This window comes from Bombus affinis, chromosome 12, assembly GCF_024516045.1.
Source record: "Bombus affinis isolate iyBomAffi1 chromosome 12, iyBomAffi1.2, whole genome shotgun sequence".
NCBI lineage: Eukaryota > Metazoa > Arthropoda > Insecta > Hymenoptera > Apidae > Bombus > Bombus affinis.
In genome coordinates this window covers 7,715,999-8,569,283 of record NC_066355.1, presented here as the reverse complement: position 1 = coordinate 8,569,283, position 853,285 = coordinate 7,715,999, and the positions used below count along the sequence as shown (strand labels likewise).

Genomic DNA, 853,285 nt, shown 5'->3' with positions numbered 1-853,285 from the left:
GCGGTTGCTGTTCTTGGACTATTTTATTCGCAAACGTACGCGGGTACTTCTGGAAGACCGTTTGGTCAGAAAAATGCTGGCCGGTCGCGATAATAGCAGGTTCGAGTTTCTGTTATCCGCGCGTGCGATCGTCGTAACAGGCGAGGGCAGTAATTGGTTGGGTGCTAGCGTGCTGCATTGTGGGCGGGGTGCCGCGATATGCTTTCTAATATTTGCACACTTTGATTGGAGTTTGCCCAGACGCCCCTCGAATTAATTACACGCTTTTTCACGTGTCCCGCATTCGACATGATCCTATCCCAATGACAATTCGCAAAAACGATGGACCTTCCATCATTCGAATTCCATTTCAACTGTCCGATACTGTCATTTATTGCTGCAAATAAATAATCGATCGCTAAAAACTTAAATTTATATTCTCCGATTCTTCGCTGGACGACGGACAGTTTAGGAGAAAAGTAATGGTCTTTCTTTTTGTCCATCTCGCGAAACTATTACTCGATACACTATTTTTAAGGAGAAATAGAGTGAAACGGATTCGATGTGTCCGGCCGCGGCGTTGCGTCTAATTTCCCGGTAACGAACGAATTTCCCGTAGCCAATTACACCTATCGTTGCCAGAAGCAGAGACAAAGAGGAAAAGAGAGATAGAGAAGAAGGAGAGGATGGAGGAGGAGGAAGAAAAAGAGCACCACTTTTATCCGTTATTCAATAAACACAATGCTCCTTCAAAGGTATCTTTTCAATTATCAATGCCAATCGAGGCAAGATAGCGGAAAGAGGCAAGGATTTCAGTGCCGTCATCGAGAATCGCTTTTGATCAGCAGGGAAGTATCGCTGATCCGATTCAAATAATTAAGTCTGCAACGTGGATCGTTAGTAGCTCATCGAACGAGTAACCGGGACTGGATGCTCCGCGATCCTACGCCATTGCGCTCATTAACAACCGATGAAGTTCCATTAAAGACGACGATGATGTCGATAGTCCGCGTTGTATAACTTACGCTGTTTTTGCCTATTCTCGCGAAAAACGCGTTACAATCGCCTTGAAAACCACCTTGAAAACGCTAACTTCTATGTACATATCGCTGCTTTGCTCTGATAGTGGCGCGACTGGAGAGATGTCAACGTTAGAGAAGAGACGTTTTAAAATTTGGAAGGAAACGATGTCGAGTTATTTCAACGACGTATTACAAGGCTGACTAAATGAAAAATATTCCATTGTTCGCGAAAGTAGTGCAACCATCCGCTTGCAGCGTCACAAAACAACCGAAGATGAACCGACGTTGTAAAACTAAGGCAGGTTGATAGCGATATGAGTAATAATTTTGCTCTCTGACGCAAAACTCATGGAATTGTAAATATACCCTTTCGCACGATAAAAATAGAAACATAACGTAGACATCCTAATTACTTGGTTTTTGGTTTCTCTTTCGAGTTATTCGCCAGAGATGACGTTTTTCAAAGAAGATTCCTTTCATTTTGCTCTGTGTAGACCTATTCGATAAGGGCAAATTAGAAATTTTTCAAGTTGTTCGATTATCGAATCAAAATACGCTGCAAAATACACGCTGCAAAAATTCGACAGGATTTTCTTCCGAATATATTCATCGGCAATATCGAAAGGGTTAGTCCTGGTGGTGTAACCATCGTGCGCTGGCTTCATGGAAACTCGCGGCGAATTGAATTAATTAAAATTTGTCGGTATGTGTAACCAGGCCGCCGCCTTCTCGCCGCGAGAGACATTCTCTTTCCGCGAGATTTCGACGGTAATAATCGCTAATTACGCGGTATCGACGTCTCGCTAATTAACCCAGGGACCCAGGCTTTAATTAACCGCGCGTGCCTTGTCAGACTCGGTCGCGGAAACGGAAACCTTCTCTCGGCGAAATGTCGGCTCGTTCGCGAAAGAGCTTCGCGCGGAACAAGCTGAAAATGTACAAGATTTTGCCGAATGTAATTCTGCACACAACCCTGACCATCGAATTAACACCAGATGCAGAAACCTACTTCTAAGTAGGACATGTCACGTGTACTCGTACTATGTCAGACAAGGGGCAAATTATTTTCGATTATACAAATTATCGCGTTAAATACAGTGGCTGTGCAAACACTCTGTTCCTATTTTCCTTCTGTCTCTTCTTTTATGCCTCGTAATCGTCAGTCTCGGTAATAAATAGACTAGACCCTAATATAATTAATTTATAAATTGTACTTCGAAAGTTCAATGCTACAATTGTCCATTAAAAAGTTGTATTCGAACGATTCTCGTGGCAACAACAATCTGAAAATGAAATTAAATTTACATCTTCGTCAAAATGATTTAAAAAAATGATAGCTAAATACAGATTCCTTTCGCTTATTAGACATCGCATCGAGTTGTTTGCTTTGGATTTTTGATATATTTCTTAACATTACGCGTATACGGTAAATTTCTCATCGTTGAATTTTCCATAGACCTACGAGGATCTGTTGGTTCGACGGTGCAAGAAGTTTCAGATAATACGTACGCTGCTGGAATGACGTATGGAGTGGAAACTATCGCTCTCAACCGCGGGCCAAATTAAGACTGTCCTTAATGCGGACTGAGATTGTCCTTAATCAAGCGAAACCAGGCCAGTGCAATTGGAAATACGTGTTAACGAGACGTTTCCATTAGCGCGATTCGCGAACATTAAAATGAACTTCGGATAGATATAAGTCAATATTAATTAATGAGCATGATAACGTCTGGTCGTCTCGAGGGACGTGAAACGCTGGGATATTAATCGTGTCATCTATCTTTGTTTCGCTATACCGATCGCAAAAACGTCGACAATGACGCAAAGAAGGAATATTTGCTACATTGTGCGAATAATGTATCACACGTCGTGTCACTTCGCGTTTTACGCGCTGTCATTTCCAGTAGATGAAGAAGAGCTTGCGTATCGCGCACCCAGAAAACAATCGCAGAAGGTTATTCGTGTTTCAATAATACAGCCAGACCCTGTGTCTTGTCTTGATGATAACAGTAGCTACAGACAGGAAGAATACGAGTAAACAGCAGCAAAGCTCGCCACGTTCGTTGGGTCCTATATTTTTCTCTCGAAAAATTTCTTTCTATCCACGTCAAAGAAAACTTTATTTCAGTGCGTTCGACGCGTACACTGGTCGTCGTGTGGATTTATTTGCGCGCTCCGTGACCTAATCTCATGAGAGATCTCTAAAACTAAATTTCGCAGTTAACTGGTTAAATGAGAAAATACACGGCTGTGGAAATCAGCTTTCTTGGTGACTGACGACTCAAACGATCATCGACAAGTCCATCCGCTTGTCTCCGCTTCTCTCTACCATTTCTACGTTTGCTATTAGACTTCCGGATTCTCGGCAGATGTGTCGGAAAGAAATTGCGAGTGGTTACTATTCGTTGCGATTCTATCGATACATTAAAAATATACACTTACGACAAATCGGGTTTGAATCGACCTGGCATCGCAAATACCTCGGCTTTCTTTCCTCGAGGATCTATCGCGAAAGGAAAAGCTGCTTATCACGCGTCAAAGACTCTTTCGTAGATGGGTCGAGCGTAGGCTTCAACAGATGCACGCACAATGGACCACATTCTGTGGAAGAATCACGAGTCAACGGGAGCATCTCTGGTTCAGGAGTGATCGAAAATCTGTAGAGCAGCTGAGGTTCCTCGATTATCGGCTTTCTGAATCGTCATTTTTTATTGCGGCGTTTGTGTGCACGCGTTCGAAGGGACATCCTGTCGCGTGAAATGAGAAAGAAACGCTGCGAACAGGGGAGAACGCGCGCTCGCGGCAAGAATGGAAAAGAAATTAAAGAGTCTTTGGTATCGAGAAAGTTGCCCGTTTAAAGAATTTAAGGTGGTGGCGACAGCGAAGGAGGAAGAAGCAAGGGGAACGGACCAAGAGAGGCGAGAACAAAGTAAGGGAGAACGAAACGAGAAGCCGAAGCAAATATAGAGATATCGAGATTGTAAGGCAGCAAGAGGCGGAAAGCATGGAAAGAGAAGGCTCGATTTTCCTAGGACTGGAAAAATATTTGCACGCTTCTCCACCCATGCGATCTTTCTCTTTCTTTTTTTCCACTTGCCGACTGGCAGCGCCGCGACGTTCCCTCGTCTCTTCGGTATCGGCTATTCCGTCTCCATATTCCGAAGTTTCCACGGTCTGCAGCGACTTTCGCGCCCTGCTTTTTTCCCCTCTCTCACCCTCTTTTTTTCCACTCTCGCTTTATCTCTGCTTCTCTCTCTCTTTCTGTTCGTTCGCTGGCGTTCTGGCCAGCGTGCATCGGGAAATATGAATCCTTCGTCCCGTCTGCATTGTCTGGGACCTGTGTTTGCCACGGGCACACACAGGCGAAAACCTGTTCGGACGTTGGAAAGCGCGCACGCGTGTGCGTGCGTGCGGCTGTTTGCTCGCAGGTGGTGACAAAGATCGATCGTGGCGAGCTTGGTGCACGTTGGGATGAAAAAACCGAGAGACCCAGGGACACAGGCAAGCACACGTCAGGGGTGGAGGATGGTCAAACGGACGCGTTGTCCGACCAAACGATGATATACCACGGCTACGTTCGAAATTTTCACAATTAACGTCGCGTATCTGCCGGTGTGAAACACGGATATTCAAACCGCCATCGCCTCGTTGCCAACGACTGTACTACGACAGTGAAAGATGATGAATGAAGCCCCGACGTTTGCCAGAGAATAAAGTCGGCACGCAGGTGCGACTAGGTTGAAGTTTAGTCGACCGACACCGTTAACTCGTTACCACCCATTCGTCCGACTAACTCCAAGAATTGAGTTCCGCGGTGTTAGCTGCCTAACTGTTCGCAGACTTGTCGCTTGCCTGAGATCTCGTCGGCATTCACGATTGAACCTAACCAACTGCGAGTGAATTATTAAACCGTTTCACGCTACGAACTGTCAGGGACGTTACGGGGTAAAGTTGCACGCCTCGACCAACAAGATCTGTACCGTGTCGAAAAATCGTTGTAAATAGTTTCTGCTATATATGTAACTGCGCAAAGTTCGATGTCTGGCCTCGTTAGAGACGAGACCGGCATTTGTTGGCGACAGCATCCAGCGAATTTACGCGTCTACCTCGGCCGAGAGAGCGAAAAAGGAACACGAAACAGAATCTCTGCACGGAATGATCGTATACAGGTGGTACTCGATAATAACTCGAAATAACAGACTTGGATAGGAGAGTCGCTCGTTGGCATCGAGTGTATCGTGGTTGATCCGTGGTTGAACGTGTTTAGAACGCGTCGTCGAAATCCCCGAGGCGAGCAGAAGCGCGGTGAAACGCCTTCACAAGCCGAACATACTTCCACTTCTTCAACTTGTTCCTCTCAAGTCGTCACATTGTGCCCGCGTGAGGCGAGTCTTGCACTCTGTTGTGTTCGTAAAACAGCCACTTTTCCCGCTGCTACTCCCGAAGGACCCTCGAGTTTTCATTGTTCGATTTCGAAGTACTACTCTCTCCCTCTTCTCTTTGCCTCACCTTTCTCGCTGATCCTTCCCATTTTTCTACTTTCTTACGCGACCACGGTGTACAGGCGTAGCAAGTGGACGACTATCGATTCGTCCGAGACACTTAATCCCTTCCCGTACTTTGGCGAGTCAGACTCGCGACGAAGATTTGGCCCAAACGTGAATATCGCGAGTCTGACTCGCGACCAGATACTTGGGCCAAACATGAATACGAAACTCGCGATATTCATGGGCCAGTTTGGGCCAAAATCTTCATCGCGAGTCTGACTCGCTAGAGTACGGCAAGGGGTTAACGAGAACCACGCGTTTTCTTCTTATTCGCGGAACTCGATCGTTTGTTTGTTACGTGCGAGTTATCTTTCAAAGTTTCGATGTACAGGCTACCGGGATATCACCGGATCAAGCGTGGTGCTCGCGCAGAGATTCGACTTCGGTTTCCCTCTATTCAATCTTTTTTCCCCTATTGGAACATTTGTATGACGAGAGCAACCACTTTATCGCGTTGCACCTGGTTTTGTTCGCTGTCACGGGTTGCTCGAAATCTCGGGATAAAGGGAAAATCGCGCTTGATTCGCGCAGGCTGCTCTATGGCGGAGAAACTGGATCATACGTGGTTTATTTTCAATTTAGTTCGACGCAAAATTCACCGATTTATCTACTAGTGTTTGCACTGATTTCGTAGTACAATGAAACCGCGTTTACCAAAACACCGATTAATGGGAAGCTTGGAAATAGTCTGTCGTAAGAAAGATTAAAAGACAGAAATGCAAATATTCCTGTTCAAAGCTTTTCGTCCCTGTTTAATCCTTCAAAACTATCATGAGCATCCTGCATTCACCCTAACGCGCGCAAGGGTGATTTTTCTTACGAGCCCTTCGATCGTCGGTAAAAACGTAACGATAAATCGAACAAAGCAAATTGAAAGATAAAATCAAGAAGACGTACTCGAACGTACTGTTCGATGTCCACTTCGTTTTCTCGGTCACCCAATCTGGAAAATCGAGCCCATAAGATACTCGTTTTATCACCGAGGCAGTTAGCCGAACCGGTGAAGGTGGCAGGAAATCGTTTGATCCCACGAAACTCTTTGAAACGTTACACCATGTTCGTCACGAGTAAGAGAACACACTGTCCCTCCTTCTTTTCCCTTTTCCGGCCCAGGCTTTTCGCTGTTATCCAGCGAGTTTGCACTCGCGCGCCACGACTTCTGATATTCCGTTGTGTTCGTAAAACAGCCACTTTTCCAGCCGATACACCCGGAGGACTCTCGAGGTTTCTTTGTTCCATCTCGAAATACCGTTTACTACCTTGGCCCTTCTTTTTTGCCTCCTCTTTCTTCTTCCCTCCTTTTCCACCGCTCACTCGTCGTCTTCCGAAACGAAGACGTCTGAGAGGTGACGTTCGATCGAGTATCGATTACGCTCAATTTGAAACGCGGCTAATGAGTGCGAGAGCCACCGGGTACTTTCGGCAAACCACGAGCAGACAGCCCGGAAGAGGGATGAAAGAGGATGGTTAATAGTCGCGGAGAGAAAAAAAAAAAAAAAAAAAAATGGGGTAACGTCGCGACCGAACTAACCGCAAAGAGCTTTCCGATACGCTGTAGAAAACAGTGGTGGTACTAGGGGATGGTTGGCTGCCTGGTCGAGTGCGGAAAACAATTTGTTGGCCGCGAATCGTTCGTAAAATCTCTGCTCTCTGGTGAATCGTTCCGCCGAGAGGAACATTATTGCCCACATACCGTCGTTTTATCGAAATAGTTAAGATTTCGATGCTCCACATTTTCCACCTGAATTCAACATCCATGCTCCATGCAAGATTTTTCTGTTCCAACTTCGAATTCGTCCCTTCATTCTTCGGTCAGAAATATGCATACTACAACTATATACATCGTACAGCAACGTTCTTTTATTTCAATGAAATTTTCGATTAACATGCACGATTAAATGATCTTCTGCCGGTTCACTTCGCTTGTACGACGATGAACTCCATCTATTGTACGAACGAAAACTTATAGATAGCGGGACAAACTAGTAGAGACTTCTATTATGCGAACTTCAATTGTACAATTATCAAGTTCGCGTAAACGGAGCTCTAATCTAATTATACAGATATATCGATGAAATGTTGTGATACGAATTCCACTCTTTATCAATTTCTCAATTTCGTTACGTAAGTACGCGATTACTGTTCGATTTAAAAAAAAAAAAAAAAAAAAATTACTCCTATGAATTCGTTTGTTACGCAAAGGTGGTACAAACATAAGCGGATTACGCAATTAATTGGGAAAATAGTTGCAACTTTTTCCTGTTCTTCGGTTTATGGATCGATTTTACGCAATACGTACGACTACATCGAAACAAAGATAGACAACGAACGAATCTAAACCTCGAAATCTATCATGAAACGTTCGGTCGTTAAGGGTTAGCGGGTTAATTCAAAAGGTCGGCGAAAAAGTGCGATGAAACGAGTAGACCGTTGCTCAACTTTACCTCCGTGAAAAGGGATTCTGCTACGCTCCAATAGCATTTTCAGGCTCTTTGGAATTGAACAGAGACACGGAAACAATTACCAAGACCGTGTTACCCTAATCTGAAAATCCTGTTAGCGATCCTCTTCTCGTACCTCGATTCTTTCCTTACAAAGACAAACTTCGGCCCCAACCAAGGATGTCGAAGGACAGACACCCTCTGTTATCCTTGGCGATAATTTGCCAGGGTTCGCACACTTGCCACACGATCGATCCATCTATCTTCCCTTTCGTTTCCTCTTTCTCGCTTTCATGAAATTTTTCTCGCGGCTACGCGTTCGTGTTATATTCGTCTGTGATCCTAGGCGTCGCGATCTCTTTACCCCAGAATTTGATCGAAGGAGAGAAAAAGAGAGAGGGGAAAAAAATGCAGGCTGGTGCATCAATTTCAGGCGTATGCGAAAGAATGTCAGAGACGACGGAGGGAGAGGGCTCGCGCGTTGAATTTTCATGAGAAACGCAACGAGCCGTCGAAATGAAATCCTGCGAATAATATACGGACGAATAATATCAAACGCGGTTACTTGCGGGAGTAAAGGGCCGTGAAATTCATCTAGACCGAGAATTTAGAACGAAATCGCCGCGGAGAAAAAACGGGGATGTAAGTCAAACGGAAAAGCTGCACAGCGCGACGGTATCATTTCGCGGGTTTTCCATTGGTCAGTCTTTTTGCCAACCGCGATTTTCTCTTTTTCCAACCTCTCGGGTTACCTCCGCGGTTAATTAACCTTCTAAGTAGGATGGAGCTGCACTCGCTGTTCATTATCCTGGTCTTGGCCGAATTACACACAGAATTTAATGGCATAGAGTAAAATGATCGAACAAAATGAAGAATCTTCTCGACGATCTACCGCGTCATATCTTCAGGTTCGCGAAGAAAAAAAGACCAAAAGAGCGATACATCAAAGCGTCGTACGATTAGAATTTCTCTTGAGGAAACGATCACTGTTCTCTCAAAGCAACGGAAACTAAACCGTGTCGATTGGTCCATCATGGTCGTCATGCGGTGTTCGAGGAGTTGGCGTGCGAGAAGTCGGAAAAGCGAGACGTTAAAGCAGACGAATGAAAGAAAAAAAAAAAAAGAAGGAAGAGAGAAGAGAGGGGTAGGAAAACTAAAGGGAGGCTGGCGAAAGTTCCGGCGAGTAATGGCTTTTAAGTGTGAAACCGTTCTCTGCCGCAGTGTCGTTCTCCAGATTTCCCCTGTCATCTGCGTTAAAAGGTACGCCCGATCCATCCACCGCGCGAAGAAGGAATTTCATCCTTTCTTTTTCATTTTTCCTTCTTTCTTTCGTTCCTTCCCCTTCTATTTCTTTTCGCTTTTTTTTTCTTTCGTTTTACTGGTTCTCGAGCGCGTGAATCGCGCCAACATCATTACACGATATCACTGGCTGAGGTACTTCCAGTCGATAGAGTAGTTGGAGGTTGCAGAGATTCGGATGGCGCCGGCGCTAAGCTACCCAGCTAGCCAGGATTTGCGTCCAGACCGTTTGTCTTTTCTTCGCCGAATTAGTATGGATTTAGCGAAGCCGCAGAGAATGGAAGCGCAACCACGGGAGGACTTTAATCAGCTGCTACCGCTGACTGCTTGCGCGAACACGCACCTTCATAAGGGGAAATTAAAAATGACTTATTATATCATTTTGCAGCTCGAATTGGAATTTCCGCAGACTGTAAATTCACTTGGTATCTTTGCGATCTTTTAATTAAATTACGCCACGATATCAAAGAAGTTTCCGGATCCCAGTCGCGATAAACAACGGAATTAAATTAATTACTCTGATTCCAAGAATAAAGTCTTTCGCGTTTCTAGTCGATAGAATCACGGAACACGTACACGTTGGCTATAAATATTAAGATTACCGATAATAGTTACCGAATGCTTCTCGTTCTTATCAACTTTTAATTGTTTCCATATAAATCTGTTACTTTATTCGTATCGTATTAGGTCATGCAGAGATACGTCACCGTCGAAGCGGAGCAAACGTGGAAATGCGACATCGGTGCAATTCTCCGGAGTTCACTTACACAACCCGTAAGAAGTTACTCAAACATCAAAGCAAATTCTGATATTTGTCAGCGTTGCAGCGAATGAGTGATACGTTCTATTTGCGTTCGTCTGCGAGATTGTAACGAGTTTCCAAGAGTAAACGAAAATTCTCAGCAACCTTGGGAAACACCACCGAGCCACGGGTAAAATATTAAATAAAGTAGAATTTGTCAGGGCTCTCCGACGAATATAACAAGTAAGTAGCCTAATACTTATGGCTGTCGGTGTAGTTCGAATAAAACGTGCAGCGAAATAAGGAAGGAGCGTAATGCTACTTTTGAAATGCTACTTTTCAATCTGGCTCCGTGTACTAACAGCTTTTTTAAAGCCCTTGAAAATCTCGTTTCCTCGGGACGTCGCTGAAAGAAAGTAAAGAAAGAAAAACGAAGGAAGCAGAGGAGAAATAGGTGACGGAACGGTGGTTGTTCGAGCGGTTCACGGCGCGATACACGGCTGGCAGAAAGATCATTACAGATATCGCTGGCAGAGGTGCTCCCGGTCGGTAGCGTAGACGGAGGTAGGTGGTAGGTGTTCGGTTAGCGCCGGCGCTAAGCTCCTCTTCGTCGGCTTTGAACCTGAACGTTTGCATTTCACGCTGCCACGCGGGCCAGACAAAGACGCAGCTAATAGGGGAAAAGCCGGAGAAAGGGACGGAGAATTGGAGATACGTAAGTAGAGAAAAGGGGCGGCAAGGGACGGGGGAAGGGAGGAGGGAGTTTAAGAAAATGAAGGTTGATGGAGAGAAGGAGGGAAAGGAGAAAGATCGAGAGGGTGGAAGCAAGACGCTGTGCGATGTGTATATACAGAGAAAGAAACAGAGAGAAAGGGGAATTATAAGGGGTGGGAGGATGAGAAAGAGAGGTATACAGAGGGTGATATAGCGCGAGAAGGTGAGGAACGGAGGGTAGGTAGAGGGATAGAGAGCAGCCCGAGGCCATCGCTAACGACGCCATTGTCAGCGGCCTGGCCATTGTGCGAAGCGTCCTGTACGAAACGCCGATTTCTAGCTGCGATCGCGGAGCCTCGGTATACGTTACAGGCAGGCCGAATAAAACAAGTCATTCGGTGATGACGATGCGACCGAATCAATACGCGATAAAATCCGCGAGAAAAGGCGATTCTGTTGGGATGGAAAAGCCAGCTATCGCATACAGACCATGGCGAGGATGAACGTCGCGCGTCACCGAGGAACGATAAATCTAGCTTCTATGATTCGACGAAGAACACTCGCACGATCGCTCGTTTTATTACTATTCCGTCAGAGCGGAAACGAAGCTGTTGTTTTTTTTTTTCTTTCTTTCTTTTTTTTCGCGGGAAAAGTGGGGCAAAGGGGAGAGCATCGGCGAGGAACGAGAACCACGGACTCGTGTGGCTCGACACACGTGAAACGTTTCAAACGAATCGAGAAATGCGCGCAGCGTGCGGCGAAATTAATTCGTTGAATGGACACGACAAGAGAAATTATAGTTTTAACGGAATCGCGTGAGAGCTGACAAGAATACGAATTGTACAATGGAACAAAGCTAATGCGTAAATTCGAATGAAAAAGCTAACAGCATCGCGGCTTTATATTTATTATTCCCCCGTGTTCTCTATACGAACAATATTAATTCAGAGTTCAGTTCGGTGGATAAACTCTGTGTCCACTTTACGCTAACAGGATATTATTTAATGTCCGCGCAGGAACTAGGTGTTGCAAAGTGGCCCTGTTAAATAAACTTTCGACTTTGTACCGTATGGAATCGATCGCAGCTGCCTCTCTACCGAGTTCCATACCGAGGATTCATCTCCATCGACGAGAACAATTTCGGAATGGAGTTTGCGGAATTTCGCTAAGAATTCGCTTAGCCTTTCGAACACGGACTCGAGGACCGATCTGACTCGGTCAAACTTTGCAAACGGTCGATATATTTACCTGGCAAAAAAAGAGATTAATGAATCGCCGGATGAACTCTCGGAAAGTGTAGCTCTGTTCGCGTCAGGCAAACACATAAATTTCCTATAGCGGCTACAACTTTTCTATTGTTACTTCGAATCTTGTCGAGTAATCTTGAAACCACACAAATGAAAATACGAAACTTTTGATTTCGAACCTTTGATTCAAATTCCTTAGTATAATAAATGTTCAAATATTTCTCCAATTTTTTAAATAAATTTCCAAGCTTTCTGCGTTTTCAAATATTCCTAATCTCGAAATTGTTTACTCTGCGAATATTCAAACTCTCCAATTTTTTAATTTCCAATTATTCGAATTGCCAAATTTTGTAATTCCCGTATATTCAAATTTCTAAGATTTGTATGCCGAATATAAATAACTTTTTAAAGTAAAATATTCGAAGCAAGTTGAAAAGTGAACTATTCTGTCCTCCTAATCAATCTTCGCAGGCTTTGTTATTCCGCAAACGGGCTCCAGGAAGGAAAGCGAAACGCGGCTCATTCCTTGAGATCACGTCAGTTTTATTGTGAATGCGGCTGAATCCGAGTCGCGAGGCAAAGGGAAACACGGCTGAAAGGTACGAGATGACAAGTTCTCATTCTGCCTCTCTTTCACAATACGATTGAATCGATGCGGCTCGGATACAAGCTGTCTGCGTGGTGTGAATATTTAATGAATGTAACCGTTAATGAGGCACGGTCATATTAGTATTAATTAACGGTAGGACGCTCTTCACGTTGCCATCGTACGAAAAAGAATTTCGATGAAAAGAGCCTCCAAGATGAACAGAGAGGGAGGAACTTTCTGATCGTTGAATATACACAATGTTTCGTTTCCTTATTAAATTCTGCACACAGACAGGCAAATATTTTTTTATTGTTATTACAAAAGAACATTGCTATTGAAAAAGTGCAGCTACGTTATGAAATGTTTCGGAAAAGCAAAATCGATTTTTCATTAGCGTCACCTAAGGCAGTTAATTATTGCGCGGCTGAAATACCAAACTGAAGTTTCATGGATCGCTCTTATCTACAATCCAATTCCCAAATCTATCGAAATATCGGAGTTTAAACGATCCAAAATATTCGTTAAAATAAAAGAACACATCGTGTCGATTCACGTCGTACAATCGCGCCAACGAACAAATAACACACGCCATAAAAGATTATTCTCTTTGACATTAAAGGCATCGTGTCTCAAACTCCCGGATGGAGGGATTTAATGGGATTGAGAATGAAGATATCTTTGTATGGCGTAAAAGGCTTTGAATGTGTTGATAGGTTAACAGGATTAAGGCGGGTTCAGCGTGACCCGACAAAGCGCATATTTCAGTTAAGCTACACACTCGAGGAGACGCGGCTAGAAATTTGCAAGTGACACCCGAAAGTGGCACGCGAAGAAAAATGAAAAGCGAAGTTTGATATTTTCGCTACGAGCTGAACAGCAGATTAAAATACATTTTTTTAAGCGGATACCATGCGGCTTTGACCGCGAATTAAATTAAAAAATAAAAAAAGAAAAAGGGGAAAAAAGAAAAAAAGAGGGAAAAGAAGAAAAGACCCTGCGCTTAATTTCCTGGCGGTTTGCGAAAGTGTGCTGCAGACGGTGTACTTTTTCCTCGAAGCGAAACGCGAATGCGAGATTACTTTGTTCAACGACCGGTTTAATTTAAAACGTTTAAAAACCGTGACATAATTGGAAAAGTGCGTGCTTTTTTGAAATCTAAAAGCGGACTCGCTCGATAAATCAGCCGCGAGTAAACGATAAAACGGAAAAGGCTAACCGAAATTGAGACCATATTTTTATCAGAAATGATATCGGGAAATAATGTTCGACTGTCGGGTTAGAATCGCGCAAAATATCTATTTTGAAGGTTCGACGTTTGACCCAGTTTGAATGTATTAATATCGCAACCGCATAGGCACGAAAAGCATAGGCGAAACGAATCGGAAGTCTCTCGGTAAACGGATGTCGCACTCGTACGCCAGACAATTTCATTCAGTGAAAATACTCATTTACTCGACTTCCTGTCGCAGCTGGCAAATATTATATCGCGGGTGGAACTCGCGCGCGTTAATCCTCCTCTTCCTCTGCGACGAATACCGTGTAACATCGGTTGGTTATTTAACATCCAGTTGTTATCTCGATAAGACAAGAAATCCCCTTTTGTCCGATTAAATTGTGCTCGATGCCGAGTATAAAAAGAAGGACAGGTATCTTTGCAGGTCGCTGTCGTTTATTACAACGTGACTTATAATCGTTTCCTTGGAAAACTACGAAACGATCGTTCTAATGGCCCGTGTAATCGTTTTCCTTACGACAGAAACGATACAACGCGATAAACTACAATCTAAAACGAGTCCGCGCAGTATTTCGATGGCTCTCGACGACAATGTTCATTTCAATACGAGTTTTCCAATTTTATTCGCGAATCGAATATATCGAATCCCATTAGCAACTTTTAATGTTGTCGAATCTAACAGTAAATATCGATGCCCGCTCGAATGTTACTGATACGATTAAAATTAATCCCACATCTACTGTTTCTAACCAGATGGATCGACGTACGAACAAATGATTTCATTAAAATTAGTTCGGCCCGGTGAAACTATCGCCCGCTGTTCAAATTACGTATTATTAACGTTCATAAGTCGATACGCCTGTTGTTAATTGCAATAATATTCATGGACTTGTGCTCTGGAAGGCCAACGGTTTTCACATCTTTCTCGAGACAATTTTTTCCATACGAAAATAGCATGCAAACAAGTTTTCTGACATAGTTCTGCTATCGTTAACACGTTCTTCTTTTAATTCCCGGTAAAGTTCTAACAACGTTAACTTCGCGGACAAACATCACGATGCGGTTCGCCGCGATATCAACGATTACTTTGCCTTGGAATAAACGAATTCTATCGCGAAGACCAAACGCAACGAGACGTAGCACGAGTACAAAGAAGATATACGAGTGTAGCTTCGATGATACATAAACATTTTACAAACATGAGAGTGCCGGGTAGCGTAATTTACGCACGATTTCTACGGCGGTAGGTCCGGTCCGGTCCAGCACGATCGATCGATCGATAACTCTCGTGAAACTTGCATAAATCATCGTGAGGGAAAAGCAGCGCTTTACTCGATTTACGCCAACTTTACGCGAATATCAGATTACTCACGGAGTTCACTATATATTCGACCCGAAACTCTGATACTTCCTGCGATACTCGGCGTTTTCACCGTGTCATCGTGTGGCTTCCGTTCTCAGAGAGCACGTTTCAAGGTTACGCTAGGGGTAGCTCGACGCAGTACTTACCGTTTACTGTAGCTTCACTGCGTTTCCTTCGAAAATGCGATGGAAAACACCTTGAATCCTAGAGCCTGGTCCGGTCTCGTTGTTCTCGTGGTGACAAGAGCACGGCGTCGTGTGTGTATGTATGTGTGGAGAGACAAGTCCCGTGTTCCATGAGATTCTCGTGAACGATCGTGGCAACGACGTGACCGATACGCTTCTCTTGGACGAACTGAGCTCTCCCCCCCTTGCGCCGGTCTTATATAGCACCCCCACCCCTCTAATCTTCCCCTGAGTATCCCTTCCACCGGAGCAACCCCTGCACGGAAGACGGCAGCTACGTGGGGATGGATCCTAGTGGTCCACCAAGGACTCCGTTACCCTTTCTCCGTCTTTGCCATTCTCTCCCTCGGTCGTCCTTTCTCTCTCCGTTTAACCCTCTCTAAAATTCTCCCTCTTTTCCTTCTTCTCCCTTTCCTCTCTTTCTCGCTCATTCTCTCTCGCGCTTTGTGCTTCCACCTTGTCCCTCTTACCGATCCGAACCTTTCCTTTCGTTTCATCCTTAGTCCAACAGCGAAGCTTCTCGCTTCCTTCGTACCGTGTCGCCGTTCTTCGTTGTCTTCCGTCTTTGTCGCGCCGTGTCCCAAATGACAATGTGTAAACTTCGTGCTCAAAACCCCGTGGCTCACCAGCCTAAGCTTTTCTCTACCCGTTGTCTCTAGTCTCTGGCCGTCGTCGTTTGGCACTCCTCGTTCCTCGTCGGGACAGATCTTACGCGTCATGCCAAGAATGTCCCTCAGGGTCAGAGGAGTCGGCGAGAGAGCGGAAAGAGATAGAGAGAGAGAGAGAGAGAGAGAGAGAGAGAGAGAGAGGCAAAGTTTGGCCCGCGCGCAAGATACAGCCTCCTCCCACGCGGTTGCATTATTCGCGATAAATATTTACGCGGTCGCGGTGGAGCATGAGTCACGTTCGTTCATTGAAAAGCGCAGCGATGCTCGCCGGTCGCGCGAATCGAGCCGCTCGTACCTCCCACGATATTTAATCTGCGTGCGTGCGATCGTGTCTTCCGCGGCGAGCACCTGAAATTGCAAAGCAGATAGGCGTTACAACGCGAAGATAATCGATTCATTTTGGATCCTTTGCGTCGTTCGTTTGTGGCGCTAAACGAATCGCTCGGAAATCCATAGAAACGTCGCAGAAAAATGACGATTAGAAATCGCGATTGCTTTTTTAAATTCGCCTTGGAATTCGCGATTATTCTTGTCGATAAAGAAATTTGAATATTAATTATGTGCTAGGATAGTGTCAAATTGATAGCCGCATAAAAAGGTGAAATTGATCTGTTTGACTTCTGACAGACTCAAATCGTGTTTTATCCTCCGTACCACTGTTTATTCTCTGTCTGTTTGTTTTGGCTACCTACCCAAGATTTAATAAAGTAACAGAAGCTTTTTTAAAACCAGCTTTTAATACGATAGAACGATAAAAAAAGACACAATGGTGGCGAGAGTTGTTTCGAGACAGAAGCAACAGAGGGAACGGGTGCGATTAAACGCAAGGATAATAATATCGCTATTTCAGTTAAGATTATGCAGAGTCGTCTAGTAGGTTAGCGGCGGTACAAAAGTACGCGTGTACATGACTCGTATCAAAAAGCGGAGATACACAAAGCGTCTCGTAATAAAGGAGAAAGAACAATAGCAGAAAAATAACCCGACTTGCATTCGTGTCCCGTTAGCGTCTCCTCTATTTTACTGCTGCATCCCTTTGCACGCTACTGTGCTACCTATGCGACTACATAAATTTCAATGTTCCTTCGCTTCTCCCAGACGCAAATCCATTCGATTCCTTTCTATATACCGAGACGAACCATCACGAATGCCAATTTGCAAACTGAATATAAGAATGAAACAGATGGATTCACGAAGGTAAATCAATTTAATACGTCCCAAGGTGGATGCTGCTTTTAAATCACCTTAGAATTTTGACCGGTACGGGTAAGAAAGTTTTAAAATCATCGTTGTTTCACACCACCCTGTGTACGTTCTCACGGGGCAAACCCGCGACATATTTTCGCAGTTACCTATGTTTTTCCCATTCGAACAGCCGTCTTTCTTTTTCCCCTGAAAACATATGCGCGATCCACGCGTGGCGGACCACACATCATACACTTGACGCGCATAAATATCATTATCTCCAACAGGCCGGGTAACTCGATTTAGAGGCGGATCGAATTCCCTCACCCTCGGTGCTTTCCCTTTTCCACCATCAGCTTCTTTCTTCTTCCAGTAGCTGGCCGCGTCCACCTTAGCGATCTTCCTTTTGTGGGGCGCGACAGGCCGCACACGCCCACCTTCCTTTTTGATTTATGCCACGCACGCGAAAGGGAGTCTCGTAGGTGGCCGCAATGATCAGCTCGGGTTTTTAACGAAGATTCTCGGATCAGGCGAGTTCGCTGAGAGAACTGGGAAAATCTGGTCCGAGGATCTGCGAGATTCCGTTGCTCGAAACGTAAGCGTCCACGGAGCAGATAATCGACATTAACTTTCGGCATTTCGTCGAGTTAACAGGAAGATTAAACGAGATATCATTCGCCTAAAGGCGATCTCGAAAGCGTAGGTCAAAGCGCAATGCGAGGGATGTGGCCCGGCGAAAAACGCGACGACCTTCCGGCGTCGAATTCTCGTCAGGTTGATCGTGATAATCTAATCAACGATCCAGAAATCGTGTCGACGATATCGTGTCAGGGCCGAGCCACCTGGAGTGACCCACCTGACCCTCGGTGCATACGGAGATGCGAAAACGACGAGAGACGATGGTGGTGAAAAGGGATAGAGGGAGGCAGACGGCGAGAGGACTAGGAGAAGCGACAAGGTTTGGTGAAAAGGGGGTAAGGAGAGGGTGTGTGTGTGTGTGTGTGTGTGAGAAAGAGAGAGACAATGGTAGTTAGAGAGACGAAAAGAGAAGTGGAGATTCGACGGGAGAGGGTCAAAATCCCCTGGTCGTCTCCCGCGCACCCTAGGAATTCCTTGCTGCGGCGGCGATAGGGGTGCTTTGTCACCCCTTTCGTGGCTTTCCAACCCCACCAACCAGCCTATAGCCGATCTGGAGGGGATCGTAGGGATGCTGTCGTCATGGAGACCTATGCATCGGTGGGGATGAAGCATAGAGGGCCGACGGTGGCATTGATCGCTGCGCCCGTGGACCATCACTGTGTTGCCACGGATGTAGAAGGGGTGAATACAAACCCCCCACTCCCCTTTCACTCGCGCGGTCCTACCGCACACGCATTATAGACTTCGTATTCGTACGAAAGCATGCGTCCAAGTATGGACTTACGTGCTTATGCGCGCCTGGCGTGAATGATTCGCGACGCGAGAGCCTACGTACCGTTATATCAGCCGGTATGCAGACGCCGCGACACTGTTTCCTTCGTTGATCTTTCGCCGGTAGAACGTTTCGACCATCGCCGGCAAAGATCATCGAGCGTAGATTCGAAATTTAAAAGCAGACAACGCGTTCTCACTTCGTTGAATATCATTTGTGTACTGCGCTGTGGCCACTGGTAAGAGAGTTTCAGAGGGAGAAAGAGAGAGAGAGAGTTTCGCTGGTAAGAGATCTTCGCCTAACTAACTGCGAGAGACTGTCGCGTTATTTCATTCGGTGGCTCACCGAGGTACTTGTCAAGCGGCTACAAAAAGTACTGGAACGTTATTGTATTTATTGTAGCATTTCCGAATTAATTAACTGGGTCCGAGTATATTAAACTTCGAATCATTTGGCGGTATTTTTTATACGACTACAACAGTTTAGTACTATAGAAAGTTTAGAAAAGGAATTTTTACCGATAGTGTGACTTTCGGTAGAAAATTATGAACATACGAACGAGTTGAAGCGCCGTATATTTTACAGCCTTAAATACGCGTGTCTAATCGCTTTCTCTAATCGGTTTACGCAAGATCGTACGATGTTACATTTTACGTAGAAGCACTTGGAAAATCGAACGGCGCGGTAATGGTCGGAGAGCTTTCAATAAAAAAGAAGGAGAGTGGATACAGAAACGGTACAAATTCTGGATAAGTCGTAGTCATTTAAGCGAGCAACCGAGGCTTTATCGCGATAGCGGATGACGTTAAACCCGGATAAAGGAGGTTTTTAACACTGTCGTAACCCCATTACGCGTGTCGTCACCTTCTTTCTCCCCATGGGAGGAGTATGGGCAGCGCTATGGGGTGGTTTTAAAGAAGCAAAGATACCGGCTGAAACATTCCATGATTTAATATTTTCAAGTTTATCACGATTCTCGTATATGATATATTACGTGAATCTTGGTGAATTTGATGCTCAATTTGAAAAAAAAGAAGAAAAAAAAAACACACAAGCACCAACGGATCGTAGTAAAAAATCGTCAAGGTTCTATCTCGTCAATGTACTATACATACAGGTGATAGATAATTATGTGCTCTTTGAAAGAAAGAAAAATGTAACGATCGATCGATGGATGTACGCTTCGATCTTCCAATCCTACGATACTGTCCATCATTTCGTAATTACTTTTTTGAGGTTACCGGCATCGATACACGATTCGCTGAACGTTCACACATTGACATAAGCGTTTCTCGTTAATTTAATCCAGCGCACCTATATGCGATGTAATCCTATCGCAATTTCGGAGTTCCGCGGTGGCCACGCTATTCCGAAAATTCACCTAGTTATTTCATAAAGAGATTTACATCTACCTTCGCAACATGTGCTTATGGGTAACAATTATTTTAATGGTTTTCACATAATCGTCTCTTTCATCGATCCATATATTTTACAAACTTAATGAGTCCTGCACGATTCGTAATCCTTTGTTTTATCAATAAAATCATCAATGCGTTTATAGATCAATCACTGCTATATGATCTTCTTACCTCCAGCTGATCTCAATAGTATTTTAACGATCTTAATTTTAAGGATACGAGTTCGTTAAAGAACTTGGAAGGATCTTGACCATCTTCAACGATGATCGTCCACGATGCTTTCGTTATTCAGAGACACCTGCGATATCAAGCGACTTTGACGACTGGATTTAGAAAATGTTTTCCAGTTCTTTCTGTATTCTGTTTAAACATTTGATCTACACTGGCGAGTATATGTATATTCTGCTGCCAATAAGTCTTGAGATACCTTCGATCGTTCGATATATTTGATCTTTAATAAAATATTCTCTATAGAATCAATGCTTTTCGTAATACAAAGGTAAGTGCAGTCCGAAATATTGGTCATTCTAAATAAAGAAACATGCACAGTTTCGTAACAGATGTATGTTATAAAGCGCGCGGCCCTAGATCGATACAGCTATAAAGTCGATATATATTTTATATCTAATATATTTTAGTCCAGACATTCTCTTAATCGAACGACGATAATAACCATCTATTTTAGAAACTTTCAAAGCAAGAGTACTCGCATTTTGCCGCTATCGTTTCTTCCGCGGTCGTACGTGCGTTCTTTCTTTACATTTCCATTCGCAATTGGCCACTGCCTTTGGACGAGATACAACTATTGTCGGTGAAATCGTAACGTAACACGCGAACACCACTTTGAAACACAGTCCCTGGGCACGCATCAGGCGACTAAGTGTATCAATAATGAATGTTACGCATCGTTAAATCGATGGCGGGACGATTACCGGACGATATCGACGCCGGTTTCCGACTAGATCGTGTTAACGCCACGGTACGCCTATACACGTCGATGACTTTATCCGACGAGAGCGTAACAAGCCGTCGTGGCATCGGATTTTGCTTTTGCTAATTAAAAAATTCCACGCGAAGTCAGATTTCCTCTCGTCGCCGCAGAGAACGCCCCTGCGAATAAATCCAATACCACCGAGCCGACTCTCTCGTCAGCCATCTAGCCCCCGTAACGCATATTTAATTTCTTGTATATCGTGTATCCTCCACGTATTAGAAGAACATTGTCACCGATATATCGTTTGGCGAATTAAAATCTTCGCTATCGGTACCGAAGACGACGAGACTCACCGATGACGACGAAAATCCGATTTTAAAGCTTGAAAGTTACGTGGATGAAAACTAGATTCACACGCGTAGTTGAACTCATTTGGCAATTCAGGAACTCGATATGTTACGGTTCTAGGGTTCAATGTTTTTTAAACTGTTGAACAAATTTTTACAGGAAGTAAATAGTAATTTTTCTAAATTTGACGAAAAATAGTATTTATTTAAATTAATCCCTTGTGTATCTTATATTGCGAACATGTCAGACGTCATTGGCTCTATATGATAGTTTAGAAATTAGAATTCACAATTCATCGTTTTCAAAGATAACCAGCACCAATGACGAGTCGAAAAATCCGACTCGAAAAATCGAGAATTACACAGGTAAAGATTAAATTCGCTCGATATGGCGTGAGAAGGATCGCTGGCTGGAAATATTTTTATTCCATCACGTTGAGGCAAACGTATCGAAAGATGGATAAGCAAAACCCATCGACTAAGTAAACGATCAGAAAGCGCGTCCTTTCCTACGAGAACGAGTAGTTGCGTAAGGAGGAAACGAAAAAAGGGAAGAAACGCGCGTTCAGAATGTCGGGCGCAATAACGCGCTCGCTTAGGAGGCGCAGGCACGCGCGGAACGCTTTTCGGCCCGCTGCTAAGGGGATGCGTTAGGGTGCAGCGTTGCACGCGAGCTACGCGCAACGCATTCTTCCTCGAGCGAGTTAAATGCACGCTCGCGAGTACAACGCGAGGCTGGACATACGCTCCAAGGTTTATTTGACGCGACACGCTGGACATCCGGAGCTTGCTGTCGACCCAACAGCTTCATTACACCAGCGGAACGATGATAGTGCAATTTTTAATTTAGCCGGTGCAATTATCCGGTGGCTCGCGCCTCTTTTGCCCTTTCTGTGCTCTACCGTGAGCTTTTATCTTTATTTTGGCGATAATAACAGGCCACGAGGCTCGCGGTACGTCAAGGAAATTAACCACGGAATGCCGGCTAATATTTACGCGGTTTCCAAGGAGAAACATCGCGCAGGCGGTTGGGGTTTGCTAAGCATTTTTTAATTAAATCCGTATCGATAATAACGGCACGGGGCTAGAACGCGCCGTATCTCGTACGCCCGATAGTTCGACGTAACGAAATTCATGAGCCGAGGGCCAAAGAGAGACGCGCATTAGAGGAGAAAGTAAAAAAAGAAAAGAAGAAAAAAATGTATTCGAGGCGCAGCTGGATAGCGTCGACTGCATCACTTTTCCTACTTACTCTTTCACCCCGTGAAAGGATGAAAGGGAGTAATTTCCAATCGAGACCCGGCTATACGAGGTGATGCGAATATTTTCTCTTTCCCTCCCTCTAGGTTTTTTAGCCGACGCGTTCACCGTCTCGTTCTATCGAGTCGCGTCGGGTCTACGCCAACCGACACTGGCGAGAAGAGAGTTTTCGCCGATGCGCGTTCGATGAATACCGGTAAGTGTGCTGGATCGTATGAAAATTGATCGGCTAATATCGAACAACGAAGACAAGGTGACGATGTGCAAGCAGTTTTCTGATTGGCGTCAATTTTCGCCCGCGAACGTCGTCCATGTATAAACGGGTTTACCCCGACAGAGAGGAATAATTGAAATTCCGGCAGTCCGATTGTTGCGTTCGGCGCAACGAGAATCTCGCGAAACGGATCGGCCCGAAAACGATTAAAAGCTAGGGATCTAGGACGACCTCGAATAATACCATCGAGAAGTTTATTCCACGATGTAATCTTCGCCGGTAACTCCGACTTTTCCCCGAGTTCGTGTTAATTTTCTCAGAGAACGAGAAACTTGGTCGAATAGAGCGCACGAGAATGAACGATAGCGTTTCGGTTGGAAATGGCGACGCTATTCTCCGCAGCTATTACTCCGCTCGATTAACGCGACGTTGATTTTTCTTCGCTGCACGCCGCGACAACTCGTATTCAATTAGGGTACGCGATGAAACTTGTTCGAAGGTGGCGCGCACGTATGAATTATAACAGATTGCAAGCTATCTGAGGGAGCGACGTATAAGCGAATTAGATGTCTCGCTAGGTAGGCCAAAGGTAGTCGCGATGTCACATCGTCACTCATGCTACCGGGAGTAAAGCGTTTCCTCGTGTGCTCTATCGAGTAACTAAGTTTCGTTCCCCCTGCCTAGGTTTGTCTGCCACCGACAACGGTGACAATACCGCAACAGGATCCTCTGCCATTGTGCGCGATTAAATCTCAAAGACCAAAGTGATATCTCTCTGTCTCTTCGTTTGAGACGCGCACCACTACGAACATCGGCAGACGCTAGAGAAGGATAAGGATTGGAAAGGGTGGCCTGTGGAAATATCGTACGAACGAAAATATCGTAACGCGCACCAAGGAAAGAGTAACTAACGGAAACCTGTTACACGGCTTATCGATAGTTTACGGACAACTAGGTTCGAGGTACGCTGCGTAAAATAGTTCTCTAACTAGTTTAATGCATATAACGATGCATTAACGTACGACTCGTCAACTATGCTCACTATCACCCGAGTCATTTATTAACTATGTTATTCATCGAGTTACGAGTTGCCTCTCTCGTTAATATCGCGTAACGCTTACTGTCGCTTCCCAACTACGCCAGCAGCCTGATAAGATCGCACCAACCATTCTGCGCGATTAAATATCGAAGAACGAAACCGCCACCCTTTCATCTTACGTTCGAGCTTCGTCGGACATTGAAAGCGCTTCGCGCGTGGACTGCAAGTTGGCCGCTCGGAAGGTCATTAAAGATATATGTCGCGTTTGGAAGAGAGAATACGCGAAATCGAAGCTTGAAAGTTTCAGCGAAAGCCTTGTATCTTTGACGATTCTTCTTCGACGAACATTCGACCGTCCTCCATATTCGTCGCTGATATTTACGTCGAAGCGACGCTCTAGAGAAGATGTGGACTGTTTTCAGCCTGTGGATCTAATGGAATGTTGCGACAGAAAAAGCGGAGGTCAGTTACCGCGTGTATATCCACGTTACAATCATTTTAGTTATATCATATTCACTTGCGCGTGAAGTCGATATTTTTGTGTTCAAAATTGAAGCCCTACTACTTATTTATCCTACCGCAACGACGTAATTTTTGCGCGTCTGTCTGCTGTGTGTTCTTTTATACGTGTTAGGTTTCTATCAGAGAAAAGCAAAAAATAAAAGAACAAAGACGCTCCGATTTCAGTCTTGCTGCATCTTTTGGATTATTATTAACTTTCTGTCATTAAAAAATCCCTACAATTCATGGAAAGTATGAAAGGAACATGTCTTTCAATCGTGCGTGGTTAGTTTAGCGAACAGCCGAGATTAAATCCTATATAGAAGATATTCCAAATGAAATGCTAAGAAATTTCTTTCTGGCCAACCGATCGATCCGGTTTGGTAGGGCCAATCTCAGGCCAAAAAACCGAGGTGTCGCGAAGCCAAGTACCGGAAATCAACGTGCGCCGAGTCTCAGGCAGCTTGAGTCATGCAACTAGTGGGGAACAACGAGGCTTGCAACCGTGTGGAACACGCGGTTCAAAATGTCGTTACTTAAACGAAGGATGAGGAAGTTATCTCGATACACGCGTCCGCCACGCGCGCTATTTAATACCGCAGCGACGAGCAGACCGCGGTTTATCGGTGTTAGTGAGAAACTAGCCTGGCAATGGTGCATAGAACGATGATGATAGGTGTACTGGTGGTGGTGCACTGTCAGTGGTGCAGGCCCATTGTTCGCCAGACACAAAACAGTCGGCGTACAAAGTGGCTGCTGCGTTCGCTGCGGCGAAGGCGAAGCCGAGGAGAACCAGTGGGTGATGAGGGGGTGGGTCGAGGGTTGAGGATGGCACGGTGGGTGGAGATGGGTAGGCGAGCGAGCAAGCGAGAGAAAGAGAGAGAGAGAGAGAATCACAGTGGTATCAGAGAGTGGGTATTGTCTACAGAGCTAATCAAAACCAGCCCTTTCAACAGACCACTCTCTCCCCCTACCCTTTCTCTCGTAACTTCACACACATGTACAACACGCATCGTACGTAGGAGAAGAGGGATTGGAATCGTGTTGGTGACCGTTTCTAGGTAAATAAGAGTCGGGCTCGAAGCTAAGTTTCCGCGTGGCCGTGGGGATGGTGCATACGCGAAAGGGTTGCAATAGGTTCGCGAAGAAGGGGAATCCGCCGGACTATTTTCGCCGCTGAAGCTTACCTTTTTCGTGCGCGTAATTTCATGGTCGACAAGTTCCGCAACGATGAAAGGGTGAAACGACCAAGATCTCCAACCACGGAGCTGTCTTAGCAGATAAGGGATACGAATGAGTTTTCAGTCTTTTCTCTTTCCGTATTCCTCTCTATTACTTTTGGGCGGAACCAGATGCATGGAGATCTGGTCGAGCGAGATATTGTTAGCGACTTATCCAGGCGCCAAATCGACTATCGTTTTCGTCGACCGACTTGATTAAAAGCGGTAAACACGAAACGCAGCCGAGATTCATATTTGATCGCAGCTCGACGCTGTTACGCGGCTCGCGCGGCCACCACACTCGTAAAGCCTCGCGCGAGTACCTAGTTACGAGAAGAACGATACGGGAGATGAGAAAGAAAGATAATGTTTCTAATTTCCGAAACGAGCCGTGTTACAGAGCGGGACGTTTAGTTGAGGACGTCAAACGCGCCATCGTATGCTTTACCTCTTCTCCTTTCATTCCCCTCCCCTTTCTCTCTCTTTCTCACTCCCTCTCCTGTTACTTTCTAAACTGTTCGTAAATTGAATTACGCTGCATTCGCGAGGACCTGTGCTATTATATACGTAGAAAATGATTCTATTTGAAGAAGTTCTCGAAAGGAGGCAAGGTGAAGCGTACGAAGACGAACACAGAGGAAAAAGGAAGGCAGCACAAAAGAGCGAGAGCAGACAGTGGGTATACATTTCATAAAGTTAGATGTGCCGGTCGTATTTGCCAGGGATGGTGGTGGCAGTGTGGCTTGGCTAGGCAGTGGGGGTTGTATCTCTAACTCGAGCGCCTATAACATCCATATCTATATCCCATGTACCGGGTGTCCAATAAATCTATTACCCGGTCCCGTGGGGCTGGAACCGGCGGGTGCCATACAAACAAATACAGCCAGCCGCGATACACGTACGTGACTACCAGCGTATAGACTGCATGAGGGATTGCTCCGATGTGCGTCTATCTCCGTTATGACTTCCAGCCGAGCGCCACGAAAGGCGATCACACTACTTTTTTTTTTTTCACGCAACCGTGTGCTAGCTTTCCTTTATTTCTCCATCTTTCTTCTATCCTTTCGCGACCAACACATCCCGTACGTGTTACCCCGTGCAGTTTGCGTCCTCGGGAGCGGTATCTATATTCGTTTTTGCGTCGAACCTTCGGGGACCCGTGCACGACGTTTCTTCTCCGAAAACCGAGCGTCGTCTTCTTTTTCGCGATCGTTCGCCGAGCATACTTGATGTTACACGGATATCCAGAATTCTGTCGGAGCAGTGGAAATTCGGTTTTCGAAGACGAGGTAAGAGATATCGGTTCGTCCGGGTGAACGAGAAAAACGACGAGCGGTTTCTGATTCCGCGAGTGGTTTCGCCCGGTTCAGCGGAGCGATCGGGTAGCTCTGAGGTAGCTCTAGCAGCGAGGCGGAGGAAAAAATAGAGGGGAGACCACTTTCCGAGCAATTGTCATAGACAAAAAAGCCGGTGGAACGTCGAAACGACGAGAACTGGAAGCGATAACCGTCGACGGATGGACACGCGGTTGGTCGACGGACGGAGGCGCGGCGTAGACAAACGGAACGAAGCTGGCTGAGACCGGCTAGAAAACGAGCAGGGAGTTCGCGATGGTTGAAACGAGGGAAAAAAGAGGAGGGGGGGACCTGGCGGAAAACGGTGAGGAGCAACGGAGGCAGGGGGCAGAGCAGGGAGTGAGAGAGTAGGAGGGCACGGTAATACGCGAGACGGAAACGGGCGGGAAAAAGGCAGTGCCTAGCGGAGAATAAAACCAGAGAAATTGTCATTGTGCTGAAGAGGTCCGGGCGTATAACAATGACAGCGGCTGACGCAGCATCCCGCAGCTACAGATCATCCCTGGATATTAAAAAGTCGGCCTACCGCGCGCGACTCCCTTTTCCTCTTTCTCTCTTCTACGCGCTCACCCCCACCCTATTCTTCTCCTGTCTTTTTCTCCTCTCTGTTTCTTCTTCTTTCTTTTCTTCCTTTTTTTTTTATTCTACGTTTCTCACCCCTTCTCGCGATGGTATCCAGGAACGCGCGCGTAACCGATACCCAAGAAGACTCGATGAAGACACACCACCAACGGGGATGCGGTGGTACCCATCGTTGCTTCTCTCCTTGTCCTTTCCTCTTATGAAAACAATAGCGAGTACTCGCGATTTCGCGTCATCGACTCTCCCTCTATCGGTAGGAATTGTCCTTGCATCGCGAGGAGGTACTTGGGGTTATCGAGGAGGCCGGTATCCTGCCGGCGTTCCCGTTCTCTGGCGTTCTGGCCGGGTGGTTCGGGAAGAAAGGGGTCAGGTTGAGCGGTTCCGGATGACTTCGACGAGAACGGATACGTCAATGCGACTAGATGGGGCGAGGGAGGAGGGGGAGGGTTTGACGATTGCACGGGAGGGTAGTATTGACATTCCTGTGGCATGGAATGGTTAGAATGGAGCGGCAGCTTCATGAACGATCTTGCCCGGCCGGAATAACGCCTGCCTTTGTACCAAGGACGCGCAGGAGGGGAATCGAAGGAAGCAGGCACGAATTAACGAAGATTTACCGTCGAGCTAAGTATTATCGGGTGGGAACTGTAAAGAGAGCTATTCGTGGCGCGGAACATCGTATTTCCTCCCTGACGATTCTGTCGGTTATTAGTGCTCACACGCCAAGTAGATTATCGGACGAGTTTCATGATGTGTCCCACTCCATCGGGGGATACGACGCGGACACGGATACGAGAGACAAGGATTAAAAAGTTCCTTTCGAATTGGCGTAGGTACGTATGGATGGCGGAGAAAGGCAAGAACTGTCAGACGAAATTTCGAATTCTGTTAGTGTCATGCTGTCAATAGCGTATCGCTTACTTTCTCATCGCGTCGACGGATGGGAAACCGAGACTGCGTGATCGAGAGAAATGAAATATTTCCATTAGATCCGTAGCGATAATCCATCGTTCGGAGCGGGCGTGGATCGCGCGCGCGGTCGCCTCTGATGCAGATATTCATCAGGACACTCTTCTCGTGAAGTATTCAGGAACACATTGAATTAATACCGATGAGCCTGGCATCGCTGTGATGGCTATTAATGGGCGCGCAGCAGAGACCGTACGGAAAGATACGTCGGTTATCGACCGTCCCATCAGAAATCGGGAAACCTTTTCCAATGGGTTCGCCTTCTTGCCGTCTTCTGCTTTACGTGGAAAAATTGTCTCGCTGCATGCTGGAAACTAACCAACGAACCAAACGAAATTTTAACAGTTCCATCAGCTTTACCGAAGCAGCGAAACGCGCAATACTCCATTATCTATATCTTTGAACAGCGTGAATCGTTACCCGGTGAAATCACGAATCGCAAGATGAATAATGGCCTGCCTTATCGTGGTGTTTCGCGGCGATCCAACGAAAATTCAAACGCGACCAACAAGCTATCGCAATGGAACACCGAGTGCTGACCAAAATTTGCTGCAAGAGTCCTAGTGCGGCCACTCGACGGGGAGGGTAACACATTGCATTGCAATGTGCATCCGTTGTTCCTAGCCGGCAATAGTGTGCGTATACAGGATCATGCAAATGTGACGCGTATGTGATACTCGTGTGGCCCATGACGTCTAGTGTCCTGCCGATGACGTTTACTGCAACCACGCCCTGTCCGTGCTCGTCCGACGTCCATCCTGGACAGGCATCGGCCTCCTTAATTATCAAGGATTCGACTAACGATCTGGTTAATTATATCTTTCGAGATCCAAGTTGTACGACGTCTACTTCTATACCGCAGATTTCGTGAACATTCATTCCGTTGATAAATATTACGCCACTTTCGCACGATCAATATGTTTCACGATCATCGTTTTAATCGATCCTGATATTCGTGTTATTCAATTTTCTATCGTGATTCGTGCGAAGCTTCCTCGACGAGGTTAAAGGACCGTAACGTAAGTACAACGCGTGTGATTTTTAATTCGTATTCGTCGTACCACTCGTGTGACTCTTGCAAATAGGTTTTGCCAATTTTTATCGTCGTCACCTCGACGATTTAAACGAATTATCACGTCTGATACGAAACCAAGAAGTGACCTAGTACTCATAGATGAAAGTACGAGCGTGCACGTTTGATTAACATTTCCAATCTGACGTTTTCTGCTGTGTTTCGAACCACGCATGTACTGTGTTTAACAAGATTTATCATAGTCGAATGATTTAACGAATATTGTGCGACGCCATTGGCAGGGAATAGGGGGATAGGGATAGGGCGAAATTTTGGCGAGCAATAAATTTCTTTCGACCGATAAATAGGTCATTGTTGGCTGAGTGAATTCCATAATGACGTAGAACGGGAATTTCGAGCACGATTTAGCAATAGCTGGTAAGCCGCTGTAACCACCGTATACCGGCCCGGAAATGTGTTATAGTTGTATGCGCCGAGCCAACAAATTTTTCGTCGTAACAACAGCGCATACATAATGAACTTTGCGCAAACATCTTCTCCTTCAAATTATATCTTTCCAATAATTATATCGATCCTACGTTTCCTCCAATTTAATAAATTATACCGTCGGAATTAAATCTTCCAATACAATATTATCCGTCTTATTTGGTCTATCGACAGTCGTGGTCCATCGATAATGTTCTCTCAGCAAAAAGAAAAAAAAAAAAAGGAAAAAAAAAGAAATCAAGACGAAGAAAAGATGGAACAAAAGGAATGATCGTTCGCCACGCGAATCCACGCGAGTGGCATAAAAACAGGCAAATTATTTAACTCGCTGGGTACTCACGGTTCAGCGGTAAATCCGGACCCACCGACCGACATCGAGAAGTCGAGCACGACAATGATATTCGATGGGAGTTTCGAGCACGACATCGAAATATCTGGTAGGCCACAGTGGCCAGAGTATGTACCTACTCGGGTACGGAAATGTCCAGCGAGATAGCCACTCGTAACGAACAATGGCCGATTCTGGTTTCGCCAAAGTCGACCGTCCCTCCCATGTATACAGGAATCTCGTTCTCTTTCCCTGTATCTGCTGTCTCTTTTCCCCATCCTTGTACCGAACCGTCATAATACATGGTATCGCTACTTCTGCCAAGTGAGCGACTTCCGTCTTCCTTTTCGTTGTGCACGACAATGGGACACAAATTTAAGAGTGTCTGCGAGAAAGCAACGTACGCTTGTCTTCGAAAAGCTCTTCTTCAGAGAGGGGCGAAAGGGAGACAAAAATGGGACGGGGTGCGTTTTCATGAATAGACACATTTCTATTGACTGACGATCGTACTTCGACGTTTCTTTTTATTTCTTTTTTTTTTTTTTTTTTTTTTTCACCACGAGAAACATATTCCAACGGGCGTCTCTCCACGATTTTACCTGATGAATTCCTCGTTCGACGTCTCGCGGGCTACGTTGATTGAGAACGTGCATTCAAGATTCCGAAGAAAATTCATTTCTTAAGTGTAAAACGAAGACACGATCGATATCAAACGTAGACACGAAGATCCTTCTGAGATGCTGAAGGAACGCTATGCTTCTTTTGATCAAACGAAACAGTTGGAAACGTTCGTCGGTTTTTCTCTAGGAAAACCCTAGCTTACGTGGTCTTGGTTTTATAAGAACTTATGTGAGAGACCGGGCAAATGCGTCCGGATAATCTTCGCCATTTTTCCTAACGTTAACCAACAGATGATCGCGATGGATCTCGGGATTTTCTTAAAATGTTAGACTTTGAAGTGTCTTGAGAGCAGCTACGAGCCAATAAAACCAATTAGGATTGAAGAGAGAAGGGGACGTTAGGAGCGGAGAAGGAAACAATGGGAGGGAAAACGACGTGTCAGAATCAAACGCTGGTGGAAACGCGATTGATTATGATTTATGGTGAAGAATGTTCGCATCATCGGGTCGGTCGTGTCTTGCGATTCGGAAAATTTAATTTGCCGGAGAAAATCTGAGCGTGACCGAGGCCGATAGCTTGTGGACATTGCGGACAGAAATTCTTCGAGCCCCCGTTTCTGATCTTTCCGATAGAATTCCTCTTGGAACGATTACTTCGACGAGCGAACCACCCACCCGCTCGATCTAATGAATCGTGGATTACGATTAGGTTTCTAAATTCATACAAAACACGATAATTATGTACATCTACTCAAGTATTTATCGTTCCCGAGGGATGTCCCCTATCTCCGAGAAAGCAAGGGATAACTCTCATACATTAAATTAGAAGCGAGCTAATTACTTGTCCCTTGGAAGATGATGAATCGGCGACATTATTCGTGTCACAACAAATTATAAGAAAATGCACCGCTATTTCTCTTTACGTCTACACTGTGCATTTTCATTTAACACGTCAAGTACCCATAATCGATTTGACGATTTATCCAGCGAATTGATTTTTATAATTTTCTCAACCGAACAATTTAACTGTCTACATATATATCAACTACAAACGATCTGTTGCAAACTCGAAGTAGACATATCAATTAGTGAATTTCTGATGTAACGGTTAACTTAATTTGATACATATCGTTTCCACGAAATAAAAATTGCAAGATGGATATAAAACAGATTAGTAAAAGAACATGTAACGAAAAATTTATAATCGGATATTACTAACCATCACGGTACTCGACGCGTTAATCCATGTCTTTTTTACACACGAAACAAGTAGCACGATTGTGAATTATGGATTTTTTCCATTCCAGCGATTCAGGTCGCTGTATGGCTAAGGTAGGAATTGCGCAACGAAGCCGTCAATATTTCGCCGGCATTTGTGCGGTAGCTGGGTCGATCTTATTCAATATTAAGGAACTGACCGCGCCAAGCGCTGGACAATGCGTCTCACTATCGCAGCTGTCGACCTGGACGAGCACGCCAATTGATACCCTGAAGGACTCGCGAATAGTTCCCTTGGGGCGCGAGGTGCCTTTCCCTTCCCATGGTCATCCTGTTAAATTAATTGCACCAGCGCTGAAGACGACCTACATTCTATACGCCTCTTCGTTTTTTCTCCGAATTCGAAGTATCTTCATACGCGTATTCCCTTTTGTAACTAAAATGGAACGCAACAAAATGAACGCTGCGATTAATTAAACGTGGCTCAAAGAGGAGATCGAGATAGACCTACGATAATTTGCAGATTGAATGCGATATTAGCAGCCGAATTATAGGTAAGCCTTCATTAATGGCAGACAGGAATCGGCGAATTGGTCATTAAACGTCCAGGCTGTTAAATTAACCATCATCTATTCGCTCGCTAATAAAGTGGCCAATCTCCTGGTCTTTGGTGACCAGTTATACATCTACGTTGTACGTAAATCCTTTTTCTTTCTCGATAGAAATTTTCTTAAATTCGAAGAAAATATAAACGATTGGCTATTGATGTTTTACACTAACGAAATTTTATATTAGTTTCCTCGAAGCGTTAAAACTTCTTTTCGCTATTGAAACGAAAACATATATAGATATACAGTTTGTGCAAAATTCATACTTTTATATATAGCGATAGAGAAGCGAAATTTTTCGAAGACAAATATCTTCTTCTTGGAAACATTGCAACGAGTACTCCACTTTCGAATATTTCCTACATCTTTGCATTTCTGTTCATTTTTCTGCATTTTCGCGTTCTCGAACTTGTCGCAAACGTGTAAAATTCGGGCAGCGTAGCAGCAGATTGGAAACAAAGTAAAAGCCAATATCTTCGTGATAATCCTTTTAAACACGCAGCAAGAACAACGACTCATAATTCGAATAATCCGTAGCCGAACTAATTTCGCGAGTATTTAACCGTCAAAGTGGCTGTTGGTTATGATAAACGTTACGATCGGAGCAGTTAGGGTAAACGAGCCCAACAAGTGCATTTTAAAACGCGTTCGGTGTACGCGCAAGTACCTTCGAGATCCCTAAATTAATGCCCGAAGATCCTAAGGGCGGCCTAAGAGTAAAGTCGGTAAAGATACGACACGAACGAACGAAGAGTTGCGAAAGTTTTCCGGCTTGATAGAAGCGATTAAACAGAACCATAAGGTAACAGCGCGGCTCGTTAGGAAGGGCTTGCCTCTAAGTGATCTCGTATAACACGGGATTTTATGGAGAGTGCATCGGGGTCTCTTTGCATGCATTTCGTGGAAGGCTGAGTGCCTCCACTATCGAAATGACGATTATCGTCCATCTTGTCGAGATGTGGCTCTGCGCTGTTTCTGCCGGTAGCTCGATACACATTTCTCTTCAGGCACTCTCGAATTTCCTTCCAAGATTTACACCACTCCGAAACCGTTCTTCGTACACCGAGATCCATCAAAGATTCATCGACACGAGCGGCTCTCCGTTAGATTCATTAGAAAATCGCGATTTTCATAGCAACGTTGCCATACACGGCCTTCACCTATCAATATCTTATGATACGAGGGACGCTTTGTAATTTTGATCGGAATCAGTGGAACCATAAACAGGTATACGTGATTAACACAGGCTAGTCTTGAGATGGTGCCAGGCCAGCCTGATTGAGTCTGTAATATTAAACGCAATTCAACTTGCCAGACTAGCTGGCTAACGATGAGCATATCGAAGTAAATAGGCCACCGAAGGCGCCATCCGGTCGAAACTCGAACAGTTTTGGGAATCTCGGTGGCACGGGGTCGACCGGTAATTAATTAAGGATGAATATAAGATCGATCTTATCATACACGTAACTTGCTCAACTTTGAAGATGTCGTTAATCTGCAGTGGCAGGCCTTGGTTACCTGTCATGACTTCATCGAAGGGATCAATGTCTGCCGCCTCGACCTAAGTCTCGCTTTCCTTGGACTAATTTACTCGATCGAACTTTATTGCCGTCGATTTATGCCGAACGGAGATGTATCCTGTTCGGAGATATCGGCCTCGAAATTTGTTTGCCTTGTTTTATGGCGGGGCCAGGTTGCATCAACTGTCTTATTGGATTCTGACACGACGCCAGTGACACACGCGTAGACCAGACGAAACGCGTTGCGTCTTCCGTAGACCCGTCATCCCGCGCACACGTAGCACGAAAATTTATACGCTGGATTTGCAGAAAGAGGAAGGATAAAGTCGGAACAGCAAGAGAAAGACTAAAGTCGGAGCGGAAAGAGAAAAAATAAAGCCGAAACGAGCACGTGGAATAGAGTGTATGATTTCGGAATGATCCCAATTTCACGGAAACCTTGAATTGCCGAATCTGAGGACGTAGTACAGTTGGAGAGAGAACCGTAAGTTGTTACGTCGGCCTCTTAGGAGTACGTCCCGTGTCTTTTCCAGGGAAAAGACAATCGTGGGGGCGGTGTAAGAGCTGTACGATGTAAAAGAAAGGCAAGGTAAGACGAGGAGGTGGAGGTGGAGATGTGCAGGACGAATAGCAAGCAGTGTCTCGTGGGAGTGTGCACCAGGTGCCGGGTTAACCCCTGCGGCTTAGATGTCTTTAGGCGGCGCGTTACCCTGTCGTTTCGTAACCAGAAGGTGGTAACCAATCGGTTTCGTAAGGGAAGAAGTAGACAAAGAGCGGGCGACGAGAAAACAAGCTGGATGTTGTCTAGACGCGTGAGAGTACGTTTTCTACGTGACCGGGAAAGCCATTCTTCTTTCAAGTATCTATACGGAAGATGATCGTGCGGTTTGCGGACTAATGGAACCTTGTAAATTTCTAATCTTCTCGGCGATAAAAGCAAGGCATGTCACGTATGTATTTCAAAGTTAAATCGCGATCTAAAATGATTTATTTAGTTTAGACCAACGTGTTTAACGAGAAATTTCGAGACACAAGAACGATAATACAATTTTGTTGGTTTCTTCATCTTAACGTTAGTTTATAATTCGAAAAGAATATCTACGTAAAATAACTAACAATCTACAATTACAATCAAAGATATAGTAGATGAAGTTTTGTAGAAGCTAAAGTTACAACTGTAAAGATAATTAACATCTCAACGTCTCTGATCTTTTAACGTTGTGACAAGCAATACTTTTCAGTTGACGAAAAGTATAGAAAATTCAAACGACAAGACAATTTTGACGATATAGGGTTAATTGAGAAGGAACTGGGTTTGGAAATTGTTCTTCTAAAACTTAATAAATGCGACTTATCTTCTTCTCCATCTGTATGTCTTCGAATAAATTTTTCTTTTCCTAAAAGACCCTACTTCGGTTGAATCAATTTTGAGATAGGAACACGTGCCACGTGTTTATAGATTTTGCATAATATACAGGTCGCACGATTTAACACGCGAGCAGGTTTATCAGGACACCCAATATTCTCGATATACTCGAGATGGTTATCGTTACGCGTTTCGATCTTTCGTGCAATAAAATCAGCCACTTGCAATGAATTCTTCAGCGGAAACGCCATTACCGCGGCCGTTAAACTCTCGCGACATGATCCCGCGTGACCCTTAAAAATGCCGAGTAAAATGACGTCTCTGGACATTAAACGAAACGAATGCAACAAGGGTGAATAGCAAACGGTAACTGGTTGCGCCGACGTGGATGGAATTTTAACCGATTCCCCTAATCGTTTATTATTATTATTAAGGTTTACTAAATTTTCTCCATTTACCTTCTCTCTTCGTACATTTTTTCCTCATCTCCTAATTAACGCGTAGCTAGCATTTTACTGCGAGTGCCATTTCATCTTGTTCTAATTATACATATTATTATTTGATATCATTCACGCTACTTTTCGCTTCTAATATAATTAATAAATATTCTCCGATGTCTGCTTCGATCATTCTTCCACATTTTTTCTAAAATTTGGTAGCATCTCTATATCCTCGTCGAAGGGGGTGGAATTGTCCCGAAGCATTCGAGATGCGTTTAAATCCTCCCTCTTCCCAAGACACTTAATAACATGCATATTTCGTAAGATGCAGCGGAGCGGCTTAAGGCAGCGAAGACGAATGAAAAAGAGGAGCACTCGAAAGAGGATGCGGTATTCCGTAGTACAGAAGGGAAGAAACATGCTGGAGGAAAATGTATTTTCGTTTGGGGAAGTTAGGAGGGAAAACTATCCCCCTTCGAAAAGGCGTACTGCAGCGGCGTACTGCGACCGTGCAGCGACGTTCCGCTACAAAAAGGAGAAGGAAAGGCGCATGCATCGAGGCCGTGCGATAGGTAAGTAAAATAATAAAATACAAGCAACGTCGGTTGTACCGCGTCGATACGACGGGACCAATGAGAATCTGGGGAAGCCCGTGACGTCGTTGGACGCACGCCCGTTGCTAGGAGGGTCGTAGGTGGAGCTTGCAAGAGCGACGCCCCAGGAGGACAGGTGGAAAACGCAGGTGAAACGCGAGATTTCTACGGGGCGACGCCGAATTCGTGACGTGTACCGGTGCACCCATTTCGTCTTGCTCGCGCGTGCCTCCGTCTCCCTGTTTTTCCAACCAACCCCCTTTTCTCGTCCCTTTTGTCGTTGTGGTTACCATCCGCCCCTTTCGCCAAGGAGACACCACGGACCCGCACACACACGTGTCTCCGCTAAAATCGACGATATTAATCCTTAAATGCACCAGTGTTCCACGCAAATGATCGAACCCTGGCTTTCCGGAGTGCGAATAAGCTGGCGTGAATGACGAACCACCCAGTCTACCGGCAGGGATTCTGCATTGCGGTATCATTTCCAAGAACCTCGTTCAATTCCCTATCTTTTGTAAGAAGCAAGTAGAACGTGAGTCTTTCGAAAAATTTGTATTTCGTTCCCGTCTTTATCGTATTCGTAACAATCGTGATTATTCGCGGAAAAGAGAGAGAGAAAAAAAGGAATGGGAAAAAGTACCGTTTTGAAATTTCAAAGGGATTGAAATTGACGAAGATCAGGGCGCAGGATTCGTGGTTTAAAAATTCGTGGATATAAAATTCGTTGCTTTCTTTGCGCGTCGAAGACCAAGCAACGTCTTCGAGGTCCGTCCTCTGTCCAACGACATAGCGTCTCGAGTATTCCACGTACAAGTCGAGTATATGGAAGCACGTACATACGTATTTCGCCAAAGAAATACCTTTTGGTCCTCCTACCATATCCTTCTCGAGGCGGCAGAAGGGGCAAGGTTACAGGAAGACAGAGAGGGAGAAGGGCGATAGAAGAAGTTGGCCGTGGGTTGGAACCAGACAGGTTACCTGCGTGGAAGTAGCCTTCTGCACGTGTATTACGCGCTTGTAAGCACACACGGACGCGTGTCTGGCACGTATGGGCGTACCTCGAAAGACGCCTGCAAGTTTCATGCCGCGAAACGCCTGGAAGATGGCTGCCGGGTAACAGCCAGCCGCGAATAAACTGGTAAATGCTTTCGTTCGACGCTGCAAGCTACAACGAGAAGCCCGAAGAAATCCATTTTCGATTTGTTTCCCAGCGTTCTTTCCAAGTTGCACGAAATTTCTTCTTCAGCCAGCAATGGCGCCCGGACTGATCTGATCTACCACCCCGTAATGCCTCTTTCGAGGAGAACGGTGTACCCTCTTCCGTATAGAAGGCTTCCACGTCTCGAGAATTCTTAGCGACTTTCTCCGCAGCCTTACTACACCTTCGAGTGTCGAATGTATTTTCTGCTTCTTTCTGGCTCATTTTTTAGTAAAATTCTTCCTTCGAAGAGGAAGGAAATTTGTTCGGTGGTGGAATTTATCCGATGTGAAATTTATCGTCTTTGCAACGATATAACGCAAGATGAATATTTAATACAACGATTAATTGTTTACAGAGGAGATGTCCGCGTGGATGCGACCCCACACCAAAACGTCGTATTAAGAAGCCCGCGCGATAAGCGGAAGATGAATAAAGCACGTACACGCATTCTTTCGGAATTAAAAGTCATAATCTCGTCTATCGAAAATTGAATCTTTCGTGGGGGAAGGCGGAACGACAAGGTTCGATAAAAAATTAAGAGGATTCTACGGGGAGCTACGCCACCAAGATAAACAGATATATGAAACGAAATATAGAAAAATGATAGAAACGTGGGATCGATAGTTTCGAGAAGGAAAACTTATTCGCGCGAATACGTTTATTATTTATTTTGTCCAATAAATTCGAGAAGTTGGACACTTTAATCCGCGGGAACTTCGAAGTGCCTGTCAGTTAGGCTCGCGTACTTATTACTACTTAAGCGTTTTAATGGACAAGTTATTATTCTGATATATTGGCTTTTAAGCCTCGCGGCATCTCCACGGCCGAGAACCGTGATCCCCCACACACCACGAGCAAATTATTTGTCAACCTTCTTTAGCTCACGCTAATTGATTAGCACGAAAACGCACGATCCTCCAGCCATCTAGATATCTGTGGAAACGCTATTACACAGCTTACACGTACCTCTTCCTCGACAATTCCTCTTCGTAATATTAAGACGTTATTTACCAACGAAACTTCTTTCTTTCGCCATTGTCGTCTTTGGTCCACCCACCTCCCTCTGTCTTTAATTATGATCACAGAAATTCCGCGTTCTCACGGACGAATACATCGAATTAATCAAACAGTGTCGCAAAATATACGGATGATGTCTATACGATAGGCTCTAGACATCGAAACGATGAAGAAGGTTCGCGTAAAAAGGTATCGGATCGAGCTTATTTTTCAGATTGCAGATAATTCAAATTTCCTGCCGGGAATATACTGAATATATTCTGTATCTCACGCACGCTTTACGTTTTCTTATACGAGTTGAATCTCAATCAACGTCTCGGTCGACACGTGTTATAAAATACTCCTGATACGTACGAATTTTTCGTCTGTTAAAGGTTACAGACATCGTTCGATAATAGTGGAATCTGAAGAAAAGCGAGCAGATTCATACGAGAGTAGTTGCATCGCGTGAATTTCGATCTTCAGACGTTGCAATCGTCGAAACACGCATCCGTCGTAATTGGAATTTTAGTCGTTGCCCTGAGTCCTCGATGCTGTTCTTGTTAGACGTTCTCCAGCGGTGTATCGCCCCGTAAAATCTTCCAAAACCATTTATCCGTGACGTAAGAAAAACGGCACAAAAGCGTAACACAGATAGAACGAAAGGAGAAACGTTCGCTTAGGATCGTGTGGTTTACCCGGCGACTCTTAACTCGGAAGGAGGACGTATCACACGCGATTTCGTTCTCTTTCAACGATGGCCCTGGCGGAAGGGCGCCGCGGAGGAGAGGATTCAGGGACAGAAAATGGGCTTTGTGCGGCACTCGCAAATGGCGAGAGAGCGAAAAAGAAATAATTTCAAATGGAGCCCGCATGTGATACACGCGTCCGAGTATTCTTCAGCCGACGTGTACACGCGTACAACACACCCCGGACGACCGACGACGCCGCCGCTTTCTGTCCCTCTTTTCAGGGTTCGCCGCGAAGCACCGTTTTGCATTAAATCGCCGCTACGTGTGTAATCGCGAAACCAAGGGCGACAGAAAAAGGGGGAAAGGCTCGTAGGAGTTTTAACGCGTTGCCTCTGCTCGCACTAGACGCCCCACTCTGCCTATCATGGGGGTTCCACGATGGTTTACGAATAAAGACTTCAAAATGCGCGGACAATGCGCCACGACTCAGTCTCTGTGTCTCTCAAAGAAACGCGCGCCAGTTAAGAGGGTGTTTACGTATATTCGTTTCACGAGGACCATCCTCCCACTCTTCCTCGGCTGCACGCGTTCCTTTGGTTTCAGCGCGCGTTTTAGGGTAAAAGGTGTGCGCCAAACCGGTGGTTGGGAGTGGTCGCGCTGGAGGTTTTAATTTTAATTAGCGTGCGGTGGATACGGCCGCGATTAAATCAATAGCGATGTTTGGATGCGATATTGATCATACGGGTGTTGGGAAAATAACGAAGTTATTTCCGCGACTCGCTGCGGTATTGTTCCAAACTCGTTCGCTCTAATCCAACGCGTGGCGACGCCAGTTCCCTATCGCTTTTGAACTGTACGATTAAAAAATTTAATGGAAAGTATTCTCCATTTAAAAAACATATTCGGTCCGTTAAGTCGAGAAAAAGGAGATGACGCTCGTCGCTAAAGTAGCCTAAAAATTGAACGAAGTTTTTTTCTGTTTATGTCGCCTTTCTTCACCAGAACGTCTCAAAGTGTCCTCGTTCTCTACTGATTCATTCGTGCTACACGATACGTATCGAATCATTATACCAAAAATCTCGCGTCGACGTTTGAAAGAACTAAAATCATCGATACGAAATTGATCCTCTGCCAACGTTTATTCTCGCGATTATAGAAATTTCCGATTAAGAAAACGATCCGATTGACGCGTTAACGATCTATGAATTTCTGTAGGTGAATTTATACGCCAAGCGAGGAATTCGTTTCTTCGAACCGATATAGAATTTCCGGCGTGTTTGCAAGTACATGAAGTTCAAAGATAAGAATCCAGAGTTCAGATGAACGCGGGTGGCCTTCGAGACGGTGAACGCTGACGCAGGGTACGATGTCGTGGTCGCGGCGCCACGACTATTCAAATTCCAAAGCGAAAAATGTCTAGCGTGGCCCCGTGGCGTAGAAGTCGTCTTTTCGTAATGCCTGGTCTGATATGCATCTACGTGCCTGCCAAGGGCAGAGCCTCCCCGGCTTATTAATATTAAACAGCGCCACTTTCCCGAAGACGGCTGTGCTATTGTCGATCGAGTCTCGCCGCGTTTAACGCGAGTCCAGGGGACTTAACTTACCCGGTACACGGAGGACACTTTTAAATAGCGGAACAAGCAATCCACGAGTGAAGGGATTGTTCCCCGATCCCGATGGATACTTCATCCCCTTCTTGCATACGGTCGAATCGGCCCCTCGTCGTTCCCTCGTTGGCTACGAAATTTTTATCGGCGCGAGGCAGCGGCATCAAAGAGCTGCAATGCGAAGCAAGTGTTTCTTTGCTACACGGGGTTCTTCGTTAAAACGTTCGGCTCGCAGCCACCGCTAAACGTATCGTCCATTTTGTCGAACCCGTTTCCCGAGAAACGAGCATTTTGTTTGTCGATTAAAAAGGAAGTATTCCGAGGGGAAACGTTCTTAGGGAACAAACAGAGTGTCCATATAGATTATCAAAGAATTCCTCCCCTAATTCATCCGCTCCGTTATTACTCGGTTATTAACCGCGTACATAGAAAACCATCTAGTCGCTCCGTGTAATATCAATTGGGGCCGAGTGCATTAAGAAACATTTTTCTAACCGGTTACCAACGATTGATCGCGGCAATTATCGGCGAGGCGGACTTATTGGCACAATTTCTTTTATCTTTCCGATCCCAGGTGCATCCCTTAACCAAGGCGAGCACGCCACCGTGGAAACCAAGAGGGAAGGAGGGTGCGGGCGACAAAACGATCGAAACAAAAGGGTAAGAGGGGGGTAAGAAAAGAGATGCAGAACCGGAGAAACGTTTCTCGGCAAAGATAGAGAAAGAGAGGAGGATTGGAGGCACGGGCAATGGAGAAACACGGAGAAGGCGAGCGAGAGAGAAGGAACAATGAACGAGGGAGTTATCTGTAATGGAATAAGTTGGCAACAATGGCGCATTGTTTGCCGGGACGTTCGCATCGTCGCTGTTGACGGACATTATCGCCGGACGTTGCGTTTCCGGCACACAGGAACGTCCTCGTCCCGTCAGAAGACGTGTCAGCCGACGTGATTCGCGGCGGAATGTATGCCACGCGAGCTACTCCGCTGGCAGAAAGCCATCCATTCAAATTCGCGACCGCCTATCGAACTATTGCGGGCCGCGAATAGAAACGCGGCCGCAGTCGTCGGCAACCGCATTTTGCCACCGACACCTAGCTGTCGTTCGAAAGTTATCCAAGCCGCGGGCTGCCTTGATCCTACAATAATAATCCCTCTCTCCCTCTGGTATAAAACCCGGTTACACGCTAACGAATTCCGTTTGACCGCCGTTTATGGAATTTTTATTCTTTTAAAGGCGAATTGCGCAGGGTGTCTGGAATCGCCGTAGACTACCGGTTAGCCGATCTCGCTTTAATTTATCGGTTCAAACGGTTTTGTCGATACGACAACGATTAACCATCAGCGAGATCATCGATATAGCTCATGATCGTTCTTTTGGGGCAGGTAGAACTATACGTATTTTTTTAAACAAGTCTGTAAATATATTTTGCCGTTGATCTAGTTACTCTCGATGATTCCTGGTATTTCTTCAAGTTGTTGAAAATGTTGTTGTATTCCCTGACGTAAGTGAAGAATAATCATCGCAACGCGGAATCTGCTGCATCTCATAAACAAGCTTATCTATATCAAACAAGAGAATATTCCTAAAAATTCGTAATCGTCGCATAACGGTAAAAACGTGAATCAGGCACAATGAATGTCCGTGTGCGTGTGCGTGTTTGAAATACGTCTCGCGTATAACAGAATACTCCGTATAATTATATTCGTGTTTCTAAGATCGAGGGAAAATTACGTACCAACAACACGAGGATTCGAAATCGTTCACGAGTAACAAGCAGATAGGGGAACGCGGTTCGTGCGTTGAAGGTTCATCCTTTAACGCGGTAATACCACAAACAGACAGCCCGCGGATTAAGACAGCAACCCCTTTTGCCTTGCAATCTTTACTTACCAGTCCGCCTCCTGTGTTTACGACGTGGCGGCTAAAACCCCTTTAAAGACCGCTCGAGCCAATCGCGGGATTTGCTTCGGTCTTACCTGCGCTTACAAACTGCTTCGAGCAACGCGCGTACACGACAAGTCACGATTTCCAAGATCCCCCTTTTCCGCTCCATGCTTTCCATTCATCTCTCTGGCCAATTTTTATTCCTGGATTAAATACTCGCCGAACCGTCGCGTGTCTTTACTTTCTCCGGCGTTGTACTCTCGCGTAATCATTTATTTATTCCATGAAAACGGAAGGACACACACGCGACCAAGCTGGACGGGATCGCTGATAACGGAAACAAAAGCCGCTACCAGGAGCCACGTGAAATTATCTTAAAGACCCAACAAATGCATTTTCAGTCGACTGCGCGAGAACACACCGAGATACGCGCGATTCCGCTTCTCGATCTGAATTACAAAACGACCACCGTCTGCCGCGTGTGTCGCGTACAACTCGCCTTCTTTTCCTTTTCACCTCTTCGCCATCCGCGGATAGGTAGACGCGAATAGTGAAATTACAATCGTGAAACGATCGCGGAACCTGCGCTGGATACGCGACGAATGCATCGTCGGTGAGGTTGCGCTCTTCAGGACATCGCCGTCCAGACGAGACCGACGGGCGAGAGGACGGAGAAGATGTCCGGATGGAACATCTGACTCGACGCGGTGTAGCGGTAGATGCAAAGCGGATTACGAAGAAGTTAAAAGTATTAAAATCACGACGTATTTTAGCTGGGTGTTCGTGACGGTGCGTTCTCGAAAAAAGAAAAAAAAAGAAGAAAACGCAGTGCAGAGGGACGAAAGAGAGGAAGACGAGAAATGACAAGGGTGAGACCGGAAGGCGAGGAACGCGAAACACTGGAGTGGTATGAAGCGCAGAGAAAAGGACAGAGACCAAAGAGACCGAAAAAAGATGACTAGGGTCGGAAGGGAGGGAGGGAGGCGAAGGAGCACGAGAAACAGAGAGAAGAGCGGAGAAGAGGGAGAAGGCGGAAAAGAGAAAGGAAGAGAAAGAGAGTACGGAGTGTATAAGTGCTCCGGCTGCAGAGACGAGAGATGAAAGGCGTAGCGCGCTCGAGGACACAGATACATTTGTCAGGGAGGATACTAAAAAATAATGAAAAAAAGGAAGCAAAGAACGGGGGATGGGGGGGATGAAAGAGGGTGTAGCTTGCAGACCTGCGGAATTTTCCGTTCTCTGGAGAAATCTTTTCGTTCCGTATGCCACGTTACCTTGGAAAATTGATAGCACGCGACCATGATCACCGAGTATTGGTTATCAACAAAGAGATGTTTATTTTTTAACATGCGAGCTATATCGCGATTGAAGTTGAAAAGAATCCTCGATGCGACGCGATTCTCGATGGTTTTCGCCAGAATTTTCTGCCGCGCGCATATTTTTCTGAATACGACGAAAAATATTTACTGCAAAAATGTGGATAACGCGCAAGCGTTTACTTCTATAACGTTTAGATACAATTTTCAGTCCATCCGACGGAGGAGAATTAAAGAACAGAGGATTATTCCTCCGGGGGTGCAAAAGGAGAAGAAGGAGGGGAAACCGGAGGGTGGTTGCAGAAGAACGGGGTGGAATTAAGCATCTCGCCTGAAGAGACTTCAAGTCACTTCAGCATCGTTCCCTTCCCTTCACGGGTACGACAAGGATTAAAATCTGCCTGCTATAGCGTCCCTCCCACCCTCGCCCTTCCAATATTAAACGGATGTTTCGATACGTCGGTGTCGATCGGTCGGTTCTTTTAAATTTTTCATCAACGCGAAACTTTTCGTCTTCGCAAACGTACATTCAGCGATACACGTACTACTTTAATAATACTTTTCATCGATAACAAGTAACAACTTCAAAGAAGACGATTCGATTTACGATTAAAAATCTACGTCCACTCGAATGAATAATTGTTAGGCGTTCAGTGTTTCAGCAACAAAACAGGCGCAAACGTCTTGCGCGATGGAATTAATAATGGGGTGTCAACGACAGCCTTGACAATCCAGGAAACGTCTATATCAGGATGGATGCGAGTGCTGCTGATTACATGCAGTTCGCACACCGCCGTCACAACGTCAAGATAGCATGATCACGTTACAACAACCCTCGATTGATGCTATCATCCCTAGTTACAAGCGTGGTTAGTCCCGATTAGGCGGAAGCATCGATCTCGCGTGTCATCGTAAGGTTTTGATATCGGTGGATGCATTTTCTGTTAGACGTAGAAACGACGAGAATATAAATTTCATTTTGACGATAGAACAGAAGAATTTTCTCTCTTATCTTGTTCTTGATCGCGTTACATCGTATTTTGGCTGAAGATCGAGGAACCAATATCATTTAGGGTTCCTGCATAAACTTTGTACACGGAGACACGAGAGGTCATAGTGCGACAGGCGATTTATGGGGTTGTAGTTCTAGGGTGGATGTACCATGGGATCACCATAAGGTGGGATATTCCGTGAGGTTGTATCCACGCTACAGACGCATAGGACGTTCGTTTCCCCGTGGGAATTTCGGGATCACCCGTTATATCCGTGGATACCAGCAGAGCCAACGAACGACTGGAAAATAATTTGCAGTTCTCGCTCTCGTGGGGAAAATGACCAGAGACGAGTAACCTACACACACGTTTCTACGCGTATGTATCCCATCTCTACCTTTTGCTTTCGTTACTACTACTCCTTTATTTCGTTCAGACCGGCATTCCGAAGGCCGGAGATAATTGGAACGAGATTATCGAGTGCTCGCGTCGATCGATCACATCGCGATGTATTAATTATCCATTGGCCGTCTAGCGAATAAATTTTCCAAGGGAACCCATTCTACGCCAATGGCGGCCTTCTAAAAGTTTATTCAATTTTCTGGCCCGCGGTCCTATCGGTCCGAGGAGTCATAAATTTTCGCGAGATGAGAAGACGAAATTGAAACCCCTGGGAGAAGAGAAACGACGGAAAGAAAGGAAGGATCTCAGATATGTCTCGAAGGAATCAAACGAGATTTCTAAGAAGAATTCTTCTGTACGAATAGTTCACCGAGTTATCGGTTATAATTTTTCGTCAAATAAAAAACAATTAGATATCTTGCTCGTGTCGCTTGTAAAATTTCACTTGTTTCGTTACCGAATTTATTACTCTTATGCAACGGTATTTATCAACTTGCTATTAATCAGGGAAGTTGGGTTAAGAGGTAACTCGTCGTTCGAATAATAATCCCTCCATGAATATGTATATTACGTATTATATCGTACGCTAGCAATTAGCATATTAGCATATGGCGTTAGTATCGCGTAAGAAAATCAACTTTGATCCGTTCGAAGATCTTCGAAACTTCTGAAAGAAGATGGAGTCTCTCTTCGACAACGCCTCGTAAGGAAATCGAATGATATCGAATCACGAAAGGTACGTTTTTGGAAATACAGAAACATACGCCGACTAAACGTTTATAGGCACTTAGGGCAACTTTTGCTCGCGCAACGCTATATGAATAAATGATAAAGCGGTAGGAGGACGAGGGAGAGGGCTGTAGTATAAATTCCAGAAGGTTGTCCTTTCCTGCTTCTCCCAGGGGTGCACCACACCCTCTAACCACCGGTATAAGGGTTATATTTGATAGATACGGCCAGGCTAAGTGCTTATCGTATTTCGTTTAGATGCCGCTATACTTAAACCTACGATCTTTGTGAACGCTCCTTAAAAGCAGCCAGTTTGAGGGATATGTTTTGCAGGATCGTCCGACTTGAACTTGTACCAGGCTAACATTTTCACTGAACGAAAATGTATTAGCGACGAGCATGAGTCGTACTAAATAATACAATTTTTTGTTAGCTGAAACGTGGCAAAATACTGACCAAGAAGCTTGACGATTCTCACAGGGCGGAGCAGATGAAACAATTTATAAACGTTGTGCACCTGATTAAATGCAGTGATTCAATTACGATTTTCTTTCGCGTTACGAAGAAGTTCTTGGTTTATATATTTATGACGAAATGGACAAAGTTTCGACAATGGACCAAGAACGACGAGTGTAAATTCTTTTCGTTTCGAGAGAAATAACTAATCCATTAAATACCTCACGAATTAACAACCCTGACATTGATACATGTTATTATCCATTTGGTTAAAAGCTACCTTTCAAAGAACATTACGTAAAAGACTGTTTCAAATCGATCGAGCTTCGAAGCGTGAAAAGTTGCTCTCCTACATTTTCCTGTCTATCCGTTTACGCAAAACCTATTGATAAATTGATTTTTACCAATTACTACACTTTTTACATTTCCTTAAACCATATCCTCGATTGACAATATTTCTGACATATATCTCGATTCGTAAGACATCTTGGTGCTATAGAAAGCTCTTTTACGAAAGATTAGTCTAACAAATTTAATATAATTAATTAAATAATTCACAAAGATCTCTGTCGTAATATCCTGACGATATTCCAAGCTTAATAATAAATATCCTAATACTTACGAACAAGGAGCGTATATAATTCCCTATCGAACGTTATCAGAAATTACACAATAAAATGCCGGTATTACGCGTGTGACCAGGTGGTGGCCGCAAATCTGTGGAGGATTTCGATTTGACGTTGGCGGCGCGAGAGCGAAACACACGAGAAGCAGCATAGAACGGAACGAGCTGCGGACGAAGAGACCGGGGATAAAGAAACGAGAGTAGGCTTACCCGGCTGTTCGAGATCGAAGTCGCCTTATAGTATGCCTTTTCGATGGTCGTACGAACGCCTTAAGGGATAAGGCCTCTCTTCCTTCGCCTCTTCTTTCATTCGCGCTTTCCTTCGTTTCGAAAGAAGAGCTCCGCGAAGGGCTGCATAAGGTACGTTAGTTTCGAGTCCTTCTTACGGCCCACTGGGGGCTGCATTAAAATGCCTCGAATTGTTTACTGCTCGGCCGCACGAGCACCTCGCTGTAATATCCACTGTAAACTACGCTTGGATAAAACCTTGTGAACACCCGCCATTTTTACTCTTCCTCCTCCTTCCTCATCTTCTTCTTTTCCTTTCCCTTCTTTTTCTTCTATTACGCTATCCCCTCTACCGGCTGAGTTAGCCAAGCTCTCCGTCGCGGAATTATTTATAATATTACGCGGACCCTGTACGAATGCAGGACGAAACTTTGTCTATAAAGAGCATCGTTTTTTTTTTCCCGGCGAATTTCTTCCACTCTTCCTCCCCTGCGCGTTTCCCTCCGGTTTTACCCGCCATCGTGGAAGAGCAAGCCGGTAAGATGCGTCGATTATGCCGACGTAGAAGTTATTTTGGCAGCGGTCCCGCGGAAACAACGAATTCGTCCGTTCGAGTGCTATTTTCTTCGTTAATCGAACCGGAAGCACCGGGCATCGAGTAACTGCAGAGCGGGTCGTGACCGAGTTCGCGTATAAATGGCTCCGAGAAATGGAATCACGACGGATAAGTCTGCAGTTTACTGGGTAACGTATTATTGACAAAATGGTTTCGAGGACGATCGAAGTGATGAAAAGGGGACGGAGCAGAGGATGAGGATGATACTCTTTGTCAAGGCAGATAACGAGGCGAACGTTATCGATGATGTTGGACGTGAGCGACGCGATGACGATCGAAAGGCACAGGATGCAGTTTACGAACGCGGGTGGATTCGTTTTTTGTCCGAACGCACGGTAGACGACGCATTTATGCCAGAAATACCAGGAAATAATGCGTTACTTTGATTTCTTTGTTTGGTGCGCAGTGCACCTTCGTGCATCTATAGAACGGTAGATCGATACTTGTTCATTCCACGCATGTAAACACCGGCTCGCGTTTTCCAACGGGCCAACGGTCGTTTTGTTAAACTCGAGCCCGAACTTTTGTCGTAAACTATACGCTTTATGCGCGGATAGAGAGAAAGCGCGGCACGCATCTGTACGAGACGATTAGGCGGTGCACGGTAAAAGAGAGAGAGAGGGTGAGAGAGGTGGAAAGAGGGCAGGAGAAACAGGAATGTGTACGAGAGAGAAAAGGAGGATTAGAACGGCATAGAACACGAGCAAACGGGACAGCGTGTATCCGAGCGAAAGAGAGAAAGGGAATGGGAAAGAGGAAACGAAGGGTGTACCGGGGGTTGGTTTCAATTAGGAGGCAGTAACTCTCCCAGGCATTGTTCATTTCACTCTAGATTTGTATTCCCCGTTTGTTTGTTCCCTTTGCATTTGCGTTAACCTGAGCAAAAGCGAGCCGCCACGCGTGTATACGCAATCAATCAGAGCGGAAAAGACGGGACCGGAGAGAGAGAGAGAGAGAGAGAGAAAGATCGCGTGATCATTCCGCTCGGCATCATCATTCTGACTTTTCTTCCTCAAAAATACCGGTACGATGTCCGTTTGTTCGGAAACGAAGCGCAGAAATGAGTTGGAAATGAGTTGATGAGACGCTAAATGTCCCGATCACCAACCTTTCCAAACACAATCACGCGATAATAATGCAAACTTGCGAATCTCTTTTATACGTTCCTACGTATCATGGAATTTACAGTAATTCTTTAATGTGTTTGTAACTATAGAAAATTCTCGTGAATATATCGTACGTCTGATATTAGGTTGTCCGAGAAGTGTCTTTCTTTCGCAAACGTGTTTTTTCCAACAGTGCACCTTTGTACAAACGCGAAACCAAGTCTGTGAAATGTCGCGGTGTTTAATTTCAACAGAACAAAATGATATAAAAATAATATAAAACAAAAAACATTGTGCGTCTATTTCCTTATAAAACGAAAGAAACTTTTCGGACAACCTAATACAAGAGATACGTTGAAATTTCATTAGCACCGTAACGAGATACAAGCGTCGTGGTCATATCGATAAATGCGCTTACGAAAAGTTTCTGTAATTGTTCAAATACTTTCGTATGACTCTCGATGAGAATAGTCGTACGAAAGAAAATCGGTGGAAGGTGTTTGGAACGATTTGGTTAAGTCCAAGCGTTAAATACGACCTCCAGGAAATTGCTTAAAATGTGTACATTTCGTTATATACTCGTTCATCTATGGCGTACGGGGAAACTAATATAGAGACTTATACGCTATTTTATGCGTTTATAGTAGGCGCCTTGGGTTTGAATATTTGCTCGCGAGGGCTGCGAGCCTCGTAACGAAATTCTCGACTAACTTCGTTCGCTACCATCTCGCTTGCTCCTCGTTCTTCCCATTCTAACTCGTAAGAAGTTTCGTTTACGTCCATATGCCGAAATAAACTGAATTTCAACCAGTCATTATTCGTTGGATCGTGAGCGCGCAGTATGCTTCAACGTATTTCTCGCCACTGGAATAAATTGCAAGCCGGCAACGTTCTTGCAAAGATTTACCTTCGCTATTGCTAAAAATCATCCATTAATAACAATAAACCAATGTCCAAATGCAATACTTGCTAGTTTCAACGGTGAAAACTCACAAAAGATATGCAAAGTATGGTACACGTTACAACATTTTGTAGGGAAAACAATTCTCCATCAAGGTTCCATCCTTTTTTTTAAAATTATCTTCACAAAGGTATCGCATAAATATCCGCCATCTATTTATGAGCTATGGCGTTAACGTTGACACGCTTTCGCGCGTTGATAAATCGAGGAGCCAGCGAGCGCAAGAATCGTAGCACGATAGAAACGAAGTATCGATTGCTCGAGGCGAAACAGTCGGCGTGCAACTGGAATTTGTTATGCGAAACGTCAACGTACATGATTTGTCTGGCACATCGTGACGTAAATCGATCCCGCCAACATTATCACCGATGACGTACGCGTTTCTACGTATTTCGGAACGAGGTTGCTCGTTCGAAGATCCTAGCGATAAAAGCAGCACCAGGTAATCGTATTGTTATCAGTTAAATCTTCCGCTATCTCTACCTCTCCGACTACGATCCGACATTCTCGCTCTACCAATAGAATTACAAAATTTCGTTTTCTAATTAAGACGCGTAACATTCGCGAGCCGAAATTAATAGTCGCAACTCGAAACAACTCCTTAAACCTGGCGACTGCTCTCGTAAACGAGATCTTGGCAAATAGAGACGGAAAGAGAAAGAGAGAGAGAGGGGGAGATTGCGAATGACTAACAAACCTGGCGAAATGAAAGCGAAAGCATTTTACGGGAGAATCAATTCTCGCCATGAACGTACGGCCAAGGTAGTCGAGATTACTCCTTGTCCTCTGATTCTGCTGATCTTTTCTACCCGCCTGCGAATCAGAGAGCCTACCAAACCGTAGCTTCTTCTTTGCTTTACATCGAAACGGCAAGTTATCAAGGCTAATTTTTCGCCTTTGTCGCATCCCTCGGTGGCCACCAGCCGGTTTGTTACTCGTGTTTAGCCAGCACTGTTTTTAATAACCTAATGGCTCTTACGCGGTACATTATGTCGGATAGCATCCCTTCTCTATCCGCTGAACAAGCCCCTGGTACACCTCCCTTTGCAGCTTCTTTCTTTTTCGGTTTTTTTTTTCTTTTTCTTTTTGGTGCCTTCGCTCTTTTATTTGCGATTTTTTTTCGTTGAAACGACAAAAATATCCGGCCCTTTCTCGATCCTGCGACTTGCCCGCTTGCTTACTTGCTCGCGGCATGCAAAACTTTTGTCTGAGCAAAAAAGGGTGGAAGGAACGTGTGGACGTGGAACGGGAGAAGATTGAGAGAAAGGGAGACGGTAAAGAGAGTAGCTTTCCTCGAACCGAACAAAAATCTTTTACGGTTCCGACTCCCTCTTTATTCTCGTTCGAACGATCGGCCGAGAAAGAAACGATCGCTTAACTCTTCATTCTTTGCGTTTTCATCGGCAGGAAATTCACCGTGCTCCCTGTTTTCGCGCTGATAACAGGGGGACGAAGCCACCGAATCTCTTCCTGTAATTAGCCCCAAGAGACTACGAACCGCGTCATCGAAACGTTTAAATCGATCCTTACGGTTTACGCTCGTCTTACGGAGATTCTTTAACCCTTTTCTACGTAGAAATATCGTCGATAGACGAAACGAGAATTTCGTGAAACACGACCATCGTCAACGAACGATTTCAGGATTTCAATCGAGTTTGAGATGTAGGAATCTTCAACTTTACGTACAATGGTCTGACTAGTATATCGCGAGATATGGTTAACGTAACAACGAAAAAAATAAAAAATCTGCTACCTATATTACGATATGTAGCTTTATCATCTATTGGAATCTACGATTTATAGAAATGTAGCCGTAAGGTCAAAGGAATTTTCGTTTTTAATTTCGTAAAACGTAATTGATAAAAGTTGTCAATTTAGTCCGCGGAAGATGAAACGTAATGAATGGCCAATGTCATAACGGAAATATTAAAGAGAGAGATTTCGCGATTCGAATATTGAAAGCGACAGATTGGCGATATCCAGTCCGGTGGTGAAATTCAGTGATGCAAAATGGGGAGGAATCATCGCCAGAATTATTCCCATTGAAAATCTTCTGGTCCGAATAACTGCACAGCCCTCTTCGCTGTGAAATAGCTTCGTTCGTTTCAAATTACTTGCCCTATTTTCCTTTGTCTTGTCTCACATTTTGCGGCGTGGCCGGCCTTTCCTCGCACGTACCTCGGCCAGCCTCCATACAACGTTAATTTAGTAACCACCCAACTCGAATGGCAACGACTTTCCGTCAGACTCTCTGGAAATTACCCTTGTAAAATTAACTGCGACCCTGTTGGATATTAATTCCAGGATTGAAAGCAAGCGTTCTGGCCAAACGATACGGCCCGAAACCTTCCTCTACGTTTCCCTTATCGAACGTCTGTCCTGCTTTCCAAAGCTTTGCCACGAGCTTTTCAACCGCCAGCCGAAAAGTCGAACGCAACGAACTGGCGTTTTTCTCTTAAGCGAAAAGTCGGTTGATTACGATTCAGCCAGCGCGGGACCGGTGATATTTTACTTCTTTTCGAGGCTTTACGATCCGACGTTTTTAATTTCCCCCGTGTGCCTAAAGAAAGAACGGCCGAAATGCAAATTGTGACAGCAAAGTTATGTGCACCGTGGAATTAATGACTTTCTCGGATCGGCTCTTAATAGGCCGTTATGCACTTTCAGTCTGTCGTACGCGTGCACGAATTCGTTAAGCGTCGGCCGGCCGATTCTAACGAAATTGAATTATATCCGCGAAACGAGAACAAACTACGATAGAATCCAAACTGGAAGCGAGGCAAAACTGTTAACTCTCGGTTAATTATCGCGGTTAATTACGATTATTATACTTTGGATATCTCATACTTTGTTAGAGTGGCTTGTGAAAGCGTTCGAACGTTTTATACGAAACATTTTCAGAAATTAACATTGCAATGAGACGCGTGTAACTTTAACGCGAACGAAATTCTACTGTACGTCTAATCGCAGGTAGAACAATGAGGACGATCGTGTTCACGGTTTGCCCGCTGGATAATCGTCGTCGTCCGTCGCTCTTAATTTACGTCATCTTGGCCGTCATCTTGCCGATCCACGTATCAGCCGAAGCTCAAAAGAACGAACACGGGAACACGTACGTGAACCCAGGATTCTCGAAGAACATGGAGGAATCGAAAGTTTCCATTGTCGACGGCGAGAACAAGGATTCGAAGGTAAGTGAATCGACCGATTCTCCGGTGAAGCGACTAAGTAAGTAAATTCGTGGTGCGATCTCGATCTGCCGGTGGAAACAACAGGGATAGATTCTTAAAGAGCAAAAGGAAAGATCCGTGTCCAGCGATGGATAACCGAAAGGACGAGTGTCTGCTGATAGCATAGCAGAACGCGGTCGACGTGGCAAACTCTGGACGACAGGCGTTTCCTTTCGGACGCGTTTTAATATCTCAAGCATTAATTTCTTTTCGTGGAAAACACACTGGCCGTCTTGCTTTGTCTTCTCGCGTCTCTGCTCTGTCTCTCCTGTTCCCTCCATGGCCGATTCGTCCTTACGCCGGATGACAAAATGACAAAGGGGTGGTCGCCCCGGGCCAGCGATATTACCGTTTCCGTTTCGGAACTATGCGAACTGTCTACAGCCCTCCAGCCCGCGTATCCAGGCCGAAAACGTCTCGTGATTGATTATGCTCGCCGTACTTTTGGCTCCTCTGCCGCCCTCCACGGAACGCGATTGATGGAGAGCTTGCGAGAGGAACGCCGCTCGGCAAACGATCTAGATATCGTTAGTACGTCTTTCAGGAGAGAAGACACGCTGGCCTAGACTTTCGTTAAAATACAACGCCACGACCTAAATGTTACGGTAAAATCGAGGCTGGACTTTGTGGCTCGAAATGAAAGGTAAATTAAGAAGAACGACAAGTTGTCTGAGTTGGCTATACGTTAATATTTTACAATTCGATCGTGAAATTTGCCCAGAATAATTATCTTGTATACTATACGGACGCTGTTAGTCTTTAATATATTCGGGGTGTTTCAAAAGTTTCTTTCGTTTCACGTGGAAATAATAAACGCACAACGTTTTCTCTTTTATATTATTTTATCGAATTACGTACGATCCATTTAGTTCGAATGGAGCAAAATTCAATTAACATTTAATCATATACAAGAACGAATCTCCTGTTTTTTTTTCTTAAATTGAATATCAATGGCCCTACACACCTGCTCGAGCAATGAGACCGAGAAATCGATAGAAAACGACACTGACCAGTCTAATTTCTTAGAGACTCTAGAAATATCTACCTATATCGAAATCCAGCGTCCAGGAGTTTCAACAATTTTCAAGCAATCGCGGCCGAACGTTAAAGCTCAGTTTCACGGTGCACGGGACGAAACCGATAACAGAAACGCGTAATCCCGGTAGGTTGCAAATGGAAGGGAGGGATCTCCATAACGTTCAACAAGTGATCATAGGGAAGTATCTTGTTTCATTTGGAGACCGCGACGAGAATGATTAAAGATACCGGAGAGGATTTCAGCGGACGAGAACAACAACGAAATTTCTGTGACGTTCCACGGGCAAACAGTCGTTTCTGACAAAAGAAAGAAAAGAAGAAAAAAAAAAGAAAAACGAAGGCGTAGGGCAAAGTATATTAAAACGGGACTTCATTAAGTTCCGCAGGAACATAGGAGTAACGAGAAAAAGAGAAGAACATGGTGAGAAACGGAGAGTGGAAAAAACGGACAGAGGTTGAGCATAGCAGCCGCAGACGTCGAGCTCGGTCGCGGAGGGAACTGAAAGAGGAAGATGGCGAGTGTTTATTTAGTTAAATGCCGCGCGTAATTGGGTGTAAGACTTTTTTGTTCGGCGTCGAGGCGACGGTCGTAGCGTTGTACGAAAAGGGCCAACTCTGGCTCTGGTAGGACAGCACAGGGTGACGGCAAACCCCTAGCGTTTCCACGGCCGAGCTTTCCACCCCTTTTTCCGCGTGCTGGCAGCCACCTGATGGCTGGCTGGCACAAGGGCCCGCCGGGAATGAGATGCAGATTGCCAGAGGCCACTTCAGGCGCTAGAGGGAGTGAATTTTTAATAACACCGTGGCCGTATCCGCGGCCCCGCGCACGTTTCTCCACGTAGAATCCCATTGTCTTGGCTGCGTCTCGCACGCGCTGGCAAAAGGACGAGAGTCGTACGATGCGTAACGGAAAGCGCACCCGGTATTATTATAGGAGGAGAATTGTCAGCGACAAGACACGCCACCACGAGAGACCACAGCGGGTAGAACGTAGAACGTCGCTTTCGTCGACGTTAAATAAAGCTTAACGCACTAGCTCTTAACGGTGGTATAGTCGGGATAATGGTATGATAGAAATACTGCTAGGAACACGGGGCCAATTCAACAAGCTCACGCCTACGTTCATGCATTATCATTCTTTTTCAAGTTTATTTGCTTTTTCCCTTTTTATCGACATTTCTTCTTTCTTTCTTTCGTTCGCTATCGCAAAACGAGTGGTTTACTTATAGCGGAGTTCAGCGTGTGTAGGTTTTACCGTATACAGCTTTTTACTTACTTTTGGTACTTTTGTATTGCATGTTTTGAAAAATATTGGAAAATTGCTGACAATAAGAACAGTATCTTGTAACAAATTTCTGTTTACTCTTCGACACTGCGGTATGTTAATGGAATAAAAAATAAGAATCGACTCTGGTCTACTCTTACGCAGACTTTTCCTATACTATCATTGATCTCGCAGGCGAAATCTAGCGAGGATCAGCGAGACGAAGAGTCGGCTAAATCCACAGACGAGAACAGTCCAGCATTAAATAAGTTCCTACAAGATGTTCTGAAGGCTCAAACCGATTTAAAGTGGATAGATCAAGCACTGCGTGATGTTAATCGCGAAAAGGATTGGAAGAAGTGAGTTGACTAATGAAAATCACTAACCGATACTTCATACCTCACGAATAATGAATTAAACATCTGTGAAGGAACAGTCAAAACGTTAATAAATTACGCGAGAAAAGAGACTCTAGCGAGAACTACGAAACTACACGGCAGTTGAATAGAAATACGTACAGAGATGAAAATCCTCTGGAACTTTACCACAGATTGCGTTTTGATAATGACATGACGTTCAAGAGGAACGTCGATCTCGATGACGTCGATGCGTATGAAAAGGGGTATCGTATTTCTGTTATTAAAATATTCTAACAAGGGGAACCCGGTGAATGATAAAAATCATGCCGTGTCTTGAGAGTTACAAATCCGAATGAACAATTTTTTGAAAATATCACTTTCTTACGTAATTTTCGCAAAAAGCCGATTTCTTCGACGAAATTCTCTCGCAGACTCATAAGCCTCGAGACACAGAGAAATTTTTATTTCAACTACCTCTAATAGATCGGAAATAAATCGGAAATAGATCGGATAAAAGGGTTGATTTCTCCCTTAAAGTAAAAGATGAACATTTGCGCGAAGTTTCATGAAAATCGGCGTGTATCAGTCACCGGGGTTTCCTCGTAAGTATTATCGGTCCTATATTAAAAGCATCTGCGCGATTCTTGTAGAAAGAAAAGAAAAGAGGTTCATCTTTCTCCGGCCGATGACAAAGAAACGATAGACAATCAGATTCGGAAAAACTGGTCCAATACGAAGGATCTTTGTTCTCTGAGCGACTGGCTGAACTCGTACAAAAACTCAGCAAACGAAAAGGATAAATTTGAGGATCGATGGATCCACGATTACGACGCCGGTCGAAAAAATAGACTTAGTACGATCTAATTTCGATGTATTTGGTTATCCTGAAAGGTTCCGCGGGTTTAAGACGTCCAAGCTGAGAGAACCCGAATGTGAATTTGAATGTAGAGTTTTAATGTTTTTATTTAAAATTTGCTCATCGGCTAAAAGTCAACCAGTCACTGTTTTAAACGAAACTGTGTAACTAAGCTGACGATGACGAGTATACTGGTTTTATTTTTTTAATTTTATTACTGACAGGGCTCGTCATAGCACAAAACATTGTCATTTCTTCGTGACGAGTACACTCGTGAAAAATAGCTAACTGATTAAAATGAGACACGGCAGAAACTAGGACAATCTTCAGGATGCTCTACTATCGATTTTGACTTTAAACGGTTGAAACGATAAAAAATTAAATAGATTCTTTGGACGGTGACAAAGAAGCAAACACGGAAGCGGGTAGCGCGTTGATCGTGAGAAATCAACGAGCCGAAACGAAGAAGAACGAGGCGACGTCGCTGGAATCTCTCAGAGAAACGATATTAGAACTAAAAAGAAGCCTGAATGAAACTGACAAAAAACGGGGCGAGAATTCCAAAAATTTGGATACTTTGAGTGTTAAAGAAAAGCAGAGCAACAAGCAGGAACAGAAGAAGCGAACTGCTGGTGGAAGAAACAACTACCAAAAAAGTGAAAACGACGACGAAAGTATAAAGAAAAGCGTTTTAATTTGATAAACACGTGCTTGAGAAGCAGGTAGAAAGAAAGTTAGCTTAAAATGTTGCATCTTTTCAGGAAACTTCGGCTGGTGGGAAAGTCTAGGAGCAGAAAGGTTGAATTTAAAAAAGCGTGAGCCAAGCACCGAGGATCTTGATGAGAAGAATGCTCATCTGAAAGTGTGGAGAACGAAGAGGACTGGAGTTAATAACGACGATGGTAACCCGAAACTCTTTCATAGAGCGGGGTTTGGGGACCCGTACCTTGAAGAGGACACGCTAAAAGAGCTTCATGACCGTAAAAGACGTAGCAAAGGAACGCCGTCAGATGAGAAACGTCATTTAAACGAAGCTCAGGATGGAAACAAGTCGGCAGCTGATGAGAAAAATTCCATAAAAATATCAAAGACATCTGGCTGCGGCGTCGCGGATGCTTCCGGTAAAATAGAATCTTTGTCGAATGATTTGCAAGCGAGGAACGCTTTCGAACGTGAGAGCGAATTAACGAATAATCCGGCAGATACCGCGGCTTCCGACGTCTCAAAGGCGGCCACGGATGAGAGTAAAAACACGGAAACAGGCGGAAATTGCGAACAATCGGATCTATCGCGGGAAAATCAGAACGCGATGGAAAACAAGTTGATGAAGAACAAAGAAAAGGGTGAAAGTCCCGAGGGAAATTCTTTGCAAACCTTCGAATCCACGGCGAATGAACTGCAGGCTGCTTCGTCTACCGAAACCTCGAATCAAGAAAATGTCGGCTCGAGCAAGGGAGAACAGGTGATCAAAGTCTTTGAACCTCAGAGGCATTTGCGCGAAGACAACGAACGGACAAAAGAAGTCGAAGAAACCAACGACGAGCACGAAGAATCGTCTCCGCAGGTGAGGAGGTCTGCCAAAGATTCAGGAAATATTAATATCCTGGTCAAGTCAGAAAACAAGAATCTGATCGAGTTCAGTAACGCGGATGACGATAAAAAATTACCGAACGGTGGTCAATCGCCGTTTCTGTTGAATATAGTTGACGTGAAGAAGAAGACGATCGTGGAGAACGAGCAGAAAGGTGGAAAATCGGTTTCGATGCTTTACAACATGAAGTTACACACGTCGCAGGTCGATAAGCCTGTCGAAGGTGCGAATAAACGAGATGCAGAGCCGAGAAACGACGAAGTTCCGGTTGGTAGCGTGGTGCTTGATTTTCGGAAGAATAAACTTAAGGAAGTGCCATACGAAGACACGCCCGCGTCTACGAACACGATGAAAGAAAGGAACGTGGATGAGAAACGACTTGAGAACTCTGCAGACCTCGACAAAGGAACGGAACAAAGCGGCGTCAATGAAGAAGGAACTCGAAACTGGTTCGGAGAGGCAGCTCGTAATCAGATGGCTATGAACGTCGATCACGGTGCAGCTGAGAAATGTAATGACCTAGGCGGAAAGGATAAATTTACGAACGCAGAGGGGCGGTTTAACGACAATAAAGAGAAGGGAGACTCCGTTCAGGGATCTAATAAGGAGGCAGAGTCGAACGGAGGGAATAAAGAAGCAAGCAATAAGAAATATAGAGAAATATTCATAATGACCAATGGAATGGACGATAGGATAATGAATGATAAATATGGTCAGAGAAGAATATTGCAGTATATGGAGTACTCTAACGACGATGTCGAAGATGCCGATGCGAATTACAGTGACAAAGAGGAGGAGGAAAATCAACATCAGGCTGCTGCAGGTAAAACTATCGTCGAGCTTTTATTTCGTACTTTTGTCGTCACGTATATTTATTTTTTCGCTTAGTTTCTATAATTGTCAAGTCTCAAATAAAATTTGAAAAAATCGATGAACTATAAACTTCTTTAGAATTTATTTATACGACAAAATAATACGAACGTTAATTTAATTACGATTTTTCCGTAATATTTATACAACCTCCTGTAACGAGCCAAATCATTGAAAGTGGATCGACTCGGTTGACCTGGAAGTATCTAACGTAAACGCTGTTTAAACGAAAAGGAAATTGATGCTAGAGAAAGAAAAACAGTAACTAAACGTTTATGGATTATTTTCAGAAAAAAGCGACGTAGTAACACGAAGGAAAGAACGAGCAGCGTACAGCGACAAAAAGAAAGATAAAGTGAATCTGTTGATTAAAGAGAAAATCGACAAAAAGAAGAAACCTCGCCAGAGAAAAAGACGTAATCCGAGTGTAATTGAATACTACGATTACGATAGCAACCTCGAGCAGCAGGATCACGAATCGTTGTCACCGACAAGCGAGCAACAGCGAAGTAAAAACAATTATCAAGACAAGAGCGCCATCGAATCCGACGCGGGACCTGGTAATCACGCGTGCACTTCCCCATCGAAAAACTAACGACAAAACTACTAGAATCTTATGTAGTAAAGTTTCGCCAGATTTCCAATAATCCACTCAAATCATCGATTCGATATCACCAGGTTGGGCTATGAGTTAAGGTGAATGTGTGTCTTGACGAATACGTCGCAGCAATTAAACACGAAGATGTCAGCAGAAGAATATAATAAATCAAACTTTTCATGTTCACGGAGGGACAATTTTTAAATTGAATATGTTGTCAGGAGTTTTATTTATATAGCAAACTGCACTCTCTTTATACGATTTTAATATCAAATATATGTAAATTTTTACCACTTCCTTGAATATTTCACAGATATCTTTTCTGTATAATATATTTGTTGTATTTTTATAAATACAAAGAGATGGAAGCTAAGTATCTAACAGCAGATTTTTACGTGGCGTTTACCTACATTCATTTCGGATGTTTTATTCGTCACAGAGCACGCATTCGCTGTAGCCATAGTCGCAGACGAATCACGCTAGAGCTCATGTCTCTATTCGTCATGTCGTAGTCGTAGACGGGCAGAGCGGCGAAAAATGTAAACCACCTATGACGGAAATCAAGGACGAGCAAGACGAGGCGATACGAAAGGAGATGAAACAGAAGGAAAAAACGGGGAACAGAGTGCCGGTGCAGCAATTCCTTAATCCGGCTGGAATAGAAAGGAACGTAACGAAGAAATCAGCGGCGACGTTATCGACGAAAGCTAAATTCGCGAAAGACGAAGGATCCTCCAGCAACCAACGACTGGGATCAAGGTGAAGACAACGTGAACAGCATTAGTCGCGAGAGGTCAGCGGTAAATTCTCGAACGAAAAATAGTAGAATCTATCAAATAAATGACACACTGACCTGCGTGATCGTGATATTGGTGTATACTTACGCGAGAAACTTTTAAGCTCAAGTAGTGATCTTAGTATGTTGATAGGTTAAACGAACCGGTGGTGGGAAACGAAGACAAGTTTTTAGACGCTGACACGAATAACGAAATGATACTAAATCCGGCAAAGTATATTCTCAAAGTGGATACAAATTCGGATCCCGGAGCAATCGACGATTTCTGCGATGATATCCAATATCTGGATGAAAAGTATGCTATCCTAATTGGCCCTAGAAATTTCTTCGTCTCAGTATCGTTTAGCTTTGATTTTAGTCCTCTGAACGCTTCGTTACAGCATTCGTTCTGTACAGTATTCTCCGTTATAAATATTTTATTCTCGTGTCTGCTAGAAAAGAAATAGCGCCTGACAACGTGGAACCACTGTACGAAGAGTTAAAAAAAATATACGACTGGAACGAGGACGAGACAAAAGTAAAACCTCGAATAAAGGGAGATCAGAGGATGTATCACGAATCTTACGACAAAGTAGATCCCATCGATAGAATAGCGGGCGAACCGTTTAAAGATCAAGTCGAGCCTCCGCAAGTTCGCGATGATCCAACTAAAACATCCGGTAAACGTCGCTGAATCGAATTCCATCGCATGGAATCGGCGCGACTCACGTCGGTTATGTTCGATTTTGCTGTTCAGTTTCCAGCCCCAACTTATCGCCTCTTTTGCTCGTTTACACTGGATCAGGGAAATCCGAAATTGGCGAAAGAACGTATCCAGCCGAATCATCTGGCCGGCATGAAAGCCACGCCGCGAACGTTTCCCGAAGTAATTATTTTGCTCTTAAAAGCACAGACGATATGTTTAAAGGCGGGTCGGAGCAAAGTAACAGCACCGGGGAAAAATTACGAGGACCTAGCGCTATCGGAACGACCGGTGAATGGCAAACACAAAAGGTAAAAAACGAGTAAAATCTAAGCATTTCCAATAAATTATTGGCCCGACTTACTTTCTTTCGCTCTATAAACCTTGAATCACAGGTGAGCGGAGTGAGAAACGGCGGGGCCAAAGGAAAAGATGCCGTGAGCTGGTCATTAACGGGCCAGAAGCAATATATTGACACAGATTCGCGTTCTCCTTACGAGAACCGTAAATATCTGGAATCACAGGTTCCACGTGGATGGGAGCACGTCCAAAATATAGATCGCGTGAAACAGACGATCGTTAGCTCTAAGGACCTGCATGAATCTTTTGTCGAACCCCTGGAATGGATCGACGATTTCGACAAAGACATAAGGGTCAGACTCAGCAGAAGCTTGAAAACCGTCGATTCGAATACCCTTGCATATATTGAATCTGATACAACGAAATATGAAAAGAGCCCGGTTAATGGTTTCATCGATAGGGCTCCGATTGAAAATGGAACGACGTTAAAGACTGAAGATCCCACCAAGGTTGCTCTCGTTACCCATCCGCCTTTAGATATTCAACAATTATTTCAAGATGATAGAAGAACGAAAAGGGAAGTTGGGACTCTTTATGATACGTATGACGATGACGAGGATCGACGTAATCGCGATTCCGAGAGAATGGACTATGATCTATATTCGAGCGATAAAGAAAAGGCGAGCGACAATTTTCAGCTATTAAACTCGTACGATGACACAGATGATGAGAATCAGGAGCTATTTAACTCGAAGGATGTTGAGGAGTATGACTATTTAGACGATGACGAGGACGATTACGGCGGCATTGTTAGAAACGCAGATTCAAAAAGAAAAGAACATGCCGTTAAGAAGAAGAGTTATGGTAAAGCGTTGAAAAAAAGGAAAAAGGAAGATCATGCCGCCAAGTCGAATAAGAATCGCAGAAAACGAAGACATCGCAAGAACAAAAAGATGACAACAAAGAAACGTAGTAAAAAACATAAGAAAGGTACATCGAAGAATGGAAACCATCATACTAACATTAAAAAAAGCAAGATTACACAGGACGAAGAGAAAGCTCATAACGGAGGAGAGGAACATCACGATAGAATTAAAGAAGAAGATGTAAGTGATAGAGTGAGATTTTTTAAAAAATGCGAACGATATAACAAGACATAGCGTGTAATTTAATTTAAAGAAAAGGCTCGTCGATAATATTTTAGACGATGAATTTGGACAACGATATCCAGAGGAAGAAATTCTCCACGCTTTTGGTAGCTGATAACGTGGAAGACGAATCGCAGATGGATTCGGCTCTTCACGGTGAACTTGCTGCGAAGATCGTGGAACAAATTTTCGACCAGGTATTCGATATTTTCTATCGCAATAGACACGCGCAGTCTACTTATTATATTTCCATGAAATCATCAGATACAAAAGAACGAGGATCTGAAGGTATCGTTGGGCCCAGGTCTTTATCATAAACACAAAACTAGAGACACCATGGCAGCTGATAAATCGTATCGTCAGACCAACAATGACGACGAGGTAGATTCCCAATATTCTTGTAATAATTCCCTTTAACATCTTGCAAACGCTTTATGCGTTTTACTGTGACAGATCAAACATACGCAAGAGTTGTTGAACAAGATCATGCTGCTTCTCAATCGACTGATCTTCGACGAGGTTCAGAGAAAGACTTGCATTTCTCTGCCATCCGATTTGCTCGAGTTCTTGGACTGGATGTTGGAAGTGCATCCGCAAACAAATTTATTAGAACAAGTAACGCGTATTCTATTCGGATCTGACTTTACAAGTTAAATATTTCGTGTCAAACGCTCGTTTACATCCAACATTCTCGATCGAACTTCGTTTCAGCCACCAGCGTTACCATTGATACACGAGCAAGATAAAGATCATCTTCCACGGGACAAGTTCCTCTTTCAAAGTTTCCCAAACGATCAACTCGAAGCTGAGATTAGCGAATTGTACGCAAAGATTCGATTGATAAAAAGTCTGATAAAGGAATACAGTGGTCTAGCAGAAGACGATAAGGCGAAAATTAAATCAATTCAGGAGTATCTGGTTAGATTCTTAACTCTGGCGAAACAAAGCATCGAATCGTCTCACTCGACTGAGAATCGAATGACCATCGCTACTCTACGCTATTCTTAAACCTACCGCACCTTTTTCGGCGCAATCGAGTTTATTATACTTTAAAAAATTATTTAGATCTCAGAGAAATATGGAAGAAGTGGTCGTTGATACTCGCGATGTCTCGTTTCGATTTTACGGGAAGAAATGTTTTTTTATGATTGAAAGTCTTTTTATACGTTGGAATTATCAACTCGAAATTTTCACCGTTATATGGCTAGTTTGTCCATTATTTCAGGCGAAGCAGCTAGATTTGATGCTGGAATATATTGAAGTGAAAGAGGAAGCTGAAAAAAACGGGAAATCTGCAAATGGAATAGCAGAAGGGAAAGGTGGGAAAAGCATTCCTCAGTATCAAGTAGGAATGAGTAACGCGAGTAATGCAAGTTATTCGACGAGGCCAGATAGTTTTTCGCCTTTAATGAACGCGCCGAACCTCTTGAAACTGAGCAACACAAACTTGTTCACGAACGAACAACTTTTTCAAGAAAGTAAATCCCGTAACTCTGCGACGATTATACGATTCAATGTCGATTATTTCTATCTATAAACAGTCTTTATACGCTTTAGACAGAATTGACGGTGCTCGTAAAGGGAAAAGACTAGCCAGGAGCCTGCATAAACGTACAAAGAATAATAAAATGCCAAGAAAGCGTAAAAACCGGAAAAGGAAGCACGGTAGGCATCGCAAAGGTGCAAGTACTATTGATCAGTCACGACATAAGGACACTATGCATAAAGCTGCTGCTCTGCGTCAAAAACGTGAATATCTGAGCAAAGCCTTTTGGGATTCTTTCGATTCGGGATACGAGGAACCTTTAATTTACGACTCTATGGATATGGTGAACGTGGAATCGAATGCGGACGGTATACGGGTGAAGGTTAAGAAAGAGGAAAAGCTGAAAGACAAGGATGATAAAAAGTATGTGTCACATCGATAAGACATAATTGGCAGATTGTGGATGATTATGCAATTCTATAGTTTTATCAGAGTAATTAGAGAAATGAAATGGAGATTTATTCGTGAGAGGCATGCTGTGCAGTTTTGCGCTTTCAACCTTTTGTCATTAGTATCGCGTTCAATTTCGTGATTAATTTATATTCGATAGATTAAACTGAAAATCTGTTGGCAATTTGGCTATAGATATTTTTACTTCCGAAATTAATATGTTTCTCTTGAATTAAATTTCCATTTATTTTGCATGCTAAAAGTAAAAGGAACGAAACGAGATACAACGTCGAAAGAATGAAACTTGCCATAATCGCGTAAACAGCCGCGGTTCAATAATTAGCGAAACGTTAAATAACTTGTATCATTATGATTTTATTTTCACATAAGTACAGTGCTCGATCTTGGAAAGAAAAGACGACAAACGATTTGAAAAAAGATGACACGGAAGATCAGAAAGGGAGTATTAAAATTGAAGCAGATACGTCAAAATCTCTTGCTAACGTCCAGTCTCAAGAACGAAAGGATTCTAGCGAAGAAGACAAAGGTAACCCTGCAAAGATTGATAGTACTCATAAATCCGTAAAATCATTCTTTTTATCGGGTATTATACAATCTACATTTTAATAAAATATGTAAGTATACTATTAGGAATTATCAGGGGATCGATTTTATAGCAAAGATATTCTTAAAACATTAAAAATCCTCTTCTCGTGAAATTTACGCGTACAAAGTTCAAAAATTAAAGGATTTAGGGACGAACAAGATTAATAGTCAATCTTTATCGCAGTTACGTATGAGTAAAATACCTAATAAAACCTGTAGGATTCCTTTGCTCTGATTTGCTTGTTTGGTGCAACAGTATCGATTGAAATGACGATTCTTTAATCGTCATTTTGAAAAGTGTATTTGTCAATGTATTTTGTCGCATTTGTTACACGCATCTTTGTATCAGACTTGATGGAAGAAGAAGAACCGATAACAGGCAAGGATCAACTAGAAGATGAGATATTGCTGCTCAATAAGCGACAAGCTTGGAAAAAGAAGAACGAACAACAACTGGAAGAAGTTGCTTTCGGTGAAGATATGAGGAAATCATCGAAAGACAAAGAGCTGTACGAAAAATTGACCGAGATCGATAAGAAAATAAACGACGTGGATAAGACGCAAACGAAAAATTGCAGTGTTAAGGATTACACGACGAATAATCGAAACAGCTGTAATTTATCAAACGAGGACAAGCTGAGGATGCTCGAAGAGAAGATAAATGTTTATGCGGATAATGAGCGAGAGGAGAAAGCGAGAGGTAAAAAGTGAAGGTGGAAGAGAAAGTTACGAGAAGCCGAAGAAGTTGACAAGTTCACTAAGAATGAACTACCCGCGATAAATTGCAAGATAAAGTGAAACGTTAAAGAGACGGACGTTAAAGAAGAACTCGGAGTTCGAAGAACAAACGACAAGGAAGATGCACTACAAGAGATTATGCAATTATATGGTAAATTTGCCAAGTTCTTTCGCAATACTATAATAAAGTTCCGTGAGGAAGTTGCTCGAAAAAGTTTTCTTTTCATTTGACGAAGATAAGAAGATGACACAGCGCTAAGAGAAACGATTAGTCAAAGAAGATAGAAGATCAAACATTACGCTAACTCATCGCAAATGCAATAATAACGTGCACGACATAGTATTTAATTTTACACTTGTACGATATCATATTTAGAATAAATTTTATAAATAACAACTATCACGTTCGATAATTATTCTTCCACGTGTGTACATCGATAAACTATGGAAGAAAATATATGGCTACATATCGTCCATTTACATATTTCCCAACTGGTACGTAACATTGCAAAGCGATATACATATTTTTATATATACAGTTGCTAGCTAAAGTATACTAATTTTTTCCTAAATTATTTAATAGTATTTTCCTAAAGTATTTACAGTAAATATTCTCTAACATTTTTGTATACGCTTTCAAATTGATTTCAAGTTTTATCAATACGATTATGACTCATTTTTTTATTGTGTCTGATTACGGTGCTAGTAAAATAACAAAATGTTTTATCTAGCGCACGTAATATCCATAATCAAATTATGCTAACATTTACTACGGTAAATATCGAAATATTTTTATCAGCCACTCTAGATTCTTAGCTGTATTTTTGTTCTTTTCGCCCTCTCAGCAGTTTCATTTAATTATAGCACGCGTATATAAATAAAGCAATAAATAGACTACAATAGTGAACATTTATAGGTGGAGTAATTGTATTTGCGACACAATAGTGCTCAGCTGCGTAATATCGCGGCGAACCGGGATAGGTTCGCGTCGTTGCTTGACAGCGGGCGTCTAAATAATTTCATCAGATACATCGATCGCCGATGAGCTTTATCGTAATTGACACATTCGCTCTATCTGGCCGACAGGCGAGCCTGTGAAACCTCGTAAATCGTCCTGTCGTTGCGATGAACCCGACGGCCTCTCGTATGTTTGCACACGCGTACAACGCCCGTGTTAATCTATGTACGAAAACTGCTTAAAGCCGGCGATTACTATCACCTAATTGCTCTCTAAGAACAGATACGATTAATCAAGCAATAAACCCGTTCTGAATCAACAACATCATACCTTACCTCATACCTTAAAGCGATCTTCCCTCTAGTTTACATTTATGCAACGGAAATTTAAATTAGTAGAATTTCAGGTATTTTTTTTATAGCTAACGAAGTCTTTTGAATTTCATCTTCAAGTTAACGCTGAGAAGCGAGTGAGAATACGCTTCGTCTTAACTTAAGATACATTTATAGAGTAAATTTTCGTCCCTTGTGACATAATCTTACAATTTCCTGCTTCTACAAATTTTGATTAAAGCCAGATATTTTACTGCCTTACTAACTTTTTTACTTTCCTAACTTTTACCGCTTTACGTTTACTTTACAAGTTTTTTTATTAAAGAAGATATCGAAGGCAAAGCGTATAAAGGAAAATAATTGTGTACGTTTAATAAATACTTCCGTAAGAAATACGATCGAGTTAACACCGTCCATTTGCAAACCAAATCGTATTTCTCTATCGTCAAAAAATTTCTCAAATTTCAATAGAACGTGAAAGAATGTCTCCGTTCGATTTTCTTAAAGCCTCAAAGGTTTCTACCTATCGAAACAGAGGCTACATTGGGATACTGAAATCCGATTGTAAGACAGTTCAAACACTTTGATAACCGCGTGGCCGACAATCCCAAGCAATGTTCCTCGATCATTTTCCTAACTCTTCCAAAACTTCGTAAAATTCGGGAAAAAAGCGAATAACGAAACTTGGCTACCTGTTTCAACGATTTCATAATCCGGCTAGATCTAGCGCGAGTCCGACGGCAAAACTGATTAAATCTTGCCAAGGAGGAAAGGAGTATATCTCATCGCGGTTGCTCGTACCTACTTCTTCTTCTTCTCTCTCTCTCTCTCACTCTCTTTCTCTCCCCGTCTCCGAAACTCGCGATAGAAAAGAAGAAGAAAAGTATGCATTCTCTCGTCTCCCGGGGCACGAAATATCTCGAAAGTTTCCTCGTAAAGTAAGTCCACGCAGCGGAATTCCCCCGGGCCAATTAAATTCCCGAAATCGGACGCGCTCGCTTATGCAGGCAAGGGCAAGGTGGAATACGGAAAAGGGAGAGAATCTAACCCCGTGGTTGGCGAACGTTATTACTTATTCGACTCAAGGATTTTAAGGGCGGCCGACACGCGGATTTATTTAGATATTCCAACGGTGAGCATCTGCTCGAGGTTCGACTGGATCTCGTCTGGCGTGCGTTTTCCTCGTCGTTTTCGCTCTTCTTTCGACCCGCATTAATATACACGGAGAACCGGCGTGTCTGCGATCGTACGGAAACCCCAGCTATTTTTACATAACATTAAGTTGTTCGTGTAACGGAGTGCTGGCCCTCAGTCGTACCGACGCTTTGGGTCACTAATGGGGGTTAAAACGCAGAGGCACAGCTACGACACCAGACGCGTAGACGCATCGAGAGAAATTTCACCGATCGACTTCCACCCTCTTCGACCGAACCACTTGCCCTTGCACGAGACGCGCCAAACTCTTTCGATCCGACGCGCGTCAAATTATTTATTATTATTTGTTTCGTGTACAGGACAAAATCGGAAATTTGCCCACGGGAAACGTGTAAAATTGCGTGAAAACACGTGTTACCTTTTATACATCACAATAGAATTATCAAAACCAATTAAGATAATCGGTATCAAATGTTCGATTTTTGTAATTTAGTAAAATGTACGTGTATTTTCAATGATATTAATATGTTGTTTTCATTCCAATCAACTATGCATGACATATATCAAAAGCTCGGTAGTCTGAACGTTCAAAAACGGAAGCGGAAAGCTGCTCCTTGTACAATTGATACGTGTGATTAAAATCATTGGCAAATTGGCGACTCGCGTCCGTGCATTTCGTAGTATCGGAACAGGTACGTTGGAGGCGACGTGCAGACAAATTTTTAATGACGAAGAGAACCGTGATGTATTAATGTGGAGCTCGCTGGCTTTTAAAGGCGACTGATAGAATTTCACGCGGACGAAGAATGGAAGAACGACGGTGAACAATCATAAAAATGGAGGCACAGTTTCAAGAGAACATTCGGGATGTTCGGCAGCTGCGATAAGTACACATTGTTCGACGCATTGCACGGCGACGTCGGAGCTATCGTTAGTCACGCTTAACCACGTTTTTCGACGACGATCCCCGTCGACGACCTCAATTTAGTGGCAACGATCGATCGATGACCGGAGTCAAATGCAAATCGCAGCCTCTTAATTGGAAAATGAATTCGACTACGGAGCACGATTATTCGCGAGAGCAGGGCCGTCGGTGGAAACTAGTTTCAATACCCGTCGTATGCGTCGTTTACGCCAATTGTTTCGAGATGCAGAATTGTCCCGAGGCCCTGGATTAACTGGGTTTTACGGTCACGTCATTTAAGGAAACATTTTCGGCATTTAGTACTCGTAACATTGTACTCGTGCTATTTGCTAAACAAACTTGAACTTTTGTATGTTGAATCACCAAGCCCATGAAAATAGTACGTCTCAGTTCCTTCGTTTTTACAATGTTTAAACAAGATTGCATTTGGCAAAATTAACCTCCGAATTTTTCAAACCGGAAAAACCTAGTCTCCCGTAAAGAGGTATTTTCTACAAATAAGTTTCTGCTTATAAATATTCTTTAAAATTTATACGATTCTCGTAACCTTCTCGCATAATTGAACTAAATATAAGTAGAATCTTACGAGCCACAAAAATTTATTTGGGGAATAGAATAACACAAAATTGTACCTATATCGATAGCTCGACTTTGCGTATTTGTAATCAGATTTTGTCGTCTGCTTCTTATCTCTCGCAAAACTTCCAAACTTCTTACATAGAATAGTTTTATAGTTTACAAAATGCAATGTTTACACTGGTGTATAATTCTATAAACAGACAAGACTATTTCAAAATTTCAGTACATGACAAAACCCGTTATCCCTTGAACTATTTATATTGCTGTTAAAAAACCGATACATTATGAAAGATATTCTTTGTCGTGTCATCTTCATCCATCGAAAGAAAGCTAAAAGAACGCTAAGAATAAGGAAGAAACAAGGGAAAAAACGACGGAAGAAAGGGAAGGCAGAGGTACGGAGTGAAAATCGTGATGAAGAGAGAGAGAGAGAGAGAGAGAGAGAGAGAGAGAGAAGTGGGTGGTGGTTGGTCGTTGGGACGGGGTCTGGCACGCACCCCCGAATGACAGATGGTATTTTCGCGTATCATGATCGCGGCTAGGATAGTTTCCTATATCGTGGAATATACAGCCCCGGCCTGGCATCGTCGACATGTCGATAGCAGGCCTCGCCGTGCGATACATCCACCGATATCCCCGTACCATGAGTATCCGCGGTCCATCCCCTTCGTTCGACCGCTAAATGGCCCAGCGGAGCCACCCCCATGGTGCTCAATTATTGATACTTACCCCTCGTGCCGCCTCGCATTTCCCCGGCTGCATGTTCCCGATGCGTTGCGTCCTTCGATCCTCTGTATGCGAGCGCATCTCCCTGCGACGAAAGATCAGCAAGCCAAAGTCGAAAACTCATCTGGAAAGATATAAACGTAAATGAATTTCGAGCCGAGTAGAATTTTTCATTTTCGCGCCACTTTTCGATTGCAGTTTCCTTTTCTAAATAGACTGCGAATCAGAGGCATAAAAATGCATAGAACGCGCGTGAAAAATATGTATAAAATATACAAAATATGATACTCGTTGGAGTATTTAATAAACGAAATGAATATGTACGTAGATGTTGTTCAAAGAATATGAATCGGCATAAGTAAGAAATATCTTCAAGTACGTTCCGCGAGTACGCGATACTCGACGAGGCGAAATTTTCTACTTCGATATTGAAATTCTTCTTAGTGTTCGTTGAACTTTGTCTTAATTAGGACAAGTGAGAAAATAGATCGCTACCTATCTATACGAAGGATCGAAAGTTTGGAAAGTGGTAGGAGTTCGGGAGTTCGTAAATCGAAATGAAGAGAGGGGAAGGGCTGAGAACCGCTGTTGGTCGCAATGGCCTCGATTAACCGTTTGACCGGCTAGAGCGAGTGGTCAACGTTTTCCAGGCGTCCAGCTCGCCCTATTAGATCTACAGGAAGCCTGGAACAGATATCCGGAGGTGGACGTACCGTTTCAATGTTTCTTTGCATCGAATTCTGAAGCTGGTCTGTTCCACGGGGGAAAGATCGACCAGAGAGAGAGAGAGAGAGAGAGAGAGAGAGAGAGAGAGAGAGAGAGAGAAAGAAATAGAGAGACAGAGACAGACACAGAGAGAAAGAGAGAGGGAAAAAAGAGGAAAGTGCTGTCCACTGATTAAAAGTTTTCTGTTCGACATCGTGGTCGTTCCTTCGCCGAGGCTGGCTCGATGTGAGATTAATCGTGGCTTCTTCGACCAAACCGTAGAAACCAAAAACCGATATCGGCGCGAATAAAGCGAAAAGAACAGAGAGAAAGGAATAAATGGAAGGAAGAAGAAGGAAAGAAAGAAGGGAAAAATGCAAACGAATGGGACGGATGGCATTGAAAATATAATCTAGCCCACGGTCTTTCCGTAAACTTTAAGACATTCGTCTATTCGAGGCTCGTTCGTCAAGCGAGTCGAGGAAAACGAAAAGAAAAGAAGCAGCCTCCATAAAGCGATCGGGAAGACCCTCGCCCTTACACCCATAGTCGCGAGGCCGCGTTTCTCCTCTAAGTGTATTAGACTCGCGTTTCGGGTCGTGGAAGAAGCTGTGCGGGGGGTTTGGGTGTAAGCCGGAGGACGGTTTCGAAGGGTGCGAGAGGGTGGTCCGATGCCTGTACCCCGCTAATGGCACCCTCGGGGTATTCCCGGAGAACCCTCTCGTATTTATTATTTAGCGAGGATACCGGTAGGTGGAAGGAAGCGGGTGAAAGGGCAACGAAGAAAGAGGACCAACGGGGTAGCGCGAACGTGAAAGAGAGAAAGCCTGCAAGAGAGGGTCAGCAATGGCAGGCCACGAGGATTTATCCGCAAACATCACACATCGGTCGTAGACTTCCGTTAAGCACGATTTCGAGAATGGAAACCGCAGGAAATTAACGGTGACACGTGGTTCGACTGGACACGTGTTTAGCCGTGTGCTAACGATGAAAAATACAGTATCCGAGCTCCGATCGAACCTCTAATCGGCACTTCAAAAATGATAATAATAATTCCTGTTAATGTTAACGGGATATATCCTTCGTTTCTTTTTCTTTTCTTATTTTTTCTTTTTATAGAAAAGCATGAAGCAATAGCGGCGAGTGTAAGAAAAGGAAAGAGACAGATAATAGCGTGATAAGAAAGAAAAAGGACTGGCGGGGTCAGCCAGTTCGAGAGAGCAGAGCATTTGAAAGATGCAAATTATCATAAAAGTGAACGCGTCACAGACGTGATTTTTCAAATGACATACAGGAACATAGAAGTTTGATCTATGTTTTAATTTCCAGAAGAATATCTCGTACAGATGGCAAATACGTGATATCGCGTAATAGGCATGTTCGATGCGATGTACATGGGAAATCATTAAAGAGTTCGTCATTAAAAGTACGTTACAATGGCGGAGGGAAATCCGAATGGAAAAAAGCCGATCGAAGATTTATCGGGACGGTATCAATAGAAGAATCGGTTCACAGATTACGTGGTGACAAAACAGCTGGAAAAACATCGGGACGAGGGAAAAACAATCGAAGGGGAGGCGAAAGGGGGTTGGACGAGGGAATCGGGAAAATCGGAAACAATTGTCGCTCGTGTATGTTCGAAGAGAGGACTTGTGCGCGCGCAATTTGCGCGTCAGGAAAATGCATGCTTCGATGGCAGCAGCTGCGGGACGTTATTGATACTACATTTCTCCCGATTTGACGAATTGCCGTATTGGACTAATGGTCCGAATACGAAAGCCCCTGCCGATCCAGACCCAGCTTCTGACTCGCGGCTTCCTAGCGAAATTGTTGACCCCCCGTAAAACTATAACCTGCTCATAATTCTCCGACATTTTCGGTCTGGAGAAGCCGGAGGAAAAAACGAGGACGTGGTCAAACAAATGGCAAAGGTAATACCGATACTTCTGCTCCGTTTACTTTTCGAAAATCAATGCCTACCAATCGAGTCTTTCTCCGTTTCCGTGATGTCTTTCTCCGTTGAACAATTTTTCATCCTTACCGTGTATAGTGTATCGGATGTTGGGCTTTTGCTCGAACGTAATTTGTTACGTAATATATTTCAACAAATTATTTGTAAGAGTTTAGAATGTTCGGAGGATGTAAGAATAAATTTTCAAATTTCTTTGAAAACTATTACTATGTATAGTACTATATATAATACAATATATAATATAATATAATAAATAATATAAGAACTATTATTATATATATAAATTCAAAAAAGATCAGACACGAACATCCATGTTAGAGATACTGTAGAGATGCGTGTTACTGAGAGAACTGTGATACTGTTAGAGATACTGTAAATACGTTTTTATGGTCAGAGCTAATCCAAAGACAAATTTGTATTTTCACATTTTTAAACTTGACCTTAAATTCTATATACGCGTTACGTCGTTCGAAAACTAGTTAAATTATACGTATTATAATTGTAAGCATTTTTCAAATTGCTACGTATGTAACTGTATGAGAGCTGTATAACTGTATGAAAACCTTAACATATGCAGATTAAACGCTATTGACTAGGAGAACGATATGTATAAATGGAGATGTTCACCGTGCTATATATATTTATGTAACAAATATACCGTCTACGTTTCGATCTATTTTAGTATTTGGAACGGATTCAAGTAGACTAATATAAATTAGAAGTTCTTACCAGAAAAATCTGTCGTAAAGGTGAACCGAAGCATTTTAGCGGGACGCACAATTTTCCTTAACCTTAATCGGCCTGGCCGATGCTAAGAATCGACGTCACCGAAATACCGCGGTGTAACTTTAAAAAAATAGGTCGATTAAGAGCGCCGATATCCATCAAACTGTCTCTTAAAATGTTCGGCCGGCGATCGAAACATAATTTCGAAATGGAGAATGAATACAGAAACACGGTTCTACTACGTTCGAAAGAAAAAAGGAGACTGAGGTACGAACAACAACACTAGCTAACGATATCGTCGCACGTGGTAAGGAAAAAAAAGTCAACAAAGACAAACTGCCTGCGAGTATATTCTAAATATATACAAACCGTTCGATCTGGCCTTACTCGGCGTCGATTACTATGAAAAAATGTAAACTTTAGAGATTGACGACTTAAGAGCTAGAATTGATTACAATATCGCATAATCCAGAACATTTTTTCCTTCCATTGATGTATATATGTAATACACGATATTCGAATTTATATAAAATCAAGAAATGCTAGATATAACGTTTAAAATAGTAAAAATATAAGTAGCAGCACATTACGTTATAATTAAATATTATTTGATGAATAATATTCGTTGATAAATGCTTGTTAGATATCGAAATGTCGTAAACAGTAATTTGCGAAGGCAACGAATTTTCGCTAGCAATATGGAACAAGTGTCGTTAATGGCTGACATATTGAATCCCGATTACGATGCGGATCAGAATAATCGTAAATTCGATCTACTCTCAAATATCCATTAACGTTTCAGTTAATCTCGAAATAATTAATTCGATTTTATCGAAAGACTAGAAAATCCACGTGCCTTTATATGACGCGTGATTGCAATTTGCCAGAAATGTCTAATTCGTTTTCCCGCCATTTTCATATGTATACGCATTGTGGTTAACAATAATTTCTATTCGTATATTTACACTTACCGAACTGGCTAGCCGAAACAACTTTATGATATTTCGTAGCATCGTATCAGGAAATCCAATTTTTGTACCCCCAACCAACACGTACACCAAGTTTTCTCAATTAATTGATAAAAATTAACTTCCAATTAACGAACATGTGCACCACTTCACCTCACCGAACACTTTTACGAAAGAAAACATCAAATCAAATGTTCGTCTGATCGGCGGGCGTTAGTGTCGCCACCTACCGACGACGTCGTGAACTATTACTTTCGACTTAAGTTATCCACTGCCAGTGATCGAGTGCCGCCAAATCAAATACTTGTCATTTTCGTTGTTCGAAGAATAATCTTATCTTTTCGTAGGTAGATGCTTTTAATTTGTTTTGTACCCCGGCATATCTTTTAAATCTAAGATCAGAAAGTACCAAGAACTTAATCTCTAACCGTTACGTTATCGTAAAACGCGTATGTATTAAATGTATTTTTTAACATTGTTATCGCTTAAATAATTTTGATGTCTAGACAGAAAATTAAAATAAATAGAACTGCAGTTTCGATTCCTCCACTTTTTTTGTTTCTAATATAATTACGGGTCTGTCGCAATTAAAGCACTCACATTTCCTATTTTTCTCTCGAATTGATTCAGAAAAATAGCCCCGAAGCCGAGGAGAAATGAAACTACATTATGCATAGCGCACCATTTTGCTTGCTGCATTCTCGGGATGATAATGGCATCGTTTGAAGTGTTCGCGTAATTAATGAAGCTAAAAACTTTTGACCCTTAATTACGCTGTCCATTGTATTTCGAGAGTTCTTTCTTTCTCCGGACTACTATGAGAATGCGAATAAAGAATACGGACCATATTGCAATCAACGAATGTCTCAAGGAATAAATTATATACACGCGATCGTTGTTCCTGACCCCTGTTACATCTGTCCCCCTATATAAAATTTCTAAATAAGAAATTCAAAATTTAATGACCCTGATATCGCTTTAAAAAAAAAAAAAAATGACTGTTCTGTGAAACAATAATTTATAAATAACGATAGATAAGAATAACAATTGCAAGGCAATGGTCGTTAAGAAAATCTATATATCCAAAACTTTCACGATATCTATTGACGATTCAAAAAATTCCTACTTCCCGTGTTATACGTGATAATCATCGTTTTTTGGCATTCTACTGTTTGCGACATGGAATATTTAAGTGGGGTGAATTGTGGCGAACGAATATTCTTGCATCTCGTGTATACGCTCGATGCGCATTATACAATGGGACAATTAACGTTGACCGACTCTCGCGTAACGTTAACGCTCATCGATATCCCGGCGATTGTTTCAGTAAATAGGGTACTCATAAACAATAATTAATCGACTCGACCATAAATAAACGCGGAGAAACCAACGATCGATCGGTAAGGGATCGTTCCAGTTGGATTCCTCGAAGGAGGCTCACCGGATAATACCTACATTCTTCGGTACTCGGGCAGGAATTTTTCTAACTAAATTTAAAGGATAATCAGGATTGCAGCGATTATCTACAATTACTCCATTGCTCGGAGTAATTGTGTTAATAGGCCAGAAAGAACGAACTCGAAGCCCACGAGAATCGTTTCGCTGTACCCTGCCTGAAAATTATACCTTTGTGCTTTAAACGCTTACGAATCGTGAGCTAACAGTGCTCTCCTATCTAAGTACTTTGGACAGTACCTAATCTCTCGTACGACCTAAGCAAACTCTATCCTCTGTCTAAATACAATCCGTACTACCTGGACTAAGAATATCTCCTAGTTTTTGCTCGATATTTTCCTATATAGCGTAAAAAAAAGTATACAACAGCCACTGCTATGCCGATGATGAACATGAACAAACTTCAAGCGGACAGAACAAACGATACTTGAAGAATGTTGGCGAATTTAATGTCGGGCCTGAGCCTGGCGTTTAACAACGCCAAACGATCTACCCTATCCAGCGAGTCCCATCGAGGCCCCGAAGGAGAGTGGGTGGGCCTGACACTTGCGGCCTCAGAACGAAATCGACGGTCGAGCTTCGAATGGCGGGACAGAGAGAGAGAGAGAGAGAGAGAAAGAGCGAGAGCGGGGGCTGCGGTGTAAGAGTCGGGGCCCTGAGGGCCCCTCATTCGAGCTCTGCGCCGGGTGTAGGAGCGGAGAGGGGTTAGAGGGGGCAAAGGCACATTCCAAGGCAGAACGGCTGCCAGTGAAGGTGGAAGGCAAGAACAGTCTCTCACGATATTGCGCTCCGTTCCTATCCACCGTTGCTTCCTTTCTTCCATAGAGCCTCGTCGCTCGTTTTCACCCGTCCCCGTGGGACCGTCGTGTGATCGTGCCGAGCCGTGCCGTGCCGTGCTGTGCTGTGTGCCGTTGCGATGCTACACGAGACGCGACGCGATGCGAACCGTCTCTCGGAATCGAATTAACGAGAATACTGTTTCGCCGACACCAGCCAGAAGAGGAACGTGCATGTGATAAAGGTTTCGTGGTACTGTGCACCGGGGTCTACGGTATACGGTGGTCGTTTTTGGCGCCAGGCGTGCTTCAACGTTTCAAAAATGCGCACGCCTACTTACGTAGCGCGGTATTCCAGTGGGAAGAGCAAGGAACAGAGAGTTCGTTTCGAAAATAGATTTCTGCCTCGTGTTCAGATCCGTGCACCGATCGTCGGGCATGCGGAAGGAGCGTCACCGGGAGACAGTGATTGAGAGGATCCGGCAGACGGGAGCACTTGAATATTCGATCGCGCAGGTGAGCCGCAACTATCTCTTTCTTTTAGTACGAGTACGCGATGGATACTGGATTCGCAATTTGCTCGAGCTTTCCCGTGTAAACGAAACGGCCAGGGAATCCGAACATCGAAAAAATTTATCGAAAGTGGGAGGTATTCGCACGATTCGTTGGAGATTTTTTTCTTCTTGAAAGAATAACTTGCGTCTGTAACATTCGACAAGTCGTTTAAACTTTACGATGGTGCAAGTATCGATATCGGAAAATTTCGTGACGAAGTCGAAGCTGTTGACACAAGCGTTCCATTTATACGCGACGGTGAAACCGGTATTCGTAGCAAAAGGAGCAAGGCAGATAGCTTATCTGAATGTTAGAAATTAGCAGCTTCTAACCTTTAGATAAAGGCTATTGTAGATTTCATCAGCGATCTTTTATCTCTTCGAATCGAAATTATATTTTTGCCTTTCTGTTCCTTTTCTCTTTCGGCGAATAGAAGATCAAGCGAAAGCAATTTTCAGCCACTTGGCCACCTATCAATCGAGCACCATAACCTCCTTAGTTACATCAGCGTCAGGACATTTTACATATAAACACCGCGAGAAACTTTTTTGACGAGTCAGGCATTCCGTGAGAATCGTCTGGAACAGCGGGCAACTCGAGAGGAGGAGGAAAAGGGGATCGTTGGTTTTCTGCTTGAACGAAATTAAATCCACGTGCCGCGAAGTATTCCCATTCTTCGTTCGATCGAGAGATCGTCGAACGACAGAAAAACTTAACCGCGTCCGAGCAACGCCATCGGCATCGAACTTGACCATGGCCTTCAGAGCCTTTGCGCTCGTATAACGAGATACGAGGAATGTAAGTGGCCAAGAGTCCACCGGTTGGACTTACGAGAACTACGTCGAGCTGGTTACCTGCAACTAGATGCTCGATACCAAATATGCTTTAAGGTAGCGACCGATGTGATCGATTTTGCAGGTGAAGCGCAAGGGACCATTAGCCTAAGCAGATTTTCCTTTAAAGTAGACACAAGTCGATCTGCTTACTGTCACCGATAATGGTTTATAAGGAGACTAATAATAGGATGATTTCGTGTTGAATTTTTAATAACATGTCATCGATGTAAGATCCGATTTTCAACATTCGTGTACGCCACTGTTCATAAGTATTTGGATACTTTATGCAATTCGATCAGAAGGTTGATATTTTTTCATAATATACTTTTTCTCACTTATCTGTCTCGCGAGTTGCCCTTTAAAAATACTTTTCATCCGGCCTTGCTCGAACTCCTCGATCGATATTCCTATCGTTTTTTAAATATTCGAGGAAACGACAGAAACATAAAATCAGACAAGAAGACAGTTTTGACGTGAAACTGACTGACAAAATATTGGATTTTAAAATTGTTCCTCTATAAAAGACACGAAATGTCATCATCGTATCAAGAATTTCATTTGAAATATATTTGATAAGTTTGAAACAATTTTACATGTATAAATATACGTAGGAGATAGTATAGGTATATGGGTCTAGTTAAATTACGATGCTTTATCCTGACACGATGTTAAATTTATCTATCGTAATAATGACGACGATGATCCTTACATATACTTGCTCCATAGAACCTGTATGCCACGCGACATGTAACTCTTCTTTCGAGTGCAAGTTGTACATACACGAAATCGTTAATTGACACCTTGAGAAGAATACAGCGATAGTTGTCGATGGTAGTTATTATCGGAACTCGTAACAGTTTCTTAACAAGATAATATAGAACGAATTGTTGGGTAGAATTCTGTCGAATAAGTACAATGCCGAACCATTGAAAGCTACTCTTCACAACTCGAGAAGAATCGTCTAATATTCAGCGAGATATTTATATAAGTTGCTTGAAAGCTATTCGAGAAGTTTTAACGACGGAAGGCGCTAATAGGCTGCGAAAGTTTTCCGCATTTCCGCGTCCGGAACGGATGCGATATCCGCAGTTAGCATCGTTCCATTACTCGGATACCGCGTTACGTCGTAATTGGGAGATTCGTTAGTTTCTTAACTGATTGCCATCTTCTCACAGATAATCAACAAGTCGCGAACCTCTTGACTCTCTTTTTCGATCGATTCCATGACATTACAGCTACTGCACGATATCTGATCATAAAATTAGAACCACGTACAGAAGATTCACATGTCTGTTAGGTTGTTGGAAAAATACCCCAATACTTTTGAATAAAAAGAGCGAAAAGTATTGAAATTCGTAATTCGGTAGCCGCGGTCTGTGGATATTTTCAGAGAAGAAAATGCTTTTATTTCATGATCGTGAACACCGCGTACGCCAACTTCCACTGTTTTGTAATCCAAGACGATTTATCAAGTGGAACGGAGGCGGCTGTATGGAAACGAATCGGCTCCCGACGAGATGTGAGAAATGCGACTGATCCGCGAACGGTTCGTGATCGATCGCGATCGCGGAAACGAACGTGCCGCGGCGTATCTCTCGAGTTCTCAGATCCCTCGATAGACGATTAATCGATGAAAGCCCATTACGCCGTCGTTTCACCACTCGAATTTTCAACGATAATTAATTGTCCGTTGGTACGGATCGGTTCACGCAACTACGATCGTATTTTCAGGTATTACAATGTCCCAACCGCAATTAACTACCGACCTGGACGTTCCGGAAAGTCCGCAACACTCTTGCCAATGCTCCGCAATGAGTAGCATGGATTCCATGAGAACACAGAGGGACAGGGCGGAGAGGAGCGTGGGAAGTACAAGAATTTCTAACAACCAAGAACTCCCTAGGGGTTTAGAGGCACTTCAGAGTGCTTTCGAACCAATAAGAAGACTCGAAAGTCCGCTATCTCATCAAGAAAGCCAACAGATCAATTTAGAGAATACCAGGAATGTCGATATTTTGGAGCATCAGGCCGGCTTATCGCCGAATACGAGATCGATGGAAGGTCAAAGCGCGATTCTATCGAGACACGGTCACAATCTTTCCTGCAGTCCAAGGAACTTGGATCTTTCTCGAAACTTGGCGTTCGAGGCTGCGCGAAGAGTTCAGGAATCCGGCAACTTACAGGACAACCAACACAGCCTAACTTCCAGCCCTAGTCCTTTGTTGGAGTCTAGCTCGGCGTTGCTCGAGACGTCCGCGAAAGATCTGGACAAGCAGCTCGAGGATCACACAGGGTTATCGCAGAAAGCAGCCGCTTCGGGCAAAGATAAGCTGAAGAATATTCAGCAGGTTCTGAATCCTTATCAACACCATCATGAGCCGACGTCGCCGGAACGTAACGTCCACGGACACTTCCACGGTGATACCCACGCGCACGTGCACAAGCACGCCGACAATTTCCGAAGCACTACGAATTTGGACGTTGCAGATGGATTGATGGGATTTCAGCAGCACCAGCGACAACACACTCATCATCATCACGGGAACACCAAGGCAACGAACGTGACCCATCATCACGGTCCGGCAACCGTGCATCATCCGCATGGTCCGCAAGGAATAGCAGCGCACCATCATGCAAATCTGGCGCCAAGCTTAACCAGCCACGTTCACGGGAATTCTGGTCCTTTAAGTAGCCCCAATGCAAATCATGGAAGCCAAGCTGCAGCCGGAAATCCGAATACTCATCACCATTCGAATCCAATACCGACATCTACTACGATGGTACACAGAAACTCACCGACGAGTCATCATCGTCTCGGTGGTAGCACCGGCTTGACCAGTCACTACCCTTCAAACTCAGGTTTCTCCAGTGATCACCACGGCACTTCCAGTGCAATGAGCGGGGCTTCGTCGAATTCGAGCATGTTAAATCATGGCGGCTCGCCAGCGGTTCATCGACACGTGGTCAATGCGAATAGCAGTCTCTCGACTACGCCATTAGCTAGCCATCATCACGGTAGTTCATCGGGAAGTTTGACCGGACATTCGAGCGTAAATCATCATCACGTCAGCTCTGGCATATCCTGCGAGTCTTCTTCGTCGAACGCCAATACGAGAACGCACAGTCGCCTAGATCACGTCCACGATCATCATCACCATTTACAACAAGTGCATTCGTTGCATTCCAGCCACCCTGATACCAGACAAAGAGACAGAGCTCCGTCGAGCCTGGAGCATCATGGACATCATCACGCGCACATGCATGCTCATGGACATCAACACACGCAGAATAACGATACCAAAAATACGTCTCTTATCGGAGTCGACTCGATACAGGTATTCTTGTCAAATTTAGATTTGGAAATTAGAATTTAACCAGAAATAGTTATTATTATTCGCGTGTTTCTGCAAATTCAAATTTTTATATCTAATCTATCTAAGAAGCTAAATAGAATTCTGTTTCGGTTGTTGACTATTATATCTTAATAATTACTATATTTTAGACACAATTAGGTCATATAGGTCCAAATGCAACAACAGGGTAAAATCTAAATGTAGAAAATTCAATTTTCAGTGATTTCAAATTTTTAAGCAATTTAATATATTTTACCAAAATCTAACTATGTCTGTAGACGACAACGATCGTTAATCATTAGCGCGTTTAGCCATTGATGCAAAACTGTTACTCGCATGACTTCTATAACGTTTCATTACGCAATTTACTGGCGTGACAACAGTATGATAAATATAATTTAATTATTTACCAGTGACAAGCAACTTTGTTGCATGTACTTTGTAAATACAGTTTCGTGTCATTCGCAAAATCATTTCTGCCCTTTGAACTTCTTACACAATTTTCACATTTAAGGTTTCGGCTCCGTCGAAAAGTAAATGCCAATGTCACGTGGTGCAAACCGGTGGGAACAAGAGGGGGCAAGAGGGTGAAAGCGACGGAGGTGTTGAAGTGACATCAAGAACGCATCAACCTCCAGCGCTTCCTCCGCGGCCACCCCCTAGGCCAACTAGACGATACGAAACTGCGTCCGTCAATCAATGTAAGTATTTCCCTTATTTCATCTTGATAACAACTATAATCATTTGAAAGTGTATTCTTTCAAAACGCTGTAATAAATTGACGAGCTTTCTGAGGGAAAAATGTCTAATAACCTTCATCAGATTATTTGAATTCACGCAACTTGGAAATCCTCCTCTAATTAATTGGAAATATCCTCTCGAGTTCCTGTCCTTCTTCTCGTTACTCGGATCATTTTTCGTCGAGTCATTTAAATTCAATTAACTTGTAACTATGTGATGGATATATACAGGTGCCGTGTGTATTTTCTAGTGAAATAATTGACTTGCTACGAAATTTTTCTTCGTTTCGTAAATATGGAAATGACAAAGTTCTGCAAAAGCCACGATAATGATTAAAAAACTAGAAGTAAAGCTTCGAAAGCGAGTTAGTCGATTTAACGCATCGACTGATGAAGCCTTTTTCCAAAAAGCTGCTCAATTGTACCGTGGTACATAAGTAGCGAATATAAAGCGAAACACTTGAAGCAATATTCGAACACTGTATCTCTCGCAACACCGAATCAATATCTCTTCCACGTTGGCTTGCCAATTTGAATGGCGGATATACAATATCGCCTGTGTTCGAAACACTCTTCCCATCCCCGTTTGATTTCCGCTTAAAGCGAGCATGTCACGCAGTTGGACAGTATTTCCTGAAACTCGGTTGAAATTAGACGTAGACGGGGATGGTAGCCCGTAGCTCCACCCTTAGTCATCTCGCCTGACGATCGTCAGAATGTCTGCAGTATCAGCAGGATGACGAGCAAGACCGCATCTACCATCGTTGCTGTCCCCTTTATCAATAGCGGCCACGCGTTATCGACACCGGAACGCATCGTTGACCGATTCTACTTGCTTCGAGGAGCAACCCCCGTGGAATTTCGACCCTCGACCGCGTCGAGTCGCTCGAATCGTCACGGTATATCGACCAGTCGATGCTCGCAGCAACCGAGAACAGAAGCATCGTGACGAAGAATGCTGTGATTCGAACAACAGGATACTTTTGCCCTCTCTGCTATTAATCCAAGCTGGCTGGTGAATGGCCGCGCGAGGAATGTCATCTTGGATGTTCCTTCGAAGGAATCCCAAGCCTCAGCTTCGTTCCGAAATCACCACCACCACCTGTGGGACACCTCGGCCAACGTGCGGACCAACAGAGATCTCGTGGAGTGCCTCTCGAGTTGTTGTGCTCTCGCATTCGTTTCCAAGTATCCAGCCGAGAGTGTAAAGAGCAAGGAATAGCTGGAATTATACTAGCATCGATATATGATGTGTTGTCCAAAATATTTTCAAGAATCTGCCGCAAGAATAGGTCGAATGTCGACCCCACGGATATAAAAATAATTGACATTGGTGATCGTCGTACGCGAAGGTGAGACGATTAATGAGAAAGTGCAGGATGAAGAATTGACCTTGAGAAAAACATCCCCTCGTGGAGAAACTCGTGTGATGCGCAAACGTGATTCATTAACTATCGAGGAAGATAGCGTGCGTTGTAATTTCTTCTTAACGCAAGTTTATGCAATTTTTCTTTTTTTCTTCTTTGTGATTTAAACTCTAAATACATCGAAGAAATAACCGTGTAATAGTGCTGTAAATATTTAATAACGTTGGATGTTCGATGACGAAGGATACTGTGTCTGATACATGTTGGTTTGCAGAGACAAAAGAGTGACGAAAACATCCAAGGAACTTTGCCTTTAAAGTGCAAGTTGTAAAGAAGAAAATGGATGGATATCCAGTGCTGCAGGTAGTCCGGTGCCGACTTGGAATGGAAATGGAGATGGATAACCAGGGTTATCCATTCACAATGGCGGCACACTCGCATTCCCACTTGCCACATCTGACAAACCACGCGCACTTGCCGAGATCGCATTACCCTCACCCCTGCGGTATGCCGATTAACCCTTCTTGTTAATTTATCAATCGGCCCTCCAACCCCAGTCTGCACCACCGATCTACGTGCCCGCATAATCTGATATTAGCTGCTCCATTAAGCTACCTTTACAATGAGTCATTAAAGTAATCCATTCAAACATTCGTTTCTTTTTTGTAGAAGAAGAAACGCGCTTCTTACATGTTTCAAAGATATACTGTTTATTTATTATATTTTATTATATTATATTATAATATTTATTGTTGCAAGTAATTCGTTATAACAATTTATATCGCGAGCACATAACAAAATTAAGTTATCGACTTAATTAATTACGAAACTAAAGAGACGATGTTTGTAAGAATCGAAATACGCGATTAATTTCGAATTCCTGATACCTTGACTCGCGTCACGATCTTCAACTTCCCGGTTCCTTCGTCTATTAAATATTTCTAAATTATTTCCATGCGATATAAATTTTAAACGCACCGAAGTCTACTACATTTCCGAATAGGGAATGTGCATTTTCTAGCATCCACGTTCTATTTTTACCGGCGGGAAGATATGTTGCATAGCCTCGTGGAAGGTCACGTGGATAACAAAAGGTTGCCGTATAAATAGATATCGACAGGCTTCTTAATAAAACACGTTTGATTTTCTATAAGAGCTGACTCGATAAAAAGCTTTAAAATTCAATACATCGTAGATTAAGTAGTTTTAGAATTTCTAATATAATCAAGAATTCAGCTAGAGAGCAAACTTGGAAAGATTGCGTGGTTTGAACTGGGAGTAAAAAGTCGAAGGTATTTTATCCACAGAAAAGCTCGTCTGTTCAAAGAGCGTTTCGAGGAAAATCAGGGAACCAACCATTTCCTTTTACCCTTGAAACACATTGTGGTTGAATGCTGGCATTTAAATACCAGTCTCGCTCCGCTTACTCCGAAACCTACGATTCACCAGATCGTAACTCTAACAGTCCAGGTAGCAAAGGTACACTTTAAACAATTCAATCCTAAACCTTGGTTCGTATTCACGAAAAGTAGCAGGTATTCGGAGGAATCTGGTAAAACGGTTTTCCGTGATAGTTTCAATAGAAAGCACAACAAGCATGAAGCAAGGTTGCGCACATTCGATTCGAGAAAAACGATTTACGAATCATTGGGAACGAGATTTCGGTAAACCTTCTTTGACAAAGCTAAAGAGCAGCAGATTCCTAGAAAAAGAACGGTATTCCAATTCGTCTTTTGCTTTTCGAGTCTATTTGTTGAATTTCGACAATGGCCAGGTATGTCAAAACACGAGAATGGTTGCGTTGACCATTTCGTTATAGCAGAACTGCTGTATTCTCGGGAATTGCGTGGAACTGTGGGAATAACACTCTCTGGTTGAGAGGATCTTTTTATTTGGCGCCAGAGCCGCGTGATCTTCATAGATTTTATTCGTTGGCAGAAAAATAATTAGATTTTTAATTACAGAAGATGATCTCTTCACTTGTCTTCCGGATCTGCGCTACAGAAGGGCACAGTACCCTCCTTTGTTAATGGGAAACCTGATTAAAAAGTTCAGCTCTGTCGATTCTCTTTTGAGAGAGAAAAAGAGAGAGAGAAAAAGAAAGAGAAAGACTCCGCTATTGTCTCTGAAGCGACGTAGCGTCGACGCTCCCAACGCTCAACATTCATTGAAGGAATTTCCAATACAGCGTGGTCGGCTCAATTGAGAGTTTCGACGACAAGAGTTGAGCCCGACTGATTGAGAATGAAATACCTCGGCTACATATCGTAAAAAATAGCATCTGTGGGATAGGAGCGCCGCGGCGTGTGAAGACAATTTTGTAGGCTGTATTTTACTACAGTACTTCGTTATTCGCACTATTGCTCGGTACATTAACGCATTAACGCTCGAAAGAAATGAACATAATCATCGTCGGACAATCAATAATTTCCTTTTTCTAAAATATCCGTACAGCTAAAAGGGGAAGAGAATCAAGGTGATCTAAGGGGTAATCATTGACTAACAAGATTCGTAGAATTTCGCTCAAGGCACGTTTCCCATTGTACTCAGATCAAAGCTCCCGTTGTTGGGTTCTCACGCAAGGACAATCATTATCCCGTGAAAGAAGGAGCCAACGCGCGATGGGAATAAGTCTTGCAGGACCTTTCGACTGAAAAGGGTCGATAGTCGTACAAAAGATTCCGCTTAGCCACCGAAAGATATCCTTCCAGCTATTACGTGTTTCTTAGAGGCATCCTTTGAAGCGATCGTGGCGGAAAGATTCGACGTGAAATATTACGACCGTCGTCTTAACACTTTCTCGTTTTTTCCTTTTTTTCTTTTTCAAAGACGAAAATATTCGAAGCGTTTCATTGAGGATTTTCGAAGCATACCATTCCGGTCCCCTTTTACCGAATACTCCTTTCCCCTTTTAATTCCTCGCCTATCGCTACCATACTATCAGTCCTGTGACCGATTTTAATTTTACAGGCCACACGGGGGAAGGTGGTTGCTGCAAGAAGTACGTTGTCCTTTGTTGCCTTTGTGGTGGGTTGAGCGCTGCGGTCGGTAGTCTCTTTTTGGCGGTACACGCGGTCCTTTCAGCCCACACGGCCAGTTTAGCTCTCTTTGAGACTGTACCATCTTACATTCCTGGCATAATGGTAAGAGGCAAAGATCGGAGTCTATCAACCGATCTCCCTTTAACGAGACCGCGTACGGAAACAATGAAGACACAAGGTATTTAAACTACTGCAAATGATCACCTGCATTTCGTATTAATTTCCAGTTAATTCTAATGGGTCTATTCACGATGCTACTCGCCAGACGGAAGCACAGATACGGACTTTTGGTAAGCACGCGGTGATAATTCTATCGGGCTGTTATCAATGACCAGTTAATACGATCGTTGGTACCTATTGCTGTAAATGAATTTTCCTCCATTTTATATCACTTTTTACATTTTTCTATTAGATCTGCTCTTTTAATTCCGCACATGATCAACACTATAGATTGCAAGGCAGAAAGATACGATGATCTTATAACATTGTTCTTTGAAGACATCTTGGAATTTACTTCTATTTATAAATAGGATCCTTGTGATAGATTAACTTACGCAGATGAGAATCATATGAATATCTGATAGCCACAAATTCCACTGCTTCGAACTTAACCCAATCGTAAACTACGTTACTTATGGGATGGCTTAATCAAAATAATATCGTCTCACCTATATAATCCTTTCTTAAAACGCTAATATTTTGTAGATGAAAGTCTGTGGATCTGTTGGAGTGGTATGTGCGTTGGTATGCGTGTTGGTCACCGTAACGACGACAGTGATACACATGTCCCGGCTGCAAGGTCTTCGAAAATGCGTTTATACCGTGAAAGCGAGGTAGGTATATTCGTCTATTTTTACATGCCGGCGAGATCGATAGTTTCCATTCGATAATTATCACGACAGGTCGTGCACGTGTTACGGGGCGCCAGAAGGAGATCCCGGAGTTCTCTTCGAAGGCACTCCCCACTGCGAGGCGGTCCACGGCGCCCTACACGCCTGTCTCAGGGCTCTGTTTGGAGTTTCGGTCGCTGGAATCTTAGCTTGCATATTCTCGTGCATGCTGGTGTACCAGTTGCTAAGTCACGAAAAGAAGAAAATGTACTGGGAGCAGTTGGAACTGAGATGCAGATCTCTGTACGGCCAAGGAGGCACCGTGGGACCGACGACTGGTTCCTGCGGATGTTGCAACGATTGCGGCGGTGCTAGTCCTTGGTGGGCGCAGACCCCTGGAAATCTCTACACGCCGAATCCCGATTTGGCGCCATCCAGGTTCGTATACTCGAAAAATCGTATTCTGAGAAAGTCGGGAGTATAATCAAATCCGGAGAGTCGAAGAACGATACAATCCTGAATCAGTGTCATTAATATCAGTGGTTTTATGGGGCATTTCCAAATTCACAGCATATCTGTTCCACTTTAAATTTATATTAGATAGGATTTATATTAGAAAACTGACGAAACAACGATACGTAATTATTATACGTTTACTTATCATTGTAATTCTTGTGTTTATATGTTGCATATATATGTTGCATATATATTGCAACATATATTGGGTCGCAAATCTTGCACGAATATAACATTTTGATCGAGTAATTGATTCTTTGATGTTCTCGTGCTTTAGATAAACGTCACGTTTGGTACGAAACCAGTGAATGTGCCAATAATTACGAACCTACAATGTACCAATATTTGTTATGAAATTACATTCGAAATATTAATCGATCTAACCTTGAAAACGTAACGCGTTTTATTGACTCGATGTCAAACCATCGGACGACACCGTTGAGTGAATTAACGTCGTTTAAATTGTCTTCGTAAAACTACACATAATAATAGCACACGTGACGAGGACTGTTACGGAATCGTTACGAATTCAATACCGGCACGTGGTGGCCGATGAGCTTTATTGAGAAATTATTGATGCGATTCAAACGCGCACGGTGCATTTGCCTGCGAGCGTAATGATACATATTCAATAGATTTCATTCACGAATGTCACGAATATCGGTAGCGGAGTGCAATAAACCCGTAAACGAGGCAACGCTCCCTTCAGGCTCCCAGGACACATTGTATTCTGTTAATCCGCTAATGTATGGCATTAATTAAGCTGGGATTCCATTCTGTTCTTCTGACATTTAGAGGAGGGATTCCTCCGTTTCAGAAATAAATTATGACGAACGACGAGTCGTTCTTTGAAGTTCGCTTTCGGCTAAATTAACAACGAAAAATTCCGATCGTGCCTTCTAATTAATCCGCCGGCCATTGTAACATATTCTACGAAATATCCAGCTTTATGGAAAAAGAAATTCCAACGCGTAGAAGATACGTCCGGTGTGCTTGAAATTCGTTTCTTTCGCGATAAGATAATGAAGTCGATACGATGTTAATTGTCGCAGTAGATTCAAAGGTCGTTCCTTTTACCTTGCAGAAGATGGCGACTACCTTGGTCTAGATCCAGAGGGCCAGCACCGAGTCCAGACTCGAATTATGGCTTTCACACTCAGACCAGACAAACCGAGGCCAACGTGGAAAACACGAATGGCCCCTATAGCGTTCTTAATTCTCAATCGAGTGGCCCTTACTCTGTATTAAACACGCAGAACGGCCCGTACACTCCTAGTACGGCTTCTTACAGTGTTTTAGAGACTCCAGTGCCATTATGGGGTCCTCCGCCACCTTATAGCGACCCTAACAGCCCAGCTCGGCGACCACAAGTTGCGGAACAAAGGCCCAGAATTGCCAAACGGATAGAGAACTTCGAGAACAACGAAGGTGAGCAATTAGATGTTTATTAAAGATTGAAGTTCGAAGAAAGAAATACGCTCGATAATCGTAGGAGTATGAATTCGTGTGGCTGAATAACGGAGAATTGAGCGAACTTTTATATTACTATATCGATAATGAGAAGGAAGCTTTCGTTTAGTCCGCGAGGAAAATTAAATTGTTTCGCCGTTTTCTTTCTACTTCGTTGTGAAAACCGTTGTTTCAACTTCTTTGGTTTTACTTTCACGAGTACAGATCTGATATAAAATCACCATTTTCACAGATCACAGATCACGATCTGCGAAACGGCCATCGGATAACTACGAAAACGCCGAAGAAATCTCGAACAGCACCGATCCAGAGGGAGGAAACGAGGGCACTATGAAAGGCAGACGAACCAGGAAGCCTCTGAAGGGCGTAGAGAACAATGCGTTCCAGCAGGAAGCAAATCCTGGACCAAAACAGTCGGAAAGTGAACTGTACTTCGGTGATGTGTCCTCGTGTTGCGGGCCTGAGAGTAGTTTCTACGATTTGGCCGTAGAGAAAGAAGGTATATAACGACACTCTGAAGATTGAACAATTGGAAGGGAACTAAGATAGCTCGCCACTCATTGCCACTGATCATTCACCCCGATTTTCATAGGTACGGAGCATTCAGAGGGCGTGGACTACTTGGCAGCTCGTCTAGGTAAACGACAGCTGTCAAAGAGATCCAGAATGCCTCTGCCACTGCCATCGGACGGTGGTGACATACCATCCGACAATTACGCGAACAGTGAGGAGCCCAGAAGCGCCAGAGGACCTTTTCTAGCGCCTGATGCGCAATACGAGGTGATTCAACAAGGCCGATACTCTTACTACACGTCGAAGGACGACGAGCAGCTTCAAGAAGGTCCAGCGACTTCTGGATACTTCAGGGAGGAGGAGACTGAAAGGGGAAGGGATTACAGGGATTACAGAAGCAGTCAGGAAGAAGAAACACCTCAGTGTTGCTTGAGTGATTCGACGACGTTGGACTCGGGTTGGCAAAGTGGCGAACAACAACAGTCCGACGACAACGTTAGACCGGTTAACGTGTGATCGCGTTTATCGTTAGACCAATAACGAGATAGTTGTCGAGAAACAGTAGTATTATATTAAGTGGTAAACGATGTAAGGGGAGAGCAAAGACCGGAACCTCGATTCAGTACAACTTGATGCTTTGATACGTAGGAGAAGGAATCGCTGAGGGAACCGTGGTCGTCCCCGTAGTCTGTTGTTTCGTATTTACCGTGAAGATCTTGCGAGTTCAGCACTCGATCTACGAACTATTCCGTGTGAACTAGATAGGAAATTGTCAATGTAGAATACAAAGATGGTGATACGAGTGCAAATCTATGATTACCATATTCGTAATAGAACCTAAGTGATGTGATTTGTGGCACGATAGTATAAGTAAACCTTAACCGTTAGAGCGTAAGTGAATGAGAAATGCCCGCGTCGGATTACGCTTTTTCCAGCGATCCACGCACTATTACAAGTCTGAAGAAGGATCACGAAGAGTAAACTCTACGTCAGAGTACGCTATATGTGAGAAATTCTACGTAACGATGTATTTTTATTAATTAAACGATGTCGCCCATGTTGTTCGTAATATTAATCGCTAATGTATGTTGGAAACGATCGTATATATATATATAAAGAAAAAGAGAAAAAGAGAGAGAGGAAGAAAAAGGGAGGAGAGATTAGTCTCATAGATAATATGCCAAAGAAAAGGTCTCTAGAGAAGGTGAAAATATGAATGAAAAGAAAGGGATACATTTTCCAAAGTTCTGTTTTGTAAAATTTACCCCTCGACGGAGACTTTTACTTTGGCGATTCGTTAGAAACGTCCATGTACAAACGTGTGCTTTACTCTTGCCAATATCTCGCTAGACGTCAGCTCGATTTAGCACTTAGACGTTGATTGTCGCAAAAATGTTTACCATTCGATAATAAGTTCAAAATTGGGCACGTTAAGCTCACCATGAATTCTCGGCCACTGCCATTCGAACGTTCAATTCCATTCTCAATACCATATAAGGATGAGAGAAGATGTTTTCGCACGTCCATAATTTCGCACGAAGTCTGAGTTTTACGAATCTATATATACACTCGGAATTTTACGATTCTTTTAAGGAAGATATTTATCACGCGTCGTAGTATACGAATAAACGAGCAACCGTGCTCGTGGTCTGTGTTAGCTTCGTCGAGCTTTTTACGTTGTAGGGCCGCATTCGCTTTCGAACATACAATCCTAGTGGACCAAGAACGATATAGAGAAGAAGATTGATCTTACCGACGATGAGTGAATATTACAAATTAGAAGTAAAGTCTATCGCCGTTAACAGCCGTTCGTTAGGTAGCACATAAAAACAGATGCATATTTTATAATCGACATTCGAGAACGAAAGAGACAAGGCCAGCTTAGGCGAGTAGTTTAACGTTGTTTACTCGATAAAGTGTACCTTAAGAGCGATACGTAGCAAGTCCGATACATTGTCGAACGATGTAACTAACAATGATTAAGAATAAAGCTTTGTTTTGTAAAGAAACCACGTGTCGCTCGATGAATTATACGTATTCTTTCGAGCAATGAACCGAAAAAACGAAAACAATTAGAAATTAATATGCAAAACGTCCTTTCGCCTTTCATCGAGCTTCGTTCGTAACCTGTACCTAAAAAGCTACATTTAAAGAGCTATAGAAAAGGATGGCTGCTGTTTTTCCATCAACTTGAGTAAACAAATAAAAACCAACTGAGAATCAATGGAGATCGAGTGAGTTTTTGGAAAGTCCTACAAATTCATAGTCAACTAATTTAAATTCTGCGATAATTTTAGTATTTTCGTAAGTTAAAATGAAAAGATTGACACAATACGTAACATTACGTGAAACGTGGCTTTGCCAGCAACGTGCCATACAGACTTTGGAAATAACTGTTATTTTTGGTTGCTGATTTCATCGGTTGGTCCATCGATGAAAGAAACGGATACGAACACGACACTGACTGTCCCCAGGTCAGTGATTTTATCGCAACCGATATGTCACTGAAACACGCCCAGGTAAGCATTTAACGAGGAATGCGGGATCTATAACGAGCACCGCTATTGTCAGCAATTTTCTTAGTGAACTCCCGCGCTCCGTGCACGTTGGCTAATATCAGATTATGAGATTTCGCAACAGACAGCACGATCGTTGAACTTTCGCAATAACGTGTGCAGCGCGCACACACGAGAACCCACACCATTGTACGTAACATTAATTTCACATAATCTAGATTGATCGTTCGACGGCATAGAAACGAATCTATACAGCTTACCAGCATTTGTATATACTTAGATATATTCAAGTTCAACCGACCACGACAATGAATGAACACGAGATTAGAAATAGAATATCTTGATTAGTGCAACACGCACGAGAATTATTCCCGATTCTGAATCATATCGGAGAAAATCTGTCACGGAAGAAGGATTCGTTTATCATTTCCTTGCATCTACACTTGCATCTACCCGTTAAGTAGACGGACACTTTCATAGATCTGTGGTAACAGCATACAAACTTGAACAAATTGCGTACGATTAATGGTAAATTAATAAGCAAAGATTAGATGTTGGTTTTTCGAAGTTTATACATAATTTTGCAATTAAGCTACACATCCTGTCAGAACTAAACAGGTGTTTTTATACTCTTTGTTGTTAGCGTAGATCAATTACCAGAAATAACAAAATTTGCAGAGTTTCCATTAGAACGTTCCACATAATTCGAGAACAATGCAATCTTCTTGAAAAGCGTGTCCATATTCTCGAGATTCTATCTAGCTGAGTTGAGAATTGTTTGATGCTGTAAGCTGAATCATTTAATTAGCAGAGGTAAAGGAACGTGGCGATTGAAGTTAATAAATCGCAATTAAAGTGTTTTCTAGGTTCGCGTCTTGCCCGATACGATCTTTCAGAATGAAAACACGCTATAAATGGCTACCGTTCTTTAACCGTAGCCATTCGAGCGTTTGAATCATCCGTGCTGTGTCGCAATAGTTAAGAACTTCGCATTTAACAATCCGTATCTATGGAGTTTAACTAATTAATGAAACCGTCAATGAAGAAAATTGGCAGTAGTCGTTGCGTGAAACTTTATTGCATCAGCTGGATATATAGCGCGTGATAATCATTAAAATTGTGATATCAAACAGATCATGCTACTAATCTACACTGTAGTAATCGTATAAATGCAAAGATACAATGGCTCACTTATGGAAACCTTTCATGAACATAAAGATCATAGATGAAAAATACGACGAGTCACATTTCCTGTCACTCATGAAAGAACAATTTCTAAATTCAATACCATTTCCATTTGATCTTTGGATAAAATATATATTTCCGTCAATTTAAAAAATAGTAAAAATATTAATCAAGATCAACCAACATGCATAACAAGTAGACTAATATTATTCGTTTCTTACAAAACATTGTTCATCGCCAATTTTCAAACGGCTCATGCGCCTTCCACCTTCGAATCTGTCAGGTTATTTGTTACAAATGATTAAAAGTTGTTTGGTTACTGGCAAACATTGTCGACAGCGAAATTTTGTTCCTGTTACCTACGACCATCGTCAATTTTTATCCACATACTACAATAATACCGAACATGCGTGAGTCATTGTACTTGCATACGTTCTGAGATCGAAGATTACGCGTAAACTATTATATTACAAGGAATATTGATATTCAAAATTGCTATCGGTATTAAATATCGTAATTCGCAATTTAATTGTCTCTGTTATTTTCGTTTTAAGAACAGGATCCCTCGACGACGCGATGCGCTGCCTGATTCGCCAGAAATCTTTCTACTCTTTCCCTGAATTCCCTGCTGGACTCTGGCAGTGGTAACCTTGGTCCCGAATTCCTCAGGCTGTGCAACGTTGTTAAATTTTGCAATCTTTCGGACAGTCTTCGATCGTGATCCAAAATGTCCGGTCTTGGAGCTGGTTTTCTCTTACCCGCTGCTGTTTCTTCCAATTTTTTGTCTCCAGCTGTTCCATTCACGTAGCTGCTTTCTGGCAACCGATTCATCATCCCTCGCAACGCTATTCTAGCGCTCAGCGCAGACCAAAATGCTTCGAGGAGAGACGCCACCAACACGTTCACTGTTAGTAAGATCGTAGTATGCGAGGACTGATGGTGATCTCTGTACAAGAATGACATCATTCTGCTCTTGATCGTTTCCAAGGATTCTTCGGTAACGTTATCCGAATCTTGCGAATTCTCTTCGTCTTTAGAATCACTGTTGGCGAACGATCTACTAGGACTTTCGGTCTCACCTTCCTCAGGACCAATCGTCGAAGTTCTCAAGATGTACCCAGATATGTTGGACATGTTATCAAATACAATGCCAGGCATGGGAGAGTAGAGACGAATCTTCGGAGATTGATCATAGATTCTGCTGAGATTGAAATTGTCTTCGCTGAGTGACATCGTCTCGTTTAACAGAGTGTCGTTCTTTAGGTCAGAATGATCTCGCGGCTGCTCGAGAATTCTTTCCAGCGACCACAGAGAGCTTCTACTCTCCGCGGCGGCCGCGATGTCGAACACTGTGGCGATGAAGCAGAGGATCGCTGCTATCAAGGAGAACAGACTTCCGTAAAAGAAGATAGCGATGTTTCTATCGATGTACCACCTTCTCCAGGCGAGTAGACCGGTCACGAAAGGAACCAAACACGCGACCGATAAGATTGGACCTTGAAGAGATAAGGCCAAGCTGCCTAGTAGAAGGGAAAGTGCACCCAGACCAAAATGCACGAAGGACAAACCTCCCACGGTCGATGCCGAATAACGTCGTTCGGATGGGTACAGAGAAGACAAAGCTGGCTTCGTTTTCACCTTTATCACATACACGTTTTCCATCATTGTTCGCTCGACGAATTTTATGCAAACGATTTTTTATTACAAACCAGGACTGAGACCATTCACGTTAGAAAAGTTATCACACAAAACTTCTCGATAGGGTTAGTGAAAATTCGGTTGTATCTGCCATGGTGACCCATGGCCGATGACACTGTATTTCCCAGACGTGAATATGTACTACGATATTAACCTGGATACCTCGAACGGAAATTGCTTTGTACTTCCTGCTGTTTCGGAACCAAAGGCACTTGACCGTGAACGAAATATGTATACCGACTGTTACGAAGACACGAAAGAGATATCAATGGTGTTTGAAAGGCAAAGCTCTGAAAGACGGCACACGGATCAGACGAACGTTCATAGCGAAGATTGCTGCTTGTTTCGCTATCTTAACTCGCAATCGTGGTCGTTGGATGACTGCAACTCAGAATTGCTGAAACGTTAATTCGGTCGAAATCGACGACGATTTCCGTACGGGTAGAAGCAAGCAGCCGGTCAATTATGCTAAACGCTTGAATTTCATTGAAATCTTCGTCGCAGCGTCGCGTGAATTTCTTCCTGGCTGTCGACCAACACCGCGAATACGCTTGTGCAATTCGTTTCGAACAATGGAACGAGGACGAAAACTCAGGGAGAAGGAAGAGCCACACAACCGCGACTGTATCCAATAAGCGTGAACGCGAAACGGTAAATAGGTTTAACAACCTGACGCGTCGTCGTTGCTACAACTTTTTTTTTTCTCATACGTCTATGGTGGTAATGCGAACATTACGCAATAGCAGTTGACTACGAAGCGATGCAATTATCTCGTTGCACGCGCGTATCGGCGTTCTCTGGCTCGGCTTTTCTCAGACACCGTTTTCACCGATTTCTTGCCTCTTTGTGCCAGCCGCTCTGGATTTTCGATCTCATGGGAAATCACTGATCCAGTTTCCATGCACGAGAACTGTCTACTCTGTCGCCGATCACGAGCGATCAATAAAATCGTTCTCTCGATCGTTCTTCGGACTTAGATCAGCCTTCTCGTTGACTTCTTTCGACCGGTTGTCTGTCGATTAATTGAGACCATTCGTCCACACGATGAATGGAGTAATTAACGTAATTAACATGATCGGAAAGCGAGACAGCGACTGATCCTTTTCAGACGATTATTTCCAATCGAATAGCTGCTCCTTTCGCTTAACGTCTCACTGAATGTTAACGAAACACGCATTTCCTTCACTTTACGAATTTTACTTGAACGCGTGTAAGTCCAACATTTAATTATAAGAGTTTGTCGATTTGAAAAGTTGAGGGCAGAATTCACGAGGGCAGATGATTGTCCGCGAAAGACACCTCGGTAGAGACTGAGCTGCGAACGAAGACTAGTTCGTGTTAAAATTACTATGAGATCCTGAACGGACCTCCCACGCGGTCGGTTTCCAGTGAAAGGGACAACAGAGAACGACGGATAGATGAACCTTCGCGTTGTTTTAAGCCTTCTTCACACCACTTTCCACGCTCGTAAAACGATGTCACGCTTGCAGACAAAAAATGCATTTATCATATCTTGTTTCTTTATATAAAAAGTCGTATGTTAAATAGTGTCAAGGCTCAGGATCAAATACCTCGTCATTTTCTATTTTACAGGCAACTTGGTGAGAGTAAGTACATCCTGGAATCTACATGAAGGACTTACGCTAACCTTTACTCTTCACCATAGAAATACACGGGCTTGGCAGCCGACCTTTTCTCCCAAGCTCAATAGGCCCGCACGCTATTAATAATATTGATCAATCCAATTTGACAATGATAGTACCGAGTCACTTTAATATTTTTTGCGAATGGTATTTTCTTAATAATGCTTCATTGAACTTAGCATTTAAAATGATAACGATATCAAATTATCGAAATAGTATTCGTTTTGTCGACCGTTCAAGGAGAGACGCGATCTCAAGGAAGCGCGACAACGGGAGTCGTAAATTCCCGTTACGATTTTACAATCGACGCCACGAAATTGATCGATCTCCTATTTCGTTTAAGATAATAGAGGTAGTTTAATGAGTATAATGCTTGATTAACAGTTCGAAGATACTATATATTTCCAACAACATTGTAGAGAAGATAGTTACGCTGGTGCGTAAGGTATAAGTTAAGTAGGTGAATGTTTGAAGGGTGGAAACTCGATAAACAGATGTTGACTGTTCTAAAGTCGAAGAACCAGTGAACTCCGTTAACGATGCGAAGGAAAGCTCTTGCTCGGTGGTGATCGCCCTACCACCGGTCGCTTGCGGGTGGAATAACGGGAAACATGAGAAAACCTATGTTTCCCCAATTTTTATCCGATGGAGCAATAACTGTAAGGAACCTGTTGACTCTAAGATCTTTTATGGCACTTAACGACCTTAACAGTAAATCAGAAAGCCTCGTTTTATGCCAGTTCCTTAGGATTACTGCAATTCGCTTAATTCTATGTGCCCAACTGGTGACCGCCTCGAACGTAAAGAGTCGTCGGAGGTAACAATATGTGTGATCAAAGGTCGATGTAGATAACGAAGAAATGTTGACTGAATCAATGTAGCGAACCCAGTGCAGAGATTTTGACTGTTCTGTTGTAGTCGTAGAACCAGTGAAGTTTGGTGACGGTACTGTCGCAAGGTGTTGGTTGCTCGACCATCAGTCGTTCGCGGGTGAAAATCCTGGGAAACATGGGAAAATTCATGTTTTCTCACATTTTATCCGATGGAGTTACATTACATCATCCATAAAGTTACATTTTGGCTCGAAGGTGTTCTATACCACTTAACGGTCTTAACGGTCAAATCGAAATGCTTAGTTTTACAGTATTTCCTTATGATTATTACGGTCCAACTAATTAGACTGACGTAGCGAGTGGCCGTATTGACCGAGGGCTAGTCGAAGAGTCACCGGACGAAATAGTATTTTATAAAATATATCTTAACATCTTGCAACAATGTTAATATCGTTAATAAACGAAATTAAAAAAATATTGACAATATTATAAAACATATAAAAATAAATCGTACGAAATGTTACTTTGTAAAGTGTTACAAAAACAATTGACAATATCATCGATCATGCACGAGCGTTTTTAGAATAATCTAAAAGTAATTTCGTTACACACGTGTTATCTCGAAAAAACGGTTTGGCCTAGGAAGAAATTTTTCATCGACGCTAGTTTACAGCGTTTCATGCGAAAACAATTCCCATCAACAGGGATTAATTAATTTGATCGCGCTGTTTTACCAGAGCGACTAAAAGAAAGGTCAACAGAGATCATTACGATCTGACGGCAGACTATCTTTAAAATATTTCAGATACGTTCTGTACTTTATTCTTCAAGCTTCTACAAACAATCGAGCAGTTTCATAATAAATAGCGCGTCGATGGGTGAACATCAAAGTGGCAGCGGGGAAAGGTTCGATGATTCATAGCGTATTCGAAAAGAGCGACAAAAGAGGAACAAAAATGACACGTGCCGAAACGTGTCCCGTGAATAACTAGGCACGTGTATACCTCTGTTTTCCAAATCAATTTCTAAAGATATCCTCGCGGACAATTTTAATGCCCTTTACTGACTCATGCATTGATAATGTTCGTTGCACGTTTAACCTTTAGGTAAATGCATAATTTTTCCAAATGTAATAAACTCGTTTGAGAATGAAATTACAAACATGATATTCCTTAAGAAAAAGAAGAAAGTAAGAAAGTAATTTTCGTATATGTACAGTGCATACATACGACGCATATCGATTATTCGACAACCGGAGAATTGAGAAAAAGTCATGAATCGAAAGAACTGTGTAACTTTTTAATAGATTCGATTTAAAACATTGGCTGTGGAACTTTTTCAGAAAACGTTCTCACATTATAAAAGTCGTGGAAAATAAAAGTTTTAACTTGAATAGAACTTATAAGATACAAAGTTAAACATTTTTCTGTAACGGTGACGATGCTGTTGCAAAGGAAAAATCGGTGGTGATGGAAATCCTGGGGAACCTGTGATGACCCATGTTTCCCCAAATTCTATCTGATGGAGCAATAACCATAAGGAACCTCTTGACTGGTAGGTGTTGTATACCACTTAACGGCCTTAACGGTAAATCAAAAAGCTTCGTTTTATGACAATACCTTAGGTTAATTGCAATCCGCTTAATTCTATGCGCACGCCTCGAACGTAAAGAGTCACCGGAAGTAACACAGATATTTTCTTACAACGAAGTATACAAGTTCGAACGAAAGAATTTCTTTTAAACGCGAAAGATGGCTATTTATTTCGATCGATGGAAAAAGATTTTTATAAAACAGAAGTATGTAAATCTGGTACTTATCGCAAGAAAGGGAAAAAGTTCACTTTCTCGATCTTCCGGAACAGAATTCTTCTGTCATTGATAAATCATTCGAGCGGAAATTTTGCTACGCTTTCCTGCAAACTGATCGCAATTCCCCGGAGAATAACGACGAATTACCGCTTAATAGAGGTGAAAAGAAACACGTTCGAATCGATTCCCAAGAAAATACACCTGTCGTATGACCGGACTATGGTATATTCACTTTCTTGTCATTTATTAAAACGAAACTATATTAACGATGAGGCACATCATTAGAAAAAAAAGTGGGTGTCGTATTATCGATACTTTTCCTGTCCTCGATTCATAATATAGGACGAACATTATCCTCGTGTTCTAGCACATTCTCCCAAGCATTTTTACCCTAACTACTTTGAAAGAACTAATTCCATTCGTTGGAGCATGAAAGCAATAACTTCTTGCGAAAAGTAAACGTTATTACATAATAGCGAATCGATGATCCGCGTAGTCGCGCATTTACCCGGCGTTAAAGTCTCCGCGCACGTAATTTCTCCAAAAACTTGCGCCCAGACGCGTCTAAGATACAGTCGGAATTTTAACACGTCGGTTTCCTCCCTATTCCTTGAAATGACTTTTCGGCCGTTAACATGACGCTCGGTAGTACGTATGAGCTAACAGTGTATTTGGTGCATGAAGAGTGAAAGATAAAGAGCGTGTTTGTGAGCGATACGCGTTTGTGTTGGAGCAGCTGTTACGATTGGGGCACGCGTCTCAACGGTCGCAGCAGCTGCCCAGAAAATTATCTATAGTAACCTCGGCTGAAGTTCTCTCATGATGTTCACGTGATGAATTCGCCGTATGTCTTATATACGTTTACAACAAATATTCTATTTCTAAGAAAACAAAAAGCTCGGTTTAACAAGAAAGACTCAAACTTCGATTCAACAAACGGTCAATGATAAGTAACTGCTTCGTTCCACGAATGATATTATTTTTTGTAATCTCTTACGATATATAGGTACCTTAAAGGATTAACATAATTCTACATACAGTAATGTATAAAAGTTAGAAAATATTTACTGCAAGACTGCACTTCATAGAAATCATCGAAATTACCTGATATGTAATTACCTGTTAATAAGCCAAGAAATTAATAGTTTGGTAAAAATCCTACGTACGTGGATCACCGTTCATGTGTTCACAGTAAATAACTTGCAACCTCTATATACATTTCAGGATTGGTTTGGAACGTAATCAATAAAAAAATGATATTACCTCATTGCGGTGCTAGTGAAGATGTGCATAAAGTAATGTTCATAGAAGTTACACCATATACATATTTTGTGAAATGCATCCGAAGGGAAAGGATCGAAGAATTTGATTTTTAAACCGCCGAAATTAAAATATAGAGCGGTATTTAAAATTTAAATGTCGCGGTAGAGGTGGAAAGGTCGGATAAATTCCGCAACACATTATCGGGGGTAGTAGCAACACAGAAAACGTTAGAAGGAACTATAGGCGTCAGAGTCCCCACCCTGTGATGCGACACCAGGTTCGCATTATGTGAACCCTCTGACAACCCCTCAGGTAATACGTAGCACGCATACACGTCTGTGTTGTGTGTATGATGGAAACGGTCGAAGAAACGCCCTTCGTATAGTACGCATCTGCTCTTGAGGGAACTCATGTGGCAGTTCGTTGGAAGCAACCGTAGCGTACGGATCGAACGGATTTTACCATTGGACTTTGTTCAACGGAGTCGTCGACTTTCCGAACAAGTTACGAACAAACTTTTTTACCGTTACGAAGGAAACTTTGGACAAACTATTTCTTACTGTTTTTATGAATATTAAACAGAAATGGTTAAGAAAGATTGAAGATTGAGGTGTCTTAAATCGTGAAAGCAAAGAGAAACAAATTGAAAGAAGAAAATGAGCAGCGCAAACCTTATCCCGTTCCGAGACATTGTCACACCACCTAGGCCAATAGTAACATTCTCCCTGGAAACTTGGACATCGCCTACCTACGTCAGCAGCGCTTTCCTGATTATCGTCGGTCGAAGAAGGCAATCGTAAATCGGAGGATATAATCCTCCGGTTTATGTACAAACAGTAAACAACAGCTACTAAAAATACTAAATGAGCGTGACGATCGTTGCACGCGTCTCAATAAATATTCGTTCGTTCACATCCAGTGTCGCACGCGGATTGTTGAAGATAGCGTGCCTCGTGAAACTAAGTGAAACGAGCACCAAGCAAAGTTGCAACTTAGAAAGAATAAAATGATGGATCAAATAACGGAACTAGCTCCTGTGCATTGTTACACGAACCCCTCGTTTTGCCGCCAATCGGAATACATACCCGAGGATCATTCCGATGACCTACCACCACCACCTCAATTTCAAAGTAGTGACGATTTACCACCTCCACCTCCGCCATTGCAATTGCAATGCAACATAGGTCAAAGTAACCCTGCGTTTCAAGAACCTACCGAGGGTAGAATCGAAAACAGCAACGGTAAAGACAACAGATATTGTTACCTCGAGAATAACAGCGGTGCTGCGCATCGAAGATATGGAAGCGTTCCGGTGGAGGGACACCGCGCGATATACAGCCAAAGGTCAAGGTACGAGTACATACAGGACGAGCAGAGGGATCAGATACAGAGGAGGGGTTCTTTGAGGTACGAGTTCATTCCACACCAGCAGGTGCAACAACGTTCTGCACCGGTGACCAACCAAGACGATGGGAGGGAACTGCAGATGCAAAGTTGTCGGAACAACGGCGGCAGATACGCCGTTGTACCGGGTGATCAGGATTACCAGGACGAAGAAATCGAGTGGAACAGCGCAAAGCACGTGTCGTCGGTGCGGAGTCATATTAACACGCCACAAGGTAAGTTCGGCGAGATTAACAGGCGTACGAAGCCTCGAAATCCTATTGCAATTTTCTCGCGGCCATGGCAATAAAATAGCAACACGTGTTATTAGGTCGTTATACCAGAGTGCCTTTGCAAGAAGAAGACCCGCCAGCTCTACCGGAACGAAACGCCCAGGAGCTGTCGGTTTCCCCGAGAAATAACTTGGCCACGCAAAAACTGCACGAGATATTGACTACTCCGAGGAAGCCTCGATCCAGGTCCGAGGAGAGGACTCTATCTCCGAAGAGACAACAGTCGTTCAATCAAACCGGTACGCCACAAAGAAGAGCACTCACACCAGGTGGTTCCCCGACTGGTACGCATACCTTTGATAACTATTCATTTCGCACGACCGCGTCTTAAAAGATCACTAGTTTTTCTTATCAATAGCTGTAGATATAAATAAATTTGCATTCCATGGAAACGTAGGTCGAACGTTCAGTCCTACCCGTTGCACGCCTCAAGGAACTCCACAGAATCGTACGTTCTCAACGAGACCTCAAACATCCACCCCCAACAAAGAGCCATCGGCACGAAGATGTCTACCGTTATTGGAAAACCCGACTCGACAACAGGAACTCTGTCCGGCCAGCAACTGTGGAAGACTACGATACGTTAGCACGGCACCGATCGACCTTGTCACGATAGGTCACGGTGATCCACCGCCTCGTTACGCGTACGTGGAAAATGGACCAGAATCTATGCCGATGGTGTCCGGTTCACCTAGGTATCAAGTGATACCTACAGGACAGAAAAGGAATGGATACCAAAGCGTAGAAAGTGCTTTTATTGCTAGAACCGCGGTGGTGAGTAAAATACGTTACCGATTACGTAACCACGTAATAGAGAATAACACGATCCTGTGGTTTATTTATACAGGTACCGCCACTGTCACCACCCAACAGTGACGCAAATACAACCTTGGCCAGCGGCTTGGAGAAAAACGACAGAAAAAACGCGCCGCTCTTATTAGTTTTGGTTGGTATCTTAACGTGCGGTTTGGCCCTGTACTTGTCTTGGACGCAGGGAAGAAGGTAATTACGCACGGGCAATAAATCCCAAGTTACAAAAGTGTTTTCACATATCCTTATTTTCCAATGAAGCGACTTCTTCTCGAGTTCTACATTTCACCTTCGTAGTATCAAATTTTTCTAGTCATACGAAAGTATCGCTTAACTATACGCTACTTAATGCGCTTGAACCTAATTAAGTAACATCTAAATGCTGGTATATAAATACAATGGCGTTGAAAGACTTTCTATAGCCACTGCATATCGAAAATGTCGTAAATATTGTCAAGTGCTAAACGTTGACGTTCATTTGCAGATATTATTACGACAGTGCCGCGGGTTGCGGCGTCTGCTGTGCCTTAGCTGGCGCCTGTAGGACGCTACGAAAGACTTGGACAGGACTCGGGCTTGCAGGATTATCGGCATTGAGCTGTGCAGGACTTTTGCTACTTGCTGCCAAATCCCCTAAATCTGGCACCCCTCTCCACGATGTCACGGCCGGTGCTTTGTGTGGAGTTTCCTTACTAGGTGCTGTTTTGGCGTTATTCGCGCTTCTGTCACCAAGGTGCAATTTAGGACGACACAGAAGGGTGCATTCTTGGATTCCTCGGCTTTCACCCTGATTTTCGCATTCAGATTGTCCAATCGCGTGTTCTCGATATATATAGAACATGATACGCCCGGCGAATTTCAACAATTTGAAATTATGTCAGGGTCAAGGTCCTCGATGATTTCACCAATACATGCAACCGCCGCTTGGCCTTAGTTTCAATGATATACGTAAAGGTATTTTCGATTCTACATATACCTCTAAGGTTTAGGACAGATTCCACATAGGTTTTTAATTAGGATAAGATTTTGATTTAAGATATTTGTAATTTAGGGATATGGCATGCAGTATTCAAAATACTTTTGCGTAAATCCTTAAAACCAAAGATGGCTATTACATATATTGGTGAAACGTATCTCAAAGTCACAGAAATTGTTGAGCTGTATTCTGTAATTATAATTATTTTTACGCAGTGAAACGTTGTCTGACCAGGCATAGAAATCCTAGTCTGCTGTTTTATCAAGAATATTCTATAGGATTAATGTACAATACTCTGTATTTCCGTAAAACCCTGTATATTTTCTACCGATTTTTAAATAAAGCAATTTCTACATCAAATTTCCGACTATTTTCACATTCATCGATGAAATGATCTAATTGTGGCAGAGTTCACTTGTTTTAGCGTCGAATCAGCAAAGCCGTTTGCTGAACTGTGCGCTGACGAAGAAACGATAAAACGAAAAATAATCAGTCTATTCACGACGAGAAAAGTAGTCGAATCTGACTTCTCTATACGGTCTATCTCTCCTTGCAATTATAATAATATCGCTGCTTAGCATTGATAGTAGGCCAATTTAAAAAATGCAAAAAGGAGAGGCTTCTTAAAGTTTATATTTTTGAAAATACCAAATACAGTCCTTATTATCTACTATAATTGCACTCTGACGCGAAACTGATGGAATTATAAATATATCGTTTTGCATGATAAGACTAGCAACATAATGTAAACGGTCGTATTCAATAAAAGCAAAGAAAAACTTGCGAGTCCTGTCATAGTATTAATAAACTAAAATTATTAGTAACCAAGCAGCGATATGTAGGTACATTTATCTCATTACATCCGCTATAGTCAGAAGTTATCGTACGAGTCCAGTTATTATCGCAATATCACCAACAGGAAGATGAGTTACTTCGTCCTTCTCAAAATCTTATATTTCAAACGGTCCAAACACAGCAGTGGTTCGCTGTAACAGATACACTAACAACGCGAAAGTGACAGTATCGAACGTTTATTTCCTATACTATGAGGTGTGATTTTAAAACTTCGTTTCACTAAAGAAGAGAGAAACGGAAAATTATTTCACCAGTTTGAATAACACGTAACGATCTACGATGAATGTGTTAGCCTTATCGTTCCTCATGGTACAAGCAGTTGCCATTTGTGGATGGTCGATACAGGAGCCAATTCTCATATACCACGATGAAGAAGGGAATAGGAAACTAATGTGCGTGTCAGAGGATGATGGTCGCGGTTTATACTGGAACATAGATAGTGACATATCTGATAGTACATCTAGTAAGTTTCCAACGACAGTGTATTGAACAAAAGTCGCAGTTACTTTATAATATTTGGCATATACGTACAGAGTTCCAATTTCACAATACGTACAAAGGAAGGGAGATAGATTGTGATCTAACTTCGTATGATAGTTGCTTGTTAACGTGGAAGACCGAAGGTTGGCATCTAACAGATTCCAAAGAAACACCCATGAGTCCAGTGTTTGATCGTCAATGGGAAGGTTCGATCCGATAGTTTCAACGTAAATTAGTTAATACTACTTAACGAGCTTAAATTACTGACTAAACTTTTAGATTTCAGAGAGTACGGTCATTTTTATACACCACACAATGTCCATTCGATCACTGAATTTCAAAGTTCGGGAGCTTTTGTATTTTCTCTCCGTGGTTGTAAAACGTACTTTACGATACTACTATGTCGCTCTGCAAATTACAAGAAAGATCTATGTTATAAGATATCTTTCTCAGATCTTGAAACGATATTCGCTTTTATAACAACGGAATGTACAGTGGGTTCGTTCAGCTGTGATAAGGAAACATACCACACAGTGATAGTAATTTATTATGCATATTTATTCAGTATCACGATTCCTTCTTATGAATAATTATAGCGTAATTATATTCTTTGCTGCATAGGGTCCAACATGTTTCTCGGATAAGTGGAATACATATATTCTTAAGTGGACTACAAATGATACAAAAATTGCTATAAACTTTTATACTACGACAGATAAGGAGACCAAAATTGTGCAGAATTATCCAATTATTAAATTAAATTTGGATTACCGTCACGATAATAAAGTGCGAGATCCAGCTATTTCCTATCACTTATTTTTAATAAGTGGTGAAAATATGCATTTTCGATTTCATTTATGTTAGTCGGCTCACCTTGATTAATCAGAATTAATCGATGAATAGAAAATATCTACGACCGTGTAATTTTATTTTAGACAATTTTCTCCATACAACCGATTCAAAAGCAATTTTAACGAGTCCTACTTTACATCTGGACACAGCGAATATTTGTATAGAAATGATAGTTGGCCTGTGTAGGGAATGTCAAATGGAAATAGCATTAGTCAAATCATCTAACCAAAGTAACAAGGAAAGTTTAGAAACAATCGATGGATTTATTCATAGATGGGTAGATGATAGCTATAAATTTCCCATATGGCAATATATTCGAATTAACAAGACTGTTTCTTCCGACATTGGTAGACTTGTAAAACTGAAACTAATACCAAAACTTAGGCAGAAAAGTCAGAGACCATTGTGGGCTGTGAGAAATGTTCGCATGTGTCCTCCAGTAGGTACGTCTGTGTCATGTTCGACAAAATGTCAATAATATGAATATTAAATTTAAATTACCATCGCATCTTGTTCATAGATGCTATACGATATAGTGTAATCGATAATTTCAAATCATTCGTTCCTAAAAAACTGTGTCAAAAACTGATACCTTACACGCCGAACTCCTTGCTGAGCACAAAGGATCTCGTAGAGGTAGAGAATTTGCATTGTCCCGAGGGCAAGGTGGGGCCCTATTGTTCTATAAGCTGCCAACATCATTTAAACGTCAGTGTGGACTGCAAAGGAATTAAAATTTGCAACGCAACGAATTGTGAATGTCCACTAGGATTTTTGGGGAGCAATTGCGAAGCTAGTAAAGACTACGCATTATAACAAGGATAAGTAACGAGAGACGGCAATTTTTCTTAACGGATTTTATTTGCAGAATGTCCCATCGGTCAGTATGGATATAACTGCAAGGAAACCTGTGGTTTGTGTTCTGCAGGCAATTGCAGTTTTATAACGGGACACTGTAAATCTGGTTGCGATAATTCCATACGATATCATGTGCCACCCTTCTGTAAAATAGGTAAGCGATTGATATTCGCAATGTGGCAACGATATAAATACCAATGAATTCGTTTAAGCCGTGGACTATCCTCCACCACCTAACATCGAATTTGTCAATGAAACAACCGTGCGTGCGACTCTGCCAGTGCCAGAGATGTACAAATTGATAATTTCTAAATATCGATTTGCTATATGGGTAATTAGAATGGTTTCGAATATACTACGCTTTCGTTTCAATTTAAGATAGGAAAGTAGTATTTTGTTTCTGTTAGAAAGAGGGACAGACTCATCCGATTGGAAACTATACCAAGATATTTAACGATACATCAACGATGGTTGGCTACACCGATGACTTAGAACCCGGCGTTTCTTACAGAATTTCTTGTTCACTGTACGTTAACGACGATTCCACGCCTATAACCGGTGGATGGAAGAATTTCACAACACGTTGCATTTGTGAGCTATCGTTGAATTTAATACACCCCCTCCTCAACAATTATCGATTCAACAATAGATAATAAATCGTGAAATGTTTCAGGGGCTCCCACATTCGACATAGAAATAAGGAATACTAGTTTCGTATTGAAGAACCATCGAGAAGTAACGTATAATATTAATTGTATAATATTTTAGCTGCTTCTGGAACAAAGAAATGTTTCCAGCGAAATTACGTTTTCACGGGATTTTTTTACATCTGTGAATTCTCTGTTCGATTCGACGAATTTTTATTGGAAACATTTTTTTTTTCTTAAGCTATCAGATTGAATAAAAATATCATGTCATCCAGCGTATACTGATCCAGTGGATCAACTAACTGACAAGTATACTCCATTGATTGAAAATGTCTTGTATTACTGATTCTTAGGAAACGTTGTATCCTTGCCCAAATAGTACACAGCATTACGATTACCTACTGACAATAAGAAAAGGACTGAAACAAATTGATAAAGGAAAGCTACCCGAATTGCCCTACGAATTTACAAAACTGACACCTGATACTAGTTACGAAATTACAATCTGGTATGAATCGGAGCTTCTTTTTGCACGAGTGATTCAGACCTCTGACGGAGGTAATTACAGTAATTTCTTCGATTTCATTCCTTTCACGCTATTGCTTCTATGATATCTCTATTTACATCAATAGTACCGTCACAAGTAAGGAATGTTAAAAAGACATTGTTATCAAACAAGGAAGTGGCACTGAAATGGGATCCTCCTCTATACGCAAATGGGATCATAAGGAAATACGAAGTCGTGTTACAGGTAAGTAAAAGACGCAATTCTAGGTAATTAAAGACCAATTAGCAATGTGATAATATGTTTCGAGGTCCAAACGTACTTCGGCTGTGAAAATTTGAAAATTCAATCGCTTAAAAAAGATACTGTTTCTGCCTCTACTACGTCCACCAATATCACGTTCTCTAATCTGACTTCTTACGCGCGTTATGTTGGAAAAATAACAGCCTACACTTTTTATCGTGGCCTAGAAACGCAAGTCGAGTTCTCCACGAATCAGTCGGGTAAAAGAAACGTGCTATTTCTGACGAATTTCAAATTTTTCAGTTGCAAAGATAACGGCAGCCTTTCACTTTCAGTCACTCCAAGTGCGGTGTACAGCAATTTAAGATTTCAAGATTATACATTGACATGGGATGCCCCGATAGATTGCGCTACCATTTCCGGCCCTATCATCGCAAAGATTCTGGTCACTGGTATCAGCAAAGCGGTATCGAACTTCACAACCACGGAGCAAACTGTGAAATACTCCCTCAACTTGGAACATACGTTATATGGTGACGAAATGTACGAAGCGCGAATTTACGCTATCAGAAATTACACTGTAGAATACAACGGATTGCATTATGAGAAGCTCGTATTTATTACTCCACCGAAAGGTTAGTTTATCGCGTTTCCACAAAGCTTAACTTAAATTTTGCGCACGAACATTTCGTCCTAACAGTATCTTCAAATAATATTAATAATCAAGAATAATTCCAAATAGCCCCGCCGTCCGTAAAGCAATTAGAAATCTATGAAATCGACTGGAAATCGAAGAACGTGCACTTAAGGTGGCTAAAACTAGAACCACCGACTAATGGAGAAATACGACATTACATAGTAAGCATTTGTCGTACGAATTGCGAGGTCAAATTGAAGATACTGCCAACGGAGTATTGCAAACTGTGGGATAAATACATCTGCGCAATCATCGATCAGTCCCATCAACTAGCTGATTCCATTACCGTATGCAGAGATGCCACCTGTTGCTCTGTGAATAATCTCGACGCGATAACAACTAATATGTTTTAGGTTTCGGCTGTGAATGTAAATGTGTCAACTCCTAGCCCGTTATCATCCGTATCGATTATGTGGAACGAGATTAAGCCAGAAGCGCCGGAAATTATCGTCGAAGCTCTCGAGAAAGGAGCGGTGAACCTGACCTGGTCCCACCCTTGGAAAACAAATGGGCGTATCCAGAAATTCGTGATAAGCGCGGAAATGACATCGTCCGATCTGAGAATGCTAATTAAACGATCGCAAAAAAGCACGCTCTATGAATATCATATCGTAGAATATGAATTACAGTACAACAAGAAACTGCATCTATTGCCCTCGTCTACTTACAAAATTTCCATTCGAGCTGTTACGAATACAGAGACGTATGGCGAGAGAAAAGTGATAGACGTGAATACGTCTTTAGCCATGCGATTCGAGAGAGAGTTAACGATGGAAGTGTCTAACGCAGACTCGACGATCTTGTTGCACATTCCTGCCGTTCTGAACGACACACGCCGCAGTATAACAAACGTTGTTGTAAAAGGTTCACAGGCTTGTCAAAGTTACGTAGAATTGAGTCCATATATACGTCGGAAAGCGGATATCAAATCTAACGAGATCGCGTGGTATGCCGCCAGGTTTTCCGTAAGTATTCCACCGTTTTATCGCAATGCTTCTTTCGTCTCCGTAAAACCAATCACACGTACAATCGTACTAAAACGTATTTTTCGTCGAACAAACTTTCACTGGCGCAACAGACCGACGAGTTTTCCAATAAAGAATTCACGATAGGAGATAACAAGCTTTACGGTAATGTTACAAATTGTCCACTAAAGCCACTCCAGTCCTACGTAATAGTTGTTATTGTATTACCCGAAGAAGGATGGACGAACGATCAGATTCTAGTCGTAAAAACAACGTCGATTTATATCCGTGAAGTACCGAAGCGATACGACGAGGCGTGGCTTATTGCTATCATCGCGATATTTCTTGCCATTGGGATTTTAGAAATCTTCCGAGTTTGTCGAAGGTATGATCAACTTTTCTCCCGATATTTACGGACAGATTTATTATTTGCAATTTGTCGCGTTCCTCTTAGAAGACGAAGGAAATCTTTGAAGAGGCTTATCGTACAAGAGAAAATATCCTTCGTACAAAAAACCGGAAATCTCGATATAGAGTCAATGTCGTTGGGCTCTAAACAATTTTCAACTAATACGCTCGCTTCGAATGCTAAACACTGTATATCGCGTGGAAGCACACCTTGCGGTGACGGCGACACGGTGCATATCATCGACACTGATCACAGAGAAGAACAAATGTCTCTGATAAAGGTGGAGGACTTGGAGGATTACGTGAAGCGGGCGATAGATTCTGGATTGCTCGATAGACAATTCGATGTAAGTCTTTCGATATTTTAGATGATTTACGATGATTCTCATTAATATTCAGACAGCGCGATTTTCAAGGCATTATTGCTCTATTGCTTATAACAGTTTTATTGAATTAATCGTGATACCTCTCCTAGTTGATCGAAACATACGTTTTATAATATTTTTTTTAACACATGTAGTTTTTTAAATGATAATTCATAAAGTAAATAAGGATGAAATTTAAAGTCCCAAAAATATTTGAACAACGAGTAAGTTACATCGGATTTGCATTAATTTTATGTCGAACATCATGATGCCCGAATATTAATAAAAATCACTGTATAAGAGACGTAACAAATATCGTAAAGATATGTTTAAATTGCGAGGAAGATGCTTCCAAGAGGTCAAACGAGTCCGTCCGAGTACGGGATGTTACCGCAGAACAAACCGAAGAATCGATACGGAAATCTCATAGCATGTACGTAAACTGTTCCGACATGTTTAACCAAGCTAAATATTTAACTGTTTAACTGAGCTAAAATGCTAATTAATGCTGGTATTCTACAGACGATGCAAATCGGGTGATACTGGAAAAACTTCCAGACGATCCTTATTCGGATTATATTAACGCCACTTACATCAAGGTAGCAAGTTTTGATAAGATAAAAACGCGTGATTTTACCTTGATAAAAAATTCTAACGATAAACATTGAATTATTGTACAAGGGCTGCAAAGAGAAGTTTTACATAGCTACGCAAGGTCCAAAGCCGAACACGGTCATCGATTTCTGGAGAATGATCTGGCAAAAAGAAAGCTACATAATTTGCATGGTTACGAACTTATCCGAAGAAGGAAAGGTAAGATGTGCCAGAACTGAAAGGCAATCTGTGACACACGAAGACTACACATGGAAAATACGACGAGTCCACTTTTGTTGATTTTTTGGCTTTCGTTTTTTTTTAGTGGCTAAAGATCGAATTAGAACTGTTCCAAATTTAATATTTTTTTTTTTAGTAAAATTAAGAGCGAATCCTAATGATAGAATTTATTAATCACTAAGGCTTTGTACATTTACATAATAATAACTTGTTCCCTCCCTTTTCCTTCAATTACAAATCATATCCATTTCAACGTGCTCCATATCATAAATTCCCACAGACAAAATGCGAACAGTATTGGCCTGACACTGGAAAAAGGAAAACGTATGGCGATATAACTGTTTTGAACGCAAGGCAGGATGTGTTCGCACATTTTACATTTCGTACCCTATACGTGACGTATAGAGACGAAACCCGTAAGGTAACAAACGATACTCAACGAAAAGATCGATATCTTAGAAATCTATATCTCGTTGAAATATTTTCGAACGATGTTTGACAATTAGATCCAGCACTTGCACTACACAACATGGCCAGATCACGACATACCGTTGTCCACACATTCTATGGTAACATATCTAAAGAAACTCTTGATAACACCACCCGGAAATGGACCAGTGGTGGTCCACTGCAGCGCAGGGGTCGGAAGAACTGGAATTGTAATTTTATGCGACATTTGCCTTCGTCGTGCGAGCGCAGAAGGGGTAAAATATCTTTCAAGAATATTCTCGAACCTGTCGGAAGCTGAGCAATATTTTTGAAAAATATTTTCAGGCTGTAGACGTGTTTGCCGAAATGAAAGCTCTCAGGTCTCAACGGCCCAATATGGTAAACAACAAGCAACAGTATTTATTTGCCCATTTAGTACTCGTCGAATGTCTACTTTGTTCTTCAACATCTTTACCATGCGACGAATCTCTACCACTCAAAATTAAGAAAGTTAAAGAACAACTGGTGACTCAACGAGACAGGTATTTTTCAGGGTCTATGTTTGCTACAATCCAAAGTAAAATACTTATGGTACAAAAATTCACATTTAAGTTGGTTTAAGTGATTTTGGTCTGAAATAACCATTATAAATGATTCAGACCTTTTTCATTGCTGGTAAACGGTATTTCAGTATTGGTGACAGAAATTATTTTTGGTCATCTATAACCATTATCGATGATAAGGTTTTATATTGTTATCGATAACCATTATAGATAATTTAAAGCGAACATTGTATAATGAAAATCTTTTTCATCTTGATTTCGAGCATCTTTAATAACATTAATGAACAATTCATGTTTCGTTCTACTTAAAACGATAGCTAAAAATTTTATTAAAAATACACAAAACCTAATCGAACACTGATTTAAAAAGGTGAATAAACGTTGTGCATAAAAAGATATTGTAAAAACAGTTTAGAGAAAATGGCCTGGCACGACAAAGTCCTTCGATCACCGGTTAATCAAACATTGCTGTCGGAACGCAATCTTGCCAAAAGGAGATTCCCAGAGTTACTTCCAGGTTTGGAATAATTTCATCGCTTTTTATTCATTTCCATATTTTCTTAACGCATGAGCAATAACGCGACAATTCCTTCACAGCGAAAGTCAACAGAGTGTATTTAAAAAGATATCCACCGACAGATGAGAACAGCGATTACATATCCGCTGTTTATGTGGACGGTGTAAGATTACAGAATCAATATATAGCTACGCAACTACCACTGCCTGGGACATTTAGCGATTTCTGGAGAATGGTAGCCGAGTATAAGGTGGAGCTAATCATCATGTTACAATCGCCAGATTTGGAAGATACGGTATACCATCGGACCGCTAAAAGGACACATGCGATTAGTCAGAAGTTATATTGAAATTAACTCTTTTATAGACGTGCTGTCCCATTGTTAGAAACGGTGAATTTAAACCAGTACCATATATAAATATTCGAACGAAGGAACTCGATGAATTTGAGCACTACATATTGCAGAAGTTAACACTCGTCGATAATTCGGAGGTGAGTTATGATATTGTTTTTAAAATCTTCTATCTACCATCTAGGGACATCCGAGAGAACTGAAGAACAACAGATAATTTCTTCACGCTATTTTCGCTTTCTTTTTGTTCGATTTAAAATAATTACACATTATTTCATAACAGTCTATGGTCGTTATAAATAAAGAGATATTAGGTAGGATATCTTAATTAAGTAGAACGGTATAGCACTCGTCTGAAGCGAAATATATCAACTTGTACATCATTTCATTCAGAAACCTGCTATCGAACAAGAGATAACAATCTTGTGCTCCACGGAATGGCAACCTGGCAGAAACCGAGATCCACCTGAAACCATAGCGTTAGTGACATTGTGGCAAGCAGTGCAAAAAATGTTAAAAGGAGACGGACCTATCGCTGTTCTTTGCCAGTAAGGCTATGTCGAAACTTTATAAATATCTTTATACACATATGTCGATTATCGTGAAATGCGCTAAAGAATTTATTTGAAATTAGCGACGGCGTAACTGGCTGTGGACTTTACCTAGCCTTAAGTTTCCTTTTGGAGAGAATGACTATAGAAAAGGAATGCGACGTTTGTTTGGCAATTCGCGCGATTGGAACATTGAATCCCGATTTTATTAAATCTTCGGTAAAATTTATTAAAAAATTACTAAAGATTACTATCTCTTGATGATGCTAAGATTGCAATGGTATACAATGTATATTTTTGTTCTAGGAACATATGAAATACCTGTACGATGCAGCCACGGTATATTTAAAGTACTTGGAAACCTATGCGAAGCGTGAATAGCCTTACCATTTAATCGAACACAGTAGATTCGATTTGTTACATAAATCAACTCGAGTAACTTCTACAAGTCGTAACCGCTTTCCTAACATGTGTATCGTTCAAACTATAAATTACATCATTGTGTAATTACTTAATACCAAAAAGTCCTGTCTTTTAATTTTCACATTTTCACATACTTTAGTGTCCAAGGCAAACGACTTTCGTTCTTACGAATGCTATCATGGTACATCATAATATACATCAATATCAATGACCTCGTCATAAAATGATTTCTTCCATGCCGCAAATTACATATATCCTTTATTCAAAGAAGCATCTGCCTCTCGTTAAATAATCGCAATAAAATAATCGTAATTAATAAAAGTTCGACGGATACATTAAAACATCGATTTCAACAAACGTTTACAGAGAAAAAGATGACTGACAATTATTGAAAATGTACTTACAAAATTCGAGGAGTGAGAGTCACCTTTCACTAGGGGCCATTAATCTGCTTGAATTTGCATCGTGTGCAAAATATAACGATGACGCCATCATGCACGTTTTCGCGCCAAATTTCAGCTAGTCGAAACGTTCCGTTCCCGCCGATATTATAACACCGTCAGGTATAACATTCGAACTAAACGATAAAATAACAATCTCATAGTTTCTTTTCTATTTCAAATGCCACGTACATGGCGAATTATTCGATCAAATTAAAGTTTAATAATGCAAATTTCGGTTTTGGCAATATATAGAATATAACGTAAATAGAAGGCTATGGTAGAGACAACTTACATTTTACTCTGAATTCATTGATCTTGTGACAGGATTAGGAAAAATTATTCATTGTCTAGCTTGTCTTGGTGATAGTATCAGGTAAACAGTACGGAATATCGTAGAGAGAATGGGAAAATGTGAAAAAAAGAAGAAAGAAAATACGGAACGTGGTGTGGTCGTGCTTCCCTTCCTCCAGTCGGCAGCTTACACGAATGGTCGACAGAGGGTGCGTCGGTAGCGCCGATAACTCGTAATCACGAAAGGTATACGTCGCGCTGCTGTAAACGTCGATCTCCGCGGATATCTTCACGTGCGTTCTGTGCTATTTGTGTGTCGTTGTCTGAGTGTAAAGCATCGAGAGGTGTGCAAGGTGTGGCTAACAGAGATTTACCGGTTTATCGTTCCTGGAAAGAACCAGGCCGAAAGCAGTCGTTGGAACGTGTACTCTCACAGCAGCAGGTAAGAGATTTTCATCGTTTTTCAGTGGTGGTCGTGTAAATAATGTACGCGTGTGATCGTTTATCATGATCGTGTCGCTCTTTTGGTAATACGTCTCATCTTTCTCGATCAAGTCGATTTGTTTTGTTTGACAAGCGCGAAAGATGCGGAGCACGCGTGTCATGTCTCGATTCAAGGCCAGGGAAGACATATTGGCACGTGAACAGAACCCATTAAAAAATAGACCTCCCCGACCGAACGAAATCGCGACGTTTAAATCGACCATAAGTTGCTTTACAAGTTCGCATTAATTAAGTGGCCGTCTCATTCGTCCAGTGCATTCGCCTAGCGAGTTTACGTTTACGTGTGCTGCGTCACTCGAGCTTGCTTGTTGTTCCTTTTACGTTATATAAGGAACACGCTTTGCGCGAATGTGCCACCACCATCTTTGTTGACGTAACGAAGCGCGAAATTTAACTTATTTCTGTCGCCGACGAATACAACGCACACCACGAACACGATCTCCAAATCGTCTAAACTTTGAATATTTTTCGATTTCTCTCGCCTTCTATACATTCGTTCAAAATATTTTCTGTGGAAGGAGACTATCGAGATAACGAATTAAATGAAATTCTTACACAACGTCTGGCTATAAATTACATATTCGTATGTGTATATTTTTCTTTCAACGTGTTTCAATAAAGCTCAGTCGTACGTCGCGTTCTTTCACCGAGATGCATAATAAAATTATCAGTCGTCTAATGATCATCTTTAACAATAACCTCGTATTCGCGACACGCTATTACGCTATGAACGTTTTATAATTTAATCTGTCCTGTCCACTCATTTATCCATTCACAGAACATCCGACCATGGCATATTTTCCTCCCGCTGGTCGGTTAATACGCTTTAAGATGTGACTTCCCAAGTAGCATTGTCGAATCACGTTTTCGATACTGATTAAACTCGTTTACCGATTACCGACCATAAACATATATTTATGTCGTATCAATTAAGAGTTCCCATCGATGTGATTTAAACTTTGTTCGGACAAAAGAGATTGCATTTTCAGTGAGTCTTTCATCGAGTGCTGTCTCGTCTCGAGACCTATTTTACACGATATCTTGTCCGCCTGATAAAACGATACGATCCAAGGCGTTAACAAATGAAGATCACAGGAAAAAACTTGATAAGTACGTTCTTGTTCATTTTTTTATTTTAATTTCATCCTATGATTGAAAAGAATCTGCTAGGTCCAATGGTGGAAACTATTTAAAGATAACTGGTAGAATAATTTATTAATTATAAACTAATTATAAACTTTTTATTAAAAATCAAAGGTGTTAAGAATTTTAATATCTTTGGTATTTTATCACTGCTGCATATTTAATATTACGAACAGAATAGGAAAACATATGTGTAGCCTCGAAGCCGAATAGGAAAATAATTTTGATAGCATGAGATTGGATTTCAGAGCTGCTTTCTTATAAAGGATGGAAAATATGACTTATCGTGTTCTTCGCCTGTACTCTTCAAACATATTCCCGACTTGTCCTTCTCGTTTTTGTCAACCTCTCTCATAGTTTTATATCATTGTCCAACCCCCGTGGCAAATTCATGGATATTCCAAATAATTTGTTGGTCGTTCGATGGCCCAAACTGACGATTCGTGCCAGCAGTCATTGGACATGTCCACGAAAATCAGGCAACTATCGTACGATTTCACGACGGTCTCTCGTTACCGTTCCATCCGCAGGTTTCACGTTTAAACTGGCAAGCGATCGTCGCAGGATCGGGATGGCGTGGCAACAAAGACCTTATTCCTTCTGTTCGCGGATCGACGTCGCACAATTGCGTCTAACTCCGACAATCGATCCGACCGTGGCCCAACTTGACAGCAATTTAAAATCGCTTCTCCTCCTGTGAGCCGTACCAAGTGCACCGCCACAAACTATCATTCTCCCACGAGACGTTGTAGACCTTCTTCCGCTTCTTTTACCAGGCGTTATTATGCGGACGCGTTGCTACGTCTAATCATAGAATAAAAGAATAAGTAGTCGAATAAAACTTGAAACACACGAAACAGACGATCTATCGAAAAAAAGAACACCGAAGATATAGAATTCGAAAAAACATCGATGAAGATGAACCGACGAAAAGTGAAAGCACCGTCTTTTCAGGAGAAATGGCGATCTCTTCGCCCAAATGCGCCAAGGGCAGCGAAATGGAAACGACGACAAGAAGTTGGATAGCGAGACCGATTTTAAACCACGACTTCATTGCTGATCTACCTCTTGAGCTTGTCTACGTGGGTTTACTTAAAAGGAAAGAGGACATCTCGATCGCGATTAAGAGTATCTCTTCCGTTCTGCCAGGTTTCCATCATCTGAAACGTTGCTCCTCAAACAAGTTGCTGTTGGCGCCAGTAGACTCTAGAAAATTATTAGCGGAAACGGAAGACTCCGAGGAATCCAAGGAAGAATTCACTTTGACTCAAGACAAACTGAAAATGATATTAACGGAAAGAGGATTTGACTTATCCTTATTGGAAGACGACTTTCGTACAGCGAAGGTGCCAGCGAGAGCAGCCAAAACGAAAGCACAAGCTGCGCGGGCCTCGAGCATTTGGCCTTTGAACTTTCATCCAGATCCTAACATCGAACAACTGGTCGATGGATCGGTTTTCACGGAACATCAATTGGTCCTTATAGAGAGGTACATGAACGTTGTGGTAGAGGCAGCCAGATTAGAAGCTGTCGGCGACTCGAATTGTAACGGCAGCGCGATGATCGTTGACCCAGTGGATGGAAGAATTCTTGCGGTCGCAGCCTCGAAAATCGATCGGCATCCAATGTGGCACGCAGCTATGTTGGCCGTAGATCTCGTTGCCAAACTTCAAGGTGGAGGAGCTTGGAAATTCGAGGAAAGATTGGAACAGAAGGGTACCGATGATTCGGAAACGTCTGAATCTCCCGCCGACAGAGACGCAGAAAGTAAAATGACCAAGGAAATGAGAATCAAGAGGAAATACGTCGAAGAAGCTCCACTTTGCTATCCAGAAACGCTATCGAAAATTAGCCTTCCAAAGGAAGAATGTTTGCAATCTACTGAAATTCGACGAGGACGCAGGAATAACGGTTCAACGAAAACGATGGATTCTAGGACAATCGAACAGACTGAAGCGGCAGACACGAAAAAATGTGGTCCCTATTTATGTACAGGATACTGGACCTTCTTGTTAAGGGAGCCGTGTCCTCTTTGCGCTATGGCACTCTTGCACTCTAGGGTTTTAAGAATATTCTACGGTGTCCCAAATAGAAATACAGGCGTGTTAGGATCCAAGACGGTCTTGCATGCTGTACCAGGATTGAATCATCGATATCAAGTTTGGAGTGGCGTTCTGGAACAAGAATGTCGACAAGCGTTGCAAGAAATCGAGCACAGAAATATGAATTGACTCACACGGCGTATTCGTAATGATTAATGGCTATTTTCTAGCAAGCTATGATTCGCGGAACCATCTAACATTGTCGCTCTGTTACAGACATTTTGTACGTTTGAAGAATTAAAAACATTGAAGGAAATCCTGCACGTGTTTCGATACGATCCACCATGTACGATCATGATTTTTGTAACCTTTGGCAATGACGTTGGCGAAAGATCTCTATCCTTGGCACTGCCTCGAAGTAAGTTAGTAGAGTCGTGATGCAGTGATATCAATGTACCAACCGGTTTATAATTTCAATCAAAAGCAGACGACGCAGAAGATGTTACACGTGGTTCGGACGTGCGTTCGTCCATTATGAGGCAGATATATGTATGACCTTGGTGTCTTAGTATAATTTGCAGGAACAGAGGTCTCTACTCGTGGTTGATACTAGACTCCTTCGTCTATTCGACGAGCTAATACTTACGTCTGTTATACAATCACACGTTCCTAACCGAACAATCATAAAAGTCGTTCTTTTTTTCCAATACATTCGCGTCGCTCGAATTAAACCTGATTAAATATCTCGATGATTTCCAGCCGAAGAATATAGAAACAACGTTGATGATTTTTTAACATCTCTTATGTTCAGCTTTTACAGATCGTACGATCGATAAATTTAGTATTTATAAGTGGCAATTACCTAGAAACAAGAATATTTACCTCGAAAAAAACACGATACATGTTCATCGATTAAGACGATTCTGTTTAGCGCATTACGTCATGTTTGAAAAAAAAAAAGAAATAAATTGTCCATAGCTTCAGGGAACTATTTTAAACTTCAAATCGAAATTATTAAGATAAATTACCACGGTATGCGCATTCCCTTGATCGCTTGCATAAGTGATCCTAGAAAGACGTTGAAAATAATTCCGTCGTCGACGCAAGTCTATTATTTCATATAGAGCGAATAGTTTGCCTGACGAACGAACAATCTTGTTCGTTGAAGGAGCGAAATACGCTTCACGGTAGCAAGAGACAAGGTCGCGAAGTAATTCACCGTCGGTGGTCGTTGATCTCGTAGGATCGGTCGAAACGTCGTCATAAGTTCCTCAGAGAGTTCCTTGCCGCAGTCGTGCGGATCACTCGGGCTTGACGTGCTAGTGTCGTTGATACGACGATACTCGTAGTTCTGCGGAGCTTTCCTGCACAAGACACGCACCGTTTAATTTGTGTGGAACCGAGTAGCGCGTATAACAATGACCTCGCGGATTAACTTCAATCAGCGAAACTTCAGACGTCTAACCCCGTTGAGCTGGCCAGCTTTGCTGAACGGATGTACGTGCAAAGATGCGGAGAACAACGTGGAAGACGCTTAGGAGAAAATGATGGTACAGAAAATTAGGAAACATGACGATTCGTTTGTCAGTCGACGAGCAGGATGAGTGGCGCTTCAACGTAACTTGGCTGCTGTGCTTTCCACGAAAAGCTATCGGTGGGCAAGATTTCGTCGTGTAAATCAGAATTAAGCTAAATAGCGATAAACGAGACACTGTTAGTATATCTTTCGATAAAAGTGATTTTCCTTTCTTTTTCTTTTTTTCTTTTTTTTTCTTTTTTTTTTTTTAATGATTATACCGATCTTGTGTGTTCAGCGTATTCGATCGTGTACAGAGTCGACATTTATGGAAAGTTCCCTAGACGACTCGGCCAACACCTGTTCCGTGGACGTATATTGATTTTGTTGTTTCAGGTTCTACTTCTACGATATTAGTTTATCTCGTCGATTTTCTGGGACGAAGCTTAGCGGCACTCTGAACAACCTGAAAGTTTAAGGATCGCTGTCACAGATCAATCTGGAAGCTCGCTCGACGTAAAGGAAACACTCTGATAAATCATCTTCGTCTAATTCTCCGCAATCTCTATGCAAACACATTTTCGCGTAGCTACAAGAAGCTCTAATAACGATTAACAGTTGTTCCACGTCCTTCGTTGCACCGGCTGGCACGTGGCTTCGATAACGTTACCCGGAAGCGCATCGACATCCTCTCGTCGCTCAATCAACCTGTGATTGATTTAAGGGAAAAAAAAGAGAGAGAGACAGAGAAAGGAAACTCCCTTTGCGTTCCTACGATCTCGTTTTCGAAACGAAAACACGCTTCGTCTAAAGACAGAGATAACATCTCGTGAAATAATTAATCCACGTGGCAAACAGTCATCTTTTACGACGCAACTGCTCGTCAAATCGATGTAAACGTCGTCATCGTCATCTGAAATAGCAGCGGAACTCGAGAGTCACCGTGGAGAAAGCTTGGCCCGGGATTATTCGATTACAGAAAAGTTGGACGATATTCGCTCGTCAGATAGAAAAAGCAGAATAGGTCAGGTATTAATCGAAATTCGAATTCGCTACGTGACCAAATACGGGACGATTTTACGAGGTAAACCAAGTCACATTTTGCTCATCAGCACTGAGTGGTTCCAATTGACGGTCGGGTCGACCCTCCAGCGTAGACACTATTGGTCAGCCTTTTAATACCGGCGGTCGCGATTGGATCAGATACCCAGATCGTTCTTAGACAGAAGACATCGCTGGAGCATTCGCTTCAAAACTTTTAACGTCGTCAGTGTCGCGCAATTTGCTGTCCGTTGACGTTCGCAAGGGTAGAGATCCGAGAGACATTCGCGCGTTCAGTTTGTTTCAGTCGGTTTAAGTCGGTCAACGGGTAGCACCGAGCCTCATAAAGATAATCAAGCAGAAGAATAGAAAGACAGCGGCGATTGTATCAGGAGATCGAGGCATTTGGCCTGCATCGCACTCGATTTCAAAATAAGATTCGTTTATCGTCGATATTATCAGTGGAAATCAGACATCGATATTTTCGAAAAGAAAGACAAGGAAGCCAGACGAGTATAGTTTTGAATTTTGATAACGCGCGATAAACGTATCTCGAACGATATCCGAAGTCTCTTTCGCCAGTTGAATGGCTCAAATTTACTGGCTTTTACTCTTCGAAAGATCTTGATCGTTAGCATTTATCATCAAGAGATAGCGAGGCGAAACATTCGGAAGAAAGAAAGAGGAGTTAATCCGTACGGAAGATTCGTGTTCTTAGTATCCAAGGAAGAAGACATTGCGGGGTGAATTGTTGGAAAAAATCGTCCTTGGCCGAGTGGAAAGGACTTTGAGAAACGTCGAGAAACGAAACACATTCGATTTGGTCTTAGGCCACGAAGCCTCGTCTTTTTCTTCCGGATCAAGTTTATCTTTCCGTCGGCATCATGGAACGAAGGATCCTGAAAATGTGGTGACGACGTGATAGGCGAAGGCCTTCGATTATCGAGACACTATCAAGTGGTGTGAGCCATAGTCGTTAGAAAGCAAACCGAAATATATTTTACGTGTCCAGTGACACTCGCTAAGAGCGACGATCGTTTTTAACGTATCAAAACGAAACGAATTCTTATTGAAGATAAAACAAAACGAAATTTCTGCCAGAAAAGCAACTCCTGATCTACGTTCTATTTTATCGAACTATATAGAAAGTGTCGGCCGAACGTACAGCTTGCAATTCGTAGAACTTTTCCATATCGAAGAACCGAGGATACGTTGAACGAGAGGAAGAGAAAGAGAGTAGCTAGCAGACTGTCTTTTCGCGAGACTTTAAAATTCTCAAGGAAAATAATAACAAGATGCGTTGCAGCCAAGGTGTGGCGATGGTATTCGAGGACGCGTTCGTCGTCTTTTCGCGGTTTCTGTCCCTCAAGTCGCGGGGTTGCGCACTCTTGGAAACGCACCGGCAACGCGAGACAACTGGCATCAAGAAATTGTACAACAGCTTCTTCGTAATGTTCTAAGGATAGCTCTATCTCGAGGAAGTTCGGCCCTTCATTGACGGTGGTCGAGTGATGCACCGTGCACTTCCGAGATCATTGTCGATCTGGAAGGAAAATACGCGGAGGACGCAGAAAAAAGGAGGACGTTTTGGTGAAACGAAAGAATCCGAAAGATCAAGTGGAACAAGGGAAACGAACCGACGAAAGAACAAAAACTGGGAAACCTATCAGCCGCAAAATGTACGTTAGCGCTTAGAAAAGTCGAGCGACAGAGGTGCCCGAGTCCTTGTTGATCCCAAAAAATTTCAGCGTGGATGATCGTTCATGTTCTAACTAAACTCGGACTTATAGTCTTCTCTTCGAATAATAGGCGACCAAAGCGTTCTCCAAAGAATCTCTGAGCACTCGAACAGTAAGGGCGAATAGAATCGTGATTAGAAAGAAAACAATCGATAAAGGTAGTGTTACCCTGAGAAACAAACCCTGGTAGGAGTGTTTCGAGATTTAGGGTCGTTGGATGGAGCTGGAATTCATCATGGACGGCGGTGCAGATGCTTTGAACGGGACGATATGGTTTCCCAATACACCGTCGCCTCCGTACGAACAGCTGTCCCCAGTTCGTCAGAACAGGTGCGACCCCATCGCCACTCAGCATGTAAGTTTCACAATGTTCCTTCCTTCGGACAATGGTATCATCTCGTTGGTACTCGAAGTTGAACGCGACGCTTCACGACGCTCGTTCTCATTAAGTTCGCGAGAGGGCAAAAACGTCCTCCGTATTTCCAGCACGCGCGTTAACCATATCAGCCAATTTTTCTTCTTCGTTTTCGTTCATCGCGCTCTCGTTGAACACGCGATAGAGCCGATTCTATTCGCGCAACTAGCAGTTTGTGAATCGCGTCTCGGTCACGTCGTCGTGGCTCTTCGAGCGAAACCCGTGAAGCTCCGCGCGATTCATCCCGTGAACTGACGATGATCAAACGTTTTATAGGCGTCAATGGGATATCACAGTCCACAAAATTCTTTATGGCAGGATAAATACAACTCACCGAAGGATTCCCCGGAGGACAGTGTCCAAATACGTTCGAGCAGCGAGTCACCCCAACATCTCAGCCCGTCTTCCGACAATTCCCCCAATTGCCAGCAGAGCAGCCTGAAACGTCGAGCCGGGGAGCCGTTGCCACAAATTACGGAACTCGAGAAGAAACATGCTAGGAGAGATGGTTAGTACATGTATATCAAGTATTCAGTAATAGTAGATTGTATAGGAACTATGAAACTTATCGATTAGCATTTAAGAACGCACAATAGGTTAAAGTTCACCGAGCGATCTACTGAGACTGATTAGAAAATTGTTCAGCAAGTGGCGAGATAAATAAATTTCCCTGTGTACTTGTGTCTCGGAGATGAATATACGTAGAAAAAAAATTCGTTCCATAGATTTTCCAAGTTGTTCCTCTATTTTTTGGTGTTCGTTCGAGTCTTTGAATGCACCAGCGTCATTGCTATCATACAGTTCTCAATATAGACATATCATTCGAAAGGTCGTGTCGAGGACCTCGGATACACAGTCGTAGGCACTGGCGATTCTAAGTTCTTATCCCGCTCGATTCAGTCACGTATCTACGGTGTTAGATGCTTTAAATTATCCGCCACCAAGTACAATTATAAAGTCTATGTACTTAAAGAGAACACCAACGATCCGTGGTTTAGAAGGATTCCAGTTACTATGCAAAAATTGTCGTATAACGTTGCGCTTCACCAAACAAGATTCTGTCATTAGAAGCTGCCGAATTACCAACATCGCTTCATAACGGTCCTAGTTAAGTTCCGAAACCGAACGTGCTACGTCGATTCGTTCAATTTGTGTCCACGAAGGATCCTCGTTTTCTTGTAGCGAAACGTCCAAGTTCGTGGTTATATATCGGAGCAGATACTGCTCCGGAGAACGTCTCGAAACTGATTCACTAAAAGTGTCGTTCCGCGTTTATTCGACGCCTTTTCGACCACGTGGTCACAGAAACTGTGATAACTCCAGAGTACACAGTGTATCGCAGATTAAGTCCGAGGAAAGAAAGAGGAGAAGCTGATACTAGTTCTCCATCCGAGAGAAACTACGCGAAGGTACATGCGCATCGTTTTTATTTCGGTGGTGTTGCTACAAGTGTGCTAGCTACGGTTTATCCCCTCGTAGAAAGATAGAATGAAGTGGTGTGAAGTCGACAGCGCCAGGTTGCCATTATTGCATAGTCGACGATATCCTGCCATAAGTTCCAAGAGTCGGCGACGAAACGCAGTCATGGCCCTCCAGGAGACCAAGTCTAGAATTGGCGCCATGCATCATCAGTTTTACATCAATTACGCTAATGCACAAGGTTGTACGCTATACATAGGTGTGATAAAATTAGGGAAAATATGATGTTGCATTTAGAGAGGAACATTGGTCTTGCAACGATAAAATACAGGCTTGTTTTCGTCTGTTTTGCCTGAATATCGTATATTCGTTTATTTCATATTTGTAATTCGTATTTCCAGGATCTGTTGGGAACAATGGTTCTGGACAAGGATGGTCGACCCAAGTGGAAGAGCTGGCAGAACATCTTGCCGCCGATTTCGACGGATCTCTGTCGGCACTTGCGGCATCCGACCTCGCGACAGCCGTCGCCTCCTATAACATGAGGTAAATAGAATTTTCTTCGTCGGTTTTATCGCAAGAGGTCAGAGTGATAAGAGCGAACTTCGATGAAACGGAGGTGAGTAACAAAGAAGGAGTGGGATAAAGCGTCGTCGTCTCTTTCAAATTAGTTCTACAGTAGCAAACGGTTCGACGATTTTTCTGTATAGTTATCCACCATGTAGAACTCTATCTTTTTAGTTGAAAAAAGCAGAAGTTACTTGGATCTTTATTAAAGTTCGACCGATGGTCGATCACGAAGAATTTGTTGCTATATGAGCGAAGAGGTTCAAAGCCGATAAAGTAGGTTTCCGTGGAGAACCTGTGTGCAGTGCACGTTACAGGAATGGATCGAATCTCGATTAAAACGTAGTCGGTAGTGGGAACTAGAACGTGGAGTCAGAAATCCGGTTAAAACCAGACACAGTTGTCGGTGTTTCGAGGCTTGAACAGCCGTACGCTGGGAAATCACACCGGCCGCAGACGTTTAGACGCTTTGCGAGTGTCGGCGCGTACAGGCACGTGCGTTTCCGTCCCGAAACCAATTGTAGCAACCTGTCAAAACTTTCGTGTCACGTCAAGTGAAATCGATTGAAGAATTTTCTTCGTTCAACAACTTTCTCCATTTGCACCCGGACGAACCTATTGGCCGTTTTTAATTCGCTACTTATTTCACTGAACGCAATTAGAAACACGTTTTGCAACGAGTCCTAGATAATTTTCTTCGTACATTTTTCAACCAGGTCGTTAATAAATTATAGATGACTAGTCACATGTTCGTTCATCCAGGTTCAACAAGTTTCAAATCACAGTAGGATACTCGAGGAACCGAACTTCCGTACAATCTGCGTGAAAGATAGAATGTAATAACGGGAAGTAGTGGACGAACGAATGATTCAACCATTTGGAACTTTCCGATGTTAGATAATACACATTAAGCGCACAACGTTTGTGCGAGAAACAGCCCGGACGATTGTTAAGAATCAGCTGACGGACCTGCTTTACACGTGGTACATGCCTCGTTGTCGTCATAAAACATCTAGACGATATTTCAGAAAATCATGAATGAAAACTTGTAGAAAACGGTTATCTTCTGCTGTAAGTCTAAATAGGACTGATCCGTGGAATCGATCACGAGCGCAGAACCAGCATTTTTTAATTATTTTTCTATCTAGGATATAGTGTAAAAGTATAAGTGACCGTGAACATGGTTTACGGTTTATATAAGATCTATGCCAAAAAGAAAAGTAACTCTTTAACATAGTTAAGAAATGTTTAAGAGAAAATAAATCGAGTGTAGATAAAGGAACTAAATGGTGTTTGTGGAATCGTCGAATATATAGAAAGGAAAGAAATTGAGCTCGAGTTCCGGGAACTGGAAACATGCATCAATATTTGAAAAGTAGGTGAGTGATTAAAGTAAGATTATTAAATAAAACATTTTTTATTCATTTATTACTCGTGGTTCCGTTTGCTCTGCGGCTTAAGGACGACTTCTTTGTTGTTTCTTACAATCAGTTAAGTCTCATTATTCTACCGCCTTTTTATTCGTCAACAAAAACGATAAGAACCTTGTTGTGGCCTTGTTTATAGCATCTATAATATATTAGTAAATTAAAGTGTATTAAATGAATTAAAGTATTAAGTGAGATCAGTAATGTCAAATTTGTTTTATTAATTACACTAAATTTGCTCGACTAATTTGTATTTTCGGTGGTACTTTATCGCGATACTACACTGTGGTTGATATTAATGTCGCTTTATTCGCGAACCGGTACGTTCCGGTTTTGGTTGACCTTACTGACTCTTATCATATAGTGATTCTTATCACGGCGGTTCTCAAACTATTATTTCGCCAATTTGTCCGCCTTAATAATTAAGGTACATCGCAGAGACGCATCTTTACATTTTACAATTACAACCATTTTGTTTATGTGGTGTAACGCTCGACAACTGTTGATCCATTGCTGATTTTACGACTGCTCGATTAGACGACAACACGAACGCGAGAAAATCCTATATATGAGAATATCTAAAATCCTTTTTTCCTTTACTCTCATAAAATGTCGTTTATATAAGCCGCGGTAACTCTTTCCAGTTTGCGCTGGATCTTGTCTGACGATGAACCTTTTATCTGTAAGTAAATTGCCAAGAGGTACCCGGATATCTTCGTATATACAGATGCGAGTGTTTCTGTTTTCACGATCGTAACTTACAAAAGGTTGAAGTTAATCGGCGAAGTTTAATAGTCGATGACGACTCGACGAAAGATCAGGCAATACAAATCGCCTGTCTTTATAAAAAAAAAATGGATCATTATTTTATAACTGATTTGATATTAGCGAATAAAAACACATACTCATGACCGTTTCTTAGCCGCTTGCGTCACGAATTCGTAATCAATAAGCGTCGATAGCGAAAACCGGAATCTGTTGGTTATTATCGGACACATCCTCCAATCGTAAATTTAAATCGATTTTAACGGCATTCTGTAGTACCGAACGTCGCAAGAACCAAGCGTGACTAGCAGAGGTCCAGTCAATTAAGGAAAACAAACTTGCGTGAAACATAGAAAATTTTCGAAGAAATCAGATTCCACTTGCATTTATCCACCTCGTAGACTACCGCACTTTATGCTCAGTAATACGCGATTATGCAATTCGCAATACCGTTACAGATCAATCAATGTTAATTTTATGTTAATTTTAATCGTTATCAACGAGAAACCGTCGAATGGAGATTCAAATCGTAGTCGGTGAATACGCGTGAAAAAGAAAGAAGGAACAGGCGTATAATCGTTTGAAATTTGTTTGCAGCGAAGCCCTGCTCGCGTTACCATCGTTGACGGTGTTCAAGCAAGAAGCACCATCACCGGAAAATCAGCAAAATTCCAAGTAAGTTGCCTTAGCACGGTGCAAAATCCGCTGAGCGTTTTTGTTCGTGCGTTACACAGGAGGCATTATCACCTCGTCTGAGCACATTCACGTTCATTTCGTAACCGCATCCTTCGTCTATCGCGGCGAATATTTCTTCCCTTTTCCAGCTACCTTTTCCTCCGCCTATTGACGCGTGATCCGACGATCGTCTCGCGATAAGTCGGTCGTTGGAAACGTCAGTGGCGTTCGATCAGTACGTTGATTAGAAACGGTGGAAACGGTACAAGGGCGGCGACCTGAAAGGAAGAAAACAAAACCAACAGCGGAATTTGCCGCGAGACTCCCCCGCAGAGTCTCGAGACTGATAGGAGGCCTATCGTCACGTTTCTTCGCACAACTATCGGACAAATGGCACGCAGGTCAGACCTTTACTCTTACGAGATTTCTCGAGCGTTTTCTCGACGCGTTACCCCGTCGGTGTCCCGTGCCAGTTCGTCCGACACTATCGTGCGAGAAACGTGATTCCTTTGAGTGCCTGCGACCGTACGATCTCACGGAATCAATTTCGCGTTTATCTTCACGGCGAAACGATACATATACGCGCGCAATGTGATCCCTCGAATGTTTTTCAGCGAGATTAAACTTGCAAGTTAGCGCGATTCGTGGAACTTATCGGACACTTTTCTAGATTTTGTTCTAGATTCCTTACTCGTTACAAACAACGGACCAAAGAACGTTGATTTTTTTTTGGATGTATTTTTGGATGTTCCGACGATTCAAGCAGTATTTATTTTTAACCGGGACTTGGTCCACCGCTGGAGATTCTGACTCGTGCATCGTACTAAATATCATCGACGCGCGCTGCGATGTATCATAGGAGTTGTTTAAACGAGCAAACTTTTTAGAAGAGAGACAACGACGCTTGGACGAACGTAGATACACATTCGTTAGAAGGGTTAAGAAAGAAAGAAATGGAAACTATAAGAGCGTATTATTGCGAAAGCTGCGCGAGTAATGGATGAATTGTCTGCGTAGAAATTGCCCCTAATTAGGAACTCGGCGTTACGCACAACCCACACCGAGACTAATAGCAGTAAAGTATTTCGACGAACTAGTGAAAACTGTTCGTGACGACCGCGAATTGAGTGTAATTTCATTTCGTATGATACAATCGGTTTCCTCCTGAAACTAGTTTCAACAGCAATGAAAACACCGTCGGATTTAACGCTCTCGCCGTCGGTGTTCTTTAATTTATAGTGAGTGCAGTCTGTATGAAATTAATCGCGAATCGCGTTAATCTCGGAGAAGCACGACAATTGCTATTAGAAGTACATATACGCACAACCTTACAGGCCTCCGTGTGAACGTAACGAACGTTATAGGAATGCACATAGGATTGATGTTCTTTTCTCGTTCAATGTTTGCTTCAGTTTAAACCACGTGTCACAGAGAACAATTAATTCGGCACCAGCGAACAACTCGAACGGCTCTGTCGAGGCTGACAGTAACAATAATGGGCAGACAGCAGCTAGTCTTCATCAGTTGCTTTACTCCTCGAACGAGGAGTATCCTCCAACATCGTCCTCGGGAAACCACGTTTCATCCTCTCAACAAGGAAACGAGCTCAACGAGGACTGCCGGTACGTGGTTGGTTTTTACTGCGACTTTCGAACAATATAATGTACAGTGTAGCCAAACATTCAAAGTTAAAATCCTTGCAAAATAAAACGTACGAGATGTAGTATGGTTTTCGTGCTAGCGCGGATACGAAAGTCACGCGATTATATAGTAAGAGTTAAGAATTTTATTGACTAACAGGAGAGTAACGTTTCTTGTAGTTTCCAATACGTGCTTGCGGCTGCCACGAGCATTGCGACGAAAGTCAACGAAGAGACGCTCACCTACCTGAATCAGGGTCAATCGTACGAGATCAAATTGAAGAAATTGGGCGATCTGTCGGCGTATCGCGGGAAGATTTTGAAGGTACTTGGTCACTCATTGCGTGTTCCCTAGAATAGATCAGGAGATCGTCTATGTTTGGGTAGCAACATCTTAAAAAACGTATTTGTTTCTCAAAACGAAATCAAACGAGCTCATACTGGTTGCAGTATGATGGTTGCGATTATTTCTTGTCTGTCGTTGACAACAGGAATCATGTAATATGAAGACAAAATTTAACAATTATTATCATTATTATCATCATCGTATCACCGATATATCATTGACGAATTATTAATACATCTTCATTGTTCTTCACGCGTAACAACCCAAATGAGCTCATAAAGGTCCTGGACGTTCGAAAGATGTGAGTCACCCAAACGGTGCTACAACGTCTCTGAAGGGACATCCAACGTTTTTGTTTCAGTCGACAATACGCATTTGCTTCCACGAGAGGAGACTTCAGTACACTGAACGGGAACAGATGCTCGCATGGCAACGCGCAAGGCCCGGTGAAAGATTGCTCGAGGTCGATGTTCCTCTTAGTTATGGGATGGTAGACGTTTGTCAACCGTCCCCGTCCAATAATAGCGTGGAATTTATGTGGGACCCCACCAAGGAAGTCGGCGTTTATATAAAGGTGCAGGAAAGGGATTTGCAAATAAAGAAGATCAACCGCAATTACAGATAATTATCTATTCTCCTTTGTTTCAAAACGTTGCTCTTTCGATCAAATGACGACCCTTTTGCGGTTCACCAAATTTTTACGTCTCGTTACATGTACTTTCAACCGAGAAAAAGATTTTTAACGTTGCAAGAAAATGGAAAATTTTAGTGTATATTAGTGTACAGTTTTCTAAAATCTTTGTATAGTTGAAAAGGAAATTTGTACGGTAGTATCAAACTCGTTTACCAAAGGGTGCATGAAATCAACCCTGAAACTAAAATGGTATTCGATTGTTGCACCTTAGGTGAACTGCATTAGCACTGAATTCACGCCCAAGAAACATGGTGGGGAAAAAGGCGTGCCATTTCGGATTCAAGTGGAAACGCGACTACCGGGAGGCCCTCGTTTGCACGCTGCATCTTGCCAGGTAAAGGTCTTCAAGTTGAAAGGTGCTGATCGCAAACATAAGCAAGATCGGGACAAGATACTGCGACGGCCGGCACACGAGCAGGACAAGTACCAGCCAAGCTACGACTGCACGGTTCTGTCCGACGTAAGTCGTCATTTCATGCTTCTTTCTGCCAAAGAATAAACCAGGTTGGATGCTGTTTGATTACAGATTCCCCTAGACTCGTTATCGCCATCCAATTTGGTCACACAAAATGGAGGCAGCCCCTATGCGTCAACAGAGGCAGTGTAAGTGCGAACATTAATCTTGTTTTCATTTCATTCCTCCTGTGATATGCGACGTAATCACGATGGCTTTCTATACAATTTGTTTCGTAGATACGCTTGAACACGTGTGAACCGCCATGTTTGGTTTTCTTTTTATTTTGTTTGACCTGTAGCGTCTGTCACTACTGTATGTCAGAATCGATGTTTGTTGATAGACATTTTTTCTCCTTGATCTTTACATAAGAGACTACCAATCTATACCGATACAACAAATCATATCATCGTCTTTTTTCCCTTTCGAACATGTAACATGCACCTGTTGCTGCTTAGCTTTTTCCGGGTTACACGTTTATTTAATATCGTTGTAAAATATGATTACACAACGTGTCGGTGAATGTATGTTGCCATGTAAATTAACCGGCTCGTTCCGGATATTACGAGTTTCTGTTATTTCGCCTAATTAAACAACAATTTGCATCGACCGACCTACTCTGTCGTAACTAAACAAAGCGTGACACGATCTTATTAGTACTGTCGTTCTTTCCTAAAAATGAAGTAAAAAATCGCAAGTATTTTTTATGCGAACGACGTTCGATAATTAACTTTGCAATGCATCAAAGTCCACGCGCTCTCAATGTCACTACTTTTTATGATAACGATGATTAAACGTAAATACGAGTATCGAGGAATTCCGTCGTACGATTGCCATTTTTCCTCGATCGTCGCTCTATTAATAGCTATCGTGATAAGCGAAAGGCAAAGAATATCGCGTCGTTCGTGTTATTGAGCGGAAGCGAAAGGGTCAGGTGTTTCATGGCTGTTCTTGACATTCGAGTCGGGAAAGCCAGAAACGACAGAAAAATCCATAAAGGTCGCGTACGTAAGAGACGATCGAGGAAGAAAATCGCGAGTAGAACGATCCTCTCGAGAGAAAGAGCGATGCACAGCCACGTTGCATGATGCAGCTGGTTTGCTTGCAATGCAGAAATGCGGCGCTGCGTTGCCATTTCTCTTGGAACGAGCGTGGGATCGAAGGTAGGGGGATTGATGATGAATCGGTGGTGGAGGAGGTAGAAGTAGTTCGCAAAGTGGTGGCTGAAAGCGTGGCGATGGTAATGGCAATGGACGATAGGAGGCTTGGGATAAGGTGGTGGAAGAGGAGGTGCCAGCACAGGAGTCGCGAAACTGGCTCGAACTGGCACAAGCCGGCATCTGGTAGAGCCGACAACGATGCTCCGAGTAATAGAGAGAGACAACCTCGACGACAAATAAATTCAGAACGCTACACGATACACGCATCGCCGCGCAGCCGCTTCGGTTCTCCGTTTATCCATCAGCCTCTTTCGTCGGAATCGTTTGGTCTTTTCGCGATATACCGCTCGTGAGCCGCTCGTTCCTCTGCTTATTCCGTCGTTCTCTCCCACCTTCTTTTTACTTTTTTTTTTTGCGTACATCGCGATACTACGCCGGGAACGGGACACGTTGTTGGTGGACGAGAAGATAATCGACAAAAACGGAACCCAGTGAGAATCGCAGACATGATCTACCGCTGAGAACGCTTGTTTATAAATAAAACGGTGATCGGTGACTATCTTTTCGTGTGATTTGCTACGTTCCACTGTGACGTACTATAGCTGGCTGATCCTACTGCGAGGCGATCGCTGGTCGCGATTATCCCCGCGAGTAATCGATATACACTCGTTATCGCTCGTTTCTGCGGACCATTTTTACTCGCTGGTTGGCAGAAGCGGACGTGATCGGAGGTTTTCTCTTTAAGCACGAAAGGGGAACGAAACTCGGCAACGGAAGCGTGATACACGTTCAACGTCCAGAGAGTATTCAATCTCGCGCGGACTGGTCAGTGTCGTAGCGGTAATCCTCGGCCAGAGGTCGAGTGCACCATGCACGGGAATAAGTGCTACGATTTCTACCTTGTGAAATAATTTAACAACCGGTGAGATCTTGGTTTTCCGTTCGTTCCGGCGCACGGGTCTACGTCCTTCGACGAATAAAGCACCGGCAAGATACCACACGGATTACTGCATCGACCGTGAATTTAAAAATAAATTGTACACGAATCCCGGAACAGAGAGCTGTCCACGCTTCCTGGCGGAGATCGTGAGCATCGATCGCGAACTGAATCACGTCGATCGAGAACTGATATCGACGCGTAGTAAAACGAACGTCGAAGAGGGAAACTAAAGGGAATAAGGAGGACAGACGCGATCGGAAGCGGACGTGTGATGTCCGAGGGATTGCGACGACGATAATTTCTGCTTAAAGAGGAAGTCCGTGGCTCGCATGCGTCACACACTGTGATTCGGCAACTTTCCTACGTAACCATAGCGCAACAACGAGCAAATAACACTCCAGATTGGCGAAATATTATTGATCGAGCATCGAATCGAGAGTGAAGCCGCTACACGCCGTTGGAATGCCCTCGTCCGGTGTAGAATTTCGTTTTCCAGCTAATCGTCCGGAATCGTCTCGCGCGTCGAGTATCCTCGATCTCGAATCGTTACGCGTCGACGATCAGAGCGTGGTTGTGCGTGAGATCCTGGCCAGTCAGGTGCTCCTGTCACGCCAGGATCACTTCCTTAGATGACGAGCAGCCTGGCCGCCGAAAAGCTGATGCCAGGGCGGTTCGATTCAGCCTTGAACTGACATACACCTACGTTTCCACGTGAAACTTCCTTTTGAATCCGCGTTAACGCGGAATCTTGTATCTTCGATACAGCTCGTCTCATCGCGGGCACGAAGACCAAAGATATCGATAACAGCAAATCGGATGTTCACTCACGATAAACGTTAGAAGGCCGTTTTAAAAAATCAACGAACGAGCAACTTGGTTAAATCTCGTTCGATCACGTAACGCAATCGAGGAAAAATAAGAAGCAGAATTTTCGCTTACCCTCGCGATTAGAAGCCATTTGTCGTGTAGAGAGGATATAGCTTGGCCGATGGCAATTTGATTTCTAGAACAGTGGACAAGCAACAGGAAGGATCGAATAGGAATACGAACAATCGCTTAAAGATGCGGCCGAACGATTTGCCGGTTGATTGGTGAACGAGAGAAGTCTTCGAGAAGTTGCCTGTCACGTAGTCGACCACGCATTTCGATCAGAACGAACGCAGGTGGCTGTCGATTTAGTTGGTAGTTTCTTGAATTATTCGCGACTTGCCTAGCTCGGGAAAGAAAAAGAGGAGGTATAGTAGAGGTCGCTGGAACCTTCGAGAGATGAAACAGAGAAAGAAGGAGAGACAATAGGAGTACACGGTTGTCATCGAGAGAGAGGATCGAATTATTTTTTTGAAATTTTGCGTGACTACGAGCAACGTCGAAACTAGAGATATCCGGTTCGCAGCAGAGTCGCGTACCAATAGCGATCAGATTCCTACCGATCGTATCCGACCTCAGCCTTCTCCAATCGAGACTTTCGAACGATCAATCGGATCTCAGTTGCGAATAAGGCTTAAAGCTGCCTACGTTTCAAACAAATCTTATCGATAACCGAGGGACTGACGTAACTGTAAACCGTTCTCGAGAAATCGAGGCAACAGACGACGACGACGACGATAATAAAAATGTATTTGCCAAAGGACGAACGCTGTTCGAGGCTGAACCAGCAGGAAGCGATCGATTAACATTGAAATTTATACGAATGGGCGAAGAAAGAATCGGAAATTGGTCGAGCGTTCGCGTATTCAGATTGCATATATTCATGAAAGAGCGAATGAAAAGTCGAAAGAAATCTCTCAAGGGAATCGCGAATCTTTTCACGAGAATATATGCTTGAAGGAAATTCTTTTTGGGAACGTTGATAGAATCGAAAAAGCGAGTAGTCGAGATGACAAAGAGCTGTCCCAGTTGGAAGTTGAAGAGTTGTTGGGCAATCAGATCGACGGAGAAATTTCGCGGAAATGCCTCGGCTTACCTCCTGGAGCATGAAGTAACGGTCAGCGGTGGTCCTCTGCAAGTGGAAGTTGTGGCTAAGTTTATTCATTCTATTTCGGAATCCAGAACGAGAAGAGGTAATCTCATGCGCGGCGGATTAGTCAGCCTGACGATAAGAAAAGGCAGGAACAACAAAAGAATCGACGGGAAGGGGATTTCCAGGCTGATTTTTCGCCTGAAAAGGCGCGCCATGTAAGGATGTCGTTACACGATTACAAGAATATTAGCGTTGAGAAAAACGGACGAAGAAATTTCGTTGGTTCGCGTGGTTCTGGCCATTATTCTCGCGTGCTTATGTAACTCGTCAATAAATTAGATGATCTTAAGGTCGGGAATTAAGTTACATTATTTATACTTTAGCGCGTTTAGAAGAAAACGCTCATTAAGAATAATAGATGTACTTCTTCGAACACTGGCACAGCCGAATGACTTAATATTCATACTGTAGCGATAGGTTGCGGTGTCAATTATTACCGTGTTTGCTTTCATTGTGCTTAATGTCGTTAATTCACGTTCTACGCGGACAGCAATCTTCCATAGCGTCTACTTTGACACCAGTTGCCTTGATCAATGCAAAAATACTCGAGTATTTAAACCGAGGATATCTGTTCGGATTTTACGCTCGATTAAAATAAACGTAGGAATCGAAGAAATAATATTTCATCGAATTAAGAGAGATAACTGTTATTTTTGCAGATCACCTCAAACCCGCTCTATAAGTGGCAATACATCTCCGGTGGTAGCGCCTTTGGCACTTTCGGTTTCCAATCCGGGTATCGTACCTCTAGTTCCTGCCTCTGATGCTGTAAAGGAAAATGTGGGAACAGCACCGGCTCTACCATCGCCTGCGGCAATTTTGCCAGACCAGTCCTGTATCGAAGCTGAAGTTAGTTTACGCAAAATCAGCTGGAAGCAATATCAATGGAAATCTTAAGCTTTTGCACTGGGAATGTCAGTTACGTGGATACGATTTTTTTTATATCGTGTATGAGACGATACGCGAACTTTGTATTCGCGTGATCAATTCATGTAAATGCTATAGATAAACACGGACATAAGAAATGAAACATCAAACGTGTAAATGATACGACAATGACATGGTCTTAGATACTCGGTGGTTATCTTGATTTTTTCAATAAAAGTTCGTGAAAGATTTTTTTCAAGAAGAAAGTTTATCGTTAGAGTATGCTGCGTGATTCGAAAATTACAGTTTCCTTCTCGGTAAACATAAATAAAATAATTGTAAACCTTTTTGGGTTTTTGTTACTCAGTTGATAGATAGAAATGTTAAAATGCATTCCGAGTGCAAACGATTAGGGTCTCGGTCCATTGAGAACGTAAATTAGTAAATTTTGTCTCGCGTTACTTAGAGGAGTCCGCTTAGAAGAATAAAAACAACATTCAGTTTAAATATTACGGTAAACTGGAACTCGTAAAAATACAATTTGTCTGATTATATAGGCACCGTCGTGTTTGGCTCAATTGTCACCAGACGCAAACGCGGCACAGACAACCACGTGGCTGCGTGCTAGTCGTTTCAATGCATTCGAGTCCACGTTCGCGAGCTTCTCTGCTTCGGATATCTTGCGACTCTCTAGAGACGACTTAATCCAAATTTGTGGCCTGGCTGATGGGATTCGATTGTTCAATGCGCTGCACTCGAAAGCGCCAACCCCAAAACTTACCCTCTATTTCTCGTTGGAAGACAACGGTTCGCTTTGGAGAGTTGCTTACTTGGACAGTCTGACCAGCAGTGCCTTGATAAACAAGCTACTGAACACCTTAAGTTTGCCCCACGATCGACTACATTCTGTACTCTTTCTTGGCCCCCAAGGTATCCATGTAATAGTTACCGATGAATTGGTAGCAAACATGAAGGACGAAAGCATGTACTTCGTTGAAACTATCAAAGGTAAGGATGGGAAGAAGGGAAGGATGACTTCGAAATTGAAAGAGACAACTCCGATATTTAAATTGTATTTATTAGGGTAGAAAGAAAGGAATAAGTTTCATATTCGAATGTAGGAAAGATTATTAGGAAATAATTTACAATGTCCCCTTCAATTTCTAGTCTAATCTAGTCGATAAAAAAAATAATTTAACATTGTGTTAATAGATAATTTTTGTGTTGCAGATAACACGAGCGAACGCTACAAGCTGCTTCTAAAGCCTTCATCGCGTTCCTAAAGGATACAACCAATAATAAATTAATTACAAAATTACTCAGTAGATCTCTCGTATGTTCTAAATTTGCCAAATGTGTCTGTGATTCGATAAGAAATTTACTACTTAGTAGGGCTTAAAAACAGCGTACTTCTTTCGGTTTAAATTATGACGATGGATTTTATGAAGGAATATTTTTCGCTTATTTATTGGTAAATATAGAAGGTGATGAATTGATTAATCGTTAATTAATTTTTATCTTTGGCGGCTATTTTGTGCAAGTAGATAGAAAAGAACAAATAGGAACTTGCTAACAGATAGACGAGGAGATATAACCAAACTCTACATGCAATACTCACTAGAAGATTCCGCTGTAACTATATTTCAGAAGCAGTTGTTGCTTCTAGCGATAAACAAGTTTTCAGCATTACAAAATATACATATATGTGTCAAATTATATATTTTATATGTATTACTTTACAGGAAAATTTCAATTATTATAAAAGTAATATACAGGTGTCTCAGATAATTCTTTTCTCTTTTTAGAATTTAAGTAAATTACTTAGTTTGAAAATTTATTTAGGAAAGACGCAAGTGGCGGTGGTTACTGCAATTACTCAATTCTTGTGCCACGACATGCAAATTTAGTATGCGAATATTGTTATTGTTATGACTATTCATCAGCGTCGAATGAATTGTTATTTCGAATTTACACATTTTACCTAAAACGTTAATGAACAATGTCGCCGATGAATATGATCTCTATGTACACAAAGTGTAATATTTTTTTATTGTCATTAATTATTACGATATCGAATAGCCACGATGCCTAAGAGGACGTAGAACGCATCACTCCTAACGGAACTACTTTGCCAAGGCAAAGGAGCAAGAATAGAGAACCAAACCAAAGTTTCTATTCTTCGATATTAAAAGAATGTCTTTAGAAAAGATATAAGTGCCTTATTTTTTCTTTTTTGTTCATAGCAAAGTGTTAGGATTTATTTAATTAGAGTTTGACAATTAAGAGTAATAATGATTGCTTTGCCACGGAAAATCATGTTCACACTATATCGCAGTACAAATTAGAGGAAGATCAATTTTTCCCTAAACATCTTCGTAAATCATGGACAACATACCAAGTATTATAATTTACTACCAAATGTTAAATCGTAAGTTAGGAATCTTGCAAAGAATCAATTCCAGAATTAATGATAGATACGAATTCCTGAATGGATGTCAATATTTACGATATGGCTATTAACATCGTTTTTCTATATTTTACGTACAATCGAATGTACCTTCAATATGTGAATTGAACCAGTAATGCATCTCAGTGCTCAATACAAAACGCGTGTCGTTTACATCACTCTAATGAGTCGCGTAACAATTGTTAGAATCGTGTTAGCAAATGGGGCAAAACTATCTTTGTATATTTTAATTTAGATAATGTGCGAAATGAAATTACAAGGATAGGAACTTGAACTTCCACTGTAATAAATGGAAGTGTATTATTCGGATGCATGCTATATACATATTTCGATAGAAATTTCGGCGAATATGATGTATGTCACAAAACGGCACAATAAATATCCTTTGTTGCCAAAATATATTGTCCCCTAATAAATGGGTTTCAGTTTTTATTCATAAATATATTCTTTTATTTAACAAAATAGAGTATGTCGTGAAATGTACATTGTCTTTCATCGTACATAAAATGCGATAAATGGTTCCGCAGAACAATGTATACGTTGCACATTCATATTTCTTTCGCCGCATTCCATAATGCAACGCCCCCATTAACCTCGTTCGCGTTACTTTTTTTTCTTCATCTGTTTATTCTTCTTTTTCTCCTCCCGCTTCGACTCCCTCTCCGACAAGCACTTGAACAATTTGTAGACAAAGAACACTAAAATCATAAAAGTACAGATAAAACGATAACATTATCAAAAATAAAATAGAACGAGTCCTATTTAAAACATGTCAATCTCGTTTATACGATTCTCTATAAATACTAAACGGTTTATAAAAACGACATACCAAGAATGAAAGTTATAAATAGCACAGCGAAAATAAAAATAGCGTACGGCTGAGAATAAAACAATGTATAATACAGTGAATATAAGCTCGAACTACTTTGCAATTTGTTTCTAAACATTTCGACTACTTCATCCATAAATTGTTGCTTTCCTTCACTGTCCAAATCTTGATATCGCTGAAATATGCTGGACAACTTTTCCTTGGCATGGTCCGGGAGGAGATTTGAAAATTTGTCCTGTATATTGTCGGTCAATATACCCTTCTCTCGCAAAGAATCCAAAACTTTATCCATATTCCGTACACCGTTAAAGCAAAAGTCACAGAATTTTTTTTCTAACTACGAGAACCTAGCCGATAAACCGCTAATTCTGTTAACAGGTGAGGACACGATTGATCAAATAATTGTTCGCGGGCAGTGATGAAGTGGTCGATTAGATAACAGGTAGCACATCGAACTGAGCCGTAGCCGTACACGATGCAGAAATGACGACTTAGCGGCTTTTGTTATGCAATGCAGCTGATAAAACAAAAATATTTACCGAATCAACACCAGTCTGTTGAAAGTAGTCAGAAGAAAAGGAAAACAATAACCAATATATAACACCCTACCATCGATAATTGAAAAAAAATTGTCTAACTTTCACATCCAATAAAACTAAGTTTCAGAAGGTCAAATCAAGAAAATATTTACCAAAAATGAGAGCAACTACACTCAATAAAGATAAAAGGACCATAGTTTGCATAGTGAGATCATTGCCAGGCACCGGTTGGCTGCCAAGTTGTGGAAAATCATCATTTTCTTGGATAGTTTTCAACAAATCCTCCCTGAGTTTCAACTTCTCCTCATCTGTCAAGCCGGTCATCGAATCGAGCATCCCCAGGAGTTGCTCTGCCGTTGGGAGTTTTTCTTCGAAGCCAGAACCCACTTCCGGAGAAAGTACGGCTGCGTTGGAACCTTCTTCCGATGCAACACTCGCTGCATTGTCCGAATTTGCTAGTGCAACAGCCAAAAGGCCACTTGCGAGTATCATCCACATCCTAATTAGAAACATTATTTGGTTATATTGGTAGATATCTATGATCATTCCAAGATGTGTACGTTTTCCTCGCAGATTAGATAATGATATTTTTACACGACACCGAAGATTAATAGAAAAGATCGATAATCATCAGATCCTCGTCCATTCGGAAAATTTAGAATCGTTATTTAGAAATAAAGGCAACAAGTACCATTGTATTTGTTTTCCAATTCGATTAGCACGTCAGTTATATTGAAAGATTGTTAGTGAGTTATTAGTGATAATGTTCGAACTGTAATTCATTAGCGTACCTGGGAGGACTTTTCGTTTCAATGAAAAACTATAAGAATATGAGGACACCCTTGGCCACCACGATTACGTACTTGATGAAACGTTTTATATAAAAAAATGGAGGAGATCTTCGAAGAACCGGGCGCTCCTCAAAAAGATGATCGTTTTACTGAAAAGATCGCTCGTGTTTGGCGGGAACATGAACGATGATCAAATATATGACCAACGATTGGTTAAATCCAAAGAGGATCTGTATGTTAGTTATCTTATTGGTAGTCATATGGACGTCAGGCCAACGTGGCCACTTCCAACGTGTTAGACGTGAAGCCACGAAATGCTACTTAACCTCGCCTAAATGACCTTGCAATGTAGATTAAAACACGTTTAGGCTGACGTATTGCGTTCCTTATATTGAACTAACAATAATATCAGACATTGCATCGTTGGTGGGGATACAAAGTCATAATTATGCGATGACATATGCATTTCGCTATGCATCTACTCGTGAAAATTATTTTTATCTTGGAAAATGAACTGCATTCGTGCATTAACCCTTTATGTGATTAACAAAATTGAACAAACAGTTTCCAAAAAGTCTATCTTTCCTTTCTATTAATTGATTAAGGGAGTTATTCTAAGACAAGGAAATAAAAGCTAAATAATAACTTTCTATTTCAAGCAAATGAAAAAGATCAAATTTCGTACAGAATATTTGATTTTAACACATTATACAAAGTATCGGTTACAACATATGTACGTATTCATATTTTGAAGCATGGAATACATAATTCAACGTCAACGAAATTCTTACAATAAAATCATGTAAGTATTTCATATTCGTTTTTTACTGATATCTCTTTTGGATCGTTTACTTCTCAATTATAGGAATCTTTTTAATGAAATGTTTGTATTTTATTAGCTTCAGAGATCTATGTTGAATTAGATAACTACAATCGTATACATGTTCTTATGATAGTAAAACCAAATATATCATGAAATCATGTGCCGATATACAACCCCGTGACTGTCACGAGCTAAGCAATATGCGTACATCACACGAGGTCGATGCCATATCGGATTGTTCACTTAAGGGGTTAAGACAATTGCAAGTTTGAAGTATCTGAATCAATGAAATTGTATGTCTACTATGTCGTAACTTGTCGCGTCACACTAGGCTAGTTCATAAGTCTGAATCACGTGCGACAGCTGTAGGTGTTTGACCTATGTATGTACGGGATGCCGGCTTGTTGGCTTTAATGAATTCTCTTTATCGAAAAATTTGTAACTGTCTGTAACTTTACTATAATATATTTTATATAATAAGGCAGTAAAAACAACCATATGATTTGAAAAAGCCATAAGTTCTACAGCGTAGAACACCGCGCTTTTTTAGAAATGTATCTTACCGGCGAGACCAATTACTAAAATTGCAGGTGTTATGAAGACGATATCGCTGAATCCATGTTCGATTGGGTTGTCGAAACCATTGCTAAGGTCCACCATTTCGGGAAATCACGAATTTTCGATAAATTTTAAGAACAGATATGTACTGAAACAGGTCTCCGTTTAACGCCACCTAGAAACAGTCTGACGTTATTTTAAGGTTAAGAAATTCATCAGCTAACGGTATATTTTTTATGATTCTTTCTTTAGAAAAGAATTTAGTATTCTTTGTCTTTATTCTATTGTCAATTTATCATTTTATATTTATTAATATTACATTTACTTTTACTTATACATACGTTAATAACATATATCGATTTTTAAATCCAGCGTCGGAGAATCAATCTTTATTATTTCATTTATTATATCTATTACGGTAAAAATAATGTCTTTTTAATAGAGGTAGATAGTTGATTCGTAAATGGATCCCTATTAAAAATGCTTGATTTAAGTAAAAACTGTACAGATTGTAAGTAAGATGCACTTACGATTGTTTTATCATATATATATCATTTTATCACAAGCCTTTCCGCTTGTAAAATAAATAACCATCTTTTATAATAACGATTATAAAAGAATTAATTATTATTGTTCATACCTACGGTGCGTTCATTTGTATTATTAATTATGTTTATTATTATTGTACGTTTATACCAAATATTATTATAATATTTCTGTATAATTTTTACATAATTTTCTGAATTATTTTACTAATATACCGTCATCCGAAGAGACTAAAATATTTAAATTTGCTAATTAATTTATTTGCTAAATTACAGTCGAATCAATTATAATTTCAGTTACACTCCCTACATATTCTTGTATTCAACCGGATTTTTTATAATTTTTACATCTTTTCTCGAATAAATGATTGTTACATTTTTTTATTATTCAGAATCATGTTGTAGATAGAACAGAGCTTTTCATTTTTGAGAAGTACAACAATTTTTAACATTGTCCTTTATAATTTAATTACCTTTTACAGTCCCAACATCACTTAAAATTTCGCGCTTTGGCACATTTTCGAACTTGAATCACGTATTACGTGGTAAACTAGATTACATTGTAAAGCCGGTTCGTTTCACGCTGTTTATACAGTATCGTTACGATCGAGCGGTTTGAAAAATTACGTACGTTTCTCAAGTCAGTGATAAACGAAGGAAAAATGTTAAGATTCGCAAAATTGTCTGATAAAGCGTATGCACCAGTAAAGGGATCGCAATATGCTGCTGGGTACGATTTAAGAAGGTATATATATTTGTGAAACATATATTTACATACAATTGTAAATAACGTTTGAGGTTTCCGAATTATCAAAGTTTCATATATTAATGAGTACTAGTTTTTTTTAACAGTGCCTATGAATACATTGTGCCTGGACATGGTAAAACACTCGTCAAAACAGATTTGCAAATTGAAGTTCCTGACTGCACATACGGAAGAATAGCACCACGTTCGGGGTTGGCATGGAAACATCATATTGACGTAGGCGCAGGTGTTATAGACGCCGATTATCGGTGAGTGTTTAAACAATTAAATTATATATAGTATATAGTGGTTATGAGACAATTATGAAATGTATAAAATAAGTTTCTGAATGTTGAAGCGTGAGAGATACGATGGATGGTTGTAGAGTTATACTATTTTTACATCAAAAATGTTCAAATTCTTATTCATTCATTTTTTTAACATAGAGGAAATGTGGGAGTAGTGCTATTTAATCACAGTAATGAGGACTTCAAGATCGCTGCAGGTGATCGTATAGCCCAATTAATTTGTGAAAAAATAATATATCCAGAACTTGAAGAGGTAGATAGTTTAAATGATACTGCTCGAGGAGAAGGAGGATTTGGTTCAACAGGAAAAAATTAAGACTTTTGTATTCCTTCTATTAAGTTTTGTTTAATAAAGATAATGTTATTTTTGCACATTATTCTAAAAAATATTTTCTTCTATTAGTCTTGAGGATTTTATATTTATCACTATGCACAGGTACATATTTATCATTGTGATTTATATCTTTGCAAGAGGGACTAGGTTAGTATACTGCATTGGTGTTCTTACCAAACTTTGAATATTTTTGAATTCCTTGTGCTTTGCATCGGCTAGTAACTTGAAAATAACATTTTCTGAAGTAGCTATATGACACCCTATTTCTCTCATCCTCTGTGAAAGTTATACAGATTAACCACTATATCCATTTATAATTTTGTTTCTTTATAAGATTGTTATATTTTTACCTCTAAGGCCAATAATCTATCTTCTTGAGTACGAGAAGTACAGCAGTCTGCAACAGTGTGTACTTCATATCCATCTTGTCTTAAGTCGATTGCTGTATTCTCTATGCATACATGGGTTTCAAGACCAATGAGAATAATTGAATCTGGTTTTTGACCGGCACAAATTGTAGAAAGTTCCTTGCTTATCTAAAATTTATTTTAAAAATTATTGAAAAAGGTATTTTAACAGTGTCCTTTGTAGAAGAATAACTATGTAATGTTCATACTTCAGGAATACACATGCTAAATTGAGTCTTTTCAAATGGCCCTTTGGCACCAGAAATATCAAATTGAGAAATCGTTTTACCTAGAGCCTTTGGATTTTGCTCAGAAACGATTATAGGTACGTTTAGAAGCTTCAAGGCATTTATCTGTAAATATATACATATATGATTTAATCTATATTATGCTCAATGATTTGTACTACATAACCTAGAATCTTTTCAAGTACTGAATGTTAAGAGCCTAAGATCCCATTAAATCGTGTTATCTTATATGTACATATATATTTATATCACATGTTATATCCATTACTGCATATTTACCAATTTCACCGAATTTTGTGTGATTTTATCAAATTCGAACATAGCCTTAGCGAATTTCTCTTGAACATCACATATTAACAGAACACTTTTACCCTGCTTTAAAACAGCTTTTGCAGCGTTTGTTGCCATATTTACAATAATCCTTGAAAATTTGCGTGATAATATGAAATAAAACGACCCTGCAGAGTTACAAAGCGAACCACTTGGCGAGGTCACTGGTGCAATGTCGACGAATTTTTATATTGCAAGCTAACGTGCTTTCATGTTATGACGCACGTGATATTATTCTGTGATATTCAAAGTTCACGGTCAGTCTTAGCTTTACTAACTTTAGACGTGTTGCATTTAATCGATTTCGTACGAACCCTCTCGATGTGCGAGCAACATAATAAGATGCATAAAGATATTATAGTAATTATCGTACAGGAGTGTAAATATATTTGTAAGCGCGAAAATGTTGCTTCGTTACATTTTGATCATACATTTCTACAAATGTAGTTCATTCTGTTGATATATCGTTAACTTGTCTACTTGTTACTAGTATATTTGTGTTTTTATGTACAAATGTTGCCGACTGGTCAAGGTACGTATGTATATATTTGTACACAATACATTATGATGTTATAGTATTGTTTATTGTATTTGCTTAATTTTGACATTACCTGTTATATCCTGAAATTATATTTTGATATTATCTATCCTGTATTTTTGGAATTTCGATTAAGATTTCAATATTCTGATTGCTTAAACGTTTACATGTATAATACTGACGTAAGGTCAACAAAAGAGCAGTAAATGCAAATAATTGATAAACAGTTAACATACATACACACATAACTAAATTATATACAAATAGAAACTTAATGAAATTGTAAAAAAAATTGTTTACGAAACGTATCGTAAGGAATTACTAGAAGCTATTATTGATAGTGAAACTATTATACAGATGTGCAATTATAAAAGTATGTTCCAAGAGCATCATAAAATGAAAATTTAGACGTAAAACGTAAAGCAAACGTGTGTCGTGTAAATTTGTAAAACATTTTTTAATACGTATTCAGAGATGTAAATTTAGTGATTTAAATCGACTGGTTTCGCGCATGCGTGGTAGCGCTGCGACCCAGGTGCAAGTCGGATGTAGGATGGCCACATAGAAGAGTGGAGTAGCGACGAGCGGCAGTCAAACAATGATATCTGGGAAGATCGGATGTACGGATTCTTTTTGAGTATTATCAAACTTACCAGATTGATCTAATCAGTTGATATAATGTTTACGTGCAGTTTAGGTCACGAATTGCACAAATTTTAACAATCTGGAGATAGTATTTAATTAATTACCGAATCGTGGTACTTCGATCGAGTTTGTAAACAAAGAATGGCCGGGGAGCCTCGTGAAACCGGGCATACGAAGCCGTTGGTGCAGCTTTTCCCAAAAGCATCCGAGTGCGTGTATACGAGTTGTTATTGGTAAGTGTTTTCACGAAATTTGTCCGATTTTTCTATAAAATTATCGATTTGAACAAATAAACGTGTCGTATTGCGGTATATCTTGCGATGGATCGATACGTTGCAGTAGTACAGAGACGGCAGTGCGATATGTCGCCGCCATCTTTAAAATGTATGAAATATCCACGAATCATGATACGCTATTGTGCACCGCTTTGAAAAGACCCGCGCGTTTCCATGCACTGCTTATTGGTAGAATCATGTATTTTGCCTCTTTTTTTTTTAAATCTTTGATCAACAGGAATATAGGAGTTTAATACGTTCTTTCGAATTAATCATGCATGCTGGCAGTTAGTTCGTTATGAAAGTCTATCGACAACATGTTTCATTCGTCTTTCAGCTTGAACGAATTGCTATGTTTATTTCATGACAAACACATAGCACCTACCAGCCGTACATAAACTTTCCTTTGCATCTCCAGTAACCTTATTTTCATTATCTGTTCCAAAACTTTGAATAATATCGAATCGCGGGTCATACGACTTATCATCTACATTTAACAGTATTTCTATGCGCTGTTTATATTTCTAGTTGCTTGCATATATATCACGAATCTTCATCGGAAAACACTACATGCACTTCCTCTATTTCTGTGCACTGTTTTTCCTTTCTGGTCGATTGTGATCGAAGCTAGCAATCCCGAGTTATCGTTCCTTTTTTTTTCCTGTTTTCTACCACCGTTCGTGTTGCACCGTGTTGCATCACATTTGCACACATCTAAATACCCGTATCTTTGATCATCTCGAACACGGTCGTCTGCAAGAACAAACTATGTTATTCTAGCGAGGAAAATGTATGGAAGCTCTGTCAAGATGTAGCGACCAGACACGGATCGGAATTACAGCATTGCTATGTTGCTTTCGTGAGCAACTCCTGGCGTAGCGTACCGCTTTGGCGACAACGTGCAGGAAAGGACGAGGATAAGCTCGTAGTTTGGGTCAGTTGGCAAAATCAACAAAAAAGAAAACGATTATTAACGTCGACGAGACCACGATTTCTCATTTTCTTTTTAAACCTGTAACTATGATAGAGCTAGCTCTGGGGGAAAAAAACGTGTTTGTTTGTATCCATAGGACTTCCACGTAATCCTTATCTACGCACCCGACGAAAGGGCGGTTGTTTACGATTTAGATAGCGCGTTGCCGTTTCCGACGCATTTCTGGAAATACGCGATGGAAACGTTTAGATCGGACGAGGTTCTACAGCCAGAGCATCACAGAAGATTCAGAGTGATCCCAGCCAATGTGTACTTGCGAGAATTTGCATCGGATCGACATCATATGAAACGCGAGGATGGAACATGGATCAAGACGCCACCGGATTATCCGCCAATTTCAACATCAAGTATGTTTATCGAATAACGTTAAGGCATGGCTACGCAACTATAAAGGGATTTCTTTCTCTCCTTTTTTTTTTTCTTACTACACATGTATTCGTTTCTTCTTTTGCAAACATTCCAGCGTGCAAGGACAACTTGGATTCCTTTATTAACATGGATCCAGGAACCGGGTTCGGGGTTGTATTGACTTTAGACCAATTATTCGACCGATTTCATAGGCCAAATGCGATCCCAACGGCTCCTCGTACACCTCACCCGCAACCTACACCGACTTAAGTAAACTGCTAAGTAAGTTCCGCAAGGATAACGATTGTCTGCTTCGATTTCCAATTGTCAACAAATGAATTGTATGGCCTAAGGGAATTGGTTAAGTGCATGTACCTTTGTGAACCGAAATTGGGTTAATATTCGATGATAACATTTATCTAAGCATTATTCATCGTTCAAAATCACAGCTATATCTCTGTGAATGACAAACCGATCATTTTGTTTCTATCAACATTCTTAATTCGCTATATAACCTTTAACACTATTCCTGTTTATATGTATCTCACGCATTTTTTTACTCCTACCTCTTAATTCGAATTTAAATATAAGGTGTTCCATGCGACGCACAGGATTTCTTTAAATGCTGTTGTTCGAGCGCTACAAATACTACACAGTGTGAAAAACCCGTATAAAACCGTATATTTAAAATTTTAAGTATATATAATGGATATTCGTGTGGATCCATAAATGGATCGTACAATTGGAACTTATTGATTCTACAAACAATATGATTTGAAAATCCAGCATGATTGTTTCTCGATTTAATAATAATGATGAAAAGCTGTTCTTTTTTCGATCTTACCTCATTTGACAAAATCGTATAAGCTACATGATGTAATATGTAAATTATTAAATATTGAAAACAGTGAAAACCATAAATTTACATAAAGATACTAATGCTGATGTTAGAAATTGATTTATAATAATGAATTTGTTGTATGTTTGCTTGTCGAATCGCAGTTTTCTTTATGAAAATTTTACATCATATGAAAAAGGGAAAAAGAGAAGGAAGCAGAAAATAGTGATGAAGAGAAAGAAGAGAAGGAAGCAGAGGGAAGGAAAGAATTAATTGATACCTCTAAATCTATAAAGCCTTTTGTTTCTACTGTGATTCCAGGATTCAAATAGCAATGATTTAATGCAGTATATGGAGACTTCAATTGAGCGTATATACTGCTTTTGTCTTGCATGATTGTGCCCTAAGGGGTATATAGAAAATAAATTTTCACTTGTGATTAAAAGTGATTAAAAGAAATATAATATAAACAGATAATATTGATACATTTCTCCTAATAAATTATCTATCGGTTACTAAAATTTCACAATATTATACAGCTTTGTTCTGGTTTACGGTTTGGTACGGGTCTTTCCTACTATTATCGTTGAATGCTACGGTTCCAGCGATACTAAATTATGGGGTCGGAGCCTCCATAATTAATCAATAACAATGCAAGGAGCAGTAACAGCGGGGAACAAAAGAGAGCGCCTGGACAAAACGCATTTGATCAAAGGGCGTAGAGCCCCAGCTTACCGTTGCAAAGTTCAAGATTTGCTGGCTCCTCTCGTTATTCCTCGGCTCCTATAATGTTTGGACATTTCAATAAAGAAATCAAAACTTATAAGAAAGATCCACGTCTTTAGAAAAACCAATTCTTTTATAACGATAGTTCTACTTATGTGTAAAAATGTACTTGATACGATTAGACACAAGTAGCAATATCGTGAGAAAAAAAGTGGTTTCTGCAAGGACATGCGCTTTTTCCTATAGTGTCGATATCTATTTGCCTCTATTTCTAGGCTATGCTGATACGTTATTTGTTCCCCTCTTTTTAAAAGTCTTTTTACAGAACCTTGCCAAGAACCCCATCTCTCTGTGTTGTCTGCTACACATTAACTATCGACCATGTTCCAAGCTTTTGGGTTCTGACCCAAGTATTGGGGATGACTGTTCTCGTCTTCATACGTTTTATCATAACGCGTAAATCTTTATCGCGGCTTTGCTCCATTGGTGGTGTTATCGTTATAATTATTGTGTCTAAGACTGACGTATTTATGGACACATTCGTTCGACGAAGTATTTACTAGCGCTTTTATTAGCGCTGATGCACAAAAAAATCGAGGAAAGCGCTTATTATTGTTGTGCAACCGAGATAGTAAGGGCGAGAACGTGATCTTTGCGATAATGTAAAATAGTTATTGTAATTCTTGTGATACTTTACACTTTCTACTTTGAATACCTACGTATATACTGATATTGATACTAAAAATTGATTCTTTATAATATGCAGTGTGTTTGCTTGTCGAAACAGAATTTTCTCTGTGAAAATTTGATCAATGGAAATCGAGGCTTAATTCGAGCATCCCACGCGAACAATTGTTGCCTACATCGAAATATTATTTTCGAATCAACGAATGTCCCTTAGACTCTCGGAAATAAATTTTGACAACGAAAATCTCGGAATCTTTGACCTCCCTAAAACAGACTACATGTATACTGTATCTACGTAGTAGATTTCTTACATTACTTTCCATTTACTTCTCTATTCGCTTATTTAAATTGAAATACTCCAATCGTCCTGCCTTTTGAAACTTCGCGAACGTAAATTTGTATTGGCATGTAAATTGTTACGATTTCAGTGAGAATAACTTTACAATTGCAACAAGACTATGTACTCGTAGATGTTTTAGCGAATCTATTGTTTATAGCTGTAACACGGCGTAATACGATGCGACAGAAAATCTAATCGACAAGCGAATGCAAACGAGCTGTCGGTTCTTCGAATAGATTGAGAATCATTGTTGAAAAAGGCGAAGAACCGACAGTCGCGTTTATAGTCTAAGGGTACGTCCACTCTTTGCCTTCCAACATCTTTCACTAGATCTCTTTGTCTTTATCATCGACATGTGTTTTTTCTCCAATTCACTTTATATCACGTTGCTATTTGCATACATACTTGTAAGCAGACTTATCACCGATTGTGGGATAATTAATTAATCACTGAATGTACATATATCATTCTTACCAGTGTTGGGTAGATATCATTCTCACCGTTGTTATTCGAAATTTTTTAACGGGCAAGTAAATCTTTCTTTTTCCAATTAGTTATATATATATTTTTTTTATATATTATATATATATATTAGTTAAAGTATTAAATATAAATATATAAAAAATAATTTATAAATCTCTTGAGGTACATATTATATTTATTGATATATCCTTGGAAATGCAATTTATATATATTATTATTATTATTATTTGTAATACGTAATATATGTATATATTATATAAACGCGCAAACAATAATTAATTTATATATTCCTCGGGATATATTAATAGAATACAATAAATATTTCAGGATTTATAAATTATTGTTATATATATAAACGAGAGACTGAAATAAGAGTATATATGTATAATAATATAAGTTACTTAGATAACATTATCTTATCAAGGGATAACACAAATAATTCCAGTAACGAGTAGCTCCAATAGTAAATAAACCATTTATTAATTAACTATTCCCTTGCTATTTTTATTTCATTGAAATTTTATTCGAACACATACCCAACACTGGTTCTTGTCGTCGAATGTGATCATCGCGGAAAGGTCTTGTCGCTTATACATCGGCATCGTATCGTATGCGAGAAACTCGGGACCGACGTTTTTAGCATGTAATATCTTCGATTACCAAAATACAAAATGAACAAAAAAAATTTGAGAAAAAGACCTAATCTCTATCGTTCAAAATATCGCTCTAAATATATATATATATATATCAGAAGAAATTACTATATTATCATGACAGTGATCATTATTATAATATATATATATTTATTAATATTTCATATTTATTATATTGATATTTTTAATTAAATCGTATCTATTTCGATACACCGATGAAAGAGAGTTTAAAATGTTAAATTATGCAATTTATCGACGTTTGACATACTCTTACCATTGTCGTTCTACGATACACATATAATACATATTGTACAACTTTTTGGAAAAGCAACAAATCACAAATCTTTTTCGCATGTTCACAAATAATTATAAATGGGATAAAATGAAATCTATTTCCAAACTTCGTCCTTTCTATAATCAGTTTTAATAAATGGATGCACTCCGTTTGTCTCTTTGAATTTTTATCGATGTACTGTTTCGATTTTTACGAATCATTACCAAGATCCTCTCTCTCCTCTTTCTCAGGTCAGGTGCCACAGTGAAACAACAGAACCAAAATGTCGAATACTTCCAAAAAAAAAAAAAAAAAGAAAAGAAAAAAGAAAAAAAATGGTAATCGAAGTTTAATTCTCCAAATGATTCCGCTTTTTCTTTTTCTTTATTGGGTATTTATCGAATTTTTGCGTCCAAACTGTTATGGAACATTTCTTAACAAACTTTTTTCAGCATAATCGAGTTTTCTATTCTCTCTGTTTAACATGCTTTGTCGAGATATTTGGTGTTTATTGAAATTATCTGTAACAAAGATTTTGCTCAGTATGCGCATAGTATTTCCGGCGTACGTTTGTTACGTTTATTATGTATCGTGTTACACTGTTGAAGAAGAATTGTACTGTAGGCATCGGAGAATTAAAAAAAAAAAGAGGCAATGGCGCGCAAATTTTCAAATGTATACTGTATTCAATTTGCAAAAATATATAATATATAATTACAAAAGTTACATATTGAATTATGGTATTAGCACCCCGCAACGCAATGAACGCATTGTTGAGTATACTGTCCTATTTGTATATACTTATTCAGTATACCGCCCTTACGTTTCAGCTCGTTTCGTAAGGAAATCTTACAGTTTACAATGCAATTTCTACGTTTAAGATTGCTTAATTATTAGCAAACCTTTTAAGTTTGTGTAAGTGACATTACATACATGCAATATTACTGTCAACAATTCAGTGGTAATTATTTTAGAAAATGGGGATTGCAGTATGACGCACAGTGAACGAATGAAATTGTTAGTGATTTAATAAGATTGAAGATTTTCTGGGTGTCAAATTGCATCGCATTTTCGTTCATAGTTGTCGCTCTATCGTGTAATATAAATAACTAAACGTGATACAAGTATTAACTACATAATAGTAAGGGGCAATCGTTTTCATGCTAATCGTTCGTCATACACCCTTGTTTTCTTAGGTCGTTAAAAAACAGCCTGAATATATTTTTTTTTTAGACTTCTACGAAGTATTTCGAGGATAATACTAGTACAATAAATATTTATAGAATAACAGACATGTAAATAGAAGTTAAGTAGTTGCTCAGATTGACTTACATTGATGCGATCAATGATACGAACGTAAGTAGGTGCATTGATTTCATTCTCTTATGTTCTCGTTTCCCAACGATTAATTAATATTCTTTTCGTTTTATTGAAACAATTGGTATAAATTAGAACGTCGATTAAAATATCTAGATAAATCTGTTCTCTTTGTTCTCGTTTCTCACGGTACAAGCGTCCTTATCAATATACATATAACTAGGTTTTTTCCGGGATTTCACGTTCGATAGTACGGTCTGTAAGTAGACATCGGGATATTGTTTTTCGATAAATGGTGAACATCACCTTGATCGTATTCCACGTCGTTGTAAATTCCGCTTTGATTCTAAAAATAGAAGCATCATTGAATATTCAAAGCATCCGAGCGTGGAAAATGACATATTGGAAAAACGAATATTCACCGCCAACGATGACCTGGACTTTGGCCTGGGAACATGAAAACCACTATTCTGCGGAATCAGATCAGCCCTGTCCTTATCTTGCGGCTCGGAATCCGAGCTGTCTGGATCTGGCTGATGTCTTTGTCGTGGTCTTGTCGGAGCTTGGAGTCGTGGCAATGGTACTGGTGGCAATGTTCCATGGATATTGAGAGGTGGATAACCGAACACAGCGGAACTTGGTCGAGTTGGACCCATAGGTTCCGTCTAAGATCAAACACAAATTTAATATACCTTTTGTCGGAATAAATCTTTCAAATACAGATGAAAATATAATTTCTCATTGTTTTATCTCTAATCGTTTTATCTTTAACTAACAAGGAACACTGTCCAATCGATGATGCGATACACAGATCGTTTGGTGTAATTCGGAGGATGTGAAATAGAGTTCACGAAATTTTGAACAGAAATGTTATCGTCAGCTAGTTTAGGATATAGGTATATTTTTGTGAAAAATGGTCAGCGAGGTCTAAATGACAATTTTCGTGGCTTCGTTTATTCAAATATTTCGAAAATTATTTTTATGAGTTTCGTAGTATTTTCTCTTTCCGTAATTGAATAGTGTTTCTTGTAAGCTTGTGATATTAGTTAAAGGAACGCTGTTATCGTCACTCCTGTCGCTTACAGCGTATACATTGGCAGTTGCCATGTGGTCGCCAAAGTGTGCCCACATGTAGGGTGGCAAGTTGGTCGGTGGCCCTTGTTTCACGGAAGCAAGAGTACCTACAGAACCGACCCTTGCCAAAGTTCCTGGTAGGGTACCAGGTATTCCACCTTGAATGTAACCGTAGACCGGTGAGCCGACCGATTTCTGTTCACGCGACCACCTTCGACTGTAACACGTATAGGAAATGAATTTGTCAACTATTGCCCCCTAAAATACATTTTATAAATTATATAAAAATATAATAAAAATGTATCTTCACCTCCACATGATCAGACATACTAATGTCAGGACTATGATTATTAAAGCTGCTACAGACGCTCCTATCGCTACTCCTAAAACCTCTCCATCGACTTCACATTGGGTACCATAGTAATTACCAGAACACCTTTCGGCCAAAGCATTATTAAAAAAATGAATCATTTTTTTATTTTTATTATTAGGTATTTTCATTTACTTACGTGCATTGCATGTGGTCACCCTGGTAAGAGCACGACCCACGATTATTGCAATAAGTCGAAGCACACGAAATACATGTTCTACCGGATTCATTAGGATCGTCCTTATGAGGATCTTTCAATCCAGGGTTACAAGTGCAAGTAAACCCACCCCAATTATTCGTACAAACCGCCGAAGAATGACAATCGTTCAACTCTGACGACGCACACTCGTCCAAGTCTATAGAGATTAAAAGGTATAGATTAACTTTTATTTTTTATTTAATGAAGCTCGTTTAAAATAGAGAGTTATATTTTTATGTTCACCTTGTAAATTTGATATAGATCCAGGTGGACTGTCAACGTAAAGGGCGCTGTTCCCTATATTATTGCTTCTTCTGTGAATAACACCGAGCAGATGTCTCTGTAGCTCCCCTGCTAAGCTTGGTCTAATTGTTCTTGGCTCATAAGTGAGTTTCAAGGTTGCATTCACAAAGACACCCCCTTGTCCCTGGCTCACATCCCCTTGATATACTCCATTTATGAAGGAGCCCATATACTCGTCCGAAAATGGCGTCATCGACATAGCAGATTCGATCTAGGTAACAGGAAAAAATAATTGTTTAATATTTCAATATTTTTCAACATATATGATTGAACGTTAAATTAGCTCACAGCTCGATTTGCTTCGTAGGCCAATGTTTGATAGGGCTCAGAATCTCTATCGGTAAATCCTCGATCCCACACCACTTTTCTATCGTAAATCTTATCCACTCTGATTGATACCACGATACTTATAATTTCTACAAACAATTAATAGTTTCATGTAATGAACTTACATAAATTTTTAAAGAATGTGGCTTTTAAAATATTTACGAACTTTTGCATGGTAAAGAATGCTGCAACCTCGCATATCCTGGCTTACAGTGGCACGCAGATACTCCTTGAACAGTGGCACAGGCCTCGTGCTGGCTGATGTCACAAGTGCTCGTGTCACCCACGATACAAGTGTCAATTCTAACCGGAGGCTGAGTTGGTCTTCTATGAAACGTCGGTCTTCGAATAGGTGCGCTGGGTCGTGGAGTTGCTGTCGGTGGATCCGGCTGTGCAACTGCAAATCTGTGAGAACAATATTGATTTTAACATATCTAAATCGAAAATTTAAATTCAAAAATTTGAGGTTTGCACTGAAACATTGAAGAATTGAGTCGAAAGATTTAAAAAGCAAAATTGTTGAATTTGCCTTCAAACACTTGAATTTAAATTCTACACTGAACAATCTTTTTTATTTGATATCTGTATCGAAATTTGTATGAAACACTAACCCTGTGCCAACAATGGAGGGTGGTTGAGTTCTAGTGGGCTGAGGTTGCGTCTGCGCGTGTGTCGAGGTTCGATCAGAACTTTCAAATAGATTTAAGTACGTTCTCTTGCCGTCGATGCTAACGAATCCTTGGCCCTCTATCGCGGAAGTTAGGATCACGTCCGCGTTTCCTCCATTTACTGGTACTCTAACACCCTCTCCTGATCACGAAGGTCGTGAGAATTATAATTATTGATGGTTAGGGTTCTGCGTTAATAAAAGATGTCAGTGTTTACCTGAACCTCCACCACCTGGACCTTGAATAGCCGAGACCGTGACATCAAAAATATCACCGAGAGGTGGATGTCTTGGTGGTGCGTAAGGTCGTTGAGTAGCCAGCCCTTGAGTTCCTGTGTAATCCAAGGTATCGTCGAGGACGATCCCTGGTCTGGGTCTGTAAGCGTAGCGATCCGTAGGGGCTACAAAGGAATTTAATTGAGCATAACAGCTTGCTTGCCGTTACAAAGGAAATTAATTAAGCATACTTGTTCGCCGGAGCCGCACGAGGAATTCATTATAGACTGAATGCAATATTATCTTATCGAATGAAAAAATTTCACGGGACGTGCATCCGAGCGAATGTCCTACCTGAACTCTTCGAGAACGTATTCGAGGCCGAATGAACTACACTTTTCTCAATGGCTGGTGGGGTCTTGGTGAAAGACGAAGGTAAATTCTCCGTCGGAGTTGGAACACTCGAAGCGATTGTGCTTTCTGATTCAGTCATCTTGCTCGGTTCCAAAACTACTGTACTCGATACACTTGCTGTATTACTCGAATCGTTATTCGTGGGAACTGGAGTCGATTGAACGACCGGCTTCGTGGGTGTTGGTTCGATTACCTGGACCGACGAGATGGTTTCGATATTTAACGTCGACGTAGAATAAGATTTCGTCGATGTTTTGGAAATATTCGCTTTATTGTTAGGCTTTTCGTTGTTCGTAATGGAACTAGATCCTTGAGGGTCGTTGATCTTCGAAGCCTTCGTAGGTTTAATTGGAACATCCAGTGGTATCACGGGTTTTGGAGAATCTACGTGCTTCGTGAAACTCGTTTTGTCACTAGACTGAATCGTAGATGTCGTATTTGCTTTAGACGGAACTTGATATTTAGTTTCTTTTTTGGCAGAGTGTTCAGGTTCGGTATTTCTCGTCGTGTTCTTATTGATTGGTCTTTCCGTGGTCTTCGATTCCGTTTTAACTTTTTGTTTACCGTTCTCTTCTTGACCCTTTGTTATATGCTCCAAAGCGTTCGTAGAAGCTTCAGTCTGATCTGTTTCTGCCTGTTTCGTGGAGGATTCTTCCGGCGATGAAAGTTCAGGTTTCAGGTCCATATGCGGTTTATCCGAGGTCTTGTCGTCTTGTTCCTTCTCCCGATTCAAAGTGGAATTCGTCGATGGTGGTAGCGGTTTGTAGGGTGGAATTGGTCGTCTATTTCCACCTGATGATTCAAAATTAATTGTAATTTAGCAAGAACAACATCAAAGACAACTTGGACTAAGAGGATATTTTTAAAAAGTTACCAGGACGATTCCAGGTCCATGGGCGATTTCCTTGGGGAACAATCTGTTCTGGTAATGGAACTCCATTTACGAAAGGTCTAATTGGACGTTCAGGTGGTAGTTGATTAATCAGTGGTCTGTCAGGCGCTGGTGGTTTTTCGAAAGGATAAGGATGATCAGGCGGCGGGGGTGGGTTCATTCCAGGTGTGTCAAAATCAGGTGGTAATGGTGGAACATCGGAAATTCTCGGTGGTCCTCTGTTATTAATTCTACAAAATTACAAATAAATATTATTGTATAACTAGTAGACAATATAATTCTATTATTATTAGTTAGTATTTAAAAGATACCCATTTATTCGAAAGGAAATTAGCGTAAAGAGCGTTGTAAAAGACTCGAAATATAATAGAATTACGTTCTAATCATTCTTTTACCAGAATAATAATTATATCTCGATATTTATCAAAAATGTAAATTTGCATAACTATTCACAATCTAATAATCGTATATAATTCACTTGTCAGTGTACCTGGTAGCCTGAATCGGCCTCAAAGGTCTCACCGTGTTGGCAGCAACGTTCACGTTCCCATTCAACAATTTGACAATACCCGTGATAATGTCCTGTATATCAGGATTTGCTTGCCGATAACCAGGAGAGGCAGTTTGCAGAATAGGTGGTGGAGCGTGGTCGCTATAAATCCTCGGAATCTCTTGGCGAGCTCGTCTTTGTTGATCTATTGCCTGTAAGTACTGTGCCTGTTGGTTTGACACTCCAGTCAGTTGATGGGGCTCCGACAAGAGTTTTGATTCCTGCGGAGCCCCTAGTCCTTCCCCCGACATGGATTCACTGGTCGTTGGAGATATGCTGTTAATCATCGAAAAGGTGTTTCTCGTTTACCCTTTCATTTTCAACGAGTAGACTGAATATGATTGTGAAAATGTTATACTTGAGAAAGGTGAAAATTTATCAATGAAATCTATCGTAAATCCCTCGTCTGATCGCTAAGAAACTAATGACAATAACTTATTTTTGTATTCTGTAAACTTTGCAAGATTTATATCGTCATATATAGCACTGTTATGTTTATTATAATATTATTATTATTATTATATATACAACAATCTGTACCTAATACGCGAAACAAATTTCTATTTAGGTTTTGTTTCTTTAGTCGTCTGTTGATAATTTATAAGAATGTAAATTTGCATAACAAATAACTGTGATTTTCTCGATGGTTATCGAATATTTAATCGACTTACTGGTAATATTCACCGGGTTTAACTTCGATGTTGTTTCCATCGATATGGTCCACGTGTTTTGAAGAAGTCAGTTCATCAATGGATTCCTCGTGCCTAGTATTTCTGACCTCGAATCTTATATCGTCTTTATCGTAGTTATCGACGCTTTTCGAGCTTTCCAGTTGAAATGCTGGAACAGTTTTTTGGAAAGTCGGCGATTCATCACGATGGAATACACTCGAGGTTCTTTCTGGTCCCGTATAGGCACTGGCACTGAGAATTATGTCGTCTTGGGAGGAACGAGACGACGTTGGATCGTTCCGGATAGCCGAGACACCTGTGAACAATTAGACAACAGTTTACAGTCACTGACTCATAAATTATCTGCGCCCGTGCACGATAGAACGTTTCATGTTTTATCGCTAGCAAAAAGCAGCGATTATCCTGAAAGAAAATAGATAATTATACTTGGATTGAAGCGTGCTGAGAACTTTGTCGGTTGCGTGAGAAAGACGTCGCGTCGATTCAGCGAAGATGAAATAATTTCGCTACGAAACGGTACTCTTGAACGATTCTCTACGGTATTATTCGCTGATTTTTGTTCTAAGCATCATCAAGTAACATGCTCGGAACACCTTTCAAAAGCGATGATCGATCGAAAGCGTAATGCGTAATTCTACGTTTCCTTAGACGTCAGATGTACGATCAATCAGGCATTTACTTAAATCACCTTGGTGATCGCAAGAAACGTCGCGATGTCGATAGCCATGGAAGGGTCGCGATCGAGAGTCGCAAAAAATCGAGAAGATCCTCGGCCGATCGGCAAGGAAAACGGTACTCGAACGGTTGACATTCTCGAGGCTGGTATCGAGTGGTTTGACCAATCGTGGACGTGACGCGTATGAAATTACTACTATCTCTTTCCTCGTTCTTCGTTCCTTCATCTGACTTTCGTCGCGTCACGCCTTGCGTCTTTTACGCATGCTGATGAAAATAAAGTTCATTGACACTAGATCGTTGGATTTTTGGCAGAAATTAATTACGAGATATCGCGAACTGTCACTTAACCCGGAGAAGTCCTTTAATCTTTGTTCACGAATTGCACAGTTTATGACACAATCAAGCGGTTTACGATCTCCCCCACGGTGTGATCGTACACCGGCTGTTTATTCCACCTTCCAGCGTTAATATCGCTTTTACTGTTCGTCATTTCGACGTACATATATATACATGCGTATACGGTCGTTTTACAGTTTGGGTTAGGAACAGATGCAGTACATCGGGATCCTATGCTATACGAGGCAGAAACAATGGCAGATTTCTATGCAACGATTCAACGGCGCGCGAAGCAATTTAAGTGAAACTACAACTGGTAGGTGGTATAGATCATCGTTGGTCGATAGTAGCGATCGGTAACACGTCCTGAATATGTCGTACGGAAACCTGGAATACTAACCGAGATAATCAACCGTTCCGATCCGGCACCACCACGATCCAATCGACAACCACGTGTTTCGATTTTGCCGAAAGCATCAGCCCGCGAACGACACGTTCTTCTTTGTTTCATAGAAAGTGTGCATATTATAGTATCATTTTCCTGTGGACTTTTTCCTTCTTTTCAGACCTTTCACCGTCTTTGACCGACTGTTTCGAGAAATACTCGAGGCTCGAGACAGTTGCTGCTGTTAACGGGATAATAAGAACAACGATGTAACGGGGCTCGTTCGTTTCATTAAAGGCCGGATTAGGAATCGAAGAAGCTGGAGAGTCGTTTCATTCACGAAACCAAATTTTACTGCTTTCGTTCTCTCGTTACTTTACGCTTACGATGGATGCCAAGGTAAAATTTGCATTAATTGCTGGTAGTTCGTTGGGTTTATTATGGTTCACCGTTGACGATTAATTATTCATCAACGAAACAGTAAATTGTTCAGGTAAGGAGCACATCGGTGGCTTCTCCGTTCATGACTTCATTTTTCAGATTATAACAAAACCAATTCGAAGGAGATACGCCGATAGATAGTACCTACGTTATTTCTTCGAAGGTAGTGCAGTAATCTTCATCGGCACGAAATCCCGCCGCTAATAATGTTTCTCACTTCCTGTGAATCGCAATAGCCCGAATAGAAGATCTATCGCTAATTGCTCATTAGGAACTGTACGGAGCGACACGATTTTCAAACAACTGCCTGTTGGCAAACGCAATTAAGCTAATCGCTGCTTTCGTTCTACTCGTCGAGCATCATGCTCTCGATGCTCTCTGTTTGATATCCGCGGAAATGGTAGGAAAACGAGTCTACGATTAAGATCAGTTTTTCGAATTAAATCGGTGATCCAAAAACTGTGACGATTTAAACTACAGTTATTCTAATTTAATTGTTCCTGAACTGGAACTAAAAGATTATGTGCACTGTATTGTTTAGTTTATTACACGTTACGCGAACTGTTATTCTTTAGAATTACGCATCATTGTCGTCGAGGGATTACAATTTTAGCTGTAACTGGTATCGCATTAAGGCAGCCAATTTAGAAACTAAGGTACTCTTTGAGCCTGAAACTACGGTAGAATTTCATCTTTCTCGTCAAGGGGCAAACGGTTCGATATAAGTACAGTTCACAAATGTTCAGCCGCTTTAATCAAGATGTGCTATTTAAGAACTGGAGAAACCTAAAGTTTTATCGTTCTATTTGTGCCATTTTTGTGTTTCTTCGTTCGGTTTAAGATATTCACGTTTTTCAGTTTAACGCGCTTTAAGACACGTTGCAAAGTAGCGCGAGACTCTACTTAAATTATAAAGGAATCTCTAAATTACAAGTCTGTTGTCGTCTTAACTGGAATAGCAAAGTCGATGAAAAGTTTCATTGAAGGGTTCGGGCAAAGATGGAGCACGTTCGCGATTAAAATTATAGCGATTTCATTGACATCGGTCGTGCCGTCGGTTTGTCGGCTTACGAGCTGTTAATTAATCGATCGGATCGTTGAGATCGCGTGACCGAAGCCGCTTGTATTTTATCCGATAGATTTGATCGGCGAGCCAGTTTACAAAGCATGCGTTACCGAGAGACTTTCGTTTCCTATTTGGATCGCGGCATCGCATAAATAATAATTACAAACGTGGCTTGCATGCTGCGAACGAATAACGGTGTTTACGAACACCATAACCTTGCTAACGTGAGAGCATCGGATAGGGGATCCCGTGAGAATGTAGGTGAATTGCATGGTTGATTCTGTCGCAACGAACGGAATGCAGTCGCTTGGTCAAGTTCGGAACTCGAGGTGTCCTGAATCCTTCGGGAGCCTAAGGCCTCTCCTACCTTCGTTCGCCGTACCTCGAAGTCATTGCCCGAAATAATTAGCCATGCGTTCTCCTCGCTAATTACTCTTTTGCAACTGCAGCGTACTTTTACTTTGTTAATTAACTCTACCATCGGTATTTTTGCCACTCTTAACTTTTCATCTGATCGTCGTAAAAATAAGAGAAAATTTCGATTAGCACGAGCTCGTTTTCGCTGCTCGTTTTCGATCCTTGTTCGCATTATATGTACACCGGTTCTTGATACAATCACGATAGCAACATAAGATGTGGTTACAGCGCTAATGAAATTTCAAAATCTTTCCTGCGCAATCGTATTCTACGAACGTCGGAATTATTTCGCGAGCCACGTGCGCCAAGTTATAACTAGACGACGGGACTGTTTCACCAAAGAAACTGCTTAATGTTTCTTAAGACAAGTAATTACGAGGAGATGCAAGAGTTTACAAGACGTTGTTCACGGTAAACACAGCATGCGTTTCACCAGGTAACGAGGTAACACAGTTGCGTCTTATGTACAAAACGTGCGTAAAAAATATTACCGGTTCTAGATGCCTTCGATTACTTCGCGAGATATTTGTGTAATGATAATATTTACCAGCGAGCAGGTTTTGCTAATGGAATCTTACGGATGTGAGATTAACGATTACCCATCTATTAATTTTAATTGCCAGTTTTGTTCCGCGTTTTATGCGTTTCTTTGTCTTAACTTGCAATAACACGCGCCTTGTCTCATACAAAAATAAAGCGAATAAAAGCGATGCGTTTAGATGACTCCGGGGAATCGCGAGTTTCGCTGGATAGCCAAGGTTTCTAATATGCTTAGAACCGCATTGAATATCATTTGACCTCGTGACGCAATTCTAACAGCGTCTAACACGACTTAGGACAAAAAGTAAGAACCGTCGAAGGGGTTTATCCGTGGAAGCGTAGACCGAGCTATGCGGCGTCTCTCGAGGCGGTAACGGCAGAGTTAACGGTACACCATTCCAGCCCAATATTTATTCTTTTCGCTGGTAAACGTGACATTTGGTACCTTCACTGTGAGATTCGACAGGTGTCCAACAACCTATTCCTTCTTCGAAGTGTAATTTCAAAACAGTACTTAAATCAAAGAAGATTTTCGATACGCGAGTCTTCTAGCAGAATAATTTAATGACTAATAATACATATCGGTAGATTGACAAGTTACTATTTACAAGATATAAATTTCAGTTTTACGATTTTACAATTTTACAAAGTATCTTATCGTATACTTTTTTAAAGGGATAATCGAATGATTTGTAGTTTGTAAAATTTCATTGACATTTGTTACTCCTATACGAGAAAAATGATTGCGTGACTTGTAAAATGTCACTGATAATATCAGTTTAGTCGAAAACACTGTTATTCGATCTCTTGACTATGCAATTACTGGTAACATAAAAATGTTTAGTAATTGCAAGTTTTCAATTGTGCAACAGGCCTCAGGCCGTAATAGGATTTTAATTTTATTTCTGTTCTTCTCGACAGAGTTGAATCAACGAAAGGAAAGTTCTCGCGAGAGGATCGTTTCACCGTGTCGTGGAAAGCCGAAATTGACTTCATCGATCTTGGAATTTACGTGATTCAAGATTCTCTCTGACGACAATTGGCAGTTCTGCTGTGACGAATATTACCAGGAATTTTGAGTTCTTCGTTTAAGAGACGAAATCTCAAACCAATCGACTTTCTGTTCCACCGTGCACAACGCGATTTCGTGACACTTTCACAACTAAGGTGCTTGGGCGAAAGTCGAATGACGAAACTCTGTGCCGGATACGTTCCTTTGTGTCGATGTTCATCCGCATTAACTATGACATCGGACGATTCATGTAAATTCTTCTCGTTACGTAAACGAGACGTCAAAGACGAAATATAAAATAAATCATGCTAGATCCGTAAGAGATTTGGCTAATTATACAGCGGACTCGGGTCGATAACTCGTAGACCTTGACGATCAGTCGCACCTAGTCTCCAAAAAATTTGCATAAGTCGATGAACTGTTGTAATCCGAATTTGTTATTGGCTTTTAAACTTCTCGATTTTCATTTATTGCTTCTTTCTAATTTTACGAATACTTGGCGTTTCGTGTCATAATGTCGTGTGTCTACGAGATTACATTGGTAAACTGTGAAAACATAAATCTTGATGGACGCTTCGTGCAGACACGTTAAGACTGGGACGTGAAAATCTCCAAGTAACAGGTATATACGTGTCAGAACGCAAATGCACGTCATGCTTGCAGCTTTCTCCTCTGTTGCTTCTGAAACTCGTCTATGACGTGTGCTTCGTTTTATAGGCGAGGCTACGATACAAAACGAGATTTCATTAATTCCTTTCTTTCTCTCCAATTAGGGCTGTGCTTTATTAATGTGACGCATTCAACGGAAAAGATCCGATGGCTCTCGATGCACGTAAAAAGTTAATTATCCGAAACGTTACTTTTAAATATTTATAAGCAGCTTTGATCTTGGCTGGGTCGTCGAACTACTGGTTTTCCTTTTTCCACGATATACTATTGACTCTAGTTGCAACGTCACGTTACATTCGCAAGATTCTCATAATAAATTGTTGATACACTTGGTCGTACTAGATACAAAGTTACATGCAACCGGATGTATAACTGCGTACACATCTGCGTCAGTAGAAAAAGAAAATCGTCAGGTGTTTAACGATTTTCACTGTATCCTCGAAGAATCGATCGTACGATTTCTGTAACAGTCTCGATCGAATAGTCTTCGATCGTATTGTTCGATTATTTCGATGAAAAATCTCCGGTGTATCGTATCATTATTTTTTCCCCCGATCTTGCCGCTGGAACGTCATGAAATTTTCGACAGAGGTCAAGATACCGGTTTAAAACTCGACCGCACGTGGCCGCTTGAAAAGCCCATCAAACAGGTTCATGCGTTAATTCGTCGAATATTTGCATCGTCTTATGTCTATGGTCAATTGTCGAGTTAAGGATCTACACGCGCGTATCGTAATGCTAGACTTGCCGCAAAAATCTTATCTCTTACGATCTTCAAGCACGAGCGAAACATAATACGATTTGCCTGGTAGATATTTCCTCGCCAAGGGGAACCAGAAATTATCTTGTTAATTGAAATTCCAAATTATTTCTTGTTGATCGTAAATCATTTCTCGTGGGAATTTGTACGATAATTATAGACAGAGATGCGAAATCTGAATGAATTATCGTGGTCCCTGTTCGCGCTGTAAATTTATATTTAGCCAGCTAGCACGAACGACATTCGTCTACTTACCTAATAATATTTGCATGGACAAGATCACTAGGACCTTGGATCCCACGTGCCCTACCATCCTGATTCCTTTGGCGCGTTTGCGGTGGAAATGTGCCGCGGTTGCTTGTCCTGATCAAGGTCAGGTTTAATGTCAAGGACACTTTGAAGGACCTCTTCAAGAGTGTTGGTGGCTGGACCAGTCTTTATCGTCGCGAAACGTGCCACGGTACCAACCGATCGGCGCCATTTTGGTTTCCAAGCCTATGCCGAGTAAAAACGTCGGGCATCGTGGAAACTTTAATGCCCCCGTCTCACCATTCTTTCCTTTCCTCGTCTTATCCTTCCCCCGATGACTTTTTTCTTCTCTTTTATTCGGTCTCGCACTCTCGCGCACGCCGGTTGACCTACTTGGCCGCCGATAGGTCCGGTGTACGCGTCAGCTTTTCGGCCAACGTAGTATGTCTTCGGACCGTCACCTTATTTTCACTACTTTTTGCACATCGACCGCGTCTTCTATCCAGATTTCTCGTTACTTTCCGCTTATATCGCGCTAATATTTCACCATGACTCGCGATGCGGGCTGATGTCGCACGAAGATATACCGGCGTGTCCTTATTAGACAGAAAGTTTCACTTGAAATTGGATTTTAGAAACGCTCAACGACCTCGAAATCGGGATACGAGTTTTACGCGACTTTAAACGGCATACGATTCTTTTTTATATTTTTCATAATGAACGTTTTTTTTTTCTTTTATACCCTATCCTACCTTTGCTTTGCTATTTTTTTTTCTTTTTTTTTTCTTACATGATTCTTACGCAGTCTCCGTCGATCACTTCACCTAGTATCACGAGAACCGCCACTGATCTCTCATACACAGTCGACGTTCGATCACACAAATCCGTTTGAACAGACTTTATGCACAGAATTTACACTTGCTGACAGTATTATCTGACTTTCTAATCACTGGACTACTAATTTCTAACGTATCTTTTATCATAGATCCGGACGATGATTCGTTTTACCGGTCGAGCAATTCGTTCGGTCGACCCTTGTTAAAAGAAAGTGGAACCTGGAGCCGATCGAACGAAAACCCTCAAGGTTTGATCGTGTTTCGTTCGAGTTTCATTCGAGGTTCGCTTCACGGTCGTTCACACGGGACTGGCTTACCGTGAGGACGGTCATACACGGTTTCTCCCACTTTAACTATGCCATACTACACCATGGTGCACTATACTACACTCTTCTAAAGTATATACGTCACGTCTTCGTTTCTCGTTTCCACCATGCTCGGCTCTACCGTCCACTCGACTCCTGTTCTCCCCTCTCTTCGTCAAAATTTCTCTCTCCATCCTGTTTCTTCTTTCTTCCATCTGACTCGCCTTCTTCAACTCGTTCCTTCTTCTTTCTCTTTCTTTTCCAATTTGATGGACCGGCTTTACCTCGACCTACCTTTCGATCCTTTCGGGACACCGCTCTTCCCGAACTTCATCCCGACTCGCGACCTCGCGCGTCTTTAACATTCGCTCATTCCTCTTTCTCTCTTTCGTTCGCTACCTTCTTCCTTGTCTGCAGCTTCTTCAGCGAAGCGAATCTACCTGTGCGACTTTCACGTCCTCGAAGCCAGACACAGAGTGCCCGTTTCCACCTGCGTTGCGTTTTCTTATTTTCTTTTCTTTTTTTTTTTTTAATTGTTGTTTATTCATAATGTTAATTTATTTATTTCTCTTAACGCCGAAAGTGTACCGCCGAAAGAGAAAAAGAATCTGCGTAAATCGACAAGTGCAGAAAAAGTAACGATGTTGCGAACACTGTTCTACGAATTCCTTGGATTAACATGAATTCGTGTACTCGTTGCAACGAAATTAAGAAATTAATAAGAAACGCAGTTTGGCTTTACGTATAAAATTGACTAATTTTTGCCGCCTCAAAAGGGAAACGTAACTTTTCCGGCAAAGAAAATCCTATGAAAACAACAGCTGGTTCCCCTGGATGCGGGTAATTGTGCAAGATGCTGAAAGAATATACACGTGCAGGTAACGGGATGTTGTAAGCAGAATGCGAAAAATTAATCGACCGTCGGTGACATTTATTTTATTTTAGCAGACGTTTCTTTTCCACGCTTATTTTCCGGGATAACAAACTAGCGTGTGTTAACGTGACTGAGAAACAAATGTTTTGTCTAGTAATAAGATAAACGATCGTCAGATAGAAAGAACGTGGAGGCAGGTCAAGTCCTTTTTGCGAGATTTTAAGAATCTGTTAACAACCTGAAAGAATATCGAGAAGCAGAGAAAGAAACACATTCCATGTGAGATTATGGCAACAATCGAGGTATCCTTGTAGAAAGTTTTTGTGAGTCGTCTTAGGCATTCTTTTTGCCATGTTCTTCTCTCGCTAATAAACTGCGGGTATTTACGCAAATTGATATTTTCGTGAACGTAATTTAAAAGGAAAGAAAAAATGATACCACGGCAGAGATTCGTTTCGCCAGAAAATCTTATGAAAAAGATGAGTAGCGGTAATATACGTAACATCGAAAGGGTTAAAAAGATCGAAAGACATAACAGGAAATATTGTACGTGATTATCGTAATGCAACGAGAGAGTTGCGAATTCATGAGAGTTCAACACACGCACGAAGCTCATGGTGTGCCTTTGGAACGTCTCGATTATACTTCCAGACTCCCCGTAATGCTCTCGCGATACTGTACAGCTGCGACCCTTCATTTTCTTCTTCTTCTTCGTCTTTCTTCTTTCTCGGTATGGTAAAACCAGACTGGAATGCGCAGGGCTGCCCCCTCGATCAGTCGAGCAACATTGATCAGGCGACGTGTTGCAGCCGCCTCTGAAATTGCACCGTAATGTTCAATTTCATTCGCCACCGCACGTTTCACGCTACCATCGCGAGAAAAACTTGCCGCGTATCGAATCCGCGCAAATTTGTATCAAAATAACGAAGCCGGCACTCGTTGCGTTTGAACATGCTACACCATGGTTGGATATACGATGACTCGGCTGCGTGCCCAAAAGTTTCTCTCGGTTTCCTTTTTTCCGTCCCAAATAAAATCTTTTTAAGGTTTCGTTTAAAATTCTTGGACAGCGTTCGCTCGAATATAATCCGTTTACCCATTGACCTCACGTAATACCGGGCGCGCCTTTTCCTATCGACGAATTTTTCAGAAGCTCGGTGGGCTCGTCTTTGCATTGTAATACAACGCGTACGTAGAATTAAAATTGCACTTTTGTATAACGGCTAGCCTGCTGGGCAAGTGTCCATGAAATTAGTCGGTCAGTAACTCATCCTCATCCGGGATAGAATAATAGAATGAAAATCGTTTCATTATTCCTATCGGTTCAGAGAACTAGGTATAGTTTAAATTGCTGTGTTAGTTTACTTTTTCCGGCGTTTCAATGTTTAACTACACGCTCCAAGTCGCTTTTATCCGTTTGAACGTGTATCCTAATTTTTCTGCCATAATTTTATGAAATAATACTTTGAAACGCTACATAGAGCAATAGACACGAGATGGACACATTTTTGTATGCACCTGATTTGAAATAGTCTTTTAAGGTCTTCTTGTTCGTATCATTTTCAGCTTTACCGGTTCAAAATAAAGTAAGGATATACATAATTCTGTGAATAATTGAAATTACGACTAAAGTTTCCTATTTCGATAAAAACTTGGCGTGGTATCGTTTTTCAAGAATTAAGTTTTCCTCGGGAAAATACGGGAATTGACATTGGAAGTTAATATTGGAACAATGATTCGTTGAGTGGATTATGATAGTATGGGGCAGGCAATAACAGACTACCGAGAACCCTGTGTTTCCTTCGATTTCCAAGTAATTTTGTACTTACATATTTTGTACTCGCCTCTTCAACGATAATAAGATTTGATCTATGGTGAAAAAGGTAGTTTGCTGGACAGCCTGTTACGGGAAAGACAGGTTCCTTCGGTCGATAATCAGACGAGTACCTTGCGGTCGGTAGGTCGGTAGGTCCCAAAGGTGCTTTCAAACTTATTTCTATCTTCGTGAATCGTAAAAGTACTCGGTTACGATACTCATAGCTTCTGTACATCTCCATACATTTGCCTTTAAAAAGACCAGTCACTTCCCACTTTAAACATTCCATCGGCATTCAATTCGTTCAGGATGAAGATTAGAAAAAGCTAGGAAGTAGAAGAAAATCCGATCGTTGCGAGATAACGCTGCGTTACAAGTTGAAAGGGAACGATAGAAGTGTGGAAATATGCGGTGGCATTGAAGAGTAATCGGACAGCAGCTCAAGGACTGTTAATATACTCGTTTTATCCGTGTTTTCCTAGGGAACACGCGGGCCAGGATACGGACCGCGTTCAATTCTCTATTTTCATTCCAAGCTGGGCCGAACAATGGGGGATCTAAATTGGGCAAAAACCAGTCTGCCGTCTAGTTGGGCGAGGGTAAAGGCGTTATGGCACAGCCGGTAACAACCGCATCGGCAGCCAGGGGTCCCACAATGAGGTACCCCGTCAAGGTAGCAGCCAATGTCCAAAATCACTCGTCGCTGGCCCAACGGTTCCTTTTCCGTGGCCCACGAATAGCTGTAGCACTGGGTGAAAGTGGTAATTAACGACGTGCGTCAGTGGTATGTCCCACTCCTCCTCTATCGTCCCCGGGACTCTGTCGCGAATGGTTCATCGTACTCTTGACCGGTTATGACACCGCTCGCCTTTTTATTTATTCACCGTCTTTCTTTATCGCGCAACTTTTCGAGCTTAGGGTAAGGCAGGGCTATTTAAGTTACCTACGCTTCGACATCTTCGGATTCTTCAACCTCGCAAGGCATAATCAGACTTGTACATTTAGAAAGATGCTACGGTAGCACCTCGATTTTTCGAATACCTCCGCCATTACTAAATTCTATCCTTTCTTTTTTTTTTTTTTTTTTTTTTAACGTTGCGGCGATGAAAGGAAATTCCAAAGGTTTGTTAGGGTCGTACGGTTATATTTTTTGTATTCAAAGAAATCGAAGTGTCTATAACGTGGTGACAAGCTGCCGGTTGGTCCTTAATGATCGGCACGCAGACGATCACGTCCGTCCTAATCATCCTAATCGTATCCTGGGTGTGAATTCCATGTACGCTCTAATTAGTTCTTCATACTTTCCATAGTTTGCATTTTTTCCAGTAAAACTTGCAGGTGTTGGTAAAGAAAGGGGATTGCGTGATAGGCAGGCAACAACGTTTCGTCTTCTATTGTCAAACGTATCGACGCGCTAATTTGTAACTGAACGACTCGTTAAATTGTTCACTACTGTTAGTTAAATCGTACAAGAGAGTCCAGGTATGCCGGTACCTGCCAACGAACTGCACCATTGTCTACCAGGAACTTGGCAATACTTCTGTTTCAATGTGCTAAACGGTTTGTCCAACCGTTTTATTGCGCGGATTGCCGAGGTAGTTATGACAGGCCATCTAAAAGGTCGGGATTATTTTTAGCGATTCGACCGACATGATTCGAGAATGGACGACAGGGTCGATACGCGCGATGTTGCAGCGCGGATGATAAGAAACCGAACTGCACATTTCCGTGCCATTTCGAAGTTTCCTCGTAGCTGTACAATCGGCTCACTGTGCTCTCTTTCTGTTTGCCTCGGAAATATGTACTGTGCGCCGGTTTTTAACAAGGATTTACCAGGTGTGCGTGGTTTCCAAGCGGCCGCAGTAGAATTCCAGGATCGATAGGAGGAAAAACGATTAATCTTCCGTGCATTCGGTAGATTGATAAACGCGTTTTTCTGTCTCTTGCTGTTAGTGTTAGTACGTTTAAATTAACAGCGTATTATAGAGCTAAAAGCTAACAGCTACATCTTTTGGTACATGCAAGATATATACACGATATAAATATTTAATTAAATACGTTCAAACTTTGTTTCCTTTGCAAAATAATCTTCCGTCGAAGATTCGTCTAGTCCTGCCTCTGAAATTGACCAAGTTCGGAAATATTTAATAAATTTTCAAACTTGATTTTCTCAAACGCCAACCCTCCGATGTAATTTTCTCGTTTCTGTTTTGACTATAGTGATATTACGGCGTTACAAATTTAAGCCTACTGTTTGTACAGTGCATTAAATTACATAGGTTTCTTAGTTTTTCCAGAATGTCCACAAAATATACGTTTGCTTGAAACGGCCGCCCATAAAACGAGACAATAGTTACTTTGTCGGTTGACATTGAATTCTTGCTATATAGCATATAACGGAACCCGATTCCCTTCCATTTCTAATGTTCCACTTTATTTCGTGAAACATACTGCTTTATTGCCTTCTCTAATTTCAGTGCCCGCATTAATCGTCGTATCTTAAATTCTATTATTCCTCCATCGAACTATCTTTATTACTATAATCCAACGATTTAACGGGTAACGTTGGCGGAAAATTGATTTTTGCCCGGAGTTTTCCAATTAGTCACGCGTTTGCCAACATACATGAAATGCAATTAAAAACGGTCATTAGGATGATGAGCGGACATTGATTCATCGCACGGTAGAGTGCACTTCGTATGCATACTACAAGTAATATAAAATTCAGCTCAGTAATAGAAAATCATTAAAACGGTCAGAACGAGATTTCAAGTCTGAGAATGCAAGATTACAAAAATAACGTTCGATCGTTCTGTTTGTCAACATTACGAGTTTAATAAATAATGTCTTTTTTGTAAGCTGGCAACGATCACCTATTGGAAGCCGACCGGTTTACAAAAAGAGTATGTTACTACCTTTCAGCTCGAAATACTCGTGAGTTGGTGCAAACCGCTTGAATCACCACTGACGCACATGAAAATGCTCATAATCGTCATACAGTACACCGCATTTAGTCACACGCAGATGCGCGAAATGATTTTTTCCTCTCCCTCCCTGTGTGTTACACGACCAGTGACGTCTCGTTTAATCTCGACGTCGAATATGTATCTCTTAATTAGAAAAACGTCGCGTCGATTACGCTCGAAGCATAGAACGTTCAAATGGATCGTGTTATTTTCATCCGTCGAAGGATGCACGGAAATTTACTGAAATCAAAGACGAAAACTAACGAAGGGATCGCGGTGAAATACGAATAAAATACAGGCGTAAAAACAACGGACACGCTACCATTTCAACCGGATTCCCTAATCCGACCAAACGGAATACATAATAAAATACGCTCCTAAAAGTCTGGCCAGGTCGAGCAATCTGGCTTTTTTTAAAATTCCTGACATGTATACTACCGCTCATAAGTATTAGGACACCTACTTACATTTATCGGGGAGACTCCAACGAAATTTATTTCATTTGGTATTTTATCTGGCTGTGTAATAGGTAGATGGAGGATTTTTATGGATTTATGAAAAATTTGAAGGCGCAGATATGTACAGAATGCAGATAATATTCAAAAACGTATAAAATATCCAAATGTACTCGATATATTTGGATCTGATTAATTAGTATGTAAAGGCCAGGATAAATACCATTTTCAGATCTTTTCTTCGCACTTTACCAACGTAACCACGACAGTCGGCTCTCGTTGCAGTCGCAATGAAATTTCTAAATGTTTCATATAACACGCAACGATATATCCATAAGAAATCTGTACGAACATTCGAATATTTTCCTCAACTACCGTATCTGTATTATTCGTAGCATTGGTATAGTCGCGTTGAGTTGCTGTACTCTGGAAATTCGAGCGCTGAAGGGAAGGGGCGTTTAGGAAACCAATGGCCATGGACGCCTGCTGCTTGCCCTACGAAGGGCACCGACCATAATGGCCCGTCCCTGAGTTGGAGAGTCTACCGGCCCATTCCATTCCGGAGTCGTCGTCTCTCGCGTACATCGGCCGCCGCAGGAAGCATTCCATTCATGTTTCGGGACGCGCAACGGACGCTGATCGGAAGACAAGAGAGAGGAAGAGCCGGATAACCGGGACTCCTCGCGAGGGTTAACGCTGCTTGGCGCCACCGTCAGGAACAACGACCTGCCGATATGTTGTCGTGATGACAATCGGCGCGTTAACGTGAGAAACCAAGACCACGTGGAGCAATCTTGTTATTTCCAGAGGTGGACTTGACCGTGTCTCGACGCAAAGGAACATTTTCACCGCAGAAACGTTCAATCTTGGTGCGTTCTCTTTAATTAAGTAGCGTGCGTGCATGTTGGCGAGTGACAGTGACTCAAATTGAGAGTTTGTTCGACACGCGGACAATGTCGATTTCGCGCCTAACTTTGTGTAACTTCTTCTTTAAATTTCGTGGAATTACGCTGCATGCAACGATCGTGATTTCGTAAGTCCTCGTGGCTTCGTCCCTCTGTTGTTGCCCGTTTGCTTCCCGTCTCGTTTCTTCCTCGGCGTCGCTTCCTCTTGCGACGGCTACTTCTCGTTTTCTCTTCCTCTTTTTCCCTCGCTGTTCTCTGTCGAAACTCCAAGACAAGGGAAGTGCGCTCGAAACAAACGATAGATAGGATTTTTATGATCTCGCAGAGACGCTTGAACAGCGAAATATTCCACCAGACTCGTTGCATCTACTTGAACGTTCTTCTCGAGCGTCGCTAACGAGTGGCAAGCTCGCGATACCCTACTACAAACTCGTTGAAAGCCTGCCGTGAAACAATAATTTTCCACGAAAGAAATTCATGTAAAATATTAAGTAACGATAGCATTACGTGTTTCTGACGCATCTCCTTCTAAATCGCTATTACAAAGAATAACGAGCATGAATCACGATGCATGTCCTGTATGAAACACAGGCGTTACGCGCGAGGTGTAACACGTTTCCAGGAAGGTTTCTAGTAATTCGTAAGTCATCATAGGGGTGATATAAAGTCGAAGGAAGAGGCGGTCGTTCCGTCAATGGGTAAATTGGTGAGCTTCCCGACGCGCGTTGGACATCCTGGTAACCGACGCGTTGCGACGCGACGCTACGCGTCGCAGCAACGTGTCTCGCTCTATTCCGTAGAACCTCCCTCTCCGCGTGCATACGGATAAGCCGATCGTGGCGGCAGGAGCGTTGGAAGGGCCAGAGCGGCAGCTGTCGGTAGCGGTCGATGGGAACGGGGCTCGATCGAGGTCCGCTCGAGAGAGTTGGGCCTACTTCCTCGAGGGCTCGGCAACGACTAACTCTGTCTGCTAGCCGTATGCGTGTCCGTCGGTCGTGTCAGTACTTTTCAGGTCGGTCCACAGTGCAGTCGTCGGCTTACCATCGAGTTTCGACTAGCACGGCCGCTCGGCTGCACGACGATTCGTCGAGTCGCCGTTGGGTTACGCTCGCGAGTGGTCGGCCGTGTGCTCCTCCTCGTGCAACGCGGCAACCGGAGTGTCTCTCGTGCATCCTGCATCGTTTCTATCGTACCGCTGTAGTGTGCAAAGCGAACCTCGTCTGTGTGCTCTCGCATCTCGTAGGACACGAGACGCTGAGAGAGAGGAACGTAGAGGGAGAACACAAAACAGCATTCGTTAATACCCGCTTCCGGCACGTGGAACCGCACCGCACTCTGTTTTTCTTCACAGCGCATCGCTGCCGTCGCTCCGAGCTTCTCTCGTGGGAGGTCAGCACCTAGCCGGTGGGTAAGTGAAGAATCCACGCTCTCGCTGGAACAGATAGTACACCTTTCTGAATAAATCTTCGTCAGGATACACATAACCTTTTCGAATAGCCAATTCGATTAGGCACTTGTCCGCTTTACGGTGACGATTTCACGGTGAACACACGCACGCGACACTTGTTGCACGTCGTTTTTTCTGTGATTCGTGATTACAACAAATTTCATATGCCAGTTACAAGCGAGATTTCTCGACGTTTTAGATACATTGTGAGACATAATTTTTCATAGGGGATGAAAAACGTCGGCTAGATAGGTCGTTTTTATGCGTCGATTAATAACGATGCTGTTTCTTCGTTTCCTCGAGGTTTTTCATCGTGAGAACTTTTGTTACGTTACGGTAGCATATCTGTGAAACGTGAGAACGTGGAATGTCGCGACACGTGAAGATAAGGCAAGAGTCAACCACTTACTGGCGGGGGTGGTTCCCCCGCAGTTCTCTTGTTTACGAACCACGGTGTATAGGTAACCACGTGCTTGTGCATTGCAAGCTTTTTCGATTCGAATAGAAACTATCCAATTTCGCGAGGCTCTCCCGGATAAAGTAACTTTGGAATGTGAATCATTCCCATGTCTGGAATCGCGCGAAATTTTAACCTATAATTCGTAACCCTTTCGCTACGAACGTAGTATATATATACACAGCCCGAAACGTCGAACAACCATTTGCATTCGCAAATCATAAAGTCACATTTTTCTTTTCGTTCGTAAATATATATAACAAATAATTATAACAAGTATTTTGATAATTCTATATTATTCTATCTGTTATAGTAATTCTACTCCTTTTTATTATTCTTCCACTAATAAGAGCTACTTGTGCGATAAAACTGTCTATATCTGTAAATGCTGTATCGATACGATTATCGTAGAAAAATTCGAAACCATATCAGGAAACACGCTCTATCTGGAGCACTTAGTTTCTGTATGCCACGATTTTCGATCGTTCGTCGTTTTTCTCTGAATTTTTTCGAAATCATCATCCGTGAAATGCTACGTTACGCACGCCGTGACCAGTCGATTAGTCATCGTAAAAACATAAATCAATAAGTGTGCCCGGCTCGAACCAGCGATTCTTCATACGTTAAGTAATCAGCCGTTACTTTTTCGTGAATAATCTAGCATCTGAACGACTCATTCGTCTCATCAGATCGAATCGTAAATTCCAGATCGATAGTAGCGCTGTATGATTCTCGTACTTGACGCACAAGTTTCCAAGCGTTCAGTCTATTGGTTGGTACGGTTTAGAAATGGTAGTGAATGGGAGGGCTGACTATAAGTGTTGGACGCGTGAAAGACCCGACCAGATAGTAGTGTCAACCCCATGAATAATCTGAAATCTACTGGCGCCTTCGTGTTTACTTTATTCGTCTATGCGCCGTTTCCTGTCTCACCAAAAGTCCATACGGTATCTCTGCCTGATATATATATATATATATATATATATTTTTTTTTTCTTTCTTGTATCTAATTTTCCATTCATCGATCGTCCACGGAATCGCAGGTATTTTTCGATTAATCATGTCTAAGGAAGCCTATTCGTCGTAGTATGTAAATTGTTTAGAATACGCTTAATAGCGAAGGAAATGAGACAATGATAATGGTCGATTGATAAAATGCGGTCTCATTTACAAGAGTTCATTCATTGATATAATCGGCTCGCGATTCAACGCTCGTTTAAAAGTATAAAATTCTTCCGAATTTTCGCGCAATTATGTATGTATCTTTATCGCCTCGTAACACATAGTATACATAGTACGTATAGTGTAACACGTGTAACAAAGTAGCATAGTGGAAGATAGGAAACAGAACACGTTGGGCAATCCGATGTGCCAACTTCGACGTTGTAGCGTCATTCTGATTTACCAACAAAGCGAATCACGTGCCGTGTGTAATAGCCTACGTAACAGCTCGAGTAGTCTTCTTCACCTTTTCAGGAGATAATAGAAAGTTTGATACACGTACATATTTACTATTCTACATTCCTTCCATTTCATTCTACCGTATCGTTGCTTATCTTCTATCGAGCCGGATGAAGCTTTCGTATGTTATCGCTTCCTTCACTGGCCACCACCACGCTCTAGTTTTTCTTTTTGTAATTCCCAGAAAAGTTGATCGCGTTTGCATTCCTCTGCTTGTTCTTGGTTCCCAACGAAACACGAGGCAGACGTTTCTCAAGAGACTCGCCCATCGCGCCTCTTTCTTTTTTTCTTCTCTTTTTTCTTTCCTTTTTTTTCTTCCCTCTCCTCGTGGAAAACATTTTCTTGTTCTCTAGCCGAGTGATCCATTGGAAACACGTGACTGGTCCGCTTAGGTGGTCTCGAGATAGTGTTACATGGAAACTGTTACGAAATTTGAAATTCGTCGCTGCTCTTCTTCTTACCTACGCACAGTTTTATCTCTTAGCTTCGTATTTTTGTCCTGATATAGGTAATCAACGACGTAATTAACGATTGAGAAAGTTCGACTTTGTAAAGGAAACTTCGTGATCGTTTCATATGATGTAACGTTTGTCCCTCTGTGGCGTTCAGTTCTTTTTTTTTTTTACGCGCTCTTATCACAAAAGGAAGTTGATAAAAAGAATTTGATGAAGACGGCGAATGAAGTTGGCTACGAAACTCCCTCCACAAAGATGTCATTTCGTCTGTATTTATAGCGTTGACAACTTTTCGAAGCATCGTCCGTGGAAAAAAGGGTAATGCGCTATCTTTACATAAATTTACTCTTCGTTCATAAGAAGCTTTGATATGATAAAATATATACCTTTTTCTGATGAAGATTATTTCGACCGAGACGTTCGGTTACACCATAAATATTATAAATGTAGAAACGATATCTAACGCCGTATACTTTCTTACACACACTCACACTTGTCTAGATCTATGTAAATATTACGAAACCATAAATACGTACTATGTTGCCTTTCCATGGTGCTTAGGTTTTACCGTAGAATTTTTCTACTTTGTTAGACACGCTACAACGAAAACTAGCTTTTACATATCTTTGTACGCGAGCCGATATTATCATCTTGCACGTCTTCTTCATTCATTATTAATCCATATGACGTTTAGTTACCCTGTATATGCTGACGAAGGCTATACACCGCGTCTCTCAACGATTCAACCTGTTATAATTTCATACCATTCTAAAATATTCGATTCTTATGTAAGTAGAAGATACGGCAGAACAGAATCCGATTATAAATATGCAAAATTGCACCGGTAAACTTAAAAAATGAAGAAATTCGCTCGTAATCCAAGTTACAATTTCATTTGATTACATTTTCAGTTCAAGTTTTATCGAATGAAATATTTTGTTACGTTGGTTTCATAGTTACGAAACTGTGATTTAAAATATTATCTTTAAAATTTGACGCTAAAAAGAATGCTGTTCGAGAGACTGGCGATAATTTCACGGAAGTGTAAACGAATGAACTTGGAAGAGAAATTTCCCCAGTAATATAGGTAGGGAACAATTTTCTTCAAGGCCGGCGGTCACTGCGTATTACCGTTGGAGAAAACAAAGGATAAGAACCCCGGCTGTATAACCCCGGCCCTTCTTACTTCCATTTACAAGATGTTCGAAAGCCGACGATGAGGCCAAGGTTATTATACGAACGCAGGTGTCGATGCAGATGTCGCATAACAGACGGTGCAACACGACCGCGTGTACGGTACATGGAAATTTTAATGAAACTCCAAGAATCAGCAATATCTATCGCTCAAAGTTTGTCACGAGTGTCTGTTCCCAAGTATGTCGGTAGATTGCATCCATTTATTATTTTAGACTGCACGTACTTTGACGTAGACATCTTAATGTAGTCTTAGAAGACAATATTTGCGTATTGATAATTGTCGGAATCGATGAATCGTTGGTATCGTGGTTAAACAGGTGCAACACCGATTCAAAAGATCCTTTCCTAAACACCTGTCGATGTTATTCTTTTTGAGATATCTGTCTGTAGTCAATGTAGCGAAAACGATTGCATTGGCTTCCTCCTTGTTTCAGGTAGAAGTCAAAATGTTGTGATGGCTGGAACGTCTCGACGTCCGAGCTCAGAGCTCGGACCTGATCTGTCGTCTCCAACACCGCCGAAGAAGTCCAAGTTCTCCGAGGCTTCGATCGAGGGAACATCCGAGAAGGAGCATGACTTGAGCACGGAAAAATTGGAGAACGTGGAGAAATTAACGAGTACGAGTTCCTTGCCCAAGAACACGATCGAATTGATACCAGGCAGCGAGTCGGAGACGAATCCTTTCCAGATCACCGAGGAATCTTTGGACAGCACCAAGCAACTGATCCAAACTAACTTGGAGGGGCCGGCGAACGTGAAGGCTGGCTCCTCGAAGGAAGGACAGTTTGGTAGCTTTGAAACGATCATACAAATGAAGTACAGTGGTCAGGAAGAACTATCTGGTAGCTCTAGCAAGAGGTCAGAATCGGATAGCGATGTACAAATTCAGACTTCCTTACTCGGCGAGGATGCATCGTATCAGGAATTGTCTTTGATCGGCAATGGAGCTTACGGTACCGTTTACAAAGCCAAAGACTTGAATACAGGACAAGTCGTAGCGCTAAAGAAAGTTAGGGTGCCGCTGACAGCAGATGGACTACCCACGTCTACATTAAGAGAAATAGCTACCTTGAAACAGCTCGAAAGATTCGAGCATCCTCATATTGTAAGTCGTATAGACCGTGCGCTTGAGTGGCATTATATTAATATTTGCATTTACATTGTCTGTTATGCGTGCAGGTGAGACTGTTGGACGTTTGTCAAGGGAATTATCTACACTTGCCTTCTGCCGATGGGGTGTCGGAGAGGCTAGATCGAGGGTTAACTTTATGGTTGGTGTTCGAACACGTAGAAAGGGATTTAGCGTCCTACATGTCCTCCTGTTCAGAGTCAGGTATCCCGTCTCATCTGCTGAAACAAATGTCGCAGGAAATACTGAAAGGAGTCGAATTTTTACACAGTCACAGGATCATTCACAGGGATTTGAAACCACAAAATCTATTGGTATCCCGAGAGGGGAGAATAAAAATCGCAGATTTTGGATTGGCGAAAACGTACGACTTTGAAATGAGATTGACTTCTGTGGTAGGTTGACACATTGTACAAACGGCGAACATTGTTGAAACGATACACCGAGGTAAAAGAAAGCATTAAAGTAGGGTGACTGAATAATCTAACCGCAGCTAAATCAGTTTATTTTTTATTATAAATTAATTGCTATTATCAGTTCAACCATATTAATCGCCCCTTTTTTTCAAGCAGATAAATCTATTTCTGAAAATGCGTCAGATTATTCGTTTCAATCCCTGATATTTCTAAATTTTCACTACTATTTCAATTTTATTACCTCGCTGTACTGCTTCCCTTTATATCTATGATTGTATACCATAATCACTAAACCATTAAAATTATTGACGATTGTAGGTCGTGACGCAGTGGTATCGCGCCCCGGAAGTCCTCCTGGGCTGCTCTTATGCCACCGCTGTTGACATTTGGTCTGTAGGATGCATATTAGCAGAATTGAGTATACTTGAACCTCTTTTCCCAGGTACAAGCGAAGGCGATCAACTTGATAGGATTTTCCGGTAAGTTAGTGAAGATATCCGCCGTTTTTGTTTCGTATAAGAAAATAGTTTAAATTTAAACATATTTTAATTTTTCTACAGAACAATTGGAACTCCGCCGTATGAAGAATGGCCAGAAAATGTGTCCCTTAGTTGGACAGCTTTCCCTTATAGGGTACCAAAACCCCTTGAGTCGATAATACCTGATCTCAATGAACACGGATTAGATTTAATTAAAAGTATGCTTATGTTTGATCCTCATAGACGATTAACTGCAGCTCAGGCTCTCAGACATCGGTATTTCGCTGAAGACGACTCGTGATGATTATTATTTCTGAGTATTTTTTTTGTTTTTGGTATCTTTAGTAATTTTTGAAACGTAGACTGATGTTAGTATATCCAAAAGTACGCAAGCGTATTATTTTTTTTAAGGACATCGTAGCATTTTGTTTTTAAGCGGATAGCATAGTTTATTACGAATATAGTACAATAGGGATTTTCGTAACTATATACGATTTATAAATATTCTTTTCTCATTTAGAAATTACAATTGCAAAATACGTTTACTACACTCTATGAAGCGTATCATCATCATATTTAAATCATACGACCATTAGCTAACTTCGAGAAATCGTCATAGTTTAATTATACACAGTCGTTAAATAATTCAAGAAAGAACCATTTTTCTGATTTATTTAAACGACCGTATAATTTTCTTCGTTTATGTATCTAACGATAACATTGTTGACCTTATTTATTTAGGTAATATCTAAGAAGTATTTTTAATATTACTATTAATATTAATTAATATTACATATATCACGCGCACCAAAAATAATTTTGTGTAATAATTAACTAGGTGTGCCTTCCAAAGTCGTTGGAACGTTCACAACCTATGCCTTAATTTTCTATGTAATTAAACTTAACTGTAAGTACGTACTATTAAGTAGCGTTATTCTTGTAAGACTGGGGCCTACTGACCCGTTAGATTTGTCGGAAAGACATAGGATCTCCCGTAAAAAGAACCAGAAAGTACACTGCCATATGTATGTAAAGATAATAACGAATAGGAGTTAATAATGTATTTTATCTCTAGTATGTGTATAAATCTTAATATTAGGCGAATAATATATATATACACATGATTATACAGTTTGTAAAGATATGTGAAAGACGCATGAAAAGACTGTACAGTAAAATAAAGATTTTATAGTTTTATATATCGAAACTATTCTTAAACTGAAATTGTATTAAAAAAAGAATAGTAATCGGTCGATAGTCTAATAATAGAATCTGTAAAAATATATGAAATATCTTTACTTAAATCCTCTTAATTGTGTTCATAAATATACGAATTTAGATAAATATCCACAGTCTAATAACATCGTATGATTCAAATTTACCGCCACTTGTAATTTCTGACATGGCGTGTTGGACATTGCCCTTTTTTTTATCGTAAACTATTCCCGATTATTCTACTGATATACATAAACGCTAAATTAGTGAATTATTCCGGCGTGAACTCGAAAGAATAACGTGTTAAGTCTATAAAGGTATTCTAAATACTCTTGAAATGAGACTGCTTTTAAATCTCGCTATAAATTCATATAAACGTCTACCATATTTCAATGCTAATCTATCACATCATACTCCATGCTGGAGAAAAATGGCTACCGAAGTTGAAAAGGCTCAAACTGCAGCTCCGTCAGAAGATACTATTTTCGGGAAGATACTGCGTAAAGAAATACCTTGTAATTTCATTTACGAGGATGATCAGGTAAATCGAATTAAATGATTGGAAGAATATTGTTCTGAAATATCAAATATTATATTTCTTTTATGAAAATTTAAGGTTATTTACTGGTTTGTATGTCTCCATAGCAATTAGTAATAATTGTATGTATAATTAAGGTACATAATATATTTTATACTATATCATAAACGTAACATTAACGAATTAATTCAAATTCTCTATTTGTGAACTTACTGTATATAGATGTTTTCCTTAATTTCTTTCAGTATTTTTTAATTCTTTTTGCGAAGTAATACTATACGTAAACGTTTAGAATCTTCGAAGCGTACTCTTACATAATTTACTTTGTCGTTAGAATTCTGCTAATAAAACAAATTTTTTAATGTGTTAGTGCGTTGCATTTCATGACATTAACGGCCAAGCACCGGTGCATTTCCTGGTGATTCCACGAAAACCAATTCCGCAACTTTCAACTGCCGAAGACGGGGACGAAACTTTGCTGGGTCATTTAATGATAGTTGCTCGTAAGGTAGCGAAGCAACAAGGTCTCAATGACGGATTTCGTTTAGTCATCAACGATGGCAAGCATGGTGCACAATCGGTCTATCATTTGCATCTACATGTTCTTGGAGGTCGTCAAATGAAGTGGCCGCCTGGTTAAAGAATTTCGTTTCTTTTAATGTAACGTTATATCTAATTATAATTTGGGATTATAAAAAGTATCTGTTGTCATGAAAATAATCTTTGACGTAACATTCTTCATGTTCTTGATAAATAAATAATATTATGCCCTCGTCAGCTTTAGTTATCTCAGTTTAACACGTTGATTGCTGTGCGTGTTTTCAATGAAATCTCCTTCAGGCCACGAGTGCCGCTGTACCAAGCGTATTTTGCTTGGTACTCCCACCGATATTTTAGGTAACTTAAAATCTCTGTCCTAATTCATTACAATGTCGAAAAGAGAAATGGAAAACTTATTTCTTAGTGAGTCAAATAGCAGTGAAAAAGAAAGCTTTTACGAGGCTTACACAAATTCGGATAGTAGCGATGAGGAAGAAATCAGATTTACTAGAAATAGAAATATAAATAGAATTACATCGTCTGATTCTGATTCGGATATTGATAAGTGCAATCGTAGTGATACTGAATATAATAAAGATACTGTTGACAAGATTTTATAAGAATTGGTTATTGAGGAAGAAAGAAGAACTGATGATAGCGAGGAAAGTACAATTCAATTTGGTGAATGGAATGAATTTAGTGGTCGGCAGAAATCATTTTCTTTTCCTGAGACAGACGGCCTCATTACCTGGCGATGTCAATCCATATGATATGTTGAGCTGTTCGTTGGTGTCGAAATAATAAACTTACCTGTATCAGAAAATTGCAACAAGGAATGATGTAAATATTAGAAGATTTAGAGAATTATTAGCTGCAAAATCATTAGCGTTATCTGAAAATACAAAAAATCCTTGTCTTCGGCGGAGTCAGCATAATATCGCCGTTCGGAAAAATGATTCCGGAAGCGCAAGCAAACTATGTTATGCAGATAAAAGATGCCGAACGGACCGATCAAGAACACGGGAGAATTTAAAGAAAACAACCAAACGCAGGTTTGTATAGAATATTTTAAGTTTTATATTCTAAATAATTTTCTTAATAAACCATTTTCATATTACTTTTATAACAATTCAATAGTTTTATTAGTTCCTATGGAATATCTGTTCAAATACCTACGACGATCCTTTGCAAATAGTTAAATAAGCGTCACCCGAATACGGGCGACTGATAAATAGAAGATACTTTCAAATAAAAAATGCCCCATTGAACAAAAACATTTTCATTAGAACATCAATAAAAAAAAAAATGAGAACAAATCTTGCATTCAATGATGCACTGTGTTAAAACACTGTGACATCTTGAACGAAACATGTGGTTTCAGCATAATTTTCAGATACAAAAGTTTATCTTTTTTCATACACTTCATATACGAATTGTATATCATTTTCTTCTTGAACTCCCTGAGGAATGTTAGGATCACTGAATCAATGAAAAAGGAAACAAATATGAAATAATTGCAGAGAAAATAAAAATAATTAAACGTATGGTAAAATAAAATTATTCGAGATAGTTAAAGAAAATCATAAGAATACCTACCCTACCAAAACAAAATTATTAGGAATAGCTGGGAAGAAGGTATCACAGACAAAATGTTTTTTTATTCTTGTCAAATATAATCGGTGAAAATTCGGAGATTCCATTGCTGCCTGAAATTGCAATTAGACCTTTTCTGTGAGACTGTTTGTATTAGTTTACGGATGTTTGTGCAAATTCATATTTTTAAGAATGCAATTAAACGAATAGGACCTAAGCAGAGATTTGTATAGATGTCGTACCTTGTATACGGAACTTCCACCTATTACCCATATACCTTCGACTTCATCTTTTAATGTAGGTTTTTTAATAACTTCGAGAGCATGTGGAATACTATTGCATACTATCGCATCGTCCCCGTAATCTCTACATGGTTAATTATTCTTTATAAATTTAAAAATTTTATTTAATTTCAAATCGTTAATAAAAATTAGTCATCCTTACAAAGGCTGTGACGTAAGTACTATGTTTATTCGATTGTTTAATGGTTTGTACTTCTTTGGAATACATTCCCACGTCCTTCGTCCCATTAAAACAACATTCTTTTTATTTGGGTCTTTCGTATTCGTTGTCATAGACGTAAAGAATGCCATTTCACTTCTATAAAATAAGGAATTGATTATAATGTGCTACATTATTTACATTTATAATGTAACTTTAATTATTTCTTACTTAAGTCTCCATGGTAACGTTCCTTTTACACCAATACCCATCCCTTCACATGCTGCCGCAATTAAATTTAAGTTCATCTTCAGTAACAACTTAAATTTTTGTAGTACTTGTTTAATCAAGTAGCAAATATATCAAGATATTATTACTTCTTTCGTTGGAAAGTTATGTTTAAGAATAGTTATATTTAAGCGACACAACAGGTATGATCAGATATAATTATTTAACCGTTACGATAAAGAATTCAAAAGATATAGAGGACAGCACAGTCTTCCTAACAAAGAGAGTTTAAATATATATTTGAAAAGTAAGAAATAAAGAGGAAAAAATGGGTGTATTTTATTTACATTGTAAGTTATTTATTCTGTTTAATCATTATGTATAAATAATTTGTTTATTGCCCTGTAGTGGAAGTCTTAGGATTCTGCTAGATTGCGCCAATTCGCCGCTAGATAGCAATCCAAGTATTAAAAGTTAGTAGTTCGTCACCTCTTTTTTGATAGATGGCAGCGTAATCTATCTTAACCATTGAATGGCATGCATGCGACATTTCAGCTTGAGACGTGATAACCAAACTTTGCTCCTAAATAAGAATATTCAGTTCTGATACGTTAAATTTTTAATATTAATTGGATTATTTGTCAAATTTCACAGTATTATAAGGTAAAAGATTATTACCATTGTGTACTTTTACTTAAATTAGGTTATTGTTCTAATTTATGCATTTGATTATTTCACACGTTGTTCATATTAGTTTCGGTATAGTCTTAAGTTTTGTGCGTAATAAGTCTCTTGTTGCATCATACATTTTGGTGATATTAAATTGCGTGCGTAAATCATGTAATATTTTTGATAAGCTTAGTAACATTATCGATTCTGACATGAGGGAGAAACTTCGTAGGTTATGTTTTGCAAGAACGTTTTTTTTTTTTTTGTAATTTGATGATGCTCGAAACTCATTATCTCATTTCAAACTAATGTTTTTTCCTCTTTTATATTTTGATTTATATTATCATGTTAAGATAAGCAAATTGCAATTTCATTGTTTATTTTAAGAATATTATATCTAATTGAGAATTCACTTTTAGAATGTCTGGCCGCGAAGGTGGTAAGAAAAAGCCCCTGAAGGCACCAAAGAAGGAATCGAAAGTATTGGATGAAGAAGATGTAGCATTCAAGCAAAAACAAAAGGAACAACAGAAAGCGCTTGCTGAAGCTGCAAAGAAAGCAAGTCAAAGGGGTCCTCTTGTCACTGGTGGTATAAAGAAATCTGGCAAAAAGTGATGCAGTTAAGACTGAGAATAAATACAATTATCTTACACACCATGTTTCAAGACATGATTTTGATATTATCAACTAGTATACCATCTGAAACATGTTTCAGATATCCAACTCTGAGAAATGGTTAAACATTTGTAAATAAAACATTTATGGATTAAATCATAGCAATATACGCATTTCATAGGTATTTGCATTTTTACTATGTTTTTAATATCACATTGAAACACAGTTAAAACGATTTCATATACTTCTAAGTTTGTAATAGATCCACATAAGCGTTAAGTACTGATAGTTGTGAAATAATAAAAATTATTTTTAAATAATCTTCTTTTTAAATATCTTTCTCTAAAGGAGAAAGATAGTTACAATTCCGCGATCGTTAATTTATTGTTGTCGGTCAAATTTCGTACATTTTAATTGCTTAATCCCAAATTTGATCTAAATCTAATTTAAATGTCAAATAATAAACCGTTAAATCAATTAACCTTGAGTTAAAATAATCCTTCCAGAAATTTCAAACCTGCATAAATAATGCAGTCACGTGTATTAAATTGATATTATCGTGCAATAACAATAAAATACGGTGTTAGAGAAGACACCATTAATCTGTTACAAACAATGCATGCTAGTTATCTTTCTGCCCACTTAATTCGTAAATGCGATACAAACATATGTCCATTGAAGAAACGTGAATTACAGCTGATTGCCATATGATCGACAGTGTTGACAACTTCCGCGAAAAAAAATTTTTCGAGCATATTTCTTCTGCTTTCTTTCTTCCTCATACTATCAGCTTTCGATCAGAATAATCATTTGAAATAGATTTAAAAACTCCATTTACGATACTTCATTTAATTAGAAAGAATCCTTCGTACCCAAATACCTAACTAAACCTTCAAACATGCTGAGAAAGTCTAAAATACATATGTCAATATCCTGCCTCCTAATTCTTTATTGGCATATCATGAAACCTAATTGTCGTATCTTACAAAAGTTTAAAACAAATTCTATAGTACGAATAAGGTTCCATAAGGTCCTGTAGCATTTAATAACACGTGCTTTTCTGGAAAATCCCGTGGTATATAGGAGAATTTGGTCATATAAAAGCTTTATGGGGTTTCAGATAAGCATCGGAGTGGCATTGCAAGAGCTTGCGATAGTTACTTTATTGGAGCTACGGTGGTAAACGTGGTGGATGGCGAAGAGCTGTCACTGGCTGGGTCAGTTGGCAACAGACCTTCGAGGTGGTCGTAAGTGCTTGCGTTGGTCGAGTCTCGCATCCGTCAAACCTCTTTCGTCGAGTCTGCACGCAAAGGACGATCGAAAGGGTTCTCGCGTGTACCGTGACAGAGGAGTCGGAGCAGCGAGGGACGAATTCACGAGTGCGTCGGTAGTTCAGGAAAACCATGGAGCTCGTCAGGATCATTTGACCCACGGGAACGACTCCAGGCTCGGTGGATCGTGCTACCTCGCGTGATATTACAAATCGGTGAGTACATACGACCAATCTATGGCTCTCCTTTTCTTTCTCTAGAGTGACAGTTCGTTTCTGACGTTCCAATAGACAGAGATAGGAAATGTGTGTTTTCTTCTTCTCGTTCTACTATATGCGTCACGTAAACGCTCTCTGTCATGGACGGTATGATGCATGTGTTTGCATATAACTACAAAGGGACACCATGTTATTCACCTGCATCACGTACCATATTGCGAACCTTGTGCTTTTTCTCTACCTCCTCCACCCCCAGAGGGTTGCGTTGTAACTACTAGCGAGATGATCGAGCGCGATTTCCTGGCTTGACATGTGTGAGTAACGCGGTGCTCGCATAAACGGCCCATTGTAGGTGTATTGTATCGCGTATTAAGAGGAAGAGAGAGAACAGTTAATGCGTATATCTAGTCTTCGCCACGCGTATATACATTGTCCATTGGGCTTTCTCGCGTTGAGAGATTACGAGCTTTCTTTCTGATCGAACGTCGTTAAGGTATTTAATTTATTTTGACTGATAAGTTAGGTAAATGTTAGACGCGTATACTTTGCGTTACTAGCTTTCTTTTTGATTGAACATCGTTAAGGTACTTAATTTATTTTCTCTCATAAGTAGACTACAGATTCTTATGTAATATCATACTTTCGTGAATATAAGTGATAAAACAGGATCTAGAGAACTATTCGTGTCATTTATTAAATGTTACAAGTATGCTATTTTTTTTTAATATTTCATGTAGTTTTGTACAGTACGCATATTCTATATACATTTGCACTTTTAAATTTCCTATAAGCACATAAAAGTCCACGACCTACTGATAAGTTAGGTAGATGTTAAACACGTATACTTTGATCATTGGGATTTTTCGCGTTACAAGATTACGAAGTTTTCTTTCTGATTGTATATGTATATAGTATATGTAATTTACTTTGACTGATAAGTTAGATAGATGTTATATGCAAGGATACATTAGGAAATTTACGCAAATGATCGAAAGATACCACACGGTAATTTTCCATTTAGAAATTTAGGAACTTTGAGAAACTATTAAAACAAACTGATGTAAAGTTGCAGCGTCGTGGTGTCATCGTTACCTTGAATCTTTTTTTCATTCTAACGTCACGCTTTTCATCATTGTTTAGAAATGAGAATCTTATTTATCCGTTAACAGTTTAGTAATCTTGCGAACGATAGATATCAGTGTACGAGCGTTTAACTTTTTCCATCGAATATTCCAAATGGATGAGAACCGCGCCTTTTAAAAAAGCAAATTAATTAATTCCACCTTTTAGTAATTTCTTAATTTCCTTATATAAGCAGATGATTAATATTCAGTCGTCAAGGAATAAACGGCTTACTGTCGTAAATTATAAATAACCGTAAAATAGATATAAATTAATCCTAAGCTTCAGGGTAAATTTAAAAGAACAATATCCGTAACATCATCGATTTTCTATACTTTTCAAGCTATGACATTATAGGATCAACGTAGTTTTTTTCGTACGACTGAATTATTTCACATGTTGAAATCATTCGAATATAATGAATACTCGTTCGAGTGTTCACGCTCAACACTTGCAAATTACACAACGCTCGTTACGAAAAACCATCCTTTAAATTCTTCGATCGAGAAGTGGAAAACATTGTTCGATCGATTCGTGACACGTTGCGAAATAATCGCTGCGACAAGCTTGTGACGCATTCGGATGCACATGTGGAAAACTAGAGGGTGAGCGGCGTGCCTCTACTTTAATATAACCCGATATAAATCATGAACGTGGACGAGATTAACTTTGACCTTCTGTTCCTTTTCGATCGGAGGGAGATCAGTGCCTCGAATCTTCCGTTTTCTTTATTAATTTCGATTACGTGTTGCGTCAATCTCTCGTTGCATCGAAACGCACGTGAATACGGGCCATTTAATAGATCTAACACGAGCCTTCGATACGTAAGATGGTTAGTACGAACTTTTCTCTTAATCTTACGTTGATTTTTATCCAGTTTTCGTAATTTGCACTGGCTGTTACTACGCGTCACGATGGTTCATTGCGTCAGATTTTTAATACGGTAATAAGCATGTGTGGGTCTTGTCTGGTGTGTGTAGTAAGGCAATTACGAAAGAAAACATACCTACGTACTGATATTTATTATAGTGTGATTTGAAATAATCCAGGCTTGATAATTACTCGGCTCGAAAGTTTCAACGTTGAAAATTTGAAAATGCAGATATTAAAGAATTGGAACGCGTATGTAACGCGAGAATTTGAAAATTTGGAAGTGTATACATCGAGAAAGGAGACAAATTTGTTATTTCGACGAGTCGAGGAATTTCGAGCGTTTTAAATATTTGAAAATGCGAATACTGCATAATTTGAAAATTTGAATATTCACATCGAGGTTTTAGACATTCGGACCACAAAGGATTCGCAAATATGAATATTCAACAATTTGAAATTTGGACATTTCTACGCCGAGGAATATTGAAAGTCCGGCCATTAGAGATTTCGAAAATCGATTGTTGGACAACGTAAATATTCGACAATTCAGAAACATGTATCTCTGTTTACAGGATTAAAGTCACTCGATTTCGGAAGAGACAATTAAGATTGCGATAGTATGCCATTTAATCGTTCCCAGCGCGCTGATAAGCCGCAGCTTTTGCTTCTGATATAGTCGTCTAAAAGGAAGCGTAGTTACGTTCGATAAGGAAATGATGTAACGCACGCGTTTTTTCGTGTGCGATACGTGTGTTTCGTCTCGGTTGCCTGCGTTTCAGGTGCATCAGTTTCTCGTTGCTAGTTTTGGCCTCGTCATCGCGTTCGCGTACTCGTTACAAGTAACCTTGTGCAACTCTTTAACGATTCGCACCTACGCGAACGACTAAGTCGTAACAGTTGAGCAGAGCTTTTTGCCATCGGAATATAACCGAAGAATAGGATTTTTTTGTGTCGTTGAATGGATTCAACGAGCTTCCGCGTCAATTGACGCCAATCAGCCGCATTATTTTAAAGATCGCACGTAGGCATCACTTACGTCAGTTATTATTGATTTGATTTACTCGAGAAAAAGTTGCATCGTAAACAGTTTAACGATCGCCGAATTATAAAAAGTCTGTTAACGATCAGTTTCTTTTACTTAATAATCACCATTTTCTTTCACTTAATAACCATCGCTTCCAGTTTTTCGTTTCATTATCCAAACGTACGAGTTCGCGTCAAGTATTTCGTAATCACGTTTCACAAGCTCCGAACCAAGCCGACAATCTACAAATATTCCAGTTTACGATCGTTCGTTGACAACAATAATTTGTGACACGAATCATTTCCATGCACATAATACGCTATCAAAATTGATATCAAACGAAGGTCGAAACTTTGTTACACGTTCATAGTCGAGCGCGGTTTATATACACGGGAACTCTTCTAAGTTTCGCTGGTTAATTACGAACAGAAATCAGAATGAATCGGAAGCCACGTACAGCACGGTGAGTTTCGCTCGGGATTAATTCAAATACTGCGAAACGTAGCGCCAACATACGCGAAGTTTACGAAGGTAATTTAACACTTGCATAAAAAACTTTTACGCATATATGATAAGTACTAATATAAAACATTTCGAGCTTTCGTTAACATTGAAACGAGACACGATCGTCATGATTATATCGGTCAAATTTGGAATCAATCCGGATGTATAAAAAATTTAAATACCTTTACCAAATACTTGCATTGAATATGTAACATAGGTTTTATGTTTCAAACATTATCAACAAAATGATAGTAGCCGATGTTGATCGAATTTCCAAACGTTTCATACGACGCACCCAATCGTCATCCTCATTTTCGTCGAACGTGTCTACAAGCGTTCGAATACTCTTGCGAGTTTCTACAAAATCTCGACGCTATTCTCTTCTCCTACATCAAACAAAGCTTTTTTTCTTCATCTAACAAGCACTTGTAATATTGTTCGATAGAATTAATAAATTGCTTCGACGTGTATTTAAAGATATTACGTAAAGACTATAACGCGTGACTGTGGCCAGAGGCTCGGTCGAAATTATCAGTCATCTCTTTCAATCTCGTTTAAATCCATCGCGTTCGCAAGTGCAACTAACTAGCCGACGTCGTCGTTTGCCAATCTGTACGCAATGCGGTAACAGTGAAAACCCGGAAATCCCTTGCTCACACCTTTTAAATCTTAGTTTAGAGAACGACTCAACCACTTAGCCAGTGCTAATTCGGGCGTTCACTAGAATCGCTTCGGTTAAAAGGGTTAACGATAAACGTGCCAATATTCTCACTGCGTCGTAATTCGTGGTGTCGATATAAGTACCGATCCTAACGCATCCTCTATTCAATCCGGCGATAAATCGCCGGGCTACGACCGATGAAATTATACGATCTCGACCTCCTTCTTTCTCGCCCTCTTATCAAACGTGCACGTTCACGCTAGCAATGAGATTCGCATTAGCTTGGTGAATTGAAAATTCTTCCTCCCTGTCTCTCTGGCCCTGTCTTTGTCTCCCTCCCCCCCTCTCTCTCTTTTCTCTTCTTCTCTTTTATTCAGGATATTTTTGCAAGTAGCTTGCAGATACGAATAAGTCGTTGAAATGTATATGCAGCTCTAACAGCTAGATAAGCCGAGAGCCGGCGGCGTAAACGAGCTGACCCACATTATCGAAGAACCGTTCGTACGAGCAGGATGTGTACGTGTTCAGTGAGCGTTCGTATGCACCGGAACACTCGTGCGTTCTGTGACGACAGAATGCATCAATCGAGAAAGTCATCGCTGGCCCTTTCCGTTCTGCCTATTGTCGAACACGTACCGTGATTTACTGGTCGATAAGTTTTAACCCTGCACGAACATCTACGTCTCGACCTCGCCTCTTTTTCTTTCTAACAAGTAAACAGACTTTTTTACCATTTATAGCCCGTAAGAGCTGGGAATAAGAAGACGCGATCGGATTTACAACGATTTGAAGAACGGGCCGAGGTAAACATACGGTGCTGTTGATTCGCAATTACGTCGAAAATTAAATAGGAAAATTAAACAGAACAATGTTGCAATGTAAATGGAGAATAATTCCTTTTTTAAGCTGGACAATTTTTCTTTGTCTTTACTGATAATTATTCCATCGATTATCGGTGGCAATGAACATTTCGACTACAATCGATTGTCACGTTTTCGTCATGCGAGTAGTGACTTGTATTTCTCAGCTTTTGTCTCTCCACGTGTACCGAATTCGTAAAAACTTGTTTTCCGAAGACCAGCGCGTGTACATGTTGCGATTGAAGCGAACGCGTCAAGGACTATCCTACGTGCACGTTTCTTCGTATCTAATGAAATAATTACAGTATGCCAGTGTCTATCATATTTTTGCGATCCTACAACTAGCACGATGGTGACTCATCGGACTAATCGCGGCAAAGTCGTGAAGTTTCCTCGCGTGGCTCCACTTTCACGCGTGCAAGTAGCACATCCTTACTCTATCGTGCATCTTTGCGCTCTTTGCCATTGCGCCTACCATTACCTCAGCGTACTCTCGTCTCTCGATGATCAATTTCCCATCTACAAAACGAATTGGTAAAACGTACAGAAGATCGAAGTAACGTTCGATGCAGGCGAGTGAATTCTGTTAGACGTTAGACGTTTCAGCGGTTTATTATATCGTATGGAGAAATACGACTATATGGCAATACACGCGACACACTTCGTTATTTATATCAACAAAATTTGACGTAATCTTAGTTTCTGGTTGCCCGTGCTCCTATTTGAACAATCATCGAGTGGCATCAAAGTAACGATAACGTTTCACGACGCTGGTGTTATTTAAATTTAGCACAGCTTATATATTAAAATACACAATTTCAGAATAGTATATTTCAAAATACATCGCCTCCAAATATTTGTCTTTATATCGAAGTTTATGCAATTCTGCAATTCGGATCGTTGTCTATTTTATCCGCCACGAAGCATTCGATTAACTTCGTGTTAACACTTACCAGGTCCGGTCGAATGGTCTCAAAATTTCATTTAAAATTCTACATTCATCGTTATTTCTTTTGTTCAGCCAACTTTATGCAGATTCTCATCCGATCGATCAAATCCTCAATTTTTGTTAACATTGGCGTCGATACGTCGCATCGATCCTTCCATTTCTTCGACTCTGCCACGTATTTCACGCGTTTTATTTCACCGCGACGCGTGCGTTACCCTTTTCTCGTAAACGACAGCTTGCAAAAAGAAATATCGCTCGTCTGAATCGAGCCTGGAAGATCGGCGAAACTACACACATCGAATGTACTCGTATTTCGTTTACTCGTCTCTATATCCGCAGGCAGTTTCGTAACTAATCGCTTCGCGCTGCACCGTTGTCGTTGACAAGACATAATACCGCGGTGCCTTATGTAAGCTCGATACATGCGAGATAGAAGATAGCGGTGCACGTGTTATCTGAGAGACGAGACCGTTTACCGCAGCCTTGTTCGGGGACGATGCAGCCTGTGCAATTGCATTGCACCTTGGCCACGTCGCGATATCGCGCCTCTCTCGTACGAGTTCTGCTAGTCAAGGTTGATACGAAATGTCCATCTAGTTGGACGGAAATCTGCAATTTCGAGGAAAACGTGGCTTGGCTAGCTGCTTCAGGATTCGATTGTGAAACGGACCTGTTCTACCTTGTAATTGTTTCGTCAATCTTTACGTCTGTTTTTCACCGTTTCTGTACGCCGATAGCGCTTAAAATAACGGATGGAATCATGTTATCGAACGAATGAATTTCCATTATTTCGTTCCACGAATTACTTTTTTTTAATCGGCGAGATACGTACGCGAAGGACCAAGCAGTGGAATAATATTTATAAGCTGTGCGAAGGCGACATTGTCGAAAGATAATACGCTAGCGTTCGTAAGTATTTGAACATGTGGCTCGATTCGATCACAAAAGATTTACACATTACATTTTGTACGTTGGAAATGGTAAGAAAAGAGACCGTCTGTCTACGACTATTATCAAGCGGTCTACTAAATTTAAACCGAAAGAATGTATTTGCGTCGCATTCATTCCACGTTTATTTATAATGGAAGGCTGAGAGAGAAGAAAATTTGCACAAGTTCGTAGAAATTTCGATTGGTGGAAAATCGCGATATCGAAGCGAGAAGAGAGGCGGAATTGATACTCGCGCGACTGACTTTCGTAGCCACGACGTTGGAAAACAGGACTCGATACCGTAAATTTACTGAAAATAAATTGCCGATGAAATGATCGGCCTCTAATGAATTAAAGAATCTTTAGAAATTTTTCTTATAGGAAATAGGAAGTAAACGAGCGTTGCATGAATCACAGATATTACGGTTATCCTTCGCCACACCAACCACCGTTTCGATAACCATCGGTTTCGCTTGCTTTCACCGCGATTCTATTCGACCTGCTGTTGCGATAATTATCGTTAAATCGCGGATTCGTGAAAGTCGTGATAAATCGTTTGTCGTAATTGCAAGCCGGTATAGACGAGTAGTCGATTCGATTCGATCTTTCGAAATTTCCTCGAACCGTTTTTCGTGCAAGCGCGACTATTTGAGAAACAAGCGCGGGCTGACGCGCTTCGAAACGAGAGAGAGAGAGAGAGAGAGGGAGAGAGAGAAAGATTCGCGATAAATTTATTTCGAGAAACGGGAGAACGTTTTGTCGAGGATCGTACAAGAACCCTGGGTCGTCACCTTGAATTTTCTTGCGCGCCCGTCCAAAACAGCGCGGTTCATCGTCCTCCGTTTAGGATCCAACGCCCCCGCGTTGTTTTGACATAATTCGCCCGCCACGTGTTTTGTCGTCCCATAAATGATCGTAGCAACAAAGACCGACCTCGGATCGTTATTCGAAGCCGCTGAAAGTCGCACGTGTTTCTTTGTCGAGGCACGAGGAACACTCGCGTGCCTGTATTATTGGGTCATTGGCGTGGAAAAGAAAAAGAGAAGAAATTGCTAGGAATCGTTAACGTTCGAAGAAGCGACGTACGTGCCAAAAGTACGAGGCAAAGATATCAGCTCGTTTAAGGACCGCGAGGATACGTCGTTGCGCCAAAAATATTCGCTTCTTCTTAGTCTTATTTCAGCATTAGATCTTGGATTTTCCATCCTCGTTGTTCTCCGGTTTTCATGAGCTGGTTCCACTCGTACCTCGGATCTAAACATACACCGTCGTTCGTAAACATTGGCCATTTACACAGAGCAAGGTATATCTCAGAAATGGCCAGAAAATTATAAGGAACTCGAGCAATGTTGATTTAAATTGTTACTCGAACGTACTATTAAATTTTTTTATATTTCTTCCATTTCAAACTTTCATTCGGACTTCGTCGAAACTTATTTACCATTCAATGAAGATGTCGTGGTAAGAAATACGATACAAATACACATTATAATATAAATTTATGATCCTTCTAAACGCCGTCACCTTTAGACTTTTGCATCGATTTACTGCCAGCTTTACGAATAATCCAATAATCGGATAATAATTCGTCTTGTCGAAAATAACCACGTGTATGGATGCTTGCGTGCGATGATATATTCTATAAATTCTTGCGAACGATTATTCCGTAATTCTGGAGATTTATGGAGTCCGTACGTGGAACGTCGATACGTCGTACATGTAACATAAAGTTGATACGCTAATTAGAAATTGAACGGAGCGGTCGAAACACGGAGTCGTTAATGATCTCCGTGCATGTGCCTACGATTGCACGTGCAACCGCGGAATTGCAGTGGTGTTGGTTGCATAATATGCAGGTAACCTAGATCTGCACCCACTACTTTCCACCCACCGGCCTCATTACCCCTTTGAGATTCTCTCTTCTCTTCGCTTGTTCCCCAGCCACTCTAGTAAACCTTTGTCTCGCGACAAGACGCTCTTTGTACCGTTTTTTGAGGCATCTCAGTCCCCAAAGATTCACCGGACGTGGATGCATTTTTACGTAATTGCGCTGCTAGCCAAGTCATAGTTATCGTCGTTTGTTCGAGTTCGTTTGGTTAACGTCGATCCCTCAACCAATCGACCATCGTTTGATTAATTGGATCGTCGAGAAACGATGACTTTTTAATTATTAGAGTTTGCTTCCCTCTGCAGTCTAATTTATAGGCTGTGATTCCTTGCTAGGAGGAAACGAGCACGACGAGTGCACGCTCGTGTAGGGTGCAGCATTTAGTACGTACTCGCGTAACTCGAACGCGAGAAGCAGGTGAAGTGGTCGTACGCTATAAAAAAAATCCTCGTCGAGCCCTTTTCCACCCTCCAGCGAATTGACGTCATGCCCTTCCCTCGTCGAGACATTCATCAATGTAAAAGGCGGCGCACCGTGTGACACGTTGCGGCACGACATGTCGTGCAAAACACAGCAGGCCTGTCGTTTATTCGCCGCGTAAGCTGGCTCGAAACAACGCGGCTATTCGTCGGTCTAGTCGCTGCCGGGCTCCATGGCACTTTCCTATGATAACGAAGAAACTTGCTCCTGTTCGTGTTTCGCTACTTTCAACCCGTTTCGCGAATTCACCTTGCGAATTGCGATATCGTTTGTGTGATCCGTTAAGAAGATATCAAAGTGCAGTGACGACCGAGAAAAATCGACTATCGTAGCTGAGAGATTATCCCGGATGAAAGAGAAACTTGATCAGTGTTCATTAACGATCGACTTCTTTCGAGTATATCTTTCATTAGCAGATTGTAGATTTTTATGCAAATTGATGGTTTTTCCAACGTAATTAAAGAAATGGAATTCGAGCAAAGACTCGTTCCATCCATCGAATTTACATCATTTTAATATCGTTACTCTGATATTACAACTTTGTTCTTGCAATTTTTAATAACGCCGAGCACGATATATAAAAAGAGATAGGAGCTCGTCAAGAAAAGGTATCGTTATTTTGTAGAGAAGACAAATCGAATTAACTGTTGCTCGGTGAACAAGTGACGCATGACGTTAACGTAGCGTTACCGGTTGTTGTCACTTTGTGAATCGATTTATGTAGCCGTCAAGCCATTTAAATTCGCATTGACTGGCGATACTCGAGTGATACGTGCAGCAGGATGGCTGCGCGTACGGTCGTGCCAAAAACAGAGCGGATGTAGCGAAAAGAATCCAAAACGACACCACTGTATCTCGTTCGGGGCCGTCTCGGATTTCGATATTGTATTCTACACTTACAGCGTTGATTATCATCGTGAAACTGGATAGTCGCGGTCTCTGTGTGTATTAGATATACGAAACAGGTACGAGCCTCTTTCTGTCCTTCCGTAGAGATCTCGAAGCGTAGCAAAGATCGCCGATGTCTGTTTTCGGTTTGCACGCGATTCGATAGAAACGGTGAACGCAGTTTTCCCAGTCAGACCACATCCAGCTGTTTTGCATTCGCGTGGCCGTGTTATCGCGATAAAGCGCGCCGCTGCAAATATCTTCCGGTTTTTTCTACTCCGATTCTAACCGAGGATACCGGTGGAAACGCGAAAACGAGAGGCACAGCAATGGAGAACCTGTTTCATCGCGAATAGAGAGTCGAACATTGCAAGGGGAAACAGGTATCGAGTGTGTATAGCGAAAATCGTATCGTTGTATGAGTTTACGAGACCTGCTATTTATTGATTTTTGTTCTTAAAGAACTACCAGCTCATTTTCTACGTGATCGAAGTTTTCTATAATCGACTAATTCTGATCTTGTTAATTATCGTGGTGAAATTCGATTGGAAACCAGCCTCTGAAAGGCAACTGGCAATCTGCGGTATCACAAAGAATCGGATACTTCGCTATATCCGTTCGCACAGTGAATTATTTGGAATTTCCTTTATGGAAACCGCGTGCAATTATATTGCGCGCGATTCTACTTTCTCCCGCCAATCAGACTTACGAAATTACACAAACGGAATAAAACATTCACTTCGCTGACTTTACTTAACGCTGCCAACAGTCTTCGGCCGGGTATCTTACGAAGCATTACATCTCAAGGCAAATCGTTGCAAATTAATCCACCGTTATTTCCGATGAAACAGTGTCTTACATTCGCCGTTATGAAAAGTTCGTTATTTATTTTCCATATCATTTCTCATCTCTGCGAAATGCATACTTGTACCAAGTATCTGGTAATCTGAATGTATATTGTGTTAGAAAAGTGTGAATATAATTATATTGGCGTGATCGTCGAGTCTCATAGCGGCGCTAATGAAATTCCAAAATGTTTCCTATAACATATACAGTGCATTTACAAGAGATTGGTCTAGGTTGCGAGTGTTGGGATACTTTCGCGAGCTTCTATATGTTAAGATCCCTGGAAAGTTCGTAGGTTAATTTTGAAAGCTATCGTCGGTGTTTGAGAATGTCTTCTCATCACAACACAGCTAGCCGGGATAGATTCGTCCGCAAACCGTGCACCCCTTGTTACTTCGGCCAGTCGACCCAGTTTCGTGGCTGTATTCCGCAAAAGTGGAACGCGGTAGGTCAATCGCGAGAGGACGAGAGAGAGAGAACTCTCGATTTTCGTAAAAACTGCCGTCTGAGAAGCGCGTTGGATCGTCGCGTCCTAGTGCTCCTTAATTCTGATTTGTCTCGTCTCTTACCTTCTCTCACTCTCTCTCTCTCTCTCTGTCTCTGTCTCTGTCTCTGTCTCTGCCTTACTGTCTGTCGTTCCGGTAAAAGTGACGTTATTATTTTCGCGGAAGTGCACGATAGAAAGACGGAATGGAGGAAACGAGAACAACGGGGTGGAGTGCGAGGCAGAAGCTCGAGAACGTGCCTTTTCGCCGATCCTCGTTCTGCACTGTCTTTCGTAGTGAACGGTGCGAAACAGCGCGCAAGCCTACCGGAAGCGCGAGTTTATTTTTGGCTGGTGTTGGAAACGTTCTTTTGGCAGCACGATCACGGATAGAATCAAAAGGTACGCGACTCGTGATGTATTTCTAGCGATCGGCGTTACCATCTAATTCGACCAGCTTGCCATTGGATTCGCTAGATCGCTTCGTCTGATGGGCTTGGCCCTGCTTTCGAGTTAGAAAAACAGGAAGTCAGCAAACAGGAACGGGATAGGCTGACCGAATCACGAAACGGTGTCTGTACGCGTACCAATCAATGATATTGTCAGTCTTGTCGAGATTTATTTTATCACAGGATACTACTACGTTGTTAGTTCCTCGTTCTTTGTTTGTTTATGTAACGTCCACGTACGATTCGCACGTTCTTACGGCCTCGTTTATAAATGTTAGGATATACACGGCTCTTATGCAGAATGTGCTAATTAGACTATAATTAATATTTATGCGCTTTCGTAATTCTGTGACTATAATTCCTAAGAATGGAGTTTACATATTATACTTGTCTGGTTTATATCTTGTAACGAGCGCTTTAATCCACATATTCGCTATATTTCTAGTTACTTAAAAGCGATTAAATTCTCGATAAGTTTTAATAATTTCCTAACGACGCTTAAAACTCGCCTCATTTTCTGCAAGTATGTGCTCTAATTCTCATCAACGGGGGTGCACTCGCGAATATATTAGTGTCACTTTTGGTAAATCGTTCTGCCAAAAGTTTCGGAGTTCTTCGGTGAATCAATGGATCTAGCGTTACATTCTCGAGCCGTTTCGACTCTCGTTTCTCTGGTTCTGAAAGCGTTTTAAAATCGTGAAACGACACCACAGACAGGGTGCGGTTTCACGAGTTAGCAACAGCCAGTTGTGCCACGATGTCGCACGGTATCGTACCACGCACTGACACGTGTGCACCGTTGCACTCGTGCAAGCACATTATGCAATCGCGTGCGTTGGTTTTACGCGCAATTCGTAAGCTCCGTCGATGGCCGCGCGCGAACGCCACACGGAAGTCGCGGCGAAGCTCGCCAGTGTCTGGGCCAGACGATGGAGCGTATGAAGATCGATGTCCACGTGATCAAGATATAGCGTGTTTTCAATTACTTTGCATTTTCTTTCACGATAATTTAGAACCGTTCTATATTTTTCTCGGAATACTGTTTGTTGGAATAATGCCTGTTTCTCTATGTAAGTGGAACAGGTACGACGCTGTCGTTGATAAATATTTGATTACATCAATTATTGTGCAGATTCGAATAAAAGTTTTCAATTTATCTTTGACGCTTTCATCTTGCCTAAGTCAGTCGTAGTTTTCAGTTTTTAAGAATTTACTCGTGTATTCTGATTCTTAAAAGCATCGCGTTCTTATGATTTCGGAGGGTACGATGATTTTTTTATAACAATATGCTGTTCTATGAAAATTAGCGAACTGTCTTCTAATGTTACGATTCTCGTCTTTCATATACAGGAACCATCGATTCCAGTATTAAATATAGCCAAGAACGAACAAAACCAAGTTTAATTCGCTTCTAGAAAAATACAAACCTCTTGACCAAGTTCCACCAATTGTAAATATTGAAGTATCTATGGACAGTAGCGTATATTTATCGAACTGTCGTTTAAATTTCTCAATTCGATTTTTATCATCGATTTATACATAAATTTCATTCGAAAATTCTGTAGAAAGTTCTCTTCGTTAACTTAATCCCTGAGCTGAGACGAGCCAAAGTCAAGCCAAACAGTTTGACTCGTTTCCAACAGGATGATCTATATCAATCCGTTGTCACTGGGTGAAAGGATTCTTCTGTGCGATTTGCAAATCGACCAGAGAACGCGTTACACTTGAATTTACGCAGTTTCACGCGGCTCACAGATACGCAAACCGTATGCCTCACACCGTTGCAGCTCTGTCATTGACAGAGAGTTAATCTAATCTCACAATCGCATCTTTATATGACACAAGCTACTAATGAGCGGCTCAGAGAGAATCGTAATTAACTCGGGCAACGTTCTGCGCAATAATCGATTGCACAAGCGATGAGGACAGACTCTGTAAAGTAGATCGCAAGTTCAAGGTAGTTTCTCGTGAAATTTAAGGTGCTGCTCGACGTCACGTCGCATCCTTAGCAACTATTACAGACGCAACATTTTTCTCAGCCTGCATTGAATTATTTGAGAGCCGCCGAAAATAGGTGGCCCACTTGTACCGTTCAAAGTCCGAAGTTGTTCCCATTCGACTGCCCCGAAACTCTGTTGTCTATTCGAATACAAATGGGGTTTCGGTAAGGCGAGGTGTCGTGTATTTTACTAGTAGTCTGCCCGTTAATAGCTCGTAAGTACCTGCTTAAACCGTCCAGGTAATTCATGGCAGCTGGTTCGAGTGAAAGGACACGGACGAGAAAGGACTGCTGTGCCTAATACGATCGTAGGCCACGGTTATCGTAATTCGGTTGAGTACAACGCAAAACCAGGGTATCTGGCTTGTTACTTTTGCCAACTCGTCTGATTCAACCGGTTTTCCAACGTATTGCGTCCACGTTAAATACCGTCTTCCTTGGTTAACATTTCCTACCTAGTCTCTTTTCATTTTTCAAGGTACAATAGCTTGCTCATATATATTCAAACTTCTTTTCGTAAAACATTTTGAAATGTCATTGACACTATAACCAGAGGCTCGACTATCACTATTCTATTGACAAAGCTGAAGACCAATTTTAAAGTGTACATAAAAGTTACAAAATATTTATCGTAAGCCTATACTTCGTCACCGGATTAACGGTGTCAGTTATTCGTAGCATTACCACATAACGCTATACGTTTAAGTGTAAACTTAGAGTCGAAGATTTCAAAAGTATTCCATGCTAAGTTTTTTTTTTATTTATTTCTTAATATTCATAATTTCTCCATTTTGGACATTAGGTCGAATTTTTTAGCAGTTATATTAACATGTAGTTGGCTACCCCCAGCGGTACCATTCTCGCGTTTGCTGGGTTATATCCTTTGCGAAGCCTGCTGGGTGCTTCCTTTTTAGCCTGCCATGCTAAGTGTTCGCATGCTTTTCACGATACTTTCGAGTGAAGGAAGAAAAAGCAAAGCAGGTAAAAGAGAATCATAAAGTTTCGGTTTTCTTAGAAATTCTCGGCAGGTGATATAACGATTTACTGAAGGAATACAGAGGATATATTTCCGATGCTTACTTTCGTAAATGACGTTGCCAGCACTGGCAATTCTATCTTGTCAAATCTTTTGGTTCCTGCCTCGAGGTAATCCGGTTTTCAATAGAGTATAGTTTTCACTGAGCCAATAGGTGGTCTTCCAGCAATGGAAACTCGCTTGACAAATGTTCATGAAGGTATAAAATAAAACGGACTTTCTTTTGAATTTTCATGCACTCACAGAATCGATATAACTGGATGGAGCACCTGGCCAGAGTGAAAGGACACGAACAGAAACGTCATGAACGTGCCGCAATATCGCGACGATTAGCGTTGGCACGGTACCAACTGGAATGTCAGACTTATAAAGCGACTTTTGGTAACTATTCCTAGCAACTGTGTTCCTAGCATCGCGTTCGATGTAACCTCGCGCGACAAATTCAAGGGCGGCTTCGCTCTACAAAACGTTCGACGAACAATTCTCTCTATGTTTTATCGACTTTAACCTACCGTTAGGAAAAGCTAAGCTCCGGACTACGTTGACTAGCTAGGTGAAAGTAGTATTTATTCTAGAGATAGTGGTCGCAGTTAGACATCGATATGATAAAAGTTGCCTTCGATTCTGTGACCTCGTAAACTTCACTACGAGGCCTTCGCGAAGCAATATCGGAGAAACTATCTGATCGATAATAGGGATAACTGCAGAAACTGATTGAACCGCTATTTTCTTAACTGTTACTCGATAAGCTCGGTAGCATTACCGTTTATTAAGTAGTTCGTGTTTCAAAATGAGACGATAGAGAATTCGTCCAAGGGTTCCCATTAGATCTTGTCTTTCCTATATCTAGTCGTTGTTCGCTCGAACGAGGTAATATCGGGCATACTGTTTGATCGATAACAGGGATAATTAGAGAAACTCATCGAACTGCTATTTGTTCAACTTGAACTCGATGAGGCCACCGTTATTCGGTTAAGTGGTTTATGCTCCAAAACGAGACGACAAAAGATTCGTCGAAGGGTTCTTTTGCAGTTTTCCATTCATATAGTCTACGCGGATATAATTTCTTATTCGAACGAGACTACTCTAATCAAAGAGCTCCCTCCGTTCGCGATGAAGTGGTTCAATGGAAAGATTGCCCGGCATTGTGCTTTCTTCCGAAAATAGTCTCATGGTCAAAGGGTTAGTCGACAGTCTTTGTTCCCTTGGTGGGAAGCAGTCGCGAATCGAGCCATATGGCACGAGAAACGGCAAGCCATTTTCGTTCTAACCTGGAAATAGACTTTCGATATGTGACACGTGCGCTCGCCTGCACTCGCGCGGCGTCTGCTAGTCAGACACGCTAGTGCGCATGTACGGACAGCCGATCAGCTGTTCGACGCCATCTTTTGCTCCCAGCTGAGGGCTCGACGCTACGCTCAGCTGACCTCGTCGTTGATACGAGCCCCCAGCACTGGCAGGAGCGTACCTAGCTGGGGCCTCTATGGTAGCTATATAGATTTCGATGTTGCAGTTGAATTCTGACTATAATTACATTTGTTGCTCCATATTCTTTCTTTTCTCCCGTTTTTCATTAAGTAAATGGCAAAAAATGGAAACATAAATTTAACTATATTAATATTATCAAGTAAAAATTCCTATCTTCTCTTCTATCGGTGTTCTTTGCATTCCCTCTTTTCTCTGTCTTAATGAAATTGAAATTTGATTTAAAATTTATTATCTATTAACATCCCTCTTGCCTTTGAATCTATTTCTACACCTTTCTCTTTTGTCATCGAAGTCTGGATTTGATCGAAAATCTTTGTTAAGTTACTATTAAGTAAAACTTTCCCTCTTTTTGTTATCCATCTTCTTTATATTCGTTCTAAATGAAAACATTGTAAAATCACAAAGATATTCGCTTTTAAATACCGGCCACAAACCGCGATCGCTCGTACACACGCGTATAACAGGAATCTGATAGCTATAAATCACGAATCCGTAAAATCGTGTCGATCCCGGCTCGTTTATTACGAACATATAGACACCTGGTTTTGTTGTGTTTTATTTTTCAAAAAGAGAAAGAAAGATGTAATAACCGCGGATTACCACAGAACGAATTTGTTTACGCAATCTTTTTGCAAGTGTTTTCCGCGAGTGCGGCCTCGCTTCAGAACGAATAAATTACATGCATTTCTCCGTTAACCGCAGCGGCTGATTTTCGACGAAACAAAAGCATACACGGTTGCAAAACATCGTTCCACACGGTTGACAGTGGAAATGCTTGTCTTTGGACGGACACTGGTAAACAAGAAAAGGCCTCGACCAGCCCAACCTGGGCAAGGAAAAAGGATACAGAACAAACGGTGTGTGAGCAGAGTTCGATAAGCAGTGGACGCGTGTATCTACTATTCGATCGATAAACATTAGCCTTGACATGATATCCAGAGGACCGCTCTTTCACCTCGCCTTTTTTACTCGAACCTAGTTCCTACCGCTGCCGTTTCTTCTTCCAGTTAGCACGGGACCTGTAACTCCGGGTATAGAATGCGCGATCTCTGTGCTCGTGACTTGGACGATGGGATCTGAAACAGTTCGATTCACTTCGAATTTATATAAATAAAATGGTCGATAAAAGTATCGGATTATTTGAGAAATTCGTAGTGTGTTCGACGATCGACGTTTTAAAGAAGATTCGCTTGAAAATTCGAAGCTCGACGTTCTTGATAGATCATTATGGAATTTTGTCTAATTAGAAGCCAGATTACATATTTAGCTTGATCCTGCATTATACCAATAAAACGATGAACGTTGAGTTACGACCCTAGTTGTACGTTAAAAGAAATTAACGTTAGCCTCGTGTGCGCGCCAGTGGTTATGAAAGCTGCCTAAGTCATATATTTTTCGTTTCGAGATATTTAAAGTTTCGCGTTTGACGCATCAACTGAATTCTGTTTAACGACGCAATAACCAGCTCGATACGACGGTTCAATTTCTACTACGTTGTGAAAATACCTTCGAATAATTGTAATGTAAATAAATGCAACGCAAAATAAGCGATAAATTTAATTTATTTTAGATTCTCGACTCAGGCCACTTTCATAATCGCCTACACACGCACATTAACGAAGAGTAGAACGACGTTGAATTTTATTGACACGTTCGTTTCCATTCACCGGTTTTAACCTGCTTTGTCTTTTATCAAATTCTTTCGATTACGAGAAATCGAATAGTTCGAGGAACGAAGGGTTTGAAGGAATTCGAGTAAAATGCATCGTGATTTTGATGCATCTATGTGAAATTTAAAGCCGAGAAAATGCACAGAACGCGTGCATCGAAATTTTCAACGACTCCAGATCGAAGATTCGACCCTTGTCGAGACTTTCGAGAATTCTAAACTTCAAATCATATTCAAAATGATCGTTCGGTCTCCCTAGAGACTTCCTAGTCACTAAAAACTTCGAATTGCCTCGAAGTTGAGACGCGAACTGCCGCGACTTCCGACTATTCTCGACTCTGTTCCGAGACACGTCGAATATTCTTCACGATGCCTGTTCACGAAATCTTAAACAAGTCACGCAATTTGCTCGATAAACCTCGCGAAGATATCGTGTAAATGATAACTAATTGGAGACACTAAGATTTCTGCAATAGAAACTACTGTTTCTGTAGATCGAAGATTAAGGTTGGATCTGGAAAAGCAATGGAACAGTCGTCTGCGTATTTGATCGCAACTGGCTACATTATATAAACGGAAATCTAGTACGAACGGAAACTTGAAGTTTCTCTCGGTGTCTACTCTCGCTGTTTCATTACGTCAGCTCGGTTCTACGATTTTTCATGATTTCCATTCTACCCGAAGGAAAGAGGGCTGACTGCGTTTGCATCATCCCGTTGGCTGGAAGACGATTAACCGCTTGCGTCAACAAGACCTTTGCTCGTGATTGTTTTCTCTTCATTTAACTGATCCTTTTACCGAGTGCTTCCTCCTAATGTTTTTTAAATTGCCGATTCAAGATTCAAAACAAGTTGAGAATCCGGAATTCAATTCGCCAACTGTAATCGAACGTGGCTTTCGAGGAACACCGGGTATATTCTTGTCCGTTTTCAAACAAAGTTTTGAGACGTTTGACGAAGACGTCCTGATTCGAGTGGCGCGAGTCTCCGATGTCCACTGTGTGTCTCTGGAAATAGAAATAGAAGCGTACTGTTAAGGTGGTGGATGCTCGAATCGCTGGTGGACGTCTTAGTTTAGACACTGGTTTTTCCTTACCAGACCACTGTCTCTCGATGCCCTAGCAAACACACGTTGCTGCTGTAACTCGACCCGGCTTTTTGTAGTTTCTAACAACGTTCTTTAAAATTAAATCTTCGCGTGCTACTTGAAACGCCCTGTACGCACATTTCTCTTCCTTAAGTTACACGAAGCGACGTTTAAACCACGAAGCGAGATCGAGTTTAAGAAAATCACCGAAACACACGTGCCTCGTCGTGTTTTTTCCTTTCCCCCTGCTATCTTCGTACAGCCACTTCCGAATGTGGATCATCGTTGCACGTATTCAAAGTGCGCAGTTTTCGTGTCAGTTCAGAGTCATCGGCGACGCATATGGTTTGCTTTTCCAACGTGGATTTCACTCATGGCTGTTTAATATACATGACTCCGTATGTGCAACAGCTGTACACGCGAGACCCTCTAACGCTTCTGGAAATAGAAAGTCATTCGCAAGGTGTACTAAGGCTAAACCACTGTGCCATTAGCCAAGTTGCAATGTGATTCTCAATTTGTCATTACCTGACATTTCGCGGATGAAATTTTCACGTTTCACAACCAATTATCTTTCGTTGGGTTTGCTTAATTTTTTGCATCATCGACGAGCTACCTTTCAGACCGAACAGACACGAGAAGGATCCTTCTCGAGCGAATCTCACCGATTCATCCCTCGTGTGACGCAGGCTTTCGAGCAAGTATTCCCGAGTGCATCGTACTTTGTTCTGCTGGTATCTGAACCTTTCCACTGTTTGCAATTGTGGCGAACGAAGGCCGGTCTTCTCTGTAATAATATCTCGCGGATGAAGATTGCGTTTTCTTTGCCTGTTATCGCTCTGCCGTCAATATTGGACTTCCTAGCACTTATTTATAGCTCCAAAGGGAATATGACTTATAGTCAGGGGCAATTACCGAAAGGAAGATGCAGTTTTGACGCTTTTAAACGGCCAGTTATTACTCGTTTTGTCGTAAGTATTATTTACGACTCGATAGAGAATGCAAGCCAAGGTAATGAAAAAAAACAAAAAGTGAAGTTCTCGGTACCTTAGGTACCTAGGTATCTGCTACTCACATCCTTAAATCTTTACGTCTCCGTTTTCCCTTGTTTTAGCGAACAAAAGAATTTTTGACTTTTATTATTACTATTTGATGTCTTCTTCAAACTTAGGAAATTTGAGAAAGGATGACAGAACGCAACAGGAATAAATTATGACTCACCGTTAACGTTTGCACTTCTTAGGATTACTTTGTAACTCAAAAGGAAATTTGTGTAGGGCTGTATTTACTAGAAAAACAAAATTGTTCATACTTTGCACGATAATTCATTACTGATGCTTGCAATTGCTTGCTCCGTAGAGTGATTCAGAATAAGGGAAATATTTGTAATACACGCGAAGTAATTACACGAACGACGATTTTCTGGCAGAGGCGGGATATAATATCATAATGGACGAAACTCATTGTCAGTTGGCGGATATCTTTCGATCGTTAGGTCCGCTCTCAAAACCCACACGATAGCAGTACGTAACGTGTGGGCCATAAACTGCATAACGGGAGGGTCGTTAAACATCTGGTCGTTGTGTCGAACGAAAAAGGAAATATTGTTTGTGAAGGTTCCTTCGCGCGGAGAAATTTGGTATTGCGATATGAGATTAAGATTTCCAAGAGTAGTCGTACATGTTTGTTTCTGACTGAAACAAACATATTTATCGAAGCTTGAAGTTTCATCACGCGTATCGACGAACAATAATACGTAAATTTTGCAGCAGGGTATAAATCGCGTTATCCGAGCAAGGACAGTTTCTTATCTCGAATGATCAGTCTCTGATTTTTTGATCGCGTTGAAATAATCACGACAACTGTTATTGATTATTAGTATTTAGATAATCGATATCAGTTATATCGAATTAATCAGTTATTTAAAAAAAAAAAAGGAACGTTTTTCTAGCCGATAAACGATTGTTTTAAACGTAAGACAAACGGGGAATATAAAACATCGAAGTTTTTATCTAAACGCCATTTTTTAATTATGTATATTCATACAAATACGACTTTGTATAAATATCCGTAGTCTATAGCCAAGTAAATAAAGAGATCTCGAGCTACGTGAAATAATCTGAATGAGGTCGTAAAAATAGATTCCAAGTGTACGATTTGATCGGGTCATTGATTGCTGTTTAAGTTTAAAGTCTCATCGATGGAAGTAGCCATAACGTAAAAGCAAGATCAGTCGCGGGTGTCGTTAGACCGTAAATGCCATCAAAGCAAGCGAATCGGTGCTTTCGAGCGGCAAAATCCCGATTTTTGTCGTCCGCTTAATTACCTTCGTGTCACGTCCGTCGTTCTATGGCGAGCAAGGAGAAGGTATCGTTGTTTGCGCAGCGACAAGAAGCAAATTAGTATAATTAAGTTACACGGGCTGTACATGTCACGACCGAAAATGGAACGGAATTAAATTTACCGCGATATTCGATAAAGTGTAGCTGGCGATACGCGCAAGAACGGCCCTTTTCAACTTCGTTCGCTGCACGTACTTCTTCGGAGAAGAGCTCGGCTGCGAGATTAAGAAGATTATGCTAAGAGCAGTATCTGTTTCTCCGAGTTCTATGTCTGAAGCCAGTTCCTTGGCTTTCAACGTTTGATATTACCATAATATCCTCCCTGACGTCGAACGAAATAAGAAGAAACATCGTAGTAGCTTCTCGGTAAGCTCGAAGAACACTATCGCTCACTGTTATTCGGCCACTTTTTAAACAATTTCAAACGACGACTGTAATTTCTACCTAAATTTACCATTTATGTATTGACTTTCTTTGTAGACTAAACTCAATCTTAATCTACATATAAACGATGAGAAATTGTTCCCAAAGGATAGTGCAAGTTGTAAAAAAATATACCTCGATATAACTTTTACGATTTTTCATTCAACAATAAGCTACTTCGATAAGCTACTTCGCTGCTACCGTAAAAGTTAAATAAGAAATGCTCAACGTTATCGACATATATTTTACCGATACAGTGTAGAAGCCTCGTATCGATACCGATTGTATCGGACGTAGAAATTGATTGCAGCTGCGATTGCAGCAACGTCGATAAGCAAATGATAAATTTACATAAAAATGCTGAATTAATTTCTATACCAAATATGATCAAGACAATGCTCGTTGCTCCAATAATGCGTCATACATATGTATCGACAGCAACAAAGAAACTTTATCTTTTACGGTGCCAGTGAGTGACACAGGATATAAAAGTTGTATCATTGAGATAGTTGCGAACGGTGTTGTGGGTAGTAAAATTCGCGCAGAAATCGATGCTGCGAGTTTAATTGCCGGAATAGAGGGATCGTAGGGATGGGCAGATGCGTTCGAAACGGCTCGTACCATTCGAGATTTTTGTAGTCCCTTTAAATTTGTTGTTGTGTCACGTCCGCAGCCACAGGCTTGTATCTCTTTGCTGCACGTGACGAAAGAAAACAAGGTGCAGTCTGGCCGGTGCAGCAGGTTCGAGATTTCCTGAACGGTTAGTACGTCTTTTAGGGCCGGTGCTGTTCGCCTGCTCCGGCAGGCAATCAATGGAAACGCACGACTCCTTGTTGACAGTTCGCGTTTCTCCATTATTCCCCATGAAAGGGGTTACATTTTCGCAACGGCCGAAACTGCCAGCGACTTTGCCCGGTTTCATTGTGAAGAAAAAAAGAAGAAAACGAAAACCGTCCCCATTGTCTTTCGAAGGCTACGAAAAAGGAGCGAATTCGTCGTTGGTCATCGTTGTTGTCGTCGTCGTTGTTACGCAACTGTGTCAAGCTGAAAGGTAGAATTAATTCCGTATGTTCCTTGGCCCTTTCTCTCTCGCTCTTCGAAAGTTCTTCGCGAGGAATATGTATACCGCGAATGGCAAAAGCATTCGTACAGTTTGCACGTAGAAATAAGAAAAGGAGAGTAAGAATATAAGAATATCGTAAAACGAGAAAAACTGAGCACACGTTTCTTCCGTTTGAATATGTAGAAAATAGTAGTATGGAAGATATTTGTCTTCTTACGTTCGCATTTCGATTGTTGGAAAAATCTCTGTTTATTACCGTAGATCTCGCTACAAACGAATCACGTTCTTCTTTAACGCGTGAACGAGACATTTCTATTGCATTTGCATACTTATCGTCACGATTCGTTTCTCGCGAACCGCGTGATTTCGAATTTTTTATAGACCGGACCGACTCCTCGCGTGTTGTATATCGTCGCGATAAACAGCGGAGTATCGTTAAGGGAAAGAATCTGCTAAATTGGCTGCATTGCACAATAGTTCTCGCGAAGCAGGAATTTATCGTCGAGTAAAAAGAAGAAGCACGAACGCGGTCGAAGTAGCGCTCGTAATTTATACTATCGAATGGGAAAAGGCGATAACTGGTTTCGAGCTTTGCGTAATGACCGTGAAATCGTGTAGCGAATAAAAAGTAGCTCTGCAGAGACGTAGAATCGAGAACAAGCCCAATCAAAGGGGGTATCAAACTCGTGTAAAAATAATAGCAGAATTTAAGGAACGAGGTCAGTTCTCGTTGAACGATCGATCTTCGAGTTTATTTTTCTCAGTCCGTAACTCGCATAACGAACAATCGAAGCGCACGTGATAAATAGCGAGCCAAAATCTGCCACTGTTTTACCATCGACCTTGCCTTTTATTTATTACGCGATCATGTTACTCTTTGGTTTATTAACCCTTACGAAATCTTTCTCTACTCTGTTGGTTAAAAAAGAAACTGATCTTTCGATTGTACAAGCTTTCTCTTATCGAGTTTCCCAAATAAAAAACGTTCAACAAGCGACTTATAGAAATAAACTCGCACGCGATTGCAATAAAGGATTGCATTTTTTAACGAGTCGCTAAAAGAGATACGTACATTACATGTATAGCGATACGTTAATCTTAACGATAGCGATTGAACTTTTTTCCCAATCGAGAGTACAAACAGCGTAATACATCGGTCGCTGATAAATCTGAAAAGAGGAGTTTATAAATAATACAGAAGATTTGCTTGCAGAGGCTTTCCGATTAATCGCAGGCCGACTCCTCTCCATTTTCACATGCGTAATCAGCAGCTCTTTGTCTCCGTTTGGCTTTTTTCGATGCCGCCAGGGTTCTTCAACCTCCGTGCTGGTAATTCCTGCGAAATCAGAGGGGTGAGTGGGCCGCGTCTAGACGCAGCAACCGACGACCCTTTTCTCGAAGGACGAAGGCAGGACAGAAAGGTTTTGTCACGATGACAGTGATCCGTTGTTGGATAAACAGCTGAGTTCTGCTTGAGAAATTATCCGTCCGACGAAAGGGTGGAGGATCGTTCAACGAATAAATATTCCACTTCGAAGATGTTTCGTTCGTCCTTGGTTTAATGTTTTCTGGTTCTTCATACGGTTTTCTATTTTAGCCAACGATTTTCGCTCAGTTCGTTGTGTATCATGATCGATCCGCTTCTTCTCTCTGTGCACCAATTTTGGATTTGATTTCTCGCTGATGAAAATAAAATTGTCGACGGTAAAAGGCGTTCAAACGCAAACCGCTACGATTTCGCTGAATGTTCCTTTTCCTTGCGGTCAGCAGACACCTCCGACTTCCTACGCGGTATCTTCCGGTGGCTGAATACAGCGTGGAAATAAGAAAATCATCGTTTCCAGTTCTCTCAAATCTACCTCGACGAGGAGAGTTCGACGACGCGTGACGTAGGAAGATTTATAGGATTGCCTGGCGAGGTGGTCCGCAATCGTTAGCCTTTTCAGTCTTTGCGACTGATTGTACGGTACATACGTGTTCGGGATTCGCTTCGAGCGAGCCAAGAAAATACTTGCGACCGTAAAAGAGAATATCCTGTTTATCGTCGCTCCCTGCTACACCGATGATATTCCTGTTTCCGACTTGTGTGGGAACGAGTCTCCGAAATTGAACGCTCGCAAAATCCGTTATCCTTCAGAAACTTATTTGTTCGAATGTGAATCGAACTTTATCGTTCGTCGTTTCGTTAACTACCTGTATTGTCCAAAATAATTAGAAAATCGTTTTACGTGTCACCTTGAGTTTCATGTTCGTAAATTTTTAACGGTTTCAACGGATCTTTACGCATCAAGTTAAACACCGTTAGTATACGCCGCGTAAACATGTGTCATTGAAAGCACTGTTAAAGAGTTAGAGCGATATAACGATATACGAAATGTAACGTTGTAATGCTAATGCGCGTTATTGCGGTACGAAGTACGAGATCAGGAATATTTCAATCTAGCAGTAATAGTTAGAAGATATCGTAATACATGCTTCTGCAACTTCCACTACAATTCCGTTTCAAAATGTTCAGCACTCACGTAAGATCTGCAACAGCGAAAAAATTGAATTTATTGCTCGTTGAAGTTCTGGTTTATTGGTCGTTGAAGTTGCAACCGTAAAAATATTACGATAAATTCTAACTATTGCTGGATTTAAATATTCCCCATCTATTTATACCTTGTATCGTAGCAACGCATATTCATTACGTACATCGTTTTTTAGTTACAACTTTTGAACCATGCCTACCGCTCATATCCTTTTTATATCTCATCCAACGGAATATACCGACCGATAACGATTTTTCCATTTTATTTTCAAACGTAAGAAATTGTTCAGCCATAGAAGAATACGATTGGTTGGAAAACAGAGCAAAAAGCGAGTGGAAATGGCGCAGTAGGATTAAGAAAGTTCTCTCGGCTTGCCACAGCTGGAGGAATGTTGTTTTCCACAGCTTAGATGGAATCGGATTTAGAGATGGTTTATTGGTCGGGATGTGCGTGTCCAGAGGCGCGGCCTTAGCGCATTGTGAGGCATGTTAACGAGCTAATTGGTAACGGACCGGTGGCAACAGAAGACGGCCTCGTCCTCATCAATGATTTCCTTCATCGAGCGTGTAAACACGAGCGATTAGGGAAGGAAAACGTGGCTTTACGTGCGCATTATGCATCCGGTTGGCCGGTGATAAGCTCGTATTGCTACGCCTTGGACTCGCGTTGCGAGATTCTCCAGCGGTTTTCGCAACGCCTTTGTCCTCGTTCGAAACGATTCGTCGATTCAGTTATCACGTTTTACTCAAGTTACATTGTCTTTCTTCATTTCAAAACAGCTGACGCACGTCAAATCGAACCAATTTCGATATCGTTATTCGTCCTCCGTCATTATAATTTATCTATTCGCTTACTTTTTCCTGAACATTTCCTTAAAATCAATTATTCTCAACGCAATTCCAGCGACGATAACAACAACAGATCGACCATATTGACCTTTTTACATCTGAAATGTAAATACAATAAAAACCTCGATTTTGAACGTACTACTGGGCAACGGATGCTTAGCTTTCCTTGGGCTAAACCGACTTATCTTGTTGCTTTTACTCAGCCTCTTTCTATTGCCTTTCTTTCCTTCCTATTGTTATTATTTCTCTTCTCCTTTTTCGCTTCTTTATACGACGGTGCGTGCGATTATCTTTGCACGAAACAGGATATTCAACTCGCTTAATAAGTCAAATGAAATAAAGCAAGGACGCCAAAGAAATGCCACCGATAAAAATACAGTGCAAGGTCGCTGAGAAAGAAGTTCGCAGAGATAAAAAAGCAAATGTGGCGCGATACGATACGATTAAAGGAATTAGAAAGGAGCGAGGAAGCGGTCGAAAGTAATTCTACTCGGTTAATTACTTGTCCGGCTAATTTCGCAAAAATCCTTCTTGCCTGCCGGTAGATTTCGCGAAAAGCTTCTTCCGGTGCATAAATGAAAGGGAAACGCGAGTATACGGCTCGCCTTTGTGTCATTTGCTGCGTTTCAGTTGGTAGTTTGGAAACGGGAAATAAAACGTCGAGCTGGCTGGCGCGAATCTTTTGCATTTTTAATGCCCGTTGCCAGCTGCTAATTCCTCGGCTTTTCCTTTGCATTCGTTTCCAGCATACGCTGAACGTTCGTTGAATCGCGAGACATTTATTGCCCCTAAGAGATAAAAGAACGCTGATATTTTGTTAATGAAACGATAACGATGCACACGCTACTACCGATTTCGTCTATAAAAGCACGCTTTCTAATTCGACGCCGCTGACGAGAGCTCCAGCTCACCAGCAATAAGGCGTAATGACGTCGCAGACGTAACAAATTTTACTGTCACGCATTACGATGGATTATCATAGCCGGGAACCTGTAATTTCGCATTTTATTTGCTCCCTGGCTAGCCGGATGTCGCTGATTGTAACCAATTATTTCGGCAACAACGTAGAGTCGATTTATTTTCCACTATGTGCTCTCTACTTTGTCGGAGTTGTACAGTATTTCTGCAACGTTTAACCTCTTGATGATCGTAGAATTACGAAGAATTTCGAATGAGCGATTTCGAGAACAATCGTTTCTCTGTCCCCGAGATTTGCTGAATTTTTAATATCAGAAAATCGAAATCTCCTCGTGAAATAATTTACCGATTGATAATATTAACGATTAATCGGATGATCGATAATTTGTTAAATTTACTTATAAAATTTCAATCGACACAACCGTCCTATTTCTCCAAGTAATAAAAAATTGAACCCATACAGAGTGTGCGTTGGTGTGATCGAAACGATTGCAAGAGCTGGTCTCTATTCCGATTAAAAGGGAATCTGCGCGTCAAAGGGGAAATTTGATATCCGCCGAATTAATATAAAAGATAATCGTCTTCGTTAATATAATTAGTAGGCAGGCCTGGGTGCCGTGTAATTCTGTTAATGCGTTTACGCACGCGTTTCAACCATAAATTTCACGGTTCGTTGTCCGGTACGTGTAAAAGTTAATACGCATTTCGCATATACTTCGCCTGGTCTCTGCCAGCGAATTCGATCGAGCATAAAGCACGATGTGCTTTGTAGTGTTCATTGAACGAAACTTGACTTTCTAAAAGAACGAACGCGTCTTTATCGGATCATAAAGCGTCGACAAACGAATGACAGTTTATCGACGACAAAATGCATATCGAAATGCGATACATGCAATAAGCCAGTTCTTTCCGCTTATTTTACGTACAAGTCGTGCACATTTTTACGTTCTTACCTTTTACGCCAAAACACCGGCCGTACAATCTTTGTATTTTAATTTCTTTTCTCGAAAAATTCTATGGCTCGTTGCTCGTATTTGTACATTGTGCGTTCAAGAATGCGATAGCTGTGCCTTGCTACGTTCTAAGCTTCTCGAGTTCTGTCTATGTTAACTGCCATACGGATGGCGATAATTGATAGTCGTTTAGTTACTAATAATCGCTGCTTGTTTGCTAGTACTCACACAGTCCCCGGTTGTCGAGTTGGTAGATTTTCCTATTAGAATTCCTATTAGAAAGAGCGAAAAATATTGGAAACTTTGGTCCCAGTTCGATGCTCAGAGAGCGTAAAATCTTCCACAACACAGTTGCAAATCTCGCGCAACTCTCGAAGTTCAGATTCCACGTAAGGATTTTGCAACTTGCTTGCTATTGTGTTTCCAAAAGGTTCGCTCTTGTGCGCTTCCTCCTCGACTTTCTCCCTTTTTTTTCCATTGTTTCCTAAACGACCTATTCTTCGGCGAATTCCCAGGATCGGACGATGTTTATTGGAAACGCGCGAAGGTCGAGGTAATTAAGAGCGGATCGCGTTGGTTATATTCGACGACGAGAAAGTACGAAGCGAGTCGCGAAAGTATAAGTTTGGCCGAATAATTCTGAGCAGCTTGTTTACTACGCGCTGGATAATACTGGCGCCAACAAGCCGGTGTTTTCTCAGCTGGACCAGCCAGTGCATTCACACCGTGCTGCACCAGAAGCGCATCGCCCTTTCCCTCAGCCTCCCGTGTCGCTAACTATAATACATGCTTCGTAGCTCGCACGACCTGAGCCTTTTATTCTGTAACGCCAATCCCTTCCTCGCTGCTTTGGCGAAGGTCTTCGACGTTCGAACGGCTTGTCCTCGACCAATGACCAAGCCAAAACCCTTGGCCTCCGCCGCTTTGATCGCGCGGTCAAAGTTTCGCTCAGGATCATTTTGGGTCTCGAGTCGAAATTGCAAGTTTTTCAAGCGTGCTTCTCGAAGCTGTAAACTTGCAAGAGGCGCCAAGTACTTTGCACGCTTTTAGGTATCCCGCAATAGTAATCTTTTGCCACATTTTTCATTTTGCCATGTGCATCGTCGACGATAGATCTGCTTGCATTCTTTGACCGCTTTGGCTCGTCGATCGAAATTGCTAATCTTTCACGCGTGCATGGTGAAGCATCGAACCTTGGAAGAGGAAACGAGTACTTTGATCCTTTGTATCCTATCAAAGATCCTTTTTATCGTCCTTTTCATTTTCGTTGATGCGTATCATCGATGACAAATTCTCTTTCGTTCCTTGATCGTTCTGGACGTCTGATCGGGATTACAAATTTGTAATTTTAACGGAAAAGTAAGAATGCATCTCAAAGAACCGAACGTAGGACAGGAACCTAATATTCCCTGAACTTTAGGTAACAGTATTTTTTTATTACTTTTTAGCATTCGATATGTATCATAGATGAAAGATCTTCTTTTGTGATTCCATTACTTTGGATCTCTCATCGAAATGGCTAATCCTCACGTGTACATCGTAAAGCGTCCGAGCTTGGAACAGGAAACGAGCGCTTGGATCTTCTGTATCCTGTAATAAAACCTCTTTTATTATCTTTTTTATTTCCTTTGTGATTATCGTCGGCGAAAGATTTTCTCTCGTCCTTTGATCACTGCGGGGGCTTCCAATCAAAATTGCAAGTTTTTCGTGAATGTATCTCTGCGAGCTTAGAGCAGTAACCTAATATCCTGAACTTTCTTGTCGGATAACGGCAATTTTTTATTACTTTTTTTTCACTGTTTGATACTTATCACCGATGGAAGATCTGCTCTTGTTCTTTTCAAAGTAACTTGATGTATTACTCTCGGGAAGGTAGCGGATTTTCGACGTCTACTTTTCATCCCTGATCGATCCTCGGCTTTAGCTCAGCTTCATATTCGTTCCATCGTTCTGCCGTTTAAGAAGCTGCGTCTGGCAGTGCCGATTAAAAACACCGTTCGCCAGCCGTCTTCTGGTCAACTTACCTTCCAGGATTTAGAACGAATAATTATACGAGTACGGTGCCGGGTGCTAACAAGATTCCAGCAACGTATTATCGGACGATGCGATTAGAAGCGGTATAAAGCAACTTTTTCTAGCGACTAGATTATTCCAAGACTCTGACGCGACTCGAGCTTAAAAATACTCGATCGTTCCAAGCGATTAGTATACAGTAATCAAGGACTAATCCTTGACTCGTAAAGGGAACGTTGTTCAATCGATATCGATTAGGTCGCAAATCATTTTGATCGTTTTTTCTTTATAAAATAAAGAGCGTCTCGATAGCGCAGGTTGTCTCTTAATCCTGGATAGCGTCTCTCGAAGGATTTCGCCAAGGGTTACGAACTTTTTGCGCATGACACCCGAGTACGATCACCCTCGTGGAGCCCCACAAGCTCTCCCTTGTACACAGACCCTCGACACACGTGAAAGACGCCAAGTGTGAGAGGCAGTGCCGCGCAGTTCTTTATTCAAATTCTTCATAGTGCGAGCGCGAGTCGCGCCAGCTCCTGCTCTGTGGCTCTCGGCAATTTTTCGCGTCGCCTAATCGCGAGTCTAGTCTCAGTGCACGGACGTAATCGTTTCATTTGCTACTCGAACAACATATGTCCGCGACAGATTCGCGCGATTACGGCGGCGAAATCATCGCGGGGGTTGAAGTTATCGTCGGTGAAATTTCCATAGCGACAGCGACGTTTTTCTTGCGATCTTATTGATTTTTCTACCTTGGTTTCGTCGTTTTGATTTTTCCATGTATATATAATATCATCTTATCGATCGAATGATTCCTTTGCTTTCCTTGCCAATCGCGTTACGTTCTGAGAAAATGAAACGGACCTTTGTTCCACTCGGTCGTTGAGTTTCTCTCTCGATGAATGGATAAGATTTTCTATATTTTAAGAATATTTTCTACCTTTCCTACGTTCTACGTTTAATCTTAAAATACTGCAGTTCCTTCGTATTTTGTACAATTGCAGAGACCAAGCGAAAGAAATAGCGATACGATCGTTGAAAAGTAGAATTCAGCGGATTAGCAGGAATCTTGTAACGTTGTCGCTCTGCCCTCGAAATAGAAGTTCAACTTGTAATTAGTTACAATTAAGAATGTCACTCGTAATTAATTACTCGAATGGTACAAAGCCCCGTGGAATTAAAGAAGAGTGGCGAAATATGCAATACTTTGGCTGGACGAACAGCAAGGAGCAACTACTCTAAACATAGTTTCATAGTGCGAAGCGTAGAACGTTTCTGGATGAGATATTTCTCTCGTCAAACCGTAAGCTCGTTCTCAAGTATCTTCCACGAGATTTATCGAATTTCAGTGAAAAGTGAGTTACATTTTCCGAGAAATTTTCGTCTTTTCCATCGATGAATAGCGCACACCAGTAAAGTATTCTGTGTTCGTTCGCTCGAATGCTGAAACGCTCGGAGGAAAGTGGCGAGGAAGCCAATCCGGTTGGTCGCTTTCGCCGCATATGGCGGCGGGCAAAGTTATAAATAATGCCCATCGCCCTCCTGCGTATTCACCTTTACATAATGACCGGCAGAAGACGGACGACGAAATCTCGGATCGGATGTCGGGCAAAAAGAAACGAGAAAAATCGTACGAAAGCCTGACCATCATATCTGTGCAGCCGATATCTCGATGCCCTACAAGCGCAATTTTCTATGCTTCTATGCGTTTACATGCCTTGTTTTCACACGCTCCGGCGATTAGTGGTTTTTCCTATAGGAAACTTGTTGATCTGGAGGAGAAGCAGATCGAAGGGAACATTTTATTATCGCAGAACTCCGTACAACAAAGTTCGATGGCTATTAGCATTTTAGTTTTGTAAATTGAAGCGCGCTAAATGATTTTATGTGTACATATTTGGATAGTAAGGTTCGATGAAACTTTGATTCGGGTTATTTGAAATTGGTGAAAGTTTCTCGAGTCTACGGCTCTTTTAGGACGTCGTTGTTTGCGAGGTGGAAATATTAAAAAAAAAAAAAAAAAAAAATGACGATTAACAGAACAGTGAATTCAATAAGAAACGGTCACAATGTCTGACATCGTTCGTCAGACAATTGTTCGGTAGGTTAAACCTTTTGCATTCTCTCTGGATAATCTCCGACTGAATCGCATCTTTGGAGAATTCCTTAGGTTTAAAGAAGATAAGAAGGAAGCGTCGTTGATATTGAAACGTTGAAAGTGCCCCGATTAAATGAGAAATGAGTTAGAGACATGAAAAATTGAAAGACCATAGTGGGATTAAATTAATGGATCAATGGAGTACAGAAGAACGGAATGAACGTAAACTGTTGTATTCGTGGTGATTCACAAAGAAACGAAAAGACAATGGTGACTGGCGTCAGTTCTCGCTCTAAACGCGGCCAGTTTGGACAGCAAAGTTCGTGTCTCCGATAAGAAGATCGCGCAAAAGCTACCTGAGCCTAGTTCGAAGGATGGTCCGTTGCGGTAGCGCGCTTAAGATTAACGATAGCGGAGTTCGTGCGCGAATCGTTCCAGTTTTCATTCCCTCGAGAGCTGCTCTCGAAAATGTCCACGATCTTATTGCAGTGCGTTGGAAATTGTTTCCAGAGAAGGAGAATGCGCACAGGTTCGTGTTCGCGCTGGTTTCCTCTGGAAAACCATTATTCCAATGGTCGAACGCTTTTACGATTTATCAATCGCGCATCCCTGTTGCTTCAAACATTTTTTAAACGCCTTTTAAAAATCTTTTCTCTCGATTTCTTATTAAAGAAACTTGATCGATGAAGAAATTTAATTTTTATTTTTTTTTTGATTACTGATACAAAACTATTGAGTAATACATGGAAATAATATCGAATAAATTTCGTTGCTAATGATAAATGTTCATTTTCGTTGCAGGTATGCACTGCCTAGGTGCGGTGACAGGAGGCATTCCCAGCCCAGATGGGGTTGGCGGTCGGGGTGGCATTCTTAGCGTGTTCCGAGCCCTTGGAGTCCTGGTGTGCGAAGGGAGGATTCAGGGCCCTCCACGTGGCTACAAAGAGGGCCCACATTGTGCAGCGCCTATGCAGTCGGTGCCTAATGACCACGTGTGCGAAGAAGATAATTACTTGGTAAGAAAATTGTTCTCGTAATCTTTTCCACGATATCTAAACCGCTTCTCCAAGAACATACAGTGGCGAGCGTATAAATAAGGAAACAACAACTACTGGTAATCTTAATTGTATCACGAGGCATTCTGTTCTCATTCTTTATTACAACACAGGATTTAAAAATACGTATAAATACAGAATGATCGTCGAACGTTTACTTGCAGTAATAATTAGAAACCAGCTGTATTTCTACTTAGTTTTACAGTAGAATATTTAAGAATACATTTCCTATGGGCTGAAGCGTTGTTTCAAATTTTTATTTCGAATAATAATTACAGACCGAATTAAGTCAGCTTTGTAAAATAAACGTGTTCCCTATTTATGTGCTGGCCACTGTGCCCTTTGTTTCGATAACAGAATGACGTCGTTAAATCGTTTCCTCTTCTATTGAAAACGAAGTAATTAAAATTTCTACAGACAATGGTTTTCTCATTTGCCTTTCTTTTTTCATATAATCTGTGCAGTGCGATCGATATCTTGTACTGATTCGAGAGATCGCCGATCGTATTGCAATTGGTTCGTTCCTGTCCATCGAGGTGGTGTTGTGCAGCAACTGTCCGTGCGGTTTGGCCAAATCTACGTGCAAGAACCCGATCTGCACTGTGCCGTCCTTATCAATCTCACCATGGCAACAAGCGTCGGAGATGCTGCTGGAGTATTGGTGTGTTTGCGTCGTTCCCAGCAAGTAAGTGTGCCAATCAGTTGCTCTAGACTATTTATTTCAACGATAATAGCATACGTAACTAATCCCTCTTGACAAACAAATTTTCCCTCGATTCGTTCGCGAAATTGATCGTACTTTTATAAGAGAAAAACACGTTGCAACGCAAATATAATATGTTTATATATGAAAATTATAATCTATGTATAATTATATTTTCTACAAAGTGTATAGTTATCTTAGTATAAGAGATATTGTACCACGAAGATCAATAACATTCAATGGTTGAAATAATTGGCTCAACTGAATGCAATTAAATGTAATTCATTTAACTTGGTACTTTATACGATAGACGTATTAACGATTTTATTAAAGACTTTCTTTACCGATACTTTTGAACGTGGATGTATGACCCGGCGAGTGGTTAAGTGGATCATGCTGATTAATTTTCTATAAAATAAATTATATCTAGTGTGTTATAAAAATATCTTTTTTTTTTTTGCCACTAACAAATCGAACGAATAACAATGTTCAGGAGCCCAGAGACGATGAACTTCTACGGTTTATATCAGGCAGTCCGTTCACGACTTCACTTCAGCCAAGTCGCTGCATGGTGGTCCAGGAGCAACGGTGTCGATCCCAGTTACATCGTGACGAGAGTGGTGCCATATAACGAAGAAAATCTGAGGAAGTTCCGGGAATCTCCCGTGGAGCACACGTTCCCCTTAGCTGGCCAGGGAGATGGAAATTCTATAAAAGTAAAAGAATCGATTCTTATCATTTATCAGCGTCGTTTTAAATAGTCCGCTTATACCATTAATCCAGGAACATTGTCATCAATTGGGAAACGAAAAGTTGAACTGTCTGTGATATCGATTAACATATCCTTCTCACGTTCGATGTTCCTTTATTCTCACATTACACGTTCCATGAAAATCATTGTCTCTTTTATATTCGCGTTGAAACATATTACGAGCGAAAGCTCGTTGGATGAAGATATAGATGCGCTTAATCGATCCAAGGATTCCCTGGCAAGCAATAGCTCGCTGGGAACGCTCGAAATGATGCGTTTGACTCACGATAAAGGCGAGGTCAATGTTCCTCGAACTGTCCATGTAATTCGCATGGTGGTTCTCTCGTCCACGTACTCAGAGTACCTTCCACGGTTCTATTCTGGTGGTTCGAGGACACTAACGAATGCCTACTTTTAACCAGCAGATGAGTCACCGGCTACCCAATCTCGTTCCAAGTACCGCGACTGCATTTAATGGAGCTGAAGAGGATTTCTCGTGTAAATTTTAGGTCACCGTGTGGGCACTGCCGAGGATGGAAGAGGTGCCGATTCTCACCTGTCCGTTGCATCCGATCAAAGAGAAAGACGAGGAGGGTGTAGCGAGGGCTTTGACACCTACCAAGGCTATCCCGGTTCCGAGCGCTGCGCAAAATCCCGAAGCCCTTGTCTTGCCTGGTAATGAGGGGAATTGGAATCGATCAGCGTAATATTTCGACGTTCGAGTATCACCTTCCGAGTGTCTCAGTTTATGTACATTTGGTCATATACCGAACTATCATCTTGTCATATTTTTATATTAAATAAGTGGGTAACCTCATATCGTTTCTCGGTTCTGTTTTCTTAAATCCTTCGCGACCATAAATACGTACATGTGTACATATATCGCTGACTCGATATCGTCATTGCGACCCTAAGATATTTCGTAATGACGACATCGTGTTACCGAGATATCTTGTCCCTAGTTGCGAAAGGGTTAATTATATTACAAAGCATAAGTTTCTTCTCTTTCTTCGCTTCTTTAAATTGTTATTAAATTAGCAAAATGTGTTCCTTCCTTTATGCTTTTTCAAATTGTTAATAAATCAGCGAAGATGATGCTCGAAATACGTCCATTACGATACTGAAGCTAGAATATGTCGTGAAACAAGTATGTTTTATTGGAACAGCTCTGGTGGACGACAGATTGCAAACGCCTTGCAACAAGCCCGGCAAACATCATTGTCCCTGCGACGAGGAGGACGTTCCACCGCCATCACCAGCGATTCCACGACAGAACCGCGAGAGAAAGCGTCGTCGATCTCTTCCGTGTGGTCCAACAGACGCAAATTCCTGCGTTACGGTTCAACCGATGCCTCTTCCCTCGGTACAGGAAGCTGTAACGCAAGAATCGAAGAAAGACAGTCAGAGCTCGAGCTATCCGAAATGTTCCACCGAGATCTCGATCAATCGCGGTATTAAATTTGTGCAAGGCCAAAACTGCAAATTCGAGGAGAACAGCATCAGGAATAGGAAGAACCTAAACTCAGATAATCTGGAGCGGTGTTTTAAGACGCAGCTGAGCATCGACGGGCGAGATGAGAACACCGAGAAACGGTACAAACGAACGATCGACGATCCTGACGTAAAATCGTTGTCGAATTCTAAAGATAAACAGTGCAATTTAGAGAAGAAGCAGAAAGAACGAGAAATAAAGTCGGAGAAGAATGGGATATTTGAGAATCTGATACCGTTCAATTCGTCGCTGCCGTGGTCATTTGTTGAGTCTTGGAATAATAGTAACGCAAATGGCAAGTGCGCTTCTCAGAGCTTGCAGGGAAACAAGGAAACTTATTTCAACGACTCTGAGAGAATCTACAAAGCGCCAGTCAGCAAGGATTCGAGTCTCGTGATCAATCCCTTTAGGCAACCCAGTCCTTTCCACGAATCAAATCCAGGCCCATCGACGAATAATCGTTTAAAGCAGGATTCCGTTAACTCCACTTGCATGGTGCATCAAAGCTGTGTCAAGTTGTCGAATTCTGGAGCGATGTCGTCTGGACAAGAAGCTTTGGACACGGATTCGGACAGGGGCGTCAATAACAAAGGGAGATCCAGAAAGGATTTGAGTCAATTAATATCCAAGCTGTCGTTTCCTGACGATAAGGAGAGAACAAAAGAGGAAGGAGGTTTCTTGGATTGGTTCACCAAGGTTCCTGGACGAGTTCTCGGAGTCACGCCAAACATCAGCTACATAGAGAATAAGGTGAAAGTTACGAATTTGAAGAGTCAGGAGCAACACGGAAACGAAGTGAGATTTAAAAATTGCAATTTGGAGTTGAGCCAGCAGGAATTCGACGAAGTTCTGGCTGTTTTGAGAGCTAGAACACCGTCTGAACGTAAGAGGACAAGTGTCAAGACGGTAAAGAGACGAGAGAAGCCAGAGAAAGCAGTGGAAGATGGATCGGTCAAGCTGGTAACGAAGTGCGGGAATGTGGAGAGTAACGAATGCTCGACAAATAATTTGGTGAACCGTGCCAAGTCCTGCGAAAGTTGCAATCACAAGTTATGTAGGAAAAACGACCAACAAGCTTTAGAGAAAACCAATTTCACTGAAATCTATAGCAATAAGAACATTTACAATCCCCAGAAACGCGAGAAGCTGGATAGCGATGAATCGGACGAGAATCTACAGGCGATCAAATGCAATAATTCCGAGAAGAGGAAGAACGACACTATGGATTGTCTGCAGAACGTGTCGAACAAGGCGGATATATTATTGGGAGCAATTTTGCGAACCAGCAAAGACCGAGGGAACCAGTCGCAGGTTCCTTGTGGGACCAAATCGAGGTCCGCGTTGGCAATGGTCATCGACGAAATGGAAAGCAATCGAAATAACGTGGCCAACGAGAAGTATCAGGAACAGAAACTGCCAATGGAGGATGAGAAGTCTCTGCCAATGGCGTTCAACAAGAGATTTAATCGGTTCCGACAGCTTTTCAAAAAGGAGCACGAGAAGAAATTAACTTCGATAGAGGATAATCCGCAGGATGCGATCCAACAGATCGGTCAACGTTCGTTCATATACAACAACGTCCAACCAAGCTTACACGATCCAAAGAACTTCAGGGATAGCAAAGCGAAGAGAAGGATAAATTTCCCGAACATTGCCGAAGAGATGGAGAAGCGTGACGCGAGCCCCGATCCTTCAGAGCTTAGTACAAATGGCGCACATCAAAACTCACGTATCTATAGTACAAATTACAAGAAGGATAGCTGCGACTACGACGAAGTCGAGACGTCCAAATGGCAAAATAGACTGCATAGTACAAACGACGAAGATAGTATAACCGAGCACGAGGAGGAGGAAGAAGATGAAACTGTATCGAAGCTTTGCAAAGATTCCGTTCCGAGTGTCGGGAAGAAAAATCGAAATTATAGTCTAGGTAAAGACAACGTTATCACGGAGGAGGACGAAACAATGGACAAGGTGGTTCCGACAGCCATCGAACAAGAAAGATTCCGACGATCATTGGAAAACGCAGCTTCGATGGTATTCCATAGTAGAACCGGTTTACCATTGACATCCAGTCCAGCTCCATTGAGAAGAGGCAGCTGTTGTTTCGATTACGATAGTAGTCTGAATACCGTCTCCTCAAAAAGAAGGTACGAATCGAAGAAGCAGGTAAAAAATACGACAAATCACATTTTAAATTCGATATTTTCCTCGTCAGCCAATTTTATATACGGTACAAGAACATGAGGTGTAACGGTCCGTGATGATTGTTGTTGTTCGGAGTAATTGTAGCTCTGTCTGTAGATGTCACTGCTGGGGTACTGTTGTTTTCCTTCCATTGTTGACACGTAGAAGAAAAATCGGACTCCGGTCGCCGGGATTCGAATCCGAGTTTCGAACGTTCGTAACGTAATGTGCTAACCACTGTGCTGCCGTCATCCGACACTAGTCAGTGTCGAGTGATGGTATTTGGCTTGTCGAGTGTCGCCACAAACATATCGGTGAAAAGATTCCTCTAGTTGAAACGAGCTTTTTGTTTCAGTGCTCTGTTCGAGTTGAACACTCCACCAAGTCCAGGTGCGGTGTCTTTGGAAGAAACAGACAGAGAGACCGAGAATCTCGGGGAAGGAGATGAGACACCAAAAAGACGTACGACTTCTCGCAGTAGACCGCAGAGTCATGCTCTTCTAGGCAGCTTCGAGGAATCAGCTTTAAATGGTAGACTCGAACCTGTGTCCACCGTTCACGGGTTCACGGCCGAATTAGGTGCCAGCGGTTCCTTCTGTCCGAAACATCGAAAGCTTCCAGTCACTGTGTTCTTCTATACGCTCGGTGACAATGATAAAGTTTCTACGCCCTATCTCGTACGTACATCTTGTATTCTTTACTTTTCTATTTCATTTGGGTTTTGTTATTTGTTCTTCTTTTTATCTGTTTTTTTTTCTTTTTTTTCTTTTATAATATTGGACTATTACGAATTGGCAATTTTTCATCTTTTGCTGTGTTTTTTTTTAGATTAAAAGGAATTTTGTTGTTATCATTGTTGTGTTTGAATGATATATTTAGAAATGTAACGGGACATTGATGAAACAAACTCCTGTTACTTTTGCATAGGCACATATTAATTTGGGCAAAAAGGGCTACCAAGTACCAAGAAGCGGTACTATTCAAGTAACGCTTCTCAATCCTTTGGGTACAGTCGTTAAGATGTTCGTAGTACTATACGATCTTTCTGATATGCCACCACGATCTCATACTTTTTTACGTCAGAGAACACTGCGGGACAAAACACTACGCTACCTCGTACATCTTAGGTGCGTACATTTCAGTTTCTGTCAGAGACGACGAATTTTGTTCGTTTTCTAAACATTGAAATTTTAATTATCCATGATCGAGGGATGATCCCTCGTTAATTACAGTTTTAAAGATTTCATGCCCAGTGTTCCTAACAATAATCGAGGCTTCCTCGTGCGAATTTCTTTATAGATAATAAATAAATAATATTTCAGAATAACAATATATACATCTAAATCTTTTTGCAGAATTTTATTAATATTAATTAAACTGTTAAACTGTTAACATTAATTAAATTAGTATTAACGAAATTTCATGTAAAATTGTAGAATATTAAAATAGTAAAGTTTAACAATTTCGAAATTTTAATATTCTAAAGAATAAGTAGCCAACAATTTGTAGCTTGTCAATTCACTAATATTATTAATTGTTTAATTATGATACAAGAGACTCCTGGAAGCCACGATTGTTGATTTTTCTCTTTTTAAACCATCCTTTTTTCTGTAACGATCTTCGCTATTTTACGCTTTTCTATTGCTCTCTTCTGTAACTAACTGAATCTTCACCGACTCTCTACCTGTCAATATGCAACTAACACTCGCATGCATCCAGAGATCGCTGTACCGCCACGTTAAAGTCAAATATTTCATTTCAGATTTATGTCCGGTAAGTCTGGCCGGATTTATCTGCATACGGACATTCGTATGATCATTTGTCGCAAGTCCGACGTTGACACGGCGTCGGATTTTGGGTCAGAGCCACCAAAGGAACTACGAAGCTACATCCATGGTCCTACCAATCCGAAATTTTCGCCAAGGTGCTGAGCCACGTGGCTCTTTCCATGGGGTTGCTGTCAGTCACTCCGCTCGCCTAGTCCCCTTCACGCAGAGGTTTAGCAGAGACCAGATTTTGTTTTTAGAATTCCAAACAGATCTTCTCGAAATGATGCCTGAGAAATCTTTCACATCAGCGAAGAATGATCGTGAAAAGGAGTTGATAGAAAATCTTTGCGAATATGGCCTTTTCAAGAGGAGGACAGAAGATTGTAAAAAAGAAGAAGAAGAAAATGTCCAGCTGGAGAAAGATTTTTGTAGTAAAGTAAGACTATCCTTCGCATAAAGAAGGTATATTGGCGGTCCTTAGTAGGGCATTCATATTTTGAGATTATTTTCGCGAAGAATATGAGAAGGCAAGGTAACAGTTTGGAGAAAAATGTTTGCAGGAAATTTCAGAAGAAAAGATTGTTTTTCGTAAATGTAACGTTTCAGATTTGTAAGGAAAAAGAGGCATATGTTAAGGGGCATATTGCGAGCCGCTTTAGTAAGAATTATTTTGCTTATTGTTTAGCTACAATTTATTTTCTTTCTTCTCAAATTGCCGGTAATGCTATCTTCAACGCGGAAAAAGAAGGCGTATGTTAATTTCAGCTTACAATGATTTCTTTCGGTTTTAGTTTTCTTGCGAATCGAAATTTTTAGTTCAATTGAATGAATTATTGTTTTTCGTTGAATTGAATTTGTACGCTGTACGCATTCTCGGATTTTCGGCGACGGTTGTCGCTTTGAATTTTTGTCTTTCATATTTCTCGCGTTCGAACGCATTCGTACGCATACGGAAACGAATAAGGTTTCCCGTTGTCCCGAGTTCGTCGATTTAATTATAAGATAGACGATCTCTTTGCTAGGCCATCTCTCTGATTTATTGTTGTAAATATAAGTCATATGTAAAAGTCGATTAAGAATTTTTTAAACGGGATGATACTGTCATATGTGTGTAGCACTCTACGTTAGTAAAAGAAAGAAGTAAAAAAAAGAGAGAAGGAAGAAGAAATAAGTGATACGAGCATAGAAAATATCAAGAATCAGGTCTCTCGTTGACATTTAAAAGAATCCTCAAACTATTGTACAAATGCTAAACAGAGAACTATGTGATCTAGGAAATCGTTTAAAGTGTAATTTAAATAGATACCATTTATCGATTCGTTGATATTTTCAGAAGAAAATTGAAAGACGGTTGACATCGTCGTTTATTTTATTAAAAAAAAAGCAACAAGAGAAAGAAAAAGACAGAGAAACAGAGAGAGAGAGAGAGAGAGGGATAAAGAGAGAAAGAAAAATGTAAGAAGGCACTTTCGTGTGAAATGATGTAGTTTGCGAATCAACGAGTGGCTGGATTACAAGACTTTTCCTGCTCGAAGAAAAAGAATCATTATTTACACGTATAAACAGAACACAATCTTGTGTCCGTAGCACTGTGATGAATATTTTGATAGACTATAAAGAGTAATTATATTACAAAGTATCTATTTGAGTAGTGAATATGTCCTAGATTAATTAATAATCATACTAATGTCGTATGAGGAATGTAACCGAGCGTAACTACTAACCGTAAAAAAAAAAAAATTTCACATACACTTCGCAGTTACACGGCGCTCATTATTGTCTCTGTATTAAATGACCGTACGTTTCCCTTATTTTTCTACGCGCATGAGAGAACAGAAATCAATAAGAAAACAGAAAGATAATTTAGGAAGTAAAAACTATTCGCATTCGCACGAAAACCGCTTGAATTTCACCTGAAGGATCACTCGTTGACTTTTCTTTCATCGCGAAACTTCATTAATTCGTCGTTTAACTTATCAGCGCCTTCTGCGACTTCTGTCAGATGAAAAATTGTCGAATTTTTTTTAGATCTACGTACGACCAAATTTGCTATTTAAATGAGATGTCGATTCAGGTGAATTTTCGGGCATTCGTTATGCTCGCTCTTATTAAAAGTAGAATTCGATTAACTTGACACGGTGGAGACACGTAAACGTAACAGATGGATTTTGTGATTCTTTCAAAGAGATTTGTCTTTCAGAACGAGAAATATGTTGTGTACTCTTACGTATGCTGACGAGTACGTTTACGTCGATCCACGTCGATAATACTTCGCCTGAATCATACGAGAATATCACTTAAAATTCACTGGTCGATGAAGAATTAAACTGTTTTAACGTTGCAAAAGTTTTCGTAGCACGTGTATTGTACGGCAAGGAAATATAGAGTGTGTAATCACTGCCATGCTGTAAATACATTGTAGCATAGATGAATCGTTGAATAACAATTTAAGGGGGTTTTAGCAATAGTTGTTTGCCTGATCGAGAAATCCCATTTGAACAAAAGCAGAAAGCAAAAGCGGGGTCCATTGAAAAATCTCTAAAAATCACGGGAAATCGCGTCTTCTTCTCTGTTGTTTTTCCACTTTAAAATCATCACTTCCACGACACAATGAGTAATTCCTTTTTGCCCAAAGTATTGGATGTCTGTTGCCAACCGATCGAAAGCGAATTTTTTTTTTTTCAATTGGATCTCGCTTGTGGGACAATTAGAAAAACGAAGTGCACACGCTGCGAATTTTAGTAGCATATTTTCCCACATCATTGAAAAGTCGCTTGGTAGCTTTAACAGGGAGATCTCAACGATGCGTGTAATTAATTTTCATACGACGGAAATTGAACGAAAAATATGTGCAATTCATTAGTGTACCTTTCTTGAAAAAATTCATGGAGATAGGAGGAGAATACGAATATTGTATTTTTGGAATTTGCAATCGAGAGATGACTAACTTGTACACTAACTTGTAGGACGCGCACTAAGAATTTTATTATTGTGATAAACTTTTGTCGGAATAATGGTTCGTAATTACTTCGAAGTCGAAACGCATTCTCTTGTTGCTGGAAAAGGGGGACGAGTTAAGTCGACGGTGCCAAACTTAACAAGAAAAGGAAACTGAGGAAAAGATAGGCTTTTGAAAGCGCTCGACGACGCAAACGTTTCGAATCCAACAGCTTCGATCACTATTTTAACTTTTATTTCTCGGCCATAAAAGATTTTATTTTATTCTTCATAATTACTTCCATTTCGTTTTATCAATTTTCTCCAATGTGTTTTAGTTTTTGTTTTCATTCGATTACATTTTAAAGCGTTTTCTTTAATGGAAGTTATTTTTTATTGCCAGTATATAATTTTAATTACCAAACGTCGACGTGGCTAGAACCTGATTTGTAAATTATCATCGATTGTTCGGTCTCTCGATAATTGAAAGAAAAGAAAAAAAGTAAACAGCAAGAAAACGAAGATGAGCACCGTTCGATCAATGATAATTGCGAACTTTATTTGTCAATGCTAATTGTAGAATGTTTTGTTGAGTCAATTGTTGTCACCTGAATACATTGATGGACGCCAGACATGTACATAGGGTAGTGTTATTTTATAAATGAAAATTATTGTTATTATTAAGATACACTTTTTATTATTTTTAGCGAGCGAAGCGTGAGGTCAGAGAGAAACATTTGTCGAGAGCGAACTCATACTTATGGTACGCATGGCCAAACGTAATAAAACTACAGCAATGCATTACAACAATTGTTCTGTGTGTTTACTTGATAGACCAGTAATTTCCATCGAAGCCTTGTATGCTGTATTGATGTCAAACCGAATTAGATTCTTCGAATTCATTCACGCATAACCGTTTAATATTAAACTATGAAAGAATGACATTATCCATTTTTATCTTGTAATATATTTATTAACAATGTTTACAAGTGTTCACTCGCGTTACTCGCGCGAATGCCCCTACAGTCTATAATTATAACTCGAAACTGTCTTCTAGACAAATATTAATCCGAGTGCTCTAGAAATTTAGAATTATATACACGGAGAAACACATACAGAGTATACTCGCAGCTACACTGTGAAATCATTTCGCGAATCGAGTTCCACGGAAAACATATTCGTAGAAACGACGTCGTTCCTTCGACGGGATATAATTGTCGCGTCACAGTGTAACGAGTTCAGGAATAGCTAGCAATTCTCTTAAAATTTTTTTCCCTCTATGATAGTCACTCTCGTTTGAAGAAATAAAATGATAATAAATGGTAGAAAACGTGCAGCATATACGCAAATTATGCAGTCTCTTTACAGTAATCCTAAGAAGGGTAAAGACTAAAAAATTGTTTAGTATTCTAAGGTATGAAGGTTGTACCTGTTTCTTTGTGGAAATTAAATGTTACCGTACTTTACTCTTTACAAACATATACAGAAGTCTTTATTACATGATTTCGGATAAAATATACAGGGGCGATGTTATATCGCTTCGCATTCGAAAACAGAAAGTTGACAAAGAAGATCCTACACGAACGTGACGATATTGCATCATTTTAAATCTTTTCGAGTTCCTTCTTGGCTGAATTTAACACGTTCATGACGAAATGCATGTAAAATACCTTAGAATATAAACGAAACACGTACGAAACTGACGGTGTTTGCGAGGAAAGGAATTTATTGCGCGTACAAATCTTTGTTTTCGCTTAGTCTTATAAAAATTCCATTGAAAACTGGGGCACCTGAAAGTGCTCCTTAAGAATTTCTCTGTTGCTTGTTACACGGTATACAAAATACTTTCCCGAAATTGAAGCTAGATATCAATATCATCGTTCATTATCCTTTTCAGCCAGTCGTCCCGACTCGCATATCATTTTTATCTAATTCGCACGTCTAAGGAATCGTTAATTTATCGATCTCCCTCTTCGTTTCTTTACCACAGTTTAACATTCACAGACGCGGATAACATGGTACATTAACAGGTTCGAAGTTCGCCTAGCTACATTTAACTAAAATTACGCATCAAATCACAGTTCACATTTTGTGGCATCCTCCTATAAAAATTCCCCCTAACGAGTGGAAAATTCCTCCTCGCTTTCGTATCGATCGATCACGAAGTTCAGCCAAACGTATGTTTGCACATTTTCTCGCTCGAATAAAAGCAGTTATATACAATAAAACTAATTATACAATTAAAATGCTGGCTCAATAAAAGCATTAAACACGTGTATCTATAGGTATAAAAGAAGAAAATGATCTTGATGGGGTGCCCAGGTAAATTCTACAATTTCAAATCCTCTTGCCTAAACAGTTTGGTAACTTGTAAAATCCTCTTTTACTAATTAAAATCACGTAATGAGATACCAGAGCCGAGGAGAAACTAAATGTTAAAAAAATCCAACTTTCTCAGGTATCCGGGTGCCCCATACATTTAATCATTTTCATCATTTTGCAGTACTAACGCACAATGAACTGAAAAAAAGAATAAAAGAAAATAGAAAAAGATTGGAAACGCGCGAAGTACAATCGAATTTTGATAATCGTGATATGTAGGCGTTGTACAACGAGCAATCAGACACTTGACGTTCCTGACGAAGCAATAGAGTCACTGCAGCTATCACGGCCAGTTATCTAGTTTTCTTTTTTTTTAGTTTGTCTAGTTTGTCGTGAAAAATATGTACCGGATTACGTAAATCCCTGCTACTTCTCTACAAATCGTAAGACGAAAGTGGCGAGGCTTCTTCCGAATCACCTACAGCAGAAGCAGCTGCTCCGTCTCACGACGTTCCGCCGATTATGTCAGTGCTCATTAGCAGAACGCCTCGTTACAAAGGAAACACTGAAACACTAAGAGCGATTGTAATGCTGACACCGAATATCAGTTTTTAATAGACATTTAACAATGATGGAAAGAGTGCGTGAACTCATTTTAATATTTTGCAAATAAAAACGCACTGCTCGCCTACGAGTTGTGAGATTGTATTTTAAATTACAGGAGAATAAATAAATAATAATAATTTACACGAGGAAAGAACGAAAGCCACGGTCGAGAAGCGCGAAAAGAAATTTTCTAGAAAAACTTCCACAGAAGCTTTCCATATATGATAAATTGCACATCAAAATTATATTTCCATTTGATTTCATAATTACGTTTGCGCTTTCCTTCAACGATAATATCTCTTATAAAAGTTCTTACGAAAGTATAAGTAATAATGATAAAAATTTGCAACAGTGTAACAATGGTTTAAACCACCGGATGATACAAAGGTCAGAGAATCGACAAAAATGATCCTGTCATACTTTTCGCGCGCGCTCTTCAAACGTCGAAGTCTGCGAAGATATACTTACTTCTCCTTTCTTTGGTCCATAGACAAGGAATTTTACTAGCAATGACTGATCTCCTTTCCACGTGGCAGCTTGTGCCCTTGGTCGTGGCTCATACGTAGTTGCCTCGTGGCCATTCCACCACCGCAATGACTGCTCCAGTCGGTGGTTGATACTTGAGTTCGATAAAACTTGGAGGAAGTCTTGTTGAAGATTGGTAACAGCTCGTTGGCTTCGTTCGACAAAGCCTGTCGATCGGAACGTCGATTCAATAGACGAAGAACAAGACAATATTATACCACGTTATAAAATTACAATACACGGCCCTTACCTTAAGGTATATAATAGCATCGGTACCATAACCGTCGCAACTTTGCAGCACGAGATCACCGTGGAAATATCTAGCGTATAATCGTGATACTGGAAGACCGTAGCCGTATCCAGCAAGTGGAACGGTGTGAGCATCGGTTCTGGTTGGCTTAGGCGCAGTACTGTACATGTACTTGAACAAATGGTCCATTTGCGAGCGTGGAATACCACCACCTTTGTCAGACATCTACAAGAATTTTCCATGTAATGTAATTAAACCGCGGTCATTTATGCAAACTTATATTTTCACCAAGATGATTAAAAATTTGGAACCTGGGTGGAAAATTGTTTTGCCTATTAAATGTTATATAACGTCTACTATACTTTGGATATTTTAGTTATTTCAATTAATTAAGTAATTAATTCATTAAGGATTAATATCGCGGTAGCGTAACATTTCATTCGCGATTTTTCTCTTCGATCGATCTACATTATCGAATTCTGCTTTTTAAAACTGTGACAATGCAAGGTAATTGTAAGAATTCAATTTTTCTACTTTCTTCGCCGCTTCTTACATCCAGATCTTACGATTGTTCCCACATTTTGATGATATTTTATATTAGTGTTAACACGCTCTGATTACGAGCATGTTTCGTATCGAATATCTGACGCACCGATATTCGATATCAATGTTGGCGAAACGTCTGACTCAATTTCCACGCAGACTATGTTTATTGATAGATCCGATTGTCGTAATTCACGCGTCGGTCTGGCTACATGCTCTAACTGCTATAATTGTTTGCAAAATTTAAAAATGATTCGTAAATCGTACTTTGACGCAAATATCTTCTTCGCCGCGGGACACGATCACTTCTATCGCCGGGTACTCCTCGCTAGAGCTATGATGCTCCATAATAGCTCGCATGCTGTTCTTGAAAAGTTCGAACAGCATATGGAACAAATGGCTCGGTACGTAAACTATTCTAATTTGACTACATCGTTCCAGCTCTGAAAAGAAAAAAAAAATAATAATAACGAACAGTAAAACAAAAAATTCTTTCATAGAAGGATTCTCCTTTTATCGTTCTTTCTATGTCACTGTCTATATAAAAAACACGATAATAATTGCCACATTGAAAGCTTCTCATTATTATATGTCTTTCGTCTATCTTGCGTACATTATCTTTGATCGCAAAGTTCAAAGGTTTCACCGTGGCAACTCTATAAACTATACCTACTATAAAAAATTGATTATGTTATACTACTTACTAGCAATACTCTAGTACAATCAACATTTTTCAAACTTGCCGTTATGTTGCTGGACTATCAATTCCGGACTAGCCAGATAATATTGATCGCACAGCAATCTCGCTTTGTCATACGCGTCTCTCACAACGCTGATAATCTCGCAAGACGGGTCTATGGATCCCACGTGTGTACTGTGCCCATTCAATTCACTGCCAAACAGAAGAGCTGTAACAGAAGATGTGCTTGTTTCAACAACCATACCCGTAACATCTCCGAGTACGTTAGATAATAGACGAAGATCGCAGGAAAGAACATGGCAAGACACATTTCCTATTTTTATTTTTACACAGAAGCGGTTTTAAATTGTCTCTTCGCTCGTTTTCAGAGCTAAGCACGTGTTTTCTCGTTCCCTTGAAAATTATCAAATCGTCTTAACAATTATACCTTTGGCATCTGCAAAACTTCGACCTATTAGATATTTTTTTTAGAGATTCTCATCTTCGAATCTAACAAGTTACTTTCATTTTCAATGTTGTATTAAAATTCACCTGTTCAATCATAAAGTGACTATCGTGTCTTCCTTCTATAATTCACACGAAATGCATCGATAAACTTACTGTGTTGGTTGATGAGCATACGAATGGAGATTCGGGACATTAGAAATCTGTCCAAGAAATACTGGATGTTGTTCTCCGTTTGAACATCAACGTCGTGGGCTTCTTTCAATTCCAGCACACCCTGCGCCATCGTCTCCACGATATCCTTGTGTCTGTTGCGGATTTTAACCAAAGTCTGACAGAATCTATGAGGCAGAAGCGAACTTAATTTAACCATATTTTACTTATGCCCATGTGAAGGAAAATATTGATTTTTTTTATCGAAACTGGACACGAAGAGCATTATCTTTATACGAGATATCGTATAACGAACGAATGGAAAGTAAATCCCTCGAGAGATTTTTCTAACGTTGAAGACTCACTTGTCTAAAGTGGTCTCGTTCACTTCAACCTTCTCGAACTGCATGATATCTTCAAACGAAGTGGCATACAAGTTATTAACTATACCCATACTAGGCATTTTCAACAAATTCTCTGGTAGCAAATGGATCTCTTTCATAATATTGGCCAATCGGACAGGTAGCTCCTTCCTTAAGAATATAAAAGACTTCCTCTCACAGGCACTTAGACCTGAAACGTTCAACATTTTCCATAATTAGAAATTCAATAACGAATCACTTATTCCTTTGCTTCTTTTTTTCTTTTTCATTATTCTGCAAATATATTTTGTTATTGCCAAGTTTGCCTGTCTCGTGATCGATAGACCAGGCTGTTCGCCAATGAATCTAAGAAATAAACGTACAAAAAGTCCGCGATAATGACTTGGCATAAAATCTTTATCAGGAAGAAACGTTTTGGAGTTGTTTTGATGCATCGAAGAGAGGCGGAACGATGAACTCTATAAACAGAGTCTGGTTGCGTAAGCTCGATTGCTCTATAGGAAAGGAAGAACGATTTCATGGAAAACATAGCTTATTTCGTGCCAACGACGATACGCGATATCTTACAATGCGTTTGTTTTATTTGCGTCAGTCAAGAAGTTTGCGTTAACTTCTCTCTCCTCTTTCTTTTTCTTCTTTTGCGTTTCGAGACAGTCTGCTAAATATCATAAATCGTCATAGCATATAAAAATAATTGGAACATCGATTGCTCGTCGACGGAACAAAGATCAATACATATCTAGAAACTTAGATTAGGAAATAATGCGTCGCGTTGGTAGAGAAAATTTATTTCTTCTTCTTCATTTACTCCTTTATGTTTCGATAAATCTCATGCATTTACGAAATATGTGAAAATGGTTGTAACGTGGATTCTTCATCGGTGAAACAGAAATCATTTAGAGTGTTAAATTATCATAGATTAGAAAGGTATGCGGTCGAGTCACTGGAAAAGCCATTTTGCAGTAATATCGAGTTTTAGGAAGCTATAAGTAGGTCGTAGATCAACCTTCCTACATACATATATTATACTTGCATCTGCGCTCACGTGTATGCGTTTCCTTGCCACTTCGATCGTGTTGGCACGAGCCTGGCAAGATTGATACGTTTTATCAATTCTGGCAAGGCGTTGGCCTCATATCGCCATGGTACAGACGCTTTTCATATTCCAGTTACGCGCACGTCTCTTGGAAAATTTAATTTATCGGTTGATCGATAGAATATAATTTTAACTAAACTTGTTGCAATAGTCGTGATACTAAGAACCGAGATTCTCGATTACAACCAAAACTAACATTTTTACGCACGATTTAAGGAGTGGTCTATCGATAGCGATTGTCTCAAAGAAATTGGCTTATTGCGTCGTGTATTATCTGTGAAACGTCATTCGATCGATCGTATTGTTTACGTGGTTTATAGACTTAGTAACCTAAATAACAAATGTGTATCAATATTGATAATACTAATTCCACGTCTAATTGTATACATTGCATCAAGTACAATAAGGCTATCCTTGAGTTTCTCTTCACAACCGAGCCGCAATTGTTTAATTATTTAACTTTCAATTAAAGCGGGACTGCTTAATCACCATGGCGTTGAGTTGACGAAGGGTAATTCAGAATACGGAAGAAAGAGACTGAGATACGTCTGGGTAAATTTGTTTAGCCGAAGCAGCGGCTTTAATGGATTCCAAAAGTATCTTTCGGTTAAAAGTGGCTGACATTTATTCCTGCAGGTATTGACTCTGATGAATAAACCGCTGATTTTTATGTATTTCTGGGTTTCAAAGGGCAAATATGCACATAAGAAGGTACATGCCTTCTTTCATAATATGCAAAAATACATAAATTATTCAAAGTATCGTGCTCTTTCTAATATTTTATAGATAAAAGAATTCTCTGTACGTTCGGTAAAGTATATCGACAGACGAGGTTGTGTTTTACTGTCTCTTCTGTTTGATCAAGAATATAAATATTTGTGATAAAGTAGTGGTCGGTTAACAGAGGTGGGATTTGACCAGCATTTACGTCATCGGCGATATCGCATTTCCATCGAACAATAACTTGATCTCATTGCTCAATTGGATTAAATTTGTCTCGTATTCGTTGAGTGATTTTACGAGATTGTATATACATGCATCACGTATACTAGTAAGTTTCATAATCTGCTCACGAGATCGTTCAATCTGTCAACGATATTAGAATTTTAACCAGAAATGTCTATTATTACAAATGAAAATTTAATAGTAATAAGCTATTTGCCAGGCTCATAATACTTTCACATGCTTGTAGATCCTTCCACTATCTGAATAATTCACCACTAAATGCACCGAGACATCCATCGGAATTCCTTTGAAAAATTCTTCAAATTTTAAAACCCGAGTTTCGACTATCAGCGAGTTTAATCGATAATAAAAGCATTTCTATTGGAATTTTTTCGAATGTCACGTTTTCTATTACAGGAAATTGCATTTCTTTCTAATTGGATAGAGTGGTGAGCAGCTGATATACTACCAAGATAACAAATTGCCGTGAAATCACCTATTGGTTTTATCAGCACCGAGCAGACTGAACAAGATAGAGGGTATTTTTTTATGAGAGTTCTCTATGATCGAAATTGATCAAAACAAACTGGTTTTCGTTGAGTTATCTGTTCACGCAAAGATCCGTCGGATGAACCATAAAATGATCCCTTTCGATATCTATATCAGTATCATTATCATTCGATCGTAACATCAAATAACATTTAAGCTGTACAAAACCACATGGAGATTATTCTTAAATCAATTACTAGGAATATGTGCGTTTTATTGCTTTCGTGGATTAATCAAGAAACATTATCGAAAGGGGATTAGCAGGATTATAATAGATATATAGACAAAATAATTTTTTATTAATTATTTTTATGAAACTGTTATTTATCTTACAGATATAAAAGAAATAAAATTTGTTAAAAGCTTCGTAAACTGGTTATAATGTTCATACAGAGGACGAAAGGTTTCTTTGTAAATCGTATCTTGTTCATTGCGTTTACATAAATATAAATTTGCATAAATATCAGGATATTCCACGTTATCCAACAAATATAAATTCAACTGTAGCTAATATTAAAAGAAAAGCTAGAACCGAAACTTAACGCAATTTATTACTCGGTTAATTATTTTGTTTGATATTCCTTTCCCAGAGAATTCCTTAAATGGAGTTTCCATAAATATCGAGAAACGATGCATTGCGTCTTTTAAGAATAACAATTTTCAAATATTGCAAGTAGTCGCTTGTTTGGCAATATTATCTTTTTCTTTCCGGTTCACGTGTCTGCGATGTTGAAAAACTTTCCAATTATCAACATCTTTCGCGTTCTTTTCTTTTTTTTTTTTTTTTTAGTATGAGATCGCAGTAATTAGGAAAGAACCAGACGATCGTAAAAAACCTTCTGCCAGATAAAACACGCGAATCGTAGTTAGAAAAAATAATCGCTACGTGTTTTGGTAAAAAGTACTTTCTACGAAACTCGTTCCGTTCGAGATAAACAAAAAATGCTGGAAGTTCCATTCAACCGATAACGCGATCCAGACAAAGAAAAAAAACGTGCCTAATTGATACAATATTGCGGAATCGGATCGACATGTTTTGAAAGCAAACAGAACGTGAACAACAACGTGAAAGAATGGAGATTTGTTTACACATTTCGTGCGATTATATATTTCGCAGACGGACTCTGTACGTCGATCGTTCTTCTTATGCATGTCATTAACGAAACAGCGCTTCACCTTGCGTACAGAGGTGCACAGTCCATTGGCCGATTTGCCAAGGAGTTCATCGCGATTGTTCGCAAGGTCAGACACTGCATCGAATTGTAGCGAAGCATGCGATGTCTCTCAATGGATTGTTCTCTGTACATTCGAGAACGTCATACGTTCTCTATAGCAGTTCAATCGGATCATTGAGAACCTGCAGGGACATTTTGAAGGAAAGAAGACGACAAGTGCAGCTGCATAATACAGAAACGACAATGATGATTCTACGATCGACGGTGTTACTTATTTCAAATGTCAATGTGATCGATTCTCTTTCCTTGGTAGCTAATTCATAAATGAAACCTATCGAATAAGTTTCCGTTCAAGGAGCAAACCTAATCGGTAGACTGCAAGCATATTCATGTAACAGGCCGTAATAAACTTCGACAAACGATAAAAAGAGAATGAAATACGACCATTTGTTAAGTTCCTAACGAACAGTACGCCATAATCGAATGCACGTGACACGATTTTTCCTCGAGTGAAAAGTGAATTAACTTCTGTTCGACAGCGAACAGCTTGACCTACATGCGCCGTATCATTGAGAATCTTTAGCGAATTGAAGAACAGCTAACGAAGAAACGAATGAAGCTTAACCCAGTCGCCTGGAGTAAATCGCGTAATTAGTAGCTTTGATCTAATGAGAATGCGATGGATTCTCAAGCTTCCAAAGGAGTCTTTTATTTCACGCAGCTGTCCGAGAATTAAAAGGATTATATTCAATTATCCTTTCTTTTAATAGAACCGCGTTGCTTTGTCGAATAAGGAAATATTGCGCGAAAGTATTTCTGTAATTTTTTACCTCGTGATTGCCAGATGATACAACGCTCGTTTTAAAAGTATAAGTCCTCGATTCATAAACTATGGATGTTTATGCATTTATGAAAAAATTAAGATCCCAGAAATATAAGGATATACACAGTAAAGTGTTGGAAACGTACGCGGTATATATTTTGCAGAGACATATTTCATACACAGTTTATATTTAGTATTCGTTGCGATATTTAGATAAAATAAATCATTATTTGTATACTATTTCTTTAACTGTATTCTTATCATGACGACATGCATTTTCATAAGAAATGCTATTAATATCTATCTTCTATTGATAAGGTTCTCCTATTTTAATTCTGACCAAGTAGATCCCGATGTACCAGGCCAGATACACGAGTATTCCCTTCAGAATTTTATATCTCGTATCATCTCGTGTCTTTTCTGTATCTCCAATTAAATTTGCCAATTTTCTACGATTCTTATTAGAAAAATTAATCTGTCTATTGATTTACCGTGATACTAATTATTTTATTAACTATCTATAAAAATCGATCGCGCGAGCGTTTACTTTTTTTAAAGAACATTTCTATTTGCTAAAAACCAAAAAGAATATATGGTATAGCGTACTAACTAATTTTCCAATTTTCAGATAATGTTTAAAGGCTTTTAGCGTTAGACAGATAATATAAAAGTTACACTGACATTTACAAAAGTGCACACATACATGTGTATGACTTTTACACAGAAGCAATAACGCAGTACGTGATACAGGCAACGATAAACGTAAATGGTGACGCATCGTGGCCATGTTTCAATACAACACGTTGCCACAAAGTCTGTCTGTCCAGACTCGTACAGATCGATCCGCCTTTCTAATAATTTTATTTGCATTCGTTCGTTGTTTTTCCGAGGATCAGAACGAAGCAACGGGATATCGAGAAACAGACATTTCCGATGAAAAGAGCGAGCTTTCAAACCAATCGCACCGACGCCCTTCATCCGAGCAACATGAATTGAATCGCTGTAAATCATTCAGCCTGCAAACGAAGATAGAAACGATTTTCTCCACCCGTTATCTATTTGCGGACCGATATTTCCATTTCCGCAAAGAACGAATTTGCACATGTACTCTAATCCACGAAGTCATTCGAACGCTCACGATTTACCATATTGAGACGCGACTGTCATAATTATATCGGTAAAAATAGTCAGTCTACAGGTGCATGTGTAATATATTTAATTAAAGATCACTTCATTAAATATCTTATATTTTCTACGTACAGTTTCAGATTTGTTTCAAGAACTTTACTGATACGTATGTGAAATTTGGAGACGTAAAAATGCACAGGATTACGTACAGTGTACAAAAATACTAATATAATATATTTTTCGCATATTTTGGAATATTATTAAACTTATACTGTGTATTGTATCCGAAAATATCGAAATGTACAGACAGTAGAGTAAATTACTAATTATACAAAAATATATAAAATACCCAAGGTATTAAAATTTCATTGAAATATAAATTTGCTCACAAATTTGTTGTCTAATCATGATACTGCGATTATCTTTCGCGTAATATATGTATACATAATATATTCATAGAATCTTTTTATCTGTTTCCGAATAATTTCGTGAGTCATTGTAGTTATAGGAGAAAAATCGTTTCATTTCAGATAATTGGTCGTTTAATATCCACAGGATAAAACTGAACAGGAAACGTTACGTAAGATAGAAAACGAGCTTGCAACGTGCTGCTGAACACGCTTCGAGAACGTAATTATTGTTGATTAACAGCATTAACTCTGATGTTAACACTACACACACGCCTTATGTAACACGAGAAAGATGAAATTAAACGTTCTCGTTTTTATTGGAAAACTCGACGTGACGAAGTGGAAAATGACTTTCCGACCAGGAGGTCGAGGTTCAAACGACGGCAACGAATATACACATCGATCGATCGATCGATCCTGCGGCGATCGAGCATTAGAATTAGAAGACGCGAGCTTTTTCAATTCGAAGAAACAACTAGCATTATAAACTTGTTAACTGGCTTGAGAAACAGTATCTACGTCATATCTCGACTGTTCGTGCTATTTTAAATCAATTTCCTTCGGCGACACGAAGTTCTCATTTTCGTTCTCATCTTCTTCCAATTATCTTGATCCTCGACTTTCGAGATATCCCAAGAGTCACATTACGGCAGATTTAACAAATATACGCGAAGTCTGTTTATAAATACATCCGTACATTCGATTTGTTCCTTCATTATTTTATTATTTGAAATCAGATTTAGTCACCTCTTTATTTATTCTGATTCCGTGACAGTAGATGCTTTATCCCGGTCTAGTTTACTTTACGAATCGAACAAGGTAGGTACTTTCGTAAAAATAGATCTATTTCCGGCGGACGTTATAGGCCAGTATCGTATAACGGCGACGCATTAATAAAATTGGAGGACGCGAAGTAGCGTCCGATTTATGTACACGCGAGAGTGTAAGGAACATTTTCTCGATGATAATGAAAGTGCAAACATGGTACAAAGTGGCCTACGAGAAAGCTATCTTATCCATCCCAAGGCCTATGTTAGTCCCGATGAACTTGACCATCGATGGTTACCGAAATTTCATTGACAAAGATCTTCAAGAATATTTGATACTTCCTCGAGTTGCTCAAACTACCGCAGGGGAAATAGAAGCGTACACTTTTCATTTTCGTCTGGAAAATCACGAAATATTACGAAATCTTACGAAATATTTTTAGGACGATCGACAAAACTGATTTCGACGGTTCTAGGAAAGTCGACAGCTTGAACGGTCGCTTAATGTGAAACTCGTAAACCCTATATTGTTATCATGTTCTTGAATACCAATGGTTGCGTCGCTTTTTTTCGCAAAATATCGCCGAGTATTTCATGGCTACTGATAACTCCAAGCGAAATAAAAATTTATCAAAAAAATGTTAATTGCCAATTACGTGTTGCGTCACATTGTAACATGCCATGATATCTGATACTTACGTATAAACAATCCACGTGTCGAGGGATTATATAAGCATAGTGGATAAGTCGTTGTTTGGTAACAACGTAGAAAGTTTGTCTTATCGTCGGAAAATAAATAAAAAAGTTCTCTCCGTATTCTTTTCATTGTATGTATGTGGAAATACATTTCTATCATATAGGGTTGCATAGAAATATATCTTCTATTACTTTTATATTTCTTTTTTCCAAGTAATAACTTGAAATTGAAATTGATGGATGTTTGTATGTAGTCCGGAAGAGAGAAAACACCTATTTTCTCAAGGCTAGACTTTATTTAGTAGTCGGATTTCAAGGAATGGATGAACGATACTTTTACCAGTGTAAACCAGTCTCGGAGTAAAAACTCGGCCAGACTACATCCCAGTTACTCCTCTCGCGAAGAACTTGCTGGAAGCATCCTAATCATTTTTTCGAGCGATGCATCTCCCATGTGGGAATTGTGAGTGCAATGATTCACCATTGTATGTAAATTAACAAGTGTCTCGTAATTTTCCGCTCGTTTCAAAACAATTGTCTACTTCAAACGTGAATCTAACGTGAACACATTTGCAACTTGAATTTAACCTGTTAATCGAGTCGCTTTTTAACGAGAAATTGCTACAGCAATGGAATTGAACTTAAAACGTAACATTAATACTTAATAATGACAAATTAATTTCCGTCAAGTCCATCCTAATTCTTGCGAATGTAAAATGTTGGTCAAAAAGAAGAAACAAAAAAAAAAAAAATGGATTTCAATCGTGATATGTTGAAAGGAAAATTTTTTAATTACTTTATTATCTAATCTACTATATTTAATTTAAAAGATTTTTAATAATTTAATTCAACGTATTCTTCTCTGCTAATTTTACATCTCAGCAACGTCCTTCCTAACTCATATCTTCCGGTTAGCAAAGAAATAATTACCGAGGAATTTATTTACTCAATTTCGACGAATTGGAAGTAAATTATTCAGCAAATCAACGAGAAAAATACTATTGTTGGTAAGAAAACAATTGTAACTCATCGGTCATCGGTATTTTTTTACTGTACGTTGTTGCACGTGATAAGTATTGTCCCATAGGTAGTTCTAGAACGGTCGACGAGCATCTATGATCGGTCAGAGGAAGCAGCTGTTTAGTTTTAAAAGTTTCAATCTCAATGTGCAACAGTAGGCACGTAGATACACGCGCTTCATAGGGCAATGCGCGTCTCGTGACTTACGCCGGCTACGTACATACAGAAAACACGTTCGCTAAATGAATTAGATAACGCTTGGTAAATGTCGAATTAATGTCAATTTATTTTAGGGGCAATTAAAAACAAGAAAGGAATATCGCAAATTTACAACGTTGGGTAATCAACGTTTCGATCCGGGTGAAAGGAACCAAAAGCACGACGAATAAATTGAAAATATTATGAAATCGAAGTAACTTGTTATTGCTTTAGATTGAGGCCGTCGATAACAGAAATTCTTGCTACGTGTTTGGCGTTCATAACGTTTAACCATTGCTGTCCTACAGAACAAAAAGATCGATAGAAAGGCAAATATCAAGTGGTGTAACGTAGGAAATGTTGAATTTTTAATAACTCTCACTTTACAGAATCCTAAAAGGAATGCGTTTATGCACGCTTATATGAATAGACAAAAGAGCTGTATTATGAAAGAGAAAATTCTCAGCTTGAAAATTTACCAAAGGAAAAAGAATAGATACAACGAGAACGAATATTTTACGACTTAAACTCGCGGCAAAAATCTTTTACACGTCGCTGTATATTTTAAAATGTATTCTTATTTTGGTCCATTATTTAGTCAAGAATAGTAGTAGTAATATTTATTAAATTTCTTCCTCACGGCCGAAAAATTGTGTATTCTCTTTCGCTCTATATCGTTAATGGGTCTACATTATTATTTACTCAAGAGTATAAATGGTAACAGCAGGCAAATAGTGGACAGAAAATAAGAGTGTGGCTAAAGTGACAAATAATTCCTAGAAAGTCGATTTTCAGAGACCACGACTTAACACTCCGCCTGCAACCTTATTTTTACTTACGTCAATCGCATACTGGGTCGTTTAAGTACACGCAGTTTTCGTTAGGTTTTTGTATTTCTATATCTATAATCATCCAACAGTTTTTACCGCAACACGTTACCTCAATTATTTTAAACGCAGTAAAATTTAAACAAAGATACGAAGAAAATAAAAAAACTACTTAAAATTGCTGGTGGAAGACGATACGATATGCAAACGGAAGATTGACGATGCCCTCAAGCTTTCGCAAACATCCTTCGTGGCATATCCTCAAGTTTGAAACAAAGAGCACGACCCTATTGTTAAATTAAAAACTTCGGCATCGAATAAAGTCGACAGAGGAAAGAGACGATAAGTAATTTCCAAGTTCGATAATCAATTTCATATTATTAAGTAACTAAATATATATCTTTGCATCTTGTTGCACATTTCATAATAATACCAGATATATCCTTAACTGTTGGCAAAATTTCATAGCTTCGTCGCTTATTTACGAGAGTTATTATATCTTTCAACACGTAAACAATTATAATGACAAGCTTTCGGCAAATTAGTATGGAATTACGAACAATTTCTGGGTAAAAAATAGTAACAGGGTTTGTCTACGTGAAAATTGCGCTGGCGCGAATTTAAAACGGAATGTATTGAAAGTTCAAATTCCAAAGGTTTTCGCGCCCACGTTGATCGAATGACGTGACAAAGTGGCAGCATTCCAGCGTTCCATTCGTACTACTAATGTATATGTTACTCTATTTTCGCGAAAGTCGCCAGAAACCATTGACAGTGGCCGAATTCGATGTAAGAATTGCCCTTTCGAAGTTGGTTGGTCAACTTTGACTTTTTGTAGAATGCAACCTGATCAAAATCTACAGTCGGCGATCTACAGCGTAGACGCGTTACGAAATCATCAAGATACTATGCTTTATCCTGTTTTTTTAATTTTGTATAAATGCAATTTGTTATTAATTCGTTCGTTAATTTGCACATCTTGAATACATTCAAATATATATATATATATATATATAATTATAGTTATCGTTCGCGAATAGTGTACAAAATGCGAAATACAAGCACAAGAACTAGTTTGTTCGTCCCATTGATGATAATTTGAGGAATTGCAACGCGTTATTCATGGATCAAAAGACCCATAAATTGTTTGCTACGTCCTGAAAAGCGGCTTAAGCAGCTTCCACGTGAAAGAAGACACTGTGACAGAAAGTACCTCTGTTTAGAGTACCACTTTGCTATACAGCGCAGTTAAAGCGATCTATGTGAACCAGATTCGCCAAGGTCTGATCTTAGCGCAACACTCAAAAGGCAAACAACGCGACAATATTTATTCTGACTGAAGATTCCTGTTATCAGCGAGTCTGGGTTTAATTTTCATTCGATATTGGCCAAACTTATTTTCATCAGAAAACGATAGACACGAGCAGGCGCGTGACTGAATATGTGAATAAAAAAACAACGAATGCACATCCGTTAATTCCAGACTGTAGACGGTGCGGATAAAAAGCGAAACAGGATGTTATTGCGCCTCGTGACTCGTGCCATTGGCATTATTTATCAGCCGCATAATCAACTTAACAAACAAAACGCTGCATAGAATTCTTGATAGTAATGTAGCTAAATTGCTCGCCGTGTGAAACCGCTTGAGTCCTGATCTCTGTTTTGAAAATCAAGCGTCGTTACTAATTTTAAACAAACCAAACGTTTGCGATGACGACGGTAACGCAGCGGACGTCAGAATGTATCAGTAATGTCAAGGAAAAATCCGACAACCTCTTAAAAAGTTACGGATCTCGTAACGATAGTTGCTTTTCTAGAAATATTTTCATTCGACGGTCAATTAAATTTATATTATCTCGATTCCATAATATAAAATATTCGACATTTTATAAAATGTCTATTTCTCCATATGAGTTCCTCAATTCGTATAGATCGCACTTTTTGTCATTGCGTTGACATACATATGAATATGGTGACTGTACAGTTGTCGAGTCATTAACAAGAATGAACAATAGCGTAATGTTGAAATACGAGACACGCTCAACTCTGTGATGTCTGGCACGTCTGACAGTTCGACGACAAAGTTAATCGACAGACGAAATATATATATAAATACAGTGTTAACGAAATAAGGAAAGAATGCAATGGGCATTATGTTTGTTATTGTTGAGGAAGGTTTTTATTCTGAAAATAAACGCTGGCAAATGGAGACAAATTTGTTCGCGACGATGTTTGGAAGTTTTCATTTCTTTTCTTGTATATTTATTCTTTGTAAAATATAACTTTTGGGTTGGAAATATAACAGGGATGGAAACGTTACAATATTAATTTCGGGTTTTAAAACGATTATATCGCATCTTTATTCTAAATAATCCTTATAAAGGGGCGTTTCTGTTTCGGTCTTTTGGTTTGGTCTAAAACGACTCTCGATTTTACAATAATTCCAATCTCATAGATTATTGATAAATTATTATGAGTCTTGTGAACAAAAGTCCATTACGTATTACTCGCTCAAATTAAACAGATCCTTAACCATAATAAACCATGATATTACTTAAACTTTAACCTTCGATATTATATTTTACCAAGAATCTTATGTTTACAGATTTATGTGGTAGTTTCTAAGAAGATTTGTTCTATCCGAATCTTCTTTTCCATTAAGCCAGACATATAAAATTTAAAACAAGTGATTTCATATCTTATATAGAGGTATAAATGGAAGAGTAATTGATCATTTTTTTCATTCCTCAAACTCATAATTTTTTAGTAATCTCGCTAATAAATGATGAAAGCTTAAATTCGTACGATTTTATGGGCTAATCTCAGCTTAATGCGACCTCGGTGACCAAATGATTACGATATTGGATTCACTGTGCTGAAATCGATATCGCATCAACTAATCAAAGACGCCGAATAATTCAAGAATCGAAGACATTAGGCGCGCCGAGATTAAGAAAACTGTTACGAATCTGACATTTGCACGAGTGCAGTGACATTTGGGGATCGATAAAAGGAAAGCCGAGAGTAACATCGTCTTAATGTCTTTGGAAATTTCAAGCGTGCGGTTTTCTTCGAATCTTTCGCGAAGGAAGCTCCAATTTATTTTATTTTTAGAAATTCGTGGTACTCGTTAAATTGCTGTAGCTGAAATGCGTAAATATGGATGTAAAAAGTAAATATGGATTGTAAATGGCTTTTCTACTGAAGAATCTGTGTAACAATTTCGAGCCCTATTTTCTTACCGACCTTTAGGTATCTGATATCAAAAGTATTAATATTTTTGATTCAATTTCATATGGAAAAAAAAAACAAATTTGGGAAGATTACACTCAGTAATCTTGTAGTAAGTTATACGTACTTGACATTACTCTTTAAGTAATCAATCATTCAGCGCTGTAATTAATTAAAAACTAATCATCAAGGTCGAACAGGGAGGGAATTTACGTTGCGATGACTACTTTTGTTTACTCGTATGACTATTACATCATGTCACATTTTCAATTCTATACTTTGCAACAAGAGCATCGATCACGTATAATTTGAATGACGCAGCTGAATTATTAATTGCAACTGAACAGAAATGGCCTATTCGCGAAAGTATCAGTTTCTGCACTTAATTTTTGGTTTGCAACAAGCCACGAAAACAAAAGGAGCAGTAACGCCATCACTGGCATTCAATCGTCGCTGCTGACTATAAACTAGCTGAATATAAACTAGCTATGGGGACGATGCCCCGAGATCATTGCAAGATTTTACCGAGGCGACCCTGAAGATGATATCCCGTGCTCTATCGAGGTCGTTGTTCGATCGATTCCATTCTCGTCCCTCCTAACTAAACAACGACACGAGAAAACAAAAACAAAAAGCGAGGAGTAGGTAAAAGGAGATACAGTCTACTACGTCTCTCTACACTTGAGGCTCAGAATTGGATGAGGTGTGTAAAGTTGCCAATAAAAGCGAGCTCCTCACACTCACCGAAATCGATGAACTGTTTTATCGAAAGCGGCGAGGGGTTGAATTGCGAGTAAAAATCCAGCATCTTGCTGATGTTCCCGAAACACTTTTGCGTGAGCTTCATCTCGTCGTACGTCGTAACACATGAACTTAATGAGCCGTCGACTTGGTTTTCCTTCGACTTTTTTCTCTCGAAATTTGAAAGCTTATTCTGAGAATTTTTTGCTGTCGTTTAAAAGACACGGGAATACTGTCAGAATCTACTGCAGGCAGGTTGAACAGCGAGGCCTCTTAGAGTAGTACGCCGGTACGAGGATAGGAGACACCTCCGACCGCAATGGTTCGTGGCAAGACTAGACACGATTACTGGCGTTTCAAGAAAGGGATCCTCTATATGTTCGCTCCTGATCGCGCGACTGCGTACCCCTTCATGACCCCTATCAAGTAGAGAAAAGTGGGGCTGCCCGAGGCGCCACATTCAAAATATCCTTCCCCTTTGTCGGTTTCTTTATTTCGTGATTTTTCGGTCACGAAAAATTTCTTACGTGGCGAATTTTATAATAATACACCTTTGGCAAAATCAGTGATAAGAAATGAAAAATTGATAAAGATAAAACTCATTGAATGAAAACATTCTAAGGTATACTTTTTTAAAAATGTATAAATTCATTCTGCTTCAGTTTTCCTTAAACATTTCTACGTAACAATTATATAATATATAATCTGCTTAATCAGATAAATGATTTTTTCGCACTTTGTTTAAATACGATATTACCATGCGGGATTCTCTTTTTGTTCACCTAGGTAATGAGTGTCCGAGTTGAAGCGTCATTTCGTATTCCGGAAGTGGCGAAATAGAACACGTGGCGCCGCCATCGGTGCACGTCGTATACATTAACCGTGGATCAATTAACCTGTATATAAATTATATTTTTAGTACATATTACCCCTTTCTACGATTTCTCAAGTCCCAGTTTTAATTCGTAAGTAATCTATCATGCCAACTATTTTTATGTTTTACTGAATAACTCGAATGATGCGATAATTTTGAAACACACGACCACGTTTCTAGGTTAGGTAACCCTTGGATTTTTTTGTGTTGGTCTTCTGCTAGACAGTCAGCGCCACATATTCATCGTCGGGAAAAGTATTTCTCGGTATTTTATGAAGTTAAAACGATATACAGCGTTAAAAAGGTTATATTATCGATTTCTATGATTTCTTTGCGTATTTTTTACGGTGTAAATCGGCTCTTGGAAAAGTTGAGTCCGTATTTGGAAATTCTATTGACTTCAAAGTGATTGCCTGACTTCCGGCCAAGACAAGCCCATGTGGACAGCAGCAGCGGTGCCTCCGATCATTTCGTGCTGAGGCTGCCCCTCGTGTTTCTGTGAAAAAAACTTGTCCGACGAATAATCACGCGTGCACCGCGTAAGTCATCGCAGCATGGCTGATTTGGACGATTTCTTTGCGAAAAAAGATCGTAAAAAAGCGAAGGGAAAGAAATTCACAACTACGGAGGAGATAGCAAAGAAATTGGAAGAAACGGGCAAACGGTTGGGGAAGAAATCAAAAGACAAACCAGTGAACCCGGAGGGGGAAGAGACTCAACAAACCGAGGTGAACACTCGTCCATTCCGCATGTGTATCTTGTCCTTCGTTTTTCGTTGAACTTTCGATTCTCGAATTGTGAACAGTCACACGCGAAAGTGCCGAATACGGTGTGCCATAGGTCGCTGCCATATTTGTTCTTGCAAACGTCATTCTTACTATTACTGAAACTAATCTGCTTACTTGGATCCTCCCAATCTAACATGATTCGCATTGCCTTGTTGTCCGACGACCAGATTGTTTGTTACATAATTGAATTGTTACGCGGCTACGAATATTTCCCTTCGTAAACTTGTTGAAACAAACCAGCTGTTCTGGGGATTATTATCGTGCACGATTGATGCTACTTTGAACGAAAATATGGTTTTTTGGATTAAAAAGCTTTTATACAATGGATTGTCGATATTTCTTTTTTTTTTTTTTTGTAATGTAAACCTGGATAAAACGCTTTTATAGGATTCTTTCATAATACATTGTAAATTATGTGGAGAAATTTTTGTATTATTTTGCATGTTTAAAATATATTACTTTAGGATGAAGATGAGTGGAGAGAGTTTGAAGAAGAGAAAAAAGACTATACTGGCTTGAAGATTGGAAACCTGACAATGAACGAATCCATAGATGCAGAATCTGATGATGAAAAAGGTACAGGAGACATTAGCTCGGATGGAGAATCAGGTGAAGGTGGTACCAAACATTCAGGACCCTGGAAAAAGCCAGAGCTCCCTCCACAACCAGAACCAGCACCAGAAACAGCACCACCACCTCCACCACCTGTTACTTCAGGAAGTAGTTATAAGCCTCCACATTTAAGGAATATCCAAACAGTAGCTGCTAGTCCTAGACAACGAGCAAAAAATATTGCGCCAGACATACACAGTGAAGAATATTTTCCAACATTGAACTCCAAGCAGCAGCAAAGCAACGAACCCAGCGGACCATGGGGCAGACGGTATGTATCACGAGTACTTTTGATTGTTTTAAAATAAAAAAAGGAAGAAAATGCAGGGAAAAAGGCGGCATGTGTATATAATAAATAAATAATTTTATTTTAGGAAACGAGAAGAAGGTACGTTTGAAGAAGTGCGTAATCGAGGGGGAAGTAGATCATATAGCGTACAGGATACACAAGCTCAGGCGCCGAAGCTCTCTCTGGGTAACAAATATGGTGCCCTATCGCAAGATCAAAGCTGAAATCATCTCTGACTTGATCGAACGACAAACAATCATTATTACATCATTGCCTCTCTCCGTTTCGTGGCCCAGTTACGCTATTAAATATGTTTTCTAGGATATAGAACACACGGCGGAACGCGTACGAGTAGGATGCATGATCGATTCACGTAAAAGCCAGACGTTGATTAAAAAAACAAAACCAGGAAAAGAAAAGAAATCCTATTTCGTTCGATAGGAGATCGCGCCTGCTATCGTGAAACCGGATGTACCATTTCTTTCGCGAAAATGTGATTCGTGCTTACGATGAATTTCGTGAAGAAACGCAAACGTTTATTTTTTCATACGAAGAGAACATGCTCAAAACACACACATATATACATATTTAGCATCAGTTTTATATTTAATTTTTTAATTTACGTACTAGAAAGATGAAAGATCTTTATCGAGAGATGATGGGGGCAGTGGAGAAAAGTCGCGAGTTTCCGTAACGAACCGGAAATCGAGATAGAACTCTCGTAGCGCAAAAACGGTGTTGAACTTCGCGATTAATCACGTAAGGCACTCATGTGGTCGCTGTATTTTTACACGGTGCTGCTGTTTTCATTTAGCATGCTTGCATTCGCGTTAGTCAGTCGATCACCTTCGAAACGTCTCGGAAATATAGATTAAAAACACTTGGATACTCGAACGTGACATTGTTTTAACGCAGAAAGGACTATATTATATTATTACTTGTGCATTGTATAAAGAAGGAAAGTCGATTAGTCCTAATCGGGCTTTGTCTTTTCGAGTAATAGTTTCGCTCAACGGCAACGTACGTCAACGAACACAAAAGTTTAGATGAATTAAGATATATGTGGATAAATATGTATACATAATAATTACATGGAAATAATTGAACTCTGGGGCTGGGCTTTGGAACGGTGCAGAAATACGAAAGAATTGCACGAAGGAAAGAAAACAGAGAGAACATATACGCAAAGTATAATGAAATCGGATAAGTTTAGTTCGTGGAAACTCAAAACACATGCAGAAGTAATACAGAAAGAAGAGACACGCACGCGTGAACGAACATACAATATAAAATAACAGGAGACGTATGTACGCTTTTGTTGATACTTGTTTAATTAGTTTTGTTGATTTAGGGACTTCTTTTGCGAAAAAGAAATGAAAACAGGGGAGAGGTTGTAAGGAAAGAGAAAGAGGAGAAGTTGTAGAGTTTTTCCTGTGTGATATCAGGAATTTGGGGTGCTAGCGCTGTTATTTTTTGATGGTGAACAAAAAATAAGAAACAAGTAGAAGAGAAAAATCTAACTCGAAGAAGCAAAATGAAGAAAGTGAGCCATACACACAGAATCGCAGAAAAGAAAGAAATGGAGCCTTGTATAGTGAACTATAAGAAGAAAAAAAAGGATGTGATTATTTATAATAAATTTCCTAGGACAACTTATAAGTACTGCCTTAAGCATTTTAATTTCGCGAACCATCAATGATGTGTCGGTGATCTCGCGACTGGTTCAGAACATGTGAAGAAAATGAAAAAAGAAATAAGTGCATGCTCAAAATGAGTGTGGTTGCGATCATTAGTTTTCTGTTCGCGCGATCGACCGTCACAGTCGTTCTATCTCGAGGATCGAAAGCACTTTTCACGGGCATTTCCACGTAGAAATACGCAAATTCCATATGCGAGAGTCTAAAGTTGTTTGTTCAGTTGAGTCGATCAGTTTGTTCGCTTAATAAATCGAACCATGTAAGTAATTATTCCTTCATATTGGTATAAGAAAACATTTGTAAACGCGAAATCAGATGCAGTGACTCGTGAAAGTACTTAGACACATAGTATAGAAAACTTTTATATGTATATTGTATGTGTTACATAAATCATTTCGAAATGTTATAGACATAAGACACGGATGTCATGATTATATTAATAAGATTTAAAACTGATATGAAGTTGTATATAGAAGTTACAAGATATATACTGCAGATATATGTTTCATATATCATGAATAACAAATTTAAACATACGTATAATACGTATTCAAAATTCGCACTAATATAATAAATAATTGTCTATTTAAATATTCTTGTGATTTCTACGAAATATATACTTGTACTAAATGTGTATTAGCTTTTACGTTCTACATTTGTTCCAAATTTTGTCAATATAATAATGATAATTGAATCTTATATATATATCTATTAATGCACATAATATACGTATAAAAGGTTTCTATAAGTATTCAAATACTATCGTGAGCTACTGTATATATGTTAGTATCAAATAATTGTAAAAAATTGTCTATTATTTGGCTTTTTCAATATCAACGAACTGATCGACCAACTTCGTATTGTGTTAAAGATTACCAACCCTGATTTATCAATCGATTTAGACAGAACAGTCAAGAATAAAGGTCTTGGCTAATTTTGGGAAAAAGTGTGAGGGTTGGTGTCTTTTAATGCAGTAAAAATAGTAAAATCGAATGTCGAGAGAGAGAAAAAAGATGAAGTCGCCCGACGACGACGTCGTCAGGGCAACGTGGACTTCGCCTGCCTTTTGTTACAGAATAGTTGAAATAATTTTATCGCGACTGTTAACAGAGAGAAATCGATAGAATGACCGAGGAAGTGAAAGAGTGCGCGAAAGAAAGAGAGTGGCGAATAATGAACTTGATATAATAAATAATGGAGGAAACCAGAGAGTTGACATATACGAAACTTTGTTTCCGATATTTCTTGTTCTCGTTTCATTTCTCATTATATACACATCTTTAACGAAACTCGCAATACTCGTGCCCGATTTTTGTGGAATGAATAATAAAAAAAAAAAAAAAAAAGAAAAAAAAAGGAAAGAGAAAAGGAAAACTGTTTTTTGCAAATAGTAATTATATATTACAAGATATATTTTCGAGATTGTACATAGGTATTTATGAAGACACTTTTCATTGTTATATGTACTGTCAAAATGTTTTTTCAACGATCGGTTCGCTTTATGCGAGAGAACATAGCGCTTGTTAACTCGTTGCGATGGAAATTAACGAGAGATAATATTTAAACCTCTAGAGTCTTAAATGTCTAAGAAAAAAAAAATTGAGTAGGAAACTTGCTTGTTGATGGTAAAAAGACATATTAGACTGCAGAGGATTAAATTTCAATGGTTTTCATTCGACGAAAAATCTTTTATTAACTATCAGGATTAACAAACATGAAGTTGAAGCGTTCATGCGATGATGGGGATAACGACATATGCAAAACACCTTGATCAGAGTAGGTCTTCCGGCCTTACTGTACTTTCCTCGCTGGAAACAAATATATTTTGAGGATGAACTATCACTGAACTTCGCTTCTGTGATTGTACAAGGGATTGCGAGCATACTTTTCGCAATATTTGAGTCCGTGGCTTCCCTCGTTGCTGTACGAGCTGTACATGGGATACTCCAACAAGGACGTCCTGAACTTTGGTAGAAAATATATCCAGACCTTTGTCAAGGTACTGATCTGAGAACAAGTTTGATAATAAATTGAGCAGATTAATTTAATAACAATTGCGTATATTAATTGGTGCAGCATACTTTAGCCTTTCGTGTTTTTAAATTATAGTAAAAGAGATACATACATTTCTTTTGTTTCCCTTTAAACTTTTAATTTAAAGAGAAGTAATAGGATGTTAATTTTGAACAGGAACAATAGTTGAGAAGAAATGAAGTATTTTTAAAAACAATATCTACCTCTTCAAAATTATCGCTCGATTTGGTCTTGCCTTCTGGAGCAACCAACACATCTTCCTCTGATCGTTCGTAAAACGTCGGATGTTCTTCTAATTCGTCTAACTTTTTTAACATTTTCGTGTCGACATCGTATACTTCACCGAATACATGCTGTTTATAAGGAAATATAAAAAGGTAGGTGAATTAATTTTATATGTAATTTTTCATTTAAAGTAACTTACAAGCTTAATTCAAACATCAAACATTGACAATTAGTGTTAATTTTTAAATAATATGTTAAAACTGTTAAAATTTAAAGCACAGTCTTAAGTTAGCAACAACACTAATGCTAGGACAGCAAAATACAAACTCAATTTAATGAATCAATTTAGTAACTCACAAATAAGAGATATTTCATTCGATCTAATATAAATTTGATAAATAATAATGTTCTTTGAGGAAAAACTGCGCCTACGATAGACGTTGCCGCTTATGAACAATTCGGTGAAACTAATTGGACAATAACATTATCTAAGTTGATAATATCGAACTCATGCAATACTCACGTGACCAAAGCCAGGTTTCTTCAACAAAAATGGTATATTATAATTAGTGGCAATTATTAGCGGATACGGAACAGTGGTTCTTCCAAGTCCCAAGAACTTTGCGTATCCATTTGCAACGTCTTGGATCAACTTGTGGTTGGGTTCTCCTCGCTTTAGTGTTCCGTATACGAAGACACGGTGTAAAGGACTCTTGAACAAGTGTTCATACATTTTGAACTTTCAGTCGTATTGTAATTATATGAATATACTGTGCAGAAAATAATTTGTCATCTTAACTTCAAAATGCAAGCTTGAAAACATTTTTTTTTTATTTTAATAATTTACTTCGCTGTATAATGATGTACAAACAGTTTCAACGCTTTTCAAAGAAATGGCGTTTGTGGGTGAAGTCCACTAACAACTCAACTTCACTGTCAATAACAATGGGCTACGCGTTTTCCAATAGATGGAGCCACTAGTATGTGTTAAAATTATTGGTTATGGCAAACGAGAGTTGAATCGTTTCGTTTCTTTCTCGAAGAGAACAAATTGTTGTTACCCGATAGTGTTCACCACAAAGCATTAGTTTTCACGAAACAGTTCCGTATATTCGAATAAAATCAATACCAACAATTATGAGAAACGTATCAAAAACTAATTACGGTGTCACACTCGACAATGTTACGCATGTTTCGACACACACCAGAGGTCACTCGTGCTCACTTGTTTCCGGATACTGATATTGTCATCGACTTTACTGCACTTCCGGCATTTGTTTTTGTGAAAAAAAGAAATAAAAGGTATGGCTGAAACATTATGCACTGTTTTCTAAATTAAATATAATTGTTGCATCAACAAAACCATTTAGTCTTTTTCCTTCCATTCGTTGTATGTTACATTCATTTACTTAGCAATATATGTTTATGTAATATAATGTATAAGCAATATATGTTTATGTAATATAATGTATAAGCAGTATATGTTTATAAATTGTGGACAGTATTAAACTTGTATCGTTGTCAATATAAAGAACAATAGAAATGGCCAAATAATTTATGGTATTAGGGATTATGGTAGAGGAATTTAAAAAAATGTTAAATTTTGTAGGTTTTACCTCGTCCGATAGTAATTGCATGTCCACAATGTTATTCGGCAGTTCATGGAACGAGTAGATGTCCATAACCGCGATGTTCGTTAGCATTGCTGCGGCAGCAATATGAAATAACATAGTTGCAAACTGCAACACGGCAAAACTAGTGATTCCACTAAGAGTATAGTGCGTACAACCCTGATCTCGCTGTCGCATAAAAGGTCAAAAGTTGAAGCGATAAGAGCTTTTGTGCGACACGAATCACGCCATTTCATTTTTCCTTACGATTAATTTCGCTCTATTTTTTCTTCCACAATCTTTCTAACCTTTTCCGATAAGTTTCGATTGACAAAACATTTTTACCCTTTGTCGTCGTAATTATTATATCTGAAGAAAAATAACACCATATCGTTTGATTAATTTGTTAGAGTCCTTGGAACTTCCGTCGTTGCTTATTATTATTAAAAATATAATAAAAAAGAATAAACGACGTTTTAGAAATATAGTAATTTTATTCGTGTTAGAAGAATTAATCACTTTCAAAGACTATTGAAAATGATGTTACAATTTTTAGTTATATCAATGACACCACCGTTATCATGAATTATTGATACATAAATTTTATGAATTAATTTATTATTATTGAATATTTTATAATTAAATTATTTTAGACATTTATTATCAACATATGGGACAATAATTGCGTAGTAATAAAAACGAAAACAATTCTCGCTATAATAGTCAGTGGATAAAGTAATTTTCTGCTTAGCCTTCGTTTGTTTAATTTAATTTTCACGAAGATCCTCGGCGTATCTATCGTCGTTTTAATTACGTGGACGACAGACTGATATTTTGTCGGAGGATCTGGCTTTCTTGTGACACGAATTGTCGAAAGGCATCATTCGTTAGACGTTTTCCACTTTGTCTTTGTCGCAAAAGTTCATCAAACTTATTCCAATTTTCGCCGCCCTCCTCTTTAATATCCTTACCCTTCAGATATAGATTTATTACGTTAAAAGGAATTAATTCGTTTCAGGCTCAATAGGTTTCATTACCTCGATGAGGACGTACAAAAGGCCTTTGCTCCTGTCTCCAAGTAACATATAATTCTGATAATAGAGACAATCTATCAATTCTTGTAAAATGTTTTTCGTTAAATGATTGTCTAGATAGGAAAGGTCTTATTTTAGAATTTGTATTACTCGGTCGTGGATGTTTATGCATTTCTGGAAAATTTAGAGATGCACAAAATGCACGGAATATTCATATAATATGCAAATATGTACGTGTAAGATAAAAATAATTAATAATATATTTAGTTTCTAGTCAGGTTCGTAGAAGCATGAATTTGCATAAAATACGTAATCTATTAATTATCTAACGTATTAATAAATCGAAGGTAATAATCACAGCTTAAATCTAAGTACTGCAATTTCAAATTTCCTGTCGCCATCATCTCTCCATTCATCGGAAAGCTTTCTTTCCTATGAGGATGGCACGTTTCATATCCCAGTGTCGTTCTGATTTTCTGTACATGTAAAGCAATGGATATTATTCATAAAAAATAAATGGATACCCTCGGTGGCTGTAAAACTAAACAATTGCTTATAAATTTATAGTTATTACTTGTATAGATTCTGAATCTGGAAGTGAAATTCCTTCTTCCTTCGTTTTGATCGAGGATTCCTGAAGATCTGCAAATATATTTTACTCTATTACAATAAGTAACAAAAGTAGAACTTTCATTAAAATTATTAGAAAGGTTGTTAAACAAATAGAATGACTTTACTTCTATGTGAGAGACGATCATTTATTTCTAACTGTTTTTAAATATTAATATTAAACATGGAAATAAACAATTCTGAGTAAAAATGTAACAATTCTGTTCAGTTTCTATTTGTACTCCGTTCTTTCCTCCAAAATTCTCCATTAATCGATTAATTAATTAATTAAGAATATCAATCAACGTTCTGCTATACTTGTAATTTGTACAAGTTACATTTTTTAGATCGTCTTGTAAGACTCTGACGTGTTCGAGATTTCGCGTTCTTCCTCAATGATTCCTCGTTTACACTTTTGTCAATTTCCTCGTCCTTCTTCTTCTCCATCTAAGTTTTCGTAATTTTTAGTAATCGAACGAAGCTGTGAATTTCATCCGAGGAAAACAGACGTTTTAGATAAATTTCTGATCATTACCCATTCCTCCATTAACGACAGTTCAGCGAACTTTCTACGACGCAGCTCGACAATTTCTTCGAACGTCAAGGCAATTCTAATTTTATGAATTAAATACGTCGAGTAAATTTACATATTAATCTGTTGTAATACTAATTAGAATAATTTATACAATGACAAGCATACAGTGGTATTAGAATGCTATAATGAATATACTTAGAATCATTAAAATACAATAATTCTATACTTCGAGTTATTGGAATAATTTATACACATTTTTATGTACATTTTGAGCTGCTGTAATATTAAAGATGCGCCTTCATCGCATATCCTGTTTCCAAATAAAACAAGACACCTCAAAGACCTGCAAATATAAAAGTACTATACTTTATATACAAAAATACGTAATTAAAGCTATGTAATTAAATAACATGCGAAAAATATTTATATTGCTTCTTATTTCATATCCTTTCCCCTCGCGTAAGTAAATATAAGGAAAGTTATTAAGAAATTTATCAAATTCTCCAATTCGGAAGATCTGTGAAGAAGCAAGCAGAGAAATCAAGGTAAGTATACATACACACATTCGTATGTCATCTCGTTTGGAATTATTTTGAATTATATCTTTTGATGCAAATTCGTATATCTTGAGTTTCAGAAAAAATTGTTGGGCCAACTTCCTGATTTTTACATCGGGAGAACATAATTCAGATAGAAGTAAATAGTACGCGAAGGTTCTCCCACATTTTGAAAAAATTTTTACACGGAATTTCTCGAGAATGGACAAAGATTTTTGCCCCAAAATTGGGCCTCTGTATCAGGAGAACACGAACAGTACCGATATTATCTTTTTTGGGATACGAAATTTCATATTTTCGTGAAGTTTCCACAACGATGCACTACATGTGGCTTGCATTTGATTAAATGCGATTAAATTAAATTAAAATACCATTAAAGGCGCCCAAGATGCAATTCTTGTTCCGGTACAAGCCGCAAGACGAAGAATAAGAATAGTGGAATATAGAAATAAGATTAAGTTACCTGTTCGTTCGAAGCATTTTTCCCAGATCGCCTGCACCATCTTTCGTTATATGATTATTTGCCAGATTTAGAATAATTAATTTGGGATTATTCGGTGGGTCACGATATCGTAATTCGTGCGCAATTTTCCTCGTGCCATTATCACTTATTTTGCACAGCCTCAGTGACAAATATTTCAAGCTAAACGCGATTATCTGTCAGAGTGAATTCTGGACACGCCACTTTATAAATTATTAGGTCGTCCGGAAAGTTTCTTTCGTTTTATAAGATGATAATGGACGAACAACAATTTCTGTTCTATATTATTTTATTGAATTACGTATGATCCATTTCGTCATATTTCTATTATTATGTCCGCGCGTAATTCAATAAATTAATATAAAACAAAAAACATTGTGAGTCTATTATTTGCTTATAAAACGAAAGAAACTTTCCGGACGACCTAATACTTGCCTTCCTCCAGGCGTGCAAAGCAAATGATAGTTTTCTTGCGTGTTTGGATTCATGTCTAAATTCAAATCTTGCACGCATCCGATATTTGTCACCATTTCCGCAATTTGCATAACACCGAACGCATTTATATTGCAATTTGGCAATCTATGAAAATGTCCGATCATTTCTTCGACGAACGTAAACGTGGTACGTAAATTGTAAGCGAATAATTATTTGGTTTACTTCAATACTGTGATAGTATTATATTTCTGCATCGTAGAATTCAGCGCATCTAACAAGCAGATGGATACTTCACGGCGTGTAACAAAGTAAAAATGAATTCAAGGACGTGCGCTTATTTCAACTTCTGAACTGCGGATTTTTATGCGTCTACGAGAGATTCAAAAATGCCAAACTGCATGGAATGTGCATAGTATGTAAAAATATATGAAATATCCAAAGCAGAATATTTCCTATAATATTTCGTAGATGGTTGTTCAAGTTTCGTTCTTTTACAGCTACATTTACAAAATTATTAATTTGCATAAATATCCGTAGGTTATTTAATTATATTAAGAAGAAGAAAACTTCGTTTCAGAAGATACTTATCTTTGCTTTCAATTTTCACTGGCGTCACTAGTTTTCTATTTGGGTAAGTTACATGAAAAATTGGCGATCCGTCGTCCTCGAGTCTTAAAATATTCAAATTACCATGAAGATTTACAGCTATTCGGATTTTGTTTCGAATTTAGAGGCGATTACTTTTCGGATGTTGTCGATAAACTATTGGAGACACGAAAATCCGTAATCTGCTGTTCTTAAGATAATTTATTGTTAAACGATGCACTTGATCTTATTAAGAAACTATTATTAAGTTAATGAACTTTAAGGAAACGCTTACTATAATTTTAGGCAGGGGATACACGTTATACTCGTGCGCGTGTTTTAAAAATTCGCTCGTAAAATTTTCATGCAAATTCCTTGTTGTGTCTCCTATTAATGTAACCACGTAACGATATATTTGCTAAATATAAATATAAATATTTAAATATTTACCTCCAATCGACGACGCTTTATCTCGAGCAGAAGCGGTGTATTTGCTCCTCTTATCTACCATGACTTTATTTCGTAGAATTCTTAACACGAGTTTTATTAGCCAGGTTAAAACCGACTGCTGTCAAAGCCACCAGCAAGTGAACGTCGAATTTTTTGGAAGCTTAACAAACGTACGTCTGTAGTACAACAAATAATACACAGTTTCAATAGTTGTAAAGCTAAACGTGAAAATTAATTCAGTGTCTTTCTGTACATAAACTTATTTATCAATTTTGCTCTTCGATCAAGCACAGTTTTCTTACTATTAATTGAACAAGAAAAATTATTTGTTAATGAAATCAAGTTTATACCGCGTTTTAGAAATATTAAGATCGATATGGTAAAATCCTAAAATATATAGAGCGAAACGATATTCAAATTTAGAAAATTATTCAATGTAAAAACGCTGGATTACTTTCTATAGTAAAAACGATATTACGATCAACACAGAATGGATCATATATCATCGTGCAGTGTATTTCGTCTATCGAAGCATTTTGTCTCAATATTTAACCATAAAATATCACGCTATAGTTAAGTGTTTTGTTTATTATTCTCCGGACGACGAAACATTACACCAGGCGGTAAATCCATAAATGCTGGCGCCTTTAAGCCCCATAAGGCTATAGAATACCCTCTCATAAACCATCCACCCCATGATGGTTGTAATCGGACGCCAAAAGGATGCCACGGCGACACCCTCGGTGGATGGAAAACGATGAAAAGCCGCGTGGACGAAAGTATCGAGCGATTTCTGGTAGCGCGATGTAATGGGAACTACGGAAAGCGGCACTGACATCATGCTTAACGGCCTGTATCACGATTTTATGGGATTAGGTTCGTAAACGCCAGGCTTTCGTTAAAAGGGTGATCACGATAATATCTTGTACTCGTTTCGAAATATGCACAGGATATTAATCACGAGAAATGCTCCTTTGTCATTAACAGTCCTCGTTAATTACAACTGCTTATCAAATTGTCCCACTTTTTTTTATCTATCGTGCGATGCAAGTTATTAAATTTGCAGAATTCTATCGTTCGTGAATATCAAGACGCTTGGATTCCAAGGATCGATAGAAAATCTACATCGTTTTTACAATATCGTCTCCACTAACGTAAATCAAGCGGGTTCAGCTTACGACTAGGAAGATTCAAAGATGGTTTAAAATCGAAGTGTTATTACCTAAAGATTCACAGAATCTGTTCATTCTTATCACGAGCCTGTTCGTCGTAGATACAAGAACTGCGGATCGTAGAAAATCCGCTAGAATTTCACTGCCTTTCGACGGTATATTTCCCCGAACCTTGCAACGAGTAGCGTAATAAAGTAAATAACACGAGGAGGCCCCGCGTCCCACCAGCAAACAGGTCTGCGTTCACGATCGCCACGCGTTATAGCGGCGATCGCGAGCCGCCTCGGGTTCAGTTCAGCTCGGCGCTTTGACCGCGCAGCTCCGTGTCCAGGAAAAAAGCGTCGGCTACGCGAGGCCTTTGACAGGAGAAACGGCCGCTTGACAGTTCCGTTCTCGACCACGAATAGCCACTGACTAATAACTATTTCCTCTAGTAACCAAGTGCGAACGTTCGTCATTATCGAGCTTTACGTTCGGCAGGAAACGGATCGGAGGTGAGTGAAATTGCCGTGAGATTTATTTGTTTGGATTTTCGTTTCATTGAAATTCACGCGACTTTGCATAGCCGGGGACAACAAAAGTGGATGATACGTGTCCGGTAATTGAATATTTATTCCTTTTACACTCTGTTGGAGCTGAATTATCGAGAGAAGCGAACAATAGAACGAGCGAGTCCTTTGCGATGCAAAACGGACCCATTGATAGTCGGATCTCGAATGACACGCGATCCCTTAAAGCCAAATGCAATTGATTTTACTTTGGACGCGAAACAATTGATACAGCCCCTCAGCCAACTTGGAAATGCTTCAACTATTTCCACACGGGATTTCATTTAATACAATTGTTATTTTAATTTGATACGATATGAAACTGTTCAAATATTTGCCATAGGAAAACGATAGGAAGCTAGCTTATATGTGTATTTGCATACTTATATATGTGTACATACTTGTTTCATAGACAAAATTGATAGCAGAACCGGCATATAAATAAGTATATACATCTTATATCAAAATTGAACTCAGGATAATAATAATAAAATGAAATTGTAATAAGAACTTAATAATCTTTCGAACAAGTTTGATTCTTTGATTCGCATAATCCGACTCTAACCTGGCTGTATAGGAAATCTCGGTTTGGTTCCTGAATTGAATCCTCGCGATTAATAAATTTACGATGGGATAAAATATAATACGTTTTTTGAACTTGTAACTAGGTAAATTCGGCTCCTTGATGTTACATCGTGATAAATAACGAATACAAGATAACATATTGAAATACAATGCGAACACTATCGACGATACGGATGACTCTTAGAAGATGTGCTCGAATGCGATTTGCGTGGACTGCGTCTAAGACTGCTACGTGTCTTGAGGTTGTTCTGCAGGTTTTGTAGATAATAGGGTCGTGGATGAGTGAGTAATCTATCTTTTTCTTTGACTTATACCTTAGACAGTCAAACGGTCTTACAATCGAGCCTCTCCAAAGATAAATTGATCGACTCTGCTTCTTATCGCTTATTTAATTTCGTTATGTAAATACTCGATTGATATTCGACTCTCAAGAAACAAATATTCAGTTGGGCAAGTTCATTCATCGCGAAAAGATGACACAAGTAATAGTGAATTGTGGCGTAAATCTAAAAAGCAGAACGTTCGTAACATCGCTTTTCTATACGTTTCTGATCATTTCCTTCATTTCATTACATAAATACACGATCGATATTCGATTCTCAAGAAACCAATAAGTTTAATTCCGCAAGCTCCACGAGTCTGAACGTGCCACGAGTAAATAGTAAATTCCAACGTAAATTAAAAATAAGAAACAGCGTTTATAACATCACTTCCCTGTACTTTCCTGATCGATGTGGCTTCTGAAGGGTTCAATTAAAACAAGCACAGCCCTCTGAAATTAAAATATTCAAATGACACGAACAATTTCAACGATATTCTGTTACTTGTCCCTAATGTTTTCTTTAACGAGTCGTTGCGTCTCTTTAATGGGATCAATTAGGTACCGGAAGCGAAGGATAGAGCGCAGAGAGCGGTGCAGGCGCGTGGAAGCTGTGCAATCTTTGAATTTGCCAAGTGTGGAAGCGCGAAGTTCACCGAACGCGATGTTAATGTATCTATTCCTCCGTTTCTCTCTTTCTACCACACACGTGAACCAGCTCTGGCCAATTGCATTAATTTACGACTGTTTACATCATGAGGCATTAGGGTGTGCCATAAAGCCAGACCTACCACCATGAATTATGCATCGTAGGGTGGTTTCGGCTCTTCCCTCCCGTTCTTTTTTGCTCTATCGAGCGCAACAGCTTCACGACGCGACGAAATCATTATCCTGATCGTAATTTCACAGAAAAAAAGGAAGAAAGGATCACGATCGAAAAGCGCTTTTAATTTTTCAAATTACGTATTCGACGTGTAGTCGTTCGAGTGTCGTTTTTCTTAATGAATTTATTTTGAGGAACAGCGGACCGTTAAATTGAGACGAATTACGCTTAAACGAAAGCGACAGGACAACGATTAATTAATCGCCTCGGTCATTCGTTTTTTGCCCGTCTGCGGCTGCGTCCCCCTGTTTCTCAAGTTCAATTTTTTTAAATCACCATAGCGGAACGGTTAAATTACTTCGCAAGCAGTTGGACGGTGCGTTCGACTGTCAGTGAAACGAGATAGCGAGGATGTTTCGCGTAACAGTAGTGTCAAATACCGCACAGAAACCTGTGTAATCTTTTTCGTTAAAGTGCAGTTTCTTCGCGTCGGATCCTTCTTGGCTCGATACCGCCGCCTTTCCGGCAAAGATTCCAGTCTCTTGCTTTTAAATCTTCAGCGTCTCGATGCCTTTGTTTGCTCATAAAATTCTAGTTTCCTAGCTTCAAATCTTGTTCGATTCGATAATTCTAATTTTTTACAAAACTACAATTTGCTTATCGAGGAACAAAATGCGTCGCGGGTCTCGGAACTCAAATTATGGTTTCTTCGGTCCAGATATTCGTTGTTTCGATAGATTCACCTTTTCAAAAAAGATTACCATATGCTCCACGTTTATGCTTATCGAAAGAAGGAAAGTATCACGAAGATCTCAGCGAACGTCTGTGCTGGTGTTTCCGTTTAGCAGACGGCGTGCCATCGTGATAGTAAACCTCGAAATTCAAAGATCTGCTTACGATCTGGTAAACCACGGGGATTCTGGACCACGAGGACCGTGTCTCTCGACCATACTGTACTGCAATTGGCTATGACAGTTATTACGTGCTGAACGAAACAGTCCGCAAAGGTATTTCTACGATGTAATAACGCCTCCTCCGAGACAGGGACATGTTCTCACAAAGATACAGTCTTTGCCATTCGATTTGCTAGATCGTCGAATTCGTAAACGCGCAAAATGCTGGAATTCTCAGCTGCAAGCCCGCTAAACGAAGTTATCTCTAGGAAGAAACGAATGATATCATACGTGCACCAAACCCTAGTAGTCGTTGCCTGTTATCAAAAGATTGAAATTATTATTAACATGGGAATTTCTTTGTAAAGAACGAGACGTCCCGATAAACCGCAAAAACGTGTGACAGAAATTTTTCCTCGTGCAAGCTTTCCGTCTAAATTCTTCCCCATTAAAAACACCTCGATTCGATACAACTCGATACAATTTGTAATAAATGTCTGCTTCCTTAACATGGTCCTAATAATCTTCCACTATTGGATAAACTTTGTTGACTGGTATCAGCTTGAAACTCGGAACAAACGATATTCCACATGCGTCAATTTAATTACTATCTAATTAGGATGTCCGAAAAGTTTCTTTCGTTTTATGAGGCACAACGTTTTTCGTTTTATATTATTTTATTTTGTTCCGCCGAGACAAACACCGCGACATTTCACAGACTTGGTTTCACGTTTGTACGAAGGAGCACTGTTGTAAAAAACACGTTTGCGAGAGGAAGACACTTTTCGGACAACCTAACTGTCCCGTGGCAACGAACTAACATCAAAATTTCGCAAAATGAGACGCTGGGATAGAGGATAACGACGATAGGAATTCCCCTGGAAGCTAATTCTCGATGAGAGCACGCTGCATAATCTTCTGTACCATTAAGAGCACGAAACGATATCGAACCGTTAGAACGATCGGCAGAGCTGTTGCGAAAGCTCACGAAAGGGACTCGTTACCGAATCCGTTTTCGCTGTCACGATATGAATCGTAGGACAAATATGGTCGATGGCATAAAGTATGCTCGACGTACTCTTGGCCGTGGTCTAGCCATTAAAGCTTCCCAATAAGGCAGCTTTTACGCACGCACGTGAATACAGGCGAACGCATGGACGCCGTTTAGACAGAATCGAGGCTCCTTCTCGCGTGGGAAGCGATAGTATTTCGATATTACCCTCGCAAGCGTGGACACGCGTGTCTCAACAGTTTCAACGTTGATACACGCTCGAGTGTACGTGCTCGCGCGTTTATTCGAACCGGCTTCTGTGAGTACACAGAGATGCGTCATCGATATATATACATATAGGAAGAAAATATGTACTCTGGTCATCAATCGTGTATCGTCGTATACGTGTGGTTAAATATACGGCTCGTTTGCAAATTGCATTTCACGCGCCTCCCAATCAAACTCTGATGGTATTCGCGTCTTGAGAGAGGAACGACCAGTGCAACGTTTTCAGCAGTGCCACACGGTATAATGATTTAATAACGAAACTACCGAAACGATTTGTAATTTTTCGTAGAAGATTTACAGGTTTACAGAGGGTGTCTCATTTTAATCGACACGAGGAAGGTTATTGTCAAAAGAGTTTTGAAATAAAACTTATTTCGTTTCGGAGGAAACATCTTGCGATGGTCACAAGTTTTATCTATGTAGAGATTTCAAGGTGATCTGTAGTTTTCTTAAATGGAACTATACGTTTTCTTTTTATACGATGCAGTTCTGAATTCTCTACGGAAAGGTATCGAAGTGTCTGTATCTGAAAACGCCTAATCTAAAAGATAACTCAATGTGAATTCTATGGAATCGAGTGGCACTACGTTATCTTTCCTCGTCTTTCGTACGATAAGTTTTACAAGATTAAAGACAGAATATCTTCCGAACTAATCATGCTCCTTGATACTTCTTTGTAGAAGAAATTAAAAGATACATCGAGTGCTATATAAAATATGTGTATAGTTCCATTTGAAGAAACAAAGGTTACTTCGGGACCCTCAAAACACGTTCACCTAGATAAGATTTCTCACCGTGGCGGAAAACTCTTCCTCCAAGCAAACTAAGTTTCTCTTTGAAACGCTTTTCCGAATGATGCATAGTTCGCAAGATATTTGCGCGCGACGATTAAAACGAGACACCCTGTACACAGAGTGTAGCAAGTTCAAACGATCGAGCTTCACCAAAACACGTTGCACGAGTAGAAAGAAGAAAAAGATGAAACGTGAACATATGCCCTCAAACGTCTTATTACACCGAAAAGAAAGTTGATTTATGCGTCCATTTCAAAATGCCGTCCCCTTTTCGAGCGTAAGCTTCGCATCGTACGGAAATTGAGTTTGTCGTTCTCCGAATTTCATGCTTATCTTGCTTCGGATCAACGAATGCGCGCCATCAATCCTTTCTATTAGTTCTTGTCGCCAATCGACTCTTGTACGATACACAATCGCTTTCACTGTTCCCTGCGGATAAAAATCCGTAATGTTGCAAGATCTGGCGATCTCGCGGACCAAATAATAACGCGCCCTCTCCGACCAATTCGCCTTTCGTGATAATGTTGGTCCATTGCTTTCAGGTTTCATATTTCTGCTATAACGTTTTTGCTAAGAGTTGATGAGATCAACAACAATTTCTGTTTTATATTATTTTATTGAATTAGCTATGATCCATTTCGTTCTATTTCTATTATTACGTTCGTGCATAATTCGATAAATTAATATAAACGAAGAAACATTGTGCGTCTATTATTTGTTTATAAAACGAAAGAAACATTTCGCCCAACCTAGTACAACACTTACGTTTATATAATATCATTTTCTCATCTATAGTCGTGGAACGTACCGGTGAAGTTTAGCCGTTTAAACTTGGGACACTGTGTAGATTTGATCGAGCGAGCACCGGTATTTAACTCGAATTCAAGGTACGTAGCGTTTTTAGAAATACTAGAAGCTATATATTGAATTTAACAGTAGCGATACTGAAGCGATTCGAACGAGGAATCGTGATTTTTCGTAAGAATTTTACGGATTGATATATACGTAGGTTCGCGTTGCTGACAGCTTCTTCGATGATATACCAATGAGATACCAAACATGGCCACATCTCAATGGTTTTAAATTACACGTATGGATACAGAGACACACGACACATCAGCTGAGGTTTCTCCAATGAAGATGATATCACTCTGCTTGAATGAATTTGAGTTAAGTACACGTATAAGCATGGATGCGCGACACACGAGCTGAGACAGCTGTCTTTCTATTTCATTGAGTCTTAAATATTTCTCATCCCCGTTTCCGATTTACTTAACGAGCGAGCGAACCAAAAACAGCCAACAGTCGTCGGATCTCGTCGTCGCGTTCGTAGCTCTTTGGATATCTTCGGCCTTTGCAACGCTCGATCCATAAAATGCGCGGAATATACAGCGGATAGTAAAATCGTACGAAATACTGAAAAGAAACGTTTCAAGGCGATCTATAATTCGATAATATCTATGAAAATACGACGTTCGTTTCTGGCTATGTAATTCTAGCGTTAGGTGGATTTTATTCGAATAATTGAGAAATTTATGGCAAGTCGGATGGTTCGAGGGATCGGTAGACGCATCGCTGATCGTCGCCACCAGTACGTTAAGAAATTTTATAGCGGCTTTAAAATAGAGTAATATGGTTGAAAATAGAGTAACGAGACGCGGAAAATAATTGCAAGCGGCGCAACATCCTGCAGCTCTTTGTAAGTACACGCTTCAAAGCGTGAATCGAATCGCGTCTTCGTACGCGAGCTCGCTTTGAACTGGCAGGCTTGACTACATTACGGCCACGCTTGCCTGTAAATTCACCTTTTCTTTCTTCCTTCTTTTTCTTTTTTTTTCCCCTCCAAGAGGAGGGCTCTGGCCGCTTTTTTTCCTGGTACGTACCTAACAGAGGAATGCGGGCGACTCGTGTCCGAGGAGGAGCTGCACGAACAAAGGGGAGTACCCCGATTTCTGTCGGCAGATAACGCGTTGTCGTTCTCGGTCTTAAACTGGGTCACACGCAAATGGATTTTCATGATAATTCTTAATTAACGCTCGTGACGATACGTCAATTAGGTCGCTAATTGATTAACACGATAAATCAGTCGTCTGGTTGATAATACCGACGTTTATCGTTAACCTTCGATCTGGCCAATTTTCTTCACGTTTTCTTGCAAGAATTTCCAATAAAGTTTGCTCAAGTTGCTTTCTAATGATAAATTCAGGAAAAAGAAAGTCAATATACATCCCTGTTCCAAAGTGCCCGAGTCGTCGTCACCAGACTCTTTATGGGAATTCCTATTCTTACCATCACGATTTTTCTTCTTACCTGATTAATCAATTTCTCAATTGTTGTTAATATGAGAATTTACGTAGAGTGAAACGAACGAAAGAAATAACAACGAACGTTCAATTTTAAACTAAATTTTGAAACCGGTTGTTTAACCGGACCTGGTAAGGTTAGTGTTAAACAAACAGAATCAAAGGAGAAATTTGCTTCATCTGTAACTTGGATATTCTACTGGTTTTTATCGTACCATATGCATTTTCTGCACTCTGCGGCTTTCCATTCTCTGTCGATGCATAAATATCGCAGACTGGTTAATATGTAGCTCTTATTCAAGCTTCAAAATTACAAAGAGTTAAAGGTTAACTATTAAAAGATCATTAATCTCTATATATTCTACCCGACAAAGCAGGCTGATGTACGCTACAACAATTAGATCGCTGTTATAAGTAGTTCCATTGGATGAACCAAACAGATAGGCTTGATAGATTGGTACGTTATTCGTACGGGCTTTCGATGAAGATTCGCTCTAAAACAAAGATTAAAAGAACAATGTACAAACATAAAACTGTGTGTGTGTTGTAAGATCAAAGTCCAGGTTTCCGTAGTTTCCAGACCTGACGAAGTCGAAGATTCGAGTTTCGTGAACTTAAGTCCGGCCCCTGAATTATGCGTTCTTTTCGTTGAGAAGTCTCTTTGAAAGACTCTGGCGATAAGAATATTTGAATTTGTTCGAAGCTCTCATCCAGAACGTTGTTCGAACAACGAGAAACCGAGAGTGATCCTGAGGCTCGTCGGGGACTCTGCTCGTGGCTCTGTTCGTGGTGATGGCAACGCGCGTGCAAGTCGTTCGAAAAGCGAATGCACGGTGCATTCTAATCTTCCAACCGGCTGCTCTGATGCAAGCAGCGTTGTTGGCGGCTTCTACCGAGAAAACGAGCCCCCGTGGCAATCTCAACGATCTGGAATGGATTCGTAATCGCTCGTTAATGCGTTTCCAGGGAATCAGAAGCTATACGAAGGTCCAAAGAAAGGTACCTTGGGGACAGAACTTGCGTTTCCTTCCGATAGTTTCCTACTCCTCGTTTATATATATATATATATATATATGCATTCCTCTATAAGAAAAAAAAATGAAAGAAGAAGAAAGGGAAGAAGAATTTAAAGCATCTGTCGGTTTTTAAATATTTCGATGCACACAGTGAGGTTTATCACGCGATTCGTTTAGATTTATCTAGAGTTCCCCGAGTTCATAGCACTTTGCGCAGACGGGTTTATCGCGATCTTCAGGAAATGCCCACTTGCGACTTCCACCGAGGCAAGCTGTGATTATTGCGCGCCTATTGCAATTTAATAAATTATATTACTCAGAGAGATGCATTTAAGTATAACGCAGACGAGCGAATTTTGCCGCCAGTTTCAGCAGTTCGTTAGATCGTACGGAGAAATTCACGAACTTACTTACGGTAGATAAAAATTAACGCGCGCCGACTGCCGTCTCAGTATGCTCGTATAATACGAAAGAGAGCGAGCGATCATGCTTTTTATTAACCCCTTAATTTTATCCTACAAGTACGCGATTTAATATTCCATTTTCAAGAAACAAATATCTACTTGCGTGAGATCATTCGTCGTTGCAAAGATGCGACGAGCTGTGCGCTCTTGTTATTTGATTATACTCCGTGGGAGGTACTCGAAACGACCACTTTGCGTTTCAACGCAAGCCTGTGGACGTCTTGGGATTTACACGACCTATACATTCGATACACGACTGTCACACACGTTAATAACGACGAAGTCCATTTATTTTGTCTCCACGTGCGCACCGTTTCCTGTTCCTGCACGGCGTATTCACGCTGTAACAACGTGCAGGAAAAAAATCGCTCGAGAATGAAAATCTAGCCTCGCTATACTAAATACGTTGTCCCTCGAAAAATAATAATAGAAACAAAAAAAAAAAAAAAAAAAGAATAAGTGGAAGAATCACAAGAAGGAGTAGATCGATAAAAAGTGACGAGTTGGTCGGTGAATCGGACGTTGCGAAATTCGTTGTGACAAGTCATTCGTCATTTTTGGCGTTCGTGTTCCTTCGCGGCGCATTAAGATTCCGAAACGTAGCTATAGCCCGCGCGTGTATGCCAACGACTTTCGCGGACGCGTGTGCGGCTCGCACGCAGTCCCATTTGTACCAACAGTACCAACACGTATCCAGAAATCAATTTATATTTATGATGTATCGAGGCTCGATGACACAGCGACTGGCTATGCTGGTCTCGAACCAGCCGGGGCTAGCAGGAACAAATGGGAAGAGAGGAGGGAAGAAGGAAGGGCAGGAAAGATGGGAACTGGGTGCGAGAGGGAATGAAAAGCGTCAGCCGCGAGAAAAATAGACGCATGAGCAGCATCTTTATTCTAACATCTTTTACTGGACGTGTTACCAACATTCTAAGCGAACCTTCCGCGTGTTGCGAGCAGCAAGTTAATGGAAACTCGATCGAAAGGGAAACAGAAAATCAAACGAAGCTTTTCTGTAGAAATATGTATACGATTGGTATCTCAGATCCTTCAGCGGTTGATAACTTTTGGATGGTTTAGAGAAACGAGAATTTGTTTGATCGCAAACGTGAAACGTATCAAATATCGTTAGTTACGCGTGTATTATATTTATATACCATGTTAATATTCGTAAAATCGTACGACGAGAGTAAGAAAGAAATGGAATACGAAACGTTACATTAACATTGGGATTTAATCCGAATTTATTGAAACTTTGATACGAAGTTCGAAATTCCTGTTTAGTTATGTATATTTTCTTTCTGTGAATTTACATTGGAGCGTCTTAATCTAAGAAATCGCTGGTTATCTAAATATTTTGTGTTATAAACTCTGCGAAGCACGTGTTCTTCAGAAATATCTTCTAATTTTTATACACATCCTCAAACATCTTTCAAACTTTGCCAATACGGTAGTATCTTGTCATAGGGCTAAGCATGTTTCATTTGCATTCTATTTGTCTTGCACACGTCTGGCCATGTCACTGGATTAATTTCAAATCTACCTGTGTTTCCACCAACCGCGACGGACAACGACGATCGATATCGATGAAAAATCGAGTGGAATAAAAGCTCCAAAAGAATTCCAGGTATCGATATCCACGAAGAGGACAGCGTGGCCAGGGAGACGCGTAGTCGGAGCGCGCGATCGGCGATTATCTTAATTGCCGGGCCTAGCTAGATGCGCTGGAAATCACCGTTAAGTTGGTCGTCTTGCTCGTGGTACCTTAATTATCCTGGCGGTCGTTCCACTGGAAAGGCGCCTAGCATCGAACTGTTATCACGGTGCCGTCGTAAATAGGATTTCGCCTCGGAAGTAATATCGTCGACTCCGTGTCGACTTCCTGCTGATCGTACTGATACGCGTCGATCATTGATCTTTAACCCTTTACATTCGGCAAAACGAATTGCTCGAACATCCGGTAACCATAGCACGCGTGAATGGCCAGCGTGTGAATTATGCAACGACTCTTTTGGTTCGATGTAATCGAATTGAAATCAATAGAAGTCAATGAGAAAGGGAGGACAGTGGTTGGACGAGGTTTCGAGATTAATGACGATTAATTTAGTCGAATAGTGGAAGAATACCGATGAGAACGTTACAATACAGGCAACACTTCGTACTTTGTTTCTTTTTATTTTTAAAAAACGATACATCGGACGTGGAATGCCGTAGCCTTTTCGAAAGAGATTCATGGTAATAGGCGTGGCTGTTCCAGGAACGCAAATCGTTCTACGGAACTGTAAATCTGCCCGTGAACAAAAGGGAATTCAGCTTGGCAATCCGCTATCGACGAAACCTTGAATTAAAAATCGACGAAATGGAAGAGGGAACGCGCGAAACATGTACAGTGTACGGTAATGAGCGAACGTGAACGTATACCCTTTAAGGCAGAATTACCTTTTTACAATTCCATCAAACGACTTGATTTTATTTTAGCAATAGTTTACTAGACAGCGCGCGAACAAATTTCTGGAAAAATTGCAGTTGATCGAAATCGCGAAGAAAATAGCAAACGTCGCTTTTTACAACAATGAAAATCTAATCACAACCTTCGTGATTTTCGGCGACCTAAAATCTGTGTACAGATTCTTACATCTGTCCATATCAATTAATTCAGCATGTATGTGACTAAATCTACAAAGTGCGCTGTTCAAATTTTCATCACAGGCTCAGACAGAAAAGTTGCAAAAGTGACCTTTACTTCTTTCTTCGAGATTCCGACCAATTACACTTTTACTACAATTTTTTCCCATATCATCTAGTAAACTAAACCTTCTAACTTCTCAAAAAGTAAAGTCGTCTGGTTCAGTTTTAAAAAAATTGCTCTGTTTTAAAGGGTGTGTGTTCAGTTTTGCTCAGGACACACAATCGGTTCGTCGTTCTATGTGTACTGCATATATCGAAACATGATCTCTGCGTAGGTTCCATTTCTCTGGTTGTGTTCACAAAAATATAACCTTGCATGAACACGTGCAATCTATCTTATAGCACATTCCACTGAATCTTCAAGAATGAATAAAACATCTCTTCGATGGACTAAAATCGATACTCCATTTTACATTCTGTTTGAGGCGAAGAAATTGTCGAATCGTGAACGTAGACCAGAATATCCGGAATACGATTTTTGGAGAAAATACAGCGAGGCTTCGCGGAATCGTCTCTCCGAAATATTTAATCGAACGCGATCGGCTGAAATCACGATAAATTACTGTTGGATAAAATCGACAGTGTGCATGCCAGGAGGAGGCAGGTAAAAGAAAAAGATGAAACGAGAGGAAGCAGAAGAAGAGGAGAACGAAGAAGAGGGAGAAGAAGAAGGTGAGCCTGGGAGGATCTGTCGATGGAAAGAGGGGACGAAAACAAGAGAGTGGAGAAGTAAGGGAGCACCTGTCCAACAGCTGCCTTGCAGATGGTCTACGTCGTCGCTGGATTATGCAACGTGTAGGTGTCTCGTGTTTCTGTAATCGAACGTTCGATTGTTTCAGATTTCACAGAAGTTGTTAACGTGTTAATCTCTCAATGGATTTCACATGGTAAACTATAAAACAGCGAGTAATGTTTGACGATGGAAGATGTTTGCGACGAGTTCACGATTTATGATTACACGCGAGAAAGTAGAAGATAGGAAAGACGCAGAAGATTCGTATTTCTTACAAGGATGTTTTTAAAAATAGAAGATTATAGATTCCGCCGGTTTCTCGTGGATAAAGAATGCTCGTAAAGCAACGTCCACGGGCCGGAAACGTGTGATTTGAATTTACGAGTGTTAAGTTCGCACTGGCCGTCGACTTACGCCTTTCTGATAACGAGCTGCCGGACAGAGGACCCATTGCTGGATGACTAATGGTCGGAGCCTCTCGTCCAGGGCCACGAGCAGAGAGAAAAGGAAAGATATCGCATTCCGTGATGCGCGAGGCGAGGAAGAAGCTCACCAATGTTGCGGAAATCTTATTCATCTCTACTAATTCATCACTTTGCTTTACCTGAGTAAACTGAAATTGAACTGAGACTTCTAACGTTGTTTCCCCTGGTAATTCTATGGAATTTTAACACGTTCGCGATCACAGACTATGGAAGCAAATGTTCACTATAGATCACGTTTCGTTTCTTGTACCTTTGTATAATATATTCGATAATTCTTCTCGATATTCGACATTTCATCATTTTTCCTTGGATCTATCAACGTGTTCGAGAGATTCACGTTACAACTCGCTTGTAAAACTTACGTAACACGTATCTTTATGTATTTTACGTTAACTTCTGGTACGTCAATTTCTTGTTCATCTTGTATATCAACTAACTTGAAATACCATACATCGTACATAGCTATGTGAGATCAAGTCGGAGCATAGAACTAAATGTAAATTAATCGTGAAGCACGTGTGCCTGGTTAGCGAACGTGTTATAATTCGATGAGAAACCTGGCTGGTCGATCGACTAGAATTTCGTTCCACCTAGCCCAATACTTTAACCCGATCCTTTCCAACGAATTAAACATCGAAAATTAATTCAGCAAAGGGGACTCGCGTCGAGACAATGGAGCCCTACTGCATTCGCTAAAGGCGTGGCAACCCACAACAATGAACGCAACGATTAAAGTGGAAAAAAAGAAAATAAAAATAAGAGAAGTTGTCGGTCGAACGACTGGCGGTCTACATGCAAGCTCTGATCGGTTTTATCTCGTCCGTCCTTCTCCGAACTTCGAATGGCTGCAAGCCAAACCGCGGTTTATTAATGTCACGTGGCGGATGCTAAACATTTTCAACATCATAACAGCAGATACCTAATAACGAAAGAAGGAGAGGTTGTATTAATGCCACATGTTTTTTACAACTACGGCAGATGTTCGATGTTGAAACAAGTTGGAGCAATGCCGCTGCTCCGTGAGGTCACGAGTTTCTATGCCGCGGTGAATCAACGTGTTTCCGGTGTTAGGGATTCATTAAATCCGACGCGAAACTCGAAGACAGTATAAATACAAACAGCGATTAAGGGGCGATCCTAAGTAAACCCGGCCTCTTGAGTGCTTTTAGAGGAGGTCGCGCGCAAGAAATGATAAAAATAAAACTGGCAGATGTACAGCGTGAAACGAATTTAATTAAACATCGCTGCTTCCCCACGTTACTCCACAGGGCGATGCAACGCAATTATTACTCGGCGTCTCTTCCCTTTCGCTATTTGTCCTCTTCAAACTGTTATTCTATCGATGTAGATGTATAAATATCACCTGTTTTCATTTTTACGACAGAAAAATCTGCGTTATTTGTTCTATTTCTCAATGCGAAGATCGCGAATCATTACAAATCGTATCTTTACTCGTGGAAGAAAAAGATCATAAAAATTCATTACGTCGCTGCTAAATCCTAGAATTCTCTCCTTATATGGTTTTAGAATTATGTATGCGCGTTGTTGCTCGCTTCTCAAAATTCTGTGCCTTCCGACGCAGGAATAAAAGAATAGCCCGGAGAATGGAGTCAACCAAGAGATCCTTTTCCATACGAAGAACACGTCACATCGTGGCCTACTGATTCGCCACGTTGCGGCTACATCAAAGAGAATCGCTCATATGGCGCTGAGGAATGAAAGCGATTAAGTTTGCGGGTTTAAAGGGGATCAAAAATCTCGAGGGTCGCGGAGAACGGCATACGTTCAACAACGAAGGGCCACCGCCCACTAAATCATCCGCAGGTCCCAAACTTAGGTCGATTTAAAGTTAGAAAGCAAAATAGGTCAGTTCTGAGGGAGGGGCAGGTTTCCAATCGATCTTTCTAGCCTTGGTTCTTGGTCACATTAAAACACGAAAAGCCTTCGTCGAGTAGAATCAGATTTTCAAACAAATTCAAATGTATTCATAGAGCGAAGAAAAATTGCTTCGCCCTTTACCATGAAAATTTTTCTTCGTAATATCGGATATTCCGTACCGATTTTATGACGTAGTTTTAATACCATACTTTGGCAAGTAGCACATTTTTAATGTAATTTTGTTTCATACATTTCCAATTAGTGTTTCTTATTGGCCATAATCAATCATGCAGTGTCTTACGTAAATCTTCTTGGTCTTCGAAGTTGAGATCACCGGTTTTAAATCTTACAAATTATTTCCCGACAGTTTTATTACAAAGATTTCTTTTTTCTAACGACAGATCCAACGAGAAACATTTGAAATAGGATGTGCCGGAAGAGTTGTCAAGCGGCCGTCAAACTGAAACAAACCGAGAATTCCAATATAACGATGCCGTGGTAGCTCGAAGAAACCTCTTCTTGCCCTTTTCTCCGATCGAAGTCGATTCGAATCAGCGCGCGAACATGCTCGTCGTTTTACGAGGGGTCGGAAGAAAAGGATGCTTTGTTGGGCGGGCACGGCTTTACGATTCTCACGAAATCAGAATAAAAAATCGGAACCGGTAACGCGAGAGAAAAGAAACGAGAAGAAGATGTGTATGGCTAAGCTTACGACTCTTCGCTTTTAATGCCGGGCTGTTCTTTGGTTCGCGGGAAAAGGGCCATACGTAACGTTTCCCCGAAATATATGTGAGTGGCATTTATTCTTGCGCAGTTGCCTGAAAGTCTTTGGGCCTGATCGCCGAATCGTTGACCCCTGATGCCAATTGAATCGCGATAAGCATGATATAACCTTGCCTTATAACACGATCGACTTTGATCCAATTTGCACCAAGTGCGCTCACAGTGTTGGATCGTCACACAAGTAACGCGGTCGATGACATGTGGATGGTAGATAAAAATTAAAAATTACATGTTAGAAATTGATCAGCGATGAATCTCCTTATTTCTTTACAATTCTTCATCTTTTTCTATTAAGCTTCTTATTCTAATTTGTATAAAACATTGGTAGTATAACTATTTCCAGTGCTTTAACTCTGAGAAGAGCCGCATTACCCATGGGATCACTTAACAATTGATATTGTCCAACTATGAAGAATTGCAGTCGCTATAAATACACAGGCGCTCAAAATTCTGACGTTGTATTTAGCAGGATGTATTTTAATTATGAACCGTGATGTTGAAGACCGATGGCTGAACGGGTAGAAGCTTATGTCGTTATGTCTTGTCATGAATTGGTTCTTTTAATAAATATTGCCTTTCTTCATGGGTCAGTATAATTCTAAGAGGGAAAAATGTTGCAGGAGGAGATTAGAGCTCGAAGGATGGCATAGATCCACAATTGAACGGCAGCATGTGCTATGTGATAGTCACTAGTCGTAGTTTGCTGTGGACGCTCCTGTCCCTGGTGGCGTTAATGGCAGTTTTATCGGGGCTCATCACTCCAAAATGGCTCATTGGACCTCAGATAAAAGACACGAGTAACTATTTTCTCTTATTTAATCCGTACGTCGTTAGTATACGGCCCAAGGGTGGGATATGTTCAACGAAGTTCTTAACGTTGGTTGGAATATTAATGACTCGTGTCTACTTCGATGAGACCACATCACCTTCTCGTTGATATTTCTTGTACAATTTATCCATCATTCGTTCGTTCCTAAACAGAGAACTATATTAGACGAAGGATTGAAGTCTTTTTTTCTTTTGATTGTTAGAGAATGGAACGGAGTTTTACGCGCCAACAGTCGGAATTTTCAATCGTTGCATCAGGCTACACGGAAAGAAGACTCACTGTGCAAATTTCAACTTGGATGGCTTCGCCACAGATTCCACCGTATTTCCAGACTGCTGGAAAGCTTCTTACTTCTTCCTGTCCCTTGGTTTGGCGATTATGTCGATGACAGTGGTGGCAGCTTTGGTTGGCTGCTGCATGCAAAGCATCGGCAGAAAGAGCATCTTCAATCTGGCTGGTGTTGCGCAGGTTATTGCTGGTAATATTTCAACATGACACTTCAATTTTGCAACAGCTTATCACTCTCTAAGTTTCTAATGCTACTTCGCTTCTTGCCAACAGGAATATTTTATTTGCTGGGGATGATTTTGTATCCCGCCGGCTGGGGCGCAGAAAGGGTTCAAAGGATCTGTGGATCGGAAGCTAACGCTTTCTACCTCGCTGAATGCTCTCTAGGTAGTAAAAATGTACAATTATTTACATTCTCAAGACACTTAGACGGTTATGCGGGCAATCAAGATGCTGTAGATTAAATCCTTTGCATAAAACTCGACTTAAAAAGATTCATGGATTTTGCCTTTGTAATTGTTGCTCACACTAAGCAACATTGAGAGATTTAAAATGAAAACAACAATAAAATATAAGAGCAACATAAATCAAGAAATAAAATGAAACGAATAGAACAGAATAGGGGACGTTTCCTATTTCAATTGCTTAATTAATTTATTGTCAAGCAAAAGGGTAAAGAACGTTTTATGTTCCAGGTTGGGCTTTCTATAGCGCCGTGATAGGGGTTGGATTGACGTTTGTTTGTGCGGTAATAAGCGGCCAAGCAGAAAAGTCCACAGCCAGTGATAAAGTTCAGGACAAGATGAACGAGGGCAAAACGTTGATCTGCCTCGCGTGAAACTAGAAAAACTGGGGAATGTACGTCATTGATATTTTGGGAATATTCATATTATCTTTGCCAAAAGAGCAACGATAAAGTAAACGAAACGTTGGCAGGTGCGACAAGAGAATAGAAGGGAATTTATCGTGGGACCAAATCAAGTTCAAGGTCAGTGATCTTTGTTAGGGGGTCGTTGAACTTTTGCTCCATCCAATATATATGTACTTATCACAGAAATGAATCTGTTCTGTGCCAATTTTTCCCCAGATTTTCATCTCTATAGCATTATGATTGTTTTAAGAGAAGTACGGTTCAGCTTACTACAGCCGATTTCTATACAAATAAATGTATATGAAACAGATATTCGTAAGAAATAAGATATAAGAGAAGAATAATATTGTATAAGGAAGAAATAAATCAAGGATGTTGTTGAATACTTGTGTCATCCTACTCTCCTATCGTGTTTCTTTTTACTAAAATAAATTTGCATATTTTTCTATCATTTTTTATTAATTCATTGAGAACAGGTGTATGGACAGCTTACTAGTATCTAATAAATAAATAATCGTAATTGTTTATTCGCGTAAAAAAGAGAAAGGGAACGTTCGATGATCGACGCGTTTAACAGACATCGATTCTTTTTCCCAGCGATAAGTAAAAAAATTTGCGCTTCCTGTCGTTTCCGAAAAGCTGTTTCGATTTCTCATGAGATAAAAACACAGGATACTTTTCTCTCAAGAACGACGTAATTTCAAATTCTAGTGAAATTTTCAGCGAATTAAAAAATAGAGACAATACATTCTGAGAAACGTGATGATTGTGGTTGTCACGACGATTATCCTTATATACGCTTTGGATCGATCTCTTGAAAAGCTATGTGGCATATGGGTCCCTATAAAAGCAACGGGGAACTGTTCTGAATATAAATTACTACGTGTGGATTAAGGTGAGCCCCTAAACAAGGACTGTACACAGTATATCGAGGATGCAACTAAGAACGAAGAGAACTAACAGAGTACGAAAAACGAGTTTCAATATGTGTGAATTCTGTCGTGCTGGCCAATGTACATATCGGTATATATCGGTTCCTGTAAATTACACGATTAATTTGCTTGTAATCGCTCGCTGTTTCAGCCACGCAATATTCTCTCACGCTTATTTACAGTCGCTAGCGGAACACGGTTGATGTATTAAAAAAATTAATCGTTTCTCGCTCAGGATGACGTTTTATAGAAAATTCTGATGGATTCGCTAGAAGTCTAAAATAAATCGTTACCAAAATTGTTTTCGTCTTTAGGCAGAACGGATAAATGAGAACAAAATTATACGACCCTGATTCCTTATTTGTCTCTCTATCCATGATGGCGAATATTGTGCAAGAAAATTGATCGATGAACCCACCAACTAATTAAAGAAATAAGCTTCTAACGTGTTTTCATTTCATTCTCATTTATCGACTCGCTTGTTGTCTTTCGATGGGTCTGTGGCACGTGGCGATCAAAAGCGATCGCACGCGATATCGCGTCGAATCGTCGGTTGTCAGTCGATTTTATGTACACACGTATAAATAATCAAGGCACCAAGGGAATCAACAGTCAATAAATAACGCAGACTGATACGCGTTACTGCATATTAGTAAGCAGAACGACGCTTCGAGAAATTTCCTTTCCATCTTTCCGCTTTATTCTTTATTTTGTTCTCTTTGCATTTTAACGCGCATGGAATTCAAAATTTGTCAGAATATTAGTCAATACCATCGTGAAAATCGCGACACATTCATCATACCGATTATTTAATTAGATAGCGCGTTTTTTGGTTGGGCCAGCTCTAAATTATATCTGCTAACGTCAGTTTATCTACCAGATACACCTTAAAATTAACATGGGAATTAAACTATCGGGTGTTTCGAGACCGTCTCTACGGGAATGTCAGTTTAGACAAACGTGGTTCCACACGATTTTTGCGCAGGGACTCTTCTGAAGAATCGTTCACCTTTTGTCTGTCAGGTAATTCGCAAGATCTATTCACAACTACGATATTTTTTCCGAAACCGATTTCCTCGTGAGAGGTATTAATGCGATCAAAATAACGATCGAGTTTAAAATAATAATATCAATTAATTGTTACGAGAATTACAGAAACAGTATAGATAGTAAAAATAATAGGAATCTTTTTCTGGTTTAACCTGCAACTCGCGATCTTTCCCGATCCCGATCGTTTTGCAAGCAGAAATTCTTAGGCGAGCACGGTTGATTGTTCGCTTTCTTCGAACGATCGTTAATATTATATACATGAACTACAAGATAAAAATTATACCTGGCTCAAGGCAACCAATATTTCTCGAGTATATCTCTTGTCTTGCAGTCCTTAAACCAGGTTCATTAAGTTCCTAAGTTTTGACTAACTTCCACGATTAGTTATAAACTTCTCTACCTTCATCTTGCTGATCATTAACGTTTATCAGCGATAGTCGATCGTTCATGCTATTCGTATAAATATAAGTTACTCATGATCGCTAGAAATACCATATAGAAATATGATCTGGCCGCTTTACTCGAGTAACTACTTTTCAGCTTTCTTGCAAAAAAGATTCAATGGACAAAGAGTAGTCTTTATCCCTTCCTTTCTACTATGAAAATTGAGAAATGATGTTTTACGATTTATCTTCTTCCCAATCACTTATTCTGATTTGCTTTTTTTTTTTTCTCATCGAGTAACATTTTCTTTGACGTAGTATCTTACAAAAGAAACATGAAATAGAAACAAAGAGCCGAAGATGCTCGACTGTTACTGTGCTATTTCGTTCGTAAAGTGAACATTAAATATCGTAGAAATCGAACGACAGCGTAAATTGTTATAAAACGTAACAAGATTAGCACGAAACATCACAGCGTGTACAAAATCGAAGTGAAACGTTTAAGAGCGTGAGACGAGGAAACATCGTAATAAAATATCGTACATTTAAAACGTTAAAAACTTAATCTCCCGATCGATCCGGCTCTTTTTATATTTACTAAAAGTCAATCCTTATAAAAACCGATCGCACTAAATATTTATCAATTACATGAATCGCTCTTATTGCTCGTATGCTGTCCCACAACGCTCAACTCTATTAACGACATAAAGCGAGTTTGATTGTAGTTCGAAGCATATCGATAATTATTGTTTATAATCAACTCCATACCGAGCAATCTGATGCTTAATTGTCATTAATCTATTTATTAAGTGGATCCAGACGCAACAACGAGCATCGTATTAATCGTCAATTAAGAAGCTTTTAGAATTAATCGTCAGTCTGCTCGAGGTTCGAGTTGTTTAAGAAAATGCATACAAAATACCGCGGTTTGATTTGGGCTCGAGGCATTAAGCGTCGCCGGAAACGCTGCTACGAATTGCTGAATAGATCCGCCCCTCTTTTTATCGTTACGTATCGGGGGCGAAGATCTTCACGGTATTCTCGGAGTTTTGAGCTTTCGAGCGCATCGCTCGTCTTCTCTCTTCGATCAGTTGCCTTCGAGCTTGTTCTCTTGCTTCTCTTGCCTTCTTGTTCGCTTCGCTGTTAGCTGTGGATTTTGGTTTGTGAATTGGCGTGACGCGACGTTTGGCAGTGGTGCCATTCTGCGGAGCCGAAGCAACTGTCTTTTTCTCTGGTACAGTCTGCAAAAGATATTACAAATGTAATGAAGCACTGGCAATGGAAAGTAATGGTACCGTTTATGTTAAGGACTGACAGAAGTTAAGAAATGTCAGGAATTAAATTGCAGAGGTGAAAGAAGTACAGGTGAAAGGTAAAAAAAAAAAAGGAGAAAGTGGAAATTGCGAATATCTGTACATGTTACATGTATCGCATACAATTTTGCACTTTTACTATTTCCTATAGATACATAGAAATAAGGAAAACATACTTAGAGAAAAAGCATCCTTCTCGGATTTCTTCTTCCAGCTTTTCTAGCACTGTTTTCTTAATCTTCGTTACTTGGGTATTTTGACAAAAATCTAGGAAAAATACCGAAGGAGGAAGAAGAGGACTTTTATTCCACAAACACAAGAGGGTATAGTTGATCGCTGTTAATAATGATTCAATTAGTACAAATTATACAAAATCCTAGGATTAAGAATACGTGAGTACGAAGATTCGTCACAGGCGGTGATTTTCAGAAATATAAAAACAAGACTCAGAATACCGTACATGTACAAATACAACGATAATCGACAAAGGGTTCGATTTGATTTAAGAAACGTGCACACGTGTTTTACTTTAATAGGGAAACTCTTGGTATTTGAGGAATTTCTGTGAAATTTGATATTATTCGGAAATAATTGCATATATTTCGTATCTTCTAAATAACGATTCACGTGAAAGCCTTTCTTCAATGGCAGATAATTGTCGAGGTCAGTAGATATAATACTTTTCCCACTCTTTCTATTTGGTAAACGACGAGAAACGAAATTTGAAGGAACATGTTGCGAAATATCCATGATAACGTTTACATTGGCATTAGACTTAGATTTTATGTTTTTCGTAATTACACCATAACTTAGTTTTTTGATGTTTATTCGATTCTTTAATTTAGAACTGCTATGTTTCGTAACTTTCGACACAATCTCGGAACTTATGGAGGATATTAAAGTAGAGAGAAAATTCCGTATCTCACCATCTTTGGCTGGCCATGTTGGAATATTATTTGTAATATTATTTATAACGATAGTCGATTTATTTTTATTGTTCGCCACACGGGGCACCAAATTCGCGAGAGAATTTATACATTGGATGGAAAAATCGTGACTTTCGGGTATAGGATTTAGAGTTTCGCTTGCCGTCTCGAAATTATCCTGTAAGCTTACAGGATTTGTATTTTGGGTGCCCAATCGTTTAAAAAAATTATTTTCCGAACGACTATCCAAAAGATTAGAAGTGATTCCGCGAGAAACTATTTTTTTCAAAGATTCGTCCTCCACGATTTTGAAAGTTTGTTTCCTTTTCTTGTCATAAACCTTCATCCTTTCTAGTTTCTCAGATTTGTTCATAGTTGAAGATAAACAATTTTCGACATTATAGATTTGTCTTAATTGGCGTAGCGTTTCTGGGGACAATGGAATGAAAGGTTTCGAGTCGCTCAGTCTCCAAAAAATATTATCGGATATTACAGATGAAATTTCTGCTTCTTTTTCGATTTTTTGGGGGGATTCCTTTATCCGATCCTTTCTTAATTTCTCTACCTGCTTTTTTCTTAATTCTTTTGCTTGTTTTCTTACGTTCCACGTGCCAGCAAACGTACAATTTTCTTCATATGCATCGGATTTCCTTTGAGACTTTTTATTACTATAGACAAAATCGAGATTCGACCAGACCTCGCTTACGACAGAGAGATTACACCTTTCATGATAATTATGACTCAATTTTTTCGCATTCTTCATTTTTAACATCTTTTTTGGCTTCGCATGCAATAAACTTTTTGTAGATGATTTTGTCATGTTCACAGCGTTGCAATCACCAGATGAAATATCTTTTCTTGTTGGCGGTAGTTCTTTAATGTCATTTGAAAATGTGACGTTGTGCCTAAGTTTTTTAACACTTCCTTTATGCGCAGGGAAAGATTTATAAGGAAACTTGTCAATTTTTGATGGAGTAGGAACTTTCTCTTCGCCCCTTTTGTGGATAATGACTGGCTTTAAATTACAAGACTTTTGCTCGTCGCCGATACCTGACTTGATCGAATCGTTTTTTCGAGGCCTGTTTTCTGGAGTATGCGATCTTGTTCTTCGACCATTTTTTATCTGGATCTCCTGGTTCAGATTTCTCCCTGTGGAACTATAGGATTTAGCTTTCGGTCGAACCTTTCCCATTCTTTTATCCGCAGATACAATTCTTTTACTGGATGAAGAAATAGTCTTCAAGTTGGTTGCATTATTTTCATTCTTTTTTATATCCTTTTGCGTATCTTTTGTGAACGGTTCTGAATAATTATTCTGTCCTTTACTTAAAGAACGATCATGCTTTTGCTGTTTCAATTCGTCATCTTCTTTTTTAAATATCGTTTGAAATTTCGGTGAAATATTCTTCTCGATGAAGTCATCACGAAGATACAAATCAGAAGATGATTGTTTACAATTTTCAAAGTAAAATGGACTTATATCATGCTGTAATCTGTTCACATAATTGATGACGTACGAAGTGCATGGTTTAAGAGGAAAACTATCATTTTCTATCGCCTGTATCTCAGTTATATCCTCAAAAAGAAACGTATTACTTTCATCGTAATCTACTTCATAATCTTCGCAATAGTTCTCAGGTTCCTCTAAATTTTTGGAAAGGGTTAGAACTTGAAACGCATCGTCGCATAAACGCATTTCAAGCTCTACGTATTCAGGTACTTGAGAGATATAGAAATCTTTTTTCACTTGATTCGATTCTTCCGGGTCGGTAAACGTTGCATCATCGAATCGTACACGCTTATTAGGAACAGAGTGCGAGTAGGATATACGGGAAGACAATTCAGGTGGCGTTACGTTATCGGTATTGTTGTGAGAATAAAAATTTTTCCCAGGAGGCTTCAAGGAATTGATTGTCTGAGGGTGAACAGAAACTGAACATACCTCTTGCCACTGAGAATTGCGTAACTTTTCTATCTGATCGAATAGCTCGTTTACTTGAACCACCTGCAGCATCACCATGTCCCAGAAGCCGGCCAAATCCTCGTTCGTTGTTGGGAACTCCTCGCCAGGCACTTGATTCTACAACAAAAATGGAATATTCAATATATGTATATAAATGTATATGTACTAATTTATGTTTTGATTTATCTATAATTTTGCATGTAAAATGTTGTCAGAGATAAGATACTCTTAAGCGTTTATACATGAGTATTAAACTTTGCTCGATTACTCATTTCCTCCATAATCTAGAATAATTTTAATAATTTTATCATATTTTCCATGAAACCAAAAGGTGTCATAATACTTATGACCAGGAGTGTATATAGTTGGTAATACGAGTGTTGTTTATCATCTGAATGTTATCCTAAATTTAACAATCTTATTAGGAAAGCGATATACGAAAGCCATACAATATTTTTCTGGCACAGTCCCTCAAATTGTTGCATCTTCTGCGAAGTGAGCAATCTAGCTTTGCCTGCAGCTGACCGCAGTTTTCCGGCTGCTTCTTCCGGAAGTGCAACAGTATCGTCACTGGCCAATTCCGCTTCTGCTGACGCGGCTAACGAGAGCAGCCTGTCCGTCTCCTGTTTCAGCAGCTGCAACAATGAAGCGAAGAATGTGAGTAAATGTTTCTTTCGACATGCCCCATTCCAGTTAGGCGTACCTTCATGAAGTAATGCCCATTTTTCTCTTCGACCGTTTTCTCCGCCTCCTCAACCTGTTTCGCCACGTTTGTCGAGCTGGCGCTCGGTTCTAAGACAGGTAGAACTACTTTTGGAGCAGCTGGCTGCTGATCTGGGATGCTGGTCACGCTAGAATTCAGCTTTTGTGCTCCACTGTCCGCTAGATTTACGTCTAAATTCGTAGTTGCTGGTATTTTTGGTTTCTGCTCGACCTTTCGTGACACTGGCGTTACCCTAACGATGAAAAAATGCGTAATTGTATTTCCCTTGACGCTTCAATTCCGTCAGGGTTCTCTTGCACAACTAAACTGATATTATTAGCGAAATTTGATGTCATCGGTAGCAAGTTATCAATGCTAATAAATTTTCTTGCATAACAGCAATACGTTTAGTAATGGAACAGGCAAAGTTCTACACGTCAATTTTACAAACTGCAAGCCATCTAGTAATTGCCCCCTTCAATGTAAAATGGTAAAATTGGGCAAGAGAAATCTATAATTTATAACTTCTCATTATTGTGCAAGAGAACTCTGTCTGTGTGATTATGTGCTGCACAGTTACCTTTGAAATACAATTTTATAATATTGTCTGGATAGCGAATAGATGATAATCTAGTCAATAATATCATAAATCAAGAAGTCTGCAAATTGTATGACAATGATCGAATGAATAGGTAACATATGCCTTTTTCCCGGTGAAGGTGAACCGGATTTTCTCCTGATTAATGCGAATGGGATGTCGAAAGATCCAGAAATATGAATGAAATATTTAAAGAAAAGTTACCTTTGCAAAGGCTTGAGAATTTGTTCCGAACCATCGGTAGGTCTTCTAGGGCTAACCACAGGAAGTTGAGCTCGGAACTCTGGTCTCAGGTGTCTTAACACTGGCAAATTTTTCAAAGACTCCTCGGTATTCGCATTGTCAGCCGATACGTCGTTGTTGTTACTAGACTTATTAAAGCTGTTGTCGCTAGTGCTCAGTCTGCTAGTGCTACGTTTGAAGAAAAAACCCTGAGCTAGAGCTCCAGGACCGTAGAGCCGTTCTACTCGTTGCTGAATGAAAGATTTTTCGCTGCTGGTGGTGCTGTTTATCACCTGACTTTCCACCTCCTCTGTCGCCCCGTTTATTATACTCGTATCGCCAAACGAAGTATTTGAAACTGCAAGCAATTTATGAATGAAAGTTCCAATAAAGATAGTAATAGTAAAAATAGGGAATAAAAATTTCATTTGTCTGAGATATATTTGTGATCAAGTCACTTACGGTTAATAGTAGGTTGCTTTGGAGACGACACTGAGAAATGTTTATTCTGTTGACTACAAGACATCATCTGCGATACTCCAGGGCTGCGTTTCGTAGGTGTAGAAGCTTGAACTGGACTGATTTCAGGGAACGTAGTGTGCATCACGCCTTTGTCAACTTCGGAGTAGCCCTGATAGATTCCTATGGAACTTCTGGCTTCCCTGTAAGTCTCCACTTTACACTCCTCCTTCAAACCGTTGGAAAAACCATTTTGTCTATCCATCGCTAGGGGTGAAATTGACTGGCTCTTAGGTGTGTAAGGGTGCGCTGGCACGTTGAGATTTTCGTTTGATCTGAAATATTTTAACATCCATTGAATTTCCAGAAAACTTTATAAAAGTTTGCTCCTTATTGTTATCTTTATTCCAAATTGTTCACCTCGTGACTGTACAAGTAACACATATGCTAAGTACAATTACTTATGATTAATGTTAGTATGCTAAATATATTTTTTCATTTTTCCCATCAGAGCTAACTGAAATTGACTTGTGTTTATTAACTTCCAAATCTGTGACAGGAGAAGCGTTTGATCGAGGAGCAACTCAGTTAAAAGGAGAAGAAGAGATTAAAAAACATTGCAGTCTGATTGATAAATATTTTACCTGAAACCTGCCGGGCTAGTGTCTCTATTGATCAACCTGGTCCCAGGGCTGCTGTCCCTCGATCGAAATCCTTCCCTGAGCTTGCTGTCGTATCTGTTGATCCCCGAATAGCCACTGATGCTACAAGCCAGACCTAAGTAACTCGGTTTCTTCACTGTCAGCTGCTCTGGCTCTGGACTGTTTCGATGACCATTGCTGACATTTAATTTCTCATCTGGAGTTAAATTGGACTTTTGCAGCGTTTCACTGCTACCGTTTGCCAACTTCTCCGCCTGAGACGCCGAGTCACCGTTGCAAGATAAATTCAGACTGTGCAACGTTTTCTTCGATATAGTGTCTATGGTGTTCTCTGTAAAGCAGAAGCCTCTGTTGGTTTCGCAAGGTTTGCTCTAATTACAGCCAGGCCTACGCTTTTGTAACTCCTTGATACACTTTCTCAGCCTGCTTTTCACACCCTAGACGTCCATGTTTATTACGTCCGGTAGAATAATAATTTTGAGACGCGAGCACGCAATGCTGACTGCAATGGGGTCGCGTGTGGTTCACGCTCGATGCGAATCTTTCGCAAATCGAGTCGAACGCGCGATCCGGATGATACACTTTAACGCGAATCCCATGAAGAATAATGAAGAGGAACCATCGAAAAAATGGAAAAGCGTTTTCCCAGCGGAAAATAGAAGCAGATACGAGGAGAGACCACGGGAAGGTTGAAACGTGCCCGTTCGAAACGCGACACAGGAATAACCCTGGAATGGCAAGAGGCTGGCCGAGTCACGATGCAAAAGAGACAAGACCGCCTCTCTGCATCTCTTCTCTGCTCGTCTGCTCCTCTTGGCACTGACGATAGAAAGAAGCTGTGCCCTGCACTTGCTGCACTCGCCTACGATCTAAATTCGATCGACACCGCGGGGCCGAGCAAAAAGGAACGATCCACAGGAAGGTGGAGGGAACCGGTAACCTTGAACGTACCAAGATCGTCTCGCCTAAAATTCGTTGCGCGAGAGTTGATCAACGTGTGATCGTTCTGCATGGCCTTCGATGCGTCAAGTGCAAGGTCATTGCATGATGACCCTTGAATTCCACAGATTTGTAGACATTCCGTGAACTTGACTTTAAAGTTACTCATTCTTAGTCCGTTTACGAATACTTTCACGCAGTAGAGATACGTGTATCACGATATATGTACGACATACGTGTTCTCGAGTAAAATATAAGAACTTGCTAAATAATCGCCACTTAAGGCTGTGGTTATGATGGATGCGTGTTCCGATGAACTATCGTTTTGGCCAATGCGATACAACAAATATATGGATGTTATCGTCATCGATGTCTATCATATTTTTATTATTTATTGCAATCCTTTCAGTTTCGCATGGCTTCTGGTTTACATTGTACTTACTTATCATATGTCTTATTTACTAGTATCTACCATATGTATGTATATCGTGATACACATATCCCTGTAGAACTAGCGTGAGATTTTGTTGGCCGTAAATGTGACAAAGGACTTTTAAAACGAGGTACAGTATCATCGATTAAAGGAACTTCGATAAGAAGGCAGTACTACTTTTCGGTAATTTGAATAATTCAGCAAACACCAGCTCAAAGTCGAATCACCTTTTCAAATGCTATAAATTCATAGCCAGCTGATATTCGTAGAACTAAATTTTACATTTATCAATATGAAAACCGTTATTGTCTTTCCTCATTCAATAAATACTATAAACAGTGTCTCCTTATTGCCGCAAATCCTTCAATCGTTATCGTTCTCAACCACTGTCTTATGACAGAATTTCTAATACCGAAGACAAAATATCCACACGCTATTTTCAATGAAACCTTACACCTAATTTCTCGTTAACTTGTTGGTCTCCTGTAACAGGAAGGACGTATTCGCGTGACAAAAATTACACAGACCAAAATTTGTCTAAATGTTGTGAACTCTGCCCCTATTGGAAAACGCTAGACATCGAAGATAGCCAACCTGATCGGTCGGACGCGGACTGATCGACGTCCAGACTGCAGCTGCCGATGCTCTCCTGGCTAGTCATGTTAGGATGATGGCCGGTGACGATGTCGATGGCGATTTTCGGGTCCGGATCGAAGCGTCGATAATTAAGAGGTTGTACTGCAAGAGAGAGCGGCCTTGTACGGCGATTGGATCTGATGCCGGCGGCGCCTGGGACCGACGGCGTCAGCGTCGCGGCGCAGCAATCGCCGACGTCCTCCAGGCCCGCTACCTCGCTGCCACCACGTGTTTGCCCGCAAGCTCGTCGACGATCCTCGTCTCCGCGGTCCTCGTGCACACTGTTGAGTTTTTTGTTTCCTTTTTGTTCGCCGATCTTTCCCATCTCTATTTTTTCTATCTTTTTTTCTCGTGAACCTCGATCACGAGTCTTTAAGATTCTTAACGAGAAAACATATCGAGGATTTGCTTGTTTTTTCTCAAGATGTTTCCTTGCTCATACGAAGATGATGGATGCAAGATGGATTTATTTATTTACCATCGAAAATACATAGCTTGGTTACGAATTCTTATTCTTTTTCATTTATCGTATATTTTTTCACTTATTCGTTAAAGAGAATATAGCCTATAGCCTAAATATTGTTTCTGAATATAATTTCTAGCATGGTATATCTCGTTGCTTGCCATATTAGTTACAAGAATTAGAAACTTCGCGGAATATAAAATATGAGAGTTAGAAATTTTTAAGTGGTTTTGTAATTATAAGACGCAATGCACGTATTTGCATATCAAGCGCAGCGTGTGCATTTCTACACTTTCAAATTTCCTATAAACATGCAAATATCCTAATCCTAATAAGTAAAAATCTAAAATAGGACAACAATAAAAGTCCAATCGTCGCGAATAAAATCCATCATCTTCGACGTGATTAATCCGTGAGTTTTCGTTGGTAATGATCCGATGCTCTCGAGTCGTTCCTCTCAATTCACGTGGAAAAATATCAAACGCGAAAAACGCGTCGATTTCACGAACTAAATGAGACATCACGACCGATCACGGAACGCTCAATTTTCTGTATCTTCGAGCAGGAAAATTATCGACGGTATGTAAACGGCAAGGATCACGAGAAAGCGGAACGAGTTAGCATCAAGCTCGAGTCGTTCCGCTTCTTTCGTTCCCTTTTCAACGACAGAAACCGCACCAGTAGGTGAATCGACTGTTTTTTCCACGATGGAACGAAGCTCGAGGGCATCGTGGATATTAATTGAAAGCTGGTGCTATCTTGCAGCAAACCGGCTAATCCCGACGTTGACTTTCACTAGACCTTCTTAATCAACGTTAGAACGATCGTTTAGTCACGTAGTGCATTTAAATAGAAATTGCGTTATCGTGGGATCGAGCTTAAATCGAATTAGATTCACCGAGAAACGGTTCGAGATAAACGTTTTAAAATGCCCGATTGTTTCGCGGAAAATAGCGTAATTCGTTTCACTGCGGTGTGTTCACGGTTGAAAGCAAGGCGGAAAATCCTACAAAACAATTACAAGATTGCTTAACGAAACTGCATGCTCCGTGAACCCCGGTAATTTCGCGCATAATCGTGCCACTGGTTGAGCAAACAATTTTATCATCGTGAATCACGAAAAGAGAGAGAGAGAGAGGTGCCGCGTGGCCCCATGACTTTAAAAAGCAAATAACGCGTGCGTAAACTTTATTCGCGTGGATCTAATTTTATGAATCGACCGGTGGCAGAATACAGACGAGTCTGTCGTAATAAATCCACGTATCCGTCGATATGTAGCACCAGCTTTCACGTTTCTTTCTCTTAACGTAAAATCTACTACCTATAGAACCCCGATTATCCGAACTAGCTGTTTTAGTCGCCGGAGATCACATATTTCGAATTGTTTTAAATAGGAAAGATAACTTCTGAATAAAAATTGTTTCTGTTCCGGTGTCTCAATTTCTCTTACAAGGGGCCATCGTGAAACTTTGCATTGATCGATGTTCAGGTGATCGAGGTTCTATTGTATGTTTTATAACGCGTTTAGACGTGCTTGCAAATAGCGATGAAGACAAAAGTATACGGAGCGATCCATGAATCGGTCAACACGATATCTGACCTGGTTCCGACAGTTTCACAAAAGAAGAAAAAAAGAAAAAGAAAAAAAGAAACCCAGATCAAATATCGTGGCGACCGATTCGTGGACCACCCTGTATAGCTTCGAATTTAGGATTGAAAGCGTAGCTAGAAGGAGTCTAAAAAAAAAGAAAAAACTAGTAAAACTAGAAGTAGAGAATAGTGAAAGATGAGCTGCTGAAATAGATGAAACGTTGCATCGCTATTTGCGATCGTTTTCTAACTGCCTGCTGGGTTGTTTCGGTCGAATTAACGCGGCACTAATTGCACGCTAATCGTTGCCGAGGCGTATGCCGATTTTGCACGAATCGCATGGGGTTGTGCAGAATCAGAAGGCAGTGCAAGCTGGTGCATCGATCGAGTACGATTCGCCTTCGAGAATCGCATGCATTATATAAAAGGAACGTAAGGTGGTCTGTGTGCAACGAGCAATCGATATTGTCGAGCGAGTGATACGTTCGATCCATTTTAAATCGTATTAAACAGACAGTTGTAACGTCACGCCAATTAATTTGCATATTTTACATTCTTCGTGTAAAGGACGTACACATTCACAGTGAAAAAACCTTCAATTTTGTTAAAAACTAAGACTGTTAGTTATACACGTGGTTTCGTATAATCACACTTTTCAAACCACAGGTTACATACACTGTACAGTATTAGGACACCTAACTCGTGTTACATTCGTTGGAAAATTCTAAATCTTGCTTCACGTATAATGGCAATAAAATAACAAGTTTGTAATAAATCACATAGGAAATTCATCTCTATACGATAAATTAATAAGTGTCCTGACACTTCTGGCCATCAGTGTATCTAATTTCAAACATTTCTATAGGACAATTTTAGAAGATTCCATTTGGTATTGTTTCTTTATGTTTCTCTTTCACGAGTTGCATAAGTGCGGTTGATCGAGCGCAAGTTCCTCGGTATGCAAATGGTGTTACGGATTAAAAGAGCATTGCATGAGACGTGCAGCGAAGCAAAGGTATGCCAAGATAGTGCAAGGTGATCGGATCATGCTTGATCGTGAACGTATTGATGATGAATGTAGACGTACACGCGTGGGAATGAACGTGGTGGGGAACCATAGAAAATGTCAAAGCGTCACGAGAATCCTTGTGCGTTCGCCGATCGAAGAAATCGCGTGTCGTTGCTAGTTAGCCGAATTCTATCAAGATTCATCTCTTAATCAAGTAATTAAATTACAGCTCGTTAGCCACAATGTTAACGAGCACGAGTTCAGAAGAAACACTGGAAACTGGCTCGGAAAAGAGAAGATATCGCGAGCCGAGTTTAACAGAGCTGTCAGTGGAAACAGTGAAACTGTTGTTGTTGGATGAATAAAACGGTTCGTTACATTCGCGAGAACTCGTTCGCTAAAACAACTAATAGAAAAAGTTTCACCGTAAATTACGTGAAATGTAAATACCACGCTGAAAGATTCAATAGTTTATCGTGTGTATTACCGCCAATAATACAACAAATGAGAGATTCGTACACGCGATCAACTAGCGAAAAAGATCTGTCAGATAAGATCGGTGAAACTAGTCGCGCGAAATGGAGAGTAGGACGAGTACACGTTTGGAAATCAAAACACCGGTTGGAATAGAAATTGTCATACCTCCTACGCCAGTGCTTCCAAAGGAGGAACTTGGAAACGTTCTTTTTGGCCACAGGGTTCACCGTGTAGGTGCCACTTTCGATTTTCAGAGGCATCTTCGACACACTTTCAATCGTGCTCGACGTTCATCGACTACGTTTCTACGTCGTCTTCGATTCTCGAATATTACGCCGAGATTGATATCGGAGCCGGATTACTCGCGTTTCTATCGATTCGAACTGCTCTTAAACCCTGAACCTCGTGAAATCATCCATTTATCGGTCTGTTCTTAACTTGGATATAAAATAGCACCGATATTTCTGAAGCGAAGGACGTATTAATTAAAGTGTTCTTAGAAGCATCGTCTTGAGCTTTGCACGATGATATTTGCAGGAATAAGTTCACACTAATTGGATAAGGTGACACCACTAGAAGACTAAAGCGCTGTCGAAACAACACGTTTTCGATGAATCACGGGTCAGAGGAACTTCAGATCGGCTAACTCGAGATCTTCTTCTTTTGACGACCTTTGTCACCGGCAAGAACTCGCGAAGGCACGTTGCTAGGATGACTAGTTACCGAAGACTGGCATTCCCATCTCATCTCTCTCTTCTAAGACTATAATGCACTCTCTCCCTCTCTTTCCTCCCTCTTTATCTTTCGCTGTGCCCTCGGCACGAGGATATTTCGGGAACACTCAAAAAACCACGAAAGCACACGAGTTGCTTCCTCCGCACCCCTTGCTCTCCCCTTTTTCTCGGTCCTCCGGAATAAGCACCCACCGTTCCTCCCAGTACACAGATTTTCGAATTCTTCGCACGCTTTCCCATCCCTCTCGTGCGTATAATTTAACATTTAGTGCTACTACTGACGCACACGTCGCGTCGATTCAAATATTTGTAAGAATTCCAATATAATATTCATTCTCAATGTACTTTAAATACTACATAGATCGATATTTGCATCTCAGTTTTTCTACCTTTCGACATAGTAAATTAGAGAAGCGAACGAAGTGATGGAAAGTGTACTGGAGCATAGATTATTGCCGAACATGAAGATACAAATGAAACGCACATACAATATAACGAGATATCCAATATTGGGAACTTTGTGAAGAACGGCGTGTGACGAATAGGTGTTATTAGTGACGGAAGCAGGGTAGAAAAATACAGGGGTAGTGGCTTGAACACGTGTCTGGCACGCGTACCGTTTCCACAGAAGTTCACGCGTCGGAAGAGAGACTCGTGCGTTCAATTTCACGTTCGTAAGAGCGGCAAAGTATCAGACGAAGGAGTCCCTAGGGTTAATAACCCTCTCTTTTCAGAGGGTTTTCCTACGACTTACACTTTAACGTGTCCACAGTTTGTCAGCAGCTGGGATTTTTTACGACTGTTTTTTCTATCGTTAGAAATCCCTCTTTGCTATCTTTTACTGTTGCTGTTTACGTCGCTGAATCGTTATCGCTCACTTTATCATTCTTCTTCTTTATCTTGTGTTCTTTTTATTATTGGAACCCCCTTGTCTTCTTCTGTCTTTTTCTAATTGCTGGAACCCCCTTTGCTTTTTCCTAAAATTCTGGAATTTTGGGAATTGGAATTCCCAGTCGATTCGCCCTGTCCTTCTTTAATTGCTGGAATTTCCTTTCCACTTGGTCTGTACTTTCTTAATTGCTGCAATTCCTTTTTTGGTACCTTTTTCTGTTTTTATTGCTGCAATTCCTTTTTTGGTACCTTTTTCTGGTTTCATTGTTGCAATTCTCTTTTTGGTATTTCTTTCCCTTATATCTTGACTACTTTCTTTTTACTGTTACAATTCCATCTTTGAAGAACTTGGCTGGATTCTTATCGTTGAAGTTCTTTATACGAATGAATCTTTTCCGTGAAAGAATTACTTCTCCTAATAGAAACATATTTTTAGGCTCCAATTTTTTCGTGGTACATCGTATTCGAGAATATTCATCGTCCAAAGGAAACTCGTCGCCTGGCATATTATCTTTCTTCGTTCATACAAAATGGATAATGTTCGGGCAAGCAGTTGATAGCACAAAGAAGTCCTCTGAAGTTCACAGAAGCTTTTTATAGAAGTTATTCCAGTCTACCGCTCGATACTGAATTACTGAATATTCTATCTTTGAAACCAATCCCGGATATCTCTGCCAGACTTTTCTATTTCCATAATCACGAAGGTTAAAACAGTCGAAATTGTATTCTTAATCGAAATTCAAATATTTATACGATTACTCGAGTTTCCAGGGTATCGTGTTGATGCAGGGATCGTCAAACACAGACCTGACATTCTCCAATCGGCTAGTATGAGCATGAAACCCTTCACTTTTCCCTTGCAGTGACATACTAGACCTTGTCGGTTTCACTTACCGAATCCATAAATCACGCGGGTCTGTTTCCTCGGATCCAAAAATAGACGAACGATAGACTATGACAACCGAAAAACCATCCATCATAGGATTTTCCATCATCCTAACCGCATCAAAAGTCGAAATTCATTAATAGAAATTGATAGATTGCATAAATTCAATATTCAATAAGATACTAATATTACAGAAATACGCCACTTTCTAATTTCTCTTCAAGTGCGATCTAATAATAGTAAGCTTCTGAATTTTTCAACAAAACATATTCTCTCTCTTCCAATAAATACAATTTAAATATCAGAGCTGCTTCCTCGTCGTAGCATACACTTCAATGGCCGATCGATTTCGAATGGCGTAACATTTCCAACGAAACGATTAGACACTTCCCAGACGTGTCTGGAACGGGTTCATAAAAATTCCTCGCGTTGCTACATGTTTCTCGCGCATCTAAACGAGTCTACGTGCGTTTGATCCGAAACGAATGTATCCTGGTCACCGAAAAAGTTGCTGAACGACATAAATACGGACGGCAGGCACGTATGACTAGCGTGAAACAAGAGCTGCCGTCTGAGAATGCAGAAAGCGCAGCTATGAATTCAAATGCAATATGGTGCGCTTATGGTGAAATTCCATTCGCAGGGTAGGGCTGAACGAATAGAAAATTACACGGGACAATACTCGAAGTAAAGCACGGTGTAAAGCCTGCTTATTGTCAATGGTTCTACGCGTTGTTCGATCAATCGACCAAGTGGAGCCCTTGAACTGAATCGTACAGCACGTTGAATCGAAGTACGATCGTTTTCACGAGTTGATTGTCCATTTACGAGTGAAGTAGACTCCCTATTTCGTTGGACATACTAATACAGTTTATTAAATTTTTTTACCAGATTATGTAAGCCGGAAATCAGATCTATCTTATATATTTAATTAACACTGTAACGAGACACGATTATATTGTTAAAATTTCAAGTTAATCTGAAAATGTTTATGTTTTAGAAGTTACAAGACTCAAATATTTTTGAGTCATTGTATCGATTTTTACTAAATATATGTCTGCAACAAATGACTCACGTATCTTTCTATATGTACATTCCTATTGGATTAGTTCCAAATTTCACGAACATAATCACGACAGTTGTGTCTCGTTACAGTACCAATGAAATTACAAACTGCTTTGTAAAAGACACATAATATATTCAGAAAAGAATTCCATTATGTAAGTGTTCAAGTATCGATTGATCGGAGTAAACGAATGTTGGAAAGGATCGTTATCGGTTCCATTCATGAATATCGAGTGAATGACCAAGTGGTACGAGCGAGTAAATATACCGCACGTTGCCTTCGAATAGCTATTCTTCTCGAGAAAACGTCGAAAGCAGCATACGCGAGGAATAAAAACACTCGGCCTTATCTTGTTGCGGTTAAGTAATGATTCAAGTCGCGAACGTGATAAGGTATCAGTAACTGGGCGCTTGGTAGCTTGTGTCACTATTGAAGCCAAACAACGACGACTATGTAGGCAAACAATAGGTGAAATATTATGCTAGCTCGACGTACAGCTGCAACTCTGTCGATGTTGAAATAACAAGATTATGCTAAAAATAACAACATTCCTGTTAACGATTCATTTTATTCGCGTCTTGCTGCACGTGAAACAACCTGTATGAGTATATTACCGTGCAGATCGCGTGTACAACGAAGAAGATAGCAACAACTTATCACGTATGCCAAGTCGTGTCCTCCAGAGTTCCTTGCTCTTCAACACATATATCGTTTTCTCTTTAGTCTATCGCTCGTCCATTCTCTTCGGGAAATCACTTTCTATCGGGAAATCTCTTCGAAGAAAAGCGCAATAAAATGTTTCACAAGAAAAAGGGAATCGATTACTTGCTATTACGCACCGAGCAGTTACGTTTCTTTTTTTTTTTTAAACTATTCGCATTTATGGGTATTTATCAGTGGTATTTTTATTTTCTTTAATTGGAAAAATTGAGCGAATATTGATCAAATTTCCTTTGGGACAAAGGTGTTGTAGACAACACCGGTGCATATGTGGTTCGAAAATTCAATTATCTTCAGATTCTTTCGGGAACTTTCTGCACAGTTTGAATGATGCGACTCAGGAATTCTTTCTATCGTTTCTGTTTGCTGAGTGAACGGAAAGTTGAGCGGCTATCCAAGATTTTGCAAGTCATCGATGTCAGCAAACAGGCTTTAATTGTAAAGATCATGCACTTTGCTTCAGCTCTCATGGGTTCGATGAATTCCAGCTAATTGGGAATTATCAACGCGTGCTGCGTTCTTCGAGTAATTTTCGATCCAATTGTATTTTTCTATCGATGACAAATTCCGTATGTTTGATAAAAAGTAAAACAATCGTTACGTAAGATAGGCTTAACAAACAAATCGTCGAGACTCTCCGTTTGCCGACTAGTTTCTTCGTGAAAAATAACATAATCCGAGATACCTGTAATCTTGTTTGGTCACCCAATTAATGGCCAATTTTTATCGACGGTCACAGAGATAATGAAGTGCACTTTCTTGTATGTGAGATGGAAATGATAATACCAGGCGATCGATTTTAATTCCCATTGAAATACCTGTTTGTTGAGATACAATTGCAGTACGACGATTCGGAGCGAGTCTATACGACTTCCGAAGAAGAAGACGCGCATGCAACGTGGTGCACTAGGTAATTCTATCCTAGAGTCGTAGTGGAGAGCTCGCAAAGTATATTGAGTTACGAAATGAACGGTAAATTGAGGGGAGACGAGCCCAAAATAGAGAGCCACTGCCACCGCGACATGGTTTAAATACCGGCATTAAGACGATCTTCCGGTTATGCGTCCAAGCCACGAGAATCGTGTCTGCCTACAGTATCTATGTGCGACCAAGAACTCGAGAAGCATCGATAATTCATTCCAAATCTTTCTGAACATCCTCCGCGCAGTGATAGATCTCTGAAACTGTGGCGCAAGAAAAATTACTTGTGTCAATTTCGAAGACTAACTTTGGAAGGAACCATTTAACAATTTAAATTACCTTCCATATCATCTTTGCGAAGTCATTAAAGTCAGTTGAATTTATAAAATGTAATAATTACGCAGAATATCCTATCGAAGTAGTTGAAGAGATTTCTTATCGATCAGGTTAAAAAGAGAGAAGCTTCGACGTAACTTGCAACTTCGTTGGGACCTTTTTCGCCCAATATTTTGCAACCTTAAAACTTTGTGACAATTAAAAGAGAAAGATTCGATATTGACAACTGTCAGATTTGCTTCAGCCCTTTTCTAAATGACTAGCTCTAACGAAACGAACGCGACGAATCTCTGATCCACGATGGATCACATTCTGGTGATCCTTCTTTTTGGGAAATCATCGGACCCAAGTGTCGCCGGTAGTCAGGGGTAAGTGACACCGGCTGAACTCTCTCGTTTCTATATATAAACGAAAATAAACCACAGTGACATTTGAACCATACTCTCTTCGTCTTGCGTATGCGATCGTCGGTTCCTCTGTGGGGCGCGACGACGCCTACCAAAAGGGAAACGACGTTGCAGCGTCGCGACGATCGCCGAGAAAAATTGTGTCAGCTAAATTAGGAGAACGCCGTTCTCTACTGCTTTCAGAACCGCTTTTTTTCGCGCGGTTTCGTTCACATTGGAAACTGGACGATTAATCAATCGCCGCCAAGAAACTGGTCTCGACTACGCCAAGAAAGCGAGCTTTTGTTTTTTCCCTCTTCTTTGATCATACGACTATTCGGATAAAAGGGAAACTGGGTAGATTGATATTGGAGAAAAAGAAAGGATACGCACCGATAATGAATTAACTGGGAGTATTGAAAATTAGTATTTTGTCTAGCATTGGTATCGAACGAATTTCTTCGTTGACAAAGAAGCCACTGGAAAATTACATCCTTCGTAGAACGTGACTCGCTTTACACGGTGCAAGTAGGTGGACGTGTCGTAGACTGGCAAATATGTGCACAAAGTGCACTTAACGTAAGAATGAAAGTTTTTACTTTTTACTTTCCATCTCATGCCGTTTTAATATCGTTGGACATTAAACCAAGTCAATGCTCCTCGCCATCTAGCTGATTAATGCGTTAATTTTAACGATACGGTGATCTTCGTACAGTCGTTGGTCATCGAATTAGAGTTACACGTAGAAACTTCACTTTTCTAACCACGATATGTCGTACATTCGCGTACTGTCATGTAAATGGCAAATTGTCCTTCGTTATTCAAATTATTACCAAATACATAGACGATCGTCGTCACATCGCACGATAGTCGAGTCTCACTACGTTGCTAATGAAATTTCCAAATGTTTTTCAAATATACTTAAATATTTTCGTGAGATACTGTACGTGTACTCATACTATCTTAGTAATCAGCTTCGCTATTAGAATTTGCTTACGAGCACCGATTTGAAAAAATGAAAAATTTGTAACCGTAATCCGACGAACAGGAACTGCAGTTGGCACGAATCCTCGTGACGGAGGAAGCGACGTCGATTCGATATTACCAAGACAATATATCGTGAGCGTTGCCTAAACGATTCTAATGAAGCAGCGCGCGGAAATCGCAAGCATTGTTTCGCTACGCGGTTGGAATAACGATTAACAGCAGGGGAGGACGTAGAGGAGCGTGCATTAACAGTCGCGGCCCGTAGCCCCGGAAAAAGACACGATTATTCCCTTCGATCTTCTCTCGTCGTATCTCAACGGAAGCTCAAACAAACAACTCTCTTCTGCTCGAGTGCGAGAAAAAATATACTTCCTTGACGGACGAGTAGCTTTTTAGGGCGCGACGAAACGCGGAAACAACGAAGCTCGGTGCCGATTGCAGCGATTTCATTACCGTTCGTTCCGACTTTCACCCCGATACTAAAATTCCGCAGTGTCGTTCGGATCGACAGCGAATAATTCTCACGAATACTCTTCTTAATGAAAAGCGAATAATGGCCGATCGAGGCGAAATTTGCTGAGTATTATGGAAAGAGGATACCATCTGATCCGGAATATCAGGTTGTCCGAAGTGTCTTTATTTTACAGACAACAACGCATCTTTATACAAACATGAAACCTAATCTGTCGAACGTCGTGATCTTTATTTTGATAGAACAAAATGGATGATACGTAGTTCGATAAAATAATATAAAACGGAAAATGTTGTGTGGTCCACTATCTCCTTACAAAACGAAAGAAACTTTCCGGACGACCTAATATAAAACATCAACATCGCTCGCATCTTTTCGATAGTACGTAATTCAATCGGAAATTTGGCAATAGATCCGAATTATCTTCTTCTTCTTCTTCGTTATTGCGATTGTATACAGATAGCAAAATACGAAGCGATGAAAAATTGAATCTTAAAATACTTGTGAGCAATAGCATATATATATAGGGATCTGTATCTTTCAAAAGCACGGATCGTCAAATCTAAAGCTTCATATTTTAAATCCACTATCTCTGCCGATGAAGCCATTTTTCTTCCTTTTTTTTTTTTTCGAAAGTAGGACTTCCAATGGTATCGTGTTGTCGTGACAATAGCTCGTCACGGGAATTGAAAATAAGCTATAAATAGCGCGTAACAGGCCAAGAACCGTGTTATCTGACGATAGATATCGAGAGAGGGAGAGAGAACATCGTGGACAGTTTCAAACTGCACGCGATTCGCTGCAAAATGGCTGACCACTTGGATATTCCTCTTGGTAAACTTGATTTTAACGGAGATTTTTATAGCGGCGCATAAATTCCTCGGAGCAAGCTGCTGGCGACGAACGACGAGATAAATCCGTATTTATTTAGGGGTCGACTTTCGGGGTCAGTCACTTTTGGAAATCGGTCGGGGAATGTTGCTCGCGCGAGCTTATTTTTACCAAGAATCGTAATGGCGAGGCTCCCGTGGAGGTGCTCTCGCGCGAAATGCAGGACAGGAAATAAAAGGCATGCACCCGGTTGCACGTGCAACGGAAGAATGCATAACGACCGGCCAACACCGATGTGCACCGTTATTAATATGATCCGCGAGAGTTAATTACTTTCTAGTTGGTTCACGTTCGGAACGTTTGCACGTATTAGGTGAACGTAAAACTTCTGTCTTATCTGTCAACAGCACTTTTTGTTTTTAATAAATTCACAGACAGAGTATACCCTTAACTGATAACATTAGCTTATCAAGATTTTGAATATTAATTATATTTTGTTTTCTATATTTCAGCGATGAAAACTATGAACAGATATATGATCGCAGTTACATAATTATATACATGATTGTATAACATATGATCGATTAGTTTCTTAATAATCACGTACGACATAGAATAGAAATTTCGTTACCATGAAAAGATTAATTTGAAACGTGGATTTTGATCGTCGACTAGTCTACTCGCTTCGGCTTGATACGATTCTGACCATCGCTTTCGAAACGCTTCTTGTCCACGGGAGACACGAACTGAGAGGAATAATTTTAACGAAGACACTCGAAAAATTAGAGTCAATTGGAGCTTCTTTCCAGCCTCTGATAGGAACGTGCATAAATTGAGCGTGGGCTCGCGTTCGCGACCCAGAATCCAGTCAACAAGGCTATCTTCTTTTCAGCGTACACGGAGGTTTGTTAAACAAAAAAGAAGGAAACTTGCATAAATTTGAATCGGTTACTTTGTCCTATGCTTCATTCGGGACAAAACTCGAGTCTTTCAGCTAAATTTTTAAATATGGACGAGATCAAGCGACCTAATTTAAAATTCCAAATTTCGTCAAGATAAATCGAGACCAGGCACGTGACATAGCATTTTATGATGCTAATTCGCGGAACTTCCGGCAACCGGCTCTTAACGAGGAGAGATCCACGAAAGTTTCGATCGTTTCCGTGGGAAACACACGCGCTCGTTTTCGTTTCTTGTTCTCGCATGATTTATGGAAAAACGAAGGCTGGCTGAACGCCAACGGTAAATCATCGAGTTTCGATGAAAAGGTACACAGGGCAATGATCACTTGTGTCATTTCGAAATTGCGTGCAAGTGTGTCGACGCGTCTCTCGTCGATGATACGTGTTAATGAATGAGAGAATTTTGTTATTTCGTGCGCGATCGTTTGCCATATGATGACGATGGTACTAAACATTGCGTGCAGTATCGAGCTATTAACTAACGATAAGTACAATGACGAGAATGTAAATAGGAAAAATCTGTATAATCAATTTGAACGTCGTCCTATATTTATAATAAAAATAAAAACAAAATTCTTTAGAATCCAATTAAATGAATTTAAGTATTTCCCTATTTATATATTCGCCATTGTATAGGTAAAAACAAACCAGTGTCCTTGTATATGTTTAAAATGAAATATATAATAATATAAGAACAATAGACAGTAAACAATGTGATTATTAAGATTCGCAGCTGGTTGAACAAAATAGACGACAGAAGGGAACACTTTGTTTTTACGATCCTCGAACGATTATAAAATATACGACGAGCTCGTAATCGGGTCATGATTGTACACTACACGAGCTATCCCAGCGTCAAATATAATCTGTAATCGTAAATTACTACCGGCGCAGCTGTAATCATTGCTCTTGAAGGCACCGATTAATTATCATTCATTAGTGCACATTGTCTGCAGCTGCGTGTTTCCTCGCATACCAGTTTGCTCTATACGAACTCATCACCTATTCAACTGAACTATTTTTCATCATTAGCAGCTTCTTTTCGATATTACGAACACTTCGTATTCCTTAGCTGCTTAATTACATAAAATTTTAAATATACATAATTTCGTACAACTTCGTTCTTCTTGTACTTCGAACCCATTGAAGCTCTATTTTAACTTTCAAACCATTAGCTATTCGTACCGCCTCTTCTAAATTCATACAAGACATACAGTCACAAATATTCTTCATTGAAATTCATTTTATGACACTTTTGAACATGAAAAATATCTCCAACTACTTCGAAAATATGCGATACAATTTAAGAAATCACTCTTTAAAAAGCATAAAGAGAAATGTATCGTTATCTTTTTCTTTCTTTAATTTACATATCTACAGAAGAACTAATTTCTCGTCACTAAAAGTTAACGTTAAAAAACAACGTTACACGTAGAATAATTTACTATTTTTCTCTATTCTAGCGTTCGTGATTCGAACAAGATTGCGCTGGTCGACGCTAACGAGTCTACGTCAATCTCGTCGCGTTTCAATTAAAATTCCCGCCATTGAGGGCGGGGAAAATGCACCCCGGGGGATTCCCTGGAGGGCAGCGACGCCGGTATTCTATTTTCGTGCGGGAAAAACGGGGCCGTTGAAAGAATATTCGGCCGACGAAAGAGCCGGATGTGCGTCGCGGGCTTTCCTTCTGTCGTCTCTGTTCTTCTTTCATTGGTTTAGGGCCAGGGGAGGGAAGCGGGCAGCCGGATTTCCGAAAAAGGGAAAGCGACTCGGGATGCAGGTTGCCTGTGCGTCGAGAGCCTGTATACGCCCACGCGAATACGATAAATTATACGAGGAGGCGAGACCGAAGGGGTCACCATAAAAGAACCTGTTACGTTCCAGATATTAATCCGGCTAGCGGGCATAAAATCGATCAGTGTTCCACGTTGTTCTCCCACGTTTTCGACGGTCGTAACCTCGCGTAGAATGAACTTCGAACCCGTTCTCTTTACCGTGTTAAAGTGTTAATCGTGCGTCGATTATTTCGCGATCGATTCGTTTGTCATTCAGTTTTGTAGATTGTAACAATTTTCTCTGTCGATGAATTTCATTTCCCTTCTTTTGGAGTGATATGCAAATTCGTATCGATAGATACGCTTTTGCGCTTTTATAGGAAATCTGAATGTGAAAAAAATGCAAAAATATATAAAATACTTATGTACTCTTTCTACGTAAGTTTCAGGCTAAATAACAATTCTTAAAGGTTCTTGCGTGTGTCATTTATTTATGAACGGAAATACATAACTACTACTGTGACGTAATATTCCACTTTTAAATGTGAAAATGCAACAGCAATGAATATTTTATGAAGACAGAAACGCAACAGTTGCGTCAACAGCGTTATCGAAACAATGCAATCTATACGTCAATAATGTTGTTGGCTAATTCGGCGAAATTTCATTCCGATAGAAACAGCTTTCTTATAGAATGCACGCAGTCTTTCACGGCTGACTGCAGTTCATTTTCTGTTTCCACGTGCATCGATTAGTCACAGCTAAACTGCTGACATTTATGCAAATTCATATTTCCACGAATGCAATCGAAAAATGTAACGTAATTGGAAAATTGTTTCGCCTACGAAATATTACATCGAGTATTACATATGTTAAGTATCTTCGTACGCATTTTTGTATCTACGAATTTCCCGTAAAAGCACGACAAATCTATAGCTCAACTATAACGAAATCTCTTTATAAAATCACAATTAAATTTTTTATTTTCCAACGAACTTCATCGCTACTTACAATAAAACAAAAGTGCAAACAGATCGTGGAAACGAGTCGTATGCCTCGACAGAAGTGAAAGTGTTAAAGGTAAACCATGTTTCGGCCCATCGCTATCTCTTTTTTTTACGTGTCGTTTGCATTCAAACGGGCCAAGTTAAACGCCGAAGGAAGTTCTGCCGTGCTTCGAATCCAGATGGCGATCAGCCTATAAAATCAAGTAGGCCTGCGGAAAAGGGCTCCTCTGCCCAGGTTTCGCAGGCCAATAACCCGATCAAAGATAAAATGTGAATGATGTTATCCCACGATCTCATTCACTTAATCGCATCGCCGTTATCCTATCATTAAATACTAACGCAGCACGGTTGCCATGTAATAAAGCGCGTTCCCCACGACCGACAAACCTCGAACTGTACGAAATATCGAACAAACGAACCAAATGTTTGCTCGTTTGTACAATTAAAGAAGCCTTTTTCGAGCGTATAACGAACCAACGAGGTGAAGAAAACACGCGTTACCACGGTTACGACGATAATCCTTCGTGTACTTTTAATTGAATCATTATCCTGTAAAAGCAGAACACGTAGCATCGATAACTGCCAAACTGGCGTCTGTTGATGGAACTTTCTATCCGATGAAATTACACCTTTCAGCAAATACTTCGTCACGAGCCAGCTACACATCAGTGGCTTGCATACAATGGCTCGCCAAGGTTTTCGAATATTTATGGTCGGAAACTTTCATGCGTATGCTGTACGCGTTAGATAAAACATTTTGGATGAATATCCAAATAATAATAATAGTAGAATAATAATAGTAGAATAGAATAATAATAGTAGAATAACTGAATAGTTAGCGCTGTAATGTGAAACGAGTGGCATGATTATGTTGGTAAAACTCGAAAGCAATTTGTAAATGTATATAGAAGTTACGTAATATTTACAACAAACGTATTTAGCAAGAAATTAGCACAAGATTAACGACGATGCACTGAATATAGTGGTTTATTAAACGAATAATTTTTACATAGTATGTATCTCACTAAATATCATGTACATTTTTAGATTTAGTTCAAAGCATATCGATATAGCGGTAACAGTTCTGCCTCGTTATAGTATTAATCATCGTTTCAAAATGTTTCATATGACACACGTATGATATATATATGAAAATTTCCTATGGTGAATGTCCAAGTACTTGTGTGAGTCATCGTATATATTCTCTCATGGAAGAAACGACAATACAATGATTCAAAGATAGAACGAAGACAATGAGTAATTTCGAGAATAGAACGGAGGAATTTCTGGGACAAAATGTCCGAGCAAAGTTTTTGTTCCCTCTTGGAGAAATGGTCGAGTGCGAACTATCTGCGGTTCTCTATCCTTTTTATCGATCGTCCAGAACCGGTATGTACCACGATTCGTGTGAAACGAACAGCTCAACGCGGAGAGCAGGGGTTTTGAACGAGTACGATGTCTGCACCAGGGACCTACGGTTCGTTGTAATTATGAACTCTAGTAGAACACGAGATGCTGAAAAAAATGGAGCTAGTGGACAAAAATGCTCGAGTACTTGGTTAAACGAAAAACAGAAAAAAAAACCAGGAAATTGGAGGGCTCGAGGCTTTTCTAAGAGAAAATGGGTCGCATTACTTAACGTCACGCGATGCCACTTCTAATCTGCACAAGAGTAATGGCGAAACAATGTTCCCACGGAATTGTACGAACTTCCTGTATCACTCAGGAAATTGTAGACTTTCTGCTAATGTTTCGTGAACTTTCGAATCGCCACGATTAAAGAAGATCAGAGAACACTGATGAATCTACCTCGCGATGAATCAATATTTCGTGATAATTGAACTGATACTCTGATTTTAATATTATTTTATAATTGAAAAGGATGTTGTTTCGGTTATAAAGGCTAAACCACGAAATAGTTAAAAATGAAAAGAAAGCCTGTTAGGAACAACGATATAACATTTGCCCCTGGTTTTTTGCAGAGTATGATGGTTTCATTACCTATTTTTAAAAGACATATTTTTGAATCTAAGAGCGCGCCTCCTTGTTCGACTATGTCGTATTAAAATACTTGCTTTTACCTACGAATTAATATTCAAAGTAGAAAATCAACGAATTACGATCCGAAACAATCGCATGGGACACCGATGCAGAAAAGAAATACAATCAGCTCGTTGCAGATGCAATGCATGAACTGAGAATGCAGCAGCTGCCTGTTCCATGGCCAAGTGCCTTTTATTGCATTCGTATCGACGATACCAGCTCGGCCACGCGGTCGATTCGACTCATCTTGAAACGATAAGAGTGCTTTCGTGATCCAAAAGTATCCTTGTGCTCTCTCATCGAGCCAAATTGATACTACGGAAACGATAGCAAATTGCATCACTATGACGTTTACGTAAAATAATGCGATATCCTTTTGTCGAGCCCTTAAGCTACGACAGGCTTATATTATACTAACCGTGCGCTGCCCATGGTCGCTAGAGGATCACCTACTCGAATGACCTCATCGTTTACAATTACTACGGCAGAAAATTTTGTTTCCGTTTTAATGATAGCGTGTACAGCTTTTCAGATGCTTTGCTTCTCCCATGAAACAGACTTTCTCGTACATGCTTCTCCAGAAACAAGAACGTTATAACTACAACTTTTATTTTTAAATATAATTAGTCACAGTTTCTGTGTTACATCAAGATTATATTAGCTTAATTAACATTTTAAAACAAGAGAACGACCATGTCGCGTAAAAAAGAAACGCTAACGAAATTAAAAGATCACGAAGAAAGCAATAAAAACGCACTCACTCTTACTAATTGTAAAACAAGAAATACGGTCTTCCAAGTATTTCCTCTTTCGACTTATGCTCTATTCGAGGTATCGTATCACTGTTTATAATAACTCTTACGGATACGTGTGTCGAATCAAAAATGCATGTAAATTAACTCGAGGAGACTAGTTTTTTAATCGTGAAACTTACATCATTGCTGGAACAAACGTGCTGTTTATAACAGGACGAGGATGGCGCTCCACTTTTTACAATGCAGTTTTCTCTTGCACCGGGTCTGCACGATAATGGAGATTTATCGCGAGGAAGACGGAAAAGTAGAGTATACCGTAAGAAGTAAAAGCAAGGATTAGCGACGATCGATAGAGTCACGATGAGTTTCGATCACTGACAATGATATCCATTTCTTTTGACAACGCCGTGTTGTCTTCGATCCGGTCGCACTCTACTGACGAACGATGCCATAAGCGATTCGAGTGCCGCTACGTGGTGTTCTCTAAGCTGTAGAAAAGAGGAAACGCGCTTGGCATATTTCGCAGCGACCAACCACGTATTCGAGCGTGTCGCCGTTCCACGTCCTTACAAAATTATTATTACTGTTTCGCGTTACGACCGCTTTCAATAAACGCTATTCGATTTTCTACGGTTTATGTAAAAGCTTTTTTTTTTCAATCTTCAACAGATGCACGATCACAGCTGAAGGATAAATTGAAAATTACGTTCTTTGATAAATTGTAACCTTCGAGTAAATTGCGTAATTAACCACTCAACGCGCGTGTTACGTAATTATTATTAATTATATATGTTAATGTAACGAAACGCGTGCTATCTGCATTTTTCGTAAAGATTAAATAATCGCGATTGCTCCAATTTTAACGGAGTTCCTCTGTCCGGGTGAAACCAGTTGATCGAATCGAATTAATTCCATTCCATGGGAATAAAAACGATCTTACGAGGTCGATAACTGGAATTTAATGCCATGTACGTAGCTACGCGCGGTGGGTTCAACGTGAGGATAATTACGCCAGTCACGCAATGTTATAATCTGTCCCGACTTACGCGCTCCAAGTCACCCCATTTAGAAGAAAAATATCAACGGGGTACGGGTTTACCGCTGTATGCTAAGCGCAAGTACATACAAACCTCAGGGGAAAAATCGGCTACGTGGACGAGGATAGATTGAACCTTTTCACGTCGATGAAACAGGTAACGGTTTGTCCGTATACCAGGTGTCTTGACGTATTTTCAACATCGCCCGACAGGATACGTCTTTCAAGAATTTCTCATTCTCTGGGAACAAATGATGAAAATCGACCCGCAACAAAGACCTTTCTTCCGATCCTTCGCGTCACTTTCGACCGAGTCGTATTTTTCTCTTCTTAGAAGATATTTTATATTTTAGAAAAATTTGATACAATTGATATCAATATACGTGATCTTTCATGTAGATTCTTTTGACAAGATTAAAAAACAATGGTAAGTTTTGTTTAAACGAACGACAATGATTGTTAAACGATAAAGAAATTTTTCAAAAAAATGAAACGATTGAAAAATATTTACCTATAAGTGTTACGATTAATCTACAAATATTAATAAAAATTAACGATCGACGAACATAACCAAAGAATGATTATTTTTAATAAGAAACTATTTTCGTTAACAATGATGGAAACGAGTAGCCAAAAATGAATTCTGATCATTTATGACGATTATTCCTAAAGAAAATAATTTTATCTAAAATACCAATTCTTACGCTGTAACTTCTTAAATCTGGGTATATAATGTATAACATATAACTCCTGATTGAAAGTTCTTTTCTAGGTTAGAACGACAACTGGATCGAACACCGAATCGAGGATCTCATCAGGGTTGAAGTATATTCAGAAATAGAAAAGTTATAGTTCGAAATCGTTAAATGCTGTCCAAATTAGACACGGTAAGGTGTTAAGCAGGTAGACCACCGTGTATAGGGAACATTTACACGGCAACATTAATGGACGTACTTTGAATTTAACAGTACACTTAATGTTGCGATCGACAAGCTTAGTGGTTCGAGTGGCGTAATCGTTAAACGAGCCACTTGGCATCTCGTCGAAGGTATTCCACCGAAGGAGAAAAAAAAGGCGAATGACCTACCTCATCGCGAGCAAGTCACTCGAAACTTCCACGATTCCATTTTATCTGAATGATCACTACTTTATAAAACATACAATTGTCGCGTAGGCAACTGTACACCTGTGTTTCCTAATTCCACGAATTCTCAGTAATATAAAATTATATAATTATCTTGCTACATGGTATTCCTTAAATATCTTAGTTATTCGTTATTCGTTAGTGGATACAGAAACACGGCACTGGTCGACGAAAAATAAGGTATGACGTGGGAGAAACGTAGTTCCCTATGGCAATCGATAGTCACTTACAGACGGAAAGAATCTCGACAGATATTACACGATAGGGAGAAAATGTATAAAGTAAAATGTAAAATTGAATACAATAAGGCTGATGTGTAATAGAAACATTCCCACTTGACTCACCTCTGTTTCGACAAGCGGTTGCGGATTTCAAAATTCGAAAGCTCCTTCACGCCATAATCGTTACAGTAGGGCACTAAGAGTCCGGTTCAAGGCCAAGATAGTAGATCGGGGGGATAAAACGGGAATCGCAGAAACTGGAATCGAAGATAGTCTTCGAACGAGTCTTCGATGATAACACCTAAATATTATCGATCGAGATGAGATTTTTTGGAGCACTTTAGACACCACTTGAATAATAATAATAATAATAATAATAATATAAAACAGCTTCACCAGTAATCCCGGCACAACGTGATCTCGACACAAACAAAAGATGACTGAAAGATACTGAGTATCCTAACCGACTGTTTACATCGTCGATTTCAACCACAAAACCCCACCCCTTGATTATCAAGCTTATCGGCGGACGACGAGTAGGCAACGTGCATCTTTAGGAGGAAAGGACCGTGTGTTGACAGATCCCGAGGGATAAAATATTGAAAGGATGAGACTTGTCACGCTGCGTGTATGTGGGTTTCGCTCGTTACTCACGTATGTGCAAGTTGTGTTATCTAGTTCCAGGATTGCCAGCGAGTTCTTTATACGAAGATTTCACGATGATCGAACATTCGGCCTGACGATATCACACTTTGTACAATTTAACGCTCAGGGTGTGCCCCGAATTTCCATGCGACCAACGGCATCCGTCAAACGTGAACTACTGCCATCTTGATACGACCGTCCGTGGCGACACTACACAACGGATCGTTCAACTACTGGCGCTGTCGCGCGGACTATTTAAAATGTTTTAATTTCCCATACGAAATTTTTAACCTCGAAAAGTTACTGAAATCTCAAAATTCTTAAATTTATATAGTATTTTATATAAAAAACATGGAAATTATATATAAATATTTTGAAATGTGCGATACATAATCGTTGTTCTTCATTTTAATTATATATTTTAATAATTTTATTAAAATCTCGGATACTAAACTTTGAATAACTGCTTACAAATTGTAGATTTGATTCAACAATGTATTATAGCAATTAAATTATAATAAAATAAACCTGTCGCGTGGCACAATACTAAACAGCAAAGTATATAACCTACAACAAATTAAAAGAAAACAAGAAAGCTACGATATTGACGTTCTCATATTTTTCTTGACATTTCACGATGTATTACAATAGGTTACAAAATTTATTCAGTGTTTAAAATCTATTAAATAAACTTTATTATACATGTAACGTGATTCCTCGGTTAAAATTACATTAAATGAAAATTCCACGAAGTTTAAAGATTTTAAATAATCGCGGTATTGAATCATAGGAAATTTATGACGTCAGACGGTGTGAAATAAGGTTAAGTGCGAGTTCTATCGATTGTACGTAGTAAGAGAATAGTTTATGGCCAGGGTTCACAAATAATTCAGGACGTCCCTGGTTTCGATCGAATGAACGTTTTCCTCAGCGGTAGTAGCGATCCCTGGGCAGAATGCAACTGCGTGGTGATACGGAGCGGTAGACCTAATTCTCTAAACTTGGACTCACGTGCAATTTCTGGTATGTAATTGTCGAAGAAGTAATGTAATTCGGTGAACAATCGTTTATTTAAAGAATCGATGCGATCACGGCGCAAGCTGGATTTTATTAATCGATTTTTCGACCGACTGCTTTCAGAACACGTGCGGGTCGAACGACCACGTGGGCCGCATGTATCGAAAAGCAAGGACCGCATCGTCTGGTGAGTGTATTTAGACAAACTGTGATATTTCTATCATCGACACTACATCTTAACGAAGAATGAAATATTAGTTTCGTAAATAAAAATCTAATTAGAACAATCACTGTTAGTTGACTGTTACAACCGAGTGGAAATGCGATAACCTTCCAGGATAATGTTTTGAGAGAAATAAAACGTAAGATCGAATAGAATTTGTATTTTCCACAGGAAATTTAATATCACAGACGATGAATGTACACAGTTAAAACATGTAATGCTACATATCTGTCTATATACGCGAAAAAATGTGATATAGTTTTCAAATTTTTAAAAGTATTTGTAGATAAAATTAATAAAGAATATGTATTGTTGATTCAAAGAATTAAGGGACAAAGACTGATAGAATAAGAGTATATAAGTAAGAATTTTCTAACTGACCATTTCAAGGAAGGTACAGAGTGATGGCTGAGGAAGAACCGCAAGTGAAAAAGTTAAAGCAATCTATCATTTCTGATTTTATCTTTTCATCTGACTTCCAACAATTGTTTTTTGAAAATTGGCACAACTGTACTGATCAGAAGATAGAAAACCTTGAAATTATATCAAAACCATTTAAAGTATGCAGAATATCAAACTTTATCTGCAGCGAAGAATTTATGGATGAGATAAAGAATGAATTGTTGGATGTAAAAAGTAGAAGGAATAGTATAGACCTTTTTCAGTTTGAACAAACCAAGGACTTTGCTAATGTAGACACAGAATATATAAAGTTATTATATCAGACTTTTGAAACAGATCTAGCAACATGGATGGAACGAAATACAAAAATAGAGCTTAATCAGACAATATCTATGTCAAGTTCTTGCTATTACGATACAGATTATTTACTATGTCATGATGACAATATGGGTGATCGTAGAATTGCTTTTATATTGTACCTTTCAAAAAATTGGTCTGAGAAAGATGGAGGAGCTCTGGACTTATTTGACACAGATAAAAATGGAGTACCTAGAAATGTTGTAAAATCTTTAATACCAGAATATAATTCTCTTGTATTTTTCGAAGTTGCAAATAATTCTTATCATCAAGTAGCTGAGGTAACTACACCTGATAAATCGCGTTGGTCGATCAACGGTTGGTTTCATGGAGCAATTAAAGAAGATACTAGATCACCAAGATCAGACGTAGAAACCAATTACATAGAACCAGTAAATGATCGAGTAGTTATGAAGGATTGGGTAACAGAATGTTATTTATTCCCTGGAATAGTTAGAGAAGTTCACCACGACATAGAACAACAATCATACACACTTTTATCCCATTTCTTGAGAGACGATGTTTACGAGAAAATTGTAACAGATTTGTCATCCGACGCTATCGTTTGGAAAAAAGTTGGACCACCTGATGTTTGTAATTACGAAGTGGCAGACGAGGAAAGCCTTCCTGAATTATTAAAAAATTTCTATAATATGTTTAAATCTATCACGATGTTCGAATTGTTAAAAGAATACACGGAATTAGACCTAGTACCAGGAAAAGAAACTATGAATCCTAGGATGGTAATAGAGCTTCAGAGATGGTCTGCAGGTTGTTATACGTTAATATGCGACAAATCATATTCAAGCGATACTTCGAGTGAACAAAAGTCTAGCAGTAATGAACATTCAAGTCGAAACGATGAAACGCAAGAAGATTCGTTGGAAACTAGTAGCAGAGAGGGCCAAGAAAGGCCGATACTAACTAAGGGCACGGAATCAAGATGTAATACCCCAGTGAGCACCAAGGAGGATGAAGATATTGACGAGGATGATATTCTGAAGAAAATGACTAAAAGGAAATCTCCACGTTTGAGAAGGAAAAGTCTACCGCAGCAGAGCTTCTCATCGGCAATGGAAGACCCATCGCCACCTAAATTAGCTAGAAGTTTAGATACTGATGATTCTGACGTCTCCGACATTGGAGATTATTTGTCCGACCCTTTAGATTGCTCTTTGGAATCAGATCGGGAAGAAGATATCGACGATTCAAACACTTCTGACGTAGGAGCTCTCGATGTGATAATCCAATTTAACACGAGTCATATATCCGAGGATCATACCATAGACTACGTGGATCCCAAAGAGCAAGATGGCGTATTAATTCACGTCCCAACAAAGGACAACCATCTATGTCTTGTTTACAAAAGGTTAATTACTAGTCGTGTTCACAAATACGTGAATCATTACTGTACAGATTATTTTTACAACCTGATTTGTACATATTATGAATAGTAATTACACGTACGATTAATGTCGTCTCGTATGTTCCTTGATCAAGTTGGCAATTGTATAATGATTGGCGGACAAAACACGTCTGTTTACATGTACCATAGTATTCATATTAATAAAATTGTCAGTATTTATCATCGAGCAATTCTTTTGTTATTCATTTCTACCAACCTGCTAATTATTCGATAGACTCAGGGATGCAAGTAATCAAGGTACTCGTGCGTCTTACGAAAACTAAGGTGAAGATTAAGACCACAGTGCAGAAAACATTGTCAATTATTTATTGGGTGTGATACATCTATCGTTTACGTTTACTTACAAGCTAACGTTAGGTGCAATTAGGTCGCATGCAGGGATCTCGAAGTACTTTGCTTGTTTTAGAGCGTAAAGGGTTCTGAAGGAGAAGATTTTGAATCTTTTGTTCGATGCAAAAGCGAGGAGAAATTCTTCTAGGTATTATATAAGAGAAAGAAATGAAAATGAAATAAAAAGTGAGGCTTACGATTGCGATGCGTTAGTATAATCATTTTCTGGTTGTTGTACGTGTATCTTGACCTTCGAAGAGCTTTGCTGTTCCTTGCCATCCTTAGCAAGTCCTTTCGTAGTAACCTGAGACGTAAAATATTTTAGTAAACATTACTCTATTGACCGTTCACATCGTCAATAGTATACAATAACAAAAGACTGTTAACCTGGGATGTTTTTGCGTCTTCTTTTTAAGTTATTCAACGAGGAAACCATTAATGGTCACGCCTTCTATTTACCTTTGTTCCACACGACTTAAAACAGCGAGCGATCGTTTCTATCATACGGAACGCAATATATATATATATTGTAACAAATCACCTGAGAAGCGGTAGGGATTCCAGCCATTCGTTTCCTTAGTTCGTTTAGCTGCAGTTCTCTCTGGAAGCTCACGTCGTTTTCCTGCGAATCTTCACGTAATCCATCGTTAATCGATTCTGTCGAGTACTCTACCTGCACCCAAGGACAAATCGTCGGAGAGGCTTGCAAGGAATTTTTGCTTCCTGGACGAGAAACTCGCGGAGACAATCTTCGTAACAACGAAATGAGTTTCGACCTGCGGAGTTGGTATTTTTTATTAGCCGCTGTTTCTACGTCAAGTATATGTAACAGAATGACGAGTACTTTGTACTGGATGTTTGAAGGTGATCAGAACTGATTGCTCCACTTCTCGAAAGCTGTTCCGCGCTACGCGTAGTGTCCCTCCAATGTAGCTTGTTGATAGATCTTCCTACTCGCCAATCAAGGCTGCTGCTTTGACGGGATTGAAAGCCTGGAATAATAATTTAGAATGCTGCTCGTGTAGTTTTAACGTTGGTTCGACAGTAACGGTATCACGCTACGATAAAGCGATCGCTGGAACTCAACAATTGCCTACCTTGCTCGTTTGTCGTTTGATTAACCCTCCAATCTAAGGAGCTACTACTTCTATTCACGTTATAAATATTATCACAGGATTTTGTTGCGAGATATGCCGCGTGATGCCGACGTCGAAGCAATTTCGAAACTGGTCCCAAGTGCCTGAAACGTTATTTTATCGTTAGTAGGAAATAAAATTGCCGGTATCAGCGAAAGAAAGAAAGGGTGATGTACGTACTTTTTGAATTTCCGATTCTGTTCGATAGGCGGTTTGCTGTCGCAAACTACCACTTTAACTTCCGGTTCCGGGCAGTACGTGCCTACACGAACGTAGTTATAACTGCCACGGCCACCGTCTACGGATCGGAAGTTACCGCCGCGCTCGTTCGATGGCACGCGGACAAGTTCGATTTTTGATCGTCCCTCCATGTTTCTTTTCTCCTTTTTTTTTTTTTTTTTACGATACCACTTATTTGATTCGTATTATATTCACGATTACACTACTCGATCGTAAAAATAGTAAAAAATTTCAAACTTGTTACACGGCGATGTTTGTTTTTCTTCCCGGTTTTTGTTCTACTGTGTTATTATCGACTATGGAAGATACCCGGCGCGTGTCAGTTTCCACTTTTCTCTCAGAAACTATGCTCATCGACGTTCTTAAAATAGTCGTGGAATCCTCCTGAGCTACTTCCACCTAAAGTCTCCTCTCGCTGCTGGATCACGTCATAACGGTTGATTCCTCCAAGCGTTTGGCACGCGCGGTCATCACAAATCTTGGTCGATTCACGAAGCACGTGCGTCTACTCTCTATATCCGCATAAGAATTCCAAGGGTCACGTTCATTCATTCCACGAGAAAACAACGTCTATCCGTTGACACGGACGCGTCTGACGATGCACTCGTGTATACGATAATTAATCGAATTGTCCTGATCCAGACACCGGTCTTCCTTTCTTCTTCTCTTAGCCGATAAAATCTTGCAGTATTCGATGTAATTTCTTTTATTTGATTCATCCATTCCACGGCTCGCGCCTTGTTAAAATACCGTTCACAGAATAAATATATCGAAAAAAGGGTCTACAAATATAGATGTGTTCTGGTATAAAAGACTCGGAGTCGCTCTATTTCGTAAAAAAGTTTGTCTTTTCGCGCGCTTCTCGCACTTTGCATATTCCAAGAGACGTATAGAAGAACCTGTTCCCCATCAGATTTACGAGCTTTTTGTTCCCTTTTTCGACGCGCGTAGTTTCTACAGTTCGTGTGCTCGTTTGTGCGGCTTCACTCGCGACGTATCTCCGGTTTCAATCGCGTTAAGCTGCAACGATCCCAATTTCCTAAACAGAGAGCTAAACGTTAACGATAATTTTTCTCCGTGACACCCACTGTACTACGTTGTTGAGACGCCTATTTTCGAGCTCTGATTACGCAATCATCAATTATGATTAGAAGGAGGACAATACACGACCTGACTTACATTAGACAATTGCGCTCAGGCAATCGGTTCGAGACTCTTTTCGCTCGACAATTACGAGCTCGAAAATTAACCGGTGTGTCTACAGAAGAATAGCTTCTTATTTGCTTTGATATCGTCGTGATTAATATTCAACGTTTGAAAAAAGAAATATCATTCTTATCAATTCATTTATCACGAGCAGATAGCACAAATGATGATAAATTTCAAAGGAAATTAAAAAAGATAATTATAATCGCCAGTCTTGTATGTACTTTAATTTATGGAGTTGATTACATGCCTTCTGAGCGATTCATTCAGTAAACGAAATTCTTTATAGTTAAAATCTAATATTTTATGCCTGCTCTCCATCGATACACAAGGTCCACTATTATTTTTATTGAAAAAGGAAGTCTTTACGCTTAATCTATTTCACGTACGTATTTCTCTCTAATTTCTTTTAGTATTCAAGTAGAACGAATACGCTGTACCACTTGCAACAAGTATATATAAAATAATACGTATCACCGATGAAACACACTACGAATTTTTCAAACAGTTCGACGTTTGCTCCAGAAGCGTCTTGCTTCTGCAAGTCATTTTCCCTTGACTTTTTAATTCTCTATTGAAGGGTGTCGCTTTACGTTTCATACAGCGTTGCAACAATAGGGTTTTCAGTCTTTTGTAAGCACGAGGAATCGTATTACGGGTAGAAAAGCGTAAAGAAACGAGTTCGTCTGTTCCATTCGAGAGACGATACGGTTCAAATCATAGAAACTATTCGCATTGGCGAATACCTACGGCGAGAAATTAAATTGAATCGCGCGCTCGTGCTCGTTGTCACTGTAGAGACTAGCGCGTTTCCATCGGATGCACTCGAAAGCTTTCGTTACGACCGAAACTGGGGATTCGTCTGGCAATTAAGTCGCTAATTAATTCGAAAGAATACAGGAGCTTACGTCGAACCGGAATATGGATTTCCATAATTGCAAGGAGCACCGTCTGTGTTCCGAGACGCAACTTCTAATTAAAAAGAAAGTACGGAATAATTCGATGCTCCGAGAGCAGCATTCTGAGACCACTTCTCGGTTTAACAAACTTTGTTCAACCCATTGGAGACGCACTGTGTCACGAACGAATAAACCAGCGGTTATATTCAAACGAAAATCACCTTCGTCATAACATTTTCGTTCTACGGTTCGTAGTAAACTAATCGCCGGACTTGCATTGTCAGCTTAGCTTCGATCGGCAAATCGTATCGATCTCGATAAAAATAAAACGTTACAAGGTAAACGTCAGGAACGCTTAGGCGATTCAACTTGATAACTAAACGACGCGCTTATTTATTTAATAGGAGAACTCGTGAGATATAGCACATGAATTGGAAGGAACAAAGCGTAGATGATAAGCGTTCGTTAGAGACTATAGTCACTTGTAAGTGTACTAGCATTGAGCATTTTTTTTTTTTTTTTTCGAGAATTGTAACGAATTCGACAGCCACGTGGTGAAACGCGCGAATTAGACGCGGAAAAATGTAAAGAAAATTGGAGGAGCTCGTTGCTGCACTAGCGTAGCTTATTCACGTGGCTTCGCCGCGGTGTAACGTCCGCGCTCTGCGACTCGCGGAGATTCACTGCCGGCTTTGACGTACGATCGTTGCGCTTTACGCGCGCACACAGAAGCACTCGACACACAAAAGACTCTATTACACATCGGTGGTTTTTTGGAGCGGCGAGAAAAAAATAAGTAATTAAAGCGTAAATACCTATACGCGACTATGTGCCGTCATGGTTTACCGAACGCTAGTCGACGGACCGATCTAAATATCGGTCGATCGTGAATTTCCACCAATTTAGCTTCTCTATTTCTTCTTCTCTTTTCGTTCTGGTTTAGGTAAATTGTACCAGACTATCGTGTCTTGTTTTATTGAACTTCAATAAATCGAGCGAAGGTGATTGTTTCTTTTTTGAAATTTCCACCTGTCTAACTTTTCCATCTCCTCTTTCTTCTAATTTTAGTTCGGTCAAATAATATGTAGAGCATGGCACGCTACTACGATATTAATTTGTCATAAAATTGTAATAAAACAACTGGAGGTATCGTTAATTTCTTACAAAAGAAATATTTTGCAACTTTCGGGCGTCGCCGAGGGATTATTTTAATTTTAAAATTCCATGTAAGAATAATATAAAACAACGTGACTTAATATCCCAAGTCATGAAACGTCATTTCTGCTACGTTATAAAGATTCCTTTCCTTAATATTCTCGCTCATAAAACTACATCCTCCGCATATTCGACAGAAACGCGCTCCAACTTCGCGTTCGACTATTATTTTATCAATAACCGATTACCATATCAACACCAATCGCGTTCCGCTATCTCGGAAACCACCCACGCCCATTGAATTTGATCGGAGGGTAATCGAAGCTTAAGGACGTTGTATACTTCTACGAGCCGGCAAGCCAGGTGTTTGCACGAGACGCGACTCCAGTCGCGGGGATTCTCAGCGAGCACGTGCGCGGCAGAAGCGTATAGGCGCGCGGTCGTCTCGTGAAAAGTTAATCAATCGGCTAGCCGCCTGTCTGGCGGCGAGACGAGAAATGTACGAGCCTGAAAGTGTCGCGCGCGTTCCTAGCTACCGAGCAACATTTACTGGCAGCGTATTTGTTAGATAATAGGGAGAAGAGGCCTTGAAGCTTGCAAAAGCTGTACGAAGTCTGCGGAGCCCGTATGTGGACAGCGTGGGATACGTACTACCTGAAAATAGCAACGACACACTTCGCGGTCTGCTGTGCTGACATCGAACATCGCCAGATCGGCGTCGTCGATGAGACGGAGGTTGGAGGCGTGCCAGGATTCCCTGTCCTCGAGAGCTTGCGGCTCGACCGGCCTCTGAAGATTCCCTCGAATTAGTCGTTTCGATGGGCGTCGTCGTCCTCTTCGCGTTTACTCGACGAGAAAATCGGCCGACGATCAATTAAGAGATACGAATGGACGCACCAGAGTCCGGCGACTTTATCCGCGATCACGTGTCGAACGCGAGTTTCTCTTTCACGGAAACACCTACTACCTTCGAATTCGCGGTGGACAGGCCAAGGAGGAGGGAGAGAGAAAGAGACAGGGGTTCCTCGTTGAACCCTCTGCTCGACAGCTCTCCCGCCCCTGACTGTTCGATCGCGACCACCCGCGGGATGCTGTCGACTACCGCATCGAAACGCGTCGAGGAAATCCCTATCCTCTTAATCCCCCTTGGCCGCCCTCACCTAGCCCGCGAACTGGCAGACCTGCGCTTTCCACCAGTGTACTCTCGCGTTTCAGTAATCACGTCCTACCACTTCCATAGACTGACTTTTATCGACCGGGCCCGTGATAAGGAAGGTTCGTGCACTGCGTTTAAAACCAGGCGGTGTGATTTTCTTATTGATATTATTCTGCTTGCACCTTGTTCGTTTATTGATGGAAAAAGAGGAGTTTATTTATTTTTCTACGAACTGTCCATTGCTAATTGAAGTCTTGAATATCGCAATGTCGTACGTTTTTACTTAAATAAAAAGATATGTTGACTTTTATGCTCCTTTTTTCTTTTCCTTGTTAAGTCACCGAATTCTTTGGACTTGGTTTTTAATGGACTACTGTCTGTTTCCTTTTATGGTTTCCTCTTAAGTCTTCGAGTGATTCCTCTTATGTCTTGCGGTTAGTATCTTTCCTGAATATTTCTGTTTGAAAAAATGAATGGCTCGATGCTTTAATTAGTAGCGGCGAGTGGATGACAAGATGAAATTGCTAACGCGCGAAGGATGGCCCAGGATGATCGAATCGTCGAAGGTGACGCAAGATTTTGCCAATTGCAGCGTAGGTGAAACGCGACCGTCAACTGCACGTGGGTTTTCACGTGTATTGTTTTGCAATGTTCCAATTAGCTCGTGGTATTGAATATCCATATAAATCTTCCACGGCGGATCCTATACCTGACTATCACACGTAAGAATGTCGCTTCGATAAAAAACGTTCTATCCAAAATAGTCTTTGAAAGAAAAAAGAGAGGCGTGTGCAGCCTTGTCTCCCCAAGAAATTTACAATTCAGTAGTATACATTACGCATTTATATCTCAAGTCGTTTGAATCAGCAACGAAGATAATATTCTAATTTCCATATTTATAAGGATTATGTATGCTGTGGTTATTAAATTTTTTTCTAAATTTTATACATTTGTTGTTTTATCAATGATAAAACGCGCGGTTCAAGAAACGTACAGAGTGTCGTCGATCGTAATTTATTTGATCTTTATTTCGTATTTGTACACGCCCTTAGCATGCCACATATAATCAATATGATACAGTCCAATGCAGCCAAGGTAGAAGTAAAATACAAAAAATATATATATATATATATTTATATTTATATATTTATATTCTACGTCGATAGGTAATATTATTGTTACCACGATGTTATAACGGTGAATATATTATGGATAATAGCTAAGAATATAATACAAAGAAGAGTGCTGGTTACAGTAGGACACGTAATTCGGATTGAACGTGGTGCAATTTATGATTATTCTTCAGCGCTTCTTTGAAATTGCTAAGAGAAACGGTAGCGATCTCCGTTTCTCGAATTTTTCACTCCCTATTGGCAAAAGGTAAAACGATCTTCAAAAATAAAATTCAAAATCACAGCTCTCTCGCGATGATCTATCGAAAGATTTACAAGGGAAAAGTAGCTTGAACGTTCGAGAAATGGGAAGAAATAAAACATAAAAAAGAAAAGTAGAAAGGGGAACGTAAAAGCTTCTTATAACGTTACGTATGGCTATGCAAAAATATAAGTAAAACACGATAGAAACCTCGATAGAAACGAGGTTTCGATTTGATGTTTCACGTGGAAATCTGCTTACTTTCAATCCGCTTTCAGCGGAAGTACGAGCGTGCACAAATTTAGAGAGACTCGCGATAAACTTGAATATTTCGATTCTATAACTCTTTAATAATTGGTAGCGTCTCTAAATAATTTATTCGTCAGTTCCGTTTTTCTTAAAAACGCTATTGGTACTTCTACTCGCGCTATCTAATTTATTGCTATCAAGGGAAATGAAAGCCGTCGAACGATAATGAAAGGTTGATACTCGCATAGAACATGAATAATCCGCAGTGAACCACCCCTTCGAGAATTACAATTTATTCTTTTTAACGATTCTTTTAGTCAGATTTGGATGTTAAGATCGACCGCTACGCCTCAGATCCCTGACGTTCTTTGAAACATATACTGCTTACACAGCCATACGTTCGATTCGCGACTAAACAATTTCACGGGCATGCTTGCGAGGAATTAAAGCTATTCAAGAAGATTAAACGTTTTACGAGTAATATAACTTTAGATAAAGTTGTTTTTCTTCTCTTCGTAGAATCGGTGTCGTTCGTTGCAAAAAGGATCGGAAGAAGTGATACGGGAAGATAATTCGTTGAAGTCTTTCGAGTTTTCTGAGTTCTTTATTAGAGCGTAGCCGGTAAGCGTTTATGGCAGCTTTATGAGGATGACTGGGGTAGCGACCGTCGTAAAAGTCATCGAAAAGAACCTAACCCAACGGTGAAACAACAATAAGACGAATAAATCCATAATATTAACAATAGAGTGTAGTGATATTAACTAATGTAAATTCAACTGAAGAATAGTAAAGTCCTCCTACGTATTTCTGTATGTGTGTGTGTACGCGCGCGTGTGTGTATTTGTATGTGTGTTTGCGTGTCTCCTCTTTCGATCTCGGACCAGAAATAAAGAGCGAAAAACAAAGAAATATTATAGGCGGCAGGAGAACGAGTCGGAAAAGAGAATAAAAGGGGGTGTGGTAGAGCGGAGATCAGAGGTGTTCACGTACTAACAATTATCTCGTTCGTCGTCGTTGACAATATTACAATAATAATTGTAGGAGTTTACGGCTCTTCCATTGATCGCCTCGCTGACTGGAATAAAACGCAACTACGTGATATTGTATTGCGGGCTTACGATAGTTAGGTCTCTCTCAGTCGCCTCTCTTTTTCTGCACGACTCCCTGTTAATTAATACTATGTTCTCGTTATAATTTTTACGCTAGTTTCCACCTTTGCGCAGCGCTAAACATTTTTTCGTATTTTCTTTCCTCTCGTTTTGTCGTAAATCGTCTCTCTCCTCTTACACACTCTTGTATTCCACACATACGCGCGTCCTCTTGCTCTCTCACTCTCTCCCTCTCTCGCACTCTATCACCCTCTTGCGTTTTTACCTCCGTTTCTAATGTCCCACGGTGCAGGATAGCGCGCAAACGTTCCGTAGAAACGATCGTTCGTCGCAAATAGCTACTTCGTTTCGTTTGCGGTTATCCTGCGTTAAAACGACGACTCCCTCGTTCTTGTTAAACCTCTCTGTCTATTCGATCATTACGAGGAATCTGTTCGCGTTTTCTTTCCATCCGCTTTTTTTTCATTTTCTATATAATATACTTTATAAAATACATTAGTTTACAAACAACGTGGATTAAGTGCCGACGTCCCGCGGAAGTTATCACAGCTCAGGCTCGATCGTGGAACGGCTCGACTATAAGAACTCCCTATCCCGGATGAAACTAGTGGAAGAACTTTAGCTCAAGAAAAAGAAAGCACATTTTCGCGTGGTTCGCGCACTACCACTCGCATGAACTACTCCCGCGAACCGGGTGTACGCTTCGGACCTCGATCATAAACGCATGAATTTTCTCGTGACCATTGTTCTCTCACTTTTTCTCATTGTTTCGTTCAATTACGGAAAAATAGTACTAGAAATATCAAGGTAAAACGGGATCGCGTTACGGAGCTGCGCAACCGACTGGCAGAGACGTCGATCGTTAGAACAATAAGACTATCTTATCGTGCTACATACATATTTACAAAGCCTCCGACATAGAGGCACTCTCCCTTCCTTCGATTTTATTTCCATAATCCGGAACGTGCACCAACGCAGCATGCAACGGGAAGGCATTTATTTAAAGGGCAGCACTTTCCCTTTGCTAACTTTCAAATCTTTCTCTACGTTACTGGACTGAATATTCTACGGTTTAAAATAAATATCTTCGAATTTGTTGTCCGCTAAAAGCGCGATCTTCGAACGCGAATACTCGCTCGAAAGAAACTGCGATTGGCAACGATTCGGCTATGATGTCATAGTAAAATCGTAATGGTAGTACACGTTCCGGATGTATCTACAATGAGGCAAGATCCCTTCAACGAATACCCTTTCACCATCCATCGGACCACGGTTGTACCCTACGCTATATCATCCGCTCTTTTATGGTTGCGTCGATACCGAACACGAAGAACGTACAAAGAATCCTGAACGGGTGGTTGCACGATTTGCAAAAATATTTCTCAACTATCTCCTACATTTTTCTTGCACTTTTTTTTACTTAATTTTTTCCAAATACTAACTTTTAACGATCGGGGGCAGGGGAGCTAATATCTTTTTAAGATTTAACGGTAACTGTAACCCTCGCGCGAGGACAATTGGATGGTATAATTTTCTTCTTCTCTTTTTTTTTTTTTTACTTTTCTCTAGCTTTTTTTTCTTTTACTGTAGTAGATAAATCTCTAAATCTTCTGCTCTGCTTTGAACGGAAAAAGTCGATATTATCGTTCATAAAATGAGTGAATTTTTGGTGCGGCAAAATGTCGCTATAATATTTTCATCTCTCTATCTAACGAGCACTTCGCGCTGAATTGGACATGGAGACGGGATAATCGGATAAAAGCTACAATTTAACGAGCTTTTGTTGTCGAGTCTAGTCTCTGTAGACCGAAGGAAAAGAAAACGGCCGGGCCGTTGCAGCGACGTTCTTCTTCTACTCTTCTCTCATGCTCGGATCCGGTTAACAACGTACCGGAATCATACGGAATAATAACTCTGTTTAAACGAGAAATAACGAATCGTTACAACGTTAGGATGTTTTCGGACCACAATCTCTTGCGAATCCTCGCCCTCTCGCGTCCCTACGTATCCCTGAAAAAAATTATAACTTCATACTCTGATGAATAGTTGATGATGCAAATGAAACGCTAAATACAATGACGTAGTTGTTAACTTGTTAACCAGCGAAGACGGACTAACTCGAATAATTATTTTTAATTAACAGTTTTGGGGTATACAGTGGCTCGCGAAAATACATAAATTTATACGCTTTATATTTGTATAAAATAATAAATTTCGAAACCAATTTGAAGCTACAAAACATTTAGTGTAAATATACGCTGCTATAATGTTCGGTTTATCAGGACTGAAATCGAATTCTAATTGAAATTCGTTTCACTTTATTAATATTTCATTGCATGATCGTAGAAGATCTTAATCGAGGAACGATTCGGTTAACAAGTTAACAAACTGCGATGATAGTAAATAATAAGAGAAACAAATAAACGTATGCAATTCCTTTAATGCGAAAAAAAACCTTTGAGAACAGATGAAGCGATTTACGTTGAAGCCTTGTGGCGAAAGGGCAAATTGCTAAAGTTTTATGTTACCTTAGAATTACTTTTTCCATCAGCATAAACAGACAACCCTCCGAATGATTGGCAGGAAGTAAAGATTTAAAGAGTTCCCTGATAAGAGCCTCGGTCATTCCTGGCGAAGTGCGTTCCGCTGTCTCAAACGCGCTGCGTAGTTCCTCTATCGCGCCACCGTTCTTGCCAATGCCGCTTCCGCCCTCGCCATTATTGTCTCTTGCCGAATATTGATGTTTCCGTTGAAGCTGCATGTTACAATACAAACAACGTAGATAGAACAAAGAATACATTTCTATATTTCTCTGTACAGTCTTTCACAAGCGAAAAGGTAAGTAAAACTCGAGTCTGTTATATTTAAGAGGCTGCGCTTTCCTTCCACTTTTCTTTAGTTTCAGATATATCTCAAAGAACAACAGGAAACATTCGATGCTTCCTTAGAAGAAACATTTACCTCGGAAAGGAGAGGTAAAACAACACCGGAAAGAGCCGCGCTCCGCGGATGCTTCAGTTCCTGCGAGCTCCTTGGTCTCTGTTTGTCTTCACCGGGCCTATGGTCCACCATAGGTACGACAGGTACATCCGGTTTACTGTTCCTCTTCTCTTTCGCGCTGAATTCCCTTTCCCTGTCTCTGTCCCTATCCCTGTCCCTTTCTCTTTCTCGTCCTTCTCTATCACGTTCCCTATCCCTGCTGTCTCTGCTGTCACGTATCTCCTTCAATTCCCTCAACGAGGAATCCCGATTGAAGTCCCTGTAATCTCGGTCTTCTCGTTTTTCTCGCGTGTCCACGGGCGGCGGTGGCGCAGCCTCGTGCGGTCGGGACTGAAACATATGATTAAATTCCAACGATATTAAAAAATCGATCGAGACGACATCGCCTCGCGTCACACGACGAGATATTGCCTGTCCGCCGTAGCTCGTCTACGAGACGCTCTTCCTCTTCGTTCTTTAACTCGTCAGACACTCTTCGCCCGGTTATCGTATTAGATTGCAGTTTCATGAAACAGAGGACACTCACCGGCGTGTGTTTCGCTTGGCCATCGCGTACAGAATCCCTCGACTCGCTTCTGTAATGATTCAACGTGGAATCTTTTGGTGGAGATCTCGAGGCACCGTTCGCGTGTGGCTTCGTTTGCTGATTGTGATTCGTGGATCTGTGATTCGGCGTGTGTGTGATGGTCAACGAGGTTGGCTGTTCGTCGAGCGGTAGCATAGGCACCACGGATCCTTTCACCCCGTGAGGGCCTTTCACGGTCATTATCCATGGCTCGTCCATGTCACTATCCTGTTTCGACTCCTCCCTGAAATCGATAAAATCGCTGTATTTCCGACTCATGCTTCAGAAGTTGATCGACATATGGAACGAACATACGGACTGCAGTTGTTCGTGCAAATTCAAATTTTCATGAACACAACCTAAGAAATTGGATAATCATCCTTCGTCCATCAGTCAAAATAACTGGTTACAATCGTTTCTTATAAGAATTTTCGTTTTAAATTTCATCGCGTGTTTCTTTCAACACGTTGCACGCAGAAATATAATTTTGTTGCTTGAAATACAATTTTCATGAAATACAGTTTCATGAAAGTCAGTTTCATGAAATAGCTACATCTCAATTATAGAGTATTAAATATTACAACGAATGCTTTCATTTGTGCGTGTGTGTGCGTGTGAATATTTTGCATATTACAATACGAGGTCTGCAGATTTTTCTACATTTAAATTTCCAACAAATGCACAAACATCCACGGTGTATCCAATGAGTCATAACTGTCGGACGAAAATGGAAACTTACGAGTCCGAATTTTCGCTCTCCGTTTCGGATTCCTCGCTGCGCTGCGACTTCCACTTTTTGTATCTGTCTATGAGGTCGATCAGGTACGAGTTTTTCTTCGCCTTCCTGATGAACTGGAACTTCAGTAGTTCTTTCGCCGTTGGCCTCTGAATCGCGAGAATAGAGAGAGTAATTATACGGAACAGAGTATGACGAGAATAAGTCTGATTACTGACGGCTGAATCTACTTAAAGACATAAGCGCCAGTACGACAGTTCCAGTTCTAACGAACATTCTCTACGAAGTACGTGCTCGTACAGCGAAAATTAGTACAGCGATACGTGCGCGTAGCTTCTGTTGGACGAAGACATCGTCGGTTGCATGTGAAAATCAACTCACGTTTTCAGGGTCCTTGTTGAGACAGGCCTCGACGAATTCCTTGAATTGCTTCGTATAATTTCCGGTTAATTGGGGCGGATTGTTCTTCGGTATGAGAAATAGGACCCTCATAGGATGCAGCTCGCTGTTTGGAGGTTCTCCTTTGGCCAATTCGATCGCGGTGATGCCCAGCGACCAAATGTCAGCCTGTGGAATAAGCGTTCTTCGTTTTACGACTAGTCAGGTGTTAATCACGCGATAATGACAACGTGACCGCTCTTTGCATCTTCCAGAAATTGTTCACGAGCACTGTCCAGGCATGGATAACGGGATTCTATGGTTTTTTTTTTTTCAAAGAATAACCTGCATTCGCGTTAATTTAATAACCGAGGAGCTTTCTCAGATAAAAGGAATATCGAATTAAATAAATTGTTGCGTTTTAATACCTAATAAATCATATTTAAGTTACATTTAAATCGATAATTGTAACGATCGTGATAATCTTTGTTGTTTTCGTGCCAATTAAGTAAAGAGAAATTTCCATGTACGTATTTAATTTTTAATAATTTGGAACCTCTTTTAAAAAGCTCCTAATTGATTCTTTTTTTTTTGATTTTACTATTGAAACTAATGTTATAAGAATTGCTGGGTCTTCGGTATATGATTTTTCTTGTACACAGAGCGTGCGCGGATAGAAAGGAGGTAGATTAAAGTCTGCAAGAGAGGCTGCGAAGAGGTAAACAAGGTAACCACGTTGAACCCAGGGATGGAAAGTCAGAGGCAGGTAATAAAATTAAATCTCCTGGGATACGTGACCGGACTGTAGCCTGCGAGCAATGGCCTCGAGTAGGAGAAACAGCGAAGATGAAAAATATCCAGAATTCCCGGGAATATTATCGTTCTGCGTGGTTTTGCATGATTACCTTCGAATCGTACGAAGCCTGCTTGATGACTTCCGGTGCCATCCAGAATGGCGTTCCGACGAAAGTGTTACGTTTGCTGGTCGTATTGGTCAACTGACCAGCCACACCAAAGTCGGCCAGCTTCACGTCGCCCATTTCGCTTAACAAAACGTTTGCAGCTGAAAGACAAACAATAATTATAGTCAGAAACAGAAATAAATATATTTTACGTTCTCCTAGGCTTTCGAAAAATATTGAAAAATTCTTAGAAACGAGTCTCTACGATCGGTTTGAAAGATGTTTAAAAATAAATGCAATTTTGCTTCGGAGAGGGAGCACAGATTTAAAGACGCGCGAAAATCACGCGGAAATTCTAGAAAAATTCATTGAACTCGTTGCTTTCAAGTACGTGGTTTGAAGTTACAGAATTCGAATTTTTTATTTGCAATTATCTTGCGACAATCAAAATTATTATCCTGTTGGAGCGAGGAAAGATACCACTGTGCTATTTCAAGCTAAACGCTTAAACCCATTAATTCCCTTCTTCGTCTAGTTGTTTTCTCTATTTGGTAAGTAAATGCACCTTTAATATCGCGATGAAGCTTTCGTTCGCTGTGAAGATAGTCCAGTCCTTTGAGCACTTCACGCAATATCACCGCGATATGCATTTCCTCGAAGTTACCGGCCTTCATCAAGTCCAGGGCCGAGCCGCCACCCAAGTACTCCATAATAATCCATAGTTTCGTTCCCTGCAAACAGAGAAAGATCCACCTTGTACCAAACGTCCATGGCTCTTTGTGTCTGGGAACTTTGTCAGTCAGTCTTAACCGCGAGGTTGTTAGCCAATCTTTCCTCTCAATGCGCTAACGCAAGACGAGGCAGATTACAAGACGATTGACTCACGAAAGTATTTCGACAGTTATCGTAGGAAACTTCAATGTTCATAATTTACAAGTCACGCGAAACACTTTGCATTAGCATCGCAATGAGACGCGACTGTCGCGATCATATTGGATTGGCAACTAAATGATCGCGGATTTTGTCATTAAGTGGTATTGGAAAAATCCGCGATCGCTTAGTTGCCAAGCCAATATTTGTCAATTTGAAAGCAGAATCAGGCAATGTATAGAAGAATTACGAGACATTTATTGCAAAATTATATGCATAGTAAAAGAATCGTTTAAATCTCCCATAAATGTACAAAACTCCGTAGTCTATCAACAACTAAAATTATTCGTCCTTCGAAAACTAATCGCGCTAAGATGGCAAAAATTTAGGAGTCGTGCACGCTATTTGCAAACGATGTATCATCATTAGTAACGTTAATTTTTGTTGCTGTAACGTGTCGTGCCGGTGAATACCGCGCCTTCATCGATAATTATACCCGACATCGATATCCAATCCACTGTGCTCCTAGGCTTGTGCACCGGTGTAAGGATGATTCATCGGTTACCCGATAATCGCATCTTCGTAATCGACAGATTAATCACTGGCTTGCACAAGGATGTTCAAGATTCGCGCTCTTTGGTCACCGGCTTGTGAAGGAATCATTAAGCAAGCGGGGATCGAGATACCGAGGACAGGATGATGACTCGGTTATATAGCCGTGCTCCATCATTTCCGAGCGATGGAAAAATGATAGTCAAGGTAACCACGTGGAGGAGACAAATAAACGGTTCGGTAGATTCATCGATGATGGATCAATGTAATCTTTCACAGCTGGACTGGTTAAACCCTGATATAGACTGTCGTTTAAGTATCGAGCGAAAAACCCTGTTGTTTAGCCCGAATATACTGGTAAAAGATTGCTATATCCGTGCATTAGGATACCTAATGGTGTTATTTGACCAGAAGATTCGTCTAAACGATCCATAAATTGTGCACTTTATTTCATAATTATCGTCGGCCAATTTTTAATTAACTAAAGTTTGTTGTTCGTTGGTTTCATAAAAAAGTAATATTTATTTGCTTGTAGCCATTTCTTATAATAGTTTGCGTGTTATCTATATTATAAATATGCGGAAAAACGTGGTATGAATATTGAAATTGACACAGGCAATCGATATAATCTGAGAAAATATTTTATGTTTATAACCCACAATTGATAACGATTTATATTACGGTATTGACAATGCAGGCCATATATATAAAATAACAAATAACACTTACGAACGAGAATACATTACAATAACACGAAGAAGATTTGCAAACGGAAATTCATTACAAGCCTAGCCAAAGGAGAAGCATAGAGCTGATAAATCAACCGGTGAAAAAGAAGCGCGAAGCGCTAACGTCTCGCTAGAGTACTTCTGAAGATTTCTCGATCGTGTTCTGGTCGTCACGAACTGCGACGAGGTTGATGGCAACCGACACTTTATGGGGTATAATTTTCACGTAGTAAGCACGGAGTGTCCAGTTCGACCAGAGGCTCTACATTCATGGGACGGGGTGAGCCCATAAAATGGCACCATTTATCATCGTCCTACGGTCAAGAGGCGCAACGCGGCCACGGTTGCGTTTATATTCTCATGTAAATCCGCGTCAACGTAGGTGGCCAAGGTTCGCGAGGGTTCGTTCAACCTGGTTTTCAACCAGGCCACATCTTCAGACGTAAAACGAGGGGTTGCTAAATCATTCCCCTATCCAGCAGACACTTCTTCCTCTCGTACGTATTCGCCTGCAGAAGCGAAAAGGGGGTTGGTGGCGTGGTAAATGCGAGGTACGAAGGAAGCTGTTACCAAGCTTTTCTTCGATTTATTTCACTTTGCCAGCCGGTTTGTACTCTTGTTCTTTTTACGCCTAAGAATTTCGCCAGAACGTCACGCGTGCCTCCTCGTAAAGGGTTAGGAAGAAACGTTGCTTTACAATTTCCCTTTCTCTTCTTCTTACGATTGTCTACGAGGCAGAATATGCCGCTTTCACTTTGTGTTTGCGAGTGTCATCAAGGTGGATTTAATTAAGCATCATAAAGTGGAGATTAATTACGGTCCCGATAAAAGCGTGAAGCACCGACCAGATAAAATGGCACGGTTCGAAGGAGTACTAGGTCTTCTCGTTCGAGAAAGTGGCGACGATCCGTCGGAGATTCGAATCGCGTTCTTGTCCTTTTACGCGTGTGCGTCGCGTCAAGATTAGGAAGAAACGTTGCTTTTCGATCTTCTCTTCTTCTTGTTATTCTCTTGTTATTTGTTATTCTCTACAAAGATGACGTTTTTACTTTCGCCTGGTGTTTAGCGAACGAGTCGGCAAGTTGATTTTAATTAAGGAACGCAGAGTCGAGATTAAACACGGTCCTAATAAAAGCGTCAACTACTTTCCAAGTGAAACAGCACGGTTTTAAGGGGCAGCACGTAAGTTGGCTCGTTCGGCGAACTTGCGATCATCCGTCAGCGTTTTCAGTTTATTTCAGACGGACTCGCAGAGGGAACGATGAAAGCTGCCACCCAATAAACCGGCAATGGGCGATTAAAATAAAATAGAACGTTAATGCTATAGTTGCCCGTGGCGTTTTCCGTTCGTCGTTTTCACTTGACGCGGTTATTCTCGCGATTCTTTTGCCTCGCGGATAGAGATACTCGTTGAACGAGGGAAACGAAAGAAGAAGGAAACACTGCTTTTCAGTTTAATGAATGTCGCCTGGCGTTAAAAACAGCCGCGTCACGAGTGTATGTCACGTCTGGAACGCCGCGTTCAGACGCTCTCGAGAAACGCTGTTGGCGCTCGCGAGCAAAAACAAAAAAGAAAAGAAAAGTGTCACCTGATAAACGAACGAATTTGTCAAGTTTAATCCATCGTGATAGTCCTCTGTCGAATCTGCGCGACGATTAAAATATGTCTGTGGAAAGCCACGTTTTCAGCGGCTGCTACAGGGATTACGCGTTGAAACTTTCAACTTCCACGATGAATATCTTCGTTTTGATCGGACTAGGTTATCGAAAAATTATTAAATATATATATATAGACAATAAATGAAATAAAGTATCTTTAGAAGTTGAAAGTTACTTCTCTCTTCAAATCTACGCTGCAAGTGTTTTACAATTTCTGACGTGCGGTGACGAGGAATTAACGCGAACGTGTTACGAGTCAACTGGTATGCAAATTCTTGTCGCGAGAGAACGATCGGACTGCTTTTGAATCGTGTAGAGCAGGCACGCTCGAACAGCAGCTGTCGGAGGGTGTACAAGCTGAAACAGACGCAACAAAAAGCAAATATTGCGCGATTTCCAGTCTGTCGCATCGGTGAATGGGAAGTACGAGTGAGAGCAGCCCGCTTGCAAAAGCGGAGTGTCGCTATGAAGAAGCAAAAGAACACCGGACGAACGTGTGATTAATGGCCGATTTTGCTTCTCTCTATCGCGCGTGTCCTTTTGTTCCTGCGTTTTACAAAAAGGGCAGGCGTGCCGGTGGCAGTGATGAACGATGCGACGGGATTAATCTTCGCGTGCACGATATTCGAGACCAATGTGCTTTCCTTCATTGGCTTATTTCGCTGGTCCCACAGGAAGATATAAATAATCGCCGATACTCCAGATGGTCTTTGAATTTTTTCACGCCCTTTTTCACATATCCGCGAAAACGTTTCTTTCCTTCGCGGCTTGCACGGTCGAAGTAAATTATCAGCTGGCGATATCGTAAATAGATCGAACGTCTATGTACATTTATATTTTTATGTACATAGTCGGTCAGTCAGAGCAGTGGGATCTATGCAGAGATTTCTTTTAATCGTTAATTATGAAAACAACATACAATTAAAATAAGATTATATAACGCTGACGATCTGTCACACTTTTTTTTCAAACAAAAATTCAAAGGCAAGCTTATTACGCAACCTAGTATTAACGTAATTTTTGTAAATCACAAGTTACACGTTACTCACGCTGATTAATTCTGTTGCGTAACAGTAACAAGTTTGACAATGAGACGAGCAAATTTCTACAATTTAATTTCACACGTATAAGCATCGGATGATCGTGCTATTCCATGTAAGGCAGTAAATCTTTTGCGTCGCTCTCTTAATTCATTTACATTTTCCATAAAGTAAGGTTTCCATTTCTTACGATGTTAATTGCTCTGTTCCTCTTCTGTACATATTCCTGTCATTTTTCTGTCTGGCCTTGAGCTATTTTTTTTTTACTCCTCCTTTGACGTTCTTGCGCTGGTATTATCACTGGAATTCCTTTTTTTTTTGTGGTATTCTCGCGTTATATTTTACCAGAGGACTTCTTTTCCTCTTGCAAAATTGGATCTATATTGTTCCTCCAAAAATCTCCATGGCAGCGAGATTGGTCTCTGAACGTGGAAATTTCTCAAAGCCAGAATTTCATCACGGTGGAATTCTAGGTGGAAATGCTGTTGAATAAAAGTCGCTGGCTGACATTTCTTATCATTGACCTGGAAGAATATTGCTCGTGGAAGCAATTGGGGCTGACAGGACACTCGCAAAAATATCGCTTAGTCGTAAATGGTGTCGCTGCGTGATGCTGCAACGTACAGTGATTTGCCATGGAATTAGTTTCATGTAGAAAAGTTCCACTCCTTTTTAACCGCTACGCTATATCGTAAATAACAAACTGTTTCTTAGCTGTCCTCGTATCTCTTAATTTTACTAGCAAACTGAACGATACTACGAGTCTTCCTGATGATTGCAAAATCCTGACACCGTTTGGGTGCTCCTGATTCGATGACCACGAGTTATCGTATAGAATCTTGCTGTATTCTGAAAACCGACGTGGCAAGGTACAATGTACAATTTTTGCATAAGAAGTACAGACAGAAGAACGGAGGAAGAAAAGAGAAAATTAACTGCAAACTCGATAACGATCGATAACAGCCGGCACTTGACCGAGAGTGAAAACGAACAGTTTCAATGGGCCGAACAGCGGACAATTAGCGATAATTGCCAGGGAAAAAGGGGGCGGGCGTGAGCCATAGCTAAATAGAAATTCGTGGTTGTTTAGAGTAGGCGCGGTGATGCTTGGCTTATTTTTGGATCGTCGTCAAATCAGGCAAATCGGAGCCATTAGAGAATTGGTCGACTAATAATAGAGGTTTGGTAGCGAGGAACAGCAGCGTGTTACATAAAGTCATCTACCTGAATGCGAGCAAGCCTTTTTCCGGAACTCTACTCTCGTCTATAATTGAGGTTCTCAGAAGTCAAATTGATCAACACCGTGTTTTGAAGTAATAAGTAGGCATACGTCGAGTATCAGTCGGTGGTATCGTATTTAAAACATATCATGTGCTTGAGATGGTTATTTACGTCGCTAATTTTCTTGCTAGATACGTGTTTACATAACTCGTAACTCCTGTACGTATTACTAGACTGTTTCGAGTTTCGAGTTTGATGTATATTGATTGTAATAGTTGTGCCTCGTTGCAGTTCTAATGAAACTTCTAAGTGTTTTATGTAAACGTAAATATGAAGATTATAGCGTCCGATGATACGTGCGTAGACGTGCTACAGTGAGCGTGTATTTAATTAATTAAAACGTATCGGTTAAATACGTATCTGACGTATATAGCAAATCCCACTTTTAAAAGGAAGCAACTGACCGTTATCCTTATCGATTATCCGCTTAACCCACATACGCCATCCTCTGCATAAAATTCTGCTTAAAACGGAAAACGGAGCGAACAGAGGAGGATAGAAGCGAAACGATACTTTTCTTAAACGAGCGTTAGAACGAGACGATCGATAATTAAAAAGAAAAAAAAAAAAGAAAAAGCAAGGACGAGCGGGTCGTAATTTGGTCGAAAGGCCGGCAATTTACCGTTCGAGGCTGAACGGCCGCGTAATAAGCGTCCAATTAGATTTATTCATTCATAAAATCTGAGATGCTCGTCGCAGTCTGAGCCTAGCGTAAGTACGCGCCACGGAGAATCGGCTTTTGTTCGAGAAACAATGAACCGAGCATAATGGAGAAGAAAGGCGCCAGCGGGGAATGCAGCAGCAGGATCCTCGACGCCTGGATGCTGTCTCGATGTACGAATCGCGTGAACTTCAGCATTCCCTTCCAGTCGATTACAGGACACAGAAAAATGAATTTCCCGACTAGGGGAGCAATGAATTATTTTCCAAGGAAAGACAGAGAATTGTAGTAGAGAAGAGGGAAAACCCGAGCTACAACAGTATGAAGCGGGAACAATTAAATCGAATAATCGAGGGTAGGAGAGCTCGAAAAATCCTTGATTGTTAATCCGCGCCGTTTTGCGATTGCTCGCGGGGAAGGAACGCGAGAACGCATTAAATAACGACTCCCCGAAAAGACGAGAATAATGTTGAACAGCATTCACAGACCGAACCAACACACAGCCGCTGGAGGACAATAATAATCCGACGAGACAGAAAGAGAGAGAAATGAGGAGAGAAGCGATGGAAAAAGAGGCAAAGAAGAAAATCACGACGAGACGCCCCTCATCAACCTCGATGCATCCGGATTGAGAAACGTTAAAGGAGTGTCGCCGAAGTATGATGACTGTTATTGCTCGCCTCGACCTGCCTATAGCGTCGAAATATGTCTCTCGAGCGTTTTTCTCACGAGCCTGTGGAAAATGCTGCATCCCAAGTCTTTCTCTCTCTCTGTCTGTCTGTCTCTCGCTCTCTCTCCCAGTCTCGTTTGCGATTTCGAAACCAGACGGAACGCGTCACGGCTCGGCAACGAGAAAAACTCACGGCTACGCCCGTAAACTGGGGAAAAATACTGCCTTTCATTTAGCTGCTGCCTTTCTTCACCTCGCCCACACGGCTACCTGAATTAACCCTTAGTCCATTAGACTGATGGAGATGGTTGAAATCGATATTGGCGAGGTAGTCTTCGAGAGAAAAATCTGGATGAAAAATGTATCCAACTGGAGAAAGCAAGAAAGGAGAAGCAGATTTGTAGGATGACAACTGCCGTTCATCAGTTTGATCGACGCGTAAAACGTGTAAAACGTACGAGCTACTAACTCGTCCATGATCTGCAGTTCTTTCGTTTTCCAGGTTGTGAATATAATTCGCGAGATAGACGGTTATCAATGATACGCGGATGTTTGTGCGAATCCATGTTTTCTTATGAACAGAACAAAATCTGAATGAAAATAATTTTCATCCTCTAAGTACTACGAGTATTTGGATTTTACTTCCGACAATTTCTGTATCTTCGTATATAATGTATAATCTTGTACATTTTAAATTTTCCGAGAATGTATAAATATACCTGGTCCACTTATTATCGTTTCATATTAGCAGCTAAATAATTCCATTTGTATACGACTACTCGTAAAACATTCTGCAGGAAAGTAATTTTAAAGATTACGAGACGATCTTAAGTTTTAATTGAATTACGTAGCGCGTCTTGCCCACGATCGCTACGAAATAAATATCGCATGAATGAGTTACTAACAGTCTCTAAACCGAGGAAGATCGAGTAATGGAGAAAAGAGATCCAGAGAGGTACAGACAAATCCGTTACACGATAACATCAGACTCGTACACTCCTGTTCATAAATATTACGACACCTGCTGGATTCATACGAAACACGACAATTAACCGGTATTACGAAGGAAATGATTAATCGACCAGAATGTTGTATTCATACAATATGAGCGAGCGATATAATAAAAGTACAAATTTGTTGAAATTATTAGTATTAATATTTGTTGAAACTATAGTATCTGATACGTAATAGTTCCCACAATTTTCTAATTTAAATCGTAGTTAGTGAAACTCGAGATTAATTAGGTCGGTCCAATCTTTTCAATCATATAAATTTGCATAAACACCCGTTTACTTGTAATCGTCGCGGCGAGCAACGTGAGCAACTCTAGATTTCCTGTTTTAAAATCTACCACAGGCAAATATACGCGTTAGTCGTCATTAAATAACTAAGAACAAAATCAATATAACACGACCTTTTTTGAATTCCGCATCAAGATTATAGCATACTTAACATCATCGTATAAACGTGAAATATGATGTGATGGAAAGGCGTCACCAGCGAGAGAATTAAGATTTCATAATACTCATACTATGATACTATAACACTACATACTATAAAAACGGTGATGTATATGTCCACGTAGGCGCCACGCATACTTGCTTCTTTGGCCAACAATTATAGCGAATGTGTCATCAATTCTTTATATGCCCTTAACGGATTGAAAGGGTGAAAAGAAGAAGAAGAAGAGAAAAGGAACGTAGAAGATAAGAGGAAATTGGAAAGGGAGCATCTTTTGGCGCGAACGAGCGAAAGTGGGAGACAGTGGAAAATGAAATCTCGTAGGCGAGCGTGAAGAAATCTGCGGAAGAGGCCGATGCTTTTGTTCGAGCTCTCGCATCTCTTTCCGTAGCATCGATGGAGAATAGGTATCGAGAATGAGATTGCGGAGGATGGAGGATCCTTTTGTGCGCGCGGCTGTGATTAATGGCGGCACAATAGCCGCGTGCCGTGGGATATAATCGTACGCGACACACGGAACGAGGATCGGTTTAACGCCGTTATTACCGCGACACGCTGAGCAATTCAAAAAAAAAAAAAAGAGAGAGAGAGAAAAGAAAGTTAAAAAGGAGAAAGATCGATATTATCAAAGACGTACCTAGCGTCTGACGTAACACCGTAATCTTTCCCTGATACTCGACAATCCTACGGGATCCTCCGTCTAACGCGTCTTATTTTGCTCGGCGATTGGCAAACTGTAAAATGCCAGATTCGCGCTGGGAAAGAGAGATTGGTCGCTGGCTTCGATTATTATAGGATTAGAGATGGAAATTCCTATCTACAATCTGCACGAATGGCGAGAAATTCCTTTCTTTACATAATACGTTTTTAAAGGGGATACAGCTTTGCGAGGTGAAGAATTGATTCGTTTTATCAGCTTATTTAAATGTTTATAAGGGGAACATAGCGTAGGAATATAGAATGAAGCGTAGATTCTGCGAAAGCTTCGTTAGGAATTTTTTATCAGCACTGTTGGTACGGTAACTGTGTCAATTTCCAATAATTTTGGTTAATTAATTTGCCGGTCATATTTACTCGCATATAACTTCGACAATTTGTTTTAGATAACATATCATGCGTGTATGCTCTTTGTGATAAAAAAAAAAGATTAATAAAATCGGTTCATCGGGTAACGTCTACAAGATAAATTTCTAAAAGAACTCCATTCATTCGTGTGCTTAAAGCTATTGTAACTATGCATATCCCCTTTTAACTGCATTATAATGCACTTACACGTCTGTGACATATATGGACGTAGATTATTTTTAATCTAGGCCAGCAGTTCTTAACCTATGGTCCGCGGAATCGTACAAAGTTCTCACACATGCAAGTTACTATTTTGTCATTCGAATAAAAATGTTCAGTATGTATATATTCATTTCATCTGTCTATTTATATTCATACTTGTATTTACATTTATTTTATTTATTCTCTTCTTTCCAACAAGATCGTCGATAAGCGGTGGATGTGTGTTTCAATTAAACATATTTGGCACATTGCCGATTTAAATTTTGAGCCAAGTCCCGGGAGACCGCGACAATAAAATATCGTTTAAACGAGATCCGTGGCGAACAAAATGTCGAGGACCGCTGGTCCAGGTGATCATTTTATTCACCGATTTTCGCATAAGCTACGATGTTTCACGTTAAAATATACTAACATGTAATATCTGACGTTTGCTTTCTATCATACGAGAGTTTAATCACGTTGATCAATATTCCAAGGAAAGTTCCACGTATTAAGAGCCTAATCTCTTAATCTCAAGCATCGATCCTCGATGATACGCGTAATTTGGATGCATTAGAATGACGTAAGAACGATTAAGATCGCGCTGTTGACGACAATGAAGAGCGAGCCGAAACGATCATTATTCAGCATTTTAGAGACGAAACGGGAACGTTAATTGCAAGACAACGGTAGAAACAAGTTTACAAGTCGATTTCCCACTGGAAGATCGGGAAACGAGGAAGCAGATTAGAGGGAGGGGCGGGGGTTCTGCTCGTTTCCGGGTTCGAGGAGCGGAAAATTAAGATGATTACCTATGAAATGAAGCGATGTCCGATATTAAGCTCTTGGAGGGAAGGAACTTTCCTTAATGACCGCGCAAAACGGTCATTAGCAATCGTTAATTACCCATCCGATTGTCCACAGTTCGGTAGAAATATGCCCACGGTAACGAGATAAGATCTTCGAACGAACAGCGCTTAGACTGCAGATATCGACTCTTGCTACGTCCGACAGTTTCAGGAAATTAAATTCTTTTTCCTTTTTCAGTCGCGAAATTAATTTTGTTATTTTACATCATCCGTTCGAACAAATTCCACGTACAACTCCGCGAATAACTGCTTCGTCATGCAATACTATTCCTTTGATATAATTGTAGCGTTAAAGTTGAAAAATAAATGAATATCCATTCAATATAAATTCAAGAAAGGTCCCAACTTCTCGCTGCGTAATTATTTGTTAAAAAAATTCTCATGCTTTATGAAACTTCCGTCTTCTCCGAGTAACATGATGCCCCTTTATTGCTCAGGAAGTCATAAACTGACGAAAGTTATTCAACCATTTCTACACGCGTGTACGTAGACTTTTATTTATCGAAGAAACTTAATGGACCGTGAAATCTTGCGTTTCGTAAAATTCTTGACACGCGGATCGCGACACGGTGCGATTAAGTTCGCTGCGCTTATTGCATCGACCAATAAACGGTACTATGTGTAGAGCTCGTACGGCGATCAAACGTGTGCAGGTTCCCCGTCGAATTTGTATTTCGTCGTTCGCGTAAGAATTCACGGAAGTTGAATTTCCATTTGTCTCGAGATATTTTTATATCGGGAATTTTGTCAAGGAAAATCGTAGAACTGGATTTAAGGTGCGAATAAAGGGACACGGTGTAACGTTAGAACCGTGTCACTGGATGCAATTTTATTCCGCGATGCTTTCGACCGAGCACGGTGAAGCGGCCGCAGGAAGCGGAAGCGTCTATGCGACACTGTCCAGCCGGAAGCGATGGTTAACCGACCGTCAAGCCCTTGCCATTCTTCGCGTATGAAAAATGATGGGGGGCGTGTTGGTCGAGTGTCCGTAATAGCGTAACCCACGAAAAAGGGGTTCTTTCTCGTTACACCTCCGAAAATATTGTGAAAATTCATCGAATCGGAACGGTGGCAGAAAGGCGTGGCTCGTGGTGGATTTTTCGTCCATGGTAACCCGCAATTCACCGGTTACAAGCTCTTTTTACGTTCGACACACACGCGAACCTGATCACGGTAATTTGTTCTCCGGTGCACACGCATCAACAGACTCCGATTAACCAAAGTACCTATGTAAAACAGTTCTGCTTCGCGTTATCTTTCTCTTTTTTTCTTTTTTTTCAATCACGAGACACGTGCGTGGAATCGCTATACGTTTATCCATGCGGAAATAAAAATTTATAATGATACGTTACAGTTAATATCGTCGGTTTGCTCCAAGAATGATACTCGTTTGTTCGAGCTAGTTCGTTGGAAAAATTGTCAATTATTGGTTTGGAGGTGAATTATTTTCTAGGTCTGTCGAGTCGTAAGTGTAGCTAATGAAACGATATCGTTTAATACGAGAAGACAATTCACGAAACTTCATTAGAAACGAGGAGCTTACCTTGAGATAGGACCCGTAATACTTGGTGACGTATGGACTGTCACACTGTGACAGCACCATGATCTCCTGCTGTATATCTTCGATCTCATCCTCTGCCTCTTCGAGATCGATGATCTTGATGGCAACAACCTGCTGGGTCCTATTGTCGATGCCTTTGAACACCTCACCGAAACTACCCTTCCCAATTCGTTCTTGTTTCGTGAATATCAGCTCGGGGTCCACCTTCTGCAACAGAAATAACATAGTCTCGCTTAATTGGAGAATTCGCTAGAACCAAGGATTTAACGAAGTTTACCAGGGCGCGGCTTTTTAACAAATTTCGCGAAGGATCGGGACACCGTAATAGTGAAAGTTTTAACAGACTTTACGGACGTCTGGCTTTGCGATTGCGGTACTTTTAGCAAATTTCGCAACGGTTTGCAATCGCTAATACTTCGCGTTTTGGCAAACTCCTCGAAATTCCGGGACGATACGGCGGCGAAAGTTTTAACGAATTAAAAGAAATCGGCCAGCGCGCCGCGATATTCGCTGGCGAAGTAACGTTACTTTGATTCGAGCTTACGTCTTTGAAGATCATACAAGCGAAATATTATAAGTTTATTTCTTACGACTTTACGATTTCCATGTTACTTGGCGAATAAATGGGAATGTTTTAATAAATTTGGAATAAAGATTTGGATTTTGTGTATCTTACATCCTTATGGAAGCGGAGAGCGCAATTTCGAAACGCTTCGCACATCGACGGAATTCTTTTGATCATCGTAGAGATGAAATTAAACCAACGACATGATTCTCTGATTGGCCTTCAACTTCGTCGATAGAATCTTGACAGTTGGATCTCGTTACAAGGAATAATATATTCGTAGAAGGTTTCTACGAGCGACGAAATACTCTCGCGAGCTACAGTGCTCGAATAGCCTAGCCTTGTACTCGTCATTCGTGTCATAACTACGTAATTAGAAAATTATACAGTGCACTAAAAGTCACGAAGAACCGAGCTACTCATATGCAAATTTACGTCGTAACGATCTTTACATCACGCTGCATTATAGTATTAAAAAAAGACAAAACGTGAATACTTTAGAGGAAGTCGCCTATAAAATTCTTCACATTGTTTCGCGTTACGAGGTGTTAAAATTCTACGACATAGGAGACGTCGAGTCGTCTGGGGATAAAATTACGTCGAACGTCGTTCCCTCGAGGATTAAAGATTCACAGAGAAGATCCACGTGCGACTTTCTTCAACTATACGTCCTTCGATTGCTAAAGAATGCGGTTACGTGTCGGCGAGAAATGCAGTTCTCCTTGGCTCCTTTCTAACTGATGACACGCGATGTCACAGTAGATAGCAGAGAAATGTGTATACCACGTATCGATTGACTAAATACATAATCCGTTGATTCGATTTGACGCCACATAATCTTCTATAGATATCTTGGTCGCTGAATTAGTATCGCATACGATCTTACTTTCTGCTATTCGACGGCGTAACGTGAGGATGAGAATCGATGAGCCATCCTTTTAATCCATGTGAAATGAATCATTCGTAGGTTTTTCTCTATTACGAAACTGGTATTTCTGTTGAATATCATTGCGTTTGGAATGAGTGCACGTACCACAGAAATCGAAATATTTTTATAGTGAAGTATCTTTATATTACCAGCGATGGTAATATGGTCAATAATACGGGCAAAATATACGAGTAGAACGAGCCAGAGTAACTTTTATTCTCTCGGGTGCTTATCGAGTACCTAGGTACTGAACGGGTCGGCTAGTAACAGCGATAGTAGTATTAGTAGTAGTAGTAGAGTGATTCACGATATTACGAAGAAACCTTGACACCTTGATGATCGATGTGATTTTTCTATAATACATCTACCGTATCATAGCTTACTTTTTATCATGTTGTGTTACTTTTAATATATATCCGGTTATTTTTTTCTTCTCCCGAATATTTTCATAGTAATCACATACCCAACGGAACGTTACTCAACTAGTAACACACACAAACTCTAAGATTACAGAATGATTCACGATATCGTGAAGAAACACTGGTCGGTGTTATTTTTCTGTCAATAAATCTACCACTTTACGGGAAGAACGCTTGGCAGGCAAAATAATTAACGAGCATCACAATATCACGAAGAAACGTTGACACGATGATCGATGTGATTTTTCTATAATATACCTGTCGTTTCGCGGATTACTTTTTATTATGTGTTACGTTATTTGACACATCCGGATATTTCTTTATTCTGCCGGATACTCTCAGAGTAATCAGATACTTAACGAAACTGCTAGTAACAGCACAAGCTTCAAAGATATATCGGACGATTCAGGACGAGTCGTGTGGTTTTTCTGCCAATAATCCTATCGTTTCAACGGGAGAACCGTTCGCAGACAAAATAATTAACGAGCATCGCGATATCGGAAGAAAGTTACGGGCCGTTGGACGAGAAGGAGAAGGTTAAAAGCGCGGGAATAAAATCGATATTCCGTAAATTCATCGAGGCGTTGAAACGTTCTCGAACGCTGGGCGATTGCGGCCGTGTACGAGAAAATTTGCAAAGCAGATTTTCTGCATTTTACCATGGGCGTCTGTCGCGGCTTTTCCTCCCTCGACGTCCACCCTGTACGTCCCTTTCTATCTTCAATCTGGCCTCTCCGACGCGAGCTTTTTATCTACGTGACTTTCCACGCGCGCGCCTTGCAAACACACCGCGGCGTGAGCGGATTCTGAAAAGGGGTAGAAAAATAGAGGAGCGCGTGCGTCTGTTTATCGCCGCTTTCATCTCACGGCACGACGAAATTCTTCTCGTTCCATGGCTTTGAAAATAATCTACGCGTAACCATCTCTCGTCGTATATTAATTTCGGCACACGCGATTCCTCGCCACAAGAGAACTTTCCAAGGCTCGCTGATCCGACGTTTTTACTTAACGTCCTTTCTGGTGCGCCCTATCTCGCAACTTGCTTTTCCAATCACGTTTTCCGCCAACGAACGTCTCGCAACAAAATCAATTGCATCGAAAACAGGGACGAAAGTAGAACGAGGAACTTCCTGGCGAACTTCGTAAGAAAAAGGAAGAACGAATAGGCTAGAAACGAGGATGGTGGAGGAGGAAGGCGAGGCTTGGAGGAAAAAAAAAGAAAAAGAAAGAAAGAAAGAAAGAGAACAAATCGTTCCGACAAAGTTCGAGCGGCCTCGATTTCTTGCCCTCTTTCACCCGGGGTAAACCACTGTCGTTACGGCGATTAGAGCCGGCTGCTACTCGTGTTTCCCAGTGCCAAGAGGAAAGATGAAAAACAGCGGAATACAGGGGAGAAGGAAAGAAAATCGCGCGCAGGTCGGTACCATGGGCGACAAGAGCCAGGAACACGAACGACAAAAAGAGGAAGAGAGAAAGAGAGGGAGAAGCTGCGCTTGTTCGTGTGGCGTAGCTATGTAATGGAGTCGAGAGGCAGGCGGTCACATCTTAGCCCCTTTTGCCGCCTGCTTGCCGAGCGTACTGCATGAAACTTACGACACAAATTATAATTAGCGAGTGTCAGCGGCACGGAGAGCCGGCACGTAGGTGGTTAAAGTACCGACAAGGGAAGTTGAAGAGCAGCATCGTGCGCCAGGGAGAACTCTACCGTACCGGTTCTTCTTGGTTTTCTCGGCATCCTAGCTCGATGGCGCCGCCTGATAACCGTATAATTAAAGGATAGACGGAGAACCGAGTTCCATCCGAGATTAGCTTACCAGAAGGATTCTCCTTGTTTTTAATTCAAAAACAGAGGGAAAAGGTGACGAGTACGATATTCTTGTTTTTTTCTGATTTTGATGTTGCGGCGTGTTTAAAAGGGTGTGGTTTGATATAATACAAAGAGGAATAATTTACTCGATCCCTGTATTCTTCATTTTTGATGCGAATATCTTTGCAGAGAAGTTCAAAAGTGAATTTAATAGAAAGGTTATTAACAAAATATCGGACTTAAAAGTTGTTCTCGTTCGAAAGACAAAACACGTTTATCTGTCGTATCTTTCCCACAGAATGTACAAATAACCAGCATGAAAATAAATTCAACGATTTGTTGAAGCAATTCCATTTACTTTTGCCTATTATATGCTTAAAACGCGGATACGTTATCAGAATCTCGATTTGCGAATAGGCGCGTGTAATAAGAGCGATCGTCCGAGGGCACGAGAAAGAATATTAAAGTTAATTCGCATTAAAATTAATTCAAAATATCGTGTAATAGTTCATTCGTTGATAATTTTGCGCCGCTCTAGTAACAAAAATATTGAACTGAAGAATCGTTAAATCATGTATGCATAATAATATACTAAATATCGTATCGTCGTGAGTTCAAGGAAATTGTAGGGAAATTAATCTACGCTAAAAATAGCCGAAGCTTGTGAGAATCTTGCGAACGGGACGCGTCACAGACGGTGAATTATAGCGGCGCGTGGTCAGACAATTAGCGAGAAGTTGGCACGCGGACGTTGACGTCCGTTGTACCTAAGTTGGAACTGATTCTGTGTTACGCTCTGGTCTCCGCGAGACTAACCGGAATTCTGATGGGCAAGTTACCCGCCCCGAAACAGAATTATCCGGCAACCTCGTGTTAAAAGGGTCGTGTGTTACGCTTCGCATCGCTGCCAGCCCAGTTATGCTTGCTCGATGTTATATAATTGACAGAGCGATACCGCCGTCCAGCAATCAATGTTTCCAAAGCGCTCATTGTATAAAATCACTACCATGTACGGTGACCTACAATGCTTCGACTAAAAGTTTATTTTCCGTACGAAGCCCATGATGGAATTAGAATTATACTGCCGACGACCACGGTTTTTCAGGTATACCGATTATCAGATATTTTTGAGAGTCGTATTCTCGAAAATAGATAGAAAAAAATAAAAGAAAGAAGGATAGGAAGAATATTCATCCGGCAAAATATCGTACAAAATGCACGAACGACAGTCTGGACGTGGTTGTTTTATACGCGCAAAATGTTTCAGTAAGAAATTTTCTTACACCGGTGAATAGTATCGTAGTATTTAGGTCAAGTAAGAATCTAGAAGAGTCACAGTTTGGCCGGCACTACTTTATATACACAGAATGTTCCACTAAAAAATGTATTTATGAAGGCGAGAAATTTAACAGTATTTAGGTTAAATAAGATAACGAAGTCAATTAAGGAGAAAAGAGCTACGAATAGTAAGATGACACGTGGCCCGATTGGTGTCGCGTCGACGTCGGATTTGAAAGCTAAATCGAGTCAAAACAAGCATATCTATCCTCGAATTTGTTCATCGGAGCGTGCCAACTTCTATACGCTACTCAACATTTTCGCAACATTACGTGCCTATTTAAGTAACGCGGATTTATCATTCTTGTCGACTCGCGGCTTCTACGAAATTTGTCTTTAAGAACGCGAAACTGTCTTCTTTCTTTTGTTTTAGCACCAAGTTGTATATTTCCGGAGGAGCGGAAATGCAAAATTACCCGATACCGGTTGTTCTTCACTCGACTGACACACCAGTAACTGGTCGAAATTAATGCTCAGGCTGCGACAAGATGATAGCGAAGCAAGCGATGGCAACGAGCTAACGCTGTGTATTTGGGCCCGACACAAGCGTTCTAGGGTCAATCAGCAGAGTCAACATCGGCAATAATAGAACGAGCAAACAAAATCTGGCGCCGCGGGATTACAGTGTGTAACCAGATCTCAGATACGGAAGAAACGAATGGAGTTCGAGCTGAAAGTCGGCGTTTTCTCGAGCTCACGAAATTGAAGTAGTCGAACACTTTTACGGATATATTACGTCGTTGTTTGGCATTAATAGCGGTACAATTTAAAAAGCGTAAATATCCGAGAAGAGGATTTAAGAGATTTACATTTTTTAATTAAATACTCCGTTCTACGACAAAATAAAAATAGGAAGCAGACAATGTAACCCTTGCATTCGATAGAAACGAATTTCAAATTTTGTAAATTGTGCCACTATCGAATTTAAACAACGACACACGCTACACGAAGCATTTTGATGTCTTGTTAGCATAGAAATTACAAGATTTTCGTTGTAAGCATACGCATCGTAGAGATCACGGAAATATTGGAACAGTCAATAATTCGTGACACAAATAAGATATTTAGTTCGAGTCTTCTACTAATTCTTACGTTGAACACCACTCTACATATTTATACTGTGTACTAATTCGTCAACTGGTATCCTGTAACTTCCTTATACATTGTCTGGTTGGTTTCAAATATCGTCGATGTAATTACGATAGATGTGTCTCGTTAACAAAGTACCAAATTATTTCGCATAACACGTACGATGTAAATATCAAAGGCTTCTACGACGAGTATTGAGATACTGTCGCATACTGTTCCTTCCGACGTACACTGGAAATCTCACGAATGTCACAGTGATTTCGCTTGTACTAAAAACGTATCGAACATAGCAAACGTGATCAATTTTCGATAGCTAGTAGTTAACGAATGACATTATCGTGCAAGTCGGGCGAATAGAATGGAATTCGTAGCCTGTAATTTCGCAGCGAAAGTCGTGAAAAATATTCGACGTTACGTTCGGTGGTGTTTTCTCAAAGTGTTACGCGATCATCGACCCGTGAAACAAGACGTAATAATATAGTCCAGTTGGATGGAAACGGAGGGACCAGCGACCTTTAACTTAGCGAGGAGAAAGTAACGGCCCCAGGAGATCGGTTCCGTACCTATCCAGACATCGGTGTAGCGCGCCACGTGACACAAGGCGTATTTTTAATCACGTCCTTGTTCCAGCTTCGTCGATCGATTTCTTTTTTCTCCCTTTTGATTCATTAAAGTATCGGGAAAACCTGGTCAGATCTTTTCCAGCGCTGTAAATAGACGCGTTCTTGGAAGCTACGATCGAATTGGAATACAGGAGAAGCCTGTTTGTATCGCGAGAAGAAAGAATTCGCGTCAGTTCCACGAAGCATCGGGCAGAAGTGGACCAGCATGATCTTCTAACGGGGTCGTTAGATAATTGTACAAGATTGTGTGACGTTGGCGCGCCGTTACAACGGCATTTCCATAAAAATTCAATTTACGATCGTGAGGAATGGTCGGCGTCGGCGCGGGAAACGTCGTGGACGAGCCTCAGCTCGGTGAACTTCAACGTTCGAAAGTAGTTCAACGAGCGCGCGTTAGCGCCATGTGTCGTTCGACCTCGTTTGTTGCGAGAGTAATTTATCGCGCGAGAGGCAGCTGAAATTAAAGCTTAAACGGCACTTCAGGGCCCGACCAAGTGATTCCGAGCGTGGCTGTGGAACGCGCGCGAGCCGGCCCGTCTCGTCTCGAGCCGGCTTCTTTACACGCTGAAACGAATCGCGTGCGCTTCGTCCGCTGTGAAATAAACGAAAATCGCCAGGAAAACGTGGCTTTAGCCGCGGCGTGTTTGCCTAAGGAGATAAACCCTGGCTTCTCGCTCTACTAACGGCATCAAAACGCGCATTAAAAGGCGTAACGTTGCTACACGTTTCTAATTCCACGGGAAAGGACGTTTCTCGTTCGACGCGCTATCCGCCTTGGTTAATATCCTTCAATATCGAAATCTAGCGTATTTTTTGATTTTAACGCAGCAGAAAGCTGAACGCGTCCTGCAAAGGGGAGCACGAAATTGAAGTTTCCTAATAGTTTGTGGTCGCTGTTCGGCAGTTCAGTTCGACCGAAAAGCGGTCGGCACAAATAAGTAAAACTGTTTGAAAGTTCTTATAATGCGCGTTTTCTAACTTTGTTCGAACGATAAGAAAGATACGAGGAGTTTCAAATATTCGAATATGTAGATACGAAGGATGCAAAGATGCAGCAGGGAATATTCTATAATTTAGGAAGATAGCATTTTTTCCAGGTAAATTCGCTTGAATTCGTAGGAACGGCGTGCCGCCCGTGATACAACCCTTGGATTTCGTGTTCTCCTAAACGAGTTGCCTGCACGATTATTACGTTATCCCCTAATTATCTTGAAAGCTGCGTCAGTCGCTCGTAATTCGATTCCTAACTTTATCAGTCTGGCATCAAGATTCTCGAAGCCTGAATTCTTTCTGCAAAGAGAACAGGCCGCGTTTCCAGGTCCGTGTTTTAAACTCGCGCTTGGAAGGAGCGACACGCTGGAATATTACGTAACGGATAACTGTTTCTCTGGCTACGCGGTTAACGCATAATTACGAAGAAACAATAAAACGTCGGGATATTAATACCCGAAGAAGGAGCCAGCACGCGCTATGAACAGCACTGGACGAATATTTGCCCCGTGGACGTGTTTAAATACAAACCTCGAGAATCTAACGGAATACAAGTTCAGCGTGTTTTCTAATGCAGCGCACGCGCCTCGGTTAGCTTAGAACGATACCACTCGCAGCAAACTTACGTACGATACACAGCCGTTGCTGTTTATTTATGTATGCCGGCATACGAACGTCCATGCGATATGGACAATGAGGCGCACAATGCAACAATCACACGCAGCAGATTGAAATTGAAGAAATGTCTCGAAGAAACATCCGCGCGTATAATAAGTCGAACAAATCGAAGTCTTATGTTGCGCGTGAATCGATATGTATAACGTCAATGGTTCTGAATGTTGAAACGAACGTTTCTTTTTAATGGATGGTCGGTTGTATTTCCTTTTAACGGATGGATCGAGGAAATTAAAAATTGACAAATTCGAAAGTGAAGCTGCACAAGCTTGTTTTTTAAACAGGCGAAAAACATCCGTGGAATTCGGATGACGCAGAGTTTACATGGTTCACGGTCCATCGTCGTCCGAAATAAACTTTTTGGAGACACATAAACGAAAGAAAGGAGTGGAGAGTCGACCTTGTACTGGCCTCGGCTGATCTCGTACGAAAGGGGGAAGAAAAAAGGAGCACACAGCCTCCGAGATATCTTACGGTCCTCGAGAATCCTGTTACACCGGTATTTCCTCGCTGCACCGGGATAATTTCTATAAGACGTTCTTTTGTCGATATCCTTTCTTTGTTGGGGCCTAGTTTTCCAATTACTCTCGACGAGACGTGTAAATGAATAAAAAGAAACCAGCCTCGGGATAGATGATGTTTCACAACGATCATAATTAAATAACCGTTTAAACGACCAAGTCAAGAAACAATTTCTATCCTTTCATTTTTAAATATCTCCATTCGAAATGCCCGGCATTTTTCTTTTTAAACGCAATCAAAAGAACGAGACAGACGATATCGGTTTTCGCTCGACCGCAAATTACATACTCCGGCACCGTTTCTTCTCTTTTCCATTCTCAGTGGCAGTCCATCTCCGAAGCGTTCGATCGAATTGCTTGAAACGCGACACCGAGACCACTTTCTAGCATCTCGTCGTGTCTCAGGTTGCCTACGGGACTTTGAGGTTGGGGTTAAGCAAAACGAAGAAAACTGCCATCGAGTCTGTCCGGCTAACGCGTTTTCTATGTTTTGTATCGCTCGTGTCCATGATTCTAAAGATGTAAGACTGATATATAATCCTTTCGTCAAGAAAGGGCAGGACAAAGGGGTTAAGGGCAAATGGTAAGAAAGAGAAAGCAACGAGGGGCGGGAAGCAAAATATTGAACGTAGGGAACGAATCGAGTAGGAGGAAGAACAGTATGACAAAGAGAGAAAGAGAAAGAGAGGTGCGAAGGAAGCATCGATGCAATAGCATAAGCTTATGTTACATGCAAAAGGTTGAAATTTGAAAATATTCTACAAGCGAAATGTATATGATACGAATAAAGGCGTGGACGCAGGAGGATGAAGGAAGAGGGCGAAAGTGCGAAAAGTAAACGTAAAATGTAAAGCTGGAAGTTTGTTCTGAGTCAATAGGCGAGAATTATGTAAAGTAAATAAATAAATATAATCCTTTGGTCACAGTAAAATTGGTCACTACGTAGTACGTCATCGATGTATCGGTCGTTGTGTTAAACTGCAGACAAAGGAACGTCGAATACGAGCAAAACACCAGGTAGATTTTGTGACATTCCTTCACGGATGCTTTTGAGCCTCGTATGGTATTCCACGCTGCGCTTTTCTAGATACCCGCAGCGCATAAGAAGATTCATGCTTCGCTTCCATGCCTTTCTCTTTCTCTGCTGCTTGTCTTCTACATTTATTCTCGCCGTGACCGATCGGTTCACGGTAACTAAAACCAGTCGAATGTAAACCATCTGACACTACCTGAGAATGACAAATCAGTTCCTAATACAGCTCTTCAATTTAAACATATTTCGCAACAATTTCGCTGTACTAATTACGAAAACTCTGGAACGCGTAAAATCGATACTAGAAAGATACAATAAGTAATTGCATTAACGAAATTACTTAATCCCATTAACAGATTATCCCGAGCGCGAATCGTACGGATATTTCACGCGATGACTATCCGTCTCTTCGCAAGTCGAATAAATGTGCGATAAAATTCGCGAAAAAGCGAATTTATATGATAACAAACTTTCGTCTACGCAGAGATTTTGTTCCCATGTAATTATCGACGCAAATGCGCAAATACACTCATACGCTGAAAACACCGGCCACATTTCGTACAGTTCGGCATTTCGATGATTTCGCATTTCCGAGTTATTGTCCGCAAACTGAATATGACTTGTCGCTAATGGAAAATTAGAAACCATACAAGATATTATTACCCGGGTTGCAACTGTATCACGTGCTTCAACATTCTGTTTCAAAAGCTACTTGCAAAACATGTTTTTGTATATTTTTTTATCACATCTATCGTTTTACGTATGCACTTTTTTCTCTAACTGGAATTTGTAATTTTATCGGACTGTTAAAGGATCGAACGATTACATCGACGCAATGTACAAATCGATAAAAATGGATCAATGAGACATGGAAAAATTCTTATCGCCTGATCCACACACGTGTTCCCAAATATCACAAATCGATTCGTCATCTTTCACGATGTTCCAAAAAAGGGAAGCGAAAGGAAAGACACGAAAGAAATCGAGAAATATTTCTCCCCTTTTCTAGAAGGATCTGTCTGGAGAGAATAAAGGATCCTGTCTGAACTCACCGAAGGTGTGGTACTCCTGTGCGTTCCAGGTTTGCAATGCGGAAGAGACGTACTCTTAGGGTTGGCGGATCCGTTGCCAGAGGGTCTTTGGCTTTCCCTTCTGGAGGGTGGCGGCGGTGGATGTGACAGAGGTCTGGCCGTGTTCCTGGGATGTTGGGGCCCTTGAAACTGCCCCCAGGACTGGCGTGGTACGTAGCCGACGTAACCACCGGAAACGAATTGCGCGGAACCGTTCAAATGCGGCGGCGTCATTACCGCCGTCTGCTGTGGCTGACCACCGTTTCGCATTTTTCATCCGTACTTTTCGTCGCAGTTATGTCAAATCAGCACACACTCGCGGCTCGATCACTAGGTCAACATTCCGTGATGCCAGCTGTTCCCGACGGCTGCCTGCACAATTTCTTCGTTGCCTCGCTGCGCATTTGAGATCTTATTCTTCCCTGGCACGCTCCGTTCGCCACTTTTCTGCGGATATTTTGACCTTCTTCCAGTATTTCTCTAACGCCACAACTACCACAAACCAATTGAAAGGAACGAGCAGTTTCAAGTTTTCCTCCGCGTGGATTATCAAAAAACGTAGAAGGTTTTTGGCAAAATTAACGTTGATTTTTACTCAGAAGAAAATACGATTATACACATGCTACGCTAAAAGTCGTGATTCGCGCTAAAACAGAAGTGAAAAACGTGGAATAACGTTTTTGTACGAAACTTCGGATATTTGAAGTTTTGAAGCTTTCAACTAGTTAGAGATCGATAGTTGTAGCGTTAATTCGAGGAAACACGGATTTCGAAGGTATTCACGGAATTCCAGAACGACGAGTTACGACACAGCGTAAGATAATCGGAGATTACCATTTTATCGTATTTGGATGACCCAAAAAGCAAAGTAGGAGAAACGAGCGTGTAGGAGCATACGCGATTCGCATGGGATTCGCTGGAACAGTAGTCACGCGATTTTAATCGAATCGAAGCCGCCTCGAACGCGATTCTCTCGGTTGTTCACCCTGGATTGGACTCGATCTATAAGCCGAGAGCAGTCCTATTGATATGTCGTGCGTTGAATTTCGATTCTGTCGTGGTTTCGCCTGATCAATCTCATTCTCCGTTGACCCAGATTGTCGCCGATATCGGTTTATCTATTTTTACTAACATTGTCGCAGCGATTTTGTATTTTTCACTGATACTATCGTACGAATCATGAACCGTGGCGAGGCAACACAAAGAATTTGTTGCCTTTCAATTCTTATTCCGGTCGAACGTTGCACAGAGAGACACGGCTATCTCTCTGGAATCGTTGCTTCAAGATTTTCATTAAATCTACATACGCAGATGGAACGACTTTCGACATTCATTTTTTAATGCTTTTCGATACAAGCGTTTTTCTCGATGAAGAAACACGCTCCTCGTGTTCTACAATTTTCAAAACTTTCCAATTGCAAGAAAACGTATAAATGGGACAAATGACCAAGCGTCATTGATTATGTAAATCGTCATTAAATACGTAGATCATGTATGTATACGTATACGAGCCTCTCATGAGTCAAACTGATCAACATCGTTGTTCGTTCAATCTTTGAATCTCGTTAGGCAAGTACTCGATTGATATTCGATCCTTAAGAAACGAATGACTTGCATAAGCTCGTTCGTCGTTAAAAGAGTGAGAAGCATCGAACATTTTAAGAGATCCTGATTCAATCACCAGTGAACTCTACGTTTTCGTAATGTTCGTCTTTAATCATGGAATCTTTGAGTCGCCAAGCGCAACTTGTAGCGCGGACGTTGCTTTCAGCGATATCAAAGGCTACTTCCATTTGTTGGACATCAAAGTAAGAGGAAAATTAGAGCAGCTATCTATTCGGCAAATCGGCTGTTCTCGTAGCGTTTCTTTCGAATTTTCTCTCGTTCGTGATTCTATCTCGAGACTCGTTTCTTTCACCTTCTGGTTCCTGACACCGAGTAATAGCTACGTCGTCGTTCTTTTGTCTCCTTTCTATGAGTTATCGAGGTCAGAAGTTAGACAAAGGCGAAGAAAAGAGCGGCTCGTTCTGTTTCGTATAAAAGAAAGAGATTTATGCACGGCTCAAAGCTCGCCGACTTCCAGACATCCTACGTTTTACTAGCTTTTAGATGAAAATCGGGACGTACCGTCGCTTCTATCGTCATTCCATGAACTACGATGTTCGATCGTAAATCCGTGCGCAAAATTTCATTTGCATCGTTAACGCAAAAGGTCTGCGATGCGCTGCTTCAAACAGATTCTGCTACTATTCCTGGTAGTAGTCCTTCGAGTATTCGACTAAACGTGACACGTAGCAGTAAAGCTACCTCAAAGTGTTAAAATTTTCACGAGAGATAGGAAATTCTCTGGTATAAATATAAAACAGTTTAAATCGCTCTGATATTCGATAACATAATATTCATTCGTATAATAATGTTCCATGCTCGTAACGATAATATTCTACGTCTGAAAAACTGTAGTAATTTCGATTAACCCGCGGCCATCGCGTTTCGAAAGCTTATTGCCTGGTGGTACTGTATGCTATTTTCGAACGAGGATCATTGAAGAGCCGTAAGAGCGTGCGGAGTATTTTTGCTGATCAATCGGATTCCCGGCCGCAGAAGTGGCTGATATTTAATTAAAACGATGCAAGTTCAGTGCCAAACGCAACACGGCCAACCGAATAAAAATAGGAACACCCATGGAGATAATAATCTGGGTCAGGTAGGGGCAAAGATTCGGCGCAGAGTACGATCAGATTGGATTTCTGTTTGCACTGGCACATGAACGGAATATCGATCGCCGAGAGACCGGTGAACACGGCCAGGAAAAAAGAGAGAGCGGTCGCCTAAAAATGGCGAGGATCTTTCATCGAACGGGTCAAGATCGGTATTGCCGATCTGCCACGAATCATTTCACGAGTAAGTCACGAATTGGTTTCTCGATCCTTTACCTCCCGCTCACCACCCTATTGGCCGACTCGATTTAAATTCACCGAGCAAAGAGGTTTCGCCTTGATGAATATTCAGCATAATGAGTCGACGGCGTTCTCGATCTATCAACGTCGTCTACTGCCGATCTGCTTCGTAGATTGTCCGAGTAATGATCCTGAAGATCGTAAAGGAGCCAAAAAGGTGACGCACAAAAAGGAGAAAAGATCGATGAAATATCGTGGCGCTATCTATGCGTCTGGTTGACAGGGAAAATTTTTATTGTAATAAGAAAGAGGTATCGAGGAAAAAAAATAAAGGAAGGAAAAAAGAAAGACGAAAGAAAGATGGGATGATTAATCACGAGAGTGGAAACGCAGCAAGCAGGCTCGCAACGTTCGAGAATTAACCTAAATTGCATTGGCCATGCGGAGAGAGGAAGGAACGAAGCAGAGATTGTTCGATTGAGGCTCATCGATCGAGACGAGAGAATAGACGCGTCACGTCATTCGTGATCACGCAACCGATCGGCCATGCTCGAATAATTTTCAGGGTGGCAGCTTCCGGCGGAAGCGTGCGTAGAAGATCGAGTTCGCTGCACTATCGACGCTTGCCACGGCTCTAAATCACCGAGCCGAACAAGTGATTAACTCGGGCCCGAAGATAATCTCCGGGATCGAAGAGAAAAGAAGCGTTTGCGGTCGTTGCGCCTTCTTTTTTCAGTTTTACAATCGCGGCCAATCGCATCATTTGTTACGGTTCCTAGAGACTTTTTTTTTCTCCAGATCGGTTTTTACGTAATTACCTACTGTCGATCAATTTAAACGCGTTTCGCAGTAGAAAAGGAGCGATCGTATTTCAGACACGGTGCAGAACGCGACGCAGGTGCTTCAACGTATCTAATTGCCCGGCGTCTGTAAAGTTACGCAATGTGGCGCGTAAATTGCGCAAAGTATTCGAAGCATCTTTCATCTTGGCGTTACTCATAGAGCGCGAAAGGCATTCGTAGCGAGGAACAAGGGCCCGAATCAGCTTCCTTCGGTCGAAAGTTCTCTGCTAAACGCTTTAACGAACGTTCCGTAATACAAACCAGGCAACAAACAATTCCGTGCCGAAGCACAAACCGATAAATTGAAAGTTTAAATGAATTCACGTAGCCCAGGACGCGGAATCCTTGCCAGGAAATGACTTTGAACTTCTCGTTAAACTGCCTCCTTGGAAGGGACAGATGGCGGGTTCGATAACCCGGCATCTAATTACTTTCGCATTGTTCGCAACTTCGAAAAGGCTATGAGCGACAGAACTCTCATTTTCGGCCGTCAAACGCGAAAACCTCCTAGAGGCTTTTGTCCCTGTCGTGAACAGTGAAAACGTGGGAGTGCACAGAGGCACAAAGAAAGGATGCGTTACGCACTCTCGAGTGGGGATAATCGTGCCATTTGCTTTGAATTAATCATGCGGCGAAACTTACCGAGAACTCGCTCTAACCGAGCCAATTTACCAGTAGAATGAAACTGCAATTGCGTCGTACGAAGAATAAAATAGTATTCAGTCACATGGACTCGCTGTATAATATCAGATTTTATCAGATCCTACGTTTCAATTTTATATTGTTAAATTTTTCTGCTCGTGTGCAAATAGATGCTACTAAATGATACGAAATTTAACATACTCGAACTGAATTGATTAGTATGTAAATGTTATGGACTGTGGATTTTTCTATAAATTCACGCAGTTACGAATACAGAGGAGAAGAAGAGGATTTAAATGGAGATTTTCGTTTGTGAAAAGGTCACGACAAAAGTATGCCACTTCGAAGATTTTCTATATCTTTTTATCTTTAATTACGAGGAAAGCTCATCGCTGCTACGAAGCGATATAACAGGCAGTCAGTGAAGAATAATAGGGAACTAAATTAAAGCGATGACGTTTATCGTAGACGTTTGTCCAAGTAAGAAGAATAGGAAAAAGATCGACTGACGAGGCAAAACTATTGGCGTGTAGCATCGAACGGTTAAAGCAGCTAAAGTATATAAAGTATGATGGCATCCGACTCGCAATAGGCTCAGAGTGACGAAGGAGTTTTGCAGGAACATTAGGGTTAAATTTATCAATAATCTCAGGGCAAGCAATAAAGCCGTCAAAAGCTTTATGACCAAGTAAAACATAAGCTACCTTTCGATTATTCTTTATAGTTATAAGATTAATTTCCGATGATATTCGATTACAGTCGTGGCATGTTACAGGCATTGAACTTTCATCATATTACATGCATTCTATTTTTGTACAATATTTTTTACATCCACTATGGATACTATATTCTAACTAAAGAAGACAGTTTCTCACGAGGTAGCAGGAAAGTGTAAAGATTTATCAAGTGGTGCAAAGAGAATTCTTAACGACGATTCTATCTATCTATCTATCTATCTATCTATCTATCTATCTATCTATCTACCTATATATATTTGGAAAAACGTGGAAGCATAATCAAAGTCACGAGTTCTTTTTAAAACGCACGTGCCTATCGCATGTCGCACGTTCCTAGGTCGTCCGTTACTCGGAATAATTGGGGCTCGGCTGGTTGCACGTGCGTTCAGGTGATGCACGCGCTTTCCTGCTCGGGTTTGGTATTCGATAGACGACCATTAATTGTTAATCATGACGCGTAGGCGGATACGAAAGCGTGGCTTTATTAGGGTACGCGAGGTGCCGTGGGATCAGCCGTACCCCTGCTAAGCGTTGCCTTTTTATGACGAACCGTCAAATCGGGAAAGGAATCTCCCGTATACGAGATACGCTTCATAGAAAAGCAAAAACGTGTCCCCCTTGAAAAGCGTAAAACGATACAAAGACACCAAAAAATTCATCGCGTCAAGCGATCCGGTGAGCGCGTTTCACGGTTAAGTAGAGTCGATCGTTTATGGTCAGACGCGCTTTCTAGCGTTCCCTAAGGGCGTCACGTGAATTTGTGGCTACTTTGGAGATCTATCGGTGTGCGAAGAAGCTGTTCTTCCTGAAAACAGTTTCTCGTATCGTTGATTTACTGAAAGAACGAGACAACTAGGAAAAGTAAAACTGTCAGGTTCGACGTGGAAAATTATTAACCCGTCATTAACTCGTCAGTCGAGTTGCTAATATCTACGAACTGTGGTATTCTCTAACTAATTTATTTTTACAGATATTTCGAAATCGACGATTTTTGACAGGCGTCACTCTTCCATTAAACCGGCAAGTTTTTCCTCGAGGCGAGTCTTCGCTTCCAAAGAATCACGTGCATCGTTCTTTGAAATATCGAAATCCTTTTCTCTTCGATCACGAGTTACTTCCCTTTCTTTGACTGTCAGCTGTCAAAGCACCGGTCGCGGCTATCGACCAAGCTTTCCGAGAAATCCACCGCCTGGCAACTACGAAAAGTATATGGGCTGCTCGGTTCCGTGAAAAGGAATTCCCGATTTCAGTTGAAAATCGCTCCACTTCTTAAGCGACTTGAAGGAAACACCGAGCGACACATTTCGCCGTACAATGGAAAATCGCTCGAATTACACGTACCGTTATCGTGCGCCTCTGCCCGAACGAGAAAGCGGTGCTTTTTGCGATTGGACGAAGCGTGCAGCTACAAGAAAGAAAAAAAGAAAGAAGGGAAGAAAAGGAGAAGAAGAAGGCAGAAGCAGAAAAATTCCAGTTGCGCTGTCTAGTAGCTTTTTCCGCGTCGTTCGTCCGCGAAAACCTGGCTACCGCTTAATCCTCTTAATCGTTCTTCCACGTACACGGCCACGTATCTCTTGAACAGGTAAGTTCGTGTACACTGTCGCTCAAAAGTATCCGGACACTTGCTTCTTTTCGACAAGGTGTACTTGAATTGAAGACCAAAGATGAAAAGCACGACAGTGTTACAGAAGAGTAATCTTCATTCTCACATTTTGTGTAATGAATTCCTCTTCGAAACTATTTTGGCATTCGCCTGCAGAATTAAACACGCCTTTTTCTAATACTCTTGAGTACTTAATACCGGTAACGCGGATTAACATTAATTAAGCGAGATTCACGTACCAAGCGTTTCTTGCGGAACATTCTACATTTACCAGATATTTTCAAAGGATTTACGTAGACATACAATATCATAGATTACATTACATTCGCACGATAGTACGTGTGATAGGTAAATACTAAAATATATCGTTGCTATTTCTTTAATACGGCAGATACTTTAGATTGATATATCCGGTGGCTCTACGAGAAACGTAGTAATTACTACTTGTAATTAGAATCCTTGTTGTTAATTGCTACGCTTTGGACAAATTTCCAACTGTTCTTACTTACGGATCGATCAAAATGTTCGAATACTTATGAGCTGTAATGTACGTACACGTCGAGCTGGCTGAATAGACGGACGCCTTTCTAAGCGGAGAGAAGGAACGCTAGACGGAATCGAGTCTCGGGCGAAACTCGGGCATTCTTTGAAACGGTGTCGTTCACGTTTCTACATAGAGTATATGCACGTTCGGTATATACACAAGGAGCGGGGATGAAGCGGGGAAAATCGCAGGAAAAATTAGCGACTTTCATTACGGCGAGCACGCGTTCGTGATGCGCGGCTGCATTTTACAGCTCACAGATGGGGATCCCAGGCATTTTACTGGGGGAATACGCGCGGCGAATGCCGGAAATTTTTCGTTTTGGCTAGCGCTCGTAGAACAGCGTGGAATGCATCTGCCCACGGTGTAGCGTACACACACGGAAGCTCCCATTACGACGTACAATAACTTCTTGTGTAACTTTTGAACGGCAGCTGGCATAACGGTACCACCGAGCGTGCCGTCTCGCGAAGCGCTGCTACGATTAGAATTAACGTTTCTTCGGCCTACCGGCACCTGCCGCATCTCGAAATGGCCTAACAACCGGTCGAATCGACGCGTAACCGAGGGAAATTGAACGAGGAAAGCGCCGCTTTCTCTGCCTCGCGTTTTGCGAAATAACGTAAAATGCTTCGTTATCGACCACCGGGTATATTTTTTTCCCAGTTCTTTTCAAACACAGGATCCGGTTGAATAACGCGCAGAAACGTGCATCAGGCGACTTCTTACGAAAAAATAGGGAAGAGATATCGAGTACAATTTCTTCGCGTGACACGCTTCTGTTTTTGAGAAAATCGAGTTTCCAAACTCGTCAAGCTTGTACTTGAACTTGGCTAATTACCGATCGGATATGAGCAAATCATTTTTGTCAGATTATTTTACATCCGAAAATGAGTAAACAACGTCGAATATGATTTCTCCGCTTGAAGCTTCGATTTCCAAAAAATACACTTCGAATATGTTCGATTAAGAATTGATCTGGTATACGCGTACGATGATTTTTCACATTTGTTTCTCTCGGGAACGAAGCATCTGATGGAAAAATGTTATTCTATGTTTTTCACCTATTTTCACATGTAGAACAACCTTTTGTCGACCGTCCGAAATTAACCAAGTTCGGATATGTTTGATAAATCTGAAAAAACTCCATCTTCTCGAAAACAAACCGTTGTATGAAAACATTGTATTTTCTTCTTATTTCCTCGCAACGAATCATCTCGTGCTCGCTCGTACATGTTATTCGGACCCCGTACAGCGAGGTAGGTTTATCCGCGTCATCTAAACTGCAATAGCGTAAAACTCAATTTCGAACTTTGCCTATCTTCAAACGAACATCGGGTAAAAATTGTTCGTAACCGAATTTAGCAAGTTAGAGGGTAAATTACTAACAAGGAAGAAATCCCCATACATACGTACTCGTATATGCTGTATATATATTTCCAAAGTTGCATAATTTTTGGAATCTGTGGGTTGAGGATGTTGCCTCGTTGGTTTGTATCAAATACGAACCACTCAAAAGGCACATTGATCAACTGTATAGAGTGAAGAGTGGAGGGACGCGATGATATAAATAATATAAAATTCAAATTCTTCATCTGCTTAGAATTTCCCAGAGAATGTACGTAATGATATTAAAAAATCGATACAACGCGGAGTTAATCGGTTAGGCTTCTCAGAAGTCCATTTTCTTCTGAGTCGAAAAACCTTAGCTTATCCTATTTCACGTTTTCACGTCGAATAAAAATGAAGCCGCGAGAAACCATCGATGGAAAAAAAAAAACAAGTAATAAATCGTCAGGCGTACTAAAAGCAATAGGCGTAATAAAACGCACGTAGGAAATAATTGTCCACGGCGGTAGTTGCGATTCCATCGTGGAATGTGTTTGCACGATTATCGACGCACGGCCGTCGTTTCCATAAACGTGCATCGTTAAACTCGTGAAGCGAGCAATAGCAACAGCAACGCGCGTTTTTATGCATCGATTGTATCGTCTGGCGTGGTAGTTAATGTTGGCGAATATTAGCAGCGGAACGTCGAAAGCTCCTCCATTCGATAGGACACGTTTCGTACGTGGGTTTTCTACGTTCAAGCTACATTTCCTGCGTCAGGAAACGTTCTAATGGCAGGAAAGAAAAAAGGTAACGCAAACACGCATGCACCGGTGCACACAGACGTAACTCGCCGTACAATATACACGTATCAGCCGATAAAAAGAATATCGGTCAGTGACTTTCGCTCGAGCCTTCGACTAGACGGCCACTGCTCGACCACGATCGTTCGGATTACTACTATTTGTATTCAGTCTAATTGCTATTTGAGTCAATGCGTCGCTTCACGGTGTTTCGGCGTTTCCTTTTCTTCTTTTCTTTTAACAGTCACTTTTCGTTCGTTTCCTTAATTTGCTGCCGCAAAACGGAAAGCAATTTTTCACGCCACGAAAACCAGTAAGGATTTTTTAACGTTAGTTAGACAAGCGTGACACACGAACGCCGGTATCCTCGGGGAAACGACGGAACAGGCGACGCGCGCTACGATAGAAATGCCTAATTTATATAACGCGATTCGGCCAGGTCGATCCCTTTTCTCTTTCCGCGCGTTGCTAGTGAAAGTGAGCGAGCTGAGTGGCGCGGATAACCGGCGACGGATACGCGATAAAGCGATCACCTCGAACAAAACTCGTTTCTCCCCGCGATACCGTCGAAACCGCGCGATTTTTCTCCGCCATTCGATCGACACGTTTCCACCGTTTCGGAAAAGTACGAGCCCGATGAACCATGACGCGTGTGTTTAAAAAGTCGAGGAAATAGTGCGCGGTGGAAAACTAGCAATAGACCTGTTTCGCCTAAATTCAAATGATCCAATCCCGCAAATTACTGTGTTTCTAGTTTGCAACGATTTAAGCTTATCGACGAGGAGAACGAATGGACATGGCGAAAGTAAGTGGGAAATATTACGATAGAGTAGAGTCCTTCTCGCTCATTCTCGCTATATCTGTTCTTTTCCCTGGTCTAAGGACTCGATACTATTTTTCTATTTACAGTGACATTTGCATTCGAATGGGACAACATTTCCTACGGATACCTAATTTTATTAAACATATCTGTTCCACGAGAATTACAACGCTGGTTCCAATTTATTGAAATTTATGGAAACGCCGTTGTATATAAAGGATCATTTTTCCTCGGATTTCGATCGTAATTAGCCGACAACAGACCGTGTTCGTCTCCTTTACGACGGTAACGTTAATTGCAAAAACGCGCGACCGGCATCGCGCGATGCACAATAAAAGTCTTCTAAAAGAGAATACCGTATTTCACGTGCAGAATTTTATGTCAACCGGCGAACTTTAAAGCGTCCACTTTATTGCTTTTCCGCGTCTCGACGCTTGTTCCGTCGGCATTTTTCTTCGGGACTTTTAAAACGACAGTCAATGACTGCCACGTATATACACCAGCGTTCCTTTTTTCCCTCTCTATTCTCAGGGCACACGGGATCGGGGCTCTGTGTTTTTGCATTACTAAACGAGAGACAGAGAGCTCCGCGCGGAGATTAAAAGCGTGGCCTCCGTCGAGTGAAAAAGGAGACGACGCGCGCCGCGCACAGCGATCCTTGAATATTTTCTCGGTTAATTACCGGTGCCGAAGGAGCGCTTTTCATTCGTCAGACGAACCAAGAGTTAAGTAACGACCACTTTCACTCATTTCCACTGGCGACCCTCGGCCTCGCTTTGCTTCTTTTTCTATGAAAATTCACAGGCTCGCTACGGAGCCACGAAACTCCGGTCGGATTCCTTCCTCTCGCAAGCATCTTCTCACGTTTTTACGACTTTCAACAGGAACGCGAGCGCGTCTCTTTGATCCTTTCCTCTGCCGATGCACGAGCACGACTACTGCTTTCCGCGGATATATCTTCTCCGCTGCTACCGCGGATCGATTTGCCTTTCCTCTTTCTTTTTTTTCTCTTTAACCATTTTTGAACGGTGAGGGCCGCCAACGAGAAAACCTCGGACTCTCATCAGGGAACAATAATTATTTCAAGCAGTCTTTTTTTTTCTCTTTGTCCTGCACGCGGCTTCTCTCGCCAGGCAAAGCCGCACAGGCCATTTTATGCTCTAAATAGTCCGGCAACTATAGGAGAATTAACCTACCGTGCCCGAAAGCATACTACCTTACTTATCCTGACGACTACGTCCTGTCCGAGACGTCGTCGGATCGTTTAACCGACTCTGCTCCCGCTGAAACAATTACCAGGAATCCGTTTGCTCGCGAGAGGAACAAGACATGGCGAAGATACCATCGACGAGATCCCTTTCCTCGGAAATAGCCGAAGCGACGGACCAACGACAGAAGCAAGTGTACACGCGCAAGAAGCGGTACGACGGTGCTTAACATCTTGAAACCGACTCACCACGGTACGCGGCAAATGGCCTCTCCGCTGACATTTAAATGTCACATGCTGAGAGCGCGCAATAACGTCCACGAAATTCCCTACCACGTTTCTAGGACACTCGACTGTCAGAAACAGGGGGGATCCTGCGAAGAAACAACGCGTCACGGAACGGTGGAGGCCGTTTCAAAGAACTGGACGCAGAAATACGCAAATGGGACAGCGGACGTTGATAAATCGTGCGCGATTCGAAACGCACGTTATCGTCAACCTGGCGAGATAATCGGCCGTGTCTCTCGCAATCCTGATAACATATGTTTCCCCGCGAGCTCGCGCGTTTACCAAGGCGTTATGCTCCTTTTTTCTCTCTCTTTCTCTCCCGCCGACCAACCCGTTCGTTCTGCATTCCGCAACGTCAACCTCGAATCGTTCTTTCGAAATCGGACGTTGTACCTGGAAACGTAGATGCATCGATCATCGGGCCGCGTGATCGAAAAACCTGCTGCTTCCTCCCACCAATTCCTGGCTCTTTATAAATCTACACGCTTGATCATTTATGCGATCATCGTAGAACACTATCAAAACACCAGTAATAAACACCAAACTTATTTATTTCTATTTTATCTCTTATCTCTTGTTCGCCGCACTGGTACGCGTTTCATCCATTTCTTACAGCTGTATACTTCACATTATCACGAGCAGAGAACACGCCATATTTGCTACACTTTGATGGAACATAGACGATGCTAGATTCGCTGGCGAGAAAGGAAAGGAACGCGATTTTCGCAGCCAGAACGGCTGGCTGGCTGACCGGTTGCTTGTCAGTTATTGTCCGCGGTTGCTTTCCAACTGACACGCGGTGCAGCAGCGCGAAGAAAGGCGCGGGAGAGACCGCTCCGAGCGGCTTGCCGTGGGACATCAAACACGATCGTAGTAGGGGAAACCTGGCGAATGGCTGCTGGACGATACGGACACCCGATAGATCCAGGTGTGACTGGGCAACAGAGGCCTCGACGCTAGACTTTCGTTCGATTTTCCTCGAGAAAATGTAAGGAAACGCGAACCTTTAAACTACCTGTGTTTCAGACGATCGTTCGATTTCTCTCGCTATCGGCAGCTCTGTCATTTTATCCAAACAATCGACGATAATTTAACGCTAGAATCAAATAGCGGTGTTTAATGTACGTCTAAACCCGTGATATACCCATAATTACAATTAACACGTTAACGTGCGAGTTACTCGGAAATTATCCTAATTAACTGCACGTGTCGAGACGCGGAGAGAAACGAGGATTAGAAACATCGTGTTTTTGAATCTGCGATTGTTTAAACTATCTTCTCGTGACGAATAAATTTATGAGAATGTGCATCGCATGATGAGATAGTGACACGTATCTAATCTCGAAATCAAACAGACAGAGAGTTTCGACGTGGAAATAGTCGACGATATATTAAAATGCGATTAGCGAAATATGATTTATCGTGTTTTCCTCCTATGTTTTTATGCTTCAGTAGCAGCGAATCTAAACTTCGCCTTCGGCTTAGGAAAAGTTACTTTTTCTGTAGTTGACCTTTTCAGCAACCTGTTACAAGTGGTAACCGGAAGAGTCGATAACACGGTCGACTTAATAATTTTCTCGACAAGCAGAAAAGATAGCGTAGAGAGGTTTGCAGGAACCTGTTCGAGAATTGCTGATAGTTGCTAGAATTTACGATCACTCGCGTGTACTGTATGCATAAGAGCGAACGAGAGTAAAATGCAGCTCGATCGAGTTCGTAGTTTCTAGTCTCTTAGTGACGCAAAAGGCGACCGGTTTCTTTTAATTTTGATATTGTACAATGCACGTCCTGACGATTCGAACGGTAGAATATTCATAAGCTAGGCAACCTTGATCGAAACGATAATAATTGTACACGCGATACGCAAGAGAACCAGGCCCCTCCCTCGAAGCCTTGAAAAGGTTGTGATCGGTGGTCGAGCTTACGGATCACCGGTTGCAACGATGACAATGATTACGAAATTACACGCCGACTAGCGTACGAAAGCACGCTATACCGAGCGTGAACGTAATCGATCGTCGGTGCGGATTTGATTCTGTACGAAGCTTCGTAATCAATGCTAGGTGGCGTAAAATTGAAAGAGGTCGAGTTCGAGTCGCCTTCTTCAGAGTCACTTTCTTTCGTTTGAAAAGCGTTTGCATGTTGAAGACGAAAGAAGGGCGAAGAAAATGGAGGAAAATTGGCGAAAGTGATCCTTGTAATCGAAGCTTGCCGAACCCTTTCATAGTTTATCGATCGAACGACCGGTTTCAAAACTTAATTTAAAATCCTACATTCATTGTTATTTCTTTCGTTCATCTAACTTTATGTAAATTCTTATACTAACAAAAATTGAGAAATCCATTAGTCAGATGAGAATTTACATAAAGTTAGATAAACAAACCAGGTAACAATGACTGTGCAATTTTTATTTAATTTTGCAGCTGGTCGTTTGACCAGGCTTGGTAAGGTTGGCGTTAAACCATCGAATAATTAAAACTATAAAACGTGCTGTTCTTTTTCCTATCTATTAGATCCGCAAATTTAGATAAGCCACGTGGGGCGCCAGGAAAATTGAAACTGTTCGACCGTGGCAGCTACGTAAATCGAACGACGTTCGTCGTGCTCGTTCAATTAATTGGATCTGGAAAAAATAGCGACCGATGTAAGAGCGCAGAATCCTTGTGCGGCGAAGTTAGTTCGAGGAAACAACGCTTAATTACGGTTCAAAGCGGGGAGCCGTTGGTTCGCGAAACTCGGGCGACGCAATTTTACGGCACGATGCCTCGGTTTATTTCCCGCGTGCTAAATATTTTTCCCTTCGAGCTCGCGCGCGGTTCGTCTCTCCTTTTCTTCCTTCAGCGGCCGAGCTGACAAAAAAAGACGCTGCAGTCGGGATTCCTATGTAAATTGTTGCACGAGGAGATCATTGGCGGCAATGCAAAATCGGCGATGATGCAAGGCAGCGGTGTTTAACATGAAAAAAGCCACGGCGACATGTAGCTCGTGCAAAATGAACGTCGGAAAAATACGATTCAAAGTAGCGGGATTTTCGCGATACTTTCTACCGTATTTTCGACCGGGATTTTCATTGTGCCGCCGATGAGTATATTGTTAATATCGTGCCTCCTTCTCCGCCTTTTCGCAGCCAGCGTTATTATTTCTACTTAAAATGCACGAGACTACGCGCGAGATAGCGCACGGTAATTTCACCAGCGGCTACTTTCTTTCTGCGAATCCGAGCGCATCAGGCGTAATAATTACGCGGCGATCAGGCTGATAATAGCCGGTATTACGATTACAATTAGGAGAAACAATCGGAAACGTGGCTTCAAACCGCAGAGAAAGTGACGAAATCCTTGCTTAATGGTAGCCAATGGAGGTGGACGTGTATTTCGTAATATCGTGGCAAGACAGTTGTGACAACGTCTATCTTACTGTCAGTATTGTAGGGTATTATGTAACGCTGCAGATACGTTCTGTGTTAGGAGAATTCCGCGTTACGCTGGACCCAGAGTGCAGAAAGTTACAATTAAGCGGTGTTTATTTCTAGTAGAATAAGAAATTTGTAGACGATAGAAACGTAAAATTCTCCTTTCTATGGAATAATTTTAAGCGAAAAGGAAAGTGAATCTATAGTCTAGCCATTAGACGCGGTCAGAATCGCTTTCAATATCCACAGATTTAAATATTTAATAAATAATTGAACAACAACGGAGGATGCTTGGAATTAAGCGAAGAAAATTAATAAATTAATATAGAATATTAGGATAGGTCGCAAAAATTCTTTAAAGGAATTCTACAAAGATCGTAACAGACATAAGCCTCAATACGATACAATGCTATTTCTAACATTGATGCGACAAATTCATAACGTTTAAACTATTAATTTATAACATTTAGACTATTCATTCGCAATATTTAAAGTATTAATTTATAACATTTAAATTGCAGGCTGAACTGCAGTTACTAGCTTTAAGTATTTATAGACAATCCTTGCCTTCCGTTAACTTAGGATCACTTCCGGCTTACCTTATTCCTACTTGTACACTTACACATTCTATGCTATCTCTTCCACACGCTAGTATTACATTTATTAATATTATGTATTTATGTAGCTGCACTCGAACTAATGGAATTTTAACTACTAATTATTTCTCATCTATCTTATGTATCTTGTATTCTAGTTTGTTGACGGCCGTCTTTGTCGTAACATCGTTTTCTAGTTTTCTTTCCACATCACTTCCTCCTTTTGTCCTTCGCCCCTGCAGTTATTAGTTAATAAATAAACTATTAACACCCGTCGTAGGATGCGTGCATCATCAAGTGTTAATTATAAGATTCGGTTAAGATAGGGCCTGGCTGAAGTCCATTGTGAAGCCCATCTCGTACACTGATACGCTTATCTGACTTAGAAGAAAAACCAAAAATCTCTTCTCTCTTGTTCCTCTCGCTTAGCACATACAACAAATTGTTCTCGCGGTTTATCGGTTCGCGATCGCCCAGTTTCTTCCAACTACCTTGTAGCGTACTCGCTCGCGCGTATTCCGGATGCGTGCGGGTCAACGTGCACTTGATAACTCCTTGTATTCATAAGTCACAAGGATGTCTGTGTCTTGGTGATTGCGCGATGACTGTTCGTCGTTCGTGTTGAGTCGCGAGAATTGTTATCGCGCTGATGGTACTTGCAGAGTCCAGGCGAGGATCCCGATCGGTACTCCGGTACTCAGCAAGCATAGGATTTGTAATTTGATATTCTTCGTAATCCTGTTCGGTGGTTCTTCCCACCGGCAGTGGATCTCACTTGTTCAATTGGGATGTATCAGATTACAGGGCCCTACGCACGATCCTTGGCTGGGCCATCATCGGTTCGGTTGTTTCGACCGAGGTTCCTGTAAGTTTCGAGTGGCGAGACAGGAATCGAACGATGGTCAATCTTTTGGGCTGAAACTCGGGATTATCTCGTGCGCGGGAGCGTACGTCACGTAGGTTCGTTGATTCTTTGGTTCTGAAACTAATTGAATGGAAGAACCGATTTAACAAAGCGTTTATAGTTTGATCTTGTAATCACGTCGTGGGTCACGAAAGGATGTTGCGCGTCACGTCGATTCTGTATCTGGTCTGTGGCGATAGAAAGTTGTGACAGGATCTGCTCTCGTGCGATCCAGTGTTTCCAGTTTTAACGTAAGTCAACGATGAACATGCTAATGAACGCTTTAACAACTTTAACGGTACCAACCTGTCCCTTATCTGCGAATAATTAAGTCGGATTTAACGCGATTGCCTTCCATCGAGCATCTAGCGTTACGCTTAAGAAGAGTTTAATCCGAGAACTTTTGATTTATGGTTCACAGTTGTTCCGAATAAAACCACTGGTATTTCGAGATAATTTATATTTATACGAATATTAATTCGATTCGCCGCGTGATACGCAATTCGCGTGCTTGTAACTTCTCGTTTGAATAGCATCAATTTCCTGTCCCCTCGATTTTCTATCGAGAGATATCGGCGAAGTTTATAACAGGAAAAACTAAATTCGGTTTCCGTGTATGGATGAAAAGGAAGCGAACGCTATAACAGGAAGTCGCATTATTCGATGCGCTATTGTTCGAAGATCACGCTCGAGCAACGTTCAGAGCCGAGAGCCGCTGATGAACGTGTTTTATTTCGATATTCTTCCGCGTCATCGATACTGCAAATACTATAGCGAATTATCGAAAGCAGTTCGCCGAAAGAAATTGAAAATCCATTTACTTTCATGCCTTTGGTCGTTATTCCATCGATTCAATGAGAATGGCTTCAACTGCAGTTACTTTGCTGCTCCAAAGTGAAACCACGATGATCGAGTTAGTGCTAACTTAATCCTTGTACTTCGCTTCAATACCTGCTTTCTTTAAATGTAATTTGCTAACAATCGATAATTATATTACATTACATCGACTGAATAATTTTAACAAACAAGATTGACAACGACTTATCGTACAATTTATCGTCGAGTCTGTGGGAAACATTTATGTCAGAAATATTCCAACCATCTTTCAAGGACAAGCCGATTCATCCTTGAAAATACCAAGTATCGTTTATAGCGGAATTCGTTCGTTGTTGACAGAGTTTCAAAAGAATTACTATTGAGCCATACGATTCTAAGGCTTCCATAAGCTGTTCAAAGATCTTTTAGCGAGCACAGCTCTCTGTGAAATATGCCAGTCTTAAATTCTCATCTACGGATCCATAAACGTCGATGGTATCAGCGAAAGAGAAAATATTTTTTCGAGCAGAACGACGATACTCGCGAAGGATGTTGCGATCGATAGGTCGTAATCGAAGCTATCGAAGTTATCGGTCGGAGTGGAGTCGAACGGCGCCGAGGAATCGATAATGCGGTCAAAGGGAAAAGAAGGGAATACCAAAGAAGCTTGCTTCGACGTGAACTGGATTGTACGCGAACGTCGACTCTTATTTTATATACACTGGCGATTGGTCGTAGTTCGCGTTTCAATTCCACATCTTGAAACCCATCCGTTGTATTTTCACTCGTAGAAACTTCACTTTTCCTCTGTCCGCCACCTTTCCTTATTCTTCTCTTCTTATGGTGTTACTTGTTGTTTCAATTGCTGACATTCTTTTTCCGTTAGATACCGTTTATTGCAGCTTTCCATTTCTGGAGTTATTTTTCCTTTTTCATTGCAGCAACTTCTTTCTCGCGAACTTGTACCGTACTTTTATTGCTGCGATTCCTCCTTTGGTATCATTCCACTGTTTTTTTACGATCGTTTTTTTTTTTACTGTCTTTGGAAGTTCTTCTATGGTGTTCTTAATTGCTCCTTCATTGTCCGAATTATTTTCTCGTATTCTTGAATTTCTTCAATTTTTCGAGAATTTTTCTTTCCATGTCCTCGACAGTTTTCACGTTACTGGAATTTCTCCCTTTTTTTATTCTTGGAATTCCGTTCCTCGACGTCGCTGAAATTCCTCCCCCCCCTTGTTTAATCATTGGAATTCATTCTTTCGTATCTATTATGGCTTTTTTATTGCTGGAATTCCTTTCTTTCTTCGACGATTGCTTTTATATTTGGAATTTTTCCTTCATACGATTCCTTTGAGGACATTCGGTAGTCCGTAAGACCGCTTCGACAAACGTAGAAAATTTTCCAAGTTCCAATCTTATCATAGCAGATTGTATTCCGAGAATCTTATTATCGAAAGGAAGTCCATTGTTTGGTAGCCTATTTCTTTCTTTTACCGTTAATATAGAATGGTAACGTCTACATAGACAGTTGCGTGCAGGAAGATAGCCACTTGTCAAAAATACCCGCAACGATCAAGCAATGCTCGGACGATTTCAAAGTTCAGGATCATAAGCATGATATTCGTCGAGAATGTACATACACTGCCACTGTATTCTTCAACTACGTTACTTTTTATAGCCATAGTATATGTTTGAACGTCTTGTCGAACGAACACACGAAAGTTTGAGAAAAAAGGAGCTATTATACGTACAATCTCAGTCCATTGGGCAAGATATTGCATGCAGCCCTGCGTGTCGCTAAACTCGATACTTTAATTTAAGATCACGCTGTATCGCAAAGGAGGCTCGTGTGAATCGACCGTTTCGTCGCAGATTACCAAGGAACGGCAGCTACCTTATAAATTTTAATCATCGCTCGAACCTCGTGATATCGTCGAGGAATACTTAAATGAATTTCTGCACGGACGAAACGAGACAAGAGGTGCTTCGGCTTTAGGACGGTTGAAGCTTGGACGAGCTGAATTTCGCGAGAGGTTGGCCTAAAATGCCTCATCGATTTTCGCGAGCTGATTGTCAGCTTCGACGGATTCCGGGCCAAACTTTACTTTACGAACAGCTGTTTTGCTACGTTAAAAAGCAAAATTATCAGCTCGTCGAACCAACCAATTCATAATCGAATAGTGTCACCGTGTAAGTGTCAAGGAACAAGTTTCTTAGGAGAAAAAGGAACCTTATGCATCAGCGCAATGCAAATTCATAAAAAAGGGGAAGCTTATCCGTAGAAAAGCCAGTACGCGCCGTTGCTTAGTTGCAAAGAAAACTCGATGCTCCGACTCGTTTTCCGATTCGCCAATTAAATATAATTTATTGTTTATTGGAGATGATTCTTAGACCACGATTTATAATATTTCGTACAAGTTCCATGGATCGTCGAAGAGTAACGCGTCCGACGCTCAACAATGATCCAGCGCCTATTGGAAGAATAAAAAGGCTACTAATGCGGCGGTGAAATAAATTCTCGAATTGTCCAGAAATATTGGCCTCGTCAAATGGCGGTGCAATGACGCGTACATTCACAATGCGTTCGTTTTGGACGAGAGAATCGAGAATCATATTTCTCGGAGGATTTATCGGGATGCAAGCGGCAGGGGGGAGAGGGAGGGATCGAGGGGGAGAGAAAGAGCGGGCTGTTGGACACAAGGGGCTGAATCAGAAGCGCGTGCGCCGTCCAGCTATTAAATTTTAATGGTATCGTCCGTGCGGAATGAATTTTAATAGTGGCGCGTATGGACGGATGCGATTTAAAATCCGGTCGACGCGTGGACGTATTTTTGCGAGGTCGGTTGGCAAATAAATCAGCCGCCGGGTTTTATGGTCGTTCTGAATAAGACACGAGCATCGTGAATCGACCAGCTCCGACTTTCCATCGTAGCGGTGCTCCTTCACGGCTAAATGGTTCATTAGTCGCGAGCTTTGACTTACAACGTAGCTGTAAAACAACGTGTAAGAGAACGGGGCTCTGTTCTTTCGCGTTCATAACCGATGCTGAACGATCGGCCAATGGAAACCGACAACCGACCGGTGCAATCTCCGACCTTTCTCGGTGCTGTTACGTGAAATTACCATTAAATGCCGATCTTTGGTGATCACCCGACGATTCCGATAACTGCAGGAATACACGAACATCGATCGATCGACGATGATTAGATGATAATCGAAGATGTCTCGATTTTATTCTATTTCAGTTGACGAAAATATAACGAGCTTCTTTCCATTCGTTTTCTATGCGTGTATATCGGTCCTTTCGATTCCACGACATTTCTCCATCGATTAGTACGATCTTTCGAAGGAAATCGTTGGTCCGTAGATTTCATTTGATCCGCTCGGCATTTCAAGGACTTGGATCGTTTGTTCCTTACAAAAGAGTAACGTTAAAAATCAGTCTCATCTTACGAGTTTATTATCGTATCTGGCGTATTTTAACGACACCCTTTATTTGGCATCTTTGTCGCTCTTCTCAATGTTCGACTTTTATATCTTTGCACTTAAAGGATCGTTCCCTTCCAATGATATATTTATATAGGATTGATAGCTTGCTTGTACTGAGTTAGAGTAGCGCGGAATTTATTCAGCAACCTAATACCTGGCCGTGATTGACGATCGACGAGAGAAGAGAAATACGCGATCGATGACATCGTCAGACATTCAGAGATCGTCATTCATCCGGAGTAACTACGTACGAAGTTTATCATCGAATGAGATGGGAATGTCACAAGATGGGAGTGTAACGGTAACTATCATACGCGTCCATGTATGTATATATTTATACACGTTCGTTTTGCAATGCAAGAGAACTAAAATATCGTTGCGCAACTCGCGGCTGCACAATGGCGCGAAGTATAGCCGAGTGAAAGGCGACGAGATATGGCGAGGGGCTTGCAACTAACACGAGTCAATCGTATATATACGTCGTCGCATTTACAGTTACATATTATACATACACAGATACACGTTTGCCAGCTAATTCGATTCGGTTTCATTTCTGTGGTCTTCGAGGTTGCCTACTTTTTAGCCCCTAAGATTTTTCACTTATTTCTTAGGATATCGTCAAACCGAGATATCGTCGACAGCCGAGAACACGAAAACGAACAACGATATTATTATATCAGATTGTCTGAAAAGTTTCTTTCGTTTTATAAGGAAATAACAGACGCAGAACGTTTTCTGTTTTATAGTATTTTGTCGAATTACGTACGATCCATTCTGTTGTGTTGAGATAAACACAGCGAAATTTCACAGACTTGGTTTCACGTTTGCACGAAAGTGCATTATTGTAAAAAACATGTTTGCGAAAGAAAAACACTTTTCGGACAACCTAATACGAGTGCAACACGCTCGGTTTCTGCTGCTCAATTTTACGGTACTTAAACAACGGCTATCGAACGCCACAAAAATGAATACGAAGTTTCTCCTTTTGACGAAATTTCGGTTAAACGTTGCTCCATTCGTTCCTTTACTTGCTTACTTAATTCTTTCACGCAACATCGTTCCTCAAAATGTTACTAACTAGTCCATTCGCTGCTATTGAAATATGGCTATTCTCTGCAATACGAAATATGGTTAAGTAGCGATTAACATCCTTTCACGAAGAATTCTGCGAAATTTCTATGGCAGGATTAATCAAAAATTAACGGCTTCCGCGAGATCGAGAAGTTTCAGTTGCGAAACACGCGCAACGTATAAAGAAATTTGCCAAACGTGTCAAAGGTCGGTGCTGCGTGCAGAAGAAGAAGAAGAAGAAGGAGGAAACGAATTCTTTTCCGGATGATGAAGCAGAACGAGGCGATACGAAGCACCGTGTCAGAACATGGGTGACATAATCGCTACGCGATCGATATACTACTTGTCTTATCGAGTGTCAGAAATACGTTCATGGGGTCGACCACGTTAAGGATTTGCCCCAATTGTGTCTCCGCCGGTCACGATTCTCCTTGTTCTCGGATGATGAAATTTCCCATGTCGATTACCCATTGGATAAAGACTCGCATTGTCAGCGTCGATAAGTCTCGCCGATCGGCTACGTCCTAAATTATATCTCGCGTCGTATCGTTCGATATGCCCACACGTTTTACTTTGCTCGATGATTTAATTTCCTATCCTTCAACTTGACGCAACAACCGATTTCCAGAAATTGCCAGGTTTCTACGATATTCCTGCAACCTGTGATAACGATCGCTACGGTATTTCGTAGACACGATAAGCGTGAAAAAGCTTTTTCCATTGCTCTGTCCAAAGAGCGCTTGACGTTTCGTTTTAACTGGTTCATACTTAATAAGTTACTTTCGAAACCTGAATCCATGATAATTTATTATACTAACGATATTAATAAATATCTGAGCTAGAAATTCCAGACTATACAGACTTCTCTTTTACGGTTGCGTAATTTTGTTGTTAAATACGATACCGAAATAATTTATAAAATATAAAGTTCGACTCGTTTTATTAGTAAACTTGTTGCTATCGTTGTAGGTTGTTCGTTAATGTTGGCAATTCGTAACTTATGGAAGGATTTAGAATTGCGAAGAATCGTACGATTCTCGTAGATCGTCGAGTTTAGCTCGACACAACGGAGGACCGTAAAGAGTTAAAGCGAGAGCGTGCTGAAAGCAGTTGGCATTAAAGAGCGCGTTTCCCTTTCGAATGCCGCTCTGACATTTGACGTGGTTGGGACAGTGCGTGTAATGCAGGCCAGAGTCGACGACGACGATGCTTCCGAAATCGAACGTTCGATATCGCGTTCGCAAACGAAGATAAATGAAATTTCCGCGGAAGTTCGCAGACTAGTCGAGCAAAGGAAACTTCGCGTGTTTCTTACCAGCAAGTTTCTCTGCTGCGTCGTACCAGAATCTTCGCAGACATCGCCAAGTTTCCAAGATACATCTATCTTAGGTGGGAAGACGATTGTATATAACAAGCGTGCGCGACACTACTTTTAAAAAGTGCCGTACTAGAACCTCGGAAACTTGCCTTGCTAAGCAATAACGATACGCGCGGTGAACACGACTTTTCATTTATTTGAGTGCACCATACGATCTCTCTCGTTATTTGTCTTCCTCTTTTTTATGTTATGAGAATGTACCGACATACTGCGACCGGTCTATTGAAAAGATATTTTTTTTCTTTTTTTTTTTAATAAAATTTTTTTCCAGAGAAATCATACAACTTTTCGTATCAATCATTTTTGCACGGTTGTTTGCCAATGTTCGGAGAATATTGACCATTCTTTTTCAAGTGAAAACAATCGAAAGTCATCTCTCGGTTTCATCTTTCATACAGAGTCCGATGCGAAGAAAGGTCTCGCGATCTCTCTGTATAAAGGTCCGTCAGTGACAGAAAGGTTTATATAATCTACCGCCATCTAGTTCATCAAGAGATGAATCAACGCGTGATTTACTTTATCCGGTAATAAAACAACGTTACGATCTCGTCCAATTTGCAAAACGATAATATGAGTTTACTTTACGCGAAATAGACGACATCGGGAACCGTCTCTGGGAATGTCCGGCACGCTGACAAGTTCGGCAAATACTATACAGCAGTAATCAAACTTCGGAAGCTAGTAATTCGCTATAATTTACACGTTAAACGATGCTCGGCAACTGTCAACGCAGATACGCTATTTACGTTAGACGATAAACACCGATCGTTTGAGCGTATTGCAATCACGAAAATTTCAGTCATTCGCGCAATCACGTTGTAATTTTCCATTATGTTTACGGTTCTGCGCTTAATTAACTTGCCAAGTGCTTGATAATAATAATCAGGCAAACGAGTGGCTCGTGTCATGAAATTCACTTTGGCTGAATTTTTCGAAGCCTCCCCTTTTCGATATTAAATATAAAGATATGTCTAATTTAATGTATTTTCAAAATTTCCATAATACCGTATTTAATTAGGCGTAATTCTTCCTCATAATTATAAATTATACCTACGGTAGTTACACAGAAACATCCAATCCATCGAAGGAGATAAAAATCGACGAGAATAATTTTTATGCGGATCCTTTGATCTTGTGTGTCCTTTAGCGTCTTTAACGTTTAGACATTTAGATAAACGCTATAAAATATTCGAGGAATTTTCATACACAACAATCCAGAGATTTGCTTGCTTTCGGGTTCTTCGACCGGTGAGTATATTTATGAGGCACGTGAAGCCTCAATCTTACGCGAGTCAAGCCACGATTTAGGGCGTGTTTCTAGCAAACGAGATTTATATCCACAGGCGGCCAGATGAAATCTACCTTGCCGAGTCCCATTTCGAGTTTATCATCCGAAAGAGACCGAGCTTCGATTTCTCGTGTCGTTTGACCAGCTCATAAATAATAGATCGGAGGGGATGCGATCGTTAGTAAATACTTGATGACAAGCGCTTCTGGGATGGAATAAGAATAAGGTTGAAATCCTGCCTCGTGGTGCGACTACCAGAACTTCTAGAAAGTTTGCCAATTTTAGCATTGCCAGACTGCAAGCAGACAGAATGACTGACAGAGGGAAGAAAGAACTGTAACGTGGGATAAGGATTGGCGGAATATTCGATCTTTCTGCAAGGGTTGCGAATGGAATGGCTCGTGAGAGTATTCCAACGCTCGTCATTCCTATGATCGTGAATTTCCTAATTTTTATGTGTACATAGTGTGTGTTACGTAAAACATTATGTAAAACAATTGTGGTAATTACATCGGTCAAATTTGAAGCCAATCTGGAGTTATTTATTTAATAAAAAAGAAATTGTTACACGGCACGAACAGCCACCTGAAGCGTATAATAAGTTTCGAAAATGGTCCTTTCGAATCTGTTTCGAATTTGACCAATATAATCACGACAGCCGTGCGAGAGCCAATGAAATTTCAAACTGTTTCGCACGGCACGCATAATATATCCATAAAAGTTTCTACAAGTTTGAACACTTTCGTGAGAAACTGTAGGCGAAAATGCCTCTTCACAGGGGTTAAGTACGCCACTGAAAGAAAGTTTCAGCCGCGCCAACATCTGCATTCGATGCTCCAGAATTGGATGGAGCTGAAGCGCTCGACAACGCTGACATTTCTTAAAGTTAAGCAGTGTGAAACAGCGGCGTGGTCGAAAATCATTGCTCCCTGCAACCGACGCGACGTCGGGAAATAAAACAGCGTCGACGTTGAGCACTCTGTTTTATGCCAAAAAGTCTGATGGGTGCTTCTCGCGAAGAGCCGCGAAGGAGCACGTCCCCAGGAAATACGGGGGAAATACAGCAGCTTCGAGCGCTACAGTCAAACACAATTTCGAGAGGGAATTAATTAAAAATTCTCGATGGAACTAGAGAAAAAGTGTCCTCGAAGATAAAAAGAACAAAGAAGGCAAGATGGCAGAGAGAATCTATGTCGCAGCGAATTGTATTATACAAGAGAATTGGTTCTTGTGAGAAAAATTACCGAGGAATTGTTGTCATAGGAATCCACTGTGATCCGTCGTTGTGTCGGCTGAGAAAGTAGGTAACGGAATGTCTATTATTTGGTCGGCCTTTGATGCACTACGCTCTTAATATCACAGGGCTGATATGTAAAAGCGGGACATTAACAGCAAATTACACGGTGCATAGGAATTTCCACGTGGGGAGTCATCAGGACAGTGAAACGTCGGCTTAAAAACGTTCGTTTCGCGAACGAGGGTTTACGTCGTCCGACGATTATTAAATCGTTCTTCTACGCCTCTCATTAAAAAATTCAATTACCTGTGAGCCACGCCTGCATCGCGTAATCTCTGTAAACGGCACCAACGCCGTTAACAACGAGCTTCCAAAGGGCGAAACTATAATATACAGGGTGTCACAGAATATTTCAGTACATTTGCAGCACTTTTCTATCAGAACGATGTAAAAATTTGATACGTTGAAATACGCCTGTATCCACGAATCAATTAACGAATTTTGCCTTCTATCTATCTGTGTCTTTCTCCGACGATAAAATTCGTAGAGCTAAATAAATATCACGGGATATGGATAGGATTTCGACTGTAATATTAAAATTGTATTCCTTCGAACGTTCAATTGTAGCCACTTCGCACAATCGGTTCTTATTATTTACCGTGTCTGTTTCTGTATCGCATTTGATGTAAAATAAATGATAAATAAACGAATACCTCGAGAAAACTATGAAGAAGACACGAAATTATCGCACGACCTCATAATATTTTCATTCGAGATGCAAGAAAAGGCACGCACGAACCATAGGGAGAAAGAACATAGAAATTACGTGTCTGTCAGTATATCTTTCAAGATGTCGAAGAATTATTTATCATCTCGAGGTGATTGGCCTTAAAGTAAGCGTAAGTTTCTCCTGGGATGGTGCAGACAACTGATCATAAAAGGACTGGGGCTGTATACGTTTTTCACGGCAAAAGTTGAGCTTTTACGATCGGACCTGCTCGTAGCTGGCATCAGGAAACTCGTAACCGGAAGATACCGCGGCAGCAAGGCCGTTACATAGTTACCATTAGACGATCTGGCCCCCTGCTTATATTGGGAGGGTCTTCCTGTTAGTGGCCGCAGGGGAAATGCGCGTGGGATGCATTAATGGCTGCCACCGTAAGTGTTTAATAGCCTAACTACTTCGAAGCGAAGCTGGCTAATTGTTGAATATATAGTCGCGTCTATTACAAACATTTTTCAAAACTCTCACTACATAATACAGGACTTTGAAACGATTGCTTTAACGTGAAAAAGTTATCGAGTCCTGTGCAGATTAACATCGTCCATCGCCTAATTCTTCCAGCTACTATTGCATCGTAAAAGTTCCTTTGAATTTGTTTAACGCTGTTGCAAACGTATACAGCAGTGAACGAACCGATTGTTCAATCCAACGTACGTATTTATCGTTGCACGAAGAATCATCCTCTATATGATCCATAAATAGTCAGTGCATATATTAGATAAAAGAATATTAAATAAGAACATTATATTTAAAGAATTTGCCTTCTTCAAAATAATATTAATATTTCAATAATCTCCAAATAATATAATATTATAATAATAAGCAGTCTTCTTCAAAATAATATTAATCTTCCGATAATCTCCAAATAATATTACATTATAATATTAAGCAGTCTTCTAACTATATTGAAGCAAACTTCTTCAAAATAATATTAATCTTGCAATAATCTTTAAATAATATTATATTACAATATTAAACAGTCTTCTAACTATATTGAAGCAAACCATCTAACCAGCTATATCGAGCTTATGGCAAAAAACAGTTATTTTAAAGCATCGTGTGGTCAACCGAGCTGTGCAGTAGAAACGGAGCGTCAACGACGGACACGAGAGCTTGGAAACTAAATACCGGTGCAGCGTCCCACAAATCTGCCGTTATTTCGAAACCACGCGGCAACAAAAAATAAACGTCAAACAGGGTTGCGTAAAAAATAACTTTATAAAGAGCGGTACAGGCCAGCAGCGCAACAAACATCGCGTTTATCCTAACTCTGGTCGCTATTTGCCCGCTCGAAGCCAACAGGGGAAAAACTACACGTATCACGAGCGAATGGTTCGATCGTCGAGCCGAACATCGCTGAAATCTGGTCGGCGCGGCGCGTTTTGCGAGGAACATCGGAATTTCCGCGGCGCATCCATCGTTTACGGAGCAACGATTCCACCGTTCGCTACCACCGACCTTTCTCATGCGGACGATTACACAACTCCTGACACTGGCACTTATCCCGTTACACGGTATCCTCTTTCCTTTCTCATTTCGTCGTCGCCACTCTCGTTCCTTCGCTTGTACTTAAGCGCCACCTTATACGGTGTAATTAAATTCTTCCTTCCAACGATTACAAAGTCGGTCGATCGATCGTTCGTGTTCGGTACATCCAGGTTCTGTAAGGGACACCGGGTACATTCCGATGGTTCTCCACAAGAGAATCGTAATTGCACGGTACACCGGATCGTTCGACCCCCGAAGCACGGTCTTTTAGCAATTTTGCACCGTTATTATTGCAAATTGCAATCGTATCCTTCGCTTTTCAGAAACGCATCTCCACCAACAATTTTAATTTAATTTCTCATGAAGGAACGTGCTCCGTGTGGACGCGGTTTAACGTTCATCGATCCAACCTCTCTGGCTGGCTGGCTTTTAACGAAAACCCTTCGTTTAGCTGTCCCGCGTCGTTGGAACGCAAAAATTGCACGCCCTTTGTCTCAACCAGATCGATCGCAGGGTCGATCATAGGCTAAAATTGTCCGTATGCCGGCCGATTAAACATCGGTGGCAAAAGAAGAACACGAATATGCATCAGGGATAGAGAGAAGTGGATTTTCCAACTGCCCAACTAGTTTCCCAATGCTTCGACGTGTTGCGCTCGGTTCTATTCTGTTTGCGAAATCCTTCATTTCCCAGCAGTTAATGACCAAACGAATCAGAGGAGGAATTGGCATCGAAGAATTTCGGTAAACAACGGAGGAGCGTCAAAATCTGCCTCGAAATCGCTCGTCAAATATTCATCGTGCATCGATAATCGTTCTCGGTTCCCTCGCGTTCATTATGGTGTTTTCCTTTACCTCGTAATATTTCGATTTTCCGTTTATGAAAGCGGAACGGTTAATTTGCCGAGAATTAACGACATTTGCTGGCAGTTAAGTGGGTGGCCAGTGTAATCGTACTGATTACGACCGAATTCTGTCCACTGATTGTCCAAGCACGTTCTAGGCAACGTAACCAACCAACGCTGTCAGCCGGGGTTGCTCCTGACACGAGAATATCCGTGTAACCCCCATGGTACGACGATGAGGGTGAATTTTCGGATAATAGGGACGTCTCGAGTGGTCGGCGTTAATTAAACGTATCAACGTTTTGATGTTCTTCGTATCTGTACTTGATCAAACTTCTAATAAGGGGAGTGTTAACAAATTTGATGGAACTTTGTCGTAAATAAGTGAGCAGGTGAAAAATGTTTTTCCCTGACTCTGCTTCTTTTTCGATATACTTTAACTAGATCGTGCACGTTTGTGCAAATTTATATTTTTTATCAAGTGTATTGAAAAAACTGATACTTTAATAAAAAGTCGTCTCACCTATTAAACATTGAAAATAGTCTGCTGTAACTTTTATATCCGATACGTTTTTTCATATTACACGCGTTCAGTAAATTTTCGCAGTTGCAAATTTCTCGTAAACGCATAAACATCCGCAGCCTGGTTATTAGTTGGATTTGTCGACGACTCAGTTTTCATTAACTTTACATTTTACTAATATTCGTGTATCGTAATAAATCGGTTTAAAGTATCGAATATTTATGAGCACTAGATGGTATACAGTCTTGCTAACAACATTTGTTCCATGTTGAGTGTCTTCTCTTTAATTACGTACGATTTTAGTTTATTGTTACTATTCGCTCTTTCTGTTATAATCATTGTATTAGCACAATATATATTGTATCATGTATCATCACACACTTTCACTTTCTTCTCTCTGTTTCGATAGAACAACTTCGTACACCGTTGGAGACAAATTAATCATACGTCTAAAAATTAAACTACGTAGCAAATGTCTTCATAGCGAATGGTACACTGATAGAAGAGAAGAGAAAATATTCGATGTAATCGTGACGAGAATAGAAATAAAGAAACATGCTGAAAATCGGATTCCACTGTTCCCGAAGCAACTTGCGTATCGACTAACTTCTAATCAGACGGAGGCTGTAGAACGCGAAAGGGTCGAGAGTTCGATACCTAGAAGGGTGTCTTCTAACGAAAAGAAGCGTTAATCCACTTCTCCTCGATCTATTTAACTGTCTTTGTTCTTCGCCACGTAGCAACACTTTTACCCTCGTTTGGACGCGTTTAATGTTCTCCCCTCTGTCGCACGCCTCTTCTTCCCGACACTTTCGATAGAGGAAATGCAATAAACAATCGCCACCCCTACGATGTCTATTAAAACAGCAATTTCAACGTTAAAGAGAATATACGATTTACTTGGAAATCGAAGGGAATTTTATTGGCAAGCGAGCGATGGGCCCTTTGTTTCTAACGTACCGTGAAAACCTCGAACCGGATTCTACATCATTCGGACTGATTTATCGCGGAGATTTCGATCGCGATTGAAGGCTGCGAATGATACGGGTACGCGTCCCGCTGCATGATACATAGCTTCATCCAGTAGGCGATTTATAGCAATTCGAAGCAGTCATTTAACACGTTCGTTATAACGAGCGATCAAGTGCTTAATCCTGCAGCTTCATTATTGGCCGTGTTTACCAACGTTAACGAACAGATTTACTTCAACGCGTAAGGATAGCCTGCGCGTGCGGTTCTTGATTATCTCGAAAATAAAGGTCTAATTGAGGAGCTGCTCGTTCTCCGAGGCTTAACAATCGATTATAATTAAAGCCCTTTTTCTTACTAGACGTAACACGAGACTGGGACGTAGAGACAACGCGTAGAAAATTGTATAGCGGAATAACGCCGTACGATCCTTTCGACATACAAAGTGATTAACGCGTCTTGTGGCAAATTTCTCGATATCACGATATACGTAACATGATTAACGTTAGTTATTATAGTTTTTGGGAAACTTAGCCGAATAGAAGTGAGTGAAAGCTATTGGAAAAACAAATAGCTGGAAGGAAAGATCGGTGAAGTTATAAATGAGAAATAGTCCAATTTTATCTGAATCTTTCTTAACTTTCGCTACGACTTTTCTCAACAACCTAATGTAATTTTGATTACATAATTTGTTCGATAGATTAGAAAGTTAGGGACCTAGAGGTCTTCGAGGTATACGATTTTACGCCGATAATTGCGTAACTTTCATCGATGTCTCTCTTTCAATTAAAGGTTTTAGAATAAACAATAAATCGCAGTTACCCATCGCGACCGTGCCGTGTGTGTTTGAAAGCACATCCTTTGGAATGCAAAGCCGCGTGGCGACGAGACACGGAGACTTCGGCGATGGACAGTTTAATCTAGTTGTTAATTTATAGCGTTTCGGGCGAGTCCTTTAACACGTTCGTTATCAGAGCCGAATAACACAAAGGACTTAATCTCGCCGGTTCATTTGCATGCAAACCTCTTGAAGCGGCGACCGGAACCAAGACGGAGCCCCGATAGATGCAATTAAGTTATTCGTAGTCCTCCACCCTTTCGTCGTCGAAAAATAAACCGACCGCCTGCCAGCAAACAGGATGCAAATCGTGCCACAGGGAAATTACTTGGTAGGGATGACAGAAGGACAGAAAAAAAAAGAAAGAGAGGGGACGAGTGAGACGGGAGAAGAAATATTCAAACACGCAGAGAGATGAAAAACAATCGAGCAAGTTTTAGAGTAAAAAGACATGCCTCTGCCGCGGAACGAATATCGATGGACCGTCTAGTCAATTCGCGGCAGAAATTGAAGCGAAATTGGATCGCGAATGAAGTAGCAGCACGTGATAGCCATTTTCTGATACCATTCTAGGAATATAGAGTATCGACGATCCTTCTCCGTACGAGCATTTCAAAGGGGGAGAAAAAGAAAAATGCAAGAATAAGAAAGAAAAGAATTAAACGATTCGTCGAAGAAAGAGACGTTCAGGCATTATCGGTCGAACATAAATCAACGATTCTAATGGAATCACAGGGTTGTTAAAGGCTGCGGTAAATGCACTACATTGTCGCGCAATCGCCTTTTCGCTCGTAAAAATCCTCCACACAGTCTGACAATCGGAGAGGTATACGTCCGTGCCAATGACCCATGCACGTTCGATAATTCCAGTGAAAATGATCGTCGCGGTTTTTCTTTTCTTTCTTTCTTTCTTTCTTTTTTTAACGAAACAATAGCGTTAACGTTGCTATGTGGGACCGTGAAAATGATACGATTGACCTATCCATCTGGTTGTTCGACCAATGTTGACCCATTTCAATCTCAAACACGCGGAGAGGGTCGTGATTCTCATCCATCTATTCGTCGATGTATCTAACCTGAATACACACACGAAAATTGAAATTGGAACGATGCGGCCCGTGCCAGCGAACCAGGCAAATGAAATTCATCGGGCTTGCTGCGGGAGATAACGCGTGTTAACACTTGGACCTTGGGAGAAACCAAGACGTTACGATATAAGAATAGTTGATAAGTTGACCGGTGTTCATGATTTAATATTATGCTGCGTGTACGTAACGTCCCTATGTTTGAATATTATAGCGATTTTTTTTTTAATTTCAAGCGAGCAAGAGATACATGTTTGCCACGAAGATCAAATGAGAAGGAAATTTTGGGGTTTGTTAAAGTTTTCTTTTTGTTGAAATTCTGTTACTAGTTATATGTTGGAATTAACACTGAGCTTACCAGGTAGACAATTGTACATAGAAATGTACATTCGATGCTATTTCTTTCGTTCGTGCAACTGCAAATATGTAAATTCTTATACCAACAAAAATTAAGAAATCGATTAGTCAGCTAATATGAGGAATTGCATAAAGTTAAATGAACAAAAGAAATAACAAGGAATGTTAAACTAAAGTTTGAAACCGGTCGTTTGGCCGTGTCTGGTAAGGTTAATGTTAAACGTACCGTAATGTGAAATAAAAAGGAGAATCGGGAAGATCTTGATAGAAAATAGTAGCGAAAAGGAAGGCTGGTGCATGGCGAACAAGATGAAAACGAAAAGATAAAATAAATTTAGAAGAGACGGTAACGACTGCGTGGCAAGGCGCCCAGCACCTCTGTCAGCGAAATCGTCGCGTTTTCATGCGGTTTCTGCACCGACGAAGATAACTTCCCTTTGCATCGCAAACGCGATTTCCCATCGAGCGGAAAAATTTTTCTTTCCTCGACGACTTCAGCCATGCGAAGAGGAGCGTAGCAGCCTTTCTGGTCGGCGATTGATACAAATCTTTCTGAACGGTGCCAAAAAGAGACCGCGTTTCTCCCCGCAAACTTATATCTAAAGTGTCCCCTTTCTTGTTCTTGCAAAGAACGTTGGAAAAGGAAAAGGCATGCTATTAGCGCGACGAAAGGTTGGCTAAAATCGCACGTAAATATGAAAAAAAGAAGGATGAAATTTTGTCGATTGGAATTACGTTTTGTAAGAAATAAGAAAACGTCTACCTTTTTCGAGCGATCGTCTAACAACTGCGATCATCGATGGAAAAATTGAAGAATGTTAAGAGGAAAATCGTGTTTGCTACTCGAAACGTTCATAATCGATCGGACACGGCTGCAGACGTAACACAGTGAAAAATTCGTTTTACGTTCTCGATGTCGAATAATGGTTTTTAACACGATTTCAAGTATTACCGGTTTCGATGCTGTTCCCCTTAGGTGCACGCTTTATCGTAACTGTTCGGCAAGATTACTGTCACTTCGATTAATCGAACAGGTTTCGTTTCAGGCAGAAAGCAACAGGTGTATGCGCGAGATTTGTATATCAAACTATTTCGAACAAAACTCGTTCCCTGCTTTTACTGCCTAATGATCGCGCGGAATTGCACAACCGTCTCACGCGGTATCATATACACGGAATTGCAAAAGGAACTTGATAAAACAGAAAATATGCAACGTTGACGCGTTTGTTCTCGCTAAATTGTGCAATTAATTTACCATTCGCGATGCATTTCGACACGACGGAAAATAACATACATCGTTGGTTACTTGGAAAATATTTTACATTTTCAAGACTTACCGCCCTCGTGTTGAGCGTCTCGTTCAGATTGGTCACGTTATTGTTGATGTGGTTGTTGTTGATATTATTGGTCGTGCGGGTCGAATTGTTGTTGCTCGAATGATGATTCGAGTTGTTTCCATTGTTGTGCTTATTGTGCTTGTGCAACACCATAGCGACGAACATTTTGGCCTCCTTTCCCGACCGGTTGGTCGTCAAACGATTTATCGTCCTTTCAGCGATCCGCAATTTCATTCGTTGTCACGGTGCATTCGCGTAAACTGAAACACCGTGAGCGCCGATGCCGATTCGTCCTCAGGGATGCAAATGAACGACAGAGAAAAGTGGATAGATGAATATTACACGTCATTCTTCTTTCGTCGCTGTTATATGCAAACGTAATGATACAATTTTGCAAAATGCGCGTCTATCTGGAACGCGATCGCGTCCATCTTTCGACGCAACGGGAATAATTTCTAGCTATCAATTTGAATGATTCTCGTTGGGACGGCCGCTCGATGGAAAATTAAATCTCCAGAAAAACGATATTTCTCGAGGGCTGGCTGTCCGCGAGGATAAATCGCGACTCACGCACGCCCAGCTCGTTAATCTCGCGCACGACAAATCCATGCATCGTCCAATTAACGCCCTAACTTATAGCTGGCACGAACAGAAGCGATTATCTCGCGAGATTCAACGGGGATCGGTCCAAGCCACCTACCATTCGCCTAGAATGTATAATCAGCTCGGACTACGTAGTAATGCCGTTGCATCCGAGTAAATTCTGGCGTTCATCATAACGCGCGAATCGTGTCCTGGCAACCTGCAATTCACCGGCTCCCCTTTTTATCGTATTCGTGTGAAATGAACGAGGTTGCTCGAGCCTCGACGTCGTTTTGCACGTGCGAGCACCGAGCACGTGAAGAACGCGACAGCCGACGGCTCGTATCGATTCGTTATAAATAGCCGTGTGCAATCGACTGCGGCCTCCTTCTTCCGCGACTTATCCCTTTCGAACTGCTTGAATATTTTCCTTACCGAGAATCACCGACAATAGCATTTGCAGAATCCCTAGCTGGGTTCAATGGCGCGTAAAAATTCCGAAATTTCATTGATATTAGAACGCGATACAGCTAAATCTCTGTACTACACGATGTTCGAGCCATTCAGACGACGCGTCTTGATCAACCCCATAAGTTGAAAAGTTACGGAAGAGCGACGATGCTGTGAACACTGTTTTCCTAGCTATTTTCATCTGACAATGAATCAATTATCGTCGAACTATGGACTATGCGTTTCTGAGGGATTTAAACATAAACAAAAATGTGCCAAGATATTCAATGTCCAATATTTACCACTCGAATGACAGGTTCCAAAATTTCATTAAAGTTGTACGTTCTTTGTTGCTTCTTTCGTTCGTCTAACTTTATATAAATTCTTGTATTACCTGATTAATCGATTTCTCAATTTTTGTTAATACAAGAGTTTACAATTTTCAATGAAATGTTGAAACCGGTCATTTGACCAAGCCTGATGAACTTAGCATTAACTGCATTTATAAAGAGATGAATTTGCTCAAACATTAACAATCTTATTAACACGTTTTGTACGAAACCATCGTATATACGTTATTCCGAAGAGACACGAATATTTTGGAAGATAAAACGATGTCGTCGCAGAGAATTACAACAGGCCGTCGTGTTCTGGCTGTTGTTAAAACAGCACGACGACAAATTACCGCTAAGCATTTGACTCGATTACTACCTTAGCAAACACCTGGCGTTCAAGATCATTTATTACCCGCGCTCCGGCTCTACTGGACCCTCCATATTTCATGCGGAATACCGCGATAACGGTTCAATTTTCCTTTTATCCTGGCTGTGCTCAGCCTCGTCGGTGGCCCGGTGTTCGAACGGTTCCGTTTTACGAATTACGCTCGCCGGAATTACGTAAGATACGCACACGGCAATCATCTTAACAGGTAACGCAACGGCGAATTGCGATAATTGGAGTAGGAGAGAGGTACGGGATCTGGGGCGACCCAATTTGATTACAAGGCAATGCTCTAGCCGCAATTATTACCTTGGGGCTAACCGCGTTAGATCGACTAGACATGACTGCAACCTGCTGCTACATCGGCGTCCATCGAGCAATCGCTTCTCCGACTTGCAACAACTATTCCAATTAACAGTAAACACCACGGTATATCCGAGATCGTGCATTCCCACAGGAGAATGCAACAGTATTGCACAAATTGCACTCGTGTCAAGTTCATTGACGCTGGAACGTGTTTCGTTCTGTACGAAATTAAAGGCGATCGCGAATAACCGACGGTGTTCTATAGAGTGTCACAAAAGATGCGTGGAGCAGATTCATAGAGTGACGTTTGGCTGACAAAGTTTTATCGTTAAAATCTAGGATACCCTGTATACCATGATGTTAGCGTTAACGATCTTATAGAGACGACACGATAGATTTGAATTTAAGACTAGATTTCTCAAGGATAGATACATTTATCATTGAATCGATTATTGACTCGTTAAAGAATAATAATTACGTACAATGTGAAAGGGTTAAAATTTTCTAAGAAGAAAAAAAAAACAGCTCCTATGTAATTCGTTAAAATACATACTCGTGGTAAGAAATAGTTATACCTCGCTATTAAACACCGTACGGGTTTCGTCTGTGGCGTAGATAAATTTTCTCGAGTAGGAGCCACAGATATTTTCAACGTTCAGCGAAAATACTCTGCAAGCGAATAAAAAACCAATGATAAATGACTGTCTCCCGTTGGAATTCCGTCCATACGAAACCACGAACTTCCATTTTCACGTGATGTACGAGCACTTTCGTCGACTGGCGCGTACTTTCTTCCGCTCAATGGCTTCCGGTCGCTGGGATTTATTGATAATTGGAAAAGTTACTATCGGCGATCACGATGCACGCAGAATGCATGGTCCATTCCTAGCACGATCCTGTTTTATCCTCTTTCTTTCCAGAACGCTGCTGACCGGATATTTGTGCCGACAATTTGAAACCAGTTAATGAAGTTACCTCGTTCAACTTCCCTATCCCGCGATTCGACGGCTGTTCAAACGGAATCCCACTTTCAAAGTTGCCCCGCGAAACTTTGCAATTATCAAGATTTTAGACGTTTCAGTTTCGAGACAAACTATTTATTTTCTCACCATAAGGTACAGGTCCGAAGTGAATTCACGGAAGGAAAAGTAATCTGAAAGTTTAGTTAACGTTTGCTTCCTGCATCGCAATCGTTAAATTCGTCGCAATTTCTTGATACTGTGACGACATCATTGATGCCATGTTAGGGTCAAACCACGCACAACGTGTATATGCTAGTCGGCGACTCTTTACGCATTTATGAGAAATTGAAATGCACGAAAATAGCAAATAACTTTTCTTAGCTTCTATTGTATATTTTAGCAAAAGTCTAATCAGTTGAATCTTCTTTTCCCTTTTGATTATTTAATTTAATCTCGATTATCGCGTTTCATATGAAATCAATAGGGTGAACAGAGTCATATCTGTAGATTTTCGGCAAATAAATAACAAATAATAATAATCAGCAAAGACTTCGACAAGCAACTCACTTCGGTTCGTAAAATATCGAAAGTATCTAATTAAAAGTCCATAATACAGTGGCCGGGGAAAATAAAAACCGTATGGAAGAAAATACATTACGTCTGTCATTCGAGATTTAATTACATGTATCACCATCGATTACCAACATTTATCAACTACTTTCTGCGTCAGATAAGATTTCAGCGTAAAATAGCCACCGATGTTTTGTCGTGAGACAATTTCGAAGAGAGAAGACGGCTCACTTCTCGAAGCTTTTTCTTACACAAACCTTGGCAAACATTGGCGGTGTAATTATTGGACGACCAAAAACTGCAGTCTCGAGCTGGGGATCTGATCGTTTTACGAGGGTTTTACGTAGCCGTGAGCCACGAAACTGGTTCGTCGTAGCCGCTCTGTAACGCGAAAGCTTGACTGTCGCGAGTTAATTTCGCGTTAGTTCTCGGCCCTCGAAAACAACGAGCACCGTGACCCGGCTGTCCTGTAAATCTCGTGTTTTATGGTGTCCCGTAAATTATCGCGGCGAATTCACGAAACGCATTAAGAGTCCCGGCGGAAGGGCCGCGCGATAATTATTTCGCGTATGCGATTACGAACAATGTAATAAATAACGATATATACGAAGAAGTATTTTCGCGCGAAGCAGTTTCGTGAATCACGATCTGCACGCAAGTCTGACCACGAACGGTCCGATTCTCCTGCTATGCGCTCAGCGTACGTATGTACGTCTGGTTCGCGTACCGCGAATTATTCTTCCTCCATCGCGTGTCCTTTATTGCTGCTCGTTAACTATAACATTCGCCATTCACTCATGCATTCTGTAGTAATTCTTCCTGCATTTTGAAACGTATAGAACCATTCAAATACATTACCGTACGTTTGTTTTTCGACATTTCTAAATTGCTCTAAATATAATCGAACTCGGTGTTGCGCGATTAAAATATCGCTGACGCTCTTGTATAACGCAGTTTGCAAAATAACGATATGATTGGAATGCTTCTTAAAGGAATAATATTTTGAAAAAATGCAAATAAAGAAGATACGAATTCAGCGAAGCGAAAGAAAGTTCAACCGACGAAGAAATCGTAGTAGCAGCCAAGGAGCGATATCGATGGAACTTAATTTTAAGCGAGTCTGAAATACACGCTTAAAATAAAACCATTCTAACAAGTTACAAATATTTTGTCTTTGTTGCTTTTAAGAACGAACCGAAAAGATTCGAGATGAATTCTGGGTTTGAGGAGTGTTGCAAATCGAAGAATTAAAGATGATAGAAATGTTGGACAAGGATTTGAATCTGAATGTGGTTTCTATTCAAACTCTTCGGATCCTTCTTCTCGAGTTCTCATACTTGGTAGTAAAATCTCTCTCTCTTTCTCTCTATTACTTTCTGCTAAAGTTGATTTCAATTGGTAAAACGGTGCACAAAAGTCTGCCCGAGGGAACAGGATACGCCGCTCTCTAAAATAAACTCGAGTAAGCCGCCGGTCGCAAGGACAACTGCATAGAACCTACTCGCGACAGATATTCCTACGCAGAGACTTTCTCTCTTTTTCTGTCTCTCCTCGAGCTTCCTTTCTTCAGCTACGCAGATCCACGCAGAACAATCCGTTGCAGAATTCCGCAAAATGTTCACTCGGATGCGAACCGTTTTCCCAGCGAATTTCGAGAATGACGTTTCGCGATTCGTAGAGTATGTGGATGACATACCTTTCGTGGTTAGATACGTTAACTTCATAAAGGGAGGAACTTTTCCGTGGAAAAGTATCAGAGTTTCTCGTAAATAAACCGTGCACGTTTATGCAGGCTCGTGTGTTCGTTAATGGAATTAACTCTTTACCTTGAAATTTTGTAATATTACCGTTTCAATAAATGAAATTTCATATCAGCAAAGTAATTAATTCCCCGTTGCGGGCAAACTAATTTTCGCTTCTCTATCGATACGAACGTAAGACAAAATTTTCAAAGATTCAAAAATCAACCTATTAATTTAACGATTCGAACCTGAGAATCTCGTACAACCTCTATATACATATTTTATACTATAATTTTCATATCTCCTACGAATTGATAATAAACTTTAATTAGAAAGCGTAACTGCGTTTCGACATTATCCTCGGTAAGATTGATTAGTTTCGCGCTTTATCAGCGTCCCCTTATTAACTCGGGTACGAAAGCTTCTACTTTGTCGTGAAACTATTTATCCGTTTGGCAACTAAGTGATTGCGGATTTTATCAATATCACTTAATGACAAAGTCCGCAATCACTTAGTTGCCAAGCCAATATATGCGAGCCAGTCGATTTATCCGTCGTTCCTATTGTTTCGTAGCGGTCCACTGATTTCATTCCATATTTCAGTATGGTGTAGCGTCGTATCGTTTACAGAAGTTTCCACGAGTTATTGTGTGTGTATAGCATGACACGTTCGGAGGAAGACACCAGCAGCTCGTGCGAGAATATTGCAAGCCACGGGGTTCAAGTGTGTATCGAGATCAAGAGAATGGAAATATTGGTTCGGAGACTTCTATTCTTTTTACGATATGTTTGAAGACAAATGGGAATATTGCGTAAGAGTATCGGGGATTTGCTGCCGATTGCATTTGGCAGCAAGGGGTTATTGGATCGGTACGTCGAAGATTGCATTCGTTTCGTGATATTCTTTGAAAAACGAAGAAGCGTTATGTTGCTTTTATACAAACACGTAGAATACGATTCACTGAAGGTTAGGATGGAACAAAAGAATCGAAATTACGCGACTGCTTTCCAACAGACTAAAAGTTCCATCATACGGAAAGCAGTTGCAATATTCAAAAGCTCTCGCTGAAAAAACTCCATGAAAATCGATTATTTTACATTTGCATTATTTTGTGATCGAGTGCCTTCGCGTAACACGAAAATGTAAACGATCGGCTTTAGCTGGCAGTTGTGCTCGTGCACCGGAGAGTTCTCTTTCTTGTCGACCTTGGACCTTACAGCCTTGAAATGGATCCTACCGGAGAGCGGATTTGCTTGAAACTCTTTTTCTGGAAACGAAATGGAAACGACGGAAGCGCGATAGGAAGCCGGATATAGACTAAATAAAATAGTGGCTCGATAAAAGAGGCGACTTATTCCGGTCAGGTACTCGATACTCCACAGAAATTTTACATAGCCGACCGAGGTTGTCCAAACATCGACAAGTCTCATGTAATGCTAATGACGGCGAGTAGAATGGGCAAAAATAACAGGACCAGCCTGACGTGTCCTCAACTGGTAAGAATTCGCTGCAACTTTACAACGAAGTTTGTACGACGTTCGATCGTTCAACGAGTAATTTATTCCTTGTTTAAAAAAAACAATTGAGTCTCCAAGCTATTATCGAAGAATTGATAGTAAATCTAAAGATTCACAAATGCACGTGATATATAAAAATATATAAAATATCCACAGCAAAGTGCACATTACGATATATATATATAGTAAGTGGATCAAATCTCTATTTGTATCTCTATTATCAAATCTCTATTGTATTCTTTATTTGTAATGGTAAAATTGTTAATCTGCGTAAATATCTGTAGTTTACTGATCGCAGATAAGACACAAAGATTCCTTAAATCGCTGAATTATCCGAAAAATCCGAGAATCGCGAGGAATCCGAGAATTCTCGTGGAAGAAAGTTACGAACAAACAATCCGTAACAATACGCAAAACGAATTGTCTCAAAGCGAATTCCGCGAGCCAGTGGTCGGTCCATTTGTTTCCTTTTTATTCTTTTTGCCGCCACGAGCCCAACGTGGAAAAAGCAGCTGAAAGAAGAACAGAAGCAAGCGGCCAGTAGAAGAGACAAAGAAGTACGCAGGCAGAAGCGAACTAGAACTCTAAGTTCTCGTCAACGGCGCATTGTCTTGATGCACATCGTGGTTCATATTCCACCTGCTATGCTCTCGGAACGCGCATCCAGTGTTACGTGTCCATTTACATAAGCCAACCTATGCCTGAGTTTCTGCGCTGATATAAGTGAGTGTGTGGCTGACATGTATGCACCGACATGTGCAAGCGTCGATACGGATGAGTGTCGCGTGTATCTCCACAGCCATCGTTCCATATACGATGACTACCTTTGTCAACTTGACCAACGAGTGAAAAAAAAAAAAAAAGAAAGAGAATCACAAAGAGAAGGGAATAATACGGAGTCGAACATGGTCGGCTCACGATTCATCGTGGCGGAGGCAATATCTCGTGTTATTGAGCAACCTCGATGAAACCATCGACTAAGGACAGGATAGACGTGGCATTAAATGGGACTTCCCGCCTCGCGTTCTAAAATATCGACCTCGAAAAAAATCGGAATGTTTGTCGTGCCTTTTACAATTTATAACCTCGCGTCACCACGATTGTAATTATGTCAAACTGTAGTTGTATGATTCGTTAGAAGCGCGGTCGGTTTATTCAAACAAAACTTTAGTTAGCGCTCGGTTAAATAAACTTGATCGAATTCATTTGTCTGAACGAGAAATATTATTATTATACGTACAAGAAAGCACAAGTACATAGTAAGGATAATAAGTATTAGTCGATCGATAGGTTCGAATAAACGGAAATCTGGCGTACATTAAATACGAATTACAGACGTTGTTAAGTAAAACAATGTAAGTAATTAAATCAATAATTGAACTAAAACAATACTTCAACGTGATCTTATATTAGAAAGTAAAGTAGAATTGTGTGCGTGATATTAGATCTATGTGTATACGAATTAATAGTTGAACAACGGTATAAGCTTAGAATAATATTATAAAATAATGTGAAAATCATAATTCTAGTAAAAATAAATCGACTATTTTGATAGCGTGTAATGCTTTCTGAAATATCGTAGAAGGATAGAATTGTACGCTTCGTTGCAATTACAGAATAGAATCCTGTTCTAAATTTTATTTATAATTTCATACAAAGGACTTTAGTTTCAATTCAAACCATTGCTATACCGAATCGATAACGTCGCGTGCCACACGAAAATAGTATGGGGAGGTCAGGTGAGCCCCAAAACGTGAGACTCGAAAAAGCGTTGAATGTCACGTTTACCGTTGTATCTCGTCTGTGGTGAAACTACTTTCAGAATAATTGAAGCGAGTTTGTGAATCGATGCTCGAAACACTGGCTTCTTTCTACCTGGTAATCAAATATTCCAAATGCTTTCAATTTCTCTTCATTTCGATCTGAAACAACGTTGCAATGCTTCGTAAAAGTATTTAAACACTTCCATTGAAAACTTTCATGTATTATATATTATACGCGTGTTGTATGAAACCTTTCAAAATTCCATTAGCGCTTTAATTAGGTTGGACCGTCACGATCATATCAGTAAAGTTTCAAGCGAATTTTGAAACGTATATAAAAGCTACAAAACATTCGCCGCTGATGTATACTGACTACAAAAATTTCCCATACAACGTGTATAATGACTTTAAAGATGAAATTACTGCTAATAGAAGATTCCAAATAAATGTTGTGGCTTAATATAACGAACAATTCGATTAATTTGTTCCCATACTTTGACGATCTCTACGGAGGTATGCTCACGATGATGAATATTCTGTAACTTTGTAACAAACTTTTAAACTTTGTATGATCGAGAACAGTCGATCGTTACAGTTGCAACAGGACATGTATCTCAAAATAATCCTAATCCGGCTTGGCAACAGTGTTATAATTTAATGTTACAAGCTACTTCCGGACTTAAGTTGTCCTTAGATGCTGTTGATATGTTTACATAACGCTCGTCGTTACAGCGTTTCGTATGACGCACATAATATGTATAACATATATTCGTAACACGAACCAACGTACGTTTCATTGTTTTTCTTTTAATAGCTTCTATGGATGATTCTCTAACCACGAATATATCCAATTAATCGTATTACAAGGGGTATCGCAATATCGTTGTTTAATATCTATAGCCGACAAGACGTTAGCCGATCGATTACATAATGAGGTCAATTACGGAGCACTTTACGATGATAGCTGTACACCTCGCGAATACCTGCAGATCCGATAGCGATATTTCATCGGTGAAAAAGTTCGCGTGCAGGCCACCTGCTTCTCTGCATGATCGAGTTGCACAATCGCCGCAACGTTAATTTCAATTAATAGCACGGGATAATTGATTTGCAAGCTAACCGCAAACGTTCCACCACTTAAATCGTACAAAGGGATTTGGAAATCGAACCGGTCGAAATACCAAGGCAAAAGAATTATCGTCTCTGTTTTGGTTATGACCGAGTTAGCACAACTAATAATCTATCCTATGCTTGATTAACTTGAATAATCTACAGTTCTATTGGCAAATAATCATCCGGTATAGCGAGAAGTCGATTTGCTCGATTGAAATTCAAATACAGTAACTCTAATTTAATACAGCCACTTGCGTTCAATACGTGATTTAAATAAAGACGTGTGTTTTCACGATGAATTCATGTTTCAGTCGTGTAAGATGTTTTAGTGTTTAGGACTTTGTAACGTTTCATAACTCATAAATTCTCATACGACAACAAACTGTTTGGCTTGTAATAAGTTCGCACAGTATTGGAAGCGAATTCAGTTATTTTAGTAATTTTTGTTAGTTTATTGTTATTACATTTTAGTAATTGATTTAAGAGCCAATATTTTCGTAGAAATATGGAATTCCATAAACATCCATAGTCCAATTCTGGCAAAAACCATGCTGCTAACCACTGTAATCGTTATCAAAGTTATTCAGATGACATAATTCAAACTGAATAATATAAATTTATCGTCACTCCGCTGCATTTCCTGTGCTATGTCGATGAACATGTGGTGCACGTTCATGTACCGGACACATGACACACGATGGTCTCGATTTGACAACGCGCGATTCCACCAACTGACTTGCATCCCAAGTACGCATTAAACGATCCACACAGAGTATGTGTAGCTAGTGTTTGTAAATTGTAGATTCTACGGGCTAGGAAGCTGCAAGCGATGCAATTTCTCTGGATCGAGGTAGTTAATGAATCTCGGATGGATCAGAAGCGCTTCGTTTGATCGAGTTTTTCCCGACTTCGCGTATATCGAATTTCGCGCAATCTCCTGTCAAAGTGGCTCGGAAAATCGCGTTCAAATAGACAATTTTCTAGCTTCTCAGCAACACACGCGGGCCTCGGGTATTACGCTTGATTCCCTCGTCAAATTCGATTAACTCGAACGACTAACGGAAACGGCCACGCGACCGTTTTACGGGCGGTCAAAATGTTCTGCTTCCCTAAAACGATTCTACGTACCTTACGTGTACCAAGTATCAACATTCCAATGCATAAAGGTTTCATAAGTTTCGCCATAGGAAAAAATGAAACCGGTTCGGAACAAAAGGTGATTCTGATCGGAAGAATGGCCATGCTGGACTTTAAACACAGATTTAAAGAGACCCGCGTTTTAATAAATAGAATGGGGATAATACTGGCATAAATTCATCGAGCTCGATATTAACGTGGCCATCGGTAAAAACAATGCACAATGTCGTTTAGCGAGTATGATTGCGAATGGCGAGGGAGAATTCCCTGCCGTTACACGGTTCCAGTCTTTATGCGGTCGGATTACATGACACAGACCAGGCACATTGTGCTTTCAAACATGCCACTGTGAACACGGCCTAATGGAACGTCCGAGATTAACGAGAGCCGCCACGGCCAGCGAATCACGTCGGTTTCGTTAATCCCCTGACTGAATCGATGTTCTCCTAATGATTTATCGTCGATGATAACAATACGTGGTTCAGCCGCCAAAAACAAAGGCACTTTAAAATAATTGATTTTTCGAGAATTCCATTTTAATTGCGCGACACGGGAACGAATCAACGGTCCTTTGTTCCAAGTTTTGTCGTAGGATACGCTTCGTTTGCGAAACAAGTGTACGAGTATTCGGGACATTTGACTCGTATCGCGTAATGAAATGCCAACAACTTTTTTAACGATATTAAAAAGTTGGTAAATCTCAAGTTATTACGTTTTGTATTATATTATCAATGCTATGTAAGAGTATTGATCAATACTGACAATTTCGAACTCATGAATTATAAAATTTCGTTAATATTAGGTCGTCCGAAAAGTTCCTTTCGTTTTATACGGAAATAATGGATGCACAATATTTTTCGTTTTATATTATTTCATCGAATTACGTATTGTTCTATCAAAATAGCGAACACAACTTTCGACGGATTAGGTTTCATGTTTGTATAAAGATGCATCGTTGTAAAAGACGTGTCTGTAAAAGAAAGACACGTTTTGGACAACCTAATATAATAGCGAATTCTCTAGATCTCTTTAAATGTGAAACAGTATTAATTTTGTCTTGTTCTAATAGCTTCCACGAAGTTGAAGAATACGTGCAATAACTAGAAATTGTTCAAATGTTTGCGCACGGTGGCATAAGTGGTTGACGAATCGATATTCATCGTCGCGTTTTCGAGGAACGTGCATCACGTGCATCCCACGCCAAGACAAATCTTCTTTTCCTATTTAGTGATGTCTAAAGATCGTTCGACGAGTTACGGGGCAAATCCCATCGCGTGACGATTTCGGTGCCTCGTGTCTGAGCTCTGTGCCAACTTGTGCTCGGCAATTTGTATTATTAGAATCATCGTTTGATTCGTTTCAACCGATCGATTGCTAAACCAATTTACGATGTTAAACTGTTACCAGATGTTCGACAGAAACAATAATTTCTATCGGCTTGATATAAAATACTGAGCCAATGTCTTAGACCCTCTACTAAACAGAATTCTCTCGTTTTCACGAAGGAAGATAAAAATACTTGACGTTATTTTTAATCGTTCATTGTTCATTAAAATTTCTACAATTTTATAAGGTTTGTTAAATGCTTGTGTTATTTTTCTTGTTTGTCGGTATATAGGGCGAATGAATAAAAGTACCGAAGCACCTGAAATAATTCGTTTATTAATTTTGTCAAAAATTGCTTCAAGTGAAATTTACTGTGCTTAAGGAGCCTGATCAGATGAGTACATTTTTACGTTACTTTACATTTTACAGCAAAGAACAGTAAGATATTCTTACGTTTATGTTATCTTTATCTTTCATACGTTAAGTTTGACAAGTTCTAGTTAAAATATCTCCTACGAACCTAATGGTTCTTCGTTATAAACAGGTTGGTACATATTTTTTGTAGAGAATGTCCAGCTGAATAGACCAATGTTATAATAAATTCATAAAACCGTTTAAAAAACACAAGACCACCTTTACATCTAAAAAGAAAAAAATAAGATATTGGAAAATTAAGACGTACTCGTCTGGCTTCCCAAATACAATAAATTTCACTGCAAATATTTTTCGATAAGGTGAATAAATGACGAGTTATTTCAGGTGGTAGTTTTCACTGATTCACCCTACACGTAATTTAAATATACAAAATATAAATCGCACGTTTTACTTTATTCCCGCTGTTATGCTATAACTATACCTCGATCTATCTACGCAACAGACACGTTATTTTCGTACACATTTGCAGCAGAAACGCCAAGTTAATAAAAAGTCAAAAATCACTGTTCGTAGATGAGCGAAAGCTTTTGGTGGATTTCAAATTGCCATGTTGCGAACCAGACAAATTGATTCGCCATGGTAAAAGAACGAGATACCGGACAGTTCGCTCGCGACTTTTTATAAAGCGAAGAACAAACGGCCGGATAACGATGTGGCTGGAATATCGCGGTAAACGAAGGGGAAACGGGTCGACGCGCGGATTATACGGTGGATTTAGCGTTCGTCTGGACGGCCCTTAATCGATGCAGTTTCGAGACGAGCGACAAGTCTAAATGAATCTGTCTCCCGCAAACAATACGTTTCCTCTGCGCGCTCGTATCAACGCGAACAGTGCAAGTCTGCGGAGGATTTCTATAGGCTAGTTTTCATGAATCCTATCGGCGGTCCGCAGAGCCGGACACGTTCTACAATGCGGTCGCATCCGCGCACCGAGTGTTGAAAACATTTTCTGCGACGACGGACGCGTTCCTGTTATCAAACGATTTGTTCGCCAAGCCGCATTTAAATCGTCCTCGAACGGCGATCGTACCTCGAAAACCAAGGAAATTAAAACTCTCGAGCGAGGAAGTGGAATTCTGTCAGATGATATAGCAACCGCAATATGGAATATGGTTGGATTTAACGGGAAAATTTTGCCACCGTATTCTATGGATCCTACGATCAAGTAAAGTATGTTATATAAATATAGATCATTTAAAGCTTTCAGAAAGTTATAATAAAAATACGAGAGAGAAATACGACAAGTTCTCTTTCTTATTCTTCAAATTTCTCTTCTTAATATTCATACGCTTTCTTATCACTGATTGTAAGATTCTTCCTTCCTTGCGACCAGAAATTCTCTCTAGAGTCATCCGTAAAATTACGGCAAGATTGCTTCCTGAATGTGGAAATTTTTCTAAGACGCAATTTCATCGCGATAAAGAGCGGCAGAAGAAAGTAGTGCCGACCGGAAGTTCACCAAATGATAGATTATTTCCCTCTCCTAATGGAGGTGGACATTGACCACGGAAATAGTTGCAACTAGAAGGAACCTGGGAAAATGTCTCGTAGTCGATAGGGCAGGTAATTGACGCAGTTGCTTCAGGCTTTTTTCAAATTAAAAATTCCGTTACATACAATACCTTGTATAAAAATCGTTTCGAGTCTACCATGGTTTTATAATGATCGATACAGCGCGAGGTACGTTCCATAATATAGAAAACCGTGTTACACGAATCACAGTTTAACATTGTGCTGGTTATACCAATTCAGATATGAAAGATAAATGTGTACATGTTTTATACATTACAGTTATTAGTAGGCGTTTAATCATTAGCGCGGATGCTTCTGCAAATTAACGTTTTTAAGATTACAATTAAATAAAGATTTGCTTCGTTCTTTACAAATTATAACGAGTGCTTTACTTTGGATATTTTGTGTATTCTTGCGTGCGTTCTGTATATTTTTGCATATTTAGTGCTCATAAATGCGTGAATAAACGCTGCGAGCATATAGAATCGTATGATAGGCATCGCGTTTCCGAAAAAAAAGGGAAAAGAAATTGCAAACTTATTTAACGCGTTATACGAGCTTTATCACATTTTACTAATATTGCCCCTTTATCGCAATTACTTTACCTAATTCGTGCGTTACGAAGGACCGTTATACTTGATATCCAATTTGCAAGTTTCTTACCACGCTGCATCTTCGTTCATATCGAGGACGAAAGATACTGCAAGATCGAAAGAACATCTGCAGACCCGGAAAAAATGCAAAAGCAGTCGGTTATTTTTAAGATAGCTCGTCAGGTCTTCGCGTTATGCGAAACGTACGTAAAGTCATGAGACCAAATAGGCGAGCAATATTTTTAGAGAGGCTTTGATCTCAGCGTGCAAACAGTGCATCATCTTGCCCATCTCGTTTCTGTAAACAATCTACGAGCGAACGCTTCATTTTTAAACACTCAGTAGCTTGCTTCATGCAGATTGGCAACTAATTTTTCAAAGTGAATTCCGAATTAATGTCGAACGTCGCGCGAACCAATAGCAATAGGTTGATCAAAATCTGAATAAACTTTGATCGACAGTTTTTACAGTTGAAATATTTCTCCAGTTAACTATATCCCCGATAATCCAACGAGAATTGATGGGAAAATCGGACGCTCCGATAGTCTCCAGAAATACCTAATGTATCGGGTCAGGTTGTTTCGGTAACCTGCTGGCTGTCAGGCATCTGACGCATTCACGGAATTCGGAATATCGGGGAAAGAGACTCGTCTGCAGCATCTCTCACCTGTCAGTCCAGAATCTAAAAATACGAGCGTGCATATACGTCCGCGATCGATCACGGTGCATCGCACCAGACGTTGCTTTGTGAGCGGCAGCAACATTTATGAACGTAGCAGTCCGAGCCTGCAAATATTTTCCTTCCTAGCCGATAACTCTATAAAAACTGCTTTCTTTCCGTAGAAAAGCGATAATTCCTACTCACCATGTGTTCATTTCTAGCGATTTAAATTGCTCGATCCACCCTTTGCCGATTTATCGAACGATAACTCGCGATGGCTATTCTCTTGTTTTTCTTAAAGGCAGAAGAGCCGAAAGAAAATGTCGAATTCAGCGTCGTGTATAGAAAACCGTAAAGGGTTAAAGCTTCAGACGTAAGGTTGTTTATTTTTCTTGAAATATTACGTGAACGCGTTGCGTTGTAACGGCGCGGAAGGATACGAAACGGCGCGACGTAGGAAAGAAATTTTGAAGAACCAGCAACGAGTCGATTTCCAGGCAATTGCAGCTCGATTGCTACAGTCACGAGGTTAGTGGCTCGCGTGTTACTAATGGCCAAGAAAGTTCCACGCACGAAAAATACCGATCCAGGGTGGTCTTACGGGCACACGTCTTACAGAAAAATCAGATAACACCCACACGCTCTACATGAATCGGCCGATACGGACGACATTATGAATCACAGGAGAAAATTGCTTCGCGAACGTGCTGCTCTAACGTCTACGGATAATTTAGTACCACTTCGATCAATTTCCTCCGTTGATAATTGAGCTTAGAATAGAATATCTCACGGATAGCTGTTTGTATTTTATAAATGAGGAATTAAACGAAGGAAGGAAAAAGAATTAATAAATTATTTGAACGTAATTTAAACATTTATCTAGATATATCTATGCTCGTGTTATAACCACTCATCTTCTATAAATTTCATTAACATAGTGATTATGAGAAACATATATCCACTATGAGTAGATAGAACCGATACGAGAGGAATTAATTTAACGATATTAAGAAAAATAAAAAGTCGATGTACAGTTGGCCAGAAAAATCTACGTACACCTATCGAATCTTGCGTATTAATGGAAATTAAATCTCGTTTATATGAATTCGCAGACGAAGAAATAATTTACATAATTGGAGTTCATATAATAGGATGCTATTAATTCTCTCCATTATCTGTGATTTTTCATTTATGTAATAGGAGTTTATATTATTCAAATAAGCACTGGATGTTCATTTAACCGGAGGTAACTAAAATTTCCTTGAAATGAACGAAACTTCGCTGTGTAAACGTTTAGTTCACGAAACTGTTACAGATCTCTGTTTCTTAATAATAAATATGTGTCTCGGTTCAAAGAATACAAAATTTAATACCAAAGTTGTCTTTGCTATAACATTTCACGCTTAAGAAACATATGCAAATATTTTTCAGTGACTATATTTGCTCAGCAGAAATTTGTTTCACCTTTAGAGACAGGTAACACGTGCATAGAAGGATATTCGGTCTACGTGAACGAACAGTTTCTCGTTTCTGTCTTTCAGAACAGATTTAGTCGTTATACTCTTAGTAAATAAGTATATTGACATTAGATGGCCCGTCGTTAAATTATAATCAGTCACGGTACCTCGACGCGCGACGGTTTTATTGCCAGACGCTTGACGATCCGGTAAAATAACTCATAGTGTATTAAACGCGCGTAAATATTCTAAACGCGACGCACATTGTGTTTCGTTCGTTAACGAACTGACTTCCAGATTTCCTCTATAAATCCTGCAACGTTGAACTCGAATTTCTTCGCGACGCTCCTTGAAAACCACCGGGACAGACTGAAATATCTCTCTCACCCCCAAGAGACGAGGATAAAACGGTACGTCGCGCTCGAGAGGCTCTCGTTGCCTTTCCAGACGCAGAATTTTTGCAAAACGAGACACACGCTAATTCCCCGGAAGCTGCAGTTACGCTGAAAGGTCCAAAGAGAGGCAAACAATTTTCAGTCTCCAACCATTTCTTATCTTCCGGCGATTTTTCTTTTGTTTCCGCGCGGCTATATGTTTCTTCCAACCCCTAGGAGAATCGTCGTGTACGCCAGCGTTTTACGAGTATTATCCAAACTTCTTCCCCATAGAGTATAGAGAGACACCGTAAATCTTGTCCGATGGGAAGAGCCCCCGTAGAAGGCGGCGAGATGAAAAACGGATCGTAGTAAGCCACTTTATCGGAACTTCCTAAGCTCGATGCAACGTCACATACAAATTCTTATATTTTATCGAACGTCGTTCCAACCTTACGAATCTGATCGAATCTCGTCCTTGTTGAAGCTTCGACAGAATTTGAAGAAAATCGACTGCATATACAAGGGCAGACTTGCATTTTGTCAAAAACATATCACTCGAACATTACGAGTTTGGTGAAATTTTATCCTCGTCAAACTTTCAATAAAATTGATCTTCGATAATACGGGAGTCATAGCTTACGATTTAAATTAGATAAAATTGGAAGAACACCGAACTATTCGTGGTATATAAAATAGTCGTGCGAATAAACTTACGTCTTATCGAATCGGTATCGCTCGAACGTTATGAATCTAATCGAATCTCGCCCTCGTTAAAACTTCGATAAAACGGGGAGAACACTGACTCGATAGCCACGATTAAAGGAGAATTCAACGTGACTCTGTACGTTCGACGTCGTACTAACTAGTCGTACGAGTAAAAGCATAACATCTCTAAAAAGGGAAACCGCTGAAGAAACAAACAGGTGTCATCGGGATCCTTATTTTTCTCAGTAGCAAGAGGCGTCTGTCTCGTGACCGGTTCTTTGATCCACAATGGCGCTTCGATGCAACCAGATTGCAGCTCGGTCGAACGAACTGTCTGACTCGTGCACCGGGACGAATATCACTGTGACTGCGAGAAAAACCGGCGCGTCACGCGACGCTCGTCAACAAGTTGGAAATTGGTATCGTCGTCAGGTAGCTGGCCGCCTTGTTCCTCGTCTCTTACGGGACACGAAACGGTTCACCGGTGGGTTTCGTGCCGGCCCGTTGATCCTCGCTCTGGGTAGTGCTACCTACTTCTCTCGCAATGACTCGCTATGAATCTATAAATAAACTCGATATCGCCGTTTCTTAACGAACTCGTACGCCAGACGATGATTTTTATTCGCGAACATCGCGCGTTCACCGATTAACGGCTGTTGCCTTTTGTTTGCGCTTACGTCGGGTACCAACCAGGTACAAATACGTGGAACAATTTATTTTCCTTCGTGCGAAAAGTACTCGAGGGTGGAACGAGAAATCGATAAATCGTAGAATTTCGTAGAAACTGCTACTTTTCCACGGAGTTTCGCGATCCACGAATCTATAAATAGTCCGCAGTGGACGAAAGTTCGCGCGGCTGGATTATCGATCGTAATTAAAGCAAATGATGCGAGGTACGAGAAGCGTTCCCGTCTGCGATCGATATCACGTAATGTTCCGCGTTATGCCTGAGAATAAAAAAATACCAGGTAAATATGTTGAATTTGTCGCTATGAAACAGCGCACGGTGACTCAGTACACCCATAATGTTACTGCTATCTTTATGTGCTTTCCAGATTTAGCTGGCAGGCTAACGAGAATCATCGCATGATAGGACGAGGGTGAGCCCGGAATAAGAAAAAGTATACGTTCTTCCATTGTGACGCAAACATTTCCTAAATGTCGACTAACACGTTTCACAATCGATTTTTACCTGTACAAAATCTGTTCTATCCATCCACTTATCTCAAAAATCGCCGCATCTTCGTTTTTACCAAACAACCTCAAATTATACAAAACGAAAGGGAAACTAAAACGAAAAATAAAAAAGAACCTACAAATCGGAATTACCTCTTAGGACGAATCCATCCGCTGCTCACGCACTGCTGCGTACACCCCCCGACAAAAAAGGCGATCGGAGCACTTCACGGCGGGGGTGTTGCGTACTGAATGACGGGGTGCGCGTATACGTGTCTTGCGGAGCAGTCGCGCGTCGACTGAAGGCTCCCTTACGAGCAACGAATTCACATAGGAACGACAACGGCGACGCCACGACGCAACCAACCAACCCTTACCAGCCAGCCAGCCAACCAGCCGGCGAACCATCCAGCTAGCCAGCCAGCCAGTGGTTCTCTCTCGCTCCCCGCAGTATCGTCGCAACCCCCTGGTATTGCACGAACAACCCCCTCCACCAGGGATTGAAAACCACGCGGAGAGGGGCTGCGTGTATCGCCACGCGCCCGACAAACTGGAGGGGGTGTCTGCTGGTGGAATTACTTCGCCTGGCAAAAACTCACCCCCTGTCTGACTCTCGCGCTTTCTCTCTCACTCTCTCCCTCTTTCCCTATCAGTTGTCCTTAGTTGGAAAGCGGTGGAAGGGAGTTTAGGAATATGACGAACACGAAGTGAGGAGTCAGGGGGCGTCAGGGGCCGATGTACCCTGATCTGAAGGTCGCCAGGCACAAAGAAGATAAATTGGAATTTCGGCTTGTTCCTGGCTCTGGACCGACCGATTTTCTTTTATTCGTTTCGTTTATAACCCGACCATTCTTGCCGTTTCTAGCGGGAAGGACACGCAACAGCGAACGTTAAGCGCTTAATAGCAATTAAGAAGCAGAGAAACGCTTTGCCACCCCTTGCTACCTTTTTTCATAGGACAAGAGATGGAAATTACGGAGTGGAAGTAAGGTTCTCTCGTGTTACCGTAAGACGGACAAGTTTTCGAGGGGTTCATGAAACGAGGGAGGCCGATGCACTCCATTACGAAGGTCGCAGCGGTGGCGGGACAGAGATAAATCGGGATTTCGCGATTGTTACTGATTCCAGAACCTCGGGATTGTTTCGAGCGTTTAGCTCGGTCTCCCTTCCAACTATCATTGGAAACTTAACCATTTGAGGAGATTGAGTTTCAAGAAGTGAATTAGGGGAAGACGTGCAGTATAAACCAAAGATATTTCTTGCTTCCGTCGATAGATACCCACTGATATATTAATATTATACTTTATATGGTACGTACGTGTGTGATGTGTAGGAAACAAATAATATAATTCTCTGTACTATATCCTAAAGTCATCTTTTGGTTTGTAAAAACAAATTTTGAATAAATGGTCGAATATCTTTTTTTACGAATATTATTAGTCAATTTTTCGTTCGCCAAAAATTACGAGATTTTTATATTTCCGAGTTGTTCGATTTTCTTATTTGAATTTGAAAAAGACGAGCTCTTTCTATGAAATATTACGAAGATATTTTAAACGAATGAATTAGTCGCGTGCCTACGTATAGCCAAACTAAGAAGATTCAATCGGTTTCTCTCGCAACTTTCAATGAAAATAAAAACGTCGAGAGGCTGAATTAAAATCAAGTATTTAATAACCGTTTGCTATACGAAAGCTTAACGACTGAATAACGTATCTGAATTATGAATCTAAACGAAATAAAGGAAAATGAATATTGCATGGAATAAAAGATTAGAAGTTTCGAAAGCGAAGAAGTTCTTTCCCTCCCTGTTTTTATACGCGAGAATGAACTTCGAATGGAGCAGGGAAACAGGAGTGGAGAACTAGAAGACGAGGGCAATGTACCACGATCAGAAGGTCGTGACACCGACATGGAAAAAGTAAATTAGGATTCGGCACCTACGAAATCTGTCGGGTCTTTGGACGAATAAATCGAGCCGGGGGAGCTTAAGTTGACTCTCTGTAGATATCGAAACCCACCCTTTCGTTTATCGTCGGACGATTGATAAGACGCGGATAAACGTACAAAGTCAACCGGAATATTGCATCCATCGTAATCTTTAATTTTGCTTTTATTAAATGAAATGAAAAAAAAGATCGAAACTGATTCATGCTTCACGGATCGGCTAACATTTCTATGATTTTCTTTCATCGAACAGAGAAAAAAGCTTCTATAAATATGGCGAGTATATAAACAGGTATCGACGTTTCTCAAGATTTAACTAAAATCATTCTTTGTTTAAAATTTACGAATCAGAAGAAATCATAGAAGGTAAACAACTAGTTCTTATCATAAAATCACCAAATTAGAATAATCCAGGACTTTTGCATTCCGTAATGATATAAACTTCGAAATAATTAAAACATAGTACACGTGAGTTAAGAAAATAGAATGTTCCTGGCACGATCAACGCTGTATATGTAAATATTCGCGCAAAAGTATGCAACTTTTACGAGGGATGATTTAAATTTCAAATACTCGGCTCGCGAATGAACTTTGTAGCACTGTCGCCACTGAATTTCTCGTTTCTAAATCTTTATGAACGCCCGGTAATATTTGACGACTTACCGGGCGAAATACTGCGATATCTCGCGCCTCCAAACTAAAATTAAAAGCTTCTCCGCCCTCGTAATCTCATTGCCGGACAACGAAAAGATAATACTCAGTCGCCTGTAAGAACAGACAATTCTGCAACGTTAACTTGTGCAATCGAAACTTTTCAGTAAGTTTGGTTGACAGTGTGAAAATGGCTCGCGACAGTCTCGCAGGTGGAATAAAAACCACCCCGGTGTTTAAGCGAACTTTTTTTTTATCGCGTCGCGAACAACGGTGGAAGATAAATTCGAATCTGTCAAGATAGAAAGCGAGGAGAGCGAAATGAATTCGGCTGACGGTGTTGCTTTATTTCTTTAAGAAAACGAGAAGCTTTCAGAAGGCGGAGGGTTCGCGATAAAAAGTTGATCAATAGAACGGAGGGTGCAATTCGTTAACCCACGCCGACCACGACGCCTGATCGAAATTGACTTGTCACATTGATGGCAGAAAAAGAAAATTGACTCTATAAACGATTCTGAAATTCGCGCTATCGATTACCACGATTCTATCAAATTAAAATAAAACGAAACCGCAATCAAGGGAACAAACATGATTTTTAATGGAACTGATGCGAATTATAAAATGGAAGATCCACGAATAATTTTAACGTAATTCTGTTGTTATATTCGAGAAACTTGAATCATAGAGGCGAATGAACTCGTCGTCTCTGGTTAAAAAAGAGTTAATAGAACGAGAAGCTTTTTTTAATTAACTTATATTAATTAGAATATTAATCGAATAGTATAAACTTAGATCGAACCGTCACATAGATTACACGAACGAGAGACTGTCTCTATAAACAATTCTGAATCTCGCGCCACCAATTACAATGATTCTATCAAAGTAGAATAAGACAGAACTCTAACAAGATGCACGCGAGATCGCATAAATTGAAGCTACAAATCATCCGATCGAACGATTACAAAAAGAATAGATATTTATCCTCGAGTTATCTTTAAAGCTGGAGGATTAACGACCCGATCGCTGCTTCCGTAAATTCCGCGGCACAATGCGAACGTGTATCTCGAAAACATGAATATTCATCTCTCCCCTAAGCTCACAGCTCCCCGATGCATCTTCGACCGTGGAAATACAAATTCTGGGGCTGACGGGCCAGTTCGCGGACGCGCTCACCGTGAAAAATAAGTTCTGTTGGAAGGATTTCGTGAGGATGGCGGCGGTTCAGTCTTCGATCGAGACGAGATTGGTGCACGAAGGAGCAAACCGGTTTCTCCAGCGAGTTGAAGGATGCTGCGGTGCCTGGAGGAGGCAAGGAACTTCAACGAGGAACGAGCGGAAGATCGATCATGTCGGCGTACAGCGACGAATCTACCGTATCGTGTAATTTCAGCCACTTAAGCACTTTTAAGAAAAGCAATAAATCCCAACACAGAGCGCAGAGTACCGGGAGAAATGACAAAGTTTGGTTACACTGCTGAGAACAATTGGTAAAAACAGGCGAAAGAATTTCCACGTATGCAACTACCATTCAAAACTATTCTATTCGGAGTTATCGATGAATTTTTAGCAGCAGCGTTTCAATTCGTTCAAAGCGTACAAATTAATTAATGAGATAAGTAGAAACAGTATTGACACTCCTCGTTATAGAGTTAGCAGATCACGTTGATATACTTCTACCGTTTCAGATGATATTAGATTTTATATGAATTATTTTATTGAAGATAGATCTTTTAAAAAAAGGAAACTCTGAATATTTTTGAACAGTACTGCGCGATGTATGCATATATAGTTTATCTCTCGCTTATATAAATACGAGCCATGTTTTATTGCTTGCACTATTCTTCTCGGCAATCGCGGGTCGCTAGTTACGAGGGAAACGTGCCACGACTGCGTCGAAATTCGACTGGAACTCCGCCAGATTTCTTTGATTAAAAGAAAAATATTGTTACGCGTCCACTTCGGCCGCACTTCGCTCGAATCTTCAATGTCGCAAACTCGTGCGAGAATCTTAAACGACTTGGTTAAAAGCAGACCTACACGCTGTAATAGGTCGCGCGAAGAGCTGCAATTCGATCGGGTTCTTGGAAAATGTGTGTCATCGTATTTTACGGGATCTTCTCGCGGCTGTCTCTGAGTAAGAGATCAGATTATTCGCGTGTAATAAGGGTTACAAGCTTTATAGAGCGTGCTATATGTATCAAGGGTGTGTCTGCCCCGCACTACAACGCCAGAGTTTCCCCTTCGACACTACGGTCTCGTTAGTTTTATTCTCGTCTCGTGGTTTCTGTGCCAGCCAACCAAGGGCTGAAACTTCTCATCCAGAAACCGATGAGAAACAAAATAAATCTGGCGCTTTAAAGCCCTGTGCAACCTACATCTCCGTTACCGCGACTTTCTAAAAGCTGCTAATGAAAGGATGCTTGGGAAAGCTACCAAAAAAAAAAAGAAAAGAAAAGAAAAAAGGCAAAGCTGCACCGATAATATAAAAAGAGATCGATTGTAGAATCGCTTACTCGTGCGAAACGTGATCGTAGCGAGATTAAACTTCTTCTTAATTATCGTTTCTTCTTACCTGAAACAAAAACAAAGAGGAAAGACAATTAATGACGGGAAAGAAGCATTGCACAAGGCAGATCGCTTAAATATCGCCAGCCGAGCTTTTAATGTTTCGATGGCAATCCATTGAAAATGAAAAGCAGCGAATCGAACTGAAGTAACCCAGTAAACATATCGATTGCTCCGAGATGCAACCCGCCTTTTGTAACAGTCGACGGAAGAATGCATAACGAGTTTACAAAGCGAACGCTTACGAACGGATCGCTGTTGCAAGATTTATGGAGCAACACGAAGCATTAATTTTTCTCCGCGCGCTTCCATCGTTCTCCTAACCTCTTTTCCATTTTAAGTGCATTTTGTTCGCCGCCTATTCTTTTCCAGTGGCTTGTAGTAACCCACGAATTATTCACTTCCACTCTCTTACCAGTAAAATCGTATTCCACTTAAGCTATGAATTCTATAAGAAGTCGAACGTTAAATCGACTTTTCAGCTAATTCGTACGATTCACTCCTCAAACGTTTCAACCGTGTTGAGTGTAAAGTACGTAGGAAAGTACGTAAGCCGAATATCTTGGAAGTATCCGCGTGAAAAGTCATCTTTTGCGCTCGTTTAGGCTAAACCGATGTAAATGGTAGCTATTCGCAAGGACGCGAGCTTTCTAACGCGAAATTTGCTATTCCTCCCACGGGAACAGTATCCGTAGCGATTACTCATCTTTCGGAAGAACAACCATAGAATTCCGATGATCGTGACACATAAGGAGCGAACACGAGAACGCGATAATTTAGGATCGTGACGTACCTACTCAGAAGGATATTCGGATGGGCGAAAAAAGAGCCGAAGAAATTGCGCAAATCGACGCGCGCTCACGTCACTCAAAGTACTAACATCCTGCTCTTATCTTCTGTATACTGTTTGTTTCTTATATCGAATTGAAACAAAGTGGCAGAATAAACAGAAATATGTTATTGACCATGCGTATTAGAACACTTACTCGCGTCACATGTTGAGTCACACGGTAGCGACCAATTTGATCGATTGGTTGATATTTGATAAATCAGATAACGATAGTGTACTTTGATACAAAAGATACAGAGAATTGATATAATCAGTTTGATCAATCGTAGTGGTTCATTTATTAGAATATTCTAATAATGTTTATGTTACTTTATTTAGCATCGTCCGTTTATACGATTATTACCTTTTTCATACATTTTCGTACATTTTTGTCCATTCTGTTCACAGTGTACATCGAACGATCGACGTAAAGGCTGTCGTACGATAGCCGATAACGCAGGAATATTTCCATTCTGAAAGGCAATGTTTTATAATGTATACGCGATAGTATCGTATGACGGAAATCTCGATATCTCATTATGTCGATTGACATGCGCACCAGCCTATTCTGCGACAACTTTGTCTGATGATCCGCTTCTACCACTGGACTATGACTCATGTTTGCCTCGAAATGACTACGTAGGAAATATAAGTACATACATATACATACGCAGAAACTGCGATCTACGAAACTGGAATTACACTGCCGGCTAATAAACACCTGCTGGGTTCCTACGGAACGTGATAATTAATCTGGATCGTCAAAAGAAAAGATCAACGTTTATCGTTCGTTAGAATGTTTTAAACAAACAACATCTAAACAAACGTGAACATTACACAAAGTTTTTCTTCGAACTGGTTGCTGTATACTTTTACGCTCGTTGTAAATATCCTGATACGTATTTCTAAACGACGTACAGCGATGGACGAAAGGAACGTTTGAATAGCTGTTTCACTATCATTCGATTATAATCTTAGAGAACGGAATTCCGTCTTACAAGAACAACGAATGGATGTAATATATGTTACAAAATAGGTGGTCGTTGCTCCAATAAAAGTATCTAGTGCGAGATAGCTGATACTCGTATGCAGGTTCCAATTTTGAACTTTCTTTCTAAACTTTCGTCAGTCGGTCGTGTTCGCGGTAACTTCTTCCATCGATCGAATTCTACTTTTTGACAGAACGATGTAGTCTACTCTGGTTCCTGTAATCGCGCAAATGCATCGTGTTTTAGGGAAGTTAAGACTGTGTTCGTCAAAGGACGTGTAGAAATGTCGAGCGAAGCTTAATTATGATAGAGAGGTCAGATGGAAATGTACCGTGCTCCGGAAAGTTCTGATTAACGTTCAGGGAGCAATTGAAAAATAGCGTTCCCCTGTGTACACAGACCTTCGTCCCGATGTCTCCTTTCGACAGAAGGACGGACTGACGTTTAAGTATGTAAAATTAATTAACGTTGATTAACGTTGGTCGCAATGGGAAAGCTGTGAACGAGTTCGTGGGCCGAATACAGGGCAGGGATTACCACCCGCGGCAAGAACCCATTAAAAACTGCCAAGACTATTTGTTTTGCCGTCCACGCGCGTACAGCAGCCACGTAAAACGCTTGTCGTCCGTACTAAAAATTCGATTTCGCTTCTCCGTGCTGCGGTTACGACCGAATGTAATAACCATCTCCGCGGGATTATCCTCCATTAATCTCGATCGTCCGAATAAATCCAGCCTCGCGCATTTTTCTCGCTGCTTTTATGCAGGTAGGAAGAGAAGGTACGGAATAGGATGGAAAAGATGGCCGATGTGTTTCAAAGAGAAAAATTCGTCGAGAAGGAACTGCAGCCTCAGCGAAGACAGGTTTAAAGCTTTCGTTCTCGTTTCTCGCCGCGATAACGACCAAGGACACTTTAAATCGCCGTTCGAGCCTCTACTATCTCTCGAATAACATATCCACGCTTGATCTCGGTGAGTAAATCGCCTTCGTAGAAAGAACCCGTGCCAAGTTCTCGACTGCGCTGCGCTGCGTTGTCTGAGAAGTCGCCACCGTGGCTGGCTAGCTTCTTCGTTGCTTCTTTCCTCTCGTCTCGCGATGAATCAGTGGAAACGCATGGAACAATCTTGTTCCTGGAGTGAACACGCAAACGACGTACCAAGTGGGAGAAAAGAAAAGAGAAGGGGAAGAAAGATCGCAGGGATCAGGAGTTACACGTGTAAAATGGAGAGTCGTAACGATAGAAGAATTTCGAAGAGAAAATGTTCCAGGGTTTCGATCGCGTCTGCTCGGCTTTACTACCTCGGATATATTTTACAATCTTTCTAGTAAGTGTTGCATCGATGTCAAGCATCGATACTCTTAGTAGACAAAGATACAGTGAGATGATAAATTAAATTTTTCAAGCGAGCACATCCACTGATCTAGTCGCGGATAAGACTTTATGCTGCACGATGCGCGTAGTCTCTTTATCAATTTAAAAAGGGAGCGTATGGAGACAAAGCACGTTGAATTTCAGGTTGTAAAAGGTATCTGTGACTCTAATCCCTGTACTTTCTACGTCGATTCGTCGATTCCAATTTTATCGATCTGTCGATACACATCGAATATAAATATCTGTCAAAGCACGAGATAGATTTTTATCGAGGTTCTTAAAACGATTTTATCATTTCCTGTATATACGTATTTTTATACACGTAGACTGGCCTGTCGGCCTAAAACGAGCGTTTTAAGGTAAGCAGCTACTTCAAGCTGCTATATCGAGAAACCTTTCGATACCACTCTTAATTCTATTCTATTCCGAGAAATACCATAGAAAGGCACTAGCTATCGTTTAAAACAAGAATATCTAATTCTATGATAAAATAATTGAAAATCTGTAACTGAGATGTAATACTTTCCTAATGATATTTTGAAATCAATTAAAAATAAGTGTATTTAAGAAATTTTAGGAGAAAACCTTGTGAGAAGGAACAGCAAGTCAAAGATCATCGATTCTATCCCCTTTTTCATCCCGATATACACACGTCGAGGCTTCCATGAATTTTAATCGCCAAATGAGCGTACACAATTCGCGGACCGTGTATACAATGGCTGTATTTTTCCTGTGTGCTTGGTTAAAATATTAATTGCGCGACAGATGCGACTGAAAATGTAGGAAAAATAAGAGCAGCATACACATGCAGACTAACAAACAGAAATATGATAGAAAAATGTATCATAAACGAAACTTCCAACCTTCCATGAAATTATTTAATAATCAAACTTATCTCGTTAGCGGTAGCATTCTTTACTGTGTTGGTTTTCATGAAATGTCGATTTTTCAAAGAAAACCTTTACCACGCGTAATTCTTTCAAACTATCATGTATTTAAATGAAAGTAATTTTCATATTGCTCAAAATACCTTCTCGACCATTTCATTTCATTATTCCAGCTTTGAAAGAAATAATGTATATTAGTTTTTCTTATTAGTTTCTCTATTTAGAGGTTCTTTTAAAATAATTCGTGAATTAGAAATTGTTTAGGCAAACCAGGATATCGCTAATATTTTTCATCTCTTCTTATAATAATTTCAATTAATGATGACAATTTATAAATGTTATTATGTCTTTTGATAATAATTATTAATGTCTCTTATCTGTGACCGTCATATAATATTTTTAATTAAAGGTGATAACTTATAAATGTTATTATATCTTTTGCTAATAATTGAAACCTTAGAGGGAAGTGATCCATCATTTAAAAATACGATTGTTTCCCCTTCATATATCTAACAATGTAAACATCAATATGTGATAACCTTATCCGAGTAACATCGTTAAAGTTTATCGTTGTCGACTTTGTATATTCGTATGAAATGTGATTCACAGCAGCGATAGTGAATCTCTCATAGCTATGTCACAGATTTACTATGTACTTTTATTTTCTTGCCGGCACTTGAGAACTTCGTTTCACAAGATAATACGTCGACGCTTTTCTTTATTAACTTGGAACATGAAAGCTGGAGAATACTTGTATGAATATAAACACGACAATTATAACGTTATCGTGAAGGTAACGGGAATGTTGCTATTGTTCAATAAATGTGCAAGTTCGAAGCTTCGATATTTAATACTTTCGCATAAAATTTGATGAAAAAATATTCATAGAAATGTAAATGAAATAAAACGAGAGAAATATAAATGGAAATTAAATATTACAATGGGGGAAAAAATATAGAAAAGGAAATAAAATGGATATGCGGTTACACGTATGGAGATCGATTTAATTTATTCCATGACAAACGAAAGAAATTATAAACTCGAAATCAAATTCCTAAATGAACATTATACTACACGATACAATTTTATTTCTACTGCAGCTACTTTCAATTAAATTCAATTGTGAATAAGCATAAACTTATTCGTATGATAAATTGAACGTAAACAGATTAATGTAGAATTTGTATGGAAATTCATAATTGTGTTAACACAATTAAGGAAATGAAATCTAGCCAGAGAAGTTTATTCGAGTCATCAAATATTATATTATAACTTCACGTTGGATAATTTGTGTGCATTTTACATCTTCAAATGTTTCATAAATAGCTGTAGTCTACCTACGTTGCAAAATAAAAGTACGAGAATGTAGAAGCAGGGTAGATTCGTGAAGCTGCATAGATCAATACGGACTCTGGTAACAAAGAACCAGGAACAATCTAAGAATAAATTTCTCTAACTTGGCCAAAACTCCATTTAGGATATTTAGTTATTTAGACCGAACTATTAACGTACACGATTTTATTATTCCTGCTGTAGAATCTCGGTAAAAGGAGAACAAAGTACGTAAGTAAGATACACTTGACAATTTCATTGATAAATTATTAAGTTTCGCGACGTACGATATTTATCGAGAATGACATTTTGTCAAAGTTGTTATACCATGTGATAACAATGAAAGCGAGTTGAAGCATAATATGTTTACGACGTTACGATGACACTGTATGGTGTTTCATTAGTTTGCAAGCAGTTTCAGAAGCAGGTGAACTGCGCGATGCACTCACGGCGCGTACCGTTACGTCAAAAAGCCTGACACGACGTGTAAAAGTCAGGATCAATAGCCTTGAGGACTTTTATCGTCGAAATAAATTACGTTTCAGATAAGGCGACGCTTTTCAACCGGTAGCAAGCGAAACAATTGTAAAAAGCAAGCAAAAAGAGTGCTGACAAAAGGGAATCAACACCTCGAACAAATTTAATATCCTTCTTTGAGAGACGCGTTACGCGGAACAGGAACGTAATTGAACAAATCGAACTATACGCTACAGTTCCCTTTGATTAAGAAAACGTATCGAAGAAACAAAAGACTTCTTTTGATAAAGCGTTGCGATTTTACTCGTTTCCATTGCACGCTAGTTCGAGAATAGATATACATGATTGCTTTTATTAACAAATACCGATCATAGGTAAAGAACGTAACACATTTCTATTCACATCTTTGCCAATATTTTTATCTTACGTCCTAATTAATTCGTGGCCAACAACAAAAGAAATATTTCTAAGGAAATAATGAAACCGACAAAAGTTTACTATAATATACTATAAGGAATGTTTTATAAAATAAACGTCTCGTCATCGATGATCTTATATCGCATACCAGATAATATTTAATCAGAAGGAGAAGGAATGTTGGTAACGAAACGACGACGTCGACGAACTTTGACATGCCTTGTTACCTAAGCGAGTTAGAAAAGCACGTTTGATGCTTGCTTGACCTCAGTAGCCTCTATCGATCCGTCTCCCGAAACTATTTGATTAGAAATCGCCTTAATTAAGGGCGTTCGCCCTTTAATTCCGCCCCATCACCTTATCTGTTCCAGTCAAAGTGCTCGCTTTATTAAGATGAACATCGACAATATTAACGCTCGTTCGCGAAATTTCGTGATCTCCACTTCTTATAAAAATAGATACAATTTTTATTATGAAAATGTATTATTGTTTCTAAAATATCCGCGGAATATCTCGATAGTTAATTGAACCTTTCCATATACCGTCGTCGTTAAAAAGCAAACGCGATTTCACGTACGAAACGTCGCGTCGGCGCGCGAAGCGCCGAGTTGCCTAAACGCGATACAGGAAATTGGGCATGAGATTGAACGTTAATCCTTAATTTGTCCTGGAAGCTATCGTTTCGGAATGGATTTTATTACATCCAGTGCAGGGCAAATCGAATCTACAAACTGACGTATGCTGCTCTTGCGCGGATTGTAACGTAACTATATTGGCGCGTATTTTTGGTGCTTCTGGCATCGATTTTCGGATTGCACGAACGTCTGCAACTACAACCGTGTTATTTGCCACGAAAGGATGGATTACGCTTACAACAGTAAGCTTTAAACAGATTTGCAGGGAAAATTTCGTCGACGGTCGATCATTTCTGCTAATTAGCTGGTTATTGCCCCGAGCAGAAAATAGAGAAGGGATTTACGTACTGGAAACAAAGCGCAATTGTGTCGACGCAAACTATAGGAGGGTAGATGCACCCTTGGAGTACGGGATACGTACGTATTCCTTCGGTTGTTAGTCTGGCCATCGACCGTCTGCGGGGCGCGTGTCCTGGGGCAAAGACCTCTGCTCCTCGTATATCCTGCCAACCGTTTCTAACGCTTCGCTGCTTTTCGAATACGATCGAAAAAATATTCCGTGTCACGCTAAATTCAAATCGATAGTCACAAATCCTACCGTTATTTTGAAATAACAGGTACACTGTTACTGAAAAATTTCGGGATACTTATTTTTGGACAGACGTGATTTAATCACACAATTATAAATCGGTTCTACGTGGACCAAAACTTTCTTATCGCTGATTTTGGAACGTAATCGAAAAATATTCCGTGTCATTTTAGATTTAAATCGCCCATAGTCAAACATTTGACAAGTACTTTAATACGCTGCCGCTCAAGAGCATCAGGACACTTATTTTTGATAAGACGTGATTGATTCACAGAATTACGTGAATCGAGTCGACATGATCGAAAATAAAAATTTTATCTTGACAAATTAATTCGTACACTTGAACCAAATCCATATTAGGTTGTCTCAAATGTTTCTTCCGTTCTATAAGGAAATAATGGATGCATAATATTTTGTTCCAATAGAACAAAATGGATTATACACAATTCAATAGAATAATATAAAACAAAAAATATTATGCATCTATTGTTTCCTTATAAGACGAAAGAAACTTTTGGTACAATCTAATATTCATTGTTTCTATAAATCGACCAAATTGCGGAAATAATTTTTAACCGTAGAAACGTAAACGAAATAACGCGGCTCTTGTGAAAAATAAATGGCTACAGCGGAAAGTGGAGCTCGGAAAAATAGAAAAGGAGGGTAGCGTATAATTAAATCCGAGACGAAAAACACACGAGGTTGTAACGTTGCCACGTTTATTCAACCACCTGTTCAACCCTTCTCAATTCCCATCTACTCTCGAAGATAGAAGCACTCTCTTCAACATCTCTTTTCTTCCAGTTAATGCCTCGAAGCATCTCTATTCGCGAGTCGTATATTTTAGTCGATTTCATTCTGAAAATTGCTTTCTTAATCGGGTCACGTTTAGCCAATTATTAATCCTTTAATGATGCATTTTCAGAAATCGTCTCCTCCAAACGCAACAGAATAGCAAAGGCAAGTATAATGTTATTATTAATACAACATAAATCCCAATAAGAACAGAATATACATAGACACGCGGTCATATACGTACATGTCGACCAACAAAGTCGTAAATGAATGATTCTTAATTCCTACATTTCCAGCTTGATTAAAATTTCGATATTGCTCACTAACGACAACCCTCCTTACAATTCATGAAAGTTGTTCAATAGAACAACAGACTATCTAAAGAGCTAAAGATGCACGTAAACACGTGTAGCGCGAAGCATGTTGTAAATATTTTGGAGACACATATAATATGAAACTTAATGAAAGATGAAAGATAATCTAGCACATTACGTACCTCGTTAATTCCGAATAATGCCACTATTCCAAGTTCATAGTTAAACGAAACCATAATAAGCTCGAATGTACAAAGAATAACGATAAAATGTAATTATAATATATGCACTTGGTATATTTTATTTATTTAATTATTAGTTTATTTTAAGGTGGTCCTTTTAACGATAAAGTCACTAGTAACCAAAGATGCACTAAATATAACAGCCATTGCTAACCAAGAAAAATTAGCTCAACATTGTCAAGGTTTAGCCCTAAGTGATTAATATATCTCGATTGAAGTACATCGGATTTAGAATCGCGCACGAGTCAGGTGTATGGTTATGTCTTCGGTGCATAATCCAATTCACAAAACGGGCTTTGCTGTAATGCACGTGTACCAAGAAGTTGCATAAGTACAGACGACCGCGTACTCGTGAGGTCTTAATATCGAGAGACACGAGAGGCGATTGTCGCTTGACAGAATGCAGCTGAAAACCAATTTAAACGTATTAGCGTAAATTATTATTGCCGCGGTTGCACTCGTGACGCGTGTGTGATAAGACAACATGGAATATTCTCGTTTCTTACTTTCGAATATCAGTTAGACTATAATTCATGTGATTCACGTAACAAATGTATTCCAAGCTAGTTTAGTTGGCAACAGATGTGTAACTTTGTAGCGTCGATACTGAATGCTCTAGAATTTTGTATAGATATTAAATTTCGCTAACGATTATCATACATAATAAAATTTTCCCGTATATTGGGAATTTTTGTAACAAAATTAAAAAAAAAAAAAATAAAACGGTATATTAAGAAATAGATTGGAAATTGTAAGCGACTCATCCACCTTGACAAAAATATGAATCTGTATAAAAATACGTAGTCTACTAACAATTCATACGAAAATAATCCCAAATATATTTCAACGTTTCTTAAATCGTATTCGATCTGAACAACGTGTATATTTCTTTCTTTTGATACAGTGCTTCATGAACGCCATTTATTCGATAGATAGTTCGATATGTTCTAGCATCTGGCTCGATCAATGTTTGCGAGATAACAGATAGCAAAGCGACGTCTCTGTCGATAGAAACCACTTCTTGATTTGCAAATGGCAGCGGTGAAAAGCTCTTTTCAATGGATAATGGATTTTTTCTGTGCTTTTTGCGAGGCCGATGGAGCTGTAAAATAGCAACGTCACAGTAGCTATAAAACAGTTCTCGGGGCGTGGAAACAACGGTACCTATCTTCTTGTAAGATTTCCTTATAAAGACAGTTATACTACAGACACCTACTTCGATGCCATCGTCTCAAAATAACAGGAATATCAATGTGTTGCGCCATAGAATCGCGTTAGCTCTACAGAAATTAGAAATAGTTGAATCGCAATGCGGAAAAGAAACTCGTCTCGAAAAATGATTTTAAAATTTTGTACAGTCAATTAGGAAAATGTATCAGATCCCATCGCTACTTGTAGATTCTCTATAAAAATCAATAACGGTTTACAGAATCAAAGATTTCCTAACTTACAACATAATTACATTCCAACAATTTTCCGAGCCGAATATCTTACACTTTTTTAGTTTATTTCCATTAGAAACATGTTGATATAGTAAGCAAGTTCCGAGTCATTTTCTGTTCATATATATAGTGAGTTGCAGAAATATTTACAGCCTTAAAAATATTAAATGTGTGACGATTTGTTTAAATCTCCATTTACATTGTAACGAATTGCTTTCACAATTGGTTTCTCAATGAACGATATATCAATCACAAGCTTAATTACGATGTTGTATATTCATATTGAGAAATATGGCAGGGTATATATCATTGAAGTACGTTAGTCATTTGTATTCATCTATGGATAACATATCGATTTAACGATGTCTATTAACATATAACATCCATTTCGAGCCATATAGACCAGAAGAGAGCAGGACTAAAATAAATATACATTCGAGTTGAAAGTATAATATGCATAGATGCTTACTTCTATAACAAACTTTTTTTCATTTCTTCGGTTAAGTCAAGTATATCAAATTATACGATTATATGTAAACTTTCCTGGTATGGCTAACTGTATACATTAAATGATTCGAATACCGTACTATCGACGATAGTCTTCCTAGTTCTTCCAACGAATGCATTTCGTTAAGTCGACACGTGTTTCTGTAATAGATAATTCATGCGCGTTTTTCAAATTCACGGCGCAAAAGTCTTCCGCGTTTCGCTGGACATCGACGATTTGCTAACCTGCTGAGAAACATTTCGGCTGGTTTATCACGGTATTACAACATTCAGAATCTTCCGAAGAATGTCCAGGAAAGTGGAACGCATTAGAAAGCAATGCGGAACGAAATGTTTTAAGGCACCTACACACGGATTTACAAATTCTTTGAAACGTCCACCGTGCCACTCGTTTGACGTACCTTGTTCCAAAGAGGGTTCGTTTCTCCTGCAAATAGATGTGGAACATGCTCTGCTTCGCGAACGAGTTTCCACGAGTAAAAGACGCGTCATTTTCGTTCCGCCTATGCTATGACGTGTGCACGCGACGAATTGATGGTCTTTGTGAGTAAACAGAAACCTAGACCCTTTTGCACAACAATTTCACCTAACAGGTACAGTAGAATCTCTATTATTGTTTCCAATTGTTTTTATATCATAGTCTGTTGTTCATTTTCCAAATCAACTTTTGTTCGGAATACTTGATTTAATCAAATTATAATGAGAGTTTATCAAATACATTAGAACCTCGATAATTATAAAACAAGAATTTTGGGAATTTATGTATATTGTGATAGATTCGTGATTCGGTGTAAACAAACTTTACATCAAAGGAAAGTGTTGAACTCGATGTCTAAAATATTAGTCGGAATTATCATTACGATTATGATAATCAGTTCGATAAGGTTGTTATATAGACGATAAGAAATCGGTTACCAGTTCCTAATCGCGTAACTTAATTACGCGCCACACAGGAAATAGATTAATATTTGGTGCGTAAACTGATAAAGGCAATTAGTTCAATTAATAAGATTCAATGACTGTAGCATAATCATTTGCAACAGACGACTTCGTGATCCTATCCTAGGAGAGTTCCTATGGTGCAGTGAGAACAGTTTTCCAATGTTGAAGCAAAGTGAAGCAGAAACAGTGGAGACTAGGGAGAAGACAGTAGATATAAGAAGGGATTAAATAAAAAGAATAAAGAAAGGATGGTGAAAGTTAATGAAGAAACTTACAGACGAAACTTACAGACTAAAGGAAACGTTGAGGAAGAAAAAAAGGAGAGACTGAGCATACTATCGTTTACTTACTTCCTAATGAGACAATTTTTTTCTGGAGAATTCACCCTGTAGAAAATCCAAGCATCAAATAATTCGACCAAAGAAAATTCCGAACAGATATCACGAATCCTCTTTCTTTAATCGTCTATACGAATACAATGGAGGTAAGGCACGGAATTATTCATCGTTCCCAGGCCGGATAGCTTGCGATTCTTGTCACGATCGCGTTTACCATGATCAAAACTAATACAGTATGATACCGAGGAAAAATAAGCTCGAACTTTGACCTTTTTAACAATTCGATTCAACTTGACAAATCCTAACGATCGATCGTTATAAAAGTGGACAGTTTGTTGTCTAAGATAATTGCAAAGGAATACCTGACCCGATGTCTCAAAGCCTTTCTGCGAGTACACAGCGTACATCATAATTGACGATTCTGAACAGCTCGATGTATCCATGGAAATCCACGTTGATCGAACATCATTGAAAATCTGTCAAGTACACAAATGGCTCTGATACTTGACATGTACAGGTTATTCGAGTCGGAACCACCAAGCTTGTAGCAGCAAGCTTTGTTGGTAATTCGCTTTACGGCAATGCAGAAAGTTCGAGCTGAAATTATCATGGAAATACGGACGGGACTAACGTCGGCGGATCATTAGAGCGCGAAACCATTTCGTTGCTGGGTTCCGATAGCCGAGTCGATCGGTATAATAAATGTAGAGGAATTAAACATTCTTAAGTACACTCGAAGGGATTGCAAGACAGAATTAACGTGGAAAGAGAAGGAGAATAAATTTTTCATAAGATGCTTCGAAGCTCGATAAATTATGGACGCATTCTGATGACTGCCGAAGAGAATCGACGTCTGATCGAAAGGTGGTCGCGAATCTCTCTCTCTTTCTGTTTCTCTCTCTTCCTCTTTTATTCTCAAGATGTTCGATGAGAAGAGGAGGACGATTCCCCGACACTCAGAAGTGGGTGAGACAAGCAAGGAAGGAATTCCATTATCCCGAAGGCTGGATCCACCGAGTTCTCGTCTTGGTATCGGGCTAGTACCTTCCACGCTTCCTTCCTTCCTTCTTCCTTTCCGAGTCCTATCGCGGCAAGAACGCAGCTCACTGCTCAGAATACCTCATTTCCTTTGTCCGCATCTTTCTCACAATCCACGCGATTCCTAGTCTAGCCGGTGGTGTAGCTGTCTTACTGTTAGCCGTGAAGCCTCAGACAAAAGCGAATTGGTCGACGCAGCTGAAACTCGGTAAATTGCGCGTCCAACTTTTACGCCGATTTCCTCTATCCCCTTGCCGATATTCAATTGCGAACAAATCAAACACCATCTGTACAACATCAAGCTACGAGTGTAGCACGTGATGGTATCTGAAACACTTCGAATCGGTCCGAATGTTTATGAGTATCTTGATATAACTCGACAGAGGGTGATGATTTCTCATGGAGAAACAGGCTGAAAATTTAGAATAAAGCTTTTGCATATGAGACTTTCCATATATATTCCATATATATATAGACTTTGCATATGTAACTTTCGACTTGAACTTTCTGTTTATGGAATTTTATTAAATCAGGAATGTATGATAATTCAATGCTTGCGTATGAAATATCATGTTCGACATTTTGAACAGTTCCTACGTTAACAAAAGAGGAGAAACTTTTCCAAATATCCTGTTTCTCCTGATCCATTCTTCGGTATAGTAACATTTACATTTAAATCTGTCAAGATCCAAGCCTTCCAGGACTTTAGACATTTTCAGAATTCAAGACCAAATTCAAGAGTTTTGAATAACCTTCGAGATGTTTCGGATCTCCATAGGCTTGGAAAACTTTAAATTTCTTCGAAACTGACATTCATACGCCCATTACTAGGTGTATAGCTTAAGTTTAGATAGAGACGTTTCGAACTTTTCCTATTCCTCGATCGACTCGGTTACGACAACTCCTTTCCAGTATAATTGCTTTTAAACGGATTCTTTCATCGTAAAGCCGCGTTTAATTTCGAGAGTTCTCCTCGCGAATCGCGTTATCCTTTGTCGGTGCGCAAAGCTACAATATACCGATGGTCCCGATCGATGTCCTGCATCTTCATACCAAAGGTACTTCGGCCGAGAGCCAAACGGTGAAGTGTTACGGCCGAAATACCAATTCGGGTCAATAACTCTTCCCTTTCGCGTATTCACAAAAGACAGGTCAACCCGACACCTCCGACGGCGGTGTTGTTTTAGGATGAAAAAGCGAAGAAGATCGCGCACAGATGATAAATCAATATCTGCTTAACACTCCAGTAGAGCTATACGGCACAGTGAAATTTCCACTGCAGGATACGTAATTTTTTTCACCGGCTGCGGTCAATTACCGTCTGTCTGACAGCTTTTCGCGGAATATCGTTCAAATAACGAAGGGAACGCAAATAGAGACGGCGATTTTATCCTTTCCACTTCCTCGTTTCCCTTTTACTTTGAAAATTCTGTCGCGTTATATTAACGAGAGATGTCAGTTGTTCGAATCTATGTATTAATTCTACTGTTTCCCTCGCTTCTTCTTCGCTTTTGTATCTCTTCAAACATCTCGGGGCAAGAACGTGATAAGCAGATTTAGCCTTCAATTATCAATTTCATCTTACTATAATAAAACTGCCCCTTGATTCGATTGCAGAGTTAGATGTATGTATCCTAGTAATTCCTGGATCGTCGATTATTAATACCTATTCGCAGAAGTTCTTCACTTTCCAACTGTATTAGCCATCAGGTGACGTCAAGCTAAAAAATCAACAGTCACGTTTCCCCGTATACTGTGCATATTGTTAGCATTGAGCGATGAACACATTTAGCATTTCTGCGTGTGTCTATTCGATGATAACCGTAACCCCCGCAAACTTAAAAAGCTTCGTAATTCCCCAGCAAGATATTAATATGGAAGAACGATAAGGAAGAATAAAGGAACAAGAGATTGTTTGGTACATGGAAGGATAAACCTCAGAATCAGAATAAACGTAACAGAAATTCGTATCGATCTTTTATCGCGCGTTCGAATCCCTTCCGGCTTTGTCCGCTGTGCAGCTTCTTCCTTTCCCACTTTTACGCTTCTCTCCGTGAACTTTTGCCGGATCGTGCTTTGCAGCAGTTCAAGTGTACACTTGTCGAGCTCCCTTCGTGCTTTCTTACCGACGTTACAGCTGTTTGTAAGTTGCGCGACAGGAGAATATCTCAAAGCTAAGAAGTTTCGGCTATAAGACAAACACGACTTTCCAAATAAAACGAAATTACACGACGGAGATCAAGGACATAGCAATCGACAGAAACGAAATGCACTTCTCAACTTTTAACGATTCTATAACCCCTCCGGGACTGAACATTTCGATCGCAAAAGAAACATAGAAATTTATTTATCTCAAGATTAAATCGATCTGTAAGTTAATCGCCGTTTTAAGTTCGTGCAACAGACACTTTCATTTACAGATCGTCTTTATACATGAGATTTAAATCGCCTTTACATCTTGCCACGCTTCGTTTCAAATCGTATTAGCTCTATTTTATTTTCCAATGAGTATAATATTAATTTATATGGAAATACGCTAGTATCTAGAATGCAGTATTCTATTTTATTAAGAGAAAGACCTTTTAAAATCAGCAACAGGATTCAATGTAATTTTTAAAATAAGTGTTCATCGTTGCACAGTACAATATCGATAGTTTAAGGAAGTGACACATTAAAGGGATATAAAACACGAAAACAATATCGATGTACTTGAAACAAGACGGAACAAACGTGAAATGCGATTGTGCGTGGTGCTTCCGTTGCATTTACCTCGGATCGAGTCACCAGGGATACTTGTCCGAGGCATCCGAAGGCCTCGCCGCAAATAGAATCGAGTTTTTTCCGGATTAGACGGAGAATTCCATCTCGATTCTTCGTAGACGGGCGCACGCAACGCATCACCGCGGAATCGGAATTTCCTTTCACCATGAACGAAAACCAGTTGTGCAAGAGGCTTTTTTACCGCATCTCGGTACTCCACGTGTCTCTGTCGCTCCGCCGATTGTATAACTGTTCTGTTATCAGGACCGGTGATTTCAGCACAGATAAAAATTGATAAGGTGAACGGGTCCTGAAGGTATGACCGGGTTTGTTACGCCAGATCGAACCACAGAAATAAAAAAGGACCGAATGTTTTCATGCCTCGCACAAGCGCGACGGTCGAACAGGTTGAGATCGCTTTGCGAGGCAAATAAATCTGCGTTATTAGATCTTTTCCACGGATCACGAGGCATGGCGTAAATCGGTAGCCGCGATCTCTAATTAATTTTTCATCACGTACGCTTGCAGAACTTCGGGACCATGAGTCGCGATCAACTCGGGTTTCTGACTCGTAAAAAACGAACCTGTTTCGCAGAGACGGGAAAACTGGATCCCCGTGACACTCGGAGTAGCGTTTCCTGCCTCTGAAACCGAGAAACACGTTCTCCTGACCTGTCACGGCTGTTTTCTTGAGAAAGCAACGCGAGGCAGGAGAATCGTGGCTCGCGTGCGCCGCCGTACTTCGTCAAAATAATCTACTCGATAATTATTCAGCCCGATTTCATTAGACTTACAAGGAAAAAACGAGCACGAATTTATTAATATTCTCTCTGACGAGTTCGATCGATATTCGCAACAGTTTAGTTTCCTAGCGTCTTTGCTCGATTAATCTAAATGAAGTTCCATCGGCTCGAGATTAGCACCACGCCAGCCAATACCCAGCATACTGAAATACGCTTCTATCCCTACGCTAATTCCCTGCAATCTTGCATATACGATATACAGCGCTCCGATGTATTTATATACCGAGTGTTCTTACAATAAGTAACGGAATACTCTGCTGTCATCGAAAAATAAGGAAGAGTTTTATTATCTGTAGGTTCTATAATAGAAACGCTTCTGTGCCGAATTCTGTTGTGACAGAACTTACCAACAGTGAGCACGAAGTTTGTGGCAGTTTGCAAGTCTCTGGGAAGCTTAACAATTTCGGAAGTATGCGAGAGAAGGGTGGCTGTAAACCGGAAGAGGATTGTTTCCAGACTGATATTCGCGCTTAGTCGTGCTTGCTTCATTCAGAGTATAATTACACGCTAGGAGAAGTTAGAACTACCCTGTTACCATTACCATCGTCTAATCGTCTATGGTTTTACAAACCTCATAAACCAACATCGAAGACAGAACAGACTTTTGTTTCATTCTTAATCTGTACACCAAGACTGAATTCTATTTTTGTTATTTCACGATCGTTATGAAGGATCGCATCTAATAAATACATAGTAGGTTGTACGAAGAATTCGTAGCATGTAAATATTTTTTGAAAGAAGACTCGGATAACGAAACATCTAATTTTAGTGAAATCTATTTCAACTTCCATCAACTGCGTTTTTCCGGATAACCTAACCCACTTTTGATTACACGACGTGTTTCGTATGTTAAAAAGTTGTTAACCTAAAACCTTAAGTATACGGTTTTGCGTTCCTATATGGCGGCAACACCCTGTACACCGTCTGTTTGAGCACTCGACTCGACGTTATCACCTATGCGGTGCTGAAGTACCGAGCACACGAACATGCAGATGGATGCATATAGGTGCACCGGTACAAGCCGCCTCGCTCAGGGCTGCACGCATGTAAATACACATACACAAAGGTGCAGAGTGCAAACATAGATGGACGCACACCGGCGCAGTACAGTGTACGAAGGGTGGACGAGCACGAAGCTATTACTCGCTTTACGAGGGGCAACACGTTGCTGACGTTTACGGGCGAGCGAAACCCACCAAATGCACCGCCACGATTAATTCCCGCGCGCCTTGTTCCAATCCGAAAGTTTTACGGAAAATACGATACCTGGGGGGAATGCTCGACGAGCACCTTGCCCTTCGGCAAGCACGATATCAGCGTGCTTTCCAGGGACAATACCCGGGCCGAATACGATTTTCCTCTGCTTTACAACGCGGACACAGAAAACGTATAATTAAGGAACCGTTGTATTTCGAAGCGAGGTTGTCCGCAGAAAGTTGGAATTATGGTAACACTTGTTGTGGGATAGCGTGAATACGATCTCTGGTCGGGTTGTCTGTGTCGTTGCGATGGTACGGAAACTGGACATCGTTTTCTCTTTTTGTACGAGTTTAATGTACAAGAGCGTTAAATTTTGTGCCGTTTACTTTTGTCGGTTATATTTTATGTTAGTTACAGTGGATACGGAAAATATTGGCACCCCCTTGTATTTATTACAGCATGTGTATACTAACTGATTAATTAGATGCGGGTACTTTAAATTTTATATCGTTTAGCGATACTTTCACGACTATAAAAATTCGACACTATGAAAATGAAATGTGCAACTTGATAAAGTCATATGCGAATACTTTTCGTAGCCACTGTGTTATATAGCGGAATATTTCCATTCGAACGAAGAGTTATATTCTCCTATGGCTTGTTTAAATATCGCGTGGCAAAGGTTACTCGCGGTTGTCTAATGTTTTATCGTGCAGGCAAAATAATGCGATCGCCATTATTCAGCGATTACGACTGGTTTCGGCTTGGCAGCGGTGCCAATTTTTAACGCCGTTTTGCAATGCGTATTCGCGCGACACAAGGAACGCTCTCTTCCTTTTTACCATGCATATTTTATCGAAAATAAAATGGAAAACAGCCAAGTACCGTGGCACGGCGCAGGCACGGCTAGTAAAATCCATACAATCGTACCTATCTCTTTTTACCTTTACGACAGTGGTCACGACGCGACGATTTAGATTCACAAAAGCGGCGAACAGCGGCTCGCGAAGGGCAATAAATTTCAATTTTATAACGTGAATTGCAATTTTTCGTCGCCAGCCTCGATTCCTTATGATTCTTGTTGCGTCGTTCGCGCTTATAAGCCGCGTCCGTAGGTTGCTTCGTTATCTCCATGTTCTTCGCGTATACTGTTCGATCAAGATCGACACAGTGTTCCTCTCTGTCGCGTAACGTCGCAGTCCCTCAAGGAATTGCGAAAACAGCCGTGCAGCATAGGAAGGAGCGACGACAGATTTTAATTTACCAGGAAGTAGAGATTACACCTGGAAACGGAGCACAATGGTGCATTGTCCGTGCACAAGCGTCAGCTTTAATCACGGATGTACCCGCCTTTGTCAATTTCCATAGTTCAATTCTTCGTTGCCTATGATGTTCGCCCACGGTTTCGTTCGAAACATCGGTGAATCTGGTACGCATTTGTCAGCGTGTACTTTATATCCGCGCGCGCCACAGGAACAGATATGCAGCCAGGCTGCATCGAGGCCACGATCAAACAATGTCTATTGTGTAACGTAAGCGATACCAACGACTATCTTCGTCTATGTTGATACCTCTATTATAGAAATGAATTTCACAAGTATTCGCGCTGTACGCGACCCTTTCGTACTTCTCCGCGAATCGTGTCAACATTCTCGACAAATTATTCGCCTGGCCTCCCCGGTATCCTTGACACCCACGAATCCCGGCGTTAATTAAAAAACATATACGTGCCCACGTTCTCACGAGTACGCGATCTTAACGCGATATCAATGTTTCGAAATAATAAAGATCCGCCGAGATAGATTCGTCGATCGCCGCCCGATATCAAAACCAACGATTTTTTAATGTAACCTGCTTTCCTGCCCACGCCTCTGATCTCTCAAACAGACCGAATGAAAAAAATAAGCGATCATCGAAACTTCAGCCGCCCACGTTATAACGGTACAATCGTGTACATACGTGTGGTACAGGTAAACGGGGTGTACAGGGTGTACCAGTAATCATAGTACAATCGACAAAGTGGAGATTGTATGTGAAAGAATACGTCGAGAATACGGAATAAGATTTTTCACATAACGATTCGTTAACGAGAAAATGAAATTTCCAAGTTTATCAAGTACGTATGTACGTGTACGTCAAACCAATTTTTAACCAAAGATGCTGAAACTTTATTTTCTCGAAAATGAAAATCTTAAGTGGAATAATGTTATTTTACATTTTTTACTCGTTTCTGCGCATGGAATAACTTCTTGTTAATTGTTTACTTATATCCGTCCACCAATTAGCCAAGTTCACGGTATCTTTAAGAAATTTTCAAACTAGATTTTCTCGACAGCGAAGAAAATTTTATTGTATATTTCTTATTTATATTTTCGCGTAGAATCTGCACCTTCTCGATTGCAGCGTGATTACCGAGGCACCCTGTATACGTGTACACTTCTGAAATTGCCGCGTCGATAAACTTCACATGGAGCAACGCAGCGATATCTATGCGCGTATACATGTACACGTTTGTACGTTTGTTTATGCGCGTCTCGACTAACCGAGGTGCAAGCTAGACTTTCCGGAATACGATAAGAATAACGACGTCGATAACAAACCAGCTATATACATATGTGTATGCGCGTAGACACATATGGTGCTATCGTTCCACGAGCAACGAGTTCCTTGTTTTCGTAATGTTAAGCCACGTAATCGTTGCTGCAAATGAGATTTTCTTGCAAACTTGTAGCCCATTTTTTCAGACTATTAATCAGTATCGAGCAGAAACTGTCTCGTTTGATAGTTAATTTTTAGGTCGACTAATAAGTAGGTATATATGAATATTATAAATATGTTGGAAATCTAGGTGTTGTATTTCGACAGTCGACAGCATTTGCTTCCGCTGTGGTTTATTCGAGAAGCTCTAAAAAGTTTGTGGGGCAACTTTTCCATGTGAACATAGTCAGGAATTAACGTTACGTAGGCAAGTATATTTTCACATTTTACTTGGGAAACCTGGGTCGTTCGTGTCTAATTTGTTAATTATATAGCTTAACGAATTCCTTCAATTTTCATCTATAAATATTTAATTTCGTTGCTCTTCTAGACTTTCAACATATCTGAAAAAGCTCCGGAATATTTATCGAAGTCTCTGCTACGTCGTATACAATCAAATGTTTAAGAAAGTTTGAAGGAAAAATAGAAATTCGCTATGAAATCAAAGTTATCTGATTCGCTATGATTCTACTTATTATTGATTATTCATATGCGATATCGTAATAATATCGATGAATTGATACGTGACAAACTGTAGGCTGTAGACATAGACTCCTGTTTTACAGTTCCTACAATTCTATATAACGTGGCAAAATTTTGAAAATAAGAATTCGCTTCGATGAAATTCTCGACTGAAATTTCGACGAGGTCGTGAACGAATCAGGCTTGTCTACAGAGTGTTAAAAACGCATTACGAGTCGACAAGATGCACGAAGATTTAAAAGGGCAGAGAAACAAAAATCAAACGTAGGATCGGTCGGAAAACGGATAGACATGTTATCGTAAAGGCGTAAAGAACACGAGGGCTCGAGATGGGAAAAAGAAGCCATATGATCGTCGACAAACGAGTGGGTGCCATAGAAGGGAGAACAACGGTGGAATCCCACTCTGACTACTTGTATATTCCATCTCGATCGATATGATCGGGTATAGCAGGTGCTGTGCTGTGCTCGTAAGGACTACCACCTTCACCTCTTTTTTGTGTACAGTGACTTGTACACCTCGGTTGATGTCCTTTCGTATAATCGATCACAGCTATGATGACGATTGTATTTAATTTTCAATGAATCGACCGTGAACTTCTGACGTAGTACGTTAACGTGACTCGAAGTAGTGTAAAAAATAATGAATAAATTTGTTTTAACGGATAAAAAGTAACTTAGCTTTCAGAAAAGTTAATTGTTGCAGAGCAATAATGAAAATAAAGATTACGGACCGGATAGTAGGAAATCGTAACAAATAATACGCGTCGTAGCGTATGAAGATTAATGGTAAACGCTGATGCGTCCTTTCATTAATTAATTTCTCATTTAAAGAGCGCACGTGGGATGGATGAATGATCCACGCGCAACCTTCGCGTGTATACGTAAGCGTATATGTATACGCAATGCTGTAGCAACATGCGTCAGTGGCACGGGCAAAATATGTTATATATTATAAAAACGCTGTTCTTTCCCCACTTTTCTCAAAAGATGCCATTAAATGATTGAATGATGATTAAATCTTTAATTATCCATTAAATATACACCGTTGACCTAAATTCGTGGTACCACGGAAGCCAAAGAAATTCTATGGCTCTAATAAAACGAAACTCAAGAATAGTAGAAAAAATTGCGTTAGAAGCATCGGGTTTTAAAAAATTTAGTTTGAGAACTTTATAGATACACTTACATGTGTTTGGTTGCTTCCGCCATTGATTTTTATATTATAGAAAATTGATTATAGAAAATGTATTGAATATCTTTTGTATTGTAAGCTGTTTCTTTCTTACAAAAATTTAATTCACTAATACACTACAATTTGTTCTACGATAAAAATTCTTTAATTTTAATATAAGATAAAAAAATTACGCCTTGGGGCTTAATTTTCACCGGAAATCGTGACACGGAAGTATAAAGCCACATTGCAGCGTGTTAATTAAAAAAAATCAGCAATCACGCCTATGGTTACAGATCACAGTATAAGTTTTCTCCGTTTCGTATTGCACGGTACGACTATGTCGATGAAATTAGATCGTGGTATATTAATTACTGGTCAGCGCTCTTTTCGTTCACTGAACAGTCAGCAAAAATAAATAGTTGCACGTGATAAAAAGCTTACATGATTGCAACCATGCGTCACTAAAAACGATAGGAGGTCGGCAAAAGATAATCTTAAACTGTCCGACCAGATTATCGAATAGATAACACTCTATTTACCATATGTGTAAATACATTTTTATTCTATCGGTCTACAACAGTCCTTTTGTTAACCGCACGATATCGCCACTCTGTTGCGGCTCGAAAATATGCGCCGTTTTGATGTATCATCTTACACAAGATTCAGGTACATTGAAACACTTTTTATTTTCCTTCTCTGTCGTGGAAACCCGTGTTTCTTTATGGGTATGGTTACGCAATATCGTTAGGAAGAAATGTTACGGTGTAAACAATCGGTGATATAATATCATCGAAGTCACAATGTATACGTAAGTAACAAATTCTCTTTCGTATCTAGACTATACTATGATGTAATTGTCTATCAAACGTTAAATTAATAATGCAATCTCTCGTGAAATAATTTTTTTATACGATGCACAATTATCAATATTGTTTATCATAGAAATGCATATTTTGGCTACTCTGAATTAGATGGTATAAACATCACATGGTATTTTTTTATAATACGTATTTTCCAAGAAACATTATCCACAAACACGTAAAGACATCAGAAATTACGACATATCAACGTTTCTTACGAGTCACGGAAATGTATTAATGTATTAATGTAAAAATGATAGTAGTTGATAGAACTAAATTTAAATTTAAATTAAAGAACACGCTAACTGTATTTTTGGTAGCACGTACAAAGTACAGGGTCGACCAATCGAAAGGTTTACCAAAAACGTGTATCGTAACGTTACTATAAAGGATAACCGGATTGTGGGGATTTTGATCCATCTCGTGATCGTTTAACAGTAGAACGGAGTACAAAAGCGGCGGGCATGGTGCCCGAGAGAAACGAAGGAGAAGAAGATTAGAAAGAGAACGAAAGGATGAGAATGAAGAGATGCAAGAGAGAGGAAGGGGATAGAGTTGATAACATGCCAGCTGTGCGCAGGAACGGAGGTTAGGTTAGAATTGGCGTTTGGGGGTCGCGAGGTCAGCCCACGGAATCGAACGACCGAGCGAAATAGGAAGATAGAAGATATACATATAACGTCATACAGAAATGAAACTTACCTCGTTGAAGGCCATCTTCTTCGTTATGCTTCCGGACTCGCGGCTGCTTCCGGTACCTCCTTGCCCCACCGCTCCTGTAGATGAGGATCGTCTCCCAGAGCCGCCGGACTAGTTGTTCCAGCAGCAGCTGATCTCGCCTGTCCAGAAATCCAGGGGAGGACGAGAGCACATCGAAGCCGCGAAAAACGCCACTCGCGGCACACTAGACACGAACACGAGTCGGACCACGACGACGATAGCGACGACGGCGACGACGGTGACGACGACGACACTCGCGACCGACCTGTCTTACAGCCCTCCGCGACACACATACGTCACGGAACAAACACGACCGTACACCTTTCCGGGGGACCACCTACCAAAACACTTTCGATCGACTTACACGCGATCCGTCACGCGATTACCATCTCCCTGCCAAACGAGTTGCTGCACCGAGGATAATCTGGCATTCCTCAGGTGGGCACCGACAGCACCTTCCGCCAATCTTCCAAATACCGCAGGCGGCTTACCCGGCTAACCGTGCTTTACAATTATCGCGACGCGTTACCCAATCGACTGTCACTCTATAATACTTATATACGAATCGTCACGATGTATTCGACAACTCGTAACCGTTTCTTGCACTGTTTTTTTTTCACGTATTTATATCCGTCGCAGAACTATCCGCAAACAGAGGAGCGCCATCTTGATTTTTGCTGTCGCGGAACTAGCCGAATGAGATGCGCGCGCAACCGACACAGCTGTGAACGGGTGCCATTGCCAATGAACGCCGCGGCATTTCGGAACACGCGCGAACCAATCACATTCCAGAATCGTTCGTTTCATTGGGTCACTTTCTGTCATGTCATACTTATAGCATACTATCCCATTTTCAGTTTAACCTTTTAACGATCTTAAGTATTTTGTGTTACACCACTTCCTTCCCCTGGTTGTGGTTGTTTGTAACTAAACGACACACGCATGGAAATTTATGTACATACTTTACTTTATATATTACGAGAAATTATAGTTAGAAATTGTAGAAATTACAATCCTAGTTCTATACTCTGATTGGCGGAATACGAATGGATTTTAGCGCAAAATTTGAATGTAAGAATTTAAGATATGTAATTTGTAGTATTTTGTTGAGTAATAAAAATGATAAATAAATAAGTACGAAAGTTAAAATGATGTGAAAATGTATAAGAAGTATAGTTTGTATGAGTTATACTTATATATTACTTAAAATTTTGTTGGAAGAAATCTGTGACGGAGATTATATGTACTTCGTAAAGTTATACTGTAGTTATGCCGATAGATTGCGCCTACTCGCGGAGAAACTGAAAACGAAAATTGAAGACATACAGAGATAGTTCGACCATTTGTTCGTATTGTTGTGAATAGGAAGTAAAGGGAATAAATTTTTTTTATTAAATAGTTTTTTTCGTGCATGCATCCATATAACACACAAATATAATTTTGTTAAAGCTACTATGGTCAGTGGCTTCCCTCGTTTCCTGTTTCGCTGACTGTCTATTCCCTACATGATTTCTGTCTTTGAAATTTCGTCTTGAGCTCCTCGAAAAGAAGGTTCAATCTATTTCGATATTATACTCCATCTTGAAAACTAAGTTAATCATGGCGGTCAAAGCTTCGGCATAAGTGAATTGTGTGGTGTACATGTTATCAGTGATTGGTTTGTTATTCTGTTGCGGTATTCGCGTATTGTTCGGTTATTTTCCTGTATAGCTACATTCTTAGTGATTAGTAAATTCATAGTTTTCCAAATAGTTATTCGGAAAAGACAGTAAAACTCATTGAAATGGGCCGCTCTAGATCCAGGACAAAATCTCCTAGTAGACGGCGTCATAAGAGTAAGCATTCGAGGAAACGCTCAAAATCACGTGAGAAGCACTCGAACAACAAGTACTCCGACAAGCCAAAAGAACGTAGTTCTAAATCAAGGTAATATATTTTACTTTGTTATCGAATATATGCATATTGGAATCGTTTCGTTCTATTGAGTTTTCCGCCATTTTGCTAAACACACATTCGATAGAAGAAATCTTTGGCTCGAATACATGTTACGTCTGATTAAAGATTTATGTCTTCTATCGTTGTATATATCTTAATACGTTGTTACCAACATTCTATTAATAAATGTTGCAATGTAGTAGATGGGTTTCAAGCCCATTTATCTTGCTGTTTCTATAAAAGTTGAACGCATTTATTTATGCACACAGGAAACGATCCCATTCTGCATCCTCTAGTTCAGGCTCAGATGCTTCGGATGATGTACACATTGTCAGTCATAAGAAACGTTCATACAGAGACAGGGATCGCAAAATGGATGAAGTAGAGAGGCTGGCAGAAATGGAACGTCAAAGGTAATTAACTATTATATATTGATTATTATTTTGTTTGATTTACTTGCTTCTATTTAATAAATATGCCTTGACTAACAATAGTTATTTGTAATATTTTTGTTTTAAACAAAATATTATATTATAGAGGATATTATAGAGGATAACATATTAGATTATTTTATTATTTCCATATGCACTTGATGTTAAGGTACTTATGCCTAAGGATTATATTTCATATCTTTCCATATTTTTTAGTCTTTGTATAATAGACAAAATATAACAAAATTTTGATGCTTTTACTTAATTTTTAATTAATAAAAAAGAATTTTTTTATATATTTTGATTTTATTGGTATACGTTTTTTTTATTTATAATTATGTTGTCAGGAAAAAGAAAGAATTATCGAACAAAATCTTCACCGCAAGTGCAGTTGGGTAAGATTGTATAACTATCTCATGGTGGTGGGTCAATTATGTCATATATGTACATACATAAGTCTCAGATATTTTAATAGATATTATATATTTTAGAATTTCGTAAATATGAACATACACACACACACACTTTACACATACGATATTATGTACTAGTATTTTAAATATATTTTTATGCTTTATTAACTAAAGTCTATTGTATTTGATTAAATCAAATAAATACATTTTATACGGTTATATTTGTAGATTGTTGAAGTAAATTTGGCAAAGAAGTAAACATATTTGGAAAGTGTGTGCTACTCCTGTAGCATTAGAACAACAAAATATTTCTGTGCTTACAGAAGGCAGCGAGAAGTAGAGCAAAAAATGGTTGAAGAAGAAGCTGCAAAGCGAATAGAAGAACTAGTGCAGAAGAGGGTGGAGGAAGAGCTAGAAAAGCGTAAGGAGGAAATAGAAGCTGAAGTACAAAGGAGAGTAGAAGAAGCTAAAAGGGCTATGGAGCGTCAAATGATGGAGGAAATGGAATGGAGACAAGCAAAGCTTCGTGAGGAGGAGAAACGAAGAGAGGTAAGACCAATCCAGAGAAACATTGGCCAGTGTTAGCCCAAGCGCTGTTTCGATCAACAGGAAATAAGTCTGGTGCTTTATCCTTGCATTATTTTTATACATATCTAGATGATATATTTTGGTAAATGCAGGAATATAATATGAATTAAATATATAATAGAGGAAATGTATTTTATAATTTAATAGCTTGACTGGTAAGATGCAATTTAATTTAAATGATCTTGAAAACTATAAAGAGAGGTTAGGGTACTATATGTTTGCGCGTATTGACGTAAAGAAGAATTATAAAATTCTAATTGGACATTCCAAAAATTATATAAATGTTACTAATTGAACATATCTATGGTGAAGCTAACATGTTTGATTGTAGCGCTATATTATGCCTCTATTTCGCGATCACAGCGTTTGGGCTTGAAGCATTGTGGTTGATAACTATGAGAAAAATTATTATTAAAAAGCCACATTGCTTCGACTTCCCAACATCCACTGAGGTCGCGTTGTTGGGAATGTATACTTTCTTTTGTGGAAAGAATTTTGCTATTATAGGCGCATGTATCGGATATTTATGAACAGAATATTGTATTTCTACCATGTATATATTTATATATTTGTACAACATTAATACCTTTCATCACACAATATTTTGATTGCCAGTCGTATCTACTATTGAAGAAGTTGCGTTCGAATGCACTAGCTGCGTTTTTTCTCGCTACTTTTACAATTGTTGTACCTGACAATCTAGCAGACCTAATTACTTATTGATCTAGTTTATATCCGCGTGTCTGAATGTCCACATAATCGCATCGTTTAATCTCTTAAAGAGTAGAGAAAGAAGCATCCAATTATTTAAAGTTAGTGATCCCAAACTTTGTAACTTGCTAAGCAGAAAAAAAGAATCGTGAGTTTGAAATAAAGTTATTTTTCTATGAAACTATAGGAAAGTGATATTTTTCCCTGAACAGTTTTTGCTGTCAGTGAAACAGTAGATTTAAAGAATTGTTCAAACTTTTTTATGAAAAATCTCATCAAATTCTATCTTTAAGAATATGATTGCATAATTGTTTTTAACTTTATTTTGGCGGTGCAATAACAATGATATTATTATATTTATAGAAATAAAAATTGCGAATTAGATTTCTTCTTTTTTAATAGATATCTTTTCTGACGTACGAGAATATTCTATTTTTTTTTTTTTTTTAATAATCATAGAATCTTCTTAAAATATAAGATGAATAATATTGTATGATTACTTCTATATCTGAAAATCGAAAATAGTACACCTAGTTTACCATTCTTGATAAAATGCTTTTTTGGAGAGGTTTGCATATTATAATGGAAATAAATGATAGAATTGCTAATAGATTTTAATGATAATGATAATGAAAAGAAACATTTATTCTATCCCGTAACTTTGCTATTCTAAGCTCTTCTAACAGCTTTAATTTAGTATAACCAATATTTTATGAATTACAAAACGGGGTCCTGTTATTTGATCCAATTGGCAATGATCTTAAGTACTTAAATAAAATAATATTTACATGCTCGTCTTTAAGTATTTATATTTTCTTAAATATGAATCTTCATTTTCCTTTGAATACGAGTAGGAGTTTTCTTCTACTATGTTTTTTATGTATATGCACAATTGGTTATTTTCACCCCCGGAAAATCAGCACGTTCCGGTCAAATGGACAGCGACCCTGATTACAAGTTGACCATACTTTTATCCTTATTGCTTTGCACATTGAGTTTGCACTGAATATGTGAACAAGTTTGGGAGAAATTTAATTAGAAAGGGAGAGGTAGACCTTAAAGGGCAGAATTAGAATCCCATAGCAACAAAGCACGACCTAGCAATATATAGGTCACCTTCCTTACTGACTACCAACAGAAGATGCCGGTTTTTTACTCACTGCTGAGTGATTGTCGATGAAGAAGGCATCCCCTACGTGCTGGCGTGAGCTTCATTCAGGTATTATCCAATTTATATATTCATAATTCATTTTATACCGATATTATTATTATCATTCTTTGTTTAAACACTATATATCGGAAAGACAATATTAGGGATTATTTTAGATTTGCTATATATTAGTACCTGGGACACAACGCATTCTTCGACAGGTCGGGGCGGATGGCACCACTCGTTCGTAAATATTTTTTTTAATATGTTTTCCATCTCTTTTTTTTCAAATGCACATCAGCCATTATCGAAGATACATGAACAATAATCATTATTCTTTGTGAAATGTTCTTTATTTTTTTTTCAAACTTTTTTTTGTTCGTCTTCTTAATAAAATATTCTTACACTTACTGCATTTAGATTTTATCCTGCACTTAACAAAGTTATTCGACGTGTCGCGTTTAAGCAAGGAGAGTTGCAATTTTCTGTACGTTCTTTTGCATGCACAGTGAATTGATTCAGAATCATAATTCACGTTTTTTCACTTTCAAGTGGCATCCTAAGTCGTCGTATTTCCATCTGGGGAATCTGTCAATAAACAGCATTCGCTGGGAACTAAGAGGAGCTCATTTAATCCAAACGAAGGAACTGGGTTTATATACATCCTCCGTTACTTTTGTCTCAACAAGCCATCCTAATTCTTTAAAACCCGACCTCGAAATTTCATATATATTCCCGACTATTTTTCCCATATAAAAAAACAATGGTTCTTAGGATGTATAACACTAGGCTGTTGGCATAGCGGCACTATGATTTTTGGATATGAATGGTGTAACAACAGCTGGTGAGCAACACCATCATTGCTTCGTGTAAATAGATCCCATTGTCGTTGTAGGAGGAAGAGCGGAAGAAGCGTGAGGAACTAGAGAGGATCATGGAGGAGAACAACAGAAAAATAGAGGAAGCTCAGAAGAAACTGGTAAGCTTATGGTAGTCCAGGTCATTCATAGACTGATATTTTAAACGAACGTATCTACCGATAGGCTGAGGAAAGATTGGCCATGGTCGAACAGCAACGTTTAATGGAAGAAGAAAGGCAAAGAATGAGGAAAGAACATGAAAAGCGTGTTAAAGAGGAACAGAAGAAAATCCTCGGAAAGAACAACTCGAGGCCTAAATTGTCCTTTACGCTAAAGCCAGTTACGTGAGTCTGTCATTTCGTGCAGTTTTACATGTGATATTCATATATCTTGTCGATCTTGGAATTATTCATGTTCCATAAGAACATTCGTCATGAGCTGCGCGTACATATGTACATATATAATGCAGCAACAAGATCCAAAGTTCGCTCCGAATGTATTTGCGAAAATTATCGAAATCAAGCGACGTTGAATTTTTTTATTTAATTATGATGATAATACGTACATCAGAATTGAATAATTAATTCTATACTTGCCAGATTTCGAAGCCCGATGCAGGTGGGATTTTACCTGTTTGAGACTACACCGATGTCAATACAGACGAAGGATTTCTTTTTATTGACGGGGACATAATAAAGACAGAATTTGTATTCATCCACGTGTTAGTCGTAAATTTTTTACACTATAACGGTATACATTCTGTACAGGTACGCTCGATCTGTTTGACGAAGGTATAGTCTAGCCTAGTTAGGTGTGTTCTATAAATTGCAAACGCAGTTCATATATTGTCGTTTCTCCGTAATTATACTCTATAAAGAATAATTTTATTTCAGTTAGATATATTAAAGAACCGAGAATCGTATTTATAGCGTTCGCGTTTTTAAGCTCGATAACAATTAAAAATTTTCAGATGGTCATATTATGAATACGATCAAATAGATTTTGTAACTAAATGCAAGTGCATAAAACAATTTTCTACGTAAATAGATAATTATTGTGCATTTGTAACACATAATACACAAAGCTATTTCGGGGAAATAATAACAGCAGAGCTAGTTTCTCTAGTATACTAAATCGAGAATCGTAATGGAGTATACATACGTTTAGAAAGTAATATAGAATTCTTTTTGTCAACGAAACATAAAGAAAAACTGACATAACATGTTCTTTCTAATCAAAATTAAAATAAGGAATACGAAAAGACAAATGCAATGTTGAATAGATCATTTTGTACGCATAAAAACATATGAATGCAACAGTATATCTTGGATTTGGACCAGTATATCTTGTGCGCATTTCTGTATAGATATGTATTGATATAACGAAAAAAGATCTGTTCATATAGGATTGTATACCTAAAAATATTGTTACTTGTAAAATAAACGTTTTTATTAAATCTTATTTAATTGTCCTTTGTCATCCTGCTGGGATATCTTTTTATATGAAAAGCTGATGCTTTTTTTTCTATAGTTTTCGAGGTGAATTTACTGTTGAAAGTAGTGCCTTGCCGCGAATTCCAAGGCTCGCTCCTTTTCCTAGAACGTTCCCGTAAAATGGACTGCGTTGTTTGAAGATGCACTCGAACTTACCACGAGGAGCTTTTTTATTTTTACGACGATCTATAACCACTTAAAATGGAAATAATCGTCTTTCGTTTAATTCGCTGTACACAAGATAAAAATTATATAATACAAATCCAATAATTACCTTTAATAGTATCTTCTATTATTTCTGGATAAAGCTCCTCGGTAACAGTACTGCTCGGAGGATGCAATCGTGGATTTGTATTTATTTCGATTAACCAGACCGATAGGTCATCCATTATTAAAAAATCAGCGCCGTATAATTGAAAACTGTTTTTTCGATTGACCATATTTTCTTGGGATGCCAGAAGTGCGCCAATTAAGTTTTGCTTGATACCTGGTTTAATGAGTCCCTCCCATGCTGATTCTCGGTCGGTATTTCTGAGAAACGGCAGACAATCGAGTAATTGCTCGAGGTTTCTTTAAGAGTCGATATAAAATGCATACTTCAGGTATTCCTTGAATTTCTGAAGATTCCAATGAAGTTCGCTGGGTATCTGTGCGTTCTGCTTTATTGTCTTTCTGTACTTCAACTGCACAGTCGTGTTACATAAATGAATCGATTCGTGGAAATTGTCGAGAGTAAAATCTTTCGACGCGAAACGAAGCAGAATATCCCTTCAAAACAAATAATTCTGTGAAGAATTGCTAAACAAAACAAGTTGTTGAAAGGTTGAAAAAGATCGATACTTGTACATCCAGACTGTAAGAGGTTGCGTGCTGGTTATTAAGAACCACTGTCTAATATCAACTTTCGTTTTATAAACTAGTAGAGGTCGTTCTAAATGTGATTAATTATTAATTTATTCTGTTATTTTTCTGTTACCGTTGCTACTAAACAAAAAACTGACCTATGTACTTTTGCACGACATACTGCATACATTCCTTAGCAGCTTGATTTATCTTGCTTAGTATGTCTTGCAATGAATTCTTAAGAATTATACCTTTACCCAAACTCTTGTCACCTGGTTTTAAAATCCAGACATTCCGCATTCCATCAATTTGACTCTGAGGACGACACTCTATCATTTCTTTTATCATATTTGCGGTGAATCGTAATAGTTCCTAACAACAAATTTTCAATATAATCTACCATCGTTTTGATTTTATATTAATTGCATACTTCGATATCTATGCCATCATTCTTCTCCAATATTTCTCGTTTATGCAAAAGTCTTTCGTACCACGATAAAAATTGATTCCAATTAGAAATTGATATGTCTTTATAACTCTGTCCATCAATGTCCTCGTGCGCGCAGATGCTACAATTTATTTGGATTCGATAGAAAATGCCTCGAGAGTATTTTACTTTGTTTTTTTAAAACCTTATGTATTCCGCGCATCGTTCAAGAGCGAATAAAACTGCTTTGATAGGGACAGTGCCGTCTTGGGACCAAACAGCATTTGGTCCAGCGATGCTGGCCAAGAATAAGAACCACTTGAGAATTCCCATGCAAGCTGTGATGTAAAAGTCTTGCACGAATTCCTTTATCTGCACAGGCTGTACACTTTTGACATGTTTTTATTACCATCAAAATGAAAAATCGCATACGAACCTGATAAACATTGTAACATCGTGGAAATTGTACGTTTGACACGCCAGTTTCATAGAACCAAGAAATATTTTCTAGATTATTGCACATATCGATCTGAAATAATTTTAACATAGTTTCCAATAGTTTCTTCATATCTTCCGAACGAAAAACGATTATGGACATTTATTAGAAAATCACTTGCTATAAGTAACCTTTGATGTGAAATAGCATCCGGAGAATTTATTAATTATGGTTCTTTCTTCTGTTCTAACAGCTACTCTTTTATTGGTGGACCATATAAAATTGGCAGGATAACGTAATAATTTTTCAATCGTTTCCAAGCCAGCTGAAAGATAAAGAACGTATGTATATTTGTCGCTTTTGTAACAAATGGAATGAGTTTCTGTCAGCAACCTTCCGATATTTCCGGTGACATTGAGAGCATTCTTCTGATGAACCTTTTCTCTATCCAGTTTCTTCTTCCTAGAGGCTTTCTTAGCACTGGGAAAGTGCCATAAATCACGAAAATTTTATGTTCGTTTACTGCCTTTGTCAGAACCTTTAGGATGAAATTGATCTTTGCGTCCTCAGCGGAGAGAAGACTCAAGTATTCCCTGAGGATAATCTTGCCGTATGTGCTCACGTTTTCTTTCTCCTCTTCTTCCAGTAGATCGTCGAGATCATCGCGGTTGCAAAGAATCTCGACGTTCGCGGTTCGTACAGGCTCTACGTTCGTAATCATTATAGAATCGGAAACTCTTACAATTATCTTTGATTCTTCTCCGATTTCCTTTGGATCTTTCGAATATATCTTACAAAAAATTTTGCGAAATAATATTTTTATGTGTTTTGTAATACTCGAAAATTCTGTTGGACTTTTTAATTCAACTCTTTCGTACCTGCCAACCTTGACAGTGTTCTTTAATCGAACAATCGGGAGAGGTTAACACAATTTGCCATTTGTGCGTTTTAATAGTTTTTACAACGTTCGAGTCTTCCAATTTATATTTCTCGTTTTTTGATATTTTAAAGTCTCCTTGCGTGTCAGATAATCCATAGTTAGCATTTGTAATGAGATCTACGTTTTGACTTATTTGTTCGTCGTTTTGCGAAACATTTATATAATCATTCTTTTCTCGCATCGTGGAATCTTTTCAATAATAAATTTGCATATTTTTATACTTTAACATGTTTTAGTCGCGTCAATCTTTCTACATCTCAATTTAGTTGACAAACTTTCGTTTAAAAAATGACACCATTCGATGATGATATTGACAATCGATAAGTGTGCTTCGATATTGCTCTATGTTCATGATTTGGAGTAAACAAAATGTTTTTTTTTATTAAGCTTTTATAAATTGTTCTTTTTTATACTATCCCACGTATTTCTGCATGCTCTATATTTTTTCACGGCTTCACGCATGGAGTCGTCCAACAATTTTTCCACGTTGGCCTTTTTAAAAATTGGCCTTTGCAATTCGATCTTAATTGCTTGATTGTTCTCAACTTTTTCCGGGGGTTTCACTTGTAAATTTTCTCCTTCCAATCTCGTCAGATCGGTCTCTGCAACTGTATTCTTGATACTTTGGATCGAATCAAAGTCCATTCGAAAAGGAATTTGTATACTCATCTCATGTATCACTTCTGCTACAGACTTTAGCAAACGTCTATTTTTCACGATTCTATTTTCAATCAGTTTCTTTCTTTTGCAAATACTTCTGTCGTCCTGTGCGATACTCGTGGGATCGTATGACCTCTTAGTACCACGGAGAATACTTTGTATGCCTTGGAATATACGAAACACGTTACAAGGATAATATAGAAAGAAAAGAAATTAAATTTCCTTCAAATTTTACCTGACTGCACGTTTCTATTATTTTTCATACATCCTTCAAGAAACATTTTGTCTTTCAACGCTATCTGTTTCTCACATTTCGTAGGAAATCGTGACGTACAGAATCTCGTGCGATGCTTATTCTTTGGATCATTTTTCTCTCTCAAGCAGTTTCTCTTTTTCGTTAACCGTACGGTTTGTGTGAAACCGTTTTCAATTTCTCTTCGCATCGATCCTTTCTGCAAACAGGATTTCAGGCTTCTGTCTGAGTGGATATATAACGTTTGATTAAATGTTACTCTCGGTGCATCGAGTGCTTTTCCGTCAGGCTTGGAAATGTGATCATCATTCGTGTACGTGCCACTGGAGTTCGTTGGTATATACGGTGTCGAGTGCACTTGTTCGTCAAACTCGCTTTCCGAATCGGTGCAAGTGTCGGACAAATTGAACGAGATCGAATTTTCGTCTGACCACCGCGAGTGGCAAGTGCCTGGCTGGTAAGGGAAAATTAGAGTAATTTAGTAGACCGACAAGTTAAACGACAAGATTCGCCTTCTATAGGCATGAAGTTTCACTGCACCGAGGAATTTTGTTTTAATATTGTTCCGTCCGGAATAATATTAAAGGAACCACGTGAGGTATTCGCACGTTTCCGAAACCGAACACCTCGCGTCAGTTCTGCTACCACCTCACCCTTACCAGGTGAAGACGCGTAAAGGATGCTGTTGGTTGAAAAACTAATGTTTGACAACAGCCAATCAGCTTGTGTTCTGAGCAAACTAGAGAGAACTCATCGGATAATCCGAACAGGCAAGACCTTTTTCATAAGACCAGACATTTTCTAACATTTTATCAGTACAGATTCTGATGTACTCGTTCACATACTTTTTCATTAAAGTTCAAGTTTTTCTTGCCACTGTTGGATTTGGAATGTGTAGAACGGTTAATTGTTCTTCCCTAAACGTTCATACACCGTGGCTGATAATAGCAGTCATCCGTAATGATATTGTATGATTTATTTGATTTAATGAAATTTAATTTAAATAAAAACAGATGTATCGGGTTAAAATTTGATGCATCATGACATTAACATGATTTCTTTTACTTAACGATGGCTTTTAAGAGCTAACTTTCGCAATATATCGTACCTTGATTTTGCGTTTGGATTGTCGAAAAAATGTGCATTGAAAATCATCTTCATTGAGAGGAGTATGACTGATATCTTTCTGATTAGGCGAATAGCCGACGGTTGCAGTACCTCCAGAATTCCAAGACGAGTCGACGTACTCCATTCCACGTGACAAGTATGGACAAAAAGAACGTATATCGCTTAATTTTTGTACAGCTAATCATCGAATTTAGAGGAGAATCTTTGGAGAACGATGGCCTCCATTTGTCTGGCTGTTCCACTTTAATAATTTTGATTTTTTTTTTTAAGTTGCCATTGATGTTGGTTAATTAATGTCAAATCATGTTTTTTTTTCGATTTGAAGAAGTCGATTTGATTTTGTTTCGGTATTTTCTTACAGGGAATGAAAAATCGGAAGATCTTAACGGTCGGTAGTATAGTTTTTTATTGATCATTTACAGTTCAGTTCAAATATACGTTCAAATATAGACTCTAAGGATAGATCAACAATGGAAGAGTAACGAGTGCAGATCACAAAGACATTTTCAATCACTTAGTTAACCTTAAACCAACGGCGTACATGTCCGTGATATCTGATAAAATCTTATTCTTCTTTTGACGAGGATATTTCTTTGGGACGTTACGATTTTTATTTTTCACGTTCACTGCTTGACCAACTTTGTTTGTAGTTAGAAGAGACGGCAACGTTGGTGTCTCCTGAGTTATGGTGGACAGATGAGGAGTATTCTTCTTGTACTTTCTAATAGCGTCTCGTATCACCGTCTTAATTATCTAACGCATATAAAGAGAACATTATCCAGAATAAGATATGGCGGCAAGTGCTATAAAATTACATCTACCTTATCATTGTTTGACTTCAAAGGTTTTTCTATTTTTGGTACCAATTTTGTAGATTGTTTCTGAAAAGCCATAATCTTGGTAACCAAAGATTGTGACATCGGAGATGATTCTGCCTTACTGCTATCTGATCCAGCGAAAGTGTGCGATTTTTTCGGCATACGCGCTATATGTTTCTGATTATTGCCAATTTTTTCCTAATGTACAATCGTTTTTTTAAATAAAATCACCTGATAATCATTGTAATACGTACTTGAACGGATGTAGGGAACTTTGACTTAACGTTGGGTACCGGGCCAACCACAGGTGCACTTTTCACGGTCGATTCCTGCTTATCGATCAGCACAGCAGTTATTAAGGGCTTTGGAGGTGCACTCGTTGGTAGAGCTTGCCTTAACTTAGGCGAGTCCACTTTGTAGTAAGCGTAAAATTCTTGGTCAAGCTGTATTTCTAATTCTTCGATCAAATCTACGATCACTGGACCGATTTGATTGTGCACAGTCGATTTCTTCTTCGTTAAACAAGTCTACGATTATTTTCATTTAACGACGGATAAATATAAATTCATACACAATAGCGTCACTTTTTAGTTATATAATAATGCTTAATATATATCAATAGTTTCATGTTTTTTTTTTCTGTACTAATATCTCTATAATATCTGATAAAAGGTGGTTATCGCAAATAATTTCTAACTTTCGGATGGCATCCTGTAAGGCTCGTAAAATTAAGAAATTATTTATAATTCTTCGATTTTCTTTTGATGCCTACCATCGGGGACTTCGAAACGAGACTAACTTTCGATTCCTGATTATTTAAATTAGCTTTCTTCCCGCAAGTAGTTATTCTAGTCCCTTGAAGAGATAGAGCTGCACCTAAATATGGTTGACAACTTGGCATCCTTTGTTTGTAAGCCAACTCAAACTGTCCTGTATCAACGTTTTTGTCTTCCCGATAATCTATAACCACTGCGGAAACCCACATAGCATAAGAAAGCAAGCCTAGCGGCTCGTATAAACAAATGGAAAGTTTCAAGCACCTTTTATGGTATCCTCGAGAACTTGCCTGCACAGGCGTGTCGTAACTTTGCTCGAGTAACTCATGTCAGGATGACTATTGATTTCGATCAGCCATACGGAAAAGTCATCCATAACCATAAAATCAGCGCCATAGAGTTCGAAACTATTTTTCCGACGATCCATAGCTTCTTGACTAGCTAACAAAGAGCCAACCAGGCCTTGCTTCATTCCAGGATAGATTATATCGTCCCAGGCTTTATCGTGTCCTTGAGATCTGTTGGAGTTTCGTCAGTTGCAAATTTCGATCTGATCACGCGACTGAATCGAAGTGCATCATACTTGAGAAACTCTTTGAAGGTCGTAGCATCCCACATATTATCCGAGGGCAACGCAGCATTTCTATCGCCGCAATTCGTGTACTTGCACTGGATCGCGTGATTGCACAGATGAATCGACTCGTGGAAGTCCGTCAAACTGAATTTCTGGGAGCAGAATCGCAGGTAACTTTCCCTGCGAACAAGAGGATGCTATATTACTATCCTCTTCTTCGATGGATCGTGTTGCTCATAGGATTCGCATGTCGAATATATCGCTCGATGAATACAATAATAGGAAGCCCATTTACGCAAACTGGGTTAGATAAGATCGGTATTGCAGAAGGTGAACTCGTGACTAGTAATTTCCTATAACTTGTTTAAGAGTAATGAATTACCCAGTTATAATTTTGAATGCATATTAACAAGTTGCTTCTTTCTGCTTTGTGAACTATTTCAAACGTACATTGACGATAATTGCAATGCGTTTTCCGCACAATAATTACGCGATATAGATACTTACAAGCATGAGATAACGTGGCACGGAACAGAAATTGTTTCAAGTTATGCATACCTGTACTTACTTAACTATACATTATAGCTAACAAATTACTTGTATATCCAAAGAGTTAGGGGCTGGGCGCAGGTAATGACGAACCATTGTCTGATATCAAATTTAGTACTGTGTATGAGTAATGGCCGTTCTGTAAAAAAGGGAACAACGTGTGTTAATTAAAAGTACATTTATCCGGATCATAATGTACCGATCGATAATTTTTAAAGGCTGCAGCAATTACCAATGTATTTTTGTACGACATAGCGCGTGTCTGATTTATTCGATGGATTCATCTTCGCCATGACATCTTCCAATTTATTCAGGAGAACGATTCCTCGACCTCGGCTTTTATTTCCCGGTTTCATGATCCACACGTTCATCACACCGTCCATATCGATTTGTGGCCAGTACTTTTTCATCTTCTTCAGGATATGCTTCGACGCCAAGAAGAATTTCTGTTCACACCGTGCTAAATTAATATAGTTCCCATGACTTTACTTGTCAGCGATTCGATCGAAATCGAGTTGCTTACTTGAAATGGCACATTGTTTCGAACAAAGAGAGCGTGACCATGAACGATCTGATAGTACCAGCTGATAAACTGATCCCATTGATGCACCCAAACCCTTTCGATTTCTTGGTCGATATCCTCGTGCGACTGTGCGCTAATGTAATCGCTGCATCGTTTTATTGCGAACTCTAACGCCTTCAAGGGCACCGTGCCAGTCGGTGCTCTAACTGCGTTTTCACCTTCGTTGTTGATCTTATTAACTAACCATTTTAACAGACCTAAACATGCTGTGAATCTATACGAAATATAGATAATGAAATAAAAATCAAGATGTTAAAAAGTAGGAAGATTTGTGCGAATAATAGACATGATTCACCGAAAGTCTTCGACGAAAGCGTGCATCTGATCGCCTTGGCATAAATTATAGCAACGTGGAAAAAGTGTATTCGCCACTCCAGCCTCGTAATACCAGTGCATTTGTCTGACGTTCGAACATAAGCCCACCTAAGGCAATCGATTTTCTTACAAGCATATATTATCCTTGTACAAAATGCGTTTCACATGACTGAAAGAAATCAGGCAAGGCCACTTCAGGTACCTTCGACGTGAATCCTGCCCGACAATATCTGTTAAAGATCGTCGTTTTGTTGTCCTGTGCTGGCCAACCGGGCCATTCCGATCCCGTGTTCCAGAGAAAATCCACGGTGTGATTAGTGAGCATTCTAGAGATCAGTTGGCGTTCGCTTTGCTGATCCCTTAAATCACCGATACCAGCCAACAATACGACAGGACTTGCATCCACGTTAAAATGTTGTTCGCCTAAGAAAGTCGACTTATATAATACCAAAGGTAAAGTACAAAATTGAAAAAATTCACGAAACGACTGAGATACCATTGGTATTCTTTTTGAAGAACTTTTCGCACCATCCTCGTCTTAACATGCATTCACGAATCACTCGCGCCCTTCCATACACCATAAACGTGTGATGCGCAGCTATGGCATCTTTCACTATTTGTTTGATTCGCATAAATCGTTCGTGTAACGTCGGTGGAAGTTCTAAGCTCGACTGAATTGTTCCTGTATGACACAAACGATGTTAAAGTATATGTTGGTGAATGGAGGATAAAAAATAGTTTTCGGGTCATAACCTTGAACTATATTTGCATCTGATACAATGTCTAGCGTTGGTTTCGGGTTGTTATCTAGCGGTTCGTCCACGACAGGTTGTTCTTCATTCTTGTCCGTTTTATCCGAGCTGGTCGGCTCCAAATTCGATAGCGCCTCATCGTTTGCTTTCATGTAGCGCACTTGCAAATCTGTAGGTTCGTCTGCACTGATGCACTCCGTTGGTCTTCAATTTCGCTTCATTGCAGTAGAGTTTGTTGAAGGAAGAACGAGCCCGAAGAGGTCAACGTTATTTTATCCTGGATCAGCTTGCAAGATTCGGTAGCAATTATTAAAAGTGTCCCAAAAAGAAAAAAAAAGATAGATCTTTAACGCAATGAAAAATCGTATTAACACTCTGCACGCTCGAATTAGATCTCTTCTAGTACCTGTTGAATCTTCGACGTTCCATCAACATTCTTCTCTCCGATTCAGAGCAATCACCTTCGATTTTTCTAATTGACAATCGCCTGTTCGAATTTAAACTGTTTAGCGGAGGAATGCCCTCGATATTGTACGATCAGAGACGACATGCCTCGAACAGATGCGAGCCAGAGTCACAACGAAGAATCAACGAGACGGAAGCAAAACTCCGACTGAGCATCATCGAACAACAGACTCGAAGTATGTGTACATAATCTAGAATTCCGTAGGCGTGCGCCCTGAAACCGTTTTAAACTACCCTAACTATTCGGCGAATTGGATAAAATCGCATGACTATGTCCTCCCCGAGCTATATTCTTATGTCGCATTACAAGATCTGCGAATATTAGATCAGCTGGCTGATAAGGGTGATCATTTAGAATCTCGAAAAGTGACCAGCCCATTCAATTATTTCTGAATTATTTTATCATCAAAGATTTCCTAAAGTATAGTTTCTAATTCTGAAACATCAAATTTACCTGCAATGAAATTTTTTCTTTTTTTTTTTAATATAATAAAATTTGTTAATTTTCAGACGTTGAGTTAATAAGTTACATAATGGAAGTTCAAAGCGGATAAAAACAGTGAGGAAGGATAGGAGGGAATTGTTAGAATAGGAGGAGCGTACCAGGCACCCCTGTGGAACTTCACGACCATCGAATGCAGGTAAAGAAGCAAAAGCTATCGCGTGGGTTGCCCTAACCACTCCTGTTCCACAACCTCTGACCCACTTATGCGAATGCATCTTGGCTCGCGTGAAGAGGCGGCCTGACGAATCACTTCGACCTGCTATCGCTAATTGCCCGAGTTCGATTTCATGCTGATAATTTTCTAAAATATATTCGCCAGATCGTACTATTTTGCAATTCGGCCGACCTCTACGCGCTTTTGTTATCGGTTTTCCGTGTACGTTGATATTTGCGTGTGATAAAAGCAACATCAAAGAATTATTGCTTATGAGATAGTGAGTTTCTTTTGTAGAATCGTGACCGCGCCGTAAATATGTCAGAAATACCCATCGTTATTTTTCCATGGTTTATTTCGTGATCATAATTTTGTAATCGTAATCTTAATTTTCGTTGTCTTACTTCCTTACCATTAGATATGGTGCGATATATGTTGTGGGAAATCATAGAATATAGTTGTACGACTGCATTCGTAGAGACTAGGATACAGTTGTATGTTGCTGCAATTCTTACTGGAATATTGAAAAGAGTACGAAATACAGACGAGCTCCGAAAAAACGAATGATCCAAAGGATAAACATGTCACTGTCGGTGACAGGAAGTATTTGAAAATGGTAAGAAATGAAGTTGCTCGAGTTTCTTTACTTTTAAAACTCGTGGTTTTAATGTTGAGCATTTCACGAATTACTGGTAGTAACGTTGTGTATTTTTAAAAATGTATTAATGTTCATTATTTTAGATATTAATAATTAATAAAAGCATTATCAGGGAACGAATAATATTAGAATAAATAAGAATTGCAGTATGTCATGAAAACATATGGGTAATAACTGTTTAAAATGGCGCGCCATATTATTCATCGAAGAGTGCTGGGACTCTACCATAACGAGATATCTGTCGGTATAAAGGTCGACTTTACCAGTAGAACGACTCTATATTAACCTATACATCGTAAACGTAACAAAGTGGAATTACATTATTTTTTGCATTCTGACACGAGTCAGAAGATATAAAACGCATGTGTAGCAAGTATGGCTCACTTAATCAGGAACGTTTCTCTTCTACTATTCACAGAAGAGTGCATAGAAGAATATTTCGATGACATGAACTTTTTTCACGGTGAGTGCTGGAACTTCATTCATAAACGGCCGCAATAACTGATATAATTGATTCATAGAATTACAATAAATTTATTTTTATCCACAGTGTCTTACTTATACTCATTCTCATGGTTGTTTGCATACCATTATTCAATAGAAATAAAGATTAAAGTTTGGAACTAATACTTTTATTTCTCACATATCGTAACCTATTTTATCTTTAGTAAATTCTACGATGTAATACATGACTTTACAATTTTTTAGTATTTACACATCCAAATACAAACATAATACCTATATATATAGTTTCACACTACTATAAACAAAAGTATAAAAAAAAGTATACAAATAGTATAAGAATTTTAAATATAATTTTACTTCCTCTTTACTCTCGCATACCGTGAATTGTAATATTTCCAAATTCTATTACTTTGAACATTGTACTGAATAAATTAGATTTTCGAACAATCGAATTTTGAAATACTCGTAGTGAGCGCTCAACGATGTTCAATTTTTTTCTCGACGATAAATTCGAAGTCATTATTCCTTTCTGACGATTTAAATTACTTCTTATAAAAGTTAAAATGAATTTCCTGCGAAGAAGATACGAACCACTTCAAGTAAAACATGAAAATTTCGAACATGTTTCAGTTGGATGCTTCAAATTGGCGCTGAGCAAATTTTTAGGTCTCGGCATCATCGGTGGATCTCTTCTCGGTTAGAAAATATATTTTTATGTAATCTTTGTAATTATCATGAGTTTAAATACTGAGCTGCGTTTTTGTGCAATAGCTGCATGTATAATTAACTTTATGTATAACATTATATTGTATTATGTTTTTGTTTGTTAGTTAAGATACCACAGATTGTAAAAATTCTTAGAAGTAAAAGTGCAGAAGGCATCAATGTTTTCAGCGTGTTACTGGACTTATTTGCCATGACATCCATGGTATCCTACAGTTTTATAAGTGGTTTTCCATTCAGGTACTATAATTAAAATTATATATACCTTTTATATTTGTATACATTCATATTATAATTAATCAATGAATGATTGGATTCTAGTTCATGGGGTGATGGAGTTTTTTTAGGTATACAAACTTTAGCAATTGCAATATTAGTCATGCATTTCAGTGGTAATACAGTTCAAGCAACTGCATTCCTTGCTGCTTATCTAGCAGTGTTCTTTGCTGCTACTAGTGGCTTGACCCCGGTGAATATTCTCTGGGGTTGTCAGGCAATGAATATACCCATTGTACTTGCCAGTAAGGTAAGATCATTATATAATATATATAAATTTACTGAAAATATATCTTTGATTTCATGTTGTTTCAGTTAATGCAAGCCTACACAAATTACTCCAATGGAAATACTGGTCAGCTATCAGCAATAACAGCTTTCATGCTCCTCTTTGGATCTCTTACACGAATATTTACCTCTATCCAAGAAACAGGAGATACCACAATGATAATAATGTATATGTGCTCCTCTATATCAAATGCTATAATAGCTGCACAAATTTTGTATTATTGGAATGTAGATGTAAAAAGCAAAGATAGAACAAAGAAAAATCAATAAGTAAATTAATAAAATTTTTAATATTCTCGGAAATAATCAAATAATGAAGTTAAAAAACCATGCAACGAAATGAAATGTGTAAGTGGGTGTAAATAAATGAAATCAGCATTCTGATATCAATAGTCTGAGAAGGATACACATACTTTAATGAAGAAGGTATAAATGTATCTAAGTTAATAAACTAATATTTTAAGTACCCTAAACTTATATTTTAGTCACCAAGTATGTATTACATTCATGAATCTCTTCTAGTTGACAAGTTATAATTTTAAATTTGCTATAACTCATACTATCTTAAAAGTAGAAGATATTTAGAAATAAATATGCTATAAAAATTGTATTTGTTATTATTTCTAAAAGTTTCAAATTCGATGAAAATTTTGTAATGGAGAATCTAATCTGTTTAATAGAAATAAAGTTCTATTATTAAAAAAGTTTATGCCATCAATCATTTTAAATTGACCGCCAAACCGGAAATCATATAGTTCGCTGACACTATGTATGATATGGTTCGCTAGCTGTAGTAAGGGAAGGGGAAGAGCCATTCACGCAGGCGTCTCTGAGTTCATCGTTTCCGGCTTTTCCGTAATCGTGACTTGTGCAGTGTATGGTGAAAAATAGGGCCGCAGTTGTTTAATCGTCGATGATGATACGTAGCGGGCCGTGATATAGTTGGAAAACACATTAACAAATCGTCGGAAGATAATACGGAAGCAACGGTGAGTAATAATCCGGTTTCTTTTTTGGCCAGTCTGGCATGCCCATGAATAAATGGGTGTGGATGAGTTTTGGAAAAGAGGGCCATTTGGAGCGTCATGGCGTCATCATCCTTCGCAATCCGGCTTCCCGACGACCATCTTGTTATCGATAAATCAATATAACGCGCCTTTCTTCCTATGTAAGCGTTTTTCTTGAGCAAACGAATATTCTACAGATTTATTCTGTTACGTCGTTTATACGATTCGCCAGAGGAATATCAGCAGCTACAGGTAAATTGTTCAGGGAACCGGTTCTTGGTAATTTGCTTTGTCTGGGCGCGTTCTTGCACAGAATGCCATTCCTTTTTGGAGATACGATTTACGTTCGATGAAACCATACAAAACCGATACGTTGTTACTGCTAGCATTTGAGCAACCATTAGACGATTGAAATACCGGAATTTTCTGGCTATCACCGTGGAGAACGGTTTATGAGTTACAAACACGTGTCCTTGGCTGTTGGATGATGTTCTTTTTGCATGCCAATTTCGGGCAGTCGCTCAGAGGCAGCTATTAAAAATTTTGTCAATATTTAAATAATATCTTGGATATTAGAGAAAAAAGAGAAAGCATTACGAATTTGCCGATTTTCATAGTATTGCAGGACTAGGTTGCTTGCAGTACAGAATCAAAATGGAATCAATGGATGCGCGTCTTGTGGCGCAAGCATTGAACTACCATGGCCAACAGTTGCAGAAAGTGTGGGAAGGAGAACGCAACGAGAACGAGCTGGCCATGCTCAATCTCAAGGAACCAAACTTTGAAATCTATCAACAACGTCAAAAGACTCTAAGGTATGTGTTAGATGATTCTTCGAGTAATATTATAGATCAGATGTTTCTAAATGCATCATACATTCAAACTTGTTACTTTTTTTTTAATAGTTTTGGTGATAGAGGAAAGAGGCTAAAGCTACAGCAGTTCCTTGCAAAGAAGGCAGATGCTCTTTATGACAAATCAAATTTGGAGAAAACAGTTGAACCTATCAAGCAAGAATTAGGAGATGAAGGTACAGTTTCATTTCTTTCTACACACCCTAGTATGACTCATCATGTATTGCACAATAATGTGAAATTAATATGTTGTATGTATCGTTTCAGAATTTTATGCAACAATGCCAGGCCTTGACACTTTTGTCACCATGGAAAAATCTCAACGTATTCGAAATTTTTTGGAGGTGGTTATTCATGATTTTAATAATTTATATAAAAATAAATAATTTGATAATTAAAAACGCAGTTCTAATAAAATATTTCTTTTTAGAGTTTGGTCATTGGAGATGTTATTTACGCGCAAGTGATGGGTAAAAGTGCTGCTGGACTTCTTCTGAAGGTGCTTTGCAACTGCAGCGATTGCCCCAGAGTTGTTACTGATTTAGGAGTTAAGGTATATTAAGTTTTTTTATTGTTTATTTATATTAACCCTTAGAGTGCTATGGAGGCATATATGCGTCTGACGAAAGCTATTGGCGTGGACTAAGGACATATATTTTCTATAAGTGTCCGATATAGACTAAACATGCATATATGCGTTTGTCAGTTTTTCCGAACACATACGCAGAAGTAATACTATTACGTTTGTGTGAGATAAATATAAATGCATTCCTTAGTAACGGCAATTGGCATTTTAAACGAATGCCAATAATGTCTCGTTATAACAGTTGTCTACCTGTTTCGCGGCAGTCGCATCTAATTATCAAGAAGAAAATGTGTTGTTTGTGTGAAAAATATCAGGTCTGTAAATAATTTGTCTATAGATGGCGCTAGCTGATAATGTAGTTATCACTAAACTGCGTCATTGATGCCAAAAGTTTTTGTTGACATCTCACAAACATTTTCGACTCAGAACAATACAAGTTGCATACAACAGCATAGTTTGTAATAGCGTTGAACATGTCGAATTTTGTGCCTGGAAACTACGATTTGCGGATAGCATTGATTTTCTGTTACCATTTGAAGAAAACTGCTGCAGAATCGCATCGAATGCTTGTCAAAGCTTACGGTGAGCATGCTCTTGGTAAATCACAGTGCTTTGAGTGGTTTAAAAAATTCAAAAGTGGCATTCATTGAGGTGAGAAACGAAGAACGTATTTGGTGGGATCAGAAGGGTATGATCTATTATGAGCTGTTAAAACCTGGCGAAACCGTTAATACTGAGCGCTACCGACAACAAATGATCGATCTGAATCACGCTTTGTGTGAAAAACGACCAGAATATCAAAAAAGGCAACACAAAGTAATTTTGCTTCATGATAATGCACCATCACATACAGCAAAACCGGTCAAGGAAACGATTGAAGCGTTCAGTTGGGAAATTCTTTCGCACGCGGCTTACTCACCAGACTTGGCTCCGTCCGATTACTATTTATTTGCATCGATGGGACACGCACTTTCTGACCGGCACTTCACTTCTTACGAAAATGTACGAAAATGCTTCGATGACTGGTTTGCCTCAAAAGAGCGACAGTTTTTTTGGCGTGGCATCAACCAATTGCCAGACAAGTGGTAAGAATGTATAGCTAGTGATGGGCAATACTTGGAATAAAATATTTTTAATCATTTTCATACAATAAACGTGTATTTTCTATACAAAAATTCCGGTTTCATATTTACATACCTGGTAAGAGAATGCAGAAAATGCGATGTCGGATTACGTATTGATAATTGTTTTGAAATTTTTCACACACAACTGTATTATTAACTTGTGTTACATTTACTAAATTTAGTTTTCTAGTTTATTACCCAAATTCTAGTTTATTGTAAATTTCAATGTTTATAATAAATAATTAATATTAAAAAATAACGCTCTTGAATCATTTAATCTTGTGCAAAATAATTACTATAACTTCTTACGATTTGCGCTTTAAATAGTCAATCAACAAAGTTCAGTCTAGCGAAAAAGTACTCCGTCCACAGCGATCGTCAGCGCTGGCCGCGCGCCGTCCGTACGGACCGCATAGGCCGCGAGTATTGAGCACTCTAAGGGTTAATTAGAAAGTACTTGTATCCTCTTCAATCATGTCTAAAAATAAGTATTAAATTCATAGGCTCTAATATTGAACACGGCCACAGTGCCGGCAGTGGACAAGAAAGGTGTAACAAGAGGCTACATGGCAAATGATCTCATCTGCGTCGTAGTCAGTGAAGTTAACGTTGAAGCCGAACGAGTTGTTGCAGTTATGAACGTACCTGCCCGCGAAGGGCAAGCACCGCACCCACCTATGGGACTTATCCATTCTGACGATCTTCCAGAAGCTTATAAGTAAGTAATAAAAAATCTGGATAAGTACATTTACTCCTTGTATTTATAATAATGCTTCACTAACTCTTGTAAACTGATATGTATATCACTATAGGAAATTTTGTATACACGATATAAATGGTAAAAGTGTCTTGTGATGCATCAGTAGCACTTTTAACTCAAAATTTGTATTTGTATTATAAATCGTTCTTTGATCATTTGCTTGTTGCGATATACCTTGAGAGCACTTGTGCACTAACAGAAGGCAGGGGGAATATTTTCTGACACTGGTAGTTTCGAATTTAGGATTGATATAACAGTTTCAATCGTGGTCGAAACGTATCTCCTATTGACAGTGTAGTTATTCTATTTGTAATTTGCATAATACGCGACAGTACAGATTTGCATCTTTAGTGTTTTGTTTAATATTTTTCGTTAAAAAAGAAGGTAAGGAAAATGGTATGGTGGCCAAAAGAAGTTGAGATTTAACAGACGCACTGTGATACTAACAAAACAAGGTAAATTAGATTTGATTCCTCTTACACGTTTTTATGAATTTAGGTGCCAGACACTCTCAATAACGTAAAAAGTTGATAGTCAGTATGATGATGAATTTATAATGTGATACAAATGATTCAAACCTTGAGCATTGGTTGACATGGCTCTGTTGCGCACAATATTCTATCTACGTTTGTGATATGTTACTCTCAAAGCACCAGCCAAACAATGGCGCCAAATGACATCAATGTCTTTTGAGGTTGCATTTCCAGTATGAGATGTTGAGCCTTGGGTGGCCAGAGTGAGTGCTGCAGACGGTAGGTATAATAATGATTTACTGTTGTTTGGTCTCTTATTATAGACGAGTAATAAAATAAGTAAAAGAGCAAGCATTTAAAAAATTGATTATTTTTAATGTCCCATTAAAATATTTTTATGTATTAAAGATCCTTTTGCTCGAGTTTAATGCATATTTAAAGTGCATGATACGTCAATGTGTTGTCAATGTTTCATATGTATCACATTACCAAGTGGAGTAAAACTTTAGATTATTCAAGAAGTTAAAGCAGAGACCAAATAACTAAAATCTTAATCGCCCGAACCTTTACCTTTAAGCCTCAAAAGAATTGCGCCTTGTCATAATAATGCCTCATTTAAACTTACAGCTTAAATTGACAAATAAAAAATATAAAAAAATGATGTCATGTTTGAATTGACACCACAAAATGCAAAACAGGCGAAAGTACTACTACATATATATAAAAAAAATTTTTTTGGTCAACTTGGAAGATAAAATATACTCAGGCGTGGCTCCCAACCTATCCTAGGGCTATGCAATTTATTTTATCGCACCAAAAACTTATAAAAACCAAACCACCGTCGATTGATGATAGGCTGTGTGCTTTTATGTTGAGAAATCCTCTGATTACAAACATGATACAAAATACTAGAAATATACGTCTTAGCGGTACATGAAAGGTGAGAGACGAGTTTACATAATAATGAGGTTGTGTACCATTGTAAATTTATACGTAAGAAATAATCTGGTAATAAAGGAAACCTACCAAACTTTCTGCAATGTATCCCCGTTTCGGACCCCTGCTGCTTGTTAACGGTACAAACGTAGATTTTGATCGACTCTAATACCATGAGGTGTCTGATAATATCTTTGTTCTAATTGGAAGAAACTCTTTTTCCCTCCGGAGCATCTTTGGCATTAGTGTCGTATCGTTGAATAATTCATGTAGATCGAAAAGAAGAGGCGAATAATTACGCAGGGATGAATAAGCCGATGAAGGGTGTGCCGTACTAACACGTGCAAGGAATAGCAGCACGAAGGACATGTATATTAATATGCATGAATATATATATATATATAATATATATATAAGACGACGAGATGTCGAGAAAATTGAGGGAAAAACAATCAGGTTGAAATAAAAACCTCTACCAGGAAATGAACTCAGGATTTGTGAAGATTCGGTCATCATGATTATCAAGTCTTTAGTTTTACCGTTAACGAAGTAGCTTTGGTATCCTCTTTTTGGCAAAGGACAAAATGATTTTTGCATCTTGATAATTGGTCGTTTCTCTCTGTGGTGTAGGAAAGCAATGGACAACAAAGGACAGTCTTACGAAGCGATGTTGGAGAATAGTACTGGCTTCAACAATCCAAACAACATTAAATATCTTTGCGACTTGATGGGTCTCGGTCAAGAAAACCATTCCAATATGGTTGGTTTGAGGTAGAGTATCAATCCTTTATACTCATTTTTTAGTATAACTGATCAAATAAATGGTCTTACCATCCTTCAAAAACATCTTTTTTGTTACAGAGAAAGGTTCCCACCCAATGAATATGCATCCGAATTAAGACAAGCACAGGCTAGTAAGTGGGCATTCCGGAGCGTAGCAGAAGGTATAGATCATTTCAAGGCTGGGCGTCATACAGAAGCCTTCCAATGTCTCAATAAGGCACTTACCGTAGACCCACGAAACGTCGAAGGATTAGTAGCACGTGGAGCATTGTAAGTCACAACCTACATCTTAACACAAATGAAATATATTATTCTAAATTATGTTTATTTTACATGTTTATATCTTTGTTGTTACAGATACGCTAATAGCGGTAGTTTCAAGAAAGCGATCGATGATTTTGAAACAGCATTGAAGCTGAATCAAACTCATACGAACGCCCGCAAATACATGGCCGAGACTCTCGTTGCTCTAGGCCGAAGTTACGAAGATGAGAAGAAGTACGAAGAAGCTCAAAAGGCATATGAAAATTGCTTAGCGATTGCTCCATTCCACGAGGAAGCGAGAAATTCTATCGAATACATCAAATCTAAGACATTAACATCTTCTTTGAATCCTTTGGATACATTCAAGAGTTTCGAAACTGAAAATGATGTCGGGGAAAATAAGAAAGAGAAGAAGAAACGCAAGAAGGAGAGAAAGTCGCGCTCGAAGAAGAGACAGAGATGGAGTTCGAGTTCCAGTTCGTCATCGAGCGGTTCTTCGAGTTCTTCCAGCTCTGAGTCCAGCAGTTCTTCTTCATCTGCAAGTTCCCGATCAGCATCTCGATCACCTAATCGCAAGCGAAAGCATAAGAAGGATCATCGTGGCTCACTTTCACCTCTGAGCAAACGGATGGCTCAATACAACAACCCACCAGCTGCTACCACAGCTGCACATGACGTAATCGCCCCAGTATCTTACAGTTCAAATACTCGAGATAAGATGGACGATTACGAGATAAAAGTACGAAAATTCTTGGAACAGACGAAAGATGATTCCGATTATGAAGATAAAGTAAGAATCACATGCGTTTTTTATGAACATTTTATAATTTATTTTTTCTTTTTTATAATTTCAATGTTATCTTTCCTACACTCTTAGGTAAGGAAATTCCTGGAAGAAACAGCTAGATGGAAGAGAGAAAGGGAGAAGGAAAAGAAACATTCAGAAAGTGAGAAAATGAAGAAAAAGAAGAAGAAAGAAAAGAAAGGAAAAGATAAAGAAAAAGAGGACAAGAAAAGCAGGAAGAAGAAAAAGAAAGAAGAAAGGAAGAAACGCAAAAACAAGGACAAGCTCGAACGAGATTTAGAAGCCTTAAAAAAGTCTTCATTGCCGGATTTAGAACAATTGGAATCAAAACTGAATGCGTATTATGCAAAAGTTGAAAAAGAGACTGCCGTCTTGAAAAGGTTGGAACCTTTATGGCCAGTTCGTGATCATGTTTTCCATTTTGGTTATTTGTTTTTACGAAATTTTTGCCTATTAATTTATGAAAATAGTATGAATATTATTTTCGATGTTGCATTTAGTTTGTGTTTCCTTAGATAATTTTCCGTGATTAATTTGATTTTTTAAAGATACATGAATGGAAACGCGGGTTTTAACATCTCGTATTTTATTTATGTTTTTATATTTACTAGGTATGTAGCTCAGTATAATGACATAGCTTCCCCTCTTAGCAACGCGGAGAAGCTCGCTGAAAGTTCACGAAGGGAGGAAGAGCTGCGCAGAGAGAGAGAAAGGGAAAGAGATGAAGCTTCAAAGGCGTATCACGAACGGGAAGCTAGAATACCAATGACTGCACAGCAACGTAAAGGTAAGGGTCAGGCCTGATACAGAAAAACGGGTGCAACCTGCAGTTAATGAATATAGTCTATGCCTATTTTACTTTACATTCTTTTTACAGAGATTCAGAGGAAACCACTGACAGACATTTTTGAACAAGAGTCACAACTAATTCATCCCGAACCGAAATTACCTACTCTTGACACAGCTGCATTAAATGCGAAATGGAAAGCTGCACAAGCCGCTAGGTAAAAAGTTTTAGTAGTTTTAAAGCTACATTTTAATATGGTATATATTACATGTCGGTGTATATTTGGACATGACTATTTTTGTTTAGGCAAAAGGATGTTCTTCCACAAAAGTGGCAAGATATACCGGTAGAGAACAAAAAGATGCAGTCCAATGTAGATAGTGACGAAGACGATGATAACGAGCTCGAGGAGAAACTGCAGCGAGCAGCATTGGAAAAATCCATGAATATACGGAAGCAAATGCAGCGCGAACTCGCAGAGAAGAGAGCAGCAGCCGCTCAGCCCATGTCCGCACCGACTCCGCCGCCATTACCCAAAGAACCTCCGATGCCTAAGCAGGCGCCGGTCAAATATCCTACACCACAACCACAGAACAAATTTCAATCGTATAAGGATCCTTCTATATCTGCAACGCAAACAACACCGACAAAGTTTAGTTCTAATAACAATCTTGGTGGCAAATTCCAGCCGATTGGACAAAGTGGTAATAGCGGTGCTGGTCATCCACCAGAACCACCACGTCCGCCTCCACCAACGAAGAACCAGAATCAGGCTAAGGGTCCCAGAACAGATTCTGATAGCGAGACAGAGAGGCAACACAGACAAACCCCTAAGAAACGCGAATCTACTGGCAGGGGAGGAGCTGTAACTAAACGAATGAGTAGAGATCGTCCAGCAAAACGGTCGCGCAGCAGATCGCGCAGTGCCTCTAGTTCAGGCTCTTCGAGGTCACGTTCACCCAGAAGAAGTCGTTCAAGATCGTACTCGAATCGAAGATCTGGAAGTTACGAGAGAAAATACAGTCGATCTCCGTCGGGTACTTACAGTAGATCACGCTCTAGATCTCGTTCTCGATCTTATACCAGGAGTCGTAGTCGCAGTAGGTCTGGAGACAGGAGTTACTATCGCAAGAGACAATTCCGGCCATACAATAATCGTGGCACTTACTATAAGCCTCGTTTCCAGGGCTTCAATAATCCAAACCATCGTGGCGGTGGTAACAATTTCCAAAATCGTAATCGGTTCTATAATAATCAACACAATAATCGCTTTGGCAATAGACGTGGCGGTGGTTTTAATAATCGTGGTGGTGGACGCGGACGTGGTGGTAATCGTGGCGGTAGATTTTTCCACGGTAAGCAGGGCTTCCGCGACTTCCGAGATAGGCGAGACTTCAGAGACCGGCGTGCCGCTTCTCGCGATAGATACAGCGATCGCAGTTACTCTCCTGATCCAATGAGAAAAGTGGACGAAGCAAAGGAAAAGATCAACAAGATGCTCGAGGGCGGAGATGATGTAATGGAGCATCAGCAAGGTGGTGGAGGATCGAATGTTCCTCCTAGTAAAAGACAAGATGGACCTTTAAGCGAAGGTGAAGAGAGGGACGACGATGACTACGAGAGGTGGGGAGAGGGCGAGGGGGGCGACACAGCTAACAAGGTTGGTTAGGTCTCTTCTGTGTAGGCTTTCGCGAAAGAATAGCCCATCTTCGTGATGACGATCATGATATTCCGGATGATGATAATATGAGGAATAAATAATGGGAATGATGATGATGATGATGGTGATGATGATGATGATGATGATGATGATGATGATGATGATGGTGATGAGCCACACGTGCAAGAATCACACGACCTAGGAGCCAACTAACTCTCGTTTGTTGCTAGAATGAGGTTGGACCTGTCGACGATAACCTGGAAGGCAAGGAGTACTTCATTGAGCGCATGAAGCAGCGAAGCAAGAATGTTTTAATGCAGAGAACCCTTGCTGCTAAGGTTTGGTAGAAATCCTGTTGCCGTTGCTGCTTCTTCGATTCTTCTCCTTCATCTGTGATATAGTTACTTCTCTTCAACGTGAAACTTCGACCGGATCACGTGAGACAGACTTCTTACTCAATTCTTATGCCGATCGCTTTCGGTATATTTAAAACAGAATGTAGAGGGGATATATCTTAACGAAAAACTGATCGTGACGGTTGCGAGAAATGTACCTTTTCCTTTCAAACTTTTAACTTTTATCGAAGTTAATAGCGAATGAGTGCAGTATAGAATAGTATCGTATTATCGAGAAGAATTTGCGATCGGTGTCATTTCAATTTTTTCGTAATTGTGCACGAATATTTAGATACTAAATATTCGTGGCATATAGTATACATATATAAATGTGCGTTTCTCGTCAATTCAATAACCTGTTTATATCGTGAAGTTCATGAATATCTACAACTTGTGAGGTCTTCTCTTTTTAACCGTTCGGAAAAAAAGAAATTTTACACACCTTTCAACTTTAGTACTTATTTTCCTATCATACTGAAACTTTTATTTTGTAAGTATTACGGAAGGAAAAAAATGGAAGCTTCTGCTGTGACGCGCAATTTAAAAGGGAAGTATTTTACCGTACTACTTAGTGTATGCGAGTGGCTTTTCATCATTCATTGTCATGAGAGAAATAGCAAAACACCTGTAAGAATTGGCAAAACGCATTATTCGCAACGCGAAATGAATCCATTTTCGATCTAAGATTTTTCTTCGAGTTGATTTGCAACTTTTTCGATAATTGCACCCGACGTTTCGAATTTGCTGCGTTTGATGAGAAGAAAGGCTGTTGTCATTTACGGATATCGTCGATTCTGGCCAAGTAAACTTGAGTCGCGAATCGCCAACGCGAAGAAGAGACTTTCTTAGTAAGGAATCTAGTTTTTCCCACACGTCGAAACATCCTTGGATTATACTTCATAATTACTTTATTTCGAGACACATTGTCATAGACCCTCCCTTTACTATAAAATACTTATTTTAAGGTATCATACAAAAGTAATTTACTAGTAAGACACTTATATATGTTGTATGTAAACGAGTTGCTGTACAATTCAAAGAAATCCACAAATACATAATATGGAAAATACAAATTAATGGTTTTATTCTTCAACGTTTATTTTTAGTTTATACCCGCATATGTGACTCTCCGTTGATTACCAAGCATGGTTTCACTTTCTTATCTCCCTGATGCCTCGTTTACCGAGTCCTTGTTCGCAGAATGTTGCTTTATTTATGCGATAGAAACTGGTTCTTTTATTGATAGCTGACCGATTTGGCTATCGCTATATTTCATTTGCAAACGGGTATTTAAACTTGCAGTCACCGATAGTTACTTGCATTTCTTCTTTGGCCTAGCATGAAAATGAAGCTTCTACAAGTGCATTTCGTTTTACTTGTTTCAAGTTCTTTCCTGCTTGGGTATACAGGCATGGTAACGGCAGCGATACTTTCTAGTAAGTAACTTTTTATTTAATTGCTCATTGTACAGTGTTTCGATTAACGTAACTCAATTTTACATTTCTCTTTCTTTGTCTTTAATTTTTAAGGGCCCCAGGTGGTCTTCGTCGAGGACACGTGTAGGGAAAATGAAATTTTCAGCCAATGTCAGGCAAGTCCGAATTGCGAAAAAAGTTGCGACAATATCGATATCTGGGAATCCGTGCCTTGTATCCAGACTAAAAGTTGCGTAAGTGGTTGCATTTGTGAAGACGGATACGTACGCGACAAGAATCAAGGAGTTTGCATTTTGGAAAATAGCTGTCCTAGAGTTAGGCATTGATTTCATACGAAGCCGAATTGTATCATTTGCTATCATTTAATACAAATATCTGCTATGTTCTCATATATTAAGAGATATTAAAAAAATATTATAAAACCAATTGTTACGGTAACGATTCTCTTCCCTTTCGTTCGTGTTACTCCTCTTATTTAGATAAGTAATATAAATATTTTTATTAGGTCGTGAGACGATTTGCTTTTTCCCACAATAATTAACATTCTAATGGAAACGATCTTTTATAGCGGCATAAATAAGAGATGCGTAGACGCATTTTGGTCGAAAGTGGTGGGGGAATGTGGCGGCGCGCGATATGATAGCGTTTTGAGATGGTTCAGTTCCGCGCCGTCTCACGTGCGCGACACATTTCGACAAACGTGGAATCATCGGTGTGACAAATCCTGCCATACGTACCTTTCAATTAATTTCATTTCTACATCAATCACCTATTATCATTTCTTATTATATTATTTCTTTCACGATTCATTCATATGTGACACATTTTTATTCGTCTTCCGTTTTATTAGAAAAATTTCGTTCGATATTTTTTTACGCATCTATCCTTTTCTTATTACCTCTTTTATTACGATCCGTTAGACAACGAAATACAGTGTAACAGTGCGTTCAGTGTTCTTGGATATAATCATGGATAAGAGAAGCGAACGAGTCAGCCGTTTCAAACGTAAGTTCACAACGATTTAAATTTCTCGTCGATTATCTTTTTTATTAGCAGTAGTTGACGCGAATGGTCGAAACGAGTTCCGCTCCTTATTGAAGTTCAATTACCAGCACAGCGGTGACCGTGATTATTCTCTATCGAGCAGTCCAAAAAAGAAGGCTGCGGTCACCTCGATCGAGCATCCCTCTGGGTCCACGTCCATTGTGATTTTAATAAGCCTTATGCAAATTACAAATGAAATTGTCAGCGGCAGGCCCGCGGTCCATTCTTCGTCGTTGATGGGGACAATTAGAAGAGCTTTGTCCGGCGACCACGCGTTGTCCGGCTGCTCGGCAACTTGAGTCCCAACGAGAGGACCACCCGCCAACCCCTAATGTTTGTATCCGGTGCCCAGGACGTTCGCTTCCGATCCCAGAGTGTTTCTCTGCCTGCTGACGATCGACTTCTTCGGCTCCCTACCATCAATCGACGTAGTTGTAGAACTGCTACGTTATACTTGAAAAATCATACGACGAAATTTCATTAATTAAGAAAAGGAAGAACCTGTTTTACTATTAGTCGTTCTTCGGTTCGAACAGGGATTTTAGTTATTAATCTCTTGGCATTAGCCGTCAGTGTGTTTTACGACTCTATTTATTTGAGGAGCGGAATTCGAAGCTCCGACGAAGACCTTTGTCTTGTTGCTGGCAGAACACAAGAACATCGTAGACACAGATCGTTGATTCTTGCAATCGAAGGGAGGAGGAAGAGTAAAAGCAGCAGAAGTCACGAGCCAGGACAGAAAAGCGGAAGAGTTGGCGGGAGGTGGTTGGAAATCGAACGGAATCATGGAGGCTGGAGGTCGATGGTTTGGGGTGGAGATAAGTTTTTACGGTAGGGTTACTAACTTACGGACTCGGCATTGTCGAGTTGCCGGTGACGGGAGGACAATGCGCGTTCGGGACACAATGCTTCACTCTGGAATCTGAAGGCAGTCTTGACTATCAACCTGCAACCACCCCTCACATCTGTGTCTACCAATACTTGCCCTTCTTGCACATACCACCCTTCTATTGCCAACCGCGTCTTCGCTCCGCGCGTCGTTACTTTCTCATTCTGACATCCTTGCTTCTCTTCGAGGTTCGACCAAAAAAAGAATCTCTTTGTCGTCTTCGGCTTTGGGGGTAGTAACGAATCGTTCTCAATTCGATAGTTGTTTCGCAACCTTGTACACAAGAAATGTCATTTTATTTCATCTTATCGTGTGCTACATTAAAAGAAAACAAGATTTATATGGTATACACGACTGTCTTCTTGCAGCTAACTCCAAAAGGTCAAGGTTTATGAGTTAGGCGAATCGTGTATAAAGAACGAAGAGTTTCGGAATGGATGATCTTTGTCCGAGAAGAAGGTGTACGCGTTTGCGATCGCTCGCAGTTTGGCAGTGTTGCGATCAAAGCAAAGATGAAGCGAAGGAAGAAGCACGACGTAGATGGCTGAGTGGTAAAAAGACAGGAGCGGCAAAGACGCAGAGGAAGAAAAGAGAATAGATAAAGAGGGTGGGACGATGAAGGGAGGCGGTGGAGAACAAGAGACAGACGGCCGAGCATTTCAATCGCTCTTAGGCTCTCTCTTTGGCTTTGCTTTTCCGTTCCTTTCTCGCACAAAAGCTACATTGTTTCGTCCCTACGTTCATATGGACGCGAGCTAAAATACTCCTCTTTTCTGCCGGCAGCGCGGATACACCGAAAAGCAGGCCGCAGACAGACACACCGTACGTGACACACGTATGCCAAAAGCAACAGCAACGTCGCTACCATCGTCAGCATCGTTCGCTGGCATACAATCCTTTCTCGTACATTCAATGCTCGTCGCCCACTCGGTATCCTTTTGTCGCTGTTTATAGCTCTATAGGCCCGGTATTCCATCGTCCCGGTACTCGCAGAGTACTTTTCGAGCTTAATTCTGTATCGTCTAACTGGACCGTGGAAAGAATCGTCTGTTGGTCAGGAAACCGTGCATTCCGCGAATTCGTCGGGCTTTTCGTGTTTTTTTCTATGCTGGCCGGATTAACGGAGGATTCGTATCAAACGCCGATGCAGGGAGACTTTCACGCTGCGTGCGATATCTTTGACGAGCTCGAAAGTACCGCTGATAATTAAGATCGATCAGAAAGTAAAAGTACATGAACGTGAATTTTTCTGCATCCGTTGAAGCATCGTTGGAATGTCTGAATTATCCGAATATCTGAATACGAGGTATTCTTTCTTCTTAAGAAGTAAGTGCATTGACTCGAGCAATTCCAGGAGAAACGTAATGGTGTAATCGTTCTCCTTAAGACGAAAGTGAGACTATTCGAAATGTATTGTTTCTTCCGTGTCTACTCGAATTGAAGACAACGTCTGACCATGACGTCTGGATCCTCCTTAAAGTAGCCGAAGCCTGTCTTTCGTTATCGATCTTCCATAGGAGGGGCAATAGGTGTGTCTGACCATGAACGTTCACACTCCCTGAAAGTTAGCCGCTCGTCGGCATTAACATGAATTATTTCCGACGTATAAGCTTAATCGAAGTTTCACATAAGGAAGAATAGTATCCGTCTCGACCACTTGTGGCTTTCTCGAAAATCCCCTTAACCATACTAACCCAGATTAGTTTCATCCTACTTTTGCGTACGTGCTTGGATGGTGAAACCGCTGCAGAGAGATAAAAGCTTTTAAGGCTGTCTATTATACGATATATTAATTGGAAATCGTTGAATGCAGCGTTCCCGTGTCGAACTGCCAGTCACGTTTAGCCTGCGTAAAAAGATTTTTTTCCTGGCGACGGTCATCGTTTCCGAAAGATCGTAGGTACGTCGCCGAGCTTAGAACGCTTTGGAGGCGGATACAGCAAGAGTGTCCTGCACTCTATTGATAAACTCTCTTTCAATAGACGCGGATGCTGGCCCCGCTGTTGAGTATCGATAATATTGAAACCCTGAATGCCGCTCCGTTGAATGTCACAATGCGCTCCAGTGATTAATAGACTTCCGCGACTTTTATCGAAATAAGATGTTGCTTTCTGACGCGTTGTCGACGCGATCGAGAAAGCGCACGCTGCACCTCGGTCACTGGCTGCATTTCCAACCTTTCTAAGCATTTCGCAGTATCTCGCCAAGCGCGCAATTTTTGTTTACCTCGTATTTGTTCCTCTATTTGATTAACAAATTCTAGAGTAAAAGATAATGCTTATTAACGATAGTTGTTGCTGCAATTTCCATCAGAAATTCATTTATTCTAAATGATGTTTCTGTAGAAGTGGTCACCACTTCTAAGAAAACTCTACATCTGGTCTTTTTAGTTTTCTCAAGCACTGAAGCCATCGACAGCGTATAGACAATGGGACGAAGGCAGACCATAGACAGTAGACAGGCGACGACGGCTTCGGGGCTTTCAGTTATAGAGTAACACTGCTAGCGTGCGAATCTGAACCAGCTCAAATTATATCCCTACTTGTACTTACACTTCTGTATTAAAATATATTTCCCACTTTACAATTTATCCACGCGTTCCTCCGTTTATACATCTAATAATCTTAACAGTTTCTTTTCCCGTCTTCGTCTCTCTGACGATTCTGACGATTGCGTCGGTAGCAGTACCCGTTGGTAAATAATTAAAGCGACTCAACCACGTCCATAACGGTAGCGTACAAGTAGAAAAGTATTACGCAGAGTTCCTCGCGATGTCATAGATGTTTCCTTGAATCCACGACAAAATCATAAGAATCACCGCGGAAGCTTTATCTCGTTTTAACGAGTAGAATAAAGCCGTTAGGAACTGGGCCTTTCCTAGCAGCATGCTGCCATCCAGTATAATAATACCGGCTGAATGCGAGCGTGTATGCATGCGTTGGCATATAGATGCAAGAGAACCACGAGGCTGGCCAGTGCTCTCCTTTGTCATTCGACGAAAGGCTTTGTACCGATTATCTGCATACGCTGCCGCGGGTACGGCTTTTCAGTCTTCTCTCCTCTCCTCTGCTCTCCCAGCTTCACGTCATTTCGTCGTGATTCCACGGGCCAGCTATACGGGACACCTTGTATACGCAACAAGGCTCGCTCTTTGAATACTCGTAATAGTTCAACGAAATCCGGCATGCTTGACTTAGCTATTGGAACTCGACCGTGGCCTGGCAATGATGTAATCCATCGATTCGTTTTACCAAATCGTAACCGCGATCGTGATATCACGAGTTGTTACGAGAGTTTAGTGGAAACGAAACAACGCTGCGATATTATCATTTTCGATGGCCGTTCGCCAAGTTGCTGGAATTTTGTCCTATTTGGTCGATTTGGCGCGATAGGCGAATGAATTAATTAATAAATCGCGGTAGTCGATCGGAGGAAGAAGGTATTTCCAATATCCGTCTCGAGGCAGAAACTTTTATCGGTCTTTCCCTGCAAGGTTTTCTACCCGCAATACTCCTCCGGTACCCTCCTTTTTTGCTTTCCCGTTTTCGCTATCTTTTCCTTTCCTTTTTAACTCCTTCTCCCGCTTCTGCTCCCCCCTGCCCCTTGTCCTCCTTCTTCCCGTGACTACATTCTTTTCAGTATTCACTGTGCAGTTTCTTGTACCGATACTTCCTTCTTTCATCGACGCGTCATTCAAGCTTTTGATGCCGCGGCGACAAAGCTCTTTACTTCTTTCCGCGAACGAATGAAAGCACGGAACGATGGCGATGTATACCTGTATGTATATACAGATGTATATATACGTATATACGACTCTCTCCCGTGCTCTTCCGGACGCTTTCTCTCTCGTTCTCTCTCGGCCCGCGGTTCCACCTATAGACAGATGAAAATGTACTCGTGCCCGTACATTTCTCCGCGAGCAAAGAACACAAGCGCAGCGTCGAACTTTCGAGCTCCGCTCGTACAGTAGCATCCGCGATACAGCCGAGTCGTAAAATCGATCAAGTATCGAAGTTTATACGTTGCAGCGTCTCGATGAAAAAATCTCGGTTAGGATCATGTAGCTGGGCTGCGAAAGAAAAGAAAGAAGAAAAAGAAGGTTGACTCGACTCTTATCGAAATCAGTAAATCGTCGAACGTAGCTCGCCCCCGAACGACCTTTCGTTGACTTCGCCCGATCCCTAACTGTGTATCGCGAGACGTATTATTCCAGCGTAGGTAGCCGCCTAGGGACACACAAGAATTTAGGAGAGAGTATTCGCCGACAGCCTGAATAGCTTAATTGGGAAATTAATAGTAATAAGAATAATTAGGAAAGCAATTCGACCGACGGAGTATTTTTCTCCCTACGCTAGGAATTTTTACTTTTGTGATAATACTTAGTGGTTTCGTTAACGAACCTTGCACCTTTTGCAAACTCCTCGACATTGGCCTGTCCACGTGATTAAACAATACCAGTCGGTTAAATTCCACCTCCTTTCGCTGCTAATTAATTCCCATGGAAATAACGAGGTCAGAATTACTGCTACCAAAAAAAAAAAAAAAAAAAAAGGAATGAAAGACGCGTTTCTTCGTCAAATAGCAATCGAATAACGCAAAATAATAGTTCGAGTCTCATTAAATGGCTATAACTGCAACCTTTCTACACATTTTCGAGAATTTGCTTACCAAATCGTGGAATCGACGTGTTGGTGATCGAACGGTGGAAACAATCATTCGGTTTACGTCTGATTGATATGCGAACCGTTTGCTTGTATTCGGTAAACGATGACGTAATGCCGTTAACGCGTTATCAGCCGTCGTATTAACGGCGCTGCACACGGTCACAGCGGCGTTAAAACAATGCCAAACAGACCCGTTAACTCCGAACACACGAGTACGCCGATCCTTAATGGATCAAGGTGCTTAATTCACGAGTATCGACACAGGCGTCGCGATAGAGCCGATAGTTATAATGCCATGCGATACACAAGGGGTGGCGTACGATGTGTTCGCCAAACGACGAAGACGAAACGCGGTTCTCTGCCGCTTGGTTCGACGCAGAGGAAGAAAGAGAGAGTGTGCGCGAAGAGCGAGCGGGCCAGTATGCAGGAGAATATACGGGAAGTCCCTGTCCACGAGCAACTCGCTCAATTCGCTCGCTCGCTCGCTCGTCCGCCAGCAGCGTCATCGTAAGACCTCTTTGTTCTCCGGCAATTTCAGCGGCATTGTCACCGTCAACAATGTCCACTTGACATTCTCCTTCTCGCTCCAGCGCATTGTTAACCCATCCTCCGCGCGATCTCTCTTTCGATCATAAAGCTCGCAGCAGCCGGCCAGCATGCGTTGCGATTTCTGCACGTGGACACGCCTTAAGGGTCTTCTTGCCCCGCGGACGATCGTGCTCGATTTTTTACCTCCGAATTGGGTTACCTTGACTTTCCACCGCTTTGCTACTTTTCGTAGAACACTGAATACGTGTTTCGTTTTGTTCTACCAGTCGTTCAGAAGTCACGCTGATCAATTGTAAAAATTTACAAGCCGAGAAAAGTCATTTTTTCTGTTAATATATTTTCCTCGATCGCTGCTTCTTCTTCGCATTTTGATTTACCTTCGAAATAGATCGCGAACGTTTACGTAAGTTCATACTTTCATCGAAATGATAAAACAGATGTAACCTAAATAGAAATTTGCTGCATCTACTAAACGTTATATCGTGCTCCCTTTATTGTGGATATTTTATATATTTCTTCGTATTACCTGCATTTTGTACAATTTTCCTATCTTTAAATTTCCCATCAATGTATGAACATTCGCAATCTAGTAACGAGGCCTGAAGAAATTCTCTAAATTATACGGTTCTTTCCTGATATCCTTGACTCGTGCAACGAATATCTAGCAACACCTATAATTCTAACGCGTACAATTCTAAATTCGATAAAATAATAAGATCGTTCCTTACTTCGTTTCTGCATTCCGCTAACGTTGCGTTTATACAAACTCTACTCTATCATTTTACTACTTTATCCTTAATGGTTTAAGCAAAGATTTTTACGTTTATCATTTTTCTAGATAACAAACTTCGAAATCGAAACGTCGTTCGCGTCAGATCAGTTATAGCTCTTCGAATTTCGTGCAGACCTCGACCTTTCGTCTTTTTCTCCGCTTCACTTTCCTCCCGTCTTCGCGTCTTACTCCTCAGCATTGGCGGCCAGCTAGCGAGACAAAACTTGGAAGGCTTAATGGCCAGCGACCGAGGAGACGTTGAAGGGATGATAGAGGTTTTCGGTTGAGGAAAGTACTCGAGAATATTTATAGAGATTCATTGGAACGCGGATGAAATTATTTTATTTCATTAATAGCTTAAAATAAGGAAACATTTATGTTTTACTATAATATATATATCTTCGTTTCTCTGTATACCCATCTGTCTATTGTGCACATTGTTACGCGATGGCATCCTCCTTCCTCGTATTGTTTCGGTGCATTGTTCGACGGTGGCTCGCTCGTTCGTCCTCCTCGGCCGACGGCGACTCATTGTTTCCTCGTTGTTGCGCGTCCGTCCGTCTTTTCGTTCTCCTTCCTTGAACATTGTGAACTTTAGGCGCCGACTTCCGAGCCGCTTTCTTACTTTGGGGAATTAAGTGGTTTCCCGATGTCCGCCAAGTCGTTGGCTAATACCACTGTTTCCCAATCGTCCTACAACTCGTCTTCCAATCGAGTTCTTTGCCTTTCTTTATCCGCCAAATTGGCTGCCGCCCTTGAACGACCCAAGATTACATTTGAATCTCGATTAGTTAGCGACTTTGGATGTTTAAGGACGTGGAAAGATCGAGAAACTGAAAGTAGAACCTCGTTGCTCGCCATTTGAATCTCGAATCACAAGTTGGCGAATAACCTAAATCGCGAAACGTCAAAGAATCGAAAATAAAATCCTATCGTCCGCCTTTCGAATGTCGACTTGTTTACGAATATTCAAGTCGAAAGAGAAGCAGAAAAACAGAGGCAAAATCCGATCGTTGGTCGGGGTGTTCGAGCCTGCAGACCATCCGAACGGGTTTCACCGTGAATACTCAGGGCATTTAAGTGTGGAGTTCATTCGAAGGCGCGTACACACTGGCAGAACAGCGTGCGTGTGTATATTTCGTGAGAGTAGTGGCGCTTTACTTATGGAACGCATTGTTCTATTGTGCACGGGAGATGAGCGCATTACTGTCCCTTGTCCCCCTTTTCGAGCAACCCCGGGACAATATCGTGCCGTCGTTAATCAGGCATCGTTCCTGGACGAGCCACATAGTAATTCGCGGAGGTTTATGCTCGCGGAGCGCGCATTTAGATTCACAACCCGCTATAGCTGTGATACTAGCTTAGACGTGATACTGGAAACTCGATAACGTTAGTTATAGACTTGGATTTAACGGTCCGGATGACGTTCCGGATCTTCGCTGTTCAGAATCTCGTTCTACCGACATGCCGATACCTTTTCACCGATTCTTCATCTTTATCGGTATAAAAATGCCTAAATTATGTGTACGAAATTCTGACGATCGTTCTGAATTTTCTTACGCACCGCTCCAAACAATTGGAGCATCGTTTTCCGTGTTAGTTTGATTTTTATAATCACGCCTTGTGTCTCTACGTTTAATCATTTTTTTTTGTCTTTGCAAGCCTATTAATCGCGGTTATTTTTCTTATACGAAAGAAAATCATTTTCGATAAGATAGAGAATAGCCACGTAAGGAAGAAGAGAGAATCGAAAGGAAAAAACGTTCAGCATGGAAAATCACCACCTATCGACGATTTTATATTGACGAATTTTTCTTTCCGCGTAATAATCGGAGGAATAGAAACGTGAGTTATGAATCGGTACAGACGTAATGGTGATGGCAGCGGAATAAGGAGGAAGAAGAAGAAGCAGAAGGACAAGGGTGCTCGTGCGTGTAAAACACGTATACGTGTATTCGCGAGCAGCAAGGAGTAGGAGATAAAGTGTTCGCGACGAATCTACGGAATGGGGTGGAAGCACAATGCTCCAACAATGACGCTATTGTGGAAACGAATAACACATAGTCCTGCGCTTTACCCTGCGTTTCGTCGTGAGTAAGCTGCATAGCTGAATCAAATGAATACGAGAGTGCCATCGCTAAGACACGCTCGCAGGCGTCTACGCTGCAAGAAAAATTTACAATCGAATCGAAACTCGAAGGTGATCAAATTCTACACAAGTGCAAGTTTATATTATGCATCGTGCTTGGAATTGTCCGTATATCGAATTCTACGTGATCAAAACAAGAGATCCATCTTAACATTTACGAGACTGCTTGCCATATCTTTGCAAGTTTGAACGATAGCAAACAGAGGATGTCGGCGCGTTGCTCCATATACGAGCGAGAATATTCGGAACACGCGAGGAAACTTACACAGGATAGTGGGTCGTGTAAGCCAGTAGTTCCGGTCGCTTATGCGTCAGACAGCGTCGCACGCTCCACGCTGCTTTCAGGAAATAACGGATATGAATGCTGCACAGAGTCCTCCGTAGAACTTTGAGCGCTTTTATTCGAGGGCATTACGTTCCTTGACACGAATCTTTCCGACGTATGCTTACAGCTTTCTTCCTATTCGCTGATAATGCAAGATTCTAATCAGCAGAATAGACACTGCCAGACGTTTTCATTTGAACGAGAAACCATTGCGAAAGTTCCAGGTTGTCTCTTTATTACCTCGATACGGATAATTCCTTGCGTTACGTTAAAGATCGTTATTTTAATATTAATATTTACGAAAGGTCTGGATTGTTCCAATACACGCAAGTTCTTCTTGCGACTATCGATAATAACTATCACGTAGATGTTAACACGATAAACAAGTATTAGCTCGATCTAAATTATCTATTTATCGCGACGATTAAATAACAAAAAAATTTTCTATACAGCTCACAAAAGATTCCAATTAATAAGACACGAGCGGAATGCCTGGAACCGCCTGACAGACGACTATGTATATTAGTGAGTTTCGAAACTTTGGAAAAGGAGGTTGCAAAAAATAATGATGCTAATAAGATGGCGGATACAATGGAGTCAGAGTGCACACGTAAGTAAAGTAGTATCATCGGAATGGCTCGAAGGGGTAGAAGGTCGACGAAGAGGTCCAGCGGAGGGCAATACCGTGGACGGGGTAGGTACGTAGGCAGATTTAATTAGCATGGACCAACGGAGGCCCTCGGGGGTTGCCGGGGGTGCGGACGAGGGCAGTTCGAGCGTTAAAGTTAAATGACGGTTGGCGGTTGCTTATTCTTCCCGGCAACTGATGCTTGATAATCTGCGAAATCTCCCCGCCGGCTCTCAATTCTGCTCGATAGTTGGCTGCCTGTGCAGGCCAATTCTCTCAATGGAACAACTCAGCCACGGACTGACTGGCTTAATTGTAGTTGCTACGTCTCCTCTACCCCGATTTCGTTTTTTTTTTTTTTCATTTCTCCCTCTATCCCACGTTAGGAGTCGTTTCCTTCGTCCCGACATACGTTTCAGAAAATATTCTTGTCCAGGATGATGGCTCGAAATCCGTATAAAATATTCATCGTAGCTCGAATAAAGGAAAAATATTAAACCGTAAATGATGAGATGGAATCTGTCATATCTTAGCGATCTTTATTTTTGTAGCGATTTTAAACGAAACACGCGATATATTATCTTTTTTATCTTTTAGATTATCCGTAAGCTGGACACATTGTGCGTTCGTTCACGTGGCATAATAATCGCTATCGTGATCAGTTACGCGTTAATATCTAAAATAGCAACGGGTTTCTTATAATTTATTAAATAAATTTTAGTTATATATACATACGTATATTCGATGACTAATTCGGCTGACTGTGAATCATGACCAAGAGCGGTATGATTTTTACGCAGGGAACTTTCTGTTTGTGTTTAGAATTTATTCAGCGAGCGTACATTTCGCGGAACGTTCCGTGGAAAGGATCGTCATGCAATCGTGCGAGATCCGGCATTAACCTATTCCGCTTTGTCGCGTGCGTGTAGCACCCTACTCCCTCCAGGGGATCTTCCATCCCTCTTCGCTCTTTTTCGCCGTCCGACACCCATCCCAGTGCCAGGATTCCCCGCGCCTCGCCTTTCCTCCGCAATTTTTCCGCCACATTTGCCTTTGTCTCGCGACAACAATGCATCGCCTCTACTGCGATGACATAAAAATATGTGCACCGATGTCTCCCTTTCTCTTCGCTCCGCCTTTCTCTCCGTCTGTTACTTTTCCGCTTGTCTCTTCTACCATCTCCAGCCCATCCACCCTCGGTGCTCTTCTTTCATCCTCGTAATAGACGAACGTCTGTCGGTATCGCGGAGGCGGCCTCCACGCGCGAATTAATTCGGCTTGTCAGAAGACGAATACCGCGCGTTCTCGCGATCGGTGATTTCCTTCCCGTGATTTTTGCCGCCTGGAAAAACACAGCTACCGATATAGAACACGGTGGACTCTCTTCGCGCATCCAGATCAGCCATACTGTTGTTCGAATCAGTTCCTCGTTTCTTGATTTTTCTCCTCGTTGGGAAAATTTCCTTCTCGCTCCTTTGTCGTTATATCGCGCACTAATGTTGCCTCGTAATACATATATAAGTTCGAATATTATGAACGAGCTTGAAGATTGAATTCAAAGATGTTGAAGTTCGGGCGACTGAAATAACCCTGCTTCGCTATGTCCTGCTGGCTCAAACGACTCTACCTTACCCAAATAATTCCTTCTTCGTGTCTGTTCCGACAACGGCGTCCAAGTACAAAGGTCCAATCGACGTGAAAACGTCGGCATCCGATAAACAATGGCGGAAGAACCGCGGCGAACGATTATCGCCGCGGACACCTGTGCCCTGCGCGCCAACTCTTAGACCTTGCGGTGATATGAAAAGAAAAGGCCGCGGCTGCGGAGAATATTGTTCTCGACGGCGATGCCGGGCGTCGTCGCCGGAATTTTCGCCGTCGAATGCTCGAACAATGAGCATGCAAATGATCGGCCGAAGATCGATATCGGTCCCTGGCTGCGATCAGAATTTTCCCGCGACTGGTTCCGGGGGCAGCTCTGCCCTTTCGCCCATCCCCCTCTCGACCCCCTTGCCCCCGCGCGAGACAAAAGGGGGCCGGCGCCGGTTGACAATGGCCCGATGGCATTACGTATGCAGGCACAGGGCTCCGCTCTTTTCGAATTCGTTGCATTCTGCCTCTGCCTTTCCGCAGCCGCCCCCTCCAACCCCTTTCCATCTTTTTCCTCCTACGTTTGCCCTCCGAACCTCTCTTCTCCTAGCTGTACAAGCTCGTTCCGTTCCGTTCTTCTGCTCTTCGTTCTCCTCCGATCCGCACGCCCATCCTCGCGGTTCCATTCTGCAAATTGCAATCGCCAATCTGCCGGCCCTTTGTCTCGTTGCTCTTTTTCCCGCAGCCCTTCAACCACCGGCGAAGCTTCTGGAAAGCGTTAATTGAAGGGGTGCGACCAGAGTGTGCGGTGCATTCTTTTTTAAGCTTCTCCCACTGCTTTTCGATGTCCCTTTAATTGTATCACCGATCGACGAACACACGGAATTCTAGGAACACGCGGTATTCAGGTAGACGTTGATCCTCCATGGTATGATGCTTGTTCTGCGTCGGTTCTTACGACGGATGTGGTACACAAAGTGTTGCACAAGGAACGACTGTATCAGTATGCGTGGTAGATTATTCTGAATCGCACTAGACTCGTGGCAAGGGTGAGCAGCAGACTGCTTGCGACACTCAGCCTGATTCTACATTTCAAATCGTTAACCTCAGTTCAGTGGTTCAGTCTGTGTTCACAATGCCTCTTCAATTTTCAAATGTAGAATACGCTGATTTCTAGAATAGGCTGGCAAGAACCGTTAAAACATCGCATGAATAGAGAAAAGCTATGATTTTGAACACTTCCTTTGGCATATACCTATAAGTTAAAAGAAAGAAAGATACGCGTACTAGCTCTCTTCAAGTAAATCAAAAACTCACGCGCCAATAACCACGATGTATATGACCTTTCTTTATTCAGAATGGCCCACCAGATATACTGGCAAAGTTAAGTCGGTATTCTGCTGGAACACGCGATGTAACAAACAATCGGGAGCAGTTTTGTTGAGGTGGGAAGGAAATGACAGAGATCGTGGAAGGAAACGAGGAATCAGAAAACGAAAGAGAGAGCGGTAGAGGGAAACAAGCTGCGCGAAGGTAGTGTGAAGAGAGCATCGACTGCATAGAATCTAAACTGTACAATGGTTGGTAATATCGAATGGGAGAGAGTTACCGTGCACCGGTGTCGGACTATTCAATGCAATAATTATAAATTGGTGTCTTTCAACTGGGCGGCAAATCGACACGTAACGAAGCCACTGTAACTACATCCACGACAACTTTGCGCCGCTTTTGATTCTGTCGCACCGTGCGCGCCTCATCTACCTTGCCTCCCCCCCTTTTTCCCCTTTTAAACATGCGATGGAAACCACACGTGAAATCGCGAAAATACACGGAACCGCGTCGTCTATTGGATTTATAAATATCCAACTGGTACAAGCCAGCCTCGATTCGAGTGCGACGAAAATTACGTTTAATATCGATTCTTCGCTATCTGATGAGCTCGACTAGATCCGATTGAATCGAAAGGAAATGAACGACGTTGATCGATGTATCAGCATCACTGCCGATAAACATAGACAATCTGGAAATGTGTCATCTAGATCCTGATCGTCCCTTTTCTAAAGATACATTAATACGGTTTTAAAAATATATCGTTCTGAAAGTATCAGTTCGATCGACCTGTGCCTTGATGATACTTGCACGCGTGCAGGCGATTACGTAATTAGGGCGGAATACGTGGTTTATGCTTCCAAGATCATCCAGCTCATCCTTTTAGCTAAGACAACGATAATGCAGTATTAAGAATATATCGTTGGAAAATACCATCCTAATCGATCTGCGCCTTGATGATACCTACACACGTCCAGACAGTTACGTAATTAGGGCGAAATACATGACTCATCGTTACATAGTTCATGCATCCAAAGGTTCGCCCTAACATGGCACAGGTACGGAACCACGAAGCATGGCCCCGAGGCGGTTACGAACTTAATGAAGCTGTTTTCCGTTTAATTAGAATCCCACCGTGATCCTTCCATTCTTAGACGGGTCTCGCGGTTAATCCTTGCTCCCGCGATATTAAGACGGCAGCCTCGCTCCTTACAAAGCGGGCCGCGTGCACAATATCGCGAGCCACATTTACCGAGCCTTTATGCACTCTGGAAGTTCGCGCAGCAAGTGTGCACGTACACGCGTACCTCGTATACATTATTTGCAGATGCCGCGCCTGCGATTTTTATTGCATCGGAATTTGCTGCAATCCCTCTTGCTGAAATTTGCGCGATGCTGCATCGCGATTCTTATTCACCATCCTGGAGATTTCTATTTTGTGCGTTTGACACACTTTCTTATCCCTTACGCTCGCGTCTTACGCGAGAATCCTTTCTGTCGACGATCGCTTTTATCCGTTCAGGCTGCAGCGTATTAATTTTTAATATACTCTTTGATCACGATCATCGTGATATTTAAGATACTATTATACATAATAAGTCTGCATTTCAGCGATTCGAATTCAAACAACTTGAAATCATCTTATCGATGTGTTGTTTATATAATTATTTGCTAGCATATAGCAGTCCAGGCAATGAATTTTATGCGAAATTTAAAGATATAGAATACACATAATAACGAAAAATACACCTATAAAATATTCTACAATTTTTTGTTTAACCCCCGTTACTTCGGTTGCGCTTGTGAAAATATGAATTATTGCATAAATATTCGCAAGCAACATGATTAATCCGAATGAGAGATTTATATTTAAATCGGTACCATACACATTATCTAAACATATGTGACAAATCGAATTCATGTCGTACTCGATGAACACGTTAACCAACCGATTAAGTAGGATAATCGTAGAGGACGATGTAGTGTCCTGCAAAGCTCAGGAAGACGGTGTCGATTCTAAGCTGGAGACGGCATGGACGGTGCTTGGCCGTCGTCGTCGGCAGCCATGCCGTGGGGCCGGCGCTCTTTTATTTCGAAAACAATGGAAGGGCGCTTTGTTTCAGGCATTGTCAGGCGGACAGTAACGCGCGCACAAAAGTTATAATGAAACGCTATTTATTTAAATGTATAGGTGCCACGGTGCCACCAGCGAGCCCCCTCGGCTTTCCTCCACCATCGCGGTTCACAAACCCGCCTCTTTGTGTACGTGCACGAGCACCAACACCGTCTCGGTCACCAAGCGAGCCGTTCTTATTCCGTATTCTTTTATCCCGCTATCACATTTACGGTGCCATTCTTCCCGCGGCAATTGTCTTCTTAAGGCGATATAAGAAGCGGCGCGTGCGCTGACCGAGGCGCGTTTTCCTCCTCGTTGATTAAAAATCGTGAATCGATGTCTAGAGAACCGAGACAACCCTGTTCGGGTTTCAACCGCTTCTATATATTCGATTCTTTAGGTCTGCGGTTAATTGTTTATTCGACGATTGCAACGTGAAAGTCATGGCCGAAGACACATGTTCTGAAGACAGCGTTCTAAAGTATATGGACACTTGATCATTTATAATTCAGTTATAAAATTACAAATAGGAGCACCGATAATGATTTTATCCTCTGAATATACTTATCCTCAGAACTGTCGTAAAGCATTATGGCATGATCTATTTTACGATTATTCGTTATCCTGCTGCTAAAGTACGGAGGATGTTGATAGACATACTTTTAATTATCGTTAGCTTCCTATTAATTCACATATTGCTCTGACATTTACGTACTGTTATTGCAAATCGAGCAAGGTGTTCGCATACTCAAGTGCTGATATTTTGAGACCAGAGAAGCGCTGCTTGAGAAAGCAGTGCCGATAACAATTGCCTTTATTGATGATCCAATGAAGAAGGTAACTCGATATCTCGTTGGGGGACGCCTATTTCATTGAAGCAAATAGAATGATGATTTTATGATGGTCGAGGCTACGTGCGTTACCATCTCCTCGATTCATAGAATCGTGGAAGATTTTTCGGAACGGCTCTATAGAACTAGGATTCGGATAATTTGTCTAATTGCTCTGGATTACCGACGGCTAAATGAAGATCCAAGCACAATGGCAGAATTAACTGAGACAGAGGAATGCAAAGTTACGTTTAAGTGGGAACAACTGTAACAATTAGATGCATATCCGGAGATCTTTGGGAGTGAATGCAATTAGATACCGCTGGACAAACGGCCGTATTATAAATTGCATCTCATTCGGAGAAGAAGACAACGGTTCAGGCTTAATAATCGTTTCCTGCGGTTCGCCGACGCCTGCGCAGAAATAATCACTAATTCGTGCCATAATGAAATAATGGTTTGCCATTTGAACGGCGCGTCTGTGCTCAAGTGCGAATCAATCGTTCGTCAGATTTTCTTCCCGGTTTGTTACTCGACGATTTTGCCAAACGGAATACTTGAAATTACGATGTAACTCTATGCTAAATTTTATCATCTGTGTTACACAGGGTATAAAGGTTATTCGTTTAATCGGAGTCGTTTTTCTTACGAGCTGTTCAATTTGCCTACATTGAAAATGTTGCTCACCGAAGTCTCCACTACAAATAAATTACCGCGACTTAATTCTTGATAGTGGCAGACTGATGGAACACGTTGCGTCTACTTATATAAGATCCTATTTAAGAGACAATTCATGAATTTTCCGTATTTTTTCGACGAAGAAGGTTCTTTCATCGCGCGTGCAATTTATCGCGGAGCTTCGGAGCTGCTCGAAATTACGTCCACGGAATTTCGCGACAATGGCCATGGAAGTCTCATCACATTCTAGCTGTCGACTGCGATGCATATGAGCTAACGTGCATGCCCGGCTGTTCCTCGTTTCTTTCTTCCCTCGTAATAGAAAGGGAGCGCGTCTCTTTCTTCCTCTTGGCTCCTTCTCGATTTGAGAAAAAGAGTCGCACGACACCTGCGATCTGGCCTATCTTTCACGAATATGCTTCGCGGCGGAGGAAGAAAGGGACAGTTCCTTTCAAACGTGTCGAATGAATCGACAATGATGATATCGAGGGATTGGGTGTAACAATGCCCCGCGCCGTATGGTTCGAGTTCATTTTAGGGTGAAGGAAGGTAGGACCCTTGGTCTTGAAAGGTCGAACCTCGAGCACGTGTTAAATATTCGAGGGGATTTTCGATTCTCGCGAATCTATCGCTCTTCGATACTATGAAAAGTGACGAAGCAGCCGAACTTTATTGTTGGATGCTTTAGTCATTTGGAAAAACATCTAGGGTGGAGTAGAAATTTTATATGTATTGGTAATGGTCACTGGTATCCAAAAAATTTTTCAATAACACGGATAATGTTTGCTAGTGATGAAAAATAATGTGCGTTACCAATATTCGTTATGTGTAACGAAAAAATATTCTCGTCGCTGATAATGATTATTCGTAACCAAAGAACGTTTTCATTATCAATAATGGTTATTCATAACCGAAGTAAGTATCATCGTTAATAATTGTTACCGATAATCAAAGAAATTTTGATCGTTTAAACACTCAAGAATTAATATTTTCTAATCATTTAATGTTTAGAAAAATCACTTGAAGACTCGGTAATCACTGCCATTCCAATAAAAATGAGCTATTTTTCAATGACTTTATCATAAAAATTGACAAAATAACTATTATTTTTTATCAGTCGTTTATTTTCCTTGTTGCCTGCAGAAATGACGATATCCGAAATTTTTTAATAAAGAACTCATCTATTCATGGTGATATATTAATTCTACGATGAAAACTTTATTTATACTTTGTTATATTAATCATTCCTCCTTCGTTTTATGAGTAACGAAAGCAAATAATATTCTAAGGAAGTAAAAGCTTCAATTAATTATAACCATTTCTTTTCATAAGAGAATTGCTTCGAAACATCAAACATATTATATAAAATCGACTTACATTTGGATTATTTACCTTTGCTTGTCTACGAAGTGTTGTATCGAATATTATTTATTCTCTGGATATGTACCTGTGCCTCATCTCTGTCGCGGTAACGTGCCGAGCGAAATGGTGGGGACGCGAGGTAGTGGGGAGATACAGTGGCACGCAGCGATCAGTTCCATGCTGCGCGCGACACGGTAAACGTTGTGATAACGTCCGTTCTCGTTCTCCACTCGAAAATAGTGTGCTTCCGCGTTTTTTTCGGCCGTGAAAGTGACATCTATCCACGTAGCATCTCGTTTCGTTTCCCTTCGATTTTTACAGAGCACGTATTTGTACGCGTCGGAGGTGTCGGAGTGATCAGTGTCTTTTCTCGTGGAGTGACATGTTAGTGACGAATATCGCGTTGACAGTGTACCAAACGTCGTTTAACAAAAGAATCATTCTCCTGAAAGGAACGTTTCGTACAAAATAGTTGAATTATCGATTAAAAACATTTGTTCTTCTCATATATCGGAGTTCATCAATTCGCGGGTGTCTACCTAACCTCATCTTGACCAGCGTAGTACAAACTCCAAACATTTCTCGAAGATGATTCGTTATTGCAAAAAGAGCAACCAATCAGAGCTCGCGGATTCCGTGGACCAGGAATATTCTTCTTCTTCCTGCGTAACTTTTTGGCGGGACAACATGTGGACGAATGTTGCGCGACGTACTACGTATTACGCAGTGTGCCGTGCTTTGAGATGCGAGAACGAGGAGAAAAACAGTGTTTGTTATGTGTCTCGAGGTCGATGACGCGCGTAATTAGATTCCAGCCGTTCGTATTTACTATATCTCAATAAGTCGTAGAACGTGCGATGTTGTCTTTGCCGTGGGCAGTGGCCGAACCGAGGCGATTTCAGCGGAAATCGCGTTTCTCGGAATCGCGTGTGACTGACGCTATGACACGAGGACAATGCTCGGAATTTCGGTTTTGAATTTTGCCTTGACGTGACACGCGTCGACGAGGCTCGATGTAGTGCGCGGATTGCTATGACATTTGGCTTTGACTGAGTGGCTGTTAGAGTGCCGTATCTCTATCATCCCCGGGGGATCTGATTTATGTTGCACGTGTACCAAATTTCCTGCGACATCGTTGATCGGTGAGTACAGCTTTTTAAATACTGCTTTTTAACGCTTGGTTCACCGCTCGTTCACCAATCGACGCCATTGCATCTCATTTATGGTCTCACCTGTAGTTTGCGGAATCGCAAGTCTCGCGAAACGATTACGCACTTTTGTTAGATTAACTCCGATTAGATAATTCTATTCAGGCGGTAACAGATGTTTACATAGATACGTTTTTTTGTTTGGTTTCTGGTTTTATCACGTATAGCAGACTGTATATTTTCTTGAAACTCAAGGCAATAGTTAGTCGGTTTTATATAATATAAATGTGAAATATAATATATTTTAGAAATATAAGTCTAAATTCTCCGACCAGTAGGAAATAAAATTTTTATTTTGACATATTATTTGTATACGATTATCGATGGTTATCTAAATATTCTTCTAAATTTTTACCTCAGTTTACTTCTTAAACTTAAAGAAAAAAAGAGGTAAACGAGTGATAATTAACAAGTGAAATATTGTTTCATATTACTTGGCGTTTTAAAATAATTTAAAGTAATTAAAAAGTTTTTGAAATTTGAATAAAATTAAAGTTATAGGGTCAGGCCATGTTATACATAGTATAGCTACATAAAGCATTGTTTCACGATTATATTTATTATATCATTTATGTATTAATTAACTACATTAAATTCCATATTATTTACTACTTTCATATCGCTATAAAACTTTAATACTATGAAAATAGAATGTAGAAGCTGATAAGAAAAAACGCCTCCTTCATGGAGGAATAAGCATATTAAAAGGAGAGTTTGCTCCTGACAAAATATTGGTAACTTTTTTAAAATAATTAGTACGCCAATGAGTTAATCTCTAAGCAACCACGGGAAAAGATCTTCTTACTAAACCAAAAACACAGCGTTCAAGATTCAACTCGTAAGTAACTTGCGGGGTCCAATTCCTCAAAAAGGGAAAGAAAGAAAGAAAGGCTCGTGGTAAAAAGAAAGAAAAATATCTATATAGAGTCCTATTCCTGGGAAACGAGGAAACGATCAGCGATGCATAAGCGGCTGCCGATACAATCGTGCGCCGCTAGAGAGAAATTGAAATTCTTATCCGAGGCGTGCGCGGCTGAAAGGCTCTCGCGAATCGTATAAAGGCCTCATCAGAACGATCGCTCGAATATCCTCGTTCGAGTTCCGTTGAGGCAAAACGTGAAGGGGAGGGGAAGTTGCCGGTGAGGGCCAAAAATGAGGGAATAAAAATGGGGGGTAGGGGGTTGACGGAAGAAGAGAGGAGGCGCTGGTGGAAGTGACGTTGGATATAGCTGCGGGTTAGGCACACTGTAAAGGTGGTGGTTGGTCGGGGGTGGCGAGCATAGAGGGTGGGCAACATAAAAGGCCAGCAACCCCTATTCCATGCAGGCTTCAATTGTTTCGGTTAGGCAGCGTTCATTTGTTTTTCTTTGCGTGCGCTTTTGCACGCTCCTCTGCCCTTCCACTCTCTTCTTGTTGTTTCTCTTCCTTCCCCTTTGCACCCTCTATCGTGTCATCCATTCGTTTCTTCCTCTTCTTCTTCTTCTTCTGCTTCTTCTGCATCCTGCCCTTACTTTTCTATTTTTTAGTTGCTTGGCCTCTTCTGGTCCTGTGTCTTTGAGTTTCTCTCGCTTTTCACCACGTTTCTTTCATCGTTTCTCTCCTTTTTTTCTTCTAGACTCTCTCCACCCCAACTTTTATTCACAGGACGCACGTCAAATGTAGATCGCCTTTTCCCCGTCAGTGCTCGTTCATCTCGCTCACCCCTTGTCGCGCGAGGTGTATTAAAATCGACCATTGTTATCGTAGGCAGAGGGGGGTGGCTCGGTAGCGGTTTCGGGGTGGGAACGAGGTGCTCCGTCAGCGGTCTTCAACGCGACCGCAAGGATCGTGCGCCCTGAAAGCTTTTGAAATAACACACCTTCCGTGAATCCCCTAGTCTGCGACTTGCACGACCGAATACAGCACGCGAGATCTGCAGCCACCTGTGAACGTGTGGCTATTTGGTCCTGAAGACACACGTGGTTCGGTATACACGCTGTACACTAACTTTACTTTCACTGCTTTTCAAACTTCGAACTTCTTAACGCGTCTTCACCGACAATAATTTCTCTTTATCCAATTATTTTTTCTTTTTAAGTACTTTAATTTCAAATTAAATTTCTTAATTCAAGATTTTAATCGCATATCAGGGTGAAAAATTAGAGAACCATTAAGTTCTTGTTAGCAGACTTTGTCCTAATTGAATGCAGTTATTAATAGGAGATATTAGTTTTATGGAACGGAGGAGGCGTGGAAAATTTAACGTTCGATCGAATCGATGGAGGAGCTGCTCGTTTCATAGATTGGAATAGCGCTCGAAGGGAAGGCAGATGTTACCGAAATAATTATAATTTACACCTGCCCGTAATAAACGAAAATCCACTGCGGCTAGTCGAATCTCTAAACCGATATCGCAGCGTGGGATAGCCGGTGAATTAGGCGGTGTCATCTGCAGGCGTGAAATTTCGGGTGGGTTTAACCGTAACGCCAACAGCTGACAGGATCGACGCGATAGCCTATATAATAACCCTATTGGTGAACTACCCCGGTGACGGATCGCCGATCAATTAATCAATAAAATTCGGCTGCACTTCCCATCGGTAAAACGATAGATGTCCACGCGTTTTCTATTCATTGTCGACCAGATCCAAATAGAAGATCTCCGCGGGATCATATAGAAATTAGATATAGCCAAATATAGGCTGCGTGTATACATATATTTTGCATTTCAATGTTCTCCGTTGATCATTATCGGAGCTAAACGAGAGATCGTGTATTTTATTTTATCTTCGTCTCTTTTCGAATACGTACGTACAGTTCACGAAGGTATTCGAATACTTATAGATACTTGCAAATATGCATTGTATCGTGCGTGTATATGCGTATATAATTATGATAATTGCGTCCCGTTACAGTGCTAATAATACTTAAAAATATTTTAAATAACGCATACAATGCTATATACATAAAACTTTTGTGCTATAAATGTAAACATTTTCACGATCCACTGCACATATAAAAATTTCTCTGCATTGCGATGGAATGGCAGGATTCGTGTCTCTCGGTGGCGGTGATAGTTTGCTTTCCCTGACGTTGGTCTAATCGTCGCATCCTCGTGGCGACGTGCTCCAATAACGGCTATTTCGCTTAATCGTCGTGTCCGTGTAATTGGCATTTCAGCATAAAGCAGCACCGGTGTCGTCACGTCGTCGTCCCGTTTGACGCGCGGATTTTATTCAAGAACGAACGACTGGTAACGAGTCATTAGCTGCGATTCAGGATTCTTGCCTCTGGAACAAACTCCTTTTCCTTCACCCCGTGCTGCTCCTATCGATTCTAGGCCGCTTGGATCCTCGCATACACGTTCACGCACACACAGGATCGGCGTGTCCCTCGCGGCGTGGCGCGGTGGCATACGCGAATAAATCGTGGCTTCGTTACACGCGACTCGAAGGCGGCAAACAAATAGGGTTAATTCCACGTGCGCCTGCTAGCCTGAATACGTCGTTTCCGAATGGAGGTAATTCCGGTGACAATGTGGCCTTTGATTTCATAGAACCGCACGGTTGAATGACTACCTCCACCCACCGCCTCCTCCGCCAGACACCCCCGCCGTCCTCTGGGTCCCTTCAACTCCGCGAAAACCCTCTTCCATCCTGGCTGCAGCGAATATACATATAATAAAGTAAAGTCAGCCACCGCCAGCTCCGGCCAACCCGGCAGAAAGGACTTTATTCAGTAACTAGCGATTCATGCGAAATCGTGAATCCGTTTCTGCCCGGCTTCGCTTCCACCTGCCCCTTCCTTCTCCTGCTTCCTTTTCCGCACCCTTTCACGCAGTTCGTTTCTCTCGCTCACCTTGTGCACCCGCGTTCGACGTGTTCCTCCCAGTTGTCATCGTCGTTTCGCGTCGCGTTGCGAACGCTCCACTTCCATGATTTCTACAGAAACACGTAATGACCTATCGATTTAGAATTGAATAGAAAATCGTTCGCAGGGATTCGGGAAAATCGATACGTCCTTTTTGCTTCGTGGGTAGGATCTTCGCGTCTAGTTATAATTGTTTATTTCATCGAAACCTCGGAGGGACTTCCCTGGAATCCCTTGGAAATTTGGAATTTATCAGAAGTTGATAGGAAAATGGGCCAAGCTGCGGCGGAATCTCTTAGCGAACATATTAATTTTATCGAAACCTTTCGATTGGTTCTGGAGTCTCTTGAAAATTGTCAGGGAATCTGGAGCTGAAACAAATCGGTGTGTAGGACAAACGAGCGAATGCTCTTTTCCTAATGCAGGGAAAAGTGTATCGCAGCGGGTAGCAAATCTACGTATTATACAGACCAATGGGAGAGCTATGCGTTACATATCCCATTCCCATTGACGCCACCCTAAAAGCAAGATGGAAGAATCGTGTGCTTGTTTTTCATAAATTTAATTCAATCGCGAAATGATCATATCTATCTTGGATTTCATAAAAGAATCGTAGTATTGCTTCGTATAACTCGTAGGGATTTGAAGGAAAATGAAGAAACTGGAGCCACAATCGGAGTCCATTAGTGACTCTCATGCTCCGACGAAAGTTTCTGGACACTGGACAGAAAGTGTCGTAGCGTTATCTTCTTCGACTTTGAGAAAAGTAAGTCCGGTTTCATTTTCCGAGCTGGAATTAAAACACTGTTCACCGTTCGGAATCTTATTCGTAGAAAAATTATTTGTAGAAGAAGAAGACGATAAGTCACGTTTTCCATTCTTTTAGAAGGACAGTTTTGAAATTCAACGTGTTGTCGATAAATCTCGTATCACCAAAATCGTTCTTTTATCATCGAATTGAATTACTTGAAGCTAGACATGTATTTTCCCAGCCTCTCCATAATTTTAAAAATATTGCTTGTTTTAACGACTATATCTTTGGCTTGTACAAACCTTCGTTAGTTTATTTATACCTAAGTTGATTCTTTATACTTGAAGATGTAACTAAATCTCAAAGTTATAAAATTCTTCAAATTAATTTTATCTTCCATGATGGTTGATTTTCAGAAAGGTTTTCAATAATCTTCAGCTCTTTGATCTTGGTTACGTTTTATTTGGCTACGTTTCGTTGCGTAAGGCCCTCTCGAGGAAAGTTTCAACGGGCCCTGTCACGTTCGCATCTCGCGTAGATATCTAGAAGATAAAGAGAGGCAGAGGGTGGCGATGTTGGTCGCGAGGGGTGGGCGACAGGGTGGTTGCTTTGCTAGAACGAGAAGAACGCGAAGTCGGTAGGGGGAGAAGAGTTTTCGCCGCATTCGGTACTCCTCCGGCTTGGAAATATTTCCGAGGATTCAGCGAGTTTATTAAGGCTATTCAGAGCGCGTCTGCCTCTGAGACAGCATTGTGGATACAATTTAGTCTTATTCATCCCTTCGCGGATGTCTAAATATTTTCAACCCCCATCCCACCCCCTCTCGTCTTTCTTTCCCTGCCTCGTTCTTTGTGGGTCGCCTTCTGCTTCTCGTTCTCTTTCTACGACTTCTATGGGACTTACCCTGGCTGGCGCCACGCACCCTTGTACCATTGGCGGCACATTTGAGTCACTTCAACCTGCAGCCGAGGGACAAGAATCAGTCGAGGCGTCCAGCATCGATTCGTGTGCAATGTCCGTGACACGTGAACTTAAATCTTCTTTCGACGTTTTCATATAAAGGATTTCATTTTTCAAATTTATATTTCAAATTCACATTTATGTTAACATAATTAACCTTTGCTCTATAGCATTCTATCTAAAATCCAATCAATTTCTCTTGGTAAAAAGATGAATATTTCAATCGTTTCTGTAATTACTCATAATACAACGCATATAAATGCATGTAAAAATGATTCTTCGTTATGTCCCCATAAGAATACGCAGATATTTTTCAATATGCTGTAATAATAAATTAAACGAATCAAGTAACTGTCGCGTATTTGATAACAATGCAAACAACCAAGGACAATTTGTCTGATACAGTACGCGTGTGTATAACGTTTCTACTTAACAAAGTGTAAGTGATCCTAATTTGTTGGTCAATTACTCAAGTACGTCGATTAAGAGTTAGATGTAGTTCACCGTAGAAACATCGAAATTGATATATACGATGTTTATGAGGGAAGAAGGGTGTATTTATCGAGAGTGGTAGTAGGATGATAAAAAAGAAATCGGTGGCAGACGACTACGCTTCGATCTCGGACGGTCGAAAGGTTTCTCCGTCTTTCTCGACTATTCTGAAGCGTTCAACCAGAGTCGATGCTTTTCGTTCCCTCTCTGTTCACCGGCTGAAATTAATTTTCCAGCCCTCCTTGTTCCACTCCCTTCATTTCCTGGTCTCTTTCTTCTCTCTGTTGGTCTCACTTGAAGCACGGTCGCGATGAATCCTTCGACATCAAACGATTCTTTCTCGAGGCGCGGCTCTCGGCGGCCATTGTCGCGGTGGATAACGCGTTATGTAAAGCGGGTTCTCCTGCCAGTGTGCGCCTCTCGCCTCCTCTTCCTCCTCCCTTTCGTTCCTGGACGGTTTCGCACAGTCCCGGACAATCAAAGGAATCCTATCTTCGTCCAACAATACCACGGCCTCTGCCTGGCCGATAGCTTTGTGAATCCGCCTCGTAACAGCGACCACGACGATCACCACGTCGACGTCGGCATCGCTCGAATTTTGCGTAAACGCCGCTTTCTGACCTCCTGAACCCGCCAACTTTTATTTGTCCTAACGACCATACTGTCATTTCATCGCTTACGCTTTACCGGTCGGAGAATTTTTCGCAGCGAGTTTTCGGAATGCGAATGATAAATGTCCAGCCTCTCTGATTTAACATTGGTGCATTGTATCGATGATATATGTTGAACTATCGGGGGCCGTGGCAATTTACGGCCAAATTATTTAGTTTCAAAATGTTTAATTTAATTTCATTATATATACTAATACGTATCATGGGAATGGAAATGAAATTAAATACCATAAATTTGACAATTTGATCGAAATTATTACAGTTATGTGTAAAGTCAGTAATACTATTCGACAATTAGAACTAAAAGTACTAAAATAAAAAATAGTTTCTATGCTAAGTGTTTAAATACTTTCACGAACCAGTGTACGTTTGATTATTGCAATTTGCGAGATTAGAGTGGAGGATTCATCACGCGTGATGCTCGATACACGAGACCACAAAGTCCTCGAGGCGAGCGCGCGAAGAAAGCTCCGTCGATGATCAAGAAAGTCGAAATATTAGAAAAATGAAGACGTAGATGGACTTTTCCTCCCCTGTCCTCTATCATCCCCCTCTTGCCAACCGAGGGAAGGACTCTGAGGATTCCGCCACTCTTTGAGTCACTCTCGCTTCTCGCATTGTTTACAGAGTGATGAGTCTTCACACTGGCGCGAGTGCGCCTCTTTCTTTCCTCCTTTCTCTCGATCCGTCTCCCTCGGTCCCATTTCATTCCATTCTTCCGCGTTCCCGCCATTGTTCCGCCGTTCCTTTTATACGGAATAAAGTATCAAGCGGCCCAGCACAATGTACCCCTGTCTTTCTGGGTTCCCTTTATCTCTTTCTCTCCTCTGCTCGCCGCCATCCCCTTCCCTGCCCACCCCTTTCGCGAAATCTTTGTGCTATCGTCGTTCCTCCCGCCGCGCGCAAGATCGCTTTGAACGTCGCCGATCGTTTCTCGTTCATCAAACGGCGGGGCCTGAAAAGAATGCTCCTGTTGGTTGAAACACGTTCAGCAAACCGAACATTCGTCCCGTGGTTTCGTCACTATATTATTCCACATTTGATGAATGTCTGAGTTATTATATCTGCTTCTTCCAGAGAAGGCTAGATGATACTTATGTATATGGTAATTCTGTTGCTCGTAGAGTGCAACTGAAGGGGTTGATGCTTCGATTAATCATGGGGCATTATAAAGGACACATTGCAGGTTTCAAGATTTAATTATATTATCGTAATACGTATAATAGCTACATAAAGTATTTCCACATAGCCTTTTATCGTTGATTCTTCATTTCCATAGAATGGATAATCCAATAACTCTCGTTATTTTAGATATTTTCGATGTCTTTGGTCCATCACTAAACTTCCTTCTTTATTCATTAATATCGATCATTTCTATATGAAATAGATATATATCTGTCCGTAATGTTCCAAATAATTGTTACACATCTCCGCATGTACTCTTTGAGTTTACCTTAGAAACTCAAAGTGCGAAATAAGAGACGGCGTTACTCATAGAATGACGTGACATTTCATTATCTGAAGGAAAAAGAAAGATACGAAATTCCTGTATAATTCTTCCCCTTGTCTGCGATTGAAACGCGTGTTTCCAAAGGCAGCTCGAATCGACCAAAAGGTATTTAAATCGACGTCTTCATAGCGCGAAACGTCTCGAAATCTCGTTCACGTCGAAAGAACTCGCCTCCGTCGACCCTCTCTATCCCACCCGTGCAGTCTGGCTTTCTCAACCTTTGCGAGATCCTGCTGGAATCGCGGCCGCGCACAAGGAAGAGGATCCTCCTTCCGTTCTTTCGATTCGCTCGTGTATCAGCTCCGTTGGGTGCACCATGCTATTTGCTAATAAGAGTCTTTTCAACTTGCACCTGGTCTTTGCAAAAGGCGGCGTTGCCGTCGGTGATGCCGTACAATTCGTGCAATTTAATGCGACTCGAATGCCGGTATTAATTAACAGTCGGCTCCCATTCACGCCCTCAAGACGCGCCGGTTTATTCTTATCTCGTCGATAGGCTGCTTCTTGCGATCTGAAAGTACGGGATTTCTTTTCATCCTGCAGCTGTTATTCGCGAACCATCGCTGAAGATCTTTCTTGTATTAAAATTCACGCAACCATATATTCGAAATACTTGTTTCTTTCACTATTTTACGTGAATCGTACCTTATACCTTTGATAGTTAGTTAGTTGAAGAACAGTTCGATCTTTATATCGCGCGAGATGAAGTTCACACGTGGAACGATCGATGTGTAATTGCGTTCATTATTCTATTCAATAACAAGCAACTACCGAAATGTTTATTTCTTTAGCTATTTAATCTATTCACCAGGTCACTTGTTAATTAAAAATTTCTGTAGTTACCATGTTGTAAATTAACAAAAGCAAATATATTTTAGTTACATGGCTTTGATGTAGATGGGATATGATATCATTTATTTTTAACAAATGATGCGTAGAAAGACAAAGGATCCTTAAAAAGAAATGATTACGTCTGAGAGATTGACAATGCGTATGGCAAAGTAACTCATCTCTCTCGATTAATCGTCTCTTAGTCAGATAAAGAAGATTCAATGGAAAAGTTCGATTTTTATATCGAGATGGAATTCACACGTGGAACGGTCGATGTGTAATTGCATTTATCGTTTCGCTTAATAACCTCGTTAACCGACGCCCTATCGCGTAACAAAGGAAGGGGAGTGGAATCGCGTTTCGAAGTGATCCCTAGGGATGACTTGACCGAATCCACGGTCACGCAGGGGTGCCCCGAAAGACGGCAGGGGCCGTGCACGCGACCAATGAAAGTCAAACTTGATCGATGTAACAGAGACAGGAAAGGTAACGTCGGAAAGCTGATTTGTCCTCTTGGAAACCTAGCTTTATTGTGTAGGAAATAAATTTCTTTGAGCATTCGATCGAATTCTGTCGATACATCCTTTTGCTATTACTATCTGCTGCTTCCTTCTCCAAGAGCTTTTGTACGTTGATTTCCGCGCAACCTTTGGTCCCATAGGCGCCACCCTTTTTTTTGCGTAAACCTCGGCGACGATTGTTTAGCCGATCTCTCTGGCCCGGGACCGGGTCGTTAATTGTATCCAACGCGTACAATCTTGGAAGCTAGTGCCAATTGAACCTCACTCGAGCGTAAGTGGGTGATCGAGCTGCGAATAACGAAACGAAGAATCGCGGAAAGGGAGAGGGCAGAGGGGGATGCGAGAGAAAGATGGGTGTGGAGCCGCGAAGAAAGGGGGAGGGAGAAAGAGGAACTCTGAAGAGACGACGCACACGACGCCGGGGCGCCCGTGCCGGTACATTCACGTACACGACGCTGCGTGACGTCACCGCATTGTTAGACGAGCAAGCATTGTAGTCACTATTGTGAGTCTCTGCCATTATTCTAAGACAATCGTCCGACACAATGAGACGGACGGGAGGATGAGTGGGGCGGCCGATTCTCTCTCTTTCTTTCTCTGTCTACAGCCACGGTCTAACCCGTATCACCTCTCTTTTTCTTTCCCTTATCCATCTTGCTGCGTGAAGGTACTTTCCACTCGCCCGGCACTTCGTATTCTTTTGGCTGGTCCTCGCGAAGTGGGCGATCTTCTGCCCCGCAACCCCTCTGCTGATAGTTGCATTTTTGATTTGCGAAGAGAATTGAACGATCTCTGCTGCGGTGGTCAACCTCGTTTCTGCATTCCTCGAGCTGCAACCAAGGATTTTTCATTGGGGACCAAGCATAACAGATTCTTCCACGACGAGGGATCTTTAGAGCAAGGAACTGGTTTCCAATACGTACTTTTCTTAATTCACTGGCCACGAGCCTCGAATGGTGAGAATGAGAAAGGAAAATCGAGGAAGAAGGGTATGGTCGAGACGTCAATGGAGAACGACGCATTGAATTCCTGTTACTCCGGGGGAACGATGATTACGGCATTAACAACGGCCGCAAAAATACAATGCGGAAGAACTCGAGCGAGTCTGGCAGAGTGGTCGTCTAATCGAGTCAGCGCAATTAAACAAAGTCGTCCCGTGAGGTCGCGACATTCGCGGATAGCTTTTCCTCCGCTGTTACCCCGCGCGCAGCTCGATTCACCGGGTCTCTCCCTCGTTCTTTGCGGCTCGTCGTGGAAGTGCAGGGGATGAAAGGAGAACAAGAGAAGTACAGACAATAGATTCGGCTCGCCGGTGTGTTGGTGGCGCTGCATTGTCGCCCGGCATTGTTGCGGCCCGGTTATTGTGTCGCTGTTTTGTGACCGATCGCAAGGTGGCGTGCCTCGTGTGCACGAACCCAACCACCTCGGCCACGATCGTTAGGCACGTTCGCGATTATTCGGAGAAACGATCGTTCGACGATAAACCGGCCTCGAAAGTCGCCTCCCCCGGAAGGTCGTCGCGGAGCGAACGAGCGACACAAAAGTTTGCGGATCGAGCTTTTTCTCCTATTGACGGCCCTCGCGGAATAAATGAAAGAGTGGAACGTCGTCGAGAGACGAGGGGGGTCCGCGGTGCTCCTCTCGGTTCGTTTCGCATCGCTTCGAGGAACAGTCGTTTCGATGATGTATTCTTTCCTATCGCGAGCATGATTTTCTTTCGTCGTTTCTTTCTCGGTTTCTCCGGTTCCTTGGTATAGTTAGAATACGCGAGTATGGAAAAGGGCTGGAAGAAGAAAGAGAGACCGGTCTCGTTAGGTCGCGCTGCAAATTAACTATCAAACCGTGTAAGGTTCGTGAAAGAGGAAGAAGAAGAAGAAGACCGAGACGCGGTGCTCTGACGGGAAAAAATCGCGGTATGGCGAAGAGTTAGAGCTGTGGATAGAGATAGGAAAAAGAGGGGCGACACTGTGTGGTTGTCCTAAGGCTGTAAACTAAGGCGACCGCGTCGCGCATCCTTAGAGTGGCTGCACTTTGAGTGCGCAGCTCGGTGGTGTGCCGTAGGTGCTGCAGGCGGCGTAGAGAAGGCCATTGTAAGGCCCGTGCACGGTATTCACGGGAATGAATGCGCCCTCTGGAGCGACACAGTCTCAGATGTAAGACACAAGAAGCATAAAAGAGTTGCCATTATGCGAAGCTTAAATAACAGGCGCGCGCTCGCGAACTCTCTCGCGCACACCGACGCTCGCTTAAACACGAACTCGCGGGCTATCTGTGTAAGCTGCCACACAAAGAGGCAGTTGCATTCTACGGCCGGGGTATTTCTATGGACTGTTTGTGGCGCTCCTGCCTTGTACGGCCACTTCTGTCCTCGGTGCCTTGGTCTTTCCCTCTTCACAACTTCTCTCTTTCGTCTCGTCGCGATTCTTCTCTTTTTCTTCGTCGTCGTTCTTCTTCTCTTCCTCGTCCGTTTCTTTTCTTCTCCGCCTTCTCTTTTCTCTCCTTTCGTGCCTTCTGGCCCTTTCCTTCGGACTTTCTTCCTCTTTTCTATCGCGGATCGCGTCGTATCTTTCTTTTTCTTCTTCTGTCAGAGCCGTCGAGTTCACTTGCTTCCTTAGTTCCGAAGAACGACACCGTCGCGCGATCTCGTAGACGCTGTCGCGACGCATTTTTCAGCGAGCGAAAAGACGACGAGAGTTCACTTTCTTGTTCTCCATCTAGCCGTGCCACCTCCCCGTACCTTGGCAGCTGTGTTAAATGCTAATTATCGGAGAGCGTTGCCAGGAGGGACAGTGCCTCTCCGAGAAAAACAAGTTGCGTTATGACCTGACGATGAAAGTGGAATTCCACGAAACGACGATTAACTTGGAAACATCTTCGTACGTACAAGATACTGGTAAAGTTACGAACAAACTGTGAGAACGTTGTTCGTTAAAACGTTGGAAGTTAAAGGACGATTTTATACGTCGATTACGATAGATCGGACACGGCAGTGATACGGGCGCAAACTGATTCAGGGCAAGTAGAAACAACAGGTGCACGCCAGACGAGCGGGCTGCTAACGCCGAGGTTTCGATCGTTCAACCCCTTGACTCACAACCCCTCCAGAACTCGCGGTTATGTCAGGCGTTGGCCTCTGGCATTGCGGTAGGTTCCACGCGTTACCCTCGTCCCTGATCTCCGCTCTGATCCCTCTGGTTTATTCCGCATAGCGGTTACTCGGTGGTGTTTCGTCCCTCCGTCTGATAATCCAATCGTTTTGCTTTAACCGATTGTCAAACTTTATTAACTCTTTCTATAGAAAATATAGTATTTTGAGAAGCAGATTGAAGAAAATTAAATTATTTTTTATGGCGATTTCTCCTTTATCCGTGACGAGAAAGTTTGATTCGCCTTGTATCCCTTTGGTTGATTCGCGAAACTTTTTATTCGCTTTTCCTACGAGAAGATTAACTCACACGAGGTTGGCATTGTTTCGAACTTAAAATAACCCACATCGAAGCATGCAGGTGTCTTTTTTCCGTTCTCTATACGCCAACGGACGAGTCAATGGTGTAATGTGGGTGGTGGATCGGGTAGGTGCGCGCGCCCTTATTCGACTCTTTTGTCTAGGCGTCCATTCTCTGGCACATTATCAGGCCTATTGTCCCTCACATTGTTACCCCTACCCCGTCGTCTCATTGTTTTGCAATTTCCCCCACTTAACCGATACGACCGCCCCACCAACATCCCTTTCCTCGGTTCTCCTTCTCATTCTCTCCCGCTAACCATCCCTATATTCCTTCGCATTCGCTTGCCCTATTGCACCGTCGGTCCTTTCCTCTATCGCGTATTCCAGCTTCTCCATCGTGTTTCGTGTGTGCCTTGAAAAGCTAACGAGACGTTCGTTATCTTGTCTTCTGGAAATGTATTTAAGTGCACGTATGGGGAAAATGGAAATAGCAGGTCTGCGTCTATATGGTTGGAGATTATGCAGCACGGTTTGCGGCAAGTTTCACGTTCCCTTACACGCTTCTATGCTTATTGGTAGGTGATATGGTTGAAAATTTTCGACATTTCGCTTTAGGAGAACGCATTGTCCTTCGATAATTTATTAATTTCTGCACACACCGTTTGCTATACGCGGTAATGCGGCCATACGTCTGCGCTGAATAGGATTGGAAAGAGATGTGGAAAAAAAAAATGAGGCGACCGGTGGTTCGCTCCGTAATTCCTCGACGCTAGCAACGAAGGGAAAGTTTCGAAACGAGAATTTCAGTCACCGCAGCAACCAGAAAGGACGGATGCCTGGAAAACAATAATTAGGAACGCCCGGTGCGCGAATCCGTACAACGTTCAGTTGAGAATATATTTCCGAGCTTTCAGCTCACTCCCTCACCCCCTGTGTCTTTCTCCGCTCTGGCTGCGCCACTCGCCCCTCCGCTCGAAGCCCTTGGAACTCCGTAAAATAGACAAAAGCTCTGCTGCCGAACAATTCGTCTATTCTACTGCGCGGTTACGAGCGAACGAGCTTGAGCGTATAACATATTCGCATGGACTCTCTCTCACTCTCTCGCACGCTCACTCTCTCTCTCTCTCTGCACACCCCCTCTACCTTACCACCCTTTTCCTCCCCTTTATCCAACACCAAACTCGACGTCCTCCTGCTTCTCCTCGATCCCTTTTACACGGCGATCGTCCTTCGTCCTGTGCGTGTGACCGACGACACTGGCATCCACACACGTTCCACTGCACCTGTGTATACCTTTTCATCGCACCGCCCTATTCTGTGAGCGCAGTTTCCAACTTTTAACAGGTTCCTCTGTCGGCAGACGTGGCTATTTGCGTCCTCCTACCTTCCCGTTGATTCCATCGAGTCTTTCGATTAGCCGATCTTGCACAGCGTAGTATACACGTTCGTGTTGTCCAATTTTCTCATCCGTTATTTTCCTATTCTCTGAGAGTCTGCTCGATCGTTGGCCCTGTAAATTTGGTCGGTTTTAGGCCGAGCTTTCGATTCAGGCCGGAAAATCGTTGTTTAACGGACAGACGGGGGTCGTAGAGACACAGAGAGAAGTTCGTTCGCGCGAACTTTCTCTCGGATCGGCGAGAGGCCGGCATTGTGAGGCCGGAAACGAGGGAAAAAATTCAAATTATTCCGGCACGCATTTAGGCTTTTTCTGCGGGGAACGACAGCGCCGGTTAAATTTGCATCGGCAGCTTATTCACTGCCGTGAAATCTGGAAATCTCGAGCAGCAGCCGCGTGCAAGCTTTCCGCGAGAGGACTCGTATTGTACGAGTCGCATAGAATTCGCGCACTGAATGCTCTCGCCACCCTCTCCCAACTTTCCTCCTCCTCTCTCCCTCTTGCTTTTCTCTTACTCGCTCACTGTTCTTTCCTTCTGCGTTTTTCTTTCTTCCTACTCCTGCTGTCTCTTTTTCCTCTTCCCCTCTTCCTTTCCCTTTTCTCGTTGGAGCCTCTTTTTATTACGGTTTATAATACGCAATATATCCCGACGCTCGCGCCGGAAGATTAATAAGACTGACGCGAGGTATCGACATTCGAATAGAATGGCTTTGAACGAGCGTATCGGGCATTTGGCTGGTATTTTCGTGACAGCATCACGACGCCTCGTTTGTCACATTACGAGCCATCGACTTTTCCCCTCCGGCGGCGCGCCGCAGACGCGCGTGCTACCGTATGCAGCGAAATTATGCAGCCCAATGCATAATTCCGACGATGCTTTCGCGACCGTCGCGCTACTACTGATTCGTTCAAGCGGTTCAACCGTGCCGGCAATCGCTCTTGACGTGCACGCCGATCATCGTGTCGCGTGCGTCCTCGTTATCGTTACAAGACAGATCCGAATACTATTATTTATCTCGCTGTTGTATACGCTTAGAGAACGTTTCCAGCTTGTTGAAACTTGCTGCACGATTTTCTTCGTCTTTCCGGTGTAAATGATCGACGTAATCGTAAAAGATATCACGCGTATGTTCCTTTCACATTATACGTCATTTTCACTGCCATTCATCCGATATCTACGCGTCATCGATGTTTGCTTTTCCTACGCGATATCCTTGGAAACACAGGATACGATTGCGCCTATAGCTAGCGTGGATGTGTCGGCAGGTGCCAATTCTCTCTACTCGTGTCCCATTCTGTTTTGCCTCCGAGCCTTCCCGATGGGACTGCTTTCAGGAAGTTGGCAATGCAATTTCGATGATGAATACTCGCGTCGAACGCTAGGATTCCATACGATCTGTCTGCGGCTAAATACGCGATCTTTCGTGCGACGCGCTCGTTCGTTCGTTTTGAACGGACTTTAGGAAATAATCATGGAAGTTTCATTTGGAGCATTCGTTGGAGATTAAAAGGGGGAAACTTGATAAAGGTCTGAACAGCGTTTCCGTTAGGTCGAAGTCATCGAATCGACCGTCAAATTCGACAAAGGTGGCAAGAGGGTAACAAGGAAAGGGTGGATTTCGGGGGTGGTGGTTATGGTAGTGGTCTGGTAACAATAGGTCGCAGTGGTGGTGGTCGCCACAATGCCGGCTTGCCTGACTTCTTTGCGTGTCAAATGACTGAAAAGCCGTGGGGAGTGCACGGGCGGGGGGTTGTGGGTGGACCAAGCGGATGGGGGTTGCAGGGTGGGTACACGGTGGTATGAAAGGCGTGCTTTGTTTGGAAACAATGCCGATACTCGGCTACATCCTCATCTCCATTCTTCGCCTTGACGCAGCGCCGCTCCGAAAAGGGTTGCCTTTATTCATCCCTGATTAAAGTTATAGGTTATTTTCGCTCTGTTTCGCGGGGAAATGCTTTCGAAAATTTTCACCAGCCGAGCTTTCCGCGTGTCTCTCTTACTGTCCTCGAATTAAGCTGCAATTGTCCAGTAACCAGTGTACGCGTAACTGACTCGAAGCATAAAATTTCTGTCGATTCTCCTATCAAATTCTCACACGTTCGCCTATTAAACACCCCTTTATTCCAAACGATTCCCTTCACACGCTCAATTAACACCAGCGAGACGCTCGAAACTTGTCGCGTGCTCCTCGAATTCGATCGATCTCAACCTTGTCGTCTCTCCAATACCTGTCACTCGCATTCGTAGTACGAAATATCGAAATTCAAATCGGCAATCGCGATTCCTCACAGAGTCGCCACATTTCCAGATGTTATCGCACGCATCGGCTATCCATTGGCGATTCGAACGCGACTCGTGAAAAAGTCGCGAGTTTAGTCGCAACAAACGCATCTAATTCACCGGGACAGTGACGTGGCTGCACATCGGTTAGACTTGGCCAGTCGGAAATTCGCCTCCAACCACTGGCGTTTTCTCGTTTCAAAGAAGGGTAAGCCTGGCCCGTGAAAACCGGTAGAGGAGACATCGCCGAAGGAAAGCTCATAACAAACTATTGAAAAGCCAACGAATGAAAAATCAATGGCGGGTGGGCACGGGCCAGACCGGCCCGGGGATGGGGTATATACGCGGAAGGGAAAGCTACAGGGTGGAAGTTGGGGGTGGTTTGGTGAATGGAATATTATTGGGGCATCCTTTCACGCGGACTCCACGGAAGCTAGAAGACCTCATCTGGCGAGCTGTATGGATGCCGTTCGCCCCGGCAATGCCGCCTATTGAACCGTTGCTTATATATGTACGTATTTACACACGTTCGTAAGTACACACACGCGTGTACGCGCGCGTGTTTCTACACGAGCTTGTTGCACACATCTTCCACCGCGCTACACTAACACCTTCTCTTCGTCTTCGCGCGTTAGTCTGTGCTCGTGTGTCTACACGTACGAATATCTATAAATGCACGTAGTAGCCTGGTGTCTCTGTGTTGGTGTAGGTTCTTACATTTCATGATTTATCACGCAGCTTTCAGCGGGCCTCAAAGCGTCCTGAAAGCGCGCAGATTGATAAAAGAAATAATAGAGGACGCGAAATAGAGGGACTCGATCTGATACGAGAAAAGAGCGCGAGGGTGGCTAGGCGAGGGGATGAGATAGACAGAGGATGAGCGAGAGACGAAGATGCAGAGGCTCCAAGAGTGGAACGGCCAAACGACAAGGATGACAAGAGAAGGGGGGATGCCGAACGTCGTTTCTGTGAAATAGGGGTGGTGGATCCTTTCGATACGTTTCAACTTGCATCCCTCCACCCTTTTTCCTACTCGATTGCGTGTCTTTATACTCAACTGGCACGCGGGCTTCCCTGTCTCTCCCTGTCTCTCCCTGTCTCCCCCTGTCTGTCATTCGAGTAAACAATATTCCTTTCACTCTTCGAGGTTAACGTTTTGTCTTCTAAAAATAGGATTTCTAATAAAAGTTAGGCAAATACATTGTCGATCGCAAGTAATAAAGTACTTAATGATATTAAAGTTGCTTTTATCTTCTAGACATACATGTTTCATTGTACGTCTATTTTAATTCATATCTATTATTTCATTCGTTACATACACTGCCACTCGTGAGATTTCAAATACTTTAGCCGGTTTATAGTAATCGTACAAAATTTACTAAAGCGTACTACAAATTAATCGTGAATTAATAATTAAAATTATAGCAATAGCTGTTTCCGTTTTACGAAATCACCATGTTATACATCTAGAGCGATAACAAAGACGGTGACTAATAGTTTCAATATAATTTTTCTAATCACAAACAAAGCGTTTTAATCCCCTCAAAAAAGAAACGAATAAAATACCCTCTTTAATCTTTTTCGTGGTAACGAAGATCCTATAAGAAAATCAAATTGCAAATCAATCAACTATATCTTTATAACATCTTCGTTGAAACATCCTCGTTGATTCTTGCATTTTGATCTTAATTCGTCTCAGAATCACCCGTTGCGACATGTGTACGCATTTGCACAAAAATCGGACGAAACGTGTAATCGGTGTTGCATCTGTTCCCTCTTTTTCTCCACGTGGTGAAGTTAATCGTTTCGAAAGGAGGCGTTTGCCTTAAGGTGCGCGTGCGGCGAGATTGTAGCGGCGTATGAAGACAGGATAAAGGGGCTGCGTGGGTGGTGGAGGATCGAAAGGCGCGGGCGGTTGGAAAGCCGGAAAGTTGCAAATGGGATGAAAGGGGACGGCAGCTCGAGCGAGAGATAGAGAGGAAAGAGGGGAAAGACAAAAGGGGTGGTAGAGAACTGTGAATCCCGTGGCAGCATTGTCACTCCATTCGCCGGGGTTGCAAAGCCGGGGCGGTTCCGATGCCACCACTTCCACCGCTTTTACCACCACCACCCCGTGCTCGCTTCAACCCCGCGAGCTAACCTTGTTTTACTGCCGTCTTCCGGATTGTCTACCGAATCGACCGAAGCAGTTAATTACTCGTTAATGTACTGCGTCGCGATATTATTATTTTCAGACCAGTCGCGCTAGGGTTATCAAAGAGTTTGTTCGCCTGTTGGCTCTGTTACCATCTAATGCGACAGTCTGAAATCGAAGAGTGCCGTTTTGTCTATAAAGTGTAGAACTGGAAAGTAGGCAAGTGGGTAGGAATTCAGAGTTGATTGATCGTAATGGATTAGGTACTTCGACTATAAAGTATCGTTACGGTATCTCTCTTCTTTTTGCATAATTATTTATCCATTATATTCTGTACAATAGACAACTCTGTATAATAGATACAGACAACACGTGGCTGATAACTGGCTTCTATTCAGTCCAGTTGCGATTTTCGAATCTTCGCCCGTGAACGTCATCCTCGTTTCAACAAATAAGACAACTTTTAATATTCATGGGTAAATTTATAAAAATCATAGAGATGTGAAATTACATACGATTATAGTGACGATCCTTTCATTGTACTTTCAAACTTAAAAAATGTCCTAGTCATAAGAAAGTACCATTTGTTGAAGGACGACTAAAAGATCAACGTCCCTCTATCAATAGTCGATAAATTACTATACAAAAGATGAGTGAATCTAGAGAAATAGCTCTCTTACCCCTGGTTGCATCATACTTGTCTTCTCGTTTCTATACATACACATTGGAAGCGTATTGGAGAATGATGAAGACATTGAAAGTATCGTTAGAACGTCCCCCAAAACGGATGACTTTACGATCCTGGCATTATACAGCCGTCAACCCTTCACCAGGATGGTTAAAGCGCGCCCTTGGAAGGGACCAATTCGAACGAGCGATTTATCATTATCTCGATAACCCGGCGAAGATAAGGCGGTCGACGCGGCGGGCGTTGTGTTCGCACAGGGTGGTCGTATGATTTACTATTTCCTCGGCGCATCTGCTCGCTTAATTAACGTTTCTCCGATGCCATTTCGAAGATACGTATCAACGGTCGCAGCCGTGGCTCGCGCGGAGCCACGCTGGAAGATGTAGCTTGGAAATGTCAGCAGTCGATGTAATTGTGTTTCGTGACGTGCTTTATTGCCGTGCGATAAAATTTACCGACAGGGATTCCTTCCTATTCTCCAGGCCCGTTTTGATTTATTCCTGTACTGTATACTGTTTCGCAGTTTTATTTAATCAGTCAGCCTCATGGTCATGGTATGTTTCGATTTATATTTTTCAAACCTGGCTATGTATATACATATATAAATATGCATACATACATACATACATACATACATACATACATACACACATATGTATATACATACATAAAGCGATAGAAAAGGAATAAAAAATAAATAAATAAAAAAAAAAAAAACTCTCATCGCCTGACAACTTTAAACGGATCGGCATTCAAAGTCTGTAATTGTTGTCGATAAATCATGTAGCTCTTTTATTCCACATGCGCGTGTTTTTTGGTTCGGCTTACACAAAAAACAATTCGGTTGATAGTTTACGAGCAATGAAACGCGATCTTTTTGACCGCGTGAATATTTCCAATTCACCGACGATACTGTTTATGCCCCCTTCTGCCTTGCGGTCAATAAGTATAATACACGTAAAGCGAAAATTTGTCGAAATAATGGATGGCTAACCGCATTTTTCAATGACTCGTGTATCGACTCGTGTACGTGCTTTAGGGTGATCACACGCGGGGTGGCATATTGCGCGATCGTAGGGGTGGATCGACTGGAAGCGCGTACGGGGGCGTGGTGTCGATCCGATGATGCGTGCACAGATTCACCCTTCGTCCTCGATCCCTTCTTTTCCCCTGTACTACTACCTTTTTCGCTTGTTTTCCAAGATGTTTTATCCTTCACAACGATGTTATCGGCGATATCGTATTTGCGAATAATAAACAAGTTCACGGTGTTTCATCGGATTGCCGATCTCATTTTTACATTTTAGTATCAAATTTGGAATCGATCTGACCTCAATCGAAAATTTCACTTCAATTTCTCAACGAGACGTCGTTCCCGTAGATCGGAATCCGTTTCTTTTCGTATCGTAGAAGCGGGCCAACCAAGTGTCCGCGATATTTCATCGAAGACAAACTCACAACGCATATGCGCCCATATACTATGATCACGGTGCCAGGTCATCCTAATATGTTGGAATATATTTCCATCTCATGGACATCTCATTGGGATCGCGAAGTGACGCAGTCAGCTATTACGTTTATTAAGTTGCTGGGATTGGGCTGATTCCGAGAGAGGATAGGAGTGGTGGATCCGCGGAAGGGAGTTGGTACTGGAGAAGAAGGATGAGCTAGGAGGTGGCTGGCGAGGGTTGAATGGTTTAGAAGCAGGGGGTGTATTGTACCAAGCATTGTCTGCCCCATTGTGTGACATCACGGCCCGATAACTGCCGATAAGACCGCGGCAATGCTCAGCTTGTGTGTACGTGTAGGTGCAGCCGTTTGTGTGTTTGGCCACGGACAGAGAAGAGCGAGAGAGAAAGAGGGAAAGAAGAGGCAAATACGAAAGAAATATAATGTAGGTAGAGGCTATAGATGGTCGTTGCCGCGAGGGGGCAAAGGATGGCTGATGGAGGTCGAGTGACTTTGCGGGGTACTCGCCCCTTTATTCTTCTGATTTCTCGTTCCTCTTCCGCGGATCGAAATCGCATGCCGCTGCTAAACGCTCGTCCTTTGTGCCTCGCAACGTCCCCGCTGATAGAACGCGCCAGGCCGAGCCTTGAACTCTTACTGCCGCATTCACCGATACTTCCCAGTTATTGGAAAGTGGATCCAGACGCGGTTGCGTACCAACCCAGACCCGCGATTAAGCTTTGCCTTCGTTCAGTAGGAGGACGGAAGCTCCGGAAGCTTCCACGTTTTGCTTACCATCTTTTCTCTTAATTCGTTCCTCGAGTTGTACTATAGTTCAAAACGTGTTAATCTCAAAACCTGATGTACATACGTAAATGTTAACGTAGTAGAAGTACAGTACCTCGCAAAAGTATTTAACAATTTCTTTATGACTATGTAGGTATATTAAAATATACCTTTATAGCCATAAAGTAACAACTCAAGTAGAAAATCAACCAAGACGTATTTACGAATCGTATGACTCCCTTCGTGAGTCTTACGTGAGCCAAGAATTAAAAAGTACAGGAAAGCGACGATGTTACAATTGCTGTTTTTCAAATTTAAAGTTAAAATAAAGATAGTCTTCTTAGTCCTCGTAACGTCTCAGATGCTACGTTCTGCACGGCGAACTGTCGCGATGTTCGCTTTTGTTTCATAATTGGCTACGATCGAATGACTACGAAACATGAAAAATCCTTTAATCAAGGCTCGATTTTATCTGACGCGTTGAAACGAACTTTGATCGCGAAACTTAGCGCTACTGATTTGGCGCGAAACGCGCTTTAAAAGGCCGAAGCAGGCCTCCACTCGGCTCGCTCGAAATTCCCGGCAATTTCTACAACTTTGCTGCTTAACTCCGCTGGTCTCATTAGGACGTGATTTCTGTTCCAGGTGCTGGAGTCTCGGAGGCCCGTGGCGCGGTAAGTGGCACTTTCGCCCTTTTCATTCCAGACAGAGCCGCGGGTGAGTAATCGTTTAAACCCGTGCGCCACGGTTCGTTGCATTAACGTTGAAGAGAAAAAAAAAGAGTGTCATTGAGAAGGAAGTACCCCAGTCTAAACCACCACCCCACACGCGTACAACCCTCCTCTCGCTGACGTTATATTGACCCAACACAGAAGCGCGTATCGATGCTCGGCCGCGTGGCTGCCGGCCGAATATGAATAACAATCAGAAACTATAATCCCTCCCTCGCGATATGTATATACATAAAGTTCGTAATATATGTATACGGTGGCCTTTACGAGCACTGGCCTTTTTTATGTTAATCAACCAATCGGGGGACGAGTCGCCGATTTCCCCTTCCTTCCCTGCTTCTCTATTGTAAACAGAAATCGTGGCACGAATTTGTTCCGCGGTAAGGCGGAAAAAAAAAAAAAAAGGAACGTAACGAAGATCGTAAAGAAAGGGATCTTTCACGAGGGTGTGCGCGCGTGGACCAGACTGCTGGACCGAGTTCAGTAGGACGAGATGATTGACCCTAGTATAGCGGATTCTCTATCCTAAAGGGAGACTTTTTTTTCGCGTTAACGCGGAAGAATCTCGAACCTCGTGACAAATATAAAGGCTCTGGATTTATATCTCGCCCCCTATTGATTCTTTCCTTCTGTTCTGCGATTTCTACGAATTCTAAATTCGACAATATGCTCCTAAAATATTTGTAGGATTATCCGAGGAAGTCTGATTCGAATACTTTACTGGCGATTCGAGGGAAGGAGGATCGTGAAACGAATCCACCTCAAGGCTCCCTTTTCACTCAGAATTCGCGCGCGTTACGCTCGGCCCAGTTGGCCTATCTCTCGGCGAGCAACGCGATATTCTTCTTTCCTGGCCGCGTCTTAGTTCCGCGATTTCGGCCGTTTCAACGGCGAACGGTTTGAATATTCGTCGAAACATGGTCAGACTCTTGTTCGTCTGAGCCATTCACGCGGATTTCTTCATCGGCGTCTGGCTTGTCGGCCACTCGCTGATGTTAGGCGAAATAGAGAAACGGACGGGGCGCCGCGCGCGTTAACCAACGCTCTTCCGAGCATTGTACAACGATTTGTACGGATTTCAGTTCTTTTGCTGTGTGGGCGCGTACACGCAACCAACGGCCGCCTCGAATCGCCTCGTCTTGAGAGCGCGTTCCATGCTTCTCCCGCGAGAGAGAAAAAGAGCGAGAAGGAGAGAAACGTGTGTAAATACAGAGACAGCCTAGCGAGGAACGAGATAAAGATAGGCGAGCGGAGTAAGAGAATCGCGAGGAGCAGCACGATAGACGGAGAAAGAGACGAGAGAGAAAGAAGACCGTGGCTGGCCGTTTTGTGCGCGCCGCGCAAAAGATGCCTTTGAATCCTTAATTCCCTTTGAAACTCTCATTCTGGGAGCAAAATGGCGAGAACGAACCGTATTCTTCGGTTGAATGACGTATTGAGCGAGTTTTGTATGCCGTTGCGTCCGCGTGTGGCTCATCCAGAGCCTATGCCTGCTTATACGTAATACGTTCGCTCTTTTCTCTTCCTACGTTTCTTGCTGCGAAGAAGAGGGCCCGCAGCGTTGCTCTTTTTCTTCGTTCCCGTCTTCCCCCTCTTTCGTTTTTCTAACGTTCTTTCAGTATTCCTTCGTTACTCGCGTCACGCAGACTTTTACGCGCGATTCTGCAAATTTTTTCTTACGCTTTCAGCGAATTGAACGTTACTTTTGTCTGTTCGAATAACGAGCGCTACAATGTGGTAAGTATAGAGACACCTGCTGATGTTTTGTACACGTTGAATTCTTTCGCTTTTATCTTTTAGTTGTAAATCTGTTACTTCATTTGCATTACACGATAGGATAAAGATTATAATAGTCAACGAAAATAGGTCAGTTTCTCTTGGAATTTTAATTAATCGAAGACCACACGGGAAAGATTTGACGAGTCCATCGTGTTGAGTCTCTGAACGTAATGTAAAGTAATTATTCGAACATAAGTTTGATACACCTACGGCGTTTTATAGGCAGATGTACACGTAATATATTCGTAAAAGGTGTGCACAGTGTCGTGTACTTTGGCCAGCTTATGTTCGCGCGTGATATCAGATTGTCATTTTGTCGACGATTGCCCAAACGCGTCCCATAATTACCTTCGTTACGTCGTAGGTTGAATGAAAAGAGTGTGACGATCGGGGGAGTCAAGGATGGAGGGAAGGGCGCAGGATCCGAAAGTGACGGGAAGGGTGGGTGATCTTGCGGACTTAATCGGGCATTGGTGCTTTCCTTCGCGAACAATTGACGTCTGACTTTGACGTGCCCTCCGACACTTTCTCCGACTTCTCTTTCTTCTCCGTTCTTTGTTCGATGAGAAATCGGTGGAACGCGAAGTCGAGCCTGCCGATCGATGGTCCATCATTTACTCAAAGATTCCTCCGACTCTCCCCGCGAAAAATCGTCTGTTAAGCGCTTTCGCCAACTTTGAACACTTTTTAATTAAGAACGCGGACGAAATATAATTTTGCACAGCGGTACTGGTTTTACTTTCACGCAGTTAGCCCTTTGGTTCCCGTTCTTGTCTCGAGCAAGAAGTTTCCAAGGAGCGTTCTACGTATTTCTCGATTTCTTTCGCGAAAAATGAACTTCTCGGGGATTTGAGGCTTTACGAACGAAGTGAAGACGCAAAATTAGACTTCTCTCTCTCGTTACTTCCAACGATATTTCGTAACGGTTGCTCTGCGTGTTGAACGCTGAGTTAAAAGGTAGAGAATATCCTTATGGCAAATGAACAAAGCGTCCCCTTCTTCATAAGATAAGCTTTGGAAAATCCAAATTAACGATACGGCCGATTCTCTGGAATCTGTCGGACTATCTCGTCGACAAAGTCTGTGGCGGCTGTTGAAGGCAAGAATTCCACATTATCGGCCGGGTTTCTCGCGGATACAATTTCCCAACACAATTTCTTTTCAGTCGCCCGAACGAATCTAACCCGGGCTCGGATGGTGGGTGGCAAATGGCAAAGGGGGAGGGTGAGAAAGAGAAAGAGTTAGCTTTGATAGAGGGGTTGGGGGGGAGCAGAGCAGCGCAGCCCATATTCGTGCATTGTGGCACGTTCCATCGCGTTCTCAACTGAACTGAACTCGACTCAACAGTGGAGGACACAATGGGCGGTATGAATAAGTATAACAGACAGACACCGGTACAGACAGACACAGGTAGCTCAGGCCGCAGTATGTGAATGAGGAACCCATTTGATAACACGCCTCCACAGCCACCCAGGTCCATTGTGTCGCTTCCTATTCAGCTGCTCTATGCCCTCTTCTCCTCCTATCCCCTCTCTGCCTCCTTCTGCACCCCCACTGCTTCTGCTGTTCCTGCTCTTCCTCACCTCTTCATCCTCTATCTTCCCCTTCTCCATTCGTTCGTTCCGATATCACCACGGAAATCTTATCCTATCGAGCCCCTCTGTACCTTTGTACACGCGAAAAATCATGAGGGCATCCGTTCCCGTTTCGCGCTTCCGGTTGCAGATGATACTTACTATATCGCTTCTCTGGTTCTTGGTTACAGCGTCTTAACGCTCGACGAGCGTTATATGTTAACGCGGGAAGAACTTTGGAAAGGAGAATGATTGAAAATGGTTAAATCTTGAGCGGTTCTGTAGTCTAAAATGTCGATAGAGCATCGTTACTACTAGATCTCGATGTCTTATCTATCGTCTATAAACGATCCAAAGGAAAAAAGAAACGAATGCTTTACTAGTTTTCCACCATTTAATTTAGAAGGTTTACTCGTTATTTTGCAACAGCCAGCGTAATACCATTTCGCTTATTCGACGTATCTCGAAAAATGAAAAAAATGCGCTAGATAGAATATTTTAATTTCGTGTTAGCTTTGATGCAAATGAATGAAACGCAAAAATTCCAGTACTACTTTATGGATGCAAGTCAATGCTTATACTGTAGGTAAAAAGGACTGACAAAGATATTAATCCAATCACATTCGGTTGGCTCGTCAAAACTAGAAAGCTAGAAAGGATTGCTTCTGCATTATCCGGTCTCCTTTTTTCCATCTTTGTGTAAAAACGGTGAACGATGTGGTAGTGTCGGTACGGTGAATATAATTTTTATCTATTTCGCTTGGCAGTTGAGTTATTACTTTGGCCAGCAGCGCAAGGTTTACGGCCTTGTTACGCGGAGATTGGCTTAGATAAACCCTTTGCGAGATAGCGCGACGACTTCGTAAGAATTTTCATCATTTTTACACGAGGGGATTCACGGCCTCGTTCAAGTCCTGTTTCAACGTCGGTCTCGTTGAGACGACTCAACCTACCCTTAAGTGAGAAGACGCGTGGGATACGATCAATTCTTGGACGATTCGATTAAGTGGGTCTTAGGTTATGCTTACAGAAGATGCATTTCCTTACAAACTAACGTTTTGATGAATACGTTGGAACAATATGTACATACACATTTATATAGATGTTCCTGAAGGTATTTGCACATTCGGTGCAATCAGATCAAAGGATCGATCATATTTCGATCGCTCAGAGCTCTCGACATCGAGCAAACTTAAAGCGAAGTACTTGACTCAGGTGTCTCTGCAGGTCCGATATTTCTCAGTCTTTAATTACTGCTTTTTTAATCAATATCTAAAATAAATGACGATTCTTCGGACGCTTCACTCGTTAGAACATTCATAGCTTTAGACTTGCAAGCCCGAGTCTCAAGAACCGCGAGCCTCGCGTTTATTTCGTAATCGACGCGAAGTTGTCGTCGTGTATCATAAATCCGACTAACGTGTTCCGATGGCCTGGTTACCCATATACAGTGTATACGGTCGACGTTTGAACGCGACGCAAGGCGATGGCGATACGAGGCGATTTCGTTTCGGTTTTTCGCGACAGCGATGGTGCGGATCCTGGACGATTCGGTCGATTAGCGTGCATGGATCTAAAAAGCAGCGCGTCCGCGGGGTAATCATCGCGGTTAGAATCTGCAACGAGTACGGATGGCGAGTCGAGTCGCATATTTATCCAAATTGTAATATTGACGCGAAGTGGACAGATATTTTGGAAAGGGTGAAAGCGAGTTTCACAGAGCGCGTCCGCGTCCACGTTCGAATCGATTTTCTAGTCAATGCCGGAGAGCGGACCGGCAACAATGCTCCGATTTTCGGGATCTCGCTAGCATAAATAGCAAATAGCGAAGGTCCTGTAGGTGTATGTGGTTCACGTTGGACCAGCGAACGAACTATCCCAGCGTGCTCTCTCTCCGGCTCGCTCTGTACGTACGTGTACGTTGTACACCGAGTACCGACAACAATGAGGCAGAGACAAAGGCCAGGTACAATGCTGATGTTGAACTCGACTGATTTCGACGATTTTTGGCCTTTGCATGTGCATCGCGCGTTACTCGACAATGATTCCCGCATACGTAATCATCGCTATGGGCAGGGAAGGTTGGTACACTCGCGAAGCAGTGGCTCTCACATTGCGCCCTCTTTTTCCCTCCGCGTGGATTCAACCTTGCCGAAACCGGCGAAGCCGAAGCCTGGTCCCGTTCCCGCCACCGTCCATCCGGGGCTTTTCAATGCTCTTCTCTAACGCCGACGCGTTAATCTAACAATGACGCGACGCCATCGCGATTCCGCGAGCCGTTTATCGGTTTAAATACCAGCACAGGCTGGGTAATAATAATTGTAAGCGATAGCCGATTTATGCCCGCAATCAGCCGTGTTTCTAGCGGCCCGCTACAATCGATCTAATCAATGGCATTAATGCCAAACCGGCCTGGCTATTTAAATGTGAAACTGATAATTACGCGGGCACCGCTGCTTAATATTCTGCGCTCGTTCCAACGTTTACTGGATCATTAGCTACGTTCCATGGAGAAGAGAATCGATCGAAGGATATCAACCGATGTCCGATGAAATCATCCTACGCTTAGTCATTCTTTTACGAGTGCAATTCGTCTAAAACGAAGAGCATAATCGCCGGCCAACTTTGGTATTCGTTTGATCCAGTTCGCAACGCTACGAATCCGTTTCATAGAGAGGAAACTAAATCTCGAGTCAACTGTGAACCCTAAAGAGGACGTTGGATCTTTGGAAGAGCGGCTTAGCTCCGTTCTTTCGCGAGGGTTTTTCGTGAATCGCGAGCGAAGGGGGGCCGATCGATTGAGCACCCCTGACCGCACCTGAATAGATACATTGTGCCGGGGCAGCCTATTGACGGGCGATTGTTCCCTCAACAATAACAACAATATCTGAATAGTCGTCGTGCACATCTCTCGCGCGCGTTGCACGCACCCACGCACGCACTCGCGCTTACACGCGTGCATGCGTGCGCGCACATCCCTTTGCACGGCCCTCGCACGCTCGCGTCGCGCATCCCTTCACACGCTCGCACGCACGTCTCTTTACGTTACACCATCGTAGTTACACTCTTGTCGTTGCGATAGAGAATTTCTCGCGTTCTACAGGCACGTGTAAATAGTTGGCGGACACGAAAGGGACGCGCTCGCGCGTTAGATCTTGCAGATCGCAGCTTGAATCCATCGTAACATCGTATTTGCGATAGGCTCGCTTTACAAGAGAAAATACAGCGACGTGGAAAAGCTTCAGACCAGATAGATTCCTTACTTTATATTTGAAAAGCGGTGTATTTTCAAGAATTTTAAACAAGCAGTATTATTGTGGTTTGTGTAACAGTGTTCGTGCATTATACTATTTCTTTTATTCGTCACCTTTATTATTATTACTTTGTAAATTCTTTTAGATATCGCTTTTTAGTTGAACAACAAGTTTAAAAATTCGCTCTGGCTGGAAACCGAAGCGTGCCACTGTACAGCCGTGTATTCTCTCGTTACACGATCGAAATTTCATTATCATTTACGAATCGATGTTTAAAATTTCTACTTATGATCTTCCTCTAAAATTACATAATATATAGCTTCGCTAGAATGATAAAAGTTTAATCAAAGTTTGACATTTTTTAAATTTATAAAATAGGCATTATACGAAGGGAGAGATTCAGCGATGAATTCATTTACAGATTTTGTTTCGAACTTTACCAAAACCGCTTCATTGCGGTGTTAATGAATTTTCAAAATGTTTTGTATAATGCGCATAATACACTCGTAAAAAGCTCTACAAGTTTTCAGTAGTTTCGTTACAGCCGCTTTAGGGCTTTACAAAAGTTTGTAAATGGAAATTCTGTAAAAAACTAGCAGAATCTGTGAAAGAGTGTAATATCGTGTCAAACAAATTCTCAACGTCACGCGGACGACTAACATTCTATTATTGATATTCCAGATATTCTAGATATTGGAGGAAAGATCGTGAAAATCTAAATGATTCCGTGGATGCATAAAACTTCATAATCGACTCTAGGAATTGCGGACAACGGATAGTGCCATTAATCAAGTTGAATGAAAAAAGCAGGTCAGCAGTAATTCTCTGAGAATTAGGAGATTTCAAGCTAAGTTTGTTCATGATTGAACCGTGATTAAGATTAATAATAGTCATTCTTTGTAATCAACCTATTGGTATCTTCCATAAAACAATCGGATTAAATATCTTTTACGCGATTGTTGCATTCAGATTTTCTTCTACTTTCTTCTTAACTACGTAAGGATTGGTTTCTTTGAAATGTTATGCAATTAAGAGTTCGATAACATGCACGTTACTTTTGATTTATTTATAAAAAATACATGAATATAGAAGAGAGAAAGATGCATAAATACAGAAGAGTAGAAGATTCATTAAGAGTTATATGATAATGAATGAAAATCGTATGGTTAATGAGTATTAGTTAAATAATTGAGCGTAACATAGCGTCGTTATGAAATATTGTTTATTACCCGCTTATAAACAATGGTCAGTAAAGACTCTAGCGAAATGGCTTTGGTACAATTACAATACTCTGTGAACGCACATTACATTTATCGTGAAAATGTATAAGCCAATTATAATTATAGCGCATTGGTCGATTGTTCGTAATATTATAATAGGTCGCTATGTCGTTGCGCACAAAGAGGTATACTTAATAGAATGCTTATTAATAATTCTACCTGTGAAAAAGTCACAGCTAGTATTATCAACTTAAAGTTGATTAATGTGCGACCATTGATTAAGAAAATTGGCATTTTTCGTGCTTTAGCGGCGATAAAGTTTTCATAAAATAAGGCAAACTCTTAAACGTAATTAAGTAAATTCAAGTGTTCTCAGACATTCTTCCACGATATTCTTAATAATATAAACTTTCCTTTGCAACGTATAGGTGTCATATTTTCCCGTACGTTTTGTAAAAAGAATTGCAATTGTTGGTTATTCTTAGAATCGCCCGGCAAGGGCGTTCTTAAAATATTTAACAGTAAACAATCTTTCAGACGAGCCATTTACTGCGTATGCATGAATTGCATAGCGAGAGGGCTCCTACTGTTTCTCTAGTGTAGTTAAATATATTATAAAAAATATGAGAATAATATTACGCGGCCCGTTACCGACTATCGTGTAATCGACGCAAATGTAATCATCAGATACACGGCTAATTAATATAAGTCGTGAAATGAAAATTGGCGCAATTGTCTGGTACGATTAACTAAAGCCAGTGTGTCATCAAAGAACAAAACTCGCAAAATTTTTCAATAAACCTCTATCGTTTGTATCTGACGATCAATCATCCAGTCAACACGATACAGGCACATGAAAAAAAAAAGAAAAAAAAACTGGAATATTCAATACAGAAATTCGTATCGCTTTTCGAACATCGGTTTCTTAATTGTTTAATAGCACAGAGTAGAATTTTGTTGCACTTAACGACGAACTCGCGATCACCTTTTATTTTTCATTAAGAAGCATGCACTCTATTGCGCATTTATTCACTAGTTTCCGTTAGTTTTGTTCATTAGACTATTTTCGAGCCGGCTGCCGCTTGTCTATCTAGTATTTATCACAGTTTGTTGTCGTAACGCCGTTCCCCTTGTCGGTGATCTTGAACGTCGCGGATCTTGAACGTCGATGAAAGACTAAAACAGGTACGGCGATGGTTCGCAGAAACCACAATCTTGACAAGTTTTCTGTAAAAATAGAAATTTGAAATTTAAAATCCGCGACACGAGAGTCGAGAATTTGAAATTTGAAAATTTCCATTTAAAAATGTCGATGATATTAATATGGAACGAAATCGAAAACTTGGTATTGAAATATTTGAAAATTTGAATATTCGAGATTCGAAGGTTTAAAATTCGCAGCTTGAAATCGGAAAATTTAACGGTTTCCACGCCTTCTGCGATGTTATGTGCGATCATTAGCGAGCGACTTGTCTCTAGTTTGTTTTCATCAGGATTTTTTCGACACGCACAAAATGGCCGAGTCCTGAAGCAAAGGAAGACGACCGATCGAGTCTGTCGAGTTCATGAAAATTTATATCCTTCCTTTGCCTCTATCTCCTTCGACCGTTCGATTCCTATCACCGAAGCATATCGTACAGCGAGAAAAATTGATAATGCAGAACTATTTAGCGGCGCGTTATCGCCGAGTTCACGACAGAATCAAAGATGTTGGAATATCGGATCTCAGAGGCAAATTTTCCAAAGTACGTTCAACGAACAAATCCGATTTAAATTCTTACACTAGCAAATTTTCTAATTTTCGTCGATTGTTTCGCGATTTTTAGGCCGTCAAAGAAATCAGAATATTATCGTTGTTGCACCGTTTTCCACAATCACTGAGTAAAGTCTCCTTTGTCGGAGCAACAATCGCGTCATTTCCTGACAACCATTACTGGCGCAAATCTCGTCCCTTTAGGTTTTGGACAGTCTGTTTAATCGTCTGTTTACCAGTGATTTATCAGTTTCAAGCAACGAAACCAGAGAAGCTAGAAATCCTTAGACGAAACTTAGGAGCATCGGCGGAAAGCGATAGAACCGAAGTGGAAGGAGGAAATATTCCACGTGGGTAGAAAGTAATTGGAATGGAAATATTCTCGGAGACGAATAGACTGGAAGAAGGATAGACGAATTATTACGTTTAATTAGAGCAAAGCACTTGAAGGAGACTCCAAATTAGTTAGGATAATTCTGCATATCGAAATACGTTATTTATATTCGTAATAGTAACTGAAACTCGAAGAAATAACAAAGAAAGAAGTTTAGTTTGTGGATAGTTGGAAAAATAATTGTGTATCGTGTAACGTGATTGAGTTTAGTGTATGTTTCGATACGAAACGTCCGTTAAATTGTTGTTAGTATTAAACTTGACATTATACGAAAAAAAAGTATTTTGATTTGAATTTTTGATTTGTTTTGAAGTATTTTCGTGTTCCCGTGTAAATTAAAAAGTTATAGGATTCGCAGCAATAAGGAAGACAGTAAGAAAAACGCAAAAGTTTGTTGTAACGAATATTAGTTGACTATGAGTTTATTTATAGTACATGTCAAAAAATTATTCGATTTTGATTTGCTTTCATTCGATTCTGGTCGGTTGATGCAAATTACTGGAAAGTAGAACTGCCGTCCTTATTGCAGCAGTAGTCATTTTCAGTTGGTAAAATTGGTAAACTCACTGTTGGATAATCTCTCGTTAGTTCGTTATCTCCGATAAAACGATAGGACACTGATCTATTCTCCATGTAACTTTTGTAATCGTAACGAGGCATCATTGGTACTCTCATTTGCCAGAATGGTTCTCTGAGATTCGCACCCAAATTTAATATATCTCGTTCTCTATAAAAGATACGAATCGGTGCCTGAAAACGAAATCGAAATTTCCAATCTTCATCTTTCTTTATTATTCCTATATTATTTTTTATATTATTTTTTTTTAAATATAATTTTATGTTATTATAGCTTTCCTGATTATTAATGTTTTTCACAGTCAACCTTTGTGATGTAACACAGTTAGACAAATAGAGATATGCTTCACATTTAAAGAAATATTTACAATGGAGATTATATAAATATAGTTAGAAATATGTTTCAGCCTCTAAGTATGTATTATAACATGTTCATTACTTTGAATTATGTGCATTTTGTACACACTCTACGCATTTAAATATCCTATATTACCTCACTGTTTATTTATGACTATGCTTGGAATTATCATATATTTATGAGAAATTTAAAGACGCGAGAAGACATAGAATTCGTTCAATATATAAATATATTTATATAAAATATTCAAATTAGATGAAACAAGTGGCTGACTAGCTCTTTTAACTGTGTTCAAAGAAATGTAAATTTGCGTGAGTATTCTGTTTTCTTATTATCAATTCGTATACCTCTTCTTGTTCTGGCGTTTCTGGCCTGGAAGAAGATGGTGTTTGATCCGGTGTGGACGATTCGGTGGAAGGTACTAAACTGCAGATTCCACTTGATTCGCTCGCGGTACTCGGCGATATCGGTCCACCAATACCATTCAAAGTTCTCAAACCCTGTTCATATAAATCTTTCGCTCCCACAGAGACGAAATGTTCAGCTTCCAAACCAGACAGAGGCAGAGCTATAGATAGTGCCATTTTTCACTTCCTCCTTTGATTAGCTTCGAAAATCTTCTTGATTCACTTCAATTATAATGAACTTTCGATTGCTGGAAACCGTTACGACGTTGATCGACAACTAACTGAACGTTTAGTAGATTCTTCTTCGTCTACAATGTTCTTTATTCAATACGTGTGTGTATTCTCTATAATATATTGTACATGTATACATTATAATGAAATAGTGTGCGAAAGTAAACATGACCTTTCTGATCTTCGATGGGAATTAGTAATGTATGTCTAATTATAGATAATAATATAGCTGAGTACCGTGTGTTTCTTTGTTATTAATTCTATTTAATAGACGTTAGTGTATATGATCTTTTACATTGGAAGCGTGATATATGGAGAGTTTATTCTTCTATTCCAGAGTTTATACTCTTCGTTGAATGTTCATTTCATTTGCTTATGTAAATAGTATTTGAAACATTTTTTGGTAGAATTTATTCCATAACATAGCATTATCCCTTAATTTTATAGGATGGCACGGTAAAGTCGTGGTTACCTTCTACCGACAAAATGCTGATCGTTCGTCGGTAACAATCTGCAGTTTCAGCTATTACCGACGTTAGTTTATTTCTGCTCGTTGTACCAAGAGTGGTAATATGGGAAAGCTTTTCTTTACCGACAGTTGTACATTGGTATAAAAATCGGAAAATAATATCATTCTTCTGTTAAAATATTTCATTTCAATAATATACTACAATCCAAGATCAAGAATAGGTTGTTCAGAATATTGAATTTTATTTGGAATTTTATAATTCTGACCGCTAAATTGGCAAACTCGTCGATATCATCAATTTTGAACTCGTCCTTTTTGTATATCGGTAATGCAGATTCCTTTGTCCCTATTCCCTTGCCCTTTTAGGAACTGTATTTTATTCATTAGCTACTAGAGGGCTACTGGGATGAAACGTTCCACCTTGATGTTACTTTTTTATTAGTTTATTAATGAAAAATAAATAATATCCATTTTATTGACATTAGAACTTCGTATACTAATTTATAGTAAAATATTTAAGCTAATTTCACAACGTAGAAGTAAAAAATTAACAAAATCTTTCTATGTATGGTTTTCTCGCTAGTGATCGTTAGAAAGCGCAATTCCTATATAAGGATGGTTCATAGAGTATAATTCCGTGGTCTGGCGCTACTCAGGAATCCTAATGAAAGAAAGGACGGCAAACCTTTCTTAAACATTGTATAAAAATGGTTAACAAAAATAATCTCAGGGAGGCTCTGTGATATATTCCAGTTTCAGCACCACAATTTGTACAACAGCAAAGAATCATCATAATAGCTTCTACACCATTCCTTCCTACCCCTCCTCCAACCTCTGTTTTCAGACGACTAGGGGAAAATGTGAGGGGGAAAGCGCCCGCATCGGGATACTCTTTCTACATCTATTCCGAGCACTTCTGAAAGTGGTGCAGCAGAAGAAAACGCGCTCAAAGGTGTCGAAATCCTATCTTCCAAATCTTCTAGAAAGAGGGTTTTTCCTCCCAGTTGATCGGAAGAAAGTCGGCTTCTCCAGTGTTCTTTCTCCTCCTACCTTACGGGAATTGAGGATGAAGAAACCCGTAAAAAGTGGGTGGTACCCTCTTTCCTCGTGGGTGTTTGGAGTCTGGGCTCAAAATCGGAGACCTATAATCATCATCAATAATCTTTCCTAACCAAGCTAGGGAATAGCTGGGATTATCCTTAGTTAACCTGAACTCTAACAACTGCAGTAGTATAACCCAAGTGACCACATTTTTGGTATTTCTTCCTGTCGTTTATTTTTTTTATTGCATATGTTACAAATTTCGAAAAATTCTCCTATCCGTGTACATATTATACAAAGTATAGCGAAATTACATTTTCCTGCAGTACCGACTTGGGACATCGCGTGCGTGTTTCTCGAATGCACCACTAGAGCATCCGAATGCTTATGTGCTTGCAATTCTATTCATTTTTAAATTTCATCATAATTTGTTACAAGATTATTCAAAATGTCTATCAACCAAACAAAATACCAATAAATTTGACAAATGATAAAACAAAGATTACAAATTGGATACAAATATTTCTCCTTATGGAATTATACTAATTTACCAAATATCTCGGGTACCTTCGATATTTATTCAAACACGCTGGTCCGCATATCATTATTGACATATCAACGCGAGTCATTTGGAGCAACGTGATTTCCACATATGTCACGCTGGCATAATTATTACGCATGTTATTTTCCGTTCGTACATAATGGCGTGTTCCTTGTACCGGCTTGACCACGTATACCGGGTGTCCGGGTTCGCGCGCGGAACTCCGCGACCCATCCGGTGGCCTTAGCAACGCACATGCGCCCTTCTTGGACTCTCGTCTCTCCAGTTTCTCTCTCCGGATGGTTGGGGATTGGCCCGGAGTAACACCCCCTCATAATGGGTTCACCCGTCCGCGCTGAGCGCGGGAGAGCAGCCGGGAAAGAGACGGAAAGAGGGTTGAAGAGTGTCAGAAGGAGAGGAAACTGGACGAGGAAGCGAGAGAGCGTGAGGATGAAAGACAGGGAGAGACGAGAGGGAAGAGGGCAACGGAAGCCATATTGATTTCCCTATGTTTCCCCGTATTGTTACTATAGCGCCCGGTGAGGGCGCGAGGAGAAGGTAGGTACCACCCTCGTCAACCATCCCGCGCCAACCACCCCTCGACAACCACCCCGCGCAGCCAGCCAGCTCGTGTTCCGTTCTTCCAACCGATGGTCGTCCCGATGAGAGAGAGACTATGCCGGTGGACGTGGATTCCCTTCCGGTCTTTCATTTCTTTCTCCCGTGTTCACGTTTACACGCGGCCTTCTGTCTCGTGCACGAGATTTTCTACGCTAGTTTTCTTTTTGTTTCGGTATCGGTTGTTGTTATCGTTGCTCTTGTCACTCCGATTCACGACTTTGCGACTTTTAGAACGTGAATCCTTCAGGCGTTCTAGCACGAATATGATGGGCACGAGAATGTTTTCTACGATTTTTCATATCCTTACATCGAATTGTTTTATGTCAGTTTGTAGGTCCTTTCTTTCAAGTACACGTAACATGGCAGAGCTTAGCACGATATGATAATTAATGTAATACGCGCGGACGTTTCCATTTTGTTTATTGCCAACAGCCGCGTTTAAAAGGTTAAGTATCATTATTTTTAAACCAGTGGAGAATTATTAACAATCTGCCAAGCGATCCGAGACAGTATAGTCGTTTCTTATTGTTGAGGTTGACCGGTAAAGGAACGCGTGGATGAATTTGTAATAGAAAAATATATGGAAGTATAAGTGTAAGGGCAGGTATAGTGTATGTTGAGCCTGATCCTCGCTCTCTTAGTATTACATTACGATAGAATATGATAGGGAATACGTTCATACATCTATAGCACAGGATATTACCAAAAAAGGTAACGTTGGTGTGTAACTCTAGCTGGAGGTTAAAAGAAACAGCGATAAAAATCGACTTATTTATGGCTCTTTTGTAATCCAAAACAACATTCATGTTCAAAGGCACAGTAACATGGACCTTTCCTTTTTTAATTTTTTGCTTCACCAGGTTCTATTTTCTTCGTCATAGCCGGTGTCCAAGTCACGCGTATACAAAAGAAAAGATGTAAAGTTTTTCTTAAAGTAATTACTTCAACATTTATCGATCCGAGTGTTTTGTTATCTTCATTTCGATTAAAATTTTCGTACTCGACGAATAACGAAACCTTAAATGAAAACTATAGATCTAGAAAAGTTGCTCTACCAGTGAATCAACATTTTAGTGCAAGATACATAAGAATGTTTAGTACAAGAAAATTGGTACGTCAATGGGTGAAAAAAGGCAAATAAAAGTAGCACGCGTGATAACGACCTTTCGCTGCAGCTTACGACAGCGTAATCGTGTCGCCCGATGAGCGTACAGCATCTCCTTCTTTCCAACTTTACCTGGTAAATTCGGAAAGCCATAAATGTATCTCGATGTCGCGATACGCTCATCAACGAATCGTTCGGTTCACTTGGCTCACGAAACGCGATCCACGCGTCGTTTAATATTTCTCTTAATGTTGAAACACCCCAACGCTTGCACGAAAGGTACGCGCAGCACACCTGGGTGGTCCATGCCCGATATCAGCTGCGAAACTTCCCAGACGTCCCGTTTTTCTACACCGCGTCCTTTGCTCTCCTCCGGGAAACGAAACGAAGGGGAGGTAAAGAGGAAGGACAAACAGAGAGAGAGAGAGAGAGAGAGAGAGAGAGAGAGAGAGAGAGAGAGAGAGAGAGAGAGAGAGAGAGATAGTGAACCGTGTGGTTGTTACCTAGTGATGCATGGCTCGGTAATAGCTACAATACAACCAGCTTACAAGAGGGGTTCCGTTTCCATCCCGCTCGGCGACTTGAGATTTATTGCTCCCCGGTGGATTGCGGATTCCCAGATTCTCCGGTTTGCCCTTATAAATGACTCCTATTAATTGACCGTGATGCGGGACAGGAAAACAGTGAAACGGAGAAAATGAAATGGGAATAATCGCGGATGAAAATGAATTATATATATATATATAGCCGTTTGGTTATTCGATTCGATGAGAGAAAGAGAGGAAGGGGTTAGTAAACGCGAGACGATGGAATCGTTGGTTCTGATCCTGCAGCGATGATTCTCTTGGCGAAGTGTCGTCTCGATGGAGAGAAGCGATTCATCGTGAAACGTAGTCAATTTACCCTGCAAAGTGGCGGACACACGTCGGCGAACCAGGCGACAGGGATTTCGACACGGGTGGGTATTCTGCGTTCGTTTTCTCGGTGCGACGCGGCGCAATCGTGCCCGCCGTCCGGCTTTAAAGTGCCAATCAAGGGATGAAAAAGAGGCGGAAAGGAAGAGAGAGGACGTTCGACGTCTACGAAGCTCGTGCCGCGGCCACGTGTCCGATGTGCGTGAAGAATGAAACCAGACACACCCACCGTGCACGCGAGCGCAGACCCCCGTGACCGTGCGCAGGACCCCATAAATGCGATCTGGCTGGCATTAAAAGCGTGCTAATGCACTTAATGGCGAGTTGCCGTGCGTGCACGAGCCGCTGCGTGAGAACACGCGTGGGCGGGGTAGTTGTCAAAACACACGTGGAAATCGCACGCGTGCCGAGATTTTCGCTCGTTTCTCGTTCATCGAGATCTGTTAGACACGCTACTGTCTATAGGTTGCAGGACATTTGAAAATCGTAAAGACAAAACACGACGAGCTTTACTCTTCGTGTTTTATGACGAAGGGTCATAAGTAAAATAACAAATCAATTAAAACGAGCTCGTCTGCCTCCATGGTAGATATAGTTAACTCCAATCGAATATATTTCGTAAATATTTGATGTTTGATATTATTACCACGATCCGACGAGACTAGTCTCGGCGAGCTGTTCTTCGATCGATCTTGTTGTGCACATCTTTACGAATACGATTTTTTTCGTCTCTTAACTGTCGTAGCTTAACATCGATCTTTGCTTATAGACAGAAACGTACGCGTACGCCACTGATATCGCGTTGCCTGCTCAGTAAATTGTTTCTCCATCTCGTTTAACGTCGTTCCGTATCCAATTCGAATTTTTAACAGTATAATGAGAGAAACGAATAGCAGCGAAGCCGTGGATTTATGAATACAAATTCATAGCATCTCTTATTCAGCGAGGAAGGATCGGTTGTCGTCGGCCAGGCGCAAGGTGTTCCGACTCGTGAAATTTATGTAAAATCATGCGCGGCCCGGTGGCTGCTAGCCATATGTGGATCCGCAGTAACCGCGTAATAACGTAAGATTGAAGGTCGCGGGGTAACAGGCCATCCGGCGCATTCTCATAACATGTAAAACACCAGGATTACGGGATAATAACGAGCCAAGCGTTCGTGTTTGTAAAGTTTAGCAGAAGCAGGACTATATTATAGCATTCGACCGTCTGTGCGGACATTGGATCGAACAAGAGAGAGATAGATAGACAGAGAGAGGGAGAGAGAGAGAGAGAGAGAAAGAGAGAAGTTAACTCGCGTATGTAGGTGGCCGAGATAGTCGGATGGTAATGAAACGCTATGGCGGTGAGATCGTAGGGTGTCCGGCCGCGTAATTTCGCAGCTCCAAGATTTGCACCCGAGTGGACAGTGGGGATCTTCTGTCACGGTACACACCCCCCGTGGCTTTAATATCGCTTTATTAACCCACTTTGACCGGGCGATGAGCTTCCTCCCCGAGATCCTCGCGACGGACCCGATCGTAACTCGTGTCGCTCACGTGGAAAAAACAGGCTTTGTTACCGTGAACTGCTGGATATTTTAGTTGATTCTCCTTTATGAGAAAACGGTCTGGTGACCTGCAATTGCCACTTTTAGGTTTGAAATTTTTGGCAGTTTTCTCAAGTCCTCGTTCACCGTATCGTTTCAAAGGTTTAGATGACTTTGCAGGTAGCTACGAACAATGCAGAGAAATATCCCTTTGAGGACCCTCGGGCTCCAACTCATGGAAACCGACTCGTTAACTTCCGATACGTCTGGCCTCGATGAATATTAATTTTTGCATCTTCGTCAGAGAGACGTCTTGAGCCCTGGGTTCGTTGCCCGTACTCTCGTCTGATCCTCTTTGTGACCGTGACGCGCTTTGTACCGGACACCCCGTAGACACGGTGAAGATGTCGCAAATTGGATCGTGTATATAACCGTCCCGGCGCAATATATCGCCGGGAGATCCGGCAATCCCACGAAACAAGGCTCTTGAATCTCGGTACGCCTGACTTACGCGGGAGCCGGCTTAACGGACCAAGCCGGCTTCGTTTGCACAAACGAAGCCACCAGATGTCGATCTGAATATTTCACCCTACCTCCTTGATAAATATCGCTGCTTTTTAATTTCATTTTTGAAGCACCGTGAACACGACACTTTCAACTTTTCTTGTCTCCGATAGTTGTGTTCTCGCTTCTTTCCGTTTTCATGCCCCGTTGACTCGATCAACGCGGCAAATTCGAACGCAACTTTTCCTCAAGTCGAACAGTCCTCGATACGCTACATTACGCCTACGAATACGTTGTCTCGAGGACACGTGGCTTCTTCTAGTTTCCATGCCCCCCCCCCGCGTTGTCTCGTTTGCAGGAAAATTCGAACGGAATTATTCCTACGTTCAAAGGATTTTCGATCTTCCAGATTTCCGCTTATTCGACGCTTTCCACGAGACATTCCAGGCGGCGTCCAAATGACTCGGGATCAGCGAGCGGCGCCGCCAACGTAGGAAAAAAATGTAAATCTGGCGCAAGCCGGGAGGGGGCACCCTTTTAATCCACGAGGAGAAAGAGAGAGAGAGAGAGAGGGAGGAACTCCCTAGTCGATAGGCGGGGGATTATCACGAGGTATCATATGGAGCCTCTCGAAAGTGAACGAGAAAAAGCGTAGGAACGAAGCGAAGCGGGTTGAAAGAGAGAGAAAGAGGGATGAAGGAGGAGGGAGCTCGCTGGCAGAGAACCCCATGGTTACCGGCAGACAGAAGTGGGGCTCCCGTGGCGAGAAGCACCGTCAAATCCACCGCAAATGCTCTCGAGTACTTCTTCTTGGTCGGACGTGAGCGCAAGGGCGACCACGAGAGAGCACGTGGTACTTGAACCAGTTGGGGACCACCGAGTGGCTGCCCGAATGTTGCTTGCTTGCGCGTACGATCGGCCAGAGTAACGAGGAAAAAACCGAGCTACCGGAACAGCGAGGAATATATTGCGTTTATTTGTTTTCTTCGTGCCACTTGCTCTTCGCGCGCGACACTCCACATGATGCCGAGCGACTAGACTCGTAATCGCTTGAAAAACTCGCTATCTCGAATGAACGCGAATTAACGCGAACGACTTCTCCGCGATAAACGATATTCGTTGGCTTTCTGATTAGGGATCCGGATCGAATTTAGTTGTAATGCAAGGGAACGTGCATATCGGGAATTTTGAAAGAATAGATAGCCGATAGTAACACGGTGATACTTGGAATCGTTGGAGTATCGTTAGAGTATCGTTTGGCGAAGACAATTCGAATAATCGACGAATTGGATAACGTCGGTCCTAAAAGTTGCGGTCCCAATGCAAGGCGGCACTGCACGTAGCTATATACCGTCAACTTTGACCCTGAAGTTTCGAACAAAGGTATCTCCGTATCCATCGCTTGAAATCGTCCGAATAGAATCGATAAAGTGACACGAATTTGCAACTTGGAAAGTATAGAGAACCGCCGAGCACTCGGCCAGTCGCAACCCTGAGTTCCCCGTTGGCCTCGTTGGTTCACGGAGATACAGCTGTGTCTAAGAGTATGCATATCGCGCGTACGTACACGAATAAACGATAAACACGGTCGTGCGAAGACTCATATACACGCATCGGCGCGTATCGTTCCAACAGAGTCCGCGAGACTCGGCGAGGGTGAGTCGGGGGTTGGAGCCGGTTTGTAACAAAATCAATAGAGGGGTGGCGCGCGAGAGGACACGCGGCGCAGGGATGGGTGGGTGGAGTGGCGGCGGGAGGAAAGACAGAGAGAGAGAGAGCGAGGGAGAGGCCGTGATAGAGCCTCTACGGGGGTGGTTTTCCAGCGCAAGCGCGTTAAAGCCGAGTTAGATGGTGGAGGGCCAGGGGAGGGAAGACAAAACCACCCCGCCGGCTACTCCCACCCTCTGGATGAGGCGACGGACTGCGATGGAGTGCCTCCTCCTCCTCTTTTCTCCTCCTCTACCTACGGGGCTACTCCACCCCCCGTGTCACTGAAGCTCAGGGGTTGTTTGCCCCTTGGAGTGGTAGGTGCTGCCACCGTGCTTGTGGCGGTCAGTCGACGAACTCGCCAGGTTGGAACGCATATCCCGGGCATTTTATTTCCGCGAGGACTGGAGGATGTGCCCGCGTGCAATCCGACGAGGATAATTCGATTCGAGCGGAGAATCGCGGAAGCTTTGGGTTGAGAGACGGTTGGGAATTCTGCAGGCTTTGATTCCATATTCCATCAAGGAGAAACGGGGTACACTAGGTTACGAGGGATGATCATTCGGTTTCCGCGTTGTGATACGTTCCTGTGTAGATTTTAAGCTTATCATTGACCCATTAAGAACGCAACGTTCCATTTGCAATTTTATTCGATCAATTTACATCATCAAGTTTGGTTTTTAAGTTTGTGGCTAGGAAATGGAACGCCAAGATTTTCATGATATTTTTGTCGTCGTTACGTCTTCTACCCTGATTCTATGGTTTTATGAAACTTGAAGAAGTTGAAGTACTTGTTATATTCTGACAAACCAATGCTTGATTCTCGAAGGGTTGAAATTTAATCTCAATGCAATTTACTTTTCTTTCGGAAATCAATGAAGTCGAACAAATGGAATTATAAATAAAATCGATGGTTTTATCGCGACGATATGGAGCGAAATTTCACCTAAATAGCCTTTAGGAGACGACTCTATCGCATCTTGTGAATATGAACGTTGGAATCCATAAATTTTATAGGCAATGCGCCTCCGTTTCCGCTATACTTCTCAAAGACAATAACTCTGAGACACTGAGCATTTGGCATCTTTACGTCCCGCTGGAAATGCTATTACACGGTACTAATAAAGTACCATTCTTCCGCCACTCGGTCTATCTCACACCCTTCTCACCAGATACGCTGGCGCATATTGTCACGCGCTCGCAAGCGTGGCCCTTGCACGCATTATTTCACACGGGGGACCTAGAAAACATATTTACCACCGTCCCGGGGACAAATGCCTTGATTTGTGCCGAAAATCGGCCGAGCCCGAAATCAAGGGTCGCGATAAAAGCATTAGTTGCGCGGCTAAGTGTTTTCCCAACTTGTTCCGACCTTCTCCCTTTTGTACATCCCCTTTTCGTACTTTCTTCCCTGTCGTGACGTTACGTAAACGTTACATCTACGGTATCGACAGATTGACAACTTTCTTTCACTTTTCTCATCGACATCGTATGGTCAGAAATTTTCATTTACATCGACGTGTTCGAAAAATTGGGAAGGTTGCTGCAATATGGAGGCAAATTCGGTCTGCTAATAATTCGAGCGAGCAAATAGAAATCGACTGAAAATCAAATATGATACTTTTTCGTACTATTACGGGCTACAAAAGACACGCTATAAATTCACAATCGACTAATTTTCGTAGTAATGTACCGTTGGTCGTTCGTATATGAAACTTATGTAGGTTTTATAGTGTCTGGAGGAAATTAATTGATTATTAATAATCACTTGGAAGCAGTGAGAAACGAGACGAAGTACTGGGTACGTATGTCGTCAAAGACTAGTTGAAAACTGGCGATGAAGGCGGGCAACCGGCAAAGGGGGTGAATGAGAGTGACCTTGACAAAACATCGCGGCCACGGAGCGAAGCCGTTGAGCCGCGAGAACAAAGAGATTCTGTCGTCCTTTGTCAGACCAAGTTCCTATCTCTGTCTCCCCGCGGCTTTCTCTGTCTCTGCCGACTTTTATCTCGCTGCCCCTTTCTCTTTCACTTACTTTTATCTATTTCTATTCGCCCCTATCCGTATTATTACACGGCTGTTCTCGTCGTTCGTCCTCTTCGTGTCGTCGTTTTATCGGCTACTCTGACCGGACTTAGCTACCCTTATTCGCATTTTAATCCCGTGTAGCCAACCTGTGTCATTTACACTTTGGAAACTTCACTCGTGAACTTGTCCGAAGCGAAATGTTATCTTTCCCCACGAGGTATTCCGGGATCTTCTCAGATTCTGGTAGAAAATCCTAAAATAACAAAAACATGGGACGCGTAAGCGATTTGTAAGACTCGCTTCGACCAGGGAAACTATAAAATATGCTTGTCGAGGAAGGATTAAGGAAGCTGTAATTCAAAGGAGTTCCGAAAGTACAGCGTTTCGATAACTGGACGAAACGACGCTCTATTCTCGCGATGACGATGGCTGCTAAGGTAATTAAACGGACATCACGGAGTCAAATGACCTTTTCTCGCTGCCTCTCCAGAGAGCAAAACCTTTAGAGGTCGGTTTACCGGCGCTCCTTTAATGTCGCCGACCTTATTTCGCCCTAGTTTGATGACCAAGCGTGCAATTCATCCCTTCGTCCAGAACCATTCGACAGTTAAACGCTTTACGGCAATAAGGAAGCAGCTTCGATGCATACGTTGTATTTATCGAAGTACATATCGCGTTAGCGATATGACTATGGTTTTATTACTTTGGCTGTACTAGCTGCTCCAAAGTTTGACGTCAACCTTTCGAGCACACCCTGTATAATTGAATTTAACGTGAAATTGATGGCGCCTCGATGGGGCGAAAATCTCAGGATAAACAGTAGTTGCAGCGTTTTGGTTGGTGGATCGAGCTTTGTGAAAGGTTGACACGAGGCTTATAGGCAGTTCGTCTTCGAGGAACATCCAAAGGATGGAGTGGACCGGCTCGGTAACAAAAGTACCAGCGAGTCCATCGCACTTTCCCCGGTAGTGAGCTCGTTTTTGGGATTGTCGTTTCTGAATGGTGACTTCAGCCTTCGCGTATGAATGGTATTTTCAGATATATACCCGAGACCTGTGCACCCTCTTTCTCCCTTCGTCTGTCGTTTCCTCCTCGTTGCTCTTTCACGGTTTAGCTTCTCTCTACGCGGTGGACCAACGGTCCATTGTCGGATCGGACTCAATGGATGATGCTGAAGCAGCGGGGGTGGAAAGAGGGGGGGAAGGATTGTCGTTGTGGAACCCATCCTCCCCCTTTCTGGTGGCGGTCAACTCAAAAGGAAATGAGGTGCCCCCGACAGGACCTATCCCAACGAAAAAGAAGCCACTGGGCTGCACGAGGGAAAGAAACCCACCCCCGCGCTCCTGCCACCACGAGTGACGAACGTTTCCTACGAATCGGTAGAATCTGACATGCCTTCGCCTTCCTCGAAACGGTAATTTTTGCATGTCAGCTACGTACGATCTATTTTCAATGTAGTTGCTTCTACCAGATATTTTCTCCGTATGAAACATACATGCAAACTAAACGTATAGAACCACATACTAACGAACAATACATTACAAATTAATACAAGCTAGATGAGGTACGATGCATCAGTTTCTCAATTAAATGGCTGGATTGAGATTAAAATATTAATTGAAGAATAGACGCTATTGAACTTTAATACCAGTATACGTACATTGATGTGTAAGCACTTATGAACGTGTATACTTGATTTTACCGACTTAGCATTATGGTTTAAATGGCCCTATTGTGAAGAAGAAGAAAGCCAGGGATTCGAAGAAATAGATAAATTAAACGCGTCCTTCCTTTATTTCGATGGTCGCGTGGCCGCACAAAGGAAAAAGGGAGCCGTGGTTCGGAAGAATAAAGCCAAGATCCGACTTTGAGACGAGTTTTCGATTCTCCAGGTGTTAGAAAACACGCGCAGGACCTTGCAGCAGTTTTTGCTACGACGACACCGCAACAGAGGATAGTCCTTTCTAAGGTTCACACCTTGGCCATTCAATTTTCACGCCACCTACGATTTAAGTGACTCAGGGATGAGTCCAGGTGCGACTTGATGCTGCTTGGTGCGAATTCTTACCGGGGGTTGACATTTCTTCAGGTAAAAAATAACATTTCGCCCCTCAAGTGTGGAAGGAAACTTGCAAACGCGTTTGTTTGTATCCATGCACGTGCGAATGCGTGAATGACATTCTTACATTGTTTGCATTCCTCTGGATTATCGGGATCTCCCCCCTTTCCCCTCGAAAAGATAAAACTCATAATCAAGATTTAGTTTGATTTAAAATTCAAGGTGATTAGTCAAAAATCTACGACTTCAAATGCAAAACGATTAAGACGGAATAAAAATTCTATGATGCAAAATTCGAAATGATCAGAACGACACACGTTTTTTTTTTTTTTTAAATTCTCGTGTATTTTACTTTCTGGATGTGTCCTGCTGCGAGTAGGGCTAACTTGAATGAGTAGCACAGAAAGAAATGGTAGAGATTCGTACGTAAAATCTTTGCAATTCAGAGACCGCCCGTTGTAAATATGAATGAAGCATCTGACCGACAAAATAGTCGCGTAAATGCTGCGCGCAGAGGATCTCCGAAGACATCGTACTTTCCAGGAATTTTCGAAGGGCTCTTCTCGGCGAACCCTCGATACAACCATCGAAACCTCATCGGTTCCGGTCAATTTCGAAAATTCAACGGAAAACCATGTAATTGAAAAGCATTACGCGGAGAGGAACGTTTCGCTTTCAGGATCGCTATTTGTCGGTGGAACTTTATTGCCGGTCTTCCGAGGATTCTTGACAGAGATGAATAAAAAAAAGATTTTGCTATTGCTTAGAAATAACGTTCCAGGAAGGATCTATATTCACGAATGGATGTTATAATATGCGCTTCTAACTTAGTTCTAATGTTAAACGAATTATCATAGATACATCGTGAAAACAATTGGGAGGTTACTTTGAAAGATTTTATTCGCGTGCCAAACGCAGTCAATGAAATGGAAACTAAGCGAAAATTTCTTCTACTCGCTGAACATCGCAACAAGTATCACGCTTTCTATGTTTTACGTATTTTTGTACGTCGTATGTATATTTTTTACGCCTTCAAATCAAACTATCCATGAATCCATAAACAGCCTGTGTATGATAATAAAAGTTGATCTCAAGACAATTACTAAAAATGGATAGAAAAATCAAAGCGACACAGAGAACCATCTTTCAATTATCGATGTATTTAGCAAGTTTTGTAAATAAAAAAAATTACTGACGGAGATTGCATCTGCTTTGCGAATGAAAAAAATCGGCTTTTCTTTATCCCTATCGAGAAGATAACGAGGCGTGGACCTACAGTGACACCTGAGGTGAGGTCGTGACACGTTACGAGGGTAGCTGTGCTAGACATCCATCACTTCTTTGTACAGTCGCAGAGTGACACCTGGTTCTTAGCCACCCCTCCTTCCCCCTTCGGTACAGTGCACCCCTCTCAGCTTCCTTTGAAAGTTCGCTTCGACGGCCACCGTGGCCGGAACCACCCCCCAGAACACCCCCGAGCAATGACGCGTAGCGGTTTAAAAATAAATAAAACTGGGAGACGTTGGTGATCGGTAAGCCGCCGCAAAGCTGGGATTATTTTTATTGATGACCCGCGAGCTTCGCGTCGGGGAAAATCGGGGAAAAAAGATTTGGGAAATTACGAGCTTCGCTGAAGTTAACGTCGATGATTAAAAGTTCAATAGAGCTGCGCTGTAACTCTATTTTATTTCATTGAATATTCATACGTTCTACCGTATAAATAATAAATTCATGCCTGTGAGAGAAGTCGAAATTTTTATTTGATTGTCGCAATTTGAACAAGAATTTTGCAAGCTTCTATATTTTAATGGTTCTGATTGGAAGAAACGTAATTCTTTTTAATAGTTAATAGAGCGAAATAATTTTAGATTTTGAAAGCAAATTTCTTTTTACCGCCTATTAATAATCGTGTACTGTAGATTTTTACGCAAATTTATATTTTTTCGAATACAGGAAAATGAAATCTGCATAGAGATTTATTTCACTGTGTTTTACTGTTAAAAGATACTGCAAGCACTCTACTTTAGTCGAAGACAAATATGCGAAACTTGGTCACGCGTAACACTGTCGGTTTCACGAGTAAATTCTGGTCTACGTTTTCTTCGCCTGGATCCACGAGGTTTCGCAAATTCGACAGGGTTCACGTAGTCATCGAGGTAATCGATTCCGGACGTTACACGACAGAAATTCTCTCGTGTCATCTTTTGGCCTGCGGTTGTACAATCTGCGAGGAATCTCGCGAGATACATTTTCGAGAACTCCACGGAGATTCTCCGCCGAATGAAACGAACCAGAGACGACGCGTTAAAATATCACGTGCTCCGGTTCGACTTCTCACGGTGCGAAAAAGACGGAGGAAGCTCGTGGCAGCGGTGAATTGATTAATGGAAAACGTGGGTTTGAAGTGCATCCACGCCTTGTTTTTGCCAAAAATTCCTGGTGGTTTCCCAAGGGACACATTAAACGGTCGAGTCATTTTCAGAAGAAAGAAAACTTGGAGAACGGGATCTTGTGTTCGCCCTCCCATCGAGAGTTTCCTCATGGATCGCGGCAGTCAAAATTCAGCTGGCTCGGTTTCGGTACGTCCTCGGGGATCTTTATATTTCAACTCGTCAATGGCTAGGTAGCAGCCAGATGCAGGTGTGCCACATTTTACACGGAGGATACAGTCTACCGAGCAATAAAGCGGCTGCACGGAGTGAAAAAAGGACGGTACGCGGGTGGCACAACGAATTTTTCACGATGGATCTCCTGTAACTTACCTGGCGTTTTTGTTGATTTCCGACCGATTAGGAGCATTCAGCGTGAAAGGGTTGACACGCGACTGGGACTGATGACGGCCCGATGAAACGAAACTTTTTCCAACCCTCGCTAGCACGTACGATACAATAAGCGTCCGTGTATCTTGGCCGATACGTTGTAACCAGACCGCGAATATTCGCAATTGCAAACTCATATTTTTGTGAATGCAATTAGAGGGATAGATCCAATGCAGAGATTCGTTTCAGTTGCGAAATTCTATAAAGAGTACTACGTTTCCTATGTTTTACATCTGTATACGTGCATTTTTCTTTTCACTTTCAACTGTCTCATAAATGTATAAATAGTCACGGTCTAGCGATATCTGAGTTTGGATTTACTCGAAGTATACAAATTGTTGCTTATCGATACTTGTGAAACTAGAGCTGCACGTTTTCGCCGATTTGTGGTAATCGATGGTAGCTTCGATATAATTAAAGCGTACACTGAAAAGAAGATATCGATCGGAATTGTTAAGCGTTCTTTCCGACTCCAACATAATTGTTCGAGGTTCCCTAATCGCGCGTAGAAACAATGCTAAATCCATAGCCATCCTCCTGATAATTTTAGAATCGAGCAGCGAATATCTTCGCTGATTTGTGATAATGTATCTAAGCATCGTTATTCTTAAAACATACGCTACAAAGAAGACGTCAATCGGAATTGTTAAGCGTTCTTTCTGACTGCAACATAATTGTTCGAGGTTTTTCAATTAAGAGCAAAGCGATACAAAATTGATAGCTTTGACGCGGAAGAAGAAAAAAAAAAGACGATTCCTCGGAGAGATAGCTCATTCCAGTGGTAGAATATCGATCAATCGACAGTCGGCCGAGGAGTTTACAGGGCACAGGGGACCGGCGTCACCGGCAAGGACGGCGAGAGGGAACTCGTCAGTCTCTGCTGACAGAAGAAGGCGGCAGTTCTCATTAATAATCGGGTGACTCGGCGTTTATATAAATAAATTGTACGCGGTCGCAGCCACTCACCTGCGATTTGGTCGATCGCTCACTATCCTGACGTGAAAGAAGCCTCGCCGCCTCCTCCACCCACTGGTCCCTCCCCTCCTCAGAAATACACCGATCCATCCGTTGCAGCGCTGGCCTGTTCGCGTTCAGCCTTCATCCATTTCGTCTCTTTCTCTCTGCCCTCTCTCGATCCATGGCCTTCTCTGTGTTTAGCCTCTGCTACTTTCGTCTCTTTTGCTCAGGCGCTGGCGCGCGCGCGCGAGCTTCTCTCCTCAATCGGAATTCCAAAAGGCACTAGAGCAAAGCAGTGCGCGCCAGTGCCGGGTCTATGAATGCCTGGCCCCCGATGCTCGGTCATTTATTTCGGCGGCGGTGTACTACCCCCGAAATGGTCGAATGAATGCGGCAACCAACCACCCCCGCCTCCTCGCTCCCTTGTCTCGACGCGGAGTTAAAATCGTTTTGAAAATCGAGGTCGAGGGCCAGTCCGACCAGCAATCTCCTCAGACCTTCCACACACACACACACACACACACACTCTCTCTCTCTCTCTCTACCTTCTTGGAGCTTCGAACTCCTTCTCCAAGGCTCATTCTTGCTCATTCGACTCTGTTCGCGGTGAATCCCTCTCGAGGTTTCTAGCTTCGTAGCGGTGAAAAGGGCTCGTCGTGGGTCGTCGACGACAACAACAACGTCGATCTGCTTTTTTTTCGCTCTAACGTTCCTCCCGGTGGCTGTCTGTCTTCCTCCAGAGATGACTGATGCACGCTGCCGATGCATGAACGATCTAGTCGCCATGGTTTGAAGCTTCTTCGTGGAATCATGTGAATCTTCGTATGCGATATGATAAGAACTCTTGGAGCTTTCTTTAGTGCTTAATCACCTCCGATCGTGCAACGAAACGACGAATGATCTATTTGGAAAGTTGTTGTTCGCTAAATCTCGCATTTCTGCAAGCAGTTACGAAAGGTACGTATTACCGACCATGATCAGTCGTGGAATTTTTGCGAGATACTAAAACGAAAACTCTTGGAGATACCACATACTCCGCCGTGTTTTGGTGGTACGTAAAGGGTAATGTCCCTTGCGATTTCTACTAGTCGAGAAGGGAAGATAATAAAGAGGTCTAGAATCGGTGGATAGTTTTGGACATCAGCTGTGAGGATTTGGTATGGCGCAGGGAGAAACATTAAAACTATCTTTCGCGGCACGATGCGTCTTCGTAACGGCGTAATAAAACTTCCTTTTGCCAACGACGGGCAAACTTTATTCTAGAAACTTGGTTTGACGGGGACAGTGTTCTTCCTCTTCTTCCTCTTTTCCCATTTCACGTTCGTTTCTCTTTCACCGTGCAACGATTATTTACGCAACGAACGAGAGGAGAAACGTGGAACGGGGCAATTGATAGGAAAGCGAGAATTAGCAAAATACGAAATAAAATATTGCAGCAGAACGTGAATTTTTGTTCTCGGTACAAACACATCGAAATGCCCGATGAATCGATTTTATCGATGTCTATTTCGTCGATAGGATCGGGAACAGAAAACGCAAATATACTAATGTCGTTGAAATAATCGAGACAACAACACGCTACTAGAATATACGCATAGAAAAATGATAACAATTAAAAGATCGTTTAATTTTATTACCACGGCGCATAGAACGTAAAATGATTTTAAATAGAGACAGATCGTTCGACGATAGATTATCCCTATTTCTTGAGGCAAGAATCGTGATTTACTCCGCCTTTCCATCACTTTTCGCCGGGGCTGCACGCATCTATAGAAGTCCCCATTGAATTCGATTCACTTCAGTGGTTCGTGCATTGCGGATACGCGGTAGGGCGGTTCGATCGCACCGTAAAATATTTAACGAGGCAGTTTCGCGAACCGTCTTTGTAAACGTTATGAATATCGCAATAAAATATATATACACGCGCGCGAAGAGCTCGCCAGCGTATATAAATGCCCGAAGATAGCGTCTTCTTCGGGGAACTCCTTCCTTCCTTCGCTCGTTAACTCGTTCATTTCCCTTCATCCTCTCTTAACCAACTGTTCCCTCCCCCACCTTCATCCCTTCTGTTTCGTTTTCGAATTCTTGCAACGATTCTTGGTTATTCAACAACCCTGTAAAAGTGCAATTTGGCCGTGTTCACCCTTTCTGTTGCTCGTACTTTCTTATTCGAGCCTCCCGAAATTACATCGTCTCGTTTACTGACTGACGAACGGCTCATTGTTTCAGACGAATCGCGTGGATCATTGGCGCCCGAAGGGAGATTCTTCGCCTTCTTCGGCTCGGTGAGTGACTACTACTTTAACGTACAGCTTGCAATTCGAATTTACCATTTGTTGGCTCCGTTACGATGGTTTATTACGTAGGAGTGGAAGAATGGCAGGTTCGGTCGATTCTCTGCCCCACGTAGAAGATGTTTGTCATCGAGGACTTTATTTCTCGCGAACGTTCGTAACGCGTCGCTTTACGCTCGATTCTTCTCCACTCGCTTGTCCTTGTCTCGGAATAACGCTCGCAGGGACGGCCGGAAATTCACACAGAGGGGATGGCAGAGAGGGGGAGGATTGAAAAGGTGGTACGGCAGAGGTGCTCTGCAGAGGCGTGCACCCGGTAAGATTTAATGTGATCTCTCGCGTGTCCTCTCTCTCGTTCTCTTTTCTTTTCATTCGCCATCCTCTCTGCCCCCTCACGCTCCCTCGATCAGCCTTTTTCCTCGTGCATCCACCGCCGCGTCGCAGCTCCCCCACTTTCCGGCTCGTCCTCCAGGCATTTTCAACCCCCGAAAACCCTCGTCTGCCGCGAAAGAAGAAAAGAGTGGGACGGTCTCGCGACGAAACCTCCGTCGAGCCGGACAGAGACGGACGAAGAAACAGGTCGGAGGAGAGAAGAGAGAGGATGGTCCCGAGGGTGGAAGAGCATCCCTCTCGGCGGCGTCACCTCGAGGGCCCAATTAGCGCGAGCACGAGTGTCATTCCGCCGCGGTTTCCGCATACTGGCTACCGTTGACTGGCGTTTTCTGCGGTTTCGCGTTTCTCCCACGTAGAGGCCGTTATGCACACACACCGTGCGTGAGCCACATCTTCTCTCGCTCACCCCCGCGTCGTTCACCACCAGGGCCCCTTCCTATCACTCACTGACTGACTGGTCCTCGATTTTTTCGCTCCTCTCTCTCTCTCTCTCACCTGCCTTCACTCCCACTTGCCCCCGGCTTTTCTTCCTTTTTCACCGTCCGCCGTGCTCAGCCAGAGGCAGGAGGCCGTCTCCTGCTCACGGAGAAAGAGAGAGTGTATTATCCAATTTTCTAGCAGATATTTCACGATATAATAATTGGGCATTCAACGCGAGCCTTCCCTTCTTCCCCCCGCTGCTCGGCCTCTCTGCTCGCCTTTCACCGGGAGAGGATCGTTGAATTATATTCCCCAGAGCAACGGGCGAGGGGCTGAGTGCAAACGGGCAACGAACGAGGGCCAACCCGGTACGGGGCACCAATGGAAACATTTTCCATCGTAGAATGCGTTGGATAGCGTAAGGATCGTCCCTCTTTCTTCCCTAACCCCGTTCGACTCTTATACGCCGTCTCTGTTCTCTCCGCCGTTTTCCAATCCTCTCCTTTTCGTTATTCTTCGACCGGGTGGTCTCGATTCCACCACCGACTCCCGGTGTCCTTTTCACTCCCTCGCTCGGAGGAACTTACTTCGTCTTCACTTCGGTGGTGCCTCTTCTCCGGTTATTTCCATAACGACACTTTAAGCAACGTTAATTATTGTCGGCGTAATGAGCTCGAGGAAGTCTTCCAAGACGCGGATTCGCTCCGCGCTCTTCGACTTCTCTCCTGCTCGTCTTCTTCTTCTTTGCTCCCACCGTTTCTTCCCTTCCTTTCGTCTCTAGCTGCTTGTTCGCGGAATGTCAAAGGCTATCTCTTTCTCCTTCTACGTGGCAATCCCACGGGATATCACGCGGATCTGCATCACCGCGTCTTTCCACGGTGCTGATCTCGTTAAGGGACCTCCTTCGTTCTAACATCGGCACCCGGTTCCGCCTTGTTAGCGCGTCTCGGCGAGTTTAGCCTCGCGACTCAACTCGCTTTTTCAACCGAGATCCGATGACGACGCATCCGAGGAAATGAGTTTTTAGACTCGCCAGGGGAAGCTGTCGGTTGATGACCCGTTACAGTTAGTCCCGTGTAATATGATAATTGAATCGCCTCGACACTTGCGAAAATTGTTTTCTTTTTCAAGAAACTACGTATCGTTAAAGTTTCATTCGAAGAAACATCTCGCATTCATCGATCTAATGTATCTGATGTATCTAATGATCTAATGTACAAGGAAAGATAAACGCTCGAGAACCAGTGGTTTCGATTCAAATTCCATCGTTCGTTTAACACAGTGGTAATCGAACCTTGGTTTACTTTCGACGTTCTAGTTATATGTATAAATACGGGATGACAGGTACGGTCTAACTTTTTCTTCTGAAAGATCATACAACAATACACGGCACGGTATCCTAACGCGTCGTGCACCGTAGGAATTAAAAGAGCGAATGATCCCTTAAGTCCTGCAGGAATTATTTCTACCCGTGACGTGGTTGCGCCTAGGGCGACAATAATGCCCGGCTTTAGGCTGCTTCAGCTGTCAATCAGACCGCTGTCTGTCCTCGTTTTATTGACCGTTGCTCGATCGGGCTTCGTTATAATAGCTGTTTGGGGAAGCTCGATCGTTGGCACGAGATCGGTCTAGGAAATCCTCTGGAGAAGCTTCGTGACATCACCAGTCTTATTACGTAGAATTGTACAGTTACTTTCAATCAGTTCGCATCATCCGGCTCCATTTTTCAATATCGCAGCCAAATTCCAAGAATTCGCTCGATATTCTTTTCTCCCACTTACTTTCAACAATTTAAGGGAATTTTAAGAAATTCGTAATATTCGCAACATTACGATCAGACTGTGGGAGTTTTATAGAAATTTATATCTCCATAGACGCGATTAAAGAGTGAGAACTGAAAATGGAGATCTGTTTTACTTACTAAAAAGAAATTCCGCGAGTAGTGTACTTGGCTACGTTGTTCGACGCCTCCCCTATAATCGACTGAAAATAGCAACGACCTTGTTAAACGATGACGCCTCGATTTCTGCCTGTTTTGAGAACAGAAGCGACGTCGATTCGTAAGGCGTTAACCATCATCGAGAGTGGTTGATAAAAAAGAGATTGAAGTGGGCCGAAAGTGGGAATGCACAATGACGTCGTTAGGTATGGCAGCAGCCGCGACACGACTCTTTCCCGTTACTTGGTGTACCGAGTGTCATTCAATTGCACATCCCAATTAAATAACAGGCAAAAGGGCGACGTAGCGTCGCGTACAGTCCCGACGCCCCCTAATTGCGAGCTTGGAGAAGGCTGGAACAGCCACCAAGAGAGGGCTGAGAGGACAGCAGATAAACACTCGGCGCAGGGGTTCAGACTTGCCGAATCGCGGAGATTACGCTCTTTTTCAATTCACAGCCCTTTTCTTCGTCGCTCTGCAAAAGAATATCGGGATACCGCGTGAAAAGTACGAATTAATAGATCCAGCGGCGAGAACAAATTCACGGGAATCTTGCAAACGAGTTCTCTCTGTGAAAATTAGAAACGTTAATGCCCGGTGACTGTTCGGACGATGTTTGCACTCACGACAGGGTGAAATTTCGAGTCGCTTGGCGCTCAGAGGAAAAAGAGGTCGCGGCTAATACGAGGTACACGCGGGGTGTTGCTTTCGAATTTCCGAAAAAAAGAAAACACGCAACTCGCGCGTCGAAGGTACGCCGCGTTCGTGTGCACGCTCGCGTTACGACGACCCGTACGTGTACACGGCGTAGCCATTTCTCTCTTGTACGGTATTAAAAAGTAACGTAATTAGCACAGGCAAATGAACTAATTACCAGAATACGAATGTCGAGGCAAGCTGACAAAAGGGCTGCTGAATTCGTCTCATTCCCTTCTTCCGGACTGCTCTGCCATCTTTCTCTCGGGTTTTACCAACGCCATGTAACTGCCGGCGAAGGGAACGTCGAGGTAGAGAAAAGGATTTAAGTCAGGTTATGGATAGTTGATAGACGAGGACAGGCGATTTAAACGGATCTTCCGAGGATTGAAAGTTTCATTAATCTTATTCCGTTCTTTGGATGTTCGACCCAATTATCTTTCTTAGTATTGAATAATTACTTAGGTAAAAGATACGAAAGATCGATTATTTCTCGTTTCGAGTTTAGGTACATTTTTTAAATGTACATTCTGTTTAACTCTGGTATATTCCTCGAGGATTTGATAATCGTTGCAATTATAAGATGACGAAGATACACGATGACGATGACGATGAAGAACATAACGAGGATGATGAAGCGAGGATCTATAATAAAAAAGAATGTCGCTAGTAGAATAAACAAAATGCCAATGAAGATATGAAAGGTCCCTCTGTGCCTGCGTGTAAGATCAAACGTTCAATGGCAATTCTAATCGTTTCCATAATATTGGAAGAAGACGCTACTAAAAGACTTAGGCCATTGCCAAAGCACCTCAATCGCCTGAATCGAACAAGGTCTCATCGATATCATCTCGCATCGAGTGTTCGCCGAGGCAAGTTTCAACGTGGTACCAAAGCATCGACATCGAAATTCTGCCGGTCCAGTGGCGATTTTAACGTGGAATCGTTGATGCGCTTTTGGAATGGCAAAGTTCAGAGGTCGTTTCTTTCAAGCGACGTTAAAAAAGACGGCTGCCCCTTTAGGTACGGCACTGCAAAGCTGTCGGAAACGAAACGAAACGGAGGGGCCGTGGATGGCAGATAGCGAGCGGTGGATGGCGCAAAATGGAAACGTCGTAATTAGTATGCGCGTCCGCACGTTATGCACGCAACGGCACTCACTTCGCAACCACCCTCGGCGCCGTGGCAGCGACAGCGCGGAGGTGGGACGAGGATGGCGGAGGTCGGTGGTTGAGAAGAGCGGTGACGAGCAGAGGTGGGTGTGGTGTTGCAATTCGCACTTATGTTGAGCAAGTGCAGCAACACCGCGGTGACTTCATCGAGGCAATGCATCTGGGCGTCCTTAATACGTGCGTGCACGCCACAGACATACAAACGTGGATAGAAAGATAGACAGATAGCGAGGACCCCGTGAAAGTGGGCGTTTGTGTGCGTGTCACGACCGACGCTGTGTGTCGCCCTTCTCCTAGCCATCGTCGTCGTCGTCGCCGTCGTCACCGTCGTCGTGACACGCATCGTGAACACGGCAATGCGTCGCGACGCGGAAGTGTCACCCTTCGCACTCGCGCGCGAAACACCACCTACTGCTTCGTCAGCTAACAGAAAAGGAAAGGGAGATCAGAGAAGGGAGACGGTTGAAGCAGCGTGAAAATCACGAGTCGCGAACGAACTTGAGGAGCCTGGAGAAGTCCCTATGTCAGTCGTCGCATCGTAATTGAGAATTTAACGGACTCTTGGAGGTTTCGAAGCTAGCAACGAAAAACGCGCCATTGGACTGCTTTCCTATTTTCTGCGTTGCTATTTCTCGTTACGGAAAACCGTGACTGCACGTTTTTCCGCCGCTCATTTTTTCCACCACTACCGGAAATAGGGCGGGAGGATCGCTATGGTACGGCACGATCGTTGCGACTCTTTCACTCTGATACGATTCGATCGCGGTACCAAGTCAGCATCGTTTTATCACCCAACGACGACCAGAGGTTTAAATTAAAGCGAACCGCGGCTGGTGGCGCACGCGAACGTTGCCGCTTTGCGAGTGCTCGACATCAAACGCGGCCGAAAAGCGAAGCTTTTGCCGCTTTGAACGCATCTCCGTGGAAAGGAGACAGAGTCCTCTTTGACGTTTCTCTTTGTCTCGCGTGCGCGCGGCTTTCATCGTTTAAACCCCGACACTTGGCGATGATTCGCTACAATCAGCGGGAAATTAGCTCGCGAGCTAATTATCGTGTCGGGCTGACTCGCGCGGCGCAGCGAACCGCGACGAGGACGGACAAGGAACTCCGGAAGAGAGAGAAACGCCAGTTGTAAACGGTCCTTTTCAGGTGTGGGTCGTGCTTCGGATCGCTTCTTTGAGCGCGACCGACGGTCGGTTGTTGTGTCGGTTGTGTGGAGTTACGGTCGCGTTCCTGCGACGATTCTATCGGCTTAATCCGCTTCGTATCCTCGCGGATCAAACGCACGCGGGACGACTGCGTCGTAGTCATTGCGCTCTGCCTCGCTTCCTTTTTCCTCCTCCACGTTCCCGTTCCTTTGTCTTCTTTTCTCTTTTTCTCTTATTTTCTTCTTTTTTCTCTCCTCGTTCCGCCTTTCACCGGCGCTTAATTCCGCAGCCAACACCGGACGACTAAAATCGTGTCGATACCGACTAATCCGCATTCCTTAGTTGCGAAACCATTAAAATGTACATAAAATACGACACTTTCTCCGCGAAAACTCTCTTCGCGCGCCCTTTCTGTCGCGCTCCATGCGTAGAAGGCGCGTCAAAGCGATCTCGCGTAACGATGACATCTCGCGCCTGCTTTTCCCACCCCCTTGGAGGAAGCTAGCGATTCGTCGGTTTCGTGATCTAGTTTCTAATTCGCTGATTATTTCCCAGCGAGAATTTAGAAGAGAAGGTTAAAATTCTGTTTCTCCTTTCAAAGATCGAAGTGTTATATAACGTGTGGAATTATCCACGGGCGTGATATGTAGTAGGGTTCATCCATGATCCTCGTCACATTTTTCACCGGATTCCGGTAGCAACGTGACGGTGCATTTTGCTTATCGATTTTAACTTCGCTCCGCGACGAGTGGCTTCCTTTCTGCGTCCGCATCGTTAGCCTAGTTTCCATCCGCTCGGTTGCCTCGCGAGAGCTTGCGGGGGAACAACACCGTAGTCCGGTGTAAATTAAGGGCTATAATTCAGCCGCGAGTTTTCGTGCCTAATGAGAGAACGCCCCGTCATTTCGCGTCATCTGCGCATCTTCGCAGGCGGCTTCGCGTTTCATCGTCATGCAACTCTCCAGTCGTTCTAAAAATCGCTTTGTAACGCGGCTCGATCCATCACGTGGCCTTCATAAAATATCTACTCCTGTATTTTCTTAGCTCGGAAAAAAGGCTGAATTTCGTTCGATTTCTCTGCGATTTCTGATCGATCGATCTGCAGCACTTCGTTCGTATAAGACGAACGTTACGATCTTCCAAAATTGATCTCTTTGGTAGAACTCGGAATTTCTGGACTCGCCGTGACTATTGAAATATCCTAAGTGCTGGTAAAGCGTAGGAACACGAAGTAATTATTAGGCGCATCCAGCTATCGAATGGGCTAGACCGTCTGAAAGGCTGGTATTAACGTTTGAGATGGTTCAGGGGTTGTGGATATTTTTCTAAAGAGGGGAAGAAATAGAGCGCGGCTCCGCTGGTCGGGGTCTACGTCGAGATACGTAGCCAGGAAAGCACAACGACAACCCTTGGGTCGCTGTTCATCATTGGCTGCACCTTTTCACGATGCAGCGCGTGCTACCGCTTTTTGTTCGTTAGTCTGGCATTTCCGGGGTCCCAGCTTGTACCCGAGCCCCGAAACGAAGAGAAACACGCGTGTTGGGTCCGAGTCGGTTCGTCTTCGCATTGCCACATGAAAAATAACCACTTCGCTTTAATCGTCGCTCAACAGGAACAAATAATTAGCAGCAGCAAGCGTATAGTCATCTCAAAACTTCCAGCTTCTCTCGCTTTTTCCACCCTAAGAAAATCTCATAAGAAAGTACTCACGTCAGTGATCTGTCTCGTCCTCGATCGCGCAGTACCACGCTGCCGCGGTCACGACGACGATGAGCGCCTCGAAGATTCTGCATAATAACGCCCGAGGATGGGAGACGATGCAGGCTGCACGGGTCGTCTTTCAATTACGAAAACGAACCGGGGACAGGAACGGAGAGGAAGGAAAGGAAGAGAGAGAGAGAGAGAGAGAGAGCAGAACGCTGGAGAGGTATGCACTCGGAGAAAGCGGGAAAAGAAAGTAGAGATGGAAACAGAGGAGAGGAGAGCAGGTCGAGGACGATGACTGCGTGAAAACGGCACACGAAGACAGCACTCTCGGGCGACACTCTCGGCCCTCTCGTTGTTAATCGTTGGTTGCACCCTTTCACGGCTGCGCACTGGCGTACGCCGTTTCCTCGCTCCTACCCTTTTGTCCATTAGCCTCATCCCGACGACAGGGCCGTATCCAGCGTTCCGGTTTTCCACGGACGTGCACACCTCGAAACCAAGGAACGTCACCTGTGCCTGGAAGACTCCGTATAACGTGGTTGGCCAGCCGTGAACGGGTATCGCGCCGCCAACTCCGACGTCTCTTTCTCTGTTCTTCGACGAAACGGCTATGAATCTTCCGCAACGGTGCGAACCTTCCCACAAGCGACGTGTATCGCTGGCTTATTACGGCCACTGCGGCAACAAACAATAAAAAAGTCCGAGCCAGCGAGAAAGAAAGAGGGAATTTTTCGAGTCGCAGCGCGAAATCCCGGATTTCGAGGCGGGATCGTTCGAAGAATGGTCCGAGATTTCGGATAACGAAGTCTCCAGGGTGTGAAGAGAGAGACGGAGGATGTTCCATCTGCAAATGAACGCTGCTGCTTCTACTGTGGTATCTTCGTTTCATCGTCTTTTCGCTTGGTTCTAGCTGGCGCATTTACGAGGCAGCCGGGCAATGGCTTATTAAGAGCGCCATGAGTATGTAGGAGGGAAAATCGTGCAAAACGAAAGAGAAAATTCTCGACGAAGATACACGCTTGTGGCCGAGGAATGCCTGGCTCGCCCGCCGAACAATAGAAGCATCGTTCTGGACATTCTCGCGTGCTTACGGTCTCGCGTTCCTTTCGTATAATGATCACCGAACTCCCGACTTCTCCTCGTATTAATCGCCTCGTCTATCCGCCTATTAGGACGTCCGATGTTACCGCACCCTCTATTAAGGTACACGATAGTGATATATCTCACGATTTATCATATATATTTATACATTTGCTATTATCTACATTTACTATTAACATCCGAACATCTTTCATCGGTTTGTAAATCTCTCCTTAACCTGATTTACATTACAAAATTCGAAGAATCTAAAGACAGAGTATTTGCCCAAATAGCTGTACGTGTTTGACGATTACGAACATCAACGATATTATTGGGTAATAATAGCCTTTAAAATAATGCGGAGAAATTCGTACCTTTCGGATTAAGATTTCCATAAATCGTTTGACAAATAGTCTCGTTAAATACGCCGTATCGTAAATTGAGATTGCACGAAGCATGCAAGTGTTGCGTTTGATCTAGTCGAGAAAGGGAACACTCGCGTTTACAGGGAGAGGGTTAAACGAAAAGACGATTAGGAGGTCACGAATCAAGCAGCCGCCCAATCGTAGCTGGACGAGAAACGTCGCGTGTTGGAAAGTCGCGAAACAAAGCGCGGTCAGGAGGAAGGAAAAGTCCGGAAGGAAGTTTTGATGCTTGGCGGGAAAAATAAAGGCGAGCAGCGCGGCGTTGCTTACTTAATTCGTTGGCTCGCTTTGTGCGCGGCGGGGCTCGCGTTCTTCGAACAAGAGAAATATTTAACGAGGTACTTTAAAAAAATAATTCCGTTTCTCGTCGACTTCTCGGACTGTGCACACCGCCGCGGCGAAACAAATAATTACGTCTTATTGTTGGAGAGAGCCGGGGTTGCGATCGTTGCAGCTTCAAAGCCAGCAAGAAATATCCTCGAGTTTGCCGAATGCGATTCTAAAAAATAAATCGAAACGATTCGTCGAATTCTGTCGAAATATAAAATCATCGTGACAGCATTTCCACATCTATGGTTTGGTTCTTAATTTTTGCCACGAAAGATAGACTCTTTTCTTTGCTGTTTAAAGTTACAAACTGACGACTTCTATGGAAAACGAAGCGAAACAAGCGCTGCATCCAAATTATTTTTGGAAAAATTCTTCGGTAAAATTCTTATCGCTCAAAGCGTCTACATACATGCGAGTGATAACGTATATGTTACAAATTGCCCTTCGTGGAAATGTCCAAAGACATTTCGTTGGTTTCGTCGATGCCAAATCAGCGCGTTTATTATTCTTTCCCTCTTTCTGTTCGCGATCGTTACGAATCATCGTTATTGCCAGCGAGCATGAATTTCATCGGCTCGTTCCTTCGAAAACCGCCGGGATATATAACAAACATGCGACGAGGACTCTAGAAAGTAGCGGTGTAATCGGGATTATCATTGTATTCGAGAGTGGTGGCGATTAATTTAATTGCATGTACCTTTCCCTCCACCCACCGTCTCCGCCCTCTGCGCGCCGTCCTCTGCACCCTTCTCACCCCCCCGGGAAGAAGCAATTAAGCACTTCGCGTGCCGATTGGCCGTACAATTAGGGTGAATTATAATATCGTAATAATTGCTACAATTAACGTTATGTACGAACTGGCCCCCGGATGATGCCTCGTCCCTCTCGCTCTCAGCTTTCTCTTCCTTCCCTTTTCCATATTTTCTACGCTTTGCACCCACGCGAAGCGAGCGCAACTTTCCTAGTTTTTTCATCCGGATGCAGCAACTTTGGAGGACCGGATATAGTTTCCGCTCTTTAGATCCTGCGATCTCGAGCAGGTGTCTTCTCAGATACGATTCCAGTCGGCTGGGATAGGATTTACAATTTCACTTATCTGCTTACACGTGGTTCTCGAAATTTTCAATGCTTACGTGGGTAAACCTTTCTTTTTCTTCTTCGATATATGGGAAATCTGTCACAATTTGCCACCTGGGCATTTGCTATATTTGTTAACCTGTTTGGCGGGTGTAATCTTCGTAGGTTTAGCAGACTGAGTGTTCTAATTTAATTTTTCTTTTTATTTTAAAGTGACGTGTGTGTGAGATCGATCGGGTGTTTCCTGTGTCTGAGTCGTTCTGATAATCTGCAGCAGATAAGATTCGTATCAGCATGTTTGTGCGATTTGTCATTCTCTTGCTGTATCGTGCGGTGAATCGCGTGAAATCTTCGGCTGGCGAAGTTGCATCTTAATAATTTTATTCGATATCCGAGGATCAGACGAAGAATTATCGTTCGCTTATAAAATAACAAGATACAATTTCACAATTTTCGTTACGTTTCGTTTCGTTTCGTTCGTAAACGTTGGCCATCGCGCTTTCGCTACTCCACGACAAAACTTTCTGAACGAAAGGCGTGTAATTACGGAACCTAGTTCTTTTTCTGCTACACAAGACGCGCGCGTTCGCGTATATTTCGATTCGATCGTGAACGATACCGCGAATCGTTAAATTCGATAGTGGAAATTATCGAGAGTATTGGGCCCTCTCCGGAAGCGGAAACTTTCCATAAGCAAAATAATCAAACTATCTAAGCGTCACATTCTGTAATTCTCAACCAAATACTATCAAATTACTAACAAACTTTGGTTACACATTTCATTTTGTAGCTCTGCTGTCCATGTAACCAACTTTCTCAAACTTTTCCATTCTAGTCGACCCTCTGTTCCCCCATTTCTTCACGTGTCGGTTTTTTTCGCTGTCAAATTCGACCGATATAATTATGACAGTCGTATCTCATTTCGATACTTTTCGGTAAAATTTCAGTATTTTTTATACAGCACAGACACACACACACACATGTGCATATATTGTACATGAATGTTCTTTACGATAAGTCAAGTTTAAATACTTTCTCATGGCGCTGTACGCTGTAGACGTTCGTCCGTGTGATCGTACACGAAGGATCGAGTCTGGAGGCAGGAACAGGAGTGCAGGACCTAGTGTATACTATATACACAGGGTCTCTTTGGCCGAGCCAAGCCCCGAGGGGTTTACGAACACAATAGTTTGAAATATTCGAGCGCCGACAAGAAGTTGCCCTCGCGCCGGTAATTAACGAGTTAAAGTTTGGCGTCGCGACGTCCTCTCTCTCTCTTTCTCTCGCTCGCGCTCACCCCTTCTGGCTTCTTCCGCGTCGCTTTCCAACCTTCTCTCTCTTCGTCGTAGCGCGTTATATTCTCACTCCACCCTGCCATAAGACTGCCGGCATCCATTAGTCGAGTGCCACGGAAATTCTCCTTTTGGCTGCCAAGAAAACTGAAGATTCTATTTTTCTTCGTCGGCCGTTTCGCCCTGTTCCATCGACGTTTCGCGACGAGAGTCCTCCGCTCTGTCCGTGTGTGCTGTGCCAGGAACAACCTTTTTCCCGCGATAATTTCAATTAGCGAATTTTCTACAGAACGGTGAGGATTCTAATGGCGAGTGGTCCTTAGGTCCGCGTTCGGCGACGTCGAAGTATGTGCACGCGGTTGAAAATGAATCGAGCAAGTTAGTTGGAATTAGACAGAGTAAGCGGTGGATGGAGGCGTTTCTTGGGGAATGGCCAAGGGATGGTTTGGGAATGCCAGAGTTGCCGGGCGACGAATTCAGGTCCCTTGGAAACTGTTTCTCCGTGACGTAGGAATTCCTTTCGAATTCTATCTAATTCTCCTTGCCTTTCTTCGATCGTTTCTTCAGCGAATCGACAAATCGCGTTTCTCATTTCATCGTCTTAACTCTCTTTCGTATCATTTTTAATCCTCCTCTTGGTTACCTTCTAGGAAACTAGTCGGGGAATCTAATTTCGATATATAGCACGTGCCATTTTACTTTTGTACTTAATTTTCTTTCTTCATAACGCACCAAATAACTTGCGACACTTTGAACAATTCGAACAAAATCCATCGTTACAAGGAATCGATAGTCGCTGGAATTTTGCGATAAGTTCGCATGAACGTAAAAGATCGCCAAGAAAATGTACAAGTTGCTATGCAACATCGTCGTCCGCTAAATTGGCCAACGATGAAATCAGAGTGAAGCGTCCTTAATAAATCGTGACCAATTCTTAGAGTATCCGTAGCCACTTTGCATATCGCGCACCCATCCCCCGTGAAGAAATAATCGCGGGATCGTGGACGGATTAAAACATCACACCCTCCTCATCCCGTACGTATGCAGATCGCGCGTTTGCCTCTGCTTATACTCACACGTACCCGCCAGGAACTCGAGTATTTATGTATTCAAATCCCCGCGCTCATCGAGTGGGGCGTTTGTTGGCTCTTCTAATAGAACCGTTTATTCTCGCATTAGCATATGCACACACGGCTCGATTCACATATGTCGCCGACGCGGTGCCACTGCCGGGGACGTTGCCGCACACACTCACCTTTCTTCCCGCCTTTTTATCGATTAACTCGATTCTTCGCGCCACTTCCTTTATTCTATGAACTCTGGAAATCATACGCCGCTACGGTCAGGCTAAGTTCCTAGTTAACTGTATCAACCCCTTCAGCGACATCCTGCATACATTGCAGTTGAGGGATGACAAAATGGCTAGGGAAGGGAACGGAGGGCTGGTTAATTATTTTTAATCAAACTGGCGATGTTCATGGAAATCCGTGTTTCTATGATCGCAACTAAGATACTCAGGAGGAGAAATTTGTTGCGATCGGTAAATGTTAGGAAAGTTAACGTGATTTGGATATTTTCGTACTTTCGATATACTTTCGATAGACTCAAATTCTGCTAGGTAGATTCGATCATAAAAATAAGCGCAAGCATCGTGCTGGCTTTCAAGCACAATATGATTTTTAAATTTTGATCAAGAAGGTTATTCGATTGCGTGCACTGCGAGGTCGCGTATTCAATCATAGTGTTGGAATCAGTAGGTACGTATACACGGTAGATTCTTAAAATGGGATTAAGATAAAAAGACTGAGAAAGGGGGAGGAAGTTTGAGAAAAGCAAAAGCGACTAGCGAGTGGAATACAAAATTCCGGAAATGGAGTTTGCAACAGAGAACAAGGTAACAAGCTGACAGGCAACGATTACGTGACGATGAACGAGAGAAAATCCCTATATTTCTGTACCATCTTACTACCAGGTTCCTCGTTTCTGCACGGTATCTGAACTGAATTCAATTTGAATTAACTTCAAAACCGATGCAAGATGTTGGAATACGTGCGAATATTTCTAGATATCAATCGACCGGAAGAGAGCGCCGTTTAAAGAGCCCGCCACGGAAGAGGATTGATGCTGGTCGAGCGTAGAAGATGAGTGAGCAAGAGAGAGAAACAGAGAGAAGGAGGAGAGAGCAGAGCGAGAAACACTCGGCTGGTAAACAAACTGTCTGAAACACTCCGGGTCGTTCCATTCCATTCGAGAACTCGGCAAGCCCCGCAGGTCCTCTCGACGGCATTATCTCGGGTACATATTTAAGTGCATGACATGAAGACTGTCACCCCTCTTCCGTGGCGCCCTCCCCTGACCCTCGAACCTCGCGGCCCCGCTCCTGCGCTCAACCCGCAAACCCGTAGAACCGAGTGCCCTCCGCAAAACTCACCCCCGCGTGAGACTCGCCTCCTAGAAGTCCTCATTTCCCGGCTGCTGCTGTCAGACGCAGCCCTGGGCGGGTCATCAGATACTAGAGCTCGGATAATGCCGAACGGAACGTACACACGTACACCACGTTGCCGCGTAGACACGTTGAACGCGGCGTTCGTGTGCCGTGTTGGGCGGTTGTATGCGCGGAAAGATGATAGAAGCGGACTGATATGCCGCTCCGAGACACCGGCGAAATTCCACGGGAATTAGACCTTGGATGCTCCGTCTACGGCTGCTTCGTCGGTCCATAGGTTTCCGGAGTTTCTAGATTTTTTGATATCTTAGTGATTCAAAGGTAACATGGTGACGCGTATCAGAGATGAGAAGGGAGTCTAACGCGGTTACTTTCGTTTGCCATTTTTTGGCAACTCGTAGTTCGAACGTGGATGATCGAGTTGTATTGGAGATCAAAAATGGCCGAACGTCTGGCAATTATTCTCGTTCTTTCGAAGACAATCAACGACGATTGGTAAACGTAGCGATCTGGCAGCGAGTATTCATCTGCGTGGCAAGATTCCAGGTTTCGAAGTTCATCGAAATCAACAGCATTTTTGTCTAAGCATGGGCTAAGGTTGCTTCAACGATTCGTAGACTTTCGGTGTTTCTGGAGTCCTTGATCTTCGTCGAGTCACAAAGATCTTTAAGAAATTTATGTAATTTCTATGTCGCTTCCCTTTGAATTATCTTAATCAAGAATAAGCGATATCGAAATCAAGAAATGTTCTTCCCACGTATCCTTCGATTGATCACGTCGCACTTACTTGCAATTACTTTCGGTTTTCGATGATTCATAACTCGAACGGTTGTAAAGCTGAGCGATTAAAATGTACAAGACGGCGGAAGATGATCTATCGCCTCGCAATTACTTTCGTTTTTTCGAAGGCCGAGGGCGGTTGGCAAACGAGCCGGCCGCCGAGCATTCGATTTCCATGCCGGGACTGCCGATTCGTCCGAAGGTGAGATATCGAAGTCAACAGGCAAATTCGTACAAAACGGCGAGCACAATCACCGGCATGCTAAGGGCGGTCGGAAGTTGGCGGCTAGGTGGCAGAAGGAATGGGAGAAAGTAAGCGCGACAAAGACCGAGCGAGCCACTCCGTGTCGCGAGCGATAGAGAGAGGAAGGACGAGAGACCACGAAAGAGGACTCAATACCGATTCAGCGATTCCGGGTCGTTTAGCATTCCATCGACAATCCGGACCGTCGACTGCCGACAGGAAAGTGAGAGTCTCTCCGCCGCCCCCTCATCTTCTCTCTTCCTTGCCAGTTTTCTTCTCTCTTCCCTCTATTGTATTCGTTCCTCGTCAGCTGACTACCGATCGTTTCTGTCTCCCCTTCCTCTCTTACCTACCCTTGCGCTTTCGTTCTCCTCTTGCCTTGTACTTCCACCGATTCTGTCTTCGTCCACCTAACCGATTGCTTCCCCTTTCCATCGACTTCAGCGAACAAACTCCTGTCCATGGATTCGTAGTCCCTCGTGCTCTCCTCGTCGACGTTGAACGCATTGAGAGTGACGTGAAGGGCGCGTTGTCCCGATCTTCCATCTTTCCATGGATTCACGAATACATAGCCATCTCGATCTCCTCAAAATCGCCCTCTGCGGATAACCCTTTTCTCTCTGGACGTCGAAGCCGCGACTTGGCCAACGAGACGAAGGTCGCCCGCGAAATTGCGGACCGGCTCGAGTGGCTGCTTCTCCCAGAATTCGCAGTCAGAAGACCGGTCAGAGAGAGAGAGAGAGAGAGGAAGAGAGAGCAAAGTGTTACTCGCGGTGGTATTCAAGAAGCAAGGGAAAGGGACCACGAAGTTCTCTGCCGTTCCTCTTTAACCAGCTCGGGTGATACTTTCGACGCGGCGAACTTGCTCGTTGATTTTTCAGCCTCGATTGAAACGTTCCACCGAACTTTTAATTGCCGCTATTTACATCGCGGCCTTGGAAGCTCGACAATCGCGCAGCCAACCACGAGAATACTTCCGCTTTTGTCTGACGAACGCGTCTCGCCTAATGTACCGCTTTCCATAGGAAACGAGCGAATTCCAATCTTTTCAAACGAATCTGTCGCCCTCTTCACGGAAGGGATCCGTCTTTCGTCGGTGTCGTTAAGATTTTTTAGCATTCTTGATTCGGTGGGAAAGCAATTCGCTGGCCAATTTTCTACTAGCGTAAAGTTAACGCTACGCGCCATGGGGAGCTGTTTAATTTTGTTTATGCGGCCACTTTGGAAGACGTAAACACGGTATCTCAATTCACGAGCGTAATTTTACCCTGCCGTCTCGTCGGCTGCGTTACGATTATGGCGTAATCATATCGGATTGTTATTATAGCTGATGGCTCTGCAGGGGTTTCTCCGAGAAGGGTGAGCAGGCTTATCTTTGAAATATGCTGATATACCAGCCTCCACGACCAACGGCTCCCTCTTCCTCCGCGTCTTCCGTTCTCCACTGTTCCTTCCATCTTTTTCTTCGCTGCTTCTTCTTTGCTTCGAACGCCACGACTAGGCTTTATCGCGCTAGGGGCGCGAGAAATTGCCAGAGGATCGTCCCTCCTTGCTCGTCTTTTTTTATCTCAGACCAGATTTTCAATTCGCGCCCTCAAGTGCCTGATTTTTCGATCTCACGCGCGCACGGGGGTGGATCTTGGGATTGGAAGCGGTTGTGTTACGTGTGCTGGATAGAGAGTACGTTCTTTTCTTCCTTCGCTTAAACTCTTTATAGGCACTGAGTCATCTGAAGGAGGAAATTTCAGAAAATTTATAAAATTGTAGCTAACTGATTGCTACATTCCGCACTTTCGTACCAGATTCCTATTTTTATGAACACACCAAACGAAGATATTAATTTGAAACATATTTCTCTGTTCTGCGTGGCTAACACGTTGATCGTTGAACTCATAATAAACTGAAATACGAATATCGATAGAAATAAGTGAGTTTTATTAGCCGTTAGCTGTGGCTGAAAAACTTCATAATCGGAAAAGAGTGACAGAGCGAAAAAAAACACCTACACTCTGCTCGCTTTTGCGCTTAACAATTTTCCCATAGTCTGTTGGAAGAAAATAAAGCCATGATCTTACAGAAGTTGCATTGCCTCCGATCGAATCACGAACGACATCATCAGCATCCTCGTCACGGCGACATTCGTGTTAGACATTAGACTACCAAATAAGTGGGTACGTGCCGCATCGCCGGGGTTCGTAGAAGAGCGGGGGTGGCGTCCCCCTGTGGCACCCGCATGCCACCCCCTGGGGGACGCAATCAGAACGTTTCAATCAACGGTCGCCCCGTGAGGATCGTGGAAATCGGGCCGCAGGTCGATGGGGTGAGTTTCACGATTACTCTGATAACCAACAGGCATTAAATCTTGGACCGAAGAGGGCGGAAACCCCTTCTCTTTGTCACTGGGCCGCGGTTTTAAGGCGATGAGTCACGGACCTCGCTTTAAACTCAACGTCAGCTCGAAATCGCTGGGGTTTCTCGTTTTATCGCGATACCCTGGAAATGCCGATTTCTTTTTTTATCGAATAATAATTTCGCAAAATCATTTACGATTATCCTGACCGGAGACAACATGTCTATTAATTACATATTATACGTCACAACTCCCTATCCAAAATCGTTGGAAATAATTTCAAAGAATTCGAGACAAAGGTCGGAAGAACCTCGTTTACCCATTAGAATTTTGTTAATTCTACGTATCCCTAGGTTATCATTGTACTGACGCAGTTGTTAATACTCGTTGAAAAAACTCGAGAATAATAATTTTCTAAATCGTTCGATTGGAATTCTTCGTGCCATCATTAGGCCGTCAAAGGGTTAAAGGGTTTCGCAGGGTCGTTGGTGGACAATTACATTTACAATTCCGCTCTTTTCCCCGGCAATAGAACGTCGACGAAATTATCGTCGACAGGCAATCCTGCCTCGTGGAAACGACTCTCGGGTTGGAATCAGCCGTTCAGTCACTCAGTCACTCAGTCAGTCAGTGATTTTGTTCTCTGATCTTTCCATGGACACGCGCACACCAGGCCAGCGCAACTCGGTACCGGTAGTAATCCGTGCGGACACGAATGAATGGCAAATGAATGGGGCGCGGCGCCACGACGAAAAGTTAATCACGGCTCACCATATCGTTGTAAGGGAGGCTTTTCGGGGGTGTAACAAGGGGTTGCCCCTTTGGTTCCCTTGATTACATGGGCGTATCTCGATCGCGGATGCTACGCACCCCCGTCGCTAGATAGGGTGTTCTCTCCATCGTATTTGCCCCCTTCTCTGCTTCCTTCTTGTTGGCCCATATGGTGCTGTTTGTTTTGTCCGACTTTGGGCCCCGTTAGGAAACAATTATGATGGCGGTGACGGGGTACGTCGTCACGGCTGGTCGCCTTGGAGTTACTGCGATTACTCTAGGGGGGTTGGTATGGTTCCATCGAATGGGATTCCCAGAACTCGACGAAATCCTCGAATCCATCGTGGTCCTCATAGACGCGTCGAGACAGCGCGTTATGGGGTACTATTGGTTTTCTATATAGTAACCAGAGAGTGAGAAAATATCGTGTACTTTACTGTACTTGTCGTAACATACAGTAACATAGGTCTGAGTATATTTAGTAACTTAAAAAATATTTTTATTTCCACGTTACAGCAATATAAATATCAATTAGCAAACTTAGGAGCTAGTTCTTAACAGTTTGAACGTCGAATCCAGTTTGTTTGTCATTGCTGTCTAAGCAAACTGCACGGATAATCTCTTAGTTCGTACTTTCGGTGCGCTCTGCTTTTCTTTATCTACTTTTCTTCTTCTGAACCAAAGATATGGCTAATGTCTTTCCATGCGAACACTCCGTGCGCGTTCTTCGTCGATCGTGAATATTTTTCACAGTTCGGCTATAGTTGCCAGAGTTGGCTGGATTCATGGGAAGTTTCGTGATTGCGAAATATTTTAAAAGGACGAAGGTTGTGCACGGCAATTATGGTAATGGACCGGCTGCAATGGCGCTGCTCGAAATCGAGTAGCGATGCAGTGGAGCCTGATTAATTCGCTGGTGGTTGGAACGACCAGGATTGGCCCAGCTGACGGTGAAAGGTAGCAAAATTCCCCTCTCGTCAAGTGGATTTTCAAGTGGTTCCGTCCATCTGATCGAAAGATCGCGACGCACGATAAGGCGCTCGTCTCTAGCCTGTATCTACGATGTAATGAACGATTTTTATCTCCGGCTGTTGTGTCGCTGCCGACGACAGTCGTACGTTACGTCGACAAAGAACGCCGCGCCGGCGAAGAAAAAAAAAAAACAAAAAAAGAGAAAAATCAGACTAAGTGGATAGAGGGAGCGCAGAATGTAAAACGCGGCGGGGAAAAATTAATTTCTGGGAATGCTCGAGCTTTCCATCGCGGATGCCAAGGTGAAGTTTTCGAGTTCGATCGCCTACAAAAGTATTTCGATCTTCGTTCTATGCGAATTGAATCGCAGAAACGCGGTTCGAGGAGAACGGGGCGGTTCCTTAATGAAATGGCGCTGCCTTCCCCGTTTCCCCATGGGACCGCCATTGTTTAGCAAAGGTCTTGTAGTTTTCCAATAACTAAGATTGGATAGGGATACGGCCACGTTGTACCAAGATATCGATACCGGAGATCCTGACATCCAAAAGTCGCGCTTCCTCTGCTCGTGTCGACGATTCCCCGTTGGTACGCGTCCTTTGACGCGGTTAAAGAGTCTCCATCACTTTCCTTTTTCTCCTCTCGGTTTCATTCGATACCACTTTCTCGCTTTTATTCCCGTCGAAAAAGTTACCCCCGACGAGAGGAGAAAAAAAGAACACAGAAATATCGTAACCACGGAACGCGACGAGAAGATCGAAGCGGATGAAGGGAAACACGAGAAGGGCGTGTTTGAAACGAAATGTATCATCGAGTATCGTGACGATGCTCACCAGGCGTTACCTGAAAAAGTCGCGGCGCGAGAGTGGGGCCGCCTGGAAAGTTTCGAGGGGTAACTCGATTTCAGAGATTGTTCTATCGGCAGTGAGTGCCAAGCGGCAGAGTGAATTGTAAAGTAATTGCATAAGATTAGTAGCGGCAGGCGCGGAAGCCACTCTGTCGGTTACTTCCAGTTCAATGAGTCTAAACGACTTTACTTTGATTCACCCTCCTCTTTTCTCTTTCGTCAGTGTCTCTCCTCCCACTCTCCGGGCTTGTTCCCCGCGTTTTTTTTTTTCTTTTTCTCTGCTCGTCTGTTGCCCCTGCCTTCGCCCTTTCTGCCTTCTCTCTCTCTCTCTCTGTCTCTCTTTCTCTCCCTCTCTCTCCCTCCCACCCACTCTACGCCACCCCAGCCCTTCACTTTGTGTTCCATCTGCATTTCATCGAGCTAATTTGTTGAGATACCGCTTGCCAATATTTCAGTCTTTTTTACCCCATTGGGCCGAATAAAGGGAGGGACGCTTTCGCTCGAGCCGCGATCTCGAAACGGATAATTGCTTCCCGTCTCCCGACGGCAGCATCCGAGTTCTCTGACTAACCATGCGCGACGAGCAGATTCACTGGGAAACTTCAGCGGCGGGTAATTAACGGGAAATATGTAGATTTATTAGCGACCGATAATAGTTGGCTATATAATCGGCATTGGGGATGCTGCAGTCGAACTTATCGCCCAGCGATCGTTGCATACGTTGATCTACTAATGCGTTTCGATCGCCACTGTGCGAAACAGAATCGCGTGTAAAGTGGCCAGGCTTCGTTTGTTCTACAATACGTCGAAACGAAGCTCGCAACGGAGCATTCGACAAGCCGGTTACTCGCCGCGTCATTTTCTCGACACACTCTGATACGAAAGCGTACAGACTCTCTCGTTCGAATTAGGCACGATCCATTAAGAGATTCTCGCCGTCCATTTTCGTCTTCGCGATGGTGACAGCGAACGAGAGAATTGGAAAAGGAAGTAGAAGGGTGGTGTGAGGTGGAAGAAAAAGGGCTGTGAAGGAGCCCGAAGGAAATTCGCGCGATTGAAATCCAGCCCTCGTCCCGATTCCAGGGACGTGTACGAGTGGAAATTCGCCGACTGCGAAATGGATTTGCGACAAGGTGACGCTGGAACGGACCAGGAATTCTGATAAGAAGACTTCTTTTCCTCTTCTCGTTCCCCTGGTTGCACCTCGGTCCAACGATTCCAGAGAGAAAGACAGGGGAACGAAAACGACGGCGAAGGGGAATGGAGACTAGAAAAGCAGACGGAAAGAAGGAAAGAGACTCGCGCGGACAATGTCCGAGTAATGGTCGCCCCGGGCTACTTTTATATCCTGGGAGACCCGTTGAAAGCTAATGTCCGTGATAACAGCTCGTCGCCCTTCTGCCCTGACCAGCTGTACCATCCTTTAGAGCTCGGCTAGAGCTTCCTTCGTGTTGCAAGGTAAGGTGGCCAGAATTTAAAGGATACTCCGTCCAACGGATGCACTTCCGCAAGAAGAATTTCGGCGTTGATCGCGACGAACGTGTCGGTCGTATCTTCGAGTTTTCGAGTATGCAAAAATAGAGCGAAGACTGGAGGGATGACATAGAACAAGAAGAGTAATTTGCCCGCTACATTCAGATGTTTAATAGTTTAGTAAGGTAGGATATGCAGGGATAAAACATCGAGGTCATTAAAAATTATAGCTTACATAATGGAACACGAAGTAAAATGGTTTAATCTGGCTTGTAGAAATTATGTTTAAAATGTAAAATGTGCGCAGACCAATGTGAGTTGGCTGTGTATTTCAAATTTTTTAAACTAGAATAATCCATCGCGATCAAATGGATCTGCCTTTCAGCCTTACTCTTTTCAGCTGTGTGCAGCGCAAATTTGGCCGAAAAGAGTTAGCAAGAAGTCAAAATTGAAATCACAACGGAGGCTGAAAAAGTTACGTCTCCCTCGGGCCGGTTAAATTTTCGAAACACACCCTCGAGAGAAGGAGACACAACCGGGGAAGACAACGAGGAGCGATATATTTGTCGTGTCAACAATTTAGCGGAAAGTGGGGTGGCGCGGCACTCGACTTAATGCGACGAGCCTCGAACAGCGAAACGACGATGCCTTTCGAGGATCAGAGGACGTGGCAGCAGCCCTCGGTCTGTCTCCGTGGTACGGGCTTCTGGGGTCGTACGTGGGGTCGACTCTCTCTTTCTCTCTCTCTCTCTTCGAGGGACGGCTAATGAAATATCCGTGCCAGTTTAACCGAGTTACAAGCCCTGTGAGCCACCCCAAAAGCGACCCTAGAAGCGGTGCTTCTCTCGTTGCAAGCACGAAGAAACATATTGTCCGCGAATAAACCTCTCCCCCTAGTTTCCCCTGAATCGTCCGGACTTCTTATCCCGCTTCTTACCCCATACCTCGTTCTTATTGTAGGAATGTTTGGAAATCGCCGGTGGTTGAATCCATTCGTGGTCCGAGTCTAGGTAAAAGCGACAGCCCTGAAAAAAACCATGAAAATCACTGCTTTCTTTCGTGGTGGATGCTTTACGTTGGTCAGAGTGTTGGTGGTCTGTTTGCTGGTGGCGTTGGCGAAAGGTAAAATCGCGCGTATTGGGTATCTGTCTTTTTAGCGAAATAGCCAAGTATAAAGGGTATCCTTTTGCTCGACACCTGTCTCTTCGTTTTCACGCTAGCGTTTGTTGCTTGTGCGGCGTTTCGTTCGCGGTAATATACTCGAAAGTTGCGCGTCAGTGTCGATTTCTCTTCGAGTCCTGTTCACGATCGTGTAGCAGGAAGTATCGTAGCTTGACGAAAGACTGTGAAAGAGGTCTGTCAGGAATTAAAGCATTCGGGACCTCGTGCAGGCAACCCCCGATTATAGATGTACCTGCGTACCACGGTGAAGCACCCATTGCGTGTTCTCCCACGGTCACCCTTACCCTGCGCCACGAGCTTAGGATCAACGCGAACCGATTCTGTCTGCGTGTTGCGTAAACGCGTAATACGCTACATTAGCTCGATCCATCATGCGAGAAGGATCGACTTAGCGTATGTACATATCAAGAGCTCAACTGTACACAGTCTAACCTAGAATTAGCGTCCGATAGACATCGATACCCTGCTATATATCGTGACGAAGTAATTTTTGATGTGTGTCGATTTTTCATATACATGGTATAATGTAATATCAGCTATATATAATTCCTGGAATATTCGCGAATATTAAAATATTATTTTATCGAAAATCTCGATGAAATTGCTTTTCCAACGAACGTCATGGGACGAACATTCATGCGACCGAGGTACTTTTGTTTAGGATTCAGCTTGTTAGAGGATAGAGTCAGGAGAATTCGGCCGTTTATCATCGTCAGTAGCACTCACGCAGCGCGCGTGCGAATATTACATATTTACTCGTACATGGCCGCTTATTAAAGCTGCCTAATACACCCCCGCGCGGCAAGTGGAGTGTATTAAATTTAAATAAAAATACCGGCAGCCGTGTTCACAAGCCGAGTCTATAAATCAGAGGGACAGCCAGCCGACCGACCAGCTCCGGAGAATAATACCCCATATTTATGTTCTTCTCCGTAAAAATCCCGTCCACCTACCCCGTTCCGTTTCCCTCATCCCTCGCGCCGTACGGTTCGCCCATCCACGCGCGAACTCGCCTCGTATCGCTCTGGTTTTTCCCAGTCGGCGAACATCGCAGGCAAAACTTGCCTTTACTCTCGTTTAAACGGTCCGCTTTTTTCTACCATCTCCCCGTCCCCCCTTTGGAATATACGTCGTTACACAGGAAAGACACATGGATAAGTCGTGGTTGATTTCAATTGTGAAATTTCATCGGGAAATCTATTCTTTGTTATCAGCGAATTCAGTTAAAACGAAGATTTCTCTTTTATTTTTATGTTCGATCGAGCGATGATTTGGGAATCTATAGGATCTCTCCTTTGACGAACTACGGTAAATTTTGTTGGAACGATGGCTCGCGGATAGGAATAAGGAAAAGGACGACGAACGACGCTAAATATTCCACGCGCTGTTTGTTTAATTTACACGGCAACCCGCAGGATGCACCTACGCCGATATGGACGTGCCTTAATCTATGCACGAACGGTCAGTAGGGTGTGGCAGCAGGTTGGATTATGTGACCGGGAGCAGTAATGAGGACAGCGACAGGATAAATCACTCGTTTCTCGCGGCAAGGATAATCATAATCCCGGCCGATCCTGTTCCCGGGAGTCTTGTATAGATGTTCACCTTCCACGCCGCGGGGACACTGAATTCATTTTCCTCGGCATCTTCCTTCCGTCCGTCTCGCGAGGAATTCTTCTTACTTCACGTCCGAGTCTTTTCTCCTTCCCTTTTCTTCTTCTTCCCTCTTAGTTTCTTTTCAAGAGTCTTGTTCGACGTCGCTTCGTCTTGAGAGAATATCTTGAAGAGATTGGAGAATGTTTATTGTGCCTCGAAGATTTCTTTTAATTAACTCTGTGAATTTGATTTTCACTAGCCTAAACGCTGCACGCTATCGAATACGGCGTTTCTCATGCAATACTCGTCCTCGTATCGTAAAACTTTACGTATATTTGATGCGGCTCGATACGAAACTCTTTTCACAATCTGGCATACTACCGTACATGTAGAATCTAAAAGATTTTCATTTTTCAATCTCATATAGATTAGGATGAAATTTTTTTTCTAAGCATTCTCATAAGCTATTTTTTGTCGCATTCTGTCAACGTAAGTTGGAAGTTGATTCTAACTGCATCCGATTTCGCAATTTCCTTACGTTATACCATTGTCCGGAGGAGAAGAAGATTGTTCACGGTTTCTTCTCACCGCATATCTTGTTCTCCGCGATTAACTTTGTTTTTCTCCATCGGCGAGGCAACCAGAGCAATGAAATTTTATCGCTTGATGCGTGCCACGTCCGAAGTGCCGTAACAAATATCTATAAATATGAGGATTATGTAAAGGTGTAGCGGTGGTGCTCCCTGTTCTCTCGGTTCTCCGGCTGTACGTTCTCGAGGCACATCCTGACAGGGTAGGATACGTGCGTGGGCACACACTTTGGCCTCGTCCTCGTGTCTCTCTTGTATGCCCCCATGGTAACCCGACTAATCCCATTAACACGTGCCGCCATTGTGTCACCGAGCCACGACTCCTTGGATTGAAATATTTTGATCCTGCGAGACGCCAGCTCGTGGAAGCGGCCATTATCGGGAGACAGGCTGAATGCGAGCGTGATTGCCAGACAAACCGAAGTCCTTTCGTTTTTCCTCGCCAAATATATCGAAAACAATAAAAAAATCCACCAACAGCCTGTGTAATGGCATTTAGGCTGTATATACGTGTAGGTTTCGTCGATCTCGAATTGAAATAAAAAATTGACGATCCGATAACAAGGTTTTCGAGGTAGAAGACAGGATGGGAAAGTTAAGCGCGGGCTAACGTCTTTCCGCGTCATTTCCAGGTCTCCTTACGAGGCCGTTAACGGCATATTTTTGCCGGCCGTAACTCGACTTTATTGGACAATTAACGTTTCCACCGCGTTCTCCCCCACGGCGAGTTCCTTTCTGTTACCGTGTAGACGGTCTCTCGCGTTCGTCTCTCCTTCTTATTTCCAATCTCCTGCTCGTTCAGGCTTCTTCTGCGTCTCTCTTCGTCCCTGCCTTTTTTCCCCCCGTTTTCTGTCTCTCGCCGTGTCTCAGATAAGACTTTTTTAAATCTGGCGACACGGCAGCACGATGCCGGGGCTGGCGCTGCCGGTGGAATGAGATATTTCGGAATAATGAGCGTGGATGGGCGTGCCACCGGATAAACTGTATTTATGAGGCTTGCCTACCTCGCGGCTTTCTTCGTATTAAAATCCTTCCCCGATCTACGCAATAGGAGCGACGCCAGGCCACACCATCTACCGGGTGTTCGTTCAGATATTTCGCTGGAAATTACTGCCATTGCAAATCTGCCGTTCTATTTTTATAGAATTTATGATTTCTCTAAGTAGCTGTGCCAATTGGCTCTAACGAAATCGGCAGACACGAAGACGATCGGTGAATTACGCAATGTCCAACGATTTAATTACGAATCATCTCTAGTTGTTCCACAGTTTAAATGCTCGTAAAATGCCTGACCGCATTATTGCGCGCAGTCATTACTCTTAACCGCTCCCTCGGTTAAATCATCCCATCGAACTTTGACCTGGTATGCTACCAAGCTCGAGTCTTGTTTCGCAACCACCTTATCCAGGATTTAATTGCCTATACAATAAGCACGTTTCAGAACTTTTCGACAGAGTTTACTCTCTCTCTCTCTTTCTCTCTCTCTCTCTCTCTCTCTCTCTGATTCTGCCTCTGGTGGAAAAATAGGGTTGGTGTATAAACAAACGACGCAACCACAGTCGAGCGAGACTGTATCGCGGCGTTAGAGAATGAAAAAGAGAACCGCTTTGCGATTCATTACGAGGCAGCGGGTTGAACCGCGGGACAGAAAGACGAAAAACGATCCCACTAAGCGACGGGGCACTGGCGTTGGTCGACACGGTCCTGCGCAACGCGCGACCGGCTTGATTGTCGCTAACAATCACAGTTTGTTATTTGGTCCAATTAAAACATCCTCTGTCTCTCTCTTCTTTCTTCCCACGGCTCTTTGCCTCTGTTGCGTTGCTTTTTTGTCGAACGCAACGTACACGGCCCGGCTAGAAAGGTTCATTGACATTGTGCGGGAGCGTGTATAAATTTCGCGTGCTCTTTGTTCGTCGCTTTCTTCTCTCTTTCCTCCTTGCAATCGCCCCCTCCCCTTCCTTCGCTTCTCCTTTCTCTTTCTCCGCTTTCTTGTTTGCGTTCACCTCACCACCGGCTCCCTTCTTCTCCGACGTTATTCTTTTGTTAATTAACGTTCGCAGACCGACTTACATTTTCGCCGCTTTTCTTCTACCTTACCTGCCACTGGATTAACCAGGAATCAAGATTCAACTGGTATTTTATGGTGATCCAGGTGGCAAGATCTTTTCACTGAACGATTTCCATTCGTTTCGATAATGTGTTTGATCGAGGAAAATCTGATTGTTTTCTAACGTTTCGTTGCTTACACGTGAGCAGGTCGTTAAGTTTTCTCGCGATATTCTTTTGTATTTTTAACTGAGAATCGCGTGTCGATCAGTTAGTAAGAACGTCGCGTGAAAAATTTCGGCTGCTTCCTGATCTCGAAGATTTATTTCATCCAGGTAATCCTAACCCTTTTTCCTACCTTCTTGTTATTTATACATATATGCAGACGTTTGGATTTCCACGTGTTTTTCTTTCATCGGCCTTATTTCAATTGGAGGAATTTAATGCATTTTCCTTGTATGGCCATTCCACTGGTGTTCCTGTATCAGGACGCCATTTTGGGTTCTCTGTCACTGAGAAGTACACCCTTTCGTCGGCCTTAAGAAGCCCTCGAGTTCCGTCGGGCCACTCGAAACTATTTTCGTATCGCGATGAAAAGAAATCGATAAAGCTGGCGAAGGGCAACTCGAGTGAATAGACAAGAAGGGTGCTTCTATGGGCGAACATGATTTTTTTTTCCAGAAAACTTCCGCCGAGTAGTCACGCTCCCATTCGTCATCTCCATCGTGGACCCTTGAGAAACATCCTCCATCGATTATTCCTCGATTCTTGCCGAATACGTTCCAGTTTCCTCTCTTTTCGATATCGATTCGTCTTCAGACAGGAAAAACCGAGTTACTCGGCTGAAAGGAACGTCGAAGAATCCACGCACACGTGGGGCATATAATTTAAATCGCATGACAGCATTAGGAATCAGACAGGCCGAAGTAGAATGAGACAAATCTGATCAGACCACATTAAACAGCGAAACATGTCGCAACGAAAATTGTGTACGAATTCTATCCAATTCCTCTTCGTCGATGGACTCTTCAACGTTTCGATACGCAAGTATTCTTGAAGCTTCCAAACTAAACTCTGCAATCGAAAGCTCTTAATTTTTGAACGTACAAGTATCCAAAAAACAGGTTGGAAGAATCCACGCGCAGACGACATACGGCGAAGTTAAATACTCGACAGCTTTTTTTAGTTGGTCCAAAGTAGAATGAGACAAATTTAATCAGACTGTTCCGAGCGAGGAGACATCCCGATCGATTTAACGAGCCGAAAACCGTGCGAATCCGAGCAGGCGGTGTTTAAAACCGCCCTTTTGATTTTGTACACAGCGAGCCACCCTTTTTAGAGCGGCGACACGTGTCGTGTCGCGTTTTAAAAGTGCTGTCCTCGATGACGTAGAAGATGGCAGCGAGGACTTTTAGCAGGCCAAACATTGCGTGCTTCGTGTTACCGCGCGCTTTCGTGCCACAAATGCCTCGGCATGCGGGCTCGAGTACATATTGCTTTTTATCCAAACATTTCGTATTTGCACGAAGGGTGGGGTATAGTGATTTCGTGGAAGGGATGAGCGTAATCTTCGTGGCGTAGTTTCGATTCACTGTAATGATAAAAGCAAACACCGCCGTGAAACTACTATTCAATTTACCAACATTTTACTAACATTTTCTTACTTACTAGCATTTTCGATAAATTATTAGTTATTTATATACGAGAAAATATGCCATCCCAAATCAGGATACTTCGGAAATTTTCTTCCACGTGATTGCAGAAAAATATAGAAAAGTAGAGAATTATGTTTAACAGGTAAAGTCAACAACATGTAGAATGAGAGTTTCGAAGAATCTGACTAATGCAGAAAGAGATATATTGTACGTTATCGTTGGTTATCATTACGCATAACTCTGATAAGAAATAAAATCGTTGCAGTTCGATCCCTCTGTTCGTAATTCTATGATTAAAATACATCTAAAAAAGTAAGCAAGTATTCAAATACCTCCGAGCATCGGTACGTATGTCCTCGTCTCCCGGCACCAATTTTCCTCCACTGGGGAGAAAAAGGAGGGAGAATTCGATCTGGAAATCGAACTCTTTTACTCGCTATAATTTACCCACTGGATGAGGTGCTATCGGTTCTTGGTTGGCCAGCAACGCGTTTTCGACCGTTCTTTTTTTTCTAATCCCACGCCTCTCGTCCGGCTCTATTATTCCTCGCGTGAAAGTTGGCGGGATGAGGAATTTTCTCTCTCTCTCTTTTTTTTCCGTCACCTCGGCTCGTCGTCAGAGGAAGAATCGAGGCCGGGGATTGCGAAGCAGGGGTCGATCGAGGCGATCGACCGGGGGTTAGTAGTGGTTGAGGCGGCGATTTACCGCGAAATCGGAGCACGTGTTCCTGGCACCAGAAGCTAGCACTGACAACCTCCAATAACTCAAGCAAGCCTTCAAGCCCGCCTCGACGCCCCCTCGACACCCCCTTTAAATTGCAAGGTCCAGAGCGGCGCATTGACAGATGTACACACGCCCCCCTCGTGTCGACCGTCGTATTAAATATGTGGTCGGCGTCGCGGTCGTGCTCTCTTTGCTCGGTGGCAAAAATTAAGGGAGGAAATCGAGAGGGAATAATCGCCGTACCAGGAGGAAAAAATTCCGAGCTGTTCGCGGAGCAACCCGCTCCATTTATATTCGGAAGCTGCTCGCCATAGCTCGGACACGCCGTTATTCACCCAACACCTTCGCTGCGTACTTTGATATCGAACGGTCGTTCCTTGATTTATCTCGCTCGCTAATCTTTAATACTTAATCTTCGCGTTCTTCGGATTTTCGTTTACTCGTGATTCATCGAATAATATATACCCACCGTGACAGAATAGTTTAGATTAACTGTGAAACGATGGTCGGTTTAGAATTAATAGCAGATTCATGAATAAGTAGGTAATGATACAGCGCTTTGAAGTAGCACATTCAATAGGAGAAAAATGTCCCTTTCGTATTCTATTCAGATTTATTTTCATTCGTATTTCCGTATATAGAGTGAAACCAATGCGGTTAAATCGTGGTACAACGTGCTACCTACTTTTTTCATTCACTTCCATTATTTCTCTTCGTTTGTAATTTACAACTTCGTCGTGCGATTTTCTATCGCTTATAAAAACGTTCGTAGCATTTGTCGAGAATATATTTAATGCACGTAAAATAAGATATCAAGTACGTAAAAAACAATAATGTAACACCTGTTCGTAGTGTTATCTGTGTATTAACGATCTATTGACACCAATAATCGTCTGATGAGTTCGGCCATCAGATTCCACGATTATAAAATTCTCTTCGTTAAGTCAAGTCTTGGAACTTTCCTTTCTCCCCTGTAAAATAAGATCCTCTAAGACTTAAGTCCGATTACTTTGAAGGAAGCATAGCATAAAAAACTACTCTTTATGCTTCGTCCCCGTTTGAAATTGGGTGACTTAATCAGTGCGAGACATGGAGGGACTCGATCAGCAGCAGGTGAGTTGTCATAAGAGAAGCCGGTCGCTTTTAATTGCACCGCGAAGCTGTCGGGGTGCAATCAATTATCCGGCGGCATAACCGACGACTAATCTGCCTAATCCTAGCCGCAGAGGGCAGCCAGCGAGGCGCAGCGTAATCGCTCGTCGATCGCAATTACCGGGTTGCGGTTAATAAGGAGATCACCGAGGGCTGGTTTCCAGGCCGAAGGGGCGGCGTTGGCGGTAACGGGGGTGGTTGCGAGGGATATATAGAGCGTAGACAAGCAAGCGAAAGCACGGAAGCTCAGGGTTGGACCAGGCCAGACTCGGCCCGGCGAGCACATTCACTCGGCCTCGTAATCGGCTTACCGATTGCCAATCATCAGTCAAAGAGCCGACGACGGCAAGCAGCCCGAACTTCCTTTGGATCTTCGTTCTTCTTTATTTCTCCCTGCTTTCCACTCCGGCCTCGATCTTCTACTCTCCCTCTCTATCCCCTCGTTCTCCCTAATTCCACGTTTTTTTTTTTTTCTAGTTCCTTTTAACCCGCGCGTCGTCGAACGTCGCAGGTTTCTAGAGAGGCAGCTCGTGTGTTCTAAGGCTTCTCCCAGCACTCCGCGAAGCGTCATTCTATCAATTAATTTCGATTTTAAGAACGAAGAACGGTGTGATTCGTAGTGAGTCACGAGGCTGATGGAACGTCGTCTCGACGTAACTATTCTCGCGATAATAATAAAAATCCAAGGAACTGGTTCACGAGCACTATTAGATCCTTTGAATTAATTACGGAGATAAGTATGATACGTGTTATGGGATTTTGTAGACGTTTCATCTACGTTCTACCAACGATTAAGCGTTATTAGAGGCAATTGACCGGCAAGGTATCGAGCAAGTTTTACCATCTGGCTCGTCACTGGGGCAATTAGGAGCACCGACGATGTTGCCTCGATGCCGCTTCTCGAGGATCCATGGCAGAGTGTGACGCGCCATGTGCAATCACCGGCGTATACCAGAGTGGTTCTAATTAATTAATACCCGGCTGCCGGGACTAGGCGTAGGCTAGGTCGCCCCGGCAGCTACTAATTAGTGGCACCGCGGCGTAATTAGTGTTTACACGTCATTATCGACGATCGAATTTGCCGGAATCAATTATAAAATATGTCGGCCACTCGTTGGCTCTCGAGAGTTGTCGCTCTCTGTGTATAGATACAGAGCCAGCCATACGCTTCTTGTTCCTGTGTGTAAGAGAACCTTCGTCGATGTGTTCGTGCCAGCAACCTGGCTGCCGTAACACCCTCGACACCTTTCCACCCACTCTACCCTTCAGTCCCGCGCCACGACGACGTCGAGCTTCTCTTTTTTTCCTTTTTCTTTATTTTCTTTTTTTTTTTCGTGGCGCCGAAAGCTGATTCAGCTTGACCCGCATCGTCGAACCAACAATTTCCGCGACTGGGCGAAATAAAATTCGTCGCTGGAACCAGGCAGTTGCCTCTGGTTTGTTAATCATCGTGGACCAATTAGGATCGGTTCAAGTTCGAAGAATGGTTTCCGTGAAACGTTCAAAGGATCTTTCTATCTTTGTTTCGTCAGAGGTTTCTAATGCCTCGTCCATAGGATATCGAGTAACTAATCAGCGAGTTTAAGCGAGATTTACCCCGTTGCTCGCTTTTGTCTCCGCGAGGACAATCGAGAGTCGCCTTCCCACTGGCAGTTGAATTCTTAACATCGACGAAACAGCGAATAGGTAAACACAGGTAAATTTGTTAGCGAAGAACAGGTGGACAATGGATAAATTTAAACGAACCTGAGGAAAATCCACGACGACGGAGAAAAGTTTGTCGAACAATTACTGTCATCCAATTAAAATCGTTTCGTTTGTACGACAGCGGGGGTTTGGTCGATCGCGGAAAGGAACAGAACGTTCGATCTGTGTTTTTTTTTTTTCTTTTCCTCCGTTCGTTGCCGGTTTGTTTTCTCGTTTCTTTTCGAGAAATCAGCGATTTCCCGGGCTTACACTGTTTACTCGATTTTTTTGCCACCTCCGTCGACGCCCGTTTGTCTCTGCAAGAACCTCCCGATGAAACCCACCATCCCTCGTCCCCTTCGCTCCCTTCTCACCCAATCCTCTGCACCAGTAGTGTCAGAGACCGTGAGGGGGTAGAGTGCAGGGTAAACACTTGTAGATTTGGCGCACGTTGCCAACGAATGGCCAAATAATTGGTGAGTTTCGCGGATCGAGTCGGTAGCTCCGGCCTTTCTCTCTGTTGCTCTTCTTTCGACTCGTGTGTGTCTACTACCAGCCTCTGGTTCGGCTGTAACACCGTTGCACGTCGTACGACTGAATGTTGGCATGATTGGCGCCTCGTGCGACAGCCTGGACGCGACCGGAATTCCTGATTATTCCTGGCTGCCGCCACCAACAGCACCCCCGGGGCTGATTATTATTTTAGAACGTACGACGGGGTTTTATGCTCTGTTACAATCCGTCATCTCGACGTTATCGATACTGGCTGGCCGCCGGTGTACGGTTCGTCGACACGTGAATCGAAATTGTTTAGTTGCAACCCTTTTCACGTCCGTTTCCCTCTTTTCTGTTTAGCAAGGACAGATTTTTCCACATCCGCGCTATTCTTGAGCTTCCTCAATTAACGCTGTGTCTGAAACTCAAAGCTTTCAATAGCTGCTATCGCTTTAGTAAAATCGACCAGGTGAATTCTGAATGTTACTCTCAAGTTTGTTAATTGTACGTATTGATATTATTTTCACGAGTATTCTAAATTTTTGTCTCCGAATTGATTAATGTAGCGACGAATACGCGGGTAATTTGAACGGATTCGAGATACTTTCAACGACACGGTGTTGATATCGCTGCTTTGCCTCGATAGCGAAAAAGATTTCAGATTTGCTTTTATTCCATACGAGGCTTACATTACGTTTCGGCTTTTATCTTGTAAAACGATATATTTATTGTTGCATCGGTTTTGTATCAGAGGACGAAATTATTACTTATGTCATTATCAACTTGAACTTAGTTTTATAACAACACTGGCTCGCCCTCGGGTGTTTTGTGACGCTACAAACGGTGGGTTGTACTGCGTAGCCTCGTAACGTCGCTAAAATGGCTCACGAAGATTTCTTTGTAAATTGTAAAGCGTCTCTCCTGCGAAGATCGTGTTGTTTGAGTCGTATCAAATCTACTATCGAATCAAAGCAGCGATTTATCATAATTGGGAAAGTGAATTTTCCATGCATGGGATTATCGAATTAAAAATTGGTTGAAAATACTGCTGTTCTTTTTTTTCGTCATTGGAGAACATTTTAAGGGGTGACCTTCGCTTCATGCGAAATAGATTCTCGCGACCCCCTCATTCGATTCCCCGTTACGAATTCGGGTCACTTCTCGTGATAGCGTCGCGAGGCCTATCAATAACCAGTCGGGATACTTTAAACTAAGTCTAAAACATCGTCCTCAGGGGGACGTTCTCGTGATCGGGCCTCTAAAGCGCGCGATAAAATCCGTCCGAGTCATTCTATCGAACTTTATGACCTTACGAACATCCTTTTAAATCGCTCGACGGAGGAAGCAAGGGTCTTTCAGCGAATCGAAGCTCGTAAGAGGAGAAAACAGCGTGGTTCTTCAGTTAAGGAGCAATGAGGCTCTACTCGATTCATCGGTTAACTTCATGGTATCTAGACACGCGGTGCGATTTTATAAAACAAAACGAAGACAACGATGATGATAACTCTGACAGGAACAATTCTGAATTTTCCTAAAGTTCTTTACTTACGCTCTCCTCGACTTTCCCGATCCTTCGATGAATCTCTTTAGAATTTCTCGCTTTCCAATTAAATTGCGACGCGCGTCGCTTAAAGAATTGTGCGCAAATTAAAGACACGAGATAGCGTCATTTCGATTCCATTATTTAAATTTTTGAGGAAATGCTCTTCGAAATACTTTCCCTCGCGATATTGCTGCGCCTAAAAATACATCAGCATTTTCGAAATAAAGCGACAAATAAAACTGCAAAAGTGCTATAGTTGTTTCTTTCTTTTTTTTTTTATAACGGAAAGGTTGTCGAGCTTTGGCGTTGGTTCCGTTCTCACAATCGCGGTAACGAAGAGGAACGTCCGTGCCCTTTGACCCCCGCCACGCGTCACAAGACAGTTGTTGTCGCAGCAACTTTGGACAGGTCGACGGGAGCTTTTTTTGTTCGTAGAAAACGCGCGATTGTTCGTGTAAACGAGTCGTGCGGCGGCGATGTCGCGGTCGTCCGGGGGACAGGGGCAGGGGGGTTGCTCGCACAGTTATTCGAGGGGTGGCTTCTCTGCGGATGTATGACGTTAGGAGCCAAGGGCCCTCCTTTTGTATACAGCCGGTAGAATCGAATTTTACGCCCCTCCAATCTTCCCCTATCGCATTGTCTTAATCGCTTTAGTAATTTCGTTGGCGCGCGTCGATGCCGCGCAGATGGAAATTTTATTTCCGTTTTTCAGACTGCTTTATTGCCCCCCTCTGCCTCTGTAAACCGATACTCCGACAGGGTACAATGGAATTTCGGTGCGTGTTTTCTGGACGTTCGTGCGCCCCTTTTTCGCGACCACCCTTGGACTGTTTGTTTATGCAGAGAAAGCTCGATATTAATTCCATTTGTGATCGGAATTCGACTCGCGCGAATTTAGATTCAGTCCTTTTTCCAATTTTATCATAGCCGTGAGCAAATGTCTCGCCTCTTTCATCGTAGAGGTGAGCGCGAACGTTTCAGAATGGAACGTGCGTGGGTGTAGGAGAGCTAGGAAATGTCAGAACACTGTCAAGGCAGTTGACACGTCGTACCCTCCCTTCAGGGCCCATTATTTAGCCAGCATCCTGCTTCCGAAGGGGTACGCGTCTCCTTGGGGGTGTGTTTCGGTGCCTGATAGATGCCACACACTGGGACGAGGAGAACGGTTGCCACCGGGAACGCGATTCTAGTAAATATATGCGCGGTGTGTGATTGACGCCTGTACGAGTCGTGTCGCCCCTTTTGGTTCGTGGGGTTCTCCAAGGCCATTTCTCACGGTAGATAGTTTCTGAGACCGCGATAAGATCGTCTAGGATACTGGCTTTCTTAACGGAGCAGATCAAGTTATATGGAAGTTGACATTTTTTTTGTTGAAACCGTTCGGTATCCATGATGTACGAGGTAGGAAGAAAAATGAGGCAACTGCGAAACAGTCGAGAGACTTAAATCGCAGCGTTTAGTTTCGGGGGGCGACTGAAATTAGTTTATTATTACGATGCGGAGGGTAGTTTAAAAATTGGAAGGCACTTTACTATTACAAAGTCTATATGTGGCATTGTAGAATGCACGGCAGGGCGTGAATTGTGTGGCGAGGGGGTGTGTCCCCCTTCTTACGACGTTAGGGTCGACCGAGCCACGTGGTGACGTGAAGTACGTTGCATAGGGTGGGGGATCAGAAGGATGGTAAATAGTTTTCAGCGAGTGAACGAGCGAGAAGGGAAGCTCGTGCGCGTTAACTGGTGCTAAGTGAATCTGTGGCCATGCTTTGGGGACGCGTTTCACGGGGAGGGTCGAGAACACCGCCAGGAACACCATTGAATTTCATACAGGACCACTTCTCTCGCTGATACTCTCCTCTCTCTTGTCAACGATCGTACAAACCGATTCTCGGTGTGTATTTAGCGGCATTTGGTTTTCGTCGCTCGCCTTCCGACGAAAAATATTATTAACGACTTATTTTTTTTCGATAGGAGGTGGAGGGGGAGGGGGTTGAAAGAGTCATTCGCATAGGCGGACGAGGGCATGAAGCCGGAAAGTTTCCGCCCGGCTGGCCGTTATTAATAAAATGTCGTTAAAAGCCGGGTACCACAGGTTAAATAACGAAAATTGAAACTTTACATGTTCAGGGCTGTTGGGGGGCGCCCGGGGTGCCTCGTTTATCCGAACAACGCGAGACCATAAAATCGCGGTACAATGCGGACACGATAAAAAATAATTTATTGAAGAATAAAAGTTCCCGCGCTGGCGAACTTTCTCCTTTTCTGCGACCGCTTGCGGGCACATGCGCGCGTATCCGCGCCGTGCGTTGCCTTTTAATTAAAATAACGCGTTCAAAAGGGAATTTTACTTATATAGCCGGTGTCACGATTGTTATTAATTTAATTCTAGCCCGGTCTAATTGCATCGCGCCGATAATTCTTCCATCGCCGTGTTGGGAAAGGCGTGGCGCGTTCGCTGGCCTCTTCGTCCTCGTCCTCGTTCGTAGTCAACCTCGTCGTCGACGTCGCCGTGTACTGCCTGGTTATTTTCGCGTGCACGTAACCATACAGGACAATAAACGACAACTAGCAACCCGTCAAACCGACACGGTAGAGCAACGCAGGAGACTTTTACCCCCTTCCTTTCCCTTCTCCCTCTTGCACCGGCTTTCTGTGTTCTACAGGCCACGACGACGTGGTCCTTTGTCCTGCGGCTGGTCGCCTTAATTATTTTTCGCACGCTCGCCGTCTTGATTTAATTAACGCATTACCGGACTGCCGCGTCTTAGCTTAATTGAGAGAATAATTTCACATCGCCCCGTGTCTAACCCTTCTAGCCACTAAGTAGTAGAACCGCAGCCAGCGTTCCCCGTCTTTCTCCGTTGACCATGATACGGAAGAAAGCGTCTCGTCGCAGGACGAGTTGCAAGAAAACACGATCGTTTCATCCCCATACTTTCCATCGGAAACACTGCATATTCTCCTAGTCTCGTTTTGGTCGCTTTTCCTTGCGATTTGGCGACTCGACGTATCTATTGTTCCGTTGAAATCGAAGAGAATCAACGTGGAGGGGTTGGCCACCCCGTTCTCGCACGTAAATACGACAGGACACATCGTTATCAGCAGTCGCAGGGAATAGGCATCGAGTAAAACAAGCCTGTTAATTCGTGGCATCCCTTCCGAGGATGGCTGTCGGCTTAATCCACCCTTGGCCTCAGCGCTGCCGATATCGATATCGCGATAAAATCTCGATACCGACGTATGAACTCGTATATAATAAATCGGATTACCCGTGCGAGAAGGGACCAGGCATATGCTATCTAACAGAGGGCAGAATAGCATATTGCGGGTGAGAAACGGAGAGAGGAAGAGAGAATCGTAGGAGATGCAGCAACCCCTCGCGAAAACGAACCTCAGGGGTGGCCACACGTCACGCTACCCTAACGCCACTCACCACTGTGGGATAGTTGGAATATCATCGTTGTCTGCGAGAACACGTGGTTTTTCGGGATGCAACCCTCCACCCTCGTTCCGAATCCCGCACGTTCGTTACATAGCACTGGCAAGCTGGTTCTCGGAACGGTATTCATGACCTTAGCTCCGTGACGAAATTTGATTTTCCTCTTTATTTGTTGCGACATCATACTACTTCTCCCCTCTACTCGTTAACTATGAATTTCGAGGTGTTTCGATATTGTTGCATTTTAATTATTTATCGTACATGCTGTCCCTCGCATGCACGTACGAAGATGACAAGAATCAATCAATGCTGTCACAAGCAATAGCTTCTGATTTACGAACCAGTGAAGTAATACGTTTAGCCTCGATATTGAAATAAAATCAAATTAAAGTTTGCCAAGGTAAGACCTAACGTCATTCGCTCAATTACAGTCGTCGAATATCTTGACAATATGTACAATATCCCAAGGGGTGGAATTCTGGTAAATTGCCTAATCCATGGCTAATCGTCGAGAGCTCGTCGAAATCCAAGCACATTCTCGTAGAACGAAGACACGAAGATCGATCGAGCCGTAAATCGTCGATACTCGTATCTCCTCGTTAGTACATTAGAAGCATCCGAAGGGAAGTGGGTCCAATCAGAGTCTGCTAATAATTTGCCTCCCTCTCCCACTCCTCCCGATAAACGAACCGTGCCACGGTAATAATCATTCCCTGCGTCGTTGTTGGCGTCCTTCTGCCACGCATCGCAGCGACGCATCCCCTCTGCAACCCTCCGCAAGGGACTAATCGCTGGCACTGCTAATGATTTATAACCGACGCACGCGTGTACGTGCAGGGAATCGTTTCGAGTGTGTGTTACTCGAACCGGCGAATCCTGTTGCGGACCCCCGCGGCGTTTACACCGTGGGATTGGGTCCGGATTTCGTCCGGGAGTCGAGTAACGTTCTGGAACACGGTCGAGTTGGCCAGGACTCTCGCGCGCGCGATACCGGCTTCCGGTTGGCTAGCGTAAGCTCTCCCTGTGAGAATCAACGGGTTCCTCGTCTCACGATTAAACTAAAACAATGAGGATTCTTTTCCGGTCGGGCTGCCACGTTTCAGCCAGCTCTCCTATTTTCCGTCGTTTTTCTTTCTTTTCTTTTTTCTTTTTTCCCTCCCCGAACATATTTGTTGTCTCTCGCCATTAACGCGTTTGCTGGCGGCTTTCTTGCTCGTTGAAAGGGAAAGACCGTTGGAGAGGAACAGAACGACTTGAAAGTTTCTCTGCAGGTTGCATAGTTCGCTGGACTTGAACAGGACCTGTTTTCTGATACCGTGACGGTGGACGTAAGAATGGCGGAAAATGGAAGGTTGGATTTTATGCATCTAGAAGAGAGAATCTTGGAGTTGTATATCGGGAATTTTCTAAAACGATTCTTTTAGCTTGCAGATTTCGCGTTCTCACATTCGAGCGCCATTTGCCAGACGAACGACGGTTCGCCGGGGTCAACAGTCAGGGCCGTAACTCGCTGGGGTCAAGCTGAAAAGTGGATACGGTCCATTCCGAGCCAGACGCGGCACGGTCACGTCCCAGCGCCGTAAATCTCCCTAATTCGCTCGTTGAGAGTCCAGAGGCGTCACGGATGCCGTTCGGCCTGACGAATGGCCGCCGGTTTAATGAAGCTATATAGATCGCCATTGTTGCGAAACTTACCCCTGAGCCACTCGAACGAACGAATTCCTGAAGCGCGATATCTCCGCCAGTGGAGAAAAGTCGAGCGCCGCACAAATGCGTCCAAGTTGCGCGCGAATAAGAAACTTGGATAATGAGGAGCGAACTGATAATTGATAAGAGGGACGGGTCTATTATGACGATTGTCGACGTCGTATCTCCATCCAGGCTTACTCGTTCGCGCTGCTCTTCTAACGAGGGAAGAAATTCTCGGCGTATTTCTTTCACGTGACCCAAATGCGGGGATCGATGTAGAGGAAAAGAAGAAAAGACGGAGGTGGGTAAACTGCGAGAAGGGCGGGCGAATCATTCGGTGGTTTGCCTCTGAAAACGGAGGATTTAATCGAAGTAACATCGAGGCGATTCCGTTTGAACGGTTCTTTGCTTGGTGAGCGAACTCTCGCGAAGACATCGGCCTGGTGTAACTTTTAATTAAAAATTTCTAAGAATTTGCCACGAAAGGAGCGCGCAGACGTCGTAACGAAGCTTAATTAAAGCCGGCCGTTTTACTTCCGTTATGTTCTCGAAAGCGCTCGAGCGGCCCTTCTCCTACCCCACGACGACCAACTTCAAAATTACTTCGAAACCGCTTTAGAACACTCGACGGTACACTTTCCAGCCGACTGTACCGACTCCCACTCCTCTTTCCTCGTTGCATCTCCTCTCTTGGTCCCTTTGGGGTGGCGGACAGGTAACTGCATAAAAATCTCGACGCATTCAACGAGGGCGGATAGCTTCTCATGTTACGCCGACCACCATAACGGAATTGCTTTATTAGACAGGGCCTCTCCTCTCTTCTTGTTCCCCTCTTTTTCTTTCGTCTCTTTCGTTCTCCCTTCTGTTCTCGTCTCTGTGCTTCTCTCCGTGTCTGGCCTCTGTCCTCTCTCTTCTACTCTTGCTCCCTTCTCGCACGTATCCGCTCGTTCTCTCCGTACTCATCTGGCACGGTTTGCTCGTACCCTGTCCGACTGCTAACGAGACAGCTCGTGAGCAGCCGAGTAGCAGCCGGGAGTGCAGAACGTCCACCCTAAGCCTACCTTCAACGACCAACCGGGCTACCTAAACGCGTCCAACGGATCTACTAAATCAAGATGTACATTGGTCACGGTGTACATGGCGGTCGGCTCTGTTATCCATGCTTATGAAACATTGATTTCACGCGGCCCGGTCTGCGCTGCTCTCACGACGCACTATACGGGGTGCTCTGCAAATACAGATAGAAAATACCAGATATCATTGTCAAAGAATTCGTCGACAAACAAGATTCGTTGGCGGGCGAAGGTTGTCGGTAAACAGTGAAAATCGCAAAGAGAAACGTCGTATCGTAAAATCGAGATGGGACATGAAAGTAGTCTCTTTACGCGTGTGAATAATTATCCTTTAAATAAGAAATTCTTTCCGAAACACCCAGTACACGACCATAACTCAAAGTGACGTGGCTCCGTTGTTGCTCCGGGAGGTCAGTCGATTTTCATACCGGTCGAACTCGTATTCCCGTACAAGATCACCAGCCGCGTCGCGACTGGTTCCTTGTGCAAAGCCTCAAAAACAATTGCCAGCGAGACACGCCACGAAACCGAGTACAGGACTCGATTCATCCTGGCCGTGAAATCGAGGGACCGCAGAAACCTCCGAAAAAGAAGAGCAGACGGAAGCGTGGACCTGTAAAGGTACGACAAAACTCGTCGAAAGGCTTTGAAAATTACGAGGCCGATGTCTCCTGGCTGAAAACAATTGTGTAACACTTGCAACGTTCTCGTTTACGTTGTTAATGGGCCGATTTCAATTAAGATTCCCCGTCTTCCGATACGTCGTTCGAGAAAGGTGTCCTCTCTGACCACGAAATTTCCGGCATCCTCGATACCATTAGGCGATGGTACAAGAACGAAGGACGTCCGTAGGACACGCACGGGTGTCAGACAAGGGCGGCGGGTTATCGTGTGTGCCACGGATCATTACCCTGCAGGGCCAGCGGTAGGATACAGTGTCCTGGCCTGAACTAAGATTAATCACTCCGGCCAGGCCAGGGCAATATCGGCCACTATAACGCCGGCTGACGATAACTCGCGACACGTTCCTGGGAGATAAGACGTCCCCGACATGATAGCCGCGAATTTTCAAACGCGTCCGACACACTCTCGGATCACCAGGACCACCTGGGTAATTAACTATTCTGCTGATAGCTTGGCAAGGGTCAGCAATTTAGATCGGAAATGCATTTGCCGGTAATGGATTTGATATACATGGACTAGAGATATTTATGGAAGTTTGTGTTTTTATGAACATCAGCCAACAAATAGAATGTACATGCAACGTTTTACCTATTAAGTATATTATATTACATGGCAGGCTAAAAGTAATCGTACTGGTGTGAGGCAGGATTTTGAGAATTTGAATGTAGTCGCGTATTTCTATCTTTATATAGACATCGTTTCTTTGGTTTTATAGTTGATCGAGTTATAATTTTTCTCTCTGTTACGACATATTTTTATGGTTTGGAAATATAAAACGATTTGGGAAATTTCTTCTTTTTTTTTTTATAGACGAAAAGATATTTGGGTAAGGAATTGGTTGATAGATGCAGCGTGAAGTCTTTCATTTTGATCTCTCGATTGGCATTCGGTAGTGGCGATATTTAGTAGTGCGAATAATTAGAAACGGGCAACGTGTTTTCGTTCTTTGTCTCTCGCGTCACTTCCAGAGACGTGATTTTACTCGCAGGAGGTGCATTGTTCGGTGGTCTGGTGGAGAATTTGTTGCACTGTGTACAGGCAGCCCCCTAATTTTCAGGCCGACGCATGCATCACTCCGTGGCGAAACTTGTTTCTTAAAAAGTAGGCTGTGAGCCGAAATACCGGACGCTGAAGTCGTTTTAGCAAAAGATCGATGGTGTCTCGGAATTCGACACTGTTGCAACGTCAAAACTAAAATATCGTATATTATATTCGCCATCTTAAATCAATTTTAAGTTTCTTCTGTCGCTCGCGTCGATTTGTTCCTAATCTATTAAAATAATTCTAGAAATTATTGGAGCTTAAAAATCAACGAGAATGTACTGATTAATCGAATAAAAATCTTGGCCGTAATTTCTTAACACGGTTTCAGAAATAATTTCTCTTTCTGGGAAAGTATTTTCCGAAGGTAATTTCTGCCGCGTTAGAAGCAATCTGCACTAAATTCTCGCTATGCCGGCGACATGTTTGTTCAAATATTTCCCGTTTGATATCTATGTGGAGTAAAGAGTTGCCGTCAGGCGCAAGCAATCGCGTACTCTCTGCGCGCGGATAATTGTCACCAGCAGGAAATTCAGTCGGCGATAGCAACTTTTGCGGGCTGCGCGATCGGTCCTGCTTTCCGTCCTATTATTCCTAGTAATGAAAGCGCGGAAATAGGATGGAAGAAGTTCCAACTTGCCGCGTGGAACTATTGAAATAAATACTTGGTGCATTTCTAACGGCCTGCTGACCTAATTTTTCCGTCCCTTTCCTCGGCCTGTTGAATTTTCTACAAGTTGGATTATCCGAACTGTTCAAAATTTTCGCGCACCCTTAATGGCAGAATTGAAATTTTAAAGGGAAGTTGCTTTGTTCGTTGTTTGATCCAGAAATAACGAGACACCGTTCATTAGAAATCCGATCAGCAGATTCGAGAGAAGACAGAAAATTACTGCTATCCGCGAACATTACCGAGGTACTAGATTATATATTATGCTCGTTATAATTGTTTTGTTGCTATTATTCAACGAGTATGGTTATTCGATCTAAATCTTCTATTATTTTTTATCATAGCGAAACATCAAATTGCTTTGCTAATTTTTTGCTATTTCCTCCGTGGGCGGAGGTAGACCAAGGAGGTGCGCTGAAACAGTACAATGGACGAGACTAGCTGCAGGGCCGTACCAATATATGTTCCTCGACAATACGTCTTGGTGCTCTGTTAATGTCAAGCGTCTACAATGCCAGGTGGCATTGTGATATTCGGTGAAATCAATAACGCGTTATAAACACCCTTTGTACCTAGTCAGCGTGCCCATTCCTTAAATTTATGTCTCGAATAGAACCCCATTAAGAATCTCCATCAAAAGAAGAGAAATGAAATTATTAGTCCTGCACAGCCACCTTCTATTAAACTCATCTACCGTGTAACAACGCGACATGGGTTCGTCGATTGCTGTTCGAGATTTTCCTAATTAAAATCCTTTCGCTTCAAGAGCAAAGCAGGGCACAGCGAGTTCAGAGACACCTTGGCAGAAATCAAACGTTGTAATCGCGTTTCCTAGAAAGTGAGAATTCTTCGTAAATTCCGCGTTTCTTGCGAAAGCTCGTGCTTCGAGGTGAGATTCGTCATAAAGAACACCTGGTCGTGCGAGGGTCCGCCTTTCCTGGTAGACGCGTGTCCACGCATCGTCACACCTGCTTACGTAAAGCCTCGCTCGCATATGCCTCGCGGATCTGCATCCTTCCCGAACCTGGTACTCTTTCGTCGGCACGTTTTCACGCGTCGGAGGAACTTCCTTTTTCCTCTCGGCCGAGTCGCGAGCTCGTGGTACGCCATGAAAAAAAGGCAAGGAGTGTGAGGGCACGCTGAGAACACAGCTTAAACGTTACGCACGAACGCGACCAGCATCCCAGTTCACTTGGTTCTTGGACCCTCGACCATCATTTTTTTTTATTTGCTTCTTCATACTTTGTTCGAAGCCCGAGGGCTCTAGACGATAGTCGCGAGAAGTTCTAGAGGTTGTTTTACGAGCGTCGTGGATGGAATATTTTTACAACCTTGGTAGCACTCGTTCCTAGTCCTAGAGCACCCGTCTAACAGACGATAACGCGCGTTTTATTTCATTTGTAAACGATAGAAATGTAAAACTTTGCTCGCGACTAAAAATAAAAGCTACCACTGTCAGAATCGCTCAAAGTTAAGCGGCATCAATGTCGCTTTTTGAGTGTTGTTACGGTCGCTCCTTGAATTTCCCTTGACTTCAGAATTTCTATCTTCTTTACATACAAACATCTCTTCTGGTACTATTTCCTCGAGAGGAATATCTCGCTTTTATTTATTTTTTATATATCATTTTCCTAATTGCGTCGTATAATATCATATTTCGTTTTTGGTCGCAATTACACGAGTATCCACTGCGTCTTCACTGACCTTCGCGAGTTCAAAACCGCGATCCCAGTCTTCAGGATCCGAGTCAGTCGTTTCGCAAATGCATCGCTAATTGACTTTAATCATTCCTAATTGCTGTCGATATATTCGAACGGTAAGAGGATCAAGATTCTGCCACGAAGAATTTTCGAGGTCGACGTAATAGGATCCCCGAGTTGGCCTCTCGAGTTATCGAGCTGTGCTGGGCATCCGCGCACAGTGTAGACGGGCTTGGTTCGTATGAATGACAGGCTCATTGAGCAACGGAGGGTAGCAGCGCGGCGGGGGTGTTCACGAAACGCCCTCCAGCGGCTACCGGACCCGAAAACTCGGTCCCACGCACCTGGGTCCCTTGCAAAGGGGCCTCCAAAGGGGCCCCTTTGTCATGCTAATACCACACACTCCTCACCCTTCGCCTACCTAACCCCTCGCCCACCCTTCTCCCGTTGGTTTCTCCCCTCTTCGCGTCGCTACCCTCGTCGAGCGTACCGACCAGGTGTTCGATTCTTGTCCCCGGAGGAGTTCCTCGGGACCCTCTGTCACCCGATCGCTACGGAGGGATCTTGCCTGATCCACGACTCCACGACTGAGAAAACCCGGGAACCTTGACAGAAAGGGGGGGAGGGCAAGAGGGTCGTGAGCACGCGCGAATGTTCCTGTTGAAATGGCGTCGGTGACGAACCGGTATTACCGCGTCGTGTATGCGGTCACGATCGTCGTGTCTCCATGTGTCCGTCGTTCAATAAGGGAAAGAGATTTTATCACAAAGAAATTGAAATCTAGCGAAATCTTTGTACGCCCCGTTTATAGCTATTGGAACATTTGCAGAATATATAATAATACACGTGAAAAGTCATTGAGGAAGTATCTTTGGCATTATTATCTCGTTTGGAACCTCGTGATATAAAGAATCTTCGAGTGTATTAAAGATAGTTGAGATAAAAATGGCGAACACCTGTCGGAATGACGACGATGAGGACGCGGAACAAAAATAATTTCGTTTCATTTAGTAGCGCTTTCGTACGATTATAAAAATTTGATCGTACGAAAACGAAGCGTAGAATTTGGTAAAAATAATACTTTTATTGAGAAATAAAGCGTAAGAGTATTTCTACCAAAGATGAAGGGCAACGACAATGACGTGGTTTGAGAATCCTCCGGTGTCGCAATTGAAGAATTTTCTTCCACCTCTTAAGATTATGTCCATTTATGAATACGAGAATTTTTCTGTAGTTCTTAATTTATTACGAATATTTGTATAGCGTGAGAGGAAATGAGAGACATAATAATAGGCTATCGAAAAGGAAGATGAGGGAAACGCGAGTCAAATCCACGTTATCGCGAGGAGAACGCGCAACCTGTTGAAGCTTGGTTAGACGACACTGTGGCAAGAGCAGCGACGGGGTTGACAAGCGCGTGCTCGCGAGAGCCGCGTCACAGCGGCATTTCCGTTGCGTCGATCTGTCGATAGCTTTTCAACGAATCAATCGGTCGATGGGAGGAGAGTTACCAGGCCACGGAGGACGACGATTCTCTGTGCGATATATCGATGCACTGCAACCCTTTTCCCGCTTCCTGACTTCGACCCCATGCGTCTGCTCTCGATATCGTGCCACCCCTCCTGTCGACGTCTCGCAAGACCGAAACGACGCCATCTTTCATGTCAGCCGAGAAAAGCGTCTCCGTTTCCTACAGTTACTGCTATCGTTCTGTATTCTTCTCCCGTACATTCAATAAAAGAGTATAGTAAGTTGTTGGCCACGTGGTGACCCGACCACAAGCGAAGCGTGCTTCGGATATCGTTGCTAACGCATTCATAGAGTATTAGAGGGATCGCCGATCGTTTTAGTATGGTGTTAAACAGCATCGATTATCTTGATTATTATTCAAATATTATTATTGGCACCCTGTCCGGATGACGGGGCAGAATTCAGTCAGGTTACACCCTAAACGGCGTCATAAAAGCAGACTACAAAGGGTCCATGTAGTCTTAGCTCGTGCTAGAGAATGTCGCTGGAAGAATGTCGATGACAGTTTATCGTTTTCTATTAAAATTCATGGCATCGGGGTGTCGTCTGCCTTCGTTCTCCAAGAACACTGTAATTCCGTTTCTCGTTGCGGCGGGGAAGGGCGCGGAGGATTCAAAGGGCTTGATTCGTTGCTCGTCTCGGCCGTGACAATTTTCTCAGGTCGACAGAGAAAACCCTTTCGAAACTTTCCCCCCTTTTCAGCATCCACCCTTCGTTCGAATTCTTATCACGCCACGAACGGCGCAATCTCTGCTCGTTACAATTATTCAGCCCTTTCGTTCCACGCTCGCTCCGAGTCTCGCGGAAACAGCGCTATCTCCTTTACTTCGCGATGAATTTAAGATGAAGAGGAAAGGTGTCCATGCCGATGACGGAGAAGCTGGTATCGTTGAGAACTGAACACAGGACAGTCTCGATATTCCAAAAGGCGCTGCTTCCAGGAGCCAGGGGCGAACCAACAAATTCGAGGGTGTAGCCTTTCCATTTGTACGGTGGGTAGCCAGCGACGGAGCCGAGGATCGGGTGGTCTTTAGGTGGAGTTCGCTTCAGGGCAGAGACGGCAGGCGTCGCGGTAGCAGGGTTGGCTCCTACTGGCTCCTAATTGGGAGACCGGCAACTAACTCTCTTAATTACCGCCTCTACTTCCTCGCCTCTCCTCCGTCGACCTCCACCTCCTGCTCCACCACCTTCTCGTCGACCTGTCTCCACCTACTAGCGTTCTCTCTTCGCCTCTTTCTCTGCCTCGTGTTCTTTGCTCGGCCCTTTTCTCCGCCAGCTTTCTCCTACGCGTCTCCCTTTTTCCTCTTTCTTTCCTTCTCGTTTCTCCGCTGCTCTTTGGTTTCGCGTCGCCCGTTCTCTTTCTGTCTCTTTCCATCTTTTCACCCTCTTCTCGCCAAGCGAGAACCCTGAAAGCTCTGAGAAAAGTTCCGTCGACTTAATTACATGGAATAATCGCGGGGGTACGGAACCTGGGCCGAGTCGTTGCGTCCATTCCCACATTACGAGATTTCTGATGTGCCACAAAAGAGCCCTTTCCTTCGACAGTCGTCTCGCACCAGGCCTCGTTTCATCGACGCGAGTTCCACGGAACTGATTAGCTCGACTCATCGCAATTGATTGGGAAAGCGCAACTATTTCGGCGGCATCTCTTTGTGCCAACAAATTGCGTGTTTACGTTTAACCCGTTTCTGGATGAGCAAGCGAGAGCAAAAGCGGGGTAACGTTAGCGCTCGACAAATCGAGTAATTCAGGATTTTAGAGAATCAACGAATATGGATAGATTCCTAAATGCGTGAACATTCTCGGTGATGTGTTTGCGTTAAAGTCTATGTAGAAGCTTGAAATGTTAAAGTTTCGAAGCTAGCGACGCATTTCAGTCGTCTACGCGAGGTTTAAGCTTCTTTTTTAAACGAAGGACAAAAAGCGACTGGAAGTTGTCTCTCTTTGCGAAGTAGAGAAAGAGAGAACGTGTGAAATTTTCACAATGAAAGCTTACGACTGTCAGAGTTGGCAACTTGTTCGCGGGATAATGTCTGTTCCAGTGGCACGCGTTGTTGCAATCGCGTATCTGACACGCGGTGAAATCAATGTAACATTCATGCGAGCCCGGGCGTAGATTCCGGTCGTGATATTCACACCGCTGCGCTGCTGCGAATTGTATCCTATAAACATCGTGAAAGTTCACACGACGCGTTCCTCTGAGCGTAACGCTCTCGCATCTTTCTTTGCGCTAACCGCTGTCAAAGCGGTTTTACGAAGTTTACCAAGATTTTTTCCGCCATTGAGAAGAACTAAATTTTAATTAAAAGTGTTATGAAGAAGACTTTTCTTTAGAGGTGTCTCTCCCACCCTCTCTCTTCCTCCCTTCTACGAATAGATTCGTCCTCTCCCCTCCGGGAATCTGGATCGCGAGCGAGCGAGCGAGCGAGCGAATATCCCAACGAACGAAGTCGTAAAGTTCTCGTTACACGTCATTGTTGTAGAAAGGTTGAATAAGGTGCGAATGAGAGAAGCGATGTCGGCGGGTGGTGCTCGTAATCTTCAGAAATCTCCAGCTGCCCGTCGACATCTTCATCAACGGCTGCCATGAGGATATCGTCACGTCGGTCGATCTTACTTTGATTCTAGATCGCGCGCTTCTCGCACAGATCCGTGCCACCCTCTCTCCTTCTTCTTCTTTCACAAAAATACACTGAGATTTTCTGATAATCTTCCTTTGTCCCGTGCCAGGGAGCAGATCTTTCCCCTGCCACCTTCTTCGCAGGAAATAGGAACGTCTTCGGGACCCTTTCGCTCTGGCTCCCTCTCGCATCGTCATCATCTCGTACAGCGATTAGGTTGATCGAGGAAACGATTGCGTCAATTTTTGTCCATATATTCACGAAATTACTGTTTGTTTTCCTCTTCCTGACTAAATCACCAGGTTAGCTCATACACGAGGCAGCTTCCTTGAGAGTGAATTTCAGATAATGGAACGTACCACTCGTTGGCGCGAGTAATTTAGAAAATTTCAACAGGAAGCTTCCGTAAGAGAATTTTTTATGCTACAACTTTCTTCTAAAAAACATCACTCTCCTTATATTATAAAAACTTTGCCCTTTTTGTATTTGTAACAAAAAAACTGATACGATAACTCGACTATTTACCTAGGAAATTATACATGTACCTAGATCTAGAGATTCTTTCTTCAAGAAGCTGCTCAATCATGTACTATCTGTATCCTAGATCTATCATTGTCCTAAACATCGGAGAGTGAAGAAGCATTGTAAAGGAAAAATTAAAGTTTTGTCGAATCTCTGGGCGAGTTTTCAACTTTCTTCGTCCGACAATCGTAAGTAACTTGCAGTTAGGAACCGTGGCGACGTATCTCTCTATGTACAGTTAAGCTTCTCACATCTATGCGGTCGCGAAGCAGTCGCTATTCGTGGCTTGGTCGATACGAGAAGGAGAGTCTCTCCTCTCCTCTCTAGGATCACGGTATCCCTTGCCCTCGTTCTCGGTCCCTCTCGCGGGAACCCCTGCCAGGGACCGACAATAGGCCGCAGTAGTTCTCATTTGATTAATAACCCGCCCACAATGAGCACTCCCAGTGACTCTCAGTTGATTAACGATCGCCACACAGCATCACAATGCCGATGATGGCCGTTGCGCGATCCAGCGTGTTCCGCGGATCGGTGATTCACTCCGTTAGAGGAGCCTCGATCCGAGGGGATTGATCGTGGATCACGAGCAATCTGCCTCGCAGAGGAGTCGAACCTGGATCGTGATCAGTCTGCATGGAACGTTGATCCGCGCGGTAAAAATTATCTTCTCTCTATCGTTTGGTGGCTGCAGATACGCTATAATGCAACGGAGTATAACAGATCCCGGAACAGTACGAAGGTTTGAAACGCTGACTAATCGTAGTTGAAAATCCACGTGTAATCTTTGACACCCAGTAAATCTGCTTATAATAAACTACTATCGACTGGAAGTCTTGTTTTGTCTGCTACGTACGTTATCATTAGATCGTGGATATTTCTGCGAATTTACATTTTCGTGAAAACGATGCGGGTAGTAGAAGCTAGAGTTATTACGTGTTATGACAAGCACAGTATTGTGAATGTTTTATATATTTTCGCGTATTGCACGTATTCGTGCAATTTTCTTACAAATGTGCAAGAATGTACAGCCTGGTCGTTATAGTCGGTATGCAACGTTAAACTTGGTCGTTTTAAACTTTGATTAGTTTTGTACTTTTTTGGAGATTGGACATTCTCTGTTATTTCTTTTTATTCTAATAATTTGTCACAACTAACGAAGATTGAATTAATTGATTTTTTGTCCATTGTTACATTTCAACGTACTAAAACTCGTTAACACAAAGCTCGCCATTATTTCATCTTCCTAAGGATCTAAGCCACTAAATTTATATTTCGCTCGTATATATTGATCCAAGATTTGTCACGACCATCCATGTACAAGCGAGGACGCGTGTTTGAAATTCGCGTTGTCCAAGGGTCAACCGCATACGCATATAACATTTTTCGAGGCAGCCACGAAGTTACATCGACGCTGGAGTCCGGTTTCCACACACGTATCCTTTATTTTCGATCGGTAACAGCCGATCCCCTTAGACGTTAAACGAGACGCACCTGATGCTTTCGCGCTTTATTGCCGCGTGCTATACAGGTAGCCGGAACTCGTTCGCAGCATATTAAATTATACGACCGTTTTTAACTGCTTAATATTTCGCCCATACCGGATAGGCAGATTATTTCTATTCGCTCACCCTTACACGCTTCGACTAGGGAAACTTTCTATTGGCATTCAAAGAAATATTAATCTCTGCCAGTGTATCTACCAAAAGCCTCGAAACGGAGACTCGATCGTTTGCGATTTGCCTAATGCTTCGCGGCGAATGTCATTTTCTTTTCTCGAATGGAAGAAACAAATAGAGATGTGTTGTCTACCGGAAACTGGGTTGCTTCTGCAGGGATTTACGTAAAAGGCTTGGCGTAACTCGGCGCACGAAGAAACAGGTAGCATTGTAGAGTGAATCGCGCGTGAATTGGATCGATGCTCGGTCAGATTTCCAACGAAGATCGAGCGTGGAAAGGAAAGTAGGTGTCTCGTGAGCGAGCTTTTTCAAAGGTTGGTCCGTGCAGTGTCGCGTCGAAGGGAGAGAAGAAGCCCCTTCCCCTTGGAACTCTGAGCTAAGATGGCCGCTCTGGGAGCGTATCCTATGTCGTGGGAACGTTTTTACCAACTGGAGCACGACGGGCCCTGGCGAGGGCTCGCAGGAATCCGAGCAGGTAGTCTCACGTGCACGGCTACCTACAGCTTGTGAGAAAAATCGTTTCGGCTGGATTTGCGATGGCGGCTCCTCCTTCCTGGGATTTGGTCCAGGAATACTTCCCGCGTCGCATCCTCACGACGGGAAATTCACACCGTCGTCCTGGACATTCTTAGAAACGAATTCTTACGTCTCCCTGGAAATCTTCGAGTTTATTCTTTCCTATATACGATACATGATATTTTCTTGCGAATCTCTTCTTTTGTACAGGACGTTCCATAAACTTGGTACCAAATATCGTCAAAACTGGCGGAAAAAGTTTTAATAAACATGGTTCTTAACGAAGTAGGGAAAAGCGTTGGCATTTTATTTTTCCTCTGTCAGTGTAGTAGCGATTTTTTTATTATAGTTGGCTAGATCAGGTCGTTCCTTAAAAGTTTCTAAAAAGTAGTGGCATAGATTTTTGAAATTTATCTTGTTTCTCGTATTCCAATGCTTACGTACGAGTGTGTATCTGTTTAATCACGTTTCACTCGTATCATCGAAGAGGCGTCACGCTGGAAATTTACTTTCCATTCGGTCCAACGTTTCCTTTCTTTTTGCCGCGAACAAAACGCGTTCGCGCGAACGAATTAACAAAGTCGATAAAACTTGAATGTCAAAGCGACGGAGGGTGGCCTCCCTCGGGAAGCGAAACTGCTTCGCGGCAGGGAAATTAAATGATCTACCTGTTCGGTTCGGCAACGAGCGAGTGCCAGCGTATTCGCGAGCAAAGGTTGAAATCGCATGCGCGCAGCGTCCTCGCGGGACGAAACAAGCGCGAGCCATTTATCCGGTTGCGAACATCCTGCGGTCGATCCGTCGCTGAAAGAATAGAAAGGAATCGTTAAGGGTTGGAGGAGTCGCGAGGAATTGTGTTTCGGCGATTCGATCAATTCCCTGGAGCTGGCGCAGGTATTCGCGATATTCGAATCGAGAACGAGGATCGCGCGTTGCTTCGAATGGCACAATAAATCGGTTTCACGCGGCTGTACAATGGCCGCGACAATTAGCAGCGCCCGACACTAATTTGAACTAATTAATGCCGGGGATATACGGGCATGGAGAAAAAGTTTGCAGGTGCGGAACGGACAATGCTCGCGTATCGGTGAATCATCGATGATACGCTCGTTATTAATAAAATGACGGCACGACTCGGTGGATCGGTTTAATAACGTCTAATTAAGGGTGAGCTGATAATTATCGTTTCGCGGATCTCGGCGTTTCCAGATTCGTGCAACAGTGGCTCTTTTCTTTCTCTGGGTAGGATCGCGTCCGCCATCGTGCAGATCGATAGTTTTTTTTTTTCGTGTTCCTGCAGCCTTTCGGTTATTCTATATATTCGTTTCGATTGACAAAAATACACGCGTGGTAACCACGATCGGAGTTACGAATCGCCGCGCCACGTTGGGCAAAACGGCGTCGAAATGATTAGGACGGTCGAGCAGAGTCGGCGCGCAGCATTGAAATATTTGCTGGAAATTGATTATCGTGGTTGCCGAATGCCACGATATGGAGATGACTAGACGAATCGGTTTTACTCGTACAATCGCGTTAATAAATACCGCAGAGACCAATCCGCGCTAATTAATGCAGATCCGCGAGCGCAGATTATGGAGAATTTGCGTTATTTGACGTTGGACCATAACATCAATGCAGTTCGTTTCATCCACGCGATAAAGAATCTCGGATTATTGCGATGTATATGTGTGCGTTAACATAGCAAGCTAATGCTATTATCGTTTAGACTCGCAATTATTGTTTCGGCGTGTCACGTTTCTATTCATTTCTTTCTTTCATTTCGAATATTTCGCCATTTTATATAATGGTACAGGCAATCTCCATACTGCGCATATTTCCAAACTAGCGTTGTACAAGACTAAGTTCGAGAAACCAACGGAATAGCTCTTTTTTCTTTCTCTTCTTTCTTTACCAACTATAACAAAATGAATAATACAACGAACATATTTGTCAGGGAATGAAAACATACACGCGTATAGCCCAAAAACTGAATATAACCATAATTTTGGTAATGTGAAATCGATTCATAACGTACTGAATCCCAAAACTGTTGCCCTGTAGAAAATGGGACATGTGATTGTCGCGTTGGTCCCCTGTAATCTTCAAATATGAACAAGAGCCATTTTAATTATTATCCGCTCTGAAGATATCGAATTAAGAAAAAATAAAACTGTACAAGTATAGATCGTTGTATGAAGCGATGGAAACTGAAGAAACGGCGGGTATTCGACGAGCCTGGCAACAGACACACAGAGGAGCAATCATAGAGAGGAAAGCAGCCGTGTATAGAGACTGGTCTGTCTACTGGAGGCGGAAAATCTCGGCGATCGCGGCGGCTTCCGGCGGCGAAGCGGAGGGAAGAGCGAAAGAGACGAGATGGAAAAAGAGAAGAGCCAGAAGAAGTGGTAGACGAAATGTAAATCCACCGCTGCTGTTGCCGCGCCACGAATCCAGAGGAGCAAACGGGGGAGACCGGTGGGAGTGGAACGATGCTTAAATTTCCGATATTTTAACCGGCGGCCGCAACTTACTCGTGCAACAAGTCCTTTCTCCTCGGTTGCCTCTGAAAGCCTGGCTAAGTAATTTCGGTTACGCCATCCGACTCGCGGCTTCCGCGCCACCACAGACGGTTTTCCACCCCCTCGCGACTTTGCTCCCTTTCCTACGTTTTATCCCTTCTTTCCGTGACTCAACCTTGTTCGTTTGTCTATTCGCCTAACCTGTATACCCTATCGATTGCTCCCTCTTATTACAATCTTCTGGTAGCTTAAATTGTTCATTAACTCGTCTTACCATGATCTACAATTTCTTTCAAATTACATTTGTGTCGGGCAATCTTGGTCAATCAAACGAGTCGATCGATTTCACGCGATCTTTAAATAGCTCTATTTTTCTTTTGACTTCCTCCGGTCGTCAAAGACTACGTTTATGTAAGGCAACTACTTGGTTGACCGACTGAGTCGATCGATTTCGTGCCTTTCAACCAACACGTTTATATATCAAGGTTCCGTTGTCCGACATTTTATTGTCCAACATGGGGCTAGTATGGTGCTTAAGTATCTCGTCTAGAGTCCAATTTAATTTCGGTATTTCGGTAATTATACTCTCACAGTCATTCGTCCACTGTTTGTACGATTAATTACAGTTGAAACTACCAGGCTGTTCAGCCAAAAATAGGCTAATGGGAAACGTTTTGTTAAACGATCAGAAAATGGACCCATCGCGATCTCTTTCTGATTACGATACGTATCGCGTATCTACGCAGCTGTCACACATTCCGAGATAAGCATTCCTTTTATTACATGCGCGTTCCGTTCTACAAATCTCTCCGAAATCGTTCTACATCGGATTTAAACAATAATTCTATCTCGGTGCCGTGGAGTGTTGAAAACCAGAAAGAAATTTTCCTAACAAATTTCATTTCGCTCTCCATCCAACCGCTTCTTCCACAGAAACGTTCGAGGAAATTCCAGCAGCGAGTGCCTTGCTCGTGCAGACGCGATTGCGCGGCGACATGGGGTTGGTTGGTCCAACTTGTTCCCGAAACTCGGATTAACCGTCGAGAAGTGGAAGTTCGCGGCGGTAGTTCCCCGCAAAGTTCTCCTTCGCGATTCTCCTTCGGCTGTGTTCCTCTGCTCTCGAGTTCCACGTGGTGGCGCGCGCGCGCGCGTGCTCTCGCCAGCGCTCAGCCTCAGTACGCGAAAAGGGAACAGATGTAGTGGCAGCTCGGTGTTTAGGGATAATTGCGATTGGTCGAGAGGGCAGAACTCGGGACGCTGCCACGCCATGTGTCTACCAAACTACTTGAAAGTTTGCAGCGGCACGACGTGGCCGACGAGAGCCTCCTGCTAATAGCGGTCTCTAGAACGGACCACGGTTCAACCGACACACGCGTGCGCGCGTTTTACGCGTCACGGATCGCGTTCCACGCGAACTTGCTTATTGGATGCGAGAACGCAACGGGCTATGCGAAAGCCGGGCTGAGTTGGACGCGACTCATTTACGACATTTTACGAGATTGATGCTCCGAGATTTCTCTTGGAGAAGTTCGCCATTTTTCGTTTACATTACCCACTCATTTACGTCCTTGTCGCAGTTCGATCCGTTTTAGTTTGACGCGAGCGCGAATTTGATACAGGTGGAACGAACGAATGATACAGTGGCTGCAAGAAGTATCTGCACGTTGCTTTATCTTTCAATGAAGCATATTTTTTTATCCAATTCTACGTTTCATTTTAATTGTATGAGAAATTTCGTATATGTATTTAGACATTATTTAATACTAATATTAATAAATGTACTATGATATATTTTGGGCTGTGCACAAAGTTTCTTCTTTTAATTTTGTAATAATTGAACAAGACGCAGCATATAGGATTAGATAAAATAATATATTCGATATAATAATATATTGTTTCCTTATAAAACGAAAGAAACTTTTACCACAACCTAATACCATAGCGTGCGAGTATTTTTTGTAGTTTTTCTACGTGGAACGAAATAATGGCGCTTTAATAGAACATGAATATTATATATTTTATACGTCTCTCAAAGCGACCACGCCAGATCCATGGATAAGTTTATGTCGCGTTTAAGGATATGGAACGCGCGAGGTATAGAATTTTCGAAAAATGAGCCAGTGGAACTGGAGAAATTTCAAGGTGGCGAGGGATTTGTGTCAGCGTACGAACGCATTCAGAGATTCAGCCGCGAAATTGAGATAATTAAGATTCCTCTGGTTGCCAGGGCACCTCGTCGAAATCTGCATGATTACGCTCGGTGGCACAGGTGGCGGAAAAAATGTTCCGTGCCAGGCTGAAAGTGAATACGGTGGCCGGGGCCGGCAATTTATTTCGCTAATGCAGCCGTGACGAATCCATTCGGCGACGCGAGGCTACTAAGAACGAAGAAAGACGCGCCCAACAGTGGCGAAACGAGAGAAAGAGAAAAGCGCAAGGTATCTCTCCTCTCGGCGCCAACAAAATGCATTTCGCGGGCTGTTCGTCGGTCTAGCTTCTGCTTTGGAAACGTATCTCGTATCTCGTGATCACAGAGAATTAACAGAGCCAGCTTGGAGGCTCGTTTTCAACGTTGAACGTCGTAGAATCACCCTTTCCCGGTATATTCTATATCCTTTTCGACCTAGAAATCTTCTACGGTTGATTTAGCATCCATTTTATTCCTCTCTTTCCCCGTAATCGTAAGCTTCAGCTACTTTTTCAATCGATGTAGTGTATTTTCACAGTAATTTCCCTATTCTGTGTTCCTTTTGTTTTTGGTCGAACTAGGTGAGGAATTTAATGAAAAACTTTTCAACGAAGGGTGAAGGGACTTTCGATAATGACGGGCTGGCTGAACAAATTTCGAGCGTATTTAAATTTAAAGTAAAAGTGTTTGAGTTTATTCACTGGACTAAATTCAGTATAAGCATGTATAAACTACAGCATTTAATTAGATTTTTCTCATTTGTATTGGAACTTTGACTGTATCCTCGATTATTAAGTTATCCTGTACCTTTTTTGACCTAGAAATCATCTATGATCGATTTAGTATTCATTTTGTCCAACCCTTTTCGTAATCGTAAGTTTGAACTATATTTCCGATCGTGCATTTGCAATAATTTTCCTATTCTGTTGCTTTTGTTTCTGGTCGAGCTATGTGAGGAATTTAATGAAAAACTATTTAACGAAGGGTGGACGTAACGACCGAATACTTGAAGAATAAACTTGGAAGATATTTAAATTTAAACCAAACGTTGCTGAATTTATTCTCTGATAATCGGATCTAATACAAACGCTGTATAAACTACTGCGCTTAATTAGATTTTTCCGATTCGAATTGGAACTCTGACCGTGTATGCTCGATCATTTCGTCACTTCGTTTCTTCGCGATTCGTTTTATTGCCAAGAACAAACAAGAAAGATTCGAACGACTGAAAGTCACAGAGGCGACAACCGTATCGGCCAGCAGAGTAAAAATATCACGAGCCACGGGCAATTATTTAAAGTAGCGGGGAAAATTGCGTTTCCTGTAGAGTCAATGAATGTTCGATGACGATGGAGATCCAGCGAAACAGGTCAATGCACCGATCCTGAAGCCGGTAACGGCGAGAGCAAACGTTTGCCGTTACCCAATCAAGCCAGCATAATGCCGGTCTCGTATACGCGCGGCCAAACAGCCTACGGGGGTTTCACGATACACCATATGTACCAACACACCCTCGTGTTTGGCCGCGCCATTGGAACCCCCGGTAGCCGCGATTCGAGTTCTCGAGGAACGGGCTCGAAGCTGACGGGATCGACCACCACCTGGTTGCGCAGGTTCGTTCTCTACACATATACACACACGCGCGCACTCACACACACAAGCACGCGTACGTACGTTGGAAGTTGCGCGCGGGCCATGCACACCAGCAACGCCAATATTTTGCTAAGGTTATGTTTGCTGGCCGGCTGATGTACTGGCACAGATTGGATTTGAAGTTTATAGGGCGGAAATTCTTTAGGGAGAGCCAGCCTCCCCCGAGGTTTCAGAAGGTAAACGCGAGCACAGGCCCGCGCGACCAAATTCTTCGGAAAGCTGCTCGTTCTCGGCCGAGGGCGTGCTAGTTAAAAATTCATCGCGCTAAGTAATTCTCTTTGCTTTGCTCTTGTGCCGTTGATGACGTACAGAGAGTAGGGGTAGGTTCGAGGAGTTTCGAAAGAATGTCACCGCGGCAGGAGGGGGTGGGAATGTGAGCGGAGTGAGTCTGTGCAAATTCAGTGTTTCATGGAAGTATAACTAAAGAAACGAGATGCCAAATCGTTTTATTCTGTCGCGTGTTATCGCAGATATTTTGTTCTGGTTATCTTGTACGTTTGTGTAAAAGGCGATTAATTGTTTGTCAGTACGATCTCGAATATGGTGTACTTTCTCTCGAATCGTAATGGCTGATACGCATGTAAGAATCGAAAACTTTTGGTGCTTTTGTAACTATGAGACGCGATGTAACTTAGGAATCGTTCACAAGCAATGGCGATTTATGAAACAAATTGCTCAACCATGGGGCCGTTTTTTTTTTCAAATAGAACCTTCTATAGAATTTGAAGCTAAGCAAGTACAAATACGATTTATTTCTAACAAAACTGACACATCGGATAGGAAGAACGGAGACGCATAACTAAAAAGTTGTTATATTTACGCGATCGAGAATTCGAGCGACGGGTTAATTCGTCTCGACAGAAAGTCAGATCTGCTCGACCTAAATGTGCCAGTGGTTTAAACAACCTTTGTCCTTATCTGCAGTGTCTAGTCAAATTCGCGCGTACCATGTGATACACGAAATTTCGAGATCTATATAGAAACACACAGTCCAATAAATAAGCGAGAAGGGACAGAGATAACGGCGTGAGTCGACTTAACGACGACGATTACGCGATGCCATTAACGGCTTCCAGACGAGAGCCGGGTTCCATCGTCCAAGAGGGCCGACAGGTACCATTATTTCATAATCACGCGGCTGCCGTCATTAGACACGTATTCCTGACAAATGACAAGTGAGGACTAACGAACAGAGCAGCCTCTTCTTTACCGAAAGTTACACCTTCGATCTACCACGATCGTGTAGGGGTCACGCATCGCCCGTGGTCGCATTAAACATCCTACCGAGACGTTTTCACGGCTCGAGAGGATCCGAGAGGTTGTGTCGCGATCATAGTCCTCCGTCGCGGTGAGAAGAAGGGAACGATAGGCGAGCCAGAGAGAGAAAGAGAGAGAGAGAGAGAGAGAGAGTTATTGATGATGCACGAACACGGACATCGCCGGATACCGGCTAGTAACGTAAGTCCCGTTTCATCCATCAAGCTAAGGACTCGGCTTAATATCCCCGGCGAACGAGAACGTGGCTCTGCATTTCTAATTCCTCGTCTCTGCGTCTCTGCTCCGTGAACCTCGTCGCTTTTCCTTTTCCTTCTCCTTTTTTCGACGTTCACACTTCCTACGTATCTTTGCATCGACGATGTTAATTTATTGGAATATCTTGAATCGATAAGATTCTTCGAGAAGTACATTCCGTTCTTCATAGCGCAACGAGTATAGCGTATTTGAAGACAGACTACTCTACGAGACTTCTAGTAGAGCGGTACTCTACGAGGATTTGCCCACTTGGTATTCAATTTTACTCGCAGGTAACGAGAAGTCTTAATAAACGATAAATAAAATGAACGAGCATAATATACGAATTTCTTGCTAGAAACATTATATAAGTCGTACAAACGAATTATATTTTCATTTTAATCGACGACGTATCTCCATTTTGCTTCACTTTGGTTTACAAACGAAGTGAAATTCGTATTAATATCGTGTTTGGTTAAAATCCTTTCAGATATCGCTGTTAGAATATAAAATGCAAATTTCTGACCGATACAACCAGCTTGACTATTCTGCGCGTAGTTCAGGTTTAAATTTGTTCCAGTTTGAAGCTAGATCGAAGAGGAGATCAAATTTGACATTTGATAATTTCTTTGTTCATCGATAGGGCAAAGTGTCGGGAACAAAATGACAGATACAAAAGGAGCTAGAAGGAAAAGTCGGAAACAAAGGGGCTGGATTGTCCGAGCGAGGAGAGGACAGGCAGAGTCGGCGCGAGTTCCTCCCGCGAAATGATTTGGAGTACGAGACCGATGCACGCGGCACCGCGGTATAATTACTGGTCGTATGTATCAGACACGCAATCAAGAATGAATTATCGCGGAACCACGCCTCCTGCCAGCGCTCAACCGGGCACAACAATGCCGACGCATCACGAGCAGCGACCCGACTGTCGATGATGTGTGCTAATAGTCCCCCGTGGCTTTCGCCCACAGTATCCAGATCCCGTGACACGATTTTTTCCGCTCCTAGCCCGCGGCCATTCACTCTTCCTCGTCTCGTCGCCGCGAGATGAAAACGCGTTTACGAAGCCTCTCTAGCCTGTACGTATGGTAGAATATCTCAAACGCAATTATCTCGTATTTCGAGATACTCCTGTATCGAGTCGTTCGAGAAGTTCGTAGCTTTTTGGAAATTCCTCGTATATTCCATAGGAAATTTCAATAAGATTGGGAAAGGTTAGTCTGTTCTAGATTTTATCAAATAATAAAGTTGGAAGAAATTCTGTTCCTATTTAATCTTCTAAGTGATCGGTAGAATTATGAAAAGTTTGATAGCAAAAGTCTAATACCGAGCGAGATAATGGCCACTGATTTATAGACTTGCTTAATTTTATTTAATTTTCTAAGTGGCAAAAATGGGAATCCTTTTTTTTTTTTAATAAGAAAATATGTAAAACGTATGAAATGTTCAGTGCACCGGGAAGCGATATTGATTTCGATTAATTTCAGGGGATGAGAGGATCCGATGGAGAGGAGTCGGGTGTAACCATAAAAATAGAACGATATTTAATTCGACATGCCGGATACGTTGTAATTGCGTATTTCGTCGTGCCTCGGGGCAATTAATTAATTGTTTAATCAGCTTTCAAAATTGTTTAATTCGCTCGCCATAATTTCATTTAATATTCATAATTTGATTTATTATGGATATTCCGTGATAAATTCGCTTGAATTTTATGTGGCAAAACAATTTCTACACGAAGCATCGCTTACAGAATCCAATTTGTTTACCATTTCTCAGCATATTCCACAATTACGTTTAATCTACAGATTCTTAATTCAATCAAATGACATAAAATCTAATCGTATCATCCCCGCGATAATTCGAGCGACTTCGTTGTTAGTGCAACGTGTTAAACTTTCGAAAGAAAGGATTTTCTTTTTCCTCTCTCTTCGCTATCGTGGCATAAGAAACCACCAAAGGTGCTCCTGAGAGCTCGTAAAAGAAAGTACACGCGTTCCATGCCAGCTAAGATTTCGTACCGCCGAATCCACCAACTCGTAGAATCTCCAGCTTTTTCCCCCATCATCTGGAACGTTGCCGGATGACCCAGGCCAGTCTGGACCCATAAAACCCGAAATAACTCTTGGTCCGAACCTCCTCCTCTGCCACCCTGTTCGGACAATATCAGGCCAGGGGTGGGAGGGGCGGGAATCGCGCACAGGAAAGGAAGACGGAGGGTGGGTACGTAATAAATTCGCAATTTCCTTATTACGGGTAATGCCCCGGTCGGTGGGTGAGCTCGCATAAATATCCCTGGTTCCGGTGATCCTGTGACTTCCGGTCAGCCGCAATGACTTACGCTAGTCGAAGGGTAGATCGGGGGGGAGGGTTGTAGCAGCAGCTAGCCAACGAACCAGCCAACCATCCCCGCGCAGAGAAAAGCGGGTGGACGGGGGTGTAGGTTTCGAGCGGGTTCGCAAAAGAGGGCGATGTTCGCGATGGAATTTGTCCCCGACGGTTCCGCCCTCGGATGACCACTGATAAATTTACTAGATTCTCCTTTCTGTTCTCTTTTTACCGTCGTGCCTGTTACATCCCTTTTTCTCGTCCGCCCTTCGTTCTGCTTTTTCCTTCGTTTCTGCGTACACTCGTTCTACTGGCAGCTGATTTTTCATTTTTCTTCTTCGATGTGTGTGATACGAAGCTGGATAATCAGTGTCCCTGTATTCGATAGCTGACGAAAGTATTTGAATACTCGTGGGACTCTCTTAGAAATACCTTGTACGTGTTGTACGATACATTTTGAAATTTCCTTCATTACGATGAAAAATCGCTATCTATTATAATTTGAAAGCTATGTATGTCCACTTTTGTCAATTTCAATCATTCGACGGGGCATTTATAGAAATTTTCGTGAATATGTGTATTTGAAACAGTGTGGGACGATTTGTAATTTCACTGGCACCGTAATGAGGCCCGACTATCACGATCATATCGGTAAAATGTGAAACAAACTCGAAAATCTACCTACTTAGAGAGAAGTTACGAGATATTTAGCGCAAATGTTCAAATACTTGCACGAGCCACTGTATCTTGGATCAGAGTTGAAAGAAATTTTTGAAACGTGCATCTACGGTAGAGGTTTGAAAATTCGTGGAAAACGGTCTTCGACTTTCGCGTTTAGGTGGTGGGGTCGTTTGGCATCGGTTTTGTTTGTCCCATCGTTTCGACGATTCGCCTCGTGGACGACAGAAGTTGGGAAAAGCGGGGGAAAACGCGAGAAGCCTGCAACCTGGCGTTCCTCTCCCCGCATCGTCAAACCCCTCGTCGTTGCGCAAACAGAGGAGAAACTTTTCCATATGAGAAATTGTGCTCTACCGGCTTTGCGAAAATTTTGGACCGTTCCTCTTTTCGTCTTCCTCTCTTCTCCCACCCTTTTTTCTCTCTCGATACGCTTCGAGACGCGGAGTTTAATTCGTCGAGTAGCTTTGATCCTCGCGTCGTCGTCACGGGCAGGCAATAACCTTAATTGCTTTCTTCCGTGCGCTTTATTTTTCACGGCGCATTAAAACTTCCCCCGGTGATCAAACGTCGAAAAATCATCTCGGAACTATTTCACGTCGTCGTCTTATCGATAATTAATCTGTTGAGTGGGTAGTTTCTCGACGCGGAACATCGATTACCAGACCGTAACCAGGACTCTAAATCAATAATTTACACTCTGTTTGCCATAAACTTTGCCAAACGAGCCGCGAGATAAATCTCGTTTCCCCGATTAACAAGTAGATCGGTCGCGTTATTTTCAAAGCTGGCTACGTAACAAGTATCCCAAAGCCGTCGTAAAATTTCACCTCGAACGCGGTGTCCGAACTGTGCACCCCCCGTTAAATTACCCCTCGTTGTGCTCCCAACAGTTTCCATAAAACACCGGGCATATATTTATCCACGGTATCTCTCCCCAAGGTACGATCGTTCCGACAATCTGTTTCGTTTATCGCAGCCACCCCTACCCCTCTCCCCCCGCCTTCGTCTCTCCCAGTAGACTCAGCCACCCTCTCCTTCATCCAGAATCGTCCGGAACTCGCCTCCGCCACGCCTAAACATCCGAGTCGAGATGATTTTTCGTCGTCTCTTTTCTCTTTTTGCGGAATTTCGCCCTCTTAAACCGACCCTTTCCACCGTCAAAGCGATGGTAGGTTGGAGACACCGAGACCAGGGAGAGAGGGTGAAAAAAAATGGGTGTCACGCTCCAATAAAACAAGCAATATCGCGATGTCCCGGGGCCAAAGAGGTCCCGGGTTATCCTACGGGGGGTCCTGACTCCCGGTGCGCGTCCCAAGGTATATTGCTCCCGGATCATCGCGCCTGCATCGCATTACGGGGATGATATCACCCTTTTCCACACGTACGAACGGACACGCACGCGCCGACTTATATTCTTCTCTGCACAATGCGGAATCGCCGGAACGACGCGGGATAGGACCGAGTATGAGAAACGTGCGGACTGTCTGCGAATTTCCGCGAACACCGCGTGAACCGTTTTGGGGGAGGGGGCGAGCAGCAAGGAATCGGTATATTGCGAGCTTAATATAATTCCTTTGTACCGACTCTTTCGCTTGCGATTCTTCCGGCACCGTCGAAAGGAATCGCAGCAGGTTACGGGATTTTACTGGAATATCGTACCATTTTCCGTAAGGATGGAGGCGTAATTATGAAAATTCAGAAGGTAATTATGTCTGTACTTGCGGATGGTTGGGGAAAAATGTTATAGACTAGTATTGTTCCCCTTAATTAAGATTTTCTGTCTGCCACGTCAAAGCTGAGCAAGATCCATGTATTTGCTATTTCTGTCTTTCTTCGTTCGGTTTAAAATATACAATCTTTGTTTCATAATACACCTGTAGTACATAACTTTACTTGAAACATAAAATCGCGGTAAATTCGAATCGCTCTTAATTCTACTTTATTAATTTTCCTGCTGCATTTGCGATTTCGCAGTTAGAAATTTCATAGTATTGTATTTGTCGAGATAAGGATATGAAATCATGAAACCTAATCTGTGAAATATTGTGGTCTTTAGCTTAATAAAAATTAAATTAATCGTTTCGTCGTGAGACGAGAGAAACTTTTGTGACAACCTAATGCGTATGCTCTTTATGCATAGAAAGCTTCGAACGAAGAAACAATCCTTAAACGCTTTATCAATTTCCTAATGATTTTTCGGGTTCGTCTAAATTCCCGTAAATGTTCCGATACTCAAAGCCGACGTTCTACTGTACATGCACAACTTCAACACTTAGCGATGGTAAGACTACAAAAGAAGGGAATCCATAGAACAGTACCAGCGGCTGGTGAATTTTCGGGCACGGCGGTTTAATCAATCTAATGAATCTTTTCAGTTAGAGAGGAGCCGATTTGGGTGGGAGGTAGGATTAGAGTACGAACGAGCCGCGCGTTTCATTAAAGGACGCTCGCGTGCAATCGATTCATGCACGTCTCGCGGAGCGATAAATGCCCTCGACACAGAAGGACAATCGCTCCGACGTGCCGCAGCCATTGATACCTTTAGGGGGGTGGCTGGCAGGAAGGAAGAAAGAGAGACAGCGATGCGAGCCCAGCTATCGGGATAAAGGCCCGATCACGCGTGTAACGCGCGGATTATTAATCGCAGAATAATTTGACGCCCCGACGACAGAGGCGGTGACGTGCCCCCTGCCAGCTCTCACCCCCTGCCGCCGTTCTTCATCCACTACGTGCAACCACCTCCACAGCCACCTCCGTTCCGTGGCGACGCGGAACGTCGGGCCCAGTTATTGGCTTCGCAGATTTGCGCTAATGTGTCTTCCGATAGTTCATAACGCTCGGTGCTTGGGAATCTGGGGAGATGATTCGACCCCTCTGTCTCTTTCGCTCTCCGATCGCGAGTTCGTGGTTCACGGGACCGTGAACTCGTAAACCGGTGCTCCTCTGAGTGGAAAACGCACAGGAAACGCATAGAAGGGAGGGCGGGCGAGGGAGGTTGAAGAAGTTCCGAGAAAGAAGGTTAGTTACTCGGTTGTTCGCTGAAAGTTTTCGGATCATGAGTAATTCTCGCGATGGAGATTTTTTTTTTTTTTTTTTTTGTAAGAGAGGAATAGCGAGGTTGGAGTGGATTTGTTGAGTTCCAGTTTCAAAGTTTCGCTCGGGATTAATTCCTGCTTATTCTTTTTGTTGCAGCAACGGCGACACGATCCGACGCTGTCGGCGAAAGGCATCCGCCAGCGGAGCTGTACGTAACGTTTTATTTTGGCTTTATACGGTGTCTCTCGGCGTCTTGTGCCTTTGCCATCTTCTGTAGAACGTGTACAACTTACTGATGGGCGATCGATCTCGGTTTCTTCGCGCCTCTCGCTTCGCGAACTTCCGCCAGAACAATGCGTACATGTTCCTCGGAGACTGTGTTAACTGTCGCGATTCCATAACAAGAAACTACAGAAACAGCATGTAAATATAAAGATACGAAAGGAGAAAGATTAAAAAGATTAGTCGATCTAAGTCTACCTTTCGGATCTTCGCGGTCGATGAGAAGATGAAAATCGTGAAAGTCGCGCTCACCTGCCGAAAATACTCCGGAGCATCGTGAAACTTTAACGCGACGTAGAGATACGATTTCGCTAAAATTATATGAAAAACGCGATAAAAAGAATAAGGAAAAAAAAAGAGGAACTCGCTGGCAACCCGATCCATAATCCCGACGGAAGCCACGAGCGAAGGTGAGGAGCGTGGAGGCCAAGGAAAAAGCAAGGGAGGCTAAAGGGTAAGCAAGCGAGCCAATGTTTAATGGAGGCTTCCCGTCGGCCCCTTGCCGCTTCTTCTTCTTTCGCCGCGTCTTCGCGGCGATGTCGGTGGCAGTCGAGGTTGCCGGTGGAGGCGGTGGACACGTCATTTATCTTTCACCCTTCCTCCTGCTGGAGCACGTTCTCCACCTCTCACCTCCTACCTCCGTCCACTGCTACTCTTGGTGGCGCCATCTTGGCAACTCCCACTCTCCTTTTCTCCTCTGCTGCTCTCTCTGCCCTTCTCGGTTCTCCGCTGTTCGGCCTCGTACGCTCTCCTGCTTCTCCGTGTCCCCATTTGCCTCCTTGTCTCGCCTCCAACTCCCTAACGTGGAACAACGTCTGACTTTCTCGCTCGTTCCTTCGTTCCTCCTCGGCCTTCTCTTTGTTTCTCTCATTTTCCGCCTCCATTCTCTCCGTCTCGTCCCCTCGGACCGCCTCACGGCCCCCCTCGCTCCTCCAGCCACGGCCAAGAACCGTTTTCCCCTGCGTCTTAAGCTGCGTGCCTGGAATAGTTGGCAATTATTCGGCACAACCCGCGATCCCCTTTTCTCCGTTCTTGCTCGCGTCTCTCTGTCTTTGTTTCCGCCTTTTCTACGTAGCTCCTTTCCAGCGTCGACATCAACGTCCGAAAGATAGATGGAGCAGGATCGTAGAGGTGGTAGCGCGCGATGAATATTTATCGATAGCTGCCGCGTTTCCATCCGCGTTTCCAGCCGTCGATGATATCGAGCTGCGATAAGCACACCCAAAGACAAAACAGTTTTCATGATCGACGAATGGGGAAAATAACTCTAACGTGTCTCGACCATGCTGACAGCTCGACGAAATTTTTATAATCCTATTCAATCAGTTCGTGTACGAAACGTTTCGAAATTTCATCGATGATCTTTGAGTAGGCATAGTCGAGACACTGGAACGTTCTTCAAGAACGCGTCTCTAGCCTGAAACTCGCAGCGCAAAATTCTTCGCGAAGATTCTCTTCGAACAGAATTGTCAGAGACGCGATGAAAAGAATTCAAAATTTTCCAACTATATATCTCCGATGGAAATCTTTCGCGCGGCTTTTCATTCGCTATCTTCCTCTTAATAGACTCTCGACCATCTAATTCGGGTGCAACTGAAATCGCCTAAATTGCCACGCGAAACCCATCGAATCGGTTGAGCCAGTACGCCACTCGAAAAAATGGTCCTTTGGGTCGCGGAATTTCCAAAGCGATAACGAACCTTTGGCACACGGTATCGAAACCCGGAGTTCGTTAAAATCCCCGGCGGTAGGCGGTGACGAGCGGCTCGGGGAGTGCAATTACACGACGTCCTTTTTTAATCGGGCCAGGACACGGGGTTACCGTTAATTACGGGCGTGCGGGCACAGGACGATGCGAATTTCGAATTACCCGTGGATAGGCTTTGTTCGCCGCTTTGCCATTGTGCCCGTGCCGCCCCCCTTCTGTCCACCGGTGTCCGCCCCCGCGCGCTGCCCCCGATGGCTTTAAAACCATCCGCTACTGGTAAACGCGTCGCAAACGAACTTTCGGCCACCATTGTCGACCGCCTGGATGCGTCGCGGGATTTTAATCGCGGCTGCGCGCCGAAATTTCCCGCTCGTGGCTCCGTGAAAACGCGCCCGCTGCCGCCACCGCCGCCGCCGCCGCCGCCGCCGCTCTCTGATCGATGCGCCCGCTGATGCGTGGATCCGAACGCGTCGCTTTGATACTCGAAACAGAGGCCTGCGTCGCCCGCCATGCGATCATTTTTAATTGCGAATCATCGATGCGATGGCAGGCCGTATTTTTGGAGCAGAATCTATATATCGCGTGTTCGTCGATCGCGCAATATATTTTCATTCACTCGCCGTGATCTTGGAATCAATTTTCGTATGTCGAGCCTGTTCGTGTTTAAACAAGGAAGAACAATTTTAGCAGGCACCTTGAGAAAGATTTTGATATAAAATCGTAGTGGAAAATTATATCTATTAACAAGGACTGTTTAGCGTTTTTCTGAAATTTTTTAACGTTAGGAAGATATGACTCTCGAGTCGAAAATGACTCAGAGTATGACAATGTTAGTTGATTAGATGACCGATTAGAAGATAGGAGAATTATTTTGCAGTTTCAATGGCAGAGATTTCATATCACAGCTTCGCGATATGATTTGACACCTGGCTACGTTTGTTATCCCGAGTTTTAATCCGTACACTACTTAATTAATTTCGCCAATTCTTTTAGATTAGTTTCTAACTTCAAAGGAAACAAATTCCTTCGATGTTTAAGTTGCAAATTTTCTACATTTCTCGAATACCAATCGCGTTTCCGAATAGTGAAATTTACCAAAGGTGGAGCCGATCGATTAAATTTTCGAGAAGCTCGTACATCGTTGTCCATCCTCACACACTGAACGAGAATAAATTTAAACAGCAAGTAGGTTACAATCGAATTGTTCAGCGAACTTGAACTGCGTGTTTTATTGTGAAAGTTGAAGTGGCATTGTTCAATCGAACTAGTTTATCAACAACCAGTTGCTCGATCAAAACTGCCATCGAACGTGCAACTTGTTTACGCTAAAATCTTATTTATTCCTGAATTTCTCTGCTTCGTGTTGACCGAGAAATAAAAATGTTCTCTCTGAAAGAGAAGTTGTGCGTGGCTGAGGATCGCAAAAGCCGGTTTTCTCGCGAAAAATAAATCGCCTCCGTTCGCGACGAGGCGGTTGGATCACGAGTTTCCACAGGTTTCGCTGGGTATTCGGTAGTCCAGGCACGTAGCCCAGGGCCCTCTCGTGGAATATTAGCTGGTAGTTGGTTCGAGCCCACATTGGGTCGAGCTCGCGAACGACAGACGTGCATACCGTATTAAGCCCCCAGGGACTTTGCTGCCGCGTTACCAAACACCGACACACTCCACGTGTGTCCGCCGTGTCGGCCAGCTTCAACACGCGCGTACGGAAGCGCACACTAACGGCCGCGAAAGTGTCTGCGCTGCCGCGTATATCGGCGCACAGTGTGCAAATACTCCGGTATTCATGAATCCCCGGTACTCGCCCACGGGAAATGCACGCTCGACCACCGCGAGATCGACTCTTACCCGGGTGCCACCCCCGCGAAACATAACCTTGGTCCGCTGGACGCTACGGCGACGTGAATTCGTCCCTCGAAATAAATACCAGTCTCTTTCGTTGGTAGATCAACGTTTTGACTAGGTATTGTTGGTCATCACATATATCACACACATACACAGAAATTTGTATTTTTATGCCAAATTTACGTATTTATTACATTAGAATACGATTCTCTGTTGCCGGTAGACTACAAACCGGATGGTTTTCATTGGATATTGTGCATCTACGAGACTCCGTGAGCCGAATATTTCTTGTTTTACGTTATTTTACGCGAAACAAAATGTGTACACTAAAATGCGATTTATTATCGTTAGCGAGTCAATGTTTGGACTAGGTTCGCTGAGCTATGCATGTTTCATGTATTGGATATTATGCGGTTCTTTATATTAAATCTCTATTTTACGCTAAGTTACGTATTCATTGTAATAAATTCGATTGCCTGTAGTTGGTAGATCCATGTTTCAAATACAATTAGGCAACGCAATAGTTTAGCGAACATCGTGAGATTCCATCTACTAAAGTTTTATTTTACTGAACATTAATTTATATTTATTTTAATGTAGCTTATTTGGTGCGTGTTTCGTTTATTTTCCTACGAGATTCGAAGTAGTCGGATCCAAACCGAACCGTTCGGAATTCTCGGGAACGCGATTCTCCACGATGTTGTTAGATCGATCGGCTTGACGACAAGATTTTGAAACGCAGTTGCAGCTAGGAACCGGACTCAAAGGGTGGCGATGCGATTCTCCCCAGCGCGAATTAACGAAATGCTTTTCACGCGAGAGGCTCGGTTACAGAATGAAAGGCGAAACTCGTCGTTGTCACGGATAGGAATCGGCGTCGAAGAGGATAGGGGGGGGAGCAGGGCGGGGGTTGCAGGGGGCGAAGGTTTCCGCGGCGAAGCGTCGACGATCCAGGTCGACGAGTGGCAATTAGGCAAATGAATAATTTCCACTGAATTAAGCCAGACTCGCTCGACGAAAAAGGCGATAATGCGAAAAGCGACGTAAATAGAAAGAGGAGAAAACGGGACGAAGAGGTGAAACGTGGAGACGAAAGAGATGGAGCTGTGGGGGCGGGACGTGGGACGAAGGGAGAAACAGAGAGACGTTGGAAGGGCAAAGGGACGGGGGGGATAGAGTGAAAAGTGGCGGAACTAGCGAGGAGAGAATCGTACGAGATGAAGGGTGAGAAGAGGTTGAGCGCACGTGCATCCACCCTTCACACGTGTACAATTTTCAGCTGTGTACAATTTTAGCTGTATACACGGCGAGGTTACACTGTTCTTCGGTATCCAGCGTGGATAAATGTGTCCTCCTACCTTCGACCTACCTTTTCGCGTGCACGGTTACTCGACGGCGCGCGCCGCCGTTCGCGGGAAAAGGGAGAAAGGAAGAAAGAAGGCAACGGCGCAATCAAACGTCAATCCCAAGCGAGTAATTTTCAAGTAATTTGTTTCCACGACGCTGGAAAAATGTTTCGTTTTGCGTCGTTTTGCCGGCACGTTCTCGCGCCTTACTTTCAATCGCAGTCGCGTTGCTGTTGCAGCCTTCTCTCTCTTTCTCTCCCTTCCGTTCCTTCTCTGCGAGGACATTCTAAGAAATAATTACGGAAACGGGGTTCGCTCGGACGGAAATTTCATCGTTTCCAGCAGCCAGCAGGGAAGAATGAAACACGCCAGCAGAAACTAACGTTGAAACGAGAATCGCGTTCGATTTAACGTCTTGATAATTAAACATCCGGAAGAAACGTATTTTCGTTGAAAACAATCGGTGAAAACTGCGTCCTTTCCTCTGTACCGTTACGACGTTTTCTTTCGTTGAAAGGTACTAACGGGAGAGATCGCAACAGGAAATATGTAAAGCAAAGCAGCAACGATTTGCTCCTTCCATCCCTTTTTTCAGGCACGAATGTCTCCATGTATCTCGACATCCCTTGCAGAGCCTATGACTTACATCCAGCCTGGATTTACGCGCGATATATTTGTTTTAAAGTCCCGGATTCTCGTGCTCCGTATCCGTTCCCGCCCCATTGCCTGGTTTGTCGTCTTTTTCGCCGTTCCCTCCGACTACTCGTGCCCGTCGTCTCATGTATTTATGAGGGCGGGAGGGCAGAAACGTAGGGAACGTGTGCGGGAGTTATGGCCCGAATAAGTGCTCTCGACCTCGGACAGGGATTCTCAAATGGGAAGGGAATCGGGACCACCGTGGAATTTTTCGCGAGCTTTCACACGGCTTCCGGAACTCGCCCCGTGTCGCCAGATTTCATACCTTTTTCTCGGTATCTGGCAAATTGCGGCTCTTGTCGAAACGTTTAACCTGTTTTCCTTTGTTAATTTTTATTTCAGAAAGCAATACAACCTGTCCTAAATTTTTCTACAATGTTTCGCGATGGTTCACTTAACGTTTCTTTGTAATTAAAATTCTTCCGGCAAGCACAGGTATTTCGTTCGACGTACGGTTCCTTCGAAAATAAATTTGTCGATTGAAAATTTCCTGGCTAATTTTTCTAAAACTGAATTTTCTTTGGGAAAGCTAGGTGGAGGAAGGAAAGTCGCAGGCAGCCATAGCGACGCGCGAGCAATTTCGGTCATGAGATTAATCCCCGTCGATCTACAAGTTTATTTGCCGCAGTTTCGATAAGTCTTCCCATTCACTTTGATCTCCGCCGCCAACTGAGACCAGACGCTGTTACGATTGTTGCGCGAAGCAATAAAACGCGTCATGGGCTTCGCGACAGTTTTGGGTGTTCGTTAAGTGCGAACAGATAAGGAGGGCGTCGTGGAAAATACACGAATCCATTCTTGCCGGCGATATTACGCGTGAAATGAAACAGCTGGAAAAGGGAAATTTCTGACAACTTTCTATGTTCCATTGCGATATAATACCTATATCTTCAGAAACAGAAATAAAAAGAAATAACTGTTACGATCTGTTCCTCGTTTCGGGTCGAACTATTAAAGGAATCTTGTCCTGGAATACAGAGACTTTGATCGACAAAGGCATTTTCTAAGGATCGTTCTAATATTCGTATTCGTGATGAGCGATATAATATCAATGTTTTTAAACATCGATGGTTTTCAATTCAGATATCGATATTTTGCATCGACATTTAACGTGAGGATATATTTTCAACATCTGTACTTAGCTGATAAATATCGAAATTGTCGAATCAAATTTTGCAGTCAGTCGAATAATTCGCTTCTGAACAAACTCGCCAAAAAATATTTAGCAATAAGCGCAACATCCGTTTCGTCCGAACGGCTATTCTCCGAAGCGGGCAGTGTTTTAAAATTTAAATGAAGCAAGAAATCGCTTAATTGGAAAACATTTACAGCAACTGCTATTTCTACGTTCATTGTCTATCGAAGACTGGCATTTTCAGTAAAACATGCTACATTTTATAATCGAGTTTAATATTCTACAATTATTTGTCGTTGTATATTTAAAAGGTTTAATTTAAATAAATGATTTATTTTCAGTTGCGCACTTTATTACCTGCAATTCAATTACAAGTGTCGATACCGATAATATCGATGTTTTATTAATTTATAATAATTAATTACTACTAACGAGTTTATTACCAAATATCATTTACTAACTTATTCAATTAACTTTAGATTTAGAGCGTAGAATTCATTAAATTAATTGACAAATGTCGAGTTAGGTTTAATGTCAGATTTAAACTTAGACTTGAACTTATTTACATTTAGGGTTGCGATTGCGTTTGCTGGAAAGTTTTGCGATTGCGATAGAATTTTGGATGACAAACTAACGAGACCGCGTCGAAAGTGTGTCCTTTCTAAAAGAAGTTGGTAGAAGTGAAAACTGACAAACACATCTTCAGGACATTTCCACGTAGTTCCACTTGCTTGGCCAAGTCTAGACAATTGACTGCCCAGCGACGTGGCACGGCATCGGAAGTATAAAATATAAACCAGACGCGACACTTCGACGCCTAAATATCCTCGAGAGTTGGCATTTTCAAGTGGCGCGTCCGTCTCATAGATGATCTATCGCGCTAGACCTGGGTGGCTTTTGTTACAATCCTTGGAAAATGCCTGGGCGAGTCTGCAGACTCGGAGATGGTATCCCGCTGGGAGTAGCCATCCATATGTCATTTAGCAATTTAGTTTGGCAAATTTACCAAATGACCAGCTGCACAAATTGTAAAGTACAAATTAAATAGTAAAAAAAAGTCTGATGAATTTGTAGCTATTGAGAGGTCTTCGTTGCTCTCCTCGAGAACGAGAGAGGATTGCGAGAGTCGCGTTGGTTACGAGCGCAACTGTATGCAAAAGTAGAAACTTTAAACTTCCTTCTGTCCACCACTGTAAACTAAAATCCTTGTATCCTTAACGTACACCGTTATCTATGACGAAATTTGTTGAATCAGAGTCGAGAATTTAGGCGCATTTTTAAAACAAAATTCAAATATCTTGAACTTTCAATAATATAATTTTATTTAACTATATAATCATCATTCGCAATTTCTACACAATTTCTTCACAATTTTTCTACAATTTCCGCGTTGTAAAAGTTTTACACTGATTTTTACGTGCATAAAATGAATTATTTTTAACATTGCTATTTGTAAAGAAGTTTGACATTGATAAAAATATGTGATAGACACAAGAATACAGATATGAATTGCAAAAAGGACGTGGTAAAAAATTCCATCCGACATTAGTTATTTTTTGGTGAATCGTAGAAGGCCGTACGTTATCCTGTAAAAAAGTACACCTTTTCTGTGTCCCAGTGTTGGTTGAATTATTCTCGAATTGTGTTGTGACCACCTACACAAATCAAAGTTTCTACCTATACCAACTTCACGCATTACATTTACAAATGACTTTTTTTTTTATTTGGTAGACTATTTACTATCAATTCTCATTGAGAATTATAAGTAAATTATTTTGGCGTGGTATTGTCACTTGGATTATAAGAGTTTATAGTATGTTTGATTGTAGTTAAATCTAATGCTACAATTTAAAGGGTTTTGTCTTTTTAGTCTGCGGATCTGATCCGTCGTGTCAAGTAATTGAGTAATTAATAGGTTTTGGTGGTTGTTAACTCTTATATTATATCTATTTCTGAACTTGTATATTTCTTCTTTAACTGTGGGTATCTTAAGGTCGCCATGTATTGTTTCGTTGATAACATACTAAGGTGCATAATTACAAATTACTGACCGAAATTCGATATCAGTTAATCGGTAACCAAAAAGAAGAATATATAAACTTTTTCCTAAATCTGATAAATATCTTTAATTCAACGTCGATCATTTTCAACGGAGAAATCATTGTACAGAAGTCAAAAATTCGACAGCCCTCAAGAACAAGACAATCTACATCATTTTGTATAAAAGGGAAGAGGATGGACGAGAGAAGGTCTGGTACCGGAAACTGGAAGGAAGAGAGTCAGTTTAGTCTGGCTGGCTTTGCTCGTCTCCTCGACGTCTCCTCATTCAGGCGAAGTCTAATTAAAGTGCAGCTGCAAGTTAAATTAAAACACGATAATGTTGCCGGCAGTCTCTGCCTCTCGTCGGTCTGTCTTCATTTAGGGAAAGGATCTTTCGCTCGTCGGAGAGGAAGAAGCTGAAACTTAAGCGGTCGTAGCGGAATCGCAGTCGAGTCGTTCGTAAACTCCTCGAAGGACTTGGGACGAATGAGTTAAACAGCTCGGTGCCGGCGATCCAGCGAGCAGTTCTTGATTCGCTTGTTCCACGAATAAAAGCGGCCGAGATACGATATCGGCTGGCTTAATCGGCTTTGACCGGGCAACTGTCGCGCGATAAATCTTCGTCACGCGTTTACTTTGGTCTCTGGCCAAGTTTTGTCTCGCGCGATTACCAAGAAACGCGGGAACCGCGCAAAGTTACATCTTTTTTACGAATTGGTTCGCGAAGGTTCACCTTGGTCAGAGCGCGATGCATCATCAATCGATCGCATTCTAATCGACGTATTACCGAGCTCGTTTCTCTCGCGAACGCTTTGATTGCCTTCCAAAATCTCCTCCATATTCCTTTGATAGATTTCTGTGATTCAAAGACACCCGATAGTGGTAAATCACTGCATCAATTTTTTAGAGATTTTTGGAACCAGGAAACGAACTAGTATGATTTTCTCGTAAGCTCGCTTAATCCATTAAGAATCAAAATTGCGTTTCGTCTGTAATTTCTCTTCAATCGGTTTACGTAATTCTATGAAGACCATGTTGCAGTTGTGGAGAAGAATTTCAAGAGTTTGCTCGATATTTTTTCTGTGCGTGTTTGGAACCTGATAGCGCAACGTTCAAGAAGCACGTCGCCATATATTCTCGAGTGTAACAGGTCGTTGCACGTAATTATCTGCATAAGTTCATTACTCGCGAAGCATAATTAATATTCCGTATGGATTGCCGCACAGTCGATAATTCCTGGATCTGAAACTGAATAAACGACTTTGAACTTCTGCGATTTTTGGCAAAAGCTTCTCCGCTTTAATGTACCAGGAAACCATTCGCGTTACCAACCGTGTTTGTCGCGTTAACCAAACAACATACCTCTATGAAAGGTACCTGCTACAATTCCAAATGAACGAAGAAATCACAAAAGGGCGACGAATCTGTAAGGATACTTCTCACCTTTGACCGTGAAATTCCGAATCGCGAAAGGGCTAGCGAAGATTGCAGCTAGGTATGAGGGTGTACCAGTGTCTCCCAACATCTGCAACCCTTTTCTTAACAAAATCACCCTAATCTCTTTGTACGCGGTGCAAAATCTCTTCCCCTATATCTACTTTACCACAGTCCGACTTTAACTCGAACTCTGTCTCCAAACTCTATTTTAATGAAATTCCCGTTAGCGTTTGGCGAAGATTATCAAGTGACGAAGGGCTTGTGGCCAGTGGAGAGTTTGAGAAACACTGTGTCGGAGATGTCGCCGAGGTGGGGTTGATGGCAGATCGGGGAGGGGAACTCGGAACCGGGTGCATTGTGGTCGGAGATAGAGATGGCTATCGGGGTGCGCCACGCGGTAATTGCCAGGAACTACGGGGGGAAATTAAAGCTGCCCCGGTCTTCCGGCACCCCCATTGTCGGTACTCGCGACACTGTTCCCGGTAGCGTTCTATTTATCAGAAACGAGCCAATGGCTGGCCTCCGCTGACAGGCTCCGTGTCACTGTGTCACCGGAATCGAAACGCTCGCTTTGTCGAGCCTCCTCTCACTCTATCTCCATCTATCCGGCTCTGTCTCACCTTTTCCCGCTGGTTGGTCGCGATTCTGTCCGCGCGACTACGCGACTGCACGCGACTATCCGCCCGGCCATCCATCGAGATTGCCCTATAGCCTGTATAGAGACGACCGAAAGGGGTACAGCATCCGCAAGGATCGCTAAATGGACGCTTCAGAGCTGCCTCTATTAACCGGTCAATCCGTTGAACGCGGCTGAAAAAATGTAAAACGACATGCCCCTTCTGAATCGACCGACTTTGTTTCCGACACAACGCGTTGTCCGTGTTTCAGCGGCTACGATTCTATGCGGCTCTCGATTCTCAGAGCGACTGGTGATCTGGAACGATTCGGTTGAACGCGATGTTAAGAGAAATGGTCGGAGGATTCAAATAAACTGCGTGCATTTCGCATGATTTTGCGCGCGTAGACCGACTGCTTGAAAAGCGAGATATTAAACTAGACCCTGGTTATTCTGTTTTATTTGATTCTCTGATAGAACATCGGCAAAATTCCAGGAAAGTTAATCTCGAATTCCTAGTATCCTATCTATAACAAACTCGCAAACGATCCTCAAAATCTACAAAATACCTTTATACACCTGCTGCACCGTGTTTCGGATGTGTCAGAAATTGAAGAACGAAATGGTTGTTGCCAGATGTCTAGCTAAAAATCCACCGTTCTTCGTATAAGATTCATCGACGATATTGAATTCTAAGATCGTTGCCTTGTGAAACACGAGAAATGTATTTTGTTATGTTTTTCCTGTAATCTTCGCGCGACGTTTGGTATCCTGACATCGGCCCATATGCCGCTGGGCGTTTTCCAAGTGGAGAGTTCATGCAGAGTACCGGTAGCAGCCTCGCCTGTGTTTACACCAACGAGTCTATTCGCTATTCCACTTCCGCATGCATCGCGCCGCCGTCTTTCGCAATCACGCGCCCTGTTTTCAATTTTCTGCCCGTAAACCGTTCTACGAGCGCGACGATACTGCCGCACTTTCACCAACACTCTCTGGCAAACCGCAAATACGTACACGATCTCTGTGACGGTGGTGAATCGCGCGGATACGCAACCAGCCAGCACGAGTACCAGTACAGTACTATGATACACGTACGTATCCGACTACGTGCACACACATGCACGAATAGCGGTTATACACGTGTGAGTGCGTATATAGAAGCGCACAGGCAGCCTGGTTGCGGATAATTCAGGCAATCAGCGTAATGTTGCGGCGGTGAGGACCCTCCAGCTTCCACTACGTATATAATACTCTACCTACCTACCCGGCCAACGGGGTGGCTGGCTGCTTAGGATGAAGCTGGTCCCTCTAGGTACGTACCTGCGAGCCTCTATATACTAGACCATCCTGGCTATGTACGAACGGCTGCCTACGCAGGTTAGGTTAGGTAATAGCTAGGCGAGCCTGGAACTCTCATACGGGGTGTCCTGAGACGATTCGAAGGATTCGAAAGGGTTGGTTTCGCAAGAGAGGGTGGTTGAACGATTCGGTGGTCAGTTTGAGAAATTATCGAGTAGGAAGAACTTTTGTTGTTCATCTTGTGCAATTACGAGGGAATTAACAACCTTTTGTACCTATCCTCGAAGATTCGTGTAATTTAAAGTTTGATTTTATAACGCGGCCAGGATATACTCGTCGCGGATGTTTATTCGTTTACAAAGCATCTTTTGGACGTAGGGAAATTTGGAAAAATCAGACACACGAAGCGAGGTTGTAATATTTAGCAGGTGATACGAATCTCTAGCTTCGTCATATTGCTGAAAGTATTATATGAACGCGCATGAACGTCCGCGGTCTACTTAGTCACGATCATCGTGTGCCACGCTTCATTCTGTGAAATTGCTGGTGAAAAGGAATGAAATAGCCGATACAACCATAGATAAAACGTATCAAAATGTTCTCCGTGTTTCTTAATTTCCAAGCAAAGTTTAATCATGCAAACTGTAACGAAACGTTAACTAAATGATTTAAATTGGACGAAGAGGAACAAAAGAGGTACGATGAAAATAATGAAACTTTAATTTCCTCAGTTTCGTGAACGTAAATGAGAATACCACTTACTGTATGAAAATCATTTACTATCGTGTAATATTCTACGCGAATATACTAATCGATATACAACGTATATAAGACTATTTTCAATACGTTCATTTTACTGATACGAAATTCGCAACAAAGTCGATTGGACGTGGAACGAGTTTGAAACTCGTAGAGAAGGAATTTTCGCCTATTCCAGAGGGATTTTGGAATCGACGCGCAAACATATTGGCAAGATCAAAAGTTTTTTTGGGGGGAGGTGGGTTGTATCGATGTGTTCGATTTGAATGCGACACCGTGTATAGGCGCGCAACTCGGCCAACGAGCCGTTAGCTCTGCACGTGCAGCTACCTCCCCCTGTGTACCGGGGCTGGTTTCGAATCGTCGAGAGGGTGGACCAAGGGTAGGCCCGAGTGACAATGCATCGAGTACTCTCGAAATATTCCAGCACACGATGCACCCTCCTCCTCTTTCTCTCGCTGTCTCTGCGTCTATTTCGTCTGCGTTCGACGTCGGCCATTACTCGATGATCATTTGCCATTTTGATGCCAGATAAGTTGCCGCCAGTCAGCAGGTTGTCGTGAATATTTCGGTGAACGAAAATTTTTAGATATTTTAATTAACAGAGTAGTTACAACTTTACGCGTAATGTTTCATCATCGATTGATCATCGTGTTGGCTTATTCGTAGATGTTTCTCAGAATCTGGCATGTTGTAGCGAAAATCTTTCAAAATCGTCGTAGCTCCGACGTTTTTACGTTTATTCAAATTTTTCAAGCAAAAATGTCTGCAGAAAATTTTAGATATCGAAGCTTCGAAGTAATATTGATAGAATTTCCGAGTAGAGTCAGTATACGGTTTCAGGTATGCGTGAGAGGTTTTTCGTGTTTTCCTATATGTATTTCTTTAACAGATTGCGGCTGCCTCCGTCGAGACACGAGCGAATATTTTCTCTTTTTTCCTTTCTTTTATTTCATTCAGCGGTATTTCATAAATCAATTTAAATCAATCAGCCGAACTTTGTTAGTAATTCGATTTTAAGCGGAAATCAATTTCTCTATGGGAATACACGCGAATCACGCGAATTAAATTTAACACGGAGCTTGTATTCTGTGTGTTGTACTTTGTGTATCTTCAAGAAATTCTTTTGTTCGAAACGGTGCGCGCTCATAGGAAGGAGAAATTATTGTCTAGTAAGATCGAGTATTTAATTAATTACGAGAGTAAGATCATCGCTAAGCGTTTGATATGTCGGAACAAAATTTGTAAATTGCCCAATCGTGGCAATCGCGAGAATGTCGATTACGTTCACAAGAATCGATGCTTCATCTCATGAAATTCAAACGTCATTAAACATTTGCTAATTGCCGATGACGATGAAAGGATGCACACTTGGACCATTTAATTCTTTCCCGACTCTCGTATCTTGTCTGCAGTTATCCTGTCCAAGGATCAGCCCGTTTTTACCCCTCACTTCTCCTTACTAATTTCCCCCGACCGAAATCGAGAAAAACAACTGCTCTTCGCTGATAGCGTCACCGGCAACTCGTAGGATAGGGATGGTGGAAAAGTTCTGTTCCAAGGGTGGTGAGGTCCTTCCAGAGGACTTAAAATCCTCGAACGGTCGCGAGGTCCGACCACCCCCGTCCTTTCTCTCTCTTCTTCTTCTCTCTCTCTTTCTCTCTCTCTCTCTTCCTCTCGGGATTCCTCCCTGGACGAGGCTGCCAGGGGAGGACAGGAGAGGGTCGCTTTCAAAAGACTCAAAATTACTTTCTGGATAAGCTGGATTAGGGTTCGCTCTCGTGCCGCGTCCCAGATTAGAGCCGACGACGCTCGCGTCCCTACTTACGATTTTGCTCTTTCCCCCGCTTGTTTCTTCGCCTTCGTTTCTTTCCTCGATCGGAGTAACGACTCTCGCAGGGACGCGGAAGAACATTGGGGCTGAAGAACCTTCTTTCAAACCTTCTCTCTTCTATCAAGTCGCCAGAGTAATTTTTCGAAGGACACACGTACGTACATAGGTTGACGTAAATAAGTAAATCACTGTACCCTTTTAACATCTGTCCTAAGAGAGATGCAGTGGTTCGGCAAAATATTCGACTGTTTCTACGAATATATTAATCATGCGTTATACGAAACATTTTAAAATTTTACTATTATTCTAATGTAATAATGTAACGTAAGAACTGCAGTGTATTTGGTGCGAGTATAGGTACATTTCGTATAAGTGTTCTAGTTTCGAGAATTAATTCCTCCTTAGCAATAAAACATATTTTTTCTCTTCATTCGTCCTTCGTTTTTAAAGGGGCGAGTAACTTACTTATGGATCGACCTACGTATTTCAAGTTTCGAGTTTGTCTTTGCCCATCGACCCTTTTCGTAGGTCATTTTCTCTGGACACAAGTTGCAAGTTTTGGTATTCTCAAGTTTATCGGGCTAATTTCAGTTCGTTTCCGGGAGTGGCTAGCACTCAGCCCTTTGCCAAAAATCTGGCACGCGGTATCTGGCTTCGAATTCGCATTGGTAGGCAGAGTGTAGAGCGAACTTTAAGAGGGTTGCCTTTGTCGAGGCGTTCGCTACCCTTTAAACCGCCTCCTGTCCTCTCTCGCACACGCCTTCGCCAGCCTCTTTATCCATCTCGCACCGCCTTCCGGCGACTTTCTTAGCCGATCTTGCTCGCTCGTTTGCACCCTTGGAAGTAACCCAGTCGACGAAAGCTCGGGGGTGAGTCTTCTCCTTTCGCCCTCAGGGCGAAACCAAGGAGACCAGATTAGAGGGGGTGAATCCCGGGCGGCCGCAGGACTTTCGTCATTTTCACTCGGGCCTCGTATTTTGCGCCGATCGTTATTTTCTCTAGAAACAATGGTGTCCAATGTGGAAAACGACGGCGGGTTGGTAGAATTTTGAAATTTGACGAAGCTAGCTGAACGAGTGTCTGAAAAATATTCTGGACAAGCATCAGAGGTGCTCGAGATTTACAGCGCCCTTAGTCAGTCGATTAACTGCGTTTTCCTTTGACGAAAAACCTCTGTGATCGTGGAATTAAAATTTAATAAAAGCAAATGAATTTCTATTACGTCGGCTGTGCTTCTTGCTATTAATTTTAACACGATGGTGATTTATCTCGAAGGAAAATAAAACGACACGTAAAACGGTAGCTCATCGCGAAATAAAGAAATTATCGACTAACCAGTGCATTCTATTATTGTTCATATATCCGTTAAATAATCTCAATTATTTTTAGTTAAATTACGAAACAATGTCGCGATAGAAAAACGAGATAGGATGGAAAATCCGCCGGACGACAACGAACATCCCGTGTTTAGCAAAATGATTTAGAGGCATGTCAAACTGGAAGCGTACATTGAAAAGAGAAAGATATAGCGGGTAAGAGAGGTGGCGTTTTTTGACAATATTTTGCGTAATTGAGCAGCGGCAATAAATTTCGCTTGAATTATGCGCGAACGTGGAGGGAAAATAACTGAAAACTGTCCAACTGTTCCCATCCATTATTTACATCGTTTAGCAAATTTCACTGGTCCCCGATGGGCCGCCATGCCGGTTGTTTGTAGCCGCGTGTGCGCGTGTGCGCGTGTGTGAATATACTCTGAACGTTTATTGGTAAATACAGCGTAGCTCTCGCCGGGAGCACCGACACGAGCGAACGAATTTACGATTTCATCGAATTTCCTCGTTAATCGACGGTATACGCCGTTCTGGTCTTCACGCGTGGACAAACCGTGTAGAGCTGTTCTGTCTGGTTAAAGTTCAACGAGATGGCCGCTTCGCGACTCAACTACTTGCAGCTCCTTTTATTTACCTCAACGACCAGAATTCCTTTTGCCAGATAAACTTCAAAGAGTTCTCGTCATCTACTGGATAGGAAGTAGATTCGGAACGCCATCGCGTGACCAGACACGGTGCACTTGCAGCCTTTTTATCCAGTGTTTCCCTATGAAAAGAATTTTCATATCCCGTTCCGATTTATCATCGAGTTTTAATATCGTAAATATGATTTAATGTACATTCTTCAGGGCCCGAGAGATGTTTGATACGTAGGGTGAATTATCTCGATACGCAACGTTTCGCGTACACAGAGACGTGCGTGAGACGACATGCGGAGAAAAGTACGTGTATCGTTCATTTATCGCAAGAAAACACGGGCAAAACGAGTTTGAATGTTTTAAATTATCTCGATTTTGTGGCGACATCGTATTAACATCATTAAGGATCGCGCATTTTATCGCCCACTCTCTCAATTTATCGTAACGTTATAAATAATTATCAATTTCTTTAAATTTGTAAAAATGTCTAGATTACTAAATTTGTGAAAATTAATTAATAAATTTGGAAAATCTACGCGCGACGATTGTTTTTTGATCGGCCGCAGAGTTAGAATTGCAAATGTATAACACGATGTAAATTCTATAGACTGAAATAATAACACGTTGTAAGGAGAAAGAGAAAAAGAGAGAGGAAGAAGCTATAGTTAGCTTCACAGCGATATCGTAATAGCGCAAGATACTCTCTTTGAAACTTTAATGAACTTCACGCTCTCGTTCTGCTGCAAACGTGTGAGAATGCAATAACGACGCAAGTGTCCTTATGTCGTACGTTTTTGCACTTCATTTACAAAACTTAACCTGTAAAAGGTAGAAACGACCGTTTGCCCTATGCTAATAAGCTGGAAATTTGTAGTCACTGGCGACTCAAAAATTAACGCCATTGTCGTAGCAAATGAGCTGATATTATTTGTAAAATCGGAAACGGTTTCTCATTGTCTCGAGAAACCAGAGAAAATTTATAGAGGTCGGAACATCGAGTCGAATTTCAGAAGTCGAGAACAATTTTCACGGTTGCTAAACAGTGAGTTCCTGGGGATGTTTCGCCTAATTGTGACCCTAATAGATCGTCAAGGGACAGAAACACCTCGTTGGAACTTTCTAAAAGCTTCACAGGGATCTTGCTTCTCGCTGTTTAACTTTCTTCTATCTTTTAGCCTAACAGCCGATGAATATTCACGAGCTTGTTTCTCTCGGATCTTCTCGTTAAACCGAGGACAAATTTTCGTCGCTGTGAAACGATGGCCTGCTCTCGCGGATCCGGCGTTCCCTGTTGCTTCGCCCGACACTAATATTTTTGCACTCGAAACATCAAACAGGAAATGGTTTCATAAGCCGTTTCCTGCGAGCAACATCCGGTGTGTCGGATTTCACGGTGAAAACTTTATCGTTCGTTGTTTCATTGTTTCGACGTGACGTCCGTGGTTTCAGATATAGCGCGTTTCTCTGTAAACCATAGTACCATCGACGATTTAGCAAATTTCACTGTTCCCGAAATCTTCGAGAATCGGGCATTCGAGGCTTCTACCGTTGCAAGAAACCAGACTTTCCGTTCCAAAGTTTCCATCTATTGTGTTCTAACTAGAGGAATGGCGTCCACGGTAAACCTAAACGTTTAAACTGAAAAGAATTCGTCGCTCCTCGATTTTTTAGGACACCAAATTTTCCGATTCTCTTTATCAGAAGAAAATAGTAGATCTCCTGTTTTAAAATATCGGATTATCGCGTTCCACGTACTCGAAGCAGCGATACTGCACGAGTTAGCCTAAGCGATTTAAAGAAAGTTCACCGTTCTTAGAATTCTCGAGTCTCAGAATTTTCAAGTCTCCGCTATTGCGAGAAAATAGACTCTGTTTCAAAGCGTCGAGTTATCGTGTTCCAGCCGAAGAAACGGTACTCCACTCGTTCGCTATGGTACGTAGACCTAAACGGTTTAAAAAGATTCACCGTTCCCGGAATTTTCAAGTCTACGCTGTTAAAAGAAAATGGTCTTGCTGCCTGAAAGCATCGAGTTTTCGTGTTCCAGGCAAAGGAACAGGGTCTCGATCGTCCGCCATTTCATTGTATCGACATGGCCGCGTTGCGTTATCAACCGACGTAATCAAGCAGGTACACGCCGGTGGCGTGCGTGAGTGCGTGAACGCGTACGCGTCGACGTTGGCCAGACAGGGAAAGGTAGAACGAAGAGGACAAGGAGAACGAGAGTAAGTTTCTGGAGAGAAAAGGAGAGAGCGAGAGGAGAGGAAGAGAGAGGAGTGGCCCTCCGATTGGTCCACGCCAGGACCCCAACCTCCGGCACGCACGTAACGCGGCCAGATCGATACGCACTGCCCAAGCTACGTTCTCTCTTCCTCTCTCTCTCTCTCTTTCTCTCTCTCTCTCTCTCATCCCTCTACCCTCTACTGTTCCCTCTTCTTCCCCCGTGTTCGTTGCTTTTCTCTTCGCCACTCTGTTTTCCTTCGCGTTCTCCGTTCCTTGCCTCCAGCTTTTCCGCGTTCTTCCCCCGTCCCGCGTCTTCTTCGTTCCTTCGCACGTTCTTTCCCCTCCGCCACGATCTCGCGTCACTGACCGCAGTTACACCGACGACAACTGCCCTCTGCATGGTTTCAGACACGAGAGGCTGTCGTTTCGTCAGACGACATTAGCCTAGTCGATAAGAATTAATAGTCGACGAAAGAAGAATAAGTTAGCCCTCGATGGAATCCTAATTCGTGGAGTACAAGAAGATACAGATACGTTTATACGTTTAATTGATCTTGCGTTATTAGACGCTGCGTTCGGCGATTAGTAGGTACAATATTATGAAATACGAGCGAGGTATACAGCTGAAGGGTGCGCCTCTATATGCGTTAAATTGAATGAGCGAAGAAAACGACTGGGTTCTTTCAAAGATACTCCCTTTGTTGGTTTCACTTAGATAGTATTGTCATCATAGCGACAAGAATTTATCGCACACGAGGATGCGTATCTTTCGAACGCACGAATTGTAGCATCTGAGATTTTATTAGCTTGTCCGAGAAGTTTCTTTCGTTTTATAAGGAAATACTAGATTTTTTATATTAGTTTATTGAATTATGCAGGAATATGATAATAGAAATATAACGAGATGGATCATACCTAATTCAATAAACTAATACAAAACAGAAATTGTTGTTCATCTATTATCATTGTATCAAAGATACAATGAAAAGCTGGCGTTGCAGTTTGATCTTCTGGCGATCTAATAATCGCACTCAGCATAGTCGGAGATGTTAGCTTTTTAATTAATACCTCGCAGCTTGTAACTCTCTTCCGATTGCCAATTCGGATCTGGCTTAAGAAAATTCGATCGAAGATACTCCTAGTTCTATATTATAGCGACAAAGCTACTGAAGAAATTAGAGTTGCCGGTGATCAACCATAGTTGGGATAACACGGACTCGATTATAAGTTGGCATAGACATTTAAAGTTGAGAATTAACCTGTTCGTACGAACCAAGTACAACTAAACGCGACTCCACTACGTTCCAAAATTCTGCGCTTTCCATCCTTGTCGAGTTCACTGCCTCTCTTTCCATCGGACGTAAAATCGACCTCGCCAATTTTCTTCGAATCAGATTAGCTGGAATCATTGCCTATCGATTTGTGCGTCTGTCGACGAGCAAAGTCAGGGGCCTGAGTGGGCAGATTCTCACGCACTCGAGGTCCCAATCGAGGGACCAATTAGAGAAAGTGGATGCGAAGGCGGCTTGGAGGGTAAGACAAATCGGTGGTTCCTCGTCGACGTTCACTGGCGGCGTTCTCGTATTCACAGTTCGCTACGTAAGGCTAATAATGTCAGTGGCAGTAGTTGCTAGTAGGTTGCAAGACAATGGGGCGAAGAAGAGCGACCAGGGTTGACAGAGGATGGCTACTTTGTCCGGGAATGCGGGAAGATTGTTTGTCGCGGAAACAAAAAGTCATCGCGAAAGCACGAACACCCGGTATTAGCGTTCATCGAGACCCCTGATTACGGGCCACGCACAGCGTGTGCGTATCCATTTGCCGTGGCCATTGTTCCCCGATCCGCTAGGAAGCATTGTAGCCAACGAGGGGGAAGGTAATAACGTGGCGCCTTGTTCGTCGATTAAACGACACATTGTACCAGGACTTTTCTTTGATTGGATTACGCTTTAACGGAGCGGAGCTGCGACCGAGAACCGTGAAAAATGACCACGCGACCGGCAAATCCCCGTGAGAAGCCGCGACGCGAGTCCTCTTGCCTTTCAGCTCCTCTTTAAGGAACCACCGATCCTCGCTTCCGATCGTTCTTTCAACGTTCCTTAAATTTTTAACTCCGACAGAGAGTAGATGGCAAGAAGATCGTATATCTTCTTGAATGAAAGAATCCCCAATTCGATCTTTGTCTGCTGGTCAGAAATAGAACGCGACGCAGAAACAATTTAGTGAAAACGTACTGGTTTCCCGAGTATCTGACCAATAAGAAGATTCGAAAGAAACGGCGAACCTATGGCTATTATCAGGATTAATTGGTCCGACAAAGTGTCTCGTCCCTTGACTCGTAATTCAAACAAACGACGTTCCGATGTGCCTAAGCGAGGATTTATTTTATCACCAACATCTTGCGAAGCTTTCTCTTGTTGCGTGAATTTTATCTGAAAACATCTTTCGCGGGGTTCCTTCTGCTTTCAATTTGAATATTTCGAGCGAGGCAGAGAAGCAAGGTTGTTGGAGACAAATAGAAGTCTAAAATGTTGAGGCTGCTTCGCGTTAAAAACGAGGGTGGCTCGCAGACGGCGATGAGAGTCCAGAGCTGGATGATAGGCACGCCGATGGAGGGAGGGAGTGCAAAATGAAGGGAAAAAATGGGTAACCCTCCGGCGTGTAACTGGATAAGCCGGCGGTTTGTCGTTCGCGCAGCTTTTCAGTTACTTTTTCACTCGGCGTCGTCAGCCCCGCACGACCGAATGATGTATGTGCCGTGTGATTTATTTCACCGCTGAAGTCGGGTCCAGGTGACTTTTGTACCACGACGGCCGACATTCGTATCCATCGAGCATCTCGAATCGAGAAGAATCTTGGTTTAATCATCGGGACACAGTTTCGATCATTGACAACTTTCCTGTAATTCTCCGTATGCAACCTATTACGTTATTTATGTACCGAATGAAACTTCGCTTGTTTCTTCGAAGCAGATCTTTATTTTTCGTGAAAAGCTTCCCACATATCTGATTTAAAATCCGCTTGCTGGATGACTATGCGTTTATGGAAAGTTCAAAGTTGCGAAGAAAACATAAAATAATTTAGAAGTTGTATAAGGCACAGTATTCGTCATGGTATTTAACGAATGAAACAAGTGTCTGTCGTTTCTTCAGTTGCGTCCGCAAAAGTACAAATTTCCAGAAACGTTCGCAATCTACCGGTTGTGTAATGTAGCGTCCTAAGATATTTTTACATTTCTCTGAAAGTCTAAATTAGCCTGTTCGTGGAAAATAAAACAGATATGCATACTCGCGGGAGTTAAAAATAAATAAAAGTTCAAAACAGGAGAATATAGAAGTTAGGTAAGAGAAGAATCCTTCGCGTTATATTCGCGGAATCGATCGCGTGGTCTTGACGATCCTTGGCGTAATTTCCCAAGCACCTTCGAAGGGCTGAAAGCATTCCCTACAGGGGAATGAAAAATCACCGGGATTTTCGCGTAATGCGCTTAAACCACGCGTTTTTACGACTACGAGCCGATCGTCTGCTATGCCTCATAGCCGATTTATGTAGGTGGAACGTGCCGGGGATGTTCCAGGATACGGCGAGATTCCTGACGAGAGTACTGTCGTCGAGCATTAAGAACACTACGCGTCGGCCCCATAAACTGCAGCTCGTGTCTGCGCGTTAAGGGCACGACTTGTCTAAAAATCAGGGTTGCTTCTGGAAAGGGGACGGTAGAAGCTCGAAAACCCTACTTCCGGTACGCGCACGCCGCCATCGCCGGAAACGTGCATCTCGAACGCGAAGCGGTGCATATGATTCTTGGAAGAGGGGGAACGAGAAAAAGTTTCTGCCGGGACGAATGAAAGTTCTTATTTTTCTGCGTGACCGGCTGACAAAATCGCACGTCCCTTGTGAATTGTTAGACTGATAATTGACGTTATGATAGTACCTCGTAACGTAGGAATATCTCTATAATTCATCTTCGTTCATGGGCATCAAGACACTTACCGTTTTGATAAGAAAACGATAAGCGATACGGATTAGTAAAAACTTGGCGTCTCTACAAAGTAAAATATAAAATAACGCTTTAAAATATGCGCTTGGAAATCGCGAGTGTTAGAGTTTTAGAGCAGAGCAATCATTCAACTTTATCGTATATGTATAATTAGCGTCATTCGCATTGCGATATTGGAAACACGAGTTCTTCGTAATCTCAGACTCTAAGGAAGATAATAATTGCTAAAGATTCTGATAATTTCGCAATAATTTATCAGGATTGCTTTGTTCTTTCGTAAATTCCCTGATGCTTACGAAAGAGAGTTTATGCTTGGAATGTTTCAAAGTTCCAGGTAACACGATCGTTTACAATCTTGATTTATTAAACACATTTTCATACACGGAATTTCTCAATATCTTTTTCCTTGGTTTATCTAAATATACTTCTACGTATTATACCGATTAAAATATTTAGAATCGTTACGTCGCATGTACCTTTGATTGCGTGCACGACATAGAACGTTAGAAGGAGAAAGAATACAAAAAATGAAGGGAAGAAAAAAAAGGAACAGTGATGAGAAATGCATCGCGACCCGGTGGCAGGGAGTTCCTTCCATTTCGACGTGTACTTTTCATTGCGTTTCTGTTCGTATAATTAGCATGACAATAATAGCCAGCCGGCTTTCTTAATCAAACTTTTTAAATAGGATCCTCCCTCCGTTTTTCACGGAAACCCAGCCCGTCGGTTTCTTAACGTCGAATTGCTAATCACCAGGCTACGTATATCGCTGCCTTATCCAGTCGTTCGCAGTGGCTGACGGATCTTCTCTCTGGCGACTGCAATTGAAAACTGGAAATTAATGTTAATTCCATGGACGTACAGCGACTCTGAATACGACGATCGAACGCTCCGACAAATCGTAAAACGTTTCACCGAAGAAAACGACGACTCGATCGATTCCCCTTTCGCTGCGACTAACTTGAATCATTGTTCCGATATAGGCCCAATAATAATTAGATATCCTTCTCCGAACTTAATCTACTCCTCGTTAATTCTGTCCTTTTTGTACAGATCGCGTCTATAAATACAAATATATTTCTATTTATGAGATTGTTAGGTAGTTACGTGAAGGTATAGAGAAGCAGTACAGTATTTATTGCAAACGTACGCAACGTACGAGTCATAAACTATTTCAGCAGTCGATTATTCATTCTGTTAATGAGCTAAAACATTTAGAAAGGCCACCTTTACCATTAATTATATCTTCAAGATAATTATTCATAATTTTTTACTACGTATATGCTCGTAACGGATGACTCGTAACTTCTGTATACAGTTTTAGATTGGCTTCAAATTTTATTAACATAATGTAGCGTTAGCGTATAAGTTAAGACAAGTGTCATGTTGTAGACAGTTAGTTATTTTAATTTTATATTAGTTTTACAGATAGTGGAAGATCAACAGGCGATGATGGGCTGGTGTAGCCACTTGCAGTCATTGCGAGCCACGTAGGCCTACACCAAAAAGGATGCGCATGGGTATGTATGTGCATGTGTACGTTTGCAGCGAGTATCTGTGTAAAGACAAGTGTTTCTTAGCGAGTCTGGACGAACATCTATTTTTACCTAGCAATAAAATGGTAGCTCAATCTCCGATAATAGTCATTCGCTCTATCATACCTTCATAATAATCATCGTAGTCCTGTCACTTTATATTATAATGAAATTTAATAACTCATTCAGTTATAACGAAACTTCAAAATATTCGGTATTACGTAAATATTTTAAAAAATTTCCGTAAATATCCGCGCGATTATATACACGCTCAATTTACATTTTCGATGCATCGACGATACTTTTTATCCCATTTATTAAGCAAGTGAATAACAATAACGGTTTATCGACCACGAAATGAAACTAGGATACGCATGAATCCCTCCAGCTCGTTAACTCCCCATATGAATAACAATAAACTTGGCCATCCATGGTCACAGTGATCGTCACGCTGTAATTCGATTATCATTCGATTCTCCATAGCTTTGCCCTGCTCGGAGCCGATCCGGTGCGCGCAAACGTTCCGACTCCGATCCGCACACACCGCTTTTCCTCTTTTTCCTCCCTCTCGGTAACCCTCCCACCCCTCGAGTCGTCTGGCCAGGTCACGGGTGAAAGGCAACGAGGAGAGAGCAACCCTTTGCCCGTTTTCCCAATTCGATGGGAACGCGAAAGCGCGTTTTCGAGCGTTTCGCGGGGGTTGGATGGGGCTGGTCTGCTGGCTGGCACGGGGGGTCGTACGCGGAGAGAGCTCGTTTACGGTACAGCCCGTTTAGAAATCAATGTCCACGATACACCAAGTACCATTCTCTTGAATGGCGGCCTCGTTGAAGAGAATTTCGTGCATGTCTACCTGTGGGTGACTGTGTTTTTGATTTTTTGAATTTTTGACAGCTCCACCGGAAAGACACTTTGAAGAATCGGCTTCCCTTTTGCGTTCTATTTATCATTCGCTCGTGATACCGAGGTTTGTTCGTCGATAATCATCGTGAAATACGTACAAATCTTTGATCGATCAAAGGGTATCGATTGATATATAAAGATCGAGTGCGGTCAGTTTCGTTATTTTTCCTTTTACGCGATAATTATTCTTATTGAAGTTGGTTCAGCAGCGTTCTTCACGGTCCTCTTGAAGAGTAAGCACGTCTCTGTTGATTTACCGGTCTCGTACGTCATCGTTCTACCGAACCGACGATCTATTTTCGACGATGGTCCGCCACGATGTCGTAAACAACGTCGATCTGCTGTGAAATTCATATTTAAATTATAATATTCTTTTAAAAGTCGAACAACAGATTCGTGACACGGTAATCGTTACATTTTTACATTTCCTACAAATTAATTATCGATGAATACTTCGTCGTGTATACTATTAATCGCGAGAATATTTCGTCACAACAAACTGCGCGCAACAGCGCAACCATTCTACGTGTCAGTATAATCGCTAGATCTCGTAGCTTACCATACGATAAGATAGCAGAAACGAACGTCGGTTATCCGAAGTATTTTACAAGTGACCCAACAACCTCGCAACAGGCAGCGTTTCATCGGTAGCTGGGTATCGCTCGTGCATCCTTGAACGAGTCGATCGAATATTCGAGTCAGCGACTCGTGCTTTGTTCGACGAAGAGGAGCCACGTAAACCGGCCGAGGAACGGGAGAACGGAACGTGTCCGTGGAAACGGGGGGGAAAAAAAGGAGATGGTGAAACGCGCGAGGGGGGAAAGACGCGGACAGGGGGTGGAGAGGGAGAGGAGAGGTAGAAGGCAGACGACGCGTCGTTACGCGACGGAATACCATTATCCGGATAATGGGCCGGCAATTAGCTCGGCGGCATGCATAAATCTTCGCGTGAAAGGACAGGATGCCCGGTATTTAAATAAATAAGTAGCCTCATTGTCCGGCCACGAGGCGTCATCGGGTCACGCTGGAAGCGTGAAGAAGGGAAAAAAAAATGCTAATCAGTCCGAAAACTCCGCGAGGACTCACGCCGGGCATAGCGCGTGTGTGCGTGAGCAACGGTGACTTTTCACCAGTGTCAGACACACACACGATCAAAGAGAAGGTGAAAGGAAACCCTGGGAACAGGTAATTCGAGAGACACGAAGGTGTCGACCGCGTTTAACGAGGACAAATTTCGTGTGGAATCGCCGAAACCGAGTCGTGACAGGATCGTCGAACGTTCACGATATTACGGTGTTTCCCTGCTAGGAGCGGTTCGTATATGCATTTTTCTGTACACTGGATATGCATTATTAATGCGGCGTGAGCCCTCGAACATCGCCGTGCCGCGTGACGAATCCCGTTGAAGAGGAATCCCGGATCGCGCTGTCGGGCTTCGATTACTTTGGGGTGGCCGGAGAAAATCGGCGAGACGAGGGAAACGATCACGTCCGAGAATCACGATGATCCGTTTGAGATATTCAAATCGTAATCGAAAGAGCGATGACATTATTCTATGATTCTCGATTCATTTCGTACAAGATTGATTAATTTTTCTGTTCGAGAAGTATCTGCGTAAAAATACGCCAGGCGTCGGATCGCCAAGGTTAAATCGTATGTAGAGAAAGAAAGGCAATACTCGTATTCAAAAGTTTCGTACATGCGAAGATAGAAAAGTTTGTTACGGCGAGTATCGATTGGCTGTAAATCTATAAAACGTTTGAAAAAGCAATGCGACGTTCATCGATTTCGAGTTTATATTCTATCGGTTTGCTTAAATTATTCACTCAGATGACCGCGGCAGCTTCTTCAATTCGTAATTCTTCGTCTATCTCCGCGCAAAAGACTTTCGATTAGCATCGTCGACGGAAGGATACAAAACGATAGCGAGCAGGTTCATCCGGTCAACGAGGTCGTCGGAAATAAAGACCGGGAACGGTATAACGCGCGGCAGAGAAGACATATAGGAGGAAGAGTGGAGGGTAAAAACGGGGAGAAAGAGAGAAGAAGAGAGAGAGAGAAAAAAGAGAGGAAGAGGAAAGTTAACCGCAGTGGATGCGTGGCTGCACATCGTCCACCCTTGTGGCCCGTCTCGATCCCTCCACGTGCACGGGTTCGACGCATCGCGACGCATCGAGGGTGAACGAGGCCGATGTGCAATCTATCGAAAGATATTCATGGGGCTGGCCGTTGGCCCCTGTGCTCACGTCCCCATCAGCCATAACCGTCGCGTCACGAATGTCTTATTGATTGCATCCAACCGAACGGAGACGAGGACAGGCAAAAACAGAGAATCGTAGAGCATCCAGAGAGCGAGAGAAACAAAAAGAGAGAGACAGAAGGTGGAAAAGACGAGGAAGGGTGGTGAGGGAGAGGGCGGAAACGCAAGCAACCCCTCCAGCTTGATATAACGCGACAGGAAAATGGGGAGGGAAAGTTAGCCCGGAAGCGGCGAATATGCGTTTTGGATCACCGCCGGATGTTCACGGGGTTGTTGCAGTTATTGTTATCGTTGTTGTTGCTGTTACGCTCGCTGGAGATCCGTCACATTCCTGTACAATTTTCCGTGTCGAATCTCGCCAATCTTTTTAGAAGATAGGCCACGGTTACAACGAATGTGTATTCTGACGGATGAAACATCTCAAGAACGATGTACTCGCACCACTTTCATAATCGTTATGTAACAACATATTTTTTGAACTCTGTTAACGTTATTTGTAGAAAAAAGAACGATGCGTTTTAAATTTCGATACAGATTTTAGGTAGACTTCTTCCAAGGTTAGAACTTTGTCACAATGGGATTCAGGCCAGAGAATCGCGGGGACCAATATGATTCTTATTAAATTATGTTCCTCTTGTAACTCATAGAAACAGACTTTGCAAATTCTCACATCGTTGCGTCGCTATGGAATAGAAAATCACGATCGATTAATCGTCTTCTCGTTAATTTAAGGCAATCGTTAAATTTTGTGGGAAACCAAAAAATGCGCTAACACGTACTTATGAACTACGGTGTATACGCGTAACGTTTCAGTAAGTAAATTTTCGTTAACTCCTTCATTATTATTATATATAAGTGAAACGAAGAAAACTTGGAGGTCGAGAAAGACGAAGAGACACGACATCGTGGACGAAACGACGAGTTTACGGGTTAACGCAAATGAGAGGATTTGACGAACTCGAACATGACGAGCATCACAGAGAATACGACGGATCGGCGAGATGTCCGAGCGCGAAATAACGCGGAAGACCAGACGAGAAGGGGTGGAATATAGATCCAGATCGTCGCCGGCAGACGACGTCATGGGGTTAAAGCCATCTCTTGCGTCCACTCTTTTCCACCCTCATTTCCATCCAGTCGTTCCACGTCGCTTGACATCGACCACCCTTATTGGGAATCCGAATTCGGCATTTGCTTCTTTCATTTATCAGGATTGTCGAGCTTGACCGACGATCTCTCTCGACAATCCTCTAAATCGGTCCTTTTGCTCCATTTCTCTCCTTCTCGCTTACAAACATCGCCTCTTCTATCTCCTTTACTCCCTCTTTCCGTTCTTTCGAAATATCTCGACATTCTATCCATCACGCCGGATTCACGCGGGAACGGGCTTAACGCGCACTCCTCAAGCGTTACTTTATAATTTATTTTCTCGCTACACTGCCACTCCATGTTTTTGCTCTCTCTCCCTCCATCCCTCTTTCTCTCTCTCTTTCTCTCCGTTATAAAAAAAGAGACACGCTTCGGAGCGGGAAAACGTTTCGTCGACTAGAAAACGCGGACGTCAACCGGTTGTTTCAACGGTTCTTCTAGCGAACTTGAGTTGCACAAAAACGCAAAGCCCGGACGAGTTGCCCTTTATCGGAAAAGGCTGGTGATCGTCGGTCCTGTTCTTGCGGGCCGAAGAATCGGAGGTTGTCGCGATTTTCCCGACCGTAAACTCGCTCGCCGCCGACGTACGACACTTATCTACCTGCCGCGTATTCGTACGTGCGTAATTTAATAGATGTGGTGACATCGGTCGGATTATCGGCGTACAGCCGCTTTTATGCGGACACCGTGGCCGTTGGCCATAGAATGGTGTTAATACACCCTGACGTTTTCAGTCGACGTCCTTTGGCTGTTTCTTCTTTTTTACCAGCTACGCGATAACGTTATCAGCTGCCACCGGAAAACGACGCGGTGAAAAAGAAAGGAAACACGCGACGATTGATAACAAGCTGTTGTGATGAATATGATGGGCAATTTTCAATTTCCAAACTTCGTTTCTACATGCATATGGAGATAAGATGAAGTTATCCGTATTTGAGCCACGTAAGCTTCGATATCTTAAAGCTTAAAATTCAATCGCGAAATTTACATAGAACAATCGAATTTGATATACGATGGCTATAAAAAGTATTTGTACATAGCATTATATTTGAACACAGCATCCTTCGTTAGATTCTATACATCTCATTTCTATGGTGCCTTTTTGTAATCACGTGAAAGTAGTATTGAATGATATAAAATTTGATATAGCTACTTAAATCCAATTAATGGTGTAAACGTTATAATAAATAAAGCGGTGTATATAGCTATTACACGTATATCAAGTTTGATTATTCTGCAAAGTTCATGATTGAATTTTAATTAATAATATTTAGCTGATTATCGAAGCTCGAGTAATACATCTATTTACTTTACTATATATGGAGACACGGTGTCGACTTTGATAGATAACGACGCAATGAGAAAATGACCTTACATTGAGCAATAAAAAATATCGAAAACGAAGAGAAGATGACTCGAGTAACAAAGTCCTTCCTCAAGCTATTTTCTTATTTATACCGTCATTTCTTATAGAATATCTCCTCTGATTCAAATAACCCTTGTCCTATCTTCTAACATTCCACAATCATCAGCTGACTCAATGATTATCTATCTCGTTATCTATTAATGATAACGTTAAATGACAAGGCGAATCTTTATCATCGAAGTGACGCATCGTTAAGAAGGTTCCGATAAATCGAAAAACGCACGATGTGGATCGCGTAAGGGAAACTCCCTCGTCCGATATAGTTTTCTATATCGGTAACACGGCCAAGTTATTGAATCAACGCTATTGTAGACGTACACCGTGGCCACACCATGCGACACGAGTAGTAGGACGACCGGTAAAGAGGCATGGGACCGTGACTACATGAGACGATCATGGCATTCAATGTACTCACGCCGCGGCTCATTGTGCCCCACTTGACTTTATTGTCGGGGCCCTTTTGTGCCATTTCGTCCTCTCTTCCTCGCTCTCTTTATCCCCATCATCGGGGTCGTCCTATTTTCCCCGTGTCGAGCGAGACAGAACGAGACTCCGACACCCGCGATTACTTTTACTCTCGGACACTGCTTTCTTTTGTCCGGTTAATTATCCCTGTTTCGTGCGCGTTAACTATCGGCCGAGATTTCTCAAACTGCCTTCGAATCTGATGACATAGGGGATTGAACGTTTGATGAGGTGTAAAAGCAACGCCTTGTGTGTAACTCTTTGGCAATGTAGCTTGTGGGAGACTCGAGCAAAACGTTAAGGATTTGTTGCATTTTTGGCAAAGGATGGAGAAGATATATTTTTTATGCTTTATAGGGAATAGCATTAGTAATTTCACTACGTAGAATGACGTGGGTATTGAGACAGTTAGTACTTGTTACATTTGTCGGCAAACTCGAACGTATTTATCGCACGCTCGATGCATCGTTAATAATAAAAGCATTTAATTTGTATGAAATATCAGTAGATGTGTTAATATGTATAGTAATTATTCTTCTAGTTATTCTTCGTGATAATTATTTTCTAAACTGTCCGTTCCAAATTCCTTGTCTTTATTGCACGCTACACGTGTCCATTTTTCAAGCGATTCGCGATGGAGCCCGGCAACCGATGGAAATTCCTGGTTCGTGAATGCATTGGTAATCTAAATAATTACAGACGTATTTTGTAAAACATCGACTGCGTGCATTTCTACGGATAGAGCCCGGTTGCTACATTAACCCCGTGTCATGTAGCAGTTGTACCGTATTCCTTGATTTTTTTTCTACAGCGAGTTGCACGTGCGTCCGACAGGTATCTATCTATTCGGGTTTTTGTTCCGTGGCTCGCGTTTTCCATATTTCGCTTTCGTTGTCTTCTCGACCGGAGAAAAAAGCCTTGCCGCGTTGCACGCTGCGTTCAATTTTTTATTTTACAATACGTGACGTTTTCGGTGCGGAATGAAAGGGTCGTGTCTGCCGCTGCCACAGTTCGAAAAAAAAACCCAGCTTCGAATTTGTCTCATTGTCTTCTCTACATACCTATGTTCGTACCACGGCTAAATCAACGATCTCCATCCTCGCACTTTTCTCGTTAATTTTCGCGATAACGGCCGCATCTATGTATGTCCTTGTGCCCGTAAACGAAGCAACACACTAGCGCGAAAAAATCGTCCACGAGGGGTGTGGTTCACCCTTGTCCATCAACGCGGTCACGAGTAGCCCCATAGGCGCGTCTTATAGCGCCTCATAGGGTGGAACTACCATGGGGCATAACCGCGTTGCTAATCCGGCGCATAGTTTATACGTCATTAAACCTTATACATCGAAGGGTAGTCGTCAGAGGTGGAAGGGTGGCATGCGAAGAATCCGCGGACGTCACGACGTATATTGCCGCCTACGGCAGTGGTGTGCGCCGCCTTTTCTATCAGAGGGTGAAGGGGGTGGTGGTTGTGGTGTTGCTAGCAGGGCAACGCACAACCCTCCAGGGAGAGCTGTCACGTCGAATCATCCCCCGGAGATATGACAGAGGCCTTCTACTGACGACGAGGGTGACGTCGATCGGCGGTCGACCCCGAAATCGAGATTAAATGTCCATCCACAGTCCCCTCCCCCGCGGCCGCCTCCTACCCTTGCCGCTACTTTGTACACGAGCTCCGTGGCGATTTGTTACGTATTTTTCGGAAAATTTGTCGTTACCACGAGCGATTGTTTAGAGGAACGGAGACTCCGCGAAGATAGGCTCCTCGAGTTCTCCCATGGAGAGTTCTCGAGTTCTCTATGTACCATATAAAGAAATTCTTTAGGAAACTCATAATTATCGATTCACAGACGACGTATCGTGAAATGGAAACCAAAATTTTCCGCAGAATTTACGTATGTCAGCGTTTTATAGGTGTCTATCTAGGCGATAGTGCATGACAGCATACAGTATCGTTGATATATCATTGATATATTCTGAGGAAAGTCAGCTTCAAGCGATTCTATTTGAACCTAAAATTTCTGCTTAATAATGTTCGGAACAACGAAGAATGCACAGTAGAGAAAGAAAATTTCTTATCTAATTTCCTAAAACCGTGACTAACAACACATACTACTTACTATATTATATTTTATGCTGTGTAAGACAGTTTTAATCACTCGTTTTTCATCGAACAGTCGTTTCTTCGTTTCACGTACGGAGGAAGACCGCTCTATGATTTTAGTCGAGGGGGTGGAAAGAAGGAAGACGGTATAGCGGCGGAGGGGGTGAAAGTATGGAGAGAGGTTGAGCGAGGAAGACCGTGCAAAGGGCATCATTCTAATTGCCCCGGACTTCCTTTCATCCCCTTTGTGCGACCCTCGGGTGCGCTTCCTCATCCACCCTCTCCCTCGACCTCCCTTCACCGTCCACGCTCACCCCTCCTCCGGTACCGACGGCTCTAAGTCATTTCTGCGATTAATTTTTCCTTCCAATTTGCACGCGGCAGTAATTAAGGGGCTGGGGGCGCAGTACATCATCCGGCGTTTCGCCGATGCTACGGTTAAGGGGGTTGGTTTCACTGTTCGCGGAGCAGACCAGCCTTCTTCGAAACAATGGCGGCTGTCTTGAGTGGTGAGATAGGATTTCGAGACTCGAAAATCCTCGTGTTATCCCGTTGGATAAATATGGCCTGCCCTGAAATTGTACCTCCGAATTTTCATCCCTCTTAACGATCACGAAATTGTTATAAATTGGAACTAATTACTACGTCAAGCGCTTTAGTATTTTCGTCAGAAATTTTGAAACATTCTATGTATATCGCGATCTCAGCATCTCCAACACGGTTCACGTCTCCTTCGTCCAAGGAGACAGAGTGATTCCGAGGAAAAATATCGTCGATTTGAAGTTGACTCCTGGAACTCGGAGGATCTACTACGGCGGCGGCGGCGGCCCTTCGAGGTGTTTAATAACGATAATGCCCGAGATAGGGTGGTTTCGAGGGTGGCTAGGGGGTAGTACACCGGGTCGGGACTTGGTTCATTCACGAGCTCGCTCGTTCGTGCAGAGTTCTTCCCCGTGAATGCGCTGAATGCCTTGCTGCCGCTTTCTCTTTCTCCATCCCTCCCGCCGGGACCGCCTCGTTTTTCTCTTTTTTCAACGACTTTGTGCCACGCCGTGCATCCATCTCTCTGTAGCTTCGGCCGTGTTTGCGTTTATGGGCTTATCGCTATCTTTAAGAACCACCGGCGACCGGAAGTATTGTCTGCCATTCTGGTAGGTTCCGTCGTCGAGGCCAGTCTTCCATGTGTCTTCGATAAAATAAGAGTAAACACGCACGATAAACACAGACCACAAAACATGTACGTGTAACGTGTACCTTCACGGAGAAAAAAGTCGAACGCGAACCGAAAAAAGGGGTAAATCACGCGGACGAGGATGAAAAAAGCCACCCTTGACCTGCTCGTCAGTGAAAGACACGTCGGTGTGAAATGGAGCAGCCGAAAACCGTACAAGCCTCGGCTAAATGAAAGCGTCGGGACCCATCACAATTAAGTGACGATCCCATCAAAATCGGGAAGCGAGTACCCGCGAAACCGCGGTCTTGTAACGTACGAGTGATAATGCAGATTCCTGGTATAATCTGGCTTCATGTGCGTGTGGAAGCGGAGCCTGTGAGCCTTGTTGTTACGACTTTCGCAGTAACTAGAGGGGGGATCCCGCGTTTTACGATACACGACTGGTACACCGGATTTCAGCGTGCGAGCGAGCAAACGCAGGCAGAAAGGGAGAACACAGAGTTCCTCTGGCTGTTGGAAATCGACGAAGCGGTGTGTCGGCTAGCGGGGAGCTGGATTTTCCCCGTGTGTCTGTCGGTACGTCCATCCGTTCGTTCGTTCGTTCGTTCGTCTGGCTGACTGGTTGGGTGGTTGGCTGGTTGGCTGGCTGAGTTTGCTGCCGTTGCATCGAAACATGTAAGTCCAGGAGGGCAATAATAGATCCCACAATGCCACGCGAGCTTTTCAGGGCCTCTCGTGGGTGGTGTGGGATGTAGGTGGAACGTCGGACGGGTTAGGAGGGGGTGGTTGCCGCTAGCGTGGCCTACGAGAGGGGATGGAAACGAGGTAGCTCATCAACTAATGGCCCGGACCGGAACTGAACTACCTTCTCGTACGGACTCGTCTACGTTGCCCCCGTGTGGTGCACGTGTGTGCATACGTCTGTGGATCCACGCGTTCTCTCCTTCTCTTTCTCTCTCTCTCTCTCTCTCTCTCTTTCTCTCTCCATGACGCTTTTCGTTGATACTCTCTGCCTCGCGGAACCCTTTTTCTCGCTCGTACACACGCTCGTGCCATCCATCCGTCTCTTGCGTCGCGGCGCTCGTCGCGACGAATAGATACAGTATGTTCGTCTTGCACGACGTCTACCAATCTGGATTGCACACGTGCTACTTCATTTTGGATGTTTAGCGTTATTGCTGGATAAACCGCCTCTGGCGATGTTTCACTTGCGCGGAGAGAGGCAAGTGGTTCAAACATTCGTGAAATCTCGTGTGGGACGGTAAGCATCCTCGTGTAGGTTTTCTTTGGCTCTTCGTGCTAATATAAATAATGGCCATTTCAGATGCATGGAACCGCGCAGGATTAACTGTGTTCTTTATGAAGATCTTTAACTTTCATCTTCTCTTCGCTATCTTATTTTATGAAAATTCTTCGTAGGAAACTAAAACGAAGGTCCTTTCGTATTTTTCTCAAACTTAAGACATTTTCTGGCGATAGAAACATACGATTCGATCGGTTATAGTCAAAAGCTACATCGAATTGATCCAAGGTCCTGAAGCTTCGGCTGTAATGGATGTACCGCTGAAAAATACGTGTTCCTCGCTACGACACGATGGACGAATGATAGAATAAGATTCAATGATCAGGGGTGATCCCATACAATGATCTGGCATAGCGGGTCGTGCCTGGCATAACTAGATCACGTCAAGATAAAGTCTATCGTAAATAGAGTTCGTTGTTTGCCAGGTCACAGGACAGGAGGCCGCATTAGAAGAAGGAGAAAACAAGGAGCGCCTGGATGAGAGGGTGGAAAGGACGAGAAAGGAGAGTCCTGATGGAAGGACGCAGCGCGTGAGAGTAGGACGATGTACGGAGAGAATGGAGCTGATCAATATTCATGGCCCGCTTGTAGGGTGGTTCCGAGTAAGTCAGAGGATGGATTTATGCGAATCCTTCCTTCCGATTCACCCTGCAAGAACGAACCCTTTTTCTTTGGTATCGCGATTCCTTTGAGCCTTTGCGCAACGAGAGGACCAGCTTCCGTTACGGTCATCCGACGTTAACGCTCTTTTGCCCCGTGTTGTTTTTTCATCCACGGATAATTACGTTAATTAGCAGCCTGTAAGGCAGGTGAAACATACCTCTCGAATTTTTATTCCACATGAAAAATCGAAACGAAAAATCATACGTAACGATAAGAGTTTCTTCGTGTATTGTCCAAACTGAAGATATTTTTTAACAGGTTAGGACAATATACATAAGCGGATTGGATATGACTGAAAGAACGTAGTAGGGTTAATATCATTCCGAATCGTTAAAGATCACCGCGATCGTCGTAGATGACGCGTAACGACCAGTCCAGGAGTCATCGCCGCGTCCATCGAGATCGTTCGAAGGGTGACTTCAACCCTTTCGCCGTGAAACTTTAAGCGAACGATCAGGGTTAGGGCCGAGGAGTTTTTAACGCTTCGAGAGTTGCCATGGCAACAATGGTAGGCCGTTATTAATCCCCGACGAGAGCGGCGAAGAATAGAGGAACGAAGGGAGAGAAGGAAAGAGGGCAGGAGACAGCAAGGGAGAAGATTCTCCCCAGTTCTCTCTTGTAGCTTCTGATCCTCTCGTTCTCTATCTCCCTTTCCACCACGTGAATTATTCCGTCTCGTTCCAGAGGTGTCGAAGACGAAGGAGGAAGAGAGAGGTGTCGACTGGAATTAGGAGAAGGCTCCGTCATTATAGTCCCATCATTCACTTTTCTTCTGCTTGTCTTCCTTCCTCTTTCTCTGCCGACTTAACCTTGGCACGATGCTTACCTTCTCTTGACCATATCTTGCCTTCGCCATTTTTTTCTCTTCTCCTCTTCATCCTCTTCTTCTTTTCCTTGGCTTCTAACCTATCATTGTTGCCGGTGTACAGCCATGGAATCTTTAACCGAGTTTCAGCTTAGTCAATAGCGAATATTATAAGTTCTATCTGACAACGTCCGCTGTCGCGAAGACCGTGAAGGAAACGCGAATAGTCGAGCCTCTCGTAAATTTCTACCTGTTCTAATCACAAGTAGAAAGCGTCCCGTCTCTTGAGGCTATGGCTACAGTGGATATGTGTTTTAATGAATGAAACACCTGAACGCCGAAATGCATTCACGCGTAAGAATCCATGTACAGGGTGGCGTAGAAGAAGTTCACCGCTTTGTCTTTAACCTTAGATGAAACAATATAGGTATATATTTTTCAACGATAATTCGTTCAATTATTTCAATCAGGTGAGACATGATCTCTAGTTTCTTCACGAATATGTGCCTCTGCAATAATATTTTTCATAACATTTATATACAATAGTTGGCTTGTGTCACTTTCTCAATGTTCAGACTAATATTATCAACACCTCAGCCAGTGGGAGCAACGAAGCTTCCAACGCGATCTTCTCTTCCTCGATTTTTGTCTTGCTTCGATTCATAGAATCTCGCTGAATCTTTCGCTTGTACCATCGATTTAGAACCACAGCGTATACTTGATCGTTCTCACGTACTCGTGTTCGTCACACCACGCATTCACTGTAACCATAGCCTAACGCGTGTCTAACGATAGAACAGAGAAGAAGCTGTCTCATTGAATCTTCCCGCAGCTCGGAACCGTGAAAAGTCAATTCGAAGAAGAGGCTGGCTGGCATCGATCGGAAACGAAGCGCGGGAACACGTGTTCGCGGACACCCACGTGAAAAATTGCGATAACGTCCAACGGCAGGGAAAAGGAAGGGTGAGAAAGCGGCAGGATATCTCTTCAAATATTCACGACGGCGCGTACACGTCATCGTCGGTCCGCTCTATGGTCACACGTCCGTGCTCGCGTGTGCACGCAAGTTTCTCTTTGGTTTTTCGCGGTATATCGCGTCGTTTCCTGTATCGATGCGTCGAGTTCCGCGTTCACGTGGAGGAGTTCATCGGAGACGAGCTTTGTTCGCCGCGCACACGCGCATGTGCAATAACGTGCATACGTTTGCACGCGTGTCAGTCGCATTTTCTCTCTCTCTCTCTTCTTCTCTCCCTCGCGTTTCCTTCCCCTTGCTTTCAGGATTTTTCTACCGATTCGGCGGCGTATTTTTTTTGTGCCTCTGGATTTTCCTCCACGACCGATCGACTCGCGTCCTCTCCGCGTGTTTCGTCAGCGCATAAAAGGTTATATACGAGCCGGTTGTCTTGCACACATCGCGCGGGGAACGCGCGTGTGGTCCGGGCGGGCGCGCGCTCACACCGCACGGAAAGAAAAGAGAAAAAATTCGAAGTCGAAGGCTCCGTGGCTCGTTATTCATCGACGTTCGGCTCCGGCTGTCAGGAGGCATTATTTACGGGTTTCGCGGCACAGCGAACTATTAATTCGGCCCGATGCAGGTGGTAAATGCGCGCCGACGATCCAAGCCGCGTTCCTCACCGCGAAAATCGGTTTCGAGGTTCTGACTCGTTAAGAGGACGCTGTCCTATCGTAATAAAAAAAAATCAAAGATTTTTGGCAATTATTCCTTTTAGGGGAGTCAGTTGATCTTGACATATGTGTCGTAGAAATCGTCCTGAGTAATCTTTAGAAAGTTCAAGCCATAGCTCATTGTTTGTTAACAAGTTGCTTGTTAACAAACAAGCTTGTAAAATACGAGAAAGTTGTAAATAAAAAATAAATTATTGTAAATAAAAAATACGAGAAGTTTGTAAAATATGACACTTATTTTTAACATTAGTAGATATACAACGATTCCCACAGAACATAGAAAATTTGCTTCGTTAGATAGCTTACAAATTCCAAAGCCAGTTTGATCGATTACGTAAATGGGAAGATACAAATATTGTTCTTGGAATTTACGCGGTTAGATTAGCATTCGAATGATTTTGTTTAAGAATTTCGTCTATGAATCATCTAATTATTGAGTGTTTTATATGGCAACTCAGGTATCCTGATTACCAAACAAGGTTAGTTAGTACAAAGTGAATTTCAATAACGTTGACCTTGGTGTATGCCCACAGCAATGTCCTTCCATGGTGACCTTTAGAAGCTTTAGGCATCGATCATTCTTCGCTGAGAAGTTATTGAAAAAAGAAATATAAGGAACACGAAGCTCGTCCTTAGCGCGAGAGAACGTGAAACGATCGAAACAGTGTGTAACATCGTTTTCCAAATTTACGTATTTTGTTAATACTTCACGATTTTTTTTTACAAATCATTGTGTTATAAATTATCATGTTTCACGTGGTTACCAAAGTTATAATCCTGTTGGAAGATTCAATGGATGCTTGAAATCTGTTTCACGCTATTTAGCTTCGAAAATCAAAATCAACGTACAAGTATGATATCCAAAGAACGCAAAGGAGGAACACGAAGGAGAAACAGAAAGTCGAAGTAGCCGACTGTCGACATAAGGCTGTTAAGCAGACACAGTTCCCAAAAACAAATAGAGCGAAAGGACTTGAAAGAAATTATCGAGACAGCGGAGCATCGAAATGAACGACACTGTCGGCTAATAAAAACGAAGTATTCGATTCTATTAAACGTCGACTCGAGGGGAGGAAAGTCCTGTACGTGGCGCTTTGGAATATCTCGGGAAAAAGAACGCGTCGACAGACAGTTTCTCCGCTCGTCCCCTCGATTGATTACTGTGCAAGCCGTGGATGGGTAGGAGAGTGGAGCGATTTTCGCAGGAAGTATCGGCCGGAAGGCGGGATACGCTTTGAAATGCGAAAGACGTATTCCACGACCATCGTGGGAGGAAAGGAGAGCGATATTTCCTATTTCTCTCTTTCTATCTTTCTCCTCTCTCTCTCTTTCTCTCTTTCTCTCTTCTCTCTTTCTATCGAGGCGGCAGCTCTCACGGAGTAACGTTGATCTAATAACGGGACAAACGTCGCGCGAATCGCATCCCGGACGGGATTTCATTTCCTCTGCCGTAGGATGAGCGGCCGTGAGCGGGCGACGCCGGCTATACCGCGCGAACCAGAAGAGGGAAACAGGGAGGACAGAGAGGAAGGATCGATCCTTCTGCCGCGCAAACCCCGTCTTTCGATAGCGTCGCCTCCAGCTAGTTGTCGAACAAAGCGTCCCGCCGATTCGTGCAAGAATTCGCTCGACAGCCGCTTAGACTGTGAAACGCGTGTTATGTAGCGACTGAGGGACGCGTCCTCCGGATTCACCAGGAAACTTTCGATTCTCTACGCTCGCCTACCTTGCCTGACACTTTGGGAAATTGCTTGGCGCGCTGGAATCTCTTCGGTTGCCGCGAATCTTCGATTAGCGAATTCTTTCGCGGTTTTGTGCGAGAGAGAAACAGGCGGATGCTTTGATCCTTATCTTGAGCATCGAAACGCGTATACAAATTGTATATTTTTCAAGTAATTCACGACGAAGTTCGTAAAACGTTGATAATTATTGGTCTGTGAACGAGCAGTAATTTAAGTAAACGTATCATTAATTTATAAGAATAAGAATGAGAAATAAGGTTGAGAATGATCAATAATTCAAGTATCGGTTTTCTTATCAAATTTTCATTTCGAAGACATAGATCGACGTAAAAATGTGCAGAGAAGTCGGAGAGTCCAAAACGGTTCTACGATATTCTCATAAAAATATAGAAACTTTTTAAAACTTGCCAATAAATGTGAAACGTTCCACTACGTTTGCTCGGATAGAGAATCAAATTAATTTCCAACAACTTCCGTTAGGGAATTATTCCAGTGGAATTTCGTTAGGAAAAAATGTCAAGGATTAGTCGGAACGGTGGTCGAAGGGTAAGAGGATGTAATCGCGAGAATAACGCATTAGGACTCGCGACTGGCGGGATGCAGCGGCCGGGTTTCACGGATGAACGAGGGCGCCGGGCGTCGCACCGCCGGAAGTGCGTCTAATGCATCCGTCTGGGGTCACGCGTCATCTCGCTTCCGGCACGGCCATTACCTTCGGTAAAACGTTTCGCAGAGGGGAATCACCACTTGTGCCACCTCTTCTAGGGTTTCTCCTCGCCGATGATTCAGGGTCTCCGACTTATTTCTGCCTTTAACCAAACTAACCTTTTATTATTACACATACTTCCAACCATCCAACGACCTATCTGAGTGCACAAATAGAAAATAAAAAGAAAGAAAATGGCATAGAGGGAAGGGAAATTAGAAAATTTGATCGAACGATTGATCGTTATCGATTCGACGAAGAAAGAAGATGTTGTGAAGTTGTTTGAGACGAGACAGAGAGTCGAGAAAGGAGCGAAGACCTGGAGTTACTCGAGCGAGTGGAACTCCATGGGATTAGAGAGCGTAGAATGGTGGCCGCGTCGAAAAAAGATCCACTTGAAGGAACGAGCCAATGGGACAAGAGCCCCTTTACCTTACGAGATTGGTCGGAGCATTGTTTTAAGGGAGGCCCGACGCATGCGTGATCCCATGCGTGGGAGGACCGACCACAGTCCACGGCTCACGCTACCAGATGATACTCTCGACCATAACAAAATCCCGCGGACCATTTCTGGGACCGTCGCTGCTCGCTTTGGGCCTTATCAGCCATTTACTTGCTGCTGCATCGAGTAATTTGCGAATTTCAATCTCTTGAAACTGATATTCAGCGCTCTGTATTCGTTAGAAATTCCTCTTTGACGTCTGTGGTTGGTGTTTCAAAATTTTTACAAAAATTCTCCGACCGATGAGTAAACTCGTAAATTCGAATCTTTTGAAACAGATATCATTATTTTTAGAGGAGCAACTGTATGTCGATTTGTACTTTTCTTTGAAAGTTTAAGGATCTATCAGAGCAAACGTGAAATTGGTGTAATTCCAACACCTGTTGTGTTGTCACGAGCGTGTCGTTGTTACGTATCGTGCCATAACCGCAAGGTTCGTAACGATCCTCTACTCGTTCTTGTTGTCACGAGCAATTGAGACGCAAATGACGATTGAGAGACATATATCAATTAAAAAAAAAAATAATATCAGTTATTTTGTTTAATACATATAGTCGTACTTCATCATTGATCTTGTTTAAGTAACTACTTCAAGAAAAACTCTATATTTTTATTTATGTATATCCGTGACCTAGGGACTAATATTCTAAATAAGGAGAGATCTATATTATTGTATCCTTGAATATACATTGTGTTTTGGATTACAAGGTCTAGAAACAAAGGAACTAATGAATAGATTTCTATTTATGTCCTTTGTAGCCTTTAGCTAAAGCTATAAGGTTGACTTTTTTGGTAATTCATAACTTTTGCTATAAATATATGAACGTGCTCTGTATTTTTCTATTGTATTGTAACATTAAGAGAGTAATGATCTGGATCAGCATAAACTTATATATTTATACCGTCATTTATTTCAATATATTTTTCTATTACAAATTCATGCACTCGTTCTTCTATCAGTCAAACTCAACAGATCTTAATGATCGTTCGTTTATTAAACAATTGATGTCTTACGTTTGTCGATAACGAGCGATTCTATTACATTCGCCCTATTATTTTCATTAATTCCCTATTTCTATTACATAGAGTGTACGGATCTCGACAAAACCTACACTTCGGAATATTCGCTAATTTAATCGTAAAAATGAAAATGAGAGTTGGAGGGAAAAAAGACTTTGATTCTCGGGGAAGATTAAATAGATAATTAATGGAAGTAAAAGTTCGAAGAAAAACGACTTCAGATTTTATCCCGGAAACGATTGACCACTCTAAGCTCCTCGAGCAATTTCAAACTAAAACTTCTCGGCCCTTAAGCCCTCGTTTCTTCGTAACGAGACTAATTAGCACCAGCAGCAATCCGATCGTAGCTTGAAAAATCAGCAGTCGATCAGCAGCGTCAAGGACGATGGTCAAACCATACCGTAGACCAAACTCTTAATCCCGTCTGCTCGATCGTTCTTACGCTACCAGGAACTATTTTCCTGGCGTAAGCTGACAAAAAGCCTGTCAAGAGGTAAATCGATAATCTTACCCGGTTTTTCGGAGCTTAACACATCCGCTGTTGCTTATTAGCGAAATCTCCTGGCGCGAGACAAAAATGAAAGAAATGTTGGTGAAAAAGGGAGATGCGGCGTAGATGGAAGAAACAGAGAGGAGAAGAGGGTGGATCGGCGGAGAAAGAAAGCTGCGGTCTTGAAGAGGAGAAAAAAGGTAAAGAAGAGAGAGCACCTGCCTTCAAAAAGGCCGCCGACTCGATCCGTGCCGCCATTGTTATCCATGGTGCACCATACCGCGAAACAAATACACCCATACAACAGCAACCAGCATAACTGCGGAAAAAAATCAGAGAGGTGAAGTGGCAACGTGGTCGGTCAGATTAGCACTGCTTAGCTACCACCTTTTGCAAGCTCGCGTCGACTCGGTGCTTGCTAACTATGTGCCCTGCACGGACGCAGGTTTCAGATTTTTCTCCGATTTCCTTCTGTTTCTTCCACTCCTTCATTTACGTACGCTCGCTCGTTGTTCCTTTCCTGGTAAATAAGTCGCTTCTTTTCCCCTGTGCAGGCCCTTTCACGGTGCCATTCCTCGTCGTAGACGACGTGCAGCATTGTATTTCTGTTTGCACGTGGTAGACATTGGCAGCAGGCGTTTAAGAACGGGTTAACCGACGGATTAATCAACGATCGGCAATTATTTTCATGTAAAAAATCGAAGGAGGTTGCGGGGTAGAAAGAGGGTGGGTTCGTGGATGGGTTAACGGGATTAAGCGACACGCATGAAAATCATCCAAGGCGTTTATTGTTCCGTTGTAAATAATGGTCGCGGCCCCTGGTACACAATGGCGGAGACCGAACCCGCGAAGATTAAGCGGCATTTTCGCGTGCGGGGGCGAGACTGCTCGAGCAGGAAATAACCAACGAGAAAGAACGAAGGAAGCTGGAAAGTAAGGGGCGGAGGGGGCTCCGCTTGGCGTTTGTTTAAATTCGAGCGACTTCCGTGGCCTGAATGAGCCCGACTTTTATGCATTATGCGTTGGCCCGCACGAAAAATCCACGTGGTGACACGGAAACGCCGGGGGTGGAAAGAGGGCGAAGAAAAAGGGAAAGAATGGTGGAGAACAGAGGAGCGCAAGGAAAGAGAAATTTGGAGAGAGTGCCCAGTCGCTCTTACGATGAACGATAAAAGATTTCACTCGGCTTGCTACCCGCTCCCGGCTGCCGTGGCTGGCTGGGCTCCGGTTCTGGCGAAATTTCGTCGAGAGTGGTCTCCCCGGGTGAGCGGCAGGGGCGGAGGGCAGGTGAAAAACGCGCGGAGGCAAAAAAAGGGGTAAAAAAAGGAAGAAAGGCAAAAAAAAAAAAGGAAGGAAAAATATATAGCCGGGCGCAGACACACGACGCCGTATAGGTACTTAAAAAACAAACACCCACACAGAGGCAGCGCGGACGGAGAAAAAAATCGAGCCGGAGCCATTCAACGGCGAACGAAACAACAATTCGGTCGTCCAATTAATCGCGAACAACGTGCGCCGAGAAGAGAAACGCGCGATTCGAGAAATCGAATGGGCCACGCCGAGCCGCCAATTTTTTTGCTCCCGCTGAATGGACCAATCTACAAGGATCCTGGACGAAATCTGGGCTGATTTTTTTCTCGCCACCCTCTTATACCTTAACCCTGGCTGCGCCGAAATTCTCTCCGTTGCATCTGTGTTGGTGCACAGCAGCGTTTCAGAAGCTAGAGAAATCTCAAGCTTTTTAACTCGTCGCCGAGATTAACAACCCCCTATATCGAGTATACGCGGAGAACCGGAGAGAGAAAGAGGGCCAAGGAACCATTCAGGAACCTTCGCCGTCGAATTCTTCGACTCTTAGTCGACTTCCTTTCCCTCCGGCGCGCAGCTATCGCGCTGCTCTTTTTATCATTCACCACGATATTTCCACGGCGTGTTCTCGTGGAGGATCCCGAGGAGAGGGTGGCGGAAAGATAGACGAGGACGGGACATTAATAAGCGTAATATATTAGGGAGTCCTTTGTGAGATGCGAGCGTCTTTCAGCGGCGCGTCAAGCCGAATCCTGGCGGGCCGAGTATCACGATGAAAGGAGAGACAGAGGGAGAACCCTCTTCGCCCCTCGAAGGATAGACGAAGAACGACAGTTTGATGATGAAGAATGAGAGGAGGAACGAAGGAGGAGGAGAGGGAGAAAGAGAGAGAGAGAGTGTAGGAGAAGGAGAAAGCTGATCCGCGGTGTGCAAGTTATGTATGCGCGCGAAGAGCCCAACGGGATTCAAAACCACCCAGCATCCGGCCTCGAGACAAATGTGTTCCATGGCGCGAGACAAAACGCGTGACGACTCGTCGTCATTCGTTAAGCCGTTTTCAGGCTTGAACGGCGACAGAAGTAGGGGAAGGGAAGGCTATGTTCGAAACCAATGAAATCTCTGGTGAAAGACACCTCCTTCTGCATTCCTTCTTCGGGGCCGCGTCATTACTCAAGAGGAATACGTGTCGCGAAGGACATTCCTCGCGGCCCTTTCAGAAACCTGTCGAAGGGGATTTCAGCCGGAGACGCGAGCATCCGCGTGGGCAGAATACATTTCGTACGATGCTAGCTCGACCAACCGGCCACTGTCGTCGTTGCTTCCCAACGTAACGCCACCATTTTCGTAATATTTCACCAAGTTCCCGGCGAATATTGCGGAAAGTTTCTAACGGAACGTAGTGAAAGATACTTTTAAAATTTGGTTATAACAGATTCGATATGCGTATTGAAATATAAATACTTGAATAGGTCGGAAGTAATGGAAATAAGGATTGTATCGAAATTGTCTATCGTTATATCCCTAAGAAAGAGAAAAGTAGTAGTCCGATATATTTAATTCTTGTTGAATAGATTTCAATTTTCCGTAACATAATACACGTTGTATTATACGGTTGCCGTGAGCGTTAATCGTAATTAATTCAACTATATCACGAAGTCGTAAAAATTGTCCTATAAAGAGTAATACGTTTCTTTGATATGATATTTTTCATAATGTATATATAATCGTAGATACCTTTGTAACAATTACATAATGAATATTTTTTTTTACAAAAAAGAAGAAAGAAATTGAAATACATTGAACAAAAAAGAATAAAACGAAAGCTACAGTATTCTGCCGATTTCCTGAAAAAATACAAATGCCTACACGGCTCATTTTTGTTACCAATCCTTCGATTGTTCAACAGTTTCTATACCGATTAGTATGCAATACCGAAACCTGGTAAAATTTCGACAAATTAAAATCTTTTCACATACTATCAACGATTAATATCGACGGTTCTCCAAAGTTGAAAAGCTGCTCGTTTCTGTAACGCAGTAACGTTTCTGCAGCAAGAACGACGAGGATGCGAAGGGTGTGGAGGCGATAGTTCGGAGGTGGTTGACGGGGCTGACGGCAGGGCCATCCTCGAATAACGCGAAGCGTAACACGTGGGCGCAGAGTGCCCGGAGAGAAGATAAACGGATTACGGCCGCTTTGTGTCAACGTGATCCGCTTCCCGTGCACCCGAATCCCAGCACCGTGCTCGCCGTCCGTTCGTTCTCAATGGGATATTACGCGCTCCAATGCTGGTAACACTGTTCGGTCTGCAGGATGTCGCTTCGACTGATAACCAATTTTCATTACTGTTAATTTAGGGGCCTGCAAGTTGCCGCCGTGAACGCCCGTTCACTCGCGGTCTCTTCTTAACTTTGTCGCTGGGAGAATTCCTTCGGCAGGACCGACGACTTCTGATCTTTCAATGGGCCTTTCAGTTCTGCTCATAAATTAATCGGTTATTTCACTTGCTATGATTCGTGCGAATATATTGGTTTCTTATAGCTTTGACAGGCAGAAGATGTGGATGTTTATGCATTTATGTCGAATACAAGTGCGAAGAAATGAATATGAGCGTATGTATAAAAATACGTAGAATATTAACATATATATATATATATTTTTTGGAATTTGAAATATGAAATAGTTTTATTGAAATTCAGCCTCCGTATCAGTGCCTATAGGAATATTTTTCAAATTCATGTAAATACGCGTAATTGTGTGAGTTTGATAAAGATTGACAAGTAATAAGAGTAGGCGTAGATTGCTGCGAGAGATTTAATTGAATCTTTTCGCGCAGACTACAATACAACAATAGGGAGAGCAAAAGGTCGAAGCCGCTAGATCGTATTTAATTGCGAAAGTGTGGTAACCAATGTGACGCCCACCCTTCTACAGACAAATATCTGTAGCGAAATGATGAAATTTAACGTATGCTATGTACTTGGAGAAGTTCTGCAACTGCGTAACTCTTCTATTTTTGCTACTCTTGTATCGCGGAAAATAAAAATTGTGCACGATGGTGGTTATGAAAGTAATTGCGCGGCTATTTCCACGGTAAGCTCTTTGATCCAGCAGCGTAAAGCAGGGCATATAGCGAGAGCTGGGCAGAATGTCGCACGACTTCCGGACGATCAACTGAATCGTTGTTCTGTCACGCGACAAGGTGACCCAGTCAGGCCGCTGGATGACAGGGAGACGAGGCCATTGTGCGACTCAGGATCGGTAATAATCGGCGTCTAACAGTCTCTCTCGCTAAAGACCAGATGGAGCAAAGACAGGTAGAGGGAGTCGCTGTTGGAAGGAGCAACTTGGAGGGAGACCCTTGATGTAGATCCATCGCATTCCCTTCTCGGAGGATATCTCCTCATTGTGCTCGCCCCTTAATCAACAGCCCCGTGCAGTCCTCCGTGGCTGTTCGATGCTTATTGATATAGCTCACCCCCGCCTACAACCGTCTCTCAGAGCCACGCATGAATCTGCGCACGCGGAAATTTGCTACGTGTCCTGGAATTAGCTTTGACTCGATGCAAACGAGCTTTTCTTGCTCCTCGTCGAACTATTACCAAATGATGAGCGATATAAATACAACGTTTGTTATCAGATAATAGTTGAGAGTTTGTTTGAGCTATACATCTGTAACTGTATGAACATTTGTAGGTTATTACGAGAAATCAGTAAAATATTATTTGTTGATTGCATAATTAGCAAGAGGCTGGATAAGTTGGAATAATAATTTTTCATGATACCATTCATTTTTGTGTATGGAAATGTAACGTAAAATTCTTTTGGTCGCATGAAATTCTTTCTTATTTCAATTCTAACGTCAACTTTTGCTATCTCTTCGTTTATTTTCTCTTCTCTAATCGTAACATCTAATGCGTTTAGCAAGCGGAATCCCTTTTACTGCTGTGTTTACTCTTCGTACCATTGTATTCTTCTGCATACGATCCAATAGATTGGTAAAACACGTGCGAAGCACCCGTGCAACAAGATTCCATGTAACGAAACATGTCCGCATCGGGCCCTAGCGATAAATCTCCCATTTTGAATCAATTTCCCTCCGTTTCACGTAGAAAAAGCAAACGCAATTTCACATTTGAACACAGAGTTTAACAATACACGTCACGATACGGAAGACCATCGCCGCTTAGACGTATTATAATTTTATCTTGAAATATTCTGCGGCGATTGCGAGATGAATGCGATATCGCGTGATGTGAAAATTTAATATTCGATAAGCAATATTTGTTTCGTTATTAATACGCGTCGAGTATAACCGGGCATACGATCGCACGGCGCGCATAGACCTGTGGGTTGAATGGGCGTTTCGTGCGCCCACCGTCAGGTATTTGCATGACAACGGGGATGCGCGTATGCATCCCTGTCCTCGGTACTCGCTAATTAGCCGGTACCACATACCGGCGCGGATTAACGAGAATATTGCATTTTTAATAGAGTTCACCCCCTCCCCCCCGCGGTGTGCCGCGGCCAGATGATGATGGCAGAGAAGAAGGGCGAGGGGTAGCAGAGCAGAGATTTCAACGACGACCACGGTGCATAGATCGTTGCTTCTGAAGCATCAAACACTTTGATGTCCTTCTTTGTAGGGTTTGCAAAGTATCAGTTAATAATTCCCTGAAATAGATCGGATAGACGTTTGACATTTTTATTACGAGACTTATGCTTCCTTCTTATTTATGTTTTTAAGACTAGCTATTTTATTTCTCCGTTTATATTTCCGAAGCAAAACAAAAGTTTTGCGAGAAGTTCGTTGCGTTTTGAATAGTCAAAGAAGTAATAGCGTAGAAAATAAAAAATTGCTTGTAAAAGCTTTAGCGGAGACGTTTAAACCTGCCAAAACTGACATGAACTGCTGTAGGAGACGTATAAAGCGTCCCAGTAGATTTCGACAGCTATTCGCCAGTTTGAGTGTTCGTAAGAAAATCGTACAATATATTCGCTTCCTGCAAGTGAAACAGCGTGGATTTGCGAATGGTTCGACTGTGTTTTTTTTCTCTCTCTCTTTTTTTCAAGGAATCGTAGCGATTGATGTAGGAAATCGGAAGAGCTACACACCGACCGAATGTACAATTTTTCCGTGAGTGAGGGGGATCGATTTAGAGGCTCAAAGAAAATCCCGCGTGCATCCCCGGGGTCCAGGCCGGTAGTCGGTTGGTTCTCTGCTTGCTCGTCCGCTCGACTAGCTCCGCTGATTGCTGCTGCATCTTTGATGACCTCGTCCAGACAGAGAAGAGGGTGAGGATCGGGGCCACCCCTGCACGGAATGCTGTGCAAAGAGTGAAATGTTGAGATTGATATTTTAACAGACGGATTACGTAAGAAGGGCCCGCGCGTACGGAGGATGGAAAACTCGAGTAGTTTGCCTGCGCGAATAGAACGCACCGAGGAAAGTGGATCTCGGCTGGCCACCCGTTGATGAATGTTTCATGGGACCCTGACACGATATTTAACAGATCATGCTTCGAAGGACATCGTAACCTTGCGAATTTCCCTCCCTGTTACTCATCAACGATCTCTTCTTAGTTTCAAGAACGCTGCCATTAACTTTGCAATTTTCTTTTCATTTACAGATTACCATACCCTTGATCGTGATCGCGAAAATGCCGCTTCTGGTGAGTGATGATTTACAGAATTTCCTTTCTAATTGATAATAGGAAGATTGACAAGAATTTGACTCACTCGTTTGTAAGTATGAAGACACCGAAGTATTCGCCTTATTAAGACACGGAGAATTATTAGGAAATTATTAAATTTGATAACAACTGTTATCTCGTTTGAAATCTGGAACTCTAAGAAAATTCATCTTAAAATTTTAACATCTTCGAGAATTCTCGTTGAAATTTAATTCAATGAGTTAATAGTACGATTAACAGATTCAATATATTTAGGTAGAGTCGAAAAAACAGCTTGAAATTTTTGAACGGTAGTGTATGCGCACCTGTATCTAAAACGACGTCTGCTTACTGCTGCGATCAATTTTGGCATTCGCATTACGTTCGTTATTTTTTGTTGCATAGATTTTTCACAGTTTCCTGTTCAATACGACGCGAATTTTTTCCATAACTTTTCTATCGAGGATTGTAGCGATCAACGCACAATTTTCCTATTACTGTTGCATGTAGTTTCAACAGGCTTTTGTCGAGTATTCTAAAATTTCACAAAATCTGGTTGATGGATTTGTTAAATTTCGTTAATAATCGCGTTTTATACTACAGGCTACTAGATGTTCTAATACTTACATACGCATTAACGAAGCTATACTTACCCATTCGAAATCAAAATCACGTCAGTTAATGATAGTTTATCCAACTTTTGCCTCTCGACTCGGAAATATTCTCACAAATATCATTCGTATCGAATGAGCCGTTGCAAATATCGCAGCGCAATCATGGAAAATCACCGCTTGATGAGTTGCTGACCCATCAGACACCTGCACGCGATCGAAGGTGTAGGTCTTCCGGCGGCGAAATCAAAGCGAGCCTCCGCCTCGCAGCAGCCAACCTTGCTCGTCCGTGATTCTCATCGGTTTCTAGCTCTATATATAGAGAGAAGAAACGCGTACGAGCTGGCTATCAGCCGGCGAGCGGTTATTAATCGATTCGTTGGCCGAATGGTCCGCGGTACTTTGACCTTGGTAGGCAAGCCTTAAAAACCGGCAAGATGTAAATCGTGTACGTAGGTGACCATTATCCGTGAGGGAGAACCGCCGCCATTAATCATCGAGTATTTAATTTACGCGCGGTACACCCGCGCCCAAACCGTCCAAAACTCGATCGAGCTCGAAAATGTCGATTTAATCTTCCCGCCTTCTGTTCCCCGCCGTCTTTCAACCTTCGAAATTCACTCGGCCGTGTTTCGACCTTCTTCGTCCAGTGTTTCGCTGCTCTCAAGACAAATTGTCGTTACGAGTACACTTGGGAATTTGTTTTCTTCCGTTTTTTCTTTTTTCTTTTTTTTTTTTTACGATGTTCGATTATGTAAAATACATCTTGGTCTTCTCTAGCAAAACTTTTCTTTCGCCAGAAAATGTACATTACGTCAATAATTATTGACTTGTTATTAAATAAGCCAATTTTCGATGTAAGGCTTTAATAAAATAGGCCTGTGGTGTGAAATATTCAAAACACCATATAATTTAGTTTTTCACCGCGTAATTGCAACATCTACTTATGTCTACTTAAACGCTATCCAACATCTTTCAAGGAATCTTTTTTCCTTTCGATGAATGAACGACATTCAACGCTATAGGTGAACGTCGAAGCGTCTACCTAGCTTTTTTCTGATTTCTAACGTAGAAAGATATATTATCCAAATATACAGATAACTTTAAAAGCAATTACCAGTAGCATTCTTCAATAATATTTTCATCAGTCGTCTAGTATACTATTTTCATTGGCGTTCAAAAATCTATGTACACGGTCGATTGAATAGCGTTCCGCGTAGCTCTACTAATTACAGCAGCCCCATTGTATTCCTTGTAATAGCACTAATTATGTCACTTCGGCTTCCAAATATCGTTACGCAACATTCCTCCGGCATCTTCTTGCGTTGTAGTTTGATACCTTAAAAACTTCATAAAGGGCGGATCGGGTTTACGAACGAACCGTGGATCACAGACGGCGGTTCAATTAACCGGCATCGAGATCGTTCCGCGTCCTTAAAGCGAAAGACGCGAGAGGAAAGCGTGGGCGAGTTGGAGCGCGAGCAAACGCTGTGCGTTATTAATAACCGATAATTTAATACGTTCCCAGCCATCCAGCGTTGCTCCAGCGCGTTCTCGATTCTCCTTCTCGTGCCTCGATACTCCTCCGCGCGTACATATGTATCAAACATACCTCCGACGATCGATCCGACCTGTAGACGGGGCTCGTCTATAGGTATTGATCTAGCGACGACTCGAATGAAACGATGCCACTGATCCGTTTTTGCCCGCGATGACGTATTCCTTGGGACAGGGATATATTTATTTGCAGCGCAGTCTAGAGTTTCTCTCGAGATCGACTTCTTATTTCATCGAACCTTCCATTGCCAAAGATTTCCCCGATGAGTCGACGTGCATCGAAGAATCACCTTGATCTCGCGATCGTTTGGAATTTTTCTTATTTTTCATTGTCTTGTTTTCTTTTTCTCTTTCCTTCCTTTCTTCTTCTTTTTTTTTTTTTTTTTTTTTTAATTATGCTTGGTAATTTGAAATGGCAGGAAATTAAGAAGAGAGAGAGAATATGCATTTTGTTTGCTAGATCGTAGCGAGGACGCGTTTCACGGTGACATCGCGGATGGTGTAAAATCGCTGGAGACTCGCCTTAAATATTGTAGCATCTCATTAAAAACGGCCGCTTCGACGCGTCGTCGAATAATGACGCTATTCCCCGCGGTGAATTCGCGCTAGCGACGGCTTGCCTTTCGTCAATAAGCCGTCGCTCAAAGAACCGTGTTGAACAATATTATTATTAAACAACGGCGAGGTTTCGGGTCGGCCGGGGGAAATTACTTACAATGATTCATCGTGGTATTTTTTCTATTTTGCCGCTAGAATGCATAGGAGGAAGTAAGGAAGAACTGCCAAGACCATCTGCGTGATTTTTTAAACTACAAAACTCGCCGTTGAATCGAGAAACCACGTAATTTTTTCGCAGTCGTTAAGGTAAGGGCGAGAAGCTTGTTTGCTTTGAAGAGAATCAGCTCTCAAGAAAATGTGTATTTTACATAATAGTAACAGTTCAAGTTTGTTAAACCTATCGCAGTTCTAATTATCATATCGTCCAGATATATAGACTTTACATAGGCGCAAGAAATTTTCATCATTCGTTTGCCATTAATTCGTATATTTTAGTAACTCTATGTACGTTACTGTTAATATAAATCGACCGGATTGTCCAGTTTATAATTATAAATAGCGACGTATATCGGTTGATCTATTTCCCTTTCGACATGAATATTAAGATATCTATTGCGTGATCAGAATTTCGACTTTAAATTTTCCGAATGTATGGAGGATTACGGTTAAAAGTAGAATGGGAATGGAATAGAATGGGCAAAGGAGTATCTGCGCTGAGATTCGACGACGTAATATTTCGCGGAGGTGGATTTACATCGAGCCAAAGTCCCAGCGTGGGCGAAATCTAGACGCGTCGGCAATCAGAAACACATTATCGGACGAGAGCGGCTCGGTAATACGTCCCGCTGCGCTCGAAAATATGCTCCGCTCCGCTTTGCCCGACGCGTTCACCGAACGAAAAAGAAAGGAAAGAAGGAAAATGAAATGGGACAGAGTGATCTTTGCTATCGACGTCGCAGGAAACGTGAACGCCGCGTCGAGAGTTCCTGAGCCGTCGAAAAAAAACGGATTTATGATTACCTCGAGGAATTTTCAAATTCTTCTAGTCTTGCTTTCTCTCTTGCTTGGAACCTATTCAAGCTGGACTGATTGCGAATGCAGTGGATGTGTGTCATTTTGATAAATATGTCGAAGCAATGAAATAAATACGAGAACAACGCGATATATCACGTTTCCTATTGTTTGCAGGGAAGATTTTCAAATTCAATCACGTTGTCGATGTTACCAAAATGGTTTACATATGATAATTGTCAACGATGTATACGTGGAAGTTTGTAAACCAAATGTTTCCTATAATGAGTGTCCAAATACTTTTACGAGCCAGTGTATGCTACACGTACATTTGTATGAGTACGATTATGTTATTTCGGTCGTTAGATGTTTCATTTGTCAGAAGGCAGTTGGTCGTTGAGCATAGTTTAAGGCAAATGGTACTATAACTTTGAAGTATCGTACCATCGGATTGAAAGTCTATTAAAAGGGTGGACTGAAGAGAATTCGCGAGAGCGGAAGAGAATGAACGATGAGCGGGCGTCAAGCGCGTCGCGATAGACCGCGGTAACGTTTCCTTGTCGGCGTTTCATCAGAAAATGGCGTTGTGAGACGCGTATCAAGTGCCATTCTTCGTCAGTTTCAAGATGAATCCGCGGATCCGCTGCCACAGACTGCCACGACAAATCTATGCTTCCTCAATCCTCGGAACAGCTTCCCTGGTCGATCGATCCCCATTCACGTTGTAGAGGAACGACCGAAATATCATCGAACGCCAGTCACGGGATGCCTTTCGAAGAATACTATGGAAAAAAATGCCGTGAAACGGCCGTGTCTCCGTAGAATTCATTTTAATCATCTCCACCTTTTTCCTTCGCCGGGAGACTCACCTTCCGGCCACAGAGGAGAACTTTCCCCCCTCTCTCCCACTCTCTTTACTCCACTTTCTCTCTGTCTCTCTCATCTTCCACCCTCTTCTATATCTGCGTCTCTCTCTCTCTCTCTCATTTTTCCTCCCCTTTCTTCTTTTTTAATTTTCCAGCCTCTCTCTGTCCGCCAGTAATCACGGCACTATTACAGCGAAACGTTTTTGATGAATTCGTCAACGAACCAGTTCGTTTCTCGGTCTCTCGCTTCTTCTCCATTCTCTTGCCGCTGGTATATCTCCCTTTTCTCGAGCGGAGCGCCTCCGGGCTGTGTGACCACGAGATCTTACGAGCCTGCGGCCGTAAGGAAGCCTCTCGTTCACCGGCGGCGTCGAGAAAGACCAAGATCGGGAACAAAAAGCGGAAGGAACGAGCAGTTGGCAGAAGAAGGAGAGTCGAGCCAGCTATCCAATCATCCAGCCAGCCAACGAAGAGGGCGGCGATCGTCCGAATAATATTTCGACGTGCGGAGATACTGTGCGGAGGGTGGGAACGGGTGAGAGGTTGGCTGGTTTGGGGCGGGAAAAACCGCGAGGGAGAAAAAAATAATATCTCTGTTTGCTCGCCATCGTGAATGTAGGACTCAAGATAGCGGCACGGACTCGAGGATATTTTTTCCACGGCTAAATGGGTCGGCTGTCTTGAGTTCGCGGATTCATCTTGCGGATTCCTTTCAGGATGCAAGCACAGCCTATTCAGGGAACGGGTCGAGACGAAGGGATATGTTGGTGCGGCATTTAAAATCCTCGACCGCGGCCGGGGGATCTTTTGGATCAATTGGCTGAAAAGCGTTGCTCGATTTTTTTTTCTTTCTCTCTCTCTCTTTCTTTCTATCTGATTCCGGGACTGCATTATCATATTCATCGGCTTCAACCCTCGAGACTCGGTCGGTTTCTCTCTTCTATCTGACTCTTATTCCTCGTTGCCTGGCGGCTATACAATTAATTCGGGTCGAAATTTTGATTTTCAACGGATAATTTTTTCATTCGCTAAAGTTCCTCTGTAAAGATCTTCAAGTTGTTTTCCACGCATCTTTTCTTTCTCTCGTTGCCTGCTCTCCTGCCAGCGCGGCGTGTAGACTTCCGGCGGCCCGAGCCAGCTTTTCTTGCGACTTTCTTAACGTTCCTTTAACGTCTTTCTATAGGCATACGAGAGAAGCAAGAAACAGCATGTTAAATGCAAGAATGTTAATTAACAGCATTCACCCGACGCCAGACGAAGAATCATGCGCGCACGATCGAATTCAACCTCGTACGTCTACTCGTTGACAATTACGGTGCCGAGACAGAATCTTGTATTACCCCTGGTTTCTCGGTACAAGAACAGCACTCGAGCATGTTTTCTCGACGATCCATAAGAAGAAGAGGAGGCGCGCCGCGAATCGCGAACGTCGAACGAGCGATCTTTCCCATTGAAACAACCCTACCCTTTCCACCCGTTTCCAGCGAATAATTATTTTAATTCTACGAAACGCTCGCGGCGTGCCACGGCGCTCTCTTTCCGTGCCACCGTGTAACCGCCAATCGCGGTTCGGCGCTTGGTATTCGAAGCCAGAGAAACTGCACCGCGGCTGTTTTCTTCGTTCATCCACGAGTCTTCTTCTCTTGATTCTTCTTTCGGCTATCAGAGCGTGGAAAGGGGCGAGAGATCGGCGAACGGAAGCTAGTAGAGGAGGAGAAACGAAAGGGAGAGAGAATGGAAAAGACAAGAGAGAAACGGAGCGCGGGATCAGATCGCCGGTGAAGTAAAAGAGAAAAGGAGAGGAAAAGAGCGAAAAAGAGGGACGACGGCCGACTGGACCATTCAAAGTTCCCAGGAGGCAACAAAGGGCCAGCAACGAGCTGATCAAATTATCCAATTCATTTGGATTGGCGAGCGAGCGAGCGAATAAGTGCTCGCCGTTACCAAGAGGTCCACTTCACTGCTTTCGAGCACCATCCGCCGAGCTATAAGACGCTACCGTCCAAATTTATGCACGTTCCATGCCACCACCCCCTGTTTTCAAGATACTAGAGAGCTTCTGACAGTGTTGCGGAAGACCAGCGGCTACTGAAAAACACCATCGACTCTCTTCTTGCCCTTGTCTCGACAGAATACGAAGATTCTTCATTTTCCCAGCCGAATAAATCGAGATATTTTTGAGCGCGTACAAGCGCCGAGCGAATTGATACGACCGCTATGAGAAAATTTCTGAAAAGAGATTTCGCTAGAAAAATACAGACGAGGTTTACGCTATGCACGAAGAAACGAAAATTTCTATGAAACAGCCAGGTCTGTGGGGTATCCCGCAAGATAATTCAATTTGATCTTGGAATTAAGCATGCGCTTTTACCAATCGTTGCAGCATTCCAAAAACGCTGATCATCGCGAGCTGTGCGTACGATGTTAACGAAACTTTTTCTTTTCAAAAGATATTCGCGATCAAGCAAATTAATCCGATCTTCAATAGTATATCGCATTAGAATACCTTCTTTATCCGCGGAAAGAACGAATTAATCTACTCTGATCTAATCGTGTTTCTCACCCGCGAAATTCCCGCGTATTCGTGATTTCTCATAAATGCGTAAACAGATGACGACGGTAGTTCAACAGTGTAAAGCGCGCGAATAAATAGACGTGGCTGAAAGAATTTATAAAAAAAAAAAAGAGGAGGCAGAAAGATTGCGGAGGAACGCGAACTCTCCCTGCCAGGAGAACGCTAAACGACAATCTCGACGTCAAACGTCGACGTTCAGGAAACTGGGAGGAGGCCGCCTCCCCGGCCCCCGACATCCCTTCTTCTCGTCATATTTAATAACCCACGCGCACACACGTTCACGAAGGTCCACGTACGGGCATTAAACTCGGCCGAGTGCGGAGGTTCGTTACGTACAATGCACCGCTGATTGACCAACCAGATCCGCCCTGAAGTGGCGCACGGTTGCCGTCGCAATATCGGATCACACCGTTGCCCCAATTGTCAGCGCCGCTATCTTTCCTCCCCTTTTCGTATTTTCGTCAGGTCGATTCCTTCGCTGTCGTCGATTTGTCGATACCTTCGCAACACCATCTATTTTCACCCTTTTTTCACGCCGCGAAAGGGTTAACCGATCGAATCCAGTCTACTTAAGCGCGATGTTATTGGCAGTGAAATTTTCTGTCTTTTTATCGACTCTTTCGTACAATTCAGTTAACACCATTAATAGACGGATTTCTATGCTTTTATAGGAAATTCGGGAGTACAAAATCGCACATAGTGCACATAGTGTGGAAAAATGGAATATGCGAAATACGTATTGTTATTTCTAACAACAGTTAGAAAAACAATTTTCTATCGACGTTCTACTTTTTTAATTATATTCTGGAAAATACGAATCCGCATGAAAATCCGTGATCTAACCGTTGGTACGATTTTACGAACTACACTGTAGCGTGTAAAATATCTCGCTACAAATTAATGGCAAATTTTATCGATGCGAGCGTGTGATAATAGTCGTGTCTCGTTACAGCGTAACATAATAAAATTGTAAAATGTTTCCTATAAAACATATAGATAATATACTCGTAAAAGGTTTCTATGAGTAGACAAATATTTTCATAGGTCATCATGTGCCACATATTCTAGTTGGAAAAGTAACATCTCTTAGTCGTATTTTAATTTTTCATACGCTCATTTCTGTTAACAACGATTCAACGAAGGAATGGATGGATTTATGAATTTATTCGCGAATCCACGATTCGCCGATGGATTCGAACGCTGTACGAAAAAAGAAGGTTGATGCGGGGACGGACTATAAATAAGAGTACGCGTCATGCGATGATAATTCGTCTTCGCCGGCTCGACACCTCGAGGGCCCCCGGGCATCCCCCTTTTTAAAATTATTATCGGTCGGGAAGAGCCGGTGAAAAACTTCGAATTCGATGTATGGTGCCGAAGGAACAGAATGAAAGGGGCTTCCGGCTAGACAGAAGCAGAGACAAAAAGAGAAACAAGGCTGGGGAGAGAAAGCGGCGATGGATACAAACAACCGAGAAGAGCTCGACTCGTGAAAAATCAGTTTGACTTGTTAAATCTAGCTGGAATGACAAACCTGTCTCTCTCAAACAAATATCGACTTGTACGAGTGACGAAGCTTCTGATATTTTCGATAATTCGTGTGCCTTGTTCTTACAATTAGGAAGACAACATATTTTTATTTGGAACAAAAGGCCGCAGTCAATCGATTTCCACTGTTGGTTATTTCGAGAATATCAATCGACGTGAAAATATCGAAAGAACAAGATATTCGGAAACGTCGAAAGAAAATCAGAAAGAGGAAGTGAAAGGCATTCGTGGATTCGAGTTACATGTTAATTTATTACGTTTATTTATTTTATCTTATTTACGTATCCATTACACGCAGGATAGCGTACAATACAAAACAACGTAAATATTGAGACGAAGATACCAACAAGTACTGTTATACAAAGTTTAGACAAGTGTACGCACAGACATATAAATATACTTTAGCAATAAATACATAAGTTTAATCCATATTCGATGAGATCTTCTTACGTTATATAATATAATATAAGAACAAATCTACTTGATCCACGTGCTTATTCGCGATACTTATTCCGGTAACCGTATCAGCGTGATTGAATATCGACTTAAAAGCCGGCACATCAAATGAGAGTTTCAAGACACATTAAAATTGGCCAATCTAACGATGGCTATTGATTTTTTTATTTATAACATAACAAAGTATGAAAAAGGTTCGCCAACATTTCTACGCTGTTCTAAAGTTAATTAAACCATCTATTCATATCTCGTGTAAAATTCTCGAAGAACCAATAAGGCGTGCAAACATTTAACAATGAAGAATCAGAGCGAAAGGCGGGAAAGCGAGAGAGCATTCTCGCGGCAATCGTGCGACGGTGTGGTAATCAATGTTGTGATACGACATTAAGCGGGCATCAAGTAGGTTGGCAGACCCTTGGCACACACACGGAACCCGGCAGCAGCATCGGCATCAGGAACGGCGCAGTCTGCCCCTGGTGGAACAGCCCACGAGACGGCCAGGAGACGAGAGATGGGGCTAGGAACCCGGGGGTTTGGGTAACCAACTCGTGAAATTCAATTACCGAGTCCGCGGGGGCGGCTCTTGCAGAGGGTGAGAGCGAGAGAGGGTGATCGAAGGGGAGGGAGTACATGTCGGGAACCGAACTGGAGGATGAGGGGAGAGGTTTGAGGTGAAAAGGGAGGAAGGATTTGAGTGACAGGTCGAGAAGGAGAAGCTGCCTGACGCGGGCCTAACTCTCGCCTATCTAACGTCGAATCTTACACCGTCCTTCACCCCTGTCGTTTCCTGGCCCCTTCGAGTAGGAATCGAGAAACCAACCCGAGGGGGCAGATAGCAAAATTGAAATTGTACCTACCGATATACGCGCTATCGCTCGAATGTATGTCGGCACTCGATTATTTTCCATTAGACGTAATATAGTTAGAAAATCACGATTAGGGAGACTCGCGACGATTTTAGTAATATTTGAACCTACACAGTGTTAGCAAGAGGAAAATAATGCTCGATAACTTATTTCCTAACAAATATAAACAAAGGTATTATTCCCTGTTCTATCTAATATCATACAGTAATTATTTCTTCACGCTTCTTCAACACGTCTTAGAAATAATACTTTATTGTGGCTGGAGAATCCTTTGGGCGAACTTTAATCTACTTGAAACACTTACTGAACTTTCTATATTTACCCTTAACTTTAACTTTCCCTTACCCTTAACTTTCTATATTTAGTTTTATTTATTATATACATGTATATCTAAGAAAACAAACCTTGCATCGTTGAAAGACTTAATGGCTTGATAATGCTATATATTGCACTGTAATAATATATATATTTTGCATTATAATAATCTACTTGAAACACTCACTGAAGCAAGACTTACTGTAATTTACATTTACCTTTCTATATTTAGTTTGGTTTATTATACATGTATATTTAAATATAGAAAGATAAAGGTAAATTACAGTTACAGTTCGATTCTTCCTTCAGTGAGTGTTTCAAGTAGATTATTATAATGTAAAATATATATACTATTGCAGTGCAATATATAGCATTATCAAGCCAGTAAGTCTTTATAAATATTTCAAGATAAAATAGTTTTATGACTAAGTAATATCAACGATGCAAGGTTTGTATACTTTTTTGGTATTGGGTATTAGTTATTAAATATTGATATATATTATTGTCTCCTTCAGTGTTTAAAATTAATCTTATTACTTTGCCACTTGACTTGCCACCTGAATGATTTTTATAATTTTATTCATTTATCTTTGTTTGCCTTTTTGCCAGTTCTTGTTAACTATCGAAGAAGAGTTCGCGTAAATGGTCTCTGTGTCTTGCAAAATATATATGTATTTTAATTATGACCTTGCCCTATTCCATTACGTTATACGACAAAGGATATTTTTTATTTCTCGTTTAAACAAATAAATAAATAAATATTATGACACGATAAAATTTAATATATAGTATTTCAGAATAATATCTATAATATTTACAATATATAATACTTACAAAAAATAATACTTCATATAGTTTAGTAGATTAAACAATTTTCTATGTAAGTTTCATCATTTCAATTACTATCCATAAAAATCTGAATTTCCATAAATATCCACAGTCTGCTTATAAACAAGCGTATATATACAATAATTCTACAACCAAGGATGTATTTAATTTACAACCAACGACTGTTCTCGAACGATGGAAAGATGGTGATATAGCAGATGCCTGACGGATCCCCGGAAGGCTGTGATTTTGTTCATCCGGAGCGATAAAAGGTGAACGGTGGCGTAAGGGCGAACCGTGGCGGCTGCGTCTGCCAAGGCTTGTGTAATTATGTGTGAGGATAGAGTAACATGTCGGACATTCCAGCAGCCACCGGAGTCAGAATCCACCCTCGCCAGTTGGCCCGTTGAACTGAATAGCTAGCTAATGAACGCGAAGCCTCCAGTCTGTCAGTCCCGCACGTCCACCATGGGGAATGATCATTGCTGGGCCGTGGATGAAACCGATGCGACGCGAAACGTAGTTTCTAGCCGGCCAGTCATGGACTGAGTCATCTCGCGGCCAGTTTCTGTCCACTCTTCGTTCCGTCGCTACTCGATCATCTTGTCGATAAACTGTTCGATTCAACTGCAACACTTGAACGATTCTATTTCAACGTCCTTCGAGTGCCGCAGAGAGACGTCGATCTATGTCTTTACTGCTTTAGTTCTAAAATTCGAATTTTGTAAACAACTCTCGTGATGAATATGATAGGTTATGTCAATAGTTGTTTTCGTTCTATTAGGTTGGCAACTTGGCTTCTATTTGGTAATATTGATACCATCTACTGGTAAAATCTGTAATCACTCAGTTAGCAACCAAACATAAAGAAATAATAGATGAACCAGATTTTTTATTTTATATTATTTTATTGAATTTATATTATCTGCTTGTATAACTTATATCATTCCCTTACAAAGGGAAAGAAACTTTCGCGAAATTAATATTTTATGTGCAATTTTGCCATTTCAAATTTTCCATAATTGCATAAAAAAAAAAAAAAAATCGTGGTATATTAATAATTACTCTGGTCCTATGTTTTCTTCGCAAGTCGTAATTATTTCCAAGCTTCTACGGCAAAGATAAAGCAATTGCACTTTACGATCTGTCGTAATAGACACATCATCGTGTTTTTCATTGCGACACGCTGTATTAAAGATCTTAGCGTAATAATCCCCGATAGTAATCCATCGATCCTGTACAGAAAATTTCATTAATTATCCACAATCTTCATAGCCACGATACATATCTATAACAAAGAAATAAGAAGTTGGAAAAATGTTCGATTCGGGGAACTAGCGGCTGAAATAATCGATCGGTAACACAGTTCGGTCTAAGTTTCCTTGCGATTAAACACAATGCCAGGATTCTAAATCTTTGAGTAAACGCACGTCCAAAGCTCTACCTTTTTTTTTTTTATTACTTTTCCTCCTTTTCTTTTTTTTTTTTTTTTTTACTTTACTGACCCGGCTGACAAGAGGAAGGAAAGATAAAGAGAGCGCGCTACTTACGAGGGACCAGTGACGAGGAAGGGGGCTGCCGCCACATTGTCTGTCGATTCTTCGAGGATGACTGGTCGTATTGAAAAACCGGAATCCCGAGGAGCGCTAATGTGGCATAACGCAGAGGCTGTGTCTAAATTTCTCTTAACAAAGATCCGCTCGCGCGCTGTTTCCTCAAACCCCGCGCACACGCGATGGTCGATCCTCGTATTCCTCCAGTTAATTAAAATCCATATCATTTATCTTTAACTTACGGCGAAAGAAGCTGAACGTTTAGCCTTAGGTCGTCTAAAATACCATTTTTTTTTATTTTTTAAACAGAAACAGTTGAATCGTCCATTAATCTTATTAGAAGTTTTTTCTCGAACGTTGAGGGCAAGGTCGGTTCGTTCATCTGTTTTACATTTATTGCTTCTTCAACACGCTGTCATTGACGCGTGACTGACTTTAATGCGTATACTGCGTCGCGTTAATTTACTGTTTGTAGCAAAACTTTGCCCTGTTTAAATATTTATTCAAACATTACGTAGTATATGTAACATGTCGCAATAAGCGATATTCCTTTACATAGAATTAGACAATGCTGTCGTGTTTTCAAGTTTCGATAGAACGATACATGAAACGATAAGCAGTGCGTTGAAGCAAACGTTATTATTTTATGATAAACATTTTTCTACTGAGAAACAGAATAGAAGCGAAGCGTAGCGATATCCTGAAAGCTGCAAATGTATTAAGCTGTTCTTTATGAATAAACTTTATTATCATAAACATGCAAAAATCTTATTTCTTTGGCCTTTTGCTTGTAGAACAAAAAGTTTGATGCTCGCAATAATAATAATTTCAAGGCAGTCTCCTTCAGATGACTGGCTGTAGATTTTGCTCCGGAATTATTTTTGGATTTTTCTTGCAGCTAGCGACGAGGAGAATCAATCAGGACACTCGAGCGACCGTGATCCTACGATGGATCCCGGCGCCGCGAATTCGAAGGACCCTCGTACGTCAACCGCAATCGTCCCAATAAAAATATTTCCTCCCCTGGCACGGAACGCGCTGGATTTCCTTCCCGACCGCGAAGAAAGAACCCAGAAGAAATAGATTCTCCCATTTCGAGGAATATTTCCCTCTGTAGAGGGGGGAAAGTTCGGGTTCCACATTTTCCAAATTCTTTCCCTCAAACAACGATAAATAGTCCCCCAAATATCTCGACTTCTAACAACCAATAACTAGACGATGAGTATCTATGCAAATTCATATTTCTATCGACATAACTAGAAGAATGAAATCTGGATAGAAAACTGTTTTACCCAATGAGACAACTGTAATATCTAAATTGTATTTGTTTAAAGAAAAAAACAGATAGAAACTTATTTTTATATTCAAAAGTTTTACATTCATCAACAACGCAAAACATATTTTACATATATTAGATTACATTAAAAATATATCGCTAGGAATATCAATCGATCACGAAGTTATGCCACGTTTGAAAAATCCACTCGATTTTAATTCGCTTTAAGTTGATTGTTATTCGACTCGCGCGAATTACAATGGAAAGTGAAGCGAATTGTTTCTCTCTATTCTACGTGGTTGTTATATGGATCAGTGGGGTACTCTTATTTACTGACTCGACAAACTTCGAATCTCTTCGTTTCTTTCGCAAAGTGATTGCGTAACGATGGTGCGGAGGTAGCATTACGCAATCGTTACCTTCCTCGTTAAAGAATTAAAAGAATTCGCGTCGCCTCTCAGACAAACAAACGCTGGCGGCGTTAAAACATGGTTTCGCCACTTGTCGAAATAAATTACCGCCACACCCGGCTGTAAATGGGCGTGTAAGCGGTTTCACCCTGGTCAAAGACTCCTCTAGAAATAAACGTACAGATCGTAATTATCTAGAGACGAGCAAGAGGCTCTCCGCCCAACGTTTCTCTCTTCATCTTCGCGACGTGTCCGTTTGGATGGACAACGCGCGAGCCTAACTCACTAATCTCCTCCCGTGAGAGATCAGAGCGGAGGAATATGAAAGCAAAGGTCGTGGATACTGCTTCGTCACGTGCCTCTATTATACGAGCATGGGGAAAGACTTTTTTCTCGAGTTTGTGCGCCATTTTTTCATCACCCATGTTTCTTAGCCCATGTTTCTCGATTATGTGCATTCGGTATTAACTAATGTCACGGATTATTGAAACCGAGTTGTCGGTGATTAGTTAGGATATGGAGTTATTAGTTGTTAGTAGACTGCTGACTTTTATGTATTTATGGAGAGTTTGAAGGTAAAAATGCGCAGAATGCGTTTGCTTAGGAGAGGAAAAGCACGATAAATCATATTTCCATATATTTCGCAAGGAAACAATTTTAAAATGTAAAATACCGTCGGTCTATGCCATTCAGACAAAACTCTGTTTTTGTTTGATTTTTAGATTACACGTAAGCTTCAGAAATGTAATAAAATAATCTTGAAATGACCTTGCAATAAAATATTATTGTGCTAAAGTATTTCCTCTAGGCCGAAAACTAATATTGCCGTGTGAAAAACAACGAACCATACCGCGTTATTAATTCTATACAAAAAAGTACCATTATATCCAAAGTGCAATAAAACAGCAGGTAAATAAAAATGCCCATTGCAAATTTATATGTTAAACACTCCGCCTGCAGCTTTCAATTGGTTTCGTCAAGAATAAAAAGGAAGGTAACATAGATCTTCAAACATCGACCCGGTCTCCTGCGTCAAGGGCTCGGCATCTCCACAAAAGTCCACAGAGAACGTGTCACCTTTCGTTCACCTAAAATTCGCGCGAAAACCAGACCGCGGGAATTGGTGCGACGAAGTTACCGGGCAGAATTGCCGTGAGAAAGCAGAACGCGTTCATCTCGGCTACCTGCACGTGCGGCCTGCTATACGAGAGGGCAGAGTTCGAGGTACAGCGGGGGTGTGGGTGCTCGCGAGCTCCAGGAAGGACCCCGGGTTGTCGTAGCGTGGCACAGGACGTTGTTGCAGCGGATGGACCCGACAGAAGGAATCCGGCCCACAAAAGATTCCGCCGTGAACCGGTCACCTCTCCTCCCTCCATTCATTCGCCCTCGACTCAATGTAGATTTTTCCCATAGGTAAAAGATCAAGAGCAGAGAGTGGGGTGAGCACGTAAGAGGGGGTGGTTCCAGGTAAGAGAAGACGAGGGCGAAATGGTAGACCGTACACGCACAGCATCCGGAAATCTCTACTTACTCCAGACATTCAATGCTCCTCCATCTCCCCACTCTTCGTAGTCTTTTTTTTTCTTTTTCTTTCTTCACCTACAGCGAGTCTCTCCTTTCTCTTCTTCCCTCCGTGTACGCTTGTCGTTTCTCTCTCCTCGTTCCACCGTACAGAATCCTACTTTTGTGTCGTTATTACTGGATCGCGAGCGAATCACAAGCTAGATCTGATCTACGCGGGTTCAGCTCTTCCACCTACTTATCCGTCTCGTCGCCCACTACTTTCTTTCTCCTTTTCTATCTGCTCCCTCGAGGGGGTCGGCGCTTTTGCCAGAGAACCCCTTCTTTCTCGATCGATCGATTACCAACGGGGCACCGGTGGTGCGTTCCTTTTTTTTTTCTTTCTTTTTTGTTTCTTCGATTCCAAAGGAATACCTCTTTGTTGGCAGTGAGGCGCTCGAGATGCATCGATCGATCTCCTCGAGATAGCCCTTCTATTCGAGCTTTGTTTCGCGGTTTCTCGGAAGCCCTCGATCTCGAATACTCAAGGCACCCTTCTCTTCAGCTTTGCGGACGATCGTCGAACCTCGCTGTTCTTTAACCCTCTCGTTCTTTGTTTCTTTTAACTTTGAAATTTGTATTAGGGAAGGAAATTTTTATCGAACGTTACTCGCTATTTATCGAGTTATCGGATATTTGTTAATGGAATTGAAAGTAATCTTTAGAGTCGATTCGCGCTTAACCCTTTCCGCACGAACTTCTCTTTCTTCCAGACAACACAATCGCGTTATAGCATTGGCTATATAGTAGACTCGAACCAGAAAAGAATTCGAGCCACTTGTAATTTCTAAAGCAAGCAAAGTACGCATTATTGCAGCAGATGGCAGCAGCAGAACATGAGTTGAGCGACGCTACAACTTCCTTAATTTTCTGATTTTAATGTCATGATCGAACAAACATTCGTGAAAACATTCTGTCAGATTTGAAGACGTATCGTTTAAAAAGTAGCAGTTAATAGACAAAGGAAATTTTGTAAAATCAAATGGTATAACTATCAATGCAATAAATGAGACATATTTACCATTAGTCTCATAAGGGTTAAGTATCCTTCTTCCCGACTAAAATGCTCTGACAGGAAGGGAAAATTTCCTAGAAGCCTCATTGGACCATGATCGGAAGAAAAGAATCGTGAGAAGCGATCCCGTTTTCCAACGCATTCCACAGCTCGTCTCAAAAGATTCTGTTTCCGTCCTTCAGTCCGGACCGCTTCCTCCGTGTCCATGTACATTTTGATGAAGGGTGTACACCCCTTGCATCGGTCCATCTTGATTCGCGACCTACTGCGAGGAAACTGGACGAAAGGGCGAGGAAACTACGATGGACAGATAATGACAGTATACACCGAGAGAGGGTTCCTGAAATTCTCCGTCGATGGAACTGTTTAATTTGTCCTTTGTGCCCCTCCTTCCGTGGTATCAATGTCCGTGATCTCGCGACTGATTAGAGGAGTCTGATTTTTCAATTCGATAAGAAACCATCTTTGGAAGATGAACTCGAAGAGGGTTGTTAACATCGAAGATAATTTCGGGTGTATTAATGATACGCTAATTATGATCGTAAATGGAAAGCTGATTCTTTCCTTCTCAATTTGATAAGAAGTTATTTCTGAGACATGAAAAACTCGTACACATATAAACATTAAAAACATATAAACTTGAAAGAGCGATATCGAGGATAATTGAAAAGTTTTCTGAAAATGAAAATATGATGTACAAGCTTTATATACAAATATCAGAGTGAAGCAATTTGTTATCGTCTTTGGCACGGTAATATAACGTAATATCGTGATAGCATTAAGAAATTCTTTAAGAATCATTACAATTATCAATTCAAACGTAACTAGCCACTATACATAATATTGACTTTGGTGTTTGCGCTCTGAACTCACACTTTGCACTTCCACTTTGCGTCAACGTTTCGTAAACATTGCAATCTGTTTCTTCAGGATAGATCTGAAACTGTGATATATTAATCTTATAATATAAAATATTGTTGATATGTCGATCGATCAAACAGCTTCAACTCGAATTTCCCACGCAATTTATTGAATACATTATTTTGTATCCCTTTTTTCAGAAAGCTGTCCGATTTAAGGTATAAATAAAAAGACGAAGAATAATGGTAAACGGAAAGACGATTCTCTTTGTACGGTTCTCACGGGAAAGGGGAACGATCCAGGGATCTGTCATGGATCGTGGGTAATCGATTACGCATCTCATACGTTCGAACGCATTTTTCTTGCATTCTCCGCTTGTTTATTCGTGTCACGGAATCGAAACGAGACTCTGTCTAGACACGAGCGTGACAACTTCTCCGCGCGAGCATCTATCATAAATTATCATATTTTTGAAAAAAGACTGACGCGTGACGAATTTTTTCCGATCCTCCTTTTTTTCTCTCCTACGTTTCTAGAACGTACGTTCTGGACTTTTACGAATGTCCAAGGAATGCTTCATCTTCGATAAAATTGACAAAAATTCACACGTCGGATATGTCTAATTATCGTTGCCAACATATTCGGTAACACGTGAAATCCTGAGACCGAACTCTCGCAAATATCTATTGTTAATCTGATGGTACTAGGAAATTTCCACGTGTTCCACTAGCCACGTGGTATTATATATTTACGGTACAAGCAAGTTTCTTAGAGCGGTTGCCGAGTGGAACACGATAGACCGAAACAAGACCATCTTCCTAATTGGTCCATTCCGGATAATTAATGGCCCGTTAATTAACGCCGACAGATACATCAACATCCTCGCGCAGGTGCTGCATTCTCTCATGCCCTTTGCTCCCAATCTTCCTGTCCTTTTTGTTTCTCTCCAACTCTCGAGTTTTTCTTCGTCGTAACGAGAATGATTTATCAAAACCGATGAAAGAAATGATTCTGTATGTGGAGAAGCCTACCAAAAAAGAGTTGTTCGAACGAAATATTTATTAGAACGGGCTTCAAGTCATTCGAAAGCGAGGGACAGAGGGGTGGGAGGGGGAGGGGGAAGGAGAAGATCGAAAGTATAAGGGAAGCGTTTCCGCGAGGAACTTCTTAGGCAATCGGATCGGGCACAATCTCGAGTACTTATTCTTGTTCGAAAGGAAACTTCACCTGCCATTGAACGCGTACCGATCTCTCCTCCTCACCTGTTGCGTATTGTTGCACTCTCGAGGCAACCCGATTTGCACGGTGAATGCACTTACGGCCGTCTCTATCGAGGACCGTATGAAAAACGCGACGCGACCCTGGCTTTTGCCGAAAAAAAAGGAAAGAAAAAAATAGGGAAAAAGGAAGAGAGGGGGCTGAACTCGCGCGCGCACGCGTGCGTCCTTTTCATCGCGAATTCTATTCACCCCGACCAACTTCATAGAAACGCGCCACGATTGTTCGGCCGCCTCTTGATCTTGATTCCCTGCCGATCGAAGTCAACCTAGCTCGTCGATCTTTTTATTGGAAATACGCTCGAATAACGCCTATGGCTTTCGTTTTCTCCATGCCCCCTTTGAGGTGCATCACCGTTTAGGGTAATAAAACAGGATCCTTTAAGAGGCTGTCGCTTAAAGGTAAACTTAATAGGATAACGGATTAATTGGATCGACGAAAATAAAGCTACGGATCTTTTAAGAAAATTTTATCTGCGCGTCATTCGTTTAAAATGTCATACATTCGATCGGTGATCTTCTTTCGACAGTTCCCTTAAAGCGTATCATCGTCTAGGGGAAAATATAAAATGGAAAATAAATAAATAGAAATAAATGGTTAATTTAGTAGAAGAATAAATTGATCAGATCGATCAATATGAATCTACGGATCTTTTAATAAAATTCGAACTGCGCGTGATTTATCCGAAATACGATGCACTTAACGGTAATCTTTCTTCGATAAAGTTTGTCGCTTTCTTCGGGGTGTATCGCCGTTTAGGCGAAAATACAAGTAGAATGGGAATATTTAAGAAAGTAGCGCTCGATTGTCAAAATTCGCTTTTAATGAAAGCAATTCCATTTGAATGCGAAAGAGTGAAAGCTACGCATCAGAGTGACGCAATATAACAATGAAACATTTAGAAAGAAACAGACTGCGAAACAGAGAAACATAGGGTGCGTTTCATTTGAAAAATGCCCGTATCGATTCCACATGGTTGCACGCAAATCGAATCCTCCGAGTGCATCGATAGCCGTGAAAATCGAATGACGATCAGCTTATAAACATTCGACGTGCCGCGTTTTACCCCTCCTCCCTTCGCCTAATCTCGTCTACAACCACCCTTCCTGCGCTCTGAGTGAACCCTCTCGGATTGACAATTACCTCGCGTTTTACGCTTGATTTGGCTGACAACCGCGTGCAGCCGATTCGCCGTGCGGCCCTTCGATGAATTATAGCGAGAGAAAAAGTTTTTCCTCGCAGCCTTTCCCTCCAATCTTCAAGGTAATTCCGTGGATGGGCGTTTCGACCCAACCGTTCCCGCCAACTTTTTGACGGATACGGAACTCGGCCGGAAAGGTGTGTTACGCGCGATTCGTTGCACTCGCTTTCAAGTTTCAGGTTCATCGAGCGATTCCGCCAAGCCTGTTCGAAACTTCTTAAAGATATTCTCAAACTACGGCAGAATGCAGATTCTTCGAATGCTTTTTCAAACGTTATTCGAGGAAGAGGAAGTTCTTCGAAAAGTACTTTTCATAGCTAAAAACAGAATGTTTATATATTGCGTTTGGTGGCTATGAAATCGGCCAAAAATTAGTACAATTTTTATATCTCGTGGTTAATAGGACAAACGGTGGTATTATCAGAAATTTGTTGGTACAAAATATGCGTAGAATGTACGTAATACGCGAGCCTATATGCAATATGTGAAGTAGACTGCTCGTTAAAATACCTGCTGACAGTGGATGTAACAATTTTTTACCTAGGTTTCATTTTTTAAATAACATTCGTAAAAATATGAATACGTTTAAATGTTGGCGTTTTTATTACAAGGTGCAAAGTGTGTTGCGCGCTTGAAATTAAAGATATTGTTTGAAATTAAGAAACATTGTTTCTCTAAAAAGGGATAAATATATTCCATAAAAAGCGGAAGAACAATAGAAAACTATTCGTTTATTGTTTATAACTATAGAACTATACACAATAGAATACTTGAAGACTACGGAAGAGGAACGTGACAAATGCGATTTTAAACTAACTGCGTTAGCAATTAATTTCGCGTTCTTAAAAGCTGCTTTTTTATTTAAAAAAAAAAGTCCAAATTACGAAAAGAGTAAAAGAAAACTTTTTTTTATGAAAAAGTAAAAGTCGATGGATTTTTTGATAAAATTTTGACAGTGATGGAATGAAGGGAAGAGTAGGATTGGAAAATGGCGCGATGCTGTCTAGTTCGTTTCGTTCAGGTAAACGCCTGCTGAGACTGCCAGGTGTGGGTCAGGTCTGACCGAAAAATATATAAATTATCCTTCGGAAGTTCTAGGAACTCCCTGGGGTGAAAATTTACGAGCCAATTAATCGTAATATCGACGGGTCGGCGACGCGTTCACGACTACCGCTTCGCCACGTTTCTCTTTCCAAGTCAAGATCGAAGATAACGTCCGTTTGTTGTCTCAATTGGACACACTAGGACGAATATCTTCAAGAACATCTTGTCGCGACGAAAAAACGTCCAACGGACAGATTCCCTTGGTGGAAAGCCGTGCAAATGTTTGTCGCAAGGGAGCCTGTCGGAGTAACGGAAGATCGATTTCAATGGCAAACTTCCGAATAATTTGAGCGTTAGAAGCGATCGGAACTCGAACGAGTAATCGTCTCACGGCCGATCGCTCGTCGAAAGAAAGAACGATCTTCCCGGATACTTTGACAAGGTATCGACCCGTTTCCAGAAAGTTTTTCGAGTCTCGTTGCTAGAACACGATTAAACTGATATTATTGGTTGTCCGAGAGGTGTGTTTCTTTAGCAAACGTGTCTTTTTACAACAGTGCACCTTCGTACAAACGTCAAAACAAATGTGTGAAATGTCACGGTATTTTTCAAAACAGAACAAAATGGATCGTACGTAATTCGACAGAATAATATAAAACAAAACATTATTATCTATTATTTCCTCATAAAACGAAAGAAATTTTTCGGACAAACTACTATTAGCTTTTATGGTTACGCATTCATGGGAAATTGGGAGGTGCAGAAATGCACAAATTCTATATAATGGTCAAAGGTACAATACAGGCTTTTGTATCTTCTTTTACTTTACTTGTCTTTTGTCCCTATTCTTAAAGTCTGATTAGCTTAAATACACTTAATAATTACTTAAATACACTTAATAATTAATAGGTTATCACTGTATCACAGTGTATGTTTACCTTGCTTCATCTGTCCCATAATGGCCATTTTTCGTACACAGTAGTGTGCAATATTGTGTGTACAATACTTCAACAGAAGTGTGTACAGCGTGGTTCTATGGCCAAGATTTATTTTTATTTATTGCTGTAGAACGTTTTCATATTCACGTGCAATGATACGATATATAAAATATCCAAAGTATGATACAACACTCTTTCCGATACTTAGTCTGTGACACAGTTTCGTAATTTCCATCCCGTTGACGATAATCGGAAAAATATGAATTAGCGTAAGTATCCACCGTATATTGTATCGTCCATAGAACATTCTAACAGACCTATTCAAGATTTCCTACCACGAAACCAACGAATTGGTCGGTTCACCAATCTCGCGTGTCATTTCCATAAGCGTGACAGAAATAAGAAAATGGATGAGCTGGAGGATAGTTTCCTTAGGAAGTCCATGAAATCGCAAGTACTGCGAAGGCGTAAGAGGAGGCTGTCCTTCACAGCCGTGAAATTCGGCGGTCGAGACACCTGCAAACCGATGTCTGAGCTGGAAACGTACGAACGGCCATGATTTATGCCTTCAGCAGGTGGAAAGGTGACACGAACGAGAAGCTAAACTTGACGGAGGAAGAAGTAACGGAACGATAGGCAGACGGAGGTCGGAAAGCACGCGGTTTTTCGAAAGCACGCGGCCTGCGGCCTTTGTTGGTAGGATTTTGCGATTCGCTAGGCCAACAGACTGACTATTTCCTGGCTAGAGACGAAGGATCCTCGGGATCCTCGCAACTAATAGGCTTTCCCCTGACCGAAAGTTCGTCCTTCGGGAAAATCTTCGAAGTTGCCGAGCGAGAATACGGATCGCGGTTGGGTTTGCGCTGATCTTTTCTATTGCTTGCGAGATCTGTACGTGGAACACGAGATCCAGCGGGATAATACGGTTTACCAGCATCGTAGATGCTTGCGCGCGTGATTCTTCCTGCTAAAAAGGGTCGCTGAAAAAACATCTCCCTCGAATGTTCCTCGAGATGATGCCTTTGTTTGCTTACTTGTCCTAAAAATCCAGCACTGTTGTTTTTATAAAGGATACTGCCTTCTGGATGTTATTCGTCAAGGATTACTATAAGAGAACTTTAATCCTCTGTGCACCTTGACTTGTTTAGAGAATATTCATAAATAACGAAAGGATAGTATAAAATGCATAGCAAATATACAATGGTGTTAAAAATAATTGAATTTAGAATCTTCCTCGCCGTAACATCAGTTTGTTTCAGTATGCCACGATCTAGAAGGAAATTGCTATCTGATAGGACGATTTTAATAAATGGACAAATTTGTATGCGAAGTGGAAGATATAATATATAAAGTGGATTTAGCAAATTATTATACATCGTATTCATATACGAATTAACCAATTTTCTCGTTATATTTTGCCAGCACGTAGCATGAACGCGTTGATAAAACAAGGAAAGAAGCTCAAAGCGTTGGATGCCGAAAGTAGCAAAATATTTTTTCGCGTACATTGTCGAATTCTGATTTTATTCGCAAGAATCGTTGATTACGCGATTCATTTATATTAGAGTGTTTCATTGTAACGTGTGCCCTATAGTATCTCGTTGTAAGCTGTCACGAAACATTTAGCCGATACACACGGATATGCACGGAATCGCGGTTGATTATTCGCTAGCCGCATTATCGGATAGTTTGTTGCACGTCGGTTTTTCGCCGATCATGGAAAAACAGTGGCGAAAGAGTGATCACCTGTTGCTAGGGAATAAAATAATCAACGGACAGTGCGTCACATGGGGAATTATTTTCGTTATATTCTACCGCGAATATCTATTCCCGGTCGCTTTTCCGCGAAAATTTTTCGACCAACCGGACGGCTAGGTTCGCCCGGTGTATCCACGATTACATTATTATACGATATATACGCGCGTGATTTTCCGTGTACGATAAATCATCGAACGCTGGGATCCGCGGGTTTGAGTGGGGATGGGGTGGGCGGTGGGTAGCGGAAAAAACGAGAACCGTCGAAACGCGGGATAAACGATCCGTTGAAAATTATACCGGCATATTCGACGGGTATCAACGCGCGCTTTATTGTCCCAAAATGTCTGTGCATCGATCAAAATCCTCTGCAAGCTTCGCGCTACTACGTTCGAATCGAATAATCGCGGGATCATAAAGGGACACGTTGAAAAAGCGGTATCATTATATCCAGAGAATTCGAAATTGCGATCAAATTACGACCGGAATTAAAGAAGAAAAACATAAAGTAGGATAAAAGTGAAGAGTGATGGACTTTTGCTCTGTACCGTGTTGGTTTCACGATGTATCTCTAGGTAGAGCAATATTTAGCATTTGACAAACGTAGTTTCCTCTCGAAAAGTTCATTACGTTAAGGTACGTACAGGTATATTAAGTCCTTCTAGCATCCTGATATAATTTATGATTGTGGCCTCTTCTCGGTCTGTCAGTACATTTCGAATTTCATTTTAAATGATAACAATTGATAACAAATGATAACAATGTACAGCTACAATGTGCATGTTATACATACATTTGTATATTTATACGTTTAATGTATATACAGCATAATATTGTATGTTATATATTTAATATACACATCTGTGTATAATACACTGATAAAGATCAAGAGTATTTAATAACATTTTTTAAATGGTTCCACGAGTTTCAAATTCCTTCCCAACTCACTCTTGTCGATTTCTAAAAAGGAAAGCGAAATCTCATTAGAAGATACAGATCGTCTTCATCTTCTGTATCTTCGACGTATCTATGTGCGCCTGTACCAACATACTTTTGACATTAGTTACCAACCTAATAGATATGCTCCTCTTGTGCGGTTCGCGATATTTGAGCACGTATAACTATTGCATTGTAATTATCTTAGAAAGTACAGATAATCTATATCTTCTAATATAATCACGATATAATCTGCATCCTCTAACATAACTACGATACGATAATTATACATAAATATCGCGATCACGGTATCTCCACGAAAGAAAAATGTATGCGGAAGATACAGACACACAGACATACCCTAATACGACATTATACATGCATAAATACCCACGATCATGTCATCTGCCTAAAAAAAAGAGGCACGCATATGTTGGAAAAAATGAGAATTTATGGTCAACAACCATTGCTACCCTGTTCGCATTGAGAGAAAAAAGAAACCATGGCAAAGAGCGACGCGTGGGAAAGGAGGGTGTCCTACAAGAGTTAATGAGACTAATCCTGTCGTCCTGACGAGCTGAGAGTAGAAGAGATCTCATCCGCGGACGAGCGGATCGTCACCAGTGTCACCTGTGTCCTGGCCGGCTGCTGGTGTCCTGCGGCGTGGCACACCTATTCAAGACCGAGAACGAGCGGAGAGGAGCGTGCACGAGGCTGTTTGCGAAGGAACAGCGTAGAACCGGTAGATGAAAAAAGAGCGAGAGAGTCGCGCGAGTAAGAATAACCGCTTGGCAAACAAAGAGTCCACCGCGATAACGAACCTGTCGACGCGGGCCTCGAACTCGTTCCGAACTCGTTTCCGTTTTGCTGGGTGGGGAGAAAAATCGTTAACTCGTTGCACTAGGGTTGCAACGCTTGCAGACGCATGCTTCGCAGATTTTCGGTCGCTACCTCTCACGTGGACCACGTTCTCTCTAGCTAGATTTTTCAATCTTCCAGCAGATCGCTCGGTTAATCCTTGTACGTTACGGAAGAGTATTCTTCTGCCAGAGAAATTTAGCGAGAAAAGTACGTGACGTGATGTTATTGACTGTACTCGAAGAATTTCGGATTTTCGTAACACATAGTGCTCTGAACAGCCTATGCTAGAAATTTCATGTGTGTACCATGTACTTATATAGACAAGAGGAATTTTCGCGCAATTGCGAAGTTGTTACAAGTAATGGTCGCTAGAGAATCGTGTAGCTCAAGCTATGACATGGATTACACGTAACTTGCTGTAATTTATTTTTATAATATATTATAGTACCTGTATATTAACAATCGTTTGCGACTTATATATTAGATTGTCCGGAAAGTATCTTTCTTTCGCAAACGTGTTTCTTACAACCTTCATGCACCTTCGTACAAATGTAAAACCAAGTCTGTGAAATGTCGCGGTGTTTATCTCGACAGAACAGAATGGATCGTACGTAATTCGACAAAATAATATAAAAGAAAAAAAAAAGGTTGTGCGTTTATTATATCGTCATAAATCAAAAGAAGCTTTTCGGATAATCTAATAAATATAAATTTTTCTTCTCCGTTTAAATTTGCTAGAGCAATTCATGCAATAAACAGTACCGGAGAGAGAAAACTAATCTGCAAAAGGTTTCTCATTACCATGACATGAAATACGGGTGCCCTGGGGTATTTATGTTTATGACTTCGTATCTATTTTTCGTACCTCGGTAAATGAAAGTAATAAAATATAGCTAGTGTCCATTTCTACGAAATGCAGTTGACTGCAATTGACTGGTTATTTAGAAAATCTGGAATTCTTACCTGCACCTTTTCGACCTAAATTAGTTTTCTTCTCGTAATAGCCTTTAAACGCAATTCTCTGTTATGGAAGATCAAATTCGTTCAATCACTCGTTCATTAAGCTACTCCTCTACTACCTGGCAAAAATTCAAGATAAAATGATCTGCCATGTACATCTTTAACATCGTTCTCCACACGCTTCGTGATCCACAGGGTGTTCTCTTTCAGTAGGAAGCGACGAGATCCTGGCGAAACTCGAGAATCCATTTCTTCCATGATTATTTCCTCGTTCTACAGCCTGGTCTCGGATAACATAGTTCAGAGATGTCCTTTCGAGATGACCGCTGCGAGATCGTGAATGAAATTCCTCGCCACCATTCATTTCGACCTCTCCTTGCCTCGAGATCATCGATAACCTGCTTGTATTTATCCTCGTGCTACCTACTTCCTTCTGTATTATACCTCGTAAACTTCTCCAAGAACGTCTAAACTACGATGAAAATTTTGGGTCGCGTAAGACTCGAGATAGAAGGTTGTAGATTCTGTGAAAGAATTTTTAGATTCTGGCAGGCAATAGGATTTAAATTAATTTGACAGCACGGCCACGATGCAAACAAATTTTATCAAATGGAAAATTTGGATAACATCGGTGAACGCTAGTAGAGAGACATTCGCGCAATTTTATATTTTCGTGATTTGTAACTACAAAAATTGTTTTACGTAGAAATTACTATAAGAAATTCCTCGTTCGAATATTCTATATTCTTGCGTGCTATACGCGTTTCGTACATTTCTGCATTTTGAAAGTTTCCGTCAATAATTAGACAACAAACGTTCTCGAGCTGGAAAAGTGTAAATTGGATTTATTCCCTTTCGCTGTAGAGAATTCATTTGAATCTTCGTTCGAATTCTTGTAATAAATTCCATGGCAACTGAAAGACCGCGTTTCCTGGTATCTCCGCGATCAGGTAGGATGTCGGCCCCATTCACAATTTCCCACAGGTTCTCGCATTTTCCACGAAAGGTCTCCCGCGGCTTTGCACGCGGCCGTAGAAAAGAGCTCGCCGTTCTATGTGAAACCGGTGAAAATATCGGATCGCCTTCGTTTCCACCGTCTTTGTCTCATCTGGTTTCTCTTTTTTGTCGAAATAACGAGCAATCGGGAACAGTCTCTTGGATTCTTAGATGGAGGGGTCGACGAACCGAAACTCTACCGTGTACAGAGGGTGAATCCCTGGAATTAAGGACGAAGAAGAAGAGTAACGAGGAGGATGAAGAAGCTGAAGAGAAGAAAGAGAAGAAAAGAAAAGAAAAAGTGAAATGCTTTCGATAGCGGTGTCGTATTACTTCCCCTTGGTACCTGAAATTACCTGCAGTCGCGCGGCAATTCCTCTGCTCTAGTTCGAAGGGTGAAAAAGATCGAAAGATGGCGGTTCGAGAGACAAAGGCGGACATGCGATCGGTCGACAGCTACGGCAAGAAGAATGTCTCTGGTAGGGCGCCACCGTGTTCAATCGTAACTCGTTAACACGACCATTGAACGAATTCGGGATAAAACGTGTCGCCTGTAGAATGACTACCATTCTCACTTCGTTGGCTATCAAGGAAAAAAAAGTGGAAAGTAAACAATTTTCAGGTCCATTCAGAATCGTGATTTCCATTGTGAACTGAGAACTTGAGAATGGGTATCGAGAAACAGAAATAATCCTTTCTTTTTAGCCTTTTTAACCCGTTTTTGTTCTGTTTCATCGCTTTATTCCGTGAGAAGAGGCAGAGATATCGATGAAGGTTTAGAAGATCGCGATAGATCGAAGGGACAAGGGACGGGCACGATCAATTCCCAATTTGTCTTTCACTTTTGACGCGACGGAATTCCTGACCGGATTATCGAAAGTGTCGAATGAAAGGGCTCGGCCACAGAGGCATTACCGAGCCGAGAGACGAGTCTATTGAAGGACAGCAGTGTCTCGATTGCAAGTTCAACGATTCCGGTGTATCGACCGGTCCTTAATGGCCGGCCGAATGCTAAATGGATCCAAACAGCGGCTAATCGTGTGCTGGCCTCTTATGAATCAGCGTGCTGGAAGCCGCCCCTCGACGTCATTGAATTCCGGCTAAATACGAAGCGCGAATCTGAGAATGCCTGCATGCCTGCCGCATCGTGATCCAATCGTAGTTGAAAACAATTTCGTGCATCGGCGTGACTGTTCGTATCGTAAAAAGAAGTATTCAAAGTATCGCCGTGTTAATGAATCTTTTAAAAATCTTGCTGCTTTGTCGTAACTTGGTAATTCGTGATTTAACAGGTTACGATATATCAAGCTCATAGAAAGCAAATTAATCAACTCTGCTTCTTGTTGGTTGATTTCATTAAATAAGTACACCATTAATTTTCGATTCTTAGATAACAAATCGCTTAATTCTACAAGTTTATTCGTTGCAGAAAGATGACATAGATAATGGAATTAAACTAAATGAGATGGATAATATGGAATAAACTGGAGAAATATTTGCATCGTGTAATTTTCAATCTACGAAACTGATCGAGTTAGATGAAACTTCAACGTTTTAAAGTTCAATCTCCGTACGGAATGTTGAGATTATTAGATGTATAAAGAGAGAAAACGCGTGGATAAAGTGTAAGATACAAAATATATATATATTTAATAGAGAAGTGTAATAATAAGTAGGAATACAATTTGAGCTGGTCCAGATCCGCACGATAACAGTGTTATAACTGAAAAACCCCGAAGCCAACGTCGCCTGTCTATTGGTTATGGTCTGCCTTCATGCTAGTCTTTATATGCTGTCGATGGCTTCAGCGCTTGAGAAAACTAAAAAGACCGGATGTAGAGTTTTCGTAGAAGTGGTGATCACTTCAACACGGAATAATTAAACTTATATGTTACGAAATACTATTAATTAATTCGATATAATGACGATATAATATCGTGTGTTCTCAATGCGGCAAGGAAATAAATACATCCATCAATAAATCTTACCACATGGTTATTTGATTCAGGTAACAAATACCATAAAAGGTGTCGGCGCAAAACAGATGGCTATTTTTATAAACAGTAATCTATACACTTATTTACATCTATTTCTATAAACAGTAAGCTATAAGTAAATGGAAGCGTCATAAATGCGAAAGAAAAAGAAAACGTTAACGCTAAGGCCATGAAAAGAATTACTGAAAATATAACAGTAAGGAAAATGGTATTAGGTAAACAAGTAAAGGACAGCCAACGTAGGGATCTCTCTAAAGACAGATGTTACCAAGATTACTACCAAGCGCGATAAAATTGAAAATTGAAAAATCCTGGCTAAAATTACCTGACACTAATGGTTTTTACATGAGCACGTACGTCTAGGTAGGTACGGCATAGCGTATATTTGGCCATAAAATATTTACACTTCATTTACTTAAGATTATTCACACAGCTGTCAGTCTATAAATCTACTTAATCCCCATAAGGGCTGCAAAACTCAGGTTCTTTCAATGTGAAGGCATCAAGGCCATTGTCTGGGAATCTTTCGTCAAAATTTCTTAATGAGTTTTGGAAGTGGCTAATTACTGGGTCTTGTAAAATCATAAACAGTTACATAAGAAAGTATTGGGTGGTAACGAGCACGTTTGTGGCAAAGAGAATCGAATAACGATTTTGACAAAGTAATAGCGTGATGAAAGATGGCATTACTCAGTGTACTGGTTTTATTTTGTACATCAAAAGTAACGAAGCTATTAAAGAAATAAAATAGACGTTTCTTTGATAATTTTCTGGTTTACTTGATTCCTTTTTAAATAAAATAGATCATTCGAATTGTCTACTTTGATATAAACATCAGGAAAAGAATATGAAACAACATATCTGTCATATTCTCTTTTTATATTTCAAGTATCGACAATACGACGTGTCTGAAATATTTACTCTTTGATGGATTGGAAATTCGAATTTCGGATCAGAGTGTTTCGAGAGGCGGGAAGATTGTCCAAGAGTGTGTTACTCGTCGCGACGTGTCGAGGCGATCTCCTTTGTCCGTGTAACACCGATGATAAACTGACATAATCGAAGGGTCGATGTTCGGTTGGCTTACGATATGTCTGAGAGCTCATTGGACTGCAGGGCGCTCGATATGCGATAACCGATAAGCCGCGAAGTACAGCCGGTGTCAGTGGATATACGGACATCGCGATATCTCTATCTTTTCTCGCGATCAATTGCAACGTTGGTAAACGTCCTTATCTCGCACTTGGATTCCACCGGCTCTGTATATCTATCCATTGATTGCGTTTAAATTTCCATACGAAAAATCCTTTTGTCGTGCGATATGGAAACGAACGTCGAAATCTATCAACAAGAATTTCCATTACGTCGATCTCTTCTACCTTGAATAAATATATATATATATGTATATATACACCTATCTTTAACACATATACATGTACACGTCTATCTCCTGCTCGAATCTTCCGTGAGATAAACCAACGTCGACGATTTGTGAAACAAAAAAAATGCACGAAAAAAAAGAAAAAAAAAAGAATAAGAAAGTACACTATACAAAGAAACTCGGCAACGACACCATCGAGGAAGTCTCATGCGGCGAGAGGTGTCCAGAATTCAGGACGCGAAGATGTGGCAAGAAACTCGGGCAAAAATCCGCCCATGCAAAAATACGTACAAGAGGGTGGTCAAAAGGGTGGTGGTACACGCGAGCCTTCGAGGAGAGGACGTTTAACGCGGATGGCCTCGGGGGTATAGTAGACGTAGCTCGGTGATAGCAATGTCACGGTGGCCACCGGAAATAGCCGGCACTATCAGCCACCCCGCCGGAAGAAGCGCCGTCACCGCAGAAAGAGTTCCAATCTTCTATTCAGCACGTTCTTCTTCTCGCCCTCCTCCACCCACACGCTTATTCTCCCTCTTTTTCTCTTCTTTCTCGCTGTCCACAAACCCGCTCGCGCTCTTCCTATCCCTGCATGCACAAGGGCCTCAATGTGTTGGCCCGATACAACGTCTCCACGAGAATGGATCGGAGCCGTTTCCACCCCGAAAAAGAAGGACGAAAGGGGTGGCAGAAGATGGCCGGAAGCACGAAAGAAAGCAGATGCCCCGACAACCCCCGACTTATCTACGCTACCCTCTATCCTGTCCTTCTTTTTCTCGTTTCGCCCCGTTCTCCTGTTTCCGAGCCGTTCCACACCCACCACCCTCTTTCCTATCGTCGAATATTTCCGTACGAGGTCGCGGTGGGTGCGCGCGTGGATGCTCCGAGGGAGAAGCAACCCGATCGTTGAATTATATCGCGATTTGTTCTCGCGGTTGACTTTGACGATCCTGGAAGTTGCTGGAGATTTATGTTTTTACGAGCGCGATTAAATGCATGTCTGCTTTATTCAGGAAATATTGTAGTAATATTCTAGTGCTGTATATCGCATTCTTACAGACATATACGTAATATACGTTCTTATCGCGTACAGCTAAATCTCAATGCGGTGGCACGCGTGATAATCGTCGAACACATAGTGGAACTTGTTCTCCATTCGCTACAGATATCTCGATCGACCGTCCGAACACTCATTCTCATAGTAGACGCACTTTAGATATCTACCCAGTACGTGTGGAAAGATCAGTGGGAATCCGCAATATTTTTACGCAACGTTTTTCTCTAACGCACGTCACTGCGACTGTCGCGAATCTCAAAGACGCGTGCTTGACGCTAAACTTTCCCAAACTTATCTGTGTTTGATGGAAAAGCGTCCGATTTTCGACTATTTATTTCGAATACGAACACGTATTCCTTAATTCCGTTTCTTTCAGCGTTTCCTAAGTTTGGACAGCTTCTAGCTCGAAGTTAGCCGTATGAAAAATCTGCACAGCAAACGGAAGTTGTCTTGTTACTTGTAGATTTGCATCGTCATTTTTCTTCGTATTCGACAGAGACATTTTCCAAGGTTTTGCCACTGTATGCGGCAAGATGATATAGCGCTATATATTTTTGCATATCGTGTACATGCATTCTACGTATTTCCACACCCTTAACTGCATAAACATCCGCAGTCTACTGCAACGAGTTTAAATTATTAAATTAACGATTCGATTTTCGTATCGGTTACTCAAAACTACTCCTTCTCAGAAAATCCTCTATATCTCTCTCTGGTAAATACCACGTTTATATTAGTATTTATTACACCGCGAATACACCTGACTGACAGCGAAGAGCGATTAAGATTAAAATCGACTCGGGGTGGGATTAATTCGCTACGCGGACGGCCGACGAAAAAAAGAAAAAAGAAAGGAAAGAGGGCGTGGAGGCGGAGCACGCCGAGGGAACGACTTCTCTTTTTCGTTCTGGTGGAAGGCCTGCAAACCCATTCCGGGTGGTAAGTAGCCGAGCTACTAGCTGGAGGCTGCGGGTGATACATCATGGGGTGTCAACGAGTGTCCCCGCCGCTGTAATCTCGCATCCATCAACCCCTCCGCAGGACGAAAGGACGTCCGTCCTTACGACGTTTCCCTGATCGATGTCCACCGTCCTCGAAGCAACCTCGAAGCCTCACCTACGACCTGTCCTCCCAATCTCACCCCCTTTACAACAATTCTCTCTCTCTCTCTCTCTTTTCCTCTGCCTTTCGGGATCAATCGGTTTTTGTCGACGAACTCGATTTTCATTTATCTTTTCCTATCTGAAGGCTCGCATCGTCATCGTGACGTTTCTGGTTCTCCAGTGGGTGTCTTCTGACCCCTTTCGCGCGTTGATTTTTACGTTTATCGAAGGTTTCGGAAATTTTTCGTAAGAAGTACAGCTTTCCTTTTCGTCGCAGGCTATACACCATCGTTGAAAAGGATTTTTAAACAAGATTTTATCTAATTGTAGAGCCGGGAGTAATTTTTTATACGTTTATATTGTTTTATATTGTCGCTTTATGGTATGGTACGATGAAGTCTGTTCTAAAGTTGATACACAGTTGTAGCACAGCTTTTCAACCAGATTCATATAGTAACGATCTCACAACTGTAAATCCTTCAATAGAAAATATATCGCAGCCTCTACGCATATTTTCAGATCGGTTTCACGTTCTAGCGATATGATCGTGACAGACGTTGTCTCGTTGAAATGGAATTTCAAAATGTTTTCCGTGATAGTCACTTGCCAAGAAATGTTACAATACCTTTCGTTTGCTTACGAGCAGTAATTGCGAATATCCCTCCTCCTCCAAAATATCGTATCCTTCCTCCAATTATACTCTCTGAGACAATTACTCAATTGCTTCTGTATTATTCCTTGATTTAACTCTTTGTGATCACCAACCGTTAATTAACATATTATGAAAAGCATCGTTTTCGATCGTAGCCAGTTGCAGTTTCGATATCGAGCCAAGCATAACTCGCTCGTACGAGAGAAATTCATTCACCTTCGAGCTGCAGCCTATCGAGCTCGGTTATTTAAACAATTAACACTAAACAATTAGCGATCAACGATTAATCGAGACTGTTGTACGAAACAATGAGAAGGAAAAGACGCGGGAAAGCCGGCGATCCTTCAGAGATAATTATTTTTCAACGAGCGTTAGAAGGTTCGTTATATAATGTCGCTTCGACTGGCTGGTCGAGACCTTTTCCTTTTTTATTTTTCGCTTTTTGATCCGCCGGAAAATATTAGCGAACAACGTATTCTTTCGACGAGGGGGCGAGCACGGGTGAAAAAGACAGAGACGAACAGCAGGAAGGACAGAGGGAACAAAATTTTTTCGGCGCAGCAACGACTCGGGGGTGGTTCCCTATTTTATTTCCACCTCGCAACTACTCGACGTACCACGAAATTATTAAAGTGGTAGACCGTTCAAGCATCGCACAAGTGGCGCGCACGAGCGGGGCGAGTTTTTCACCGTGCTCGACCAAAAAATTCAGTGTGTATTACCTAGCCGAGCCGCGCGCAAGCGCCATTTTCGCCCACGCCGCTTGACCCTGAATTATTCAAGAACTCGAAGGCCCGACGAGGACTTCATAAAAATTGCAGCCGCCGTGATTGCCGTGGGTTTTGCTAAGCTGAAAGACAGACAGAGACAGGAACACGGTCGACGATGACGACGACGACGACGACGACGACGACGTAGAAAGTAGGAAGCAAAGGACGAAAGGAGAAGAAAGAGGAAGTACGGAGACTTTTTCAAATTTACCCCTGGTCTCTCGGATGATCGACGCCATCTTTCTCTTTTCACAGACCGTTTTCTTTTTAACATAGCACCGGTGGTGTGCGTGCGACAGCAAAATAGGGCGATTAAGTATGTCGCGTGAGGGATGCCGATGTGAAACAAGCTTTGTCTATAATTCAACGATAAACAGGCACTGGGCAAACACTGGAGAAAGGGTTGAAAGCGTGTTTGTTTGCCATACGCGAACCACTGAAAACCCTGATAAACACGATACCTAGGTTACGCTACAAGTTTCTTAAGTGCGACGTATCTTTTATGGAACAAAATTGTGCGATAAATAGGAAATTTATATTTTGAGCCTCGTGGGACGGATAGGAATTTTGGATTTGAGCAATAAAGAGAATAAATTTGAGGAGAATAAACGAAACCTGTAGCTCAATTTGATATTTTTCATTTTTTTTTTTACTACATATTTTCAGCTATAAAATCACTTTGATTTCCTTTGTACCACGAATTACGGTCCACCGTGTATAATTGATTCGTCGAGGGTCGGTTTCGAGGAAGCACATTTAAATATTCGTGGATAGAAGCGCGAAGCGTAAAACTTGAGGGTCTAAGAAACGTAGCGAGTGACGTACAATCGATCAGCCGAAATCCCCCTGTGTCACCAACCCCTTAAACCCCATAAACCCACCCACAGTATGTAAAGGGTGTGTTTAGAATCCAACAGGGGATTTTAGAGTAGCGATTCGTAACAGTCGTCGCTACGTACTCGGCATAATGCGGAAATCGTGTTGCGTTTCCGGAAGTCGCCAGTGCAGGATAAATATTCCTTCGACGATGCTGCGTTTCGTTCGATTTTCTACAAAAACTACACCTGGAAATTACCGTTTAAAATTTAACAATACAAATTTCAATATTAAAATTACGAACATACGTGTTAACGTTAACGTTTAATCACTTAAATTTCAGATAGAATTATCCTCGATTTGAATAAAAATTTTACAAATAAATCACGTGCAGACATCGTTAACGATCATAGATTCCTTCGTCCAGACACTAAGGATACTTTCAAAGTTTAACGTTGAATAATGTTGCTCCCGTGAGAGAAGGAAGCCAAGGGGGTGGTTGCCCTTACCGTGCTCCCCCACGGGTAATAAAACGGCAATTTAATTCATACACTTGATAAAGCTGGCCGACTTTGGGAAGCTGGCGAAAGTCAAACGAACAGAAGGGCTTATTTTGCAAATCATCACCCTGCGGTAATAAAGCTTCCCGAGACGCGACGGAGAACACTGAGAACAAAGATGAACCTATCACCCTTTCCAACGTTATTGTCACTCATAAATCTTCCTACTTGTTCTTTTCTTCACTTCTTCAAAGTATCGTTAAACGATTAAACCTCCGCCTATCCACAAACTATGACATAATCGACAAAAAAAAAAAAAAAGAAAAATTCAAATTCATCGCTATCGCACATTTTTATCAATCTCCGTCCTCTGCTCTTACGTCATCTGCTCTTTTACTTTGACTAGAAATCTCGTACAGGATTCCATAACAAAACCGAAAAATCTAATCCGCCATCGTTATCATCTGCTATTTCTTTAATACCCAACTATTCGTAATAATTTGCTACCGATAAAAATCCAGACTAATTATTCCAATTTATCCTTTTACAAAATTGCCCACTCGAGATAGAGATCAAACAGAGAGCGATACGAATGATCGTAAATGATCCATAAATTAGTAAGCATACGTCTGACGCAAATTGAGAACCCATGGCACGCGGGTCCGGCTGGGCCGTTTCGTACAGGGGGTTGAAACGAAGGTGAAGGGGGTTTTTCAGGGGTGCTCGCAGGGTGGTTAGTGGCATTCATCGCGATGCAGATGGCTTCCACCCCTCACGTCGCTGCGACGCAGAGAGAAACGTATATGGAAGCGAGATGAGAACAGGGGTCGGATGTTGCACACCGTACACGCACTTTTTTCCCGCGTCTCTCTGTACCTTCTCTTTTCCCCTTTCACCCTTTTTTCTCTCGTCCTCTGCCTGTTTCCACTCTCCTTTCTCTCTACGAGCCCTCTTTCACCCTCTTTTATCCTCTTCCCGCAATCCTCTGGTCTCTTCTTGTTTCTACTTTATCCCCCTTTCGCAGTTCCATCTTCTCTTTTGCCTTTTTGTACACAGCCTCTCTTCGTCGTTTCTTGGCCCGCGTTTCCATCTAACACGTGCATCATTCCTATTCGGATACACATCGATACTTAATATAAATCGAATCGATTTTCTCTGATCATATTTTCTATCATTTCGTATGCTCTTTGCATTGCGAAACACTAAGTAAAGTGAAATTTATTACGATTGGACTGCAAACGTTCACGCATATGCGTATTTTTCTAACGGCGGATGTAGGAATAAAAAGTAGGCTGAAATTTGTTCTATAATATATCTGCGTATTTACGCGCATTGTATATTTCTGTGCTTTGAAATTCCTCATAAACGTACACAGATCCGAGGTCTAGTTATAATTTTTCGATAAGCGTGGCCACTAACTGTTCTAATACTTGTGACAGCGTATGCCATTCGGCCACGAGCCATCGTTCTCTGTTTCTTACAGCGTGTGCACGAGCGTAGGCGAGCGCGTTACGTTCAAGCTGCGTAATGACGCGTACAAGCCACAGGCGGATTAATATCTTCGTAAGGAAGCGAAGGAACCGCTGATTCTTGGCAGCGGTTTCCACCGGCTGCAAACTAATGACCGCGCGTCATTTGCCGGATGAACGATCGATTTGTGCAAATTGCGTATTCTGGCCTGCTGCTGGCTGAAGAACCGTAACTCGCACTTGTGAACGTCCTACTCTTCCACTAGACATAATCATCATAATTAAGGAAAATATGGAGGACTTGGCTGCACGTTTCAGAAGCAACGGTTCAAAACATCAAGTCATCGATTCGATCGTGAATTTTCTTTCGTTTTTCGTAACACGTGGTTTGAAAGCGTCTAGACAAGATGTTTTGCGAAAAATAATACACTAACTAGCATAGCTACATAATACAACATTACCATTTCCCGATAAATCTTTAAAAAATATCAATATGTAAATAAATTACCGATAATATTCTCGAATTAATAAAACAAGTAATCTCTTTGATAAAAAATTATGTATTATATTCCAATGGCAGTCTATCGACACAAAAGTGATAGAAAACTGTGTCACGCTGGGGATTTCGGCTTATCAAGAGGTAAACACCGAGCGCAACCCCCTGGACGTGTCTCTTCGTTTTTATTTTCATACCACAGAAAGTCGAACAATAATGTAAGGCGTTCGCCTTACACGCACGATTTCTCTTAGGTCACAACAGCGGTGGCCGATCTCGAACAAACGAGATGCCTCGGATTTAATCCTCGTTTACTTGCAAGGACTCCAGGAGGTCACCCTCCTACCCTCCACCCCTTTGGTTCACCCCATATGCATCGTTCCTGAGTATATATTATATACGTCCTCGCCTGGATAGATAGAGCTCCCCTGTATTTACCTGTCACCTCGATGACGATTCTGACGAGGGTATCTACCCTTACGCACGGTGTACCCTTCGTCCTTGACGCGATTCGCCAGGAGGTCCTGGATCGTGGTCCTCGTGAACCGTGCCAAACTCGTCCAAGAAGACGCGCACGTTGCGCATTGTGCTCGAGAGCAGCAATTTATTGTGTATTTGAAATTATGCAGTCGAGTGGCTGCTCGTCTGCCTCGTAGATGGCTACTTTGCACGTCGATTCACTTCTCTCTTCTATCTTTTTCTTCTCCCTTCCTTGTGTACATAAAAGATATTCCAGCTAGATTTAGACGTTATCGGTATAAGGCAGAGTCAGTGCACGATTGGCAATTAAACAGGGAGGAACTGAAGTAATATGGGAAGGAAGAATATTCGATATTCGCGGTAGAGAAGATTATTGAAGCGATATTTTAGAAGAGAGCAAGGATACGCTGGAGAATCGTAAATTGCACGATTGCCGCGAAAATCAGGTACGTCGGTGAGGTGAAAAAGAAGCAAAATCCGGCCGTAATTATTTATCATCGATCTCAGCTGGGCGTGCTCATTAGCGCGCTGCCGGGCACGCGGCTCGCTAAATTATTTCCTCCCTCTCCTCTGCGACTGGTCGTTGGTAGCCTGAGGAATCGTCACATTTTTCACGAAGATTAATCGAGTCAACAAACGGGTCCGATCGTTGAATAATCAATCGAGGCGGTGAAATAAATCGACCTCGCCGATTCCTCTGCTACCACCCAATTTGCATATCCAGGAACGTGTCACGACGCACCAAAGCAGACCCCCTCCGACTCTGTCCTTTTCTTTTCTTCCAACCTTCTTTTTTTTTTTCTTTATCATTCTTCTGCCAGCGTGAGCTATACCGCTGCCGATTGTCATGAAAATTCTCGGCTGGAAAACGTGTCTGACGCGCCAATGACGTGCTCGAACGGGGCCACGGGCCTAGAAAATGGGTTAGGCGGAGGGCTCGACCAGACGCGAAATTGGCATAAATGAGATTGATACGACTTTAAGTTACTCGACTCGATCGTAAAAAGAGAGAGGCAAGAGGAGAGAGTGAAGTGGTATCTTCGGGCCACCTCTCTTCCAGCCACTCGTCACGCCACTTTGCGCGTCTTCGAGAGACAGGAGCGGCAAGAAGAGAGAGTTCAGCAAGGTACGCCCATACCGTTGACCGACGCGATGCTCACCTTCCATTGTGACACGACGTGGAACGTGTTTTGCGGATAATGACGTTGGAACGAGAGGAGAACCCGCTTGTCCGCGATCGAATCTGGAAGCTGGAGGGATGGCTGCAAGTGTCTTTTCTCCCAGCGAACGAACCCTGACGAATCTCCCGGTCGTTACCGTATTCTTTCGCGACAGTTGCTTTCCTTGATTTATTTCGAATATTTATGTCGTTGCGGTTGTTACAGAGAGATTGATTGTAATTTATGCAAATCAAGCTTCGTATACTTAGATACATCTTCGGTGTTCGTATCGTGGAAATAGAGATTTCACTTTCATCTCTCTGATATAGTTAATTTCACTTATGTGTGTGTAATTAACGTAGCGCACGTACGTACAGCGATAAGCGATATGTGAGTGTGCGTGTATTTTATAACGAAAGTTTAATATTGTTGTATTAGTTTGTTCGAATTGAAGAGAAATTGTAAATCAGTGGTGATGAGAGGTTTAAGTAATCAGTCCGAAATTAAATACGAAATCTGAGAAAATTGCGAACAGACGTGTTGTAGCTTTTCGAAGTATATTCTACTGGTCACAGAGTCATAAAATTTGGCCACAATTTTTACCAGATCTCGCAAATTTCAATTTTCGGAAATTGTTAGAAAATAATATGAGATTCGAGAAAAAAAAAAAGAAAAAACAAAATAAATAAAAAATATTCTACAGGCACAACAGCACAATTTCCAATCGAATATTATTAACAGATCTTAAATATACCAAAATAAATTATTTTATTTCCAAATTATGTATATTCGTTTGATATAAAATTGCGATATAGCTATATATAATTGTTTGGTAAACGATGGTTTCCATTACTTGTATTTCTTTTCTTTCATTATTTAATTTCCCAGGCATTTTAAAAATATGATACCTTTACTTTTTAACTGAAATGTAATCAATTTTGTAATTAAGATCAATGTAAAAGGAATTGCAACATGTTTGATAAAACGATATGCTCCGATCCATCCTTATATCCCACCTTCCTATAGATTTAAGGTGATTTCACACAAATTTTTATATACAAATTTTATATGCAAATTTAAAAACTAGACGATTCTAGCAGGTATATTATATGAAAAACAGGTACGTACATAACAGAAAAGTTGGATTTGAACTGTTCGGACGAAAATGTTTGGACGAAACTTAGGATTTTGCATTTGCGAAATCCACCCGATTCTCCCGCTACCAAAATTATCCGAAAAATTTTTGAATGCGATTTTCTCGGGCTGCGAAAGAGATTTTTAGTCGAAAATTTGGAATTTGTATTAGGAGAATACGATGTTACATAGTAAATCAGTATACGTGCCAATGTAGTATAATATATTGTACAATATTATATCGGATGTAAATTGATATTACGTATGTACATAAAATGATACCGTATCAATAAAAACAAATAAAGAATTTTTATTACGAAAAGGAAATGTGTGTTTACTTGAAAATCCATCGCAATGATCCAAAGTTTCTTCTGATCCATTGTCTTGATTTAAATAAAATTGTAAATAATTAAACAATTACATGGAAAACGAAGTTAAACTCGGATTTTGTGTTTAAATTATTTTACCTGTCATCTTCTTCGATATTACGTTCTTTGCGTACAAAATCACCGATTTTTTTCATTTTAATCAAACGCCAAAAATTTCGTCGCTTAGAAATTCTAATGAAGTCACTTCGAATTCAAAAATTATTCTTTGAAACTATATGCGTCTGCTGTAAAGTGGAAAGTCTCAACCAGAACACGAAAGGTTCGTGTCTGAAAAGTTTCGGAAACTTCAAGAAAAATCCAAGGAGTATTTTATCCGGATGTTATCCTTTCGAACTACGTACATTCCTCTGACTTAAAATCCCAAACTGCACTGGAAATTCATTTCTTGGAAGTCTTAAAAAAAATGTTGCCATCCTTTTAGAATTTATTATTCTTAAAAAAAAAAAAAAAAAAAAAAAAAACGCGTGTATCATAGAGTAAGCGTAGGGAATCAGCGGGCAGAGGTGACGAAAAAGGTCGCAGAAGGGTGGCGACGCGGAATCTGGGAGCGGCGAGTGTAGAACAAGTAATAAAATAATTTTAACGACCCGTTTGAATTATGCCCGCGGTACAAATAATAATATCTGGCCGGCACGCATCCCCGCAATAAATATCGAAGCAAAGAGAGGAGGGGGCACCGCCCTCTTCGCCCTTCATGGCCGGTTTCCATCTACCGCTCACGGAACCCTCGTCTTCAGGGTCTACCTCGAAGGCTCACCTCAACTATGTGGAGCAAAACTATGGGGCCCGGTTGTACCGAGAGGGGACTTGCGAAAAACGGGGGTCTGACCCCCGCCAGGGACTCTCAACTTCCTGTTGGAGGCGCGACAGAAACGTGGGAATCGCGTTCGAAGCGTGTCGTTACAGGAAATTGCTTCCGCTCGATGAAATTTGTCCGTTCTATTCGCTTCTTCCTTTATTGCTTCTAACGTATCGCCCTGTTTACGTGTATCGAGATATTTACGGACGAATGACATAAATTGAAAAATTTACGAGGGAATTATTAGTAAGATATTAGGTTGGCCAAAGGGTTTATAAAGTTTGTAACGCATAAAAGAAGACAGTAACCGCACTTATTGAATACTGGATGACCGATTATTATTTTATTTGGATTTCTAAAACTATGCGAGGAATCTCTTCATCCGTTTCGGTGCTTTAGAGAATCTTGAAAGAGATATATTTGTGTACATAGAAGTTAGAAAGCTGAAATTGTATACGAAGAGGAAAATTCTCAATTTTAGAATGATGTGTAAAGTTTGTGATTTAAGGAAAGAAAGACAAAGAGATTCGGCATATTGATATTACGAAATCACATATTTCTTGTAATCTATCCTTCTCGTTGTAATATATTTTCTTATTTTTGTATTTTGATTCTTCAATTTCCTTCAATTCTTTCAATTACTGTCTTACTTACCTGTCTACGCTAATTCTAGTATTCATATCGTCTATTTTGTCATTTCTTTCTGTTATAACCATTACTCGCTTCCAAATTCTATTTTAGACTAATGTGTGCGCGTGAAAACAAGCCGGAGATGTAAAATAAAATTTGTAAACTAAAAAAATGTAAAACTGTAAATGTAAACTAATAAAATGTAAACTAAAACACATTGAAATTTATTTTTCTCCAAGATGGAGCGTCTTATGGCAAAATTTTATTCCACTTTTCTGACTTTCACGCAGAATCACCCCCAAACTCGCTTATACTACAATTACCACCCCAACCTGTATATCGATTAATATAATAATTCTCGAAAGCTAATAATTCTTGAAAGTCTCGCTGACTTTTTAATAACGTTCGAAACTTTTCTCATTTTCTACCAGTTCGCTTCTGTTACACGCCAATGAATTACATATAAGGTGTAAATAATATAGGGACACGCAAGTGTTTTGGTAATCGGTACTTGAAACGCGCTTGCGTTTCGAGCATCTGTCGGCCAACATTCGGCGTGCAGAACGAATCCTTGGAAATCGTATGCACCGGGGGAATAGATATCGTGTCCTGGGTATCGTCGATGACAGGTCACGGATTAAGTGTAACATCAGCACGGTGTGTTTCAAACCGGAGAACCGACCTGTGTCGAATTTGCTCCGCGATATTCGTCCTGGGATCGGCTGGCGTGGATTAATTTGAAACAAAGCATCACCGAACGTATTGTACCGCGACTCTGTTTGCCACAGCTTTTATTTAGAAAGCTGTACGTTCGATTCAACGTAAAAATGCTTGCAACATAATTTCCTGCTGTTCCTCGTTCCCATGCTACCTTCCATTGAATCGTCGAAAATCTCGCCACCATTTTTACATAATTACCTGTGACCAGTTTCTACTTATCGCGTTAGGATCACATGCACGTAAATTTCTTCTGTCATTTATAAATAAAAAATATTTCCTACGTAAACTCGCGAGAGTACTCCATATAGAACGTCTATAGAAATATTTTTATGAATATATCGCGTGATTTGGATGAACCACTTATAGAAACCTGTCATGTATGTATTGCGTGATTAGAAGTAATTATATTTAAGTAGAGATTGTAATAAAAGTGGATAAGTAAAAATGGTTAGACGGGTTGGTTATAGTTCCTTAGGGATTGGGATGCTAAAAGGGATTAGTAAAATTGGGAATTTATCCTTGGGATTTTCGTAGGTATGGAACCTTCCTTTATGCTAAGCTTTTATTACCTTTCTCTACCTTCCTATATAGTAACATTTTATTACGTGTACATTTGCAAAAAGCCATATAACACGTAGAATATATTTATGAGAAATTACCTTGAGCCACTATACATACTGTATACATGTCTGTACACAGGTATAATATCGTAACAATTAAAAAATAAAATTGTGGCCACAAGGAAATTCAAAATTAAAGACCTATGTAGGACTATCAGTAACTTTCTTGTCTGTTTCGTGACAATAGAATGAATCGTCTGTTTCCGGGTATGTGTTACGTTTATTCTAAGATTCTAATAAAATTACAATAAAATAATCTCCTGGACATCCAGGATGTCACTGCGTTACTATCGCAGCCTTACTGCTTCCTAGAAACTGAAACAACTTGAAAATTTCGAGTAGCCCTGATTCGACAAGCAGCAGCTATCGATGAAGTACGTGTACGAGTCGCGCAGGTTGCTGGTCGATCAACGATCGTTAAATTGGCCGTGGAAACGCCGAAGCGTTCGATGACTTGATCCTTAACACCGCGCAGCCTACGTAAGCTTCGAAAGAATAGAAAAAAATCTCGCGAGAAAGAAGAAAGGGAACGATACGAACAAAAAGGAGAAAACAATTTGGAAAAAAAAAGAGGAAAAGGACGATAGAGAGGAAGTTGGGAAAGAAAGCAGAGAGTTGCTTGCCAGGAGAGATTACGTCGTCAGAATGGCATCGTATACGCGCGAGCCGTGTAAGCATCGGCCGATGACAGCGCAATGAGATTCTGATTTGCGCGGACGCGCATAATCGCCGTGGAACGGGTTGGTTACGAGCGCGAGCGTTCGCGCGACCAGTTGCACGCGCGTCGTTTAGCAATCAGGGAGGATGATGCAGCCAGAACCAGAGGTTAGCCAATCGGATTCCCGCGCAATTTATTTGTACACCTGTGCATGCGAGTCGCTTCTTGGTCCCGCGGGACCGATCCTGGATCGCCTTGCGTGTTGCCCACGGGACAACTTCTCTACTCCCCGTGGGAGTTTATGGTCGACGAGCCGACACGTGAGAAATCGTCGACGATTATAAATACCGACCGACGAGTATAATCGCGTTAATTGCCAGCACATGTGCAATGGAAAATTAACAATGTTCAGGTTTATGGGTTTCCATGGTGTATTGGCTCGTTCTGATAATTTTTGTTCTTTCTGATCTTCAGGCGTTTATCGGTTGATCGTCGACGATTACGATCATCGATGGAGACGGTCGCGTGAATTGACTGATTAAATTTTAAATGACTTTTTTGTACGTCTCTCATGGCGTGTTAAGAATTTTCGGAAAACTTTTCTGATTTTTCATGTAGGTGTTTGATGCAGATTTTGTTTGTTAGTTGTACTAGGCTGCGAATAGGTATGCAAATTAATTAATATTTTCTCCGTGTTCTTTCATTCACGAATTGTTACGAAGAGTACAATATTTTTGCTGTTTTATGCGAAGATTACAGAGAGAGAACGCGATAGGCTACATTTTACATTTTGTTACAGGGCAGCAATTTTAGAAATGTTGATATTTTGTTTGAGAAACAGTAGTCAATTGATTTTCTTTAGCTTTTTCTTTTCTCTCTTCTCTTTAGTTCAGAACGTAAACACAGATACGCAAAGAAATAGCAGGCTTTGTAAAAATTGCATTAATTTTATATTAACATTCTGTGTTACCGTATTCCATGTATTGCCATATTCTTCGGATACTCTTCCAACTGGCCTTCGCTTTTCTTCTTCCTTTTTTTTTTTTTATCCTTCTTACGTAAAAACTACTTAACAAACGCGATGATATCGAGAACATGATATATTCTGAGAATAATGCATAGAGAATTATGGAAATTAATTGAAATAAAAAGTCGTTGAATTTCAAAAGAGTTTACATTTTTTTCAAAAAATGAAAGAAAACTTAAGACGGCAGAAAATTGCAAAAATTTTCAGGCTAACTTAATATTTAACCAAGTACACATACATCTACATTACATCCTCGATTTCTCGAAATATTTGGCACAATTTTCAAACGTTTCAATATGCCAAACGTTCCAAATCATTTAAACAAAATATTTATTTATAGAACAATATTCTCTGCAAATATATATACATTTTTTTCTACGCGTTTTGCACTTTGACAGGCAATGTTCGTTTCCTGATAGTTATATTATTATTATTATCCGCATATATTGTGACCACGGATAATTATGTGTAATCGTCGTCAATTAGATTTACAAACTCAGAATCTTCGTTTGTCAATTTTTATTAGCATAAATCACGCAGAATGCTATTCTTTCAATTCTATGTGTAAAATGTCAATCACAAAGCTTGTTTTCGCGTGAATTCATTTGGAAGATCGATCCAATTATATCGTTTGCCGATGTTCACGTTGCCTTGGGCAGATTAGGTCGGATTAATCGGAACAGCGGACTTTGCTTTAACATTATACGTCCCTTAATATTCGATTTAATTTTCACGCGCGTCAAGACAAACGAACTTTCGTCGCTCTGAGACTCAAAAACGTAGCTTTCCTTTCGGACTAGTAGAAAGATCGTGGCAGCACCGTGATTTATATTTTTCATCGAAAATTTCGGCACAAACGAAGCGACGAAAATAGGAAATGGAAATTTTCAGCCCTATAAATCCAATTGTCTAATGTGAGATTGGAACTGCGAAATTGTGGCGAACGTTCGTTAATTCTCCGTGTCGTGTTCCAAAGAAAAGTACTCTGGTAAACTGAAGCTGTTAAACTGACTTCGTATGACTAACGAAACAGTTAATATATTTGCTTTACTACGAAGGAAATCTATGTTTGTTTAGAAAAGTTGTTTAGTTTGTTTTAGTTTATCTTTATGGACATGGATGTGGAAAGAAAATGATTGATGGAATAGCAAAGAATTTTAACGTAAAACTAACTAGACCAGCGTGTCTGGCTTCTAATCCTATTATTTACAATAACAGGATTATCCTTTGGAAACATTTCTACAAATTTTCCTTCCTATTTTAAATGCACACGTTCGAACGTATTTAAAACAATCAAAATGTCAAAAATTCACCTGCTTGATTATAAGATAACACCGATAGGAGAAGATCTATAAAAATGTACTTGCCAGTCTTTTCTCCTATCATACTTTATACATATATCTATGGCAATTTGAGTGTCCGAATACTTATGGTTGGCAGCGTATCTCTGGTCGTGCCGGCGAGATTATTTGGATGCCGTACAATGGCAACAATCGAGCTTTGTAATCGGTCCTCGAAACGATAAAGACTTTGTTGGCCACCCTTCCATCACCCCCCTGATTTCCACCCCATTTCTCTTCCCCTTTCTCTTTCCGCCTTTCCGACACACAGTCTGCCTTTCTCTTATTATTCCACCTCTAAGAGGAGGCCCCAATGGTATCACCTGTTGGCAATTGCACGCTTACGAATTCCATCGTTCGTTGTTTTTTTTTTCTTTTTTTTTATTCTCATCGCGATTTTCTCTCTTTCTCCTTTTCCCCCGTTCTTTTCTCCCGTTCCTTGGTCGAAACCTCTTCCACCCTCTCTCCTCGCCGCCCACTCTCTCTTGCAAGCTTTTTTCTTGAAACGATAGAAGTTCGACCGTGGTCGACCGAGAGGTCGACCGCCTTCGCATAAACGCGGTTAATGGGACGAAGATAATGGTGAACGACAATGGCGTACACAACGCCATTGTGGCGCGGCTCACCTCGCGGTTTCTCTTTCGATACGCGAAAATGATTTCTCCCCGGTCTCTCCACTTTCGTTCACAAGTATCCTCGCTTTTTATCCGCGCCGCCGTTTCCCATCGGTTCCTTTACATTTACAATCCTCTACGATTTATTCCAGACAGCCTTCATCTTCTGAAACATCGCGCAGGAAAGGCGAGGGATCGGAGAGGTAAAAGTAAAGCTGGTCGATGAAATTAAGCACGCAAAAATGAAGCGCGTCATTCGTTGATCGAAAAGGGAATCATTAGCGGCAAAGAGGTGAAAAGATTCGCAAGAAGCGTTCGGTCGTAGCGAAGAGGAGAAATTTCATAACGCGTTGATTCCACGGGAGGAATCGCATGAAACGCGGAGCGCAAGGTGCGCGCATTGTAACCAAGTGGGTTCGGTCGGTCGAGCTCCATTCGGCCCGAGCTTTCTGCAAATCCAATTATGCACGCGTAATAACAGCACAATGATCGGCTCGTGTAAACGTATCTATTAAAAGAAAGAGGAAGAAGACGCGAGGTGGTGGATCAGTGAAAGGGGGAAAGGGCGAGAGGCGGAAAAAGCAAAAGGATACGGCGAGGGAAACCGAGAGAAAGAAGCATTGAAGTCGCGCGTATTCGATACGTACGCGCAGTTACGTATCGGCTTTAAACGAAAGCTTGGTCGCTACAAAAGCAGCGTGCCATCGAGTATCACAAACATTGATTTGAATCACAAAGACCGCCCGCGGTATTCCATTGTCGGGGCCCGACTTATTGTACAGTTTCTCCTGTCTAGCTTCCGCTGCCAGCCTCTTCCTCTCTGTCTTTTCCTATCGTTTCATTTCTTTTCCTCCTTCTTCCTTTCCCTCGCCTTTCTCTTTCCTCTTCTTTGTTTTTCTTTTCTCTTCCTTTTTGTCTTTTTTCTTTTTTTTTTTTTTCTTTTTCGTCCGGCAACGACCTATCAATCCACTTATTCCACGCGGTTTATGTGCCACTTGTGGCGTTCCCGCGCGACGAAAATGGAGATCGCGGTGAAAGAGAACTACGTCGAAGTCGGCTTTAATCATCGCCGGGAGCTGAACGATCGTCACAGCGACGGTACTTTGCGAGCGCGGAACGCCATTGTCCCGCGATCAAGCTGGTCAACGTTCTGACGCGATAATTTTCGCGAAATTTGCGGAGATGCGCGACACCCCGCCTCCATTGCCGTCCATCGGTGATTGTCTTTTGACGAAATGAGATTGTCAGCCATCGTGCTTTGCCCCCGCGCGAAATGAGAATTTCGGTACGCGCCGTTGTACGCGCTGGTTTTTACGGCAGGCGACCGCGTGCCGCCCCGTCGATGACGAGGATACAGGCGAATCATTGTCAGACATAATGAGACGAGAACTTGAAGGAAGAAATTTGATTGTTAAACGGACGATTTTAACGTCGAAACCGGACAAACTGATCGATGCGGCGTCAATTTGTATTTGTAAAAATATTCGCACGTTCTCGGTAATTATTATTAACTATTAATAACACACTATATTAAAAATTGTTAGTGTCGAGCGTAACAAATTGTACGTTTGATCTGATTTTCTATTTTAAACATGAATTCAACATATTACGTATATTTTACGCGTACTTTAATCCGAGTTTCCATTTCATAAATCGAAATTTACAAATCTAAATTTCAATTTCAAGTTCAAAAATCACCATCGTCTAAATATTTCCAATTGCAATTAAAATTCACAATTTGGATATTTTTTTTTTTTTTTCTTATTTACTAATATTTTACAATTCTCGCATTGGAGATTACCAATTTGAATATTAAGTGAACTTCGTCCGACACAAGCCATGTGCAGTGCCATAATTTAAAAAATAGTAATTTCAAATAGCAAAATGTCATTCGTAACCAATAAAGATAAGAAACCTTTCAGTTACTTGGCAGGTTAACGGTTCGGTACCCTTGCTGTTTACTTTTGACTTCCCTTAAAATTGTGGTCTTAATAAAATGCAGATGGTACACCTTTGTGGCAATTGGTCGGCTGAAGGTCTTAATAATCCCGGTAACTATTAGCCATAAATTCTTACCGGTTAAGCAGTTGTAAATCCCAGGGACGTAGAAACGAATGAGCTATGCGGGCGTCATTTACTGCGCACGTCCCTCGTGCAATGGCTAAACGTAATCGGTACGTTTTTCATTTCGACGACTGTCACAATGCTCCTCTGATTACCTTTACCCGTTTTGATTTATTGCTTGTTCCGGCAGCTAGAATCCTCGTGATCGCTGTGAGATTCATCGTAACGAGATAAAAGCGTGGCGAAAGTGCGATCCACGACGAGCAGATAACAAGCGTGAGTTACCTACAACGATTAGAAAGATCGATCGATCGATAGATTGAGTCATTACGGAGACCTTACACTTCGCTTATCAGCCGGGTAATCTTATCAAGACGACCTTGCCCGTCTTATCGGACCAGCCATCCTCTCTCACTCGTGCATAATTGCAACAGCTTCTGAAATACGACTCTCTCTGCCGCCCTGGCGAGTTTTATTACGAAACTATACCATTAAGAAATCTATGAAACATTTAGATTTTTCTTCTTATTATAGTTACCAATGCGTCAGTATAGTAGGATTTAGTAATAGGTATTTCGAAAGCGTTTCAAAACGAATAATTCTGCGTTATAAGCGTGTTATAGGAACAACAAAGAATTTAAAAAAGAACCCGATTATATGTGATATATACTGTTAGAATTTATTTTTTTCGCTAACGTCGTGTGTTGAACGGTAGCGAACTTCTGTCACAGTTTTCCACTTTTCTAGGAGAAAACCTGTCTGAGTTGTATATTACTTGCGAAATGTGCAACTGGGATATACAAACACCAATAATGGATAACTAAAGATAAAGAAACCCAGATAAAGATTAGTGGTCGATATAGGATAACCAGAAGAAGGCAAAAAGGACAAACAAACAAATGGAAGAAGACCTACGATCGAATGGAAAATTATTATGCAATTTCATCGAGAGTTGCATCGCTCGTAAATTACAACAACGACGATTAATTAATTAATTAATTAATTAAGCGTCGTTGTTGTAATTAATTAATTAATTTAATTAAATTTATTGATTAATAACTATATAACTAGTGAGAATAAAAAAAAGAAAAATGAAGAAATTAAGCAAATATTGAGAATATTTTTCGCCAAAGAGCCTTTAAGCTTTCCTACGCTGTACCTTTACCTATAGCAGGTAAGCAAAGACATGAAATATTGCCTTGAACATCTTTAAATTATTGAAAATTTACAAAATTTTGAAAGTGTATTTTAGTAGCGAATTTAAGAAAAAAATTTTTTTTAAAGTAAATTTTAAAAGTATTCTATGAAAAATCCTGAAACAGAGGACAATTTACCGAAAAAGGACATCGTTAACAAATTTTGAAGTACGACATAGAGAAATGTGCCGGCTGCGTTAAAAATGAAAATCACCGAACGAAATAGAAAAAGTGTCTCGATGCTTGTAAGAATATCAACAAAATTTCATTGTAATTATATATCAGACGAGCATGATCCAAGATATCGGCAAACGAAAACCAGAGACCGATATACAAGTGAGACAATGTTTGTTTCGAAGCATCGAAAGTGCATATAGGGACAGAGATACCAATAGATATACCAGTAGGGTCGCTCGTCTGCTCGGCTATAAATTTCTAGCATTACTATTTTTAACTTTTCAAGTTACATTTACAGTTATAACAGGTCATAAATAATGCATAACATTCATCATTATAACGGTAAACGCTTTACATTATTGACACTTTCATATATCATCGTCGCTGTGAAAGGGCATATTAAGTTACACGTCATTAAAGAAGGGAATTTTCCTAAAGATATTTAGTGTTTCGGCGTTCTACGCTAAACGAATAACTGGTAACGAGGGAAAGGTGGAAAAGAGAGAGAGAGAGAGACGCGAAATAGAAGCAAGTATTCGTCGAAATTGAACGATGCTGAACGCTGCAATGGAACTCTATCCGGCTGCCCCTATTCTCATTGTCGCTGACGCACAGTGCACGCCAGGGTTGCGCTACGATTATCTATGACGCATTCTTCCATTATGCGTTTCGCTCTTTCTCTGGCTTTCTCCCGCGTCGATTCTCTCTGTCTTTGTCTGGCTAGCGGGCCGCGGCAACAGGTCCTACGCATGAGCCGCGCTTAAACGGAGTCGCATCGGCCGATGGAGGTTCTTTCAGGAATGGCTCGTGAGCCTCTTTGTGGATTTCACGAACGAGAGACGAAGAGGAAAGGCCGGAGGAACACCGGCGAGTTGAATGAAAAGGAGAAAAAAAAAGAAGGAAAGAGAGAGAGAGAGAGAGAGAGAGGGAGAAAGTAAGGGGAACGAGAGGAGACAAGGAGAAAATGGGTCAAGTCGGTCGGATATAATGGGTGATTTGAATACGACGAAGCGCGACGCCAGCTAACGCGCCCGCAAACGGTAAATTAGCCGAGATGTTTCGCGGTTCAACGAGAGAATATGTTTTTTTTTTATAGCGTCTATTGACCGGTATTTGTGTATTACATGTGTGCGTTTTCCATAATAAACGATGAATTCGGTTGCGGGGTGGTTCAGGCAAAAGTACCGATACGACGCGACGGTACGACATAGCCGTGAAATATTTTGTGTGTCGGAATTACATTTCTTAGGCTTACAATTGTAACTTAAATTTAAGTCGCTGTAGAGCGGAGCTTATATACGATATTGCTTTTTCTTTCTATCACTGTCCTGAAAACCTGGTCGCAAAAACAGGACAACGAGAGAATGTGATTAGGCATCGTAGGAAATGTAATCGACCATGATGATTGATCTTTGTTAATATTTGCAATATTTGTTCGATATTCACGAAAGTATTCGAACTCGTCGCGCAGAATTTTCATAGATTATCGTAGGACATTCGATTGACCACGATGGGCTAATCATTGCTAACATTTTCAATACGTGCTGAATATTCGCAAAAGCACTTGATCTTATCGCAGAAAATGTTTACAGTTATCTTTCGTGTGATCAAGTATCGTAGAAAATGCAGAGTATCTCTGTCAATACGTGTTTGACATTCCCGAAAGCATTTACATAGGTAGAATAGGAAAATGTTACTAAACAAATTTTATTAAATTTCTTTGACACTGTTGCGAGACATGGGAATCGCTGTTATGGTGGTAAAGTTCGATAAAAGTGGGAAAATGTATGCATATAGAAACGACGTCTGCTGTAAACCTGTACTTTCTCCGGATAACAAAATGAACGTAGAATTAATGTCAAAAACGAACTGGGTAAATCATATCAGGTATAATTGAACGTATATATTCAAATAATTCCATGGATAATTGGTTGTTCAAATACTTGCGCACGATACAACGAGAGATCTTGTCGTTTCTATCTGCGTTCTAGATTTGTTTCAAACTTGACCAACGTTAATAACGATGCTCGTTACAGCGTCGACAAAAGTTCAAATCGTGTTTCATACCATGCACCATATATTCGCAAATAGTTTGCACGATAGATAGTTTGTTGCTAAATAGAAAATACGAGTTCTTGAGTCGCTGCAAGTGCTCGAAGCATCGCAAAGCATCGCAAAAGGGGAAAAGAAGAAGAAAAAAAGAACGTTCGCGTGGCAAAAGTTTAACGATTCGTTTGCAATCGAAAATCTGGTTGGGATAAAAATCATTCCGACGAAGGCTACTTTCTACTAAAAAAATTACTGGTCAGGAAGAAAGCGCGATACGAGGCAAAACATCGATAAGATACGATAGCCTACGCAGTTAGAATGCACTTGCACGCGTACTCGCCAGTACAGCGTGAAGTAACAACGTGAAATTATTATCTCGACCAACGTTACTGAACGTTAAACCCTCGCGATATATACTTGTTCTATGTTTTACAAGCGCGTCGTCTCCACCTTCGATCCGATCAAACGATACAGAGAGCAAAACTAATTCGTTACGCCAGCTTCTAATCCCCTGAACCCATAACGAGGGGAAAAAATGTACCTTTGAACCTTAAAACCAGCCGTGAAATAGCCAAATATCCGAATATTATTGCGCGTTGGTAAGGAAAATTCGAAGGTCAGGGTAAAAATCGCACGTAGATGCGTTGGAAGAAGGAAATCCAAAGGGTGAAAGAGCGCGCGGGATGCGATAGAGAAACGAGACGCGCGCTGTTCTAGCGTCCGGCGTTGACGAACGTTTCGTGAGTGTTTTGAGGGTAGAAAATGGATAGGGGGTGAGCATGCTGGACAGAAGAACGCGTGGACGAAACACTGGCGACCCGAAGAGCCGAGGGCAGAAACGGAGCGAGGCAAAGATCGCCAGGCGAGAGACGAACGCTCGTGCAGTTGGCAAAGAGGGAGCGAGAGAGAGAGAGCGAGAAAGCTAGGAAGAAAAAAGCGTGAGTCGAAGCGAGAAGCGACGAAGAGAGCGAACTTGGAGGGGTGTGGGAGAGGGGGTGAAAGCTATACCGCGAGAGGTCGTCGGGGTTGTTGGCATGACGTCACGGCGTAATGGCGCCGCCTTCGGCGTCGAAGGGAGCCGCGCGATTGGTCGAGAGAAATGATGGCAGGCTTGCGTGCCAATCGATTGCCGTTGGTAGGCTCGGGTCTGGTCCGACGGTCTGTTGGGTATGGTTGTTGGTAGCAAGGTAGGTACGGTTGCTTAGAGAAGGGGCAGTGAGCGTCGAAAACAGAGAGAGGGGGGCAGGAAGTGAGCCCCGAGAGTGGGACCCGAAGGCGAACGCCACAAACGTTCATACACTCGGCTCGTTTCGTAGAGAGCGGAGGTGTTACTAGAAGTCGTTCTTGTTCTTCTGCATCTCTGCATTAGTACATAGAAATAACAAAGTAGGAGCTAATTCGAACGGGGACAACTCGGTGAATCGTATAAAGTGTGCAACAGTGAGCACACAGCGGTATATACGAGACGTAGAGAAGAGTCATCGGCGTCGATGTTATTATCTTGGACACAGTGGGAAGAGAAAGTACAGTGACAGTGAATAATCGTCGTCCGACGTGTAAACATTGGTTGTTGGTCGTTGGCGTTGAGAATCGTACGCGGACTCGTACGCAGCGCCGTGTCGAATCGGTGCAGTGATCCAACAGTTTGGAAACGGTGTCGGTGGTTGTGTTGTCGCGCGCAAATTTCAACAAGTGGTGCGGTAAACGAAAGGAGAAGTTAAGACGATCTCGTAAGAATCGTACGATTCGGCTTCCATGTCACATAATCGAAGAGAGATAAGGAGCAATTCATTTGGCGCGTAGTATTCGCCAGATCGGAATTGCCGTCGTAGTTTGACGGACGACTCGGCGCGACAACGATCTTCGACAGTGCGCGACCGCGTCCATCTCGGCGTTTCGTCGAATTTCTTGACGTCGAGTAGTACAAGAAAAAGCCAGCAAACTGTACGGGCACCGGGAGGACGAGATGCTTACGATGGAGTCTGACCTAAAAGGCGGCAGCCTGCACGGTCAAATGCCACCTCATCCACATCAAGGTGTTTCGCCAATGGGACACCATACCGGTGTATCGCCTTACGGCACCCTCGGCTCGATAGTTCACAGTCCAGCATTATCGGGAAGTCCTCCGAGTACCGGAGGTTTAAGTTTAGGTTTACAACATCATCATCAGACGCCCCAGCATCATTACGCGTCGATGCAGGCCGCGCAACAACAACAACAAAATATGCATTCGTTGGCGCAACAAAATGCTGCGCAACAACAACAACATCATCCACACCAGCAGCAGCAGCAACCGCAGCAGCAACAACAACCAGCTCAGCATCACCAGCCACAGAATAACAATAACAATACCAATAAGAACAACAACATCGACCGCGTGAAAAGGCCGATGAACGCGTTTATGGTGTGGTCCCGTGGCCAACGGCGTAAGATGGCTCAAGAAAATCCAAAAATGCACAACTCTGAAATTTCTAAGCGATTGGGTGCAGAATGGAAACTGCTTAGCGAGACTGAGAAACGCCCGTTCATCGACGAAGCGAAGAGATTACGCGCGGTACATATGAAAGAACACCCCGACTACAAATACAGACCGCGACGTAAGACAAAGACTTTGTTGAAGAAAGATAAATTCCCTATTGGAAGCGGAGTAGCTGGCGTTGGAGGTATGCTAGGCGTAGACCAGCGACAAGTCGGCGCTACCGGTGGACCGCAACAAGCTCAATTATCACGTGATGTATATCAAATGCCGAACGGTTATATGCCGAACGGATATATGATGCACGATCCGACGACTGCATATCAACAGCACGTTGCGTATGGAGGTCACATGGGAGGCGCAGCAGCCGCTGCAGCCGCTTCAGCGTACCCCAGGTACGATATGGGCCATCACATGGGCGGTGGCAGTCCCAGTCCGATAAATAGCTACATGAACGGTTACGGTAGCTATGGCAGTAGCAGTGTACCAGGAGGTTCCCCATCGCCGTATCATCAAGCGCAGCCCGGTTCTCAAATATCTAGCCACAGTCCCAGCGGTAGTAGTATAAAGTCAGAACCGACTAGTCCAGCGAGCGGCGGAATTCACACGCCGCCAACGGGAGCATCGTCGACTGTGGCTGCCGGACCGCAAGTTGTGAAACGGGAATACATGGGCCAACAGAATCAGCAGGCGCAGGGTGATTTGAGACAAATGATCTCGATGTATCTACCCCAGGGTGTCGAGCAAGGAGTCGTCCAGCACGGCGCCGGTGTCTATTCGCCCGGTCCGTCACCGGATCCGCTCGGCCAGCATCATTCAGGAATCCCACCGCTCAGTCACATGTAAGCTTAATTTTCTTCTTCCTCTCTTTCGCCTGCTTATGGGCCTACATTTAAACCTATGATCGTTATCTTGCTCGAGGATAAATGATACTTTTTAAAATAGTTGTTATAATTGAATGTAATTCGTTAATTGATTATCGATCGTTGAATGATCGAACGAGAATTCCGTAACTTTCTATCTAGCAGGACACGATCGTATTTGTTGTTCTTTTTACATTGACCTTCAAGGGTAGGATAAACCTTGATCGAATTGATCAAGTCTGTTAGATCGATTAAGCTTAGATCTCTCGTAAAATCCGTCCTCGTTACGTGCAATTGTACCTTTGTACGATAGTTGTAGTTGCATCGTGATTAACCATCGATAATTACGCTCTAGGTTTATCCTTCACCCTTGGTAATATTAGGTTGTCCGAAAAGTTCCATAAAGTGATAACAGATGACAGACAATTTCTGTTTAATATCATTTTATTGAACTAGGTATGATCCATTTCCTTCTATTTCTATTATTATCTTCGTGCATAATTCAATAATCTAATATAAAATAAACAAACATTGTGCGTCTATTATTTTCTTAGAAAACGAAAGAAACTTTTCGGACAACCTAAAATATAGCTTGTGTCTACGTTCGAGCTTCCAGGCAAACCAAAGAAACTGTCGGAAAGAACGACAATCGTTTACTAAAGGAATCGTACGAAGGAATTATCCATGTTTATCGTAAATATATAACTTTGGAAAAAACGAACTCGAACGTGGTACAAGCGATCGCGAGCGATTCGGAACGGATCTAAAGCCGAATCGCTCGCGTCTCGTAGCAACCTCTCGTAAAGCAACATTCCCGCTTGCCATCCGCAAATCTAGCGCCTTGCATTTTCATACTAATATCATTCACCGCGACATTTCTACTTCTGGACCCTGATGATCAGTCCTCAGTACGTAACAATTAGCGCCGCTATCAGAAATCCCATGCTGGTCACCGCTATAATCCGAGATAATGGCGAGTAACTAGCAGACTACGTAACAAGATTACGCGACCTAACCCCAATCGAACAATCTATCGAGTGTAAATCAACACTGTGGTTAGCTGCTAAATAAGACACCGTCGTTCTATCCCAATAGTTTTAACCGAACCATCGCAAATTTCGCCTGCAAAGCAATCTCCTTCTAAACAGATATTTTTCTTCCTCCTGTTACTCTGCTTCTTGCCGAAACCATGTACTCGAACGTTGTAAAACAGAGTGGGCGTTCTTGTTCTTCATCGCACTTTTCTGCCTTAATTCGGTTGGAAGAATGGTCACGTTTCGAACGGCGGGTTAGATGAAACGTTTAGAAATGTTAGGACGCGTTCACTCGATCAAGCAGACAATCGACGAGATTAATTCATCGTGGGAGAGTGATAGAACCGCGCGCGAAACCAGCGATATTTCGCAAGATTTACGACGACGATCTAGCAAGGACGCGCGCTAGGTAAACAAAGAGACTCGTCCGATGTCGTAAGAACATCGTGCGAAGTGATATCTATTGCGATGTTAAGCTGTCTTTCCCCTCATATCCTTTCTTTCCTTCTTTCTTTTCCTTTACGTACCTTCTGTTTTTTCTGTTATGTATGACAGCCGATAAAATTCTTTTCCCCTTTTCGCGTTTCTTCGGTAGCTCCTCTTATTTCTCTTATAATCCGTTTTATATGCGCCTTCTTTCGATATTGCGAAATTTCCGTTTCGATACCGTATCGCGATCATCTGCTCTAGGGTCCAGAACGTAGGGAATTTCGGATGGTTTAGACTTAAGATTTATTTCTCGTGGGTCAATGAATTGCTGGGATAAGTGTTGAGTTCAAACGTGTCGAGCCTCGTGGATTGAGTCAAGAGAAACCTCATCGGTCGTTTTTATTTTCTCCCCACTGCTCTGTTCCGGATCATCGATGTCGGTCGTATCATTTTTTTTTCTCCCCTCTGCTTTTTTACCTTTTCTTTCCACTCGCGATCGTTTCATTTCGAGTAACACGATCGATCGAGAATTTTAATCTTCGTACGAGTTTGAGCTCCGATGGTGTCGGAGAAACGAGAGAACAGCTTGTGGCGAACGGTGAGTGCTTCTTCTGACTCATCCTATCGACGCGAGAACACAATTACAAAAGACAATTCCAATTCCTAACGCAAAACCAATAACATCGTAGGATAGCTTAAAATGTCAGGCTTGGATGGAGAGCTGCTCGCCCGGACTCAGATGCGACAAGAAAATACGCTACTAAATATTATGATTAAACAAGAGAATAAAGAAAAAAAAGGACTAATGAGGGGTCGCGCGAACGAGAAAGTAGGGGCCTAGACGAGATCGCAAGGGGTTTGTCGCAATTACGGAGGGAAATTTCACTGACAAATGCACGATGGTAAAAAGTATCCAATACTGAGTTATGCCTAAGATCGATTGCTGTACTATGAGCGACTTAACGCGATAATAATTTGTAAATGTTTTTTTAGAAATATCTAGTAAAAATTAAAAAAAAAAAAGAATAAAAAGAAATAAAAGATCGAATGGAGAATGGAATCGTTGGGGTCTGCGTGGCATCGCGAAATGTTTCTCGTCATCTCGGTGGGGAATTTGCATCGTAGATTAAACAGAAAAAACAGCATCACATATAATTTGTCGCCATTACCAGAGAAAATTTGGCTAACGAATGAATGGGATTAGAGAGCGTGGAATAAAAGTTAAGTCACATCTGACATTGGTTCCTGTGGTATGCGCGACTTAACGCGCATCCGGTTTAGCAATATTTTGTTAAAAAGTTTGGTAAGAATAAAAAAAAGAAAAAAAAAATAAATAAAAAGTAAAAAAAAAAAAAAAGGAAAAAAACAAAGAAGAATTCAAGTAGTTTAAACGGTTGCGCAACCGAGAAACTACGGGATAGTGGGAGGGTGGGTGATATCCCGTAGTTTCTCGCCATATCTCGGTAAGAAATTTGCATCGTAGATTAAACAGAAAAAACAGCATCGTATATAGTTTGTCACCATTACCGGGAGGAAATTTGACTAACGAATGAACGAGGTTAGAAATAGGTTTAAATCTTAAATAGAGTTAGGTAAATAACGAAACAAATAAATAAGAAATAATAAGAAAACTATAAAAATGTAAAAAAAAAAAAAAGAAGGAATGGAAGAAAACCGGGAAGCTAACAAATCGCAAGGATGGATATGGGTGAAAATATTTTTTCGCAACCTTGGTAGGAAGTTTGGTCCGGTAGGAATGGGTGACAGGAAAATCGGAAGTACAGAAAGAATGATGAATCATAAAATCAATGATAAAAGAAAAAATGGTTTACAGTGACCTGCTGTATCAAGATTTTCCGGATGTTTTACGCGTATGATGTACCGTGGATTCAAGGGAGACAATCGGCGTTCGACAGAAATCAAATGCACAAAGAAGAAGCAGCAGACAGAAAACGTCGATTTCTTTTGAAAGGTCGTTGATTGCAGTTATACGTTCTTGGCAAGTGGGCAACAACTTTTGTTTATTCCTCCAAATTTGCGACAAATCCGCGCTTTTGCGGTCCCTATTTTCTTTGAGCCCCGTTTCGTTAGAAGTCGTCCTTTTTTTCTACCAACGTGGCGGCAGGGAGCAGCTCGTTCGTAGGGCGATCGAACGAAATATGCGTTTTCATTAAGATAGGGATTGCAAGAGACACGGACAGAAAAATAAAGCTACTACATTCTATGTATTAAAAAATAAACGCGGCCGCGTGTCGACGACTAAAATAAAGTTGATCTACGCCCCGTCCCTGAGGTGCTCTTACTTTGCGATGTAAAAAGAATTGGAACAGGGATCAATCGAGTCGGGCAAAGTCGTCGATTCGCGTCAATCTATACTAGCTTGTAAATTACTATTAGGTTATCCGAAAAGTAACTTTCGTTTCATAAGGTGACAATAGATGAACAACATGATTTGACAATAGATTTCTGTTATATCATACTGTTGAATTATAAACCAATATAAAACGAAATACGTTGTACACCATTATTCCCTTAGAAAATGAAAGAAACATTTTGGATAACCTAATCTCTTCTAACGGAGAACGATAACGTTGAGAAAGAAGGAAAACGCAAGATGATCGAGCCTCTTACTGTGATAAAATATTAGAAAACAAGAAAATCGAAAGCTGAAACGTAAATAACAGCTATATAAAAAATTTGCAGAGTATAGACATCGCTATACGAAAGAGAATGGGAAAAATGATAGAAATCACAGAACAGGGTATATATAAAGAAGCGATGATAGATGCTAAGGGTCTGTACATATATGTATACAAATTTAATTGGAATATATATATATATATATATATATTATATATATATATATATATATAGAAGCTCGTGTATATTTCCCGCGTTATTTTTTTTCTTATTCGTATAATGACGTCTCGTTCGACGTCAATAAAATTCCCATTCAGTCTATCGTTTTTATCGTGGTCGTTCTCCGCGCATTTTCGAAATCATCTTAATCGTCATGAAAGAACAGTAAATGAACGAATAGACGAAATACAACATAAACAAGTGTCAGACATATACGGAGGATAGAGACAGGAAGTAAGAAAGAAAGAAAGAGTGCAGTGGTATGAATGACCGCGAAAAAATTCGTATAACAATTACTTGTATGAGATAACGTGTTCGAAATTGATATGCAGACACGATTTTACAGATGTACATCAAACGTAATTACACGAATGTATTAAAAGAACAAGGAGTACCGCAATTTATTTACCATCATCACTATACCATTATATCGCTATACTTAATTTTGTAAACATATAGATCCCGTCGAAAGAAACAACGCTTCAACTGTCGTCCGGGAAACTATGTGTTCGTATGGAAATATGGGGATAGTACCTTAATATACTTTAGGGATACTAATCTTGTAGATTGGTTATTTCTGGTCAATTTCCCTTTTCCTTTTTTTGCTATTATTGTATCTTACTCAATTCTACTTATTTTCTTTTATGTACAATGGAAAATCACATGTGTATATTTGATCATACAGGATGAAAAGGGGAAAAAGCAAAATTTCAGTTGTCCATAGAAATTAATCTTGCGACTCTTCGTGACCCGATACATTCATGATTATAAATTACGTTCATTTTAATTTTTCGTTTTCTAAAACTACTTATGCTTATTCAAAATACTATTATTATTGACGAATATCAACGACAGGATTTTATTATTAATCTCTTATCTTTAATATTATAACATATTTTAGTCATTGAGAATAATTTTCGTCGATCCTTGAACCTACCAATAAATCTTTCGATTTCTTAAATCCTGTTTAAACATCTGGTCTTTTACGATTTTTGATGAATATAAAATTGCGCCATATGTAATATATATTCGCATATATGTGTTTGTACTCCGTAGACTATATCGTTCCGCGAATCAGCAAATTGCATTCGATATGCGATGAAAACTAACGGAGGACGATAAAAAATTAGAATTATAAACCTATTAGATAAGGCGCTTATCTTATCTAAGGAGATGAGGCCCGAAATTTTGCAACGTTCCCTTGAATTATAAATTGGATCAACTGTAACAGGCTCCGTGGTGTAACTGCGTCGTGGTCTGTTGCAGGAGATTTTCAAAATTATCGATTGATGAACGAAACTTCGCCGCGGAGACCTTCCACGCATTTTAACGGGCCAATTTCTCGATTTAATTCTATTTTACTATTTTTTAACGAAGCTTCTTCAATATTTTGAATTTCTCAGTATCGCTTTCTGTGGAATCCAATCGAAAGAAAGAGGAGCGGATGTATTTAATTTTTTTGTATTCTTATTCTTATTTCTTTTTCTTTTTCTTTGAATTATCAAAATACTATTTTTCTTTTCTTTTCTCCCAAGTACTACGAAAAAATATTCCTATCTTCGAAATATCACTTTTGAAATTATTTGATATTATCACCCTAGAAAATCTAATAGTGTTTACAGAAACAATATGATGAGAAATATATAATCGTCATCCTCCGTTCGTTTTTGAAACAATAACTCCACAATCTCGTGCATGTGAGAGTCCGAAACGAAGAAAAAAAGAAAGATATTTGTACAAATTATTTATCACTAATAATCGTACGAATTTACGAGTTCGCTACGCATTGTATTGTAAATACGTTCACCATGACAACGATAGTCATGGTAATCTTACTTTATATAGAATATATCTATATCATGATTGCAATTAGATCATCTGTGTTTCATTTTTTCTATGCAATTTCCACCGACAAACCCATTGAAAGAATATCGAAGAGCCAAAGATACGAATCAGGTAATTGAGTCTTCCACGGAAGAACGATTTGGTTCTTGTGTGTACTTTGCATGCATCCTCTGCGTGAATCCTTTACAAGTTTTTTCTCTGTCCTATCAATCTTTCTGTCATCTTTCGATCATCCCAGCAACGTCAATACGAGTGAAACGATTTCAATCTTCCAACCGATCTAACGGCTAGAATACTAGTAACTTTCAGAAATATTTTGACGATAATCTAAACGTACGCTCGCAAATATCCTAATTGCTTTTCTATTTCAAGATTACATATCAGGATTTGGAAGGATAGATGGCTGAGAATTACGTTTTCGTGCGTGACAACGATTCAGAACGTGTAGAGTAAATTTATCGAAGCTACTTACGATAATTAGAAGAAAATTATATATTCAGATAGCGGAAAAATAATAGAAATTAAAATCGCGAGGAATCGTAAGGAAACGCCATCGACGATAAAAATGATAATCAGGATATCGCGACGAGATAAGAATCCGCGAAGAAGTCGCCACGTCGTGATCCAACTTCAGAATTCGAGTAATTCTCTGGCAAATTCTACGATAATGGGAACGTGAATTTCCAATTGAGACGATCAGAATCGACGATTAGGTAACGGCAGGTCCGAGGCACAAGTCCGTGAAGTTGTCAATTCGCGATCCAACGTCAGAGTTGGAGCAATTTACTGAAAAATTTCACAATGCACGAAACGTAAATTCCCGAACGAACGATTAACGTCGACGATTAGCTATCGCTGCGAGGCAAGAATTCGCGACGAAGGCGTGGATTCACGAACGAACAGCGCTGGTAACGAGACGATTTGAATTTTTCAGTATCTTTTTCCTCGCTGAATAGCTGTTTTTATTTGCGAGCTCGGCTCATAGCCACCGCGAAATGTCCCAATAAATATAACGCTCGGCACGGACGAGTGGAGACATTAATTCGCGCCAATAAATATTCCCATCGTTCCGGCACATAAACCTGGCGTTTGTCATATACACGCAGTCATTTCGGTTAAAAGGCATTCCCTCTGCCACTGAATGCAAATGCGAGTGCTCGTTGTGCGTGCCGTAGGGTCTCTAAAGTGCTTTCAATTACGTGTTCCACCTAATGTCCTGGCCTGGAGGGCCGTTTTCCTATGTTTTGCATAACCGGGATTTTCAAGTGTTTCACGCCCCACGAGGACGCGCGACGCGTCGCGCCGCGCCGCGCGGCAAGTCGCCTCCGACACGCTCCAGTCCACCAGCTACTTCTTTATCCTGATTTTTTTTATTTTTGACCTCGCTTTCCTCCCTCCCTCTCTCTCTCTCTCTCTCTCTCTTTCTATTTTCTGCCTCTAACGAGCATTCCTAGCTTTCTTGCCTCTTTCGTCGGTTCTTCCTTTCTCCCTTTGTTTCATTCTCTATTCCCAATTTTTCTCGCTGTGTCGACAAAGCTGCAAAGTGCGTGCCGGCAATTGCAACTCGCGCAGGGCAAAAGAGCGTAATTACCGAGGCAAAATCCCATTTTGGCGTATTTTTCGTGGCAATAGCGCGCCTTTTGACGGCAAACGTCGAGCTTCCGTTTGTAACCTACCTTTCTTTGTCTTCTCGTGCTTTTTTAATCGGACTTTTTCTTCTCTGCATGCATCTTCGCCGTCTAACGGCAACCATTTGGTCGGGCGATTAATTTTCCCCGCGTTTTGCATACACACGATCTGTCGTTATCTACCGCGGAGCCGGCACATTCGCGCGTCTCATTGGACGATGCAATATCGTCCTATTTGCAACGTGTACTGAACACTCGATAAGGAGCACTTGTTTGTTACGGCGATGGAAACGACGGTCGAACAGCTGCGCTCGGAACACGCGAAATATCCCAAGTACGTCCCGTTGCATCTTCAATAGCGTCTATGGTTTAACGATGTACTCGATCGTTGGCTCGTTAAGCGACCGCTAGAAAAAGAGGAAAAAAGAAATATAAAAATGCTCGCTGTCTTTCCGTACGCGGATTTATATTGCTGAAACACGACCTGTTTCGGAGATAGCTATCAATTGATCAAGTTACACGCCATAGCAACACGAAAATCCATGTCGTTGAAACGATCGACTCCTCGTACGCGATATCTATCCGATCGAAATTGAAAATCGTAATACGAACCTTGGATAAAGGCAACGCATTACGTTGGATAAATCGCAACGTAAAAATCCCTCTTACTATGTTTTTACTCGATAAACTAATTTCTAACGAGAAACGAAGGGGGAATCGAGGTTCGATTAAATTCGGCTCTCACGGTTTCTCTAAGACCGTCGTGTAAAAATTCACACGACGAAACAAACTTTTTACCGCCGTCAATTATACGAAAAAACTCGTAATACAGTCGCTAACGATTATCCAGAGTGGCGAATTTCTAACGAAACGTGCCTGTGAAAAAATATCTCGGACATTCGAATCGTGTGGCTCACCGGGGGCAAAAAGTCGGGGCGTGCAGAATCGCCGGTGATTGGACCAATTTTTTCTCGCTTTCAATTAGAAGGTGGCCGCGTTTTGATCGCGACGATGCGATCCGCGTTAATAAATTATGAGAGCTCCGTTCGAGCGGAACGATTTTTCGCCGTGGCTGGCTATTAACGCGCGCAACAAAAAAAAAAAAAAAAAAAGAGAGAAAAGGAAGAAAGAAAAAGAAACAGCTGTCCGTAAGTGAGCGTATAACTCTTTCCCCGCTAGTCTCGCCCGTCACGCCGGAATTCATTTCCCGCCGCGTTTCCCTCGCTGGAAACCGACCGCCGTGTCCCGCGTCGCGTCTCGCGATGCCCGCGAGTCTTAAAACCCCATAACGCCCACACGGTGTCCCGCACCTGACTCTATTTCTCGGCTGATTTACACCGCCTCTGGCCAAGTTGCCCGGGGGTATGTTTGCGCATACATTAGCGAGGAATTTTCTCGGTTCGCGGCGAACGGTTCGCAGTGGCAAAGGGAAACGGCATTGATAAAGCTATCTCCTGAATAGAGCCGCTCTTGCTAACCCGTGACCATTTAATTAATTGCCCGGCCAGCCAACAACGTTCCGACGCGTGATTAATCTTCGCGGCAAGGTCGTAGGCTTCTCCTTACCGGAATCGAAAAAACTCTCTAATTGAAACGTACGAACTCTCCTTTCGGAATTTTAATTCGGCCACGATCCTGCCGCGCTGACTCTGGAATGCCGGACTTGGACCGTGTACAGTAGTTCCTTTCAAACTCTGCTTCTATTCCTATGGAAAATCTACCACGTACTAGTTTGCCTTTTACGCGTGATTATGGCAGCCTCGAGATAATTTAGGAGCCCGGCAAAATAGTTCCCTTCGGTTGAAGAACGAGCAACTTTCACCCCGGCGCCAAAACGAGAAAAGCGACTTGGATATTTCGAAATCTTTTGTGGATGTACGCTGGCTCGCCAAAGTGTTTGTACATTTCATATCACGCGCGTGCGTCATGTAAAACATTTTGAAGATAACGCCACAATTGTCACGATTATATTGGTAAAGTTTTAAAAGCGATCTGAAAATATAGACCGAAATTACGCGACATCTATTGCAAGCATATATCCAATCAAAAATTAATGTACAACGTAAACGTAATAGACGATCGACTGATTAAATACTCTTCTGGCACGCACCTATCAATTTTACCAAGTTCGTAAATCTTGTCGATACAATTACGATAATCGAGGCTGACAATAGCGCTAAAAAAATTGATATGTTCGTGAAAGGTTTCTATAATTGATCGAATACATTTACGTGCTACTGAATCGATAGAATTCAAGCGGCTGGTCCAAATAAACCGATTCCTATAAACGAAATTCCACCGCGATTTAAGTATCGTTGCTTCTGTCAAACGTTAAATATGATGTAACATCGGAGAAACCATAAATCTCGACTCGCTCGGTTGGCACGTGGTTGATCGACGAAAAAAAAGAAAAAAGGAGTATCCCCTCGTGGATACGTGGAAGGTATCGCGGTTTGCTTCTCCCTTTCTCGGCTCTCCTGGCCTGGGTTAACCCCCGAGTAAGATAATATTCACGGCCAATTACCTAAAACGCACTCCTTATGGAGGCGCGCAGAGTTATTGGCAGGCTGCCACCGTGCAATCGAGTATCCGGTGTGAAACGACCTTGTTATTAACGTTCAAGTAAGCTTTACCAGCCAATAACCCTGTGTGCCTGGGTCCAAAAGGATTCGTCGATCCTCACGCGATACTTTGCGCCACAGGGGCCAATTAGTTGATTACCTGCCAACTACTCTATTCAAAATCTCAAGCCTTAACCTGTCTGTTTAGTAAAATCCTTATTTCCTTAATAGACAAAATCATACTGATCTATCTAATTAAGAATATGTTCGATCGACTTTGGCGTACAGATTAATTTTCGAATGTGAAAAATTTATTTCTCTATATATTCGTCCGCCTTCTTTCGTGCTGCAGTTCTTCGTTCTCATCGTTTTTCCAGACTGGCCGTGTTTATGGCACGAGCAGGACAGTTATGGGAATGAACGGCCGTCATCGAGAATCCAAAGGGACCATTCCAATTTGTTAATTGGCACGATAACGTACGCGATCGTATTTTCGAGTGGGAAACGGCCTCGCCGCCGTATTATCGCCTCGTTTTTGCGTTTCGTGTTCGCCTTGCATTTATTTGCACATGCTGCCCGCACTGATTAAGCTCCTTAATCTGTAGATTGGCTGCCTGTGTCGCAAGTGTGCTGCACATGGAAAAAACTCGCTTGCAATTCCACGGCGACCAAATATTTCCGTGGCTTGGCTCTGTGTCAATCTTTTTCCCATCAAGTTTCTCAAATTTCTTCGTAGATATTTCCTAAAAGTTGAAAATTCTCCAGAAAACGTTGGAAAGTTCTTCATCAGGGCCGCAGCAAGGCAAATTCACCGCGTTCGCTGGAACTCGGCCCAGCGTTTCGAGAGACCCCGCGGTCTACGAAAATTATCCAATTGAAAAACACCGATTTTAATACCATTAACAGATGCAAGACATTTTTTTTGATAGCGATGATTTTAATTTAAAGGAGTGACAAAAATCATCAAAGTTCAGTGTAACCCCATAAAGTCCTCATATCCTGGAAACTACTTTAAATAAAAAAAATCCAGGCGCTTTCAGAGAAATGTACTTTTTAGAGAAATTAAACTACATCAATAGTTTCTTGCAAAAGTCATACATGATTACAGATTTCGTACTTTAATTGAATTGTTTGCCCCTTGAAAGCGAATTATGGATGCGAAAAAATATTACTTGGATTTGTTTAAAAAACTGCTTAAAAAATAGAGATTGTATCATTATTTAATATTCATCTTATAAAAAATATATAATATGTAACAGCAATTGTAAATAAATAATTCCTCGTTGTAAAATCGTATTTGTAAAAATGTATTTAAGCTCCGCAAAATTTTCGAATTCGGCCCTGCCGAAGATCACGCCGGCCCTGAGTTTTTCGAAGACTTCCACCAAAATGTATCGTAACTATCCAGTTTACCAGTTACGAGGAGGTACCATTCTTACAATCACATTACCCATTTCGACCTTTCATCCGAATTTTACATCTTCTTAAGAAGGTTAAGGTACCGTCATTTGGGTCAGAAGAATATTCGAGGTAAGCGAACAATTTGTCAAACTCCGTTATTAAGCAGTCTGCATCCGAAAGTAAACTACTTAACTTGCCGTTACTGACCTGACGAATGCTAAAGTACACAATACGTACATTGATAACTTTACTGACAGATGTACGATATACATGGTATTTCAACGATTTTGTCAACGCCTCTAATCAGCAGAAGGAAAGTTTGTTCAACTAACAACAATATTCATAGTTTAATCATAATTCAATAGATAGCGTTCGTATATTATTCCATTGCTAGAACTTGGTGTTTCTTCAATTAACCTTAAGCCTCTCACAGACTCGGATCTAATATTACGATAAGATCATTCGAAAACAATTATTTCCTTCTTATTTGCTTCTACATATTTCTTCCTCCGATAGTATTGCGTAATACGCACAACGAATGTAATTATTTTCTTCAAAGTGTACAGTGAATCGAATTTCTATATGGTCGAAGCGTAGGTGACTCACGGACAACCCTAGCTCGCTATATTCTCCAATGATATTGCTATATTCTGCTTCTGCCGCGACATTCCTACGGTATCCTAGACAGGGTGGACGACGCTACGACGTACGAGAGAGACCTCCAGAGGCATACCGGTAAGGAAGGGGTGAAACGACGTGAGAGACGATCGTTGCAGACTGGTTCGACTAGCTGCGGGGTCAGTTTATCGCAAACAAATGGGTTACGCTTGTTCGACGCCGTATTTCACCGAAATTTATTGTTTATTATTCCGCAGCCTCTGGATGATATAGGGCCGTGTTTGCCCCGAGTAGCGTTAATGTCGTTAATAGCACCACTGGTTCGACTGCCAACCACCGGCAGCCGATACAGGGACAAAACCTCGGGGACGAGTTTCTCTCTCTCTCTTTCTCTCTCTCTTTCCTCTCCTCTCCTCGCCTTTTACATTCACACTGTCATTGTCCACCGGAGTTCTTTCTTTCTCCGGCTTAGTCGTTCTCCAGCTTTATTTTCGGATCGTCGCGCGTCCCAAGTGAAATTAAGCAGCCTTCCCGTCCCTTACCTCCCCCATCTTTTCCTTCCGAACGTAGGAGTTACTGTCTTTTGAAAATGACGCACTTCTCTGACTATTTATTACCTGGCAGCGAACGTTGACCTGTTCGTCAGGTTCGTTTTACGAGACTTGTATCGTGAGCTACGATCGTGACAACAGAATAGCAACTTACATATGAAGATATTAACCCGACTGCTTTAACTGGGCCACCTTCGATCGAATCATACGTTCCTATTTATTGGGAAATTTGTGACAGCTTTTGGAAGAAATAAGAAAGAATAACTATTTACACGTAGCGCGCCCATGAGTCATTCTATGACTGTTTGGGTTGTTTGGAAATTCCGCTGTTAGTAAATCTCTTAAATGTAAAGATAGAAGGGACGAAAGTGGAGGATTAACAATTGGAGTGTGCATTGTACAGGTAAACGTGTCAGATTTTTATGATCTTTACGCACACCATGTTCTTTGTTACATTGGTCCTGCGTTAGCGTGATATCTATCTTCAATTTTACGCTAAAAGTCGCTCAATACATCGTGATAATTCTTCCTTCTGTTGAAACGAAATCTGTTTTGATGATTGAGTCGTGCGCAGTTACAGGCTTGAAACAGACAAAGCAACGATTTTATTTCCCTTCTTCTATCTTCATCATCTTGTTTCGTGACTTGTTCGTTTCGGTACGCACGATCTCCTTACGCACAGCTTTCCGATATAAACTTCTTACGCAGAGTATCTCGAGATAAATTTCTCAGCGATGTTTCCAGTATTTCGATGGTATTCTCGAAATCGTGGAAGGTTCATTAGCTTGGTGCGCTTTGCAGCACTAATCGGCAGGCGCTTTAATTAGACGTCAATCCGATCATTACGATACCGAGAGGCGGCAACCGATTTCCTGAATATTTCCTCGCCCTCTCTCTTCTCTTTTCGTCGTTCTTGAGCGAGCACAGGCCGGCCGTGTCACCCCGCATTGCAGCCTATATCACGCCAATCAGTTAGCTCAACATGGACTCGACGCTAATGCGTCCTTAATGCGACAAACTCGGCAGTGGGTAAACAGTCAGGTCCAAATCCCTTTTTCCTCGAGGCGTTGTGCTTTCTTAAATTGACCCTTAGCCCGACGATTTGTCGCACTTCTGTTAGGACCATTTCCCATTCGAGTGAGCCAACGATAATCGAAGGAATTGGACATGTGATTCGAACAGTCACGTGTATAGCTATGATTCCATCCTGGCTCCTTTTCTTTTTTCACGCTCCATGGTAATGTCGTTTCAGTCAGACAAGCTTCGCGTCTTCTTAACGTTCAATCTTGAACCTTCCACGGAATAATCAACTTCTTTGTACGTTGTTGCATTAATCGTCGATGTAAGAAACTGTCTGGATTCTACTTTACGTCTCTGCTCTATTTTACAGACTATCCGATTCTACTTTAGTAAACTATCGTAGGTTCGTGAGAAAAAATACCAACGTTGAATTTATTAATAGTATTCGATGTCTAGGAATAAGGAAATCTTATTTTCATGAATTTTTTCGCTATAAGGAGATAGCATAAATAATCGTAAATGCGAGAAAAATTGAAGAAAACGTTGTTCTTAATTGCCATTTTTCTGTGCTTTTTAAATTACGGCCACTGGGTGACTCATGGCAGAACAAATAAACTAAATGTGAAAGTAAATTGCAGAAATAAAACAATATACAAACGTTATTGAATTATAGCTAGGAATATTATCGTTAATTAAGAAACTTGTTATCTTTCCACGAGTAGAATTTACATATATCAGTCCTCGTAAAAAGTTGTAGCCGCCGAGCTGTCAATGCGGGCGATATATTTCTCTATTTATCGAATCACTAACAACGAACCAAACAATTTACTTTCAAGCTTAGATCAGTTAAAACCTGTTGGCACCCGAATTTCCAATGTTGCAAGGTAAATTACTTGGCTTCGTTGAAATATGGTATTGACACAAGCAACGTTGGTTTACCTTAGTCAGCTATGTCTACACGACCATAGCGCGTTTATGCTTGTTCGGGCAACGAAGGAACCATAAAAACAAACAAGAAATCGAAAAGCGACCGAGTGGACAGGGGCCATAAATCGCGAGGAAGGATCCCGGCAGCAGTTTCGCTATCTCCCCTCGGCTCTTTCGTTTCCACACCCCCGCCCTGGCTCAACCCAGACGTGCGTTATTGCGCTAATAAAGCACTTAACAATTATTTTCCGGCCGGTGATTTTTCAGCCGGCCACGGGCAGCCACTGATAAACCGGTGTCCCGGCCGATAACCCGGCCACACACCAAACCTGTGCACGTACAATCCCATCCATAAGTCACCAAACGCTCGCTAGTTTCCAACAAAATGTCTATCGAACGTCATTTATCGAAATCACTACCGAAGACGACAATTCTATTTATCTGTGGAAAATAATTTATCGTGTAACGTCAATTCCGTTTCAGTCCATTTTAATCATTCTCCCTATGAGGAACTTCCAGTAAGCAACTATTGTGTTGGCAACCCAATATATATATACAGTTATACTATATACATATAGGAATTATATATATATCGTAATCCTTGTCTATAATTCCTATATTATCCTTAAATGTATCCCTTAAATGCAGAAAGTGTTGGCTGAGTTATAGGCGAGATTGTACGTGCATACGTGCACAGAGCGTCGAGTTATCGTCCCCGAAACGAAAACAGGGTGGAGGAGAGGCACGAGGCCACCCCGTAATGCACGATTTGCATGTGAGAGCGGCGCGAGTGCCGCGTGGCGACGAATAGCACGCGGCTAGATCCGTCCGGCTTAATTGAACGCGATCGCAATCAGCGTTGTCCGATTTGTCTTAATTTCGGTGGCGAACCACGGAACGCTTCTCCTTCGCTTAGCCTTCTTCTTCGCTTATCGTCGCTGGTTTCTACGTCTGGGAAGCGTTCTAACGACGTCACGCGTCCCGCTATCGCGGCTGGTCATCGTCGTCGGGGAGATCGCCACGTCGCGATTGCGATTTCGGTGCCGTTGAACGGTAATTTCGCCGATGAATGAGACTCGTAAGCGATATAACGACCGGCCACTCTGCTGTCTTAATTATTCCTGGCCAACTACCTTGGCCGCTGGATACACTTTTGATTTGTCCTTCTTAAGTTCAAGTTAAAAGTTATTGACGATGTAGAATTTTTACTCTCGGATATAGACGACAGAACGATGGCTGAGAGATCAACTTTGGACAGAATACTCGGAACCGTATCTATTTGATATTCTATGTTTGCGAATGTTCGGCTTTTGATCGTGTTATCGCATTGCGACGTTTCACAAACATTCAGTTCACTTCTTCAAGGCGGACCTGAAAAATCACAAACGTGTCATGAATCATCGTGAACGTTCCATAATCCTACGCGTTCTATAAACCTTCGTTAGTTCTGCTGGTCGCCCGATGAAAAATAGATATCGAAGGTACATTTAAAAATACGCACGTGCACGAGTTATACGCAACAGATCCGTATTTCAACTGGCGTAATTTTTAATACTACGCGAGTAGCCGCGTACTTTATAACCTATATCGGAGAGATTATTTCGCACGCTGGGTTAATCTTGCTGGAATTAAAGCGTTCGTACGCCGAAGTACTCGATTCGGAGTTGGAAATTACAATATGAAAGAAACAGTAGCACGACGAGAGATTTATCTCGAAGGTTGGAGAAAACGAAATTTCAAGCGACTCCGAGAGAACTTTCCTCGGTAGAGTTTTCGCGTGCGGAATTACCATTAATCAGGTGGTCAGGAATTGGTACTAAGCCGATGCGTACTAATTTCCATCGAGTTGCCGATGTAATTTAACGAGTTCGTAGCGTGTCTTAATTACGAGACCGTCTAATCATCGCGGCGGTGCGCGCCGCCGCTCGGGAAATTCTACGCGTGAAAATCGTCCAGCTTTTCGATCTCGCTCCCCGCGATTCCACTCGATCGATCATAATTGCTTAATAATATATCTCCTTTCGCGCGTTAAAAACAGGAAAAAAATACAGCGTGTTACGGCCGAAGGAAAGCAAAAGCGGGTGAGAGAAGTTCGCGCGATACCAAGACGGAAAATTTTGATCGCGAAACGTGTCAAGATCCACGCGGATATTTCTTATAGCGAGGCAGGCTCTCACGAACGCTTACGAAACTTGTTCCCAGACGAGTTTGCTAGAAAGGCACGCGTATTGGTACATTTCGTAGTTGCGTACGTCCGCGACGGGCCGAACCGTGAGTGTCATCGTATTTAATTAAAATGTCACACGCGTGATAAATGTCGCGTGTGTCGCGTGAAAGAAATCGTCGTGGTCAGCCTCCTCTGTCCTGTCCTTTCCAAGGGGGAAAGGGGGGGCGGCAGACAGCGGCCTGGAGAATAATAAATGAAATTTGCTATCGTCCTGACATCTATACCCGTGCCACGAAGGCGTGCGTTGAGAAAGAAGACGAAGATGGCCGAGGGGGCGGAAATTAGCGGGACACGCATTTATCTCTGTGACTTTTCGGCCAGCAATTACGCAAGACGGTCATTTTTCAATATCCCAAGCGGTCACCTTAATTCGTTGCTTTGTGCCGTGCCGCTTTTTTCTTTAAACAAAAGATCTTCTAGGACAGGCACGATGGATGGGGAAACGATGATGCGGTTTTGCTAAGGTGTCGGTTGAATCTTTTGCAAAATGTACCGTTCGCGATCCTTCGAGCATTACGAATCGTGGAAAGCGGACAGACCCGTAGAAAATGTTAATTTCGCTCGATGAGTTTAAGTACGTGTTTGAAATATTTTCGTTGGCTGGTTAAAAATCATGCTGCCGTTTAACTAATACAATGTTTCATAGGGATATGGTCAAAAATTTGGAAGGTTTATATCATTGGTCCGGAAGAGTAAAACATTTTTAACAAGCCATTTCAAACTTTATCTTCTCTACAATGTAAAAGAATACTCGAATCTTTGGTGAACCGATAGAATGAAAATGATCTTAATCCTCGATGATAATTGTTAGATTTCTCCTTGTAAAGGTATTATACTAAAGCCTCTATTGAATCTGTGGTCGATAAATTATATCATTAATTACGATATACCGAAATCAACGAGATACGTCGAACATCTTTTACAAATGCAAATTTCCATGCTCTTCATGGGATTGGCTGATTTTTAGCATCTACGTATATTGATTTGACGTTTCGTATTCCTCTTGGTGACAGCTATGGATAGCCTCGGAAAGTTCTAGGCCTCGTAACAATCCTTATACTCTGTTTCTATGATTCTTGTTGAAACAGCAGGAGGATTCTTACAGAAAAAATCCGGCGTAGAGGACGCATCGACGCCCGTTCTGCGCGTAAATGCACCGATGCACGGCTGATGCATATTTATCGAGCGTGGCCCGTTCGAGGGACTCTTATGCAATTTTCCATTCTCCGACTAAGCGTTAGCAGGCTCTCTAGCTGCTCATACTGCGACTCGGCGTCCGCATGCACACGCACTTAACACTCCGTGAAACGCCACGTAACGCGTACAAGGAATCGTGCTCTCTCTCCTACCGGATCGGCGGCAATCGTTACCATCGGGAAACTCGCGGGAAACCCCTCTCCGCGGAGTCGGTTTTAACGACCAGCCAGCTGAATTCGCTGTACGTATCCAGCGAAAAAAGTAATTCGACGAACTCCGTCACGATTATTAAGCGGTGGAAGCCGCTCGAGCACTCGTTAGGGTTCAAGATTTATGAATATTTGTTGAGTCAGTAGAGCAACGATAATTGGCAGCTTCAGTTACATCGCGGGTGCGTCGGTATCACGTGCTGGATAATTTACGGGGAAGGTAGCAACAACGTTTAACGATAATCGGCCAGCGATCGTCCGAGAAAGCGCAGATATCTTTTTGCAAATAATCCGGCCAGCTCGTTTTGAAACCTCGTCTGGTTTCCAAATGAGATTGATAAGGAATCGAACTGCGGCGCGACGAATCGAAAGAATTCGTAGTTCCATGCAGCGTTCAAGGTTGAAACGAGAACGAAGCCAGGTGACAAATCGCAGGACGAAGATAGGCGGAAAAAGGTTGGTCGACGGAGAAAATGAACACCTATTTCACTGGAGAATTTAACGATTGCGCTCAATGCACGCGTGTCTAGGTACATATTCATCGTTGTATCGTCGAAGCATAGCGATCCGTTCTAACGCGATTCACGTACAATCCGCCGCGGCCGATGCCTGATGAATGACTTTGCAATTATATTCTCATCAACTCTGGCAGCGACGTTGCCGTTAAGCGGAGATCCCGCGTGCTCAAGACGCGAGAAACGCGCCTGGCGGATTCGAGGCACGTAAATTATTTGTATAATTGATTCTCGCCACGATTCTGCTCGCTATTTTGCCGGCTAATTAACCTCGATGTGGCTCATACGGAGCGAAATTTTGGAAAACGTTCCTTTTTCTCCGGGCTGATTATAATTCTGCGAAGGATGACGGAGCTACCTTGAAGAAACTCAGGTGCGATAACTAAAAGAGAGGAGTAGCTTCTCCGGGCTAATTATCGCACGACGCGACGTAGAAAATGTTTTTCTCGCCGCTGAATGATAACAGACGCGATAGCTCGCGAGACTGTCTTGCGTCACGAGAGTCGATCGACGAATTCGTCGTTTAAATTTGTTGGAAATAACGCGCGAGGTATTAACACAAAAAGAAAAGATATTTTTTGGTATAATATAGTCAGGAGTCTACGTTATAACAATTAAGCACTTCTGATCTAACGATACCAATTAAGAATTGACAAAGGATGCGTATTTCCAAGCTGTAATTGAGAAAGATTTTCCTACTTTTTCCCAAAGTGACGGTTTCAGAAGCGGTTCGGTAAGAACTGTCGAGTAAGCGTGGAGTGTAAGGAGAAAGCTAGCGGTAATTTATTAATTAAAATTCGATGATCGATAATCGGGGGCGGGAAACATTCAAGATAGAAGATACGACGCGCAGCGAAACGACAGATAACGCGACCGTAAGAAACAAACGTTGCCCCGATAACGGCATATTTTTCTTCCCATCGTATCTCAGGCGAGGTAGACGCGTGTCGCGTTTTATTCAAACGATACGCGTGATCTCCGCGAGAAAAGCACAAGCGAAAGAAAGGGACGCGTAGGGGCAAGGGGAGGGAATGGGAAAGGAAGCTGGCAGTCGGCAGAAACGGACGACGCGACGCTCACAATTAGTAGAAAGTCGCGCGGTACGCGTAGTCGTAATTAATGAGACGACCGGGCCTCGCTCGAATCTTAATTATTTATCGCTGCATCGTTGATTAATTACAGCGAGGCGTCGCGTTCCACCGCGGGTGATGTATCGCCCGGAACGTCCACGGTGACAAATTATGCCACTTCTTTTCTTCTGTCCGAGTTGAACGGGCAATCTCCGTTGGATTCGTTGTCGTTTGTGTCGTGGCACACCGGTTTCAAAAGGATCGCGCGGCATCTCTGTGGTTCGAAAGGATTCCGTCACCGTGAAGCGGTGATCTTGCGACAGGCTCGAGTGGAAAAATGTACGAGAACGTCTTAGAGATTGAACGTTGTCGAATCTCTCGCTGTACAGGGTAAACAAATCATTTGCCACGATATTTCAGCTTGTTCCGATAGTTTAATAAAAATATATTTGGTACAAAATTGATCGAATCGAACATACGCAAAGGGAAAAATGTGAAGTTTTAGAATTGCTCAGAAATCGAGAATTTATTTTTTGATATATAACAATTTTGTATCAAAATAAAACATTTTATTCTTTATTGTATCCCGCATCGTTTTCAACTTCTACTCGTCATTGTAAGTAATGTGTAGCGCGTCAAACTATAGGAAATAGGAAATAGAAATCTTACGATTACTTGCTGTGAAAATTTTTAATCAAATTTAGCCTACGTGTACGAGAAAACGTTCGACTAAAGATTCGTTAAAATCGACATTCCCGCTTTCTTCCATGGATCAAGGGCGGAAAACTATACGGAAGCTTACAAAAATATTATTTCATTAAGATAATGCTGGCGATAAGAATATTTCTGACGTTCCTCTAACATAAAGACTACGCTATTTTAGATTGCGATACGCTTAAAATATACGCGATAAATGAGACATTTAACGATATAGAGAAAACTTCCAAAAATATCCTGCTTAACGTATCATGGTGCTATTTAAATAATAAAAAACGACTCGTATTTTTTTTATGAAAAATAATTCTTTGAAAAAATTGCGTTCGAAATATTCTTCGTTCAATACCAATGAGTTTGCGCTCGGAACATAATTTTCTTGAATTACCAGAAACAATTTAAATATGTATCATATTCGAGCAATTCGTCGACAGTCCCGTATAGTTTACACGGAATCCTTTTCGTTACTTCTGTGTTGAACATTGGAACACACTTGTGTTTCTTACGAGTAGAGAAAATTGCTCGCCAAGCGGCGTGAAATTGCATGACGACACGACTCCCGATATATGTACACCTTGTTGATCGTTTCGTGGAAAGCGTGGTCGGTAGATGCTACTTGTCCGCTTATCGTTCCCAAGTGTTCACATTTACACGCGATAACGCAACGTTGTCACAGATGCCGTGTATAATTAAGACATCGGTGTTGGGGATATTATTTCGGTCTACTGTCTGTTCCACCCCCACTCCCACTCCTTCCCAAGTAAATTTCTCGTGGCGTGGCGTGGCGTGACGTTCGATAACGTTAATTGAAAAATTGTCCATGCAACTCGAGTCGCCTATAGAACTCGTACGAGGAACTACATGTTGTCGCTGTTTGGCATTGACTGGCACGACTCAAGAAACGCAAACTTTAGACGAGAGACCATTTAAAATTTCGAAAGGAATCTTCGCGTGCCATTTCGACGAAATTATAAAGGTAACTTTAACGCAAGGTATGCCACTATTCGCAAGAGCGAATAACCTTGTACCACTTGTAGCGTCACGAAACAACTGGAGATGAGCCAGTGTGATTGTAAAACTAAGGTCAGGTTGATAGCGGCATAAGTGATAAGTTTACCCTCTGACGGGAAACTCATGGAATTATAAACGTAACATTTTATACGATAAAAATAGAAACATAACGTAGATCTTGTATTTGATAAATGTGACTTTGACACTTTTTGAGCTGTGCCATTATCGGTGTCAAGCAGCGACGTAAGGGTCACACGAGAAAAACGTGCTGAACGACTAAATAAAGGAATAGCAGATGGATCTACGAGGTTCCTGTTAGCGAATCGAATAACGAAATATTGCGAAACTGAATATCTTTGAAATGTTGAAATAATTAACGATAGTTAAGAATACGCATGTTTGATATACGAAAATTAAATGAAAACGGAGAAATTCGAGATACAAAATTGATCGACAATACGTTGAATTTATAAATTTTGTTGCCCTGTAAAACACGAAAGATGTGATGCGCCGTGTTTTTCTCTCGCGAACCTTATATTCGATCGTTCTCCGGTTACGTTACAAATTTTCGACCGAACAGACGCGAATTTTCTTTTCGATCGTTTCCGTTCGCTCATTCTTCCCATTAATTACCTCGCATTTTTATTCTCCCCTTTCGTGCTCGCGTTTTCCCTCTGGCGAACCAAATTGCACTGTTTTTCTTTTTTTTTTTCGGGGGTGCGAAGAAAGGCGATGAAAAGAGAGAAAAGAGCGTAGAAGAAAATACTTTTCATCCATTCGACACAATCGCGCACAGTGCGGCTGGAATAAAAAAAGAAAGAGTGCAGCCCTTCTCAGTCGGAGAGATTCGATAAACTCGAATGACGCTCAGGCTCACCTAATTACGCAATAAATGCGTCACTGCTCGCGCTGGATGCACAGGGTGTCGCTGCTAATTACTAATTACTCATTAGAGCACGTGGGTGCGAGGTCCCTCTACTCTCTTTCTACTCCTTCCAGCCCTCCGCCTCCCTACTCTCTCTCTCTCTCTTTCTCTCTCTCTCTCTCTCTCTCTCTCTCTCTCTGTCGAAGGTATACGCAAAAAGTGTGCATTATCTTGCGTCGAGAGAGCGTTGGCGTGCAGCTGGAATAAATAGAAAGAAACGAAGACCCGGTTTTCACGTAGCTCGCGTAGCCGGTGACGTATAAGCTCGTCGACGTGTAACGTCGAGCCTCCCTCTCTATCCACGGCGCCTCGGGCCCCGTTGCACGCCACTGTAATTTTTTGTAATTATTTTATGGTAATGAGGCTAATTAAAAGGTAGAATGCCTCGAGGGGCTTCCACGTTCATAGAGAGCGGCGTGAATTGCCAGCGAATATAATATTGCGAGTCGGCCGTGATACGGCGAGCGTTTGCCTTTTGTGACTCTCGCTAGAGACACCAGGGTAGTTTCGAAAAAAGAGCTGAATCCTCGCGATACTGTACAGTCCGGTTTTTACGTTACTCGTCGTACAACGACCTTGACGATTCTGAGCCTCGTGTTCCCAGTAATATCGTATCGTGGTCCTTGAATGGTCTGGTGCATTTTGCGATATATGCAAAATACCGCGATGTCATCCCGAAGGGATAGGGTTATTTTTGAGACGACGATAAACGAGCTCGGTATCGAGACGCTTTCTGAATGTATAAATGACGGCGATCACGTTATCTTGACGGCGTGCGTCTATTCTATCTGGAATGGTCGAGTTACAAAATACGATCTTTCCCTTCTTTCCTTTTATCAGATGCAATTTTTCTATTGCGAGCGTTACGGGGAAACAGGGGACGAGGCTGGCATTGTACGCGTCGAAGCGACGCGCTTAAACTTGCAACTTGCTCATTACACGTCCCAATACTCGACATAACGGGCACTCCTGTTCCTCTCCAGCGTCACCTCACGATGGTCCTTCTTCCCTGAAAAGTGGCAAGGACGTCCGAAATACCATTTTATAATTACAATCCGTCGTCGCAATTATTCGTCGGGCCGCGGTAAGAGAAACAACCCTGTTACCGTTGCAGCGTCGCGGCCTGAAGAATCCTCTAGAAAATGGAAATGAAAAAAAATACGCGCGCACACAAACAGGAAAAAGGGGTGGGGAAGAGAGGGAGCAAGAAAGAACTAAAGGGCTTGGTCGTGCTCGCGGAACCGAGCGAGCGAGGACGAGCGACGCGCTTCCAGCTCGCGTACTAATTACTTAAACTCGCAATTAAGTGCACCCTCGCGGCGCTGGAGAAAGGATTCGCGGGAGCGTGATTCGCACCTTCCCCCTTTTTTGCGCTTCTCTTCCTTTCCTCTCAAGCCTCTCTCTCTCTCTCTCTCTCTCTCTCTCTCTCTCTCTCTCTCTCTCTCACTCTTGCGCTTTTCCTCCTCCACTATCTCTGTCTCTCTCTCTTTCTCTCCTTTTTTCCATGTTCCACCCGCTATTCGTCTTTACACGTTCGCTCATACGTGCACAGGTGCGCACCGAGATTTCCCCTCCCCATTTTCCTTGCGACTTTCTTTCCGCGCTCTTCTCTGTGCTCGCTTCTTTTGAAGCACTTACGCTGGACGGGTGTTAGAGTTTCATTTTTTAGGAAGCTGCTACAGCTCCTGGAGCCGAGGGGAAATCCTTTGATGAATTTCATGCCGGTCGCGCCCTTTCTTCGCTGACCTATTACGTTTGGGGATCTAATAAGTCTTGGGCTCGTGGCGTGTTTGTTCGCCGGGCTGGAACTGTTCGGTGAAACTCGTCACTTCGGTAACACCTTTGCCTTTTATCCGTCTTCAAGTCTGATATGTTTCAACAACCCCGAACCGCTGTTTTCATTTAGAGATCCTTTTCGCTCGACTTTCGAAACGGAGAATCATTTGGTAATCCGAGGGATTCCGAATCTCTTACGCACTTTCGTTTACGTTTGCATAGAACGCGGTGCAATTCTTGCGTAGCTGCTGCCATTAATTCTTAAGGTATTACACTTTTCCTGCAGTATGTTCATCTGATTCTATGATTCGATTCTATGATTCACGTTATTGTATTGATTTGAGGAAAGAAAGTGAAGATAATCATAATCTACATAATCTATATCGTGATTAAACGAGCAGAATAACAAAAATTTCACTCTTATCGTAAAACTAGTAGATACTGACGTCACTCTGAGATATCTGTCTTAGAAGGGCACGATTTTAGCTACTTTACGAAAGACCGTTTTTCATTCCCAAAAATCTGGAATATTTCGGAATCCAGCGATATTAAACAAATGGGGATAGAAACTAAAGAGGAAAAGATCACCGTCGAGCGTTCCCGTATGGTCTTATTCGTCGTGTGAGAATTTTCCATTTTAAAAAATAACCAACTAGACCCGCGATCGTTCGCCTAATCATCTTCCCATCTCTCTGTTATACGCGTCACGGTATTTTTCTCATCTGATCGTCGCATGCACCTACTTAATTATATATAGCTGGCTCGATAGTGTATACTTTCAGTGTCAAACAGATGCGTGAGCATCCATTTTATCGGTTCTCGAAGGTTCGCGAGCGAACACCGTTATCTCTACCGATCGTTCGCCAGTGTGGTCTCCGTGCATCCGATGCACTGCCAGCGTCTGCGCATTTGCATCGCGTGCATTAACAATCGTACTCGCACACACACTGGTGCACACGTGAACAGGAGGTCTGAATGCGTGGTCACGCATGCGCCTCGAGGAGAGCCACTCGAATCCGGATTCGCGACCGACTAGGAATGGAAGAAAAATGGCTTTCGTTGGGCCGAATCGGCGCGATATCGACTTTGTCGCGAGACGTCCGAGACGCGGACGATGTTCTCGCGGCGGAATGTTTCGCCGAACGTTTTCTGCCTCGCGCCACCTCGAGCACCCTCAGCTTTTCAAGGGCTGAAGTTGCACGTGAAAGGCACCCTAACGAGTTGCACGCGAATTTCTGTTTAATATTTCAATCGTTCCCTTATTCTACTGGCAAATTCCCTTTTAACGTTCGTACAGTAAATTGATACGAATCGATTCTTGATTGCCGCAGAAGATGATACAGTTGCACGTGCAAGCTTTCAAGAATATCTCGTTTCATTATGTACGACAACTTCCAAAAGTACCATCCCTCTGTGTCGACGATTCATTTAGTTATAATTTTAGACTGGGTCGTGATACGCTTTCGAGATTTGACAAAATATGACGAGTTCGTTGTGATAATGATCGCAGAATGCTATTTTACGAAGATTGTCAAAGGGCCGATTTACGTCGCAATGATTCTCATCCGGATACGAATCGAAAACAAAAAAGAAGCTGGTACATACATGTTTCTCCTAAAGAGCGCATTTGTGACTAGCGAAGGGTTGAAAGTTATCTTCATCCCTCGTTACCTTTCATAATCGTTTCGCGGAGGAATAAACCGCGCCAATTACCGCGTGGGACGTCGTGTACACGAAATCCATGGAAAAAGTAGAAACTGTCGCGTAGCAGTCCCCGAGGAAATATATTCATCGGCCGGTGATATCGCGCGGCTCTCCCTACGAACAATTTACGCTTGGATCCTCTTTTGCCAGCAAATGATCCATACGCGTCACGCGTAATTGTAAACGTCCCCATAAAGACATCTCGTTACCAGCCTGGACCGAGAGAAGAAGAGAGAAGAGCTACGAGAGGGAAGCAGGGTTGAAAACGTTCACGTTATTAACTTCCCATTCCGGTCGTTGGTTCGTTGCCCGTCGACAGATGGAAAAAAAGCGAATAAGGAAGAGGAACAAGGGGGGAAGAGAAGAAAAATCGGATGCCGCGTCTGGGCCAAGCTGGCGTAAAGGCGAGTTTTCAGCGATCTCATTGTCCGCGATGGCAGCACAAAGGGGTGCGCGACATCAAAGACGAGTCAAAGTTATCGCCGCCGGCTGTACATCTCCGATATTAGCCCTGCGCGCGGCTAATAAACCTCCTCGCCTGTTCGACACACGCAATTCCATGTTTCTCGCGATTCTGTTCGCGCGCTGGCGCCGCAACTACCGCTGGAAAGAAGTATTTCGACGTTGAAATTGGCGGCTGGCGGAAAACTAACGTCGCTTTCTTATCACGCGAATGAACTGTCCAGGGGACGATGAAACTTGGCGGTCAAAGAATTTTGCGTTTACTGCTTTTGCGAGGCGATCGGTTTGATCGAAGCTTCTGATAAGCTTCTGGAAACTGAAACACAGAGCTGCTGCATACTTAAGGTTCTAGGTGTGTCGTTTTTTAATTTATGAAATAAATTACGCGATCAAAATTGTATTTATCGAATAGACGTAAAACGAACGCAATATCTTTGTAGCGTGCGTGAAATAACAAGATGTTGTGGAACTCGCAACGTTAAAATGAAACTACTTTATACCAGAAGCGTATTTCTATTGTCGATCGATACGGTTTCCGAACGATTCAATTATCACGTCGTATACGAAATCATAGGGTGTCCTAATATTTATGAACAGGAATGTATATCGCACGTTCGTTTTTAGCAGAAACTGTTTCGCTGTTTAATACGATCTCTGACTGCGAGGAAACTTGGAAGTATATGAAATGATTGATCGATTGGTCGAGGCTGAGACGTTAATCGACACGCCTGGGATATACTCGAGGGGAGAGACGCGTGTTTATTGATTTAAATTAGCTTCAAATTGATTAATATCGCTGTATCTACGTCTTCGACTATAATCATCTCTATTTTCTATAATATATTTCTTGCTAGGAGAATCATTATACGTTACGATTTACGATATCGTTTTCTGCGGGCAACAGCGATACAGTCTTGCATTTAGAGCTGCATCTAAGAAAGACCTCGAGGAATGTGCAACGTCGTGCGGCGTCAAACATAATTGCTTTTCTCCGGTCTCCTCCCCGCGGATAATAATTCGTGACGCGACTCGAAAAATGCCGATGACTCGACGATCGTGGTCCCTGCTCGAACGAAAACGTACACGTTCGCAGGCTTCTCGCTTCGCTCTCTCAAACTCCGCGCCTCGAGCCGGCGCTAATTAATCTCATTATCGGCTTAATCGCCCGGAGATGCGTATCAATTAATAACACCGCGTCGATGAGTTGCAGCTGCACGATCGTGCTTCGTGCACGACTCAAAACTGCCGAGAGAGAAAAAAGATTGAAAAAAAATAGACGAGAGAATTTGGCGTCGCGAAAAATTCTCCAGACGCCTTCTTCGAGCAGAGGCTGCCGTTCTTTTTTTTTTTCATTTTTTCGTTCGATTGATACTGATCGGCGAACTGTGTGAAAATCAAAAAAAAAGTACGAACTTGACTTCTGACAGTTTCTTAAATCCTCCTCCGATCTCTTTACGTTTTGTCTATTTCGAGACAAAAATCTTTGCACAATTTGCTAACTTCTTATTTCAGGCCACGCTCTATCCCCCCTTCGTTTCTTCTTTGTCACTTATGTTGACCTTCTTACTTTCATGAAATGTAACGTGTAGAAAGATGTATTTTAATATGAAATAACCGAACTGATAGCACTAGCAGATTCGACGATATGAGCCTTTTGAAAGGAGCTTTCTTCACGACAAGTAAGCTAAAGAGGTACATTGTTGCAAAGGAATAAATTAAGAACAAATTACTATGCCATACAATGTAAACAGAGTTTTGCAGATAATAGAGATTGACTAAATGTAGATGAACCGTCTGATGGATAAAGTGGATACGAGTAGTCGTTCAATTTATACAGTTGAAATCTCGGTTCGTTGCGCGATACTATTCCTTATGCAACAAAGAACATTTCTTCTTACACATCTAGAGAATAATTCAATGATAATCGGGCGCGATAATGCCTGTGTTTTTCACCTTTGTACAGTAAACTTCCAAGTGGCAAGCTTAACCCCTTCCAAGTTAGCCACTTAACCCCTTAACCTACAACTACGGACATAGCCCGTAGTACGTATTACACAAGTCGTGCGAATGGCACGAAGGCTGCGTGTTTACGCGAAGGAAGCTTGTTTACGTTTTCGGCCCAAAATTCTCGAACGTAAATCGTAGGTTAAGGGGTTAATGGTCATCGAACGGTTGTCGATGGAAATTTTCACAGCAGTCTAGACCAGACCTCGCCTTCTCCATCGGCTCTGAACGAACATGGGGACAAAAGGAGCGGGCACAGGGAGAAAGGTGTGAGGTTGTGCTACAAATCATCCTCGAAGAAATCTAATTTACGGTCGCAAACGGCTTAGGACTTGCCTAGAGGCCTGGTCCAACCGAAACGTGGGAAGTTGAAAAATGCGAATACCCATTAAAGATTCGGTGACGTTCTTCGTTGGCCGCTGATTTACCCGTTACCGGTTTCTTGGTCAGCCTGATCGTGGTAATTTACTGCTGAGCTTACCGCGATTAGCCAAATCCCTTGTCACTACTAATCCGACTAGGGACGTTTAATGCTATTGACTTCGCTAGATCGGAGGACCAAATCGTAGTACGTTTGCATCTTCGACTAATTTCTCGCCTCTTTTGGTCTCACGCTTTATGCAGAGAGTAATTCTTCGATGTAATTTTCGCTAAAGTCTCTCCGATGCACGAGGATTATGGGAAAGATGAAGAACATCGGAGGGCTGGTTAATATGACACTTCTGATCGTGTTCTAGCCAGCCTCTCGTAGAAAACAGAACCTTTGGATATTTTTACCTAAGATCGCCATTAGGTCCACTGTTTGCCTCGTAATATTCGATGTTATATTCCATATTTAGAAATATATCGGTACCTTTCCTTATGACGCGGGCTGTGAATTTCTCCTCACAAAAGTGAACTAAATTTTCTAAAGCTTTGTTTCACCGCGACAATGCATAGGACAGATATGGTATATCATGACGCTTACATTTCACACGACTAGAATTTACCAAACTTTCGTTTCGCGACGATACGTAGAATCGATGATTTTTGTATGGCGAAGCTCACGTTCCACGAAATTCAGGTCTCTCAAAGATTGTTTTCACATTGACGATACGTCGAATCGACGGTATTTGAATCGTCAAATGTGTATTCTATAAAACTGGAATTTTCCAAACTTTGTTTTCATCGCGTCGATACGTGGAATCCGTGTTATTTGTGTTCTCGAACGTACAAAAACTAAATTTTCCACAATTTTCTCTGATACTCAGAATACGTAGAATGCTTCCAAAATCGCTGTGTTATCATTTCGACGAGAGAATTTTCAATCAAAGAAACATGAATTCACAAACGACGAAAAGGAATTCGCAGAACAGAGTCCCTTAGGGGATTAACCATAGCCTGACAATTATTAAATTCTCCGAGAACCAGATCCTCGTAGAATCTACATAGTTGGTCAGGTCGGTTCTGGACGATCTACGAGATGTCACGATCGTAGATCATGATAACGATAAGACCCGATAGGCGTAAGCCAGTTTCTCTTTGGGTCCGATGAAAAATGCATCTATACCGTGGAGCTTGTGGTCTGCAGACGTGGATTCGTTCACGCGTGGCCAACGACAGGTGAGGAGCAATAAGAAGGAAGAAATAGTGGCCCCTAAACGTACAAGGCATTACATCGTCCCTTTAGCGCCTATTTATTATTTCACAGTGTGTACACTGGATGATCATCGTTAATAAATGGTGGCGCGTTTATGGGAAAAGGAATGAGGGTAGGAACGATAGTGATGGTTACGGTTTCTGATATACGAGGCCGAGTCACGTGGCAATCGGTAAACGCGTGAAAAAAATTCATTAGCCCGCAGATGCGTTCGATTGATTAACGATTTTTATTAGCCCGTCCCGTGCAACCCTCGATATTATTTTAGCAGCCGGAGCGTCACGTTTTTCTGCCATGCAGCATCTCTTTTATCGCTGTCTTTCTCGCTCTACATTCGCGTGACATTCAGGTTGAACAATATTAGAATTGACGCGGATCTCTTCTGTCTGACGTAATCGGTTGTATTAAAATGCACGAGCAAAGGATTGATGCCGATTGACGTCATAGGTAACAAAAGAGAAAACGAGGGCTCGAGCAAGATCGCGCGGATGGCAGCTAGAAAAATGTTTCTCGACGCTTCATCTTCGAGTTCCAACTCGATTAAATTAACATCGCGAACCGCGCAGCATAGAGTTGTTTTAGTTAACTTTCAAACTTTCGTCGATCATCGCACCGATTCTTTCTGCTAACGATTTGCAACAGAACGACGTGCAGCTTTTATACGACCTACATTTTCAGAGTTATATTTTCGAATTTTATTATCATTCAAATGTTTCACATTAACATACTTAAGTATACGCATCAAGCTTTTCTACTTCTCATAATGTAATTGTTCGGAGATGTCGCATATATCACGCACGAACATGTACACGATACTTTTCTATATTTTATCTATAAACAAATGTTTTCTATGCCAAGTTTTGGAACACTTTTGTGAGTCACCGTATACATTTCTCGCAGTGTTATACGTTCGGTGACTATCTACGAGCCAACCGCGTGAAAAAATAATTAATTCGCGTTAATTCAGCGAGTCTGACGCGTATCCGTAAATCTATCAGAAATTTCAACGGACGTGGAGGTTCGCGCGGCGAAATACTAGGAAACATTCCAGCATAATTCCCGGCGCTCTTCCTGGGAGGAGAGCAACGCGGCTGGCTCTCGGGTGGGCCGATATTATTTTTGAAAATCTCGCGCAAACGACGGCATTCCAGGGTGGGGCAGCCTCGGCATTAAATCATCCTGGCTCGCGCGCCAGCAACGGCAGCAACGGTGGCTGTTGCTCGAGAGAGCCGAGAGTGGACCGAGAGAACCGTGGTGCTGTCTGGCTGCTAGTTGCCAGTATCGCCATAACCAACCTCACACCGTGGTCTACCCATGACATACGGTTTATTGCGAATGTACTCCAGCGCCGTTAATAAATTCCTTTTTGGCCAGCCACCGACCTATTTGAACAGTCGCTCGTTGTGCCACCAGTTCTCCTTCTCCATCCCCCTCTTACGATCTTTTTTTTTTATTTTCCCGCGATTTACTGGTCGCGTTCCATGCCGTTCCCCAACTTAATTTTCTCGTGTCAGAAGAGCCTTATCGTTGATAAGGTGAAAATTTGTAACGCGTTACGCTACTAGCAAACTGTGGATGCTTATGCAAGTTCATATTTCGTAGCTGAATAAATAAAGATCACAGGAAAGCATAATAAGTACAGTTTCTGGCTAAGGAATGAAAATCGCGTAGAAAAATTTCGTTTCTCTAACTGCGGCAGTATATTAGAAGTAGAACAATTGTCAGTTGCTACTTAGATTGTTACGCAATATGTAGACGCTCGTGCGTATAACGATCAGTTTCTTATTACATGATATTACAAGGTGTTTCATTCGTGAGAAGTTAAATGTTTCACAGTTAAATATTCTATAGTAATATTTTGACTCGAGTATCGTCGAAAATATTCGAAAGCTGAAATCACTCTCGTATATACGTATTGTAGAAAATTATTTACTTTGGATATTTCACGTATTTTTATCCCTTTGAATTTTCCATAAATCGGCAAACATCTGCAGTTTGATTATTCCGTCTTCCATTCTATCTCTCTTTTTCTCTACAATTTTGTATCGATACACAGCAGAGCTGTGAACAAAGTGAGACAAAATACACAGAATGAATCTAAACACAGTGTCTTTTCAACTGTTGAACATCCAGATCAATGGAATACCATAGCAGCGCTAATAAATTCCTATGTTCCAACGATTGCACGAGCCATCCCATTGGGATGAATTCCACTCGTGCCCTATCTCGTTTTTTATTTGCCGCGATTTACCGGCCGCGTTCCGTGTCGCTTTCCAACTTAATTTTCCCCTGTCAGGCCTGTCCATCGATAAGGTGAAAAATCTCGCGGCGGCTCGTTGGACCACCGTGTCTCTGATCATTTTCATCGATCCTTTGTACGCGTTTCGACGGTGAATGCCACGTCGACCGCTGTCTATTTCGTTCGTTAGAGAGCATTTTGTCCGGTTTCAATGGTAATTCGAGCCTGTCTGCTCTCGCTGATGGTTTATCGGATGTGTCCTTTTTAGGTGACGATTCGTTTGAATATCGATGCGTTTTCGGTGACCCTTCATTCGGCTTTTACCGGCTTCTGCCCATTGACTCGCCACCCCCGCGCCAAACTCTCTCATATTTTTGTCTTTTTTTCTCCCGAGCTTTCCTTCCTTTTTTGTTAGCAACTGTTCTTTTGCCAGTGGCCGATGCCAACTTCTCGTTCGATGAAAAAGGATAGACGCGTTCGTTATTCGAGCCTCGGCGAATTTAATAAATTATCTACCGTTCGATTTTCACCTTGCACGCTCTTCGCTGAAACGCGCCTTCTGTCCAAATGCTTTCTCTCTTTCGCTCTTGCAGTTTGATTTTGAAAAACGCGTGCATGGATACTGTGAATACAGGTATTAGAGGGTAAAGCATGACTGCAGTTGATAGATACTTCGGCAAAAAAAAAAAAAGAAAGGGACGTCAAAAATATTTTCAACGTTGTTCCGATGTTTCAAAGGATCGCTTTACAGATAAATCACATTAATGCGAAAGGGATCTATCTCGTTCGTTCCATCTATGTATAAAATTATTCTCAAAACTGATCCCTAGTACGCAGCAATAATTCCTTCTAGATTAATCGAATTGTCGAGTGTACATATGAATACTGTACTTTTTCTATAAAATAGAAACAAAATATATATCGATCTTCGGAATAGAACCCATCACTCACTACATGTTCATTGCTTTTATTAATCGTTGAATTGCATCTGGGAAAAGTAACGATAGTTTCGAATCAATATGGTCGATGTAAGCGATAAGATCTACCTTAAAGCATTTCCTTTAAAAAGCTGCTTCGGTTCCTCGTTTCCAACTTTTGATATCGCTCTTTACTTGTTACAAGCGCCATTCGGATTTATCTTCCAATTTCCTGCTATTTATGTCGTCCTTCTCATAATAAACAAACTCACGGAAATAAGCCATTTGTCTCCACAGAAGCGAGCATTAAAATTAATTAAGTGAAACTTACAGAAAGTACACTTTAATTGCAACATCTAACCGTCTCGTACGAAATTCCACCAAAGACAACGTTCGACGGTTCGATATCCACCTACGACCCGAAAATATACCTTGCCCAGTACCAATGGCATAGTGGAACGAATTCTGATAGCAAAGGAAGCGTTTCTCCTGTGGAACGAGAGCAAACACTCGACCCACGAAGGCAGGGGCGATCGTACACCAGCGATTCGTGCATGGAAGCGTGTGCAACACGAAACGGAGGGCAAACACTCACGTTGGACGTTGGTCGTCGGACAAGGTTTCAGGCTGGTCGAACGTGGTGCGAGAAAACGCACGTGGCACGGGCCACGGTGCATCGACCACCGTTCTGCCATACCCCTAATTAAGCTCATGGTGTACAGGCTTTAAGTATCCTCGAGTGGTTTCGTCGTCGACGTGCGTGTGCGTTCGGTTCACGCGTGTTTGCTCGCCACCGTTCTCGCAAGTTTCGTCCGGCACATTCGCGGCCGGGGGCCGCTCGAGTAGCTTTCGAGGATCCTCGAAAGCCAGTAGTCGGATGCGAATCAGCCTGGGGGACGCTTGAACAGAACCCTGGATTCGTGCTTCTTTGCCGACGCTTTTGTTGGGTTTCTTCTTCGACGATGACCCGACGCGTGGATCGCGAATAATTCGAATTATTAGTTCGAGCTATTACGATGAAAATTATTCGACGATTGATCGATATAATGTTAGGTGTGTAACGGCACTCGATAGTAAAACTTTCCAACGGTTTCTGTTCCGTGTTTTGCTACACAAAGATCCTACCTCAGACCGGACGACGGCAGAGCAGTGGTTAGTGCTGTTGGTTACGAAGGTTCAAGAACCAGGTTCAAATCTCCATACTCGTAGTCTGACTTTTTCTCCACGAATCCTAAATGAGCAGAAAGCAGTACCTTACAGCGACCTATACACCAGCAGCAGTACTATGACCATGATTTGTCCACGTCAGATCATTCAGTAAGCTGACTAGGTACTCGTAAAGAAGCACAGACGTTGTTACTTTCGTAATTTGTTTGATCTATTTGATCGAGGAGTAAATCCACTTTTCTGTAAATGTATATCGTTCGTAAAAAGATTCAGTTACATTTGCCTTTTGTATTGGATGAACAATTGTTACGACGATCTTCGAAGTATTAGGTCATCCCATAAGTTCGTGCCGACTTTTGTGTACACGTTTCATGTGTCGATTTATAAACATACGACGATAAGGGACCGATGCACTTGAAAAATGGGAAGAAGTTGCACAACGAGAGGAGGATTACATTTTTCCATGAAACTGAAAGGTACCTATACAATCTTAACATATATAACCGCTCGAAAAACGGAACGAACTTATGGGATGACCTGATACATGCGCCAGAGAAATTCGTAATTTCTATATTCGGGTAATTTACATTAATCTATTCGATCGAATCCTCGTTACGATTACGATGAGAGATTCGTTTCTATTTCTCCAGAAATTAGGAAGGATTAGAACAAGATCAGAATCTTTCCCGATTGGCTCGAGTTCGACGATTTTATAGTGGCTATGTATCGCGAGAATTAGTAGTCGTTCGACGAGTGTTCGAAGGCACAGAAGGGTCGCGGATTTCTAACATGCTAAATTATGTGTTCCGAAGCACGATCCGTTTCTGAATAACCGTGTAGGTTGTAAATTTCGCAGCGTCCGCCGTGGTATACGTGGGTGGAGTTCGGTCGAGTAGTTCTGAAGGATACTCGAAACGCAGTAGTCGGCCAGGGATTTACATAGGCAACGTTCAAACGTCGAAGATGGACGGGAATTTCTTTAATTATTCATAGAACCAGGCAAAAGTGCCCGGCCGGTTCCTCAGGAAACTATCGAAAATAAATTTCCCGTTTTAATTGCTTTTCCACGAAACATTCGTACATTATCCTCGATATTCTCTCTGTTACATAATCATATTCCAACAATGCATGAACAATACTGTTTCTTTATTTAGGTATCCCGTGTACGAAAGATTATTCATTCTTTTCGTCCATTTCGCGATAACGAGGCTATTGATCTCGACGAGACAAAAAAAGAAAAAGAGAAACAGGGACCAGATTGTTCGATATTATTGTTTCCACTGTATCGATACGCAAATCTTCTGTTATTTCTTCTTTCTTTTCATACTCGTGGGAGTAGCATCGCGTTTGTAGATGTCTTACAGGTGGCTGTTTCGGTCGGTGAAAAGAAATTCGGCTTACGTGACACGCGCGCCGCGTGAATCGTCGGGATTTGAATTTGTAATTCGAGGCCTTTGTCGATCCCGTGGAAATTGAATGCGTCGCCCGTTAATGGGACCTCGACGGCACGTTTGCACCTACGGGGACAAACCGGGCGTGAATCGGTCTCCCGTGAAGGAAACGCGACGATTTACGTGTCGTCGATTGCTTTGCCACGCGCAAAGCACCGTTCCCTCGCTTGATCAACCGAGTTAAACTACCTTGGCCACGGTTAACTCTTTCGTTGTTGGCTCTCTATCATACAAGATTTTATTCGAATGCGTTGAACCTCCTACGTTAACGTTAAAAAGAAGCAGCTCGGTTCGACGAGTAGCTCCCGAGACAAAAATCACTAACCATGACCCAATATCATAAAGATGTGCAAAAATTGTAGAGAAGCGATGAGTCAAACTCCACCTATTTTTACGCGTACTACGCGACGTCTCGTTCCAAACGAAATCTCTGACGCCCGAGTCATGGAATGATCAATGCGATATATACGTAACGAGCGGCTAAAAATCAATGGCCAATAACAATATACAAGCTTGATTGATCCAAAGCAAGCCGCAAAGTTCAAGCTCGAATTTGAACACGTGGAAGCTTGTGTGACTCGATTAACCCTACCGCGTCAAAGGAAAGAAACGCGAGGAAGAATCGACGACGAAACTTTCGTCGAGTCGATTCAGCCTTAATTCCTCGATTGCTCTCGAGGTTCATGGAGCGGGAAAGGAAGAGAGGAGAAAATCGTTGGCGGTAATTTCCGTGACAATCGACGAAAAGTCGATGCGGAACGCGCCTGTGAATACTCTTTTCCCGTGCATTAAACAAACTCGCGACCAGATCGACGGGTACTCGAGGCCCTTTCTCTTACGAGGCTTCTACGCCCGAGCGGATCGAGCCTGCAGCGAGAAACAAGCGTATAGCTGGCAGGTACACGCGTGCACTCGCGGTGAAATCACCGGGTAACAAGTGTCACCGTCGCTTCTAATTAATTAACGGAGCCACCGCGCTTCTGTTGTTCGCTCCCGTCCGAGGGAAGCGATATTTTGCGCGCTCGTCTTCGTCGGCTCTCTGTAATGCGTGCTCGTCGCAATCGGGCCCACGAACCGCGTTTAGTCGACGGCTCTTCCCGTCAAACCGTTCCCTTCCCATGTTGCATCCCAGGCAACTCGAGATCCCGTGCTCGCATTCAGACGTGAAGTGCCGCGATGGAGAAGTTACTGGAACGAATTAACGTTGCTTAATGCTTGAACGGCGACCGAGAATTAATCCGACGCGCCGGTAAATCGCGAATGATCGTGTCGCTGTGTCGATGCCGAAGCTTCGACGAGAGAAAATGCAAACGTTTGCGCCCCTCTGCCTTGCAAGTAAATCGTTCGAGTTCGATCTTTTTTCATCGCTTTCGCCCATCTTCGAGTATCCTTGATAAATTGATTTTACGTGCTTTCATTTTCGTTCGTTCAGTTTGATCGGAGCGTTGGATACGTTTTTCTGGTACACGCGAGAAAGGATTCGAAATGTTCTTCTGTCACAGCAAATTAACGTTAAGCGCTTTCCACTTGTCATACCAGAGTGATAGTGACATTAAATGGGATGCGACGAGTCACGTAATATTCCTGCAACTCGATATCGTCACGGTCTTCGCGGTATGGGGACTAATGGTTCGTCCATTACTTAACGTCTAAGATTTCCAGCCTGTAGGACAGATGAATTTTTGGATTACTGGTGTGCAGCTCAACTACTTCCTGCTGGATCATCGTCTCGTTCCATTTCCGATTCGTATCGATACTTTCCAATTTTCTGTTCGTACAATCGACACGATCGAACGATAATCGTTTAGGGTGTCGATGTTGAACCGTGGTAGATTAATAGAACGCGTTAAGATATGTAAATCGTAGGGAGAATCCGACGCACGTCACGAAGCAAGGAAGATAAGACGAGCGAGTAAAGTGGCCGGCCTGTTAGGAAAGCGAAGTAGCGACATCAGAGACTTTGCGGGGAGTTTCGAGTTTCACTGGACAAGGTTCTCGCTTTTGCTCCTCGATTACGCGCTCGCGGTACCACGGGACTCTAGTTTTCTGACCTTTTTCTCTAACCGACCGATAAATTAATCGCTCTAAACAACAGCGTCTGTAGAAACCGCGATCGATCGTACACGCGTCGTTCAATTTTTCATTCGACGAACTTTGGAAACTTTCTTGAAGGTAAAAAACCGAACGAAGAGCTGCCAGTTTCATTAGGTAGCCGCGATAAATGGTCTGACGAGATTACCAGGCGAACGAAAAAAGGAACTAATTGCAAAGTACAGAAACAAATAAGGAAACGGCCAAGGCAGAGAAAAACGAAAAGGGTATAAAAGGAAGCGTAAAATAAAAAAGCGGAAAGGAAGTAGGTGTTGATTTTGAAGTTAGGGTACAAGCGTGGAGAAAACGAGGAAGGTTAAAACTCCAGTTTTGTTAAACGATGAGTTCGATTAGAGAAAAAGGGTACGAGTTACTTGAGACTGGCTTCGATTCATGGCCGAGGACATCAAACCCCGAAGAGAGAATATTTCGGCCGGCGGTTCGGCTTCGTAGAAAGATCGATTCCACGGTTCATCGATGACTCAGGACGCTCTCCGTCGAGGTGTTAACTGCCCAGTCACGATGCACATGTTCGGCCAACAAAACCTGGCGTGTTCTTCGGCGCGCGCGTGAACACGCGCGAAGGGACGCAGAGTGTCGAGTGTCGTGCGCGAGGTTATTGACATTATTGACCAAATATTGGCCCCGTCCGGAGATCCCAGCACCGTAAATTCTCCTAATTGTCGACGTCCGCCCCTCTTCCCCTTGACTTTCCGCAATTAGAAGCTGAAAAAAGAAGGTCTAGTGGAATTTTTCCATCTTTCTCGAAGACGATGGTGTAAAAGTTGATAGATTTCGTGGGAACGGAGGATCCAGGATAAGATTACAAGTAGTTCGCAACGGTGGGATATCGATTGACCGTAGTTGGCCACTGTGCATCCGCGATTTTACGGAAACCAGAGCGAAAGGAAGCGAGAAGGTATCAATGACGAGACGAAGGGCGATCCTAGGAGACGCCGTGGACACACCCACGCGTGGATTTATACGCGCGTGTGTCGGAGCGGAGACACGGTGGGTGCCTCGCAGTGTCGCGCGAGCAGCGTGACCGAATCTGAATCTGTGAAACACCGACACCACCGGCGTCATGCGTTGCTGCCACAGCCCTCTCTGCCGGTAGGAAGAACAGGAAATAACAGGAACTGATAATTTTTAACTCGGAGCCTAGCAATCAGCTTTCTTACCAATTACATCTTTCCAACTAATTATGTCTCAACTGATCACAATGACGTTTATAAGTTTATACCTTATAACAGGCAAGCAAAATTTTGTACCAACCACCTCAATCAAATAGCGAAAAATATGCGAAGAAGTACCTAGGTTTCTTTAACTTTCAATTCTACTACCGTGCTCGAATTGTTGCATTTCATTTTAGCAAGTACCCTCGATTTTTCACAAAAAGAATTACAATAATATCCTCGAGCCTAACAGACACTCTTACCGTTTTTTTATTACGCCGTTATAGTTATAAACCGATATCCCAATCAGATTCCTTTCTTTACGTTCTTCGATCGCAAAAAGTCCTTCAGATTCGTCTCGTTAGATATCGTCGATCGTAAACAAAGCGTAAACGGCAAAGGTGTAACGTTACGGTGGAAACGCAATCACGAACGAGGTATAGCATGTTGGAGCAGAAAAGCAAGGGGCGGTTCACCTGTTTGCACCTGCATAAGCGCCACCACGCAATGCATTTACACGGAGAGACGGTGTAAGTGGCGCGAGAGCGGCGGCGGCGTAATCGTGCTCGTGTGCATACTCGTGCTGTTTCCATTGTGTAACTGGAACTCGTCGTGTTTTCGCAGGAAACGGAACAGGTGTACGCAGGTATACGACACTGCATATGCAGTTACATCGGTTTCCGTGCTGCGCCTAGGCCTCGTGCAACGCTTTCCAACGATGCAATTACGACCTACAACAGGGGAAGGACGCGGTCGTCGCGGTTTAGGGTTTCTTGGTCACGCGTATCGTGTTTAATCGTTGCACTTTTCGCAGCAACATGCTCCACGATCATCCGTGTATCTTCGACCGATCGCTCGATATAGACATTTAGCGTATAAAATTACAATTCATTTCTAAAATTATTAATAAAATTACGATTACGATTAATGCCTAGAATACGAGGTTGTCCGAAAAGCGTCTTTCTTTCGCAAACATGTTTCCTACAACAATGCACCTTCGTACAAACGTGAAACCAAGTCTGTGAAATGTCGCGGTGTTTATCTGAACAGAACAAAATGGATCATTCGTAATTCGACAAAATAATATAAACCAAGAAACGTTGTGCGTCTATTATTTCCATTATTTCATAAAACGAAAGGAACTTTTCGGACAACCTATATATTTAATTTATTTAAAATTTATTTAAAATATTAAGAGATATGGACGAAAGCCACGGATGAAGAGCACAAGACGTATTCCCTGTCCCATACAGAAAAACAAACCAACTCTACGTTGAAATTACTTTGCGCTTACTCTTGGGATTGAGTTTTGTCGTGGCCTTGAACATTTAAAAAATATTACGTAAATTACGATATCAATGAAATTGAGCTAGTATAACGACTAGACTAAAATTATTCGCGACTTGCGAAATCCTGCGTATATCTCGTCTATTCTATAATTTCCTGTCAAATTACTTCTTTTTAGTCACCGAGCGACATACAGGTCAAGAGATCAACGAAAACAGACATATTGCACGTATAATCCAAAATCACGAGACAAAATAATTCAGTCCTATGTTAGAACATCGATACCGTCAAAGGGGAATCGTTTGAAGATTTAAAAAATTGGAAACTACAAAAGCAACATTTGTTCATTGTTCCTCAACGTCTATCCTTTCGCTAACGCTTAATACCATCAAGTACATCTTCGTCTTTGCCCAAGGAACCCCTATCTGTCACTTTATGTGTCACATCGTGCGTCATGTGTCATTATTTCTCAATTTCAAACGAGGCGTCCGTCGTCACGGTGACGTTCACCCCGGACAGCCTAAACACTGGCGGTCGGCTAGGGGACGAGGATAAAGAGCGCGCGAGACTTCCATTAACGACTCGACGATCCGCGCAAAGTTATCGGCGCGGTTCGTCCGCGGGATTCTCGCAATTGCAGCGTCGCGGGTCTCGTTAATGGCTCGCGACTATTTCCCGGCCGGCAAGAAGTCGGGACAGAAGTTTTCAGAAAGGGTGGGATGAAAGGGGGTGGAAAAGTAGTAGGACGGTCGGGGAACAGGAACGATGGAGAACAGGGGGTTGGCGGCCGGGATTTCAATGGGAAGAAAATCTTGGAGGTGAGACGGAATAAACTGGAGCGCGCGTAACTCGCGCTCGCCTTTGCCGCTTTCCGCCGCTATAAATTCATAAACTACAAGTTCGTCCCAGGGCCAGGCATCGCCTGCTCCCCGGATCCCGCCGCAACCCTCGCGTCGTCGTTGCCACGGGAGAAACTGTTGGAAAGTTTCCTACGGTTACCTTGCCGCGCTCGTACGCTTCGCGGAGGGTCCGGGGATGGCAAGAGGCGGCAGGCGAGAAACTCGAGTCTCGGTGCCTCGATAAATTCACGAGTAGTTAGTTACGGCAAGAAACTCCGCCGGTTTTGACGCACAGCCCGACTTGGGGCGGAGGGAGGCGGTGGGTGCGCCAGCGTGGGCGTCTTTCGCCGTTGTGCGCGCGACGACTCCAGCCGCAGTAAATTCGGAACCGCGGAAGCCGAGTTCTTCTCCCTTCTCCTCTTCTCCTGCCTGTGCTTCTGATAATTGATTCGTTTTTCGAAAGCTCGATCCCTTTGTTACCGCTTTCCTGTTGCTCCGACGCCACTGCGAGCCGATTCTTCGGTAAATTTTCTGACTCAACTGCTGGAGATTGAACCTGGAAAGAGTTAACCTGTCGCACGAATTCTTAAGTTGTAACGATGTTTCAATTTATACAGCTCCTATTCTTTAGTATTTCTGTTTCATTTCCGCTGAGAACACCTGGTAGATTCGAGAATGCTTTTTAAGGCACGAATGACATTATTTCAATTTGTTTAATACAAGTCTGCGTAACTAATACTAATCGTATCTTCACGCGGATGGCACAAACACATATTGAACGACACGATCAAAGGCAGCAACGTTGCTGGTTGATGGAATTGATCGAAGACACGTTGAGTTCTAAGAACACGAATCGTGTTTTTCACCTGTTGTTCTCACTTATATTTGAAAGAACTAAAATCCAACTGCTCTTTAACTTTCATCTTGATAATTACAGAGATCTCTGATCGAAATATAGCTCGGTTAATATGCTAAAGATTGATCAAATCACCAAAGATTTTCCAATTACCATCCACATGTAATTATTCCCCTTGGCTGTTTGAAATTCTTACAGTCGATCGCGGTGACTTTGTCGGCACGGAATCGTGTATTACCGATATTCCAGCTTTATTTAGCGGCGCTCGATCCTCCTGGAATCACGCGACGATTATTCAGCGTGCATAGCGAAGGAGCTGCATGTTCTCTATCCCGGGAGTATAGTCGAATGAGTAAGTGCGCGTGGTCGGCATTTTCCCCCTCATTTCGAATTATCGGGAGGAAGGTATTGATGCGCGTGAGACGAAAGCCAAAGCGTGCCACGTGGCGCGGCGCATTAATTAAACGATCGTAAGTGATCGTCGGCCATGGAGCACGTAGGTGAAGGCGGCTGCCAGCGAAGGGAAATTACACGAAAGCGGCCACGTGCCATTGTACAGGAAACGGGAGTCGATGATTACAGGGAAATCGGATCCCTTCGTAGACTCGTCACGTAATTTTCACGTGGGAGGCTCCTCTCCATACGCTACGAACAATCGCGGCGACGTTCGAAGAACTGTCAACTCGTCGTTGCGTTTCTTTTCGGCGAGATTTCTCTGTGTCGCGAGGCACAGGATTTGTGCGACGTTTATCGTCCCTATGAGGGGAGGTTTCGGTTTCTCCGACCACAAAAATGTCTGCTCGTCAGGTTCTTAGCCTTTTTACCGTCTTCCGCTTCGTTCTTGTAGTCCTGTGTAATGAACCTTAAATCGTGTTCGTAATTGGCGTGTCCTGCTACGAGGCACACACTCTCCACTTGCGAATCGTTTCTGCTTTTCTTTCTTCCGGCGTGAACCACCTCGTACAAACTCTATAAAAATTAATGGACTTTGTTTTATTTCTGCAATTTTCCTCTATTTCATTACGCACGTTGATCCTACGGGACAGGCGGAAGAAAGAACGCGTCGATTATTATATCGTAAACGAGTAGTATGTATAAAATATTTGCATATATCAAACAATAACAACGTATAAATTGATATACGCATTACGTTAATATTCCTTGATTCGTTTTCTTCGGAAATGTCTCGACTAAACTCTGTGTTACGTTTTTTAAATCATTCTCGAGTCTCGAATTGCGTTCCTTAGATTCTTACAAAATTTCTTACGTTCGAGCAAATATAAAACGTTCGTTATCGCTGGTTGCTGTTGCTAAAATCTTGTCAGATTTTCTAGAAATAAGCGAGGTATGACCGATACAGGTTAATCTGGAAACGGGACGATTTCTCGAACGGTCTAGACGTGGCACGAGTTGGCTATGACAGCCTGGAAATTACAACTTCATCGTGAGACGTATCTCTCTTGCTCTTTATCTTCTGTAGCACATCCCTTCACGCATCGCTACACCCCTTTCAGGTCACGACTTATCCTGTCTCGTCTTCTGCTCGATCGTTTTCCCCTTATCGATTTATCGTCGTTAACCAAATTACCGAAAATTGGAAGTTCGACTACAAAAAGAACGATGATATTCAACTCGCAAACGACATAATTCGAAACGACAGATAAACTTTTAGACGGGTCACTAAGTTGAAATTTCTGTGCAACGTGAAAGCAAGTTATTGCATCGCTGTACAATTACGTAAAACATCGAATGCTTTTCTTCGATTCGTTTTCAATTAATTCAGTATGCGATTGGTTAATATTTGAGTCGATATTCACGTCGAGAAGATTTGAAGAGAAAAAAATGTTGTAGCTCGCTATCGAAATGTGCGCTGGCGGTCAAACCGTTTTGCGCCCCGTCGAACACAACCTCGGGTTAGGTTTGGGTCGACGTGGTCGTGGCTACCGGATTTCACCCCTGGCTACACACTCTCTTTCCAGTGCACGATATTTCTTACCGCCTCGTCCCGGCCTTCTTAGACCGCCATTTGATCTAGCCCACGATAGCCACAGGAGAAGGCGCAATTCAGCCGGAATATCTTGGTCTCTGGATGTTGGCTCCGTGGAACAGCGAAACGAAGGGAGGAAAAATATCGACGAAAGGGAAGCAGAGAGACAGAGAGAAACGTAAATAGGTGGAAAAACACCTGGTGAAGATAGGAAAGCGTCCATCGTGACTGATTTCTCTTACCTATTTCCATTAGACGGTCGTAAAGACTCGAAAATCCATTCCTTTTCCGCACCGCTTTTCCTACTTCATCGGTTTCGACAGCTTTCGTGCTGGTTCTTTGCTTTTTCACGGGTCCAGACTTTTCCTACAAATTGCACGGATAATGCGGTTTTGTCTCTGCGAGACGAGCTTCTCCGACCTAACGAAGCACCTTCTGACACGCTTTAAACCTTCCTTTCTGGTCCGTGTCTCTGGCAACGCGTTTCCCCGAATTCTAACAAACTTGCCCGTTCCCCGGACCGTGAAATGTTTTCCAACGAAGCAACAACGGTGGACCAGCGTTTGGTCACCGCTTACATGGAATAATCGTCTTATCGTGTCATGCTGACGTACAGAGAAATTCATGGAACCGCGTTGTATCGACGCTACTCCATCCGCGATTGAATTCTCTTGCCAAGTTTTTCCCTCCGCAGCCAACCACGATTTCACGATTGAAGATCACAGGGGCAAGATACGATAAGTAGTATTTTATTGATTTCCTAGTTCGTAAGTTACTGCCAAGCGCTTGTGATTTTACAAGTTCGCTTGCGAAAAACGTCGTCTACATTGTCACCGATTGTAATGCAAATTCATACTGTGCTTATATTTATTATAATACATCCGCCACGTGTATAAAAACAGAACGAATTTATGTTACGAGCCACCAGTTGAAACAGACGGGAGTAAATGAAAAGAGGTAATCGCGCGACTTTCCAACGAGACTTCCACCGACGTGGCCTTTCGAAGGAAAAGACCGATCATTCGTGTAACTAGCGTGGCTCGGAATGAAAAACAGGCATGTTGCTTACACACGACTGCGTGTGATTGTATGGGTGTCCCTTGAACGGCCGGTATCTTGATAGCCATGCAAATGGCCCGGTGTCAGATCCTATCGTGGGGCCGCATAATCAAAAGCGGAGGCACGCAAGCGCGCGAACCCATCTGCCCCCACTTCGACCCTTTATATCTCTCTCTTTCTCTCCTTCTTTCCCCTACGGGTTCTCTCTTCTTTTTCGATTAGGAGAGATCGGAAAGCCTCCAACCTCCGTGACAGTCCTCCGCCTACTGAATTAAGCGTCGCGAGCCTCGTCCGCGGACCTGGCCTCGCCCAGAATCACGCAGCCAACGCATGCGCCCTCCGCGATACGGATTTCCTGCTATAGATCCACCAAGTGCGATCTACGGGGACTTCGACGACGTCTCGTCGGACTTGGCCGTCAAGATGGGTCGGTCGCTTTACAGTTTCAGAAATTACAGTTTTCCCAAAGGCCAAAGCTCTCTTGCATGATCGAAACGCGTAACATAGTTAGCTGCATCCATCCACGAAACGACTACGCCTTTAATAGTTGTATCAAGCGTACATGGAAGCACGCCAACTCATTCGCACACCAGCTAAACCTTTTCTCTAAAGCATTGCTCACGTTCAGGCAACGTATCAAAAACGCTTTACATTCGTCCTCATTTTTGGTTCATGTGTGATCACTGTCACGATTTTTATTACTGTACGTTGGTATATGTTTATGTCGATTACACCTAAACCAAAGGTTGTTAGCCGTACGAGTGAATAAATAATTAAATATGTTGCTAATCACGAATATTATTAAATACGTACACTCGCAGAATGGTGTTGAGCTCGGTAATAAGGTAAATGAAGTTTTACGATTTGAGAAATCACAAGTGCAGCGATTGTGGTATTTCGCAGAAAATCGTGAAATTGCAAAACGCTTACAACCTACAGCTTGTAATTTGTTAATTTACTAGTATTATTAACTGGCGAATCACCGTGATAGAAGACCCAGGTATCGTAGAATTTAGAATAGAATGAGATTGGAAAATATTTCTGCGAAGCTTCGCGGATTTCTTATCTACCGCTAATAGACTTGCCTCTTTCGACCAAATACGTAGTTCCTCTCTTCGACTGTGTTATTGCGTTATAACATGAATTCGTTGCGTTTCACATTCTAATAAATACAAGTTAATATTTGGAAAGTACGAATCAAGTTTTACAAAGATCAACGCACGTACGCATGATCATTTCGTGACCACTGGCAAATTCGATCTTCCTCCTCGAAATGTTTTAAGGAATATAACATTTAGAAAGCACGAATCGAGCTGGAGAAAGAAAGATCGCGTATACTCGACGACAACGATATGGTCTTGGTTGCGATTTGAATTTTAAAACCACGGTGGCTGCGCCATATCGGCGAGCGCGCGTAGTGAAAAAGAGGCCGTCACGCACAAAGTGGAATTCCCTGGGTGCTCACGTACGTGCGATTAGCATGACAAGTGGAAAGTAATTGTTCGCCGTAGACGACCTGTAGACGAGTTTCAGGCTCGACCCGCCGGACCCCCATGGCTCGTGAATCGAAACAAAGTTTCCTTTTCAGCAGTGCGACCGCACGTTCTTCGTTGCCCGCCATTTAGAACGGTTCGTCGTTTCTTAATTAATTCGATTATCGTACGAGCCATTCGCTCTGCGGTCAATTAAATTTGTAAATCGATGCGGAGATGGCCGATGCGCGATCGATTGATCGACGTATGTCGACGATTACGTGTACCATCGTTGGATCTTTTTCATCCACGATTTCACTCCTTCTCTACCATCCATGAATATTTAGAGTAATTATTAAATAAGTATACGTACATATTTAGTATGTACGACGAAAAAATTGATATTTCCATAATATTTTTCGAATGATGGAGGAACGTTGCTTTACTGTTATATAACTGCTTGCTGCGGTCAAGTGGCATGCTGAGTTTAAACCGAAACAAGCAATATACCTGCAGCGTTCAAGCTACGCGTTTGTCTGCTGTGAAAAATTGACACTTCCTAAAGTTTACATAAACTTTTAGGACGTGGCTAAAAACACATATAGTGATCGCTCCAAAATCCCAATATTTAATAGACACACCGTTTATATAGAACCTGTTTTATTAACGATTTCTTTTATGATGATCCTTAACTTTCCCTAGTATCCAACCGAAAGCAGTCCATATTTGTTCAAACACTTCGTTATTCCATAAAAATCCATAACGAAAACACTAGGAATTTTTTAAACAACCCGGTATTAGGGGTAATAATTTGAAGACGTTTAAACAACCCCCCTCCCCTCCACAAAAAAGTACGCGTTAGCGTATCAAGAAGAAGGATTTTAATAATCGTAAGGTTCATCGATCGCCTATAGCAACAAGTATCTCGAATTTCTTTTCGAGTGGCAGACCGGCTCGAAAATCGATTACAAGGTTTATCGATCTGAAGGCTGGTTCCGGAAGAGACGAGGCCGGCCAGACCGGCAAGGGGGAGACGGTTATACAGCCTAGATTTGATTCGAATCTGAGATCATTGTGCCAGACACGATGCCTCCCTCTTCCTTATGAAAGAGCAAGAGAGACAACCTGGTATTCTGTGATTTCCATACAGGAAGCTCTGTAACGAGAAACCGCCAGCCCTCCCCCTTTCTCTTTCTTGCTGGCTGCCGCCCCTGTAGCGTCTCTTGAACGCGTCACCCGCTCGAAAACGAAGCTGCCGGTTCTCGGTTTGTCCCGGTGTATGATTACCAATTTCAGGTTACCAGGTACAGGCAAAGAGCCGACGAGGCGTCAACCTCGGCCTCGTCTCTCGGCTAAGCTCTACCTGAGAGTACAGAGATTTATGAAACTTCCACTCGGAGCCACTGAAAATCGTGAAACGCTTTCCGATCGAGAAAATGCCAGAAAATGAAAATTTTAATCTATTTAGCATCCTACAGACAGATCGGTTTGTCGAATTTTCAAATCCTCGCCTTTTCAACGCTTACAATTAGAGTTTCATTTGCTCTAAAGTATATTTTATTACTCCACAAAAGATGATTTCGATGGTATTGAAACACGGCTATTGTTGTAAGACGTTATTGTTAATTAAACGAAATTAATTTAAATTGGATATTTGCTAGCGGAGAACGTGGCGTCGATGTATAGTTAGTTTCGACGGAATAATTGCTAATCGGATAAAATTGGTTAATTTGTTAATTTCTTAATTTGTAAAATTCATTCCATATAATCAATTAGATTATACGCGTACTGCGTTGCGTATAATATTGTGAAACGGTGTGCAACCGTTCGCATGCAGCTAGATATTGAGAGCGGAAAATCAGAGGTGGAAGAAATCGAGTCCGAGTACTGCCAGCCCTGACCAGGTGCGCTTGTTCCGTCAAGGAGAGTCGGAGGGGGGAGGGGAGAGATCAGGGTGTTCGCAGATAGACCAGGGACTCCCCTCGTGTCTCCTCTCCGCTCTAACTGCGAAGAACTACGCACGAGGGGACCTACGAAGGTAGGGACACGGCTACCTGAGATTCTCGTGTCAGGACTTTGCCGGTACAAGGTTTGGGCGCCCAACTGTCTACCGATCCCTCTTCTGTGCGCGTCGGTGGATCTGTGATTATTTCCAGGATTCGGCCGTGTACCTGACTAGACCCCTCCATTTCTCTCAAACCTTTGACTATTCCAGTTTTGCTCATGTTTCGGTACTTTCATAGCGAAATAGCAAGATTAAATATAACACGATGCATGAAGCATCGGAATTCTTTTGGGTTGACAACCATTACCACCTAATGACAAAATCGCAATCGAAAAATTCTTATGTCCAAGATACTTGGAAATCGAACGATCAGTTAACTGGTCTGACCGGTTGCCGGGTAGAACAATCCGTAGAAATGTTAATTTACCTTGAATTAAAAGATTTAAAATTTGAAATCCTTAGGGAATGATCGATGATCGCGCCTGTCGATCTCTACTGTAGCTAACCGCAACGTTGGTGAAACATCGGAACGCCTTTTCCTCTACTCTTGTTACACGTTCGCATGGTTCGCGTTCGAGAGGTCCGATTTGAAAAATTCCAACAATAACATGACGCGAAGGTCTCGAATTTTTAGCATTCTTCAATCTGGAAAAGGCAATTCGAATTTCAGTGAAATCGAAATTTAAGAAGCGACAATGCCACGACGTTTCTGAGATTGTGATCGCGACGAGACGCCAAATATCGATGTAATCGAGCTTATTGTAACAGCCAGAGCTCGTCTGTCTGCGAACGCGTGGGCGCGGGCTGTAAGTTACACGTACGCGGCGAGGTGTCGGCAAACACGGGTACAGATAACCTCCGGGTAAACGTATAAACTCAGCTACCGGTATTACGAAACCAAGCAAGGTCTGAGAATCTCCTCTGTTTCCCGTGTTAATATTTGAACAGAGCTGTTTCGTACTTGGATGGTCGAATCGAGTGACTCCTTGGTGACAACCGCAAGAAACAAAAAAAGGTTCCTCCTCGTTTTTCCCCTTTGTCCGCGTTATTAGAATTTTTCTGGTCCAACTTCGAAAGTCTGCAGAACAACGGGTGACGCGTTTAACTGAAATTTAAACGAGCTGTTACGTCGCGCCACAGGAAAACAACGTTTTCTCCGAATTTCCTTTGCCTCCCTGTTCGAACAGCGCCTTCTCGAGGAAACTCTTTCGCGGTGGATTTTCGAGAGGTTGGTAATTGTTCCCGGTCCAAAGTCCCGTGGGAAGATAATCCTGCCTGTGGCAGAAGGAAGAAGGAAAAAAAGGAAAGTTGCTTCTCTGGCTGAAATTCTCGGAAGTAGGATTTCTTCTTCTGCCGGAGGTTGTAGCTACGAAGAGGTGTAGCTGGCTCAGCGGTTTCATCGTTCGTGCTTTCCAGGATTTACCAGCTCCTTTCATTCACTGGACTCGTTGCAGCCCGTCTTTTTAGCTGACCCAATTTTTTTTTTATTCAAATTTCTTCATTCCTAGACGCTGGAAATAATAATTCTTTCTTATTCGATGAAACGATAACTAACTGAGATTGCTCGGCGATTGTAATCGACATTGATACGTTGTTCTTTCGAAATTCAACTATCTGCTTACGATAAACGGATTTATCGTGTAGCTGGTAATGTAATGGAACGATTGTGTAGCTGGTTAATGAGAAATCGGTAACTTTATAAGAAGAGAAGTTGGCCAATTCGACATCCGAGAAGCTAATACGAGATCTCGCCGCTGACTCGAGTAACTCTAACTCGTAGAATTGTTCGAGTCGTTCGCTCGATTTTGATATTTCTCCTCGCTAGTCTCTAAATGCATGATATTTTCGCATTCTTTCGTTATTTCATTAAACACTAATGGCGTCTCGTATTATACGACAAATCTGACTATTGTCCGCGAAGTTGGAGACTGAATTTTAAGATGTAGAAGCTTAGATGATTCAAATAACCCTACCTTACTATATGTATATTTCCCATGCAGAATGCTCGTGCAGAATTCTCCTTAAAAAGCGAAGGATTTGCCTGAGAAAGACCCAATAAAAATTCAGTTCCACGTCCATGAATATTTATCCCAGGGTGGCCGGAATTCGTCAGGAATTTCCACGTGACGCGAGATGACGTTGTATCTGGCAGAACGTTCTCCTCCGGGGCTTTTCTACGAGTCCTTCGTTACGTTCCCGTGACCACCCGCAACCCCCTTTTCAGGGGGATTATTTCCTATTAATATGCATTACGCTACGGCCGACAAAAGGAGCGAGAGACTGGCCATGGCACTGTAATGTAAATAAACTTAGGCTTCCGGATCTTCTTCCTCGAGGCGGACACGCTTCTTCTTTTGTAATTGCTGCTCCTTTGTCTCGCGACTAATGCCGAGACCCCCAGGACGCGTCAACCAGCCAGCAAACATTTTTCATCCCCCGCACTTTCGCCACACTCCCCTCGCGCTGATAATTGGCCAAATAGGAGCACGAAGGTTCCTCGACGCGAAAATCGCTATCGTTCGAGCATTCTATAAAGTGATACCGCCTATTTGTCAACTATAGTGCGAAGTGTCCGATCTATTTCGACACCTGGATATTAATTAACTAAGTCTTCGATGAAATTTTCATTTTATAAGTTTCATAAATTACTCGCTAACTAACGATAAGAGTAGCTGTTTTCGGTGACATTGTTCTCCAACTTTTGCCACATTATTTCTTCACAAAACCACTCAACAGTATCTATTTCTACCATTCATAATTGACGGACATCGTTGGATCGCATAATATTTCATCAACCGATAAGTCGATCGAGTTGATCGATCGCTTTCAAGACCCACATTTTTGTAGCTGATAGATCGTGTTCATTTTTAATTACGTCATATTAAAATCCACCAGTTGAATCACAAAGCGACAATGAAACTAGCAAATCACGTGCCCTCGTATGATTTTCATGTACCGGTAATATCGTAGACGAAGAATATAAACGACCATCGCAATACTACGTATCAAACGACATAAAATTGGAATTCTCCAAAGCTTATCAAGGGAATTAAAAACTGCTTCCGATAAGATATCGAATATCTCATCTCGAAGATCGAGCGAATGCAGCCGCGTAGATTGTTTACGTTTACAAAATACTTTCTCTATTCTTTCAAGCCATTGTTCGATTCACTTTCTTCGTTGTTTCTCTTTTTAATCGTTCGAATGACGCTGTGGATGATCTTTGAACGACCCTCGTGCAGGCGGGAGGAAGATAATACGAATGAACCTGTCCCGGTAGTTCTCCACGGGAAATCCTCTCGTGGACGGGTTTCATCGGCGGATATCCTCGAAAGACGACGCTCCGGCATTTATAAACAAATTCTCGAATCGTACATCACGGTCATTGTTCCGCGCCGCCCCTTCTGAGGCGGCCGCACAAAAGCATCGTAACGCGGATGACAAAGGAGGGAAAAAAGAGAGGCAGAAGTGCTGGAGCCGCCGTGTCGATGAGTGTCATCCTTCTGAATTGATCGGCATTTGAATAAATTCACCTGCACGGTGCTTCGTCGTGGCCAGATAGGCCGAGAGAGAGAGAGAGAGACGCGAGAGGATGTTTGAATCGATTAAGAGGGACTTGATTAGGTAGAACCGATCTCGATAATACATACGATGATTCAGCCTCGCATCGCTCCTTCCATTTAAGGTCCACGTAAATACAAATGTAAAATAGAGCTACTTTGCCTTCAGTCGTAAGACACTTTACAATTTAAAACACAAGCTTCAACGAAACAAGTGTATAAGGAAATCTTCCAAGTACAGTAAAATTTTCGTATAGTTTCTTATAATAATTATCGACTTCATTTTCTAATTATCTATCGTATTATCTACATGTATCTTATACGCAATCTACCATCCACGAGTTATAAGGAAAATCGAATTTCGCTGCATTCTGAACATAATTTCTAATATCAAAATATTAAGAAATTAAAAAATAAAACACGGTAACGGGATGATGTTCCATCAGTAACTTAACTTAACGCTACGACCCTCGATTTCTCATATTTTAATCTTGCTCTCATTTAGACGAACAAAAGGTATTCACAATATTTCCAGACAACGATTAACATAAAATTCAAATAAGAAATCACGAGTATCGTGATATTTCATTCAACTCTGAGATATCTTTTAACCTTGAAAAAATACGAATTAATGGAAAATTACGGAAAGAACGCAACAGGGTTAATAGACGGCTGGCAAACGATACAGGACACTGAAAAATAATATTATCGCTATACGTATTTGCTGGTTCGGTGGAGTCTGAAAATCGTTGGCGAGCAACTGCGTAACTGAAATCTCAGCATCCAGACCAGCCTCCTCCCCCCTCGAACGGGCCAGTAGAACCCGTGATGCCCCGTGGAACGACCCTTCGGTCCGCTAGATTTCCCTCTCCTTTTCATCCCCTGTCGGTGACGGGGGGCTGTAGCTGCAGCTGCAGCTCTGGCCAGGTGTGCTCTCGCGCAATGTTGCCGCAAGGGTGAATTACTGTCCGCCTCTCCCTCGTTCCTCGCCATGTCTTTCTCGCTCTTCACCGTGTCTTTCTCGCTCCTCGCCCCTCTGTCACCCTCTTCGTCGCTGTTTCTCCGTTGGAGCACTGCGAGACAGCGCGCAAGCCCGATCCAAAGGACGATTTTGCGTGCAAACGTTTACACCACTAGCAAAAGAAATTTTGAGATTGAGATTTCGAGACAAAATGAGAACGTAGAAACAGCCTTGGAGCGACACGGTTATATTACGCTGAATGCGTGAAATATAATATATAATTCGTATAATAATTCGTCATAGATATTAGCACGTTTATTGGTTTCGTATTAAATGTGACAATTAATCCGAAGTATCAATTTGTGTCTAACGTTTCAAAGGGGATGAAAATTCTTAGAGAATTTGATAATCTTCCGATAAAAAGGTATGCTGTAAACTCTTATAAATACGTTCGTTACAGACATTTGGCTCGTGACAAACAAATTCGGTAATTTGATCACGCGACCATAGACTAAGTTCGAAATGATGCGTTAGAATGTCTTAAGGAAGGATTTTACTTGGCTTTATGCATGAAAAATCTCGAGCTCGTTAATTGAATTGCCTGAGAAAACGGGTTACAAATCGCGCAGAAAATTGCGAATCTGCTTCTTGCTTCTTAATCACGGGGAACGCGGAACTGTCTCTATCCGGACAATGTTCCTCGCGGAACGACTTAATTCGCCTAACTGTATGCAAAACCACTATCTTTTAAAGCAGATTAACGAGATTAATCGTAGTTAATTCAATTCAAATCATCAGCAACCGTGAAATAAACGGATCATAAATTTGTTGATTGCAACGACTCGGGATAACAATGAGAAAAGGAACATACACGTAGAAAAGAAGAAGAAATTATCCGTGTTCAACGACTAAGCGACGTCTAAAATATTCGATGTGGGAACAGATTTCGTTCGTTTAGAGCTCCAAGTATATTTTTATTGGCGGCCGTGCGAAGCCAGTACAGATAGGAAATTGCGGAAACGAGAAACCGGCGATATCTCGATAAGAGCCTCGCCGGGCAACGCTCTCATTGCCTCAATTTCCACTTCCACTTCCACTTCCGGTCGCGATCGCTTTTTCCCATCGGCCGGGCCTAAAAAACACGCGTCCCATTGTCACGTGAAACCGTGAAGCAATAAAAATGATCAGAACTCAGAGTGCTACGAAACAGGCGTTCAAAGGTCGTTATTTAGCATTACTGAGAAGATTATGACGTTTATACCAGAGATGACATCGACTTCATCTTATTACGATTCAAGTGTCGGTTGTAAAAATTAGCCTTGTTTATCTGTATCTATGTTCAGGACGACAAAAGAATACATTTCAAGGTCTTGTAAAACCCATCAATTTCCATTTGAAACCTATTGAATATCGAACCTATCATTTGAAAATATGTCAAGACATGGATCGTCTTTTATAACGTCGACTACACCGTGTTATGATTTTAGCTTCTAATTAGTAGAATTAATTAGTATCAATATTGTTGTCTAAACGAGTGAAAAATTTGAATTTGTTCTTATTACGAGCCTTTTCTATCGACGATCAAACTTGCTTGTTACACAGTAGCTACAGGAAGTTCTCGCACACCATCGTACGTATTACAGTATGCGCATACTAATTAATTGAATCCAAGTATAGTAAAATTCGTATCATTTAGTGGTACTTTCGTATAATTATAAAAATGAAACGTAGAACCTGATCGAGAATCGTTTCATTGGCAAGCAAAAGTGCCAATACTTTTTGTTGTCACTGTAAGTCATCGAATTACTTTATGGAACGATATGTATTATTTTTGCGTAAGTCGCCTAAGTCACGCGGATCTGGCATGATTTTTCCATCGTTGAGAGAATCTCAGGGGCGTACCTAATGGCGACCCTGGCCGAAGTCAACGAGCCGGTACGTTTCATCAGCGGGTAATCAGTGCGAGCCGGTACTGTCCGGCACGTCGTCGGTCGCCTAGGTTCCGCACCCTTCCGGTTCCGGTGTTCCGGTAGGCTTGCCTTCTCTCTCTCCGCAGGGGAACCCCGGTTTCCGGTTTTCAGGTGGGATACACGCTCAGCCGAGCGCCGTCACGTTTCGGATCCATGGATCCATGGATCCTCCTTCCTCTATTTGTCTCGCTCTCCCGCTTCCCATCTCTCTCGATTCATCGATCAACCCTCAGATTCGTTTTCGTTCGTGTTCCGGTAATAACACATCGTCGTTACTCAAATTTATCATCTTCCAAATATATTTCTGGAAGAATGAACTTTGTCTCGATAGATATACTTGGAGAAATTAGTAAAAAATTGTAAAATAACAAGCTTTGTGGAAAGGCTTCTTACTTCTGTGCGATAATCAATTTTATTTAACAAATAAAATCCTTCGTATAAATCGATAGAACAACTAGAGTATCTACGTAAACGCAATTTACAATGGGAAAGTAAAAAAGCCTGAAATATATTCACAAGCCTAACGCTCTCGCCATCCGAAGGCTAAACTATCGAAAAATATATATTCGAATAAATTAATACAAAAAACTGTATTTCAATTTTTCCATGTTCAAAGTGGTCCTCCGTATTTTTGAAACGATCATTCCCGCAACGCTTGTGCTCGTTGTCAGACTTGAAGCATCCCATTTCCTTTTAGTCCATATTCCAGTCGATCGAGTATCCGTGTGTCGATCGTTTGAAAGCGATCGAAGGATGACCGATATCGATGTTCCCCGGCGCGAACGGTGACTAATGGCCAACTCGAGGCTCAAACAAAACGTCGAATCTTTGGGGCCCGTGGTGAAATTTGCCGGCAACCTACCGCACTGCGGCACGTAGCGCCTAAACAAGGGGGCCCCATTAGGCGAAATGACTGCAGGCAGCGAGCCACTCGTGATTAAAAGGTCGATTTGTTACACGAGCCCGACGTCGCGAGTCGAGCATCGAAGGAAGTCGTGCTTCCCCACCTTCGACTCCTCGATGCGGAACGACACGAGGTCGCTTCGTTTCCACTTTGCTTTACAGCGGGGCTGCCCCGATTCCGGTGTACTTAATTACTCCCCATGGGTGATTAATGCCGACGCGATAACAGCGGCGCGTTACACAATTGAAATATATGAATTGATAAATATATGCACCACCGGTAATAAATATCGGCACAGAAAGTCAGGTTATTCGTAACAATCTAATACAGAGCTTGCCAAACTTTCACGGGTCGAGGCTCGATTTCCAAATCGGTAATATTTCACGATGAACTTGATGATCGTGCGAAATGTAATTGCCGTGGAAAGTCGATTCACGGACAGTTCAACATTTTTGGAAGTTGTAGCCAGCAACACGCACGATGCTCCATAAATTATGTTCCTCTGTGGTCTCTCGTGAAAAAATACTTTTTACAAATTCTCGCACACTTACCTCGCATGATAAATGTGAATATAAAAAAAAAAAAAAAATATCGAATGCAAAATAATAGACGATTAATTGTTCCCTTGTCACATTTTATGGGAAACCATACGGTGTCCTAATATTTACGAACAAAAGTATACTGGTGTCGTTAAAAATGTACTACGCTAAAGCTAAAGTATTAACTATATGGTGATTTATTAACGTATATGGTGATTTGCGCGGAACCAGTTGTCATCGGAAGGGACTGCAATTAAACCGTGCAGACAATTCGCGATTTTATGGGAAATCCGTGAACGCACCACCTGCCAAAACGGTTGATCACATGGGACAGGAGACCGACGTGATTCGCCCGGTCGTTTAATGACGGCGAGGTTGTGGGAACCCGGTCACGGGTGGAGCGAGCACTCCCCTTAAGTACAGTGATTATGCGACTGGGGACACGGTACTTGCGTAGCACTCGACGATTATTAACATGGATCGATTCGACTCTCTTTCCTGTTAAAAAAAAGTTCCTGTGGAAAATCCGCGAGGGGAACCGACGTCTGTTTCAGAGCTGGACATCTCGTCAAGCTGTACAAAAACTTTTCTCCCTACTGATGTTCCCTCAGATCGTTCATCAGCGACACTGTGCTTCTAATTTTTATATTAAAATCTGCTTAAACGATCTAGAATACTTAAACTAGAAACGACAGATAAACTGACTATTATCGTTCAAACATGATTGTTATAATTTACTATATCACTGTAGTTCTACCGAAAAGTCTAAACAAATTCTTTCTTTGTACACAGATATATATCGTAACCTTGCGATAATATAAAATTCTCATCGATCAACTGTCACGTTCCGTAGAAATGGCGCAATGCACGTAATTGGAAAAGCATTGCATTTTATCTCAAGTTGTAAGACGGGAATCTGTCGTATACAATTTTCGCGAAAATTTTTCAACTTTCATGTTTCTGGATTTCCTTCGCTTTCCCTTCATTTTTTATTTTTTCCTGGTGGGTTAATGGAAGTAGAGGCGTTTGCCGTTTAGCTGGATGAAGCAACCACTCTTCTTGAGTGTAACGATTACGTCGCGAGGGATACGATACTTGAAGTCGACGACTTTTAGCCGGATTGCCGGTAGATTGGTCCGAATCTTCCTCCGTTTCTACAATCTCACTGAAATCGTGGCTCCTCTTTCGACAGCAAGACGTTTTACCCTCTCCAGTCGAATTTAATTTTGTTCTTTCTCTCTTAAATATAACTCGGAAAAATCCGACGACAAGGGAACGACGATATTTCGTCGCAATAACAGCGAGCATCCAATCTTCGAATAACTTTGATCGATGACATCGACGTAACTGGAGAACGAATTCGCGTTTCATGAAGGGGATGATAGCGCGCAGGGGTGAGATTGCCTTGTCACCGTGACAAATGGTTGGAGAACGAAAGGTACCAGGCAACGTAGAAACGCGCCACGTCCTTCCACTCCCTGAAATATTCGTTCTATCTTTCTTCAACCTCGTCGGTTTCTCCCTTTCTTCACCTGCTCGTCTCTCACGATACCCCCAAAGACAGCGGAACGATCAACGTTCTGCTGACGATTAGTCATTAACCATCGACAGTCCTGACAAATAGCCACCGTTCAAATTTATTAAATGCCACGGGAATAAACACGAAACACGATGAAGAAATCCGAATGTTTCTCTTACAGTACGCATCACGCAACTAGGGGATTCATTTTTGCAAGAAACCAGGAAATTGTATTTAAATTTCTTTAAATACACCTGACTTTTTAAAAATCCTTATTATTCCGTCTACTGAACTGTAACTGAAAAAACAAATAAATGTAAATAGTTGACAAAACATTTTAGAAAACGCGAAGAATAAGAATCTTATGACACGTAGCATGTTCAAAATCACGAGAAGAACGGGCAAGGTACAGGTTTAGCCGTAGGATCAAATAAAAATACGGTTCTACAAATCGACGAATTGATCGACAACCTATTGAATGTGAATGTCAACTGAATTTTAACGAAACCTGTCAAAGATGGCAACTTATCACGATCTTCCCCGGCGGTGTTCGATTTTAGCCACGCAATGTTTATCGCACGATGAAATGTATCGTTTTATTTTCTACTCGGCGAGAATCGGTCTTTTTAATCATGCATTGTCTAATTACTTTTCCGCGGATAAAAGCGGCACGATCGATTTTTTATTAAACCGAGTGTGGTTTTTCATGCGGCAGCAGAGCGTACAATCGGCTGGATATCGGCGGTACGTGAAATTTTATTCGCGTCTGGCTACTGGTTGGCATGTTTGCATAATTGAAAGCTCGCCGCTCGCGAAACGTTTCGCGTGCGATTCGGCCAACAGCATTATTCGCAACCTGTCGACGAATTGAAACGCGATCCGGTTCAGCCGTGTAAACTCGATGTTCCTATCGGAGTGCAACGATCGTTCTCCGGTTACGTGAATTAAGAGCTACTACTCGTCACGTTCCACGGTATTCCGCGAACATCGTTCGCCAACACATCGGATCAGCGATTCCTTTTCGTTCCGGTTTCTCGAGACTTAGATGAAATTCGACAATCCCGTGCACGCGAAAATATGCAACATGCGACATGCGGCGATACCTGTGTTTTTAACACGAGAAAGGAATTCGATCGTGTCAGGAATGTTTTGTTTAGTAAGTATTTTAAGAAATACTAATGAATTTCGAAGAAACTTTTGGTGGAATTTAATAATAAATATTGGAGATTATATATGCACTAGCCAATTACGAAGGAAGATGGTAATCGTATAAACAGAAATACGTACAAATTGTTTAAACGACACGTTCCACCGCTGATTTGCTCCAATAATTCTTCTGAATAAGAAGGAGATATTTCGTTCCCATCTTCATCGTTGTGCTTAGCGATAATCTGAAAATTCAATTTTATTTTAGTTAGAGTTAATTACTGAGAAGTTATAATAGAAATTAAAACTATGCAACTATTGCTGGAAGACAGTAACCACAAAGAAACGTAAAATGAGATTTCTTGTAGTTTCGAATAATTATAGACTGGAAAAGAAGCCAGCAATTGTATTGAAAAATATTGTCGTTTAAAGTATAAAGCGTCGATGACCGTGGTTGTAGAAAAGTATATCAATGTATTACGAATGAACAGACACTTCTTCCATAGTTGATTAATCAAAGAAAGAGACTATAATTCCCTGAATTTCGTTTCAAACACGAAAAACACACATGTTTTCTTCCGGAACGCCTGGTATTTTGATTTGTCATGATCCTGTGAAGGATGATGGTGCAATAATACCTTTTTTTGACTGTATCGTTATTGCGATTCACGATTTTTCACAGTGAATAATTTCGTGGGGAGCAAGTATTGCGATGAGTGGAAGTAAAAAAGAAAAAAAAAACCGCAAGGAATCGGCGGGTTCAAACGTCACGCGCAAACCGCACGGCTGAAGGGGGCGTTTCACCCCTCGTAGCCAAAAATCACATTCCTACCGACCGACCCCTCGAATTACTGCGTGGTACCGCATCGAATTCGCATTCCCATACGCGCGCCAACCCACGTACAGTCCTCCGCAATAATTGCATATCATTCCACCAAGGGGACAAACTTGCGTCGAAAAGAAAACAGAGAAACTTCCTTCGATATTCATATTCATGTTCAACTTTTAGACGATCAACGACATCCCCGCTTAACGATTTTGCAGAAATTGAAAAGGAGAAAGCAAAGTGGAATTTCATGATGATTTGTAAGGATCTAATAGTTCAAAAACAAATCGAAGTTCTCAAAACGAAAATGGTCCTCGTCCACGTTCACATATTTTTTTTTTTTTTTCAGGAAGAGAGAAAGAATATCGTAGCATAATTTTGGTTTAACACGTTTCAATTTTTTTAACGAAATTTCCAACGCTTTAACGAAATGTTCGTATTATTATACGGTTGCACAATTGTATCTAATTAAATCACGAAAATGTGTAGCCACGATGAAGATTAATTTTACGTTTAAAAGCATAATTTCCATTCGACGATAAATCTGGACATAGGCTTCTTTTTGTAAAAGCAATCCCAGCCATGTGTCTTTCGATTCTAATTATTAGAATGCGTTATTATAGTTAATAAATACTTTACAAAGCGGTAACGAATTTGTGAAATGAAAGAAGTGAAATTAAATAAAGTAAATTTTATGAATTATAAATTATCTGTTCATCGTGTTAAATGAAAAATATTAAAATCCCAACAGAGAATACATGTTATAATTCGCAGCTCGTACCTTGTCAACTTACTGATATTGTTAGTTGGTAAATTATCGTGTAGCAGGACGTGGGGTGAACTATTACTGGAGAGGACTGTACGTGAAGACACGAGTTACGCAAAGCACACGAATAGTCACGCAAGCGACGTGCATGAATGCGTAATGCTAGCGAACAGTGATTTCCACCCTCGATGACCGCGGTCCTCGCCGCCCCCTTTCCACAACCAGATGGGGTTCTCACGAGTCACCCTTAATACCGCTCATAATCGAACCCGATAATACTTGCTGTCACAACACGCAAACAATAGCCCGCAGCTGATTGAAAAATCAAAGGATTACTCGTGATCTTGTACTTGGAAATCGTAGAGATGGATGGAGAAGACGGTGGGAGGGTTGTAACGAGCAAACAGGAATTCCCCTGCGATCCAATTTGATTCAATAAAATATTTATGTGCATTCAACGAACTAATTGGTTGGAAACGTTGTGATTTAGCAGGCAAACGATAAGCGCTACGTTCTTTCGGCCATCTTCGGCGAAATTCTACTCTTCTAACGTTCAAAAATATCCCTTTGAACAGAATGTACAAAGACTTGTTGATATTCACGATTTCTCGTTTCAATCGTATATCGAATATCTTGTTAAAAGATTAACAAATGATCTTTCTGCTCGCCAAAATGATGAAATTGTATAATCGTGGCGAGGTTATTCGTTGTACTCTTGAGTCGTACGCGTCTCAAACGTTCGGCGGTCGAAACATCAATAAGAGAATCGTAACGACGACCCCCAACCGTTACGGCGCAAGACGTAACAATGATTCGCGCATGACAACAACTGGTGTCGCTATTACAGCAAATTTGTGTCTACTCTAACGGAAAATAAGAAGGGATAGATTGTGTCTAAGTATAATTTGATTCGATGGGAATTAATACTTTTATCGCTATTGATCTGCAAATTAATTATAACTAGCGCGCAATTGAATTGTTGTTTTTATTACGATAAAGATTCATCGGTGTTTCTTTTAAATGGAGAATATTATGTTACTATGTTAATATTATGTTGATTTTTACGAACAGTGCTAAAAATTTAAAATAAAAGAGCTTATTCGGAATTCCTTTCATTTTCTAAATATTACAGCGAGAAGCTTACTTTGGAAATTTTATATACATTGTTCTTTAAATTTTATACATTGTATCATGTACACTGCACTGTATACTTTTGTGCATTTAAATTTCTCGTATGGCTCGCTTAGATTTTGACAACTTACAATTTGTTCAAGCACGGGTTCCTAACGAAATTAAATAGAAGATTATATATCGTTTGCAAGAAGAGAAACTGAAACTTTTCTGGCAATTAAAGCGTCAACGAATTAATCGAGTTAACGTAGCAACAAGTGAAACGTCATAAGCAGTTGGTAAAATTTCGCGTGTGATTTTATCAAAGAGCAACGACGCAAGTTGACACGGAAAGAGACGCGAACGTTGGTCGCGTTGAACGTGGAAAAATTGCCCCTGGAATTTCGCGACGCGTCGTCTGCCGTTTCTCGCGGTAAGGACAGCCGTCACATTTTTATCTATCCCCGCGCAGTGTAACACGGAAACGTTCTGCCCCATGGTGAAAGGGAGTGTCGGCTGACACGCGGTTTAATCGACGATACACAGATGACAATAACGGTGAAACTCGGTGTGTTCCGCATTCGCTAAATAAAACAGGAAAAAATGGCAAGAGAAAGAGAGAAGAAAAAGAGCGCGCGACAGAGCGGATAAGGGATAAAAAGAAGACGAAGGAAAGAATCGAAGAGGGAGGAGGGTGTATCGAATAAATTTCTCGCGTCCTGTGGATAATGTATCGTCCAGCGTGAATAACCGACGAAAGCGGTGGCTCGTTTTATTATAAAACCACCGCGATGCAAATAAATTTATCGACACACGTCCCGCTCGGCGACGAGCGTCCCTGTCGCACCTTGTCATCGTCTTTGTTCATTATTCCATGTCCACTCTCGACTTTGTCGGCCTGATAATGACCAGTTGTTGTATTAGTTACTTTCGTAAACGAGTGTACATTTTTTACGCGACTTCCTGTGAAGCCGATACCGCAGAAACGAACGACAGATAGGCAACAATTGCGTTTCACATTAAAAATTAATAACGAAGAGGCGCCTACTGGATACTCGATTAAAAGTTTGCAAGTTGACGTGAATATATAACATCGGGGCGTGGTTTTCTTGATACGAACGGAATTCGAATAGCCATTTCGCTCGAAATTATGTACAAAGTGATATCATCGTTACTTACGTTTCTTATATCGAGTGTAAAATTAAACGAGTTCATTCGCGATGCGCCAGCTGCACTAAGACATACATATATTTATATCAAATTAAACGTTTCATTAATTTCACGTTATTTTTACGTTTGTAATATACACTGGCGATACATTTCGCTAAAATGTCCGATACCATCGTTGATTCCTTGCTCTCGACAGTCTCTCAAAAAGCTGCGTATTTACGATCTACTTTCGAAATACCTGTATCTTCGAATCAACCGGACAATTTTCATCTTGGATCCCTCTATGTTAAAATATTTCGTTTTAGGTATCGAGCGATATGAAGAAAACGAACAATGACGAGCTTAAACCTTGCGATCTTCGATTGGAAATTTCTTTATGTAAATAGCATTTTTGCTTTTCTTTTGCAGGGCAGAGAGTGATCGCAAAATGTTGAATCCAGACACCGGCTGTTACTCGGAGTCCGTTCGGGCATGGTGAGTAACGCAATCAGATAAAAAAGAAATCGGCATTAGGGGTTAATTTACGGGACGCATAAGCGCAGCCAAGCCTCGTCACAAGAATGTGTCTACGTTCGAGCCGGCCATAGCTTGCCTCTAATCTCCCTCGAATATCTTGGCTCGCGTGCCGCGCGTGTTCTCATCAACGCGTAATCTTAATTAAGTACAAATCGTTCCGTGTACGACGACGCGCTACGCGTCCAGCTACGGCTATACCTTTAGATAATCGACCGTTTAACTTCCTTTCCTTCTCGTGCTTTCTCGTTTACGACGTTCTAGTCAAATAATCTTCCCGTTATCCTGATATTATTGCCACATTATCGTTACGATATTGCCAACACCGGTGTAGCGCAGGTGACACTGTGATTATTACGAGTCGAACTTCACAGCCAATTCGACGTCACCGATACTGCAATTTCTTCTGATTTGTAAATGACACGGGCGTTCTCCGTAATTGACCGCCGTTCGTACGTTGTTTCTATTTCAAGTGCTAGAGTGAAAGGACTGGTGTATGTAATTCCTACAAGAGTAAAGGAACTTTTTGTGTGCCAGGTCGAGCCGGGTCAGTCGAACTTGGTGCTAACTGAACGCGAATCGATTCATCGAAAGCCAACCTAACTTTCGTCCGCTTTAGTTACCCGTTCTCCTTTCGATTTACGAACCACCTTCGAAACGATCAAACATTTAAATATTGCCATGAGTAAAAAGCACAAGGTATTCTATCGATTTGGCGTGGATTCGAGATTAAGAAAATCGTGACACGCGACGCGAGAACACGCGTTGCTGTCTGCAGGGTGGTCGCATCGCGATTGCGTGCGGCTTAGCTTCAAGTTCAACGCCGACGAGTAGAATACACGCGTCATCGGTGACAGCGTAATTGAAACTATGCTTACTTTAATACCTCCGCTACACCATTCATTAGGAACGCGAGCTTTTTGCGAATAACGTCAGAGAGTGTTAAATGATTGATAGCGGCGAACAGGAACGAGAAACTCGTGCGTAATCTCAAACAAGGTCTAGCGTGAACACACGTTACGAAGGTAGAGACACACGTCACGTGAGTATCAATTTAACTCGAAACGTTCTTTTTCTATCGCGTTCTTCCCTCCTTTGCAGCCGTCTTCATCCTTGTCGTCGATACGGTATCTTCGTCGATAATGCGACGATGATCCGTAGCCAGTCTTTCATGCTGCTATTAAACGTTTAAGAGGCCAGAATTCTTTTTTATCGAAGACTTCCGAAGAGAAAAAGAAAAAGAAAAGTGAGAGAAGAGAACACGAAAATCTGCCGTGCCAGCGATTAAGAAGGTAGAGGAAGGAGTTGAAAAATTCGTTATTTAAATTGAATCATTAGCGAGAATCCGTAATCGCGTTCGATCGGGGCTGGTTTCGGCTTAATTGAACGATAATTCGCGGAACGGCGCGTCCCGAAAGAGAAGGCGAGAGGCGCAGTTTTCGCGTAGCGAACACGAACCGGCCGCGGATCAGCCGTAAATATGCTGGCAAGGAAACAAACAGGGCCGCGATTCAGTCCAAATTGCGCGCATGAATTTTAACGAACGGTGGTCGGCCGATTTTGTACGGCTGGCTCGAAATATCGAACCGATTTTTCATAATTCAAACCGTGGCCAGGCGCAAAATTCAATCGGTCCCCGCAGCCAGCCCACCAAACCCCCTGCCCTACCCTCGTTGCCCGTTATTTCCGTACTGGTTTTCGTGTTTTTGCCATTATGCCGGCAAAGGTAATTTCCCAGGCTCGACCGCTGCTGATGTATTTATAACGAAACGAATTAAACTCGCCGGCCAGCGAATAGGTAACAAAACGTTCCCGCCGGCCAGCAAGCCCCCTCCATTCGAAAATAAAATACCCAAATATTTGCCGGTTTAATTTGAATCATGCTCGCCTCCAAGCCACCATGTTACCTGGCTTAATAATGAAATGTCGCATTGTTGCGCGATCGAGTTATAGTACAAACCCCCTCCTACGATTTTTCCAACTTGTATTCGCATCACTCTTCTATATTCCAAGGGCTGTTTCGCTAACGTAATCGCAACATGTCGATATATCGGTGGAAGTTTCATTTATTCTCATCTATTCTTCTATCATTCTTTTTTTCTTATTCCTTTTTTTTGCAGGTGCAGCTATCCTTGTTCGCGCATGTACGAATGAAATTTGGAGATTATCGCTTGACTAAAACTGTCAAATACGATCGAAGAAGATTTTCACTTTTCTCTCTGTTACAAATCCTTTTTCGTTGTTGAACGCTGCTTCAAATAAAAAATACGTATGCCTACGGCAGAGTCTGAATATCTCGTTTCCTTCGCTTTCAACTATCCAACTTTCCAAAGCTATCTTACTATCTACATACTCGTAACCGATAATTTACGTATGCACTTGACAAACGAATCATTGTGCTTACGTATCTCTTCTTGTCTAGCTTATTGTTGACATTAATTAAAATTCTACTCAACTGGCCAAGTATGCGTTTCTTTTCCCATATTACTAACACGTTTCCTGTACTACGAACTAATCTTTCAGAGGGTTAGCATGGAAAGCGTTTGTACGAGAGAAGAAACTCGTGAAAGTCTCCTAATGGACCGCGCGTTTGTATATTCGTTTGTATTAGCGAGACAACGAGCGAAATGGAAGGCAAAGAAATATATTAGGCGAGTTTGTCGGGGGCGATTTATCCGCAATCGCAGCGTTGCTTTTCTCGGGACATTAGGGACACGATCACCGCACCGGTTGAAGAAGGATCGTTGGCCGGGGTGCTCGGGGGGTTGGGCCTTAATGCGATTAAGGTCGTTATCAGATGTCGCCGACGTTTCTTGCGCGATGACGTCGACTCGCTCGTTTGTCATCGCGCGACGTCGTCACGGGGGTTGCATGATTTACTTCCGTTTCCCTCCTTTCGCGCCCTTCGTTTCCTGTCGGCGATTTCCTTGCCACTGGCTCGCGCCTTACGTGGGATTCAATTTTACACGCGAGCCTTTAACCCGTGCGTTTCTCACATCTTCGAAATTTCTCAAATTTTACGATACGAAGACAAAGGTGAGATTAAAGCCACCTACGACATTCTTTGGAGTCGTTTAAATTTTTCGCATCGTACGACATAACTTCACGAAGAGAGAAATAACGAAAAGGTCGCGTATCGATTATCAACGTCTACGATGTTCTTACACGTTCTTTGTTTCCTATCAACGATCCGTGTATTTCTATCGTCTTCTAAACATTTATCAAATTACAATACGTAATTTTTAAGAAGAAACAGCACCGCGGTGAAAAGATCGCCTAACAGTCTTTAAAACGATGCTTTCGTTGCTCTTCTCGCGTCACGAAACACGAAGAGGAAGGAGAAGAGGTTCGGAACGAGCGACGAAGAATCGATTTAAAAAGGTCGCGTGCGACACGCGGCCGGACATACGTGTCAGAAGGCATTTCGAGATTCGTTAAGCCTCATCGTCGACACTCACCCTCGCGTAACATCGGTTGAACGTCGCGTTTGCGTTGAAGAATAGAGCTAAGTCGTCGAAGGGAGAAAAAGAAAGAGACGACAGATTAGAGACGATATTTATCCCAGAATAGGGAAGAGTGAGACGTAAAGAAGAAGAAAAAGAAGAGAAAGTTCTTCTTGGCGGTGGTCAGGCTACGAAACGAGGGTGTGGCCAGGAGATAGGGATGATTAGAAGCTACACTGCCGAAGGCACGAGCCGAGGGTGCCGGCGGAAAATTCATGGAGTTACTTAGAAGTCTTCCAGGCTTACTCGTTTATCTTGCCACCGGGGAGAAGAAGGAAGTCGTTACGTCGTCGAGAGGCCGCCCCCGGGGTCGAGGCTGTAATCCTAATTAATAATTAATTACCACGGTAGGGGAATAAATGGCCGATTGAATTCTTCCTGCGTTAAGGGAGGGGCTTGATTTATCGGGACGATTTTACTGTACGCTCGAGAACTCAGAAACAACGCAGCCTCCGATTCGTCCGAGACATTGTTCTTCGCGTTTTCCACGGATCAGATTCGACGGAATTGATTAAATATGGTTGTGTATCGAACAATGCGTACGGTTCTTTCAATCAAGCCAAGTAATTCGCCTTGTCACTCGCCAAACTTCGCTAATAATACCTCACGACGAGTCTCAAAATTGAATTTTAAGATTGAAGCATAGGCGACTCAAATAATCTTATCTTTCTGCGTGTAGAATCTGAAACTCTAAGCGTACTAGTTTTCCAACAATCGAACGATTCGCCGCAGGATCTTTCGTCCATAAAAAAAATCAGCGTGCCATAGTCACGGACGAAGAGCAATACGGAGAAGGAATTTCGGGAGGATTTCGCTCGCAGGAACCTATCATCGGCAATAAATTCTGCGTCAACGTCGCGATAAATAACTATGCTTCCCGTGCTTTTCCATTTGCCGTGCTTTTCCAGGCTTCTTCAAGGAAAAAAGTTGGTCGAGTTTTACGAGGGTTTGGGTCAGGTGACGGAGGATAGACAGAAAGAGAGAGAGAGAAGGAGGGAACAGACAGAGACAGAGAGAAGTGGTCGCTCGTTTTGATCTTTTAGGACCAAGGATTCTTCAGTAACGTGCACGAAAGTTGTCCGCGTGTGTCCGTACACGACTGGCTCCTCCCAGGAGCACCCCAGTTTGTCAAGATGACCCTCCGGTGTCGCTTACAAGACAGCAAATTTGTCTGAGATAAGCAAAACAAACAGAATGGACGAACTCCTTGCCTTCGCCCTTGCTTTTTCTACGTCCCCTGTGTCTCTGGCGGATTCCTTTGAATAAAAGGAGATGCGACTGGAAGGGTTTAATTGGTGGCTCCCGTTTGATCAGAGAATTTCGTGTCTCACGAATTCGTTCGAATGCGTTTGCCTTTATTGGCTCGCCAACGCAACGTCATTTACCTTTGGCCGTGCGTATTTTCGAAACACTTTACAGCGATACAGTGATTAATTACAATGATGAAGAGAATTTGTAGAGGAAGGAGGATAGAGGTTCGAGCTAGCAATTTTTAGGTGCAAAACAAACGGCATAGACGACACTTGGAGGATTGTAAATTACGAGCCGATTCCGCGAAACCTCTGTTTCAACAGCCATCTCGAACGCAGCCCGCTGCGGGGATTTGCATATATTAGATTTTATCCTTCCAAGAACGTTCGTCTTCGAGATGCACGTATTTATGGGATCCTCGCGTATAATAGTCCCGAATTTAGGATGGAATCTCGGTGGCAACTTCATTATGGCAGCTGATTTAAGGGGCTCCATTTCGAACGACCACTTTCAATCTTGGGAAATATTCTCAGCTCTCGAATCTCCTTCTTTTATACCCTTCCCAGGTAAACTCTCGTTAAAGTCAATGTTCACGTCGCTACAGCGAGCTGCTGTGAAGCTGTTCAGCTGTTCCACATTGATCAACATCGCAAATTGAGAAGCGATGATGTTACAAAACGCTGTTTTACAAATTTACTTTACGTTACCTGTGTCGTCCTTTCATCGCGAATCCACTTACGCAAGAGAATTCGATATTGCTTACGCAATGGAATTAATAAATTGAAATAAAAAGCTGACCAATGTGGCTACCGAAACGCTCGACATGGTTAACCGTTGATCCTCGACGACTGTTCTCGTTGTTTCTATTTTCTACCAGCAACCACGAGCTTACCCTACCATTTCTAACGACAGTTTAATACACCCCCGACAAAGTGCAGAGCGAATTCGATTGGGAAAGGATTACGCAGGAGGCCAGGGACGATACAGATCGAGAGATCTGCGAGGCTCGATTAGCTGCGGGTGAAGGGATGCTAGTACGCGAAGGTCTCGAGGCACAGCTGCGCGAAAAAGGGGGGCCCGGCTGGTTCTACAGCTGCGAACAGGGTCATCGATGTCACTGAGGATCGTGAAACGATCGCACGCGTGTCGAACGAGACGACGATCGGACCTTCGATTCGATTCGCGCTCGACCTTCAGTTCGGTTCGGGCCTCCGGATCGAATCGAGGATCGCTGAAACAGGTGAAAGGAACGCCGAAGGAAATCCAAACCGAACGCGTATCCAGTTCGTTGTTAATTCTTGTAAATTTCAGTTTGCAAGAGACGAATATCTAGCAGAGAACGAGCAGTTTTCTTACGAGTCACGATCTAGGAAAGACAGAGTAGTAGCTCGTTGGTCGATCGAGCGGGCAAGGCACGCAAGGGGTAATTCAATGGGTTCGTTTCACGGCCAATGCAATCACGCGAGTCGAGCGAGGAAAGAGAGAGAAGCGGTCCTAATCGCGATCACTGAATAGGATATTCTTCAACGCCTGCATCAGTGAGATTATTAATTCGCCCTTCGCGTCCAGCGAGCACGCGCCCGGCGTGCTTTGACACTTCAGACGATGGGAGAAAAAAATTGCCCGTAACCGAGAGGATCGAAATCGTCGAGCGGAGAAAGGAAGAGAAAGAGAGAAAGAGAGAGAAAGAGTGAAGATGTAGAAGAAAGAAAACGAATGGAGCAGTCGAGATGACGATGGAGAAAAAGTGAGGCGACTGGAATGACAGGAAGAGAAACGAAGAGAGGGATAGAGGCGTTAATAGGACCACCACGCTAGGGGATTCGATCGAAGAACATTCTCCGCGTTCCTCCTGGTGCAATATAATGCATGTGTAGATATATACATGGATGTATGCGTGAACGCAGAAGCAGCCCTCTAGGGGGTTGCCGAGGGGTAAACATCGTGTAACCATCGGGGAAAGAGCACGGGGGGTTTGAGGTCGATTGTGCGGCTCGGCACTCGCATACGATTCCATAAATATTTTATTGGCTCGTCATTCGATTTAATTACGCCGGCCAATCGAATGACACGCTGGATTACGCCATGGATATTCCCCCGTGTACGCTCGCGAGATCTCCAAAGCTTTTCAAGCGTTGCTTACTTTTTTCCTTCTTTTTTTTTTTTTTTTTTTGTTTTTTAATCCTCCGATTCCGTTTCTTTTTAAACGAACCGAATTTTCACGACCGTCTGTTTCGTGATTGTCGCGATGGAATTGACGAATGCCAGCGAATTCTGCGAACGTACCAGATAATCGCTCTTTCAAAACACACGGCAGTGTCAAACGCGCGCAAGACGGTCATTCACGCGTAAAACAGGGTACACAGAGGCAATTTTCCAAAACTATTCGCGAGTCGTCAGCGGAACAAAGGGAAACGAAGCGACCAGTGATTTCCTTTGACCCGAGTGCCGTTTGGAACAGCGATCCTTTGGCGGCGAACGAAAAAAGAGAAGATAAACGGACGCAGGAAATGCAGAGCGGTGGATAGAGAGTGGCAGGGAGGCGAGCAAGAGGTAGAGAAAAATTCAAAGAAAAGCCGGCCGCTGTCTAGGCGATTTTCCGCGAGATCGCACCACGCCACAGTCTCGCCGAGGGAAACATATTTTTCAGGATGCAACGAGCCGTCCGTCGAAACGTCCTGCAATTTCCTTGCTCCCTCTCCTCTCCAGCGTCTGGTCCGTGCGCGCTTAATTAAGCCGAGCCACTTAGTACCGTTGAATGCTTCTTGATTGGCAGACGAGGTAGCCGACGACGAGCGAAGCCCAGGTACGTAGCTATCCGCGCCTCTGGCAGCCGCGAGTCGGCCACTCAGTCAACATCAGACGAATGCTGAGTTATGTCGAGGGTCCGAGCTCTTTTAAACTCGCCAATAAATCGGCTGCTTCTTCTCTACCAAGTTCCTTCTTCTTCTTCTTCTTCTTCTTCTTCTTCTTCCTCTTCTTCTTCTGGTGGCGATGTTGGTGCAGCGGCTGCCGCGTTTTCTACTCCCTCTTCTCGGTACTTCGCATCTTTCTTCCAAATGGTCGTGTCCATTATTTTTCTACGAGCCTCGTGTCGTTGCACCTTAGGCGGCTATTTTTTCACTGATTTCTCGTCGATTACTGGTGGCACACTTCGTACAGTTCTTTATCTTCATTTGCAGACTTCTCTGTCAGGGTTATTACGCCTTTATTCCGCTGCTTTAATCAATATTTCTATTTGCTTTTGTTCTCCGAGTCTTTCCTTCTTCAATTCACACAATATTGAACGAGAGGATAGTGTTTGTTCTTAGTTATGGATATTGCTATAGGTTGCATTATTTACTCTGTTCTATCTGCTCGCGTACATTCTACATCGTAACTTTTATCGCTGTTTATTCCCAGTTTCCTTCCTTTATCGGATCTTGCCGAAAATTTTCATCACTCGCCAGGTAGCGTGAAATTCATTGCAGACATCTACCTGGGGACCTGTTGGGGGAGAGAGGTGCGAAAATATCAGCTCGTTTGCCCGATGACTGGGCAGCTTCCTTATTCCCTTTTGTTTTCCTTTATTTTTTCCCGGGCTTCTTTCGCGCTATTATCTCCCTCGCGGCGGCCATCTCGCGACGGCCACCCCGCGGGATCGATTATATTTCTGTTAGAGATTAGAAACGCACCTGTATACCCGGCATCAAAGCCAGTATTAATTATTCCGGCTGCCGCCACGTAATTAATTTCTCGACCGGTTGCGTTTGATCGAAAGGTTCCTGCACTAGAAATTATTTCTTTCTGTCTTTAGGTATTTAAAACAAATTTCATTCAATTCCTTGAAACGAAAGGTAGAAAATTTTTGGAAAAAATAGAATCTTATGCTCTTCCCCTGCGGCGTTCTTCGGATTATTTTCGATACGGTCGTGTTTCTCTATCGTTAAAAAATTTCTTCGCTTTTACATGAATATTATAAAATCGTTATTGACACGAAGATCATCGGAGGAAGTCTTTCAAGCACATTTTCACCGAATTTTTAGACAAGAAACCGAACATACAACGATTAAGAAGCAAAATTATTAAAATGTCAAAGGAAAAGGCACGTACTTCTCTTCAAGACCGAATAGGAAGACAACATTTGATAACAACGGGATCGATTAACGACATACTGAATTTTAAAGCTTTTTTTCGTAAGCATGAAAAATTTGACATTCGCGTTTCTCTTCGTATGCACAATTTTTTATCTTCAACTCCGTAACAAAATTTCTCGCAAACCATTAAAACTTCCTTCATTTGCTGAAACGAAAACGTGATCGGTTCTAAGAATTAGAAAACCGCGATTAGGACTAACGCGCACGATGAACGAGCATCTGTGAAATCTTCCGATGAAAGAAGCAAAAATCTGAAAGCAGGGTGAAGAAGAAGAGTAGCGATGATCGATTGCACGATAGTAATTCAAGTATCGAGAGACAGCGTGCAGCGAAATCAGGAATCTTGGCGCGGCGTCGTCACCGATTAATAATTACGACATTGTCGCCGCCGCTAAACGCTTTAATCAATGTCATCGGGCCAATTTCCGATCGCCGTTGGCTTCCAGCCTGTCCCCCTCTTCCTCCATCATAGCCAGCTACTCCGCAGGAAATTACGCGGCACGATCGAAACGCAGGCGGAAGTCGCAATTTATCAGTTTCCAGGCTGGACGCCGCGGCCTGCCGGAGATCGCGATTCCGATTTCGCAGGTGTAGACGTGCCTTAACACCAGCCGAAAATCGATCGATTCCAGCTCTCCACATAGAGCTTTGCTGCTCGTCGCGATCACGGTGACGCTCGTTTGTTAACGCCAGAACTACCCACGACTAATGTATAAACTTGTACCAAGCAGTTCAAACGACGGAAACGCTATTGTTTGTATTTATGGAAAAATGTATTTGGACATTTACATTAGAACACTTTTAAAATGCGAAACAGGTAGAAATTTGAAATCAATCTGAAAATGTATATAGAGAATACTAGAAGCTACTGGAATGATATTTACAGCAAATGTATATTTAGTAAAAAAAAAAAAAGAAAAAAAAAGAAAAGAGGGAAATGGTATACAGCAGGAGTAGTAGATATTTTAAACACGTGGTAATTGTAAGTGTTAAAAATGTCCTCGCAGAATAGTGTGGCCTTCTGATATAACGAATAAATGACTGTGATTCTGTAATTAAATTAGCAAGAAATTATTCCACTTTCTAAAAATGCATCGTCATATAGCTGTAGATTTTCTATAAAAAATAAAACGACCGATTGATTATTTTTCTCACTCTGGTAATTCTAGCGTTAAACTAACCTTTGTATCGTCATTTCAAGAGTATGATTTTAGGATGGACAATTGGAAGGATCAGCGAACCGAGATAAAATAGCGGAATTATTCTATTCGATTAACAAAGAGCAACGAGGTAATTTTTCAATTTTCTGAAACGGCAGTCAAGAGATTACCATTTTTCCCAGGCTAACGATAAGTAACAGACTAACGCCTGCCGCTTACTCGAGAGATCTCGAGAGTTTCGCTCGGCTCTTTCGCATCCGGATAACGAGGTTTACTCTTAACGATTGCGTAGGTGGTTGATAATTATCGTACACGCGGTCGTGTCCCAACCACGTCGGCTCTCGAGCCTGTGTTCCATTTATCTTTCCAACCTCAGCGAGAAAACCATTCGATTCTAATCCAACAATTATGGTTGCATAAATTCAGGATGCATTCTTAACAAACGATTATCCCTCCATCAAGAATTTAACATGAATTTTTCCCCTCCGCTCAGAATCTCTGCGCACGAAATTTTCCCTCGTTAATTACACGTTGCATGGGATTTAAGCGTTTTTTAATCGTGCAAAACTCGCGCTGACCTCGATCGATCGATCAACAGCCGCTTTCGCGATTCATAGCACGGAAGAATCAGCGCGATTGGCCGGCGATATTTTCGCGGCAGATCGATGGAATATAAAGAAAAAAGGGAAAAAGGGCGAAGGGGAGAGGAAGAGGAGGAGGAAGAAAAGCGTGCACTCGACCTTCCATGCATGCGCATACGTTGGAATATCGCCAGTTCCGCTGGTTTCGAGTGGCCGACGGGTTATTCGAGTGCCTGGTTGCTTGTGCTCGTGAATATTGCCGGCCCTCTTATGCGAAACTCTCGCGAGTGTCTACGATTCAGTGCATCCTACGTGCAGTTTTGCACGGCGGTTGCGTTTCCTGAACAGCAAATGGCCGGCAGCGATGTGTCGTTCAGTCTCTTGATAAAATCTTTCCAACGACTTTCATCTCTGTGGAGCTCCGTGAAAAAAATAAACGCCGAACCCGTTTCAGCTGTACTCGTCTAGTTGGCAAAAAATTAATTCAGAAAAAAAGGATATCGAAGATGATTTTAAAAAATTCCAGTCCACCGCTAATAAACGTTTTTCTATTCGTCGAATGGACCGTGAAGCTCTCGCAGCAAAATCGTGGCGCCCGCGTTTTAATAACACACTGTCGATAGCTTGTAACAATTCACGAATGATGATAGAGACGTATCACCGCGTATTATCATCGAGAGGCGGAATTCATCGACCACAAAGGGCAGCGCCGTAAAATCGCCCATTTTTATCCGTGACTTATCGAGCCACCGCTCATTGCTCCGACGGCCGAGAAAAACAGCTACACTTGCGCTTGTTCGCCAGGAACGCCCCGCTTGTGTAGCCAAACGAGTCCGTGCGCAGTCGGTGCAACGAGCCTCCCTCGATGCTGCAACGTCATTCTACCGAAGGTGCAAAGATTTTTCACGGAATTGCACGCCGCCTTAAAAGCTCGTTACAATCGGCGATTCCTCAAAGTTCATCGTTGACTTGCGGAATCGTGAAACGACGTGATATTCGTCGAGGTTCGCCAGGACAATGGAAGCAGGCTTGGCCATTTTGAAAGCTACCAGCCGAGAGAAACGAGGAATTAATTAAACATTTGTAATTTAAACGTTAGAGAAAATACATATGTATATATACGTTATTACGGTTCAAAAATATGCCACTTTATTGAACATAAATATGTCAACTATCGTAATTTGCTTATTTTGTTATAAAAATCAGCTCATAACTTTTACATAGTTACGAGAAACACTGCATACTCTAGAGTACTCTGCAGGAAATGCTTAAATATGAACATTCGACCTGAAACTTTACCGTTGTTTCTAAGTTTGGGATTCGTATTGCAGTGCAAATACTCGAGAACTACCTGTCACAGGTGTCAGAATCGTGTACGCAATTTTCTTTCCGAGAACGTTACCCTAACGGACGGTAGCATCCTGTCCCTTGAGCTTTTCAGGGCTACAGGTGGCAGCTAAGCCGATTAGATGCAGCGTCAGAGAACAATCCGTTGTTGACGAAATTTAACCCTTACTTCGCGCTGGTTCTCCGGAAGTCTTAAAGCGGATTCTTCGATGATGCAACGAAATGCTGAAAAATTCGGTATAAATGATTTAGAAAATATTTCTTTATCCTCGAAATTCTTCGCATTTCTGGAGATCACGTAGGAAACGATATTTTATTGTATATACTTTTGCATATTACGTGTATTCTGTCCACTTGTACAGAAACTTCTACTTCTAATTCAAACTTCCCATGCACGAACGTCTACATTCTACGTATGATAACGTTTAAGACACGAAATTCATAGCATCACGTGTGACACGATTCTTGAATCTCTCTGCTGTTATATTGTATAAGGGTTAAAGCGTTGAAGGAATCCTGAAATATCCGATATAATGATAAAATCCAATACAATAACTCTCGATATAATAATAGAACACGAGCAAATAGGTTAACGATTACACGGTTTGCGAGCAATCGTAGGATTTCACGTTCGTGAAGAGCCGGTCAACAGGTTGTTTCTCGATCGGCCGATTTCCGGTGAGTCTTCTGGAGAGAAAGAGGACTACGAGGGGGGAGAAACGACGCCTCTCAATTGCGAACGATTTAAAGCCGCCATTGGCCCCGACCTCCGTCCCTCTGCAAATGAAAACTTTCTCCGTCTTCTTCTTCTTCTTCTTCTTCCTCTTCTTCTTTCTCTACCTCTCATCTCCCTTTGCTTCTTCTTCTCCTTCATTTTCTTCTTCTTCTTCACCTTCTTCTTACTCGAACGAAGAGTACTCGCGGCTCGGAACTTCTTCGTCTACCCTTTAACTTCTGCTCGGTTTCCTTACTTCCGCGTGCGAGCTGCGGTTCGACGAGCAATTACGTTCTAGAAGTGTTCGGCTCGAAATTCTCACGAGAGAAGCGGCCGAAGTCGCGACGATGCGGTGGCAAAATGCCTCGAGAAAATTACGTGGCAAGCTTCATGGAATTTCTCCTTCTTCCGCGCGTTTAATGTATTATATCGTAAATCCTCGGAAACAGTCTTTAGAAATACATATTCCGTTTGGTGCATTTAGCTTACGTAAAAAGACCCAAAAGTAAGAAGAACTGTTCAAGAACAGATTAATTTTGTTATCCGCTTGATGATGGGTCGCTACCATGTCGTTCTTAACCATAAGAGCAATATTTATCATAAGATTACAGTTTTCCTCGTTCATGCGCGCTATAACTTCTCTCGATTATTGCTTTAACACATTCTGGAATTCGTATCGTCGACCTTCCTATTCCATTTGCTGTTATTTCACGCTAGCTTCCGTTTCAGATTTACCAGATACATATGAATTTCACCGAATTTTCTTCCGATCTGTTGGAAAATTATTGCGGACAATGTGAAACTCTTAACTGACCACGAATGCAAAATTACGCTCGATTAATCGTTCCCTTAACGATTTGGATCGATTACCGTATTTTGTGTACTATCAAAAAGCGACCAAGTAATTATAAACCGGGGTGTGTTTAAAAAATTCTTCGACACCCGATTCCGAGAATTGATATCGTCGTGGAACGATCGTGTTTTGAAGAGGAACGATGTCAGGACGTTTCAGCGCGGTTGCGACATCCACGAAACCCGTACGTGTCCAAAGAGCTCGAGAAGCAGCCGTCGAAGATCGATGTATCTATCTATAATCACGCCGACGAAGGTCGCGGGTGGAAGAGCGAGAGAAAAAAGAAAGAGAAAAGAACGGTAGAGGCGTCTAATCTGTCGGCAGTGATCAGGACCCAGTATCGATGATGAAGTCTCCGGCTTCTTTGAAGTCCGCCGTGCTTCGCAACGGGGGAGCAAGCCGCTCGAATCCCTCGATTCCTCCTGATCCTGATCCTGCACCGGCAGGACCACTCGTTCTGTCCGGACCCATCAGTTCCGTCTGTCTTAATGCCCGTCAGAAATTAAGGCGAGGGAACGGATCGATCGGAATGCTAATGACATCGATACTTGTCAATATCTCTGGCAGAAAAAAATAAGACGAGCCCTGGAATTTCGGGATAGAAGATTGACGTTTGCCGCCCCTAATATCCAAGATTCCCTATACACGTCAAACTATTCGAGAATACGATAAGGTAGGATATTTGTGTCAAGTTAATTAATTTGCCTCGTAATTCGTTACATTTGGCCGTAAACGGTTCTGAAGCGATCTGTATTCGACAACAGAAGACCATTTGACTAGTTACTTGTAGCGTATACTTAGTTCCATGCATTCCAGGAACGAAACTCCTCTGAATTTCCTGTCTAATTTGTTTAAAATTTCCTCCGTGAGGTTTCAAGCAGAAGGTAATGGACGATACGTAATTGCCAAATAGTTATTCTCTTACGATCTCTTTTAGAAATTCGATCGCTCGTCTCTCTAATAATCTGTCACAATTATCATCGCTGGCGCAACGTCAGCAAGTATCCCGATACAAACTTATAAACAGCAGCGATACATTCGTCTGTCTACCTAGAGAAACATCGACGGAACATTTTCTTTTGCGAAATTTCCCAAGTTAACCAAGTGTACCAAGTTGGCCTGGAATATAGTTCCCAAGATGTCTGTGGCGTTCTTTGCATTCCACCGCAAGCCGACAAGTTTTTTAACTTACATTCCTCCAACTGGTCTCGCGATACCGTGAGTGAACTTACAAATCGACCAAGGTATCTTTTATGAGTGGTTGTGGGCTGTGAAGAGTTCAAACGGCTTGTTCATGGAAGGAGCAGAAAAAAGCCAGTGGGTGATCGATTGGGGCAATCCAGTTGGTTGGTGGAAACCTTACGAGTTCCTTCTTGCGTCCCATCCATTCCCCTAGCGCCCAGCAGTAACCTTGGCAATGTCCCGGCTGTCCTGTGGTGCGCGTTGTCCCATTCCGGCTTGTCTCTCACCCTTGTAAAGGGCTGTATTGCAAGGATACTGCGACCATAACGTAGCCAGGCCGTAGCTAGACAAAGCTACCGACCATAAAAGTGTCCACCCTCGATGCTTGGTTTATGACCATCGTGGCAAGAACACCCAGAGGAACGAGCAGGTAATCGGCAACGACTCCTTCGTCTTCTCCATCCCTTCCAAAACCTTTCGTTTCCTTTCGACTTTCTAACTGTCGACTTTCTGTCCCTGTTCGAATCTCGCGTACTATATACCATTCCACGTTGTTTTCTCGTTCTAGACTCAAGCGTGTCGACAGGGCATGCCACGCCTACCAGCTGTACGGGTCTGACTAATTGCCATTAATTCTGTGCGAAAGATCGTCCTTCCGCCCTCACTTTTGTATGGAATTTTGTCGCCATTTTTTCACCAGCAGAAATTCTCATGGTCCCGTGAACTTATTTTCGGAACATGCCAATTTTTCATTCGGTTAAATCTTCTAATTACGTTGGATCGGAGACTTTCGCTCGTGTTGGTCGAACGGAAGTCTAAAGTATCAGCTTTTATTCTTCACCGTCAGGTCATTTACATCAAGATAAAGTTTCGCTAGTGAATTTCTTCGAAAAGATTGAGCTCTCGCACAGGCAGTGTAAAAATAAAATTACCAAAAGTACTACTACCAACGTTACAGTCAAAAGTCACATCGACCAAGTTCCTTTCATAAAACGTACTATTTTATATAGAGTACAACAATTCTAGCAGGTAGGAGAAGAGAAGTGCAGTTACCACGAAGGGTATTATGCTAATACAAGAACGAATCTACATAGTGTTAGGCAACGGGAAGCCTGGGAAACAAATGGCCAATTAGTCGGGTTGTTAAAAATCGGCGTAGACTTTCTAAGGTTGGAGAACTGTTTTTATGGGGGCTAGTAAAATTTTCCCAAATAAACATCAGTTATCTTTTTTATTATTATTCAATTTGTACTTTACAAATTGTCCACCTAGACATTTAGTAAATTTTTCTAGAAGTAAATTTTTTTTAATTTTTCTGCGACGAGAAAAGGAGAGAAAAACTGATGGGCAAACGGGTCTCAATTGGTTTTGTTCAAGACGCTGGACGGTCTTTTTCAGCCATCCGAGGCTGACAAAATCGATTGAAAGTCGATGGATGTACTATCTGCTAGCGATACTTAGCTGGCCATGAAAGCTTCCAAAGACAATGATTCGGTCAACGAGAGGGTGAAATTATTTTGAATAAAGTGGTACAAACAGGGAACCCTTGAAATCGCGACAGCAACGCTCGATCCTGCACCTCTAACAGCGCCCTTGCTGAACATAAATTTTCGAACTTTCCTTTACACTTCCCCCGCCTAGCTAGGCTTGTGCAAGAACGGGGACTGGTTGCATCCCGAGCACAGGAATTTACGACGGTACATTTGCATTTCCGGCCTTTCGCGAATCTCGCGTTCGACGCACGCTTTCGAGATCTAAATGGTCGAGAATTCTATAGGCGGCCATTCCTTTTGGCCTGTTGCTGAGTTATAGAATTATAATTTAGCGTGCATCCCCGAATTCAGTTGGCTAACCATTACTGCTCGTCAATTCGTTTGAATTACGAACAAACGTTCTTTTAATTTATACGTGCGCGCGTGTGTAATTGGAATTGGCGGACGATAATTTGTTAAGACAGTTTTGTTCAAACTCGTTGTTTCGACGACGATTCACGACGGACGTCGATATCGTATTCAAGCGGAAAACAGAAGTCCCAGGGAAAAACGCAAACCGCCACCGATAACGAGTCTGCCCGATTCCGATCGCATGTATAAACCAGTCGGCAACTGGTGCTCGTATCTCGTCCTGAAACTGACGTAACTTTTCCTATTCCCTGCGAGCGTCCATCGTATCTCTCGCAGTTGATACGCCACAATTCCCAGGATGTTTCGTATTTGTCTGGACGATTTTCTGGCTATAGACATTCTCTCGCGTTACTTCTGCGATCTGACAACTCGTACGACCGACTATATCGCGTCAGTTTATCCTATATAATTTAGGCAGAAAGGGACGACTACAAGGAAAGAATGTAATAGGTCCCGTTTCCTGTTTATCTTCAAAATTTTCTAAATATCGCTGCTCGTCGTAGCATCGCGATATCGAAGATATTAAAGTATCGTTGATCTTCAATTTATCAGTGACGTTTAAAGGATCTTAATCTGTAATTCTTCTGTCGAATCACAAACTTACAGTAAAATCAGAAAACCAGCAAAACAGATACTAAACAATGCAGATACTAAATTCTCGAACTATGTTATCGTTCTCTCATTCTTGGAGAATTTACGAAATTAATCTGGATAGCAGCCGAATCGTAACAAATTATCAAACTGGACGATCCCTATGCACGTTTCTCTCGAAAATTCCACGACGACGATAATCGAAACTCTGGTGGACGATGTCGGCCGAATATGGGTCCAGCAACTATCCAGAGGCTAGCGGTGGCTAACTTCCGGCGATCGATATTCGGAGTGGCGATGTACACGGAGGGACAGAGGGAGGCACGAATCACAACGAAGACAGAGAAAGTGAGAAGGAAGGGGAGGGAACGGGACAAAGAGAAGGGAAAGAGACGGTCTACCTAATTTTACGCGGACCATTGTATCGGGACGAATCAGATAGACTGTACGGTGGCTGGACGGTGAACAATTCACCAGCACGGAAAGTGTCCTCATCTGGCTCCTCGGTTGCTCTCTGAAAGCCAAGCATCGTGTTCGCGGGCCAGCTCCATCCGGTATCGTCCTCTCAGACGACGTGAACACGTTATCTGCCTTGTGAAATCGGCCAGATCGGACTGGATGGACATCGGAAAGTTTACGCTCGTCCGTATCTGGCCACTGGCTGGTTTACAGGCTACGCTGGCCAGTTATCGTGTCCGATGCCTTGTTATCGAGTACGTTTTCACGCTTGTCGTTCGATTCTTCCACGCTCGTAACTTTCATCGTCGTAAAAATCACGCGCGTCACTAGAACCGTGAAAAAAACCATTTCACCGCTTCCGTTTGCTCTTTTAGTGGCGAGCTTTGTTCGATAGCCACCACCCTCCATCCTACCTCGCTATGATCATATCGTTCTCTTGACTTTTTCCTTCTCTCTCTTTTTTTTCCCTATATTCTTTTTATCGTTTCGTATTTGAAAATTGAACGTACGGGTCTAGCTTGTAATACGTAACTTCTTATTTTGATCTATTCGTCACGTGACGCGCAATTTACACCAGAGAAGCGATAGAATATTTCTATCATACGCGATCTTTGTTTGCGCAGACATTCCGCGCTGATCGAGCAAGCAAGCTCCGGAAACGCGAGAATAATTCGCCGCGTTCGAGAGCAGCTGTTTGCCGATCGAAATCGCGGCAAAACCGAGCTATCGGAACCCATTTGCGACATCAATCACGCGAAATGAGTTCTGGTAACAAGTGTTTCAACTAGATTTCTCTTTCACGCGTCGCGCCCAACTATTCTTCCTCGCACATCGTACGAACGTGCGTTCAAACTCCATTGAATAGAACGCTTCGTTCGTTGCAACCATCCGGAGATATGTAGAAAAAGAAAAAATCGGAAATATCATCCGTGTTCGTATCGCCATTTTTTAACAATATCGCGACACGTGAGTCGCCGTGCTCAATCTTATTTCGTGACAGTATCGAGGTTAAACATTTGCTTTGGAAAGATGAGAAGGCTTCCGGAATGCAAAATGGTGCGCACTGCGGCGTCTAGCAACGACCTGCAACTCGAGGATTTCAGAACACAACAACGTTTTGTGCACGTGTAGTTACACGTAGGATCGAGATATTGCGCACGTGCGATGGTCGCGCGACGCAGAACGAACCAAACGGTGACGTTTCGAGAAACGACAGCTTCCTGGAAGCTATTCGTAAGGGGATATCCGCAAGCCGACCGTCGACAAATTTGCTTTACGTTCCTGGCTCGTGGCTCATTCAATGTAAAACTTTGCTTGGGTTACTATTTGCCCACTAATTTACAGACGTAAAAACTACACTCGGAGTGTCATGGTTTTCGATTGGTTACAGTGTAGATCGACGTGTTCTGTCTTCTTCTTATTTTTTCTTTGCTTTCTTTGAACATTAAAATAAGATTTTACGCTAAGCTTCTGACTATTGCTTTGTGGTTTCGCTCAAAACTGTCAAATGTCGTTACCATCCTTTTGGTAAAGTCGAAGGGCGAAGACTTTAGGCAGATTACGCTTTAGGACTGCGATTTTGCAAATAGTCGGCTCTATTTGCTCGGGGCGCTGGGGTCGCAAAGCCCGTACCTGCTAAGATTAACAGAACCCCTAAGGGATAGTTCGTTTTACCGCCATAAAAGACAAAAATTCTACCTCAAATGTAATGGTTTTTCGTAATTTGCTCGAACCTTGATTTCCTGAATACTTTGAGCGTACGTCGAGATGTCGTTTCTTCCTTTTTGGAATATTAGGAAGAGTGTTTACGCGGAGTACTTCGAATAAGCAAATATAACTCGCCGTGTATACGACGTACTGCAGTTAAAGTAGTAAAATCTGCGCACGTGGCCTTAATTCGACGATCAAGAACTGCAGAAACACGACATACTTCGATGGAACAGATGTAAAAGACGGAAGAGGTCGTAACTGTTCAAGTAATTCTAAAGTCTTTAGGACTACTTCCCCTTAAGTAAATGACATTTTTACCAGATTTTATCCTCAAGATCATGTTTGGACATTCTTCATGATGTCGTGGCAAGCATCGCAAACTGTATGTTACGAACATTACATAGAGATAACGCACGTGCGTTTTTTGTCAGTGCGCAAGATGGAAAGTCTGCGAACCACCTGGGTACTCTGGTCCCTGTATGTCACACAGAAATTTCGGCACATGCGACTAGCATGCGTAACAGATGTTTCAAGTGTCCTATTGCCGGAACGATTTTCATGCTTACGTCAAGTTTAATGAACGCTTTAAATGCAAACCGACGCTTCAGAGTCGTTCACCGTGTTTCGTGGCAAGCTTCGAGAAATCTTGACATTCTTGAAAAACAATAACGCTTCTTGTTACGATGGAATTTTCCATCAGCAGCTCGACAGTAGCAAGTAGAATAAGTAAAATGCTAGTGGCAAACGAACAGTCAAGTGAAACGGTAGGCATTGTATCGTGTTGCGACGCATTGTATTTTCAGATCATCGTATTGCTGTTATTGTCCATACGCAAATATATGTATGTATCCGTGTAACATTTTCGACCATCGAACGGCTACTAAAGAGAAGAAAATGGACGATCGGATGGACGTAGGAATTGGATCGGTTTCCATCGGATTTCGTCGCTTTCTCCAGGCGCGATACGCGATATTCGATGCTCGCGAGACACGCACGGGGACCCACACAGGTCCCCCAGCTCCGAGAAATCGTAACTTGGCGTGTTTATCACCGGCAGGCCGTGCACGGTCGGCGTTAGCACGGGGAACGACTTCTTGCGTGGGGCGTTAAAATCATATGGGACTTTTTTAAAAGCCCGCGGCCACAGGGACCTCCCGTCCTGTTTGTCCCCTCCGTTTGCTGTTCTTCCCTACCCACCACCACCCACGTCATCGCGAGCTTCGCAGAAAATCGTGTCGCTACTCTCTTCTCGCCCACAAAATCTTAATAACAATTACGGTAGAATTCTGTTCTACGGATCAAGTTTGCCACCGACAGGCTCGTACGCGGACGTTTATGTACCGTTTTCAGATGCAGTCGAATTCGGGGTTGGAGTTCGATCAAAATTTTAACGTTCCTCGTCGACGATGTCCGTGTTTCGCAAAGTCTTCGTAGCGTCGTTTATTAACGACAGCCCTGTCTAAGATTATGATCGCGAGCTGCTAAGGAGAATCGAGAGCCCGCGATGAAATTATTGGAGAGATTTTGTTCACTGACGATCAACGATAGGTCATGGACGAAGAAATTGGAGTGAAAGGAAGCGACGATTAAAGCCGGAGGAAAAGTTCCAGGAAATTTGAAGGGAAGGCCAAGGACGAGCGAGAGAAGTAGAAGGACTCTTCGGTCTCATCCTTCTCCACCTTCTCCGTTCGTATCCTCAAGGAGGGCCAAGAGTTCGCGGTGGGGCCGTTCATCAGCGGCAACTTGTCACGCCGCTGGGCATCGGACATAAATTCCACTCCGTAATGTGACAGGTCCTCGCTCCTACCCCCGAGAAAACCATCCTACGGCACTGTGCTACTATCCACCGGGTGTCCTGGAATTTTTTCCTTCACGAATATTCGGACGATTCATGGAAACCTTGGCATCCGAAGGAAATAGCTCGGGCCATTCGGCGAATTCTTCGCGTTATTTCTTATTAATTTGGCTTCTCTTCTGTCAAATTTCCCCCACACAAAGATCTACCACGTATAAAGATAAAAAAAGATAATTCCTGTCCGGTTTATTAAATAATTTTTGCTCGATGAGATTGTGAAAAACACTCGCTACGCTATGGAAGCGCTTCAGAGCGAGCACACGAGCGTGCAATAATTCGGTCGCAGGATTCGCAGCGTCGACTTTGAATCGATAACGATACCTTGCGGACGGATAATGTCGTCGCTGAGTTTCCAGCAGGAAAGATAGATCAGAGAGAACGAGCGGGTAGCTCGTCGCGACGCTTCCTCCTTTCCGCCGGAACTCGATAGCAATCGGATAGCCACTGTAACGTCCGGCGTAGCCACGGACACGCGCACCTTCCATTTCGATATAAATCAGTCGCGAACAGAAAAGCACGCAGCGCTGATGAAACATTGCGCGGAATCCTCTTCTTGCTTGTTGTCGACGCTTCTTTACATCCTCTCATGATTGATATCGGAATAATGATTATTTTGGTGGAAAATACTCGCTTCTCTCGTTACAATCTAAAGCTCTATCTTCTATCAAATGCTGCAACGATTTAGGCCAACAAAAGCCAGATAAAAAACTAAATTACTTTTTGCAACGTATTGTAAATTCATAATCGGCTAATATTCGCAGCGATATACTTTCGCACACTTGAGTATGGAACCTGTACCTTCCTTTCTCTTCCAATAAATACAAGTTAAATATTGCTGAACGTATTCTCGATCTTCTACCAAAGTTAGCTTACTTTCTAAATCGATTAATAATATTTGATTGTCATAATACTCGGAGATATTTCGAGATATTGTTAGAAACGCGAATGGAGAATATTATTTTCAACCTTCTTCCAAAGTTACAGGACAGTTCCTAGTTTATTTAATGAACGACAACTTCTCCTCAATACTTTACGATAGTTTGAGAAACTAGTAGAAAGAGGAATGAATTACGCGATCGGAGATAGGCGTCGAAATCTTTGCAAGAAACGGGATCGTCGGGGCGATTTACATAGTAGGACGAAGAAAATATATCCAGGAATCGCGGACACGTGGACGGGAAGGAAAAGGTTGGAGGGAGTAGTGCATAGAACTCCGGTAGCTCTGGTACCAGGTCGCAAAAGCGACTTAATGTCCCCATTTGTCCTGCGGCTCTCCGGAGGCGATTCATCCTCACCCTTTGTGAGTCCGCAGGACATGGCGTCCCATATAAGCGACACACCGTATCACCTCCGCCCATTCCACGCTCGCCCTTTCATCCTGGAAACTGTAACTCGGAAGAAATTAACCGACTGGACGCGCCGTGCTTTTTCGCAGTTGCCTGATTTATTCGTCATGCTGCAGAAACGAATGGGAACGATTCGGATATTCGATGAATATTTGAAAAATTCTTACGAAAATAGACACGAGCGTGTTCGCGTTCGACGTTCGACGTTCGTCCTCTCAAAATTATTCTGCGCGTTTTTAACGCGCGCTATTTTAGCGGCTCGTCTCGAATTCGGCGGAACGTCGCGGAACACCAACGCACGGCATTTTTTTACGCAACCTTTTTATTCGAATTTTCAATTGAAAATCTTAACGGAGCAATCTGTTAAATGGGCTGAAAGATACGGGACAATTTCAATGGCGTCGTAATTACATTATTTGTTTACCGTTGAGCGGCACCTGTCGTCATAATGGCCGCGGTGGACGTGTCTATTATGCGGCTAGATACGCGAACATTAAGTCGCACCGCGTGGCGAACACGCGAATCGCTCATCAGAAGGATTAGGTCACTAATCTGGCGTTAAGACCCGACACTCATTAGCTCGAGAGACAAATCATTAAGCGTTGGCCGTGGATCGAGCGCCCGTTAGGCGCTAGGTCAACCTGTCGACAGTTGGTAATCGCCTTTAAGCTAATTCCCTTAATAACTTTATCGTCCTTTCGGTCCCTTCACACCGAGATTATCCCTCGCATGCTGCAGTCAAACGGTACAAGCGTTTCTTTTTGCCCATCAGCTAGTTAACTCTTCTAATAAATTATTTTAATCTAACGAAGATCCTTCAAATTAGGAAAGAGCTACTTTCTTTAAGAAGGCCCGAATTCTAGCTGAAATCGCTCGACATTTGAAAAAGAGAAAGACCCCGTGAATATTTCGGAGAAATACTTCGGATGCTAAAAAATTATCGAGCTCGAATCTTCGAAATCAGCAGTCTCTAAATATCGACGACTATCGATTTGAGAAACGGAAGGAGACACCGTGTATGTCTGAAAGAAAGACTCTTTAAAAAGTAATCAAAGATGATTCGATAATCCGCGAAACGATCGGACGGATCAACCTAAAACCAACGACGAAGAGAAAACCAGGACGTTGTTTTCGTTGTTGAAAAGAAACCCGCTGGAGAAATCCGGGGACGTTCGAAGCGTGGCGTGGCTGCAACAGGGTTGAAACGAAAGTGAACGGTACATATTAATCTCCGGCGTTACAATGTGGCGAGGTCCGATCTCGGCGTCGTCTCATTCTTCAGCTAGCTCCTCATCGCTCTCTGGACCGAGCCGTGACCAATCCGGAATAAATATTGGCGATTATTAACGTGGCACGCCGCGCGGAGAACAGCCCGGAGATGGACCAGGAGATGCTGCGCGTCTTCGTGAGATGCTTGAGACGTTAAGTGGGCCCATTAGCTACGTTCCTAGGTGGACCGTGGCCCGATGATGGCATTCCTTCGTTGCTTCACGATGCCTCTTGCCACCACCGAATAGATTTTTCTCACGTTGCCACGTGTACCTGCCTCGAAGAATCCGCGTAGACACAGTTCACTAGTTTAACGTCCGGTCGATTAGTTTATTCGTTCAAGATTACGCGATCCTTGATCGATCTGTTTCTATTACGTTGCCCGAATAGTTTCTACTTATATCGCGAATTTCTATCGAACAAATACTGCTGCGTACTAAAGAGGATCAAAGTGAAACATTCAAAAGCCGTTAATAAAATAGTGAGCATTTTGTTACACTCTTGATATTGCAACCCTTCGTGAATATAGAATCAAGCGAATAATCGGTTGCTCAATAATTTACATCAGTTGCTACGTTTCTAAACGTAGCAAAACTAGCAGGTGTGCCAACTCTTATTATCGACGGTACACGTATTTGATTGCTGCAACATATTCCTGTTCGATAGAACACGCATCGACTGTAACCATAGCCTCGATCCGTATAATCTTCGCCTTTCCGTGTATTTCGAATTTCTAAAAAAATAATCGCGAAGCAATTAGAAGGGAGGAATCTCCGGCAAACCCTATTCTACATAGTTGTTGGAGGATTAATTGCCTCGGACGTAGCCGCTAATCACGACGACGTATCGAACTGCACGGGGAACGCGTCCGCATAGACAAACACTATTCAAGCGTACGATCGATCATTCATGAACCCCGTCAGCCAGGAGGGTGTCAAAGGGATAAAGTCGTCATCGTGGATCAACCGGAGAGGAATTCGCTGACTCGGCCCAGAGGTCACCACCGCGGCTCACCAAGGTGACATCTTCATCTTCTCCCTTCTCCGTGAACGCCAAGTCGAAAAGGACCAAAGTTCTTCTTCTCCCTCGCGTCCCTTCAGAACGTGGTAGGATGACTCTGCCGACACGTCTCTTCGACCAGTTTCCATGCGTTACTCTCTTCGAACCGTAGCTCTTGCCACAGGGCCCTTTGTCGGCCGATCACGAGACACCTGGACACCGGCACCGGTTATCTTCTTCTTCTTCTGGTTCGGGGTCATCGAAAGGGTATCCTCGATCTCTGGGCTCGAGACGAGCGCGGAGAAACCACGGGCCAGTTAACACCGCGGTGTCACTCTTTGGCCGATCTGTTTGGCCGATGCTTTAGGGCCAGTTAACGCCGAGACCGGCGCTTCTGATGTCATCCATCGTCATCCACTCAAACCAGTTCTTATCGATTCCTTTGGCCTTTCCGGTTAGACGATACTTTAGCAAGTGGATCCCAGACTGGACGAAGAAAGCGCTGTAAATTCGTTTGACCCGCTTCAGAAACGTATTCACGATCGAGTAGCTGGTATTTAATGAGTTTATCGGTTCTTGGGGATATCCAAACGAGGGATTGTTTCACCAGTACATTGAATTTTCTATACAAATAAACAGAAGCGATCAGATAGAAACTGTGTGCCCGTGATCGAGCAAATTTTCCCATGCATCATACATATTTACATATATTTCTCAGGCAAATGATCGTATCGTCGATTAAAACGAAATTAACTCCAAACGCGAACTACTCTGTAGGAAAACCTGTCGACTTGACCGGTCTACTAATAAGCAAGATTTTTCGCGTAGGCCCTCGACCAAGTTTATTAAAACGCGAGCAGAAAATGGAGACACGAGACCGTAAATCATTTCGAAACATGTTCACAGCCCCTCTGAGCACGTGCAGGCGAGCGACCGTGCGCTTATTTTCGAAGTTCTTCGGAAGATTAAATTTACACATAGTAGCGCCGTGAAACAATACCGGGACCCGTTTGCACGCTCCTGCAAATATTTGAGTGTCGGTGTTTGCCTTCTATTCGCGGTAGCCAAGAGCCCCGATGTGTACACCGATTCCCCTCGCGCACTCTTCCTGATCGATGTTTGCCCCGGCCACTTCGCTTTAATTGCTCGCGAATCGCGTCGTAATGACTGTCGAACGAGCCGGTCTGCACGCGAGATGCGGCTAGGGTGCTGTTGGCACGCCCCACGTTCGCGCGTGTCCTCCACCTCACGGCTCTCTTGCAAGATCCAGTCGAACAGTTTCCTATCTTCCACTTCTTATTGCAGATGGTCAGTTGTTAAAACTTACGGGTTTCCCGGACTGAAACGAGTAATTTGAGATGCTCTCGAGGATCGTGTCCGAGGATAGATCTAACGATGTTAAGTATCTATTGTAGAACAAAGTTTCCCAATGTAGAGCTTACGCTGCACGAGGGAGCAATTTGGGGTATTTTTGAGGTAGTTAGAAAATTATGTTGCGTTCGACACGGACGCAAATAAAAATTCACCATTGGTTTTTATGCTAATTGATGTTCTTTTACTCCTTCTTCCGTGTGTTTCTTAACATTATTTTTTGCCACTACGAAAAACGATCTATGTGTTCGCTTATTGTCGGACGAAGATTGAACGATTCTGCAAAACAGTCTTCGCGATGGTCCAACGATTTCGTGATTTATTCCTGTTCTTTTACGATATAGTTACGCATACACTTGCGGTAAATTGCGTAATACGATGAATATTTCGTCGAGAAAAGTTGAAATACTTATACGTTGGACAGAGATCAAACACATCGCGGTATTGTATCGTTTTCCGTGGAAAAGACAAACACGAACAATGTTCGTTTATGTTATATAGCCTTCGGTTAATTGCCTTTACGATCTCGCTTGCATTCGCGACAACGATTGGCATCGATATGGTTGCACGAAGATCGACGAAATCGTCACAAATATTCGAGCGTGTCTGTAGAATCGCATCGATTACACGAAGACCACGACTCGACAAATTAGAGGGTAATAAAATGAATTTGAAAAGGGTGTGAGGGGAGAAGAATGAAATGAGAAGAAGTAGAGGGGTAGGCGGAAACACAGCGGACGAGTATAACGAGACGATCGACGCTGACTAGGTGGGCAAAAAGTATCGGGAGACGAGAAGTAGGATTAGCAGAAAATAGAGGAGAAATGATGGATCGATGGCGATAAAAACGCGGCGACGAGTAACGTGGTCAGTTATTAATGTAGCTCGACGATGTCACGGCCGATCGAGAATCGACGGAGGTCTGGCCGGGGAAAACGGAGTAAAAACGTGACTGGTAGGTTGGGTGGTTTGGAGATGAGGTCGCTAGCCGGAAGTTCCGTCGCACCGGAATTCATAAAAACTAGCGGCGCGGACCATCGTTCCGCGGACGTTCCTTTCTCCCTCTCTTTTTCCCATGAACCTGTCCCGTTCACAAACTCTCTCTCGGCCTATCCAGAGGAGGAGTCGGTTGAAAAGCGTCAGAGAAGTGGTGCACGAGGAATAGCACGAAGGAAACTCCGGTCCTCCATGATCCTCCGTTTCCAACAACGAAATTAATTGCCGAGAAGGCAAATTTTTGCTTAACTCAGATATGGTTGGAAACTTTTGTGGAAGAATGTCGCGATATTTTTCTACATGCACTATCTTGTTTCGTTTTTATAATTCTACTAGGAAGTAAAACGACATTCGGTTGAAAATAATTCGAAGGCCACAGGTGAAAAACACGACAAGTCGTATTTCCTTCCCATTGAAGAGCAGCAATTTTCAAACTCGATATGTTCCATTAATTTCACGTCGAAACTATCTTCGTATTTGATTTGTGGGTTAAATATCTGTTTCTCGTGCTCTCTTTGAACATTGAAAAATATATAACATTTATGTGTTTAGTTAACTTAATTAATAAGTTATTCGTGTAACTTGCGTAGTAATATTTTTCTCATCTGATCTTCGTACATTAAATGGACGAAAATTTTTGCTGTTGTAATTTCTACCGATCTAATTTACCTATGTTTCGTTATTCGGAAGTTCGATTTAATACACGTTTACATTTGTTTAGCTATGGCAAAGAAAATATTAGTCATAACTTTGGACGCGGATACCGCGATTATTCTAATTTTGTGCGTAATTTTTCAAATAATCACAGTTGTATAGAATTCTTATTCGAAGATAAAACTATAGTGCCCTCCATTTCGTTCACGAGGGGAAATGTAAATTTCGCGATCGATCGGTAGTCGTCTCGTCAGGGTCAGAAGCGCGAGCTCGAGCGCCGGCCGGCAGGGTAGTAAATAAAAGTCCAGAGTTAATTTTTTTCGAACAATGGACCGGACTGTTGTGGTCGTCGGAGGAGGGTAGACACCCCCGCGTTTTTTTACATTGGTCAGTCCCACCCAACTGGACGCAATCCCGTGTCGCCGTATAAATCGAAAGCTAATGGGATTCATGGCCCAGTCGGTTGCCCACCAAAAAGTCGCCGTCTCCGAAAAGAGAATTTGCTTTTTTCCACTGATTTCATATCGATATTTAAAAAATACGAGGTCGTCCTAATATCTGCAAATTTGTGGCAAAAAGGATCTTAAATAATCCAACAAAATTTGCCATAATCGCAATTCCTAATTCTTGAAAATCGCCGAATGATTGATAAAGAAGAATTTAAATGAGCCAAACAATGAACAGATAATAAGATATCCGACAATCGTAATTTCTAGTACTTTGAAGATGCTATTACCACCAAATTGACAGAGAAGAATTGAAATGATCCAAGGAAATATTAAAATTCCTGATCCTTCGAAGATCCTAACGTGTCGAAATATACGTGGCGAGAGAAAGCTAAAACGACGCTTGTAATAAAATTTCTCAAACTCGCGAATTCCGATTTTCGAAAATCCTATTGCCTCCAAATTTTTGGATGGAAGATAAAGATACGTGCGCGATCATGCTGCACGCGTATCTATCATTGTGACGAGGTGGATTCGAAAAACCGTGCGGCAACCAGGAACGCGAAGTTCGGTCGGCTCTAATTAACGCGGCCGCGAATCAAAGACGAGGAAAAACGAATAAGATCGTGGGTTAAGCCGAAAACGGCGCGGCAGACGTCATCAAGATGCAACGTTGCTAAGGATCCCGTAATTAGGGGAAGCTGATTTTTCATTTGTCGGGTATCATTGAGGTTCTGCTCATTAGCCGTCGGCGTCGACAGCGTCGGCGTCTACGGTGCGCGCTGCTCGTACCAGCTGAGCATCCGTAGCTGAAGGATGCCTCTGGTTGGTTAGCCTGGCCCCAGTCTGGTTGGTCTTTGGGCTGGCTGATAAAGGCGCATCCTCCTCTCTTCTGCTCTCCTTTTCTCTCCCATCTTCTCAGACTGCTCAGCCGTCTCGTCTCTCGCGTTTATTTGCTCCCTTTTTCCCTTCTGCCTCTCCCTTTCTCGCTCTTGCCTCGTTTTTCTCTGCTCTACTTTTTCTCGTCTCGTGACTTCTTCTGCTCTTCGTGGATCGTGTTCACGGTTCGCCGATAGATTTTTGAAGCTGCTGCTAAATCTGAAGAATTTAGAACCTCGTTTACACGAATAAGTCGGTGCTCGGCTCAGCTGTGCTTCTTAGTTGAAATATCTCTTTCATTTTTCAAGATACGCTGATATGCTTGAAATTTTCCATTTTCTTTTATCTTTCAGGTCAAGTTATGTAGGCCGTTATGAAATTTTATTAAGATTAAGTATCTTACTCTGATCGATTGAACGAGGGAAAACAAAGATGGCACAAGGATCATCGACATATTTTCGCCGAATATCGTACAATTTCTCAGCTCCATCTTTATTTCCTCTTCTGTTATCGTCTTTGTTCTACTTGTCGATCGTATTCGTAATAGTTTGATGAATCTCGAGTGGAAACGTTCGCATAGAAATATCGATGAACGTTAAGTGTTCCCTCGGATTTACCGATCCTTTGGCAGCCGCTGTTCTGGCCGCGAATCCCTCTCGATGTTCTCGAAATGTATCAAGAAGAATGATGTGCCAGAGATGTTAACGAAGCTGGATCGTTACTCGCTGTCACATCGACGACGCGACTGTCATGTTTCTCCAGAGGCGAGCATCGGTGCTGAAATTCGACAGGGAACGTAACTCCGATTGGTTCATCAAGCATCTTTCTAATATGTGTCGGTGCGAGAGATGTCAAATAACGAGACGTTACTCGTCAGAAAATTAAGCAGCTCTGAATCGTACTTAGCTTCTGCGGTAAAATTACCTTTCAAAGAGAAATATTCTTTAGATCGCAGAAACGTAACTAACCAGGATGAAGTCACGCTTGTCTCTCACAATGTATAATACAATTCGTTTTTTGGTCTTCTTCGGGATGCGATGTGTTTCCTTTTGAAGAAATTTATTTAAGTCGTACTCGCTTTGAATTATAAAGAAAGCTGGACCATAATGAACCAGCCGATACGAGATAGCGAACTATTTCACGAGTAATAAAACAGAAACGTCTCGTTCGTAATAATGTTTGTTTTCTACGATTACTTTGGAAGATTCTTTATGTCGTTTTCAAGAAAAAGTCGTCACTAATTAAAACATAGAGCCTTTCCGTTTTTCCTCCATTTAAATAATTTTTGCAGTGGCAGAAAATAGCGGTAGGCTGATGGTGCAACGCTCGGACAGCGAAGATGAGAGAAAATTTTATGTTCGTAATGTTAACGACAAAAACAGTTTCTATCTAATTAACTCGTTGGAGCTACGCGATCTACACCGATTTTTAAGTTCAAACGACGATTTTCCTCGGCAGGCACATTCGTCGTACGCACCTTCCTTTTACATAAATTTATTAATATCAATCGGAGATGCTTTGAGATACAAAGAAAGATGGACCGTAATGATTCAGCCTGCACGAGATAGCGAATGATTTCGTGGTTAATAAAGCAGGGACGACGTGACGACGTAACTGTCATTCTCGAATCAATCTGGGCCCCTCAAAGTTGTTTCTCGCGTGGGCGTGAAACGACTTGCGTGGCGTTAAGTAACGAAGCTGGCTCATTACTTCTTCTCGCGTGACGTTCGTGTGCGGGGAGTAAATGAAAGGAGGCGAGGAGAAAAGGAGTTTCTGCCTTGGCTCTCTCGTCTCGTTACGGCCATCCGTCATTTTCACACCTCGACGAAGATCTATAACAAGGACCTCGAACGCGTGCTTGATCCCGCTCGCAAGAAATTTCGAACCTTCAAACTTCCCTTTGACAATTGTCCTTGAGCTCTCTACGCGCTGTCCTCCTCCTTTGACTTTTATTTATCGCTTTCTCGAATCAGACAAAAAATATGTATATACATATATGCAATCGTGCAAGGGAAGCGAGTACGCTGTTAAATATATCATATCGAATCCAGACGTGATATCACTAATTATCACCAGATAACAGTCTCTCGATCACGCTGATTATCCGCAAGGATTCGACTGATCGCTCAGACGTGTTCGTGGTGTGTGTTTCAGGGATTGGAACGCGACGAGCAACGTGCGCGTACAAGAATCCTGGCCAACGTGAGCGTCCTTCGGCACGGCGAACTCGAACCTCTTCAGCACCGAAGGATCAAGCTCCTTGATTGTTTCGCGCCTGACGGTGAGTTCTTTCTTCATCACGAGATTAGATAAGCCGCGGATTTATGCGCATCCTGTCATCACAGTTTCCTCGTTAATTGCATAGGCAAGCTTGTTCCGCGTGACTGATTCTCGAATCGGTTTGTCTTCGCGATGCTTCCATGCAGCGATTACCATAGCGATAATCGACGGTGATCGATAAAAGCATCGTATCGTTATCATCATTGGATCACTTTTTTCTGGTAATCGTAGGGATTAAAGTATCGTTACTCTTACTATCAATAAGAAAAATTCATTCTTTTGATATGAGTAATTATTCTTACGTCATTAGATTTATCGGAATATACGATTCTACCATAAATGGGATCGTATATTCTACTTAAAAAATTATGTTCAACCTATCCTTTTTAAATTCGATCGAAGTACAGCTCATATTATTTTCATTACGTTACTAGAGTCGCTGTTGAAGGAAAAATTCGTATCGATGGAATTGAAAAGTAGCACTCATTACGTGTTAGTATACAAAAGGGGCAATAAACGTGAGAGATGTATAAATAATTGTAAAGAACGATTTAAGGAACAACGAAGTAAGGAACAATTCATAAGATCACGTGTCATACGTAGATACTTTTATGTTTAACGTTAACGGAGCTTAATAATAAAATTGATAACGCTAATATCGGTCATCGATAAATCGTTGATATAACGTTACGCAAGTAGATCGTCGAGATTAATCAAAATTACTAAGTCTGGTGAAAAGAGTTGCCTACAGGACACGTTTCTTCAGCCTGAGAAACGATGGACATCGGGTCGGTCCAACCGAGAAGGCAATTACACGGGAATTAATTGATTCAAGGTGGCAATTGGAACGCCTCAATCGAGATCACCGTGACACATCCACGTTACCTGAATATCTTCGTGCAATCGAACATCTCACCAGCGGACTCTCTAACGCCGTGGCCGGATTCTCCAAGTCGGATTAAAGTCGCCGATTGAGTGTTTTGGCCCAGTTTCGACTTATACGACGAGTTCGTGCCGTTCGGCTTAGCTAGACGCAGGGTCGATCGATTCACCGATCCAAAATCGGAGAATTTAATTAGCAAAGAATGTAAATTAAGAAGAATTACCGGTAGAGAGAAATATTCGAAGTTAAATTGGGAAAAGGACACCTTCCGTTTCGTTTCGACTTAAACGACGCTTCGTTTCTTCGTTGTCCAAAATTGAATAATTTTTATCGTTACTTATTGCAATTGATAATTCTCGTGCGTTTTATAATTAGTAGAATTATTCGATCTTTAACGAATCGGTTTCCCTTTGGGCTTGATTAAAAATTAAAACGTTAGACGGGGTAGAATGACCAGAGAGGCCGGCTCATAGGATAAGGTGTCATCGTGAATTTTTTCGAAAGGGAAAGCTGGGAGGGTAAGACGAGAATGCGCCTCGTCATTCCACGGATCTTCGTTCGATACCGCAGGAACCTTGAAACGGGCTTCAGGAGCTTCCAGTACAAACGACAGCTATGAAATCGCCGATGATTGCTTCTCTCGATTCATCCCCTTAGCAATTCTCGTTTCCTCGATCCTCTGAAACTGACACGCTCGAAATTTTCGCCTTCAGCTAGAATTTATTGCCTACTCTACAACTGCGAATCCCAGTTGCCACCAGTTCGATCTTCGATACGCTTTAAGACGCAGCAAATTCATATTCGAATATGTTACGATACGCCGGGGAAAAATTTGACGAAATTTCAAATAAAACCTTTCGTAATTCTCAACGCTTAATTCAAGATAGTCACGTCGACGCAATAATTACTCGTAATCGATTTGCGCGTAACGTCGATCGAAAGCTGAGGTCGCGACGCCGATTTTCCTCGGTGGCGGATTTTCGCTGATTCATGGAAACAACAAGGTCCGAGCAAAGGAACGAGAGCTGCTGGTTCCTCGACAAAGATTGACTCGTCAGAGATGAAACATCTATCCCCCTGTCTCGCTCTTTGCTCCGTAATTCCTCGTGTATACAGGACTAATGGGTTATTTCAGGTAATTAGCTGCAGAGCCCGTTTTCTTCTCCTTCGCTGGCAAAAAGCTATGATCCTGCTTCGCCGCGATTTCGCGCGTTCTCTCCGTACACCTCTCTATTTACGTATACCGAGTCCACTTCTCCACAACCCTCCGACGAATCATCTCTGACCGATTCCTTTCGCGTCGACGTGGTTAATTGCGATACAGCCTGCTCTTTGCCCAGGATATTAAACCGGCCTCGGAGATGTCCCGTGATAAATCGTTCCTCGACCGTGGATTCTCCCTGAAACTTTTTCAGTTCTTAACTCGAGAGTGGCTGCGATCGTTTTTAGTATAAAACAATTTCTGAAACTGGTATCCAAAGTAGAGTTCAATTCCATCGAATTGTCCAATTCTCCTCGCAGCTTACAACACAAGTTCAAATTGACGTTCCTACGTACTCTGTCGTCAAATTCGAAGAGAAGAAGTGCAAGTACGCCACATTGAGCGACAGCTAATTATCCATAATCGTTAATTACGTGAAGTCTGGCAAACGCCGGAGCAAACAGTATCAGAGAAACGATCGTCTCCGGTATAAAATAATTCGCGACGTGGATGCGAATACCAGATCGTTTGATCTCGCCAAATTTTTCAATTTTTTTCTTCCGCAATGATAAAATTATTCCTACACACTTCGTCTACAAATTGTGCGACACATTCGATCGAGACACGCAAGTACATTACAAAGCCGATTAATTATCGCGATTTAGTTTCTATATTCTGACAAGCAATCGTCGAGACAGATGGTATAGAAATATCAAGGGTTATCGACCGTTCGATACCTCTGAAATAATTTTCGAAACTGCTACCCCGAATAGTAATAATTCTATCGAATCGTCCAACTTCCTTGAAAAACGAAGAAAATCATTTCCATGTACTCTGTGGTCAAAATTATTCAACGTATTGATCGAAGAAGCAAGTACAACACCTTGAGGGACAGCCAATTAATTATCGCGACGCGATCTTATGAAATCTAGCAAACAATCGTCCATGCAGACGGTATCGAGCGCGATCGAGCCCCATCCTGGACAATGGGCCGAACGTTTATCGAAAGAAACGATCGCGATCCCTGGACGTTTCGCCTAGGGCAGTGTGTAATCGGCCGATTAAGCGCGACCGCGGGCCTCGGGACCCGTGAATTTGGCAATTACGGGCCAGTGCTAATGACGAGCGACCCGACGCGAGGTAAAAAGGTGTCGAAGGTGGCGGGGAAGGCTTGGCACCTTGGAGAAGCCGTCTCTGCCGAGTCACGGCGTGTAACGAACTTGAGCTGGACTCGCCTCCTGCTGCCCCGCTCGGGGCTTCTCCCTTTTATCGACGATGCCAAATCCCGGCTGACCGTTTCCCTGTCACAGGATGAGGCATCATTAACGCCCGATACCTGGCCCGGTTGCCTCGGGAACGAGGTTACACCTTGATTTGTCCATCCTACTCGTTGTTTTGTTTGTAGCCGCGATAGGAGGGCTCCTTTGGTACGATGGCCCGTGGTTCACGATTGGCTGAGTGCGACTCGATGCAATTGTTAAGATTAATCTACTTTGCATCTTTGCAACATGAAAAAGGCGAATGTTTCGCACCGAAGATCAAATGTAAATTCAGTGAATTAAGAATAAATCGAGATATCCATACGGGCACTACAGGTTTCGTTGGAATTAATTTACTTTGCAGCCACGAAGATCGAAGGTTCTTACGTTGCGATCATCTCATAACTAATGCAGTTTTCTTCCTTTGAGATTCTCAAACAACGGAATATATCGTAACAGAGATAGAGTACAATTTAATAGTTAAAATTTAACGGAAAGATCGTAAAAAATTACAATAGCCTAACACGCGAAATTCTTAAATTCTTACTGGATAAATTAAAAGTGCTTCGAGTTTCGTGCTATTTTATAGATGGTTATTTTTATTTTGAATAATTTTGATCGGAGATAGGACAGTCGTGGACTTATCGAGGAACGATTAAAGACGAGTGGCGAAAACGTTGGTAGCAAAATCGTAGAAGGAGGCTGGGAAGAGCGAAGAGCCGAAGGTGGCTGGTTCGTTAATTACTGATTTTCCTCGGTCCGCGTCACTTTTTAATTGACGCCAGAAATTGAACCAGAGAGCGGGCACATCGCGCTCGATGGCTGAACGGCCGTTTCTCGTCGAGTCATCCTTCGTCCCTCCTCTTCTCCTCCTCTTTCTGTCCGAATCATCCTGCTAGGATCGAAATAACGCATCTCCCAACCGAATTCTATATAGAGATATATATAGAGAGAATCGGCTACGGTAGGATCTTCGCGAAATCGTAAAATCGAAACTCGTTCTGCAAGAGTAAAATTAAGCCTTTGCGTTGCGAGCTACGTTTTATCGTGACTAGTTCGCAGGTGTAAATCAGAGTTTCGTTCGACAAATAGATCAGCCTGTAAGATTAAAGCTCGAAACAGATGCCTCTCTCTCTCTCTCTCTCTCTCTCGACAGATTATTTTTGTAACAATTCAACTCGCAATTTACGAGTATATTCTATCATATTATTCATTTAGGAATTCTTATTATCTACTGAACTCTATGGAAGTAAAATTGAATCATGGTTTCTGATGGAGAAATAAATCAACCTGTACGATTAAAGCTCGAAACAGATTTGTCTCTCTCTCTCTCTCTCTTTCTCTTTCTCTACAGATTATTTTTACAACAATTCAACTCACAATTTACGAGTACATTCTATCGTATTATTCATTTAGAAGTTCTTATTATCCACTGAACTCTACGAAAGTAAAATTGAATCACGGTCTCTGATCGAGAAATAGATCAGCCTGTTGAATCGAAGCTCGAAACAGTTTCCTCTTTCTACACGCTTCTGTATCGATGCAACAATGTATCACTCGAGTATCGGTGCAATTTCCATTCTACCATGGTATCTATTTATTCTTATTGGCCGTGAAATTTATTGATATAGAATCAATTCGCATTATAGTTTCCGTCTAATTGTTAAAGTAGATCGATAGATTGAATCAAAGCTCGAAACAGGTTCCTTTCTCCACATCTTCCGATCTTCACTTCATCGTGGTATCCATTGAAAACGTTATCTATCCAAATTGCCGATAAAAGGAATCGTTAAATTCAGACGCGCAAGGTTACCGAAGAAACGACGCGAGACGGAACCGCGAAACGGTCAGGCACGTTTTTCAGCCTCTAGGCAGGTGTTCCAGCCACGTGTCTCGGTTGTCAGTTCCCGGCCAGTCGAGACACTGCCAATGACACGAATCTTTGTCTCGGCGGTACTGCCATCCGCCTTTTCCACCCCCGCCTTCGAAGGAGCGGAGCGTAAAAAGCGTAGAAAGGGATGGAATCCGTTTCTCTACCTGTTTCACCGGTTCGTGTCTCTGTTTGATGGAACGGTTGGTTGGTTCTGGGCTTCATCCTCGCCGTGTCTCCGTCAGCTAGTTCTCCACCTCCGGGCCGCGAGCCTGTCAGCGCCAGCCGGGCTTCTCACCCTCGTAAAAATAATTACAGAGGGTGGAGGAGGTTAGAGAAGGAGGGTCTCCTCGATATTGCCGGCCTCTCGTTCGTTCGCTACTATTGTGCCAATCGGATCGGCTGATAAGCTGCGGAGGAACGGGGCTTAATAAAAATTCATTTGTCACGGCCCTTTGGAGATGATGCGCGCGTCTTACTCGTCGTAATCTTCTTCTTCTCCTTATTTTCTCGTCTCTTTATTCTCCGGTTCACAGGGCCTCCTCTGTGACCGATTGATTTCGCTTTGCCCGTTTCATTGCGGCCCGATTACGAAACCCACTGTTTTCCTCGTCGAGTTAGCGAACACGTTGCGCGTCGCATTCACTCTTACTTCAATGGGATACGAAGCTTAACAATTTCAATCTCCAGATATTAAACGATGCAAGAATAATGTTAGATATTACGTTTGCAAGTAAAGTATTCAAAGCTGGATATCGCTAAATTATTCTTTCTAAATGTAACGTCGAAACGTCCAAGAAGAAGACGATATTCCGCGACATATGAATTGATCGAATAAATCGAACAACTAACATTATCAACTTTGTCTAATGAAAGATTAATCTACTGTCTTTGAAACGCTCTTTGCCACTTGTATCACAGTAATTTCTGTAGCAATCGCGTTAATCCCACAAATAAATAAGCGAACCAATGAATGAAGTAATTTAAAAAAACATAGGTCGAAATGCACGTGCATTGTTCGTTATGCAGAGTTCATGGAGCGTCCCTGTCAGGGGAAATTAAAGCACGGGATCGATATCTGCTCCTAAATCGCGGATGTATCTTCGGGGAACGGGATAGGGGTAATTACTCGCAATTATTAATTACGAGATACGCGTGCTGCTCGTGTAGAAATGGCACGCGATGAAGGAAGGGGCGCCCCACGGGACGAACGGGTTAATAACGGTTCTGAGATCGTTCTAGCTTGACGCCTCGGAACAATCGATGATCGTTGATCCGCAGAATCGCGAAGACTGACAATTTTTTTATTTTCTTGCGCGCAAGTCCCGGCGGGTCGGTAGGCACAGCGAGAAATAAATTAATATTGCCACTTCGACGGTGTCACTGAAGGCTGATCACCGATCGAGCGATTGCCTCTCGTTTGTCCGCTCCATAAAAGCAGAACCCCTGTGTCCCTTTTCCCTCTCGTACCTTTCTTCTTTCGTCCCTTTCGTCGTCACGCGTTATCTTCCGCGAGTTCTCGTCACGTAAAACCTTTTCAGTAACTTAAACCGATGTATCTTTCTTACATTTAGAACTGCTTTAAGATCTACAACAGCTACGAAAAAGTATTTGCACGTGTCCTCGTTTTTCGATGAGGCGTTTCTCTTACCGGATTTCATCTACATTTCATTTCCACGATATTACATTTTCGTAACCGTATGAAAGTATACTACCACTCTGAACAATACGACCAACACGGTTGGATTTAATTAATCGATATGTAACTAAACGCTATAATAAATACGACGTATGCAAATGCTTCGTCGTGGCCACGACACCTTGATACGCGTGTATATAAAAATACAGCTATGTGAATTGAATAAGATATTAACGTTATGTTGGATGTTTTTGTTTTAGAACGGGAACACCGTGCACCGAAGCGCCACGCGAAGCTGCCCCAGCCCAGAACCAGTTATGAACATATGATTAAGCTCGTTTTAATAAGTTTTTATGTAGATCTTACGCGTAAGGATGTATGATAAAAGTAAGTGTTGAATAAACGAGATACGTTGAGACAGGAGGCGGCCAGTTATTTCCGATTCAAACGCACCCCTATCTTCCCCTATCTTTCTAACTCGACTTACGAAATCAGCTTAAATAACTGTTACCAAACATGCGACGGTAGTTCGATTATTCGACGGACAATGAGATCGTTCGTCTTTTTCCCCTCACCATTTTCGGGACGTTCGAGTTCACCATTTTCGAGGCGTTTCCTAGCAAGACAAACACGAGGAAAACAGACACAAATATAGACAGAGCCATAGGCGTAGACACAGACGAGGAACGCACGGAGAAGAAGTCGTCTTCGCCATCGAGTCGTAACCCTGGCGACGAGACACCCTGGCCATCCTCGTTCTCGGGAATTCCTCTCCTACAGGGATGAGCAAACTCTCCCCGTGGTGTAACCCACCCTCGGCGGATAGCAAGTTGCAAGGACGAGGGTTGCTGGCGAGGTCTCGCCTGATTGGCGGCCGTGGACTATCGACCAACCCGCGACCGGCCCTTTGTTTTAGCCACCACCCTTCGTTATATCGAAGGTACCTAACCTGAAACGGAGGAAGATGAGCACGCTCTCCAAAAGAGATTTCTTTCCTGGCTACGTTTAGAGAAAATCGAGATGGCTCGCCGGAAGTCTGCGTTTTTCCATAGAAAATTCTTTTTCGCTTTACTACCGGAACAATTATTTAGGGTTGGTATTGGAGTAGTCGAGTAAGGAGCGATATGGATCTCAAGGTTAGTCTATAGATATGTCATCGCATAATTTAGTTAGATTATGGATTGATTTCAAGATCCACGTTGCTTATCACCCGATTCTTTAAATATTAACTCTTCCTTGATTTCGTATTGATCTATCAGATAGACACGCGAATACGCTGTAAGTAATTGTTAGAGTTGGTGGCGAAGACGCTAGTATTAGATTGATAGATATTTTAAGTCGATCTCCAGAGTTCACGATATAACAAGAACAATGTTTCTGATAACAGTCGCAACTTGTGACAATGGCCAAGTCGAGATCTAAAATGCACGGTACGATATTTGTACTAGAAAAAGAACAAAACGTGGCAAATTAAACAATCCTGGTTTCAAAGCAGGCTACATTTACCTCGTTCAAAGACGACAAAGTACGCAGGGGTTAATAAAGAGAGGAAAAGATGTCGAAATATAAAGAGCGAAAGAATAGTAGGAAAAGGCTCAGAGACGCGTGTGTCGAAGTTGACAAGTCGAGGGTGTGCGTAACGATGAAAATTCAGTGTTGCCTCGCACACAGAAAGAAAAACGAGAGATTCCGAGTGACATTAAGGAATGATTAAAGAATCATTAGGAGCGTAGTTAGAGCAACGAAATCTTCATTCTTCCCTCCATCCCTCTCCAATTACGGAGGTGTTGATGCGCTCTCACCCCCCGTCGTTGACCAGCATTCCTCGGAGTCCCCATTTTTTTAATTAATAGAGCGTGCTACAACGAACCGGTGATGCCTACCGGGTATACCGCACACGTATACACCGACGAACGCACGCAAACACAGATAAGCGAGCGCAGTCGCGCGTCGTCGTCGTCGTTGTCGTCGTCGTCGTCGTCGTCGTCGTCGTCGTCGTTGTCGTCGTCGTCGTAGTCGTCGTCGTCGTCGTCGTCGTCGTCATCGTCGTCGTCGTCGTCTGTTGGTGCGCGAAGAGAGGGCTGCGATTCGAGCTGAAGGAAGAGAAGAGAAACCGAAGAGGAAGAAGAACGAACTACCGGCAGAAAGAAAGGGGTGGGCCGCGAAGGGTTTTAACGAGGATGAGCGAGATAAACCCACCTCCGACTCCGTTTCGCTTTATCCACCCACGCTTTCTTTCTTTCTCCCACCTTTCCTTTGCACCCTTGTTTCTCATCCAACTCGGATTTCTCCCTTCTTTTCTCTTACGTTCCATCGGTTTGTCTTTCTTTGCCTGCGTTTTCCCAACGCACCCTCCGCCTCGATCCTCTTCATTCTTCTTCACGCAGCGTTTTCTCTATCCTCTTGTCCCTCTAGATTTATCCTTTATCTTCGTTCTGCTTCGATCAACGACTTCGTTCCTCCTTCCTCCTTATCTCTTTGTCCGTTCTCGCTTTGTTCTTGTCTTCTCTCCGCGTGATTCTTTCTCTTCATTGTTCATCGGACTCTTTCGTAGTTTCTACTCTTTCCAAACTCTCGGGTCGTATTTACGAATCGTACGACGACTTGCCAAAATAAAAAAGAGAAAGTCAAGTTCCTTCCTCTCGCGGATTTTTGGAGCGAGAGCCAAGGGGGATTTTTCTTTCGAATCTCCGTGAAACTCTGCGGAATTTCTTAGACAGCCAGAGCGTTTCTGCGATACTCCTGCTTCGTTTACCAGTTTCTTTTTTCTTGGCGCAATCTAGTGTTGTTTTATTGGTTGATGTACAATGTTATTAAAAATAGTACAAATCTCTAGTTGCAACAGAATACGTTTGAGGAGAATCGGAGAGAATGACTGGAAAGAGATTGATGACACAACTCGTGCAACTTCACCCGCTGTGTTCTAATCAACGGAGTTATCGATTAATAAACCAACATCTTCGATATATCGACCGGCGGTTTAATTAACTTCGCTTCGATCTGGTCGATTTTGCCACTAGGTAGAGCCGACGCTACGATGATTTGTACAGGCGCGTATTTAAACCGAGATATCACGTACCTCTCATTCATGCGATATTAATATTTCCATTGATACTTATATTTCAGCCATTGTTCCGAGACAAAAGGCGACCGTATTATTTGTCGTAACGATATTTTTGTCAAAGTTATTTTTTGGCTGTCGAACGATGCCTAGAAACGTCGACCACCCACTGTATAAATTCCTGTCATCGTTGTCAACGTCCGTGGTATCTGTTTTCTATTTTCTTTTTCCCCCAATACAATCCCCGATAGCGAACGCAATAAAAGAATTTGCATTCGTACTTCGCAAGCAGTTGAATTTGGTTCGGTTAATTGTCGAACGTTTCACTGTCCAACTGTCATTGTTAATTAGGCTAATCGTTTGCCACGAGAAAGAATTTACGTTATGTAATCGATATACCGCGATGCTCGACAGTCGCATCTCCTAGAACATTAATTAGGTGTACAATCAATAATTTAGCAAGCATTCTTCGCGACTCAGCTCGCCGAGAAAAGCAAGACGCGGTATGTATCATCGTCGCGCGAACTTTAATTAGCGCGTGTGGCCAGAACAGCGTGGACCAGCGTCATCTTCGTCACGCTTTCCTCTTACCAGCGGCGTCGAAATGATCGAAGAATTGTCAGATCGTAAAAGGGTCGAAGCCGATCGCGCGTCACGTCCTCGCTGCGTGTCTAATGAAATGAATCAACCGGGTGGCATTACACGCGCGATTTTCTGTCCCATCGAAATCACTTTCTATCTTCGCCTGACAACGAGGTTCCATCGTGTACTCTTTGCTTTCCGGAGGAACGAACCATAAGTATTTTAATCGTTCAAAAAGAACAACTTCGATCCTGCTTGTCACAATAGATACTATAGCTAGCAATTAGCTTTTTTTCGTAGTAAAAGAAGAAACGATTTCCGTACACCGACCATCGCAGTATTTTTTTTTCTAGAATGATGTTAGTATATCCTGCAAGAAAAATACAAAAGCAGAATGTTATATAAACATAGACTGGCAAATGTTTTCTTAAAAAATTATAAGAAAGAGATGGCATAACAATGGACTGTTCTTTCGCAGCATGAAAAATAAAGGCAGATTGGCGGCATTATATCAACTCTATCTGAAAGTGTTGAAACGTAGCAAATGGATTAACGAGGTAAATTTTTTGTTGGATTAACGCGTATTAATTCTTGTTACATAAATTTTTGTTTTATAGCGTTTCACATTCTCCATGGAAAATTTAATCCCACGAACTTGAAACTGGACATTTTGTAACACGAGTATATTTTATGCGCGGTGGAAGAATTTATTAAGGGCATAGAGAAAGTATCGATTAGTCTTGATGAACGTTGGCGAAACTGAAAACTTATCGGGGATATCAAAATACAGCGTACATATTCGCACGATATCGTTACATGTTGCGCAAGTATTGTTGCGGTAGACGAAAAAGGTGAAAAATGAATGGAGAAAGCGCAAGAGGAACGCCTCGGAGCGAAGCTGCTTGTCAATCAACCCTCTCTCCCTTGCCAAATTACTGTCAAACGCAATTAGAATTGACATGGTGAGCCGAGGCTAAACCAGAATCGCGAGGCAAACCCTCGTTAACGATTTCAACCCTGAGGCCCATCCTCGGTCGCTATTTTCTCTTCCGCCACTAATTAATACACCTCTCTCACGCGTGCGTCAATTTTACTGTTTCGCTTTGCTCCGAACCCTCTTTCGCTAACCTTTGCTCTCTATCAAGCTAGAAGCTTGGAATATCAAATTTTCATAACCGAAAGAAGACCCGATTTTTTAAAGACTGAAAATATCCAAAGAGAGAGAGGGAGAGAGAGAGAGAGAAGGGGCGCATAAATCACGCTTAAGTAAAGCAGAGAAATCATTAGAAAATGATTATATTAATAATCCTCTAAGAAGTGAAATCATCTGAGAAACATTGAACGTAAAGATGGTGTCGCTAAATATCGTAATTTACCAATGTAACGAATAACTGACTGTTCAACTATTCTGCGAAGTATAAGCTTCCAATAAATAATTTGTAACTTCTATATAATTTTCAGGTTGGTTTTGAAATTTTACTATCGCAATCGTCACTGTCGTGTCTGGTTACAGTGGAAATGAAATTTCAAAATCTTTCGTATTACCCATATAATATATTCATTAAAATTTTCTATGAACGTTCAAATATTTTAGCGTAGATCGGTATATTGGACTTTGTAGAAATACGAAATTCTGATCGATTAATCGTCCCCTTGATACGCTAGATTAATCGTCACGTCCCACGTGAAACCAGTAGGTGTCCTAATACTTACAAACAAGAGTGTACGCAAGATTAACGAGTTCCTTTAAAATATTCAGTTTTGCCATGCAAAATTGTATTCAAATTCCAGTTTGGAGGCTCGCAGAGAAGTTGCCGGCCGACAGAGGACAGAGAAATAGAGAAACCAGTCTGCGAGCTGGAAGAATACCGAATGTCGAGTGTTATTAATGCACGTGTCTAACGGCACTCCTGTCCGCGCGGTCGTTTTGCAATCACTGTTGATACTCGACGGTCTGTCGCACCGACACCGAATGGGAAAAAAAACTGTACCCTTCTCTCCATCAAACGCGTTCTACAGCGGCGAACCTAGTCGAAATATGATCGACATTCATTAATCTCGAACGTTCCCATTCACCCCCTCCGTAACGAGTTCACCTTTCGCACAAAGAGTAGCAACCCTCGATGTCGCGGATGCGCGAAGTTAGCGACACGATTAAAGCACGTCTTCGACAATTTCGACGAGCAGAAGAAGCGCCGACCTCCCCTTTGTTCGCGTTATACCCGACTTTATCCGAATTTATTTACGCAATAAAAGTCTATGGACCCAGGAGGATTTCACTCGGCGGAAAAAAGAAAGAGAAAGGAAGAAAATCTCGATCCATTCGTTTCGTTTTCGCGGCACCTCCGCTCTGTTCTTACCACTTTTTTATTCCAATGGAACGATCCAGCACTCGGCGAGGCGATGATATATATTAAAGAGATGCTTTTTGGCAATAAACAATCGCGCGCTGCGACCGCAGGCAGTTAGCAGGAGCATTAGGGTGAATTATTTCGGCCACCCAGCGTAAAAAGTCTCATGAATCACAGGAATCATGGGCTTTTTGCCCTCGCTGGCATAGGATCTTGTTTCTCGTCGTGTGGATGCCCGAAACTACGCATTTCATTTTGTAGACACAAAGATTTCCAGCGTGTTTCACCCACTCGAACAATTTCGCCGATAATAGATACGTAATTGAAAACCATTAGGTATAATGGAAAACAATTAGATACAATGCCGCTCATTAATATTCGGATGCTTTGGTTAATGCCTAGTAACAGTATGCGAATTTTCCCATAGCGTGTAAATTAATGAGAAATTAATAATAATTAAAGGCTTAGCTTATTGCGCTTATTTCCCACCTTGTCAATTTAACCGTAATTTTACGGTAACTGAAATATATCTATACGATAACGTATTACGACAGGCATACATCTGAATAACCTAATGACGAAGCTCTAAGAATGACAGCGATTATAAGGATTATAGGAATCATTCGATTCGCGCATTGAGTCGCAAATATCCTCAAAGGCGACAGCTGCAATTGCGGCAAACGCGAGGGGGTAGTAGCGTGCCCTTACCCTCGACTCGAACACACTCGCGGTAAAAAACAGAGCGCATTTACGAAGACAGAGGAGATGCACACGTACGTGGACACGGTAGCGGGGCCATCGTTCATTCGAATTACCCAGAGACGGTTCTTTTTCATTACGGTAAGAGCCGATTGCATTTTTTTACGTCCCTCTGCGACACAGGGGGTGTCCAATCTGGAGAATCATGTGGAAGGAGGGCCATCTAATCACGTGTTCCTGGCAATCGTGTCCCGCGTCCGCCCTCCATGGCTTCGCGACCCCTCCATCTTGGACACAATCCTGCCAGAGAAAGAGGAGAGAGGCCGACGAAGGGATGTCCCTTCTATTCGAGAACCGTAGGGACACGGCCTCCACCTTCTTTTCCATTCTTTTTACTCTTCCTCCTTCTTCGCCTTCTTCTCTTCTCCTTTTTCTTCTTTCTATCGGCGCAAATCGCCCTTTCACCATTCCGACGGCGCTTCCTCGATCGTGCTTAGCGTAGGCTGTCGTAATTAAGCCGCGATTGAAAATTAATCATCGCGGATCGATTTCGTGTCCCGCGAAACGGTAAAAAGAAGTTCGTCCGCACGAGCCGGTGGCTCAAGGTCTCCTTTGATGTAACCGCGAATCAACCTAACGCGAACCGTTGCTTTCCTCTCGTTCTCGCTATCCTGTCGTGGTAAGCCGCTTACGCTAATTATCTCGTGGTTGGCAAATCATTATTTTTGCGTCCCGCCGAATCGTTTCCCCCTGCTCGCTATCTGCATCGCGGTATACCATCGTCTTCGACCTTCTTGAACTTCGTCTCCGCCTGACCCTTCGAACGTAAGAGGATCATTTCGAAGGTTTACGGAGCGAGCAATAGTCCTCGGAATTATTTGTATCGGTAGTCGCAACCGCGAGAAAGTTCCGATAAATCTGCTTGCAAGATGACGTCGTTCGAACCAGCAAAGAAGCGAACAAAATCAAAGAGATGTATGTTTTATCATCGATGCAATTCGAATGAATTCTAAATTCTCTATCTTGGCTGCGAGTTCAGCTCTTCTTCATTTACCACGTGTATTTAAACGTTGGATGGAGCACGTGGAAGGGACATCAACCTCCTCGCAGACTCACCATTTCCAAGAAAGTTCCTCGCAATTACCGATCAGACCACCGACCGGACCACCAAAGAACAAGACGAAATTAAAAATCCTGCAATCCGCGCTTCCGTGTCCCTCGAGGAAGGAGACGCCAACGGGGATGAAGAAGACTTAAAAATCCCAGGATCCCGGTGCCACTTACCCGGAGCGGAGCACGGGTGCGCCAGCGTAAATTGTCAGCCAGGACAATTCGACGAAATCACCGATCAGCGGAGCTCCTTATTTCGACTGGAAGCGAATGGCCGTCGAACGGTTCACGAGCAAAAGAATTAAAGGCTCGCGCTGGTCAACCAGTTCTTTCTTCCTCTTTTTCTCCTAACCGATTCCCTTGGCGCAGACGGTCGAGGCAAGCAGCCAGCCAACTTCCTCCTCGTTCCTCCTCCCTCCCCCAGCAGGAAATCCCAATAATCCACGATGAGACACAGATTGAGTCTCCCAGAGACGGCGGAGAGAGAGAGAAAAAGAAAAAAAAAAGAAGCGAGCAGGAGAAGCGGTCGACGAGGCAAAGCGAGGCTCGGATAAGAGGGCTGGCGTAACGGGAGAAGAAAATTGGAATCCTTCCGGGACGGAGGATGATAAAATTGCGGATGGCCAGGTGTTACCGTAATCCGGATTGAGACGGACCGTCCGAGAGAGCTACGCGCACATACACCTGCACCACTTTGTACGGAACCCTATACGTTTTCTTGTTCCCGCGTGATTCACGTTCCTTTCTGGCCACGTGGATTAGAATCGTCTCGGTTTCACGAGAAAGAGACGTTCCTGTAACTTCAACGAACGCTACGAAGGGGGTCGCGCTTTGCCAAACTACGCTTCTGGCGGCCGCTGGCTTTGGCTTAAACCAGTTTACACCGTGCTCGGGTTAACTTGCTCCGCTCCTGGAAATTGTGGCTGCGCGTACTGCGGTAGACTAGTTTCACAAGATGAAAACTTTCCAGGAGCTGAATCGAGCGTTTCGATCGATTCCTCGCGTTGCGAGTGGAATTGTACGAAATTTCAGGAAAATTGGCCGAAAAAGTTTCACATAATTCGCGTAATACCTGTAAACTTTGTATCTCTAATTTCATATTCCTTCTCCTCTTTCTTCTTCTTTCAAACTTTCTGCTTTTTTCTTGTCCTACGTCGCTCCGCTTTTCCATACTTCTCATGTTTTTTTGCCCCTCCCCTCTCATTTCATTTTCTTCTTTATTTTCTTCTCTTCCCATGCTATTTCCTACCTATTTTAACTTGTTCCTAATGTAGGCGAAATATTTTTGCGTCTCGTTTGCTTATTCAATGACGCTAAAGGAAAAGAAGACAGTTCGTTGCGATGGTCCCCAGCCTCTTCTCAGATCGTTATCAAAGCAAACTGGTACGAGGCGTGGAACGTTAATTCCAAGGGAACTTACATATTACACTACCGGTACATAAATCCTGGACCCCTTCCACGTGGAGGGGATAGAGAAAAAGGACAGCGATACGCGCGTCGATTTAAAAAGACGCGATCTCATTCGGGCCGCTAACGGGCGGCGATTATTCGGATCCAGCTGCGGAGGACGAGCAAACGGCAGGACAGCGCGAGCAGCGATCGTAATTTGTTTCCAGATCGTATCTTCAAAGTAGGCCCGCGTCGATAGGGGAGGAAGTATTCTCGCGGAACAAACGGTGGAACGTTCTCCAGATGGTTGCACAGGAAATCTAGAAATTCGCGGAAGAATTCCAAAATACGATCCTTGATCGATCCTGTAATCGACAAAGACAGAACGATCATTGATCGAAACTGTATCCTTTTGTCTTTGATTAATCTGTCGTTCGAGATGTCGAAATCGCTGCCTTAAGAAACCAATCGCTGTATCTGAAAATCCGCCATGATGCTGCCTATCCAGAAAGAGATCCTGAAAAGAAGTGGAAATAAATTCGCAATGAAACTGTCCACGAGGCGGTGGACCAGGCAGGCTTGAGCGTGTATGGCCTTTTCGCGAACGAAGCAGCAGGATCAGGACCACGGTCCTGTATCGTATATCGCACATATCGCATCGAAGGATCGGTGTAAGCCGGTAGCAGTCAGTTCTCTCCCCGAGTCCGAAGGCAGCAGCAGCAGCAGCAGCAACACCACCGCCACACTCGATGCGCACAATTAATATCGGGCCGTATCTCTGATCTCTCATTATTACCTGGTGGTTGCCGGTGTGTGAGGGTGTAGCCATTCCCGCAGGAACGAGCCTCTCGAATGTTCAGCCACGGCTGTGTTGGTACCGGCTACCGTACACCCCGGGACACCAGAGTCGGCCATGCATCACCCTAACGAGCCGGGCATCGCGTGCCGATCTGTATTAAGGATTTATAATCCTCCGGACGCAGGAGAACTCCTAATGTCCTGGCTGAGCGGGAGATATTTGCCTATAGGCTCGCACGATCGCGCTGGACGCTTCCTTCGGCCACGGGGAATCACCGTGCGCCCCTCTTCAAACAAATAGGCACACCCACGAAGACTTTTTTATTCCTTTTCTACGATTTTTCGTGTTTCTCCCCCTTTTCGACTTTTTGCTCAGTGGCAGTGTAACGATATTCGATGAAGACGTCTTGCTCCTTCGAACAACGCAATATGAGATTCTTTCGTCGATCGAGTCGCTCGCAGGATCAACGCTCCCGAGATTGATCGTTCGATTTCCGAAGAATTAGACGCTGATACTAAAATTAAGATGTGTTCAGAAAATTGAGCGTGTCTCGGTTATTTGCCGCTTAACTAATTCGATTCGCCGTACGTAAGACGCTGGTTCGACGATATCGATTCGTAAGAGCGAAAAGGACGATGTCGATCATCAACGCCCTACAGACACATTGAGAAACGTCTTCCTCCTTCTCGAGTCTCGGAAAAAGGTTCTTCCGTCGATTCTTCCAACGTCAGGCGATTATTCGATCATCAATTTTTAGGAATGCAACGTACGATCTTCCGATATCCTGTAGAATCTGAAAACGCTCGGCTGGCTAGTACCTTCCGACAGGTAGACTGTCTCTGCCTAAACACATATTAATTAGACTCGCCGCCAGCAGGAAGACATAACTCGTTGAGGGATGAGTGAAGGATGACGTGGTCGCGGTGCAGTTTCCGAGTGTCGTGTTACGTCTAGGTGTGTGCCGTTTCCTCGGCTACCCCACTCGGTCTTGTGGGTCCACGATCGAGGGGCCTGGTGGAGCAGGGAGGATCCGCGGGTGGCCCCAACCCGGCTACGGGATCGTAGGCACCGTACGTGGGCTCGGAAGAAACCGAGCACGACGCTACCGGCGCATTAATAACACTGGTAGCCGGTCATATGTTAAACGTCCACCCTGTTATGCACGCCGCTACTGCCACCGTCGGTGGGTCAGATCCACGGGAGGGGCAGGAAAAAGGAAGGGGGAGAGGGCAGGATGCCGTAGGTACGTTTTACCTACAGCGACGTGCTCCTCCGTGCAACGTGGTCGCGGTGCAGATCACTTTCTACATATCTACCTGCACCCCTCTTCCGCTTTGATTGCAGCCACTTTTTTCCATTTTCGTCGAGACTTTGACTAAAACTTTGTCATCCCTTCGCAGACCAGATATTTCGCTATACGAAGATCGCAGGCGAAGCACGCGATAAGTCACGTTCCTCGCTTCTCATGGGAAAGCAATTTTAGAGTTCAAACATGTTGTCCCGATTCCACGTCGAAACTTCTCTTCGCGTTCGATTCTTCGATTAAATGTTGAAATATATAAATATTTCAACCCCTTTGTGTATTTAATAAATATTAATAACATCGGTTATACGTAAACTTCTCTAAAATACATCGAACTAATAAAAAGAATATAGAACCAAGCTAATATTAGGATACAGAGTAATTAAAGTTTGCAACCGTAGATCGTGATTGTCTGTTCCAGGTACCGATACATGTGGAAGAGGTACGGTGATCAACATCCAAACATCTCTTCCTGGGATTCCTACTATTCGGAGAAATAAAAAACGAAGCCAAGGATACATCCGGTGTATTCGTTCTTCAACGTTGCAGTTGATACGGATGGCCAAGGACGTCTTACGAATTAATCAAACGGTGTTTGACCATCAACGTGTGATTAGTGTCGCTATTATTGTGATCCGTCCAACGAACGAGATCGACGAACAGTTATCATTACCGGGGGATCCACGATTATCATTATCAACGGCGCGGCAAACGAGAGCTGCCGGTTGAATAATTCATATGCCACTCACGACTCGTCCGTTTCTCTTTCTCTCTTCCACTCGCTTTTTTTTTCTTTTTCTTTTCGGTGGGTTCCGCGGCCGCAAATGAGAGAAAGTACGTACAAATGAGAGGCCCGAGACGTCGTGCCGTAGTGACTATACGCATCGTTATAAATCAACCATGTGCGAGGATAAATCGTGATGTTACCACGCTGTTTTGTCGTTCGTTCGCGTTTCCTCTCGCATTGTCTTTCCCGTTTTCCCTCGTCATTCGCGAATCTCGCCGACTTTTTCGTCGAGATAACGACTCTCTCGATACGCGACGCCAAGCCAATTCCAAACAGCGACACTTAAAAAAGAAACAGACCGAGAAATTTGTTCTCGGTCATCTTTCTGTGACGTTCTTTGGATTATTTAAAAGGCCGACGCGTTTTTTCGTTCATAATAAATTTTATAAGCGTGAAAGAATTGTTGACTATCGACAAGAAGCAATTCTTAAAGAAATCGAGAATCTCTCTGTTCGTTAAAATAAGAGTGAGGTCAGAACGTAAAAATTCGAGGACCACGACGCGTTTAAGAAAAAAACTAGTAGCAACTGGGATCTTTCGAGAGAATGGCGTTAAAATAAATTGAAAATTGGAGAAGAAACAGGTAAAATCGGAGAGAACGTGCCTCTGACGGTTTATTTCTGTTCTACCTGCTGGCTTCTTCCCCTTTCTGACGTTTTCTCGTTAATTATTCCAAGCGTGCGCGTATGCCACTGGAATATACGCGATCGTAGATATACGCCCGCGTCTCTTGCGCAGCGTGACGCTCGTTCGTGAAACAGAGACGACTGCACGGCGGAGGAAAAATCGCGATTTTGCGTAGATTGAGACGGTTGGGTGAATAAAGTATCGGCGAAACACGCTTGGTCTTGATTTATTCTCCCCGAGATCCCTTTGGCCTCGACCATTTGCTGTAATTCCCAAGATTTTGAAGACTTTAACCGGAGGAAGGTCTTTCGAAGAGGAGAAAATATTCTCTCCAAGGTAAGTTAGTAATTCGAAGATGCCTAGCTCGGTGTCGGAACTGTCTTAGGCGTGAGCGGGTCAGAAATAATTAATAGTCACGGTCGAATCGCATTTTGGAAGAACGGTGGACATTCCTGGACCCCCCGAGCTCCTTGGATCCAGCAACATAAATAACGGAAGACGGAACCCGCGGTGGGTCCTCACGCACCAGGAGGAGTCCTTAAAATCCGACGTGCTCCTCCCTCGATTAATTGCAGCAGATCCCTCCCCGCCACGATTAACTTCGCCATATTTCCTGGCATTCCTGATACGGTGCATTCTGTTCCGATTGTGCCTCGTTCGTTTTATATTTTTTTACTTTCATCCCTTTTTCCTTTCTTTTTTTTTTTGTCTAATAATCGTACATTAAACTATGCAATAATGCAATAACAAGGAGGTAAAGAGAAAATATCACGATACAGACTATAAATTGGATATAAAATTGATATCAAACAGACACAGAAATGCATGGAGCGCGCAGAGCAAATGTTATTTTTCACCTGACATTGGTAGCATTATCATAGAAGGGGGACAGCTTCCAAGAATTGCCGGAAGTATCGTCGAATGTACCGATGTCTCGGCGTTCTTTGCAGCTGAATGGAGAGCGGAAGTCGGTAAATTTATGTCTGGAATTCGTTTACATGCACGCGCATCCGTTTGGTCGTTTCGAACAGATAAGGAGGAAACCAGAAAGGAAGCTGTCTGCTGACAATAGGAAATTCCATAACGTTTCTCGAAATATTTATCGCGAAACAAAGCAAGATATCACGTATTTTCAATTTAGAGAAAGAATCCTATTTCATCGGAGTTTTTTCCAAGTAATTTTCAAAGAATTCCGATACCAACTACTCTGCCGCTTGTTCCTTAGGAATTTTTCAATATTGTCGTAACATTTCGGTGCAGCAACGAAGCGGATGAGTGCGTGGAAAGTCCGTGTACCAACAGGCGGAAATAAATCGTCGGTGGTTAATAAGCTGACGCGTTGTCTTTCTGATTTATGTAGCCCGACGCCTCCTCTTCGGCCAGTAAATTGCTACACGCATATATGCGTGTACGGCCGGCGTAAACGCGTCCTGTAAGGACAACACGGCGGGGGACATGCGGAACGTGATCAGGACACCGGTATCCTGGAAGCTGTTACGTTGACACGATCCGGTTAGCATCGTAAATAACGGTAGATCGATATCTGATATAAACGTGTATACGTACCGATGACAGTTTTTGATTTAAGGAAATTCTGTCGCACCAATTAACCGTACGCCAATCGTTTATTTCTCGAGCTTCTTCGTTCCGCTGCTTTCTACTGGTTTATTAATAGTTGTTCGATTCGCCATATCTGACAGCGAAATCTATGACTGTATTTGAACGAAATTTCTCCGAATTTCGCGTACGCGTTCCATTTCGATTGTAAATACTTTAACCGCGAACAACAGAGAGACTTTGATTATTAAAACCGATTAACAGACTGGATCGATTATGGGACATTAATGGGACATTTGGAAATGGATCTTTGTAAGAAAAATTGTAATATAAAAATAGAAATGATCTTCTATCGTATGAAAACCGTAGATTTGAATCTATATCGACGATTATACTTGTTAAACCAAAGGAAATAAGAAGATCAACCGGCCTACTCTTCGAACACACAGCGTAATCTATTTTAACCCGGCGCAGACAATCGTTAACCGTGAAATTAATAACTCTCCATATTTCACGGTTTTATCTACACATCCCCCATTTATTAGCTGTGCAAGAAGTCACGGGGTGCATCGGAGGTTAATCAACTTAACGAGTTTGTTGATGGACTACCCCGGTGGACTTCGATAAGTTCGCTAATGGCTCGCACGATGCTCCTTCGCCACGGTCAATTAAGTCTATAGAAACGTTTCCGTATCTTTGAGTCTACGGCAGACTATCTCCGAAGACTTTCCAAGGGTCTACGAAGCCCTACATTAATTGCTTAATTGGCAGTAGCCGAGGATAAGAGTTATCGAGAAGCAACTCTAAAATAGACATCGCTAAAATTATAAGAAAAGTCCACGTGTACGAAAAACAGAACCAACACGAACGAGCCTCGATGTTTGCTACGATCGGTTCAACGATCCACATCCGGGACGTTCTTAAACCAAGAATCCTTACCTTTAATTCTCTATTTGACAATAGCCAAAAACAAGAATTACGAGTAACCTATCCAAAAATAGACACAGCTAGTATCGTATGAAAATTTCGTGAATACGAAACAGAGCAAACAACGAGATCTGATCGCAGTGTATCGATCGTACCATTGATATTCGAGGCCATGAGCCAGCAAACGCGGTGATCAGGCTGGTTCCTCACTGGCACCGAGTCGAAGGTGTCGATAATTGCTTAATTGACGGCGGTCGTCGATAACCATCGGCTGCGAATGGTAACTATAATAAGGTAAGACTCAGGAAATAAAGCGAGAAAGACGTAACCATGAGAACGAAAAGAAGGGATCCACGTCGTCGTATCGATGGCCCCAAAGAGACGAGGTGCGTACACGGCTGACGTGTCTTTTCTCCAAGTGAACAAGGCCTCGTTGTGGAAAGGTGTCTAGAGCAAAGAACCTCGAGATCTCTTTCCTTTTCTTCCCTCTTATTCCGAGTTCCTCGTAGCCTTCGACGTCGATGTCCTTCTTCCCGTTCCTCTCCATCTGTTCTTAGTCGTTCTCCATCTACGTCCTTTCTCGTGTTCCTCGTCTTCCTCGTAGTCGTTATCGTTCACCTTCGTTCTTCGCCGCGCCTCCTCGCTGTATCTGGAGGGGCAACCAGAGAAGAGATATTAGAGATGCCAGATAGCTTTATTAAAGGTGAGACGATGCCAACGAGTCGGTCGCTTTGATCACACGAATTATCGTGACTCCTCCACTCCGTCCTTTGCCTCGCGACGTAACCGCGTCGTGGTCCTATTCGTTTTCTAGCTTGTTTCGTCCAGAAACACGCCGAGTAGGCCTGATTATTTCACGCTGCCTTTTCTTAAGCTCCGAGTACTCGCTTTGACTTCTTGCTTCCATTATCGATGTTCAGATAATCTCGTTATTAGATCACGCGCGTATTTACAAGCACACGGTCGAGATTTCGACTCGTCTTCTAGCGACGTTAGAATTTTGATCATGGTAACGGAGCGTGATCGCGTATCATCCAATATAATTCATTTACATCCTCGTTCATGGGTATCGAATCAATGGAAAATCACTTATCAAATGAAATAAAGATAAATTTGAAAAACAGTACCATCATCTTCCTCTGCTTTTTAATTTATGGAATTGACCAATTTGTCTTCTGACTAATATTCAATCTGCCAATAATACTGTCGACAATTTGCCGTAACAAAATGAATTCTCTTCTTTTCTTCTTCCGGCCCTTTCCCTTCTGTGATTCCAGTTAGCGAGGTTCGCTTTTGGATGCTCTCACAGCAGCAAACAGCCAGCGATCAGACTTGAGAACGATCAATATAAGTGGAATACTTTCTTCGAAAATGTTCGATGATGATTTCGACAGCCTCGCAGCACCGTCAGTAACACTGAAGCGTCCTTAAACCGAGAACGATCCACTCGAGCGTCTAAACACTTAAATCGTTTTTTGCCACTCGGAGCGTTCCTAATTTAATCGGAGGCGTGTCCGGAGATCTGATCGTGGTATTTATGTCCACGCACCATTGTCCGCGCGTCATCGCCATTACGGATATCGCCTATAACGTTCACCTCACGTTCATGTCCGTCTGGGTGTCAGAATCCTCGACGAAATTAGATCCGCTCCGTTTCACGTGTTTTCGTCCTCCTTCCCAGCCGCGGTTAATTATGCCACGTTATCGCGCCAAACCTGTTCACCTGATACGTAATCCTGCTTTCGTCTAATATTATCAGTCACACGCCAGATCCTACGAAGTCGCGATTGAAACTCTTCGCGCAGCTCAAAGTCGCAGGGAATAGATTAACGAGCCCAGTGGACTTCGATACGGTCTATCTGTTTGCATATCGTTCGCGAACACGTTCGTGAAATACAGTTTCCCGAGTTCGTTAACAGTAACAGTCTTCGCAGCACGTGGTAGACGTACGCGTAAATTGAGGAATTTTCTGAAAGAAGAATCCGTAAGAGAATACGATGAAACGAGTGATTTTTAATTTTAATATAAATACTATCGTTCGAATGGATAATCGAAGACTACAGAAAGAAACGTGATAAGCGCGTATCACTTTGCGACTGAAGGAGAAATATTTTGACAGAAACTAGCCAGAAATGAGAAGAAGCTGTTAAATGGATCGTTTCGTAGCAAGCAAAGATGTAACAGTGGAGTCACATAACATTTCCAAAATGAAATTTCACGCTTCCCTTAACTCCTTTGCTTTTCGTTCTCAACTCCCTAATGTTTTTTTCTCGGTCCCCTTTCCACCTCCTCTACGACCGCGTTTCCATCCCTTGTCTTCTCGACGATGCCGCGCACCGATCGTTTCGTGGCTCGAATTGTGCTGCCTCGCCTCGCGGTCTGACAGCCGGCACGTCATTACACGATGACTCGACGATCGTGAGATACGTCGAGAAACAGAGACCAAGCGCGATGAAAGAGAAAGATCGACCGGGAAAGGAAGGAGGAGAGCGAATGATAGGTATGGCATGCACGAAGTTCGGTTCCTTCGAGACTGCAGAGGAGAAGGAACTCGAAAAACGTACGTCGTAAGCGTGATACCTGAGGAGCGTTCAGGAAGAACGCCCTTTACAGCGTTCGTGTGTCAATAAGATTATCGCGCAATTAATGCACGATCACGAGACGAGGAGACACAATTAATGTCCCTTGCAGCGAAGTACGCTCTTTTTCTTCGACTTTCTTTCGTGTCGTTCGATGACATCAATGTTTTGACGTCTTATTAACCAGCCCTTTTAAAACGTTCCTGATTATCTCGTAAACGTATTTTACTACGATAGAACGGTAGGACAGCGAGAGCAGAAAAATCGTTAGCCAAGACGTTAGAAACGCAGATCGAATTAAAGCTAAACTGATCATTTCGCCGACCTAACTTGGGATATCCTCTGGGATATTCTTACATTGCATAGATTTTACAGTGAAATTGTTAATATATGGAAACTTCTTACCTTCGTTATCATATAAAATATCAAGTCAAACGATCTTTCCATGGGTACTCGAGTTTTTCGAATTTTAATTTTATGTTAATTTATTTAGCGTGTCGCCAGCTTTGTCTTTGTTTTCCAATAAAGGTAATTATTTTACGAAGCGATATGAAACACGCGCTAATGCAATTTCTTTACATAAAAATGAAAAAGAATAGTTGGACGTGTAATTCGAAGCGTCCAAAGAATTTTATTTCGTTTACGAGAGGCAGTGTACAAGTGATCGTGCGGAGTCATCGGCTACCTGGCTGAAACTTCGCACGGAGCCAGCCACGAGGTGCGAAGCAGGTAAGCCAATCAAAACATCTTATTAGGAAAACAAAATGAGAAGAGGCAAAGGATAAGAAATATCCACGACGTAACCTCCTGTTATTCGAAAGGATTTTCTACGAATAAATCGTCGAATATATTGAAAAAAAAGCTTCAATTGCGAAAGTGCTGTTCGAGTAACAGACAGAAGGGAAACTTTGTGATTTCGTGTTTTCCCCCAGACATTTTCCAATGATAATTACGAGTCGAAGTAATCAACGATCAACGCTTCTCAAAGTTCTTTTTGCACGTTGAGGAGCAGACGTGGCTGACATGGAAACTTGGCGAATGATAGCGAAAACTGCTGAGACCTGTTAATCGACGAAACTTTGAGGAACTGCAGAAACTGCGACGAACAGCATCAGAAGATAAGACAGCTGGACATTTTCGTGAATTAATTACATCGCTGATGAGAACCCGATGCCCTCTAGGTATTAATCATTGACGCTTCGTCTTATCGCCTGTTTCTTCAGACGCGTGCGCTTTTAAATAAAAAAGACGATCGGAGAACAGAAGAAGAGGCGAATATAGCCGTTGTAAAATCTTCTTTAGAAAGTTTCACCGATATAAGTTCCTGCTTGGGCGTGTCGTAATTTACAGCCGGCGTTATCGATACCCGTGACTTGTACGTTAATTCCTGGACGTAGGAACTGGGAAAAATTCCGCGAAAGATACGAATTAAATCCTCGAGAGTTCGGGAAAGTTTGCGAACTGCCCTCGGGACGATCGAAGCGAGAGGAATCATACGAAAAACCAGCAACGTGGAATGTTGAAAAATAACGAAAATGGAGTCGCGTGGGAAACGGGACGAGGAACAGAGCTGAAAGATCCTGAAACGATCCGGGAAGAGAACATCTGTGAAAGAAGCTGGAAGAGGAAGAAGGAAGAAGAGTGGTGGCAGAGGCCGCGTTACTCGATGAAACTGGAGGCAGTTTGCTACATCCAGCAGGTTCGTATTTTCTCTCTTCTTGCGAACGTTACTAATTAATTACTGTGATTAATCAGAAAAGTTCGTAATTAGAAAGTTTCTTGGCGAAATTAAAATGGCGGGGAGTGACGGAGCGAATAGTCTCGAGCTGCTTGCTGCTCTGCCCTCCGGGCTACCGTGGTCCAAGACCAACATCGCGAGAGTTTCCAATAAACTCATTAATTAAGGTGGATCGCCTCGCAGCGTTCGCAAGGAAAAGGGCGAGGATGTGGAACATGATAAAAAGGATCGGGGATCGGTTCGCAATGGATGTCTCGAGCTTGTTCGCGTTCGCCAACGACTCTGTTTATTTTTAACAACTTTGCTCTAGACTCGAGTACTCTACGAACTTTCTTCCATGTTATCATTATTCTTATTGAAAGCATCGAGACTAAGAACGATGTTCTGTTCCGCACCTTTGTAACACCTTTGTAATTACCTATTTTTTCATCGTATATTAATAACAATATAAATAATGGCAACAATACTAATTATATCAGTAACATACTTCGGCAGAGTTAATTAAATACAAATACCAAAAAAAGCAGAGGTAAATTACTATATGCATGTAATGCGGAATTAGTATCGAGCTATAGCTCAAAGGACGTATCCTACGATTTTCGTCTGATTTTTTAAATAAAATGATAAACTGCCAAGAAAATGTGGCAGATAACAGAAGGAATAATTGGAGCAATGTTACAATAACTTTGAAGAACGAGCAGTGACGAAATAGGGAAGGAAAGGATAACTGATGATCGATCTAGCTTGGTAGAAAAATTCTTTCGAAGCTTCAGAATTTTGTTAAAAACGACTCGAGCTCGAACATATAGCGTCGCAACGACCGCATATTCTTTGTTCGTTTATTTATTTACTCACGTGTGAAAGGATGTCGTGGTTAAACAGAAGCGTTCTCGTGACACGCGAGAGTCTCCACCTCGGTCATTGCTTTTGCACCGGCAGGGAATTCGGTGGTTAAACGTAGTCACGCGATTTTCAGCCCTTGGCGACGTTCGAACCGCTTAGATGAACCGGATGTTAATTCAAAAGTTTCTTCGATAAATTAGAAAGAAGATGAAAAAATCAATTAACAATTGCAAAGAGTGTGAAAGAGATACCGAAGAGCAGATCGGTTCATTCGTCCTAATTAGTCGTTCTATAGCGTTTCGAAATTCACCTTTTATTTTCTCCATGATCCGCGTTAAAATCTCTGCGCTCTGTTCACCATCGACTTTATCAAAAATGTTTGAATAGACGAATTTGAAAGTTAGCGTAGGCGGATACAAAGAGTGGAAATGCAAATGCAGCTTGTCACCGTGCAACAGGCCAGTTGGCTGCCTCTGATAGCTCGTATCGTTCTGACCAGCCAAGTCGGCTGCCATTCTTTTCCTTCTGTCGCGTCATTTTCCCAGGATTTTCAGCCGTTGCGCGTTACAACGCGCGTTTCATTAAATAATATCAGAAACGACACGGAAACAGGTCCCTTTCGATTAAAAAGAATGCACGCGTCTACCATCGATCCAGTAGCATCGATATTAGAAAACGATCAACATAGATAGACTTCTAATGTTATTTTCCTGTAGTTTTCGATTAATGCGATAAAAAATAGAGAAGATAGAAGTAAGTGACAATTTAGGTGAAACGTAGTTTATCATACGTTATCTTCATCACGAGTCGAAGAAGATCAAGTGGAGCGTGCAAGATTGATCTTTCGATTAGCTTTTGCATTGACAGATCGGTTTCGTGGAGGCTGTTGGATCATTTTTTAAGTTGATCCTGGCGACCATGCAGGAGGGTGCAATGAAATCACGTCGCACCCCTAAAGGGACATACGAACGGAGTTGTCTCTCGATCCACCCTTCATCGCTGCCACCCTTCTGACCGCAGATTGAAATTCTTAGGCTCTCCACCGACCGCGACTAGGGTCCAAACGAACTCGTTTACCCTTCGAGATTTCGTTATTTAGCATCGCGAATCCACCAGCCGTGGCTGGACGCTAATACCATCTGACTTGGTTTGTACTCACCCCGTTACAAGGGTAATTAAATTTTTCGCATGCAATCACGGACAAATAAAGTATACACAGAGTCCTCTAACTTCGATTCTCTAATAATAATAGCGAGGGAACCTGTTGTATCGTTCAGCGCGTTGTATGAATTTTCGGATAGATCAATGGACGAAGAGCACAGAGAAAGAACCTTTTCAACAACCAAAGATAAGATTCGCAAATATAAGTTTCTCGAAAGTAGGGCGAATATTATTTTCTTATGGATGCTCGTCTATTTGAAACGATGATAAAGTAACCGTAGAGGACTATGCAAGCAACTCGATATGACAAGTTGCCTAATGAAGACGACTTAATCGGAAACCGGATTTTCAGACACGATGAAACTTACAGGCGGCTACATCGGTCAACTTCAGCAGATGAAAGGTGTAGATTAAGAAAGTCGTATTTTTTCGACGAAAATACCTTGGCTGATGTTCTTCGACGAAGCGAGGAAGATCGAAAAACGAAAGAAAGAGTGGCATTTTCGAAGACAAGAATGTTACGCGAGCGGAAAAGAGATTCGGCCACTTTCCTTCCATTTTGCTTCTCCCGATTGCATAGTTACTTTTGTTCGCTGTACACGTTGTTGCGCGAATGATTTGCGGGGCCACCGGCGCGTTTTAATTTTGGGATATTGGTAGCATTAAGCCCGTGAATACGCCTGATAGTCGGTCTCTGGTACGCGCTCCTCTCATCCACAGGGTGTGTACGAAATATGCTTTCACGGAAGCCACGCAAGTTCCCGGAAAATCCGAATGAACGTCAGATTAAAACTGTCGCGGGAAGCGTTCGCTGCTCCACACCTTTCTCATCGCGGGAAGCATTTGTAGCCGCTTTGTGTTCACGGGTTTGTGAAACGCGAATGAATTCACATTGCCATTGTGTTTTCCATTAAAGCAGTCTGGCCAAGGAATGGAATTAACACGACTTCTGCAAATAGAAAGTATAATAAGACGCTTGATATTAATATTTTGGAAAATGAGAAGGAAATTTTACGCACGTTCGTTCGATGGACGTTGCAAGTTTTCTAGACACCCCGTGTATAGATTATAGTAGGTCGTAGTTCGGGAACGTATCTGCCCCTCGTGCGACGAGATTTCATTCGGGGCTTGGGCTGAGATCTTTTAATTTGAGGCCAAATTCCTCTCGAGGATGAAATGCGGGGAGCCGCCGAAGTGGTCGTATTGCAAGAAGGGTGGCACGTCTGATGGTTGTTTGCTACCCAACCCTGTGCACCGTTCGAATTCTAAAACACCCCTGTTTATGGGAGCTTTCTTCGTCGATACCGCTGGTTTTGATCTCGTTCAAGCTTTTCCTCTGCGGATCTATGTCGTACGTACTTCCAGGCCACCATTTTCGTCGTTCTCGACCGACAGTGGACCACACGAATCGCTATCGGAGGTTTGAAATTGTTACGTCATGGTAATATTGGCGCTGCTGGATATAAGTCAATTAACGAAACACCTCAGTTTAACGTAATTAATATTACTTTGTACAACTGATACTTTTTTAATATTTAGGAGAGTGACAAAAGCACGTATTTTGTCGTAAAAATGAAACGAAGAGGCAATTTTAATGCGAGATTGCGTAAAAACGTATTCAATTTTAAAATTATTTTTCTGCAAGATGCAGATGATGTAGTTCGACGTGTTTTTTTTACCTATGATCCGCAATTCGGATTCTGAATATTTTTATTTATATTACGTGGATTTTCAGCTCGCTGTATCTGTATATATTTCTGTTACGCCAATTAAAAGCAACGCTTTAACTACAGATTCACGGGCGTTACGTGTTAAAATACAGAAATTACAAATATCGGGGTAGAAACTACCGAGAGGCCAGTGCGAGCGTCGGTGTCCTTAAAATAAGTATCGATAAACGTCGCGGTAAAATAGAAAGTAAAATCCTTTCGACCGCATTCCTGGAGGCCTGGTGCGAGCAGAGGAAAGAAAAATATGAGAAGAGGTCCTCATAGGTGGCCCCGTGGCCTCACACTTTGCCAGCATCGCCTACGACTTCGCTTACACTCCTGCAGGTGCGTTAAGACTCGTAATATATTGCGCCAAGCCAGCCGCTTTTTGGCATAATGAAATAACGAACACTCTGTATTCCTCCATTTCGTTTCTCGTCCCGATCTTAACGACGCAAAGTTAATAAGACTCTGACCAACTTTCGACCAACGCAACTTGTACGATGGAATTCGGCAATTCTAATGAAAAGCACGGTTTAAAGACGAAAACTGCTAATCGAGCAAGAAGATATTACAGCTATAGAAGGGTTAAAATGTGACGCAAAGACAATATAAGCGTGTGCTACTTCTTACAGTATTCAAATAGGATTAATAATCAGTAGGATATTTCGGTCAAGCAACAAGCAACTTATAATTCGTCAAATTCACTGATGAACAATTGTTGTGCGATTTACCTTTCGAATATATATTTGGATCGACAGTCATGGCTTTTTCTCAGGACATTACCTCTACTCGTCAAAAGCTAAGAAGCCAAACGTATTTCCTAGTTGTATTACCGTAATTATTTGCATAGACGCAATCACTTTGAAATTATCGTCCACTATCGAAAAGAATCCGCAATTTTTTCTTACAGTTTTCTTACGCGACACTGAAAGATACGAACATGCACATAACGTACAGAATATGCAAAATATATAAAATATCCGAGCGAAGGTGAAGCTCGAATTTTAAGACGAGCCGAGTCAAACAACTCTAGCATACGTTAGTCTGGAAAGAAAAGACACGCGGAATATTGCACGTGTCATTGTCGAATAAAGTTTCGACACCGACTACTGGTTTCGAACAAAGATCCTTCGCTGCGAATTTGTAAACAGAGGCGGCTCGCTGAAAAAGGTAGCTGCTCGTTCTCGAACGGTTGAATGCATATTATGTTCGTACGTCGTGCTTTTCGCGCGATTTTCTTCCCATCTATCCGCCAGCTCCACCTTCTCTTCCTTTTTATTTCCGCCACTACAAGACCAATTCGTTGAGTAAACTTTTCTTTCGTCGCAGAAGTGAATGTGCTTTGGTGTAATCAACGAGGTGAAATTTATCGAGCAACATCACAAGATAATTCACGCCCCACATTCCAGCCCCGCGGGATAAAAAAGAAGAGGATGGGAGGTCCTCTTAATTATGTTCCTGGTTAAACGACCGGTTGGTTACGCCCCGTTCGAGATACTCGGACCCACATGCCGATTTACCAGAAACATTTAGCAACTTTGATACTGCTCTTAACAAACGTAATCATTTCGATTCTAGTTCTAAGTAAAACCTCGATTATGCGAATTGATCGTAACGCACCGTTTGGGTAATCGAATTTCTCGGATAATCGAATAATTTTTCTTTCGTATAAAACGAGATCATTTACCTTGAAATACTTAACAAACAGTTACCGGGGTACGCGAGTACTTCTCAAACGTTTCAATATAATTTTCTGACGATTGTTCAAGTTCAGGTAATTTTTTGTAAATCTTCTGAACTTTATGAACAACGCGTGTAATAGCGACGTACGCGTGGCCAAAGCGGAGAAATTTCGCGGAATTTCATAACTCGAGATCTCGTGCTCGAATGTTTGCTCCAGATGGGAGGAGGCACTGGTGTTTTCAAGATCTAATATAACGCGTATGCATTAATTTTCTCGTCACGTTAAGCAGAGAATGCATAAGTAAAGAGCTTATGGAGCTCGCCCACACGCCGCCCACCGAAACCCATGTAAAAGTCAAGCACTCTACACACGTTATGGATGTTAAGTGGTTCGTCAATTGATACCGAATAACAGATGCTACTTGTGTTCTTTTCTGAAAATACTGCCAGACAAACCCTCCGAGATATTTAATATTGTAACGATACCACAATGACGCCGGTATATACGTAATTCTTTTTTCTTTTTGAAATGCACGATCGTATCGAAAAATATACGTATAAAGAGGAACGAATCGAATCAGAAGCACGGTATCAACACGCAGCACGCTTTATCTCCCTGTCGTTGAAGAACCTATTTGGTGGACAGCCGAAGCAATAACGTAAATCCTAATGGAAATGCAAAGATTAATTAAGAATCCCATTCTGCTGTGTCCCCATGTGGGCGTCCCTAGGGAAGATCATCGGTTCGTCATTTTCTCTGTCTCCCTCTGTTTCCCCCTTGCCCCTGTCAAGCATTTAGGGTGAATTCACCTACTCTTTTTGTCGATGTCGAGCCGCGAATGACTACCAGCCAGCGATAATGAAAACCATTAGCTCTCCCTATAACGAGTCGTTCGAATACGATCTGTATTCTGTTAATTTTTCCCATTGAAAAAAAAACAAGCGTTTCTCTTCTGCGATAGCAAGACGAGCGAGTGGGACAAAGATTTCCTTCGCGAGGAATTCACGAAATAAATACGGGACGTTCGACCGAAAATAAAAAAGCCTTTCTTCGTCGCACTTATCGCGGTCGCGTTAATTATGCCGTTAATTAAGCGGAGGAAACAATGCGTGCGACACGAGTGGCGTATCGTCGTAAATTACGACGTAACCAATTGCATCGTAATAATAAACGTAAGCAACGAGCGTCAAAGTGCAAGGATCCTTGCAGCCCCGAAAATCTCGACAGAGAAAGGGTGTCGTACCGTCGAGATATCGCGATTCTCCACGTAATGAACGAGGGGGAGCTGAACGTGCGTGTATGCGTACACACGAGAACATCCTGCGACACGCGCTCCGCGTCAAAGGAAGCTGGAGAGCAGCCGGTCACCGACACAATGCGTGTCTCCTGGGACACGCTTATCTGAAATTACAACGTTACATACCTGCTCCTAGACCCGCTAGAAACCCGCAAGCTTCTAGAACGATTACTCGGGATGCGTGAATCCGTTCAACGAAAAAGCCTTTGTGACGGGGACACGCGCTCTCCTACCGTTTAATCTCCTTCTGAATGCAAAACGCGCTGAAACGAAAATGAAACATAGTTATTTAAGAAGGTTTTTAAGGGAAGGAGGAACGTGTACCGTAGAAAATCGATCTTTAGACGACAGGAAAATTCTAGCGAATTATAGCGTGGAATTTAAATTACAATAAGAGATAGGTGGCGAACACGATGGTTGGAAATTTTTCTACCAAGAAACATTTGGAAAGGTGATCAAGTACATCGTGGAAAATCGATCTTTCGATGATACGAAAATTCTAACGAATTATCGAGATTGTAGCGTCAGGATGCACGAATCAGTCACTCAACTTTCCTATTAATCGACTAATTTTAGTCTTCTCTTAGATGCGAGACAAACGAAATTTTTTAGTAGGAAATCTTGCAAAAGTAACGTCGAAAAGGAATTATAAAATGTGGATTTTCGGAAGTGATAAAAATTCTGATGGATTATCAAAGTTTCAGGAAATTCACGATATGATAATGAACGGCGAACGTGACGAATAAATTTTAGCAAAAATTTCGGCGAGGCGCGATGAGAGTCGGGTTAGATTTTTTAGCATAGTTCACCACCGTCTCTGGTGGTGAAATAAAACGATTAAATACGACGCACAGTGGCTCGGTTCACTTAAATCGCGTTCGTTTCCCGCGCGTGTTTCGCACCGTGAAACTCATTAAACGATCTCTCTGGCCGCCATGTTTGCATATTCAAGCGGTCCCGCTGAATGGTGTCGTCTCGCGTCCTTTTTATGCGCTTTTCCACATAATTTGTCAGCAGATGCGCAACGACTGTGTCCCTACCGTAGCAGTCGCGAATCGTCCGTGGAAAAATGTTAGGAAAATCAAAAGAACCACGCTTTTCAAAGTTTCTTCGTCGTTCGCCGGTGTAATCTCCGCGTTCCTGACCATTTTTCAGGCTCCCCCGGATGTTCCTCGTCTTTTCCAACCAGCTCCCTTGAATACCATCTTTAAGACACTTGCCTTCCTCATTAAATGCTCCGACACTCGTCGGCCGCGAGCAGAACCACGTTTTCACAGTGCGACTGGACCGTTTTGCAACGGCGGGAGGATATCCCTTAACCAGAAGTCTAGGTCCTTGAGAGATTTCTTCGCGTTAACGACTCGTTCGCGAAGGAGACGCGGCTGCAAGCAGCTTCAGGCCGGGAAAGAAAAAATAAATAAAAGCCTGAACTCATCCCCGTGGCGAACGCGTTAATATCGAGCCTTGTTAACGCGATAATTAACCCGTGACCGGTGACGCGGCACCGAGTGTCACCGAGTAATTAAATCGCAGCAATTTACAAGATGTAGCGTGGAATTGCCGTTCCGGCTGTCTTTTTCTCTCTTTCTGTTGCTCGAGCGAGGCGCGATGTAACGAAAAGTGGCTGCGGGAAGGAGACGAAAGTACCGGTAATAAGCGGTGGATCGATAAGAAGCGACGTAACACTCTCGCAGAAACGAGTAGCACAGGCCACTATTCTTCTTCGCGCGTTCTAATTGGGAATTAATCAATTTCCGATTGCAAAGTATGTTTGATAGGCTAATTGAATCGGCTGTCGGTCGCACCCGCTGAGTTATTAACGCCGTTTAACCGTCGACCAAAGTGAAACGCTGGCAGGAAAGAGACAGCTAAGAAATTCTGAGGTAACAACTTTCTAGATACCGACTGACCCTTTTTCTCAGCTCGAAAGGAACCGAATTCTTCGTTCTCTGTCCCTCTGTCGCTGGCGCGCACTCACCAACGAGAAACCATTATGCAAATGAAGAAGCACCTTTTCGAGAAAAGAATGCACGCGAAAGATGGAACGAGAGAAGAGAAACCGAGAGGGTTCGTCGAGGTTTATTTATATTCAGGCTGATTTCCAATTATCGAAGATACGAAGGAACGAGAGCACTGCCGGCAGCGTACGAACGAGAGGGACACGGGGAAGGTGCGTGATCAGGATTCATCTTTGCTGCTCGCATGTCCTGTCGCAGTTTGCTCTCTTGCCTTCTGTTCCTCTTTCGCGCCTGGATCGGTAGCTTCGGCTCGTCTTCTGGCTTTCTTCGTCGTCGCTTTGCCTTCCACTCTTCTCGTGCTAACGTCCGCCGGCTCCCCCACGAATATTTCGTAAAAAGGAGGCGGCCGAACACGAGAAAAAACGGAAACGGTCGACGATGAACTCTTTCTCCGTCACGCGCGGATGAAAATTATCCTGCCTTTCAGTGACCGTTGATTTTTACCCGGCCATTAAAACGTTCGATAAGTCGGTCCTTTTTCCTTTTTTTTCGACCATCTCCAGCCTTTTTTTCCTGCCGTCCAAGGTTTTACTCCGTATGCCCGATCGAGTCCACTCGAACGAATTCGATCGTGTTTCCACCCCGCGTTCTGACGATCGAAGAATGAAGCGAATCCGAGGTTTCGCTTCGCCAAGAAAAATAATTTTACTCAATTTCGTCTTCTCCGAATATCGGTCCTTCGAATAAGAGGGCAGCGCTCCCTGACAATTCTCCGAAGTAAAGTGAAACGTTGGCGTCTCTTAACTTCGTTTTGACCAATTGTTACGGCGAGTAGCAAAGACTTACCCCGTCATCCCTTGGTGGATAAACGAGGCGCGTATCCTCGTAAAAGTAACGCCCCTCCCTGGCATACACACATACACACACACATACATGCGCGCGCGGAAATACCTACAACAACCTGCTGGTCGTTCGAGTGAAAAGACCGCGTCGAGAGCCGCGGCGTTATTATCATACCTTCCCTTTTAATAGGAAACTTCGCGGACGGTTGGAAGGCTCGCTGAAGGGTGAAAGGGGTAAGCGATGCTCCCGGGGAAAGAAGCGAACCGCACAGCCATGCTGGAGAGAGATAAAAAATACAAGACAACCGAACGAGCCCGATTCGAAGAAGCGAGATAGATTTCCGAGTAACGGATGGAGAAAGATAAGGAAAGATGAAGGAAGATAGAGAGGAACGAGGACTCTCTCGCGATTAATGAGCGGTGTTTGTTGTTAATTGCTGCCGCCATTAGGTTGGCATCTCCTCGCGAGTTTCCACCACCCCTAGCCTTCCTCTTCCTCTCTACGTCCCTGTCTTTCCTTTCTTTTTTCTATCTTCCCATCTTCTTCTCCTCGCCCTGTCACCCAGAGATAGTACATGGGAGCACGGTTATATAATAAATAGATATATACATATACACACATATACAGGCGCAGATGCGATACTCTCTGTCCGTGCGTGTTCACGAATACCTCTGTACCATCGTGGATCGGTACATAATGCCATCTACCTATATACATTTTTTCCTTCTGTTTATATAGACTGCAAAGAGAGACAGACACATAGAAGCGTGCACACCTAAAACTCGCGGAGCTAAACCTACCACCGAGTCACCCTCCAGCGGCTCCTCGAAAGCGGAGCGCGCATGTTAATGATCGCCCGCCACGGCCTTTATCTTTTCCACCTCATTTGCGCGCCACGAGTGGGACCAGCGAGTTTGCGACTCGCTAGAAAAGAGAGAGAGAGAAGCAGGGAAAGGGGAAAGAAACGACGACGACGACTTCATCCCCCAACCACGCCGTTAAAATATTTGCTCGCACGAAGATCCGCGTGGCTGTGCCGAGAAAAGGTGTACGTGTATCGCGCGAGAAGTTCAGCTGGAGATGAGACTCGCCCCCTCTGCCGCCAACCTCCCATTTTTTTTGACTTCATCCCCTTTTTTCCGCCCGGCCACCAACCACCGGCGTTAGACTGAAGAGGGACTTGAACGAGAATCTTCTTACAGATACGATTCGCGCTCGTGTGGGTGAGTACGAGAGGGTTACGCGGTACACGGCTAGCTTTCTTCTGTTTCCTCTCTCTTTCTCGCCTGTCCCTTTCTACGACCTATTCTTCCTTGTCCCGTGCGTTCCCTTCTCTCGTACCTTTCATCGGACGCCACGCGGTTTTCCACTTCTTGCTTGGACGATGGCGCGATTTACGGAGAAATTAAGACGCGAGACCGACTAACGCGTGCTCGGGTTGCTTTTACGACTTTTACACCCGCCTTATTCCAACACCGCGTTCTCCACAAATTTATTTATTATTTCACTTTGCAGCCTTATGTTAGAGAAGAAGCGTGACATCTCTCGTAATTTCAAACGATACATTTTATTATGGTTACGTAGTTTTTAGTCTGAAAGAGGTATCGATGGTATTCCTAAGAAGAAAATTGAGCAGACAAAGAGTGGGTGTAGGATAAAAGCATTATTAAGAACGACAGCGGCAACAGCTCGTAGCAACTTTCTCCTTCAACAACTAATGTGATAATTACTCAAGCGGAAGTAATAAAATTAATCTCGGTACCGCCTCGTCGCGTTTCCACCCTCTCTTTTCCCTCCCGGCAACCTCGCGACTCCTTTTAACCCACCGTTGAATTTTGGTGGCGCGGGATGGCTCTGCCCTCTTATAAATCAAAGCCAGTTTAGCTTTTAATAATTCGACGGAGGGGATGGCAGACCGGATAATATACGCCCCAACTTCTTCCTTTATTCTCGGCCAAGAACAGTATCCCGTTAATATCTGCGGTGACAGTAATTCGTTTCGCGTTTTCGCGGGAAAACCAAGAAAGAATATAGCAAAATAAGGTGTTACTCGAGCCATCGAACTTTCCACATCTTCAACTTTACGCGGAATAACGAAACTTCGTTGTATATTACGAGACGCTGGCAGTTCTTTTCATGTAATAACGCAAGAATGACAAAATATAATCCCGCAAGGAAACATATCGAGAACTAGGAAACAATTCGTATAATTCTACGGTTCGACGCACGTCTACGCTCTTCGACTGCAGTAACGAGGAAGAAAGATGTCTTTATACTTTACAGCGTGCCATGATTACAACGTAGTAGTATAGGAATTATAACCACAGGTGTCTGGTTATTTATTATTGTCTTACGGTATTTTCTACCAATCCGTTCTTTGTATTTCCCGAACAGTGAGTTACTCGGGAGTCGTACTAATCATTTAGATGAGTTAAAAAGCAGAGAAAAGTGCCGACGTTATACACGCTATTTATTCCATTTTCTAAGTATTTACGCATCTCCTAGAGAATGTTGCGAAAACAAGCGATCTGTCGTGAAAAATTGAACGTTGCTCGTTTATCTAGCTAATGGAATTTACTTTGTTCGTGTGAGGCTGAATTTTTGATGAGGCTATCAGTTTTTGAACGATAAGAAATTTGATTTGAACGTAGAACGACAGCAACGATTTCGCGACTTCTTGGAAGAGATCGTGAGCTAAGTTTGTCCCCCGCGAGCGAAGGAAAGTCTGCGGGAACACTGGGTAGGTTGCTCTGGTGGGTTCTGGCCATCGAGTAAGTATCAGTAAATAATCGCGGCGGACGTTACATTACTCGGCGGAATTTATGATTCGGGCCCGTCCGGTCACGTTTGCCGGAGGGCTCCTCCTCGAAGACGCTCCGAAGGAGCAAAAAGAAACTCCAGCGAGAAAGAAAAAGATGGCCGGTAGAGAGAGGTATCCCGAAACGGGACAAGGAGGAAAAAAGGTCGAGGTGATGATAAAATCCTGGAAGGAGGTGCAACGAGTAAGAGACAGCCCCTGAAACACGGGCCAATTTGCCACGATGCGTTTGCCAGGCTAAATATTACGCGAGTTTACACAGGTCGTGTATCTGGGACACGAAATCGATTCCTGTTGAGTGAGAGTCGTGGCTATTAGCTTATTTCTATTATATACATATGTATAATAAAAGTCTGTCTGCGATTTAGCGTTCAAAATACTCCGATCTCTTGAAACTTCTTAAAATTGTGGAGCATCTAGATGAAAGAGGAATTAATAAGGTAAAGCATATCGAACTTTCGTTTCGTAATCGCAATACGAATACGATAGAATTCAGCGATGTAAAAATGAAACTAAAAATGAAATTTTGCTTCTTAAACAAATTAACGATGTTTCGTATTGTACGACGAGCTTGACTATTCTATACGAAAATTTCGCGAGGAGAAGATGAGATTAGAAAGCGTAAGAGAATGCATTAACGAGAAACGAAAGAAGAATTTAGAGAGGAAGGGAAAAAAATTGAACAGCTAAAGTCTCATGCACGACCGCCCTTTTAAACACCTCGCAAGCCAATTTGCCACGGCGTGTCCACGAGGTGATAAACGCTAGGCGGATTCGAGTGTAAACTCTAGCTTGTATCACGATTCAGCAGCACGAACGAGTCTTTAACGAGTATCATCCGGTTGAATGAAATTGGAAAAAACGAGATCGCAGAACCGGTTGCCCTAAGATTTCGAAGCTTCTGGAAAAAAAGAATGAACCGGCAGGAAACAGTGACACGCGATTCGGGGAGAGGAACGTTGCAATTCGTAACAATGTATTCTTTCGTTTCTGCGAAAAAATTAGCCAAGACAATCGCATAATGCTACGGCAAACTTCTTTGCCCCGTTTTCTCTTACCCCACGCGAGTTCTCCGTACAAAATTTCAACGCGATTTAAATACGCAGTACTTTATTATTGTTATTTGTTATTAGTAAATTCTATAATAATATGAAAACGCAATACTTCTTTTTTTCGAATAAAGCTTTAACCGCGCTTGGATATTTCAACACATCATATACTTGATCAAACTCTGCTTCTTGCCAATTTCCTAATTTTCCCAATGACATAAATAGCGATGAACAAGTGATTAAGTTACATCCAAAGAACGGTATTTGCAACCTCGTCGTTTTTTCCTTATTTTTTAATTTATGGAGTTTACCAGCATGGTTTTCAAACGACTCGTACGGTAATGAAAAAATCGAAAAAAAAGAAAATATCATTATGTGAGAGAATTTTTGTCGAGGCAGGTCTCGAATTAGGCGGTAACGCGTGAATAAAAATACACTGACGAGCGGCGATTGGCAAAGCGGTCGCGAACTAACCACCTATGGGGGGATTAATTTAATACCTGAGTAAAATCAATCAACGAGAATTGATGTTGGTTGGAAGAGTGGGTGCCGAACGACCTGCAGTCGGCTGACCAAACTGTACAAGCTGAGGGGGAGAGAAGAACGGAAAGAAGGCAGTATTTGCTTTGCGACGTAGCGGGGCCCGTAATCAGTGTAAATCAGGGGACACGTAAATCACACCCTCTGCGGTAAGAGCCTCTCTAACGGGTGGTGTAACGTATGGTAGGAAATAAGTGATCGTACACGAACGGCAATTTGGAGATGCTTCTGTAATACTTGTCCGTGTTATCGTACTTGGACACGAGCCATATTCACACATTT

At 42.0% G+C, this 853,285-nt stretch overlaps 32 protein-coding genes, 1 long non-coding RNA gene and 1 pseudogene across 107 annotated transcripts; 22 read left to right on the top strand and 12 right to left on the bottom strand.

The window, feature by feature from the left end:
* The first annotated feature begins 47,715 nt into the window (after window positions 1-47,715).
* On the top strand, window positions 47,716-57,712 carry LOC126922730 (uncharacterized). Of its 2 annotated transcripts, XM_050735596.1 has the most exons (5): window positions 47,716-47,943; window positions 53,465-53,685; window positions 56,222-56,385; window positions 56,457-56,648; window positions 57,036-57,712. In XM_050735596.1, exons 2-5 carry the CDS (start codon window positions 53,473-53,475, stop codon window positions 57,247-57,249), a joined length of 783 nt encoding a protein of 260 aa, XP_050591553.1. In that variant the 5' UTR covers window positions 47,716-47,943; window positions 53,465-53,472; the 3' UTR covers window positions 57,250-57,712. The 2 variants fall into 2 exon arrangements, with proteins under 2 accessions (XP_050591553.1, XP_050591554.1); XM_050735597.1 differs by lacking the exon at window positions 47,716-47,943 and having other exon boundaries at window positions 53,437-53,685.
* On the top strand, window positions 57,421-60,312 carry LOC126922784 (uncharacterized). Its single transcript, XM_050735645.1, has 4 exons — window positions 57,421-57,427; window positions 57,628-57,915; window positions 58,003-59,655; window positions 59,993-60,312. Exons 1-4 carry the CDS (start codon window positions 57,421-57,423, stop codon window positions 60,295-60,297), a joined length of 2,253 nt encoding a protein of 750 aa, XP_050591602.1. The 3' UTR covers window positions 60,298-60,312.
* Window positions 60,313-60,816: 504 nt separating this feature from the next.
* Window positions 60,817-63,238, top strand: LOC126922699 (uncharacterized). Its single transcript, XM_050735520.1, has 5 exons — window positions 60,817-61,059; window positions 61,230-61,391; window positions 61,532-61,755; window positions 61,833-62,089; window positions 62,174-63,238. Exons 1-5 carry the CDS (start codon window positions 60,851-60,853, stop codon window positions 63,236-63,238), a joined length of 1,917 nt encoding a protein of 638 aa, XP_050591477.1. The 5' UTR covers window positions 60,817-60,850.
* A 47-nt stretch (window positions 63,239-63,285) lies between these two features.
* LOC126922752 (uncharacterized) lies at window positions 63,286-67,038 on the top strand (annotated as a pseudogene).
* Window positions 67,039-77,725: 10,687 nt separating this feature from the next.
* LOC126922676 (uncharacterized) lies at window positions 77,726-93,013 on the top strand. 2 transcript variants are annotated; one of them, XM_050735468.1, is made up of 10 exons: window positions 77,726-78,299; window positions 80,906-82,509; window positions 83,042-83,228; window positions 87,605-87,777; window positions 87,903-87,965; window positions 88,381-88,508; window positions 88,578-88,943; window positions 90,106-90,449; window positions 90,724-90,990; window positions 91,084-93,013. In XM_050735468.1, exons 2-10 carry the CDS (start codon window positions 80,914-80,916, stop codon window positions 91,518-91,520), a joined length of 3,561 nt encoding a protein of 1,186 aa, XP_050591425.1. In that variant the 5' UTR covers window positions 77,726-78,299; window positions 80,906-80,913; the 3' UTR covers window positions 91,521-93,013. The 2 variants fall into 2 exon arrangements, with proteins under 2 accessions (XP_050591425.1, XP_050591426.1); XM_050735469.1 differs by lacking the exon at window positions 77,726-78,299 and adding an exon at window positions 78,345-78,432.
* A 1,563-nt stretch (window positions 93,014-94,576) lies between these two features.
* Window positions 94,577-100,147, bottom strand: LOC126922719 (uncharacterized). Its single transcript, XM_050735577.1, has one exon. It carries the CDS (start codon window positions 96,368-96,370, stop codon window positions 95,255-95,257), a length of 1,116 nt encoding a protein of 371 aa, XP_050591534.1. The 5' UTR covers window positions 96,371-100,147; the 3' UTR covers window positions 94,577-95,254.
* A 2,447-nt stretch (window positions 100,148-102,594) lies between these two features.
* On the top strand, window positions 102,595-105,774 carry LOC126922706 (uncharacterized). The gene is made up of 5 exons (XM_050735546.1): window positions 102,595-103,571; window positions 103,667-103,912; window positions 104,026-104,402; window positions 104,476-104,630; window positions 104,923-105,774. Exons 1-5 carry the CDS (start codon window positions 102,959-102,961, stop codon window positions 105,227-105,229), a joined length of 1,698 nt encoding a protein of 565 aa, XP_050591503.1. The 5' UTR covers window positions 102,595-102,958; the 3' UTR covers window positions 105,230-105,774.
* Window positions 105,775-106,384: 610 nt separating this feature from the next.
* On the top strand, window positions 106,385-116,059 carry LOC126922668 (receptor-type tyrosine-protein phosphatase delta-like). The gene is made up of 30 exons (XM_050735448.1): window positions 106,385-106,732; window positions 106,803-106,955; window positions 107,029-107,288; window positions 107,371-107,608; window positions 107,685-108,044; window positions 108,122-108,397; window positions 108,470-108,613; window positions 108,672-108,790; window positions 108,867-109,050; window positions 109,133-109,194; window positions 109,460-109,664; window positions 109,739-109,857; window positions 109,922-110,114; window positions 110,190-110,489; window positions 110,597-110,838; window positions 110,905-111,516; window positions 111,630-111,901; window positions 111,971-112,271; window positions 112,635-112,722; window positions 112,812-112,888; window positions 112,971-113,102; window positions 113,404-113,544; window positions 113,630-113,827; window positions 113,898-114,094; window positions 114,526-114,632; window positions 114,713-114,927; window positions 114,999-115,124; window positions 115,378-115,532; window positions 115,619-115,754; window positions 115,842-116,059. The coding sequence occupies exons 1-30, from the start codon at window positions 106,549-106,551 to the stop codon at window positions 115,914-115,916; spliced, it is 5,871 nt and encodes a 1,956-aa protein (XP_050591405.1). The 5' UTR covers window positions 106,385-106,548; the 3' UTR covers window positions 115,917-116,059.
* Window positions 116,060-116,910: 851 nt separating this feature from the next.
* On the top strand, window positions 116,911-124,210 carry LOC126922712 (probable inactive tRNA-specific adenosine deaminase-like protein 3). Of its 6 annotated transcripts, none has more exons than XR_007712902.1 (2): window positions 116,911-117,134; window positions 122,294-124,210. XR_007712902.1 is itself a non-coding variant. In XM_050735566.1 (2 exons), exon 2 carries the CDS (start codon window positions 119,299-119,301, stop codon window positions 120,568-120,570), a length of 1,272 nt encoding a protein of 423 aa, XP_050591523.1. In that variant the 5' UTR covers window positions 116,915-117,134; window positions 119,294-119,298; the 3' UTR covers window positions 120,571-121,349. The 6 variants fall into 6 exon arrangements, 4 of the variants coding, with proteins under 4 accessions (XP_050591523.1, XP_050591521.1, XP_050591520.1 ...); XM_050735566.1 differs by lacking the exon at window positions 122,294-124,210 and adding an exon at window positions 119,294-121,349 and having other exon boundaries at window positions 116,915-117,134; XM_050735564.1 differs by lacking the exon at window positions 122,294-124,210 and adding an exon at window positions 118,870-121,349 and having other exon boundaries at window positions 116,915-117,134.
* A 192-nt stretch (window positions 124,211-124,402) lies between these two features.
* On the top strand, window positions 124,403-140,973 carry LOC126922693 (transcription factor CP2-like protein 1). Of its 4 annotated transcripts, none has more exons than XM_050735509.1 (12): window positions 124,403-125,032; window positions 125,411-125,600; window positions 126,913-127,057; window positions 129,868-129,945; window positions 131,358-131,567; window positions 131,766-131,910; window positions 132,269-132,505; window positions 132,837-133,085; window positions 133,152-133,228; window positions 137,859-138,048; window positions 138,624-139,074; window positions 139,297-140,973. In XM_050735509.1, exons 1-12 carry the CDS (start codon window positions 124,895-124,897, stop codon window positions 139,347-139,349), a joined length of 2,163 nt encoding a protein of 720 aa, XP_050591466.1. In that variant the 5' UTR covers window positions 124,403-124,894; the 3' UTR covers window positions 139,350-140,973. The 4 variants fall into 4 exon arrangements, with proteins under 4 accessions (XP_050591466.1, XP_050591465.1, XP_050591464.1 ...); XM_050735508.1 differs by having other exon boundaries at window positions 125,369-125,600; window positions 132,293-132,505; XM_050735507.1 differs by having other exon boundaries at window positions 125,369-125,600.
* Window positions 140,931-144,242, bottom strand: LOC126922748 (uncharacterized). 4 transcript variants are annotated; one of them, XM_050735619.1, is made up of 3 exons: window positions 144,079-144,242; window positions 142,054-142,400; window positions 140,931-141,231 (listed from the first exon to the last, which is right to left on the bottom strand). In XM_050735619.1, the coding sequence occupies exons 2-3, from the start codon at window positions 142,397-142,399 to the stop codon at window positions 141,137-141,139; spliced, it is 441 nt and encodes a 146-aa protein (XP_050591576.1). In that variant the 5' UTR covers window position 142,400; window positions 144,079-144,242; the 3' UTR covers window positions 140,931-141,136. The 4 variants fall into 4 exon arrangements, with proteins under 4 accessions (XP_050591576.1, XP_050591577.1, XP_050591575.1 ...); XM_050735620.1 differs by lacking the exon at window positions 144,079-144,242 and adding an exon at window positions 142,765-143,344; XM_050735618.1 differs by lacking the exon at window positions 144,079-144,242 and adding an exon at window positions 142,693-143,342.
* Window positions 144,243-145,146: 904 nt separating this feature from the next.
* Window positions 145,147-154,517, top strand: LOC126922733 (protein N-terminal glutamine amidohydrolase-like). Of its 4 annotated transcripts, none has more exons than XM_050735602.1 (6): window positions 147,375-147,522; window positions 148,001-148,148; window positions 148,226-148,406; window positions 149,229-149,382; window positions 149,519-149,789; window positions 149,906-154,517. In XM_050735602.1, exons 3-6 carry the CDS (start codon window positions 148,315-148,317, stop codon window positions 150,058-150,060), a joined length of 672 nt encoding a protein of 223 aa, XP_050591559.1. In that variant the 5' UTR covers window positions 147,375-147,522; window positions 148,001-148,148; window positions 148,226-148,314; the 3' UTR covers window positions 150,061-154,517. The 4 variants fall into 4 exon arrangements, with proteins under 4 accessions (XP_050591560.1, XP_050591559.1, XP_050591558.1 ...); XM_050735601.1 differs by having other exon boundaries at window positions 148,221-148,406; XM_050735600.1 differs by having other exon boundaries at window positions 148,001-148,406; window positions 149,906-150,072; window positions 154,043-154,517.
* LOC126922737 (isochorismatase domain-containing protein 2-like) lies at window positions 145,991-147,183 on the bottom strand. Its single transcript, XM_050735606.1, has 4 exons — window positions 146,940-147,183; window positions 146,622-146,765; window positions 146,356-146,541; window positions 145,991-146,281 (listed from the first exon to the last, which is right to left on the bottom strand). Exons 1-4 carry the CDS (start codon window positions 147,066-147,068, stop codon window positions 146,129-146,131), a joined length of 612 nt encoding a protein of 203 aa, XP_050591563.1. The 5' UTR covers window positions 147,069-147,183; the 3' UTR covers window positions 145,991-146,128.
* Window positions 154,210-168,584, bottom strand: LOC126922673 (uncharacterized). Of its 2 annotated transcripts, none has more exons than XM_050735463.1 (15): window positions 167,372-168,584; window positions 160,792-161,107; window positions 160,061-160,396; window positions 159,553-159,800; window positions 158,619-159,470; window positions 158,267-158,449; window positions 157,993-158,191; window positions 157,548-157,786; window positions 157,343-157,470; window positions 156,995-157,265; window positions 156,692-156,908; window positions 156,493-156,618; window positions 156,192-156,399; window positions 155,531-155,773; window positions 154,210-155,454 (listed from the first exon to the last, which is right to left on the bottom strand). In XM_050735463.1, exons 1-15 carry the CDS (start codon window positions 167,427-167,429, stop codon window positions 155,347-155,349), a joined length of 3,732 nt encoding a protein of 1,243 aa, XP_050591420.1. In that variant the 5' UTR covers window positions 167,430-168,584; the 3' UTR covers window positions 154,210-155,346. The 2 variants fall into 2 exon arrangements, with proteins under 2 accessions (XP_050591420.1, XP_050591419.1); XM_050735462.1 differs by lacking the exon at window positions 167,372-168,584 and adding an exon at window positions 161,501-161,792.
* Window positions 157,649-183,335, top strand: LOC126922709 (cyclin-dependent kinase 4-like). Of its 10 annotated transcripts, none has more exons than XM_050735560.1 (6): window positions 157,649-157,788; window positions 175,013-175,486; window positions 180,978-181,644; window positions 181,719-182,063; window positions 182,403-182,563; window positions 182,645-183,335. In XM_050735560.1, the coding sequence occupies exons 3-6, from the start codon at window positions 180,994-180,996 to the stop codon at window positions 182,862-182,864; spliced, it is 1,377 nt and encodes a 458-aa protein (XP_050591517.1). In that variant the 5' UTR covers window positions 157,649-157,788; window positions 175,013-175,486; window positions 180,978-180,993; the 3' UTR covers window positions 182,865-183,335. The 10 variants fall into 10 exon arrangements, with proteins under 10 accessions (XP_050591517.1, XP_050591511.1, XP_050591512.1 ...); XM_050735554.1 differs by having other exon boundaries at window positions 180,974-181,644; XM_050735561.1 differs by lacking the exons at window positions 157,649-157,788; window positions 175,013-175,486 and adding exons at window positions 176,939-177,430; window positions 179,396-179,660 and having other exon boundaries at window positions 180,974-181,644.
* A 623-nt stretch (window positions 183,336-183,958) lies between these two features.
* On the top strand, window positions 183,959-185,093 carry LOC126922746 (adenosine 5'-monophosphoramidase HINT1). Its single transcript, XM_050735616.1, has 2 exons — window positions 183,959-184,319; window positions 184,687-185,093. The coding sequence occupies exons 1-2, from the start codon at window positions 184,116-184,118 to the stop codon at window positions 184,954-184,956; spliced, it is 474 nt and encodes a 157-aa protein (XP_050591573.1). The 5' UTR covers window positions 183,959-184,115; the 3' UTR covers window positions 184,957-185,093.
* Window positions 185,094-186,242: 1,149 nt separating this feature from the next.
* LOC126922744 (dihydrofolate reductase) lies at window positions 186,243-187,375 on the bottom strand. Its single transcript, XM_050735614.1, has 5 exons — window positions 187,122-187,375; window positions 186,894-187,049; window positions 186,692-186,815; window positions 186,453-186,562; window positions 186,243-186,335 (listed from the first exon to the last, which is right to left on the bottom strand). Exons 1-5 carry the CDS (start codon window positions 187,196-187,198, stop codon window positions 186,260-186,262), a joined length of 543 nt encoding a protein of 180 aa, XP_050591571.1. The 5' UTR covers window positions 187,199-187,375; the 3' UTR covers window positions 186,243-186,259.
* Window positions 187,376-187,613: 238 nt separating this feature from the next.
* On the top strand, window positions 187,614-188,586 carry LOC126922750 (translation machinery-associated protein 7 homolog). Of its 2 annotated transcripts, none has more exons than XM_050735623.1 (2): window positions 187,614-187,781; window positions 188,207-188,586. In XM_050735623.1, the coding sequence occupies exon 2, from the start codon at window positions 188,208-188,210 to the stop codon at window positions 188,400-188,402; it is 195 nt and encodes a 64-aa protein (XP_050591580.1). In that variant the 5' UTR covers window positions 187,614-187,781; window position 188,207; the 3' UTR covers window positions 188,403-188,586. The 2 variants fall into 2 exon arrangements, with proteins under 2 accessions (XP_050591580.1, XP_050591581.1); XM_050735624.1 differs by lacking the exon at window positions 187,614-187,781 and adding an exon at window positions 187,923-187,945.
* Window positions 188,587-189,588: 1,002 nt separating this feature from the next.
* Window positions 189,589-234,020, top strand: LOC126922672 (protein FAM214A). 4 transcript variants are annotated; one of them, XM_050735458.1, is made up of 9 exons: window positions 189,589-189,888; window positions 223,118-223,332; window positions 223,836-224,056; window positions 224,568-224,790; window positions 225,335-225,500; window positions 225,992-228,467; window positions 228,860-229,181; window positions 229,432-229,631; window positions 230,267-234,020. In XM_050735458.1, exons 2-9 carry the CDS (start codon window positions 223,120-223,122, stop codon window positions 230,433-230,435), a joined length of 3,990 nt encoding a protein of 1,329 aa, XP_050591415.1. In that variant the 5' UTR covers window positions 189,589-189,888; window positions 223,118-223,119; the 3' UTR covers window positions 230,436-234,020. The 4 variants fall into 4 exon arrangements, with proteins under 4 accessions (XP_050591415.1, XP_050591416.1, XP_050591414.1 ...); XM_050735457.1 differs by lacking the exon at window positions 189,589-189,888 and adding an exon at window positions 222,396-222,845; XM_050735459.1 differs by lacking the exons at window positions 189,589-189,888; window positions 229,432-229,631 and adding an exon at window positions 222,390-222,845 and having other exon boundaries at window positions 230,267-230,327.
* Window positions 234,021-234,672: 652 nt separating this feature from the next.
* LOC126922715 (pyruvate dehydrogenase (acetyl-transferring) kinase, mitochondrial) lies at window positions 234,673-253,126 on the bottom strand. 3 transcript variants are annotated; one of them, XM_050735570.1, is made up of 8 exons: window positions 252,746-253,126; window positions 239,119-239,326; window positions 238,757-238,959; window positions 238,200-238,364; window positions 237,724-237,899; window positions 236,914-237,138; window positions 236,607-236,830; window positions 234,673-236,105 (listed from the first exon to the last, which is right to left on the bottom strand). In XM_050735570.1, exons 1-7 carry the CDS (start codon window positions 252,846-252,848, stop codon window positions 236,642-236,644), a joined length of 1,269 nt encoding a protein of 422 aa, XP_050591527.1. In that variant the 5' UTR covers window positions 252,849-253,126; the 3' UTR covers window positions 234,673-236,105; window positions 236,607-236,641. The 3 variants fall into 3 exon arrangements, with proteins under 3 accessions (XP_050591527.1, XP_050591528.1, XP_050591529.1); XM_050735571.1 differs by having other exon boundaries at window positions 238,757-238,941; XM_050735572.1 differs by lacking the exon at window positions 239,119-239,326 and having other exon boundaries at window positions 238,757-238,941.
* On the top strand, window positions 244,358-246,902 carry LOC126922758 (uncharacterized). Its single transcript, XR_007712923.1, has 2 exons — window positions 244,358-244,901; window positions 244,987-246,902. It is a non-coding gene; the product is annotated as an uncharacterized LOC126922758 (long non-coding RNA).
* A 433-nt stretch (window positions 253,127-253,559) lies between the features above and the next one.
* LOC126922608 (protein CDV3 homolog A) lies at window positions 253,560-256,964 on the top strand. Its single transcript, XM_050735396.1, has 4 exons — window positions 253,560-253,707; window positions 253,797-254,344; window positions 254,869-255,287; window positions 255,391-256,964. Exons 2-4 carry the CDS (start codon window positions 254,171-254,173, stop codon window positions 255,527-255,529), a joined length of 732 nt encoding a protein of 243 aa, XP_050591353.1. The 5' UTR covers window positions 253,560-253,707; window positions 253,797-254,170; the 3' UTR covers window positions 255,530-256,964.
* Window positions 256,965-258,669: 1,705 nt separating this feature from the next.
* On the bottom strand, window positions 258,670-261,043 carry LOC126922610 (putative gamma-glutamylcyclotransferase CG2811). 2 transcript variants are annotated; one of them, XM_050735399.1, is made up of 5 exons: window positions 260,878-261,043; window positions 259,785-259,973; window positions 259,240-259,389; window positions 258,888-259,009; window positions 258,670-258,810 (listed from the first exon to the last, which is right to left on the bottom strand). In XM_050735399.1, exons 1-5 carry the CDS (start codon window positions 260,989-260,991, stop codon window positions 258,774-258,776), a joined length of 612 nt encoding a protein of 203 aa, XP_050591356.1. In that variant the 5' UTR covers window positions 260,992-261,043; the 3' UTR covers window positions 258,670-258,773. The 2 variants fall into 2 exon arrangements, with proteins under 2 accessions (XP_050591356.1, XP_050591355.1); XM_050735398.1 differs by having other exon boundaries at window positions 258,670-259,009.
* Window positions 261,044-267,004: 5,961 nt separating this feature from the next.
* On the top strand, window positions 267,005-284,691 carry LOC126922615 (LHFPL tetraspan subfamily member 2 protein-like). Of its 3 annotated transcripts, none has more exons than XM_050735405.1 (6): window positions 267,005-267,223; window positions 282,941-283,117; window positions 283,352-283,627; window positions 283,711-283,824; window positions 284,133-284,295; window positions 284,374-284,691. In XM_050735405.1, exons 2-5 carry the CDS (start codon window positions 282,991-282,993, stop codon window positions 284,273-284,275), a joined length of 660 nt encoding a protein of 219 aa, XP_050591362.1. In that variant the 5' UTR covers window positions 267,005-267,223; window positions 282,941-282,990; the 3' UTR covers window positions 284,276-284,295; window positions 284,374-284,691. The 3 variants fall into 3 exon arrangements, with proteins under 3 accessions (XP_050591362.1, XP_050591361.1, XP_050591360.1); XM_050735404.1 differs by adding an exon at window positions 282,664-282,838 and having other exon boundaries at window positions 284,133-284,691; XM_050735403.1 differs by having other exon boundaries at window positions 284,133-284,691.
* A 57-nt stretch (window positions 284,692-284,748) lies between these two features.
* On the bottom strand, window positions 284,749-327,265 carry LOC126922521 (uncharacterized). Of its 4 annotated transcripts, none has more exons than XM_050735155.1 (14): window positions 325,927-327,265; window positions 321,956-323,054; window positions 321,737-321,879; window positions 321,484-321,631; window positions 321,181-321,415; window positions 320,837-320,943; window positions 295,486-295,808; window positions 293,502-293,850; window positions 292,861-293,192; window positions 292,381-292,756; window positions 291,579-291,831; window positions 291,325-291,510; window positions 290,855-290,992; window positions 284,749-287,914 (listed from the first exon to the last, which is right to left on the bottom strand). In XM_050735155.1, exons 2-14 carry the CDS (start codon window positions 322,144-322,146, stop codon window positions 287,681-287,683), a joined length of 3,015 nt encoding a protein of 1,004 aa, XP_050591112.1. In that variant the 5' UTR covers window positions 322,147-323,054; window positions 325,927-327,265; the 3' UTR covers window positions 284,749-287,680. The 4 variants fall into 4 exon arrangements, with proteins under 4 accessions (XP_050591112.1, XP_050591115.1, XP_050591114.1 ...); XM_050735158.1 differs by having other exon boundaries at window positions 325,930-327,265; XM_050735157.1 differs by lacking the exon at window positions 325,927-327,265 and adding an exon at window positions 324,130-325,857.
* LOC126922547 (prolyl 3-hydroxylase OGFOD1) lies at window positions 317,720-320,479 on the top strand. Its single transcript, XM_050735240.1, has 2 exons — window positions 317,720-317,907; window positions 318,025-320,479. Exon 2 carries the CDS (start codon window positions 318,529-318,531, stop codon window positions 320,335-320,337), a length of 1,809 nt encoding a protein of 602 aa, XP_050591197.1. The 5' UTR covers window positions 317,720-317,907; window positions 318,025-318,528; the 3' UTR covers window positions 320,338-320,479.
* A 1,373-nt stretch (window positions 327,266-328,638) lies between the features above and the next one.
* On the bottom strand, window positions 328,639-441,417 carry LOC126922537 (serine/threonine-protein kinase 25). 8 transcript variants are annotated; one of them, XM_050735214.1, is made up of 11 exons: window positions 440,703-441,417; window positions 392,549-392,808; window positions 347,345-347,569; window positions 335,310-335,475; window positions 334,748-334,905; window positions 333,846-334,031; window positions 333,468-333,613; window positions 332,690-332,972; window positions 332,125-332,493; window positions 331,692-331,918; window positions 328,639-331,173 (listed from the first exon to the last, which is right to left on the bottom strand). In XM_050735214.1, exons 2-11 carry the CDS (start codon window positions 392,780-392,782, stop codon window positions 331,164-331,166), a joined length of 2,004 nt encoding a protein of 667 aa, XP_050591171.1. In that variant the 5' UTR covers window positions 392,783-392,808; window positions 440,703-441,417; the 3' UTR covers window positions 328,639-331,163. The 8 variants fall into 8 exon arrangements, with proteins under 8 accessions (XP_050591171.1, XP_050591170.1, XP_050591167.1 ...); XM_050735213.1 differs by lacking the exon at window positions 440,703-441,417 and adding an exon at window positions 411,807-412,009; XM_050735210.1 differs by lacking the exons at window positions 392,549-392,808; window positions 440,703-441,417 and adding exons at window positions 358,403-358,867; window positions 370,526-370,935.
* Window positions 441,418-442,027: 610 nt separating this feature from the next.
* LOC126922598 (UPF0430 protein CG31712-like) lies at window positions 442,028-448,269 on the top strand. Of its 4 annotated transcripts, none has more exons than XM_050735380.1 (6): window positions 442,028-442,646; window positions 443,012-443,068; window positions 443,434-443,481; window positions 443,823-444,048; window positions 446,844-446,927; window positions 446,992-448,269. In XM_050735380.1, exons 1-6 carry the CDS (start codon window positions 442,504-442,506, stop codon window positions 447,154-447,156), a joined length of 723 nt encoding a protein of 240 aa, XP_050591337.1. In that variant the 5' UTR covers window positions 442,028-442,503; the 3' UTR covers window positions 447,157-448,269. The 4 variants fall into 4 exon arrangements, with proteins under 4 accessions (XP_050591337.1, XP_050591338.1, XP_050591335.1 ...); XM_050735378.1 differs by having other exon boundaries at window positions 442,032-442,646; window positions 442,925-443,068; XM_050735381.1 differs by lacking the exon at window positions 443,434-443,481 and having other exon boundaries at window positions 442,030-442,646.
* Window positions 447,761-450,877, bottom strand: LOC126922549 (tubulin glycylase 3A-like). Its single transcript, XM_050735242.1, has 10 exons — window positions 450,401-450,877; window positions 450,199-450,332; window positions 450,008-450,100; window positions 449,777-449,952; window positions 449,575-449,713; window positions 449,303-449,516; window positions 449,142-449,232; window positions 448,899-449,069; window positions 448,576-448,832; window positions 447,761-448,496 (listed from the first exon to the last, which is right to left on the bottom strand). Exons 1-10 carry the CDS (start codon window positions 450,726-450,728, stop codon window positions 448,333-448,335), a joined length of 1,767 nt encoding a protein of 588 aa, XP_050591199.1. The 5' UTR covers window positions 450,729-450,877; the 3' UTR covers window positions 447,761-448,332.
* A 2,493-nt stretch (window positions 450,878-453,370) lies between these two features.
* On the bottom strand, window positions 453,371-457,957 carry LOC126922531 (tubulin glycylase 3A-like). Of its 3 annotated transcripts, none has more exons than XM_050735198.1 (14): window positions 457,762-457,957; window positions 457,357-457,641; window positions 457,100-457,285; window positions 456,806-457,026; window positions 456,584-456,711; window positions 456,229-456,502; window positions 455,938-456,151; window positions 455,754-455,844; window positions 455,166-455,336; window positions 454,847-455,100; window positions 454,579-454,775; window positions 454,061-454,333; window positions 453,810-454,004; window positions 453,371-453,741 (listed from the first exon to the last, which is right to left on the bottom strand). In XM_050735198.1, the coding sequence occupies exons 2-14, from the start codon at window positions 457,505-457,507 to the stop codon at window positions 453,499-453,501; spliced, it is 2,598 nt and encodes an 865-aa protein (XP_050591155.1). In that variant the 5' UTR covers window positions 457,508-457,641; window positions 457,762-457,957; the 3' UTR covers window positions 453,371-453,498. The 3 variants fall into 3 exon arrangements, with proteins under 3 accessions (XP_050591155.1, XP_050591157.1, XP_050591156.1); XM_050735200.1 differs by having other exon boundaries at window positions 453,371-453,732; XM_050735199.1 differs by having other exon boundaries at window positions 457,357-457,632.
* A 1,277-nt stretch (window positions 457,958-459,234) lies between these two features.
* LOC126922607 (mannose-P-dolichol utilization defect 1 protein homolog) lies at window positions 459,235-461,362 on the top strand. Of its 2 annotated transcripts, none has more exons than XM_050735395.1 (5): window positions 459,235-459,600; window positions 460,233-460,327; window positions 460,433-460,565; window positions 460,647-460,851; window positions 460,917-461,362. In XM_050735395.1, the coding sequence occupies exons 2-5, from the start codon at window positions 460,237-460,239 to the stop codon at window positions 461,157-461,159; spliced, it is 672 nt and encodes a 223-aa protein (XP_050591352.1). In that variant the 5' UTR covers window positions 459,235-459,600; window positions 460,233-460,236; the 3' UTR covers window positions 461,160-461,362. The 2 variants fall into 2 exon arrangements, with proteins under 2 accessions (XP_050591352.1, XP_050591350.1); XM_050735393.1 differs by having other exon boundaries at window positions 459,245-459,600; window positions 460,233-460,298.
* Window positions 461,363-461,714: 352 nt separating this feature from the next.
* LOC126922519 (serine/arginine repetitive matrix protein 2) lies at window positions 461,715-472,396 on the top strand. 3 transcript variants are annotated; one of them, XM_050735146.1, is made up of 14 exons: window positions 461,715-461,878; window positions 462,514-462,711; window positions 462,802-462,926; window positions 463,018-463,094; window positions 463,181-463,303; window positions 464,964-465,178; window positions 467,260-467,400; window positions 467,491-467,682; window positions 467,770-468,466; window positions 468,554-468,861; window positions 469,132-469,268; window positions 469,359-469,485; window positions 469,575-470,928; window positions 471,159-472,396. In XM_050735146.1, the coding sequence occupies exons 2-14, from the start codon at window positions 462,551-462,553 to the stop codon at window positions 471,273-471,275; spliced, it is 3,774 nt and encodes a 1,257-aa protein (XP_050591103.1). In that variant the 5' UTR covers window positions 461,715-461,878; window positions 462,514-462,550; the 3' UTR covers window positions 471,276-472,396. The 3 variants fall into 3 exon arrangements, with proteins under 3 accessions (XP_050591103.1, XP_050591102.1, XP_050591104.1); XM_050735145.1 differs by having other exon boundaries at window positions 469,093-469,268; XM_050735147.1 differs by lacking the exons at window positions 461,715-461,878; window positions 462,514-462,711; window positions 462,802-462,926; ... (1 more) ...; window positions 463,181-463,303; window positions 464,964-465,178 and adding exons at window positions 465,751-465,972; window positions 466,321-466,633 and having other exon boundaries at window positions 469,093-469,268.
* Window positions 472,397-473,317: 921 nt separating this feature from the next.
* On the top strand, window positions 473,318-832,510 carry LOC126922562 (transcription factor Sox-2). 21 transcript variants are annotated; one of them, XR_007712834.1, is made up of 10 exons: window positions 473,318-473,764; window positions 491,655-492,826; window positions 515,305-515,333; window positions 545,459-545,514; window positions 610,984-611,035; window positions 635,434-635,533; window positions 648,633-648,763; window positions 660,885-660,926; window positions 781,146-781,211; window positions 812,612-812,694. XR_007712834.1 is itself a non-coding variant. In XM_050735266.1 (3 exons), the coding sequence occupies exons 1-3, from the start codon at window positions 716,023-716,025 to the stop codon at window positions 831,381-831,383; spliced, it is 1,497 nt and encodes a 498-aa protein (XP_050591223.1). In that variant the 5' UTR covers window positions 712,982-716,022; the 3' UTR covers window positions 831,384-832,510. The 21 variants fall into 21 exon arrangements, 3 of the variants coding, with proteins under 3 accessions (XP_050591223.1, XP_050591225.1, XP_050591224.1); XR_007712835.1 differs by lacking the exons at window positions 781,146-781,211; window positions 812,612-812,694 and adding an exon at window positions 831,305-832,510; XR_007712833.1 differs by lacking the exons at window positions 648,633-648,763; window positions 812,612-812,694 and adding an exon at window positions 819,850-820,007 and having other exon boundaries at window positions 473,319-473,764; window positions 515,305-515,376.
* Window positions 523,203-527,033, bottom strand: LOC126922623 (uncharacterized). Of its 2 annotated transcripts, XM_050735420.1 has the most exons (3): window positions 526,646-527,030; window positions 525,932-526,114; window positions 523,203-524,444 (listed from the first exon to the last, which is right to left on the bottom strand). In XM_050735420.1, exons 1-3 carry the CDS (start codon window positions 526,880-526,882, stop codon window positions 524,394-524,396), a joined length of 471 nt encoding a protein of 156 aa, XP_050591377.1. In that variant the 5' UTR covers window positions 526,883-527,030; the 3' UTR covers window positions 523,203-524,393. The 2 variants fall into 2 exon arrangements, with proteins under 2 accessions (XP_050591377.1, XP_050591376.1); XM_050735419.1 differs by lacking the exon at window positions 523,203-524,444 and having other exon boundaries at window positions 525,755-526,114; window positions 526,646-527,033.
* Window positions 832,511-853,285: the final 20,775 nt, after the last annotated feature.

Coding starts and splice junctions, on each gene's coding strand:
- LOC126922730 (XM_050735596.1), top strand. CDS start 53,473: ATGAGGACGATCGTGTTCACGGTTTGCCCGCTGGATAATCGTCGTCGT. Junction 56,386..56,456: donor CGCGAAAAGGATTGGAAGAA/GTGAGTTGACTA, acceptor ACATCTGTGAAG/GAACAGTCAAAACGTTAATA. Junction 56,649..57,035: donor GTCGATGCGTATGAAAAGGG/GTATCGTATTTC, acceptor CGATTCTTGTAG/AAAGAAAAGAAAAGAGGTTC.
- LOC126922784 (XM_050735645.1), top strand. Junction 57,916..58,002: donor AAGTGAAAACGACGACGAAA/GTATAAAGAAAA, acceptor GCATCTTTTCAG/GAAACTTCGGCTGGTGGGAA. Junction 59,656..59,992: donor TCAACATCAGGCTGCTGCAG/GTAAAACTATCG, acceptor GATTATTTTCAG/AAAAAAGCGACGTAGTAACA.
- LOC126922699 (XM_050735520.1), top strand. CDS start 60,851: ATGACGGAAATCAAGGACGAGCAAGACGAGGCGATACGAAAGGAGATG. Junction 61,756..61,832: donor TGATCCAACTAAAACATCCG/GTAAACGTCGCT, acceptor TTTGCTGTTCAG/TTTCCAGCCCCAACTTATCG. Junction 62,090..62,173: donor GTGAATGGCAAACACAAAAG/GTAAAAAACGAG, acceptor CTTGAATCACAG/GTGAGCGGAGTGAGAAACGG.
- LOC126922676 (XM_050735468.1), top strand. CDS start 80,914: ATGTCCCAACCGCAATTAACTACCGACCTGGACGTTCCGGAAAGTCCG. Junction 88,509..88,577: donor GTTTATACCGTGAAAGCGAG/GTAGGTATATTC, acceptor TTATCACGACAG/GTCGTGCACGTGTTACGGGG. Junction 88,944..90,105: donor CCCGATTTGGCGCCATCCAG/GTTCGTATACTC, acceptor TTTACCTTGCAG/AAGATGGCGACTACCTTGGT.
- LOC126922719 (XM_050735577.1), bottom strand. CDS start 96,370: ATGATGGAAAACGTGTATGTGATAAAGGTGAAAACGAAGCCAGCTTTG.
- LOC126922706 (XM_050735546.1), top strand. CDS start 102,959: ATGATGGATCAAATAACGGAACTAGCTCCTGTGCATTGTTACACGAAC. Junction 103,913..104,025: donor ACCAGGTGGTTCCCCGACTG/GTACGCATACCT, acceptor ATGGAAACGTAG/GTCGAACGTTCAGTCCTACC. Junction 104,631..104,922: donor TCTTGGACGCAGGGAAGAAG/GTAATTACGCAC, acceptor GTTCATTTGCAG/ATATTATTACGACAGTGCCG.
- LOC126922668 (XM_050735448.1), top strand. CDS start 106,549: ATGAATGTGTTAGCCTTATCGTTCCTCATGGTACAAGCAGTTGCCATT. Junction 109,665..109,738: donor GATTCAGACCTCTGACGGAG/GTAATTACAGTA, acceptor TTACATCAATAG/TACCGTCACAAGTAAGGAAT. Junction 113,103..113,403: donor ACTTATCCGAAGAAGGAAAG/GTAAGATGTGCC, acceptor AAATTCCCACAG/ACAAAATGCGAACAGTATTG.
- LOC126922712 (XM_050735563.1), top strand. CDS start 118,279: ATGAAGATCACAGGAAAAAACTTGATAA. Junction 118,307..119,293: donor CACAGGAAAAAACTTGATAA/GTACGTTCTTGT, acceptor CCGTCTTTTCAG/GAGAAATGGCGATCTCTTCG.
- LOC126922693 (XM_050735507.1), top strand. CDS start 124,895: ATGGAGCTGGAATTCATCATGGACGGCGGTGCAGATGCTTTGAACGGG. Junction 133,086..133,151: donor ACTGCACGGTTCTGTCCGAC/GTAAGTCGTCAT, acceptor GTTTGATTACAG/ATTCCCCTAGACTCGTTATC. Junction 138,049..138,623: donor AGTCCTGTATCGAAGCTGAA/GTTAGTTTACGC, acceptor CTGATTATATAG/GCACCGTCGTGTTTGGCTCA.
- LOC126922748 (XM_050735619.1), bottom strand. CDS start 142,399: ATGTGGATGATACTCGCAAGTGGCCTTTTGGCTGTTGCACTAGCAAAT. Junction 141,232..142,053: donor TGTAGTTGCTCTCATTTTTG/GTAAATATTTTC, acceptor TTATGATTTTAG/TGTTCTTTGTCTACAAATTG.
- LOC126922733 (XM_050735603.1), top strand. CDS start 145,281: ATGTTAAGATTCGCAAAATTGTCTGATAAAGCGTATGCACCAGTAAAG. Junction 145,364..145,470: donor GCTGGGTACGATTTAAGAAG/GTATATATATTT, acceptor TTTTTTTAACAG/TGCCTATGAATACATTGTGC. Junction 149,790..149,905: donor TCCGCCAATTTCAACATCAA/GTATGTTTATCG, acceptor CAAACATTCCAG/CGTGCAAGGACAACTTGGAT.
- LOC126922737 (XM_050735606.1), bottom strand. CDS start 147,068: ATGGCAACAAACGCTGCAAAAGCTGTTTTAAAGCAGGGTAAAAGTGTT. Junction 146,542..146,621: donor TTAGCATGTGTATTCCTGAA/GTATGAACATTA, acceptor AATAAATTTTAG/ATAAGCAAGGAACTTTCTAC. Junction 146,282..146,355: donor ATAGATTATTGGCCTTAGAG/GTAAAAATATAA, acceptor TAACTTTCACAG/AGGATGAGAGAAATAGGGTG.
- LOC126922673 (XM_050735462.1), bottom strand. CDS start 161,714: ATGAAGGAACGAAGAACGAGGAAAGAGATAGTAGTAATTTCATACGCG. Junction 160,397..160,791: donor AAACCCGGTGAATATTACCA/GTAAGTCGATTA, acceptor GATGATTAACAG/CATATCTCCAACGACCAGTG. Junction 155,774..156,191: donor CAACTGCCAATGTATACGCT/GTAAGCGACAGG, acceptor GTTTGATCTTAG/ACGGAACCTATGGGTCCAAC.
- LOC126922709 (XM_050735551.1), top strand. CDS start 177,337: ATGTCGCGACACGTGAAGATAAGGCAAGAGTCAACCACTTACTGGCGG. Junction 181,645..181,718: donor GATTCGAGCATCCTCATATT/GTAAGTCGTATA, acceptor TTATGCGTGCAG/GTGAGACTGTTGGACGTTTG. Junction 182,064..182,402: donor AAATGAGATTGACTTCTGTG/GTAGGTTGACAC, acceptor TGACGATTGTAG/GTCGTGACGCAGTGGTATCG.
- LOC126922746 (XM_050735616.1), top strand. CDS start 184,116: ATGAGACTGCTTTTAAATCTCGCTATAAATTCATATAAACGTCTACCA. Junction 184,320..184,686: donor TCATTTACGAGGATGATCAG/GTAAATCGAATT, acceptor TTAATGTGTTAG/TGCGTTGCATTTCATGACAT.
- LOC126922744 (XM_050735614.1), bottom strand. CDS start 187,198: ATGAACTTAAATTTAATTGCGGCAGCATGTGAAGGGATGGGTATTGGT. Junction 186,563..186,691: donor GTGGAAGTTCCGTATACAAG/GTACGACATCTA, acceptor TTGCAATTTCAG/GCAGCAATGGAATCTCCGAA. Junction 186,336..186,452: donor AATAATTTTGTTTTGGTAGG/GTAGGTATTCTT, acceptor TCATTGATTCAG/TGATCCTAACATTCCTCAGG.
- LOC126922750 (XM_050735623.1), top strand. CDS start 188,208: ATGTCTGGCCGCGAAGGTGGTAAGAAAAAGCCCCTGAAGGCACCAAAG.
- LOC126922672 (XM_050735457.1), top strand. CDS start 222,785: ATGTCCACGATCTTATTGCAGTGCGTTGGAAATTGTTTCCAGAGAAGG. Junction 228,468..228,859: donor ACCGTCTCCTCAAAAAGAAG/GTACGAATCGAA, acceptor TTTTTGTTTCAG/TGCTCTGTTCGAGTTGAACA. Junction 229,632..230,266: donor CGCTACCTCGTACATCTTAG/GTGCGTACATTT, acceptor ATTTCATTTCAG/ATTTATGTCCGGTAAGTCTG.
- LOC126922715 (XM_050735570.1), bottom strand. CDS start 252,848: ATGAAGCTCACGCAAAAGTGTTTCGGGAACATCAGCAAGATGCTGGAT. Junction 239,327..252,745: donor AAAACAGTTCATCGATTTCG/GTGAGTGTGAGG, acceptor TGAACGTTTCAG/GTCTAAGTGCCTGTGAGAGG. Junction 237,139..237,723: donor AAGAAGATATTTGCGTCAAA/GTACGATTTACG, acceptor AAATTCTTGTAG/ATGTCTGACAAAGGTGGTGG.
- LOC126922608 (XM_050735396.1), top strand. CDS start 254,171: ATGGCTGATTTGGACGATTTCTTTGCGAAAAAAGATCGTAAAAAAGCG. Junction 254,345..254,868: donor AAGAGACTCAACAAACCGAG/GTGAACACTCGT, acceptor ATATTACTTTAG/GATGAAGATGAGTGGAGAGA. Junction 255,288..255,390: donor AGCGGACCATGGGGCAGACG/GTATGTATCACG, acceptor ATTTTATTTTAG/GAAACGAGAAGAAGGTACGT.
- LOC126922610 (XM_050735398.1), bottom strand. CDS start 260,991: ATGTTATTTCATATTGCTGCCGCAGCAATGCTAACGAACATCGCGGTT. Junction 259,974..260,877: donor TGCAATTACTATCGGACGAG/GTAAAACCTACA, acceptor CACTTGTTCAAG/AGTCCTTTACACCGTGTCTT. Junction 259,390..259,784: donor AGAAACCTGGCTTTGGTCAC/GTGAGTATTGCA, acceptor CCTTATAAACAG/CATGTATTCGGTGAAGTATA.
- LOC126922615 (XM_050735405.1), top strand. CDS start 282,991: ATGTGCTATGTGATAGTCACTAGTCGTAGTTTGCTGTGGACGCTCCTG. Junction 283,118..283,351: donor ACCTCAGATAAAAGACACGA/GTAACTATTTTC, acceptor TTTGATTGTTAG/AGAATGGAACGGAGTTTTAC. Junction 283,825..284,132: donor CCTCGCTGAATGCTCTCTAG/GTAGTAAAAATG, acceptor TTTATGTTCCAG/GTTGGGCTTTCTATAGCGCC.
- LOC126922547 (XM_050735240.1), top strand. CDS start 318,529: ATGGCTGAGGAAGAACCGCAAGTGAAAAAGTTAAAGCAATCTATCATT.
- LOC126922521 (XM_050735155.1), bottom strand. CDS start 322,146: ATGGAGGGACGATCAAAAATCGAACTTGTCCGCGTGCCATCGAACGAG. Junction 291,832..292,380: donor ATTCTCAAGCCTTTGCAAAG/GTAACTTTTCTT, acceptor TTTCATCGTTAG/GGTAACGCCAGTGTCACGAA. Junction 290,993..291,324: donor GACTGTGCCAGAAAAATATT/GTATGGCTTTCG, acceptor TTTTTGTTGTAG/AATCAAGTGCCTGGCGAGGA.
- LOC126922537 (XM_050735210.1), bottom strand. CDS start 358,690: ATGCGAAACGGTGGTCAGCCACAGCAGACGGCGGTAATGACGCCGCCG. Junction 333,614..333,845: donor TCAACAAGGACCCTGAAAAC/GTGAGTTGATTT, acceptor CTCGCGATTCAG/AGGCCAACGGCGAAAGAACT. Junction 332,494..332,689: donor GCCAAGCGAAACACACGCCG/GTGAGTGTCCTC, acceptor CATATGTTTCAG/TCCCGACCGCACGAGGCTGC.
- LOC126922598 (XM_050735378.1), top strand. CDS start 442,504: ATGGGCCGCTCTAGATCCAGGACAAAATCTCCTAGTAGACGGCGTCAT. Junction 442,647..442,924: donor GAACGTAGTTCTAAATCAAG/GTAATATATTTT, acceptor TTATGCACACAG/GAAACGATCCCATTCTGCAT. Junction 443,069..443,433: donor GCAGAAATGGAACGTCAAAG/GTAATTAACTAT, acceptor TTATGTTGTCAG/GAAAAAGAAAGAATTATCGA.
- LOC126922549 (XM_050735242.1), bottom strand. CDS start 450,728: ATGATTACGAACGTAGAGCCTGTACGAACCGCGAACGTCGAGATTCTT. Junction 450,333..450,400: donor GTCACCGGAAATATCGGAAG/GTTGCTGACAGA, acceptor TTTATCTTTCAG/CTGGCTTGGAAACGATTGAA. Junction 448,833..448,898: donor AAATTCAAGGAATACCTGAA/GTATGCATTTTA, acceptor GCCGTTTCTCAG/AAATACCGACCGAGAATCAG.
- LOC126922531 (XM_050735198.1), bottom strand. CDS start 457,507: ATGAAAGCAAACGATGAGGCGCTATCGAATTTGGAGCCGACCAGCTCG. Junction 456,712..456,805: donor GGGCAGGATTCACGTCGAAG/GTACCTGAAGTG, acceptor CGATTGCCTTAG/GTGGGCTTATGTTCGAACGT. Junction 455,337..455,753: donor CTAACTCTTTGGATATACAA/GTAATTTGTTAG, acceptor TCTTGTTCGCAG/GGAAAGTTACCTGCGATTCT.
- LOC126922607 (XM_050735393.1), top strand. CDS start 459,513: ATGGCTCACTTAATCAGGAACGTTTCTCTTCTACTATTCACAGAAGAG. Junction 460,299..460,432: donor CATCGGTGGATCTCTTCTCG/GTTAGAAAATAT, acceptor TTTGTTTGTTAG/TTAAGATACCACAGATTGTA. Junction 460,566..460,646: donor ATAAGTGGTTTTCCATTCAG/GTACTATAATTA, acceptor ATTGGATTCTAG/TTCATGGGGTGATGGAGTTT.
- LOC126922519 (XM_050735145.1), top strand. CDS start 462,551: ATGGAATCAATGGATGCGCGTCTTGTGGCGCAAGCATTGAACTACCAT. Junction 462,927..463,017: donor GCAAGAATTAGGAGATGAAG/GTACAGTTTCAT, acceptor GTATCGTTTCAG/AATTTTATGCAACAATGCCA. Junction 468,862..469,092: donor GAGACTGCCGTCTTGAAAAG/GTTGGAACCTTT, acceptor TATATTTACTAG/GTATGTAGCTCAGTATAATG.
- LOC126922623 (XM_050735419.1), bottom strand. CDS start 526,882: ATGGCACTATCTATAGCTCTGCCTCTGTCTGGTTTGGAAGCTGAACAT. Junction 526,115..526,645: donor AAACGCCAGAACAAGAAGAG/GTATACGAATTG, acceptor TTTCGTTTTCAG/GCACCGATTCGTATCTTTTA.
- LOC126922562 (XM_050735266.1), top strand. CDS start 716,023: ATGCTTACGATGGAGTCTGACCTAAAAGGCGGCAGCCTGCACGGTCAA. Junction 717,375..781,145: donor ATCCCACCGCTCAGTCACAT/GTAAGCTTAATT, acceptor TTTCTTTTGCAG/GGCAGAGAGTGATCGCAAAA. Junction 781,212..831,304: donor TCGGAGTCCGTTCGGGCATG/GTGAGTAACGCA, acceptor TGTCTGTTCCAG/GTACCGATACATGTGGAAGA.